The sequence below is a fragment of the Homalodisca vitripennis genome, chromosome 6 (genome assembly GCF_021130785.1).
Source record: "Homalodisca vitripennis isolate AUS2020 chromosome 6, UT_GWSS_2.1, whole genome shotgun sequence".
Classification (NCBI taxonomy): Eukaryota; Metazoa; Arthropoda; class Insecta; order Hemiptera; family Cicadellidae; genus Homalodisca; species Homalodisca vitripennis.
In genome coordinates this window covers 132631986-133785418 of record NC_060212.1, presented here as the reverse complement: position 1 = coordinate 133785418, position 1153433 = coordinate 132631986, and the positions used below count along the sequence as shown (strand labels likewise).

The 1153433-nt window shown below is 33.5% G+C and overlaps 9 protein-coding genes across 21 annotated transcripts; 4 read left to right on the top strand and 5 right to left on the bottom strand.

Annotated features, from left to right (window-relative positions):
• The first annotated feature begins 16964 nt into the window (after positions 1–16964).
• Positions 16965–107489, top strand: LOC124364933 (putative ATP-dependent RNA helicase TDRD12). 2 transcript variants are annotated; one of them, XM_046820762.1, is made up of 30 exons: positions 16965–17276; positions 23073–23274; positions 24503–24726; positions 33168–33361; positions 33778–33887; positions 43129–43207; positions 48337–50311; positions 51614–51740; positions 67589–67759; positions 68682–68825; positions 69786–69932; positions 70191–70434; positions 73772–73921; positions 74108–74328; positions 75292–75429; positions 77161–77306; positions 77390–77554; positions 78089–78257; positions 79856–80041; positions 80877–81066; positions 83037–83190; positions 86443–86559; positions 86749–86890; positions 87479–87610; positions 88138–88527; positions 97061–98415; positions 101064–101188; positions 104581–104688; positions 105484–105626; positions 106312–107489. In XM_046820762.1, the coding sequence occupies exons 2-29, from the start codon at positions 23104–23106 to the stop codon at positions 105606–105608; spliced, it is 7599 nt and encodes a 2532-aa protein (XP_046676718.1). In that variant the 5' UTR covers positions 16965–17276; positions 23073–23103; the 3' UTR covers positions 105609–105626; positions 106312–107489. The 2 variants fall into 2 exon arrangements, with proteins under 2 accessions (XP_046676718.1, XP_046676719.1); XM_046820763.1 differs by lacking the exons at positions 97061–98415; positions 101064–101188; positions 104581–104688; positions 105484–105626; positions 106312–107489 and adding an exon at positions 90845–91331.
• Positions 107490–176351: 68862 nt separating this feature from the next.
• On the top strand, positions 176352–234346 carry LOC124365566 (dynein axonemal assembly factor 6). Its single transcript, XM_046821557.1, has 3 exons — positions 176352–176628; positions 222701–222942; positions 233868–234346. The coding sequence occupies exons 1-3, from the start codon at positions 176352–176354 to the stop codon at positions 234123–234125; spliced, it is 777 nt and encodes a 258-aa protein (XP_046677513.1). The 3' UTR covers positions 234126–234346.
• A 2020-nt stretch (positions 234347–236366) lies between these two features.
• On the bottom strand, positions 236367–255251 carry LOC124364932 (deubiquitinase OTUD6B). Its single transcript, XM_046820761.1, has 5 exons — positions 254954–255251; positions 251528–251679; positions 248786–249048; positions 246841–247063; positions 236367–243358 (listed from the first exon to the last, which is right to left on the bottom strand). Exons 1-5 carry the CDS (start codon positions 255018–255020, stop codon positions 243140–243142), a joined length of 924 nt encoding a protein of 307 aa, XP_046676717.1. The 5' UTR covers positions 255021–255251; the 3' UTR covers positions 236367–243139.
• Positions 255252–255524: 273 nt separating this feature from the next.
• On the top strand, positions 255525–273168 carry LOC124364931 (geranylgeranyl transferase type-2 subunit alpha). Its single transcript, XM_046820760.1, has 10 exons — positions 255525–255789; positions 256927–257037; positions 259765–259889; positions 260489–260676; positions 264057–264254; positions 266392–266636; positions 267784–268015; positions 268983–269111; positions 271370–271554; positions 272927–273168. The coding sequence occupies exons 1-10, from the start codon at positions 255787–255789 to the stop codon at positions 273146–273148; spliced, it is 1638 nt and encodes a 545-aa protein (XP_046676716.1). The 5' UTR covers positions 255525–255786; the 3' UTR covers positions 273149–273168.
• Positions 273169–292931: 19763 nt separating this feature from the next.
• LOC124364930 lies at positions 292932–325848 on the bottom strand. Of its 2 annotated transcripts, none has more exons than XM_046820758.1 (4): positions 325581–325848; positions 315021–315211; positions 298674–298858; positions 292932–294232 (listed from the first exon to the last, which is right to left on the bottom strand). In XM_046820758.1, the coding sequence occupies exons 1-4, from the start codon at positions 325660–325662 to the stop codon at positions 293248–293250; spliced, it is 1443 nt and encodes a 480-aa protein (XP_046676714.1). In that variant the 5' UTR covers positions 325663–325848; the 3' UTR covers positions 292932–293247. The 2 variants fall into 2 exon arrangements, with proteins under 2 accessions (XP_046676714.1, XP_046676715.1); XM_046820759.1 differs by lacking the exon at positions 325581–325848 and adding an exon at positions 317864–318128.
• A 38592-nt stretch (positions 325849–364440) lies between these two features.
• On the bottom strand, positions 364441–411203 carry LOC124364929 (activating signal cointegrator 1 complex subunit 1). Of its 3 annotated transcripts, none has more exons than XM_046820754.1 (9): positions 411061–411203; positions 405027–405178; positions 395482–395581; positions 388038–388147; positions 386045–386196; positions 383460–383620; positions 377307–377464; positions 367367–367500; positions 364441–364711 (listed from the first exon to the last, which is right to left on the bottom strand). In XM_046820754.1, the coding sequence occupies exons 2-9, from the start codon at positions 405151–405153 to the stop codon at positions 364592–364594; spliced, it is 1062 nt and encodes a 353-aa protein (XP_046676710.1). In that variant the 5' UTR covers positions 405154–405178; positions 411061–411203; the 3' UTR covers positions 364441–364591. The 3 variants fall into 3 exon arrangements, with proteins under 3 accessions (XP_046676710.1, XP_046676711.1, XP_046676713.1); XM_046820755.1 differs by having other exon boundaries at positions 411173–411192; XM_046820757.1 differs by lacking the exons at positions 405027–405178; positions 411061–411203 and adding an exon at positions 399021–399270.
• A 10640-nt stretch (positions 411204–421843) lies between these two features.
• Positions 421844–986954, bottom strand: LOC124364927 (tensin-1-like). 9 transcript variants are annotated; one of them, XM_046820745.1, is made up of 22 exons: positions 986817–986954; positions 978288–978476; positions 705094–705202; positions 701441–701478; positions 561004–561048; positions 544773–544958; positions 543291–543463; positions 531235–531384; positions 529920–530195; positions 528059–528222; positions 524901–525080; positions 485228–485822; positions 446875–447370; positions 444902–445126; positions 442011–442210; positions 440776–440826; positions 436191–436299; positions 434332–434527; positions 432515–432736; positions 430468–430614; positions 429649–429925; positions 421844–426351 (listed from the first exon to the last, which is right to left on the bottom strand). In XM_046820745.1, exons 2-22 carry the CDS (start codon positions 978375–978377, stop codon positions 426192–426194), a joined length of 4089 nt encoding a protein of 1362 aa, XP_046676701.1. In that variant the 5' UTR covers positions 978378–978476; positions 986817–986954; the 3' UTR covers positions 421844–426191. The 9 variants fall into 9 exon arrangements, with proteins under 9 accessions (XP_046676701.1, XP_046676706.1, XP_046676702.1 ...); XM_046820750.1 differs by having other exon boundaries at positions 445025–445126; XM_046820746.1 differs by having other exon boundaries at positions 986705–986901.
• A 19873-nt stretch (positions 986955–1006827) lies between these two features.
• On the top strand, positions 1006828–1012840 carry LOC124364926 (kallikrein 1-related peptidase b16-like). Its single transcript, XM_046820744.1, has 4 exons — positions 1006828–1007007; positions 1008950–1009221; positions 1009941–1010156; positions 1012404–1012840. The coding sequence occupies exons 1-4, from the start codon at positions 1006887–1006889 to the stop codon at positions 1012734–1012736; spliced, it is 942 nt and encodes a 313-aa protein (XP_046676700.1). The 5' UTR covers positions 1006828–1006886; the 3' UTR covers positions 1012737–1012840.
• A 31722-nt stretch (positions 1012841–1044562) lies between these two features.
• LOC124365565 lies at positions 1044563–1045030 on the bottom strand. The gene has a single exon (XM_046821556.1). It carries the CDS (start codon positions 1045028–1045030, stop codon positions 1044563–1044565), a length of 468 nt encoding a protein of 155 aa, XP_046677512.1.
• Positions 1045031–1153433: the final 108403 nt, after the last annotated feature.

Below are 1153433 nucleotides of genomic sequence, written 5' to 3'. Positions count from 1 at the left end.
TTGCTGGTATGAAGCGTTATGACGAGGAGGGGTATACACAGAAGATACCGTGAGTGGACCTGACCAGTCTTCAAATCACAACACTGGAAGCTTGAATATAATTATACTTATAAGTAGGTATATGGCATGATGTTTTATACTATTTTTAACTAATACCGCACTACCTCCATGAGCAGTATTATCTGGATGATTACAGTGATACAGAGAGTTAAAAGGAATTTTGAAATGTGTCATATCTGTGAAGTGAGTTTCGGAGATATGCATATCAACTTTATGAAGACCAAGAAATATTTTTAACCTCTTGAGTATGGTTACTCAAGCCATTGGCGTTCCAAAGTGCTATTCTATAAAAATTATTCATTTTAGCTTCGAAATGACGGAAGACAATAGGTTCATTAAAGTACCTATCTGTTCAGCCTGTTGTATCATTATTTTTTCAAATTTGCTGAAAAAGTCGTTAAGTGTTTTACTTAAAGCGTTTTGAGTACTGTTATCTTCAGACATCGAGTTGGATGCCACCTGTGCATATGATCGTCCCGGCAGGATTCGAACAGTGGATGGACTGGGAGGTCTTACCACTTCTTGGGCTCCCGAGGTGATTGATCATGAGTTTTACTTTCAGGTACTTTGGGTCTGATCGGGGGAAACGATTTTTGTTTAAGTTCACGGTACACAGAACAACCTTTGTAGTTCGCCGGGTGGTTCCCCTCACATAGAGCGCAGGTGGGTGGGGGTATCACTGGATTTCAAACATGCCCGTGTGTCATGGTTCTGGCCACATTTAACGCACCTGTAAGGGTGCCAGCAATACGTTTTGGTGTGTCCATAACTTTGACATCGCTTACACTGAACGATCTCGGATTTCCTGAGCGGTGGTTCAAAAGGTAATTTTTACATTAAGGAGGTACTCGATATTAAATATATCTTTGTTACACGGATTTGGTTCCAGATCAACAAAGAACATTGAAAGAGGTGCTTTGGTTTTATGCTGTCTCATATTCATTACGTTGCGAACCTGGAACCCACAGGATTCAATAGCAATCTTAATGTCCGCAAACATCAGTGGAAAAGTGAATATTTTTTTAAAACCACGCGATATGCTTTCTCTTGTTTGATTTGGTAGGTATGAAAGGTGACCTGCAACTCTTTTAGTTTGTGCAACAGCTTCCGATAACCGTCAATAGTTGTTGTATTAACTTTGAATTTGTTTTGGCTGAGGCATTTAAATGTATAGTTGTCATTTGGGATAACAGTTTCAATAGCGGTTATCATGCTCTTAACGTTTACAACGTTGGGTACGAAGATCGGAGGTGGTTTATCCTCGCCAACATGAGACGGCGGCGTCGATGTGGTGCTCTCATCCATCGTATTTGACCCTCCAATAGCATCGAAACGATTATTTGTAGTTAATGAGAAGCTACTTGGGTTTGAACACAATTTCTTCGATATGTCGGGACCGTTCGAAACCAATTTCCTAGATCTTTTGAATGAACCAGTCACTGTTTGCCAGTGGATGCCGTCATTACTTTCTTTGTCCTCAGAGTTTCGGGAGTTTGGAATACCTGTAGATATTACTGCTGTCTGATTATAACCGTGATCATGTAGAACATGAAGCACTATCGGAACCTGTTTGCATTATAAGAATCTACAAAAAACGTAAACAATCAAAACATAAAACACAAACAAGACAAGGTTAAGTAACAGGAAGAAACAAAAAACATTACATTACGAACAATAAACTACATCAAAACTATTATCAAAAATAAACGAAATCAATTAATAACAGTCCTTATTATCAGTTTGTGAACTATTTCACGAGAAAAAAGCAAGTTTATAACAAATTTCACAGAACCAAATACAATACATGTTCACCAAATAACAAAGTCAGCTGATCCTCTCTAAAGTTGCGAAGAATCTCGTAAGAAATACACGACATCAAACAAATATTATTAACTGAAAGAGCCTGTTAAACGCTTCTGTGTAAACATTGTTTTATGACAGTAAAACCATATGTTTAATAATTAACTTACTATTATTGTAAATTTGTTTACATTTATAGTCTTGTTAGCAAAGAGTAAGTTTGATTGTAACAAAACTTATAATTTTAATTGTTTCTGAAAGCACTGTTGTGCGCAAAGTAAAAGATATATCTAGATAAGAAAATTATAAGTTTTAGGGAAAATATAATTTTATCTGTAAGTTTTAGCAAATTATATTAATTTTGGTCAGTATTATAATGTTGGTATGAAAGACTAAAGTTAGTAGCTTTACAAGCTTCAAAGAAATGTCATCCTTATTTACATACTGCATTCGAAGATATCTCGCTCAACACTTCATTTATGTTGCTATGACTTACATAAAAACTGCATAAGCATTTCAACAAGATATGATGAAAATATATAATTTTACCCACACTCAATATTACTAATGGCTAAATCTTTAAGATTCAAAACCAGATTTGAAAAACTACACTGGGGGGCAATAAATCTAACATTTAACACATGCCAATTATTGTTAAATATGTTTCCTTGACTGCCTGATAAAAGCACTTTCCTTCATAACACCTCCCAATCTTCATACAAGTTTATCAATGCCATCTTCCTGTTGATCGTCACATACTGACCTCCTTAGGTTTTCTCATATAGACTCGACTTATTTGGAACCCACAAATAAGTGTACCGCTTTTCATTCATCACAGCGCACGTTGCATTCAACAACTTCCTTTTTCCATAATCAAGCTGCCATTAACGTATGTAACACTCGCATCTCATTCCAAAAACCCGATATCACGAGAATTCAGGCTCCTATTTTCTCACCTTTACGTCACCATCGCTTCCTTGTCTAACTTGCGTACAAATTGAACCACAATATTCCCTAATCTTGTCGCGCTCCTTAGCACCTGAACACTTTACCGACCATTTTTGCATTGAAATTAAAGATGGCTGCTTCTGAAATTTTACTGACTGAAATAATAAGATTTTATTTCCTTAAATAGAACTCCAATAATTTTCATACCTTCATATCTACTTGCCTGCTTCATTGCATTTAATTTTACTGTCAAATAATGCATAGTTTCTTTTAAGTTTTCATTTTCCAGGTACGTTACAGCAATGTCAGCCATAATATTTTTCCATTCTCTTCCCAATATGATCTATTGTATTCCCATTCTCTATAATCCATTCTGAATAATTCTCTAACGGATTACAATTGGGGTTCCTTAACTCTGCTACGAAGTCTCTCATTTCATTCAAGAGAACAAGAAAAGATAAGACTGACCGCTAGGCCTTAATCTTATCTGTGGTCTGTTGTGTAATAGTACCTCAGATAAACTACTCTAATCCATACAATTTGTAAAAGTCCAAAATCATGACTTCTTTCCATAATATTCTTTCGAGGTCCCAATACATTAGAAAGAATGTTTTTTCTCACACTTAGCGCTAAGTGTTTTATATGAATTATGACAACCCTTTTAAATCGTATACAGGAAGCGAGCAGGAACACGAAAGGAAGGAGGGCGCATGTGCTGTATCACCAGGTGAGCACTGTTTTAAATTTTCTCAGGGGTAAAATAAGTAATGGCTGTAATAATGAAGTAGCTTTTCCGGAATCCATTAGACTAGTGATACGATGGATCGGCAACAACTCTCTTTTAGATGTAATAGTAAGGTAAAAATAGGTAATACTAGTGTATGTTCCGGCACGCGCTGTACGGGCCTAAAACCAGCGCTATTACTTTTGACATCCTCCCATTCTGGTCTTCTTCAGGTAACGCCTTATAACGGCCAGACCTAGTATCAAACAAAAGGTTAGTAACGTTCGGAAGTTTGTCTCTGGTTTCATATTCCCGTACTGTAGGGAGCTCACGTTTGTTGTGAGGAGGTACACGTGGGAGCGAGGTAGATTAGACGTAGCCATTCCAAAAACATGCCCACTCCTCTGCCGTAGTGCCTGTCTGCGCCAGTCTCAGTTTAGTCGTTGTTTACCATATGGTTAACCTGGTGCATTATGGAACCACTGAGCAGTAGTTACTGCTATAGTTATTATATACTGAGAAAGTAATGCCAAATAATTTATGGCAGGATGTGTCAAGAGGTTTTGACAAAGGGATCGTCCTTTGTTTGTGGGTTGTTTTTGACGATGTAAGGACTGTGGAGGAAACAGGATTTTTTCCGGGTATTTGCCATCGTTCAGTGATAAAAAAATCAGTAACACTATATGTTTCGAGATCTGCAATCTGATCTCTTCTTCAGATAAATAACTAACCTAACACATAATTACAAACTAGTTAAAATAAACAAATTATACCAAAGCGTTGTGACACACGTAAGTCAGGAATCACAACCACCATGTTGTGAATCAACTTCACTAATTCTAAAACATGCACTTAATAAAAAACTAAACACAACACTAATTATTAAAACTGAACTACATAATACAAGTCAAAATAGGTCTGCATTCGTCGACCAACCACCTAAGACTGATTTCTTTATTTTCACCTAGTTTGTAATTATTTTTTAGGTTAGGTTACATGAAGAAGAGATCAGATTGCGGATTCCGAAACGTAGTATTACTGTTTTTTTTGTATCACTGAACGATGGTAAATTTCCGGAAAATCCTGTTTCCTCCACAAAGGGGTTGTGTAAAAATGTCCAACTGTAGAAAGGCCTATACAAGACAATATCAACCTTCCGAGAAGCGAAAGCTTTGTTTGACATTGACCGACCCTTAGTCCTGGGTCGGAGGGTCTAACTTTACTTGAGTATTCCAACATCCTCATTCACCTGTTGAAAACATTTAGGTTAGTATTCTTCTCAAAGAATTAAAAAGGTTTACATATAAATCGCTTTAATTATGGAAATCAATAATTTTGAAATAAATAGTTTAATCGTGTCAAAATTGGCCAAGAGATATATGAAAATTCCATGTTAAAATCGTTTTTGAATACAATCATCGTTGTAATGAATGAATTTAGTTACAAAATAAAAACGTAGGTCTTTGTTAGAGATTTAGCCTCGAAAATTGTTTTTTTTCTATATAATATACAATAATACACCTTTTAACACTTTTTGATATATTTCATTGTGTACAATGTATTTCGAATTCAATGAATTCATCTTTAGTTACTTGTAGGTTAAGGTAAATAAGTTTTTTTTTTAATCTATCAAGCCTCAGCTCTCAGCTATGCTGGCTTGTTTTAATATACTGTAGCTGCTATTCCTCTATGATTGGACCTAAATAATTAATTGAAACCAAATTGTCATATGTTTTGAAATAGCTTGGTGGCTAAATTTTATATGTACTTAATTTATATAGTTTTTGAAATCTTTCGATTAATAAGTTTTTTTTTTAGAAAATCTTTTGTCATTTAACATTAGGATTAATTTTGGCACTTTTGTAAATTTCAAAAATGTTCTAAAGTTGACAATAGGTGACTTTTTTGCATATGTGTAAAATTTCAAGATTGTAGGTAGTAGGTCTTTGGCTCTTCTTAGAAGTTAGACTTTAGGCTACTGTTTGAAATTACCTAAGGACTGCTTTAATTATACAGTTTGATTGGTGTTCTAAAAGATGTTTACAATACGCTATGTGAGTACTTAAGAGTATCAATTTTGAAAAGATACGCGTAGCTGTATAGTAATTCTTTCCTATATAATAATAAACATTATAGGCTGAGCAAGTAAACGTGCTTTAATTAAGGTAGTAGTGGAAATCCGACTTAATGGAAATTTCTAATTATCATTTCTTAAAATTTCCATCTTGTTTTTCGCCAATTGAAATATGAATTACTGTTTCGTTAATTTGATATATCTGTCGATAAATCTTTATTATAAGAAAACGTTCTATCTAATAATACGTCCCATATTGGGAATGGACAGTTGTAATTTATAGAATAACTTATTATATGATATGTTACTCTATGTCTAGGACATGCTAGCTCTACTCCTAACGCACAATAATATTATAGTTTCATTTGACCTTGAACATTTAGTCATCAGATGGGCGTTCAAATGGCATTTATCGGGGTATCCCCGCCCTTCCGTGTTATAGAGTAATGTTGTTTGTTTGTGGACCTTTATATTGTTTTACTGGTTTCCTTGGCTTTCTATTTTAAGTCAAAATGATATTAGAAAGAGAAGAAAGCCATATTAGAAATGTAGTTATAGAATGTACAGAGGGAAATACATGATTGTTACATTGAGAAATATTAAAAATGTGAGGGAATTAATATTAAAAATGTGAGGGAAATCTCAACTGAGCGTGTTTTTGGTTTAGTAATCGTAACGGATAATAACATTTATAACGGAAAGGTAATTTATTGTATTTAATAATTTTACTTGCTTTAATGACTACATCAAAGTATTAATGCATAGACAGTAGTGCAATAGCAACGAGATTTAAGTTACTATTAGATTACACTATATTTTTTAATACCACGCAAACAAAACATTAAAGTGAGGGAATCCTTACTTCACGTGTTAATATGTAACTATCATGGCATATTAACTATTTTTATTGCATTATTTTGTGGTGCTGAACAAATTAACATGAATTTGAAATCTATACAAATACACAAATGCATTCCTTGTTGAGTCAGAGATTAAGACCACAGCATTTATGGCATTGTAAAATTTGCTAACATCTTCTGTTTTCGTATTTTATTGCGCACTAAAATTGTCAGATATCCATTTCGCGACCACAGATAAAACCTTGGTGTAAATTTCCTGAAGGAACCCCCAATTAATCACAATGAAATGAATCTGAGGAAACCCGTACTATATTTAAACTAATACGATCTTGTACACGGCATCTGGAGTGACAGGGTAGGCTACTCATAATAGACATGTAGGGGATCTAACAAACCGGTTTTCCATGGGCATGAATTGGTAGTGGGCGCTATATCAGCTATTTCCGCCTTGAAAGATTCGCCAACTTCTAGGTTCGCCCTAATGTTTAGGATTACTAAAATATTTAACACTAAGGGAACTCCATTCACATAAACAATTATTCACCGCTGAAAACTAGACCTATGGATCAAGTTAGTCCTTTATCTCTAATGTAGTATTTTTTTGTTATTAATGTGTAAAACTAATTGTAACACCAATTAGGTTGCCCAGATATTGTGGGACGCGTCCGGACGTAGTGATTTTATAGGTTATTCCAATATGATGCTTGAATTTAACTACTGACAAGTTCTTTTGTTCTTCGTTCAGCCTATTACGCGATTCTTAGAGCATACACCTAGTATTAGGCTATTGTACATAATCAATCAGGCATAAAATTAACCATTTACAATTGGGTTTACGTTACAGATTGATTAATGTTTGAATGAACACTCATAAAACAAATACTCGTATATATTTTATGACTAATTGTATTTTGAGCATACATTAAGGTTAAGTCTGTATATCACTTGTAACAAGACTGCACAGGAATATTTACACTAATTAACGTGCAGATATTTGTGGGTGTGGACGTCATTTACTATTTATTGAATAACAGGTACGTCATAAGCATATCCTTTATAATGGCATAATAAGCATTACTGAAAATGATTGATTGTCACTGGAAGATATTCTAATTTCCTGATCAATTTCAGAATAACTTAATTTTAAATTTAAACAGCAATGTTTTAAGACCTTTAAATCGAAGAGTGAGATCATTTTTGTGAGTACCAGTGAAAACAAATTTCTTTGCAAAATTCCATAATGTTTCAATGAATAGTTCCAAAGTAAAACTTGAAATGTTTAAGACCAGATTGAAGGAATACTCCTTGGCTATCTTAATGGAAGCACTTATAATGTTAATATGAAGGAGCCCTATACAAATTTTGAATCGAAAGTAGAAATGTTTATGGTACGTATTTTTTCAGAGTTCTTTGCTAAGAGATCCAAAATGTGAAGAAACTTTCCAATGGTTCTTTTGACAGATTTAGTGAGTGAAGCGATATTTCTAGTTCGGATCAATGTAACACACACACACACACACACACACACACACACACACACACACACACACACACACACACACACACACACACACACACACACACACACACACACACACACACACACACACACACACACACACACACACACACACACACACACACACACACACACACACACACACACACACACACACACACACACACACACACACACACACACACACACACACACACACACACACACACACACACACACACACACACACACACACACACACACACACACACACACACACACACACACACACACACACACACACACACACACACACACACACACACACACACACACACACACACACACACACACAATAGAAACATTTTTACGATCCAAAAAGATATCCATACGCGGTCTGAGAAGCCCAATTTAGCCAAATATGTTCACTTTTTATCTTCTCGGCCCTTTTTATCTTATCCCATTGTAAGCTATTCCCTGTCCCCTAATAACGATTGCATTGTTGCCCAGATCAAGAAAATATGTACGTTGGTCTCAAAAATCTGCTTCAGCCAAAAAGCGTCTATTTCTGGCCACTGTAATCTATTTCCAGTGTAAAGTATTTTCGGTGCAATACTTATTGTGCATTGGTTTGTATTGATGCACCGACCAATAAAATATATACATGCATACGCCTGAAATGTCTTATTAGGTCAAAAAGCGTCCACTTTCGGTCATTGTAATCAGTGCCGCATTTCCCTATAGGCCCACTAGGCCCAGGCCTAGGGCGCAAAATTTTAGGGGGCGCATAAATTTTAAAGTACACATAAGAAAAAAGTTGCGGCGGCGGGTGGTGTTGGCGCTCGGCGGGGCGGGTGGCCAAGGTCAACTAGGTCCGGGGTGCGACGTTGACTCATTCATTGGTTCATTGCTTTTATTTATTCAAAACACTCCTATAAATGTATATATATATATATATATATATATATATATATATATATATATATACTATTGTAATTATCTTTCATCAAAATTACGTAATTAAGAAATTTACTGGATTTCTACGTCAGTTTAATCAGAGTCCTCTGGGGGGGGGGGGGGGGGGGGCGCTCTTTGGTCTGTAGGCCTAGGGGCGCCGAATTTGTAAATGCGGCCCTGATTGTAATCTACTTCCGTTGCCGTAGTAGCGTTTGCATTTCTGCTCCTATTATACGTTTGTCTGAAAGGTCTACTCTGGGAAAACGCGACTATCAGAGCGTCATGGTAATTTACTGACATTAAAGGTGTAAGGTGTTTTTGGAATGTAGTAGCGTTAGCGTTGTGGTCCCGATTAAGAATATATATGTACATTAATCAAATTTGTATAAATGGCAATAGCCTTATTTAATTTTTCAATAAACATTGAATCACAAAAAGTACTTGCTCCGCCGGGACTCAAACCCGGATCTCTCACTTGCCGGGTGAATGTGCTACCATTACACCACAGAGCCCTTACTTTTTACGATTCAATTATAATGTATTTGGCCGTATCTGTCACATATGATATCACAAAGAAGACATGTGTATAAAAAGTCTTCTTTGGTTTAAAAATCGTATACTTACATTTAAAGCTTCTTCCGGTATAAGATTTTTCGTCGCAATGCAACGTTTTTCAATGATGAGGTTGGTTTAAAACTCCCTATGGATTGTTCTTCATGTTGATCTTCATGACAAATCTTTTATTTGTATGTTGAGAGCTTAATATACGTTTGGGTCAAATTTCATATTTATAGTACACCAAGAAGTTGTGAAACGAAACATGGTTGTTCTGGGGGTTGCAATCATAATGGATGTTATGTTTGATCTTTATGAAAATGCTTTAATTTTTAAGTCATGAGGCAGGCATACTTGAGCCAAATTACGACTTACTGTGATATCGAAATATTGGAGATGAGTGAGTGAGGAGTTATGGTTTTGCATTTTATATATGAATAGGGACTTTTTAAAGGCATTAATCCATAAATCAAAACTTTCGAAAAACAAAATAAATCTGAAGGAAGCTAAGTGTTTTGTGTGTACGATTAAATCTATTTTTTAAATTCAACTGTATGCTGGACCTACACTTGTGCATTAACATATTTGTCTAAAAATTAAATTTTGGAGGTACAATTTTTAATGTTGTTGATTAAAGGGCTTTCAACAAAATTCAAGAATAAATGAGATTGAGTTATTTAAAGGCGGGCTTTATTATAAAATTCAGAACAAATTAAAGCACACTGCTTTACAGTGGCTAAAACATAAAACACCATTGTAAAAAACAAGACAATATTAATTGTTAGTGTATTTAATGCTTTTATTATAGTAGATAAAAATTGATTTTCAACTGTGCAAATAAACATTCTATACAATGTAAGCCCACAGGTCAAGGCGGCACCTCTGCTTGTCAACGATGTGAAGGTGGTGACCCATGTTTTGGCCCACTACCCTGACCTTGGTATAGGTTCTATAACAATACTTTGAAGTTGCACTGACAACTTCACAGACATCCCTGACCTCACTCTCTCTCTCTTTAATCATTCAGCCCCCTTCCACTACCTGAAGAGAGAACTGCCATAGTCGTTCGTTAGGGTGCCTGAGACTTCGTCCACCTGTTGAAGGGCGGAGTCCTGTTACACCCACGGTCAAAACATTTCATGGCAGATTACCACAGACCCTCAAAGGGTCGTGTCCAGCGCACAACCCCGATTAGCATATAGGATTCTCCTTTTGATAATATTAAACAGCTGGGAAATATTAACAAGCACATAGATTATATTTAAGTTGGAAACTGTTATTGAAATGTTTACATCTCCATCAATTTCATTACAAATAAGTAGTTTTCTAGTCAGATAATGAATAAATAACATAACCATTATTGAATAAACAGTGCTACATTACTGAGCATAGTTAATAACGAAGTGAATATAAGATAAAAGATTAATTAAATAAGTATCCAGTCTAGAACACGTAAAATTACGAAGTTCCTAGAAAAAAACCCATTCTCAGTCATTGGCATATTAAATCTAAAATAAAATAAAGTGTTTGTCAGTTAACACAAAATGAAAGCTATTATAAGATAGTAAACCCCCAAACTAAGTTCAAAATATGCAGTGCCAACAATATGCAGTGGATTAATTCCTACTTGCGTGGTGGTGTTCAATTGAACAACACTTTAACGAGTAGTATTTTAGGACAATGCATTATTATTGAATTTTAATACTGCCAATTGCGAAGTCTATTCGTTTACAATTACAGTAACCTACCTCGTACATTATAAACTGTATATTAAACATAAAAATGGTAAACTCATAAAGGCCGAGTCAACGAATGATTCTAGAAGGAAAGTCAATAAGTGGAAAACCCAATTATGGGACGTTGTTCTGTGTAACTGGTAGTGGAACATACTAAAAGTTGTCAACCTACGGGTGGCGGAAACGCCATTCAATCCGGTTTTATAAATTTGATGTCTAGGTCTTTGTGGATAACTCAATCAGGGGACCAAATAGATCAGTTCAAGGTCCAAGAGACCAAGAGATTCAGAACCAGTTCCCACCTGCCCAAAACATCTGCGACGACGAACAAACGCAGTGATTACTCTGGACGTTGTATGTTATCTTGTACTTTTACTTATTTTCAACTTGTAAACATTAATTTACTATTTTTAATCGAAATAAATCAGTTTAAAATAAGAAATATTTTTGTCACAATATTTTTCCTTTTGTATTTTTTATTTCTCCCCCCCATCCAACCCTAATCAACCCCATGATCATTACTGAATATGAAGTATTATCATGCACAAGGTATTTAAAGTGTACAGAAAATAATGTTTTACTAAGTGTTAGATCCAGCCAAATCCCCCATTCCAGAAACAATCATAAACACTCGTTTTCGATTAAATTTATATAAAATAAAAAAGACTCATGCTGATGTAAATCGATTCTCTAAAACTTTCTTTTTGACAAAGTCTCTGTAGAATGAAGACTTAAGGCACCGGATACATAAGTTTGAAGTTTGGATACATAAAATGTGTTTTTTGAAAAATCCCAAATTTACGAAAACTTATGTCATTAAAGGTTTGTTACAGATATAAAAGATATATACAAATGAAAGATAAAGCAAAGTTTTATTAGCTTATGTGTAAATGCTTTGTTGCAAAAACCTTTTACTGAGATAATATAGACTTATAACTAAAAGAAGGGAACTTTAAAATCCCCTTGCCCCTCTTCCGTAACCCATTAGGTTGACGACTTTGTTTGTAATACTACTATAACAACGTCCCAAAGTTGGGGGTTTCAGCTAATTCACTTTCTTCCTACATCCCTTATTTGTACTTTCGTTGACTAGACTATAGGTACTAGCGTAGTTCACTTTTCAATATTTTATACATTTGTATACGGGTAATTCAAACATACTCTTTTATGTAGGCTACATACATTCAAATATAGCCATTCACTTGATGTCTAGGGTTACATCCTTAAAAGTGGTCAGGAATTTAAAATTACAATATGTAATGAATTAATATTGTATGTATTAATTACACACAAAATAATTAAGGTTGGTTATTAGGGTTGTGGTTAAGGTTTTGTGTTATTCATTTCATACGCCTCACATTAGTTTTGGGCGTATGACTTTGTACTTTGATATCAATCTGTTAAAGTTAGTACCTGTGGTTTAGGTTGTAAGTCTTTGAGTTCATTGCAACTTTCACTACTTGAAGTGAATTGCTAAACATTTTTATCTCTCGTTTTGTTTTGGTGGGGGTTTCCTCTGGTATTTAAGGAATATTGTTGCTCGTTTAATGGGACGTGTGCCTTGGCTCTGAGTCGAGTTTGGTGGGAGAGCCGCAGGACGTTTTTCAAAGGATCGTTACAATCCTGGCAACAAACTTTATCGTTGTTCTTTGAGTGCTCGGTTTAAGGAGTAATATTTAAAGGTTACATAAATGTATCTGACTATCTTCACGAACTGAAGCTATTCACTAATGAAGTTAAATTATAGACCCGTAAGTCTACTATAAAACAAGTTGAATTATGAAAATCACTTCAATCTTCTTGGTATAGTTGTGTAAGGGGTTCATTGAGGAATATGGAACACGGGGTGTCTTGCACCCAGCGCCGCGCCGTGTGCTCTGAGTGTCGCGATGAAAACTGTGCACCGAGCGTAATAATAAATCCGACCTGTCAAGTAAAGTGACGGGGAACTCAGGGCATAGCTGGTTAGCGAGGACAACGTTATACCAGATCTGTGATATTATTGGTTGTGGGGACTTATATTAAGTCTAAAATCTGTTATAAGACTGTTTTATTTTTTAAGAGAAACCAGCAATAATGGCTTATTTAGAACTGTTTATTTTTCATTCGTAAGTAGCAAAGTGGCATTGTTTGATAGTGTGGAGGAAGGGAATATATTTATAGTTTAAAATGTCTGTAGTCATCTATATAAAGATTAAATATAGATATAAAAATATTATATTAAATAAAGATATAAGTGTATAGCTCTTATATTTATGTAAATCAATATCCTATTTTATTTGTGTAAATAAAAACCTATTTGGTTTCTAAATCTGATAGTCATGCTAAGTACGATGGTATGTCCCCTATACTTTAGATTTACCATCCTCTACATTTGCTGGATAAACAGACAGGAATACACATATTACTCATCTACTGAATTAAGCTTCAGTGATACATTTTCTACAATTACTTTAGCCATGTTAAAGTAATTAAAAGTATTCCAGCAAAATATTTAGTTTCGTTAAAGTTGACACTTTTTACATTTGTTCAAATGAATAGTGTTATGTAATTGAGATATGAACGTGTTTCTTCTTTCTTTGATTTGATTTACTTAACAATGCGTAAAACATTTCGAGTGTGTATCATGATATGAAACTTCAGTAATATTTATACAGTATTGGCATTTTAGTAATGTAGCTATTTTCGAGAATTGTGGAGTCATATCGTAAGTCAAGCAATGGATATGTATGCATTTATTAACGATTACAAATATAATTAAAGTATAACTGTAAGAACTTTGTTACCATAATATATAAGTCAAATGCCAACCTTAAAAATTTAATTTAGAAAGATAAAGCAAATAGTTTGTCTCTAATAAAGTGTAAATCCATAAAAATGGGTAGGGTTATCTCTGATAATACAACACTATAACATCAACTGTATGCACAAGAAAGCTGTGATGATTACAACAGATTACGGAATGTAATAACAGTGACAAGTCAACTTATGTTTACGAAGTAATTATAAGAAATTTGCAATGCACTTAATTGTCTTACAAAATTGTATTTAGAGGAAATGTTAAAACTTAATAAAAGGATTGTATTGTATATTCGGGTAAGTAACAAGGTACAACAAGTAGGCTAGTAAGTAAGTAGGATTCTGAGGAAGAAAAACTTTATTGTGATGCACAATCTAAACAAGTGTTGGGACAATAAACATTTACTCCAAATAAAACGCCTCTTTGATTTTTTTCGATCCATACATTTCAACTTTCAAACTATAAAGGTATTTGCGGGGGGGGGGGGAGGGGCTGGAAAAGAACTGATGTCCCACCTAAGTAAGCTTATACGGTTTGAATCATTACCATTTAAATGTTCTAATCCATTATATGAAACCAAACTGTAATAATGTTAAACATCAAGACAATAGAATTCACGAGAACGTACCCTACTATTTACTCTGAGGAATAGTAAACTCGAAATTAATTTAGTTATTAGACAGAATATTTGTTCAGATGTTGGGACTCTATGAATGGCATTGAGTATTGTATACAATATTTACGAAAAATAGCATACTATGGAATAATAAATTTTGTATTGCCTATCGAATAGGTCTACGGGGAAATTTCTAAATTACTAGAAGGGAACATTCGAATAATGGAAAACAATTATATTATTGCTATATTATAGACGCTCTTAGGAAGTGAATTTACTACCACTATCATGAATAAATTTGTTATTTTCAAACAATAGTTTTGTTTGCCTCATTTTGCGTAAAAATGACTTCAAGGTCAAGGACTTGTTGCTGGGCGGTCTGTAGGGGTGACGGGTGGCGGTGCTCGTGGCGTGCTTGTGGTCAGGCTGTGTGTTTGAGAGAATGAATGTAGTAATAACGAGAATTTCTATAAAAAGTAATCTGTTAATTTAAGTTTTAATTTAACTTTGTTTGAATTTTTCTACATATTAAGCTGATAAATTTTATTTTTAATTATTAAATAGTATGTATATATTTTGGTTAATTTTTAAGCATTTATTTTAATTTAAAATTTGTTATTAGTTAAGATCATTTACTGTACATATATCTGTATATTATGTGAGGTTGAGTGGTAGAGAGGGCTAAATAGCCCTAACTCCGCCTCTTAAATAAAGGCATATTTCATTTTCATTTTCATTTTTTTGCGTGTGTCTAAATGAATTTGCAAAATTCCTCAATTAATAATAATTAAAAATGTATACAAGCTAATTGTATACTATGAACAAATAGCATTTCATTATTATATTTCCCTATTTCTATCATATACGAAGCCTTTTAACCAATAAACCAATCCTGTAATATTATTATTTTATTATCTGTACCGTTACGATATTCTAAATTGGATAGTCGTATAAACGATTCTATTGAGTTATAAAATTCAAAGGCTATTTTTATAATTGGTCGTTTCTCCCTAGAGGGATTCCTTAACATCTGGGTCTCCTGGCAATCGCCCAGACGTAGCAAAAAAGCCGGCCGGCCGTAAATCAACCCTTCCTAGGTCCCAACTAGTCCCCGCTCAGAGCGCAGTGGCAGTAGAGTTGTACACAACATATTTATGGGCTTAAACGAGCGTCTCAGGGTGCACTTTACACAACTGATCAGCGACGTCGGAGAAAACGAGTGGGGATGTGAGGGGCCCCTCATGCCAACTGCAGGCAGTCTGGTATTAATGGTTATAATCTCGGCTCTCTAACCGAGAGATTACGGGTTCAAATCCCGGGGAGGTCCAGCCATGTACTTTGACAATAAAAACCAGTGCACGTCGAAGCCAGCATAGCTAAGACGCTGATGCTTAAATGAGATATAATTAAAAAAAAAGTAGAATTTGGTGTCCGCTCTATTCTCTTCTGGATTTAATTTATTACCTGGATTTAAAGATGTACTACTGTGTTTTCAGCATATAATCTGATTAAAGTAACCTCAGTAGTTTAGTACACTATGAATATATTTCAATTACTTTTTCAATCTGAAGGTTGTATATTTACATTGCAATAAAATATGTGTATTTAATGTTGAAGCCAAATTAAAAATTTTATGAAGTAGTAATAGGACAAGTAGTTAAACGCTAAATTGTTGCGCAAGAAAAACGGACGAACACAATAGAGATAACATATAACTTAAAGTTTATACAGAACAGTTACCTACAGGTTATAATATGTTATAGTTTAGGCCTACAGAACATGAAAGTAACGTTTAATACAAACATATACATACTCGTACACATGCTGTGTCGATCCTTCACCTGAATTTGTCAGTTACTACTAAACAATCTAATTAAGTACCTATATTTACTGACATGAACAATTTTATATGTACTATCATTTTAAGCCTATGTGTAAAATATGATGAAATGATGACACTTATATTGCAATTCCTTGTGTATAATCTCAAAAATAACAAGCGTCTTTGGAGGTTTGGTAAGAAAGTGTAAATAATGTATTTCCAGTATTTATAAATACATCCCTGGCAGTTTAATAAATCTTGTTGCATTGTATGTGTTAGTTATCTTAATGTTTTTTAGATTTGTTCGGAGGTGCAAAAATATCGTTGTATAAAGAAGAAGTTGGAAATAGCGTAAACACTTTATTAAAAATAATGTTACACATTTACCAGCGATCAAAAAGAATACCATAGACTGACAACTACGCGCTGGTTTGTCGGTGACACTCGTAACTGCTCATAACTGCTCGTCTGCCCCCTCCCCTTAACGGTGTGGTCGCTGATCAGTCATGTGAAGAGCATCGTGAGACTCTCACTAAAGACCAGCGCCAGTTGAATGGTTGAATCATTGTTGTTCCACTTCCACATGCTGGCAGTGTAGGATCAGGTGTAGGATGAGTGAATGTGGTGCATGTATCAGCTGTTGTAGTGTTTGAAATGAGATTGTCGTCTGCCTTATTATTAAATAATAATGTATGTGCTGTGTTCAAGAGAGTGGGGTTCATATCGTTTTAGTTTTTAGTGTGTTTCTTTGTCTATTGATTACTTACAAACTTTTGAATTAGAACGTGAAAAGCCAATCAACCTGCAGGAACAGGAAGTCTTTAAGGTAGGTTATGTTGGTAAGATCTCAAGCAACTTCAAAATTCTTATGAAAATTAATCTAAATTAGAATATTACAATTCTTGTATCAAACAAAATTGTATGCTTGAATTGACAACTATAACTTTTAACTCTAAGAGTGCATGTGTCAAGAATATATGTTTTCTGGAATAAGGAACAGGCTATTTTGCAGACTGAGTACTTAGATCAATCAGTTTGTGATTAAATGTAATCACATTTGTCACATACAGTAACAAATTCAACTTTTAGATTTATCCTAAATATGTGTTTTCCATGAAAACACCTTAAGACCCCAGAAAAAAGAGAAATAAAATAGATTAGCCTAAACACACAGCCTGCAGAGTTTTGGTCTAGTCCAAAAGATTTAATGGTGCTTTTTGTATAGGCTACGATACATATTTAGGTTAAACCTAGGAAGTTAAATTTTTACTGTACCATACAATGTATGTCTTAAAATCATTACGTAGGATACAAAAGGGATTAGGCCTACCAAATTTCATAAAAATCGGATTAGTCTTAAGTACCCAGTCTGCAGGAACAGGAAGGGCTGCAGCATAATAAGCGGCCACCAACACAACCGTATAATGATTATCGAATGATATGGAATTATCAATATTCATGACCATTCAAAGGACTGAAAGCAAAATGTCAAACCAAATAACGTAGTAGATATTTCAAAGAACAGTATGGTTTGGCTAGTTTTCAATCTTAAAAATTAATGTATAAATATTAATATGATTTAAAAATTAAAATGTAATATATAATTGTAACAAAACAATAACATTTACTAGCCTTATTTATTTTTAAGGATAAACGGAACTGCTTGTGAAACAAATACGTTTCACTGTTCTTGTCCCCATTACTCATAGTCATAACAAGATTTTAATTTTGAATTGATTTACAAACACTTTTCTACTTTGAATACATTTTTAATTATTAGCCTATATCGAATTGAGTTAAGTTTTAGGCTTTAAACATATTAATATAAAAAAGCTATATTTTTAGATTTAAAAAATGAATTTTTTAATTTTATAAAATAACTAAATTGTATTTAAAGTACTCTTGAGCCGCATAGTACTACTCTTACTTCACAGGGTAGACATGTTTGATGGCATTTGAAAAATTCTCGAATGGATGACCACTACTAGTAATTATAATTTCTCGTCGATGCATATGTTCTGCAATATAATCGGCAATGCACTCACTTCTGAAGCCAGTTTTTAAGGATTTCTTTGTTTATCATCATTTTGAGCCAATATTTGCATTTATATCTCTTTTGTTCCAACGAACTATACTACTGGAACGCACACTGCCCATAAGCGGCATGTTGTGTTTTCCGGTCGCATACAGCTGTGCGTTGCGGGTGTATCCATGGACTCACAGGCGCTTAAAGTGGGCAAGAACTCACCGAGTTGTGCGGCGATTAACGGGACGATACGGCATCACGCCTTTTCATGCCGAAACACAAATTATTGTTGTTATTTGCATTGTTGGCAACTCTTCCTGTTTATGACGTTAAGACGTCTGATCTGAGCAACTCAACTAGTTTGTTTTCTTTTTATTTGTCAATGTTAGTAGTGTTTGTTATGTCGTTTATTATTCACAGACTCTAAGCTCCAGGGTAGCGGACGCTTTAGAATATTTTTGTGTAAAACAACATCCACAGTTCATAAACTGTTTACTAACCGTTGAATTCGTAAGAATAAATGATAATCTTTTTGATTATTTCAGCAGTAGAGATCCATTCGGAAGAGGCTTTAAGGGTCCCATAAAATTAGAAAACAAGGAAAAAGGTGACGAGATGTTAAAAAGAGCAGAACATTATTTGTCCAAACTTAAAATTGGAGAACTATCGGTGTTGGACCATGCAAGGAAAGCGTTTGCTTTAGGGTTTTTAAGTAATATCAAGGGTTTTTGTATTTTACGAGACAGATTGTTAGTTTTAGATGATTTTAAGTATTTTTTAGCGTATAAGTTTAGTCAAGACCATTTAGAATTATTTTTCTCCTGTGTCAGAAGTAGGGGTGGAAACAATAATAATCCAAATACTAAACAGTTTACTTGGGCAGTAAGACCACTGATGTTCCGAAATAGTGTCAGAGCTTCTGAGAATGCCAACTGCCTTGAATTTGATCCTAATTCACACCTTGGCCTTCTTGAGTTAGGTCATGATAAGTGTGATTTGGATTTGTCTTTGGATGATGAAATTGAGAGTGCCATGTATATTATGGAAAATTATAATAGTTCTAGTTTTAAGGATGAAATGTTATACTATATTTGTGGCTTCATTGTAAGACGTTTTGAAAAATGTATTAAATGTAACAATTGTAGTTCTGTACTCCATGCCAATGATTCTGATCTTAGAACAAATTCACTTTTTATTGATTTTAAATCTAAGGGTAAATTAATTAGATCAAGAGATGATGTATTGAAAATTAAACAAATATTGTTATTTGCTCAAGTTATCTCAAACAAATGCGACTACTTCTGAATTGACATTGAGAGTTTGTAACCAGTTTACTGGTAGTGTTTTCAAGGAGCATTTAACTAATGACGAATTCTCTGGAAGCCACTAGTTATTTTTAATTAAAACTGTGACTAAACTATTTAAAAAAATAATATCTCATCACTTTGCAAAACAGAAAACTTTTGACATTAAAAATAATCCAACTTAGGAATAAGGCAAAAATTGGTCAAAATAATTTTATTTTTTAACATGTAGATTAAGTATGTCATGTTTGTACATTTTATGTAGTTTACTTTATTAAAATAAAATACTGTCAATAAAAAAGTGTTTTTTTTTAATCTGGGAAATATTTTAACGTATGTAATCTTCGTTTCTTTATAAGTAAGATACCAAGTCAAAGTCTCAGTTATTTTGATATTGTACAAAAATCTGTTTTTTTAACTAATAATCCACGGTAAAAAGCCGTTATTAACATTTGTAATAATAAATAAATTGTGGTATCTAACAATATTATTAAGTCTAGAAGGCGTTTAAAGTGCTGTTAGATCACTACTATAATGCCTGCCATATGGGCGGAGTGAGTTCTTACCCATTTCCAGCGCCTGCAGACTCTAAACGCAGCCCAGGATTTCGGTTCGGTTTCTCCGGCCCAGAGCGCGTTCCATTAGTATAATTCAATGTATTGTTCTTGTCGTTGTCACTAACCTTCTCCTACATATAAACGAAGTAACAACAGCTGTTAATGACGTCAATAGCAACAGCTGTTATTAACTACACTAGTCTAATTAAAAGGAATCCGGCAATGATTATATAAAATATCTATAAATAAAATATTGTATTCGATAGTATCGATACTGTAATCACTATCCAATTGTGTAGGTGGCCGCTTATTATACTGTAGCCATAGGAAGTCTTGAAAAGGAGGTTATATTAGTGAGATCATAAGCAAAGGTCTGTGGAAAATACTGAGGTTAGATAGAGGACGATAATTGGATCCAGTTTTTTATATAGAGTTTCTCAAATGATATTTAATTATTATACCCATCGATATAACCAATCAATATTAATTAATTTGACCTGTAACCAAATAATCTGCATCACACACATTTTCATATTCCAAAAATAATTTGTCCACTGAGACATCTTTTGTTTGTGATGCAGTGTGTACGTATGCTAGGTATAGGAGTTGTTGATTTATTTATCTGGTTGGAGAGAAACATGTTAGGTTTTGGTGTTATCTTTAACCTGGTGGAAGTAGGTGTGCTTTGGGTCCTAGGACTTGTAGTTTTTTCTAAGTATGTGACATTTTCATTTGTTTTTTTAGATCAGTCAATGCTTTACAGCGCCTCTGTGCTTTAAAGCCACAGACTTCACAAATGGTATTTTGATTTGTTTTCAAAGTAATAACAGAGGTAAATTTTATTTCCTGTAGCCACTTCATTAGTGGCAAACAATATTATTTCATATTTAACTACACATTTGCAGGTTTCTTTGTCCACCTTCATTATTCTAGCAGGCCATATTGGGTACTTCCTCACCCTACCGAAAACAAGATCATTGACCTTATCCATCTTAATGTAGTAATTATTACTACTACAGAATAATATTCTATGTTTATGAATAATAACTAGGTGTAATTAATCAATTTGATTTAATTTCACACAATTACAACTAAAAAATCCAAACTCAAGTGCAATAAAAATGTTGAAAAATTTAATATTACTTTATTTGTTTCATACAAATTTACATATTGTGACGAATTTATGAAATACCATAAAAGTCAACATTCAAAGTCGGCATGATCAAAGGTAAACACACTTTGCCACAGCCACCTGAAAAGACTTGGAGTCCAACAATCCAGTTTAGTTGGATACATGTTTGTTCAGGTATTCAATACTCATATCTTAATTAATGGCCTTGACTTAGTGCTTGACAGTAGTGCTCCTACTTTTCTAGTTCTATCTTCAATATAACATTAATTGCTCATTTAACTGAAAATTATCCAAACAGAGTGTTTTGCCAAACAAATTTAAACAACAGAGCTTTGGAATAGAAATAGAGTAACAGCTGATTATTTCAGTAAAAATGTGTTGTTCCATTCTGCTAAAAGAATAGACAACATGACAAATAAAAATAATTACATATGCAATACATTTGTAGTTTATATAACATTCTATGAGGAGCTAAAGCTGAAGTTGGATTGAGAATGACATAAAATCTTAGTGCAAGAGTGATACAACATATTTTTTTCACTGGCTTCTCATAAAATAAAGTAAAAACCAAAGATACCATCTTAAAGAGGAGATTGAGGAGAACATTAAAAAAATAGAGTAGAGCTTGATACTCCCCTTAATGCAGTGTGAGTGAAAACAATTACACATATATACTATAATATAGATATTTTTAAGCTAAGTATCTGTAATTATATACAACATTTAAAATAACTTAAAGGTTTAATATGAGAGTTGATATAGCTTTGAGTCCTACAAAGAGTTAATACACATACTTTAATACATTGAATTTCAAGAAATGGCTTTAAAAAGTCAATAAAATTATTTTGGTATTGTTAATCTCCTAAAACATTATTTGATACTTTTTTTATAATCAATAAAGACAAATTTGACATGACTCATACACGATGTTTCAGGAAACAACTTAAGCAAGTTACAACTTAAAATTTATGCTTCAGTGTTATAACATATTCCATAGTTATAAGCTTTTAAAGAAAATGAAATAATGTAATGTAATCAAACATTGTAAAGTGTAACAGGATCAAATCAAACTAATTTATTTAAGAAAAGAATTCAAACAGTTAATTAGAATACAGTTTCTAAGTTGGAAGGGTGAATTTTACATTATTTCATTTAAATATGGGTGCAATTAATATTTGAAAATATCACAATTCTGTATTTTATGGACCTAAATAAAATATTAAAAAATCTTCTGGAACTTTTATAAGACTTAACATTTTGTCTAATAGCGGGGTACTAAAACAATTTTTATGTACCTTACATTGTTTGTGAGATATCAATTACAAGTAATCCAATAAGAAATAGACTATAATACTTAAATCGTTACTAAATCTATGTATTTGCGCTTCCAAATGAATTTTACTCAATGTCTAAGTTTAAAATGTTGGTATATTTATTGCAATAGTTAAACTAATGCCATGGTCAGTTGAGAGTTAAATATGTTATGATGAACCAGTACAAAATTAATCCAAAAATACTCAAATAGTTGATCTACCAGTAATGTAATTATCTTAGAGCTATAAATTGCTTGCATTCACTAATAAGTTATTTTGTATGTTTTCAGATTGTGAAGACGGTTGTTAAATCATTTTGGAATGGCAGGAAACACAATACCAGGCTTCAAAATTGCTGTGAACGATTATAGATCAGTATCGTTGTTCCTGGGTTGTAAGGTGGCAAAATGTGACAAATTTTCACAGGATTTCAACAATATCTGCCGTTTCTTGGCTGCTGAGCATTACTTATTTACACCACATATTGGAGAGGTAATTTTATTTGATATAATTTACAGTTGAAACAGTATTGTACTAGTTGGCTAAACTTAATCAAGCTCCATGTGACTTTCTTAGAATTCACAATCCTACTATAACCTTATGGTTCATAATTAGTACAATAAATAAAGTATTCCCAAGCATTCCAAAACTGGCTTAGTATAGCCATTATTGAATGAAGGAGAAAAACTAACAAGAAAACTACAGGTCTTTGTATCAGTTCTGTTTATCCTTTCTAAACTTAGAGAAAGAATTACTCTCAGAACCTTGATATATCATCTGATAGAGCCAGTAGTGGAGAATGTATTTATAGCAGAGCACTCCATATCAGAACCTATAATAAACATCATAGAACATTTCTTAAAATCCTTAGAACAAGGAGACATACAAGTATGGCAGCTATTTTATGGGATTATAGCAAGGCTTTTGTAGTTTAAGTCTGCAACCTATTGGCTATAGATGGTTTTGGAAATTGCTACACCATGAACTGAATTAATCAAATTTAGCTGTGTCATGAGGAGTTTCTGAAGCAAAATAATAAAATATAGGTGTAAAAAATGTAAAAACTTAATTCTCGAAGACATGAAACTTCATGGAGCCATGCCGAATTGGGATATAACTGACTACTTTAGTCTGAGATGCGTCTGTGATATATGGTTTTGCTGTTAGGAAAAGCACTCCCAAAGAAAACAATCAAAGAGTTTTAGTACTCTCATTTCGGTATTTGTTTTTCCTCCAGTCTTAGTCAACAGAAGTCCTGTAGGAACTTAATTAGAGACCTTAACATAATCACAGTAGTTTACATCTTCATCCTAGATGTATTCATTTAAGCAAGCAAGCTGACATTCAGTGCAGTGCCTTGTTTTTTAACATTTGTTAACAATCTCGTTTTTAAACACCAGAAGATGAGTCACAGGCCTCATAATATTTAATGATACCCATAAAAAAAGGTAAAAGAGACAAAACGATCATAGAATCATAGTTTAAGACCTTCGAAACAAGCCATATTTTACTGGTAACGTATTGTGTAAAATATAAATAGAAATTAAACTGTCTCAGAGATTTCCAGGAAAAATTTACTATTCAAAAAACTTACAATGTGACACGGAGAGGGTTAATTTAGAGTAGTCATTTCAATTTTTGTTTCTTTCTAAAATTAGTTACTTTTTCTAATCCTTTTTCCTTATCAAACTAACCTATAAGGATGTTGATATTGTTGTAGGTGTTTGGTGTCTTTATTCAGGATAAAAAGACATGGTTCAGAGGGAAGATCAAGAACTATTATAACCTAGGGAGTGGAACCACATATGAAGTGTTTCTCATTGACATTGGCAACACTGCGAGAGTTACAAAAGAATATTTGGTTCCATTAAATGAGCTGATGAAGCAATATAAACCACAAGTTTTGAAGTTTGGAATCTATGGAGTAGTACCAAATGTCGCATTGTGAGTATAACAAACTTTTGTACTTTTAACTTTTGCTATCTTTTTAACCCTAAAAGTGGCACGTGCACCATGGCGCATTAACATACTTTCAGATTACCTAACTTTTGAAATAGTAAATACTAACTGTGCAGTAAAATTTATATGGTTGCAAATGGAAAAACAAAACTTCTAAAAAATATTGTTTTTAACAATTTGAGTGTGGATCCTGTAATTTTATGGTACGCTGAAAGTAATGTTATAACATCAATGTTTTTATTTTTAGTGTATCACACAATCACTGATTTTAAGTTGTTATCTCGTATTATAAAATTTAACTTCTACTCTTTTATTAGCAATACAGCTCTTCATTAGAACATACAAGCTGTATTAAAGCATTTTTTTTTACAAAGCAACAGCCGATGACTTGCACTGTTGTTTCATTTTTGTCTCTTAAAATGTTTGAATTTCATAAAAAATAAGTATATAATAACATTTAAGTGATATAGTCAATAGTCAATAGTCAAATATTCTTTATTCAAAAACATATAGTACATTTCTTACATTAGAATAGTGTCAAGTTTCAATAATATAAAATAAAGACTACATCCAAAACTAAATCTAAAAATCAATTGTTATTATTAAAAAACACCCTTTTCAAATTCCTCTATAGAGTACAAAGCTAAACCTGTCAAAAATGCTTTTAACTTTTTCTTAAATATATTACAATTGTCCTCTTTTATTTCTTCTGGTAACTTTTTCAAAAATTTATTTCCTGCAAATGTTGTTTTTTTTTTTTGTAGAACTCCAGACGGTAACTTGGACAATTAGACTCATTTTTGTGTCGTGTGTATTGTACGAGTGAATAAAATAATGTTGATCCCTTAGTGGGTTGTATCTTAGGAACATTATGCACTCATAAATAAATAGCCCATAAACGGTCAATATTTTTAATTCTTTGAACTTTTCTTTGACAGAATCATTAAAATTCAGATGTAACATGACTCTGACTGCTCTTTTTTGGACTTTCAATATTTCCGTGAGGTTTTCCATTTTTGTTGTTCCATATACACAAATGCCATAGGCTATGTGAGACTGGATATGAGAATAATAAATCAATTTTAAAGTTTCCAAACTACACAAATTTAACATCTTTCGAATTGCAAATAGGCCTGAATTTATTTTGTTTAAAACCAATTTAGTATGTTCATCCCATGACAAATTACTATCAACCAATAATCGTAGAAATTTTATCTGATCAACCCTCTCAATTACACTGTCATTAATTTCAATATTTAAATATAAAATTTGATTGGATTGTTTTGTTTTAACATTTACAAGCTTGGTTTTATAACATCTACATTTCTGATAATAATGTAAAACTTGGGGTCAAATTTAAACTTTGATTTTTTTATATACTCCAAGTTATTATATTTATATATTATTAGTTATTATATTTTACACACTCCAAGTTAATGGAATTCAATGGTGAATAACAAAATATTTTTTAATGTGGTTTTGGAGCAATACCAAATTACGTTAAAAAAAAATACTATTAAGTAAACATGTTTCTCCACACTCTATGTGAGAAAGATATGGTTATGTTACATTTGGAGCATTGGTTGTTGAAGTAAACATATCAATACATAAATGGCACAGATTGTGATGTGCTCACGAGGCGCGTGCGGGAAAAGGAGTTGACAGAAATGTCAGCTTACAAGTTTTGAAACTTTTGCAGTCTAATTCAAATCTTCCCCCCATCATCAATTCTTAAACTAACAGAAAAAGAGAATTCAATTTCACAAACATGACACACATTTAAGCTTAATTTTTTGTAGCTAAAATAAGCATTAGAAAAATACATAAATCAGGTACTCTAAAACACTGTCCCACTATCGTAAGTTCCTGTACCACTTTTAGAGTTTAAAAAATTGAATTTCTGGCAGTCATAAAAAACAAAACAGACATACAAATAGTCTTCAACATCACATTTAAAAACAAATTTAGACTTTATGTAAAAACTTGATGAGAATTAAAATTTTTTCTAAACTAATCTTAAATAGGTGAGTGACGGATGTGAGCGATCAATGTTCAGCTGTGCGATCACCTGACACACACTTCCACAGTGACACTAGTCTTAAAGAATATAAAAATCAATAACTAAATTTATATTTTGAAATCTACTTTTTCATTTAAATAATAAGAAGCTTATATGCCAATGCTTTACAAGAATTTCCAATGAATTATGCTGATGAATTCTATCATAAGTATCATTTAGTATTTTACTCTTCATCAAATCATCTGTGTAATTTTGGATAATGTAATTTTAGTTTTAGAGTTTTCTTTTTTTCTATCATAATTTTTCTGTAATGATCTATTACTGTTTTGGGAGGAAGTTGCATAAAAGCCTTTAATAATTTAAATCCTGGTCTAAATTAAATTTGAATTTGTTCTTTAATTTTATGTTTTTCTCCCCATTAATAAACTTTTAATATGTTCTCGTTTAAACATAGAATTAGTTAGTTCACATAATTTTATTGTTATATATTTCTTGATTTAAGTAAGATTGTTTACTGAATAAAACAACAATGAGCTAATAATTTTAGTTATGGAATGTAATAACCAGCTGAAAATTGAGGTAATAAAAGTTTATCTTAATTGAAAATATTTTAGTAAATGTAATAAATTAATTTTAAATATAGTAATAAAATGAAGTTTAAACCAATTAATTGTATGTTTAGTAAATGGCATTTAGTCAAAATACAAAAACAAATCAAATAATGCAATGGTCAATTTGTAAAAAACATATAATGCCTCCAAACAACTGTTAAGTGTAAATAACAATGTAATAGTAATTTTAGCTGTTAATTGTAATAATCAGCTGATTAATAATCCGGAGTTAAACAACATTAATAGTAATAACATTAATAACTCAAATAGTGTATTGTGAAGGATGGAACTTAGTAAAACATTCACTACTCCATTGTTATTTATTATAGCAAAATAAACTTGTTCATAAAACAGTATCCTATATTTCATTATCATATAATTTTTTTAATAACATCTCCCATTTTTTAGTTATTACAGTTTGTATTCCTGCTGTTTGAAACATAACAATATCTTTTTGTAACTGGTCTTAATTAGTCTCAAATATTAAATATTATACAACTACTAAGTTTCAATTTTATACTTTCATTCATAAAAATATAATGTTTCCCTACAAAAAAGACAGACATACGGTAAACTAAACAAGATAGAACTGAACTTTACATGACATTTCTTTATTTTGACTTGCCAAATCAAATGATGAAGTGTGATAAAGTAATTTATGGAAACCCTGTATAATCACACTGCCTTTTACTGAGGTTTACTAACTGATGTCAGTTATAAATTATTGTATTTTGTACTTTATAAGCATGTTTCAAAATTCCTTAACATATTTAATATTTTGTGTGTGTTTTTTATATGAATTGTTATTTATTTGCAATGATCTATAACAATGAATAATTACTATACATACAATTATATGTATAATTCCAATTTTTTATTATAAAAGTAAAAAATACAAATATCTTTGATTTGCAATGGTGTTTTGTACTACATGTTTGGTATATACATACATATTATAATAGTATGTTATAATAATTATAACATTATAATAATTAATAATTATTATTATGTTATAATAGCTAGTACTATTATAAATGTCAAGTGTACATTTACTTGTTGATTACAAGATTTTTTTAAACTACATACAATATTTTATTCATGAATATTTTTGGGTTGGATTGCACCCTGCTTGCTATCTTTATTTAGTACTATATAAAATTATGAATATATTATAAATTATGTATGTATCTTGAAGCTGAGACTCTTGAAGAACACTTGCCACATGGTTTTGGGATTTATAGAAGGAAATAATGAAAAATGTTTGTTACAAACCAATAAACAAAATAAAATGTTCATATAACAGTTGAAACCTGTGTAGCTTTTAAAAATACATAATAAATATAAAATAACCTTAAATGGTGTATTAGGAAAGGCAATATTTTTAAAGCCAGTATAACATAATTTTTTCTGTAACAAGACTTACTGACTGTGTGCGCTTCATTAGTGACATATTACTACTAGACAATGAGTAGTGGTAGGATATGCTGGAATGTGTGTTATCAGCTCACCTTGGGCAATCCCAATTCAAGCCACTTCTCTCAGTTCCTATAACCAGTACCATTGTTAACTCTGTGTTCCGTTAAGACTACCAGTTTGGCTGAATGTGTCTTTGTTCTTCATCATAGGAATTTTATATTAACCGCAAGATTAGTTTTTATTGGAGGGGAGCAATTTGCAACCAAACCATTCTGTGTCATCTCTAAAACAAACTAATTGTATTTATTGAATATAGGTTAGTGGATAAGAACAAACATCATGTAAAATTGTTCCTAGAACTTATCGTACATGATTTGGGTTAGTTATGTTAAACAAAACTAATATTTCTATAACCAATAATATTGAAATTCATTTATACAGCATTGCTGTTTTAGTTAGTTACAAATAGGATATGCTAAAAATGTATGTACTTTAATTTCTAGTATTCCATAACAGAATTATTCTATAAAATTACTGCTTATTTCGAATTATTATCAACAGGAAATACAGAAACTTCTCTCGAATTATTATCTTAGCTTATTGTATTCTTTAAAAAAAATGTAATATAACACAATATTTAATTTTGATATAATTTATACATGTTTAAAGTAACACAAATCATACATTATAACTATAAACTTTCCAAATATCTGATTAAAAATATATAATAGTTTATGCAAGTTTTCTGAGGCCTTAGGCACAATTTATTAGTATCTCAGAGTTTCACCACTAATAGTGATGTTCATCTTTGCTTGACAAACCCTGTAAAATTATGTACATCTTGAGCTATGCTTACATTAAATATTTTTGTCAAAGATCCTTGTGAATCATTCTCCATTGAATGTGAAGAGACACTAACTACTCTAACACAATATTTTTTACGTCCAATATGCATTTACAAAGTTTAACTTTTCCAATTTTAGCCAAGTAAGAAATATTAAGCCATTCACAACAGGACTTACATTGTAACTTTTTATAAATGTAAACCAGCATCATATTTAAAGGGTGAACCTTTTGAGGTTGAATTTGCAGCATTGTGTTCTTCTAATAGAACCCTTTAGTTTGATGTATGCTCTCATTTAAGATTTTCATCTGACTCCTTGTGGTCGCCCTCCTGATATGACAGAAGACTGATGACTTCAGAAAGTAAATCTGTATGTTTAACAATTATGTAACAAGTTCTGTAAGCTTTATCTGTAAACATTAAAAAAATATTAAACTGGTGCTGGACTCTATGAAAACTCTCTACACCAACTTCAGGGCATTGTTCTATGAACCAAAAGGAGCCAAACATTAAATGCAACCAATGGTCTATCTCTTTTTGTTTACTGTCTGCCTGCCTGTGTGTGTGTTTTTAGTTTTTATGTCAGAACCAGTAAAGATATAAAACTAAAGTTTGCTACAATTCTTTTGCAGTCTCAAATCAAGAGAAAACTTAATATTTTATTATCATATCATTTTTCAAGATGGCAGACAGTTGAAGTTTTAAAAGCTTAACACCATCCAAAGTAATAACGTTATGAACATTTTAAAATAGTAATTTAAGATGCTAAATCTAATTACAAACATTTCGACATCCAGATCATAAAGATCGGTCAGTAAATAATGGATATATAAGTTTTTAATGGTTGTAATGCACATTTAATGACAGCATAAATATGCAAACAACAAAAATTCCATTACCATTCAAACAGTTATAAGTTTACATCTATATCATTTCTTGGCCGATTCTTATGTTTTATGTAATGTTTGTGCCATGTTAAAATTTAGAATATATTTAAGGACACATTCCTTCTACTTAAAAAAAATTAATGTGCCATATTAAAATATATGACACATAAGTACATCACCGAATTAGATGAGGTCCACGGCAGCATTCTAGACAACCATATAGCAGAACTCACAGGCAATGACAACCATGCATGATCATGCTCTTTGAGTCAGTCTTCTGTCCTTAATCTATCACATCACCGGTAGTCAGGAGTCTTACCGCTGCAACTTAAGTAGACAGCCTATTTTACATCCCCTCCTGAAGAACTGCCCCTAAAGGAGTCCAAGGGTTAAGACCCATTTCAATGTTGCCATTTATTTTGAAAATTGTTGAAAAGATTGTAGCTTCTCAAATCAATGAATATATGAATTAAAGCACAGCCTGGATTCTGAGTAAATCACAGTACTTACACTGCCCTGGTAAACCTGTTTAGTGACTTGATTGATGCCAAAGACACATACTTGTAGACTACTCGCAGGCTTTTGATTCAATAAACCACAAGTTATTGTTGGAACAGGAGCAATTAATAGGGTACAATCGTACTTAGCAGACAGAACGCAAGTCACACAGTTTAAGGGAGTTTTTAAGGGTGAGATATCAACTGCTCTTTACAGAGAGTGAGGCGTACCTCAAAGAAGCTGCCTGGAGGCTATACTTTTCAACCTGTACACATCAGATTTTCCAACTTATGTCCGGAGCTGCACGCCACATTTATATACTGATGATTTGTCAGCTGCACTTGTCCTATGATCCTGAGTTCTTTCAGGATGCTATTTTCCAAAGTAACATTGAGCTTGAAAATATCTTGTCTTGGTCCTCCAGAAATGGCCTCAAACTAAACATAGGGACATGTTATGGGCTACATATAGCACCACAAAACCACATGTAGACCCTCAGTGAGATAAGTTTAAAGGTCACTCTTGGCTGAGAGAGCCTATCAATTTGTGATAAGATTTAAACTCTCATGGTCGTTTTGGACAGTGACTTCTCTTTTGCAGACCATGTGTCTTATAATATCCAGCAGGCTGAGTGAGGAGTTTGTATCGGTTTGGAGGTTTGTTGCCTGAATCCAGCTCATGCAGTTTTTAGTCTTATCATTTTTTTATTATTGTTACCCTGCCTAGATGCATGAAGCTCAGAAAATTAAAAAACTCCAAAACACAATTCTGAAGTATGTGTTCTCTCTGAGACGGAATGATCATATATCACAGTATTGTGATGCTGTTAACATGCTTTGCATGGGTAACTTCTGTAAGCTGTTGTCACAAACTGCATGACTCATAAATTACTCCTACTCAGAGAGCCCCATTACCTGAATAAGAGACTGCAGTATGATGTGCAGGATGAGGTCTTATTGTGTGCCAACCTTGGGTGAGGCTTGAGCTAAGCAGAAAAAGTTGTTCTTACTTTGGGCTGACATTGTATAATGAATGAACCTGCCTCGTTTCCTGAAGTCTCTTTTCATTATTTGTTTTAAAAAGAATGTAAAAGTTGCAGTTATAGTTTCAGATTTGATTTGAGTTGTCCTGAAAACCGGTTTGTAACTAAGGAACACTTGTAAATGAAGGCATTTTATATATTTGTTGTAGTCTAGTCCGCTTCCTGTCCTTGTACTCATTACATGTGGGTACCACAGCCTTCCCCTTTTCCCCCAGACAGGAGGAAGGAAAATGGTAGAGTACAGGGTGTATGAAACCGACCAAGATATAGGGGTAGAACCCATTTCGTCTTTTTTTGGGTCTACATCTCTAACCGTCCATTAGATAGAAAATAAAGAAAAACTATGGTAACAAATTTTAAGGGCTAACAGGTGCATCTTTATTGTCCAGGAAGTAAACCATCTCTTGGTACGAGATATCTGACGTGGGTTCAGACATTCATATGGAGAATTTGTCTGACCATGCCAGCTGGACTAACCCCTCCTTAGTGCTATTTGTGAAGTACCTAGGTCACCCGCGTGGTTTAAATAAATGTCTAAGCTATGATCAAAACAACTGCCTCAAACATCTGACAGTTGGATCAGTTTTGAATATGATAAGTCAAACAACTTTTGTACGATACATTTACATAAATAAAATATAGCTGAAATATTATTATGTACACACTATTTTATGTACTAGCATTAGGTCTAAATAAATTGTTATCAGAACAGTCCTGCTTTTCCATTAATTTCAAAATACTAACTTGTAAGTGGCATGTAAAGAAACAGAATGCATGATGGTATGACTGTGTTGAAATTGTATCAAAGCATGCCCTCGCCCCCACAATACAGCTTGCACAACAGAATTTTTGCCCTTCCTTAAAATTTTCAATATGTAACATTTTTTGCTACATTTTTTTGTCATATCAACACAAATCACAGTCATAAAAGCTCAAGCTTCACTAAGTTTAAACATAGATTACCAGCCTTTAGGGTTGAGGTAGTTTTTTTGTTTGACACCTTGCCGATCAATAGTTAATTCATTAGTGATACACTTACATAGCTAAATTATTGTATAATACTTTACAATTAGCATTAATACTGAAACTATGAAAACTTCATTTCCAGGTGTCCTAAAGCTCAACTGGTTCTGTCAAACCTTTTTAATAGTGGAACTGTGCATTTTGTGGAAAGGGTGACAATCAAGAATGTAGTTTTTGGTGATATGTTTGTTAAAAAATCAGACAATCTTGAGTTAGAAAACGTAGCAACTGTTTTATTACAGAAAGGAGTGGTGAAAATATCTGACAACTTTAAAGAAGGTAAGTCTAGTTATAATAATGTTGAAAATATATTTCTATATTCAATTTATCCAAGCAAATTATAACCTTAATTGAAAAATTATAATAGCTTATTTAAAACATTTTTTAACAGTTTATAATAACATTTACTTAAGTTCTGAGTACGAAATTCTTTATTGATTAAATACCAAGCTTGAAGCGTGTTTCTGTTGTAACATATCACTATACCAAATGCGTGTAATCATAATATAGTATTAGTTTAGTCTTGAGTAATCTGGATTTCATGAATTATTTGTAATATTTTTTATTGTTGTTTAATAAAACTAATATCTTTACCAGCTCTGATTAAAATTATATACAATCAAGGAAACAGCGTCACTTTACATTATATAAAATTCAGCCAACTCATTTGAATAGTAATGGTTTATTCTTTGCAGACATAATACAGTTTTGTAAAGTGTTTGAGCGGACAGAAGAAGTTCAGGATGATTCTGAGAATGTTCCGAATAATAATCTAGAAAACACTGGTTCTGTTTCATTCGGTCAGGTAAGGCTTTAAACTTATAAATAATTTAATTTAAGTCCTTTGTTTAAAGCTTGACGATGGAAGTTTTGAAAAGATAATATGATTTTGGAAATTTGCCATCTTTACGTTGCAAAATGTATAACATCATATTTTGAGGATTGAAATTTATCCGCTTCATCAGGTGTAAGAAATTTAATGCATAAAAAAGAACTTTAAACCTACAACATGTGGAAATGGACTGCTACTAAAAAAAGTTAATTTTTTATGTATTAAATTTCCTGCACCTGACGAAGAGGATAGATTTCGATCCTTGAAACATAGTGGTATACATTTTGTAACATAATGAAACTAAGTAGTTTTTATAAACACTTGTGATGGATGATACAAATTAATAAGTAATGAATGGTGGTACTAATTAGTTGTGTCTAAAACTCTGCATGAAAAAGATATTAGTTGCTTATTCCGTGGTTGCCTAACACTATAAAATTTAATATAATAGATTTTTTAATGTAATGAAAATAACTAAAACCCTTTAAATTAAAACTTTTTTATTACATACATGTGTTTCGGTTTTTAACCATCATCAGTGTACATTAACCTCTAAATAAATAATAAACAATTACATATACACATGTGGATCTTTTAAACATATGTTAAATTTAAATGACACAGTTGTTAATTTCTTATTAGTAATCTGTATTTAATATTTAAATTTTTTCAAAAATTGGATTTGTCTTATTTTTCAGATTACTATTTAAAATGTTATGAGGATCTTTATTATAATTTAGATAAATATGTAATTCTTCTTGTAATATATCTAATTGTTTATTATTTATTTATTTATTTAGAGGTTAATGTACACTGATGATGGTTAAAAAAAAAATATATATATATAGATATAAATAAATAAATAAATAAATATATATATATATATATATATAATATATATATATATATATATATATATATATATATATATATATATATATATATAGATAGATAACCCTATAAGTGGAGTTAATAACATAATAGATTTTTTGTATTACTTTATTAAATTTTTGTGTTAATCTTTTACTTTTTATGTAGTATTTCTTTTATCAAGTTTATTTTGTGTAAAAATTGTATTCTTCATATTAATGTAATGTAATATTTTTTATGTAACTCTGATTTAATACCTAATAGTTAATAACTGTTGTAGGCAATAATAATAAAATGTCTTTGGTAGAAACCTGAAATCTTTTTATTGTGTTTGTAGTGAATTAGTTTGAAGGTTTTGGTAATAAAGAATAGTAATTTTTCACTTAATTTCCTTTTAATACCTGTGTTTTTTGTTATTTTTTTATCATAGGCTAAACTGTGTAGGTTTTAATCAAGTTTTGTTTTATTATTATTATTTGGCCATCCTCATTGAATAATTCTCAGTAATTAATGTTATATGATTTCATAAAAATAATTAAATATAGATACATAAAGTGAAGTATCCAATTACATACCTCTCTCACATTAGATTCATTGCTGTTATATTTTATAAATAGAAACAAAATGTTTTATAATATAAATAGAAGGGTTCTTAAAACTAAAAAAAGAATGGCTTAAATTATACTGTTATGTTTCTAGTAGGTTCAAATAGTTCATTAGTTAGCTGCCAGGAGCACTTTTGTAGGTGATGGTAAAGAAGATTTCCAAGTAGTTCACTTGCACGCCACTAAGTAAGCACTAGTGATGCTCTATCTTGATGTTAACCTTGTTTATGTGTATGTGACTATTTCGTTGGCCATGTTGATAAAACTGTTCACAGAGTATTTTTTCTTGGAGTGTAGATTGTAACCTGACACAACACAACATAACCTTATATTCTTACAGTTTGGCGGGAATTGTATCAGTCAGTCTTATTGGTACTGCTTGGATTTCTGTGAGTCCTTTTATTCAATCAGTTTTAGTCAAATTCTGAATATGCAATGTGTTTTAAAAGAAATATATTTGCTTTATACAGCTAAAATAAAGTAGAAAAACTCCTTAGTTTACCAGGCTTAGTTTCAATGGTTTGACAGATACTGAAACCTTTTTCTTAACCTTCCTTGTGACAGTCACTTAAATCCTTATTGGCTTTATAACTACAGAAGTTTTTTTTAATTTATTTACCTATGAACAAATATAACAACATTAATATAACTCATGATGTATAGACTATTATTCTTTTTTTAAAAATGAAGAATTTTACTATGTAAAACAAATGATTTATAAACATATTATAAGTTATGTGTATATTACCAGCTGTAGTATAAAAAGTGTCCAACAATCAAATTAAATAAAATCATCAATTAGAATGATTTAAATACCATCATACATGTTTACCCTGTTAAGTAATTGTAATTACAACACTGCTCAAACTTAATATAAACAAAGTTGTATTATTTTCTATAATTTTATTTATAATGCAAATATTCCTTTTGCATATAAAAATATAGCTTCACTATATGCAATCTTGAAAGCCTATAACGTAATTCAGTTCGACATTATTGTTCCAAATTAATTAGTAATGGCCATTGGTAATGGGGGGTGAGTACGATAAGCGGACCCGGTTTTTTATATCGAAGAATGTAGTCATCGATATCTAATATTCGCATCTCAAATCCTAGACTATCAATCAATATAAAAGAAACTATAGTCATCAATAACAATCATATGTTTTAAATTAAATATGAATTTAATATTTACAGTGATCAAACAAATTATTATAACCAAAATTAAGAAAACTGAAGACGACCATATTTGATCCTCTCACAGTTACAGTTGTTTCTTTCCCACAAATTTCACATAATGGGTTTTTTGGTACGAGTCCAATATGTTGAAGCCACGAAAAACATGTCTTATCATCTTTCAAAGCAATGTTGTCTAGTTTTCTAAAATTGACTGCCATTTTTAATAATCAAAATTACTTATGTAAAATTGAAATGGTAATTCTGATCAATTACTTGGTCAACTCCAAACTTTTTCATATTTTACTACGATAATCTAGAGATGTATGTGAAATTGAAAAACATAATTTAGGCCCCGGAAAGTTAACTTAAAATGAAAAATAATACTGAAATGAGCAGAATTTTGATCCAAATGAACAATGTTTTTCTTAAATTTCGAGCTACAAATTAATTAGTTGTTATCGAGTTGAGACGAGTGCCTCCGGCCATCAGCACCTGGTGCTGCCGAAGCCCGCGCTGATGTCAACGAAAGAAAAACATCCCTCGAGATAGTACCTATCAGTAAAATATAAAATTCTAGAGGGCAAACTTTGGTGCGTTGCAAAACGCCGTGTTTGTAAAAAAAACGTTTTAACTTTTCCTGATCTTCACTTGAAACCGTGAAACTAAGTAACGTGTTCTCACACCCGTCACATGAAAAAGGATTATCTGAGGAACCACTAGATGTAACGGTAGGCCTACTGTCACAACTGGCCTTCCGCGCGTCTCCAGAAAGCCAATGCTGTTATCGCATGGACTTTGAACCTTCTTATTGCTCGGCAACCTGTAGGACGACCTTGCGGGGCTTGAATTATATGTTTCTTGCTTTCTGAGAATATCCTTATGACCGTAGTAAAATATGAAAAAGTTTGGGGTTGACCAATTAATTGCTCAGAATAGGCCTACCATTGAAATATTACCCTACGTGTATTATTTCAAAGTCTTTACAGCTGTTGATATAGATATTTAAGTTAATAGTTCAAAATAATTAATCAGTATCGATTGATTATATCAATGGTTATGATTAAGTAATATCGTTTGCCAATTTCGATATAAAAACCGGGTCCGCTTATCTTACCCTACCCAAGATGGGAAATACTATTGTTTGACAATAACCTGTTACAAAATAACGTGTTAAGGTATTATGTTTGAGTAATCTGTTATCGTGGTAATATGTTAGTACTCAAAAATTTAACCAACTCACTACAATGTAACATTTAGGCTGATAGACTAATAAATTATAAATGGGTTAATTAAAATTTTCACTATATAAAAAATAATATGGGTAATACTATCATCTACTATTTTTTTAAAGCTAGGCTATATATGCCTACCTATTATAAATATAAAAAGTTAAAGATAATCTTTATAATCACTCAAGAGATTTAAGAAACAAGCCAGCACTGATGGCCAGGAGCGTTTTCGATTGGTACTTGTCCGACATCAGATCACGTCCTATATCGTACAAGTGATCTCATCCTATATCGTACAAGTGATCTGATGTCAAGAGAAGTTGGATGATGTGGGACGTGATCTGATTAATTATATCGATGGTTATGATTTTGTAATATCGTTTGCCAATTTCGATATAAGAACCGGGTCCACTTATCGTACCCTACCCTTAAGTAGTTATATCGAGGATTCTTTAATCATGAATATTGATAATTCAATATTATCGATCATTTGAGTGTTGGACGCTTATTATACTGCAGTCGAGTAATGACCATTAGCGGCAAATACAATGATGATATACATGTGTTATTTGTGTTACAAGATGTAATACAGAAACGTTTATCGTTCAAAATAGTAATAAGTAACTAAATGTTACAATATTTTGTTACATTTTATAAATATACAAAGCCAAGATAGTTTTTCTTATTATCATTAAATTATTACTTTGTAACATAAAAACAGTCAAATTATAGCGTAATTTGAAATACTTATAATATAATTGGGCAGCTGCAGTATAATAAACGGCCACCCCCACAGTCGGATCATGATTATCGAATGATATCCAATCATTGATATTCATAACCATCCAACCATCTAAAAATACTTAAAGCAAAATGTCGGACCAAATAACATAATAGATATTTCAAAGAACAATATAGTTTTCTGGTTTTTAAATCTTACAAATCTTTAACTATTTTCAAGGATAAACGTGACTCCTTGTGAAACAAACACACACGTCATTGTTCTTGCCACCAAACACATGATTTTACTTTGAATGTATTTCCAAACACAATTTTACTTTGAATAAGTTATGTACGATAATGCTGAAGTGAATTAAGTTTTAGTTCTTTAAAATTGTATTATAGATAATGTATCCTTTCTATATGTAATAGAAATGTATTTATTTCCAATTGTATAAACTAATTAAACTGTATATAAACTACTATTGAGTCGTGTAGTACTTATGATTACTTCACAAGATAGATATGTGGGATAGCATTTAAAAAATGCTCAATTGGATTACCACCAATCATTACTTCTTGTTGATACATATATTCTGCGAGATGATCAACAATGCAGTCACACCCGAGACCATATTTTAAGGATTTCTTAGTAGTGCATATAGTTTGGGTGTTAGTGGATCTACGAAGTTTTTACTATGGTTAACCACAAAATGGTCATAACCTTTTGTTTTTAAAATGTTAAATAAATTTTGGTCCAACTTCTGCATATTTATCGCCATTGTTATTCTCGTTGTCATTAACCTACTCACTTCATAAATGAAATAACAACTAACATTGACGTCACTAACCTTTACAGTACGTAATGAAATAGAAACAGCTGGCAATGATTAATTATTATCATCTATAGGTCAATGTTGTATTCAATAGTATCAATATTTAAAATGAATAATAATGATGAGATTGTGGCGGTGGCCGCTTATTAAACTGTAGCCCATTACTGAAATATCAAAATCATGATTTTACTTTGTTTGAATTTATTTGAAACAATAATGTTGAACTGAATTATGTTATAGGTTTTTAAGATTTACCAAACAATATTATTATTTATTTAAAAATAAAAACACCTGGCTATTATTAAGTACTTGAGCAGTCATAAAGGTTATCTAACACTGGTATTACTAGTAACATATTTACGATAACCTAATCTAAACCTACTTATATTGTATAATAACAAGTAGTAGTTAGGGACAAAGTGGCCTCCGGATAATACCAAAGTACTGTAAGAATGGTCAAAAATATGAAAACTGTCAGACACATAAATAAATTAAATGTTAAATCACCATGATGTTAAATGTTAAATTTGTGTCTGACAGTCCGTTTTAAGTGTATCAAGCTAGGAAACAATTAAATCTGAGAAAAAATTAAAATAATTTTAACCTTTTTAAAAAAATTCATTTAGACCTCTACCAAAACTAATATGGATATCAATTGATTTCTTTCTTATGAAAAATTTCTCCATAGATTAAAAAAAATCAGGATGTTTGCTTACTCAAGCAAATTAGCTCTGATTCCTGACTATTAGGGGTACTTTGGGATTATACCGACCACACCCAAACATGAATCGTTATTCGACATTTTGCTTCTACTGATTACTAGATTAGCGTAGAACAATATTTTGTCAATGTAAAACAGGAATTGTCTTATCGCAAACCCCTCCCTTCCTCAGACAGAGGTCAAAGTCGAGCAGTCTAGTAGATAACGTGATTGCAGAGTCTCGCCGCCCGTTCAGCTGGTGCGTCGCTTTGTTGTACTTCCGTGTTTTACCTCTACATTTCTCCAAACACAAAAATTCAACAAAAACAAACATTACCAAACTAAAACTAAACTCTTTATTGAAAAAACACTCAAAACTTGTTTATATTCTTGATCACATTCCGCAACCCAAAATGCAAGTGCCTCCGGCCATCAGAGCGGGCTTCGGGGAAAGAAAAAACATCCCTCGAGATAGTACCTATCAGTAAAATATCAAATTCTAGAGGGGCTGATCAGAAATATAAATTGAATTGTAATGGAAAGGCAATTATGTACCGTGCATATCATGTGATGCCGCGCGGCCTGCCGTAATCGGGATTCTCGAGAAAGATAAGATAACAGCGACAACAATACCGATCACAATACCTGGAAATGCTTGTAAGTTTGTAATTTTGTAATTAAAGAGTTGTTTTTTTTCGTTCTATCATGTTTATTTCTATAAATTTATATTTTTGTGTTCTTAATACTGGTGTGGTCGGTATAATCCCAAAGTACCCTATTAGGTCTACTAGTAATTTGCTACACTAAAATATTGTCTAAACTTCAATTTTTTTACTATTAAAATGTATAACAAGGTAAACCTTATAATAACATTTACGGTGATTGCAGGTGAAGGAAAGACAAAAATTTGAAATAAAACTAGCAAAATAATCTTCTGTCAATATATACTAATTGTTACTATACAATATAGGTAAATAGGCACGTATACAACCTTTATGAGTCTTTATGTGATCTGAGCTTGAATTTAGGCACTATCTTGTGGGGATGTTTTTCCCTTTCTGCTGGAATTGCCGGAAGGTGGTAGAAGGTGGTGCCAGGTACCGTGTCACACACTGATCGCCAGGGGTCTTTGATGATACTTTCCCATGCCAGACTATTCAGCATGATCTGAAGTTGTAATTCTCTCCCTTGTGATTTAAAATATTATATAATATTATATTAAAATATTAAATTTATATTGTTATTATAAATTTATATTATATTAAAATATTATATATTATAAAATATTAATATTAAAATACATGGAAATTGATATATTACATAAAAACATATAGTAGATAGGGACAGAGGATTGCTTTGTTTGTTTCATTTGGAATTTTTGTTAACTATTTCTTCTAGGCTATTTTGTCTTTCCGATATCAATATTCATCTCAAATGTAATTAAAAATGCAATCCATTTCAATAGTAAAGATTTTAAGTTGATACAGTATTTTTAGAGATTAACCAACCCACCATACATTAGACCTAATAATAATTGTTGTTATAAGAAAAGACTTACTTATTTATAGAGTATAAACAGTAATATTACTTTTTTGGTCATTTATACAGGATAAATTGTTCATTAACAGTCACAAGTAACATAATAAAAATAATGATTTTTCACTATACATTTAGTAGCTTAGAATGTGTTATTTATTTGTATTCAGTAGAAGTATGTTTCACTCACTCAATAAAAGCACTACATTGTAAGCTGTACACACTTGAAAATTATAAAGCCGCGTTTACACTGGAGTTGGCAACCAATGATTGCAGACTTTTATCGGCAATTTTTAGTCGAACGCATTAAAACAACTGCAACTCGCATTGCCAACTGTAGTTGCAGACAGATTATACGAGTTAGCAACCAAAATTTGGTTTTCCGACTGAAGTCGGTAAAGATCAAAGGCGGTTGCCAACCTTGGTCGGCAATACAAGTTGCAGTGACAAATTAAGCGGCGACTTGAGTCTGCAACTAACCCCGCTACCCCTCCCACCTATCGGCTCCATGTGGTCGATAGGTATTTAACATTTAATCACCTGTATGTTATCCTTCAGGAAACATATCAAAGCCTCACAAACATCTGGCACAGAGAGGTACAAAAGATATTGCACTGTTTTAAAATTTAAACAAATAACTGATGCTTGTATAAGAGTCGCCAGTTGCCAAAAAATCGCAAAGTTGTAGCTAACCTTTCACGCACTGGAATTACTTTCCTGTAGTTAGTATCCTTTTTGCTAATTATGTGTCCAATACCAACAATGAAACATTCAAAATCGTTGCTCGACATTCTTGAAAAGTTTTTTTTACTGCCATCGCATCTCAATTCTCCCGTCAAAGGATCTGTATCATCTCTATTTAAGTCATTCAATAGATCGCTGCCACTATACCTTGCTCTTGCCTGCAATGATGGTCGAACCCAGAATCTTCTCCGTCTTCTCAATTGATCTAGAACAACTCACACTGCCGCAGCAAATACAATCTCTTCTGGACTCGACAATCTATATACTGTCTAATTTTTTGGTTGCAAGTTGCAGTAAAAATTAAGCAAACTGTGTTCATGGTTGCAGATACAAATTGCAAACTTCCATCGGCAACTAGCGTCTGCAATCGGAGTTGGCAATTTTTCGTTGCCAATTCCGGTGTAAACGCGGCTTAACACTAATTAATTATCAGATAACACATATAGGTAGTGAATATCAACACCTAGCAGACACAGCAACTGCATTGAACTGAAACAGCCAAGCAAAAATAAATGTGACTTTTTAAACAGCTAATTGAGTCATTTATACATTTGGTAGTACAAGTGATAGTGAGAAAACATTTCCGAATTTCTTTTGTTGAAAACTGCAATAAATACAGCTGTCCAGAAATAAGATTTCAAAATATTTCTACAATATTCATCATGGTATGTTTAGTATTCTGTAACTCAATATAAATGACTTTTTGAAATTGGTAATTTTGAAGTACTTCATAACATTTTAAAATAAGATATACTAACCTAATTAATATTTGCCTCTGTTGTTATTGGGTTACAGGTGCAGAGTGATAACTACAATATTCATCTGAGAGAAAACAGAGTAAACGTGCCACCGACAAAAACATATCCTGACACTGGTAAGAACTTTTTAAAAACAGTATTTAACACGTGGACTGCCACTGAGGTATTTTTGCTACAACTTGGCACCATTTACTAATATCAATGTGATCTTCCTATGTGCGCCATGAGAACCACCAGTATTTCTTGGCACCTGTTCTCAACTCTGTTGTTAGGGACATGGGTAGCTCTTTTAACTTCAAGAGCAAAACGTTGTATGGTTAACAGATACTACTTTTAAAACTTACGAGAGTATGGCTGTTAATTGATATTTTTTTATGTAAGAGTTTGTATACAAAATCAGCCTATTGCAATTGTCCTCATCATAGCACTCAAGGAAGATTTCTACAAAACTTAAATGAAAATGCTCCCTCCCTCCCCCACGAGGCCAAAACCACCCCAATTCCAAAGTTTGTGCTGTATATATAAATATGTCCCAAAAATAGTTGTTGGTATGTAAATTGATCTTATAAATATTGGCTAATTTTGTTGGTCACATCATTTTGTTCTAATGTAGCTACTACCATTTAAACTTTAAACAATTCACAACTCTGTTATTTGTAGATATAGAGAAAAACATATAGTGTTCTGGAATACTTATAAAATATCTTCAACTTTTTTTAATAAACAATTTTTTTGTATGTTGAATGGTTTTTGAAATATAGATTACATTTAAATTCCATAGGAAGTAACTGATCAATATTGACATATTAATATTCAAAAAATCAACCCATTTCTTCCCACTGAGCCAAAAGGATTATTTTATTGCTTGTTTTACTACTCTATAAATAAAATTCTGGGAATAAAACCCAATAATAATACATTTTATTTTAGTATAAAATTTATGGATAGTGACAAATTATAAAACGAAGCACTTTGGTATTATCTGGAGGCCACTCTCTACCCTCTACTGTTTTTTATTAGATTATTGAAGTAGGTAAATAAATACGTAGGCTAAATATCATAAATAGAAAAAGTTAGAGTTAACATTTATGAGTGCTCACATTGTCTGAGCTGGAATTTATGTACCATCTTGAGGGATGTTTTTCTTTTTTCGCCAGAAGTGTTGGTTGGTGCTAAAGGCACCTCTGAAGTCCGCATTGATGGCCAGGGGCATTTCCGATCAGTACTTTGTCCACAGTGATCTGACGTTGGAAAAGTTAGACGATCTGGCACGTGATCTGGGGTCAGGAAAGTCATGATTGAAAATGCCCCTGGCCATCAGTGTGGACTTCGGTGGCATCCCACGCACTTCTGAAGACAACAGAAAAACATCCCTAGAGATAGTGTCCAAATTGAAGCTCAAATCAAGTGAGTTCTCGAAAGGTTATCTTTAACTTTGGTACTACTAGTAACATATTTGTGATAACCTACTATAAGCCTATTGATATAGCTTAATAACAAATAGTAGATAGGGACAGAATGGCTTCCATCATGCGGACATCATCATTATTCTGCTTCCATTTGGAGGCAGAAAACATGAACTGATTGTCGTAATAAAATGTAATTTGTACAGTTAGTGAAGTAAAGTCTGTTCTTTCTAATAAAATAGTTTTTTAGGTCTCTGGTAAGAAAAAAAACCACTGCATAATTCTAAAATAAACAATATTTATTTATTTAAATTAAATTGTTATTGCCATTTATACAAAATTAATAAAATGTAAAATAAGTCATTTGACGAGTATTTAGTCTTCCGATTGTATGTTAGTTTGGTTATTTAAACACATAAGTGACAGAAACGGTCAAATACTAAATAATTGAGTCGTAAACAGTAAGGACTCTGTGTCTCATGATAATCTTCTGCGATATAGGAGTAAGTCTGTCAAGGGTAATAACACTTCATATTTACAAGATTGATCTAAAACGATCAATATTTTCACGGATAGTCAAGCAGCACTGATGGCGTTCAACTCTAGTGTATCAAGTTGTTTCTTCCCTTACCAGAACCAACAATGTGACTGTTTGTTGGGTTCCTGGTCAAAGAGGGGATCCCTGGGAATGAAAGAGCTGATACCTTGGCCAACCAGGGCTCAGCCTCTAATATGATGTGTCCTCAACCATTCTGTGGCATTTCTTGGTGTGAATCCTTTAAGGTCATCTCAAAATGGGTTTATGCTGAACATGAGCAGAAGGTGGAGGCTGCATCCGGGTAAGATTATGAACAGAATGGTACTACAGTCGCCTTCTTCTTCTTCTATGGGGCGGCCTATTGCCATGCACTTACCCTCAGGGGCGTTTTGCGCACCCCGGATGCAGACCATGAGGCCTACCAGTCTATGATTTCAGTAGTTCCACAAACCGCCAAATCAGGTCCTCCTGGGGAAATTCACCACCTTTGTCCAAACTACCAAAGATGGCATACCGCTCCCTTGCTATTGCAGGACAATCAAAGAGCAAGTGTTCAGCAGTTTCATCCTGCTCACCACACATTCTACAGAGCGGATCCTCTCGAAGGATGCCGACTCTGTGTAGATGCTTCCTCAGGTGACCATGTCCCGTGATCAGAGGTGTTTCTCCTTATCTCATTAAGTAGATCGGTGTCTTCTCAGGTTATATGTCTGTTTGAAATTCAAATTTAATGTAGTTTTTCTTAATAATTATAATATGAACAAATTTGCAGTAGTAGAAATATAGGCTAAACATTTATGATGGAACTAAATTGTTCCATTCACTATTAATTTGTATTTTAATAGTAAATACAAACTTATATGATCATTGTTACATAATTTGTGGGATAACAGATCCATATTTTCATTGATAATTTGCTGAGAGAAAACCGGTTCAAGCTTGGAATAAATTTAAAAGCTCAGATCAGTATGATTTTAATTAACTTTTTGTTGTAAGTCAGTATTAACAAACAGAATTGTGTTTTTTCTCACAACCGAATAATACTTATCAGACTACTTATGTTTCGCATCTGACATTAGGATAATGTTAAGATTAAATTACCTAACTTAACTATTAATTTCGTAACTGTCACTAAAAATGACCATTGGCGCAATTTATATGTAATTAGGGAAGGGACTGTGACCATAGGCTCACATGGATTATTCCCTCAGAATGGAAGTGTTCTTATTTCAAAGTTCTATTAAATGAGATAGTGTGATTTCACCTGCGTGGATGTGATATAACATTCATAGATAATAAAATGAAAGAAAGTTAGAGATTAAGGGGCCTGATTAAAAGATCTGGAACAAGTAGCCTTGACTTGATGCGGTGCCTTCTACCCCCTTTCTCCAAAGAAAAATTAGTGATAAAATTAATTGAAAGTGAAAAGTTGATTGAAATTTGACTTTTAGAAGTGATATTAGTCCTCTCTTCCACTTAACTTCAATTCCATTAGTTGGTGCAGACACAAAAACTTATTAGTACTAAAAGGTTATGCTGTTGTTTTTAGTGCAGTTTTTAAATACTATTGTTTAAATATTTTAACCATACCTTGACATTGCATTAAAAAGGATGCGTTTAGCAACATTTTAACAATTTTCATTTAACAAGCCTAAAAGTAGACTATCTTTTAGGCCTACTTATTGAGAATAGGAAGTTTTTTAATATTCATGTTAACATTATTGTACATTTTATGAATATATTATAAATATTAAATTTGATTTCAATATGCTATAAAAGTATTGTTGTCAACCATTAAGGAAAACGTTTTGGTGGTTAACTAGTAATACACTGTCAAATGCTTTGGAATAGTCAAGGAAGATTCCAATGACTTTTTCATTCCTGTCAATCAAATCTATTGTTAATTCAATGAAATTAACACCTGCAGTTATCGTAGATTTTTGTGGTCGGAAACTATGTTGCTGATCATCCAATATGTGATTACTTTCCAGGTAATTAAAAAGTTGATTATATACTACTTTTTCAAAAATTTTAGAAAATACAGGTAATAAAGATATAGGTCTGTAACTTGTTGGACTATTTAAATCCCCCTTTTTATAGAGTGGAACAACTTTAGCAATTTTTAATTTGGATGGGAAAAGTCCAGATATTAATGATGAATTGATTATGTGGGTTAATGGTTTGGAGATTAGCGGAAAAGACTGTTTAATGAGGGTGATTGGTATATCATCAATTCCTGTTGAGAATTTGTTTTCAAAAGCCATTACAATCGTTTTTAAAATTCTTTCATCAGCCTCTTTAAATTTGAAAAAATTTGAGGCTTGAGGCGGTTTTTCATGACCTGATTGATTAACAAAATCTTTCTGAATATTTGGAAGTACAATCTATCAACAACATTTATAAAAAAATCATTAAATATATTACCACCAAGAATTGGGTCTGATATGGATGTGCCATCCTGGACCAATTGTATGTTATTAGTGATCTTGGTGCCATTGTTGATTTCAGATTTGATAATTTTCCAAGTTGATTTTGACTTATTTGTAGATTTTTTAATTTTACTGTCAAAAAACCTTTTTTTGTCGTAGTTTATTTAAATTTTATTTTCAATTTTCAGTTGTTTAATTAATTGTTTTATATACTGTAATTGGAAATAATAAGCTATAAAAGTGTGAAGTCTGAAAGCGTTCATTAACAAAAATAACAAAACTTAATTGCTACCCCCATGTTGAGTACCTTTAGTTTTATATTGGCTCCTTAGACTGCAGCCTAATTAGCCTAATCGACAACAGGCCTTGGTTTCATGTCCAAATTTTACCACAACACAATAAGTTTCTAATACTTTAATATGCCAAACTGTTACATTTCAGTAAGTAATAAATAGAACAATGCTGAAAAATAAAATTCTTCTTTCTATTTAGGCAAACATAATTACAATAGCCTATATGACTAATTTAATAAAAATTCTTTTATTATTGCCTACAAGTTGTAACTTTCAGGTTCAGTGTGTAGGTTTCTGATGTATAATATATACTTTTATCGTCTTGTGTTGCATAATTTCAAATCATTTTGTACTAATGACATGTTATTACAAAAATATACCTTAAGATACCAAAATCTATAATTAATTTAGTTGCATTTTTATTTATATTATCTATTTATGCAGAATAAAAAGCTCTCTAGGACTTTCGACTTTTTTCACTGTTCAGTTATAAGGTAATAATTTGAATTTACTTGTTAAATTACTTCATAGTCAATAGTATAAAACCATTTTTGTTGAATAAAAATTGGGTTGTTACAGGTTATTCATCGTCAGAAGAAACGCGGTTGGCCCATGAAGATACTATTTTCGTGCCTGCCGGCATTCAGTTTTCTCAGAAGAAGAAGGAGACTACCAGAAGGTCATCAAAGAAAGAAGTAAAGATACCTCGCACATACTACGAAATAAAGAGAGACAAAAAAAAGGAAGGAAACAACAAATCACCAAGACACAGTGAGTGCAGACCGGCTGAGAGGACTGAGAATGAGGGCATGTTGGTTTCCCACAATAGAGAACTAAAAGGAAACAGTCCCCATCAGGATGACACATACAACTCTGAGACGAAAACTGATACAACAGAGTACAAGCCTGTGTTACAACCTAAGCAAGTCACATGGAGCTCTACTGTCTGTAATGACGGAAACTCAAGTATAGTTTCTGAACCTCAAGTTGTGAAAGCAAAAGCATTTAGTTTGAATTTCAGGAAGGAAGGAAATGCAAATAATATGAATGAAAAACAGGTATTAAGCTTATCGTCAAATGACAGAAAGAAATTGACGAACCAAGAAGAAGATAGTTGCCAGTTAAACTTTTCCAGTGTTAAAGCAGAAGACAATATTATGTTAGACTCTAATTCCACTGCCGTTAACACTTCACTGATGACTTCACCTAACACTAATACCGCAGCGAACACTTCAAATTCCTCTAGTTCATCTTTAAACGTTACAAAAAGCAGTTTTGTAAATTCAAGTATTAATTCTGCCAGTTCCTTAAGTGATTCAGACCGACCATATTTGTCAAGTCGTCAAAAATTTAGAATGAAATACAGCCAAGAGATGCAAGAATTGGCTGCATTGGAAGTAAAGAGAAAAGATGTTCAGTTGGAAAATACTTCAGCTGGGAAAGAGATGGAATCAATTGTTTCAGTGTCTAACAGTTGTGGTAACCTGCCAAATCCTAATGTTATCTCTAATACCTCTAACACTTCAAATCTCTCAAATTCATCTCTGAACTCTTCAATAAATAGTTTTGTAAATTCAAGTATTAACTCTGCCAGCTCCTTAAGTGATTCAGAACGACCATATTTGTCAAATCGTCAGAAATTTAGACTGAAATACAACCAAGAGATGGAAGAAATTGCTTCATTGGAAGCAAAGAGAAAAGGTCAGTTGGACAGCACTTCGGTTGGTAAAGAGATGGAATCGATTGTTTCAATGTCCAACAGTTTTGATAACCTGCCAAATCCTAATGTTATCACAAATACCTCCAACACTTCAAACCTCTCAACTTCATCTCTGAACACTTCAACGTCTAACAGTTTTGATAACCTTCCAAATCCTAATGTTATCACAAATACCTCCAACACTTCAAACCTCTTAACTTCATCTCTGAACACTTCAACGTCTAACAGTTTTGATAACCTGCCAAATCCTAATGTTATCACAAATACCTCCAACACTTCAAACCTCGCAACTTCATCTCTGATCGCTTCAATAAACAGTTCTGTAAATTTGGGTATTAGTTCTGCAAGTTCCACAAGTGATTCAGAGCAACCCTATATGTCAAGTCGTCAAAAATTTAGACTGAAATACAAACAAGAGATGCAAACAATAGCTTTATTGGAAGCAACAAAAAAAAGCGTCCAATTTGAGAATACTTTAGCTGAGAAAGAGACTGAATTGGTTCTCTCAGTGTCCAACAGTTCTGGTAATCTGCCAAATTCTAATATAACCCCTGATACATCTGCAATCATTCCATGTATGCCTAACGATCACAATTCTAAAATTCAAAAGGAAACTGAAATTGGAATAAGTGATATTCAGGCGGACAGCAGCAAAGGATCACAATCGCATTTAAGTAATAGTAGATTGCAGAATAATATCTCTGGAGAACAAAAAGTACCAGAAGTTTCCTCAAATATTATTTCTGCACGATGTGAGAGACATAAGCGGATGGAAGCAGTGATGAGTTCTTCAGGAGTGCTACCTTCTGATGAAGACGACCTCCCACTTGTGAGGTACTTGAACCACATAACCTATTGTAATTAGAGATTAATTTAGTTGAAGATTGCAGAATCGTTAGGAAGGGTAGTTTTATTCTGAAAATGTTTGATTTCGACTTTGACTCTTTTGCATTTTAAATATTTTAACCCTTTATACACTGTAAAGAAATCACTTATCTCTGTAAGTCTCAATCACAAAATAGTTAATATATAAATTTATTCATTAATACTGTTGGTGTCCAAATTAATAAAAATACATGTTACATTGAACATTTGTATTGTTATAGATTATTATGAACTGCATTTATAAATACACTGTAATTGAAACATTAACTTTTTAAATATGTAATTATAATTACACAAAGTTACAATTATTATAGTTGGCATAGTAGTAATTTATATACTAGTTAAAAAGTACAAAATGCAAATACAAGATAATATGAACAAAAAAGGCACACCGGTTAAAAAGGGACACTAAAATTGACTTAAAATATGATTAATTTCAAATTAGTTTTAATGATTTAATTAAGTACCCAAAGACTTTGTTATTATAGTATGTGTAATAGTAACGTTATACTAACTAAACAATTGTAGAATACTAATGTAAGTTAAAACTATATTACAAATAATATTTCACCATGCTTGCATAGTAAAAAAACTACCAATAAATATAATTTTATAAACTATATAAAACTATGAATGAAGTCAGATTTCAAAGTAGATAACCTTGCACAACTTTCAATAATAGCCGAGTATCAGTTTGTAAATAAACTAAGCGTGTGCTCAGCAGCTCTTGGTGTTAATCAAGTATGTCCGCTTAAGAGACAGCTGGGCTGCTGAGAGTGCGTTCAAAACTGAATAAACAAACAAAAGCTTGAGCTGTGACTGCCTGCCAAATTTTAAATGAGTCAAACTGCCATATTGTATCGCACTAAAATACCATAGAAGTAATCTCATACACTCTGATGGGATTTTGTAGAACTAACATTTACTATAATGAGTTGTTCTGAGATATTGCAATACTTTCGGCTTGGAACATTTAGATTTCGATTTAATCAACAAGATATTGTGCCTAAAGCATATAAAAGGTCAATCGTAATGAGAAAGTGTGGAATAAAATTAATTTAATTTTAATTCACCTCATCTAATTGTCCATTCGCAGGGATGACGTAGCTAGTGCCTGTTTTACTAGATATTTCTGAAATTTAAAATTGATCTACAATCAAAGTTGAACGACATGACTTATTTTAGTAAAGTATTTTTTACCAGAAATGTTTTAATTATTTATGGTATTAATAGTAAATTTGATTGTGCTAGGCCCAACCAACACCTGGTACGACTGATGAAGTCTGCAGCTGGAGTCCTCGTACACTCTAAGACAGATCAGGTCATTCCTCCTGCCACAATACTTTCAGATATCGACCTAGATAGTCGTATCATTCAGGTAATTTGTTTTTCTCATGATCTGGTGAAGGTTTTGCTTATTGCTATCTGCATGCTGCGTCTGCCAATTAATTGTGATTCATACAGATTGTTATCAGTGGGGCTTTTGTTTTATTACTGAGAATAAATCAAGCAACACATTCACGTATTCTGTATTAGGCGGGGGTTCTGTGAGGTCTTTGTTTTATTACTTGAAAGTACACAAACAGTTAATCATCTCATTACACTTATGTAAGTGCATGCTTTTATACTATTTATTTGATTTTAAGTCTTGTTTGTACAATTTAATAATTTTGTACCTGTGATCATCATTTCCTTACTGCTTGAAGCCCAATGAATTAGTTGCTTTGGGTAGAAATATCCAGTGTTTTTAGACAAAATGTATAGTAACAAATTAAATTTAACTCGCAGGCATGTGGTATGGGTAGTTCATAACTACTGTTAAAATTGTCACAGCTATCACACATTGTAATCACCCAATTTTATTTTAAGTAATTGATTACATGACAGTTTTTTTTATTGCTATCAAATTTTTAACATATAGTAGAGAACATTTTTTGTAAAAAATCTTTAAAAAAAATCAGTTGCTAGAGGCTATTCAGGAGACTATCTCATTACATCCAGCCCAGTGCAAGTTAAATCTGCCAGGCAACATGTTTACAACAAATTACAGAACAGTATTATTCATTTTTTAAATTAATATTTTAGTTGTATAAACTATTATTAGATAAGTAATAAAAAATAAAATTATCAGTAGGGAATGTGAGGATGACGTGATCCTACCATGTAGCACCACTTACTTTGAAATTTACCGTCTAAGTGTTATTCACACTACCTTGCTACAAAGGTTGTTTTTGGTTTGTAAAAATATTTTTATCTTGAACAAGTTTTATACTGTTAACTGAAGTTAAATAAACTCATTTACAAGATTTTTTAACCATCATACTACCCATCCAACTTCTAACACGTGATTTGTACCAATCAATCACAAAAGATCTAGTGGACAGATTTAGCATGTAGAAATTTGGTATGTATAATGCGTATATATGAAAATAACACATAGAAGTGTTTTATTCCAAAATACTACTTATTATAAAAAATAGTTATTTCAGAATTTTGTGTTTACATGACCAAAATACCATCTGTCATAGTGTGGTGTGAGTAGTGTTATGTTGGCAGCAGTGGCAAATTCTAACCATACAGTTTATTTTGGATTCTCTGAATTAATCTCCTATGACATTTTGGAATGACATATTTACAGTAGCTGAAGGAAGAAAAACTAAGGAACCGGATACTAATATGATTCAATGAACCATTTGCTCTGTCATTACAGTTTGACAAAACAAACAAGTGCAGTGAGTCTGTGACCATTGCATATGGAATTACAAAACAATGAGAGCAATTTTTATGGTAGAAAACCATTAAAAGGGCAATAGGTCCGTTTTTGCATTGAATAGACATACGATAGATACTTATTAGGTAAATAATAATTTATATAACTCCTAGACTGAGCTCAGAAAATGGATGATATAGTAACCAGAGGTTGGAAACTAGGACATACAGTGTATTTGCGTCAGATTTACAGATAATACATACATTTGAAGAACTAATACCGAGGTTACAAGCATAGACAGTAAACTGGTGGCTGGTGGCTCGCAAAGTAGGATGCATTGTGTATAAACTCAAATTTGGTGACAGAAATATAATTCATTCAAAGCAGAACTGCTTCTACATACTCAAAACCTAAAATAATAACTAGGTGCATCCTTCTTTACTTTCTGATCCTCTTAAAAATTAACACTGGAATAATATCGATTTGCTAAATGTCTTATTTCCATATAAATATCGTCATAGGACACCTACATACCACAATATAAATTATTATGGATTCTGACTTTATTATAACTCCAAACCGGCTTAAAAAAATAAATGTGCATTTATAAATGTGTTACTAAAATAATTGGAGCTATTCTATCAAATATCATGAAATAATGCAGAGATATTAAATTTATTTCATTATAAAAACTGTTTCACATTCTGACTTCAGGGCCTCAAAATACCGATTTTTAAATTCAAGTCAAATTATTCAAAAATGGATCAGAAAAAATGAATATCTCCATTGACCATCACTTATCACAGAAATGTTGGGTATGCCAATTATGGATATTTATATGATGTTCAGCAGAAAATCGTGTGCAACAAATCATATATATATATATATATATATATATATATATATATATATATATATCTATTTAACTAATAGAACACAATTTCAAGATTACTCTAACACATGTTGGGCTTTTATATAAAGCTGTGTTTGTATTAGCCTATCAAACAAGCTTTTGTTTCTAGCCAGTTGTCTATTTTAGCATTTGCTTTTTTAATAATCATTATGGTATGTTCATTTTTCTATTTTTGCATAGTTTTTATATTTTAATATAGGGTGATAAATTGTGTATCTCATAGTTATTATAATTGATCAAAAATGTTGAACAAAATCAGGGGTCTCAATACTGTCTTGTACTTTTAACCCTTTGCGATCGGATGGCCAGTCAGACTGGCCAAGTTTTACTCTAAGACAGCTCAGAATGACTACTACATGAGTTGTCCTCGCCACTCGGGTGGCCAGTGTCACTGCCCACGGCGATCTCTGCGTCAGCTGTTATTCATCGTAGCGGCCTTCCTCCTCCAACTCGGAATTATTTCTTAGTAAAACCTGCAATGTTTACATGTGGGATTTAAAATTTAAATAATTAAAAACCAACTACTTTATAGCAATTGTTTTATTGCTTATACAGACACACAATAATGGAATTATAATATACAGTTGGTTTACATTTGAAAGTGCAATAAATTACATACTTATAGAATAATAAAATTAAAACCTTATATTGCTACTTATACAATCACTATGGCCGACTTTGATTTCATTGTTCTTTTAAAAACTAATATTACTTTACTGCAATTGTTTTATTGCTTATACAGACACACACATTAATGGAATTATAATATACAGTTGGTTTACATTTGAAAGTGCAATAAATTACATACTTATAGAATAATAAAATTAAAACCTTATATTGCTACTTATACAATCACTATGGCCGACTTTGATTTCATTGTTCTTTTAAAAACTAATATTACTTTACTGCAATTGTTTTATTGCTTATACAGACACACATTAATGGAATTATAATATACATTTGGTTTACATTAATTTGAAATTGGAATTAGATACTTATTGAATAATGAAAGAAATTAAAACTTTATATTGCTACTTATGCTATCACTGTGGCCGACTTTAGTTTCATTGTTCTTTTAACTTTTTGCTTGAGTGGTATTTCTCAAAACACTCGCCGATATGGAGCCCTGGATTGCTGGAGCATGTTTTGCAAAAGAAATTTGTTCATTTTCTTTGCATCCCCGGCCTTCTGTCACTGCAAACAGAGCAGTCCTTGGTTTTGCCAGTCTGTAGAGGATAGGGTAAATGTAATTTTCCGTTAAGTCTTTCATCATCTACACTGTTAGACGGTCTTCCTCTTTTCTTCATATTCCGCACTTCCCCGACTAATTCTGTGATCAACATTTTTCTGTAACTTCTCTGTCTAACTTGATGTTGTTGGTCTTGATTGGCATTGTAAAGTACAAATGAGTTGACGATGACGGTTTCCAACAACCAGAAGAAAACTTTCCTCCACCACTTGATCGACTTCCTGGTAAAAAGAGTATGATGATATGTAGTGGTCCGCAAGATCAACTCCCCCCATGTACTTGTTATAATTGCAAACTACAGTCGGTTTTTTCACCTCTTGTACTACGTTATCTTTTTGCTGTCGCCTAACTGCCACGGTAGTGTTATCACCATACAGTGTACTTAGCATTGACACTACCTTTTTGTCTTTCCACAGTAACAGAGAAAACTTTTCATCTTTCCTGAAGGTTTTTATGTCCCCTTGTTTCAGTTTAAGCTTTTGAGTCTGTTTTTTGGCATTTTTTCTTTGTGGTTTCACAATTGCGGGTAGGCCATTTCTGTTTAACATTACAGTACCTGTTAGATAAACATTCCACTCTAGAAGTTCTGCTGCCAGATCCATATTTGTATACCACCTGTCAGTGAAGACGTGGAGGCCCTCAATGTTGCCCTAAGATTCCTTAAGCTTAGCTACAAGATGTAGGACAATGCGGCTTGTAACTCCTAAATCTGGCCTATTCAAGCAGTCAGTTGTTGTTTTACCAAAGTATGGCTCAATAGCGCAGATATATCCAGTTGAGGACTCAGACAACACAAACACCTTAATCCCCCATTTAATCGGCTTGTCTTTATTGTAGACTTTAAAGACTATACGTCCTTTGAAGCCTATGGTGCTTTCATCAACACTGACTTCTTTTTGTGGGACATAATATTCTCTGAACTTTTTATCCAGATACGCAGAAACATTTCTTACCTTACTGGAACGAGTCAATGTCCCAGCGACAGGACCAGAAGGAGGTGGGCATATGTGCAAATTCCAGAATATTTGTAAGAATCTTTCCTTACTTAAAACATCCTTAAAAAATGGTTGGTAGGCTTCCCAATTTGTGGAAAAGTAGTCAGCCATTTCTGGTTTGCCGTTCATTCCCATATTTATAATAACTCCAAGGAAAGCTTTCAATTCTGAAAGTGTTAGTTCTACCCATGACCACCATACTGATTTCTTTTGTAAAGGTGTGTTTTTCTGAATTTTTTCAATAGCATATCTGTTTGTTTCTTTTACGATTTCTATCAATAGGCTATCAGTAAAGAAAAGCTGAAAAAACTCTAAAGGGGTTGAAGGTTTCTCATTACCTGCAAGTTGAAAACCACTAACCTGTGTCCAAATAAATTTGTAAAAGTTTCCATCACCTTCAGACCATTCTTTCCATTCTCTAGCCACGTCCAGGCCCACTATATTTCCATTGTCTGTCTCATCTAGGCCTACTATATTTGCATTGTCTGTCTGGTCTACTTCATCATTATGTTCAATATAATCTGAATCTTCTTCAAATAGTTCTTCAACAGTTACATAGTTATCAAAATCACCACTGAAATTAGACTGTACATCACTGTCATGATTTGAGTCAACATCACTATTTTCATTAAACAGTATCTCTTCAAAATCGTCAGGGACTAAAGGTTTATCCATATTGACAACTGTTAATAAATTGCATTTATCTAAATATAAATAACTGCACGATATCTAACACAATAACAAGTAAACTAGGTTAATCACAATATTTACGACACTTCAACAAATCTGAAATGCTCCCACTGTCAAATGGTACCGGACAAACACCTGTTTATTTCTAGTATCCCTCAAATCCAAGATGGTTAAATGTAATGAAACAGATGTTTCATTTAGTTCAATGTTTACTCGATAGGTTTCAGCACTTTATAGCCATCTTAACGCTGATAAAGTATTTCTAAATGCAGAATGTATTTCTTGGTCAGTGGCACTGGCCATCCGACCGTTGAAGGAATTCTATGTTGGCCAGTCTCACTGGCCATCCGAGCGCCGGGGACAACTCAAGTGAAAACTAATACGACTTGATGCGCAGATGGCTGTGGCCCGTCACACTGGCCACGCGATCGTAGAGGACATACTATTACATACTGCATCCGATCGCAAAGGGTTAACACAATTTCATAAGCAATCACTAGTTTTTTAAAGTTTCAGTTCAAAGGAGTATATTTTTTTTATTAATTATTCAAGTTTTGTTTACTTTGCAAAAATAAAGTTAATTTTAGGTTTGTATGAAGGATATGTATTTTATGACTGTTAAAAAAACAAATTGGCCAAAATAGGTTTTTTAATTTAGAAGTCACTATATTATGGGTAGTTTGAGGTTTAAATTCTTGTAGAAAATCTATATTCATGTTTTATCACACATGAAAATAATTTACCAGGAAAATTTTACAACCAGTTTAATAATTTCAGGTAGGTCAAGATCAATAGATTGAGTCCTACTGAACAAGAAGACTTCAACTTTGTTTGTGGGACTCGTTCTGTGTACAAATGTATATTGACTTTTTGATATTAAGATTAATGGTTACTCAATTAATGTAAATATACTTTTTTTGCTCAAAACACATTAATATTACTGTTTATTTTTGTTTGCAAACAAGCTGAGTTAATAGTGTTTAGTTCATTCATATACTTATAGCGTACAATTGAAATGATTTTATAAAATGTTCTAAAATCGTTAAATTTAATTGAATAGATTAAATAGATTACTTTCATTGGGGATGCAGATTATGTTACGGCTCCAAATTTTGTCAAAGTACAATATTTAGGTTCAACATTTCCTTGTGCATTTGTATGAATATAAATGATGATTGTGAATTATATTACTTATATATTATGTTGTATTAAAACATATATTCTGTCAACATGATAATAATAATAATAATATAAGCTAAGGCAGTTTAACTATTACATGTTTTAGTAAATAGCCTCTGTAAGTTTGGTTGTTCATGAAAAATGGATATTTATTTATCCAATATATTGTGTGCGATTCTAACCAACATAGTTATATATCTGTTGTTTTCTCTTATTTGCTCGTGTTTGAACCTTGGTTCATTTACAGCACATTTAAAATTGTATTACTGAAATGTTAAGTCAATGTTAAGCAATAAAATAAAGCAATAATATAACAAAATTAGTAACTGCGTTTTTACAAAATATTCTAATAGAAATGGAAAAAGTTAATGAACATAGATTAATTATTCATGATAAAAATCACATAGTCTAAGCAAGAGTAAAAAATAATACTGTGAAGATTATACTTTTCCTGAAAAACATATCAAATAAGAGAACATTTTAGGGTTGAAATAATTAAAAACTCATTAAAATATCAACTAATCTATAACATTATTGAAGAAAATCTTAGATTTATACTGACTGGAATCAGTACATACATCTTTGCAGTTGTGTTGAAAGAGGCGGATGTGATCATAGGCAATTTGTTGACTAAATATGGCTCTACAGCAAGGTCGAAATATTTCAGAAATTTGATTTTGTGAGCATTGTTTCAATGTAGTGTGTACCGGAAAAGTTACATATACAAAAAAGGTTTTCCCTCAAAAACACATAAAAATAACATCATAAAATGATATAATGGGGCAAATTAAATATATTTGCTAATTTGTCATTTTAATTTTTTTGTTTCTAATTATGTACAGTACATTCCTGTTCATTCAGGGTTGGTTTATCCACTTGTGAATTATCCGTAATGTTCGTAGTAACCTTTTACATCAAGACATACATTTCAAAACTTTAAAAATATTTGGGAAATATTAAAACATCTTAATAAGTTTTTTTAACTACTGGAAGTTATTAAGAAAATCAGAAGAATAACTACAATACTGTACAGTACTGTAGTATAGCTCTACGCATTTGAAAACAGACCTGGCTGGAAATGCAGTGAGGTTATTTATAGAGGCATTTGTTCAAGTTAATCTTCCAAAGTCATTGTCATTTTTGAGTAAAGTAAGGTGGAATAAGAGAAAAATAAGATACAAAAATGAAGTAGTCATTACACAGCACTATACTCATATTACACAGCAATGACGGACATATTCAATATCATAAAAACAATTAGATGTATCGCTTTCTAAGTAATATTTTCAAAAATTATCAATAATAGATAAAACAGTGCTTTAGCTTGAAGAAACCAATTAATTAAAAAAAATGCGAAATAAAAAATCTGCTGGTGTTGTAATATGTAAACCTAATTTTGGTTGATTTAAGGTAAAATAAAATTAAGTAATTAAAAGTAAACATTCTTTTAGTATAAAATATAAATTTTCTTAGTTAGTAAATTTAAAATATACTTCTTCAATAACTATTTTTGATAGTACAATATGTAACTCAAGTAAATACTTCTTAAATTTTACCTAAACAATTTAACCATTTTAAAGCCAACTATCTAAAAGAATGCACAATTTTGACATTTAGTGGTATTACTAGTGCACACAACCAAATGTATACAATTTTTAAAAGTTGAGGAGGGTAAAATAAAGAGTTATTGAATAAGTCTATTACTTTCTTTGATTATTGTACAATGTAGAATGTGCTCGGAGACACTAATAAATAGTGAATGCAGGTGATCCTAGTAATATTTGCACATTCATTATTTCTGTCAGGGAATAGTTAATTTAAATATATATTAAAAAAAAACACAAACACGTGCTGTGTTTGAAATATTTATCATTGCGGTATTTAAAATTGATCATATGATTGAAAATCTATTGGAAACCATTTTGCTGAACTGGTTTTAACATATATGCAAAACAATTTGGCCTTTATTAATGGAAATGTTGAGACATACTCTGCATCCCCGTTTGTCAAGTGCAGTGTTTTTCTTATACAGTGCTTATTAAGTAAATCAGTTAATTATGATGTTTCACTCAATATTATGAACAATGAAATGTTGCTATTTGTATCTAGATCACTCAGTTTAATAAACACTAATTTAAAAGCTTTATTTCAAAGATATTAGTTTTGCTGTATAGGGAGGAAGGAGGTAGACGAGTTTTGTATTGTGTACTATTACAAACATGGCTACTTGTTTGTGCCTACTTTTTACAAACAAAAACACGATACTAAAGTGTGTCATTTAGTTTATAATTGTGTAGCAATAAGACGATAAATGTACTGTAAGGCTAGGAATGAAACAGCAGTTATTTTTTTAGTAATGTTAAGAACCCTCTGATAAAACACTTTATTTTCATTAATGGCATAAAGCCTAATAAACATTTAAATCCATTTTTCACTTGGGCATCCAATGTCCTGTTTATCGCACTTATATCTTGTACTAAACAATTTTCTCCAATTAAACATATACTTCCTAATAATAATAAAGAATATAACATTTTTCCTAAAAATCTGTTTGTTAGTACACATGAAAAAATAGACAGTATATCATAAAAATATATGTATAAATTACTGTCCTTCATGGAAAATTTGTATATAACGGTTATACACATCAATTTGTGCCTAAATTACTTTTTTTAATTCAAATATTTACAACAAGCCCAATCATTATTTTTTTTTTGTTAGCTTACTTATTTTACAAACATACTCCTATATATTATTTAGAAATGTTGAAAAAGGCAAGCATACACAAATAAGTAAATCTTAAAATGTTGTAGTATATCTTACAAAAAAGTGTTCACTAAAGTCGTATGTCACAGTTGCTTAACAATTTCATTAATGATAACATTGCATTCATGTTGCTGAGTATATAATCTTGGAATCATAATTATTTGGTTTACAGACTACAAGATAACAGGATTTCTGACAATTGTCATGATTATGGGTTTTTGCCATTGTACAGTACATTGTGATGGCAAATATTTGAAATCTTTCAACAAACAAGGAATTTTAAACATGAGTTTGCTAATGTGTAGTGTATCTTGCATCAGGAGAGCAGAAACACTTCCTCATCTGTCTGTTGGGCTAAAAATATTGTTTTAAATTTTCAAATTAATAGACTTTACAATATTTTTTTACATAGTAGATTGAGAGACAAAATAGTACAACAGGGTCAGTTTTCTACATTGCTCATATGCAGTTATGTTGGTTGTCATGGAAAGCTAGTGTGAATTAATTAACCCTCCATCGGGCGCTTAAAATTAGAAACACCATCAGGCGCTCACGGAGGTTTCCTCCAGGTTGGCGAATAATGGATATCATAATCGTTTAAACTGTTTTTATTTGTTTAAATATTCATACTGATTTAATTACAATGTAATATATTCATTTTTAGAAATTTAATAAAAATTACACTCTTATGTAATGAATTTTCCAAATAAGAAATTCAAAATCTTAAAAAATGTTATTGTATAATAACAACATGATTAATTTTAAGGAATAATGCAATTAATTGTAAAAATGTTTAACCTTCTGTAAATATGTATGGAAATTAACTTAGTTTTTAACTTCTTACAAAAACAACTTACTTCAATTCTTGAGATATTATACAATTGTAATGTCAATTATTGCTCTGAAATAAAAATTTATTCTTTACTAAAATTTTTTTTACACACTGCACAAAATTTCAAAACATTTTCCTTCTGGTTGTTATAGCGACAATGTTCACTCCATAATCATTACTGAAATGTTCCCTAGCACACTGGTACTGTACTAACAAGTCTCTCGTCTTCATTCTCCATTTCACAAAATTCAAATAAAATATATAGTAAAATTTAAAAAGAAACCATCACAGGTCACACATTTAGGCGCACACGGATTATTACAACATAAAAACTAAACACAATAAGGCGCTCACGGTGATTTCGTCCAAGCACTACAAACACACCATCGGGCGCTCACGGAGGAATCGTCCAGTCACGCACGGAAGTAGACCTCATACTGACACATTTTGATAAATAAAAGCGGGAGGCTATTGTTTCGTTTCCCCGAAAGATGCTCGTGAAGTACACTGCGGGAAACGACTGCCGACATCAGAAAAGTAGTACTATTTTTAATAATAAAACATACACGGAGGAAAACTCCGTTTAGCGCCCGATGGAGGGTTAACGAGCAAACAGAAAATTGAGTGTGTATCAGATTTGAAAACATAATATGTATAACCAACTTAGCCCCATAAAAGAATTTAACAATTTTGTTCACTAGACATTTAATAGTAAGTTTATTTCTAACTTCAATTTTGAGTTGTAGTATCCAAAATTTCTACAAGTTAAAATTAAATTTTTGTAATTATTTTACATTTTTGAAGTGAAAATGGTTATTAAATTATGGTTAAAATAAAGAATACAATTTATTATTAAAGTAGTATTAAGCCACAAAAACTAATACAATGTTAGTTTGATTTATTTTAAACTTAAATGAGTCTTTTTACATACAAAACTATTATATTTTAAGAAAAGATATTTATAATTTAAACATAGTTAATCTCACTGGTGAAAATTTATAGGGTCAAAAATTGTAGTATTATGAATTTTGGATTAAGCAATGTGTTTATACTTTGGTAGTTAGATTTGTATCAAAGGCAAATAGAACACATTTACTACTTTTTGATCATACAACTACAATTTATTACTCTGTGCTCAAATCCTCGTTCTTATTTATCATGTGTTGTTCTGTGAATTACTAGACACCTCAAAATATTTAAATACCCATAGATTTTTGATTATTATATACCTATTTTGATGATATTTGGATATGTTTAATACAGTACTTTATAGATTCTGTATTATATAAAATGTATTACTCTGATTTTCAATATGTTTTCTACTTTTGTAAATAATTTTGGGATTAATAAAAATAATAAGCTTTGGAGCTGGCAGTTAAAAATATTGTAGTACCGACTCTCGAATTAAAAAGTAAATCCAGTCTGGCGGTTTGTGCACTCAAACAAGCAGGACCTGGCCGTGGTATATTAACAAAACCTGCCTGAGCAGGCATACATCAATCAATCATATTAAGAATTGACTGATCAATATGTGTTAAACATTAAACATTTTAAAATGTGGTCTATAAAATTGCATACCCAATACTGACTTTCCGTAATATGACCATAGAATCTTATGAACTGCGTAGTTAAGAATAGTATTTTAATACTAAACATATTTTAATTTAATTTAAACACTTTAGGTATAATTCTAAAATATCATGCTAAAAAGTACTCATCTATCTAGAGTAACAATTTGGCCTTAATGGGATCATAAGTATCAAGGTATCACGAATGTTGAAAGTTATAGTTTGGTAAAAAAACTGAAAAAACTGCTATCTTTTTTCATTCTTAATGACTTGAAAACTAGAAGTTATTGTTTGTAAATAATTATGCAAACACTTAAAAAGCTATTATTACTCTAAAATATAAATATTGCCTTTAATTAATACATTATATTATGTTTTTATCACTAAAATCCATGGAATATTAAGTTATAGCAATATGTTGTATACACTAGTATACAATTTTTGCACACAAGTTGAATCGCGGAATTTGTAAGAACAAGTTCTAGTACTTTCCGCTTATAGCAGCATCTGAAATCTGACACAGTTTCATACAACCTCGGGAATCTGGAGCCATGTCTGTCTGAAGAGTTGGTCATTACCTAAAAAAGTTGGTAATGAAGAAGCTCAAAATGAAATATTTGTATTGTTTCAACATCAGTGCCACCTAGACTACAAAATAAAGTGTAATGTAGAGAAAGAGGTATTCTCATTGTCTCATCAGATGGACAATTTTGTTTGAGCTTCTTGTTTTTGTTAACTTTTTTTGGACTTTTTAAGATGGACATGACTCCAAATTTCAGGAGTCAAGTCTGAAACAGCGTTAGACTTCAGATGTTGCACTAAGTGGAAGGTGAACTGAAGCTAAACTCAACATTTAAATTGAATTAACCTTTCCCATCAGAGCTACCTATATACAGTTGGCTACATATACCGAATTAAAAACAGATTAAATAATTCATAGAAAAATACTATAATTCTAGATTTTCTAGTCACTTGCTTTATCATTTATTAATTTTATTTCAGATTTAATTTATAACAAACAAAATAAAAAGCAATCCATAAAGCTAAATAAAGCTATCCATGAAAAATTCAAGACGAAATCAGACAGAATAGGGAATTTAAAAAAAATTGAAATAATGTAAACAACTGATTGTAAGTGAGCATTAAATAAATTAATATAGTGTGCTAAAAGTACAACTCTTCTTGTGTTCAGTAAAAGAGCACTAAAGTAATTAAATAATTTTATAAAGCAATGTTTTTATGCTTTTGACATCAAGATATTAATGACTGCCAGCACCAAGGACAGGATTATAAATTTCACTGTGTAAATTAAATATATTTTTAAGAATAACATTTTTGTTATCAGTTATTACTATATGAATATTCCAATTTGATTTCATTTAAGAACAGTATAAGATACATTTTTGTTACATATACTGCAGCTGATTTTGTTATACATTCTACTATTGTTTGTTTTTACTATTGACAATAAAGCATACAATTTGGCTTATGTGAATTTTTAATATACCCTTGTAACAAGTTTTTTTGCTTTACGCAGTAAAATATAACGATAATTTCAAGGTATGTAATTGACACATTGATTTTGCAATTGAACAGTTCACACGAAATAGACCAATGGTGGCTGATGCGTCGGAACCCTTACTCTACACTACGAGATACCTTTGTATTTCTCTACGATATAACAAATAAAGAGATTGATTGATTGATTGATTGATTGACACCTCACACATGACACAATTTTACGTTTATGAAAAATTACTGTTTCTTCTCGACATCTGTTGCAATCAATAAACATCAGCTGTTAATATAAATAAATTTACGAATATTTGATTTTATTCATCTGTTTTACAAACAAACAACATGCAAATCAAACGGACATTACATGACCGTAGTTTACAAAGAATCATTTATTTTGAATACAAATTTTGTGTTGCGCTAAAACATTTGTGTATTTGAATCTAGTAATTTGTTGTATTGAAATTTGTAAGCTTTGTTATGAACAACACTCTGCATGTTAGATGACATTGAGCATGCTATTATTGCTTTAGTATTTAGCAGCATCAAATTTCCAATGCTTTGCTTGGTAACGCGTTTTGCAGTAAAGTATTTCATAGATTTAATTTTAGAATGTGTCGCTTTAATTGATCTATGCAAAACCTTTCTTTAAGAAAATAGCAATTTTACCACCCTCTGTCTATTGAATATGTGTTAGGAAAATACGTACTCATCGCGCTAGTGTAACCTAAATTATATGTTTTAAGGTGTTACAGAAACCTTTTACTTAATCCATGATATTAAATATGATTTCATAAATACTTCACTCTTTTCATTTCATAAATATTTTCATTCAGAAGACTTTATTTGACAATACTGCAGGCTAGTTTCAACCCTTTTTGTGGTACTCAAAATTTATGTGGCTAGTGAAGACCACATCTGTTAATAATTGACAGATAGCAGCCTAGTGATCACGTGCCCACTTTTATATTTCTAATACTGTAAAATATAAACATCAAAATTATTTATGGATAATAGAAGCTAGTAGCTGCATCATATTTCGTTTGTTGGCTCTCATGTCTATTGTAGCTCAATTTTATTTATATTGTGCGATTTTGATGTAGTTTGTTTGCTTGCTGACAAGTATGTATATATTTTTTTGTAACTGTTATTGTATATGGTAGTCTATTATACTGATTATAATTGTTACATGTTTAATATTGCTATTTTATTTTTGAATGATGCTAAAGTGTGTGAAAATTCAGCACGAGTTTTTCTTTCTATTTTTGACAACAAACATATACTAAGCATCCTTTTTCAGCTTTGTAGGCATAACCATATGTTATCCACTTTGTATGCTTGTATACAATGCAAAAAATGTGGTATTTTATTTCATAACCATATAAAATTTTCCAGCTAACAGCTAGCTATCTCAGATGTTTTATTTTCTGAAGATTAGTACGTTTTCAATGTGTGGTTCTCTCACATTTTTGTATTTTTCATTAACTTTGTAAACAAATGTTATAAATAGATCTGTTAAAAAAATAAAAAGTAATTGTTTTTTATTACAAAATTTACACATATTACTTTACATTTCTAGTTATTTAAAATATACCTGACAACATTAAAATTGGTCGGCCAATAAATGACTGTCAGAAGACTGTAATATGTATTTACTGACTGTGTTTTTTAGTGAAATTGTGAAAAACTTTAAGTTTAACAGGCAAGAAATGTAATACAGCTTACACTGTAAAAACTGTAAACATTTTCAATTTAAAAAATGCTCCAAGTATTAAGACTTAAAATGTAAACAAAGATAACGATTGGTAAAAAGTGTCCAGTGAAAAAGTTTGAAGAAATGTTAAAAATCGGCCAAAATACTTTCCAATCAAGAAGTTTGCTGAAGTATTGGGTGTGGAGGAACAAAACACTTTTTACTTTTGCCATGCTTGGGCCCTAAGTGCTTCCAAAGAGACATAACCTTGTTATAATGTGTGCAAAGACTAGTAATAGATAATATTATATAATTTTTGTGAGATGAATCATGTTTGAATCAGTTATTTCAAGTGATACTTTTGAAGAAAACAATTTTACATGCATTTAAATAATGTAGCGTGTCTTAGCGTTTACTAGTAGATCAGCAGTTTTAATAATATTGCAAATACTGCAATTACATCATTTAGTATTTCAAATTTTACAATCTTATTGTATGTAAAAATATATAATGAGGGAGACAGTTGATTAGTTTTGTTTGAAAAAGAATGAACCTAACTTTTATTGATAAGGGTTTTTAAATCAGATTTACAGATTACTGTTGATCTTAATGCAAGATTATAATCAACATACTTCAAATAACAGACAAGAAACATTATTTTACTTTTTGATAGAAGTAGGCATAAGTTGAAACTTTTATAGAAATTTGCACAAACTGACTATTAAAGTAATAATAATACGTATCTTCTTTGGAAGTCTCTCAAAACTTTACATACATATCATGGTATAAAATAGATTTACAGACTCTGAATAACCAGCTACAATCGTCCAATCAGCAGCAACCTAAGTTTTATATTCTGACCAGCCATCCTTGTTTTTTTTTTAAATTTGATTGTATATTCCTCATCTTTCAGATTTACAGAACTCTGTATAAATATAATATAATGGTGTAAGCTGCAATCAGTGTTGATTGGGAACACTGAGCAGTACAGATAAAAAATAATTAATGTGTCATTGTGTTCCAGTCCTGTATCACTTAGTTGTATTTTGACAGGGGTCTAAATGAAATTAATGATTTATCTAAGCTCTGTGGGGATGAATGTTTTTGCCTTTCCAGAGCTTGGAGAAGTGGAATATGAGAGAGATGAGTCGTGTACAGAACGTGTCTTACAGAAAGATCAGCCAGAGAAAAAACCTTGTGATGGTTGGATCACGATCTTCGGGCAAGACCACTGGATATGTAATACCCATTGCTTCTAACTTACTGGACTCTTCGTTCTATAAAGAGGTGCGTGATAAAGTGTTTGTTCTCTAGAAATCTTGATCATGGTATGACACATATTTATAATGTAAGAGCTGTATGATCATTTAAATGACAAGCTCCCAACAGATTTTTATTGATGACTGAGTTGATTACATTCTACCTTACCTTTTCACATTATTATTATTCAGTTCTAAATAGTTTGCCTAATGTTGCCCCAGCTTCTTTCAAAACCATCAGAATAGATGATCTGGGAATTGGACCAGTTATCAACAGTAGCCCATGTGTGTGTTTAATTTATTAAATAAATGTGTTAACTTATTAGTATTCAGGAATAACAATATTCTTATTAGTATTCAGGAATAACAATAGAAATTTCCCACACACACTCGTAGATGTACAGTCTTCAGGGAAAATAGTATTTTCATCATACTGTACCAGTTGCTTTTAATATCTTAACTTAGTTCATGAAGTAATCTTGTTTTGAGTAATCTTGTAACAGTGATCTGAAAAATCAGATGGTGCACAATTGAAGTATTTTTCAGTGCGGTAACATAAAAATTTTGTATCACAAAACACAGATGTGTTTTGTACGTAAACTTGAAAGTTTGACTATTTTGAGTTATTATGTAATAAAAATGAACCAAAACACATTTATTGTATTATTTTCGTTTCCTGTATGATAATAACCATTTTTCATCACATAGAGTAAATGTGTCTTTTAGCGCTTTGTCTTACTTCATAAAACATAGTTGTGCACCGAAAACAACCATTTTGGCTCCTTATGATGTAAACTACCATTTTTGTTCTAGGTTTGTTAGCTTGCATGATTTTGATAATACAATATTATAATTATATTCGAGTTATTGTAGGAAATTGAATATGTCTGTGAAATTTATTTTCAGTGCCTGCTTTTAAATAAACATATAACATGTTAAAAATGTTTCAGTTGCCAGTTGGATGTGGTCCTCGAGCTCTCATCATCACGCCCAGCTGGAAAGCTGGCCTGGAAGTCACTACCATGTTTAGAGATCTTACCAAATACATTCGCGTCATCCACACGTACGGTGGTGGAGCAGAACTGGAAATGAGGGTAGGCCTAACCCTAAAACTTACCATAAATAAAGTTGTAAAAAGAAATTAACCATCATGTTAAATAAGTGTATTTCAACCCTAGACTGGACACGGAGTAGTCTGCTCTAGTTCAAAGCCTTTTCACAAACCAACATTTTGTGATAAAATAATGCTCTTAAATGAAAATCTGTTCAATAGGTAAAGAAATTTATGTGCAATTTCATGTAAAATACACCTTATAAATTCATGTATATTTTATAAATAAAGGGGTAATGTAGATATGATGGGAAGGGTTTATTCAATGTGAATGTTGAGTTTAGCTTCAGTACGCTTAGTGCAGCATCTGAAATGTGACACTGTTTCAGACTTAATCTGGAGTCATGTCTGTTTGAAGATGTTTTAAAAAAGTATGTGATAATGAAGCTCAAAACGAAATCTTTGCATTGTTTTTACATAAGAGACACCTAGACTATAAAATATAGTGTAATCTAGTGAAGAGGTGTTCTCATTGTCTCATCTGATGCACAATTGAGTGCACTTCTGGTTTTAGATACGATCCCAAATCACAACAAAGCAACCGAGTCTTCTTAGGGATTGTGTCTAAAACATTGAAATATACTCAATTGTGCACCTGATGAGACAATGAGTACACTTCGTAAACCATAGAAAATATTGGAAAACCAAACAAGTGTCAAAATTTAAATTCAAGTGTCTTAATACTTACACTATTGTAAATTTAAGAAAGAAAGTAATTAAATTTATTTGGGTTGCTGCAAATTTAAAATAAAAGTTGTTAAATTTCAGTTTAACTAACTATTTGAATGATTTTAAAATAAAATTTGTGTCATAGCTATAAAAATAGGTGTGTGTTATACTAATTATATCTTATGACTAAAGCACACATATGAAAAATTCTGGATCTGATCTGTTTCTCTACTCAGAGATTAGAAGATATCCGCTGAACCTTGGTTTCTTACAGTTGGAGTTACTGAATGGAAGTGATGTGCTTGTGTCCACACCGCGATGTCTGCTGAGACTTCTGGAGGCAAGAGCTACCGATCTCAAACGTCTCTGCCATCTGGTCATGGATGACGCTCATATCCTCTTTGAAAAATTCAAGCCAGAGGTTAGAATTTAGTTTTTTTCCCCAACAACTAAAATAATCATGATGTTACTTATCAGTTTGAATTATTACCCTATTTTACTTTACAAAGACTCATGTTTATATGAGTGGATATTTATGATTTTCACTTTAGCTATGCTACATTAAACACTTAAACCTTTAACCAATTATTTTTAGATTTGTTTCAATGCACTGGTAAGAATTACAAGAGTTAGCATGATGCTTTGTTGTTCTTGTGATGATAGTGATTTATTGTAACAGATAGAGCAGCTGATGGTGAGTGTAGACAGGATGGAGGACAAGAGGTTGAAGCAAGGATTAAAGATTGACCTGCAGGTGGTCGTTGCCAGCTCCCGGTGGACTGTCCCCATCAAGGAGTTGTCTGTCAACATCCTGGCCAACCCAACCATTGTCATTGCTTCACAGTTGGAGGCTTGTGTTTATGCTGATGTCAAGCCTGTGGCCTACTTTGTCAGGAGCAGCAGAAAGGCTGAGAAACTTGTTGGTGAGTTCATTTTGATTATTGTGTTTGTTGATAGAAGCAAAGTTGAAGCAATTGAAAGTAAAATAACAAAGTTTCAAAGCCCTATTTAAATCCAAATTAAAAAGTTGTTTGTAAAATACACAATTTATCTTGAATCTCAAATACTCTTCAATTTTTACTACAATAATCTGTGTTACTATAATCAAAATTTAAAAAGTCTATAAAATACCTTGAAAACCTGGCACTGTTTGCAAAATAATGAAAACAGTATTCAATAATAATATTGTGATCGTTATCCTTTCTCAAATCAAATAATTGGAGATTGATTATTCCTGGCTAGCATAATCAGCTCATGGTCGATTCAAACATATAAAACTATGCAAAGTAACAGACCAGGATAAACTTAAGTAGAGTGCTATCTTACAAAGGAAATAAGAAGATTAGGGGATTCAGAATAAGGATTGAGAAAAGTTTGGTGCTGGGAAAGAATCTTTTGTTTATGTCAATAGATGAGCTTGGTTTTAAGAATCAAGAATCAAGAATCAAGAATCTTTATTGTCATCCCACATAACAATGTATTGACAACGTCAGAATAGCACTAGTAGGCCTAAATAAATATATAAATATGACCAACATATAGGAGCACATAAATAAATTAAAAATTAAAATTAAAATTTAAAATTAAGTTAAAATTAAAATTAAAATAGCCTACAACAAAACAGTTTATAAATCACATGGCACATAAAAATCAACATAGCAAAATTTACATGAAAATGCAATCACTTATACTACAGGAATAAAATTCTTCTACAGAATAAAAAGCTTTTTCTTTTAACCATTTAGTCATTGAATTCTTAAAATTTTTACATGAAATGTCTCTTACAACTAATGGTAACTTATTAAAGAGTTTTACGCCTAAATAAAGATATGCACCGTGTGTTTTAGATAGTCTAGCAAACGTCTGATCAATAGAATGTTGGTTTCTAGTATAATGATTGTGGACTGAGCTTCTTAAATTAAATAATTCTAAGTTTTCTTTTACATATAATAAAATTTGTAAGATAAAAATTGAAGGAAGCGTAAGTATATCATATTCTATAAAATATGGTTTACAGGTGTCACTATAGCCAATATTAAAAATTGTACGCACAGCCCTCTTTTGGCACAAGAAAACCTCTTTAGCACCACTAGATCCACCCCAGAGAAGGGTGCCATACAGAAGGTGAGAGTGAAAAAGAGCAAAATAAGCCTTTAAAACTAAATTACAACTAGTACAAAATTTAAGTTTCTTAAGTAAAAAGATAACTCTACATAGACGAGCACACAAGGCATCAGTATGTGCTCTCCATGTAAGTCTAAGAAAAATTTGGTCTGGAAATCAGGGAAAAGTCAGGGAATTTCATTATTGGACTCCTGTAGCAACCCTGAATATCAACAGGGTTAACATAACTCCACTTAAAAGGCAATACCTGAGGACTCTTGATGGTTGATTTTAATATCTCTATGGCACTAGCTGTATTTACATTATCATTACTACTATTTACATTATTACATATATTGACAAAATGGTTATTGAAGTCATCGGCAGAAAAGGGAAGTTTAGACTGACAATTGTTTTTTAAACTACGCCCAGTTTCAGCATTGATGACATTCCAAGCCGCTTTGCAAGGGTTACGAGATTCTAGTATGTATTTATCATTGGCATTCCTTTTTGCAATATGAATCTGTTCTTTATAAAACTTCTTGATTCTCCTATGATTTTGTAACAGGCTAGGATCATTTTTGCTTTTTTGATGGCTTAAATCTAGCAATAGCCTAAGTTTTCCTAAGAAAGGGGTATACCAGTTTTTGGCACGCCTAGGCCTAGAAATAGTTTTAGTAACTAGAGGGCAACATTCATCAAGGCTCAATGACAGAGACTGTAGAAAAGAATAACAGGCACTTTCAAGATCATTAGCTACTGAGAAAATATATGGCCAGTTAATATTACTTAACCTATACTTCAATCTATTAATATTTACATCATTTAAAAGTCTATAGTTGTAGGTTATTTTTTCACCCGCATTACGGGGTTGTGAGCTTGTAACTGGAAGTTCGAAATTCAACAGCAGGCCAAGGTGATCGGAGAGGTGAGGTTGGACAGTTTTAGCATCACACTGATGTAGAGAGGAGCTAAAATAACAGAATGTCTGTCTAAACGCTACTTGACTCTCTTAATAAATAAAGAAATCTCGAGCCTCTGTTAATATAGTTAATTCTATCATTGCCAGACATTTTTGGATATATATATATATTTTAAAAGTAGGTAGGGTATTTCAGAGAAGTTGTCCAAAGATACTGAGTCACTTTTAGCAATTTGCTAACATTCAGTGATTTTAAAAAATGACAGCTTTTTTATTTATGAGCAAATTTGTATAATTCTTTATTTGTTTTGTGCAAAAATATGTACATTAACAAAAAGTAAAAAAAGTTGAATTTCGGCTATATTAATTGTTGCTTTGTCATCACTGTTGCTGATTGATCAGCTTATTTATGCAGTATGTAATGGGAAGAATGTTTATTTTAGTGTGAGTTAATATAAAATACACTGGAAAATAAATCAAAAATATATTTTTAGTATAGGTTTTAGCCACCCTGACTTTGGCACTTTATTTAAAAAACATCTGGTTATCCGGACGTTGGCACTGAAAGAGTTAGTAATTAAGTAAATTCTGTTAATAGTGTAGAAATAATCAAAGTATCAGATTAATGTGGATTTGAAGAATAAAATACTAACTTTCTTGTATTTTTATTTCATATGTATTAACACGGTAGAGGTTATATTAAAATAAATCAACATTAATTATTTTATGGAAAGTCACGAATTTGTAAGATAACTTTGGTTTTTGAATGGTCACATAATCCTGTTAGATTTTCTTAATTTGTAAATTGTGAATGTTAACATAAACCAGCTAACGTAAACTTATTGGTGTCTTCGAGTTTATAAAAGTTCACCAGTCTTTTAGGTTCATAGAGTTAAAATGTAGAATTTAAAGGAAAAGGTTTTACTGAATTTTATTTATTGTCTGATGTATGATATGTATAATTCACCTATTAACTTAACCAGTGTCAGTGAAAACCAGTATTATCGAATTGGCTGTCTGATGATTTTTTGTGTGTACAGGCTACATTTCACAAAGTAAAATATCCATTTATTTAATTGCAACACTAATAGTTTTTAGCACCTCAGTAAAAAATAAATCGAAATAATTTATGTTTAATTAATGCTAGTCACAAAATACTTATATTACACCTTTTGTATAGGAAGTATGATAATGTGAAGGTCGTGTGTAAAGTTCTCTTCTAATGGTTTGTCCAGAACTGCTGAATGGGATAAAAGGTCAGTTGCGCACAGTGGTTGCCTGCAAGAAAAAAGACGATGTCAAGTTCGTCTACAATCTCCTGACAGACCTCGGAATGGAGAATGTCTTAGCGGCCCATGAAGATTTGACCAGTGTTAACATTTCAGGTATGGCGGTATTTTGTTAAAATTTCAACAAGTAATTTTGAGGTTCTTGAATTTTAGAGCTGAGTTAAATCTAGTAACACTACTTTGTTAAAATATTGATTTTTGGGAGTGATAAAATTTACAAACTTTAATATTATTTTTAAAAGACATTTTTTACTACAAACTTTTTCTTTATGTTGTGTACAGAGATTCCGCAGATGTGGAAGCATAAGGAAAAAGATGTTATTACGGCGTGGCAAAACAGTCAAGGTGCATCACTTCCGATCCTTATAAGGTCTGATGAGCTGCGAGAACTGCCTATAACTAATGCTCACGTCCTGATACACTACAATATGCCTATCAGTCTAAAGGGTTTCAGTCTGCGTTTTATCTGCCTTATAGATAACTTCCGCAACATCCTTCGACAGGTAATAATTATTATAAGAAAGCTTATGTATCCATCCATACGAGGAAACTTAATTTACTACCGATTTTGGAGCTTCTGTCATCAAGCCTTGAGAAAGCTGTAGCAATGTTACAAATATTTTTAATAATTATTAAATTCTCTCATAAAACATTTTCATGACCTTAGTTGTTGCTGTAAGTGATAGTAATTTGTTGATTTTTACTAATTTCTTTCTTACTCATTGTTCTGTCATCATTGTTATAGTCTCTGATCTCCCTAGTAGTGTATCATACAATTTCCTACAGATTAATAATATATTTAGGATGAATAAGAATATGTTTACTGTCAGAAAGCTTACAAAATCATTGACACAAGTCCTGTATATGATAAATATAAAAGAAAGTCCAGATTGACAAATTTGGTAGCTAAAACATGAGTTTGTCAAAACAGTTATGCCACAAAATAAATATTATTTTTAATTTTAAATAAGAGGATAAATAACAGGAATAGAACAAAATTAATAAATAACAGGTGTAGAACAAATAAATAACAACTAGTAAAACAGAGCCGCCATCTCGTCCTTTTGGTGAGTGAATAGTTACCGCTATAACCTATTTAGTGCTTTTATTTTATTGCTTATCCCTAAAATTCCAAAGCACACTCTATTGACCATTATCCTACAATTGAATTTCTTCCCTGTCCATCATCTCTACCTATTGGTGAGTGGATAGTTACTGCTAAAACTATTTTGTAGTGTTTTGTATAAAATGATATATTGTGCATTTTGGTAGTTAAACAATTTTAATAGTTGACTGCAGAATAAACACAGATATTTAATTTTCAAACTAACCACTCACATGGCTGTGGCTTCCTTCTCATCATGATAAACATTGTATATAATTGATATAATTGAACTGAACTATGCAAAGAATATACAGATTTACTTTATTAATAAATGACTTGTCATTATGTTTGTGGGTTGAAGGAAGAAAATGTTCACAAGAAAAAGTGTCAAGTGCATATCTTGATGGATGAGGATAATTACCAGGAAATGCCAGGAGTTATGGAGTTCATGAAGAGACTGGGAACAGTCTTGCCTACTCCGGTAGAGCAGACTCTGGAGGTGAGTTGTTGTCAGGGTAGGCAGTCCTTTGATCTCCCTAAATATGGGGTTTAATAATGGTTTGAGCTTGTGCCAGTTTTAAGGTATTTGATGAGTAAGATGATGAAGAGAGTAAGAATGTTTTACCTCGTCTTATCGAATTGTGGTCAGGAAGTTGTTTAATTCTACAATCAACCATTAAGTAATTTTCAAGAGTTTGAGCTAGGTATGAGGCTACAGCAGACACAGTGTAGGCTTGAGTTTCAATAGAATAAGAATAAGAATGCATTGATTGCCATAAAGCATACACAAGCATCAACACGTCATGTATAAAATATACAAATTGGTAGAATTCAAGATAAGGAAAATTTGGTTCCCAAAACATAAAGATTCCAAAACAGTCACCACAATTTAAATATTATTTTAAAATTTTAATAAATAAATAACAGGAATATAACAAATAAATAACAATAACAACTAAAACACTGACTCAAAATTGCAATAACAGAATTATATAACATTGATAAATTTAAAAATAAAATCAGTATGAATAAAAATTATAACACATTAACATTTAAAATCTAATCATTAAACTAAATAGGTTATATCTAGATACTAACAGTTTGACAGTCAAAAGAATAAAATGGATTGACTACATGCCAGGAATAAAATTTTTGTTTAAATTGATTGTATTTATATATAAAGATAAGTGATCTTAAAAAGTTGTAGACCTTCAAAGTGATCTACAAGAATTTTCATGTTGGACTACAGTAGTTAATATTTATATTCAAGTGTCTTCTTTCAAGCATTGAAGAGTTTCATTGTATTTCCTATGTCCAAAAAATTTGTCCAAAGAATTGCATAGTAAAAAAAGCAATGCTGAGTATTTTCTTTGTTAAAAGGTAGACTACAGTTAGTTTCTGTAATTGTACCAACTGACCAGGATTTTCAGCTGTAAAACCCCTGTGACTGCAACCGATTAAATAGTCTAAATATGCTAGTGAATAATAATTGCTTCACAATTTAAATTTAACTTATTGTGAGTTTATAAGTTTCAAAAGGAATGCTGTGAAATCAATCTGTTTGAGGAATATCAGAAAAGTCTACAATTTATTATTTGAACCTAAGGGATTAATAAAGACCGATTATCCTTAAAAGAAGAAAAAACTCTTTCAGTCTTTTGAATATGAGTTTTGTAACAGACATATTTTATGTAGTTATTCTTATTTGAATATATCAATAAACAGTCAATGTATGCTCAAGTTTCAATGAAACCTATTCATGATTGTTTGTTGTAACCAACCAAACAGCCAACATTTATTTTTTTAGGTAACTTTTGTAAAATAATACTAATAATTAACTTCTGGAACAAACTGTTCTTATGTTTTAAGAACTGATTTTGAAAAAATTACAATTGGTGATTATAATGGTTTATTGTTTTACACATACATTCAACTAAAATGTGATAATATAATATAATATTGTGTTTTTCTAACATGAAAATTCAGCTGACCATAAAAAGATCTGTTAATATATAGCGTAGATATTAACCATAGTTTATTTCAATATATATATATGTATATATTTCAATAAAGGTAAAATTAGATTGTCACTGTTGAACTTAAAAAATGATCATGTCTACTCTAATTACAGAAGTAGAAAGTTTAATAAGGTACGAGAGTTCCTCTACAGTCTTTGAAGAATTTGCTATATCAATGGCAAATTGTTCAATAATCACATTTACTTTTTTAGAAATTGGAACAAAAGCGGGAAGAAGAGAAATTAAAGGAGTCACTATGTGAGGACCTAAAGGAATTCGGTTGCTGTTGGGACTCCAAAAAGTGTCCAAACCGACACGTTTTGAGCAGAAATCAAGATCTTCCACAGGATATACCAAAGTAAGATTACCTTCAGTAATGGATCAGTCTTATCAAACCCAGATAAACTGATGTGGTTTTAATAAGTTACTTTTGTTATTCAGGAGCGGTATGGTAAAGATATTAATACAGCACGTCCATGATGCTTGTCACTTCTCTGCTCGACTGTTGGAACACTCGGAGAAGAAAGGACAATGGCAGAAACTTCCATCCAAAATGCTGGAACTGTGTTTAGAAATCAATATTTACTACAAGGAAAAGAAGAACCGGTATGCTTCTTTTATTTAACAGTTACAAGAGATTTGAAAATAATCTAAATTGAAAAATTGAAACTACCTGAGGACTTGTATGATTCCTTAATGGTGTAATTCTAAATATATATTAAATATTTGTGTGCACAGGTTAAACCTCGTAATAACTTACTGTAATTTTATCAACTTGTTTAATAATTTTATTATTCATTGTTATGTTAAACTAACTTAAGATCAATCATAGATATGTGGATATGTTTCAAAGTAAATGACATTGAATCTATTGTGCAATTCCAAACGTAAATCAGTAACCAACAAATGGCTTAGATTTGAATTGAACTTCCTGCTGCTAGGTAGAGTGGAAATTAATGAACCATAAGTGAACAATAATTGAATCCTTACATGTAATTAAAGATTTCCAGTTTCTTTAATAGTATCACTCATATTTTACTTTATTTCAAAATGTCTAAAAGCAAGTCATTGTAATGCATTTAGTTGTAAAGTCAAAAAAATAATCGTCAGCATCATGTTAAAGACAACATTTTTTACCAGGAAGCTGCATGGTCTACCATCCGTTGGTGACTTAGTGTGTGTAGAGTCTTCACATGATACATATCACAGAGCTGTTGTCCTTAAGATAACCAAGGTCAACAAGCACGGTGAACCCGAAGCAGTCAATATAAGGCTTATTGACAATGGAAGCTATTTTGAAGATTTTTCTGTAAGTATAAATAATTACTGAAGTATTGTGGAGAATGTATGAATCCATATATTGTAATTTATAATTTAAATCAGATTATGTAAAAAGGCTGAATTGGCATTTTGTTCATTTTAAATCAATATTTATTTAAATGGGTAATAGTTCCAATTTGTAGGACAATTTTAAATCAATAATTTAATCTAAATTTTTAATCAATATTTATTAAGTAGGTAACAATTCCAATTTTTAGGACAATTTTGTGTGGTATCTGAAATTTTTATAACATGTATGTGAACCTAGCTCAGATACTTAAGGTATTCTATATATTTGCCACCTCACTTTACAAAAAAATTTATAAATGTTAATTGTGTGGGGAACTGGCAGCATTTGAAAAAAAATTAAAATTTCGAATATTAACCCTAAAAGTGGCAATCAACAGAATCTGTAGGTTGTAGTAATAAATCATAAAACAAAAAGTTAAATAATTTGTAATAGCCTGAGCATCAACAACTATGAAATTCGTGTACTTGATAAATCAGAAAACTATTAATTAATCTCATAATAAAGTCCAGTTTAAATCATTGCAAATAGCTGTCTTTATGGATTAAATTGTCAAATGAGCAATGTATATGTGTACAAGTTATGGTTTTCAAGATATGAATTTTATAAATTTACATTCTCAATATTCTTTGAGTTAACACCTATAGTGTTTCTTTGAGAGTAGTTATTTATTTTTTCCAGCTATTGAAACTAAAGCCATTTTAGGCTATTGTGATGTTGATTTATCTGGAGGTCAGACTGATAGGTCTGTATGACTTACGTTGATGGCATTCTCTCCCTTTCTTTAGAATAAAACATTCAAAGTCTACCTCCAATTTGTGTAATGTAGCTAAATGCAGAAATACTTATAAGGGGGGTTATTAACCTATTGATTAGTAGCACCGCAGCATCTGTGGCGCAGCGCGCCAAGGTATAGGTTAGTGACGACGCAACTGTTGCGGTTTGAACAGTTTTACTGGTTAGTTTCACCGCAATACTTGCGACTCGTAAGGATATTGATTTCTAGACATATAGCAGCTGTGTTAAGTACTACGGAACATCATTGGCCCAAATAGTTCTCAGAGTATCCGCTAGATCGTAGGAGCGTTCAAACAAAGCCCTACAAGTGGCTTCGTGGCCATCTAAATGATGATGAAATACGTGAGTTCTTTTGGATTCGGGTAGTGAAGACGAAGAATTGGATAGTGATTTATTTCCTAACAGTGTGAACGCGTCAAGTGTTAGCCTAGATGCAGATGTAGGCTAATAATACCAAAATAAAATACTCAAAAATCCAAAAAATTAAAATAGTTAATCACTTTTTGAGCCATGCGCACTAAAAAACTCACTAATCAACAGGTTAAATTATACAAGAGAACATCTTGTAGTAGAGGTGGAAAAATTCCATCCACTCTTAGTGATTTTGTGGGTTCAAAAGGCCTTATATAGTTTTCTTGGACTGAATCTCATTTTTATAAAAACAATAATTCAATTTCTATTTAAGTATTAAACTAGCTAAAAAATAGGCTATATATGAAAGGCCAATATTTGTATAGTAACCATGATTACAATGGATTTAGGTGATGTACTTGTACCAACTGCCAGCCAGCTTGCGCTCCCCCCCGCCTCAGGTGGTGGATGTGTACCTCTGCAGCATGATGCCCAAGGATCAGGATACTTGTTGGAGTCCTGCTATTAAGGCATGGGTGGAAACGCACCTGCGGGATGCCAGACGTCACTCTCCCAAGGGTTATCTCGCAGGAAAGGTATGCTTCCTGAGTAGTCTTTTTAGGGATGATAGGGATTTCAGACATTTGCCATCGTTATATGTCACGAAAAAGTATAACACAACGGTTTGAGTATTGAAATTTAACCTCTCCTTCAAGTGAGAAAAGTAATTGGCATTGGACTGTCACTCCAAATTAAACTAATTAAGTAATACTTGACTAACTGCGTGAAGTCCGGACTGGAGAGAGAAAAACGAGTAGATTTCAATCCTCAAAAGTGTAGTGTTACAATTTTTTGTAACATACGATGATGGCAAATGTCCAAAACCTTCCATCATCAGTAACAAACTTTAAACAAAGAATAGTCTTTGGAGATTAAAATACATTTTGTGAAGTAATTAAGTCAATAGTGGATAAGTCTGTTTAGATAATTTGATCTTACATATTGCACAGGCAGTATGAGGATACAAAACATGTACACATTCAACTTATTAGTGCTTTATTAATGTACTTCACTTTGTATCTTTACGTAAATATTAGAAATATCAGGGGTTTTGGATTCAGTGTTACTCATGTGTATATGATCTAAGTTATAATTGCACTGTTGCACATAATAAAATCAATTTTAACTATTTGATTTCATATGAGAATTAAAGTGAAATAGTGTTTTGAAGCTAAAAAGGATATGTAAGAGTTACATCGTATTAGTAGATGTAAGAATTAGTAATTTATTATACCATATTTGCTGTCCCTAAATTTATAATACCAAACCTGAATTATTTCTTACTTAAATATTTTTATTACCAGTTTTTTTGCAATTAGTAGCATTTATTTTACTTGTTTGTTGGTCTTTAATTTTTACTTATTGGCTCAGATTGTGCTGAGCCTGGGCAAAAATGTTTGGCTTGAGCCCATGAGTTTCATGGAGCACTTGCCACAGCTGAACACGACCGTATTCAAGTTTTCATTGCGTCGGGATCTATTGAATACCAACAATGCTCTCGAGAACCCAGATCATCTGCCTAACCTGTATAAACTGTGCGAGAAGGCAGGAATCGAGATACGTAAGTACTATTCATTTTTGTCATATTTACAACAGACCAAACATCATATATTTAGGTTTATTCAGTTTTGCTAAAGTCTGATGCAGTTTAAAAGGAGTACTGTATATTTGATAACATTTCTTAAGCTTAAAATTTAAATGTAATGATGAATGTGGATTTTGACTGTTCAATGCTGTTTCTGCCAGTTTAATTTTTAATCAGAAAAGTATTTGTGGTAGTGTTAAAGTAAGGAAAGTTTTAGACAGTTTACAACTTTAAAAATTCATTACATTAACTATCAACAGTTCCCTATTTTTACTAATAACAAACTAAATATAAAATTTTCAGATGGTAAATTGTTCCCGTTTATCGGTTGGCAGTGGTTGTGTTGACATATCAATATCAGTTTTACTTTGACATAACTTGTGTACAAATGTGTGACTATCTAATTTTAGTAACAGACATTATTTATTTCACTAGGAAGAGTCAGAGCTAGTAGACCATCACCAGGGATGCTACAGGTCAGAGAAATCAGGGAAGTCAGGGAAAAATTAAGGGAAAAAAAACCAGGACTGGAAATCAGGGAAAAGTCAGGGAATCCGGTCTCAAGTCAGGGAAAAGTCAGGGAATTTCGACGTTGGTCAGGGAAAAATATAAAATCCCTTTACACAAATAAACTTACTGCCGCCGCGCCGAGTCCAAGCCTGCAGACGACACACTTTATTTTTTTGCTTTTTTATATTTGCCACCCTGTTAGCCTCCTCAACACCGCTTTTTTCCACCCATTAATTGCCAAAAACCCTGGGGATTGCGTCAAAAAAAGTCAGGGAAAAATGAAAAATTTGGTCTGGAAATCAGGGAAAAGTCAGGGAATTTCATTATTGGATTCCTGTAGCAACCCTGATCATGCCTCACTGTTCCTCTAGAACTACTGGTAAAACTTTTGTTAAACACAATTAAAGAAGTGTTGTTATAATAATACATTAAATATAAATTGTTAGACTATAAATAAAGTAATATAAAAAAATTAAATACTACAGACATTTCAATAAAATCTAATACGATGTCTTTTAACCCTTTTCTGGTGAAGTGCTTTGTATCGCCTCAACAATGTGCTTGACGCTAAAGTTTCACTCCCAAAAAGTGCCTCAGTTTACTTTATCCATGTTATCTGCTTTGTGGCAACAACTTTGTGTTATCTGATCTGTTATTACAAATGTTTTCTTTATTTTCTATAGTAGAAGTGATAAGATGTTTTGTATCTAGTTTCAATAACAGTAAATGTATTTCTTTTATTCTACAAATCATAGAGATTTCACAATAACTGGTAAAGTCATTACCTAATATACTTAACTTTTATACAAAAATATTGAAATGCATTATACTTTTAGTATATAAACACTGTTTCCCCCCAAAAAAATCAAATATAAATCACATATTTGTAAGCTTGCAATTTGTTTAATAATATAACAAAGTTGTAAAGGATGTAATAGGCTTTACAACAATATATAAAATGTACAGTTTATGTTAAAATGGATTCAGTTAAAGAAAGTGCTTTTTGTATTCTCCCGCAGAAGATTAGTTATATTAATTGTACAGAAAGAGTTCAAACATAAGATGTAACTAACTAGTTGAAGTGTAACGCAAAAAGTTCCTTACTACTTGCGATAAATCTCGGATGAGTTCTTCAAGGATTGAAATACGCATTGATATGGTATTATATTTTGTACTAAGCACATGGTAGAGACTTATATCACGATTGTTACATTTGAAAAGTTAGCTTTTGTTTTAAAAATTAAGTATAGCATTCTTTTACAGATGATTTGTACATGGAAATTTCAAGCTCTCTACTGAGACAAGCTCTCCCTAAAGACTTGATCTTTGAAATTTCCTTGTGCTCTCTTCAACTTTATCCTCTCTATTGCTTTGTTATCTCCATGTTAAATTTGTAAGCCATAATTGATATTTGTACCATCTTTTCCAATTTGCAGCCAAAGAAGAGCCAGAACAGACGAAGCCGCAGAACCTAGTCCAGGCTAAGCCGAGGTGGGCCTGGCTGCCCATGGACAACAGTGAGGCTGTGCATGTGGTCACTGTGCAGGAACCCAATGTCATCTTTGTGAGGTTGAGCTACAACAGTGACTGGTAAATGACATCATATCACACTTGAAACTTTTGCTTATAAAGATGTGTTTTAAAACTGTCACAATTAGTGCACATCTTTAATTGGTATGCTGAAAAAAGCATAATTTTTCTACACATGTATTGACATTGTAAATAATTAATGAGTTCTTATTGCACATCCTATGCTGCTTTAAACAATATCAAACATGTATTATATCTACAAACATTTTTCAAAAACAGATGTGGTTGATTGTGAATGGAATAGTTTTGCTATCAGCAAGTTAAAATTGATTGAAGTTGGATGCTTTCTAAGAGGATTGCTCATTGTGTTATTAATGGACCGACAGAACGTAATGAACGAGTTGCACAGACAGACTGACTGCCCTTTGGCCTTATGACCCTAAAATAATAATGTTCTTCTTTAAACTAAGAAGAACCTGTGGACTGTGCCAAGTTTCAAGTCTCTAAAATCTGTTTTCCAACAATTATCACTCAAATGAACAAACAGGCAGAAAAACAATAGTTCAATTTTAAGGAGAACTTAATGTTGCATAGATTCTTGGTTGATTATTAAATTTGAAATAAAAGATTGAGCTTTCCTGGTGCCAAATAAACATTACGTTATATATTATTGTTTCATTTAAAAACGGTGTCACGTTGTCTCTTAAGAGCTATTATCCTTCTACTATGGTTACACTTTTTTCCATTGGTAAGATTGAACAGGAAACCCTTTGGTTATCAATTTGACTAATGCTTCTTAGCAATGTAATTGCTTATTTAAAAGTGGCATTAGTGCATTTAGCAGAGTATAATATTGTAATGCTCCAGAATACTACATATATTGTTATTTGAGACTGTTCTCTATGAGTCTATTTCTAATTTAACAACTTCACTGTAAGTCTGTACTGAGTGATCTTGATTAGTGTAACTTTGAATTTTTGCTCTTTCAACAAAGCTTTGCACTTCTACAAACGGTATTGTTATAGTTGCCTGCATCATTTTCCATACCGCACAATTTTAACAATTTTTAAGATGCATTGCCTATGTCTTTGAATATGAATGATTGGTGCTATATAACATTAATTATTATTGTTACCTTGACGGTGATTTCCCTTGCAGAATACTATATCTATTTTATTTTTGTATGTTGACTGTACCAACCAGGTTAATGAGAGCCAATAGCTAATTTGACTATAAGGACACAACTTGGATTTTCGTCAGATAAATAGAGGAATATGTGCTAAAAAAGCAATTATTGATTATCAGCCACATCAATATTGTTGGGGTTTGAAATTGGAGAGTAGAGAAAGGTTAATGATAAGATTTGTTATCCCAGTCCTGGTGGATGCTTTATTTTGTCTTTGAAAACATAGTCACGATTTTCAGCATTTTTATCTCATTGGCTGCTTCCAATATAATAATTATTTATTTGATGTGTTGAGCTAAAAATAATAATCTTTGAATAAATTTGTTATTTGGTATTTTAAAATCTGTTGTTACCCTTCCATTTTCACTTCTATTACAATTAAAACAGCTAACAGTCAATTCTTTCTCATAAAGAGAAATTTATCTATTGCCTTCAAGATAAACTAGGTTGCGTTCTTTCTTGTCTTAGTAACCTCATCCTACCTCATTTATCCCATCACACAAGTACTTTACAAAATATGTCCTATAAACTAGGAATGATCATTTTCTAACGGTGAGTAAATGAGAAACTACGAAGATGATTTTTTCTGGGGTAGTTAGACGGCTTTATTTTGTAAACATAATTTTTAACCCTTTGAATGCCGGAGCATCGCTGTCAGCGATCCCGCATTATATGCAAGAAATGCCAGAATCGCTGTTAGCGACTTCTGCAGTAACGCTTATATTTTACATAGTATTTATCTAAATTGGCTCAATGACTATACATACGCATTCCAAAGGCTTCAACGTAACTTTTGATGTAGGTTTTGTTGCATTTTGGTTAGATTTTGATTTTTACGGCGGTTTGTTTGTCAGTCGCGTTTAGAATCCGCCGCTATGCGGACGAGCCGTCACGTGTTTTGTTTGCGCTGCTGTTTATTTCACAAATGATATTGAAAGTTTTTAAGTGTAAATGGGTGTGTAGTGTTAGTATCTTCAATTTATTTCGTTTGTGTATGTTGTTCTAGTCTGTGTGTAAGTAGAACAATGACAGCTGCGAGTTACGGCGATCGTAAGCATCTATACTTTACTAAATACGTTTGTATAGTTTTTATGTTTTTGTTTGTTCAGTGATATTTATAAACAATGAGTCGTACAAACATTGTATACAAACAATGAAGACCTAGTATTGCAGGCATTAGATTTAAGCATTATCAGTGTAGACAATAAACAGAGTGTTAGGTTAGGTTAGAAAAATTCTAGTTTTGTAGTGGTTCATATTTTCATATTTATTTTCCAAACTTTATTTATAAGTATTAAAAAATGTTTATATGTCTTTTTGTAAGGAATTAAATGGAGTATAAGATAGAATAACTAAAAGTGAGAAAATAAAATATTTCAATAACACTAAGTTGTGTCAAATTAAAAAACTAAATGTTTTTGCTCATAAAGTTTTTGTTAATGATTTTTTTTATTTGTATAAAAACGTTAAATAAGTGATCAATGTATTATAATATGTATAAAGAAAATATATGTATCTAAAGAAAAACAAAAACCCAAGACATTATACCAATAAATAAAGTTGTTATGAATTTTTAACCAGACCCTTGCAGAACCAGGCATTTTCGCTCGGCATTTTATGCATACCATATAGCAAAATGCTGCGGCACTCAAAGGGTTAATGAGAAGATGTATAGGATAAGAATATATTTAGAAAGATGAGTACAACAAAAACAAGGTATATGTCACTACCTCTTCCTTTGCCCCAGCCATCCTGATCTTTCACACTTCCTACTGTCATACACCTCATAATCAGCATGTAGACTATCTCCAACTTCACTATAAGTAATAATCCCTGTACATCTTACACTTTGTTATCTCTCATAATCTTCATACTTCTTCCACTTTGACTATGAGGATTTTAAAGATTTTTAAACAGGATTTTATGATGACAAATCATTTCATATTTTCTCAATATATTTTGTTTGGTTTAAATTTTTTAACCAATCGGATGATTTATATCACCTGATTGTTTAGACATCTTGTAATCTCCATACGTTTGCCACTTAATTATCTAATACATTTAATACTTATATACTACCACCCTTTTACTACTAGTGCAAAGTTAACGGCTACAACTTTTTACAGTTTGGAAAGACTGATGAAAGAGATCCAGGAGTTTGTGAAAGAGCAGAAGAAACTAAATGATGTTAAGCAACTTGACATTGGAGGTGTCTGTTTGGGGAAGGCTCCTGATGCAGATGAGTAAGTAATGGTTTGAAATAATGGTCTATTTAAAAATTCAATACTATACAATATTTGAAAGGATGATAGGGTTTCTGACATTTAACATTGTTATATGTTATATAAACACTCCTGGAATTTATTTTCTGAAATATTCCTGTTGAACCCTGAAGGTTGGTGTCAAAGTCAATGTAATAATTAATTGTACAGGTGGAACCGAGCTGTGATCCGTAGCAAGACATTGGACGATCAAGTGGAGTTGTTCTTTGTAGACTATGGAGACATTGCCACATTAACTTGGAATGATGTGGTACCAATATCTGATGATCTTATTAAAAAGCTTCCTTTCCAGGTAGGAATTCTTCATAAATAATATGCATTTAACAATTTGATGAAATCATAAGTTTAATGCTGCTTTTTTAATTGAGATCACAATATAACATTATCAAGCTTCTTGATGTACTTAAACTGCTTAGCCACATGGGAAGTTATTTGTAAGCATTGAATCTCAGTCCAAAAGCAAGAATCTAAGGAATCCAAAGAGCAAATATGTCTATTGTAGCTTGATTTCAATTACCTATCAAACCAGGCGACTACAGTAGAAACATAATTACATATCATAATTTGGATTTTGCATCTTTTCTTCAAAAAGTGAAAATAAAATGCTCCCACAAACTGTATTCAAAAATATTATTACTTTCTTAATATTTTGTTAATTAACCCTCTGAACAACCTCAGATAAAAATTTAAGTAAACATTCAATATTGTACTTTATCTCATCGAGATCGTTGGTAGAGGCTTAGAGGATTAAGATGGATTTAAACAGTTGGGTGATTGATTTGTTTGTTTTATTTTTGACCAAGGAGTGCCAAAAGTCATATATAATCATGTAAAAATCATTAGTAAAATTAATTGATTGGATTTCTTTTCTTACCTACAGGTAATAGAATGTTACCTAGCTGATGTTCACTTCGGAGAATCTGATGACAACAGTTGGGAAGATGATGTAATTGACCAGATCTACAATTTAACTAGGAATGAAAATGAAGAAGCCATCAATTTGCATGTTCAGGTGAGTATATTTTACATTAGTCAAATAGAATTAGAATGAATTATATCAGAGGTTTGTAAGTTTTTTAATAGAAATGTCTTGTAAAGTCACTACAGAAAATTAATTAAATCTGGATGGTGGATTAATAGTGAACCTCAATAGTGAAAATGAGCTACTGTCATTGCCCTTCCCATTCCTGGTTTGATGAATTGTTTACTGTTCTTTGTAGTGGTCCTATCTTGATGTAGATGTGAATTAACAGATTAATACTGATTAACCTCATTTTCAACTCCAGTTTTCCTTAAATTTGGGCAAAAGTGTGTGATTGGCAAAGTTATATTTCATTCTAACTACAAAGAGCTTAGTAAATGTTTGGAGATTCACTCTAATAGCAATGTTTCTTATCTGTGAATGGAATAATTGTAGATTACAACATGCCAATAAAACTGTCAGTGGTTGTCCTTAACAATCAACAACTGTGTATGACAATGCTAATATTATTGACAGTGGTAATATTTAATAGTCTTAATCATGTGGTGGTTTTGCAGGTGTGTGGTGTTGAAACAGTGGGAACTCTGTCAAATGGAAAAAGATACAAAGTAATCCTAACTGACACGAACAAAGAAGATGCCGTTGTGATAAATAAGAAACTCCACTCCCCAAATATCATCAACTGTACAGGAGAAGATGAAAAAAATGTTAAAACAGCGACTGAAAATGAATCGGGCTCAAAATCATCAAGCACTGAGCAACAAAAAAGCGAAACACCATGTTTAGAGATCACAACAATGATTCATAATGAAAGTGGAAGTCATGTGTTACTTCCTGACCAGTTCAATATTGATGAAAACGTTGCTGTTGATGAAAAGGAAAGGAGGGTTTTGGAGTTTTTAAATTATTTTGATAACAGTCAAGATTTTGAATATGTAAAATATGAGGTGAGTTTTGTTTAATTTCGACATGTGTCAATTTGTATTATTAGTTATTGTAGTTACAGTGTTAAAAAAATATAATTTGCGACCTTAGAAGCAAATAATGATAATTTCCCTATGATTTATATTTTGTTGTTATAATATAAATGATATTTTTTAAATAAAAATATTAACGATTTCAGTCTCTCCCATTACGAAATATAGAATTCACGTAGAAAATCATTGAGAACTTGTAGGTTTATTCTTAATTATTCAGTAATCCAAATTCAAATTTGGTGTTTAACTAGAAGTCTTGATCAATGAGTGGGAATATATCTACCATCCATTCATACTGTATTTCTTCCTGGTTTTGTGATTAGATTGTTCTTAGAAAATGTAATTTAAAAAAAATGATATTTGGAAACCAGATTCCTTTCTGATAATTATTTAGAAACAATTTTAAAATGTTTGTCTCAGAATTGTAAAGAAATAAAAACAATAGAAACTGAAATATATACTTTCGAAGATTTAAATTTAACTTTTTAAACTACATTGGAATATGGATAATTCAGACATATTTAATTCAATATCTTGAATAATTAAAATTTGTTTAGGATCTCTTGATATTTGTTTACACAGTCTTCATAAAACAGTTTAATTGTCCATCTGTGCAATATAACTCTTGATAGAAATCTTCAACTTTGTGTAAAGGTTACTCTTGGTCCTAGGAAAAGCACTTTTATCAAAAGCTCAAAGAGCAGCCTGTCTATCTGTCTGCTTGTCTTTGCAATAACTTTTGATGAAAGTCATAGAGACTTGATGCTTGGTATACAGGTTTTTCTTTTTATAAGGAAGAATTGTATTGGTTTTGGGGTTTTATGTCAAATGGCAGTCTGTTTATCTGTTCCATAACTCTTTCCTTATGTTCTTCAGGTCCTTCGATACTTCGTTATATCGGTTTATTAATGTTAAAAGTAGGATGATTAAATAGAATTTTGTCTTGAATAATTTAAAATCTTTGTCAGTCATACATTTCTGAAGTAGAAATCCTAAAAGTAAACAAGGCAATATCACAATACATTGTCCAATAACTGAATTGAATATGGTTGTATTTTAGCTTCATATGTCATTGCCACAGTAACTCAGAAAGCTGAGTCAGATGATGCTTATAAATAAGAGCTCCCCTTCACGTTACAGCACTTGCTGCTCCTATTTGATTTCCATGAATTTAGCTATGTGAGCGATCTGAATGTCTCCATGCCTTGCTTCGTAGCTCCAGTGTCCCACCCTCTACCACCCCTCCTTGCAATATCACACATCAAGTCTGTCAGAGTGAAAGTTTATTTTGAGGGTCATTCGGAAAGTAATTTTTTGAGGTGTCTGATCGCCGAATGAGTGGTCATAAGTCATAAACCTTTATTGTCTGTAAGCAAAACACATAAAGTACATGCAATAGACAACGTCAATGGCCATCAACATATAGATTGATGAGATACAAAACAGTACAGTATTTTTATTAAAATTTAAAGCATTTACAAAAAGTTATAAAGATTTAAAAATTCACAAAGTTAACAAGGATAAAATTTACAAATTTACAGATCTAAGGCTAAAAAATTCATTTAAATCATAAAAAGGATTTAAGCTTAACCAATTGTAACATTTGAACTTAAATAGTTTAAAATCTAAGAGTTTACTTTCATTGTGCAACTTGTTAAATATTTTCAGACTTACAATATAAAAGCTATTTTTACATTTACTTAACCTACTGTATGGCACATCTAACTGGAGTTGATTTCTGGTATTGTGATTATGTACATCAGATCTATGTACAAACTAAACCTAAATTAAAATTCTTCTTCATATACAATTAACATACATAAATATACAAGTTTATCACAGTCAAAATCTTACATTTAATAAATAATGGTTTACAATGTTCTTTGAAAGTTGCCCTATTCATTATTCTTAAAGCTTTTTTCTGTAACACTAATATCCTATTAACATGACAGCTATTTCCCCATAGAATTAGGCCATAGTTTATCACAGACTGAAAGAATCCAAAGTAAGCTGTTCTTACATAATTCTCTGGAACAATGCTCATAAGGGATCTTAACAAAAATATAACTCTGGAGTAGTTGTGCGATCTGAGTGGTACTATTTAGCACATTAGTTCGTGTAATGTACAAACTATTTTCATTTAACTGTATGAGAAGAGATGTGTGTTAAATTAGATCGAATTCTAATTTAATTAGGTGTCTTTATATGCAAATTACAAAAAAGTATTTATTCTGACTGCCACAGTAGCTCTACTTGTAGTGATTTTTGATTCAAGACTTGTTTTCAGGTGAAGTGAAATGTGAAGTGTCAAGTGTTGAGTGTCAAGGAGTGTGAGGTATTTGTAAGGTTCTTGTGAATGCGGGGGTGACGGTTTAATACACAGTTGTGTTGCTGTATTGAAACTTGGAACTAAACTTTAGAAAACTGTATTTGGTTCTTTCTTTATAATCTGTTCTTTGTGTTGCTTGTATGAAGTAGAAATATTATATTCAATTTTGTTTTCGTAGATGATGTTAATAATTATTTTAGGTTATTTTATATTGTTTTTAGTTGTACGAATTAACAATATTTTACTTTTTTTCTATCAAATTGCAGTGTATAACCTGTTTTAGTTTACTTTTCTTGTTATTTTATGGGATAGAAGATTTTTTATTTTGTATTATAACAGAAAATGGTTTAGTTACATTCTTTTTATATATTTCCAATTTTATTTTCTCTGAGCACTGAAAAATCATTGTCTTCTTACAATAAAATATGTTACCTTACAACGTGTTGTCTCTGTGTTTTCTGTGAGTGCCATCTTGTTGTGTAGAACTGTATTCCTCTACAATCTACCAGTGGCAGTTGGAACAATAAAAAAAAAAAACAGATGTAGGACAGTAGGCAGTCTATCATTTTGTCATTACTACATTATGGTCTGTTTGTTTTATTTAGTTGGTTTTATTATGAAATAAATTATTTATATCAGCTGATCGTATCAACAGTACACAATTTGATGTTCACTGCTGTTTAGAATATCTTATGTTGAGATTGTATTCATTGTACAGCATTAACCCTCCAACTGTCTATCATATTTTCCACAGTGTCGCCTATATTTGGTGGTTTTGCAGGGGCATTTATAAAAATTAATAAAAAGTTCAATAATTATGGTAAATATGTTGTTAAATATATCATTTTGTTTGGAAAGATCTGTAGAACAATTTTAAATACATTTTAAAATAAAAACATGTTTTTTATTTTAAAAAAGGTCAAAACTTTCTTTGTTTTTTTTTTCATTTAATTTTTTTTACTTTCAGTCTATATAACATAATTTAATTGATATCTTTCTAAAAAAATGAGATTGCTATAAAATCTGTAATTTCATGGTGAATACAAAAATATATAACTTTATAATGATATACTAAAAAAAGGAATTACTATGCTCTTATTATGCAAGCAACGACAAAATAAGAATTTGCATGCTCACACAATTATTTATTTTACTTATTTTTTATTTTTTTTTAAATTTTATTTTATTTTTTTAAAGGAGAAGCCGATCCCCTTATAATCCTTACTCTGCCCGTCCTCATGGGCCACTGGCATGTGCGAGGATCTTATCAAGCAGAATAAGAGGGAGAGTCGATACAAGTTCGATGGTACTGATAAAAAGTGCAAGGTCACAGACAGGATTCGAACCTGCGCTATCTCTAACTCAGACTCGAAGTCCAACGTCTTAGACCGCTCGCTTATATTTTGTTAGTACATAGTAGCCTGTGTTGGTTGAAATTACACCTTTTACTGTCCAAAAACTTGATGAAATTTAACCAAATTTAAATCAATGTCATCATTATTTAAAGTCAAAGAACCATGAAAAGTCTCACGAAGTAATCCAGCGTCGTTATCTTCGTTTTCCGTTTCGGTCAATTTACTAAGATTTTGGTCCGCAAGAATTTCCCTAATGTCACTTGACCGACAAGGCTCACCCATTGTTACTCTAACACAGTAAAACAACAATACTAGCGCAATAAAACGTACCAAATATCGCCATGAGAAACAACACCGCTCGTTCACAATCTCGCGAACACTCGATGTATTTCAACTGCGAGAAATCATCACGTCAATTGGTTGTATCGATACTGTCTGGAAACAGACAATAAGGAATTCAAAGGTATACAAAACGATTGCCTATTTCGTTAGCTTTGCAATGATATATCATTTATGTGTCTTTGAACGGCATTTGGATTTATAAAACCTATAAAGCCAGTACATGTCGGTCGGCGAAAATATCACCGGTGAGACTACAGAAACGACCGAGTCGGCGCAAAAAATCGCTGACCGACAGTTGGAGGGTTAAAAAATAACTGTTTTTTGTACTATAATGTACTATAAGTGCAAAATAGTATGCCAGAATTCTCATAGTGTTTAGTGGGCTTTTTACGACTAGCCTAATTATGAGGAGTGGGTGGAAAATCTGTAATGTAACCATAGGTTAAACTGAACAAGTTTAAATGTCTAGACAAGGCAAAACAATGCTATGACCAATGCATTTAGATGACTCAGAACAACAGGTGGCCATCTAAATGTTTTGAATACAATTTTATACAAAAGATGTACCAAAAAGCAAACTTACCTATTGAGGATAAACAGGGAAAAACAGTCATGTGGCACAGATGAAGTTTCACAAAAAAAAACTTTTACTTCAGGCCTCCCCTTCAATAAGTATGTAAACATTATATTTTTGAGAGGACTTAACCCTTAGCACGCCGTAGACGGAATAATCCGCGATGTTTTTTGGTCTTATAGCGCCAAAGACGAAATAATCCGCCGATCGATAAAAATATATTTTATTACTGTTTTTGAAGTTTATAAGTTCAATACATAAGCCACAATACAAAGTAATGTACTGGCTTGACCAAAAAAATCCAGTTGCAGCTGTCAGCTGGCCGCAGTAGGTAAACAGTAAATTTTTTTGTTGCTGGCAGCTGTTCTCCCACTCCCGTCTGTACGCCGATGACGATACTATCCGCCATTACCGACTGTCAGTGGAGCACGCATTGCGCCTTTGGGAAGTGATCTTGCGTTGTTATTCCTTATACAAAAAGTTGTAAAAATTTATTGTTACCATGTTTTAGGTGTTATAATAAAGTTTTTATTGTTTCTTTTCTGTTGTGTAATTATGGCTGCAAGTCATGTCCCAAGACCCCATGGCTTCCTCCCGATTTTGCTTTGAAGTTTACCGTACAACTGCCTAAATCTATTATTATCAGAACTTATCAAATTAATCAAGATCAGCATATTACACTTTATTTGTTTTCTTATCCTTGTACATAGTTTTCATATTTTTCATCACATGCATTTGATTACTCTGTAAACTAAATTTGATTTTGATTGAAATATTACATTATTATGAAAAAATGTGATTATTTTAATGCAAGTATTACAATATTTTAAAATTTATTTTTTTGTGTGACTATTAGTCATTAGGAATGAATAAAAAAATTAGCTTTAAGGAATTTTCATTTGTATTTTTTCACCTTAAATGAGCGTAATCTAAAAACATTACTAAATTTATATCGGCGTTCAAAGGGTTAAATTTATATCAAACAACTCTTTATAGGTCTCAAACTAAACCCAAATTCAGATTTACATGTCGTAGCTAGAACTCACCACTTGAATAAAAATTGGTATGGATGTATTGCACTTTTTGTAAACAAGCACAAAACTGGTCTTGTCTCCTAGACTATTATGTTAAAGTATGTAATTTGTCTTGGTTCCTAGACAATCTAACAGCGGAAATTCGAGAAAAATGAATTGCAACAGCGTAATATGTTGAAGAGTAATTTATCTATATGAAGTTCTTTTGTTGGATTATAATTTCAAAACTATTTATTTCAAAAACGTATGATCTAAAGATAATTATGTACATATATATCACAAACTTCTATACTTTGCATTTAATATTTAACAGAGATTGCATAGTTGAATTGTTGTGTGGTTTATCACAGATTTTTGTATTTATATATACAAAACTTTTAAAAGCATTTCCAAGCAAGAAACTAAGGTTCATTACAACCTAAATGCTAAATTTAAACTCCTTAGCTCTCGATATGATAAAATTTTTATTATAATAATGCAGTTCAGTTGAAACAACAAAATTGTAAATCATATATCAGTTCAATATTATTTAAATTAGGTCTTGTATATACAGAGAGCAACAGGTACAATTTTTTTTAGTGGAGTACATGCAGTATAGTGCAGATTTTCACACCAGATCAACTTTGCGATTACAACAGAACAATCAAGTCGCTTCTTGGTGACAAAAAGGCTTCAGCCACCTGTTTATTTCAGTCGTGATTGCTTTCATTGTGACAATAAGTGATTTTGAAGGAGCAACCAAACAGTATTGGATTTTGCACACTTTATTAAAAACAACCTGTGTTCGTCTAGTTGCACAGAACCTGTAGTAATAGGAGCGTTATCAATAAAATTTGAATAGATGTGTGATAGTAATTCGGACAAAAGTTTAGTAGCTAAGTTACTTTGAAAATTTGGTAGGATTAATGAATAGGAAAAGATATAACTCCAATCTTTTAGGGAGCACTTATACTTAGCATCAATAGCATACGTGTTTTGTTGTGATTGAATTAATTAATAGTCAGGCCAAGTTTTGAGAATTAGACTTTGTAATATGTGCACATAGAACATTCTTCATCATTAACTATTGTGAGATCCAGCATAATTAGAATTAAATAGTTTCTAATTTATGAAAACATTTTAATATATTATTATTTTGTGTTTATTGTAAGATAACATAGTTTCCTTTTCTTTTGATTAATAAAAGTGAAATTGATGTGTTTCAAACTAAAATTATCATTTAAACAGCTAGTTGGTTTAAAATAGTTTAAATTAAACAGTAAAAAGAGATTTCAATTTGTTAATGAATTTCTGTTTCGGTAGATTATGTAGAAATAAGCATACTCTAATGTCAAAATTTGTAGGAGATATTTTGCTGATTGTGGCCTCCAGAACACAAACTGTAATCAGGAATGTATGTTTAATTAATGTATGTTTTGTGCAGGGGCTTATCCAACAATAATCAATAATAACATAATAACAGAATAAATTGTTGGCCTCAAACTTGGTAAAAAAATAATGCCTTAGATGAGATAATACCTTTGAAATTTATGCAGTTATAATATTATATCTCGACCAAGAATTGTATGTCAGAAGCATTGGATATTTTCAAACAACTTTTGGATTTGCAAATATTTTATAAATGTAAACCTTTCAAGGTCTCATTAAAAATTGCAACAACTGTCTCCATGTTGTATTTATTTTCCTCTATGTTAGAGCTCTTTTACATTATCGAACCAAATAATTTTTTCTGTACAATTTTTAATTTTTTGTTTTTACAGAAGGTAAATTAATAATTCTAAAAGAACTTATACATTCTTTTAAATATTTTGTTTATGTGTATAAGTAATAATTTGTTACATACAAAAATAAAATATCAAATTGATAAAAAAGTAATTTTTATTTTGCACACATAAACACTAGACAAAAATTGAATGGATAAAGGTAAAATGGCACTAAAATACCATCAGGGAATATGGTTTTACTCACTTAACACGTATTTGAAGTTTTTTGGGTTTGATCATTTTCCTCATTGAGGATCTAACGTACATTGTAGTTATGTTTATTTGGCCTAAATCCAAGTCTAGGTGTACTTTTAGTTACGAAAGATTAAAAAATAAAACCAGCGACAAAATCTAGTTAATCTATAGTCGACGCGAATTACCGTGGTCAACCTATATTCGACAGCCGGCCTCAAGGGAAAAGGTTTCAAGATTCTGGCTGTTCAGTTTTGAAAAATAATTATTATATCTCAACTATCAAGCATCTTAGAGAAAAACAGTAATAATAGCTTTAGAATTATCATATTGTATACAACCAGTATTTATGCTACAATGTAAAAAAATATCTTGTGAGGTTGTCTTACAAAAATTTGAGAACCAAACGAAATTGAAGCAAAACACATATGCACGTTTATAAGTGTATTTTCTAACTAATGACATATAACCCATGTCCACTTTTTTAGGAAATCGCTGATGTATTTACATTTTTAAGATTTCAAAATGAAGAAGCTTTGAAAGTATTATGTTAACATCCCAAGCAATGAATAGCCTTCATACCATACTCTATAAATTAACATTCTACAGTAATAATGCATCTTCAATTTGATACTTTGAGATGAAACCACTTATGAAATATACATTTTCAGACTGCGTCAGAAACTTTATTGTATCTTAGAATGTATGTTTTTAACTCTGGATGTGTAAAGGTGTGGTTTGTGCCATCTGCTGCAGAGATCCCATAGTGGGGGTATTTTATTATGACAAGAAATTAATATAATATAATTGTTTTATTACTGAATTTATTATTATTTTAAATCTTAAAGTATTAAATTTAGTTAGTAAAGATTTATAGGCATATTTTGTGGTTTAAATGACAACTTTGTTTTCAGTATGAGCAGTTAGCAAATGATGCAGATGTTTCTGAAAATGAAAACAACTCAGGAAGTTCGATCTTGTCAATGGCACAGTCAAGAGAATTGTTGCCACAGGAGCCCCAACCTTCCAGTCAGAGATCTTCATCGGATGAGAGTTTATTCTCAGAGAACCTGAAGAAGAATAAAGAAACGTGTGAAATACTTAACAAAGAGTACCTCAAAACATTACCCGCTCCAGGTCTTCCAGAACTTCCACTCATGAAAAAACATTCACGATCAGGCCATTCTTCAAATCAAAACCACCAATTGCTAAACAAAGAAGACAAAGAAAAGTATCATAAGATAGAACTTGAGATGATCAACAGTGCCTATTCTTCTGAAAAAAGTGAACCAACACCAACACGTGAATCAATACAAAACTCGGAGTCGTTACCGAATTATGAGTCAACCCCAAAAAGTGGTGAGTCAAAACTTAAAGATGAATCTTCACTGCTTAATGAGACATCAATTTATTCTTTAAGTGAAATTTCTGCCATTGAAGTTGCTCCTTCAAGTTTGAGTGAAATCGTTAGAAATCCAGACACTAGCAATAATTGTGTTAGCCCTTCTAATGCCCCACTCAAACTGACAGGTTTATTCACTAAGTTCACTGATCTAATACCATCTTTCCTATTAAGCCCAAAAGTGGAGAGTCCTTCATCAAAATTGAATCTTTTGGAGAATGTAAAGCCTTTTTTACAGCATGTATCTATAGATGAGACGGGGCGAAGTGATAGTAAAGAAGAGAGTCTTGAAAGCAGCAGAATAGAAATGCGATTGGATATGAATGAGTCAAATGAAATTGATGTTTCATCAGCACCTTGTGAGGATATTTTGAGTATGGAAAATACAGCAGCACAAGATCAATGCCATACCTCTACTAAAACTGTTGTTGAAAATAATGAAGAAATCAGTGTATTAAATTCTATAAAAATTTCTCTGAATGAAGAAAGCATTGCAGAATTAGAATCAAAGAATACTTCAACTGATTTGAGGAGAGAACAGGCCATTTCAGGAGCCGATCAGTCTTTCACAAACAAGTGGGTTGAAGATGTGCTGTCGAACTCGGAAGAAGAATTTGTAGTGACAGAGTCAAACGAACCTTCAACTCCAGAACAAAAGGATTCACAAATACCTGTGGGAAATTCCAGAAGGCCACCCAACACTGGATCTGCCGGGTATATTCCTAACGAAGAGGAAGTTTTTAAATGCCCCGCAAGAATTCCACAGGTGGAATGGTATCAGAACGAAACTTATATTTGGCTGTACATCAAACTCCCTTCTGTTAAACTCTACAGAGCTAACTGGGAACTTACGTCTTTTAAATTTAGGTAGGTAATTATTTATTATACACTTTGTTTAAATTTATAACCTTAATCTTGAAGCAGTTTGCACTTTATTAAGTACTAATGTACGTATATCAAATAGTTTTATTTTTTTATTAATTTATCATAAATCTTTATTACAATTTACAGGATGTCCCAAAAGGCAACAAATTATTTTCAAAGAGGAGGCATTTTAATTCGGGTAGCCTTTGAAGTTCAAATTGGTAGTATTAGACAGTTAAGCCTGGTTTTGTAGCATGAATCGGACATTGTCAGTGATTGGGTTAATTTAAAGTCACTTATATTTATTTTGGCCTATTGATATTTTTTTTGTTATTTATTTATACTGGATTGCTAGGTCGATGGCAAAGCATTCTACCATTGATTGTATTACTTACTTACTTACTTACTGCCGTGGCTCCTGGTACCCAAGGTGGTACTTTGCCTCGCCAACACACTGCCTCCAGATCTCTCTATCCATTGCCTCTTCTTCCCTTCTTCCCAGTTTTCTTATGTCTCTTCTGATCTGGTCTCGCCATCTCAACTTGGGCCTTCCTGGTGGTCTTCTGCCCTCCGGATTGTTTACAAGGACGTTCTTGACTAAGGAGTTGTCCTCCTTCCTTAGTAAATGGCCAGCCCATCTCATTCTCCTACTTCTCACCTCGGCCACTATGTCTGGGTCCATATATAGTTGCCTCAACTCCACATTATGCTTTATCCTCCACTCTCCATCTTCAAGGGTTGGCCCATAGATTTTTCTCAATAATTTGTTCTCAAATACTATCAAACGTTTTTCTGTTTTTTTACTTAACACCCAGTTTTCTGAGCCATATAACAGAACTGGTCTTATAATGGTTTTATATATACGGAGTTTGGTCTTGTGTGATAGTAGTCGAGAGCTTAATAGCTTGTGGCATGCTGATAAACTTCTGTGTGCTGCATTTATCCTTTGTTGTATTTCCATGTCTTCTTCATTATTATTCGTCAGCATTACTCCCAAATAAGTGAAGTTGTTTACTTTTTCAAATTTGTGCCCTTCTATTTCTATATTATTCTCATTGTTTATTTGGGTTGTTCTCCCACACTCCATTATTTTGGTTTTCTCTTCATTTATGCTTAAACCAACTTTTTGTGTATGGTTTAGGACTAACAATTGATTGTATTAGTTACAACAACTAATAAATTCAAAGATTCTACTCTTCTTCCATATTTTAATTCAGCATTTTTGTTGGCACCTTAACAAGTATATGTCATGGCCTGATGGTCGGATGTAGTATTACTGGTGCTTTTTGCTCCTTTATTTATATTATTCACTCCATGATTCGTTAGTGTTAGTTTGCTCGTAGTTTGTTTTGGTCGGCAGATCATTTTGCATAGTTTGTGGTGTTCTAGCTGATTTTGGCAAATTTCCGTATTGATTTTTTGTATCAAGTCTTCATTTATGATGGTAGGGTACCTTTATCATGAAATTATGTTCCTACCCTCATTAAAATGCTTATATTTTTTGGCACATGACTAGTTTATTACACCTTTACCATAAACTTTATCAAGGTGCTGGTGAATTTCAGTACGACAAAGTTTTTTGTGTTTAAAATATAAACACAGTAGTAAGTATCTGAGATCCAATTATTTAAGCCACTAGGTTACACATTTGCTGCAGGAAATAAGACGATGTGTGAACACAAAATGCAAAAAGAACAGTTGTCTTACTTACCCAAAAATGATGTAGGAAGTCCTAAACGTTATTTAAAGGTATCCAGAAACCCTTGTGTAATTGAATTGATGACATTATTCTCAAGGCTGGAATAGCTGCCTGCTGCCCCTGTGCCGGTCCTTGTACAGTACATGCCCAATATTTCACTGGTTTTATTGTCCCCCCTCCTCCCCGTGAATCAGTTTCTGTTTATTTTCTATATATTTATTTGTTAAACAAACAAAGTTACATTCTCCCCTCACCCCTCTTGATAACAATATCCATTCCCATACATTGTTCATATATTATGTCATTAGCAGAACTGTCTGAACTTGAATTAGATTCTTCACTGTCATAAAACATGTGTTTAATGAATTCAATATCCTCTTCCATTGGACTCCAATTACATGTGAACAAAGAACATTATCCAAGATGGCAATCCGAGAACGATTGCCCGAAAAAAAAAGAACAGTGGAACCAGCACTACACACGGTTTGCAACACAACCTTCCTTGCCCGTTACTGGGTTCAATGAATCAGAGTGGAGTGGGGGGGAGGCTGCTTTAGCAGTCCATCACATAGTGCAATATTATGGCAGTACTGCAGAAGAAGCCCGCCACAGCAAGTGTGTTGACCGTGGCAGTTAAAACAAATTTATAACCTTAGAAAGGATGTACAAAATTACGATGAATATACAAGGATTGTGTTGATATGTGGGTTCGCAAAACACTGGTAGCACTGTGTTCACATTGTTAGTTCGAGTGATGACAGTACAGGTTTAGAACTTGTTGTATTGCAGTACTGGCTAAAAGTGGCTAACCTCGTACAGATTTCATGTACAGACTGTATGAACTCAATGTGCTATTGATTCTTACTATAAAAATGACCCTTGTATATCAGTATGGTGTACAATTTGTTCTGTTCCAACCATAAGAAATAACCTTTGCCTTGTCCTTCTGTAGAACCGTTCACTGCAACCTGCCTTATGAGATGTATCTGGAATTGTTCACTGGCCACAAGCCCGAGTCTGTCCAACTGGCTTCAAAAGCTTTCCATTTTGAAGTTAGACTGGAAAAACTATCTCAAGGTACTCCCATTAAATGTTTATAAATTTAAGAATGATTATTTTACACAACACCTAGAATTTAAGTGTTTACAATTATTCTTTTTACTACTGCTTAAGGCTGAGATGAATTTTTAAAATTTGTTGTAAATTCACAACAATGTGGTTATGTCTTGCTTGTGTAAAAACATTGTAAAATTGAGTTTTTATACGTATGTTTTTATAGAAATAAAAGAATTTTCTTAGTCCAATTTATGGTGAAACAGACAACAGAATTAAATGTATAGATAAACAGATTTTATCTGTCTGACTTCATTATTGTGGAGGGGAGGGCTGGGTTCGATAAAGGGGTTAACAAAATTATATTTATCCTAAAAAAATAAAACTTACATGTTTCCTTAAATCATAATAACAAGAACAACAACAATAATAATAATACCGTAGTAATAATAATAATAATAATAATAATGTTTGTTTCCTCAAAAATACAAAGATCATGACCATACAAATTACAGTAATAAACTAACCCTTTTTTAATAATACATAAATAAATAGAGGAAAAAATGCGACCTCAGAGGCAACCCTGATTTGAGGCTCCATAAAGTGTGTAAAATATAGTTCTTGCTATTGGCAACATTTATAGGTTATTTTTCTGAAGACAATCATAAAAGAAGAACACACAATTAACTTTTTGAAAATATAAGTAAATGATAATAATACATAATTAACAAGAGCAATAAATAGTAAACTTTGTCCTCTGTCTTTAATAATAATTGAACAAGAATAAATAATAATTTATCAAAAATGAATAATTCACATAAATAAAATAATAATAAATTACCAAAACAAATAATTTAACAATGACAATAATAACGATCAAAATACAAATAGACAGAGATAACAGGAATTACCATAATGTAAGTGAAAAAGTAAATATTGAATAGCGTTTAAAACTATATTATAAGTACATAGTGCCAACTGAACTACATGCAAATTTACTAATTTTTAAAAGTTTTTGATGCCGCTCAAAATAAGAAGGAACACAATGATATAACAAGCATAGAAACAGAGTAAGAAGAATACTACACCATCAATCTCAAACAACCATTTCCTAATCTCGTTTTTAAGTTTATTATAATTTGTAATCTCTTTGATGTTATCAGGTAGTACGTCTAACAGTTTAGGACGAATATATTCATATGTTTTTTGTAATATGTCTAGGGATCTAGTGTGTATGTCTCAGTTAGCTATGTTATATGTACTTAATTTCATGTTATTTGGTCCTAAGTTTCAGATAATCTGGTACCTAGATAAGTTGAATGAATTAAATTAGTTTTAATTAGTTTATATATTTACTTATTTACCTATATCTCTTGAAAATGTCTTAAGACGAAATATAGAGAATTTGTATGTTCTTTTTTCTATTTTTTCTATTCTTATTGAAGATATATATATATATATATACGAGGGTAATTCGGAAAGTAAGGTCCGATTCACGTTAACCAGACAAGCAGTAAGCGAGCAGCGAAATGCGCATGCGGCCTGACTCTCGGCATGCATTGCGCACAGAACGACGCCATTTGCAGTGAAATCGTAGTCTGCTGTTGTCTGTGCCTTTTTAAAATGTTTAAAACTATTGAATGTCCCGCCGAATGTGAAATACGGTCTGTGATACGGTTTTTGACAGCAAGGAACGTTTCAGCAGCGGATATTCATCGACAGATAAGTGAAGTGTACGGCCCAAATGCAATGAGTGACAGCAAAGTACGGAAGTGGGTGAGAGCTTTTAAAGATGGACGGGAAAATGTCCATGACGAACCACGATCTGGCCGGCCTTCAGTGATCACCGAAGATTTGGTGAAAGCCGTCGATGAAACAATTCGTGAAAATCGGCGATTCACTGTTTCTTCATTAGCAATAGAATTTCCAAACGTGAGTAGAACCACATTGTTTAAAATTGTTTCTGAAATTTTGGATTTTCGCAAATTGTGCTCACTTTGGGTTCCCAGGCTGCTTACTGAGGAACACAAAAAAGAAGAATGGGTATTGCTCTTGAATTTTTGATCCAATATCATTAGGAAGGTGATAACCTTTTAGACCACATTGTGACGGGTGACGAGACATGGGTTTCCCACATAACCCCAGAAACGAAACGCGTCGATGGAGTGGCGTCACTCGACGTCACCGGCATTTGCGTCGTCACTCGACAACGGCGGCCGACTTCTATGACACCGGCATTCAAAAACTTGTAGATCGTTATGACAAGTGTTTAAAAAAAGTGGAAATTATGTAGAAAAATAGTGATTGATGTCAGGAATCAAATAAAACAAGTTTTTTTGAAAAAATCTGTTGTGGTTTTTTTTAAATAAAAAAACGGACCTTACTTTCCAAATTACCCTTGTATATAATGTTATTATGTAAAAGGCTGTGAAACATTGTTATGGATGTTTTAGTAAATGTCACAATTACAATGAGTATTCCTACTCACTTTCACTTTAACTTAAGTTGAAAATTGTCTGAGCTACATACAAAGATGGTTAAGGTACAACATTTCCAATTCAAATAATGTTATTATGTAAAAAGCTGTGAAACATTGTTATGGATGTTTTAGTAAATGTCACAATTACAATGAGTATTCCTACTCACTTTCACTTTAACTTAAGTTGAAAATTGTCTGAGCTACATACAAAGATGGTTAAGGTACAACATTTCCAATTCAAATAATGTTATTATGTAAAAAGCTGTGAAACATTGTTATGGATGTTTTAGTAAATGTCACAATTACAATGAGTATTCCTACTCACTTTCACTTTAACTTAAGTTGAAAATTGTCTGAGCTACATACAAAGATGGTTAAGGTACAACATTTCCAATTCAAATAATGTTATTATGTAAAAAGCTGTGAAACATTGTTATGGATGTTTTAGTAAATGTCACAATTACAATGAGTATTCCTACTCACTTTCACTTTAACTTAAGTTGAAAATTGTCTGAGCTACATACAAAGATGGTTAAGGTACAACATTTCCAATTCAAATAATGTTATTATGTAAAAAGCTGTGAAACATTGTTATGGATGTTTTAGTAAATGTCACAATTACAATGAGTATTCCTACTCACTTTCACTTTAACTTAAGTTGAAAATTGTCTGAGCTACATACAAAGATGGTTAAGGTACAGAATTTCCAATTCAGCATGTTAAACTATGTGCTGTTTAACATTTTAATACAGCTGTCTATTTGTCTTATAAAAAATGTAAAAAAATTCCTTGAACTAAAGTCATTTCCCAAAAACTGCTAATTTCAATTTTCTTTAAAAACTCCGTCCAAAATGATACAGAAGTTGCGTGCCAATTCTAAAAAAGCTGATAAATATGTTTTGATTGAATTATATATTCTCAATTTTGTTTATTCTAGGCAAGAAGTACAATTGGCCAAGATTAACACTGAGTGCAGATAAGCCTCATTGGCTAAAAGTCAATGTAGAAAAAGCTTGTGGTGACTTGGAGGAATCCGAGGATGAAGGTAATCGTGCAAATTCTCCACTATTTATGTGAAACAGAATAAAAAAATAAGTTTTATAGTTACTCTGTTTTTACAACTGAAATTTGGTACAGATGCTAGAAAACATTAAAAAAATTTGCTAAACAATAGTAACTAAAATTTGTCATAAACAGGTTGTGGTTCATTTTTCTTAACAGGGAAATAATAATAGCAGGGAAAAGGTTGTTAATAAGAATACATGATTTGTCTGACTTCTTTTATAAAGATTATATGCTTGGTACTTATAATTAAAATTTTTAGCAGCATATTTAGTCATTATACAAAAAATTATGTAATAAATCCGAATTTTAAATGTATTTTCTTATAATATAACTCTTTATCAAGCAAATGATGAAACTTTGACATTAATTGGCTATTGAGTAAATAAATAAAGAACAGCACATACCTGTTAGCTATCAGCTACTCTAAAATGTTGGGACAAATATACTTCCCATATTATGCCCTATAAAGTTGGTTGGTATTTTCAGTTGGTTTGTGAAATGTAAATGTTTTATATCCTAGTTAGGATGGGAAAGGATATTTTTTAAATCTCAGCTGTTAATACTCTACTTTCTTGCCCACTCATCTGTGATATAGTTCTTCTTTGTTTCAATCTATTACAGTCCTGATCATAAACTCTTGTTATTTTAATGATTTAGTTTTCTCAGCTTCATTTTACCCTACGGCCCTATATCTTTAGAATGTCCGATCTGATCTGGCAACCTATGTTTGTGCATATTAAAAATATATACTGATTAATCTTTAATATTATTACAGATTTGAAGCCGACCCTGTGCCCTATGGAGCTGTTGAACGATGCAGCGAGTGACTCAGAGTCCCAGGTTTCTGACTTGTCAGACGCTAGCTCACTGGCATGCTCCGACTTGATATGCTTCGACTAGATACATTGACAAGCATGGGTAAGTTATCTAAATGAGCTATTGCACAAAAAGAGATGTTTTAATTGACAACTTTTTGTGGCAAGACTCGTTATCTCTCTGAATGAAAGTAAAAATTTCATATGCTTTGTGTTTTATACCATAGTTTGGTTGATTATTGGATGAGTGTGTGAAGAAAATAAAGGTAATTAATTAACTTCTTATACACAATTTGAATTTTACTTATTGTAAGTGAACAAACAGTATATATTTCTCAAAAATATTGAAAAAAGAGTTAATGGTTTTTGGTTTCTGGAATTTCATTGTTACCCAGATTGATAACAACAGTGTTTGGTGTATAAAGTTTAGGCTGTACTAACAACCATGTACACACTTGTAAGGTGGGACGACATCGTACGAGGGTTAGATTATTTATAACAACAAAATGTGTTATTTAAAAATGTAACGCCACTGTAATGGACTCACTCCATTTTCTGGACACTTAACATTTTTGTTTTAAATAATGTTTTCCTTTGTTGTGCAAAATTTATATATATATATATATATATATATAATATATTGAATAATATATTGAATATATATATATATATTTTTTTTTTATATTGAATATATATAAAATATAAGGTTTTCAGTACTTATATTTTTTTAAACATTCTTACATCCAAGTATATTTTTCATGTATATTGATCATAAATATTTGTTTCAGGCTGAAAAGAATGGAAAAGGAATGTACTATTTACTCCATCAAATGGATCTTATCAGAAAACTCAAAAACAATTTGAAGGGTTTTGGCTTATAAAGAGTTGTTAATTTTATTGTTATGATATGGTAAAACATTTTAAATGGAGCTAAATTGAAAATTCTACTCACTTACGAGCGTATGAATTTTATTAAGAATAACTTAGATGCCAAGATGTAACACAATATTTTTAAATAACTATAAACAAGCTTAGCAAGCTACAAGGGTTTTTATACAATAACAGATGGATATAATTTTTATTTTAAGTTATTAACATATATTCAAATATGTTTTTGTGACTTACAATATGTTTCCAATTTTGTTTTTTAAACAATTTTCCAGGAAATTTCCAATAAATGTTGTTGTGAAAGTACAGAAATTCAGGTTGAATAAAGCATATTTGGTTTTTATTATGTAAAGAATAAGTCTTTTCTAGTCTAAATAATTAAAATATGTATACTTTTTTACTTTGATTCACATTAAGTAAAATGTATGAAACGTTTTTTTTAAATGTTAAACGTTTAAGAATCATTAAAAAAATATTGATAAACTTGTTACAACTGTATTTCTATATTTGTGCTTGAAATATGAAATTTTGTTTTAGTTTATACAACTGCATACTTATTAATACTTGTATATTAAAAACAAAGTTGTTTCTGTTGTAGTACATTTTGGCAGAGCAAGTTTGTGCAAAAGATTTACAATTATAATATTAAAAGACCACTGCGTACACATTTTTCTGTTTATAGACACAAAAACTGTTCTGCTATATTTCAAAATTCTTAAAGTAATCGTGTCCGCATTTCGTATTATGAATTCAGAAGATAGAATTCGAAACATATTAAAGTATGTTCAAAACATTTGATAAACTAATTGAAATTTGAAATAGTCCACTTTGTTTAGAATCAGTTTTATTTAAAAAATAACACAGATTAGTGAAGATATGAATTAGTGTCGTCAAACTATTAAATAGCTTTAAAAACAATACAGTAGAACTCCGATTATCCGAATTAATTGGGGATCAGGCCGATTCGGATATGCAAAAATTCGGATAGTTGGATTTAGCATGGAAATTATGCAAAAAAGGAGTATTTTACATTAAATAAACAAAAGTCCATTGAAAACGTTGTTATTTTAATACTATAGAGTACAGTAATAAACATGAGCACACATCAACGCAACTCTCAAGGTACAACGCAATTCGACTGCTAAATACACACGCGAACGGAACTGGCATACGGCTCAAGCGCACTGACCGGCGGGCGGCGAGACTGCAGTCGATGTGCAGGTGGAAGGGCGGGGTGTTCTAAATATAGCATGCGGGAGTCACGTTACCACGGTAACGGCACATACGCCTGGCGCACGGGCTCCTGCCCCTGTCTACGTCATGGCACGTTTCGTCGGGCGGGCGCCGTCACTGTTATTTGACGACTTTCAAATTTTACATAATTTCACCGAATCGTGATTCGGATAATTGGGGATTCGGATAATAGGGGTTCGGATAATCGGAGTTCTACTGTATTATTAATTATGCTTCAAAATGGCGTTTAGCCACAACTAAAGTATTTTTGATTGAAGTAAAGTGTGTATCTCGTAGATGATTTTCATCTATACTGGTGATGAAAGATCAGTGATTTGCACTTTCTGTTGTGAATATAGGAGAATAGCCTTTACTGCAAAAAGAACTGAGTCAGTTAGTAACTTTTTTAATTCAAAATTATTTTCTCCTACCGTCTTAATAAGTGAGAGCTTATAATTTGCAATGTTTAATCAGTCAGTCTGTATGTTAAAATTATTGCATTATTGATTATAAAAGGTTTCTGAAATCTATTATTTAAAGAACAGGTTATTTAATTGCGTCAAATATGAATGATAACAAATATGTAGTGAAAAATAAGCCATGAGTATTTCTTGTTCTCTAAAGGATAGTAAGAGTCTTCAAGTTTCTATTTGTTTATGGATGATATTGAGACTAAGATTAGTGTCTTCTGATGTATCTGTTATTTTCACTGTTTCTCATCACAGTTCATTTCCCATATACTCGTTTTTATTATTACATGTTAAACATTTTGGATAAAGAATTTTATTTAGTATGCACATATTTAATTATGTTTTTCCATATAGCACAGACAGCAGTATAAATTTGTAACTCTCAAAATTTGCCTCTGCATCTTGAACTGGGTTATACAACTCATGATACAAACTGACTATTACCAGTTCTGTTCTTCTTAATTTTTGGCTACTGGCGATTCTTCCTGTACTAGAAGCTTCTGAAGGAAATTATAGACAGTGTGGCCAATAGCTGGGCTGTTACATTTCTGTAAAGTTCCTTCATTGTTTCTGACTTAAGTTTCAACCTCATTTATCATTGTATTATTTTATGAACAGCTTTAATTCATGGTTTCCACAATTGATTTATCTCTATTTTGTAGTATCTTGATTTTTAACTGTCATAGTATGTGTACATTTAAAAATTGTTCTTTGATCTAAATTTTTTCCCCAAAATAATTTTATGGAACCTTCTTCTCAAAAATTGTCAATCAGTAGTTTTCTATATTAGCTTTCTTTCAGCCAGTTTTTATCCTTTCATTTAGACAGAAGTGTTGTTTTGAATCTAGTAACCAGGTTGTTTCTATGACAGTATTTTGTTTCTAATTAGATCTATAATTAGATTACCATTAGCACAATTTAGATAGATGAGTTGTAGCTAGATTATTAGTCAGGGAAATCTTAGTAAAGATGCTCCTATAATGGTCCTTTAGGTATACTTCTTTTTTTAATGTGCGTCATTATTGCCAATTCACTTTTACTAGTATATTTTTTATCTATTCGTCTTGAAAATAATACCTCTTTTCATAGAACCATATATAGTTTATTGTAGAACCATATTTGTAGTATTTTTATTTTCTTTGAATAATATCATAGTTTGTTCAAGACATATACATTTCTGGCTAAATCAGTAATATACTCCTCACTATCTTAAAAGAATAATTACTATATGGAAATAACATTAAAAATATTAATACAGTTATAAACTGTAGTTTGTTGCAAAACCCTGGATTTTTGTTAGCATTATGTTTGAAACTTATCTTTTATAGCTTATTAGATTTAAAGTATTCATTCACTAGTTTCCTGTTGAGGCTTGAGGTTTGAGTGTTGGAAAGGTCCAGTTCTCCTTGTGAATGTCTTTCATTCCCTTTTGTGAAGTTCTAAGAGAGTTTCTTCTTTGACATGGCTTATCACAGTTATGGTCTGTGCATAGGTCGAGTAGTTTGTGGCTGGATGTGTGTTCTTCTTTATCAAGTCTCAACATATTTTGTGGACAAGTGAGTGAGTATTTATTATATTTGACAAAATCCACATAAAACCATGATTTTTAATTTTAATTTTCTCTTTTTGGAAACCGTCAGTTTCTTGAAACGGATGTATAAGATATTAAGAAGATTTTAAAGAAAATACATCCTGTAATATTGTCTGCTTTGTTTTGAATACTAAACATCCTTCCTATTTTCTACATATACTTCTGCTCTCGATACTTTTTTATACTAACATGAGACCAATGGGATGATATTACCTCTCTACTCATCTACGGTAGGTTCAAGATGTTCACATGCAATGTGAAAACTCTTCATCAAGTGTGGGATGTAAATAAATAAATATTGTGTAGGATTTTTACCACCAATAGCGAACTTAACTTGATGAAGTTTTACTTTTATTTCATGTTACTTCAATAAAATAAATTGATATCCAAATAGGCAATAACATTGGCTTCTTTTTTCAAATGTTTTGTGGAAACTTGCTCTGATAGTAATTGAGTGTCATTATTTAGTATTTATATAAAAGATTTTGCTGAGGTAACTACAACCGATAAATTATGTTTCACTCAATTTTTAACAAGTGTAACAATTTTTTATTTGTTCATAAGTATCATATTACTTTTCAATGACGTTACATGAAATGTGCTTTACTCATTAAAATACAAAAAGGGTGTTTTCTAATTACTTAAAATCATATAGGCTTGCAATTCACCTAAAAAAAGTGATGTAGCAAGGTTAAGTATGAAATCAATTTATTTGAAAAAGTTTTTGTATGGCTCTTTATTGTAGCTCATTACTCTTAATTACTAATGTGCCTTCACCAATATTATTTACTTTAATATTTGTTTTTTACCTTTGTAAAATGTTATCTTTTAGTTATTTTTAAGTGTGAATGGATTTCAACCCTGAACTTAATTTTCTCTGTCGTTCCTTTGTCTTCCCATTTCTAGAAATTTGTTGCATTGTGTTAACTAATTAATTTTTATTAATTTAAATATTTACAAAAAGTTCTTCGGGCAAAGATATGATAATCATTTAGCCTCACCTAAAAACTACTTAGTATACAATAAGATAGAGGTGATATTTTACTTACGTTTACTAAAGATTTGTACTGCGAGGTTTGACAGATTGGAGAACTGAAATGTGTCTTAAGAATATACTAGGCAGTTGTGGTTTTATTTGTTTTAAATAAATACTTTTTATTTGTTAATTGTAATTCTAAGGTATGTTTATTGTTTAATTATATGTATAGAAATATTTTTCACTGTTAGTCAGTATGTTGTATTTTGTTTGTTATTGTTGTATAAAATGGTATTTAGTTTGAATTTGAAAATTTTAAATATTTTTTATACTTTTATATGATGGTTAAAAATTAGTTTCATGTTAAAATACATTATGTCATAAAAGATTGTCTATATTTTATTGTATCAACAGTGTCCATTCTTTCAAAATATCTACAATGAGGTGGTAAAAGACTCACACAGCCAGACTTTTTCAATATTGTTTTAATATAAATCAGCTTTATGTTATAAAGTATAAAATAAATCCAGGAGTTTTGAAACATACAATTCATTAATTTGTATCAAGATGAACTTTGTTAAATTATAATAAAATAATGGAAATTGTGCTTAACTTTACCAAATATCATGTTATATGTAAGCCACACTTGCATTCTCTTGTTGTCTCCTTAATAAAATATAAAGGAGTACTCAGCATGTCCTGGATTCTTCGTGTTTCAATTAGAGTATTATGAAACTTGTTAAATCAATTCAATTATTTATTACTGGTTAATGATTTAGTGACATCTGCTGTAGAATACAGAATAAGATAATACAACTTTTTTCAAGGGTTCATATTAGAAAATTTGACTCTGTACATTTTTTACATTTAAAATTTTTTTACAGTGTTAATTCACTTTTTTGGTATTGAGACTTGAGGTTGGAAACATCTAGTTTGTCTTGTGAATGCTCCTTAATCCCTTACTTGTGAAGTTCTAAGAGAGTTTCTTCTTTGACATGGCTTATCACAGTTATGGTCTGTGCATAGGCCGAGGAATTTGTCGCTGAATGTGTGTTCTTCTTTATCAAGTCTCAACGTGTTAGTGTTACCAGGTGAGTGGATTTTATTCTCTTCTACAACTTCCACATGAAACCATGGTTCTTGTCCATTATATTCTTGTTCCTTTAGAAAGTTCAGGTCTCTGGAGACTAACTTATGAGGGTGATTTGAAGAGTTTTTAAACGTTACATCCTCTGTAATGTTGTCTCCTTTTTTGGTGTTGAACTTCTTATTTTCTAATTATATATCTTTTACTCATGGTCAATACAACATGTATGAAACAGGTCAGTGTAAGAATAATGATCAGTTCAGTCCTTATCAAGATTCTATTTCAATTCATGTTCACATAGATTGTGAAAACTCCTCATTATTATATCAATTGTGAGACGTGAAGAAATAAATAGAAAACTGTTTGGAATTATAATTACTAACAACAAACTATCTGTGGAATTCATCTTTTTAGGTTACCTCAATAAAATACATTGATATTAGACAAGCAGCAAATTTTACGTAAACACCCACATGCAGTAACAAATTTCAAAGTTTGTCTGGTCTGTAAAAACTTTAATGACGTATTTTGTGTGCAATTTTTGTCCAATATTATTTCATTTGTAGATTTAAAACGTTAGTTAATTATTCAACCTAAGAGTGCCATATTCATAATAATAAAAAAAAATATTAGAAAGTATAACCAATTATATTTGTATTAGTGTTTTAATAAGTACTTTTTATTACTCAATGAATTGTAATTCTAGAGAATGTTATTTTTTACTTATACATATAGAATAGTTGTAGTCAGTATGTTTTATTCTGTTTCTTGTTGTTCTATAACAAATATTTAACTTCAAGTTAAATTTGTTTTGAATTAGTAAGGTTGAAAGGCAAATGTTCTTGTTCTGAATTTAAATTTGAATATTTTAATATTGTTTACAATTTTATATGATGGTTACAATTGTGTCAAGTTAAAATAAAGGATTTAAAAATAGTCAGTATTTTACTATACCAACAATTTCCTTTCTTTCAAAATAACTTCAATAAGTTATTAAAGTGATTAGGTAGACTTGTAGGTACTACTTCACTATAAAGAATTTTTTTTAAGTATCATATAAATTCAGGCATTTTGTTTAAACATAGAATTTGTTAATAATTATTGGTATCAGATGAGTATTAAATTATGCTTTTCCCTACATGCAAACAAACACAAGAAATCTTTTAAAAGATTATCTGACATTTCATAGTCTAGTAATTATTCTTCATAAGGAAACGTCACACTATTTTATAATTTATTTTGGTGTTACAATCAGCTGTTGAACATCTTCAATTGTTTGTACAGAAATAGAGATGTTTACATAGGAAAATAGTTCACGATAATACTGTATGTATGTATATATATATATATATGGCGAAGATTGTACATCAATGTCTCAATCCGTTTGGAATATATCTTGGCGTATCAGGACATTTAATTTACACCTGTAAATTAGGTGCCCTGATACATCTGAATATATTCCAAACTGATTGAGATATTGATGTACAATCTTCACTACACATATTAAAATACTTTTTTGAACTTTTTGTGGGATAAAAATGTTCTCCCCCTTTTTCAAAGGGGGGTAGAGGGGGATCACTTTAAATTTACAAATTGTATATAATACACTTCAATAATAACAATGTGATAAAAATAATGTACTAACAATATAATTAAAAAAAAACCAATAATCCATTAGACGAAAAATTATTAAATAACAAATTATCTGCTTACCCCTCACAAAAACAACACATAGTTCATAGCATGCTGATATTTATATAACACAACTTTGATATGAAGCACACTCATGCAACTCACACAGGTCCTCACTTGTTCCCAAGCGCAGTTGGAATGGTGCTACAAGAATAGGAACGTAGGCTTCAGACAACGGTTGCTATCATGGAAGAAGTCTTAAACCATGTTGCAGAGCCTGTGCAGATGTGGGATGGTGCTGTTCATGTCTCAGTTGTTAGAACACGAGAGACGGCAGAAGAGGTCGGTGGTCGGCCAGGAACTCTTAGGTTAAACAGCACAAGCAGATCAGGAGAGTCTAGTTCACCAATGAGAATCTTCTGAAGAAACGTCAAGTTGTGCAGCTGAATTCTCACCATGAGGGGACACAGGCCAAGAGATTCCTCCACAAGTCGGAGCTGCACATTCAGATAGTCGTAGCCAATTTTCACTCCTATAACTCGCATGGACCTGTCTTGAAACTTCTGGAGTCTTTGGATCTGGCCAAGTTGGTAGGGGGATCACAACACTTCCAAACTCCAGTACAGATCTTACTAAAGACATTAATAAAGTTTTCAAGGCTTTGATGCTTAACCCTCTCCTTCAAGTTCTCGTGGTGAATACCAGCATCCGAGAAGCCCTTGATACGATTGAACTTAAGTGTTAATCAGGGCTGAGGTTGCTTGTCAGGAACATTTCCTGACTGATTCAACTAGTGCAGATCCGTTGAGTACATAGTCAAAGGAAATAAATTTTGAGGAACGGTGAAAGGTGAGAATTTGGCATTTCTTGGATTCAGCCTCATGCAGTTACGGAAACACCATTCACTGATCCTCTCCAAGCACGTCTGTAGTCTACGACAGTCTTCGATGGAAGTGATAGAGATCTAGATTTTAATATCATATTAACCAATAAGTTGACAATTAGCAGGGATGATTCGGTCAATTATATCATTTAAGATGCAAAACAGAAATGGAGCAAGGTGAGATCCTTGAGGAACTCCTGATGTAGCATGAAATGGCAGAGAAAGAGCACAAGAACATTTCATCATGAGCATACAATGAGCAAGGTAAGCCTGCAACCACTGGAAGAGACTCCTCGAAAATCCATAGGTTTGCAGCTTTGCAATTAGGTGAGCATGACTTACAGTGTCAAAAGCTTTGGAGAAGTCCAAATAGATGCTGTCAACTTGGTAACCAGCATGAACGAAAAGCGAATGAATTGATCATAAACAAATCACAAGAGTATCCTTAGTCGATCTTCCGCGTGAGAACCCTGTTCGTTCCCCAGAAGGCTCCTGCAGCTGAAGCTGATTATGTCAAGGACTAAGAATTTAATAACCTTGCCCAGTGCAGGTTGGATAACTATATGTCTATAGTTACTGACTTCGGCAATGTTAGAAGATTTTGGGATGGGAACTACGAAGCTGGTTTTAAGACTTTTAGGGAAAACACCAATGCCAAGATAATTGAACAGGACAGTTAAATGAGGTGTAAGCAAGTTGCTGCAGTATTTAAGAACAAATGTAGGAATGGTCAGGTCCAGTGCCTTTGTAAGGGTCAAGGGATGTAAGTTTCTTCTTGACATTAGCCTCCAGGAGCACGCAGTCTGATAAGGTGATAGTTCTGTCAAACCCATAGTGAGGTGGAGGCCCGGCTTTGTCTGTGAAGATTGAAGAAAAGCTGTCAGCAAATAGGTTGCAAATCTCCTGGAATATGATTCTGATTTGTTGTTTAGACGATAATAAAAAAAGTCTTGACTGGAGGAATTTGCTCTGTGTTCAGCCTGCCATGTCCCCTTTAACATGCCATTATTAAAAAAATCAATAAATACTTGACACTAAAATACCTTAATGAAACAACTAATAACAGACAGAGTGACAGTAGACCAGTTACACCAAGGAAAGACTTACAGTAATTTGACAACAAGGCAAGTAGCTGTTTCTAGTTCCTGAGTGCGACCTTTGTTATTTGACATCCTGGATTGCTTGCTGCCCCTTCACTCTTCCTTTGGTATTCTTGAGTTGTAACCTACTCTTTTTTTGTTTCTGAGCAATAATCTATTCTTCCCATGGTGTTCATGAGCAGCGAGTGATCTACTTATTCTTTAGTGTTCCAGGGGAGCAATCCACTCTTCCTTTGGTGTATCTGAGCAGCAATCAAATCTACTTTAGTGTTTTGGTGTATCTGAGCAGCTACTGACTTTTCCTTCAGTTTTTTTGGGGCAGCGATCCAGTCTTCCTTGGGTGTTCTTGAGCAGCAATATATTCTTCCTATTGTGTTCTGGAGCAGCAATCTACTCATCCTTTGGTGTTTCCAGGCAGCAATTCACGCTTCATTTGGTGTTTCTGAGAAGCAATGAACTCTTCCTTTGCCATCAAACTTAACTCTTGCAGAATCCATACTTGTTCAGTTGATTTTATTAATTGTAATGAGTATATTGGTATGACTTGGTTCTTCACGATTTGTGTTTTCTGAGTTAAATACTGAACAAAATTATCCCAAACATCCTGAAGCTAATCATGTGATTTTTATCAATGTAGAGTAACGTAATAATTGATAATTTGTACTTCCAAAACATGGATTTTAAAATGTATTAAACATAAAATTCTTTGAAGTTTTTAACGATGGAAGAATTGTGAAGGAAACAGGGGTTTTTCTGGACATTTCCCATCGTTTAGAGATACAAAAAAATCAGTAATACTATGTTTTGAGATCTGATATCTTCCTCAGGTGAATAAATATCTAACACATAACTAGAATCTAGGTTAAAATAAACTAATCATATCAGAGTGTTGTGACACGCAAGTCAGGAATTACAACAACCATGTTGTGTGTAATCCACACTCTATCCACACTAACTCTAAGACATGCACTTAACAAAAATAATACACAACTTTAATTATTAAAACCGAACTACAGAATACAGGGTCTGCACTCACCGTCCAACCATATAGTCTGAATTTCTATATATCTGATCCTTCCCATTTATGTATAGTGTATTATTGTGTTCCTTTTTAATGGATGATTTATAGTATTAAATTTAAAAATTAACGATTACAAATAAGAAGCTGGGTTTATTTAGCTCACTAATTTAATGACTCATTTTTAGAAAACTGTTGATTAAAAATCCAGAGATCAGAAAATAAAACGTAATTGTTTCTATACGAAATGTAAATTATGTTTTAACTATACAATAGAAATAATTTTATGAGTAATTTATTTACAAGTTAATGTAAACTAACAATGAGTAAGTGATAAATGAAATGAGTTATTTCACATCTTTACAGCATTGGTATTTTACAGAAATGTAATACTGTATCTATACTGACAGCAATTATTGATTAGTCCTTGATTACTGATGTCTAACAAGACAAGTCTTTACTTCTATAGGATTATGCAACAATTTTAGTTGGAAGGTAGAATATTACTTTTGAATGTTTTAATTCATTACTAAAAACCGTTTATTTTGAACCACTACTTGTTTAATGTTGTCATGTTTATATTTAACTTCACTTGAATATGTAGTGTTGGTGTATGTATAAACTGCAGGTGTGTCATGGGCAGATTCAGTTCACATTTTATATTAAATGATAGGTGTGATAAAACAAAAGATAGATAAGCCAATATTTTAACCTTTAGGAACACATTTTCCAATATAAAGCTCAGAATTAATTTTACCATAATTTCTCAAAAATTAAAACTAATTCTGAAAAAAATATAAACAAGCTCTTCCTCGAAACTTTGCACGATTTTTGTATGGTTTAGCCATGTATGAGCGCTTCTGGTTCAAGAGAATTATATTTCCCATGCTGATGTAGACTTTGCCTTGTTGCCACGATCAAGAAAATCTGTCAGAAGTGTATGCAATTGTACATATACACTTATATTATTATAAAGTGGTCTAAAGTCCAAGCTCTAATTTCAACCAGAAATTTGTTTTTAATATACATCACAACTTAGCGTCTTCAAATTGTGTTTGGATATTTATATACGCAAATGTCTTGTAATTACAGTTTATGGTATGCAGGCGCTTTGAAAACTTATATTTTGCAGCGCCGCCTGGTGGCAAGATACATAAATGAGCCTAGCATATTAACCTTCTCGACAGAAAAATAAATTTATGATTCTATCAATGTCATATGTACAACATACTCTTATACATACATTTATATATATATATGTATGTATATATATATATATATATATATATATTATATATATAAATGTGTGTGTGTGTTGAAAAGCTAATGAACATTTTGCAATTAATTATTATTTATACTCGTACATATAAAACGATAGTGAGATATTTGATTTATAATCCTGTACTTAAAACATTATTTTACAATATTATAGTAAAACAAAAAATGTTTACTCGAAACCTTATTTTTAAACAGAAAAAGTTTTAAATGAATAAATTATTATTTTATTATTCATAAAGTGTGTCTTTAATTGGAGTGGGAGAGGGAGGGTGTGAATTTTATATTATAAAATATAATTATAAGAGAAAAACATTCAGTCTGTAGTTAAGAAATGCTTCTTGGCTTTAATAAAGGTGATGAAACCTTTGGAGGAAAGTTGACTTTTATGTACCAAATCTAATTTCAACACTTTGCTTTTCCAAATTAGTTTAAGTAATTTAATCCCAACACTCTTGCCTTGCTTAGTCTTGCCTCGGATGCGATTGACGCGATCCAATTTTCCCCAGCTTAAACCGATTTATGAAGCAAAATTATCTAACAAGAAGATTCATGAGTTCTGTATAACATTTTATCTTAACATACATTAAAACGTTAACATTTCTAGCCATCATTTTTGTGAAAAGAAAAATACATTTAAGTATGAAAAACTTAGAAGTATCTATTTATAGATCTATTATCTTTATCACTTTTGGTGCAGTTCTAATAATTGGAATATTACCACACTCCAGGGTACTAATGTAATATCTGGAGAAAACATGAATTAATAGAAAAAAGGCAATTTGTATACAACCAGTTTCCCCCTAAGTGTATTAAATATTGAGATGATTATGCTGTTAAAGCAGAAGTGAGTTCAGTAGATACAATAATGGCTACCGTACCCAACATTGTGGAAATCCAATCAGGCAAATCTTCTTACCGTAATATTAACTAATTAACATTGTTCTTGCCTGAAGAGGTTTCTTAGCTGTTGGAGATACTATTAATGTACAACACCTAAGGTCCAATTTGAGACAGATTTACGATTGTTCTAAGGGTTTGCTATTCTTCCCCGTATTCGTTACTTAGCCAGAGGAAAATAGAACATTTCACAAACATAAGGGATTCGTTACTATGTTGTATTTTGCACAATATATTTCTAAATATACAAATCAATAAAACGTTTCTTAATTTTTTATTGTAAAAAAAGCAAGATACAACTTTAAACTGTCCATTTTTTCTTGACTTCAGGGTTTGAAGTTGCTAGAAATGCTGAAAAGAGAGATTGCCCACTCACTTTCGTGTTTATGTTGGGAAATAACCTGAAGGTGGAAATCATGGATGTAGACTAGCACTCTATCATAGTAGACAAGAGAAATCTACATGTCTATGACAACACCCTTGGACAAAAAGATTTTATAGTATGAGTAAATATTTGTTATAAACTGATTAATTTATATCGTTTTGCATGAAGAACTTCAAAGAAACTGCCCAAAGAAGGGATTACTGTCTGGAGTCTTCAACATTAGGTTGTATTATTGTTTTATTTTAACTTTATAGAACACGAAGAGAAGCTTACAAATGAAACAGACGAGGAGGAGCTTGTATACTTAGATAAAACGAAAATACGGTTCAAAAGTGAATCAAAAAGGACCGTGAAGCGCATTAAATGTTCAAAACAGCACGCTCACAAAACTCTACTGTGACGTGTGCAATTTTATGGTCAACTATGTTTATCTGTAATGTAGAACTGATCACTCTACATTTATTTATTTATTCTTCCAACGGAATTACACCAGTAGTACACGTAATAAGTTAAAAAGAGTATAAATGATTAATAGCACTAATATAATGTATACATATATAATTAAATAACAAACAGTGATAAAACAAATAATCAACAAAACAGCGAATTAGTAATAAATATAAGTTATCAAATAATCAACAAAAAGGTAAAAAAACAAAGACAATAATAAATAGTTAAATATAAAACCGAGCAACAGTAATAGATGTGTGGTGTATGATAAGAACTAAATAACAACTAAGTGATAACAAAATTTGACAAAAGCAAAAGTAACAATATATAACTAGCAACATGCAAGAAAAGATAAGCATACATACATAAATACATAAAATACAAACATACATACATACATTATAAATTTCAGTTTATCAATGTAGTAGCGCGCCGATATTGTACCAATCATACCATCGCCCATACGTCAGGGTTGCCTTTCAAGCTGATAAGATTAGCCCGTTGAACTCCGGTGGACTGTTTACTTCGTTATCAGTCACGTTGCGACCGGTGAACTGATAACGAACAGGGAGATTGTGAGTCGACTAATACATTAGCCAAGACCTAGTGGCTTGGTCCACCCCTGGACTGCTCGCTGAGCCTTGTGGACTTATTGATGAGCCGCTTCTAGCGTGTCGCTATTCACCTGTCGTTACCTTCCCGCGGATCCGCTCGCGCCGCGTCGCGCCACGACTCTTCTCGTCACGTTCTGGACCAGACGTAGACCTACGTGCGATGTGACTCCCAGTTGGTGAGTACAGACCTCAATTATTTCACACTGTGCTCTTGAGGATTACTAAATATTGTACAAGCGGACTGATGCCTGTTGCGGTACAGCTACCCTTCATGTGTGGGAGGAGCCCGTAAAACGGAACTCAACACTACCCGTCAGTATTAGCATTATTGTATTAGCAACTAACACATTTTCAAATACAAACCCCTATCATGTCTCAAGTTTTTACACACGTCTAGCACACTGTCAAACAGCCGAAGGTGAACAGTTTGAACACCTGCTACATTAAAACAGGTAACTGTTTTTAGAATTTGCGTTAGTGTTGACTCGTGTTACGATAAACAGCACAAGACAGTTACTGATTTTATTATTGTAAATTTGTCATAAAATCTGTTAAAATAAACGTAGAGACCTCTAGTTTGGATTATTGGATTTATTTTTTTATTCCCTTTAAAATGAGGGGTCACATGATAGGGGTCTGTATTTGAAAATGTTTAGTTGCCCCCCTTTACCCCCCTTTAGAAAAGGGGGGCAAAATTTTCAACAACTTGAAAAATTAAAAAAAATATGTTATAATAGGTAGGGTCAAGGTTTCACATAGATATCTCGGTGTGCCAGGACATAAAACTCACTCTGTATATATAGACTATATATTGATTTGTAAGTACGGTATTTATTTGTGTATGATGGTGCATGTCTAAGCCAGTTATTATATCGATTAGTTTAAAAATTCTTTTCTAAGCAGCTTATTGTAAGGGTTGATTACTCATGGAAATGTCATAAAAACTTTTGCACAGTAAATAATTATTAGTTAACTGCAAAAATTTAGCGTTTTGCCCTGTGTAAGTCCTAGTAACTAGAAGGAGATAACCTCGCATAAATATTAGTGTCTCTGTCTTGTTCGTGGTATTAAAAATACTACACTAAGATTGTCCGTGCATTCCAAAGGCTTAGTTGACAGCACTAGATTTAGTGTATGGTAGTAGGGAGCCTAATTAGTATTTCCTTGAGAGCAGGAGTCCTGTTCCTTGTTGGAGCTCTGCATTATCTACTGACCTACAACAAGGTGGCATGCCCTTAAATCACCGAGCAAACTTAAGGAAGGAAGAATACTAATCTTAGCTACCGTATGCTCTCATAGATTTCTGTCGAGGACCACACCCATCTTCATTGAGAACAAAAAAGACCGGACATTTGCTGATTTCCCCGGGAAAAACGTAGCACTAATTTAACAAAGCAAGAATTGGTTTGGTTTAAAAAATTTTGATTGTTCTATTATTATAATATATCCAACAATAATAAGGGTATTGCTTTTGTCAATAATGCTGAGTAGTAAATAATGTTTCACAAAATAAATTATTTTACCAGTTGAATATAAAAAAATATAGCTGTAGAGAAGCTGAAGAACTAGAAGTACACTACTTAATATTATGAATGCCAAATTAAGCTGACCATTGAGTCTGAAATATATATGTATATATTGTTTTTGGTAATTTAACCCCACATCATTAAAAATGTTTAAGTTGATCAAATAAAAATATGAAACATTACCAAGCTATATCGAAGTACAAGGGGGAGTCAGTGTACTCGAGTACTAGTAAATACATTTTAGCCTTCAGAGCTGACAATAACCGTTTATTATAACACGCTGATGGATGTTATGTACATTCACTTTGCCTGGGACGAATACAGTTGACTGACCTTTTAACTAACACGTCCTTATGTAGAAAATATAGTCTTAATATCCCTGATCCAGAACACTTCACATTGCAATTACACAAAATAAAAAATAATTTTCCTTATACGTCCTGTAAATGGACTATGAATCTTAGCTTCACGTATGCTGACCAAGAACCCACCTAAAACAATCTCAAGCTAAGTAGCTTTAAACTGTAATACATCAAATCAAATTTCTTTATTGCCAAGACCAAGACATAACATGTATAGCATGCGTCAAATGACCTTTCGTAACTAACCATCCGTTCTATTCCTCAATCAAAATACAATTTCACCTTCATTCATTTCCTTTTATTCGCCAATCATCCACCACCAGAACACTTCCTTCTTGACAGTTGCAAATACTCGTCGACATTATAAAATGCCTGTGTCGCTAAAAAGCGTTTTAGACGAATTTTGAACGCCTTGGGCGTCATTTTTTATTCGGAGCTTGATGAAATGAACTCCTGCTTGTGAGCTTCATAAATCACCGTTCTGTGTTGGCCAATTCGTAGTTTCCCCTGGCTCTGGTCTCATATGAATGTATGTCCACTTGTCTTGACGCATTTTGACATACAATACTGTGTTGTTTCGAAAATGTAGCTCGGCAGGGTCAACAGCTGCAAACTTTTGAAATACAATAAATACATAAAATAAGATTACTTTGCCAGAAGAGTTAAGCACGTGCAATGTTACTACTGGTATGGTAGAACTGCAACGTTTAATGTTCGATTTGCTTAATTTAGAAAATACTGAGCTCTAAACCAAATTAAGAGGTACGTGAACCTTTTACGAAGGCATAGAAATGATACTAAAACCTCTGCACAGTGCCGGGACTTTTAGGGAGCGGGACAGCCAGCGTCCACACACCTGCGCAGCTTATGTTCACCTTATTAAAGCAGACTTAGCCAAAGCAAGATATGAATTGTATTACTGTTATCATTTAATGTACACTATATTAACATTTACAATACGTTCTCTGCAAGATAACTAATAATATTCGAAGAATGAATACTTACAGATAATAATAACTTCTACTTTTTATTTCGATAAGAACAAACATAACAGGATTCTGATGCTTTTCAACAAAACTAAAAATTTGAACGTGTGTTACTCGGAAATTTATGATAAAAATTAAATCTTTGTGAAAGATAGAGTTACAAGTGTTAAGATTTTTAGAACGTAATTTTAGATTTTTTATCATTCGAATAAACTTTTTTGTCAAACTACCATACTTACTTTTATTCTTGACGGAGTGGTTCAAACACATTCTTGGCCATTCTGAATGATTATTCAAGTCATTATCTTGGGCTTGTAATTTTTTAATCTACTACTAAACACTTTTTTATTTTTAACGCCGGTATTGAAACTGAGTTTGTTAATACATCCAAAAGACTGTCGAGGACTGTGTTACAACGATCGTGCGTAGCCCGCTCGCCCAAAATTTGCAAGAACAAGCCTAATAAGCTTTGTTTTAATAAATTTGATCATTTCTTATCAGGGTATTGGATCAGCAATGGCAGGTTTAAATTGGTTGCGATTGAAGAGTGTCTAGAAATTCTGTCCATGTCTTCTTGCTATTCTCTTGGAGTCAGCGTGTAATAAATAAATAAATAAATAGGTATTGGGCGGATAAAAGTCGCTTTTCCTCTTAGGACATCGCGATCTTTTGCCACATATTTCTTAGTCTTCGTCTCTCTCGGACCTCATCATGAAGATGTTGAGGTAGGTGGTGACAGTGATCATGAAAGGCCAGGACAGGTCTGGACGAATATTGTATGGCTTGTTTGGGGCAGGAATGTAGCTATTCAACTTGTACGTCAAGCTCAGCTGAAGAGACGGGGACAACCAACGGACTTGGCCATTCGGCAAAGTAGTTGAAATAGGTCAAACCAATTTACGCAGGGTCGTCTGCCAGATGCTAGTCGCTAAGTTCCGGGCTGATATCTAGAATGAAAATATCAGGTAGATGGGTCGGATGCTGATTCTGGGGCGCCATCAACCCTAATGACTGCAGGTAGAATTACAACGTCCAATAAGTTCACCATGTAGTTGGGAGCGTTGAAAGTTGATCGACGTCTGGTAGGTCTCCTGCAGTAGGACGACCTTTATGTTATATTCAAAATGATATTGTAGCGGTTCGTGCCATCTACTAGATAGACCGTTGCAGCTCCAAGAAACCAGGCGTGGACGCATTCTTGGTGTTGCGGCATGATAAGAGCGGCATGTAACTTCAGCATCCGGGTGACCGCAGTGAGCTGCTCCATGGTAGTTACTCCAACGCGTTTTGGTCCCCGGAGAGTGAGTGGTCTTCAGGAAGGCCGTTATCTCTATTTATAGAGATTTGGGCGGGTGGACCATGTTGCACAAGCCTGGGAGCGTTGTAATCCTTAAAAATATCTCTTCCTGTGTTTTGGATGACATCTCCATCGCGTCCCTTGAAGTTGCAGGGAACGTCTTTCTGAGATAGGTGTATAGTTTGTCTCACTAAATTGGCTCCCTGGAGAAAACAATCTTAAGGTCTGGTGTGGAGTAGAGCCGATCCGCGACCGGCTAGAGTAGCCTACGTCGGCCGGTGTGAGCGATCAGCTAGTTGACCTCGAACATCTTCAATCTATGTACGAAGCTCCGCAGACCTGTTAGCTGTATTCCGTGGTTGCCTGCGGCGTTTTGTTCTTTACGTATACGATGTTCTCTTCGTCTTACTGTTGGTCATGAAGGAACATCTCTATGGATCAACGTCAAGGCAGTCTAGACGGTGACACGCTCCGATATGTTTGGGCAATGGCGGTGCAAAATTCATATTACCAGCTATTTCTTCCCTTATTCTGATTTCACTTTTCCTCATATTTTTCTTTAGTGAGTCGGAATAAGGTTCAGTAGATGGCCTTGAAACTCGACTCTTGTAGCCTTTCAGCGTACCTTAGTTGTTTCCGTTGTGATGATCACAACAATTGCAACATTCCCCGCATGCTCCTTGCGATTTTGGGCATTGCCTACCTTTATATAGACCACCACAACGAATACATATAATTTTACCGTCTACAGTTTCCTGAACAATGGTTGAAAGTTTTGAATTTGTAGCATTGAACGGGGCCAGAATGGGTTCCTGTAAGCTCTCTAAATTTAACACTTACATAAAATGGTACAGTTAGTGCGTTTATTTTCACTAGGTTTTCTAGTTAGTCCCAAGTAACGTTCAGTATCAGGCATAATTATTGTGACTATCCAAAGCCCTGTTTCGTCTCGCATGGTTCTTAGCTTGAATCAATCAACTGCAGTGTACTGTAAGTCAGTGAGAGCGTCCTGTATATTTCAACATCTGAGATATCAAATGGGAGACCAAATATGACTACTTTAGTGAGCTTTGTACCTGAAAGTGGTCTACTGCAAAATGAGACATTGCTGTCGAAAAGTTTTTAACTATTATAGGTTTGACAGGGTACTCACTTTTTTGGGAGCGGGCCTGGAAGTCTCCTTTGGACATGTTATATAACACTCCAGCATGGGAATGCTATTCCTTAATATTATAAATGTAGAGAGGCGGGATACGGGACTCGGGAGTATTCGTGGTAGATAAAGCCTCGGATTGCTGGATGGCGCTGGTAGGTCGCTGTTGTTTGGCGGAGCGATTATCGAGTTTGCCGGAGTTTTGGGGCTTCTTGGCGGATACTAGACGCGAGGAGTAACAAAATAACAGTAACTAGAGTAATCCATTTCATTAAAAGAACGCTTGGTTACCACGATTTTCAAAACAAAACTGTTATACACACTCATATATAACACATGCCACATAAATCAAGTGGGTGGGTTCCCGTGTCGTGATGTACACCGAAAAACATATTTGAGGTTAGAAAATACTAAAAACAGTAAATTAATAGTTTTGGGAGATATCAATAAAACGTTCAGTTTTAAGAAATGATCTCCATATACAGCAATGAATATTTTCACTTTTTCTCTTTTAGAAGGTAGGTAAATATTTGACAGCTTACTGTTTTAATATAATGGAAAATCAGTATACACCAATCAGTTCTCACCGTGTTTTCACAACAGCTGATTGAGAATTATTTGGACCAGAAGTTAAATATTTGAAAATGTTACAATCATTCAGTGTTCTAAATGTGTCAGTTAATTTGCCTACACGTGTCAGCAATAGTTCATTCGGCGGCTGCCTTTGACAATGCAATTTGTCGTTGGATATTAACAATATCTATGTAATTTGTCCTGGACACAGCTCATTTTAACACATGACCTGAGCACAATATTGGCGAAAGTCAATATAAAATTGACGTCAATCGTTAGTTAAACGGTAGGAAAATAATACATGGCGTTCTCAAAATTGTATGCAGAAACAAAGAACATATTTTAAATTTTAGATAGTTTTATCAATAAATGTTGTTCTTTCATGATAATTAACCAGTGTAAATCACAAACAAATTCTCATAATTCAATGTATTTTGTTATCACGGAAAATTACCAAACTAACCATAAAAAGCTAAACTAATCCACAATGGAGACTTTCTTGGATACGTTCAAGCCGTTGAACTGTGCTTACGCAGTTCAATTCAATATTATTTACATCATTGACATTCGTTACCATAAATAATTGGAATAGTCATATTACTATCAGAACTCCAAAGACAATTTCTATAAAAAAGTATCAGACGAGTAAAACTATATTTTGCAGTTCAATAAGGTTCAATAATTAGCCCCATATTATTTATGATCATGTTTCTCGTATTCACCAAATAACTTTCTCGTAAAAGTTATTAAACATTCTAAACATTCATAGATATATAAAAACACAAATTTGTATAGATAAAGTTGTCTAAACTTTGATTTTCAATCATGTTTCAATCAACTAAATAGAATAAATGTTATGATTGACGATTTGTCATCAGAAGTACAAGTAACATAATTTTACGTATAATATAGTAAACATTAACATTTTAAAATGAATATTAACTAGGTCTATTCTAAAATATCTTTAAGTGTATTCGTCCTAAGGAATCTTATCGAATATTGTCCCGCAAAAGTATGAAAGGTAGCTTATTATTTGACAATTGTATGGGAAAATTAGATTAATGATAAAGTTCAGAAATTATTTGTTTTACGGAAGAAGATTATATTAATAAACAAATATTGCATTTAAAGGATCTACATCAGTATTTCCAAACCTTTTGGCGCCCTACGCCCTTAGATCATCTCAATAAAGACGATGAAGAATAACAATTGTAAGTATTGTGACTTTATAATTCACATAGGTAAAATATTTGCCTTTACGTCTACTGTAAATTAGCCATCATAAAAATATCAAGTAAATACCACGTTTTTCATAAATTATGTAAAACTATGTACTATTCACTATTATTGATTTTTCAGGAACACTTGTATTATATTATTGTTGTGTTAGAGTGGTACAAGTAAATATATTTAACGTTTAACATTTAAAATTTTTTTTTATTAATTTAACGATTGTTTCATAAAAACTACAGTTTAGCTAGTCAGATTATATCTACTCAAATTCACCACAGGTCGTAATATTCGTTTAAAGTTTCGCCAGTCGGAAATATTTGCTAAAAGTCTATGTGATGGATGAGATTTTTTTCTTTAATTAGTACATAAAAATCTGGGCTCTTGTTTGACACTGTAACATACACTTCTTTTTAAATTTTTAAGTTTGGTCTTTAGATTGATTTGATTACTGCCACAGCTGAGAAGCCCGTGTCACAAAGGTAGGAAGTAGCAAAAGGTATCAACACAAGCAACGCTTTCCTGGAAATTTGCGGGTTCACTTTTTTGGCGTTACACCAAAACTAGCAAATAATCAGTTTTTAATCAATTCTTTAACAAAGTATCTGTTTGAATTCAATAAGTTACTCACTCTCTTCAAAGTTTATATGAATTTCTTTGTTAAATAGACTTGATTCCCACATTATACAGTTAGCATCATTGATAGGGAGATATTCATCAAAATACACTCAGTTTGGAAAGATATTTCTTCGAGGCGGAACTCTTGTGTAATCACCTTTATCCATGATAGCCTTCAGCAAATCGACTTTCTTTTTAAAACCTTCCACTTTGTCTGACAGGTTGAGTATGTATAGGTGTGTCCTTTTCTTGCAATTACTTCCTTAGTACATTCAACTTTTCAAAGCAATTCAATAAGAAAAGCTATCTTGGACAGAATGTTCTTATCAATAAATTTATCGCCAATGACGTGGTTTTTATTCTTCTGGTAAGTACATACTTCGTATCCCAGTTCAAAAACCCTAGAAAGGGGATTATCAAGAAAAAACCAACAATAACTACATTATAGAAGAAAACATGAGCGGTCAGATCCCATGCCCTTGAGCAATAATTTTAAAAAAGTCTCACTTTTAGGAGTGTTTTTTATGTAGTTGATTGCACCGATAACAACGCTAAGTATATCGTGCTGTTTCTTAATGAGATGTTCAGCGGCTAATGCTTCTCTATGGATCATGCATGCAAAGGGTCCAGATCGCAATGGTCGCTTTTACTCCAACGGAGCTTGAAACCCCATTTCTGATTCGCCATTGAACTGCCGATATCAGTAGAATACATTTCACAACACATTTTTGCCAATCAATGTCATGCTTATTGGCTTGCGTGGATTGATGTGTAGCGTCAATGCAACACGTTCAGCAATAGCAATGTGTAGTGTCAATAGCATAAACAAAACGTTCCAAGAAATAGTGATGAATGCGCGAGCGAGTCTCTCACCAGAACACTATTCATGCAATCATGCAGCAATCTATTTTTTGTATGCTATTTAGTACAAAAGTATGTATTTTAAGTAATTTATGGATCTGTATGTAAATTAATGATGATTAAATAATTTGATATGACATTATAAATCTAGTCTAGCGTGAATGCAATAAATAAATAAATAAATAAAAAACAAATAATAAATAAATAAATAAATAAATATATATATATATATATATATATATATATATATATTTGTTCGCACGATATTATATTTTTTTTTATCATTGTAGATCATCCGCGGCGCCCCAGAGCAAATAGTATTTGTAGAAGGTTATATACTCAGACTCTATCTAGGAAGAGAGAAGCAATATCCGTGAATATAATACAAACTAATATACAATTATCAGACCTCAGCAACATATATTAAATTTTTTTTAACATCATAAAATTCAAGATGGAGCTGGCCCCATCTGGATTATACGTTATATATGTATTTAAAACAATAAAATTTATTTAAAAGAAAGCTACACAATTTGTTAGTACCAAGAGTTCTACATAGTTAATACTAAATTATAAAAAGGGTTTCCTCGGATAACAGTAAGCTGAGATTTATTAATAATTGCATTAATAAAGTTCATCGATATCATTTTTATTAATTGTTATTCAATCCTAGAAATGAAGAAAATAATTAGAGGTGCATGTATGTTGGGTGAAGATAGATTATTCTGATCCAATGAGTTAAAACATTTAAGTTAAGCCTTAAAAATATATGGTACCGATGTCGAAGAAAATGGTTCTAGTTAACAACATGTTGTCTGGAGGGTGACTGGGCCCTGACTGTAAATGACATTACCCCTGGAGTGACGGACCCCTTGATGGGATCGGCCGGGCGAGAGAGCACCCAAGGGGGCGCGAAGCGGGGATTGTACTTGACATGACAGTTTTGGAAAAAGGCTCATATAATTTTTAATTTAAAAATAGTTGAGCACGCCTACCCGTAACAATCGATACTGGTTCTTATATATTGATAATCTGGACTTGGGTAGCAAAACAAAGTAACTGTGGCTCTTTACTGTTTTCTAGCGACGTGAAGGTACATTAAACCTATCATTGCATATTTATACATAGCTATTGGTTTTTCAACGCCAATAGTATTTCGAGAATTTATCATGCAGTTGATTTATGTAATGAAATTACAACCGTGTGGGGTTATTTCTTAAAGCTTGTCACTTAGTAGTTAAGATTACAAGGCTTACAATTATTAATGGATTACATTATTAGGTACTCAAAAGTCAACTGAAATAGTTTACAGTGGTAAAATTCTGTTCAATTACGATACAATTTTCAAAATACTGTTATATCTTTTCTATTAGAGTAAGAGAGTATGTCTTGAACTTCACTTTCCGCAAAAAATTCTCATATCTCACACTGTAATTTCACAAAAAACGTGTTGGATTTACATTTACCTGAAAGTGAAGCAGTATTGCTTTACCAATTTTATACTTTATCCAATTAGATTCTTCTTACAATTAAATATTATGACAAGTGCATAAGGTTATCGTATAACCGTGAACAAGCAGAAAATATGGTTGGTGCTTTGTGAACAATGTAACTTTTTAGTTTCTTGATTAGTTTCGGATATGTAATTTGATACAGAATTCTCAGACCCGTCATCATAAAGTAATACGATATATGTTTAAAAAAGAGTAGTACATCATACCACAAAAATTCAAGTAAATAGCTCATTTAATTAAGCTGCGTGAGTTTACTATATCACACGATAGTATGCCATTATGCTGTACTCAATTTGTTCCACATTTACGTATCCTGTAATATTCCCATTGCTACCATGATTACCCACGAGACCAATGTAATAATGTTCGTTAATTAAAGCTGCATTATATTCCATGCATGTCACTACACACACTATCATCGAAATATAAATTGTCTGTATGAAAATGGCGCTCAATGCAAAATTTCATGTCTATAGGTTAGCTCATTTTTGATTTATCGTGTTTACAAGCAGAAATTATATTTTTTCAGCCCGTCCACGTATTCCATCACCAAATACTGCTATGATAATATCCGGGTTATATGTTGTGGTGTGTAATTTTCGTACTTTCTATTATTGTAATATGAAACCCAACGGGCACAACCTAGTTTGATTGTTTGAACCTATCCTTCCATTATGTCAGCTCGATTAAGACCAATTTCCTCATCTAGAGGCCTGACATGTACTAAAGGACGTATATGATAATCGCATAAGTCAACTGTTGGTTTACAATAAAACCTGGCTTTCGGTCGTAATATTTTAGTTGCATCTACCCAATTACAACCATTATCAATGACGTTTTATCTTGACACGTGTTTTCAGAAAACATGTTTTTATTAGGAGGAACAATTCAAGACCTAACATTAAAAACAAAAAAAGTATTTGTAGAGCAGAAAATTCTATGGATTTTGGAAGTTTTTTGCAACTATAAGGTGTGTTTTCTTGAGTTATTACTGTTACTATTGAATTATAAGTGTTTATGTTACTGAGTAGTCGTAACATATACGAGATTATATAGTTTTATGAAGATTATAAATATTAGTTTACTAGGATGATAATGATAGTGAACTTACAAGCAACTTAACCTAACAGTAAATAGGGATAACCTAAGGGATAAATGGACGTGTCGATGGCTTAGTAGACAAGTGACAGAGCAGTGTACTAAAATAATGGTGACTAAAGCAATAGGAAACTTATATTATAATTATTAAAGCAAGATAAGTAACCATTACAATACCAGGACTAGTGACAGCAATGAGTAAGTTTCAGATCAAAAGACAAAGTCACTAACTCTATTACAAGTAGACTATGACAATAATATAACTAAATAAACTATAGTATGATATGACTTAAATATATATAAAACGTTAACGCAACGATAAAAAAAACTAAATATGTATAAAGATAACTAAACCAAGGAACTAATTTGATTAGGGGACATCTAAGCCCGCCTTCTAGTAAGTTGTAATCGTTTATTTTTCTTCCAGTACGCTCCTAATTCGTTATGCTGGTTTGTTTCCCAAAGTAGTAAAATATGGTTCGCTATTATATATTGTTTTTCCTAAAGTTGACCGCTGCGCTGGCTAGCTGAGCTCGTTTATTTTCAGATTTTAAAATTTGAATGTTATTTTCATTATGAAGAATATAAGTTTTTCTACTTAAAAAAAGACTTATACATAGCAGGATTTATTTATTTCCTGTTTACGATAACAGGAAATAAATATTTTTGTCAAGTCTTTTGTGGTATTCGCTTCGTTAAACAATTTTCATATAAGCCACAATAATATAAAATACGCGTGAGCAAGATTAATTTAATCCCTATCTCTTACTACACATACATCCAAAAAAGGAACCTTTTTTCTGGACTTCCACTTTCATTTGAGGCGGATGGAAGGAGAAATAATATTAATGTGATTTAAAAACTAATTCAGTTCAGTGTCTCCCTAAGGAAAATAAGCAAAGTTATTAGCCACATACCTTGACCAAATCTTCGGTTTGAACTGAGCTAAAGTCAAGACTTTTTGTTTGAATTCCCCCATAAAGATACTGGCAAAATTACGAGACAGTGGAGAACCCAATGCCATGATGTGGAGTGTCATGATTGTCATCTTGACGGTAAATTGTACCCTCTAACTCGAAATAATTGCATTGAGTACATATTTCTAACAGTTCCATAATAACTAGTACGGGAAGTTTAGTCCTTTCACTTAACGTTTTGACTTTTTTGAAACGTGATCCAATAATTTCGACAGTTTCTAAGACTGGTACATTAGTGAATAGTCTTTCAAAGTCAAAACTTACTAGACTCATGTTTGTTGTACAAACGTCCGTTAACGCTCAGTCAAAGCCCATGGAGGGACATACACTGTCGTAAAGATCTATGTTACTTATATCTAAATTAAACTTTATGAATAATTTCAAATCTGTAGGCCTGTTTGTTCTCGAGATATCGTGCGGACAGATAGACAGACAATTAATTTTCCAATCCCTCGAGTGACAGCTTTTAGAGACATTAGGGATGTTCAGACGTCTACAGTGAATCTTGTGGTAAATGCTCTCTCTGTATCACAGGAAGTGCTAGGGATTGGGGGAAGTGACAAAGCTGCCATATCTCACGTCCTTACTGGAGACAAGGCATACAATCTTGAAATGTTTGCTCTCGTAAGAAGGCGCTAGTAGTCTACGCTAGCCGCTAGCACAATGATGGCTAACAAAGATAGCAGATTACTTAAAATTTACATCGAAATTATATATTATGGAGAGTAACATTTAACAAGTAGAATAACATCTATTGTATATATAGTAAAGTATATTTTACCGTATGTATTATACTTCTAAGAGGAGTGTGTTTCTATCAATGATTATGGACAAAATCGCTAGTGTAATGCAGTTCTTCAAGCAAATTGAATAATTAAATCAGAAGTTAGAATGTGTCGAGTGATAATACGTAATTATTAAATAGTACCTACATTTACACGTAACGATTCCAAACAAGGCCTTTATTGGATAATTACATTATTGTCGCTCTTGGACCTATTCATAATATTCTTTCAGCAACAGAGTTTATCAAAACGCCTTGATTGTCTGGAGTAAACAAGTTTATACTTTATATTTTCTCTTTTAGAACAATGGATCCTTGTATTTGAATTGCCCACAATGTTTTAAATCGTAATTTTTTTATTTACAAACATTATAATACTATTTCTCTCGAAATGTGTGTCTGTGGCTATAAACATTGTTAGTAATGGAATAAAAGCACGATTTAAAAAACATATCATCCTGATACCAGTAGTAGCCATATCTGTTGACAGTGTGAAGAACGTCGTTCAAGTAGAACCCGCGGTCCAGATTGATATTTCCTCACATTTCGTAATTAATGCACTGAGTATGGTATGACTGCAATAAAATATACACGAATGTGGTTGACGAATAGAACTTCTAATTAAAGTTGGAATTTGTTGGTTATTATGTTGTTACTTTTGTTACTTTGTTGCTTTTATTACTCACTTCTGTGAGTAATGAGTCAGTTGATTAGTACAACAGCAGTCATAACGTAAATAAATGTATTTGAGAAGCCTAGTGTTTATTTTTTGTGTTGTTTAAAGCGACTGTATTGATTAGAGATAATTAGCCTATTGGTGATTAGTTGAACAACAAAGTTAAGTTTAAATTAATAGTAAACTAACATGGATCGTCCGCCTAAAACAGCGTATGATTACATCATGTTTAAATGCAAGCTATACTGATGATCTACTGTGGAATTGTACTTCATTCCTACATTTAAATATATATAAACGAAGCAAAATAAAAGACTGGAAATTCATCTTTAAATCCATCAACACTGCATGAGCTCAGCTACGGACTTGAATTGGAATGTACACTCTTTGTTTGTCTCTACGGCAAAACAAAACAATCTTGTGGAAGTACAATAAGGCATTCAGGTGCCGTAATGAATAATCTCGGCGTAGAGATGTAATCATGAATGAACAATGAGGCTTTATCTGAGACGAGGAATTCAATAAATAAATAAATAAATATCTTTATTCTCCTCATAAAATCGTACTTTACAAAACATATTTCACATTTTAAATCTCAAAACAATGGAACAGTAAAATTATACTTATTCTAAGATCCAAGCTGACCCCAAAACGAAAATAATAGGGCCCCTAAGGCTACTAATTAGCCCATCTAGGGGTTCCATCATAATAATTATAACTATTAAAAATAAAATGAGTTCAGGAGCATTAGTTTATAATTAACAACTCTACTGTGATATAACAAACAAAAAATAAAAACAAAAGATGTGCTTTTATGCCAAACCTTGTACATTTCAATGTACTAATCTACAAACTGAACTAATTAAACAGCTCCAAAAAGAAACAAAACAAAATACTAGACCTTTTTGTATTCACTAAAAAATAGAAAAATTTACAATAATCAAGTGTAACATACAAAAAACAAAATACTTTCTCTTCATAACGAAATGCCTAAATCAATCATATTTTACTCTCACCCATTCACGCGCGCGCGCCCACACACACGCTCACACTCACAATCACAATCACAATCACAATCACAATCACAATCAATCGCAATCAATCGCAATCGCAATCGCAATCGCAATCGCAATCGCAATCGCAATCGCAATCGCAATCGCAATCGCAATCGCAATCGCAATCGCAATCGCAATCGCAATCGCAATCGCAATCGCAATCGCAATCGCAATCGCAATCGCAATCGCAATCGCAATCGCAATCGCAATCGCAATCGCAATCGCAATCGCAATCGCAATCGCAATCGCAATCGCAATCGCACTCGCACTCGCAATCGCACTCGCACTCGCACTCGCACTCGCACTCGCACTCGCACTCGCACTCGCACTCGCACTCGCACTCGCACTCGCACTCGCACTCGCACTCGCACTCGCACTCGCACTCGCACTCGCACTCGCACTCGCACTCGCACTCGCACTCGCACTCGCACTCGCACTCGCACTCGCACTCACACTCACACTCACACTCACACTCACACTCACACTCACACTCACACTCACACTCACACTCACTCACTCACTTATACAGATACATACCTATACATACATACATACCGCATACATACATAGGTACACATGAAACCTATATGGATGCATACAGTTGTTACCCAATCTCAACAATGTCTCCTTAAAAACAAAAACATATTGTGTCAATTTATTTATGTAATGTCATCGTACAATACACAATAAAGTCTCAGGATTCCCCTGACTTAGCTTACCACACCATAATTAGTTTAACAAATAATCTATAGTTTGTTTGTAATTTAATATCATCACCCAGTTTATTAAATAGCCATGGTGCTAAGAAGTTTAATGTTTTAGTATAAAAAGTTAAATTAGGTTAGGAACGAAAATATTACAAGTGCTTCTTGTATTCATTGTATGCAAAATTTCATTATTTTTATATTTTTTTATTATTAAATGCGAATTTCAAGGTTTTAAATATGAAAAGAGATCCCAATGGTAATATTCTTAACTGGATAAAAAAATGGAAAAGACGAATCAAGTCTGCTTTTCTTCAGAATTATTCTTACAAACATTTTCTGCAAAGTTTCAAGTGGTAGCACAGTTATCACATACAATTCCACTTTCTAAACAGACTTGACATTTATAAACTAAGTCATTGTACATGAAGATTTTGTCTCAAAGAAAAATTAATATACGTAGTTTTTTCAGTACTCAAGACCAATTTATTCTTTCTAAACCACCAGTTAAGAGCATTTAAATCCATACTCATATTGCAAGTTATAAGTTCCCTTGTATTCTCCTTATAGCAGAGAGCAGTATCATTTGCAAAAGCTGTTAATTCCCCCTTGAATTTTCCATTACACAATCATCAATAAAAATTATAAAAAAGATTGCACCCAGTACAGAACCTTGCGGCACTCCACAAATAACTTCCCCTCTTTCGCTAAAACTATTTTCCACTTTGACACATTGCTGTCTTTTGCTTAAATAACTACTAAACCACTTTAGAGCCGTACCTCTAAATCCACAGTGGCCCAATTTTTCTAGTAAAACCTCATGATCTACGGTGTCAAATGCCTTCTTAATATAAAAAAAAAACAGCCCAGTTACAAATTTCCCATCGTTTATCCCCGCATTAATCTTTTCCATAAAGCTGCAAAAGGCTAACTCAATACTTAGTCCTGCCCTAAACCCGTAATGATTCTTTGAAAAAAAAAAAAAAAAAATATATTTCAGAAAAGCAACATTTTTCCTTTCATAATCTTTTCGAAAACTTTAGAAAAGGTTGAAACAAAAGATATGGTTCTAAAATTAGAGCAAACATTAGAAGGACCTGCTTTGTAAATGGGTGGTACAACTGCGTGTTTCAACTTTTGCGGGAATACCTCTGTTTCAAAACTTAAATTCATATTGAAAGTTAAAATGTCCAATATTGTTGGATATATTATTTTTAGCATTTTAGAATGGACACCATATAAACCTGGTGTTTTACCGTTTTTAAGGTTTTAATAACCTTTTCTACATCTGAACTTAAAACTGGCTCCATAAAAAAAAACGAGTTTACTTCATAATGTGCCGGAAAACTATTGGAATAGGTCATATTTTCAAAATTGTCACTTATCGTATAGCTTCCCACAACTTCTCGAAAAACGCCAAGAAAATACCTATTAAACTCTTCAGCTATATCCTTACAATTATCATAAATTTGTCCATTAATATTTAAATATATCTTATTACTAGATTTACTCTGACATGTTATTCTGTTTATAGTGTTCCATAAGGCCTTAGCATTACCTACATTTTTTTCAAACTCATTTACATAATATGACTCATATGTACTGATATGTAATATGACTCATATTACATAATTTACATGATATGAGTTTTCCTTAGCTTGTTTCTATAATTTAAATAATATTTCCTAAATTTATCCTCTAAAGGTCTATATTTTATTTTATTATATAAATAATTTCTTTTCTCAATCCTTCTGCATATACTAGTTGAGATCCACGGTTTAAGTATTTTATTAAAGCTGTATTTACATTCAGATTCTAACGTACAAGCAGATATGCAAGTGTTAACCTGTGTTTCAAATAGATCATATGCGTAAGATGCACCAGTCTGCGACCCAACGATTGACCAATCCACAGTACGAAGTATACTCGTACTTATCAGTTTATCATAACAGATCCGGATCAGGACACCGGATGACGCGTGGCGCGGGCGGGGGAGAACCGAGGCAGTCAGCTGTTAGACCGGCCCGTCCTACCACCCATCCCCCCACACCTACACACCTCAGCCGCAGCACCGTCATGTAAAGAATGGTCCATTACCATGTACCATAAGTCTACAAAAACTTGTGCTTCAAACTCAATCTCACGTTTGCTTACTAATCTAATAAACACGTGATCAATATGACATATTGGTTACCCGGGTCGGCCCATTTATCAATGATTCAAAGCCAAAACTGTCCATTAGCAATTTATAATTGTCAATATCGTTACTCTCTGAAGAAAGCAAATCCAAATTAATATCTCCCAAAAATATTCAATTCTTAAATATTTTGTCAAATTTATTTTTCATTAAATACATACGTAACTCATCCATAAAGTAATGTGCTGTAAATTGCAGCAATCTATAGATTGCCAAAATATGAAATTCTCTACCTAAATACATAAAACTAATTTTGATCATGTCAGCTGATAATAATTTTGGTATTCCCTGTTCTACTACCTTAATATCACTCTTTACGTAAAGCTACTCCATCAGAACGATGATTATCGTTGGCATTTATTAAAAAATCGTAATAAGGAATTTTATAATAATTTGTCTCATAAGAGTTAATCCATATTTCAGTAAAAATTAAAATTATATCCGGGTACCTATCCCAGGTTGTAATTTCGGCTAGAAAAGCTTCAAAATTTGATCTCATACTGCAGATATTTTGTTGTACAATATTTAAAGTAATATTGGATTTGTCAAAATTCGACATTAAATTAGATTAAATTGACATTAATTTAGATTAAATCGACATTAAATTAGATTACATCAACATTAAATTAGATTAAATCGACATTAAATTATATTAAATCTACATCAAGTTAGATTAAATCGATTGGTAATTAAATTGAACAATACAACAAAATATGTGTTCATTCTACTTACATTATTTAAGCTACAACCCATTGAGGTCAGCCTGGGTTCTTATCTCTACTACTGGTGCTTTTTCTTCCTAGAGCTAATAAGAGCTAAGAGCTGTCGTCTGCGTCTCGATTGATCGCTTTAATTAACTCAGACCAGCCTCAAACTGTGCAATGCTACCAACTGTATTATATGATGCATTCAGGTTCCTCACATTACTGTCATACAGTTTACATTCTTTAGGAAATGTGCGAAAACTTAATTATTCAAGAATTTGTATGCTTTATTTTTTTATTCGATACGTATAACCAGCATGAGTCTGATAATGTGTGCCTTTTGCAAGTATTTCGCAAGAATGATTAACGCTGTAAAAAAAGATTTAGTCCACTATTTTCAAAGGTAAAATATATTAAAAAAAAACACCACAAATGTTTCTTTTTATGAGGTTTAAAACAATGTACAATGTGACAAAAGTTTACATTCAAAATGTTATAATATAATGATATAATAAATGTTAGTAAAATTTAAATTTTATTACTAAAAAACAATTTATGAGTCCTTACAAAAAAGGTAAGTAATGACTCATTGTTACGTTCAAAACAATAACTATTTTTAGACACGTTGAAATGTCATACCACATAATGTGTGCCATGCAAATCTTCTGTGTTATACCCATTTTACATTTATATTCTTTCCTAATATTATTTTTTTGAGAGATGCGTAGACAAAACTTTAGTGAAAATATTCATGGAAATGTAATTTTAAAGAACATTCATTGCAGAATAAAAATTAACTTCAACATTTTCTCTAAACACTCTTAGTAAAAATATAGACAGTATCGGATATTTTGGCAAATCCCAAATTTCGTTAATTGTAGTCTAGCATCCTGAATCGGTAAACATTTACTTAAACAAATTTACAAAAACTTACATCTTTTGAAAACTTAATGACATTAAGTTTTAAACCCGAAACCTCCAGAGTTGGGCCATTCTGTACATGAAATATAATACTATATTAAATATATTTTTTGTGTGTGATTTAAGTGATATGTAGTTTTTATTTATCATTATTAAGTAAAATTTTATGTCGATGCAGAACTTTCTTCGTTTTTTGTAGGTACAGTGGAATAGTTAACTACTTGGATGTTTTTTGAACCACCTCTAAATTTTGGGAACCGGCTTGACTCGAGGTTACTCGTGTAGGAAGCAGTTCTTTATTGCTAGAGTCGGTTATCTAACTGTAATGGCTGAGAAGGTGATTAAATGCTAAAATAAGGCATATTGGTTGTTTCGAGATAAAATCCGTTGGTTCTCACAATTTACTTAAATATAATTGAAAAACTATACAGTTGTTATGACACTGTCTATATATATCACAGTTTAAAACAAAATTAATCTCAGAGATAAAATAGTTCAACAACAGTAATTAGTTAGATCATAAATATAGATAGAGCGTAACACATAGGTACTAAATAACTGGGTCGTGACGATACAGTTTGTCCACGCTCCAGTGACAGACTGGCGATGTGATCAGGCGGATATATGTCTCTCCTGGGACTGATAAACAGGGTATAAAATGTTTATAGCAGTCACTATCTTTATCTTTATAAACCACATTATTTTTATTTACTAGGGTACAATTTATTTAGACTTCTTGTTATCTTTCGAGAAACACACCAGATAAATATACCCTATGATAAAACTCTTGTGTATTATAAGTGGTTGTGTGAGCGGGTTTGGTTCCAGTAGTATAATGGAGCAATGATGGGTATAATTGTGAAAAGTTTGAAGAATATTTATTATCTTATACACTTAAACAAATGAAGTTAGGTTATTTTGTACATCTCTAGTTATTGTAACTTCAATAAAATCTAACTACCTATAGGCCTACAGTTCCTTGAAAATTAGAGAAACTGTATTGTAATTCAATTAGATATAGTTAAAATAAAGATGTAACGATTTCATTGCTATCTATAAAGCAGAAGACATAGTTTAGCTAGTGACATATGTCTTAAAATATTGATTTATATAAATAAAACTTACTCCCTTTACAGTAATGGCTGCGCAAGGACAGTAAGTTTCATTCATTTCATATTGCAAATTTTATGGGTAGGCTTTGATGATAATTTTACGAGAACTTCAGCAGGACATTTCCTAGAAGTGGTACTGATGATACAGAGGATAACGCCTTATCTATTGTACTTACGCCTTTAAGGATATGCCTTGTTCTTTATTTGCTTGTAAGTCAAATTCGTTATTTAAATTGCTGAATATCCTATAGGTTAGTTCTTAGAAAAATAAGAGTTGACTAGGTCTGGGGTGACGTATGGAGAAATGTATTAAAAGAACTCCCAGTGCCATGTTTATCTCAGTTATCAACTTTTAATTGTCCAAAGAGGATTTGAAACCTCTCGCGTTCCGATAGGAGATGTCTACAAAGACTATGCTGAACTAGAGCAATGTTTGTCAATGAGACAGGATGGGGTTTGAAGATGTAAAATGTAATGACTTCAACGAATATTTAAATACATTTTTCGTTCAGGCAAGGGTTTACAATCACTCCTACTGATGATCACGAACTTTGAGATCATGTTGCAGTGGTTTGCAAGGAGGTGCAAAAATGATAAACTTTTTCACTGACCTCACGACTCTATTCACCTCAATGTGTCCCATATTACGCTATTTGAGATAGTAAGCTTCCAATATAACATTAGATAGGATTAAGTATAATATGGATTCCATTCAATGACTGCCATTCATATTAGGCATGCACGAAACTACAGGCTAATTTTTTTAAACTACTACCAACAGTAATAACCATCCATAGCAGTTCCAAATGAAACCCCTTATATGTAGACTTTTAGCTTAGCAGTTACGAACATAAATAATAATGTGGCATATAGTAGTTAGTAGTTGGATGAGAAACAGTTTTTTGGTATAACATTAATGTATAAAAGTAATTTTATTAGTTTCATTATTTTTTGAGTTGTCATTTTGTTGTGAGCAGCACATATTTACAGAATCTAATAATTTAGGAAATTTGCATTAAATTGCTTCAAGATATATATTTTAGAATTGACAAGCCTTCTTATGAATTTGTTAAACAAGCTCTATTTCAATGAAAGAAAGAACACTATATTTTGCAACTATAATGCAGCGTCAAATATACAGAGTGTCCCACAAAGAGGTTTAAATGTTTATACTCGTAGCTTAAATAAGGATGCGGAATTAAAAAAAATCAATTGAAAAGCAACTTCTCCGGATACCGCAGAATTTCTCTGTAAGAGCTTACGATTCATTTGTTAATCGCTGTTATCAGTGTGTCGCTGTGGATGGATTACAGTTCGAATAATTCTAGTCTGTAGTTGTAGGTTTTGTAATAGGCTCAATTCTAATTTTCTGATTGAAATGTTTTATTTCTCTAGAATATGACAATAAATAATTTTACAAAAAATACAGTTTTTTACTGTTTTTAAAGTATAGTTTTCAAAATGCCACCATTTTGTTTCTGCAATTGTTAGGGAGATTTAATTTTCACATAATATTTTTAAAACCTACTTTATTAATTGTGTAGAGTTTGAAAATGTTCGGTGCATAAATGGGCAAGTAATATAAAATCAAATGTTTAAACCCCTTCGTAGACACCCGGTATACTAAATGTTTATGATACAGATGCAATATGGGGCTAATAATAAACAAATAAATTTATTAAAAATGAAACATATAGAATAACCAAAAGTAATTCCCAATATGAAAATGTGTTAAAATGCGTTTAAAGTTTAATATTATCTTATAAATGAATTATTATATTATTTTGCAGTCTGTAATAAAAAAATGTTATATTAATCAAGAGGTTAAAAACCAATTCCTTATTCAATATAAAAATAGTTTTTCATTATACAAAGTTATTATAGTCCAAAACATATTGCTTCTGTAGAGCGGGTGAGTCTCATATTATAATTCCAAGATATTGCTGTTTCCTGGTCATCCTGGACGTAATCTGGGAATATTGCTTAAAAGTTAAGCCATATTTGCACGACTCGGGGACGCTTTAAAATGTATCTCTTCACGCGACCAAATTTCTTGGAGTATTTTTGTGATTAATTGATTGTTAATATTTACTAAATAAATACAAATTTTCAATCAACAATTACACTAATTATACCTAAAATAATGCCTAAATTCGTTCCCATGCAAAATGATATAAGAAAGTTCAAATTCGTACCCTTATGGACACTTACCTCTTTAAATACTTAACCTTAATGTAGGTTTTATGTACTTCAGTAGTTTATATTTTCACGAAATTTAATAATTTTGAGTACAAGGTGGGTACGACAATTTGTTAGAAACTGAATAGATTGTTTATCACAATATTTATATAACTATAGGCGGGTATTTTAACGAAAATGATTTGTAAATTTCCCATCATGACACATTAAAATAACAAAACACATTTTTTTAGAGAGAGTTGGCCCAACCTAAACGTTTCAATACGTTTCAACTAAATTGTTTCCTACTTATCTTAAAATCACCTCCTAATAGAGCCTCACAGCTGAATTTCCTCTCCTGACTCCTTAGATATTGTAAGATCTTCCTAGTTGTCGTTTTCCCTGTACACAAAGTTCCAAATCCGATTACCTACGAAGTAATATAATTTATATCTTACTCAACAAATAAAATTTACGACTGCTATGGTAAATAAAGTTTTCAATTTTCAAACTGATTTAAAACAAATTTAATCTAAATTTACGCTTTGATAAAACGAGGGAACATCTATCTTATTGGCCAGCTAGCAAGATAAAGAAGGAGACTACGTCATCCTAACCGCAATACCTTAGTTACGTAGCTATTCGTTTCTAATTGCGCGTAAGCATTACTATATAGATATACCATTTCAATACAAATAATTTAATCATACTACTAGTTTGATTTTTATTAAAATTATAATCAAAACTACTAACTCTTACTATAAATTATTGTGTAATATTGTTACACATAAATGTAGATTGTTATACACATGTAGATTCGGTACAAAGTTTAGTCAGTACTTTGAAAACATACTAGTAACGCGTCAGAACCAGAGAAATGGTGTTGCCACTGAGTTGTGCTCTGTAAATCGATGGGTGGGACCCTCAAAGGGGACGTGAAAAGACCGATTGCTGTTGTTTGCATGAGGTTGAAAAAATACAGAAACCTAATAGACATTAATTTACCAATATTAAAGTAGAGCGTTAAAAAATTTATTAAATTAAGAGTTTTAATATAATATTAGGTATACACAACAATATTTAAGATTTAACTACTTGAAGTATTGAACTTATCTACTCATTCTTTTACTTTACTCTGTCTTAGCATAACGACAAAAGTGTATCACAGATCGTATGAGGAACTTTATTTATACACATATTGTGATAAAAAATTCCGACCACTTGTAAGCAGCAAGAAAATACTGTGGTATCAAGCAGGAACCAAAATGTACTTTGGAAATAATCCAGAATCTACAGCTTCTTTCTTCTTGAACTTATGATTTCTCTACACACTACACTAACTTATAAAAAAAATACAAATGATAGCGTTCATTATCTAACATAATATATGTGTTCATTAATTACAAGACTTGAAGGTAAAAAGAAATAACTGAGTCCTTTAAAAAATTGAGTTTATTGATGCATTACTGTCTCATTTATCTGCTCTTCGTGTTGGACCCAATTTTCTACAATACATCTTTTGGGTATCCTCCTTGTTTTGGAACGTTTCCCTACGTTACAGTGAGTGTTAAGCGTGTATTCATAAGATAATCCTGGAGTTTCAGCTGAATATATGAAACTAAATATTTATTTTAACAAGGAAGTTAAAGTGTTAATAAATCTCGAAAATAAAATAATAACACTTATCCAACGCCTCAACGCCTTGCTATTACTGGATAACAGGTACTTCAGGAGCATATAATTTTTAAATGAAATAATAAACTCTCTTGAAAATAAGTTATAGTCACTAAAAATATCACAATATCTTGATCAATTTCAGAATTAATATACTTTAAGAAAACCATATTGTAACTCCATTTACTTAGAAAAAAATGTTGTTCCACACTTCTACTTATATTTTTAAGACCTGTCGTGATTTTCTTTCAGAAACCCTGTCTTCTATGTTTGTAGAAAATTTTAGTAGACATGCCACATAGCTAATGATCTTAGTTGGACTAGTCACAAGATTATGAGTGATTTTAAATATCTTTTAAACATTTTGGCAATAGTTTTGATTAGTCCTTACAAACAAATCGTTTGTAATTTTACATAAATACTTGCAGTTACAAGAGCTTTACGTGAGATTTCCCATTGAGTAACACGTTGAAATAACGGCAACACCGTGTTTAATTGGCTTAATAAACGCTGCTGCATACAAGTGATAATCACTGGAAGATATTCCAGTCTTCTGATCCACTTCATAATAATTAGAAGTTTAAAAAGCAATATTTTGGAGCCTTGAAGTCGGAGATTGAAGCAAGTACTAATGAAATACAACTTTGTCTTCAACAATCCATAGAGTTTGACTAAATAGGTCCCAAAAAAATATCAGTGACACCTAAACCAATTTAGCCTATAATGCAGTGAAGGAATAAAAAGTTCTTAGTAAATAAGATTCATTAAGGTGGAACGTATAGTGTACGTTGATCGAGCCCAAGATGATTTTGAATTAGTTAGAAACTTTAAGGTACATTGCAAGTTAGGTGATGTAATCCTTTTTTTAATATATATATAATTCCAATAAACATTGAATCACAAAAAGTACTTGCTCCGCCGGGAGTCGAACCCGGATCTCTCACTTGCCGGGTGAATGTGCTACCATTACACCACATTAGCGCTTACTTTTGTCCGATTCAATTATTTTGTATTTGGCCGTATCTGTCACATATGCGTTAAAATAAGCAAACTAATATATGATCGGAAGACCAAACACCTGTCAAACGACTTTTACTTACGTTAAATTGTATAAATGGCAATAGCCTTATTTAATTCCAATAAACATTGAATCACAAAAAGTACTTGCTCCGCCGGGAGTCGAACCCGGATCTCTCACTTGCCGGGTGAATGTGCTACCATTACACCACAGAGCGCTTACTTTTTTCCGATTCAATTATTTTGTATTTGGCCGTATCTGAATTAAATAAGGCTATTGCCATTTATACAATTTAACGTAAATAAAAGTCGTTTGACAGGTGTTTGGTCTTCCGATCATATGTTAGTTTGCTTATTTTAACGCATATGTGACAAATACGGCCAAATACAAAATAATTATATATATTATATCTATTATATAATAGATATATATACTAATTTCGTGTAAAAACGAGTCATTATTGCAAGTGCCAGTGCCCATTCTATTACTCCTTTCCTCTTTAATTACTTTCCCAATGCTTCTTTGCTTCCGTTTGTGTCATTGAACACATTTATATATCCTGACTCAAATAGTAGTGACCATAATATAGAATCTAGTAGTAATTAAAGACAAAATGGTTAATAGAAGGGACACTGGTATCCATAATAATTGGTCGATAGACTCGAAGTTTGACAACCTAGATCGCTTTACCATCGGCTCTCACACTTCTTTTGCGGAAGCATTGTTTTAAAATTATAGAAATAAATATACAGAAATGCTTTAAAAGTCATGAAATATAGAATACAGATTTAGAAAACAGACTAAACTACGATTTGTGTTTCTTACGGAGTAATTAAGATCACACGAATTAGTACAACGCTATATTTTTGTTGTGTACCACTAAAGATTATACGGTGTATATTTATATTTTTACTTATTTGTTGTGAAAATAATGTATTTTGTTATCAATAATACAGATAGTGTCTCTAAGAAGTAACGATAAATACGAGTCTCCAAACCTTCTTGGAAACAGCGCAAAGGAAGTTAAGTGACAAAGCTGCTATATGTCATACTTTCCGTCCATTGAGAGCCAAGTAGATGACGATCCTTGGAATTCAATACGAGAAAATATTACAGTATACTGTGTTTCTCTGCTTAAGTATAAAATATGAAAAAAATCGCTTTGAAGCATTGTTTTTCCTTGCATTGTTTAGATATTAGGGGTAATAATAATTCTTTAAATAACAACTCTCACTTAGAACCGGGAAGTAATCAGCTGTAATAACCTTGTAAAGTTAAAAAAAAAACAAAAAAAAAGTAGAATGATTTTAAATTTAAACAATAAGAATTTTTTAAATAAATTTGTATCATAATAAATATTCCTTAATTTGTCAAAATTAAAGTTTAAAATCATATTTTTTTCGATATTAGTGGTACAGATTCATTTGAAATTGCAAAAAATTCTCTAGGAAGTAGGAAGTTTCATCTTATTTGTGAAATATAACAATAACTAGCATAAGTAAATAAAGTAGCCACGTCTTGGCTCGCAATTTCGAATGTCGTGCACCTGTGAGGACTTCTGTTCCAGTGGATTATATTCCCGACGCCAATGTTGAGTATTTTTGTTGTCACGGTCTTGAAAATAAGCCAAAAAGTTTTAATTTATGGCTATTGCCATTTATTTCATTTTTAGTATTTTTATTTCATCGTTGTTTTTGCCTTGTTTCCTAATCAAGAAAAATTTACAGGACCAAGACCCCCCTCTATTTTGTCTAAAGCTTATATAAGGAGATATCCTCTAGGTAATGTTGCAATGTAGAAAGGAAGTTTCATTTGGTTATTAGAAACATTTTATGTCCACCCTAAAATGAGAGATTTGGGGGCAACTAAAACATTTTAAATGTGAACGTCCCGCAAGTGATTGTGAAGAGCATGAACAACTTAAAGAATTGCAAAATTTATAGATCGCTATCTCTTTTCTATCCAAAATAATAGCTGGAGTTACTAGAACAACATTTTTAATAACTCACCACGTTGCCAAGTCAAATCAAATGTTTATTTGAAGTCCTACTATTTGGCAGTGAGACAAGCGTAGGGTGAAGGTCCCTCTCTCACGTTTTGTCTGAAGTGGTATTTGGTTGCAGGCCTCAACAATCCTGTTTCTGAAATCTTCAAAGTTTTCAAATGGTGTTTTGTAAATTAAGAATTTAATGTGACCCCATAGAACAAAGTCCACGGGTCTAAGTTTCGGAGACCTCGTAGGGCAATCTATTAGACTACGCCTACCAATCCACTGACCACGTAGTTGAGTTCCCAGGAAATGTTGTACAGGATGGTGGAAATGTGCTGGAGTACCATCCTACTAGGAGGAGTGAATGATGTCTTCATCAAATTCATGCTCATTTTTCGTAATAACAGCAGTTATTGCGGGAAAACACGATTCTTGTAACATTTGCAAACACAGCTTTCCATCAAGATCCCCATTAATAAAGAATGATCCTAAAATTTAATTCCTTAAAATCCCGGCCCACGCATTAACTTTTTCTGGGTATTGAATGCCGGATTCCTGGAAAACATGAGGATTTTCTATGACCAAGTACCTGCAGTTGTGTTGTGTTTATAGCCCTATTGATAAATAACTGCATTTGAAACAAACAAGGGATGAGCAGAAATTAAGGTCTCACAAAATTATAGACGACGGTCTGGATCGTCTTCGTTTAATTCATGTACTAGCTGAGTTTTATAAACATGAAATTAATTTCTTTTCATTAAGCGTACCACAGACCCTTGAGAAATGTCACACAGATTTGCTACTGATCTAGTGTACTGCTGCGGATATTCAATACATTGTGCTACAATTTAAAACCGGTTTTCTTCTCCTAAAGGAGGTCAACCTAAACGTGGAGCATCTGAAATAAATCCAGATACTCGAATTTTTTACTAAAGATCTTAAGTATTTCCTTGACATAGGTCTGTCAGGATGTGCAACATTAAATCACTTTTCTGCCTCATGATAATTCTCATTAGAAGCTCCGAAAATAAATATAATTTCTACTTATCGTCGTGACTACGGGCCATTATTACTTGTAGGCAATAATAATTTGAGAATCTCGTTTAAAAGAAAGAATGACAAAGTGACTCAAAATCAGTAACCGCAATAACACAAAAATAACAAAATTTTCTCAAAATACTTTACGAAGCAGTAACCAGTTACCACGAAACAGTTACGAAGCAGTTACACAATAATGATACCAATGGATAATAATGATCCACTGGATAATAAACACTCTAAAAGTATGACGTAATCTAACGAGACTTGTTTGTACTAAAGCGAAGTTCGAACTGGGAAAGTGCAGTCACTCTTTGCAAATAAACTTCCTATCAGTGTACTTTCTAATCTTCATTGGATCCTTCATTCATTGAATTCCTAATTGACTCAGAACACAAATGACCAAAAACCGGTTTCCACGCAGATTTTACAACAACAAAATTCAAGTGTAAGAACTTAGTTAAAACTTTGACTTTTGTATCATTTCAGAGAAAGCGATCTCTGGTTTTAACCATTATTTAAGTTTTTATGCTCTTCAAAATAAGGGTTCACTTGAGAGGGGTTTACATTTAAAATTTTTGATTTGTCCCCGAAATCCCACATTTTGGGGACACAACATATTTTACAAACCATCAAATAACATTTCATTTCCACATTACACCACTACCCAAATGATATCTCCTTCTATAAACTGTAGAACAAAATGTAGAAGGGGCCTGACATTATATTCACCCTGTATATCACAGATCAGAGAAACCCACTTCCTTCAAAAGACAACTAAGTTATAACAGTCATAACTAAGGATTTATAACAGTCTTTAAATTTATAGTAAAAGTTAGATAGTAACTTTCATTAATTTCTAATACTTGCTAAAAATGTACAGTTAAAAAAGAAAATTAACAATTAATTTACTTACATGTTTGTTTCTTTATAAACTGAACAATATTCAATATTTCAAATTTATTTCTGATATAAGTGAGCGACCTACGAGAAGGGGATCCACCTTACTGTCAATTCCTGTTCATCGATCGAACTTCTTCAGTAAGTCGATCACTGTTCAGGCATGTCGCCTCTGGAACTCTCTTCCTGATGATATACGTATTATAGAAGGTCGAGCTCGTTTTGGGGCAAAGGTCAAGGACTTGTTGCTGGCCGGTCTGTAGGGGTGACGGGTGGCGGTGCTCGTGGCGTGCTTGTGGTCAGGCTGTGTGTTTGACAGAATGAATGTAGTAATAAAGAGAAATTCTATAAAAAGTAATCTGTTAATTTAAGTTTTAATTTAACTTTGTTTGAATTTTTCTACATATTAAGCTGATAAATTTTATTTTTAATTATTACGTAGTATGTATATATTTTGGTTAATTTTTAAGCATTTATTTTAATTTAAAATTTGTTATTAGTTAAGATCATTCAATGTACATAAATATCTGTATATTATGTGAGGTTGAGTGGTAGAGAGGGCTAAATAGCCCTAACTCCACCTCTTAAATAAAGGCATATTTCATTTCAATATTTATAATATTTTAGAACATTTAGAGCTGTAATTTGTACATTAGTTCAAAAGAACAGTCCAGCGAACTTTCATCAGGCGTAGCTCTTGCCGACTGTTTCAGATGGAGTCTTTGAGTCAAATTCTTACCTAACCGCTGAAACCTACAAACAGCGTGAAAACTAATGGTTACTCCTTAGAGAATTAACACACTATAAATTCAAACAAATCGAAAATAAGTGTTAAATTACTGAAACATATGGTTATGCTGTCATAAAACAATGTTTACACAGATTATCTGATTACATTTGTGAGGCTCTTTTAATGAATATTTCAAACTTTTAAGACCAAGATGGGATTTTTCGCTATTTTAAAGATCAGTTGAGATAGCCCAGGATAGACCTATATTCTCAGGGATATCTCAGGGATTATAATAATGCCCATTTAAAATTTCAGTACAATCGGTTGAATAGTTTACGCTTGACAGCAAAACAAACAAACAAAATCACTTTTGCATTTATAATATTATTAGGAAAGCAAAAATTATGATAGTGTCCACAAATATTTTATTAACAGACCGTACTATTTATCAGTAAATTTTGTGTATAGGTTTTTACATGCATGTTATTACTTTATTTTAAGCTATTAAATACAGAATATTATACATTAGTTATTAAGTGACTGAAATTCTACGTAAATAAAAATATTAATACATGTTTGCAGAGCGTTAGCGATGTCATTAGAAGTTTTGTTAGTAGCCCGCAGGGGTGTCTTAAGTAGTATACATCACATTTTACGAAGCATTCTAAAAGACCATAATAAATTAGTTATATAAAAAGAATTTTAAGCAGTATGTTATTTTATCGTTTTTAAACAATCGATACAATTTATTGACATACTGTTAACCTACTCATGATCTTTGGCTAAATAATACTTAAAATAAGAGTTTTGACTCGATAAGCAGTAAACAACCTTTTTACCAAGAGAGATAAAGTCAAGATTGTATGAATAACCAAATAAATGATTGTGAAAAATAATAAATTTAACCATCATACATTATAGGATCACCATAACTTGTGATTTAAGTACTTGATTAACAGAATTTTAATGTCGCGTGTGTTTTAATGTACAATAAACGTAAATTGTAATGAGTTGTATGAATCTCTGTAATGTTTTATCACAATGAATATCGTAATTTTATTATACTGGCTAGGCTCGTGACAGGTTTGAAAATTAGATGCTGTGGGAGAAAGTTTTCAAAGTAAAGAAATTATTGAACATCTTTTCAAAACTAGTATCCACAGTAGACAGTGGGATAGGCTGTGATGGTGTGTCATTCAGGCCTGGGATATAGTCCGGTAAAATAAGGATGCAACCTCGGAATGAAAGATAATAAGCTAAAAATTTGCATACGTCTTTATTTTGATGGTATAAAACTCACCTCAAAAGTCTCATATAATCATGTGTACGCGACTTAAGATATTTAAGGTCAAAGGTCACGAAAATCACTTTGAAGGTGGTTAGAGAAATTTTAGAACGGAAAATTCTCTTTAACTTTTGTCTGAAGTAATTTTATGTACGTTCAACCCTTTTTGAGATACAGCGCAAAGAGTAGGGGACCGCTAAGAAATTTTTAGCTTATTATCTTTCATTCCGAGGTTGTATTCTTATTTTGCCTTATTTTACTGAGTTAATACGATGATGTTAGGTCAGCTGATATGGATATCAGAACCAAAACGTAAGTAACTTGCTTCTTCCATAGCTTTAGTGTTTAAAACGACCTTGTGTAAATGTCGCGTCGACTGCCGGAATATTTGCTCCGTGAACTTCTACCAATGGATCTTCATTATTTGCAAGTTCCTCCACTCAGTCGATGGCCTATTTTCTGAATATGACAGATATTCTGTACATTACATTACAGTACATTATTTTCTTTTATTACAGAGTAAGCCAAAGGAGCAAATAAGAAGTTAAATTGCCCGCAAAATTAACATATCTGGTAACTCTCTTTTATCTTGCTTTTAAGAGTCAGAGTAATTTTATAATATTTAAAGATCTAAAAGAATTTAAAACGAATGTTAAAGTAGTAAAAAGTATTAAATAGTGCAAAGGAAATTAAAAATGTAAGGTTCGCAGAAGTATTGACATATTTAAAGTGTTGAAGTATTTAATGAGTTTGGTGAAATTAGCATTTTAGTTTATGAAGTTTTTAAAGTATTAATTTTAATTTTTAAGAACGTTAAAGTAGTATTAAAAAAATCAAATTCTTTTTATTACATTATAAAAGTAACTTTTTATTAATTTTTTTATACCAGCTTGTTTATTTTTATTTAAATTATGGCGTGATGAGTTTTAAACTTGACACTCAACATAAACTTTGTTACAGATTAGTCAGAAGGTTTGATTTTAATAGCCTACATAGTTTGGAAACTTAATTCGTGTAGGTTTTGCCCTCGAGTTAACAAGCACAGTAATTGGGAAACCTATAGTTCTTCGGTACACTAAGAATATTGAATGTACTTAACATTCTTTCAATTAATAGATAAATTAAGATGGAATTAGTTAAGTTCAAACTGCGCTGGAAGAATGTGTAAATCCATTTTTATACATACAGTATTTTAATAAAATTAGGAACTTACAGTGAAACCAATAAATTGATTAAGTGAATTAAGTGTCTAGGAACGTTTGAAATTCGTCAAAAAATTTTATGAAATGTTACAAATTGCCGAAAGTTTTTTTTACGGGAACAAAAGAAAAGGCCTCGCGATATGGCAGATGAAATCGGGCGGAAACGAGAAATATAAAAATGGACCCTCCTAAACTCAATCTGCTACAATCCAATCTACTTTGGGAAATCCCCTACCGCGATTGCATTTCCCGGTTATGAAGATTAAAAGTCCGCGTGTATGGGACGGAAAATTTATACTAGCCAGATATACTACTCGTTTTTATTGCCATATAATTTACTCGTGTTACATTTAACTACAGTAATATTCCCATTTTAAATTAAATAAGATATTTAAAAGTACAATAAAACAAGAATTTTATATCTTAAAAATAAATGCACCATTAAAAAAGTTAAAATGCTTTACGGGTTGTACTATGAACTTCGATTATTAGAAAGTATTACTACAAAAAATATTTTTTTATCTCAGGACAAGAAGCTGTGAATGCAATTAGCCCTAAATGGACCATTCGCCTGCTTCCGGAAAGTTGGGTTATTCTGGATAGATATGGTTGGGGGTAGGGGCCGTCTCCTATCAATATCCACAAGAAAGGAATTTTGGAATTAATCTCAGTCATGCCTCCTTGAAAGAAGGAGTAGCCAGCTATATACCAGCCTCTCCAGTCAAAACAGGAAGGGAGTAGCACGCTTGCTTAGGCTAGCAACATCCGCTTTTACACTTAGTGAGCCCAACAATCCCAACAGTCACCTCCCAGAGTAAACTAGACGTATCGATCTTTATTGCAGTCCAATACGTCGAAAATTTGAGGTTAGTGATGTGCCACTCCTGGAAATCCATTAGGTAGTTCATATTTAAGTGACACACTAGTTTTTGCTGTACCCAGTGAAGATACAACTGGAAGGTATAAACCAGCCTGAAGTGAACTATCCTGGGGAAGGCAAAAGAGTTTAGGAGGACTTTAATGGAAATTTGACAAAGAGATAGAAGAGGACTGTACCAATTGTACCATTCTTTACTGGATGTATAATTATAATTAACTGTTTAAATTGTAATATATTGGCTGCACTAGACTATATTCGCTGTACTGTAGCTGTGTTCGCTAGAATTAATTACGTTTTCGATGAATAAAAATGTGTATTTCATTGATACTAATAAATAAACTCAAACAAATTATTAGTTTTTTATTTTTTATCGAATATTTTTGCCAGTATGTTTGTTTATGTAGTTTATAATATGTTGAATCAAGTAAATATTAAAAAATAAATGTGAGCAGACTTGAATCAGCTTTTATATCTTGAAAAAGAAACAAGTCACATCAAGTTGAATACTTTATGCAGCAGTTTCAGAGGACGGACGTAGAATCAGCCAGTGACCAATACCTCGGGATTATTGCTTCTCGTCCGTGACTGGCACACTAACAAAAGTCTCAGAGATTCATTCACTGTCTATATTGTATTGACTGAAAGTCCCAGGAGATATAAAAACTGGAATTCAAGCATGCTTTAAAGCAAATATAGTGTTTTAAATAGTACCAGTAGAATGTTTTTGGTTGCATTTTAACGAAAAATGTCTTTTATTCTGTCAATGTCTCAAAAAGCAAATTTGAATTTAAAGAAATTAAAGATACATGGAAATTTGCTTTTTGAGACATTGACAGAATAAAAGACATTTTATATATACATAATAACATATATTTATATATATATCCCCTTATTATAGGATATATATATATATATATATATATATATATATATATATATATATATATCCTATAAAATCTTTACTTTACAGTATCAGATAGTCCATCCACATATTTTTTGTGTTAAAACGGGTTATTATTGTGAGCGCCAGTGCTCCTTCTGTTAATCACTTCCTCTTTAATTACTTCTCCAATGCCTGATTGTTTTCGTTTGTGTGGTTGAATACGTTTATATATCCTGACTCACATAGATTGACCATAATATAGAATCTAGTAGTAATTAAAGAGAAAAGGGTTAATACAAGGGGCTGTCATTCACAATAATTGCTCATTTTAATACGGAGATTGTGTGGGTGTACTATTTCATCTTGATTTTATGTAATACTTTGAGAGCAAGGCTAACTTAAATATGGGATAGGAATGAGAATAAATACGCGTGGCAAAGAATGTTGGAATAAGGTACAATCGGATACTGCTGGAGGAAGGTTTACAAGATAGTCTATTTGATAGTGGAAAAGACGTTGGAGTGGTTTCTGGGGGTGTTACTGCCAGATGATGAATGAAAGGAAGACGAAAATCAGCTTTAGTTGCTAGCAGAGATGACATTGGAGACTGATTCAGAATTTTAACGAGAAGACCTAAGAGTTAAAAAGGTGAAATAAAAAAATGAAAAACACACCCAAGATTGATGGTATATAGATAGAAATTGTAAGATAAACCCAAACCAAAAGATAAAAAGTAAAGGCTAGCCATGTTGTTGCTGGTAACTCTATTTCGGTCTAGTGTCAGCTGTATTGGCGCCTGTAATAGTGTACGGCCATGAGATGTGTGGAAGTTCGTTGAACCTTCAAACAGCGAAAAGAAAGATAATAAACATCCAAAGAAAAACACTTCTAGGTTTGACGGAAGCCACGAGTACCACTAGGAACTCACGAGGCTGTTAGGATAATTGCAGCTGTGAGATCGCAGAATCCGATGATAGATGAGAGAAGGAAGAGATGTGAAGATAAAGAAATAAGCTTAAATCCAAAGGAGTTTAAAGTAGTAAGATGAAGTAAAACGCTGGATGTATAAAAAGATGACGGAAAGAAAAAAACGGAAAGGTTCACATTTAAAAGACTTTAAAAATACATACCCAATATGGAGGATAGAAAAATCTCGGCAATATAAATTTTAATTATTGATTGTAAAGAAATGTTGTTATTTTAAGTTAGAGGTTGAAGCGGGAACAAAGGCTCCGACCCATCTCTCACTCCCTTCCTCCCTCACTCTCTCTTTGCCTTCCCCTCTCTCTCTTTCCCCCATCTCCATGTCACTCATTTCCCCCCTGTCTTTTTCCTATTCTCATATCTTCTCTAGTAAGTGTCAGGCAAGAATTACTTTAATCTGCAAACTACAAAGTAAAATACACTTCAGGAAGTCATTACAAGTTAAATTGATAAACTTGGCTGAGCAACTACTTCAAGGCTTAAATGTCTGAGGGTTTGTAATTAATTATCCTGGAATAATAAGACTTTTATTAAAATGTTAGTCCAAAGTACAATGCAACTTACGTTAAAACTAAGACTTTCAATTTAACTCCAGAAAAACACAATTAAATATATAATTAAAAGAGTTTTTCTAGAGTTTAATCGAAAAACAATTGTATTAGATATAATACAACGATATCAAAGCAATAAGGGAATATTAGAAAAACACGTCGTTAAAATTTTTAAGTGAATAATTTACGTAAACTTAATATTTAAAACATTAAAAGACATACATTTGTATTGTTATTATATATATATATATATATATATATATATATATATATATATATATATATATATATATATATATATAGATTAAAAAAATAAATGTAATACTAAAGTTTATAGATGTATCTGCCCCCATTATTTTATTTGCTACATATTTTAGACTATAAATTACGAAAATATCTCAACTTTTGAATATATATGTATGCAATAGTTGATATGTTATATAATATACTGTATATTTGCAATAGTTGCAAATTAAATGTTGAGTTCAGATAATCAACAAATTTATTATTAACTTTATTTCTTTTGAAGTCATGCAAGAAATCGTCAAGAATCTAATACTTTATGTATTTTGTGTATATTTTAATATAAAAAACGATAATCTTGAAAAATATAACCATATAGTTTTTAGATGTAAGCGATAACTATTTTACAACTTGACCATTTCTAGTGTTATATAAATCGGCATTATCGTTTCAAATGTTTCCCAAAACATATACGGGTGGACTGACACGTGTATGGTTCCACTAAGCTATTCGAATAATAGTTACAGGCCTGTAAGTGAGCTAACATTTAGTTGATATACCATATACCTTAGTTAACGTTAACTTAGTTATAACGGTGGGAAACCTTAGAATGGAGTACTATTGATAATTTTGTGTAATATTTTTTAGTGGTTACGCAAAATTAAGTTAAATGTAAATATTAAGTATAATACATAAAGCGTTAATACAGTAAAAACGCAGGAAATGGTTATCTTCAGACGTGAAAATTATCTCTAAATAAATTGAGTTTAGGAAGGAACAATGTTGATCTTTAATCTGTTGCGTGATTTACAGTAACTACTTGTTTAGTTTATATAAATTGCAATTAAGATGGAGCATGAGATTAAAAAAATGGTTATGAAATTATTATGCAATTCCTAATAAGTTGTCAATATTTATAATTGTTTTTGAGGTTGATTGACAATATAATGATTTTAGAAGTGATTAGTTGTTACGTACCTACAAATACAAGGAGCGCATTACACGTGATCACTTCTAACAAAGAACCTCGAAAACACGTCAATGTTTTGTGGTCCTTATCTTACGTAGGTACACAGCCAAGTTGCTAACAACATTAACGTGTTCACGCCTTTTATTGTATATTCTAGTTTATTGTCAATTAACTACGCGTAATTGTTAACTATATAATATAATATTGAGGATTAAACCATAAAATTAAACTGTAGATAATGTGTATGGATATATTGTCATAAAAGATGTGCTGAACGTATGGATTGTTTTAGGACAATAACTGCAAATACTCATTTAGAAGTATTACAATAACAACATGACAAATTCTTTAAACTGAAACCCTAAACCTGTGAGCACTAGACATATGTTGTTTCTGTTCACTCCTCTCAGAAATATTTGTATTTGAACATATATAAACATTAGATACACTAAAATTCATTGGTGTATCATATACACCAATGAATTATGTAACGAAAACATGGTTACAGTTGAGTCACGCCACAGAGACGGAGTTAGTGCTAAAATGTTTACCTAATTCAGTGCAGTAACTAACCAGTTGTGGGCTAAGAGATGAGCATCTCACAGTTCCATTCTTTTCAGTGTAATAAGAGTTACGTGTTTTTGATATTTTTTAGCTTACACGCACGTCACATTCACTGTTGGTGCACAGCAAGTTACACTACGGCCGCGTAAACACTTTCGGACGCGTCGGGTACACCCGCTTAGTGCATAGTTTATAGGGCAATAAACTGTAGAGTTCAAGGATAGAGATTTCAGTCACACTTAAATCAGTTAAGTTCTAACATAAAATAGTTCCATTTCTGGGTAAGTTCAGTAAGGATGAGTTCATCTCTCAATCACTACCATAGGTCCAGAGAAACTCCATAAAACATTTGGTGGTTATTTTGCAGGGTGAGAGAAAGTCATAGAAATCATAAATCTTTGAAGATTTAGAATTTTATGCTTAGTAGCGATCTAAAAGAAGAGTGAGTGTTGTAAGTTAACTTGTTGTAGTTTTAGGACCAATGTAGGCCTAATATAGAAACGTGGGGGTAATCTTATTGCTGTAAAAAGACAGGAGACTCACTGCGACCTTCAGGAAGCCCCTGTAGAAATTTGGGAGAGGTGGAAACCCATTTGAGTTCGAAGCTTCATAGTTTCAGAAGTTGAGTATGTTGGTCTTAAAGCTCAAGACCACATATATATATATATATATATATATATATATATATATATATATATATATATATATATATATATATATATATATATATATATATATGGATATTATGTATTAAAAATGTACACAAGCACAAGCAAATTATCCACTATGTGTTAAAATGCATTTGGATTATGAACAAGTATTATATATTGGGAATTATACTTAATATATACTAATTATTTTAATTTATTATAGTAGGTACTCGTAGTTTTTATTTTTCTCTTATTTTAGTACTGGTGCCAATATACGTGTAATTTTTTACTTACAACTTTAGCTTGTAGTCAAGATTAACGGCGGAAATTGCTTATTTATAACAGATTCGTAAATGCTTTAAGATCTGATGAAGTTTTGACCCATGAAGAAGAGAGCAAAGATCAGTTTTAGAAACTTTTATGTTTCCATTTTTCAACACATAAAGATGACAAGTGTTTGCAATCCTTATATAGTTGTTCAAATTTTCTATTACCAATAATGGGATTAGAACAAACAACCACATTTTATTAAAATATATATATATATATATATATATATATATATATATATGTATTGAAGGGAGTAAAGCTCTAAATGCTGGAAAAGCGTCTGGCAGAGGAGTATAATAGGGTTATTCTATCCTTCACTGATAAGGACACCCTTAACTGACATTACACCTTTAGCTGAGCAGATTGCGATCTAACAGCTCCCAAACTTTAGTGTTATTTGAATGAGCAGATCTACAGAATCTTAGGACGTTACTTACCCAAATAGATTCCCTCGAGAAGTTTACCACTAACCCTTTCATGCATATATATATATATATATATATATATATATATACACACACACACACTTTTAAGGAACGAGTTGGTTGTCTATTTAGTTTTTGAACTATATCTAAATACCTAAGAATAAAATTAGCAGAGGGAAAATAAAATCTATAGGATATGATTTACAAAGAACTTCTGAAAAAAAAAAAAAAAAAACTAGCAGTTTATCAACCAATATGACCACTCATTAATTATAAAAGGACATTAATTTAATATGTTATAAATACCAATTAAAATATTCTTAGGAGAAAATACTTACATATATTTATCCTTGTTCTATGATGGATATAGAAAATATCCCTTTTCCTCTACAGTAAATAATAATTTATTTTCAGTTATGAAGCTTTCTAAATCCATATTATGATATACTGTAGCAGTTGTTATGTATATGTTAATATCCGTACGTGAGGATATTAAATATAGAGGAATCGGAACAGCCCATCTCTCAAGTCAATAGCTAATTCCATTAGGCTTGCATGTGTTAAGTTTCATTTGATTGTTTTTGACGATGTTCTGTTTTTTTTCGACTTATCGATGACATTATATTTACCCACAAACACCAATGTAAAAAAATGTTGTAACACTCCGTCCGTAAAATAAATATATATATTGATATGCACCATCATCTAACTCAGGGTTGCTTATATATATAGGAGCAACAAACCATGCAAAATTTCAAGTCTATACGTCGATTCGGTTTGAAGATACTAAATAGACAGATAGAACAGACAGCTCCTCGAGTGATAGACTGACTCGCTAAAGCTCGGCTAATTGTAAAGTAATATAATAGAAACTCTCTAATTTTCTACACATATTATGTGAAACAGAATCAGAGATTAACTTTTCAATATTTTTAGAAGTTTCATAATTATTGACAAAACGATTTTACTCTATAACCATAATTGTTATCAATTGCTCAACCTTTGCAGTTAGCCCAATTCTATGATGAAATTCCGCAGCCAAGTTAAGAATTTGTCAGCAGAAGCTCTTGGATCTCGTTGAAGGGTTAATGGAGGTACTACTAGCTGAACTTGGGATGCGCAATAAGCTTAGGTTGGGAACTAAGAATCCATTATACCCCCCCCTTTTTTAATCTAATCTACTACATCTTAATATCCTTAGAATCAGTTTTATAACGTTAGAGGCCTCTGTAATATCCTATAACACATCGTACTTGCTATACCGGGACAACAAGCAAATAACTATCAGGAGGTGTAATAAAGAGTATTCATGATTTTTCATTATAAAACTGCATTTGCCTGGTGGAATCGGTACTATCGGACGCACCCGACGTGTTTCCAGAATCTTTGCTTATTAGGAGAATAAAGGTACCCATCTTCTTCCGTGGTATAGACTTCTAAGTTTATATATAGATAATAAATGGTGAATTCCCATACGGGTAAGAAACGGTACCTTTACTCAAATACTGAGAGTACCGTAGGTTTTATACTGATATTGTAAAGATAAAACTAGGGCGTCTAAAGGATCACCCTGTGTATTCAATAGGCTAAATGAAGTAAACTTAAATACTGCACTTGAAAAATAACTTCTCTCTAATTGTTCTATGATAAAAAAATGAAAATGAAAAATGTCTATTGAATACAACGAAAAATATACTCGACGAGGTTAGGACTATTAAATTAAATCCTCTCTTACACCTAACCATAAATAATAAACTATACCATTAGTGTAAAACAAGAGCCACAATGTAGTATACATTACTATTGTACATTCAAAAATGATAATCCATATTTATATAAAATAATAAAATGAAACGAAGGTTCTTTATGGAAAACTGAAAATATATAAAATATAATAAGACTTACAAGGAAATTAACAGACATTCATCCATCACCATTCATACAAAGCCATCGTCCCATACCCTATGCCACGATATCGTCCAACCCGACGAGGCCCGAAAACGGATGGTCCTTAATTAAGCACCCACCGAAACCGCTTCCCGACTACGAATACCTCTGATATGATACGAGAGATATTAATATAAAAAAAGAAAGTTTTTATTAGATTTGATACAACTATTATGAAAAACCGCTTGTTCACACTGCAGAACATTTTAAAAACTCAAAATAAACTAATTCCATATCGATTATAAAATAAAACTTGAAATTAATTGGTAAATAAAATATAGTAATGAAAATAAACGCGTTTTACTGATTTGTGTACCTATGTAAGGAAGAGTTTCAATTTAAATATGTAAAACAGGAAAATATAGACGAAATTACAGATCTTTGACAGTGCAACATTTGTATTTTATCTGACTATTTCCAAGAAGAATGCTTTCTTTATTTGTTTCCTAAAGCCTTTCCAAATAAATTTAATTAAACTCACTATCGAAATTATTGTTTTGAATCAAAAATTTAAAAACTTAGAAATAAAATCGTACTATAATCATACGTTCTTGTTTGTACGTCACACATTTTTTAGTTTATATATATTTAGTTTAAGTCGATATAAAATTGTTTTAAATATAGTTTTGGTTTTATTTTGTTTCTTACAAGCTTTTTTGAAATATGTAGTTTATTTTATGTTACCTTCAAAATTTTCTCATAAATAAATAAATATTTTTGATTTGATTAGATTAATAATAATACTATTATATGTTAGATAACTTTGTTTATGAAAATAGAATTTATAATTTTATTTAATTCTATAGAAATTATGATTTTATCAGTTATGTAAAACTAAGATTTCACATATCAATGAAATATATTTTTTATTACATATATGTTTAAATAAAATATTGAACGTATCTTTTTTGCGTGTAAATTTATACGGAAAAAGACCCCCGAGAAAGAAAGATGTATAAAAAATATTTATTTTTGATATATGCCTATTTCATTATCTACCTATTTTAAACTTAGAATATCAATCAAATCCAATTGTAGTCTTATTCAAAGCAACAGGGGTTTTTAGAATATTTACTAGACTTTATTTACGTCAAAATAAAACTTAGGTTTAAATTAAAACATCAAACCTAATTGCTGTGACTTGCATAAGTCATTAATCACAACAAAACGCAACTAACATTACAGATTCTATGTACACTATCTCCAGAGACATTAACTTAGTACAACAACACATTATTAACCACTTAAATATTTAAACAAAAAAACAAAGTTAAAATGATTTCAAAGAAAAAAAGAAATTATAACTGAAAGCAATAGGTTTTTAATTTAACACTGAATTCATAGAATAATATCGTACCTTTGTAACTATAATTGTTTGAAAGTAATGAATTTAAAGCAGTTTTTTTAATCGTACCCTATTTTCTGGACAATGTCACAAAACACTAACGAGTTACAAACCAATGCACAACTCAATTAACCAGATTGATGGGTCTTGCATTATTAGAAGGAATGCATCTTGCAGTATTGTTAATAATGTGTTATTAAGTAAACCGAAGTAAAAATAAACATTAAAAAACAATTTCATTATAAAGAGAGCAAAATAAATCAACTCCCATTTTGGTTTATTAAACGATAAAAAATTATATAAACACCTGTCTCTTGTAATCTTCAAACATTAGGAAAGTGTTCGGGAAAACTTTCTGTGAAAAAAATTAAAAACTATAAAATAACATTGTAAATGAATTTATAATTTGTACTGGGCTAATTTTGGAAGCAATATACAGCTAATTGGAGGAAACAATTTTCAAATTTTGTTAATTTATATTTAATTTAATTAGGGTTTTTAAAAGCAGTTTTTCAAATAATAAAAGTATTGATGGGGGGAGGGGATTAATTACAACACGTAATAAATTGAAGCGTTGAAATAAATATTTGTTACAACTTTTAATATTGAGTTTCCACTTTAGTATTTTTTTAACCTAATGAATAAAAATATCATGTGTTAACATCTTGTATGAGTGTACTCACCTTTTTTACAAAATTGATCTATTCTAAAATCATGTCAATGCCAACATCGTTACCCATAAGACCAACGTAAAAAATTTAACTACCGCTCAGGACAAATCTAATGGCGTGACATGAAAACTCACACAAATTCATGTAATTTTTCAAGTATTTAGGTCAGTTTGTATTCGAGATATAGTATGTATAGAGACAAATAGACAGGCAAACGGGCAGAATTTAAATCTTTTCAACTCCTAGAGATGAGATGAAAGAGATGGGCTTCGCTAACGCTCACATAATAATTCACTCTAGTGTAAGAAAAAAGAGTACTCATTACCTTCCATGATATATACCAAGTAAAAAAAGTAGCTTGATAAAAAGTCAATAAATATATGCCGAATTTACATGAGCGTAAAGTATATATTTCGTGTTGAAGTTTCGTCAAAGAAACGGTTAATTTTCATTACATAAAGTATAATATTTTTAACACTTTCCAACAGAAAAATAACGAAATTTTACAAAAGGATATTAAGAGATGGCTATTTGGCAACTAACAAGAGCTACCAAGACTCAATGGAGCGGACACTTCGTGCTCTCCATGCAAATGACAGCGTAAGTTCTGGGCTGGTGTTTAACTAAAATTATAGCTACCTAATTCGGTTTTACAAAACATCAATTTAAAATTATATTTAGCTTTGTCAATAGAACTTATAGTCCAGAAACTGGGAGTTAATATGAATTTTATATGCACACAAATCGATTTCACTCGAAATAACTATAGATATTCCTTCTGTTCTTGGGTCAAAACTAATTACAAAATTTACACTTATACGTTCAGTTTTAAGTGTGTTACGCTTAAAAAAGATGAAAAGTGAATTCCCATGGATGATGTTGAGGAATTGAAGTTATTAATCCTGTATCATACATTTAATTAACAAGTTTGTGGTAGTAAAAGTTACACGGTGTTCATCATTATCAGTTGAACTACTTTCGAAATTCTGAGATGAGGATCTACATTAATGATAAAGAAAGACAACCCAATGTGCTGTAAAAATTGCGTGGAAAAACATTTGAATATTTATAAAGCTGTATTAGAGTATTTAAAGTACCGTGACGTTTGCGAGCAAATTGAAAGGACTTAGCCGTTGTTGAATACCTGGAATCAGATAAAGCGTCCTTTATGAAAGCCTGAAGGTAAGATGACTGCTTCTATATATTTCATTTTACATTGCATGAGCTAAACGCTAAGTAAATATAAAGTTGACGAAGAATGTTATAATAAGGACCTCTCGATCTATCAAAAACAAAAACTTTAAATACTGTTTTCTTAAGGAGATCATAAATGGGTTCTACCTTTCATATAATAAGCTATTTAAAAAGCCGGGGTTTTATTGTATTTTTCAAGCTTAAGTATTTTCAAAATTGGAGACCTCGGAAAAGTACGCCTAAAACGCATGTTCTACAAGGATATCTCTATAATAAGCTTGGGAAAATGTTGCAGTCTATTACATTATAGAACACACAACATATCTTTTACAACACATCCTTTAATTTCTTAACGTTTTGGTGCACTCATTAAATAGCTTTTAGTGGCACTCTCCAAACGCCAAAATTAAAGAAATCAGATTTTGATTTATAATGCTTCGTCAGAAGGTCCTCTTTACAGTGATATACAACACTTCATATATAGCAACTTCTTAAGTGGTTAAAATATTTCTTAAACGTTTGCTTTAATACCTCATTTTGGTAGATCTACTGATTTTTGCAACAGAAATTTTGATCCAGCTGTTCTTGCTTTATATAGTACTAGCAGTTACCCTCCGCTTCGCACGACATTTTGTAGGTATCTATCTGTACCGTCACTTCTGATTCGAGTGAATCATGATTCCGACGCCGATTGTTGAGTTTGCCCTCTTGCCACGATTAAGAAAATATGTTATAAAGTTATATGGCCATAGAAATTTAATCCAGTCTTCGCATTGTATGTCCCATTGTTGATTTTGTCTTTTTACCGATCAAGATATATATAGTGTAGTGGAGTCCATCTAAACAACACATTAACGAATAGCATGCATTAGTCCGTGAATGATCTATGAATATTTACTAGTATTAGAAAAAAAGAACAAAGTTACTATCCAACTTTACCATAATTCTGACATAAAACGCATCTTATTTGTCTTTTAAAAATTTAGCCTTCTCTTATCTGTTATATATATATATATATATCCGCCACCGGCGACCAGGGTACCGGCGAGCGCGCAACCGTTGGTAAGGTGCTATATATATATATAGATACCAGATAAGAGAAGGCTAAATTTAAAAAAGACAAATATAAGATGCGTTTTATGTCAGAATTATGGTAAAGTTGGATAGTAACTTTGTCTTTTTTTTTCTAATACTACTAAATGTTTGCTAAGACTGTATAGTTGAAAGTACATTAACAATGACACTATTTAAGTGTTTGTTTGTTATAAACTTAAAATATTTTAAATATTTTAGAATTAAAGGGACGCAATTCGTACATTAGTTCAAAAGCACAGTCCAGCAAACAATCATCAAGGAGGAGTCTCTTCGGATTAAAATTATGGCCATCTTGTGTTTTAGGACATTTTTTTAAGGTAGACGAGTACTTAAATAATCACTGAAATTAAAAAACGACATAAAAATAATGGGTACTCTTTAAAGAATTTACACATTATAAATATAAACAATCTAATATGGTTGTGCTGTCATAAAAACTGTTTAAACAGACAGTTGATTACATTTGACAGACCATTTCATTTAATGTTTCTCAACTTAAGAGACCAAGAAGGATATTTTGAACTCTTTAAAGACTAGTGGGATGTAGTCTAAAGGGATTTTATAAATAAGAATATGCTTATATTTATCCCTGTGACCGTGAGAATGCTTATGCAATATTTAAGTTTAATCGGTTGAATAGTTTACTCGCTAAAAAAACAAAGGAAATTTATAATTTATAATATTATTAGGATTATTATTGTTATCAGAATATTAGTACTGCTGATGTTTTGACAATAATTTTTGTAAGGTTAGCCATACATTCTAAAATGTTGTCATCAACAGAAGTCCAAACCTCAATAAGGCATTAACAAGTTAATATGGGCTCGTGTAGCTAAAAGAACCGTTGTAGACCTATTTAAATTACAATTTGGTGCTCAAGATGCTGTTTTGTTCTTAAACTATAGCTTTTCAAGGAAATGCAACGTTATTGAGGATCTAGGGTTCAAAGTAGGGAGACACTTTACTAAGGGTATGTGGAGACGTACAGTAAATGCTGCATTCACGAAAGTGAACATGCTGCTAACGAATTGGTGAAAAGGATCAGACAAAGAGAAATTTATTGACAAGAAGATATTAGAACCAGTATCAAGCTATAGAACCCCCAGAAAATAATCCGTCATATGCAGCTAGAGCACTAAGTTGAAAATAAATAGCAAATACATGATTTTTTAGTTGTTGTTGATTTCCCGAAAGAAACTAAAAAAAGGTGCCCCCTCAAGAATGTAAACGTTTCAGTTCTACATCTGCATACATCTCGTTATATGATATATAGTTAAAATTTTAGTTTTGTGGCGTTCGGGTTCCCCTTTTCCCCAAAATGTTCAGTGCAATACAGTCTTATATGATCTACCACACGACCAATGTTAACATTTAACAAGTATATTCGTCACATCACCACTCATCCTGCAAATTGGACATGTTTTAGAAATTTTTCATTGTTGGATATAATTTTATTAGTCTTCTGGAACAAATAAGATGTTATAAAGAAGGATAAAATGTTAGTTACTAGAATAATCACTATACAATACCTACCTCAATATAATAAAAAAAGGATTTGTATAATAATAGTAGAAAAATATTTTAAAGATAGCAAAATTAAAATATAAAATAAAAAATCCATAAAAAATGTTGGCACTTTGAATGTTTAAAATGTTTAACTTTATAATGAGTGTGGAAACATGTTAATGTTAACTCTAAATTCTACCTGTTAATATAAAAAGGTATATATCTTTTAAAATTAAAAAGTTCAAGTTCCATTATTAACTTTACAATATATTAATATAAATTCATACTTTAATGAAACCCATCCCTAAGATCCAAACAATGTAAAATAAGCGTTTAAAAGTGCGCGTGACCAAAAATTCCTTTGCGGATTATCGCAGACCCTTCAAAGGGTCGTGGTCGAGTTGTGCCCTATGGCGAATCTGCAGTTTTTTAAAACTGTTTTAATAATATTTAGATTATTGGAAATATTTAGATATATATCGGTTATATTTAATTTAAAAACCTAACTAAAACCAAAAATACAATTAACACAACAAAAATACATTAGTGTAAGTCTATAGCAGATGCAACCCACCACAAAGGATTAATCACTGCTTGCGTAGCCTAGTACAGATAAATAATACATTAACTAATAGCGTTGTCCGTACTTAGGATTAATCATTCTTTGTGTAGCGGTGTTCAGCTAAACAGCACACATTCAATTGTCCGTACTTAGGATTAATCACTGTTTGTGTAGCGGTGTCCAGAGCTAAACACCACATTAACGAATAGTATTGTCCGTACTTAGGATTAATCACTGTTTGTGTAGTGCAGTCGAGCTAAACACCACATTAACGAATAGTATTGTCCGTACTTAGGATTAATCACTGTTTGTGTAGCGGAGTCGAGCTAAAACCAGAATTACAATTAACACAACCAAAATACATTAGTGTATGTCCGTACTTAGGATTAATCACTGTTTGTGTAGCGGAGTTCAGCTAAACACCACATTAACGAATAGCATTGTCCGTACTTAGGATTAATCACTGTTTGTGTAGCGGAGTCCAGCTAAACAGCACATTAACGAATAGCATTGTCCGTACTTAGGATTAATCACTGTTTGTGTAGCGGTTTTCAGCTAAACAGCACATTAACGAATAGCATTGTCCGTACTTAGGATTAATCACTGTTTGTGTAGCGGTGTCCAGCTAAACAGCACATTAACGAATAGCATTGTCCGTACTTAGGATTAATCACTGTTTGTGTAGCGGTGTCCAGCTAAACACCACATTAACGAATAGCATTGTCCGTACTTAGGATTAATCACTGTTTGTGTAGCGGAGTTCAGCTAAACAGCACATTAACGAATAGCATTGTCCGTACTTAGGATTAATCACTGTTTGTGTAGCGGTGTTCAGCTAAACAGCACATTAACGAATAGCATTGTCCGTACTTAGGATTAATCACTGTTTGTGTAGCGGAGTCGAGCTAAACAGCACATTAACGAATAGCATTGTCCGTACTTAGGATTAATCACTGTTTGTGTAGCGGAGTCCAGCTAAACAGCAAATTAACGAATAGCATTGTCCGTACTTAGGATTAATCACTGCTTGTGTAGCGGAGTCCAGCTAAACAACACATTAACGAATAGTATGCATTAGTCCGTGAATGATCTATGAATATATTAACTTGTGATATTGGCAACTGCAAACTCTGTTTATTTATAATAAATCGTGAATTATATTTTATACAAAATAACAGAAGGAGATATTTAAACACACATAATAATTTACTTTTATTGTCGCATACTATATACATTATTCACACGTGTACTCTGTACATAGACACAAATAAATAAGCTCTCAAATAGACACGCAACCATAATTAATTAATAAAAACGAGCATATCACAAACTACTGCATATTATTTATGAATTTTATTATGCAACTTATGATTCAGAATTAATCAATTAAAAGATATGTACGTTTAAAAAAATTAAAGAACACAAACACACACATAGTAAATCAGAAAAATACATAGCTAAGGAATACTTATTAAATAATAAATTTTGTTTCCGTAATACTTTGTCTGCAAACCTTATCATAAAATGTTTGTTTTCTCAATTATATTTGTAATATTTTATTTGAATATGTTTTCGACTGTTTTTTTTTAATCAGCGTAAGCATCTACAAGTTTACTTTAGTTTTAAATTTTGACAATGTGTGTTAGTTTTTGTGTTAAATTACAACTTATTCAAGAATTTCAGGTTAAAAAAGAAGATTTTGTTCTATAAAACGGCTCATTTATTCATTATGAAGCATGCAAGTCGCTCAAATTAATCTTAACACAATTATACGGTCGAGACATCAGTGCAACGTGAGATACTTCAGGAACTCATTATCAGACTGATAAGGACTATTTTGTTGTTGAATTCACTGTACACTTAAGTGCACTACATATAAGTAACGATATATGAATTATTGTTTTAATAATTATTATTTCTGTTCACAATTAGATATTTATATAAGTTATCTTCTAATACGTACGTAAATGCGTTATGGAAATTACGAATGTATATTTCGATATGTAATTTTAGGTTAATGGTCTTAGCATTACTAACATAATGTTATAAAGTTGTTCAGAAACCTAGCATAAAATATACTATGGTAGTAAATATTCAATTAAGTTAGATCAGTCAAATATTGTGACACCGTAGCTAACATTTTAAGACATTTGTTACAAGTACAATAGTAAGACAAATTGGTAGACGACATTTCTTGACAATACATATAAAACATCAAATGTATTTACACGGTATACGGTTAGGTCGATTATACTAGACCGAGGAAATAAAAGCGATGTCTTTGCTTTACTACTGTTGTAATATTAATGATCTAGTAACTATCGATAGGCTATTAAGAATAAGGTAATAAATCGAAAAAATAATGAATAAAAGTAGTACAGGATGAAGGAGGAGGAAATGTGAACTGACACATTAGTAAAAATATACAAAAAAGATACTTCAATCTACATTTTTTAAGACTGGTAAATCCGTATTATCCTAAGTAATATCAGTATTCATTACAGTACAAACCATTTCAGGCATATAATTTAATTATAAGATATTTTATTAAATGAAGAGTATCATTATTAACTCAAACTTATATCTGTATTAAATATATCGTCACGTACAAAAGATATAAATGAGAGTATAAAGTGAAAGTTCCAAGGGAACCTTTCAGGCAGTTGAATTTCTGGAAATCCAACTTCAAGTCTGGAACACAAACTCAAATTAAAAGCAAGATAAAGATATTATAACAGAAATCTTTTCTCGGAAATCGACGGTTTCCTTGGGAATATATTGATGTGATCAGAGAGTAAGATATCTTGGTTAGAAATATAACAGAGTTGAGTTAAATTTAGATATGTATGTGATCTTCGTTTTCATTTTACAATATTATCATGAGTCTAGTTCTTAGAATATATTAAACCTGGAAACGGTTGACGCCCACTGAAGAGGAAACTTAAATAACAAAATACAGCAGCTTTTTGTAGTTTAAGACTTTGAATAGCAGCCTCCACAGATGTTCGTCTTCAAACATACATTTATATACAAGGAAAGTATAGGCAAATATTTCCTCCATTGTGTTGTTTTGATTTTATAATAAATTGCGGCAACAATAAGTAGTTTTTGAGTGAAGGTTATTTATTACCAATGGTTGAATTTGAGGCGTGCATAGGATTAATCTTGAACCTACATCAAGATTGCATTAGTTTATTAACATTAATGCAACTACCAAAAATAACACAATATGTTTCTGAATATCAGAACGTTATTTATTTATTATGCATTCCAAAAGTCCGATGGAGTACTCCTTCAATGGAGTAAAATGCCTTAAACATTCTAGTTGAGGTTTGAACTATTTACGATCACTGTGACATTTATTAACTTCAAGGAGCCTATTGATTAGTTTCACGCCAACTTGGGTTGGCAAGTGTTCAGAGACTATTGTCCTGAGTTCGAAAGTTGTCCCTGCCTCTCGTCCGATATTGTCGGATGTCCCTGACTTTGACCAAGTCGCAATGATTTTATAGTAAATGGCATCCTAGAGAATAAAGAGACAGGATCAGCAATTCAAGCTTTTCGAAGGCATCTTTGTACGATTTACTGGAGTCCATTATAGGCAGGCAAACAAAACAATCGAATAGCATGACGAACTAAAGAACGATTATCTAAGATCGAAACCAAAATAACTTAGATTTTATTTAATTAGTACAACACAGGCGTACTTAACTTCATACTCTTTACTTTCTGTCAATTAATTGGATACAGGTATGTAATATGGCTGGAAAAAACAATACTAAATTTATTATCTCTCGTTATATATATATATATATATATATATATATATATATACAACGAGATATAATCAATGTAGTATTGTTTTTAAAGCTATATTACATAAACATTATATATATATATATATATATATATATATATATATATATATAATATTTTAGTTTAACGTTTTATAAGTTTATAAGTTTTGAAAATATTTGATATAAAAGTTAAAAAATATGATTCGTAAAATAAGCTTTTTACTAAAAATAGAGTTTGAATGAATCGCAAAATATTTTACACCTGGTATAAAATATCAAGTACCATGAGTTGATTTGACAGTTTGTTGACAGAAACGGTCAAATATAAAATAATTGAATTGTAATTAGTAAGACATCTGTGGTGAAGTGGTAGCAAGCTCACCCAGTATGTGTGAGATCTGGTTTCGAATCCCGGTGAAGCAAGTACTTTTTGTAATTCAATGTTTATTGAAATCAGATTATACGTATATATATATATATATATATACACATAGAACTGTGACGATCCTCAACATATACGAGTAGTTTAGAGTGTTAACATCGTATACGGTCTCAAACAGGCAATTTTAGAATATATATACACACATAGAACTGTGACGATCCTCAACATATACGAGTAGTTCAGAGTGTTAACATCGTATACGGTCTCAATCAGGCAATTTTAGAATATATATATATATATTCTAAAATTGCCTGATTGATATATATATATATATATATAGAAGATATATAATTTATTATATCATATCAATTATAAGTCCAGTTGTGTCAACATAAAGTCTGTAAATATATCACAATGCAGAATAGGTGCACAGTTAAGTTGTAGAAACAGACAGGAATTTTCTGACGTGGATTGTTCCTTTATGACGAGGGTAAACTATTGAAGTGAGAAAAACGGCCATTATTTTGCTCAGCCGTACCGGCAATTTGAACACGCTAAGTGTATATCGCTCTCCCTTTCTCACCCCTCCCCCCATCTCCTCTCTCTCTCTCTAGTTTTAAATGGTCTTGAGTTATTTTTACCTGGTTAAAATGCAACATTCTATTTCGGTCAACCGAAGGGAGAGTTATTTTATTAAAATTTCCTAATATAACGTAACCTATTATCCGTTAGCTTACGAACGAACCCGTGAAAAATCTAAATAACATAAATAAATGTCGTCATCACGTCGGGCACCACATAGCTGAAAAGCCATAGGTCTACTACCTTTTTTCATTTAATGGTCTAAAAATGTTTATTCCCACCATATAAATTTATTTCAGCCTAATTTAATTAACGTTTCTTCAGATGAGTGTTTGTTGTCCTGATCAAGAAAATATACACATGTGTTGGTTTTCAAAACCTACTTTGGTCAAAAAGAGTCTACTAAATTCAAGGCTTATTCGTTACTCTCTACACATACCCACGTACGATTAAAAAGTTAACTGCGTTTAAAACAGTTTCTATTCCGACTGTTAAAATTCACTTCTTGTCTAATTTACTGACGGTTTCAAAGTTGAGTTTGTGTTGTTGGGCCAACCAAGAAAATATATATACATATGCAAGCCTGGGAAACCAACTTATATTCAAAGCGTCTACTTCCAGTCTGGATATTTCTAGTGCTATAATTGATTTTCATCATTAACCTCGATAAAAAATATTCTTACGAGAACTTAAAAAGACTTCTTCGGTTAAAAAACATCAACTTCCGTCGTTTGTGTTCTGCTTCCAGTATGAGTAGAAGAGTGGAAAATGCTTAAAAATAAGTTGATGTAAAATATAAAAATAATCGTTTATTTATTACATATTTATTTATTCATATATTTATATATATTATTTAAAGTTCAATTAAAAACATAGATTGAAATAAAAAGTATGTATAAATTACAAATAAAATTTATGTACATAGGACTAATGAATTCCAAATAGGTTTTTATATTAGACCAAAGTACCAATTAGTTTTGAAATAAAACAGCAGTTTTTACTGAAAAGGTTCAGTCCAGTATTGATTAAGCGATGTTCAATATAATAACCGCCAGTTTGTTTGCACACCTTGAAATAAGTCAGTAGAGTAGACCAATATTTACAAATTTGATTTTGTACACTGTTTTGATAAAATCATTCAAGTTAAAAAAAAAAATAGAGACTTATTTACAATCCTGTATAAATAAAATATTTTTGTAGACTATAAACATTTTCTTGTGTTTAAATAAAAAGAAACCTAAATCCTACAATAGGTATCGAGATTATGACCACAGTTCAACAATGTAATGTCATAATGTCATAAGCAGCTGATTATAGCAGCTAAAATATGATGATTTTGATGTTAACTTATTACAAAATTCTTTAGACCAGTTGTATGTTTGGTGTTCGACTAATAAATTGGAATTGAATGTAAACAAGTGTTTTGCCATGTCATACTCACGGAGGAGGATTCCTGATTTTAACATTTACTTCATAAATAATAAAGCTTTAAAAAATGTTTCTAAAATTAAAGATTTAGGTGTAAATTTTAGTTATTCATCCTGTTTTAATGAACATGTCCACATGCTGGTGTCGATTGCATACAAACTTCTGAGCTTTGTCAAGAGAAATTCAAGATATTTTCACAATACTGAGACAATTATGACTTTGTATACAACTATGATAAGAAGTAAATTAGAGTATTGTTCTGTTATCTGGAATTCAATAAATGTGTTAGAGTGTAGCAATTTAGAGATAATACAAAACAAATTTCTTAAATTTTTATTTTACAAACAACATAATTATGTATGTCCTTACGACATGCCCACTTCTAATTTAAGGGAAATGTTTGAGATTAAAAAATTGTCCATAAGAAGGGAACTAGCCTCAATAAGTTTTTTATGTAAGTTACTTAATAATTCAGTTGATAGTTCGTATTTGTTAAGGCACGTAGGTTTGCATGTACCACATCATATATTTAGAGAATTTAATTTATTTGCTTTACCTAGATGTAGAACAGTTTCCCATTATAACTTTCCTTTGTACAAGACTCTACGGTTTCTTAATTTAAACCAATCAAACATAGATATTTTTAGTGATAATTTGGAAAATATTTTAAAGATATGCAGCAACCTTTTATTTTGATTTAATTTATTGCTCATTGTAAAAGTGTATGTGTACAATGAAGCAAGTCGTTATTTTTTTAAATTGTATAGAGTTCATTTATTTATGTTGTGTAAAGAAATTTAAATATTAATTTGTGTAACTGCCAGCAGTTTAGTTTAGTTTATTTTGTTATGTAAAGTTCATATTAAGAGTACATTAATTTTAGTTAGGATGGCTGTTTTGGGAATAATTGAAGGTTTTTTACTTTGTTTGTGCTATATCATGTCCTGTAGCTGTCATGTAAAATTGAAAAATAAATAAATAAAAAAGCTGATTGTTGTGACTCACAAGCAGTGCTGGCACATTATATTGTTTACATAATTGGCACATAACAGTTGATATTGTTTAGTACATAGATTTTTAAAATCGAATTATCCCACTTATTTATTAACCAACTAGCTGTTTCCCGCGGCTTCGCACGCTTATCGTAAGCTTTGCCCGTGGTTGAGCACTTCTGGTTCAAGCGAATTATGTTTACAACACCGATGTAGATTTGGCCTTGTTGCCACGATCAGGAAAATCTGTCAATAATGTATGTTTTTATATTTGTATCCTTACATGTACTTTATTATAAAGTGGTCTTCTATTCAAGTTTTAAGTTCAATCAATAATTTATTTTTAAGGCAAATATACACCATCTTAGCGCCTTCAAATAGCTTTTGACTACTTAATATACATAACTGTGTCGTGATTGCAGTTTATAACTTGCAGGCGCTTTGAAAACTTTTATGTTTTGCAGCACTGCCTGGTGGCGAATTACACCAATGGGCATAAAATATAAACCTTCTCCATCGAAAAATACATTACATACAAATTTTAATAACGATCGGTCAAATAGTTTACGATTCTATAAAGGACAAACACACAAACATTCATTTTTATATATAGATTTTCCTAATTTTGGTATCATTAGATTTGTAATTAAATTTTATAAATAAAAATAACAATGGTTAAACAAAATATATATCGTTTTAATGCACTAACGCTTAAATATCTTAAGAACTCTCCATTTTAAAAATAAACCTTGTACAGAGTTATTATTCTTACTTCAATTAGGCCTTTAGGTTATAAAGCTATATATGATATTTTAACTTATTAAAACAAGCCGTTCTAAAAATAAAAAAAAAAAATAAAAATAAGTGATAACTACAAAATTAATCGTGTAATTATTGATTGTTTTAAAGTTTGAATATGATATTTAGATTTTATATTGGTTCAAAAATAATACCTGAAACGTTGGTAGAGAGTCCTGAAGTCCTGAAACACTTTGTATAGCAATATCGTATGTTCTTGTGTCTCTACCACGTAAAAACTACTAGACCGATTGAACTGAAATTTTACGTGGACATACCTAGGGTCCTACAGGCCTATTCAAATTTCGAACGTTCCACGGGCAACACCCAATAGGCCCAAAAGTTATGAAAAATCCCTTAAGAAAACAAATGTTATTAACTAATTAAAAAAGTTGTTAAATGTAATCAACTGTTCTATGTAAAAATTGTTTTTGACAGCACAACAATAGGTTGATTTAATTTAACTATTATTATAAATTTGTTTACATTTATTTCCTTGAAAGCAAAGAGTAATCTTGATACTCAAACTATTTAAATTATTTCTTGATCGCTGGTGAGCACTGAGTTATTCAGATAAGAAAATTGTAACTTTAGGAAAAATATACTTTTAACTGTAAGTTTTATGTATGCAGTGCTTGGTCAATACTATAATTCATATACTAAAGACAAAATATCTGTGTAACTTTTACTATGAACTGAAATACTGCTAAAAATAATACCATCTTAGATGTCTATTAATAGAGGAAGCCTTCTCACACTTAACTATGTTTATACATTTCATTGATTGAGGATCAAGGTAAAATCAACTATGGAACAAAAAAATCTCCGACTTCAGAGTCTAAAATACTCTTCGAGACTTAAATGTAGCTGACCTAATAGGAATATGACTGGCTATAATATTGATGCGTGAGGGAAACCGTGTAGAATTTTAACACTACTGACAGAGCATTCTAAGTCTGCAGGTACTGCTCTCTGTCTTTAAATTAAAACTTATTCCAATCTTTCCTTCGAGGCCATAAAATGAAAATGGGTTCAAAAGCAGTATCGATTTTCATATTTTTTCTCGAATCCAATATGTTTAGTACACCTGTAGAACGAAGAATCTAAAATGAAAGAGGCGCGTACTTGAACGATGGATGAAGAGCTTGGTTTCACTAATACAAATATCTTAGCATGAATGTGTGATGGAGGTACGACAGGATGGCTCAGTTTACAACTCATTCATGGAAGAGCCTCTCCGTGCTGCTCGACTCTGTTATCTAGCGATAACGTCGGTACTGTACCCCCGCCCACCACGCCGCGGCCGCCGCGCCGCACAGGTCAGGCTACTTGCAGTAACTACTGATAACAGCTCGACAGTGCGCTGCAGTCCTGGGTCCGTGGTCAGTCGAGTCCAGTCTCGTGGTTCAGTCCTGTCGCTGCTCTACAGTTCTATACTCTCTGCTGACTATTATTTCTCTGGTTCAGTTTGGAACAATTTTTTCTTCGCATATCATTTCAGGTTGTTGGTTTTATTTCATCATCCGTTGATTAGAGTTTTCCTAACACAGTCGTGTTTTAATTTGTTTTAAGGATATCATTTGGTTTCGTTATACATAATTTTGTTTTTTGTCTTCCTACCTATTTTATACTATCCCTACTTTTGATTTTCTTTCCTATTTTTTTGTTAGGCTTTTCTTATTTTTTTTACTTCAGGTTTTCCTTCCTTTAAGTTTCCCCTTCTCTGTAACTTTTTCATTTTTTCAAAGAGAACTACTTTGTTTTTCATTTCGCATTAAATATATTTTCCACGCTTTCTATTTTTTAACTGTCGAATCGCACTTTTATGTTGGAACACATTGAAGTAGATGGGGTGATGGTACCTCATCGTATTGTGCCTGTGGGTACTGATGGGGCTTGCTTCTTTTATTCCCTGTCATACCACATGTACGGCAACGTCTTCCATGCGCCTCAAAGTAATGAAGCAAAAGTAATAAGAAAAACGGTGAGTTAATAATATGAAAACTCATTTCATTAATTTGCATTTATACAACTCCTGAAATCCTGCAGTAAGATTCATCAATAATTTTCCCGTAGCGAAGCACGGGTATTCTGCTAGTATATATATATATATATATATATATACACGAGCATATTACAATTAATTATATATAATTGTATATAATTCAAGTACAATTATATAATTCAAATTATAATTAAAACTTTCAAATACCTTCAAATTTTTTTTTATTTATTTACTTATGTAAATTTCGATTTATTTATGTTAATTTTGTTTAATATTTTATTATATTTGTTAATCCGTTTTGAAATGCCGAAATATTAAAGGGCATTTTGGTCAAGAAGTTTATTTGATGTTTATAATTGAACATTTATGCATTTATACAACGAAAGTTAATATATCAACCAAATAAAATTATATCATAAAATATATCAGTTTTATTTCTCTTTTCAAAATCTATTGAACTGTAGCCTAATAGACTCATAATTTCATTTTGCGTATAAAGAAGATGGTTTACCTGTAGGTTTTTTTCTGGATTCCGTGTTTCAGTTATATCAAGTTGTATCGAAAGGTCCCGTACCTCAAACATGCCAAATTACAATGAAAGCAATACCTAAAAGTTGGATTGCAAAGTTTTGATTTCATATCACAAACTGTACAAGAGTTTTATTGATGGTTGATGTGATGCTATTGTAGTAACAGTTTCTCCAAAGCGGTTTGGCGGTTAACTTTATTGTTCCTCCAAACTGATGAGACAAACGGAGCGGGGGCGTCAGTTACGCGTCGCTGCTCCCGAGCTCGACACCGCTGCTCACTCAAGCGGTAAATTAGTTCCGTTATAAACTGTATCGCAGAGTCACATTTCTAAACTTGGGATTTTGAAAGTGGGCACGAGTGTGGGTCGGTTTACTTGCTTTAAAAGTTTGTTATAAAAGCGGCTCGAAGTTCAAAGCAAGTACAACTTTACTGGATTATCCTTTCCCTGCTTTAGGTTGTTGTTGTGCATCAGAGCTAAACATCATAAAATACAGTTGTTAAAAGGAATTGGAAAGTGAAGATTAGAAGAAAAATAAAATAAATTTCATTATTGGTATACAAATAGATCCATAAAATAAAACTGTAACATTAAAACACCAGAGATCGTCTGCTGTGCTGCTCCACATTAGCTTTAGTTTATAATATATTTACAGTATATGTAGCTCACGATAAATACTTCGTTGAACAAGGTAACACCAACAAAAATGTAACAAATCTCGTATTAATAAATATTTTAATCTTAAAAAATGATACAATTTAAACTATTGCAATATAGAAAAAGTACAACATATAAAATGGAATTAATAAACTGTATTTTATACTGTATAAGCTACAATCTACCATGGCATACGATACATATTTTAAATACAACGATAGTAAACAGAAAAAACAAGAAATATACCCTGTGGTACAATAAGAACCGTTGTGTGAGAGCGAGGGTTAAATAAATGATTTAATGAGAACATCCTTTTTTAATCTGCTCTAAAGCTAAACCCTCATAATTCCTCCCAGTTAGAAAATTCTTAAAACCTTTGTTGCTGACATTGCATTTCAATAAAATCGTTTTCTAGTATTAGCCAAAATCGAATATATTGGTATAAAATGTTTGGCATTCACATAACCAGTTTCCTTCAACCAAGGCTTATAATTTAAACTTAATAATTTCGCTCGGACTTTGATATCCGATAAAAGTAAGTGTTGTTTGGAAAACCCGTACCTCTCAACTCGGCCACGATCGGGGTAACACATTGCTGGTGATTGCTTTTAGAATTGTTATAAAACAGGGATAAACACAATTGTTACGAATCCCAGGTTTGTAAATCCAGACAAAACCTAAAGAGCCATTACAAAACTAACCATTATTAAATAATTGCAATTTCACAATACTTTTTTCTGCATTAACAGAATGGAAAGAGAACCCCCCCTTCATTTTAAGAATTACAGTATCAAGGATCACGATGTTTGTCTAATATTATTAACTGTTCATAAATTAAAACTAAGGAATTTATTATTAATGATTTCTTTTCCTTTTCTTTTTGCATTCACATTTTTATTTGCCTACAATCACTTGTTACTAATTTTTTTGTAGTTCGTCACTAATGCTAATAAGAATATAAATATGTAATAGTTAATCTAAAAGTGTTTTACAGATAAATAATTAAAATAAAATAAAATTATTTCAATAAGATCTAACATTAGAATAGGTTTTCAAAGGCTACAAAAATTGAATGGATCAACATTGAAACCTTATAGTCAGAATTAAAGGAAGAGAATCTCAGCCATTTAAAAACCCCGAGATAGAATAAAAGGCCTGGGTGCAAAGCCAAGATGTCAGGGTGCGTCTACAAGATGACAATGACTTAGTCGCCATTATTTCCGCTGGCAACTATTGTAAAAACGTAACCCAACATACAATGAACTTCTTTCAAAGATTGTTGTTCTGTGTATAGGAAAACTCAGTATTAAAACCATGAAAATCACTAGTTTTATTTAATGTTAAAGTTTTTTTTTTAATGTAAATATTACAACGTTCTGGATGTAAAGAGAAAACACTGTAAGAATAATGTCTTTCTGAAAGATAGTCCTGAAAGGATGTCTAAGACTTAAAATTACTCTCAGAATCTTTTTCTGGCACATGAGTAATTTTTCTAGTAGATTAGAGGATCCCCATATTGCGATCCCATTACGAATTAGGCTCTCACAGTATCCTCGGTATACATCAAGACGAACCTCTATGCTGCAGGTTGGTTTTAAATTCTTATAGATAAAAGTTGAATTAGTGCAAGAAGTTCTTTACATGGAGTCGCCAAGAATGGGATAGTTCAAGCCAAACACCAAGAACTTTATGGAGGGAGAAGACTGTAAGTTATAAATATTCGAGTCACGTGTATTGTTTCTGTTTAGTATAAAATGCACAGAATTCTTTTTTCAAATTTGAGTTCGAGTCCATTATCTTCAAACCGTTCTCTGAAGGTAGACAATAGGGCTGATGCTTTATTTTCAAGATCATTGCAGTTTTTTCCAAAAACGAACACTGTCACATCATCAGTGAACATATTGAGATAATAACTTTCACCCATAACATGAATGTCGTTAATGTAAAATATGAATAGTAAAGGAGAGATTATGCAGCTCAGAGGAACTTGAAAATGAGCCAGAGAATTTATAACTCTTTTTTGTCTTCCAGATCGTTCCAGTCTTAAAAAGATCGTTAGCCAATCGAGTAATTCCTTATACCCCATAATGAGAAAACTTATTAAAGAGAACCGTTTATACAATCGAATGCCCTGGAAAAGTCGCAGAACAAACCCAACACAATACTCGACCCATCCATGGATCGGAATAGATGATTTGAAAAATCATGCGGGGCATTAATTGTCAATTTTCCCTGTATGTAACCATTTTGCTGTTTGTTTAAGACTCCAAACTTGGAAAGATGGCTGGAGAGACGGGTATGAATGACCTTCTCATATATGTTTAGGAACTATAGAGACTGGACGATAATTTGAGATCTCAGAATGATAACGTTTTTTGTGTCAAGGATGATTGTAGTATTCTTCAATTTCGAGGGAAAACATCCCGATTCTAAAGACTAATTTATAAGAATTGACAAAACAGAAGCCAGATCATCCAAACGGAACTTCAGCAAATAAGGCGAAATACCGTTCTATTAGACCGCCATTAGAGCTTTTTTAATTTAGAAGGAGAAGATGACCCCACTAATCTCCTCTTTAGTAGTTGGAAATAGGAATATTCAAGCTGGTTTACACAAAAAGAAATTGTAACAGGATGGTAATAGGATTCTTTTCGAGAATTTGCCATCCTTAAGTGATACATGAAATCAGTAACTCTAAGTTCGAGATATATACTCTGAATTCTTACTCAGGTTGTTACCAAATTATAATCACAATGGAAGGGTAGTGAAGGTATTAGGACTTTTTAGGAATTTGGCTACATAAAATATAAGAAGATATTATTTGCTTTGGTATGATTAGTTTATTATAACCTAGACTGTAGTTATTTTAGGTTATTAATCCAACTAACTATCATATTCGAGATCTCGTAACGTAGTGTTAATTATTTCTTGTATGCGTGAACGACGGGGTATTACTACAATAAACCACATCCTTCCATTGCAAAATTAAGAACAAGAAATTGTAAATGTGATTATTTACTATTCGGAAAATAAATTAATTTGCCAATTTGAAACGACAAGTGTTGTCAAATAAAACATACTAGTTTCAAAATTGAACAATTCATTAAAGGTAGGGAGAAACTGACGTTTATAGAAGCGACTTAAATTCTAAGCTTATAATATTTTGTCGATGTATAGATTAAATCAAGAAAGGGACACTTCCCTATAAACGAAATAAATCGTAAAATAAGTTACACTTAAACCTCACAATAATCCTGACCAAGTCAATAGTATTCTGGTATAGCAAGGTATTCCGTCAACTGTAGGCCTAAACTAAAATAAAATAGCTGGCCGAGAGTCGGCATTACAGTTAATAAAAATAATCACGTATAAAGGTAAGAGGCCAAATTAGATTTTTAGTTTTCATCTAAGTCTACGAAAGTGACGGAAAGGTACCAAACATTTATAAAAGTTTTCCCAATAAGTGTTAGAATTACAATAAATAAACGAACGGAATAAAAAGAAAACAACTTTAATTGAACAGCTCAGCTTCTTCCGATTTCCGGGAAAGGGAAGAAGGAAAGATTCATTTGATCATGTACTCACCTGAGAGGAGCTGACTACAACCGTACAATATTACTGTGTGTGTGTGTGTGTGTGTGTGTGTGTGTGTGTGTGTGTGTGTGTGTGTGTGTGTGTGTGCGTGTGCGTGTGCGTGTGCGTGTGTGCGTGTGTGTGTGTGTGCGTGTGTGTGTGTGCGTGTGCGTGTGACTTTACTAAGGACCCGGAAAGTTCTCATAAAAACCGAGTCGAATTTCCATATGTGAGATAACCCATGATAGAAAGGTATTGGGGGCGTGAACGTTGGTACATAGGTTCCTCTTGGACAAAGGAACAATTCTATTTTGAGATCCAAACGTAATAATAATAATTTTAAAAAATAAGGCAGCAATGACTAACAAGTTTAATGATTTTTTTTTAACATTAACGGAGCCCATCACTCCAACATACGTATTTATGGCCCTTTTACTCCTATTTTAGCTTTTACAGATACACAGATCCTGGAAAACCATTGGCTCACTATATTTAAGTAATCTACTTCTGTCCCCAGTATAGGTTGTGGTGATAATTATAAGGTAAGCGAACATCCCGGAAATTCATTTGCTTAAGTGTCTAATGTTACCTGTTGCAGTGTGTGTATAATTTGTTGCCGTGGTTCATTGGTGATATGTTGGCGTTTTCGTTATTTTTTCTGAATTTGGTAGAAAGGAGGAGGGATTAATTATTAATTAATTAGCATCTACGTAGCTTAGCTGCGGCTTCTCACCCAGTTTCCTACTGAGCAACTGGGAAATAATAAACATATTCTTATTAAAATACATAAACTTTTAAAAGTAAGAATGAGATTAATTGATTTTCTCCGAAAAATTCAATAATATTTAATAGAATGGCTGCATACTTCGTAATATTTGAAATACTTTTAATGTCAAAGTGGATGAACAATAAAGTCAAAGACTATAATAATTTTAGTTTAAGATTACGATCAAATATGCTGAAACTCTTTAATGATTTAATACGGGAAAATGTATGAATAAAGTAAATATATTTCCAGAGTGTACGGTAAAAAAATCATTGGTTAAGCGAACTGCGACCGGCTCTTTTTATCCAGTTTGTGCGCGTGTTGGAGCATTTGGAATAAATGGGGTTTTCTTCCCCCAGTTGCGTTAACATTTTGGCCGTGATCAAGAATATATAGTTCAGTTAAGAAGCCTACTGCGACGTTTGTAATCTACTTAGGGGTAAGTGAGACAGTGACGTGCATTAGTCTTCAATAGACCAACATTAGTGCTAAATCACACCACTGAACATCAAACGATTCTCAAGTTAATGTGCAGATACAAAAACACACCTACACACCAAGACCTTTTAACTCTCTAAAAAGAAGTGCATTCTTACTTTCCAATCTCTGTTCGCTATAACCTTTCTATTTTCTTGGTTCCGCGTAGGAAAAATGTAAAAGTACGCCACACCAGATGATGTTTAGGCTTCGCTGAGGTTGTATACAAAAATAAAAACTCTATAACCTCAGCCAAATCCCATGGAGTGACATGAAACTTCATCGTACTCAGTGTTCCTCATAAAGAAATGAAGCTTCATGCTCTGTTTAAAGTCGTTTTCGAGATGTTTTCGTGAAGGTACACACAGACAGAAATACATTTTTTTCTAGCCCCAAGAGTGATAGGCGTCACTAAAGTTCAGCTAATTATTTAAATATTTATATACTCAATACTGTTTGTCTCTTCAGTGCAAAATGGGTCTATTACCCTCGATGATTTTACGCTATACAAATTGCACATATTATTTTGATTGTATTTGCAATAGCTATGGGCTCTCTACCTTGTTTGTTTCTTCATATTTGTAGTCGCAGAGTGAATGGTTCGTTGCATCACTATACGTTTTTTCCCTTAGTTACTGTAAATATACCGTCCCATAATGTTAAAGAAAGTAATTTTAAGTATCCGAAATAAAAATAAATAATTCTGGATTCATCATTGGTGCCATCTTTAATAATAGTCAGTTAATACTGCTGTCATAACTGTTTGCATCAAACTACGACATATATTATTTTGTTAATTTAAAAACAAATTTCTAGAGTAAGTATTTTTGAATTCTACAAGTACGAAAATCTTTCACAAAGTCACTTAAGTACACAATAGAAAGTTTTGAAATCTTAAATCAGTTTGTATTCATGGAAACGAAGATATACAGGGTGTTCTGAAAAAAGGTGCCCATAAGTCAGGGCGTGATTCCTCACATCAAAAATAAGAAAAAAAGGTCTAATTAACATAGGTCCGAAAATGCTTAGTTACCAAGTTATACAGGGTGAAAGATTTCGTCTGAATTTCAGTTCCCCTGCTGCAACGAAGCCCTACGGGTATTTGTTGGCTGTTAATTAAGATGTACAATTTTAGCGTACTTTATGTAAAATGAACTGAAAAATTGAATAAAACCGTTTCCAGACCTGTAGCTACAGTAATTTTTAAGATATGTGACGAAATACGCGAAAACTTGGTCCCGAAAAACAAGTTACATTTAGGTTTGAAGCAGATTTACTATGTTAAATGTACAATAAACACAAAATATTTTTTCACGGTACTTGTAGAAAATTTAATTTCGAAGAGAAAGATGTAAAATAAGTCTATAATAGACAAAGGCAAACTTTAAAAAATAATCCTTAATTACATACAAAACGCATGAAAAATAGACAAAATCTGTTAAGCTCTCTACAAATGTAATATTGAAATTAAAACAGCTGTTTTTATTAAAACAAATTAATGAGTTACTATTATTTTTTATCAAGTAAATATTTTTAACAATCATACATTATCATTACATAAAAAAGTTATCTGAATTATCATTCAACAAAAAAGTTACACTTGTCCTAAAAAACTAACCACGTCACAGTAGATGTTCAAAATGTTTCCCCTCATTCAAAATACAAGCATCCAGCCGTTTCTCATAGACTGCCGAACTCTTTCGAAGATCCCAGGTGTCTCACGTATCCTTTGAATCCCGTTAACAATCCTTATTCGCAACTCTTCTATGGTATCCACAGGCGAGTCGTAGACAAGCGTCTTTAAATGTCCCCATAAGAAAAAGTCTAGAGGATTGAGGGTCAGGTGACCTTGCAGGCCATGCTACTGGGGCTCCTCGACCAATCCATCTGTTTGGATATGCTTCATTTAAAAATTCTCTTACTTGTAATGTGTAATGAGCTGGAGCTCCATCCTGCATGAACCACATGTTGTTGCGTGTGTATAGTGGCACATCTTCGAGTAACTCATTCAGATTAGTCGTCAAGAAATGTAAATAATTTTCACCATTGAGCGTATCAGGTAAAAAACTAATAAAAATTTTATCACCCAGAATAGCAGCCCATACGTTTATAGAAAACTGATATGGTTGACGGTTCTCTGAAATAGCACGTGGATTTTCAATTGCCCACATGTGAGTATTGTGGGTGTTAAGAATAGCCATTCTTGAAAATTTTGCTTCATCAGTAAAGATAATGTAATTTAAAAAATGTGGATTTCTGCACCTTTGGATAAGCCATTGGCATAGCTGAACACGAGGAAAAGTAATCTCGAGGCAAAAGAGCCTGGACCCTTTGATAGTGATAAGAATGCAACTGCTGCTCGTGTAAAATCTTCCAGACAATTGAATTACTAACACCGAAATCCAAGGCTAGTTCTCTAGTACTTCTTCCAGGATGATTCTCTATTTCGTCCAACACGCCCTCCTCCAATTCAGCTGTACACGTTGTACGTGGCCGTCCTGATCTACCAACTTTTCCAGATTTAAAGGTTCCCGTCTCGCTTAGCCCTTCTATGAATGGAAGAAAACATTTTATGAGTCGGTAACTGTCTATGAGGAAAATGTTCCTGATAGAGTCGTCTAGCCTGACGACTGTTGCAATGTGCAAGACCGTACATTAAATGCATGTCTGCCATTTCACCATTAGTGTACATAATATTCATATTACCTGCCATGATGAATAAGATATTATTAGCTATCAAAAATTAACTTCAACGGCACTCGCACTAACTTGTATTAAAGTACAGATCAACACACGCACTTAATGAGCAATGGAAAAATAGCTGCTTGTAATGTTTATTTAAATTATTATAAACAATGTTACATTGTTAAAACATATGTTTTAAATAGAAATTATTTTGTTTCTCAAATCAAATATTTTAATAAAACAGCTGTTTTTAATTTCAATATTACATTTGTAGAGAGCTTAACAGATTTTGTCTATTTTTCATGCGTTTTGTATGTAATTAAGGATTATTTTTTAAAGTTTGCCTTTGTCTATTATAGACTTATTTTACATCTTTCTCTTCGAAATTAAATTTTCTACAAGTACCGTGAAAAAATATTTTGTGTTTATTGTACATTTAACATAGTAAATCTGCTTCAAACCTAAATGTAACTTGTTTTTCGGGACCAAGTTTCGCGTATTTCGTCACATATCTTAAAAATTACTGTAAGCTACAGGTCTGGAAACGGTTTTATTCAATTTTTCAGTTCATTTTACATAAAGTACGCTAAATTGTACATCTTAATTAACAGCCAACAAATACCCGTAGGGCTTCGTTGCAGCAGGGGAACTGAAATTCAGACGAAATCTTTCACCCTGTATAACTTGGTAACTAAGCATTTTCGGACCTATGTTAATTAGACCTTTTTTTTCTTATTTTGATGTGAGGAATTCACGCCCTGACTTATGGGCACCTTTTTTCAGAACACCCTGTATATTGTTAAAATATGTCAAACCTATTAAATCCAAAAATTAATGCTATATAACTTTTTAAGCGTTTTGAAAAGTCCTACTATTGTTATAACACGTAAGAACACACTCAAAATATTTGTATGGCTTAAAAAATATATAAAGCAATAATTGTACGGCTAAAAATTACAAATTTAACATGGAAAACTAGGGACTGCTGTGTTATCTAATGATTTATTCCTGTGATGAATAAATCGCAAACTTAGTTTGCAAGCGTCAAAGGATACGTGAGACACCTGGGATCTTTCGAAAGAGTTCGGCAGTCTATGAGAAGACGGCTGGATGCTTGTATTTTTGAATGAGGGGAAACATTTTGAACATTCTACTGTGACGTGGTTAGTTTTTTAGGACAAGTGTAACTTTTTTGTTGAATGATAATTCAGATAACTTTTTTATGTATGATAATGTATGATTGTTAAAAATATTTACTTGATAAAAAATAATAGTAACTCATTAATTTGTTTTAATAAAACAGCTGTTTTAATTTCAATATTACATTTGTAGAGAGCTTAACAGATTTTGTCTATTTTTTCATGCGTTTTGTATGTAATTAAGGATTATTTTTTAAAGTTTGCCTTTGTCTATTATAGACTTATTTTACCATCTTTCTCTTCGAAATTAAATTTTCTACAAGTACCGTGAAAAAAAATATTTTGTGTTTATTGTACATTTAACATAGTAAATCTGCTTCAAACCTAAATGTAACTTGTTTTTCGGGACCAAGTTTCGCGTATTGTCGTCACATATCTTAAAAATTACTGTAGCTACAGGTCTGGAAACGGTTTTATTCAATTTTTCAGTTCATTTTACATAAAGTACGCTAAATTGTACATCTTAATTAACAGCCAACAAATACCCGTAGGGCTTCGTTGCAGCAGGGGAACTGAAATTCAGACGAAATCTTTCACCCTGTATAACTTGGTAACTAAGCATTTTCGGACCTATGTTAATTAGACCTTTTTTTCTTATTTTGATGTGAGGAATCACGCCCTGACTTATGGGCACCTTTTTTCAGAAACACCCTGTATATTGTTAAAATATGTCAAACCTATTAAATCCAAAAATAAATGCTATATAATTTTTAAGCGTTTTGAAAGTCATACTATTGTTATAACACGTAAGAACACACTCAAAACATTTGTGTGGCTTAAAAAATATATAAAGCAATAATGTACGGCTAAAAATTACAAATTTAACATGGAAAACTAGGGACTGCTGTGTTATCTAAGGATTTATTCCTGTGATGAATAAATCACAAACTTAGTTTGCAAGCGTCTACAAAAACTTTCAAATGGTTGCAGCAGCTAAATAGTGTAATTACTGAGTGAAACATTTAATACACATAATTTTTATCCAAATTAGGTTTTATTGAAAAATATATAAAAGTAAAATAGAGTATAAATACAAACAAGATTTTATCCGGAGTCTTCTTAACTCAATTTATTCACACAAACTCTAAAAAGTATTGAATATTCTTAGAACACAGTATAATCTCCGCTCCGGACTCGTAATGGAATGTACACGTTTTGTTTGCTCGTACGGCGAAACAAAAAATTCGTGGAAGTGCAATAAGGCATTCAGGTGACGTAATGAATAATCTCGGCGTGGAGATGTAATCTTGAATAAACAATGAGGCTTTATCCGAGGTGAGGAATTCACTAAGAGCTAAGAGCTGTCTGCGTCACGATTATCGCTTTAATTAACCCAGACCAGCCACAAACTGTACAATACTACCAACTGTATCATATAATTTATTCCTAACACCACTTATCCTGTTGACTTTCTTCATGAAATATGTAAAGTCTACATTCTACTATAGATAGGGAGTATATAAAATATGTGGCAAGTCTCATAGCATAGGTATATACCTAAAGCAAAGACTGACGCAGAATCTAATAATAAATCCATTCATGAAACTAATTGTGAGTTGAAAAGTTCCAAGCTCCCAATTAATACAATTTTCTATCACGAATTAAAAATAATATTTACCATAATTGTTTATTAATTATTCCAACGGTACAGACCATTTTACAATAATGTGAAAATTATATGGCAAATAATACAATGTAAATAAATAGTTAACAGTAGCGTATAGCACATACAAAGCTGATAAGTATGTTATAAAAGTAACAGGTAAAGTAAGTCAGTGGTTTAAATACGACCACAATACATAACTAACTAAGCTCACAAGTACAATGTTTCATAAATTATTAATTAGTTATTACAGTTCGGGCTGAACAGTAATAACTAGAAAGGCTCGACAGGCCGTGATGTCTCAGTTTGTTAAAACATTCTTCAAAAAGGGGTTGGAGTGAATTTTAATTTTCAAAGTAAACTAAAGATGGGTTTCACTATGTGAAAGTTTGGGGAATCGAAATTTGACTTTAAAAAAACTTAATTTACACAAAAAACGAGTTCTTACCATAGTAACGAAGCATTCTAGTTCTCCTTTGTACTGTTTTTATTACAATCCGTAAAGTTTACTATATATTTTATGTAGACCCTAACTTCTATCATGGCCTGTATTTTCGTGAACAAATTCCTTCTTCATGTAATCAAAATTTCGCTTGAATTTCTCAACTTATCAATATTTTGGACGTTTTGTAATTCTACTTACCAAACCTTAATTTTTTATTGAGATCCATTAAAATATTTACTAATTTAAATTCGTCATCAAGGGAAATCAGGCATAAAACGAGTGTAGATCTCTGGTAAAATTGATTTATACACAACTGACCTGGATGTCAGTATTGATCTGTCGGAATGTAATCTTTAAAAAATGATGCTTTATGTAAATATTAAACATATAATTTGGAACCAAAATGTATTGCATACAATAAATGAACCAGAATTCACATTGATAGCAATCAGAAGGAGTGTTATGGAGTACTCAAGAAGTTTGAAATAACATTGTTTCTTGGTCAAAACATACAAACAATATACTGTGTAATACAAAAATAGGTATTCAGTGTTCGTAATTCTTAATTTTATTTACAGTATCGTAAATCATAACGAGTTAAGATACAGGTATTTAATTTTAGAATTTTAAAATTTGTTTGATTTTCATTCAATTTATTAATGGTAATAGTAGTTCAATTGATTTTAAATCGATTGCCATTAAAACTTCCCTTACTACATAACTTAATATTACATACCAATCTTACTCTATAGGTTAGTTTGTTTAAGTGATAGTGCAGAGGGCAGACAGACAGATAGAAATAAATGTTTTTCTAGCCCCACGAGTGATAGGCTTCACTAAAGCTCAGCTAATTATTTAAATGTTTATATACTCAGTACTGTTGGTCTCTTAAGTTCAAAATGAACCCACTTACCTCGATGATTTTCTGCTATAAAATTTGCACATATTATTGTGATTGCATTTGCAATGGTCATGGGCTCCTCGCCCTCGTTTGTTTCCTCAAATTTGTAGTCGCAGAGAGAATGGTTCGTTGGTTCATATCGTAGCCTGTCCCTCCGTTTTTTGTTGCTTCAGGTACTGTAAACATACCATCCCACTATGTTAAAGAAAATAATTTGGAGTATCCAAATTAAGTAAATGTATTATTTATCATTCAAAACCGCAGCCATATATTTAAAAAGTCAAATAAAACTGCTGTCATAATTATTATCGGCGCACTACGACATATATTATTTTTTCTAGGAGAAAACAAAATTATGGAATAAATGTTTTATAATTAGTAGTATTTCGGGATAAAAGGATGCCTATTGTTTTATTACTATATGTAAGCAATGTCCATGCAAATTTTCGTCTTAATCTTTCCTCTTGTGTTTGTGTGATTAAGTTCCACATCCAAACACCCAAACCTACAAAAATCTAAACATTCAAATATAATTATTTGAAAACTTTTGTATTTATACTATTAATAAAATGACTGACATGTAATTCGTTTTTGATCCATCGCGAACGAAATAACTCATATGCATCCTTCGTTAGTGATATGAAAATTAATTAATTTGATGGGTGATTATACAATAGAAAATTAAGTTCACCAACTTAATAAAAATTCACTTTCTTTTTTACACTGAGGTTCTACCATGTAAAGGGTGAGATTATTTGCATCTCAGATTTTGAATTTCGCAGAAAAAAAACTTGAAAAGGTTTTATATTTCTTAAGTTTTCTTTTAACGTTTATCGACATTTCATAAAGTTTGAAGATGGTTCAGTACAAAGTTTTAATACAGCAATAGGAGCAAAAATGAGAAGTAGCGTAATTTATGACTTATTTAAACTAAACCAAGCACTTATATTTAATATGGTCGGAACAATTCTTAAACCATCTCCATTCAATTAAAAGTTTGAAATCGGTTGCCATGTCCTTAGTCGTTAAAATGTTCTCGGATATAATATAAATATGGAAAACTCAGTTAAATGGTTTAAGAGTATGGGAATTTCTATTTATATTGCTGTGTAGCAATATAAGAATAAATCATTAAATGAGTTGCTAATCACTAATCTCGAGAACAGTTAAACCAATTCGCCTAATTATATTTTTATAATATTCTTTGAAGTCCGAGGAAGGTTTATAGGGAGATACATTAGAACAGTTTCACTGAATATTTATGAAATCATAGGAAAATAATTAAAATATTTATGACTCGGATTACAGAAAAATTGGTTTACTTTTAAGTTTAAAAAAATTAGAAATACAGTGCTTATTCATTAGTGTAATGCACACTGCAAAGACGGAGTGGCTATGTAGTAACGAATTAAATGGCTAATGTTTAGGAAATACTATTATACGCTGTTATAAAACTCACTTTAATGGTCAAATGTGTGAATGTTTGCACTTAAGGTACTAGAAGGCTTCCTTGACATTTTGTATGCCATTTTTACTGTAGCTTAAGGAGTATCGAAGAGATGGCACACTCTTCTCCTTAAAACGGAAAACGAACACAAGCAACGGAAGTTCAGGATTTTTGATAAAAGAAGTCTTTTTATTCTAAGTAGGATCCATAACAATTCCCAAATGTATTTATTTTCTTGGTCAGTGCAACAACATAAACTCAACACTGTGGATCCGTGAATAAATTAGAACGGTAGTGAATTTAAACGGCCGGTCTTGACACATTTGGCCGCAATTAATTTTTAGTCACACGATATATTTTCTTCATTTGGACAAAAAGGCAAACTCTAAGTGCGGCACTTGAAATATGTTAGATCGGAGGTAGATAAAAGGTGCTGATAGTAGACGTATTTTAACCCAAGTAGATCATGAAAACCAACATATATATTCTTAATCAGAGCAGTATCAACTGTAGGACCATAAATAAATTGACACAAAATTTATTTAAACATATATTAGTTGACGCATTTGGATAAAATCAGGTTTTTGAGACGTGTATATTTTGACATAAAAAAAGAAAAATAGAACCAGTTGAAAAACTTTTTGTTCTTTTAACCATGGATAGTGAAATAATTCGTACCTGATATGTATACTCTTGTTTGAAAAATATACGGATCCATTATATTACATCTTAAATGCTTTCACCGTTCTTTGATTTTTGAAAATTTGAACATGAGAAACATTGCAAAACTTTACTAGAACACTTTAGAATTTAGAAAAATAATGATAATATTTAAGTGTCTCAAAAGAGTTTTAATTGACATTAAACAGGTATTAAAACTGTTATGCGTTCTTTGATGTTTCATTAAAAGTTTCTCAACGAGACTGAAACATGTTTTAAGATTTTAGTTTTGTAAAATTGTAAGTATAACAGTATTGGAACGCAGATAACGGAAACAAAGTTACACTATAACTTTTATCCCAAATTGCGCTATTGAAGAAACAATAACATCTAATGCATTGAAAATGCTTTTTGAAATGACTTCTTTTGGCGGGCTATGGATGTATGTTTTGCAAGAAGGAAAAATTTTCGCTCGGGTCCCGGAACATCACCCTTATTCGCACTGAAGCCACTAGGGGCGGGACTATCGTGGCCATTTTGATGTCGGTGTTTTACTATGTATTTTAGTCTCTTTGCAATGATTGTTTGGCCTTCGAAGTTTTTTAGTGTGTTAAAGTCAACATAGCTTCTAATATGAGAGATGAATTGATTTTTTACAGCTTTTAAATTGGAGCTTTAAATAACCAAATCTGAAAAATTCCTTAATAAAGGAAAGTATGCAGAAGCTGGGCTGGATCCAGACAATGCGATATTTTAGATAAAATTTACCTAAATAATAATGTGATTGAACCTAGCTGAATGATTTAATCTAACAGCTAGAAAATAAATCATTGTAAAAACTAATAGATTAGAGAAGCGTTACGTCATTTTCCTTACCATTTATAATGTTGTATGTTACTGTGGATTATATTTCCCTTTTAATCATATCAGATGAACAGTTTTTTACGTTTCGATAAAGTTGTTATTCTATTTTGAAAGCATGTGGAAAATAAGCTTGCGTGACATGAAACCAAAGTTTTTTTCTTAGAAAAACATGCATCCATAGTTTTGAATTGAAAAGAAGTAGTAGCCGACATTTACCCTCTCATTAGCAAGCCAGGATAGCCACTGAACGGAGTAATTATTTCGGAAATACAAGGTTGTAGTGAAAATAATACTGATCAAATTATTGGAACTAATAAAAACGATAATAATAAAAATGTATAAATATTTATTACTTTAATATTTAGACGTGAGTGATAATTGTAATATTTAAAATGTAAAAATATTAAAAAAAATATGTATAAAATTCGTAGAAAATATAAAACTTTTTATGATAAAGAATTAAGTGTCTCATATTATTTTAAAATATAAAAATGCCATTTCATAATCACCTAACGTACTGTTTAAGATATATATTCACAACCTGTTACTTCTGTAGTTACTTCAGAAGTAGTTACTTCTGTCGGTCAGCTCGTGACTGCCTCTCCATTATTTTTAAGTTAAAAGTATTAAAGCAATGTTTTAAAAACCACAGTAATGAATAAAGCTGTGCATCTTTGCAGATAAAACCTTATCAAAACTGGTCGGTTGCCTTAACATTGTGATATTTCATTTTATAAAGGTTTAAAGAAAAAAGCGGAATGAACACTAACATGCCTCAAAAAGCCATTCTTTCCCAGAAGTCTATTCCCAAAAAGCAGCAGGAATTCTATAAAAAAACTAATGTATATAATTCATTATAATCACAATTCCTTAGTTAACAAACCAATCGTTTCTTATTGCGAAAACATTACAAAATAAAGTTACCATTTCACTAAAAATAATTTATTCATTCCATTTTTTTAATTTTCATTGGAAATACAATACAGTTTTAACTTTAAACTATTGTATAATATTGATATACCCTACGTATAAAATAATGTAGATTCGTTACAAAGTATTAGTCAGTACTTTGAAAACATACTAGTAACACGTCATGATCAGAGAAATGGTGTTGCCACTGAGTTGTGCTCTGTAAATCGATGGGTGGGACCCTAAAAGGGGACTTGAATAGACTTCCATTGTTGCTGTTGCCGGCACTATTCTGACAAAATACAGAACCCCAATAGAAATTAGTTTACCGATATCACAGTAGAGCGTCATTAAATTTGTCATCCAAACGTAAAGTACAACTACTTTCATCAGTACCTTTTTCAATTACAAAATTTATTAAAAAATTGCTAATTGCTAAAAAGGACCTTGTATGAACGTTGACTGCCAAAGCATTTCCCTGCGAACCAATGGATCTTGTCTGTGAACTTATTCCAATGGATCATAATTATTTGCAAGTACCCCCACCATGTTGATGACCTAATTTCTGAATATTACAGATATTCTGTACATTAAATTACAGGGCATTATTCTGTTTTATTACAATGCAAGCCAAGTTGCAAATAAAAAGTTAAATTTCCCACGAAATTAACATATCTGGTTATTATTTCTTTTTAGATCTTGCTTTTCAGAATCATAGTAATTTTTTAGTATTTAAAGATCTAAAGGAATATTCAAGAAGTAAAAAAAAAATACTAAAAGTGTTAAGTAAATAACTAATTAAAGGTACGCATAAGTATTGAAATGTTGAAAGTGTTGAAGTATCGAATGAGTTTGGTGTAAAGTAATATTTTTGTTTATGAAGTTTTATTATTATATATTAAGTATTATTATATATAATATAATTTTTAAGTAAAATTAATGTAGTATTTTTTAGTTCAAACTTTTTGGTTTATATTTTAAAAATAACTTTTAATATTGTTTTGATTTTAGACCAGCTTGTTTAATTTTCATTTCAATTTTTGCGTGAGGTGTTTAAACTTGATATTCTACAAACAGTCTGTTAAAGACTTGTCAGAAAGTTCTGTGTTTTTAATGGCCTACATATTGTAGAAAATTAAATCGTATAGGATATTTCCACGAATTAACATCACAGTTATTGAGAAATCTATAGTTTATGAAAGTACTTTGGTACATTATCAGTATTGTATGCACTTATCATTCTTTTAATTGATACACAAATTGGGATTGAATTAGTTAAGTGGAATTGAATTGAATTTCTACCCAGGAAGAATGTAGAAATCTTTAGCTAATTAATAAAAGTAGCAACTTACAGCGAAGTTCTAAAGTGATTAAGTCAATTAAGCCTTTAAAGAAATGTCGAAACACGTTAAAACGTTCATAAAATATTTGAAATTGTTGAAAGTTGTTTGGGAACAAAAGAGAAGGCCTCGCGATATGGCAGATGAAATCGTGCGGAAACAGGGAATATAAAAATGGACCCTCCTAAACTCAATCTGCTACAATCCAATCTACTTTGGGAAATCCCCTACCGCGATTGCATTTCCCGGTTATGAAGATTAAAAGTCCGCGTGTATGGGAGGGAGAATGTATTCTAGCCAGATATACTACTCGTTTGTACTGCCAGATAATTTACTCGTATTGCATTTAACTAGAATATTTTTTAAAAATCAAATGAGATATTTAAAAATAGAATAAAAAGCATTCTATCAGTAAATTATATAAAACTACAATAAAAAACAACGCATCACATGTTTTTATCAACAAAATGTATTTGATAAAATATGTTAAAATGATATACGGATTGAACTATGAATTTCAAATAAATATTCAAATGGTAGATTTGAAAAAAATGATTCAACAATAGCTTTTACATATTTTTGGATAGAAGAAAAGAAGCAAGTCACATTAAGTTGAATACTTTATGTAGCAGTTTCAGAGGACGGACGTAGAATCAGCCAGTGACCAATACCTCGGGATTATTGCTTCTCGTCCGTGACTGGCACACGAACTAAAATCTCAGAGGTTCTTTACTGTCTATACTTTATTGTCTAAAAGCCCCAGAAAATTACAAAACTGGAATTAGGGCATGTTTGAAATTCCTTGACCGCTTCGAAATTCTCTGTCCTGAACAGTTCGGGTTTAGGAAAGACACATCGACCATCGATGCCGTAACCGAGCTTATCCATAATTTTGTCAATAACCTGGAGAGAAGAGAACGGGTTTGAGCATATTTCTCGACCTCTCCAAAGCCTTTGACTGAGTGCATCATGCGACACTGCTGCACCAGTTATGGACTAGTGGTATTAGGGGTTTGCCGTACGATTGGCTCTCGTCGTATCTTAAAGATAGAGAACACGTACGGATTGCGAATGCTCTGTCTGATAGGGTCAAAATGACCTATGGTGTCCCTCAGGGAGCAATATTAGGGCCAGTTCTCTTTCTTATTTATGTTAACAAGTTGAATACATCAATCCAGAATGGAAAGGTGATTCAATATGCTGATGACACGACTCTTTGTATTAAATCGAAATATAAAACTGATCTTGAAATGAAATCATTTATCGATTTAAATTCATGCATCGAAAATTTCTCAAGACTCAATCTGAAAACAAACAGCTCAAAATCAAACTCAATAAATTTTTGCCTTCGGCATCGACAAGAACAGCAATATCGTCGCGCGGTAATGATGGACGATGTTTTCTTGGAAGAGGCCGAATCCGTTAAGTTCCTTGGAATGTACCTTGATCGAGGACTGACATGGGACTTTCACATTGACAGCATCTGCTCCAAGGTTGCTTCTGGCATTTATGTTTTGCGTAACCTTGCAAAATTCTGTTCTATTGATGTATTAAAAACTGCCTACTTTGGCCTGATACATCCATATTTGTCTTACGGTTTGAGACTGTGGGGCAGCTGTTCTAAATAAAAATTCGAAAGAGTATTTAGAGCTGAAAAGAAAGCTATCAGAATTATTTACAAATTGAATTTCAGAGAGTCGTGCAAAGATGCCTTCAGAGAGCTTGGATTGTTAACTTTCCCCTGTCTCTATATTCTCGACGTCGTTCTATACTGTCGACTTAAATGCGAGTTGATTCAAGGCAGTGACGTCCACCAATACGAGACAAGAGGCAGGGACAACTTTTGGATTGTACAACATAGACTGAGTGCATTTGAACACTTGCCGTCCCAAGTTGGTGTGAAACTGATAAATAAGCTGCCTGAGGGAATAAAACATCTCATTGATTCTAAACTATTCAAATCTCGATTAAAACACCTCTTGGTGTCAAAGGCGTTTTACTCCGTTGAAGAGTTTATGTTGAGTTGCTGGGATGAAAATTATTGAAAACTATTGAACACAAAAATAAAATTAAACCCCCAGTTCTGTTATACAATTAAATAGCAATAACTGCAATGGAACTGTATATTATTATGAATGTACTTGACGCATGCATGCAATGTAATAATTGTCGACGCAATAAAGATTATTATTATTATAAGAATATACAATCGGATACCCCCGGTGAAAGTTTTACAAGATATAGATAAATATAGTAAAAAAGGAGACCTCCTTAGTAAGTTTAACGTAGAAAATCTATTTGATGTTGGAATAGACATTTGAGATGGTAACTAGAGGTGTTGCTACCAGAACGAATCAATGGTAGACGTAAATCATCTTGAGTTGGTAGCAGAGACGACATTGAAGAGTGAAGAAAGGAATGGTTCAGAATTCAAGGGAGAAGAGATAAAGAGAGTAATAGATTAAATAAATAATGGAACAACGTAAAGATTGATGGCTTAAAGATGGAAATTATAAAGCGGTGTTTGAAAGAGTGAAAATAAAACGACTTGTTACGACAAGACGATAGCAGAATATACCCACGAGTTGGAAATACAAAAAGATTTTTTTATTAAGAGTAAGGACAAAAACCCCAATTAAAAGATAAGTTAATGGCCAGTCATGTTGTTGCAGATACCTCAATTTAGGTCCAGTATCGGCTGTATTGGATTCTGTAATACTGTACGGTTGTGAGATTTGTAGAAGTCCGGTGGACCTGCAAAAAGGAGAAAGAAAGATGATAAAATCCAAAGAAAAATACTTTTAGGTTTGACGAAAGTTTTCAGCAGGAACTCACGAGACAGTAAGGATGATTGCAGCTGTGAAATCGCAGAGCCCGATGATAGATGAGTGAAAGAAAAGATGTGAAGATAAAGAAACAAGCTTAAATCCAAAGGAGAGTAAAGTACTAAGATGAAGTAAAACGCTGGAGGTATAACAAAAATGATGGAAAGAAAAAAATGAAAAACAGAATTTAAGAATGTGTCCCCAATATGAAGAAGAGAGAAATCTTGGCAATACAAATTTTTATTCATAGAAAAGAAATTTATTTTGATCTTAAGTTAGATGTTGAAGCGGGGACAAAGGCTCCGAGAAAACATCTCTCCCTCCCCCTCACTCTTCATCTCTACATCTCCATTCCTTTTTCTCTTCCTCCCCCCTCCGTCTCTTTTTTCTACTCTTAAATTTTCCCTGCTAAATATCTGGCAAGAATACTTCAATCTGCAAACTACAAAGTAAAATACACTTCAGGAAGTCATTACAAGTTAAATTGATAAACTTGGCTGAGCAACTACTTCAAGGCTTAAATGTCTGAGGGTTTGTAATTAATTATTCTGGAATAATGAGACTTTTATTAGAATGTTAGTCTAAAGTACAATTCAATTTATCTAAAAACTAAGACTTTTAATTTAACTCCATAAAGAGTAATTGAACATCTAATTAAAAGAGAGGAAGGTTCTATTATAATTTAATCACAAAACCATTGTGTTAGATAGAACAACGATATATAAGCAATGAGAATACTAAAAAAACGCTTTTAAAAAATTGTTAAAGAAACAATTACTTAAAGTTAATATTTAAAATATTAAAGAGACTTACATTTGCACGTTATTAAAAATTTTGTATTATTTTATGATATATAAAAAAACAAAGAACTTGCAGTAGTTGAGATGTTAGTGTATAGTCTAAAATCTGTTACAAATTAAATAGTGGAATCAGATACATCTGCAACTTTATTATTAAAAAGTTACTGATGTTAAAACAGTTTCTATTGTGACTGTTTAAATTCACTTCCTGTCTAATTTATTGACGGTTTCAAAGTTGACTTTGTGTAGTTGGCTTAACCAAGAACATATATACCTATGTAAGTCTCGGAAACCAACTTAGACTCAAAAGCGTCTTTTGGTTTGGGATATTTCTGGTGCTATAATTGATTTTCTTTATTAAACTCGGTAATAAAAAATAAAATTATGCTTAAAAAACGTTAATAAGACTTCTTCAGTTAAAAAGCATCTACTGCCGCCGCTTGCTTTCTGCTTCCGGTACGAGGTAATAGTGGAAAATCCTTAAAGATAAAAAGTACATAACACATTAAAAAATAATCTTTATTATTTATTATATATTTATTTATTTTTAGTTTTTATATATTATTAATTATTTAGAGTTCAGTTAAAACATATATTGAAATGAAAAGTATGTATAAACTGCAAACAAAACTTATTTACATAGGACTAATGAATGAAAATGAGTTTTATATTAAAACAATGTACAACATAATTCAGAAATAAAAGAGTAGTTTTTGCTGTTAAATGTTTCAGTCCAGTATTGAAGAAGCGATGTTCAATGTACTCACCACCAGATTGATAGACATCTTGAACCGAGTCAGTAGAGTTAGCCCAATATTTACAAATTTTGATTTTGTACATTCTTTTAATAAAGACATTTAAGTTAAAAAATTATATACTTATTAATAATCCTGTATAAATAAAATTGTGATTTTTCATACAGTATAAACATATTAATTTTCTTGTGTTTAAAATAAAAGAAACCTAAATCCAACAATAGGTTAGTATATTATGACCTCAGTTCAACAATGCAATGTTATAAGCAGCTTATTATAGCAGTTAAAACAGCTGATTGTTTTGGCTCTCAAGCATTTGCTGGCAAATAACGACAGTTGATATTGATTAGTAAATAGATTTTTAAAACCGAATCGCCCCACTTAATTTTAGTATCGTTGGATTAAATAGTAATGTATAAATAAAATGTAATTACAGAGACTTTTTTTTTATTATATGTCGTTTTAATATATTAAAGTTTAACGATTTTAAGAACCCACTATTTAAAAAAAAAATACAAAAATGTATAATTCTTGCTGTAGTTAAGCCTTTAGGTTACAAAGCTATGTACGACATTTTAATAATAATATACTGAATCACTTTCCCGGGTTAGAACTTTGAATCCAAACAGCCGTTACCTAATGAGGACATAATAAATGGCCATAATATTGATCCTTGAGGGAAACCCTGTAGAATTTTAGCACTACTGACAGAGCATTCGAAATCTGCAGGCACTCTTTTCTTTCTTAAAATTAAAACTCATACCAATCCCTCCCTCGAGGACATGTAGAAAATTGAGGATGTCTTCAATTACAGTAGAGATTTTCCTTGTTTCCAAAATCTATGTGTTAGGAGAAGTGTAGAACGAAGAATCTAAAATGAAGGACACGCGTACTTGAATGATAGAGAAAGAGCTTGGTGTCACAAATTCAAATTTTGTAATACAACTTTGTTATGAATAATTTTAAAAACAAAATGGCCATGGGTACAAAATATAGTAACATAATAAAATAACTGAACTTAATGTTCGGTTCAAACCCTATTCAGCTGTGCCCTAATAGAACGAAAGTGCCACTTCGCGTATGCAGAAAGCTAGCTATTACTAGATTTTTATGGATTCCATATTTTAATTGTGTCAAACGAAAGATATTTAAAATTATAAGTACTTTTTGGATCATGACGGACGCATTCCCATACAATGTGTGGTTTTACATTGTAAGCAGTTCCTAAGAACGGAATGACCAAGTTTAGATTTTATATAAAAAAACTATACAAGGGTTTTATCGATGGTTGATGTGATGCTATTTTTAGTAACAATTTCTCCAAAGTGGTTTGGCGGTTAACTTTATTGTTCCTCCAAACTGATGAGACAAACGGAGCGGGGGCGTCAGTTACGCGTCGCTGCTCCCGAGCTCGACACCGCTGCTCACTCAAGCGGTAAATTAGTTCCGTTATAAACTGTATCGCAGAGTCACATTTCTAAACTTGGGATTTTGAAAGTGGGCACGAGTGTGGGTTGGTTTACTTGCTTTAAAAGTTTGTTATAAAAGCGGCTCGAAGTTTAAAGCTTGCCTCTACTGCCAAGGAATTTTAAAAAGAGAGGCTTTTACTAGTGCAAGATTTATGTGAAACTAACTGTTCCCGCGGCTTTGCACGATTTTCGTAAGCTTTGCCCGTGTATGTGAACTTCTGGTTTAATTGAATTATATTTACAACGCCGATGTATAGTTTTCCATGTTGCCACGATCAAGAAAATCTGTTTATGTTTATAGCCATTGTGCACGTACATGTACTTTATTATAAAGTGGTCTAACACTCAAACTTTAAGTTCAATCAGAAATGTATCTTAAAGACAAATATACATAATAACTTAGCTCCTTCAAATAGTGTTTGGCTATGTAATATACGTAACTGTCTCGTAGTTGCAGTTTATAGTGTGCAGGCGCTTTTAAACCTTTTATCTTTTGCAGCGCCGCTTGGTGGTGAGTTACATCAATGGGCATAGCTTATAAACCTTCTCTGTGGAAAAATACGTATACATACAAATTTTCATAATGGTCTGTCTAATATTTTGCGATTCCATAAAGGACAAACACACAAACATTCATTTTTATATATAGATGGGATATATCTAAACACTGATTTATACCAATTTTGAAAATTAATTGACGTTTCGATCTTGCACCGTGTGAAGGAAGCGTGGACACGAAATAATAGGTCCCAATATTTGTGTTGTTCAATGAGTAGAAGGAATCAATGTGCCTACTAATATAAATTTATTGAATTATCCTTTCCCTGCTAGGTTGTCGTTGTGCATCAGCGCTAAACATAATTAAAGACAGTTGCTAAATGGAATTGAAAAGTTAGGATTAGAACAGAAGGATACGGTGTTTCATTATTGCTATACAAATAGATCCATACAATAAATCTGTCTTCGAACACAGAGACCTTCTGCTGTGTCGCTCCACATTGACTTTAATTTATAATATATTAAAATATAACTTACGATGAATTACTCGTTTAACAAGGTATCACCAAAAATTAACACACCTTCTTACCAATTAAAACATTTTTATGTTAAAGGAAAGAAACCAATTCAACATAGAAAAGTATGACATATAAAATGGAATTAATAAACTGTGGATACTTTTATCTAAGATGACATACAGCACATATTTTAAATACTATGGTAGGAAACAGAAGAAACAAGAAAGGTACTCTGTTGTAAAGTAAGAACTGTTGTTGTGCAAGCACGGGTTAAATTAAATTATTTAATGAGTACGTCCTTTTTCCAACCGGTTCTAGAAACGTAATATTACTGATTTCGTGTATTAGTGAACGACGGCAAATGCCAACAAACCACAATCATTCTATCGCCAAACTAATATAATAACAATTAACTGTAATCGTGATTATTCATTATATTAGTAAAATAAAATAAAACCGAATCGTGTAATAATACTGTCCGAAAGTACTACTGTTGTCAAATTAAATAGAGTAGTTTAAAATTGAACAATACATTACGTGTGTGTGAGTTTCCTATGAGTATAGGTGTAAGTGGGGTGACTTCCTACCGCATAGTCCGCGAAACCCTGGAACATTAAGAATATACGACATACTTAAACATATTCAATATATGATTTACGACATACTTAAACATATTCAATATATGATTTAATTAATAAAGTTCCAAACCCCCACTATATTTAGGATGTAGTTGTATCATTCACTCGCAGTTTTAACTTTTTTCTAACTCATTTAACATTTATATTTTGTGTGGATTTGCAACACAGATAGACGTGGAGAAGTGAGAAGGTGATAGTGTCATAGAGGAAACATCGAGCCCATACAGAACCGAGGCCACCTGAAAATAATTAGAACAAAACTCTCAAGTCTTAATATGAGTGAAATCCATAGTAATTTCGTTAAATTATGAAAATGAAAAATGCTGGAACTCCATGATAAAAATTCGTATTTCAAAATTCTCATCCTATTAACGAATGACAATAAGTGAAACCTTTACTAAGAAGACTGTATTAGATTACCAAAAGTTGGTTCACTGAGATAAATCTACAAAATTGATTACTAGATTCGTTTAGGTCAAACCCATCATGAGACAAATCCACCTCAGCTTTATAATCGAGCTTTTTTCGCCTTAGTGAACTTTAGGTAAAATTATCTTGAAAAAAGATAAGCTTCCAGAGTGAAACCAAAAATGTTCCAAAATAATAATTGTATGTGATATCAGCCGGAAAGACTTCGTAGATGGTGAATATATATAAGTTGAAAATTCTTTATACATTCTTTAAACTTTTTTTAAGAATTATTATATGATTTTGTTTAGTTACGTATTGATGTGCAATATTATATTAGACAGTAAGTTCCATCTTATGTCATTTCTTTCTTTATTTTTAGTATAATCTTAAGAAGAGATAGAATTTCTATCAATGTATAGGATAAGTAATTTTAATTGATTTTATACTCAAAATGCATTGATCATGTGTTAGAATGGTAGATGTATGGATATTGGTGCATGCTAAAATGAGTAAACTATTTCGATTGTAGAATAAAAACTAGAACGAAATCGCTGATTACCATTACACAAAAAAATTTAATTATTTTCGCAGGATTAATTTGAAAAGTTTTTATAAAGGAATATAATAAATACTTATATTTGACTATATATTCATTAACAATTTGCTTTTAGTTAACTATTACGAAATTGGTTTAATGGTATATCCTCACCCTATGTGTACTAATTATTGTAGTAAAGTACATAAGAATGGTGTCATTGTATTCAGCAATTAAATTGATATTTAATCTTTTAATTGTATTTTGACGTGACAACGTCTTAAATTAGGTTGCGGCTCGGAGTCACTCATGAAAAAGTGTAACGTCCGGTAACGTTACGATGCCCGTCCAGTGGGTTCGCCGCACGGGATCCGCACGGGATAAAGCAGATAACTGTGGGTCCGCCGCACGGGATAAAGCAGATAACTATGTTTATTCGTGAAAATGTGGAGTGCTTAGATTCGTCATTTACAACAACTACAACAATAAAGGTAAATAATTGTACACTGATATTTCATTATCGTAAACTATGATTGATTGATTAATTGTTAGATTGACACAAAAGTTGAGAAACTGAGTTTATAGGTTTATGTCATACTATTGACAAATGTTGATAGTGTTAAGTAAATTATTAGTTTAAATCACTCTGCAATCAATCGTAATTCAGTCGATTGAGAAGAAACAGCGCGTATTGCTAGTCAAACATTTAAAATAACAAATTATAACCTCTAACCTGTCATAACAGTGCGACCAAACAAACGAACTAAACCGACCAATCACCACGCGCGAAGTTAGAATTTAACTGTGTTTAGCAAGAATTTCAAATTCAAATTTTAGTAAATGTTTTATTCAACTTTACCATTTACAATAACAAATTTTAATTAATTTCAAATTATGTACAATGTTTTAGTAAACAAAATATATTTCTATAGTTAAAATTTGTGCAATTCTTATTTTCATTCAATTCCTTGTTCCTATTATGCAATTTAATAATATTCATATCAATAAATATTCTACCGAGAAAAAGACGTTGTCACGTAAAATCTTCGCCCGTAAAAACCGACTTTACAGGCAACCATAATTTTTTTTATCATGTATTATGTAAAATAAAAACATTTACCTGTTTTGTGTGTATGCAGGCATATTTGCTTCCGCATTTGAGGATACGTGTATGTGCCTTATTGTTGCATGTTAAGGCAATTTTCAAATTAATTTAACTCTATAATAACCAAATACGAAATGTTTTTACAAACATGTTTCTGTCGCTCTCAGGTAACATACACTCTTAATGCACCTTACTTTGAACTTGAATAAGGTTTTATAGTTCTCCGGGTTTTTTACAAGTTTATCGATATCTTTGTAAAGTGTCGTTTGAAGATAGTTTCAGTGCAAAGTTCAGTACAGCTATACGAGCAAAAATGAAAAGTACCATAATTTGTGTCTTATTTCAATTAAACCGAGCACTCTTATATTTAAAATTGTCGGAACGATTCGTAAACCATCTCCGTTCAATTAAAAGTTTCAAAGTGGTTGCCACGTTCCTGATTCGTTAAAACTTTGTCGAATATTGTTTTAAAATGTACACTATTCAATTTATTGGTTTAAGATTATGGGAATTTGTATTTGTATATAATAGTTTGTTTGTTTTGTAAAACATTCAAAATGGTTACAGTCCCTACATAGTGCAATTTACTGAGTGAAACAATTAATACACATATTTTAACTTTCCACTTGAGGAGTTGCATTTTTTATCATCATACATATATCATTTAAAGTATTTATAAAAGTAAAATAGAGTGTAAGTACAAATAAAGTCTTTATCTGGTCTTCTTAATTCACTTTATCCACACAAACTCTAAAACGTAATAAACATTTTTATATCACAATTAATGTCCTTTCTGGTCTCACAATGGAAAGTACACGCTTCGTTTGTTCTTAAGGCAAAACGAAAACATTTCTTGGAAGTACAATAAGGCATTCAGGTGACGTAATGAATAATCTCGGCGTGGAGATGTAATCATGAATGAACAATGAGGCATTATCTGAGACGAGGAATTCAATAAGAGCTAAGAGCTGTCGTCTGCGTCACGATTGATTGCTTTAATTAACTCAGACCAGCCTCAAAACTGTACAATCCTACCAACTGTATTATATGATGTATTACGGTCCTTCTTAACAACACTTATCCTGTATCAGTCTGGTGTTATGGGGAGCCAGCGCAAACAACCATTTCTTCCGAGCATTCAAAATTCAGAAGCAAGCGATTCGCATAATCGCAAAAATGAAATTCCGAGAATCGTGCAAAGAAGCCTTCAAAACGTTGTAACTGTTGACTCTGCTCTGTCTCTACATTCTTGAGACAAGCTCATTTTGTTTGTCCAAAAGTGCATTAACCCGGGGCCGTGACATACACGAGTATGAGACAAGAGGAAGAGATGCATACCGAACTGGAAGACACAGGACGGGGATTTACGAACACTTGCCCTCCCAGGCAGGTATTCGGTTCATCAACAAGTTGCCAGATCAGATAAGAAATGCCCCAACGTCTAAGGTGTTAAAAACTCGTTTAAGACGCTTTTTAGTGTCGCAAGCATTTTATAGTGCTGACGAGTTTTATGGCATTCGACTGGGTGACCGCACAATTAGCAAACTGACCACCGGCGCTGGAAATGGGATATTGGCTGTATGAATGTAGAGTGTCTGAAATGTTTGAATGTGGTTTGAGACCAAATGAAAGTTTTACATATAATAATAATATAGTAATAATAATATACACGAGAAGGTACCCACATGGGCAAAAGCCTGTGTGTGAGAACCGAGTCCATCTTCACTCGAGTTTGCAATCACAAATAGTACTAATATACAATGTAAATTTTAGAACAAAATTAAAATTGTATGATTTAAAGATAACTAAAAATAACTAATAGTAACATACTCTGTTTGGATGTATATTAACTAAATTCAAGCAGTGTAAAAAGTAATAATATCCATAATCAGTTATGATAATGGAACTACATGATAAAGATGCAACAAATAAAACATAAAACATAAACATGAAACGTATGTATCTAAGTTACAGACTAAATTAGTAGAGTCCAATAATAAACATATTCATGACAAAGATACCAATTATAAGGCGAAGAGTTTTTTAAACTCCTGAATAGTACGAGGATCTTTTAAAAAATATAAATAATATTTATAATAATCGTTTAACTATAATCACAATTTATAAACTTACTTAGCTCACAGGTAAAATGTATCATTAATCGGGTTGAGCATGCAATATCTAGACATACTCGATAGCCCGTGATGTCGCAGTTTGGCCACGGTCCAGTGACAGGCTGAAGATGTATGTGATCAGCCGGTTATATGATTCTCTCGGGGCCGATAAACATGGTAATAGCGGAATGGTAGTCATCCTTGTTCAGGTATTATTGTTAGTATTCTGACTAAGAAATCAGATTTATTTGTATTGTCAATAATATTTCTTAAATAGAATTTAAGTGATTTACAAAACATCCATTCAATTAAATATAATCTTAAAATAATAAAAAATACATTATTTTTTTAGTTTTACTATTTGGCTATGCAATTTGGAGTGGCATGAAAGCCTTCACTCATATGTTTTTAGCTTTTGCAAAGAGAAGCTCAGGCCAGTCTTTTACTACATTAAATACCAAGTACTGATGTACTGAGATACGGATTAATTACAGTTTAATTAAACTCTTAGAGTGTGCGATTATACTTTTGTAACTTAAAAACATGCAATTACGTATGTAAACAGCTATTAATACAAAATATGTTGATATGATGTATCTAAATATTCAACATAGTTTCCTTTTTAGTTGAAGGATATTATCAAACTAAGCTACGTAATTTAGTATTTTTCTCTTTTTTAGCGTCTGAGGAGCTTTCAAAACATACTAACTGAAAAAGGTTCTTGGCAGTTTAAGTAGTTTTTATAACTAGAATCATAATATCTTGGATATACCAAAAATATGTAAACATTCAATAATTTCTTGGAGAGGAAATTGAATATTACAGGCTGAACCGTTAGTAAAACAATAGAGTTGGAAGAAAGTTAAATACTCCTTTCGAGAGTGTTGCAGAGGCAAAACAGTTATTAAATTATTATATATTAAAAATACAACTTGGAACATACTACTCTTCAAAAACATTAAAAACATATTGGAGTGAATTGCAATTTTCAAAGTAAACTGAAGATCGGTTTAATCATGCGAAAGTTTGGGGAATCGAAATCTGACCCTTCCAAACTCAATTTACACAAAAAACGAGTTCTTACCGTAGCAACTCGAGGGGATAAGTTTACGAAGCATTCTGGTTTAACCTTGTAGGGGTTTTTTATTACAATCTGTAATATTCACTATTTTTGGATGTAGATCTCAATAGCCCTTCTGGCCTGTAAGTTCATGAACAAATTCCTTTCTCAAATAATCACAATTACGCTTGCTTATCTCAACTTATAAATATTGTAAACGTTTTGAAATTCTACTAAGCAAACCTTAATTTTTTACGAGATCCATTATAAAAAGGTATTAATTCGTCCTTGATTACGATCGGGTACAAAAAGGTTGTAGGTCTCTGGTAAAACTGATTTCTACACAGCTGCCCTGGATGTCTCATTGATAAATTGATATCTAAAGGACATTTCACAGGACCATGGTTGTTACCAGAATGGTTAATGAGCTGTTTTGGAGCTTAAAGTGATAATACCTATAGTGAAAAAACTATCTAAGAATTTCAGTACATTAACAGAACTATATATCTAACAAGAATATATTAGTTCAGTTTAGTAGTTTCTAGGAATTAAATAAATGCTTCCAATATTTCTAAAATAGGTTATTTGGAGAGGGGTGGAAGAACAACAACATCTAGTATAAGATATTTGCTTGAATTTTTACAACGATATTGTGAAAAAAGACAAAATGTAAAAGAAACAAGGGTATATAGTTCTCAGTATTGTTTTCTAAAACTGTGAATAATTTAATAATAATGAATAATATAAGTGAGTAACCACTCATACAATATTTTTAAAGATTTTGTCTAATTTCCAATTTTATTTTTTTATATGACACTTAACAAATTTAAATAAATGGTTATTACATTATATTCATAAAGTAAAGAATTGCGGTTTATAAAGAGTATTAATAGATGTATATACTATTACTGTGTATGGTATACTACTGTACAGTAGTATAGAGTTCTAGAGGCCGGCTGGTACCATATTTTGGAACTTCTAAAAAAAAACAAAAATTCAATATCCGGAAGCTCCAGGAACTTGTTAGTTCTGTCTTTGCCAGATTGAGAGAGATGCCAGAGGCAGGGAATTCATATAGGTCACTCGGAGGGATACTTATAGCTCTTTTAGGGGCTAGACACTCTATTGGAATCCAGAATTCCCAGAGGCTGAAGTGATGAGTATATCATGTACGTAAGCACCACTAGAAGTTTAATGTTTCTAGTATATACGTTTAACAGATACCTAGGCAGTTCTAATAAGCACATCGGCTGCAGGTTTTAAAACGTTTAGTTGTTCCAGAAGTGGCGCATTGTACAATAATTTAAGCAGCTGGATGGTTCAGTAACCTTAAGATTCCAACATTCACCATTCAATAAATATCTCTCCTATGTGTTGCGTTAATTAGGTCTTGTATCATAAATTTATTAAGATTTTGAAATTTACCTTTTTTTCCTTTTTAAAGTTAAAATTCATCGCTTTCCTCAAGAATGAAAATTGTTCGGATATTGTTGAAAAGATAAGGCCATACTTGATTGATTATATCCTCTTGATGAAGGATAACAATTTGAGACACAACTTTGAATTTAGCTTCGAGTTTTGTTACTTACGTAAAAGAAATATCCATTGTGTAGGCGTGTTTGGTTATGAAGGTAACACACTTGATAGGACAAGGAAATAACTATAGCAATTGTAATTTTTTATAATACGGTAGTTGATTGAAAAATGTTAAATATAGAGATTTACAAAATATTTCGTTTAAAGTTTGTGAACGAAACACAAACACGAGTTTTAGAGTTCGTTGTTTGTTAAGTTTGTGTTGTAGTAATTGTAATTTTCTTATTCCTAGTTAAAAAAAATGTTATTTGTGTTGAATTCTGTAAGTCGAGAACTTATTATAGCCATATAGTAAACTAAAAAAATGTATAAATATTAAACACATAATTTTGTACCGCGATTTATTTCAAACAGCAAATAAGCACGAATTCACATCGAAAGCATTTGGGGAAGCGTTTCTTGCTAATATACTGTGTAATAATAAAATAGGTACCCAATGCCCGTGATTATTTTGCCTTTTTTTCTATATACACTTTATTTACATTATCATTTAAGTTACAGGTTTTTAACTTTTAAAATATGAAAATGTGTTCTATTTTCATATAAAAAATATATAATCGTAATAGTATTTAACCATAGAATACCAATTAATAGTAATTTGAAATTGATTGGCATTAAAAAAATAACTTACTGCATTAGTTGTTCAAATTATGTAAAAATAATAGAAAACTAGAATTTTTACTGTTGAAATTACCTCATGTTTACACGTTTTAATTATTTTTATTTCTGTTAATGATGTAATGTTTCAATATTTTTATCTTATTAACGATTATTTGAGTATAATTTTATAGATTTTTTATCATAATTTATAAAATTTGTTATAACTTTTATATTAATATGTGTAACATTATTTAAATGGACCTCCATCTTGAAATCTGTGTCGGAGCTATTATGTTTTAACACCATATAGCCATTAATAAAAAATAATAAATGTGATAAACATAGAATAAGTGAGAACCTAAACCTAGATAAACATAGAACATAAAACCTGAATGAGTGTTGATATTTGAAAACGGACAATTTTTGGGAGTTTAAATTTAAAACCTTGAATGGCATATCTAATATATATACAACCGCATGTGTAACTGACTGACTGACTCACGTATACTAATTCTAACCTACTTCCAGATGAGTTAGAGACTTGAAATTTGGTACACAGATAGCTTTCCACGTGTAACCACCAGGAAAATCCCGAAAAGTGAGAATTTTTCATTTTCAACCCCTCAAAAAAATTCCCAAAAAATCGCGCATTCTTCACCCCTGCAGGCATTTTTTGTAAGCCCGATAGCGGGCGAACCGTTGGAGCTAGCTCGGATCTGACGGAAAATTCATGGTCAGGAATGAAGTGAACTACAAAAAAGGTCTTATGACTTTTTGCTCTATCTTCCATGGTTAAGCGACAAAACGCTCGAACATTTGAAATTCCAGAGATTTTTTCGATAAAAATAATGTTTCAAGCCCGATAGCGGCCGAACCGTTGGTCGTAGCTCAAATCTGATTGACCCATCAAATTAGCAAATTGCGCGATCTACAGAAAAGGTCCAGTAATCTTTTGCCCTATCTCGATTGGTTTTGGCCGAAAAACGTGATTATGTACAATTTTGTTGTAACTTTTACGCGAAAACTTTTGTTTTTGGGGTCGATAGCGGCGAAACCATTGGTCGGGAGGTCAAAATAAGACTAACGTTTTATTTAGGAAATAAGATGACCTACAAAAAAGGTCCAGTGACTTTTTTACTATATTTCCCTTAGTTTGACCGCAAAACGCGATTAAGTGAAAATATTGGACATTTTCGCCTAAAAATTTACATTCCGGGCTTGATAGCGGCCTAAACGGTTGGTCGTAACTCAAAACAAATTTTAAACGGGATTTAGGAAATCACGTGATCTACAGAAAAGGTTCAGTGACTTCGGGAGTTGGCTGAGCGTTAGCTAAGCGTCAATAGTAGATAGGGACAGAGGAATATTTATTATGTTCACAGACACAATACCCTCTAAAAAAGGCCCAAGTGTGTCATTAACCCCCGGTAATATTAACCCCCCCCCCGGGGATTTCCTGGTATGACCTGATAACCTCCTGTACATTCAACCCCCTGATGTGTTAACCCCCCTGGTAACATTAAAACCCCCCCAGGGAATTTCCTGCCATGACCTCATGTCCGAATTTTACCAGTCACCAAATCTCTTAACCCCCCCCCCCTGGGAAGATCCTGGTATGACCAGATAACCCCCTGGAGACTTATCCCCCGGTAACGTTAACCCCCCCTGGGAATTTGTTCATATGACCAGACAATATCCTGACGAAATTAAACCCCCTCTTGTCTTAACCTCCTTAACATTAATCACCCACCCAGGGAATTTCTCGCCTTGACTAGATAGTCTCCTGGTGATATTAAACCCCCTGTTCGACTTAAAATACTGCCTTCCCCGAATTTGCAAGCGTTTACTTTGGGGGCCTGGGGGCGTAGCCCCCAGCGAGCCGAAGGCGAGTCTAATATACTATACAGCCGCATGTGTAACTCACTCACTGATAATGTATACAAATTCTAACCTACTTCTAGAAGTGCTAGAAACTTGAAATTTGGCACGCAGGTACCTTTTGCCGTATAACCAACAGGAAAATTCTGAAAACCGGGATTTTTTACTTTTAAACCCCTCAAAAAAATTCCTCAAAAATCGCGCATTCTTTACCCCTGCAGGCATTTCTTGTAAGCCTGATAGCGGGTGAACCGTTGGAGCTAGCTTCAATCTGACGAAAAATCGTTAGTCAGGAATGAAGTGAACTACAAAAAAGGTCCAGTGACTTTTTGTCCTATCTCGTGTGGTTAAGCGACAAAACGCGGGAATGTTTGACATTCCAGAGATTTTTTTGCTTAAAATAAAGTTTCGAGCCTGATAGTGGCCGAACGGTAGGTCGTAGCTCAAATCTGATTGACCCATCAAATTAGCAAATTGCGCGATCTACAGAAAAGGTCCAGTAACTTTTTGCTCTATCTCCAGTGGTTCGGCCGAAAAACGTGATTATGTGCAATTGTTTTGTAATTTTTACGTGAAACTTTTGTTTTCGGGTTCGATAGCGGCGAAACCATTGGACGGAGGTCGAAATAAGACAGACGTTGGAGTTAGGAAATGAGGTAATCTACAAAAATGTGCCAGTAACTCTTTACTCTATCTCCATTGGTTTGGCCGCAAAACGTGATTAAGTGAAAATATTGGAAATTTTCGCCTAAAAATTTACCTTTCGGGCTTGATAGCGGCTAAACGGTTGGTCGTATCTCAAAACAAATTTTAACAGGATTTAAGAAATTGCGTGATCTACAAAAAATGTTCAGTAACATTTTGCCCTATCCTCAACGGTTTGGCTGCATAACGCGTTTTAAAGTATTGATTTTTTAAGTTTTACGTGATATTTTTTAACTGCCCAGTGCAGCCTTTTGTCCTAAGCTCTGTACTGCCTAAATTATAGGTCGTAGCTTAAATCTGATGGCATAATCGAAAAAAAATCAAATTTTCGACAAGAAAGGTCCATTCACTTTTTCTTGTATCTCTAACGGTTATCTAATATACTATACAGCCGCATGTGTAACTCACTCACTGATAATGTATACAAATTCTAACCTACTTCTAGAAGTGCTAGAAACTTGAAAATTTGGCACGCAGGTACCTTTTGCCGTATAACCAACAGGAAAATTCTGAAAACCGGGATTTTTTACTTTTAAACCCCTCAAAAAAATTCCTCAAAAATCGCGCATTCTTTACCCCTGCAGGCATTTCTTGTAAGCCTGATAGCGGGTGAACCGTTGGAGCTAGCTTCAATCTGACGAAAAATGGTTAGTCAGGAATGAAGTGAACTACAAAAAAGGTCCAGTGACTTTTTGTCCTATCTCGTGTGGTTAAGCGACAAAACGCGGGAATGTTTGACATTCCAGAGATTTTTTTGCTTAAAATAAAGTTTCGAGCCTGATAGTGGCCGAACGGTAGGTCGTAGCTCAAATCTGATTGACCCATCAAATTAGCAAATTGCGCGATCTACAGAAATGGTCCAGTGACTTTTTGCCCTATCTCCATTGGTTTTGGCCGAAAAACGTGATTATGTGCAATTTTTTTTGTAATATTTACGTGAAAAGTTTGTTTTTGAGGTCGATAGCGGCGAAACCATTGGTCGGAGGGCAAAATAAAATAAAGGTTAGATATAGGAAATGAAGTGATCTACAAAAAGGGTTGAGTGACTTTTTACTATATCTCCATTAGTTTGACCGCAAAACGCGATTAAGTGAAAATATATTGAAATTTTCGCCTAAAAATTTACCTTTCGGGCTTGATAGCGGCTAAACGGTTGGTCGTATCTCAAAACAAATTTTAACAGGATTTAAGAAATTGCGTGATCTACAAAAAATGTTCAGTAACATTTTGCCCTATCCTCAACGGTTTGGCTGCATAAACGCGTTTTTAAAGTATTGATTTTTTTAAGTTTTACGTGATATTTTTTAACTGCCCAGTGCAGCCTTTTGTCCTAAGCTCTGTACTGCCTAAATTATAGGTCGTAGCTTAAATCTGATGGCATAATCGGAAGACAAAATCAAATTTCTGACAAGAAAGTTCCAGTCACTTTTTGTCGTATCTCTAACGGTTAAGCCACAAAATGCCTTTGAAGTTAAAAGTTTGAATTAATCAGGAAAAGTAGATAAAGTTGGTCAATTTTTCACTCCCAAACCAGTAATCTTAAGCTCGGACATAACATTTCCCCGGTAACATTACCCTCTGGGAATTTCCTGGCATGGCTATATTAACTCCTGAGCAACCCTGTAAAATTGGCACACGTGAGTCATTAACCCCGGTAACATCTACCCCCCTCCGGCGACTTCATGGTATGACCAGATAACCTCCTGAGTAAATTAAACCTCCTGATGTGTTAACTCCCCCGGGTAAACATTATACCCCCCCCAGGCAATTTCCTGGCATGACCTCACGTCCGAATTTTACCAATCACCAAATCTCTTCACCCCCCTTTAGGGAAGTTCCTGTTAGGACCAGATAACCCCCTGATGTCTTAACCCCTGGCAAAGTTACAACCTCCCCCTGGGAATTTCCTGGTATGACATAATGTCCGAATTTTACCTATCACCAAATCATTCTTATCCCCGAATTTGGCCAATACCCGAAAGGGGGCCTGGGGGCGTAGCCCCCAGCGAGCCGAAGGCGAGTCCTATTATATATACAGCCGCATGTGAAACTGACTGACTGATATATGTATACAAATTCTAACCTACTTCTAGAAGTGCTAGAAACTTGAAATTTTGCACGCAGGTACCTTTTGCCGTATAACCAACAGGAAAAGTCTGAAAACCGGGAATTTTTACTTTTAAACCCCTCAAAAAAATTCCCGAAAAATCGCGCATTCTTTACCCTTGCAAGCCTTTCTTGTAAGCCCGATAGCGGGCGAACCGTTGGAGCTAGCTTCGATCTGACGAAAAATCGTTAGTCAGGAATGAAGTGAACAACAAAAAAGGTCCAGTGACTTTTTGCTCTATCTTCCATGGTTAAGCGACAAAACGCTCGAACATTTGACATTCCAGAGATTTTTTTGATAAAAATAATGTTTCGAGCCCGATAGCGGCCGAACCGTTGGTCGTAGCTCAAATTTGATTGACCCATCAAATTAGAAAATTACGTGATCTACAGAAATGGTCTAGTAACTTTTTGCCCTATCTCCATCGGTATGACCGCAATACGCGATTATGTGCAAAATTTATGTAATTTTTACGTGAAAAACTTTGTTTTTGGGGTCGATAGCGGCGAAACAATTGGTCGGAGGTCAAAATAAAACAAAGGTTAGATTTAGTAAATAATATGATCTACAAAAAAGGTTCAGTTACTTTTTACTATATCTCCATTATTTTGACCGCAAAAACGCGATTAAGTGAAAATATTTGGAAATTTTCGCCTACAAAATTTTCATTCCAGCCTTGATAGCGGCTAAACGGTTGGTCGTAGCTCAAAACACGTCATTTAACAACTTTTAGTAAACGACGTGTTCTATAAAAAAAGTCGAGTAACTTTTTGCCTTATCCTAAGTGGTCTGGCCTAAAAACCTGTTTAAAAGGAAATGTTTTATTATTTTTAGATGAACATTTTGTTTCTGGAGGCAGTAGCAGCCGAACCATTGGTCATAACTTAAATCCTAAATGTTCAATAACTAGACAGAATTTTTACCAATCACCAAATCTCTTAACCCCCCTTTGGGAAGTTCCCAGGATGACCAGATAAACCCCCTGATGTCTTAACCCTTGGTAACGTTAACCCCTCCCCCCTGGGAATTCCTTGTATGACCTCATGTCCGAATTTTACCTATCAATAAACCACTCTTATCCCTTAATTAGGCAAACACCCTAGTTTTACATCCTTTAATAAGCCTGGAAAACTCTATAAATGGTAAAATATTTGTCGTGGGATTGGCAATTTTTTGAGTTTTAAATTTATGTGCGATAAATATTTGTGTAATTCATTCCAGATTCAGACTGCACTTGCTTTGCTAGGTTAACGAGTGAATACAACCCCACATTAGAAATTAGCTGAGCGTTAGCTAAGCGTCAGTAGTAGATATGGACAGAGTGAAGTTTTGTTTTGTTCACAGACACAACACCCTCAAAAATAGACCCCAGTGTGTCATTTACCCCCGGTAACATTAACCCCCCCCCCGGGAATTTTACTGGTAAGACCAGATAACCTCCTGAGTAAAATAAACCCCCTGATGTCTTAACCCCCGATAACATTAAACCCCCCCAGGGAATTTCTCGGCATGACCTCATGTCCGAATTTTACCAATCACCAAATCCCTCTCATCCCCGATTTTGCTAGCGTACATCAGATCTACCAATCACCAAATCCTTTAACCACCCCCGGGAATTTTCCTGTTATGACTAGATAACCTCCTGAGTAAATTAAACCCCCTGATGGCTTAACCTCGGTAAGATTAACTTCCCCCCTGGGAATTTCCTGGCATGACTATATACACTCCTGAGCAAATAAAACCCCCTAAGCAACTTAAAAATGTTGACTTAGGGTAGGTGTTTTACTATATTTCCACTCAACAATTTACAATAGTTGACAGGTGCAGACTTTACTACCACACTCTGTACTTCCTAAACCAGAGCTCGTAGCTCAAATCTGATGGCATAATCGAAACACAAAATTAAATTTCCGACAAGAAAGGTCCGGTCACTTTTTGTCGTATCTCTAACGGTTTAGCCGCAAAATGCCCTCAAAGTCAAAAGTTTGGACGAATCCGGAAAAAAAATCAATAAAAAGGTCAATTTTTAAATCCCTTGTCATTTACCTAATGTCCGGACTTAACCAGTCACCGAATTCCGCTTATCCCCGAATTTTAAGCATCTACCTCGGGGGCCTGGGGGCGTAGCCCCCAGCGAGCCGAAGGCGAGTCTAATATATATACAAACCGCATGTGTAACTGACATGACTGACTGACTCACTCACGTATACTAATTCTAACCTACTTCCAGATGAGTTAGAGACTTGAAATTTGGTACACAGATAGCTTTCCACGTGTAACCACCAGGAAAATCCCGAAAAGTAAGAATTTTTCATTTTCAACCCCTCAAAAAAATTTCTAAAAAATCGCGCATTCTTCACCCCTGCAGGCATTTTTTGTAAGTCCGATAGCGGGCGAACCGTTGGAGCTAGCTCGGATCTGACGAAAAATTCATAATCAGGAATGAAGTGAACTACAAAAAAGGTCCAGTGACTTTTTGCTCTATCTTCCATGGTTAAGCGACAAAACGCTGGAACATTTGACATTCCAGAGATTTTTTTGCTTAAAATAAAGTTTCGAGCCTGATAGTGGCCGAACGGTACGTTGTAGCTCAAATCTGATTGAACCATCAAATTAGCAAATTACGTGATCTACAGAAAAGGTGCAGTGACTTTTTGTCCTATCTCTATTGGTTTGGCCGAAAAAAGAAAAACGTGATTATGTGCAGTTTTTTTGTAATATTTACGTGAAAAGTTTGTTTTTGGTGTCGATAGCGGCAAAACCATTGGTCGGAAGTCAAAATGAAACAAAGGTTTGATTTAGCAAATGAGGTGATCTACAAAAAAGGTCCAGTGACTTTTTGACCTATCTACAATGGTTCGACCGCAAAACGCGTTTAAGTGCAATTATTTTGTGATTGATAGGTGAAAATCTTTATATTTTTTCAACTATAATTAGTGCGATTCATGTTGGTTCCAGCTTGACCTTGTATTACTACGTTACGAGTGACTAAAACTCCCCTCCACGTCGGGAGTTGGCTGAGCGTTAGTGAAGTTTCAATAGTAGATAGGGACAGAGTGTTTTTTATTATGTTTCAAAGACACAACACCCTCTAAAATAGGCCCACGTGTGTCATTAACCCCTTGTAACATTAACCCTCCCCCGGGGATTTCCTAGTATTACCTGATAACCTCCTGAGTACATTAAACCCCCTGATGTGTTAACCCCCCCCCGCGGGTAACATTAACCCCCCCCCGGGATTTCCTGGTATGACCAGATAAGCTCCTGAGTACATTAAACCTCCTGAAATGTTAACCCCCCCGGTAAACATTAAACCCCCCCCCCCAGGGAATTTCCTGGCATGGCCTCATGTCCGAATTTTACCAATCACCAAATCTCTTAACCCCCCTTGGGAAGTTCCTGGTATGACCAGATAACCCCCTGATGTCTTAACCCCTGGTAACGTTAACCCCCCCTGGGAATTCCTTGTATGACCGCATGACCGAATTTTACCTATCACCAAATCACTCTTATCCCCGAATTTGGCAAACACCCAAAAGGGGGCCTGGGGTGTGTTATTAGCCCCCGGTAACATTACCCCCCCCGTGGATTAACTGGTATGACCAGATACTATCCTGAGTACATTAAACCCCCTGAAGTGTTAACTCCCCGGTAACATTAAACCCCCCCCAGGGAATTTCCTGCATGACCTCATGTCCGAATTTTACCAATCACCAAATCTCTTAACCCCCCCTTGGGAAGTTCCTGGTATGACCAGATAACCCCCCATGTCTTAACCCCCGGTAATGTTAAACATCCCCCCTTGGGAATTTCGTGGCATGACCTCATGTCCGAATTTTAACCAATCACCAAATCCCTCTCATCCCCGATTTTGCTAGCGTACATCAGATCTACCAATCACCAAATCCTTTAAACCACCCCCGGGAATTTCCTGTTATGACTAGATAACCTCCTGGAGTAAATTAAACCCCCTGATGGCCTAACCTCGGTAAGATTAACTTCCCCCCTGGGAATTTCCTGGCATGACTATATAAACTCCTGAGCAAATAAAACCCCCTAAACAACTTAAAAACGTTGACTTAGGGTAGGTTTTTTACTATATTTCCACTCAACAATTTACAATAGTTGACAGGGTGCAGACTTTACTACCACGCTCTGAACTCGTAGCTCAAATCTGATGGCATAATCGAACAACAAAATTAAATTTCCGACACGAAAGGTCCAGTCACTTTTTCTCGTATCTCTAACGGTTAAAGCCACAAAATGGCCTTAGAGTCAAAACTTGAAAATTCAATAAAAATAGGTCTAATACTAATCTGAATTCCGCTTATCCCCGAATTTGGGGCAATACCCCAAAAGGGGGCCTGGGGTGTGATATTAGCCCCCGGTAACATTAACCCCCCTGGGATTTCCTGGTATGACCAGATAACCTTCTAAGTAAATTAAACCTTTTAATGTGTTAACCCCCCTGGTAACGTTAAGCCCCCCAGGGAATTTCCTTGCTTGACCTCATGTCCGAATTTTACCAATCACCAAATCTCTTAAATCCCCCCTAGGGGAAGTTCCTGGTATGACCAGATAACCCCCTGAAGTCTTTATCCCCAGGTAACGTTAACCCCACCCCGGGAATTTCCTGGCATGACATCATGTCCGAATTGTACCTATCACCAAATCAATCTTATCCCCGAATTTAAGGCACTTACTTTGGGGGCCTGGGGGCGTAGCCCCCAGCGAGCCGAAGGCGAGTCTAAAAGAAATAATCTGCAAAACGAGAACAAAACCTAATTAAACTATTATTTTCTCCTGTTTTTGAGTTGATGCTAAACTTTCCGTCGAAAGTGAGATCACCGGTGGGCAATGGAGCTATTACCCAACATTGTTTTATCGGCACGTGGTTCGAACAGCAACACGGTAGACTTCATTGAGACAAAATATGCCGCGAAGCAGGACATGATGCTGTAGTTTGGGGAAATGCTATTCCGGGAGGGGAATTCCGGTGAATTGGATTATGGGTAATGGAGTTTGGGGAGGGTCCATTTTTATATTCATTATTTCTGCACAATTTCATCTGCCAAATCTCGAGACCTTTGTTTCTTGCCCAGTAAACAGGTTGATTGTTTTATTAGTTGTTAACAATTTTTGGTTTGTGGCTGTAGTCACTCAGGATTTACAGAATTTCGCACAAATTTTAATTTTAGAGTTACATATAAAATGTAATTATTTCCAGCAAGACTGTGTACCGAATGACGATAAACACATGGGGGTGGTGACCTCTGAGGTCGTAGTAATAAAATACTCGAATTGCAAAGTTTACTTATAATTTAATTAATGAAACTTACAAGCACCACTTTTAGTTGGCAAATTAAATGTATGCCTTGCCACGTTGCTGCCAATTAGAGTAAAAGAACTAAAAATGTATATCTGATAGGTGGGCCTAAAATATCCAATGTTCTATGGAATTATACCTACGATATTTTTACTTTATAAAACTTTAATATTTCACTTTCCTTCGCAATATGTAGAATCACAAACCCAGGCGTCGGCGTTCTTGGCACGAGACCATGGAAGCTGTAGTTAAGAAGGGTTATTTCTAGTCGGTAATTACTAGAAGAGGAGTAAAAGTTGTGAAAGTGGTAGCCATCTACTCAAACAATACGTGAGATCGCGGACATAGCGCGCGAGGTGAAATCGGTCACGTAGTTGGACTGCTACTAAGGGTTACAATAAAATATTCATACGCGTGCCAATTAGGTAGTTAGTCCGCCGATAATTTAGTTCCGGAACATTGGATAAAAAATAATATTAAGTTGTACTGGCTAACTAGGTTGTGAAATGTTGCATTATATAAAATGGAACTAAACTAACGGTACAACTGATAATTGCGTATGAAATCTATGTTAAATTGTATAAATGTTTTTAAAATTCAGCAAATATAAAAATAGACAATTTTAAATATGAATATAATTAACATTATAGCATCCTCTTCTGCAATATTAGGACCTGCAGCCTATTCTGTTCCTGCAGACAATCATACCATTGCAGTTTGTACATTGTACCATTGAAGTTTTAATGCAAAAATGCAAGTCTGCATATGAAATCGTTCTCGACATATTTTACCAAATACTTTCAATTTATTTTCATATCGGTGTTTAAATAATGCAATTCTAAACGTGAAGTCACTATAAAAATTATGTTGAATATATTAGAATAGTTAGGCTACGTGTCTTAATGTGATGTGTTTTTGTTATATTAAAATTTTATTGAGATTGTTCACAAATGAATGTATTCTGTTTATTTCCTGCTATTGCCATAGCGGTTACTCATTAACCTGTTTAAACATGTATTCGCTAACGCCCAGCCACATTACGTGGAAGTGACACCTTGAACCATCATCGGAACTCAGTGGTTATCTTATATAAATGAAACTTAATATAAATGGACAATTAAAAGTTCTCTTTAGAGATATTCTAACGGACAGACAGCGAGAAATAAAAATTTCAAGTCTCACGAGTGATAGGCTTAAGCTAACGTGGGGGGGGGTGGGGGGGGGGGGGGGTGGGGGGGGGGGGGGGTGGGGGGGGGGGGGGGTGGGGGGGGGGGGGGGTGGGGGGGGGGGGGGGTGGGGGGGGGACACATACAAACAGCCAACACGATCCACTTTCGGCTGTCAAAACTCACATTCGTTGCTCTTAGTTTTCTGGAAAATACGTCGTGCCTCTAGTGCGCCGTGTAGCGCTGCCACATACATACTGCCAACACTATCCACTTCGGCTGTCTAAACTCACATTCCTCGGCCTTAGCTGTCGAAATATATGTGGTGCGCCACTCTCCCATTTACAAACGGAAAAGATAGTAAATCAAAGTGGTGTTCCTCCTCTTGTAAGATCTCATTATATAGATAAGAATGTTCAATTAGACCCACATTATAATTCATATAAAACGCTAGTGGGTTACAAAACTCATTTCTTTCTCATGACTTCTCATCTTCCAAGGGGAACGTTTTTGGGATGTCAATCAATGGAAAATCTTACGTAGTAGGCTAACAAATATAAAGTAGCAACTAAAATTTGGAAGAGAAACAAAGTCTAAAATCATATTACCCATCAAATAATCCACTTTCACTAATGGAATTTTTAAAAAGAATTAGGACCTCTTAGAGAAGAGAACACGATTTATTAGAAACAATAGTCATTAACAGTTTTAAAATCTTGAAGAGCTATAAACCATAATAGTTTGTACATAGCCTACAGTTGATAAAACAGCTGAATGAAAAATAAACACAGGATAATGATATCTGATAGTATGTGTTGACAATACGATTTCCTGAGAAACCAGTTGAGGAAGTGTGTCATATAAATACCACTCACGGCCAGTTTAATAGCTAGGAAATACAATTATTGTGGTTCTCCAAATTCTCATCATTATAAAGGAGGATTTTTGAAAAAAACCTCATACATAAGAATGTTCAATGAGATTTGCATTGAACATAAAAGATCTCAAGAAGATAAAAAGATCTCCCAGGCTCTGATGATAAGCACTATTTCAAGAAACTCATCTCATACACCATTTAATTCTCATAATCGCAAATTACTTTTGTGTAGTGTGTGCACTGATATACATAGTTTATTTTAATATTATCATGTAACGTTAAAAAATATATAATTGTGTAGTGCAACTTAAGATGGGATTATTTCTTGAAATTGTACTTATTTATCATGAACTGTGGAAGTGAAAATGGCTTACTTTGAGGTTCTCTGTAATGGTGTATTTAATTTTACTTCCATAAGTTAAGCCATTCAAAAATGTACTAACCCATCTCAGGATTGTTGACAGTTTGCTGAGTTCAAGTATTTAATAAGAATGTATATGTTCAGGTCCTGGTGATATCAAATCTAAATCCCAAGTTAAAATCAGGGTTCCTACTGAAGAGTATGAACACTCATATTATACAAAGAAGAAAACTGATCCAAAAGCAATTTGGGAAGTTGATGAAGTACCTGTAGTTGCTTTCTGTGATGATGCATCCTATGATCCTCGGCAACGACCAGAATTTGACATAAAATACCGACAAGCTGTCACTTCAGAAGACTTATTTTTACAGGTAAATAGCCTTCTCTTTTAAGTTGTTGTATATTACTAGATACTAATACAATATAAATTTTATATATATACAGTTATATCAGGCCCGTACTCAGATAGGTTGTTTCGGACAATTTTACCGGAGCTCCATCACATCACACTTCCTCGGGGTGATGGGGGTGCGGTGGCGGGACATAACGTGGCCAAGCGAGTATCTTTTCCTGGATTCCCCAAAGCTGAGTATGGCCCTGATTTTGAGCTATTATATTTTATTGCAAAGGAAATTTAGATATATAATACTATTTTTTTCAAATTTAAGCCTATTGAATATGCCAGTGCCAACATTAAAGATAACAATGGAATTCGTAACAGACCTCCTACTACTCCCCACCCACCCTTTGCTTGTACATCTTGTAAATTTACCTAACCTAGGTACTGCATATGTTAATACATAAACCCTGAAAGTAACAAGAATCAAGCATCTATATAAAAAAGGTGCAATTGATGCAACAAATAACCACCCACTGGTTTTGCTGTAAGTAATTTCTAAAATAGTTAAGAATAAAACGACAAATCTCTTAGTTTGTAAGGTCAGGTAGTCGTGGTTGCAAGATAATGTTCTATTAGCCCAGGTATTGGCAATACAACATCAGATATAAAAGTGCTGTTCGAAAAAGCAAAGAAGAGCTTTGGCTCAACCAGCTGTACATCCGAGCATTATTTGTTGGTTTTCCAGTTTGGCAAGCACTTTTCTCTACTGATTATGCATACCCTCGTATTAAACAATGTTGAAATTGTTTTCAAATTTTGGTAATATGCTTGTTGCACTAATTTTTTATGTAATCGAAAGTAACGGCTGATTGTCTTAATCCACTATACATACAAAACATATTACTTAAAAAGACAACTTGTAAAATGAATGCTAGTAAAGCGTGATTTGAAAACTGTTAATGAAAGGTATATTATAGAGCTTTGTTTTCATCTGTGCAGCAACTGTAAGCCTACAACAGAAACACAAGTAACGCGTTTACAGTTTAGCAAGCAGCGGTCCTACAATGGAATGGGTTCCAAGTACCCGACATTGAGCTCCTTCAATCGTGAATTAGGCCATAATCCAGGCTCTGCGGACAGTAACTAATCGTGGTTCCTCGACAAAGGAGTGCCTATGATTACAGGATTCAAACATGCTGTGTGGTGGACTATTTAGTCTACAATGCCATGAACATCGGGACTTGGTAATTCTATACCGGTACATGCATACACATTAGATGGAACTTACATCACTAAGAAACTTTCTGCCATTGCTTATATTATTTTAAACATTGGAAGTTATAGTGTAGTGAAGGACCTCACAAGATTTAATAAACGTCTTTAAGAGAAATGTATTAAAATGTCTCATGTCAAACTGTGGGTTACGGCAGAGAGCATTTCACCTGCATAATTGTTTTGCTGCAAACATAGCTAACTTTCAACAATAGTATGGTGCTTCATAATAATGACATAGAATGGTATTCTAACCCATGGACATGGAACTAAGATATAGACGTTTATAAACTGACGGACACATAAACTGCTGTTTATTACAGCAAAACATATGCCACTTGTAAGCTTTCAGTCAACTTCTCATCTATGATGGTATCTTTCGTTCTATTTTTTACGAAGCCGGTCTGATTTATAAATTGATTCCTGCTTCTACCAACTACAACCATACAAGTTCATGTTTGAATGATAATTTAGATTACACGCAGTGCATAGTAAAATAATGGCTTAGATATCTAACCTTTTATCTTTTTTGAGAGGTCTCCATGGCACCATAAAAATATAACTAACAGGAGGAAGTCTAAGTCTAATCATTTTAGTAAAAACAAAAAAACAAAACAAAAACGAAGACAATATGAAAGTACAGAGATAATATTCACTGCTGTTGAAAATGCTACAAAACAATTAAACTTTTAATTTTGTTTGTTTGAGATTCATTTTTATGATGGACTAAAATGGATATTGATAGGAATTTCTATACATAAACACACTTCCAATCAATATAGAATAGTTGAATTTTTTGAGAATTTAATCAATAGCATAAATACAGTTACATACATTTATGTGGTAAAGTTAGTCATCTCACCGTTCTATCATTCGGCCTCCAGCTCTTGATAAGTGAACCAGCAGGAACTTCCAGATAACCGACACCCTCAAGAAAATGGGACAGCGAGCCTTTGAAAATGCTGCGAAGACAGTGAAGAGGCCCAGTTCTCCAACTATCGGCTCGGCGCCGAAGAAGGTCGCTGACCTACCAAAAAGTCTTTTGTACCTACCAAAAAGTATGATCTAAGTGATTCTTGACCCGAATTCCAACATTGTTCATGAACAGTTTCCCGGACTAGCCCAACTGACACCAAGAAGATGGAGAGGAGCTGGGATTGGACGGGCTATAGTCAGAGTATTCCGCGATAGTCACTAAAGTTTGAGAGGATCACTGTGATCGACTTTATGGCACTGCAGCGCTACTTGAATTCGCAAGATCTGCCCTTATACACGTACAACTTGGAGCTCAAAGTTGTAATCAGTAGCACGCCGGATATCGACGATTTGGGATTGCCGGATATTCGATGTCCTGACAAAGGGCTTTACCGTCGACGAGGTCACAAGACTGAGGACAGCTAGAGGACCCACCAGTAGCTGGCTAATCACAGTGAAGAGGAGCTGTGGCCGAGAGAACCCTAACATGAAGCGTGCAAGTGACATCTACAACGTCAGAAGCCTGCTTCACGTCAGGGTTCCTATCACATCCTACAAAAAACACTCAGGGCCACTGCAGTGCTATTACAGGTGCCAAGGTTTTGGCTGTGGCTCCAGCAACTATGGGAAGCCTCTGAAATGCGTCCCCTATGATGAAAATCACCTGCGGAAGGCGCAAACAGAGAAGTTTCTCTGCTGCAACTGTGGTGGTGATCGTAACGCCAGTTACCGAGGCTGCAAAGCCTACAAGGACGTCAAGGTGACAGTACTCAGGATGGAACGAAGGTCTAACCCCGACGATCCGGCAAGGCGCTCCACTGCCCAGCCGGTAGTCGACCAAGGCCAAGTCACCCCAGTGGATGCCATCCAGGAAGACCAATACGAAGACTCCGCCCTGGAAAATTAGAGGTGCCAGAGAAAACCAAGAAACCTGGCCAACAGACTACCTCATTCACCGTGAACTAAGGGTGACCAACCGGTCACGGAGAGGCATAGAATGACCCCAAGGCACTAGGGTGATCACCTGCCACACCCTTCCAGCACTAAAGGAGGCATCAGCGACATGACGAAAGACAAGATATTGTCAAAGATTTACCTTATATGCACTTAGCTATTTCAAGATCAACTAAATAAATAGTTATATATTTTAAGGTAACAGTGACTGATCCTGTGGTTGAGATATAAATTATGGCAGATACTACCTATGTTAACTTATAAAAGGCATCTTTAAACATTTTTCTTTCACACTTAAGACACTTTTCTATCATTTAAAACACTTCCAACTTTCGGATTTTCTTGTTGTGACTTTATTTCACTTGAGACAAGAAACTGAGAAACCACTCATTGCATTTATTCCTAAAAGGATCTTTGTACTGCTTTTGGAATGACATAATATTCAGATTAGTTATAATTTGAAAGAGGGGCTATTTCCTGCAGAGAAACCATGAGGAGCAATGGCAGGCATTATATTTCACTTATGTCACCTTAGAAGAAAGGGAGGCCAGCTCTGTTCCAGCATCTCCAGTCAATGCGGGCAGGGGACAGCACTCCCTCATATACAGACTAGCCTTTAACACTGAGGAAGCTCCACCAACTCAAACAGTCATCCTTGCACTACACCAGACCTATCGACGACCCTTGCATACCCATAACTCAACATTTGCGGTCAGAGATGTGCCACTCCTGGATATCTATAGGGTTGCGCAGATAAGTGACATATCGGTTTTTCCTGTACCCAGTGTAAGTTCAACTGGAAGGTATAAACCAGCCAAAAGTGGACTTTCCTCTGGGAACTCCTTAGACCTTTCTTTGCATGAAATCCTATTTTTCAATAACATCATTTTAAGTGCATTTTAAGCAGTATTAGTTTATAAATACAGTAATCAATCTATTTATTTATACTTCAATTCTTCTACAGTTCAGTTTTAAATTGTGCATCTGATCTTTGCCTTTTGATTCGCACAGTAGTAAGCAGTACTAATAATTAGTGCTTCACTCTATCCATGTTTGGAAGGAAAGAGAACAAGGTATGTCCGAAAAATGATGAATACCCCTTTAGAAAAGAATAAAAAATAACTCACTTTTCTTGACGCTGCCCCACAATTAGTTGTTCTTCACCGTTGAAGCAGCTCAGCCATGGCCTTGATTATATATAATCAAGGGCCATGGTCAATGGAATCACTCTGGAGACTCTCGAATTGTGTAAGATCATGAACCTGTATCTCATGTCTAGCCTATCCTTGAACAATGAACTATCCTCTACGGTTCCCTTTCATGGTAAGAAAACGATCTTTGAACACATTACCATGTTATGAATATCAGGTGAATTTTAAATCTTGATATATGGATGGCCCTTTCAACTCTTCATACTGTGGCAAAAGTTTCTTTATATCGTTCTTTACAGGCACAATATATCAGCAGAAAATATAGATCCATAAGTTTATGAATACCAGTTTCATACAGATATTCATTTGTTTGCCCTTTGCATGACCTAGTATTACATATATTCATCATACATAAGAAATGATGATTTTTTATAGTTTTAAACCGCCACCATAATGGAATGAAATGGTGTATCAAGCTGGTCGACGAATGTAGCCAAGAAATGTATACAAGTTCCTGATGATCAAAAAAGTTCTTATGGGATTTACATCAATGTCTCAAAAATCGTTCAAGTTATCAAAAAAATTGCTTATTACAAGTTTCAGTAAATCTTTTAAGCATTCCAAAACACTTGTTTTTATCTAGGTTCATAAATATTGATTAGGTTTGAATTTTTTAAGTTTTAAACGGCTACCATAATGGAAAGAAATGGCATACTAAACTGACCAAAGAAGTTGGCGAGAAATGTATGAGTTCAATTTTAGCACTAAGCTTCAACTTGTTTGAACTTTTTTGGTACAATTAGTTATTGTTTCCACAAGCCACGTTAAACTATTGCATATATACCAAGTGTCCCACAAAGAGGTTTAAACGTTTGATTTTATATTACTTAACCATTTATGCACCAAACATTTTCAAACTCTACACAATTCATTAAATAGAGTTTATAAATATTCTGTGAAAATTTCAGCTCTCTAGCAATTTTTGAAACAAAATGGTGGCATTCTGAAAAACTATACTATAAAAACAGTAAAAAAGAACACTATTTTTAGTTTTGTAAAATTATTTATTTTCATATTCTAAATAATAAAGCATTTCAATCAGAAAATTAGAACATTGCCTACTAGAAAACTTACAATTACAGTCCACAATTATTTGAACTGTAATCCATCCACAGAGACACACTGATAACAGCGCTTTACAAATGAATCGTAAGCTCTCACAAAGAAATTCTGCGGTATCCGGAGAAGTTCCTCTTCAATTCATTGTTTTAATTCCTCATCATTATTGAAGCTATAAGTATAAACTTCTTTTAAGTAACCCCATAGAAAGAAATCACACACAGTTGAATCTGGGGATTGGGGTGCCTAATCTAAAAAGTCATGTCCACGACCAATCCAACGGCCATGAAGGTTATAATTTAGTAATCGCTTGACAGGATTTGCGAAATGAGGAGGAGTACCATCTTGTTGGAAGATTGCTTGATTCATTTCTGGAACAGTAAAATCAGGCAAGACTTGTTCATTTAAAACCTGTTCATACCTATTCCCAGTCATTGTCCTGTCTGAAATGTTGTAAGATAGCACCCCATTACAACTAACGGCTGCCCAAACAGTAATTCCTTTGGATTTGAGTAGAGTCTGTTCAAGAAATGTGTTGTAATAATTACAATTATGCCTACTTACAGCATTATTGCGGTAGAATGTGGGCTCATCTGAAAAAACAATTTGAGTATGCCAACTAGGATCTAGGTCATGAAACTTAATGATAAGAGAACAAAATTCCACTCTCCTGTCCGGATCATCTTCAAAAAGATTATGGACTTAGGTTTAATTTTGTTTTTATTAATTATTCTTTGTACTGAAGACTTTAGAACAGAGTTTCAAGTTTAAACTTCCTTAGTGATTTCGGTTTACCTAGAGAGCGGAGCATTGATGTGCATACTAGTACTTCTCTTCCCTCATTTGATCATCTAGAGTACTTTTTTACAACACTTCCAATTTCTAACAAAGGATTTTCCACTTAGTTATTGTTAGATCGATAGGTGGTTCAACTCCTGGGTACGCAAACTGAAATTGTCTAATTGCTTATGTAATGTTGCCAAAAGCAATAGCCAACGCACAACACTTCACTTTTTGTTCAACATTAACAGCAATTTCTCGAACTTCAATAACAGTAAAACTGTAATGGAGGAGGTTAGGTTATTTTTTATAGCACAAGCAATATTCTTCAATCAAACAGCTGTTTTCAACAATGAGCGTTATTAAACAGCTGTTCTTTAAAACTGCAACAGTAATCAAATCAGTAAATTCAAGAAATTAATTTTTATAGGAAAAATAATGGTAAAATTTTCAATATGTCACCATTTTGTTTCTACAAATTGTTAGGGAGCTTTAATTTTCACAGAATATTTTAAAAATCTAGTTTACTAATTTTGTAGGGTTTGAAAATGTTCAGTGCATAAATGGGCAATTAATAAAAAATCAAATTTTTAAACCTCTTGTGGGAAACTCTGTTTATATACCACAGATCTTTAATGGGTTTTTTTTACTCTGGGGAGCATGTTGGTAAAGTTAATAGGGGCGATTGTACTAGGCTGATTTTGCATACAAAATCTACCGAATATATAACTGAACATTTCAAATCAAATAAAGATGAAATTTAATTTATTACTACTCTAGGAAATATTTACAAAACTAGAATATGTCTAATATTCAAATGGATAATACTGTAAGAAATTTGAATTTTTAGACACACTAGATATTACCCTTAGATTTTGTATTTCACTTCAAATTTTATTTAGAGGTTGGTTGCAACCAAATAAGTCATAGTTCCCTTGCTTACTTATTGCTATTTTTAATATACAGGGTGATTCATGAAGTTCTCCCCCCACTTCTACAGCACCATTGTACTAGTAAAAATAATGAAAAAAATGTTATATAAACATAGGTCCGAAAACGCTTCGTTAGCGAGTTACAGCTAGCGAAAGATTTCGCCTGAATTCCTGGGTAAAGAGTAAAATTAAAAGCCAATACTGAACTTTTGGAAAGGTTAATTAAGTAAGAAATATCGTGGATTCTTATGTATTTTTACCTGATAAAGCTAATAAAAATAGGTTTCAGAAACTGTACCTGTAGTAGTTTTTGAGGGATTCAGGGTTAAATGCAAAAAATTGGGGCACGAAACAATGTTTTTTTTTTTAAGTTTGATGTACAATAACTTTGTTAAAATTGGTAATAAATACATAAAATCAACAAACATTAATTGTAGAGAATTTAATTCTGAGAAAATTGATATAATCAAAGTCTAAAATAAAACAGAAATAAGTACCAAAAATCAATTTTATTCAGTATAATACATTACTAGTTTTAAGCATAATTAATCAGGTTGGGCCAACCGTACGCACCTTTTTTATAATAGATGTTCGAAAATGAGGCCATGATTATCAATACATTTTGCAGCACGTTTGTGTATTGCTTTTGTTGCGTTTCTTAATTTTTCAGGACTTCCCTGTATCTGCACAGCCGAATCCATAATACGGGCAATTAATTCATCACGAGAATTCACTTTTGTCTTGTATACAATGTCTTTCATCCATCCCCAGATGCAATAATCCAATGGAGATAGATCTGGTGATCTTGGTGGCCAAGGGTGAGGCCCTCCACGACCAATCCAGTGTCCAGGAAATTGATGAATTTAAGTAAGCAGAAACGGCACGTGAAAAGTGGGGAGGTGCTACCGTCATGCTGGAAGTACAAATTTTGTCTGAGATGTAAAGGAACATTCTCTAACAGCTGCGGTAACTCTTCTTGAAGGAAATGCAAATAGAACTCAGGCATTTAGGCGTCCAGGTAATATGAAAGGTCCAATCAGCCGATTGTGCAAAAGGCCACACCAGACATTGACGCTAAATCGGTGTTGAAAGTTTCTGTTCCACTACCTCATGTGGATTTTCTTCTGCCCATGAGTGTTCATCGTGCAAGTTATTGACACCATCCCGAGTGAATTGTGCCTCATCCGTAAATAAAAATACGCTTGTAGAGTTGATTATTAATATTCAAAAAGTTTGCAAAACTCCAAGCGAAGCGGACCATCCCCTAGCTGTAGATGTTGAACCTTTTGTTTATGAAACGGATAAAATTTGTTTAGATTAAGTGACCTCCACAACGTTGACTGCGAAACTCCTATCCGCCTAGAAATACGTTGTGTACTTACACCTGGACTGCGATGAACAGCATTAATAACAATATCATCATCAAGTTGGACAGCTCGTTCATAATTGGTTCTAGTACTTGGTAGTGATCCTGTTTCCCGAAAGAGTACGAAAAGTTCCTGAAATTGTTTTGGTATCTGGAATCCTCTTATTAGGGTAACGTAGTTCATATTCTTCTACAGCAGCTCTAGCATTACCATTACAGTAACCCAAAATAAAAACCATATCAGCGTATTCCTCTGATGTAAATAAGTAAGGCATTTTTTCGCTGAATAAACAATCGAATTATAACTCACAGAAAAATTGCATTTAATAACACGATTCACAGAACCCGATCTCCTGCTGTAGCTTGCCAAACACCACTAATACACAGTTCTAACGTAACAGTACAGAATACTATTGTTGATCAGCTGTTATTCGTGCGTTACCAACTTAGAAATTAATAAAACAAAAAACTGCATTTCGATTGATTAGTAAACAATAATGGGAAAATGTTTGCTTCATTTATTTTCGAACATTTGATGTAAATTTTTATTAAAAAAAAAACACAACGTAATAAAAACATATTTTTATTTACAAACAAATTTATTTAACAGTTAATCTTGTTTTTCTCAATTTATCTCATCATTAAGGAACAAACATTTTGTTTTTGTTTTATTTTAACTAAAATACCGTACGGTATTTCTTTACAGCTAGTAATGTATTTTACTGAATAAAATAGATTTTTTGGTACTTATTTCTGTTTTATTTTAGACTTTGATTATATCAATTTTCTCAGAATTAAATTCTCTACAATTAATGTTTGTTGATTTTATGTATTTATTACCAATTTAACAAAGTTATTGTACATCAAACTTAAAAAAACATTGTTTCGTGCCCCAATTTTTTGCATTTAATTTAACCCTGAATCCCTCAAAAACTACTACAGGTACAGTTCTGAAACCTATTTTATTAGCTTTATCAGGTAAAAATAACATAAGAATCCACGATATTTCTTACTTAATTAACCTTTCCAAAAAGTTCAGTATGGCTTTATTTTACTCTTTTACCCAGGAATTCAGGCGAAATCTTTCGATAGCTGTAACTCGCTAACGAAGCGTTTTCGGACCTATGTTTATATAACATTTTTTCATTATTTTTACTAGTACAATGTGCTGTAGAAGTGGGGGGGAGAACTTCATGAATCACCCTGTATATTAATGACATTGGAAATGTAAGTAATCCAAACCAGACAATTTTATATGCAGATGACACATCTATACTATATAAAAACAAAAATTTGGAGGATTTAGAAATCATAGCAAATATACAAATTAATAATGTAGTGCAATACTTTAATGAAAACTTTTTAAAAGTAAATGCAAATAAATCAACAGCTGTAAATTTTACTTCAAATAAAAAAATCTTCCTTTGAAATTCAAATAGCAGTTGACAATTTAGTAATACCAATGTATGATTGTACAAAATTTCTCGGATTGATTATTGACAAAAATTTAAATTGGAATAACCATATAACTACTCTCTGTTTAAAATTATCAAAAGCAATATTTATGATGAGAAAACTGTCTTAATTTTCCAATGAAAAAGCTCTTAAAATGGTATATTACGCATTTTTTTACTCTCAGTTGGTTTATGGTATTGAAATATGGGGAAATACATTTAAAAAGAACATTAATAAAATTTTATTAATACAAAAAAAGCATTACGTTAATTTCTGGTATTGGCTATAACGATTCATGTAAACAAAAATTTCAAGAACTTCATATTATGACAGTCCCTTGTTTAGATGTGTATAAACTGTTGCTTTATATGGCTACGTCAAACAACCTAACATATAAAAACATACACCAATATAACACAAGGGACGCAAACAATATTGTAACCAAAAAACTTATTTCCAAACAATATTCATTAGCAACATTATCTCTTGGACCGAAATTATGGAACACACTGCCAAATGGATTAAGATCACTGCCATTTGGTATTTTCAAAAGACAAATTGGATTTTTCCTTTTGGAACACCCATTTTATGAAGTGGATGAGTTTTTTGGGATTAGTCATAAATTAAATAATTATTATTGATCTTGGAAATTCTTTTATCTGTGTTGTAATTAGTTTTTAATTAATTAATTGATTTGTTTTAATTGATTTATTTATTTAATATATCACTTCTTTTAAAGATCTGGACAAACTGGAGGATTGCATTGCTCTTAAAATTGAAATGTACAATATTGTGTTATCAACGTGACGATGTATGTAATCTTTACCAGTAATAAATGAGTATCATTGAGTATCATTACTCTTATTGCAGAAGCAAATTATAAGAATCGGTTTGTTCCCGAAATGGAGAATGTGGGCAAAACTAAATTATCGTTTTTGTTTGTTGGGAGCAGCTGGGCCGTAAAACTCCATCAACAGCCAGTTGCGAGGTGATGGTGATCTCCCTCTGCCTGAAGGGAGAGAGGAAGGAGGACATTGATCTTCACCTGACCCAGCAACACCTGGACCTGAGATCTCCCCTGTACAGACTCAGTCTGCCGCTGCCTCACCCGGCTGATCCTGAGTCTTCCAGTGCCGAGTGGGAACCCAGCCTCTCTGTACTCACCGTGTCCTTGGCACTCAGGAGGGAACTGGACTTCACCAACTTTTAATAAAAATATTATACCTACTCGAGACATTCTTATTTAGTCCAATATTCAATCTTAACAATCTGTTAGGGCAGAACAAACTCTACCAGGATTCTCACGTTTTTTAATAATATTCTCTGTCCTATTTAGCTTATTTTAGTAGACCCTTGAACATTACAACAAATCAGAACCCTATTATAAGCAACTCCAAAACAAAATCAAATAATTATTTTGTACAAATTAAATAATTATTAACATTTATAGCATAAAATTTGATAGTATGCACATATAGTGTAGAATTTGACTAAATTATATTGTACAGATACCACAGTGAAGGATTCTTACAAAAAAATAATAATTCATTACAGAATCTAGTAATTGGACAAAATGTTAAGTGGTAAGGAAGAAAGGAATTTAATTTGGAGAAGTGATAAAGATGAAGATGAGTCAAAGTGGATATGATTGAAGAAGATACATAAAACACTGGTGGTACCACAAGTTGATTATTGTCAGTAGAAAATACCTTCTGTTGGTCTATATACCCATTATTAATAAAACTTAAAAACTATGCTGCAAAGCACAAATCATAAATTGGATAATTCACCACAAAGTAGAGAAATTTATAGGCCATTCCATGTCCCTAATCAGAACTGTCCATCCCAAAAATCAGTTAAACTACTTAATAAAGTGATTGAAGAACATATTAAGGAACTCGTTAACTTCCCCAAATGTTCAAAGTCCCATCATAACCCCAACATGAGCTTGAAATGTCTGAAAATGAGTCCCAAAGACAGTAGAGACCTCCAGTTTAATGGATGCAATTTATGTAATAACAAACCCTAGAAGTATTAATATGTCACCAGTTCAAGATGCAACTAAATTCATATCAGAACTCATGAAATCCATCTTAATCAGCACACCACCTTTTTGCAGTGCATAAAAAATGAAGTAAAATCTTGGAACAACTTCCAGAACAAGTATAACATCAAGAAACAGACGGAATAGTGAACGGAACTGAACTGAGTACTTTTATGAATATGTAAACCACTTTGAAATTTACAAACCCCACACCATCAGACAAAAAGATTGAAATTGAACATCTCTTACAAAACATTCTAAAACCTAACACCAGCTTACAACTTCTAAATTACAAACCATAACTTCACAATAGGTTATTCTCAAACAATAACAGTTGTGTAGTACAAAAAGCTAAATTGCTATGAGGCACACAAATTTCTTTAATTCATAAAAATATATTTTTGAAAGTAATAAACCTAAGCAAAATAGAGGTCTGAATTAGTGCTTATTTTTATAAAAATTCATTGTTTGAGCAAACTTAAAAATTAGGAGCCATGAAGCAAAGGTAGTCACTCAAGTACTTTGATGTAACAGTTGTAAGGAGAGTTTTTATGTCAAAATAATTTGTTTTTAATCGCTAAGCCTGTGTAAATTTTTTGTGCATTCAACTAACAAAATGACTACATAAAATATCTATAAATACCATAAAAGGGCATTTTTTCAAAAGAGCAACATTTATTGCAATGTATTTATTTGCATACTTCTTGTATAGAGAAATAATATACCAATATTGTACTAATCACCTAATAAGTTGGCAGCTAGTATCTCCTCCTCAATGATGTTGAGTCATTTTGTATCATTCTGAAGTACTAAAGCCAAGACCATTGTTTAAATTATCACATGTAGCGAATTTGTTGTTTTTCCTTATAAAATGCTGTCAACATTCTAGGTAAACGTCAAATTTCCTAGTTTTCTTTTAAAGGGCACTCCTAGAAAGTGAATTGTTCCAGCAGACAACACTAAAGAATATTCACATCTCCTCCGATCAGATTCAACCAGGTGAGATGATGAGTAAAGAATCAGTTTGTTTATTCTTGGTCATTACACATTGAGTAACCCGCATGAAAATAGTCTGATGGTGGCTGGTGCATCTGAATCATCCCTCTACACCCGCCCAACACTGTTGTCAGTATTACACTTATTAAAAACTCTGATCCGTTGTAGTACACAATCATCATCAGTTATTACTGTAAACAAAATTCTGTTGATTTCATTTATTTGTTTTGCAGACAACATTGTGTAAATCAAGCAGATGTTATATAACCATAGCCACGTCATAGTGGAAACAGTTGATTGTCAACCTGGATAAGGCTACACGGTCTCAAATGTCACAGAATACTTTCGTGCGGATTACACTTTACAGTCACTCTAGACAAAGTTGGGGAATTCACCAATGATAACAACTCATTGATGCTTTAAAACATTTAATTTTTGCACTCACAACACAATAAGCAAACATACACAATATTAATTATTTTAATTTACATTATGTATGTACGTCTCAGCAGTTTAATTCACTGCTCTAAATAAATAACTCAACATGTTACTCAATAAATGACTAGATATTGAGACAAATCACTGGTTTCAGTTCCTAATTTAAAGCTAGAATTTAATTATAACTAAATTAGTGTTCAATTTTTGTGAATATTAGAGTATGTTTTGTTCAACCCAAGCCAGTTTTGGAAATCATTTAAAATTATTAGAAGACAGTAGTACCATATCAATATTGTCGAGTGTTAACACAGACAACCTAGTGTATTTGCTTTCCTATGAGAATACTTTTTATTGTAAAAAGTTTTAAATGTATTGAGAAGTCATTGTCATTAAAATTTGACCAAAAAAATACATAATCAGCATCTACTAGGTATTTTTGCACTAGAATATTAATGTTGATTGTATTACCCACATTAAAGGTTGCTAATATCCCATGCTTTCACTACCTAATAAATTATATAAATGCATAGCTTCCCCAGGCTGTCAACACACTTAATTCATTATAAGTTATATAATTTATCTTTATATTAGTTCACCTAAATGTCTTCAAGTGGTAATTATAATCTTCTGGAACCTAAGGACCTTGGTGCATATTAAAAATATATATATATATATATATATAAGCTAAGCTGTATGTATTATACTTTATCTATTTGTCTGGACAAGTCTGAGTATTTGTGTTTACAAAGCAAGTGTTTCTTTCCTTATTATTGTGAGAAAATAAAGTTTGTCATTAACATAAAATTCTCAAAGTTAAGTTTAAACTTAAATTTTGTCACTTTAAATTCAAAAAGCTTAGAAAAATTTGAAAATTGTTTTAAATTTCCATCATAAACTAGTGGCTCATTTGGTTTTAGGTATAGAACAATGAATTTGTTTTCCTACCAACATACAAAAATATTACTGATTTTTTTCTATCACTGAAAAAAAAAATCCGGAAAAATCCTTTTTCCTTCTTGGTGGTTTGTTACTCCCACGCTTAAATAAATATCTTAGACTATCGTGTGCCCCATTGGGCTCACAATTGCTTAATTTTTAGGATAAATTAATTTTTTGTGTACCACTTGAGATACAGGGAAAAAAATTGAAAAAACGTATTGAAATAATGTTTTGTTCAATATTGTGAAGCCTACATTCATTTCTCGTATACCTAGACGTTTAATGTAATAAAAAGCGATTACGGTTTTTTGCTATTTAAAAATTCTACGGCAAATAAAAAAGTCTGGAAATAAGCCATAGTTGTAAACGTTTTAAGCAAAATGACATATAATGGAAACAGCAAGTTTTCTTTATAATTTGCCTGTACTTGTAAAAAGAATTTACAAATGCATTTGTAACAAAAAAATTACTACATCAATTAGTGGGATTTTATTTTTTAACGTACATAAACTAATATTTAGCTTTTAAAATTACTTTTGAAAGAATAGAAACTTGCATACAATGTAGGTTGGAACCATCCTCCCTAATCTTAAATATAGTATTAAAATTTATCACCTGCTAAAAATGATGAAACATTCAGCTTTTTGCACACTGTAACTTTGGTCGGTCATTCCTTTATTTTTCTTTTGCTTATTACTTGAGTGCAATATTTGATTTTATCACACTCTAGAGAATATTCTGTATTCAGTAACGTAAGTTTTACTATGTTTACAAGCTCATATCTGTAGTGAACATCAGCCCAAATCTAAACTTGAACTGGAAAATTGCAAGAGCTAATTTGGTTACATCTCAAGGAACTCTTTGAGTACCATTAAATACTATTTATTATATGTTATGATTAATTTAACAGGTAGATGTGGATAAATATTTAGTTGCAAAATGTGGTTTTGTATCAATGAGGACAAATGAATTGCAAACTAATAATATATTGTAAAGGAACATGTAATTCATCGATGTTATAAGTGACTGACTTCTGATTTCAAGCACTGTTAAAAAAATTATTTATTTTCCACTCATACCCTATAACAAGAACTGAATAACTAAATTTAAAGTCAACATCAATTGTAGTTTTTGTAATTGATTCCTAAATTCTAACTTTCTGCAACTGACTTGGGTAGCAAAACCAAACACAACAAGTAATATATTAAATAATTCTTATTAATAAACTAGGTGTGTATAAATACTAGCATAGGTCTTTTCGGCTTGATCTAAACATATTTGTTGCCATTTAATTTTGAAAATCCATCCCATTCTAGAAAAATGTTTTACTTTTTAACTTCTTCTATTTAAAAAAATTATTGTTAAAATCGGCTTTAAATAGTGACCAAAAACAGTATTAGTAAGAGAACAAAAAATTTAGGTCCCACTTTATTAAATTTTGGAACTTCTTCGATATTTGGAAACTGTTTTTAGGTGAATAGTATATGAGTAACATATTATATATGGTTGCTTTAATTAAATCACAGAAAGTTAGTAGTAATGTTAGACAAGGACATGATTATTATAATAGTATAGCAGTATCGATAGAAACAAAATAACCATAAGATTAAAAATACCTTTAAATTTAAAGAATAAAATACATCAGGAATAGAAAACTATGGATGATATAACAAATTGAGTTGTTAACAACATTATTAAAATTTTGATAAAGAACTGAACTGAACATGCCTGAACTTATAAATAAATTGATCCAATGATTATTGAATACAAAAGTTTCCCATAAAGATAGTAAATCATTTAACTATTTAATAGAAAACAATTAATAAAAAATATAACCTTTTGAAACACAACTGTCCTTACAATTCAAGTAAACTAGGTCCGACAGTGCTTCAAAAAATTCAGATTATATTGCCGATCATATATATTCAGATTATAATGTTGATCATATATATATTCAGATTAATTACTGAAATATACTGCATACCAAGGTGTGAGTACACAATCGCAACACACAATAATTGCATAGGCAGAAGATAAATATATTGAAGGTGATCAATACTATCTTTTATTTAATGAAATACACAAAATATTTTTTGACCATTCCAAAATAAGGGTATAAATACATAGACAGTGAAGTGAAGCTATGTGGTATGACATGACGAGAAACTATTAAACAGATGTTAATATATGGAGTAAAATATACAATGCGATCAGTGAATTTTATTCCATATGGTCATTGTATTCAATAGTTTGTGTATAGTCGCGTTGCTGTCAGTGTATTTGTACCCTAGGAAATTGGAATTCATTGTAATTCTCCCAGTCCCATTTTACATTGGTTGTGTTACCATTCTACTTTTGCCCAGAAAACTCTTTTAACAAAGACTAGCCATATTAGTTTTGAATAAAAGGTTTCACTTGTCACATATTTTTGTAAAAAACCAACACGCACAACTTTTTTTGTAATACATGGTGTTTTATAAATGAACTTGCTACATCTGCAGGATTGAGAGCAAATTCTAATAAGCATTAAGTAATGTATAGAATAATTTATACTACTTGGTCTATTTAGTGCCATTAAATTTGTTTATTATTAACAGTTAACCGTAGTAGGCCAATACAAGATATCAAAACCTTTTGTTAATATTTTTGTAACTTTTTTGAAACTCAGTATTGAAAATAGATTATTGGAAAGTATTTTGAACAATTAGAAGGGTGTGTAAAATATAAACGGGATTAGCTATCTAAGAAATTTCCAAGGAGTCATTGACCCACAGTTGGTTACTGAGAAGGCGGTCTGTACTGTTAGGGAGAGGTGGGAAACGACTGCAAGTTTCTTGAAAACAAATAATGAATGAGCAAGAAGTGCATGGATTATGAAGAAGTTTTTGGCTAAGGAATGGATGAGCCCAACAGAAATTTTATGCCAATTATGGGCACAGTATGGGTACAATACCTTGTCAATAACCCTTGCGTTTGATTGGCGCAAAGAATTTTTTGAAGGGAGTGAAAAGTTTAAGAACGAGAGCCACAATCTATGGAAAGCTATGGCCTTAGGACAAGTGTAACTGAGGTCAACATGAGGCAATCCAAAATCTCATTGAAGAAATTTGGCACACAACTCTCTTTGAAATAACATTGCACAATATTATTGTAAAGTACTAAATGCCGAAAAATAATCATTTGAAAGGAGAAGAAAGCAGCAATTGGTCTGAAGTGATATTCTTCTGCGCAGCAATGTTATGCCACGCGGCTAATGCCAAGAGACAAAATTTAGCTTCCAATAGGATGGAAAACACTATAGTATCCACCCTATTGTCAAGACTTGTCATCCTGTGATTTTTATCTTTTTGGTCTCTCAAAGAAGGATTTTAAGACCAGCATTTGGAGGATAAGAAAGTAGTGAAGGCGACTATGCTTCAGGAACAAAGAAAATGTCAAAAGAGTTTTTACGATGATGGAATAAAAAAAGCTCTCAATCTGATGGGAAAAATGTGTTTTAAATCTGATGGGAAAAATGTGTTTTAAGGGTGGAGAATATGTAAAAAATAATATATATCTATATATTCATAAGTTTGGTCAAATAAACATCTACTGTTTTTATCAGCTACATTTACAGTTGGTACACCCTCGTACCATCATGTGCTGCCCCTCTCCAGTGCTAGATATCAGGTATATATTTACTGTTTTAAAGTATGTCTGGTGTGTTCATAGTTTGTATTGTTTTATTTATGTGCTTGATAAAAATTGTCTTAGATTTGAAAACAAACACTACAATAATAAAATATTTATTCTTGGAGTGTTTATTTTTAAATAAAGTACATAATTCCGATAAGAACAAAGCTTCTACAATGTATTATGTCAGGTTTTTCAAAATGCAGTGTTTCAGCTAAGGTAAATAATAACTTTTTAACATTATTTCATCCATGGTTTCCAATTACTCATACCAGTGTTAGATCACATCATATCAGACTATATGTTATGATGTGTGTGGCATTGTTGTTAAGTAGACATGACCACAATATATTTTAGAATTGTACTAAATGTTGATGCAAAGGGATTTAAACTAAACTAATATAATATTTTAAATTTTAATAGTTGCTAAAAAAAAAAACATTTTATAAATTATATTGCACTTAACACTAACGAAATTTTTCAAACTTTTTTCTTTAACAAAACATTACATTTATTTGAAATAAATAAAATATGTTCAATTGTAAAATAATGTTCAAAGAAGAAATTATAACTAACCTTAAAAAAATATTGATATTTTTCTTCATTTCAATTAATTTTACTAACCAACCATAATGTGCAGTAATAGGATTATTATATCTAAGATCAGGACATTTTTATAGGAATCTCTGGCTAATCATAAATCAAAAAAACTTCAATGAAAATAACAAAAAATTATCAAAAAGCCGGCAGCACTTAATAAAGAAGCCATACTGCTCACTGTTTAGTTAAAGCTCCAGCTAATCACGATATAGCTCTACCCTACTAAGATTACGTGTACACACAGATGTACTTGGGTTTAATCTGTTGATTGATGACAGCTATCTATAGCAAGGCTGAAATATTACAAGATTTTAGTTTGTCATCAATGTTTCAAACTGGTGAGATCTGTTAAACTTTACACAAGATACATGCTATCTATAATTCATTTATAATGGCTTGTTATTCTAAAAACTGACCAGCTGATAATTTATCATTGTTGATCTAATATGTACAAGAACCACTGTCAACATTTAGTTGATATTGTATTAAAATTTTAATTATTAAAATTATCTGGTTTTGATTTTAATGTGGAGTTGATGAAAACATTCTTTTCATAGAAAATTATTTAAAACTCTTCACGTGTTTTTATTAAACTAAAATAATACTAAATTTTGTAATTAGCATTGTTTTATATTTTTACACGAAAAAATTAGTTATAATATAATAATTTAATAACTCAAAGATTTATTTTTAGCAATTCCAGAAATAATATTGAAGCTACAGACTCTTATCTTTGAGAAAGTGTATAAAAAAACTACTCATCATTGAATCCACATCACTGTAGCCATTAGATCTTCTACTAGAATTCATTCAGTGAATGGAACTAACTGAAAACAATAAACATGAATCAAATTACAACGTATAACTTGAAACTTATGACTGGATTATCAATAACTGATCCAATTGACTCTCAGAAGTGCTATAAAAATAAGTCCTACTGGACGGAGTGAAGTTCGCAGCTCATTTTGTATTAAGTGTAAGAGAGAAAACTGTTTTATATGATTAATTACTTAATTCCTTATTCGTTCTAAAATTAGATTAATTGTGTAATAATATTTTCTACGTGAGCGAATCAACTAAGCTCAAGCAGTTCAATACTAAAAAACTAATATTCTTGGTGGGCCAAAATATTTATTTGGGTAAATCAATGCAATAAAAGTGTTTTTGTTTAAATTAATAAAATTAAGTAACAAAATTAAAAGTATTAAAATAAAATAAAACTTGCTTTTAATAATACCCTTAAAGCTTCATATAAAAAATAAAATAAAAATAAAGTTATTAAAATGTAATAAATAAAATAAACAAAAGTGTCGTTAGAAAACACACTTCCCTCGTAACTCAAGTATTGTAGTGTCCTAAACTATCAATTTACAACAGGTAACCCTAGATTAAAACAGGTCGGAGATGCCAGTGCTGGGAAGCCTTGGTGAGAAGCAAGCCTGCAATATACACGGTCTATAGACAAGTAGGTGCCCCTACAACGGCAGTTCTAATCAGCTTGAGTCATCACAGTGAAGGTACAGCTCTGACTATTGCTACGATGTTTCCGTTTGGCCATTCCACGTCTCGTCATTGGTTTCCTCGGGCACATACTGGGTGACAGAGTTGTAGTGTTCCCCCAGCCCGTACATGTGTCGGTGGTAGGTGATTGTGAGCTGGTGAGAGTCTGGATATTCTTCCCCTACCACCATCGGCGGTCCAGTCGCCTGGATCACTTCGATACGACACTTGAGAGCGTGAGACAGCGCCCTCAGCTGGAACAAACATCCTTATTTTCACACAGGTCTGCGGTGTTTAATATTGTAATCTAAGCATATAATGATAAAGAACTGGTGCGTCTGTATACACTTTCTCATCAGCTTCGGCGGGCCACTCGTCTCAAACACTTCATATGATATTTGAGAGCGTTGGACAGTGCCCTCAGCTGGAACAAACATCCTTATTTTCACACAGGTCTGCGGTGTTTAATATTGTAATCTAAGCATATAATGATAAAGAACTGGTGCGTCTGTATACACTTTCTCATCAGCTTCGGCGGGCCACTCGTCTCAAACACTTCATATGATATTTGAGAGCGTTGGACAGTGCCCTCAGCTGGAACAAACATCCTTATTTTCACACAGGTCTGCGGTGTTTAATATTGTAATCTAAGCATATAATGATAAAGAACTGGTGCGTCTGTATACACTTTCTCATCAGCTTCGGCGGGCCACTCGTCTCAAACACTTCGATACGACACTTTGAGAGCGTGAGACAGCGCCCTCAGCTGGAACAAACATCCTTATTTTCACACAGGTCTGCGGTGTTTAATATTGTAATCTAAGCATATAATGATAAAGAACTGGTGCGTCTGTATACACTTTCTCATCAGCTTCGGCGGGCCACTCGTCTCAAACACTTCATATGATATTTGAGAGCGTTGGACAGTGCCCTCAGATGGAACAAACAGCCTAACTATCACAGATAACATCAGGGTTTCACACTGCAATGTAAGAACATTGCAATATGTCAGAGATCCAATAAACCTCAAACTTTGATTGTAATTTTGTTGTTTGTTTATCATAAAACAGAGCCATAGTTACACTGCTTTCTTTAATAGTCCGATCATTTTTGTAATCAACCTCGGAATGCGAGATAATAAGCTGAGTATTTGTATATACCTTCATTTTGGCATTTTAAAAAGTTGTCTCAAAAGTCTCAGATAATCTTGTGTCTTATTCCAAATTCACTGTAATATTTAATGATACTCATGGTTGATCTTGCATTACAGCACGTATGGCTTCAAATTGTACCAAATTTTATAGTCTACAATTTTTTTAATAGATAATAACATTATTGGAGCAATAGTAACCAAGATAATCATGAAAATCTTTTTCTAACCTTGAATAATTGACGACGCAGGTATAAAATTATACGAGACTTTTCATATAACAACTTTTTGGAACAAAAGATGAAGGCATATAAAAATATTCAGTTTATTATTTCTCATTCCAAGGTTGAGACCTTTTTAAGCTAAAATGACTTGACAAAGTCATTTGTCTGGGACCTACCTCGTCTTTAGTTGCATCTCAAGAAAAAACCGGACCTAGACAATGGGTTAGACTATACTGAAGGCAACCAAAGTATGTGCTTAAACATGACTGGAAAACTTAGGTTCTTATTGTTCCTTTGACTTATAATAGCTCTCTAGTCATTTAAATAATTTCATTTAACACAGAATGAAATAGGACTATTTTATATTATATTATATTACACACCACATCTGAAACAGCCTATATTACACACCACATCTGAAACAGCCTGACCCCTAAAAAACCACAGCCCACACCGATTACTATGATCACACTGGCATGCTAAACTTATATACTATAAGCATCCAATATTTATGGCAGCTTATATATTTATATAGCCCTACAAGCTATAGACGCATTATATCTTGGCCAGTAATCCAAGAGAACAGACGTTTCACTATGACAACGCTATCTGATGATTTCACGCACTCTTTTGTACGAAATTGTTACGGACTGCTTAGGTTATCGCAAGCTGTGTTCCCGATGAGTTCCAAAAATGCTCACTGACGTGTACAAAACCAAAAGATTCGGAAGTGCTGTGCCTTTTCTCATATGGTACAGTAATGATGGTGAGGATTTTTTAAACAAAATTGTGAAAGGTGATGAAACTTAAATCCGTCATGCCACAATGGAATCCAAACAGCAGTCAATGGAGTGGCAACACACACAATCCCCGAAGAAACAAAAATTCAAGACGGAAATGTCTGCACAAAAAATCATATGTACTGTCTTTTGGGATTGGAAAGGTGTTTTGCTGATTGATTTTCTCCCAAGAGATGAAACCATTAACCCCTTAAGAGTTTTTGTCGCGTGTATGCATCAAGAGCAGTGCAGAAAAAGTACCGCTGTCGCGTGTACGCACGGTTCTAAGTGATTCATGTTTTCTCGTTATTTGTCACGCTAGCTCGCAGTAGTTCCTAGAATTGCCGCTAGAGTGAGCGCGATGTTCTATTTTTACATCGGTTCATTCCTTTGAATGTGGCTGTTCCGTTGACTGAACGTCTTTCCTTTGTTACTATGCAACGCATTTATTTGAGGCTTTATGCAATTAGGTGTTTTACTTTACATATATTATTGCATTATAACCTTTTTATATTTATTTATTACTTAAATCAAACTAAAAAAATTGTATTATTAGTTTCCAAAAGGGTTACTACAAAATCACTCAGCCGTACTCTGGGCCAAGACGCTTGAATTCTTCAAAAAATCAACACACGTATGTAAAACTCTATTTTGTTTAATATAAATTTTTTGTGGTTTTGAGACTTTTAGAGATATTTAAGAGCCTAAGCCCAACAATATTATACATTAAAAAAATATACATTTTTGGATCGGTTAGGTTGAAAAAAAGAAACCCTTAAGGGGTTAATGCGGTAAGGTATTGCGAAACCTTATGAAAACTAAGGCAGGCAATTCAAAACAAACAGAGAGGAATGCTCAGTATCGGAATTGTGTTGCTCCATGACAATCCTCAACACCACAGGACTACCACTTGTTCCTGCACATGAAGCACGAGTTAGGCAGCCAACGCTTTGAAACTGACAATGAAGTGAAAACTGCCTATCATAAGTTATAGCACAGACGGACAAACGAACAACAGCACAATGTTTTTAAGGCTACATACCACACTCAGTCCTCTGCCTGAGGATCAAAGTCCAATCTTTTGATGTTATACAAAAATATTATAATATTAGCTTCTTTCTTTATGAATAATAACAGATGAAACGTGTGATGAATTGTCATAGCATCCAATGTTGCAGATGGAAGAGGCCAATAGAGAACTAGATCAGGCTCCCCACTCTTTATCGTCTTTATAAAAAACTTATTAACAATTTAGGTAGTTATGTTTATTGATGCTATAAAACTTACTACTGGAATAAACAAATGGTTATGTGAATAAACAATGATTATTGTGTACACTATTTGGTATGGTAACCACTATTTTTTATACTTTCTTCTGCACATAAGAGAGTGGTTTCCCACCATCCCCAGAAATTGCACTATGAATCCAAGCTATCAGCTTCTCAAACGGTTTTGACAAGAAATTGCTGTAACTACCAGGAATGACAACTTTTACAACCAACCAATTACCTTTAGTTTAGACTGTTAATTTATTACTATCCTGGAAGATTATTCAAATCATAGAACATAAAAAACTAAATTACCTCAACCTGCCCGCCCCAAGCTGGTGTGTCTGCAACTTGGTCGCAGTATTCCTGGAACTGGCTTTCCGTCAGAATCTCACCCGTATCTGGGTGGCTCAAGAACGGCAGAAAGTCATCCATGTTTTCCCTTAGGAAATCACTAGTGATGTGTCGTAAATCCGCCATGTTCGGGGCAGTGGGCCCCTTCACCGTCCGCAGCTGATGTTCCACAGCACAGTATAAGCTGTAAGTTAGTTCAAAATTCAATTTAAAATCAAACTTTGAGGTTTTATAATAAATATATGTGTCCCAAACTACAACAACCACATAAAAATAACTCTACGATTAACTCTCTTTAAACTCAACGCCAAAAGGTGAGTGTGAACATGATAGAGCTATACAAGGTTTCTCCAAAGAGTATCCAACCTCCCTTTGCTGCCAATTAACACAAGACCGGCCATCTTCGACCTCTCAGATCAGTTATGGGGATAGAGAAGAGACCAACGCTAGGAATTCACTGCACTCTGCTCAGTCTATGAGTCATATTGCTCTGCTTCATACAATAATCATATTATTATCTCTAACTCTTAGCCCTTGAATAACTTTCAACAAGAACTGGTAACGTAATTGATTTACCATTTTTGGGTTTTGGAGTGATTTGGTGTTTTAAGTGTTAAGTGTAAACAGTTCTTGAGAACCAAAAATAAATATAAAATAAAGTTATAAAATGTGTATTTTTTGTTTTTTTATATAAAAAAGTTAAGGAAATGTCTGAAATTTGTGTTTTTTACGTGTTTATTTCAGGATACCATTTATGTATACGGTATAAACTATGCATATGGATATAATTATCATTTCAATTCTTATATGACAAAACAAAATTGTAAAAAAAAGATTTCTAATAAATACACGAGTTCTAAAAACAATTGCAACTCTTGCAGTTATAGGCCTATTAAAAGTAGTTGATAGTACGTCATCATCTAAATTAGTGTTCTGAAGATAAGTAGTATCATTTTCATCATCAGTTAAGTTGTCATTATAAAATAAAAAATCATCTTCAACACCATCAGAGTCACTAAAATGACCTACATTGTCATCTGAATGTTCATCTAAGGCTGCACCTATTTCGTGCCGATATACAAATAATCCAGCTCCATGGTATAACCAATTATTTACACAATAGTATATCACTTAAATGAAAAAAAAGAATCCCAGTTTGCAGAGAAACAATGAAAATACACCACAGTTACAGAAGTTTTGAACAAAGTAAACACAAACAACCAACCCATGCCAGACTACAATCCATATGACAATCGCAGCAATAAACCAAAACAGCTGATCTAGAAATTATGTTTTTAAAGTGTTCGGAAGCAACCAGCTGTGTCAGTTAATTATTTTGATTGTACTGTGTATTGAAGTATATGTTAAGATCATTTTCTATTCGATTTTCAGTGCACTACTTGGTCTATGACACAATTAGCAGCAGCTACGAACTAGGCAGGCCGGCCCCCGTCCTGCGAGGCTTTGACAAAACAACACATAAGTGGCTCCACCCTGTAAGCGCAAACAGCTAACGGTTTTTATTAGTATCTGATTAGGAAATTGTCTAAAATTCCTACTTTAAATGTCACAATTAATTGTGGGGTGACCAAAATATTTTGTTCTGTCAATAAGAAAGTTATTATAAAGGGCTATAATTAAAAAATTTTTTTAATGTAGTTAGTGTTTTTAAATAATGAAATTATATAGCAATTTTCATTACAAAAATTGTATCTCTTGGGTATTGTAAACTTATATAAAATATATGTATATACTTTGTATGCTCTATATAGAACATATATTAAGAATATAGTATTATAGCTATTACTATTTTCATATAAAACTCAACAAAACTAATTTTATCTAACCAGAAAAATTTTACTCTTAAGTGTTCTTAATCAAGCACAATTAAAATTAATATAATTACCAATTTCCATCAGACGGTATCTCATAAACCATCAAATCCCTCTTTTTCAAAATTTCTTGGATCTTCTGTATCTCAACATTTCTAACTCCCTGTAGATTCTGCACCTCTTGTTCAGCGATGCTCAGTTCCCTCTGCTTCAGTTGTGTAGCCTTTTTCTCCCTTCGACGTTGTGCTTTAGTGATACGATGTTGAGTCAGACCAGGCACCTCATCGTCCTCAGGTTGAACAGTTAAATTGTTCAACGAGTCTGTTACTGTTGTTATCTGCACAGCATAAACCTATCTGTTATGCCTAATCAATATTAATTCAAGAAACTATAACAATTTGCCTTTTTTTTAACTATGTAAACTAAATTAACTAATTTTTAAACCATGACTAAGCTAAGACCTTTTACAAGTTCATACATGAATGATAATCGCCAATAATGTCAACAGATGCAAAATTCTGCTCATTCTGTACACACAAATACTGGAAATTGTTAACATTATTCACACAATTGAACATAGTTAAATTGATAGTTTTGGTGTTTATTGTATATTTTATTGTATAAATTATCGTTTATTTTTTTATAAATAATGTAAACAACAACAACATTTTTTAACTAGTTTTAAAATGGTTAGATTTTGTGTTTTATAATTTATTTAATTAAAAAAAATTGTTCTTGCTTTTAAAATGTGCAACTTTTTAATTTCAAGCGATGAAAGAGTAAAATAAAAGGACAAAAAAGGTTGTAGACTATTAAAATTTCTTACTATATTAATATAGTTAGCTTAATAAATTTTAAATATAATTTTACTTTATTCATATATCAGTAGAAAAATATCAGTTTTAATATGCAATGCTAAGATTTACAAGTATTAATAGTTCATTTTTATAAACAAGATACCCAGAATAGATCTGTTATGAATTTCAATGTTAAACTAATAAATCATTTATATCACATGAATGTTCACATGAATAGTTGTTCAGGGAACTGATGGGATTTGTACCAACCATCACATCACCCAGCCAATGCCGCTGTGACAATGAAGACTGACATGCATGGTAGACTGGTCGACTGCAGACTGGTGACAATATTAAGCTGCGTTTAAAATGGCAAGTTAAGTTTCAAGAGAATTTTGGCAACGCCTGTCACACAATGTGAACAAGCAATTTTACTCGGAAGTACGTCTATTTAGAACAGCGATTATTACTGTCGGACACAAACTTTTTGCCAGTGTAAATGCAGCTAATTCAGTTGAGCCTTGGATGTGACTGTGATATCAAAACGTAACATCCCTTTCTTTGTTTTAATTTATGTAATCTGACGTTAAATCTGGATGTGTGTATGAGGCAGCAATTATTTATAGATCAAAGAAGTCTCGTCCCCATTACAAATGTTAAGCGGTGGACAGTGAGCATTAGAGAGGCAACCAAACGCCCCCTTTTCAGTTTTACTTGTTGTCACAAATCCAATATTTTCTTCTCCAAAAGGTGTCTTATAAGGTCTGTTAAATATCCAACTAATATTCTGGTGTACTCAAAAACCGTCAAACGGATGATTATATTCATTGAACTAAACTCCAAGCCTATTTGTAGAGTTAAAACTACGTGTTAAGACTGCGCAATGTATCTAACAAACAACTTTTCAAAATGCTATTTTCACTCAAGAAAAAGAGTTGGACAACTTCGTTAGGAGACCCATATTGTTGACTGAATAAGACTTTAACACAAAAACACTGCTTTTATCACGGCCAATACTGCTTACAGTTACTGCTCATATAGTGCCAAGGCCCAAAACGATCGGTCAGCTGACTTTAATACTGTCCAATGGATTGTTAAACGTCTTTTGGAGGCTTGCTGTGACAGAGATAGAACTAACCAAGATAAACTTCACAAGTAGAGGCAACGCAGGAGTCATATGGGGATCGCGAACATATGTTGATCTTCATTTACAGTTTCATCGACCGTGTTGTGTAAAATACGTTTTGAGATTAAGCAGGTCCTGATTTAAGGAGGCATCAAATTATTTCTTGATTTCATAAGTTCTTAGAAACAGAAATATTGTTTTTTACATTTTCCAGGTCCTACAGGATGATTCCTGGCTTATTCCTAGTTTTTGGTCCGGTCTGTTAAATTCCTGGCTTATTCCCGGTTTTCACAGTTCTGTGGCCAACCCCGTTAGTTTATTGTGTACATTACAATTCTTACAAATAAATTGAGAATGTTCAGAAGAATTATGGGAATCTAACTGGAATACGTGCCTTGCCAACAATTAATCAATAACCAAGCATAATTTTGTCTGATGTGTTGTTCCTTGCAGAGATAGCTGTGACTGACAGCTAAGCTTTTCTCATGTTCAAAGAAAAATAAATTACATTGAAATTTAGCGAACAACAAACATTCTTTAATTCTAAATGCAAGTGAACAATTTTGAAAATAAATTTTCTTTAAACTTTCAACTTAAACTTGTTTTATTTTATTTTATTCTAAAAACGATCTTTATTTAATGATTACTACTGTAAATGATCATGCAACAAATAAAGAGAATGATTAGTAACAATACCACAGTACGACATTTAAAATTTTTTAAATTATAATATAACATTTTATGACTAGCACCTACTTTACAACAGGTGTACCATGAAAAACAAAAGAAATGTGTGTATATTATAGTAGAGTAAAATAAATTAAATTAGTTTTAAATAGTTGTATTTTAAGTAAAATCTTAAAATTTAACCATTACTTAACCACTTTACTTACGTTAGCGTTGTTCGTTGTACTACTGAATTCGGCTAATTCTTCTTCATGTCTTAGGTCCATTTCACTTTCAAGTTTAGCTATTTCTTCCTGAACCTCCTTTTTCTTCTTCTTGTCTCCCTTTGTTGCACTCTTCTTGAGAGCTTGGATTTTAGCTGGAAGAAAAAAAAAACTTACTGTATTTCATTTCGCCATCAAACATGAATTCAAATAATGCATATAGAAAACATGGTTAAAACTGCTTTTACTTATATATAAAAGGCTACAGTTAATGTTCTGAAGTTGAAACTTTAGTTTCTTTCATTTTATTCACTAAAATAGGTTAATATGAAAATGCATAATTGTTTGTTATAAAATATGTTTTACCAGCATTAATAATTTAAGATTTATTTAACATGACAAGCCCGCATTTCAAATCTTTTTTCAACAGAGAGCCACCAAGAGGACTACTTACTTTCTTCAGTGGTGGTCTTGGGGCTTTTGGTAAGATTTTAGAATTAGGCTATTGTGTGTTTCAGTATTAACATAAAACTAATTAACACAATTTGGTTCACTATCACACCAGTATCTCCAGCAGTATGTTACAAGTGCGAGATTACGCTGATTTTGTTTATTTTATTGGTTTTTAAATAATGTAATAGATTAAACTACATCAGTAGAAAATGTTTGTTACCTTCTAGTGCAAAAACATAGTTAGTAATTAGAAAAAATGTGATCTTGCTTTTCACACCTCTTACAGTACCAGTGTCCATGAATATTTCCTATCAAAGTGTAGAGATACGTAAGACATAAATATACCAATTTGCAGGTTGATTTGTATTTTGTTAGAACAATTATAACACAACTTACCCTTTCGATCAGCTGATGACATAATTCTGTTTTCAAAAGGTCTGTTGAATAAAAAAGTTAAATTAATAGTGTATGTTGTTTGTTGATTAATGAACCTCGGCATGTTAGCTCTAAAACCGTTAATTAGTTTGGAATTATTTATGTGTTGAGTGTTTATGTGTATTAAATATTAGAAAATTAATTTCTTTCTAGTTGGTCATCGTGATTTTACAAGCAAGAGTATAAGTTTGTTGTGTATTCAAGTCTTATTTATAAACTGAGTAGGATATTTTTATATTATAACAAGTTACCAGGTGGTTTATAAGTAGATTGTACGTACGTATGAAATTAGGAATTATGGTTACACTAGTTTTACTTAACTTGGTTGCAGTATAAAAAGAGGCCACCAACACAATCAAATGATATGGAATCATATATTAATGACCATCCAAAGGACTGAAAGCACATTGTCAGACCAAATGATGTAATAGACATTTCAAAGAACAATATTGTTTGGCTAGTTTTCAATCTTAGAAATATTAATATAATTTACAAATTAAAATATAATTACAACAAAACAATAACATTTACTTACCTTATATATTTTCAATGATAAACGTGACTGCTTGTGAAACAAAGAAGAGACGTACATCACTGTTCTGGCCGCCATTAAGTTAGTCAAATAACGAAACACATGATTTTAATTTTGAGTTTATTTCCAAACATGTTTTTACTTCGAACAAATTTTTAACGATGATGTCGAGCTGAATTAAGTTTTAGGCTTTAAAAATGTTAAAATAAAGAAGCTATACTTTTATACGTAAAAGAAATGTATTTGTTTTAGATTACATAAAATAACTAAATTTCATGTAATGTCTGTTTGAGAAGCGTAATACCTACAATTACATTAGCCAGTCTGAAATGGTAATGCCATCAAAACTACATATTCATGAATTAAAATGTCATAATGAATTAAAATGTCATAGTTTGTTTGATTTCAACTAAAAAAGTACATCATTTTTGATATAGCATATTCATAATACCAAGTTTGACCTTTCTTGTAGCGAAACGCTATTTTATTTCCACCTTTATTTCTAGTTTTCATCTCCTCACTACAAACAGGATACTTCAGATTTAAGGAGCTAGCTCCTTTTCTTGCAGCCATTTTAAACATTGCTCAGTGTTTAGAAAAACATTTTGAGCCAATATTTGCATATTCATTGCCATTGTTCTAGTCGTTGTCACTAACATTCTCCTACAAACGAAACAACAGCTGGTAACGATGTTACTAGCAGCAGCTGGTAATGACATCACTACTAACAACTGGTAATGATATCACTAGAAAGCTGACAATGATTAATTAATTATATCTATAAATCAAATGTCGTATTCAATAGTATTGATATTTCAGATCGATAATAATCATCAGATTGTGTTGGTTATTATATTGTAGCCACATAATAAGTTTGGTTGTAGAAAGTTTGGTCGATTTGTATGCATTATTTCCAAATATACTTTTATCCACACTGGTAACAAGATTCACATTACTAAACTATTGCAATCATTCTCCTGAACAAAAAAATATAAGGTTTCAGAGGATGAAAATGACAAATGGATTTTAGAACATAAAAGTAGGCTACAACTACTCTTCTAGCAAGATAGGAAGTTATATTAGGCTAATTTAAACTATTTCTTTGCTTTGTCAAGTTGCATTTCCTAGCCAGCAGTGACCAGAGGCATTCGGGTTCAGACCATCTAGAATTAGATCTTTTAGTGGTACACCTTGAATGGTTTTTCATATGTCAACATCAGCTGATGGCTGGAGGCACTTGTGTCAGGCTGATTCTTAGAAGGTCTAAATTAATAAAAAAACGGTCTTTTATTTGGGTCAAATTCCCCTGACTTTAACAATATTGTTATTTAACGTATCCAAAAGTGACATAATGGTTGACCTCAGCAGCAACCAATACGAGGTTGACTCACGATCATAAAAAGACCACATGACGCCCTTAGCACAATGAAAATGTTCTATAACTTGGTTTAAATTCGTCAGTCACTCCTTGAAACCTCATACAGTTTTACTCATGGCAATAAGTCAATAAAAAACTAATTTTTTGCCATTATGGCTGTTAAGTTCACAATTAACTTACCCTGACTTTGTTTAAATAAAATTATGATGCCTAGCCCAGTTGAGTTTAGAAAACTAACCAAAATAGCAGTAAAAGGCGATAAGCTTCGTTTTTCTTGGTTTTAACATACCGCTACTTCTTTTCTTGTTATGATTTCCTTATTAATTACATATTCTAAATGTTTGTCCGATGGTTATGGTTAATTTATTATTTATGATGAGGCATTGTATATAATGAATTAGGCTATCCTAATTCCCTAAGCAGTTAAAATGAGAAAATTATCATGAGCCAACATGTTATAATTGGACTAGCTATATTCGTCCAAATAAGCCTAGGCTAGTTAATTGGTCAATTTCAACAATAATTTTTAACAGCATTATAGCCTAGTAGATAACGTTATTAAAAATTAGGTACACAACTAGGCCTACTTGCAAAAAGTCATGATGTATTTGATATCAAATTAACTACGAACCTTGCAATTCCTTTCTCTCTTTTCTGTGTTTCTGTATTATTTCTTCAGGGGCTTCTTGAGTTTCCATTCCAGTAAATGATTTCGTTTAGAAGCAATAACAATTTCAGAAAAAACTTGCCTTCTGCACTCAGCTTTCTTCAATTTAACACTTTACACTAGATTCATTTGACTACAGTTTTATTCTAAAACTAGCACAGATCTTATAAGATCAGATACGCATTTAGTTAACAAGCTATTCTTACTTTTCCGGAAAAATAAGACCATCAATTGCTTAGTCAAACATAAACTCGACAACTTCAGCTTCAGTGTCCGGTCCAGTCCAGGTTCAATTCGGTTCAGTGTACTCACACCATTCCTTATTCCATTCCATTCCAACTTTGCTCTTACTGTACCAATTTTTTATTTCTATGAACTGTATAGAAAGGAATGAATTGGAATTGGAAACAGGGAAATTATAAAGTGGCTTTCAAGTTGCTTTTTTAAAATTTCTCTTTGCTACTTTCCATTCTACCATCTGCCAAGGAGAAGTGAATTACCAGAGTGTAAAAGTAACTTCCAATGTACACTGCGGCATACAGTGCAGCATGCACATTGCACAAGGGCCAATGGTCAATTGAGATAGGGAATTGTGGATTGGAATGGGATGTTTGTACAATCACTATGATGATACACATTACACCACTCCAGTATAAAAACTAGGTTATGTTATTATTGAATGTGAATAGCGCAAAGGTGTACTGAAGTACCGTTGGCTGCAAATATTTGAAAATTAGATTGAATTTTTAAAGTATTCGTAAAGCTTTGATAAGTTTTTCTAGTTTGTACTCATCAAAATGGTACGTATGTAGACTCTAGATACATTATAAACATATCTACAAGAATAAGGTTATGTTATTTTTCTGCTTCAAATGTTACAATAATGATTGAATGCCTAAAAACTATGATAAAAATATTTATGTATGCTTACAAATTTTAACACTATTAGTCTACTAAACTAATAACAGATGCAACGAGCTGCCTGGTTTAATGAGAAAGCACCATATTTTTATTAAGCTTATTTTATCTCAATTTAAAATTCACATTCTTTTTGTTATACATGTTATATATATATATATATATATATATATATATATTGCTTGAATGCAGCAGCTTATCAATAGCAAACCGCAGACTTGTAGCAGTGACAACAGTCAATAATCAACAAGATAGACATCCATTTTGGGGAGGGTACGATAAGCGGACCCGGTTTTTTATATCAAAATTGGCAAACGATATTACTTAACCATAACAATCGATACTGATTAATTATTTTGAACAGTTAACTAATAATCTATATCAACAGCTGTAAACACTTTCAAATAATACACGTAAGGTAATATTTCAATTTTACATAAGTAACATTTGATCATTAAAAGTGGCAGTCAATTTTAGAAAAATACACGATATTGCTTTGAAAAATGGTAAGACATATTTTACGTGGTTTCAAAATGTTGGACTCATATCGAAAAACCCATTATGTGAAATTTGTGGGAAAGAAACAACTGTAACTGTAAGAGGAGCAAATATGGTTGTCTTCATTTTTCCTAATTTTTGTTATACAATATAATTCATGTTATACCTAATAATTTGTTTAACCACTGTAAAGATAATTTATTTATTCATTTTCATGATTAATATACAAGCTTAATCAATCAACATGTATTTCTCTGTTTACAAAAGTATCAAAGACTTATCAAGTATAAAGCTTAAGAAATATTTGCTCAGTTTTATTACTACAAATAAATTTGCTTAATGTACAAGAACTCCATTTTCTATTGATCATATTCTATTCAAAAAGTATTAAAATAATAAATATGTAGTAAGCTTTTAATACAATTCTGGGGATAAAAACAGATAAAAAGCAAGTAACTAGGGTAATATGGTTAGTAACTGTCTAAATGTTTAACTTTTCTAAATGGGCCAATATATTTCAGCATGGAAGAGTGAAGGTACGGACCACAGCTGAACAAGATGAGATCAAAAGAAAAGAACGAGCCGAGAAAGTCAAACTTTATAAGGCAGGGATGAGTTTGGCTTTTGACATGGTATGGCTATAAACATATTCTATAAGTTTCTTTCACATTTAAATAACAAACACTATTGTCCTAGGAAATGTTTGTAAAATATAAGTTTTTATTGTAAATCAAATATAGTTATTTTATAAGAACAGTATTGAATAAAGTAGACTACTCGGTATCAAAAAGTGCGTTCATTACTGATAATGTTTTTAAGCATGTTTTAAAGATTTAAAAACGATAAACATAAGCCATTAAAAGACCCTATATTCAGGCATTGCCAGTTGCAGAGTTAAAGGACTTTAGGATCTAACATCTTCTAGTCTGTCAAGAGTACCTCATTAATATTCTAGCCTTAGTATGACCATTGAAAATTTAAAGCTAATCTGACTAGAGGCCTTGCGTTCAGAGAGCATTTTCTGTACAAAGCCATTTCTTAGGAAGCACTCTTAATGTAACATTAATGTCTGCGGAAAATTTTACTATGTTTGGGTTTTATGGGATTTCTGAGGCTAGTACTGGTTTAGTCATCTTAACTATCAATGGTGTATCAGCCAACCACCATTGTGCAGCATCTTCTAAATTCAGTCTAGAAACACTGGCAAGCCATCAATTAGCATCTGCTAGCCATCATTTATGTAGGGTAGGCTAGCTCTCACAACTGTAAAGGCTATGGAAGAATTATTGAAACCACAGTTGCAAGGGGTAATAATTTGTGTCTGTCATATGTGTTTGCAAAATTGATGATAATATCTTCAATGAGTAATCTTTTATTCAGTGGAAACCATTGCATTGTTGGCTACAACCGTTTATTAAGTCAACTGATTTGTAATCTGGCGAGTTAAAAATTTGAGTTTTCAAGGTTCCTTCAAAGAATTGTTTATTACATGTTATGTGTATCAAATAGTATGTAACCTGCTTTTATTATTATGTTGGTGACATGACATAAAAATAGATAATGTGTTACTTTGGGGTACTACTTGTTATTATGCGATATGAGAAGGTTTGATTAGGTTATAATAAATATGTTACTAGTTGTGCCGAAGTTAAAGTAACCTTTATCAGTGCTCACATGATATGAGCTTGAATTTGGGTACTGTCTTGAGGGATGTTTGTCTTTTTCCCCCCAGAAGTATGAGGTGGCTTCAAAGCTCGCTTTGATGGCCAGAATCATTTCAAATCAGTACTTTGCTGACCTCAGATCATGTGCCTTATCGTCAAACGTAATCTGAGATCAGGAAAGTAACAATCAGAAATACACCTGGACATCAGTGCGGGCTTTAGTGCCACCCTGCACTTCTTGAAAAAAATACACCCCTCGAGATGGTACCCAAATTCAAGGTTAGATCGTGTTTTACATATGTATATATTTACCTACTTATACAGCCTAATAACAAATATTAGATAGGAACATAGAGGCCTCCAAATTAAACCAAAGTAGGCCTACCGATAATGCTTTTGCAAAGGTATTCTCATAGATTACAATAAGACCAAATAGATGGGCTATGCCTATCTTGCCAACATTGGGATAGGTGAAGCCAGGTCCGCCATGTTTTCGTGGGATAGAAACTCAAAACTACGCTCCGATTAGTGTAAAAATTCAGTTCTCCCGTTTCACTCAACTCGTGATCTACCCTACTTAGAATAAAGAAAATACTTTGAAACTTTGTATGAGTGAAGTGAATAAGCTATGGATGCCTGTGGTATCATTCAAATGTTCAAAAAATTTAGTTTTGCAATTTAAATAATTAAATAAAGTCGAGAATTATGTTTACATTTTCAAACTTGACATAAAAAAGTTAGTCGGCTGCTACTTTTGCTGTTTTTTTTGGTCAGGCAAGTTTAAAAACTGTGGAAAATGTTGTTGAATAGTTGAAGTTTTCAGAACATATTTTCTTTTTTAATTAGCTCTTATGGTTTGGCCAGAAAGTTATTGTTCGTGAGACGTTAGTTTACGAGTGCCGTGACCGTTTGGAGCTCTACTGTCTGTGCCGGGCAATCTGTTTCCTTGTATCGTACATTATAGCATATTATATAAAGTGAGTAGAACACGCTTTATTTGTACTTGTTTACAGTAATTACTTCAAATAAAATTACATAAGTTATGTAATTAAGGAAGGAATTCAATCTGAGTCAATATTCTAAACAAGTACAACTAAGAGTTTATTTGCTATTTTTTTTTTTGCATATATACTATAATATGAGCAAAGTTTGTATATGCGGGCAAATTATTAGACGAGGGAAACATGACTTTAAACCTTATAATCCTTCAGCTTAAAATATCCCAAAACACAATATCTAAAGTTTATGTTTACATATTATAACAAAGTGTATAAAGGTTTAATAAAATATTTTGTTAAGTCTGTAAACATTTATTATACAATTAGTAAGATTTATAGATTGATTAATTATAGATAAGATGTATAGCATGTCACTACATTAAGCTCGACAAGGGCGAAGTGAAGAGCGGGGGTGCAAGGCGACGCTCCTCAGTAGGGTGACTCACGCCCGCGCCGCCATATTGTTGAGTATTAGCCGCTCCGCAGTGGCTTCACCTGCGAGCACCCGATGTCCTATCTATTGGTCTTATTGTAATCTATGGGTATTCTACACCTAAAAAGAATTATAAAACTTACAAAATCGGTGGTTGGGCTAAAACTGTGTATTACTAAGACACTTAGGTAATTTTGACATATTGTCAGTTAATTGTAATAAAATTAACTCATTGTATTAAACTAACATGTATTTTGTTTCCAGAGAGAAAAAGGAGATAAAAATGAAAAGGGTTTAGCCGTATCTGCAAAACTACTAGCACCCAACCCAGATATATATACATTGTGGAATATCAGGAGGGAAATAATTTTACACCTTAAAACATTAAAGTAATTATGTATTTAGCTTCATTCCTTAATTATTAGGCACCTTTTTGTATTTTGACTAAAGTATGAACTTAATGTTTTCAATGTGTACTATAGCTAACATTTAATATAAACCTTACTTTAAGTACTAAAAATCAAAATTTTATTTGAACAATATTTAATGAATTGAAAAAAATATAGATTCTCTCAGTTGAATCATTGTTTAAATTTTGAAATATAAAGTCGTGCATTCTGGTAACATATACTGTGGTATATTACTTACTTATTATTGTATAAAAAGTTGGTCAAAGTAAATTAGCATGGTCTGCATTTTTTTTTATAAGTAAATGGGTTTTTCCAAAATGACTGAAGTATTTCTACATGGGTTAACTATGATTAACAAAGTGCTTGAACTTTATTAATTGATTTCAGACATTGTGAAATTGTTGCAGATGAGTCTCAAAAACAATGATTGAATTACATATTTTTTTAATTAGGTTGTTCATTTGTACCTTTTTCAAATGTCATCAAACATTAATGAAATAGAATAATAATTTCCTTTTAGAAATCAAAAGATATTTGTTAAATTAATAGTTACTTCCTCCATAATTTAATTTTTTTAGGAGTGATGACGAATTTTCGCAAGTCATGGAGGATGAATTGCGTTTGACAGAAATTTGTTTAAAAAACCAACCCAAATCGTATGGAACCTGGCACCACAGGTGTTGGGTATTGGACAATATGACGAATCCTCCCTGGAAAACTGAATTGGCACTTTGTGATAAATATCTTAGTTACGATGAACGGAACTGTAAGTATCATGTTAGTCCTACTAAATAATTAGTCAAAAATCTTAAAATTTACAGTATTTTTCAACTTTTTTCACTCAGTTGGCACCTTGTTACGTAACTTATTATAACTTATGATTTTTATAATAATTTTATTGAATTACCTAAGAAATTGTTAGCTATGGTTCTATTCTAAAAAAAATTAATTAACCTGTTTTTGTTTAACTACTGTATAACAGAATGTAACATAAACACGAACTTTTGAAAATTTATTTATTTTGTACTTAGATAAACCTTTCAGTTTACAGAAAGGCAGTAATTTTATCCTATATTGGCCGGCCATTTTGAAGCTTCACAAAAGGATATTTTTTAATTCACTAAATATCCAAAGAGATTCAATATACATGGTGTGGCTAGAAAATAACCAGATTATTATTGGAGGAGCCATAATATAAATCAGAATCAGTCTTTATTGTTGCATAAAACATTTATACATAGCATTGCTATAGAAATAGATAACATGGCCATAAGATAATGTAATAATGATATATAAAAGAGGTCAAGCTAGGATAACAAAGTACATGTAATCTATGTTAAAATATAATTTTAAAATTCAGGATCCATTAAATACTCACCAATACTATAATAGTTTTTTACAAAAAAAATCTGTTAGTTAGCTCTTAAATGTTTTTTAATTGATTAAATGTTAATGTTTTTGAGGTTGCTTATTGTATAGCTTTTTTGACGTGTATATTTGTTTTTTCTCCAAGGCGCAGTTGATGTATGGGATATTGAAAATTGGCTTTAAATCTTGTATTGTAATTATGATCAAAAGTTATCACATGATAAGCTTTCAAAGTTTGATTGCACTGTTAGTAGGTTTTCAGAATTTATAAATTTGCAATTGATAAGATTTTTAATTCTTTAAACAAAGGTATGCAAAACGTTCTAAATGATGAAAAAGTCATTAATCTTGAAAGTTTTTTCTGGATCTTAAAAATTGTTGAGTCAGAAGATGATCCCCAAAATACAATACCATATTGAATTATTGAAAAAAGTGTACTAAAATGTTATTCTAGTTTCAAGATTAATTGAGTTTCGCAACACTAGCATATGATAACATGCCGAGTTCAATCTCCTAATAATATTTTCAATACATTTTTTCTAAGAAAAGAATTTTACACATAGTTTATTTGCTGACCTTGGAAAATCACGTCCTTATTATAACCCTCCATTAATTGTGCCGTTCGAAAATTTAGTAGTTGAGTTTTCTCTTGATTTAATTTCAATCCGTTAACGTCAAACCAGTATGCCAATTCATAGAAAGCTTGATTTAATTTATTTTCTATTTAAACATGAGTCAGCTTTAACAACTGTGGTTTTGTCATCTGTGTATAATATAATTTTTGGTGAAACATTTTTAGGTAAATCGTTAATGTACAGAAGGAAAAGTAGAGGTTCCAAAATAGACCCCTGAGGAACACCCATTTTAGTTTCTTCCCACTGAGATCTAGATTTTATATTATTAAAAAAAATTACAGTTCTTTGATACCGATTAACTAAATAAGATTCAATCCACAGAATTGGTCTATTTTAAAAACTGTACAATTTAAGCTTTTTTTAAAGGATATCATGGTTCACACAATCAAAAGCTTTGGACAAGTCACAGAACACACCCATGGTTCTCTGTGACCCGTCTAAAACCCCAAGACACTTCATTTACAAGTTTATCAATGGCCCCTAATATACTGTGATCCCTCCTAAATCCGAATTGATCACAAGTCAAAAATTGAATTAGATTCTTAAAAAATGTAATTTGGTTTATTGCTAATTTTTCAAATACTTTAGAAAATTATGGCACCAAAACGCCTAAAAGTTTTAACAAATCCTCAAAGCTTATTTAAAAATAGTTTGAAATTTGAATCTTCTGGCACTCTATAAATAGAAATTTAATTAATTATAATGTAAAATAATAAATTGAAATTGATTAATTATGCAAATTCTATGCATTAAGCTTCAAAAACTGAATCCAAATTATAAATGCATAAATCTTCTCTGGTTTTAAATTCAAAATTATTCTTGTAAACATGAGCCACCATAATCACCTCTATCTTTACAATAAAAATGTTCCAGAGTATAATTAGAAAAATTATTTAAAATGGTAACACAATTCCTACTTAACCTATGTTTATTTAGACAAATAATTTGAATTTTGTAGAATTATTTCTAAATCAATTTTCTTACCAAGTACTCCTCCTTGGATATTTAAATGTAATAGCCAATTATATTTCTGATCAATTTTAGCTTCCTTACAAATAGGCCAAACATTATTAAATTTGAAATTTTGATTTACTTTATTTGTATGGTAGCAGTGAAATTTATTACAAACTAAACAGAAGTTATCTAAATCTAAGTGTACTTTATATTTTTGTTTGTTTTTTTAAGTCTATTGCACCATCTTCTTTCTCATCTACTGCATAATCAGCTTCATCTACTCAAATGCAATAAAGCTGAATATCATATGCCTGGTCATGTGACTTTTCCTCCCACCACTCCTTGAGTTTCATCTGGTTCCCATACTTGACCCATTTATAGCACCAGTTTTAAGCGGTTAACCTTATGTTTCTTCGTCAGAAATTTTTGAGTATCCAGAAAGAACAGTGTGTGAGCATAAAATTTCTATTCAAACTTTGAAAATTGCAAGTGAAATATTTGTAATAATAAAAGTCGGCATCAATCAATGTATTTGAAATCCCTTGCTTTTCCACAGCACAAAAAAACAACGAAAGACAATCAAAATTAAAGGACATAATGGTTGAGTTTTTTATGTCAAAGTGATTGTGCACATTGATTGGATATATCGAAGGGGCAGACAGTGCATCAGAATTACTACATTAGCATACTGACTACCCTACATGAGCGTTTATTGAGAAAATGGAAAGATTTGTGGAAAAACAAGTCATGGAGCCTTTGCCAGGACATGCTCCAGCTCAAAATGCTTTGTCATTAAAGAGATGTTTTGCTAAACACAACATCTTAGATCATCCATCCTACTCAACAGATTTGGCCCCCTGTGACTTTTTTGTTCCCTAAAGTCATCAGCTTTGAAAGGAATGAGATTTAAGGCTGTTAAAGTTGTAAAAGAAAAAGCGATGTAAGTCATGAATGGGGTTACGGAAAATGATCTGCAACATGTTGTTACGCATAGTAGAAAATTCACATGGAGCTATGTAGAATCAAGGGGAAAACCTATTACTATTATGCCTGTTGTTAACTCTTATTTGTTTATTCAAAATTAATTCATAATAATAATGCATTTACATCATTAGAAGGATTACAATATTAAAAGGATAGTATATGGAACAATTTTATATAGTCATGTAACAATACATTTATTTTTCAGTCCACTGTTGGGATTATCGACGGTTCGTTGTGAAGCGGTCAGGTGTGTCAGCAGAAGAAGAACTGAAATTCACTGATGACAAAATTGCAGAAAACTTCTCTAATTATTCCGCTTGGCACTTGCGAAGCAACTTGTTGCCACAAGTTTACCCGGACCCAAATGGATTGAAACCTATTGAAGATAATCAACACAAACATGGTAAGTAAAATGTTTTGTTATGATTTTCAACATTTTTGAAATCTTTGTTATAATTACAAATAGAAATTTAGTGTGTGCGTAGATCAATTTACTGTAGATTAAAGGTATGATATCATGCACTTATGGCATTATGTGCCATGTGTCACTTGCCTGGACCAACCAAGCAAGTGACACACAAACAAACAATAAACCAATGTTCTGGGTAGTGTTGTAGTATTTATTGATTATAAATAGTATTTTTTTCATCTAGTGCTGTTATGTATACAAAAAAACCTATTGTATGATGGTGATTAGTTTGAAAAAAAGATAGGTATTGCTGTAGCATGATTGACACTATTGAAATAACATACTGCAAGGTAGAAGTTCGCCACAACACTTGCCGTGGCTTCGCTAAGGTTGAATGCAACATTTCAAGCCTCTAGCTCATTTTAGTCTCGAGATGTCCTGCAAACAGATAGACAGACAATTATTATAAAAAGAAGTTGACACGAAAATGGTGCATCACAAAACTCAATTTTGTAGAAATGAAGTTTCATGTAAAGTTTAAATTGACATATGAAATATTTTTTGTCATATCTTGCCACATAATACATTCAGATTATTTTAATTCAATTTTGTTTTATATCAGTGTTTAAATAATAAAATTCTATATGCCAAGTAAATTTAAAATGACATGTGTTGCTATAGTTAGGCTATGTGGGTTTTTTGGTTCTCTTAGGACAAGAAGCTTATAAATTGCACTTAGTCCTATAAGAACCTTAGCACTGCTTCCGCAGTGACAGGATATTCAGGATGGGTAAGGTTAGGGGTAGGGATCACCTTCTATCGAGATCCATGAGGAAGAATTAGGGCACTAATCTCAAAGTCATGTCCATCCGGAAGAAAGGGTGACCAGCTCTGAACCAGCCTCTCCAGTCAAAGGGGGTGGCACACCCTTGTTGAGGCTAGCCAGTACCTCTGATACCTAGGGAACGAACACCACCAACTCCAACAGTCATCTCTCGCAGTAGACTAGACCTATCGAATTAGAATCAAAAATCTTATTGTCATCCCACATAAAAATATATTAAGTCATAGTTTGATAAAATATTCCCAAAAACATACATTAAAATATAAATTAAAATATAGTTAAATAAATTACCCTTGCGCCCCAGAATCTCGAAATTTGCGGTTAGTGATGTGGTAGGTTCAACTGGAAGGTATAATTCAGCCAGGAGTGATCCCTGCTGGGTTTAGGCTAGTTGGGTTAATATCTCAGTTATTGTGTGTGTTCATGTTTGACTCATGGGTGTATTGAGTTTGATAACAAACTTATTTATTCTATACTATTTTCTTGTTACCATCATGGTTACCCATAAGACCAATGTAAAAATATTTGCTAACGCTCAACTAAATCCCATGAAGTGACATTTACCATCAACAAATTTTGTGTTTCTCATATATATAATTGAAGCTACATGCAGTCATAATTGAGGTCAGTCTATAGGTGAGTTCGTTTTGTAGTTATCATTTGGACAAAAAAACATTTTTCCAGCCTCACGAGTGGTAGGTTTTGCTAAAGCTCAGAGAATTCATTATTCATTCAGTTAAAATCAACAAGATTGTTCTTAAAATGAGAATGAATGATTTTCTACAGTTTTTTAAACACATTTTATGAATCAACAAATCATGATTCTCCAATGATTAGTCTGTTGCTTAAATACAGTTCAACCTGTCTTATCAGACCCTGCAATATTCATTTTGTGTTAAAAAAAATAATATGGTTTCCAAATCCCTGTGATCTCTACCCAGACCTTTACTCAGTGTATCTACATTACATTGTGCTAAACAGCATTTCGGAGATTCTGGTGTCCTCAATCATCTATTTCTGTTTACTGTTGTGTTCTCTAACACAGTAAAATTTATTGTCTGTACATTTTACATAAATACCAAATTTTGAGACAAATTTAAAAAATGTTACTAAATTTTTAGCAAAATTATTACATACACATATTTCAACCTGTAGGAATCGAAAAAATAATTACTATGTGTAGGGTTTCACATTTTAAAAAATGTTTTGTTAGCAATGATTATGTTAAGAGATGCATTTTACCTTGCTCTTTTTTTAATCCTGACATTATGACCACTTGTGATTCAGAATTGGAGTTGGTGGCAAGTGCTGCCTTCACCGACCCGTACGACCAGAGTGCTTGGTTCTATCAACGGTGGCTGCTGGGACGTCATACTCCGGAGCTGAGGATAACACATGTCATTGCCACCAAGAAGGTGGTGTGTTTGTCCTTTAATCGGAGTGTAAGCCCTACGTCGCCAGACATTATGGTGAAGGCCTACGGTGAAAACGCATGGAAAACTGTGGACGGTGAAATTTCATCCTATGTTTGGGTAAGATCACTTGCATGATACGTGTCATGAAAGTTAAAACTTTGACTTGATTTTCTTATGAAATTTCCTCCATTACTTGTAGACTCTTGTCTTATTAAGTAACAAATTTGTTTCAATACTCTTGTTGTAACACTTGTGAATTAACCCATGCCTTGAGATATTTTTTAACCCACCTTTATTTTTAAAGCCGTGTGACCATTTTAGGTCAATCTTTTATACAAAATTTGCCTATTACAATTGTCCTCATAATAAAAATTAAGAAAGTTTCTACATAACTTTACTGAACATGACCCTCAGAGCCCAAACCCTTGCGTTTCAAAGTGATATAATTTGGTTGTGGAAATAATAACTAACTCAAGAAAATTCCAAACAAGTTGAAATGTGGTACAAAAATTTATCTTATAAACATCTGGGCTAAGTTCGTAGGCAAAGCTCATTACGTCATTTCATTCCAATATGGTGAGAGTTTAAAACTTTAAAATATCACAACTCCATTATTTATAGACCCAGAAAGAAATTAAAAAGTGTTAAGAATGCCTGTAACATTTCCTAAACTTTTTGCAATGAACAATGTTTTGTATCTCAAATAATTTTTAAGATACATGTAAATCCCATAAGAAATAAATGAATTCTTAATATTTCAGTTGTCACAAAATCTTCCTACTTCTTTCGACTGGGCCGTAAGTACTGTTCGTTTTAGGACCAATCATAAGTCATTATGTATGGATCAAATAATTCCTTTGTGAGACATTTAAGCAACATTATGCATACAGCTTGGAGGAAAATGATGCAAGACTCTATCGTTGGAGCCATGTAAAGGCTCCATTTTCTTATATCAATATCACTTATAATGTTTTTTCTCATATTACACAAAATGCACATAAATATTAACATACAAATATCAACTCTTCAATGTTTTCACACGGAAATCTAATTGTAATACACAATTCACAATCGGTTACTATCTTATGGTACCAACCCATTTTTATTTGCAGTTTAGCCAAAAATAGTTTGATATAACCTTTACGCATTAGACAAAATCAGAACTTGCTTTCCAAATGGTTCTTGTATTTTATTGGCCTCCTTTAAAATAAGGAAGATAAGTGATGCTTTGGTGAAATCCTGTAGCTGAGTGTCACTGTTACAGAAGAGAACGTTTGCGGATGCTACTTCAGTAAGTGAAGTAGCCAAAGTGCCAGTGGAGTTGGTGGTGGGAGGAGACGTCAGACAGAGTGCCAGCCTTGCTGTCGATGGGGAGCAGGCATGCTACTGGGAACAGCCTGTGTTCGAGGCTAGCTTCAGTCCTGGTGTCACTGAAGTCCTGCGCAATGTGCTTGACTCCTGCCAGACTCTGTTAGAACTGGAACCTGATACTAAGTGTAAGCTGTAGCCCACTTGTTTCGACTCAACTTTTAGTATTTATTTATATTTGTTAATAAGTCATACATTCAATATTAGCCTGGTACCAATAATGTTGTGTTTATGTCTTTTCTCCCTCATACACAGTTAAGGAAGAAGTATTGTGATATTAAATAAATTACATTTTATTTTTACTGAAAATTTATTTTAATTTTGGAGTTTCACAAGTGGAAATAGTTTTTCTTTTATTTGGTTATTTCTCTGTTTGTGTTATGTGATTAAGCTTTTAGCTGTAGAATATCTATATAATGGAAGTGATTAAATTTCATTATTAGTCCATTAGACAATCAATAGAATGTCAGATAGTCTTTGTAAAGATTCTCACTTAAAACTTAAACGGGAAAAAAAGATATTTTAAGTTCTTGTGATTTTATTATTTTTTAAATTAAATCTACTAGTTGTATAAATAATTCCCAGCGTGAAACTTCCTGAACTCTTTGGTAGCAAGGAATCAGTAAGCTTCAACGTGAAGTGCTTAACAGGAGTATATTTATGCCATATTTTTCCAATATTAATTTGTATTATTTGGAATTTAAATTCTTATTAAAGAAAGTTGTTCAGCTGTTCACACAAAGTGGGCTTCCCAAAGATGCGGCAAAATTGTTATTTAGTTGCAATTTATGCTAAGTATGGGTCCAACCCCCCCTACTATTCAAACACAAATCATGCTACCAATTGAAACAAAACACATCTGGTACAGATCTATTTGTTACTAAGCAGCTTTTCAAACACTGCCTGCAGTCTTTCCAGTAGTTCTTCTCCTGTCCCTCTTTGAACAACGATATCTTCAAAAAAAATGTTTTCACACCATTTAACCCTTACAGGATCATCATCTAACAGTTCCAAACTGCCTATTGAACCTTACTTTGGTTTTTATAATCTTATCTAATAAAACACGCCTTAATTGTCATTTTTTCTATGTTTCAGGGCCTTTACTAACATCTGTTTCATTAATGCAAGCAATAGACAGAAAAAAGTACAAAGCTGAAGTACTGAAATACCTGGATTTGCTAGCTAAAATTGACCACCTGCGAACAAACTATTATTCTGACCTTAGTAAGTGACATACTTTTTCCTTGTAACTAACTTGACTGTTTACATTTTAATAATTATTTCAATATTTCTTACTGCAGTTTTTTTGGTTCTTTGATCTGTTATGATTCCTTTGGTATTATTTATATAGCCTATTTATTTTGAATCCTTTGGTATTATTTATACATTTATTTATTAAGACATGTCTTTATGCTATCACAACATGTCTGAAAGAACATGAATATCTATTAGTTTCAAGAAGAGTCAGCCTTTTTCTTAACTACCTAGTGTTTTGTTGGGAAGATACAAAAATTTTTAAATTTATGTGGACAAAATATTTTCAATATGTCATATATATATTGAATATATATGACATATATTATGAATATAACATGAATATTAAGAATACATATATTATTATACATATATTATGAATACATATGACATATGAATATAATTGAATATATTAATATATATATATATATATATATATATATATATATATATATATATATATATATATATATATATATATATATATATTTGTCTGTCAAGAGAAAAAATTAACGTAATATTAATGAAGTGATAAATTTTATTCCAGTAGATTTTTGTATGAAATCTTAACGGTTCAAAGTGAACCTTAATAAAATCAAGGGAAATGATTTTAAGTTTATAAACGTATAAAATTAAATTTTTTGTTTAGTAGATGTTATAAAATATACTGCCAAAACACATTTAGAATTTATATACACTGTGTTACAAATTTCTGTGACTAATAGTACTCGTCATTATTCCAAAAAAAAAATGTCCTATAAACATAGTTTGAAAAACCTGTATTTTAACCACTAGCTGCTATTTTAATAACTAGTAAAGGTACATATACCAAGTTTTGCATATAGTTATTAATAAGATGAAACTTTTAAAAAATATTGGTGTGATTTGCTTGAAAATTCAATTAACAAAAAGACTAGTATAGTTATACAACGTTTACAAGTTACCAACTATTTTTATAAAACTTCCAATGATATTTTTGTTCATGGAATCTGTCAATGCATAAGCAAGCATGAATAATTTTGAGGTATGCTTGCGAAAACTTGTCACAGTTGAGAAGTATCATCTGATCGTTGCTCCGGGCTTGTTTGTGTTCGCTTATGTCTTGACAGATTTAGTTTTAAAAAGTACTATTGGAATTGTTATAAATATTGCAAAATAGTTAGCATTTTGTAAATTAACATGCAAAACAGCTGATACCTTTTAACTGACAAAGTTTTTGGTGCTCTTGAATTGTGGTAACTCAAGATTCCTTTTAATACATTAAAAGTTGAAGGTAAATGATAGAATTACATTTATTACACAATAATAGTCAAAAACGCTAAGGAATAGGTTTTGATTTCATATTGAAAACTTTAGTTTCTTTGAAAGACGATCAAGTTATTTTTAAACACAAGTTCTTTCTTATTTTTTTATAAATATTTTATGAGTACTTATTTTTTAAATAATTTGATATTATGATAAATAATAATTTGATATTAAATTAATCCATGTAAAAGATTTTTACATCTTTTGTAATAATAAGTCAAAATAGCTTATAGCTAGTCTTGTAGCTTTTATTAATAAGCTACAAGACTAGCCAGGCTTTAAAACGTGCTATCAGGAGGGCTCATGAACTTTGGCCCTCAGGTTTGAAGAAGAAATTGTTCAAGTGGTTAGTGGAAAAAACGTTTTATAGTCTTGAAGACTTTAATACCATCATCAACTACTAGACGTTTCTATGAATTTTTTTAACTTTTACTTATAATTAATATATTGATGCAATCTCTGTGGTTAATGAGTATGAAAATAAAAACCATTGTCTAATGAAAGGAAGGTACAAAAAGTACATTACAGTAGGCATAGAAATTATTTTTGGTTTTCTTTACAGAAAACATCTGTCAACTGTTTCTATTTCCTGCTCGTTAAAGTACTTCTTTATCTATGATTAAAGTAATTTCAAAAACATTTTTCCACTATGTGATACATTGTCTTGTTCCTCGAGATATTGAATGTCTGTTTATGTGTCCTAGTAATGCGTTATTCCTCACTTACATTTGCATCAGATTTTAATAAGGCGGTATATAATAATACAACACCAACTGGAATGTGGTTGTGACTTGTTATTGTGAGGTCACAACTAAAATTATCTTCTACCAGTCCCTGACAGCACGTCATGTACACTTAAGTAAGTCTGACAGAAATGTTGTTTGACTCTAGTGTAAGTTGAACATGTGTGAATGTTTTACCAGAAAGCCGGTGTATAATGGAACACCAACTGGAGGAGTGGAATGTGGGAAATGACTTCTGTCTGGTGAACACAGCACTGACTGCCCTCTACCATTCGCAGTATCTCTTGCCAGCACGACGTGTAGACTTGAGACAGAACAGTCTCACTCGCTCACTGCCTCGCCTTGCTTCCCTTCAGTTCTGTCAGGTCAGCCATCCAATAATGAAGTAACTGCGGTGGTGTGGTATCTCATCTTGTAACTATCTAATCAAAATACTTAGGCATAATACAATGTGTGCAACATTCTACTCAATAAGAAAATCTGGTTTCAGATCTTTTATTTTGTTCTTAAAATTATATGAAGTTAAGAAATCGTTAAACGAAAATTGATTGGCAATAACAAAACTCAGTTCAGATGATGAATTGATACATTTTAACTAAAATATGGTACTGTACCTTGCCAAAACAGTTCCAAATCTTGTAAGTTTCCACTACATGTTTCGGAACGAAAGTTCCATCATCAGATGGTTAAAAGTGTTCCACATGAGGTTGTTAAAGTTTAAAAATTAAAAAATGACACATATAGAACAATAAAATAAATAGGGACTTACAACAGTAGTCTATATTATATGTGTATATATATATATATATATATATATATATATATATATATATATATATACCCATAAAACCATCAACACTTACATTTAAGTTTCATATATATATATATATATGAAATCCACCTCTTCCAAGCAGACCATACACTCAACATCCTTCCACCCATATTTTATTATTTATATTATTTTATATCTTTTGTGTACTATTTGTGTTTTTTACAGTATATTTAATTTTCCTTCGAGAGAACCTGGATACCATTGTATATTTTCTGAAACTAGATAAAATTAAGAATAAATTGGTGATTCAGATTCTAATATTTTGTATAATATCACACTTTACAAGGTGCAGTCCCACCACTATTCAAAAATTAAAAATATGACAAAACCATACATATATGATATAGTTATAATTATGCATAAATAAAAAAAATTATTTATGCATAATTACTATCAATGATTATCACCACATTTCCCTGAAAACATAATGTATTACACCATTGGGTTTATAATATAAATGTAATTTTTACAAATTTATTCATTTTCCTAAGTACATGGGTACAAAACAATAAAAATGGTCTACCAACTAGGGGAAAAATGACCAATCCCAGGGTTAATTTCTTTGGTTTTAATGCATTTAAAAAAATTATATTTCATATATTTATTTACCAAGTACTATAAAAAATGTATATTTATGACATTTTATTAGGTATTTGCAAAAAACTTTATAAAATTACATAAATACACAATTTTAAAGGTAACATTTTTGTTAGTGTTATTTATATTTTGGTTCAGACTTGTAGCATGTTATGTTGACAGTACGATGTATATGTATACATATCAAGAAACCCACTTTGGGGTTAATGTAATTTATTCGAATAGCTATAAACATTTTTACAGCAAAACACCTGGTAAGCTACATTTGATGTTGAATAGTGTTCAACCACTGTTTTTCAACTTTCCAGGTTTTAATCCTTGACGAAAACAATCTCCAGAACCTTGAGGGATTCCCAAGTTTACCCAACCTGCAGACTCTGTCAGTGAAGAAGAACCAGCTGTGCCTGCCTGAAAACATCGAGCCTTACATCACTTTGTGTTCTGCTCTCACTAATGTGTATATTGATGACAACCCTTTGTCAGCTACACATGAATATTGTAATGGAGGTTTTGTCAAAATACCAAAGTGATTCAGTTCACATTGACATTAGGGTCATTATACAATTCGTAATATTTCTGTTTTCAAGGTTACTGGCCGATATGAAAACATGCCTTAGTCAAAATATTGGCTTCATCGTAATATAAGTTTTGTCTACGTGGCTTTTGTACTGTGAAGTGAACAATAGCAGCATTTTAGCAGTAATTGGTGTTTTGTTGGTGATTTTATTATTCTTTTTAGCACCAAGCTGATTGGGCAAGTCACATCATGTACCTCAGAGGTACTGGCGTGACTCAGTTGTCTTATGTTAAGTCACCATAACCATTTTAGAAGTTTTTATATAAACAGTAATATTTTTCTCTGTTATAAATTTATTATATATATATATAAAATATTTTTATCATTACAAGAGTATAGTTATGTAAAAATAAATTAAAGATACGTGGATATTCTAAAAAACATAATTAAATCAAAATGAGTTTTGTCATTTTATTTTATTTTTATCCTCTAAAATTATGTACGCTATATTCAAAAATAAAATTATCAAACATTTATATTACATGTAATTGATGTATATATATATATATATATATTTATATATTAAATAAGACTGAAGAATATTTATGAATGCCACAGTCTTAAAAAGCAATGCAACTTATTTAAACATTTAGACTAACAAAAATAATATAATATAGACATTTAGAACTATTCTTTAAGGAAATTCCATTGTGAAAATAATAGTGTTACTCACATTGGCCCATAAACTATTGTGTATTAATAAAAATATAAAGGCACTTGGCATATTACTTTGGTCTAGTCACTTGGTGCTAAAAAAGAGTTAAGCACTGCTGAAGTCTCAAATTTATAAATAAAATGAACTGTGTAATTGTTGAGAATATTGAAATTATATTATTTCTTTTTAAAGAAACTGCTCACCGTTTTATTTCACACATTCCTATCTTATTCATATAGCTTTTAGTTCAATTTTAAAATATATTGTACATAAACTAATTAAGCACTTATCTAGAAACTTTTCTTTGATAAGTAGTACAAGATTGTAATAGTTTTCCAATCACATACATCAGAAGTCAGAATTTCTTTATTTTATGATCTTTAAATTTATAAATAATGTCAACTTTATACAGGGTGTCCAGCAACCATTCGAACAAACTTTGCTACATTGTTCAGCAGGCCAAAACTAACAAATAATGCAATATAACAGGTGCCCTATTTCACTTCGTTTAGCGTCTGTCTGTCTGTATGTGTTTTTTGGAGAAAAAATTACTACTCAAAAACCACTTAAGATACAGAATTCAAACTTAACAGTTATGTTAACCTAGTGTTGGTTTTTTCAGTGAAAAAAATAAAACAAATATCTCATTGCATTTCAAAATAGCGGCCGTTCAAAATTTTCAAATTGTATTAGCTTTGAAACGGCTACTTTGACAACAAATTCACCAGGATAACTTTTTTTAGCATATTTTATTACCAATTCAACAATTTTTGTTTCAAAAAGATTGAATAACAAATAACTGAGTTACAGGACCAAACGTAAAAACAGGTTAAATCCATGCATTGCAAGTACATACAACAATGTAGTGGATTTTTACGAATACACTTTTTAAGGTTCTTTATTAAAATACTGAACAATTATTATAACCTAAAAAAAATATTACTATCATTTTTGTTCCATTTACAGTAATCAATGTGTTACACACAGACAAATAAAAAAGAAACAAACTATTCACAATGCTCTTAAAAAAACAATAGCATAATATTACATGAAAACAGCTGACCAACAATCAGCAACCAAATCAGGTGTTTTAAATGAAGAAAAACTAATAAACAAACTATCAAGACATTGTTGAGCAAGTGTATGTTTTGAACGTGATTGTCACTGTTTGAATGTTCTGTTCTTCTTTGTAATTCCTGTTAGTTTTTCCTGTTAATTTAAATTTCTTTTATTACTTTGTTTCTTGTACGATATGAACCGTTTTACTTTTGAAGAGTATGCTGATATTCACTTTGTGTACGGACTTGCTGGAGGCAATGCCAGATTAGCTAGCAGATTGTACAGAGAGCGCTTTCCAGATAGGCTGCACCCAGTTCATAGCGTCTTCAGTGCCGTTCATATTCGTCTTAGGGAAACTGGACATTTAAAAAATAATGTTGTAGAACGGGTAAAATCCGTACGGACTGTTGATTTTGAAGAAGAGGTTTTATTATTCGTAGAAGAAAACCCCTCCACCAGCGTTCGCGCTATTGCTCATAATTTGGATGTATGCAAAAGTTCTGTGTGGAAAGTGTTAAATGAAGAACGTTTGTGCCCTTACAGACACCAGAAAGTACAAGCCTTAGAACCTGCAGATTTTCCTCTCAGGGTAGACTGCTCTCGTTGGTTCCTTCACAAATTAGTTGATAAACCCAATTTTTTAAGGTATGTTCTCTTTACTGACGAAGCGTCATTTACTCGAGATGGCATATTTAATAGCCGAAACAGCCATTTATGGGCTGAAGAGAACCCTCATGAAATTGTGCAACGTAAGTTTGAGCACAAATTTTCTGTCAATATCTGGGCTGGAATAGTAGACGGATATTTGATTGGGCCACACATTATACCAAACAGACTGAACGGACCTACTACTTATGAAGTTTTTTTGAGGGAAATCTTACCTGAGCTGTTGGAACATGTTCCTATTGAAACTAGACAAAGAATGTGGTTCCAACACGATGGACCACTGGCCCACATTTCCCTGATTGCTAGACAAGATTTGAATGAAGTGTATGGAGATCGTTGGATTGGACGTGGAGGTCCTGTCCCTTGGCCTCCACGGTCACCTGACCTCACACCCATTGATTTTTACTTGTGGGGACACATGAAGCAATTGAGGCGGTAGCTGCTAGAAGGGCCTATCTCGAGATGGGCCCTTTTTGCGGAGATCGCTTATATTTTTTCTCCATATGTTTAAGTATAACCTCCATCTCACTCATTCAAATATTCCTCTTTGTTGTCAAGATAAACCTATTTAAACGTCTATGTGTCGAGAGGCCCTTCTAGCATAGACAAATGTTGGCATCAGCTGGCTGTGTGTTTGTGTTTTCTGCTGTACAATATAACCTCACTTCTTGTTGTTTTGTATTGTGATTGTGTAGCTTACAAGTAGTATTTGAGTGTTTTATTTAGATTGGTGTTAGATACTGAAGAAATGAGTAGTGAACTTCTTTTGAAATCTAACTCAAAAGGTGTAAAGAGAAAAGTAGTTAGCACTGAACAGTGGGGCCGTAATGTTCGGAAATACAATCTTCCGTACATCTTCCATACAAATTAATAAAAGTAAAGTAGATGATGTTCTTTCCCTTATGTCTGCAGTAAGTGAAGAAAACCGATGGTTTTATGTAGATTATTTTGAGAAGAATGCAGAAAAATTTCCTTCCGATTAAGTTAATAGTTAATAGACAAAGTAAAAACTAAAAGTGAACAGTATTTATTACGCTATTCTCACACACTAATTTTAACATTAAAATGTGTTTAGGTTGTATCATGTTAATAAAGAATTATGTTGATGTAAATTATTGCTTTGTTTTATTTTGTCTGAACTAGAAAGGCCCTAATATTAGGTTAGAAAATTATTTTTTTTTATTTAACCTTTGTACCGTTATGTGACGTTAAAAAAACAGCATGCCGATGTAGGGTTTTATTACTGCTGGTAGTAGGGTTAATAAAAGTAATTAAACTCAGTTACACTGTGGAAATATATATAAAAAAACTGTTTGTAAAATAAAAAATATAATAAGTGAATAAATTATCAAAATAAATGGCTTGTATCCAATAGTAAACATTTAAATGCAGTTTTCTCAAAACATGGTTTTTTGAGATAGGCCCTTCTAGCAGCTACCGCCTCAATTAGTGTATACCACTCCCATACAGAATGAAATGGATCTAGTAGCTAGAGTTGTTGAGGCTGCTGCAGTTATTCAAGACAGTAATCCTTTTAAAGGGGTGAGAGAATCGTGCTTACTACGCTTCAGAGTCTGCAACGAGTTACAAGGACGCCACTTTGAGCAACGATTATGAAAGTTTTACAGTAATGTAATCATTGATTTCTTAATAAAAAATATCATGTTCAATAAAATTTTTCAAACCCATTGAATTAATTACGCTGTTTCACACAATTGCCATGTAAGAAAACCCTATACCCAACCATAACGTAGCCCTATTAACATTTTTTTTAAGATTTAAAAACCATGATTCACAATTGGTTAAGAACTTTTTTTAAATTTACCTTAAAACAAATTTAAAAAATAAATATTAAATTTCAGGTTATAATATTGTTCACTATTTTAATAAAGAACCTTAAAAAGTGTATTCGTAAAAATCCACTACATTGTTGTATGTACTTGCAATGCATGGATTTAACCTGTTTTTACGTTTGGTCCTGTAACTCAGTTATTTGTTATTCAATCTTTTTGAAACAAAAATTGTTGAATTGGTACTAAAATACGCTAAAAAAAGTTATCCTGGTGAATTTGTTGTCAAAGTAGCCGTTTCAAAGCTAATATAATTTGAAAATTTTGAACGGCCGCCATTTTGAAATGCAATGAGATATTTGTTTTATTTTTTTCACTGAAAAGGACCAAGACTAGGTTAACATAACTGTTAAGTTTGAATTCTGTATTTTAAGTGGTTTATGAGTAGTAATTTTTTTCCCAAAAAACACATACAGACAAATAGACACTAAACGAAGCGAAATAGGGCACCTGTTATATTGCATTATTTGTTAGTTTTGGCCTGCTGAACAATGTGGCAAAGTTTGTTCGAATGGTTGCTGGACACCCTGTATATTCATGGGTGCTGATTTCTTAAAAATATTGGTGGGGCTCACTATGTATAGCAAACCAAACATAGGGAAGGCCCAGGGATCCCTCTCATGGAAATGTTTAAAAAATATTTTTGAAAAAACACTTTTTTGCATCTGTTTATACAAAAATGTATTATAATAATGAGTGTATAGACGTTGAAAATATTTATTTTGGAACTAAAAGGCAGGCAAGAGCAGACTATCCTCCTAGGATTGTGTGATATTTTCATCAGTCTTTGGTTGTTTAATTTTTGTTTTCGAATGGATATTTTCATTTCACATCCAGAATAAAACTTGTACTGACGTATGGGTCACAATTATTTTCGCCTGCCATGTTTCTCAGGAAAAAATAAACAAATCCCTTACTTTATCAGGCGAACCATCCAGGACCTTTGATAACATTGTTTAGTTTATACTGGCCATTCACCAGTATGGAGGATTTAAATCTCAAATAAATTATTAACCCTTTCCACTCGGAGCGGTAATGTTAGAATGTCCACAGAGATCGGATGGGCAGCAGTGTTGGCCACCGCCATTTCCTCTAGCGCGCGCATTTATTTTTAGAGTTGCCGTCGTCAGAGATCGGATGGTCAGCTGTGCTGTCCGTTGAATAATCCTACTAGCGCTCGGATGGACAGCAGCGTTGACCACAAGTTATAAACTCTTTTTTTTTTATTCTGACGTATTTTTTTATAATACAATGCATTAAGATCAATCGGCTGTTTCATTACAAATCTTGGAAATTGATCATCTGGTCAATATTGCATTCTAGGCTTTCGTTTTAGTGCGCTTTCAACCACATTGTCACTAGTGAGTTAACTTACACACATTATTAGAACGGATTATTTATTATTCTTAGTATTGTGCAATTTTATTAAATATTAGTGTAAATGAAGTATTGTAGATATCAGTGTAAATATAACTGTAAATAAAAGTGTAAATATATCAGTATTAATACCTGGTTTTACTGGTATTATTATTAATTACTGGTATTAGAGCTTATTGGCGATGTAAGGGACACAAATAAAAAAGGAAGACCATCCCAATTACAAGACATTTCCCGACTAAATGGGAAACTTCATCTACAATATCCTCTTGAAGGTAGAAAAGTGAAGGATTGCGTCGTGTGTAGCAGCAGAGCACAAGGCGGCACACCAGGAAAAGAGTGAAGTTTTATTGCAAAACTTGTGAAAATGAGCCCGTCTTCACATCAGTGTTTGTTTTGAAATGTAACATTCATCTCAGATATTTCAACAAGATGACAACTAGCCTGCAGTTAAATTTTTATTCGGAACAATAATAAGCAGTTCAATTTTATTTTTTATCATGTTATAATTATTTACTGTCACATTATTAATACTCATTGTAACACATGTTAGTTTATAGAAATATAACATTTCCATTATAATACTTTTCGACTACATTATTATTTACCTTTGGACCTTTAAATCCATTTAATTTTTTAAAAGGCACAGTATCAATGACGCGCTGAAAATAAATCCGAGCAGGTGGGGACGCAACAATGACATGGCTGCTGTGTGCAGGCAGGCGCCATAGATAGTGGACAGCACCGCTGCCCATCCGAGCGGAAAGGGTTAAATATCAGATTTAAGAGATGACAGCATCAGCTGATGAAACACAAAAAAGGTGTCTATTCCAGCCACTCACAAAAAATAAAATTCCAATCACTACAAAAGACTATATGTTCTCAAAGTGTACACTTAATTTTTAAACTGGATAAATGATTATATAAAGATAATTGGAATTGAATGTGTTCCTTATAAAAACAAACCTATGTAAGCCAAAACAAAGTGCAGTAGTTGAAACAAAGGCAAATGTATTGAACAGTTTTATTTAGAAATCACAAAAAGAAACTAAAAAGTATAGATTACTAACTGTTACCCACTGCTTCGCACGCGATTTTCTACAGAAAAATTGGGACGTAGGAGAGCATATTTCTTTTAAACGTCGTTATTACCCTTCTGAGATAAATGATAGTCACTGACAGATACTCCAAGCTCATGATCTATTTAAGATTTAAATTTTAAAACAGCCTCAATATGCACCTGTGAAATAACTGGAATTTTTCTCCAATATTCTATGATTTTTGTATACAATTGAACTATATTAGACCATCGTGGTCAAAAAGTTGGAATTCATTAGCGCGGAATTCAATGTAATAAATGATGGCGCTCAATATAATTTTGAAACAAAAATAGGCATATTTTAGGTACATTTTATTACAGTCTAATGATTATGAGCTTCAGATGTTAAGCGAAATTGCGTATTGGTTTTTATTTTAAGCTTTGCGCGTGTATCACTTCTGGATTAAATTAGTTATATATCCGATGCCATGATTGAGCTTGCTTTGTTGTCTCGATCGAGAGAATATGTACACACGGAGTTTTGAGAACCATACTTGTCAAAAAAAAAAAACAACTAAGGTTGGTTTTATAACACTCTTTATATTTGTAGCCAACGTAAGATAGTAATTTTGATATCAGCATTGCTCTTCTGATCAAGCATGAGCATGGTTTATATTAGATAAATATTGCAGTTAAAGGTGAATTTTTACGTCAAATTTGAATTGTATTATCTGGATAGTAAAGTCTATGTTTAACAGTGATTGCGGAAACAGTTGAAACAAAATTTGCTGTTTCTCTTAAGCTTACTCTATGCTTTCTAACTATAAGTGTAAAGAAATTTAAAATAGTAATTAAATTATATTATAAACATATAAATTTCTTTTGTCGCATTATATATGTTTACAAAGAACAGCTGATTAAATTTGAAAAGGCTCTTTCACTTAATAACATATGTTTGCTGCTATGCATTTCTTACGGGTATTTCTGTAACTTTTAGAGACCAGTGGGGCGGAATCCTGTATCGGGAACGGGATAAAAAGTATCCTATGTCCTTCTCCCAGTTCTTAGCTACCTCTCTACCAATTTTCAGCCAAATCGGTTCAGCCGTTCTTGACTTATAAATAGTGTAACTAACACGACTTTCTTTTATATATTTAGATTATCTGATTTCTTACATAACTGTGCCCAAAAAGTCCCTCATTTTCCTGTTGTTAAATTACAAATTAAGGGCTAAATAATAAAACAAATCACTGCCAACAAGATAAAATATTTATTACATCTTTAACAGCAAGTACAAAACATAACATTACAAATAATATACAAAATTATGAGTATTGATTTCTTAAAATGTAAATAAAATATGTATCCTTAACATATAGAATAACATGAAACAAAAATCACACATTTATTTGATTTAATATGGCCGATTATTGTATGCCAATAGAAACATCCATGAGCCATTCATAAATGTTTGAGCAACCATTTTAATGCCAGGAACTAAATATATAGTCAGATTTTTGCCCACTACTTTGACCATCTTTTTACAAAATCTGGTAAGTCACGTTCTACAAAGAGGCCACAATTAATGGTACCAATCTATCTGACATGAACATAGATTTGTTAAGTATTACCACAAAGAAAAGGGATTAGCAAGAAGATAGGTGTGGTGGTTTATAAGTTCTTACAGTTAACTAATAAGTCAAGTTTTTTCTAGCAGCTCTTTGTCTAATTAAATTAAAGTTGACAAAGACAGACAGACAATAATGTCTTGTTAATTTCGCAACATCACTAAAAGTACTAATTATTGAATTTTACGAACAACAGATAGATAATCCATTTATCTTTATCAATATTCAGAAGGATTTTATCTTAAATCAAAATTTAATATTTTTTTACTTTTATGAAGGATTTTATGATGTCTGGTTTTACTTTCATTAGGCTTATAATCAGTAAAATTGTTGACAGTTAAACAAAATATAAGAAGTGTATAAGATGCATTAAGAAGTAAAAGACAAGATTTCAAAATACCTATGGATATTCTTAATTCACAGCTACATCTCAATTATTCCATGAAAACCTCCAATATTTTTGATATTTGGACACACATAATAGATGGACTTTTTCCAAAGGCACACTTTTCTTCTCTCAGAGCCATCCCAACAGGATACTTCAACCATAAACTTATGATTGATTTACTATAATATCACAAAACTTTGACATATCCTAAAACTGAGGGTAAGCAAAAGATTCTCGGTGAAATTTGTTTAATTAAACAATACTGATTATGAATTTTTGCCAAAAACTAGATTAAACATTTTTTTCTCCAGAAGTGGTTAGATTGAAGTAAGTAATAAGGTTTTTTTTTCTCTCTTAGGACAAGAAGCTTATAAATTGCACTTAGTCCTGTAAGAACCTTTGCGCTGCTTCCGGAGTGATAGGATATTCAGGATGGGTAAGGTTAGGGAGTAGGGGCCGCCTCCTATCGAGATCCATGAGGAAGAATTAGGGCACTAATCTCAAAGTCATGTCCATCCGGAAGAAGGGATAAGGTTACAATGCCTTAACATAACACCTGTTTTTGTGTAATACTAGACTACCCGAGTTTCGGAGCTTAGTATCTCATCTTCAGATCTTTTGATGTCTAATTGAAATTCATGAAAACTTCTGTGTTCATGTACTTTGTCAAAGGTTTAAAAATTAAAATAATAAAACATAAATTTAAAAAGACAAACACTTAAATAATACAATAAACACAGATAGAAATGTGTCAATTTTAGTGGACATGTATCAGAATGCACTTTAGGAAGATCATGTTTCTTCGTGTGTGTGTGTGTGTGTGTGTGTGTGTGTGTGTGTGTGTGTGTGTGTGTGTGTTTAGCTTATTATTTTAATGTTTGTCTTTTTAATTTCATGTTTCAATATTTAACCTTAGACGAAGTGCGTGTGAACATCTAAGAATCTGAAGATAGTGTACCAAAACCCCCAAACTCGGGTAATCTTGTTTCTTGTATATGAAAAAGCAAACAAGAAATCTTAATCTTCAGTTGTCATGTTCTATTTGGTATGTAGTCCAGTCAATGTGTTCTATACATCAAACTATGAACATATTAATATTTATATGATATTTTATTTATAAATTGAGCTAAAACTAATATTTAAAGTGTTTTGTCAAGTTGCACATAGTAAAAAACCTACAGTGCAATAAAAATGGAACATGAAAACGCAAAAATGTCAAAACTTTGGTAATTATCTCTTAAAATATCAAGTTTAGCTAAACAAGTAAAATAACCTTACTTGTAGAGAATTAACAAAAAACATGTTAAAAGATCGTACTATTACAATGAATATTTACAAAGATCTGGTCTGTAAACCAAAAGCTTGCAAACTCTACCTTTAAGGGTGTGTGAAAGGGAAAACACGAAGGGGTAGGGGTGAGTTCTTTTAGCCAGACACTTCTTTACATACATGGTAATTTTAAATGGAAGAAACATAAGTTTTGCAATAACTTTTTCCTCTCAAAACCACACACTGACTGTACTAATTACAGTTATTCGGTACTTTGGACTTCTATTTGTGTAAAAAGCATACTACTTTGATCTTTATTCAGGATCAGAAGGCACTGAAAATGAAAAATAGTACACCCAACTCAACTGAAGTTTGCACTTTGCATTGTGTTTGCAAATATGGCTGGTCCGAGTGGAAGTATGATGATGATGAATCCATTGATGATGAAATGTTAAATGAATTAAATAATTGTGATAAGGTGTACAGTGATATTAGTAATCAAAATGAACAACAGATTATTGAAGAAGACCGTGATTGTGATGGTGAATTGAATCAGAGTGAAATTTCTTCTGAAAAATAGTGGTAACCTAGACATCGAAAGTTATGTGTTTGGATTATGAATTTTAGATAATAATGAAGAAGAATTTGAACAATTCATGGAGAATGTGGTAGAATTAGGTGGAGATGTAAGTACGAGGCGTGTTCAAAAGTAAGTACTGTTTCATTCTACTGTTGCCATAGCGCTGCAATCGGTACTCCACGTATTCTCACTAGTCGTCCTTGTTCACTGACTATCGACTCATGCCATTTTAGTTGTTCTACGTTGTGTTTTCAGTTTTCTCACGTTTAAGACAGTTAATGATACCGCTGATTGAGAGATTCGTTCTGTAATAAGATTTCTGAACGCAAGAAATATGAAACCGGCTGAAATTTATTGTCAACTTTAAGATGTTTACGGGGAAAACGTGATGAGTAAAGGAATGGCGAGAAAGTGGGTTAGAATGTTTAATGGCGCTCGAACAAATATACGTGATGAGAATCGGAGTGGTCGGCCCTCTCTTGTCACCTATGAACTCATAAGGGCAGTTGACAAAAAAATCCAAGAGATCAGACGTTTCACTACGACAATGCTATCTGACGATTTCCAACAAATTTCTCGCACTCTTTTGTACGAAATCGTTATGGACCACTTAGGTTATCGCAAGCTGTGTTCCCAATGGGTTCCAAAAATGCTCACTGACGTGCACAAAACCAAGAGACTTGGAAGTGCTTTGACTTTACTCACACGGTACAATGATGATGGTGAGGATTTTTAATCAAAATTGTGACTGGTGATGAAACTTGGGTTCGTCATGTCACACCAGAATCCAAATAACAGTCAATGGAGTGGCAACACACGCAATCCCTGAAGAAACAAAAATTCAAGATGACAATAACTTCACAATAAACCATGTGTCCCATCTTTTGGGATCGGAAAGGTGTTTTCTTGATTGATTTTTTTCCAAGAGTTGAAACCATTAATGCGGCAAGGTTTGTGAAACCTTAAGAAAACTAAGGCGGGCAATTCAAAACAAATGGACAAAAATGCTCAGTAACAGAATTGTGTTGCTCCATGACAATGCTCGGCCCCATACTGCTGGTGATACTCAAACATTGGTCAACAATTTGTTTTGGGAGCAGTTTGACCACCCGCCCTATAGCCCGGATTTGGCACCGTCTGACTACCACTTGTTCTTACACATGAAGCACAAGCTAGGCGGCCAACGCTTTGAAACCGACGAAGTTAAAACTGCCGTGAAGTTGATCACCTACTACAAGTGTTTAAACATCGGTGGAAACTATTTTGTAAAATTGTTTAAAGTTTCTTTGCCACACTTTTTTGGCAAAGATATAAGATTGTTTTATACAACATATATCAAATATATTTTTTTTAATACTATTAGCTAATTGCAAAATAAATGTAAATATTATGTAAATACAATTTTTATTTGCATGCCTCACAGCTATCACTAATTAAAATATAGCTCAATTTAAAAATATACATTACATCATACTTCTTTGCTCTTAATGTAATATTTTTACTATTCATGTTAACTTATAAACACTCAATACAAATGTACATAGTGATTATAATTATTACAATCTAAAACTCAACTTTTCAAGTACTAGTTTGATTAACATAAATTACCACAATTAGTGCAACACTACAGACAGTCTGATATAAAATGCAATGACAAGAAATATCTTTAAACACTTAAGTCTTATATTATTTCAGTTACATAAGGCATAAATGATTTCAGTACATTTAAATAACTTTTGCACATATCTACTATAATTTGACTAAAAAATCACAATTATTTCATAATTTTTTATGTATAATTAACTCTTTTGTCTAACAAGTTTGTACATTGTGTTTTATATAAGGTGTTTTACATTGATTGATTGACCAGATTAACCTAAAATAGTGAACTAAATAGTTTCCCCAAATAAACCAAGAGCCATTTTAAAACATATTTTTATAAATGTTTAAGACAGTTTCTGCCATAATCCATTGATTCGGGTTTTGATTCTCAAATATTTCAGTTTTAAACATATGTAATACTTTATATTACGTCAAAGGTCTTTGTAACATAAACACTAGTTACAATGAAACCTATTAACATTTTTCATTTTAAAATGGTGACCATAAAACGGCAAAGTGAATAATTATGTATTACACCCTATTGACTGCAGTTGTAATGAATAAAAATATTTATGTTCATATTTACTACCATAGTAAAATCACTTGGTTATACCCGATAATAATCTGATAAAATTCCCTTTAGAGCTAAGGCCTAATTTTTGAAATTTTAACAAACTTTTTAAATCAATCGTTTAATCTAAAATGTTTAAATACTAACATAAGGCACTGTGCACATCATTTTGAACATTTTTCAAACAAAAAAACTTTTATACTGAAAAGCTATAATTGCTTTATCAACATCAATTCAATACATTTTTAAATGTTACAATAAAATGTTAAGACAGTTAAATTTTGTTAAATTAAGTTACAAGTGTTCAAAATTAAAAGAAAGATAATTTTAAATATTACGTTTTTATACAGATCATATTATTCTAATACAAAACTGACTATGGTTTTTATCACTTATAACCAAACATGGATTATTACGCTAGTTTGTATATATTATATAACTGTTTCATTAAAGTCAGCTGTCAATCAACTAGTCGAAGTTTTAAAATAACAAATTTTTCAAGAAATGAAGAACCATTTAATTCTCTATTATAGGATAATTCATTCTCTTCCAATCGATTTCAAACACTGTACATAAAACACCCTCTACTCCATTATACATTATGTATATATGTTAACATAAATATGTATAGGTTAAAATATGGTGTAATATACCATATTTAAAAACAACTTTAGAATAAAATATGATCTGTTAAAATGGAAGCATTCAGTACACAATTAATATGACTAGGCCTAGGATTTATATACACAAGACAAAGACAATCTATTGCAAAGACCCTGTTGTAGTATTCAATAATTAAGTACACTTACAATATTAATATACAATAAATGTCTCAGTAAAATATTACAACTAAACAACCATATATTAAACTAACTAGATCGATATATATGTTTACACATAAAATAATTATTAATACTGTAAAAAAACTATTTAAATGAAAAGAGAATATAAAATAGCAATGATTATTGTATTTAATGGTAATAAAATAACACACCATTAACAAACACTCCACTGTTAATAGTGTTTTTTACCAACGAAAGTGATGATTTTAAAATACAAAGCTTTTATAGGCAAAACACTTTTCTGAAGTTACAAGTAAGTTACAATAAAAGCAAGTAAAAACTTTAAAATCTATATTACTTAATTCTTTGTGTTAAAACGTGTCATTTACATTTTTAATAAATTTCAATGTCAAGTTTCACATTTATCAAAGTAACAGCAATTCCAACCCTAAAGTTCGTGAACATGGGTTTCTTGTCCATACATGTAGAAAATGTACATAAATCAAACTTAAGAAGGCTAATACAAATTTTTAATTTTAACTTGATTAATTTTTTTATATTTTATGAACATCTTGCACATATAAATGTGCATATGAAAGGATGAATACAAATATTTATAAAGCAGTGAAGAATTACATGCCTTTAATAGTTATTAAGCAAAGTGCAATATTTAATGTATTAAAAGATTATTGTAATTTACCTTTGCAGAAAAATTCTATTCAGGTATGACACTATGCAGAGATAAAGTTAAAACAATTTTAAATGCTTGTAAAATTTGAATAATGTTTCTTTTTAAACACTTTAATACACAGTTGTAATCTCACAAGGCTTCAAAGTGCACAGTTTTGTTAATAATTAACCTCAAGTTCTCACAACTTAATTAATTACAAGATGGTAATCACACAAGAAGCTATACATAATGTTATATGCTACTACTAATTGTACACCTGGTAGTATGCAAATGTGTTAGTATTCAAATATACAAGCCAAGGAAACATTAAATTCACATTCCTAAACACTATTATTTTTTAATTGCTGTACATCAGACAATGTGTATTAAAAACAATTGTCACAAGCCAAAAGTACTTATATGACTAGTAATGCCAACTTGTATCTCTTGTTCAATAGATCAGTTTATTATCAAAAAAGTTTTCTACAATATAATTAGGGATGTCCATCTCTACAGATTTAATGATAGATCTGCCCCTTCATTAAACCTCTTCATTTATGAACTTTGTAAACAAAATAATAGAGTTTGTTTCAAAAAATGTTAATATTTGTAAATAATTATTTAGTATAAAAATTAAAATTGTACCCTCAGCTTTATATATGTTATAAAGCATGAACATGTTTCAGTATTATGCCATCATCACATAATCTTGTAATTGTTTGATTTTAAAAATTTAGATTTAATATAACTGTGTATTGATTTGATATTTTTATCTTATATAAAATAACTAATTAATATATTGGTCTTTTCAGTATTATCTTAAATATTTAGATAAATTACTTCAAAATATCTCATACAAAGAACGATTATGAAGATTATGATTCTGAATGCTTAACCAGTTGAGTGCCAGCTTTATTTTTATTTGGTGCAATCCCAGCTATTTTATTACAAAGCTTTTTACTACGTTAAGCATGGCTGCTGCTTGGATGGGTGACCGCTGAGCGATCCTGTCCTTGCAAGCAGCCCGCCTGCCCGTCCGTTGGTGGTGGTTCGGAAATCACCTTTAAGCCGTTGGTCCCCAGGTTAAGTGTTTGAGAGGGCTTCTTAGTTCTAACTTCGCTTGGTAAAAAAAGACTAAGTGTACTGAAATTTTTTGTAGTTTTATTAAGGTTAAGTAAATTTGTTTTTGTCTTTTCATTTAATAAGTTAAGGATAAAAATTTTATTTTATTTTGTTCCCAGTAAACTAAGGAATAAAACTAATTAAAAGAACCTCCAAGTTACCCAACAGTTAAAAGTTTATTTTTATTTCTATGGTAAAAAAATACATAATTAAAAACGTTATTTATTTATCTGACACATAAGGTTACATAACCATTTATATCTATAATATAATATGCATATGCAACTTCATCAACAACATTCTTGTTTTTACTCAAGACTGACCACCTTGAGCGATATATAATAATAAAATGAAATACAATATAAGAAATATTGCCAACAAACCATCTGTAAATAAACACACAACAAAATTAAGTCTCAAAACAGCTGACTTGATCATCAAAGAGCACATGACCGTAATCATAATTTTTCCACTAATTTAATCCTTAAACTATATTCCGTTATATGTCAAATAACTGATAAACAATGGTCTGTTACTTTATAAAGAAACTTATACTTAACAAAAGACGAAATATGCATGAAATAATTTAAATCTTCTTAGTACCAGACATTCAAATAAACCGGATATTGGCACTTTTGATACATTTACGAACTTCGAGTTAAAACCGACATTGGCATTTTTCGCACAGTTTTAAATGTCACCAGACCTTGGCACTGGAAGGGTTAATCCAGAATTTAAACAAATATTAATGGTTATAATTGTACAACAAATATTTTCTGCATAACAATTTATTTAGGGAAACAATTTCTTTGATATTCCTTTCGAGGGAAAAGTAGAGAGCACTATTGACAATGGGTCATTCCAAACCAAATCAATTACCAATAAAATTCTAACAACCATTGTCTCAGAACTTGATCAAACTGGGTATACTCGTTCTTTATTATAAACAGTCTTAGTAAGTCTTATTGGCTTACCTCTTAAAGTATTTATTGTATTTTAAACTTGTTATTAAAATGTTGACTGACGCGCATCATAGACCATGGATTTACTGTGTTCTTTCTTAAGATCAAAAAAGAAAAATCATATTTTTAAGATTTATCAAAATTTTACAAATAGATTCGGAGCTGTCTCAAATCTCATTAAGAGGAAACAGTTTATATTCATCGGTGACAAATTTAGACACACTCAGGTCTCTAAATTTTCACACTAAAAAAAAGAAACATTTTGTAATTTGTCATAATACATGGTGCGAACCAAAACCAACAAGTTTGTTAGCAGATATCTACAATAAGTAAAAGGTGTAAAAAGTATTGAATTGGACTGATTTGGGAATGTTTAATATCACAAAATTGGAAGGTGTGATGGACATCCCCGAATTGTGATCAGCTGTACAAAATTCCATATAAGTTCAAATTAAATGTAAATAAGTTGCAAAAGTGATGTAAAATTAAAAAGAAAACACTTAAATTTGTTATACTCTAAGAATTAAAATATGATGCAAGTGTTTAAAAATCATTCTAAGCTACAAATATTATATATAAATAAACTTGGAACAAATATTAAACCCTACTGATACAAATTTTAAAATATCACACAAAACTAGTCTTCGTACAAGTTGTCTGATATAGTGATATGTTACAAACTGGAATGTATGTATATGATTCTTATTGTTACCATTGCAAAATATAAAAACAAAAAAGATGATTTATTGAAACAATAAATATAATTTTAATAACAAAATATTTTACAATTTCAATATAAAATTTTATTTTTCAATAAACTTTATTTCATTACCGTTTATCAAGAGTGTTTTACATATCAGACAAAAAGTAGTTAATGGTATAAGGTATTTTTGTCTCTATAATTTAATCTTTTTGTCTTTACTATAATTTAGTCTTTTTGTCTGTAATTTTACAATTTTTTCTGATAAAGTACTATGAAATGCGATCTCTGATTTCAAATCAGAAGGCATTTTTATAACAATAAAAAACAAAACGGGATTAGTTTTTTTTAATTGATTTAAATATTGACATTTGCAATAAAATTGCAGATTACAAGTATAATTAAAAATGTATGAAGAAACATGGAAGTCACTCAGTTTCAAACTTTGTTAACCCCTGTCTTGCCAGACAATAAACTGAATTCAATACATAAAGTGGATCATTTCACTGAAAAATATAAAGTTTTAGAGAACAAGTTTTTTACCTAAGATTTGTTAGGCTATTTTCATTTTAATAATAATTAGGCAAATTTTATTCTAATAATAAAGAACTGCTTATATATTACAATAAAAATACTAATAATTTCTCAAAACTTTAATAAAAAATTATATGAAAACCTAGCTTTGAAAAACAAAATGTTTATTTTTACTATAAACTAAAACAATGTAATTTATAAATTGTTTCAATTATTTAGCTTTGCGACAAAAAGCAAAGCTAAATAATTTTAATAATAATAATAATTTTATTTATTTAATTATTTAATTTTAATAATTTTTTTATGATTTTGAAAAGTAAAAATCATTAAACAAACAGATTTTTTTCATTTTGTTTTGAATATAAATTACAAAAGAGAAATGAAAACAATTTTCAGCATCTACAATTGACAAATACAGGTTCACTGACATTTATACAACTGACATTTACAAATGCCTGATATCAATTTAAAAGGTGCTTCAAAAAATTGATCGAAACTCTCTTTTGATAACCAAAACAAACTAATCAATTAATTCACAAAACAATTTTTCTTTTATCACTGTAGATACAATTATACATTATCAGAAATAATATAATAACAGTAGCCAAACTTTACAAATGGTAACGTAATTTTCAACCAAAACAAATGCCAATAAAAAGAATTTTACAAACGCACCTGGAGACGGAAAACACTAATTCTTGCACTAATACATCACTAAAAGGTTTCAATCTATATATAATAATATAAAAATATGAAGTTCCATAATGAATAATTTACATGAGTTAAAACAAAATTAGACACTTGGGACAAGAAACTAATGTATCTTGCATTTCATTTTGTTCTATTGACAAACAGTGTTTTTGATTCACTTACTAAATCACAATAGTTAAAAATTAATATATATTAAATAAACTACAGGGCGTTTCAAAAAGGACTTTACAACTTTGAAAATTCATATAAAATTTATTAAACAAGGTACAGAGCTGGTTTTGGTGTTGTTTTAAAGGAAAACCGTTCAAGTTTTGACTTGCGTAGTCCGCTAGTGCCTAATCGCGCCGCACAAGCGCTAGTGACAGTTACGTCAAACATGGCTGCCTTCACTGGACCGGAGTGTGCTAGTTGTGTGTTTTGGTTTGAAGAATCGAAGTCTGCGACAACAGTTCAGCGTAATTTTCGTACCAAGTACGCTAAAGATCCTCCTAGTAGGCCTACAATTTATGAGTGGCATAGTTGTTTTGTAGAAACAGGGTGCTCAGTGAAACATAAAAAATCCTCCGGTCATCCAAGCACATCTCACAAAGTCGTTGAGCAAGTGAGAAAATGTTTTGTAAATAGCCCTACGAAATCGACCCGGTGTGCATCTCGTGAACTGCAAGTACTACATACGACGGTTTGGCGTGTGTTAAGAAAACATTTGCACTTGAAACCATACCGATATTCGCTTTTACAAGCAATTAGAGACACTGATAAGATTGCTCGTAGGAACTTCTGTGTGGATATGTTAAATCGAGTGGATGATGATGAACATTTCTTGGACAACATAATCTTTTCTGACAAGTCCACTTTTCACTTAAGTGGCAAGGTAAACACACATAACTGTAGGATTTGGGGCAGCGAAAATCCACATGAAACATTACAACATGTTCATGATAGCCCTAAAGTGAACGTTTTTTGTGCGTTGAGCAAGAGGAAAGTGTACGGCCCCTTTTTTTTCCAAGAGAGAACCATCAATGGGATAGTGTACCTTGATATGTTGCAACAATTTTTAATACCACAGATCGATGAGGATGACTGAGAACGAAATGTTTTCTTTATGCAAAATGGCGCAACACCACACTATCTGACTGACGTCTGGGATTTTTTAAATGACCGCTTCCCAGGTCAATGGATTGGCCGTGATGCGCCAATTGCATGGCCCCCCCCCATTCCCCAGACCTGACACCGCTAGATTTTTTTCTTCTGGGGTTTCATAAAAGATATGGTGAACGTACTTCCTTTGCCGGCCACTCTACCTGAACTTAGAGCAAGAATTTACGCTGCTGCTGAGCAAGTTACACCTGAAATGCTAGTGCGAGTCTGGGAAGAAATCGACTACCGATGGGATGTCTGCAGAATAACCAACGGAAGCTACGTAAAACATCTTTAGTTTAAGGTAAAAAAACTTGAAGTTTTTTTCATTTAAAATAACACCAAAACCAGCTCTGTACCTTGTTTAATAAAATTTATGTGAATTTTCAAAGTTGTAAAGTCCTTTTTGAAACGCTCTGTACATTAATAATCAGCTAAGTTTTGATAGCTAATGGTTTAAAATTGATTTATTATTATTATTTAATTTTACCAATCAATAATTTCAATTTTCATTTTTTGACTGATATATTAATTAAAAATAAAATTTTCAAATTGGGATTGTAATAAAAAATATATCAATCAATGTCTATATTTATATATACAAGGGCCTACTATAAAAAAATAAAGCCAAAACTGAGATCTACAAATTTAAGTTCCATAAAAAATTGCTGGATTATCAGGCATTCAACAGACACAAAAATGTCATATTTTATCCTATTCAGTCTCTTTCAAAGAATAAAATTCCTAGCATTAGAGGAAAGCACAGCCGAGTATAAGAAAGAGAACAGCAACTGGGAAAATAGCATAGATCGCTGTTCTCGGCTGACAAGTTGAAACCAAATGTGTGATATCATCAGATTCATGCTCTATACCATCTCTAGTAGGGACTTCTACCACTACCATGTCATCCGAGAACATCTTTATAGGGAAAGTGCATTCAGTGACATTAATACACCCTTTGGTATAATTCAAATATTGGTAAGTTGGCTTATAGATATCGAATACAGCATGTATTGAGTTATCTCGAAAGTCATTATCACTATAAAAAATGTAATAATAGTAGCCATTTTCAACAACCTCGTGAGTTGTTTGCAAATGAGAATGATTGTTTACCAAGTAATTGAAGTTTGTGCACAGTTCTGATGGTGAAAACTCCTTCCACAGCAGGATCCGCCCATCGTGGCAAGTGAGAAGGTTCTGCTCAAAACTTGATATAGAAGAATCGTTTTCTGACTTTGTAAAGTTGATAGCGTTGCCGCCGTGAGCGATACCACCGTCTAATTTGATCTTAGGGACAGCTTCTGCTTTCCTCTTTCTTCTGATCGTCGCCAGGTCTTTACTGTTAAGCAGATCTTCCAAATCCCTCTTCCTAATATCTCTTTTCTCATTGGTCGTATTTTCCTCTTTGTCGTAACTAAAATCACGAACATGCTTCCTCCTTGTTCGCTGGTGTCTCTGTTTCCTTTCCAGCACTTCTGCCATATTTTCTTCATCCACTTCACCTCCATGATTCTCCGTATCATCTTCTTCCCCAATATTAGCCCTGGCTTTCAATTGCTCTCTAAAGGTCTGAGAGTCTGAGTGGAAAATCTCCTTGGCAGATCCTTCGTAGGTCACTACTACCTTACCCTGCCCTTGGGCCATGTGCGGAGCTCCGTTCATGCTGGGAGTGATGGGACCGCAGTTGTTCAGCACTTTATCTCCACTCACCACCAAAATATGTGCTCCATCATACCTAAACCAAAATTCAGATTTAAATCTACTTTATTTCCAGAAAGCTCTGCTAGAAAAACAGAGAACATCGGTAGTTGTTAGAAACTAAATCAGAATAGCTAAGATACATACAGAAGGATAATTAAGAAGTAGATCTAAAAATATAATAAGAACAAATCATTAGAAAGTAAGGTTGCAAATTAGTTCATTAATTCTTCTATACTCAGCAGACACTTTTTGAAATTATATTAAAAAATATTACACATTCAAATTTTTGTAATATTTTATTTGGCTGTGATTTTATTAAGTAGCTCCATGCTCATGTAGCACTTTCAATAAGATTTAGACAAGCCTATGCTTATGATATAAAAAATTGCACATTAATCTCTCTGGTGTTAAAAAAATCTAAAGAAAATTCTAGTCCAAGACAGACTAGGTTTATTGCTTCCTAAATGGGTTAAAAAACAATATGAAAAAAAGGCTGGTTCAAGTCTATAACTGCTTAACATTGCTGGTCTGAAAAGCATCAAATGGAGTGGAACAAAGCCAACATAATATAGAGGATTTCTTCACCTGTATACATAAAATTAGCGTAAGTACTATTACGTCAACCTTCTGTTGAAGTTAGACCACTTTGGTCTCCTATATTTAAAATATAATTAATCAACCCTAGCACTGAGCCATGATAAATTTCTTAGATGAATTCTGGTTTTTGTGCATGTTGCAAATCTTTTTTAAACAATCCGTAAAGAAAACTAAACCTGTTTAATATACAGTGTGAGTTTAAAAATATGGATACACACTGTTTACTTTTTTATAGATAGAGATGGAGGGATGGAACTCGGGGCACTTTCTAGGAAATAGTAAACTTTTTAGTCACCGTTGCCCTTGTCTCCAAAATAACATTTGGGGGGGGGGGGGCAGGCAGCTCAACAATTTTAAATGTAAAGACCCAAAGTGACAGCTCATTTGAAAGGTCTTCATAAAAGAAAAATAGTGGAAACTAGAGCTTTCTATCTCAACCCAGTAGGCTACTCATTGAAATTAACTGCTGCAGGCTCCCTTATCTTTATCAGTTTTCAAGAAGTCCATGTTCAGTTTCTGGTTGGAACTAACAAAGGTAAGACGTGTTTTAGTGATACTCTACGTTGAAATGGAGTGTTTAATGGAGCAAGAGCGTATTATGATCCTAATGATGTGAGGCTATGGAGACTGGGTAAGATCTTATGGTGAAGGAATTTATTTAATGACACTTGTCCCAATCAAAACCTTGTATCTAAATCAGAAGTTCCAATCCAATGTTTCCAGGAAACAGGCAGTGTTAAAGACCGCCTCAAAATCAGCTACAAAAAAAGTATTGTCCGTTGAAAATTTATAGTCTGTTATAGAAGATCCTCATGCCTCAACAAGAAATGTTTCTTAAATATTAGGTATATCTCAAACACCAGTTTGTAAAGTTTTACATGAAAGTGGTTATAAAGCGTACAAAAATCGTTTGGTTCATGAATAATTTTGATCGTAGCGTAAAATTTTATGAAATAATGATGCAGAAAATTAAAAATAATACAATTAGATTAAACAACACTGCTTTCTCAGATGAAGCAACTTTCATGTTAAATGGTAATGTTAATGGACACAATGCTCGTTATTGGACTGATGTTAACATTGGATGAGAGAGCGACATACCCAGCAACCTCAAAAATTAAACGTTTGGCTTGGCATTGTGAGGGATCAGTTTGTTGGGCCCTTTTTTTATTGATGGAAACGTTAATGCCAAGGTATACCAGGAAATGTTACAAAATCAGGATTATCCCGTTATCCAAGTAGCAACCAACTACTGTAATGAAGTTTGGTTCCAGCAGGATGGAGCATCTCCACACTATGGCCTGCATGTCTGCGAGTATTTAAACAGTATTTTTTCCAAATCGATGGATAGGCAAAAGAGGAAGAATCGAGTGGCCACCAAGATCGCCAAATCTATCTCCACTTGACTACTTTGTATGGGGTCACATTAAAAACAACATCTATAAAACAAAACCCTAGTGCATTAATAAACCTTAGGGACAGAATAGTAGAGGAAATTCAAAAAATCCTGCATGAATCCACACAGCGTGCCGTTTAAAGTTTCTTTGTCAAACTATACTGGGACAGAAGTTTGAACATCTCATATAAAAAACACAGGTTATTAAGTTTTTAAAAACCATTTTATTGCTGAACATAATTGTAATTACTACTTTACATTTAAAAATTTTAAACTTCTCCCCAAAAAATACCCATTTTGGAGAAATGGTTTGCTTTTGTTTCCTAGAGTTTCATTTTCTATATATGTCCACTGAAGGTTGCGCAGGATCCATCCCATGCCTTTAACTTATTGTGAAAAGAATACACTGTTATAAAATAACAATATATGTAACCAAAACTATATAATATATATTTTAGACACGAAAAAGAAAACACAGTGGAAACACAAATGTTTAGTGAAAACATTGCTTGTTTAGTCGAAAACAAGCAACAAATTACAGCCTATAGTAAATTTTGTATTTCATTGAAAATTATTCTACGAGGGTCGTCCAGAAAGTAAAGAACGATTGCGCATCATGGGCGGCGCAGTTCACCCACCACCGCGGTATATAGCTTGTTCGTTAGCCACACCTTCTGCCTCAGTGTGAGCTGAGTAGCGGTACCGTGAGGTCACGTTTGCGTCTCCTGTGAAAGTTTAAAATGGCGGCGTTAATTGAAAATCCCGCCAAGTGTGAACTGCGTAGTGTGATACGGTTTCTGAATGCACAGAATGTTCGACCTATTGAAATTTATAGGCAAATTAAGGCAGTTTACGGTGACAAAGCTCCAGTCAATGGAATGGCATCACTCGAATTCACCAACAAAAAACAGGAAAGAAAAACCAAATTTGAACACCAGGAAATTGATGGCAACAGTTTTTTGGGACCGAAAAGGCCTAATCCATGTGGAGTTCATGCCGAGAGGCGAAACAATCAACTCAGAGGCCTACATTGAGACCTTGCATCGGCTTCGCCGCGCTATTCAGAACAAACGACGCGGAATGCTGTCGTCGAAAGTGGTGCTGATCCACGACAATGCTCGGCCTCATTGCAGTGCACGAACCAAAGCAGAACTCAATTCTTTCAAATGGCAAATCTTCGGACACCCTCCGTATAGTCCAGATCTGGCTCCGAGTGACTATCACTTGTTTCCAAAGTTGAAAGTGTTTTTAGGCGGAAAAAACTTTTTGGGTGACGAAGACCTCAAAGAAGGAGTAAAAACGTGGCTTCATTCCTTGGCGGCAGAACGGTATAACGTCGGTATAGAAAAACTGGTGCCACGCTACAACAAGTGCCTTGACAGTTCCGGCGATTTTGTAGAAAAATAGAGTAAGTTTATAAGTATTTATAAATAAATTTTCATGCTCTTATCTTTTGTTTTTATTGACTTATAACAAAACGTTCTTTACTTTCTGGACGACCCTCGTATATAGGAAAGTAATTAGGTAGTGGAAAATAGAATACTGTGAATAATAGATTAAATATAAAGCATAATACCACAGGAAGTGCCAATACTGACTGATTTTCTTCCCAACCTTTGTCTTTCCTGGTGCACGCAACATTTGTTGTTGGTTGTGAAGTTATATTGTTTGTGAAGTGATATTGTTTGGGTTCATTGTCACCAGTCTAGTGCTTTGTTTTATTGACAAACAACTTGTCCTGTTATGAAGTTAGACTCTAGCCAGTTCATCACTACACTTTGATTAGTTTAGAATTATCTTATTGGCCTTTTTTAATAGACTTTATCTACTACGATATTTGATAACCTGAAAAAGAGGATATATTCCAATCCTTAAAATTTAATTTTTTTCTAATATATGATGATGATGGAAAATGTCTGATACACTGCCATGCTTTTAAATCACCCCTTATCAACAACAACTTCTTATAAATAGTCCTTATGACCACAACTAATGCAAATTATTTAACTGACCGGAACTAAATAATGGCTCTTATGTATGATAAATCATATAAAAATATGAATATTTTGATTCTTTGTTATAAGATTTTACATTCTATAATTACAATACATTATAATGAATTCTATCTAGTGCAATAATTATTAGAAAGTAATATTAGAATGAAATAAAATTTACTTGCTACAAATATTTACCAACGTTCATGTATGACACAACATGATTAGAAAACTTAACTATTTTACTCATAAGGTATCTTACAATTTTCCAGATATATTTACCAAAACATGTTTAAACTCAAGTGTTCCATACACTTTTGATAAAAAAACAAAGAGAAATTTAATTCTTCAACTAGTAATCAAAAAAATTATGTGGGCGCTCTGATCGTTGTGGGATCTACATTACTAAACAATCTTCCTTTTTTACATTAAAAAAAATACTTCATATGAAAACTGGTATTTAACTTATCAAATAATTTTATGCTTACCTTGCACATACTGATAGATTCACTGTTGAACCTCTAGGTAAATAGAAACCCCAATATTCCAAAGTGTCGTCAGGTAAATTCATGCTCTTTTTTAACTGAATATGTTTCCGATTTGTCTGTGATGTTTCTGGGATACCTGCCATCTGAAAGGCACTAAACGTTGAGTTCATCCGAAGGGAGTGGCCCTGAAACACAAACAATTTTCTTTAAATTTATCTATTTTAATCTTCATACAAAGATGTCTCGTTTTAAAGATATAATTAATAGGCATAAAATAGCTTTTTACTTTTTCTTGTAAAGTATAATACGACTATTGAAAGATCTAAAATGCGTTTGGTATAACATATCAGCTGACTTGTAGTGTCATTTATCTTAACCCATGCAACATCGATAATTACCAATTCATTACTTGAACCTTATCAAAGAACACCTAAGGGGAGGGAAAATATATAATAGGATTTTTTGAAAGGAAACACACAAAAGAAAATATTAAAACTACCAATCAAAAACTATCAAACATCTGTCAAGGATTATTTGATACAGCAAAGAGGTTATGCTCAGATAAAGATGCATTAAAAGAGGAATTTAAGAAAGTTGAACTGGATCTTAGACTCATGTATATCATCAATCAGTGATAAACAAGTGTAAATGAACCAGAAGAATCAATCCTTAGTCAGTAAATCAAAATAGAAATAAATTTGCGTTTAAGCCAATCTCTTAAGTGCCGGGTTTATCGGAAGAAAATTAGAAGAGTAGGAAGAAAATACATTTTATTTTTTTGTTTATTCAATTACATTGTTTTATACAGTTTTGGCCTCGCCGTTACATAAAGAACTTGTCAGCGAGGTCCAGCGATATTTCCTTACTTCTACTGTTCCACTTCTACTGGTAATAATGTCTTTAATAAGTTGTATCGCTTAAATCAATTCACTAAATTAAAATACTAATGATGATTTATTTGCGGTTTAGGGCAGGCATCATGTTTCTATTTATACTTGGCAATTGTATGAATACAGTTAGAACAATATAACAATAACAATAATTGGTCACTGTTTGACCGCTGTTGGACAGTTGGTCCCTGGTAGTCACCGCGAGCAGACGTATTATCAGTGAGCTCCTTATCTCGTTATCATGAGTGATTGTGGACTGTGCTCAGACCCATTGCCTGACGCCGATGAGTGTGCTGTCTGTTCATCCTGCACTGCAAATTACCATTTTCAATGTGCCGATATTCTTGAAACAACATGGAACAGGATGGGACAGAAAAGGCAGGAATCTTGGAAATGCAAAAATTTCACAAGTAAGTCCTCTATACCAAAAGATATGACATCGAAGCTTCTCGATGATTTCTTAAAAAAGATGATAGATACAATAAAGGCTCAGTTTAGGGAATATGATAGTAAATTTACAAGTCAATTATCTGATATTAAGACATCTGTGGAATTTTGCTCTGGTAAGATAGATGAATACAAGAGTAAATTGATAGAATTTACTTCTAAATGCAATGCCCTAGAAAAGTCACACAATGAGTTAAGACAGGAAAATGCTGTTCTCAGGCAGGAATTGAGTAACTATCAGGTTCAATTGGAATGCTTGGAGCAATATAATCGCAACAAGAATATCCAAATTGAAGGTATCCCGGAAAAAAACAAGTGAAAATATGTTGGAAATAATTCAAAATTTGTCAGATGTTATACATGAGCCAGTTGAATATCAAACAGATATACAGGCGGCTCATAGAATTCCAGTTAAAAGGAACAGAAGCCCACGTCCCATTATTAGTGCAATTTTCTGATAGGAAGAAACAAGACTCAGTATTGAAAAAAAGTAACAAACCAAACTTAACTCTAAAAACTTTTGCAGTGATGTACAAGAAACTAATGTATATGTCAATGACCATCTGACCCCATACACTAAGAATCTGCTTTCCATGCTAAAAAGCTTAAACAACTTGGATTCAAGTATGTATGGACCTGGGAGGGAAAGATATTTGTCAAAAAAGAGGACAATGGGGATAGAATCCGGGTATCTTCTACTCAGGACCTAAAGAAGCTGGGCATTGACGTCTCAGGCTAGAGGGCGGTGGTGGACTGTGAGGTGTTTTGGGGTAAATACAACTGAATGTGCTTGTGAATGACCCAGTTTACTAAGCTTGAAGCATTACGTATATTTTGTTTGAATATAAGAAGCTTGAGAAAACATTATGATGAACTGATTATTTACCTGTCCAGCCTTTCAGAAAAGTTCAATGGATCAAGAGAGGGGAGAACAGGTACCAGATGGACCTATAAGACATGCTTCTGCAGGACAGGCCAGATAAGCAGGCCATGGAGTCACTATCTACATTGAGCATCCCTTATCTACACTCACCTCCTTATCTGCCTTATCTTACTGCTGAGCTTGTCAACAACATTATCTTAAGTATAAATATAAATAATGTAAAAACTAGTTTATCCTTATATGGTATATATAGACAATGTAAGTTTACTTATAAACAGTTTGAAAATGACTTTGAAAATATTTTGAAAAATTCTAATGATCCAACAATTATTTTAGGGGATGTAAATGTCTGTGTATTGGAAGATAAAAATAAGGGTCCTGCCACTGATTATTTAAATTTGATATCAGCCTATGGTTATGAGAATTTTATTGATACTTCCACTAGAGTAATGAATAATTGTTTTTCTTGCATTGATCACGTTTTAGTACGAAATTCAAAGAATTTACAAATTAATCACGGTATTGTGGAGCTGGGAATCACAGACCATTATGGTTTAAATGTAATTGTCTTGGACACTATTGTTAGTAAAGTGAATACTATATTTGTAAAAAATGTTGATTATACCAAGCTGAGTAGACAGCTGGCTGTGGCAAACTGGAGCTCTGTTCAAAATAGCCAAGATGTAAATAGTGCTTTGTATGAATTTTATAAAACCTACAATATTTGTTATGAATCATCTTGTACATTGAAAAAAATAAATAGTAGTAACAAAAAGTGTAAGGAATGGATATCTAATAACTTAATAAATCTTATAAACTGGAAAAACGTCTTATATAAAAATTATTGTAAAAATAAACTTAATGTGAAACTAAAGGAGGAGTACAGTAATTTGGCTAGATTTGTAAATAGATGTATAAAGCACGAAAAGTTAAATTATTATTCTAGGTTAATAAATAATTGTAATGGTGATAGTAGGAAGTACTGGGGTATAGTTAGGGAAATATTAAATTGAAAAAATAAAGGTATATAAGCAGCATAAAGTAAACGACTGCTCAGTTAAAGTAATGGGAAATGAGTATCTCATTGCTAATTTATTCAACAGGTATTATGTTAGTGCTGTACCGAACCTTAAAATGAATACATTCGGGTGTGACATGTTTCTACAGGAACAACAACCTGTAACTGATGTCTTGTTGAATAAGTTTGATATGGAAGTAATGGATATATATAAAGTAGTACGTGGAATGAAAAATATGAGTAGTTCTGGGATAGATGGCATTAGCAGCATAGTTGTTAAAAACAATATAGATATATTTGTACTATTGTTGTACTGCATTTATGAAAAGTCTCTTGCACAGGGCATAGTTCCAGACGACTTAAAGGTGGCTGTAGTGGTACCTGTATACAAGTCAGGTGATGACCAGGAGGTGTCATCATATCGTCCAATATCTCTCATAAACACCACGGCTAAGATATTTGAGACACTAATTAAAGAAAGATTATTAAAGTACTTTCAAGAATTTAATATATTTTCCACCAATCAATATGGATTTTTACCTGGTAGGGGAACTGACTTGTCCTTAGAAAAGCATATAAGTCATAACAAATTCAGTTAACGCTCATAAATTTACATTGGCTATTTATTTGGATCTCAGGAAAGCATTTGAGGTTTTAGATATAAATATATTAATAGAAAAATTTAGAAAATATGGTATTGGGGGCATGGCTTTGACTTGGTTGATATCTTTTTGCAAGCATCAAAGACAAGTAGTAAAGATAAATAATGTACTGAGTGAGGTTCTAGAATTGCAATATGGAACAGCTCAGGAGGGAGTGTTGGGCCCTCTTATGTTTATAGTTTATATTAATGATCTTCTAGATATTGACTTTCACACTCTTCTATATTTGTGTATGCTGATGACACGGCTTTGGTGTGTTCATCTGGCAGCAGAGCCTCTCTCAGGACAAAGATTGACAGGGACTTGGTAAGGGTGTCGGAATGGTTGATTACCAACAGGTTGTTAATTAATGTATCGAAGACTAAATGTATTCTATTATTTGATAGTAACAAGCCTAAGTCTGACTTGCAGAATATGTTTGATTTGTTCTACCATGGCCACCAATGCTTGTACGGCTGTACGTGTTCGAATATAGAAATTGTCGACAATGTAAAATATTTAGGAATGTAAGTTGACTCTCAGTTAAAGTGGGGATCTCACGTAACGTACCTGACAAAGAAACTGAGGAAAATCAATTATGCGTTGTACCATATGAAACAGTTTTTGACTAGTGAATTATTAATTCAGTTATACATGTCATGGTTTGAGAGCACAATGAGATATGGGATCGTACACTATGGTGGTACCTTTAGCATGGTGTTGCAGCCCGTGGTAATGAGTCAGAGGCATGCTTTGCGAACGGTATTTGGCCTTCGGAGTACGGACAGAGCTAGTTATTGTTCAATGATAACAATATCCTAACTTTCAAACAAGTGTATGAGTCTAACGTATTGATGTATGTTTATAAACACTTGCAAGATTATCCCATTAAAATGACATACAGGGAAACAAGAGCTGCTCAATTAACATTTCTCGATGTACTAAATTATTTTAAAGAGATTGCCAGACATCAATTTTCCTATGTTGGCCCAAAGATGTTTAATAAATTGGTTGAGAGATATGGCAATGGTATATATTTCGAACGAAAGCCTAAATTTAAAATGAAATGTTTAACATTTATAAAGGAAAATGTATAAAGTTCGTATCAGGAGTAAGTCTGGAATTTGACCTGTTTTCTGTCTTTGTTGTTGATATATTTATTTATTTATAAAATTATATGTACTGTTATTATTGTTATGTTAATTTATTGCTGTTACTTGTTGATTTGTTTCTATGTTTATACCTTGTTACTTGCTTATATTATTATATTATATTATTTATCTCTTGTTATTTATATACATATGTGTGTATGTAGGTGTGGCCTATATGTAGGTAGATTTACATGCATATAAACAAGCATTGTTATTGATGGATATAAGTATGTATTCGTGCGTGTTAGTTGTTAGCAGTAGCAAATTGGAGAACATGGAGGGCTCAATCAATTCATTTGTGTCATGACAAGTTTACTATAGTAAAATTTAAACATATTATATTTAAACATATTTATATACTCAAAAAATGCATTTGTCTCAAATATCTATTTTTAGTGTTTAATTGGAATAATGGTAAATAACTTGTGCATGGAGAAGATCAGAAATAACTATTAAAAGTAAAGCAATGACTGTCAAAATAAGAAAAATAAGCAATGTACTTCAGTAAGCCAACTTTACTTCCCGCACGCGCCATTATAGGGGCATTGGGAATGTACGGTTAGGAATGCATGTAACGATAGATATATAAACTGCATGTACTGTTAATTTTTTGCATGTATTCAACTTTGTAATTCTCTGAATAAAGATCTTTTGAACTTGAACTTTAACAATAACAATAAAATAATATAACGATTACATAACGAAAACAATATAAATTACAATAACACGGTTTAATATTTGAAAATGATTCTTCTAATAATAATAACAATATATTCTTCTAGGAGTTCAGTGTTGTGTAATACGTGCATATATGTCTGATTTTGTTCCTCTTTGTCTGTCTCCAGTTGTGTGCCGTAGTGTCGTCTGGTCGAAACAGTTTTTGCTAATCGTGTGTAGTTAGGTCATGTTTTGTTTTTGGGTTATGTTTATGTTGTTTGCTGACTGAATAAAGTGGGTTTAGTGGCTTTTTCGTGGTCAGTGGATAAAGTAGTGTGAATAAACAACAGTCTAGTACAGTGAGAGTGAATCTGAGTAATGAAAATAGTTTTGAGTGTTGTGCAGTGTAGTGGAATGTCAGTGCAGGCTAGTGAAGATTGGGCCAGGCTAGGTCAATTCCTAAGACATCTACAAATGGCAAGTTTAGTCTTTATAGTTGATATAGAGGTCTAGTTGTACTTAACCAAATGTAGGCTGCCGATTTAAACTACTTTAGATTTGGTAAATTTTCTATTTCACTAGGCAGTTGATTAAATAGATTGGGTACTATATATTCTGGTAGCCTGTGCCCATAGTCTGTCCTTGGGGTGTGTATTTTGTACTTAGCCAAATGTCTATTATTATGGCTTCTGTCCAGGGTATCTTTAAATTGTTTGTTTTCATAATATATCTGTACAATTTTAAATATATACAATCCTTTTAGTGTTAGTTGTCCCTTTAAACTATAGTGCTGGTCCAATTGATTGTCATTTATGTCCAATTCATATCCGTAGAGTGCCCTTAAACATTTTTTTTTGTAAATTTAGTATTTGGTTTAAATGGCTATTCGCTGTTGATCCCCAGGTAGTTATTCCATATGTAATTATTGATTGAAATAGTGCCTTATAAACTGCTATCTTTGCTGGTTCCGTAAGTTTATTTTGCAGTTTATGCATTATGGCAATACAGGGGCAGAGTTTTCTCTGTAATAAAGTTACATGAGGTTTCCATGTTAGCCTATTGTCAACAGTTATGCCCAGATATCTCACAGTTTCAACCAATTCAATACTCTCATATTGGCATTGCTTATGACCATGCAAACAATCACAATCATGGTATTTAATATTTACTACTCTATCAATTTTCATATTCTTTTGGCAAATATGCATTAAGCATGTCTTTTGGTTGTTTATTATCAAGCCATTGTCATGAGTCCATTTGTTTTACATGTTAAAATTATTCTGTAGTATTTCTTCTGCAATTCTTATATCTTTATGCTGCGACAGGAGTAGTATGTCATCTGCAAAAGCAAAAATGTGACAATCCTCAATCTTTCTTAAAATCTCATCTAGATAAATTATAAAAAGAGCTGGACCGATTTGGTTTCCTTGCGGTACTCAGTACTTTATATTTCTCTCATCACTTAGTGTGTTCAATACTTTTACCACAAATTTCCTGTCTTTTAAATAGCTCTTAAACCATTCTAAATAAGGACCCCTCACAGCCATTTTGAATAGGGCTGCAACAATCTTATTATGCTCTACAGTATCAAAAGCTTTTGAAAAATCAATAAACAAAGCCAATCTATGCTATTTACTGACCATAATTTTATTTCCTATATCTGCAAACCCTTTTTATGCCATTTCAGTGTTGTAATTCTTTCTAAATCCAAATTGTTTATGATTTAATATTTTATTCTCATCTAAGTATTTATTTAAGCTTTCTAATACATATTTTTCTAATATTTTCTCTACAGATGATAATATGGCTATCGGACGATAATTTTGAAAATCCTTTTTACTGTTATTTTTGTATACTGGTCTAACAATAAATGTTTTCAAGTAATCCGAAAATATTCCTTCTTTTAATGATTTATTTATTAATCAAGTCAATGGTTTGGTGATACCATCCATTGCTTTTTGAATGTCTTTCATTCTTACTCCATCGATTCCTGGGGACTTGTAAGCATTAATTCCTTTTATTATTTCTACAATACTTTTCGGAGCAGCCATAGGTATGTAGAAATTCTGTAATACACTGTTATCCATATTGTCATTTATATCACATTCCTCCCTATTACCACAGCAGTGTTTTATTCTATCAATGCCTTCTAAAAAATAATTGGCAAAGCTATCCATAATTTCTTTGTTACTCATGGTTTTTCCCATAGCTACCTCAATTGTCTTATCAATATTATTTTTAGTTGTTCTTCCCAAAAGATAATTTATGTTTTCCCAAACCTTCCTGGAATTGTTTTTGTTGACTTCGAATAAATGCTGGTAATACCTGTTTTTTCTATACTTTATTTTATTATTCAATCTATTTCTTAAATTCTTGTACAAATCTCGGAATCTTATGTCAGAGAGGTCCCCTTTCCATAGTCTAAAAATTCTGTCCCTTTCCTTTATTAAGTTTATTAGTTCCTGGTTCATCCATTCTTTCAGTGGAGTCCTTACGTGCTGTCTACCTTGCTTACCAATCCTCCCACCTGTCCTATTTATGGTAATAGTAATTCTGTCATAGATGCTAATGAATTTATCTATTACTTTCTCGAATCCTGCATTTACACTAGTTGTATCTTCTAGATCTCAAGTTTCTTTCTCTATGAGTTTCTTTAGCAGTGGTTCTTTTAGTATTTTAGTTTTTTCAACCTCAGTGTCTCTTTTTCCTCCTCCCAATCGCTCTATTCTGGCAACTATAGGATAATGGTCAGAAATTTTGGTTTTAATTATACCAGTGAAGATGTTTTTAACAGACATATCCAGTTTATAATAAATGTGGTCTGTGCATGATCTTACTACACTACCCAGGCGTATTTCCTCTCTCGTATAGTCCCATATACCCCTTTCTAGGCCCCTTTCTGCTAATGCTGCCTCATAACTCAATACATTTATATCACTTTTGTTCTTCAGATTTATATTGGTATCCCCTATTAGTATCAAATTTTCGAGTGTATGCAATTTCGTGAGGGCATAAGTTAGCTCTTTGGTGGCCTGTGGGAGTGAAAAACCACTAGAGGAGGTGGGAGGTCTGTACACTGCATGAATAATAAATTTGTAAGGTTCTTTCGATCCCACTATACTCAATTCTCCAGTAATGTGTTCGTAAGTGCTTATGTTATCAACTGTGATTTGTGAAACTGAAGTGTTAGGTCATTGACAAACATAACAATCCCCCTCCCCCCTTGTTTTCTAAGTTTTGACACTTTAGTGTAGGATGGCAAACTAAATAAAGCTAACTCATGAGAGTCACATGACACTTCAGATAAAATAATCAGATCAAACTTAGGCCTACTATTATTGGATAAAAGTTGTAATTTTAGTGTGTCCCAGTGTCTATTCAGAGATCTGATGTTTAGATAAAGAAGGTCAATATCCTTTCTACTTTCACCTAGGCTATTTGTCCATTCTTCAAAACTGCCATAATTACAGTAATATAAACGACTATCAGTTAAATTTAATTCCTGCATGAATAATGAGTTAAGAATAAACTATTTAAAATGTAACAATAAAATCTAAACATTATTGGCAAATAGGTAGAGAGGCGACAAGTAATAACAAGCTAAATAGACTATTAAAAAATTAACAAACCCTCTTTGCCTCCAATAAAAGGAACAATAAACTAAAGAGGTGTAAAGAGCAATAACAATAATCAATAACAACACACAATAGAGATATAGATGCAATAAACAACAATAAATTAAATAAACTATGAAAAAATCAACAATTTCTTAAGGCCTACTATAGTATAAATATGGTAAGAAATGCTGTGGTTGTAATATATAGGCTAAATTCATGCTACAGCTTCCAATAAACAATATAAACAAACAAATATCCAGAATACTGGTAAAATAGGGCTCCATTTCGAAGTTAAACAATTTAAGTTTGTTTTTCGTTTGAGTTTACTTTAGGCAAACCTAGCTTATCTTTTTTAGGTCGTCTCTAGACTTGATGACCAGAACATTTTGACTGGTTTCTCCCTTTTTCACCAATATCCTCCCGCCACCAAACCAGACAAAAGCGTAGCCATGTGTTCTGGCTCTTAGCTTAGCGTCTTTGAGCAACAGCCTATGATAACCCGAAAGACTCTCGTTGAAGTAAACTCCATTGATTCTTGCTTTTTCTCCCACTGCGCAGCCACTTGTCTCTTATAGTCTTTGAGTAGAATTGGACGATGATGGTGGGTGAGTTGCCGTCTTTATGTGGTTGTAGACAATGTGCCTGATGAACCTGGGAAGGCTGGTAGTCCACATTGATGTCTTTGGCCACCTTTTGTAGCACCTCTGCAAGATTTTCTTGTGCTGAATTTCCTTCTACCTTCAGCCCATGTATTTCAAGGTTTAGCCTTCTACCATATTGGTCCAGGTCAGCAATCTCAGCTGAAAGTTCTGCCACCTTGGTGTTTAGCTTGTCAATTGCGTCTCTGGAAGCTTGACCATTTGACTTGAGGGTGTTAACTTCGGCTTTAAGCTCTTTATTTTCAGCTCGAAGTTCAACGACCTCATCCAGCAATGAATCATACTTTTCAGCGAGAAACTTCATAGATGACTCAATACTGTTGAGTTTTCCCTTCATGTCCATGAAGGCCATTACTTTGGCGAGGATAGACCTCTGAACGCCTAGGCTACTAACCTCTAAATCGTCATCCGGGTTTGTTTGGGGAAGTACGTCTTCATCTTCATTTTGGGATGTAGAACCTTTTTTATTCTTTCTACAAATAGTACATACCCAAGTAGATTGCTTAGCACCCATGGATGTCCAAGTTTGTTTCTTCACACTGCATCTTTCAAAGTGGAAGCCTCTGCTGCAGGATGAGCACGATGCATAGTCTCCGGTTTTAGAAAGTTTACCGTTACAATTGCCACAGTTTTCTGATGCCATACTGAGAATAATATTTAAAAAGACTCGCAAGAAAATAAATTGAGTGTAACAGCTATGTAAAAACTTACAATTTAATGTTAAATGTGAGAGCGTAATGGAAGGCTGTCTGCCCAAAACAAACCACCTTTTTTTTCTAGAACCACCTTTAAAACATACAATACTTTTAGACAAAGTCTCATGAAAACGAAACCAAAAAATGGCACGTAGGATTCCAAAAACTGTGTTCGTGGTATAAAATGTAATTGCAATAGACAAAAAGACCAATAAACGAATACAAAGACAACATGAGAAAGGGACTAATAGAAAGTCAAAAATTGCAAATAATTGTTGGTCTGTATGAATTGGGATAAAGCCAATACAATACATCGCGAACCTCATTTCTTTAAAAGGAAATAATGGAGGCTTCATAAATTAAATTGGCAAACCAACCGATCAGTCAACCATCAGTCTGATTTGGTTACCATTTCTGAAATATTAACTAACATGAAAACCTAAAATATCAAAGATATTAGAGATTTGTAATAAACAAAAGCAAAGTCACAGTACAATTTTAAATTCATCTGGAATTTTAAGTTCATCTGGAATTTTAAGTTCATCTGGAATGAACCAATAATCAAAAAGGCCCACTTTCATTTTCCTCCCCTATTGTCCGCCATCTTGTTTCTGCTGTGTTAATCATTATTAACTATTGCCTCTGGTCTATAGGGTAAGTCAGTGAGTGCAGATCTATTGTGATCAGTATATATTCTGTAGTTCAGTTATAACAAATATTTTATTATTATTATGTGTATGTTTTAGAGTTATTCTGGATGGAGTTGACACACAACATGGTTGTTATGATTCCTGACTGATACGTATCACAATGCTCTGATGTGATTTATTTATTATAACTAAGATTGCAGATTTCTAAACATAGGTAGTGTTACTTATTTTTTGAATTACTTAACAATGGCTAATGTCCAGAAAAATCCTATTTATTATAATTTTCTTAAATCATAAATGAATAAAAATCATGTCACTTCCTGAAACACTAATTCATGTACATACTGTTAAGATTTCAAACCTTTTTTCTACAGCTGTTTATGTTTAAGCCAGATTGTAAAATTACCAAAAAGTCTTTTTTGAACTCTTACCATGCTATAGATCGATATATTCAAATGATTGAAATAAATGCCAAACACGTTTATATCCAAAATTATACATTGTATCTCTTAGAGAGTTTTTATAGTTCACAAAAAACCTTCAGAAGGGTAGGTGCATACTCCATGCTTATTGCGGTTGACTAGGAAGTGTTTTAAAATTACCTACATTCCATGGCAAGGGGAGGGGGCGCCATTTGTCTAGCTTAGCTTTGTTCACCTGCTCTTCAACTTGTCTGCCTTGCGCATCCTACAGTCATAACCAAATATATCCATCATATTTTATCATCTGGGTTGTCTGCCCAGATGATAAAATAACATCTAATACCTTTAACGAACAATTCTTGTGTGTGTGTGTATATGTATACAAGGTCCAATCAAAAAGTATCCGACCTCGTCGTGTATCGCGGCTTCTGCTGCCAATAATGAGATAAGATTTGTTGCGATAATAGTTCCTACTATGATAAGGGAAGGTACAAAGTCTTATCTTGATCCCCCGACTGGTTCGCCGGAGACGCTTCAGTATGTACTGATAAGTCAAGTGCGCATATCGGTTTTCTCTAACTGTGAAGATGACGGAAAAAGTGGAACAACGTTATTGCATTAAATTTTGCGTGAAACTCGGAGAAAAACAAAGTGAGACCATTCGGAAAATTCAGCTAGCATTTGAAAATGAGGCAATGAGTGTTACGCAGATTAAAGAGTGGTATAACCGTTTCAAAAGTGGTCGAACCTCGGCAGAAAGTGACGCACGTTCGGGCTGACCAAAAACAAGTCGAACTCCGGAAGTCATCGAGAAAGCAAAAGTTTTGATCTGTGAAAATCGTCGAATGACTGTGGAGGAAGTAAGTACTGAGTTAGATGTCAGTTTCGGATTAGCTGAAGCAATTTTAACTGATGACTTGGGATTGCGCCGGGTAGCCGCAAAATTTGTGCCAAAATTGCTGACAGACGAGCAGAAGCAACGGCGATTGGATGTTGCCGAGGACATGCTGCAATGTTGTGAGGATGATGCGGACTTTTTGACATCGATAATAACTGGAGACGAAAGTTGGGTCTATGGATATGACCCTGAGACCAAATTTCAGTCATCACAATGGCAGTGTCCCCAGGATCCTCGGCCAAAAAAAGCAAGGCAAGTTCGAAGCAATGTCAAAGTGATGCTTACTGTTTTTTTCGACCACCGTGCACCATGAATATGCCCCTGAGGGTCAAACTGTGAATGCACAGTACTATTTAAGTGTCCAACGTCGTCTCCGAGATGCGATTCGCCGCAAAAGACCTGACTTGTGGGCGTCTCAAAATTGGCGGCTACACCACGACAATGCGCCAGCTCATTCTTCCCAGCTCATTCAAACTTTTTTGGCGAAACACGGCACTCCGCAATTTTCTCAGCCTCCGTACTCATGGCGATGCCGAAAAGTGATTTTCAAGACTGCTTCCAGAAGTGGAAACGTCGCTGGAATCGTTGTGTTGCTTCTCAGGGTGCTTATTTTGAAGAAAATTAACGCCAGCTTTTTTCAGGTAACTTCAGTTTTACGTTGCACCAAAAGGTAGGATACTTTTTGATTGGACCTCGTATATATATACATATATATAATCTGAATCTCGGAAAAGGCTCCAATGATTTTCATGAAATTTAGGATGCAGGGGCTTTCGGGGGCAATAAATCGATCTAGCTAGGTATCATTTTTAGAAAACGTTCTATCTGTGTTTCAAGCAATGAAAAACTGCTACAATGTCAATATTTATTTATTGCTTTTTGTTTACATTTTATAGTAAAGACATACATTAAATGACATCTGACGTATCATAACAAGAGTAGTAAGCCAATGGCTATTTGGTTTGAGGTTAAATGATTGATAAAATATGTGGATTTTTAACTCACGTATTCACTTAAAAATGCCTAAAATATCTTTAACGCTAGTAAACAATAAACACATGAAAAAGAAAAAATAACAGTAATTGAATAATAAACATGGACGAATACCTCACAGCTGATGTTCCATCAGAAATGCCATAGAGTAAAAATAAAAAATTGTTTATAAATTAATGAAGGTTCAAACCAAAAGGAAATTTTGATTTTAATATAAGTTGATGAATAATTTCACTCCTTTTAAAATTAAATCTATTTATCTATTTCATATACTTCTACTCACACATAGGCTACTGCTAAAGTCAAATGCCTGCAAACCTTAATTAACACTATACGAACAGAAAGGTCTCATGATTTAGATGTTTCACAAGAGCGTGTGGCATAATGTGTAGCTACTGAAAATAAAAAAACAACAAGAACAACGTCTTCAAGATTTGTTGCAGTGTGCATCACAGCGTGTAGCTACTGAAAATGACGAACAGCGAGAGCACGAACAAGCAACATAAATGCTTGGTTATCGGCACATAAACCACAAGAAAGGCCGTTACGCAACATGACACTCGTCCACTAATTCGCGTGACTGGAAGACAAAATCATCGCATAGGTATTCAAGTATTATCGCAGCCTACTATTTTAGGACAAGTTTTCCTTAATGGGGACCAAAATAAACTTCATTATACGTTCCTAATACGTTCCTTCTTCCATAATAAATCGAAAAATACTCGATCATACTTCCTATGGCAAGAATGACCTTCCATTTTCAAATAATAAAACGTTCTTTTAGTTTTTGTTTTCATTTATGGTAGTAATAACTTGTAAATTTCAAAATAGTTTAAAGAAATTCTGTTTCTTTAATACTGTAATTTATTTTGTCCCCGATAAGGAAAACTCGTCCCAGAAAATAGTGGCCTCCTAATAAGTACCTAAACAACATAAGTTTCATAGATCAAATAGTAGGGAAATAACATAAAACTCGTAGTTTTACCGAAATACTTGATATTCCAATTCAGCAAATAAACAATAGTACAGAAAATAAGTACTTCATTACTGAGGTGAAATTAGAGCCACTCAACCCTTTCTTACATTTCACCTCAGGCAATAAAGATTTAAGATGTACACATATAGGGTAAGTTAGCTAAACTGTCCTTAAAGTATATTACGAGAATGGTTAGAGCCACAGATATGAAATCAAAATTAAACCACTTACTAATCTATATATATAAAAATGAATGTTTGTATGTTTGTCCTTTATGGAATCGTGAACTATTGGACCGATCATGATGAAAATTTGTACGTATATGTATTTTTCCACGGAGAAGGTTTATAAGCTATGCCCATCCCTTTCCCGATTCAGGATTCCGCCCCACTGGTTACAGAAATACCCATAAGAAATGCATTGCAGCAAACATATGTTAACGTCTTTTCAAATTTTTAATCAGCTGTTCTTTGTAAACATATATTACACTTATAGTTTTAAAGCATAGAGTAAGCTTAAGAGAAACGACAAATTTTGTTTAAACTGTTTTTGCAATCACTGTTAAACATAGACTTTACTATCCAGATAATACAATTCAAATTTGACGTAAAAATTCACCTTTAACTGCATTGATCAGAAGAGTAATGCAGATATCATAATTACTATCTTACGTTGGCTACAAATATAAAGAATGTTATAAAATCAACCTTAGTTGTTTTTTTTGACAGAAGTATGGTTCTCAAAACTCCGTGTGTACATATTCTCTCGATCGAGACAACAAAGCAAGCTCAATCGTGGCATCGGAGATATAACTAATTTAATCTAAAATTTATTATAGTAAAAAAAAAAAATTTACTAAGTAATATAAGGACTTCGTTTCTTAAGATTTGCGTGCGAAGCCGTGGGTAACAGCTAGATAGAGGCAGGAATATGGTACATACCTTCATAATACGCCCAAGAGGCTCACGATGGAACGACTATCAATTATCTCAGCAATGTTTAGAATGTGATAGAAAAAGAATAAGTGAATATAGTGTACTGTTTTCAACGGGAAATTGCGTGCGAAGCCGCGGGCAACTTTTGCAAAAAATTATTGAAATGCGCAGCAAAGCGCGCCGGGCCCGTTAGTTACACTATAAACATTATACAAAGTACTGTAACATTACAAAACAAATTCTGCAGCAAAGTATGCAACTACAAGAATGATGGTATTTGTCAACAAAGAAATAGGGGTGAATTGAACGTCTTAACAGTTAAGGAGAGAACAAAAACAACAGAAGACAAACAGTAAAGAATGACACCGGCCATTACATATATCATTCAAAGTATCAGTCAAACAATAGAAAAATACTAAGTTCGAGAAAAGCAAGCTCTTTATTCCGTAGTTTTGTACAGGCGATCTGTCAGATCGCTCACTGGTCCAAAAAGAATTAAACAGGACTGGGGAGGGTTTTTTACTAAAACCAAATTTTTTTCACATTATGCCACTGGACATTGGTAGGTTTTATTTTATCTATCTGAAAATAAATGTCTAGAGTTATGAAGCATTTTACATTTGTAATTTCTCACTTTGTAAGTTGCCTATATTTCCTTGTATTACTAAAGTTAGATTCTGATAAATTTATGTGGGTTTGATGATATATTGTAAAAAGTCTGTTTTTATCTGGAAACAACCAACCCAATAAATTTGTCAGTTGACTAGCTTTACTAAAATAAAGAGCTATTTCTACAGTTGTAAATTAATTTCTACCTGACAAAACACAGTTGAAATTCCATTGCCGTTGCCCATCTCAACGACATCGGACTCTGCAACTGCGTAGATGGTGTCGGTGTATACACTGTGCCGCAGATAGAGGGGGATGATGAGCAGGATTGTCGGAAGCACTGCTGTCATAAGACAAAATGCAATAACACGCCGAGCTCCATGCATTTTGCCTAACCCTGTGAATAAAAAAACGAATATAGTCAGATGGCAATAAGCTATGAATAAAAATGTTCATTTGTTTACCGCTCCTACTTTATAATCATAATTACTGTGTTTCACATTTGTAAAAACTCAACAAACTAAAATTTTAGTATTAACTCTAATTCTTAAAGTTATTTATAATCCCAATATAACTGACAATGTTCTTGGCCAGCAGTAAGTTAACAAATTTTAAAATTTTCTCTGCGCCTCTCTGCAAACACTCTAGCAGGCGTATTTTATGTCTGATTTTTCTCCAAATTTGGTACACCATGTAATCTTGTAAATCCAAAACTGAAGTTCATTATTCAACCCAACTGGACCCAACAAAAACAACATTCAGCAATTATCAAATGCAATCTCAACAAATTTAACTAGTTATTGAATTGGATCATCCAAAAAATAAAGCCAGAGAACAATTTCATTAGACCAGAGGGCACAAAGCTCTTAGATTAAAGCAGTGAATTGCTAGTCTGAATCATTTATTATTCAAAAGGAAAGTAATAATAACCAAAGAGGTATTAAGTAAATATTATCCAAGTTTGGTTTGGTTTAAATGTTGTTTTCTTCTTTCTGTTCTTTATTTTTGTTTGTATTAATATCCCGCCCTCCCACCCAACAAAGAGGATAACTTCCACTCCTCAAAACATTGTGTTATACCTTATGTACCATATAACAATAGCAAATTGGAAATGTTTTGTTATTTAAAATCAAACAGGCTAAAAAAAGTATTTCATTGAAGGAGGAGCTCTTCTTATTGGAAAATCTATTGTAGTAAAAGAAACACACTGTAAATCTAAAATTGTTGGACAATTCATTAAGGTTGAATTTAAACTTTCAAGTCTATAATTCATTTCATGCCCGAGATGTACTACAGACAGATAGACAGGCAATCATACAGAAATGTTAACATATCTCCTGACATACAAGTCGAAAATTGTGTCACCCTATTGGGTAAGGCTTCAATGACGCACAGCCAAATTGTGGTAATTATGTCACATGTATATGTATAATAAGTCACATGTTAAAGCCTCATATGATTGTACTAAGTCTGTTTACAAATTTATTTATTCCTTTTTTACTAGCCATAATATAAAACCAATGCCAAAAGATATTGGCTAATGCTCAGCCAAATCTCCATGATGTGACATACACCATTACCAAACTCAGTAAGCTTGTACAATATAGAAATGAAGCTTCCTTCATACAAAATTTCTTCACTGTAGATTACTTTGCTTTTCAATACATTGTGTGGACATTCAGACATAAAAACAGAAATAAAAATTTCCCAGCCTCTCAACTGATACATTTGATAGTAAGAAGCCGATGAATGATATGTAATAAATTAAAATTTAGGGCAAAGAAAGCTTGCAGTATAATAAGTAACTACAATCGAATCATCTTTATTCATCTAAATATACTGAAAAGGTCAAACAAAATTATGTAATAGGTATCTCAAATAAAAATATAGTTCTGCTGGTTTTAAACGTTAAAAATTAATATATTAAAAATAAATAAAAAACTATGCTGTGTTTATAAAATGTTAAAAACAAAACATTGTATTTCTATTTCAAACATTTTCTATTTCTGTTTCAAACAAACATCTATTTTCACAAAGATACGTGTCTGACTCCTTGTGACACAAAGAAAATATATACATAACCACTGTACTTGAGGGTATTACTCACCATATATGTATACCGTAAATACCAACATATATGTTTTTACTTTGAATTAATTTGAAACAATAATGTAGAACTGAACTACATTATAGTTTTTACAAATTTTATTATAGTGAAACTATATTTTTAAATATAAAAGAAATGTATGTATTTAAGATTATATAAAATAACAACTGTATTTATTTTAGCAGCATAGTAATTAGTTTCTTAACAGAGTAATCATGCCTGGCAGCATTTAAAAATGCTTGAATGGATCACCACCAACTAGCCTAGGTCATTATCTTGTAACCACTTTAAACATTGGTCAATGTTTAAAAATACACTTTGAGACAAATATCGCATGTTCATCGCCATTGTTCCTGCCAATGTCACTAGCCTACTCAGTACGTAATTTTACTTTATTGAATTAAATTAATTTTCAATTATATTAATATTCTGGTAAATGAAAACTGCTAGAAAATGATTAATAATTATGAATATCTGTGTAGCTGTCAAACGTTTTTATATTCCATAGTTTAGATATTTCTAATTGACAGTTCATTCAATGACAGTGTTGATGGCTGCTTATTATTATACTGCAGCCCAAAGAAATAGGTATGGTAAATACAAAAATGTTAATAACTGATAAAATTTAACACTAGGGTCTGAAAAACTTCAATATGTCATGTTAATGTGACAGTTCCCAATACCATAATAATTTATGTTGATGTGAGAGATGCAATAAATTTCCTATAATTGTATAACAAATTAATAAAAAGCAGATACAAGTTACTACTCCCCTTCTAATAGTTATGAATATTGGGTTAAAGACTAAAGCATATATAAATATAGTACTATAACTATCTGTGTATAGGTATTAATATATTAGGCATAAAATTATTTCTGTCAGATGACCTAGCCTAGGCTGTAATCTGTAAATTTAGTATTAACCTAAGTCTAGTTACTTACATTGGACAGATTTGAAAACTTGTTCAAAAATTCTGCAAAAATAACCTTACAAAATAAATCAGATAATAATGAGCAAGCCAATCAGTTAACCACTGAAATATTTCATGTATTAACACCAGTTTATTTACATTTATAAAACAATATATCTCACTACAGTCAAACAAAACAAGTTGTGAAAGTTAAATTCCATTGTTAATAATCGCTCCTAGTATCCAGGGCAAGAACCGACGTCCAATGAGTTCTATCACAATCGCAAATCTACGACCAGTCGAGACTCGAGAGTCGATCATAATTGTATGAATAATCCATGATAATCGCATAAAAACTCAACTACTAGACAGATAAACGGAAATACAATCGGCCTAGCCCTTCAAGTGATAGTCTTCGCCAATAAATTTTAATTTTTTTTTACACTGGTAATAACTTTATGCTTACACACAAGCCCAATGTAAAAATATTCGCTAACGGTGAGTCAGATATAAACACACCATCATTGAAGTCAATGTACCTCATATAGAAATAAGGCGTATGCTCAATTTCAAGTCTATAGTTCAGTTTGTGTTTTAGATATCTTGCGGACAGATATAAATGAATTTTTACCTTCACTAAAAAGATCAGCCAATAAATTAATTACCTATACATTTCTTTGAGGTAAGGTACTCTATCTTAAGGAATGCTTTATGTTTTATTTGTGCATGGATATTTATTGCATGGGCTAACTGAAACCTGCATGGTTTGTTTAAACTAGATTAAATTGTGATAAAGCCTATTGTATTTTTATATCTTAGTTGCCTAATAAATCATTGTATCATTTGAAAATATCGATACTTAATATCGACAACTTTAGATAAATATCTTACGATATCTAAAGTATAGTACTTGTACTATCGATAGCCAAACACTACAACAACAATCGATTTACCTAATCTTTTTCGAATTGTGCAATACCAGCTGATAAAAAGCTTGTTCATACACAGTGTAGCCACTTTGTGTTACCAACTTAAAACTCTAATCCAGAAGATATTCATACTTGCCACATTTACACTTAGGTCTTAGAGTATGGTGGGAACTTAATACATTCACTGGGCGGGGTATCGACTGTTCATACACAGTGTAGCCAACAGCATATTTGGAAACTATGGCCCAAACCAAAAATAGATAAACAGATTTTATTGCTCAAAATCGGAACAGTCTCTTCAACAATTATATGTACAGGAGTAATTTACGCATGGGCTTGATAATTCCCGAACGAGTGTGTTGTTATGTGACTGTTTATTGCATCTATTATTGATGGCAATAAAGAATGTCTACGTCTATCTATTTACTTTTTCTAATTTTATGTCAATGACAGTCGACTACGAAATTCTTCCGAATTGGGTTCTATGTAATGCAAGCTATATCATTCAGCTAATTCATCATGTAATGAATAATAGCAAATTTTAACTAACGTCTAATTCACGATATGTATGACGTGCAATTTTGTCCATTACGCTGCGTTAGCGGCACCCCGGACTATAAACGTATCTAGTACAGAACGCCGCCGCTGAAGCGAGTTGTTCAGGTCGGAAGGACCTATGCAATCTTTTAACTCGATATAACTTACAGAGATTTTAGTTTTTAAAAAGAGTGTTCAATTTTTTCATTCCAAAGCTATAATTATATTGTCAGTGAATTATGTTATTTTTTCAGTCAGGTCTTCCAGATTTCATGAATATGCTATTGCAATTACACATCAATAGTTAGTTTGATGATTTCATTTATGGATTTGAAATTCATTCAACTACAAAACCACAAACAGGTTGCAAGCAGAAAGGGGTGGGGTCATACTAAATAACCAGCGAGTCTATTTTCAATTTTCAGGAGACGGGCCGAAATCTTTGAGAGATTCTGATATCTCAGTTATTGAAAGAAATATCAAACATTGTGAAGAAAGTCTTAACATTTCTTGTTTAATAAAAAATAATAAGTAATACAGTAAATAATACAATGTGATCCAATATAAAAATCTAGTAGACTGCCATGTTATAAAATTTTGGCAGTTTTAAGTTTGAAATACATACATTACATTTCATGTATCTAAAAAAAAGTAAGGCAGACACGGGACTGACTGAAGAAGTGACTACTTCTTATAACGGGCTGAAAATATAGTATATCTTGAAAAAGTATGTATGCTAATTGTTAAATGGTTATTTTTAAATAATTATCATTTATACTAGTTTTTACAATTTTTATAGGTTAATATAATTTTTACTACATCTATTTCCAAATGAATTAATTTTCATTGCCATTATATTACAAAAATGAAATTATGGGTTTATGATAACTGAAATAAGAAATCAAAATTCTGAAATAAAATCTTGCTAAATATCTTGTAAACACAGCATCTATTGTTGTTCATATCTCGTTGTCTTTATGTTTTTATCATTTAACATTGTTAAATTTACTTTACCTTTTAAAAGTCAATTAATGGTTTTGACGTTTCTTCAGCAAAATTTGTATAAAAAACTGTTTTTTATATAATACATTTTTTAAGTGAATGTAAGATAAGGCACAATGTAATTGAGTAGAGGTTATAATTATAATCAACAGAAAGACTAATATTCTTCCAGGATTAAATAACACTATGGGTTTGTTAGCTAGAGCTACTCAATTGATTTTCAATACTTTTTAAAATCCCATCAGGCCCATACTAGTAGTGAACTGGAATAGGAATTAATATTTTTATATTATTAATATTTTTTAGGAAACCTAATAGAACTTACCATACCATATTTTGTTAAAATCTGTCCATTTTAATTTCCACAGCCAAACATACACAAATTGAATTATGATATTTCTAAAAAGCCCCTCTTTTTCACTCAGATGGCACTTTTTATATAAAGTGGAGAGTTTTTAATTCAAAGCAAAGGATTTGTGTTTTATGGAATATTAAATAATTTTTTTTAATACTATAAAATAGAGGAGAAAATTAGTTTGGTTGGTTAAAACTTCAACCATACGTTTATAAAAGGAGCTGGAAATGAATTTAATTAGAGGGAATGAACATAAAGAGGAAAGAAGTTTTTCTCTAGTACATTCACCCCTAAAAGATTATTAGTCCTTTAAAATCACAAAAGATGGAAAGAAATTATCTTAAAATTACAATTACAGATTTTTTTATAAATGTTAACAATACTTATATATGTTTTTGTAAATTTAAAATTATAACCTGTTAAGTTTTAATGTGGCACTATTGATGTTTTCTTCCGAAGGATATAATGGAATGAATTTGGTTGAGTATAATAAATTAAGTGTTTCTAATGTGTATAGTCTATAATATAAAAAGCAAAATTCCATGAAACTCCTACACATTTCCCCGCACGAGCTATTTATTTAATGAACATTTTCAAATATTTAATGACGTAGTCTCGATGTGGTAACTCGTATGGTTGATTGTCTTACTGGTATCAGTGGTATCAATACAATAATGCAGCAATTTCTAAGGATTAAGTAGAATTTCATAATTTATTTTTGACTGTAAGTCTGAACTAAGGAACAGTTACATACAGTTATTGTAGAGTTCTAAAACTGTTTATTTATAAAGGCGCTCGACACCTGCTCCTCTGACTCAAAAGCAGTAAGTATAGGAATGTAAGCATACACTAGTGGAACCAGCAAAGAGGAAAAAAGTTATCATCAGCTGAGTGTTAGATCACAAAGGCATTCAGGGAATTTAAAAGCAGACATTCTTGCCAGAACAGGCACAGAAAGTCTTCTGGTAGGGTCAGAAAGTCTGAAAGTCTTCTTCAGAGCCAGGCTGTGGAGTAACCTTCTCATACACCAAAGCTCTAGTAAAAGATTGGGAGAAGAGGATTAGAAGAAAGGCCTCAGGACTTAGGCAATCTAAAATGTTTATCTCTCTTTATGCAAAAAGGTAAAGAATTGAGTAAGGGAAGCAAAAAGATTCTTTCAGGACAACTGTGTAGACTATAATTGTCTCTTTCTCTCTATAAAAAATACTGATTATTTATGTCTGACTCAACATGCAATATGTTTTTAAAATGTATGACCATGTTTTTTTTCTAAATGGAAATTACAACTTTATATACTTCAAAATACTGACACTGTAATTTTTAATACAACTTTTGGTTGTCATATGTAAATAAATTTTTTTTAGTTTTAAAATTCATAAACTTTTATGAAGGTATTCAAATTAAATCTAGAATTTTAAAAACATTTCATTAATAAACACCAGCAATGATCTTAATTTTTAATATTAAATTAAGGTTCTAAATCAGAGCCAGAGTATGCTCATTATACAAGCTTGAAAAGGGCCAAATTATATGACCTATATTATTTTGAGGGTAACAAATGCTTTTCCTAAATTGGCCTTGGTCACACTTTTTATGCAGGTTCAATAATCCAATAAAGGCGTGATTAATAACACTAATTATAATATCATTAATTAATTTGAAAATAATGAAAAATAACAATAGTCTGCACAGAATGTGCTGACATTAATGTCACAAAAGTAAATCATTTTAATTAAATTTCCTCTATTCTGGATCAATATGAAGCAATGATACAATAGATTTCTTCAAGTATTTTTCAGGTAAACTCTAAGCCCACATAAATCAACACAAGCACCTACCTAATAATTTTTGGTTAAATGAAAATTTTGCCTTTCTATGATTTTGGATCACTGAATTTTTGGTCGATGCAGTTAGTATAAGAAACTAATAATGAATTAAATAAGTTTTTTCACAAAAATTTGTCTTTTTTAACCTTATGAATGGGAAATATTGTATAAAGTATATTCAATAGTATAAGAAATGGGTCTTTACAAAATATCTGATCTTTTATTTATACCATGTTTAATACAAATTTAAAATATGTCTTATCATATGAACACTAGTCTGCGTAGTTCTGACTTTTAAAATTATGGCTTTCAGTCAGTCCTACACCCAATACAATCCTCCCACTTGCCAACAGCACCCGAACAGTAAAAATCTTTAAGAAGCGAGTCTTCAAAACAGCACTGAGGCTCAAAAGTACAACAGTATTTGAAATAATGTCTTATCACAACTTAAGAGTAACTAATCAGTCACATAGTCTTAGCTTATTCACAATTTTCATACTCCATTAAAACTATCGAAAATAATCCCCACGTTAATGGTTTGCATTGACTGTATATCTAATTAAAAAGATCTAAATTAGTAGTATATCATTTACATGTAAGATATAAAATAATTTGGTTTAACTACCATGAAGCCAATAAGACATAAAGTGCAATTTATTGCTGTTTGTTGCATTACCAAATTTTTTTTATTACAAATTAATGGGTGAATCTCTAGAAACATTGGATTCAAAATTGTTCTTAGTGATATAAATGTATAATTTTATTCAACAACAAAATATATATATTACGTACCAGGAACAAAATTGTATACAATTGATTTTTTTTTAATTTTATATACAGTGTGTTCCAAATTATATGCACACTGAAGGGATCTTGGAAATTTTATGTCATACAGAAGAGATTAAAGGAACAAAGTTGTGCATAATAAAAAAAACCAACAAATCAACATGGTAAAGTTAAATTATTGGTTGCATCGTTCACTTGCTGCACTCAAAACACTGTTTTTGGTCAAATATTGCAAACTGTTACAGCTCTCTTATTAGTACCAATATTGGAACTTCTTTACATGAAATGAAATACTTCTTTAACAAAAAAAAAAATCACTCGGAATTATGCTTAATTTACTTTACTCCATAAAAGACTATTTTTCAGAATTAGAGATTACTGTTTTTAGTCAGTACATTTATATTATGTAAATCAAATCAGCAACTAACTACCTACTCTTGGCTCAACCCATCATTAAAACAGCAGAAGCCGTGATAAGCATGTTTACCCTGTCATAGTTTAGAACTGTTTACAAAGAGTCCCTTGAATTAAATTTTTCTATCAATCTCTAGTAATTTCAGAAATGAAAATAATTTTCAGGTATTTAATACCTATTTAAAAGAGTACCTTGAGAAGAGATATATCCAATTGAAGAATTTGTTCAGAAACTATATATTTTTATGTTTTATTACATGAAAATATTATGTTGTTTTATTGCATGTCAGTAGAAATAAAGCAGAAAATATGAAATGTATTTAATGATTTAACAGTCTAAGAGTAAGAAAATTAAGAGAAAAATAAGTAAGAGAGAAAAAAATTTTCTATGAAATGTTTTAAAATATTGAAACCATCCGTATTGTACCATGTACTTTTATTGATTAAAGTTAATTTATTGATGAAATATGCACAGAATTTCTTCTGGTTTCTAAATATTATAACGTGGAATTTTTAAAATACAACCTATTTTTTACTTTATCAAATGAAAGTAAATCCTTACAAATTTAAAAAATATCATAAATGTTACACTTTCCTTGTATGTTTAATCAAATAGGATTTTTCCGGACATTTGCCATCGTTCAGTGAAACAAGAAAACAGTAACACTTTTTTCTTTTTTTTTTTTACGTTTTGAGATCTGCAATCTGATCTCTTCTTCAGGTAAAGAACTAACCTAATACATAATTACAAACTAGGTTAAAATAAACAAATCTTACTAAAGCGTTGTGGCACGCCTAAGTCAGTAATCACAACCTACATGTTGTTGTCAACTTCACTAACACTAAAGACATTTTTTAGTGTTACTGTTTTAGTGTTACTGTTAACACTAAATAGTGTTACTGTTTTCTTGTTTCACTGAACGATGGCAAATGTCCGGAAAAATCCTGTTTCCTTCACAATCCTTCCATCGTCAAAAATAACCTTTAAACAAAGAATTTAATCAAATATTTCACAAAACCCATTTTATCCTTAAGATTTAATACCCAAACATCATATTAAGACATTAAATCTTTTCAAATAAATGAGAATATTGTTTATTTTTGGTCTCTGCTAAATTCATAACTCTTGATTACTTAAAATGCATCTATTTTCAGATTCATAAAGTATATACATTAAGTTTGGTGCCCCATTTTGGTATGTTTTAATGCATATACATTTTTATATTAGGGATTTTTAATTTTGCTGGTAATATTTTTGACTTCTAGAATCTTAAGTGCATTTTTTGAATCAGGAGGAAAATTTCTTTAATACTATGACTTGTTTAAGTATGTGTTCAAACATTTATATTTTCAAAATATGGGACATTTTCAAGTGCTTGGAATTATACTTTTAGCAATCAAGTATACCGAAAATGTTTTTAAAGGCTACATGCATGCAAGTACATGTGTGGTTTATCTAAACACATTTTAACAAGGCATTATTAAACAACTATGTTTCTTTTAAATGTGATTCAATAATAAATAGATTGAAACTCTTTTCCGATATCCCCATTCCAAAGGTCCTTAAAATAAAAATTTAGTAAGGTACTAAATGATCTAATTTTTAGAAAAATAATCTCAAACATGACATCAGGGATACTCAGACAGTCGTATTATAGTCTCTCGTTTATATTATAAAAGTAGGTGACACATATAATGAAGGACTGACACCTTTTTCAAATAATAATAAATTTTGCACTTACAGTGTATTTTCAAATTTAATTTAAAATGTATGTTTTTATTTTCAGTTCTTAAACAAATATAGGTTAAAAATTGTTTTTCTGAATATAATATATGAAATAAAAAAAAGTTTTTTGGAACTGCCTAGCTAATACTGAAAAAATTAGAAGTAGAACTTACCCTGTAATGCATTCAAGGAGCTGTATTTGTAGGGCTGGTAAAACACAACATTTCCACTTGGTTCACTAATTTTGGGCTTCATGTTTAACACTCAATAGTATTAAATATGATCAAAAACTAAACTGTTACAGAACGGTTGCACCAAACTGACTGGAATGCAATGCAGCACAAAGATTTCATTGACAGTCTCCACTTCAACACACAAACACCCGATAATGACAGTAAACACTGGTGGACACTCCACTATCTACTAACATGTTTACTGTGCCACCAACTCATATTCTCATCACCTCCCCCCTCCCACTACCCTCCCACACCATGAGCAGTCTACAGCCTACAGCTGTTATTTCTAGATAACAGCCACTCTAATAAAATTGTCAACACATAATGAAGCCCTATCCCTTCTCTAGTAAGACTATTGACTTTAACACTAATTAAAAAGTTAAATTGGTATGATTTTGTTGGTTCATTTGATTAGTAAATTGAATTTGGAATTCATTCCTTGAGGATTGAATTGCATATGATATATTAATTAATTTTTTTAATCTTGACTCAGAAAAGTTAATTATGAGAGACTAATTAAAAGTGATAAAGTCTCAATTTTCAAATGTAGAACAGGAAATAATTGTAAGAACTTACGGTGTGTAACTCTTGTTATTAATGAAACGGATAAACTCTAATAACTTAATCCCACTACATATCAATCTGATTGTGAAACCATTTTATTAATCAATTAACTTATTATGGTGATAAACTATCTTAAATCTTTATGTTCATAGGACAAAAATCTTGAAATGTAGACTAACAATGTATTATTATCATTTTTACCAAAACATTGTTTAAAATCAACATGGTAATTAACTTTTAGTTCTTTATTTCCTTCATTCTTATTGTGTTTTTGGAAAAAGGTTATTGGTAATGTAATCTCCATCCAAATCTTGATTGTTTATATACATTAAAATGTATTTTAAACAGAATTTGGACCTTTAAAAAGTTGCTATCAAAACACTGCTTATCACTGCCCACATGAGTCTAGCAAGTCAGGATAATTATACTTGTTACATATTAACATAGACTGCAGGACTGAAATTCGTAAACTAAAAGTTGAAGATCACTGTAAGTATAACTTTAAAAGTGGGTCTAATGACAGTACATAGTTTATATATTTATAAAATAAATATAAGTGAAAATGGGGGGGAAAATTAAAGAACCTTGTCATAAATATATAATATCATACACAGAGACAATCTCCAAATTGGCAATCATAAAATAGAATTTTCAAAACAATGCCGAACTATTTCAGAAATCAACATAATTTTCTCCCAGATGTAGTAAAAAATGGTATTTAAATATTTAATGCATTTTAAAATCTGGTATTACAAAATTTGTGCAGTTTTGAAGAATTAAAAAAACGCATAATTTAATTATGCTGATAAATACTGTATAGTTTTTAATATTTAGTTTGTAGTCTTTTATATTTCTACACCATTCATGTATTTGTAATGTATACACTCAAATAAAATAATATTTATTGATTAATACATTGACAATCCAAAATTGTGCCGTATTTTGAATAATAAAACAGTTGTGGTAAGTATTAGGTTATTATTAATAAGTTACTTTGCAATGATTACATTCATAAAAGAAAACACAATAAATAACAAACAGTACATTGGTTGATTTAAAAAATGAAATGTCTACCTTAAGTGTAATCATTCATTTACAATTAACTTACAATGAATCTCATCAGATACAACAACTAAGACTTATTTGGTACAAAAATATTCAATATACGGAAAATTTACAACTGCACTAATCTAGGAAGACAGTAATTGCTTTAGAGGAGATAACAAGACAAAACAGCGTCTGTTTACTGCTTGTGTATCTTATATGAATCACTTTCTGTTTGTAACATGTAAGTGATGTCCATATTCATGATTCCAATACTTGGTTTGTCATCTTCCAATCATTTTTCTGAAGTTATTACTTCTTGTTTAGTCGCAGGTCATACATGTTATTATTAATTTGGATTATATGATATAATCTTATAGATCAGAATTGGTATGTTATGGAGTTAAAATATTAGGGATTTAACATAAAGGAATTAAATCCAATCAAATATTTGATCTCAACTTAGGCTTTCTTCTTCTTCTCTCTGGTACAGAGTTATCAATTTATCATAAGTACAAATTTAATTTGCCTTATACAGATTGCTTTATCTCAACCATATAAATTCCTTACATTTTCTATAGAAAATAAAAACATCAATAACTAATAATTATTATACTTTCTGTGTTATTGATTGATTACAGATATCATGTCTCAATTGACCATGTTATTTTAATTAGGCATATATGCCCTATCTAATCATAATCAAAATTTAGTTAGTTATTTATTTTATTGTGACGCTTTCAATCCAGCAACGCTGGTCAATGAAGAAGACATCAAGTAAGTAAGTAAGTAATCTCTTTTTGTTGATGGTCCCTCACTTAATTTTTTGAAAACAGAGATGGACTGAATATTAACCTTGCAGCTATCTGTTTTTCTGCTAATAACCTAAACTTCATGGTGGAAAAACTGAAAATATTATTTTTACTTTAAAGGAACTTGATTTTGAGGAGAAACAGCCCAAGTGCTTATGATGTTTTCTTGTATGTAAAAAGAAGTTATGTTACTGGGTGGTACGAGCCAGACTGAGAGCTGTGTAGGATAGCTTGTTTACAATGTTGACTGTTCCTGCATTGTTCATCTTACAAAACATGAGTTCATATTAGTGCCCAATCTGAACAATTTACCTTTAGTCAAGAGTGTTTCCATGTATGAGACATAGTTGTTCTTGATTATGGAAATAGATAAGTTTAGTTGAACAGATATTATTATATTTGTGTGGGAAAACCCACTACTACAGTAACTCTCTCCTTCCCCTCCAGGCTATAGAGTCCGAAAATAAAATACCACATGCAATAAACTTATTGTGAAACAGTGTCAACAAACACTATTTTAATGCCTAATAGACTTGTTGGCCTACTGCCACAAGAGCTCTGTTAATAGCTAACGACCTCTTGCCAATATATAAGCTAATGACCTCTTACCTATATACCTTCCTTCCAAATTCACTTCTTTAAAAAATATGATAGATTTTTTTACTATGAGATCAATGTAATGATATTTTTTGTTCACTTCTTTTCCTAGAAATTGAATATTGAGATCATATTTAAAAACTGAATGTTTACAAATATATAATTATGATGTGTCCATTCTGCAATTTGACATGTTTGTATACACCATTATACAATAGTTTGTTAATATATTTGCAGTGATTGGTCTAATATTGCACATTTATAGTGAATGTCTATAATTAAAATGAGACCTGACTGCAGATGCATATTTGTGGGTTTCCTTCTTGCAATTTAAAAAAAACATTAGCTTACTTTGAAGGCCTGAACACTTTTACCTGGTTTATATATGAGATAATGTCTAAGTATAATGATTTATGATTAGCTTACCCAAGCTGTTACTAACACGCATGTTTTTGAGTTGCAGTGTTACTTTACCAACTACAAAACTGTGAAATAGGCAGTAAAGAGAAAGAGGGTTAAGGTTATCAATCACTGACTCACTTAAAGATGAGTCTTGACTTTCTCTACTTACTAGATACAAGATCTAGACAAAAAAGCTATATAAAGGCATTCAAACTCTTTTAGTAGGTACTAAATGATTGTTTCAGGAATCAAAGAAAATGTAATCCCAGTTTAATTTTGTCATTAATTTAATTATCACACAAACATAATTAAATCCAATTTTGCCTAAATTGATTATTCAGTCCAAATAATACCTTTTTTATTTGAATATTAAATTATATTGGATTTCAGAAGTACAATTGGGCAAAATATCCAAATGTATAGAACAAACAACCATAGTTGATTACAACTAACTCCTTCTACACAGCTTTTATTGTTTAAAATTTGAAGAAACCTACAAAAATCGTATAGTAAATAGATTAACTGTTAATAATTTAATTAAAATGATCTCAAACGGTGACGGGTCTTTTACACTACTAATCGTTGACTCAACGACCCTTTCTGAGAAAATAACAAATAAGACAGGGTCATTTAGTCTACAGGTCGTTGAGACAACGACCCCATTTTGATATTTAAGATTTTCTACATAGGTTCGTTGTGACAACGACCCAGTAAAATGAATGAAAAGGGTCAATTACTCAACTGGGTTCGTAGCAACAACGCCACTTTTTGCCAGTTTAGTTTAATATTTCAAAAGATGGGTCGTTGTCTCAACGACCCTAAATTATATTAAATGCTTATATTGAAAGAACCAGGTCTTTTACTCAACCATTCTTTGTGTCAACGGACCAAAATGGAGAAATGTATAAGCAATGTGAAGAAGGGTCGTAGCGACAACAAACCCTTTTTTAACTCAATGGATAAAATATAGTAAGAGGGTCGTTGAGACAACGACCTACTTTTAACTGTTCAGAGGTTCTTTTAGTCTAACTAGGGTCTTTGTGTCAAACTGCGTGCAGCCGGACATTGTGGCGAGATGTTACTGCGCACCAGTCGTACGGCGCTGAATGTTGCGCTCGTATTGATGTAGCGTACATTATTCTCTTGCCACTATAAATTTACAAAATGTAATAATTTGTTTTGTATTCATTTAAAATTATATTAATATAAACCCCTTTTTACCGGATACAGATATACTTTATAAGCAGTAATGATAAGACATTACCAAGTAAGAGTGATAAAAATGGAATGCAAATAAATATTAAAAATGGAAATTGTAACGATAAATAGCAATTCTAAATATCAAGAATATAGATCAAATTAATAATAGTAGATAAAAACCTGGAATAACAAAAACTTTGTTTCTTTTATTTATGGTTGGTAGTTGTTAAAATAGCCATATATATATATATATATAAACAAATAAATATATATATACACACACATATATATGTATATATATATATATATATATATATATATATATATATATATATATATATAATATATATATATATATACAAATAAATATATATACACACACATATATATGTATATATTTATATATATATATATATATTACATACATTTTTTGGTCTGTAGTGGTTATGGATTCTGGGGGTTGTGATCGTGAAAATCCTAAATATCTCCCGGAGATTCCAGCATAAGGTAAATTGCAACGTTTATTATTACATGCACCTAAAAGTTTCCTTACCACCATTTTGTATTCTATTATTTTGTATCAAATGTTTGGTCAAATTTTCAAACATTTGTATCTGGTTTTGAAAATTTTTAAATTTTGAAGTAAAGTTTACTGTGCTGTTGGTAGAACACTTTTGCAAAAAGAGTTACGGGACAATGTTTATATGCGGCTTGATAAAAATACAAATACAATTTATAGGGAGATAAGAACTTCCCAAAATAAAAAAGCATTGCCTTATTATTTACAAAGATAATTTATATTAATCTTTTTAAATGTACATAAGTTTTCGAGTTTTATATAACTTCGTTACAAAAATACTTTTCTGAATGGCAGTTGATTGAAATATGGCGATATTCAGAGATACACTGACATTGCGAGTGAGTGACATTGGGAGTACTCAAAATAATTTAGTATATTGAAGGTAAAGGTTAGCAACTTGTAAAGGCGTGCCTTTGATCCGATTGTTTGCTTTATATGAGGAAATATTAATAAACTATCAGAAAACACTCTACAACTAATGATATAATGCTCGGTGGCTCACACTGGATTTAAAATTGTAACATACAAATCTAAAAATACAGACTGAAGGTCGTTCGGACTAGCGTGCGTTCGGATTACTGTGGACACGGATTCAAAGTGGGACAGTTATTGAACGTTTAAAATGTTGATTGTGGGTGACACCATAGTGTGTACTGGCTAGCGATAGTACTAAAGATTATTTAGCAAGCAATTGGTATAAAGGTGCTAAAATTAACAGGATAGTCAACTTCTTAATTTTTTATTGTTGACATCAGTAAACTAATGGTTATGGAAAGTGAAACGTAATTTCATTCAAAATTTAAAGTCAGACCAAGCTACTGTAAAATTTTCAAAAACTGCACTTCAATAATCATCATTTTAAATAAAAACAGTGGATCAATGTATTATCAAGTAAAATTTCATGCCTACAACTTTAAATCTTGTTTAAACAAGAATGTCATTCTCAATAGTCATAATCTTCAGTAGGAAACAAAACTATGATTAAATCCGTACCGGCTGCCACAATGCCTTCCAAGGACCAAGTCATCAGTGGGAACAGAAGTTTTGAAGGATAAAATTCTCCGAATCCTTTGTCGGTGACCAGGATATCTTCCTAAGTACCTGAAACCGTAAGTTTAAATAAACGTTTTCTGAAAACTAATAGTTGAATATTTTGCTAGCTGTCTGGATTTCATTACAAGAACCTAAACTCAAAAGTATGAAAATTTTAGTGGAAGAAAATAGTTGTGATGGATTGTCACAGCAAAATTCCTTGTCGACAGTCTAGATGTCAAGTCTGGACCTGAAATTCTCCGAGGCGGAACAACTCTGATGGGGACTGCCACAGCAAAATTCCTTGTCGGCGGTCTAGATGTCAAGCCTGGACCTGAAATTTCTCCGGGGCGGAACAACTCTGATGGACTGCCACAGCAAAATTCCTTGCCGACGGTCTAGATTGTCAAGCCTGGACCTGAAAATTCTCCGAGGCGGAACAACCCTGATGGACTGCTACAGCAAAATTCCTTGTCGACAGTCTAGATGTCAAGTCTGGACTTGAAATTCTCCGAGGCGGAACAACTCTGATGGACTGCCACAGCAAAAATTCCTTGCCGACGGTCTAGATGTCAAGCCTGGACCTGAAATTCTCCGGGGCGGAACAAACTCTGATGGACTGCCACAGCAAAATTCCTTGTCGGCGGTCTAGATTTCAAGCCTGGACCTGAAATTCTCCGAGGCGGAACAACTCTGATGGACTGCCACAGCAAAATTCCTTGTCGGCGGTCTAGATGTCAAGCCTGGACCTGAAATTCTCCGAGGCGGAACAACTCTGAAGGACTGCCACAGCAAAATTCCTTGTCGGCGGTCTAGATGTCAAGCCTGGACCTGAAATTCTCCGAAGCAGAACAACTCTGATGGACTGCCACAGCAAAATTCCTTGTCGGCGGTCTAGGTCTAGATGTCAAGCCTGGACCTAAAAATTCTCCGAGGCGGAACCACTCTGATGGATTTCCCACTGCAAAATTCCTTGTCGACCACAATTTCTTATCAAAGATCTAGATGAGTAGCCTGGACATTAAAGATCTCAGTGGAAGAAATCAAATTTTACGGATTGCAACAACACAGTTCCCTGTCAACGGTCGAGATGGCAAGCCATGACCTGAAATTACTAGTTGAAGAAAATAATTCTTATAAATAGAAATACCGCCATTCCTTCTTATTGGCTTGAATGCCATTGTAGGATCTGACATTCTCTTGAATTTATGAATTGGATCCAACTTACAGTAGTTTACAAATTCTATAACAGCTTAGTAGTCTCAGGTACTGTCTGTACTTGGGGGGGGTGGCGGAGGGTCAATTGTGAAATAAAGTTGTAAATGAATATGAAAATATTTCTTTTTATTTCAATGAACGATAAAAATCCTTAGTAATAGTTTAAAAAGATAACACACTATTGTGAATGAGCTGGTTTTAATGTTCAATAAAACTTACAAAAACATTCTTATTCTGGCTGCATTTCACAAAGCTAAAATAGGCTGCATCTTATAATTTTGTCTTTTAGGAGACTTAAAAAACTCTATTGCACTTAAAGAAAATACTGTAAAATATATAATCTCCTTTTCACCTATAACAAAATTATGCAGTGTTCAATAATATTTATCGTCACTGTGTTTAAATAGAAGAAAATAAAAGAACCATTTTTCACTTTTTTATTTCAGGGGATTTAATACCGTCTTCAGGAAGTTTTAAATTAAGTTAATACAAATCTATAAAACGTAAACAAGAATCATGAAATGATAAATTTAAACACAGTGCATAACATTTGATAAAGTCCAGCTGACGTAAAATTTTTTCTTATTTAATCTTGTTCGAACAGTTGATTTTTAGAAAGGATGGAATAAAAACTTTTAATTTTTGACAAATTTTTAATCTTTAACAATATATTTAAATTTATGTCTTTAAAAATTTGTATTAAAATTTAGACCAAATGGGTTTTTTTTTGTCTTCAACATGAATTTAATGACTTTGCTCTACGTGCTTTAGTTTTAATCTGTTGTAATTTTCATCAGGGAATGGTGGTAGTTGGTGTATTCCTTTTAATGTAAAAACACTCTTGTTTATGTTCTAGACCATGTCTTGCTAATGGTTTTTCTTTATTTTTATGGAATATATCAAACCTATGCCCTGTCATACGGACGGATTCATAAATGGTTAGATGTTTGGCCAATGTATTGTATGGAGCATTACTTGCAATTTATTTGGTATATTAGATTTTTAGAATTACAGTCATTGTTGTCAATTTATAGGATGGCTTTATATGAAAAATATATATCAAAGGGAGATGTTGCGGCAAGCCAATCAACCTTTTCACCAAAACTACTTCCTTTTAATATTAGTATTTTTAAATAATTTGTTTAACTATTTTGCTACCAGGCAACTTATTTATAGAAAGGTGTGTCTCTGATGTTAAATTTCCAAAATATACTTGTACGTATATTTTATATACGTAAACTCGAGACCCGGGGTTGCAATTTAAAAACTATTGCATTGTCTGCTAACGACACCATTTTGAGGAAGGAACCAACCTCACCCGAGCCTTTACCTGAGACTACCTCACTGTTGTTTCTGTAGTTGTAGTTAGAATATTTAAGTTTCATTCCATTGATATTTGACCATAGATTAATTTAAACTGTTAAAACTATCCAATGCAAACAAACCTCTTTTAACAACTTATACATGTAATTAACAAATCGATTACATGGTATAGTTGATACGCTAAAATATTCTACAGTTACACGATGGGATTAGCTACTGAGTGGTAAGAAAGTTTTGATATCAGATGATGTATATAGTGTCGACTACAGTAACTCACCTAGACTTATAAATGAACTCAATCAGATATAATACAAATAACATACGGGTAGTGGAGCGCACAGAAATTCAAGTACGTATATGTTACAATATACCTAATATATTACGCTCAGCCGAAAAAATGAGTATACATGCGCCAAAATGGAGCTCCTTCTTTGTCTATGTATAAATAAAGATTTCATATAAAATTTAAAGCACACAAAAAAGACATTTTTAGAAATATCTTGCGGATGGATAGGGTACTTGTGTTACCATGCCACATCTAAAAAATGTCATATGACTGTACACAGTTTGCTTACAAATTTATTTCTTCTGCGATTTTCCCGTCACTGTACAGTTAACCGCAATAGCAATTTAAAAGTGATCGCTATAAATCAGTAACCATATATAAGTCAAATTCGTTTTTCGATATATTGTGCGGTCATACAGACATACAGAAATTAAATCTTTCGTCCTTCTCAGATGAGTGGCTTCGGCACTGTCAATCGAATTCCTCATAGTGCATGTTTGGAGTTGTAGTTGTCAAAATTTAGTATTAGTGTGTTTCATTTGTTTGCAATGTTTTTCATTTTAACTTTAATTTGAACGTTGGGTCTACTGTTTGATTAACCATTTAATAATAATTAGAAACCCTCAACCTGTTTCCGACAGAAGTAGAAATATGAATGACAGTTACATTATTTCAGTTTTATGTACATGAGTGAAATATATTTTAATACATAAAACAAGAAATGGGAATCATAACTAGAAATGTATGTCTTAAAAATATTTCTTATTTTTTATAAATACAACTGTTACCAGACTTTAAATTCTAGTTCAATAATATATACGTATAATAAACAAAATATTTTAGATATAATACTTATACAAAGTATTTACCCTTATATCAGATGTTAGGACTACTAAACTCGGCACAGATGCAGCGCCTTCATGCCTACCGGGCTAGGAGTTGACTGATTGACCCTGTTTCGTTTGAAAGTGCTTGTTTGGGACGGAGGGGCGTTGAGACAACGATCAGTTGAGTAAACGCCCTAGAATGTCCTTATTTGAGGTTAGATGCATTATAGGGTCTTTGAGTCAACGACCCCTTAATACATATATTTCAACTTATTCTGAAACTAGGTTGTTGATTCTACGAACCTTTTTTCTACTTTTCAACTTTTAATTTATATTTGGGCCGTTGATACAAAGATTCCGTAGTGTAAACGGCCCCAATTTAATGAATTAGATAAAAAATATAGAAAAAGGGTCGTTGTGTCAACGAACCCACTTGTAGTTCTATTCTTATATTCGGTATATGGGTCGTTGTGACAAAGAACCATTGGATTGAACTTTTAGTGTTCTTTAGTAAATCGGGTCGTTGTCACAACGCTTCGTAGAGTAAAAAGACCCTCTGTTATTTGTTATTTTTTCAGAAAGGGTCGTTGAGTCAACGATTAGTAGTGTAAAAGACCCAACACTGATATTGCAAATATAAAAATAGGGTCGTTGAGACAACGATTTGTAGAGTAAAAGAGCTGCCCCCATCTCAAACCTATTTATCTAAAAACCCGTTACAGGTTTCAAAAATGTCAAATTCTTTCTCTCTTCAGAAAACCAGAAAAGTTTTCAAATAAAAAATATTATAAAAATTACAAGTTTTTTTTAGAAATAAGGTCTATTAAAACCATTTTTTTAGTTAGATTTGTTGGTTCAAAATTTATCCATAATCTGTAATGTTTGAAACACCATTGAAACCATATCCTAGAGCCTAAGGTTGATACATATATTTTATTATCCTCAGCTAGTATACACAACAACACAAAATTACAACAATACAACACAACATAAGACATACAACAAGACACAATTTACAACACACAAACAAGAGAGACATACAACAACAACAAGACATAACAAAACAAAACAAAACAACAACAACAACAACAACAACAACAACAACAACAACAACATAACAAGACAGACAAATACAAGAGAGACATAATTTGATTTTTTTACAATTTTACATCATAACTTACAAACAATTAACTAAAATTCAGCATAAATAAAATAAAACCCAAGAGTTACCACTTGACCGTAAACATTTACCAAACGTCTTATGTACACTTATTTAAAAGTGGTTAGTTGATAACAAATTTAATAGTAGTTTTTATGCCATAACATAATCGTACCAAACAGTCTTGTATAAGACAGACTGTCAAATAGACGCCACTTAACTTCCCGCTCTTGGCTGATAAGACTACTGTACAAATTAACAGCTTATATGCACGAAAATAACACGCAACTAATCTATGACACTCTTAATCTGGTAACTTAGCACTTCACAACTTAGTTGTTCAATAATCATTGTTTTCAAACATCCCAGTACAAGTCATGTTGCATTCATATTGTATGAATAGATTATTGTTTTGAGTCATGTATGAAAAATAAATTACTTCTATAACTGCACATTTACTGGGTTTCTTAGTGGGCTCTAGAGGAGCTGCAGAAGTAGGATTTTCTACCAATTATACCAATACTGATCTCATGCCATCCAGGTAAGGCATCCACATACCACCCTTAATGGTGATCACCCGCTTTCTGATCTGTTACAGCAGAATAGGGTGGATTGCTAAAATGGTAATTTATTGCCTTTTTTACATATTATGAGGATTTCCTAAATTAGTATTGCAGACTTTGAGATGAGAGAGATTATACTTTAACATGGAAAATATCTCTAGATGTAAAATTAATTATAGATTTTTTAATATAATTTTAAAATTTATTATCTCCTTCCCTCTGGATCTGATACTGGAGACAAAGTACAGGGATCAATATTTCTTCAGACCACATCACTGGTTTTGAGATTGCTTCAAATAAGGTTGCCTATATTCTAGAAAATACTCAGAATAGAACCATAAGTTTGGGTTAGACCAGATGTAAAGCGTTATTGGGATAAAATCCTTGTATGAAAGTAGCATGAATATGTATGATTGATTCTACTCTTTAAAATATCAACTTACAGAGACTTGCACAGTATGATACCACCTAACTCAACTTTGTTATTATCAGATTGAAAGGTTTGGAAAATTTGAAAACTGCTCTATACCGGAGCATACCATATAAAGGTTTGAATGCAGTAGAATGTTCTAAATACTAGAAACATCAATGTTATTCCATCAACCAACTTTTTTATTTATTTAATTTGATTCATTCTCACAGTCTTGATGTATAAAAATGAAATGATGTTTGTTAGTCTCAATAAAACTTGAGAACAGTTGGACCGATTTGGCTAATTAAAAAAAAAAATATTTTTACAAATCTAAGAAAGATTTAAAAGTTGAAAAACATGGGAAAAGTTTCTCAGAATATTTAATCATTCTGGAAAACAATTGTTATATTTATGACACGTAGTCCAAAGTTAACTGACCTTAAACAGTTATTGACGCTTTTAGCTGAAGATCACCGAAGTGGCAGAAACATTTGTCCAATATACTAGTAGTAGGGGAGCCCAAGCGGGGATTTTTCGCTTTACTAGAGCGCGTCAGAAAATTATATGGGGAGAAATGTTGTACCCTGTAATGTACCCCTAGCACATATGAACCTTTAATATAGGGGTTTGCGTTGAGGGCAGACCGTCAGACTAGTAAAAAAAAATCGATCCTCAGAAAAACTCTGTGCACGTCAATGCACAAGTTACAAGGTAAATTAAGTACATGTAGAACAGTGTAGATTTCAATAATCTGACTATTTAAGCGTGGTTTTAAGGAAATAGGCAAGTCACAAAGGTGTAAAAAATACGTTACCTCGAAATACTCAAGCGCGATTAAACTTTTTTTATTTTGAAGGAAATCTTTTAAGGATTACGGAAAAAATATAATCTGACGATTTTGATGGGTTGAGGTAGCTTAACCCATAAATAAAGGGTGAAGCGTACAGCCGCTGAGAACTGTATATTTCCCACTCCGCGCCTCTCTTTCCTTCTCACTCTTTCTCTGTCTTTCACTCTCTTGCACCATCCGCACACTACCATCTGCCGCCATAATGCCATCCCAGCTGATCACAATAACAACGTTTTTTTGTAGAAGTGCGTTTTTATTTATTTGTTTGATTGTTTAATGCAATAAGTTTTATATACATTACAATAATGAGTGGAAAAGAAACGTGTGAAAAAAAAACATTTTTTTTTTTTCAAATGGTCACATGAACAATATTCCTCCACATTATTGTCAGATTATCATTTAGAATGGTCAGGACATCGAATTGAACCATCTGTATAAATATCTACGCGCGTATTTCAAGACCGCATTTTTTTTACATTTTCACAAATCTGTCATGATTTTCGATCACGTCCAAATCGTCAGTCATTTAAATAAGATACTTTTTTGAGTTAACTTAACATTCCCTCTGAATATCTGACACTCTCAAATAACTTTTTTTTCTTTTTTCTGTCCCTTTTTATAGGCCACCGTTCACTAATTACTCATCAGATTAATATCGCTCGGTTATCAGAAAGACATAGCGCATATACACTATGAATGTCTGACGCACTCAAGTATTTCCATGTGAATGTTTTTTTTTTACATTTTTGAAAATTTGTCCACGCTTTCCTCCACACTTAGCACTTAACATAAACTTTTTTCATTTTAAGACTTAATCTTCACAATCCTATAGGCCCCCATGACGCTGTAGTCACTGCAAATTTAGCATGCACGGACATGCAAGTGCAATAAACCGCATTGCGGTTCCTGCAAAGTTATGAAAAACTCAAGACAATTGCAGCTCAAGCTGCGTAACTGGTTTAACATATACCATCAAAGGCAAATAAAATTGTGACTCTAAGAATGTAATTTATCGAATTAAATGTAATTTTTTAATAAGAAATACATTGGGCAAAAATCTAATCATTATAGAATCAGAATAACAGGATTTTATATATTTCATAAGGATAAGAAGCCATTGGTAAAACATGTTGCTGAGCACAAATATACAAAATTGCAGAGGGTTATGAACTTTAAGGAATGACATCATCCCTTATACTGAAGAAAATTTAAAAAGATAAAGTTTACAATCTAGAACTAGCCCATCAGTCAATTCTTACAATTGTCTAACAAGATAACCATTTAACCCACAAATTACGATTTAATCTCATTTTCATTTATGTATTAATTTATGAAAGTGCCTCGTTATTATACCCATAACACACATTTTTAAAGTTAATTATGGTATTGTTGTATTGATATTGGAGTATGTCATAAACTTCAATTAGAAACATTATAAATTTAGAAAATATTTGAATTAATTTGACTTTTAACGTACACATTATTTCAATCTGTTACCAGTAAGTATTTCTTAAATGCTTAGCAACATTATGAATATGTTTGAAAAGATATTATCAAATTGAGCTGTAAATAGAATTAAAAACTGTGTAATTGAAAACAGTTAATTAAATTAAATTAATCTAAACTGCATTTACATTATTTTAAACAGCCATTCTTCATTTAAATTTATTATAGATAAATAGTTCATATATCCAGGACTAAAATTGGTTAGCAAGCTTTAGTTCACAAATGTCCAAACTTGAGATTAAATCATATTTACTTTAACAGTAAGATAAGTAACTGCTATGCAACTAATATTACTTGTGGATGCTGTTTACGTCAGACCTGATCAACTTATGTACTGAAGTGGTGTTATCTATATTGCAAAGCTGTATAATAACCTAATAATGTTCTAGTGTTAAGATAAAGATATTTGCAATTTTACTATGAAGACTTCATATGAATTATTGGTTTAGTTTTCTAGTTAGAACGATATATTTAAAGCACATTGGTGTAAAGGGAATGAGACATTTAGCTCCTTAAAATATTCAGAACTTCATTACATGTGAATGAAACAAATATTTTTATTAATGGTGAAAATTTAATCATAATCACTTGATAGATTTTTTAAATCATTGACTTTTAAACAAAAATTTATTTAGAAGGATAACAGGATTTCAGCCATTTGCCGTTATTATACGTTACAAAATATGTTATTATTTTATGTTCTCATCTTGAGACGTGAACTAGAACCAAGATGTAAGATTAAACATGTACATAAATTGACAAATCTACAAACATAGTGTGATGAGCATAACAAAAATCATACTTTCAACCAACAAATTTTACATAATAAAAATCAAACAACTTTTTTACTTAAACATTTGAATTACAATTAAAATTCAATATTTCTTAATTTAAGAATTAACATTTTTTAAAGAAAAAGCAGTTTTGTAAAAGAGAAACTAATGTTTAATAATCACAATGAATTAATCAATTCAAATTTTAATTTTTTACATCTAATAAGAGTGTTGGTATAAATTTGGTTCAAATCTAATCTAGTCTATGTAGAAGTGAATGTTCATACTCAATTTCAAGTCTATGGCTCGATTCATTCTCGAGATATCTTAATGAGTGAAAAAATCCTCTAATGAATCACATGAACGGACATGCACCATCATTGAACTCAATTTTCCTTATATAGAAAAGAAGCTTCGTGCCTTATTAACGTTGTTTAAACTTAACTTTTGTTGTTGTTTGAGTGTTGCTTGATTTGTTCTTGAGACATAATGCAAGCAGATAGACAGAAGTGAAATTTTTCTAGCTCCCCACAAGCAATAGGCTTTGCTTCTGTTCAGCCAATTACATTTGTATTGGTACAAATTGACATAAATTTGTTTAGTACAATCAGTTTACAAATTATATTAAATAAACATAAATACTAATACAAATACATGTGTGTGTGTGTGTGTGTGTGTGTGTGTGTGAAAAACGCAAGAATATACTTTCTCATTTACCACTTCTCCCATTTTAATACATAAAGTATCAAACTCTTTGTAGATTTATGGTCTAAATTTTCTGCTGCTACTTCAGTCCTGCGCAGTTATATGACAAAGTCTTTAAACAGACAACATTTTTTTTGCTCTATCAGACAAACAATTATATAAAGTAATATACTCATAGTAAAAAACTCATATCGTTTATGAGACGAGTTTTTAAGTAAAAAGAAAAATCACATAGACAGATAGATGATAAATCAAGCACATTAGAACACATGTTTATAAGAAATGAACATGTTGATTTTGTTTAGTGTAAGAAGTAAAACTCCTGTAGTTTGGTGCAATGTCACAAATATACATTTCAATGTTGTTTGTGTTCAATTTTTCTTTAAAATCTTCAGTTTGTTTTAATGAGGATGTAAATATCAACCAGAAATAACTGGTAAAGCAGGCGTCAAGAAAACTGAACAACGTTAATTATCATTGATAGACAAAGTTTGTTTTTCCGTGGTTGACTAACTGCCCTAACCTTAGCACACTATTGCTGAAGACAGATTAGTTTTTGCAAAAGAAAAACAAAATTGTGCATTCATTCAATGCCAAGTGTACACTGTTGTAGTAAACAATATTTGATAAGAAGACAACTGATCTGAAAAGTTCAATTTTGACAGATGAAATTTATAAAAAATTTAATAATCAGTGAATTATTAAAGTTATATATCATTTATATATTTATATATCAGAGAATATAAAGTTATTTTCAAAAACATTAAAGAAGTGGTTATTGGGTTTTGATAAATTAGATTTTCTTCTCTGCATAGATTCCTAATTAATTAAAGAAAGTAACAGTAAATTTTAGTTTGAATTTATTTAAGTGGATTTTCATTTGCTTTGTAACTGCAGCAGCACACTTTTAATCAATTTTTTTTTAGGAGCTTATAAAAAAATCAAAGTTTTATTGAAATTTTCTTTGAGCTAAAAAATACTTTTGTAATAAAAGGAACCTCTCCACAGGCACTTGCCTCTAGAGGCCCTAGTTATTTTTGAAAATATTTCTTTTAATTTACGAGTGTTTTTGTTTTAATTTTATTTACAAGAATGTTACATTTTTATTTAAGTTTGCTCATTAAGTTTGTACATTGTGTATACATTTGGTTGTTTAGGTTACTTTATTGATGTATTACATTGTGTATACCAATGTATATAATGTGTTATTGTAATATTTTCAAAAATAAATTCTATTCTAATTTACAATACACAAAGCTATACAAAATATACATGTCAGGTGAGGTTTCCTTACAAATTTTTATTCCCAAAAGTATTCAAATATTTGTAGGAAATCACACTTTTGACATACCATTTTTAACTATAGTTATACCAATGTAATGTTTGGTTCGATTCATTTATAAAGTATTATACCTTATTTTAGTATTCTTAATTAAAAACTTAGTATCAAAAAATAAAATTAAAAAGTACCGCCACTTTTCCAGTATGTCCAAAGCAATTCTTTTCACATTATTGTATTCACAGTATTAATATCCTTAAATCAATATGATACTCAACCTACCCTTCCACTTAAAATTTGTTCAACTATGTACTTCTTGTATAATGCTCACTCGAGAAGGTGCATTCACTAATTGCAGACTAAAAGGGTGAATTCCACTTTTCCAAGTTCAACAATTAAAATATTATTATGTCAAATCAGACAAATTTTTAACACATTGTACAGAAAAATGCTAATTAAAAGGGCTAACATTACTGTCACTAAAAAGTAAGATGAATAATGAGTCACATTAATAATAATTCTATTCCAACATGACATAATGTTTGTTACAGTATTCAAAGTATTTCAAGATTTTTGTCAAAAAATGTTAAAGTTATACACTTAAAAATAAATAGAATGAGAAATGCTTTGTTAACCTAAGCAAGAAGCAGAGAATGTAAATAGGTCATGTATGTTACATTATTTTTACTATACTATACAACTGGAGGGTCTGGCCCACTAACCCACACAAAGTATTACTTTGTGCAATTTTCTACTGAGCTAGAATTATTGAACCAAATTGCAGCTTACATTACTAGGAGCAAAAGTAATGTTTTCAGTATTCAACTATCTGTTTGTTGATATATGTTGCGAAGAAAGACCTTCGACGCAACCATTGTTTGCGACATTTCTGAAATGTTAGACAACTAGTTTCACTAGCCGCTATTATTTTGTTGTTTCTCGTAATATTATTAGAGTTGTGTTAGTATCAAACTTTTCCTTATGAAATTTGCCATCAAGTGGTATAGATATCTGCAAGGAATAAGTAAATTATAAGTGTTTTTTTTTGTGATCAAACTTTATACTTTCGAGAAGACTATAGCTGCCATATTGATATACCGCCATTACTCATTAAGTATTTTAAACTTTTATTTGTGAATTCTAAGCTTGTATGTATAAACTATGAACTATAAACTATGAACAATGGTTTATTTGTGGTTTATTTATTGTACAATAGTTTAGTGACATTCACAGGTCTTTAGGCTAAATTTGATATAAAATTCTTTATACCTAGGCCTGTGCCCAAGATTACAAATACTGTTTATTTCAGTATTTTTTTATTTATTGAACACTATAAGTGACCTAATATATAAGTCAAGTGAACTTAAACACATATTATTAGACAATAAGTTTTTATTATAATAAATTCTATTCATTTTAAGCATTTTCTGATGGTATATTGTGTTTTTACAACTTTTATTTCTTGAAAAAAACATTCTTAAGATTTGCAACACACATTTTTATAAAAAAGTATAAAAAAAGACCAAAAATATATTTTTATTTTCCAAACTTTTATGCTCTACAACATACAACATACAAAAGGTCTCAAAATATAATAAACATACGGAAAATATCTAAAAATGTTAGAATGTAAATATGTCATTTTTTGTAAAAACACAACATTTTACTAATTACCAAAACAATTTCCAAATTTTGGTGAAAGTGGGATGTTTTTTATATTTAGAAGCAATCAAATTAAAGAACTTCATTCTTAAATCTGAAAATGTCCATAACTTTTTATAAAACCAAAATTGGGATTAGGATCCAAAATGAAAATAATACAGCAAATTAATAGAGCAAAGGGAGTAAAAATATTCTAAAAAATACTTCAATTGTGGAAATAAAAAAAAATATTTTAGTAATTTTTTGAGGAAAGAGGCTCTTCTTATTGGAATACAAATTATTTTCTTTAAAAGAAACACACAGTTCTCCAATAGTTTTTAATTTTTGTAAGAAAGTCTTTCGACATCCAAGATGCCATTGTCAGGTGTGAATACAAACACTTATTCTTATGTAAGTATGAAAATTACATAATATGTTTATAAAAAAAAAAAACTAGTGGTCACCAGGATTAAAAAATTAAAATACCCTATTTGAAGGGACTGAAATGTTCTAATCTACGGCATACTTAATAGAGTACAGCATAAAAATCTATTTCTTCATTTGTAAAAACACCAAATTTGATTTAATTTTTAAAATTTCTAGAGGAAATTGACTAGCTGGGGATCAAACGTCTCCCAGACTCCTTGATGGTCTTAAACATACAGCACAGAAAGTCAGTCTCTATAATAATCATAGACAGATGTGTTGACCTGCAGTCTAACGAAAAGTGATCCATCAGTATCAATTCATGTCAATATTAGGAACTTGACAGATAACAGACCAAATGCATACTACAGGTCATCTTTGTTAAGAGATAACTAAATACTTTATATGTACTCCGATCATTTGTATAATTGATTTTCAAGCAGGCATTTTACACATAACTATACAAAACAGACTTTTGACAAAATCAAAAGAAAGCATTAATATATTTATCTAGAAAACTATGTAATGTACTGAATAGTTCAGTGCTGCTTCATTTGATAAGAAATCTTTACTCTTAGTTTATATAAACAGTCCATAGTTCAGTTAAAATTCAGTTTTATCTAGAGGGTTTTAACTTTGATACTTTCATAAGACTATGTAGATTAATGACGCCTCGTCACAGCACTGTTATCACTAAATAATTACAATGACAAAAATGTAGTGAAACTCAATAATTTGTGATGCAGCTCAGAACATTAAACATTTGTATGGGACATTGTAAGTGACCAATTGTTCAAATGACAAGCATTCCTGAATTAACTGATAGTGGACATTATACAATATAAAAGGTAGTAGAGCAATGGTGGAAAGGTTTGATTCAATATTCAGATTCAAGTTCTGCTCCAGTTCACCTTCCACTTAGGCCAGCGTCGGAAGTTTAATGCTGTGACAGATTTGACTCCTGGAATCTAGAATCAACATCCGTTTGAAGAGATCCAAAACAGTTGGAGACAAACAAGCTTAAAACGAAGTAGTTTTGATTCACAGACAAACAATGTAATCCAAATAAAGTGGTGTTCTCATTGTTTTATCAGGTGCACAATTAAGTGCACTACAATGTTTTTGATACAATACCAATTCACAGAGTAGCAACCAAGTACGACAAGTACCAAGTACACATAACGTAGAGCAATGGCAGGGGGGGTTGATTCAATACGAATATCAGTTTTGTTTCATTTCACCTTCTACTTAGTGTAGCGTCTGAAGTCTAATACTGTGATAGACTTGACTTCTGAAGCCTGGAATCAAACAGTTTTTTTCATTAAATTTTTGATTAGTTATTTGTATCTAATGCAAGATAATATAAATTTCTTGATGTATCAAACATCTAACAATTCTAAGCATAGAAGAAAACTCCTTGATAAAACAAAAATATTTTTTCCCCTCAGAACAAGTAATTGAACTTCTAAAAAACAAAGTTTTAATGTAGAATATAATTTGATGTAAAAAACTCAAAAAATGTTGAAGTGAATAACTATTTTGTGTTGAATCCAGCATACTCTAGACTGTGTTCCACCATTATATCTTTTACAATTTTAATCAGAATTATACTACAATCCACTTTTCATTACATTTGAATAGTATGTATTGCACTCCCAAGATAACCTCGTGATAATATTTTATTTCATTGATTAAAGGTCTTCCTGCATGATGGGAGTGAACTAAACACTTAATTTTATAGGAAAAACAAATTTGAAGGTGTAAATAGAAATCTAGACTACTAGTACTAAAGAATTTATGTGTTAAATGGACTTTTTATAACTTTTAGACTTTTAAAAATTGAGGTTGGCACACAATTCTGTCTCATAAAACAAAATCATACAAGAAAGTTAATTCAATGTTTGTGATTTACAAACATTTTATGTAAATTGATTATTTAATATTGTAACCTTTGATAAGGACTTTCAACAATGTTCCCGGTACTAAATTAGTTAATTAGTCACTATTTTATCTGACTGAATACATAAAAATAGGAAGTGAAAGAAATTTATTCAAATAATTTATTTTTGGAGAGTTGTTGTTTTTAGTACATCAGAATTTTTTATTATTTATTGTGATTCAAATAAAATATTTTTAGATTAGTTACCTGTGATTATCTATACTGACAGTAACGTTTTAAGGGGATTTGAAATTTGAATTGCTATTGGTACTGTATATGAAGATACAATATCTATGATAGACGAAAATCAGCTGAGGAGAGAAGCTGTGTTTAAAATTCATTTGTAAATATCGTTAGGGCATGGTAAATCTTATTCTTAGATTTAATTAACAAAGCAATTCGGAACTGAGTGTATAATTTGTACAACTATGATATCAGCCAGGAAATAAATAATGAAGACAACAGCGGTTGAGATGGAATGCTTGGAACTAGAACCCTCTTACAACAGTAATTCTGAGCCTGCAACATTCCATTCGGAATTATTACTTTTTAGTATGAAGAACATTCTAAATTGCTGGGGAATTCGTGACTAACAATACTGATAGTAAATTATTAGAAACATTCTATTCACACTTCATTAGAAATTATACATGAGAAAGAAACCAGTTGCTTTTGAAATATATATTCACCAATCAACAATAGAAAAAGACTTTCTTTAGTTAAGCTACAATAATTTATCAAAACATCTCATTTGTCTTTTTAATTGAATAGTTTATTTCAGAAACCCCTAACCGACATTTTTTTTTAATTTGACTTTTTGTTAGAAAACTATAGTATTAGTATAAACACACAGTTTGGTGTAGAAACCCCTTATCTGTAACCTCTATAACCAACACTAAAATGCAAGTGAATATTCTGTTTAGTGCAGAAACCCCTCAAGTGACAACACTTGAGGGGTTTCTGAAACAAATAGGGGATAATTTAAATTTATGAGAAATGACAGTTGGTAACACTGAGCCAGTAGCATTTTCCCACTCATTCAGTTCTGGTCAGCTGTTGTTTGTTTGTTAATACTGCTTATTTAACTAACCTAAACCTAAACTTGTCAGAAATCTGAGTTAGTGAATAGTGATCACAGTTTTGTTTATTAACTATAACGTGTTTGTCACAATGAGTGAAAGTTCTGATGAGGAGCAACAACCACCAAGGAAGGAAAAGAGGAACAACACGACCAGAAAGTTATAAACGTTATATCATACGTGATGCCAGAGTAAAGGGGGCAGGTTATGTTTCCTACAAAGGTAAGCAGGTGTCAAGTAAAGTGTTTACCGAGGATATAGTTTGTAAGTGTCCAATCAAATGTCATCGTAAGATAAACAATGAGTCCAAGAAAAACATTTGGAACTTTTTTTACTCCCTGGAAACAAAAAATGCTCAAGATGTCTACCTTCAAACACTTGTTGAGGCCAAAGAAATTGGTAGGCGTTCCAAATGTGGACAAAATATTGAATCAATGAGTGAAGAACCAAATGAGCTAATGGAACAGGACACTAGAAGTTTCAAGAGAAATCATACTTATGTTTATCATTTAAAAATTAACGGTTGTTTATACCTGTTTGCAAAAGTGTGTTTTTAAAAGTCCCTGGAATTTCAGCTGATCGTATGAAAAGGATTTGTCAGCTTTTGCTCCAGGAGAAAAGTCCACGTGACTTGAGGGGCAAAACCCGAAGTGGAAACGCCATACCAGGAAATATCTGTATACTTATTGATCAACATATAAAGTCATATGAAATAAAGGAAACTCATTATGGTGGTAAGCCAAAGAAATACTTAGATGCTCGGCTTACTGTCAAGAAAAATGCATGAAATGTTTATAGATAAACATCCTGATCTAGAAAAAGTTGTAAAATACAACTTTTATTACGGCTACTTTAAGGAAAATTTTAATTTCTCATTTGGTCGGTCCTCAAGTTGACGTATGCTGTCAGTGCGGAAAAGTTTTTCCAGTAAATTAAAGGATCCCCTTATGTTGTGACAATGCTAAAACGTAAATGTTGCTGCTGAGCTAATTCTTCACAAAAGGAGAGCAAAAAAATTTTATCATTCCTTACAGTTAGCAAGTGAAGATACAAATGATGACACTGTTGCTATATGTTTTGATTTTTATGCAGAACCTCCCCCTGCCCCACATACCCGTTACAGGAGGTATTTTACATGAGGCAATTATGGGTAAACAATTTTTGTATTCATGATTTGAAATCAAATAAGGCCAAGATGTACGTCTATCACGAAGGGGAAGGAAACAAATCTCCCAATGAGGTGGTGTTCTTTTATTTTTGACTATATAAAAACGGAGATCCCAGATTCTGTAAAAACATTTGATCTTATTCAGTGATGGACCTTTCGCCAAAACAAGAACAACACTGTAATTAGGTTTTTAATGAATTTGTGTGACAACTGCAACCTAGAGACAATCACTTACAACTTCCCAGTACGAGGGCACTCGTACTCTCCTTGTTATAGGGATTTTGGTTGTATAAAGCGTCTCATAAGAAAGGTAGACAGGATCTACACCCCTGAAGAATATAGAGAACTTATTTTGAGGGCTAGTAATACAGGCCGCTTTTCAGTTCACATGGTTAAAACAGATGAAATCTTGAATTTCAAGGACTGGTGGCCACTTTCTTATAAAAAGTCCACTTCTGCTTCTGATGAAACTTCAGGAAGGAATGTTCCGAAAAAAAGACAAGGAGCCCTTCAAAACTTTCAAACATATAAGCAGTTTTGTTTTTCAGCTCAAGAACAAAGGGAAAAGTAGTAGTGAAACCGTTTAATTGATGGTATGATTTCATCTACATTCACTTCCTGAAATGTGATAAGCCTCCAGAACTACCAAATCAGCCGGCCTATCCCCAAGGAAAGGTAAGCCTAAACTTATTTCTTAAAAAATTTGTTCCACTAAAAATTTTAGACTAACTCCATGAGAATAATGTAAAGGAATGATAAAATTAGCAAACAAGTTTTTGTTATTTTATTTCTCATCAGTAAACTGCATTTTTTATAAAAAGTGGAATGGTTTCAGGTACCCATTAACAAGAAAAAAGATACAGGATTTGAGAAAATTAACTGAGTAGTACACGAGAGGTTATGAACATTTTTATAATGCAATCCTACTGTGGCCTACAACTGACTCTGAAAAACCCTGAGGAAGTGGATCAAGGGTGTGAATAAGTTGCACTTCTGTCTTTTTATTTGCAAATAGATGTTTTCTCTGTAATAAATAATCATTTTTGACACTTGTTCAGTGTGTAATTTATTTTAACTACACCAAAAATACCATAAATAATATAAAGACAATGAAAAGTGTATATGGAACAACCATTTGGTGCAGAAACCTTCAACTGATTTTTTTTTAATAATTTTTTTTTCTACAAAAATGTAATATGTAGAGAGATAAAAAACACAACTAAGCAATTTCTAAATGTAGGTGGAACCAACGTAAAAAACCTAAGATAAAGAAAAAAAAATGTGTTTGTAGAGGAGAGTTTTTTTATTGTTTTCCTAAAATTTACTTTTTGTTAGTTAGGGGGTTTCTGAAATAAACGATTCAATTATTGTTGCCATAAATGAATCATTATTTGAATCTACGTTAATGACATCGCTACATATAGTCAGTAAATGCAGAAATATAAATCAGGTTCACTTGACTGTGTTCCCTTGGAATGCTAGTAGTGACTTAAAGATTACTCTAAATTCGTAACGGTGAAGCTTGGCCATATAATGTGGAGTCTCCTAAATTGGTGTATTTTAGTGGAGACGCTAAAATTCTTTCTACTTGTTTATGTCCTGATCAGTCATTCCCATAGTTTTGAAAGCTTTTTGCTTTAAATAGCTGTACTCCAGGCCATTTCTAACTTTTGCAATAACATTAATCATTTAATAATCTCAAAATATTGAATATATTGGTTATGGAAAAATGTTACTCATTAAATATTTTAAAAGTTTTTCAATATATTTATTCCCTTTTTGGAATGCATAAGTGAGTAAAAAGTTAAATATGCACTGGACTAATAATATGCATTACAATTGGAAGACGATTTCAGTAACATTACTTTTTTCAAAAAATATTAATTTTAATATCAGTTTCTAGGTCTTGCAAGTAGATGGCCCTTTCCATCACCCTCAGGAGAAAGGCTCGTTCCTGAAACTACTCGCTAATCACTCCCTGCCATCGAGGACACCACTGCACTACCATAGGAAAACCAATTTTTAGTCAAATTTCACTAGCAACCTTCCAGCGCGACGGGAACACACCCGCTACCAAACATGCATTAAACATGTTCAGCAGCAAGAGTGGATAACTCGCCGCCACAATCTTCAAAACTTCAGCTGGAATGCCATCAGGTCCAGGAGCCTTATTGTTGCGCATGGTAGACACCGCCGCTACAAGCTCCTGCTCTGTAAAAATGGGAACGTCTGGTACCGGTCTCGCTACTCTCTCCTCCCGCCTTACAGGGTGACTTGGGAAGAGAGCTCCCACGATCGTCGAAATCATTCCAGCAGGCATTTCCGTGCTTTTCCCTATTCTTCCGAGCTTTTTTCGCACAAGTTAGTATCCTCTTCCCCAAGGGTCCGAGTCCACTTCCTGGCAGAGCTCACGCCAGCATCGTGCTTTGCTCAAACGAATTGCTGCATTCAGAGCTTTTTTAGCAGCCTTGTGCTCTGCCGACCTAGTTATAGCTTCAGGCCGGTTTCGAGCTCGCTGCGCTCTACGTCTGCACATTATTGCAGTTCTCCTGAGCTCACCGATTTCGTCCGTCCACCAGAAGGCTTGGCGACGGCCCCGGTAAGGTCGTTTCCGAGGCATTGACGAATTGCAAGCATGTTCTATCAGTTTCATGGAAGAGTCGATATAAGCCTCGGTCGATGCTTATATTATTATTATTAGTCGATGCACCGGTATTATTCATTATGTATTTTAAACTTTTATTTGTGAATTATAAGCTTGTATGTATAAACTATACAGTGAAAAATGGTTTATTTGTGATTCATTTATTGTGCAATAGTTTAGTGACATCCACAGGTCTTCAGGCTAAATTGTGATATAAAAATCGTTATATCTAGGTCTGTGCCTAGATTACAAATACTGTTTAAGTATTTTTTATTTATTGAACACTATATTAAGTGACCTAGTATATAAGTCAAGTGAACTTAAACAATATTATTAGACGATAAGTTTTTATTATAGTATATTTTCTTCATTTTAAGCATTTTCTGATGGTATATTGTGTTTTTACAACTTTTATTTCTTGAAAAAAAAAACACTTCTTAAGATTTGCAACAAACATTTATATATATATATATATAAAAGTATAAAAAGGACAAAATATATATATTTTTATTTTCTGAAATGTTATGCTCATAAAAAAGGTCTCAAAATATAATAAACATACAGAAAATATCTAAAAATGTTAGAATGTAAATCATGCATGTTTTGTAAAAAAACATTTTACTGATTACCAAAAACAATTTCCAAATTTTGGGGAAAGTGGAATATTTTTGGTATTTTGCATGAGAAACCCTTATTTAGAAAAGTAATAAAAAAAATACTTATATTCGTATAAAGCTTTTACTTTTGGATAATTTTTTACTTTTTGTTTTTTCACTTATAATGAAAAAAATTTTAATAAAAATATTAATCCAACTGCATATCAATATTTGTTGTTTTGTTCTGAAAAATAAAATATATAACAATATATATACTTTAATTCAATAATAAACATTCTACATAGCTTTGAATGAAGGTGTGCACAACTAGCAAAATAGTGCCTGCCATTATAGTAATATCAACTGCCAGATCTAGGGTTAAGCACCAGAGGACACTTTAGTTTTTGGTGATGAACAATGTTTTTAACATCCTAATCCTTTTCTACATTTTTGCATTTAAAATATCAACAAGAATTCTCAAGTCACCTATATGTAGTTTAGTAAAATAATAATAATAATAAATAAATGCAGCCTTTTGACAACTTTCAAGAAGTCACACACAAAATTTTGTTTATCCAGAGCTAAAAATAATACTAATACTCATCCAATACACTCGTAATAGGGGATGTCAATGTAGACAACCTGGTGGCAAGCAACGACAGAAGAAACTTGGACGATATGATTCACGGCTATGGACTGAGCAGACTTCACCTACCCCCTACAAGAATAACCAGTCACAGCAAGACTTCTATAGATTTCATATGCACAAACATTAACGAAACTGAAATATCAACCAGAGTGCTAAAAACAGGCCTCTCAGATCACACTGCCCAGTTATGCTTTATCTCTACAAACATGACAAGCCCCACGCAGACACAATCATACAAAAGACAATTTAACACAAGAACCGTAGAAGAACTGAGGTATAATCTACAAGCACAGGACTGGTCACAAGTTATGCTCACAGACAATGTGGATGCTGCTTATAAAGCGTTTCATGGGATCCTCCAATCTGCAATGAACATAGCCTAGCCCTCTCAAAATAGTAAAACATAAAAGAAATCCCACCAAGAATATATGGGATGATGAAAGCCAGGCGCTAAAAAATGCATACTTAGAAGCACTAAATCGAGAACACATTACGGGCCATCCTGACGACAAAAAAGAAACAGCCCAAAGGAAAAAATCCTACGATTTAAAACTAAAAACACTAAGAAAACAGCTTAACTCCTCCTACATTGAAAGATCTGACAACAAATCAAAAGCCATGTGGAAAGTGATTAATAATGAAAGAAAAGAGAGATCAGAAAAAACTCAACTTGAACGCTTAAACATACAGGACTACGCATCAGACTCTCCAATAGACATTGCCAATTACTTAAATAGCTTCTTTGCTACAATTGCTGACAGAACACTTGATACCAAAGGAAATGAACAACGAACAACACACACAATAGAACCAAATTACATACCCCAAATACCAAGACTAATTTTCCAGGAGACAAATGAAATAGAAGTCGGAGACATCATAGACACCTTAAAATCAAAAACATCAACAGGAGACGATGAAATATCTTATAAATTGGTCAAACAATGCAAACATGAAATTATCACTCCACTAACAACTATTATAAACAAATCACTTTTACAAGGGACTTTTCCCAGCGGGTTGAAACTCGCAAAAATTTATCCAAAATATAAGACTGGAGCAACTGACGAAGCCACCAGTTATCGGCCAATCTCACTTATCTCCACTTTTTCCAAAATCCTGGAGCGAGTAGTGCTAACTAGACTACTGGACCATCTCAAACAGCACCACCTTCTTACTCCGAGACAACATGGTTTTGTAAAAGACAGATCTACAGCAACAGCACTGGTCCAACTAATTGAAACCATCATTGATAAATTGGAAGCAGGATATATAGCCACAAGTATACTTTTGGACTTTACCAAGGCCTTCGATTGTCTAGACCACAAGCTCATTACAAAAAAACTGCAAACTCTGGGAATCATTGACAAAGAAATAGACTGGTTCAAGAGCTACCTCAGCAATAGGACACAGATTGTGGAAATTACTTACACTACACACAACACAGTCAAAAAAGTAAAATCTGAACCACTACCAGTAAGCAGAGGAGTGCCGCAAGGCTCTGTTCTTGGACCTGTCTTGTATATCCTTCTGACTAGCGACTTTCCAGAATACCTTCAAAACTATTGTGAAATGGTAATGTACGCTGATGATACAGCCCTTATTGTAGCAAACAAAAACAAAGATCAACTAGACATTGACTCCTTTGTAGCTTTCAATATGGCTAAACAATATTGCAACCTAAATGATTTGGTTTTAAATGAATCAAAAACCCAACAACTAATTTTTACAGCTACTCGAAAATAACTATCATGGTCTCCCAGAAGTAACTACAATAGAATTCGGAAAATATTTAGGACTCACCTTGGACCGAAATTTATCTTGGGAACCACACATCAACCAGCTCTGTCAAAAACTAAATAGCAGTCTTTACGCAATAAGGAGAATTGCACAAATCAGCAACACTGATGTAGCTATGACAGCATACTACTCGTTGTTTGAATCTCACTTGAGATACGGCCTGATAGCCTGGGGAGGCACGACAATCTCAAATCTCCAAAGGGTGCTGGTTCTACAAAAAAGGACAATTAGAGCTCTAAAAGGACTAGGACCACTTGACACATGCCGAACAGCCTTCAAAGAACTGAGAATTCTGACTGTAGTAGGACTCTACATCCAAGAGACAATCCTCTATACAATCAAATCAGGGCAAGCAAGGACTGGAGACAGACACTCCTATAAAACCAGACACAGGAGCAACTTTCTCCTAAATCAACATCATCTCAGCTTATTTGAGAGGAAACCTTCTTATCGAGGAGCAATGTTCTTCAACATTCTACCTGAATCCCTAAGAAGACTGCCAGAAAAGAACTTCAAAGCCTCCTTGAGAAACTGGCTACTGGAGCGACCAATTTACACAATCCAAGAATTTGTTCAATGTAGAACACACAATTTTTGACAAACAATAACTCATACACCAATTGTAACATAAACATGACTTTTGCCCTGTTCTCCAAGAATATGTGCAATAAAGAATATTCTATTCTATCCTATTCTATTCTATTCTAATAGAAGCAATCAAATTAAAGAATTTCATTCTTAAATCAGAAAATGTCCATAACTTTTGATAAAACCAAAATTGGTAGTAATTAGAATCCAAAATAAAAATAATATAGAAAATTAATAGAGCCAAGGGAGTAAAAATATTTAAAAAAAATAATTCAATTAAGCAAATAAAAAATTAATAATAAGGTAATGTTTTTGAAGAAGGAGCTCTTCTTATTGGAATACAAATTATTTTCTTTAAAAGAAACACACAGTTCTTGCATATCAAAATGCCTTCTGAAAGAAATTAAAAATTATTATATTGGAGAATTGTGTATTTCTTTTAAAGAAAATATTTTGCTAAAATGAAAATTACACAATGTGTTTATAAAATAAAAACTGGTAGTCACCAGGATTTAAAAATGAAAATACCCTATTTGAAGGGACTGAAATGTTCTAATATACGGCATACTTAAATAGAGTACCACATAAAAATCTAGTTCTTCATGTGTAAAAACACCAAATTTGATTTAATTTTTAAAATTTCTAGAGGAAAGATTCTAAAGGATCTTCTTGGCTAGCTGACAGTAAAACGTCTCCCAGACTCCTTGATGGCCTTAAACATACAGCACAGAAAATCAGTCTCTATAATAATCATAGACGGATGTGTTGACCTGCAGTCTAACGAAAAGCGATCCATCAGTATCAATTCATGTCAATATTAGGAACTTGACAGATAACAGACCAAATGCATACTGTAGGTCATCTTTGTTAAGCTCAGATAACTAAATAATTTATATGCACTCCGATCATTTGTATAATTGATTTTCAAGCAGGCATTTTACACATAACTATACAAAACAGGCTTTTGACAAAAGAAAGCCTTAATATATTTATCTAGAAAACTATGTAATGTACTGAATAGTTCAGTGCCGCTTCATTTGATAAGAAATCTTTACTCTTAGTTTATATAAACAGTCCATAGTTCAGTTAAAATTCAGTTTTATCTAGAGTGTTTTAACTTTGGTACTTTCATAAGACTATGTAGATTAATGACGCCTCGTCACAGCACTGTTATCACTAAATAATTACAATGACAAAAATGTAGTGAAACTCAATAATTTGTGTTGCAGCTCAGAACATTAAACATTTGTATGGGACATTGTAAGTGACCAATTTTTCAAATGACAAGCATTCCTGAATTAACTGATAGTGGACATTATACAATATACAGATAGTAGATCAATGGTGGGTTGATTCAATATTCAGATTCAAGTTCTGCTCCAGTTCACCTTCCACTTAGGCCAGCGTCGGAAGTTTAATGCTGTGACAGATTTGACTCCTGGAATCTAGAATCAACATCCGTTTGAAGAGATCCAAAACAGTTGGAGACAAACAAGCTTAAAACAAAGTAGTTTTGGTTCACAGAGCAAACAATGTAATCCAAATAAAGTGGTGTTCTCATTGTTTTATCAGGTGCACAATTAAGTGAATTTTAACAATGTTTTTGATACAATACCAATTCACAGAGTAGCAACCAAGTTTACTACACATAACGTAGAGCAATGGCAGGGAGGGTTGATTCAATATGAATATTAAGTTTTGTTTCATTTCACCTTCTACTTAGTGTAGCGTCTGAAGTCTAATAATGTTATAGACTTGACTTCTGAAGTCTGGAATCAAACAGTTGAAAGTTTTTTTCATTACATTCTTTGATTAGAATTTGTATCTAATGCAAGATAATATAAATTTCTTAATGTATCAAATAGTTTCTATTCCTTTTGAACTTGCATATCAACTTCTATGTATTTAACATCTAACAATTCTAAGCATGGAAGAAAACTCCTTGATAAAACAAAAATATTTTTTCCCCTCAGAACAAGTAATTGAACTTCTAAAAAACAAAGTTTTAATGTAGAATATAATTTGATGTAAAAAACTCAAAAAAATGTTGAAGTGAATAACTATTTTGTGTTGAATCCAGCATACTCTAGACTGTGTTCCACCATTATATCTTTTACAATTTTAATCATAATTATACTAAAATCCACTTTTCATTACATTTGAATAGTATGTATTGCACTCCCAAGATAACCTTGTGATAATATTTTATTTCATTGATTAAAGGTCTTCCTGCATGATGGGAGTGAACTAAACACTTAATTTTATAGGAAAAAAAAATTTGAAGGTGTAAATAGAAATCTAGACTACTAGTACTAAAGAATTTATGTGTTAAATGGACTGTTTTATAACTTTTAGACTTTTACAAATTGAGGTTGGCACACAATTCTGTCTCATAAAACAAAATCATACAAGAAAGTTAATTCAATGTTTGTGATTTACAACCATTTTATGTTAATTGATTATTTAATATTGTAACCTTTGATAAGGACTTTCAATAATGTTTCCCAGTACTAAATTAGTTAATTAGTCACTATTTTATCTGACTGAATACATAAAAATAGAAAGTGAAAGAAATTTATTCAAATAATTTATTTTTGGAGAGTTGTTATTTTTAGTACATCAGAATTTTTTATTATTTATTATGATTCAAATAAAATATTTTTAGATTAGTTACCTGTGATTATCTATACTGACAGTAACGTTTTAAGGGGATTTGAAATTTGAATTGCTATTGGTACTGTATATGAAGATACGATATCTATGATAGACGAAAATCAGCTGAGGAGAGAAGCTGTGTTTAAAATTCATTTGTAAATATTGTTAGGGCATGGTAAATCTTATTCTCAGGTTTAATTAACAAAGCAATTCGGAACTGAGTATATAATTTGTACAACTATGATATCAGCCAGGAAATAAATAATGAAGACAACAGCTGTTGAGATGGCATGCTTGGAACTAGAACCCTCTTACAACAGTAATTCTGAGCCTGCAACATTCCATTCGGAATTATTACTTTTTAGTATGAAGAGCATTCTAAATTGCTGGGGAATTCGTGACTAACAATACTGACAGTAAATTATTAGAAACATTCTATTCACACTTCATTAGAAATTATACATGAGAAAGAAACCAGTTGCTTTTGAAATATATATTCACCAATCAACAATAGAAAAAGACTTTCTTTAGTTAAGCTACAATAATTTATCAAAACATCTCATTTGTCTTTTTAATTATTGTTGCCATAAATGAATCATTATTTGAATCCTATGTTAATGACATCGCTACATATAGTCAGTACATGCAGAAATATAAATCAGGTTCACTTGACTGCGTTCCCTTGTAATGCTAGTAGTGACTTAAAGATTACTCTAAATTCGTAATGGTGAAGCTTGGCCGTATAATGTGGAGTCCCCTAAATTGGTGTATTTTAGTGGAGACGCTAAAATTCTTTCTACATGTTTATGTCCTGATCAGTCATTCCCATAGTTTTGAAAGCTTTTTGCTTTAAATAGCTGTACTCCAGGCCATTTCTAACTTTTGCAACAACATTAATCATTTAATAATCTCAAAATATTGAATATATTGGTTATGGAAATATGTTACTCATTAAATATTTTAAAAGTTTTTCAATATATTTATTCCCTTTTTGGAATGCATAAGTGAGTAAAAAGTTAAATATGCACTGGACTAATAATATGCATTACAATTGGAAGACGATTTCAGTAACATTACTTTTTTCAAAAAATATTCATTTTAATATCAGTTTCTAGGTCTTGCAAGTAGATGGCCCTTTCCATCACCCTCAGGAGAAAGGCTCGTTCCTGAAACTACTCGCTAATCACTCCCTGCCATCGAGGACACCACTGCACTACCATAGGAAAACCAATTTTTAGTCAAATTTCACTTACCTAATGCATTATGCAATGTAGCTCAGTTCTGTTGTTTCAGTAGGTGTAGCTTTAATCTTAGTAAATAAATGAATATTACATTTATGAAGTGATCCCACCAGGTACGGGGAGGACTGGAGAATAGGCCTGGAGTATTCCCTGCTTGGTATAAGAGGATTGCCTACAAGGGAGCCCAGAACCTTCTATTCTCTAGGTCTTCATCTGCATCCAGTGACATTTCTTCTGGACGCTGACCTCTCTCTCACCTCTTTTCTATCACCCAACTATCAAACTCCTCCACCTATCTTATTTCCTTCTGTGAGGGACGTCCATGCTGATCTCCGCATGGGTGAGACAGGGACCTGGACCGGAGTCGTAGCTTGTAATTGAGGAGAACGGGGTCTGCAGGCCGCCAGATTCAACATGTCTCCTTACTGCGGGTCTACCCTAAGTGAACTGCGATTTGGGAAGATGCGCATCCCAAACTAGGGAAAACACAAGGCTGTCTTTGATTAGGCAGGAGGCTGCATAGGTGGGTCTGTGGTTGAAAGCCTACTAAACCCTCAGAATCTTCAAGTGGTTGGTCACCTTTGGAGACAAAGAGGGGAATGGACGACCAAATCCACAGGTTTTTCCTATGGAGTGTGGGGGAGAGGGAGGTGGATGCTAGCACCGGGTAGTCCATGGTTGCTGGCTCTTGTCTCAACTGTGGTTCATGACTGCAATCCCGCACCTGAATCAGGGGAAAAATACCCCTATTTCTAATGAATGGCAAAAAAGACCATACTGGAGCTGGAGGTTTTTCTGTTTTTCAGATAACAGAGGAGGAGTTAAATAGGCTCCAAAAAGAGAAGCGGATAAGGCATTTATTTATTTATTATTAACGGCAAGCAGCCAATTTACATACAATATGCAATAAGATGGCATTCAGCTGCTCTCCAAAAGTGGTAAGGTCACTACCATAAGATTTAGTGTTTGGTGCCAGATCCTTCTAATAACAAACCAAAGGAAGTGAAAAAGGCTGCAAAGATGCTACAGAACTCTGAAAGCCCAGGAATAACAGCACAAGCAATGCTAGAGGTGGGTACGGCGCTGATCTAGGATATATGGCATTAGAGCCAGGGGATCCTAGAGTGAATGCGCAGTGTCATCACAATAAAAAGAAAGTCTTCTGAAGTGAAGTACAGTGTTCTGTGCTGCATGACGCCATTGATTGCTCCGGAGGCACTTCTGATCAAACCTCTAGAAGGGGAGAACTTCGTTCAGGTGCTTGGAGAGATCCGAGCAAAGACCTGAGAATAAGGAAACTGAGATACGATCCATGAGAAAAACAAGGTCAGTAGATGTCCTTTTGCAGATAGGCACAAATTCAGAAGGAAAAGCACAGTTTTGTGATGCTCTTAAGGGTGTGCTCGGCTCAACTGCAGCTGAGCCTTGAGCTGCCACTGAGGTGTGTTACATTGTTGCACTGCAGCTGAGGATGTTAAGGCAGCCATTAAGAAGGAGGTTGATGTAAATATGGGAGAAGTCAGGGTAAGCTTATCTAGACTGAACTAGTGGGAGCATCAGCTTGCAATCGTTGAGCTTGGTGAGTGTACTGTCATCCATCTTGTCAACAGCGGTCATATCAGGATTGGTTGAGTGTACTGCAGAGTACGATCCAGTGTAACAGTTCACTGTTTCTGGTGTTTTGGGGTCGGTCACTATCAAGCTAATTGTAAAGGCTCTGACCGAAGATAAGATGGTGTGTGCCTGCAGAGTGAAGATATAGGCCATTTAAAGAAGGAAAGCAAAGCCGATTCACATGGTAATGAAAATGAATGAATAATGAGAATGAATAATAAAGCTGTTTTTTAAGTGAACTAATCCATGGGTGGTATGTACAGTATTACAACTACATGGTTACAGCTAATTTTAAAGAGCATAGTGAAATACAAGCGACAGGATTTTCAAGATCAATAACAAAAGACTTATGTAGTTTTCTCTGCAAGGAGAATAATGTGAAGACTGCTGATCTCAAGCATGTCCCGGGGACTGGAGCTTGATCTGTTTTAAGACAGGCTCTGGTACAAGCAAAATCTATAAAAATACGATGATGCCTATTCTAGAGGTGAATCTTCACAGAAGTAGAGTAGCTGATGTTGTTTTAAATCACACATAGATCTTCTGATCATCAGTGAGCAGTATCAAAATAAGAATGATTCAGGGTGGTTTCAAGTTGACCTCTGAACAGTAGCCATTTGGACTTCAGATACGAGAGATAAGTTGCCTGTTGAAGGGCATGACAATGGGGGAGATTCGTTTGGGTGAGGTGTGCGGACTTCATTTTGGTGAGCTGCTACTTCACTCTCAACAAGAGTATCCTAGACTTCCGGACAGATTGAAAATTTGGACGACACCCTAAGAACGTTCGCGGTTGACTTCAATGCGAAAGATTTGGAATTGGGTTTGACCTGTGCAGATGCTAGAGTAAGACACATTCTTGAGATGGTTGCAAGACAGGACTCGCTGTGATCGATGAGGAAATGTATCGGGGTGTGCAAGTGTAACCAGTATATACGCAGACAATACCGGATGATACTTTTGTAATGGAGGCATTTGTACATAATATTGTAGGCTGATAGGTAAGTGAGGACTATACTGATAGCGATCACCAGTAAATCACTTTTCGATTGTGATTCGGTCGTGATTATCAGAGCACAGTTTTTTTATTTTCCTTGCTGTTTTTTTTTTGTCCTGAGGGAAAAGGACAGTTAGTCCCTGCATCAGAGCACAGTGTTATTGTATAGTAGTTTTACACAATGACTACAATACAAATCTTAGTGCATACTAGAGGGTTAAGAATACTTATTATCACTGAGTATAGAGCTGCGTGAAGGTGTCACATGCTATATGTGTATTTTTAAGTAATAATTACTTTTTATATAATAACTTAAAAAAGTACTTTACAAAAAATTTTTTTACTTAAAAATATACTATTCAGTAATGTTAAGTAATTTCTTTTACGTAGTATTTGTACATTATATTTACTTAAGTGTGGTTTGTTCGTATGATCGGTATTGAGATTTTGTTATTAAAATTGAGAATATACTGATAAATGTAAAAATTAAAAATAGTTATTAAGCAAAATTAGCACAAGCACCCTTGACAGTGTAGTATTATTGAAGCTTTCTATTTATTGGAATTACATTTTCATTGAGCTGTGTGTTTTGCCAATTTTTGTTTTAATACTAGCACCATAGACAGTGTGACCTTATAACCCATGTGGGATTTAACTAAAAGTAAATAAATAATGTTTCGGAATTTTAAGGTTACAAACAAATTTCCAAAGCAAATTTTCTAGTGACTAGCTAAATTTAATAAGACAAGCTAAAGCAGAATGAATAATAAAGCTGTTTTTAAGTAAACTAATCCATGGGTGGTATGTAAAGTATTACAACTATGGTTACAGCTAATGTTAAAGAGCATAGTAAAATATAAGGGACAGGATTTTCAAGATCAACTTCAAAAGACTTACGTATTGTAAAGACTTGACACCATTCTCTGTACTTGATGTTCAGAAATAAAGCATTATTCTATTCTATTCTATTGTATTATACTTGACAAAGTTATCACAGGAATTATCACAATAATGACTGAATCACAAAACACATATGACTAATAACAATGCTATATGTACTTTATAATTGACAACAAGCTGGTTGAAAGGTTGTGAGTAATATTGTATCTATGCAGTGACATTTTAAGAACTCAATCATGCATGATAACAAAGAATTGAATTTAAAACAATGATATAGAGTAATCTTTGACCTAAAAACTATTACTTCCTTAGTCAGCACACAAAATTATTATCTATATAAAAGAGGAATTACAGAAGTTAATAAACACTATCAATGACATACTAAAAATATATATTTTCATCAATACTAATATAAATTAGAGAGATAAGCGTCAATATCTAAGAAACTATATTCTAAACATATGTTCTCTGTTCTTAAATAAAACAATAAACAATGTGAATCACAGAATCTCCATTTCAAAGGTAGTTTTTGTCATTAGACTCCAACAGAAATATTAAAATTTTATTTTTTATAACTGCTGGAATTTATGAATTTTTAAAGTAGGTTTATCCTGTATTTTTCCTCAAAATAATTCATACTATGATCATTAAATATTCAGTTTCTTTTTTCCTGAATATTTAAATAGCATTTTTATATTATTTAGATTTAATAAAAATATCCCTATTACAATCACCCTTATGGCAGAATTTCCAGGAGATTTCTTTCATTTTCTCCAATCATATTCCGCAGTATATTATGTAGATTTTGTAGAAATATCCCTACTACAATCACCCTTATGACAGAATTTCCAGGAAATTCCTTTCATTTTCTCCAATCATGTCCCCCAGTACATTATGTAGATTTCATAGAAATATCCCTATTACAATCACCCTTATGGCAGAATTTCCAGGAGATTTCTTGCATTTTCTCCAATCATAACCCCCAGAACCCAAAACCAAGCTATTCATAACATTTGGATATAGCTTGGATAAGTTTGTTAGTCAGTTTCAACCAAAAAAATGTTTCAAGTTGGTGGGTGTTAGCATTTGTGCAAAAGTACTAATTGAAATATTTCCCAACATAAATGGAACCTGACACGTTTTACAAAAATAATCGTGTCTTTAGTTTAGCTCCGTTTCACCTTCCGCTTAGTGTAGCATTCTGAAATCTTCTCTGTGACCTTGCAATATAACATGATTAAACTTGCTGTGCAGCAAATCATAGTCCAAGAGTAGCATTAGTATTAATCTGTTATTCTTTGTAGTTAACACAGCAAACAAATGCATCTGTTCTTAGAGCCTTATACATGTACAGTTCCATCCATTCTGTAAAGGCTTCTTTCCTGCGCAATCATCAGAAGATTGGGGCATTATTATATTCTCCTCCCCAAGTAAATTCCTTCCAGAAAGTGAACCTCCAACTGATGAACTGATTAATTCCTTTCCCTTAATGGGTTAATATTTCCATCCCGAGGCTTCAGTAAAACTCTACAGATCTTGACAGAAGTTCCTTGGTGTTTTATTAGTTTGGTAATTTGGTAAAGTTTATCAGTATATTATTTAATTTATCAGTAACCCAAATCTGGTGGACATCCTCTCGTTCATCCTCATGGAAGATTAGCAACTCCACACGGAAGTCTAACTTCAACTTTCCCGGTAAAACTGATTAGTGGCAGTAATTACACAAAATATTTTTAAAGTTTATTTCAGTGCATTATCATACAAAAAGTAAACTATACAATTCCTGTTTCTACTTTAAATATAAAAACTTAATGATATAACAACTTTTAAGTGAAAAAACATTGCACGTTAACTAACCACAATATTACAAATACAGTATTTACAAGTATAACGATATTTCCGTAGTGGCCTGGTAATATCCAGTTGAAGACGTTGTGAAACGTGTAGATAAATGTATAGTGTCGATGGTCACCTCTCCAAACTGAAAGTCTCTGAACGCCTGCAAGCATTATTAACATCTTACGAAATAAATTAAATGTAAATAATAATATGAATTTAATTCAAACAAGAAATTTTTTATTTTATGATCCAAAAATATTCAATTGTCATGATGTACTGAAGGAGTAAAAATGTTTTCATATGAATAAGCATCTGAAAATGCACTACTGGAAGGGAGAATCCCCAAGTAGAGCGAAAGAATTTCTAGTTTTACACACTTAGTATCACAAAGTTTGCTATCCAATTTTCTTTTATACAAAAAATCCGATTTTGGTAAAATAAAACATGTTAAAAGTAGTTTGTTAAGGTTTTAGGGAATTTTCTGATTTTGAAGGAAACCAATTTTAGGTGCAAAATTGAAATTAGGTCAGTTATTTTACAAAGTTTATATGGAATAAATAAAACGTACAATAATGGTCTCTTGTAAAATTTTACAACAATACACAGTTTTCAATTATAGACCCCTAATAAAGCAGAACAGTCATGGAAGTGGTTAATGATGTAGTGAAAAAATACTTCATTTTATCTAATCAGAGGGCTGTACCTCACAATGGGTGCATTTCTGGACACATATTCAAATGTCAACTGTTATTTTAGTCCCTAGAATATCATCCTAAAATCCCTGATAACAGTTTTGGAACCTCTTAAACGGTACCCGATATAAAAAGTAAGCTACTAAATTAGCTAATAAACTACTCAAAATAGTAAATTATATTTTTATAAATTGACATTAAACTGTAAAACGGATTTAGTTTCATACATTTAACCTACAGTACAATGATAATTTTATGAATTATATTATTAACTTTGGTTACTCTGACATATTTGCATAAATTAAAGTAAACAAAAAAGATTGACTGGGTATGAATATTTCAATACATGCAAGATTAGAAGAAGATGAAAAGAGTGAATGGACTTCTTTCATTAATTGATCATCAAGTGGTCATTGCATAGTAAGTATTTGAAGAGTGGTAAAAATGTTACAAATAAAATTAATCAATGCCTTTTTTCATTGACAATCAATTAATATAATGAGAAGTTTTATAAATTAGCAACAAAATTCCTAAACATTATTGGTTAATTCATGCATGAGAAAGTAGTTTAAGAGCTGGCTGGAGTAAAGCAACGTTGAGTTTTCCCCTTAAGGACAAGTTAAACTCAAAACCTTTTTCAGCTTGTTGGCTTCACTAGTCCTCATTTTTGTTGTATATTTGTGTATCCAAAATTTTTTTGTAAAGTGTATACTTTTGAGACTTAAACAATTACAAACAAATTTGAGATTTCTTTCTGAATAACAAATTAAATGTTCTTAAAAACTAAAATGCAGTGAATTTATTAATTGTATCTTCCCATTAATTCTACAAGTGGGGGTGTAAAAGTGTTCAAGGTTTATCACTGTTCTTAAGGGGCTAAAATCAAGACGCCATCACCAGTTCATTTGCCTTTTAAGGTGTGTTTCATATAACAAAAAATTTTTTTGTTACAAGGCTGTTCAATTTTTCTCACTGTAACAGTAGTCTAACTGAGTGTCACAGAGTCAAGAGGCTCAGTAAGAATTAATGGTCGGGACTGTGTACCTTTTGGGATAAACTCAGGAGTCAGGCAAGGAGATGGTCTTTCTCCTATCTTATTTAATATTGCCATAGAAGAAGCACTTCAGAGTGTAGCAGAGAGGGATTTAGGGGTGGAAGTTGGAGCTAAACTAAACATCCTAGCTTTTGCAGATGATGTTGTCATATTTGCAGAAAATGTAGATGATTTGAGGTCACTAACTAGACTATTTATGAGTGAGGCAGAGAAAGTGGGGTTGAAGACGAATGATGCAAAAACTAAATATATGCACTTTAGAAGGAATCAAAATCAAAGAGGAGGACCCCTACAAATTGATGGGCATGTTTTCGAACAAGTCGAGAACTTTAAGTACCTTGGGGTCACAATATCAAATAAAAACACAGATGAACCAGAGATACAAAATAGGATCAACTCAGCAAATAGATGTGTATATGCATGCAATAGGATACTTTCAACCAAATCTCTCTCTCACAAAACTAAAACTAGAATATACAAAACAATTATATGTCCAGTGCTTTTGTACGGATCCGAAACGTGGAGGCTAAATAAGAAGGATGAGAAAAAGCTTCTAGTTTTCGAGAATAGAATTTTACGTAAAATTTATGGGCCATCATATGAAGAAGGGGTATGGAGAAGAAAACATAATAGAGAAATCAGGGAGCTCTACAATAGTACGGATGTAATAGGAGAAATAAAGTGCAGAAGACTCCGTTGGGCAGGCCATGTTTTGAGAAGAGAAGAGGAATGCAAACTGAGGAGGGTAATGTACGGTAACCCAGAAGGAAGACGACCCCGTGGGAGACCGAAAGTGAGATGGTGGAACCAGGTGAAGGCTGATATGGAGAAGGTGGGCGCTTCAGAGGAAGATGCAGAGGACCGTTCAAGATGGAGGAGCTTTGTTGGTGCGGCTAAATATCACCTCCGATATAAATGGCCCTGGGAGTAAGAGTAAGTAAGTAACAGTAGTCTAACTACATTTGAACATGCATATGTATTTCTATTTTATTCATGATTTTTTATAAATGAAACTTTCTAAAACTCATTAATAATTATCAGATTTTTAAAATAGGCACATAAATCTTACCTCTAACATAGGAGCAACATTGAATGTTTCTCTAGCCTTATATTTTCCATTACTTTCTTTTCTCGAGTCTCGGAACAAGGTGTTCATGATGGTTACGTGGAGTTTTACTCTCTCGAACTGTTTATCGATCAGTCCTGTACACAACATTATTCAATGTTTAAATTTTATAATACTTAGAGCAAAGCAAATAACATTCATAAGAGTATAGTAAAATCTTGTTTTTGGTTGTTGAATTAATTTTATTTTTATCTAAGGTTGTTTCAGTAAGCTGACTCCAAAGGTCGGGTTGATGAAATCAATGCAAATCTACTACTGAATTCCTTAAACAGAATAATCAGAATCAGAAACCAATTTATTAGTCATATTCCTTGAGAACAGATTAAAAGTCAAAAAGTAGTGTTTGTGTTATAATGGTGTAAGTGTTTGTGATACTTAGTTTCTGGCATGATTTTAGTCAGTCCACGGTTGAGGGTCCCTCCTCCAGTTTTTGAATTCTTCCACTGTGTAGTAGGGACGGTCGAGGAGCCAGCGTGTGATCATTTTCAGCGTCTTTCCTTTCTTCACTTCTTCAGTAGGATGTTCCAGAAATTAGAGCCCTACATATGTGGGTTGCTTTTCAAACATTGCCAGTTGATGTATTGGTAAGGTAAAGTTATTTACTGCTGTTCTTGTGTTGTAATTGTGAGTTTCATTACCTCTTGTTGAGTTTTGCCGTACAGCAAAGAGTATTGTTTTCCAGTATATATATATAAGTCTATTACAGTGAGGATTTTCTGTTCCTTGAAGGCCTCTCGGCAGGAGTCTCTGGGTCCCCAGACCAGTGAGGATGCGAACAGCTCTTTTCTGGAGCACTAGGACTCTCTGGAGGTTTGCCTTGGAGGTTCCTTCCCAAACCACAAGCCCATACCTGAGGTGCGACTCGAAAATGGCATAATAAGCAGTCTTCGCCATGTCTTGATTGCAGACGTGAGTGAGTCTCCTCAGTACATATAGGGCAGAGCTAAGTTTGCTGCATAGGTTTTTTTATATGGTCAGTCCATGTTAATTTGTCGTCAATTGTGACCCCAAGGTACTTAACTTTTCCAATTTGTTCTAGGTCTGATAGCACGCATACCTCTTCTTTTGCTCTTCCAATGATTAGCTGCTGGCTCTTTTTTTCATTTTAATATTAGGTCATTTCTCTCACAGTATTGTTGTGCCATATTGACAGCAATGTATGACTCAACCTCAATGTGTGCAGGTGTTCTGTTTTTCAGTAAAAGCACTGTATCATCCGCATACATTAGTGTTGAGCAGAGATTATTTAGGTAGTCTGGGAGGTCATTGACAAAGATGATGTAGAGAACAGGTCCAGACTGATCCCTGTGGGACTCCTCTCTGTATGGGCAATGGTTTTGACTTGATTTTTCTTTTTTACAACCATCTGCAGTTTCTAGTTATTTCAACTGTTTGGTTGCTTCCTTGTAGGTAGCTTTTGAACCATTTGGCAGTTAGGCCTCTGACGCCCAGTTTATTCAGTTTACTTAGTAATATCTCATGGTTGATACAATCAAAAGCCTTACTGTAGTTTAGGAAAATTGCTGATGTTGAGTTTCCTTCTTCTGTAGCTTGGATAATGAATTTAACGAGGCTGGCAATCGCGGAGGTTGTGGAGTGCCCCGCTGTAAAACCATGTTGTCCCTTCATGTGAATGTTGTTTATGGTGAAGTGATGTAGAAGTCTGATCAATACAATTTTCTCTAAGATCTTAGAGAAAGTAGATAGTAAGGATATCGGTCTGTAGTTCCCCTGATCGGTAGGATCTCCATTTTTGAGTTTCGGGTACACTCTGGCTAGCTTGAGTTTTGCGGGGAAAATACCTTGCTCTAGCGATTTGTTCATTATGTTAACTAGTGGCTGTACCAATTCTTCCTCACATGTTTTCACTATTGCTGGAGATAACTCATCTGGACCAGCGGAGTGTTTTGTTTCCATTGTCTTTATTATCTTGCTCACTTCCTGGTTGTCAGTTGGCCAGAAGAAGAGGCTACCAAGTATTAAGTCATCTAGTGTCTTCTAGGTCTTTCAATATTTGCCAAGGTATCATTGGCTATATTCACAAAGAATGAGTTCAAATGGTCAGTGATCGTAGCTGGGTTTTCTATTGTTCTCCTCATTAACATGTAGTTTGTACAGTTCATTCCACAGCTGTTATTTGACCTTTCCTTTATTGATTAATTTTCACATAGCTTTAAATTTGTTGTCTGAGTCTTTAATAAAATCTGCTGCTCTTTGTTTTCTTACATTTTTTAGGTGGAGATCGTATTCTTTTTTCCTTATATTAGCGTTGATCTTATTTTGCTCGCTCCCCGTAAGAGTAAAGGTTTCTTTGGCTTTGAGGAAGCTGTCTCTCTTCAGCTTTAGTTCATAAATCATGTATCTGAGGCTTTCATTTTTTGTGAGATTTGTTTTCTGATATTGGGGCATGCTATATTAAGCTATATGTGAGGGTTTCTATGAAACAGTCGTATGAGGATTCAAAAAGACTCTTGGCCGTTTACATCTTCCCGGTTTCCTTTTGTAGGAGGTGTTTCAGCAGCAGTATTTCCTGTTATTGAATTGTCTTCCCTCTATTACTGTTGTGGGTGGTTGAGACTTATCTTTTATCATAGATGCTGCATAGCTGGCCTGTGTGATCTGAGACATAAGCTTGTATTACTGTAGCTCTTATTTTGGGAGTCCGGTTGATTTGTGCAGATCATGTCTATTGAAGTGGAGCTGTGGTCTGTAATCCTGGTTGGTGGTAGGTTTAGCCTGATAATGTTGTAACTGGTAAGTGTATCATTTAAGATTGATTGTTTCGGGCCAGTGCATAGACAGTCAACGTTAATGTCTCCCATTACTATTACTGGGCTCTTCCATGTTGGGATTTCCCTCCAATACATTTGACAGGGTATCTACCGCTGCTGTGGTAAAGTTAGCTCCTCCTCAGGTGATTCTGTACACTCTCCAATGAAGTGGTAGTCTGTTCCTTGTCTATGGTGATTTTTATTCTCTGCCACTTCAGTATAAGCTCAGTGCTCACAGTCTGCTATGTTTAAGTTGGATGTGCTACCGGCTAGATCTTCCCTAACATAGTTGGCTGTCCCTCCTTTGAGGTGATTCTCTCTACTGAAGCTCTCCATAAAGGACATAAAAAGTCGTCTAGTCTTGTTTCCTTCAATTTATTTTTGTTAGGCCATGTTCAGTAAGTACCAGCACATCGGGATTCATAATTTGTTGTAGAGTGTCGTTTAGTATATCTACCTTGTTCGATATTCTATCTACATTTTGATGGAATACTCTCAGTACTTCTATATCGCTTTTACTATTTTTCCGTTATGTATTTTCTGCGGTGGTCTGAGTTGTGAAATTTTCTTGTTTTGTATCTGTATTCTTTCTCACTGGCGAAGGGTCTAAAAAAAAGGTTTCTTAGTTAGTTTTGTAATAGTTCTTATATGGCGAGTCCTGATGAACAGTCGTTTTGTTACCGGCGTAGCCATGGTTTGTTTTGAGGCAGTAAGTATTCATTCCGCAGTTTCCTGGCCTTGTGTCAATATTTTTGTTGAAGAAATCTTGTTATGTTTCGCCATCCTGGTAGTTTTTGTGGATGTATGGGGGTGGTTTTTTTCCCCCTGAGGGAGAAACTTGAACGGTTTTTTCAGCCACGGTAGACATGCGCTTTTTCTGCTGCGGTAGTAGGCGATGTCTTGGATCCTGCAGTCGTAATTTTTCTCAGCCGCAGTTAGCCATGTTTGTCTCAGTCAGGGTATTCCAAGTAGTCTTTACTGAGGTTTTTTTCAGAACTATTAGTTGTAATGTTCATAGTCTTTTCTGCTGCGGTAATCACAGGTGTCTCAGCCGCGGTAGGTATGTGTGTCTCGGAGTCAGTCTCCTCTCAGCCGAGGTTGTTTTGGGAGTCATGAATAGAATCGACTCAGGTGTCCCGGTCACCTCTTTTTGATATACATGTGTGTATTTGGCAGCTTGGAGAGAGACACTATAAACATTAATTTTTTCTGTCTGTATATCTTATTTTCTTAAGAGATTGACTATTTTGCATTGCAGTGGGACGATTTATTTTTCCTGGCTCAAATCAGTCTTCAGAAACCTGAAGCATTGCCTCCATCTGGTTAAGTTTAGTTTTAATTTCTTCAAGGTCAATCAAAAGGTGGTGCTGAGCTTACAGAATACTTTGTGTTGTCACTCACTGGGGTATTGGTTTGTGTGTATGAGTTCTGGTATGTTTTATTTATTGCGCCCTGACTTATAATTTTCTTTTGTAGAGTAAGAATTGTATTTTTCTGTTCGTCCATTGTTTTTTTGATTGATTGTTGATGAGTTGGCATAGTTCAAAGGTCCTGCTCCTCAGAGATAGCTTGTGTTTCTTGACGGAGTTTCTTCTCTTCTTCAAGTCGATCCTGTAATTCAGCAGTCTGTTGTTGTAGGCAATTCAAACTTTGTCAATGTACTTTCTTTTATTGGTTTCCATTTCCCCTAACTTTGGTTCCATTATCAATAATCAGGTTTCTAGTTTAAACTTTGCTTCTTTCAGTACATTATTTTCTTCTAGCAGGGCTGATCCAATTTTCGCAGCCATCTGTAATTTATGGTCATCGTTACTCGAATCTTCTAAGAGATTACTTTCAATGAGGCTATTTTCAAGTTCCACAATGGAGTTGTTGAAGGTGCCCAAATTTCCTGTTAATTTTTTATCAGTTTTTTGCTTAAAAGTACAGGGATGAGAGTCTTCTGTTTCATTCTCCAGTGGGCTGCTGTTTATAGGTTTTTTGAGGCAATTTCAGCCAGTTTTAGGGCCTCGTTAAATTTTTCATTTTGAAAATTGTCAGGTTTGATTTTTGCCATGAATTTTTTTATACTCCGAATACTGACATATTTTCATTCAGTTTGAACAAAGGCAGTAGTAACTATCACCTAAAAAAAGTGACTTGGTACTTTATATTTTTTTTCGATTTTTTTTATTTCTTTGATTACAGCTGGCCAATAGGGATGACCTTTTATTTTAGCAAATACTAAGCTGCCTATAATGTGTGTTAATATAACTTTTTAATTTATTCATGGCAATGCATCCAGAATTGAGTAGATTAAAAACCTTATATCATTCTTCGGTTAGTTTTTTGTCTGATACGACGACTAGTTTCGGAGTTTAAACCCCATCATCCTATGAAACTTAAACATCAAAGTCTTTGTCAATCAAATTCTAACCTCATTGTTATTAAAATGTCACTCTGATGTGGGTCTCTAGAAAGCCGCATAATTGTATTTGTTTCAATAGACAATTATAGGCACAGAAGCCATTTGGTAAATGTTTCAAATGGAATATAATCACCTGAGATATCTGAAATTTAGAAGAGATTTGCAAACCATTTTGCAAAAGAGTAAGTACACTCTGATAAGGCTAAGGCAGAGTTAATTCCTTTAATGCCATTGATATTAATATAATCTGGTACTTTGAGAGGGGGGAGAGCATATATTTCTTAGTTATTTTCCATATCGATTTATATTTGTTTGAAGAAATATATGTGAATCAAAGTAATTCATTTTTGCCAAATCTAAACTGCCATCTTTATTACACCTTCTTGTTAATTCACAAGAGGTGCACTATACATTGAAAATTTAACGTTCTCTTAACCCTCCAAGTAAGAGGGGTTTGGTCCTAGCCGTTAAGAACCCCACCTGAATCGATTATGACTCCATCAGATTGTGAAAAAAGAACATAAAACTCATAACTAGTAATGGAATTTAGCTATATTTTATACTAAACTGTTATGAAAGAGTTCCTTTGTTTGATAATATATGTCGAATCTTTTTCATCTACATGCAAATAGTAATACTATGCCATAACAGGAAGAGAAAAGTACTTGATGCAGTAGAATCAGAATCCAAATAGCTAATTTTAATGTGTCCCGTTACATGTAAATTTGTATATATAGTTGAACTCAAAAATTGAACTTAATGAACTTTAATTGAACTTTATAAGGAACTTAATGATAAAAAGTACATATTTTTCAATTTTTGCTTTTTTACACTGGTGAAACAAGTGTTACATATTCTTGTGTTCAGAATTGAATTATGGGTCTGTTGTATATAATGAATTTCAAATATGTTTCCATGAAAATTGTGAAAAATAGCCTCAAAAACAAAATTTTTGTTTGGAAAACAATTGTTTTAGATCATCAAACTTCACACACAAATTCCTCAAATTACACCATATTTTAGTAAGTTTTCCTTTATTACATCTGGTACATATTACAACATGTTGATATGTTATATTTCAGGTATATTTAATATTTTTTATGAATTAAAAAATAAAACACTGCACGTCATCATAAAAAGGCTTATCACTGAATGGTAATATGAGTATCACTTAGACGGTTAAGAAATTAAATATTAATTCAGTATTTGTAATTAAATTTTACCTTTGATCCTTGAGCATCCCCCAAAGCAATTTGCATCTACTCGGACCTTTACTAAGCGAAATTAAAACGAATTATGTCAATAAACATTCGCTGCTTAAATTAACTTTACCGGTGACTACCAGCCAAATTTAATTATAAACTATAGCACTCTGAGTTTTTATTCTTGAATTTTTTTAAATACTGCATATATAACATTTTATAAACATACAAGTAGGTACTTTTTTGCAAAATTTTTTTGTTTTTTCCAAACACAAACTTATTTGTAGCAGCTGATGTAAAACATTATATTTTTAGTTTCACACTAACACAGCCTAACTTTACAGTTATTTGCAAAAAATTGTATACATCACTGTGTATGCAACATATGATTATAACTGTTTATACATTTTACAGGGAGAGCCTCCAAACCCCACTAAACAGGTGTTTATTAACAAAATATTATGAATGCTCAGACTTATTCAGTCATATTGTACTACAGTAGATGCCCTCTTAACTGGTCATTACAAGACCGAACCCCCGGCCCGAAAGCGGTTTGGCCGGTTAATCTGACGAACATATCCTTAATCGGTATACTGCATACGTACCAACTATGTAATACTGTACCGGTAAAAAAAACAAATATGTATTTAATTCAAAAGGTTATTTTACTGAAAACCTAATTTCTTTTAATATTTTAAAGAACAGTGGCATATAGAATACATAATAACAATAGAGTAATACTGTACCACATTGTATAAGAAAAATATAAAAGTTACACTTATATTTTGTTTCCGAAGTATGGTAATTTTAGACACAGAAACAGAACAGTACATTAAATATCTGGTAAATACTAAAAGAAATCGGTTATTTTGTTTTTTGTTTTTTTCTCCATCGTCTTTATGAAGGCATAGTCTCTCCACTTTTTAATGAACATCACATGTACAGCTGTCAACAGGTCTTGCTGCTCAATATAGATTGCGGCCAACTGAGTGCTCTTTTCCCCTCTTCGTGTCTGATTTTTTTCTGCTTGATCGTCTGAGTCTGAGTCCTCTGGAATGCCTTGTTCATTTGCCTCCTCGACGACTTTTTCTACAATTTGATCATCACTAAATAAATCTTTTTCAAGGTTGTCATCACCTGTCACCCATTAATTTACATTTTTCTCTTCAAGATGATCATCACTAGTATTCAATTTTCTTAAGTCGTTAAGTAGAGCTGTGTTGTTATCTTCTTCAATTATTAAAATGGGCTGTTCATTTTCATAATTTTCTATGTTTGGCCAGGCTTTTTGCCAAGATTTAGTGAACGTTGTGCTAGGCATTTCTTCATACGCCTTTGCGACCATGTAGATAACATCCTTAATATTTAAGTGCTTAACAGGTGATATAAGTTCCAGTCCCAAGTCCATCTTCCCCAAAATTTCTGAAAGCAGTTTGCGCCGAATACGTCTCTTTAAGCATTCTATGACTCCTTGGGCCATAGGTTGAATGTGATTTGTGACGTTCGCTGGAAGGAAAACTAATTTTATACCGGGCGCTTCTTCACATTCAAGATCAGGTGGGTGTGTGCCAGAATTGTCTAAAGATTAATATGGCCTTTTTAAGAAATTTACGTTCCTTTAAATATTTGTTAACTTTTGGAACAAACTCATTCACGAACCAGTCTTTAAAGATGTTGGCATCCATCCATGCTGCCTTCTGGGCATGATAAAACACAGGAAGCGATGAAACATTTACGTTTTTAAACACTCGTGGTTTCTGGGATTTCCCAATGACCAAAAGTGGGAGCTTGTGTGATCCTGCAGCATTTGCGCGTAAGGCAATTATCTTTCCTAGTTTGATTACAAACTCGTTTGCTGCAACGATATCTGCAGACATTTTTCCCCCACAAATTTTACTTTTTTTTTACAAAATTTACTCCATGTCGCTTCTTCCATCTTCCTAACCATCCATCACTGGCTGAAAACTCTGCGTTATTTTGTTTTTATAGTTTCAAATGAAAAAACATTTCCTTTTCTTGTAAAAGTGGTCCAGTTATTGGAGTTCCTCTTCACTGCTCCTGCAAAAACCAAAGCCATAACGAATCGTTAACCATCTCATTTGTTGGTTTTTTTTTTTAAATCTTTGTCGATTCGTCAACACCTTTTCTGTTTCGACACTAGTGCAAAAATCCTGTAAGGATTTGCGATTACGTCGCCAATCATTGACAGTGCTTTTCCCGACATTAAATTCGTCACATATCTTATCTTTGTCACTGATTCGCCTTTGTCAATTCGCTGAATCGCATCGAGCTTTTTTTTACAGTTAAAACATTTCTTTTACGTTTTCTTTCACTCATTTTTTAAACTAAATAAATATATATAAATCATTCAAACAGTTAGTTCATTTAATAAAAACTGTACACCTAAAAACACTACAACACAACACTAAACTGCACAACTTAAAACTGTCAACTAACTAAATGTATGTACTGTATGTATCACGTTCGGAACCACCTGCTCAACTGAACAGGCATTGTCTAAACCGTCCCAAAATAGCCGTTCCGAGTTGTGACCTGTCGATGACTTATCGTTTGCTTTGTGGCCGGTTAAAGTGGCGGTCGGTTTACGCGAGGCCAGTTAAGAGGACGTCTACTGTACTTAGTTTCTACATTGGATATTGCAGTGGATGCATTCTTATATTTAAATGAAATGAAATATGCCTTTATTCAAGAGGCGGAGTTAGGGCTATTTAGCCCTCTCTACCACTCAACCTCACATAATATACAGATATATATATATATACATATTTACATTTAATGACCTTAAAACTATAACAAATTCCATTTTAAATTTAAATTTAACCAAAATATATACTACTATGTAATAATTAAAAATCAAATTTATCAGCTGAATATGTAGAAAATTTTCAAACAAAAATAAATTAAAACTTAAATTAAAAATTCACTTTTTAAATAATTTCTTGTTATTGCTACATTCATTCTCTCAAACACACAGCCTGACCACAAGCACGCCACGAGCACCGCCATCCGCCACCCCTACAGACCGCCCAGCAACAAGTCCCTGACCCCGCCCCAAAACGAGCCCGACCTTCTATAATACGGATATCATCAGGAAGAGAGTTCCAGAGGCGACATGCCTGAACAGTGAGCGACCTACTGAAGAAGTTCGATCGATGAACAGGAATTGAGAGTAACGTGGATCCCCTTCTCGTAGGTCGCTCACTTATATCGGAAATAAATTTGAAATTTTCGGACAGTTTTAAATCAAACTTAACAAATCCTAGTATTTATAAAACATATATGTGATGCCATTCAATGTATGTTTCAAGTGAATAATGAATTTTTGAATTGAAGTGAATCTCTAAAACTGAACTAAAATTAGAATTAAATAGATTTTACACAAATTTAATTATAAAAATGAGTGTCATAGGTAATTATTGTACTCATGTGTATAATATAAATAAAGATATTTGAATTCAAGTATGACTTATTATAAAGATTACCTGCATTGAAAAAATAATCAACAATATCGTCAACCAATCTCTGCAGAATTTCATTTGCATGGACCCTGGCATAAAGGACATCAACTTCATTTGGGTCATCATTCATGTACTCAATCCCTGAGAGTAAAATGGTTATTGAGTTGCCTTGCAATAGAGGGCTGAAATCATACATTATCTCATAATTTGATTGATCATTGCAGATAGAGCCAAGTAATAAAATATTATAATCATAAATTTAGATTTAAATCTATGGCATCTGATTCTCAAAATAACATACACCACCAGCAAACAAAATAAAAAGTAAGGTAATTATTTCAAATAATTTCGACCGTTTAAATGCATGGGAGTTAAGAAAAGTTGGAAACTGAAATCAACAACGGTGACCTTAAGTAAGATCCTAATTTAAAATATGACATCAGTATTACTGGTACTACGCATAATGGCCGGCTGTGTTCTGCGTTACCACTCGGCACTTGCGTAATCATGTATGTCACATTTACTTGGAATTTAAATGGCAGTATTTGACATTCAGCTCTTTAAATGAAATTCTCAAGTAATTTACATAGTTTATTAGCTTCAAAGTTGAAACTTTATCGATTGGTTATTTATTAGTTGCTTTTAAATAAACAGAGTAATATTAATTTAAGTTATAGGTTGATCTGTTTTAAAAATATTTTTATTTGCAAAATAAAAATTCAACTGCTCTTAAAAAGGTTTCTAGTATCAACAGAAGATAAACTCATTTCTATATTTTGACCTTTGTCTCCACCAAATGCACCAGTATTTTAATAAGTATATAGTATACACTATAGCAGCTACAGTGACAATGAAAGTCGGATAAAAATAATTTTGAAACAAGTTGACTATAGTATCTGCAGCAAATAGAGAAATATTAATTAAGTTACTTATTTGACAGAGAGATTGCTGCACTTTCCAGCCAAAACTGGATAAGGATTGAATTTTATAACTGAATAATATAGTGAGGCGCACATAGTAGCCTGAAGAGCTGAATGGCAAACAGCAAGTGTTTTATATATATATATATATATATATATATATATATATATATATATATATATATCGTATGGGGGACAAAGGCAGCTATCCATAAATAAATAAATTAAAAATTACAATTATTAAAAAGTACGTAGGAACAAAGTTCTTGAGTCATAAATTAAAAATAATATTAAGCTCTCCCGTCACAAAGCTAAATCCAAATTACTGAGCCAGTTTAGAGACCCATCCTCTAAACCACTCAGACCAGCCAGACCACCAGAAAACAATCGCAAAGGGCAGTCGTTTACAATGTGCTCCATTGTCTGAGAGTTTGCGCCACAATCACACGTCTGGTGGGGGGTGAAGTTGTTCGCGTCCGTAGCTTGCTACACGTGCTCCCTGGGTAACGCTAAACGAACAGCAATTTTTGGTAGCTGGACCGTCACTCTTGTGATCTCTCAGTTATGGCAGCTATCGAAGACAGCAAGTGTTAGTATGTGTGGTCCGCCTAACTGAGGGACAGGACTTGGTCATAAATCAATGACCAGACCGACGTGAGGCAGAAACAGCCATGGCCATCGTTGTGATCAGAGACACCAATCATAAGAATTTGATGCTGATCCCAAAAAGTTAAACTTAGTCATAAATTTAGACAAGTTTCTGTACGCTTAAGTAATATAAGTCTACCGTCTTTAACGATAACAAGTCTTTTTTGAACCGAGGAGTGAGGAATCTGCTACTCGGACACCCTGGATGGTCCATCTCTCAAAACTTGCACTTCAGAGAATGCAGTCTTGGCTATAAAGATCACAGACCTGCAAAACCCACCCATCAAGCCTAAACAGCTGTGGAACATTACTTCAATTAGGTATATGTATTTGTTAATCTACAACTCTTTGTAATTTTTTCATCACTGTGCTTCCTCCATCTTCTTGCGGATTATGGAGATAACTATTCTGCTCATTGAGTCCCAGCTGTCTTTCATGTAGCTGTCTGTCATGTACACAGCCAAAGTCAGTTGATCCCTGACTCCCGGCAGCTCTCTCCCTCTCCCTCTCTCTCTCTATCTCTCCCCCTCTCCCAACTCCGAATTCGAAAGGGCATAATGTTTATTATGTATTGCATATCAGGTAGCACAGCAAGCAGTTGCATTTGTTGTTATCCCTTGCTATATCAACTCATCTAATAAGACTCCTGCTTTGTCTAAAAGCACGGTTGCCATAAACTTGCATTTTGATATAACAGACATTTTTATTTCTTCCACTATATAATTTAACATTCCATCACGTACAACCCAGAAAACAATAAACTTGCATGTTGAGGTTGTCTTCTTGACTGAGAAATTGACTGGTGATGTTGTGTGATGCTATTCAATTAACTAAAGTTTAGATTCTGGAGTCATGTCAAAAACAATGTCTTCTGAGGACAACATTGTTTTCTAAAACTAGATCACCCCTCTTAAAATATCAGCCCAAAAACATCAAGATCACAAGCTATTTTTTTATCTGTTAATTTCCCTCTTGCTGTCAAAATCAACTGACTCAATGAAAGTATTGCACAGTCGGCTAGCTGATCAATTGTTTTAAACATTTTTCACTACACTGTGAACTAGTACATACTGAAGAAATATTTATAGTGTTTACCACATATGTACAACATCAGATCAGACGGATGTATATGAAGTAGAATGGATGATTCTACTCAATATCATTCATACACACAGACTCTGGCAGCTTATAGTTATATGATTTATCAACTTCTTATTCCTCTCAAAGTAACCGATTGTAATAAGGAAAAATAATAGTACTATGGTAGACAGAATATTACAGATAAATAACAAAATACTAAATATACAAGAAGTATGTTTGCTTTGAACACAGTAATAAAATACAACAGGATACTAAAAAAAACTTTGTCAGGACAACAAACCGCACTAGAAACATTTAAAAATTAAAATTTCAGAACTTTGACATTAAACCATACTGGCGTATATATAAATTAATATGTTTCAATAGTCCTGATATTTACAACGCACAGGCAGCTTTTAGTGCATCAGCTAGCAATTTAAAGAGCACTGTCTGAAACCAAAATTTCAAAAGCAGACTTCAATGTTTGCTCAACACTGATAAACAAGGGCTATCCAGAAAGTAACAGATATTTTTGAATGGTGTGACAGTGGGCGAGGCTACAGCCGCCATCTTTGGGTTAAAACACTTTGGTGTTCAATATGCATCCAGCTGTAATTGCACACGATCTGTATCTCTTTTACTTTTCTCATTGTGATTAATTTAAATGTTTTCTGCAACTGAAAATTCCGTCACTTTTGAAGTGCTTTCAGTGATATGGTTTTTGTTGGAAAAAATCATAAACCAATTGAAATCTAACGCCAACTGTGTGAAGTTTATGGAAATGGAATAATGAGTGAAAGCAGACTAAGGCAGTGGTGTATTGGCTTTAAAAATGGCCGCACCAATGTTCATGATGATAGTCTTAGTGGTCGGCCTAGCCTAGTGATCCAAGATTTTATGTTGAAAATCAATTATAAAGTTGGTCAAAATCGCCGTTCCACAATGACTGAACTCTCGGAACATTTACCACAAATTTCACGAAGTTTACTTCACGAAATCGTTGTAGGGAAGCTTGGATACCACAAATGTTGTGCTAGATGGGTTACAAAAATCCTTACAGAAGATAAAAATACATATACTTGCTAACTTTCCTTGATGAATACGAAAAACAAGGTAACAAACTTCTCGATTGTATTATTAGTGGTGATGAAACATGAGTGAAGCATGTCAATTATGAAACAAATATGAAGTCTAAGGAATGGGGGTACACACATTCTCCAAAAAAAACAAAAAAGTCTCCAAACTCTGTCAGTGAGAGAGATTATGGCAACTGTTTTGTGGGATGCCAAGGGTATGATTCTGGTTGATTTTCTTGAACGCAGATGGGTATAGTGAAACATTGTAGAAGCTGAGCGATACAACACAAGCGTAGGGGAAAATTGAGCTCAAAAATTTTGTTTTTCCATTTTTGAAAAACACGTCCCCGTACAGCCAATCGTACATGACAAGTCTTGGATGATTTTGATTGACAAGTGTTTGATCACCCACCTTATAGCCCAGATCTGGTACCAAGCAACTACCACCTCTTTCCAGTGATGAATACCTGGCTCGCAATGCAGTGCTTCAAAAGTAACACTGAATTTCAGGCTGGCGTTAATTAGTGGTTAAGATCTCAGACGGCAGATTTTTACAAAGGTGTGTCACGTTATGATAAATGTCTTAATTTGAACGGGATTACATTCAAAATAATCTAAGAGTCTAGCTTTTAAATGTATATAATAAAATGTTCCTATTTCAGTTGGATAATTTTTTTATTTTAAAATGTCTGCTACTTTCTGGATAGCCCTCATATAAAAAGTTGGATAAATGAGAATTTCAAAATTCTACATCATTGTTACAAAGGCCATACACTACACAAGCTTGAGAATAAGTATTTAAAAAATTATCCATTACACTGATTCATGACATTTTTTTAAATTTTAGGCCTATCAAATATTGTGCAATATTGTTATTTTTTTGTGCTGTATTTATAAATTTTAAACTAAAAATAAAAATAAAATTTTAAAGTAAATTTTAAATGAGTCCGGATGGATAATCCTTACTTTCTAAATTGTCTCAAAACCTCAGGATGACTTATAAGAAGTTGAAACTAGTAGAATTTGATCACTACTGACAATAATTATTTAATGAAGGTATGTCTTGCTATTAAATGTAAACCTCTCTGTTATTGTACTAGATTTTTTCAAATATACCCTGCCAAAATAATAAAGCAAACTTGAATTCACTGAAATCTGTTTCTCTTCTACCATTCTTGTAATAAATGTCAAAGCATATCATAATTAACACTAATTGACAAATCTATTGTAACTTGAAGGTTAACACTTTGTACCCTGAGCCCGAGTATAGGTCGGGCCGCGTCGGCAGTGCCTGCTACCGGCGCCCGAGTATAGCTCGGGTCGTGTTATTTAATTGTATTATTTAGCTCAGTCATCTTATTTTTGGATTCAAACATTTTGATTATGTTCATTGGTTGTCTAAGTTCATATTTGTTGGTTTTGAGATCCCTGGGTCGTCACGTTTTAGTAATGAAATACGTATATTTTTCGTCCTATTACAAGCAAGTCTAGACAACTGATCGTAGGCACCGCGGCTGATCGTCGGTACTGTCAGTTTGCTTTGTAGTGTTTCACGTTGTGTGTTGTTGTGAGTCTTAGTGATGTCTTACTAAGTTTTCTACAAATCTTACTGACAAATACTGAAGCAAATGTTATTATAATGTATTCTAAAAATGTGAATTTAACTGTTTGAAAAAAATCAGAACTTTAGTTTCTTACTGAATGAAGTAAAGGCAAATGTAAGCAATGTGAGGTTATCCGTGTGTTTTGCTTTGTATTTACACTCGCTTTGTTCTTTCTTCTCGACTTTCCGTTGATTTTCTTTTATATTCTTTACTTATTATTTTCGAGTTTAAATAATAGTGATGCAATTCGCGATCTTTTGTTTAACTCCGAGTCGGAAAATTACGATGATTTTGATACACGCCTGGGACCAAATATTGATTTTATGAACAATCTAAACGAAAATGTTCGAGATCTTCTATTTGATTCAGGCCATTGTGCTTTAAAAATTACCACACTAAGGCGAACTACCTGAACTAACAAGCTATGTAGCAAACACTTTTTTTATATTTTTTACATAACATTCAATATTATGTAATAATTTTATTTTGAAAATAAACTTTATATTTGTATACATTTAAAAAAAGTATGTATCTCTATCTTTAAAAAGATATATAGTATGAGTTTATAACTAATTACTGTAATAACACAGAATTTTTAAAATCATCATAAAACCCCCAGGGAGCCACGCCGAAACATGTATTAAGGGCCCAGGGTACAAAGTGTTAATTACAAGATTAAATTTTTGTTACAATATAATATTAATATATCCATGAAACAGCTGTCAGCAATATCAGACTTTAAATAGACGTAAAGCACATGACAATTTACAGAAGGAAACCTTTTGGGTCATCTAGTAGCAAATTTTGATCTATTTCTAAAACAGATAAGGTAGACTGTGATTAACTTACTCAATAACATCTCTTTTACAACTCTCCATGACTCTGACAGCTTCAGAACGTTCAAAATTGTCATTCAAAACCATTGTACATAGAGTCAGATGCAACTTCTCAGGATTCTGGAATATTGACTCATCCACACCTCTCGTCCGGTAGTCCTTTAGAACTATATCCTTTAATAAAACAGAACATTTCAAATATTTTAAAATTCCTTTTATAGATTTAAGAAATTATAATCAGAACATTCTGTATTCAATAAAATAATATATTACATGTATTTTAATAATTTTATTAGATTTAAAATTCATAAATTTCACTTAAAAACAAATTAATTTTAAAACTAATTACATACTATTAAGGACAGCATGTACATGCAATGATTATTGGAGAAGTAGGTTATTGAATATAGTGCCTTATTGATAAGAAAGTTTTAAAGTTTAGTTTTGAACTTTATATAGCTCTCCTCACTTTTAATACTTCAAGATAAACTGTTATCGAACATAAAACTAGTTTTTCATATAAAAGTCTGGATTAAGTTGATTAAAAATAATGTATCTAGTATTGTAGAGATACATTTTTAGCCCAAAACATAAAGGCTATAAAACTGTTAAAATTTTACAATGGGGAAAAAGAAGCTTCATGACCTTAGGTGGGATCCTTACACTAATATCGTCTAGCTCTATTCGATCAGTGTTATAACAATAACGGTTAAACTTACTATTAACTAAATTAATTTTGCTTGACATCAAGGGAGGCGACGTGTATGGAGATGATAAATGTGGCCAGATATCCAAATGCTACATTGTTATCCTTTTCAATATAAAGATTTACTTTGTCTTTAATTTTTTTGTGGGAATAAGCGTGATTTGATTGATTGATGAAGTGATTTGATCACTTGATTGGTCCAACTTAAAATTTGTAAGCAGTTAAACTTACTATGAATTGAATTTATTTTGCTCTAACATAAGGGGAGACCATGTGCACACTATCAAAAGAAAAAATAGTATTCTCAAGGCTGCTTACGCACCTAGAAAATAATAATCTCTTAACCAGCCGTCAATACGGCTTTAGAAAAGGCAAGTCCACCATCACAGCCATAACTGACCTGGTCGAAACACGATCATTGATGTAACTGAAGAAGGGGCCACAACAACAGAAATTTTTTACTTCAGCAAGGCCTTTAACAGCCTGAGTCATAAACATCTTCTGGATAAATAACAAACTCTAGGAATAAGAGGAGCAGTGCATCAGTGGTTTATATCAGAAGAAGAACACAAGTTATGGAGATAGTCCACATTATCAACAAGACATCTCAGAAAATCAGTTCCACACAAACGCACAAACAACAAGAGGAGTCTCACAGGGATCTGTGCTGGGCCCTGTACTATTTGTCCTATGCACTAGCGACATTGTCTCAAAATTACAGGACAACAGTGAAATATTCCTATACGCTGATGACACTGCCCTTATTATTTCCAAAAGAACAATAAGGAGTTAGAGATCAATGCCTACACTGCGGCCAGCAGCACAAAACAATATAGTCAGGAGGATGCTAATACTAAATGAATACTAAACACAGCAGCTTCATTTTGGTCCACAAAGAAGGAATGCTCTTGAACTACCCAATGCCTCATATTCTCAAGAGGCAAAATACCTTGGGATAACCCTAGACAGCGACCTGAATTTGAAACTTAATGTAGACTAACTGTGCAAAAAGCTTAGCACTGCATTATACGTAATAATAATAATAATAATATTTTATTGCGGTAACAATTATAAAATTGCATACAAACGTCATAAATAAATATTTAAATAATAAAGTAATTAAGTGACTCAAACAAATCAGCAACATAGAAACCTCAAGAACAGCTTACTTCGCACTGTTTGAGTCGCAAATGCACTATGGACTGTCTGTGTGGAGGTACTCATCTAAAGAAAACATCCACAGGGTAGTGCTTCTCCAGAAGAGAGAAAACAGAAAAATAACTGAACTGGGTCTCGGAGATTCCTGCAGGGAGGTTTTCAAAAGACAAGCTACAAACAATAGCCAAGCATAAGTGAAGTAATCGCCTATGCAATTAAGAAAGGACCCCCCTCAATTCTCAGAGACACATCCTTATACTACTAGATACAGAGGAAACTATACATTTCCTGTACATCACTTGACTGGTTTTGAAAAAAAACCTTCCTGCATCGAGGCTGAGCTCTACAACACCATTCCAACAAAGCTGAAAGAAGAGAGAGGCAAGAGGAATTTTAAAGAAATTCTTCTTGACTGGCTGCTGGAGAATGAGTTGTATTCCACTGAAGAAGTTCTGGACAGAGCAAGATTACCATGATAACGAATATGAAACTCAAGAAACAACTAATATTCTTATGACTGTACTCTATGTCCATGTCAATAAAGAAAATTTTGTCTTGTGATTGTCTTTTGTCTTGTATATGTATGGAGATGAAGTGAGTGGTCTAAACTCTTAAGTTTGAAAGCACTTACAACCACCTCAAACTGAATTAATTTTTCCCTAACATCATTGTAGACCATGGGTATGGAAATGAAGTTAGTGGTCTGAACTCTAGAGTCAAGTTTGTACAACTACCTTAAACTCATTGAGTCTCGCCTTGACTTCAGGATTGATCATGGGTATGGAAATGAAGTGAGTGGCCTGTTGTTTGCTCCGATAAGACATCACCGTCATCTCTATTCTTCTACGAGCTGCTGCCACTGCCCCCCTACTAGATCCTGTGATCACTGAAACAACATTTCCAGATCTTAAGTGTTTTTGACTGCTGTGGTGTACAATTAAATGTTCTTGGTTCCACTTTTACTTTATGTATTTTATAACCCAGCAAGGTCTCACAGAGAGTCTCTTGATTTGTTTAAAAATAAATTATCACTGGTACTTGAGTTATTGAAATGAAGGAACATTGTTTTTAATATTGCAGGTGATTTTAATATTGCTTTAACTTAAAAAAAAAATTGTTAATAGAGACTTCTGTTGCATTTTAGAGTCCTACAACTTCATTGTAAACATAAACAAACTTACAAAAACCACCTTCACAAATAGGTTGTGCTTAGACAATGTAGAGTTATTAACAAATTTTAAAGTCATCAATGAAGGAACTATTCAGACTTCTCTGTTGTCAGACCATGAATGTCAATTAATCAGAATACCTTTCAATGGTAGATTTGATATGAACAGTTAGATTCCAAAAGTGATTCTTCAAAACCCAATATTAACTCATATGTTTTCCGGAAAAGGAAGAGTAGAGTGATTTGCCGGTAGGTTATTTTGAGCGACAGTCTAACCCTTTGTCAATGGAAATGATGACCTTAAAACATCTGTGTCGTCACATTTTTAGGAACTAAGTTAAATAAAAGAGTTTTTGTTTTTACTAAACATGAGAAATATTTTATTTGCTTCCTGAATAATTAATCTCTATAAATAAAAATAAGAGATTTAACCCTTTGAAGGAGCACACTACGTACCACCTGCAGTAATACCAATAGCCAAGCAGGAAGCGCAATGGCGCTAAACCTTTTTCACAATGATGTTTTGTGATGAATAAACTCTCGCCTAAATATGTATGCAATCTAGCGGAATGTATAAGAAATACTTTCAATTAGTTTGTCGTTCCCAGTAGATTGCAGTCACTCTCTTGTTTATTTCTTTTCATTTCCAATTTACTTCCGTATTGATGGTGTTCAATCAGTTATTCCAAGTAATTATCTGTTTCAGAACAGCAAAACAGATCAGAAAACTGTGAAATAGAAAAAGAAATTAGCTGATTCTACTAAATTTTGTTGTTACATTTGTTTAATTTAGTAAACGAATATATACAATCCACATTTTTGTGGATGTGCATAGATTATATTAAATTTATGGTCTGTATGTGAGGAGGAAAGAAACACTGTTATTATCAATTGCATAAAATGGCACGAGAAAAACTTTTAAATCTAATTTAAAGTTGATACTTTTATGAATGAAGGAAGTGAAGATAATTCCAGTATTAACAAAAACGATTGTACAGACAGAAGCGGTACCCTGGCACGATATGGAATGTTACTCTATGCTGTGCATCTCAGACTGCTTTCATACCACTAAACACTTCTAAAATAAAAGTACACACATTATTGAACTGTCAATTGATATTTGTATAACTTTCCTATTTATTTATACATTATATATATAATGTATAAATAAATAAAACAAATATTGATTTATTATATAGTGAGTTCATAGTATGTATTCTAAAACTGTCTGACAATTAAAAAAAAAGTCATTTTTACTTTGTAAATAATAGTTTGTCCACTTTAGCAAACAAAATATTACAAAAGAAACATAATCACTTTTTGGAGCAAGACTACTGTGAAAAAAGCAATCAGTCAAAGGCTTAAAGAAGAGCACTATTATTGCCATCCAAATATGCAAGCCCACATGGTGTTCTCTCAGGATTCTGAGTGTGAGATTTACACTATCCCGTGAGGATTTTTACAAGTTCAGATTACAATTTTGGTCAAAACTGGGTTTTCACTGTGGAAAATCTGAAAACGTGTTTTAATCAAATAATGAAATAAATTAAATCACATACCTATATCTTGATCCTGTGGGTGTCGAGGAACTCTGATTATAGTTTTAGTCTCATCTTCAAGACGTTTCCTGTTTTGGCCTTTGGCTCCAATAATTGGTCCATAGTAAACTCTGAAATTCAAATAGTAATACAAATTTTTCATAACGAAATAACTGATTAAGTAAATGCAAATTATGATCAATTTAGTCAAAATGCAAATGCTAATTTACAAATACAATATCGGTATCAGCAATAAATATGATTAATGAATCGTTTTATTTCATTATCGAGTTATAATATAAAATAACTAGATCAAATTATTTAAATATGTCTCACTTGAAAGAATACCCGGATTTCAGACGTTTGCCATTGTTATGGAAAAGTTTTGCAACATTTCAAGTTGTATAATATTTTTAGGGGTAAATCTGAAGAGTAATTTAATTAAGAACTCCATATCAAGACATTGCTGGTAAAATTAAGAAAAGCATTATTTGCAATTAAAACTGTGTGTGAAGTGATAGGCTTATGTACACTGTGTATCATGGCTACAAACCTATATCCTGTGGGTGTAGAGGAACTTTGATTACAGTTGATTAGATAAAGCAAAAATTTCTGACAAAATACTAGTAAAATCAATCCCATATTTATATTAAACTAGCGGGCCCGGCGCGCTTTGCTGCGCATTTCAATAATTTTTTGCAAAAGTTGCCCGCGGCTTCGCACGCAATTTCCCGTTGAAAACAGTACACTATATTCACTTATTCTTTTTCTATCACATTCTAAACATTGCTGAGATAATTGATAGTCGTTCCATCGTGAGCCTCTTGGGCGTATTATGAAGGTATGTACCATATTCCTGCCTCTATCTAGCTGTTACCCACGGCTTCGCACGCAAATCTTAAGAACCGAAGTCCTTATATTACTTAGTAAATTTTTTTTTTTACTATAATAAATTTTAGATTAAATTAGTTATATCTCCGATGCCACGATTGAGCTTGCTTTGTTGTCTCGATCGAGAGAATATGTACACACGGAGTTTTGAGAACCATACTTCTGTCAAAAAAAACAACTAAGGTTGATTTTATAACATTCTTTATATTTGTAGCCAACGTAAGATAGTAATTATGATATCTGCATTACTCTTCTGATCAAGCATGAGCATGGTTTATATTAAATAAATATTGCAGTTAAAGGTGAATTTTTTACGTCAAATTTGAATTGTATTATCTGGATAGTAAAGTCTATGTTTAACAGTGATTGCAAAAACAGTTTAAACAAAATTTGTCGTTTCTCTTAAGCTTACTCTATGCTTTAAAACTATAAGTGTAATATATGTTTACAAAGAACAGCTGATTAAAAATTTGAAAAGACGTTAACATATGTTTGCTGCAATGCATTTCTTATGGGTATTTCTGTAACCAGTGGGGCGGAATCCTGAATCGGGAAAGGGATGGGCATAGCTTATAAACCTTCTCCGTGGAAAAATACATATACGTACAAATTTTCATCATGATCGGTCCAATAGTTCACGATTCCATAAAGGACAAACATACAAACATTCATTTTTATATATATAGATAAAATAGCAATCATGTTCATGTTCGAATAAAGTAAGATCGCTTTATCTAGATTATATTTAGATATGTAATATTTAAATTTTTTACTACGTTGGATGTAATATACTATTTTGACTGACGATGGCTCCCTAGAACAAGGTCAAAATATTTCAAGAATGTATTGTGTAATCAATGTTTTGACATGTTGTGAATTGGAATACTTATTGTTGATTATCATACCAAAAGACTAAGAACAAAAAACTGATTTCCATCGTTGGTATGAACAAAATCTACCAATTAGCCTTAAAAGTAAAATAAATGAACTAATTTAGTTTAGTTCAAGAATATTTTTCAAAGAATCCATATAAATCACAGTTTTAAAATGAGTTTTTACAGTCGTCAATTTGGGCACAACTTTTGCAAGTTTTTTAAATCAAAATTTCAGTTAGAATTATGTGCACCATTGATTTACATCAACTAAATTTAACAATGACCATTTGGATAGTTTTCCAATGATCAGTACGGACAAGGGCAACACACAACCAACACTTTCATCAACAAAGGAGATTAAGGATAATCTCGGACTTCTATCATCCTTTGGATCCATCTTCTTGGCCATTTTTTAAAATGCTTGAGACTATATTCAAAATCACTCAGTTACAGCTGCACTACAAGTGTTAACCCACTGAAAACGGAAATTTTCTCTAGAGAATTAGTTCCATAAACAGCTCTCACAGTGCTTAATTTCTAAAATTTTAGGTTGTGGGAAAACTCTTAAAGCGGGATGCTCAGACCGATGTGATAAATAGTAGCCGGGGCTGGGGAGCTGAGGGTGGGGTGTCGGGGTATGCGTAGTGTATTGATGGTGTTTGTCGTGGTTGGATCTGGAGCTTCCTGGCAGGTGCTGGTATTGATTCTTATCGTAGCTGATGTGATGGGAGGTCGCCATGCTCTCCTTTTTGGTGGGGGGCTACTTTCATTTTGTTGGGCGCCTGGTGGATTGTGGGCCTTGCGGTTCTTGGTGTTTTTTGGGTTAACCTTGGTGTTTGCCGTGATATGTCGTCCCGGCGTGTACCTCTTAGGTGTGTTGGTCTTTCTGTTTCTGCGGAACTGGGTGGCGCTGCTCCTTTTTTGGTCCTTGGTGCTGATTGGTACGTTCTTTTGTTAGGGGTGGTTGTTGGTTCTTTATGTTTGTGGTTCGGTCTGTAGTTTGTTTGGTTTTTGTTGGGGGGGCATGGTCTCGTACTTTGGTGGGTTTCTTCTGGGTATGGAATACACCCAGGAAGGAGGGGGGCCCGCACCCCCAGGAAAACTTTTGAAAATTTATAACTGTTTAAAACCTTTGTTTTTAGGCCCACCCAGACATAATAATTCATTCATTTTTATAAACTTACCAAGTGATATTTTTAATGCTGTTTATTTTCTTAAGGTGCTTGATTAGATGGAAGACAATAAAAACATGAATTTAAATTATTGAGTTTTCTCTCTACTCTACTTATCCGATTAAACACCTTGGTGCCCTACTTTAAATTTCAGAAAATATTTGGTTTGATTTCAGTTGACCATTTTGTTTGAATCAATTGAAGCTCGCCAATATTAATTTTTTAATGAATGGTAAAATAAAAACATAATTGAGGCCTTATTCACAGGATTTATTTATACAATTTTACATGGTTAGTAATCTTATATACCTATTAATATGTAAATGGATGTTTGTTAATATAAAGCTTTTTTACAAGTTTGCTTATTTTACAAAAAAAATTGCATACCTTATGGGTTACCAAACCAATATTAATACATTCAAAATAAACCAATTCTTGGAAAAGGAAAAGGAAGCGTTTAATTACACACAAATACAAAGACACACAGAGTGGAGTAACACGGTTATCTTTTTTTTAAATTTAGTGTAGTTTTAAAAAGTTAAGGTGGAATTATTTTATCTGCTATTAGTTATTATAACAAATATTGTACTGGATTTGTAGTCCCATTAATATTGTAAGGCTATGCCAAGACTGTTGGTAAACTTAGTTTTAGTTGTTTGTTAATATTTAAAGTGAAAACTACAAAAGAAACCCAAAACAACAATACTGACAAAACTAACTGTAAGTACAAAAAGAACTCAGAAAACTGAGGTCAGATACACAACTATAAGATGAGGCATAGGCTAGTTATTTTAATGAAAACGTAATGTTCTGAAAATTCTAAAAGATATTTAAAAAACAGATTTAGGAAAAAAGTTCCAAATGCAATGCTGTCTTCATGGTATAGTGACTTTGCCCTCGTTGTTTTGACTTGGTGTTCAAGTGCAGAATGGTGCCCCTACGCCAGCCAGGTTTTGACGTATCGCTCGGGATTGTATTCTAGCCACAGGAGGTACTAGGAGCCTGATCCGCAATAAATCGCAAACAGGGCTAATGTAGAGTGACGATCTAAGAGGAGGACATAATTAGATTCATTGCAGAAAACCCACGTTCACATTCAGCACTAGACACTGCATACTATTTATGATGGAAAAGCAGTTTCTCTTAAACGACTAGCGGGTTTGCTCTAGAATAGTAGGTTTAATCTCACTTAACATAGGCTTCAGTCCTGCTTGAAGTGTGCTGAAGTAGTCTCTAAATTATATCCTGAGAGCTGCTTAATCTTAAATCTATCGGCAGATATCGGCTGGAATTCACATTCTCCGTAGGTGATGGATAAGTCTTTTGGCCAATACTGGGTCGGATCCTTTGATCGTCATTTCATGGATTTTGGTGTAGTGTTCAGCCGCATTTGAAGAATGATGATTGAGCAACGTGAAGTCAGTTTTGTTAGCGAGGGCTCCGATAGAACTGTTTTCTGGAATACTGGGTATCGTGGATTTATCACAAAGTTCTAAACATCTTGAAACATCAAATCTCAATAGCAATTTTAGCTTCCTCTGAACGTAGCCTACCCATGTTTTCAAATCTGTTTTCAAACACCTTTGATTAACCAGGAGTTACATCACTGTGGGCTTGGATAAGGTTGAGGCTTGATTTTTGAAGCTGTAAGGACAAAATCCGATAACTTTCTAGAGGCATCCGAACCTTCATTGCCAGGGTTGTGGTACAATAAGTTGTAGAAGATAATGTACTACAAAGCCCGTTGTTGTAAGTTTGAACGTTGTGTTCGAGTCCCTTTGTTTGTCTTCAGATGCTTCAATGAAATGCTTGTACAAAGCTATAAAATCTGTCCAAACTGCTTTCACCGCCCATAAGCTGGAGGCTACCCACGAGTATCTTAATACACGGCCGATTTTCAACATTTGCTCCTCTAGTCCTTTAGCAACTTCTGCCAACCCCTGCTGTTGTTTTCGCTGGGTGAACAACTAAACATGTTTTCTAATTTTACTCATGAATATCTCTAAAATGATTGATCCAGCTATTTTCTATGGAATCGTGCACGGCAAGCCTCTACACGATGGTTCAAACAATGCCAAATGAACAAGTTTGGGGAACGTGTTCTGTAAGCTGTATAGCAAGGCCAGATTTCTTGCCAGAGTAGCACTGAAGCCACCATCACAAGTAGAGCAATCATAATTGGTCTTTCATGAATTCAAAGCTTAGACCTAATGCTTGTAAACTGATTTAAAAGTTCTTGTAATATACCAGCTGATTGTTGTGCTATTTAGCTCTCAAAAAAGTGTTTATGAAAACTACTGTCTTAGGGTTTTGCATTCCCTTTTAGAAACCAGTTCTGATATAAACCAACCAAAGCATTTTTGTTTGAAACTGAAGTGCTTTAAATTCAACAATTTGTTCTTCAGACCAACAAACTGGCTGTCACCCCTATTTAACAAAATCATTTTTTCATTTCTACCTTAGCTTCGTCTGCATCAGATCCCAACCCACCAACCTGGAATACTATTTTGACGAGAGGAAGTCGAAGGGAATTGGTAATCGCAATTAACCTCATTGATCCCGATTGCGTCTTCTTTTTTATACTTGATCCAACATTGAAGTTGTAGTCAATGTTTCCGAATGCAGTTCTCATTATTCGCATAACCTTTTTGTTTCTTTAGGGTTAGGATTAAAAGAAATCAACAATATGTTTCTGGTATAGTCATAGTCATTAGGGAAAACTATTTAGCGGCACCAGCACTAACGAAGCATAAACACAAACACAATCAACAGACCTGCACCTCAAAAAACGAACTTTAAGCGTCGATGGGATGCGTTGCATCTGTGTACTTAAACGCGAAACACACCAGGTAAGTCAATAGTCAACACACTTGTGATCGACTGGGGCGGGTGGTGCTGTGAAAGGAATGGAGGGGGAAGCGATGGGGGTGGGGTGGGTATTGCTTTGTTTATTGAGAAGGCGCAGGCCGGACGCTTGCTGGCGAACTAGGGCATGATCGCCCGTCACCTTCCTCCTGCCTGATTCCCGTGCAAGATCATACACAGCACCAGATCTCAAAACTTGCTTGTACGGGGCGCTTACTATCTGCTTACGAGTCATCGCAAACAAAGCATAGCATAATATTGATCCTACCTACAATTTTTTTTAACTAAAACTTGAGTACTCGTAGTTTTAAATGGTTCCCTTGCGTTTCCGGCACTCTTCGGGAGGTAAGGGAACGCCGTTCCCTTGCGTTCCCACTGAAATTAAACCCTGAGCTCTCAACATATTAATAAACTCAGTTGCTCCACCGTGTTTACAGATCATGTCTCAAACATCATAGTGATCTCAATTGTGCACCTGATGAGATAATGAGAAAACTTTTTCAACTAGATTACACCATATGTTGTAGTCTAGGTGTCTCTGATGTTTAAAATAATAGAAAGAGTTCATTTTTAGCTTTTTTGTCACTGCCTTTTTTTGGATCTCTTCTGACGAAAATAACTCCAGATTCCAGAAGTCTGTGACAGCGTCAGATTCCAGACACTGCACCTTAAGAAGATGAACTGGAGTTAAACCCAACACTTACATTGAACCAACCCTTCCCACCATAGCTACATTATAATCACCATAATGGATCAGTTATTTATTGGACAGCCGTTGTATAGTACAAATTCCAAAGAATAAAATAAAAATATCAATGAAAATAATAATAATACATGTGAATCAAAATGCATTATAAACCATGAGTAAATAATAAAATATGTTTACCTTAACCGTATTATCTCTTAACCAGAGATAATAAGGAGGTGGTCAGAACCTACAAATCCACTGCATATTGACTACAATAAATTATGCTTCAATGCTACTCATGTCACAATTTTCTCCTAGTTGATAATTATTTTGTTAATAATATTTCTGCTAACACATTCATTTTTCTTCAGTCAGCGTGCTGTAAAGCTTTACCATGGATGATTTTAGATTCCCACTCTTTGTTGGTAATTTTGTCTCTGACACGATGAACAAGTCTACCAACGTTATTTAGTCTAAATGTTTATTATTCATTATTATCTCTTTTTATCACTTTAGTCTATACTAGATCAACAAGATTATACTGACAGTGACATAGGCTTGCACAGAAGAAAACCATTTCACAATCGTTCATCATTGGCTGCTCCCAGGCAGTGGTAGATTTAGGGGGGGGGAGGGTCACAGAGGTCATGACCCCTCCCCAAATATTTTCTAAATATTTATCATTTTAGTTTTTGTTTAATATAAACAAAACTTTTAGACTCCAAAATGTATGAAATGTGTTTTAAGATACAAATTTTGTACATTCCTTGGAGAAGGGCCCCTGAAATCCCGTTCCATAACGGGTATTCTACAACCTCCACATCTCCCAGTTGTCACCTCTCCCCAAACCGTGCTAAATCCACCCCTTCTCCAAACTCACATTGCTGAATAGTGCTTTCTCAATTACACTCTTTGGATTCTTACTCCAGGAATAAAAAATGTCTTTTGCATTGTGGTTCTAAAAGAATAATTACCTTGCAACATGGAAGGCAGTTTTATATCTTCCACTGTCTGTAAGTACTATTACATATTGGTCCGGTCCATCGCAAGGTTCATCTTGGGTACATTCATTATCTGCAATCATAATCATTGTTAACTACAGAGTTTGTTCATAGACAACACACATACATCAAAACATGTCATAGACACATGACCTTAGTATCAAAACATAATGACGATGGTTCACACAAGAAAAAAATGTGTTGTATTGATGTGTATAATTTATAAGGTTAGGTTATACATTAAACTGTCTGTAAGTACTACTTCATATTGGTCCGGTCCATCACAAGGTTCATCTTGGGTACATTCATTATCTGCAATCATAATCATTGTTGAACTACAGAGTTTGTTCATAGACAACACACATACATCAAAACATGTCATAAACACATGACCTTAGTATCAAAACATAATTACAATGGTTCATACAGGAAAAAATGTGTTGTATTGATGTGTATAATTTATAAGATTAGGTTATACATTAAACTGTCTGTAAGTACTATTTCAAATTGTTCTGGTCCACCACAAGGTTCATCCTGAGTACAGAGCAGGCCACAATGTTTGGTGTGTAGAAAAGATAGTGAATGTTCCCCACCTTAATTTTCCTACGTCAATTTTGTCCAGTATATTCAAAATCTAACTTTCACATTCACTTTCATCTTATTTTGATAACATAAAAATGTAAATAATGCGCAAATCATCAAAATACACGTTTTAGACAAAAAAATACAGATGATTTTGTTTTATGGAAGATAGAATTACTGTACTTTGGAGAAGGAAAGTTGATTAATGCACATGTGCAAACCAGTTGCCTAGCATTGTGGTCCGCACTTTACATTTGTTATCTGCAATCATAATCAACATAGTCATTGTAACTACCATCTTTAATCAAAGAGACTCATACTTGATCTTACTAACAAAAATATATTGACAATGGTTTACATGACAAAATATGTGTTGTATTTATATTGTAATTCATAAGGTTAGGTTATACATTACACTGGAATATATTTTTTTGAGCTTGTTAACCCTTTGACTGATCAACAATTTTTTATTTTTTTTTTTCCAAAATTGATATGATTTTTAACAGGGTTATCCCCTTAATTGATAGGCTAAAATTAGCTTTTTTGTAGTGTTTTACTAGATAATTTGTAGCTTTATTATGTAATATAATAGAAACTTGAAAGTAGTTTTGTTCTTTAGACATTTAAATGGCCTATTAGGAAAAAATATAAAAAAAGACAAAAAAATTACTTAAAAATTTTTTTTTTTTATTTATTTATAAAAAAAAATTTTTTCTTACTTTGTCAGTAGTAAACTAAAATAATTTTTTGAAATTTCTTATTGACAGTAATTTATTCTAAAAGTACGTATTATTGTCAACAAATCCAGAAAATTTGAAGCATATAAGTTAAAAAATGCATGACTTATTGGTAAAATAATAAAAATTTACTTACAAGAATTTGAGGCAATCTGTTTGGAAATCTGGAGTCAAACACATTGAATGTTCTATATTAATCAAATTTGTTTGTGAATCCTGTCTTAAAAATACACTTTATTGTCAAAACACAACACTAATAAAAAAGTTATTATTTACAATATTTACAGTTTTTTAGTTTTTATAATTTCAGTGGCAAACATGCTTGCCGAGGCATTCAGCATGTACACCAAGACCACACCTTACACACACTGTCCGAGACCTCCGCTTCTTTCCTTCAGGATGATTGTCACCTGAACAGGTTCGCCACAGTTTTTCCTTCTTCTCAGGTAATTTCCTGAGTCCGAAACCAACTGATGGACCATCACCACCACCCCGGAGATTTTGCGGGATTTGCTTACTTGCAAGCCATTCCGAAGAAAGATCTCCTATCACTTCTTTCATGAACTTTCAGCCCTCTTCAGTTGGCCTTGTGTTGTATTTAACTTATTATTATAAATATTATAATAATAAGTTATTAAGTTAGTTATAGTATATTATAGTTATTAATAATAAGTTATAAACTTACTATAATAAATTTATAATGCAACAACGATATATCGTTGCATATCAATTTTCGCCCGAAACATCAACAACGATATATCGTTGTGTATCACTTTTCGGTAAATTCACTCACAACGATATATCGTTGCGTATCAGTCAAAGGGTTAACCTTACTGTTTTATCTGACAGACATCGTATTTTGTATATTTATTACTATTAAGGGAACCTTGTAGTCCCTACACTGTGCATGTTAAAAATGTAATGTTTAGGTACCCTTAGAACAAGAACTACTTGGTGTAGGCTACACATGTAAAACTTTGTACACTGCTTATTTGTATCTTTTTGAATAATGTTTACTTACCCATAAGTAAATATAATGTTAAAACAAATTTAAAATAGTAAATGAAAATTTTGACGATTGCTTGAACAAATTGGTCATTACTCATTGTATATATTGTAATGAAAAAATATTTGACTTGCAAAATAACAAAATATTTTATCAAACTCACATAATGCATTACTTATGATAACTAAATCAAATCAGTGGACTGAGCCATCTTTTATACAAGTATAAAAAAAACAAATCTCAACAAAAATGCAATTTTTAAAACGTAGCTGTACCAAATAGAGGCAGGGAAAGAGTAGATTGCTTGACTGTAACATTTGGTTTCTAATTATATTACCTAATGAATATTTGTCACACTAGTATAGGACGTTGCTCACAATGATTCTCAGGAATAAAACGATTATTTTATATTTTACATGTTCATTAATTCTACTATAATGCATGTTACTTGAATGATATTTAATTTAGCAGGTCTGCTTTATCAGGTTGACTATATTTCAATTATCCTCTGCATGTGTACCACTATACCATTTAAGAATGTTGGTATTATAAATAATAAAGGCTATGGCCGTTAATATTTTGTGGCCATTGAAAACTTTTTCAATCACGGAAAGAGAGATCACTGGTTAAAAAATGTTATCAGTATTGTTAAATTGCAGATACAGATAACTTGCACTTTCACTGATATTTATTTTACACAGTACACTATATCTCCACATTATGCAGATTTTATAATTCCAGTTTTTCAGTAAGCCTGACTTGGAGAGGAGGGTACACAACACAACATTATCTTTTTTAAATATTTGTGGCTCTCTAGATTTGGTTACCCAGTCGTAAATCCCGACCCCCCTACTTTTCAGTTGGTACAGTCTTGTAGAATTTTTTGTGAGCTGCTACAATGTATTTTTTTTGTAAATAAAGTGTAATTAAAAATGTTACGAATTTTTGATATTATTGATCAGGTACACAAAGCTTTTGTGGAGCTTCTCATAGAAACATAACTCCACAGATTTTATGCAATATAGTGACAAAACAATAAGCAATTTTAAACCAGTTTCATATCGGTTAATCATAGTAAATAAAATTTTCATTGATTTAAAAGTGGCCAAGGCAGTTAACCCTACTTAAGTAAGAATAGAATTTTCTTAAAGAATTCTAATTAATATTACAAAAATAGTTTTACTTACACTTAGTAAAATAAAAACCACGTGTTTTATTCATGATCAATATGGTTTTTTTAATGTACTGCCCACATTGAGAGCAAAACGTTATATAACAATGATTGTTTTTAACTCACTGAATTATTATTCAACTGCTTTTGGGGAAAAATTACTAAAACTTTGACATAGAAAGTAAGTGCAATTACAATAATTGAAGGAAGCAACAGAATTTTGATGTTTTCCTGTCACCAGGATCACCACTACAGGTTACCACTGGAATTGCAAACAACTGATAATTTAATTAACTGATAACAACATTAGGCAGAGTTTAATAATGTAAACACTGACTGTCTTGTGATCAAGGCCAATAAACTGTCAGCTAAATACTAAATTGTTCTATCTGTTATATTTTTTGACATACCTGAAGAAATATATACATACATTTATACTCGTACATTTATTTGTAATTAAATAAACTGATTTCATTGTTTTAAGAAACTTTTTCAAATTTAACAACTGTTTAATAATTTTGGACATCTATATCTGTTTTTTATGCTCTTAAGTGCCAAGAGACAAAAAGATTGAGATTGAACTGCAGAAATTTCTGGAAAATGCAGAGGGCCACCTAAATTGGCTTTTCAAATATTTATTATTCTGTTACTAAAAGTTGATATATGAGAATAATGATTTATTCCATAATAACTAAACAATTAAATAACATTACAAAACCTCGGAATTATACTGCCACGATTTCCAGTTACGTGGTAGCGCAAGCTAAAAATATAATATATAAATAAACAGAGTCCAGTCCATCACTTTAACTGCCATCTTCTGTGTAGCTTTAACTAAATAAAATGCACTTTTAAACATATAAATTATTAAAACAAAGAACAAAAAAGTTCCCTTTTAAATATTGGAAAATTTTTCTGTATACATACATCAACATATCCCTGTACATAAATATATACAAATCTATTTATAAAAACGTAATAATTTTACTATGTACAAACCAAAAATAATTTGTTTTTTATTAATTTTGTTTTACATTATTATACTGTAGGTTTAGGCTATATACAAAAGAAAAATTAAAACAAAAAGTTACTAAATCAATATACTGTTTAAGAAATTAGTATCCTCTAACGAGAACAACCACAATTTAACAGATTTATCAAAACTATTAAATGAGTTACATAATTTTATTTCAAGCGGTAATTTGTTAAAGTACTTTGGAACAAGATAATTAAAGGATTGCCTAAATGAAGATCTGTTGACTTTAGGTACTCGAAAGATGTTCTGAAAATTACGTCTAGCACTATAAACTAATTCAAAAGTTCCAGTATTACCACTTCTGATATAAAATAATCTTAGTACCTTATATACAAAAAGGTGTTGTATAGGGAGAATTTTCAAATGACAATAAAGAGGATAGGAACTTTCTCTAATAGATTTTCCTAATATGATTCAAATAAAATGATTTTGTACAACTCGCAATTTTTCTACGTGGTATTTAAAAGTCCCGCCCCAACATTGAATTGCGTATTGCAAACCTGGATTGAATTAAGGCGTAATATAAGATTCTTAATAACTTTTCGTCACAACAATTTTTTTAAAAATAAAATTTTCTGATACAAGATTTTAATTTATTTTGTAAAAACAATATATGCTTATCCCAATATATAGCATTGTACTTGTCTCATTTTATACATAATAAATCAAATAAACATAGATTATCTATCTTGATTTGATTTGTTGTAGCTGGTAAGTTATTTGCCAATAATATGAGAGACAACTTTTATGCGAGTGCATATTTTCAATATTTTACACTAATATACATGAAAAGGCATACTCCGCATTGCAGATACTTACTTTGTTTATACTTGGTAAGTTATACTTGTTCCTACTTACATAGGGAACAATACAAAAGTTGAATACAAATAATGTAATGAGATAACAAAATTACAATTTTTATTTATCAAAACGTACAAAATATTTAAAAGTTTTGCTGTATAACTTTTAATTTAAGAATTTTAACAGATTTTACTATTCAAATATTATGTCATATCCTACTTTTCCCTCAACATGGTAAAATAAAAATGATCCCTTTATATTTATTTTTGAAAAAGTTGTGAATTATTTTGTAGAACACTATACAAATACTAAATATTAAAAAATTAAAAACTCAGTTATACAGATATTTACATTTTTAAGTTTGGTTTGTTTGTTCCTATACACATAAGAAACCATAAATAAAATTAATACAAATAAATTAAGGTTATAAAACAAAAATTTTTGTATTCCAAAGTTTTAATAAAAATTAAATTTTTGTTTGTATTACATTCTTTTATTTAAAAATCTTAACATGATTTTTCATTTAAATAAATGTTACAAGTGATAAGCCTACTTTCTCCTATACACAATAATAAAAAAATCAAGTAATTGTTTTTTTTAAGTTATGAATTATTTGGCTAAACGTTACACAAATACCAAGAGTGCTAGGCACTAAGAGAGGTGACCTGTCATAAATGCTTATGCACCCTAAAGGGACAGTGCCACCCCCTCATAAGTCCTTGGCACTCAAAGGGTTGATAGAATTTTGTATATCTTAAAAGATAACACCTAATGGAAATTACTTATTTTAAAATATAAAATAAATGATCTAATAATTGCTCAAATTAAGCAAACCTATCTGATCAGCAAAATTACAAATGTTGATCTGACAACTTATAAGTATCTGATTAAATAGATGTGGTATTTTCCAGTATGGGGAAGGGCAAAACTGAACAATACTGATTTATGTGTTTATGAAGATTAATGGCCAAGTGTAAGCAAAACCTATCACTCAAGAAGCTGGAACAATTTTATCTGTCTGTCTGCCCGCATGGTATCTCAAGAACAAAATTACCAATAGACATGACTTTTAGCATAAAGCTTCATTTCTATATAGGTTATATCAAATTTTATGATGGTGCATATACTCTGTAGGATTTGGGTGAGTGTTAGTGAACATTTTAACATTGAAATTTAACTGTGCGAATAATAAATAAAACATTAATTAGTTAACTCTGTGTTAGTCGCACACAGTCCCTGATTCCATGTGCTGCTAAATATTTATATTACAATTTTGACATTCGCCAAGCGATGGATAGAAGTCAGTGCACTATTATGGCATTGTTTGATTTCTCCAAGGCATTTGACTGTGTTATATTCGGTTTGTTGTTAAGAAAGCTGCGTGCTTTAGGATTTTCCGAGGGTAGTATTACCTGGATTAAATCTTATCTCTCGAATCGGCGGCAGTGCGTAAGTGTGGCTGACAAAGTATCTGACTACAGGATTCTCACTGGTGGTGTGCCGCAAGGTTCAATACTGGGACCTCTTTTATTTTTACTCTACGTTACTGACATTTGTACAATACTTGCGTTCACTAGATATCACATGTACGCTGACGATTTACAAATTTACACCCACTGTGGGGTCCGTGATATACAAACGACAATAAGCAACATAAACTTTGACATTCAAAAACTTGTGGAATGGACAACGAAACACGGACTGAAGCTTAACGAAAACAAAACCCAAATGATTATCATCTCTCACTCACGACTAAGGAACTATATAGACACAAATAATATGCCCAAAATTACTGTAAACAACGTTTCTCTTCCATACTGTGACAAAGTGAAAAATTTGGGTCTAACTATGAACACAACTCTTGGATGGTGTGATGCTGTTGTGGGCATCTGTAAGAAGGTGTTTGCTTCAGTTTACTCACTAAAGAGGATGCAGCACTTCTTGCCAGAACGTGTGAAACTTTTACTGGTAAAAACACTGATTTTTCCACATTTTTCATATTGTAACTCTACAATCAATGATATGACTGTGTATCTGGCTAACAAATTGCAGCGATGCGAAAAGATTTGATCTAAGACGTGACAACCATGTAACGCATATATATATTCAAAATTCCATTCTAAAATTGGCCGATACAAGATTATTAAAAATTCTTAATTTGGTGTATTCTAGTCTTAACTCTGGAGAGCCTATTTATCTGACTGACAAATTCAAATTGATCTCTGAAACAAGCGCAAGAGAGACAAGAATGGCCTCATCAATTCTTCTTATTCCCCGCCATCGAACCTCAACTTACAACAAATCATTTGTCGTTACTGCTTGACGAGCATGGAATTCCCTTCCTAACCATATTAAGTCAGTAGGGAGTCGAAACCGGTTTGCAGCCTTACTGAAAGCTAAATTGCTAGAAATGATGTCAGCGATGGGTTAGTTTTGGAGGACGGATAGGGTGCTAGTGAATGTGTGTTTGAATTTATTGTATGAATGTATGTGTACTAAATTCTTAAAGATACCTTTATTATATAATTTTGTTTTATTTTAAATGTAGTAGTTTTATTTGACTCAAGTACTATACTATCATATTAGGGTTAATTGTAAGACAGGGCCTTATGGCCCTAAATTCGCCCTTTTGTATATATGATACAAATAAAGTCATTTGAATTTGAATTTTAAGGGCTACACATCTATACTAACCTTTTGTATTGCTTACTTTTGGAACCTTGTCACCAATTACAAAAGGTAAAAATAATGTTTTAATCTATGATGAGGTCAATGGGTAGGTTCTGCTTGCGTTTTGTACTAGGAATATTATTTTTATATCTTCTTTTAATTTTATTGTTTTTAAAGCTGAATCAATTAAAACCATCTTCACTTTAATTATTCAACTAAAATTTGTTTATCATTATTGATTAAATATTTGTTTTTTTTTTCAAAGCTCAAATTTAAAACTCATATGAGCACCAGAAAACAATTTGTGTATTTTTCCTAGCTTAAAAAATTATCTATCTGAATAAAGATTTCTAAAATTACCTCAGCAGTTAAATAAATAAAAACAGATTTGAAAAAGACATATATTTTTTACAAATACATATGTATAAGAAAACAAAACATGGAATATGCCAATTTACTGAAAACAGAGAAGACACTCATAATATTAAAGTAACAAAAATGATATCCCAATTACATTAATCATACAATGTTCAGATATATAGTTATGTATATATTATATATATATATATATATATATATATATATATATATATCAATGAATTTTCGTCTGTATGTCCTTTATAAAATCGTAAACTATGTGACCGATCGTTATGAAAATTTGTATGTATATGTATTTTCAACGGAGAAGGTTTATATGCCATACCCATTGATGTAACTAGCCACCAGACAGCGCTGCAAATGATAAAAGTTTTCAAAGCGCCTGCACATTATAAACTGCAATTACAAGACAGTTACATATATTAAACACTACTTGAAGGCGCTAAGTTATGATTTATATTTGACTTTAAAATCAATTTCTGGTTGAACTTAAACTTTGTGTGTTAGACCACTTTATAATAAAGTACATGTATGTGTACAATACATTTTAATAAAGTACATGTATGTGTACAATACACTTGAATAAAGTTCATGTAGGTGTACAATACACTATAATAAAGTACATGTATGTGTAAAATACACTTTAATAAAGTACATGTATGTGTACAATACACAATGTTTTTTTTGTAAAAAATAAAAAACCAAAAACATCACCATCCAATAAAGTTTTAAAACATGACTTTCTGTTTGAAAATACAGGTATGTATGTATGCATGAGCATTTGTGTAGAAAGAGGAAGAACTCAGCTTTAAAAAAAGAGAAATTATATTTATTGAAAAATCACTAAAATGGGCAGTAGTGTAAGAAAGTTGTAAAAAGTGAAATTGTTAAGTCAGTCTTAACGATTAGTTAGCCTGTGTGCAATAAATGTTGTACAACAAGCACAAAAAACTCACGGATAAGTGAAAAACACAGAAACCATTTATTTAAAATTTTAGAATTTCTGTCATTATAGATAATTTTTTTATTTAAAGTCAATGATTGATGATGAATGATTTGAAAGAATAACAGGTTTTCAACTAGTAAATGTATAATGATAGAATAAATACATATTAACATGATACATATAGTTCTTACTATAGTTCGATGAATAGTCATCCCACTCCACTCCACTTTGCCGAGTTTCATAATATTCCAACTCAGGATTGTTTATTCTGTAAAGTCGTCCATCCACATCAATCAACGGGGGTCTCAGTACATCCATGTTTGAATTACCTTCGTTTTATACTCTACAAAGAGAGAAAACACTATTACAATAGTAAAATGTAAGTGCAATAAAGTAATACCTATATGTAATAAATTCACGCATATTTAGGTACATAATCACTTTAAAAGAGGACAAATACTTAAATTTATTAACTTAGATTACCAGGTATAAACTTTAAAACATTATAATGTAGTACTCGTTATAATGATAATAATTTTGACATCCACTTTTTTAACATAATATATTCTTTTTCAATGAATTTTTTTAATAATTAAAGGCATTTCATAACTATCTGCTCTATAATGTATTACTTCATTGCATTCTATTAAATATTGAATTTTAGTAGTATATAATAAACTAAGTGGAGTAATCAAGTTTTGTAAGCATAATTTAGAGCATTGGTGGGAAGGGTAGATTCAATACGAATTTTACGTTCAGCTCCATTTCACCTTCCACTTAGTGCAGCGTCTGAAATTTAATGCTGTGACAGATTTGAGTCCTGGCATCTGGAATTAATATCCATCTGAAGAGATCCAAAACAATCAGCGACGAAGAAGCTCAAAACGAACTCTCTACATTGTTTCGACATCAGAGACACCTAAACTACAAACAAATATAATCTAGATGAAGTCATGTTCAACGCCTAAAGTGAGTCTTGTAAATCGCTTAATCCACAGACAACAGAACATCTAAAACAGGTCATCATTTCCACTTTACAGTTGACCTAATACAAACAGCTAGAAAGCAGGCTATTGAGATTTTAGATGTGATATATGCTGTATCCAGATAAAGGACACGTATTCAGAAAGAGTTGAAGAATTCAGAGAAAATTCATGCCAAATTGAAATAAAATCAAGACTCTGATTTGAAAGCCACTATACGTGTCATTCACTGAAGTTTTGTACAAAGTTTCCAAACAGTGACTCAGTTCTCAAATTATCTGTGGACAGATAGACAGGAAGAAAGTCAGACAAACAGATAGAGGAGATGTTTGCCCCTTTTCATTAGTGATAGACCTCGAAGATACTCAGCCAAATTCTATGGAGTCCATGCAGAATCATCAAACTTGAAATTGTCTTTGTGGGACTGAAACTTCTTGTAAATTTAAAGTTTATAACTCAACTAGTTTTCAAAATATTGTGTGAGCAAGTGGACAGAAGATACATTTTTCCAATAGGCTAAGTTGACACTTAGAACATTAGTGACAGTCTGCTCCTGGAATAATTCCAAATTGGGTTCTGGCTCTAGTGAAATTCCTAAGCTTAACATGAACAAATTATGTCAACCAATCAGGTAATGAATTATGCTGGATTAAAAACTGATGTCTAGATTAAATTTTATCTCTAGAGAATTCTATAGTATTGGTAAACATGTTTATAATTAATATAAAATGAGTTCTAATTAAATAAGTATATGTAAGAAGAAGCCTACTCATTACTGACCAGTTTGTGAGGTTCCAAGTGCGAGCTTAGCTGCCATGGTACATCTGCAGTACCATTAAAGGGACAGGAGTTTAGTTTGGTCTTCGAAGGCAGTAACTAATAGAAACTTATTACTTACAGATATTTTAGTTCTTAAAACTATTCATAAAATGTTTGATTCTTTTTCATGGCAAAGTTATACAGTGCAGCCATGTTAAGTCAGATCTGTCGTCCGCTCCGCTCCGATTGCCGAGCGTGGGACAGATATTTGTATATCAGTAGACAGTTTGTAAAACTCAATAATTACATGTATTGTAACTTGTTGCTATAAAGGTGCGGATAACAGGAAGGATACTGACTAAAGAAAAAATATCCCAGTTATAAGCCATGAGCAGCAGCCATTTGGACAAGTTAATGGTTTACGAGTATTTCAAGCAACAAGAAGAGACAAAACTGGTTGTGCTTCTCATGTAGTAAAGGATGCGTGATCACATTGCACGGAAACGGCATTCAAAACTGACGCAACTCAAATTAACAAAATCCTTTCAGAAAAATTAAACTGCATATACACTGTATTATACTTCATGGTGGTTTTTCAGCAATAAACAAATATTGTATTGTTTGTACATGTTGTTCTTTATTTTTCAACATTCTCCTTTTAACCCGGATTTTCATTATGTCGGATCGGCCGTAGTCCTGGCCAGTCTAACTTAACAAGGTTGCACTTTAAGTAGAATTATACATCTTTGTCAAAGGATTATATTATTAAGAACCTTACAGAGTTCTCTTAATATGGTGTCATTTGTCCATCTGTACATTATGCTTGATTTTATCTAAACTTAAATTATACTCTTCTGTCATAAGGTTAAACTGCAATAATTTTGGGATCAAAGAGCAGTATGTCAATCTGTCACATAACCAGATAGAAAGGTCCTAGAGAATTTAAACTTGGTGTTTAAACTGTACTATACCACTTTACCCTATGTGGAATATAAGTAGAAACGTTTCAACTGTAGTGAGCTTCTTAGTCTGAAGTATATACAACGTAAATATACCTGTACAATTGGCCTAAAGATTATGTTGGGAAAACATTAACTCCTTCAATAGTAAGAATAACTAATCATTGATTTCACATCATTTAACGATATTCGGTATTTGCATTATCTGCACATACAATTCACCAAAATCCTTTTGAAATTGCCTGAACCAAAAAGGAATTTTTTCATTTATAACTTAATTTTAATGAATAAATTTAAGCAATGTTGTATTTTTAAACATAGGAAACCAGACGGACTACACAAAAGATAAATCTGTATTTCTCTATTATAAATTTTATTTATTTTTCGATACTTGACAGTATTCTACACGATAGCTGATGACTAATTTAATGGTTTATAAAATCCATTTGTTTATTATTATTTTTTTTCTTACCCTTGAGCACTGAAACACTTCACTGAAGTATTTAAATTCATAATGTAAGTATTGGCATGTGTTAGTATTAATGATTATGATTTTTGTTTTGAATTTTCAATAAAAAAAATCTATATCCATACTATATAAAAAACTGTATTGTTCATAATCCATCCTTACTAAAAAATTAAACATAGGTCTATTATGTTTTATATATATATATATATATATATTCATTAAATTTGTATAAATGCCAATAGCCTAATTTAATCTCCATAAACATTGAATCACAAAAAGTACTTGTTTGACAGGGATTAAATCACTGTACTTGTGTGACTATATGTTTAATTTAATTATAAGGTGGAGCAAGTACTTTTCATGATTCAATGTTTATTGAAATTGATTTAGGCTAGTGCCAATTATACCAATTTAATTAATTGGTGTAAATGTAAGAGTTATTTAACATATATTTGGTCTTTCGATCATACGTTAATTTGGTTATTTAATCAAGAATCAAGAATATTTTATTGCCATCCCACACAACGATGCGTTGACAAAGTCATAGAGTTTAAAATATGTCCTTAAAACATATATAATATACAAATACTAACAAACATATATGCCACAGAAATACAAAATAATAGATCGTAAAAAGTTAGGGGTTTGTGGTGTAATGATAGCACACTCACCCGACAAGTGAGAAATATGGGTTCGAGTCCTGGCGGAGTAAGTGCATTTTGTAATTCAATGTTTATTACATTTATATATAAGCTAGTTTTAAGATGAAATCCATCTTAATAGTGTAGCCTATATTTTCAATACCTTTTGATTTGATATTTCTCCTAAGCGGAACAGATAAATGAACTACCTACTCAACAAACTGTAACCAATCCGGAAATGCAACACCGAGATGCCCAAAGAAGCTGTACAATGATAGTAACAAAGGTAATAACTAAAATAACAAAGGAACAACAAAGGAATAAAATTCACTACGGAGGTGGAGAAACTATAACCAAAATGAGGAAAAACAAGAAAAAGTCCCATTAACTCTTAAATTGCCAGGTAGACTTTAATAGCCGGGCTACACCCATTGTTCAATTGTTTTATCGCATGTTTCGATTGTTTTTATCAAATGAAGAATTTTATATTATAACTGTTTTAACTTAACAATGATTTCAACTTATTAGTTATAGTAATAAGTAATATAAACAATAACTAACAAGAAGTAACTAATTTTTAGAGAATTTGTACATGGATATGAATATTGGAAAACTGAGATAAACAATTGAAAGAGTACTATGGTATTATCCAGAGGCCACTATTATTGGAAGTTTATATTTAAATTATAAGAGCTTTTCCTACCAGAGACCTAAAAACTATTATATAATATCGAAGTTGGATAATATACAGAATCGTTCAATAATAACAATCGACTGACAAATATAGGCCGCTTATTAAAGTATCCTCAAATTACCCTCAAACACAGTTAGTAGACCTATTCTCCATGCAAATTCCCTCACATTTTCTCAGATGAATATTGATAAATATGTTATCCCCTCCTCATATACATACCTCCGGTAGCTATAAGATAAAGGGCCGGAGCGGCAAATCACGAATTTGACGTTATCAACGTATTCTGCTCACCCTCCTGAACAAAAAATATATATAGTACTAGGGGGTGCAAATGACAAATAACATAATTTTAGGGGGTATATTCATAAGTGGTTAAATTTCTAATGTTTTAATGTTCAGTTTGTGTGCTGTCTGGATAATCTGTTTACTTGAATATTATCTGCAGCCGGGACTGATAGCAGCCCGATAACGTATCTGTTATCTGAGTTCTCCGGGGCAGAGTCAGTGCTTCACAAGATATCGTGTTCAGTAGGTTGGATTGAGTGAGTGCGTTTTGCAATCATAAATCATCCATGCACTAGATCGACCAAGCCCAGTGAATTGTGTGTGTCGGAGTGTTTAGTAGGGCACGTAAAGAGTTTACGTTTTAACCGAAACGAAATTATTTCCTTTTTAATTGAACATGGAATTTTTAATAATGAGTGTATTTGTTCGTCGTGCAGTCACATGTTGTTTTTAAACCGGGAGACTTTGTTGTTTCGTTGCGATCGAAAAATTAGAAAAATTAGTAAGAAAAAAAGTTTTAAATGTTGCAATTTTGTAAAAATCCACTTTTTTGTTGCTGCTGCTCAGCTATATCCGCCAACACACTAATGGTAAGTGTTCTCTGTTAATATCCATCTATATATTTATATTTGAGTTTTTCATGATTTATTAAGTTTTTTAACTTTACATAATTGCCTTTGCATTACATTTCAATTTATATTTCTTATCAGCCCCTCTAGAATTTTATATTTTACTGTAGGTACTATCTCGAGGGATGCTTTTCTTTAATTGACATCAGCGCGGGGCAGCACCTTTGGCGCGCTGATGGCCGGAGGCACTCGTTTCATTTCCATAACAATTCGTTAATTTGTTGCTCGAAATTAAGAAAAACATTGTTCATTTTGATCAAAATTCTGCTCATTTCAGTATTATTTTTCATTTACGTTTTTTGCAAAGATGGTGACCCATCCGATGACGTCATCACAAGGTTGAATCATGGTCACAAAAGGTCACGTGACGCTCGACGTCGATGTACAACATGGAAATATTACTCCGCGCGTAAACTGTTGATCCATTTTGTATGTTCTAGAACTTCGTTATTTCTCATTTCCACCCCATCAAACCTTATATTTTTTTTGTTTTATAGGACGATTCCAATAAGTTAATAACGCAAAACTCGTATTTTGCCGCTCCGGCCGTTTATATGATAATTACCATACCTCCTCCTTAGTTTATCCTCCCCACCCAGAAAGCTTGAGTCCCCCAGTCCCCTAGATTTATGAGCTAATTAAGAAATAAACAAGTTAATTATATTTGTGCAAGATATGGTTTGTCAGCACCAACAATGTTTCTGAAAATTGAAGTATACTAAGAGAACACAGTCCTGAAATAACGTTTTAAAATCATACCTAATTAGTAGCTATAACATACTATAAACTACGAAAATACTACTAACATCTGTGGGTAGGGTATAAGCGGACCTGCTTTTATGCCGATATTGACAAATGATATTAATTACATTTGTACACTAAAAGTACATTTAAGTTAATAATATTAAACTAACTAACCTAAACACAGACAAACCAAAACATAAACATATATTAAAAATCGCATGACGTTAGGTAGGTTTTTTTCAATTCGCATAGATGCAGATTTTATATATTTACCTTGCTGCTTCACTGTTCTCTATTTTGTGATTGCTTTGCAATTTTATACGACTCTTTTTACTGTAGTTGTATGAGTAACATAAAGTTACATTATTTCTAAAATTTAATTATTTCTAACAAGATAATTGTGTTAGTTACAATATATATTCATATTTGTTTAATTTTTTTTTAAGTAGTAACAGATAAGGACGGAGATGGTTCGATTACTCCATAGGACGTACGGTATATTGCGATAATTATACAGTGTACATAATTTGTGCCAACGGTAAAAATTTTAATTATGGTAAGTTTATTGCTATCCTAACCGAGAAAAAATACTGCGCCTATGGCCATTTTCTATTGTTGATACAATAACCCGAGCACGATAAATCAGCCTCTCTTGACCCGGTGGGCCAAGGTGAATCACCCAGACCTCAACAATTTTTGTTTGAGAGACCGATCCCCTTATAAGCCTTTTATGTCCATTCTTTGTGGATCACTTGTCTGTGCGAGGATCTTGTCAAACTGAAAGGGGAGATTCGGTGCATGAAAATATCGATAATTATAATAATTGAAACTGTTTAGACTATTCGGTGTGAGTTAAAAGTATGGATACAATCTGTTTATTTCCTCATGAATAAACATGGAGGGATGAAACTCGGAACACCTTTCTAGGAAACAGAAGTGAACTTATTAGTCACTATTACAACTTTGCCCATTTTCCAAAATGGGATTTGGGAGGAGGGGGCTCAAAATTCTTAAATGTAAAGACATTAAGTGACACCTCATTTCAAAGGTTTTCATAAGAGAAGAAGGACCGTAGAAACTAGAGCTTTCTATCTCAACCCATTACAAAATTGCAGTTTATTAAAATTAATTCAGTTAAAAGCATGGATGGATCCTGCTCAATCTTTAATAGACAAAGATAGAAAAACCCAAAACACCCCTCTAGGAAACAAAAGCGAACCATTTCCCCCAAAATGGGCTTTTTGGGGGACAGTTACAAATTGTTTAATGTAAAGTTACATTAGCACTAGTAATTAAGATTGCGTTAAGCAATAAAACGACTAAAAATTAATGTATAACCTGTTTTTTTATATCAGATGTCCAAACCGCTGTCGCAGGACAGTTTGTCAATGTCCAAGTCCGTTGTTAGAACTTGGAACGGCACGCTATATGGATTCACGCGGGATTTTTTTTTATTTCCGCTACTATTCTGCCCCTTAAGGTCTTTAATGCACTTGGGTTTCGTTTTATAGACATTGTTTTTAAAGTGACCGCACACAAAGTAGTCAAGTAGAAATAAATCTGGCGATCTTGGTACTTCCTCTTCTGCTTGTCCAGCGAGTTGGAAAAATTGTTTAAATACTCGCGGACCTGCAGGCTGTAGTGTGGAGATAGTAGGAAGGAGTCCTACTGAACGGAAACTTCATTACAGTTGTTGTTTGCTACTACATAATACCTCATTATTGAGGCGTGATAAAAATCGTACTCTTTTAGCTCATGAACTAAACGATTTTTTACGTTTTATAACCACTGACGTGTAAAACTTTGCAAATTGATGTTTGATATATACCTAATATTTAAGAAGCATTTCTTGTTGAGATCCTCATGCATCTTCTACAACAGACTGTAAAGCGTCAAGTGACAATGCTTCGTTGGTAGTAGATTTTGGTGGTCTTTAACGCTACCTGTTCCTGGAAACGTTCTATTGTTTTTTTAATTCCTGATTTTGATGCAGGATTTCGATTGGGATAAGTGTAGTTAAATAAATTCCATACTTCATCGTAAGATCTCACCCGGTATCCATAGCCCCACATCGTCAGGATTATAATACGCTCCCTTTCCATTAAACACAAAGTATCACAAGAACACGTCTTAACTTTGTCAATTCCAACCAGAAACTGAACATGATACTGGACTTTCTCAAAGTTTTGGATACAGTTATAAGTTTATAAGATAAGAGAGCCTTGATCTACAGCAGGTAATAACTGTAAAACAGGTTTTGGTTTGTAAGGAAAGTGGTTGTCTATTGAAGTTATTGATCTTTTGAATGTGGATATTCAGTTTTTGCCTCAATTAATCTTTAATTCATTTCAATGAGGTTAAAATAGACCGCAATGTATTACTTGCTTGTAGTAAAAGGCGACAAAAAATGGAGTGAGAGATGCTCTTAATGCTCTCACCTTTATCGAGGTCAAGTTTTCTTCTGGTCCTTAGCTTACTCCTCACCTCTTTCTCTTTCCTTTAGTGTCTTCTTTCTTCAACTCTTTTATTCAAATTCTTCTTTCATCTATGCGACCGACAAGCGCTGAGAGTCCCTGGGAGTGCACCTTTGGTGTTGCAGAGGCCTATGTGTTCTTGCACTACCGATGCGTTCTCTTGATTTGTCGTCAGTAACCACCTCTTCGGGGCCTGGTCATTGAGGGAGGGTGGGTGAAGAGGTTGGAATCTGTACTGTCACGACTGCCCCCGATACGTCAGGTATCCGGCGCTGGAGAAAACGGAAGCCGGGCCTCAGTGAAGAGGGGGTAGGAGTATTATCTCCAAGAGTATACCCACTCCTGGCTATTTAGGGCCACTCCTAGCCGCACGATATGCTGACAAACCAATGCCCTAAAACAAAGGAAAGACGGTTTCTCGAATCCAAAGTAGTGAGGAGAAGAACAGGAACAGTTTCACGAGGTACAGCAAGTTGAGGAGGACACCATCCCCGAGACCCTCAGCTGTTGCTCCAAAGCAGACCACGTCTGACAATAATATGGTTGTGGAAACAGCAAAGACTCGGTCTGGAGTTTAGCACTAAGTGTCTCCTGACAAGAAAACGTCGACCTGTCTACCGCGAGACTATGGATGCGGAATTGGAGAGGATGAGGGCAGCCAAGAATGTTTCGATGAACGTCAAGAATGGCCTTATCGTCTTAACACAAAGAACACGGAACCACATGAATAACGTTTTGGTAGGATTTCTTCTATTTTTCTTAAGGTTGATTTCCATTTTTAAACTCTGAGAGACCGCTAGCGGCTCGAGAATAGAAGAAGAGGCCGCTCCCTCGCCAGAATGTCGAACTGTAACACTGACTGTACATATGAGAAGTAAACTTCCATACACTAACCACCAGACAGTACCTAAACCAACTGCATGAATGGATCAATCATACTTCTAAGTTTCTTTTTACACAATGAGCGCGCGGGACCCAACTTAACTCTCGATCAATAATAACTTCCAAGTATCCGTATTGTTCCACACGTTCATCAGTACCACAGCCGCAGGCTACCACCCGTTGGTTACTACGGGAGTGCATCAATGCCCTTGGACTAGGATCGATGAAAATCGGTACGTAGTTTTTGACGTGACAACGTCTTAAATTAGGTTGCGGCTCGGAGTCACTCATGAAAAAGTGTAACGCCCGGTAACGTTACGATGCCCGTCCAGTGGGTCCGCCGCACGGGATCCGCACGGGATAAAGCAGATAACTGTGGGTCCGCCGCACGGGATAAAGCAGATAACTATGTTTATTCGTGAAAATGTGGAGTGCTTAGATTCGTCATTTACAACAACTACAACAATAAAGGTAAATAATTGTACACTGATATTTCATTATCGTAAACTATGATTGATTGATTAATTGTTAGATTGACACAAAAGTTGAGAAACTGAGTTTATAGGTTATGTCATACTATTGACAAATGTTGATAGTGTTAAGTAAATTATTAGTTTAAATCACTCTGCAATCAATCGTAATTCAGTCAATTGAGAAGAAACAGCGCGTATTGCTAGTCAAACATTTAAAATAACAAATTATAACCTCTAACCTGTCATAACAGTGCGACCAAACAAACGAACTAAACCGACCAATCACCACGCGCGGAGTTAGAATTTAACTGTGTTTAGCAAGAATTTCAAATTCCAATTTTAGTAAATGTTTTATTCAACTTTACCATTTACAATACAAATTTTTAATTAATTTCAAATTATGTACAATGTTTTAGTAAACAAAATATATTTCTATAGTTAAAATTTGTGCAATTCTTATTTTCATTCAATTCCTTGTTCCTATTGTGCAATTTAATAATATTCATATCAATAAATATTCTACCGAGAAAAAGACGTTGTCACGTAAAATCTTCGCCCGTAAAACCGACTTTACAGGCAACCATAATTTTTTATCAACGTTGGCGTAATTCTTAATTCTCATGAGATCTAAGGACGCATGTTAATAAGCCTCCTCCCACTTGTCGCCAGCTGAAACTAAACCCGTATCGACCGTATACATAAACGGTTTTTCTTTTAAATCGATTTTGACTACTTTGTTTATAAACACACTAAACAGAAGTGTACCCAAGGACTTAGTTGAATTACACAAAAATTCACAGGTATGATGTCATTATTAATGTTATTGGTTGAAGCTACTTGGGTTCTATTGTTAAAATAAGTGTTAAAACAATCTATACCGTCGTTTTTAATTCCAACAATTTCTAGTTTTCCAATGAAATTTGTTCTATTGACAGAATAAAAAGCTTTAGCTAAATCTAAAAATGTCACAATAACATGTTTGTTCTCAAACTAAAGCATCGAATGTACTTTTTTCTTCTCGAAATCTACTGTTTGTTAGCTATTATGTGAACTTGCTTTAGGTAACTTGTGAACTAAATAACATTTCTCGAGAATCTTATCTATTGATGTCAATAGTAAAATTGGTCTGAAATTACTTCGTAGTGATTTTGGACCAGACTTATAAGTAGGAATGACTTTAGAAATTTTAAACAACGCATTAAAATATTTCTCGGATCGTAAACTCAAGTTTATTACATGGCGCATCCTATTCTGGAGCCAACAGCGTTCTTGAAGAATCTACGAGCCCTTCGAGTGACAGGCCTCATTTCAAACACGTCAACCAAAACGTGGTTAGCGCCCTCCACCTCAGCAGGCCACTGACTGAGCTCCTCCGTCAACCGTGACTCCACGCAAGCAGAATAAACATTGGAAAATATTAAAAAAGAGGGTTGGACTGGGGAGATGCGCATGATTATGAAATTGGATTTGTGGAGAGTCAAAATGAGATGAATACTGTGTGACATACTAATGACTTGCCTTCAGCCTCACAAGACACAACACAACGCTGGTTTGATACACATTGAGCCGGGGCTCAGTTTGGATAGTTTTGTCTTTTTATTTTTCCCACCTCGGCCACTTTTGTCAGTCAGTGGGGGAGTTACTCCGTCACCGTATTGATTATTTTCTGCCTGATGGACTGATTGGTCGAGGTCAGGTGGTTGACCTTGACTGATTACCGATCAGCTGATTACCGGCAGCGGCTACTGATCTGAGCGGTCGGACACGTTCGGCAGAGGCGACGTGAATCTCGTGCTGTCTAATGGTCGTCCTGATGCCCATGGCTGGCTAATTCTCCGACTTTCGGCAGGGTCCCCGTGAGTGCCGTCGACATGACTGGTGCGGCGAGTCTGCCCAATGAAACAGCACTGTTAAACCCAAAATTGAATGCCCGCGCCCTGCCTGCGCTACTGTACCGTCATCCAACTGGACTGTCTGTACTTCATTTCGTCTTGAACAAGGTTGGAGCTAAAATGTTTTTTCCTTCTTCTCGTACTGAACTTGAGAGGATTGGGTTTTATGGAGCGCTGCCAGATATTATATCTGGAGGAGGGCCAGTGTTAATATTACCTAGTATTTATTTAGTTTAGTGACATGATCTGAAGGGGAGGATTTCATCTTTAATTCGGATTCGTGGAGGCAACTAAGCCCCTGCCTCCTTCGAAAATCGGCTTTAAATATATTTTTTTATTTTTTGGTTACAAACTTGAAACAAAATTACTTTTAAAAAAATAGTGGGCCTAGAAATTCTACAACCTTTTCCCTCCCCTCAATTCATAATAATTAACCGTTCAAAATTTATATTTACTACACGCCGTACCTGAAACTATGTTATTTATGTCAAATTTCTATATTCTATTATGTTATTTATATGTAAAATTTATATTTATTATGTTATTGTCAATATTGGAATTCTATTTATTTTTGTTATTTAGTTTGTAAGTTACGCGGTGCACCGTGGAGCTGCAGTTAATTGTATTTTGTATGAAAATGTTTGCTATCTAATTAATTATATCATGTACTGGAAATTTTGTCTCTCTTTGTCTCTCTTCCCACTAGTGGCATGTGGTTGTTTTTTTTTTTATGCTTTGCTCCGAGTTTGGGAGGGGCGCGCTTCCGAGACCTCCTGTTGCGATTGAGGAGACTTCCGGTGAAGTCTAGTTTCGCTAACTCGGGATAACATGACTGTCTTGAGTTGGTCTTGAACAATACTTAGAGTAATCGTTACCACACTAGTACCGAGTACGACATAGTAATCAACAAATATCCAGAGTAAAAACATTGGGATTGAAAGGAGAATGTCAAACAAGTAAATATTATACAAACGGGTTTTTCGCCACGATAAGATGTAAGCAAACATTAACCAAGGGTGATATAAGCCCCTCACCTCAATAAAGAGATCAGAATAATTATTCATTACAAAGCTCAACACGAGAGAGAAGCCCAAGCGACAATGCTGGTCAGCAGCATGGGATGCTACTCGCCACAATACAAAACCGTCAGGGGTCGGGCCATTGACTGTTCAAAACATAGCGTATTCTCTGACCAGTCAGAGTCGACAAGGTTAATGTTGAATTTACATACATGGGGGCCAGTTGCAACTTGGGTTTTAGCGACCCTTTTCTGCAATACTAACATTTTTCATTTACCTAAAGGAATAAGTTTCAATAAATAAGATTTGTATAGTGCAAAATACGTTTATCAATAACTGGCATTTTAACTTCACAATGGGAATTTTTTTCAATTAAATCTTAATGACATATAGAGTAAGAAATGGTATAAAATGTTTTTAAGGATCCATTTAAAATAAAAGCAGTAATAAAGTTAAGATGATAAAATTGTAAAAACCTGCAGCTTATTCTTAATATTTGTATGTTGTAGAGCAAAGACAAATACATTTTTATGGCTTTTTGAGCAGCTAAAGTGTCATATCATTTTGTCGTAGCTGATATTTTTCAAAGAGACTTTCAATGTAGAGAATTGACAATTCAGTTAGGTGAATCTTTTGAAGATATACTGAGTTTCTCTAGGGTTAGGAAACAGTTTACAAACAGTAATACACTGACTTAGTGTTCATAGAAAATAATAACCAATTTCTTTTTTATTGTACTAGTTAGTATTGTATTAGTTTTGATCCTGAACATGTGTTTTTTAATAATAAAAATATATTTGATATATTTCTCTTGTGTATACATAAAATTGGATGGTACCCTAAATAGATAACAATTTTCGTTCGCTTTATCTTCATCCTTAGATGATATGACCATATAATACCCTTCATCAATCAGTGTTACATCTGCTGAAATTGAATCTACTCTGTTAGTTCCACATTCTTAGCATGTTACATTCTATTTTGTATAATGATTATTCCCCTTCATATTTGTCTAAACGCTTTTCTTTTGTTTCTGAAACAAGCAATTGGATCCAATTAAATGTTAGATAATAAACTTTTATTAATTACAATTTGTAGTATGCCCTAACACTAATACTCATAGTCTTGTGTTATCGTAGATTTTTTTGAGCTCTCTCTCTATGACTCTGCTTTCCATTTCTCCTCTTCTTGTTCACTATATATCTTTTATGATTTAATACACAATGATAGTGTTACCACAGAAGTTGTCGATAGAGTCAATAAGTATAATCATTGCATGACTCCTATTATTACTTTGACAGCAAACATATTCCTTTCAGGAAAGTTGTCTTCCTACAAAAGATGTTTATGTTTTAAGTTAATGGAAGATCACTTAGCAGCAACAATCTGTTTATTTTGAGATCCCTGAAATAGTAGGTTACATTGATAGTTATCATCAACTCTTTTAAGTTAAAATAAATAAGGTATGTTTTTATGACTGTGGAAAAGACTGTGTACTGGACTTTGTGCAGTAGAAAGAAGCAATATACTGGGCATATGATGCATTTTTAATATTTGTTGTAGCTTTGGTGGAATTGTTTGTGACAATGGCTAAGAGAACAATACAAGTTTTTATGGCTATGAAATAAAACAAATCCAATCAAATCCTAGAATAATGTATTTCTAGGATGCAAGACTATGTATAAAAGTAGTCTACAGTTGCAAACTTAATCATACAGTTATTTTTTATGAATTCTGTTTATATTTGGCACATCCTTGTATGTGGAGTGCAATATTCACAACAATTGTTTCTGCAGCCACTGTGACTTCTTTCCTTTCAGTAATACCTTTACCTCAATAAATGAAATAAACAAATTTGATTTAATTTCTATAAGAAATCTGTAATAAGAATAATAATTTTGATTCTTTAAACTCTCGTAAAACACATTTTATATTTTAGTGAGCTAGGATTTTAGCTGTATATTCAATACACATAAATCTAACGACTGTAATTTTTTTTAATTAGATTTTTTTGATGAACTAAAAATTATTCATTGTTCAAATATTAGAGAAAAATATCACAATAGTACAAACACACAAAAATGTTTGTTATGTTTTTGCAGGTCTAGTTTTAAAATAAACCAAAATACACATATATACCGTACTTTAAACCTACATATACTACTTATTGGTCTTTCACATGAACGAGTCAATATCATGATATAAAACTTTCTATATTAAATTATTTTCGAGGCCAAACACATATCTTTGAAATGTTATTTGAGTGAGAGATGCAGCCAACAAAGAATGGTCATATAAAAAGAATAAACTTAAAAAATGTATGTTTTACATGTAGCATAAAAGAAAAATATAATTGATAAAAAAACAAACAGTACAAAAGAGGCTATAAATATTTTGCCATAAATATATTGTTTTCTAAGATTCACCAATTTTTTAATTTTAATATTTAAAAGTCTAAGTTATACTGACATTTTAGAACATAACATGTAGTGTGAAATAACAATTTGTTCATTTTAAATTATAGATGTTAATAATCATGACACCCAGGGTCATACCTAGGGTTGTTGGTGTCAAGGGCAACCGTAGCATCGGTATCCTCTCACAGCAACAGAAATATAATTATAAAATGACCTTATATATATATATATATATATATATATATATATATATATATATATAATTTAATTTAAATAAACATTGAATCACAAAAAGTACTTGCTCCGCCGGGAGTCGAACCCGGATCTCTCACTTGCCGGGCGAATGTGCTACCATTACACCACAGAGCGCTCACTTTTTTCGATTCAATTATTTTGTATTTGGCCATATCTGTCACATATGCGTTTAAATAAGCAAACTAACATATGATCGGAAGACCAAATACCTGTCAAATGACTTTTATTTACATTAAATTGTATAAATGGCAATAGCCTTATTTAATTTATATATATATATATATGTATGTATATATATATATATATATATAATATATATATATATATATATATATATATAATCATATTATAAGGATACAATATTATAAAACAGCATAATTTTATTGCAACTACATATTATAATACATGCAAGTGTAGACTGTGGCTGTGTTATTATCAAAGGTCACATGGTCTCTGGGTATTATTCCTGTTTCAGCCTAAAACCTCAGTGCTCCCCCCTCCCATCAGCTTAAAACTGCGGTGCCCAGGGCAGTTTGTCCCATTTCCCCCACTTCGTACGGTCTTAATTACCCAACTGCGAAATAGTTTAGGCCTTTTTTATTAGATAATTTCACAAACATTTCTTCATTAAATACAAATTTATGAAATAATACAGATGTAAAATAAATCCAATAGTAAGTAATAATAACAAACTTATTTTATTAAATAATCCTTATGGTTGAAAGAAAAAACCAAAAATTCAAACAAGACACCCAAATAATCAATTTATTTAAAACTGATATTCTTATTTTGTAGAAGGCACATTTTGACAATATACCGGTTAAAAATGAAATACAAAACTGAAATCAGCTACTCTTTCCGATTCCAAGAGTATATGAATCTGCACACAATAAATGTCGTCGGACTAGTGTCACTCAGAAACAGTTGATGCTACTTCGAGGATTAAAGTAAGAAAACTGAGGATTAACATAAGAAAAATAAGTTTTTCTGCAACATGTAGATAGTGGTGTAACTAGGACTTGGGTTTGGTGGGGGGATGAATCTGATTGAAGAGCACATCATACTTGTTCTGATGGTTATAGAATACATCAACATTTGATATGCCTAATTCACAGTTAAACATTTAACTACTGCATTTCAAACAAGTTGGATTGCCTTATATGAATATTTTTTTTATTGTTAGGGTTCTTGGGGTATGGTTATACCCCCTCATTCCCCCCCCCCCCCGCCTACCTTATTTATGCCACTGTAATAGACTTTTAGTCCAAAAATACGGGTAAATAGCAATAAAATTAAATATAAATATTATTCTGTAGTGTTTAAAGCACCTCTCCAAATCCTATATCATAAAATGTTATCCATTGAATCATGGAAATTGATTATTGATAACATAGATACTGAGAGAAATAATGGTTAAAGAAATCACACAGTAATTTTATTCTTCTATAGAGTTATTTATTTATATACAATGTTAATTACATTCTTTATCTTTGTTATAATAGTATTTACTTAATCTATTTGGGAACGTTGTTAAATATAAAATGAATAATCATTATGCATTCTAGTATTTTAACACACTGCTAAGCAGAGTTTTGCATTCGGTGTGAATTAATTAATTACTTGTAGTAACGCATGTCTCATGATTAAAATCTATTAATTAAAGCTATCATTTAACCAAGCAAAGCCTGAAAGGCTAGCTTCAATGCATACAATATAAATAAGGTGCCTTTGGACACTCATGATTTTGTGACTTTCATGTATATTATGTATGATTGATTAAAGTTAAAATCAGTTATCTCTAATTACATCACAGCTATTTACCATTTACACTAGGTAAGATTAAGTTTAACTTTCAACAATCCCCATACTTAAAGGCACCATTTAATAAAGATTGAGCTGTTACAGTACTTTGGTATGTTATCTGTTCCTTTCCCCACGTTATGAAATTTAAATTTATTGTAACGTAAATAAAATAAAAATGTTTCAATGAACAGAACTTTTAGTGACATATGTAGTTATACTACGTTATGATTTTAGATGTCCCTTATTAAGGATTCTGTACAATATTTAATTCTTTAAAAGTTATGTAATTATATGCACATGCATTTACGATAAATATTTCATTTACTGAACTTTGTAAAACTACAGTACATTCATTTAATTTGTTTCAGACCGATGACAGACATTTCTACTTCCTATTTATAAATACACTATGACATAATTAGGTATGTTGCTAAAATATAGATTTGAAAAAATTCAATGATGATAGTGCACTAATTTGTTTACTTACTCTTCTTGCGTCTAAAAAAGTCAGTATTACAATATTGCCTTCTAAAATAGTGGTCCTTAAAGCTGAAAATGGGGACTAAAAGTTGAGCTATCGTACATTGTGGGTACCACAATCAGTACAACAATCGAGGAACGTATGGCACTCTCAAATGCTCTCTGCATCATTCCGTAACTGTATAATAAATACCAAATATGGCATGTTTATTTTTATAAGCAAAACTAACCAATGGCAGATTGACATTGCAGGCGAACTAAAAGTGCAATAACACATTTAAAAAGTTATACAGTTTTCTATTCCATCTTTTCCTCAACTAGTTCCAGATTACTCTGATGGATTGTGTTCCGAAGTCTGTTATTGTGTACATTCCTTGCAATCACTTATTCTATTTAGTAATTTATTCAATTTACAGAAATGTGAACTCGACAATAGATTATATTTAAAGAGAAATATGGTTTTAACTATTTAAGCCAGAGCAAGTGATAAAAACGAGCTAATCAGAGTAGGAAATATGTGCAAACAGAATATCGGGTTATTACTACTAAAAAAGCAGGTTTATAGCTAAAATAAAATGATCTGTTGTGTCAAATAGATTTGAAGTACAGTTCTATGTCATATTACAATATTACATGGAGGTACCTTTTAGCATTTTTAGAGTTATATAGATTATATATTCTATATCACTTAATCAGTTATAGGTTAATTACAAAATGTATCCTCACATAGAGCCTAACTATGCAAGACACTTACATAATATCTAAACTCAACAACTAAAAAAAAGAACTGAAATGATGCAGAGGCAAAATACAACTATTAGAGCCTTTGAATATAGGGAAGTGGTTGCGTGCCACTTTTTAGAAGGCACTCTGGTCCAGTTTTACACAAAAATACAGTCCTAAGATATATTATTACAGGTTGCAACATATATTTATATATTCATACAAATTTACATACTTAACGTGTTATCTAAAGTGTGTTTATCTTAAATGATATGATTGTTGGTAAGAAATAACTATGTTTTGCAAACTTGAAATACATCTCTTCTTTTTTTTATCATGGCTCAAACTATTGTTCCTAAAATATGCTCCACTCAAACTCATAAAACTCTTTACAAACTTGACCATGCTGTTTTAATTTTATGTGAAGGCTTGAGAAACCAAAATTTAGTCATACAACCAATAATTGTTTTAAACCAATATTGGTACTTTTACATTACTCTTCGAATGTTAGAAATCTCAATATGCAACGAAATATAAAGAATGTTAATGTAAAATATTTTAATTTCTAGAAAATGTGCTGTAATGATTCTCAAGAAAGAAAAAAGTTTTTAATGATAAAAACAGAAAATTATAAGGAAGAATTGTTTTAATACAAATGTATATTATTGTAACCCATCTTATTTACCAAATTAGTGGAGAAGGACATCTTTCTAAACAAAAATGAAACATGTGAAAATGTTCAAGTGACTTAAACAATGCCAAAAATGAGATGTATTTCAGCAAAAACAAATATTACTATACAATTAATTATTTCTAGCAATAAGTTAATTAATATTTAAAGACAAACTACACGATCAAAATTTACACCTTTTAAAAAGCAACAAACTAAATATATATATTTATATAAACACACATTTTATATAACAACTCTAAAAGTTTTAACAATTAATATATATATATTCTCTATACAATTTGGTTATTTCAGTTTGACATATATCTTCATGTGATGAATATGGATAGAACACTAGTGCATTTCTACATACTTTACATAGATACTTATATACACTATAAACAATATAAAGTAATTAAAGTTTGACTGTGCAATTATAGTAACAATATAAATAAGAGTTATTAAGCTACAAGTTGTAATTACTAATATTGTACTTGGTTCAGAATAAAGAACTTAATTAATAAAATAACTAATTATTTGTCACTCACAGCAAAAACAATGGTCTATAAAATTATGTAACTGAACAGATACATCAGCACAACAAAATGTAAAATTATGTAGTTAATTAGCAGTAGGAGAAAAGTTAAATGTAATATAGAAACATGCAAACTACACAAATTCCAGAAAAACTTGACAATTGAATAGTTTTTTATCTGTAATATGTGAAATTTACAAGGTGTAATATGTTAAACATTGATTGGGTTTTCTGAATTTGTAACGGTCTAATCTTGTACAGGCAGATGTAATATCTACAAGAAGATTTAAAATAAACTAATATTAGTTATGTAATCTAAATATTAAATATTGACATTAATAATATCTGTTGGAAAAAATGTAGTTATTTTACAGCAAGACAGTATAATAATTTCACTAAGATAATTAAAAAGATAAATTATATTTCTTTCTTAATACTTTGAAATAAGAATAAAAAACTGATCCTATAGATTTACTTAGCTAACTGTTATGCTCCTTAAATGTTTTTCTTTTTCATTTTAGTTATTTCCCATATTCTCCACTCGTAATAATATTCTTCTGCACCCATTTACTCTATCTGTCCTTAAATTTTTTTTCAAGAAGTATTAAGAGTATTAAAAGTATTAAACATCTGATATTGCCTTTCTCATTGACAAAATGATGACTGAAGACATTGTTATAGCCCAACTTCTGATTCTGGTACTTCAGAAACTTTGGAGGCTAAGAAACCTCCAGTTGGTTGATTGTAAAAAATAATTATCTAACCTGGTTTTCTTTTTGGTATGGATATCTATTTCCGATCAATCTGACTTCACTTCTTAGAACTCATTCATTCCTAGTGAGCCAAAACAAGTTATTTTCCTTCGGGCAGGATAATCTATGATTGTTTCATCCTTGACAAAAGGATGTCAACACCTGCGGCTTTTCCTCCTTCTCAGCTGTACACCACAATCACTTCATATTTCCGTGCACTGGGTGTGAGAGCAGTAAATAGTTTTAGAACACTAATTTTTCTGGTCAACAAGTGATAAACAGATTACTGTACTAAAGCTGATCATCTGGACAGCTATAAAATAACAAAAATCATGCTGGGGATTTCTATTTTGTCTTTTGAATTATAGCTCTCACTATGATATATCAACATCCCATCACACTTTGTCCCTGTTATATCCAAAAATGTACTCTTTTTTTATATGGGAAGTATACATATTCTTCCCATAGAAGACTGAATGATCACTTTTAAAACACTTTTCAATTGACTTATTCCTATCCCTTTCTGTATTATCTCATAGTGATTCCTCAATTAATACAGGTCTTATTCCTTCCTTACTCTTATGATTTGTTTCACTGCAGCTCTGTTAGCAGCCAGTTTACAGTAATAAAAACTACTTCTGACAATTCATATACATGCATTTAAAAGATAATTACTTTCATGGGTATGTAATTTAAACTTTTTAATTGAAATAAAACGACTACCGAATCAAAGTATCAAGAAAGAAATCTAATAGTACTGGTGTACAAATTTATGCAATAAAAAATGACTGTTACAAAATTCATGCGCATTCTCCAGATCAAACTATATTTGATTTTCCCTGACCACTATTCATCATTACTTTGGAGACAAAATTGACGATAGCTGTGGCCGGCTGCTCAGGTTCCAGCTCGGCGAAGATGTGACATTGATTGTCTGTTTTGCTGGCAGGTTTTCTTGCAACAAAGCCAAAACACCGGCTGAAACAAAAGAAAAATCTGGTTATCAAACTAAAATAAGTAAACATTGTGCAACACTGAAGAGAGTTAGTAGATGGAAGGAAAAAAACTGCAAACATTTTGCTTACATTGTGAAATATTTATTTTCTTTAATATACCACAAAGTATTAAAAAATTGTAAGACTTAATAATATAAATTTATAATCTCAATATACTAACAGGGAAAAACAGTGTTTATGCTATCAAACACTTTCAGTTAAGCGTAAGAAGATCCAAAAGGTTCTAACCTTGCCTGATACAGTTAGAAGATAATTCATTAATTGGTTCACCTCATCAATCATTCCAAAATGATTTTCATGGAAAACCAAATACACAAGTAATACTTATATGATGTGTACACTTGCAGACACTCAAGAGATTTTCACATTTTGTAAAGGGTGGAATTAAAAAAATTAAATTCTGTTCTGATGAGTAGTTACAACAAATAATTTTATAAGAAAACTCAATTTTTTGGGTATATTACAATAAAAGTACTATTCTTGCAATATGATATGTTAGAAATACCACAAAAAACAAATTTTTTTCCCCAGAAAGTACATCATAAATTACAATACACTGTAAATATTTTATAAATTTATAAGAATTGAATAATATATATTTTTATTAGCTTTGAAACGGCTGCTTTGACAACAAATTCACCAGGATAACTTTTTTAGCGTATTTTATTACCAATTCAACAATTTTTGTTTCAAAAAGATTGAATAACAAATAAATGAGTTACAGCACCAAACGTAAAAACAGGTTAAATCCATGCATTGCAAGTACATACAACAATGTAGTGGATTTTTACGAATAAACTTTTTACAAGGACGCCACTTTGAGCAACGATTATGAAAGTTTTATAGTAATGTAATCATTGATTTCTTAATAAAAAATAACTTGTTCAATAAAATTTTTCAAACACTGAATTAATTACAGTGGAACCTCGATAAGTCGGATTAATCGGGACCGCGGCCGATCCGGGTTAACGAAAATCCGGGTGAGCCGGAGAATTAGGTAAAAAATTAATAAAATACGGTATACTTACAGATAAACTCCATTATAATATTGTAAAAACATCAAACATATGCACATTTAATTATTATTAACCCTTACAGTACATTTATAAATGTTCATTTCCTAGTAAAAACCTCAGTCAGCTTTGGTTGTGCCAATGTCGTCTGCCGCGTGCGTGCTGTGCGATCCCGCAGTCTCTTCAACATGAGCAATTCAGCCGGCGATGTTTTTTGCCTGCCGCTCGAAATAAACCATTAGTTCGTTTAGTTTGGTCACTGCATTTCCATGACTCATCACTAGATCTTTAATGTCCCCGTCCGCCTCCTCAGTGTCTGATTCATTAGCATCAGGTAAAAACGACGCGATCACTTCTTCGTCAGTAAGTGGAAAGGGTCCGAATTTGGGGAAATACGCGTCTGTTATTGTTTCCGAGAATCCGGGACAATGACCGCCACTCGGCCGCCGTATGCCATGAGTCACACACTCACTGTCGTACAGTCCCATCAAATACTGATGCAACATTGATTCACGGATACTATACCACTCAAAAATATTACGTTTTTATTATTGAAATGTTTGTCTGATTTTTTTGTTTTTTAATTGAAAATCGGTCCGGGTTAGCCAGACTTCCGGGTTAACGGGAGCCGACTTATCGGGGTTGTACTGTACGCTGTTTCACACAATTGCCATGTAAGAAAACCCTATACCTAACCATAACGTAGCCCTATTAACATTTTTTTTTTTAAGATTTGAAAACCAGGATTCTCAATTGGTTAAGAACTTTTTTTAAATTTACCTTAAAACAAATTTAAAAAATAAATATTAAATTTCAGGTTATAATATTGTTCACTATTTTAATAAAGAACATTAAAAAGTTTATTCGTAAAAATCCACTACATTGTTGGTTGTATGTACTTGCAATGCATGGATTTAACCTGTTTTTACGTTTGGTGCTGTAACTCAGTTATTAGTTATTCATTCTTTTTGAAACAAAAATTGTTTAATTGGTAATAAAATATGCTAAAAAAAGTTATCCTGGTGAATTTGTTGTCAAAGTAGCCGTTTCAAAGCTAATACAATTTGAAAATTTTGAACGGCCGCCATTTTGAAATGCAATGAGATATTGGTTTTATTTTTTTCACTGAAAAGGACCAACACTAAGTTAACATAACTGTTAAGTTTGCATTCTGTATCTTAAGTGGTTTTTGAGTAGTAATTTTTTTCCCAAAAAACACATACAGACAGACAGACGCTAATCGAAGCGAAATAGGGCACCTGTTATATTGCATTATTTGTTAGTTTTGGCCTGCTGAACAATGTGGCAAAGTTTGTTCGAATGGTTGCTGGACACCCTGTATATCTGTCGTTTAAATTTAAATTTGTGTAACTAAATATGAAAATTAAAAACGTTTTGTGTACTGGCCTACTTGTAGAGTTACACCCTTTTGATGATCATAGTCTATAAGAAGTAAGCTGTAAGCACAATATGGTATATGAAAGGGTCAAGTATAGAAATCACTGTCATTAAAGCTGATTCTGTCTCAAAAGTGCAATATCGAGAAGAATAATATTGTCTCCTTGTCATACAAGATTGCTTGGGGTGAGATGTTATCTCAGATAAGTTTGGGTCTTGCATCTTACGAACATCAAATGTATTCCAAGAGAGCATTATGAATTTGTGTAGATGGAAACAGATAACTATTAGAGGTGTGGGAACTTGCGGAATTGATTAATCCATCCACCCATTTCATGGTGAGCAATTGATGTAATAAAAGGGATCAGTATTCAGAAACGAATATAGCATAAAGTTTGGGAAGAGATCACTATCAAAGGACCTGAGAGTATCGTGGCAAGGTAGAATCCGGCCCCTCCCCTCCCCCAGAACTTTTAAAAACACACATTTTGTAGTCTAAAGATTAGTTTTTTACAAAACGTAATCTTAAAAGAAATCTAAATTGGAAATTGTTAGGGGAGGGGTCATGACCCTGTGACCCTCCCCCTCCCCTTATATGGACTAGCATTTTTTATTTGTATCCTTTCCACTTCTGTTATTATCCTTTTTCCCATCTTGCTGGCAATGAAAAGACATGTGCTTTTATATAATTTGTCTTTCCAATTGTGAGAGCCTCAACAAGTAACATTTTATCGCATCTATCTGTTAAGAGACTTTAAACCTAATTAGCATACCAAAGGATAAATGTAAGTTTGCAATAAGAGCTAAGGTACTTATATCAATTTGCTGATCACAAAATAAACACTCACTTTGAACTGATTGGCATCCCAGCCTCATTGTGTTGGGTCCACCGATGATCGTCAGGGTCCAGGCCGCAATAGGAGATGGTGGTGACGGGGTAGTGCCTGCGGAAGAAGAGCTGGCGCTTATTGTCCGTTAGTGTGATGCCCTGTCCAGAAACCTTGAAGTGGACAATAGCTGCAGGTGGCAAGGGCTTGGAGAATAACTCGCTGATAGCCCTGACGATAGCTTGAGGTCCGGTCAACGATTCTGTGTCGATGGTTAGCAAATACAAGACATTGCAGGCTGAAATAAAAATGTATTATCATACAAAGGCTATTTTCAGATATTTTACCTAATTAGTTAGAAAAATAATCAATAAATATATCATTTTATGATTTCCATTAAATTTCATGGCATGTGAGCAATCATCACATGGGAAAAAAATGACACAAAAACCTTCTACAACCTTAATTGAAACAGACTAGACCTTGTATATAGTTTGTTTTTATATCACATGAAAACTTAATATATTAATAATCATATTTTATAAATTAATACTAGTCTAATTACTGCTGAAGTATATTCACAATTCTTTTAAAAACATTGTTGATTTTAAAACCCACTTAATCTCTAATGGAAAATTACCTTAGGCCCAGCATTAAAAAGCTTATTGTATAAAAAATTATATACATGGCCCATATGGGTAGTGCTTTTGTAATTATTTTTTAAACACATACCAATGAATATGTTTAAAAAATAATGAAAAATCAAATATACTGCCATTAGCAATAAGTCATTTAATGAAATGGTTGAATACAAATTACTGAGTTTCATGAAGTACAAACCTGCTCCTTGAGCCAGAAGTAACTGAGCGGTGCTAATGGTACCAGTCGACTCGGAGGTAAGCCTAGTGTCTGACTCAGGTAGCGCCAGCTTGCACGGTAGAGCCAGAGGCATTAGTGAGTGCTGGTACACCAGTGCTGATAGAGAACCTGCAATAACATTGTTATGTGGTAAAAGATATATTTCAACTTGAGTGCAATAACATTGTTATGTGGTAAAAGATATATTTCAACTTGAGTTACAAGTAATTGGATGGTGCTTAAGGAACTGTCCAACTTGGAGGTACTAGGATTTTGGACATTTACAATCATTATATGTTACAAATATGTACAACACTATGTTTCGAGGATTGAAGTCTATGAGGTGTGATGCCTGACAAACTGCATGAAGTCCAGACTGGAGAGAATGAACTCAAGCGATGTCACTACACAAGAGCCAAGAGCACAAACACGTCACACCCGAACTAACAAACTGTATGAAGTCCAGACTGGAGAGAATGAACTCAAGCGATGTCACTACACAAGAGCCAAGAGCACAAACACGTCACACACCCGAACTAACAAACTGCATGAAGTCCAGACTGGAGAGAATGAACTCAAGCGATGTCACTACACAAGAGCCAAGAGCACAAACACGTCACACCCGAACTAACAAACTGCATGAAGTCCAGACTGGAGAGAATGAACTCAAGCGATGTCACTACACAAGAGCCAAGAGCACAAACACGTCACACCACCCGAACTAACAAACTGCATGAAGTCCAGACTGGAGAGAATGAACTCAAGCGATGTCACTACACAAGAGCCAAGAGCACAAACACGTCACACCCGAACTAACAAACTGCATGAAGTCCAGACTGGAGAGAATGAACTCAAGCGATGTCACTACACAAGAGCCAAGAGCACAAACACGTCACACCCGAACTAACAAACTGCATGAAGTCCAGACTGGAGAGAATGAACTCAAGCGATGTCAGTACACAAGAGCCAAGAGCACAAACACGTCACACCCGAACTAACAAACTGCATGAAGTCCAGACTGGAGAGAATGAACTCAAGCGATGTCAGTACACAAGAGCCAAGAGCACAAACACGTCACACCCGAACTAACAAACTGCATGAAGTCCAGACTGGAGAGAATGAACTCAAGCGATGTCACTACACAAGAGCCAAGAGCACAAACACGTCACACCCGAACTAACAAACTGCATGAAGTCCAGACTGGAGAGAATGAACTCAAGCGATGTCACTACACAAGAGCCAAGAGCACAAACACGTCACACCCGAACTAACAAACTGCATGAAGTCCAGACCGTAACATATGAACCTCAAGCGAATATCCCTCCCCTCCCGACCATTGCTTTCATGTTCTCTTTGTTTCAGGTGATATCACAGGCAATGCCGACATTGAGTTCCTTGTAATTGGTTCACCTTTGTTAGTTTAAGTGTGATGTTTCTGGTCTTGACTCCTGTGCAGTGACATCATTTTGGTTCCTTCTCTCCTCTGGACATGTAAATTTAAATCTCGAAACATAGTGTTGTTCTTTTTCTTAACATATAAAAAGATGGCAAATGTCTGAAACTCTGTAAGCCTTTGAAACCTTTCATCGTCAATAACAAACTTAAAACAAAGAATGGGAGGGTAGCCTATTGTTTGAGTTCAACTTGCTTGGTATAGCCAGAGGCATTGTGAGTGCTAGGCTTGTACTAATAAAGTACCTGCAATAACTTTGTTGTATGTTAAATAACACATCCTAACTTGAAACACTGAAACATCCTAGTAGATATTTGACAATATGTTTACGTCTTACAATTAAAACTGTCATCTTAGAAGTATTCCACAGAAAATTAAAATAAATCATTATTTTGAATGAATATATTTAACAAAAAACTATCCAAGTTGCAGTCAAAATAAAAACAATTGTAGCATTACTATTTTGCAAAATTACTCATAGTTGTTTCTTTGGATAACGGTTCTTAATTTATTAATTCCTTGTCATTGTCTACAGAATGATAGAAAATAAGTATTCAATAAATTCACTCTACTCACTAAAAACTGGTTCATTGGCACAGCCTTTGAGTCTGACACCTCGAGATGTGGGCTCTATAAGGAAATGCCTGACAAGCTCGGTGGAAGGGTCCGAAGGAGCTTTCCCAGGAGTGGAAGGAGGCGGAGTCGCAACCTTCAACGCCAGACCAAAAGCTCCAGGGAACGAGTTGGAGTCCCTCACCACAAATGTTCCTGGTGATCGATCTTTCAGCATGGAGATTGCTGTATTAATAAAACTTGTTTGAGTGGTAAAAAATATAAAGTAAAAATATTGATATTTTTTTTTTTTTGCTGCAACATATGCTAAATACATTTCTATAATTAATACTCAAAATTTAGAACTAAGTCTTCAATGTTGTTAATAAATCAAATTAACATACTAAGAGGTGGTAAGGTTTATTCAGTATTAACTACCTGTACTAAAACACATACTAATTCTATACTAAATTTAGATAAATAGAAAAAAATTACAATTAAAGGAATAATACAGAAAGTGTACTTTATTAATCATATGACTATGTTATTAATTTTGAATTATAGCATTTTTTCTATATCCTACAATTATATATCCAAGCAGAGTAACTTTTCATTTCTCTCTATTCTTTACGCCACTGTCCATAGAATGTATGTAGTAATATAAGAACTACACAAAAAAACGGAACAATTTTTTTACTTTTTAATACATTGGAAGGTATTCCACCCTTGGCTGTATGTTGTCAATAGCTCGTGGGAGGGATTCCTCCTTCCCACTGTTGTTATTGTGAACTCAGTTACCTCATTCTTGTCTAGTATATCAAATTTTTGTTGCTCTTCAAGAGGTATTCTTACTTATTGGTATTAATTTGAATTTACTTTTTTGCATATTAGTGTAATATTGTGTAAATGTGAATACATATTAACATGTATATTACACTTATATTAGCACTCAACTTGTTATTGAGGGGGGAAAGACTGGATGGAAAAAGTACTTTTATCAAGTTCTTTTTCAGAATTTCTGTAATATACTCAAAAGATATTTTTAATGAAGGTTGACAGCACAATAAGTTCTGCTCAATCTCAAACTTTGGTCGTTCATTTGCTGAATGAGTATGCTCGCAGCTTTTGAAGCCTATTTCTAACTGATGACAGCTATAGGGAAAAAATTTTATTTTACAATTTTTGTTTGAAATGAAATTTTCCCATGATAAAAATTTTAATTGGCATTAAAATAGATTGTAAAATATACTCATGTATTTAATTAAAATTAACATGCCAATTTCTCTGGAAAGTTTTAAGATCGACTACAACAATGTTATCCGTGTACTAATTACATGTGTAAGTAATCACTTTATAACATTTTAAGTCTGTAAATGAAGAAGTGATATGTGTAGTGCTGTAAAATAGTCATATCACTGAGTAATAAACAAGATTAATTAAACATTTTTTTAAATATTTTGAGTAGAATTTGCAATCAATTGTGAATTGAGTAACTAAAGTCTAATTTTAGGCACATACATTTGCCTCTTTTGTTTATGTTTTATAGTGTTTAAACGGTTTTAAAGTCATTCCTGTCTTTTATAAACATTTTAAACATGATTTCCAGCTACATTACTGTATTTATCATAATAATCAAAGAGGAATAAACTTGTAACAGGAGGATTACATTAGAATCAGCTGTTTATGTTTGAATTAAAGCACAACATTGTTAATATTTCAACAACTTTTTAAATAGAAATTTTAATTAGCCAGTATACTGTTCAGTAAATACGAGTACATGGTAAAAGTTCATGCCATATTTTGACAATAATAGCTTGACAATTAAATTTGGATCAAATTACCTTCTTCTCTAGATATTGTTGGTTTGTACCAGAACCTAGAGGTGTCCCTGACAAACTTGACATGTGCCGGAGACACCTCTTGCGGAGGCTCTCCATTGGAGTGGATGGAGGAGCGTCGGGAGTGTCCGTAGTAGACACTTGGAGATGATTGTCCTCCATTAATTGTGCCATTGTGTCCACTTGAGTACTGATGACTCTGTAAGGGGAACAATTTTTTAAACTTATGCCATAAATGATAATAAATTATTAGACAGATAAAACAATGCCAGGAATTTGTTAAATAAGTACTACTGATACAAACATCACATAGAATCTAATTTGAAATCATATCCAGTCCAACTTCCTCTTCACATGAAATTGTTGTGTACCTGATGAGAAAATGAGGATACCTCTTCATCTAGATTACACTTTATTTTTATATTTTGTAGTCTAGGTGTCTCTGATGTCAAAACAATGTAAAGAGTTCGTCTTGAGATTCTTCGTCGCCTATTTATTTTTTTGGATCTCTTCAGATGAACATGACTCCAGATTCCAGGAGTCAAGTCTGAGAAAGCATCAGATTCTGGACTGTACACTAAGAGGAAGGTGAACTGGAGCTAAAATTAACATTCACATTGATTCAACCCTTCATAGCTATGTTATGTGTACATGGAGTCTTCTAGATTCACGTATTTTAGCCAATAGTTTACTATTCAAAAATAAGACGTTGATTAAGATATTAGTAGGTTTGAAATAAAACTATTTTTATGTTAATTTTAGTTCTTCCATACTTTGATTTGAAAATAAAAATCCCACCAACTTGCTATTGTTTTACTGAGAGAACTGTATGAATTCAAAAAGATAAACGATTATGCTGAATAGTGGAGATTTGCTTTTTCCTGAACTTTCAATAACTATTTAGAAAATGTAAGCTATCTTAAATAAAAGTATATCTTTTACATTTGTCTACCTCTCATTTGAGTTTATATGTAAACCAAGCAAGAAACATTCATGTTCATTAATTTTGGGTATGCTTTATCATGAACCATCGTATGAACAACACTTTACAGTTTTCTATATTTTGAAAAATCTTATCAAGCATGTTCAAGGTGTCTAAGTGTCTGCTGTTAAGTCAGTGAGTTAAACTACTGTACAATATATTCTTGGTGGGTATGCTTTATCATGAATACCCGTATAACTATCTTCAACACCTTAAAAGGTGGTATATATAGTGATCTTGAGAAGTCTTATCAAGCAGCATGTTCTAAGGTGTCTGCTTTAGTCAGTGTGTTAAACTACTGTACAATATATATCTTGGTGGGTATGCTTTATCATGAATACCCGTATAAACTATCATCAACACCTTAACAGGTGGTCTATATAGTGATCTTGAGAAGTCTTATCAAGCAGCATGTTCTAAGGTGTCTGCTTTAGTCAGTGTGTTAAACTACTGTACAATATAATATGTTTAGCTACAAATAAGTCATATAGTTAACACCTTCACTACAGCTCTAGGCTGAGTAATATTGATTACTTACATGAGCCAGCATGTCCTAAAGCGTCTGCCATAGTCAACGTGATAAATAAAAGGATCATTTTGGTATCAGGTTGGACACCACAGTGAAATATTAATTTTGATTAATTTTAAATTAGGTCAAAACATTACATATTTTACTTTTAAAAGAGTCATAACTTTTATTACGTTAGCGCCAAAATTGGGCATTGAATATTTGTAACAGCTTGCTGTTGCTAAAAAATTGAATAGGATGGAGATGAAGAATTATTATCACTGATTGGTCAATGTAGATGTTAGAGGGCCATGTGACACATCAAATTAATACACTTTCTCCATGACCCATTTAATAATTATACTTACACACCTTTGGACTATGTTGCGTATGAGAGTCGCTCTCGTAGCCTCTGAAGGAACTGACTGAATGTTCTCGGTGTTCTCTGACCAGGGTTTCACTCATGGGCGACCACTCTTTACTGCAACATTTCCTCTCATTATTACACTTACCATTTTGGTAAATTTTTTTGATAACAATGGCAGCCTTAATGGTTTACCGCGGATGATAAATTACATGAAAGGACTATAATGATTTAAGTGATATGATATTATGATGAACTCATATATAATTTGTTTGTCGTAACTTAGTTATTATTATACATAATAGTATTCCAAAACTATACTTAAATATCTTTAGGATTAAATTTTGGAGTTTAAAGAGTACTATTTATTCCTATAAACATGTTCTAAGTTTGACCTATTGTCAGCTGCATCTCTTACAATTTGAAGAAATTTTATCATTCCTTTTAAGTAGTTGCAACGATTATGGCTCATTATTATGTTCCAAGAATGGAATAAGGAGTGTTTATGTATATTTTGTTTCTGAATAAATTAAATTTTTGATCATAATACTAGTATATATTTTTGTATTAAATGATCATGATAAACACATCTTTTGAAATGTATGATGTATGATATTGTGGTTATATCACCTCTTATATACTTACAACTTTGTAAATAATTAGTAAGAACTACAGAAAAATACTAACATGACAATTTAATTTAAACAATAATAAAGAGCAATCATATATTAATATTACTTTTACAGGTACTACATACATTACATTATGAGTCTGACTAACTGAATAAATAATAATAGAGTAAAGCAAAGTGGTGTATTTTAGATTATTGCTACTCTAATAAAATAAGGTCTCTTTATAGAGGAGGGTATATACTGGACTCTTTAAAAAAAAAATCAATTAAATGGAATTATAATTTTGCTGTGTAGCTGTAAGGTGCAACATTACTACTTAATTGTTTCATAAAAACATTCTGTTTCTGAACATAATTGTTATACAATTCAAGAGCAAATATAAAAATAGGAATCTCCAACTAGACCTGGGCAGAATCTTTTTATAGAAAAAAATAATTTTATACAACAGTTTTGAAACATGTTGATTTGAAAGGATAACAAGATTAAAAACATTTTGTTAATTAATAATGCAAATTGTTCTATCTTCACTGTTTTTTAATTGAGTTGAACATTATTTTTTCACCTTGTATTTAAATATAAATTTTGAACCTCACAGTTGTTTAAAACAAAATGTTCTACCCTTTTATTTACAATGATTTTGTTCAATATAAATAAATTTATAAAATATTTGAACACAGCTTTCCTATCTTAAGTTGTCAATGGGTTATAATCATTTAAGGGCATAGAATACTTTTAACAAACAAATGGGACATTTTTAATGTATGGTAAATTTGCACTTTACTGTATCAATTTTAGTTTTGATAATTTTTCTATTTGATGTTTTAATTTTCTCAAAAGCTTGTTTTATTTTGATTCAGAATTTAAGTAAATGTTTTAAATTTATAGTATGTCCATGTTTTCTGCAAAATTGTTATGATCATGGTTAGTTTTATTAATAAATGATCCGAAAAATTTGATTTGAATGCAGTCATATTGTTTATGACAACTTTATGTGAGTAAATGTTAGTATCAATCATTGAGTTCTCACATTATTTTGTAAAAATTAAGAATGAAACTGTTGTTATACTTTCCGTGTTCTAATCAATTATGTATTGTTGACGTGACAACGTCTTAAATTAGGTTGCGGCTCGGAGTCACTCATGAAAAAGTGTAACGCCCGGTAACGTTACGATGCCCGTCCAGTGGGTCCGCCGCACGGGATCCGCACGGGATAAAGCAGATAACTGTGGGTCCGCCGCACGGGATAAAGCAGATAACTATGTTTATTCGTGAAAATGTGGAGTGCTTAGATTCGTCATTTACAACAACTACAACAATAAAGGTAAATAATTGTACACTGATATTTCATTATCGTAAACTATGATTGATTAATTAATTGTTAGATTAACACAAAAGTTGAGAAACTGAGTTTATAGGTTATGTCATACTATTGACAAATGTTGATAGTGTTAAGTAAATTATTAGTTTAAATCACTCTGCAATCAATCGTAATTCAGTCGATTGAGAAGAAACAGCGCGTATTGCTAGTCAAACATTTAAAATAACAAATTATAACCTCTAACCTGTCATAACAGTGCGACCAAACAAACGAACTAAAACCGACCAATCACCACGCGCGGAGTTAGAATTTAACTGTGTTTAGCAAGAATTTCAAATTCCAATTTTAGTAAATGTTTTATTCAACTTTACCATTTACAATAACAAATTTTAATTAATTTCAAATTATGTACAATGTTTTAGTAAACAAAATTTCTATAGTTAAAATTTGTGCAATTCTTATTTTCATTCAATTCCTTGTTCCTATTGTGCAATTTAATAATATTCATATCAATAAATATTCTACCGAGAAAAAGACGTTGTCACGTAAAATCTTCGCCCGTAAAAACCGACTTTACAGGCAACCATAATTTTTTTTTTTCATGTAATATTGAAACAATATTGTTAAAATCCGTTCTTTTTACTCTATATTACTCAATAATTAGATTTGCATTAATAAAGCATCCTGACTATATTCTGAGAATTATTACATTCCAAACATTTCTTCTCAGGACATTTTTACAAACAAAGAAAAGTGGAGTAGAACACTCAACCTGTGAGTTGCCACTGTAATGCTGAAATTAAGTTCAAATTTACCACTGTCAATATTGAAGTTTGAACAAAGAAAATTTAAATTTACAATATTAATCTGGGTTAGTTAAATACTAGGTGTACTACATAAAACTAGCCACCTTAGATTTTGAATGGTTAAGAATTGTCAGATCTCATTTTGCGATTTATTTAATAACATCACATGGATGTGTTTTTGATGGATTCCAAGATTCTCCTCTGCCTTACCAAAATGAGGGACGAGGTGCAACTCAAAAATTTTAAGTAGGTGATCCATCAAGGACAAATTACAGGTGTTAATGAGACGAAACAGCAATGAAAAAAATAAGTGTTTGTAGGCCTTAGTAAAATATTTTTGACAGATACCCTATCGTATTTGGAGGAACAGTAACACCTTTTTGTAAGGAAACATGACTGAGATTAATGCCCAAAAATCCTTCCTCATGGACAGGAGGCAGCTCCTGCCCCAAACCTTACCCATCTTGAATATCCTGTCACTCAGGAAACAGCACAAAGGCTTTTGGGACTAAGTGCAATTTCTCAGCTTCTTGTCCAAAGAGACAACTCCACCGTATGGCATGTCACTTTAAGAATCTTGATAAAAGAAGTGGATAGAGAAAATTATAACTACAGTATATGGGTTTACTCCATCCAAAGCAGGGTCTGATTAAAGTTAGAATTTTGGCCTTGTTTTTGGTATTGTTAGTTTTTTTTTATCAAGACATTTCAGTTTATATATTGAACAATGGATCATAATTTTAAATTCTGAGTTGGTCCCTACCCGCTATTTTGGAAAAATGGAAAATAATTTTGAAATTCATCAAAAACTTCTCTAAGTGATTTGAAAACTATCAAACATTAAAAAGGTTAGTGTTTAGAACTGAAATTTTTGTTAGACCCGGTATACTGTACTGTATTTATCCCCTTTATTTATACCCAGTTAGTAAATATTTTTCCCAATACCCTTATGAATCAGTCTTTATTATTACTCATTATTTCAAATATTTTAAACAGTCCTACTTAGACTTAGAAAACTGATTAAGTATAGAAAAAGGAACAAAGACACTTAAATGTAATTAATAGTTTTATTTATGCTGATTATATTGGGATATGATTATATGATACTAATACAATTAATCAAAGTTTGAGCTTGTTATTATTAATAGGGTAGTAATATCAGGTTACATATCAAAATATTAATTCACTATTCAAACAAATTAAATGGTATTAACCCTTTCACTGCCAAACAACTTGGTCCTTCACTACATGCCAGGCTGTTCAACACAAGTTTGGGTGGAAACGGATAGTTCATTAATTATGCATTTTGTTTTGTTTTACAAAGTACATATTAAGACTGTTTTTATGGCAAAAATTTACATTACACAAGGACTGTTTATTTTCTTATAAGGGAAATTATTTTAAACAGCACCTAACTGTATAATGTCACCATTCATATGTTTATGGTAATCAACATGTCTTAACTCTTTGTCATCAAAAACAAAAAGTTTGAGTTTAATTTCTTAAAACCGTTTTATGAACTACAATTTAAAAAGTTGTAACATTTCAATTTTTGGACTCTGGAATTTGGATTATTGGCTTTCAGTATCTGAATTTTAAGGTACTGTCAATTGAACTTTAGTTATTTATTGACACCTTAACCTTAAAGTTCTGTAACACTTTTAAATTAGCAGTGAAAGGGCTAATAGTTAACAAGTGAATAGTAAATATATCAATTTATTATGAGTTCTAGTTTACCTAACCCTGCATCCAAGTTACCAACTCTACTACTACCCAAGATTAACGTTTTTACGACACCTTAATTCCACTGGGAGGGTTTAATTGTTCCAGAACATACCTAGAAATTGAAGAAGTAGAAGACCATTTTCCAAGGTTTTTAAAACCCCGTCTGGTGGAAGAAAAAAATTACGTTTGAATTCAGCAACTAAAGACTTACAATTAGAACTCAATTTTGTTGGTACTGCAGCTATAATATATAAAAATTATTTATAATATAAAATTAAACTAATTCAAATACTACAAACTTTAACTAAACTATTAATTACTGCATATTTAAAAAATGTACAATATTTCCTATTAGTTGAAAATAAGATTTTCCTTATATGTAATAAAATCATGATAAAATTATCAATAAAAATAACTGTTGTGATCATTAAAGATCATTTCATGTAACTCACAACCAACTGAAACGTATACATGTCAAACGTATATTCATGTTATTTGACTTGAAACAGAACATAATTTAAACCATAGTATAGTAAATCTTTGCTTTACTTCAAAGCAAAGATATAGCAATGGATAACAAAATTGCATCTTATTATTGCTGAAAAATTAGTTTAATATGCTATGTATGGCAAGAAATTGTATAAGGCTTTTAACTTTGCAAATGAAACAGTTGTTCTCAAACAAACAAAAAAAATTTTGTCAGTCATTGATAAAAATGGTATAAACACCTTTTTATTTAATTATTTTAAACAAACTCTATCAATTTTTAAAATAAAATTTGAAGTTTACATCATTTAATTGGAATTAATTGTTCATATACCCACTCAAAAGATTAAAAATTTATTTATTTGATTTGGATTTATATTAAAAACAAAAAAATTATCTAAAATAACACAGAAATGGATAACACTTCTTATTTTTTGCAAAAGTTCGTTAATTATCAATCTATATATATATATATATATATATATATATATATATATATATATATATATATATATATATATCTAAGTTCTATATATTTTTATTTGGATATAACAACAAGGAAAGTTTATCTAAAGATAAACTTAGAAGAGGAGACTCTGTTGTAAATAACAAAAGAACAAAGAAAAAATAAAATAAAAACGTTAAGCCATAAAATTATTATTATTATTATTTTTTAAACTGACACACAATTGAATTTGTACTGTAAATTAAAGTGTATTAATGTTTTATTAGAGTATTTAAAATAAATTGAGAAATAGTTGTTGTGTCACCAAATATGACGAAAAACACACTTTTTATCAGAAATTAAGCATTGGGATATCAGACAAATTGTTTTATCTCAAATATTTGACTAGAACTCACCGCTGTGCCGTTGGACTTTTGGGGGGCAGAGCTGATGTGAGAGTGTCAAATTGTGTGGAGCTGCTGTTGATGTAGGGAGTGCGGGGGTGCACAGGGAAGGCGGGGGTCTGGGGGCGGGGGCTGCTCGAGTGTGGGGGACTACCTCCCGTGTCCTCACTCAGAGATGTGGTCCGCCAAGAAGAGTAACTTTCATCCCGTAGCTGTGCAGGCAAAGTTAGGTTAGGTAATAGTTCATTTCCAGTTTAGCACACAGACTGACTATGCCATGAATATTTCAATTAATTATACAACAATTGATGATATGAACAATCTGAGGCTAATTGAAAATTAAAATACCTGTAAACTTCATTAGAGTTGTTACACAAGTTCCAAGGTGCAAAAATAAAGCAAGTGGTAATCACTGTCATGCCCATTTAACACGTGTGAACACCAAGCAAGTGTTTTTTAGTTACAACAAACAACATTTTGGTACAAAACTGTTTTTTTAGAATGCAAAACAACAGTTGTTTCAATGTGCAAAGTGACAATCAATATTAGTTCATGCGTGTTTGTGTTCTTGTCGACCTGGTTTCAAATTTGTCGTAGAAAATGTGGCTATACCACAACTTAATACTTACAATTGTGATTGATCTAATTTGTAGCATTTACTAATATGTCATGATGTATGAAAATAATTATTATATTTCGAAGATTGGAATTCTAACAATGTTCATTTCAAATGTGTATAGTATAACTATTTTTGGCTGTAAATGAAGATGTTGGAACTCATATATTGTAGTCACATTTTAAAGGTTTATTTTTATACAATTGAAGGAGATTTCTTAGAGAATATAAGATGCATTTTTATTATGTTCTTTCAATATTGCTAATTTGGTAATAATTATACTGAGTCTTAATAGATAGGATAGAACATGTTACATATTTAAAATAAGTATTCCATAAGATTATTATTAGTTGATTTTGTTAAACAAAATGAATTTGAAAAGACTAAGATGTTCATCGCAGTATACCTGAGATCGGAGAAAACGAATACTGCATTATATTTTTTGATAAATTAAATCATTAGGAGGAATATAAATTTGGATTATTACAAATATATCCTAGTTTAAAATAGTACAATTATTTTAATCAGCTGATTATTCTTTTACAGAAGTACCTCTTTTGGGTAATGACATCAGGATGTTTGTGTGAAGAAATGTCAAGAAATACTAACGGTCTGTTATATGGTTGTGCCCATAACTGTTAAAAAATACTGTATCTTTATATATATATATATATATTTCTTGTGTCCGTGTGTATGTGACTGAACTACTCCTAAATGACTGGACCGATTTTGATGAAATTTGTCGTGTGTTTTCAATGGAATTCGAGAATGGTTTAGATTCACAATTTGGTCCACTGGAAAATGTTTAATTAATTAATTAATTATTTTTTAATTGTTGTTGATGTTGGAGTGTTTTATATTGGATCCGACAGACTGTGCTACGGCACGTAATACAAAGCGAACTGATACTTAACAGATGTTAATACTATCAGCTGAAGTTCATCAAAGAGGCAGAAACATTTGTTTATATTTAAAATTTAGATAATTGTTATTGTAAAGTGCTTGATCAGTAGCGTAATGCAGGTTGCATAGAAGACGTCATTGCCTAATTTTAAATTTAGATTGCACCAATGATCAATAAACTATCTAATGCAATGAAAATACTATTAAACGCTATTATGAATACAACCTCATTGTACAAATCCATGAATGTTTGCACATAAGGTAATCGAATTTGGTTAGATCGAAAGGTAAATGAAAAGAGCCGAAAGAAGACGCTTTATGATTGAAATTGGTTTTCGTTGATAGATTTTCTTGAAGGCACACTCCTCAATAATACTGGAAATATCTTAGACAGACAATTAATTTTAATAGATCGAATTTGATTCTTTATAACCTAATTAGTTTATCGAGATTCATCCATATAAATAAATTGTTCTGAATAACTTATCAACACCTAGCAAAAACCATGAAAGATAGAGGCAGGAAATATGGTACATACCTTCATAATGCGCCCAAGAGGCTCACAAAGGAACGACTATCAATTATTTCAGCAATGTTTAGAATGTGATAGAAAAAGAATACGTGAATATAGTGTACTGTTTTTCAACGGGAAATTGCGGGGAAGCTGCGGGCAACTGCTAGTATATATACATATATATACATATATATATATATATACTATATATGTATATATATACATAATATATATATATATATATGTACTGCTACTTAAAAATAATCTTTTAAAACCTATGAATTTACTGATATAGTGAAAACACAATGTAAGTTGAATGAAAAATCCTCAAACTACTTCAAAATGAAGACGATGATGACATGAATGGAACACTTAGTGTTGTAGAAGAGGATTTATTTGAAGTAATGTTTGAACATTTTTTTGGTTCTTTAAATGTTCATTGGATTTTTGTAAGATAAACACTGGGCAGAGTTTAAACTATTGAAAATTGTCTTTCTAGTTACGTAAATTGTAATGCTTTTCTTGTTAATTTAAGATATTTATTAATAACACAAGTTCTTCTATTTAGAAGAATTAATTCTGTTCTTCATTTGAAACAATAAAACTGTTTTTTATAATACAAACATTCCAGCCAATAAATTGTCCTTCATGCATGATAGAATGTGTCATCATGCTAATCACTTCTCCCTGTCCTCTTTGAAATGATTGTAGTCCTCACCAATCTGGTTCTATACCTCCCTTCAGCAGCTAACTTAAATCTCTAACATTAAAACACATGCATACGGTTGTTTGATTTACTTTTGCTTTGTTCCTGCACAGTGTAGCCGTAGCTTAATGTTAAGTGTGTGGTGTGGGTGCGTATGTGCTGACCTGGTGGTGAGAGGGTGACCATGCTGAGGCGGTGCTGTTAGTTGCATCACTACCGTTACTGGGGGAAGAGGTTGCGGCGAGTGACGCGATCAGGCACGCCAGCGCATCCCCGTTACTACCCACCCCATTGTTGAATCCGTTGTTACACCTCTCCTGCTCGGCCTCCACCAGAAGTCCGGAGTCCTGCGGGATCGAGTGGGAGAGCCCGGAGTAGCTGTCGGGACTCTGCGGTTGACAGATTAGTAATCAGCCACACGTTACACATCGCCAAGCTTCACTCTTGTATAAGTTAGGTTATGTTCGCATGACACACATCAACAGGGTCAGAGAGAGAGCGGGGTGGAGGTTGGAAGATGAAAAGTGAACATTACAATGTAAGCATTCTCCATGAATGAACTCTTAGAGAAATCAGCACGAGTGCATAAGTAATATACATATTATTAATATACACACATAGATGTTTTAAAAACACATTTAGCAAACAGTTTATAACAAGCAAACACCAAAAATTAAATAAACAGTTGTAAAGGTGGTGAAACTGGAGTTGGGATAGTGTTAACATTTTAGTTTCTAAGTTATGGTCCTGACAAATTCCTCAAAGACAATTTTTTTTTTTAATTGGAATATCTACTCAACGAAAATGTATAGAAATTTAAAGTTAGACATTTTTTCAATTTGTAACCAAGCCAGAATACAAATGTTAAAGTTAAAAATGTGGCTGTTTTACAATATTTTATTTGAGTTCTACCTTCAGTAGCAATATATCTTAATAATAAGTTATTACTTATAGAAAGGGCATTTTTTAATGAAATATAATTTAGTACAATGAAATCTTTTAATAATAATATTCAAGAAAATTAATTTTTTCATAAACGAAGAAGATTTTATTTATATCTTTAATATAATATACATATTGTAAAACATATCCTCATCTTCAACCACTCTCCCCATGACTATAATGAAATCTTTACAGGCCCTGAAGAGAATAATATTTTTAGTATATTTTCTTTTTCAAAATAGGTACCCAGAAATATGGCTAAAAATATTTTGTTATTATAAAAAAATTATCTCATTTGATTGCTGATTGCACCTTAAATGGTGGCCACAGATTTAGAAACATTCTTAAATGACAAAGAAGTATAATGATGAAAACCAACAAAAATTTCTGATTCCAAAAAACATTTGTTAAAATGCAAGTAATTAGAATAACAATTTATATACAAAAGGAATTGAGCATTTAGTTGTGTATCTTTTGTTAAATTTATTTGATATGTCAAAATATTGTGATTAAACTCAGTGTGATATATGGACGCAACCTACATTACTCAACTCGTGTTGTAGGTGGTTTTCATACAAAATCCTTTGATCTTATTGTATTATTTAAGTGAATGTTTATTCAGAGGTGGAAAATTCTGAATTGAAATAAGATACAAAAATAAAAACTATCTTTAATAGCGTTAGGAGTAAGTACTTGTGAAAAGACGGTCTGTTTGAAAGTATATAAAACTCATGTTTTGATAGCCAATACCTTAAATCTTAATGCTCAAATGTAGAAATACAGTTATAAATAAATTGATGTAAAGTTGAACAGATATTTTTTAGAGTAAGAAAACTGCCAAATCTCGCAGAATGGGAGTTTTTACTCTTTGCCGGGATTAACATTGCTAAATACTCCAGTGAATTACCGCAACAATATTACAGTATTTTCAATAAAACAAAAATACTTTGGTTTTGTCTCGTCAATGTTCAGAGCATATTAATAGAACCGACATAAAAAATATGATGCAGCGTTTTAAGGATTATATAGAGTATATCCATCCAAAATGTGTTTTGATTGAACATGGAGTAAAAAAAGAGGGTGGAAATAGTTTGTAGGATCTATAACAGGTTCAATATTTACTAAATGCAGTAAGTAAAAACATAAAGCTGACGTTAAACATTCTACAGACATGCAACATCATAAAATCGCTTACCGTGGAGTCGCTATATTTTCTGTTCTGCTCATGAGAGCGTTTGACGGCGACGAAAGGTCTCTCCCTCTCAAATTCTGACTTGTGGCGTCCAACGGTGCTGTTACTGATGGTATTGAACTGCTGGGAGGACGCTGAAGTCGCATAGTGTCTCCTGGAAGAGGTCCTGTGAGGCAGCAAGGGAGACACGGGAGCCGAACTGCCATTGGTCACTTTGGAGGCAGAGGTGTTTATGTGCAAGGGAACTGTGAAGTCCTCTTCGTCCTCGTCGGCGAAGAGCGTGGTGTCGCTAGTATAGCCGTCCAGACGCTGGCTGGGGGAAGGGCGGCTCCGGTACCCAGTCTGAACAGTCCGCAGCTCTGACAACAGTCGTGTCTCATGAGGGAGTCGTTCAGAACGGAGCTGCACTTCTCGTCGCTCCCTTAGTTTCTGTTGCTGGCGCTGCAGCCATGTCAGGTTATTGCTGCTGTGCTGGCTGATGCTGCCAGTCACTATTGTCCTGTAACAAAGAAGAAGTCATGAAGCCAATAAAATAACTTTTATATAAACAAGATAATATTAATCATCATTTTACTCCTCTGCAAAGTGTCTCATCAAACGAAATGAGAAACATAATAGATACACTCTGAGCTAAATAGAAACAGTACTGATAAAAAGTATTCTGGTATAGACAAGGTTTGGAAATTTCTTGGATAGGAAAACTTATTGTCATATAGAGTAAGAGGTCAAATTTCGAGTCTAATTTAAAGAATTTTGATTTATTTAAGATGACAGATTCAAATTCTGTCTTGACTGAAGTACCTACCTTTTATCAGGATCATCCAACTTGTATTGATTGCCCACTTATACTGTTTCATGGCAACAGGCTTACAATTGTGAGGATAGGGAGAGTACAGGTTGAAAGGGCAATTTGCCTGTAATTAAGCTCAACTCGACATCTTAAGACTCCCGGATACCACTTTTCTTAATACAGAGAAGCTGTAGCTAATTTAGACTGCTCCAGGAGGTATGACTGGAATAGTTCTACTTTCTATTTCCACACAGCGTGTGTTGTAACAATCTGTAGTGGAATTATTCTTGGACATCATCATCATTGGAATCCATTTGGCTGTGGATACAGAAACATCTCCGGTTTAATTCGAGATCCAAACCAAATATTTATTGGTCTGCCATAGCATAACTATAGCTATATAGAAGTAATATTCCTCTACTAATGTCCACTGATTGAGAATGTTGTGGTCTTTACAAGGCTATTCAACTATATATGACCAGTATTATGTAGGCTATATGTAAAACTAATTTGGAATTTTCCACAGAACACATTTAAATGCATGATGTCATCTTCCTCATCTTAATTGACACCCAATGTATCGTAATTGCGTCATCAGTTTTTTGCATTTGTGATAATACTAGCCAACCCATATGATCCACACAACCTTTCACGAGGTGCTGTAATTAATCAATATGAAACCAGACCCACCTTACTGATGCGGGAAAAACGTGTTTAGCAAGTCAAGTGTGTAAACAGCTGGCTGAAAATCCTTGAAATACCAGCAGCACTCAATGCCAGAGTGACTGGCAAAAACAACAGCTAGACTGGACAGTACTTGTCAAGAATAGTTGGAGTTCTAGATGATACAAGTATCAAATTTGTCATTGTCTATGATATTTATGCTGTAAAATCATTTACAAAACTGCCTTTAATCCTAAGAGTTTTGTTACATCAAATCTCTTCTTTTGCAGAAACCTCCAGGGCAATGATAATCCACAGACGTCTCACTGAAGTTAAGAATAAGAATCAGTTAACTTAGTCAACAGATCTCGCTTGTATTGCGCCCTGCCCTACCAGTAGTTGATAGATATGGCCGTCAGATCTTTTTTAAGCCTCGGCTTAGCTAGTCTGGCTTCGAAGTACACTGTTTTATTTTATTTTTAGGTTACATGGATATATATGTGTGTATGTGAATCCATGTGGAGAAGTAAATCAAACTTCTATGGTGCATGTAAAGAAACTTTATTATGTTATTCCCCATATAGGCTACACCATGTCGAAACTAAAACATTGAAAAGTATTAATTCTGTACGGCATTGCTATGGGAAATAGTGCAATAAAACTCAAAAAAGTAAGCTAGGTTTTCGTATTCCATGGCCAATCCAATGATGTAAATTATTGCAAATTTCATAATGTAACATAAAGTCAGTGAGCAGATGAATTAACCTCAAAGTAAATTTAATTTTTAGAATAATTTATGGCTGAAACAATCCTGCACTCCTAGATACTAAGAAGCTGTGGATTTTATAACACATTTCTTAACAACGTTACTAAAGATATATTAGTGTTACTGGACAATTAAATACATTTTATTTTATTCTTAAAAGTTCTTAGCAGTGAGGGGTTGCGTTTATTTGGAAAATCATTGACGAGAAAAATGCGTTACTTTGACCTTAGAGTAGACACAGACGTTTGTCGCATAGAAAAAATACAATTTAAAAAATAGTTTTTAAACAGATGTATCCTCAAAAAAGAATAATATTTCCTCTCAAAGACTACATCTGTTCACAAAAATTATTTTGGAAAAAACAATCCTCTGATATTTGTAAACATCGTTCTTCAGAAATGAACTCAGATAATATCTTTGCAAATGGGAAAAACGCCACTGTTTTATAAGGCATTTAAAACAGTTTTAGCACATAACTTATATAAATTACAAATTAGTATTCCAACCGTTGCAGAGAGTTGATGGCGCCGTTAAGAAGTGAAAGCGTGGTTCTTTACACATGTTCTTTCCGCATGAACAAAAACGCGTTAAAAGTCAAAGCAACGAACGTTTAGTATTCCTACAAGGCCTGCGGTGCAGCGGGGGGCGGGAAGATCCCAAACGGATAGCGTCTGGCCCGTCTGCTGACTCGCATTACGTAGTCGCAGTTATTAGCGTACAAGCCAGTTTTTGTTCTCTCAAGGTCAGCCGAAGGACTCTGAACTCGCTCGTTCTTTCTACTGGTCCGAAATTAAAAGTAATTTATGCACTTCCTCCTGAACCGCCATTTTACTACCCCGCTCGGAATCTTCTCTGCGTTCCAGACGCACATGTTCAGTGATTCACGAAATTGCTACAAAAACACAAGTATTGCTTAGCATACGGAAATAAAAAATGGAGGGAACAAAATTTTGGATTAAAATCTGCTTTCCCTAAGAGGTTCGCAAGTTTCGTTTTAAGACTTACGTTTTTGAGGGAACACAGCCCAATTTGTAAATCAATTTTGATCTACCCGGGAATCGAACCCATGACCTGCCAGTTAGTGAGCCGCAGCCTTATCCTTAAGCAACGGTGAAGATACGTGACTTTAGAATCATCACAGGAGATTTTACGTCACGATTTGTTCAAGAAACATAATATGAGTTTCGCATTTATTTGGCACTGTATTAAAGAAGTTAGACATTTTGCTGTCAGTAAGGCGTCATTATAAAACTTGACAAACTTTCAGCTCGCTTCGCTAATAGTCTGAGCAGATTTTTTAACAGAAACAAAAACATCACTAGAGGACCCCCACGAAAACAATCCTATGACATTTGAGGCGTATTTATATGTTAACATTTTTTTCTATTGTTTGTCTAGTAACAGTTGTCTGGCACGGGGTTTATAGGGGGATTTAGACGTCACTACCACCGTCAAATTATTTTTGTGAGGGCTACTCTAGTCAAATAACAATTGTACTGCAATGCTAAAAAATTAGTATTCTTACAATAATGTTTTTGATTAGGTTCGTATTTGTTTTATTAGGCCCACTCACCAAACCATACTTATGGATTTTGTTTTGTACAAAGAATGTTCACTTTTATCGCAAAGAATAGTTTTAAACAGAGGAGAGTAGTTTGTTCGATAAATTCAAATATGGTTCAAGCCTCTTACATAAATCTAAAACGCTGATATGGAAATAAGGATTAAAATCAAATTCTGTATATACAGTATTTCTTAAGTGTTGGACTTTTAAAGATCCAGCTATGTTGGAATTCTACTGAGACAAAACTAGGTAGACCGTGTTTGAGCTCGATTTATCAATGGAAAAAAGAACATTAATATAGTATTGAGGACACAACGCAACATTAGCAGAAAAGGTTGATGCGAGTGAGAAGCTGTCTCTTGTCATCTGACGCCTTGACCTGCAATTGGCTCTGACACCAGAGCTCATTGGTGACAATTATATCATCAACAATATTACTTCTCTGGTTACAGCAATACGATCTCCTGGTGACAGATCACTCTCAACTGGCCGCACATGTCTGATAGAAACAGACTTCGAGCACAACTTTATATAAAACGTGTTAGACACATATACAGGGTTAATAAAAAGTCTGGAGACCCCCCACTAATATTATAACGGCTCACACGAGAGAAACTAAACTCGCCACACATTTATGTTATATTATGAGGTACTTTTTGGGCATAATTAGTGCTTCATTCACAAACCCAAAATGGGGGATTTTGGGGGCAGCTCAAAAATTTTAAATGTAAAGCCCCATCAAGTGACCTGTCATTTTCAAGCCCCTGATAAAAGAAAACAAACAACGCAAACTAGAGGTCTCTATCTTAACCCAGTAAAAAATTACTGCCAATTGAAAATTGTATAAGCCAGAATAAACTACTTACAACATAGGAATAACTAACTTTTGGGGCAGCTAAAAACTGTCACTTTTAAGCACCACTCAGTTGATCTCTCATTTGTTAGGTATTAAAAGGCAAAAAAATCTCAAAACGAAGTATGGGTTTAAATATCAATCTAGCAAATAACAAAAGTTTAAAGAAATAAAGAAATAATTCCTAACTGCAGGAGGACTACATTCCACTAGTTATGAACACAATAAATACCAATGTTTTTTAGTTTTATTTATTGTGTTATAAATTTATGACATAATTTGCTAATTAAAAAAAGTCAGTGAAAACACATTGGTTAGTAGAGTGAAACGCCGCCTACCGCATCAGAATACGACGATCCAGTCAGAAATGGCAGTGCATAATGTACTTCACAATGTGTACCTAAAACAAGCCGCCATTTCTGATTGGATAAACCTTTTGAGATGCGGTTTACTCGACCCATGCTTCAATTTAAGATTTCCATGTTTTCCTCTGTGGGCCGTCCCCCATGGTTGGCATGTCATGGTAATAGCAAGGAAAAATAGTTTACATAGCCATATGACACTGTGCAAAGTTTATAGATGATATCTCCTATGGTTTTTAAAATATTAAGCTGTACCCATACTTTTCAAACACCCTGTATGGATTGATATTAGGAAGTAGATTAAAAAGGCCAGACGTAGACGTTTTTTGGCCGTAGTAGGTTTCCGAGACTTACAATGTATTTATTTTTATGATCAAGACAATAAGGTAAAATTAACTATGCCGCTGGAAATATATTAGACCGGAAGTAAACTGAAAGGGCCAGTTGTATAAGTTGTATACATTTTCATGATCGATACAAGACAAACTCAAGTGTGTCACGGAAACATAGTTTATTCGAATAAGAATGGTCCCTTCACTCGCAAAACCAAAAATAAAGCCAGTCTTAATTTTGCTTAACCTCTTAACCATGAACGCTGAAATAATATGTACGTGGTATAAGCCTACTTCCGTTTGAAAAATACCATAGTCATTTCATTAATAAGACTACGAACTTCGACTTTTAAAATGCATGCGAAGCCGTTGTAACTGCTAGTTTATTGTAACGTCTTTTCTCTTAATGTATGGAAATTTTGCAGGTAATAGACAGAAGGTCAAAAATGTACGTAATTGTCTTTGGATGTTACTAGATTTAAATTAACACATAAATCTTACATATAACAAAGAATGAAGGAATAGATCTTCATTATTTGCTTAATACGCGTGTTGTGGTTTTCAAAAGTGTTTTAAAATGATAGTTACATAGACACATACACACAATAGGGGAATTCATTAGAGATCCTTTGCAGTTCTTTGATTTAAAATCCGAATCAACTCTTCGAATTGTGATGGTTCTAAATCCCCTATAGGCTATGGAAAATAACAACAAAAAACACCAAAATATTCAAAGGGTGGCAGCTCAAGGCTTAAAATTGTATACATTAGTTTACAATTACTATCAACCTGATTTATTCTGGTATTGCAGGATCAAAGGATAATTTTTTTTAATTGAAACAATAATGAACATTTTTCGACGATAGTGGGGAACAATGCCGTCCAGAGTCCAGTGTCAGTCCACGGTTCGGTTCATGCCCCCAAGAATGCTGGCAAGTCGAGCGTGCAGTGAATCCAAAATGTGTTATTGTACTAAAATAAGGACAATCCGCCTGCATTCTCTGTCCGGTCGGCAAATTTATGCTGGCGGTTGTGAGGTCGGGTCCGTGCCGGGTTTTGAGGTGGCCGTCGCCGCTTCCAGCTCACGCGGTGGGAGTGACACAGGTGCCAGAACGTTTAGAGTCCTGTTTCTGGATTTGTAATTTTTCTATTCTTTCGTCTTCATACTTTTAGATGAGTCCGAGGCTGAGACATGTGCGGAAGCAGTCCTGAGAGAGTCATCGGAGTTTCTGTTTTTCATTATCATTACAAGTAATTTTGCATTTCAAAACAACAAAATAAAATGTCTTGAAAGAAATTCGGAAGGGGTCATAGCCCCCATGGCTCCTCTCCTGGATCCATCACTGGACTAAGAGGCCAGTTACATCTGACATTGCTTGACAGTTAGTGAAAGGTTTGTTACTTTTCTCGATTGTATACACAAGAGAATAAAGAGTTAAACTATGTGCCTATTTTTCAACAAAAACAGTCAAATCTCTCAATTACTTATGAATGAAAAATGTTACACCACATTGTAACTTTAAAAATAAAAGTTTTATGACTTATCTACTACAAATAGACTGTTTTATTATTTTTATACAATTGGAGTATTTATTATAAACAACTTAGACTTTGTAATGAAAAATTTAATTTATTTGATGACATAATTTTGAGTCAGTTTTATATGTCCTTTCGTTCCATTAGTAAAAATAGACAGCAGAAAAACAAAGTAAAGCTTAGACCAGGTTTGAAGACGCTTGCACCTTGTAGATTTAGGAGACACAAATGATTCTGTGTTAAGTATTATTATAAAAGTAGAAAAAAATATTTTTAAAACTTTTATTAGAAGAAAAAAGAGCAGAAATAACGCATGACAAACAGAGTTCTGACTGTATGCAGAGGGCTGCCTGGAGTATGGTGCGAAGGGGAGACATGTAAACGTATGTTCCGCGCCACATCCGACACTACAGAAGAATGGGGTAAACATTACATCACCAACTGATGTAACAAACCTATTCAATAGCCACTTCTCGGGTATTTTAATTACTATGACAGTGGTCCATTCTAGAGCATCGGCCGTACATACAAACATACAACCTATCCTTTGGAAGTTGAAAGCATCTAGTACTATTTTGAAACAATTATACAAACCAATTCTTGAACCCATTTCTAACCTCTTTAATGAACCCATATCTGCAGGTATATTTCCGGATATATTTAAAAAAAAAATGCTAAAATTGTCCCCCTTTTCAATTGAAGGCGACAGAAGCAATGTTATAAACTTCCGACCTGTTCCCTCTTATGTACTCTGTCGAAAGTGTTTGAAAAAAAATAGTTTATAAAAGATTACTAGACTGTTTAATTAGGTATAAAATCTTAATACCCCATCAATATGGGTTTACACCTCTATTAAATAACAGCTTAGAACTTCACCCTGATTAAACTGTTTTTGTTCATTTTCTAACATGCAACAAAACTTCTCAATCAATTTCTCAAGATGCATTTGAAGTTAAGGAATGCTCTTTAGTTACATTCTCAGATTTAACAGTTGATAGTGGACTGTCCTGGTCTCAACATTTTTCAGGCTTTGTAGCAAGTTATGTCGAAATTGTTTTTCTTTCAGGATATTACATCCATATATGAACCAGAAAGCATTGTTGGTTGTGTATCGTGGTTGTTTCTTTACTCTTACTGGAATACAAGTTTGGGGTGGTTCATCTCACGTATTTAAGGTTTTCCTTGAACAAAAAAGAGTAGTCCATGCTATTTTAGGTCTGCCCCCATTTACTACATGCAGGGGTGTTTTTAGAGCACTTAAAATGTCAAGTTTACTTGGCTTTACATTTCTAAGTCTATTTTGTATGTCCTGAGGAACTCTCGGACTTCCAGAAAGTTAATGCAGATCACAGGTTTCCAACCAGACACTGCAATGATCTCCGTGTTCACAGACATCGTCTTATTCTCTCCGAGGGTCAGATGTCTCATGCGGGATTTGTGTTCTTTAATAGCTTACCTTCTAAAGTAAAAACATATGAAGGTAAAACAAGGTAAATCATATGAAAAGACATAAAAAATACCTTGTAGACAGGGAGTTTTACTACTTGGGAGAATTTTTAAGTGCCACATAATTTTATTTTGTATTAAGCACTATCTGTTTAAATTGTATTAGGAAATATAATTAGCTTGTATCATAGTTTTAAAGTTGACGTTTGAGATATACATATTATAAACAATGTATCTACTCAGAAATACACAATTTGAATTTAATTATGTACCTCATAACTGCTTGTACTCAACAGGCTGATGCTTTTATCTAAATACCTCTAACAGTTTTAGATTTACATTTAGATTTATTCTGTCGTATCAAACAATGTTCAGATGTTGATTGTCATATAAAAAAACATTCAGTGAGTAACAGTTGAATGACGAATGTGCATATCTTCAAAACTCTTAGATACGTAAGTCCGAATGTCTGATATTTCATTATTTTGAATTTTGACTTAACAGTTCATTTCACGAAAACTGCAATCCCCTTGATTTATTTCTTCAGAAAATTACCCAAAATAACAGCACAATTGTCGGTGACTTTTTAGTTTAGCAGATTAATTATTGTTTGTAGCGGAGTAAGAATTGCAATCACGCTGGAAAGTTTGATACACAATGTAGAGATGAAAGGTTAGAGAAGAAGGCACAATTAGCAAGATGGTACTGTTAGGTCAGCGGCCGAAGAGACAAGGAGGCTCGGTGTTGGCGCGGCTAGAAAGGAAGTTCAGCTCTCCACTCTTTCCTGGAATGAGCGGACCTGAACTTGGTTTGGAATACTGGCCCCGAAGTCCTTCTGCCCTGCCTTCTAGTGAAAACGTACCATCGACAGCCTCAACTATCGATAGTCTTCGAGAGCCTCAACTTAAGTTAGCCTAAACTATCGATATTTCCACTATCGAGTCTTCGATATTTAATAAAATATTGATATATAAAATCTATAGTTTTAATTTTATAAATCATAAGTGGTATTAATATTATCGTTATTAAAGTATAATAATTATTGTAGTACAAACAATGTATAATATATATATACATATATATATATATATATATATATAATATATATATACATATTTATTTATTGTTATTTTACCACTTACTAATTATTATATGGTCTGGTACAGTTACGGAAGTTAATAGGACTTACCTTAAGGTGACAATTAATACAGACCAAAATGGAGAACTTCCAAAACTATCCCATCTTTCTTACATACAAAGGAATATTGATAAAATAGGTAGGTTACTAAGGAGGTAGTATCAAAATTGTATTCGAGGCGATTAAAAAATTGAATAAATATTTTTGACCATCGAAGGACGCAATTCTTCAGGGTACGTCGGTAGGCTAAGAAATTCCACTTATTTGTGACTCATTTTACATTAGGAAATCTAAACGTAAACAAAACGAGTTTGTGAGCACATTAGACAACAAAACATCAGGAATGAAAAAAATATCAGATATAGCGGAATATAGTTACAAAATCAAATACAACATAATTCGACAAAATATAAGTACTTGCTATTATTTAATTCTATTATGCAAAGGTATTAAGACACATGATAGAAATAATAATGAAAGAAAAAACTTCAACAAAGAAGATAGCATATTGTCAAAACATGGTTATCATTAAAAACTGTTAGTTAAATAAACCGAGTTATAGAAAAATATATAAGTATTTATATATATATATACATATATATATATATATATATATATATATATATATATATATATATATATATATATATAAATTATTACAACATTAAAGATATCCGTATCGTTTAGAATACAAATTAAAAATAAACGGAATGACACTCTCCAATGAGCAATCTTGCAATATTGCATTTAAAAAGAGCCTTCACATTTTTGTAGATTAATTGAACGCTGTAACAAAAGTAACAGATTGGGTTTTTGAAGGCGCTAGTTTGAGATCATTCATCCATAGGGCACTGTTTATAGAAATGTTGTTCTATAATGCAACAATAGAATTGATTATAGATACTATGAGACGGCTGAGTGTTCCTGAGTGTTACCTGTAAGAACAATATTAAACTTCAAACATCGTAAGCCCTCATTTTTGGACGAAGATGTATAAAATATTTTATTAAAAACTGAATTAATACACGTCCAATGCTTTTTACTTTTTTATTGTAAAGTGAACACTTTTTGGTTATAGAAACGATAGAATAACAATTTTTAAGATTACAAAAACAAATAAAAATTAATAAAAACGAAAAAGGGTTTGAATAGGTATTAATTAAGGCTAAAATGAAACATCTCACATGATTAAAATAGGGTCATATAAGTGTAAAGTCTAACATTGTTCTTATGATGCTAAAAATCAGGCTGTTAATAAAATTGCACTATTCGTATCCAACTTAGGTGAAGAACTCATTGATTCAAGTCAATCAGAATTGATTCATCAGTCGCAGATTTATGAATCATAAGTCAAATTTAAAGATTGTTATTTGTGTAATTAGAACTAGTTTAACGTACTGAAATTAAAAAAGTAAAACAAAGGACACTAAGTAAAATACTAACTAATTATTACGCCACTGAAATGAGAAAAGAGTAACAATAAGCGTCATTTAGCCAAATGCACGAGCTATAAGAAACAAAATGACCAAAAGCAAGGATCAAAATAGAGAAGTCAATTAAAAATGGGGATCAAACTCCCTCCTGTGTAGTAGTGAACTCGTCTCTTACCATTAAACGACATAATACAGTCGCTGGGGCCATCCGAATCCTCTGAGCTCCTCCTAATTGTCATTTCTCTCAATTGAGCTAACTGAACAGAGCTTCGTACACAAGCAGGTAAACCACCTCTCCGACTTAACCTTCAGTATCATTCCACGCAGCCTCCAATCATGAAGCTAAAAATACTATGATCAAATTCAACGTTGTTGCCTCACAAAAATACTGAGGGCCAACATTCATAACAGAATTTAATATTTTCTTATAGCTCTGAAAGGATTCTGCAGACCATTCTGGGACATTAGTAACAAATTAGATGTTATGAGACGGACGCTCACCTCGCCCGTGGATAGAACCGAAATGTGAGCCGGCGACACACAGAGACACAGGCAAGGCGGCTAATCACTCTTGGACATTAGATGCTATGAGACGGACGCACACCTCGCCCATGGATAGAACCGAAAGGTGAACCCGCTACTCACAGAGACACAGGCAGGGCGACGAATTACTCTTGGACATTAGTAACAAATTAGATGCTTTGAGACGGACGCACACCTCGCCCATGGATAGAACCGAAATGTGAGCCGGCGACACACAGAGACACAGGCAAGGCGGCGAATCACTCTTGGACATTAGTAACAAATTAGATGCTATGAGACGGACGCACACCTCGCCCATGGATAGAACCGAAATGTGAGCCGGCGACACACAGAGACACAGGCAAGGCGGCGAATCACTCTTGGACATTAGTAACAAATTAGATGGTATGAGACGGACGCTCACCTCGCCCATTGATAGAACCGAAAGGTGAGCCGGCTACACACAGAGACACGGGCAGGGCGGCAGACGGAGAGACGACGGACTAGAGGAGAAGGTGCCCAAACAAACACGCCGCTTTGGGAGTCAGTCAAGGCCTGGTAAAGATAGCTCACGATTGTAACACCTGATTCATTATTGGAGGCCGCACGCTGTCTCTCGACTTGGCAGCGTGGTGGCGCACGGCGCGGCGTCTGGAGGGCCTACCTAGCCTCTTCTTTTATCACCAAGACTCGGCAAAACTATAAATATCTTGAACTTACATAATTTAAAGATGACAAATAATATTTCTTGTGTTATCTGATTATTGTGATATTTTTATACAGAGTACATACAGTATGTACAGTCTCCAAATAATTTTATAGCATTACAGTAACAAAGCAGTTTCAATCCTTATTTATACGTAATTATCGTAAGTATTGTTACTATATTTTTTGGATTATAGTTGGCATAAAAACTGACTAAGGTAATTTACATAATGAGAAAATGCAGAATCTGTTTCAATGAATAACTATCCTAAGCTCAAAATGTAAGTAATTCTTTAATAATAATATATAATTCATAAGAAGGGAATGTTTTAGGAAATGAAGGGGCTGTAATTAGTTCTTAGATATCACACATTACAATCTGTATTACTCTAGATAGCTACAATATGTATTACGAGGTCAGAATATTTTGTCCATCTAATCGATTTACAATTTAAATTTCATTAAGTGCACGTTTCTACTTAACTTAAATAAAAAAAACAACATCCAGTTCCGTATTATTATTTTTAAAACTGCTAAACTAAAAGGGAACGGTTTCACATCCACGTTATTTCATATAGTAGTTTACGTGTGATGTATTGGACAACGATAGTAAAAAGGTGGCAAGCCTGGAGGTGATCAGCTGTTAAACAGCTGATTCGCGGATGTGGATGTGCAGTCCGGGGCGGGACGTGGGATCAGGTCTGCCCCACTTTCCATGCCATCACATATGGTCAACATTTCTCCTCTCGGCCTCAGTGTGGACATGGACAGGCCCCGCTCGCACTCCAAGGTCACACAAGGCTTCTCGACTGGTCGGTTCCTATATCACAGATGATTACGCAACGCTGCCAGCTCGGACATTAATGCAACTCATTATTTTCCATCAAAGAAGTCTTGATCAAATCAAGTCTATTTTTGTCCGAGTGTTTACTGTATTCTTGCTGTCACATCAAGCCGTACTCTTTCAACTGGGTTTCTACAGCCAACTCATAGCATAGCATTTGTAAAGGGAATGTTATTTGTGACATTTTCCAATAAGCGTGTGTCCTAAATGTTTATTTGATAATGAAATAAAACATAATATTTAAAAGTGGAACATATTTATTGAAAGCTATTCAAAACATGACATTCTTCATACCAGCATACACCCGTTGATGTTTGTGCAAAATAATTAAATATGGTATTCAAGATGTAATTATGTATCTACTATAATTTCTTATAGCCGTGTTTCACTTTAAGTTTCAAAGTCTTTGAAAATACTTATAATGCGTTTATTGTTATTCAGTATTTGATATGGCAAGACTCTATAACTCAGTCTTGCAGAAAAACTTATCAATGCCGTGAGTCTACAATGTTGTGTCTTAGTCTAAATTGGTGAAACTAAACGCTTAATCGATTAAAAGACATACTAGGCACACAGTACATCAAAACACGCAAAAATGGACCGTGGCGGAATAAAATTTAAAAAATCAAACATGCAATAAAATTCGACAAAACAATATTACTTGAAACACTTCCAAACCATTCTACAAAGATAATGAGAGAGTCCTTAGAAATAATGAAGATAGAAAATAACTTTAGAAAAAAAGACAGCGTCAAATTTTTAAAAATTGGCAACACACGCGCTAACTTTTTATATGGCTTAAATATTGTACTTTTACAAAGAAGGAACCAGAAATAACGCCAGATATAAAGATCAAAGTCATATTGGTCGTTAGTTGGTTAAACTCCAGCCAATCATTATAGGGCTGAGTCACAATCAATTTGTAGGTAAAAGCGGATGTATATCATAGGCAGTTTCGGTTCATTCAACGTTTGTTGATTGGAGATGATTCTCCACACCGAGACAGAAATATTAGATTATGAACAGGATAACTTAGGCATTATGAATGGCACCGGCAGTATAAGCTTAATAACTAAAATTTACTTATACAAATACACTTTTAAGTTCTTGATAATTATAGGTTTTACAAAGAAAATAAATTAAAATAATACATTGGTAAAAAAATTCTGTAGGCCAATCATTTGAGACCAATGGTAAAGTTTTATACTCCAAACACAAACAATGACCAAACAATAACAAACAACGAAACGCTGTTCACACATTTGTTTGATTATGAATATTGTAATCAATAATAAAAGACTAAGGCAATAAATAAGTCAAATTTTTGTGGCCTATGAAATTAATTATTTAAACTACAACGCAGTGTTGATTAGTTCAGATAGCTTTGTATTTGGTTCGAAATAATACTAATTAGAAAGGTCTTGGTGGTTTTAGCGGTGCTCCGAGCGTGCGACAAATGGCTTGTTGTGGTCCGCCGAACATGTTTCGCTTGCCCAACACAATGTTAGTTGTGTTAAGTACACGAGTCGAGAGAGATTGAGCAACTCTACATGGAACATTAAATCAGCTGGCAATGCAACAATAGCCAGTGGCCGAGAATAGATGCAAAGTCAAAGTCAATACAAGACGCCTTGGCACGAGCGTTGCTGCAGCGGCGAGATCCCTAGTCTAGATATCGCAGGAACTGCGCTTGTAATGGCAGATCCTGTGGCAAATCATCGTGGCATGGTGGCTTTTGACAATGTGCAGTTGGAATGCAGAAGCCGTGCAATTCGAATCTGAAGCAAGGGGTGGGAAGACAACAGAAACGTGAGTGATATTTTATAACTTGTGGACAAGTAATCGACGTTGACCGATTTCAGTAAACCCCTTGAACATTTGTGAATAGAAATCGTAACAATTTTTGTCTCCACGTATATTTCCTATTCGTTTATCTCTCTCTAAACCTTAGGCGAACACGAATAGAAACTCATATTGTTTGAATAAACAGTTATATCTTTTAAATATACTGTAGCTATATAATATATTTCAAATGGCTGGGGCACAAAACAAATGGACGCAGAATGGAACTTCCTTCGTAGCTAAAGATAGAAATTCAATTATACGTCTTTCCCACCAGTATATTTAACTTATATTGCTTTATATTAACTCGAATATTTGTCTACATTAAGATATCACTCATAATCATGGAATCTTACAATCTCATTGTACGAGTATATGTAATGAATGATACGTCATCAATGAGTTCAAAAATGTTTGACAGTCCTTGGACTGTAGAAAACAATATTGCCGAAATTGAAAGCATACTCAACTGTCGACAGAATCTGAGCCTGATACTCAAAGTATTTGCAGCTTTCTTTAAAGGCTTATTGATTGAGTAAAAAAAGGATAAAACAATATTTTGTGTCTAAAATTAAATATTTAAAAATACTTGAGCAGAGTACAAAACAATCGTTACGGACGAACCCGAACTGACCGGGACGTTGGCCAGCAGGAGGCCGCAGCTTGCGCAAGCCTGTGTCGCGAGACGCGGGATGTTTCTACAAATTGGGAAACACCCAGCGACAGCTATACAAGAGTCCGGCCCGAAATATCTCGATAGAAAGGCGATATAAAGTGAAGAGTCGCGCGTGGGATTCTGTTCCTGTCCACTCATCTCCCTGCTGAGCAAACAAACACAGGAAGAAAGCGGAGACCGACTGCAGCTGCTGTAGCACGCAACTTTGGCCCGTAACAGGTAGAATTGGACAAACACAACCGATTCTAAGTAGCAAACAAGTTGGTTCTACAAATGTTCAAACTGTGGAGATTTGAGGAAAACACAATTTTTACTCTTTAGAACTAAAGAGACGCTTTCCTACATTTTATAAATTAACGTTATTAAAAGGCATTCGAACTTGACAGAAGTATTGTTTAGAGTAGTGTATAAATGGAATCGATATCTAATCAAAGACGATAGTCCGTTGTTTTATGGTGGGTGCCAAAATGCCCTTTAAATTTTAAATTTGCATTTTTCAACAAACATATATGATTTCCGGAATCCCTTTATATGTGCAATGAGAAATGTGTTAATATTTTATTTTGATATATACTGAAATAAAAATACAACAGCTTTCGATCCAAGAAAAAACTTAATAGAAAATCAAGTTTTCAGTTAAAATAGAAATCAAGGACAAAAAACGTTTCTTGCGGGTACGCCTGCCAAAATTTCAGAAGAAATAAGCACAGTATATTTTCTTTTCTAATAATACGATAAATTAACATACCAATTTAGGCGAAGAACAACCTTAAATCCACGTGATTTCATTTCAAATTATATTTATTCACAAATATACCTACACGATTTTTATAAGAAGAATCGGCGGAAGAACAAACTTCAAAGAACTATTAAGAAAGAAATTTGCGCAATCAAATGAGTACAGCCTTAAACACCTGACAATAGAAATGTCTGCTAAAGAGAATGAACATAAGGAGTGTGGAAGATAAAGTTATTTAAAGAGCCTGTATCGCGAGACGAGACGAACGTACCGTAAGATCGTAGTGAATCGTTTACATTCACTAAATAAGTAATTCATCCTGGATCGGTAATTTGTAGGGAACGAAACGAGGCGACAGTAGCTCCCGGACTGGCACGAGATCTGAGGGAGACTCTGGTAGCTATCCAATAAACTAATTAAACCGGCGACTGATCATGGAGCTTCTCGTATTTGAATGTTAAATATTAAAATGTCGGCCTCGGAGATGCCATGTCGGGCGCCGCAAATTTCAGCTCTGAAGAAACAGTAAAGTTGTATTATTTCATGAATAACGAAAACCATTCGACAACCACAAAAGTTCCCAACATGTATTTATTCTTCTTTTTTTCAAGATTTTTACTCAAGATGGATGACTTAAAATTATAATGGGATTGTGAACACTTGCCCTCATCAAATGTTACAAAAATATTTATCCCTTCTTCTCGCGACATTTGGCTTTCTGCTATCTTTGTTTCAAATGGCGCACCGCGATACCACAGGAAGTACCGATACTGATTTTCTCCCCAGTCTCTCACCTTCCCTGGTGCGTACGACGTGTGTTGTGAAGTGCTTTGGTCTCGTACAGCGACGTTGTTCGGCGTTGTTCTCAACAGTCTGGACTTACAAGGAAGTGCAAGGTTCTTCGACATACGTTTTATGTTGTCAAGTTAGAACATGGAATTTGGTTACGTCTCACTAAAACTGGGTTTTTCGAATTAAAACACCTTCACTTGATCTTGTATATTATTATAGCTACCTGTTTCAGGACAGATTGTCAGGTACCTAAGTGCCATGAAGTCGGAAATCTCGGTGCGTCTACACATTGTAGAAGATTTAAAACTAGCCAATTCGCAAGGTATGATAAAATGGGTTTTCTGATATGTCTACCTGTAATACTACAGTTTCCGTAAAAAAGGTTTCCTTTGAGAAAACTTTGCTACGAAATGTAAATGTAATATGCAGAACATCATATTTACACACCCCTTAAGCTATTGTAAGTATAAAAGGTCCAACACTACCTTTAGTCTCCTAGTAGTCCTAGACAATGTAGATAACGAGGATGAAAAGAAATTCTAGATAACTAGGAACCCAGTCATGGTTTGTAAGGGACTACTAGCTTACCACAAGATCAAGACACAGGAGACCACAAAATCTTAGATATAAAAAATGTAAGATATTTCAAGTAACAGGAAAACTAGATCCAATTCCAAACCGTCCTGAGTACTCAGAAAACTAGGCTCAGGTTTTGAGTGTAGACTAAATTGTTTTAAATGTATAAAGTGATAAAATAACCTAAAAACTCAACCACTTTCAGTTCAGAGAGGGACAAGACACTCAAGGTTCCCAAGAACCCATGGCTATTCTGTTTTCCAAAAAACCAAGACTTAAGAGGTATAAAAAGTCGTAAAAAGTCTTGATGTAAAACACTATTCCTTTAAAAGACCCCAAATGCCCAAGAAGACAAAGGTCTCTAGGTCACATGGAGAACAAGATCCCATAGATGTCTGAAGTGGTGAAATATTCTCGGTATTTTAGAGGCAATCTTTTACATAACGCCAGCACACCCACAAATTCAAGTCATCTGGTAGCTGAGAATACCTAGGTACTCAAAAGGCTAAAATATCCGTATCACAAGACTACTGGGTTCCCGAAGAGCTAACATATCTTAGATTTACGGGAGCATTGAGAAGGCTAAGGTACACGGGCTTGCTGGGCTCGAGTCTCTGTCTCTACGTCCGGCTATGCCTCTTGATGAGCACATTTTGCCTGCTATTGTACACATATGTCTCGTATAAGGAGAGAAAGTTCGCCGAGCTCGTATTTTACGCGGCTTGTCTCGCGTACTCGCGCCACGCCTTCGTCAATACGTCGTGTCGCTTTGTAAGTTCCCAGCCAAGCATACACGGCTTTTATGTTCTCTTATCAAATAATTATGAAAATAACACGAGAAAAGAATATAAAAAACGGTTAAGGTAAGATATTATGTAAGCATTGTTTATAATTTAAAAAATATATAAAAAAATGGTCTCTGTCAAGTACCACTAAACCAAAATATATAATATGTATATATAAAGAGAATAAACAAAAAATATTACAAGAGTACAACTGTACATAAGAAAAGTTTAATTTTAATATTTTGTTGCATATCTATCCGATTTTGAGTAGTTCCACTTTGAAAATCTTAAGAGGGCACCATTTTGAAATTAATGAACCGAGCTGATCAATTACTGAGAAGAAAGAATGTCACCCATGCAAACCGGAATATAAAAGTTTATAAAAATATTCTGTAGTGATGAAAATATCTGCAACAAATCTGGGAATAACTCCTCTAAATATTAGGAGAGGGGTTATGAAATATCTATATATAATGGTTAAAGACTCCTTTTTTGTTTGTTTAATTATTTTCCAAAGTGTTTGTGAAATTTTTTAAACACCTTGTAACTGTACCTAGGACACACTAACATATAGTCCCTTCAGCGTAATGTACATCGTAAATGAAGTGTATATTCTGCAGATTTTAGTACGTATCGTATCTTTTCATTATACTATGCCTCTTTCATATTGAGAATCTAGATTTTGTGATAAAAATCTTTGATAAAGTAAATCTTTGGACGATGACGTGGCGAGGTCGGCGTCTTGTATTTTGCAGATCTCTGGTGGAATATTCGAGGAATGGCGGACTCGAGAATTCCCAGCGTGCTGTGAAGACAATAAAAGTGTCAAGTGGAATCGGTCGGTTGCGATAGTCCAGATCCCGCTATATATAAGATCTCTAAATTAATATTAGGCGAAGCGAGCGTCGCGAGCGCACGTTGGCGAGGGGAGAGGGCGCCGCGCCGGCTATTTCGGGCCTTTAGTGCAGCCGCTTCCGTTCCATGGTTTAAAATGTGAGAAAGTGATCGAGAACAAACATTTTGTATTTTAAAGCACCCTGGCGAAATATAATAGAAAGAAGGACGAAAAATAAATTCAAGGTCCATTTGGCCGATATTCTTTAACTAGGCTGCACCTCGGATACCTAGAGAGCAGATCCTGGGCGAGTCCCGAAGTCCTGAAATGACTCGCAGAAAGGGATCGCCTGGACACCCTTGAACAGTTCATACTCCTTACAATCTTCCAGTTCACACTCAGCGCCGACAGCCTTTTCTCACTTTAATAAAAACTACTCGCATAGTACATATTGTCTACGCTACCGCGTCTCTTTCTCCTAGAAACAATGTATTGTCCGTTCAAAAGTGCTCTGAATCCTGGTCAAGATAATTACAATATCTTAGACGAGGACAATTGCTGAAGAGGAAACCACAGAACGGTAGGTAATGAGTAACTGTCTACCTATGCAGGCTTATTTGGGTACCGTACAGATTCATCACACGCAAAATGGATGAATAGATTAACCACAAGCGGGTTTTAATATGCATTGACATTATTTTACGGAAAATAAAATGGAAAATTCAAAAATCTTAGTATGGACGAATCAGTGAATAGGGGCATCTTTGAATGGTAATGGTACATGGACGGTTATAAGGGATTGTCGATGGATAAGAACATCAATCATGGGAGTATTCAAAAGGGTATGCATTCATTCACAAAAATAGTAATTGAGGAGGAGGTTACAGGAATCATTTTATAGAACAAACTTTTGGACAAATGAAATCCATTTTAGAAATATTAATTTTTTCATCCGTAAGAATGTGTACATCCTTCCTAAAATATCTTATGCTTTAAGTATTTTAAACCATGTTTAAAATTTCAAATGTTTTAAGAAAAAACAAATATTTAAAAAAGCTATTTTGAAACATCCATTATAAAACACAACGGTGTAGCGGCAAATGTTGTTATTATTTTAAATGATTTTCAATAGTTTGACAGCTTATGGATTTAAGGCTATGCTATTTGGGGGTATAAAATACGTGCAAGAAAATAAACTGAAAGTAGGATTTTTAAATTATACTGAAAGTAGGCTCCGTATTAAGGCAAATTAAATGTTCCAATACAAAAAGATAATAGTCTTTTAAGCAATGTAAAATCATTAAAATATAAAAAGAGGGTTAAACCACAAAAATTAAAAATAGAATGCAGCACCCACCATATTAAATCTATCAATGGACTGGTATCCTGCAATAATGATCTGTCATTCCTTTAAGCTTTTCAATCTTTGCATTGAACTCCTATAAGGAGTCATCATCTGACAAGTGAACTAATGCTCTGATGCTCCAATGAGTGTCAGACTCGATGTCAAAATAATGTTCATAAGCACTCCAGCAGGTCGGAGCACTGTTGTGATGTCGTGATCGGATGTGAATAGAGACGGAGGCGAGTGAACAGCTGATTGGAGCGTGAACCCGATAGGATCAGGTGAGGGTTAATTGTGATAGAAAGGCGTGGTCAGTGAGGCCGGCGGCACGGCGCGAGCTGTCAGCGGCCACGTTATCTCCCTGGCGTGTTATCACCACTGGCGCCTCGGGTCAGCCGTGACTCGTGACACTTCCACCACATCTCTGTTATTTCCGGCCATCTCTGACCGTGCGCGGTGCGGTGCATCGTGACCTCCTTACTGTCAGAACCGTTGTGATTACTTGTCAATCACGGGCTTGGGCACCACTTTCCTCTCACCACACGCCGGGTGTGAGATTGGCGATTGTCAATTTCGGCTACGGAAATCATCGCCTTAAAATTGGCAATTGATCGAAACAAGTTTCAATTTCAACAATCAAATATTTATACTTTGACTGCGGCCTTGTGGAGTTAAATTAACGTGAATATGTTCAAATGAATACTGCTTCGTTGTGATAAAAATGTAGTTAACTGAAACGGAAGATTTAGTAAAGAGAGTACAGTACTGTAAATTGTTAAAATTTGAAAAAAATTTCTTTTAATTATATGAAAACTTCAATAAGTCAGATTAAAATAATGGAATAGGTTTTGAGCTATGTTGTGTTTATCCAAAATTAAAGTGCTTGTATTGAAATGCAAACAAAAGAAAATTGTACTATATTAACAGCAAGGAAGAAAATTTAGGTTAAACCAGTGGTGACTATAACATAATAGGATCACTACGTGCTTCTAAGATTACATTAAAAGCTGAAGGGCGGATTTGTATCCTATCTCCGGAAGAAGTCATATCACGTACATTTATGAAATATAATAATTAAAAAAAAAAAACAATATTATATTATGTCTAACGTCTTTATTTTAAAGATGAGACCTTTAAATTTTAAATATTAAATGATCGAAAGTGAACTTGTATGGGAATTCTGATTTTTCTTTACACAATAAGGAATTGATGCTTAAAGAAAGTGATATCCTAATCTATTTGTAACATTGTAGACCACTGCAGAACTTGTGTCCTTACGTGTTTTTATGGCACTAACGCCGTAGCCTCGACCCAAACTCCAAGTAGCTGGCACATGACCAATAGCTGCCACATCCAATTAAAGGAGAAGATTATAAAACTATCAGGTGGGCTCACAACGCCGCGGGTGACGAATCCTGGTGGCCTCGCGAAGGGAAAAACAAACACAACCACTTCAACGCTAAGATAGTTTTCACCCAAACTTTATAAAACATAGATTTAATTAGGCAACGTAGAGAAGTAATCGTCCAAAAGTGGTGAATGGAGAGGAATCGTAGCTAATCTCCGTATAAGAACCCTCCGGCAAGAACATGATATTCCAAGTGTAGGCTATAATGATACTGGAGGGAAAAATAAGATTGCCATCGCGATTGATGACGGGCAATAAAATAGGCTCTCCGTCAACAAAACTATAATAACTAATGCCAAAGAGGGAGAGATCATCGTTACTGGCGATAAATCATCGGGAGCCAATTTAAAAAGGCAAATAACTAGCTGATTGGAGAGGTTCCGGTCAGATTGAAATATTCAAAGACGAGGACTGGGCAAATAAAGCGGTGTTGGCGGACATAAATCAAAGATGGCGAGTAATGAAACGCGGTACAAGCCGTGTAGGGCCGGGTCGGGCCCCGGGGCCTACATGATCTGCGTAGGAATGATCGGTCGGCTGTAATCCGCGCAGCGTAATTATAATTGTTGGCGGGACTACGCGGCGCGGCACGGGACGGGTTCTGGAGGGGCGTGGTGGGGCAGGGCTTTGTCAGATAATGGGCGAGAGCGGCAGATTTGCATAGAGTGGGATAGGCACAGCTCCGTGCGGTAGGTTCGGTACCTTGGATCTGGAAACTACAAGCAGTACTATATCCAGAATTTGCAAAATATGGGACAGGCACGTCGACGTAAGGTAGGTACTTATTTTGGATCTGGGAACTACAAGCAGTGGTATATTCAAGGTATGTATAGAGTGGAGTATGAACAGATCCTTGCCGTAGATACGGTCCCCTGGATCTGGAAACTACAAGCAGTAGTATATTCAGGGTATGTATAGAGTGGGGTATGCACAGATCCTTGCCATAGATATGGTCACCTGGATCTGGAAACTAAAAGCAGTAGTAGATTAAGAATTGGCATAAAATGGGATATGTACGACATCTTACCGTAGGTGAGGTACTTTGAACCTCGAAACTACAAGGAGTACTAAGCCCAGAATGTACACATGGGACAGGCACGGCTTCGTAAGATAGGTACTTATTTTGGATCCGGAAACTACAAGCAGAAGTTCTGGTATATGCAGGATTTCCATAGAATGGGATAGAAACAGCTCCGGTAGGTTAGTACGCTAAATCTAGAAGCAGTAGGTTAGTATATCCAGAATGTGTATAAGGCACGACTTCGTAAGGTAGATATGGTAACTTGTAGTAGAAACTATAAGTAGTTGTATATATAGAGTACTAGCAAAATGGAAATTTGAAGATAAAGAAACTATAACAATGGCATTGTTATATTACGTCGTAGTTGTCAATTCTGTTTTAGTAATCGTCACCTCCATCACATTGTCCCGATAATTTATTATAAAACTTCTGAATCTTGACTCAAGTGTGTTTTTATCTACACTAGCTTTGAAGCTTACCTACTGAATGCCTATGGAAATGCTTGTTTAAATACTAAACTGTTACTATAATATAATGAAGAATCCACTAGTTATATCAACATTACATATTTTCTATATACGAACCATACCACATAAACAGGCAACAACAACAGGCATTTCGATTCTGGCAACGCAACTAGTCTTGCTCATAGTTAGTATTTCATGTGTAATTCAGTTAAAGACTGGAACAAAATGGGTTTAGTTTTTCCTTTCACATTTAAAGATTCAGAGTGACTATTCAAAGTATAACATTTATATCGGATTTGAGTAGGAATTGAAATATTTACATAGTGACTACATATCCCGCTCGACAAATATTTTTAACTGTTCGAGAAAGACCACTAAAAGCTTTTGTGTCTTCTAGATGACGAATAAGACGTTTACTATTTTTGCAATTTTGAGTAATCGCCTTCCACATTAGTATTTTTAAAAAGCAACCTCTGAAATAGCCATATAGTTTGCGAAACATCGCAAAGAAGGAGATAACAATGATTTACGATCATTTGAGCTTGCGAATCATTAAAAGAAAATGTATAAACGTTAAAAACATTACTGAAGATTTTGTGTACGTGACCAGAGACTTCAAACTCAAGTTTATGCAACTGTCTTCAAAAATTTAATAAAAAAAAACTGATTAAAATTCAAGATGTTTTAACATTTATTTAAAATTATATTTTAATGATTATAAAAAAGTTATATTTTTAATTCTCTCCATATTTACTTTTTAGTTTTGAATAACCTGAAAAGAAATTAAAGTAAAACCTTAAATTTACGCTAAATTCTTAATTTGTTATTCAACATTAGAACCTATTTAAAAATTTAAGGTTTGCGTGACTCTCATTTTAGAGATAAGGCTCCGCATTTTAAAACACCGCTTAATGTTTTCTATTTGTAGTCTGTTAAAACAGAAGACAGACGTTTAGGCCACCCTGTATGTCAATAATAGATCTAGTTTTGGAAACCAGTCAATAAAAATGGTATCCGCGAATGCATGTCAAATTTGACATGAACAGTTTTGATTGACTGACAGCTATCTCTTGTCAAAACTTTCGGGTATTATGATTAGATATCACTAATTCATTGCTGACACCTCTTCCCTCGGGATTTCCCAATATTAATGACTCAAATCCAATACTCGCTTCTAAAATGTTTCTGTAAACATTCATCAGTATTGCGAGATTTAGACGTTTCAACGCTTGTGAAGGCTTTAATTATAACAATATTAAATTAAATGCTCTTGTTTCATTAAGAAATTTGATAATATATAGATACGGTACAAAACATACGCACTATTAGTAGATTTTCAACAGTTTTAATGAAATAAATTTTGGGCTCACCAAAGAATAGTAAATTCTTCATTTAAATGAATACGTACTTTTCTTAACATGATATAAAATTAGTTATAGCTAATAATACCAAACATTTATATTGTATAACCTATACACTACACTGTAAAATACATTACTATTTAAAAGTATTATTCAATTGGTTTACAATTATAATTTATTTTGTGGACTTTTCTTTTTAATTATACTAATACATTAAATTACTAAATGAATTATTACTCAATGTAATGTAACAGGTACGATAATCTATATCTGAACTCAGCACATAATCCAAAGAAGCACATTCTATAATTATAAATCAGGTATTTTCCTTAAGGTATTATTTTATGAAAAAGTTTTGTAAATGCCTTTTCACCGCTCCCTCAGTGCTGTCCTATAGAATCAAATGTTTACAGAACATTGTTTTGTTGTCACATCAAAACTAACAAGTTAAACGCACGGAGTTAATACTTATAGTATTAGTCTAGAAGCATTCTTGTGTTGTGCCAAATGTTTTTGATTGTAACAAATCAATTATACCTCTTTCATGGACCTGAGTAATTCTCAAAATTTGGAAATGTACAAACAAGAAAAATAATATTTTGTACGCTAGAATTCAAAATGATAAATATATATATATATATATATACATATTGTGTCCTCCTTAAAATGTTGACTCTAGAGCACACATTTCTTAAAGAAAATTGAGTTTGAAATTGCATAACCCTTTAGATAACGGCGTATCAGATGGGCAGGTACGATCATCAGGACAACTTAAAGATCCTTCAGTATGGTTTTTATAGACGCGTTGGGATTACAAAGTGAAGAGGGCAGAATAATACCAATATATTGTAAACCATTAGTATCAGTCCATATAAATGATAGTCCCTGAAACAAATTAATTAATTATGATATTTTGAAGTGAACAGGCCAAGAACATGTCATGAGGAAATACATGCGAGTGTCGTTCGTTGTTTATTATTAGCTTAGATTGATGGTTTTGATACGTATACAATTAACTAATAACACAATACCTATTGAACGAAAAAGTAAGTCTGGAAAGTCCGGTTCTCTGGGATCACAAGCTAAAATTAAAGATTATTTTGATTTAGTTTCAAATTACGTAATCAAAGCGAGACATTTTGCTTTCTTCATTCGAAGTGTACTCATGGAATTGGTTTATTTTTTCACATATTTAAGCTATCCAGAGAATGATTCTTATTGGACCTCAACAGGTTTGATCACAGCTGTCCATCCAGTTCTGTGCCGATTATTATTCTTATTATGTTTCATTACTTTGTAAGTATTTGATCCATAGGGACAAAAGAAGACGATGAAGGAAACGGGCGCCCCATAAATTACAGGTCTCAAAAATTAAATTCTGAGTTCAGACCTGAAACAGCATGTAATCAAATCGGAGAGCGACAATATCAACATTAAAGAAGGGAGGGTGAGGGTTTATGGAAGGAGCAAGGGATCTTCCATAAACCCCCAAAAGAGGGTATGGAGGGATAAGCCGTGCAATTTACCAGACATTACCGGGATGCTTTAAAATGGGAAGCACAATTTTTCAGTCAGTGGTTCTCCATACAGTGCCTAACTTGGTCGGCCGTACAAGGTTCTGACTCGGAACGTACGTGGTTTGTGGGTGTTAAGAACCGACATTCTGGTTTGAGTAAAATAAAGATTCAGCCAACACGGTGTGGTGCGGTTCGTCCGTCACAATCCACTATCAAACCACAGCACAACCCGGTCTGCGACCTGACCAAGTTGGACGAAATGTCGAACCAAGTCAGATAGTGTATGGAGGGCCTAAGAAGCCACCGCAGAAGTTCACCTGATCTTGTAAAAACAGAACTGGATCATAATTGACCAACTGTGTTTAACTGATACTAACATGGCGGCTATGTAAACACATCGCCGGCGGCTACGGTTTATTCTAACCTAATTTATTTTCCATTTGGTCTCCGTCCAAATTATGCTTTCAACGCCATAACGAGTGTTTATCGCCGCGCGTTACGATTCCAATAAACCTGTTTTGTTTTAGCCTAACAGACATCCTCTAGTGGTCACTGGGTTAGTCTAGGTTGGCTGATTTGTGCTGAGCTGAGGAAGACGAAAACAAAACTACTACGTTTATTTTCAGTGTTACTATTCAGTAATTTATTCATAAATAGATCCAAGATGAAATTTATTTTGTTTATTTGGTACAAGGGAACATCACTTTAATTACAAAAGTTGAAATTATTAAAATTGTTTTTGAAAATTGCTTACGAAGCATAATATTATTACTATTCAAACCATTCACAACTTAATATATATATTAATGTAATGAAAGTAACTAAAACCCTTTTAAAAATATTTTTATTAGATACACGTGTTTCGGTTTTTAACACGTGTATGTAATAAAAAGATTTTTAAAAGGGTTTTAGTTACTTTGATTACATTATATATATATATATATATATATATATATTATATATATATATATATATATATATATATATATATATATATAAAACCCTATAAGTGGAGTTAATAACATTATATATATATTATAACATAATATATATAATACTTTTGGAGGATTTGAAGAAACCATTTGAGACCTGTACATTGGTATTCGTAAGAAAAAGGAGAAGAAATAAGAAAATAAAATAGTCATAATAATGATCTGAAATTTCAAACCATGGAAGAATATAGTGTTATCTCACCAATGTTACAAGAGAGTCTGAAGAAATCCTTTGTGTACAGTCTCCTTTGACTAGCGTTAGAGTCAGAAGCAGGTTCGGTAAAGGTAAGTGGTAGGACAATAAACAAATCACAGCATCAGAGAAGTAATCCATAAAGTTACTCAAGGTCAACATGGGCGTGCGCTGGGAGTCAGGCGATCCTTGTACGTCTGTGCGTGTTTCTCTTCATTAATATAGATAGAGACGGCCCACAGCTGAGCCACGTCGGGTTTTGCACCAGACCTACGCTCCATTACAGCGGCGATACTTTATGAAAGGAGCCAAACATTCTAGACCCACACACTCGCCAACTCTTATTCCGCGCTTTGTTGAAAATTTGGAACCATGCGAAAACGTGTTGAGGATTCCTGTAGAGTCATAAAATCTGTGATGTGGTAGCGCCTCTCCTTGAGTATGGCTGGAAGATTTTCCCAAAACGTACTTGGTCTGAAAGCCTGTGTATAGTTTATAAGAGTATTAGCTACATATAAAGATAATTGATTGTCAAACTTTTATGTGTGTACTTTTCCTTCATGAAGCCAACCTCAAAATTCTGGGCAGATAACACCTTCGGTGTTGCCCCGTTCAGATGATGGCGAACAAAAATATCTCTCCAAATAGTGCCTACCACGTAGCAGAATAAAATTCTAGAGAGTCTGATCGTAAATGCTTGAGAGAAGTATTGAACACTATAAACTAATTTGTATGGGTGTATTTCTATAGAAAATGTTGAGTTCAAAGTCCGATTGGCCAGTTGAGCCCGTTATTTTTGGAGGGATTATGCTTTTATAATTTCATGAATAAGAATAGTGGTAATGAATTCAGAAGAGACTGGCACTTATGGGAACATTATTGATAACCATTAAAACTTAAATCTGCCACCAGTTGCTGGCTGCAGTGTGCATGCACTGGGATAGGTCACATTGTCTAAATCGTTCGGAATAGGCTATATCCGACAATAATGGTTGCATAATAAGTCTGTATTATTTTACGTCTACAGGTAAACCAATTCCAAAATATCTTAATTTTAAACTTACTTAATTTTTAAATTTAAATGAGACTACTTTTGAAAAAGAAAATTCAAAAACACTTTTTTTACACATTTAAATTATACATATTTGTATTAAATTGTGGCTTAGACAAAAGTGTGTTTTGAGTATATATGATATTGAAGGTCTTCCGGAATTTCCATATATATGTATTTATTTATAATTGGAACAGTATTCGAACTATTTTCGAAAATCTTTGTACATATGTAATTCCATAAGAACAAGAAACCCATATAAAATGTTTTTGAACTACAAATATTATATTGAGTATATAACACCAATTAAGATAATAATATATTTTCTTTAAATCATTGTCAAGTCCTACGCCTACTAAAGTAACATCCTGTCAATGGAAAGATACGTTTACCTGAGATATTATTATAATTCGTAGATACCATATCCTAGTCCTGTTGTGTACTATAAAGATGGGCTTAACGTTTATTTTTTATGTTTTGTGAACTGTTCCATTTGGGAAGCAGATTGACGATCGTTGCTGTGCAATAGCCAAGCTTTAATTAGCTGCCTATAAATGGTTAATGGATCTAATGGTGCTGTCATTTAGCTTCAATTATAACACAATGATTGATAAGCGCTGATGCAATTAGTAATGTTTGTCAATCTTTGGTTCGTTACCGACCATTCCGTGTCTGACTTTCGTTGAAAAACGTGACGGGAAATTAACAAACTTTTTTACAACTCGTTTATTGCATCAACGATTTTTTTTATATAACCAACAAAATATTGTAGATAAAATTTGTATTGTGATCAATAAAACTGTAAAACACTAATCACTCTAGAAAATGTTTCACAAACGTGATCGGGAAGAAAAATGGGCGTTGCCCTTGACAAGTAGACGAGTGTAGCCGTCAAGTCGATATGATCACGGTACATCCCGGGGCTAGGGCACGCCCTATGTCGTGCAATAACTCTAGCAAGATGGACCTATGTCTGCTTCGTCCCTAATTGGTTATGACTACTAATCCGAGTGGAACATCTGCGGTCTTCGACCTTGCGGAACTTTAAATAGACAGGACTCGAATACGTGCGGACTTTTAAACAATTTTATTAAACAAACATTTCAAACTATTTTATATCAATCATTGTTTATTCCTGGATTGGGTAATTTATTATTGGCTGAGCGTTATCTAATCCTATTACTTGTGGAACTAGAAAAGTCTCATCTCTGCCTGTCTGTACGAATTGACCTATAGCTTCATTTGCATAAAGCTTCATTTATATATTAAGAACTCTGAATCGATGATGCGCATGTCACATTATGAGGTTTGGCTGAACGTTAGTTCGTATTATTGGTGTTATGGGTAACCATGATAGCAACGAGAAAATAGCAGAATAAATAAATTTGTAAACAAGCTGAGTAGTTCATCCACATGGGGTTTTAACAGGTAAAACATTAGCCTAACACATGTAGATTATTCATACAGTAAAAAGAAAAGAAATAGAGTGAAAGTCAATGTTGAAAATTGGTGACAAGATCTGATTTTAGCGCACTCTTGCGTTGTAGTACTTCTCTAGCTTGCCGGAACCTTTATTATTTTGACACTGCTATGCAACTCAATTCAATGAACAAAAATGTGAATGTATCATGTGGCAATATATGTCATAAAGGTAAAGGTCATCTGTAGGCTTTAAAGTTTGCATGAAACCTTATTTCTATATGGACAAGAATGAATAGTACGATGGTACCTGTCCAACTATGGGATTTGGCTGAGAATTATTGAAGCACTTAGTAACCGCCTTATACAATTTCTTTTTGTCTGCCATGGGAATGTAAACGTTTGTTTTCTGTATGATGTCTGAATATCTGATCGCAGGACACTTCAAGAATGAAGTGAGCTATGGGCTTGAAATGTTGCATACAACCTTAGCGAAGCCGAGTAGTAACGACATGTGATGTAGAGTATTTCTATCTTGTAATAGATTAACTAGTATTAAAACAATATTGACCAAATGCGGCAGTTCAAAGCAGCAAAGCGAGAACGGCGGTGACTAGAGAAAACTGAGGTTGCTGTCAAAGTCAACCCCCTCAGGAAATTATTCCCTCAGGGAATAAAAACCCTTACCAGAAGCCAGGCCCTTCTTTAGATCTGCAGTTCTACCGCTGGAATTTCTTGACTGCTACGGGTGCGTAGTACATTTTCATCGCCTTTCGAAGAAAGCCGGAGCGCCTTGTGACCGGAGCACTTTAAATCAGTACTATTCAACTTGAAATGTTCCCACTGTCAATCAAATTCTATTCTACAATTCTTGCACTAGTATGAGGCCCTTAGAGACGGCCGGATTGAGGCTACAGACTCTGAACCTGGCTATATCTTAATATGTTTGACCCTTCCCCAAAATCTACTGTTAAGAAACTACCGGGGATCAGTGTAGACAAATAGACTACAGTTAAAGATAAGACAATCGTGTTTTAAAATTAAATTAAATGAAACACGTCGTATATAAAAACTCAATAGCCCACTTTTTGGTACAAATGGTAACATTGTGACAAATGTGACTGTTCCCTCATTTTTCCCACTTGGAATTCCAACACAAGAATCAAAAAAGAAAATGTAAGTTTATTTATGACAATGGAAGGATTGTGAAGGAAACAGGATTTTCCGGACATTTGCCATCGTTCAGTGAAATAAAAAATCAGTACGTTTCGAGATCTGCACTCTGATCTCTTCTTCAGGTAAATAACTAACCTAACACATAATTACAAACTAGGCTAAAATAAACAAATCATACCAGAGCGTTGTGACTACTGAACTGTAGTTCAGGTTTAAGAATTAGTTTTTATTAAGTGCATGTTTTAGAGTTAGTGAAGTTGACACACTACCACATGGTGGTTGTGATTCCTGACTTAGGCGTGTCATATTAATTATGTGTTAGGTTAGTTATTTACCTGAATAAGATTTCCGATTGCAGATATCGAAACGTACTGATGTTTTTTTTTCACTAAACGATAGTGAATGTCCGCTAAAATTCTTTTTCCTTCACAATCCTTCCATCGTCAAAAATAAACTTAAAACAAAGAAATCAACAAAGACCCTGAACATTCTTGGATTTACGATTCCCGGTGACGAGCTCAGGTATGCCTGATCGATAGTATTGAGCAATGGGGACAAACAGAGGATATTTGAATAAGGAAGCCGCGTCGAGCCGAGCAGGCCGGGTTGCTGGAATGTAGGAAGGCCTGATATGGGAGTGTGCGAACGGCCATCTGGGTTGTGACGTTGCACGGTCATTATGGCTAATCTTACAACATTATATACATTGCTGGAGGACGCTAACAGATTGCTACAACTCTGATATGTCCGCTCGCCCTGCCATGCCCTGTTAGGGTTAGGGTGAGTCTACTTACAGCCAGAGGGAGAGAACGTTGGCATCACGGTTAGCCTACCGTGGGAATATGATATTTCGCTCAGTTACACATTTTGTTTCACTCATCTGTTATTAGGATACAATCTGTACTACACGTAGGCGCTTAAGAAGTTTCAAAGTTGAAGAAAAGACGCAATGATCCTATCTCATAATACACACTTCAAATGCATTGAAATTAAAAAGACAATATTGCCTTGTGATTTTAGCGTTTAAACACAAATAAACGTTTATGCTACGTTTTCTAGACTAATGTTATGTTTGTATATAAGGTTAGTTTTAAACTATAACATACATAGTGTTTATTTAAAACGTATCGTAATAATTGACAATCACAAAATATTTATAACTAGAAAATATTTACTCTCCGCCACCGGGGATTCCATTTCCAGTTTCGTAAACAGAGTCTAGCTTAGCCATCTTCTAGTGAACTAAATTCCAGAACTGTTACCTTTTCACTGTCAATAAAAAATCACATTTAGAACTGTGATTCCCAGAATTTGTTCTTAACTTTTTCAACCTTTTTCAATAGTTTTCATCCGAAAAAGCAACTAAGAACTGAGCCTGGTAAGGACTCATAGGTATCACTACTTTTCAATTCTATTTCTTAATTCAATCACAAATGATTGTGCCTTCGTACATTTTCCTTGCTCGCCATTGTCATTTATTGTTTGATTTAGCCCTTTATTGGCTGTACGGTAAAGTAATGAAGTACCTAATTGGTTGAATCAATTTCGTTAACGTTTATATCCCAAAAAAACCTGAGTTCATTTTTTTGTAAACAAAGATTTGAAATTTATTTAGTGTGAATTCAATTTATAAAACTGTATCTTATAACCTTGGAAACGTAAACTTTCGTTTAAGATTTGTTCCAATAACCTAAAAGACATTCAGAATAGGTATACGGTATCCCTTTATGGCGTAACATTTCTTAATTATTTGAATAATTAAGACGTTATAAAATATGTATCCTATAAACTCACTTGTTTGTACGGTTTTTAAGAAAATAAATATTAGCGTTATTACCTTGCAAAACAATACTGTTTTAAAATCTGTATTCGAATATCAGTAGAAGAAAACAGTTAATATATATGTGAAAGAACCTATCTGTTAAAACTGCAGTACCAGCCCGAAGTTGTACACATGTTAAGGAATCGTAAGCACAACTAATTACAATCACAGTACTGTATCAGTTGGAACCGTTAAGATAAAGTAACAGTTAAGCCCGCCACTACTACTTTTGCCGCCTCTAGCCTTACTCTTTGGTAAGGTTGCAGCTACTACAGAAGTTCACCTGCCCCTGGAAAGGCTGTTTGTAGATGCCATGTACGGAGGAGAAACTAGTCAGGACAAAAATGTGGCGGTGAGTGACAACATCAGTTTCAACACAAAAATTCCTGGAGTGGGTTGTCAATACCATATCCTTCGGGATCACGGACTGGAAACGTGTTAGAGATAAAAACTGAAATTGAAGAGTTATTTTGTCGGTTCAGCAGAGTAGAAATGGTAAACGTTATAATTGTTACAAAAAATCAAAACAAAATACAATTGAAAGTATTATTTAAGTATTTAAATCGAACTGTAACAAAGAATTAAGCAAAACAGAATTACTATATTGTCTTTAAGGCAAAAGATTTAAAAACGAGGTCAACCAACATTGAATATTGTTTGCAAAGTTTATGTAAAAGTATTATTAATTTAAACTAATAATGGAACATTTCCACTATGATAATAACAACATAAACCTTCTGAATAGGAATGCTTTGTTTATCAATAAATATTACAAACACAAATAGAACATAAAGGAACAACTGTGGACGTTTATAGACTCTTGAACTCCTTGATGTGCACTCAAGCGAATCTTATCGAACAACAGTCGTGATCACGTTTCCAAATGTGTTTTCGGTTATCTTCAAGATAACTAATTGTAGATAAATCAACATCAATCGATTAATTTCATCAGCTTTGTAGTAGCTTTCAACTCAACAGACAAAGTTATACGTGTAAATATGTTTCAGTTCAGGAATCCAAGATTCATTAAAGAATGATTAAGAGGGTGGAAATTCTATAGACAACATTTAGATGTAATTAAGAAAAAAAAAAAAATAGACTATAAAACTGTTAAAATTTTGGGAAAATAACTATTGAAAATAGTTCTATGTACACTCGAGGTCTTTACGCAAACATGGAAGATAACGAAACCATTCTCAAGAGGAAATGAGAGTTATGAGCCAACGGCAGGACCGGACAGTAAAGATCTACACTCCCGAAGGGGGCGGCGGTCCTCCCCCCCCCCCCCAACAGCAGGAGTCGTGACCGAAGACCGTTTCCTGACTGCAGCAATCCATTCCAGATGTCGCCTACTTCCACTCGGCCAGCGAAAGAAAGACAATGTAAAAACGGTCGTAGCGTACGGTAAATCGGACACAATGTGAAAATAAAAATCTAGGTTAGACGGCAGCTGTTTGCGAATCCTCCGCTGGTTCCGTGGTCCCACCGCTGGGGGGAAGGGGTCCAGTCGCATGACCGGCGTCTCAGGGTGGATCTGATGTCAGCGCGGGTTCCGGGGGGTTGGTGACCCCAGGACCTCCCTGGGCAGCAGAAAGTCTGCCAGGTGTGCGCTCCAAGCTTGGGCCGGACAAGGCCGCGCGGCGGCCGAGCCACCTGATAACAACTCTCGTATCACCTGAGCCGGCTATCCTCCATGCTCGTGATGTACTGCAGTGGCGTAGCTACCTTGGGTGGCACCCGGTGCGGAAGTTGGCGGTGTCACCCCATCGAAAGTAAAAAGAAATAAATTTTATATGATAAGGGTCATGGATATAATATATTTTTTCTTTTTATTATCTATCACTATAGAATAATACATGTTTAACAATTCACGCCAACCAAAAACAACACACTTCACGAAACAAATGAGAAATGTTGCAACTAAAACGTCCTAGATCGTGAGTATGGGACTAGGAATCCCCCACGACAGCGTCAGGCTCTTTTGCGGGAATCCCCGAATTATACCTAGAGCTGGGCTAGTGCTAGTGGAGGAATCCCCTAAAAAAAGAAATTTTTTTGCTAGCGATTTATTTTTTGTTTGTTTGTACATTGTTCTTAAAGATGAGAGACCAGGTGGGTGTCACCCAAAAAAAAGGTGACAGCCGGTGCGGCCCCCGCCGCCGCCCCCCTCTTTGATACGCCACTGATGTACTGTTGGCCTTTATAAATTCTCGGTGGCTGGATTCAACTAGATCCAACAAGCTTCCCCCGAATCAATACCTCTACAAGAACTTGGCGATACTATCTTCTCAATCGCGTCTGTACATCGAAGTAAATTATGTATCTTATATACATTTGAAATTCTTGTGTGGCTATTCTCGACTACACATTCTAACTTCGTTTGGCTTGTTTAGAACGTCTGAAAAGGCAAGATATACTGTTTAGGTCTGAAATATTGGAAAGTTTCCTACAATTTAATATATACTGTTCATTTATTCAATTTATGCGACGTCTTTGGACAAACCACTATAAAAGAGAATATTAAAGGACTTTTGGACCTATTGATACTAAAATCAATAGAGAATTTCCTTGGACCAAGAGCCTTATACCGAGTTTCAAGTTTCTCGGAACATTCTATGAAATATTATCGCAAAGGACTGCCATATAACCCCAAAATTCAATGAAGCTCAAGTTTTGTCTTTGGACAAAACACTTTACAGGAGAATATTGAAGTGCTTTTGGACCTTTTGACACCAAAATCAATAGAAAACTTCCTTGAACCAAGAACCTTACACAGAGTTTCAAATTTCTAGGACCTTTCTGTGAAATATTATCGCAAAGGATTGCCATTGAACCCCAAAATTCAATAAAGCTCAAGTTATGCAACGCCTTTGGACAAACCACTATACAAGAGAATATTGAAGCGCTTTTGGACCTTTTGGTACCAAAACCAATAGAGAACTTCCTTGAACCAAGAACCTTACACTGAGTTTCAAATTTCTAGGACCTTTCTGTGAAATACTATCACAAAGGACTGCCATTTAACCACAAGACCTTTCTGTCAAATGTTAACGTACATAAGGACGGACAACGACACGATTTTAAGGTTGTGTCGACCCACTCTGGAGGCATGATTTTACGGTGTAGAATCTCAATAAAAGTTGTCTACGTGTGTTGAAAGACTAATAGTATCCCAAGCAAGGAATTCCAGTTCTGGGTCTCACGGACTGAGCAAACTGCATGCCGTTACTTGGGACTTTACTTTAACAGTTCATTAATCTTTCAGACCTTCCTCACAACGCACTTTACAAGATTTGCTACTTGTAGTTTAAGTAAATATGTGCAATAAATTACAGCCATAATTGTCCTACAAGTCTGTATAAGTGGTAATTACAAGTGCAGCACGGCACTAACACCGTAACTGTTCCCATAAAGTTGGCACCCGCCTGCAACTGGTGCAGTGCTCCTGTAAACGTTCCCGTCAGGATAAATATTGTGCTGAGCTACTCCGAATTCTTTCGCCGACTCTCGTGTTGAGTCGGTATCTTTCCTGCAGTAGTACATTCCCAGTAGTACGTCGCATTTAGTACGTAATATATCGTTTCAGATTTTGTAGAAAAGTCCGTGCTATTAAGTTGGTTCTCGATGTATAAAGAGAGAGATAAAGTTTGTTTAAGAAGGTGAGATAGTGATTGCGCAAGTAATAAATTTCAATTGAATCTTATCGAGAAAGATAATAACAACTTATTTCTCTACACTGCGACTCGAGTGATAGTGATACTTAGTGCTGATATACTGATAACGGTGGAATAACAACAGCCTCAGGTCGACGATTCCCGGGCGAGAGGTGTCAGAAATGTCAGGCACAAAGGTGTTTCTATTCATCGATCTTTACTTGGCATTTGACGCGACTCACTCTTCGACAATAGGTCCGCTTACAGCCGTTGTTGTGTTGCTTCTATCAAACAAGTAAATGTTTGGCAAATGAGCTTTTGTGCAACAAGCTGGTAAGGAATTACTTTAAAACAATTCTGAAAACCTTTTGAAACAACCAAATTGAATAAAATTATTCAAAAGTCATTTTGGCATTAGCAGTTTTGTATATAAGAGTCCGAAACTAGTGTGACAGACCTCTAGGATGTACTCGTATTATTAAATATAGGACTATTCTAGAAATCATTCTTAATATGTTCTTTCTTACAGACCTTCAAAGTGCTAATACACTATTTGATAAAACACACACACACACACACACACACACACACACACACACACACACACACACACACACACACACACACACACACACACACACACACACAAAATTAGCAATTCCCTAATAAGAACTTCCTAATTGAAGATGCAGCATCGTTAGAGCACGAGATTGCTGAACAGCCCCATTATCTAGCAGTTAACAGTTCATGATCACGGAAGTTCGTAATTGGACACTTGTTAGTTCACGATCTGGGAAGTTGTTAATACCAGATCCGGGAGGTTACTCGAGTCGAAATCAGCAACATAATTATTTTCAAAAAAAATGGTACATTACAACCAAAATTAAAACAGGTTTATATTAGACAGCGTAGACGGTAACCATTATGATGGTAAGGAATCTTAAATTCGTAATGAAAACCGTTTTGTACCAGAATTGATAAACTGAAGAAAATTCTTGAAGGCATATATGTGCACATATTTTGACACGAGGAGTGTTAAACCTGAGGCTAGAGCTAAATAAAGCGTTTAATGATAAATTTTTTATTATAAAATCGTTATGTGAAAGTGGTTTACTAAAAACTGATAAAAATGAATTTAGAATTTTAAGAGCCATGGAAATAAATCACATAAAATGTAGGATTTCCTGCAGTTTTTCTTTTGCTCCAAAACATATAGTGTTTGGAAATAAACATTTCCGTGCGACATATGTCTTTTTAGCTACGGATATCTTAAATATATTTTACCATTTCGATTTCGAATGTATATATTTTAAAGTTTTTCGCATCATTAACATGCTAGAATGTTATACAGGAAATATCCTTACACAAAATTTCAATTTGATTATCATCATCAGGCAATTAGGAATAAAATCGTGGCCACAACAGTCGTAATTTATTTTTATACATTTGACCTTCAACAAACTACGAAAATAAAGATTGCTAAACAAATTTCTTGAAAACTGAATGATTCAGTACAAATGGTCTCCGGGAAACAAGGGTAATTAGCTTAAACGTCATTTGATTGTAATTCCAGTTTGTTTTGGATACATACGAGGGTAAGAGAACATCCTGTTGCTCAATTATTTTGGGTAATTGACAGGTACATTTCAAATGTACCTTATAACAGATGTATTAGCAAAAGATTGAAGTTATCTGGACTATTCCTTACGAATACTGACAATGACGTACTCACCCCTCATGGAAGTCCGGAGAGCGCGCGGTGGGGACGCTGTGGCTGCTGTTGGATCTGCGGACGTCGCGATGCAGGGTGACGGAGGCCGAGGTACCGTTGACGGGGGAGGACGCGACAGAGTCTCCCTTGAAGCTGGCCTTGCGGACCAGCGAGGGGCTGGAAAGACCGGCTTGTGCCCGCAGCATCTCGCCGGTGGGCACAGAGCCGTATGTGAAGGGACGGCTGTCCTGTCGCGCGTGGTACGGTATGTCGTGATCCGCGGTGCGCGACGGCCGGCAGTCGACTGGCGCTGCCGCCGGGGTCTGCGCGGTCGCAGCGGGGAGGTCCGGTATGTTCTCTACCGTCAGCAACATGTCGCTCAGCAATTCGTCCAACGCACGGTGGTGGTCGGGGTAGCTGGGGGCGGGCTGGGTCAGCAGTCCGTTGCCCGCTGAGCTGATCCCTGAGTCCATCGACACCGTGTGCACGCTGCTGATGACAGGTGCTGCAGCGCCCCCGCCCCCGCCCGCGCTTTCCACCCCTTCACCCTTCTTGCTCCTCACCGTAGCGTAGAGAGAGCCGTCCAGCGGGCCGTAAGTGTGACTCACTTCACCGTCTGCAACAAGAAACATAACAGATTAGAAATGACACAAATTATAAAAGTCACCCTTCACAAAAGTAGTCCCACTATCAAAACAATGGAACACTTTTAGACCAAAACTTTACTTTAAACAATGTGATTCTTCACATCCAGCTAATATTTACCAAATGGAAAATGGGTTACATCATACAGTTTAGCTACTTAGTCATGTATTTTTGTATAAGTAATAACTGGATCCTTTGATCGTAAATGAGTTCTAAATGAAAGAGTCTTCGATATTTTACACAGTTTTGTAATTTTAAATATGGAACTTTACGTCACTAATGTATATGCACTCCTTTTAAATATTTGCTCGTGAACATTAAATGTACATGACAATATTTAGTAAAAGACCAAAACATGTTGTTTCGTGTAACCAACAACAACGGTTTTATTATTGTAAATAAATAATGCAGAGAACAATCTAGGAAAAGCAATACATGCTATAGAATCCATTTTCAAACAGTCATCCTCTAGACAATGCCAAAGTCAAAAATGAATCATAACGATGGTCTAATGAAATTAATTCTAACCCAAATAGCAGAATTGGAAATGGATCTGTATCTACGTACTGCAACAATTTAATTAGGAATGCTACAAGAGTCGAGTTCCCAAGAGGGATGCAGGCAGTATGTATCAATTAAACATAATTGTCATTAAAAGCATAAATTAAGACATTTTAATAAGATGTCTTGCACTGAAATTTGTTACTCATGGCCCTTAAGAACTCCGGAGGCCTTATTTTATAATATAAATTATTATACAGGTCCAAGTCTGTTTTTGGGTCTCTAGTGAATTCTTTTATTTTTATTTATTTTGTGGTAATAGTCTAGGAGCCGATGGTAAATTATTATTGCACAAGCTTACAACCTAGTGTTTAACGAAATCTGTTGTGAAATTTCCTATTAGAAAGAAATTATCATCAGGCACGCTAGTTTCGGTAAGGGTCGAAGTACGAAGGTATCAAAACTGTTAAATGTATAAAACAATATTCTTCTACTAAGTATATAGTTTTTTTGGCTTTACACACTTAGCAGTTGGACGCATATAAGCGTCGGCTAGCGAGTGAAAAAGAATAGAAGTCGCAATTTCTTGCCAAATAATGAACTTTCTAGCTAACTTAACTTTTATTTACGTTTACGATGGTTGGTTTTAAAGTGTGTCATTAAAAAGTAACAGTATAAATATCTAAATTTCAGATTGTAGTAAAACAAATATGTTTAAGTCTTTTACTACAAGTAAAGCATTATTTGTTTTACTATTTTCATTACTGTTAACGATTTATTCGATAGACATATTTTTTTGGTCAAAAAAGGCAAGGAATAAAATGTGAGCACTAAGTAATAATTTAAATTTCAAGAGTAAACGATATCGTTAAGCTACACGGCATAAAGTTAAAGAAACCTTTTTCGAACATCTAAAACTTTTAGAGTATACGCAAAGTTATACTCACTATTCATCTGACGATAACATATATATACATATTTATTTATTTATTTATAAAAGGGCTTTCAAAAACATTGGAACTGTATAGATCCTAATAAGTTATCATAATTTATTATAAAACATGGATGGATACGTAATTTTAAGGAGTACAAGTAAAGCTTTTTTCATTTTTCACATAAATATGTTTGTGCAATGCATACTTGAGAAATGAAAGTTCTCCAAACATGAAAAGTAGTTCACCATCCACTTATCAATAAGGATAAAAAGCTATAGAAACATTTTCCAAAGTCAACGTATGCGGCATACCAGTAGCTGCTCAGCTATAGCCTATGAGTACTTAATCTTTCAAATTAAATTATCTCGAAAACAATACATTGCGAAGTTGCGAAACGTTCCTATTATCTATTGAAAAATCTTTTTTTTAGGAATCCTGTAAAAGAAATAAGAGTTACTATTAAATTGCTGTTAGCAGTTTTTCTATTTTGCAACTTAAGTTTTTCCTTCCAATAAAAAATCCCAAATCTCCCCAAATTTTGTCACAGAAAAACAAAGTTTTTTGGCTCACTAAACATCAAAAAAGTGCTAACCCAATTGAAAATGTTGAAATGCTATATTTCGGCTTAACCGTGGTGGTCTTCAGTGAACAGATGTTACACTGACACTTCCAATAATAAATGAGCGCTTGCACAGGTGAGATCAAAAGGGTAGAACTGAATCTTGGTTGCTAAGGCCCACCAATCTACGACCAATTTGACAACAGAGATGAACATGGCTTCCTCATCATTCAGTTATCAAAAAGTTAGCAGCCTGTGGTCACGCCACATCGAGCAAAACTATGAAACCCCTACAAGCGATACTTGATCCATGTCTCAGACGTAAGTGACACCAGTTTATGCTATATCCATCTAAGGGTCTCTTATACTAATCCATTAGTCAGCCGTGAACCCTTAAGGGGATTCCGAAGTCATTATAGGAGTGTTCAAAGTGGCAGCTGTTGCAAATTATTCTCGACCTATTAAATAGCGTGACATTTACTCAACGGGAGCGATGCCTTTTCTTGCACAATCCTCTCCATATGTTTCCAATCTCAAAAGTTACTAAGATACTGGCTACCTTTGTCTATGTAAAACACCTTTTTATATAAAAAAAAAAGAATTGGTGAGTGTAGAAATAAGGATAAGAAGAGAAGTTTGAGCGGTGTTGCTGTAGATTTCCAGCATTTTATACAACTCGCATAATCTCCTTCCTTGCCGAAGAGTCAGTAAAGTGCTCCGAGTGCGTGGTTAAGTTAGTGCGCTCATTAGACAAGGCCGGGGACCACAATAAGGCGGACCAGTGACCTGACGCTGAGTAGGTGCTGCTCGTGACGTCACTACCCTTATAAGGCGACACACTCACTTGCGCCTTCAAGGCTGCAGGATTAAATCACTTTACCTACTTATGTTCACTCTTGCCCAGGTTACCGTTGCATTTAATACTGTATACGTTTTCCTGGGAAAACATGACTTGGCAGATATTTTACAGATTGACTGCTACGATTAAAGTTTCGAATAGTTTTAATTACGCTTATTTCGTAAAATGCGGAGCTTCAACTAATGAGTTAATATGACGTTTAGAATGAGTGTGTTTCCTCTGTGTAGTCTCTTGCCAGCTACCGATCCGAGATTGACTAATCATTAATAGATCAGTTGTTTATCGATATAACGATCTTTCTCTAAGTCTTGAGAAAAATTAAAATGATCTATTACAGCTATTAGGGAGAACCATTAGGTTATTGCTGAAATACATGATGAGACACAAATCTTTGAATCTAGTATGTTGTTTACAATTATTCTACCTGATGTACACCTTGATTCCAAATTTAGTTATAACAATCACATTAACACGAAATAAAGGTTGATGTTTTCAGGTACAATATTTCTTGAAGAGGACTTTCATTGCAATTTGTTCCACCAGGGTGGACTACAACTACTCCAAATAGCTCTTATTAGGTTTTATTTGGATTCTAGGACCCCTTCCTACTTAGGAAGACATAGATCCAATCTGGCTGCCCAGAGAGCACTACCGAACAATAAAGCCTGACGAGTTGGTAAATAAATGCTTCGTGCTCTCTTTTTTCCACCTTGAGCAGAAGAAGATGGTGTGTTTGAAGTTGTCATTCTGTGTCCTTGTAAGGTCACTCCGAATTACCGAACCTGCCCATCTGGAACTGTTAAGCTCCGTCATTATTGCGCCTAGTAAGGGACTGAGACACGTAAAAATTCACTTTACCATACCTCCAGTCCATCACGACCAGATAGACCTTCTGTGTCGCACTGCCATTATTCTTGCCAGACCTACATGATTCGAACTCAGACTTTCTTCATAAGCCGTCATCTCTCGAGAAAATCGATAGTATAGCACTCACAACCACAAGGACATCTCAATATTGAGCGCTGTCGATGCAGATGAAAATTCATATATCCAGGGATAATCCTTTCTCTGTAATATTCTAGTGTTCCTGTTTCCGTCAGTGACTCACACTTGAGCAGCTGCCGCCTGCTTGCCATGGGTCCATTAATGTTTTTAATAGGCAGTTCAAATGTGTCTAAGTTAACCGGGGACGGCATGCGGTAATACAGTCAATACCGCGGACAAACCTCATCATCTCGAATCCCAAACATCTGGTCCCCAAATAGCTCAATTACAGCACTACGTCACTAGCGTCCGCCATCTAATCCTGGAGTTGAAACGTTAATGAGTGAACGTACCCTCATCAACAACAAGGATATCTGCTCCTCAAAAGTAATTTACTAATGAAACAGTACAAGGTGTGGCTAAACATCAATGTAGAATGTTATCAATGAATTTAAATAATATAATGAGACCTAATTGACTGACCAAAGAATGAATTACATCTTCTGAAGTATATATCAATTGTAAGGTATCAAAGAATATAACCTGTATGAATCGCTTGGCTAAATGTGTATGTATTTCTGTTGAATCATCTTCATATCCTTTTACATTAAAAAGTCTTGATTAATATCCATCTATATGTGGGGTTATTTTTTTTTATAAAGTCGGAGCAAAGTCATAACTGCCGGTCTTAATTGCACTCTCCAAGACTCCTCGTAAAGATAGTGTCCGGCTAAAATAATTTATGCCTGTTGGAAATTTGAAGTAGAGGTTTCTTGGCTCTCACATGAATGGTGACACTGTAATGTGATGAAAGAATATTTGAAGAGACACACATGAGAACGTAACGCCAGACTGAACTGTGTGGTGTAGGGTGGGGACTGGGTGCAGAGAAGCCTTGCAACGCCGACATGCAAGCCCGAGCGTAACATGTCACAGTCACAGCAGGTACCGTCACGTCACGTCACGCCAGGGATGAGTGACTGCGACAAACCGGGGGATTCATCTGACAAGGAGAAGTTGCAAGCAAAGTCGGCCTGGCAGGTGCCCGGCCTGTCGCTTCGCTGTTGTCGGTATCGCATCAGGACAAGTGCTGTGTTGACCCAGGAAGGAGATAATGTAAGATGATACACATCTTGATACCTTCATAAAGTTTTACTCTCCAGGATTATCCTTGGATGGTCACAACTTGCTTGATGTTAATGTGTCAAGATAGAAAAAAATCCGAAATAGCCAGATGATATCACCATGCATAGGAACAAGTTATAAAATTGTTCCTGCTGAGTTTTCAAGGATTTTCTAGCATTACAGCCTCCATTCAAGTGGAGTTAAAGATAGTCTTCGACAAGAATCTGAAGTTCAAGTTATTCTGAGATCGAAGAAGACCCACAGGTCATCCCGATGTAGCTAGTATTTAGGAACAGTTTGCAAGAATCATGTTCTGTGCATCTGGTCTCCATAATAGGCATGGCATTTCTCTCCTTATAATGAGAGTTTTTCTATTTGAACTTTTAAAAAAGGTGTAGAAGTAAACTATTTGGATTATGAATTAGCTAAAAATCACTTTAATAAATTCGTTTTAGGTAATTCATCAAGATATTAGTAAATAACAGTGTTCTTTGTCTAAGGAATTAAATATGTACAGCCAACAGGTAACATTACGTCTATATGTGTAATCTTTCATGCTTGAAAACAATTTTCTCTAAATTTTTGTTTTTTATATAAAAAATTCCACCTTATTTGCCCCAGTCTGTACAAATGTATAATATTTGTTCAAACCTACCTTATCTATTGACATATACCGATCCGGCTCGTCACATTAGCTGGTTTCACTGTGAAAGAACAAGTTACCAGCCAAACCAGTATGGTAACAATATTTATTGGCCCACTGTCAAAAATGCAGACCTTGACAAGTAAACGTCCAGTCAGGCATTTGTTACAATAGAGAACTTACTCTCTGTATGTAGCTTTTGTAATTGATTAAGAAAACTCGCCGATATCCTTAGGTACAAAATGTTGCTTTGCATTTCTTTTATATTTAAAAAACATTGTGAAATCTGAACACGAGCACTCACAAAAGGTCCATTCTAACTTGGGAAAATTTAAAAGTAGTAATTGTAAGAATTTTAATTGAAAAATATTTGAAAAAGCCTCGATAACATTACGATTACTTACTTAACCAGCACTAATTAACTACTTCTTACGATAAATAACAGAAATATCAGAAACATTTTAGAGGCACAGAGGGTATTCCAAATTGTGAACGGCTCCATTTACGACATTGCGTACTATACTTCACGCTGCCGCGCTGTAACAAATCAACTTTCTGTTGAACCATAAATATAACGTTTAGAAGTCGAAAGACCAAGCGAAAAGCACGCTTTCCTCACTCCCCTTGCAGAGACCAGCTTTACGGACTGAGACAGTATCTTTTACGGTTTATCAATTGGCTACGGTCGCATTCGGACTGGGCTGACAAATGAAACGCAATTGAGCCAATGAGAGAAATCTGTTGGACTCCACCGAATTCATTATCCAAGTGGCCATGTCCCATTTGAGTGATAGGCGACAATTGGACTTTTATCTGATTGACCTTAAATCCAATTTATTAGCACGCCAGGGACGTTACTCACCATCAATACTATTACTTAATCAATACTTACTTAATTACTTAATCAATATTCTACGATAAATAAAGGAAAGTATTACAGAAATACCTGACAATTTGTAAGAAGATAAAACGCACTATAATTTTTCTCGCGCACACACACACACACACACACACACACACACACACACACACACACACACACACACACACACACACACACACACACACACACACACACACACACACACACACACACACACACACACACACACACACACACACACACACACACACACACACACACACACACACACACACACACACACACACACACACACACACACACACACACAAAAGGCATCCTTACACTTCCGTGGACATTACGTGGGATTTAACCAACTACATTAAAAATTTTTGTATGTATGCAAAATACGCTAATGCAGTGGTTAATTTTACACTGAATTACACAAATTACGCTTTCGTCGTCTTGGATACTAAGTAGAATTACACAAAGTAAGCGTGTACGGTCGAGTTTTTGTTATAATAAGAGAATATTTTTGTTGTAGGGCCACTGACTGCTTTGTAAATACTGTGTCACATGTATCATTTAAGACAACACAAAGTACGTTTATTTAGTTAGTGTGCGTATTTTGTGTGCTTACACAAAGTACGCATTTGTTGTCACGAACGCTTAGTAAAAACACAATATCAGTCGCTTCTGGGATTTAGTGAATTTTTAATCAAACTATAATTTTCATACATATCATTACATTCAATCCTTAACAGTAATACAACAATTTTATCACACCAATGTGACAGAACGAATAATAATAAATAAAATGTGTAAATATAAAAATATAATATATGTAACGAATCTGATGTGGACTCTAGTTTATAGACACTTCAGCGCTTAAAATGTTTTCGTACTATGTATTCGTACAGATATGCCAAACCAGTATTTCTTAATTTATTCAAATATTTGTTTTTCAATAATTATAACAATTAATTGAGTTCTTTAGATAACAGAGTCAATGATCGCCATTCCATGGTGAGTGACGATTTCTTCAACAGTAATAAGTTTTATCACTAATCTTGTAATTTAACTGTAAGTTCAGTTTCTGTTACCAAAAACTTCTGTGTTTATTACTATTGAATACATTATTTTTGGATTCACACACATTGATATATCCCAACACAAGAATGAAATTACACATATATTCAAATTCAGAAAAATGGTTTATAACTATTCTTTTCACAAGATACGCCTGGAATGATGTAAATTTTAAAGAGCACGTGTTGTGGTTTCTTCTCAAGCGTTTATAGACACTTCGCCGCAGTAATAATGTAGATAACGCACGTTCACAGATACGAGACATGTTTTCTGTTATATTGCTGTTTGCTCAGTAAGTGTGGTTGTCCTACATTCACTGCGCATCAGCAGCAAATAATAAGATGAAGAATATAGCAGTATGAGGAAAATGCAACACCAGAACATGTACAACGGAAGAAACATCTTAAAATGTGCTGAGTGATTGTATGTTGCCAAAACCTAATCGACTGTTTCAAATATTTCGATGAATAACGATGACTATTGGCAACTGTTGAGTATTACAATTTAAGAAGAGCCCGAACCATCTATCATTCAATGTCTAGGTTTTTCGAATCCGATGCTTAGTTCCATCATTCCCACGCTAAGATAACTTGAATCGTTGACAACAACCGTGCTATGTGGGGCTTTAATGAGGACATGAGTAAATCGAGAATATTCCAATATTTTCTAACCTCAAATATTTCCTAAATAGATTTATTACAAGATCATAGCGTCAGTCCTAGGCAGAGTACACATTCTTAGTTTGAAGTTTTTTTGACGACGAAAGGATTTCGAAGGACTTTTTCCGGACATTTACCACCGTTCAGTGATAAAAAAATCATTAAAATCATCAAAAAGCAATCTGATCTTTTCCTCAGACGAATAATTAAAATTTAAAATATTCATTTCACCTGACAAAGGTATCTGATTGAAGATTTCGAAACTTATTGTTACTGTTTTCTTGTATCACTGAACGATGGCAAATGTCCAGAAAATCCTGTTTCCTTCAGAGGCAACATAATTTACATAAGTTAGCATTGGTAAGTTGTTGCATCAGCTATATGTATACGCTACTTCCCTACATTTGTAAACGATCTCAGCCTATTATAAGATAATGTTAGAAGTATAAAAATCACTCATAAAATCATAATTTTTAAAACAGTTTTCACATTTTTACGAGGCATTTTTGGATAATGGACAATTTATTATTACATTATCCATTATCAATGTAGATCTTTTATTAGGTTAATGAAAACTGAGTTTTTGAAGAGTCTAGGTTGAGCAAATGTGGTGGGTGATCGTAATAAACAAGGCTGTAGACAGAAAAACATCGAGGGAGGGGGATTAGTTATGATACCTTGGTCATATGAAACTCCAGCTTAACATCAACAATATTTTCGTGGATTTCGGGGGAGGGGGTGTTAACTCCCCCCTTGGCTACAGCTATGATAATAACCAGTAGTAATACAGGGTATATCCGACTGAAAGGCTTGGGTAACCGCTTAAACAACCTTCATGCAAAGGATTGGAGCTGCAATTGTTTCCAACGAACGAGGAATTTCCAGTAAGCACGAGTCATGAGGTCAAGTTGATTACGTTCCTGCCCTTTGTACACACCGCCCGCCTCTGCTACCGTTTGAATGAGGTTAGTTAGCTTCTTCCAGAAGTGGCATAGAACTGTTCACTCTAGAAACTTTTAAGAGCCTGGTGGTTCAGGCCAGGAAGAGAGGTGTTACGGACTACGAAGGAGTGTACGTTGATGTGACGTGACTAATGAGCTGAAAGGTCTTGTTTTTGTAATTACATTGATAGGCTCATACATTGTTTAATTAAAGAACAAAAAACATACACAGCGCATAACGATCATCCTATTCGTTGCTCCTAAACGCCAGTAGCTGTGTACAAACGGAGATCGGAAATACGACTCGGCCACGTGCACAACTGAGGTCAATAGAAACAAACAGCCGACACATTATTGGCATTTACACAATAACAAACTGAAACACTAAACAGAGGCGCCCCGCCGCGCGGCTCGGAGCCTGGTCCATATCGTAACTCCGTCCGTTTTCGATTTCAACTGAAGGTTGCCCCTATCTAAACTTTTCTTCACAGCATTATTTATGCTTCATTCACTACGTTTTTACGCTTACCTTAATCGTTTTTTCGAAACGTAATGTTACTTTCTTAAGTAATTCAATCATAGTTAAGGCTTTATAACGTAAACGTGCGATACTCAATATTCTTACAGACACATAGCTTGAATCTTAGTATGTTCATATAATTCTAAAATTTTGACATTATGTGCAAGTGTAGAATTTGAAATACCAATTGCTTTAAGTTCGCAGTTCAAATAAGTTTACTTATTAACATTTTATTTACTTTATAAGTAAAGTGTGTTTTAATTATATTATACATTATACGACATAATAAGGTAACAATGTAATCTGCAAGCCTGTCGTAGATATAATCCATAATAAGAAATCCACATAATTAATTAATTAGTGTGATTCCAAATGATACAAATATTGAAGCAAGAATTAAAACATCACAAAATTAACAATTTTCACTAATATGAGACCTTATTAATTTATTAAAAAAACTAAGCAAGGCTATAAAAAACTAAACTAAAAATTAAATCTTTTCTGTAACTCATTAAATAAAATTCAAAATCACATTGAAGAAATAGCCTACGATTTGTAAAGTATCACACAAACGAGCAAGTTGAGTAAACTACTCCTCCCACTTTTAATTCACGAAGCGTTTTTCACAGATTCAGAGGTTATACGAAAAGTGGGGACGGGTGGCACCCACATAGACTATGAGAGACGAGATCTGTACTCACCCACTCGCACGGGTCTGCTGCCTACATATCCCGACACAGGCGCAGGTAAGCGGAGCGCGGTACAGCGCGACGGAGACTGCGGCACCCACGGCAAACTGCCACGGCAAGCCAGAAATAGCGGACCGGGGAAAGTCGCCGTCCAAAACTGTCCGAGAGGGGACAGCCTCACCTGCGCTCCCTCATTCTTCGCCCCTTACGTTTTTCGGATTCGCTCAAAAACTGTAATTCCAGTTGAAAGTAACGTAGAATGATCTAATTAAAAAAAATCAGACTCAACCAAGACTATGAACCACTTGCAATTGACGTCCAATTACATTAATTTATCTTTGAAATGAAAGGCATGTCATTAAGAGGTAAATATTACGAATGCTGTTTTGTCAATATCTTATCAAGTATGTTGGGTTGGCAAAGCTATACACAATTTTGAATGAACCTCTTCTTAAATTGGTTTTTCAAATCTTTGACAATAACGAAATGGGTCTAAAAATTCCTGAACAATTAACGATTACCAAAAATTTCAGTGAGCACATTTTTAGTTGGATAATCTAATGGAAAACACCGTTAATTGAGAAGGTTACCAAGACGAAGGAGTACAAAATCTTAAAATCGAAGTTTTGAGAAAAGGTATGGGTCTAAAATTTCTGAACACTTAACGATTACCAAAGATTTCAGTGAGCACATTTTTAGTGGGATAATCTAATGGAAAACCACAGTTGATTGAGAAGGTTGCCAAGATGAAGGAGTACAAAATCTTAAAATCAAAGTTTTGAGAATTGTATAACTTCACATTTTATGCTTTATAACATTTATGCTAAATTAATTCCAAGGACAAGCAGCATTGATGCCTTGTAGCCTATATAACTAATGGCAATTCCACAAGTAACAAACGGAATGAACTAAAGAAATCTTTTTCAAAGAAGTTAAAACCATGGAGTCTTCCGTGTCAGAACCATAGAGGAAGGATATCGTATTGTTCTGATAGGATCTCATATGTTAGAACCTTAGAAAACGATATTATATTGTTCTGATGGGATCTTCCGTGTCAGAACCATAGAGGAACGATATTATACTGTTCTGATACAGTCTTCTGTGTCAGGGCCACAAAAGAACGATACTGTACTGTTCTGATGGGATTTTTTTGTGTTAGAACCATAAAAGAACGATATTATATTGTTCTGATGGAGTCTTCTGGGTCATAATCATAGAGGAACGATATTGTATTGTTCTGATGGGACCTCTTTCGTAAGAACCATAGAGGAACGATATTATAATTATTGTTATGTCGGGTCTTCTATAACCATAAAGGAAAGATTTTGTATTGTTCTGATGAGATCTTCAGTGTAAGAACCCTTTTTGGATAATTCGGGTGGAATCCTCCCGTGATCCTCCCTCCCACTTCCCTAGTCCCGTTCATGGCTGGGGAGAACAGGTCCAGTGGGCTCTAAACTCGCGTCTACCAACGATACGCCTACAGGTGACGTTGGTGCCAAAACCCACGTGATTCGACCTTCTAGCCGCGGCCGTCGCTTTCTTCAGCTCTAGTCATTCAGTGTGAGGAACCAATTGTGAGTCAGGTTCCTGGAATAGTCAACATTTGTGAAGAATGTCGTGGCATTTAGATGCAACTTCCGACCGGTAATGGTTTATGGTTGAGATTATCCCAATATACTTTTAACATGTCGTAGTCGACCAGTTCCTGTCTAATTCTAGTTAATTTTATTTTTCAATTTTAGTCATGTAATTTATGTTGTATAAACCCATTATATTTAGCATACATCTTGAATAAAATTGATGTTTTAATAAAATATGTCCTTTCTATTTCAGTCGATTTTATCACCATAACCTACAACCAGAAATGAGAAGATCTTGATGTAACCAAAGAGTTAAGTACGGTAAGGACCAAAGTTGTTTACTTCTTTCTCCCCTTGTTTGAGGCAGAATGTACTAGTGCTTGACACAAATCAGGGCTAATATTTTTTTAATATTTGAACTAATCATTTGTAAGGTAAAAATAGACGACATTGTTGGTCACACGTGAAAGTACGCAAAGTTTTAATAGATTTAATATTGTTTTAATAATTCTATAATATCTAACTACATATTTTGGACGATTCAACCAAGAAAATACACTAATTTTACTGCTACAACTGAAATTGAACTCGAAAAACTTGAAAGCGATTTTGATGTATGATTTTGGTGTTCAAAAAAACTTCTGTGGCGGTTTTAGAAAGTGATGATCAATTTAATTATGTTTTAAAAAAACCTTCCGTTCTTATACGCTATTTTTGTTTTAATTAAGTTTAACAAAATACTTAGGTTTAGGTTTAAAACAGTTTGTAGAAATCGTGTAGAGAAATTTTAATCGTGGGAAGTGTTTGGATATAACGGTACTACATTACAAACAATATATCAGTAAGTTAATAAAAACTATCAGAAGGGGGTTTAATATTAGAACGCCACCAAAATGCAGCAGTACAGAGTGAATGGTCCATAAGGTATTTTCTAGGCAAATACGACCGGGAAAGATAATAAACCGAATGCAAATATACCAGATGGCCTTGAACATTCAGTAAACCATTATAACACTGAGAAAACACGTTTTGAGCAATCCTGAGAGCAGAGTGATGCTGTAGTAGCATCATCTTTATTGTTATCTTCAACACAAGCGAGACCTAGCTATCCATGTTCGAAACTAGTTTGCTATCCGTCAAAATATCAACATAAAAAAAACAATACTTTTAGAAATATTACTGTAACTTAAATTTTCCAGTACATACTCGTAGATTTGGTTGCATTTTTTCAGTACATTATAATTGGGATATAAGTAAATCTGTAAGTTATAAGCAAATAATAAAAAAATACAACGGCCAGTAAACAAGTATTATAAACAAGTTATGTTTATAATAGGATTGCTCGTATTCGTGTTAAAGGTGGTGCAATAAATTAAATAATAATATTAATTATTGTAAGAACAAAATCAATATTACGGAAACAATTCGTTTATTTACTTTGGACACAAAAATTATACATTGCAATATAAAAATTCGTATTACTTAATAATAGAATATTACGATATATGCTTTAAAGGTACTGAAATAATAACTGCATGTATTAGTACAAAAAGTCAGTATTTATAATTATAAGATTGCTGCCTTTATTTAAAAACGATGACTATTTAAATGAACTGGTATATACCAAAATCCAATCACGAATTTGTAAAATTAACAATTCATATTATAACGAGTATCCGTACGAGAAATATATCCGATATTTATTATCAGATAATCATAGAGTATGGTATGGTAATATTTATATTTGTAACAAATCCGGATGTTTAATCAAAGTCCGCACCACACAATACACAGCGTGTTGTCGCGGAGTAGAACGAAGAGGCGAGGACGCGGGGTCTGCGAAGGTCGTCAAGATTGTAAAGTACGCGCGCCTCCTGCAGCCCGCGAGACTTGCAGAGTTGTACTTCTTAAAAGATCAGCTGGCAATCTTCCGTATCTGCTCCGTCGGGGCCCGCGCCTCCTGCAGCCCGCGAGACTTGCAGAGTTCTACTTCTTAACAGATCAGCTGGCAATCTTCCGTATCTGCTCCGTCGGGGCCCGCGCCTCCTGCAGCCCGCGAGACTTGCAGTGTTGTACTTCTTAACAGATCAACTGGCAATCTTCCGTATCTGCTCCGTGACTTGCTGAGTTGTACTTCTTAACAGATCAGCTGGCAATCTTCCGTATCTGCTCCGTCGGGGCCCGCGCCTCCTGCAGCCCGCGAGACTTGCAGAGTTGTACTTCTTAACAGATCAGCTGGCAATCTTCCGTACCTGCTCCGTCGGGGCCCGCGCCTCCTGCAGCCCGCGAGACTTGCAGAGTTGTACTTCTTAACAGATCAGCTGGCAATCTACCGTATCTGCTCCGTCGGGGCCCGCGCCTTCTGCAGCCCGCGAGACTTGCAGAGTTGTAATTCTTAACAGATCAGCTGGCAATCTTCCGTATCTGCTCCGTCGGGGCCCGCGCCTCCTGCAGCCCGCGAGACTTGCAGAGTTGTACTTCTTAACAGATCAGCTGGCAATCTTTCCGTATCTGCTCCGTCGGGGCCCGCGCCTCCTGCAGCCCGCGAGACTTGCAGAGTTGTACTTCTTAACAGATTAGCTGGCAATCTTTCGTATCTGCTCCGTCGGGGCCCGCGCCTCCTGCAGCCCGCGAGACTTGCAGAGTTGTACTTCTTAACAGATCAGCTGGCAATCTTCCGTATCTGCTCCGTCGGGGCCCGCGCCTCCTGCAGCCCGCGAGACTTGCAGAGTTGTACTTCTTAACAGATCAGCTGGCAATCATCCGTATCCTGCTCCGTCGGGGCCCGCGCCTCCTGCAGCCCGCGAGACTTGCAGAGTTGTACTTCTTGACAGATCAGCTGGCAATCTTCCGTACCTGCTCCGTCGGGGCCCGCGCCTCCTGCAGCCCGCGAGACTTGCAGAGTTGTACTTCTTAACAGATCAGCTGGCAATCTTCCGTATCTGCTCCGTCGGGGCCCGCGCCTCCTGCAGCCCGCGAGACTTGCAGAGTTGTACTTCTTAACAGATCAGCTGGCAATCTTCCGTACCTGCTCCGTCGGGGCCCGCGCCTCCTGCAGCCCGCGAGACTTGCAGAGTTGTACTTCTTAACAGATCAGCTGGCAATCTTCCGTACCTGCTCCGTCGGGGCCCGCGCCTCCTGCAGCCCGCGAGACTTGCAGAGTTGTACTTCTTAACAGATAAGGTGGCAATCATCCGTATCTGTTCCGTTGGGGTCGGCGAACAAACTACTGTATAAGGCACCAGTGTACAAGGCTATTATATTAGTCGTTGTATTTTGGTAATAATTTTCGCGTTGGTAAATGGTTTTGAAATCAGGTCAGTTTCAAGGTCTATTTCTGGATGGGTCAAGGTTATGGTTTTAGGAATAAGTCATACTGCGGAGCCTCACAGCTGCACTTATCTTTTGGATAAAATAAATTCTTTTAAAGGTATTCAAATTGCCCCTGGTTATGAAAGAATGGAAATATTAAATCTAGTTATGAGCCTACTACCACAGAAAATATCCGAATACCCGCTTTGATTGCAGGGTCCACGGGTAATTTTCACAAGCGTGGCGGATTTTATGTTTCTGCAGGGTATGACAATACTGGCGTTAACTGTGGATTATTGATCCTACTTTTAAAAACTGATCCATGCATTTGTTTTTCTACCAGAACTCATTCTAGTGTTGCGTCCATTACATTTGTACAGCGTACAGCTAAATTAACGTCGGAAAATTAACAGCATTATACTCAAACCAAAACTTATTATATCAAATATGAATTGGATTACTAACTGTGATTATTTTTTAAACAAACCCCAAACAAAATGTTACCCGATACCAACGTGCTTCTTTTGGAATTAACCTTAAAATATGTTCTTGGATTTGTTAGTCTTAAAGTTGGTAATTTCTTAATAGAATTCAGCGCTGGATTTTTTGGAGTGTTTCGGGTGGAAACTAAATAAACATGTATTGAGTTAGCCATAACTGTAATAGCCACGAAACTATAATTACAGATAAATATATCATTACCTTGTCACAAGACCCATAAAAATAAAAAAACGACGGAAGTTGTAACACATTAATTAACATTTAATAAAAAAACAGATTAAATAAAAAAAGATATAGACACGGTTTACGGTACAAAGATACGGTATCGCACGCGCACAACCACGGACCCGAACCGGCCGATGGCGATATGACTATCGTCCGGAAAGATGTAATGATAATTCTTCAAAACACATTTTGAACTTTTGGCATTGTAAGGTACCGTATATGTGTCTTATTATTTAGTTTTAATAACTGAGTTCGTGAATATTTTAATCCACAGCGTGAGTGCAGATTATCGTGGATTTACTTCTTAAAACACTTAAAAAGCAGGTTATGAGATTCCAACACGAACTGACGTCACGGTTTTTGGTTTCAGCAATGAGTCATTAAGGGTACGAACGTACTGTGCAAGAGCAAAAATAGCTTTAGTGCCTCATTTACACTAACAGGTTTCTCAAGCGTGAAGCCATGTGCTCTGTGCAGAGATGCAAGCCGAAACACAACAGACGGCTAATTTTACAGTCGTTTTATGGGTGGCAGAACGAGCTTTTACAGAAATGTTTCAAATTGTACAACACGGAACCAGCTACACTTTCCATCTCTAATGGGATCATAGGCGACCTCAGTGCGTACAGCCTTTGTTTGTGGTGTAGGCTTGATGTAATACAGTGTTGTTACAGAACGGAGGCCTCATTAAGTATCATGATACTACAAACCATGGTGGCCGATGGCTTTATTTGAATCTAGGTGGCACAGGAGGGCTAGTTCGTCAATAATGAGGAATGCTCAACTGGGGGTAGAATTTTGTTATCGATACTAATTGGTAAGTGAAATTCTGATTAGGATACCTTGGTGCAACCAAAGTTGCTCGATACTGAAGTGGCCATTCTGTGATGTTAGATCGGTTGCAGAAATGCAATACAGAAGATAATAAAATCGTGTTTTCTTTGATGTTAGATCTGTTGCAGAAATACAATACAAAAGACAATAACATCGTGTTTTCACGCGCACAATCACTTGCAAGATTCATAATTCATAATCTCTTTATTGCGTGTTTGACAATATGTAACATTGTATTGCAATAGTCAAATGCATCATAAAATATATCCTAACTACACATTCACTCACAGTCATACTTACATCTCAGCATTCTCACGACACAATCACACAGACTTCGGATCCATGATTTTCAATCATCCCAACGGCTCGTCATGAATTCATCAATCGAGTAAAACGCTTTAGACACCAACAGGCGTCTGAGACGAATTTTGAATTGATTGAGGTTGTTGGAGTTTTTTATATCCTCAGGGAGCTTGTTGATTAGTCTGACACCCACCTGCTGAGGGAGGTGTTGCGATAATGTCAGTCTGCGTTGATGAGTTCGCAAGTTGTCCCTGCCTCTAGTTTCATATTGGTGAACGTCCCTGCCACTTATCAAGGCACATCTCGATCTGCAGTACACGATCACCTCAAAAACGTAAAGGCAGGGCAATGTCATCAATCCCAGCTCCCCGAAAGATGCCCTGCACGACTCTCTATAATTCAGTTTTAAAATTATCCTGACTGCTTTTTTTTGGAGCCTGAAAACCCGCTCCATTTTGTTTTTGGCACATCCTCCCCAGAGTCTTAATCCATACACAAGATGTGGATGGATTAGGCCGTAATAGGCCCTTTTTAGAACCTCTAGGGTACAGAACTTTGCTAGGTGCCGTAGGGCAAATATGCCTGTGGTAACTCTAGCACAGATGCTATCAACATGATCATTCCAGGTCAGTCCTCTGTCAAGGAACATCCCCAGAAACTTTGTGGAATCTGTATCCTCTAAAAGGGCATCATCCGCAAAAACAGAAGGTCGCATCGCATGATCATGCTGACGAAGACAAAAATTGATGACACTTGATTTTGACTGGTTTGTTGTCAAGTTCAATTCTGTGAAATATTGAATGCATGCGTTCAATCCCTCAAAAGATTTTATTTCCAGGCCTTGTTTTGAATTGCTTTTGAAACAGAGAGTCGTGTCGTCAGCATATTGAACCAGTGCCCCAAGTTGGATCACTGAGTTCAATCTACAGACATAAATCAGGAAAAGGAGAGGTCCAAGAATAGATCCCTGAGGGACACCATGAGCCATTTTTATTTTGCTGGAAACGACGCTCGAGATCATCACACGCTGATCTCGATCTTTTAGATAAGACGTGAGCCATAAATGTGGGAGACCCCGGACGCCACATTTTTCTAACTGTTGCAGCAGTGTCCCGTGATGCACACAGTCAAAGGCTTTGGAAAGATCGAGGAATATGCTTAGCACATGTTCACGACCTTCCAGTCCATCGACAACATGGTCCAGAAGGCTATTCACCGCGTCAATTGTGGATTTGTTTTTTCGGAATCCAAATTGTTCTGGATTCAGAATTTTGTTTTTTTTTCTAGAAAGCTTTCCAGTCTTTCATAGAATAATTTTTCAAAAATTTTGCTGAACACAGGAAGAATTGAGATTGGACGATAGTTGCTTGCGAGGCAAGGATCGTCTTTTTTGAAAATCGGAATGACTTTGGCAGTCTTTAAAGAAGATGGAAAATTTCCAGTTTCAAATGAGAAATTGATCAATTTTGTGAGCGGTCTCAAAATGTGCTTATAGCAACGTTTGAGTAGCCATACTGACATCCCATTGGCGTCACTGGTTTTTTTTTGTGTTCAGCCTCTGTATGACATTTGCTACCTCCCCCTCCCACACAGGGGCCAGGGCCATGGATGCAACCGGATCACTGACTTCTCTTCCGTGTGACTGAGATTCTTTAAATGACGAGTTCATTGTAGCCACGGTAGAGAAGTATTTATTGAATTGGTTAGCCACTTGAAATTGATCTTCGTAAATTTTGTTTTCAATTTTGATTGCAATCGGTTGGGAAGACTTTTTAGATGTAATCTTCTCAGAGTACGAGAATGACATGTCGTCTATTTAGAAGATAAGAGTTTCTGAGGCATATAAATTTCAGTTGGAAATATTCTATATTCAAAAAAAAGTGCCAGAAATGCACAGGCTGCATACAGTCACGTGATTTGCTCAACTATCCCATAGGATTTAATAGATTCCAATGGTGAGAATATCATGGACATCCCTTCCCATTATAAATAATTTACTTTTCTTTTAGATAGTGGCAAGTAACTATAGCAGTAGCAAATATTGACTGCGGTTGGGGCTCAGATAGAGCACACGCACTCACGCACGCACGCACGCGCACACACGCGCGCACGCACGCGCGCGCGCACACACACACACACACACACACACACACACACACACACACACACACACACACGCACACGCACACACAAGTGCAGGAGATTAGGACCAGGTGCATTTCTACCCTATTAGTTACCAAGTGCACATCCCCAAACAAAGTAAAATTTTTGTTATTTGTGATTTTATTCTAAAGTGAGTATTAAATAGGCCTAGATTATGACCGTCATAGCATGAAAAACGATGAAAACAATGTATAATACACTGAAATTGTCACAGAGTATTTATTACCTAGTCTTGAACCTAAGATGTCGCTGAATAACCCGAGACAAAACGGGAGGTTCTGGGTTGGTTCCAACCCTGTGCGCTGGTGTGTGTGGGGGTACGTGCGGGAGACTACTTGGCCCTTCAGCCGCAATCCATAATTGCTAGTACTATAGTGTGAAATTGCCTTTAGCCATTTAATCCCTTATATAGAAGTTAGTGGAGCATGCAAAACTCGAGAGATTAGTGATAATTTGTAAAACGAGTTTCGACAAATCCGTTGAACCGAGATCAATCACCGCATTCAGCTGTGTTCAATGTCAGCGGTGTAATACAGAGCCCGTTTCAGGCACGAGATCCTGGATTCAAATGTTGTGGAGATCGCTATTAAAAATGTAAAAAATCCACTGACTTCGAAAAAGGTAAAGGATTTAGATTTAATAACGAAGCCAGTTATCTTTAATCGCGAAGTGTTTACTTTTAAAACATATTTTATGATGAGATCCCATATTCTAGTAACACGGAAACAATTTATTTCATCGTAAGATACAATGTCTATGACATAAAAATGTCTCTTTTATTTTCTTAAGTATAATGCATAATCTTATTCAAGTTAACCCATTACTAATGGGTTGTAACTAATAAAAGATCTGGTCGTGACAACTGATCTCTGATGTTTATCTCTGATCCTGGGGTATAATTTCGGAACTGGAATTTATCCATGGATTACTGTCTTCACTGTGCATTAATAATAATTATAGATTCAACCATTTTCGAAAAGATCTTCAATATTTTCTGGGTGTGCGGTACACCAGCAGCGATGGCATCTAAGGTCTAGTAGCAGTCGCGGCGCAGGTCCGGATCAAAGTGATTTCACACTTGGCTTATGATCGACCCAGAACAATGGTGGGTGGGCTAGGGCTTATCTCCGTTTGCAGTGATGTCTCATGGTTCATTTGAGTGACTTTGGATCAGCGTACAGATACACACCTCCAATCTTCGACTGATCTAACTTTAACGTCTCTATACGTTTTGAATTGGCTCTTTGCTTTCATTGTCGAATCGGAGGATGTCATCAGTCGAAAACAACTCTTCCGTGAAACTAGGCGCAACAGCATTAAAATTCCAGGAGAGTAAAAAATAATACGTCGTAAAGCTCAAATGTCGTTAAGCTTGCATTATTCGAGATAATAATCACTGTTTTGGTATTTGATGTTGGAAACTCGTGTTCTTAAAAAGTTCCAAATTATTATATTACTATAAATGATCGTGATATTTTCGCTAAGTAACATTATTATTAATAAAAATATGTATCAAGAGGGTCGAAACCATCTGGGTAAAGAAGAATCTACTTGTAAAAATTAATCTAACAACATTAGAGAATATCGGATTACCCTTCTTATATCTACTTACTCCGTCCTTTAAGTGTTTAGGTTACAATACAAACCATGATTTCTAGCCAACTTTTAGTCAATTTTCTAGAATTTCCATCAGTGATCATTGTAACAGAAAATTTTAGGTCAGTTTAGCCTTGATATCTCAATTAGCAAGGCAAGTTTTATGGTGTAATGTTTGATTACACTTTCTGTTTGTCCCTACCGGACAAAGATGCGGGATTTCTTCTTCACATTCTAAACTACGTTCGTTCAATAGTGAACTAAACCCAAAAATTAGGCTCGTCTAAAAGGCGAGTTTTACGTTATACTACCAGGCTTGCAAGGCCTTTTAGCAAAATGTTAGATCATGAAACACTTTTCTGAAGACATATCTAAAACCATTACTTCGTAGCTATTTTAGTCTAGAAGGAAAAAGCTGTTCGTTTCTCCCCCGCCCCTATTTTTAATGAAATTTACGATCAAATAATATGTAAGGGGTTTCCTCATTCTTTTCAATTAATAACAATACGATTGTATACCTTCATAAAGAAATAACCAGGTATTAAATTAGTTAGTGCATTGAGAATAAGTGCCTGATCAACAATATTTTACTAATCAGATGTTTTAAACTCAAGAAAATTAATGTCATAACATTAACATTGAAGTTTTGGAAGAGAGTAGAGCAAAGCCGTATAGTCAGGTGTATTTTCAAATTCATAAAAGTCATATCTAGAGTGTGAGACCTTTCGATTTATACCAAATATGTATAAGAAATTATAGTTTTAGATGCCTGAATTCGACGTACCAAAACATTTTAATAATATAGATTCGACATGGGTAATTAAAACAAAGTACCTTAAAGCCAGTTACTATGAATCTAGACGACCTTCGCAAAGCACTCGCCCTTTAATACAGCTCCTGGAACACTGTAATGGTGTTGCTGACTTATGTAAAGTTTACGACGACGAAGCTGATCTAGCCAATCAAGGAGACATAGTGAGTCACCTATAGATTCCAGTCCCCGGTTTGGAAAGTTTAACACCCACTGACATTGATTCATGGATCACAGGTTTCTCAATCACCTGCGATAACTGACCATATGTAGCCCACCGTATACAGGCTCTGTATTGTGTATTGTGCATTGTTTGTGTTTGTTGGTGTTGGTTGTGTATTATTGTATATTACCAGCTCATATTTGAGATTAAGTTAACAAGTAGTATAAACTATCTCGATATGGTGATTGCAATCAATGTGTAATTTTGAATTATGCTTGTACCAGATTAAGCTTCACTACTGGTCAAGCCAACCTTCAAATGGTTTGGCTTGAAAATGATACACTGCGTCGAGGCTAATTTATTTTAACGCTTTCCCAGACAAAATAGATAGGTCAGAGTCTCGATCGAGATTATGTGCATATCAGTTGGCTTTTATAAATATATCAACTGCGTGAGGGTGAATCTAAAATGTTAGTATCATCAGAATATGTGACCAAGTAAAACATAATAAATAATAAATTTACTATCGAATTTTTAGGGATTTTAACATTGAAAACTGTTAGAATAAATAAAAACTAAATCATTAACAAATAAAAATACAATTTGAACATTTATGCACCAAACTGAAAATCCTTACCTGCATCAGCAGTTAATTTTTAAATATTTAAATCAAAATATTAGTTTTTTTTATTTTAACAAAACTTACATTGGAGTTGTATTAGGCCTATTGGAGGGCCATAATACATCTTATATATACCGATTTGAATTAATTGCGTAATTACCGCACTTACTGTGACTTGATTGGTGTCGAGACGTCCCTTTGTTCAGAATCTGCTTTAATTAATTTCAGACCACAAAAAGGTTAAATTTCAACACTTTTAAGCCCTCAGTTTTGAACACAGAGTTAATTATGAGAGACGTTTAATTTCAAAAATAAAATTATTTGCATCCAAATTCATTTTAGATTTTTAAATTCATACTTTAGAAATATTTGAACAATAAAGTGGAAAAAAACGTTGGCATCTTCAGAATAACCAAAATCACTAATAAGAATATTGAAAATACTAAATAATGTTTAAATGAAGTAAAATTTAATCAGGTTTAAAATTTTCTTATGGGAGCTAAATTACGATGGTCACGAGTACAACCAGCCCCCAATACAAGTTACGTAGATTTTGACTCTGAAGAGTCAGAACCACTGGTAAACAGATGATGTTGCGCCAGTTTCGGTACATTTGAATAATATTCATTAAGGCGTGTTCATATTGGTGATGTTCTACCACCAATACGATGTAGATGACTGCAGGACTGAAAGTAAACAATTGCCCAACTCCATGTTTCTCAACGTGGCCTTTTAAGCTACTAGATAACTTTTCGCTGTTTGGCCCGATTATTTTGTCATTGGGAACTCGGTAAGCGTGGAAAATAAAGGTTAGGTTAGTTCAGTCTTTGTCACCACCTAAATGGTTCAAATCAATATTACAGTGTAAGATACAGTACGTATTCACTTTTTTACCCACCAACGACCTAAAAAAAAGAAGCGGTTGACATAAGATAGAACAAACAGCCACAGCCAAGTCACACTAAACATGTAAATAATTTAATGAAAAACAGACAGTTTGACCGTTCCTAAAAAAAAAAAAAAAAAAAAAAAAATAGGTAAAGTTCATTAACTGATGTTGAGAAAAGTGGTTAATTTGTAATTTGTAATTCTTCTCAATGTTAAGATGAAAAATTGCACTATTTAACTGTTGTAAAAGGAGATAACGTTTTCAGACAACTTGTGATTGAACACGAGTTTTATCTGTTGATACACACAGATACTGTGTGTGCAATGTACTGTGTTTTTTTATGTGACTCAAACGCCTGTGTGTCGTTTTTGTCTCATAGACCGCACCTGTTGCAGACTGACTGTTGTCAATCAAATAGTGTAACTCAATTTTCTCATCATCTCCAATTAAAACAAACGCGGTATTATTCAAAAAATCTGCATAATCCCACAACACCGGGAATCGCAAAGGCCACTGTGTAAGAGAAACCAGTTTGCAAAACGCCTCGGCCAAGCCCTAGCGCGTGGGTAGGACCCTTCCTACGCGTCTGGGGCGGTCACCGGTAAAATAGGGACTCACCGGTCACAAGTTGTATAGACATACCGGTCACCGGTGAGCTAGATACCTCGTCTGACGTATACGGATATTCTGCGATAAATAATTTACACTACACGAGGTACAGTGTTGTTACTCTATGTTGGTGTTACTCAAGGATATATTATATTGATTTATTCACTTCCTGAACTTATAAAAGGTGAAATGTAAATCATTACTCTCTGTAATACATTTTACACTTTCAGAATTATGCCATTTATTTTTCGTCAGTAAATACTGCATTTTAAAATGAAGAATTCTGACCACTATCTTGGATTGCCCAAACTGAAACTTATTTTATCAATCTTGTGATTTTCAAATGTAAGCAAATCAATTACAAGGCCATTGCAATTTTTCTTTTTAGAGATTTGGAGGTTTAAATGTAGTTATACAAAATTGCGTATTTAATGATACAATAAAGTACTATTAGTCTTCTATGTGGTGGTAATAATTAAAATGTATACAGGGCATATCTTTTACTTTAAATAGACTCGTATATCAAGATTTGAAAATATTCATGTATGTACAAGAAATTAACTACATGTAGTTGTAGGCCTCGTAAAGTTTGGAGCCGAGACCTAGGAACGTTCAGAGGAAAGAAGAGGTCTTGGAGACCATCCTGATCTTCATAAAGGTTTAGGAAATTAAAAGGTGGATTGGCCAGATTATGTTTTAATCGAAATTACAGAAAGCGACGAGAGAATGCAAAGTAACATAGGTCTAATTGTAAAGTTCCACAAAGCATACTGAGATCAAGACACTGGGTTCTAAACCGGGTTAATTAGGGAAAAGGAGAACTAAAAGTTATCTTACGTGCATTTATTCTCTTATTCGTACCTAAAACTATTCCCAAAAAACATCGAAGATTATCGAAGATTTAGGTTAACGGCGAAGAGAATTCCACACCAATGCTGTTGTACGTAAAATAGCGGAGTAGAAAAATTTAGAAGAAAACCAGTTCACTTCTTGCAATTTGAAGTGTACCGATTATCTATGGCTGCTTGCATAAGACATGTGGAGGCAATCACAGGTCTGTCTCCTATGGACCCCCACAATTGACTGAATGGTCCTAGATACTTGAGAAGCAAGAATTCTGAAGCTTAAATTTACATTACATTTTGAATTCTAGCTCACCGATTGTTGAACTTACATACTACTTGTAAATTACATCACACATCTTCCTCTAGCAATGTTTAAACATGATTAGAACTTTAAGTTGTAGATCCATCCTACAGGATCATTATAGTAGTTTTCAATTCCATGTCGAAAAACGATAGAAATCTTGAGATATCTCGGCCTCGCATTATTGGTTTAACATATGTTAAGTGAAAATGACTCGAACGACGAGATAAAATATCTGAAGATTTGAATTGTAGTAGCAATGCTACGACCGTGCCTCCTAACACAACGTCACCAACTTAATTATGTTTCATAGCACCGATCATTTATTAATGGAGTGCCATATGTCCTAATAATACAAATACCGATAGCTTGATTTTGCTCTATAACAACATAAAATTACCCAAAGGTCACTACAGCACCGACATAATCGCGAATCAGTCCCATAGCACCGAATATCAAATCATTTTACACGCAAATAGTGGGGAAGCACTCGCTGGAATTTGCTTAGACGAGATGTAAACAGGAAAACTTAGTGATGTCATGCCTAACAACTGAATTCCTAATTCCAAATTTTATTAAAGAAGCCAGCAGACACCAATTTTGTTACTTTGGACCAAAAATATTTAACGAAACTGTAAAATGCCTTGGAAATTAAATTATTTTTGACAAAAAACCAAAATTTAAAATGAAAGTACTGAATTATATTTCAAATTAGATCTTAGCTTTTTAATTCGATGGTATGTATGGTGAAACCAATTGTATGGAGCACATATAAATATCGATAGGTTTTTACTCAATGTTATCACTGTACGTTTCTAAAGAGTTTTTAAAATATATTGTTTTGTTATTTCTTTGTAGTTGTTTGTTGTTTCTTTGTTGATATTTATATATTTATATTGTTATAGTTCTATTTATTTATACATTTATACATTGTCATATAGTTGTAATGTCCATATTTAATAGTATTGAAAGTAAAGATAAACTAACCATCTAAAATTAACTGATACTGCCTAGATTTAAGTACATTATTATTAAAATTATCAAGTTATGCCAACTGACTTCCCGCACGCACCTAAAAGGTGCGTGGGAGTGTTAAAAAAACAGCATGTAACTGACAGCTACAGAGTCTTCTGCATGAATTTATATGTTTTGCATGTATTCAACGATTTCCTAAATAAAGATGTTTGAACTTGAACTTGAACTGAGAACAATAAATGATGCTTCTAAAACAATTTCTGATTGAAACAACTGTATCTTAATTATTTATGTTATTATGTTGACATAAGTTATTTAAAAAGTTAAATTACATTAAAATACAAAACCAATATTTAATACATTTTATTGTGAGGCCTTTCGATATCCAAGATACCTTCATCAGACACATCACACATTATGTGATGTGTCTGATGAAGGTATCTTGGATATCGAAAGGCCTCACAATAAAATGTATTAAATATTGGTTTTGTTTTTTAATGTAATTTAACAGTGACCAATATAAGCTCCATCTACAGTGTTTAAAAAGTGTTTATGCATAAATTAAGGAGTTTCCAAGGAGAAAACAGGCTGTAAAATGGACGACACCAACACTGCCACGTAGGACAGTAAAGGACCTACGTGAGGCTGCAACGTTTACGCACATTTACGCCGATGCGGTGGCCAGAGAAGGCCTTGGCCAAAGAACGTATATTTGCCGCGCTTGCTCAACACATTAACACAGAGGCACACAAACATGCTGGTCCTTTCAAACAAACCGACAGTTTATGGATTGAAGACCGTAACATTTACGAAACAAACAGCGAACACTTGGCTAGCTTGTTGTGTTATTAGTGCAGTTGTGTAAACTGAGCTTATTTTCCACAACGGTTTTTCGGAAATGTGAATAAAATATAGCAATTTTTCAGGGAACTAGAACATAACTTTCAAATCAATCAAATCAAATCAAAATGCCTTTATTTACAAGCGTTTCTCAGTACATACACTGTTTTGCAGAACAACTCAAGTCATTTAATGGCCTTAAATACTAAATAACAAAGACTTGTGATTAAAACTAAAAGGAACTACATTGGATTATACTAAATACTAAAACTTATACACTAACAACTTAAATACGTTATTTATCAACACATATGTAGTCCTTAAGTTTTAATTTAAAAGAATTGCAACTGTATTGCTTAAGGCTAAGGGGGAGGTTATTGTACAATTTAGGGCCGAAATACGAAAAACTTTTCCTCCCGACTTCATGCCTGACTTTTCGGAAGTCAAGAAGGTAGCCATGGCGGGTACTGCGCTGCGAGACCCCTTCCCGGAACAACAACCGCTCGCTAAGGTACTGCGGTTCCTGGTGTGATAGGACCTTGTGGACCAATGAGCAAGTCAACATCTTTAAACCTACATTTAACGTTGAGGATGGAACTTATATTGGTCCCTTATTATAATATTGAAAAGCAATATTATTCGACACCAAGGCTGTCTTCGTCAGACACTTTACACAACTACACTTCACCTTACACTTTTGTCACAAACAAAATTAATACTGTACACTATTTAAAATACATAAGTTACATTTACTTTATCCATTTATTATTGGTACTATCGGCAATAGGGAAATAAAACACAAGCGCTTTGATAACTACAATGTCGCGTAACAGGCTTTGCTGAGGTTGCATTTACACACAAATCTATTTCTCATTTCATTCTAGAGATGTCCTGCGCATAGATAAAAGGCGGACAATCGTAAAAGAATTTTTACATCCTCTCTGGTAGGCAAAAGGGTAACTGTGTCAGCCTACTGAGTCATAGCAGAAAAGAAGTCTCACACATAGCTTAAATTCAACAGTTCAAGCCTTTCTCGAGATATCTTGCCACAACATACAGCCCCATTTTTGTTCATTAAATTACATTTCATAGCAATGTTTAAATAATACAGTTAAATAAATAAGGACTTTATTTTGGAGCGGTTTTCAACAATAATTGCTGGTTTACAAAACGACTCATGTCTTATTATAGTTCTTAAAAAATTAAAAGCTTATTTTACAGTTATTAATAAATAAAACATAATATTAGACATACAGTTATATATGGCTATATCACCTTGTATTGTACATTAAATACTTGTATATATTTTCTTTGTATTTCGTTTCAGATACACCCTGGCCTGTTACGCTGGAGGACAGTTCATTATATAATTTGGGAGCAAAGTACGCAAATCGCTTTCTTTCAAATTCACGGCGAACGCGAGGCATCTCCAACACTTGATCCTGTCTAGTACTGCGAGATCGGACTTGAGACCTGCTTTTTTCGTTTTTCTCTCAGATATCCCGGCCTGCCAGTGGTCAGGATTCTGTAAACCAGGCATGAGGAGCGCAGGGTACAAGTATCAGCTACAGTCAACAAACCCAGCGATCGTCGAGCCTCCGAAACATGGTCAAACCTTCTTAAACCACATACATACCTTACACACATATTTTGGACCCTCTGTAATTTTTCTAAATCTCCTTTAGACACAATGTTGCCATAGACAGGGAGGCAATAATCGATCACAGAGAGCACAAGAGCCCGGACAAGGCGAAGCCTGGTCTCTCTAGGAAACATGTGCCTATGTTTGTATAGCATTCTCAGTCGACCAAGTGTTCGCCGACAAACAGCACTTACATGACCAGATAGTGTGAGGCCACTATCAAGCATGAGGCCCAAGAGCTTTGAGGATTCACACTCCTTCAGTCTGACACTGCCAAGCAACACCTCACCCACTGTCTCCGAACCCACATTGGAAGGAATCGACAACACACTACACTTTTCCTTGTTCAGTTTAATCCCATGCCTCTCAGACCAATCATGGACAATGCTTAAGTCAGCATTCAAAATGGAAACTGCTGAGTCAGCTCTTCCGGCTTCATATGAAACACACAGTTGAGCATCATCGGCGTATGAGCAGTTCAGGCTAAGGAGGGTACTAAAACGCAAGTGTGCGCTGAAATAAAATTTTGTCAACGAGTTTTAATTGACTATCCACACTTTTTACTACTACTCTATGAATAAGGTCACATGTTAAAATCTCAAATGATTGAATTAAATTTGTTTACAAATTTATTTATTCTGCTTTATCTCGTTGTAATTGTGGTTACTCATAATAAAAATGTAAAAATATTCACTAACGCTCAGCCAAATTTATACATGTAACAGTGTTATCGGAGAAGGAATAAATCCTAAACTAATGGTTACAAAATAATTACCTTATTTATAGTTCTTGGTTGAAACCTTAAAAAATCTCTAGTCCAGTTGTTAGATTTTCTTGATAAAATATTTTGAAATTTGCGCTTAATAAGATTTAGAATCTCATGGCAGGTGTTTTAATTTTTGTTTGAATCTAATGAATGGTTCAATAAAGTTTCTTGTTATCTGAATTTTACTGTTAATAAGACTGGTTCCCAAAACAAAGATGACATTAGAAAATAAAGTCTCCTGAAAATGACAAATTACAATATGTATGAGTTGTAAAACAGCCTCACTATTAAAATCTTATTTTGATACAAATTAAATAACATTTTCGTCAACAAATTTTAATTCAAATACGATTTTAAGAAATAAGCAAATATAAGCAATATTGAAATGTCCCCAGTTTTATACGTGCATTTATTCAAACGTACTACTAATTTTACTAGTGATATATATATTACTAAATATTAATCTAACTTGTATTCTTTTAATGTGATAAATAAATACATTTATAGAGTAAAACTGTAGCCCAAAATAAAAAAGGATAATAAATAACTAGAGCCATACAATCAATAAATGAAGCACTTTTATAAAGCAACGCAATAAACGCATAATCATCAACGCTTATTAACATGAAGTCTCAATAATGATACTTCAATTTATTACCATATTTACTGCGCTAATTGGTTTTCATTAGGCACCATGATAGTACGCTGACTCAATCACTTCACTAATGATACTTCCGCCTTCGTCTCTAAATATCACAGTGTCCGTCCGTCTATCGGTCGCAGCGTCCAGGCTGTCGTAATTATTTTTGTTTATGTACGTTGGCAACACTGATGACGCCTGCGATGGCAAGGTGCCTATTGTTCGGAGATCACCGTCTCATTTCTGTCTTTGTGGTGTCCAAAACTACTTGATATTGTTTCAATTTAATGTGCTTGTCCAATGACTCACGAAAATAGACTCGGTTTCAAGGCCCGAACCCTGAATGAATCATCTGCTGCTTCTTATATCAACGTGAACACAGAAGCAAAATCTATATTTTGTGGCAAGTGATCTGTTTGAATTTTATACCTAGTTGCCGCTTTCATTTTAGGTAATCAAAGCGTATGGCGACTTTGTTTTGACAATAGATATTTTTGAAAGAATTGGCATTGGTTTTGGTAGATCATGGATACGTGTTACAACGCTAAAACGTAGAATTAGCACACAATAAAATAAAAAAAAACCACATTTATGAATACTCTAAAATCAAATTCAAGAACAAGTTTCGTCACTTTGTGTTGTAACTTGTGCAGTATGTAGCAGCCCTTGCAAAGTTTCCTTTTAGTGGTCATCATCACCATGGTTTTTATTTTTATTATAAAAAGACATAGGGTTTTTTTTATTGAGATCGAAAGAGAAATGCCCCTTAAGAATGAAATAGATCGTCAGCCAGCAACTGTTTTAGTGGAGATCGAAATGGGAGGGCATGAAAAAGGTAACAAATTTAATGAAAGTTACAGATTTATATTTATGACTTCTTCTCAACCACAACTTTACAGACGCAAATTAATATACTAAAGGCTCTAATATTATGGACCGGTTAGCAGTCAAAGTGTTCACATAACAATGCATTCCGGCAAATAATTATCCTATGATTTGATGTAATATATATTATAATATTATCGAAAGTCAATTATAGTTATTATTCTTGTAAGGATAGCATATCCTATACGGATTTCAATCCAGGCCCTAAGTCACGGTGAATTAAAACGAACATCTAAGCTGTTTAGGTAAAAAAGCTTCTACATGATTTTGCTTCTAGTTGGATATAAGAAATCTTTAAATTAAACTACACGTATTTAAAACATTTTGAATATTTGTTTTTTATACTTATAATCTAAGAGAATACCTTCATGAAAATAAAGATTTCAAAGGGGGCCTGAATGATATTTTTGTGTGGGTGACCTTCTTCCTTTCCACTTGCTGCCCGTACTACCCTTGGATGACGTTGAACACTAAATGTACTAATCCCTCTATAGCCTGGCAATAGGTTAGAATTTGAATTCTTTAGCTATCTACCATTACAGCTGAAGTCGGCATTTCTATGGGTTCTTGCCACAACACTGTATTTGTATTACTCATTTGGTAACACAAGCCAAAAACCAACCTACAATGCTAAACTTGGTCATTTAATTAATCTTTAGCCTACAACCTATCTTTTACGATAAGAAAACTACTTAGTATTTCGTCGTCTGAAGAATAAACTTTCAGACGAATTAAAATAACAGGTGTTTATTTGCCATGAGGCAGTCAAACACTTGAGGGTAGTAATGGACTTCAATGAAAACAATCGAAGACAACATTTTATCTTGAGGAGGTAAGTGTGACATGAAACACGAATAGACGCGAGTGCATTCCTAGGATAGTTTCCTTTGAAGCCTGTTGGCAGAAGAGTCCGACCGTCTCTCAACCTTGCCATCCAGTTTGTTCCGCCGGATGTTAGCCCTACAGTTTCCGCTCTGTTCGTCCACAATTTGTCAATCCTTTAAACAGTAATATTATTGCATTCTGTGCATTCCACAGCAGATTGGCTCCTAGGAATGTCTCACCGTAGGTACAATCGGTTAAATCTTGGCAACACTGACTTAAATTCTTTTTTGTTTAAAAATCGCATTTATTCGATCTGTTTCCCAGTGCAAAATGTTCTTTTCGGTAAATTATTCTTCTATTTCTATCAAAGTGTATTTTCGAAATACGAAATCAATGGTTTATTTTCTAAAATATTCCGATTTATATAGGTTTCATGTGATATACAACGGGGTTTAAGTAATTATGGTAAGTAACACGCCAGTTCTATTGTGGGAGAAATATTCATATACTCCGCAATATGTCAATCGTCAGCAATGGTGAGTGAGTATGGGAGAACTCTGCTGCAGTTTGGATGACTGTAGAAGCAAACGCCAGGTAACCAGTCGGCGGGAAAATTGGCAAGACTCATAAACGAAATTAATGGGCACACCTGATCGAGCACAGGGTTGGCAAGACTGCTGATGAGTCAGACAGTGCTGCTGCCAAGCGGAGGGGATTCGCTACACTGTATATTCGTACTATGTATATTAGTTGACTGAGTCAGGATTTCATAATATTTTTCTCATTTGACACCACACACCACACTCATCTCCGAGAGATTCCTTGTGCCAAAGAAGGTTTTTATTTAATCAATAAAATAGGTACCCAGACTCTGGTTCATAATCAGTTAGTCCATATACTGTAGTACTTGTAGAGGGTTGATAATGACCTATGGGCTTATATAGGAGCAATATTGTACTATCACATTAACACAAATATACACCCAAAATCTGAAGGTAATGAAAGTAGTTATGCAACAACCTACTGTTGTACTAGTAGAGGGGTAATTACTAATTTCTTGGGCTAATAAAGATCTAGATAAAAATTATCTCATATGATATGTGATGGAATTTCCACTGAAGGCATCAGCTAAATGTTAAATTAACACCTATACAACTACTTTCATTTTAAATAATAATTATATTAACTAGTTCTTAAAATTTATGTTTGTGTAATAAGAGACAATGCAGCAAGTGCTTTAATTGGTTTTCTGATTAAAAGATAGGAAGAGTAAATAGCTTGAAAAATAGTATTTAAACCAGTATTCTTTTACTTCTAGTGATATTTCTTTAAAGTTTTTTTTCCAATTATGTGACATGATATCTAATCCTTAGGTATCTCTTGTAAATAATATCTAGGCAAAACATCTAACTTATTTCTAAAGGTTAAGAATTTTTGGTTAAACCTCTTTATGAAAGAGATTACAAACATGACTGTAACAACTGTAGGCCTAATCCAGGATCTTAGATTTCATAGATTAAAAGGCCATTTTATCAGTTAATTTGGTGTAGTCAGAGGTAAGTTTAGATTGATACTGAAACTCTTCTCAGTGTTCAAGAACTTGAATTTGGCAGTTCAGTAGTCCAACTTTTCCTTCATCTACTGTAATCTAGGTCTTTACTGAGGTTGTTCAGCTGCATTGGTGTGATTAGTCTAAATTTTCTTTTATCTAAAGAAATCTAGTATTAACACCTTCACTGCGACACAAGACATGTTAGAACACGCAGAACAGTAGTAATGTGCATCAACCACAGTCAACATGTTAATCATGATATTTTACTATAGTAGTTCAGGTGTATTGGTGCAACAGTCTACATTTTCTTGGATCTAAAAACTCCAGGACTAATAATGATACTTTAAGGTGTAAGTCCAGCTGAATTGGTATAATATATTAATTTATTTTAAATTTGTCAATATAAAGTGGTGAAAATCACAGTTGTATGAAATGGATGTATATAATTTGATGTACACTGAATTCAATGCTATTTATGAAAAAAATTTAAGTCCTTGTGATGAATATTATGGCTAAATTTATTATCTTTTAATATTTATAGATTCATTGTTTGGAGCTATGAATATAGGAGAACTAAGAAGTTTGCCTTTTCGTTATAAAAGCCCACAATTACAGAAATTTTCACGGACCCTGATAGATTTTCACATAAGATTCATTTGAAATATATTGATGTTTTAACTTTTCTCTCAATTTATATAACGAATAGTTACATAAATTATGATTTTGGTTATTACAATCTGCTTCTATTGTATATAAATATTAGAAACTAAAGCTCTTTGTATATTAAAATGGACTTTTATGAGTGCGTTAACTTTTAATTTTAGAAATGTCTATATGTTTAATAGGTTCAACAACTCTCAAAATTTTTATCAGCTTTTTACATGTTATTTGAACGTAAAAGTTTGGTAAATGATTCCCAATAATAAAATTAGTATTCAGTTTCAAGTATAAAGAAGAATAAGGTAGAAAAATGGTTTATGCTTCTTGGTTATCGGCTAAAACTCTAGGTCATCTCAACAAATCAGGTTCCTAAAAACCCTTTTAATTCAACTTGATTACAGTGAATCAATAATTTCCCCAATACATAAAATGTGATATAATAGGAACTATTCCTACAAAAAAAGAAGATGACTGTGAAATTCGTTAGTTTTGGCTGGAACAATGAGAAAGGGGAGTTGATCCTATCCTCACATGCTAAAATTGTTGTCATGGGGATCCACAAACATTGTTCCTTGAAGTAATTAGTTTTATGAGACAAAGTCTTGACATTACTGGATAAGAAATATGCTTTTCATTGGTGTATACTAATATTTTTGTATATCTATTTTTAATTTAAAACATGATTTTTTTTACTAGGATGCAAAAGGTCCTCTTTTGATATTGAGAGGATAACTATTTAAGTACTAATTTATCATTCAATATTTTAAAATGAGTCCATATAATGCACTCGCTAAGCGTATCTCCCCACTTTTGAACTGTGTTTGTCTTTACGGTTGATTTACACACACCAAAAAGACTGAGATGACACCTTTTGGACAAATGTTGCATTGTGGGTAACAAATGGTGCGGGATCAATTAGTTAGCTGCTGTGTGGGTGGTAGTCTGGCCAACACTGGTTCGTTTCACTCCTATCCTAAACTTGTTTGCATTTTATGACAATTTACAAATTGCTCCCGGCTCAAACTAATTTGTTACTCAACGTGACTGCTTTGCTCCTAGCCGCTGCCGGCGTTTTAAAATACACTTCATTACTATAAATTTTCCTTTCATAAGACGTTGCGTGAATAAATCTAGCAGTTTAGGCTAAATCATGGCATCGGTGAAATGTATATGTTGGCCGAGCAGTAATGTTAAGGATATCAGCCAGAAAACATGTGTTCCAGTGGGATGGTGATGAAAGCTTCTGCTCTACCTCTGGCTAAAGATAACAACTTCTTAAGCTGCACATTCTGAAGTGTTTAAAATTTGGATAATTTCTTGAACTGTCAATCTATAAGAGATCACTTAAACCTAACTGTTACAAAAGGAGGAGGGCTTAAAAACATTTTTCAGTAATAAATGAAAGCTGGGAGAAAGAAATTTACTGTACTTCTAAAGTGCACGATCCACTTGTAGTTGTAAATCACCTGTCCATCCAATTATTAAATTTAGTTTAAATGTAGAGGTTAATGGCTTAACAGACTTAACCCAATCCCTGCTTGTACACCAACTGATTTGTCTTCATTAGTCGTGACGAAGACCAAAACAAATAAATCTGTACAAACTCCACGTAACAAATACTCACGCCAAGATTGCCCTCGATTGTCTCCAAGAAGATTAATGGCTTTTGTTCTATAAATAAACACGGCTTTAAGTCTTCTACGAATACTTTTTATTCATAAAAACAAAGTTGCTATTTTTGCAAATATAATGCACAAATTTGAGACTACCATTCATAAATGTTACTATTGTAAGGTGCTTTGTTCTGAAACTTTTTTTAATTCTTACTTCAAAGAATATGACTTCTGATACTGATAAAGTATTAAAATAAATATATAGTTTTGAAAATAAAACAGTGCCTCAATGCCAAAGAAAGATATTATTACGTTTTTCGATAATGTCAGTACAGTAGGTAGTTATCTTGTTACAACTCTGTGAGGTACAAAAAAAGTAAAAAGTTACTAAGCCACTTAAAATTAATTAGGGCAAAAGTAAGGTTCCAATATGATTCATTGGAGAAGGTTGGTTGGAAGAGTAGGATTACATTAATTAAATTTGAAGGACGTAATTCAGATGAAATATTTTGCTCACTGAACACTGTATCAATTCAAAAGTCTATTTATACATCTTCAACGATTAAAAAAAATGTTCAAGTTCCTTTTTAAAGTAAGTCTGCTGTTTAAATATCGTCCAGTTAATAAACAACAGTTAATTTTGGTACCCACTGGTAGACTCCTACATCTTTGTTGTGGGGAGTGGTTGAATAATGTTTTTACTATTGCAATTTTGTGCAGTGGCATAACTAAGGGATGGAAGAGGGGGATAGTAACCACCACCCCCCAAAAAAATAAAAAAAATAAATGTATAACAGCAATTCAGCTTTTGTGAAATACAGTAGTTAAATGTTTTACTTTAAAATAGGCATATCTAATTTATTTAAATTTAGATTTATTCACATTTATTCCATGCCTCTCCCCCCTCCCCCAAGTGTGGTGTGCGCTTCAATCAGTTTCATTCTCCTCCCACCTAAAACCCAAGTCCTAGTTATGCCACTGATTTTGTGTTTACGTTTTTACCTTGTTTGTGACCAGTTATGTAGAAGTGTAATGTTAGACTATGCATCCAGAAGGGCAATGTTTACATTGAAGATGGATAATCAGGGTTTCAGTGGCAGGAATATAGTAACTTTATTTGGTGTAATACTTCAGTGATATCTTGAACTGTAAATTGTTATGGCTCTGTTATTTTAAGATCAGGACCTGAACATCATTGTTGAAGATTTTCTAGAATTTGATAATCTTCTTTAATAATAAGTCTTGATTACATGGTATGATAAATTTAACTGATTACAATGATTGATGAAGGTCCAGTGTAAAATTTATTGATCTTTTGATATTCTACATATGCTTGTCACAGAGATCTCATATACAATACTGTTTACTTTTTTTGTGTTGGATGGAGAGCAGCTGTAATTGAGCTGTAATCTACTCTTCCTGTGCTACCCTAATCATTTACTTTCTCAGATCACTTTAAGCATTTAAATTCTCTGATCACTTAAAGGATTAAATTTTTAACCCTTTTTTGTTTTTTTCTGACTTGTGCTATAATGAGTTCCTAGAAATTTATCTAAAATTATATAGCTGCTATCTAAAAATGTTACAAATTCTTCCAATGGATTTAAGAAAACAACCTATTATGATTATTAGCATTATACTGTAGAACGGCAATCCAGAAAAATTTCAAATACTACCAAAAATCTAAATACATCAAAAGTTAATGCAAATTATTTAACAATTCTAACAATGTACAGATTTCAGTTATAAAATCAGCACCTGTCCATATCAGTAATTTAATTATAGGTACGATCTACTTATTGAAATAATTGAATATTACCTTATATTTAAAATAATTAAACAACGTAGCAAAATTCAACAGCACAGGCAAAATAGCAAATTTAAAATTAGTTTTTTTTATCACAAAAATGTTCTTAAAATTATTTGCAATGTCCAAACTTTTAATAATCAATAAGATTTGAGGTAACAAGAATTGAAACACACATTGCTCATATAAATAATCAATATTCAACCCAATCTTAGTAGTATTACTTAAGAAAATTTCAAATAATGTCTCATATACTTCCAGTGAGAGTAAAAAAATTAATCAAGCCATGGCAAAGTAAAAATTTTCATTTTTGCATTAAAAAATTATTCCTTTTAAAATAAAATATTCACAGCGTAAGTCCAATTAATTTTAATCATTGTTCTGCAGTTTCATTTATTTTTTTTTTTTTTTGAACGGTGAGAAGAACAGTTATTATCTGTTATTGACTGTAAACTTTCTCCAATAAAGGCATCCTATTCTAAAAGCCATAAAATATCATAACTTATTGACGGTTTGCGTAATGGGGACAAAGAAAATGTGCTGAGGCACACATAAAAGTAATATAAATCTTAAGTTCATCATCAGGGGATTGTATAAATGTAGTCTGTGAAGTTCACTGTCCAGCTCATTCCAAGTGAGTTATTGGCATGGTAATAACAACTCATAACATTTGAGGACAATTTATCTGGGGGAAATTAGGGATATAAAATATAGCTGGCTATAAACTCGGTGATTTATATCTTGGGTGGTATTATTATCTTGAATGCCCTAAAAACGAAACTCAGGTTCAACTTTAATTTACAACCAGTGTAAATCTTTTACTGTAATAAGATGCGGGTTGTAAGTATTCCGAGGAGAGCTGCTGTTTTGTAAAAATATTTTTTTTTAACAAATAACTTCAAAATGAATATACAAAAATTATAAAGGTTTCAATACTAATCCAGGAAATACAGAATATTGTGTTGATGAAGTTATGATTTTTTTTTCAAATACGGAGGAAATTATACTTTGTTTAGTATTAAAAAGATGAATGAAAATAATAGTGGATTTCATTGATAATATAAAGAACATCTGACAATCTTAGATACTTGATTACAAAAGTAGTGATGTATGTGTTTACTACAAATTTTGGCTATTTTCATACAGCTTATAGGTTTGTTTTGACCTTGTTAAACAACCATATGAAATGGCTTAATATATTCTTGAATATAAGCAATATAAACACCAATTAAAATACATTCTACCAGCTTCTTCTTATTGGAATATAGCACTTAATTTATAAACAAACACTCCAATAATTATTAAATTTTATTTTTGTGAAGCCTTTCTGTTCAAGGAACACATGATTAGACCCACATAACTGAAATCCCTCATGAAAGGCCTCACAAAAATAAAATTTAATAATTATTGGAGTGTTTGTTTATAAATTAAGTATCAATTAAAATGTATTGGGTAACAAAATATTTCATTACAATATGTTTGTTCATATATATCTTACTATAAGCGCATTTCACAGTGTATATGTGATTGTTACAACTCTATGTGTAATGTTATGAATGAAACTTTGCTGAAAAATATACTTGGTTTTGAGCAGTTTTTGATCGATCGTGAGTTGTTGGATTTTTCTCTTGGCTGAATGGATCTCAAAGAACAAAAAAGGATTCCACAGATGAAAAATTATTTTTTCCTGTAATAGCAAGTGATCTAAGAAGAAGACTTACCATTTATGTCATCGGTGTCTGTGTCCGGCATGAGATTTTCGTAACTATCCCATCTTGTGACGGAGTCAGGCGTCACGTCCACTGGCACAGCAGGAGTGGGGGCTGGGGTAGGGAAGCGAACCCCATCTGGAGTTGCAGAGAAGTGTAATTCCACAGCTCCGTCAAGTGGAAACCTCAAGTCTGGAAAACATGTTACACCATCATAAAGGTAGGTAAATAGTAAATTATGCGAAGTAAGAAATATAATAACTTAGAGGTGCTAATGTGATTGATATCATTACAAAAAAATGTAAATTAGTCCGGAAAAATGGCACACTATTTTTTACAGACATTTAAACAGCGTCACATTTTTAGATACTTGAAGATTAATAACAAGTAAGTTACTAAGCCATATCGACTCTTAAGTTGCTATGGACTAAGAAACACAATTCAATATTTGAACAGCAATATTTTCAAAAATCGCGATGTAAAGCCCCACAGCATAGAATATATAATTATTGTATGATTTCTCCAAGAATTACTTAAGATAAAAGAATCTGTTTTTTATTTTAATGAAATAAAACAGTATAAAAAACTATATGGGCTCTAGAACCTAAGGTCATCCTCCTAGCTTGATGTTGCTACAAAGGTAACCTTGCTATACTGGGTAGTCACTGAAGAGATGCATGTCTTGGTATGGTGTAATACTATAACATTTTAACTTTTAAATTGAAATAAACTTTAATGTTATCTGCTGATACAGAATTGTATAAGTATTAAGTTTTTATATCAACCACCATTTTATGTTGTAAGGCAGTATGTGAAAAATAGACAAAGTTTTTTTGGATATTTTATAGATTTTGATTTTCAAGGAAGAAAGTGGCCATGGAAAGTGACATTTACTCTTCCTCAGTTGTTTCAACTACTTGATAATTTGATGACTTTCTTTCCATGCATATGGGGATTCAAAGCCCAACTAATGCTTCACACATTAAACCAAAAACTGCTGTGCATCCTTTAATGCCTAAAATCAGCAATACTGAAAGCCACAGAGCAGATGTGTAGCACAGAGAGGTGAAAAAAATTCACAATATTCAATGAATGGTTTCAATGTTTTCAGGGCACAAAACTATCATTATGATTAAGTTACGGACTTTGTAGTAGTTGTAGAGTTTAAAAGAAACCCCACTCAAACAAGGCAATGTTGAGTCTTTAACTAATCTTCTTGGAAGCTACAACAGATGATAAATAAAACATATTGATGATGTTGACATGGAAAGAAAATGTTACTTGCATCATCTACTACACAAATGGGATAACATTAATAAACTGTAGTGTGTACACTGCACTTTAGTTGTACAGTTGAAATTTTTTGTTCCTAGTTTTCCCAGAAACACCTCTCCAATCTTATCCAATTAATATCTTAGTTGGTGTAATAACACAAGAAATTATGAGCTGGTGATGATTTCAGACTAATGCTGATCAACACTTTGCACACAATGCAAGAAACCTTTTCTTCAAATTGTCAAGATTAAGAAATTGGATATAATATTGCATCATGTCCACAAAAATTTTAAATAGATCTAGCCTTGGAGCAAGCCCTGTATAAAACTTAATCTGGGACTTCCAAATGGCTGGGCTCAACAACAGAATTGCTCAGCGATCACTCATCCAAGGATCAGTAGCCATCATTGTTGTTTGACTCTGTCATCTCAGCACAAGATACAACTTAAAAGTCCATCTTTAGTTTTCCGAACATTCTTGGGTTATCCTTTATTGGACATCCTTTGATGGTTTAAATTCTTTGAGTGATGACAAATACAGTCTAAATTAAAAAAATACCAAAGAATCTCCTGGTGGATGGGCTTGCCTGTTTCCCTCCACTCTGAATTGCAAAGTTCTATATAGAGGCTGATGTACAACTATGTTTTATAGTATGATACAAATCTGAAACGAGGAGAATTTAAGATAGGTATTGGCTTTATATCTAAATTTATGACTCAACCACATAAATGTAAAGTTACTTTACTAACATACTGAATACAACCCTAATCTCTAAACAAGTTCAATACCGCAGCTTATACTATGAGTTAGTTTCATCACGGAGCCTATGAAATCATTCTATTAACATCCTGGAAAACATAATTGCAGCTTAAAAGCTCAATTGCTTTCCTTATACATGGTGAAATTACGAACTTGATTATTAAGATAAAGTTTGGTTGTAACTGAAGGCATCTACAAAATTAAACATGAGCTCTTCAATAGAGGCTTAGTAATGTAATTTGTGGAATTTATGCTGTTACACTGGTACAAATTCATAAATTTCATAAGGTCAATTGTCTAAACATGATTAACACCTTAGGGCTCTGTACTGAGTGATCTTAAGTATACTAACACTACTGCATATGTATGCACAAAGAAATCTAATGGGGTCAATGTGATAAGCTCAAAATGGAATAGCATGTCCATTGTTTTTACCCATTTAAAAAATTTACTTACAGTGATAGTGGTTTAGAACTTAGTAATACTGCATTGATTATAGCAATTAAAACTAGGGGTATGGGGTTTTATGAACTTTGAAATAGGTGATTAAATGTTTGTCATTTTATTTTTTGTTGCAAAAATATGTGAAGTACGAATACAACATTCCCATTCTAAATGTTTTCTCATGTTCTACGGAATTTCATAGCCTTAGGGAACTGGTCCCTATTATTTGAGGGGAACTGGAATAGGCAACTATTATAACTCTACTAGAGATAAGAGGCATTAAGGTGGAGGTCACAGGGGTCATGATCCATTCCTGAATTTGTTAAAATATAATTTTTTGTTCTTGTTTCGTACAAAATTCAATTTTATGGCTTTAAAAGTGCGCAAGAATGTGTTTTAAGATTTGTGTTATTTTTATTTTCTGGGAGACGGCTCTTGGACCCCCCCCCCCTCATTCCATAACCCCCAAGTTTTGATCCCCTAAACTTCATACTAAATCTGGCCCTGCCAGTGATTAATATTGTGTGGGATAGATTACAGAGATTTACTTGTGAGAACTAAATCATTTCTTTTTCATCCTTTTCATTGCTCTGAACTATTCACTATGAGTTGATGTTTTGACCAATTATTCATAGTTGTAAAGGCCTGAGATGACATTTTTGATAATCTTTCACTAAGAACCATAACCGTACCGTTCCAGGCATTGTCTAACTCCTGCCGCGTGAAGCTCAGGGTGTAGTCAGCCACGGCGCAAGTGTGGAACTGACAGGAAAAGATCAGCTCCCGTGCTGGTAAGATATCCGAGTCGTTGGGCGAACTACTCCGTGAGGGACTGTCCAGGTCAGCAGAGTAGTGCCTGCAGCAAATAACCTAGTTTAGTATTAAACATAATGATTAAGAAATAAATGTGTAAATGAGATGGTATAAAAATTGTAAAATTTAATTTTGTTTCAGGTCTATGAAGGTTTCCTCCATTCATTTTAACAACAGTGATATTTCATTATGTTATCTGTAGAACTCTTAAAATGGCCTTTGTTTAATTATAAAGATTCCTGTTCCATAAAACAAACAGAATATGAACTGTAAACTTTTCAGAGCTGTTTCCATTTAAGAAATGGAGATAATTTCAAAATTGCTTGCAATTTCGACTAATACCACTCCAAAGTACAAATAAACTAACAGCTCTTACCGCTTCTTTAGCAGAATATAGTAAGTGTGTGACAAAACAGAGAGTAGTAACAGTCATGATGATGTATCAAAATGGATACATGGTAAGGAAAGAGTTATATAAAGGAATGTGTATTTTTAACTACTTCCCTCAGTTGAAATACAACAATCACACAATATTTTGTGAAAGAATCATTATGTTAATTTTGTACGCTAGGGATATGACTACATGTGAAATCAGCTATTCCACGTTCTGGGTTACTCGAAATACACTATAAGAATTAAACATTTTTCATAATCCAGTCATTACTCATTATATTGTTTATACATAACTGTGGAATGAAAATTATACTAGTAAACGAATGCTTATACATGTCAGACTGTGTTGTTGGTGGCAGCAATGTTTTCATGCACCCTTCGTAATATTCTAACATTTTAACAAATAACTGTGTACTTCTTGGTAAACTTTGTGACAAAAAATGTTTGATTTAGTGCAATATAGACTGTTATGTCACGAGCTTGCTTTCTGTTATGAATTGATTACATTCTTTGGCTAAACGTAGCAAATGACAACCCTTGCTGTAGTCACGTACATTGGATTTTATATGAACACAACCTGAAGCAAGCTTTTAATAGTGTTCCTCCATATATGAAATTTCAATTAGCCAAAATTGGCTTGGATAAAACATGTCATAAACTTTGGATGATTTTGTCCAAATCAACAAACTTCGAAAACTTTAAAATCATCCATGGGAAGAATTTACTGTCAGAGCATAGACTAATATATTTGTTTTTATTGAAGGTATTTTATCTACAGTTTAATGAAATGTGTGATCTAGTGACAATCGCTCAGAACATACTGTCACCAAACTGTATTTTGTGTGACTAATATTTCCATGTGAACATGACCATGGGAAGTTAAAAGTTCCAATAGCATCCTTAAAAAGAGACGATAAGGGAACTTGTTGAAATCATTCAGGATGTACAGTAAGATAGACCAGTATCGACATTACCTTAGCACCCAAGAGCCAAGGACGTAGCCAGCGAGATGTTCAAGGGATCCAGAACCCCCCAAATTTTCAAAGATTAAACGATTATTATTATTGAAATAATTCAGTATTATTGACATGTAATGCTGAAAGATCGTTCTCTCAACAAAGAAACAGGTCAAGAACTTTATAAGGAAGAAAACAGGGCCTTACTCTCTGTCCACTATAGGAAAATATCAGTTGTCTGGATCCCCTAAATGTTTCCCTGGCTAAGTTCTTGCCAAGAGCAGAATTAACTGTTGCTAGAAATGGTAGTAAAGAGAAAATAATTAGTTGTGTCAGTATATCACTATTTTTAGCAGAACCGGTCAAGTGGTATGACCTACGCTAACTGTACCTGTGGTAACATTTGAGCAGGATATCCCCTCGGAGCTGCAGGCCTCGTCTTCGGTCCCCGGCTACGTTAACTGTGAACTGCCTGGTGTCCCCGCCGACAGTGTGGACCCCTGAGGTGTAGACGGGGACCAGACCCTCGTACACTTTGAGGAAGGCCCTGCAACCCCCTTCCGCCTCAAAGGAAGGGGCCCCTAGCACTGTCACGTGAGTCAGGTACAGTGGGTTGGCGTTGATTCGGATGTTTCCAGAGAGTAATCCAGAAAAGTAGTCGATATATCTGGAAAAATACAATTCTGGAATAAAGTACCAGTTTTATTGAAAGTAGATTGTATTTATTAATAACTTAAATTTACTACATGTACCATAACTGTAAATATACTAGAATTGGTATTGTGTTTGCCGGAATGGAGTATTATTTAAATTAATGATGGAAATGAAAATAATAAAAGGATATTGTATTTTTGTAGGCCTCATTATTTAACGATACTTATTTCATACAAAATTATGACACCCAGTGGCGTAACTAAGGAGGGAATGAGGGGGATAGAACCCCCTAACAGCCTAACAAATATAAAATATACATATAATAGCTATCCAACTTATTTTAAATACAGGAGTTTAAGGTTTTACTGAATTAAGCCTATCTAATTTATCTAAAGTTAGATTTATTCCATACCCCCTGGTGTGATGTGATCTTAAATCATCCCCATCCAAAGCCAAATCGTATAATCATAGTTACATCATTGATGAACTCCATGATCGTAGTTACACATTACATTGTCTTATAAAAATATTAACTACGATATCTGTGGTCAGATATGATGGGAGTTTATACCACTTACTTTAAAAATTAACAATTATATTTGGAACACTGATTTTCCTACTATTTAACTGATCTTCGTGAGATTTGACAAATTAAGTAAAAGGGAGTGTCCGGTTTAGTTTTATTACACTGATCAGCTGCCACAGAGAAGGTTATTATGTACACAACAGTCACCACCTACCTAGTCATGTGAACTTTCTATATTTAGGATGTCCTTTGGCAGAGAGGTCTATAGGAACACCAATATAGAAAAAAAGTAATATAAATACAACTGTTGCCTTTGACTTTTAATAGACATTTAAAGACTGATAGTGCAGGCTATGAGGAATTCACACTAAGGACACCAAGAATCCGAGGAACAACTGTATAATGATAAGAGAATTGCATTGGTAGGTACCTTGTGCTCAACCAATAAGGCAAAAGATATAGGAAGAATAAAGCTAAAATGACATCAACCAATTTATGGAAACAGCAAAATCACTAAAACTCATACCGTTTGTGCGATGGTTGGTCCAAGTCCCCAACCTTATCGTCCAAATACCGCTTCATGGCAAATCTGTCGAGTGCCTGATCAGCACTGCCACAGATGTTTGAGTAGTGCATGTAGGCTGCCACCACGACGCCAATTCTCTCATGGCTTCCCCTGCAAAGGAACATACACATATTTTTTATGTGAGCAAAAGGTAATTTTAATAATTTTAAACAATTACAATAACCAAAACCTTACTATAGTGGCAAACAACATTGTGTTTTATAAAATATGTTTAATTTCTGTGGCGTTTACAAGGCTTTTCATCTTAAAGAACCCATTTTTAATTTCTGTAACAATGTAACAAAAAACATATTTACACTATACACAGTAGTACAATATTTTACATATAAACAAAAGTTAAATGGAATGAACTTGACAGTAAACGTATGTCTAATCAAATACCTTATATAAACATTAAAACATAACTACTCTCTTCTAGCTTAAAAAAAAACTTAAAATCAATGCTAAATATAAATGAATGAACTAAGAAAACTCAAGAATTTATATTTTTTAAGTGGGCAGACTTAACTAAGTACAGATATAATATTACATGTAACATTCAAAAACAATTTTAATTTTACAAACAATTGGTTTTGGAGTACAATTAAAAAGAATGTATATGCCAAGAGTTTGTATCTTACAAAAAGACCTTAAAACAAGAAAGAAATTCAAAAGTAACATTAATACCTTAAGATATATCTCCTACTACTTCTAAAAACAGGACAGAAAATAAAAGTTACTGCTACTCCACAGTTTCTTGAAAAAATAAATTCGTTTTCTTAAGGCACTTTCAGTCCATGTAAACTTTCGATGCGGGTTTTCAAAGAAATCAATCACAGTACTAAATAAAATAACTTATTTCACCGAGATCTGTTATAAGATTAAAATGCTTACTTATATGCGATAATCAGAAAATAGTAACAGAGGTAAAAGTATCGATTATTCTAAAATTGGTGCCTACCGAACATGAATACTGTATAGATCAGATCTGTACTTCAATTGCAGTTTTAGAAATGAAGGCGCTCGATAAATCTCCATCTCTATATCCCAGAAGACGATATAGACTTTTCTGCTATGTGTGTTTGGTTGCAAGTAGCATAGATTAAACAATCTTTTACTTTATATTTGGTTGTAGTGTGTGCAACCATCTCAATTTCAATTTAAAAATAGCTGACAGCAATCTCAATATCTTTATTGAAGTAACAAGTTGTGTTACATTCATCGACACCAATTGTTTGTCAATTTCTTAATTGGTATATTCTGGTATCGCAGCGGCGAATCCAATAAGATCGGAGCTATTCCCACAAAATATTACATCGTAAATGTCATGAACTGTTAGTTTTAAACAACTCAAATAAATACTTACAGTTACTTTCGCTCAAGCGTAGAATTACGATGAACTCTCGATTGATTCAGCGGCGAGATAACGGCTCTCGTGACAAATATTGATACTTGCAAGTTTTATGGGGATAATAATAGTATAGAAATGGATATTTAAGTATTTTGTAATTTAATAGAATATTAAATTATTCCGTATAAATAACATTAGATGCCAATTTAAGTTGGGCACAAGTCATTGCCTGCTTGGTTGAAACATGCCTTATTAAGTATATTTTATTAAGGCTTGAACACAATTTAGAGCAATTTCTAAAGAAAGGGGTACTCAAATGTAATCAGGGAATGTTAATATTCTAGTAGTTATTTCACATTATTACCTGCGGATAGTATATAAGATGTATTACAGAATATAACATGTAGTAGCTTAACACGTTCACAACAGCCATCGTGTACAGGATCGGGTACACACCGGGCTTTTGTAAAGTGCGTCATGCGCCCGATGGGGTACACGTTACTATGCATTTCATTATTGCATTTTTACTGTTTGCCTGCCTTGGTGGTTTGTTAAATTTGAAGATTTGATCCCGCTCTTAAACAAATACCTCAGACTACCGTGTACCCCGTCGGGCGTACGCTTGCTTAATTTGTAAGGTAAATTAATTCTTTTAGGTATTGCTTGGGGTATACGGAGAAAAATTGAAAAAAAACTTAATTTAAATACTAAAATAATTTAATTATTTTTTTGCGAAATTGTGAAGCCTACGTACCTTTCTCGTTATACTTATACGTACGTTTGACGCAAAAACCTAATTTCGGTTTTTTGCCATTATTGTTGAAAAATTCGACGGCAAATAAAAAAGTCCGGAAAAACGCTGACGTAGTGAACGTGTTAATGCACGTTCAAATGTCCTATACCTTTAACCGCATAATATATAAAATAGACGAAGTCGTACTACCACTACTCACTCAAGAAATATGAGTTGTTTGGTTTGCCCCTTTCCTCCTCAAACACATGTTCTAGATACGCCGCTGGATATTTATGATCATTTTACGCTGATAGCTAGGGAATTGGTGTAATATTTTCGGAGAGAAGGATTCTGTCTTTTGATTTGAAAAACGTAAAAGAAATTGAGAGAAAAGAACGTTAGAAACTTGGAGATATCGCCTCCAACGGTACTAGATAATTAAGATGACGAAATCACAAGTAAAGTTTACACAAATACAGTTTTGACTTTGTAATTTTTGGGATACACTATTTTAACTTTATACTTCCAGTAGTACTGGGGGAAATGGGAAAGGAAGATACAAATCACAACTGTAACTCTTTTAAGACTTACACGTCTGATCATAATAGGTGTTAATGATTACAATAAATGGTAGATGGAATATAGAATATATTTTAAATAATGCATGTACAAACTATAATCTTACATACGTAAGACGGCCAGACCACGAGAGAAGTGCCTGATAAGAAGACGATTAATTAGCTCAAAGTCAATTAAATGTTCGGTACTCATCCGCAAAACTGTTTTCTTCGTGGTGACGCAATTCGGTTACATCACTATTATCTCATAGGTGGTGACGGAACGTCTTCGATAAGATTGTGAGAGACAACGCAATTAGTAATGGCATATATGAGTAACACTATTCATTGAAGGTTTGCGTTGGTTGGTCCTAGTACCCATGTTGTAGTCGAGACACATCTTCATGACAAAGTTATGAGGGCCTGACCAGCATTGACACAGGTGTAGGAAACTTCTCATCAAAAGAGTACAAATGATCAACTAGCAGAAGAATGGAATTGACCTACTAACCCAGAACTAAAGGTGGAAGGTGGAAGTGGGAAGTGGCAGTGACGAGGGGGTCACCGATGTCACTACTAAAGCGGAGACAGACAGACAGACAGACATGCGGAACGACACGGGACCGTGATTCGTGATCACGCGAGAGATCTGATTGTGGGAGCGTTGTGACAATGGCGAGCCGTAGTCCTTTCTACACACCCACACATACACAACAGACACACACACACACACACACACACACACACACACACACACACACACACACACACACACACACACACACACACACACACACACACACACAGACACACAGTCTCGGGTGGAATACGCCATGCGACACCTTCTCCTCTGTCAGGTGAAGATAGTTCCAGTAGTATATCCAGAATTCGATTTGGGGGATTCCCCCAAACTCAAACCACATCATATTTTATAAGTGAGACCGCGAAATATTTTTAGTATACTACTTATTAAGGATACAAGGATGTTCAGTAAATGTATTGAATCAAAACTTTCACGAGAAAATTCGGAATAGATTTGAGTGAACAAACAGTTTTCCTCAACATGATATAATTCTCCTCATACTTGACACTGCGTATGAAACTACTACATCTACTATGTTGAGATATATTGTGTGTCACATTATTTGTGTTTTAATTTGATTTTTAACACTAAAAAAATTAAATATACAATGTTATTCTATTAAAGTTATTAGCAAAAGGATATCCCTGGCAAATGATTTGTTATTTTTGTCAGGAGAATCAATGGAGGGGATTGCAGTCCCATGTTTACACACGAGTACGCCGCTTACGAGAAACGAGACTCTTGATGGTCTTCTAGAGAAATGTTTCTCAGCACTAAATTTAATAGTAAGTTGTTTTTTTATCCATTTTAAGCCTCAGCACTTGGCAATGCTGGCTTGACTGGGTTACTTTGTCTGTTATTCATGTCTGATAGGATCTCCCAGGGATTTGAACATGGTTTCTACAATATTTTTAAGTTATAAACTGCAAAAGTCAAAACTCAATTGTGCGTTAGTTGATTTATTATAATATATAATGCCATAAACATACAGGATTCTATTATTGTTGTTAAATTCTTTTTTATACTGTATTTTAATAGAAATTTATAATGTTTCGTTTACTTTTTAGCGCCGTACTTGTAGTATACCTGTAAATACTATTAATTAATTCCTTTATATATAATTTACAACTAGCTAGATAAACTAATAAATTGGAATTCGTTAAAGGGATTTTTCGTTTCATAATTATCAAAATATACAAAAATTGGTACTGTCTCAAATGTTTACTAAGAGGTTATGATATGTAAACTAACAATAAAAAGTCATATCAATACATTAATTTCAAACCGATACTACCAGAAGAAGAAGAATAAAAATTAAACTTATTTATACTGTGTTTTATTCGTTATCTAATACCACGAAGAAATTGCAGATTTCAAAGCGCCTGCAAGATGTGTGAAGCAGAAATAAGCTAATACTCAACTAAATACAGTATCCCTTTTTAGCAGGCGCTACAGAAAAATATCACTAAATATCTTCTCACGTTAAAATATAACAACATTTATTTATGATTAATAATATTGCTATACAAATTAAGCCATAGCGAGTGTTACGTAGTTTCTTTCCCGAAAATAATTTATAGCTAATTAATATGATTAACCCAAAATTAATATGATCAACCCATAATTCATTTTTCTAGAGTGATAAGTTTTAGGAAAGCCTTGTTCCATTTTATTTTTGTATATCTGCTTGTCTGTCCACATGGTATCTCGAAAACTGAATTGTCCTATAGGCTTGAAATAGTGCATAAAACTTCATTTATATATGAGAAACACTGAGTTAGATGATGGTACATGTTACTCCATAGGATTTGGCTGAGCGTTAGTGAATATATTTACAGTTGTTTTATGGGTAGTCACGATGACAGAAAATATATCGAAATAAATAAATTTGTAAATAACCTCAGTACATCCATAAGAGATTCAATCATGCGACATATTAACACATGTAGCTTAACTAACCCAAAACATACATACGTTTATAGTGACTGGGTGTATAGACTTTTATTGTTTAACACTGATATGAAACCCAATTTAATTAACAAAAAGGTGAATGTATTATCTGGCAAGATGTGTCAAGAAAGATTTCATATGACTTTAAATTTTGCACTAAACTTAATTTCCACAAGAAGAATTCTATGAAGCGTAATATTCGTGTCAACCTTTTTTGTTTGATTGTCATCTCGAGAATGGAATGAGCTATAGATTTCAAGTTTTACGTGCAACCTCAGCGAAGCCTGCTACTACTTATGAAAAATAAAGTATTAAATACAATATAGTTTATTAATATATTTACATAACAACACATGGGCTTAACTCATTGAATGTTTCCTCTCACTGATGCGATAATAAATACCAAAACGTGCCCGAGAATATTTACCAGAACGCCCACCCAGTACAACAGTTTTTATCGACGGGAAAATCTGAGATATTCGAGGATATTGCGAATATCTGCCGCTGATTTATTTGCCGAGGTCGAGGCATAAATCAAGAGTTTGAAACGTGATGCTCTGCAATGCCCATAGGCAGAACAATGGTATACAGCCCTCCATATTTGTAATTTCCTTCTAAAAGTTACAACACTATTCTTAAAATTAACACGCGACATTTATATTAAACACGGGCTTGTGAACCTCTGAACACACTTTCTAAACTGTAATTAGTAAAACAAATTTTAGATGATTTTTGTATCAAAGTCGGTTTATTGCAATTATCCTCATGGCAATGTGTACATAACTTTACCGAACTTTATAAATTATCCGTAGTACCTGTAAGTTTGTATACATACACCTCTTTGCTAAGTTCGCTTACCGGCATTATACACCATGTCGTTTGTATATACCGAACTTTATAAATTATCCGCAGTACCTGTAAGTTTGTTTACATACACCTCTTTGCTAAGTTCGCTTACCGGCATTATACACCATTTCCGCTGAAAGCTTCAGTGCAACTGAACTGTTACCTTCCTAACAAAATACAGATAACAACGGTTGCAATCAAAGTTCACTTGGGGGTCAAAATTCACTCTTTGGGAAAACCCAAAGAGCCACTTTCACATTCTAACAGTAGTTGTGTTATTGGTAATAATTATTGATTCCTGGCTTCGATTACTACATTGTCAGATGATGGGAGGGGAACATTTTGAACACTTATTTTGATCACAGGTACTTAAAAATTGGTTTTTACTTGTAATACTTAATAATTTACATTGTTCAATTGTTTTAAAATTCAAATAGCTATAACTACTGAATGAATCCACCTTTGGAAGTCCGGTTTGCGGCATTGTACTCTACTTAGTAAGAACTTTAATTTATGCAAACCTTGACCTATGCTGCTATTTAATAATTTTGTCTGACTCCTTGTGGACCGTCCCCCAAAGGGATTATCCGGTCAGTAATTGGGCAGATGTATGCGTTACTATCACCAGTAAGCACGTGTGAACTTTGGTATTTCTTTCTATTGTGGTTCAAAAGTTAAAAAGGAGGTTCCAGACTTAATTGTCACCCTGTATACCGAACTTTATAAATTATCCGCAGTACCTGTAAGTTTGTATACATACACCTCTTTGCTAAGTTCGTTTACCGGCATTATACACCATTTCGTTTGTATATACCGAACTTTATAAATTACCCGCAGTACCTGTAAGTTTGTATACATACACCTCTTTGCTAAGTTCGTTTACCGGCATTATACACCATTTCGTTTGTATATACCGAACTTTATAAATTATCCGCAGTACCTGTAAGTTTGTATACATACACCTCTTTGCTAAGTTCGTTTACCGGCATTATACACCATTTCGTTTGTATATACCGAACTTTATAAATTATCCGCAGTACCTGTAAGTTTGTATACATACACCTCTTTGCTAAGTTCGTTTACCAGCATTATACACCATTTCGTTTGTATATACCGAACTTTATAAATTATCCGCAGTACCTGTAAGTTTTTATACATACACCTCTTTGCTAAGTTCGTTTACCGGCATTATACACCATTTCGTTTGTATATACCGAACTTTATAAATTATCCGCAGTACCTGTAAGTTTGTATACATACACCTCTTTGCTAAGTTCGTTTACCGGCATTATACACCATTTCGTTTGTATATACCGAACTTTATAAATTATCCGCAGTACCTGTAAGTTTGTATACATACACCTCTTTGCTAAGTTCGTTTACCGGCATTATACACCATTTCGTTTGTATATACGAACTTTATAAATTATCCGCAGTACCTGTAAGTTTGTATACATACACCTCTTTGCTAAGTTCGTTTACCGGCAATTATACACCATTTCGTTTGTATATACCGAACTTTATAAATTATCCGCAGTACCTGTAAGTTTGTATACACACACACCTCTTTGCTAAGTTCGTTTACCGGCATTATACACCATTTCGTTTGTATATACCGAACTTTATAAATTATCCGCAGTACCTGTAAGTTTGTATACATACACCTCTTTGCTGAGTTCGTTTACCGGCATTATACACAATTTCGTTTGTATATACCGAACTTTATAAATTATCCGCAGTACCTGTATGTTTGTATACATACACCTCTTTCCTAAGTTCGTTTACCGGCATTATACACCATTTCGTTTGTATGTACCGAATTTTATAAATTATCCGCAGTACCTGTAAGTTTGTATACATACACCTCTTTGCTGAGTTCGTTTACCGGCATTATACACCATTTCGTTTGTATATACCGAACTTTATAAATTATCCGCAGTACCTGTAAGTTTGTATACATACACCTCTTTGCTAAGTTCGTTTACCGGCATTATACACCATTTCGTTTGTATGTACCGAATTTTATAAATTATCCGCAGTACCTGTAAGTTTGTATACATACACCTCTTTGCTAAGTTCGTTTACCGGCATTATACACCATTTCGTTTGTATGTACCGAATTTTATAAATTATCCGCAGTACCTGTAAGTTTGTATACATACACCTCTTTGCTGAGTTCGTTTACCGGCATTATACACAATTTCGTTTGTATATACCGAACTTTATAAATTATCCGCAGTACCTGTATGTTTGTATACATACACCTCTTTGCTAAGTTCGTTTACCGGCATTATACACCATTTCGTTTGTATGTACCGAATTTTATAAATTATCCGCAGTACCTGTAAGTTTGTATACATACACCTCTTTGCTGAGTTCGTTTACCGGCATTATACACCATTTCGTTTGTATATACCGAACTTTATAAATTATCCGCAGTACCTGTATGTTTGTATACATACACCTCTTTGCTAAGTTCGTTTACCGGCATTATACACCATTTCGTTTGTATGTACCGAATTTTATAAATTATCCGCAGTACCTGTAAGTTTGTATACATACACCTCTTTGCTAAGTTCGTTTACCGGCATTATACACCATTTCGTTTGTATATACCGAACTTTATAAATTATCCGCAGTACCTGTAAGTTTGTATACATACACCTCTTTGCTGAGTTCGTTTACCGGCATTATACACCATTTCGTTTGTATATACCGAACTTTATAAATTATCCGCAGTACCTGTAAGTTTGTATACATACACCTCTTTGCTAAGTTCGTTTACCGGCATTATACACCATTTCGTTTGTATATACCGAACTTTATAAATTATCCGCAGTACCTGTAAGTTTGTATACATACACCTCTTTGCTAAGTTCGTTTACCGGCATTATACACCATTTCGTTTGTATATACCGAACTTTATAAATTATCCGCAGTACCTGTAAGTTTGTATACATACACCTCTTTGCTAAGTTCGTTTACCGGCATTATACACCATTTCGTTTGTATATACCGAACTTTATAAATTATCCGCAGTACCTGTAAGTTTGTATACATACACCTCTCTGCTAAGTTCGTTTACCGGCATTATACACCATTTCGTTTGTATATACCGAACTTTATAAATTATCCGCAGTACCTGTAAGTTTGTATACATACACCTCTTTGCTAAGTTCGTTTACCGGCATTATACACCATTTCGTTTGTATATAGCGACCGTTCAAATAAAAAATCACAACTCCGTTATTTACGTACCTAGAGAGAAATTAAAAAATTGTTTTGAAGTGCACGTAACGTTTCTTAAATTCTTGTTGCAATTTTTCGAGATAATGATTGACATGTAAATCCTATTAAAATTAATTCTTCGATCACCAAGAACTGACAAAATAATGCTTAAACCATTTTAAACTTGGTACACAAATTGATACTATAAATACCTCTTTTAAGTTTGTTGTCACCTCTTGTACACTTTTTCTTCCAATAAGGTGACCGTTTAAATTGTTAAAAATTCACAATTCCGTGATTTATATGTGTAGACAAAAGTTGATTTTGTATAAATGCAGGTGGAATCGTGTATTTCTAAAATGCACCATCTTAATATTTCAGCTGTCATAACAAACATTTTATTCATATTTTACAATACTATTAAGTTGTGCTATCAGTGTCAATTAAATGCAAAGACTGTTTAAACGTGTTTACTTCTGATATATTAGTATTTAACGGTAAATTAAATTGATTACCTCCAAAGATTCAATTATTTCATTATCTCCACAGATATAAAAATAATTAAAATACACTTGTTTAAAATTTATAAAATGTTAATCTTAAATTTTGAGTTGAATTATTTATATAATGTTATGTTTCAAAAACTCATCCACTGTGTAGAATGCTCTTGACATTGACAACGAAACAATTTTCAAGTTTCTTTTGAATTATTTGGCATTGGTTTCGAATTTAATATAATCTGGGAGTTTGTTACAAAATCTTATTCCTGCTTGTGATAGGAGGTATCTAAATAAATTTAGTCTGTGTTGCTGAGGTCTGGGGATTTGATTATATCATGTGAGGTGATTCTGGTAATCCCTTTCCTCAAATGATTTACATTTCAATTTTGAATGCAATATTGTTTCTAAAATATATAGACAAAGCAAGGACAGAAGTTCTAATTCTTGAAAAGCAGATTTACATGACTATCTATTTAAGTAAACTCTACCTACTTCTTCTAACTACGGCTGAGCTAGGACTGTTTTACTTTTCTTATTAGCACATAGAATATCTTTAGGCAATATATCGTAAAGATTGAGATGGTATGATGCATCCATGTATCCTTCTAAGCCGAATTATCTTGTTCAAGCTTTTAGAATTTATTTGATTTATTTTATGGATTATAGAAAATGGCATAGCAATATTATTAAAACCGGAAAGGACTATACTTTGCTAATTTAATTTATTGATACCATATTTTGTGTAACCTTAAAGCATATACGTTTTTTATTAAAATATATATATATATATATATATATATATATATATATATATATATATATATTTAAGTACTGTAATCATACAATTGTAACAGGAAGATGCAATAATACAGTATACATATAAATAATTATTCGTGAATGCATAGATCATTAATTCTATAATAATACGGATGTCTAGTTTGCAGAAGGCAAAGATGACCACTCCTGGAGTCCAAGTCCTGGAGGTTGTAACCGTAAAGCATATACTTTTTTTATAAAAAAATATATATATATTTTAATTACTGCAATCATACAATTGTAACAGGATGATGCAAAAATATAGTATACATATAAATAATTATTCGTGAATATATAAAGAAATAATTCTATATTAATATGGATGTCCAGTTTCCAGAATGCGAGGATCACTACTCCAAGTCCTGAAGGTTGTAAGAGAGCAGCTTTGGTAGAAGCGAGTGAGCGGTATAATCGCAACTGCTATCAGCAGCAGCAGCTGCTGCCGCAGCCTCTCTCACACGTGTGACGGCACGCGCTATAGTCACGTGATCTCACCTTCACCAGACTAAACACACCCGGCCACCCCTTCCCATCACCCACTACTGGTCCCCCCTCACTCTCTCTCTCTCTCTCTCTCTTTCTATAAATACAGACCCGATAAGGTCCTCGTAAAGTGTCATACACACCCGCCAGCAGGGGGCTGAACCAGGGATTTTATGATCCTTAGAGTAAAAATAACAAGGGGGGGGGGCTCTTGTGGTTGACAAGAGTGCCTGCCTCGGTGCGAAAACAAAAATAGCGCCAAGTCAGTAAAATAACCTCTGTCACAATGTTTAGAGTTCACGTTATTTCTGCAGCGTTTTGTAGAGTGGCTACAAAATTAGCAATCTAAATCAAAAGTGCGCAATAGAAACATGATAGGAAAAATTAACTATGAAATTAGTTACCTCGATGAGAAATTATTCAGAGAACAAACTAGTAATTATGCTTGTTATATATATATATATATATATATATATATATATATATATATATATATATATATATTTAAGTAGATAAACGGCCAACTTAAATGGTACCAAGGCCAATGGCGCAGTATAGCGGGTTTTGGCGGTTATCACAAAACAACCGAATCAAGCAACGTTGACCGCGGCTACTGCTTGGATTGATGACCGATGAGCGATCCTGTCCTTGCAGCAGCCTGCCTGGCCAATCATTGGTGGTGGTTAGGAAGTTCCTTGGGTCCGTTCGTTGGTCCCTAGGTTATGTGATAAAGAGTGCTTGTTAGCTCTAATTTCGCTCAAAAAATAAGATATTCCTTAAGACATTTTGGTTTTTGTATTAAATTGATTATATCAATAAAAAATCCTTAAATTTCAATCAGAATAGTTGGGGATACTAGAAACCAACAAATGTGTGGGTTTATAAGTATTAGAGTATCTTTTCAATTGATTTACCTAGCTTCTGGAACAAGAGTAGTTTATGTGAAGTGCAGGACATTGGTGTTACTAACCTGGCATGCAGGACAGCGATACGGTGATTGTCGCCACTCAGCCAGGAGTCTATGTCTTTGCAGATGCTGCAGAGACGCTCCAGGGGCGGAGCAAGGTCGGGGGGCCACCCTAGCTCTCTCACCCTCTCGTGTTGACTGCGTGTGGCTCGCCGCGGCTCCGACAAGTTGAAAACCTGCAGCAGTCATGATAAAATGAAGCTGTTTGCTATAAAAAATTGTATACAGGCATAATGGGAAATCATTTTGGAAATACTGATTTTTCTAGTCTCTCTGATGATATCTTATAGAGGTGAGGCAGAGCTTTCATTTTCGTAACAATATGTACAATAACGTTATTGTGAAAAGAGGAAGGAAAGGTAATCAACGAATGAATATGTATCATTATAATCTTAAGACTGTAAATGATTTTGGTATTTAAAACACAATAAAGCCTTATTTGATGTTATAAGAGGGTGGTAAAATAAAAATTTACATTGAAAAGTGGTGTGGCCGCAATGTAAACATAAAAATGTAAACGCTTTTTGACCGAGATGATGAACATTTTCAAAAACATTTAAAACAAATCTTTGCACTGTCTTTACAGAAAATGATAGTCATGATTAATAATACGTCTTGTCACTGTAATGAAATATTCTTCCACCAAATAATTATTTTACTGCGTTAACACTGAGATAACGATAACCGATTAATATTTGTTAAATTATTATACAAAAACAAGTTATCAGTTAAATATAACTGAATAGAGATAGCCAGACGCAATTAATTATTTATACTCAAATACCACCTAACTGACACAAACAGAATTATTGATGAATTATAAACACAATTTAGTTAAAATAGTTTTATAGTCAGATTAAACACAAACTTCCAAATACAATCTTAGGGTTGTGTGACTTCAACAGTAAGTATATATAGTACTTTGGGTCATTAATATCATATTATTTCTGTCATCATCATATTATTTTGATATTCCTGTTGAAGCCTTATTCTACACTTCCTCACGTAGCCTGTGCGAGGACCTTATCAAATAGAATAAAGCTATAAAAACGAATTGAATCTGCCTGTATTGAATAGATAATTGAATTGAACTGAACGGTCACATATAGGATTTGAAACTGCGTCATCTTTGACTCAAATAAAAATTCCGACGCCTAAGAACGTGGGGCCATCGTCTTTCCCCACTGAATTATGTATTAAGTTATATTCAAGCTTTCTATGAAATAAAAGAATTTCGCACGAGGCTTTTTGATTTCTAGCACGTCTCTAGATTTATGACATTTGGAGATTAGCTTCAAGCTTACTAAACCGAGTTTTATAATAACAGTTTTTTGCCTCTATTGTACTTTTTTTGAAGAATAAGATATCTTATTCAAGACACTTTTCAGAAGGTAACTTAAGTGATTTTACATGTTTACCAAAGCAACCATTCAGAATCTAGCGACTTTATGAAAAGGTTGATGATAAATCACTTCCAGGCCTCACCATGTAGCTGTTGCCATGCTTGCTTGTGAGCATATGCGCCGCCTGTTGCTGCCCTTGGCGGAAACTGGAAGGGCTGATGTCTCCGGGGAACCAGAGGGCGATGATCCTCTCCGTCACGTAACTGAGATCCATGCCGTGGTCTCTGGTGCGACCTCGAGCTCTCGTGCCGGTCGGTGTCATCGTCACCTGAAACCCAACAGGACATTGTCCTTGGTAACATTGTCATCATAAGATGTATTGATAGCGACAACCCTTCATCACTGGAAGTTCAGCATTTTTGGCAAAAAGCTTGTAATCACTGGAGTCTACACTATATGACATCAGCAAGTTCAAGTTCAAAACTCTTTATTCAAGTCAACATTTTAATACATAAATCTTACAGATCCCAATGCGCCTCACAGGGCGCGTGCGGGAAAAGTGGTTGACAGTTAACATGTAACAAGTTTTGAATTATTTTGCAGTCGTCCATTTTTATCTTCCACCACCATTAATTTTTCACCCAAAAGAAAAAAAAGAGAAGATTCAATTTCACAAATATTACACTATTTTCAGCTTAATCGTTATATAAAAGAATTGTGAGCAGAAAGCGAAATTTTACAACAATAAACAATAAACTATATGTTTGCCATGCTAGGTAATAACAATTTTAATAGACTAAGTAAAGTAATAATTATGAACTAGGATGATCTATAGCGGTAAATTAACTATGAAAAATGCCAATAAAAGTAAAAGGAACAGTAAGTAACATTAATGTAATAATAACAAGTTAATCATTTTATACATTTTGAAGCAGAAAAGGCATATAACAATAAAATGAACTATAAATAATTAACAATAACATTAAAATAATAATTTCATTAATAATTAAAAAGCAAAGGTATAACCACGCTACCTTGTGGTATCAGCAACATGTTTATCAACACGGTCCATACAGCAATCACCACTAAGGATTACATCACCTTACTGAAAATCCAATATTTGCTAAAAGAAGTAATGCTTTTATTCTACAACATTCTTCTGTCCAGAGGAAAAGATCTTCTGTCCTTAAGAGGAAAAGATCCGTTACAAATTAAATATTTTCCGATGAACTACATTATTCATTGTGTAGTTCTGAGCCTGCAAAAGGTTGCCAGTCCCGATATGAAGGAGTAACAAAGCATACACTCACAACACAGAGGTAGCGAGTGGCGAGTGGCAAGCTCTACAGCATAAGATCCACAATAATCGCACAACGTCTCTATGTTATAGATATTTATAAATATTAAAGTAAAGCATACACTCACAACACAGAGGTCAACAACAGAGAGGTAGCGAGTGGCGAGTGGCAAGCTCTATAGCATAAGATCCACAATAATCGCACAACGTCTCTATGTTATAGATATTTATAAATATTAAAGTAAAGCATACACTCACAAACACAGAGGTAGCGAGTGGCGAGTGGCAAGCTCTACAGAATAAGATCCACAATAATCGCACAACGTCTCTATGTTATAGATATTTATAAATATTAAAGTAAAGCATACACTCACAACACAGAGGTAGCGAGTGGCGAGTGGCAAGCTCTATAGCATAAGATCCACAATAATCGCACAACGTCTCTATGTTATAGATATTTATAAATATTAAAGTAAAGCATACAAAAATAATAATATGGTGCACATACCACAAGGACAAAACAATACAAAATACAATACAATACTAATAAATATTATTTGTGTTGTCTAATAGTTTTAAATAACTAAGACAAAAACACAAACATATACAAACAGCTTTATACCACTGACTCAGTGTGTGGTAATGGGACGTGCACCACAATGGTAGCGAATACATTATGACAACATATTCCATTTAATGTAAATGTAAACATTGTTGGTTGTATTTAAGAATAATGATATAAGGGCAGTTTAAATGAGGGCCTTAAACAGAAAATGATGTGAAACGTTTTGTTTTTGTGCGTTGTGCGTTTAAATAATAATAATTAAAAATACACTCACACACCTATACTTACATATATACCGATCATACAAACCAGAAATATGATATATTGGGGACTGATGCATAATGAAATGCTTTTCCAGTTTTTTCAAGTATCAAAAAATTATGTGGAGGGAAACGGAATCTTATTCATAGATCGATCTTGTATGTCTATAAATAAGGTAATATTAGGATTTGTTGGAAAGGCAATCTCTCAGCCAACTAAAACGTTTTGGAGAATTGTATGGAATAATAAAAAAACGATCTGTATTGATCACTGACGTGCAACTAAATTCCAATAATTATATTTAAGACATAAATATTCCTAGGGTTTCAATGAATAATGAATGACTCACTACAGATGTATACAATATTCTTCGAGATAGAGGTATTACATGAAATATTGGACTTGAGTGATGACAAGACTACGTGTTATTTGACCAAAAACACAAACATTTGTCTGTTTGACTCCCGAGTTTACGTCTTGTCACGGCCAAGAACTACGGCGCCCAGAAGGAGCCTCAACTGGCTACAGACGACACAGGGAGATTAACATTGCCCGAGGGCGGTACGCTACTTGCCTCCGTAATATGTGGCTCACACGCCCTTCCCCCCCCTCACCACCCACTCAGCTCGCCTTGCACCACGTCCTGGCTACACTTTGCGTGTAAACCATCTCTGTAAGTCTGCTGTTTACACATTTACTACCAAGGTCGACTTTTATCTCATGCGAGGTAATTTTAGATAATGATTACATAAAGAGGCTTTGACTATGAGAAGGATATGTTTTTTTAAAGTTGAGTAAGTACCATTCCTAGAAAAGGCTAGGATTTCGAATCCAAAGGGGAACTTCTTATGAGAATAGCTTTGCGTAAACTAGAGTTAAGGGAAATTTCGAGATGATCTTCTTTGCCGGACTTCAAAGCGCTGACCAGAATGCTCCAAAACCATTCTCCGGGCAAATACAAGGGGGCATTCTAGCTGGTTACTCAACCATCAAAACATCGTGTGTTATTCCGGGTCAAGAGAGGCAATGAACGTTGTCTGTTTTCGTTCTCAAGTCCCGCACACTCGCTCCGGCTCGAGAGCCCCTTGATAACATAATCATCGACAGGCCACTTGAAGACAACTCCGTCCATCCGTCCACGTCCTTCACTGGCGACGAGGGTGTGCAAACCTTACATCAGCCGCTCGATAGTACCCGTGGTTCATCTTCGGACCACTGATATACCCGATCAAAACGAAAATGTTTGTTTTTGCAGAGAATATTCACAATCGAGGTTTTCTGTGTGTTGTAGCGTCGATAGAATCAAATGTGTTGAGTGTGCAACCCATGGAAATTAGGTTTAACAGTGAGGACATATTTAGTATTGCAGATACATTTGAGAAATATACGATAGTGTGTGTGTAGTCTTTGAATGTAAGGTTCAAGAGTAATATCCAAGATTAACGAAGCATTTGAGGAACCAGTAAAGTATTTTGTGGCTCTACGTTTGGGCTAGCCGGTTACATAAACAGACTGAATTCTTCCATGAAAACGATAATACGCAGCCAACCAACGATACGACTTGGGAAAATGATAATGTAGATATCCAACGACACGACTTGGGAAAAGGATAATGTAGATATCCAACGACACGACTTGGGAAAAGGATAATATGTAGATATCCAACAATACGACTTGGAAAAATGATAATATACAGCTATCCAACGATACGGCTTGGGAAAATGATAATATGTAGCTATCCAACGATACGACTTGGGAAAATGATAATATGTAGCTATCCAACGATACGACTTGGGAAAATGATAATGTAGATATCCAACGACACGACTTGGGAAAAGGATAATATGTAGATATCCAACAATACGACTTGGAAAAAATGATAATATACAGCTATCCAACGATACGGCTTGGGAAAATGATAATATGTAGCTATCCAACGATACGACTTGGAAAAATGATAATATGTAGCTATCCAACGATACGACTTGGGAAAATGATAGTATGTAGCTATCAAACGGTACGACTTGGGAAAAGGATAATATGTAGATATCTAACGATACGACTTGGAAAATGATAATGTAGATATCCAACGACACGACTTGGGAAAAGGATAATATGTAGCTATCCAACGATACGACTTGGAAAAATGATAATATGTAGCTATCCAACGATACGACTTGGGAAAAATGATAGTATGTAGCTATCAAACGGTACGACTTGGTAAAAGGATAATGTAGATAGCCAACGACACGACTTGGGAAAAGGATAATATGTAGCTATCCCACAATACGACTTGGAAAAATGATAATATACAGCTATCCAACGATACGGTTTGGGAAAATGATAATATGTAGCTATCCAACGATACGACTTGGGAAAAGGATAATATGTAGATATCCAACGATACGACTTGGGAAAATGATAATGTAGATATCCAACGACACGACTTGGGAAAAGGATAATATGTAGATATCCAACAATACGACTTGGAAAAATGATAATATACAGCTATCCAACGATACGACTTGGGAAAATGATAATATGTAGCTATCCAACGATACGACTTGGAAAAATGATAATATGTAGCTATCCAACGATACGACTTGGGAAAATGATAGTATGTAGCTATCAAACGGTACGACTTGGTAAAATGATAATGTAGATAGCCAACGACACGACTTGGGAAAAGGATAATATGTAGATATCCCACAATACGACTTGGAAAAATGATAATATATAGCTATCCAACGATACGGCTTGGGAAAATGATAATATGTAGCTATCCAACGATACGACTTGGAAAAATGATAATATGTAGCTATCCAACGATACGACTTGGAAAAAATGATAATATGTAGCTATCCAACGATACGGCTTGGGGAAATGATAGTATGTAGCTATCAACAAATTAATTTTCATGGACCCTATAAGGGTTTAAATGGGGTTGAGAGTCCTAGAAACAATATTTTTTGTTTTTAAACTGCTATCTGTCAAAGAAATGTGAAATTTGACACCAACGTATGTTGTGCTGTCAATAGACTACTGGATCTGAAAAAACCTTAACCGGAATTAGGTTATAATGGCCGGAAGTAATAGCATTGTGACCCTATTACATTATTATACCAATTCTTATTCAGGACAACAATGCAACCACAACTACGGTATCAGAAGTAGATTCCAATAACCGGAAGTAGTCAGTTTTTAACCAACGTAGACTTGAGACCAACATGTATATTTTTTTTTAAATTGCAACAATAAAAACGGTACTGAACACCAGGAATAACTTAGACCGGGAGAAAATTACAAAGAAGGAAATATACACTTTTTGACTAAAGTAGGATTCTCAAACCGAGTATGTATACAGTTTTCCACGTTTAAACAAGAAAACACAACAGTAACTGTGTGTAATATAATTGATCCGAAACAAAAATGCTTTTTTACATAGTAAACCTAATATAAGAACCAGTCGAAATTTTGTTAACCTTTTGAACCTCTCAGCAATACACACTGAAATAATACGTAACATAAAAATGTCTACTTCTGATTCTAAATTATTATAGTCTTCAATCGACTACATAATTTGTACGCTTCCACCATGATTATTAGGACTTAGTATTCCTCTACTCTGGGCTTAAATATTTTAAGGGTTATCGTAATTGTTACAGCTAATCAATAATTCCAATATCATGGAAAATTGCAGAGAATTTTGTATATTTCATTGGTACTCATAGAAATTGTTTTACTCTCCTACTTCACGGCCTCAAAAATTGTTCTTTAAACCTAAATTCAAGTTGTCCTGAAATTGAGCACGATAGTGGAATATCTTCAACTGACAGTCATTCATTTTAGGAGTGTTTATTACGCCGTTATAAAGGATATGCCTACGATGCGTCTGTTATTTAATCGCGTGTAAATCTGCGGGTAACTGCTAGTTAAATTTAAACAATATGTTAGAAGTTTTTAAGTGAATACTATCCAAACTTATTCGTAAATTTTACCTTCCCGAGAAACAAACCCTTAAATTGTCGGTTAGAAAACCGCAACCTTGCCCCTACACCGTCTGTCAAAATAATTTCATCACAATTCCACTTCAGAAACGAGAGAATAGAAGTCAACAAAATTTTTGAGAAAATTTTACGAACTCTTAAAGCATAACGACACAATCATATTATTGATTGTGCCTGAATAAAATATTGATCCTTATAAAGATTAAGTGTATTATAGTGTGCATTTGCTGGCATTGCCTCAAGCATTCTATGAACGGCAAATGTAACAATAAGGAAATGATAATCTTGCACGTCTGCCCGTGTTGACTATTAAGAGGCTAGACCGATATTATTTTACAACAGATCCATGCGAGCTTGGTAAGAAGCATAACAAACCCCATGTACCTACTATGTGTGCTAAATGCCCTGCAAGTATGGGAAAACTGTAAACATCTTTGCAGCTTAAGTGTATGGATATTTTCAGCTTTTTGTTCTATGAAGATGTAACCTTGCAACATATAGTCTGCAGAAATCCAACTTGTATTGCCATAATATCCACAGTTGCCCATGAAATCCAACTTGAGTGTGCGCCAAATATACAAAATTCAATCTGCAAATATTACTGGAACTACAAGCAAAGCAATGAGTTATTAGGCTATAGGAGCAGAATCCCGCTTCAATAATGACAGCAATTCAAATTTGGGGGACAAATTGTTCTTATTTTTAACCAGGCAAGGCCTGCGTCGCGTTGCGCTGTATAGAGCACTCCGTATATAATCCAGCTGTTTGGTATTCAATCGACGCTAGTCATTTGCATACATTGCTCGCTCTGGTGGATGTGCAAGTCTAGCTCGCTCTTGCCTCAATCTGCTATTAGGTATCAGAATTATCTGCCTGCCACAGCGATAAAACTATCAAAACATCCAAAGAAAAATTAAATCCTCTACGCTTATTTAACTCAAAAGTAGGCGATTTTAAACATTCCTTTTTGCACTGAAACGAACTAAATGCAATTTAATTGGCTGAGTGTTATCAAAAATTTTCATTTCTCTCTCCTTGTCTATCTGTCCGTCTGTCTACACGATTACAACAAACTAATCTATGGAATTAAAATATTGTATGAAGCTTTATTCATATATAAGCCAAATCGAGCTGGATAATGGTGCATGTCACTCCATGGGATTTGAATTAGGTACATTTTTACACTGATCTTATGGGTAACTATTACGGCAAGAAAATCGCATATAAGCATTATATAGTAAGCATATATATATATATATATATATATATATATATAAGCATATATATATATATATATATATATATATATATATATATATATATATATATATTCTTATTTGGAACGTCTTATTTCTTTGGATCGGATGGAAAATAACGTAAATACTGGATGTTACTCTCCATTTTTAATAAAATTTAATTAGATTTAGGAGATTTACATGCATTTTAGCAGTAAAGTGTATTTTTAGATATCTAAAATCAAATTGCTACCGATAAAATATCATATTATTTGGTTATTGTTTAGTAATTTTAAAGTTCTTAAGTTGGAATGAATATAACTCAGAAATTTAAATGAGTTGAAGCTGTAGAACACTGCAGTGCAGGTATTAGGTACTTTTATGAAGAAAACTAATCCATTTTAATACGTTATAATTATAAAACTTGAATATTTTTTCAGTGCCAATTCTCATAAAGGTTTTTCTCACACGTGTTACATGGTGGCTGTATAACGGGTCAAAATGCTGGGCAAATATCACGTTGGTCCTTTGAAATTCCCAAGATTCCAAATTCTGGTGTGCAAAGACGGATGATTCTACTCAGTGAGCTTCAATGACCTTGTTTATGTCGAATCGATCTCGTAATCGCTTTTAACTTTCTGTGTTGTGTCACGAACCTTCGAGCCTACTGAAGTGAGATGGATTCCCCTAAATAATAGACAACCGTCCTGGTGTTGAAAAACATCCACTAAAGGGATATGTACCATCACCAAACTTTAAACCCATGAATATACCCCCATAAAAGATCGGCTTGTGAAAAGTTAAGCTAGGCCGAAGCCATTTATTATAATCAAATTAGTGTTGCCAAACGAAGGAATGAAGCTTGGTGCAAAAATTCAATTATATGCTCTTGAGACACCGTGCGGTCAAACAGAAGTGACATTTTATAGCGTCCTGTGTGATAGGCTTTCCTATTAACAGTACTTCCTATCAGCGTCTTTCACTAACCAGAGCGTATAGAATTTTGTGTCAACAGGGCACTTAGCTTTCACATTACTCTGAGATTTTTTTGACACATCTTGCTGATTTAGTTATTACTGGTTTTATCATCATCTCTACTATCAATAGCCTAATACAACATCACTAGGTAAAATATGTGATTAAAAGGTGTCGTTGACAGTCGTCACTTGAAATAGTGATTGGATTTCCGTAATATAGCAATTAGTGAAGTGAGTTATGGGACTTTTAGACGATGTTATCTCTCCCCAGGCAGCACATTACTTCTGGTATCTCCGGTAGAAGATGTACCCGTGACGCTGGCGTGGGTAGGTGGTCAAGCCCACACGGCTTTCTCTCATCCTGCTCCTGTTGACCTGGGGAGGCAAGCCGGCCAACAAGCACATGGTCATCAACACGGGACAGATGCGGTACAGAAATATCGGGTCCACCCACTCTATTTATATCTCTGAGTTCTCATTGGATGCCTAAAACATGTTACCATCTTCTTAATTGTCCTGCATACATCTCTATACCAGAATTAAATTCTTAATTTTGGTCAGAAGTCTTACAGCCAGTTAATTATTAAAGGAAGTTATTGTTAGCAATGTTCCGACGCAGTGCGATTTTCATGAGAGCACCCTCGCAAGCCTAAGATCTGAGATACTGTATTGAAAATAATGGGCTTTCGATCATACATATAATTTAGTGAATAATTTGTATATACTCTAAAAAGTTTTTAATACATTTTTCATAAACAGTTATCTTTAAGCACACGCCCAATTTTAAATCGTAAAAACCTCGGTGATGTCAGACATTGTTTAAGTGTTTTTATTACCAAGACGAATTTGCAAACATGGAATCTAACGTACGTGTGTGTCTGTGTCAAAAAATGATTGACCAAGAACTCGAGTATTTCCAGTTGTGAATTAGTACGTAGCAAAGATCTGATTTGATTTGCTGGTTCTTAATACAGATTGTTTATGACACTGAGCAGAAACTGTGACAATACATTTTGACAGAGATTTTAAGCAAAAACTGATGAAGATTATTTGGAAAATTGACAAATAGAGAAAATTTAGAACATTTAGCAATCATACGCCAAGTGCATTAATAAATTATAAGAACACGAAAACCACGACTAACGAACAGCTTTGCACACTAAATAATGTTATCCGAAGGCTCATTATGGTAAAAAATAAAACCCAGAATGGTCGCTAAATTATTAATTATCAGTTTAATTGCGTACTAAAGTGAAACGATGACAGAATTGTCCTTTTAATGAGCTACTTAAATGACTTCAGAGACGTAAAGAACCATTATTGCACGCAATCAATCCCATCGTTGGCAATAAAATCTTCAATGTATTATTGAACGTAACAACCGCAAGACTTGTGAAAGGATTAACCAGTTGTGGAACATTTGCAGTAGTATTGCCTCTAGTGGTATTTAGTACCCACGTAATTGTCTTGAGTATTAACAAATCTCAAACTTTTGACGGACATTTCATACTTAACTACACCGAGATAGATGCACATTTATCTTTGCATGAAACATTACAAAATGCAATTTTTTCATTTGTGTGACATATTAAAAGTTTCACATTGATACTCAAAATATTGGTGTTTCTAATCAAAAGAGGAAACTCACTTATCCAACATAGTCAACATTTATCAAAATTGCTCAACACTCACTCTTTTAAATCCACACTTCCAGCCTTCTGTCAGTGATGTGAAGCCTTTGGTGACTCTGAATGGGGCTGCTTCGGTTCCCCGCTTCAGACTTATATTTCGTGTTTGTCGCAAATCGAGGATAGCTGTCGAAGGCAATGAAGATATAAGGATGGAGTTACCCAATCCGTAAATCACTACTTGAAAAGAGTAAGGACTCTTCGCTCAAAGAGAAGAGTTGAAGGGAACCATAAACGTAATCTTACATGGGTGGCGTATCATTTTGAAGATTGTGACAAGACTAGTCCTACTGTAGGGGAATGGTTGATTTAATATGAGTGATGGATGAGTTTGGCTCAAGTTCACCTTCCTCTTCGTTCAGCGTCTGAAGTCTGACGCTGTCACAGACTTGACTCCTGGAGTTTGGATTCAAGTTCGTCTGAAGAGATATAAAAGTCAGCGATGAAGAAGTTCAAAATGAACTCCTTATATCGTTTCGACATCAGAGACACCTAAATTGCAAAATATATTGTAATATAGGTGAAGAGGTTCTTTTTTTAATTTCTGTTGAAAAATGACATTCACATTTCCTTTTTTATGCAAAGAGAAAACAAGCAGAATCATAATAGACACCCATAAAGAAGAATTGAGAATATTAATTTAAATAAAATAAAATTGAAAAAATATTTATTTAACTTTGACAGTTTAAAGTGATATGTTGAGTTTCATTTTTGACCAATTAACAATTTTTATACTCGTATAGTTGTTCTACTGTTTCAGCACAGACATATTATCGAAGTTTTTGTATTAACAGACCTGTTTCCACGTTGTAACCCATTTTCTCATTTATGGCTTTTTATTACTGAATTTAAAATTTCAATGATCAATGACTTTAACTAATCAAACTTATCAACCCAGTGTGTTTGTTTCTTTCTCCGACAAAATATTTCCTCTAAAAACTCATCCTCAAAAACTAACATTTGGAAGTCTTTCTGCAGTCGAGCGAGGGTGGTGTTTAAGCGTTTCTTAGTGATTCCTTTTTATAATTTTTGTAATCTCTTCAAATACCACACAGGTATGTGTAAAAAATGTTTCCTGTTAATTTTTAGACTCTTAAATAGTCTATTAAATCATGTCAGGTGAGGTTTGTAAGGTGAACGGTAAATTTAATACATTGTAATTTACTACCATAAATAATAATCACAACTCTGAATGAATGTTATCATTGATATTCGACTAGAAATTTTGAATATTAATTTAAGTTTGGGGAGAATGGTTAGAATTTCATAATAAACCTATAATTTATTATATCAAACCAACAAACAACGTTTTTTACCTATCGTTTACAGTGGTCATCCCTTTCTTGCAGAGTTAATGGAATTTAGTTTTACTGTGTGCGTCAGGTACTTGTCAGCATTTCACCGATAGCGTACTCAAAAAGAGAGATAAGCCAACGTTGGTCGCTTGGAAAAGTATTCTTTTGGTTTTACCAGCGTAACGCACAGCACCTAATCATTAATTAAATCGGACACGATGCACGGGTCTCAGGCTCTCGTCATATCTTCAAAGGGATGTCCGAAGGTCCGTGGTGTGGGCGTGGGAGACCGGCGAGCTGCCGGGCCGCGCGGCGGGGCTGGCGCCCACGCGGACAATGATGGGGCAGTAGGCGCTGGTCGGGAACATGACTGGGGATAAAAATGAGGGCCCAATTATCAAAATTTCCCTTGAAAGAACAATGAGCACACGATGGTGCATCAATTTCCATACTAAGTTGGTGGATTCATGGGAAATGTTTAAAAGAGTTTTTAAATGGGTTAGGCTATATATAAAGTACAAGATCATCTTTTGATACCACAAATTATTCTGCTATTAACAGAACATTTATTCTTGCTTTTATTATTCAGCGTGAGTAGAAACATTGCATAAACTCAACTTTAAAGGCTATTCAGCTCAGCCACTAATTTAATGAACGTACGGATTAACCAATTTGACCTTGCATATAAAATATATTATATTAATATATTAAATCGGCTATTGCCATTTATACAAATTTAATTAATGTATATATATATATATATTAAATAGTCTATGAAATCATGTCAGGTGAGGTTTGTAAGGTGAACGGTAAATTTAAATACATTGTAATTTACTACCATAAATAATAATCACAACTCTGAATGAATGTTATCATTGATATTCGACTAGAAATTTTGAATATTAATTTAAGTTTGGGGAGAATGGGGATATACATATATATATAGTATATATATATATATATATATATATATATATATATATATATATATATATATATATATATATAACTTACTTGACTTGTAATGTATAAAACTTGTAAAAATGTATAAAAAGACCTAAGTGGTTTAATTTTACTAGCACCAGAAATGATGGAGGAACCATTTTACGTTGCTAAATCAGAACAATAATCTATTTTGTGTTGTGTAATTATTTCGCATCCTTACAAATATGAGCTAATCCACAGTTAAGAGCGTGTAAAGAATATAAAACAAAAATAGATTTTTACAGAAGAACTGAATAGTAAAGTTTTTAAAGTACGACGTCCTTAAGTAATACGAATTGGGAAAACTACTTTGGGCAATTCTTTAAATTTCACGCAAACTTTAGTGGAAACAGAAATTGTTGATGACAGAAATACCGGAATCTTCCAATCCAATGATGCGGTGTTGGAAGAGCGTGTTTCATGAACCTACTCCGTTAGACAGGATGATATTACCACGAAAATGACAAAAGTGGACCTTGAACCCCGATCTCAACCAGGGTTAGGTCGTGAAGATACCTCGCTCTAGCCACCCAAATAAGGGATAGCGCCCGAGAACCCCACCAGAGATACCGGAACCTCGATCACGAGGTGGAGCGGGCGCTCGTCATTGTTAGGGTAATGAGCAAATGGTTCTGCATACTATCGTTCGATAATGCTTCTGCAGAATGAGCCGTTAATCAGGGGCAGGTGACGGAGATAATGACGGCAGGGGAACTAGATCGTGCCCGGCTCCGATCCTATCGGGGCGCGGAAAAATTGAAAAACAATCAAGGCCAGGGGTTAATGGCGCGGACCTCGGACCGAGTGACACCCCGCTTTATGGGCCGCCCGCGCGGCGTCCTCTGGGGGACTCGATACGGCCTTTCCTAGAGGAAGTGGAGTAATGATAGGGCACTGAGCATTGTTCGAGGCTCGCACGAACTTGACGGGCACAAATGTTATGAGAACGATTCCAATTTGTGTCTCAGATGTCTCATCTGTCCGTGTCGTCTTCTTTCGTATAAACGTCTCTAATCGTCTAGTGTTATACAAGAACTTTCTGAAACGGTTTTCAAGATTCGAAATGTCTTTCATAGTGAGTACCATAATACTGCCTTGTAAATTCCAAAAATTAAATAAAAACAAAATTTAATTAGAATATGCAACACTTTTACAAGAAAAAGGGACCACTTACACGCTCTATCGATACATTTTATTGTTTTTTTTTTTTAAGTGGTCATCTTTAATTTACCTCATTCGAATAAGAGCAACCAACTGTAAAATGTAGAGGAAGCCAAAGCACGATTAATGTAGACTATTAGTCTAGGAGCTGAGAGCCAATTTGCAAGTATATAACCGCACAAACTGGTTTTACTTGAAATCGGAAGAGGAATATTTCTAAGAAAGAATTCGTTCGTCAGCTGCGCTAGTTTTGGTGAAAGTCGAAATGGAAGGTATTGAAAGGGTTAAAACTATGAAACGATAAACTTTTCCCAACATGATATATTTCTAGTTTGCAACCTTTCGGCGCAGAAATAATAGTTATAGCATCGTCAGATAACTAGAGACTGAGACTGAGTCTAAAAATCTCCGCTTTTAGGGTGCGCATATGGCTAGCTGACACTGATTTAACTCTTATTTACGTATATTACGGTTAGGTTTTAATGTGTCAAGCTAGAATAAACATGGTATGAGGAAAATTATTTTTCATATTTTAAACACTTTTTAGAGGAAATTCCTCTATCCTTTTACGATTAAGCTATTTACACACATGTATAATTAAAATCGGCTCTAGGTTTCTGCGCTAGAAAAACCATATGTTCTATTACACAACTGGAACCGAAGGCACCATCTCTACTTTTGTGTCGGGAGGTCTGCACGAAAACGAGAACCTTTCCCTTTTTGTTAACAGAGGGCATTTCACAACCGGCCGACGTATAATTTAATCTCGATATTACATTGTATTAAATCGAGAATGGAGTGAAAGCTTGACAAAAGGACAACAAAGATTGGCACCGGAGGGCAGCAGCCGCGCCGCGCCGCGCGGTCTTGAGCACTTGCCATCCGAACTGACAACACTGAAATGAGTTGGCCTTCCGACTTGTGTAGATTTGAGTGGACCTAGGGCGCTCACGAGCGGTTCATGGATGTTTTATTAATGCGGGCACAAGCGAGCATCCATTATTTATGGCACGGACATGACCCGACCGCGGGTATATGAGTTGATCCCGTCCGGAGCACGCTAGTGGGCCAATCGAGCGGGAGATTTGCATGGTCCGTATTGTTCCGGAGAGGAAGGGAACTCCCCTAGCATTCGCGAAAGGGTTGGAGATGAATGGAGCCGGTAGTGTTGTAAAGGCCCCACACACACTCCTTGGAGCGTGCTCTAACAATGCCTATGAATGAAGTATAATTAGACATCATCGTTGTTGTCTGAGTTCGAGTTTAAAATAACTTGTGAACAAAGCTATAATTATCATTAATACAAGGCGTATCAAGAATGTGGAGGAACAGGTAGCATGTTGACATATACAGACTTTTAAAATTTCAAATTCAATCGTCTTCAAATTAAAACAACTCAAGAATTAAAACCACGTAATTGATTCCAGATCATTCGAAGCCCTTTTAAATTTTTCATCTAAGAAAAGTTAGGTAAAATTATATAAACGAAAATGGGCAAAATTTACTGATTAATGGACACAGAAGGAAAGAACGTGCTTGCAGGGATGTAAAACTCCACAATAATTACTGAAAACTGTACATACAAGGAAATGCTGTACCAACTCCTTCCTTCAACGATATTTAAGTAAAATATTGCAGTGCCAAGAGTGGATGAAAATTAATCAAATATGTATTGCGTAATTGTATAATCCTTCAAGCATTGTACGATAATTTTCAATTATAGATGAATATCGAAAAAGTTAACTAAACGAAACGTGATACATATATTTTTAATTGCAAAATGTATGCTTTTAGTATAAAAATGGTAAAAGTGTCTAACAAGTTTTAAATCTATTAATATGTTTTTAGATAACTTTAATTCTCTCCGAAACTCCAACAATTATAAGGTATTCTAAGCAAGTGATATCGGCGATCTTCTATGGAAATTTTTTTAAACTTGTATTTCCTCATTAATATTCAAAACTCAAAAAATCTATTTTGCACATATGAAGTAAATTAATAGGATGTTTATTATATTTAAATACCGATTCTACAGAGTTTAAAGCGAATCATAAATTCAATATTCCAGTTAGAAACTACTGAATTGAATCAGAGGGAGGGAAAAACTGTTATTTCACATATAAAACATATACAATTTTATTAAAACTAAGTCCACTTCCAATAGTAGAAAAATACCAATCTTAAATGTATTTCATAATTTGTATTAAAGGCCGTGCATACCCCGGTCTGCCGTTCCATCGTTGTCAGTAACAACTTTTGCAGTTTAAATCATTTAAAATCGTCAAGAAATCTCTAATCAGATACTTATGTGCAAGCATTACTTAAGTGAATTTTATTTTTATTTTATTTTTTATTTTACTAAATGTACTTTAAACCAGTCAGTTCGGTTTTAATGATAATCCGTTTTACTGTAAACCGATTATTGTATAACATTAAAATAAATGTTTGCAAACTAGGCATATAAATATATTCACTAAGTTGAAATTTTCGGTACAGATGCTGATTTTGAGTAGAAGTTTTTTAAAGTTACGGAATCTTAAATATAAATCTCCAATTGCGATTACTTTTCTGAAATGTACATTATATAACTGGAATCATATGAACTAAATATATAGTCATATAAATATTTTCTCAAGGTCAACATTTTCAGTAAATCTGCAGGTTTGAGTATATATTTTAAAAAGCTAAACATTTTTAAATATAACTTTCATATGCGAGTATTGTGAGAATTGAAATAAAATGCCCCTTCTGGAATTGAAACCTTATAAGCTATACGTTCACAAAGTAAAAAATTTCGGTACATATGATGATTTTGAGCATCGGAAAGACAAAATAAAGATGTGATGACCCTAAAATAAAGTTTTTTTAGTAACTCTAAAAGAGCAAGATTTAGGAATCCCTACCTGTTTCTGTCTTGAAGGTGTCCTAACCGGGACATCGTTGGTGTGCTGAAACAAAAATAAAAATTATTTACCATTAAAAAAATATGATAGAACAGACATTACACAGATCAAAAACTCATAACCGCCTTCCGACACGATATTCACTCAATGAATTGCATCCTAAAGTGGAAAACAACAAGTGGAAAAATAAGCAAAAATTTTTGTCAGTGGAACTTTACAAAGAGAAAGCAATTAATTAAAAGTCTGCTACTCGGCGTCACTTCTGTGACTGGCTTAAATTAGATGACGGATTAAACAACGCTGCGCCACTCCATCGCGTTACGGCTTAAGCTATTCAGATGCGATTAGGTTGGTGATGTCTGTAAAATAATTAATTTTACGAGCATATAAGGATTTTCAAATGTCATTATTACAGTTTAAATTACACTACACTAAACACACATTTGTTGACACTTTTATATTAATAACGGATTATCGGCGATAATGGGGATTATTGTGTTTAGTTAACCACTTTTTAAGTCATTAGAGAAGTCGAATGGAATATAATTTTCAGCATTCTTTTGTTTGGGAGTAACGTTGAGTCTTTCAACGTTGCTAGTGGGTTACGGACCTGTTATTCAGTGTACTTATTTTGTGTAGTGACTTGGTTGGTAGTGGACCCTCATGTATATGCTTGAGTTTGTTTAACATAAAAATTTTCTAGTTGATAATCGCGACTTCAATGACATTATCGTCACATAATTATTGATTTTAAAAATGTGTTGTACACCTAACACATTTTAAGTATACTTATTAAAATGTGTTTGCTGAAACCTGCCGAAGAAGATGGACTCCGATCCTCAAAACGAAGTGCCATTTTTGTTAATTAAGGATGGCAAAAGTCAGAAACCTGTTATTATTTCCGCATTCCGTTTGCACATCTGCATTTGTTGCACAGTTTCGTTGCTTGTTCCGTCTTTTCATTCGACAGTGAAAGTACTCAGATGCTTTTATTTAGATGTGGATATACAAGAAATAGGACCTTGTAACATATGTAGTGTACTTTACAAAGCAAAATAGTCTACGTAAATTTGAAGACAAGAAATCATTGTAAGGAAAGAGAACTCTCACAATTCCAAAAGAAAACACGAAGACAGTGAGCGACCGGAATTTCTCTTGGCTGGAAGAAGAGTCTGTTGACAACTCTTAAAAGGGACGGGCAGGAGCAGGACGAGCTAAGGACACTTCACAGACAATGCCACCTGAAAGGTGCGTGCCGTGTGTCCTTTCCCTTACACTCGGGACATGACTGTAGAAATGTCTAATTTAATTTTGTTGTACGAGAATGGTTTATTCCAAACACTAAATTAAATAAATTTATATAATGAGTTATTTACTAACTAAACTATGTTACTTGCTTTCTACACCATACCCCATGTCGAAAAGACAACTTTCTTCATCTTGCAAAGTGGCTTACAATTTGGTATAGTATAACTGTGTTTAAAGCCAACCATTCATGTTTTTATTTAAAATATAGCATGTTATAAATCATTGTACCAGTAAAAGAAATCAAAATAATGTTTGATAGTATTTACTTTAGTCCCGTTATCTAAAACATGTTCTCTTGAAATGTTATGGACTCAAACCCTATAATTAATAATAACATATTTTAGACAGTATTCCAAGAATTATGAATGGGTGATATTGTAATATTTTTATCTCTCTCAAGAATTTTTGATTGGATTCTGTACAGTTCTGATATGTTAATGTATGCACTATTTCGAAGAATGTTTTACAAACGTCAACGGGGCAGCAGCGATGGCCAGAGACGTAAATGTTACTCCATTCAACTACTAGTTCCTTAATTTATTTTATGTATAATTTTTAAGCGTTTATATATATATATATATATATATATATATATATATATATATATATATATATATATACTACAAATAATGTGAAATGGCTAAAGTCAATAGTTACCTTAATTGTTTGAAAACTATAACTATATCATTATCCACATATTTTGAAATAATTAAAAAATAAACAAAGTTTCAACGTCTTAATTTTATACTTAAACTCTCTTTTAGACCTAATTTCAAGCGACTAGAGGAAACACATACACGTTGTACGTTTAACGTTCATTTTAATCATTTTAGTTTATCTGGCTTACATTAGTCTATATTGTTAAATATTTTGAAGTATTTGTATAACAATGTTGAGCACAATTTAAAACCACTTTTCCATTTTATTCGTAACTATGTGTGTAAAGAAACAAATCCAAAAAAGTAGGATATTGCAGGATTACAAATAGTTCACAGAATTTGAGAAATATATTTTTAAATATAATTTTCCATTTATAGGCATTATAGTTTAACAAAAAAAATGCAAAGTAAATTAGTTGTAATAACTACTACTAAATTAATATTTTACTGAATTTAGGATTATCAAAATAATCCGTTCTAACAACGTAAAAAACTACTTGCAATAAATATGCTATAATGACCTCCTCTAGAAATGAAGCGTCCGCGGACACGAGATCCATTGAAGAAACTTAATATAAAAGTACACTCAACAAATCTTTAAGGGAGCTTTAAAAGATCGGAAGTAATTAAATGCAGGCGGTGGCGCCACCACTCATTTCAACCGCGGCTTAATCGCCGTATTCGTGCGCGTGGCGAGTGTCTCTTTAATGGGAATTACAAATTTTGAACATTTCCTATTTTTATTTAAGTAAGTTTTTATTTCTTTATTTTAATTAAAAACACAATTTCATACGTTTCAATTCTATTGCTATTCACAGCGTATTTTGGGCCAAACTGAATGTCAATACGACAAACCGTTTCGAAATGATAAATTTGAGAACACACTTTATATGATTTAATTGCGTATTAGTTTTTTTACTACACTGTACTTAGTTGACTATCCAACTGTTAGGGTAATAAAGTAAAACTTCCCAAATTTACAATAGCTTTTTTAGAATATATATATTAATGATTCCATAAAAATCGACTTCAAGGTCGTAAGGAAATGTTACTACTGTAGTAAAAGCAATAAGTATATATATATATATATATATATATATATATATGTATATATATATATGTATATATATTCATTAAATTTGTATAAGTGGCAATAGCCTAATTTAATTTCAATAAACATTGAATCGCAAAAAGTACTTGCTCCGCCGGGACTCGAACCCGGATATCTCACTTGCCGGGTGAATGTGCTACCATTACACCACAGAGCCCTCACTTTTTACGATTCAATTATTTTGTATATATATATATATATATATATATATATATATATATATATATATATATATATAAATCTTTTTGACAGTTTTAAAATTTAACTTAAAACTTATTATATAGTGGAAGTATAAATTATGTTGAATGTATAATTAATTTGTGTTTATAATATATTGTGTACTCAACAGTATTTTTAAATAGGAAAATTAAAATGACTAAATATTTATTATACTAATATTTAATATATTGTGTGGAAAATTATAACCAATCAATTGTTAGATGGTCAGAACCACAACGCCTCTAATTGTGTCAAAAAAATACATCATATATTACAAATTGATTAAATATACAGATTAAAAACTATTGTTTTATACATTAGAAGATAATTATTCATGTGATGATTTTTAATACAGGTCTACTTAAGTGCTGTAAGAAGTGATATTTTGTAAGAAACATTTACGCTGACCAAGAAAATTATACAATAAAGTATTATACACAGTTTGTAAATTTAACAACAAACGTCAAACCAAACAGAAGTACAGAAAATCGTTAAAGACGATGAGAACAACTTTAATCGGCGTAACAACAATACATTTATACAATACAAGTTATACATTTCGTGTACTGTATAAATCACAAATATTATACTTCATAAACAGTTTTGCCCACACCTGTCTCTGCAGATAAAGAGCGGTGTGCCAAACTGTGAAAGCGATCCTGTGGAGTATGGTGGCATCTAGGACAACAGGCAGCTCACCATCGTTGACAGAAGAGCCGTACCCTTGGTCCTGGGAACCGAGGCTGCTGCTGCTGTCGGGCCGACCCAGGCCGCCGCACGACCTCGACCTCGGCATCCCTCGGTTCGTTGTTCCCATCACTAGCCTTGTATTGAGCAAACCGTGGTTCTCTATTGTAATGATATGTATCGTTGCTTCCTTAAGAACTAGAGTTCAGTCTTCGCGAGAGAAAAAGACACTACAGCTGATTTAAATTCGATGATTATCCAAAAAGATTGGTGTTGAGTGAAAAGCACTGACTAGGCAAGCGAGTGTATTGTATAGGGTGAAATACAAATCTGAAAAAGATAATAATACTTGGAGACCTTTAGTTCCTGCACCACTAATTCAATATTGAATAGGAAGTAAGTTAATTATTTTACTGGAGCAATCCATAAAAAAGACGGTATACAGTAAATATACAATTTTAATTAACCCCAATTACAATGAGTGAACGCTAAACAGGTTGTATGATCAAGAATTCTTAACAATCATCGTGCAATTTTGGCCCGCAATTTCACGGCCCGATTAGCTTTACACCTTGCGTTGTTTACAATCAAGCAGTATAGTATGCACCTTGCGCATGCGCACAGGCGATCACATGATTGCCACCCTATTATAGCGAGAGCGACTATAATGCATCGCGCGCCCGGGCCACTGACCTTCAGGATAATTAATGGCAGGACATCCGACAGGACTGCGAATTATGAATGCATTATTTTATAGGGAGACGCCCGCTTGAATAAGTTAAGGCGCGGGACCAGTGGAGTGGTCAATACCAGACTTCCTGTGCGTGCGGCGTTGCCGTTTGGCCGGGATAACAGGGTTATACTGGAGCGAGAATCGGTTAAACTAGAAGATTTACGGTGATGCCAAGGATGAAAAGTTGAATCTTAACATGAAACCGAAAATAAAAAAAATGATTTTAGAGCTACTGATTAACAATACCAATATTTACTTCTTTAAAGGCAGAAAGATAGTTTAAAGTTCAGCAAAAACGGAAAGGTCTCTACTATCATTTAGTAAACGACGTATACTATTTCCTATACTGTCAATAAATAGAGACTTGCAAATCCACGTCTGTTAGTCTTATTATACTTTGATCAGTATCATAATATAAAAATAATTATTAGAACATTTCTTAATGTTAAGAAATAAATATTTAGTCACATTACATATGAAAAATACACTGATGGTAGATTTGACGCGATTATAAATAACGCGTTAGTGAAGATTATACTTTTAACACCTTCAAGCACTTAACAGACACTGAGCACTGGGATACGTCTAAAGGCAGTTTTTGACACGTAAAAAGACACCTAAAGCTATATAAACACATGAGCACACAACACATAGCACATAGAGAGGTTAGCGGGAGGCAACGTCGTACCGTTTAGTTGTGCCGGCGCCGCGCCCTTCGCCCCAACCCCCACCCCCACCCATCAGCTGCATCCCCCTCCCCCTCCACTGCATCCCCGCCGTCGCGTATCCATGGCAACTGCAACCCTCTGCAATCAGCCCTACTACTAGAGTTGTATCCTTCGGGCCCTACTGTCAGAGAGATAAATCTAATAAAGTTACCGTTCATCCGTTTCTTGAAACTTAACTTCCTGGCTGGAATTGAACTTTCGATTGTGATATTACTTAAATACGGAAACTTCAGTTCAGAACTTATAATTTAAACTACCCTCCCAACACCGAATCCCCCCGCTCTCGCCCCGTGTTCACGCAACCCTCTTGTAATCTATACTTCCGCAAGATTGCTGCCAATTTTGGCATCCATTCATCCTATTTCGCTTTCTCTTGTTTAATGGTTCTGGTGCGAGGGGTGAACTGCATGGATAATAGAACTAATATCAGATGGAATCTTATATAAAGACTTAACGAAATAAGTTGTAGACAGAATTAAAACTTTATGCAGAGCTATAACATTACAAATCTAACATGATTATGACATGCATCTGATTAATCCCATATCTGCACGAGATTCATTTACGAAATTATATCGTTTCAAAATCAGTACAGAGACAACATCTCTACTTTTTACAAATAAATAGTTTATAATTTAATGACAATTCAGCCTTCTGTCCACGCTAGAGTAAGAATAAAAACCACTTTTGATAGAGGAATGGTACGAATTATCACACTAGAATAGAAATCCCAATTCAAAATTACTTGAAAATTAACTATGAAAATTACTTGATTTTCTCATTAGTATTTCATTAGTATTATCCACAACTAATGGCACCCACTAAAATAATAATATAGAAAGAGTAGTGAAATAGGCATAATTCACAACACAAAATATTACAGAATATTATAGAATACTAAAAAACGCCCTAAATTATATTAAATGAGGTATACAGGAATTATTAAAGTCAATATTCAATTTATAAAAAACCGAAACTATACAAAATAATAAAACAAGCAGCAGTATTCATACTAAACAAAACATCATCATAGTGGCAAGAGAAAACTTAAACTACGATCAAAATATGAGATCAATCGTGAGAGGCAAAGGCGCAGAAAGAGCAGCGGTAGAGTATACAAAGCTCTTGACCCCGATTGATATAAGGGTCTTGAAACGCGAAGGGCACCAACACCCTGAACATCGATCTAACAGGAAGCGCATTCTTGCCTGGCATGTGAACAATAGTACGGCGTGATGCAGAGTGGATCGTTGCTATGACAACGGCCGTCAAGGCCAAGGTCGGTACTCTGGGTCAATGGATCATTGATACTGATATTGATCTGACAAGATACATATTGCACCCAGAGGGGTATATAAAATGACACTGTGATTGATGCAGAATGACGTATTGCTGTTACAACCTCTGACATGGCCATTGCTCTGGATAAGTGGTTCATAGGTAGGATATCTCAAAGGAGACATATTCCACTTAGAGAGATAAACAAAACCATAACGTTGTTTGTATTGTGAGTGTTGCTATGAAATTCGAAGTCAAGGTCAAGGGTCAACGCATTCTCTAGGTCACTGGATCATGATATTGATATTGACATGACAGGAGACTTAGTCCACCTAGAGAAATGAACAAAATCACACTGTGATTCAAATAGTGTGACATCATGGTTACTATTGATCTGGTTCTATTGATCACTGGATTATGTATAATGGTGTTGATCTGGCAGAAAATATTTTACCCATACAGGCCAATAAAGTCAAAGATTCATGCTGTGTGACGTCTAGTTATGATAACCTCAGTCACGGTCATGGTCGGTTCTCTGGTCACTGGATCATGAATGTTAAGATCGATCTGACAGGAGATATATTCTACTCATAGAGGTGAATAAGCCAAACGATGATTGATATAGGAACGTGTCATTATGCCAATTTCGGTCACGGTCATGGTCGTTTCCCTGGGTCACTAGATCCCTCTTGTTTGGATCTAACAATAGTCATACAAGAGACACTGCTGTAACGGTCAAGGTCGGTTCTTTGGCTTACTAGTTCATATTTACCGACTGGATACCTATTCTACCCAGAGTAGTGAACAAAATCACTCCGTCTTATGCGATTTGTCTTTTCCTATAACAAATAACTCTGTACGGACAAAATGGACGGTGAAGTGTCCGGGAGATGAACTCGACCCATACAACTCTGGGAGACGGTGGTGACGTCATGATTAATATGGTGTAACTTATTGCTATCACAACTTTATTATGACTGAGTTAGGTCAGCTGGGCTATTGCATTATATATGTTGAAATAGGTTGTGTGTACTAAATCTTTTCGGAAAGGTCTTTCACGGTACCTTTAGGATATTTCTGATAATTGATCTCAAGGTTGAAACCTAGTGTATGACTGCGTGGGCATAATGTAATTGGACGCAAACAAAGTGGAAAATGCTATTTTCTACTCGTGATTAAGTAATATTTGACTGTTAGTTATTAGTGTCAAGCGGTAATTGAAAGTCAGTAGTTGCTAATAGTATGCACACTTTAAAGTATTGATCTCAATTTTAGGATATTTTAGTGGCAGTATTATTTAAATTATACTTCAATTTTAATTTAATTGTGATTTTGTGGATGTTTTGCTTTTCAAATGATCGTTTCCCGGAGGTTAGGAGATACTTTAATGCCAAATAATTTTAAAGTTAGGTAGTAACAAAAATTGTTATAGATTTATTCTGAGCATTTGTGAGGAGTTGCCGAAGCAACACCCTTTTTGGTATTGTGTTGAGTTGGCATACATGGCACAGCGTGAATGTAGGCAAATTTCGGTATAGACGTTTTTGAAGTTGGCTCCATGAAAAATGTGTAATGCTGGCATTCGTAAAATTGGGTACACGTCGTAGAAGATTATCTGCCTTGGATTATGGACGCTGAAAGTTGGATACGGATAACTGACGTTGTCGTCCAACTATGCCACACGAGAGACTGGGATGGAGGCTTACTGCTAAACAGGTTTTGGTACATACAAAGGAGGCAATGCTTGACATACGACCCTTTTCTGCAATGATGGTACTTTTTTCAATTATGTACCTGGAAACATTTATAATTAAAGGAAATAGGCGATATATGAAATAGATCACTGTGATAAATAAGTATAAGTCGTTTATAATTACAGTATGACGCATGATCCCTAAAAGGGCGTTATACTGAGGAGGCGGTTGCCATGGCAACAGTCAATACCACGGTCAAGGTCGTCCGATCTGGGCCACTGGATCGTGTTATAGCCATCGGTTTGGATTACACGATGCGGGCGGATCGATTAATCGGGTTGAGTAGTATCTGCTGAGTCAGACCACTCCATATCAGGAGACTATTGCGTGTCACATCTGAGTTATACTGCAGATAGAACTCACTTTATATCGGAATTTTTTTTGGCTGGCGTAAACGGGTTTCAGTAAAATTAAAGTATCAATTACGGGTATTAAGGGTTTCAATAGTTTTGCATTGGTTTAAATACAGAAAAATAAGCTAGTAAGGGTCACGCCGCTGGTATTGTTGAAACCAGCATTATTGAGGAATAATCCTCAATAATGTATATTACACTATCAAACGTAATTTATCTTGAAAATCTTTGACAATCGCAAGAATCCATAATGAGAAGTCTTGGGAATTCGTAATATCGTTTAGAAGCAACCCTGATTAACATCGTTACTGTAGTGCACTGTATTTCTCGTAATACTATAGTAGTATAAAAAACTTGATATTTAACTTTTTCTGTAGTAAATACCGTAAGTGGATTCATTGTAGATTCCTTCATGTTTTTCCTCAATCATCGGCTTTATTTCTCATTGTGTTGCATATAACTCGAGCTTTCTGACTTATGACAGAAGCTCAAGTCAAATACAGAAAAGATAATTAATAATAGAAATATTCCTGTAACAATAATAAGTATTAGTATCTAAATGTGTTAAATGACGCTTTAATAAAATCAAAAGTTGATAACTACTGATTGAGTTCAAAATACTCCTCAAAAGTTGCAAATTTTACGATTGAGAGACGAAATGATCAAATCCTACACAAAAAACTTTCTAAATTAAAAAAGGAGTGCATGGATTATAAGTTGTCGCAGCTGTATTGATATATAAGTCGTGTCCCTTTGTTGGTACAAAGACAAGGGCGAGCTTGCGCCCATAAACCCACACGAGGTACCGCCTCGCTCGCAGGGACTAATTTTCAATTTCTCCCAGGACACCGACATCCGACCCGGTGTTTAGCCTTTCATTAGCCGACAAGAAGACCTCCCTGGGCCATCCGATAACGTTTCCCCCGGTTTGTTTACCGCCCTAATTTGAATTTATGTAGCACAGATTTCGTTTCATTTTCGTGGGCGGTACGGGGTGTTCGGTGGCGTTGTCGGCTCATAAATCGATCCTGATAGACCGCAGGTACCCCAGGCCCCACCGGTGTGTCTCGATTAATCTAAGAGAAGGGTTAACATGTCAGATTTATGTGTGAACAAGCCGGTGATTACACGCTATGTCCGGTGATTTGTCACTGATGACCTGCTAGCCTGGAGCTATCACAACTACTAGGAAATGGTGGGTTCTTGTAGTGACACTATTAATTATCTTCCACTTAATCCATTGATATGATGTCAGGAATGTATTTAGTATCATTAATACGACATCCCTAGTCTATTATTTTTCTCAATTTACTAAATGTAAAATTTCTAAACAATCCACACCACGGACTTTCAATAAATCACGTTTCGAAAAAAAGAAGAAATTCCACATTAATTCACGTAAAATAGTTATGGTTGGTTATGAGAAAGTTTAATATAAGTCTATGTATTGTCAAGTTATATATGAAAAAAATTGGTAGCTGACTGTTTAGGGTCTCAAATTTCACTCTAGAGACCCGGGTTCGAATCCGAATTTAGGGACGGCACTTTCACACTATTTCATGCTGGAGAGTGAAATCAGCCACAAATCTACTTGGTTTTATTTTTATTTAGTTAGTGACCACAAAAGTAAATCGTCAATGCACTAACATCAAAAGAGCATGCGAAACGTTGTTATTTTATTCAATAAACAATTCAACTTAGACGTCTCACTAACGTTAATTCTGTTCTAAGTGACTAGAATCAGTCAAAAAAGACGTTAGTGCCAAGGCATGCCCTGTCAATGGTAGTACTAGGTCTGGCAGTTGGATCGCAATGTGAACTATACTTCCAGTTAGACTTCTGTGTTTTATCTGTTTTGTAGTTTTAACACAAAATACAATAATTTTCAAGTTTTATAAGTTCTATGAATCCAAGACATACAAGTTTAAGACAATTTTTTCTGTAATTTAAAATACCTTCTAAGAAACATATAAACTGAAGAGCTGTTTTAGAACACTAATATTACATTAATTCTTTAATTTGATTGAAAGTTCTTGGTCTTGTCAGTTTTCAAAACAGAAAGACTAGACTGATCTACTTAACAATAAAATATATAGTACCTGTGAAAACAATTAAAACAAAGGAAACAATTGAATTGCATGAAACCTTTCATTGGTTGACTCGAAGTATTAATTACTGTCAAATGTACCTTTCTAAAAGCACATTCAAGGGGTTAGTCAATGTGGCTCTCTGGAGAAGAAGCGAGGAAAGTGAACCATCATCACTCATCTCGACTAACAGTCGTTGTGTCCGTCTGTCTATCTGCGGGCTGTTTAACCCTTTGTCTGCGGGGTTGGAGCCATTATCGGACACAGTGTAGTCCAGTGATACATCACACCTCCCCCCCCACCCACCCTGTACAGCTACGAGACTGTCTGGGGAAGAACGGACTTGGGAAAGTGCCCAACTACAACTTGGTTAATATATCATTCACTGGAGAAGAGATTATAAATATATTGACCTACTTCGACCTACTTCCATACTCCACCAATGTAATATATTTTTTAATGCTATCATATATTTGGTTTCGTTACTGATAATAAAAAAATGGTGAGATAGGAATGGGAAATATTTTAACAATGTCCGGAAATTTACGTCGTTATAATAACTATTTTTGTTCAAGGTCTTATATTGTTCTTGGAGCACGATTTTGTGCAATTGTTAAATAAACCTTTATTTAGTCTAAAAATAAAAAAATATACTTTTTTATATAAAGCATGTTTACAAGCATTAAGTATGCTATGCACCAACTTTTCTTCAATATTTTACGTGCGTGTAGCCTACTGCTCCAATTCTTATTATTTGTAAAATTAAAATACAAGTCTACCTTAAACTCCACATTTTATGAGACACGAATCATAGTATTTTGATTAAACTATTAATACTATTAATTACAAGAATTTCTACCAACAAAAGCTGAACGTAACAATGGCAAAAATTCGTAAACATCTTCGTCAAATGCTATACAAAATTCCAATATTTTAATAGGCATATGGTTGAAACTGTAAAAATGCCTATACTGACAGTGTCGGATAATTTATCAATCGACATTATTATAGTTTTCAGTTTCAAAATAGTATTTTTTAGATATTTATTGAAGATAATTTATAGTTTTTACTATTATTTAAAACGTTTAGGTCAGAAAATAACGTTAAAACTACTTATTAGAACAACATCTGAATAAGGTTAACTATTTTGGCTGCTAATAAGACTACAATATCAATAAAACATGTGCGTCTGAATTTGTAAACGAATAAAGAAAGCCACAACGTACCATCTATGAAGAACGTTTAAATTTGTGATGGATCACTTAAGGACTATTGTTGAGTAAGCAATACAATACAAAAGCGTATTTAAAAATTAAATTTCGGATAATGGGGGATAAGTGCTGCCCATACATAAATGAAGTGTAATACTATTACAATCCAAAGTATGCAGATTGTTTGAAAATTTTACAGAATGACTGACAGTATCCAAGCGAATCTTATAGTTTTACTAGAGTTCGGACCATGGATATCTTGGCATTGGTTATTAAAGGCACCATAGAAAAGAGATAACTTTTTGAGCCATTGCGCAGTTAAAAGTAAAGTAAAGTATTGTCTTATTTTACCAGGCAAAGTTAGGTCTAAGAAACCGTCTCTAACACTTAACCTGGGGACCAAAGGCTTAAAGGTGAATTCGGAACCACAACCAATGCTTGGACAGGAGGACTGCTTGCAAGGACAGGATAGCTCAGCGGTTACCCATCCAAGTAGCAGCCACGCTTGAAGTTGCTTGATTTGGTTAAACAAACTAACTTTAAAATCCGTTACTGGGAAAACGAAGTTATATATAATTTTGTTAGGAGCAAAATACAGTGTATTATAGTATACATACAAATTGGGGTTACTTTTCCAATAATGGATGTGTGTTGCTTCGAAGTTAAAGCTTTTGTATAAAAGAGTATTTTTTATTTATATTTTCTGCAGCTCATAGGAATAAAAAAAACATCTTTCAAAAATCCAAAATAAAGAAAATCTCCGGGTTTTTATGCTGATGTTATTTTCTGCTTAAAGACTTAAAAATTCGAAACTAAAACAAACAAAAGGCTTAACTATTTACAAGACGGCTGAAAATGCGTATGTTTACTCCCAGCCATTTTCATAAGCATGGGCTCTTTTTCCTCCATCCAATCATAAACATGACTACCATTGAATAATAAATAACGGATTTCATTGGAAAGTAAATCATGATCTATATTTTATGATTATAGAATAAAAGCAACATAACAGTAAACAGAACAGAGCACAGCAACAGATTATATACCCCGTCAGACATCTTTAGCTTTTAGCAGGCAGTAACATTATTGAGAAATGTTATATGTATAAAGTGCATAAAAAGAAAGCTCCGTTTCCAATGATAAAACTTTCATTATAATTTGAACGTAGATTGTTAGAAAGACGACGTTTACTAGCAGATGACATTTAATACATTGATGAATTACGACTCTGACAGTTTACAAAGGGAAAATGCGTCGTAATTTAAGACTTTACCAGTTTACAACGAGAAAAATGCGTAGTAAATTACGATTTTGTATGTTCCAAGTCAACAACTAACCTATCCCAACCTGCACTAGCAAATGGAATCATGATACACACAAGCCTTCACACATCCTAGAGGTCGGCAGGTACGACAAGAACGACTAGAAGGTCGGTCCTAACTTCTGGACTCGAACACGATGATTGCGATCGAACGTGCAGCGAGAGGACACGGAACGGACGTGCGTCAGCGTGACAGTGATAGCAGATGGAATCATGACACACAAGCCTTCACGACATCCTAGAGGTCGGCAGGTACGACAAGAACGACTAGAAGGTCGGTCCTAACTCCTAGACACGAACACGATGGCTGCAACCGAACGTGCAGCGAGAGGACACGGAACGGACGTGCGTCAGCGTGACAGCGATAGCAGATGGAATCATGACACACAAGCCTTCACGACATCCTAGAGGTCGGCAGGTACGACAAGAACGACTAGAAGGTCGGTCCTAACTCCTAGACACGAACACGATGGCTGCAATCCGAACGTGCAGCTAGAGGACACGGAACGGACGTGCGTCAGCGTGACAGCGATAGCAGATGGAATCATGACACACAAGCCTTCACGACATCCTAGAGGTCGGCAGGTACGACAAGAACGACTAGAAGGTCGGTCCTAACTCCTAGACACGAACACGATGGCTGCAACCGAACGTGCAGCTAGAGGACACGGAACGGACGTGCGTCAGCGTGACAGCGATAGCAGATGGAATCATGACACACAAGCCTTCACGACATCCTAGAGGTCGGCAGGTACGACAAGAACGACTAGAAGGTCGGTCCTAACTCCTAGACTCGAACACGATGGCTGCGATCGAACGTGCAGCGAGAGGACACGGAACGGACGTGCGTCAGCGTGACAGCGATAGCAGATGGAATCATGACACACAAGCCTTCACGACATCCTAGAGGTCGGCAGGTACGACAAGAACGACTAGAAGGTCGGTCCTAACTCCTAGACTCGAACACGATGGCTGCGATCGAACGTGCAGCGAGAGGACACGGAACGGACGTGCGTCAGCGTGACAGCGATAGCAGATGTCAAAGCGGCAAGGCCCCGCTCGCTAACTGCCGACAAGATTTAGAGCTCCATACATCATCCTGCCGATCGCTAATTAACCTCCCGTTAGTATAAATTACCATCAGATTAGAATAATAAACACGGCTACCAGGCTAAACCGAAACTAGAAAATATAGCCCATAGCCCGCAGGCCTGCAGAGGCAGGGTGTGGTGCGGGGTGGTGGTCGCTAATTCCATGTAAATACCGTCAGTTTGGCTTGGATCACTTTATGAGTAACCATTAGACGTGACAAACTGATTTCGCAATTTTTAGAAAGCAACACGATATGTAACCGACTAACGAGCTCTACAGGTCCCTCATTATCCTAATTAAAACGTTATAACGAGGATAATAACAATGCCGTTCAAGTTTGCAAGCACTTAAGGGATTAGCGATAATGTATGAAAGGAAATATCTTTATTTATTGTGGTAGAGTTAAAACTAAAATGTTCTCTATAAAGATTGCAAACAATACGGTTCCTTTAAATCAAAAAAATTGAAAAAAAAATACTTCTTAACATTACGATGCATAACTAAATTCTGTGTGAACAAACTAAATAAATTAAATTAAATGCTTCTGAAAGAAATTATCTTTATTTATTGAGGTAGAATTAAAACTAAAAATGTCTTCTCTACCACTAAAGCTGAAATCGAAATCATAATATCAGTGTTCATTGCAATATCTGAAATATAAAGAATACGAATAAAATTAATAGAAGATATAAAACTTATGTAAAAGAATTAAGCCTCATATTATTCTAAAAAATAACCATTTAATAATTAGCTAACGTACTTTTTCAGGATATGCATTCACAGCCCGTTATAGGAAGCAGTCACTTCTGTCAGTCAGCCCCACGACTGCCTTTCCATTTTTTGTATTAAAAAGAAACTCAGTTTTTAGAGACTAGAAACCACCTAAAGTGAGTTTCTTTAGAACCATTTTGAATAAAAACTGAATGTCCAACATAAATATGCCTCTTCGACTCTTCGACAAAATACGCTGAATGACACCTTACTCCGAGAAGGGCAGAAGGTGTTAAATCAGGGCCACAAAGAAACCTCGGGTGTCCTGCAGATTGAAAGCCTCAGGGTGTCATCAGTGTCAACCCCTGAACTCCAACTCGGCGCGGTCGGTGGACGGGTGAGAGTGAGAGATGAGAGGCCGCGGTCAGTTCCCACGCGCTAATAGGCGAAGGTTCGGTAAAGAGGTTCATTGTGTACTGATGTGGCAGAGATAGGGTGGCGCCAGACCACTAATAGGGTGTAAGGGATGGTTTGTATCAAGGCGATAGGTGGGGGAGCTGGACCGTCCGGGGAGGGTGGGCTTTGGGAATGTGAGAAATAAAGAAGAAAAGGATACACTGATTGTTCATAAATTCAGAACACAATACTTTATTACTATATAGGGTTGTTCATACGTGCATCTATTATACATTAACTTGTAAGATCAAAATAAGAAAGAAATGCCATAATAAAGAGTAGTCATTCCTTTCTAAGTGAATAAAATAATAAAATTCATACGTTTGTAAAAGTTTGAATTTTATTAATATCTGTTTTTACAAATAGTTTCATAATGATGTCAATATATTATAATTTATCAGTTAAATGACATAAGTAATTAGTGTATTTTAGGTGAGGTATTGCACTTAGTTGAACATTTGTTACTCTGTTATTATTTATTTAACAAAAAAAACTTGGTGTTAAATTGTTTTAAAAGTAGCGCATTATTTTACTATTCTGATAAATTCATCATAAAATATCCAGTTTTTCGAACTTTAGTATGGGCGCAATTTTGAAACCTGAGATGAATCGTTTTAAACAGGTTTTAGTTAGATTACAATTATTGTAAAGTTTGAATTTTCGAGCGTTTTTTTTTTTTTTTTTTTTTTTTTTTTTTTTTTTTTTTTTTTTTTTTTTTTTTTTTTTTTTTTTTTTTTTTTGTCACGAATAAGTGTATTAGGCAACATGTTATGGTATACACTGATACGGTAAAGGTATAGCACACTTAGTAGTAAAATAGAACAGAATGTTGGATTTGACATTTGGACAATATCAAATTGAGTTCTCAATCCATTCACACATTTTGGAATAATTTAAATTATTAATATTTCTCAATAATGGTAATAATGTTCAAATATAAAACAAACTCAAGCTATAGATCCTTACCTTATTCGTGATGGATGGGGTGTTGGGGGTTGAAGGGGGCGTGGCGGGGGGCTGGTAGGCCGCCACCGTGGGGAAAGTTTCCATCCCGCTCTTCCTCCAGTGTCGATGTATCATGAGGCTAGTGTCGCGGTAACGTCGCGGAGAGGTGCACCAGGGGGGCGACCTCACCGGCGATTTGGGTTCCTCAGCCGCAGCCTCGGCACCCGCCTATAGACGAACATACCTCAGTACCGCGACCTCACAGTCGAATACGAGAACCTTTGTTGTTTCCAAATTGTTATAACCGAACAATTGCGTGTTACTTAATGGGGTTTCCGAATTTGCTTCATCTCAAGCCTTATGCATAAAGTGGTCGCAGCGTTCCTTCTAAAAAGTGGCGAATCGAATTCACAAAGAAATCATTTGTACCTTTTGCATAAGATTTTCGAAGATTCGACACAAAAACGTATAATATGACGTCCGGTTTAGTGGAACATTAGCTATAATCTGTTGTGCTTTTGCATCTGCTGTCTGTCACGTTTGCAACATTGACATATGATTCAATACTGCCTCAACACGTTTTCATTCATACAAATTAGAATAATAACGTTAACAACTAACAATTTTAGAATAATGATGAAGTCCAAATAAAAAATGAAACTTAAGTAAAATGTGAAATTTTAAAGGTGTTGAGCAGAATAAAGGTATACAATAACGAGGAAGTGAAGTGTTATTTAAAGCAAGAGCCACTTTCGCTTTACAAGAAAGCAAGTTTCCTCTTCAAGGCAACGAAAGATTTCCTCAATTATAGTTGATTGTTTCTCCTTATTAATAGTGTAACGTGGTTCGCGCTAACATTGCGTTGCTGACAGACTTCAATAAACGGGGAAACGCTCTCTGACAAACATGGTGACGGGATGAACGTTTAATTAAGGCGATACCGTCTGATGAAGCGAACGGCAGCGCTAGCCCAGCACCTTGCCTCAATTAGTGTGTATTGTGTGTGCTACCCTGTGTCGCTATCGTCCGTGCAGCGCTGGGTGACAATGTCAACACTACGTGGAACAGGAGGCGTCGGGCGTCATACACATAATGATCGTGTGGCGCCCTACCATGTGTTAGCCGTACACTATGCTACTTGTATTATGCAGTTTTGTCCTGAGTGTAGGCAATAAAGCTATGTTTGAGGACATCTGCAAAGGAGATCAGATCCAAATTTATCAAGTTAAAACACTTTTAAGTTGCAAAAAGTACATACTGTAAAAGGTTTGTATCCCTATTTTAACCAGTTTTCTTTGGGCATTAATATAAGAGACCCCTAAATTTGCATCTCCTCGTAGAATGATTTTTCGTGATTTATACTTTTAACTTTTATAATTCATCATTTGATTTTGAAATATTTGACTTTGATTTTGGGAGCATTTTATAAACCTTTCACAATTAAAGATATGAACATAAGGAACCAGATCAATTTATCTCACAAACTTCCTTTTGTGACACTGATTAAATAATAATATTGATAATACAAAACTTGCGACGGCTAAGCTTTTTGGAATAAATCGCTAAAGAAATTAACTTACGCCCAGGTTTGAGGTGGCGTAATAAATATTGTGTGGTTGGGAACATGTTATTATTTTTAATTCATAACCCTTTTAAACAACTTCCCTAAAGACAGAAACGTTAGAAAATTCCTTAATCACTCTAAGACGGAACGCACTTACTGGCTTCCAAAGTGGGAAATGGGACAATTTCGTAATCAGGCTTAAATAAAAGGAGTTGTAATTTTTTTTAATCTTTACAGAAGGTACATGAGTTAGCTTCACAAAGTAACTTGTTTTTTTTTATTTACGAATTAAGGATACTATTAAGCCTACCTCTAAGCTGTTTGTTTCCAGGTTAAATGATAGAGAAAGCTCCTTCTAAACTTTTCTTCAAAAATTAAAACACAAAATTATTATAAGCTTGTTATATTTAAAAAAATTGCTACACAATAAAACCGATCGCACCATCTGTCTGAATTAGGCTTATTCTGTACACTCAACTGAAATATTTTGTAAATCTTGAGGGTCTGTGTGAGCTCAACAATAAATATATTGCTCTATACGTTGTCAAACTGAAAATACGAACACAAACAGTGGATTTGAGAACATTTCTAAATTGAGAGTAATACTGATATAGGTCTATATATGACAGTTATTACTTTGAGAAGGCGGAGCAGTTTCACGATAAGACGATTAACTGATAGCGGCTGGTTGGGACATGGCAAGAAAACTCTTAGTTGACTGGTATGTGAATTGCGAAGCATCTGAATACAATAGCATCCAATAAAACATTTCTATCGTGAAAAATAAATTTGATCACGGAAGATAATTTACTGAGAACAAATCTGTATCGATTTTAATTGTTGACACGAACCCATTTAAATATCACGCAAAAACCGTTCAAAAGTTGTATTCATTGTCTTTGCCAGATTTTTGCATTATAGTATAATCAACTTTATTTTGTATATCTCAATACGACTTAACCAGAGCACCAGACATAAATTAATACGAGACAAAAGACAGAGATAACTACATGATAGGGATGTACGGAGTTGAGCTTTACGAACTTATGCATTTTTAAAGAATGTCATACTATCAGGCGAAGTTAGGACTAATAAGCCATCTCTGAAACCTGGGGACCAACGGATTAAAGGTGACTTCCGAATCACCAACACCTATGGCCGGGGAGGCGAGCTGTTTGCAAGGACAGGATCGTTCAGAACGGTCATCCATACAAGTAGCAGCCACGTTATACGTTGTTTGGTTCGGTTATTTCGTGATACCGCCTTACCAGGTAGATTTACGATGACCCCACGTATTGATGCTATATAATGGAGTACCACTAACACTTTTGTCAATCCTTCAACATGAAATCTTACGAGATAAAAAAAAACTATTTCAAATTTTGATCTACAATGGAAAGCTATTAAACTAATAGCTTAAAACTTTGAAAGACCGCCATGTCGAGAGACATAGAGACATCAAACAATTTCAAAAAAGGCTTAGTTTGGTTACACACTTTATAATCACTTAGACTTACACGTCTCTGCCGTTTAAATAGAACATGTCTATCGAAAAAGACTGAACGTAAGGTTAATCAAAGTTTAATACTCACTTGCTAATACCAACTCAGTTATAAATTACGATAATTATAATGCACTCTCGTATTTTTGTTGTAATTTGTACTGACCTGACTTACAGAGTATCAGGAGACTTATGTTGTTACTGTATGAACAGAAAATTAAAATATTTCATATTTGTTTTAAGATGCTTAATTTGTTATTAAAACGTAATAATTCCCTTACGACATTTCTACCTACTAGCCATTTTGAGTTCTTTAGTGATTTTTTAAATGTGCAGTACTTAGTTTTTTTAAATAGTTCTTAAAATAACTTACTTATCGTAAACCAAACACTGGGAATTTTAGCTCAAATAAAATTTTCCCATTAATGCTAATGGAAACCACTTTGAAAGATGTTTTCGTGAATAAAACTGGCGTACAAATTTAATCAAAACGAATAGTTTATGATATCATGTTTAGGTACAAATCAGGTACAAATTGAATCAGGTGCAAATGACCGCCACTATTGTCTCACAAGCTTTATATTGTATAAACTTATGTGTTTAGGGTGTATTTTTGGGATCGGACTCGCTTTCTGAAATCTTTTGCGAGGCGGATTGCAATGAGCATATTTCTAAGAAATCTAGATGAAAGTAAATTATTATAGTATATTAGCTTTAATCATACTTGAAATTAAAATTAAGGGCTGATCCAGTCAAGTGACCAATGCTATAACACGTCATTATGTCGGAGTTTAATTAAAGAATTGCGATGGAACCCCTATAAAATGTACGAATGTAACTTTTATGGTTCAAGCAGCAGCGTTTACATAGCACAGTGCTTTGCATAGTTTAGCTCTTCCGGAGTTTGTGAGTTACAGCGGCTTAAACTTTTTAATTAAAACTTACCTTCTGAGAAATGTAGATAAGGCGGGGTCGGTTAGAAACATTATTCCTGGAGAGTCTTAATAGAATTGAAAAGAAAAGTTTGTATAACTATAAACTGTACAATGAACCGAGATATAGATTCCGTCCCAGGGTAGACAAGGAGCGCAGCTTGAGATGTTTTACTGTTGTTTTGCAACTTTTGACAAAACTGGAACACAGTTTGCTATCAAGAATAATCTTCTTGTGTAAACACATAAACTGTATAGAGAACCAAGATATCGAATCCTCTGACCCAAGGTAGACAAGGAGCGCAGCTTGGGATGTTTAACGATTGTTTTGCAATTTTTGACAAAACTGGAACACAGTTTGCTATCAAGAATAATCTTCTTGTGTAAACACATAAACTGTATAGAGAACCAAGATATCGAATCCTCCGACCCAAGGTAGACAAGGAGCGCAGCTTGGGATGTTTAACGATTGTTTTGCAATTTTTGACAAAACTGGAACACAGTTTGCTATCAAGAATAATCTTCTTGTGTAAATACATAAACTGTATATAAATATGTAACCAAGAGTAGATATCGAATCTGACCCAAGGTAGACAAGGAGCGCAGCTTGGGATGTTTAACGATTGTTTTGCAATTTTTGACAAAACTGGAACACAGTTTGCTATCAAGAATAATCTGCTTGGGTAAACACATAAACTGTGTAGAGAACCAAGATATCGAATCCTCTGACCCAAGGTAGACAAGGAGCGCAGCTTGGGATGTTTAACGATTGTTTTGCAATTTTTGACAAAACTGGAACACAGTTTGCTATCAAGAATAATCTTCTTGTGTAAATACATAAACTGTATAGAGAACCAAGATATCGAATCCTCTGACCCAAGGTAGACAAGGAGCGCAGCTTGGGATGTTTAACGATTGTTTTGCAATTTGTGATAAAAACTGGAACACAGTTTGCTATCAAGAATAATCTGCTTGGGTAAACACATAAACTGTATAGAGAACCAAGATATCGAATCCTCTGACCCAAGGTAGACAAGGAGCGCAGCTTGGGATGTTTAACGATTGTTTTGCAATTTTTGACAAAACTGGAACACAGTTTGCTATCAAGAATAATCTGCTTGGGTAAACACATAAACGAGCGATGGTAAATAAAGGCTTCCGTCGACACAGGAGTGATGGTTGGGGGAGGAGTAGACTATAAACAGAATGGTACTGTGTTATGAGGTCGGCTCTAGGCTTTGTTTATAATGTGCTAGGGCATAAACATGCTAGAAATATGAACTGGAGCTGCAGCCCGAGAGATGGTGTTGAGAATTGCGAACTTGAGCTTGGAAATTCCACCTTTACAACAGTTAAAGTTATAAGGTAATCATTAGAAAGTTAAAAACAATTGACGCAAAAATTTGTTTTCATATATTCTCTTTATTATGGTTCATGACATTAAAATTAATTTAAATCAGTTATAAAAGTGTCAAGACACAATTCAATTTTTGTATCACTGTTACGTAGCTATATAAAAAGGTTTATACACTTTAATAATTTAAGGTAATCTACGAGAATTTTATCGCGTATTATAGTAAAACAACTGTTACATGTATATGACATTTTCAGATAGAATATATTGTAAACTGATCTTAAATTACAATTTAAGAAGTCATTTTGAGGGCAGAAATTCTATAAATACAAAACTACAAAATACAATTCGGAATATTTTATTGTATTCTATAACCAAAGTTAGAGCTGCACACATGTATCTGCAGTTAAAATATTTTCAAATGTAATCATTTGTGTCACCGAAACAAATTTAAAGATTTGGAACGTGAAAGGGTTTCAACATAAATGTTATGGGTATGCCTTTTACAGTCAATGTTCCACATTTTTTTTATAGCAAAACTTGTTCAGTCAACATTTACAATATGCTCACAAGATTTGACCTAAAAATTGGTTTTAAGGCTCCGAAAATTTCTGAAAATGCGTTTTAATAATAAATTTAAGGTTGTGATGGCCGAATACCCTTGACTTGGAGGTAAACAAGTAACAGGTAGGTATTTAGGCTTACATAAACATGTGTGAAAATTTGTAACTACAACAACTTCAAACTGTTTATAAGAAAAACTTTTTAGTTACAAAGCAATATTTGAAATTGGTTAATCAGGTTTTAAATTATTATTTTTTACTTAATCGTCTCCTCTATTTTTATACTTTTTAACGCTACAACGGAAGAAGGCAAATGTAACAAAAAATTTTGCACAATTAATATTCGGGTACCTATTTAAGTTTTATTTTTATTTATGGAATATAATGGCTTGAAGACTAACTTATCTTTTCTTACACGGGTAGTATATTAATACAAAAATATAAGGTTGTAATAATAAAGTTTGTTAACTCATCCCCAAAGCTTACCTTATAACTGATTCTTATATTGCAAACGTTAGATTACGACTCATTTATTTCAGTTCGCATTGCTCGGCAACCGCTCAAGAAACATCAGTGAATCGATTCTTTAAACCATTCTCTATGTAGATTATTCAATCCGATTACGTAGTGTTATTCCTACATCAGTGGCATAAATATCCTGTCATTTGTGCAGACATTCCCAACATAAAAAAGAGTTACTTCTGGTATCCAAAACGCAATTGTGGTATCCATTCAACGCTATAATGAATTGCAACACTTCTAAAGACCTACTAAAATTGAGAGGAAAAGAAAAACTGGTACCAATGACTAACTAGTAACACATTCCAGAAAAGTGGTGGTGAATACATTTAGTTTTTGTGCTTAACTGTATATATTCGCTTTTACCATAAATATGTATTTATAAAATTTTCCCTAATTAAATAGTGGACAATATTAATACAATAAACATTTTCGCCTAAATCTTATGTAATTGGGATTGGACCCACATGCTGTGAAATGTTGAAAGTTTTAGTTGAAATTTGTTTATGTACACAGGTATGCATAGTTTTATTAATTTGTACTAGTTTTGGATTCATAAAGATTAAAATGATGTACGATTATATTTTGTGTTTATTACGTATGTTTTATGAATGTGTAAATGTTTATGAACAAAACCTTAAAATCGATGAATCAGTTCCTGGGTAACAAATGCAGATACAAAGATGGGTCGGGTATGTTTCCCCTCTAATGACGCTGTCGGAAATTTTCTAAGATGGAAAACGGACGTAACTCGTGAAGATAGCGTGATTACGACACAGATCACTGTTGCAAAAGAGTCCCAGTGAACTTTGATCCTATTGCCGTTAATTGGGTCTAATTACCCCCTTATCTCCTGTGAAGTACCATCCTATTTATTTGACTCGTTGCCAACCGTGCCGTCGCCATGAAATTGTGTAAATTCTCAGGACTTGAGGCAGATTCTAAGAGTATATTACATAAAATCGTTATCAATATAAGTTAACAACTAGTGAGAAAATACTGTCTATAATCATTGAAAGTTGTTAATTAATCTAATTATAAATGCAAATCCTTGCACATAATTAAGAACCTTCAAGTTAATAAGTCTCTAGGGAATTCTCCTTTCCTCAGAGAAAATGGCTATATATATATATATATATATATATATATATATATATATATATATATATATATATATATATATATACACACACACATTTAAGATGACGGAGCCATTTCTCTGAGGAAAAGTGAGAATTCCCTAGAGACTTATTAACTTGAAGGTTCTTAATTATGTGCATGCGAGTAAAGAAATACAAGTAAAATTTTACTCCAATTACAAAGTTGTGGATATTGACATTTTGTAGTATTGGTTGGTAAGAATAAAGTAGTGAAAGTGATTCACTAACATCTTAGCTAGAACATAATTTAGAAGATTAAAGGGATAAAAACTATGTCTCACCAGACGTACTCTTAAAAAAAGTTATTTTAAGAAAATGAAGGGTGTGCAAAATATTATCTAGATGCTCTGAAAGATAATAACACTTGATAACAGTACTTGACATAATTAATAGCTCTAAAATTGTATATAAAAGAAAAAAGAAAACTGGCTGGGATTTAATTGTTTAATACAATGAATGTCTTTTGTAAAGGGTGGAGGGCATACAATTTTTTTTATAATCCTGTACTTAGAACAATGACACGTTACAATGATTTAAATACATTCCACTTGACATTCACTTACATATGTTCCCTTTGAATATAACTTGCCTTTATGGCTTTTCAGGAGAATATTTAGTATTATTAATGACATAAAACGATTTTCTGATCCTATGTTGGTACGGAGAGTTGTCTTTTACATGTTGGATAATTTAAATATTCAGGAATCTTTAGGTTCATGGAGACTCCATTGTTTTGCTCGCGCCTTCTAGTGTACAGTAAAAGCCTGTGCGATAATAATAAATCTAGCCTTCCCACTCGAAGCAAACCTACTTCACAGCCTTGAGGTTAGATAATGGTTATGCTATGAAAGTTTCCTTCGAGTCAATTAACGTAACTACCGGTTAACAAACCCATCACATAACGTGTGACAGGATCGACATCACTGCTGCTTTCCTGCAATTTAAACTAGTATCGGTAGAAATTATTTGAAACATTTGTTGTAGATTAACAATTCTTATAATCATAAGTACCAATTTTTTGACAAGGTCTTTCCTATGGTAGACAAACTTATTGGTTTCTTTGCTTTATTTCCATTATTTATTAACTGAAATTAGGTATGTAGTAAAAAAAAACACTAGAATTTATTTTTTAGAATGTCTCCTTAATAAATAGCAGATGGGACCTTCTTGAAATCGTGACATTGTATATCCATCAGACCTTCTGCTTGTGCAATAATTTTTGATAGAGAGGCCCTAGAGGCTTGAAACTTCGTACACGGGTTCCTATTGATTTTGGGATCAAAAAGTCAAAAGGAAGTACGTCTGAATAACTTGAATTTTGTAAATTCTTATTAATCGTAACCAGTAAAAAAAGAAACCCTTTTGGAAGAAATGTTGAACTCATTCTACAAGAAAAATTTAAGAGTCTCATGTCATTATTGTACAAACTGAAGAATTCGAATGATCAACTTCTTTGTAGAGAGCTTTGTCTTGTAACAGAGCTTTAATTCCACACCTACTGATCAGTAGCGCATTGCAAAACAATGAACTGTGATTTCACTAAAAATGTTCATTTCCTGTACAACATTACGTAACAGTCTACAACCTCTTTTCAACTGACGAAGCTCTTATAAGAGTTCTCCGAAAGACACGTGTGGTTTTGCCTCGGCGGCAGCGGCTAGATTGGTCACGGCAAGGGGCACGGGCGGTGTTTTTGTCAGAGAACGTGCTCATTGATGTCGCCGACCCCCGGCTCCCGTTCTAATCATCCCTATTGGAGCCCACTCGGCCAGGACTCCGGGAGCCATTGTGGCGGCCTCTCAAAAATATCAACAAATATCTTTTACTGTACATAAATGTATATTTGTACGATATATAAACTGTATACTATGTGACACAACACAATTTAGAAACACAAAACCTTTGACTAGTCACGACTCCAATTAAATATGAACTAGTTAACATTCGCTGCAGATTGAACCGTATTTTAAATGCATCTAAACTAACATATATCTTCCACTACAAAAACTTTACTGCTGTACATATTGTAAACTCTTCTATACTATTACTCACTGTTGAAATAATAATAATAATAAATCCAATATGACTAATCTAATAATATATAATTTGTTGTCTTTTTAAATCAGTTTTCATTTTAGTAATATCGCCAAATTCGTCTGAATAAACTTGGGAATGCTAACCGATTATCATATACTACTTTGGTTTAATCTTGTCAAGGTTGTTAAAGGTAACTAACAACATCAACCGTACACAACATTCTTTGAAGTATACATACAACACAAGTATGTTTATTTTTTACGTAATGAAGAAATTGTAATAATAAACTATGTCAGTGAATGAATATTTCCCAAAATGTCTTTCAATCCCACATTTCTGCCGGTGTAGGCAAAGAGCGGACTTCCTCGAGCGGGTTATTTGATTAGAATCCAATCTGTCTGGAGTGGGCAACCGACAATCAAATCATCTGTTCTCAGCTGATTAATATATCCGGCGTTTATCTCAGCCGATGATGGGAGCCGCTGACTAACCTATATATCAGTCGAGGGTTGTCATTAACAGGGTTGCCAACCTAACTTCTCGCGAGATACCGCCGCCGCCTAATAGAGCCACTTGCGGGATGGGTCGGTGGTGTTGGTACTCTTCAATTACAGGGAAAGCTGGACCCCGGCCGACCGACCTGGCGCGACGTGTGAACGTAGATCAGAGATAATCATCATTACCCAGAGTTGTAATTACGATCGACGGATTGTATTCATTACTGGGACATAACTTACGGTGTGATCGCAGATAGGAGAGGGGTGGAGGTGCCCCCACTGGCTAAGCAATGACTTATGTAGACTGTTGATGTTGTCTACAATTCAAGTAGGATTCCTCATCTCACGGAAGGGAAGATGCCCATTCTGGCTAAGCATGATTTATGAAGACTGTTGATGTTGTCTACAATTCAAGTAGGATTCCTAAATCTCACAGAAATGACCATTCTGGCTAAGCATGACGTATGAAGACTGTTGATGTCAACAATTCCTCCATATCACTGAGGGAGAGCTGCCCATCCTAGCTAAGTATGACTTACGAAGACTGTAGATGTTGTCTACAAAGTGGGATTCCTTCATCTCACGGAAGGGAAAGTGTACATTCTGGCTAAGTATGACTTACGAAGACTGTAGATGTTGTCTATAATTCAAGTGGGATTCCTTCATCTCACGGAAGGGAAAGTGTACATTCTGGCTAAGTATGACTTACAAAGACTGTAGATGTTGTCTATAATTCAAGTGGGATTCCTTCATCTCACGGAAGGGAAAGTGTTCATTCTGGCTAAGTATGATTTACGAAGACTGTAGATGTTGTCTACAAAGTGGGATTCCTTCATCTCACAGAAGGGAAAGTGTACATTCTGGCTAAGAATGACTTACGAAGACTGTAGATGTTGTCTACAAGTGGGATTCCTTCATCTCACGGAAGGGAAAGTGTACATTCTGGCTAAGTATGACTTACGAAGACTGCAGATGTTGTCTACAAAGTGGGATTCCTTCATCTCACAGAAGGGAAGTGTACATTCTGGCTAAGTATGACTTACGAAGACTTTTTATGTTCTCTACAATTCAAGTAGGATTCCTCCATCACACAGAGTTTTAAGTATAGTAACAAAATGTTTACCAATTTTTCATATCGAAGGAAACTTGCAATCCCAAATGTTAAATCATTCATAGGATGATACTTCACAATTTAAAATTTAATACTATTCAGTACCTATATTCCAAGAATTTAGATTTAAGGATCCTAAAGGCTGTTTACAGATGAATTATGTAAACAATTTGTAAAAAAATAACAAATAGCTAAACAATATTTTCTTAATGAATTTTATTAAAATGTTTAGGACTATTTGTAACTTTCGAGATTTGGTTAGTAGGTAAGACCTATCGTCACGTTTCCATCGAAACATTATATTCACAAAGATCATAATAGAGTAGAAATGTTGAATGACTTGGGAGGAGGGGAGATTTTGTATCAAGTGGGGGGAGGGGGAATAAGATAACGCATTCCGAAACTCTCAACACACCAAATGATCCGGTGCCGTCGTTAAAAGTCGGAAACCGGCTCTCTCTCATCTAAACACTGGCAATGAGATCGATTAACGGGATTTGCTAGAGGAGATGAAAGATCGGCGCTAATAATTGGGCAACATCGTGTTATTGTTCAACTCAAGTGAAGCCACAGCAGTGACTGAGTGACCTTTGACCTGACCTGGTCACTGGTCAGATCTGAGAGCAGCGGTCAGCAAAGTGCTACTATCTGGGGGCAAGTCAGCAAATTTCAGGTTCGCACGAAGTGAGTGTTAACAACAGAAGCAGAGAATAAGGAAAATAGGTGAGCAGGAAGATTGTGAAAAACATTAGAAATTCGGAACATTTTAAGAACCTTACATCAATTGTGTGTGGGGAGGGGGCATTTCTATTCACGTTACTTTTAGTCTTTAATTTGATTGTTGAAAATGTCTTAAACAATTTTATTCAATTTACGCAGTACTAATTTTCTGTACTGTGCAAATCAGAGAAACTACTCATGTACACTATGCGTGTTACACAAATCGTCCACATAGTTACAAAGCTCAGGAATGTTTGGGCACTTTTCGCGGGAAGATTTATTCGAACAATTAAAACATCCAAACCGATTAAACAAGGATAACGAAGCTGAATTCCTAGAAAACCCACACTCACTGTTGTTATGTCACAAGCCACCTCACACTTTGGCATTCACAAGTTTCCTCACATATAAAACATGTGTGGGAGGAAGGTTATGTTGGCCGATGGCCAGACCAGGCTTGTGTGGTCCAGAGCGACTCCGGGACCGGATATCGGTCGGTCTGGAGTGGTCAGGAACGCGTCAGCTGTGTTTACACTTGTGTCACGAGCCGGTAGCCTACATGACTTCTGTGTGCTGACTGTGAGCCCTGGGCCACGTCTGGGACTTTCTACTGTGAAACTCTGCCCAGCTGGCAAGACGCAAGCCTAGCAGAATACAAGTTTGGAATGGCCAATCGCGCGTATATAGTTTGAAAAACAACTGGATGCAAATATTTTACTTACGCATTTATGCATTGGTACATACACCGTACCTAATAGTACAATAGGCTCTTTTTTCATTTACTTCAAGTTACAGTGATTAGGTACCTTTTTGATAAACAGTGTCCACAATCCTCTAAGCAATAATTTTCTGCAATATTAAACGACCCGTTTGAACGTAGACTAATTACAATAGATACATATTAACGAAAACATAGTTATACTCCACGAATAAAAAAAAGGTTGTTAACTCTTTAATTAGAGGACTAAGTTATTTTTGGTGGTTTTCCTTTTTGAAGGATGCAAAACCTAAAGACATTTAAATTAAATTAGTATAGATCGTAGACAATATGAAATAAAGTTCTAATGCATAAATGATATAACAGCAACTTTAATACTGCTCTGACAATTTCCGTGCCACTAGAAAAACGATGTGAGTGTTCAATGAGTACATTAAGAAGTATTGTTTCAAATTTTGGCAGTTACAATTCTTACAAAAGTTTTGGAATTAAAAGGAAGAAAACGAACATAAATAAGGAGACTTCCTTTAGTGAAAGAAATCTGTTTACAAAACTGTTCAATTGTATAATTATGACGAACTAATGAGCTAATGTTGAGTGGGTGGTAAGAAGATAATTTACGCTGAAGAAAAAATAAGGCTGATAGAGCACAGCTGCGAGAGACCGGGAAATAATTACAATTTGTCAAAATTTCAACTCAACATGTTCAGTAATAATAGCTTCGTTTTCATTTAAACTGTACAAAATATAATAGAAATAGCTTACGGCGTATAGTGACATTTTATATTGAATTACGTATTTAATCAGCCCCTCCCCATAAATGGGAATGCCGTTTTTTTTTCCCTCACCCAATCCAGGCGTGGGTTTGATTGCATTGCAGTTGATTACTTGTCACAGCCCACGTTGTCTTGGACTTACACCGAGGTGTGTTGCTGATGTTTATTTATAGACTATCTCCAGTCGCAACATAATTGCAGTTAACGCTCCGGTTTGATTTAACACCTATAAATTACCGTTGAGTGATGACCGTTACTTCTGCTTAACGGGAAGACGCTACAGAACGCACACAACGGCGTTATTCCACTCAGTTTTTTTATAGGACATTACTTAACACCAGTTTTGCTACAGAATGGCGTAGTAGTGAGCGCAAAATAAAAGATAATGGAGAAACTGAGAGATTGAATATTGTTGATGTATAAATGTCATTGACTATACAGGGTGTTCACAAATTACTCTATCAAACTTAACGCAGTTAGTAACAACAGTTATGCAACATTAATAACTCGATTATTGTATTTTAAATGAGAGATAGCGCCCAGTAAGACCTTTACTATTTCGTTATTATTAATCGTAGAGTAATGACCTTGTTCACATAAAAGTAACCCATATTTCACTGTGCTTGTACATTTCCCATAAAATCTAACGCTTTGAGTTATTACATTTTGAAAATTTTGAATAACCACCAATCTGAAACCGAATATGATAGTGTATTTTCTGTAACGTGTATTAAAAGTGGGTCATAATTAGATTAAACATTTTACAAAGTTTGAAATGTATACCTTTGCTCACATATAGTTTTACCTAAAATCACAAACTAACAGACAGAAGGTATACTAAGCAAGATAGGACTATACTTTATATCACATTTACTGTTTACTTTGACTTGAAAAATCAAACTGTGTAAGTTTAATAGATAGTTTGTCGTCATCATGTATAGTGCCAACATTTGGAGAATTGAATAATTTTCTATCTATCAGTTAGTTTGATAAGTGGATAATATATTTCAAACGCTATTGGAAACACTAGGAAATATTACTAAATCTTGACCAAACAAAGAATAACTCCAAAGTCGAAATTATAATAGTCAACTGTTGGTTTTCGGTAAGAATATCAGACTAAAAGTTAAGTCTACTACTTTTAGATGAGATGTATGCACAACGTACAATAATTATGGAGGGAGTGGAGGACAACAGAAATATATTTTAAATCACATGACTAACCTATGAAAAAAATAATTTAAAAGTATAATACGTTAATCTATGGTCCCACGATCAAGACTCCTTCCACTATAATACCAGCTCAGTATACGTACTGTATTGATGGCGAGTTCAGTTGCTAGGCTAACATTAAAACGCCTCCTCAAGGAAATCAATATTCCGTAACCACCAAGAACTAGACGTGCACACTCTGGTTCTGAATCATGGCTCCTAGTTGTGATCCAGTTTTCAACAGGAGCACCGCCAAGTTTATATCCGTGTTGTTTGTCGGCCCAGATTAGAGCGGTTGAAAGATCCGTTTACAAACATCGATGTTTTGGCCTGTTGTTCGTCATTGGGCAACCGAATCCAAAATACAAACTAAACTTTCTTTGAAAATGTGCTTTGAAATGAATAGCGTCTGCCAGTCTCCGAATCAAACCTAAAATCAGATTTTGCGATTTAAATGAGTAAGAACGCTACAGGCCTGCAGTTTATTTATGTTGATCAGGTTTGAGGCATATATAGCAGAACTTATTTAACCTACTTTTTGGTACATGATGACGAAATTGTACTAATTTATACTTTATATATACATCTCTATTAAGGTCAAAAAGTTGTCCAAACAAAATAAAATTTTGCCATTTGGAGACTTCAAGGCAATCAAAACTCGAATTCATAACATGCACTGACAATTTGGAAAAACAATTTTAATTTGTGCAACGTGGTTTATCGCTGTAACATTATTTTTACAAAGCGGTGAATCAAATTAGTTTACTTATTTACTGCAATCTGGGGTTCTATACAAAAAAGTAACATTTCAAGAACTCTAACCATGTTTATAACTGTAAACGGAGACGTCAGCATCAAAAAGGCCATCTCTTTTATAAATTATAACGTTATTACAAGCCCTAGGCACCATAAAAAGCTGAATTCCCTAAACAGAGCTTTAACACAAATATGTTCTCAACGAAATTAAGTATTAATTACTTAAAGTTAGACTGTTTTAGTACTAAGGCTGTTATGCATATCAACTGTCAGCCACACCAGACAAATTTTCGTTCCAAAAATTTGGAAAAATCGTACATTCCATTTATATTAATTTATCTCCCATACAGACATAAGTACAAACATTTTCATGATGTACCTGAACTATTAGTTTTTAAAACAGTTTTATTTATTGTGTTCTATGGTTTGATATTTTAATGGACACATATTTACGATAGTTGTTACGGAAAACTACATTTTGAGACAAATTAAACGTATCTAACGAGAAGTTTGAAATTTGTGCTCATCATAGTCATTGACTAAAACAAAAAAAAAATGAACGACGCGTCAAAAATTCATTACATATTTAAAGCTTTGATCTACCAAATAATAAAAAGAAATACAGGCAAGACGGGTATTAGATATTAGTGATGAATTTTCAAAAAATATCAACTTTCGTGATAACAACTGGAGGATTTATGGTATGGAGATTTGAAAAAAATAATTAAACAATGATACACTGGATATTGTAGACACGTTATAATCATTTTGACAGGTTAGGTTGGAATTATGTTTAGATTTGAATTAATTATCTCCAAACAAGAAGACGCACAGAGGTAAGGTGACATTTGGTTGGCGAATTCCGAACCGGTTGCCATGCCGTTGAAACCATCCACCAACATTATGACTGACGTATCAAACTTCATGATGCGGCTTTATGATGCGGGTAGCTGGATTGTGACGCAGGGCAGTTATTTGTTCGAAACGGAAGAAGAGCGTCGAGAGTATGGCCTGGAAACGAAGCAATGGCCTGTCTTTCAAACACAAATGGAATGTAGAGTTGCGTGTTTAGTGGTTTGAATCTCGCGAAGGCAGCCATGTTCGAGATAACAGGTTAATAAAGCTAGTTATACCTCAGAATTACAACGTTAAGGCTATTTAAATCAACTTTTAATAATGCAAGTGGATATCTTTGTGAATTTGAACTTCATACCTCGACCACTTAGGCGAGCCATAATTGGTGTGCTCCAAGGCACCAAAGTGAACTTCAGAATGTGAAATAACATGATCTTCAGACTTACGGGAGATGAAACTTATATTCTCTGTGTGTGAATTAGAACGCCGCGAGTATTGCCTGTGAAAGAGGCGACGGCTTGTGTGTAGGTCTTCTGCGAAGAGTGGCCAAGTATTGAGATAAACGGTCAATAAAGCTAGTTCTGTCTCAGAATTACTATGTCAAGGCCAATAAAATCTACTTCTCATCATACAGGACCACTTGGTGTCTGATTTAGTCGTATCAGACCGTGGATTTATTGGTGAATTTGGAGCTGACGCCTGGTATCCTCCATGGAAGCTAAGCAATTTTCACTACGTGAAATAAAATGACCTTCTCAGTTCAGGGATATGCTCCCCTACTTGTGTTCAAAAAGAACGACGAGGGTATATTCTTTGAAAGAGGCTACATCCTGTATGTAGGCCTCCTACGGGGAGTGGCCAAGTATCGAGATAAACGGTTAATAAAGCTAGTTCTGTCTCGGAATGACAATGTCAAGCCATGATGACTGGAGCGTTACGCTGCACGAAGCTCTAGCTGGTTCAGGAATTTAGACAAAACATCCCAACGGTTTAGGGTATCACGGCTTAGGGAATTCTCTAAGACAGCCATAAGAACTTCAGTATTTTAGTATTATTTTTAGGCCACTAAGTTTGGAACGGGTTTTCTTACCGGGTACCATAGGTGAAATAAAGTGACCTTCAGACTTGCAAGAAATGCAGGCGGTCCAGCTATCCCACGTGTAACAATCCCACTCCTCTGAATTAAAGAATGGTAAGTGCCTTAGATACCACCACCCATTCAATTACAGAATTACTTCGTTATTACAACCCTTTATTAAGGATCCGCCAAGCCCTTCTTAAAATCATATCTTTGTCTTTCTGTATGTCTTTGCCATACCTCTTGATAGAAAGTTCTATAGTTTTGAAGCTTGGTAAATAGGTCACTCTTGCTCTAAAAAAGAATTCTATTGAATTTAGTGTCAAAAGTCAGAGCTGCCAAAATACCTAGTTACGTTTCCTTATGGTCAGCCCTTTGAACCTCGTTATTGACAAATTGAAAAAATGAAACTTAATTTTGAACCACCATTCACAATTGTATTGCCACCCTAAGCCTAACCTTATATGACATAATTGGAAAAGGCTGCATTACAATCTACGTAGAACACCCTCAAATGCAATCCCAATTCAGTGTTATAACTTTTTTTAAAGATTGATCAAAATTCTTCCAAGGGGTCAACCATTAATATTTGATTGATATGATGGATGAGTCAATCCTCATTAGTTAGATCTTCTATTGAAAAAGACTGTCATCACTTTCCACTCATGGGCATCAAGGACTGCGGGTGGCTGTGATCCTGTAAGTAATATCGAGATGAAGATCCGTTGTACCGCAGTCTACCGCAGCAACCGCAGTGACCACACTGCACGACTGCGGTACTGTGCAGACTAAGCCACTCCCATATATCCGCGATTGCCTCGTGAGTCGGAGGTGCAAGGTCACCCACCCGCTAGTCTCTATGAGGTTATTACGTTTACTGCACCCGTGACCCGCTACAGCGTGCTCCTACACCTCGTACGTGTGTAGGTACGTCTGCACGATTCTAGAGTTGTCAGGTAGTAATAGGCTAACATACGTCTGATAAAATCTCCTGGAGGTTGTAAATATTTTTCCTTCTAGCAAATGGCGCACGACGTGAAGGTAATATAACCATAAAACACACCCATAGTAATATAATAGAGTTCACAAAAAACGCATAAAAGTAAACTTCAGAAGGAAAATTCATTAAGCAAAATTTAAATTTAAATTCGCATACAATCAATAATCTGTTATTTGGTTTTGACCATTTTCACATTTATAATACAACTCGTAGAGTAGTAATTAACTTCACCGTCAACAATAATTTTATGCTTACGGCGATCAATAAATAACTTTAATCCGCTAATGGTAAATATCCAAAATAAAAGAAAAACACCGATGACGAAATTTTTAAATTTCAAGTTGCGTTTAGAACAGTATAACCATCATTGATAAATTTAGTGAGAGCAAAATGTAGAGATATTGAATCACTTCTCATAGAACAAACTTGAAATCTATACCTTCGATAAATAAAGAATACAGTGCAAAAGTAATAAAGTATTCCAGTTAGTGAATTGAAAAGGAAGCAATCAAGTTTAAAACGTTTATGAAGTGTCCCTCTCAGTCAAAATTGAAAACAAAGCTTTTCTTTGGAACTTACTCCAATCGTACTTTGTGAAGTCTCTTTTTCAATTGTATTTTATGTTTTATAATAAGTATTTTTACTTGTAATTCTAATAATATTGCCTTTATGATTTGCATTTTTGTTTTTTATGTGAATAAGTTTCCAGCACAGACATGCCTTAATAGTAAAACAACTCTGAGTGTTACTCCATAATAGTAAATTTAAATTTTAAACACTTTTACGACCTCCTGTCGTAGAATTCGAACAATACAGTACATGTCTAATCATTTTTCTGATGACTAATTAAAATGTAAAAAAGAATTCAGAAGGTGTTGGATGTATATAATATATGTAAAAGACACTTCCATAACCCAAATTCGTATTAATGTTTGTGAATTAAGATTGTTATTATGGTGTTAAATTCTAGACGGCGACGCCTACTACAACAGTTTTTCAGTTCTGATGTCATAGTCATTTGAGTCAGTGGATTGCATCATGAGTACTTTCTCTGTATACAAGCCCCTCTGTCCTTGGCTCTATGTACATTAACAAACATATATACTAGTCTTCACTGTAAGGCGAATTAAAGTAGTTACTAAACTAGTGTGTAAGTTCGGTTTTGACAGTTCTAAAGTTAACGAATTAGTCCAAGGTATCTCTAAGCCAAATGTGTAAACTTAGTGTAATCTGCATTGGTCCACTTTATCATGAGCTTACATCTTCAGGAGAGTTTTCTGTACATTTTGTAATCTGTTTTCTGCATGGATGCTGATATGTCAATAAATGACAATATTGTACTTTGCGACAGACACATCGGAACTCATCTTATAGATGGACATTCTTGACTAAGGAATATGTCTTTCTTAAATACACCGTCCTTAAATTTCAAGCCGTATCATCAGATTATACTTATGCACAGATACATTTCTAGAACATTGGCCTCTTTTACAGGTTGGCTTGCTCTTTCTCTGTCAATTTCAATTAAGTTTGATTATGATACATAAAGATAATGCCTCAGGAGCCGAAAGCAAATTCTCAATCTATGAACACACAACCTGGGTTTCTTGAAATCTACATATTGGGTTAATCTACAACCTGGGTTTCTGAAGAAAAATCATATCGACCTCCTCCATAACTAGCATGGCTGACATTCGATTTCCTTTTTAAGAAAAATCCTGTATCAATTTCAAGAAAACCGGTATTGTGTGCTTGTGTATTACATATTGGCTCTCGATTCCTAGACTATAAGTGATTTTAAATATATTTTATTTATGACTATATATTTATTTTTGTCCACAATATTGTTCTTCAAGTTAAGCGGTAAAATGACAACCGACATTTTGGCTTGTATACTTGATAAAAACTGTTATATTATGCAGTAAGGAATATTATTTCAGAACAATATAATCGACAATAGTAACGATAGTTCCTTAGCAATATATAATAAGTTTTATGTATTTTTTTAAGATGATGAAATAAAAAAAACGTCTATCCTTAATTTAATTTTTTGTTTAATTTTTCATACGTGATTATATTTACTAAGCAAAACAAAGAAATTTTAATTATTTATATAAAAAAGTATGAGTATAGTGAACTGAAGCGCATGCTGCCATATACAAAACAGTAAATACATCGTTCAGTACATCTCAGTCAATAGGAAGAGACGAACTCTAAGAAAAGAGAAAGTGGAACACTGATAACAAAGAGGTGCAGAATGGAAGCAACAATAGAAAGAAAGGACGGAACGAAGCGAGCGGAGTTGCGCAACTGATAAGATAACAGGTAAAAAGCTCCGCCAGTGTCGGTGATAAGCAAACCCAAGACCGAGGGACCTCGAGTATCTTTGCTTGCTCTTGTATTCCGCCACTTGAAAACTTAGAACGTGCATAACCTCACGGGCCTTGGATCGCTCTTCTTGAAGACGTTGTGTACATTTTACTTGGTCGTTGGTCCCAAACTGATATAACACGTTTGTTTTGCACATCTTCAAAAGGCAACTGATAAGATAATATTGTGAGGTTTTACACTTATACTTTAAAGTGAAGTTGCAGTAAATGCATTTACAAGTTGCAGGTGAACTTGAAAAATCTGTGATAGTTTTCTCCAATACCGTGATTGGAGAAAACGATTCCATGGACATTAAATAAATTATTGAATACTCAAAATACAAACATAAAACAAAATAATGTACTAATTACTAATAATTTACTGCAAGTTATACATCTTTCTCCTGAAAGGTGTAATTTAAGTATTGAACAATGAAGTCTATGAATGGGAGTCAATGAAGTCTAGTCGAACATGAATGGGCAATGAAGTCTATAATACATATCCAGTTTCAAATAGATCAGACGTGTTTTGTGTTTGTCAAGAAAAGTTTAACTTATGTCATAATAAAATGTGTTATTATTTTACATCCAATACAGTTTTAAATGGTCAGTTAACCCTATATATTCCTTACTAGCACTTTGAAAATCATCAAAATATTGTTAAATGTGATAAGAAAATTTATCTTGCATAATAATGCGTACTGAAGGAAGAACTTTGTCCTTGCAATGCACCGAACGATTATTATTATTTCTCAATGTCAGATTTAAGAGGGAAATAAGCAGTTGCTATAATAAAAACGGATTTTACGTAAAACGTGTAGTTTGATTTGATATAAAGAGTTCAACTATTTCTATTATGATGAACTGTATTAATATAAACTTAGCCGAAACGTATAATAAAATAGTTTTAGACTGGATGAATATGATACAAACAGATTTGTCGTTAAAAGGTCTATCATAATTATTTTTCTAAAATTAAACAAATAAACTGAAGAACATATTTAATAAGAAGGTACATTAACTATACTCGATGCAAAACGTCAAAACAACTTAGAAATAAATCAGAGTATCTGTACAGTTATAAATAAGTACCAAACATTTCAAGTTTTCTTTATCATAATACAACGTGAAAGATAATAAATTATAATGAGTCAAATTTTTTTAAGTTAGTTAATGAGCAAGCTTTCAGTATACATAAATAATGAGGCACACAAATTAAACCAATTATGTTGATAAATTTAGCATGGAAAGTGTTACAATTTTGGAATGCGTACTTAAAAAGTAAAAGTGGGTTTGATAGTTGATTTAGATTTCTTAAATTTTCTTCAGGTTATCGGAGTAAAGCTTTTCCTAAGAATAGGATTAATTGGACAGTGGTAAATTTTGAAAACACTAGTCTTCCTTCCTGAACAATATTTTGGCCCAAATTGGAAAACATTTTCCCTCTCAGCCGCCTGTAGAAGGTCAGATTTGACTTGTCTAACGGGATTGGAGTCCCACATGGGTGGAAGGAATGAGGCGGCGAAGCTGTTGGGATTCGAAGAAGCCAAAGAAGTACTCGTGGCCAGTCAAGTCGTTTCCAGACGATGACACCCTTAGTCGGTTTATTAATCGTTCATGGTCACCCAGAACCTTCCGCTCTAATTGTCAATCTATACTAATATTTCTAAAGAATAATGTGCTAGTGTTACGTATATTTGTTCATTAGATTTGGGATGATCTACTTGAATTAGTAGCATATACATGAATCTGATTTCTAAACTAATAGCAATTTTGGTTTTAAGCATGTAGTTAATAAGACTAGTAACTTAGTACTGAAATATAGCTACATGTATAGCAAATATTTACGAGATTAGTAAATTTGACATTAGGAGCAATGTTAGCAGACTTTGGCCAACGTTTTGCTATCTAGTCAAAAACATCGGAGAGAGAGTAAATGTTTGAAGACGGCGTTACAAATGTATAGTAAGTATAGTAGCGGTACACGTCTATTGTCTCTTTTGCAACTGGGTTATAACTGCACTATTATAAGAACGACACTGATAAGGTAACATATAACTACATCTATTTCAAACACAATCCATGTAATTTGTACTTTAAGATCAGTTGTAAAAATAAAAAACCAAAAAATGAAAAATATTGACCTAGATACGTAATACCTGATATTTACCTGATATGTAATATAATTTGTTCTACCTAGTAAATTTCTACGTTTAGCCTTAAATTATGTTGCAAGGTGTTGAAAGTAGTAGGAATATAAAAACAATCTTAACGTAATAGCCTACAGTAAAACTTTTTGCAAATACAGCATATGCAAGACTAACAGAAATAAATAATCACATACAGCCTGCGCAACGTGTCTGACCTAGAACTACAAATGACCCGCTGATAGAGTTAAACTGCAAGAGCTTCACTTGCATACTGCAATTATCAATGAATGCATTCATCGGCACGCCTCTTATAAACAGATAGGCAATCCCAATGACCTTGGGCCTCATTAGTGCTGTGCTACTTTATGGTGTGATTGCAACAGCATTGATTTGAACAAACAATTACTTGCATTTCTGTGACGGAATAGGTTTACACACAAATTAAAATACATTGTTATAAAATATGCAGTACAAAATAGAAAATATTGAACTATGAAAAATATAAGAAAACGTTTAAGATAAGAGTAGAATTACTAACGGCACTAAACGTAGATGTAACTCTATTAATGGCAAATAACACACAAAAAACATTTTACAGAAAATTAGGTAGTCAGGTTTTTAAATCGCGAGTGAGTTTTTGACATTTTTCAAAACGTGGAAAGCAGTTGTAAGTATTGAATTTTAACAGTTATTATACAAAAAAGTCCTAAAAGGGCGTTACTACAAAATATTGAAACTATTTAAGAATTTATATAATATGTGGCATTTTATTTTAGTTTCAGTTTAGATATCTTAGTGAAATAGGTCGATAATTGTTGAAAACTGCACGAAGGATGGTTACCAAAACACGTTAAAAGATTAACGAATCTCGCATGTGAATAATGAAGTGTCCTGAGGTTGCAAACCGCAACAAACAAACGGGATCCATTATGTATGTCGGTGGATGCATAAACTGCGGTTGACATTTTGCCACAACTGCAGTAACTGAAATAAATATCGAATGAGTTTCGTGTTCCGATTTCCTAGGGGACTTCAAATGCTAGTTCGGTTGAAAGATGTGTAGCAGTATGTAGGTCACTGTGAGCATTACTGTCACTTAACTAGTACCGTATTTTATCGTACATTTCTATGTGGCTACATTTGAGAGGTTTATTATTGTAAAATAATTTACTAACACATAATGTGACATACAAAATTCTATTATATTAAAACTCTCATTGTTATCTTGACAAATATTTGTTTTTCATCAGAATGCACATATAACAGCTATTTCTTATACTTAGGTTGCACGATGCAGTTATTTTTATCGTTAAAAAACAGAAGTATGAAACTCAGTTTGCTTAAAATTATTTTCTTTTCCATTTTCTTCAATAGTTTACGCTAATATCAAATTTTGTTATTGTTTCACTACACTTGACAGTATAACTATGTTGAGTTATATTTAATGTAAATTAAATAAAACGTTGATGTTTAAAATATTTCTTTTTCGCGTGAAAAAAAAACGTTGTTACTCACACGGAGGAAAAGTGCCTTTTGGCACCAAATGGTATTGCACGATTGCGCAAAGAAAACAACAATTTTTGATCCTAGTGCTGAAAACTAACATTCTTAACGTGATCTAGAAGAAAGTTTACCATGAAAAATATTAAATTCAAGTTATCGTTCAAAATGTTGATACCATATAACTTATACTATATCAGATTCTTGTAGCCGTAGTTTCCAACCATTTACTAACTTGCTACTTACGGTAACACTGGTTTGTTATTGCAATAACTCAGATGTCTCAATACATAAGCCAACTATGGTTCAAAATTATATTGGTTAGAAGAATTCGATTATTAAATTACTCACACGCTAAGATTTTTACTGCGTTTTGTACAGTTACAGTTCGATTATAAATATAGTTGACAAATGCGACTTAGATACACTTAATCAGTTGTGTCTTAGAATGAGAAATCTATGTTGATAACCCTGTGTTGAAGCAGCTTAGTTAAATTTGCAGCACACTAGATTATCGCGCACGTGTACGTCAGTCTGAGGTTCTCTTATAGCTACTGAATGCGGGAACACAACAAACCCGAGAGAACAATGGTTCTATTGATTAGCTGCTAATAAAGGAATAGTCGGCCATATTGACGAAATGATTGATTGACGAGTGAGTGATCTTTATTGTAGTAAGCGGCAGCATGGAATGTTATGACTGATGGTTGTACAATACTCATTCACAGTGAGTGGCGACTTCGAGGTTTCAAAATTTTTAGGGATGAGGTTATACAAACTCCAATACAAGCATTCAAAACTGTTTTTTCTCAAAGTTGCGGTGCACCTTTTGCAGATTTAATTTATGCCATTACATCTTTCTTGAGCACTATCCTAAATGTTTAAGTAGCCTTTATAGTTATTAAAATCCAATTTGTTTGCATACGGTACTTGCTGTAATTGGACTCAAAGTCTTTGAGGAAACTCCTTAACAGGACCCGAATCCAGTTCCTTGAGCCATTGAAATATAAGTTGTATCTCTCTGCCACCTTTGATTTCCTTACAAATGTTTTCTCACAAATGTTGTTTAGCAACATAAGACCTGAGATCTAAACGAGCCTACCAACAGTAAACCTTTCAACTTCTCGGAGATGTTTATGTGGAGTAAATACGTAAAACGTATGAAATGTTGCATAAGTCATGACACTTATAACTTAGAAAACAACTATGAAACGGTTTAAGCTAAAGAAAAAAATGAATTTCAGATACTCCTAAAGGTTTGTTTAGTTTTTGACGTCTAATATACGTATTAAATAAGCTATACAATTTTGTATAGGAGGATCACATAACAACAACATGGGTAAACAATAAATTAATAGAAGAGCTAAAAATTAAGCACCAAAATACTGCTACTTTGCGGTAGTTTCGTCTTAAAATAAAAATAAAAAATAAAAAAGATCTCTAGTTCTGACACGTAACTGTTAGCGTGGCCAATTATAAATTAGTTTACAACATATGTATAATATACTCGTACAACATTGGATTATTCAATTATTATTGGTGTGGAGTATTCAATTTCGGCATCTAAACATATAAGTATCCGACGTTTGTTAGCAAAAACTGAATTACATTTTATTTGGTCTCGTTATTAAAAATATTTTAAAAGCATATGGGTCTTGCTTGATCTATGTTTTACCACCGCTTCATTTAAAGCAATTTATAGGGTAAAGTTACTTTGTTTTGGGATATTCATAAATTGCTGTTACATACTGTGCTACTGTTAGAAACGATAATGTTAAAACTATTCCAATTCCTCTACCACTAAATGTTGTCATCAGGACCTAGATATATTATCTGTCTGGCTACTCAATATTGCATTAATTTGTTAACAAGTCTTCCTTACTGTGTGGTTCATTTATCAAAGATTTTTTCATAACCTTAGGATGTTCATAACAAATCAAATAAATACAATTTTAAAGTGCTCCATAGGATTCAATTAATTAGCATTCAATCGTCTATTTAAATCTTATACTGGTTTTGAAGTAGAAGAACGTGAAGTATTCCGAAAAACTCACAGCCCGCATTTAAGACTCATTTTCACGAATGGTATTGGATATGCACGTTTTAGTTTCACTAGAGCGGGTTATAAATGCGTTACCGAGGTTGCCGTTCTGATTGAGGGTGTTTACTAACATTTAATAAGGTTTATAATTAAACGATATTGTATTTTGTGTATATAACGGTTGCAATTAACATTTTACTTTTAAGTGTTTTTGTATAAGTGAAAGACCGTTGAAAAACTCCAAATATTAAATCTACGTTAACACACCATGACATATATTAAATTTGTTTGTGTCAACGATAAAATAAATTTAATGCATTCTCTACATTTTCGGACTGTGCAGTACAAATCACACAAAATTCTGCAAAGGCCACAAAACGGTTGGAAAAAATCATATTCCACTTCGAGACTGATATCTTTTGTCAAGCTCTGATTTTGTTTTGAGCCACACCTACACTTTGCAGACGACCCCTCTTGACACTGTTTCAACAGGAAATCTACAGCACTATCATAACACTGACATTGCTCTTTCAGTTCCAGCTCCAGCTCCAGGATCACTTCCAACTCCAGCCACAGACCGTCTGCTGCTCCGCCTCGACCACTCCTCTCTCTCTATTTCCGTCTGTTTGATCATATTAAAATGCAGCCCGGTGCTGTTGACTCGAGCTCTGTGTCTCGCCGACGTATGTCCCGACAACACCTTGTTTACTCTATATCCAGGTCGTGACGGGCGTTGGAGGGACTCGATACATTTGGAGAGTTTAGGGTCTCGAAACCCGAGCCTTGTCTCGTATTAAAGGAAGTTTGTGAAGGATTTATGAAAATTAATCTAGTTTCACTTTCTATTTATGTGAAAAAAGCACATACTAAAATGTACCCTTAATGTTAAACATTTCACTGTTCCGGGAACAATAGGTCTGAAAGGGTCCAATCCATGAATCAGTCTTTTTGAGACTTCAGTACAGTAGTGGGTCCACTTCTTTCCAGAAACTTTAACTCAATCTTTTCAAAGTTAGTGAAAGTAAATTATCTACTTAAATAACCAAATTCAAAACTTTTTAAAAATTCATAGACCAATAATTTCAGTTTTTATGGCAGACACGCTTATAAAATTGCTAGCGGATAAACTTTTACATCGTATCTTAACAAAAAGCATATTATTTTTGAAACGAACCAATACTGAAAAACAAATTTCATCTTTAACCAAGTTTAGGTTTTTTACTACATATATTTTTTAACAGAATCGTTTCAAAACATTGTTTTTCATCGTGACACGAGAGAATATTTTGACTAAATATTGGCTTTGTGTCACTGAGAGGTCAGGCTTGCCAATACAAGCAATATTGTCGCTGTTCGTGACCGGCCGCTGCTCTGGGTTTGACACTGAAGCCAAATTATTAGCCATCGACCGCGTTCTATATTTGACTGCCATTGATGCAATCCCTTTCCAATACTCACAATTTAGTGAACTGGTAAAAACTGTTATGATTGTAAGTTAAGTTTATTTGAGCGTTAATATAATGCTTTTTTGAAGACCTAACTATAAATTGTTACTAAAAATTGTAAAAATGTAAACAATTATAAATTTATACAACTAACTATATTATAACTTTGTTAATCATCTGTTAAAATCTTGAATATTTTCATAAAATCATAGAGAATAATATTCTTTGTAAATGAAGCCATATGTGTAGGGTTTAAACACCTTACTATAACTGTATTTTTGAATTGAAGTTTGTAGAAATTAAAAGACATATTCTTCAAATATGCTTTTCTAAAAAAATATACGAAATCTAAAAAGTTAAAAATTATATGTAGGGTTTTAGATTATTTATGTTAAAAACGAATGTGAAAGGAAACGAAAGCTATGTTGTAAATTCAAAGCGTAAGTATACCTAATATAGACATATAGCATTATAAAATAATACTATTTTTCTATATAAAGTATGTAAGGGTTGATTTAAATGGTGCCAGATCATGGTAAAAGAAATAGTGGTATCGAGATGATTCGATGTTTATTTTTCGTTTGGGAAACAAAATTAAAACTGCCTCTTATAGGCATATAACTGTGGATTGGTATTAATAGCGTTAAATATTCTTCTCGAAAGATCCAAATGTGTGTTAACATGTTTTTAAATCAACGACTGGACTCATAATTGAAGTAATTTGAAATACCAGATGTTGAAAATTATTAGGTCCAAGAAACTGGGATTCCAACGTACTATTTAGTACTTTCCCTGGTTGAGAAATCTCTAACAGTAGTGCTTCAGGCGTTCGGTTCCTTGTTACACATCCGAATGTGATGTCGATCGGTCGGTAGTTTGGGATATAAAACCTGTCTCTATGATAATTGGGACCGACGTGTTACCATGCGGAGGCGCGGGATCACGAACACGGGCTTGAACAAGGAACGGTCGGTAGGATTGTAAGCCCAGAGCCTAACAATAAATCTCTTCAGATTCCAGATAAGGCGGTCATAAATGGTAGAGACACGTGGGGCGCCACGAGTAGCGATGCAGGTTCGGAACCTACCCGGCACATCATTGCTCACCTGGGCTTTGATCTCCTGTGAACATCGGTTCATTTGTTATTCACCCGTAATTGGTCGACCCTGACGCAACCCCTCGCCCTGTCACCGGTCGAGTCATGTCTGATCCTCCAGTTGATGTAAACAAAGCCCAGAGTGGCCTCTCCTAATCGCTCTTGTGACGCAAGCCCTTGTAGTCTCTGGACTTAAACCCGCCACGACGAGGACACGTCAATCTTCGTTCGTGACTTTGGAATAATGAATTCTTCTGAGGACTGAGATATTACTTAATGCAAACGAGGTTTACTGCGACCTAATGGCAGATGATGTCTTGTTATATTCTGAAGTATACAACTTCACACTAGTAACACTTAAACTCTCAATTCCACTCTCATTTTGTTCTAAACACGTCCGAATTCTCCTTTATAAGATCAAAGTCGGCCCTCATAGTACTCTAATGAACAAACTCCGAGATGACATCTCGACATCTGTCATCACCTCATAGTAGCCCCTTTCCAGAGGATATACGACCAGCGGCGTGATGACTCGCAGAAGTGTTGACTATTCAACCAAGTCTTTAATCTTCTCTCTTAGAGCTTGATGTAAACACTGTTTAGTCTGTTGTTTGACCGCTAAAGAGGGTCACTTAATCCTGGTTGACGTGCGGTGTTCAAAGCCGTAAAGTGGTCTAACCGCTGCACCAAGAGTCTTCACTAACAGAGCCTGCAAATGATAGTCTAGATTTGTTAATGTTTTTACTCTCAATTAATTAGATCGCTTTTCATAAAGTGATTGTAATGATACGTTTTCTCTTATCTCACCTAGTTTTGACAGAAAATGCTATGAACTAAAATTACTGACCTAATTGGTAGTTCTAAACATTTGCCCTCTTTCGATGGTGCAATAAAAGTTTGGTTGGAAAAATTATGTTTTTATTTTAAGTTCATAGTCCATTAAGCTAATTTTCCTGAAAACAAAATAATTAGGCAATTTCTTAATTACGGCCAAATCAAAACAGTTAAAGATAACAAAATCCTTTTACAATATGTTCGTGATTTATACCTCCAGGGAGTAAAAGATTTAATTCATTTATGGCTCAAGGAAATTATATTTTTTATTTAATAAAAAAAAGGAAATAACGTTATCTAAATAGGGCATTGTTTCTTTAAAATTAAATTTGTTATAAACAAACAACATGACACTCTCCAGTCATCTTTCTTAAACATACCGTAAAATTGAATATTCTTATATTCAACCATTATTCATTGGGCCTAATTATAAGATGTCCCAAATTTATGTTTTAAAGTTCTACCACTCCTCGTAGAATTAAAAAAAACTGTCGGTCGTCAGAGGTCTTAATTGACAGAAGTTTCTTTTAAATAACACTTTTAATAAAAATTCACTAAAAAGATTGCTGCATCTTCTTACTAAGGAAAGTGTCGGAAAACAAGGTTTTAGGAGAATCATTACTAAATACAACAATGAATAAAAACATAGACATATGAAATAATGTAACAATGTATCAGTATAAACGATGTAAAATATTGCAGAATGTTGCGCCTAAAACGTAACAAACATAGCGGCACGTGTTTTGCAACGTTATAAGAAGCGATGCAAACGAATCGCTAACCGCTAACAGGTGTTACAACTCGCGGATTGTAATTAACAGCTGACATAACAGTGACGTCACCGGTTAGGTGACAATCAGCTGATCTTGGTACAATAGGGAACATCCTGTCTGCGGCAACACTGCCTCTGGTAACTGCACTAAAGAAATGCTGCACTACTTAGCAATGCTTGAGCATTATAGACTAACAACTCCCATGTGGTTTATTAGTAAGCTATTAAGCCTTTGGTACAAGAGGTCCCGGATTCGAGTCATGCAGTAGTTCATGGTAAATTGTAACATATTTGTAGCGCTTTTCCCAAATAATTTTCTTATAGTTCTAAAGCTAAACTTCCCAATCACTGGTTTAAAAACGTGAGTTACTCATGAACGAATAATTTTGTCGTTTGCCATAGAAATGATTTCCACTCTAATAAATTAAAATTTAAACAATTTGATAAACGGTGCACAACAATCATGTGATGGGCTAAGTCTACATTCCAAATTTATAACAGATGTGTATTCTTAAGACGGACCGATTTTTAAATATTATATGAGAACTTCATAGCTAGATACTCGTTATATTACTTAGTAGGAACAGAATAAAGTATTACTAATAAATACGAATAGTGGGGAATTGACTTATAAAAGTTAATAAGTAGAGTACTTATTAATATAATATATAATAATATAATACTTACATATCATTTGGTTATAGAACGGCGCTTTGAAATATTTTTAATTATATAAATGTTTGATTCGTTACCCACAAGTTGTACTTTATTTTTGAAAATTAATTACAACAGTTATGTGTTTTTGAAACGCCACTACGGGTGCTGGTTTAAAATAATTTTCAGTTTTTCATTTCCTTGCCCGAGTTTCGTCGATACTTAAAATTACGTAAACAAAACCTGCCATAAAGAATAAATGAAGTGTTTCATTTATTATACGCATATTAATAACAGTAGTAAAGATTGAATTATAAAATTTCGGACCTATTAATAATTAATTTAAAGAGCTTTCATCTAAGAATTTTCACTGATACTCAAGGGATGAGATATGTAGTTTACTGTCCCAGTGAAGGTATGAGTTTCAGTTTTATAAGTTAATTAAAGTTATTAAAATTAAAGAGGCAGCTTCGTTTTATTGAATAAAAGCCTCAAGATTGACTTTTATTCAGAGTGAGAGTGAAATAGAAAACGAACCACCATTGACGAGATCATTGGAGTTTGGAAAGGCGACTATAATAAACGCTAACGTTCACCGCTCACATTCACTGGCGACCTAATGAGTTTTGCAAACCCCAGCACATTCAGTGGGATTGTCAATCAACAATCTGAATGGAAGCAAACAATGGACTGACCATTCGGCGGGTTGAGTCGCGCAACTGTATGTAGCCTCATTGGGCGCAGTAATTTCATGTTTGATTCGGTAAAGTGTTATTGTTAATTAAAATCCAAAATACAAAAAAAAAAAAAAAATTATGGTTGCCTGTAAAGTCGGTTTTACGGGCGAAGATTTTACGTGACAACGTCTTTTTCTCGGTAGAATATTTATTGATATGAATATTATTAAATTGCACAATAGGAACAAGGAATTGAATGAAAATAAGAATTGCACAAATTTTAACTATAGAAATATATTTTGTTTACTAAAACATTGTACATAATTTGAAATTAATTAAAATTTGTTATTGTAAATGGTAAAGTTGAATAAAACATTTACTAAAATTGGAATTTGAAATTCTTGCTAAACACAGTTAAATTCTAAACTCCGCGCGTGGTCATTGGTCGGTTTAGTTCGTTTGTTTGGTCGCACTGTTATGACAGGTTAGAGGTTATAATTTGTTATTTTAAATGTTTGACTAGCAATACGCGCTGTTTCTTCTCAATCGACTGAATTACGATTGATTGCAGAGTGATTTAAACTAATAATTTACTTAACACTATCAACATTTGTCAATAGTATGACATAACCTATAAACTCAGTTTCTCAACTTTTGTGTCAATCTAACAATTAATCAATCAATCATAGTTTACGATAATGAAATATCAGTGTACAATTATTTACCTTTATTGTTGTAGTTGTTGTAAATGACGAATCTAAGCACTCCACATTTTCACGAATAAACATAGTTATCTGCTTTATCCCGTGCGGCGGACCCACAGTTATCTGCTTTATCCCGTGCGGCGGACCCACTGGACGGGCATCGTAATGTTACCGGGCGTTACACTTTTTCATGAGTGACTCCGAGCCGCAACCTAATTTAAGACGTTGTCACGTCAATAAACTATTTATTGGAAGTGACTTCAAAATTATATACTAGTGGCAGATTACTCCACGTAAACCTGAGAACTAGGGTACTTTACAAGATGCAGAATACTTTCTGAAGTTCCTTACTGCCCCCATAATGCAACAATGGACACATATGAGTTGAATTTTGAAAACCTACTAGGAAAATGCACTTAGAATAAAAATCTGCTTAATTTGATTATATAAAATAATATTAAGAAGGTTTAAGAACGTGATCATTGTATTCGTAAATCAATCATCCTAAATTTGAAAACATTACAAAAATTGTAACTATAAGTTCATTTTTAAGTTATTTTAAAATCTACCATATTTTGTTTGTAAACAAATAAAGCTATATATATCATTCGTGAGGTTGAAAATTTCATTTCTGTCTATCTGTCTGTCCGCACGATATCTCGAAAACTAACTGACCTATAGACTTAAAATTATGCATGAAGCATGAATTTCTATATGAGTAGCACGGAGTTTGATGATTGTGAATGTCACTCCATGGGATTAGGCTGAGCGGTTATCATGGTGACAAGAAAAAATATCAGATTAAATAAATATGTAACAAAACGAATACTCTGAGATTCCAACATGTGATGTATTATCACTTGTAGCCTAACTATCTCAGCTCATTGGTGCGTAGACATTAATTATTCAAAAAATATTATGAAACCCAATTTAATGAACAAACATCTGAATATATCATATGGCAAGATATCTCGACAAAGGTTTCCTCTGCAGACTTGTAATTTTGAATGAAACTTCCTTCATCTATATATTTTTTAATGAAGATCGCTGAGTGATAAGACAAAATCAACTCCACTAATAAAATATTTAAACTTTTCACAGTAAGCCACAAATAAAAAGAAAAAAATACACACCTCGGTTCCTAATTACCATATTAATCTGCTTAATTTTTATAAATTTTGAACAAAACTTAATTTCTACATAGTCAAGAATTTTTATGATGTTGCATGTCCAATCGCGGAATTTGGCTGAGTGTCGTCGAAGCCATCTCGAGAATGAAATGATGTGTAGATTTGAAAGTTTGTATGCAACCTCAGCGAAACCTGTTGCGACACGTGGTTGCCGTACTTTTACCTTATAGTATGAATTATACTACAATTTAACATAGTTTATATTAAACTTAACACATTTTTATCGAACCGAAATAACTTTCTACATTAAGAGCAGTTTGACGAGGTTTGGGCATATCTGAAACCGGTTACAACAATAGCTGCAGCTGGTCAAGTGTATATGACAAGCCGGCAATACTTATCTTGCTCTGACCACTGGAATGGATGCAACTCGAGACATGGTCTTTGCCACAAGCCGCAACCTAATACTAACACCATTGCTGCAACAAGGCTTCCGATAGGCATAAACAGTTTCTGTTTTGTTTTCTTATAGTTTACATGTTTATATAATTTTTGTAGTTTGTTCCTTTTTAAGATAGGGATTATTTATCGATCAATTAGTTGTATCAGAAGCGTTAATTCTTACGAATATTCTATTGATTCTATCTAAAATGTTATACTGGCTGGATAGGAACTTCTTCCCAAGGTTCGTTTCTTTGGTTTTCAATACTAACTGACTTGCAACCGCAGTGAGTCTAGTAGAATCCATTTTTAACATTTTGATTAAAAGGAAAACAGCGGGTGATAAGATGATATCCACTCCACTAAAACAATGTTTAAACTTTCAATAGAAAGCCACAAGTAAAGAGAAAAAAATCATCTTGGTTCCTACTCACCCTATTAATCTGCTAATTTAATATTCAGCAAAATCAAATCAAAATCACTATTCAATTTTAGGCTACATGAATTGTGTATAAATTGTGTCACTTCTCATTTCTCCCAATTAGCCAAAAATAAAAGTTCTTAACAAAGATGATAGGAAGGATATTTGTTACTTCATTCGTGGCATAAAACTATGGCTGATTTCGTCGTAAACTGCCACATGGAATCATATATAAGAAAGTTAATGAGCAAAAATCTGGATACATCATATAGCAATGACCAAAAATTGTAAACTTAATTGGACTACCGTTTTCGTAAAGAGAAAATAATAGCGATAAAAACCGTTATTGGCATTACAATTATTGCAATGACCTGAGGTATCCGGACTGACGAACTCGAAATTATTACCCAACAATAATCGTAAGTTAAAATTAAAATTTTTAAAGTCAAATTCAAAGAATGTCTTGCTTACTAGGGCTAATAAGCCTTCTCTAACATAACCTGGAAACCTACGGCTTATAGCTAACTTCCAAACCACCACCAAACTAAAAAAATCACTGACAGCTTTTAAATGTTCTGAGACTAATTACATAATCTTGCATTTAGAGTTCGGCCTTTGAGTAGCATTAGATGCTGGTATCAAAAGATTAAAATTTTCTGTACAGAGTCAACTGAAACAAATTTAAGCATTTTTAATTATATCTCTAAACCCTTGTACATAACAGCTAAAAATAATTGTGTATTTTGGTCTCTGATTTGTGATAAATCATAACAATAGCAGAACTTTATACCCTCAGTAAACCCCCACGTGCTACTGCACACGATACAGGGAGACCATACGAGTTTATATGTTTGTCGCAGAGTTCTATACGAGGCGGTCATAATTCAATGTGGCCATTGCTCACAATAGTGTAAGCATTAGTTGCTCAGTGGCACGAGAATAGCGCGGTGTCGCCGGCCAGAGTGCGGAGCTCGGAGCAGCTGTAAAAATACATCAAAACAGCTGTTTGTACAGTGATCAGATAAACAGATGAGATCAGCTGATGTGTTTATCAAATTGAAAGCGGGTATCATTGTACGACAACCATTGCTCACAACAGAGTAAGCGTTCACCGCTATGGCTTGAGAACAGAGCAATGTCACCTGACAGCAGCTTAAAAGCTCGGAGCAGCTGTCAAAATACATCAAAACAGCTGTTTATACAGTGATCAGATAAACAGATGAGATCAGCTGATGCGTTTATCAAATTGAAAGCGAGTATCATTGTACGGCAATCACTTGCTCACAACAGTGGAAGCGTTTCACACCGATCTGGCTTGAGAACAGAGCAAATTGTCACCTGCCAGAGCGGAGCTTAAAAGCTCGGAGCAGCTGTCAAAATACATCAAAACAGCTGTTTGTATACAGTGATCAGATAAACAGATGCGATCAGCTGATGTGTTGTATATCAAATTGAAAGTGAGTATCATTGTACGACAACCATTGCTCACAACAGTGTAAAGCGTTCCAACCGCTATGGCTTGAGAACAGAGCATTGTCACCTGAACAGCAGCTTAAAAGCTCGGAGCAGCTGTCAAAATACATCAAAACAGCTGTTTGTTTCAGTGATCAGATAAACAGATGAGATCCAGCTGATGCGTTTATCAAAATTGAAAGCGAGTATCATTGTACGACAACCATTGCTCACAACAGTGTACAGCGTTCACCAATCGATCTGACTTGAGAACAGAGCAATGTCCACCTGCCAAGAGTGCGCAGCTTAAAAGCGAGGAGCAGCTGTCCAAAATACATCAAAACAGCCTGTTTATACAGTGATCAGATTAAACAGATGAGATCAGCTGATGCGTTTATCAAATTGAAAGCGAGTATCATTGTACGGCAATCACTGCTCTCACAACAGTGTAAGCGTTTTACACTCGCTCTGGCTTGAGAACAGAGCATTGTCATCTGCCATAGATGCGCAGCTTAAAAGCTAGGAGCAGCTGTCAAAATATACATCAAAACAGCTGTTTGTTACAGTGATCAGATAAAACAGATGAGATCAGCTGATGCGTTTATCAAATTGAAAGCGAGTATCATTGTACGACAACACCATTGCTCACAACAGTGTAAGCGTTCACCGATCTGACTTGAGAACAGAGCAATTGTCACCTGCCAGAGTGCGCAGCTTAAAAGCTCGGAGCAGCTGTCAAAATACATCAAAACAGCTGTTTTATGTACATGATCAGAATAAACAGATGCGAAAATCAGCTGATGTGTTTAAATCAAATTGAAAGTGAGTATCATTGTACGACAAACCATTGCTCACAACAGTGTAAGCGTTTTCCCACCGCTCTGGGCTTGAGAAACAGAGCAATTGTCACCTGCGCCAGAAGTGCGCAGCTTAAAAGCTCGGAGCACAGCTGTCAAAATACATCAAAACAGCTGTTATGTACAGTGATCAGATAAACAGATGAGATCAGCTGATGTGTTTATCAAATTGAAAGTGAGTATCATTGTACGACAAACCATTGCTCACAACAGTGTAAGCGTTCCCCGCTCTGACTTGAGAACAGAGCATATTCCACCTGCCACAGTGCGCAGCTTAAAATAAAAACAAAAAGCTAGGAGCAGCTGTCAAAAATACATCAAAACAGCTGTTTATACAGTGAATCAGATAAACAGATGAGATCAGCTGATGTGTTTATCAAATTGAAAGTGGAGTATCATTGTACGACAACCATTGCTGCACGGAACAGTGTTAGCGTTCACCGCTCTGGCTTGAGAACAGAGCAATGTCACCTGAACAGCAGCTTAAAAGCTCGGAGCAGCTGTCAAAATACATCAAAACAGCTGTTTGTTTACAGTGATCAGATAAACAGATGAGATCAGCTGATGTGTTTTTTATCAAATTGAAAGTGAGTATCATTGTACGACAACCATTGCTCACAACAGTGTAAGCGTTCACCGCTCTGGCTTGAGAACAGAGCATTGTCCATCTGCCAAGCCAGCTTAAAAAAAGCTAGGAGCAGCTGTCAAAATACATCAAAACAGCTGTTTATACAGTGGATCAGATAAACAGATGAGATCAGCTGATGTGTTTATCAAATTGAAAGTGAGTATCATTTGTACGACAACCATTGCTCACAAACATGTAAAGCGTTTCACCCGATCTCGGCTTGAGAACAGAGCATTGTCATCTGCCAGAGTGCGGAGCTTTAAAGCTAGGAGCAGCTGTCAAAAATACATCAAAACAGCTGTTTGTTACAGTAGATTAGATAAACAGATGCGATCAGCTGATGCGTTTATCAATTGAAAGTGAGTATCATTGTACGACAACCATTGCTCACAACAGTGTAAGCGTTCACCGAATCTGGGCTTTGAGAACAGAGCAATTGTCCGATCTAGCCTGAGTGCAGCAGTCTTAAAAAGCTCGGAGCAGCTGTAAAAATACATCAAAACAGCTGTTTAAATACAGTGATCAGATAAACAGATGAGATCAGCTGATGTGTTTATCAAATTGAAAGTGAGTAATCATTGTACGACAACCATTGCTCACAACAGTGGAAGCGTTCACCGATCTGGCTTGAGAACAGAGCATTTGTCATCTGCCAGAGTGACAGCAGCTTAAAAGCTAGGAGCAGCTGTCAAAATACATCAAAACAGCTGTTTGTATACAGTGATTAGATAAACAGATGCGATCAGCTGATGTGTTTATCAAATTGAAAGTGAGTATCATTGTACGACAACCATTGCTCACAACAGTAGGTAAGCGTTCATCACACCGATCTGGCTTGAGAACAGAGCATTGTCATCTGCCAGAGTGCGCAGCTTTAAAGCTAGGAGCAGCTGTAAAAATACATCAAAACAGCTGATTTGTACAGTGATCAGATAAACAGATGAGATCAGCTGATGTGTTTATCAAATTGAAAGTCGAGTATCATTGTACGGCAATCACCATTGCTCACAACAGTGTAAGCGTTCACCGATCTGGCTTGAGAACAGAGCATTGTTCATCTGCCAGAGTGCGCAGCTTTAAAGCTAGGAGCAGCTGTCAAAAATACATCAAAACAGCTGTTTGTACAGTGATCAGATAAACAGATGCGATCAGCTGATGCGTTTATCAAATTGAAAGTGAGTATCATTGTACACAACCATTGCTCACAACAGTGTAAGCGTTCACCGGCTCTGGCTTGAGAACAGAGCATTGTCATCTGCCAGAGTGCGCAGCTTTAAAAAAGCTAGGAGCAGCTGTAAAAATACATCAAAACAGCTGTTTGTACAGTGATTAGATAAACAGATGAGATCAGCTGATGCGTTTATCAAATTGAAAGCGAGTATCATTGTACGGCAATCACTGCTCACAACAGTGGAAGCGTTCACCGATCTGGCTTGAGAACAGAGCATTGTCATCTGCCAGAGTGCGCAGCTTAAAAGCTAGGAGCAGCTGTCAAAATACATCAAAACAGCTGTTTGTACAGTGATCAGATAAACAGATGAGATCAGCTGATGCGTTTATCACTGTATGACACTCACTGAGTGTGAACAATAAGGGCAAGGTCGTGGCTCTTAAAATATCACAGATGCGTATCTTGAGTTATTTAATTATTGTTAATACTAAAACTGACTGCATAATTTTACACTAGGTTGGTTTTAAAACTTAAAATTTATTTATACATATATTACTGTCATGACTCAGACTTTCATAATCCTTGGACAGGTATCATCACAACTACACCGTAGTCATAAATAACAAATTTATGTATTTGTCTATGTGTCTGCCTACATTAACCACTTTAAATGATGTTACGATCTCATGAGAGTTACGTGATATCTTTTTTATCGTTGTAATTCAGAACGAGTCATTAATACGCTTTACGACTCATTATGTTTCAACTAATGGAGACTGTTCAAAATACACATTCAACAAAATATGTAGTAATTGAGGAATACCAATAATAATCTAAATAGGCTATATCTGGTTTTGATTTCCGACTTCTAGATTAAATATAGTCACTTCTGTTGAAAATACATTAACGAATGATCGTTATAGATTTTCTATAAATAATCCTAACACATACAAATACCTCAATAATATGAGTATTACTGCTTATTGTATGAGTGCCAACACTCGAAGCAAAATAAAATCAACTTTTATTGGCATCGACCAATGAAGACCAAGACAATGATTCAGCCGCTAGCCAAAACTAAAATGCGCCCTGTCACGCAAAAGCGTCACGCAACGTCTATTTACGACTTTGGTCCGATCACGAACGGCAAGTTAGAAGAAGATCCGTGGATATACCCGGGATTACCGGCGTTTCCTGACCGCCGGCCCCGAAGAGATCAGTGAGTACCAACGGAAGCGTGTACGGGAGCACGCGCCTACTACGCGCTACGCTTACACACGGGAAGTACGCGTCATGCACAGGATACAACAAAGGTTCTCGTAATTGTTGCAATTATGTGAAGGCCAATGTTCGCACATTAGTGGTGGCAAGTGGAGCGTCCATTCATTTGTAGTAGTCATAAGGGGGGGGGAGGGAAGTTGTGGGGGAAGGGGATTAACATAGGTTGACTAATGTGTGAACATTCAACCTAGCCACACCTTATAACATACGTGTCAAATATAATCTACACTTATACTATACTCTAAAAAATTAATTGAGCAAACGGGTAGGGTACGATAAGCGGACCCGGTTTTTTTATATCGAATAATGTAATCATCGATACCTACAACAGTAATATTCGCATCTCAAATCCTAGACTATCAATCAATATAAAAGTATCTGTTGTCCGCAACAACAAACATATGTTTTAAATTAAAATGTGAATTTAATATTAACAGTGATCAAACAAATTATTATAACCGAAATTAGGAAAACTGAAGACGACAATATTTGCTCCTCTCATAGTTACATTTGTTCACATAATGGGTTTATCAGTACGAGTCCTACATGTTGAAGCCACGAAAAACATGTCTTATCATCTTTCAAAGCAATGTTGTGTAGTTTTCTAAAATTGACTGCCATTCTTAATAATCAAATGCTACTTATGTAAAATTGAAATATTACCTTACGTGTATTATTTGAAAGTGCCTACAGCTGTTGACATAGATTTTTTAAGTTAAGTGTTCAAAATAATTAATTAGTATCGATTGATTATATCGATTGTTATGATTAAGTAATATTGTTTGCCAATTTCGACATAAAAACCGGGTCCGCTTATCGTACCCTACCCAAGCAAACTTTTGGTTTTTGAATTTTTAACATATTATTTATTTAGTTTTAAGGAAATAAACAAATTCGGAATTTAATAAATTAAAATTAGATTTTTTAATTTTTACGAATTCACCTTTTGAAGAAAAAAAAACGACAAATATTGTGAATTCACTAAAGTAAACATTTACCTTAGTGCTTACTAAGTGTCAAATTAGTAAACAAAATTAATATTAATAAATCTAAGAGGTTAAATTTATTTCTTGTAATATTTACTGAATTATAAAAAACTAATAAATCATAACAGTTGTTATGCACAACAACTTTACTATAAAACATGAATCAAAACAACTCATATCTTGCACAAGATTTTCAACATTCCGTTTCTATTGTTTTATATAAGACACTCATATTTATTTTTGATAAGATTTGCACTTGAATGAGGATACAGCACAAAGCGACTTTATCTACATTATTTATCTCCACATAAACTTGTTTTCATTCGAGATAAAACATCGAGTGCTGTTTTAATAAGCGCTGTTATTTAACAGCCTTTTAACGGCATTTAAATATATCACTCTGCACTAAGATCGATTACTTAAAGTTTAGACACTGAATAGTTTAGATTTTTAGTTTTAAAAATTAAATAACTGTTTTGTAAACCTAATCAATATTTATTGTGTAGTTTTAAACATTAAAAAATTTAATTCTATACATCATGGCAGTATTTATTGCAAAATGTACAATTTTTGAAATGTCAAAACGAAAAAATGTTAAGCTTACCTTATCTTCCACAAGCATCATGAGAATCCGTGAAAACTCCCTATGCCTAACTGTGTGTGTCGTTATTCCGTGGTGTTTGCCAAAGCGGCGCAAGTATATCTGGTGATGCACTCATGCTATCTAATCGTGTGATAATATACGCATTCAAACTGCGCGGCGGCGCGAAAACCCTACGCGAGAGCGTGCGGCAACAGTTTAACAGCGACTGATCAAGCAAGCACTGGCACCGTCCGGACCTGCCACTGCCACCGCCACAGCCGCTGCCACTGCCACCTACATCGCGCGCCACGGCCCGGCGCTGTTGCCAAACCTCTGCTTGATAGCATATCTACCGACCTTGCTAATCGTTCGCGCCAGATGTCAGCTGTTCGATGCGATGTTGGTGACAGAGGCTCAACGAACTATACTACCGGAACGCGCATGTTGTGTTTTCCGGTCGCACACAGCTGTGCATTGCGGGTGTTTCCATGGACTTGCAGGCGCTTAAAGTGGGCAAGAACTCACAGAGCATCACGCCTCATACGGCATCACGCCTTTTCATGCCGAAACACAAATCATTGTTGTTATTTGCATTGTTGGCAACTCTTCCTGTTTATTACGTCAAGACGTCTGATATGAGCAACTCAACTAGTTTGTTTTCTTTTTATTTGTCAATGTTAGTAATGTTTGTTATTTCGTGACATGGTGAAGAGTTGGTTTGCGTACCAACTGCACGTCCAGATGGACTAAAAACAGCCAAATTTCTTTTCACAAGTAAGTTCTTACTATATTAACCATGTCAATAGTTATTTGCAACTTTCAAAATAGTAATTTTCACCAATATTATTTTCTGTATTGCCAAGTTATTAAATGGGTTACCCAAATAATTACAAGTACGGTAAAACATGCTTATCACTCAATTATTTCATCCGCATTAATCCAAGATATCAATGTTGGTCGTTATGGCATTTATAAATGCATGAAACTTATAAATAATTGCTAAAACAATACATACTGGCCTACTCTACTTTATAATTATTGGATCTTTGTGATTTTCAGCTACCTGTATTTTATTATTTGTTAATTTGTTTGTTTTAGCTTTCAATTGAATGATGACAATTTATTAAAAAAGAGGACTACTGCGACAGAGAGAAAAAAATTTTAAGCCAACAAAACATACTGTTTTATGCAGTAAACATTTTACCGAACATGATTACCATTTAATTTTGCCTGACACACTAAGAAAATGTCTAAAAAATGAAGCAGTTCCAACAATTTTTTTATTTTCCATCTCATATGCAACAGCCATTGGAGAAACGAAGGAGGACTATTGTCAGAAAGAAGGCATCCATTGAGCTACCTGATGCTGATAAGTGTGATTTGGATTTGTCTTTGGATGATGAAATTGAGAGTGTCATGTATATCATGGAAAATTACGATAGTTCTAGTTTTAAGGATAAAATTTTATACTGTATTTGTGGCGTCATTGTTAGACGTTGAAAAATGCATTAAATGTAACGATTGTAGTTCTGTACTCCATGCCAATGATTCTGATCTTAGAACACATTAACTTTTTATTGATTTTAAATCTAAGGGTAAATTAAGTATGATCAAGTGATGATGTATTGAAAATTGTAAAATATTGTTATTTGCTCTAGTTATCTTAAACAAATGCGACCACTTCTACATTGACATTGAGCATTTGTAACCAGTTTACTGGTAGTGCTTTTAAGGGGCATTTAACTAATGACGAATTCACTGAAAGCCACGAGGTATTTTTAATTAAAACTGTGATTAAACCATTTTTAATAATATCTCATCACATCGTAAAACTGAAAACTTTTGACATAAAAAAATCCAACTTAGAAATAAGGCAAAACTTTGTAAAAATAATTTTATTTTCTAACACGTAGATTAAGTATGTCATGTTTGTACATTTTACGTAGTTCACTTTGAAATAAAATATTGTCAATAAAAAAGTTGTTTTTTTTCACCTGGGAAATATTTTAATGTTACAGTCATCTTCGTTTCCGACTTTATAAGTGAAATACCAAGTCAAAATCTCAGTTATTTTGATATTGTACAAAAATCTGTTTTATAACTAAAAATAAAAATCCACGGTAAAAAGCAGTTATTATTATTTGTAATGATAAATAAATTGTGGTATCTAACAATATTATTAAGTCTAGAGGGCGTTTTAAAGTGATGTTATATTACTATAATGCCTGCCATATGGGCCCATTTCTTTATCCTTGAAAATTCGCCCTTTAGTCAAGCAAATCTGACTGTTTTCACGGTTGATTTGCAGACTCACTGATACATGATAAAGGAAAAGACTTACAAGTCTCGAAAATTACAATAAATACCTCTATGCTAGCGACCTCTATGCCATCTTTGAAGGAGATATTGACTTCAGAAGCTATTTTCTATCAAAAGATATAATAAATGTACAAAATAAGCATTACATTTAAGCATCGCAAATAGAATAATAGCTTCAATTTTATACGTTGTCAGCTAATAGTAGATAGTCATATAATTTTAGCATATTTATGACGCGATAATTCTTGTACAATACCACAAAGGAGACACCGTCCTTTTCTGTGAAATACACTGTAATTTCAAGACAGTGGAAATTTTAGAATTTATGTAGAAAAGTCTAGCCATACAGTCAGTATTTACTGAATGTAACAGCAGTTAATTTTAATACAGCTGTTTCTAAGCCAGCTGTTGAGTTTACAAATATTGTAGGACACAAGTTATAATGCATTTATTCATCATGAAATATACAGAACAGGGGGACATTTAGTAAATATTGAAAATAGTTATTTTAAAGCACTTGCTTCTTCGCTAAGTTGTTCTAAAACGTGCATTTCCTGTTGCTCTTAAGAGATCAGTACACTACACGCAAACCATATTGCCACTCGATAGGACAGTTGGTCTCCTACAGTGGGACAGCCAGGATGCGGTAGAAGAACGAGGTCCGAAGCGAGTGCACCGTACCGGCGAAGGCACAGTGAAGGCCGTAAGGATATGAATGGACCGAGAACAGTGTTCGTACAATGTCAGTGCCAGTGTCTGTGGGCGAACTGGCCGTGGAACTGTATCTGTAGGCCGGGTGTACAGGTAGGTATGGCTGGCTGTCAGCTGCTGCCCACGCCCAGTCTTCAAGACGTGTGGAGAGCTCTATAACTCGTAGTCAAGCTAGAGATAGCTTGAACTATGAAGATTTCCAGCTCAGGAACTGGCGTAAGAACGATGGTTTTAAAATTTATCTTACAACCACAGTAAACCTTAAAATTTCTCTACAGCTTGTCCGCCGCTTTAAAAGCCCCAGGAGATTACAAGAACCCTTGCACCCGAACGCGCACACACCGTCACACGCGACCTACCTATCGTCACCGTGGCAATGAGTTATATAGTAGGTATTAGTCTTCAAAACTGCTATATTTTTAATAATTTTTAGGTTAATATTTATGTATTATAATTTATGAAAATGGAGTATGTACTTATAAATCAAGGGGTCAATAATCACTTCGACTTTATATTATCAGTTGCTTGTATTTTTATAGTAATAAAAAAAATTGAAGAATTTGTCTTCTCTTGCGTGTGTAATTTATTTTCTCAGTAGTTCTGCAACAACTTATATATGTTTCCTTTAATAAGTTCTATTATAACATTAGTTTTCAAGAATATAAAAATATATCCCAATTTATTAACGCTTTATTTGATCAAAAACTAGCTATAGAAATATAATATTATTGTTGTTTTGTTACAATTCATTCAGTGTGAAGAGAGAATAAACGTTTTATTCTACCATTTCTATTTTTACCATTTGTTATTAAACCAAATAAATAACACACATAATTACAAAATAATCACGAGACTAGCGTACTGTTTAACCCAATAACGAGAATGATTAATCTATCTATTTAATGTTTAACATAAATATTAAAAATAAAATGTTACAAGATATTATATTTTACATTAAAATGTAGTATTATTGTTATCGTTTTGTATTGTTATGTAAATATATCATTTATTTGCTGTATTAACAGGCATTTATAAAGTTTAAGTAAATGGTAGGAAAAAGTTGAGCTGATCATTGATCCCTTTATTTCTAAGATGTCGTAGGCATTTTCTGTTTGGACTCTATTTCCATGAAAAATTGCGGATTTACAAAATTACAGAATATAAATATTTGATATAGATAGTACAGTGGGATTTTGAGAAACACGTAATTTTAAGATAACCAGTATAAACTTAACAGCATCTTGATAGAACCGTTTTCCTTGCATTGTTTTATAACTACACTGATTTCGAATACTGATTATTTGATCCGTGTTCGTGACCGACGAAGACCTCAATAATCAAGTTACAACCACAAGTGCATGTCAGTGTCATAGCTGTAATTGATATGACCTTACAGGAACTCTGTTTGTAAAACCCCTCTTTTTTATTAAAAAAACAATTATTTATAGATTTGTTATACTGTATAACAATGGACTCGGTGAAGAATTAGTTTGTAATGTTGTGAATTTTATGATTGGAAATATATTCTATTTTCGTCTTGGAGAATTATGCCACCCACAAACAACAAGAATGTAAATTCAACTCTTGACAGAAAGGTTTAAACAATACACTAAATGTTTTCTTTGAATTTCCATTTTCACGAGGCAGTGCGGCGCAGTAAATTGAACAACGTCCGCGGCGCAAACAGAGACACAACTGTGGCACACGAATGTGGGTAGGATGTAGAGTAGCAGTTAGAGTAAACAACACGGACGGACGGGTCACGAGCAATACAACAGACGTCCGCGGTGCAAACACAGACACAACTGTGGCACACGAATGTGGGTAGAGTAGCAGCTAGAGTAAACAACACGGACGGACGGGTCACGGGCAATACTACAGACGTCCGCGGTGCAAACACAGACACAACTGTGGCACACGAATGTGGGTAGAGTAGCAGCTAGAGTAAACAACACGGACGGACGAGTCACGGGCAATACTACAGACGTCCGCGGTGCAAACACAGACACAACTGTGGCACACGAATGTGGGTAGAGTAGCAGCTAGAGTAAACAACACGGACGGACGGGTCACGGGCAATACTACAGACGTCCGCGGTGCAAACACAGATACAACTGTGGCACACGAATGTGGGTAGGATGTAGAGTAGCAGCTAGAGTAAACAACACGGCCGGACGGGTCACGAGCAATACAACAGACGTCCGCGGTGCAAACACAGACACAACTGTGGCACACGAATGTGGGTAGAGTAGCAGCTAGAGTAAACAACACGGACGGACGGGTCACGGGCAATACTACAGACGTCCGCGGTGCAAACACAGACACAACTGTGGCACACGAATGTGGGTAGGATGTAGAGTAGCAGCTAGAGTAAACAACACGGACGGACGAGTCACGGGCAATACTACAGACGTCCGCGGTGCAAACACAGACACAACTGTGGCACACGAATGTGGGTAGAGTAGCAGCTAGAGTAAACAACACGGACGGACGGGTCACGGGCAATACTACAGACGTCCGCGGTGCAAACACAGACACAACTGTGGCACACGAATGTGGGTAGAGTAGCAGCTAGAGTAAACAACACGGACGGACGAGTCACGGGCAATACTACAGACGTCCGCGGTGCAAACACAGACACAACTGTGGCACACGAATGTGGGTAGAGTAGAGTAGCAGCTAGAGTAAACAACACGGCCGGACGGGTCACGAGCAATACAACAGACGTCCGCGGTGCAAACACAGACACAACTGTGGCACACGAATGTGGGTAGAGTAGCAGCTAGAGTAAACAACACGGACGGACGGGTCACGGGCAATACTACAGACGTCCGCGGTGCAAACACAGACACAACTGTGGCACACGAATGTGGGTAGAGTAGCAGCTAGAGTAAACAACACGGACGGACGGGTCACGGGCAATACTACAGACGTCCGCGGTGCAAACACAGACACAACTGTGGCACACGAATGTGGGTAGAGTAGCAGCTAGAGTAAACAACACGGACGGACGGGTCACGAGCAATACAACAGACGTCCGCGGTGCAAACACAGACACAACTGTGGCACACGAATGTGGGTAGAGTAGCAGCTAGAGTAAACAACACGGACGGACGGGTCACGGGCAATACTACAATCGGACGCCACTGTGCCGCGCGTCTCGCATTCCTTAACGCAAATTAATTCCGAATCGCGCACGGAGTCACGTCCCCTCTCTAATGCCGTATTAACGAGGGCCAGAGGCGCGGCCGCTGGCACTACAGGCCGGAGAGAGTGGAGCTGCCTAGTAAGGGCATAGTGTGATTACACGAACCTCCCAAGAAGTGTCCAAAAAATTCTATGTAATGTATTTAATAACTGTGTGACTTTCCATAAGCCAATTATGACATTTAGTAGAAAAAGGGCATTAAAAACTAAATGTAGCTAATAATAATCATAAGTTTTCAAATGAAAATGCACATTTTTAACGAGATCTTTCTCGGAGTCCAAGAATTCAACTTCTGACACTCTAAACATTAGTGAAATATATGACTTGTCACCAATTATTTATGCTGCTAGAATATAGCTAAACAGATAATACAAAGGCTGATAGTTTAAATAATATACATTCATAATTTAAAACAATTCTCATTATAGTGGATAATTATAGTTTCTCATTGACAACTGGAAGGAATGACTAACTCGAAATATGATACGCCTAGAGCCAAATGTAGTAACAATAAAGTTTGATAAATTCAATGACAATGTAAAAAAACATCGTACACGTAAATTTTTGATGTTACGGGGTTTTGAGTATTCTAATTAACATTGGAGAAAAATATAAGACAAGTGTTGTGACAAAAGCTATAATTCACAAAACGTAGTGAAATCAAACTCACTTACAGTACAAATGGGTACTCAAATTCTAGATCCGTTTATTATTTAAGTGGGAGAATAAAGAGTAGAGGAGAGATTGGAGTGGATCCCAAATTATAGTAATGAACGATCCCCACACCACACACAGACAAACACGATAATAATTCACGTCACAGAAGAATTAACAGCTACCATTAATCGAGGCTTCAACGGGGCAAGCGTTTGAACCCGGAAGGCTTTATTTGCTAATCGAAGGTTGCACAAAGCCCAGCCAGGCGGGCGGGAGAAAGCCGGTACAATATGACCGATATTAGTAGAACCTAATAGCTGCCGAACTCACGAGCTTATCTGCTGTGCCATCTGAGATCGCGGACCCACCCACAGCCAGCTGGTTATGGCTCAACTTTACTGCTGCTGTCCTCCGTGTGTAGTATTGCTGATGGTACTGTAATAGCACGAGAGTGTTGGTGAACCTCTGATATACTATGACCAATATTAGTTAAAACTAACATCTGCCGAAATCACGAACATATCTGCTGTGCCATCTGAGATCACGGACCCACCCACAGCCAGCTGGTTATGGCTCAACTTTACTGCTGCTGTCCTCCGTGTGTAGTATTGCTGATGGTACTGTAATAGCACGAGAGTGTTGGTGAACCTCTGATATACTATGACCAATATTAGTTAAAACTAACATCTGCCGAAATCACGAACATATCTGCTGTGCCATCTGAGATCACGGACCCACCCACAGCCAGCTGGTTATGGCTCAACTTTACTGCTGCTGTCCTCCGTGTGTAGTATTGCTGATGGTACTGTAATAGCACGAGAGTGTTGGTGAACCTCTGATATACTATGACCAATATTAGTTAAAACTAACATCTGCCGAAATCACGAACATATCTGCTGTGCCATCTGAGAACGCGGACCCACCCACAGCCAGCTGGTTATGGCTCAACTTTACTGCTGATGTACTCCGTGTGTAGTATTGCTGATGGTACTATAGTAGCACGAGTGGTGGTGAACCTCAGATAGGCTACACTATGGCCGATATTATACGATCCTATTTATTACCTGTCGAACTCACGAGCTTATCGGCTGTGTTATATGATATCGCCGGCCCTCTCACAGCCAGCTGGTTATGGCTCAATTTTACTGCTGCTGAACTTGTTCAATTATTGATGGTACTTTAATCGTACATATATCGTATCGATTAACCGCCATTTGGACAGACTGCTAACATTACAATATAATTTAAGTTAGAATTAAGAAAATAAATTAATGTGTATCTAGATTTCAATTTTCATGTCAAAATATCTTTAAACCAAGCAAATAAAAAATTGATTATGCTAGCAAGTAATCGTGAACTGTATAATTGAACGAACGACATGCGCTGGGTTCGTCCAATATAACTTGACCTTGCGAGGAAAATTGAGATGTTCCATCGGACATAGAAGGCTATGCAAAATTTCGACCGACTACAGAATGACACACCCCACTGTTTCCATCTCGTAAAAATCTATGAAGTTTTGATTTAAACGTATGAAATTCAAATATTTGTATTAACAGACCAGTTCTATAATTAAATATATTATATATAGGCTGTGCTTAAACAAGCCATTGATTCACTTGTTCTGCATTTAGGTTAGGATATTCATACAACAAGATTTCATAACTATGTCCAAAACCATGTTTGAAAGTAAAAATAAACACTGAAAGTTACATTTTCAAATACAGCGATTCATCATTAGCGATGATTCGAAAAACCTATATGTAACTAGATATAAATCTAATCAAATAGATTAAGCTTAAATTTACTCCAAACTAAATGATTCTAAAATAAGTGTTTTAACTTAGTTTAAAAGAAAAAGTCTATTTCATGAAAGAAATTGAAATAATATAAAATATAATAACCACGATGAAAATTAGAACACGAATAATCTTTTGACATCAAGTATTGTTCGAAAACTTCACATAGTACGAAAATTTGGCCTCTAGTCCTCATTTTTATTCTTAGTAGTATTGTTATTACTTGTTGTTATATTTTATTGATTTAACTTATATGATTTCACGATTTATAATACCGAAATAACTTACAAAGGACGACACTGTTCAAAATTGGGGAAGAATACAAATATATAATAAAGTAATCATTGATGCCAAAAAGCTGTTTTTGATAGGGATTCGAGCAGTTTACTACACTTGGACGGTTGTATCAGAGTGAAGCCTGTTGTGAACAACTACATTCAGTCAGCTAATAGTAATGCTTAATGAAGTGGTATATTATCTCACGCCACTATTTATCTATAGTAACTTTTTCAACTATTCCTCAATAATTTATAATTTTGTGAAATAGTTTTTGTAAACTTCACAAGCTTCTAGCTAATTTGATGACATTTGTCATTTTTGAGTCTATAATTTTTAAATACACAATTTGAATAAGTACTCAAAAAACTAACTAAACCTTGGCGTCAGAAACATTATTATTTCGAACCATAAGTGCTCAAATAAGCCCAAATAATACAAATAAGAGCCATGAGAAATTTCGCCTAACATCTAAATCTGTTAAGCATGAACACTGATATAAAATATGCTTACTTCCATTTCTAAACCATATAGAGTCCCATCATTTATTACTGAAAAATTGAGGTCTTCGAAATTAGGGTTCCTCTTCACTGGTTTTAAATAATTGAATTGTTACTAAACTCGTATATATCAAGGAATTCGAATTATTTCACGGGTAATTATAAAAGATGTTCCACTCTCAAAACTTAGGGTCCCAAAAAACTGTTCTTTAAAGTTCAATCTAAAATTGATTAGGAGATTGGAATATCTTTCACTGACTTATAACTTATCTTAGAATATCATTTGAAAAAAAAAAAAATGAAGTCATTTATGATGTCGCTGATTTTCATCAGGAATTCGCGTGCAAAACCGCGGGTAACTACTAGTATTACTATAAAAATAAACCATCAACATATTGTTTCTCATTTTGATAAATTAGTAATTCATTTTCGCATTACGAATACATTACATTTTGACCTACAGTAAGAAAAGAGATTACTAAAGTAACCGGAAGGAGGGGGATGCGTGGTGCCTGACAAGGGCGGATAGGCAATCTGCTGTCAGAGATGAAATCATCTACCCAGCGCCTGGCTAGATAGTCTTGCCGCTCTCAGCTGTTATTCTAAAAAATCGTAACATTATTTAAAAAAATGTTGATATAAAAAGTAATAAAACAATGAAAGACCTAAATATTGGTGGACATTTTGAACTTTGACTGAGTTCACGTTATTTGAGATTTTTTTATATTGTCATTGGTTATACAATTTAACTTTGTTTTATTAAAAAAGGACCTTTTTAAACTAACTATCGGCCACCCCATAAAATTATCGTTCTATAAATATAACTAATAATCTATGAAAATATGATTATTAATTATTTGAAATATTATGCAGATTATTGAATTGATCGAAAAAAATCAGGAGAGAGTGTATGTAACCCATGGATGGCACAAACATGTTTGAGTGCATTTTTGATAAACTTCATGTTATTTCGCGCCTGTTACGATTATGTTTCTTTAGACTAAAACATTTTGATGAGCCAAACATTAGCTGACAGCAGAGCGTAAAAATAAGTCTCGTTAAAAAATGTCATTATATGATATCTTGGGACAACTACCAATGCTAGTGGCAGGAGAATATAAATTGGTGTCAGTTACGGCACAGACTATTTACTAAGGGCCTGTCGTATTTACTGTAGAGATGTTGCTCATGCCAATTTAACTGTTAATAAAGATACCTATTGTTTTTGAGTATTATTATCAGTATATACATGAGTTGTCGTACTAAAAATTATTGATATACGAAAAATCAAAAGTGTGGTTAGTATGTGAGAGCAAACAAGTTTAAAAAAAGGATTGATATATTTTCAATTTTTGAAATTATATTTTTCCTAAAACAATAAAAATTACGGAGTTTAATTTATATTTCCGTGATTTAAAACGATAAAACGGTTTATACAGAATATATATATATATATATGTATATATATATATATATATATATATATATATATTATATATTTATAATATTATGTATTGTGCCTTTGTCATATAAAAAATTCTTTTTCCCTCTTCGGAGTAGAAATTTAATTTAATTATTTCCAGTCTATGCGATTTCTGGTTAATTCTGTACAGTTTAGCACTTAAATAATTGTTAAAGTAATGCAAAATTTTGAAAGAAGCATTTAAAAGTTATATTGAAATTTCGCATGACTATTTATGTGGGATATCTCATTGTTCTAATTGTATTTTTATGCGCATTAAATTTCAGACTTTTATGTCAACTATACATTTTAACGAGATACTTGGTTCGAGGTCATTTTTAAATATATGTCTTAAGTGGTTTACATGATATATATATATATATATGAATAGCAAATACTTTTTGCGATTCAATGTTTATTGAAATTATATATATATATATATATATATATATATATATATATATATATATATATGAATGTTTGTCTGTATGTCCTTTAAATAATCATAAACTATGTGTCCGATCATTATGAAAATTTGTATGTATATGTATTTTTCCACGGAGAAGGTTTATATGCTATGCTCATTGATGGAACTCGCCACCAGACGGCGCTGCAAAAGATAAAAGTTTTCAAAGCACCTGCACATTATTAACTGCAATTACAAGACAGTTAGGTATATTAAACAATATTTGAAGGCGCTAAGTCATGTTGTCATAAAGAAGGATTCTCCATGTGATACCATTAGTAATGTTTCTATAAGAGAATTAGTGTCGCAGTTACGTGGCTTACTTAGGCTGTGGCCCACTCACTACAATGACAGAAGACATGACGTCACAGGGAGGGCTTCTCAATGTACAGGTCAGACAGTTGGACGACCAGATGTTGTCATACCATTAGTAGTCAATATAATAAGACTTTTAGTGGCACAGAAACGTGGCTCCCACTGGATCACTCATTACAATAAACATAATACATGACGCCACAGGGAGGACTTCGCAATATACAGGTCAGACGACCAGATGTTGTCATACCATTAGTAGTCAATATATAAGACTTTTAGTGACACAGAAACGTGGCTCACACTGGACCACTCACTACAATAAACATAATACATGACGCCACAGGGAGGACTTCGCATATACAGGTCAGACAGTTGGACGACCAGGATGTTGTCATACCATTAGTAGTCAATATAATAAGACTTTTAGTGGCACAGAAACGTGGCTCCCACTGGATCACTCATTACAATAAACATAATACATGACGCCACAGGGAGGACTTCGCAATATACAGGTCAGACGACCAGATGTTGTCATACCATTAGTAGTCAATATATAAGACTTTTAGTGACACAGAAACGTGGCTCACACTGGACCACTCACTACAATAAACATAATACATGACGCCACAGGGAGGACTTCGCATATACAGGTCAGACAGTTGGACGACCAGATGTTGTCAAACCATTAGTAGTCAATATATAAGACTTTTAGTGACACAGAAACGTGGCTCACACTGGATCACTCACTACAATAAACATAATACATGACGCCACAGGGAGGACTTCGCAATATACAGGTCAGACAGTTGGACGACCAGAATGTTGTCAAACCATTAGTAGTCAATATATAAAGACTTTTAGTGACACAGAAACGTGGCTCACACACTGGATCACTCACTACAATAAACATAATACATGACGCCACAGGGAGGACTTCGCATATACAGGTCAGACAGTTGGACGACCAGATGTTGTCAAACCATTAGTAGTCAATATATAAGACTTTTAGTGACACAGAAACGTGGCTTACACTGGACCACTCACTACAATAAACATGATACATGACGCCACAGAGAGGACTTCACAATGTACAGGTCAGACAGTTGGACGACCAGATTTTGTGATACCATTAGTAGTCAATATATAAGACTTTTAGTGACACAGAAACGTGGCTTACACTGGACCACTCACTACAATAAACATGATACATGACGCCACAGAGAGGACTTCACAATGTACAGGTCAGACAGTTGGACGACCAGATTTTGTGATACCATTAGTAGTCCAATATATAAGACTTTTAGTGACACAGAAACGTGGCTTACACTGGACCACTCACTACAATAAACATGATACATGACGCCACAGAGAACTTCACAATGTACAGGTCAGACAGTTGGACGACCAGATTTTGTGATACCATTAGTAGTCAATATATAAGACTTTTAGTGACACAGAAACGTGGCTTACACTGGACCACTCACTACAATTAAACATGATACATGACGCCACAGAGAGGACTTCACAATGTACAGGTCAGACAGTTTGGACGACCAGATTTTGTGATACCATTAGTAGTCAATATATAAGACTTTTAGTGACACAGAAACGTGGCTTACACTGGACCACTCACTACAATAAACATGATACATGACGCCACAGAGAGGACTTCACAATGTACAGGTCAGACAGTTGGACGACCAGATTTTGTGATACCATTAGTAGTCAATATATAAGACTTTTAGTGACACAGAAACGTGGCTTACACTGGACCACTCACTACAATAAACATGATACATGACGCCACAGAGAGGACTTCACAATGTACAGGTCAGACAGTTGGACGACCAGATTTTTGTGATACCATTAGTAGTCAATATATAAGACTTTTAGTGACACAGAAACGTGGCTTACACTGGACCACTCACTACAATAAACATGATACATGACGCCACAGAGAGGACTTCACAATGTACAGGTCAGACAGTTGGACGACCAGATTTTGTGATACCATTAGTAGTGAATATATCAGACTTTTAGTGACACAGAAACGTGGCTTACACTGGACCACTCACTACAATAAACATGATACATGACGCCACAGAGAGGACTTCACAATGTACAGGTCAGACAGTTGGACGACCAGATTTTGTGATACCATTAGTAGTGAATATATAAGACTTTTAGTGACACAGAAACGTGGCTTACACTGGACCACTCACTACAATAAACATGATACATGACGCCACAGAGAGGACTTCACAATGTACAGGTCAGACAGTTGGACGACCAGATTTTGTGATACCATTAGTAGTGATTCTATAAGAGCATTAGAGTCGCAGTTGTGTGGCTTACTATGGCTGTGGCTCACTCACTACAATGACAGGAGATATGATGTCATTGGGATGGCTTCTCCTTACATGTGTTATTGCTGAACACCACACGAACCGTTCTCGGAATATGAAATAAACGGTTAATCACGCCATTGTACGCAACTGGAAATTGGTATTATTTCAATAATATAACAGGCTTTCAATAACCTCAATACAATCATGCGTTAAACCTTTCAATTTTAGTCCGATGGTTTGAAGTGAAAAAAGAGTGAACATCTTCTGAGCTGCTAAATAAGTTAATATTTAATGATACTATCAACATTAAAAGCACTATTTATGGTGTTATTTAATTTTTCACGAGAAAAATTCCAAGCGTAAATGTTTTGTTTAAATTAGAACCACCAAAATTAATATTAAGTTAAGTGTAACTGATATAAACAACGAAAGCTAAAAGAAGAGTACACAGCGAAAAATGAAACTATGCATAAAACCAACGAAATGACTTCTTTAAATAACAATCATGTTACGAAACATGGTTATCTAGGCTATAAAACACATCTACGTTTAAAAATTAAAATAGCACAAATGGTACTTACTCACAGTATAGTATTCTTTGATAACATACCTGAAACAATACACATAATTAGGTCAAGAAATCTTAACTTTCCAAATATGTTGGTTGAAATAAAACTTACATCAAACAACGTATATATCAATATTAGTTTTAATATAATAAAACTGAGCTGTTCATATTTTAAATATACCGCCAACTGACTCTATTTCATAATATTGTCAAAAGGCTATATGGATATAGAAATCTGTTGTAGTTATATTTCATTGAAAAATAACTTCAAAATTGGAGGTTTCCTAGTGCGAGTCATGTTTAAGGGCAATTATTAAAAGAGTAATTTTTCTCACGAGTTTTGAACATTATTTATTATGATCATATATCATAAAATAAGTACTATGATGTACAGCATTCCATGTGGCGAACCCCAAATATAACAACTAACAAGCAATTAAATGTTCAACTCAATGTTTTAATTGTTTAAATCAGCTGTTGCAATGAATACTAAAATGGAACTAACAGTTTTTGTGAGAATATTATATCCTAGTGGGGATACAATAGCTAGTATCATATTAGTATCGTGAAAAATATCATTGATATGCAATCAAGATATTTATCGCCCCTACTAATGTTTTGTATTTAGGAAAAAGATCATTTATTTACACAGACTACTAACCATAGTTGGGGAATAATCGTTATTTTTGGAAAATATAATTCGTTTTTTTAATTTTATATAGATATTTGAAGTACGATTAAACAGGTTTGGTACCTTGTAGTAGAAAACAATTTTTCTTCTATGTTTTAAACTTTAAATTCAGCGAAAAGTACTATGCGCCAATTTAGGCCAAAAACCACAAACGAGTAAAGACAAATAAAAAAATCAAAGAATATTTTAATTGTTTATTTTTACGCAAATAAATATACTACGCCCTGTATGGAACAATGCAACTTAGACCATTGTTTTTGCCTCTTAGCCCAAGAGATGTTACAAAGTTCATTACAAATATTCTTTAATTAGGGTGATTTAAAATATAATTGGGTTTTAGAAATTAAAGTTGCCTTAATGTGGATGGTCCAAAATGACGGTCAAAAATCAGTATAAAATGTCCAGTTGGCAATCTAAAAACTTTGTATGTAAAATGTATGTAAAAAACGTATTAAGAATGGATGATTTGGAAGATTAGTAGGAGTTCGAAATTTGTCATCATTACAATCAGACGTTTTGAACCATATAACGATGATAAGTCGTACTATCCTTTTAAACTTTACCTCATAGGAATTAGAGCTTAAAAACAGAACAAGGTTGATAAGATATAGCCCTACCTTCAGATACAACAATCGCGAGCGACTCCCAAGTGAATGAAACTGCAAGGTACCGGAGATATATAGCGGTGTACACAGTGAGAAAATTACTATTTCCGATCTTCCTGAATTTTCTCAGGACTCCTACAGTCTCCGGTTACCGATGATGAATCGTTTGCACATTGCCGGGTCAGGAAATCGTGATCGCTTCCAAACCCGGGGCCAACGATTAATCACGGGGGCGGTGAGTGGCGTCTTCTCCCGCTTCCGGTGACCCAGTCGGCTGGAAAATGGTCCGGGCCGGCTGAGGTGGGTGTGGCAGCGCTAAAACGTCACAGGTGAGGGGGAGTATGGTTGGCTGATAGAACTGACAATACTTGCCAATCTGCGGTGTGCTGATAATACGAAAATTAATTCTATTGTTCTGCTCGAATTTAACAAAGACAAAGAAACGACGAGGAATATGGCACAACCAGTTGCAATCAATACTATACTTTTATTCAGTTATGTGGGTCTGATGATGTGTTCCTTAAAACACGAAAGGCACCAAAAAATAAAACGTATATTTTTGGAATGTTTGTTTTCAAATTAATTAAGAATTCCAATTAGAAAAGAGCTTCTAGAATGAAATATATAGAGTGTTACCGAGCTGTGTTTAAGTATTATTCCTGGATTATAAACAAACCAAAATATCACATAAGAACTTTTAAAAAGTAGAAAAATACCCAAACTTTTGGGTATGCCACTGTTGGGGAGTGACAAAAATATGCTCTTAATTTTAGCTCCTCAAATCATCAGACTAAAACATTACATTGTTTAAATTGTAATTATAATATTCTCATGAGTTATTAAATGTTGACTACGTTTGATTACAATATGAAAAACGTGTATAAACTACAAACATAATTTTATTTATACAGAAATGCTATTAAATTTAACGAGTTTTTCTATTGATTGTTAGATATTTTCAAAACACAATATGTTATTGTAAAGAATTGAAAGTAATATACTCGCAAAGTATGTCTCGATTAGGAAAATCACAGTGTGCAAATTAAACAGGAAATATTGTGTAACCTAGTGGCTGTGCCAACATTGATAAGATTACACTATTCTTGATTACACAATGAGTAAAATACATAAATATGCAGCAAACACGTAGTTGGTATGACACAGAAGATTCAGAGAATGAAATTAATTCTGAAAGGTCCACGTTTGCATATTACAAAAGTAAGGCGCTGTTAACCTTTAAAAAATACACAATAGCATAAGCATAGTATTTTATTATTCTGAATTTACCAATCGACAAGCTTTTACTACTTTTTAATAGATTTATTACTGTAGTTTATAATGTTATAATTAATAGTAATTTTCACGCTCGTTTTATACCATTTTTTTAATCAGATAATTTTGGGAGGTGTCTCATTTTAAAGGTATGAACAATAAGTATCCACATTTATTTGTATTTTTTCGATAATGTTGTTCATTTAGAGAAAATTTCTCAAATTATTCTGAACATTACCGTTTAAATATTTACAAAGTATACGCTAAACAAGAACAAAATGAATAGCGTTTGGTTATTGATCAATCATATAACAAATGAGTCATCTCCCATAACCCCACAACCAAAAATAAGAGTGTAAAAGTAAATGAAGTTTAACATCGTGGTATGAAGTAAAACTCAGTCGTATGACTATACAGCTAGCTTTTACTAACCTATACAGAACTTTAGGAGCTACCATGCAAAATCAGTAGCCTTAGTGTGGCCCCTGGGTAAGCCCAGGCAATCATATAGTGATAACAAATGTGTACTGTGAGCTTGTATTGCAACGACCGTTTGTGTGCGTCTTATTGCGCCAGTGCCGTACCAAGGGTTAAACTGGGAGGGGGCATAGTGTCATTTTTAACGGCCGTGGGTAAGATTTCATCCTAGATTGAATATATCGAACAATACAGACCAAACTATTTCATATGTCCCATGTGCCTGTCGTACGTTATATTTACGACACCATAATAATACAAACTGAAGCATGTCCGGAAAATGAAACTCTAGAGAATTAATAAAAGATAGGTGTATACTGGATTGAAACATGTTAATGGCTTATTTACATTCAAATACATAAACCAATAATTAAAACTTTTATTTTTGTGAGGCCTTTCGATAGCAAGGCTATCTTCGTCAGACACATCACAAAAGTAAATACAAAAAGTAAATTTGATTTTTAATAATAGTTAAATATATGTGATTTTAATATTAATTTGTCCTTTGTGGCGTAGTGTGTAAATACAGTTAAATATTTACTAGAATTATACTATATAAGTTTTGAATTTTATTTTTGTAACCTTCGTGAATGTGATATTGAATTTTGTATTGGTCCATCTTCTTGATTTAATAAATCTTCTGTGTTTGTTTGATTTGTGTAATATGACTCCCATGCATTTAAATATCTTGTGTTCAGGTTTCAGGTTTTCCAGTGGTATAGTGTGTCCAGTATTGATACAGTGGTGTGCGACGGTCGATTTTTATTTTCTGTTGAAATTAAATTTAATTGTATTTACACACTATGCCACACAGGAAAAATAATTATTAAAATAACATATGTTTAACTATTATTAAAAATCAAATTTACTTTTTGTATTTACTTTTGTGATGTGTCTGACGAAGGCAGCCTTGCTATCGCAAGGCCTCACAAAATAAAAAGTTTTAAATATTGGTTTATGTGTTTGAATGTAAATAAGTTAACAAGTAGCCAATACAGACCATCTTCAACATGTTAATGGTTATTATCATTTTTTAAGATTTACTTAATATGTTAATTAACCCAAAATAGACACTAACAGAATAATTAAGTTTAATATTCTAAAGAGAGACTACTATGATACAAGTACACAACATGGTGCGTGGTCCTCCCGCCTTTCTGTAAACCCACTGCATTGCAGCTGTCCTTAGATAAGGACTTCTTAGGACCAACGTCTTGGTTTCAGATTTGGTTTAAGTAACCAATACAGATAACCCAGCAGGGATCACTTCTGGCTGGTTTATACCTTCCAGTTGAACCCACCACTGGACACAGCAAAAACCGATGTGTCACTTCAATCTGGGCAACCTTATGGATATCCAGGAGCGGCACATTACTAACCGCAAATGTGGAGATTCTGGGGTTCATGGGCAATTCGATAGGTCTAGTCTACTGCGGGAGATGACTGTTGGAGTTGGTGGGGTTTGTTCCCTAACCCCAGAGGTTCTTGTTAGCCTCAACAAGGGTGTGCCACCCCCTGCCTACTTTGACTGGAGAGGCTGGTTCAGAGCTGGCCTCCCCTTCTTCCGGGGAGACACGACTTTGAGATGTAGTGCCCAAATTCTTCCTCATGGATCTCTATAGGAGGCGGCCCCTACTCCCTAACCTTGCCCATCCTGAATATCCTGTCACTCCGGAAGCAGCGCAAAGGTTCTTACAGGACTATTTGCAATCTTTAAGCTTCTTGTCCTAAGAGAACAAAAAAAAAAAAAAAAAAAAAAAAAAACAAACAAAAAAAAAACAATACCGATCTAACCTTCCTTAGCTAATTTGTTAGTACTTAAAGTTAAAACTACTTGAAATGTGGAGAATAATAAGCTTATTTTCAGTACAATTAAACCTTTGCCGGTAGATTTTATAATTTTATATTTTTGGCGGGACGCCCCCTACATGAATACGCTACTGCATGCACAGTTGCATCTACAATGAGCGGTTTACATCGCATCACCGCTATTCCGGAGCACTGCTGACTGACTGGGCAGATAGCGATGTATTCTAGGCGCTCTCCAACTAAGTCACGAGCTTCTACATAAATTGGCTGATTCTTTTGTGAGGGCCGCGAAAGGCGATGTATGCAGCCTGCGTACCGTCGCCGGGGGCATAAAAGTTGCAGCGCCAACCTCGGAGAGAGGTGAATTATTGTGAAATTCCTACGAGAAGGCCTGTCCCTGAGTTTCAAGGAACGTGGACAACATGTGAAAGTGTGATTTTGAACGTGTTGATTTGCTCACACACTGTGTGAAATTTAAATGAAGTTGACAGATCAAACAGTTTTTTTTACTGTGGTTCCGAGTGGAGCAAAAGCTTTTCATTAGTTAATTAATGTTTTACGTTTAAAAATATTTAATTAAATCAAATTTACTACCACAGTTATGGTACAAGATATAAGTTGCTTTAATACCTAAGAATTCGACTCTGTGTATTAATCCATAATTTATTAAAGTTCTTCCATGGAATTAAATCAGTTGATGCCTTGATATATTTCAAAAGATAATTTCTTAAGGAGGATATTAAAGTAAAAAAAAAAAAAAAAAAAAAACTTCAGTGGTTTTCAATGAAGTTAATTAATGTACGATATGTATAATGTATAGATGTATATTAATGTATATGTATAAGTTACGTATATGGTTATATCTTATTTTAAATAATTATTAACAATGTTATATAAATAGGATATTGTTGTATATAAGTCATAAAGACTGAGTAATTCAATATTTTTTGGTAAGATAAAACTATCAATATTACAGTTTGGAGCTAAATAATAATTGTGAATGATATTAAAGTGCAAAAGCATTAGTACTGTGCAAAAAGCTTACATGAAATATATATGATATTTATTATATAAAATAAGCTTATATTACAATGTATTTCAGCGCTTTTATCTATACTAATAACTTAAGTTAGGGATATGAGAAAGGCTGTTTATATAATACGGTAAAACATATCTTTCTTAGTTTTGATGTTACTATTCTGTATTTTGGTATTTCAAGTAAAAATATCGTAAATTCAACTCAACAACCATATTGAAGTTTTTTCATAATTCAAAAACTATTTTTAAACAATATTAATATTAACAATATTAATCGAAGTAATAATATTTATTTAGTTTTAATTTCAAACTTCTCATATGCAAAATCAAACTAATAACTATAATCATACATCCAAAACATTCTATTATATCAGTTCAGGATTACGTCATATTGACCGACAAATGTAATAAGAGGATTAATTGACTACCGGGAGGTGCTGCCATGTGGCAAACTCTAGAACTAATAATCCACAGCTCTGTGCAATCGAAGTCACATTCACTACAGCGTACCTCTTTGTATTCATTTCGTACTGAGTTTTCAGAGAGGAGTGTTATCTATTAAACAGTTATACTAAAACCATTGAATATAAATCCAGAGTTAAATTCCCTTAATTTATGTACGAAATATTTGTGGTTACATTTTTCTATACAACTTATACACTAATAACTATTATACAATTTATTATAGTTGAAATGAATTACAAATACACTAATGTTATTAAATTGTTTACATTTTAATCTTTAACAGTGCAGAAAAAAGAAGAGAATTTTGCCGTTTAAATAATTAAAACCAGTTACAAAAACTAAACTGACCGTGCCATTAAAAGTATAAATTACATTAAACCATTTTTATAGACATTTTTATGCGACTAGGTAACAAATGTTCAACAAGATCATTTTCAACAACCAAGACCAGCAACTATAATTGCGTGGAAAAGAGAAACATGAAAAAGTGATGCACTGGGGTTATTGTAAATCTCCTTGATTTGTTACACGAGATGGTAAAAAAAATATGGAATCACCTTTACATCTTTCAAAGGGTTTAAAATAAAAACTTTATATTAACCACAGCAAAAATAGTCTTTAATTTAATTACATAATTAAAAACGTGACAATTATAAAATTATTATATGTTTATAAAAGAACGGAATGGTAGATTTTAGTTTCACAAATATCCACTCCCCATTAATTTTTAAAACATTTTTTAATGCATTGGGGTTTTAAGTAAAAAAGGCAGATTGTTTAAAATATACCTAATAAATTCTTGAAATTAACTACTATTGCTCATTAATAAAGTCTATTGCTCATAGTAATATGCTTTACAACTCAGTAGTAACACCATGATTCCATAACTTAAAATAAATATAGAAGAAAAGAATGTAATGATGAAGATTTCAGTTCGATACATAATAATATAATCAAAGAATTCACACGAATGTGACATTAAATACCACATACAATTGTACGATAAACATTGACCACGTTAAGACGTGGGAGTTAATTTTATAAAAACGCAATTGCGTACTTACAAACGTAACGCAATGTAAACAACGTAAAAGATTTATTGCAGAGCTTTCTTCAATCTGTAATTAGTGATTAATTAGTAACTGAAGTCGTAATCTAAAGGGAGGCATAGTAACATACTTGATATATTGTATAACAGATGGAAGGTGTGCTACAGACGTTGTTACAACCTGTAATATTACTTATTAAAGACGATGTAAAGGGAAGAGCGGTGGTATAATCATGGATGTAATATATTGCATGCAACGTGAAAGGTGCGGTGCAGATTTCGTTACAACGCTTAATAAATTATTAAACACGATATAAAGAAAGTAGCATTGGTATAATCACAAGTGTAATATATTGTATGCAATTTGAAAGGTTTTCTGCTGACGTTAAAATCTGTAATTAGTGATTAACGATGATCCAAAGGAAGGCGCGGTGATATAATCATAGACGTAATATATTGCACGCAATTTGAAAGGTTTGCCGCTGACGTTAAAATCTGTAGTTAGTGATTAACGATGATCTAAAGGAAGGCGCGGTGATATAATCACAGACGTAATATATTGTATGCAATTTGAAAGGTTTGCCGCTGACGTTAAAATCTGTAATTAGTGATTAACGATGATCCAAAGGAAGGCGCGGTGATATAATCATAGACGTAATATATTGTATGCAATTTGAAAGGTTTGCCGCTGACGTTAAAATCTGTAGTTAGTGATTAACGATGATCCAAAGGTAGGCGCGGTGATATAATCACAGACGTAATATATTGTATGCAATTTGAAAGGTTTGCTACTGATGTTAAAATCTGTAATTAGTGATTAACGGTTGATCCAAAGGAAGGTGCGGTGATATAATCATAGACGTAATATATCGTATGCAATTTGAAAGGTTTGCTACTGATGTTAAAATCTGTAATTAGTGATTAACGATGATCTAAAGGAAGGCACAGTGATATAATCACAGACGTAATATATTGTATGCAATTTGAAAGGTTTGCCGCTGACGTTAAAATCTGTAGTTAGTGATTAACGATGATCCAAAGGAAGGCGCAGTGATATAATCACAGACGTAATATATTGTATGCAATTTGAAAGGTTTACTACTGATGTTAAAATCTGTAGTTAGTGATTAACGATGATCTAAAGGGATGCGAGGTGGTATAATCACAGACGTAATATATTGTATGCAATTGAAAGGTTTGCTGCTGACGTTGCTAAAATATGTAATTAGTGATTAAAGATGATCGTAAAGGAGTACAATCACAGGCGTAATATAATGTATGCAACATGAAAGGTATGTCACAGACGTTGCTTTATTATTTAATTAGTGTTTAATTAGTGGCTAAAGCCAATATAAGGGTGGCACGGTGGTATAATCCGATACGTAATTAATGCATTGCTTATAACGTGAAATATATGCTACAGACATTGCTCCAATTTGGAATTAACGATTAATTAGTAGTTAAAGCCGATGTAAAGAGAGACGTGAGCTTTGAAATTGAATATTTACTGTTTGTGTTATAGAGGTTTACTACGTTCATGTCACTTCGCCATCATTTGCCTCACTAGAATATATAAAAACCTGGAGAACCAAACAAATCAGTGATGTTATATAGAATAATTTGATCTCTATAAGTTTTGTAGGTGCAAAGTGAAAATTTAAATGTCTCTTTACAAATAATTAAGAGCAAAAATTTTAAAAGTTGTATATACTAAGTTATTATCACCTCCATCATTCGCTCGAGCCCGGCTACATTCTTGGAAACATGAGATGACGCTCGAAATGCATGGTATTGTTTTCCAAACGTAGTTTACATTCATAAATCATATGCTTCCTATAGATCAAGAAGTTTTCATTTTGAAAAGTGGTAGGAATTCGATCTAAATTGTATCGAAGTTATGCACAGACTGGTTGACAAGCAATTTATAAAATGAAAAGAGGCTTGAAGGCGCAAGATGATTTACTACGACGCGGTCGCTAACAGGTAAAATGCTGTAATTCTCCTGCAGTTATTTAATGTATTAACTTTATAATGCTATGCATTTATGTAGACTACAAATTAAGGGCAAGGAAAATTTTTAATTAAGTTGATTTAGTCACAGCGTTTAAATACTGTATAATTCACATTTTTATCCTAGAGAGTGATCTAAAACATTTTGTTCGTTTATTCCTGTCCACTAGGAAGTCAAGTTGAATGGCTGTGATTGTGAAATAAAACAACTATCCTAAGTATAATCCGATATCATCATCTTAACCAAATTGTTTACTTGAGTATTAAAAGAAAATATCAAGTGTTCGAAAACGAAGTTGTGAATTCGTCACAAATACTCCTTGGATCGGAGATAATGTAGAAATTCTTTCTTGCGATTGGATTGGAATAACTTAACACTCCAACAGGTCACGCCAGGTTTACAGCTGAACGCGAGTTTAACAGCGATTTGATGGCAGCCGAGGCCGATGTTTAGCGATTGCCACAGATTTACTGGCTGATGCAGCTGTAAATTTGTGAATTTATGGGAACACCACATCACGTTCTCGGTGTTCCATCTGCTCTCATTCGCGCACTACTGATCGATACACAATCTTCTGGAACGATAAAATCCAGTGTTTAAAACCTTATCCGAAGGGAAGATATTATAAGAGATTATATCATTTTACGTTACTCTGATGGGAGTAAGCAATTGAAACTCGCGTGGCACTTGTGTTTACATCATATTCCCCGTATTCCTATTTATAACTCCGTGTCTTTAGTATAAAATATAATTTGATTGTTGGATTTCAATTATATTTTTGTTTTTTTTTTTTTTACCACGCTACACAGTGGGCTACCTGCAATGACTGTATAGACGATGACGTAGAATCTGAAGATTGCTTCCCATTTGCTGAGGCAATTTTAAAAACTCCTCAGGATTGTAAAGACATCACCTGATCATTTCATCGGTACGGCGTCCCTGACGCATTGCATCTAGCCTTCATTCAAAAATATGAATTCATGTGTAGTAGACATCTATCTAGTTCCTCATTTGAGCCACAAACATGCCGATTGAATATCCTTGTAATCGCCTATAAAGGCATTCCATAACGTAACTCTGTAACACACAAGGTGCGGGTATTTTGACAACCTTTACCGCTTTAATTATAATTCGTGAAGTTAGTTTTTTCCGACCTTTGACAGATGTGGTTTTCCCGCATAAATATTTGTTCCTGCCCATGTCAGTGATTCTTGGTGTCTACTTTTATCTATAAATGTGTGTATAGACAGTGTGTCAACCCTGTGACAGTCTTTAGGGGGATTAGACACCTCAGTCGTACCGTGCCGTGCGTGTACCGGGTGAACACCAATTCGGTGATTGGTATCAGTCTTTTATTTAATCCTTTTACCTCTATGTACGCTTATCATTCCTATCCAAATTTGTCTTTAAAGTTAAAATGATTTAAATCATGAACATTATTCATTCCCCACAGGCAAACAATCTTATATTGAAACTATCCACATACTAAGGTACAAAGCATGCTGTTGCGTACCCTAGTACCTAGATGCAGATCGAAGATAAAATTAACTTGGCAGACACACGTTTAAAATTATCCATTTAGGTAAATTAAATTTTGTTTTTGCCAATACCAAATTGTGCCATTTTCAGTCACCAATGTTTCAATTTTAAGGACTTCGGTTTAGGTCTGAAATCATGTTTAATCCTTTCTATAATTGGAGGAGTTTTAAGAAGGTTCATTTGGATTCCGATGCTATTATATAACACTATGACTAAAATGTAAATGTACACCAAGACAACAGTACTATATGATTGTTCTAACAAGATTAAAAAGCATTATTTATAGTTTCCGAAAGGTCAGTCACTAATGCATCCAACCATCAGTGTGAGCACCAGACGAAAGGTAATATCCCTCCACATAGTACCTGTCACGTAAAAGATCTAAATTCTAGATAATCTGATCAAGAAGATTTGGTAGAAATCTAATAAATATTATAAGCTCACTCGACCATAACTTTCTAGAAATTTCCATAACGTTTTGAAATTAAAAAAAAAAAAAAAAAAAAAAAAAAAAAAAAACAATGGAATAGATTCCACTTATTGTACAGATTCTCACATTATTTTCATACGATTCTCTCACATTCTAGTGGCCTATAAAGAGTACGGCTAAAGATTGGATCGCTCACTTATCGTTATTTTAATAACTAGTATATTACTACTGCATTGCTTATTTGATCTTTGAATAGTGCCTTTGATGTTAAATAAAGTATTATTTTTAAACATTATCAAATTAATTTATCAAATTTGTATGTGGTTTACTTGTCTTTTGGTTCGTTTTTTAGTTGATCCGTTGAGCGAAATGATCTAACACAAGCACGGTGTTTCTAAGCATGCGCGTTTTGTATCCAACAAATTATTAAGCTTTATTGAAATTATAAATGGTAAAATGTTTATAAGCAAGTGTTTTATCTAGTGAAGTACAGGGAACATTTTAAACAACTGAGATGGACTATTTAGAACAAGTAGATTGTACTCTGTAGGGGTTGTTTACTGTGGTGGTCGTCGAAAACAACTGAGAGTATCGTTTAGTTTGCAGACACCTGACGTTATAAAACACAAACAACATCCAATTTCACGCAACACAGTTTCGTATCCCGCCCCGGATAGACTAATTAGTAGCTCTGCATGGTTATTTGCCTGAACATTGTAATTTTGCATTGCTGTTTAAATATTGGACTAACAAAACAGCTTCCGTAAAGTTTAGTGTAGAACGAATATGACATTGAACAAATTTTAAAGTTCTAATTGAGAAGAGATCTCTCCATAAAAGAATATCTTTAAAATAGTGTACATCTTGACATGTGATATGGTACTCCCTAAATACCCTTATGAGATTTCCATGTATTCAACTTACAAGTAAAAAAATATAAACGAAAAGGGAAATATTAGGAAAAAATATGAGACAAAGTAAGAGCTGGGGTAACGCCAAACTTTTAACATTAACCAAATTATCTACACTTTTAGAGTTTACGGTAACAAAGAAGATTCAGTTCCTCCAGTATCACAGTTTTACCAGTGTTGGATGAAGCTACGAAATTTAACTCCACTAAATGATTCGTTGTTTGAAGGTTATTTTTGACGATGGAAGGATTGTGAAGGAAACAGGATTTTTCCGGACATTTGCCATCGTTCAGGGAAACCAGAAATCAGTAACACTACGTTTCGAGATCTGCAATCTGATCTCTTCTTCAGGTAAAGAACTAACCTAATACATAATTACAAACTAGGTAAAAATAAACAAATCTTACCAAAGCGTTGTGGCACGCCTTAGTCAGGAATCACAACCGACTGACGTAGGTGGTTAGTAGACGAGTGAAGACGTATTGTGACCTGTATTCCGTAGTTCAGTTTTTATGATTAGTGTTTTGTATAGTTTTTTATTAAGTGCATGTTTATAGAGTTAGTGAATATGACAAACACTATGTAGGTTGTGATTCCTGACTAAGGCGTGCCACAACGCTTTGGTAAGATTTGTTTATTTTAACCTAGTTTGTAAATTATGTATTAGGTTAGTTCTTTACCTGAAGAAGAGATCAGATTGCAGATCTAGAAACGTAGTGTTACTGATTTCTTGTTTCACTGAACGATGGCAAATGTTTGGAAAAAATCCTGTTTCCTTCACTAAATGATGCTTAATATGACCCCCACGCTTTCCTTGCCAATTTTGACCAACTTCCAATAGATGGCAACTGATATAGCACTTGATATCTACCAAATGTCTTCTTGAGGTCTGGTCTGCAGCGGAGGATAGCTGTTTGAGTTGGTGCGACTCTCTAGGTGTTATAGGCAGTTGTTAGCCTGGACATAACCTTGGCGTGATATAGCTTCCCGGTTTTTGACTAGCGAGGCCAGTGTAAAGCTGACCTAATTTTCTTCCAAAGGGGCCCCTTCCTCAATGTTACCTATTCTGAATATCCTGTCACTCCAGAAGCAAGCGTTAAGGTTCATTTAGAATTACGTGCTGTGGTAGCTTTCTCGGCTTTTAGTCCAGAGAGAACAAAAAATGCCTTCTTTCCCTTGTGGGCCAAATTTTTTACAAATAAAATTAATAGTTCGAACGTCGACGGAATGTAATTTTAACCTAAGATTGCAAGAAAATAAAATCCAAACATTTACAAGAATAAATTGATTTCACTGTAACGAGTACTTTCAGAGCCCAAGGTACTCTTAATTTTATTAAATCTGAACAAAACACTGTTGTAAATAATTAAGGTTTTACTAATATGTCTGTCTTACACTAATATTTACTATCTCAATATTTACTGACTGAATATATTGACACTGAATATTTACTATCTCTGTAATAGCTGAACAGTTGTAGATTTGAGTAAATCTGCTACACAAATGACATATGTATGTTAATTTGGAACGCAATCTGTGAGAAACAAGGTAATATAGCCTCTCCATAACACAACGAGAGGTTATGGTCCTTCGGTGCTAAGACACGGTTGTTCAGCTGAGAATTGACAGGTTCGATTCCTAGGAAGGTACATACAAATTTCCAAATATGAGTTTGGACAATTTTCCCGTATAAAAGTTTGGTCTATTCGATTGAACATGCCACCTGTCTAAAAAGAATAAAATAGAAGTATAATGGGCTAAACGTGTAAGCCATTCAATGATAAAGCAATAAATAAAATGTATGTCTTAATTTCAATTCGCAGCAATTAATTATTTATACGAAAGTTACAAGATTCTGTACTATAGTGAAAAATTGTAACGCATTTTTATAACTTTACTATTTTGATGATGGGAGATTTATTCTGGTGTAGTAAAACAACTGAACTTTATTTTATTCTTTTAAGTAATTTATCAGTAAAATGTCATTAATATTACAACTGTGTGTAGTTACATTTAGACTTTATTTGTTATCTTTCTTAGTAAATTAATTTCTATAAACAATACAACTGAACATTTTTCTTTTAATGCTCAGATGAGAAGTTAGTTTCTAACCCATCTCAGATTTTGTCATGCAAGGAGACATTAAATGCTACATCGCATTGAGAATTTGAGGATAGTTTTATAACTCATTCCCACATCCAAAGGTTTTGTTCGCTATTAAATTCGATTTAAACCCCTCACTGTGACTTTAGTATATGACTCCCACCACTAAGACAGCCGGGAAAGTAGTAATGTGTTTGCACTGTAGCTATTGTGTTAAAGTGATTTTACAACATTTTATTAATAGTTGAAACCTATAACATTACTAAATAATATTCCAAACCTCTGATTAAAAACATGATGCTAAAAATGGCTCGGAATTAGACTACCCTGAGAAGTGCCAGATATCGAGCAGTGACTCAGCCTGCTGGCCTGAGCACTTGAGTGCCTTACTGACTCACACCAACCTCCAAGCGCCAAGTGTCCATCAATAAAATTCCGCATCTCCAGTCTATTTATACAGACCTTTCATCATTCCCAATGTACACCTTCAGAGTACTTCATATAGTGTTTTTTGGGAATGATAATTGATTTTTTTTTTTTATTTATGCGTATGCTATTTAACAATTGTGCTGACATTTTGAACAGCATTTCTTAGAATCCCTGGTATGAATATGTACCTGTTCTTATTTAACAAAATCTGTCCGGGCTCGGCCCCACTGGTTTCTTAAGTAACGAAAAATCTCATCTTGTTCTCTAAAGTTTTTAAATATTAATTGAAAGATATTGTTAAATTTAGTCAAATGTTTTGTGTAGACATTGTTTTATTATAGCACAACTATATATTTAATTAATTACCCACTATTTTATATTTGTTTATATTTATCGTGAGTAAGCTTGCAAGCAACAGAACTTCTTATTTCAACTTTTTTTACAACCGCCATTGAGCACAGAGCAAGAAAATATCCAGATAAGAAAATTAAAAGTTTTAGTAAACATATAATTTCAACTGTAACAATTTTAGTAACTATTAAGTATTGATTTACGTAAGTTACTAACTTTTACAATAAATGTAAATACTATTATGAAACCTCTTTTAGTTGTCTTTTGACAAAAGTAGGCTTTCAGATCTATGCATGTATATACATTTTCTCGAATGGTAAATAAGGTGAAATCAAATATGGCAAAAAATACTAAGAACGGAGTAAATTACAATGGCCATAAATATACACCTTTTCACATATTTTCTTGACCATGGCAACAAGGCAAACTGAAGATTAACTGCATTTCAGTGTTTTCATATAAAAAAATCTTATAAAGCTGAATGAACTGTTATAATAATATGCCTCTAAGATCTAAATTTCTGATCTGAGTCTCCAACACGTTTACTAAGCTCCATAAAATTATGTTGGTTTTTGGAATGGGATCACAGTTTTGAAACTATATATTGAAACTAAGTCTTTGTCCCAAAAATATCTGTTTTAGGTGTGTTAAAGATAAGAGATCGCACGTTCCACAACATTACACGTTTAAATATATAATTGCAGTTTTTTAGAACTATATAAGCCAGTAAAAGACTTGAAGTCTTAAAAAATATGATATGATTCTGTAAATATTGAAACTGTATTCAAGAAAACGACCTTTTCTAGGAAAAACAAGAAAATGTTACTGACCCAAAAGTTTAAAACACTGAATTTTAATCCAATGAATTCCTTGCATCTTTCCTGATAGGACATTAATAAATAAGGAGAATATAAAAAATAATTGTGTAAGGATAGTATAGTCCTTAGTCCTGTTTAGAAGTCGGTACATCCAGTGGTGGTACATCTTCTCATTACTCAAATCAACGCGATCTTTTACCGAAAATGCAAGTTTTTACGAGCATATTCATAGAGATTACTTCAAATGCTCTCTTCATACATGACATAGTTTGACCTCAAGAACAGGTATGCCTTCAAGGAAGGTACGCCCTTAAGATCTCTATTTTCTCATATTTTTCGTCAATTCTTGTATGAATGATATATGGAATTTTTGACTCTATCTTTAACCAAACAGAGTTTATTAATCGTTCTTATAGGCCGTAAATACGTTTAGATAGGCCAAAAATCTGAACATTCATTTTGAGGGGAGCTGCAATAAGTGTCCAGTGAATAGCCGTCTAAAAGGTCCGAGAGAGAGATGACTTCGGTGCAGTAGAGAGTGTTGGTGTGTCTCATTAGCACACACATGGCGAGGAGGGTGAGAGGTGTGAATTGGCGATGTTAGACCGCTCCGTCCATCCGTCAGTAAATGAAGTCTTAACTGAGTTAGAGACTCCATAAAGAATGCCTGTCTGTTGCCACGTGTAAAACTCGAGTTGTGTGCACTAAAACCGGAACAAAAAATCGACTGTAACAGGAAAACCGACAAGACGTTGAAACCGAGAACAGAATAAGACGCGGCGGTAATAAAGCGAGACGCCGCGCCGGGAAACTGATGAAGTAAGAAATTGAATGCTAAACAAGACAAAGCAGCGGCGATATATTACAAGAGGCGGACACTTATTATTCTTCCCTTTTCAGTCTCAACCCGAGTTCATTAAATCATCTGGGAAAACAATCGATGGTGGGAGGGCGCGCCTCAAGGGTGCACTGGGCCCGAGACAATGTAGTCCGGCAAACAGCAGTGTCAGCGTATCGCATATGTAGTGTGAGGTGGCGTTGATGGGTTACTTTACTGTGCTGCAACATTTTCCATAGGCGTCCGATTAAAGTTTTGATCGTAGCATAGCCTTTCTTCGTTTCGTTTTAAGAGGTAAAATTCTATTAGTTGAATATTTTGACATTTTCACCATGATTTCATTTTCCCCGAATAGTGCAATTATCAGAATATATGTATTAGACAAATGTTTTCTGCGTTTATATAAAAAAGTTTGTATTTAACCGTTTCCAAGCACTACTAGAGAACGTTCGAAAATCAAAAGCGTAAATTAAAACGTCCCATGTAATCCACATTAAACCTTAAATCAGTATAAAAGTAATATTTATAAATAATTTGTATGACTAATTTAAACATTTAATAGACAATAAATATAAAAATAATTTAAATCGCTAGACTCTTAACTGCACTTTTATAACAAACATTTACGTTTAAACCAAAATTATTATTTAAAAATTTAAAAAATGTTTGTTGTTATTTATAGATTGCTCGTACATTTTAAGGATGGTTGTTACCCATATAAATCCTACGATTAGAGGATTTTATTAGTCACCTGCTCTTTATGGAGTTTTATAGTGCTCCAATATTGAAACTATAGACACATATGAGTTATAGTGACAGAGTATTACCATGCTTAATCAATATAAACCCTAGGATTACAGGAATTTACAAGTCACCTGCTACTTTCTGGAGTTTCCTGCTGCCCCAATATTAGAAGTATGGACACATATGACAGAGTTATAGTGACAGAGTACTAGCATGTTTAAATGCAACTTTTATTTTAGTCTCAATTGTATACTACTGATTTCCCCCCACAATTAAAACCCAATTTTATTTATTTTTTGTAAGAACCTTTTGCTACTCATGCACACTTTTTAGTGATTAAATCAGAACATTCTCATACATATATCTTGTTATGGCCGTGGAGAGCCTTCTTTAGTTAGGTGTTCAATTAAACAAGAGTTCGCTATGTGAAACGGAAATGTGTTAAGATATAGTATATACACATATAGACGTAGTCAATAGCACCAGCCGCGTATGAAACACAGTGCAATAAATTATTATTAGTAAAAACTAATATTGTTATAAATGTTATAAAATTAAGGTTTTTGAATAAAATACTTGCTGTGTTATAAAAACGTTTAGAACAAAAAACGTATGGATATTTAATAAACTACAACCTTATGTAAAATTTGATAAGTGGCCCACTTGTTTCGTCGATTTAGACAGCTACTGGTATTGCAATGAGACGGGCTTGTACGCGAAATATAGTTTTTAATTTAGTAATAATTGTTAACAGTGGTGTTAATGCTGAAATTTTAACTCCTGACAAATGCTTCACCTACTCGGCATCTACAAGCAGCCGGTCGCCGAGCAGTCTAATACATCTAACTTTGTGTGTCGGTTAGAGAGAGTTCAGGTACAAATCCTATCTGTAACCGTTGCACTCTTTATTAGTACTGTCTACTTTGTACTTTACCGACTCTCCTTGTTGCTGTATTTGATTAAATCCTCGCACAGGCCAGTGGCCCACGAGGTAGGGTAGAATAAGGGTGAAAATGGGATCGACCGAGAGGTTTTTATAAAAGCAGACTTAAAAAAGCCCAAATGGGAAATTTAATTTAGCACTTTGTACAAAATTGGTGTACGATTGCATTGTAAAACAAGCATAATAATTACAGAGGCTGGAAACAATTTGGCGGCCATTACTTACACAATTATACTGTCAGTCTCAATTTCAGTTATTTAATTACTCTTATCTAACGACTGCAATTTTGATAGTTACTCACTTCCATAGCACCAAATTGTTATGTATCTTACACAGCAAGTACGCGGTCGTATCGTTATAGTTTGAGTTGGGGAAAGGTTTAGGAGAATAGTAGATGCTCGCAGATACGGTGATAAATATGAGCGATAGGTAAAAGTGGTGATTTCGTAGATAAAAAGTCTTGGAATAAAAGATATCAGTAAAATTTAACAGTTGACTGTGCGGAAATAGAAAAAAACGTTTGTTGTTGCAACGTCGTTTGGGGTGAGGCAAATGGATTACGATGCACCTATCGATGATAAAAAAGAAGAATAAGATAAAAAAACCCAAGTAAACAAGAAAAAGTCCGTCTTGAATAAAACAAGAGAAAGAAAGTGATAAAGAATATATTTAAAAAATGAGACTAAAGATGAAACAGGGAAAAACGAGAAAACAATAATAGCATTGAACTATGAAAAGCCAATAGAGAATAATGCACAAAAGGGGAGCAATAAAAGATTAGTATAATGTAGTCTAATAGAATATATATTATTGTACCTGGTTAAATAATTGAATTAAATAACATGATGTATGTGTGATATATATATATATATATATATATATATATATATATATATATATATATTAGAATTCTTACTTAAGAGACTTTCTAATTGTAAGTTAAACAACTCACCTGTCTCAAAAAAGTATCCTAGTTTGGATATAAAGTGACGAAAATCAAGGAAGTTTTCCGGCAAGGAATTCGATCTTTTTGGTCCTGGTGAAAGTAATGTTTTTTTTTAAATTATGTTGGTTTATTGCGAATTAAGTAACTCGTTTTGTTTCGTGTGCCATGCTAGTAGGTCAAATGAGGAAGTAGGTTCTGGTTATTGAGGGTATATACATCAGAATATGTTTAACAAATTTTAATTTCTTCGCTATCGGAAATGTCCTCTACAACTTTCTCTCCCTTTGAGGCCAAAGATAACAGATTCCTTTTCTGAAGAAAGATCTTCCTGGAGGACTAAGAGGACGTTCAATAATACATCCTAAATGTGTGATGCTTTACGTTTACTTGTATAGAACAACGGATAAATGTTGGGAACAGAAGAGAGTTCTAGCTAGGCTAATATAATATGATCTATTTATGATTGAAGTATCTAAATTAGTTTAAAAACCCAAAATCGATCATAAAAGTATTTAGTGAATAAAGAAAATGGCCAAAATATCGCAAAATTAGTTACATAGTACAGTACGGAAGGCGTGAGCTTGGAATATTCCATTACTAACAGACGATGACGCAGATGGTATTGTTGCATGGTAGTGGGGGGGGACGTGGTGACCAGGTGGGACGTTTTACGACCCACCGATAAAGGATTATTACCATCGCAACGGGAGGAAAACTGTATGCGAATATGTTGCAAAAAGTTGCAACTGAATGCAACCTAACTGGACGTTGTTGAAATATTAAGTCCATAGGTAGTTTTTACTAAATTTATCCAATTTCAACTAATCTGAGTTAATTTTACTCAAAAAGCAACTAAACGATACTTATAAACTAATATCATTACCACAAAGTTTCTCCTCAACAGGCATATTAAAAGTTTAGTTCTAGAATAATTCTGAATAAGGACCATTTTATAACTAAAAGCACTGTTACTTATTGTGTGATTAGTGACTGCATTATAATTTGCCGTGAAAAATTCATACAATTCCAAACTCTCGCTTTTATTCATTATGCAATTACTGTCAAACTAAACAAAGAAATGAGTTTTTGTTAGATTTTTTCCTACAGAAGAATTACCTTTAGAGTTGCAGAAATCACAATAACACCGTAACACCTAAGTCGGGAAGGAAGTAATTTTCACAGATTATGGAAATTAAGAAACATTTTGAGAGGGGTTTTCAAGGAAAATGTATGTATCTCGTACATGTACGGATGCGAGTGAGAGAAATACAAACGTATATATCTTTAGCTTCTTTGTACCCTCAATAATTATTATTGATAGTATTAACATTTTATTTTTAAATAAAAAAATGAAAAGGGAAATGTAACTGCAGTCCCACGCTATAAACCTTTCAGCATCAGACTATTAAATAATTCCAAACAGGTAGAAGTAACAGTGGTAGAGTAAAATATAATTTGTATTAGACTTTGAATAGCTGTTCTTGCTCCAAAACCCAACAAACATTCATAACATAAGTTAATAATGAACTTAAGTAAGTATGCTTTCTAAACTCAAATTTAATTAATAGTGTACTGTATTTATCCATTTAATCACATTGGCGCCTCTGACATTGAAGACGATTTATATCACACCCCCTGATTTGCAGTATTTGAAGTTTCTAGTAGAAGGTAATACGTGTATCGCCTACGGCAAGTTACTTTCTGCCTTTTGGAAATTCTAGACACTTCACAGTCGAAGAGATTTGCGTAGATTATTAGGTCCAGAACAGGAAGGAACTGAAGAATCTTGTCAAGCGGTTATCGAGTCGAGCGATACGGTCCGAAGCCTGCCAATGTCAGTTTTCCGAGCAGCCGCGCAATTATTGAACTGATAGTGACAGGTTAGAGTGTCAAGTGTCGTCACGGTACCTAGCGAGCCGCGGTATACCACAGCGGTACTGGTGGTCGCGGAGAGAACCACAGCGGTGTGAGGTCCAATCGGTTCAGTCTGCACACAAATCTAGTGAAGAGTAAAACGGACACGGTTTCCTTGATGGACGTTTATGATCCTTAGTAAAATTACTTGCTTCTTGTCCGTTGTTTACGGTTAAGGAATGCGATTGGGAGATACTAACATATGTTATCCAGGATCAGACGATCCACGTGGGCTATCCATAATTTCTAGTGACATTTATCACTTGTAAGTCCATAACAGATAGTTCAACTTTAGTTAAATGCAGTTTATTAGTTTTTTCTACCTAATCATAACCGCTTACAAATGAGAGGGTTTGTTAAGTTTTTTAAACATTTTATTGTTTGAAAATGTTTTACCGTTACGGTTTTTAAGAAATTTAACATTGACAAACAAACTTACAAATTTTGAAATGAAAAGTTTATTATGTAAATTTTTTCCACAGGTTTGATTTAGATTACTAAGTATACTAAAAGTGGCTTTAAGTAGTTAAACATTACAGTTTTAGTTTATTATTAGGCAAACGATACTAACCAAGCAATATGAGAAAACATATACATAAAACTGTATATAATTTCTTTTAAGTTATATAGTGGATATGGATCGTGTGATTTCTAGAAATCCTTTATGTGGAAAACGAACTAACTACACTACATCGTAGTTGATTATTCATGGGTTGGGAGTATAGGTAGAGTTTTCGTTTAAAAATAATCCAAGTGGTCGTCTTTGTTGAATGAAACGTTAACAGTCGAATTCCAACCCAGTTAAGCCACTATATGATTTTAATATAATCTCTCCTACTTCACCTTCTTAAGATTTAAATTTTAAACCAATTAATAATTTAAGTGTAGCTGGTACAAGAATAACAACAACAAAATATTGTATTAAAAAGCAAGATTGATGTTTTAGATTCAGTCCTTAAAATTAAATAACATAATATACGTTCTGTTTGATAATGAATATTAAAACAGAAAAATAAAAACGCTTTCAAATACTGTAAAGCCATCTTTCTCAATCAACATCTACACTCCGCAACATTGAATTCAGATCTAACCACTGCACATGAATAGTGTCTAATTACTTATAGTAATTAGAGTAGCTTATAGCTTGTAGAGTACCTTATTAGTGTTGCCCAGCTACCATTAATTATCAACCTGTTGTCAACCTTTAATAAGGACAGCATTGCTTAACTGTTTTATATTTAAAGCTTATTATGGTATTCTAGATGTAGATTACTTTCCACAAATTTTTATATCAATTCAGATTGATACTGTAAGTAAAATTTAAAATAGTGTAATAAATAGAACAGTCGACAACTCCTAAAACTCTCTATGTATTGAATGCATACTATGTACAGGGTGTGTCACAACCGTTGATACTGGGACCCATAATTCGTGTTGCCCAAATCAGCAGCAATAGTGGCGCAACTCCGCTGGTGACGTATCAGCGGTGACCCCGGGCATAAACTGGTCACCACTTCGGCCGGGGTCACTCTGCCCTCAGTTCTCGGCGTAAATCGTGCTTTAGTGCTAACTGGAAATGCTAATAGTCGGCATAAACCATGGTCACGCCCATTGTAATACGACGTGGGCTCACTGGAACCCCTCGTCTTCGTGCTGGGGATAGTTCAGTTCTGTACGTGATTACAGTTTGAAACCTTCAATGTAAAGACAATTTCTTATTATTTGAAATATATGATTTTTTAATCCACACGATTAAGAACTGATATTTGAAGAAAGTTATTCTAAAATAAGAATGAACTTAAAATAAGAAACAAAATATTACATTCAGCCGAGTTAAAAGGCTTGTCTCGTCTCACACTGCATTACCTAATCCATCGTTGTTTGACCCTAAATCAATTTCTTTTAAACAAGAGAAGATCGTTAGCTAACGCTAATTCCTTCCTGGGTGTCAATATTATGCCTCTTATCTCGTGGAACGGTCCTCAAACGTCAACTACATGGTAGAAGTCAATCAACGATAACGAATCGCCCTGCATAAGACTATGGCTTGAACGATAGACAAGAGACATCTCATTTAACGTTTGAAACAATGTCAAACTTCGCTGAAATAACTTGCCAAGTACTTACTACCTATTTAATGGCAAGGCAACTAAAATAAGTAAGGTATATGTGATGCAAACTTCACTGTGCAATTGATAGTGTTTTATTTTCAGAGGTACTCAGAGCCAATATGTAATGATGATGCTTGAGCAGCATTCGAGGGTCATAGGTCAGCGGCTGAAAAGAACTGTATATTTTAGCAGTAAAAGTAGCAGCAGTAGTTGTAAAAAGGGTTATAACAGATGCTCGAACTGCATTCCTTTGCGTAGCAATATCATCATTAAGATGAGGTGTAAAAAATGAGGCTTCTTCGAGGATATCTTCTCAGGTCTCCAGGACCCGACCAGGGTGAGTTGGTTGGTGAACAACAAATTGATCGTAGTGTTCCCTTCATAACTTTAAATTGAATGAACAGCAGCTGATAAAAATCTTAACTCGCACAAAGTAAAATGTTTCGGTAGGTATAATATTTTTCAACATTATTTAATTAAGGGTATTAGTGAGTTTAAAAAATAACTAACAGTATTAACGTATGTAGAGAATAGATTTCTCACAAGTATACGATTGATCGAGTGCTGTTCGCAGAAATGCAAAATTAGACTAGCTCACTTTCTAATGAGCAACAAGAACCACGGAAGATCTGATCTGCTCGTAATTAAATGCAAAGTGGCGACCGAAGTGTTCGTGCAGGCGGCAGTAAAAGAAAGGTGGTAAATTAGCTATTCTATATGCAAGATCCAGATAGCACGGGGAAGTTCTAGATGCGGGGCTAACATTTAAATAAATTAGCGGACTGAAAGTGTCGCATGTTCGTTCATGCGCCACTAATACCGGCGAATGTCGTGATCGACCGGCCAGTGCAGACGTGTCTCGGTGCAACAAGCACTGTAATTAACGCCATTACAAGCCATAACGATATGTAGACGTCTGTTTATTATGTGTTTACTCATCCTCTCCAGAGGTCCACTCGTTACATGGATGTTACGTCCAGTCTGATTTATGTGCGAACGAACTCTGCGGATTATGTTATTTTCTGAGATAATCGTGTTTTATGCTCCTTTTAAGAAGCGCAAGTGTCCGTAAACACGGCGCAAACTCAATTACGCCGGAGTATTTCACGACTATCAGGAAACACGAGTGTTGCTGTAAACGCATTACGCCAGAGTGTTGGCCGAGGGGTAAAACAAAGGAAGGTAATTGCTGGAAGAGTTATACAAAGAGAAAGAGGCGTAACGCTGCGAATATTTAACAAGGGAGGTCTGCAAATGCTGCGCTTAAGCTAAGAGCACTCTTTCTTGTTCCTATTAAAATAATATGAAACAAATTTGACTATTATACAGAATAATACATACAATCATTAGTTGCCTTTTGACGAGCGTAGTGTGCCGATCATAGGCAAAAAATACATTTCAATTTCTTTTTCCAAGGTACTAAATTGATGATAAAATTATCGAGACTTATACTCACGATGCTAAGGAATTCAATATATGAATATAACTACGATTATATTGTTAATGTCGTGTTGTTTAATCTTTGATTACTCCAAATTAATGTAAGAATTCTTGAAAAAGTACATTACTAGCGTGAAAAAAATCCCTCTAAAATATAATATACGCGTAGTTCAAATAAAACGATAAAATATGAAAGTACAGTTTTTCTCTAATCTTATTTTTCTTAGAGTGGCTCCCTTAAAACCCACCGTCAGACACATACATAACAGGTTGTATCACTAAGATAAAAACAGACAACTACATGAAAAGTCTGAAAGTAGTCGAATGGCCTGTTAATAATTGGCTGACGCTAATTTAGTCTTTATACATACCTGTCTGGCTGTTGTCAATCTAAAAAATATGATAAGTTTATTTTATTATTTAAATTTTATTTGATAGCTTTCCATTTCGACCTCCACCAACACCAGCAAGGCTGACGCTCGATTCCTTTCTAAGAGGGAATTCCTTTAGGAAATTCTAGATTGTGTGCTTATAAAATGCGAATTGGCTCTTGGATCTTGAGACTGTAATCCAAAGATGGTTGGCCTATTTACCATATCCAAAGCATTAGGTGATATACAATACAGAAGTCATTTGAAGATTGTACTCCGGCTCGAGCTATCAGAAGAAGATTTTAAGCGAATTCCAAATTGATATTCTAAAAACCAGCATGAATTAGTTGCAACATATCGTGGCATGATTACCACATCAACATGATCCACAAAATCTCAGAGATTAATCTAAAAGTGGCTGTGTATTCTTCTAACACATTGAATGGTTGTTTTCATAAGCAATTCCATTTGCCAACAGAAAAAAGTTTGTAGAACTACATTTCAACGTCATTTTGTTGCTGAGAAGAAACATAAAAACGGTTCTATCTAAGGAATATTGCTTGGCTTACAAGTACTTCTTGACACGCGGTCGAATGTAAACACAAAGTCCAATTTGATTAACGGAGCAATCAGAGAGTGGCGTGCTGGTCTTACCTTGTACAGGGCATCGAACACGGCCGCGCCGCGACGTCGCGGAACTTTGTCGGGTTTTGTGGCTTTCAGTCATTTTTCTGACAATTCTTTCTTGGCCCTATCATGAAGTATGGTTCGAAAACAGTAAGAAAATAGTCCTTCTAGGTCGGAAGAAGTAGGTAGATATTGTGAGAGTTGAAATATTAATGATCTTACATAATTAAATCTCGAATAGACGTACTCGAAATTTCTGCAACTGTTAGAAATAAAAAAATTGGTCATTATAAAAAGTTTATAAAATGTAATGAGCATTACAGAACACTTTTTATTTATTCTAGGCTTACAAATAACGGAGCCGCTGCCATATTGAAATAAATGGCATACCAAACTGGCCAATAAACCTAGTCGACATATTTATAAGATGAAATTTTGAACCAAGTGTAAACATTTTGTAGTGTTCCTATCCCCAGTGGTGGATTGGTGGTAACAGAAAAGTTCTTATGGGATTTACATGTAATAGATATTTTGAAAACCATTTGAGATACAAGACATTTTTAAAAGTTAGAACGGACGCCATTTTGAAACGAAATTAAGTACTAAGCTAGCCAACGAACTTAGCTGAGATATTTATAACATAAATGTTTGTACAAAGTTCTATATATAAATAATTTTCAAAAGGGGTAGTTTTGGGCTCTGGGGATCATGTACGATGAAGTTATTTGGACATTTCATTTAAATGCTTCCTTGACAACAATTGCAACAGGGTGATTTTGTATACAAAATCTACAGTTATTTATAATTATTTGATCATATTAAAAGTATTTTTTTATCTTTTTACTCCTCGCAGTCTTTTCTAGAAAACGATTCAGTTCAGCAGGTAAAAGTGGAATTATTTGTATACGATCACAGGAAAACGTTATTCTGCGGTCGTTTTAGTTTAAAGCCATAGAATATTATATTGCGAGAAGGAATATAACTGGATCGCAATAACAAGAACACTATAACTTAGACAGTAACCACGCACAACACGGTCACGAGTTTGTCTTCGTGTGGAGTCTTGCCCGTACAGGTAGCCTGCTGTGCTCAGAGTCATGGAAGGCGAGGACTAATATGAGCATATCGTGCGTCAGGAGACAGCCGCTGGGTCTCCTCCATTCTTCGTTATTTTTGTCGGTGACATTCTTTTGAGGCTGTTTGCATTCAATTGTTATAATATAACGATTGATAATACTGCCATCAGTTATGTGTTTGCGTGATGATAATGTATCGACATAGGATTTCAAAAGACAATGCTCACTTTGTTATAACTCACGATTGAAGTTTATTTTTGACGATTGAAGGATTGTGAAGGAAACAGGATTTTTACGGACATTTGCTATCGTGCAGTGAAACAAAATATCAGTAACACTACGTTTCTGCAATATGATCTCCTCTTCAGGAAATAACTAATCTAACACATAATTACAAACTGGGTTAAAACAAACAAATCATACCAGAGCATTGTGACACGCCTATTCTGTAGTTCAGTTATAACAATCAGTGTTGTGTTTAGTTTTTTATTAAGTAGATGTTTTAGAGTTAGTGAAGTTGACACACAACATGGTGATTGTGATTCCTGACATAGGCGTGTTATAGTAGACATAGGTTAGTTATTTATCTGAAGAAGAGATCAGATTGCAGATCTCGAAACGTAATGGTACTGATTTTTTGTTTCACTGATCGATGGTAAATGTCCGGGAAAAATCCTCTTTGTTTCACAATAATCACGCTAGGCTCATATTCCAATGGATTAATAAAAAAACTCGCTTTTAATTGTTGGTATACAAGTAAAACTTTGATTAAAATCAACTCAGTGTGAACAGTCCTATTAAGAAAGTTCTTAATATTGCTGGAAGCTTACCCTCCACTTTCATTAATGATAATTAATCATTATCCACGGAGGCAGTTACTATAATGATAAAGTTAATTTCATACATTTTGAAAAGAGTACATTTAAATTTAAAAAGTTGAATTATAACTTTATATTCCGATTCACGTAAATCAACAAAGGCTAGGTACGTGGATAGAATGCTCAGGTCTCATTGTATGACTAAACTTCTAAATTTGCCCTAGCGCTCTAACTTCAACGGCTTCACAAAGGAGAACTTTGTTGGCATTTTGCCCAGCGCAAATATTAGGTTGATCACATTCAAAACACCACTTCAGCAGTTTAATGGCTCTATTTATTCCACTCCTGCTAGCATAGTTAAGATGCCGGCAAAACTGAAGAGCGACAACAAGCAGAAAAATTAGCTATGCTAATGAACAGCGCATTATATCTCTTGTCTCTAACTATCCGTAACGTTAGTACTTTACCGCTTCTTTTGTTGCTAACTTCCAGTAATTGCATCCTTTTTCATGTTCTTTCAAGACGGTGACTTCATTTTTCTTACTTTAATATCCTGTCTGTAAAAACTTTTACAAAATACGCCTTTTCAACATTTAGGAAGAAAAGTAATATTAAACATAAGATATAATAGAAATAATAGGAAATAAATCACAATACAACTATACAGGTGTATATCCAATTTCAAATTGAATTTAAAACCATCTCCCTTTAAGTCTTATTTTGATCGTTCTCATGGGCCAGTGGCCTGAGCGAGTGTCTTATCAAACAGAATAAGTGGGAGCTTCAATACAATACAAGTTTGGTGGTTCTGATAAAAAGTACTACGGTAACAAGCAGGATTAAAACGTTCGCTATCTCGAACTCGATCCAAAGTCTGACGTCTTAGGGTACGAGATGCGATGCGATGCGACGAACAATACGAACACAGTGAACATATGTAAGAAACTATAAAGATTGCCTAACGTCGCGTTGTGCTTTGTGTATTTTATTCTATATATTAACATACATTTGATAGTTTTGTGTCGGATCTTCCAGAGTATATACACACGAAACATCAGCTGTCTTTTGATCTCACAAATATTAGCAATTTATTTTATATAGTGAACATATATGAAAAATTCATCGGTTTTGATGGTTATATAAACCCAGTTTTTAAGTAGTAGAGCTCAAAATCGTCTAATAAATTAGACATATTAATCATTTTTAAATTACCCTATTTAAAGATTCTGTTGACGACCTTCACAATAAATAGTAGGTTAGAATAACATCAAAGAATAGAAGCTTCAGAAGAATTCTCATGGTTATGAATGATGATGAAAATAACGTGATGAACGCCAGTGCTCAGCGACATGGAAAGTCGACACATCTACATTTGTTGCACCTCGCCGCGGTCGCGATCAGATACCGAGGACAAGACGAATGTGAGGCTAGCACGCCACTCCTTGATTACTCTGTTATCCGGATCGGTGTACGTGTTTACACTTGAGCGCGGGCGAAACGTATCATTGGCCAGCCGTCGTGGACCGTGGCGTGGGCGAAATGCTAGCTCGATCTGCAGCTACTGCACGTCACACTTGCAATAAAAACATCGGGTTCTTATTTGAATTAGAGGAGAGGCCTGTACCTGTCTATACCTTATTCTCTCATGTGCAACTGTCACGTGTAATGATCTTATCGAACAGAACTGGTGGAGACTCCATAAAGTACAAGGTCGATAGTGCTGCAAAAAACTACGGTCACAGACAGGACCTGGACCTGCACTAACTTTAACTCAAATTCAAAATCCGACGTTTTAGACCACTCAGCCAGAGGTTCTCTATTAAACGCATCGCTTCAACCTTAACCGAATTTCCATGACGGTAAGTACATTATACAAGCCTCAATATGTACTGTACTTGTAGGTGTCTCAGATGTAAGCTAACGTATTCTAATAGTGACACTAATGTTTAATAATTTATTGATAGTATTAAAAGGTTTTACAAAGATATTGTACTTTTAAGCGAATGATTTTGAGTGTAGGCTGGGCTCTTTGAATGAAAATCAACTGTTTATAATTTAGCTTTCGACTAAAGGAGCAGCCATTTAAAGGTCTGCATAAATATTTCATGGTTGGCTATTTATTCACGGAAGTTAGGTAGCTAGACTTAAAAAAACTTCCATTTGTAATGAAATATATCAATAAACATTTATTGTTTTAATAGTTTATAAGATCGTTACATTTAACTGTGATTTTCGATTCATCATTCATAAACCTATAATTATACCTTTTTTTTTTTTTTTTTTTGTAAGTGAGGCTATGTAACAATAATCGTTATACCTTCTGTCGTAGTGTCGGTAGTTTGATTCATGTTAGAGAAAGCGTAAGTTTGTACATAGTCTGTTCTCCACAGCTCTCTCTATCTGAGGCGAGATAACTACGGACGTCAGGACCCTTGTACCCGCGCTAATATCCCGCCGATACCTGTGATCACGAAGTATGGCGCGGTGCCGCTAAATCACTTTGCGCAGAATGTAAATCCCGGCGTGTAACGCGCCTGCGCATGGCGGCCCATAAATAGCTGGTATCTAACGTGCGCGCATGCGCCTGTGTCCATAAGAACAGCCCTACCCACTATCTCGTGTAATTGGTGGGAATAAAGACACATTACGTTTCAGTCACTACCGATGAATGGGCTGCAAATATTCCACGAGTGCCGGTACATACTATTGGGAGAGAGTTCAACAAGAAGTGGTATCGTAAATATAATTGACTATCGATTCTCTTATACACGGCTACATAGGCAACAATTCATGAAGGAATACTGTTGTAACTAAGAAATATGTTGATTCGGGAATTACAACTCAAAGTCTTGTTTACGTAAGTCTTCTTGATTTGGAACGTTTGCTTTGCTTGTTATTACTTATTTAGATGTGTTAAATTAATTATTATTACACTGCAAGATTTATTATGTTTTAGCATAACTGATCGTACTTGGTATATGGGCTACGACCTTGTACTTCTGGGAAGAAAGCTAGACCCAATGACTACTTCAGGTATTTAAAGACCATTCCTGTGCAATCACCACCCATCCCTCACCATCAACCTCAAGAATCAATCGCTTTCTGGATCTTGTCTTCTTAGGGACAAATTTCTAAAATTACCTTATCAGGCTGATCTTTATTGGGAATGTGTGTCTGCCTTCGCTTGTACTTTTGAAGCCAAACACTCTACGACCAGATCTAGTCCCAACGAACAAGGAGTTTCAGGCATAATCAAATGTCTCGGCATGACAGGCCAAAGTTGGGCCGCTTCCGTTCAGAACCAAATAATAATTTAATGTATAACATTTCATCTTAACTGTAGCGTAGTAGTATGGCTACAGCTCTCTAACTGAGAGGACACGCGTTCGATTCCCGGGGAGGCGAATGCAAATTTTCAAGAGCATTTGGATCGTATTACCGTAAATACTTTAATCTTTCAAAATGTCATTGTCGTAGAAAGAACCCCCTACAACAATTACATTAACAATATATGTGAAAACAATAATTTCGTTTATTTAGCTCAGCAGAGTACGAGATACAAACACATTTTTCGATATGGTAACAGTGCTCCCTTTAATACTAATAAAATGTTAATTACTGCTATTAGGGATTCACAGATAAACTCTGCTGTCTAGTGGCGATAAGACGGTAAGGTCACGTCCCGTTTTAGATTGTGGTGAGATCAGCTGTTCAAAGCGGTGACGTAATACCTGAGCTTCTCCTGTATCTTATTGTAGAGATGAAATCATCGACACTGTCGTTCAACCTAAAGGCTCTACAGCATCCCAGTCTGAAGGCGTTTTAGCAAATTTTTTGAAAACTAAAACAACGCTCTGAAATGTGCTGCTGATTCTTGGGCTTACGTGGTTGTGTCTTCAATATTGTAAGGTTTCCGGATTAAATCGCATCTAAATTTTGCTAACAAGATTAAATTTTTTAAATATATCAGCGTCCCTGTGTAGAGCAATTTTCAATCAACAAATAGAGAATTTTAGTCCACATTTCTTGACTCAAAATGGCTCTCCACAATGAGGCGAAAATATTTCATGATTTGTTTGGGTCTGAAGCGCAAAACTTCAGTTTTATGTATGCACCAATCTGAACTAACCAATTCTTCTTCATGGTGTAACTTATATTGGTATAGGGTTCATAAGATCAATATATATATATATATATATATATATATATATATATATATATATATATATATATATATCGTAATTTCAATATTAGGACCATTCAATGAATTATTGTTTTAAAAGCATGAAATTTGTGTTTAAAAAAATATTACTATCTGTGTAAGAAACTGATACAGTATATGGTCCTTACAATATTCTCGTGCTCACAGAGGCATTTATCCGTAGGATGAAAATTCTCAGGCAAGAATATCCAAAATAATTAAAATATTGTTTATAAATTCTAAAGTTTAGACTTTCTATACGGCTGTTAAGAAATCCTGGCTACTCCTTAATCAAATCTTTATATTACATATGTTTTAGAATTTGTACATTAATTTTATTATTACAAAATAAATCACCGATTCAAGATGCTGATCGTAATTTCAAATGCAAATGCTCCTTTTATATTAAAAACCATATGGTGGTAGGAGGAAATATATCTTATTATGCTAATTATTTTACTCAATTTTATTTTTTCCATGAGTACACTTTATATCGATAAACTATGACAGAATAAAAATGGTTGTACATTTAAAACTAAAAGGTTTAACAGATTTCTTAACTTCCATAATTGGTAACCAATTTAAATTTTCATATATTTATATGTGGTTAAACGTTTTAAATAATTATGGTTTGTTCTGCATTTTTATATTAAGATTGCCAGCAATACTACAAATTATTACTCATAGTTTAATATTTTTATTCAAAGTATTTATATAAATGTTTTCTTATGAGAAGTTCAATTTTTGATTTTGTTTGTTCAGAAAATGGATTTATTTATTTATTCACGGTAAACCCATAACATACAAAAATTGCACAAATTGGTAGAAAGAGCTGAATAGAATAAACAATAGTAAAGATGTTCAAAATAATTATGATTATAGTGCAAGAATAATTTGAATTAATAGCATAGTAATAATAATTTAAATGCAGACGACGCAATAATAATAACATATCAACAACATATTAAAAATAAATAATATATAACAACAATATAATAATAAATAATATAATAACAACGAATATAATAATAAATATATATATAATATAAATAGCAATAACAGCAGTAAATAAATTTTTAACTTAATAATAAATAATTTGATAACAGTAACATAACAACAGTTAAAAATGAAGCAATAGCATAACAATATTAAAAAAATAAATATCTATAACAATACAATATTTTTTACAAAATAAATTAATAAATAACAGCATGCTATGTTGCGACAATGCGTTAAGGAGGGTAAAGATGTTCTAGGGTGGCCAAGGAAGTTCTATGGATAAAGATAATCAGTTTGTTTCGAAATTCTTAGTACCTAGTTTATTTTCTTTCATGTTATTTTGAAAAACGGAGTAGGGTTGACGTTTGAAATTATTTTTTAAGTAGAGGTTCGATATCTAATAGGACTATTCCTTGAAAAATTCCTTACATTTCAAAAAATTACAAACAGGGGGAAGGTAGCTTGAGAATCCTACATGTATATAACCGGACTTAATGATAGAAAAATGTCAGAATTGTTAATATTTGCGTTGTAGCTACCGTACCAACGCACCTCCCTACTTTTTTCGATTCAAGAGACTCTTCATATTGGTAAACCCACTTGAATGACAAACCATGAATGAGACTGAGCTATTCCATTCATGTTTAGTTACAATGTCCTGAGTCAGGGGTTGGCGGACGAAGCCACTGCAGAATCTGTGAGTCATTAGAGAACAAAGGGCTGAGAGAACGCACATCTTCTAGAGGGCCAATTAGGTCAAGCGATCGGCCCATTAAGTGGCAGTTATTCTTGTTGTGTGGCTGGCAGTGGTCGCCCGGAACTATCAATTCCTCGAGTGGAGTCGGTAATCAATAAGGCCGAGCCGCGACGCGGTTCGGTATCGAACAGCCCGTCCGTTGGATGTTCGGAGACCGCAGAGCCCCTGTCAGACATGGCAGTAGTGATCCGAGGAGATAAGGCGGGCAAATAAGCTAGCGATGGAGAGTTGAGAATCGTAATGGAGATTTCTAAACTTTCAAGTAGTAATAACTGTAAAATGGAATACTCGATCCATCCTGAAATTCGTTAGGAAGTTTAAACCCTTCTCGACCACTTTTGTCTTAGTTTGATACTTGTAGTAAATGTTGATGGTTTTGTTGGAGAAGGTAGAACTGAAATGGGAATTAGCAACTTGGGTTGGGCCTCCATAAGGTTAAATATCAAACTTGAGTACATGAATTTTCTTAAGCAAGCAGAGTACCTACTAACTTCTTTCGCTTCATCTGTTATAAGAATAATTAATTTCCAAAGGATATGCCTTTAACTAGTATTCTGTGAAACATACGAACTATTGAATTGAATTCTCGAACCCGTCAAATACTACAAGGTTTAATTACTAATGATTAATGAAAAATTAAAGAACCTTACGATTCCAGTTTTTAAAATGTATTTTAAAATTGAAAACTTTAGCATTGAGTGTTTCTGTTGTGACCCTTTACTGTAGTATTTTTTAACACTTACAAAAGTGTAACTTGGTTTTCCACCTGGAGAGCATAAACTGTTACGTGCTTTAAACATTAGAATGTGAAATACTCGAAGCAGGTCTGTTGAAAAGGAGGACTAGTTTTACTTAAACTGTTTAAAAAATAAATTCGGACATTTAAAATGGGCAAAAGTTAATGATATTTGGCTACGAGTACAGACTTTTTGTAATAGTTTAATCTTGTTTAAGCAATAAAATTGCACGTGTGGATGTTGGATTAATTTAAAAGGCGGATAACGTAAGCACCAGAGCATTTATTATCTATTATATTCTCTATTACTATTATATTATTGTCCCTTTCTAGTTTTGTTGTGGTTTATGTTTTCTGAAATGTAAAAAAAATACTATAGTTGCTATCAATTAAACCAATAAAACACTCCTCTTTTGAATAATACTAATAATAATGTATAATAATTTATAATTAATAATTTATTAATTATTAATTATTATAATTATAATTTATAATGTATTAATTTATGTATAATAATTTGAATAATGTAAAAAAATACTATAGTTGCTATCAATTAAACAATAACACACTCCTCTTTTGAATAATACTGATGAAGTAATTGAAACAAGCATTTGTAACATAACAAACATTTTACACAGAATAAGACGTATTATAACTTAATTACATTGTCGGAATGAGCATTAAATCAAACACCCGAGCACCAATATATTAAAGATTGTATCCAATTGTGAGTCGCGAGCTTTGCACTCTAAATCACTTCCGGACACAAAAGCGGGCGACATCCAATTACCCTACAATGTCTCGGGGTTGTAAATTACTTAGCTTATTATCCTCCCCTCATAAACCCACAAGATGAGGCGGTGTCGCCGGCGGAAGCGATCCCTGGTCTGTACGGGCTGACAGCGGTTAACAGGATAAAGGGACCCTGTAGTAACTCAGGATTTACATACATCTTGGTCGCCAGAGACCGCTCCGTGCAGGAAGTGATTCATCTTGACACCTCCAGTGATAAGGTGGCACAATATTTACCTGTGCCTTATCACGTTGACATCGCCTTACAGTGCGATACGTTCTGTGTGAATAAATTCACGTTATTAATTGCTTCCTAGAATGGAAACAAGTAGATTGGTCATAAATAGTAACTGCAAGTAAAGAAACGGTTCTTTTTCACAGTAGGTCATAATATGGGAGGCCAAATCACAGCCTGATTATAAGAGCCTCTCTAACATGATCCGGAGACCAGAATCTTTAAAGGTTACATCCAAATTCCCACCAATGCGTGAATCATGCAAGGGCAGTAGGCCTATATCATTGATTAATAGTCACCACCAATGGCGTAAACAATACTGTCTATGCTTGACTAAGTTATCTCTCCTGTAACTACTGAAATCACCAGACCATACCTCTCTAACATGGTCACTTCAGAAAAATAAGAACACAAAACAAACTTGGGTAAAATAGGACCTTGAAACATTGACAGAATAAGTGACTGATATAAAAATAAAACATATAATCAACAATTCACAAAAGAATTGCACGGAAGGCTGTCAAAGTTCAGTACCTGAGCTTAGTGTTACATCATTTTCAAGTGCATAACCTTAAAAAACTCACTGGTATGCTGTTGGATGACTGACAATTTTGTAGATAATTTAAAATAAGAGTTAATATTTAGTGGATCAAAATAATCAACAGAATATTTACGACATTAATGTGATGTTTTTACAAATTAGAATTGAACTTCTGGAATTGAGAGATAAATATTAAGATCAGACGAAAGGATTTTCTGGTGTTTTCAAAAACTTTAATACGTTGCAATGAAATTAATTGGGTCTATTGATAAAAAAGTTGACCTTTTGTATTTTGTCGTTGAAAATGGTTGCAAAGCCAAGCATTTAGCAGCAATATATTAGCTTTTTGAAACTATCTAAGTAGCTAGCTTGCTCATAAAATATCTAAAAATAGACATTTGCTTTTCACCAATATTAATAATTTAAATCCTTTTTCATAAAATGCATTAAAAGAGAGGGCTACGTTAGGGATACTGGAGGTGGTTAACGCCTCCCCTTTCATAGAGAAAAATCGCAAATTTTTAATTTACACCCACAAAAAACATCTCTCTAATCACTTGACCTGACCACTGTATTTGTTTTCAATGTTTATTTAAAAATATCTCTAAAATTGTATTTTTCACCAGGAATTGTTCGAAAGTCAAGAGAAGAGGAGACTTTTGTATTGTACCGCAGTTATGGTTGTTGAACGAATCTATTAAATAAATTATTTTAACTTTCTTACGGATTGGACTCTTTGGAATATGATTAACCAAGGCAAGAAAAATCTGCAAAGGAAAATTTACAAGTTGTAATGGTTAAATCAATAACGATGTGTGACTGATCCATGATGTGTTGATTTCCGGACTGAGAGTCTAAGTCTAGAGCCCCGGCCCTCGTCAAAATGCGGTGAATCAAACTAACAGCCCAATGGACTCTTAGTCCGTATTACCATGTCCTGGAAGGTCAGTCAGGGTGTTATACAAACTACAACGACCCATTACTGCCCTCAGCTGCCGATTGTTGTTCAAGGAAGCAATAAACACTAAATTTTGGTTAGCATTCCGTCATAAGAACAACGACGATTCGGCTCGTAAAGAACCACATTTTAACAGTCCGAGAGCCGCCAAAGGGCCGTCACCTTTGGCGGAGTGGCTATAAAAATTGCCATCTGTCCGAGTTTGATGGCACCATAAAACTGCCGGGTCCGGTCCTGTCCTGGCACCAGAGTGGAGCTGACCTGTCCGGTATAATTGCTCAATATCAAAGCGGTCACGTTGTTGCGCTCTGGTTCGAGGTTTAGAGACCTAAAAGATTTTAGATGCAAGAGATCAAAGCAAATATTATGGTATAGTATTTTAATCCAATTCATTAAAGGTCAATCCCACTTATGAAGCTACAAATTCGGTTTATAATGGCGTATAACCAAAAATCTAATAAGTTAGAATATGCAAAGTATGCAATATAATACGAGAATTTTTATAATTAAAAGCACACCAGTATGACACTAACAACGAATATAAGGGTAAACGTGTTTGATCTTTTAATACAATTAATAGGCACAGACTAAAAATCAAACAAATATAATAAGAATTTTGACAAGAGGCAAAATTAATGCAAGCCTAAAATTTCATAGTCTAGCTACAATTGGAAAAAGACCTTAGAAGAGATTATGATTCAATGGAAAATACAAATTACAACATGAATTGCAGAAAGTGGGATGGTAGAGTGATTTTTTGATTTATTTTTATTTTATTTCTTAACGGTAATACGCCATTTTACAGATAAGGATATTAAGATGGCAATATTAATTATAGAAAAACAATACAAAAGTATCAATAAGGAACAATACAATAACTTGTTGCAAGTACGCCAAGCAACATGTGCAACAATAAGCCAAATCAATAAGTAAACTTATAAATAAGTATACTAAAACAGTGATTCAGTAAATAGTAGTAATACGAGGAACATCATATGAATGACAATAACAATATCAGTATTAACAATAATAGCAACAGCAAATAACAGTAGCAATGAAACAACGTCAACGTACATAAACATAAAACAACAAGTAAGAATCTATAGAATTCAGATACTTGAAGGTCGGAATACAGAGATTCTTTCAAGCAATTGCCATTGGTCATCCTTTGATAACTATTACTATGCTGATATATATCTCGAAGGGTTTGTAATCTGTAAAGGTATAAAAATCATCTGTAGGTCCCAAGTGGTTTAACGAGACCTTGAAAAATGGATGTCAGTATTATAATAATATAACAAATCCCGCAAATCCGTGGTTCGGTATCCCCATACGAATTTGACTAACGTTCTCGATTGGCATTAACTAGAATATTTTACCAAGTTCATGAATGTAAAAATCACCTAGGACAGAGTCAATGTCGAGATAGTCCACTATCAGATTTAGATTTTATACAATTTTATTTTGTGTATAAGAAGACTCTAAGGAATGAGTTTTGAAATTGGAAGCTATATTTTAGAATACCCTATACCATTACCGATTCTGTCACCCATGCCACCATCGCGCTCGGAAGGGTCAATACAAATACAATCAACGTGTGCAGGGTAAAAACGAACAAACCCTATTGTTAGTATAAAATTGGATCTCTTTTGGTGTGCCTTGATAAACACTGGATGCGGGACAGTGTTTTTTGCTGATAATCAGCGTTTCAAAGGTGAAGTTTTTGTCATAACCCCGCTCTAGGCTTAGATCGGAGTTTTGTCTACTTACTTCTTTTATTGACAACAGTCTATGGCCTTCATATTATAGTTACGGCTTCATATTTTACGAGCTATAAAAAGCACTTACTATGTATATTACGCAACTGTTACCCAGCCAAGCGTTCTATAGATGTAATATTTAAAACATGAATTGACTCCTCAAACGTGGGTAAAACGAAAATAAGTATAATATTATTAAAAGATTACTCTAAAAATGCATGTAATAGTATGTAGCCCATTAAGAACAGTTTAAATAATTATAAAGTATATAATCGCTTTGAAGCATACAATTACATTTGTTTTAACCCTCTTCTAGAAATTATAAATGGTATTAAAAAATAATTTTGTTATCAAAGCTTCATTTATTCACAAAAGCGTTGAAAAATTAAATTACACACAATAACAGGATTTCGGACATTTGTCACCACTACATAATACAAGAATACTACATAATACAAGAATACAAGAATACTACATAATACAAGAATACTACATAATACAAGAATACTACATAATACAAGAATACTACATAATACAAGAATACTACATAATACAAGAATACTACATAATACAAGAATACTACATAATACAAGAATACTACATAATACAAGAATACTACATTTTGAGAATTTGAATCCTCTTTCGGCCGTCTTAAAAAAAGAAAAATATAAACGAGATCGTTTGTGATGAAAGGCACTTGATGAAAGTAATTGTATAAAGAGAACAAAAACACAGTATAAAGAAAACTGTATGAGCCACAGTACGCTTGGCTTTCATGAAATTAAAACTGTCTTTCAAAAGTGGGTCTGTTGTAGACTGAAGAACAAACAGTGCACGGTAATCCTATGTTGTCGTCCAACAATGTAACGGATTATCAAGAAGGTGTTGGTTTTGTCACCATTTCTCTGTCAGTGACGAACGTCCACTCTCCTCTTTTTACTACCTCTCATCCTTCTCCTCTACTCTTAAACGTCTCCATTAAGTCGTCACGTTTTTGTCCTTTGGTGCCACCTGTTATCGCCCCCTCTCTTGATACTCGAGCACTTTTCTGGTGGGATATTTCTGATTTTATTATTGGGCGTCTTTTTATTGATATTACTATAGTAATGGATTGAAGAGTGTTTGTTTTACAATTTGGAATAATCCACGACTTGTCTTTGATATTGAGGGTATACCAATTTAACAAGACTTGAGTTTTTCAACCAGGTCTCACGATTAAGGTAAATTTCCGAACTAGTTCGTTACATTTGAGGAATTTTTTACTTTCGGGTATTGATCCACTTTGATCCTGAAAGGTTCTGTAGTGAACTCTGGATACATCGATCTGTAATTATCATTATAACCAATGACTATTGTGATATCTCACATTACGAAAAGCTAGCTTGTCTTTAGAATCTTCCAACCATTCGGTCGAAATTGTGACAGACCACTAATTGATATGCTTTAATGACAGCGAGCCAAATACATGAATGGATATGCACCATCATAGAACTTTTCTTTAGTTTCATGCAAAATGTATAGTCTTAAAAGTGTTACAAAGTCACATTTTAAAATTTCATATGATTGTACTCAGTTTATTTAATCTGAGATGGTATCGTTGCCACCATGGTTACATATAAGAGCAATGTAAAAGTTCACTAATACTCAGCCAACATTCATGGAGTGACATGCACCATTATTGAACTCGATGTTATCTATATAGAAATGAACCTTCATACAAAATGTCAAGATCTGTTCGTTCTCGAGATATCGTTTGGACAGACAGACAAACAGAATTAAAATGTTCAGCCTTTAGAGTGATAGCCAGGAACAGTGTATTAGATTACAGTATATATTTTGGAAATATTTATCTCCTGCTTGCAGTCTTTGAAACTCTCCCATTTTCTGGAAGTACGCCGAATCTTGAATCTTTTGAAACAAGTCCCTGAAAGTCACCACTTTGTAAAACTACTAGGATTTTTGGAGATTCCAATCTCTGCATACTTCCAATCTATAAAGATAGTTCTGGTTTCTGAACTAATTAATCTCGCCTTTGGAAGCAGCCGCTGTTCTAGAGTTTCCATTCTTCAGGAAACTTTAGTCTATGGAACGTACGATACAGAAATCCAACCCTCCATGAAATCTCAACATCTGGAATCTCATGGCCAAGGACGCCCCACACCATGCTATGCTATGTTATGCTTTGTGTGTAGCATTCGATTTTAAGGTCCTGTCTCTCTCGACTTCAAAGTTTATAATATGACATTTAATCTTATTCGTTTTAGATGTTCATACAAGGTGGAGTATGCCACACCATGTGTCACGTAAAATGTTTTATTGAAAACTTCAAGTCTATATCTTATCCTCAAGATGTCCTGCGGAGATAGCCAGACTAATAATCATACAGAAAATACAATGTTACACCTTCATAGCAGACAAAGAGAAACTGGGTCAGCCTATTAAAGGACATGGTTAATTGATGTTCAGATAATTCTATGGCTGGACATACGCCTTCAGCTCATTCTTGTATATGTAGAAATTAAGTTTCATGCAAAGTATGAATGTGAAATCATTCTCGAAACATATCGCCACATAATACATTTAAATTTTTATTCGTTGAGTAGTTAAACACTTAAACAAATAAGAAAAGATCCGATTCGGTAAGGGAGGGCACTACAATGCTAGACTGCGCTTAAATCCAATCTTGTTACAGTATTTTTTTTTTTATCATTGATTTACCACCATATTACTTTTTTACTGAATAAATAAGCCACTCATGTTAAAATATAATATTAGTGGAATTAGCTTGTTTATAAATTTATTTATTCTGCTGTTTCTCGTTGCCATCATGGTTGTCCATAGGACAAAAATAAATATATTTGCTAACGCTCAGCCAAATCCGAAAGAGTGAAATACAGCATCATCGAAATCAGTGTTCCCTATATAGGAAATGAAGTGCAAAATCTACAGTATCTGGATCAGTGTTTTTCAAGATATCGTGAAAGATAGATAGATGATAGATATAAATTGTATTTTTCCACCCCTCGAGTGACAGGCTTCGCTAACTCTAAGCCAATTAATTTAAAGAAAAATTATCGACTAAACTTTAAGTAAAGATTTAACTTGACTTAGACTTTGTTTAAACAGAAAAGTATAATTTTACAGGTTAAGTTTTAATGCAGAACAATTCATATAGAAAAATATAAAGAAAGATCCGCAATTCCAAAAAGGTCAAAGTAAGATAAAGTTTCTTTGTCTCCAGTGTTTTTCCTGGGAAGTGGAGACCAACCTTCTACTTTATTACCCACAAAGCCCAGCTGCCAATCTGCCTTTAATGTGCCAGTTGTAAACTTTAATAGGTCATAACAGTTACATTTCTCACCATAATACAGGAGCGGTGTCCAAGGTTAAATTAACATTTAATACCAGGTTAAATATTATTTGAGATAACCAAATTTAGTGAGCCATCGTTAATTAGTTTGAAAAGTAAATTAAATAACTCCTTTATATTTTTTATTTGTATTTGTAATTAAGGGTGTCGTCTAATGTATGTTCTATAGAAATACCATGGAAACTGTTGAAACCCTACAGATAATTTAAGGGGGGTAGTACATTGTTAAATGTCAAAAATTTCATTATTTATTTTTTTTCATTATAATTGTGTACTAGTTTGTTCTGATCAATACAGTAAAAAAATTATGATGATATCTTGATTTTTAGCTGAATTATGACAAAAAAACTAAATCAATACATGACGCTTTTTGTACAAAATCCAAATCTTGTACACTCCTCTTGTTTTTAGATTTCGTTTTCATACAGTATTCATTGATAGTAGGTAGTGTTTTGCTTTACAATTTGTGATTTGTTTTCTTATTTCTATTTTACTGGCCTATGGCTTTGGTTCAATGTGTTGTTTGTTTACATTACTTGAGTGAAGATTAGTGTCAACATTTACGTTTTCAGTGTCAAGTAATCGAAAATAGATTGACAGACTCTGTGATTGACCAACTAGGTGTGTACTTTGGTAATGCTATTAGAGCCAATCCCAATGACTTGGTATCAATGAGAAAGGCTGCTTGGGCAGTATGGAACCACAAGGCCAGTTCGGATGAGAAACCACTTCACCATTTTTGTCCGACTGGCCCAGAATCTTGGTGTAAGTACCAGCAGGCTATATCTAATGACTCAATAACAACTTTTAAACATAAAAATACAATACCATACCCTATAATGGATTCCATCAAACCAATATTCGTAGATCTGACAAAGCCTGAACTGTTAAGAAGATGTTTAAAAGGAAAGACCCAAAACGCTAACGAGTCATACAACAATGTGCTTTGGAACATCTGCCCTAAAAAAGGTTTTGTTGGAAGAACAGTTTTAAATATTGCAGCACATGAAGCATCTTTGATTTATAATGAAGGGCATTTAGGTAGGTTAAAGGTTCTTACTAATTTATCCATGACTCCGGGGACTTTCTGTGAAGAATTGTTGAGAAATTTTGATGAGATCCGTGTGCGCGCATTGCTAAAGAAAGTTGAAAATCAAAGTTCGGAAGCCAGAAGGAGATTGAGACTAGACCAGCAAATGGGATTTTAAGAAGTAGAAGGTGTAACATATGCAGCAGGGTCTTTTTAATGTAAGATAAAACATCATTTTTAATAGTTTAACTTTAACGGTGGTTTTCCGAAAGTTACTTATTTGCCTACTATTTACATGATTTCTCAAAAAGTATTCAAGATATCCTTACCAAATTTTCAGGGATGTTTATAACATTATTAGCTATAGCATGAACTAGGGTAACTCAATTTATTAAGGTAAATAAATGTTTTTTTTAATAAATTATGTTTATTTTGTAATTTATATTTTTTTATTATTTATTTTAACATTAGACCAATATCCTTAGTTCATGTCATAGCCCTAGGTCTAACAAACAGAATGATACCAAATTTATGTGTGAAACTTTAATTTGAGCGTTACAATTATGTTAATAAGTAAGCTACGTACAAAAAACAAAACAAATTATAACTCAGTAATAGAATAAAATATTTTATTAAAAATAATTTTAAAATAAACTAAAGTATATATCTAAATTACCCACAAAATTTCATATGTGTAGGTATATCAGTAGTTGCACAAGAAATAAATTTGTAAATGCATGCGGAAAGGTGTACTACCCCCCTTAAAAACACTACATGGTAAACATACCATACATAGGGGTGTTAAAAGTACATTCTCATCTATATACCCTACTATTGTCTAAAATCCAATTGGTGTCTGTTTGTTTGTAAATAAATCACATGTAAACTACTGGACCCATTGTACAAAATTTTACATGGACATTTTTAGGATCTGTGGTTAACATATAGTCCTATTCCTATTTATTAAAAACCTCCTAGCTACGCTATACTGGTTTCTAAAGGTGCATTACAGCAAACGAATATTAATTATTGAATAAAACCTGTTAAATGTACTCATCTGCTCTCTGTAATATTTGTTTTATTATGTTAAAAGTCTCATAAAAATATTATTAGAATTGCGATTTTAAAATCTTGATAAAGTGTAGCCATTGTGTGAACACAATGCAACATATACGTATACATGAAATACGAAATAGAAAATCTTTTTGGTATACTATCAGAATGAAACAAAACTGACAATGAGTTTCTTGTTTATAGATTAAAAATATAACAAGGTGTAAAACAAACACCATATAACGCATCGCGTAACAGGCTTCGCTGAGGTTGCATGCAAACTTTGTAATCTATAGCTCATTTCATTCTCAGATTGATAGAAGGACGGATAATCACGCTGAGGTTGAATGCAAACTTTGTAATCTATAGCTTATTTTATTCTCAGATTGATAGAAGGACGGATAATCACGCTGAGGTTGAATGCAAACTTTGTAATCTATAGCTTATTTTATTGTCAAATTGATAGAAGGACGGATAATCACGCTGAGGTTGAATGCAAACTTTGTAATCTATAGCTTATTTTATTGTCAAATTGATAGAAGGACGGATAATCACGCTGAGGTTGAATGCAAACTTTGTAATCTATAGCTCATTTCATTCTTAGATTGATAGAAGGACGGATAATCCCGCTGAGGTTGAATGCAAACTTTGTAATCTATAGCTCATTTTATTCTCAGATAGATAGAAGGACGGATAATCACGCTGAGGTTGAATGCAAACTTTGTAATCTATAGCTCATTTTATTCTCAGATTGATAGAAGGACGGATAATCATAAAGAATCTTTTACATCTCCTCCAGCAGGCATAAGAGAAACTCTTTCAGCATACAGAGCCATATCCTTCAATAACACTCCGCCAAATCTCATGAAGTGACATGTACCATCATCGAACCCAGTGTTGCTAACCTATAAACGAAGTTTCATACAAAATTTAAAATCTATTAATCAGTTCACTTTCAAGGTAACGCATTGACAGACAGACAGACGGAAGTGAAATTTTTCCAGCCAACGAATGATAGGCTTCGCTAAAACTCAGCCGATAATAATAATAGTGCATTTTTTCGTCCCATTGTTCGATTTCTGTTTAAAAATTGTATACTTAATGATATGGAAAATAAAGTAAAAGGTTACATAAAAATTTCTAATATTAGCAACATTTTACTTAATACCATTTAAAGAAGTGGAATGCTTTGTAGAACTATTAGATCTAACGCATTGCGTATGTAGTTCCGATTGTCGCCTTTATCAATCTTCTTACGCCACTTCATTTATTCTCAAATTAAAGGTAAATGATTAAACTCTCCTCTTTTTTAGAGTATTCTTGTTGCAAGACGAAAATCCAAGAGAGTTAAGAGATAGTTTTATATGTAAATGGAATGTCAGCTTGATAGAGTACGAGTACAAAACATAAAAACCGCTCGTTATCGCCGTTAGAGAAGGCAAACAAGGAAACTATCTGGGGACCGTGATATCATGATTTATAGTGTATTAAAGATGCCCTTGGAGCAGTACGTGACGGTGTTAAGCTTTACTCTCTTCTCAATCTCCAAGTGGTCTCAGCTCGTACTGACTGACACTCTGGTGTTCCTTTCTTCTCTGGCACTTCCTCTCATTTGTGTGTAGGACGTTCCAGTATTATTCATCTCTGTTCTGACTCATTCTGCTACGTTCACCCAAGCTCCCGACCTTTCCTAGACGTACTCATACGGTGCTTTTTTACGCTTCCAGTTTTGTCTCGAGAATTCTATTTTTCCTGCTGCTGGGGCGCATACTATAGTTCTACTCAATTGAAGTTGCTAATCTGGTGTTTAAAAACCGAAATTCTTCTAAAATTCATAATGTTAAGCTATTAAAATGCTTATAATTTTCTTACGTTAAGCTACCTCAGTGGTTCTAAAATTTCTTAGATTAAGCGACCAAAATGCTTCTTAATTGTTTGGTTTCCCCAATAATCCTCAATTTTCCTAGCTTAAGCCACAAAAATGATCAGCAACTTCCTGGCGTTAGCGCTATTAAATGCTTCTTAACGTTCGTATGTCTAAACTCTATGACATATCAGTGTTTCTCTGTTCTCTGATACTCGATTACAACAGCGATCTTTCACTTTTGTCTGGAACTGTACTAAAGTGCCTGTCTATTCTCCGATGTTTCCTCATAGTTCCTTTAATATCTGACACCACAGCACGCCTGTCGTCTCTGCCACCAGTATATTGAGGTGTTTCCTATTCTTATTATAGTTAAATTTAACAATTTTGGATTTGATGTTGTGATGAATTTAATACATTATTAAAATCTCTACAATTATGTAAAAAATTGTCATATTTATGGCTTTCATATTTGTAAATAATCATGAAGTTTGATTCTGACTGTATATGAAAATTTATTCAAGATTTTTAATTTATAAATAGTATAAATATTATCAATATAACGGTTACGAATGTCAGATTATATGCTTCGTAAAGCTTCTGGTGAGACGGGCTTGAGATGCAGAGATCGAGATTCTTCTAAGTAAGTAATTGACATTGGAGAAGTTAGGAACCATCTCGTTAATTTGGTTGAGTTTGTTCATTGACTTTCCTTTTGGATGTCCTAAGTTTTCGAGCCTAGAAATTTTTATTATTATTCTTGGAAAAGGACCATAGCTTCTGGGAGATCGGAAACCGTATTGGATAGGGTGCTGAGATAAAATTCTTTTCCCCAATAACAACTATTGCGCCCGATATACCTGGGAGAATATATCTCTATCGATGTGAAGACATCAGATAACAGTCTTTTACTAACCCATGATCAGATAGAGTAAAATGTTTTTCATGGTTTCAATGGGCCACAGGGTCCATGGACCCAGTCAGAATAGGTTCCAGAGGTAGAGGTTTTCGAATTTTCATGACAGTGCACAGTAAAGACCTCTCACTATCCATGTGATGGTATTCGATGATACCCATGTTAGAGGGACAAACCTTCCGATGCTGCTGCAGAAAGATGCAATGGAGTGCGGAGAAGATGATTTCTCCAACAAAATATGGTTTTGGTTTAAGACTCGAGACTCGTGTATGGTGAGAATAGATGGGATGTGGATCGTGATGGGGTTCTAGCAGTATTCATACCTATACAGAGTTGCTTATTGGCTATGTCTTTTTTGTGATAATGTCCACCTACTGCTCTTTTGCGTCCATCATATTACGAAGTTGATGTAGCGAGTCACGATGCTACTTAGTATGAAATGATAATACTGATCTTTGCTTTTTTGGAAACCTTTTTAAATCCGATCAAGGACGTCCTATACGTTTTTAGAAATATTTTTTAAACATGTATTCCATAAAATTCAATTTTGTGGACTGTCACCATTATTATAGTTTATTAATGTTTCCAGAAAAAAAAAAAAAATATGTATTATGCGTTTTGACAGACTTTTTAGCTGCATCTTTTATAAACTTCGAACAAATCTCATAGGGTCGATATAACGGTGTATTCTCTGTAATTTATAATATACAGAATGGTATTTAAAATATACATAGGTATTTGCAATACTGAAAATTCTATCGGTCTTAACGAACCATCGATATTTAGATGTCAACCATAAAGTTCAACAGATTGTGCTTAGAAGACACCAAGAGCACACTTCCTGGTATTTATCACATTTCTGACGTGGACTGTCTTGTAATCGCGTAACCGCAGACGGGATGACGGCCTGACGCCCGCCCGGAGGTGACGGCAACGGTCTACCAACTAAGTAACTCAGAACTCTCCGAGTGAACTAGCTGCTCCACCACTCGGTTAGTTCGCTGCGGTCGTTGCTAGTCGCACTCGCAGTCTCTGCCTGACCTTGACGCATTAAGTTACAGACTGGATGTCGGTGCGAACCGGACCTCTCCTTTTACATGAGTTGCCGCAGCCGTAGCCGCAGTCTCTAGTGTGCAGGCCGTTCAACTTTGGAGCTCCCTCTGCAGGATTTGGTACGGGGACGATCTTCCCTTGTTACAGAGAGGGCTACAGCTTTAACATGCTTCACTTCTGCAGGCCTCGGTTAGGGAACGATCTTTTCTTGTAACAGAAGGCGGTACAGCAATATAATGTTTCAATTCTGCAGGACTCGGTAAGGGGACGATCTTCCCTTGTTACAGAAGCCGGTACAGCAATAAAATGTTTCACTTCTGCAGGACTCGGCAAGGGGAAGATCTTCCCTTTTTACATAAGCCGGTACAGCAATAAAATGTTTCACTTCTGCAGGACTAGGTAAGGGGACGATCTTCCCTTGTTACAGAAGGCGATACAGCTATAACATGCTTTGCTTCTGCAGGACTCGGCCCCTTTTTATAGGACGCGGAACAGTTATAGTGATGTTCTCTTACTGCAAAATTAGGCACATTTATAGTTTTGAATTCTTTAAGGTTCTATAAAGTAATTGCTTATTTCTTACAATGTCATGCACTTAAGGGGCTCGTCCAGTATTGAGAACATGTGTGCTCAAACCTGTACTCATATCCAATAGTACCAAATTTTTGACATATTAATACCATCTTTGAAGGATTTGGTACTGCAGCAACAGTGTTCTTTTTGTATTTGCAATAATTTGAACTCAACTACAATTAAAATATGTGGGAGAGGGAATGCACTTTTCCTTTTTGTTGGATTCCTTATTGTGGCTACGTATGTCTGGTCTCTACTCCAGATACGATGTACCAACAATATTCCTTAGAACGAAATCCCTGTATCCGCCTGTGTTTATTTCCTTTCAGTCGTGTATCACCAATTAAACTTTGCAGGACTCTGTTTTTTTCTCTCTGTAATAAAAAAATGTAAACCCCTATCGTGCATGATAACAATTATTCCCTCTCTAGAGAGTATGACAACAATATTGATCTTTGCAGGATGCGATAGTTCCCTTTGTGTAGTAATATAACAATGTAAATCTCTTTTGCGCATGGCAATAAATTCCTTCTATACCTGTATAATATGACAAGAATATTGACCTTTGCAGTATTAGATATGGTAACTCTCAGCAGTAATACTCATACAATAATGTAAACCACTCTACAGTATGACAACAATACATTACTTCGGTTGCGTATGACAACAATACATAACTTCTCTGCGGCATGACAATGGAATCCATATATTCAGGATAGGACGACAACAGAAGTACTCCATTCTCCACTTTAGAATATTAGGAGGTGCCCGCTTTCTATCCACTATGTAGGCCTTCATGTTCCAAAAAGTAGGAAATTCGTAGAAGTGGTCTTTCCTTATTTGTGCTGGTGCTATTCATGAACATACTTATATTTATTTATTTAAAACGGCTTTAGTTGAATGGAAAGTGATTTTAGAATCGATCAAATTATTACAATTATGTATTTAGCATACTTTCAAAAGGTAAATTATTTTTTACAGAATATTATATACAATTTTAGAAAAATGGTCTATTAAAATTCATATTCACATAAACCTAGTTCAGCTTAATTAGTTTTCAAGACATAATCAACAAAGATTGCATTAAAACCTCTCAATGATAAACATTCATTACATAACATAAAACATTCAACGTTTCTAAATATATCCACCATTAAACTAATTGAACAGAGCTTATTTCATAAATCAATATTGGAATTGACGATTTTAACCTTAAATGAAGCTACTGCTGAGTTTTTACATTTGACACTGTTTGCACAATTGAACTAATTACGCAATTACGAAGCGTCAAGCCTCGCTAAACAGTTTAACTTTGTTTTTCACGAACCAATTAGTATATCTAATAAGTATGTTTTAATGGATTACTAATTTGTTCCTCCTTTTCAATGTATAATGTCTTCATTCTTGCACTCAATGCCACTGAGAAATGTCAAAATCTATATAAAAGCAATATTTTCCACATATAATTATGGAGATTGAAAGCAAAGCGAAATATTGGTTTGTTGCAAAAATAGGCAATACTCTTTAAATATAAAGGCAATCAATCATCTTTCAATGTCACAATTAGGATATTAAGATTCTTCTTCGATTCGGTATCTTTTCTTTCCGTTAGGTGACAAAGTGTGTCATATGCTTTTAAAACTAAAGACAAATATTAGACTATGTGGTCAACCGATTGGTAATGAGTGAAAAAGAAATGTTCGACGAAATATCCCATAAAGAAGACTATTTAATCTGAAAATAGTTGTTATCATATTCTAATATACACATGTTTTATAGTATCATTAAAATACTGTAAAATTTATAAGCGATTAAGAAGAAAGGAGAGCATACCTGACACCATATCCGGAGGGTAATCGGGGGACACACTAACACCTGTTATCACAGAACGCGGGATAAACAGTACGGATGAAGGATACACGCGCGGTGGAGGCGGCGGAGGGCCCGACACAACTAGCGGCTCGGCCCAGCGCTGCAGTCTGGCGGCGTGTCCGCGTACTAGCACTAGCCCACTACATACCGCCTTATACGACAACATGATCGCGAAAAGAAACAGGTACAGGCTCCGCGGACAAATCATCGGAGAGCGTCCTAGTCTCGCAAGTTGGCGGAACAACGTCGCGATTACCAGAACAGTGAGTTACCGCTGCCGCGGCGTGTTGTTCTCGGTTCCCACCACTGTCTCTGTTCCCACTAGCTCGCATCTAGCTAGTAAACGGGGTAACGTGTAGTTACCGGAACAGTGAGTTACCGCTGCCGCGGCGTGTTGTTCTCGGTTCCCACCACTGTCTCTGTTCCCACTAGCTCGCATCTAGCTAGTAAACGGGGGTAACGTGTAGTTACCGGAACACTGAGTTACCGCTGCCGCGGCGTGTAGTTCTCGGTTCCCACCACTGTCTCTGTTCTCACTAGCTCGCAGCTAGTAAACGGGGTAACGTGTAGTTACCGGAACAGTGAGTTACCGCTGCCGCGGCGTGTTGTTCTCGGTTCCCACCACTGTCTCTGTTCCCACTAGCTCGCATCTAGCTAGTAAACGGGATAACGTGTGGTTACCGGAACAGTGAGTTACCGGTTATACGTCGTGTTATTATCAATTCCAATGACAGTTTATGCTTCCGCTAGCACGCGTTTTCCAAGATGCAGGGTAGCGTATATTTACCGGAACAGTGAGCTACCGTTAATTATGTGTGTTTTACATTTCGGCCTAAAGTTGAATATTTAAAGTTAGTTAACACATAAAGGATATGAAATGTCATAAATGTTTATCGCGTTATGAATACCGGAATTGTTACAATTTAGGTATCAAGTATACTCTTTCTAAATACTGAGTTGGTTTACCTTTAAGGCTGATGGAGTAATTCTCCAAAAGGTGAAACTATCATATTTTCTTACCTAGATTGTTACGAGCGAAGGGAGGATTGACCAGTCTTGCCATAAGAAAGGATTTATAACGGTTGGAAAGTAGGGTTAAACAATTAAGGGGATATATTAAATTTCCAGACGTATTTTTAAATAAATTGTTGATTTAAATCGACTATACATTAAAAAAATCTATTTCGATATTTAAGGTTTGTTATAAGACTTTATGTATTCAATAAATTTGTCATCTTTTCAAATTTGATTGTTGTACTAAATAATCATGGTTAGAAAACTGAGATGTAAAATATCTGCAAAAAATCCAATCGGCAGGCAGAAGTTTCCACGAGACCGCGAGGTGCTGTGGGTGTGCAGGACTCCGCCCCTCCCTCGCGGGTTACCTATGATTCCGCTAGATCTGTGGTGGCGCTCTAAGACAACATGAATTATGGATGAGCTCATGTAGCGCTCGCTTTATACCCTCGGACTGCCTTGTATCACGCCTTCCACACCTTACACATACGCAGCTAATAGTTCAGCTCTACACGCAAACAATCCAGCCATATGGCGACTTTCCATATATTAGAGCAGCCAGCCGACCTTTAATGGCTGAAATATAAATCACTACTCAGATAGATTTCTGAGACTTGTCAATTAATTGGTAAATAAGAGGAATTTTTATTTGTATTTTATAGTTTCTAATTCTTTTGTATAAAAGAAAAGTTTAATTGGTTCTATCTTAGTTGAAAGATATTTTTCATTGGAAGTTGTGGATTTAATCATCATTCCAATATCTCCAATAATACTATTAATAGGCTATTGAATATTCATTAAATGATATTTGATGTGAGTTTTCCTGGTCTCATTTAAATATTAATGCAATACACGTCGTTGGATTTGATAAAATGAATGCAAACCTGTGTTCGACATACTTGTCTAAGTTAAGTCATCAACTGGTATATTATATATTTTATAGGCTCAACAATTGTATATTAGGCATTAGAACGAAATCGGGTTAATTTATACGTATTATTTAGTATCACTATCTGAACTTAGGTTAGACATGATATCGATCTTGTATAAAGTCACAAAAAAATGGTCAAGTGTGGGAAATCAAGTATCCTACACTTCCTCGCGCAAGCAAATGCTTGCACTTTCAACAATAGGTGTCTTGGAGAAGTTAATCAAACCTTAGGGAGCATCCTCTACAGGTTTCCGTAAAGGACTAATAGGATTAATACATTAATAAACTGCTACGAAAACTATAATTAGCGTCGTTTCATAAGCAATCTCATTATCATAGCTCTGGTCATTTGAATTGTATTATAAGTCTGATATGTGGACTGGAGGTCGACGAAATCGCCTTCAAGCCCTATGGAGGTTGTGCAACCTGAATTCTAACGAACATTTATGTTTCCCACCTCTAAGTCCCTTGGTTGCACGTCCGCCGCTGGTATAGCCCGGTTATGGTTGTGGTAAACCTTCCTGTTTCAGTTAACCAAGGTCACTTATTACGGCCTTTGAAAAGATTGAAGGCGTCACAGTCCTGCTGGGATGGGAAGGAAATTATTGATCTAAAGCAGAACTTCTTTACGCCTTCACTGATGGAGATGAAGTGAGTAAATCATTAGGTTTACACTAGGAGAAAGGAGGCGAGAATTAAAAAGAGGTAATGGATTCTACAGTTTTCCTTAAACTCTTGATCATTACCCACATTAACTCTGTGAACCGGCAGATGAGAGGATGTATTAGGTTGTGGGCAATGACGTTGTGGGCAATTAAAGACGCACTGAGATACCAGAAAGGAAGAAAAATAAAAAGAAGAAACCCCTGAAGAAGGATGGAGTTGGTGGAGAGTAGATATAAATAATATGAATTGAAAAATATACAACCTTTTAGCTTCAATTTTCTGGAGTGTAGCGTGAAGTTTCAACATCTACTCTCACAATTCTTTCTTATGTTATAAAGATTCATCTCTGTTTTGAAATACACAAGTTATCTAACAACTCCTAAACAAAATATTCACAGTACATTACAGATGTTTTATAAGATGACAAAGTTGCAGCTGTCGGTAGGAGTAACGCGAACACTCCCCGCCAGAAGGCGCCACTGCAGCGTTTGTTATCTGCGGTCTGGCAGCAGCGGTGGACATATTTATCATAACACAACTGGAATCATGAGTCAGGCGAGTAATGAGCTGAGAAATATGAGTTGGTCGCACAAAAGGCTTTAGATTACCTTCATTATAGAGTTTATCACGGCTTGGCGCATGCGTAGTGATCGCGCAGCTTGAACACTTGCGTAGACGCGTGAGTGTGGAGTAGTCTAACAATCAGGCGGTCAAGGGTTCGATTATCTCGTTATTCTGAGACTTTTAAAATTATATCTTCCTCCATAGATAAATACTGGAATCTTACAGGTCAACATCGCCAAAAATTTAATGAAATAAACAAAATTTAATGTGTGATAAACAAAAAAGTGAATTTCTAATGAGATATCCTACAACTATAATTTGTGAGTTCTATTTGTAAAACATAATAAAATAATTACATTATGCACAAATTTATGTGTCGAATTAAAATAAGTTTTCAATTAAACTTGTTAACTGTTTTTTTAATCTTGACAAACTAAGATGAGACGCAACAGCGTTACATACATTTATGTAACTGTCAAAAATGGTAGCAGTAGTTGCCGTACCTAAACTAAATCAGAGCAATCCCACAGTCTCAATTTTCCAAGCGTTCTCAAATTCAAAACTTTTGCAAAGATTAGAAAGGAGCGAAAAATGTATTACTGATGCTGAGGTTTTGAAGGTGGTTTACGTTATTTAATCCAGATGAAGAATTTCAGTTTTGCAATAATTCGGACCAGCTTTCTTCTGGAGCCTGAGTAAGCCGTACCGTTCATATTTGGCACAGCTGTCTCAAACTCTAATTCCATAGATAAGATGTGAAAGAGCCAGTAGTAGGACAGTGTTGATACTCATTTGAGCAATTTTTAGGAAGATTTCTCGTGGCAGAAATACCACACATAACCCTTCTGTAAGCTTGGGTTGTCTGGTCATCCCAGGTTTGTCCTGGGAACATTGTAGATTCAGTTTCTTAGGGATGACATCGTCGGTCAATATCACTTTGTTGTGAAACCAAAATTTATAAATGTAGATTTTAAATAGATTGTAGATTGGTTCATTTAAAAAAATCTTGGAATGCATGAGTTCAAATTGTCAAAATATTTAAATTGAGGTTCTTGTTTTATTTCTTATTCAAAACATAGACTTGAGTAAATCATCTGCGTATTGAATCATCTTGACATTCGAAATAGATGATTTCATATTAATAGTATGGTAAAAATAAAACAGGCCCACGGATGTGTGACACCATAGGTAATTTTAACTTTTTCAGATATTTCATCAGCGGGGTCTCGCCCCTTAAGGTACCGCGAATGTCATACGCCTCTAAATGGAACAGCCATGAATCATGATGCACACAGTCAAAAGCCTTATAAAGCTCGAGAAATATGCTAAGCACATTCTCGTGCCTATCCAGAACATCGCGAATTCTAACGTCCGTCTCTAGTACGTAATTCTTGCCGCACTCCCGCTGTCCGCCGACCTCAGGCTCTGCACCAAAAAGCCGCGCTCGTACCCGTTTACCATCCAATCGGAGGTTCATCACGTTGCTTGTGAAAAATCTGTGAAATTTGTTGAAATATACGAGATGAGTACCTAGATACCATATGCAAGTAAATGCTCGCATCGCTTCCAACTCGATGCTGAAATCTTCATACATATATCACTTTTTTCCTAGAAGCAGGCATATAGGAAGTATGGGTCATGTTTTCCTGATACAATCGTATGTGGTTTCTTCTACATGAAAATATATTACTGTTTAAGTCGCTATTAAGGATACGTGATCAACTACACGCTTGCTAGTGCGATTTGCTTTAGCTAATTGTAAGATAATACTGGTTCAAACTTAATCTAAAAGGGAGAGATTGATAGAATATATATTTATATTTCATTTAAGTGCCTTAACATTTTGTAAAATTTTGTTACAGGTTGTTAAGAACACTGTTAAAGAACAAAATTTGCAAATTTTTTAAAATCCTTAAAATTTTTTAATAAGGTGAATTTAATTTTAAAGATTTTTCAAAAGCCACTCTAAAATATTCTTTCCCATCAATATTTGATCTCTTTACCCCATTGCCATTTATTCTACCATTAATCAACAAGGTATGAAGGTTAGAAAACCAATTAAAAGGCAAATATCTTATAATTTCAGTTATGTAATGAAAGTATAGTAATATGGAACCACCCATAATTTCAAGAGAGTTGCATTACGACATGAGTAGTCCGCAGAATACACAAATCTTTCAGAAATGAAATGGTTCAGTTCTCTCTAAGTTGATTGACTCCGTTGTCTCTTCTCTCAAACACAATTCAAAGTTCATTTCTAGATAACGTTTTGTTAAAAACAATATTATTGGTGTCGGTCACTGTCCGAAACGCTTCGATCTTACAACGTCAAACATTTATTACTTTTTTATGCGAGGTTATCTAAACAAGAAGTTATCATTCTATTAGCCTCTGAAAATACTCGTAAAAAGCCTCAGAGTAAAAAATTAACTATCGCACTATAAAATACAATGTTACAAAATGTCAATGTGACCAATGTGATATTCAAAATGGAAAATTTGTAGTTCTATAAACTGTTGTCGTTGACCCGGATGATATGGTCGTGAAGGAATAAGGTTCATTAATTTGTTTGATTTACAACAAATAATATATATATATATATATATATATATATATATAAATTATATATATACACACATATATATACATATATATTTACATATATATACATATATATATACTATATATATATATATATATATATATATATATATATATATATATATATATATAAATATAATTTCAATAATCATTGAATCACAAAAAGTACTTGCTCCGCCGGGAGTCGAACCCGGATCTCTCACTTGCCGGCTGAATGTGCTACCATTACACCACAGAGCGCTTACTTTTTCCGATTCAATTATTTTGTATTTGGCCGTATCTGTCACATATGTGTTTAAATAAGCAAACTAACATATGATCGGAAGACCAAATACCTGTCAAATGACTTTTATTTACGTTAAATTGTATAAATGGCAATAGCCTTATTTAATTTCAATAAACATTGAATCACAAAAAGATATATATATATATATATACATATATATATATATATATATATATATATATATATATATATATATATCAGATAGTTTTTATACGTATATAATTAGATGAAAATGTACTTTATATTATGAATAAAATTTACTGTAAATTAATAATCATAATATAGTAAACTTGTTATTTATAGTAAATATCACAAGACACACACACACACACACACACATATCTATCAATCGAGTATTTCACAAAACCATAAATTTAAACTGAAGTCCGGTAGTTGGCGAATTGCTAATTTAATGCAATAAAAGCTGTCGAAAAACTCCATTTCGATTCACAGGATAGGCTCTTAAGAGCAACATTGGTGGAGGATCCAGAGGAAAATTCTCTAGGTTGTGATGAAAATTAGAAAAAAAACAAACTTAGAGCCTTTTTTATCTTATGAGGAAACCAATATTCTTGGAACACCAATTTGAGTTATAAAACTGTGTTGGAACGAAGAATTACTTATTACCTAATGGAAAAAATTACTAATAGGTTAATGCTGTCTCAGATATAGAGGATATTTGTTGTTCTATAAACGTGTGGAAGAGATATCGGAATTACACTCCTTCAGTTGCATACTATATAAGAAGTAAAACTCTGCTATGTTAAAAATCACACACAACGCATAACTTAAAAGTATAACAGTGACACTAGTAATTTGTGCGTCCAATCTATACTGTTGGATTGCTTGTTATTATAATAACTCAAACTAGACCAAATGCATATGTGGTTGCTTCTTAGCTTATTTATTGCTACCGATTGCATCTTGGCATAACAACCCAAATTTGTTCCAATAAATCTGTGGTTAAATTTGTACTTTATTGGATGCTAACGATTGCTTCTTAACATAACAGCTCAAATTTGTTCCAATAAATCTGTGGTTACATGTGTAGATTATTGTATGCTACCGATTGCTTCTTAGCATAACAGCTAAAATTTGTTCCAATAAATCTGTGGTTACATGTGTAGATTATTGTATGCTACCGATTGCTTCTTAGCATAACAGCTCAAATTTGTTCCAATAAATCTGTGGTTACATGTGTAGATTATTGTATGCTACCGATTGCTTCTTAGCATAACAGCTCAAATTTGTTCCAATAAATCTGTGGTTACATGTGTAGCTTATTTATTGCTACCGATTGCTTCTTAGCATAACAGCTCAAATATGTTCCAATAAATCTGTGGTTACATGTGTAGATTATTGTATTGCTACCGATTGCTTCTTAGCATAACAGCTCAAATATGTTCCAATAAATCTGTGGTTACATGTGTAGATTATTGTATTGCTACCGATTGCTTCTTAGCATAACAGCTCAAATTTGTTCCAATAAATCTGTGGTTACATGTGTAGCTTATTGTATTGCTACCGATTGCTTCTTAGCATAACAGCTCAAATATGTTCCAATAAATCTGTGGTTACATGTGTAGATTATTGTATTGCTACCGATTGCTTCTTAGCATAACAGCTCAAATTTGTTCCAATAAATCTGTGGTTACATGTGTAGATTATTGTATGCTACCGATTGCTTCTTAGCATAACAGCTCAAATTTGTTCCAATAAATCTGTGGTTACATGTGTACTTTATTGTATTGCTACCGATTGCTTCTTAGCATAACAGCTCAAATATGTTCCAATAAATCTGTGGTTACATGTGTACTTTATTGTATGCTACCGATTGCTTCTTAGCATAACAGCTCAAATTTGTTCCAATAAATCTGTGGTTACATGTGTAGATTATTGTATGCTACCGATTGCTTCTTAGCATAACAGCTCAAATTTGTTCCAATAAATCTGTGGTTACATGAGTACTTTATTGTATGCTACCGACTGCTTCTTAATACAAAAGTTCAAATGTGTTCCAAGAAATCTGGGGTTACATGTGCAAATTTATTGTATGCTACCGATTATTTCTTAGTATAACAGCTTAAATTTGTTCTAATAAATTTGTGGTTAAATTTCTAGTTTATTTTTTCTTCCGATTGCTTCTTAGTATAATGGTTCAAGTTTACCCTAATAAATCTGTGGTTACATGAGCGACTTTTTGTATGCCACCGAATGTATGTTAGTATAACCAGCCTTGTATGAAAGAATACAACACAGTCCGTCATTATGCCTTCCTACAGACTACTGTGTTTTAGTCGATCCGTCATCCAATAAAAATTCTCTATTTATCTAAAAATATTACGACGTCCTGCGGTGTGGCTGTAATCATTATCTGTAAGGCATAAAGGTGCGCCAGCACGACACCTGGCTTGTGACGTCACAGAGAAGACTCGTGTACGCGGCTAGGCCGTTGGTGACGTCATCACAATGGTGGCCTCAACATGCAAATGGACCCGGCTATTTATGTAATTGCCTCCCTTTAAGGTGGGTCGGGTTGAGCAACACTCGGACATAAATTGTCAAACGTTTCAATGCTCTTTTGAAGTGTTGCTGTGGGGAGATTAATGCAGTCCGAGGAGCCCAGCCTGTGATTGCATGCAATGAGGGATTGCATAAACAGATTGCATCAGCACTTCAATGGTGGTTACAGTCAACTGTCCCATGGTTATAATTGTTGGTACTTTCTCGGACCATTGATTCAGGCATTGTTTTTGAACTTGATCATTGTTTTATTGAATTACAAAATACCAACGCAAAACCGTACTCGGATTAAAACAATAATTTGTTATACTGTATAAAGCAATACTTTGTACAAATATAGAATTCTGACAAATTTAATTTGGATCCATAATTACTTGCAATTTAGTATCAAGGAGTGATTTTAGATGGCTATAAATAAAATGTCGAACCGTCAACAATGCTTTTTATAAATATTGTTGCATTGTTGTCTAAACGCTATGTTGTTATTGTACCAGTCAGGTATTACATAGTTTCTGAGTAGCAACCCATTGCTGCACTTATTAATTTTTTGTGTACGTTTTTGCTTGCTATGGTTTTGATTTGACGTATTTACTTCACTTCCAACATTCTAAATAACCGACTTAATATTTTCTGCTCACTTGATATTTTAATAACTTTATTTAAACAACTTTAAATATTCCTTAATTCCAACACTAGTTTTGTAGACTCTTTGGTCATTACGCCAGTTTTATGAAAAATGTTACCATTCATTTATAGCTACTAAAAAAAAATTATGAGTAACTGTAATGTTAGAAACAAAATGTCAGAAATAGGTACTTGTTACGAGATTCAAAAATTATGATATTAGGTATAAACTTCTTTACTGCAGACATATTTCAAGCAGACATAGGTAACAAAATAGAGTGGTCTACTTCTGTGAAACATACGGGTACTTCTCTCTCTACATACTCGTTTACTAAAGGAAGTAATGGAATTGACCCACTTCTCTTTGAAAATTCTATCTCCACTATATACTTGTTTATAACAGGATCATTTCTCCAACCTACGGTTTATTATTACATTGCAGGCATACTTTATCGTAACCATAACTGTTTTGGGTAAAATAAAAAGGAAACATTAAATGAAATACTAACGATGGATATATAATCGTAATTATGTTTGTGTGAAATATTCTTAAAGAAATAAAATACGAAGCAACACAATATACTTACAGCAGGTACGTTGTACAGTACTCATGTAAACATTAATTAACTGTGTCAACGTTATAATAACATCAGCCAAATCAAATAGGCAAATATTTGTACAGCTATGGTGGTAACTTGTAATTATAATTTTACATTGTTTTCATACTTGCTACGTTTTAATTTTAACGATCTTCTGTGCAATGTATAGTAACCACAACGTGAGTTCGTACTAACTCTTATTGGATATTTATATTTATTCTTTTACTGAAATTTAATACCGTTTTGTCATTAAAACGAACATGATGTCTTCTTATAATTATAAAAATTGTAATATTCGTTTATATGTTATTATTATTAAGTTATTATTTATTACACTTGAGATTTTAAGATGAGAAAGACATTAGGAATTTTTTTACAACAAATCGTATCTGAAATGTAATTTTGTAAAGGTGTAATGTATTGATATTCCAAAAATGCCTAAATTTCAAATTATTTGACACGTTTCATATTTGAGCATGGATACTAGACGTAACAGGTGAGATGTTGTATCTATAAGGTAATAGAATAGTGTGAATGCAAAACACACACACACACACACACACACACACACACACACACACACACACACACTTATATTTTTAACCTTTACCAGTATTTTTATCTTTATTGTAATAACCACCCCTCTGCTTTGATTTAAAATGCTTTTATTTGATCTTCACCTTTGCATAGGTGTCAGGTTTGGTTCCATAACTCGGGCTTTCTAACGAGAGGTCACACGTTAGATTCACAGGAAAGCCAATATAAATTTACAAATGGGCCTGGACAGGTTTTCCTTCTAAACTTTCGATGTACCTGATTTAAAAGCTAACGGAGTAGAAAGAACATTCTTAAATAAAAATGGATCTCACATATATGCCACTTGGATCATAATCTTCAGGATTTCCTGAAACAACCATATGGGTTTTCACGAAGAATATGAGAATAGTTGAAAACAGTGGTTGTTTGGTTCGGGTGCTATAGCGTGTGGAAGTTGGGCGAATTAAACATTGTAAGTTTAATTTCATATAATAAACCCAATTATATGATTCATTTTCTACTCTGTCAGTACCCCTATTCCCTTTCATGTTGCTGGCAACATAAAAATGATAAATAATGTAAAATCCATTTCTCAAATTAATGACGCGAGTAGCAATGATCATTTGGACAGTCTATAATTGGCTGATCGGTAAAGCTTATCGCTTGTGGGGCTCGATAACTGTTTTTATTTTATCTTCCCGAACGACATATTGAAAACGAACTGCCATATAAACTCGACTTTTTGCTTCATTCGTAAATTAGCAGCACTATAGGATTTAGCTGAGTGTTAGTAAACACTCAACGTTTACATTGGTCTTATGGCTAATCATGATTGCAACGAGAACAAATAATAAGGAAGTAATGAGAAAAAATAAATAACGAGAAAGTAGAAGAACAAATCAATTTGTAAACAAGCTGAGTACAATCAAATGAGATTTTAATATTTGGCATATTATCACGTGTAGATTATTCATACAATGAAAAGTAAAAAATAGGGTGAAAGAAAATGTTACAAGTTGGTAACAAGATCTAGTTCCAGCGCATTCATGAGTTGTAGTACCCTCCCTAAATCACCTGAAATTTTATTATTTAAACACCACTGTGAAACCTAACAGAAGTGTAACTTTTTAATGTGGCAAGGTATCTCTAGAACATTTTACCTGCAGCCGTTAACATTTCATTTCTACACTAGACAAGAATGAGTTCTATGATGGTATCCAATCATGGGGTTTGGCTTAGTGTCATTTAATACTATCACTCTGCTGGCTGACCCAATTTTATTTTGTCTGCCAAGAAAATATAAACATTCTTCCTGTATAATATTTTTATTTTTAGTTTTGATAAATTATATTGTATTTATTTCTGTTTTCTGGGAACAGTTGTTGTTTTTTTAATTACAAATTGAAGTTGGTTAAGTGTAATAAAGGACCTAATGGTCCTCATTTCGTCTGCAAAAAATAAACAGTTCCTTCATTCATTCACGTCAGTGTAACTGCAAAGACATTACAAAAATGAAACGAGGTAAGCTTTCAGTTTGCATGGTACCTTATCTAGGACAAGGAGGTGATGTGGTGTACCTAGCTTAAAAAAGTGATAAAGATCTAAAACCAACACTTATATAAAACATTAAGAAAATAGGGTTAGTAACCTCCTAGAAACGATATTAAATATGTATTTTTCAAAGTAGCATGGTTTTATGCCAAATGTTACATAGCACAAAGAAATCTTATGCAAATTTATTATGTTTGTGTTTGTTAGCGCGTTTGCGGACGATATTGCTCTGTTTTATTCTGAAAAAAATATTTTACCGCTCTGGAGACAAATAACAGAAGACCTGGCAATTTTTAAGAATCTGGTGCGATAGTAATAAAATGGAAATAAATGTTAACAAAACTAAATATATAAATTTTGATTTTAGAAGTTTTCATTTCCAATCTGAGTTGAAGTACCTCATCCTAAACTGTGCTGAAACTAATTATTGTAACTGTCTAAGTATAGGGAAAGTAGACAGCTTAAAATATCTTGGAGTATTTTTAGATACAAAACTAAGTTGGGAAAATCATATTAATTATTTATTTAAAATATTAAAATCATCATTACGAAAAAAAAATATTTGTGGTGAAAAGCTGTTGAGAACACTATATTTTCTGCAGTATGCGATACAATGCTGGGGAGGAACTTTTAAATATAAAATAACAAAAATACGTGTTATTCAGTACCATTTTTTAAGAATAATTTTACAAAAGCTGAAGCGTGAAAGTTCTTTTCCCCTATACTGTAAGCTAAGAATATTACCTTTATAACATCTTTTTGTGTTTAAGGTGCTAATGCTCTTCTATTTAAGAAGTGGTAATACAGGCACAATACATTTAATGTATAGAACGAGAAATTTAGTACAACACTTTTTTAGAACGCCTAAAGTAAAGAAATCGTTGTTTACACATTCTTTTAAATATGTTGGGCCGAAATACTTTAATCAACTGCCTTCTGAAGTTAAAGACTGTAGCACAGTAAAATTGTTTAGTATTAAGTTGAAAAATTGGTTATTTGAAAATAGTAATATCAGTTTCTTAAACAATGCTCTTGTATAATTATTTATTGTTTGTTAGCGTATTTATTGGTTTCTCGTCGTTATATTTATTTTGTTAAACTGTACATAGTATGTGTATTTATGTATTACCTCATTATTATATTATTTATTTGTATATATGTATTATATTTATTTTATATTTGTTGCTGTTAAATGTTTAATGTTCGTTTCCTTAATATAGTAACAAGACAAAGCTTTAATATCTAATCAATCGAAAGTACATTAGTCAAATAAGGCAATTTGTATTGATAAGATTAAGTACAGTGATTAGCAGACGGCACGGAGTGAGCAGTCTATAAAGAAGAGTTAGGACTCTCGCTAATAAACATTATTTTTCTATTATTGCGCTGCCACACTACTGGATGAAGTGGCAGTGTATATTCCTAGAATATCATTTCATTATTTCATTGTTTTAAAATTTAAAAAAGCACATGTACATGCCAGTAAAACTTTTGAATTCAACATTAATAATATTCATATCCGAATGAGAGGCAAACTTGTGATAAGAAACCAACAAGATAGTTTAGAACTCAAAAGATGTATGATGCTTGATGGAGATGCAGGTTGGCGGGGTCCTGCAGCAGTAGGTTATCAAGGGAGGGTGGTGGCGGTCATTTAGCGCGACGCGATGATAGCGGGGCGGAGGCTCGCGCTCCGGGGCGTCGCGATGCGGCCGCCGAATTAACGATAAGACTGTTAGGCACGATTCGAGCCGGAAATTAATATATCGCCGAGAGGAACAACGTGCTCGTGACCTTGTCTTGGACCGGACTGGAGAGCTGGTCAGTGGTCTGGCCACACACCGAGACGTGCACAGTCGTTAACAATTAATTATACCCGGCCGACCAGCACCGAGTAATTGCTTTGGCCAATTAAATGGTCGTCTACAATGCCGCCAAACAAATCTGTAAAATCGCGGAAATGTTTTAATCGCACAAAGGATCCGTGGGATAACAACTTTATTATCTTGCATACGCTTACACTTGCCGCATTATGGGCGCCAAGACACCTCTCCCTCTCCCCCCACCTATTTAACCCCAATTATAATAAAAAGTGTTTGACGAAATGTACACTAAATTCATAACTACTAATGCGTTGAATTATACGAAATATATTGAACTGCACATGGGTTTATCACGTCCATAAAAGCAAACAATTGAATACTAAAAATTCAAGTCGTAATTAAGAATTATTAATATAATTCCAAGTATGTCCGTGAAACCTACAGGAGTTACATTACTTTCATTAAACTGAATTCAGAAGCTGATGTTTTCCTACAGTTCTTCTCTGTTAGACTCCTGGCAAAAAGATCCGATCCTGGTATTGTCTATCCTTATAGATAAATGGTTCCATAAAGATGAAGATTATCTCCAGTCTTATGTCATAAAAAGAGATATTCGCAAATACTGTTCTGAAATGATACGCTTAAATGTTCTACCTTAGGGCTTTACCTTGACGGAGCTATTCCATGAAGGTGAAAACACATATTCAAAGAATTTTATTTTCATGTCACTACCTTCACCTTTACTTTACATCATGATTGCAATCCTGATGAGGAGCCTTTACTTAGCTATAATTGTTGACTATTGCTCTCAAAAATGGTATTATTCTTGAAGATATTCACCGAGGTTCAAATTCAAATGACTTTATTTGTATTATATACCCAAAAAGGCGAATTTAGGGCCATAAGGCCATGTCTTAAAATTAACTCTAAGAACGGTTCTATCCTAATGAAAACATCTTCATAACGATCTAAGGTTCTTGATATATCTTTATCATGGAATCTAAAGCAAATGAGATACAAGTATTTTAAAAGTATGCATGATTATTAATATCTCAATGAACCTTTATCTCAATGAATCTTCATAGAATATCATCATGGTGAATCCTGCTTCGCAAGGATTTAATCTAGATGAATATGTCTGTACTAGGCGTACCATTATGAAAACATTTTCAGTGTCCTAAAAGCCTTCACAAATTCCACTCAGATACAGAAATCTTCAAAAGTTCCTATTGTAACTAAAATGCCTTCGCTGGCTTATCATAACGAATGATTATAACAGACGTTCTTAAAAAGTGCTTTATTTTTATTTAAAGCTAGGCCACAATGCTTAGTATAGCATATGCTACCGGGTTACAAAATTTAAGTATAGCCGATATACCCATGTATCTAAGTTATTACAGGCTCGAAAGTAAATATACTCGGACAAGGGACCGCGCCGACCTCGGGCACGAGCTACAAATGTGGGTATCCCGCTCCCCTGGTCTCGTATACATCATCCACCCACGCCATTGTGCACACGACATAGGTTAGCCCGGTCACTGTATTTACGGCCTATGGACCCGCACACATCACGGCATAGCTGCCACTGCCGCCAACTTGTATCTACAAATTGCTTAATCCCACATTTTACGAATCCATACGATCTATATATAGAGCGAATGGGCACAGTTAAATAAAAGATATATTAAAGGATTTGTGCCAAACCTATACACGAAATAACAATTCTTTGGATACATGCACGCATCTGAATGTTCTATGAATTATTTTTTTAATCTGTAAAAATCCGGACTTAAAAACATATTTGCGATATTGTGTTAATATTGCGTAATTGTTAAAGTGCGAATATTTTTTAAGCTGATTCATCTACATTTTGGACATTCCTCTCAAAGCTAATATATTTGAGTTTAATATATTAAACTCTTTGGTAGTGCTTGAAATATTTTCAATTTCAGTATTATAATACTATTAATTTACTGCGGTATAATTTTAGTTATCAGGTATGTTCATCGATATCTAGAAATATAATTATGAGAACAAATTAAAAATCTCAATTTATAGTACAATTAGCTCAAGGGTGAGAAAAATGATTTTTAATTCGTTAGTTTACATTTAAGCTTGTATATCATGACATAGTACAATAAAAACATAATAACACATGTTTAATAAAAACAAATCAAAAAACAATTTTAAAATGGTTGGAATTTACCAATAACGATGTGGTTGAATTAATTGCCTTATGACAAATTTAACAGTGTAATACGCGTATAAATACACACGAGTGTAATTTCGTTATTTCCAGCATGATATGATTTCACAAACAAAATAAGTGAAAAAAGCTTAATGTCTTTAAGTACTTAAGCAGTGCATACTAGAGACGATAATGGACATATGTGATCATGTTACATCACGTGATTATCAGTGCTGTATCTTGTAATGTACTATGAGCCTTGTTGAACTGTATAGGTTGGAAAAATTATATGGAAATATTTTTATAAACAGATACACTAATTGACTTATTACTGATTATATTAAAGTATATTTTATTATTAAGTTATCAATTTATACATTTTGATATGGTTAGTACAAAATGAAAATTTAATACAACAGGTATTTCGGCATTATGCCATCTTCACAGAGAAGAAATAATCTGCTTTAGAAAATAAACCTGTTTAAACAAATGAATGAATGAGTGTTACAATATGACTATTTCAAACACATGTTAAGTTTGTATCCTAATGACATAGTTGTAATTTTAATAACCTGTTCAATTTAAGAAATTTATCAAAACGAAAGGTATGAGTTGATTTACTCTATACATTTAATGAAATATTTTGTTCACTTTTCAATGTACTTTCTTTAACATTTTATGATTCGTATAAGGTTTTTTAATATACATAAAACGCTTGCTCAATAATTGTTACGAGAAATCTTAAGATTAGTAGATTTTCTCATCTAACGCATGGAATGTTTAAATCAAATTGGTCTTTTTCTGAAAATAGGCTTTCACGCAAAACTAGATATAACAAAACAGTTATTTAGTAACGTGGATATATGCAGATTAGTGGATTTTCTCATCTAATGCGTCAATGTTTACAGCTTAGAGTGTCTGAATTATTACTGCACCAAAATGTCCTGCACAAATAATGTCCCCCTAAACTTTGAAACAAATAAAAAACTGAAATCACCTCAACAAGTTTTATAGAGTTAATAGAAAAGAGTGGAAATGAGAAAAAATCAACCAGACCTTTAAGTTAAATTTTATATGTTTTATATATAATGGATTATGTAACACTAAACTTCATTAAACAGTCAATAATAAAGCTGGAACGAATGGTAAATGAAAAATGACTTACCTTGCTTTCGCAGCTTTTGTGGCAGACGTATTTGCACACTGAAACAAAAGAGAACAGTCAGGCTCATACAACCAGCAGAACTCCCTGTAGGGAAGTTTAACCTGCCGTACCATTACGTTTCAAGGTTAACCACTATAGCTATGTTTATGTAAATGAAATTGTATCCATAAATCAATTACTTTTTTTTAAGTCGAGCATTCGATTTGTATCGATTCTTTGTGAACCTTTTGTAATGGTTACAAACCAGTCAAAATGTCTAGAGGACGACTTAGTAAATGTTAGGTTCAGTTTGTTGGAATGAAACACTGTAAAGCATAAGAATAGCTTTATATGCATTATATATTTGTTAGGGTCCAGTGATAATACTATCAGATATATATATATATATATATATATATATATATATATATATATATTTATAATAAAATACGATATATCGTAAACTGGGTTTAAATAGCCATGTAAATTCGTAGCTTACAATCTTGTTTTTGAAAAACTTTGAATTTTCATCTGGTTTCTACAGAATGTATTTTATATTACATCATAAACCACTGTATGTAAGATTATTAAAGAGGTATAGTTCATAAAGGGTTTAATTTTTATAGAGTAGAAACATATTTAGTTTATAAAAATGTAAATGTGTATGAAATTCCAATAAAATATGGTCAGTAAAGTTATAACATGTGTTTCTTTCAGATCCCAACCAAGCATAAAAAATAAATGTAAGGGATGTTTTAAAATTCTTTTTCAAACCTTAGAATATTGTTGAATGCACCAAAAGGAGCTAAAAACTAAATGAAACCAATGGTTATCATATTTTGCCTACCGTCTGTCTGTCTGTATGAATTTTCAAATCATGTTTTAAAAACAAATTTAAAATGTTTAATCAAACTTTACAAACGATTTATATAGACAGGATTTTGAAATAAAAATACAATAGAACTTGAAAATTCTTAAATGAAAATGTCTTACAATGTACCTATTTTACAAAAAAGTAACTAATATAACTTTAAGGAAAAACTATGACCAAATTAAATGATACATTAAATATTGGGATGGGGTAACAAATAACTGACTTATTTAAATTTTAGTCTAAACATGCATCTAAAGTCTCAACTTTCTTCCCAATAAGTTAAAAGTTCAATAATGGAAAACTTAACAACCAACAAATTAGTTTGAATGCGTTAATTTATCTAACATTTTCCTTTATAGAGTTTTGAAGCAGCTGTATACTTATAGCCGCAATATGTTATTGATAAAGTACTAGAAAAATTTTGTGTACACGTACGTCCAATAGAAAATAAGATTGTATCGTAAAAAGTCTGTTATTTAGTTTTATTTGTAACGAAACTCCAGATATAAAAATTTAACTATACAATATTGTGATATTGTAAGGGAAATATTGGACATTCTAACACAGACTTGGCGACCTTGTATGAAGTGCAGGCTGCTATACATAATAGATTCGCTGTTCGATAGGTCGTAGCTTATTGCGATATAGGTAGGGTGCGGCGCGGAGGTGTGTCTGCCAATTCAGCACGACCATCACATCCAAAGATTTTATTCTTGTAAAAATTTGCTTTGTATGTTTTTACGTTCTTTAAATGAGATTACTTTATTTGTACTAATAACTCAAATTACTCTTAACATTTTATCGGTTTTAGTGTCGTTTTCATTATAGTAGATAAATATTTCTTTGGAAAAAAGGAGAGATCGATCCCCATTTTATGTTTATTCTATTCGTCTTCATAGGCTACTGGCCTTTGAGAGGACCTTCTCAAACAGAATAAGGAAACAGCCATCGATACAGTAGATGTTCGACGGTATTGATAAAAAGTGTTACAGTCACAGAGGGATTTGAACCCGTACTAGCTCTAACTCTAAAATCCAAAATCTTAGACTATATGGCTCTTGAATCTCTAGGTAAAACCAGACGCTTTTGGGTTCAAAATAGCATTTAAATAAGGTTTTATCTTACTAGGCCAAGGTAATTTAATTGACCACATGGTGAGTGGTCTTCTGAACCACCATCAAAGGTTGTGATTCAAAGGTTGGGCTACAGGATCATTCATCGATCACTCATCTAAAGAGCAGCCACACTCGACGTTGCTTGGCTTCACAACCTCTCGATAATCGCTATCCCCACTGGACTAGGTTATTGGCTTTGGATGTCACGTATGTCAAGTTACTGATTTCATACTGGGTTATTCAGTCTTCCAGTATTCCAATTAGTATGCATTGTAGTTATTAGACTAGCTTTGCACTTTAGTAGTTCACCACCGAAACCCAGTGAAGTGAGTTAAGAGAGATGTTAGCTCAATGCGAGTTCATTGTATTGAGGATAATATACCCCATTCACAAAAGCAATTTCGTCGTTATGTTCATTTCTTAAAGCCACTATTAATTTGTTGAAAGTGAAAGGGGTGAAGAGCATGCAAGTAATAAAAACAGTAATCAATAGACTTTTGCTACAACCTGAGGGAATAATATAATGTATGAACAGATGCATTGCTAGAGACAACAATTTTAATTAAAAATCCCCCAGGAATCCCTCTCATCTGTACAACAATTTCCAAGTTATTCATGCGAATTGTCATCCATTGGAACAGTCATATATTTGCCATCCATTTAAAAAGTTGGTATACTTTCGGAATGAGGTTTGATATTCGATATCGATATTTCACTTTGTTTAAAATTACGAAGCCGCTTGTTAACTTAATTACATATAATATCACAAGCCTTGTTAGCTAAATCATAAGGAGCAAGAGAGACTGTGTCTAAATGTTGCTGTCTCAAATTAAGCCAACAATAACAACGAGCTCAGAGCGTGTCATACAATCCTAGCCAAGTGAGAGAAATTTCTTTTGCGCTATCAAGATTTACCCAGAGCAAAGCATTTTGAAAACCTTTTTATTTTCAGAGCGTACGTTTTTATTCTGTCCACTTAGGACATGAAAATGAGGAAATCCCGCAATGCAAAAAAGGCCTAAAAAGGCTAAAAAGGCCTTGTTAAAAGGATATTTAGGATGAGTAAGGTAATAAGTATTGACCGCTTTCTGTCAAGCTCTCATGTGAAGAGGTGACGGGTACGACTTTCATGTCAATTTATGTCATTTTAGAAGAAGGGGAGACTATCTTTGTTCTAGTCAGTGCCGGTAGGGGTAACCAGGAGAACCAGTTCTCCCTCCTTGTTTAGGATTGAAAACCCTTTAAAATTAAGGGAGCCATACCAACTCCAACAATCACCCTCCACAGTATACCAGACCCACAGGCCACCCCTTTTTACCACAATATCTCGACATTTGTGGTCAGTGATGTGCCGCCCTTGGACATTCCTTGGGTTCCCCAGATATAAGTGGCACAGCGGTTTCTGCTGTACCCAGTGTAGGTTCTACTTGACAAGTATGAACCAACTAGGAAAAACACTATAAACTTCTGGGAAAAATAATATAATATACTTGCTCAAATATCATAAAAACGTTGTATATACTTAGTTTCCCATGATGAAATGGGAACTATGTCTTCTGAGTGAGACTCCACTATACAGTATGTATCACGCGATATAAATTAATCACTTAAACCACAAACTTTTAATGGCAGAATCAGTAATTTGACAGTGGTTCCTATTGCAAAATATAAAATAATAAATTTACCTCGGCAGACGCTTCCGTGCTGGTGGATGGGCTGGTGGCACAGATTACAGGGCCGGGGACGCTTGAACAGTTTACTACGGAAGGCATGGCTCTGAGTGTCCGGTTCCGGCTGAAACAAAACACACAATTACTACATTAGGCGATTTGCTTCCTTTAGGGCACTTTCATTTCTATATATCCCGTTACTTCTATGATTGTGTAAGTACAAAGAAACAAAAAGTAGATCTTTTGTTGCAGATCCAGTCCTCTATGCAATGGTTTATAAAGATTAATATTGTGTATTTTGCGAAATATGGTTGGGTGAATTAAAATATACTAATCAAACTTGAGTTTGCTGTCAAAATACAAAACCAAAGATAGTTTTTAAACACGTAAATATTTCGTGCTAATACGTAGTTTAATAATGCTTATAACATAGACTAAGCAAAAACTTAAACTTAAGCAAAAACTTTCTATTCTTATCGGGTTATGATAAAAACTTCGGATAATGTTTCTAGAACTGAAACTCATCGTCGTACTCATTGATCTTGCAAGGAAAGTTAATGTCATAAAATTAAAAAACCACTTTTTTTCTCGAGTTTACTTTCTAGATAGTGAGCAATCACCAGTTTGGGTAAACTTCATGTTTAAATTTTTAATACTATGGGAACTAAATTTGAAAATCTGCAAACGATATTTTTATTCCTGCCTTACTAAGATTTTAACATTTATATCTTAACTAAGATAAAGCTTAGAAATATTTTCGGAGAAGAAAATACTAGAGCCTCGAGTTTTTCTTTTCTCATTCCTGTACTCGAAACAAGAAACTAGGATATAATTACATGATATAATAATAACTAGTTTGACGACCACGCATAAAGCTTATCTTAGTAAGGTTTTGTAGAACAGTGAAGCATTTCACAGTAATGCCATATTCAAAAGTATTATACTTTATTATACTTATACTATCAAAGCTTTTGATCTCAAGAGGTTACTGATAACAAGGACGATGACAATGCAACGGCGTACTCTGCGTCACGTACTTTTGTAACATATCAACCCCCATGTTGTACAAAAAGTTATAATAAGAAGCAATCATTAAAATTACGCTTTTTTGTGTCTGTAAGATGAGCAATGAACACTATTTTTAACCAATTTATATGTAAAGTATTTTAAAAATCAGATGATGCATTGTATGAATCACTGTGTCGCCTGGAACTACTATACCTTTTATAAGATCGTTGTAAGTAAAGATTGCAAAATTGGTGTGAAATGTTAAATCATCAATTAGACTCTTGCGACAAAATACTGCTTCAAAAAATAAACCAGTCTTTAAAATTTACTCATAAATACGGTCTGATAAACTGTACCTAATACCTCACGTGGATGGAATTAATACATTTTCGACACTGTTGACTAATAGTAAGCTAGGTCTTTGTAAGTGTCCCTTTACATAAGATGTTGTTGGAATTGTTCCAGCTAAACAGTATTATGTAAGTAAAAAAACACTTTTTTATTTTGTGCTGTCCATAAAAATAATCAATTGTTGGTAGCTGTTTTTGGTATTAATACATCTTTAAATTATACCTGGGTTTGAAATAGATTGATTGTATTATAAATTCTAGAAACAAATAAAATATATATCTTATAGCAGAAATAAACTTTTTTATAAAGTACAGGTATTCTTTTATAAAATAGTGAAGTCAACTTCCCAAAAAAAATAACTTATTACACCTACCTAACTATAAACTGCCTCTATATGCTTATATCTAGTTAGTCATGGGCCTAAAACACCAACAACTTATATCAAATACATTCAAATGTAAGATAACGTATTTAACAAACATAATGAACAAATTGGGAGGACATCAATCACATGCTTTAGTACACGTGACAATAAAAGAAAGGCATAAGGCTGGTATCGTTTGCCAATAAACAGGTTCTGCCATCTCGTGGATAGGTACGAAACCTATCCAATAATTAGAAAATTGATTGTCTACAGCGCTCCAAGCGGAAAATTAAATACACTAAGTATGCACTTTTTGCATCACTGTGTCACAGCTCGCAAGGGACTACAGACAGGTGAAATTGAAATTGCATCACTATACTTAAAAGATATTTAAGGGATACTAACAAGGTGATAGCTCAATTAAATCTGCAACTCATGCTACAGTTTGGTAGACTACGTTCCCAACGGCGTGCTATAAAGTACAATATAACAGATGGGGACGGATGATTTAAACTAACATAAATGTATGTCGGGTAAGATTCTCCGCCTCGTGTGACGTGTTGTAACACGGCATCCATGTGCTACACAAGTCTACCACGTTTTACGATGTGTTTTGCATAGCGCCAGGCGTTCCAGACCCATTGTTCCTGCAGTGTACCTCCGGCACGGCGTCACTTAAAGTTGAGGAATTGTCGTAGAGCTGAGGAACGGCCGTAAATGTACCACCCATGCCTTATACTAACACCTTGCGTTCTCTTGGGAAGGAAGCTTAGAAATAAGGCACGTTCCCGGAACAGATATACACCTTGTACAGCCTTGTTGAGAACTTGACCTTAGAAGTCAACGGACTTTTCCTCAGAAATGCTTTTAAATTTCTGGGAACAAAAATAACAGTGAAATTGATCCAATAACCATGAGTTATATCCAACTGGAAATATTTACGTACGAAAGGGATCGAGCAATTTAATTTAAGTTTAACTGATCAAGAATTCAAAATATCTAATCCTAATTTATGAAATTTTGCAAAGAGCTTCCAAGTTTCTCATGGAGGTGCGTAATTGGAAATGTATTCACTCTAAGGATTTGAGAATGTTAAAGTATGAATGGTGAACGAGTTCCATAAATTAAACTTAACATTGTCTATTATAGATAAAGAAGTTGACTCGATCAGTGAATTCTTATATATGTGTACTATATCAAGAACACCTGTTTTGCATTTTTTGTCTTTACTGTACCTCAAAGACCACTTGATTTGTGTTAAATTGTCATAAAATAGGTTTTAAGGGGTAAAAGGCATAGTGACATTAAACCTTGAAAATCCTGTGCTAAAACTAATGTGTCAAAGGGTTAACTCATGAAGTCCATCCCAAACTTCAATATTAACTATGAAACCAAATGTCCGGAAAATCCTGTTTCCTTCCTTCACAATCCTTCCATCGCCAAAATAAACATCAAACAAAGAAACCAAATGATACGATGTTTTATGCTCACTTCCATGTCACTTAACAGTCGTACAACTTCAGGGATCTGACTTTTTGACATTTAAATATATAAATTCAATTGTGTATATGGAAGTGATTCGGGAGGTATCAATTACTTAAGGAATGTCTAGTGTTGCATTTGAAAAGGTGCCAATTAATAACTCTGTGTTAACAATAATAAGGAAGTCTTCTGTGAAGCGTATAAAATGTTATGTTGTTTAGTTAAATAATTGAATAAAATAATGGAAATTAATATAAAATTCAGATACCTACCCCTTAACTTAATCCCCGACACGGCATTTTCTATAGAAATAGATTATATTTTTGTTATACTGCTCATGTGAAATAAGAAAACCTAGAGGATTGGTTTGGGGTTGGAAATGTTTAACGAACGTCAGACGCAAACCTGAACATGATATTGTTGGCAGATTGGGAGGAACATGGCTGTGAAAACGGGAGGACAGGCAATGACATCTGTCCCCAAATATCAGAGGTCAGAGGAAAAATGACCTCCGTGAAATGGTACAGGACATCAAAGCTATCGCTGGGGACAGTAAACAACTTGCTCTATCCATCTATATTGTTTATTGTAACTACGTTATTCGTATATGCCTACTTATTTTTAACTTCTCGTTTCTAACAATTGAATATATTATTGACGCCTTTGAGGTTGACAAATATTTGTATTTGAGATGTTTACTTATAAATGATCATAAGAAAAAAAAAGAATTTTATTGTGAGCTTTTCTGGTTTTTACAAGTACTCTAGTCATTTAAATGTAATGGTATCGTTGCTTACTTTATTAAATAATATTATAATTCTAAACTTTTTAGACACCCAGGGAAGTCAATGTTCATGAAACAAGGTGACACTCAGTACAAAGATTGATATTATAACTGTCTTGGCTGCGTTCGTTGGCCAGATTGGTATGAATTTCATTCGGTTATGGTGACCGTTCATTTATGAACCTAGAGAATAAATAAAAAGTGTTTTAACCAGTAATACAACAACAAACCATGTTATGAAATGCTTATAAAACTTCTAAGACTTGATATAATTATCAATATATTGAATCTAAAATATGCTTTAGGCTATTGATTAAATACCATAATAAATCAATTATTATTCCAGTTATTACAAAGTCTAATTCTTCAGACTGAGCCGGAAGTATGATTATATATAGTACGTTTCAGATATTGTGGAACTTCCAAAATGAATTAGGTGAAATCTTACCGCATCGCTCTCTTTGCAGGAACTCTGCAGGCTCTCCCAGGACTGCGAGGACCACATTATCCTGGCCGGGGACTGGTCGTCACGTTGGATCGCTGTAATCTACAATGAAGTGATCGCGGCAACCTGATGGACACCCCCACAATGTGTCGGAGCGGTCACATTAGTAATCGTCGATAACGGGCATTAGTTAACACTTTAATGCTGAGAGAGCGGCATAAATATTTCGATTGAGGGATCTTTGCATTTCTAATGAGAGATAGAGAGGCTCGGTTAAAACGGAATGCGTGTAAGGAATCGAATAGAATAACATTTGTTTCCAGAATGTTAGTACTTTAATACACTGTAAAAATTGTTATAAAGAAGTTAATAAAGAAATTATAGCAATAATTATTTACTTATTTAAAATAATGATGTTCAGCAATTTTTAAATATGAAGAAGTTCATTATACCTAAGCACATAAAATTATGTTTACTTTCATGTGAGAACTTCATAGAGGTCGTTTGATATTAAAAATGAGCAGAATGAGTATGAATGACCTTCGTAGTTCACCCAGATTGTTGCAGAAACGAATTAATAAAATAAACCTCACACTAGAGAAACTAAAAAATCTGATAATTAAAAAGGGCTCTAAACGTGATACGAGCCGCTAGCCGTGTTCATGCTCTTTGTCTAGAACATTGTGCCCTACAGTGTAAATATTTTTCTGAGAGATTCCTTATTGGTTAAGGGTGGCAAGTGCGTATACAATTTACCCACATATTTTTAATCTGGAAATACTGCCTCTAAAAAATGAAATATTGAATCTTTAAAATCCGAAAGGAGGCTTGTATATAAATAAACATACAGCTTCCTTTAATAATTACATGGACCTGACTAAAATTCATTTGTATTTATGGTCTAACGTGATTTTACAAGTAAATGAAATATAATGTAAGCAGTAGCATTAAAATATTGTAAAAAATTAAAAACTATGTTTTTCCGAATAGTAACCACACATGTATATGTCAATAGTTGCCTCAAATGGCAGTGTCGATATTTATTAGAAACCTTGAAACTGATATAAAATCTTATAGCATTAAGGGTATTGAACGAGATTTTGCAAATGTATTACCACAAACGTGTTCGCAAAGGAAATATAGATTACAAATTACAACCGAAAAAGTTAAAGAAATAAATAATAAATACAAACATATGCTAGTCCTTTAAAGGGTTCTGTAAAAGTACGAAAATCACTAATAACTTCTTTCCTTCTTTCCCTGTACTCTTTATTTCAAACAACACTAAGACTAGCAATATCCTTCATAAATTTAAAACTGTGAGAAGAAAGGGCCAAAGTGGAAGGGACCCAAACGCTCAAACCTTTTGCCCTGACCCAAAATTGATGTGTGCTTCTAACCTTTTTTTAGGCAAAAGTAATAATATATTTGGCTAGAAACTCCCCAATACCAGGCCTCTATGTAAGTTTATAACCGCAGCACACTGTATATTAATAGTGACACAATTATGGAAAGCACTCTATAATACCCAGTTATAGAATGCATTCCACTATATCAAATTATGTCAGTTGCCCCAAAAAACCTTATTATGGCAGGCTCCCTACAATACGCAATAATAGCAGACACTCCACAATACCCATTTATGTCAGGCGCCCTAAAATCTAATTATGGTAGGCTTGCTACAATACGCAATGGTGGCAGGCACTCCACACTACTCAATTATGTCAGGCACTCTGTAAGCCCTAATTATGGCAGGCTCCCTACAATACGCAATAATAGCAGACACTCCACAATACCCATTTATGTCAGGCGCCCTAAAATCTAACTATGGTAGGCTTGCTACAATACGCAATGGTGGCAGGCACTCCACACTACTCAATTATGTCAGGCACTCTGTAAGCCCTAATTATGGCAGGCTCCCTACAGACACATAGAACTGGGAGTTCACCAACACTTACAACGGAGGCGCCACTTATAACAAATCGACCGTCACAACTAACCGAGACCGAAACGAACGACCTACTGCAGCAGCAAGCACCGTATCGGCTTACTGTCCGGCCTTACTGATATGGAAGGTTCTGTACATAGACTCGGGGAGGTGCCAAACACGTGGGGGAGCCTGTAGTACAGTCTGGCTCTCTCCTAGTGGACCTTGCTTACCCAAAGGTGTCTTCGACAACATTAGAGACTGTACTTATTGGGAAATACACCTTTGTGACATAAACCAGTTATTTGAGAACAATCCACCTAGCTGTTGCAAGATATGCCAAAATGGATTTCACAAGAAATGGATCTTATTTGATAGTCGAAAGTCAGCATGTGCCAACAAGGTGCTACGTGTTGTATATTAAGTTTTGCTACACAGTATGTTTAAATACTGTTACGTCTTGTTAGATACATCTTGCAAAAGAATTGGAATAAGAAATATAACACTCTCTATCCAAGAAGCTAAGAATTCAATTTCCGGAGGCAATTAAAAATTACATGCCGGTTTATCTTTCTATTATTTTTATATTTGTATATATATATATTAAATTTAGTTTTGTGCTCTAGATTAGCTTAGAATTAAGAGATTCATTATTCATTATCTGGGCCGCTTTTTCTTGAAATAATTTAGTAACAGAGTCAAAAATACTACTTGTATTAAGTGACATATAACAAACCTTTTAGTTTGTTTTTTACAGATATAATCGCGCCTGACTATACTTTTTAGAATAACTCATGTATACAAGCGGTTTGTGCATAATAGTAAAATTTTTTAATAATTTTATAACAATTAAGATTATTCACACAAAAGTTTAGATTAATCAATAGTCTTAGGAATTGTATATGATGTGTTTAGAATAAAAATAACGAAGTGGCTCATCGTGATTAGTACATAAACAAATCATTTCCAAATATTACAAAACCTTAAACAGAGCAAATTCGGATTTGATCAGCATTAATGGAATAGTCATCAAGAGAGATTGCTAGGCCGACATCTCTGGGATCATGTATAGTCAATGTCACTGCAATCATTGATCCGCATAAAATGACTGTCAAAGTAGCCTATGATTGATTATCTGATTATAACTCTCAGTCTGTGTTGTACCACATGTTGAAATAGCAAGTTCTGCCTCAGCCATCACTACGGATCCATCACAGTATTTCAATAAAATCCTTCCTCATGAGAATTACATTATTGCTTTTTACCTATTGTGAAAAGACTTTTCCTTTCCGTGAATACCATTTGACGGCTTCTTTCCTAAATTTAAATCAAAATAATAAATAGGAAACACTCAGACGTATAGTTTCAACACCTGTAAAAGAAAAAGAAGCACTAAAGAACACAGTCCATAACCTTTAGCCTAACTAAAATGTAAGGTTAAAAGAATTTATGTAGTTTTACATTGTTGTATGATAAGGAAATAGAAAAATGACGTTTCCAGGATTGGAAAATATCTTCTTCTTACGGTGTAAAAAACTTAAGATATAAGGTTAAGGTAGCCAAAGTCATACAGCGATAAAATCGCCAAAATTGATAACACATTAAATTACACATAAAAAGCATATTCTTGAAGGTTGAAGGTGGAGATATCAGGGGAAGTACAAAGCATGACTCCAAATTAAGGCACACCGCAGAAAAAATGTTTTTTAGACCTAAATGGCGAGAGACTGCTCCAATCTCTGCACCAAATGTCCGAAATCCTGCTATCCTTCCAAATTTTCCACAGTCATTACTACATTTTAAACAAAGGACTAAAATGTGTCCAATAGTTTTACTTTCGTCATTGATATCATTCTAGTATTGGTTTTTTTAAGTTGTTTCTTTTTTGTCACTGTAGTTATTGTATTGTCATATTGTATGCTTAATCTTTAGTATTTATTTATTTCATATCAATATTCAATTATCCATTACTCCACATTATTAATATTTTCAGTTATTGCTGTTCAAGTTTTTCCTGTTTTAATTGTTCTATTTAAAAAAAAAAAAATTGTAGTCTATGTATGTCTACTGTTATTAAGCACCTACAGGAGGAAATATGGATACTCTTTTTATTTAGTTTTTAGTTTGTTAAATTTTATAGTTTACCATTTGTTGCTGGTATTTATATGGATGCATATTATTATGGTTATGTATGTCTAGTTACGTTTTGCATGTTCAATATTAGGTTTGTATTTTGCTGTTATTCTGATGACAGGCACAGGCCTGTCTTGATGAAATATGTATATTGTAATAATTGTCTAAAAAAAAGTGGTGGTATGACGTAGGAATACATAAATAAACAAATAAATATGCAACAATAAAGGAAAATCACTGTTTGTTCTATCTAGGATAAATTTTTTATAGATTTTTAGACCACATTACAAATGAGCATAAGAAATGTACTGGAGCGCGCTCAGTTATTTTTAAGTATAAATCTTTTGTATTGTTACGTGGCATTACTATAAGCTATGGCTAAAACGTACTTACTTATTTGTAAATGACCAATAAAGATCCTTTACTGCTATTTCAAATTTAGCACAGGCACATAACGGTAGTTTCGAAACCCCAGAATTTAGGCGCGAAATAACCATTTAAATGGTAATTCCTCTCGCCGCATTCCGAAGAAACTATCGGAACGACGCCAAAGAGGAGAAATCCGGTAGTCGGCGGTTTCACCGTCTCTTCGCTCAAAAGGGGAACAAATATTGAATATTCGAGGTGGCCACTGGCCGAGAAGGGATATGTAAAGTGGCGAGGAGTCTCTCGCAGAGACAAGGCGGCAGTCTCACAATACAGATGTCTTACAGGAATGCAAAGTGGCAAAAACTGTGACCGCTCAATAGAAGGTACCAATTGGATATGCTAAACCGGCGTCTGCAGGTATATGGGCCGTAATGACCTGATAAGTAAGGGACCGTGTCCGCGCGGCCGACCCCTGTGTAATGTTAATAAAACCGGTCCTTTTTAATGTCTGGTTCGCTCCGGTTATGTTTTTCTCCACCTGCTTATTTTAATGGGATGAAAATGCGAGGTGCGTTACATCAGCGCTAACACCACCCGAGGCTATGACTCGTGGCGGGCGCTAAAATGAGGCAAAAAAGTAATTTCTCAATTGGGCTGTCTGGGGAGGTTACTCTTGGAGAAACAAAACTTTGTGAGCACAAGGTTGTCCACTGATATCTAACTTCATGGTGAACATGAAGTAATGATTAGATTGCCGAATGATTGTAATGGTTGAATGATTTGTGAGTGGCGATGGCCGAACGGTCTAAGACAAGGTTCAAATCCTGTCTGTGACGCAATTTATCAGTACCATCGATCTTGTACTGTATAGAAACCTCCTTCTTGTCAAACTCTTATTCTGTTTGATTAGATCCTCCGACAGACCAGTGGGGTATAAGGACGGGAAGAATAGGGTTTGGAAGGGGATCAGACTCTCTTAAAAAAAAAAAAATGTATAATGATATATTCAGCCCAGAACAAACTGTAAGGCTCAGAGAAGTGTATATTCGTATATGTCTATGAAAATTAAACATCAGCAATATTGTATGTAAAATAAAAATTTAAAAAATCGTTGTTTGTGAGATAAATTTTTGACATTTATCACATAAAAAATGTATGATCTCCGGTAAATCATAGAACTTTTTTCTGAAGAAAGACCCACCAGCAACTTGTAGATTATAGCTCATTTCATAGATGTACGACGTAATAAAGAAATACTGGCACACAGTTGCTAAAAGAGAAATTCTATGTTGTGTGCGCAACCCTGAGAAGGTTATTAAGGGGGAAAGAGATATATCTTTTCACAAACTGATCTTGATGACCAGCCACTAAATCCTTAAAAACTTAAATGACTTAAAAAAAAATTATGGTTGCCTGTAAAGTCGGTTTTACGGGCGAAGATTTTACGTGACAACGTCTTTTTCTCGGTAGAATATTTATTGATATGAATATTATTAAATTGCACAATAGGAACAAGGAATTAAATAAAAATAAGAATTGCACAAATTTTAACTATAGAAATATATTTTGTTTACTAAAACATTGTACATAATTTGAAATTAATTAAAATTTGTTATTGTAAATGGTAAAGTTGAATAAAACATTTACTAAAATTGGAATTTGAAATTCTTGCTAAACACAGTTAAATTCTAACTCCGCGCGTGGTGATTGGTCGGTTTAGTTCGTTTGTTTGGTCGCACTGTTATGACAGGTTAGAGGTTATAATTTGTTATTTTAAATGTTTGACTAGCAATACGCGCTGTTTCTTCTCAATCGACTGAATTACGATTGATTGCAGAGTGATTTAAACTAATAATTTACTTAACACTATCAACATTTGTCAATAGTCTGACATAACCTATAAACTCAGTTTCTCAACTTTTGTGTCAATCTAACAATTAATCAATCAATCATAGTTTACGATAATGAAATATCAGTGTAGAATTATTTACCTTTATTGTTGTAGTTGTTGTAAATGACGAATCTAAGCACTCCACATTTTCACGAATAAACATAGTTATCTGCTTTATCCCGTGCGGCGGACCCACTGGACGGGCATCGTAACGTTACCGGGCGTTACACTTTTTCATGAGTGACTCCGAGCCGCAACCTAATTTAAGACGTTGTCACGTCAAAAAATCCTGATATTTGCCACTATTAAGCAGTACATACAAACCTTATAGGGTACAATCTACAGCTGAACGGTCGATTTAAGCAGAAGTTCTCTCTGTGGGATTAGTAGAGAGAAATATACTTAACGTAATCAACCTAGAAGAAGGATATGAGATAGAAAAGGCTACGGTAGGAAAATGAACGAAGTACTGGACTATCGATAATTTCTGTGGCTTATTTTCGACAAAAAATTACTGCACAAAGTAGTAATAACTGTTTTTTTGGTTCAGCATAATTATATAGTCTAAAACTTGTTTTAGGGTATTTAAAGAGACAGCGAGTAATCGTAATCACAAACGCTCTGATTAAATAAATTTCCATTTTTTTGTTATACAAGTAAGAGTGAAACCTAAACCCCACATTGATGAATGGATTTCTTAAATGTCTCACAATTTCCTATGGGGTCCCCTAGCCCAACAAGCGTAGGCCTTGCAAGCCCTTCCTCATTACTCAAGGTAGTGCAATCGGGTTTTGGTAGGATTTAAAAAATTTTTCAAGTCTCAGCTATTAAGGTACTTTTTTAACGAGAAGATTAAAAACATTCGTATTAAACGTCACAAGTGACCCAAGAGAATGAAATTTTAGACAAATATGGTTGACTTTTAATGTATTGTACAAAAGGAAGAATGATGGAAATCTGGATGGATAGTATTGCGACAGCTGACATGAACTCGATTAATGGATCCTCGCCGTGACGTCATCGGCAGAGACAATAGTGTCACGACTGGAAAGGTCTCCCTCGGAACGCAGAGATTCCCATAACAAATCCATTATAAAATATTACCCTTTACAAGACCCCACGTAACTTGGATTGCAACTGAATCTAAACAAGGAGCGGATATTAATGACGTTTGCATACAAACATATTTAATATTAATAAAAAGTAAAGGAAACTTTTATGAAAGTGACTCTTGAACACATTTTTGCAATCAGGTTTTTGGAATGATATTTAACAACAATACAGGTAGACTACTCGTTTATTCAAAATGTCATAATTGCTAAAACGTTGTATTTTGAGTTCATCACGGTTAAAATATTGGTGTTATTAAAACAAATCGTAATTAGTAATGAATGAAGTTTGCAAAAGGAAACATAAAATTAAACAGTTTTGGCAACAATAGTTGTGGGATAAACAGTAATTTGGTTGAGTTGTGAGTTGTTGGACTGCCTATATGCACATACATGGGTCCACAAGGCAAGATTCTCATGATCCATATTTGAGTCATAAATTAAGGAGTGTTTGAAAGATCAGTCACAACATAGACGATACAAACACAGCACAAATAACATGCAACACAACACGCAATGAACATTTTCATACGTATTTAAATAATAGGAAGCAGCATTACAATTATTTTTTGAAAATGTTAAATTAATTTGGGAATAAACTTAACTTACTGTCCGAGATATTGTGAACAAACCGTAAATTTTAACTGTTTTGGCATTGGAAAGTAGAATTATTCAACGAAAATTTGAGTGCCAGCTCAAAATAGGCGCGATTTCGATAACGAGTATTCGATTAACGGGGAATACGCGTTGTGCGATTATTACAGGCGCAGCGGGGCCCAATCATGACGCGCATGCAAACCGGCCGTTATTACAATATCACAAACTAATTAAAACGGTTCTTTGGATTTGCCGTTCCGATCGCTCAGGAGATGAAATCACGCGAACTGCGGGCGGCGACTAAAAAAGGAATCGCAAACAGACCGGATTTAATGAGAATCGCATTAACAAACCACGAGATAAATATCAGGTATTTTTAAAGTCACGAACTAAATTATTTTTATTTCAATGCTATATGAGTCTGCGCCTGTAATGATTTACTCAGGCACTAAAACAAACGATTTTTAATTTAAGGGGAATGATTAATTGTTTTATAAAAACATAAATTTTATAAACGAATTCCAAAGGATACGTGATATTGCGGCTGTTCTTGTGACCCCCATATCCGGATGAAATATGGACTGATCCTAACCTATAGATCACATATGGAGTATTTTATGAAGAATATAAATCTTATATATACATATTAGGCATTTTGATATGAATTTATAATAAATATGAATGAGAAAATTGGAATGCAATCTAAATTAATATGAAAAAGAAATTTGACCCCGTTGTTTTGAGATATGTTGGTTGTGACTACTTCAGAGAAAACACATCCGATGAAGAACTGATGTATCAATAGCATTAGATTCCGAAAACATATTGGACTTGTCATGGCTTCTGACTTGAGAACAAACTATTTAATATTGTTTTGTTATAACTTTATCTAATTGCTTACATATCAGCATCGCATTGGGTCTTTAAGGATCTTTAATGTGAAAATGTGGGTATAGTTCACTGGTGGCCAACACCGAAATTAGACAGTCAGGTACAAAACATCTGACAACGCGTTGCAGTTGGCCGTATAAGGATTTTAAGTTGAAGCAAGCTGGATAGAATTCATGTGAGAGCACACGTTGTTCGAGTGTTTTTGGAACTTGGACTCCACTGACATGGACTTCAGTGTGGTTGGCCGGTACGTTGGTTGAAGTTTAGAGTGATTGGACTTTACGGTAATTAGACCCTAGAATGGTTGGATACCAGAGCGATTGGACTCTAGAATGGTTGCCTGCAAAGTTGGTAGGATTCTAGAGTATTTGGACGCTAGAGTGGTTGGTCGCTAGGGACTTTCCACATTCAGATGTCCACGCCACTCTTTGGATAATATCTCCTTGGTGCTTTGTAAGTATGTTCAAGTAAACTTGGGTTTTAAACTTTGGTTTAAAAAATACGATAAACTGCAAATTCCTGTGATTTAAACTCCCCATAAAACTGTACAACATCCTTGCTGAAGACGTCCTTGGATTACTATAGGATCATTGGACATAAGACTCTGCATTAATGATTCTTGCCATAAAAAGTTAATCTTAGCTACAATACTTTAGTTATAAAATCACGCTTCATGCATCAGTGATCGTATGGGAGCGTCTCTTTTATCCATTCCTATCAATCTTTCCAGTTTCTTCAATAAATCGTTCACTGTTACTGCTTGCCATCTATTGAACATAAATCTTGACATGCGTTGTCGTTTCAAGGCAGGGATCGCGAAGATGTTGCTTGGATGGTGGGTGAGATGTGGTCTGGGCTATTGGTGGCATAGTTTGGAGTTGAATGTTCGAATGATTTGAACTGATGATTTACTAATTTGTTACTCATTTTCAATCATCTTGTTTTAAAATTACTTAAATCTATCTTTAAGCTTTTTTTTGCCTTTTTTTACATAGTAACCTTATTCAATACTATTATTTTAAGTTTTGTTGTTAATAAGTTAATTATAATATTTTGTTCAGTTATCATGTTCTTTTCAATTAATTTCCATATGTTTCTCAATATGATAAATTATAATAAGGTTGCGTGGAAGAGAGGACTTTATAGTCCTAACTTCGCTTCTAATATAGCCAAGTTTCATTTCATATCCGCAAAAACCACAAATTTGAACTTTTATATGATATATCAGATTGGTTTTCAAAATGATGATATAAAAGATCGTCTTTTTAAAATTATAGCCCATACTCATAAATTTATCTGAAATAAAATATTTTTTTTAATCTCCTGAACGGTTTACGCATTACCAAACAATCTATTTATAATCAAACAAACATAAACTATACTTTGATCCGTCTAGTTTTACGTATAGTTCTGCTTGACAATATGCAACAGTGTTGGCTGGTCGAGTCCTCACCACTGTACAAGGTCTCTTCTTCAGAGCCTCCAGTCCAGCACCAGGTGGAGTAATCGAAATGCATTCCAGTAGCAATACAAGGTGTGGTGGCGACTATAAGAGGAAACTAACCTGGCCCGCCGCACCGCACTGGTGGAGTGAATGAACTGCTGGGACACCTGGAACTGTAGCTCCCGTGACATTGCCCGGCCTTGTCTTGTACTACTGGCTACGGCAGAGGTCACCTAATTGTTGTATCATTCCGCAATGTTTTACTGTCATCGTCCTTCTTCTTCTTTACTGTTTCCACACTTTAAATGTATCAACCCTCATATGTTTTTCAACTTGGCAAGGTGACATTTATGTTTGAAGGAGAATCTATGTTTATTTCTTTATTTATTTTCCACGGAGTTCGCCATTTTTACAGTACACAACAGTACAAAGACTGTTTAGAATAGTAATACTAACAATAATAATATTATAGAGAGCATTCATAACAAAAATAAAACTAAAAGATAAGATAACGATAGTACTACATATTACTAAATATAAAAACAGGAAACTTGATTGCATGAAGTAGTTCTTTTATTGGTAATTAAGAAGAAAAACAAATTAGTTTCAGTAGCTTTGAGTTTTTCTGGCCGAATCTCAAAGGGAAAACTATGTATTGCCTATAAGGAACCTTTTCACAAATTCAAAATTTTCTCGGAAACTGAACATTTGCGGCTCCATGTGTATCGGACAAAAAATATTTGAATTCACATTCTCTGCCAACCCTTGAAAAACGCCCACTTTTATTGGAATTATCCAGTATCTCATATGGATTTGGCATATCGATCCATATTCATCTATAGCCATCCATATGACTGTAATATATTATTTAAAATGTAATGATTTAAATGCGGTAGCAGTGTTCATATTGACTGTTTCAATTTGTTGTGCCTCACGGTAAATTAACACGCTGGTAACAACTGGGTTGATTTTCATGGGGTTGGTCCACCAGGATCCCAACCTTTGTTATATTGGTACATCTATGATGTTCAATATAATCTTGAAAGCGTAATTTCAAATCTTCCATGACTCAATAATATATTGAAAACCAACTTTGTGTTTCGTACACGAAGTGTTAAGAAGTTTGGCCCATTTATTGCGTGAATACTGAACAGAGCCTTGTGAGAAACCTTCAAGGGTCTCAAAGACACTAAGAGATGAAATCTTACACCAAAGCTGATCTCTGTAATTAACACCTACACACATTTGATACATGTTATTACATATTAATTTTATTTTTTGGCTATTGCTAAACTGTCTGAGTAAGAAAATTGGTGAAATGCGTTAATTGTTGTACAATTTTTAATTTCAGAAACTAGATGGATCACACCTACATTAATCTCTCTCTGCACACAAATTTTAATATTGAGATTAATGAGCATATGAATATGCCCGTTTATGATGATAGTATTTATACTACAAAGCAATGTGGTTTCACACCATAACGTATAGATGAAAGCAGTATTCTCCAGCGGGAAGTGCGACACAAGAAAGTAAGTCCTCTCTGATTGGTTAATTGTTCGCTACCAATTGTAGCATCCATTTGGTGAGAAATTGTGTTTGTAACTGTACTTGAGATGTTCCACTCATCACTGACATGTGGAGCGAGGGGCGCGGTAGGTCATCGATTACTTCTCTCCTGAACTTTCTTGAGTGAATTTGCTTCAAATACCTACAACGCAATGGGGCAGTGGGCAAAAATCCAGGAATCGAAGAATCTTGTAATTTCAACTTTAAACGGTGGGGATAGTAATTGTTTTTCATATATTTACTTTAAATAATATGAAAAACAAATTACACCTAGATCAGTTCCTTCACGACAAAATATTCGTTTTGAAAATTTCTTGCTATTTTAAGGAAGAGCTATTTGTCAATAAACTGAGGTTTACACAGGCAAAAGCTAAAAAGGGGAATATTATTATTTTTCAACGGGATTTTAACATTACATAGCGTATGGTACAAAGTTTACATAGAGAAATGAATAATCAGATAAATATATTCACTGCCTTCACAATACATATATAAGATTTGCATTGTTATGGTTAAAAAAGAAGTTTAGTTTCAGTCGAAATACTCCTTTTGGAACTACCTACGAGATAAATGGTTTTGGGAAACCCACTTCAGTACGCACGGGTGTTTCAAACTTCGGGCATAATCAAACAAATGGGCTGACATAATTAAAAAAAAATCAGGAGTAGCTAGTAGTTTTTGAATAAAATTTTATTTTATTTATTGAAAATTATTGTTTTTTTATTCCATTTAACATTAAAAATTATGTTTACAGATGCAAGTGTCACTATTAAAAGCACAATAAATGATTAACGGTTTGAATAAAAACTACCTTTGTGGAACTGGAATTGGGAGGTGAAAAAGTGGAATGAAACTGAATCTATGATAATACAATGTGTGTTTGCAGTTTTGACTATGATAAAATTATGTATGTATTAGTTTATACATCGTATACATGTACCTTCAGGTAATTTGTCCATTTATAAGCTTTACCCAATCAAAATGTTTTTTTGGAAATTAAAGGATTTTATAAATTTCTTGGAATAGTTTGATTACCGTTTATATGACGTAAAAAGTATAAAAAGCACAATCTTTTGTATAAAGATTTTATTTAAAAAGAATTTAAATACGGCAGAAAATGAATGATAGAAAGAGGACTGTCACCCCACAATATGCCTTATGTATTGAAGTAACAGATTGTTTGAGTCCATAAAGCATCTCAAGCATACACAATTTAAGCACAACTTCCTTGTTCCTATAACCTGAGATGAAAATATATATCACGCTAAGTGACCATTGATGAAATATATTTTCAATTATCTATAATCTCCAACGCTTTTGAAAGCGCCAACTGAATGATAGGCTTGGTCCACAGATCTCAAACTATCCTCCACCCTTCTGGTAGATCGACCTTCAAATTAAAAATAGACCTGTGATTAGTATTAGAACTGTAGTTCTGGAAGAACTCAATATATTAGTATCGTTCTTACTAATGCAATATCTTACAAATTAATGTCTGACAATAAAATCTCTCGAGTTTGGAATGAGACAAAGCTCATCTTTAAAAATAATATATTGGAAGGTACCTGGAATTTGTAATAACTGGACGGTTCATTCGGACATAAAACTCATATGAATCGAGATTGTAAAATACAAGGCCGTAAATCTTGGATCTAAACTGGCAATTTCGTTTTAACACCTCAGATTAACGCTTTTTACGAGTCACGGGCGGCTCGTTAGTATTAATTATATCCAACCGAGATTTTATCTTCGATGTGAGCGGGAGGGGAAATTAGGGTCTGGCGGTAAATATAATTACAAGGTTATTTACGATGAGCGGGAGCGGCACGGAGCGCCTGCCAACTGGGGGTAGGCAACCTGACCTATATTTGAGCTCGCAGTTGTGAAGGACGCCGCTAGGTGGCAGACCCTGTCAAGAAAACTGCCTGTCCGACTCTACAGTATCAATTTATTTCATATTCTAGTGAATTAAGTTTTATATAGAATTTATAAAGTAATTCTAAAAACTAATTATAATGTAAACAAAGAAAACTGTTTAAAAGTGTATTGTTTATTGAATTATAATTAATAGTTAACGATTCAGAAATCAAAATTTCTTTATGTGAACTTTATTTAATTTATTTTACAGTATGATTTTCGAAGATATTCAGAAACTGGGAGACAATCTACATGTAAAAATAATGAAAAAGAATATATACACATGGTTCTGGAAATCCTTCGTTAATGAGTTACGCCTAGCGAAGGATTTCGCCCGGATTTCAACTGCTCACGATTTGAAACGAGGTGTTCCTGAAATTCTGGAATTTAGGTTTTAACCTGATAAATAGAATAAAACAGGCTTTTAAACTGTAAGTTTAGTATGTTTTGAAAAAAATAAAACGATTGCTAAATGCAAAAGATGGAGTAAAAATACACTTTGGGCAAGAATTACTTTGTTATTTTTACAAAAAAAAAAAGAAGTTATAGAACATCTTATACTGAACAAAATTGTGAAATTGAAGTACACAGTACACTATTGTATTCAATTCATCAGGTAAAAAGCCATAACAAATTATTGAATTCGCCCCTTATTTACCTTACAAGAATTTCAGGAAGACATCGATTTACATGGTGAGCTGAAATCCGGGCGAATTCTTTCACTAGCCATAATTAATTCGCTTAAGAAGCATTTTCGGACCCATGTTTTCATAATCTTTAAAAAAAATTATTTTTAATGTAGAATGAGCTCCCACAGTTTCTGCATATCTTAGTGAATAATTTAATTAACTTTAGAATCCAAGAAAAGACTAAAACTATATTCGTGAAAATGAACTTTTTCTTGTTTGTTCACATATTTTTGGATAGCTTATTCTGATAGGTATATTTCTAAACTTAAGAGACAAACAAAACGTTTCATTAGATTTCAATCATCACAAAAATTACGAATTTTTAACACGTTTAGTTTTAGAACTTATAACTTATTTACATTTTAAGACATTTTGAATATGTATTGTCAAAATTTAAAACGTTTCAGAGGTCAAATGTAGTTATTTTGAATCTTTATTTTGGAACTAAAATTGGATGGGTTTATTTGTAACTCTAACATCAATATAATAATATCTAAACAGAAATTCTTCATATTGTTAAAATTTTACAAAAATTATTGTGTAGTTATAGAGCGTATTTGTAAAAATTTAAAATTCACAATGAAAATGTGAGGGAAATATCTACAACGCTAAATTTATAATCATACTCAATTTAGAAGACTATTTGCAAGTGTGCTTTGAAATTAAATTAAGGTTATTTACGTTAAAATGTGAAACTGAATGTGGCAACGTTCCGCAGTCTAGTTAGTTTCATTGTTCTTTAATTACATACTTCAGAAGAGTCTTAATCACACTCATTATATGCGCTTTTATTTTCGCGATGTGTTACAGTAGATTGTCCGAGAACATCATTAACAAATATATATATTTCCAAATGTACGTTTACAGAATATACAAGAATATTAATGGATGATCAAGGAATGTTAACGGTATTAGGTAAGGATTGCTTTTAAAAATATACCTTTTGATATTAGAAGGTGTGTTTGAAAAGTACTATCAGAAGTCAAAACAGGGCTGAAGGCGAGATGTTTTATGTGAGGAGGATAGATATGAATGGAGGTTACTTCCCTAGAGGTTACGCCCAGGCGACACAAACATAGTGTTACCTGGGACATCTGCTTTGTTGAAATCAAAATCAAGTTTTTATTTGGCGTTTTTTTTTTTTTGTTTATAGCACAGATAAAATTTTAGAGTAGTTGCCGCACAGATATAGAAACACAATCTCTTATTTTTAAGAGGTTGTTTCTACGCGAGTTACATTGTTATTAATCACATGAAAGGGTTTTGAAGAAAACATTCCAACTCCAATTGTAACTCACTTTTTATTTTTCCTTGAATCGAATGGTTGGAGAGTCACTATCTTATCCGTACGCTAGGGTGAACTTCAAACATAAAGGTTCATATTATTTGGAAATAGATCAATAGCATGATTTTACGAGACAAGATTTCCAAGTACAAAACTAAGAATTGTGAGCCAACGTTTCAAACCCCTATATATATATATATATATATATATATTTTTTTTTTTTTTCAAAACGGCATTGAATACTCAGTAAACTTGGCATTGAATAAGCAGTAAACAAAATCTAATCAAACGCAGCAATAAATACAATTAAGTCACATTGTGATTTCAGGTTATGTCAGCCCAATAATTCATACAAATCTTTTCCTTTCCAGAAAGGATGGTAAGAAAGTGACCCTTATCTATCATTCTCTTTAATCCAATAAGACTAAAGAGGGTAGGAAGTAAAAAAGCCGTTTCGAGAACCGACGCGACGTCGTCACATCATAAAGTGGGGTTAATATTTTGTTCCCCTATCGCAATAAAAACTTCCCTGTCCCTTCACACCACAAACTCTCCACTTCCACAGCTGTTTTTAGTTCCCGCCACACGAACAGCTGAGCGTCGAGCAGGTGACCTTTCCTGACATCTGGACAACCCTCACCCCACAACCGTGTTCAAATCGGTTACTTGATATCGATATTGTTATTCTAGGTAATGGCAATAGATGGGAAAATAAAATTTTAAACTTGTAAATAGAATCTGAAATAATTTGAAGTTATTTAAATTACAGTAGAACCCGTCATATCCGGCCACCACGGGACCGAGCCCCTGGCCGGATAACGATTCGGCCGGATAAACCAACCTACAGTACACATCACTTGGCGAAACAAAACAATTGTACTGTACTGTACTAACCGCACTGGAAATAATCAACGAACAGGTTTACCTATTTACAGGTTAAACCTATTAGCTCAACTGAGGACAACACAGGAAAATGTAAACAAATAGATACACAAAAATAACGCAAGAGTCGTGTGAGACTAGTGCGTGCAACTGCGCGTCTGCAAGCCGTGGTAAATAAATTTCGATACAGTAGAACCCCTCATATCCGGCTTCGGTTTTACCGCACCTCGGTTTATCCGGCCACTTCCCGGAAGCCAATATCGAAATTTATTTACCACGGCTTGCAGACGCGCAGTTGCACGCACTAGTCTCACACGACTCTTGCGTTATTTTTGTGTATCTAACATTTTCCTGTGTTGTCCTCAGTTGAGCTAATAGGTTTAACCTGTAAATAGGTAAACCTGTTCGTTGATTATTTCCAGTGCGGTTAGTACAGTAACACAATTGTTTTGTTTCGTCAAGTGATGTGTACTGTAGGTTGGTTTATCCGGCCGAATCGTTATCCGGCCAGGGGCTCGGTCCCGTGGTGGCCGGATATGACGGGTTCTACTGATATTGGCTTCCGGGAAGTGGCCGGATAAACCGAGGTGCGGTTAAAACCGAGGCCGGATATGAGGGGTTCTACTGTACGTAACAGTATTCATGTGTTATTATGGAAATTAATAAAAATACATTTACAATATTTTTTGAAACAGTAAATAAACGTTTGTTATTGTCGATAGAAAGCTTGAAAGGATGCTAGGATTCTGAAAATTGTCCATCGCTATATGTTACAAATTTTATAACACAACGTTTAGAGAATTGAAATCTAACCTCTTCGTCAGGTGATAGAAGTACTTTATGTACTAATATGTTCTAACCTGACCTGAATAGATTTCAATCCTCCAGACGTTGGGTAAATATTAATTAGTTTACTGAATATTTTTTAACGATGGAGGAGTACGCCACACCACAAACAGGCTTCACTGATGTGACATGAACATTTCAAGTCTATTTATTCCATTCTTGAGATCTCCTGATGACAGACTGAAAGAAAATAAATATTGACATTCCTTCAACAGACAAAAGAGGGATTATGTCAGCCTACTGAGTCAAAGACGAGTTCAATGATGCTCAGCCAAATAACATTCACCATTATCAAAACCTATACTTCATACATAAAAATGAACAGTTATGCAAACTTTAAAGTCTATGTCAGTACGTTATCGATATATCATACGGTGTGGACAGATATACAGATATTTATGCAATTTACTCGCCTTGTCTGACAGGCTTTGCTGATGCTCAACCGATACATTTCCAATTATATTTAATAACCTGAATGCAAGGTATCGATGTGCAGACCTTATAGTTCAGGAACTAATGCATAAAAACTCATAAACTACTTTTTAGTGAAGTCGATACAGTAGAAATCAATCGTCTGCTGCGGTAATTTTGGTCGGCTTCGAAATAGAAGAGTATCGAATAGATATCAAACAATAACTTTTTAAATCACACTTTTGCAGACACTAAAATTAAATTTAAATCACTGTTAGGAAACAGTTTAGAGAAAGACGGAGAAAGTGGGACTTTTTTACCTAGTCTGACACTTACATAACTATCTGACGGTTGGTTATTATTGCTTGACCTAAAAAATTTTATCTGGGAAAAAAAATATATTTCGATGTTTTCAACCTTTTCGATACCCTTCTATATAAGCCTCTAAAACAATAACGCGACTTATGATTAATTTCTTTCTTACGAGAGAAAGCTCCTTTATAGATTTCATGAAAAAGTAGGTTGTGTGCTTATATAATGCAAATCTCAGTTGTTGGACAACAGTATTATACTATAATCTATCTGATCAAAATCACTACACCACACTCGAAGGGTTAATATTATTGAGATATTATTATGGACATCTTGAAACATCATGTATAAGAACTTTGTACACATAATTCCATAATGACATGTATAGGAATTCAAAAAGTTAACAAGAGTTGATGTAGTCATGTAGCCTCGTATTTGTAGAGAAACACTAAAATTATTAAAGGTAATTGAATGATCTTCAAAGAAATTGACATACACCGTTTATAAGATAAAATAATATTATTTTGTAACAAAAGAATTGATTTTAGAAATAAACGGTAATTAAGAGATAAACCCAGTAATGTAGCTTTTCGCAAATTGCAGTTTTCTGATGTCGGTGTTGTTTAAACAATAGGCATAAAAAATTTGATGATTGAGATTCATGTTGAAAACTTTGACAGTCGATAATTCTCAAGATCGATATTCTATACAGAACCTCAGGAAAACTTGAAACGTATGCCGGGTCCCCACACGATATATTTCAGTAACCCTGCAGGGATATTGTACCGATGCCAACTATATTTGTACAACCGTCCACCTGGAACGGTTCATTGTTAGGCTTCCGATTCAATGGGACTCGGCAACCGTACAGAATCAGGAACGGTACCGGAACCACAAAAACTACAATGCTCAATCACAACAGAAGAGGTTAGAAAATTAGCTGTCATGTAATCTGTTTGTCATTCGAAAGGGGGATTAGAAATAGAGCTTTTCAACGAACTATTTTTTCTTCCTTCCGGATAGCGTGACAAATAACAAACCTACCTATGTGTTTCTGAAATGTCATAGCAAAGTAAAAAACTGCTATGATTGAAATTTTTATAGGAAATAAAAAAAAAAGAATTTTGGATCTTCCTAGTAAAGGATTGTACAGATCAGGTTGAGACAGTAAACATTTTAAAATGTTCCAAATAATTACAATAGGTCGTTATAACAAAGTTTACAATTATGGTTTAAAAACAGAATACATTTCAATTCATGATATAAATTGTGTTTTGTATTTGACATAAATATTTATAATTTGTGACATGTTAACTGAAATATGGTCCGAATGAATAATTGGTACTAAAATTTATTTAACTTAATATACGATTTCAATTGATTAGTTATAGCAATAAACAGCTATAAGTTACTAAGTTTTTGAGGATTTACAAATGGCGATGAACAAAGAGGAAATTATGTGAGATATTCATAGAAGTGACGAGATATGTTTGCGCAATTTCAACACGAGGATTTGGCTCCTGTAGCAATCCATGGGGAGAATCCTTTCCTCCTTTCTATTTCAAAAAATCGTTTGCTCTCTGTTATCCGGGTAAGCTAGAAGTATTTTAACGTTTTTCTGATATGTGGGTCTACGCCATAGTTGGTTTTGCTATTATGTAGTGTTATTGTTAAACTTATGTTATTAAAAACCGTAATGTATTATTCTGTTTTTAATGTACTCGTATTATAATTGTTATTGCCTACGATTATATAATATCGATGTTGGGTAATATATGGAATCGTTCGATTATAACAACCGACTAACGAGGGTTAGGCCCCTTATTAAAGTCTCCTCACCCGCGTGACTGTACAGTTGTGTGCGATTTTGGAAATTCAAGAAATAAAGAAATATTCGATGATTCGGAAGAAATATTACGATAGACTTCATGGGGGTGATCTTGCAGTTATGGAGAGGGAGGAGACGACATCGTCTGACTATAACTACTGCTGAGCACGGTATCAATCATACCCTACCTCACTATAAATCTGATACTTTGGTTATTTGGACGTTTGTTCCTCGATCACAAAATTTACTAAACTGATTGACTGAAATGTTTAATGAACTTAGCTTTAACACAAGTCGGCTGTAATGGCGGCCATCTTGGTTGTAGGCTTCATAAGAACATTGTAAAACTTCGTGCACATTTACGATCTTATTTTTAGTCGTAGAATTATGGGAGATGTCTGATTTTAAAGGCCGCCTTACACCAAACGTCCATCCATCCACTGGACGGATCTTTTGCCATGGACGTGCACGGGGTACTACTTCACACCGCAAATGTCCATCCAGCGGATGGACAGACGAATTTTTTTGTATCTTTTGGTTGAGTTGGGACCTTTGTCAGAGAAACATTGAAATAATGGCATGTAGTGTACCTTGGTGTAGCAGTGATTGTGTACCGTGTATAAGTGTGTGAGAGGTTCCAAGCCTCCTAATTAACCGATATCATGTTTTTATTTTGGATAAATTCAGTTTATATTCTTGTTATCATTTATTAATAATCCATTATCGTTTCTGCGGTTGTTATCTGGTTGTAATGTTATTGTCAAACACTTGCTTTGTTGTAGCTATGAAGTATTTGTTTTTTTCTTATATTACGAGCATACAAAAGTTGCATTTCATGTTGTCATTACGTTGTTTTTCCATACGAAGATTTACATTACATTTTATGTTGATGAGTACATATTCATGCTGCTGATCGCGTCTCGATCTCCACACACAGGCTATGCCCATGTGGAGATCATTTCCTGTTTTTGCATGTATGTTGAGATCTTTGTAACTATGAGAGAGGAAATAAATAAATATTCATTCATTCATTCATTTATTTATTTATTCATTCATTCATTCATTCATTCATTCACCGTGGATTGTTGCCGACAGTTCCAACAGTGATGACGAAAATACAGCCCTCCCGTATTCAGTAAGTAAAAGAAAACATTGGGTGCATCCCAGTAATAAAAAAGTATTTAATGAATTCCACCATTTGATAGCTGATTTACAAGGGGACGAAGAGAGGTTCAGACGGAATTTAGATTAAGTAAATAACAAATCGAAGAGGTTTTGACAATTGTAGAGAATGATATAGAGGGAAGGCACGAAGTACAGGAAATCGGTCATGAGCAGAAAACGTCCAGATATATGTTTGTGGTAGGTGTTTTTTATAAATATTAAGAACTAGGAAAACTCCAAAAATATTTTTTTACCTCATATCGGCAAAAGCATATTTATATACAATCATCAAAATCAAAATTTATATTTTTCTACAAAAATGTATTATTATATATTTTTTCCTTATATATATTTATTACTTTGTACTAAGAAATTAAACAATGAAAATGTTTCGAACTATTGTTACAAATAACAAGAAGGTTACTTATACACCAAGAGAGCTTTCAAATAAGGAATTAGCAAAAACTGATTTTTGAAGTTCAAATAACACGGATAACAAGGTACAGCGACAAATAAAGACATTACGCACCGAGGTACTAGCGTACTGGTGTGTGAAAAAATAGCTCGGCTAGTGATTCAAAAGCATCTATTAACTGGACGTTTCTTCGTCCAGCGGATGGACGGATAGCAGTGTGCAGTGCCACATGCGATATAAATTTACCTTTAAAAGTAATTATTTATATATAAACAGACATTTTAGTACAGAAAATTATGTAAATTACATCTATATGCCTTTACTGCATTGCCTATAGTATTTATCTTACATTGAACTACATATTCATATTAATATGGTAAATAAATAACATTATACAAATAACACACACTCACACTGATTTCATTCATAAATATCTTTTTGTAATGTAATTGTGATACAAAATTAATCATCACTTTATTCCGTACATACAGGAAATAAGGAAAAATAGAAATTAAAACAGAAATAAAAATAAAATATTTTTCAGTAATATTAAGTAATGTCAAAAATATGAACATCTTGTGAAAGTAGTGAAGCATATGAAAGACTGGTGTTTTATATAACGTCGATGACTTCTAGTCAATATTGACTGCGTATACCACCGGATGAGACCTAACAGAAGTGCAAACACCATTACAGATATTGCTCACTCGACCCGCGCCACCGTAGACACTTCTGGCAAGGTGCATCCGTCATCCCATCAATTTACATTTAATTTGTTATACTAGTCTCTTCAACCGAAGTGGATACAGTAAGCAATAACCGTTTTATGGTTCAACATTTAAAAGTGATATCCTGTGCATCTAAAGTAGTCTAACAAATTTATTTTCATACTGATAGGACTGTATTACAAAATCTAGCCATGAGAATTCCATAGAACTTGTAATATAAGCATTGGAAAACTTACTGTAGAGGGAAAGGCTAACCATGAGGATTCATTGGAAAATCTTAAATTACTGTATTATATTTGTAACGTTACTTCATATAATATAAAAATATAATTTTCACCTTAATAATAATTTGGTTTACAAGTGTAGTTTTAGTTATGTATTTCAGTGAGCTACAATGGCTATGGATACAGGTTATTACTATATGATCAGCTGATTGCTTCTTGTTTCTGATTTGCCAGAGGTCAACTCATTTGAACGTACATTGTACGATAAATTGGGTTAGCATGTAGCAGAGTCCTTATTTGTACTCTTTGTTCTGAGAGTCTCTGGAGTTTCCCTCAGCGTGGCGTTGCACACATTTTGCATTTTCGTTCTTCCTCTTAAAATGGTTAACCGAATCTGTATTTTTCAGAGATATGTGGTCTTTGTCACCATAGTCCCACGATTAAATGCCGTAACTAGTTGTGAGTGACTATTTTCAGCTCTCCTCCCTCTATTCTGCTAAGTGACTCTTTAGTTAACTCACTACATTTCGAATTTTAATATATACTCAAGTGCCTAGACAGTGTGAAAACCCTGTGACAATTCTATCTTGAGGAGGTGACCCTGATGAACTCTGGCCCCGTGATGTGTGATAGATGAAGAAAACATCGGTGAGTGTCAATCCTATATTATAATACTATTTAAACTCTCTCCATTTGTATACCTATTCCCCTTCAAAATTTTCGTTTTAATAATTAAATGGTTGGACATGTTTAGAATAAGTAAATATTTATAAGTATGGTACAGTTACTGTGGTGAACTGGAACACAGTTTTCATGTAGAGAAACTAGGATTGCTCAGTAAACTATAAATTTTAGTAAATAAATTAATCTAATAAAGAATTAACTAATTACCTATAAAACGTTGCTTATTAGATTAAATGACAATGAATAGATCTGAGGAGCAGAACCATATAATAGTTCCACGTCGGATAAGTCATTAGCAATAGAACAGGTGCTTATAACACACCCATACAAAACAGCACCCATACATTTTCTGTGGCGATCCGAGTAGCTTACGTATGCAACAGCTTAGCGTCAAGAGATTCATTAGCAATAAAACAGGTACCCACACCACACCCGTACACAAGCAGCTTCCATTCATTACTCTGTGGCAAACCAGGCAACAGAATTATACAATAGCTCCACGTTGGGAGGATCGTTAACAATGAAGTACCCACACCACACCCTTACACAAACAGCTCCCATTCATTACTCTGTGGCAAACCAGGCAACAGAATTATACAATAGCTCCACGTTGGGAGGATCGTTAACAATGAAGTACCCACACCACACCCTTACACAAACAGCTCCCATTCATTACTCTGTGGCAAACCAGGCAACAGAATTATACAATAGCTCCACGTTGGGAGGATCGTTAACAATGAAGTACCCACACCACACCCTTACACAAACAGCTCCCATTCATTACTCTGTGGCAAACCAGGCAACAGAATTATACAATAGCTCCACGTTGGAAGGATCGTTAACAATGAAGTACCCACACCACATGCTTACACAAACAGCTCCCATTCATTACTCTGTGGCAAACCAGGCAACAGAATTATACAATAGCTCCACGTTGGGAGGATCGTTAACAATGAAGTACCCACACCACACCCTTACACAAACAGCTCCCATTCATTACTCTGTGGCAAACCATGCAACAGAATTATACAATAGCTCCCGGTTGGGAGATTCGTTAACAATGAAGTACCCACACCACACCCTTACACAAACAGCTCCCATTCATTACTCTGTGGCAAACCAGGCAACAGAATTATACAATAGCTCCACGTTGGGAGGATCGTTAACAATGAAGTACCCACACCACACTCTTACACAAACAGCTCCCATTCATTACTCTGTGGCAAACCAGGCAACAGAATTATACAATAGCTCCAAGTTGGGAGGTTCGTCAACAATGAAGTACCCACACCACACCCTTACACAAACAACTCCCATTCATTACTCTGTGGCAAACCAAGCAACAGAATTATACAATAGCTCCACGTTGGGGGGTTCGTTAACAATGAAGTACTTACACCATAACGCTACACAAACAGCTCCCATTCATTATTTTGTGGCAAATCAACCAACAGAATTATAAAATAGCTCCCGGTTGGGAGATTCGTTAACAATAAAGTAACCACACCACACCCGTAAACAAATAGCTCCCATCCATTATTTTGTGGCAAACCAACCAACAGATTTGTACAAGAGCTCGGCAATGGAAGAATCGTTAGAAATCGTTATCTATAACACACTCATACATAATGAGCTCTTATTCATTAGTCTGTGGCAAAACCAAGCAACAGGATATACGATATCCACGTTGGGAGATACGTTAGTACTGTAACCGGTACCTACACTACATTCATACACAAACAGCTCACATATTTTACTCTGTAGCAATCCAAGCAACTGAATATACAAGAGCTCCACTTTGGGAGATTCGTTAACAATGGAACCGGTACCCACACTAGACGCAACACAACTTCCGTCTTTTGCTCTATATGCAATCCAAGCTACAGATTATACCAGAGCTCCACGTTGGGAGCTTAACAATGGATCCGGTACCTAAACCACACTCAGACACAAACAGCTGTTTTAATTATTTCTTTTTGGAAATCCACTACCCGTACTATATAAGAGGTCTGTGTCGTGAGATACATTAGTAGTGGAACCGGTACCTAAACCACACTCAAACAGCTGTTTTAATTATTTCTTTTTGGAAATCCACTAGCCGTACTATATAAGAGGTATGTGTCGTGAGATACATTAGTAGTGGAACCGGTACTTAACCACACTCAGACACAAACAGCTTTTTTTAATTATTTCTCTTTGGAAATCCACTAGCCGTACTATATAAGAGGTATGTGTCGTGAGATACATTAGTAGTGGAACCGGTACCTAAACCACACTCAAACAGCTGTTTTAATTATTTCTTTTTGGAAATCCACTAGCCGTACTATATAAGAGGTATGTGTCGTGAGATACATTAGTAGTGGAACCTGTAACTAAACCACACTCAGACACAAACAGCTTTTTTAATTATTTCTTTTTGGAAATCCACTAGCCGTACTATATAAGAGGTATGTGTCGTGAGATACATTAGTAGTGGAACCTGTAACTAAACCACACTCAGACACAAACAGCTGTTTTAATTATTTCTTTTTGGAAATCCACTAGCCGTACTATATAAGAGGTATGTGTCGTGAGATACATTAGTAGTGGAACCTGTAACTAAACCACACTCAGACACAAACAGCTTTTTTAATTATTTATCTTTGGAAATCCACTAGCCGTACTATATAAGAGGTATGTGTCGTAAGATACATTAGTAGTGGAACCGGTACCTAAACCACACTCAAAGAGCTGTTTTAATTATTTCTTTTTAGAAATCCACTAGCCGTACTATATAAGAGGTATGTGTCGTGAGATACATTAGTAGTGGAACCTGTAACTAAACCACACTCAGACACAAACAGCTTTTTTAATTATTTCTTTTTAGAAATCCACTAGCCGTACTATATAAGAGGTATGTGTCGTGAGATACATTAGTAGTGGAACCGGTACCTAAACCACACTCAAACAGCTGTTTTAATTATTTATTTTTAGAAATCCACTAGCCGTACTATATAAGAGGTATGTGTCGTGAGATACATTAGTAGTGGAACCTGTAACTAAACCACACTCAGACACAAACAGCTGTTTTAATTATTTCTTTTTAGAAATCCACTAGCCGTACTATATAAGAGGTATGTGTCGTGAGATACATTAGTAGTGGAACCGGTACCTAAACCACACTCAAACAGCTTTTTTAATTATTTATCTTTGGAAATCCACTAGCCGTACTATATAAGAGGTATGTGTCGTGAGATACATTAGTAGTGGAACCGGTACCTAAACCACACTCAAACAGCTGTTTTAATTATTTCTTTTTGGAAATCCACTAGCCGTACTATATAAGAGGTCTGTGTCGGGAGATAGATTAGTAGTGGAACCGGTACCTAAACCACACTCAAACAGCTGTTTTAATTATTTCTTTTTGGAAATCCACTAGCCGTACCATATAAGAGGTCTGTGTCGGGAGATAGATTAGTAGTGGAACCGGTACCTAAACCACACTCAAACAGCTGTTTTAATTATTTCTTTTTGGAAATCCACTAGCCGTACTATATAAGAGGTCTGTGTCGGGAGATAGATTAGTAGTGGAACCGGTACCTAAACCACACTCAAACAGCTGTTTTAATTATTTCTTTTTGGAAATCCACTAGCCGTACTATATAAGAGGTCTGTGTCGGGAGATACATTAGTAGTGGAACCGGTACCTAAACCACACTCAAACAGCTGTTTTAATTATTTCTTTTTGGAAATCCACTAGCCGTACTATATAAGAGGTATGTGTCGTGAGATACATTAGTAGTGGAACCGGTACCTAAACCACACTCAAACAGCTGTTTTAATTATTTCTTTTTGGAAATCCACTAGCCGTACTATATAAGAGGTATGTGTCGTGAGATACATTAGTAGTGGAACCGGTACCTAAACCACACTCAAACAGCTGTTTTAATTATTTCTTTTTGGAAATCCACTAGCCGTACTATATAAGAGGTCTGTGTCGGGAGATAGATTAGTACTGGAACCGGTACCTACATTACACTCAGACACAAACAGCTTTTTTAATTATTTCTCTTTGGAAATCCACTAGCGGTACTATATAAGAGGTCTGTGTCGAGAGATACATTAGTAGTGGAACCGCTACCTAAACCACACTCAGACACAAACAGCTTTTTTTAATTATTTCTCTTTGGAAATCCACTAGCCGTACTATATAAGAGGTCTGTGTCGGGAGATACATTAGTAGTGGAACCGGTACCTACACCACACTCAGACACAAAGCTCCTTCTAATTACTTAATCGTGACGATGTGAGCGACGTTTCTTTTACGGCGGAGTTATTAATTAAGTGGGCTTCTATAGGTTTATTAATATTTGAAAGTCTCCTTTACATGGCTTCATGCTTTCAAAATGGATTGCTTCCAAATTTTCAATTAAACCAACATGGCAAATTAATGAATTAATTACTACTTAATCCGCGACGTGAAAGGTCGGATTAATTAGAACTGAGAGAGCAAATGTCTTTAAAAGGAAAGGGAGGAGCTTACATTTTGATTGAATATCCTCTTGGGTATTAACTATTCCACGACGAAGAAATTACTTTAGTTCACACAAAGTCTTAATTCAATATTGGTGTCACATGCTTTGCTCAACTGCCCGTAAAACAGCTCTACAGAGTATTTCTATATTGCAGTATTGATATCGATTTATCATAGTCAGTATATGTTGTTACCAGAGATAAATACAGTTTTTACATTTAAATAAACGGAAATAAGTTTCTAACATACTATGATGAATGGTGAAACGAATTTTACACTAGAATATTAAAAAAATAAATATATAATTAGTATTAGCACGAGGTTAGCAAAACATTTTACTTACACCTATCACGTTAGTCTTTATTTTTTTACGATGTCATAATATGGATGGTTAAAATGTAGTCCTATACAGAAATTTATATTATATAATGGCAGTAAATCTCATATCTCATAATCATGTTGAAATAAACTGGCGTTTTTCTTATCGTTTAACTACGATGGAATTAAAATGTTGTGTTTCACCTATAAACTATAAATGTTTAATTCTTGATTTAGTCTAGTTAAAAGTGTATACTTTTGGCTTGTCGTTAAGGAAAACATTTCTGTGTGTTTACATTTCGTTCCATGTTATTTAGATGAGACACCTAAAATCTGCAACTCACCACGATTTAAATTGGAAATGTTTCCACGTGCACTTGTTGAAGGCCGAAACATTATCATCAACCTAGTCCGGCAATTTTCCCATCTTCAGCCAAGATCTATTTTGCAATAGATTAAAATTTGTATTGGACCCGACAGAAAGTGGTGAAAAAATACCGCACAGACAACGGACTGCCCTTTGACACTTTGTCCCCAAAAACTCTATTACATCGTTCTATCAAGAGTTACCGGGTAGACAGACGGACAACATGATTTTAAAATGGTCCTTTCTAATACCTAATTAATTTATTCGATACTTTATGTGATGTAGTAAATCTTTTGCGTGGTTCTATGATTATTTATAGATAAGCCAAAAATAAGTACAAATCAAAAAAATATTATGTTAATGTGTATAATGTTTGACTATAAACAACATGTGGAAAGAAATATTTGAAACGTAGACTAGAATTGTTAACATCCTAGATATAACTTTGAATTAACTAAATAATTTCAAATAATCAATGCTATTATGTACGTTTTTCTGGACCCTCGTAAATATTCAGTGTATTCGTTACCGGTACTGCATTCCGGTCAATCGATTACAATAAGATCGAACCACGGTCCAATAAGCTAGCACTTGACTAACGGAGTTAAACGTGAAGCGATGTGAGATTTGGCGGCATTGGAGCAGGAACCAGTCCAGCCGCACCCACACTCCGGAATCCGGAACCGATAAGATGGACAGCTTTGCAAGTCAATTGTACACCTACACAGTCCACATAATCTTCTAACTGTCTGGGCTGGTTTTAGGGACTACAGAACACTTCTTGGATTTTCATGCAGTTACTGACTATCAAGTTAACTTAACTTTGAAAAACCTCATGTCATATTTGCGTGTTCGTCAAATACACCTAATTCCAATGCAGGGATTTTGGATATACATCTAGTACCCAAATTCCTGTATTTCATGTGTACTGTACATCAATGCTTTTATTAATCTTCTTTTAGATATTGAAAGTAAAATTCGGATTTAAATCTCTGTGGATGGGTCGAATGAGTATCCACTGTGGATTTGGTGGAATCAGACTAATCCCCACCGTGGATTTTGTGGAATCAGACCCATACCCACCGTGAATTGGTGGAATCAGACCAATACCGACCGTGGATTTTGTGGAATCAGACCAAGAAACTCTGTATATTTGGTGGAATCAGACTAATGTCCACCATGGGTTTGGTGGAATTAAACCAATATCCACCGTGATTTTGATGGAAACAGATCAATACCTATCGTGGATTTGGGGGATTCAGAATAATACCTACCGTGGATTTATTTAGTAAAACTAGCATATGTAGCAGCCGACTGGTTTTCCTGGTCAATGATTAATTAATTTATAGGAAATTACTGGAAGATTTATAGAATTTTTTTGGTCACAAGACTGGACAGGCATTAACACTCTTTCGTAAAGTGTTTCTCTCATAATTACTGGCAATTATTGAAGTCTTAGGTATTGATCAAATGTCAGCAAAACTCGTATAACAGGAACATGTAGATGTGCTATAGTTGAACCAAATTACGTGTGTTAATATAATTAAAGACTTCTTATAAGGTAGCAGTCTCTCAAAGTAAATGTTGAATTTAGAAATGAGCAACACCTATAATGGTGTTTGCACACCTAGTCAGTCCTATTTAACTGTTGCTCACATATTTGTTCCAAATTTACTTAAATAATTCATTAGAAACTACGAGAGCTTCAGATAGTTTACTGCATCCACAAACTTATATATTTCAAGTTTGTTATATGATATATTAAGATCACATTGTTTAAAAAGGGTTTTAAGCAATATCACTATACCTTTTATATCTTTGCAAGGTATAAATCATTGGTTCTGTACTTTAGACTGCAGTTATTAAAAGAAAACTTGGATACAATTTATTGACCTTTTAAACCCTTCAAAGTTTTTAAACTGTGAGTTGGATTTAATTAATCGTATTTTGGAAAAGGGTTCCAAAATTAATTATTTCCTCAGAAAAATCATCCCAACATTTCCAATCTCAATGTTTTGGAGGATTTTCTAATTACGAACTGATTATGAGACGTGCCTGCTGCGAAAAACCTCTGTACCGAAAGTACGAGCTAAATACGCGTGTAGTTTCCACAAATAGGAATGAAACGGACAAAAAGTCCACTTGAAAATATTCACGTTTTCTTCTAACCGGAAAGCCATCGTCTCTCTCCTCTACCCGCCACCGCAGAGTTAAGAAGTCACGTGACAATGGAAGCGTGACGTCACAGCTGAGTTGTTATTGTCGCTTGTCAGGCGATGTCATGTCTTCTGTTCCACAATAATTTATTCCCCAGTTCAGAACGATTCCAGGGCGTTTACCTGACCACGGAAATAATGACATTTCCTCTGCTTCCTCAATCACGCTAAGCTGTGATCATTTGATCACGACATCCACGTTTCTGTTGAACCACAGTGACTGTATGTTCACAATGCTACACAATTATCGTTTCTAGCATATCGTTGAGTAATAATCACGGATGGATGATTTTTAATCGCCCTTTTTATCACCGAATATAAAACAAAAATCGAAAGTTTAACTTTACTTCCGATTCCTCGCTAAATAAATTTAAAACTCACTTTTTAATGGTATATAAAATTATATATTGCAGACTTGAGAGACAACCTTGTTACAGTAGAACCACTCATATCCGGCCTCGGTTTTACCGCACCTCGGTTTATCCGGCCACTTCCCGGAAGCCAATATCGAAATTTATTTACCACGGCTTGCAGACGCGCAGTTGCAGGCACTAGTCTCCCACGACTCTTGCGTTATTTTGGTGTATCTATTTGTTTACATTTTCCTGTGTTGTCCTCAGTTGAGCTAATAGGTTTAACCTGTAAACAGTTCGTTGATTATTTCCAGTGCGGCTAGTACAGTACAGTACAATTGTTTTGTTTCGTCAAGTACTGTGAACTGTAGGTTGGTTTATCCTGCTGAATCGTTATCCAGGCCAAGGGCTCGGTCCCGTGGTGGCCGGATATGAGGGGTTCTACTGTATTGACTAAGCGTTAGTAATGAATATCAGTCAGTGTGCTAGAAAAATCATTTTCTTTTTTTGTTTACTTGTCTCTTTGCTAGATATCTCGGGCGATATCTGTGCTATAGCTTTTGACATAAAGGTCCTACAGACTAGAAACTTGGTACCCAGATTCTCCTAGACCCACGGAAGAATTACATTGATTTTCTACGTTTCAAATTCCAAAGAGGCCTGTACACCTTTAAAAGAATTCATGTCAGTATAGCGGCTAGGCTAGATATCAGGTAAAACAAAATGAGCGATTCCAAAGCAATCTAGATCAAATCCTGCCACTAATGAATGGGCTGAGTTATTGGAACTCACAAACAGTGTCAAACACGAAGATGTAGCCTAGTCTGCAATGTCAAATTCTATCTCTTCTACTTTCAAAGATGGCTTGGATTCCTTCACAATAATAATTATTGAAGTCAGTAATACGGCTAGGGCAGATATCAGATGATACAAAAAGAGCATCAGAACTACCTCAAAACCTGCCACCAATGATCTGGGTTACAAGACTACACCAATAGTATCAGCCGAGGAGAGTCGTTGTATCGTAGCAGTGAAGGTGGACAGATACCAGAATATATATAAAGTTAAGGATTAAATGGACGACCGACGCGAAACGAAGTCTAGAAAAAGTATCGTAATTATTAGTATTGTTGAGATGTTTCTAGACCAGCACTATGCACATGGTGTACACTAAACAGATTATGGGTGGTATGGGGTCGTATAAGACCCACGTCCGCTTCGGATATGATGCAGCCTTCACAGTTAATGACCCAATAAAGCATTGACTGCACAAGTGTCTGTGTCAACAACGAGGCTTACTTCCCTACTCAGTTGCAAGATTGAAACTGTGTGAATAATATATTACACATTCATATTTTTCATTACGTGTATAATGTGACACTAAATACAAATCTTTATGTGTACATGTAATACACATACATATTGTGTACAACTTAACGTGCCGCTAATTATCAATGTAATTTAAATAAATTATATGTTCATGGAATTACTACAATGTAAAACTGGACACGCAAAGTAAGAGGTAAGTCTGTGTGCGTTAGGACTGGATAGTATATGCAATCTTTGCAATATGTGCTCTCACGTTTCGTGCACTTTGAGCATTCACACATTTTTTTCACGTGTGTTTTTCACCACTTAGTAATAATATCCAATATAAAATTTAAAGATAAAAAAAGGTCAAGATAGATAGGTGTTTTATATTAAGTTAATAAATATATTATGTTGCGACACCACCAAAAACGCCTATGGTCAAACTACATAAAAAAGTGTACTATTACGTTAAAAATCATCCTCTGTCACGTTTAGCGCCGTGTAGAATATTTACTTTACTTACCAGCATGTGTTTTCTTTAGCATAGAACAAATAAATAGAAGATTACAGTAATAAATAAAACAAGGTAGTTTTGTCTGATTTGGGAAAATTATTCGGTTTTAGTTAGAATATAATGGAAATAACTAACCCTTTATAGACCTACTTTTATACAATTGCTGGTAGTAATATTGAAATTCAAACCTAATCACGAATAAGTTCATTATATTAAGGTATATTTAAAATTATAACCTTACAGTATATATTTTTATTATTTAGAACTATAAATGTGTACTTTTTTTCTTAGAGTAAGAAGCTATCGCCATAAAAAGTAGAAGGTTTAACGTATACTTATTTCATATCCCTTATTAAAAAAGCGATGTTGGATATTCATCAACGTAAATATACAGTGTGTTAGCTGAAAGTGACAGTATACTATTGAGAAATATGATGACATAACTAAATTATATGTCAAATTACAATGTTTAGATAATAAAATGGGTAGATGTACATACATAACAATCAGTAATTACAGTACATATAAATAGAAAAAGTTTATATTCCTGAACGGGTTGGCTGCCATTTCTGCGAGTACATTCATTGACTTGAACACAACACGAATTCGTTCATTGGAATGACGTCACGTGAAATTGTATGTGGAATATTGACGAGAAAATTTGCATGCAATTGTCCGCTTCCCACAGCAACACTGTAAACAACGCATTTGCTAAACATTCGATAGAACAGTAACCACTTGTATAAGACTGAAGCGAATCATTTTACCAGCAGTAAATATTTTGGGGAATAAATAGAGTATTCCGATTTTGCAACTTGAATAACATATTGCGCCTTTATCCACTTCTAATGTTTACGTAGAAATTACACTAAAGCATAATATTTTTACGAGTTTGATCACTTCTGTATAAATTATATTAGCACTACTAAGATGGAAATTAATACATTCCATTCAGTTACTTTTTGATGACAGATACGTGTTAAGCTGACATATTTAAAAATAAAAAGATTCATAAATTTGTATAGTTAAATAGATAAATAAAACAATTTGTAATTAAATGTAATGAATAGGTATATAGATTATAATTTAATTTGTGAAATTGAAACAGGTTGAGGTAGATATTTCCAGAGATCCCGTTTTGCAGTATTCCACAATTATCTGTCTACCTTTCTCCTCCCCCCCTCTCTCACCCCCTCTCTCTCTCTCTATCTCCCTCTCTCCCTCCTTATGGGATAAAAAGATATGGGTAAAATATAGTCAACGAATGATAAACGGCTTTGGTACCTAAAACGCTAACCATACATCCTACCCGTGACCGTTGCACTTCTTATCATTACTATTGACCTTGTATTGTATCTACCTTCCTCCATACGCTAAGATCCTGTCATAGGTCAGTAAAACGATCCCTAAAGTAGGGATTGTCTTTCCATCAATAAAATAGTAACAAACGAACTTATGTTGAACTCATCCGACTCTTTGCTTAAGTGTACGAGATATATTAAAAAGTATTCCGATTGGTGTTATTAAAAAAGGACACCTTCGACTTTGAGACTTCAAAGTAGTTTCTTACTGATGCCACACACATTGCCAAGTGCTGTATCAAATGTTCAAAACATTTGAAGATGGATTTTGGAACATAAATATGATGCCCGGTTATGTTTTCTTTTATCTATACTATATTTTATTTTTTTTGCCAATAGCCCAGTGTAGCGGGTACAACGGTTATCGCAAGATAACCGGATCGAGCGTGGCTGCTGCTAGGATAGGTGACCGCTGAGCGATCCTGTCCTTGCATGCAGAACGCCTGCACGGTGGTTGTTCGGATGTCACCTTTAAGCCGTTGGTCCCTAGGTTGTGTTAGAGATGTTTTCTTAGCCCTAACTTCGCTTAGTAAATAAGATATCTTTACTTTACTTTATATTTTGAGCTGTCCTTTCAGCTAACGTTAGATTATGTACAATAAAAAGTTAAAATATGCAATATCAGATTACTATGCTGATACAATCTTAAGAAGTTGACATTTGTAAAATTGGAGCGTTATCTGACAAAGTTTAAAATTCACACTATCATGCATTTTTGTAATTAATAAATGTGTGACAAAAGAACCGACTCATAATCATCGAAATATGATATGACAAAATACATTAACAACTTTTGAATTGATCTTGTATTTATATACACACATTTAACTAGTTTTAGTGTGACAGTTTTAATAGAAATTGTAAAGTTTTATTAACAGCGCGTAAAATCACAAACAGCAGTCACAATGTTTGCCCATAATGTGATGTGGTATTCTGTTTCAACAATTACCACACAGCAGCGGAGCTACATGAGGATTGATGGTCTGTTAGCATTTCACCTCACTAACAAGCCTCGGATAGGTTCGGTGTTTGAGTATACAGTGTTATACAAAGCACACAACATACATTCCTGCCGACCCTCGCCAGTTTCCCAGTTTCCAGACTCGTTATTCCGCTCAGGTCTCGGCCTAACGTTATCAGTCTAACGACAGCGAAGCCTCTTTCATTTAAATTGCTCACAATTCACCTCCACGACTCCGTTATTTCGGATTCAATCAGCAATATCAATCAATTTAAAATCAAGAAAATATTAGAGAAATTGGTGAACATTAACGAACATAAAGGAACACGTTATTCAATTTTCATATAATTTTCTATACGAAACTCCGCGCCGTGAAAAAGATTCAAATGTACTTTTTCTCCTCAAATAATGTTTTAACACGTTGTAAATTGTGTGTAAGCTGTTTTCAATATGCTGGTAATTTAACAAAAGTGTACTAATACATACTGTAATGTTGTAGAAAGAAAATATTTGCTGACGATTGGCAGACCGTTAGCAAATTCTATCACTCGAGGAGCTGGACAATTATTATTTCTACCTGTCTATACGTCTGTGAGGCCGCACGATTATTTCGATAGCTAATTAACATATAGATCTTATTAAGGATTTGCATGAAGCTTAAACATTATGTGGGACTTAGCTGAGCGTTAGCGAACATTTTAAAATCAGTCCTATGGGTAACCACTATAGTAACGAGCACATAGCAGAAAAAATAAATTGCCTAAACAATCTGAATACAATATGGCATATTAATATATGGAATAGTAACAGTAGACTAATTAAATGAGCTGAAATGACTTACACGATATGTTTGCCTCCTTGTAGACTGACTAGTGGAAAGAGTATAAGGAAAAACAATGAGTAAGAAAACAAACTGAGCTATGAATATAAATTAATTTTAAGTCATTACTAATACATTTTATGGAATAATGTAAGTAAACTAATTGAAATATTTGTGCCGATACTTTCCAGCTGGTAACTTTTGTAATGTATTTAATACCAGATGGTATGTGATAATAGTAAGCGGTCGTATAGAAGAAAAAACACCGTATTGAACACCGATCGCGGTTAAAGACAAGATATGGCGTGTATGTAAAACGGTGCATGTCACAAATTGAATAAGCCCATATCGTTTATGGTTACTACGTGAAATGACTGTCCCATGCAAATGCGGCGCCTTGCCTCTGGGCTTTCTTTACAAGGTAAAACGGCTTAAACTTTCGCTACCTTATTCCTCACTTTATCTATACTTTACCCGTAAATGTTAGTGCTAGCCATGTGAAACGTAAGACACATATTACTTCATAAAGAAATCCATATGTTTTAGTTGTAGGTGCTGCCGCAAATGTTTGAAGGAAAATTAATGTTGCTTTATAAGTCGCTAGAAGAATTTGGTAAAAGATCTCTTAAATGGTGGTTGACAACGTCGTACTAGAGTTTAATTTGTGTCATTTACGTTCCTGTTAAAGACATCGTTTATCTAGATAGAGATTTGCAAGAATGTTGTTTACTTGGAAATATAATAACAAATTCCATGGCATAAAGTTTTTGGAATTAAGTTGAAAATAACAGAGTTATAGCAATTTTAGTAATTGTGTGATTAAGCTTTTTTTGCAATGATTTTTAAGAATAACGCATTTAAAAATAATTAGTTTTGAAAAATGTTCTCTCATTTATGAACTAAGAGTGGTATAATTAATTTAATTTCATATTAATGCACTTTTAATTAGCTTAACATAAATACAACATTTAAAATAATTTAGTTTCTGAAATGTGATATTTCTAATAAAGAATGCACCGAACGAAGCGAGGTAGGAAATATTATCATAGAAACATTTTGCTTGTTATTGTGATAACTATAATGATCTAAAGTTGCACCAATCTCTCACGAAACATTAATAGAACTTGCTCTATCGCCACAAGAACCCGGATCGCTCACTTACAGGTGAACATACTGCAACTGCAAAGCCCTTACTTTTGAAAGTAACTGCTTTTTTTGGCGGGCTATGGATGTATCTTTTGTGCGGGAGAAAAACATTCGTTTCGCTTCACGTCACGCATCACGCATATTCGCGCTGTAACCGCTAGGGCTGGGATTATCGCGGCCATTTTGATGTGAGTGAGTTTCGCCATTCCTTTCAGTGGCTATCCAGACGTGCTAATGAGAATTTACTGTCGCTTCTTGTTGAAGTGACTACTGTTTTTGGTGGACAATGGATTTACGTTTAAAAGATTAAAAATAAATGTATTAGATCTTTTATACCTTACAAAGCCGTAGTGTAATTTAGTTCTGGAGAAAATATAGTATTTCTGTTGATAATAAATAATTATAACATTTTCTCAATTTATTTGGACCTTAACCTATATTCAGTTAAAACATAAATTACGTAAAAAAAGATTTTAATACAATACTTATTAATATAAAATTTGCTAAAGAAACGTCAAAACCATTATTCGACTTATAAAAGATAAATTAAATTTAACAATATCTAACAATAAATACGTCATAAGAACAACGAGATATGGAACAACGATAGATGCTGTATGTAGATTGTTCAGATATTTAGCAAGATTTTATTCCAGAATTGTTATTTCTTATTTCAATTATCATGAACCCATAGTTTAATTTTTAGAATGTGATGACAATGAAAATGAAATAATTATTTCGGAAATACAAGATTGTTGTGAATATAATACTGACAACATTATAGAAACTAATATAAACGATAGTAAGGAAAACGCATAAATATTTATTACTTTAATATTTATAGGTAAGAGATCATTGTATTAAGTAAAACGTCAATAGATATTACAAAAAATGTGTACAAAAAGAATTGAAAATATAAAACATTTTTATGTTAAAGAATTTAGTGCCTTATATTATTTTAACATATAAAAATAACCATTTACTAATTAGAAAACCTCCTTTTTCAAGATATACATTCACAGCCCGTTATAAGTAGTAGTTACTTCTGCAGGTCAGTTCCGAAATTGCCTTCCGATTCTTTTCGTGTATTTTTTTCGTATTTGTGGTATACATATGATTGAAGATAAAATAAACTTGTGATACAATGACCAAATTTAATTCTTGTAGCAATTTGTACGACTTATAAAAGATAAATTAAATTTAACAATATCTAACAATAAATATATAAGAACAACGAGATATGGAACAACGATAGATGCTGTATATAGATTGTTCAGATATTTAGCAAGATTTTATTCCAGAATTGTTATTTCTTATTTCAATTATCATGAACCCATAGTTTAATTTTTAGAATGTGATGACAATGAAAATGAAATAATTATTTCGGAAATACAAGATTGTTGTGAATATAATACTGACAACATTATAGAAACTAATATAAACGATAGTAAGGAAATCGCATAAATATTTATTACTTTAATATTTATAGGTAAGAGATCATTGTATTACGTAAAACGTCAATAGATATTACAAAAAATGTGTACAAAAAGAATTGAAAATATAAAACATTTTTATGTTAAAGAATTTAGTGCCTTATATTATTTTAACATATAAAAATAACCATTTACTAATTAGAAAACCTCCTTTTTCAAGATATACATTCACAGCCCGTTATAAGTAGTAGTTACTTCTGCAGGTCAGTTCCGAAATTGCCTTCCGATTCTTTTCGTGTATTTTTTTCGTATTTGTGGTATACATATGATTGAAGATAAAATAAACTTGTGACACAATGACCAAATTTAATTCTTGTAGCAATTTGTACGACTTATAAAAGATAAATTAAATTTAACAATATCTAACAATAAATATATAAGAACAAAGAGATATGGAAGAACGATAGATGCTGTATGTAGATTGTTCAGATATTTAGCAAGATTTTATTCCAGAATTGTTATTTCTTATTTCAACTATCATGAACCCATAGTTTAATTTTTAGAATGTGATGACAATGAAAATGAAATAATTATTTCGGAAATACAAGATTGTTGTGAATATAATACTGACAACATTATAGAAACTAATATAAACGATAGTAAGGAAAACGCATAAATATTTATTACTTTAATATTTATAGGTAAGAGATCATTGTATTACGTGAAACGTCAATATATATTACAAAAAATGTGTACAAAAAGAATTGAAAATATAAAACATTTTTATGTTAAAGAATTTAGTGCCTTATATTATTTTAACATATAAAAAATAACCATTTACTAATTAGGAAAACCTCCTTTTTCAAGATATACATTCACAGCCCGTTATAAGAGGTAGTTACTTCTGCAGGTCATTTCCGAAATTGCCTTTCGATTCTTTTTGTGTATTTTTTTCGTATTTGTGGTATACATATGATTCAAGATAAAATAAACTTGTGACACAATGACCAAATTTAATTCTTGTAGCAATTTGTAGGATGTATCAAAATTATATAATAACAATATCCTAATTAATAAAAATTATGATTTAAATTAAACATAAAACATTTTGTTAAACATGAAAATTGCTGTTAGTAAATGTGTTAGTTTTAATTCGTAATTTATGCTACATGATTTGAACTAAATAACAAACAATCGCACACTATTTTGATTAGAGGTTATAGAGTTCATAAAGTATAAAGAAGATAAAGAGTAAAAAATTACAAGTCAAGTTTAATAATTGCAGTTTCATATAACTCATGGCTATGTAAAACTTTTCGTTTGATAATATATATATATATATATATATAAAGTCACACTCTTTCGTAACACATACATTCTGGCACTTACAGCTGTAAACAATATTTTTGCAACTCAGTGTGAAAGCGTTGCTTGCCAAACCACATGGTTTTTGTACTTAAACAACTGAGGTGTTGTAACAACACAACTGTGAGGTATACTGAAATAATGGTGCTTTTAGAATAATGGTTTTATCAAGCGGGCCGTTTCAAATTTATCAGTTACAACCAAACCTCTAAAAATTGTCAAAACAAATAAATAATTTTCATTCAACAGATTCAACACCGAAACTGGCAATAAACATATCCGCATATACAGGTTAGTTACAGGGTACGGAGCTCCAAGGTGGTTGACTGTAACTTAATGAACCAAGGAACAATATGAGAAAACAGTGATTAGTATGAATTCTTTACCACAGGCCTGCAGCTTTTATTTATTACACTACTTTTTGTAGTTATTTTTTGTTTATTATCTTAGTTATTTGTAATTTTTCCTATTAACCTCGGAAAGTATTTGTACCGAAATTGTGCAAGTCCATCAAAGAGGGAGAGATTGTACCTTAGTTTTACATTTATCTCTTAAATATGATGCATATGAATATTATTACTACAGATTCGAAGTAAAACAATGCTCATTTTGGCGATTAAAGAAAAAAAGATTACTGCTAGTAGCCTAACACCAGAAAGCTTTATAATAAGTTATTAAAAATATTATATCTTATATAGACTTATAGTCATCGATCTGTACATTATTGCTTATAGGAGCACATTCTTCTTAATATTCTTTTTATGGAAATCAGTACCATAATTACTATTGATTTGTTATATATTGTTTAAATATTTTAAATTAGGTACATTTGAGAAATGGAGAACTAGTATAAAAAGAAGCAGTCTTATTTTACTCAAGAACAAAATTCCGAGCATGCGGAACACAAACCAGGTGCTAAAGTTCGCCAGGACAAATTCGAGGCATTTGTCAATGTTCAGGCCACGGATGGGAATTAATGGTGGGTCCGGTATGGAAATGATATCACACCTGCTGGAATGTCTGGAACACATTTGTGTTCAACATACCATTACTTATCTATATCAGGCCTGTGAAACACAGTAACCCATAATAACGTTTAGTTCTTTTGCTACATATTACATCAGTGAAAGTTTATAGTTCTTTCTACAGATGATTTCCTTACTAGCCACTAACAAAATATATTGATTTCGATGATCAATATATTTTGAATTTATTGTTATTTGAATGAATTAATGAAGACTATTTAGTAATTTTTTGTAGAGGGTTATGTAAATATGCGGTTGTTGATAGTTATTAATATACTAAAAGACATTTCAAAATCTGTTTTCCGCTCTATGTTTCAGTGTAAGATATTAAAACAAATTGCAAGCGTCCATAAAAACAAATGAATGACGAATGAAGGGAATCGTCACATCAATTCTGTATTAACAACCATCATCTAAATATAAACACCTTAGAATAAAAACAAAACCATAACTAAGAAACATTAAAGGACGCAAGAAGCAATAAAAATTACTCCATCCTGTACTCCATAGTGTTCAGAGTTTAACGCTTAAATAAAGCACATAATTGGAGTGCCGATGGCAGAGCGGTCTAAGTCGTTGGACTTTGGGTCTGAGTTAGAGATAACGCAGGTTCAAATCCTGTCTGTGACCATTGCACTTTTTATCAGTACCATTGGCCTTGTATTGTATGTACTGTATCGACTCTCCCCCTTATTCTGTTTGATAAGATCCTCGCACAGGCCAGTGACCCATGAGGGCGGACAGAATAAGGCTTAAAAGGCCTCTCCTTAAAAAAAAAAATAAAAAAAAATAAAGTTTTCAAAACGCATGGCTAGGTTTTTATAAAACAAAGAAGTAAATGCCTGCAATTCACGTGTCCTATAATACTATGCTCTAATACATACCTAGTTGTCGAGTAAAACTTTTGGTGATAGTCAAAGATTTTTTTGCAGTTTTTATCAATTTGTTTAGATAATACTGAAGCAACAACACAACAGTTATGGTAACAGCTAGAACATTTTGCTCGAACTCCCCAAAAATAATGATGCTTTAGAAATTTACTGGTCACAGATCCATTAACTAGAATACTTCTTTAAGAAAAAAATGCTAAGAGATAACAGGGATGTATATATTTGCAATTGCAATTGGCATACGACGATGGCAAATCTTGTCATCGTTTTTTTTCATGCATAATCAAAAATAATCCATAAGAAATTAATGGTCTTGAATAATTATAATAAGAGTTCTACATTTAGAATGTACACTCACTTGTAAATAATTCGCTACATATTCACCCATACTGGCAGGACACAATACTATAAAGTCAGTACGGTTACGTAGTGTACCTCAGAATTTTGATAAGCACATCTGTCATGTCAAGGGCAGTCCCTCTGTCCGTCTGTATGTGGGGTGGCTCTTGATAGTACAGTCATATAGTACATGGTATATGGAAAAAAACTATTGAGTTTGGGGCATGAAGTCAAATGGAATTACATCCGTTTATGAGATAGCTCATTAGTTACATTCGTGAGAACTTGCGATACTCCGTTATATCGGTTTATTAGGAGGAAATGTTTTTTGTGTTACTTGTCTAACTGCCAAACCAATTTCCGTAACTTAGCATTAGTATTTTTTGAGATATAGGAAAAAACTAATTACAAACGTACCACAAGTAAATGTATGAAGGATACAATAAGTTAGAGTAGAACGCTACAAGTATTCATCATGTGCTGAGAACTGTCTTTAGTTTTTTTATTCTCATATAATTATAATAAAAATCTAAATTATATTCGATACTTGGAAGGGTTACATTTTTAATTAGTAACTTCTGGTTTATAAAGCGCCAATCAATCAAAGTGATATATCATCTGTCAGTCCTGCCATCGATGTATTAATAACATTGGGCTTTCAAATTTATCACAAGAACGTCAATAGTCCACGTCGTAACATAGCCATTTCAAATGTGTAGAATTCAGTAGGAGATATTAAATAGATTATACAATGTTATTTAATATAGGATCTCGCCTCCTTTCGTTCTCGATCCTTCATTGATCGATACGTACGAAATAACGATGAACAAAAATAAGCCGGTAAATATTAGGTGGAGATCTGGATTCCACACAGCTTTCAGCAGACATAGTGAGTGTTGGTATCACCGAAGTGCTGGCGACGACAGGTGCCATCCGTCTACGAAAGTTTTTTTACACTCGGCCGTCCCATCAACAGCCGATCGGGCCAAGGTTTGTTGGGATTATCTCACATGAAAGCCTCTAGTTCGATTTGTCACAGTCAGACCCATGTTTTATTTGTAAACCGAACGCCACTAGCTGGAGGTGATCTTAAGGAAAACGAAACAAGAGTAAATCTATTAAAGCCCTCGTACAAGTACATTAAAAGTAGCAAGAGTATTGGGAGCATGTTGGGTGTCTTAAACATAACACACACCATTCTCCCTTACAGCTTTATTTAGTATGTGTGAGGTATAAAATCGATTTTATGGCAAATGGACTCTGACGCTTTAGGAGCTATTTCATAAATATAATCCATGAATTAATTTTTGTATCACAGTGTAATGTGAGATGCCAGATATTTTACAACGAATTATTCATATTATTACTCTCTAGGGTGTGTTCTTCAGGTATTCTAGCTTATAAAGATAACCAAACTTTGGAGGATCCTAAAAATAGAGATTAATTTAATTCCGATTGGAGCCCCGACTACTGACCAATTAAAGTGCTTAGATGTTGGCTAACAAGTTACACTATTTTACGTCAAAACTATGTTGAAAAATAGACGACAATGGCTGTGCTCTCATAATAAATTAACACAGAAAGGAACGTTCGTTTTTAAATTTTGAGAAGTCACACTTTTATCCATCATTTATTGATTCTTTACACTCATGTTTTGGTATTAAGAATCTTAACCGTTCTTTTGGCGGCGTCCATAGGTTATGGAGGATATCTTTCAGGGATTACCTCAGGAATTTTAAGACGCAATTTTAAATCGGTGCAATTGTTAGGTCTTTTTATATTGGGATGAAATACGAAGCCGCGGATAACAGTTAGCAGCGTTTATTTTTGTTAATCTACCCCAACTATATCGGCACCTCAGAGGTGCTAGTCAAACCGCAAGTATTTATTCTGCTTGAGCTTCAAAAATTACACGCATCTTACCAATTTTTTTTAATTGGCCGTGAAGGAATTTTTATTATTTGGCTCCAAATCCATTATTCTTAAAGGATATCTAAGACTACAAATTCAGTGGTAAGGAGTGAACTTACCATTCAGATAGTCAGTATTTTATAACTGAACAGAAGAAGTGTAAAAACTGACGTATAAGATTTATCCATTTGGATATTCGGATCATTGATCGTTGATTTTCACATATATGCACATATGTGAAAGAAAAGGTATTCACAGTGATACGCGAGACGAGTTTTTCCTCTTCCAGCTTCAACATGATTGACAACCCATCTTTGTTCCAGTGATCAATTTTGCCCTGAAGGTTTGAATGATGTAAAGATACTAATGAATGTGGTTGTGAGCAGTATCATCTTGCAGCTTGTATTGACTGTCGTCTTCATCATTTACAATAAATGACAACACAGTCATTAATCGAAAAGTGATTAACGTTCAAAATGCCAAGGTTGCCTGGGTAATATTATTTACATTAGAACATCTTCTTCGTAAAAACAAATATATATATATATATATATATATATATATATATATATATATTATCTATTAATCTATAAATAAAGCAGTTTTGCTCGAATTTGAAAATTACATATCTAAATTACGGCTGTTTAATATTAAGTCCATAACTATCAATAAAACCTATCACAAACCTATTAACGAACTACAGCTTTGTTATATTTATCAAGAACAATACATTCATAAAGTTATTATTTCATTGATCAATCTTCAATCATAAATATTAATTAGAAAAATGCATAAATTTTATGATAAGAACTGTCCGCGTGAACAGTCACTAAAATTATTCGAGTGGAATGTTGAATTAAAAACCATTTTTTATTGAATCCTAATTTGTCTTAAATCATCAAAGTTAAGTTGTTAAAAAAGAATTCTAAATATTATGTAAGACAGTCTTAGAAAAAGTGCTCAAATTAATAATAATAACAACTCTTTATTTACTAAAATTTTATAACAGTTATAAATCAATAAAAATAGTTTGTAATTATATTATTGTCTTCAATTTGATAGATTGACGTTTCCCTAAGCATAGCCTGTTTGGATTACCTTCATATTATTAATCGTAAAGAGGAAAGTGAAGCTGTCATTCACATGTACATAAAAAAGTTATAATTAAATTAAGCATATGAAAATCACTTCTAATGGATATTTAAAAACAAAAATGACTTCCATTCTACACAAAATGATTGTGCATTGAATAAAGAAAATTTAATTAGGATAAATTATATATTATATTTGAAAAAATATTAATGCTATCACTACGATATACACGCCTATTGACACCAAATTACGCAGTTAAAATACAAAATAAATAAATAATTGTTGCTATTTCGGCTTTCTTGATAGGCAGCAAATTATTGTTCAAGAACTCAAAACAAATTTTTATTGGCACAAATCCTTGAGAGCAATAGATAAATTGCCCTTAAGAGAGATACTGATCGTCAGCAACGCTAATTTTAGTGGAGTTTAAAATGGAAATATCAAAAGAAAAAAATCTTTCTCAAATCGTATTTTTCTTAGTTTGATACCATTGAAAACCAATCATCATACACATAAATAAATGTTGAAATAGTGTCAGATAACTATGTACAGGTGGTGAAAAAGTTAACTTTCACTTTCATTATCTACACGTCTGGCGATCAAATGAATACCACTCTTAGACTACGATGGATTGTGCAGAAACTGTTATAAGTTTTAAAAACTATTTCAGTTCTCATTTTAAACCCCTTTAGTTCCTAATGAGTTACATATTAAGATTTTAAAATACCTGGTGAATTAGAACTATTGATACACGTTTTATTGTTCTTTTACTAGTAAAAGTTAAAAGTAAAAAAAGAATAATTACAATGCTGGTACTTTGTACAATTTGTGTGTTTGGTATTTCAAAGTTAAATATTATACATATACAGACAATAAATTATATATAGACCCATTGAAAATTACTCCAAAATATAATATCCAAGAAGATGAACTAAATACCTAATATCCAAAGATTAACTATCTTTGCCTTTAGAGGTGTCAATACCGCTTCAAGAATATCCCAGCAAGTAATTGATGAAAGGCTATCACAAGAATGATGTTTCACGGGCCCAGTCAAGACTTACCGGCAGCTCTCTACGTCAAGTAGCTAGTGGTCGCCCGTGATTGATGAACCAAGGAAACCTAACCTCAATGAAGGAACTTCCTTAGAATCACCATCAGTTAGCCGTCCTTTCACTGTATTACTTTGTAAAACAAATAACTCAATTCTAGTTCTGCAGGAATACTTACAGTTAACGGAATCAGGCTCAGGTTACCTGAAAAAATACATACAGTTTTAAATTGATGCCTATTTCATATCAACGATTCGATTTTAGTACATTTTGGCATGGCTTGGAAACATTTGAACAGTTTTATTTATTGTTTTAAAGTGGAGATCTAAAAAAAACGTTCTTCTTCTGCCACAGCTGGTTTCATCCTAGAGGCATGTTTCATTATACACTACGTCTACATTTCTTTATGTCATTAGGAAGATATGCTATGAGCATATTTCATTATGCCCTCAAAGGTACATTCTATGCAGAAATTCTTAGGGGAAAATCTTACCCAATGAGTTCTACTCATAGGATATCTCCCTAAGGGCATAAAGTCATTTGCCCGTAGAATGTCCCCCTAAAGCATAGTGAAATCTTACGAGCAAATTTCATTTTATTATCACGGGGACATTCTACAGGTAAATGCTGTTCTATCTTTAAGGATATATCTACGAACAGATTTCATGATATCCTCAAGGGGACATCCTACGGGCAAGTTTCTTTGTGCCCTTAGTGGGATATTCTAAGAGCAGATTTCATTGTATCTTTGTAGAGACTTCTTACAGAAAACTTCTTTCATGTCCTTACGGGGAATTCCTACTGGCAGATGTCACTGCCCTCGAGTAGATCTGACGGATACATTTCTTTTGCTCTTGAGTAAGTTTCTATGAACAATTTCTTCATATCCTCTGAGAAAAAATTTCTTCATGTTCTCAGATATGTATTTGTTAGTGATGTCTATAATGGAAACGTTGATAGTACACTTCTTATACGAGATAATATTCTACTCTGAAGGACAAAACCATGTGCCTAGTACTCCAAGTGAAGCAGAGCTGACTTGTTACAGATAGCCAAAGAGGCTCACCCAGGCTGTTTCGAAATTGCATCCTTCCAAACTGCAAAAGAAGGCTTCTTGGCCTCCCTCCGGCAGTTCCAAAGGTGAATCTATTATATCGAAATGACCGGATAACTCATATAGCGCAAACTACCGCCATTTTAATGAGAATGTACGTTAGATGAACCTTTAATTCCACATATTTCTGAAAGGAATAAAATTTTAATGATTTAGATAAATATTTGTTTTAGATATGAACCCTAATACAGAAAAACTATGAAAATAAAATAGAACAATTTTATGGAATTTGTCTACGTTGGAAATAGGATCTATTTATGAGAAAAGATTGGTAAAAACTAGATTATGGAAAGGAGTCGGTGCCGCTGGCTGAAGGGGCTCTATTGATTCGCGATTTCCACCATTTATGGACGATTTATCGTTCCTAGCGGTTCACTGGGTGGAAGATGAGGGGAGGAGGGGTAAGGGAGGAGGGACGGGAAGACCTATCTTTTAGTGACATTTCCAACTTGTTCATAAATCTGCGTAATCTCCGGCCTCAGTCAGCGTCTTGTCGCCCACAGGAGAAGTTTCATTCCTTTTACCATATCAGTGTGTACTCGTGACGCCTTTCAAACAGTAAAAAATAAGATTTATTGGCTGAGCGTTAGTGACTGTATAAGTCCAGAATAGTTATAATGATAAAAGTACGCTTAAATTTATGTCTTAAGTGCGTGACACCTAGCGCTTTTAATAATCATTTTTGTCATTACAGTAGAAGGGAAATAGACACATACAAATAAATAAAAGAAAATCATAAAAACCTTAGAATTTTAAAATATATTTGATTCAAACTTTACAGTTTAGTGTAATCTGCCTACACTATGTTAATTTTGAGTTGCAATTAAACCCTATTCAGCTGAATATGTAATATATTTCGTATGCAGTACACGATTAAGATGGAGCGGTACACATTGTCAAATCGTCAATGGTATCAACAACTTTGAAAAACTCAAAATAAATGGCAACTATTAAAGCTCCAACTTTTTGATACATTAAAACAGCAAACACATTTCCTATACAAATAATGTCCTATATTGCTCTGTTTTTTTATCTAAGCGTTAGCGAAGCCATTCTCTTGTGGGGCTGGAAATAATTCATTTCTGTCTATCAGCACAACATATTGAAGACGAACAGACCTTTATAGTTGACATTTTGCATGATGCTTCCTTTCTTGGCTGAACTTTAGAGAAAGATTTTACATTGGTTTTACGGGTATCTATGGTGGCAACGAGAAATCATAGAATACATAAATTTAGAAACTGAGTACTATCATGTGGCATATTAATATGTAATATATAGTGTATGTTTAACTTTATGAAATATGCTGTACCCTTAATATTTTGTAAATTATACGGTGTGGGTTACTTCAACCCTGTTTTAAGGAAAAATGTGTTTTTGTTATGTTACTAAAAATAAAAATTGTTATTTAAAGGTAAACTTATGTATGCATGCTACATCTAAATATTTAAGTACTTTAATTTAATTGTAAATTACACACGTTTAGTAAATTTTTATTTATAGATATTTGTATGTTAAGAATTTTCGTGAAATTGTTATTCAAATTTGAAAATGGTCAATTTTAAAGCAAGGTAATAATTATTTGTCTAGTGTTCGTTTTTTACGCAGGGCGGATTGTGAAGAAAAAAGGGTTTTCCGGCATTTTGTTGTGTTATTGACGGTTTTCAGTGACATAAAAAAAATCAGAAACACTACGTTTCGAGATTTGAAATCTGAAGTTTTTGTCAAGTGCATGTTTCAGAGATATTGAGATATTTCGCATGGAGTTAACACACGACATGGTTGTTGTTATTCCTGCCTTAAGTGTATCACAAAGCCTGGCATGATTTATTTATTTTAACACTGATTGTAGTTATGTGTTAGGAAGAGATCATGTTCAAGATATAGGAACCAAGTGTTACTGATATTATTGTATCACTGAACAATGGCAATTGTTCTTGGGGGGGGGGGGGGTGGGGGGGGGGGGGGGTGGGGGGGGGGGGGGGTGGGGGGGGGGGGGGGTGGGGGGGGGGGGGGGTGGGGGGGGGGGGGGGTGGGGATAGGCATCGACACAATGGTCTAGTAATAATCCAATTAGCATTTATCCATGGTGGGCGTTATTGTAGTTCAAACAAAGTATAACACACAACGATCCGCTGAGAATGCAGCAACCTGTGACGTCAGTGTCTCCGTGGCAGGATCAGCAGGTCTCATTAGGGACTTCCTCACTTTTTGCGTAATGGGCTGGTGATCAAAAGAATTCACAGATGAGAAGACTCCACGCTAAATGTCACAGACAATTCTGTGCAAAATCCCCCAGTCTCTCTTTTATATTTTTACTTATTCATGTAAATACTCTATTCTTCGCACACACCATAATTTTAAATGTAACACGTTTCGTCTCTCGTAGAAGGACTCTGTGTAAAAACTCGTGATCTCTCAATATACAAAGATTACGTGTACGTTTCTGTATTATATTACGATCATATGTATAATTTATTTACGTCCAATACATAGTTCTTGCCCCAAGCCAAATTGAATGCCATTAATGGCGAGGATATGCTATACAGGTCTAGCATAATAGGACCCAAACATATTTGGAGTTTATGCGTTTATATCGGATTGTAGCAGGCAGTTTGGAAATCTAATCTATAGTTCTAAATGAACCGCTTTTTTTGTTGTAAATTGGCACAAGTCCCATTTTCCTTTCTTTAGAATTCAATTTATTGAATACATATTATTTGTAAGGATAAAAATTGGCAAGGTTATGTGGTAAATAACGCAATGTTTTATGCCTGTACTTTTCTTGAGTGTCCTTAAAACTGAAAGATAAGGATGAATGACAATTAGAAGACATGGCGATGAACACACCAAATCCAGATTGAAAAACAAAAAGGTTATGTTTACATAAACATATAAGCCAAATCATAACAATTCTGGTGATCGGTATGTCATGTCAGGCGTTAAATTCTCGTCTTGTAGATAATTTAGTGCTAAATTATGTATATGTTTTGTGCATCACCCAGTTATCTCCCTGAATTAAATACCATTTCCTCCAACATAAACTTTTTCACATTCGTATTACACTGGTTTACTAACTCATATAAAATAATTTTTACTATTTCCTTCTCTGAAAAATGTCATTAACAATGTAACCTGAAGTTTTCAACATTACGAAATATCCTGTAGTATGTTCAAGCTTCTGGGATATTTTCTCATACACACAATATATCACCGTGTGTTTATCTCTCTGTTCGTCACGGTTGTACTCGCATTCTATTGGCTGAGCGTTAGCGAAGCCTATCACTCGAGTGAATGGCTAATTTTCAGTTGTGTCTCTTAGTCTGCCTGTCCACCCAAAGCAAACTAACCGAACTTTGATTTAACAATTTTTATATTTATAAGTAAACACTGAGTTCGAATGATGGTACCCTCATGTTCCGTGCTACTGCCCCGTTTCGCACACAATGGGATGAGTGGCAAACTCGATGGGAAGACGGAGAGTCGAGGACGTTGGGTCTTTTAGGCTCATAGGTGATCTGAGGGGATGGACCGAAAGAGAGCATGGAGAGGTAGACTTCTACCTTACCCAGCTTCTCACTGGGCACGGTTGTTTCGGCTTCTACCTTAACAGAATGGGGAAGATCCCCGAGTCCGGAATGCCAGTACAGGGATTCGGATGCGGACGATGGCCTTGCACACCTTCTTCAAATGTAGAAGGTGGGAAACGGAGAGAAGGGAGCTGGAGGCAGCTATCGGGCATGTTTCGCCGGACCACTCTTATAGAAGAGATGTTGTCCAGTCCCGAATCGTGGAACGCTGTCGCTGCGTTCTGCAAGAGGGTGCTAAGGCAAAAAAGAAGAGAGAGCAGCTATTAAAGCATCAGAATAGCTCATGCTGGTGGATTTTAGAATGAAGTAATGCCCATTGGGCGAACGATGGCACCCTCTTGAAGTAGTTGCAGAGATGCGTTCCCGAGAAGGGTTTTCCAATGCCTGGACCGGTAGGTTTTTTAGTGGGTGAGAGTCCCACACAGGGGCGAACACCTGTCCCTGACGGTGCATAATGCATTTTCCCTCTCGTAAAAAAAAAAACTCAATGTTCCATGGAATGTGGCTATGCGTCAGCGCACATTTTAAAATTAGTTTTTATGAGTTATGAATATGGTAACGAGAAAATAACAGAGTAAATAAACTTTTTTTTTAAATGTGAGTACAGTAAAATGCACTTTAAGTTGCGAATTAGTACCACATGTAGCGTAATTACACAGGCTAAAGATTTGAAATTTTGAACTCAACTTCAGCGAAAGCCTGTCATCACTCAAAATGTTTGTGGTGTACTAGCTTCTTATTAAGATAATCGTTCATTGGGGAAGTTTCTTAATAATTCGATTCCCTGTTATTTATATCAGGCCGCATTTTAACGAATGGAACCTAGCATGAAACTGTCCAAACCTAGAAGCCAGTAACTAAGACAGGTTAAACGCACAATTATTCAAATGTATGTTAAGTGACCCATTAGTCAGAAGGCAAGGTAAGAGCTTTGACGGAGGCAACAAAACATCTAGTTAACATCTCACTTTGTGTCTACTCCAAATGATAATGGTTACGGGTTCTATTGTCTTTTGTCCCCCTAATGCGTCTTCCTGGGTCCATCTTCTCTTCCGTCCTACCTACTTCATCACGTCCAGGCCTGACTGACGTAACAGTCCTTTCAGTTACTTCCAAATCTTAAACATTTGTTGGAAAGTATTTGAAATTACTTTTGGCCAAGACGTGATTTTTTGGGGATTGTCTTCTTGAAATCTTAGTTAATATTGTTCATGTACAGTTTATTCCAAGAATGATAACCTCATGACAATTCCTTAATATCGTAAACACTATTGCATATGTAACCGTAAAATACATTACTTGAGTACAGGCCAACCTCTCTCTTTCTCTCTCACTCTGTACTTGCTATTAATTAAGTCTTCGACGAATCCCACTAATTAGCTCCATTAAATGCCTCAAAATGAACTGGTTTTTATTAATTTGTATAGAAACTAGGTTAGTGTTAATACACATTTTAGTTTCGCAAAAAAGGCATTTTTAATTTAGAAATTAATGTTTTATTCGAAACCACACTCAAATATTGCGAATCAATTAACATTTTTATGTTTAATACATGAATGGATATTATTCTTCTGTACTCAAAAACTGTACTTACCTCGATTTGGCTCTCTGTAATATAAATGTGAATTGAGTATAATTATAAAAGTAAATTACTTATAGGATGGGTGTCATCATACTTTTAATATATTATTCTGATTGATGCATTTCAATTTGATAAACACACATTTTCTTTTATATCCATGTGAACGTGTTTCTCAAGACATTTTTGTATAATTTACGAGTTACATTAATAATTAAATTTTTGGGTGAGATTGATTATTTGTAATTATACAAAAATGCAGGCTTAGATTCGTGTAACAGTATGCTTTAAATTTTATATATTTCTTAGATATGTGTTTGTTTGTAAAGATATTACAAAGTAATAGCAAAAACAATACAACCATAACAAAACTTTGTTATCAATAATTAGCAGTGGGTATTTTCATGCAGGTATCTAAGTTTAGAGGTTAAATATAGGTAAACTGCTGTAAAAGTATTATTTTTAGTTCGAATCAAAACAATTGATTTCAGCACGCTATAATCTTTATTTTGACCGTTTTTCATGAATACTGTGTTTCGTAAGAATAGAGAGTGTTATGTTACGCGTTCTAATGTTTTGTTTATAATGTTTTAAAGCATAATGTTACATGGGTGTATACATTTCATAAAACTAAAATTAAAACTAATAGCTATGTTATAAGATATAATGCACTTTACTTATGGGCACAATTTATAAGATATTTAATCATCCATATAATAAAAATTTAAAACAAATTGTTGTAATATTTCTCACTATTTAGTTCAGTAGTATTTGACTTACCATAATTTATTTTAATTCCTTAGAGGCCCGAAACCTCTGTGGTCAAAGAGGGAAACAGAGATGTGATTATCTATATCATACCAAAATAGCGCAGTATCGAATGACCGGACAGAACGTGAAGAATAACAGATGGACGGTCTGGACTTTTTATCTTTTGGACCTCCCTTGGCTCTTCCTTGTACCAAAAGGAACCTAATGTACCAAGTTTTCACGTGTGTCTAGAAACTGTTTATTTTCACAGATTTATCAAACACTTTTCGACTTTAACGTACACCAGTAGAAGTACCGCCACTATAGCCCAAGCCTCTGATTTGGCCGAGAGCTCTCCGTGACGGCGACCAATGGGAGAGCAGCAAGCCCCCTCCCTGACTCCTCCCACACTCCAGAGCGATGGCGGATGGTGACATGTGGTGGTGGCATACGACTCCTCCCACACTCCCTTCCCTAGTAGATAAAAGAGCGATGGCGGATGGTGACATGTTGTGGTGGGTGGCGTGCGGCGCGGCGCGCCATACGACTCCTCCCACACTCCCTTCCCTAGTAGAGCGATGGCGACAGTGCGACCGTAAATGTTCTCTCTCTTTAAGAAAACACATTTTCCTAACACAGGGTTTACACGACCGTTATCCCACATGGACAGGGGCTTGGGACTGTCCAGACGTTAAAAGAAACGCCCCCAGGTTAAGGTATTACATAGTACGCATGGTCAGTCCAGAGATACTGGTTGTCACCTCGTGTACTATGTAATACCCCCCTCCCTTATTTAGTGGGAAGAACGGTCCACCTACAGGAAGAAGAGATCCAGGATACCGACAATTGGAACCCTGCATACAGGACACCTGAAGAGGCGGTGACTGCACGATGGACACAGTACGTGGCCGCAAGTTCTCAGGGCTACGGTGGGAAGTGCAGTTTGGCACACCACGCAAACGACCAGTCTAGCAGACTCCTGTTCCCTTTCAGTCCTTTGCAATCTGATCCTCTGCAACTCCGTTTGGACCCTTTCGGTAGCTTCCACGAGTAGTGTTTCCAGGAATGAACGCAGTACATCCCACATCCGCTCTGCATGAAGGAAACAACAAATCCATGTCTGATTGCAGAAACCGGTCCACGTAGCGTGTCAGATTCGTGAGATCGTTCTGGACCCGTACCACCGCGAAGAGAGCGTGGGATGAAACCCTTAACCCATTGCACTGTCCACGGTTCTCCTGTAGAAAAAGAAGTCTTTCATGGACAATTGCACACCAATCGGTCAAATCGCAAAAGCGTCAATAAAGACTAATTTTTCCAACCTGAAAAAATCTAGCGATACGACGTCCTCTGCCTATCTTCTTCAAGACATACGGTACAATGACGGGAACAAGGACCGTCGCCAGCGGGTGATGGTGGTATGGGATCTCGGTGAGATGGATTAGTCAAATCTATAGGTTCATCCTGAGGGGGTCCGTCTATCAGTGCAACGTGGACTGCCTGTAAAATTGTGTGATTCTGTAGATTACGGAAACTAGATCACTGAAACACACACACACACACACACACACACACACACACACACACACACACACACACAAATTCCACTAACCGAATCTGAAGAACTCGAAGGAGGAGGAGTTCTGCGTCTGCAGCTACCGCGTGATGGGAATTCCCCAAGGGTCAGATGACTGCTGTAAATAGTAATAAAACGTTACAATCTAAAGATATTGCAAAAAAATACTATATAGTTAAATTACTTTCATTCAAAAACAATAACATGTGTGCGAGTCTACTAACCTGTTCTTCTTCTTCTTCTAATAAAGCCTCAAAAAAGTCCTCATCGTGCTGGGCTCCTGGAGAATCGGGTGAATCGGGTATCTGGTGGTGAAAACCACAAAGATAATATTATAGTAAAGATCTTCAGTTTAGCAATCGGATAACAATACAATCGATAAAAAACCAACTTGTTGTTCCATAGTAATAAAACGTTACAATCTAAATACATTGCAAAAAGAACAATATTGTTAAATTACTTTTCACTCAAAACCATAACATGTGTGCGAGTCTACTAACCTGTTCTTCTGCTATTAAAGCCTCTAAAAAGTCCTCAGCATGCTGGGCCGTCAGGAGAATCAGGTGAATCGGGTATCTGATGGTAAAAAACCACAAAGATAATATTATAGTAAAAATCTTCAGTTTAGTAATCGGATAACAATACAAACGATAAAAAACCAACCTGTTGTGCTTCTCGCTGCCGCTGACCGATAGGAGGAGGAGGAGTCGGCGGTGATCCGATGACTCCAGGCAGTATAGCAAAGAACAACAACAATAACACTGAACAGTACATGTTGGAAAACTCAGACTGAGCGATTGAGCGACTGAGCGCTCATATACTAAGCACAGCGGGGGGTGAAGGAGTTGCAAAAATAAAACACTTTGTTTGACTTCGTACTGTTTATTTTAAACTCACTACAGCTGTTGTACAAACCACATGCAAAGTAATTACTTCCATATCCTTACGTCCGCTGAAAGTCCATTAGATCCGCTACACCGAACTCTAAACTTTTTTGACGTTGTCATCTCTTGCAGATCTTCCTCGTTAAGGCATCTCTCGAACCTAGCAGGCAAAAATGTTACAGCCGTCTTCGATCCATCCTGTTCTATCACCAGCATGACAGCCATCCTGTCAAATTTGGGTGTGAACCTTCCTCTCGCCTCAAGAATCTTGTATCCTGATTTCCGCGTTAATTCCTTTATTGAAATCTTTGGTTGAATTTCACCCTGCTTTTCGAGGGATGTCAGTTTTGACGAAAGATCCATGATTTCCTGTAAACAAATTCCAAACTATAACAATAATCCGTCACAGAGCCTCTGTTAGCTAAAAATACAAAGTAAAGACATGGTCACCTACCTGTAACGGATACGATGATCACGATACGTAGAGATTGACTGTGACTGTCAGCTTTTCTTCGCGATATTTTATACCTGATTGGAAAGGTGGGAGGTATCCAAGGTGCAATACCATGTATGGTAATAGGTGTCACATTTAGACTGGAATGCAGCGTGTAAAATTGGCCAACTACTCCGTCCACCCCTGTAGGCTTTGTGCCATGCAACACCCATATATGGTAATCGCTGTCATATTTAGGACTGGAATGCGGTGTATCAGGTTGACCCACGTTTCCATCACCACGGTAGGCATTGAGCCAGGCCGTAGGGGTCTCGGCGCGTTTTTTATTATAGTGAGTTTCCCCAGGAGGCCTAATCTCACTTAACAAAGAACACTGAACACGTTCAAGTTCTCAACTCAATGCCGAACCTCTCCGTGTCACCTCTCTTTGTCTTGGGAGGTGGGCCCCAACCATCGCCCACTCTGTCGTGATGGCCACTCCATAACAAATTTGCCACCTCCGAAAAAAATAAACTTTTTTTTTGTGTCCTTGCGAGACCGTTCAGCGAGTTCGTTTAAGTTCTCAACTAAATGCCGAACCTTTCCGTCTCACTGTCAAGTACTCGCAAAAACTTTTATATTTTGCAAATTTTTTTTAGCCCACGTGAACTTTGAAGTTTTCAACTTAATGCCAAACTCCTCTGCTCTCGCAAATGGCTTTTCCTCTTCCACGTGTCAGGAGTAGTCCTCAACTTAATGCCGAACCCCTCCTCCTTCCGAGAAGGGTTTTTCTTTACTAACCTACAATATACTACATCGTCTAAGGCGGACGCGACAAGTCACTTTACTTGGTGAAGCCTTTCAATATGACTTGTCTCATCCAGGTGAAGCTGAAACAATCTCTCAGCAAGTTTCATACAAGCCACTTTACTTGGAGAAACCTTTCAATGTGACTCGTTGTAAACTTACATAGGATGTCCCATTAGCGGATTCAGATTCTCAGCAAGTTACCCAGAAGCCACTTTACTCGGTGAAGCCTTTCAATGTGACTCATCAAACACTTACAAAGAATCGGTTATAGACCACTTTACTCGGTGAAGCCTTTCAATGTGGTCTAATTCTTCTAGCTGGAGTTTCTACGGAACATATCACGCTTCATTCACCATAATAACTACTATGGTCCTGAAGAAACTTTCCACTAAGTTGTTGGTACAATAGTATGTAATCCCAGTCCAAAACTGTTCAGCAAAATCGTGTATAAACTGTTCTGAAAGAACCTGGTGACGACTTATTACTATCCAACAGTAGGTGTCAAAGTTCGGTACCATTTTCACGCAAAAAGAATTCAGGAAGGCGAGCATTCTCTAAAACCATGGTCCAAATTACTTTATGCTGAAATATTCTCAACATGTCAAAGGAAAAAGTATAGTTTGCCGATAAAAGCCTCCAATTTAGAAAGCGACTAAATTTCAAAATGAAGGCATCAGTGAGCACACCGACAGGAGCTTTTGGCTCTCGAGAAATTAGGTCCCAAACATCAGCGGTTAGCAGCAGCCGTACTCCCCATGCTAGCACGATGTAATCTCAACAGTGACCGTTAACAGAATGACTACTAAGTGGACTGGTGAACCTGTTTTTAATCAGGATTTCAAAACTACATTTAGCAGCGTGCATTGCACAACCGTACATCTTCATCACGGTCATTATGTTGCGGTAAGGAGCAGGAAAATCGATGCGTTCCTTTACGACTGCACAACGTACTATTTTCGTCACATGTCAAGTTATCTAGCTCGTAAACGTTATTGTGAAATTGTCTTAAAAATTTCACCTTCTCGTGTCCGCGTGTATAAATTATAGTAAAAGGCTTGCACAAATTGCAAATGACACGACCGCAGTAAGGGAAATCACCTTCTTCCCACAAGATCTTGTGGTAGTTCTTTTCTAACCACAGAGCTGTCTTTCGCATTTTCTTGTTTAATTTCTCCCGCGGAAATGGAGGTTTGAAAACAATTTGACATTGCAATGAATTAGACACAATTGCAAATTCTTTTATTATAAACTGCTTTTTATTACCTTGAAAAGCTTGAAATTCAACTACTGCCGCATTCATTACCTCTGGGATTTGGCCAACGTTTGTAGCACTGGACGTCATCAAAAAGTCTATCGCAAAGGTGACGTGGTAAAGCCTCAGGCGGATCAACGTAACCCTCGTCCGGACTTCCGTTACTAGTCAGAGCTAACACATCACTGACGTAAGATCTCAATAGATCCTCCGTTAAAAAACAGCTCGTTGATTTGACGTGTTATGCAGGGCAGACAGTTGGTGAAACTGTGTCCACTCGTCTACGGACAGAGTTAATGTATTCTTTCCGTCGTACAGTACAACGTACTGGCTGACCAAACACCCTGCGTACTACCATATTTTCTCCACTTTCGCTTTTAGAACTCCTGAATCTATGCACGCCTGTCGATTCCAAGAGACCAGTGATTTGGTTCGCGCACCCTAATAAAATGTTGAACATTTCCGGTTTCCAAAACGCAAACGTTCCCCTTTTACCCCTTCATCAAGATACCGACACCATTGTCGTGATCAACAAACAATCCTACAATCAAGTATTTTGGAACAATCAGGATTCAAAAAGTAAAGAGACTTTAGAAACACTCCGGTAACTAGATTCGGGAGATTTCGTTTTTGAGCTTTTACGGATTGATTTAATCTTGTCTATTTCCATCGGTTGACTCACCAGCTGCTTCTCCTCCTCCTCCTTCAACACAGCAGCAGCGACAGTAGCCTGTATGTCTTCACTCTTTCGCTCCATGATCACGAATGACTCTGTACACTTCGAGCAAACCTTTAAGTACCTGACGTATTAGTCACTGACTTATACAATTACATATCTCCTCCTTCTCCCCCTCTCCCTCTTCCATAGAACGATACCGTATAGTCACTATCATCTTCTATGACATCGTCGTCGTTTTGCACAGTGTTATCGTAAATTTCATTTAACAGTCTGAATATTTCATCTTTCCGCCTGTCAATCATTACACATACACAAGTGTCTGGTACAATCTTGACAATCCGGTGTGGTATATGCACATTCGCAATAATGCATGTAGCCGTCACTTGTTCGTTTCATTGTTGTTTAACTGGTGATTCTGGATTAGTCTACGGATTTCACCGACCAAATCAAGGACGATATTTATCTTCCGTGAACCTTCCATCGTGGCGTCCAATTTGAAACTGAAAAGATTCTGTCATTTGAATCGTGTTTTATTCACGTTACATCATCTTCTTTACCGTGCCCTTGAGCATTGTGTAAACGAAATACGAGTCATGAAGCAGTAAGACAGTAGGCTGTGGTGTTGGCCTTGAAAACGCTTCCGTAGCCTCAAATTCTATCCGCACATCGACAGGTCCAGACTTGACCGAATCATTTTGGCGTGAACAATCAATCACATACAGAGGTGTTTTATTTTTAAACGTGTCCAGACTGACGTCAGGCCACCGACGACCACCTAAATCGCCATAATAGGAGTTTTGAAATCTTACAAACATTTCGTAGAATATAGCTGCGTCTCCGTGAATGTTGTCATAAGGGAAATATTGTGTATTTTAAATATAGACGGATGTTCGATAACTTACAACTGTCAAAACATGACATGTCTTTTCTTTAAGTTGTTTTTCCTTTCTGTCTGGAAAGCTACAATCACGTATCGTGGTTTCTCCAATTGAGAAGAGGTTTTTATAGTCCCATGATTGACGTTCAGTTTGCGGCAGTACAGGGTATTCATGCAACTCCCACGATCTAAACGGTAATATGTATTGGAGTATCTTTTTCAACTAGATGTAGGATTTTAGCACGAAACAAGTCGGATACAGAGATGTGAGGCACCCGCCAGTACAGATTGGTGATCTTCAAACGCGTGAGTCACTGCATCCTCGCTAATAATAGCGTTGGCATCTGTCGCCGACCGCAGCAGTATCAACTCTTGTTTTACATTCACAATTATTCGCTTGTAATCCTCTGCGAATCCCAACAACAATCTTAAAGGTACAGAAAACGAGAATTTGTCCATTTCTCTCTTTCCACCGGGGCCCGAACCAGCATGCATTTTCCAGATTCTTTTCGTCTTCTGCACGAGCTGATAATATATTTTTTAAGGAACTGGCTATACCTAAATTCTTTGTGCGATCAATTTCCACACCGCCAATCTCGTATCGGATATCATCAAAAGAGAAAAGCGATAGCATTGTTAACCAAAGACACTTTAGCATCTGTTGTACCGTCTGCTTTCTTACCGCTTACTGTACCCATAACGTGTAGTGTACTTTCGAAAGGAGCTGTTATTAAGTCCTGATAACTGATTGGTATCCGTATTTCATCGTTATTATTAAACGTGGTTGAAGCATACGGATTATGTGTGTGATATTCCAGTCCGGTAATGATTTCATTGTACTCAGCGGGACTCTCTATATCGAGCATTTCCACGAATTGCGCCGGTGTTAACTTTAAAGCCAAGAGAGCGCAATAAATTTGCGTTAGCAGAAGTTACCACTATCAGGCGCGGCGGTCTAATGACCTTAATTATGTTCACACCCTCCTTAAATACTAGACCCATGAGCACCCACTTTCTTTACATGCAACCTCAAAGATAACGTTTCACCTCTGAGATTCACAGGATTGTTGTCTTGATCTTTAAGCTCGACATTTATGGTGTGCACCTTCTGAACGTTGAGTGGTAAATAAATCACTGTACCAGGTGTCTCGACTATTTTATACCCCGGCTCTACTTGTGGAAAGAAACTCGTGAATAACGTGACTCTCTACACCGTTATCAAACGAGCCGCGAACAACGTTGCACTCAACTCTTATGCTGTTCACCTTGAGAATATTCACAGGCAGGTCTGAAGTGTGTACTTTATTAGCTTGCAGCACCTTTTTGCTGAAGCCCAATATCGATGCAATTGTGCCTTTCTTGCTGAAATCAATCTGCACGTTGCTTTTAATCTCGGTCTTAAGAGTATTGTTATTTGCATTCAAGCGGACTGTGATCCCCTCCGGTAGTCTCCCCTGTATATAATTCGCAATATCTTCTACTTCGTAAGAACCTTCCTCAAACATTATCACTTCATCATGGTTTCCGTAATAAAATTTATCGTTTACATTCTTTTCAATATTGGGAATGGAATTGAATGTGCTCAGATCTATCAATCCAATTACGTAATCGCCATCACTGGTGTCGTATGGAGGAAATACGTCACAAGTTATTCTTGAACCTTTCCCGCTCAGGCAAAACATTCTTTCCCCGCTGAGAAACTCTAAGCACAGATGTCCACATACAACTGAATCAATCCCCTGACGACTTTGATAATTATACTGTATATCAGCGGTGGGTCCGAAAATAGTATATGAGTTCCCAAGGAGGGCGAAGATTTCCGAAACTGTCAAAATAGCTCACGTTATGCCGGCGTTTTCTGTAGCAAACCCAATGAGTACCGTCACCGTAACTTGAGTCCAGATTAACTATAGCTGACTCGTATTTTCTAGGCCCTGTTTGAGGTAACGTGTCACGCATAAACACCCCTCTAAAATTGGGAATGCTTAGTTGTTTAGCGTAGTGGATCAACTCGAAATTTGTCAACGGTCTTATCGGGATCGAGATTTTTTTTTTACAACAACTCCTCTTCTTTTTTCTAACACCAGCCCCCCTCTTTGGATACGGTTTTAGGTAAAGGCCCCTACCTTTCGTCTTTCCGCTCTTCTTAACAACTTTCCTTCGTCTTTTTCCACCACCGAAAGCCGTTTTAGCTTTCATCGCACCAGTTACAGCTAAAGCAGCTGCTCTTTCACCTAAAGTCGCGTCTGACGATTTTACTCTATCCCAAGCCCGCTTTGCCAACTCTTTTGTCTGCTTGATTGCGATGCTCCGAGTCACTGTATTTATCGTAAGCTATATCGTGAATACGGCAGGCATCATCCAATAAATTCACCCCCTTCTCACCCCTAGCGATTCTTTTTTTCAAAAATGTGCCAGGTCCGCAGAAGGAATAGCTGGGGATGTGTGCTTCAAAAGGTTAGAAGGTCAATCGCCTTGTTAATAACACTAGAGATAACACCTCCTGCTCCTCCGATGGTTCGCTTTCGTCTGACGGACGACCCCTTGCGCTTTGCCATTTTATCCGCGCCGTGGCTAAAACCAGACTGCAGTGTATGCCTTGCAATCACAGTTTATATAATTAGTCTTCCGATCTCATTATTTTCGTTTTGGAGTTTAAGAAAAGAAAACGGGAATCAACAACGTTTGAACGAATCCACTGGTCTTTAGCGACCGATCTAACACTATCACCAGGAGGAGCGAGACGTATATAGAAACTGTAAAACACTTCACTTAAGACACGAACGAGATAGTTCATTGTCACAGCATCTTGCATTTCGGTAGGGTCTGCAACTAACCCTAACTTTTTTTTTTGTTTGCAAACTCCCAACCGTCTTGCTTCTTTGTAACTGTGTTTGCGTTGAAATAGTTGAGCGTCACAGCGTCACGAAGCTCGACAGGATCGGCCACTAGCTTTAGCCTTTTGTTTCCAAGCTCCCAACCATCCTGCTTTTTTTTTATTGTGTTATTTTTGAAGTAACCGAGTGTTAACGCGTCATCGTTTTGTTTAGGCTCCCCAATTTGATGTAATCTAAAGCGATGAAACTTGTAAGATTTATCCTTTAAATCTTTTGACGGTATGTGTTCGGCCAGTTGAGCGAGTGGTAGAGCGTCATATGGCCTTGTAGCTTTACTTATATTGCTCAATCTCTGTTTCCGACAGTCAATTCCATCTTTCCCGATTATCACCGATTTACTGGTCAGCGTTTGTAGATTTACGGCGTCGAGATCATCTTCTGGACTTTTTACATGTCTTAGCCGCTTCCCGTTAATGTCGTAGTCACCTTCGGTCGTCAGCTTGAATCCATCTCCTTTCGGTCCTCTTAACCCGCCTTTTCCAAACTGCCTGGATCGCCGTCCAAAACTTGTCAACACTCATTGTGCAAGTGATGACGAGTCACGAATTTTACTCTTTATAAATATCTTATCCCAGTCGATATATGTATGTGCATCAACGTTAAAGTGTGCTTGAAACCTACCAACAGCTACGGTACTGTGTACTCTATTGATCCAATGGAACAATTGAACCGCTAAAAGTTTCATAGAATTTTCTTGTGAATCTTTCAAGCTGTTTAAACTTGTCGGTTAAAGTAATCATTTCGGTTTGCAGAGCTCCTAACTTACTGATCAACGTCTGTAGATTAACAGCGTCTAGTTCATTTTCCGGGTTTCCCTAGATTTCTTAGACGTTTTCTCTGCACGTCATAGTCACCTTCGGCAGTCACATTGAATCCCTCGCCTTTCGGACCTTGTTTAGCCTTTGTACGCTTGAAGCGTCGTCCAAACTTGTCCACACTCATTTTACAAGTGATGAAGACTCTTCCTGTACATTGCTCTTTATAAATATCTTATCCCAGTCAATATATGTGTTTTCATCAGCATCTAAGGCGGTGTGGAAGCGAGCTGGAGGTACGGTAGTGTGTATCTTGTTGATCCAGTGAAATAGTTGAACTGCTAGACGTCTTATAGCTTCTTCATTTCTATTTTGTAAGCTGTTTATTTGATCCTGCTGAATAAGCGCTTGATTTTGAAGGGTTGAAAATTTGAGAGTACAGTCTTCTTACATCTTTCTTTAGCTTTTTGTTTACAGTATTCATAACTCTCTGGATGTCTTGCTTCTTCAGATATTGTGGTCTCTGACCAAACTTATTGGACGGTCATCTCATCAATGATCTGAATCTCGCGTTACCAATCACCTGATATAGTCTTTGATTCTTTCAATTCTTCAAGGATATTTATAATCTCGTTCTTGTGGTTCGTGTTTCCAGCTTCAGCGGATGCCACCAACAGCCTAAGACGGTCGCACAACTCATTTGGATCGTTCCAGTAAACCGTATCGGGATCTGATAGTGATTTAGTCACACTATGAGCTTTCCTGTCAGCTCCAGAACCCTTAACTACTTTTGGAAATAAGTCTGAAATTACATACTTATACTTTAGCGACGTGTTGCGATTGATAAACTCCATTTGGGTTATAGTTTTCTTTTTATGAGCGCTAGTTTTCTTCAGTATATCTTTGTAAGCGATTTTGTCTTCGTCATTGTAGATTTCATCATCCGGTATTCGCTTGCTTTGAAAATCAACTCGTACAGACCCTCTTGTGGCTTATTACGCCACATCATCTATTCGAATACTACCGTCCTCATCAAACTGCAATTCCTTATTGCCAACCATTAAAGTATTTTTTTCGTAACGAGGACCGTAAAGATGGTCAATTTTAGATGAACGCCCACCCAAATCCTTCATAAGCTCTTGCATGTACTTTCTGGTCAACGGATGAGCAAAGCTATCAGCGATATATTGGGACGCCGTCTGTAGACCCGTAGGTGTTGAAAGCATTTTTTGTAATTTCGTTGTTTCCACCATCACCTTTGTCGTCTGTCTCAAACACTTCTTCTGCTCCAGAATCAAGTCTAGTGGAGACCGATGGTTTTAAATGAGGAAGATTAGGCGAAGAAAATACATTTGGTAGAAACTCTGAGTTTTCATCATCGTCATCATCTGCATTATCTTCCTCTTTCTTGATTTCCTTCTTGACATCGGTGTGTAAAGTGCGTGTCTCCTTGGTGTCACGCAATTCCTTGATCAACGGCTGGTAATTGCTTTTCAAACATCTCCTCGGACTCCAATTCACCCCGCTTAAACCGATTATACTTTTGTTTTATAGATTTCTTTAATTTTGATATCTCCGTCATAAGCTGCTTCTTGTTTCGCGTCATGATTGACACTGAACCCACAGCCTGTTATCTGTTTATTTATATAGGATTTCCTCATATGCAAATAATGAGAAGTATCGATCAATCTGCACTCTAGTCTCTTCATGGTAGTTCTACCTGTCTAAAAAATAATGCCCGCTTCTTGTGTTTTCTAATGTAACGAATCACTTCTTTAAGTGAAACACCTGAGGACAGTGGTAGGCCAGAATAGTATCTGTCACTTTCACGACTGAATCTAGGAATACGTTCACGTCGTGATAGGTCTTTGAAGATAAAAGTCCTTTTTATACCGCCTCGCCATTGGGGTATTTCAGCAACAGTGTACTGGTCGTTCGCTATCGTTTTGTCCATATACCTCTTCAGATCCTGAATAGGTCTTTCCACGTCAGTATTGTGCAATAGGTATGAATTTAGGAGCAGAAACTCATCTGAGTTTGCACCGGTAAATTCGTGCCAACTACTAAATAGTTCTGGTCGTGTTATTCTGTACTCACCGGATCCCTCTACTAGAGAGAGACCGAATTTTTTACACTCCAAAGGTACCGTGGGTAGAGCACGTCTTATGAACTCTGTTGTGTACAGTCCTTGACATAAGTTATTCACTGCAGCAAACGTCTTCCCCCGTTTTCCCTGTATACTACCAGGAGTTGGCCCGTAGTGTACGTTGTAGCTAACGTCTATGTAACACTGTGAACGTAGCGCGCGTCTGTACACTGTTACAGGTGATCTAATCGGAATGCTGCGACCCGTTAACACTATACACTTGGCTGCGTAAGGAATACTACACCCATACTTCAACATTCTCAAGTATATCTGAGTAAAGTTTAAACTACCGTGAGCGTTACTAAGTTTCAATATCGGTTTGCCAAATAGGTCTGGAAACCGGTCTGAACCGAGACAATAAGTTCATGGGTTCACGCACAGTACCGTTTAGCATGTCTTCGTGGTAAATTACTAATTCTATTGGAACACCCCTCTCCTGACATTCGACGATGAACGATATCCATTTTTCACGGTTGTATATACGCTCGTCCGACGAAATCATTAACAATACTATCGGTGGTAAACTGCGACTGTAGACACCCTGTCTCTTGTGACGCCAAACACCTCCTGTTATAAGCATCACCGTGTTTACCACGTCTACTGCAATAGTTCCCGCAAAATCCTTTCTTATCCTCATAATACCATGTACAGAGATTCGAGCGGACTTTTGCCGGTCTCCTGACTCCGTCGCTATTGACGCCTGTATATTTTCCAATATCATTGTAATAATAGATCCGCGCACTCATAGTGACTCAAGAAAAGTGTCAACACCAATACGGTACCGCCCTTTATAAATGTCACGGTCTTTGTCAATGACTAGAAAACCCGTGGTTACTGTCGTTCCAAGCTTTAGCGCACACCTTTTTAAATGAGTCGAAAGGCATATCTGTATTGACGTGATCGGCGTAAACATGTTTCAGATTCATATCGTCCTGCTTAAATATAATTATAAAATTAGTGTTATCACGTATCAACTGCTTAGGAATACGACTGTAGGTCTGACCGAGATAGAACACATCAATATTGTTGTGTCTGCCCATAGTGAAATAGGCTCTAATGTTGTCATGCTTTTCACAGGCTATGTCATCAAACACCATGATTGAGTTTTTTTTTTGGCGTCACTAGGGTTTATCACAGTGCTGTTATCGTCCGATGGAAAGTACCCGATCTCTTTAGGTAAACACTTTTGCAAGGAATTTATATTTAGGCTGATACAGTGATTTAGAAAAAACGTATATGTTCTCATAAACCAATCCATTGGGATCAAACAAGAGGTTGAACAGCACGTTAGTTTTGCCACAGTTGGAAGGTCCGGCAATAATACATCGTATCGAGTTTGGCAACAGGGGACCGTGCTTACTACCTATTTTGGTCATGTCACCTCCCCCAGTAACAAACCGATCAAAATTAGACACGGGAAGCTCCACGGATTGTTTTACTACACGCATTGCAACAGATACTGAATGCATCACAGGAATGGCTAAATTTAAATATAGTCACCGCTCTCTCTCTCTCTCTCTCTCTCTCAAAGAATGTCCTTTCTGTCAATCCATGTGTCACTTGTTTTATCAAATCCTGCCCATCTAACTAGTACCTTGTCTTTCTTTCTTCTCAACACTTTTTCAATTAAATAAACGTTTCCCGTGTTCGCCTTGGCCAGTTCAGGCTCATAAAATCCACCTTTCAAGATGGTTCCTTGTGAGTCTTGCAGGATATAAGTCTTGGGATTTGTCGGTCTTACAGCGTACACTGTAAATATTTCATTTGTCCAATTAGGTAAATAACCTTTTTGAAAAACACGTTTGTACTTACTTATTCTCACTTTATCGTTCACACTAAATTTGGCCTTTAGGTGTTCTTGTTCTCTGGGTTTTTTTGCACGATTTATGCGCTCCAGAATGGTTTTCACATGTTTTTGTCGTACATCTTTCGGTTTCATACCGATGGTTCTGTGAATAGTAGCATTGTAACCCTTAACTATTTTCGGCAAAAGACTAACCCATTCGTAACTACCTCGAGCAGTGAATATTTTCCACATTTTCTCTTTTAATGTTCGGTTGAGGCGTTCAACTATGCTAGCCTTGAGTTCGGAATATGTATTGAAGTGATTGATCCCGTAATGCATCATCAATTTATTAATGTGACCGTTGAACCATTCTTTACCCTGATCAGTCTGGAAGTTCTTCATCTTGTGTTTTTGTAGAATGGGTTCCAGCGCTTTAGCTACCTCCACTGCTGCTTTACTTTTTAACGGTACAGCTATTGCGAATTTTGTCAGACAGTTTATAATTGTCAGTATATACTTCATCCCCTTGTTTTCACCAGCGTACGGTATCATCTCCACGAGATCTGCCTGGTAAAGATCGTCCTTACCTTTCAGAGTGACACTTCGTCTCCTGAAATTACGACGAACTGGCCTATGTAGCTCGTTAGCTATTGCTTGACGTCTCTCCATTTTGAAAATGAGAAGAATGTGGCAGGACTTTTATATTTAACCCCCAAATTCTACAGCCCCTCCACCGCTGTAGACCGTGGCATGCTCCAAAAGACGCTAGTTCATGCCTCCGATTTATCCCCCTAGTATTACCGTTTCGGTTGTTCACAATCAGCATATAGACTGTAAAACAATTCGACCGGAAAATACCCATACAGCTCCATCCAACGCTGTATGCTGTGGTGGGCAGCCGAGTTCCCACCTCCCTTCCTTGCATCACGGTTGCTACCGTGTTACAAGGGTATTTCATCACATTTACACCTTCAATCAGGTACGGAACATGACCGATATTGAAGTACTAGATAGCGTGACAGGAGATGACATTAGAATTTGGAAAAGCTCAACGGTTTGAATTACTTCATTTCCCTCGTGGAAGTAGTAGCTGAGAACGATTAGGATGCAGTTTTTACACTGCAGAGCTTGGGTAAGGTTGGATTCAGCAGGGTCTTAAATACGTGTCCATGGACAAAACTATTGCATATTCTGAAGACTGCGAGTCGAGATACGACTGCAGGATGAAACAATGCTTTTGAAACATATACTGACGTGAACACATGTACAATAATAATAATAATTCCCCACATCTAGATCTACCGGAGCACTTTTAAGAGGTGGTGGTCACTCGAGATAACCGTCCAGTGAAGTTTTCACACATCTACATGCGTGAGTCCTCCCACCTTATATGGTCACATCTCACAGAGACCGAAGGAAAAGTTTGTTTCTACAGTGTTTAGACCAACCTCCTCATCACCCCGGCTCTGGAGTCTATATTTAGATAGTGCATCTATGCAGGAGATGCCACCGCCACATGTGGTGACCACATGCAGTTGCTGGTGTTTATAATTGTGGGTCGTCTCACTCAGTACTGTGTTCGCGCCAACTCGAGATGATATCAGTAATTATTGCTGCTTATTCTTTGTATTTAAGTGTTATTGACCTGTTGTCGACTCCATCACAACCACCGTGTCCCCTTTCGAGATCGTCCTCATTCACCTCTTCAAACAGTTTCCTGGGGTAGTGTTAGTAGTGGATGGGAGTTTTTGATTCAGGACTCAGAATCCGAGAGTGGATATTCAATACAGGAAGAAGAAGAAGAAGAAGACGAATTCGATTTGCGTGATGGCGGTGACTGGAACGGCTGGAGAGAGTACTAGGATAACGGCTACTAGACTTCCAAAAGGGTGAGTTATTTTTATTGTTGTCTCCGATTATCATTAACAGATCACTACATTTCACTGTGATAATGTTTCCGTCTCTAGTACACCAAATACCTCCTTTAGACAGCTGAAGATTCCAACTCTAGCTGGTTTTAGATTTTTTACAATAACCGTACGGTAAAGTACCATATTCACCTTCACGCTTGCGTTTTGGGCCAGTAATTTTGAAAACCTTTGTTTCTTTGACGGTCACTATCTGTCTAGACTTTGTTCTCCTAATTCTGTTTTCTTCAATATCAAGCGTTACCCAGGTTTCACTAAGAACCATTTCTTTAAGTTTTTCAAAATTTAAATTTTTGGAAGTTTTCAAGTTAAGAGTCAAGCCCTTAATTTTGCAGACACATACAAAATCATTTTTGTTTGTAGAAAAAAACACGGTAAGCGTACGTCTTTGGACCACCGGAAACGAATTCGATAATATATGAACCGGGACCGTAGTCTTTAGCCAGCTCGTCTGTCATCTGCCCTAGATAGTCACCGGTATTTACTCTGTATAAACCATTTTTGTATAGGTACACAACGCTATCTGTATCGTAGTACAATACTTGTTTACCCAGTGCTTCCAGGTGATCATAAAGCTTTAATCGGGCTTGACTTGTAGTGTAGGCTGCTAGGACAACGTTTACCGTACTTAATGATTCGCCAACCTCCTCTAGATGTTGCCAACTGACCAGAACAACGTCTTCACTGACTTCCTGTATTGTGTTGACGATAACTCCTGAGTCCATGCATAGTCTAAAGAGTTCTTCAGGATCCCTTGTGATGAGAGTCTTTGTTTGGTTTTCCCTTTGACCAAACTTGCCCCAAAACGAGTTAAGCATTAGTTTTGCGAGAGAACGGAGACCTTCGTTTTTCTCTATTTTAACTGGATCTAGTCTGATTCCTTCGTGCTCGAAGTAGTCTTGAACATACCTCTCTCTATCCTCATCTGTGACGCACCAGGAGGGATAGCCAGATGCTTCTTGTTTTATCTTTAAGAATTTATCTATAAATTCAGTGAACAGTCCACCTTCTTCGAAGGTGGCCATCTTGTACTCCCACAACTCGTACATTTCGACAACTTTGTAGCTTTTTTCAACTGCTCTGCGTATTTCATCCATCGTCCATGTGCCAATCAACGCCCTTTCGTCGTCGCTATGTTGACATTCTCCGCTGTTGAGCTCTTCGCCGCAATCATTGCACAGTACGAACATTAATTTGTCATTCATTCGAGCTGGAAGCACTGGGTGGTACAGATCTTTTGGAGGAAGCACTTTGCACTTTAGAAGACCCTCAGCTTGCATTCCCCTTTCCCTGCACTCTTTGTCACCAATGTAGATGGTAGGATGGGAAATCGCATATTTGCCCCGTTTACAGACGTAGGGATAGAGGGAACATACGTCTACGTAGTGTATTTGCTCATCTTCCGTACACCTGTGGTATGTCATCGCATTCCCCGTCCTTCCTCCGAAGAAAGCGTCTCGGGGATTGAGCGGTAAGGTTGTCAACACGGGATGATTTTTTCAAATGTGTGAGATCTCGATCTCTTTTCAGATTGTTAAATCCGCATTGCCACATCTCTACTAGTTCGTAGGGGGTTCGAGAGAGTTTTTCCATTTTGGCTTTTGTCCTCTCGTATCTCAATTCGAGGGTGTCAGATGGGTCTTCTTTCAGAGGCTCTTCTCTTTTGTACGGAAAGCACTTTGGGCAACCGTGGGTAGTAGCAACCTTGAAACTCATATATTCGCGCCCCATCAAAACCATCCACCTTCATCCCCTCGATTTTAACCTCCCGCTCTCGACCAGCATGCTGGATCCTCACACCCCGCTGCTCTTCCTCATAAGCTAACCACTGGAGTGCAGCAGACGACTGGGTATCCACCAACCTGTATCCTTTCTTCGGTATTATGCCTATTGTCTCTGGCTTCAAGAAATTACGTCTAAATGCCAGGTTACACGCGCTAGCTATAGTGACAGCCTCTAAAAATGGGTCAACATTGCATTCGGATATAAAGAGTGATCTAAATTTAATACAAGCTTTAGCCAAGATGTCAACATCAGATATACAATATTCAATTAATTCCTTCTGGAAGTCAAATACATAGTTATTGCATACCTGCTCGTTGTGCCACTTTTCAAAGTCCTTGTTGTTTTTCTCAAACATTGAATCAGGACAGTAGTACTCTTTTGCAGGTATAGGTCCTGTGTAGTTCTGGTTCGCGAGTGTATTGAAGAGATGCGGAAAGTAGCCTTTTTTCTTTTCAGGGCCTAAGTCGAAGGCTTTAGGTAGGGCAGACAAAGCCATTGGAAAGTAGTTGAGGGAGTCTATAAAACGTACATTGTCAAGCTCCATCAATATCACTTTAGTCCCCCGTGTGATGACTTCTGGAGTAAACTTTGTTTGTTCTAACACGTATTTCAAGACAAACTGGAAGTCGAACCCTTGTCCATTGTGGGCAATAACGCAAACGTCTTTGTACGGTTTGCGCACTTCCATTACGTAGTGCATAAAATTAGATATTGGGTCTTGTTCAAAGATTTTTCTACGCTGCACGCAGCTGTCACAAGACTCGTTGCTGTGTATGCACCGGTTACAATACTGTTCAGAGACACACAAATTAACTTTGTGTACCTTGACGTTGGGGGTCACTCTCGAGGCAATCATCCTGACGAGTCTCCAAGTCAAAGAATATGTATAAAAAATTGTCGGTTTTAGCGGATGCTTTATTTTGACGCATATAACATTGGTGGTTTGAGGGTTTGAAAGCAGTGCAAACGCTGCAATACACCTCACCGCATTCGTGGCTTGTTTTCCTTAGTCTTTTGTTTATGAGTTTACCGCAGTCTAGACACATTTTCACGTTTCTACATAGGTCACTTTGATGAGCGATGAAGCAGCGTTGGTTTTTAAAGTGACGATTACACTCAGGACAAGTTATTCCCGCATGCTCGAGCTTGCAGGGGGGTGAGATTGTGCTACAAGCAGAGCAAATTGTTGAGCATCTGTGTTCTCCTTTATGTTCATACGGCACATGGCAGGCTTCACAGTAAAAATGACATGAAAAAGCTGCGGTCAAGTTGGTAATTACATTGTAGTGACCGTCGTGAAACAACAAGTTGATGTTGTACAATGCGTCATTATTATTTCCACTAAAGTATACATCACGGCCTTTTGTATTATAACTATAAAACTGTTATCTTGTATTTCTTTAAGTGGTCTTGAAATTTTTCGAGTTCTGCTATTCCAGCCCCTTCTTCTTCAGCGATATTAACTCGAGCTTTTGCCATTAATTTTTGAGCTTTTAGTGTTTGCCTCTGACGTCTGTCTTGACGTATAGCTTTATACTCCGGATCCTTCTTTACATGGGCTTTGCCTACGACTAGAGCTCTGGGTAAACATAGATTGTCTTTATTTTCTACAACGACAATACCCTTTCGATTTTTGCATTCTTCGCTATAGTTGCTGTACTTACCGGGTCTATTTCTACCTCTACCGATAGGAAGGCTGACAACAGTACAGGTCACCTGGAATGTGTCACTAGACGTAATGGATTCGGCATTACTCTGGACTATCCCACCAAATATCTGCCATAATATATCAAGTGTTACGTCAGCGGCTGGTCTAAAGGCTACATAGCCCGGTTCTTTATTTTTGAAATTTAAACTGGTCAGTGTGAAACCTAGATAGTCTGTGTCTGAAGCGTTCACCTTCATACGATCTACAACTTCTTCAAACCCTCGCTTGATCCAATCTAACTCGGTCGTACCGACAGGGGGTCTGTTAAACTTGAACGTAGTTTTCATGCCGTACAACCTGAACTTTCTGACGTAAGTTTGATTGGTGTTTACAATATGTACAGGCTCTACATTATTTACCGACATAATGGAATCCGGAATGCTTAGTTCTGTAAAACTGATATGTTATTAAATTATTTTGGGACTAAACGCAATTCTATACCGGTTAAACGCGGTTAACGAAGCCGTGGTATTTATACAGCTTGCAGGTGAGTATTTGTTAGCCAACTAGAGATAGAGAAAAATTACCTATGCGAAAAGCAGCCAAAACAAGAATGCTACAGCACAGAGGTTGTGGTGCTCTTTTTATACCATCGCCCACATCAATCCATCTGGCATCTATATATAACTAGCCAACAGTTGCAACTGCTATATCAAGCCTCCCCGGAATGCACGCATGACTATTTATAGCACGAGGTGATGCAATCAACCACACTGCTCTTTTGGAATGCATCCACTCTCCAGCTGGCGGACCGCCGCCATGTCACCATCGGCCATCGCTACCGTCACTTAGTGTCCCTACCTTCCAGACCACCGCCACATGTCACTATCCGCCATCGCGCCATGAACCTCCGAGGGAACCACATCTGTCACCATCCGCCATGACTACCGCCATCGCTCTAGTAGGGAAGGGGAGTGTGGGAAGAGTCATCTGGAGCGCAGCTCCCTACCACATGTCACTAATCGCCATCGCGCCATGACCCTTCGAGTGAACCACATCTGTCACTATCCGTCATGACTGTCGCCATCGCTCTACTAGGGAAGGGAGTGTGGGAGGAGTCGTATGGCGCGCCGCGCCGCACGCCACCACCACATGTCACCATCCGCCATCGCTCTTTATCTACTAGGGAAGGGAGTGTGGGAGGAGTCGTATGCCACCACCACATGTCACCATCCGCCATCGCTCTGGAGTGTGGGAGGAGTCAGGGAGGGGGCTTGCTGCTCTCCCATTGGTCGCCGTCACGGAGCTCTCGGCCAATCAGAGGCTTGGGCTATAGTGGCGGTACTTCTACTTACACCAAATGTAAATTAATTCAGCCTGAGAACATATACCTAGTTTGCAAACTGTAAATGCTGGTATACCTCAATCTTAGATCTATCTTAGTGCGCTTTTTTTAATATATTTAAATTAACTGTCCAGCAAAGTTTTCAGTCATATGACACGTTGCACTCGCTATACAAGTGCTATTTTAGAATCAAGGTCGTTTGGTTCTTGAAAGAGAATTATTAACATCACTTATAATAGATTGAAGTTTGTTCTTATGTAATAAAATCATCTAGAGTTTCAATAAAAGTAATTTTGTTCATTTCCACACCATTAAATTAAGAAACAACAGTGGTCTTTTTTACTGCACGCTGCAAACTGTATTGTTTGAGATGCTTCTCTAATTTCCATAGTATGAAAACTGTGAGGATAATTTATCTTGATTCCTACCAATATATTCTTAGTTATGGGCTCGTGTTCTGAGCTAATACGGCCAAGCGACACTTTAGATTATGGTAGCTTAAGTGCAGAAAACACTGTAGATGACACTTTCAACTGAAGAGTATCGTAACTTTTGCGCCCCTCTTAAGTTTCGTTTTTTGATTATAATAACACAAAAGTTTTTCCTTGTTTTGTTATATCATTTTTCATATGTTATATATACTACATAAATAAATCCAGATACTTGTATCCACAATTGATATTGACTGTAAGACCTCTCTTTTAGTTTCAACAATTTTTAATAAAGGTTATAGGTTAGATGATGCAGTCGACCTGAATAAGTCACTCAACATTATGACTACAAATACCTATCTTGCACCTCTAACTGAATTGAACCTTCCGCAAGGTCTGAGATTGATCGTAAAGATATGCTATTTCGCATTGAAGCAATATTACCTTCTTTGCCTTATACCTATACCGTGTATGGAACTAAACGTAAGGCATTCTCCTTATAAAACCATGAAGAACATTAACATGGAACGATAAATATCTACTGGTTTTATCGTCATCATTAATATCCACACACCTGTTTCCGACTTCTAGATAGTAATATTTCTATAAAAGGTGCAGTTTCTCCGGATACATTTTTAAGTCACCATACCTACATTAAGAGTGGTAAATATTTGGATTTAAATGTTTACGCATAACAACAAAAAGACTGTTAGTATACCATTGAGTAGTTGTTATGAAATGGATGCAGGTTATACAATACGGCCTCTGCAGTTGTAGAGTGGGAGGCTTGATGAGGCGTGTTATGTACTGCAATGATGAAATGACCTTGACATTGAACGCATCCGTGAAGGTCATATTGCACAACTGCACATGCGCGGTTGAACGTAAATATATGGTAGGCGTACAACCAATTGTTTATACAATACGAGGAAGTGACTGTTCATCTGTCATCCAACGCGATCATCCTACAAATTGTAGTATACAATTTCGCTCCAAGTACAACGCAATGATGACATTGGAGCAAATATACAAATACTGGATAAGCCATATTGATTCTCCTGATTTTAAAGGTTAACTTATGAGCGGCTGTTCAAAAATATCTAGTATAATTGTTTAATTCTCTCAACTAATCAGCTATTTTATGTTTCTAACTGATACCATTGTCCTCAAAACCCATAACATTGTGTGTATAATTCTTCTTTTAAGTTTAAAACATAATTTAAATATTCGTCAGAATATTTAATCCCTACCACAAATTTTAATATAAAGAGATTTTTTCACATCAATACCATTGAATACGTTGAGAAAAATAGTTTCTAACCGATTGCAAACAAACCGACTGGCTAATTGCATTATGCCTTGAAGGCTATCAATTCAATTAAAAGTTTCAGTACGATTTCCTTTTGTATTAGTTTGGATTTTTCTCTGTTAATTCACAGAATAGACTATTAATTTAAATTACGTGGACTAATTAACTTTTATGTATATTCGAGATAATAATACGGTATATCAAGTATATTCATAATAGTCTTATTGAGGTTATATGCAAAATTTCAAGTTTATAGCTTCAATGGCGCTCAGCCAGATATTGTGGATGGTGATGTCCCATCATAGGAATCATTCTTGTCTAATTATAAATAAAGGATCGTGCACCTTTTTAAGTCGCAGATGAAATCTCTACACTTTGGGGGTAATTAGGCTTCTTCATGTTTTACAATATCACATGTCATTTGGTTGTACTCAGGTTTCGAAAAACTATTTATTGATTTATTTAGTGATTTTCTCATTGCCCTCATGGTTACCATCAAATCAATGTTACGCTTAGTGAAATCCAATGCACCATCATCGAATTCATGTTTCCTTTATAAAAATTATACTTCATGTTACAGTTCGAGTCTGCAGGTTAGATTTGTCTCGAGGTGTTGTGGAGAAGACATTTTTCGAGATCCTAGGGTTGTCGCTAACGCTTAGGCAATAATGTCGACAATTTTATTACGTGCTGATTTAAACAATTGCTATCGCTATAACCCAGGCTTAAAATGCAACACCATTGACCGCTAGGCAACTTGCTTTATCATCCATCACACTATTTCCAAAATAATTCATCGCTCTTTAGCCCTGCAAGGATGCTCTCAGTGATGAACGTAGACAGTTAATTGGTTAAGTTCACCGCCTGAAGGTCTCTAAATTGATGGCAGTGTGTTTTTCTAATTTTTGCGATCGAGTGGTTCCTTGGCCCCGAACGAAACCCCGGGTCGTGAGGATGCTTTGGTCGCGATCCATTACAACCCCGTGATTCGGTTTGGCAGATCTAAGGAGGAAATCACGTAGGCCCGCTCGGCAAGTTTATAGCGCCTATTAGTCACGTGACCGCAATCTGTTCGCCCTCTGACCTCGCGTGGGAGGAACTGGCTGTTTATCCTCTATCGCTCCCGGTTCTTCATATGTTTGATGAAAGCCTGATAGGTTTGCCCTTGGGCAGTTCGTGAGCGACGTGGCAAGAGGTCTTCGCAATTTGGAACAAATAATTGGAAATTGATATATCTATGATTACGGTATTTCACGGTGTGGAAAATAGAAACTTTCTTCAGCCAGTTAACGTACAACCTGATGTCAAGAGTTACGAACACTGAACAAAAAGTATCTGCATTGTTTTCTCTGTGTTCTTGTACTGGTTGTTTCTACTTTTCGTTTCTCTCTTCCCGTTCTTTGAAGATCGTCTTTCAGAGACATGTACCTTCAATCCAGGAATGTTCAAGATTTATTAATTTCACAAATTTGGCTTGGATGTTAAACGTTCTGTCAACCCTGAATTGATACTCATTTAAGTTTTGTCAATCATTTTAAAGCCAGGAGTAGAGCATTGGTGTAAACAAAGTTCAACAATGCTTTTCTGACATTTGACATCGTTATAAGTTACAAAAGGCATAACAATAGCAAATGTCCGAAACCCTACTACCCTTTCAAACTTTTCATCACCAATAATAAACTTTAAACGAAGAATTCTTTTCTGTTCAAGACCTGTAATAAGAATAAATGAAACGCTTCAGATATTTATGGCTATTTTTGCTTCTTTACCAGGAAGGCTTTCTTTGGATTTTGTCGTTTTGTGATTTTGCAGTCTAATTGTAATATAAAGATATGTGTTTATATTTCTGACTAGCCATCGTATATCACTCGTATAATTGATATATCTAGTAGAGCATTGCTAACTTTAATATTAAATATTTTTTAAACAAATAATTCTTAATAAAACACAATAAATATGTCTTAGATTGCCTCTAGGCAAACCACTAACAATGAGATAGACTTGCAAGCGTTCAAACTAATAAAATACTATTTATCTTTAAAATAGTATTTGTAAAACATGATGAAATATCTATATAGTTTACGACCTGTTTGATGAGCATTTATGAGCACTAATTAGTATTAGCTATCTTCTTCAACAAAACACGGTCGTTTCCATTTACACGCTTTTAAAAATATGCAATGAAAGTCATCTTTTCATTTTATGTATGTATCCATTTATGATTAAAATAAAAAGGATAGAAATATGATTTCAAACAATTAACCTCATCCATATTGTCTTAATCAAACAACTTTATCCCCATTCCTACATAATTAATACGGTAAATTTACAATATGTTGGTTGTAGCTAGTTATTTGTTAATGCTAAAATGTATAAATTTAATTAATAAAGGCAGAATCGTGTAAAAATTTGAGGTTTATATACTTTTTATGTCTTGTGGGTGTGTTTTTAAAGCTGGACTTGCTTTCAAAGACAAGACTAACTCACATACGTAGTAATAAAAGTTCCTGTATTTATCTAATTGTTTCTATTTCAGGAGAAGGTTCCCAATGAGAGGGCCATTTCCGCTATGACCTTAATAAAAAAAATTAGATATTTTTATCTCGTTTTTCTGTCAAAACTGAGTCTTTATCTTTCGTACTGATTCGAGTAGCTTGCATTATTTTCTATCTGTTTGTCAGTAACTGTTTACAACTTTTACACGTGTTTTATACAGAATAATGAGGGCTAAAGCTAAAAGGTGTGAAGTAAAAATATATTTATGGCCAATTAGTTTTTATATTTTTTTATGTTGAAACCTCTTTTAGTTGTTAGTATGTTCTCCTACTAAAACCATCTTTAGAGCCTTATTTCTGCTCAGTATTTCATAAAAACTAATTTCTAACTTTTGTCTGTGTATATATACGACTCTCATTATAAAACCAATTGCTCATAAGTAAAGAATAAATCTCCAGAAGTAAAATTAATCCAACTTTCGGCAAAATATCGTCATTGATAATAAGTTTTAATAAGTTTCCCTGTTCAAGTTCGAAGAAGCCATATATCATTCAGGAACTCCCTCTGGGGCGAATATCTTGCATTCTTTGTCAGTTTCAGCGCCAGTTTCAGCCGTAACTTCCTGGGTCGGGTGTAAGTTATTGCTTGTAATCTCTTCCTCTCACTCTCCCTCTCTCTCTTTCTCCCCTACCATTGATATTCTGGCACTATCAAGTTATTTGCTGTCCTGGAATTTTACGACTGAGACAATATGTAGAACAATATGAATGTTTTATTTATGGTTCTAAACTCATCTTTACTTTCCATCGATCGTATGCATCAAACGAGTATTCAAAGAGATTAAATTTTACAGAAGTTTTACAGAAACTTTGTCTTAAATTAAGCTTAAATTTAAGTGTATTAAGCTGTACTTGAGCCATAATATAGCAATGAATGTTTTGAAACCGCATGTAGTGTACTGCGGTTTGGTGGATCTGTGGATGAGTTCTTTCCTGTAGGAAACAGACTCAACAAAGTTTCTTTGGATGTTCCACTGACAGAATCAACATTTAGAAAGTGTTTTTCCTAGAGTTATCAACAATATCTACGTCCCCAAAAGCCTTAAAAATAATCTTTTATTGCCCAATACTCTCACACTGAGTATGGTATTGACATTGGCATGTTGTGCCAAAAGCAAAATAGAGCGCGTTTTCAGTCTTCAGGAAAAGGCTGTAATAATTAAACATTGGCAAGTTAAACAGTAGAAATTCGTGCAAGAAAACTTTAGGTGAGCTCGGGTTGCCGACTCAGCCCTATCTCTATCCTTGCAATTCCTGCCAAGATGTAATTTTGCTCGCGGCAGAGATGTTCACGATTATGAAACCAGGGGCCTTAACGAATTCAGAATCACAGACATTTACTATCCTATCTGCCGCAAGAGCAGATCAGAGTTTCCCTGAAATAATTAATAATTCAAACAATCAAATTAAATTTAAAAACTCGCCTCACACGCGTTTTGATGTCTAAAATATTGTGTTGTAGTTGAACAGTTCATTCCTAAAGACTTCTGAAAAATTCTATATCTGAGATAGTGTGACTGATGCAGAAATGAATATATGCAACGTAAGTTTTTATGTGTGGGCTACATCTAAATGTTAGTTCTTTTATAGTTTCTTATTTTAGTATACTATGATTTAATGATTGTAATACAATGTAACATTGTGAAATAATACAGTAAAGATGTTACTATTACCAACATTAGTGGGGCGTCCATGTTTAGATTCCTTCGGCTTGTCATCAAAACCAAAGTAACCGTAACGTTTTGCAAAGATGTTCCCATTGGTACATGTTTTAACTGATTAATATAGCCTTAGAACCTGTTAACAAGGAATTTGGAGGATCATTTAATACGTAAGAGTCTTGACTGAAACACATTTTAATGGTTGTCTGTTGCAACGCGGGTACTCTGATCGGTGACAGTTAAAAAAGGAAAAAAATGTGTGATATTTTCTTGAACCAGGTGGCTGGTTAATCGCTGTAGTGCTGGATACCCTTGTCACTTTACACAACAGGTCAGATTTATTACTTAAGAGGCTTGGCGCACGGGTTTAAATTTGGGGCGGCGCTAAAAGCACAGAGGGTTCGGTGCGGGATATCTTTCTAATTGCCATTCATCGAACATACAATTTAAAAAAAATGACATAAGTTAATCACCTTGATTTCAGCAGTCAAGTTGACATAAGTAAATTTTCTTGATTTCATCCATTATCATTACATTTCTCCCAATAATTCAAATCTATCGACTCTTTAAGGTAATTGCTAACTGATTCGACACGACCAGAACGTTCAGAGAGAGTGAGAGGGGAATGGGTGTTAGGGGGAATGGGGACTTGGTAGGGAGAGAGAGCAAGAGAGAGAGAGAGAGAGAGAGAGAGAGAGAGAGAGAGAGAGAGAGAGAGAGAGAGAGAGAGAGAGAGTGTGTGTGAGAGAATTGGTTACACATTTACTCTGCATATTTACAATATACGTAGTTAAATGCATTTTGTTGAATATACTTTCTGTAATACACTGTTTTAAATGTAATATTAAAAGTACTTTGTTCGCGATTTTATCCTAATTTGCTTAATTATTTATGAAACACAATTTCCAAATTTCCTTAAGTTTTCTGGCCACACTATTCATCACAAATTACACGTGTTCCAATCTATTTCGTAAAATCCACTTATATATCAATGTATATGATGCAACGTATTTGGCTCAATATTTGTGAAATATAAACGGGATTTTATCGGTAGAATATGCTTAGACATGTAAGAAAATTTATATTTTATAGACATCATTTATATTGAAAACACCTTTAAGCTAAACATTTATTTCTTCTAGCACTTATGTGCATTTACCAGTGGGTTACAAAGAGTTACAAAGATCCTGTGGCTCTTGCAGCGAAGTGGTGGTGAGGAAGGTCCTGGCTCAGACTGCGGTCCACAATTAGAATAATCTGCCCAACTTCCGCCGCTCCGTGGGTCAAACACATTGAGGGCTATCAGAACAATAAATCACGCCTCAAAGACGTGCCGCCGACGCCCACAAAGGCGAGCACTGACTTTGGACAGTCTTCATCGATAGAGAGTTAAGTAGGGTTGGATTTCATATGACAGCCATGAACTGATTTCCAGCTGAATTATGTTGCGGACATACCACATAAGAACTTTATATATATATATATATAATTATACTAATAGTTATTCTCTGCTTTCAGCGCAATTTCTTCGGCTTCTTTGGTCATAAAGAGACTACTTTCGGTCATTATAATTTACTTCCAGTGTAAGACATTAAATTTGTAGTTTCAAAATTAGGTTATGCTTTGTTGCCTTGGTGAAGAAGATATATAAGCAAGTCTGAGCAGCTTATTTCTATCAATAACAGTTTAGTCTTTAAATTTATAGTAAAAATTAGATAGGAAATTAGATTTGTATATCTCCATTAAAGAAATAATCAAGCACTGCATACTTAAGTTGTGTTAAAATGCAAAGTTAAAGTTATATTTTTACTAAAAATTCTAATTTTTCTATCTGGAATAACTCTGTGCTCAATATCGATTTAGAAAAAGTATCTAGACTGTACATGAAAAAATGATAGTTAAATGAATTAAATATATTTGTGCTGCCATAACAATATTTACAAAGAACAGTTTTGTGCGTTTAACAGACTCTTAAATTAATAAATTACGTTTAATGCAATACATTTCTTATGGATAAACCCCTGAAAAATATCAATTTTCGTATTACACAAACCTTTCTCCACCTTCTTTGAAAATATTAATATATCATATCCAGATACCTGCCCCAGTTCATGACGAAACCGACAGTGAAAACCGTATCAAAATCCGTTTAGTTGTTTAGAAAATTGTATGCACAAACAGGCCAGCACAAAAAGCAACTTTTATTTGTACTATGTATTTATATATAGGGTTTCCTGTAAAGTTTTTAAATAAACTATGTAATGACATACATAACATTAATTATGGTAAGAAGTTGTGCGTCTTCTTTCTCTTATGTGGTATTCAGGAATTCAGTAATTCAGGTATTATTAAGTTGGATTATCAACGTACTATTTTACACAAACAAACAATTTCTAGGTGAGCGTTAGCGTGACCTATCACAACAGGTTTTGACTTCATTTATATACAGGCAACACAGAATTCAATAATATTTTCATGTTACTTTATGGGATTTGGCTGCGCGTTAGCGAAAATCTGTACATTTGTCTTATGGATAACCATGATGGCAATGGGAAAATTCCAATGGAAATGTATGTGCCAAATAACTGAGGACAATCATAAGAAATTTTAACAATTGATATATTTATTCATGGAGTAAAAGTTAAATTAATATAGTGTAATGTCATTTGAAAATTCGATGACGAAATGTGATACCAACGCAATCTTGCGTGGTAGTACCCACCTTACTACACCCTTATTGATTAAATACTGCTATAGTACCTTATTCAATTAACAACACTGTGAATGTATCATTTGGCAAGATATCTTGAGACATTTCATCAGTAGATTTTATATTTTGCATGAAACCTCGATACTATATGGACAAAGTTGGGTTCTTTAATGGTGCATGTTCAACTATGTAATTTGGCTGAGCGTCATTGAATCCTATCATGATGGCTCTCTGTCTATGCACCCATTGGGTATCTCAAGAATAAAATGAACTACACACTTGAAATTTTGTAAGAAATCTCATCAAAGCCAGACGCGACACCTGCTTTACTAATAATACCTAGTATTATAATCGCTTTGTTGTTTTTCTATTAAAATTAGGAGATATGGTTTCAAGGATAGTAGGTTTTTAACATTATTTCGTCTAAATGATCTTTTTACAAAATCAGCCAATGTCAGAAGTGATCTATGTAAACCGAGACCGAGTAGAAAACGTTTGCAGGAAATTCGTCTAGCCGAACCCGGTGCGAAGGTGAACGTCCACTATAACTGATGCTAGCAATAATGTGCACCGTTACGCGAATAAAATGCTGGCCGGGCGATGTGGTGCGGTCATTGCGGTCTTGGGCTGTTGTGTCGAGCCGGTCAGCAAATCGTGGAAAAATTGCCTACTTCATCCATTAGTGGGCTCTTGGAGGTCTTGGAATTCTACTCAGTATGTGGTCATCCTCGTTATTTGTGGCGGATCCCAATAAATTTCTGATCCAAGCTTACAGTGACAGCTATTGTATAATGTTGTAATATTTAACACTCTGGGCTCTTATATTTCACTTTACCACATGGGTGCAGCACTGGACACAATCTTGTGGACATAATAAAAGTAAAGTATGTGTTCTGAGATGACTAGATGTCGCGTTAAAGAATATGCGTTAAGAATTATTCCTGTAAAATATATATTTATTTCATAAATGTTATAATCAAATATGAGAAAGAATTTTAAAACGTTTATTAGATGTACATGTAACTAATATACCCGTACAAATCTTTTAAATAGCAATGTGGCAACTAACTGATACTATGGGATCGTTTATTTTATTAAAGTAAAATTTGTTTTAAGAATAATCTACAGTTTGCATAAAAAATTGTTATACTAAAACCCTTTATTTTTATTCCCTTTCTTTAAAGTACTCTCAAAACATTTAAGGAATTATTATGATGCAACTTTATTAAATTTACTTTTTATATTAGGTAAAGACCTCAGCGTGAACAGCGATTAATTGATTTTTTTATAATTAGCTCCTTAAAATTTACGATTTTAAGATATTTCTGACCAAAGGAGTATTTTTTGTTTAAATAAAATTGCAATATACTGCAAACATCTTCAAATGTGAAATGGAAAAATGTGTTTTGATGTATGTTAACTTTTAAGTTTTAAAATTTATCTGGGTTTATTTACTGGGATTTTAATTAAGTACATTAAAATACCATAATTTATTTCATCATAAGTATGTTAAGTAAAAAGGACTTCGACTTAAGTTTCCTTTTAGACTTAGGATTTCTCCACACTTGCCTTAAATAGCTCAACTGTTACTGAAATCATTGGAGCAATTTAATAAAAATATCATACAATATTAGAGAGAACTACAAAGATTTCAGAGGTACTTATTAAAAAAATTTCAACCTCCGACCTCAGGGCATCATCCTTAAACTCTAAAATGGATAAAGAGATGTTAATATGTTTCAGTGATTCTCAGGATTGTTTGGATTACCTTTTTAAAAAGAATGCCTATAGTGTGCCTGTGTTACATAATAAAATTGCGTGCGAAATCGCGAGTAACTACTAGTTACCGATAAAATTTAAAATAATATTTAACAGTCTTAAAATTAAAAATTGGTTTATTTTAGAATAAAAATAAGTAAAACATATACTATTCGATCAATAGTGAACTGCAACTGTGAGATCGGCACTGTTAAAAGCGCCTTCTCAATACCGAATTGGCTTCTTTTATACTACAAAATATAGCGACAAAGTAACACGAAAGGTAAGGTGTGCTACATCTGCAACACAGCTACTGTACAAGCGACGTTGTGTTTGTTCTCATAACCAGTACGTTGTTACAATCCCCCATTGAGCGGCGAACTAGGTAGGCGAGCAACTTCGGTTATTCTCCCTCCTACCTCCCTGGTACTTCCTCGCGTATTCAATGTTTTATATTCAGTTCTCTTTTATATTATGACTTAATAATCATAGAAGAAATTGTCAGATGTGGTTTCTCGATCATAAACTGCCTCTGCTTAAGTAAGTAGTACTATATGAATGAAATATTAATTTAATCATTCTAATATTTGATTGCTATATCAGGCAATTATGATCAGTTCCTCAGAAACTTTATTCTCTGACGTGATGAGCACTTTATTGAGGGACATTACGCTACATGTGTTAGCGACATTGTAAAACCCCTTCACAGATTATAAATATTCTCTGATCAGGAATATTTTCACAAACTCTTTAAAACCTCAGAATAATGGTGGGAGTTGTTGCACTAGATGGATGTTACTGATAAAAAGTGCTACGGTCACAGACAGGATTTGAACCTGCGCTACCTCTAGTTCAGATCCTACGTCAAACGTCCGGCCCCTACATCACTCAGACATCGGTACTCCAGCTACTTTAATACATACACTAATGTCTAAAACTGTTTGCTAGAATATTTAAATTTAGCAATATTAATATTTAATCTATTTGTAATTAAACGGTTGTGCACTGTACTGGAAAAAATATGAAAAATTTAATTTAATGTATAATAAATAAAACAGTTAAATCTTATATCTATATAGGGCAATGAGAGCACTCCCAGGCTATAGTAAAGACCTCACAAATTGTTCTAGCTGAAACATTACAAATTATACAAATAGCCTTTTTTTAAGAACACATATTGTTTGTACACATTTAAAGAAATAAATATAGCAGAAATGGAAATACTTTTTTTAGAAATTTTATTCTTTCAAATATAAAATTGCATTCAGTTCTCAAACCTGCGAAGAGAAAAGCAAAGACCCGTTAGGTGTACTCCTCAGCACGTTGTCGCCTCGCGCTAGTGTACTAGGCACTCACAGCAATCATGACGTCACCATCAAACTGTGAAGCTATGATTGACACTCGACCTTTGACACGTGACGTCCCGCAGAGACAGGGACATCCTCTGTCCCGCAATCGATCTCCCGCAGAAGTGTCGTGCATGTCCTATCCTCGGTTCTTACTACATAGAGGTAACCTCCAACAGTCAGGAGACCTACACTTTTGTGTCTCCTCAAATAAAATTGTGTTTTTATTGTCCGGAAAAATACTGACCATGTAATGACAGTTATAAACGGTGATATTGTTTTTTCTAATTTTTAAACTATACAAGATTAATAATATTGTTATGTGCTAAAAAAAAAACCTTCCGTGCACAATTAACCGTAACCTAATCCAATTAAAACGAAAATTTACATTCAGTGACTAAATTAGGTAAGGTATATAATACTTAATGTTTGTATCATTCTACCAGTCAAATGATACCTCGTAATTTACTGAGAGAGTTCACAAACGAACGTACGTTATTGTACAGTTTGTGCCATTTCTATACATTTTAAAATTCAGCCAAGTGTAGAATAATTATTATAAAACACAATGCAAGAATATTAATGAAAAACTATAATTTAAAAAGTTCGTGAGACCTTTTGTTAAAAGCCTTAAAAGTTTTAATCGATATATCAATTAAAATAGAGTAAATCTTCCTACTGTCTCAACTTTAATGAAACAATGTCGGAAAACTTTTTCATTCAGCAGGTTTTCCACTAGAAAAAGTCAAGAGATACTTTATTAACCAGTTTGCATAGATAACCAACTTATAAACTAAGCTAGATTAGAGCGTTTTAACTTTTAATACTAAGAACGGAACTATAATTTGTCGTTTGCAATGAACTCTATTGCAACAATAACCAATCAACTTAATCTTAATTCAGTCTAATCATGAATTTTTAAAAAGTTGGGAAAAAATTCAATACGTTTGGGAAAAGTTGCAAATACGAGTAAATTTAGTTTAATAGAAATAGAATAATAAATTATCCATTATTAAGCTTATATTTATGCTCTAGTGATGGCTGTTTTCTAAATTGAAGGATACCGTAAGTTTTTTTTTTTTTGTGCGAAGAGAAAAATCTAAATTGTCAAAGCTTAATTGTGAATGTTTCAACAACGGGATCGATTAGAACATTTGTCTGAGATACGTTACAGGTAAAATAAGGACCATTGAACCATTGAAATGAATGTTGTTTAATTTTGTATATTTTCAAACTGGGTAGCAAAGGCGTATTAGTTTATTTATTTTGTTTAATATGCCCAGATTTTCAACATCTTGTAACAAATTATAAAAATTAGAAAGACGTTGGAATGACTACTTGCGTGTTTTTTAATGCAAAGAATTGGTTCCAGTGCTTCCTGCAGTGATAAACTAATCGTAAACACGTTAATTCCAGTAAATGCAGGTTATAACATGTTTCACTGATATATGGCGTTATGATATTTTAAGAAGAACGTCATTATAAGTATCACCATAGTGACATTAGGGGTTTTCAGCTCATAGATACATACAATCCATTACATACAAGTTCTAACCTGCCTCACTGATGTATTGCGTTATGAAAGTTTAAGAAGTACGTCATCATAAGTATGGGCGTATGAATAGTAGGGTTATCCAGCTCATAAATACGTACATCAGTACATGCATGTTCTGCCTGTCACACTGATGTATTACGTCATGAAAGTTTAAGAAGACATCACCATAAGTATACAAACATTACGGCTTTTCAGGTAATAAATACGTACATTCCAGTACACACAGTTTCTAGTCTGTTTTACTGATGTATTGCGTTATAAGAGATTAAGAAAAAGTCACTACAAGTATACCGACATTAGGATTATCTAGCTCAAGAATACGTACATTCAAGTACAATCAGATGCAATCCTGGCTCATGAGTATTGCGTCACAAGAGTTTAAGAAAAAGTCACTACAAGTATACCGACATTAGGATTATCTAGCTCAAGAATATGTACATTCAAGTACAATCAGATGCAATCCTGGCTCATGAGTATTGCGTCACAATGAAACCGTTCTTTCCAAATGTTCCTAAGGATTCTGTTTTCTCTCCTCCGCAAACAAGGCGGCCACTCTGACCCCGAGACTTCACCTTCACCTTGGTCTGAGCCCCACATCTCACTGAGAGAGAATCTACTTCATTGCGAGAAACACTGCGCGATTGTGCCAGGATGACCTTGATCATGCGCAGCTGAGTCAAGGTCACTGGAGCCTGTCTCTCACGAACAGTCTCGCTCCAGAGACCACCGGCAGCGCTCTCCATATACAATTGGTCCATTGTGTATTTAATTCTTGTAGTCAATACGATGTCCTTGTAATATTTCGCACTTCATCTTTGTGCGAAAATGTGCACTCATGCAATCGAAATTCTACATAAACTTGTAACATTTCCAAATTAGCTTTTAAAATCTATTTTATTTTATACGGTACTATGATAACAAGCGTTCAATTTGTAAAACATTTCACCCCAATAATAATAAAATATACCACTGAGTAAGTTTCACAGAGTGATTCCCTCAATTCAGATTTTCACATTTTATCTATTGAGTTTGCATTCCTCAATATGGTAACATTAAAGGTTTAAAATTACTATTCAGTATTCTGGGTATAATTATACAAATATTTAAGTAGACAAATAAATAAAACGTAAATTGCAGGGAACTTTGTTTACAGTTTCGTCCTCTTAGGACTTCATTAATAGTGTGGGAGCTGAGACCCAATTGCATTTTACAAGACACATTATGTGGCTTTCTCTTGAAATCGATAGTTGCGTTTTTCATTTAAAAAAAATCGAAGTGAGCCACACTAGTTTTGGTGCAAGTCAAAATGGGAGGGTTTCGAAAGTCGAAAAATATTTTTAACAATTATTTTTCCTGATTTATATTTTTCTTGCTTTATACATTTAAAACTGGCCGTCAGGCATATTGATAATAGTTATAACATAGTCAGAGAACTAGATAAAGAAACTGATATTCCCTACTGCAAGGGTCTGAACATCGTTAACTGATGGAGATTGAACGATTATTTACGTTCCTAACGGTTAGTTTTGAACGCAGCTGTTAACCCAAGTTAAGGGAAAAGGGCTTGAGAAAAAAATTATTATATCATATTTTTAACTCATTTGATACTCTCCAATTGTAATCTTATCAAAACTAGCGCGGTAGAGACCAATTTTTTAGAGGAAATCTTTCTATTGATTTTCAAAAGAAGCAGATTGTAAGCTTATACAATGCAAATTGGCTGTCGACTTCTGGTCTGTAAGAAACTTGCTCGAAAATGTTTGCAGAGTAACTACTGGAAAATGGCGTGATACCATTAATGAGGATTTTTATGACATTCAGGATTCTTAATTCTGATATCACATTTAAATCTAATATACTATACAGCCGCATGTGTAACTGACTCACTGACTGATATATAGATACAAATTCTAACATAGTTCTAGAAGTGCTGGGAAACTTGAAATTTGGCACGCGGGTACCTTTTGTCGTGTAACCAACAGGAAAAGTCTGAAAACCGGACTTTTTTACTTTTAAACCCCTCAAAAAAATTCGAGAAAATTTGCGCATTTTTCGCCCTGCAGGCCTTTTTTGTAAGTCCGATAGCGGGCGAACCGTTTGAGCTAGCTCGGATCTGACGAAAAATTCATGGTCAGGAATGAAGTGAACTACAAAAAAGGTCCAGTGACTTTTTGCTCTATCTTCCATGGTTAAGCGACAAAACGCTCGAACATTTGAAATTCCAGAGAATTTTTTCGATAAAAAATAATGTTTCGAGCCCGATAGCGGCCGAACGGTAGGTCGTAGCTCAAATCTGATTGACCCATCAAATTAGCAAATCGCGCGATCTACAGAAAAGGTCAAGTGACTTTTTGCCCTATCTCCATTGGTTTGGCCGAGAAAAACGTGATTATGTACAATTTTTTTGTAATATTTACGTGAAAAGTTTGTTTTTGAGGTCGATAACGGCGAAACCATTGGTCGGAGGGCAAAATAAATCAAAGATTAGATATAGGAAATGAAGTGATCCACAAAAAAACCTTCAGTAATTTTTTACTCTATATCCATTAGTTTGGCCGCAAAATGCGACTAAGTTAAAAATATTTTGAAATTTTCGCCTAAAAATTTATCTTTCGGGCTCAATAGCGGCTAAACGGTTGGTCGTTGCTCAAAACAAAATTTTCACTTGGATTTAGAAAACAGCGCGGTTACAAAAAAGGTCCAGTGACATTTTGCCCTATATACCCAATGGTTTGGCCGCAACACGTGTTTTAAAAATATTGATTTTTTTAAGTTTTCCGTGAGATTTTGTTTTCTGGGCTAGGTTGCAGACAGAACCTTTGTTTTAGGCCAAATTCAAAATTTTATTTTAATACTAAATAATGCGGTCTACACAAAAAAGGTCCAGTGACGTTTTACTCTATCTTCCATGGTGTAGCCGTAAAACGTGATTATGTTAAAAATTTCACTTAAGAACTTACCTTTCGGGCTCGATATTGGGCGAAACCGTTGGCCCTAGCTTAAATATATAATGTTTTATAATTAGCTATTCATAGGATCTAAAGAAAAGGTTCAGCAGCTTTCTGTCGTTTATCTTTCCGTAAGCCTCATAAATGCTATAAATGGCTAATTCTTTGTCGTCAATTTTAGGTGTTTTAAATTTTGCAACTATAATTAGTGCGATTCATGCTGGTTCCAGATTGACCTTGTATTACTACGGGTAAACGAGTGACTATATCCCCCCCTCCACATCGGAAGTTGGCTGAGCGTTAGTGAAGCTTCAAAAGTAGATAGGGACAGAGTGCTTTTTAATTAATTTAATGAAATAGTGATTCCTTATCAACAATCAGGTATGGAATTATGATTTCCGAAGTAATTTAAAACCCCCTGATCAACGTTTTATTTTTTGATCAAAAATACTGTACACATATCCTCGTGGCCCAGACACACACATTTCCAAGAAAAGTACCACGCGTTCTTATAATTCCCGAGAACATTAATCCCTCTCCCGGGAATTTCCTGGTTGATGAACTCCTGATTAAAATTAAACCCCCTGTTTAACTTAATAATCTGATAAAGGTAGTTATTAATGTATTTACACTAAATCTGTTTACACCATAGCTGACCAGTGCAGACTTTTATGCCAAGCGTTGTACCGACTAAACCATAGGTCGTAGATCAAATCTGACGGCACAATCGAAACACAAAATTAAATTTCCGACAAGAAAGGTCCAGTCACTTTTTGTCGTATCTCTTACGGTTAGTCACAAAATGCCCTTAAAGTCAAAACTTTTGTTAAGTTGGGATAAAAATCAACAAATTCTAATTCTAATTTACGGATTTAACCTGTCACCGAATTCCTCTTATCCCCGAATTTAAGCACTTACTTTGGGGGGCCTGGGGGCGTAGCCCCAGCGAGCCGAAGGCGAGTGTCTATTATAATCACACATGCGTCCTATATGTACAAAAGATATAACACATACGGGTATGTAGTAATACATATCTTTAATTGAATATAAAATTGATGAAGAGTTGGCTAAACTTGAAATGAAGTCATATTCCGTTATCGCACACAGGCCACCACGATATTATGTATAATATGTACTCAAAATAGTTTGTATTTTATATACAGGGATTAAATGTTTATATGCAACAACTACTGATTGATGTTTTTTTTTTCATCAGACTGTAAATAACATTTTCCAATAATTAAGAGTATATTTTGGAGGCAAACAAAACTGTAACTAACTATCGACTTTATAAACCCCCAATTTTCATCTAATGTGCTCATTATGAGTCGTAAACTATATACCTTCTAAATGATATATACCGACACAAACCAGTCGGAATTTCCACTTGTTCTTCAGTCAAGGCCTGCTTCTCACATTCCTACGCCAGTTTCGATACCCCTCACCTCTATTTATGTGAGCTACCGACAGTGTTAGGCGTAAATTAGTGCCTGTAGACCCTTCACTTTTGTTTTACGATTCTTTCATTCCCCTTGAGGCTTCAAACGAGTATTCTGGTAATTTGTGAGCATTAGTCCCACCTCACCAACTGCATTGGATGACTGTTCTTTAGTACACCTGACTCTTTGGAGATTAGGAAGGTCCGAGCAGAGATTTACCGAGTACTAGGCATATAATGGGGAGATTAAATTAAGTTAATTAATCTGTAACCAATTAAATTTAATTAATGACAAAGGTTAAACATTATATACAAATGTGTAAAATTATTTAACCAATCCAGATCAAATGGCATCAGACATTCATTGCATATACGATTACAAAACTAGTTGTAAATCATACAAGTGTTAAACGTAATTAGGATGATTTTGAATTCGTGAAAAGTACTACTTTAGACCGTAGTATTAGTTATAATGTAATAAAGGACTTTTAATGAATCATAAAGTGGAAGAAATGAACTATGCATATTGTCACGAAACTCATGTTATCTTTATTAAAACATTTTTTATTTTTTATTGCTATAGAAAAGATTTTTGGTTTTCCTTTATAAAATGTTATAAAGATGCTTGAGAATAACGTCCTCTAATTTGCAGGAGTGATAAAATGTGATGCGATCCTTCGATGTTGAATACCATGAAAACTTATTGAGTAATGTGTTTGTAAATCAAGGTTACTAATACTAGTTAGGACTACAGTAATTAGGTTTGAATGCTAATTAGGACAATTATATCATCCAAACATTTAGTTTTATCTATATAGTTATATGAAGCTATCAAAATAATATAACAGTGAATATCAAAGGTTGTATGTAGATAAGTATTTGAGCTAGCACCACCGATGCGGCCTACTGCAGGATCACATTTGAAGGGTGGTTTGAGCATATATTGGAATCGGCCTGTGTCATTTGACGCCCCACTGAACCCTTTGACAACGAGGAACCTTGTAAAGGTACTCAGACCTTTGGGTAGTGATGGATGTGGATCTGGATGTATTATTGGATATTAGATGTAGAAACTCAGAAGCTTATCAGATTCCGTATAGGTCTTATACTCATTTTTCAATGGTCATCATATTATTATTAACAAAATTCTCATCAAGACACAAAGAACCTTGCATTATAATAAACAAAAACTCTATAATGTACATTTTTACGTTCACACAGCATCGAAACATTTTTATTACAATTAAAATTATTTCTGCTTTCTACAGAGAGACGTAACTTTCCAAAATGTTAATTGTTTCAGCACGATGTCACCGCATGAACCGAAATACTTAGATGATAACCAAGGCACCTTCCGCGTAAGCCTACGTATTAAAGCTCTGATGCTGCACCTCGTTTATCCTTTGCATTCTTTACTTTGAACCTTTAATAAAGTCTTCGTTCATTGCACCGACACGCCAGGGCCGTGCTAAGGAAGGGTCTCCGTGATTGGAGGCTGAGGACGTGGGCTTCTCGATCTAGGCTGAGGCAAGATTACTTATAATATCAGCCCTAGTTTACGATTACTTGTATTCAAAAGAAGGAGAACTCTATACGGGTCACGTAATATGCTTGTCTGAGGCTGTATATAAAATGTTCATGTCTTAAACCGTCGTATGATTTTACTCAGTTTTTTTTTCTTTTTTAACAAATTTGTTTATTCTATTGTTTCCCGTTGTTCATATGATGATGGTTACCATATGACCAATGTAAAAATGTCTCTAACCCGCAGCCAAATCCCATGGGATGAAATATCACTAACTCCAATCACATGGGATGAAATATCACTAACTCCAATCCCATGGGATGAAACATCACTAACTCCATATTGTGCACACAAAAATAAAGTTTCATCCAAAGTGTAAGTCTTTAGGTCAATTCATTCTCGCGATATTGTGCGAACAAACAGACTAATGACCTTAAAACAGACAATGTTGAAGATGGCGCTTGAATTGCTTTTTTGTTTGAATTACCATGTTGAAAACCACACCCAAAATTCACACAAACACATCAAAAACCTATTATTTTTAGTTTTTCATGTGTCTGGCGGATATAGCCTTGCTACCGAAAGGCCTTTATCCAAAATATTATACAATATTGATTACTATTATTTTTCAATATAAAAATACAAAAAGTAAGTTACCCGGCCTTTCAAAAGATAGGTTTTGTCAACGCTCACTCAATATTGTAAAACTTCTAAAAAAAATTGTATTTTAATTGTTACTCAATGTATAAATGGTAATTATTATATGTTTTCTGTGGGAGGGGAAGCGCCTAGGCTAAGCTTGCCCTGGCGCCAGTAATCTTAGAAATGGCGTTGCGATTCTGGCTCTCTCACGTTATAGTCTAATGATGGCTTAGGTTGGGTTCAGATGTCGCATTAGTTTGATGAATGGGTGGACACTGAAATATTTTTATTTAAAATCGCGATTTTGCGCCAAAATTTACTCAGATTGGCATAATACCATAAACTGTGCATACAGTTGTGACTTAAAATACAAAGAACCAATGCTTTTACTGTTCTGAGACTTCTGTTGATATTAATCGCCATGTACGCCTTCCTCAAGGCCTAGATTCATTCTTTTAGTCACAATTATAAATATCTCCTAGACTCTCTGACGAGGTCAGACTGATAGGGGCTATCTTGTCTATAAATCAGAACACAAAGACGCCGCCTGAGTCGGTGACAGATGGCTGAATACTTACGTCATATAGTCCTCTCTGTGTGTTAACCATTGATTTAAAAAATATTCGGGAACACAACACACATCCTACTCTAGAAATAACTTTAGCTGGCTTAATTTGGTTACCAGAATAGGATTTAAAAACATAAACAATTCAATGAAAAAACATTTTTCTAAAAGCCTAATAAATTATTTAAAATGTGTATACAACTTACCGCCTTTCTTCCTTTAAAGTTTTCAGGAAAACTGACATTACATTTTATAATGACAAATAATGTAGATCTAATGCTAAGGAAATTATAGGAATGACCTCGTACCGAAACAATAATATCAGCATTTTTTAGTTTCAAGACGCTTATTAAAGACAACGTTTCGACATTTCCAAACTGATCTCTTCTTTAGGTGTGATATCTAACCTTAAACATAGCTGCAAACATGGTTAAATAAGTTAAAATAAGAATCTCCCAGATCCACTTGAAGAAGAGATCAGATTGCTGATCTCGAAACGTAATGCTACCCATTCCTTGTGTAATTGAACGATGGCTATGCCCAAAAAAATCCTTCGTACTTCAAAAACGTTAAATTATTATTTTGTGTTTAATGTAAAATAACAAGGAGCTTAATTTAAAAATTTCCCATCAAAGCAATCTCTGCAATTTCCCAAGTGCAATTAAACAGTCTCAACACATAAAGCATATTGGTGATTGTATTTACAATAAACGTTATCACGTTTAAAGAATGGAGGTTTTATAGTTAACTAATGAATTTATTATTTTTATTGATGACCATAATACACTATTCTTTCTTAGAACTCCGTTTAAAGGGCAATATGAAAGGTCCGTTTAATGAATGAAGTATTAGCAAGACTCGCAGGCTGGCACATCTCTTATCTTCTCTTTAAGGCGAACAGACGCTTTGGCATCATCAATCATACTGAGATTGGAGATATTTGCCAACTTTTTAGAGCTTTGCAGTGTCGCTCATCTTATATTAAAACTCTACCCAAGTCGTAAACCATTCGTGTTTTACCTCGTGGTGGGACTATAATCTAGTTAGGATTATAAAACTACACTGTATAACAAAATGTGGATATGGTGATTTTAATTGACCTGAAATCTGTTTCAGGTAATCGATACCCGTCCACCAATCAATATGTAAATTTATCTCAAAGTAAGGTGAGTAAAGGAAATTTAATCAATATTTATGAGGAAGTCAGCTGTCATGCCACAATTGGAATAAATTGAATACTATTTTATTAAGCTCATTCTTTTGTTGTAAACTTGTTTTAGTTAAAACACACCTTACGTTTGCTAGAACGGATGCTAGTTCGCTATTGAAACTTTGAAATATTTATGTCCAACATCGGTTGAAGGTAGAATAATAAATGAAAGCTACGTTTCAGAGAAGTATAAAACGTATTTTATAACTATTTTATCGTCTACAAATGGTGAAATTTTATTTCATAAAATTAATAATTGCATACATTGTTAATGAGTCTTTCCCTTGCATTCTGTCAGAAATAAATTGGATTAAATAATATCTAGAAAGAAATATTTACTTACCCGCGGATAGTTGAGCATTAGTAATATATACACCTTTAAAATGAAGCTATCCAGGTTTACAGAACTTGTTATTTATTAAATATACGTATTTTAATGTACTTATATATCAAAATACTTATAATATTACCAATAAAAAGTAATTGTTTTACGTTTCTGAAAATTTGGTTAATTGATAGCGGACTACTCTGCCTGTTTTTCGGTAATTATACATTTTTAATACATGTTTTCCATATCATGGATCATTTCAGCATAACATTTTAGCATTTAATATATATTTGTTGTTTATGGAATTGGTATCTGATACTCATTTTGAAATAAAGGAAATTCGCTATCATTTAATTAAATGAGCATTAAATTTTAGTAGAGTTGTTGCAAGTCCAATTTTGGAGATAATAAAACATACTCGTTTAACGCACTTGTTGTATAAATAGAAATATGTGTCTTTTATTTATAACTTAAACTTATTCTAATACATAAAGCTAATTAATATAAGAGTAAGTGTAATACATTTAACTAAAAAATGAAAGGGTTAACTAAGATCTGAAATATTTGTGATAATACGAAAAGTTCTATTTACCCAGCCGTTGATTGATATTCCAATTCATTTGAGAAATCCCGCTATTGTGGTAAAGTATTGGAGTACCATCATGTTGCAATATAACTTTTACTGGTATTAGTAATACTGCAAGGTTTTATCACTTACGTAAATTAATATCGTCTGATACTTCCATAATATAGTTCCATACATAAAGAGGGATGGCTGAGTTTAATTTACATGAAATTTTGAGTTTTTGAAAATGCTTTTGCAATATGTGTTTAGTTATGGCCAGAAATATATCTCATAGATTTGTAACTTTGATAGAAGATATATATTTTATACAAATGTTATATTTAATTCCTTGTCTCTTTAAAGTGTGATATGCATCATATAATCTTTACACTGAAAACACACAGTGTTTATTCTATTCTTTATAAGCTTTAGGAGAACAAATCACAAACATATTGCATTTTTTGACGTCAGTTAATATGTTTATAAATGTCCATTTCGTAAATCCTTTATTTTATGAGTCATGATATTTTGCACTTATATGTTTAATTGAATTTGTTTCAAGAGCAGTGATAGCTTAAGGGTCAAAACTGGGCCTTAATCGGGATTTTGGACATAATGAATAAAAACCGTGACCACATAACATACACAATTAACAGCTTAATATAGTAAACCTCAAAATAATTTCAGTATCAGTGGCATTTATTGTAACTTTAGTCAAGACACACTACAGACAGACGCAGAGAAACTTTGTAAAGAAGTAAAACAGTTTAAAACTTAAAATTAGATTTTTTTATGTATTCTCTTACAAATTTGTTTAGATCTTGGCGGGATTAAAATTGTTAGTATGTTTTAATTATTGGAAGTTGGCTTAAACTTTAACACAGAGTAGTCACGTACCAACATCTCATTAAAAAATTTATTTAAGTGAACTGGATTTAATGAATGAATACTAAATTCATTGTAAACATAAATAGATAATTAAATCTGTATACACGAATACAACAAAACCTGAGGATATTTTATCCCTGCAAACACCATTGCTCCGGGAAAGGTTATTTTCCCACTAACACTGGTAACAGGTGCAGTCGTATGGCCATGTTTAATGTTATCATTTCTAAGCCAAGCCGGTTAATGTACGTTTAATGCAATAAGTCCAGCCTAACATAACCTAGATGCAGCTTAGAGGATACCACCAGCAGTTACCTGCGGCAATGTATCTTCACTTGTTGCTTCGCTTATTTCTCGTATTTTAGCACATTTCTTGGTTCCGAAATTGAGAGGAAATTTTGATTTGAACATTAATCTATTAGATGCTTTAGGCAAGTATCATTTTGCAAATTAATGTTTTTGTATAATATAATATAGAGGAAAGCGGTATACTTAGTTAAGTAATCTTGTCCTGTTTTGTCATATCCCCTATTTATCGACCTCATAGACATATGCTGAGTTTCACGTTTCCGTTGTTCCAAAAGGGAAGACGACATTTCCCCTTTAAATGCTTTTTAAAAATAACATTCTTTGATATTATTTGTTTTTATTACAGTAGTTGTTTCGAAACTCAGCTTATAGCTAAATATTTGTAGTCTTTACATTGTTAAACATTTCATTTCAGTATATATATATATATATATATATATATATATATATATAAAGTTATCTCAAAAACTGCATTATATATATATATATATATATAATGCAGTTTTTGAGATAACTTTTAATTTGTAAACAAAATAAAATTGGGGAATATTTAAAAAACCTAATCAGCAATGTTATAATAACTAACACATCAATCTAATAAGTAAGATTACCTCTAAACCTTTTTCTATGAAGTCTTGTTTGTAAAAAAGTCTGATATTGCTTTTAAAATCCAGGAGTTCGGAGTCTAGAGGTTTCGTCGCGTTTACTAAACATACTCCAGTTTGAAGTTTCATTGAAAGAAGAACTTTGCATTTTATGATGTGCCAATCTCGTAATTAGTCACTGTCTTATGTACTTCAAAAACCAAGACTTTCACAGTCATTATTTTTAACACTCTTTGACAACAGAACTCTTTCATTATTATATCGTGTTGTACCATGTAAACACTCGAATTTTCAATCATGCCATAAAAAGGGATTTATTTCTTTCACTATTGACTTTGTTATATTTTTTCGTGTACGTACGTTTCAACGTATTTTAAGGAAAATATAAGTATGAAAGGGTGTTATATTGTGTGACAACCTTTGGACACACAATCCATTTACAGCAGTATACTTTTAAAATTCACATATTTATTTTTTATTAATAACTATATAAAACTATCGTAATGTTTGAATCTCATAAAAAAATCGTTTTTGAATTTTTAACTTTCCTTAACGTGCAGTAATAATAGCGCGAAAGTTTTTAATTTGGCATAAATTATGCTCTGTGAAACATAATTTATTATTATTAATTTATTATTCTGGCCTTTACTGTATATGCAGGAGTAATATACCCAAAAAGTACTTCCTAACATGGCTTAAAGGTGTGTAGAGTTTAGTTTTTTTTTTCTAGTGCAAGCCGATATAATATTATAATATTAAGAGGGGGTCCCCAGACTCTTTATTACTCTTTCATATACAGTACAGGCCCATACCTTTAATCACCTTGGATTCGAATATTAATCTATCGCTTTATTATTTATCATAGATACGACTAGGCCTTCGACATATATTTCACAAAACATTAATTATGCTAAAAAAACGTGAAAAGGTAAAAATAAAATAAAATATAATTACATTTAAACATTATGATATATATATATATATATATATATATATATATATATATATATATATAAACCCTTTGTAAACGAAAAAACAAACCTTATTCAGACTGTTCACAATTGTTTTGGTAACATCAATCGAAATAAAGCGTCTACTCTAGGATGTAAATAAACAATAGTAAAGTTTTTTCCAACTCATACGAATATAAACTGATAATGCTTTCCGCCATCAAAACAGTCTTGCTAAAGTTCTATAAATAGACAAAAAGGCACCTGAGTTGGAAGTATTTAAGTTCCCGACCTCAGTTGTCTCAGTCAAAAGGATTACTGTAAGCGGATTGCTCCACTTTTAACTTAGTAAAATAATTACTCCATTTCAGAGTGCTCTCTACAGCTTGTGATGTATCCTTTATGTTACAGCCAGTACGCTGCGTTAATCTGACATTTTAATCACCCAGAGGCGGCTTAAGGCTTTGATTAAACTACTGGGAAAAGATCTAACCGACTAGCTAATAGTACTGTCATTGTCCCTATAATACGGAGTGTTCAAGTCTACTGTATTTAGATTCAGGTATTAAAGAAACGATGAGTTAATTATAAAAGTCCAGTTTACTCTGCAGTGTCTCATTTATTTCAATTTTACCCCTCGATTTCTGCTCTCACTGTTAAAGTGGACTGGATTAAAAATATCTTCTTTTCTTGAATAATTGATGAAATAAATATATTTAAAAATGCCACATTTCTGATACGTAGTGCCAAGTCTTGACGCAAACATTCTCACTGTACATACATAACATATGATCCAAAAATATGCCACGTGGATGTATACATTGTTGTAGAAAACATTAGTCAAGTGTTGTATTTTTATTGTACGACTTTTACACTCTTTAAGGTACCATTGCAGTAATACAGCCGTTGCAGTAAATACAAACAGTATTTCTTTTATTACTTATAAATTCCAATATCATAAGGAAACAAGTTCTCCTAAATTTTTCACTTTGTAAATTTATATCTGTATACCTGCAACCCACCTGGATATTTTACAGGTAATAAATTATTAGTTGTGAATAGGTTTGTTTAGAACCTATCTTAAAATAAAAATGTATTGTACTTATCTGTTCATATTCGAAAGCTCGCATGAGAACTTGAAATAATTGACAAAATAGTCTGGATAGAATAATCAGAGGGGAAACAATCAAATTTCTTTTGCATAGAGGCTTACAAAACTCTCGCTTTTGTCTACCGGGCCTTAAATGATGAGGAAACCTAATTTTAGCTTCAATGAGCATTTTAAATGCACTTACTATCATATCCTTTTTACTTTTCATAACTTTTAACCCTGATTAATTCAGATTTTGTATGAGACTTTTTTCTGTAACTTGTTTTGATGATCTAATGTTCGTTTATAACTTTCAAACCGTATTCCAAAAATATAGCACGATGTTTTAGTCCTCAATAGGGTTTTTACTTGTTTCAACTTGTTTCCATTGTACTTAAAGGACACTTTAACAATAAATCAAATAACATGAGTTACCCCTGTACACGAAAGGATAGTTCGCTTCAACCCATTTCTTACTGCTCACTGAGAAGAGGTACACACACAAAATTTAACTATACAAAATAAAAAGTACGATAAACCTATAAATCCGTACGTATAAATATAAATCTCAATAAAAATGGACAATTTCTACGCCTAATGTAAAACATTAATGTAATGTAATGTGTCAACTAAGTAGAACTATTCTCTACCAGTTGGCTATCGGTTACAAATACAAAATGTAATACTTATGTAGGTATATCAATATTATATTTTTTTAAATCTACATTTTCCAGTGATTTCTTTGAGGTTGAGAGGTAAAGAGGTTTTAATAGCCTTAACTCCGCCTCTTTAATTAAGGCAAATTTCATTTCATTTTAACAATAAGTTTGAAATGTTGTACTTTTATAAATTATTATAACGTTCTGGTTTATATCAAATCAAAGAGGAAATTCCTCACAGGAAGTTTTGAAAATCTTAAGCTTAAATCTTAAAAACTCAAGCATGTGTCGAATTATGCAACAAATTAAAGAGGTTTTTTAGTCCGTTTCAACTTTACAAACCGGGCTCCAAATAGTTTATCAAGGCCAATACGGTAGCAATTAAAAGTATTTTTGTTGCTTTTTAGTCTCTAAAAATGTACAAATATTTGGACTACTGGATTGTATTCCTGTCAGGAAAAGTATTTTTAAATAAATGAGTAACATCTATTTTATAACGATCGTTCTTTTTCTCCCCAACGACGCACCATTATAAGTTATTTTTTGCGCTCACTAAGCCAAATTGTCAAAATTAAATTCCTAGTAACAATTGCTGAATCTGTCGAAGTGAAACCAGCCATAACCGCTACTCAGAGCTAAAGAGCAACCACTAATGTCAGTACTTATCAATAGATAGAGCTCTTCGGGTAGAAATCTATTTCATGGAGATACCAAAACACATTCTTTAACACTGTTAGTTTAGTATTTTGTATTCATGGTATTGTTTTAGGGCATGATTCATTTTAGTAACTATCAAAAGACCACAGATTCTTAAGGTATTAATTCACTATTTGCAAGGCATTAATGTTATAATTTTAGTTTTCCTGTTATAATTTAACTCAACTTTACTTAAATACATTTTTTCTTTTAACTAATTTGGTTAGGGTGAACCTTTTCAAGTCCAGTACACGGAGTTGTGTTCTAATAACAAAGCCCTTTAATTTTATGTTCAACTCGACCCATGCTTGCATTTGAGATTTTCAAGACATCCTCAGAGGGACGTTCCCCTGGTGCTATGGAAACCAGAAAACCATTTTTAAATGTGAATTTTTTTATTAAAAAACAGACAAACTCAAGTAGTATATTTTTATTTGTAATTGCTCGACAGCTAGGAGACCAGTTCCAGACTTAATTGATATTTTATATAGTTAAGATAATAAATTTACCTAAGTTGCCATGTAAAGCGCAGTTTGAGTTGCACATTGAAAAACGCTTGGGAATGAAGAACTTAGTGATGGATTTGTTTTATCTACGGTCCGAAAGTAGTAATGACATAACCTAAAGTAAACTAAAATTTAGTAATTAAAACATTTTAGTTCCTCTATTCAATTCATTACAATCAGCATAAACAAATATTTGGACTGCGTGTAGTAACATTTATTCTTCTTTGAACCTACAGATCCACCTTTAAAACTGCGAGACTGCAGCAGAAAATGTATCAAAGTACTGATCTGTGTCAAAAGAGAATTTCAAAAGATAGATGAATGAGTCCGCTTGTGAAAATCTTTACGGTCGAACAAATAAAAACAAAATATTCCTATCATCTTCCTTTGATGCCTTCTTTTCCTCTGAATAAATACTTTATGAAATACTTATTCTGGGCCTATCATATAGTAATTGTTCGTCAATCATTTAGTTTTGATATAACACCGTAATTTATATAACAAGCAGGATCTGTAATACTAATTATTCTTCTACATATTTCAAAAATTTATAAACAATTTTCTAGTGTGTAGTTTGTAAAAATTAAAATTAAATTTAATAAAAGAACTAGTTTCAAACCTATATTTCGATCACAAGTATTTTACTTATAAAAACAGATATTGATTCCCCCCCCCTATCTCTCTCACAACATGTGTAGTGCACCTGTATTTGTCTGTCTTTGGTTTGTGATTCTCCACACAGCTATAAACCTCAAGCAATAATGTTCTTGGCTTTGGTGAGTTCATCGTCCTGTATTGATTTGTGCTCGCTACGTGTTCCGTTTTTTTACTAGTGAAGAACTGGATAGATTCCAATCCTCGAAACGTAGTACTGCATCTTTGTAACACCTAACATTGGCAAAGTATTGTTTAACAGTTTTATTACTGAACCATGTTTTTATTTGAAACATTTATCGTTTGAGTTAATTTTTTATTATTAATGTACTATGAACATTAGTAATCCTGGCAAAAGTGCGATTTCACATACTGCTAAAACCACTTCTAAGACGAGCCAATGGTCCATCTGACACTTAATACTTATAATAAGTTACTACAAATTCTACTCAATTTCATTAACTATCAATATTCATTGTAAAATGTTCACGTTAAATTGTGTAACTATTCTTTAGATAGTTCAGTTGATCTTTTTTATTGTCATCTGTTTCAAGTTAATCACCCCTTTAATTACTAAACTGTTACAGAGTTATTATAGAAAACTTGTTTATCTTACTTCATATGGGATCCGTTAATTTTCACATCATGCATATTTACTACCTCATTATTGCGGCAAATTTTTTTTCCACCACTGGGCATGACAATTGTGTAAAATTCTAGGAATCTTTATATGTAGTGTACATCATCACAGTTTGCTGTCAATACTTTTATTTCTTTGTTAACGTTTCGTTTTCCATCAAGTACAGTTTTGTTTTCAATTTTATTAATAGAAACTAGTATAAACGTTTTGACATCACGTTTTTGGTGTATTTTATTTGTAACTAACATACTAATATATAATATAACTAATATATAAGCCTAACATTTCAAGTTCTATAATATGAAATTAGTGAAATGGACTGTAAATTGTATTAAAGGCTATTTTAGACATTAAGAGTTTGATATGTGTTTAAGTTGTTCGTTTTATATATCTGGTTTTTTTTCAATGTTACAAACAAATGTTTCACAACGATTTCCCTATACATTTTTGAATTTATTTTTATTCTATCAATAAGTTGAGAGGAAAAAGTAATTTTTAAGTGTTTATAAAGAATAAGCAGTTCTAGAATATTTTAAACAATATATCACTCAAAATCATTTTCAGTTTTAGATTTTTAAAAGTTTATATTTATACTAATTTTATAAATACTAGCAACTAAAATATATTTAGAGTAAAACAAAATATGCATTAAGATAGTCTTAAGAGTATTTCCGGCCTAACCTACTACTGTAATGAAATTCCTAACCGTTATTGCACTTAAGATGTATTTCTCCTGTTAGGAAAATGGCACAGCATATGATTGACATGTTTGCACCTGTATTAATATACCAAGGCTGAGCGTGCGGGTTAACTACAGCGGCGTGCCTGCCTCTAACTATCCTCTGACTAACCTCAGGAGTTTTCTTTCTGGCCTATGTCATTGTTAGTTGGAATTTATCAATGCAAATCTGTCAATAATTTAGAATCAATATTTTTATTCCTTTTAGTCACATTTTGTACACAAAATCAGCCCACTGCAATTGTGTTCCGGGTAGCACTGAACGAAAATTTATGCATAATTTTACTAAACATGAACCCCAGAGTATCTTTTGTGAACACACTGTATATATATATATATATATATATATATATATATATATATATATATATATATATATATATATATAAAGTGTTCACATAAGAGTGTAAAAACTGCTATGGCTAATAGTACTTATCATTCCAAACAAAAAAATGTTCTATAGACATATAGGTCGAGAAATGTCTCTTTTAGCCGCTAGCCGCCATTCTGTATTGTATGCCAAAACATATTATCTCTAGAACTATTAAAATTACAGATAAGAAACTTTGCACATAGCGCAGCTATTGTGGGAAGGGTTGATTCAATGTGAATATTGAGTTTAGCTCCACCTCACCTTCATCTTACGTGCAGCATCTGAAATCTGATGTCGCAGACTTGACTCCCGAAATCTGGAGTTATATTTATCTGAAGGGATCTAAAAATAATCTCAGATTTCAGATGCTACACGTAACAGAAAGGGGAACTGGAGCTAAACTCAATATTCGCTTTGCACATAGGTTACAACAAATAACAGAAAAGCCGAAACACTGTTGTATGATTTGCTTTAATGTTGACTAAATGACGCTTGTTGAGGATTTTAAATCCGTATAGCAAAAAAATCCAGTATAGTTGTTTAGATAGTGATAGTATTTACAAGATACCAATTATTTCATAATGTTTATAACAATTGTAACAGGACCTTTTTCAACGAAATTAATTAAAGGTACGCTTGCACAAGCGGGGATAAAAAACAATTGATGTCTCTGTCATATTTACATTTTAAACAGATGCATTGTTTTAATATTTAAGGAAATCACACAATTTTTAAAATTTTCCTCTTATTTGTTACATCCTATGTGCAAAATTGATCAATCTATTTTTTATATAAAATTGTTTTATGTAAAATTGTTCGTAATCATGATTACTATCTGCCACAGAAGTTTGTGAACACTGTATATATTTATGACAAGGCTTGTCAAAACGATAACTGTTCTATAATAGCCCCAATGAGTTAAAGCTTGCACAAACACCTTTATTTTGTACATACCTTAGCTAAATTCGTTGGTATGCCATTTCGTCTCAATATGGTAGCCGTTCAAACTTAAAACCACTACTCCTTTATTAACCCAACAGTGTATTAAAACCCTTATAGCATTTTATAAACTATTTTTAATCTATTCTTTTATCCCATCGAGTTTTGAGATATTGAGTAAATTTAAATGTCATGAGAATAAATTTATAATATTTCAGTTGCCGCAAAATCTACCCACTTTTTCTGACTAAGCAGGGAAGACTATTTTAGGTAAACAATTAAAATACGATAAATATATAGTTTTTTAAACTGTACCCTATTGATAGTATTTCATTGTATATTCCGTGATAGTTTTTGAGGGATTGGGGGGAGAGTTGTCGCCCTGGTCTCATCCTGAATATGTTTCAACTCAGAATATCTCCCCCCCCCCTGAAATATGAAATAGAAACACTCCGGTTCAGTTCACTTTTAAAATACAGTACCCTATTTCAGGCTGTAGTCAAGTGGTTCCTATCTAGCCTAAGAGCTACAGCGGCGCTGGCTTGATTAAGAGACGATATTTTAGGAGAGCGACCCGCCTATGCCTAGGTTAGGATGATGAAGTGTGCCCTGATACGGCGTCTGCTGCTCACAATTACCTCCGGACTTCCGAGGAGGGCAACACATTGAGGATATCAGGGCTGTATTTCATCCCAGTAAGGATGCTTCCATTATCTACCTCAGTGGTTTGCCTTTTATCAGCAGTTAGCCGACTACCCTTACAAATGTTTCCATTTTTTTTATGATTTCTAGATATACAGGGTGTCCAGCAAGCATTCGAACAAACTTTGCCACATTGTTCAGCAGGCCAAAACTAACAAATAATGCAATAGGTGCCCTGTTTCGCTTCGTTTAGCGTCTGTCTGTCTGTATGTGTTTTTTGGGAAAAAAATTACTACTCAAAAACCACTTAAGATACAGAATTCAAACTTAACAGTTATGTTAACCTAGTGTTAGTCCTTTTCAGTGAAAAAATAAAACAAATATCTCATTGCATTTCAAAATGGCGGCCGTTCAAAATGTTCAAATTGTATTAGATTTGAAACGGCTACTTTGACAACAAATTCACTAGGATAACTTTTTTTAGCGTATTTTATTACCAATTCAACAATTTTTGTTTCAAAAAGATTGAATAACAAATAACTGAGTTACAGCACCAAACGTAAAAACAGGTTAAATCCATGCATTGCAAGTACATACAACAATGTAGTGGATTTTTACGAATAAACTTTTTAAAGGTTCTTTATTAAAATAGTGAACAATATTAAAAACCTGTTCTTACGTTTGGTGCTGTAACTCAGTTATTTGTTGAATCTTTTTGAAACAAAAATTGTTGAATTAGTAATAAAATATGCTAAACAAAGTTATCCTGGTGAATTTGTTGTCAAAGTAGCCGTTTCAAAGCTAATACAATTTGAAAATTTTGAACGGCCGCCATTTTGAAATGCAATGAGATATTTGTTTTATTTTTTTCACTGAAAAGGACCAACACTAGGTTAACATAACTGTTAAGTTTGAATTCTGTATCTTAAGTGTTTTTTGAGTAGTAATTTTTTTCTCAAAAAACACATACAGACAGACGCTAAACGAAGTGAAATAGGGCACCTGTTATATTGCATTATTTTTTAGTTTTGGCCTGCTGAACAATGTGGCAAAGTTTGTTCGAATGGTTGCTGGACACCATGTATATCACCTGTGGGAATAGGAAAATTTCATATATTATAGCGATCTTTCTGACTGTTCACACAATATCTCGAAAACGAATTGACCTACAGACTTAAAATTATGCACAAAGTTTCATTTCTATATGAAAAACACTGAAACCAAATATGATACATGTCACTCCATGGGATTTAGCTGAATCTTTGCGAATATCGTCATATTGGTTCTATGACTAACCATTATGTCTACAAGAAAATTTCGGAATAAATAAATTTGTAAAATTATTCAGTATACTCATGAGATATTTTAACATGAGATTTTGATTCATAAAGTAAAAGAAGCCCAACATCAGTTTGGTTAGTATACTTTTAGTATTTAAACACTGATTTGAACGCAATTTAATGAAAAAAGGATGTCCAACAATAGAATTTTGCTGAACATCTTTGAGTTTTATCACTCAGTAGGCTAACACAATTTCTCTTTTTTGTTTGCTGATGTATGTAAAATTTGCTTTTCTGTATGTATTTCTGTCGTTCTTTATGTCAATAATATAATGAGCTATACACTAGAAATTTTTGCATTGAACCTAAACGAAACCAAGTTACGTGGTGTGGCGGTATGTACTCCTACCTTGTAAGATTTTTTTTCGTAAGCAACTGAAATGACTGTTATTAAAGAAGGAGCGTATAGTAAACTGTGTAATCTAGTTACTTTTCCTCAATATCATATTATTGTCTGCGTTACATTACTCAGACTGAGAACCCGTAAGTCCCGCAAGTAAAAACTATACTGCCACGACGAGCTTAATTCTATGCTGTAACTGGCGGTAATTCATGTTAATATTTTTAATTGCTATAATTTCTAATAACATTAAAATTGCGAGTATTTATATAGGAGAGGTAGTGTATACAGCAGTTAATATAACGAACGACTTTAAACAATATGGCTTTCATTAAAATCGCAAAATTTGTAAAAAAAATCCTTTATATTATTAAAATTTCCAAAGTTACATAAATATATCTAAAAATCGTTAATTCAAGACTGTTTCGTTTTGTGTAGTGTATTTTTCAACATTATGTACATACATATACATTTTGTATTATATTCATGATTTTACTAGGTAATAAATACCAAGAAAACTGCAAAGCATAAATCGTTGATTTATAGATACATACGCATAAGTCTTGAAGTTTGGACTTTAGACCTTACTGGTGTACCGTTATTGCAATATAAATAACACACTCTTAGACATTCTGTAAAAAAACGTAAGCAATCGATATTGCTTCTTATAACAAAACCCCATATAGTTTTCATATATTTCTCTTAAACATTTGAATATTTTGAAAATAAAATTATGTATGGGAGGTACAATATACCAACAGGAGGTCGAAAAAATACAAATAACTTTTTAAATATATCAAACTACTGTTATTTCACTGTATTTATAGTACTAAGTAGGACTACTGCGTGCATAGAAGAACAAAATATATTTATGAGTAGGACGCGTGTATAATTTGTATATTGATAAGGTCTGTGAGGGAAGTGCTGCAACTATACGTTATTTATCTTCAGAAATGAGTTTTTCCGCGATCAAACGTGAAGCATTTTTGTCCAATAAACCAGTTCGAAAGTTGGGATTCAGTTGGAATCTGCTGTCTTGGAGCTATAAAAAATACTATACTAAATAGATATGTAGCAGATTGTAACGTGTAGTTTGTTATCATTACTATAAATGCATTTGGTGTTGACGACGTTATTTATTTACGGAAAGTCCTTTGTGAACCTGTACCCTCGTAGGATAAGGAATCATACATACGAAAAGAACGGTTTAACACTCTATTTTCTCAGTATGTTTAGACTAGTTCCAAATTAATTTTAAGAAAAACACATACCCTTTAACGCTCACTGGTCGATATTTCAACCACCTCATTATTTGCTCAGTGCACGCTTTATTTTTACTTGTAATCCCTAGACGCACGGTGGTTGAAATTTCAACCACACCGAAATTTTTTCTGTGCACACCCCCTAAAATTTGCAAATTTAACATGTTTTATTGATTTAAACTTAATACTGGGGTTGTATCTAGACTTGGAAAAATAATTTAAAAAAATCCTTTCTTTTATTTGATATATTTTTAGGCTATGGTTGATATTTCGACCAGTGACCTTTCAGATATATGCATAATACCTCATGCTCACTGGTTAAAAATTCAACCACTTATGGATAGGGTTAAAAATGTACAAATAATAATGAATAAACATTATTTATTTAAACCCAATAAGTTAATCGCATCAAACAGAAACTTAGTTTCATTTTAAACATAATTGTTATAAAAAAAATCAATTATTAAAGCAAAACAGTAATCCAAACCAATATAAACCAAAAATTATCATAACACCTTAATTATTTAAAGCAAAAAAAGGTTATATATATATATATATATATATATATATATATATATATATATATATATATATAAAACTGCTTAATTCAACTAACTATTATAACGAAAAATATTTAATTCAATGGTAAAATTATAAATTTTAAATGTAAACAATGTTACATTTTTAACAATTTTTGCTAAGAGAAAATTAAAAGTTAATAATTATATAAACTAACATAGAAAAAAACTGAGAATCTACTTTACTCCAAATAATTATACTGTACATATTAAATCAAAACATATTTTGATTTAACCATATTCAGAAGAAAAAAACAATATTTATAGACCTAATCAATACGTAGTCATTTGGAAATGAAAAACATATTTAATCTAACCTAATTAAAAACTTAAATATCTTAATTAAAAAAGATTTAATGAATATAAATTATAGCTCAGGGCTTGTGGAATGGGGCGAAGCAGGCTAGACACAGGGCAGCATCACATTTCTCACAGGCAATACTTGTGCGCTTACATTTTTCCTTTGTATTACATCTTGCACATCTACGAGAAGAAGTGGGAATTGGAAAATGTTCTCCAATTATTATTAAGGTCTAAATTCGTTACCTTTCTACCAGTTACTTTGTTTGCAGTTACTGAGGTATTAGCTTTTGGTGTTCTACTACGGAAATTCCACAATGAGTTCTGCTGCCAGCTTTTCACAAAAAAAAGTAGTTGTGTCATTGGTTTTTTTTCTATTTTCAGTTGAAATATACTTATACAAAATAAATGAGTTGACTATGACAGATTCTAAAAGAAAATAAAAGATTTTTAAACCTCTATTTTCTTGATTTTCTGGGCTATTCCATAACATGATTTGTTTATAACTGCAAAATTATCTCTCAAATGTCATGTAAACTTTCAAGCAAAGTCATTATTTTTTGTTTATAACTTGCATGCCCAAAGATATTCGTCTGTATCTGATAAATTTGTCTTCTAGAGGAGAATATCCACATTAAAAGTGTATAACACCAATTCAAATCTATAAAGATAAACTTTTTATAATTATTATAAAATTACCATAATTTAGGACAAAATTCTTTTAATGTGATATTTAATTTGTTTCAAGAGTCTATATGGCTAATATAATTTAAAAACAATGCATAATGTAAAGTCTCTCATATATCACAACCAATGCTAAATAATTTAAATGTATTAAAATCTCACCTTTACTCAGCTTGCAGTTATAAACGTAATGGCAAACAGGAATTTTCTCAGATGTCACTATTCCTAGACGCACGCTGGTTGCAGAATGAGCCACTTTTTTTTGTTTATCTCGATAGAGTGCAGTACAATTTCCGTTCACGTCTATTTCATATCCCAACATGTCAGGTGGAATTCCAAGAATGGCTAGTGCTGACAAGGACTATATTCGCCCATCCGTATGAGCCAAAACTTACCTTAATTGAAAGTGGTTGAAATATCAACCACTGTGCGTAAACGAAACTGAATGCATTTTTGGGTGTGCACAAGGAAGTTTTCCAAGTGGTCGATATTTCGACCAGTGAGCGTTAAGGGAATTAAACATATTTTAGGCAACCTATAAAGGGTTTTAATAATACCAATCGTAACAGTTTAATTGTACTGTTTGCTTCAAACAACTATCGACTTTCATAAATTCTTGCCATAATATAAGAGAATAACAAAAACTACGACCATTATACTAAACCTGTCCAATAAGCGTTGATACGCTGTTGAGTGTTTACGGTATAGTCTTTATAAAAACAGAGATCTGAGGATGGTTGATTGGGAGTTTGATTCCATCGGCTCTCGCCTGAGTGAGGGCCTTTTTTAATGAAGGTGCTATAGAATTTAACATGCCGGTTCGTTATTACGACAGGATTTAAATTTTGATGTTTATCTTCTGCAGGTAACACGATATGTTCCAGATTTTACAGCTTATACGGACTGCACCTAAACATAATTCACTAGTTTAAATGTTATACATTCTCTAACGTACGTTTCAAATATTCAGAAAGCACTGTTAAAATAAATTTCAAATTCCCTCTTGGCAGCAATAAATGTGTAACAAAACTAAAAGCCATACAATTTAAATTTAATTTTGGTATATTTTAAATTTAACGACGTGTTAGTGGCAGCGGTAGTTAATAAGTATGTAATAAATATAAGATTTAAATATTACCTAGTCTGGATTATTATTTATCAGTATGAACAATGTTCGTATAATGTATCGGCCCTGCCCCTACAATCAGGTTATGCTACCTAGTAAAATAAAAATGTATAATACGTTCAGTTCAAAAGTATGAAATTTTAAATTTAACAGTACCGCTGTTTTATATGCTTCTTTTTCAAAACATTAAATTTTTACGCTAAATAAATGTTTATATTAGTTTACCCTAATATTACTCGTGTTGAACCTGAAAATGTGCAAAATTCTAAATCTATAGCTCATTATTAGCTTATAGCTTTAAATTACTGTGAGGCTATATGTGTTACTATGTTTGCAAATATATTTATGCTGATATTTTTAATTACAGTAATGGTTAGCCAAAATACCAGTGTAAAATGTTACAGAACGCACAGCCAAAACTCAAGAAGTTACATAAACCATGATCGAACTCGATGTTGCCGTATATTGAAGTGAAGCTCCATGCAAAATTTCAAGAATATAGGTAAGTTCTTTCTCGAGATATCGTGCTGACTTGCAGACAGATATAAATGAAATTCCCAAACCTCTCGATTGCGCTGACACTCAGCGAATAATTTGAATGAATCCATAGGAATATATAGTGTGCTGTTTTAAAATAGCTTGCTTAAAATCTAGTGCACTCCAAATTTAGGATTATAATTTATTATTATCTTCAAAATTATTTTATCCATCATTCAATTTTAACATAAACTTTAATTTCATACAATGAATTTATGAGCAATAATTGTAGGCATGCTGATTGATTCCTTTCCAATTTGTAAATTACGTTCCAGACCAATGAAGAGAACCTTGGGGTCACTCAATCACATGAAGAGGTACTAGACTTAGCACACAGCTTGTAATCACCTGCTAAGCCAGGACATTCGTCCTGATTAATTATCCTTGTAGTAGCTTCTGTTGTTGGTTCGTCTCTCGTGCGAGAAAAGTAGAGAGGGCTATCATCCAGTCTTATCTATAACTACATAAATATAGTTGCATTTGTACAATATGATCACTTCAATCACGGAAATGAAAACAGTATTAGACAAGTAGGTAGAGTATACAAAAAAAACTCAATAATATGTCTTATAATCGCAATTTTATAGTTATTTCATTTTTATTTCCAGTTCATTGATATATAGTTTCTAATAATCTTTGGCATAATAGTAACAATGAACTAAACATATCCACTGGGTTAACAAAGTCGTTAAATGGCTTAGCAATTGTTTAGACGTATGAAATAAATTTTAACAAAATATTAAAGATGTTCTGAATCTTGTTGGTTGTAATTAAGTGGAATGTAACAAAACACATGTTTTAATATACAGAATTGTTAGCGAATCCACTCGAACTATATTCTACAAGAATACTAAACATTTGGTAATGATTGGATTCCTGCACTACCTAATTCTAATTAATTTCTGTATTACTTTTTTAGTTTGTCCAGTTTATATGAACAAATTTAACTTCTTAGGTTTTACATATTGACAATTGTGTTTAAATCATTGGTATAATTTATAACTTATTTTTGGGTGGGGGGGGGGGGGGGTGGGGGGGGGGGGGGGTGGGGGGGGGGGGGGGTGGGGGGGGGGGGGGGTGGGGGGGGGGGGGGGTGGGGGGGGGGGGGGGAAATATTTTAATAAGTATATATACAGTGTGTTCACAAAAGATACTCTGGGGGTCATGTTTTAGTAAAATTATGCATAAATTTTCGTTCGAGTGGCTTACCCGGAACACAATTGCAGTGGGCTGATTTTGTGTACAGAATGTGACTAAAAGGAATAAAAAATATTGATTCTAAATTATTGACAGATTTGCATTGATAAATTCCAACTAACAATGATATAGGCCAGAAAGAAAACTCCTGAGGTTAGTCAGAGGATAGTTAGAGGCAGGCACGCCGCTGTAGTTAACCCGCACGCTCAAGCCTTGGTATATTAATACAGGTGCAAACATGTCAATCATATGCTGTGCCATTTTCCTAACAGGAAGAAATACATCTTAAGTGCAATAACGGTTAGGAATTTCATTACAGTATTAGGTTAGGCCGGAAAGAAATACTCTTAAGACTATCTTAATGCATATTTTGTTTTACTCTAAATATATTTTAGTTGCTAGTATTTATCAAATTAGTATAAATATAAACTTTTAAAAATCTAAAACTGAAAATGATTTTGAGTGATATATTGTTTTAAAATATTCTAGAACTGCTTATTCTTTATAAACATTTAAAAATTACTTTTTTCCTCTCAACTTATTCATAGAATAAAAAATAAATTCAAAAATGTATAGGGAAATCGTTGTGAAACATTTGTTTGTAACATTGAAAAAAAACCAGATTATAAAAACGAACAACTTAAACACATATCAAACTGTTAATGTCTAAAATAGCCTTTAATATAATTTACAGTCCATTTCACTAATTTTCATATTATAGAACTTGAAATGTCAGGCTTATATTTAGTTACAAATAAAATACACCAAAAACGTTATGTCAAAACGTTTATACTAGTTTCTATTAATAAAGTTGAAAACAAAACTGTACTTGATGGAAAACGAAACGTTAACAAAGAAATAAAAGTATTGACAGCAAGCTGTGATGATGTACACGACATATAAAGATTCCTAGAATTTTACACAATTGTCATGCCCAGTGGTGGAAAAAAAATTTGCCGCAATAATGAGGTAGTAAATATGCATGATGTGAAAATTAAACGGATCCCATATTAAGTAAGATAAACAAGTTTTCTATAATAACTCTGTAACAGTTTAGTAATTAAAGGGGTGATTAACTTGAAACAGATGACAATAAAAAAGATCAACTGAACTATCTAAAGAATAGTTACACATTTTAACGTGAACATTTTACAATGAATATTGATAGTTAATGAAATTGAATAGAAGATGTAGTAACTTATTATAATTATTAAAGTGTCAGATGGACCATTGGCTCGTCTTAGAAGTGGTTTTAGCAGTATGTGAAATCGCACTTTTGCCAGGATTACTAATGTTCATAGTACATTAATAATAAAAAATTAACTCAAACGGTAAATGTTTCAAATAAAAACATGGTTCAGTAATTAAAACTGTTAAACAATACTTTGCCAATGTTAGGTGTTACAAAGATGCAGTACTACGTTTCGAGGATTGGAATCTATCCAGTTCTTCACTAGTAAAAAAAACGGAACACGTAGCGAGCACAAATCAAATACAGGACGATGAACTCACCAAAGCCAAGAACATTATTGCTTGAGGTTTATAGCTGTGTGGAGAATCACAAACCAAAGACAGACAAATACAGGTGCACTGCACATGTTGTGAGATAGATAGAGGGGGGGAATCAATATCTGTTTTTACAAGTAAAATACTTGTGATCGAAATATAGGTTTGAAACAAGTTCTTTTATTAAATGTAATTTTTAATTTTTGCAAACTACAAACTAGAAAATTGTTTATAAAATTTTGAAATATGTAGAATAATTAGTATTACATATTCTCCTTGTTCTACGTATAAATTACGGTGTTATATCAAAACTAAATGATTGACGAACAATTACTATATGATAGGCCCAGAATAAGTATTTCATAAAATATTTATTCAGAGAAAAAGAAGGCATCAAAGGAAGATGATAGGAATATTTTTGTTTTTATTTGTTCGACCGTAAAGATTTTCACAAGCGGACTCATTCATCTATCTTTTGAAATTCTCTTTTGACACAGATCAGTACTTTGATACATTTTTCTGCTGCAGTCTCGCAGGTTTAAAGGTGGATCTGTAGGTTCAAAGAAGAATAAATGTTACTACAACACGCAGTCCAAATATTTGTTTATGCTGATTGTAATGAATTGAATAGAGGAACTAAAATGTTTTAATTACTAAATTTTAGTTTACTTTAGTTCATGTCATTACTACTTTCGGACCATAGGTAAATCAAATCCATCACTAAGTTCTTCATTCCCAAGCGTTTTTCAATGTGCAACTTAAAACTGCGCTTTACGTGACAACTTAGGTAGATTTATTTATCTTAACTATATAAAATATCAATTAAGTCTGGAACTGGTCTCCTAGCTGTCGAGCAATTACAAATAAAAATATACTACTTGAGTTTGTCTGTTTTTTAACAAAAAAATTCACATTTAAAAATGGTTTTCTGGTTTCCATAGCACCAGGGGAACGTCCCTCTGAGGATGTCTTGAAAATCTCAAATGCAAGCATGGGTCGAGTTGAACATAAAATTAAAGGGCTTTGTTATTAGAACACAACTCCGTGTACTGGACTTGAAAAGGTTCACCCTAACCAAATTAGTTAAAAGAAAAAATGTATTTAAGTAAAGTTGAGTTAAATTATAACAGGAAAACTAAAATTATAACATTAATGCCTTGCAAATAGTGAATTAATACCTTAAGAATCTGTGGTCTTTTGATAGTTACTAAAATGAATCATGCCCTAAAACAATACCATGAATACAAAATACTAAACTAACAGTGTTAAAAAATGTGTTTTGGTATCTCCATGAAATAGATTTCTACCCGAAGAGCTCTATCTATTGATAAGTACTGACATTAGTGGTTGCTCTTTAGCTCTGAGTAGCGGTTATGGCTGGTTTCACTTCGACAGATTTAGCAATTGTTACTAGGCATTTAATTTTGACAATTTGGCTTAGTGAGCGCAAAACATAACTTATAATGATGCGTCGTTGGGAAGAAAAAGAACGATCGTTATAAAATAGATGTTACTTATTTATTTAAAAATACTTTTCCTGACAGGAATACAATCCAGTAGTCCAAATATTTGTACATTTTTAGAGACTAAAAAGCAACAAAAATACTTTTCATTGCTACCGTATTGGCCTTGATAAACTATTTGGAGCCCGGTTTGTAACGTTGAAACCTCTTTAATTTGTTGCATAATTCGACACATGCTTGAGTTTTTAAGATTTAAGCTTAAGATTTTCAAAAACTTCCTGTGAGGAGTTTCCTCTTTGATTTGATATAAACAAGAACGTTTTATAAAAGTACAACATTTCAAACTTATTGTTAAAATGAAATGAAATTTGCCTTAATTAAAGAGGCGGAGTTAAGGCTATTAAAACCTCTTTACCTCTCAAACTCAAAGAAATCACTGGAAAATGTAGATTAAAAAAAATACAATATTGATATACCTAGTCTCTAAAAATGTACTCTATTCGATCAATAGTGAACTGCGACTGTGAGATCGGCACTGTTAAAAGCGCCTTCTCAATACCGAATTGGCTTCTTTTATACTACAAAATATAGCGACAAAGTAACACGAAAGGTAAGGTGTGCTACATCTGCAACACAGCTACTGTACAAGCGACGTTGTGTTTGTTCTCATAACCAGTACGTTGTTACAATCCCCCATTGAGCGGCAAACTAGTAGGCGAGCAACTTCGGTTATTCTCCCTCCTACCTCCCTGGTACTTCCTCTCGCATTCAATGTTTTATATTGTTCTCTTTTAGATTATGACTTAATAATCATAGAAGAAATTGTCAGATGTGTTTTCTCGATGATAAACTGCCTCTGCTTAAATAAGTAGTACTATATGAATGAAATATGAATTTAATCATTCTAATATTTGATTGCTATATCGGGCAATTATGATCAGTTCCTCAGAAAACTTTATTCTCTGACGTGATGAGCACTTTATTGAGGGACATTACGCTACATGTGTTAGCGACATTGTAAAACCCCTTCACAGATTATAAATATTCTTTGATCAGGAATATTTTTACAAACTCTTTAAAACCTCAGAATAATGGTGGGAGTTGTTGCACTAGATGGGTGTTACTGATAAAAAGTGCTACGGTCACAGACAGGATTTGAACCTGCGCTAGATCCTACGTCAAACGTCCGGCCCCTACATCACTCAGACATCGGTACTACTCCAGCTACTTTAATACACTAATGTCCAAAACCGTTTGCTACAATATTTAAATTTAGCAATATTAATATTTAATCTATTCGTAATTAAATGGTCGTGTACTATATTGGAAAAAATATGATAAATTTAATGTAATGTATAATAAATAAAACAGTTAAATCTTATATCTATATAGGGCAATGAGAGCACTCCCAGGCTATAGTAAAGACCTTCCAAATTGTTCTAGCTGAAACATTACAAATTATACAAATATGTAGCCTTTTTTTAAGAGCGCATATTGTTTGTACATATTTAAAGAAATAAATATAGCAGAAATGGAAATACTTTTTTTTAGAAATTTTATTTTTTCAAATATGAAATTGCATTCAGCTCTCAAACCTGCGAAGAGAAAAGCAAAGACCCGTTAGGTACTCCTCAGCACGTTGTCGCCTCGCGCTAGTGTACTAGGCACTCACAGCAATCATGACGTCACCATCAAACTGTGAAGCTATGATTGACACTCGACCTTTGACACGTGACGTCACGCAGAGACAGGGACATCCTCTGTCCCGCAATCGATCTCCCGCAGAAGTGTCGTGCATGTCCTATCCTCGGTCCTCACTACATTGAGGTAACTTCCAACAATCGAGAGCCTTTTGTATCTCCTCAAAATAATTGTGTTTTTATTGTCCGAAAAAATACTGACCATGTGATGACAGTTATAAAACGGTGATATTGTTTTTTTGTAATTTTTAAACTATACAAGATTAATAATATTGTTATGTGCTAAAAATAAAACCTTCCGTGCACAATTAACCGTAACCTAATCCAATTAAAACGAAAATTTACATTCAGTGACTAAATTAGGTAAGCTACATAATACTTAATGTTTGTATCATTCCACCAGTCAAATGATACCTCGTAATTTACTGAGAGAGTTCACAAACGAACGTACATTATTGTACAGTTTGTGCCATTTCTATACATTTTAAAATTCAGACAAGTTTGGAATAATTATAATAAAACACAATGCACGAATATTAATGAAAAACTATAATTTAAAAAGTTCATGAGACCTTTTGTTAAAAGTCTTAAAAGTTTTAATCGATATATCAATTAAAATAGAGTAAATCTTACTGTCTCAACTTTAATGAAACAATGTCGGAAAACTTTTTCATTCAACAGGTTTTCCACTAGAAAAAGTCAAGAGATACTTTATTAACCAGTTTGCATAGATAACCAACTTATAAACTAAGCTAGATTAGAGCGTTTTAACTTTTAATACTAAGAACGGAACTATAATTTGTCGTTTGTAATGAACTCTATTGCAACAATAACCAATCAACTTATCCTTAATTCAGTCTAATCATGAATTTTTTTAAAGTTCGGAGAAAATTTGCAAACAAATTCAGTTTAATAGAAATAGAATAATAAATTATCCATTATTAAGCTTATATTTATGCTCTAGTGATGGCTGTTTTCTAAATTAAAGGATACCGTAATTTGTTTTGTGCGAAGAGAAAAATCTAAATTTTCAAAGCTAAACTTAATGTTTCAACAATGGGATCGATTAGAACATTTGTCTGAGAGATACGTTACAGGTAAAATAAGGACCATTGAACCATTGCAATGAATGTTGTTTAATTTTGTATATTTTCAAACTGGGTAGCAAAGGCGTATTAGTTTATTTATTTTGTTTAATATGCCCAGATTTTCAACATCTTGTAACAAATTATAAAAATTAGAAAGACGTTGGAATGACTACTTGTGTTTTTCTAGTGCAAGGACTTGGTTCCAGTGCTTCCCGCAGTGATAAACTAATCGTAAACACGTTAATTCCAGTAAATGCAGGTTATAAACATGTTTCACTGATATATGGCGTTATGATATTTTAAGAAGAACGTCATTATAAGTATCACCATAGTGTCATTAGGGGTTTTCAGCTCATAGATACATACAATCCATTACATACAAGTTCTAACCTGCCTCACTGGTGTATTGCGTTATGAAAGTTTAAGAAGTACGTCATCATAAGTATGGGCGTATGAATAGTAGGGTTATCCAGCTCATAAATACGTACATCAGTACATGCATGTTCTGCCTGTCACACTGATGTATTACATCATGAAAGTTTAAGAAGACATCACCATAAGTATACAAACATTACGGCTTTTCAGGTAATAAATACGTACATTCCAGTACACACAGTTTCTAGTCTGTTTTTACTGATGTATTGCGTTATAAGAGTTTAAGAAAAAGTCACTACAAGTATACCGACATTAGGATTATCTAGCTCAAGAATACGTACATTCAAGTACAATCAGATGCAATCCTGGCTCATGAGTATTGCGTCACAAGAGTTTAAGAAAAAGTCACTACAAGTATACCGACATTAGGATTATCTAGCTCAAGAATACGTACATTCAAGTACAATCAGATGCAATCCTGGCTCATGAGTATTGCGTCACAAGAGTTTAAGAAAAAGTCACTACAAGTATACCGACATTAGGATTATCTAGCTCAAGAATATGTACATTCAAGTACAATCAGATGCAATCCTGGCTCATGAGTATTGCGTCACAATGAAACCGTTCTTTCCAAATGTTCCTAAGGATTCTGTTTTCCTCTTCTCTCTCCGCAAACAAGGCGGCCACTCTGACCCCGAGACTTCACCTTCACCTTGGTCTGAGCCCCACATCTCACTGAGAGAGAATCTACTTCATTGCGAGAAAACACTGCGCGATTGTGCCAGGATGACCTTGATCATGCGCAGCTGAGTCAAGGTCACTGGAGCCTGTCTCTCACGAACAGTCTCGCTCCAGAGACCACCGGCAGCGCTCTCCATATACAATTGGTCCATTGTGTATTTAATTCTTGTAGTCAATACGATGTCCTTGAAATATTTCGCACTTCATCTTTGTGCGAAAATGTGCACTCACGCAATCGAAATTCTACATAAGCTTGTAACATTTCCAAATTAGCTTTTAAAATCTATTTTATTTTATACTCATGATAACAAGCGTTCAATTTGTAAAACATTTCACCCCAATAATAATAAAATATACCACTGAGTAAGTTTCACAGAGTGATTCCCTCAATTCAGATTTTCACATTTTATCTATTGAGTTTGCATTCCTCAATATGGTAACATTAAAGGTTTAAAATTACTATTCAGTATTCTGGGTATAATTATACAAATATTTAAGTAGACAAATAAATAAAACGTAAATTGCAGGGAACTTTGTTTACAGTTTCGTCCTCTTAGGACTTCATTAATAGTGTGGGAGCTGAGACCCAATGTCATTTTACAAGACACATTATGTGGCTTTCTCTTGAAATCGATAGTTGCGTTTTTCATTAAAAAACAAAAATCGAAATGAGCCACACTAGTTTTGGTGCAAGTCAAAATGGGAGGGTTTCGAAAGTCGAAAAATATTTTTAACAATTATTTTTCCTGATTTATATTTTTCTTGCTTTATAAATTTAAAACTGGCCGTCAGGCATATTGATAATAGTTATAACATAGTCAGAGAACTAGATAAAGAAACTGATATTCCCTACTGCAAGGGTCTGAACATCGTTAACTGATGGAGATTGAACGATTATTTACGTTCCTAACGGTTAGTTTTGAACGCAGCTGTTAACCCAAGTTAAGGGAAAAGGGCTTGAGAAAAGAATTATTATATCATATTTTTAACTCATTTGATACTCTCCAATTGTAATCTTATCAAAACTAGCGCGGTATAAACCAATTTTTTAGAGGAAATCTTTCTATTGATTTTCAAAAGAAGCAGATTGTAAGCTTATACAATGCAAATTGGCTGTCGACTTCTGGTCTGTAAGAAACTTGCTCGAAAATTAATGAGGATTTTTATGACATTCAGGATTCTTAATTCTGATATCACATTTAAATGTCCATTATAATAACACATGCGTCCTATATGTACGAAAATATAACACATACGGGTATGTAGTAATACATATCTTTAATTGAATACAAAATTGATGAAGAGTTGGCTAAACTTGAAATGAAGTCATATCGAACATTGGCCACCACGATATTATGTATAATATGTACTCAAAATAGTTTTTATATACAGGGATTGAATTTTTATATGCAACAACTACTGATTGATGTTTTTTTTTCATCAGACTGCAAATAACATTTTCCAATAATTAAGAGTATATTTTGGAGGCAAACAAAACTGTAACTAACTATCGACTTTATAAACCCTCAATTTTCATCTAATGTGCTCATTATGAGTCGTAAACTATATACCTTCTAAATGATATATACCGACACAAACCAGTCGGAATTTCCACTTGTTCTTCAGTCAAGGCCTGCTTCTCACATTCCTACGCCAGTTTCGATACCCCTCACCTCTATTTATGTGAGCTACCGACAGTGTTAGGCGTAAATTAGTGCCTGTAGACCCTTCACTTTTGTTTTACGATTCTTTCATTCCCCTTGAGGCTTCAAACGAGTATTCTGGTAATTTGTGAGCATTAGTCCCACCTCACCAACTGCATTGGATGACTTTTCTTTAGTACACCTGACTCTTTGGAGATTAGGAAGGTCCGAGCAGAGATTTACCGAGTACTAGGAATACAATGGGGAGATTAAATTAAGTTAATTAATCTGTAACCAATTAAATTTAATTAATGACAAAGGTTAAACATTATAATATACAAATGTGTAAAATTATTTAACCAATCCAGATCAAATGGCATCAGACACTCATTGTATATGCGATTACAAAACTAGTTGTAAATTATACAAGTGTTAAACGTTATTAGGATGATTTTGAATTCGTGAAAAGTACTACTTTAGACCGCAATATTAGTTATAATGTAATAAAGGACTTTTAATGAATCATAAAGTGGAAGAAATGAACTATGCATATTGTCACGAAACTCAAGTTATCTTTATTAAAACATTTTTTATTTTTTATTGCTATAGAAAACATTTATGGTTTCCCTTCAGAAAGTGTTATAAAGATCCTTGAGAATAACGTCCTCTAATTTGCACTATAAATGTGATGCGATCCTTCGATGTTGAATACCATGAAAACTTATTGAGTAATGTGTTTGTAAATCAAGGTTACTGATACTAGTTAGGATTACAGTAATTAGGTTTGAATGCTAATTAGGACAATTATATCATCCAAACATTTAGTTTTATTTATATAGTTATATGAAGCTATCAAAATAATATAACAGTGAATATCAAAGGTTGTATGTAGATAAGTATTTGAGCAGGCACCACCGATGCGGCCTACTGCAGGATCACATTTGAAGGGTGGTTTGAGCATATATTGGAATCGGCCTGTGTCATTTGACGCCCCACTGAACCCTTTGACAACGAGGAACCTTGTAAAGGTACTCAGACCTTTGGGTAGTGATGGATGTGGATCTGGATGTATTATTGGATATTAGATGTAGAAACTCAGAAGCTTATCAGATTCCGTATAGGTCTTATACTCATTTTTCAATGGTCATCATATTATTATTAACAAAATTCTCGTCAAGACACAAAGAACCTTGCATTATAATAAAAAAAAACTCTATAATGTACATTTTTACGTTCACACAGCATCGAAACATTTTTATTACAATTAAAATTATTTCTGCTTTCTACAGAGAGACGTAACTTTCCAAAATGTTAATTGTTTCAGCACGATGTCACCGCATGAACCGAAATACTTAGATGATAACCAAGGCACCTTCCGCGTAAGCCTACGTATTAAAGCTCTGATGCTGCACCTCGTTTATCCTTTGCATTCTTTACTTTGAACCTTTAATAAAGTCTTCGTTCATTGCACCGACACGCCAGGGCCGTGCTAAGGAAGGGTCTCCGTGATTGGTGGCTGAGGACGTGGGCTTCTCGATCTAGGCTGAGGCAAGATTTTTTATAATATAGTATACGATTACTTGTATTCAAAAGAAGGAGAACTCTTATACGGGTCACGTAATATGCTTGTCTGAGGCTGTATATAAAATGTTCATGTCTTAAACCGTCGTATGATTTTACTAAGTTTTTTTCTTTTTTAACAAATTTGTTTATTCTATTGTTTCCCGTTGTTCATATGATGATGGTTACCATATGAACAATGTAAAAATGTCTCTAACGCTCAGCCAAATCCCATGGGATGAAATATCACAAGTATATATGGGATGATCTATTAAACTCCATATTGTGCACACAAAAATAAAGTTTCATCCAAAGTGTGTCTTTAGGTCAATTCATTCTCGCGATATCGTGCGAACAAACACACTAATGACCTTAAAATAGACAATGTTGAAGATGGCGGATGAATTGCTTTTTTTGTTTGAATTACCATGTTGAAAACCACACCCAAAATTCACACAAACACATCAAAAACCTATTATTTTTAGTTTTTCATGTGTCTGGCGGATATAGCCTTGCTACCGAAAGGCCTTTATCCAAAATATTATACAATATTGATTACTATTATTTTTCAATATAAAAATACAAAACGTAAGTTACCCGGCCTTTCAAAAGATAGGTATTGTCAACGCTCACTCGATATTCTAAAACTTCTAAAAAAAATTGTATTTTAATTGTTACTCAAAGTATAAATGGTAATTATTTATATGTTTTCTGTGGGAGGGGAAGCGCCTAGGCTAAGCTTGCCCTGGCGCCAGTAATCTTAGAAATGGCGTTGCGATCTCTCACGTTATAGTCTAATGATGGCTTAGGTTGGGTTCAGATGTCGCATTAGTTTGATGAATGGGTGGACACTGAAATATTTTAATTTAAAATCGCGATTTTGCGCCAAAATTTACTCAGATTGGAATAATACCATAAACTGTGCATACAGTTGTGACTTAAAATACAAAGAACCAATGCTTTTTACTGTTCTGAGACTTTCTGTTGATATTAATCGCCATGTACGCCTTCCTCAAGGCCTAGATTCATTCTTTTAGTCACAATTATAAATATCTCCTAGACTCTCTGACGAGGTCAGACTGATAGGGGCTATCTTGTCTATAAATCAGAACACAAAGACGCCGCCTGAGTCGGTGACAGATGGCTGAATACTTACGTCATATAGTCCTCTCTGTGTGTTAACCATTGATTTAAAAAATATTCGGGAACACAACACACATCCTACTCTAGAAATAACTTTAGCTGGCTTAATTTGGTTACCAGAATAGGATTTAGGCTAAAACATTAATAATTCAATGAAAAAAACATTTTTCTAAAAAGCCTAATAAATTATTTAAAATAAGTATACAACTTACCGTCTTTCTTCCTTTAAAGTTTTCAGGAAAACTGACATTACATTTTATAATGACAAATAATGTAGATCTAATGCTAAGGAAATTATAGGAATGACCTCGTACCGAAACAATAATATCAGCATTTTTTAGTTTCAAGACGCTTATTAAAGACAACGTTTCGACATTTCCAAACTGATCTCTTCTTCAGGTGTGATATCTAACCTTAAAACATAGCTGCAAACATGGTTAAATAGGTTTAAAATAAGTATCTCCCAGATCCACTTGAAGAAGAGATCAGATTGCTGATCTCGAAACGTAATGCTACCCATTCCTTGTGTAATTGAACGATGGCTATGCCCAAAGAAATCCTTCGTACTTCAAAAACGTTAAATTATTATTTTGTGTTTAATGTAAAATAACAAGGAGCTTAATTTAAAAATTTCCCATCAAAGCAATCTCTGCAATTTCCCAAGTGTAATTAACAGTCTCAACACATAAAGCATATTGGTGATTGTATTTACAATGAACGTTATCACGTTTAAAGAATGGAGGTTTTATAGTTAACTAATGAATTAATTATTTTTATTGATGACCATAATACACTATTCTTTCTTAGAACTCCGTTTAAAGGGCAATATGAAAGGTCCGTTTAATGAATGAAGTATTAGCAAGACTCGCAGGCTGGCACATCTCTTATCTTCTCTTTAAGGCGAACAGACGCTTTGGCATCATCAATCATACTGAGATTGGAGATATTTGCCAACTTTTTAGAGCTTTGCAGTGTCGCTCATCTTATATTAAAACTCTACCCAAGTCGTAAACCATTCGTGTTTTACCTCGTGGTGGGACTATAATCTAGTTAGGATTATAAAACTACACTGTATAACAAAATGTGGATATGGTGATTTTAATTGAGCTGAAATCTGTTTCAGGTAATCGATACCCGTCCACCAATCAATATGTAAATTTATCTCAAGGTAAGGTGAGTAAAGGAAATTTAATCAATATTTATGAGGAAGTCAGCTGTCATGCCACAATTGGAATAAATTGAATACTATTTTATTAAGCTCATTCTTTTGTTGTAAACTTGTTTTAGTTAAAACACACCTTACGTTTGCTAGAACGGATGCTAGTTCGCTATTGAAACTTTGAAATGTTTATGTCCAACATCGGTTGAAGGTAGAATAATAAATGAAAGCTACGTTTCAGAGAAGTATAAAACGTATTTTATAACTATTTTATCGTCTACAAATGGTGAAATTTTATTTCATAAAATTAATAATTGCATACATTGTTAATGAGTCTTTCCCTTGCATTCTGTCAGAAATAAATTGGATTAAATAATATCTAGAAAGAAATATTTACTTACCCGCGGATAGTTGAGCATTAGTAATATATACACCTTTAAAATGAAGCTATCCAGGTTTACAGAACTTGTTATTTATTAAATATACGTATTTTTAATGTACTTATATATCAAAATACTTATAATATTACCAATAAAAAGCAATTGTTTTACGTTTCTGAAAAGTTGGTTAATTGACAGCGGACTACTCTGCCTGTTTTTCGGTAATTATACATTTTTAATACATGTTTTCCATATCATGGATCATTTCAGCATAACATTTTAGCATTTAATATATATTTGTTGTTTATGGAATTGGTATTTGATACTCATTTTCAAATAAAGGAAATTCGCTATCATTTAATTAAATGAGCATTAAATTTTAGTTAGAGTTGTTGCAAGTCCAATTTTGGAGATAATAAAACATACTCGTTTAACGCACTTGTTGTATAAATATAAATATGCGTCTTTTATTTATAACTTAAACTTAACTTATTCTAATACATAAAGCTAATTAATATAAGAGTAAGTGTAATACATTTAACTTAAAAATGAAAGGGTTAACTAAGATCTGAAATATTTGTGATAATACGAAAAGTTCTATTTACCCAGCCGTTGATTGATATTCCAATTCATTTTAGAAATCCCGCTATTGTGGTAAAGTATTGGAGTACCATCATGTTGCAATATAACTTTTACTGGTATTAGTAATACTGCAAGGTTTTATCACTTACGTAAATTAATATCGTCTGATACTTCCATAATATAGTTCCATACATAAAGAGGGATGGCTGAGTTTAATTTACATGAAATTTTGAAAATACTTTTGCAATATGTGTTTTAGTTATGGCCAGAAATATACCTCATAGATTTGTAACTTTGATAGAAGATATATACTTTATACAAATATTATATTTAATTCCTTGTCTTTTTAAAGTGTGATATGCATCATATAATCTTTACACTGAAAACACACATTGTTTATTCTATTCTTTATAAGGTTTAGGAGAACAAATCACAAACATATTGCATTTTTTGACGTCAGTTAATATGTTTATAAATGTCCATTTCGTAAATCCTTTATTTTATGAGTCATGATATTTTGCACTTATATGTTTAATTGAATTTGTTTCAAGAGCAGTGATAGCTTAATGGTCAAAACTGGGCCTTAATTGGGATTTTGGACATAATGAATAAAACCGTGACCCCATAACGAACACAATTAACAGCTTAATATAGTAAACCTCAAAATAATTTCAGTATCAGAGGCATTTATTGTCAAGACACACTACAGACAGACGCAGAGAAACTTTGTAAAGAAGTAAAACAGTTTAAAACTTAAAATTAGATTTTTTTTTATGTATTCTCTTACAAATTTGTTTAGATCTTGGCGGGATTAAAATTATTAGTATGTTTTAATTATTGGAAGTTGGCTTAAACTTTAACACAGAGTAGTCACGTACCAACATCTCATTAAAAAATGTATTTAAGTGAACTGGATTTAATGAAAGAATACTAAATTCATTGTAAACATAAATAGATAATTAAATTTATACATGAATACAACAAAACCTGAGGATATTTTATCCCTGCAAACACCATTGCTCCGGGAAAGGTTATTTTCCCACTAACACTGGTAACAGGTGCAGTCGTATGGCCATGTTTAATGTTATCATTTCTAAGCCAAGCCGGTTAATGTACGTTTAATGCAATAAGTCCAGCCTAACATAACCTAGATGCAGCTTAGAGGATACCACCAGCAGTTACCTGCGGCAATGTATCTTCACTTGTTGCTCCGCTTATTTCTCGTATTTTAGCACATTCTTGGTTCCGAAATTGAGAGGAAATTTTGATTTGAACATTAATCTATTAGATGCATTAGGCAAGTATCATTTTGCAAATTAATGTTTTTGTATAATATAATATAGAGGAAAGCGGTATACTTATTTAAGTAATCTTGTCCTGTTTTGTCATATCCCCTATTTATCGACCTCATAGACATATGCTGAGTTTTACGTTTCCGTTGCTCCAAAAGGGAAGACGACATTTCCCCTTTAAATGCTTTTTAAAAATAACATTCTTTGATATTATTTGTTTTTATTACAGTATATATATATATATATATATATATATATATATATATATATATATATATATATATATATTACAGTTTTATATATTACAGTTTACAGTTTATATATATATATAAAAGTTATCTCAAAAACCGCATTATATATATAATGCAGTTTTTGAGATAACTTTTAATTTGTAAACAAAATAAAATGAAATAAAATTGGGGAATATTTAAAAAACCTAATCAGCAATGTTATAATAACTAACACATCAATCTAATACGTAAGATTACCTCTAAACCTTTTTCTATGAAGTCTTGTTTGTAAAAAAGTCTGATATTGCTTTTAAAATCCAGGAGTTCGGAGTCTAGAGGTTTCGTCGCGTTTACTAAACATACTCCAGTTTGAAGTTTCATTGAAAGAAGAACTTTGCATTTTATGATGTGCCAATCTCGTAATTAGTCACTGTATTATGTACTTCACAAACCAAGACTTTCACAGTCATTATTTTTAACACTCTTTGACAACAGAACTCTTTCATTATTATATCGTGTTGTACCATGTAAACACTCGAATTTTCAATCATGCCATAAAAAGGGATTTATTTCTTTCACTATTGACTTTGTTATATTTTTTCGTGTACGTACTTTTCAATGTATTTTGAGGGAAATATAAGTACAGTATGAAAGGGTGTTATATTGTGTGACAACCTTTGGACACACAATCCATTTACAGCAGTATACTTTTAAAATTCACATATTTATTTTTTATTAATAACTATATAAAACTATCGTAATGTTTGAATCTCATAAAAAATCGTTTTTGAATTTTTAACTTTCCTTAACGTGCAGTAATAATAGCGCGAAAGTTTTTAATTTGGCATAAATTATGCTCTGTGAAGCATAATTTATTATTATTAATTTATTATTCTGGCCTTTACTGTATATGCAGGAGTAATATACCCAAAAAGTACTTCCTAACTTGGCTTAAAGGTGTGTAGAGTTTAGTATTACATTTACATAAGTAACCGATAGCCAACTGGTAGAGAATAGTTCTGGTTGACACATTACATTACATTAATGTTTTACATTACGCGTAGAAATTGTCCATTTTTATTAAGGTTTATATTTAGGAGAACTTGTTTCCTTATGATATTGGAATTTATAAGTAATAAAAGAAATACTGTGTGTATAAAATACAACACTTGACTAATGTTTTCTACAACAATGTATACATCCACGTGGCATATTTTTGGATCATACGTTATGTATGTACAGTGAGAATGTTTGCGTCAAGACTTGGCAATACGTATCAGAAATGTGGCATTTAAAAATATATTTATTTCATCAATTATTCAAGAACAGAAAATATTTTTAATCCAGTCCCCTTTAACAGTGAGAGCAGAAATCGAGGGGTAAAATTGAAATAAAAGAGACACTGAACTTTTATAATTAACTCATCGTTTCTTTAGTACCTGAATCTAAATACAGTAGACTTGAACACTCCATATTAGAGGGACAATGACAGTACTATTAGCTAGTCGGTTAGATCTTTTCCCAGTAGTTTAATCAAAGCCTTAAGCCGCCTCTGGGTGATTAAAATGTCAGATTAACGCAGCGTACTGGCTGTAATATAAAGGATACATCACAAGCTGTAGAGAAGCACTCTGAAATGGAGTAATTATTTTACTAAGTTAAAAGTGGAACAATCCGCTTACAGTAATCCTTTTGACTGAGACAACTGAGGTCGGGAACTTAAATACTTCCAACTCAGGTGCCTTTTTGTCTATTTATAGAACTTTAGCAAGACTGTTTTGATGGCGTAAAGCATCATCAGCTTATATTCGTATGAGTTGGAAATAACTTTACTATTGTTTATTTACATACTAGAGTAGACGTTTTATTTCGATTGATGTTACCAAAACAATTGTGAACAGTCTGAATAAGGTTTGTTTTTTTCGTTTATATATATATACCTATATCATAATGTTTAAATGTAATTACATTTTATTTTATTTTTACCTTTTAACGGTTTTTTTAGCATAATTAATGTTTTGTGAAATATATGTAGAAGGCCTAGTCGTATCTATGATAAATAATAAAGCAATATTTTAATATTCGAATCCAAGGTGATTAAAGGTATGGGCCTGTACTGTATATACAAGAGTAATAAAGAGTCTGGGGACCCCCTCTTAATATTATAATATTATATCGGCTTGCACTAGAAAAAAAAACTAAACTCTACACACCTTTAAGCCAAGTTAGGAAGTACTTTTTGGGTATATTACTCCTGCATATACAGTAAAGGCCAGAATAATAAATTAATAATAATAAATTATGCTTCACAGAGCATAATTTATGCCAAATTAAAAACTTTCGCGCTATTATTACTGCACGTTAAGGAAAGTTAAAAATTCAAAAACGATTTTTTATGAGATTCAAACATTACGATAGTTTTATATAGTTATTAATAAAAAATAAATATGTGAATTTTAAAAGTATACTGCTGTAAATGGATTGTGTGTCCAAAGGTTTGTCACACAATATAACACCCTTTCATACTGTACTTATATTTCCCTCAAAATACATTGAAAAGTACGTACACGAAAAAATATAACAAAGTCAATAGTGAAAGAAATAAATCCCTTTTTATGGCATGATTGAAAATTCGAGTGTTTACATGGTACAACACGATATAATAATGAAAGAGTTCTGTTGTCAAAGAGTGTTAAAAATAATGACTGTGAAAGTCTTGGTTTGTGAAGTACATAATACAGTGACTAATTACGAGATTGGCACATCATAAAATGCAAAGTTCTTCTTTCAATGAAACTTCAAACTGGAGTATGTTTAGTAAACGCGACGAAACCTCTAGACTCCGAACTCCTGGATTTTAAAAGCAATATCAGACTTTTTTACAAAACAAGACTTCATAGAAAAAGGTTTAGAGGTAATCTTACGTATTAGATTGATGTGTTAGTTATTATAACATTGCTGATTAGGTTTTTTAAATATTCCCCAATTTTATTTCATTTTATTTTGTTTACAAATTAAAAGTTATCTCAAAAACTGCATTATATATATAATGCGGTTTTTGAGATAACTTTTATATATATATATATAAACTGTAAACTGTAATATATAAAACTGTAATATATATATATATATATATATATATATATATATATATACTGTAATAAAAACAAATAATATCAAAGAATGTTATTTTTAAAAAGCATTTAAAGGGGAAATGTCGTCTTCCCTTTTGGAGCAACGGAAACGTAAAACTCAGCATATGTCTATGAGGTCGATAAATAGGGGATATGACAAAACAGGACAAGATTACTTAAATAAGTATAACCGCTTTCCTCTATATTATATTATACAAAAACATTAATTTGCAAAATGATACTTGCCTAATGCATCTAATAGATTAATGTTCAAATCAAAATTTCCTCTCAATTTCGGAACCAAGAATGTGCTAAAATACGAGAAATAAGCGGAGCAACAAGTGAAGATACATTGCCGCAGGTAACTGCTGGTGGTATCCTCTAAGCTGCATCTAGGTTATGTTAGGCTGGACTTATTGCATTAAACGTACATTAACCGGCTTGGCTTAGAAATGATAACATTAAACATGGCCATACGACTGCACCTGTTACCAGTGTTAGTGGGAAAATAACCTTTCCCGGAGCAATGGTGTTTGCAGGGATAAAATATCCTCAGGTTTTGTTGTATTCATGTATAAAGATTTAATTATCTATTTATGTTTACAATGAATTTAGTATTCTTTCATTAAATCCAGTTCACTTAAATACATTTTTTAATGAGATGTTGGTACGTGACTACTCTGTGTTAAAGTTTAAGCCAACTTCCAATAATTAAAACATACTAATAATTTTAATCCCGCCAAGATCTAAACAAAATTTGTAAGAGAATACATAAAAAAAAATCTAATTTTAAGTTTTAAACTGTTTTACTTCTTTACAAAGTTTCTCTGCGTCTGTCTGTAGTGTGTCTTGACAATAAATGCCTCTGATACTGAAATTATTTTGAGGTTTACTATATTAAGCTGTTAATTGTGTTCGTTATGGGGTCACGGTTTTATTCATTATGTCCAAAATCCCAATTAAGGCCCAGTTTTGACCATTAAGCTATCACTGCTCTTGAAACAAATTCAATTAAACATATAAGTGCAAAATATCATGACTCATAAAATAAAGGATTTACGAAATGGACATTTATAAACATATTAACTGACGTCAAAAAATGCAATATGTTTGTGATTTGTTCTCCTAAACCTTATAAAGAATAGAATAAACAATGTGTGTTTTCAGTGTAAAGATTATATGATGCATATCACACTTTAAAAAGACAAGGAATTAAATATAATATTTGTATAAAGTATATATCTTCTATCAAAGTTACAAATCTATGAGGTATATTTCTGGCCATAACTAAAACACATATTGCAAAAGTATTTTCAAAATTTCATGTAAATTAAACTCAGCCATCCCTCTTTATGTATGGAACTATATTATGGAAGTATCAGACGATATTAATTTACGTAAGTGATAAAACCTTGCAGTATTACTAATACCAGTAAAAGTTATATTGCAACATGATGGTACTCCAATACTTTACCACAATAGCGGGATTTCTAAAATGAATTGGAATATCAATCAACGGCTGGGTAAATAGAACTTTTCGTATTATCACAAATATTTCAGATCTTAGTTAACCCTTTCATTTTTAAGTTAAATGTATTACACTTACTCTTATATTAATTAGCTTTATGTATTAGAATAAGTTAAGTTTAAGTTATAAATAAAAGACGCATATTTATATTTATACAACAAGTGCGTTTAAACGAGTATGTTTTATTATCTCCAAAATTGGACTTGCAACAACTCTACTAAAATTTAATGCTCATTTAATTAAATGATAGCGAATTTCCTTTATTTGAAAATGAGTATCAAATACCAATTCCATAAACAACAAATATATATTAAATGCTAAAATGTTATGCTGAAATGATCCATGATATGGAAAACATGTATTAAAAATGTATAATTACCGAAAAAACAGGCAGAGTAGTCCGCTGTCAATTAACCAACTTTTCAGAAACGTAAAACAATTGCTTTTTATTGGTAATATTATAAGTATTTTGATATATAAGTACATTAAAATACGTATATTTAATAAATAACAAGTTCTGTAAACCTGGATAGCTTCATTTTAAAGGTGTATATATTACTAATGCTCAACTATCCGCGGGTAAGTAAATATTTCTTTCTAGATATTATTTAATCCAATTTATTTCTGACAGAATGCAAGGGAAAGACTCATTAACAATGTATGCAATTATTAATTTTATGAAATAAAAATTTCACCATTTGTAGACGATAAAATAGTTATAAAATACGTTTTATACTTCTCTGAAACGTAGCTTTCATTTATTATTCTACCTTCAACCGATGTTGGACATAAACATTTCAAAGTTTCAATAGCGAACTAGCATCCGTTCTAGCAAACGTAAGGTGTGTTTTTAACTAAAACAAGTTTACAACAAAAGAATGAGCTTAATAAAATAGTATTCAATTTATTCCAATTGTGGCATGACAGCTGACTTCCTCATAAATATTGATTAAATTTCCTTTACTCACCTTACCTTGAGATAAATTTACATATTGATTGGTGGACGGGTATCGATTACCTGAAACAGATTTCAGCTCAATTAAAATCACCATATCCACATTTTGTTATACAGTGTAGTTTTATAATCCTAACTAGATTATAGTCCCACCACGAGGTAAAACACGAATGGTTTACGACTTGGGTAGAGTTTTAATATAAGATGAGCGACACTGCAAAGCTCTAAAAAGTTGGCAAATATCTCCAATCTCAGTATGATTGATGATGCCAAAGCGTCTGTTCGCCTTAAAGAGAAGATAAGAGATGTGCCAGCCTGCGAGTCTTGCTAATACTTCATTCATTAAACGGACCTTTCATATTGCCCTTTAAACGGAGTTCTAAGAAAGAATAGTGTATTATGGTCATCAATAAAAATAATTAATTCATTAGTTAACTATAAAACCTCCATTCTTTAAACGTGATAACGTTCATTGTAAATACAATCACCAATATGCTTTATGTGTTGAGACTGTTAATTACACTTGGGAAATTGCAGAGATTGCTTTGATGGGAAATTTTTAAATTAAGCTCCTTGTTATTTTACATTAAACACAAAATAATAATTTAACGTTTTTGAAGTACGAAGGATTTCTTTGGGCATAGCCATCGTTCAATTACACAAGGAATGGGTAGCATTACGTTTCGAGATCAGCAATCTGATCTCTTCTTCAAGTGGATCTGGGAGATACTTATTTTAACCTATTTAACCATGTTTGCAGCTATGTTTAAGTTTAGATATCACACCTGAAGAAGAGATCAGTTTGGAAATGTCGAAACGTTGTCTTTAATAAGCGTCTTGAAACTAAAAAAATGCTGATATTATTGTTTCGGTACGAGGGTCATTCCTATAATTTCCTTAGCATTAGATCTACATTATTTGTCATTATAAAATGTAATGTCAGTTTTCCTGAAAACTTTAAAGGAAGAAAGACGGTAAGTTGTATACTTATTTTAAATAATTTATTAGGCTTTTAGAAAAATGTTTTTTCATTGAATTATTTAATGTTTTAGCCTAAATCCTATTCTGGTAACCAAATTAAGCCAGCTAAAGTTATTTCTAGAGTAGGATGTGTGTTGTGTTCCCGAATATTTTTTTAAATCAATGGTTAACACACAGAGAGGACTATATGACGTAAGTATTCAGCCATCTGTCACCGACTCAGGCGGCGTCTTTGTGTTCTGATTTATAGACAAGATAGCCCCTATCAGTCTGACCTCGTCAGAGAGTCTAGGAGATATTTATAATTGTGACTAAAAGAATGAATCTAGGCCTTGAGGAAGGCGTACATGGCGATTAATATCAACAGAAGTCTCAGAACAGTAAAAGCATTGGTTCTTTGTATTTTAAGTCACAACTGTATGCACAGTTTATGGTATTATTCCAATCTGAGTAAATTTTGGCGCAAAATCGCGATTTTAAATTAAAATATTTCAGTGTCCACCCATTCATCAAACTAATGCGACATCTGAACCCAACCTAAGCCATCATTAGACTATAACGTGAGAGATCGCAACGCCATTTCTAAGATTACTGGCGCCAGGGCAAGCTTAGCCTAGGCGCTTCCCCTCCCACAGAAAACATATAATAATTACCATTTATACTTTGAGTAACAATTAAAATACAATTTTTTTTAGAAGTTTTAGAATATCGAGTGAGCGTTGACAATACCTATCTTTTGAAAGGCCGGGTAACTTACGTTTTGTATTTTTATATTGAAAAATAATAGTAATCAATATTGTATAATATTTTGGATAAAGGCCTTTCGGTAGCAAGGCTATATCCGCCAGACACATAAAAAAACTAAAAATAATAGGTTTTTGATGTGTTTGTGTGAATTTTGGGTGTGGTTTTCAACATGGTAATTCAAACAAAAAAAGCAATTCATCCGCCATCTTCAACATTGTCTATTTTAAGGTCATTAGTGTGTTTGTTCGCACGATATCGCGAGAATGAATTGACCTAAAGACACACTTTGGATGAAACTTTATTTTTGTGTGCACAATATGGAGTTTAATAGATCATCCCATATATACTTGTGATATTTCATCCCATGGGATTTGGCTGAGCGTTAGAGACATTTTTACATTGTTCATATGGTAACCATCATCATATGAACAACGGGAAACAATAGAATAAACAAAATTTGTTAAAAAAGAAAAAAAAAACTTTAGTAAAATCATACGACGGTTTAAGACATGAACATTTTATATACAGCCTCAGACAAGCATATTACGTGACCCGTATAGAGTTCTCCTTCTTTTGAATACAAGTAATCGTATACTATATTATAAAAAATCTTGCCTCAGCCTAGATCGAGAAGCCCACGTCCTCAGCCACCAATCACGGAGACCCTTCCTTAGCACGGCCCTGGCGTGTCGGTGCAATGAACGAAGACTTTATTAAAGGTTCAAAGTAAAGAATGCAAAGGATAAACGAGGTGCAGCATCAGAGCTTTAATACGTAGGCTTACGCGGAAGGTGCCTTGGTTATCATCTAAGTATTTCGGTTCATGCGGTGACATCGTGCTGAAACAATTAACATTTTGGAAAGTTACGTCTCTCTGTAGAAAGCAGAAATAAATTTTTAATTGTAATAAAAATGTTTCGATGCTGTGTGAAACGTAAAAATGTACATTATAGAGTTTTTTTTTTATTATAATGCAAGGTTCTTTGTGTCTTGACGAGAATTTTGTTAATAATAATATGATGACCATTGAAAAATGAGTATAAGACCTATACGGAATCTGATAAGCTTCTGAGTTTCTACATCTAATATCCAATAATACATCCAGATCCACATCCATCACTACCCAAAGGTCTGAGTACCTTTACAAGGTTCCTCGTTGTCAAAGGGTTCAGTGGGGCGTCAAATGACACAGGCCGATTCCAATATATGCTCAAACCACCCTTCAAATGTGATCCTGCAGTAGGCCGCATCGGTGGTGCCTGCTCAAATACTTATCTACATACAACCTTTGATATTCACTGTTATATTATTTTGATAGCTTCATATAACTATATAAATAAAAACTAAATGTTTGGATGATATAATTGTCCTAATTTAGCATTCAAACCTAATTACTGTAATCCTAACTAGTATCAGTAACCTTGATTTACAAACACATTACTCAATAAGTTTTCATGGTATTCAACATTCGAAGGATCGCATCACATTTATAGTGCAAATTAGAGGACGTTATTCTCAAGGATCTTTATAACACTTTCTGAAGGGAAACCATAAATGTTTTCTATAGCAATAAAAAATAAAAAATGTTTTAATAAAGATAACTTGAGTTTCGTGACAATATGCATAGTTCATTTCTTCCACTTTATGATTCATTAAAAGTCCTTTATTACATTATAACTAATATTGCGGTCTAAAGTAGTACTTTTCACGAATTCAAAATCATCCTAATAACGTTTAACACTTGTATAATTTACAACTAGTTTTGTAATCGCATATTACAATGAGTGTCTGATGCCATTTGATCTGGATTGGTTAAATAATTTTACACATTTGTATATTATAATGTTTAACCTTTGTCATTAATTAAATTTAATTGGTTACAGATTAATTAACTTAATTTAATCTCCCCATTGTATTCCTAGTACTCGGTAAATCTCTGCTCGGACCTTCCTAATCTCCAAAGAGTCAGGTGTACTAAAGAAAAGTCATCCAATGCAGTTGGTGAGGTGGGGACTAATGCTCACAAATTACCAGAATACTCGTTTGAAGCCTCAAGGGGAATGAAAGAATCGTAAAACAAAAGTGAAGGGTTCTACAGGCACTAATTTACGCCTAACACTGTCGGTAGCTCACATAAATAGAGGTGAGGGGTATCGAAACTGGCGTAGGAATGTGAGAAGCAGGCCTTGACTGAAGAACAAGTGGAAATTCCGACTGGTTTTGTGTCGGTATATATCATTTAGAAGGTATATAGTTTACGACTCATAATGAGCACATTAGATGAAAATTGAGGGTTTATAAAGTCGATAGTTAGTTACAGTTTTGTTTGCCTCCAAAATATACTCTTAATTATTGGAAAATGTTATTTGCAGTCTGATGAAAAAAAAAAACATCAATCAGTAGTTGTTTGCATATAAAAATTCAATCCCTGTATATAAAAACTATTTTGAGTACATATTATACATAATATCGTGGTGGCCAATGTTCGATATGGACTTCATTTCAAGTTTAGCCAACTCTTCATCAATTTTGTATTCAATTAAAGATATGTATTACTACATACCCGTATGTGTTATATTTTCGTACATATAGGACGCATGTGTTATTATAATGGACATTTAAATGTGATATCAGAATTAAGAATCCTGAATGTCATAAAAATCCTCATTAATTTTCGAGCAAGTTTCTTACAGACCAGAAGTCGACAGCCAATTTGCATTGTATAAGCTTACAATCTGCTTCTTTTGAAAATCAATAGAAAAGATTTCCTCTAAAAAATTGGTTTATACCGCGCTAGTTTTGATAAGATTACAATTGGAGAGTATCAAATGAGTTAAAAATATGATATAATAATTCTTTTCTCAAGCCCTTTTCCCTTAACTTGGGTTAACAGCTGCGTTTCAAAACTAACCGTTAGGAACGTAAATAATCGTTCAATCTCCATCAGTTAACGATGTTCAGACCCTTGCAGTAGGGAATATCAGTTTCTTTATCTAGTTCTCTGACTATGTTATAACTATTATCAATATGCCTGACGGCCAGTTTTTAAATTTTATAAAGCAAGAAAAAATATAAATCAGGAAAAATAATTGTTAAAAATATTTTTCGACTTTCGAAACCCTCCCATTGTTGACTTGCCACCAAAAACTAGTGTGGCTCACTTCGATTTTTGTTTTTTAATGAAAAACGCAACTATCGATTTCAAGAGAAAGCCCACATAATGTGTCTTGTAAAATGGACATTGGGTCTCAGCTCCCACACTATTAATGAAAGTCCTAAGAGGACGAAACTGTAAACAAAGTTCCCTGCAATTTACGTTTTATTTATTTGTCTACTTAAATATTTGTATAATTATACCCAGAATACTGAATAGTAATTTTAAACCTTTAATGTTACCATATTGAGGAATGCAAACTCAATAGATAAAATGTGAAAATCTGAATTGAGGGAATCACTCTGTGAAACTTACTCAGTGGTATATTTTATTATTATTGGGGTGAAATGTTTTACAAATTGAACGCTTGTTATCATGAGTATAAAATAAAATAGATTTTAAAAGCTAATTTGGAAATGTTACAAGCTTATGTAGAATTTCGATTGCGTGAGTGCACATTTTCGCACAAAGATGAAGTGCGAAATATTTTCAAGGACATCGTATTGACTACAAGAAATTAAATACACAATGGACCAATTGTATATGGAGAGCGCTGCCGGTGGTCTCTGGAGCGAGAACTGTTCGTGAGAGACAGGCTCCAGTGACCTTGACTCAGCTGCGCATGATCAAGGTCATCCCTGGCACAATCGCGCAGTGTTTCTCGCAATGAAGTAGATTCTCTCTCAGTGAGGATGTGGGGGCTCAGACCAAGGTGAAGGTGAAGTCTCGGGGTCAGAGTGGCCGCCTTGTTTGCGGAGAAGAGAAAACAGAATCCTTAGGAACATTTGGAAAGAAACGGTTTCATTGTGACGCAATACTCATGAGCCAGGATTGCATCTGATTGTACTTGAATGTACATATTCTTGAGCTAGATAATCCTAATGTCGGTTATACTTGTAGTGGACTTTTTCTTAAACTCTTGTGACGCAATACTCATGAGCCAGGATTGCATCTGGATTGTACTTGAATGTACGTATTCTTGAGCTAGATAATCCTAATGTCGGTTTACTTGTAGTGACTTTTTCTTAAACTCTTGTGACGCAATACTCATGAGCCAGGATTGCATCTGATTGTACTTGAATGTACGTATTCTTGAGCTAGATAATCCTAATGTCGGTTATACTTGTAGTGACTTTTTCTTAAACTCTTATAACGCAATACATCAGTAAAACAGACTAGAAACTGTGTGTACTGGAATTGTACGTATTTATTACCTGAAAAGCCGTAATGTTTGTATACTTATGGTGATGTCTTCTTAAACTTTTCTTGATGTAATACATCAGTGTGGACAGGCAGAACATGCATGTACTGATGTACGTATTTATGAGCTGGATAACCCTACTATTCATACGCCCATACTTATGATGACGTACTTCTTAAACTTTCATAACGCAATACACCAGTGAGGCAGGTTTAGAACTTGTATGTAATGGATTGTATGTATCTATGAGCTGAAAACCCCTAATGACACTATGGTGATACTTTATAATGACGTTCTTCTTAAAATATCATAACGCCATATATCATGTGAAACATGTTATAACCTGCATTTACTGGAATTAACGTGTTTACGATTAGTTTATCACTGCGGGAAGCACTGGAACCAAGTCCTTGCACTAGAAAAAACACAAGTAGTCATTCCAACGTCTTTCTAATTTTTATAATTTTGTTACAAGATGTTGAAAATCTGGGCATATTAAACAAAATAAATAAACTAATACGCCTTTGCTACCCAGTTTTGAAAATATACAAAATTAAACAACATTCATTGCAATGGTTCAATGGTCCTTATTTTCCTGTAACGTATCTCTCAGACAAATGTTCTAATCGAATCCATTGTTGAAAACATTAAGTTTAGCTTTGAAAATTTAGATTTTTCTCTTCGCACAAAACAAATTACGGTATCCTTTAATTTAGAAAACAGCCATCACTAGAGCATAAATATAAGCTTAATAATGGATAATTTATTATTCTATTTCTATTAAACTGAATTTGTTTGCAAATTTTCTGCCGAAACTTTTAAAAAAATTCATGATTAGACTGAATTAAGGATAAGTTGATTGGTTATTGTTGCAATAGAGTTCATTACAAAACGACAAATTATTAGTTCCGTTCCTTAGTATTAAAAGTTAAAAACGCTCTAATCTAGCTTAGTTTTATAAGTTGGTTATCTATGCAAACTGGTTAATAAAGTATCTCTTGACTTTTTTCTAGTGGAAAACCTGTTGAATGAAAAAAGTTTTCCGACCATTGTTTCATTAAAGTTGAGGACAGTAAGATTTACTCTATTTTAATTGATATATCGATTAAAACTTTTAAGACTTTTAACAAAAGGTTCTCATGAACTTTTTAAAATTATAGTTTTTCATTAATATTCGTGCATTGTGTTTTATTATAATTATTCCAAACTTGTCTGAATTTTAAAATGTATAGAAATGGCACAAACTGTACAATAATGTACGTTCGTTTGTGAACTCTCTCAGTAAATTACGAGGTATCATTTGACTGGTGGAATGATACAAAAACATTAAAAGTATTATGTAGCTTACCTAATTTAGTCACTGAATGTAAATTTTCGTTTTTAATTGGATTAGGTTACGGTTAATTGTGCACGGAAGGTTTTATTTTTAGCACATAAACAATATTATTAATCTTGTATAGTTTTAAAAATTACAAAAAAACAATATCACCGTTTATAACTGTCATCACATGGTCAGTATTTTTTCGGACAATAAAAACACAATTATTTTGAGGGAGATACAAAAGGCTCATCGATTGTTTGGAAGTTACCTCAATGTAGTGAGGACCGAGGATAGGGACATGCACGACACTTCTGCGGGGAGATCGATTGCGGGACAGAGGATGTCCCTGTCTCTGCGTGACGTCACGTGGGAAAGGGGGCCCAAACCAAATTTTTTTGGGGGGCCTTTATGATTGCTTGAGTGGCCCCCCCGGGGGGGGTGCTGAGGAAACCCCTTTTTTTTTTTTTTGGGGGGAACCCTTTTTTTTTTTTTAAAAAAAAAAAAAAAAAAATTTTTTTTTTTTATTTTTTTTTTTAAAAAAAAAAAATTGGGGTTTTAAAAAAAAACTTTTTTTTTTTTGTTTTTAAAAAAAGGGGGCCCTTTTTTGGGTTTTCCCCCCCCCAAAAATAATTTTAAATTTTTTTTTTTTTTTAAATTAAAAATTTTTTTTTTTTTTAAAAAAAAAAAAAAAATTTTTAAAAAAAATTTAAATTTAAAAAAAAAATTTTTTAATTTTAAAAAATTTTTTTTTGGGGGGGTTTTTGGGGGGGGGGGAAATTTTTTTGGGGGGGGTTTTAATTTTTTTTAAACCCCAAAAACCCCAAGGGGGGTTTTTTTTTAAAAAAAATTTGAAAAAAATTTTTTTAAAAAAAAAATTTTTTTAAAAAAAAAAAAAGGTTTTCCCCAAAAAACCCCAAAAAAATTTTCCGGGGGGAAAAAAAAAAAAAAATTTAAAAAAATTTTTTTAAAAAAAAAAAAAAAATTAAAAAACCCCTTTTTAAAAAAGGGGGTTTTTTAAAAAAAAAACCCCCTTTTTTTTTTAAAATTTTTTAAAAAAAAAAAAAGAAAAATATAAAAAAAAGGGGGGGGGGGGAGGGGGGGAGAATAACCGAAGTTTTTCCCCCCCTTCCCCCGGGGGTTTAAAAACCCGGGGGGAAAAAAACGCGGTTTTAAAAAGGGTTTTTCCCCCCCTTTTTTTTTTTTTTTCCCTATTTTTTAAAAAAAAGAAGGTTTTTTGGGGGGGCCTTTTTCCCCCTTTTCCCCCGGGAATTTTAAAAAAAATTTTTTTTTTTTTCCCCCTTTTTTTTTTTTTTTTAAAAAAAATTTTTTTTTTAAATTTTTAAAAAAAATTTTTTTTTTTCCCAAAATTTTTTCGGAAACCCCCCCAAAATTTTTTAAATTTTAAAAAATTTCCCAAAATTTTTTTGGGGGAAAAAAAAAAAAGGGAAATTTTAAAATTTTTTTTTAGGGGGGAAAATGTTTTTTTTTGGGGTTTAAATTTTTTTTTTTTTTAAAAATTTTTTTTTAAAAAAATTTAAATTTTTTAAAAAGGGTTTTTATTTCCCCAAAAAAAACCCAATTTAAAAAAAAAAAAAAATTTTTTTTTAAAAAAAAAAAATTTTTTTTTTTTAAAAAAAAATTTTTTTTAAAAAAAAAAAAAAAATAAAAAAAAAAATTTAAAAAAATTTTTTCCCCCCCTTTAAAAATTTTTTTTTTTTTTTTAAAAAAAAAAAATTTTTTTAAAAAAAAAAAAAAAAAAAAAAAAAAAAAAAAAACCCTTTTAAAAAATAATTTAACCAATTTAAAAAAATTTTTTAAAAAAAAAACTAAAATTTTTTTTTTTTTTTAAAAAAAAATTTAAAAAAAAAGGGGGGGGGAAAAATTTTTGGGGGAAAAAAAATTTTTAAAAAAATTTTTTTTTAAAAAACCCCAAAAAAAATTTTTTTTTAAAAAAAAAAAATTTGTGGGAAAAATTTTTTTAAAAAAAAAATTTTTTTTTTTTTTTTTTCCCCTTTAAAATTTTTTTTTTTTTTAAAAAAAAAAAATTTTTTTTTTTAAAAAAAAAATATTTTTAACCCAAAAAATTTTTGTTTTTTTAAAAATTTTTTTTCCCCCCCTTTTTTTTTTTTTAAATTTTTTGGGGGGGGGGTTTTAAAAAAATAAAAAATTTAAAAAAAATTTTTTAAAAAATTTTGGGGGGAAAAAAAAAATTCCAAAACCCAAAAAAAAGGTTTAAAAATAAATTTTTGGGGGTTTAAATTTCTAAGGGGGAAAAAAAAAAACCCCCCCCCCCCCCCGGGCCCCCTTTTTGGGGCCCCCCCCCGGGGAGCATTTTTTTTAAATTTTTTTGGGGAAAATTTTGGGGTTTTTTTTTCCCCCCCTTTTTTTTTTTCCTTTAAAATTTTCTTTTTTTTTTTTTTTTAAAATTTTTTTGAAAAAAATTTTTTTTAAAAAAAAAAAAAAATTTTTAAAAAACCAAAAAAAAATTGGGAAAAAAAAAAATTTTTTAAAAAAAAAAGTTTTTTTTTGGGTTTTTTTCCAAAAAAAAAATTTTTTTTAAAATTTTTAAAAATTTTTAAAAGGGAAAAAAAATTTTTTTTCCCTTTAAAAAATTTTAAAACCCAAAAAAAAATTTAAAAAACCCCCCTTAAAAAATGGTTTCCCCTTTTTTTTAAAAAAAAAAAAATTTTTTTAAAAAAAAATTTTAAAAAAGAAAAGGTTTTTTAAAATTTTCAAAAATTTTGGGGTTTTTTAAAAAAATTTTTTTATTTCCCCTTTTTTTAATTTTTTAAAAAAACCTTTTTTTTTTTTCCCCTAAAAAAATTTTTTTAATTTTTAAAATTTTTTTTTTGGTTTTTAAAAAAAATTTAAAAAATTTTTTTTTTTCCCCCTTTTTTAAAAAATAAAAAAAAAAATTTTTTTTTAACCCGGAAAAAACCTTTAAAAAAAATTTTTTTTCCCCTTTTTTTTTTGAAAAAATTTTTTTTTTTTAAACCCCAAAATTTTTTTTAAAAAAAAAAAAAACCCCCCCCCTTTTTTTTTTTTTGTTTTTTACCCTTTTTTTTAAAAAAAAAACCATAAATAAAAAATTTTTAATAAAATTTTTTTTTTTTTTCCCCCCAAATTTTTAAAAATTTTAAAATTTTAAAAAAATTTTTTTTGGTTTTTTGAATTTTTTAAAAAAAAAAAATTTTTTTTTTTTTAAATGGGAAATTTTGGGGAAAATTTTTTTTTTTTTTTCCAAAAAATTAAAAATTTTTTTAAAAAAATTAAATTTTTTTGGGGGGGGCCCACAAAAGGGGGGGAAAAAAATTTTTTAAAAAAATTAAAAATTTTAAACCCCAAAAAAATTTTTTTTTTTTTATTGGGAAAAAAATTTTTTAAAAAAAAAAAAATTTTTTTAAAAAAAAAAATTTTTTTTGGGTTTTTTAAAAAATTTCCCGGGGTTTTTTTTTTGGAAAAAAAATTTAATTTCTTTTTTTTTTTTAAAAAAATTTTTTTTTGGGGGAAAAAAAAATTTTTTTTACCAAAAAAAAATTTTTTTTTAAAAAGTTTTTTAAAAAAAAGGTTTTTCCCCCCCCCCAAAAAAAGGCCAAAAAAAAAAAAATTTATAAAAAAAAAAAATTTTTTTTTTTTAAAAAAAAAGGTTTTATTAAATTTTTTTAAAAAAAAAACCCCCCCCTTTTTAAAAAATTTTTTTTTTCCGGGTTTTTGGGGTTTTTTTAAAAAAAATTTTTTTTTCTTTTTTTTTTTTGGGGGGCCCCCCCGGGGGGGGGTTTTTTTTTTTTTTTTTAAAAATTTTTTTTTTTAAAAAAAAAAAAAATTTTTTTTTTAAATTTTTGGAAAAAAAGTAAAAAAAAAAAAAAAAAAAAAAAAATTTTTATTAAAAAAAATTTTTGGTTTTAAAAAAAAAAATTGGGAAATTTTTTTTTTTAAAAAGTTAAAATAAAAATTTTTAAAAAAAAAAAATTTTTTTTTTTTTGGTTTTTTTTTTTTTTTAAAAAAAAAAAAATTTTTTTTTTTTTAAAAAACCCAAAAATTTTTTTTTTTTTTAAAAAAAAAAAAAAAAAAAAATTTTAACTTGGGGGAAAAATTTTTTTAAAAAACCAAAATTTTTAAAAATTTTTTTTCCCCCCCCCTTTTTTTTTGGGGGTTTTTTTTTTTTTTTTCCCCCCCCCCCCCTTTTGGGGGAAAAAAAAACCCCCGGGGGGGAAAAAAAAAATTTTTTTTTTTGGGAAAAAAAAAAAAAAAAATTTTTTTTTTGGTTTTTTTTTTTTTTTTTTTTTCCCAAAGGTTTTAAAAAAAAAACCCCCCCCCCCGGGGTTTTTTTTCCCCCAAAAAAAAACCCCCCAAAATTTTTAAAAATTTAAATTTTTAAAAACCCCAAAGGGGGCCACCTTTTCCTTTAACCCAAAAATTTTTTTAAAAAAAAAATTTTTTTTTTTAATGCCCCCCCGCGTTCCCAAAAAAAAAAATTTTTTCCAAAAATTTCGATTAAAAAAAAATTTTTTTGGGGGGGTTTATAATTTTTTTTGGGGGGGCCCAAAATCCAAAAATTTTTTTGGGGTTTTTAAAGGGTTTTTTTTTAATTTCCCCTTTTTTAAAATTTTTTCCCTTTTAATTAAAAAAAAAAACCCTTTTTTCCTTAAAAAATAAAAAATTTTCCAAAAAAAAACAATTTAAAAAAAAACCCCCCAAAAAAATTTTTAAAAAAAATTTTTTAAAATCCCCCCTTTAAATTTTTTTCAAAATTTTAAAAAAAAAAAAAAAAAAACCCCCCCCTTTAAAAATTTTTAAAAAATTTTTTTGGGGGAAAAAAAAAAATTTTTTAAAAAAAAAAATTTTTTTTTAGAAAAAAATGGGAAAAATTTTTTCTTTTTCCCTTTTTTTTTAAATTTTTTAAAAAAAAAAAAATTTAAAAAAAAAATTTTTTTTTAAAAAAAAAACCGGTTTTTTTTTTTTTAAATTTTTTTTTAAAAAATTCCTTTTTTTTTTAAAATTTTTTAAAAAAAAAAACCGGTTTTTTTTTTGAAAAAAAAAAATAAAAAATTTTTTTTTTTTCCCTTTTTTTTTTAAATTTTTTTTCAATTTTTTTAAATTTTAAAAAAAATTTCTTTGTTTTTTTTTTTAAAAACCAAAAAATTTTTGGGGAAAAAAAAAAAAAACCCCCCGGTTTTAAAACCCCCCCAAAATTTTTAAAATTCATTTAAATTTTTTTTAAAAAACCTTTAAAAAAAAAAAAAAACCTTTTTTTAAAATTTAAAATTTAATTTTTTATTTTTTTAACCCCCGGGGGAAAAAAAAGGTTTTTTAAAAAATTTAAAAAATTTTTTGGTTTTTGTTTTTTTTTAAAAAAAACCCAAAAATTTTTTAAAAAAAAAAAGGGGGGGGGAAAAAAATTTTTGGGGGAAAAAAAATTTTCCCCCCAAAAAATTTTTTTTTAAAAAAAAAAAAAAAAAATTCCCCAAAAAATTTGGTGGAAAAATTTTTTAAGGGAAAATTTTTTTAAAATTTTTTTTTTTTAAAAAAAAAAAAAAAACCTTTTTTTATTTTTTTTTTAAATTTTTTTAAAAAAATTTTTTTTCCGGGGGTTTAAAATTTGTTTTTTTGGGGGGGGGGCCTTTTGAGGGGGTTTTTTGGGGAAAAAAAAAAACCCCCCCCCAAAAAAAAAAATTTTTTTAAAAAAAAAAATTTTTTTTAAACCCCCCCCTCAATTTGGAAAAAAGGGGGGGGGAAAAAAAAAATTTTTTAAAAAAAAAAAAAATTTTTTTTTTTTAAAAAAAAATTTTTTGGGAAAAAAGGTTTTTTTTCCCTTTTTTTTTTTAAAAAATTGGAAAAAAAAAATACAAGAAAAAAAAATTTTTTTAAAAAAATTTTTTAAAAAAAAAAAGGTTTTTTAAAAAAAAGGAAAAAAAAAAAAAAAAAAAAAAAAAAAATTTTTTTTAAAAAAAAAAAATTTTTTTTTTTTTTCCCCAAAAATTTTTTAAAAAATTTTAAAAAAAAATTTTTTTAAAAAAAAAAAAAACCCCCCCCCCTTTTCCCCCCAAAAACCTTTTTTTTTAAAAAAATTTTTTTTTCCCCCCCCCCTTTTCCCCCTTTTTAAAAATTTTTTTAAACAATTAAAAAACCAAAAAATTTTTGGGGGGTTTTTTTTTTTTTTAAAAAGGGAAAATTTTTAAAAAAAAAAAAGGGAAAAAAAAACCCAAAAAAAAAATTTTTTCCCTTTTTTTTTTTTTTTTTAAAAAAAAAAAAATTCCCCCCCAAAAAAAATTTTTTTTTTTTAAAAAAAAAAAAAAAAGGAAAAAATTTTTTAAAATTTTTTCCCCCTTTTTTTTTTAAAAAAAACAAAAAAAAAAGGGCTTAAAAATTTTTTTTTTCCGGGAAAGGGCCAAAAAATTTTTTGGAATTTTTTTTTTTTTCCCAAAACCTCACAAAGGGGTTTTAAAATTTTATTTTTTAAAAAAAAATTTTAAAAAAAATTTTTTTTAATTTGAAAAATTTTTTTTTTTTTTCCGGGGGGGGAAAAAAAAAAAAAAAATTTTAAAAATTTTTTTTTTTTTTTTTTTAAAAAAATTTTTTAAAAAATTTGGGGGGTTTTTAAAAAAAGGGGGTTTTCGGTTACCCCTTTTCCCTTTTAATTTTTAAAAGGGGGGGAAAAAAAAAAAAGGGGGGGAAAAAAAAAAATTTTTTTTGGGTTTTTTTTTTCCCCCCCCCAAAAAAAAAAAAGGGGTTTTTTTTTTTGGAAAAAAAGGGGGAAGGGTTTTAAATTTTTTTCCCCCCTTTTCCCAAAAACCCCCAAAAAAAATTTTTGGGGTTTTTTTTTTTAAAAAACCCCTTTTTAAAAAAAAAATTTTTTTTTAAAAAAAAAAAAAAAACCCAAAGGAAAAAGGAAAAAAAAAAATTTTTTAAAGGGGGTTTTTTTTTAAAGAAAATTTTTTTTTAAAAAAAAAAAAACAAAAGGGCCCCTTTGGGGGAAAGGAAAAAAAAAACGGAATTTTTTTTTTCCCCCTTTTTTTTTTTTCCCCCGGGAAAAAAAAATTTTTTAAAAAACCCCAAAAAAAAACTTTTAAAAGGGCCAAAAAAAGGGCCTTTAAATTTTTTTTAATTTCCCAAGGGAAAATTTTTTTTTCCAAAAAAAAAACCCCGGGGGGGAAAAAACCCCCCCCCCAACCAAAGGGGGGGAAAAATTTTTTAAAAGGGTTTTTTTCCCAAAATTTTTGGGGGGGGGTTTTGGGGTTTCCCCCAAAAACCCCCAAAGGGGTTTTTGGGGGGACCCAAAAAACCTTTTTGGGTTTTTGGGGGCCCCCCCCCCAAAAAAAAAAACCCTTTTCCAAAAATTTAAGGAAAATAATTAACCTTTTTTTTAAATTTAATTTTCCCGGGTTTTTAAAAAATTTTTAAAATTTTTTATTTTTAAAATTTTAAAAAATTGGGAATTTGGTTTTTTTAAAAAAAAAATAAAAAAATTTTTTCCCCTAAGTTTAAAAAAAAAAAGGGGGAAAAAAACCCCCAAAAAAAAAAAAAAAAAAGGGGGGGAAAAAAAAAGGAAACCCAAAAATTAAAAAAAAAGGGAAAAAAAGGGGGGGTTTAAAAAAATTTTTTGGGGGGGCCCAAGGAAAAGGAAAAAAAAAAAAAAAAAAGGTTTTTTTTTTAAAAAAAAAAAAAAAAAAAAAAATTTTTTTAAAATTTTAAAATTTTTTGGTTTTTTTTTGGAACCTTTTTTAAAAAAAAAAAATTAAAATTTTTTTTTTTTTTTAAAGTTTTTTTTAAAAAAACTTAAAAAAACCTTAAAAATTTTAAAAAATTAAATTTTTTTTTTAAAAAAAAAATTTAATTTTTTTTAAATTTTTAAAAAATTTTAAAAAAAAAACCAAATTTTTAAAAAAAAAAAATTTTTTTTTTTCCCAAACCCAAAAAAAGAAAATTTTTTTTTTTTTTTTAAAAAAAAAAAAAAAAATTTTTTTTTAAAAAAAAATTTTTAAAAAAAAAAACCCAAAAAAAAAAAAAAAAAAAAGGTTTTAAAAAATTTTGGGTTTTTGGAAAAAAAAAAAAAAAAAATTTTTAAAAAAAAAAAAAAAAAAATTTTTTTAAAAAAAAAAAATTTTAAAAAAAATTCCCTTTTAAAGGGGGTTTTTTTTTTTTTTTTTTTTTTAAAAAATTTAAAAAAAAAGGGGGTTTTTTTAAAAACCTTTTTTTTAAAAAAAAAAGGGGGTACCTTTTTTTGGGGTTAAAAAAATTTCAAAAAAAAAAAAATTTTTCCCCAAAAAAATTTTTTTTTTTTTTCCCCCCCCCCAAAATTTTTCCCCCAAAAAAAATTTTTTTTTTTCCTTTTAAAAAACCCCCCCCCCCTTTTTTTTTTTTTTTTTTTTTTTTTTTTTCCAAAATTTTTTTTTGGGGGGGGTTTAAAAATTTTTTTTTTTTTCCCTTTTTTTTTTGGGGGGGGAAAATTTTAAAAATTTTAAAAAAATTTTTTTTCTAAAGGGGTTTTTTGGAAAATTTAAAAATTTTTTTTTTCCCCAAAAAAAGGGAAAAAAAAAAAATTTTTTTTTTAAAAATTTTTTTTAAAAAAAGGGGGGGCGGGTTTTTTTTCCCCCTTTTTTTTTTTTAAAAAATTTGGGGTTTTTATATAACATATGAAAAATGATATAACAAAACAAGGAAATACTTTTGTGTTATTATAATCAAAAAACGAAACTTAAGAGGGGCGCAAAAGTTACGATACTCTTCAGTTGAAAGTGTCATCTACAGTGTTTTCTGCACTTAAGCTACCATCATCTAAAGTGTCGCTTGGCCGTATTAGCTCAGAACACGAGCCCATAACTAAGAATATATTGGTAGGAATCAAGATAAATTATCCTCACAGTTTTCATACTATGGAAATCAGAGAAGCATCTCAAACAATACAGTTTGCAGCGTGCAGTAAAAAAGACCACTGTTGTTTCTTAATTTAATGGTGTGGAAATGAACAAAATTACTTTTATTGAAACTCTAGATGATTTTATTACATAAGAACAAACTTCAATCTATTATAAGTGATGTTAATAATTCTCTTTCAAGAACCAAACGACCTTGATTCTAAAATAGCACTTGTATAGCGAGTGCAACGTGTCATATGACTGAAAACTTTGCTGGACAGTTAATTTACATATATTAAAAAAAGCGCACTAAGATAGATCTAAGATTGAGGTATACCAGCATTTACAGTTTGCAAACTAGGTATCTGTTCTCAGGCTGAATTAATTTACATTTGGTGTACGTTAAAGTCGAAAAGTGTTTGATACATCTGTGAAAATAAATAGTTTTCTAGACACGTGAAACTTGGTACATAGGTTCCTTGTGGTACAAGGAAGAGCCAAGGGAGGTCCAAAAGATAAAAAGTCCAGACCGTCCATCTGTTATCCTTCACATTCTGTCCGGTAATTCGATACTGCGCTATTTTGGTATGATATAGATAATCACAAATCTGTTTCCCTCTTTGACCACAGAGGTTTCGGGCCTCTAAGGTATTAAAATAAATTATGGTAAGTCAAATACTACTGAACTAAATAGTGAGAAATATTACAACAATTTGTTTTAAATTTTATTATATGGATGATTAAATAATATCTTATAAATTGTGCCCATAAGTAAAGTGCATTATATCTTATAACATAGCTATTAGTTTTAATTTTAGTTTTATGAAATGTATACACCCATGTACCATTATGCTTTAAAACATTATAAACAAAACATTAGAACGCGTACATACACTCGTATTACGCTGTATTCTTACGAAACACAGTATTCATGAAAAAACGGTCAAATAAAGATTATAGCGTGCTGAAATCAATTGTTTTGATTCGACTAAAAATAATACTTTTACAGCAGTTTACCTATATTTAACCTCTAAACTTGGATACCTGCATGAAAATACCACTGCTATTATTGACAACAAAGTTTTGTTATGGTTGTATTGTTTTTGCTATTACTCTGTAATATCTTTACAAACAAACAAATATCTAAGAAATATATAAATTAAAGCATACTGTTACACGAAACTAAGCCTGCATTTTTTTACAATTACAAATAATCAATCTCACCCAAAAATGTAATTATTAATATACCTCGTAAATTATACAAAATGTCTTGAGAAACACTTTCACATGGGTATACTGTAAAAGAAAATATGTGTTTATCGAATTGAAATGCATCAATCAGAATAATATATTAAAAGTATGATGACACCCATCCTACAAGTAATTTACTTTATAATTATACTCAATCCACATTTATATTACAGATAGCCAAATCGAGGTAAGTACAGTTTTTGAGTACAGAAGAATAATATCCATTCATGTATTAAACATAAAAATGTTAATTGATTCGCAATATTTGAGTGTGGTTTCGAATAAAACATTAATTTCTAAATTAAAAATGCCTTTTTTGCGAAATTAAAATGTGTATTAAACACTAACCTAGTACCGATCTATACAAATTAATAAAAAACAGTTCATTTTGAGGCATTTAATGGAGCTAATTAGTGGATTCGTCGAAGACTTAATTAATAGCAAGTACAGAGTGAGAGAGAAAGAGAGAGGTTGGCCTGTACTCAAGTAATGTATTTTACGGTTACATATGCAATAGTGTTACGATATTAAGGAATTGTCATGAGGTTATCATTCTTGGAATAAACTGTACATGAACAATATTAACTAAGATTTCAAGAAGACAATCCCCAAAAATCACGTCTTGGCCAAAAGTAATTTCAATACTTTCCAACAAATGTTTAAGATTTGGAAGTAACTGAAAGGTTTGTTATGTCAGTCAGGCCTGGACGTGATGAAGTAGGTAGGACGGAAGAGAAGATGGACCCAGGAAGACGCATTAGGGGGACAAAAGACAATAGAACCCGTAACCATTATCATTTGGAGTAGACACAAAGTGAGATGTTAACTAGATGTTTTGTTGCCTCCGTCAAGCTCTTACCTTGCCTTCTGACTAATGGGTCACTTAACATACATTTGAATAATTGTGCGTTTAACCTGTCTTAGTTACTGGCTTCTAGGTTTGGACAGTTCATGCTAGGTTCCATTTGTTAAAATGCGGCCTGATATAAATAACAGGAATCGAATTATTAAGAAACTTCCCCAATGAACGATTATCTTAATAAGAAGCTAGTACACCACAAACAGTTTTGAGTGACAGGCTTCGCTGAAGTTGAGTTCAAAATTTCAAATCTTTAGCCTTGTAATTACGCTACATGTGGTACTAATTCGCAACTTAAAGTGCATTTTACTGTACTCACATTAAAAAAAAAGTTATTTACTCTGTTATTTTCTCGTTACCATACTCATAACTCATAAAACTAATTTAAAAATGTGCGCTGACGCATAGCCACATTCCATGGAACATGAGGTTTTTTTTACGATAGGAAAATGCATTATGCACCGTCAGGGACAGGTGTTCGCCCTGGTGTGTGGGACTCTCACCCACTAAAAACCTACCGGTCCAGGCATTGGAAACCCTCTCGGGAACGCATCTCTGCAACTACTTCAAGAGGGTGCCATCGTTCGCCCAATGGGCATTACTTCATTCTAAAATCCACCAGCATGAGCTATTCTGGTGCTTTATAGCTGCTCTCTTCTTTTTTGCCTTAGCACCCTCTTGCAGAACGCAGCGACAGCGTTCCACGATTCGGGACTGGACAACATCTCTTCTATAAGAGTCTCCGGCGAAACATGCCCGATAGCTGCCTCCAGCTCCCTTCTCTCCGTTTCCCTCCTTCTACATTTAAAGAAGGTGTGCAAGGCATCGTCCGCATCCGAATCCCCGTACTGGCATTCCGGACTCGGGATCTTCCCCATTCTGTTAAGGTAGAAGCCGAAACAACCGTGCCCAGTGAGAAGCTGGGTAAGGTAGAAGTCTACCTCTCCATGCTCTCTTTCGGTCCATCCCCTCAGATCACCTATGAGCCTAAAAGACCAACGTCCTCGACTCTCCGTCTCCCATCGAGTTTGCCACTCATCCATTGTGTGCGAACGGGCAGTAGCACGGAACATGAGGTACCATCATCGAACTCAGTGTTACTTATAAATATAAATGTTTAATCAAAGTTCGGTTAGTTTGCTTTGGGTGGACAGGCAGACTAAGAGACACAACTGAAAATTAGCCATTCACTCGAGTGATAGGCTTCGCTAACGCTCAGCCAATAGAATGCGAGTACAACCCAGACGAACAGAGAGATAACACACAGTGATATATTGTGTGATGAGAAAATATCCCAGAAGCTTGAACATACTACAGGATATTCGTAATGTTCAAAACTTCAGGTTACATTGTAATGACATTTTTCAGAGAAGGAAATAGTACAAATTATTTTAAATGAGTTAGTAAACCAGTGTAATACGATTGTGAAAAAGTTATGTTGGAGGAAATGGTATTTAATTCAGGGAGATAACTGGGTGATGCACAAACATATACATAATTTAGCACTAAATTATCTACAAGACGAGAATTTAACGCTGACATGACATAACGATCACAGAATGTTATGATTTGGCTTATATGTTTATGAAACATAACCTTTTTGTTTTCAATCTGAATTTGGTGTGTTCATCGCCATGTCTTCTAATTGTCATTCATCCTTATCTTTCAGTTTAAGGACACTCAAGAAAAGTACAGGCATAAAACATTGCGTTATTTACCACATAACCTTGCCAATTTTTATCCTTACAAATAATATGTATTCAATAAATTGAATTCTAAAGAAAGGAAAATGGGACTTGTGCCAATTTACTACAAAAAACGGTTCATTTAGAGCTATAGATTAGATTTCAAACTGCCTGCTACACAGTCCGATATAACGCATAACTCCAATATTTTGGGTCCTATATGCTAGACCTGTATAGCATATCCTCGCCATAATGGCATCAATTTGGCTTGGGGCAAGAACTATGTATTGACGTAAATAAATTATACACAAGATCGTAATATAATACAGAAACGTACACGTATCTTTGCATATTGATGCAAGATCACGAGATCACGAGTTTTTACACAGAGTCTTCTACGAGAGACGAAACGTGTTACATTTAAAATTATGGTGTGCGAAGAATAAAGTATTTACATGAATAAGTAAAATATAAAAGAGAGACTGGGGGATTTTGCACAGAATTGTCTGTGACATTTAGCGTGGAGTCTTCTCATCTGTGAATTCTTTTGATCACAGCCATTACGCAAAAAGTGAGAAGTCCCTAATGAGACCTGCTGATCCTGCCACGGAGACACTGACGTCACAGGTTGCTGCATTCTCAGCGGATCGTTTGTGTTATACTTTGTTTGAACTACAATAATAACACCACCATGGATAAATGCTAATTGGATTATTACTAGACATTGTTTCGATGCCTATTTTGGTTCATGCTTTTAAGTATAGTTTTATTGATTTATACAACATCAATAGTATTATGTGTGTTGGAAAATCTCTATCTACGTCTCATTAAAATTTTTAGATGTATCGGCCTTTCTATTGGAGGCTATCCTCAGTCAACACGTAATAAACCAAAACTGGTAGGGCCAGTAATTTTATAGTAAATGAAGAAGACAAAGCTTTATTGTCATTAGCCCAGGTCATACCAATGCTGAAAAGAATTTGACATTTTTGATGAAAGAAGTATTACAGAAATAAAAATTGACCCTATCATATACCCAAGAGGTGAATCTCAAAATTTAAACCCATTTCCAAACAACTGCTATTGTGATCTATAGAAGGGACAGATTTGACAAATGCATATACTGAGCATTCTACGTCTTAAATGTTAATCGATAAAAATGAAGAGGAGTTGAGCCTCTGGTTATATTAAGTTCTCATCAAAACTCGCTAGAGCTTCTTATGAATACATAGATTTTAACCTAACATAGCATTCGTGTTCTATGGAAGTAATTGCTGTGATTCACAATATTTTCTTGAGGTATTCGTAGAAGCTGTGAGTTCTTAAATGGGGATAATCAAGAAGCCAGGAGTGCCAAAATGTTAAGTTGCTCAGGTCAGAAACTCCAAGAGGCTGGAAACTTTTAGTTACTGAAATGTACTAAATACGGGAGTTGTGCTTGTCAGTGTTCCAACAGACTGAAATAATATTTTCTGGCGATCTTCTATACAGTGAGAGCAGCTAGAATCCTCACAGAGAAAGGAAACACGTATGGACTGATAACCTTGCAAGGTAAGTGAAGTGCTGCTAGGGATTGGATGCTTCTGAAGACGCACAGTTTCTAAAGATCCTTCAGTAAAAGGGCTTCTACATGGTGAGACCTGCGATCAGAAAATATAAAATATTAGATGGAACCATATCTGGTTCATCCTAGTAGCCAGTAAGTTGTATAAGTTGGAAGTGTCCATCTATTAGGTTACCCAAGAGGTGGAACACTTAGAGACACAGTAGGATGGTTAAGTGCCTGAAATTTCAAAATATCTGCAGTTTATAGCTAGAAATCAACTTTATAGTTTTTACCGTTAATCCTAAAAGTCTTGTAACAATCTAATTTAAGAAGTATTTTGGCAATTTAAATGTGTTTGATGTTCAGCTTAGCGAAAACACTATTACAATATTTTCAATGGATCGAATGAAAATTTGCATATAGGGAAACATAAGTACAGGTAACTGAAGTGACATTGCTTAGAAAATAAATAACACTATCTCAAAACATAACTCAATACTTGTTATTGTAAGAAACAATATTAATCTTCTTTGGATTAAATTAAAAGTATATTTTGAAGAAACATGGAGCAATGAAGAAGGATAGTTGAAGTAGTCATCTATTGTAAGTCTGCTAGAGTTATTGCTTCACACTAAGTTATTGGAGCTTGAAACCAAGAAGTGAGACTATAATCTACGCTTCATAAACCTGTCTAAGTATATTTCCTAGTGTTTGGACTTGCGATGTTTTCCTGGCAAAATAATCAGGCCGAGACTTCCTTTCAGTGTTCTATACTCTTGGGTAAGCATTTGTCAACAATATTTTTAATTTATTTAATAATTTCATATTTTAAATAAATATACAATGCAATAAAAGGAAATATTTGCCATTTTAACAGTTCTGCCAAAAGAAACTGTGAATTTTACGAAGCATAAATTATCATATATTTGAATATTATAATTAAGTACATTTAAACTAAAAGTACGCTTATTCTTACCGTTATCGTGGTTGAATACGCTAAAACCCACACTAGCATCACGAAATTTACATGGCACTCACTAATACAGTCCCACCTTATACTACTACTCACATACTCAGAATATATTTTTATATCTCCATTATCAAAATCAAATAATCGAAATTTTCTTTTATTGTCAATGCTGATTTTGATTGACCAATATACAATACATCGAACAATACTTATGTTTCTTATTATACCCCCAGTACTAAAAACGTTCATAATTTCAATTCACGTTAAAAATTTTACTAGTCACGATTCAGATGCATTTTCAGATAACAATGCAGGGAACTTGCCCACGTGACTCGAGCAAGATGAGAATGTAACTCAACTTTGAGTATTACCTAGCGTGACACTCTTGATATATCAATCCCATTATATGTACCTGACTCTAATTTTGGAAGGAGGGCTACTATTTGTGTTTCTAATATAAATACATTCACAATAAGAATATCATTTATTTGAAATAATGCTGCATAGTTTACTGTTGCAACTCTTTTTTATAGTATCCTCATGGACCTTGAAGTGATAAATTCTATTATTGGCTGAGAGTCAGCAAAGCGTATCACTCTTAAGGCTGCAACAATTTAATTTCTATCTTGTTGCGTATTTGCGTGTCTGTCAGCACGTTATCTCGAAAACTAGCTTACCTATAGACTTTAAAATGTACATGAAGCTTATTTTTATATAAGAACCCCAATTGGAGTAAGATTCAAGTCACTCCAAGTGATTTTTCTGAGCGTTAGCTAATATTTTACCATTGCAATTATTGGTAACCACCTTGCAAACTAGAAAATCCTCGAATAAATAAAATGAAAAAAAAAATGAATACATGCGTGTGAGATTTTACTATGACACATTATCGTTCAAAAAGCAAAGAGAAGATAACAATAGTGTAATAAGTAAATCTTCAAAGATGTGACTTCAGAGTATTTTTGCGTTGTAGTAGGCTATCATCCTCAATAGCTTACCGAAGCTTTTATTTCATAACAGTGCTATAAAAATTATCTAAATTAATTAAAATTTGAATTTATCGTGTAGCAAGATAAAAAAAAATATTTATAGACTTTAAATTTTGCATGAATCTTAATTTATAAATAGACAAGAATTAGTTCTAAAATGGTGCATATCTAACCATGGAATTTGGCTGAGAGTCATTGAAGCCTATCACTGGGATGTAGAAATTTCTTTTCTGTATAGTTATCTCAGTCTACAGAACTATAGATTCGAAACTTAGTAATCAACCTCAGTGACACGTAGTATGGCGTATGCCTACATGTAATATTTATGGTTGTACATCTATTAAGAACTTTATTGGGTGATGAGTATTAATAATACAGGTCAAACTATTTTTGAGGTATCATTGTGAGCCGCTCATACTAATAAAAAAAATAAAACGTTTGTCTGTACCCTAGTCAACTCACCGTCCATAAATTAATATAAAAGGCGTTTAGTTTAAATGTGTAATGTCGTTTTGAAGTACTAGATATTCAGTTTCACCGTAGTAGAATCATGCCAACAGATACGCAATTCGTTCTTTTTGTTGAAAAATAACGAGCAAGCCGCAGAGAGCCCTTATCTGAATACTCGGTTCAACAATAAGAATGGACCACAGGATCTAATAGAAGAGTCTTGTACTGCCGACAAATAAGAGTTGGTGAGATATGAGACTTACTGCGAGTTTTACTGTGAATGGAGTGTCCCCTCCTTTTCTGGTTGGAAATGCAACACTTTAGAATTTGTGAATACAGCCACAAGACTTTACAAATGGGAGGTTTTCTTTATTGCTAAAAACACGAATTATATACTAATTTTGGGTAGAATACTACGTAACATTAAGTCTCTGACAGGGTTTTCTCAAAACTATGTTGATAACTCTTGAAAAAAAGGCCATTTAGACCTAAAACCTTGGTAAATAGATTCCTCTTGGTCCAAAGAAGAACTCTATTAATTTTGAGAGCAAAATTTATAATGGCAGACCTAATGTCTGTCTGTACGTCTGTGCGATAATTATTTCTGCACGTTATGTCAGATCCTTCGATACTCCGTTGTTTTCGATTCGTTACACAACATTTAGTTGTAATAGACGAACATAAAATAATTATAACAATATTTCTTACTAATTTATAGTCCTTCTTTGTTTGAAGTTTATTTTTGACGATGGAAAGATTGAGATGGAAACAGGATTTTCCGGACATTTGCCATCGTTCAGTGAAACAAACGGTGTTACTGATTTTTTGTTTCACTGAACGAATGGCAAATGTCCGAAAAATCCTGTTTCCTTAACTAATAGTATGACATAAAGTGCTAATTGTAATAACCAAAAAATGAATGAAAACAGTAAACAAAAAAATATATATCTCAGTATTATGAACTAATTAGTCAGTTTGCGCACTCTAATGATTTAGTAAATTAGTTTGGCATGCTTCAGTGCTCATTAACTAACTACAAGGGAGGAATGTTAACAGAGACGGCAGCTATCAGAAAGGGGCTCTAATTGATATCAAGCCAGGGTGTAAACGTTTTGTCACCTGAGTTGTTGGTGTGTGAATATGTCGAGACATATTTACTCAGTAGACGTTTCCTTGCAAACGGATCTCCTTGTTTCATTTGCTTTCTCAACGATTGGCTTTATTAGATACACATATTGTTATGACTGTTATTCGTAGTGGGTGCGGCTGTCAATATGAGTGTTATTACGGCTAGATATACTTATATGTATAATATTTGACATACACGTTATTCCTCTTGTGTGCAAACTCTTGTACTCAAACTTGTTATCAAGATTTTTAAGACACCTTTTTCAAGTCTATTTTGGAGAAATTTCAACATAAAATTAAGGTAATCCAATGAAGGCGATATTGAGGGAAACCTACTTTCAGTCCTTACGCATCAAAATACAATGCATTTTGGACAGCGGTGTTTCTTTTTTAACAAATTCGATAATTTCAGAGACGGTTGGAAACATATTGCCTTACAAGTGTTGGGAAATTGCCCAAGGGTATGAGTTTTTGAAACTGGAGCAGTGACGTATATATAGTGTGCTGCCGAAACGGAATTTTCTCTTATAACCAACTCAATAACTTCATACGTGATCGGAAACACTTTGCAGTCTAGGTTTTGTCCCGTGCATTGTACAAGGAAACGAATTTCTGAAACAAAAACAGTGACACGTAGTGTACTGTGGAGATAAGAATTTATCCTATAACCAAATCAATAACTTCGGAAATGCTCGGATACACATTGCCAAGGCGTAGCAGTGACGCATAATATATTGTGAGAATAACATTTTATTCTATTACCAACCCAATAACATTAAAAGCAATATGGAAATAACATCCTCTATATGCTATAGTTAAAGAATAAGAATTTAGGTCCTGGCACATATAGATCGGAGCATTTGTAAAAGTGGAAATTTCTCAGTATTACTTCAAATCTACTTAGAAAAAGGAGGAGTAAAGGAGTACTTTCGAAGATTAGTGAAGGTTTGTTATTCTCAAAAGTATGCTCTCGCCTTTACCAACGTAATAACATTTCAGGCAGAATATACCTACAATAAATTTAGATTATAATAACTATTACTACTTATCATCACAAGGTATGGTTCATACAAGGTCTGCGGGAAAATTGGTGGATTTTCATTGATTACGAACATGAGTCAATATCTAGGATATAGTCATGCATTACGTACTTACAACATTTTAAAACATTTATTCAGCTTATTTATGCATTTGTAATTTACCATACAAACTACTATTGGAGCATAATCTTCGAAATTAACATATAAATAATGGATTAGGCTCAACTATAATCACTTTACACGTCTTGGTGGTGTTAGGTAATGGATTCCAATCTACTGAGTGAAATTGAGTTGAAAGGAAATCAAATCCCTTTGTTATCCAAGGTAGCGGGGTTGCAGCCTGATGGGATTGTGGATAGAGTAATGTTACTATTACAGTTTAATTTATTGTGTTGCGCACTTCTGAGTAAAAAGGAACTTGAAATTCAGTAGAAGAAATCTTGATTGTTTTACCAATTAAAAGGAAAGAATGTTTATTTTTCGGGAAATATAGTTTTTTATCCTGACAAAATTTACAAACGACATTGCCAGCATTTAATAGGCAACGGAGAGAACGTTGTCTTATAAAATAATAGAATGACTTATTGATAAAAAACGCTAAAGCACAATCGAAGATTTAATATACTATTAAATATTAACAAGGCTAATATAACTACGTCATACGACGAGTCGCGTAGCAGGCTTTGTTGAGGTTTTATACTAATTTTTTTTTAACTACAGCTACATGTGTTTGTTATGTGTCACATGGTTGTGATCAGTAGATATATTTATTCTATAATATTTTCGATGCTATGAGACAAATACAAAAAAATTCACTAGCGCTCAAACTCCGTAAAGTGGCACTACTAAATTCTAACTTGATATTGCTCATGTATGCTTTATGCAAAATTTAAAGTATTTAGGTAAGTTTTTTCTTGAGCTTGACTGTAAAGTCCTTAACTATTATGAAACAGAATTTGCTAATCTTTCCAATTAAAATTACAATAAACAAGAGATTACTATTCATATGTTCCATTAAATTATATTTCATAATTAAATGTACGGAAAAGAGGAGGTTTGATTATTAGCTGAGCGTTAGCAAAGCCTATCGCTCGACTGACTTGAAAAATTTAATTTCTGTATGTTTGTCTTATGTTGTCTGTTTCTTGTAGACTTTAAATTGGTCTATTAAGGTTTTTCCTTATTATTTGTATTTTAAAAAGGTAATAGTTATTTTATACCTTCTAAAAGAATAAAGGAGCTATATTCTTCAAATTTTGTATGAACCACAGCGAAGCCTGTTATAAGATACGATGCAGATTTATTAATAATAATAAAAGTCTTATCGTGGTAAGACACAAAAACTTTCTTTATTATATATTGTTGTTTTCATACTAGTAAATCAAGGTGCATTATTTCAAAAATAGAACCTATACTGGCATGACTGATTTAGTGGCAATCAATGAGATGAATAAGATTCGTTATGTACTGTTTTAAATAGTGAGTGATCAATCGGTTCAAACACGACTGTATCAGATACGCTAAAGGGCCAGACTCATCTCTATTGTCAGTGTTTTGTATCATCAAACACAGAATGTAATTACTAAATGATAGATGCTTACAAAATGGAAAATGCGTTCTCTGACCACTTTGGGTTTAAAAAACTTTTAAGGGGCAATTAAAAAGTTTTCTGAGAACTGCGGTGGCTAGACAGTTTTATTGTAGATTGGAGGATGGACTTGTGAGTTTGAGTTCAACGTAGTGGACGATTTTTATTATTATTGTATTCATCAGTAACCTCAAACTTTTGTTAATTTTTTATGAGTTTTTTTATATGGAACTAAAAAAAACAATTCATTCGGTTTTTATTTATGGTTTGTTATTACTTGGATTAAATTGCTCCCTTAAATTTTTGTTTTAAGACTATATTATTTTTATTATAGGAGAGAAGCTTGTAAATATAAGTTTATCTATAAATACAACAAAACAACATCTAATTTCCTACGTAAAAGACAGATCTACACGCGTTCTGTCGCAGGGAAACATGAGAATTGGTAATCAATGCGTCAGGAATTCCTGTTAAATAGATTTTTAAAGAGCTAATTGGACTTGTTCATCAAATTGGACTTATAGAATTTTGTTTGTTTATACAGTTATTTTACTCTGATTGCATATCAGACCCACGCACAAGTTCGGGGAGTTAGGACCGGCCACATTTCCACCCTGTTAGTTACCTAGTGCGTTTCCTCAATCAAATCAATTTTTATTTCTAAATTATTTTGAAGTGATTAATATACATAGATTGTAAACATCATAACGAGATAGATGATGCCAAACAACGTATTGTTGTTGGTACTATTACCAAACACCAAATTAACAAACACTGAAATTATCACAGAGTATTGTTTAGTGTAAGATGTCACTGAATATAACCTGGGACGGAAAACGGCAGATGCTGGGCTGACCTCAACCCTCTGAGCTCGGAAGTGTGGGGTGCGTGCTTGCGAGGCGGCTACCTGGCCCTTAAGCTGCAATCCTTAATTGATTATAAAATAGTGGTAGAAGTCTGTGATCCCTCAGGAGCATAGGGTTTTAGACAAAATATGGTAGTGAGAATCTCTAAGGAAAGAAGCAGAAACCTCAGAAACTGCTAAATTTACATTGTAATATTAGCTATTAAACTGTCTATGATAAATTACGGTTTTTACATTTTAATCTGAACCAAAGAATTAAAATAGTATTTAAAATAACCCTTGACTCGGATATCTCAAGAACAAATTAAGGTATATATTTAAAATTTCGCATCCATATAAATATGTGAAGCTTCATTTCTATATGAGAAACAATGAGTTATAAGGCGAAAAATGTCACTCCATGGTATTTAGCAGAGCGTTTTCGGATAGTACTTGGACATTGGTATTATGGGTAACCAAGATGGAAATAATGACATTTCTGAGTAAATAACTCTTAATACAGTCATTCTTAGTAATCAAACATTTGAATATTTGACGTGACAAGATTTAATCCGTAGACCTTAAATTTAGCATGAAACTTCATTTCCACATAGACAAGAATGTATTCTATGATGGCGCATCCCCAAACATGGTATGTGAGTGAACGTAATGTTCGCGTTAATTTGTTTTCTGTACGATTATTTGCCTGTCTAACTGTCCGCAGGACTTTCCGAGAATTAAACTAGTTATAAATAGTAAATTCTTTATGCAACATCAACGAAGCCCGTCACGTGACACGTGGTGTGGCGTATTCCTCCCTTGTAATCGATAAAAATAAAAATTATTAAAACACATCGTACATTAACTATCGATAAACTAACAATTGATTAACAATGATCAAGCATACTATATTTGTGAATTGAAAGAGACAATAGCTCACCGGCTGCCTGTTCAAACATGTTATGATGGGAACAATACGCTTTGTTCATCAATTGTATGTCCTCTTTGACGATTCATATTTGTTTGTTAACAAAAACCTTTACTCTAGGAAAATATTATTCCTTCAAATAATAAAAACATCTCACTATTTTCTTGAACTAACCAGTCTTTTTTTAGTACTAATGTTGCCTTGCGTTTTGTACCTCAAGATTAATTTTAACTTAAGTTAGAAACTATGCGACTGTGACAGTACTTCTTAACTAGTTGTTTTGTTGCATAATTATTACAAACTGTCAGACTATTAATAAAGGAGTATTTAGCACTGAATTATTTAACACCTGCCACAAACCGCTCTTACCACTTTCATTAGCCTTATGTAGGGGCATGAATTTAGGCATAGGACTTTTTTGAACAGTTTTCTGCCGTTTTCTTAGCAATATTTCTGTACATTATAAAATAAATCTGTTCATATATATATTCTTTAAAATATCAGTTGTATAACACGCTGTGGTTGCAAATAGCACAAATTATCCATTAAATTACCTTTTATAAGTTTTAGGTAAGTTATATTTTTAAATTTTGTAGCATATAGTAACATTTTATTACTAAGCTTAGAATGGCTATCATAATTCCAGTTACAATAATTGTTGCAGTATTACCGGAGCGGTTTTCCTAATCCTTTCTAATTAGTAATGGTTCTTACAATAAAATTAAGCAATGCATTTTAAGCGCTTTGCAGTATAATTAATAACACGCTATTCTAAACAAATACGTACACATTTATACATGTGAATTTTTCTTATTACCATCTATTTCATAGAATATTATGAAACTCAAGTACTAAATAATAAAAAAAACATAACAAATCTAGTCGAGGTGCTAAAATATTATATGTCTTTGTGTCTGTCCGCACGATATAATAAGAACAAACTGACCCATAGACTTGGAATTTTGTGTGAAGTTTCATTTTTTATGTAAGCATCATTGAGTTTGATGATAATGTATATTACTACATGGGATTTGGCTGAGCTTTAGCGAAGATTTTTACATTTATTTTATGTGCAACAATAGTGGCAACGTGAAATTCACGGCGTAGACGAATTTGTAAACCCGTGGTAAAATAACATGACATATTACATGTAACATAGTAGTGAAATGGCTACAGACTCGCACGTAATCTCTGTGAAACCTTTTTACGACACATGGAATGGCATACTTCAAACTTGCAATATTAAAATTGTAAACAATTGTAATCATAGCTGTGACTGTAAGGTCTTCAAATTAAAGTCAACCCTCACTTTGTGTCACCCTACGCCCTTGATAAATTACACTTATTCTATAGGCAGAGTATTCCTTCAGGAGCTCATTTTTCTAGGAAAGCCTATTTTATGAACATGGACTCTCCCTAGTGTAGAATTTCATGAATTACACAGCACATCCTACGCTGCACGCAATCTCCATTGTATTGATATACACCATCTCTTAACTCTTTAATCTTCAGATAGCTCAATACGGACAGCTCTTTCACCCACTTGACAATCAAGGAGTTAAGGAGGAACTTTTAAGTACTTTGAATAAATTCACGAATCCACTTCCTTGCTGTCAGGTTTGTAGATACATTCATACAAAAGAGCATGGGTACAAATCGAATTGTATAATTATTATTAACATTAAAATATATTGCCCGTCAAACAGTTCAAACACTAGTCTTAAGTCTAATATATTTTCGATTTATAGTAAATCATCTTCTGGCATCAAAGTATCAAAAGCAAGTATAATTATTTCCTCCTTTTTGAAGTTCGTTCAAATGCCTAAAATGGTTTCATTAGAGATACTATGTTCATTTAAACAGTTTTTATTTTTGTTTTGTTCCTATATACATCATGTTAGCTTACATTAGAAATAATAAGTATGGATTCCATTTTAAATAATCACACGTAATAAGAGATTTTTAATGTGTTCATTCTACGCTAATTTTATTCTTATTGATTACATTAAATGTGGTCTGATGGCATGCACTAAATAAACAAAATGATTTAGGTGATAAGTGGAACAACGTATATTTCGTAAATCGCATTTCTTATTTAAATTGTTAACAGTGAAGTCCTTTACGTAGGAGATGCAACAAACATTGCCAGATGAACAGTTTCCATTCCTAAGAAAGAAATGCTAACACCTATTCAAGAGGTTAACAATGTATTCAAGAGGATTCAGCGCCGTTTGGCAACAAGTATTTGAATAACTTTTTTACAAGGAACGTCTCTTTCAATGTATTACAGTGCACTTTACAGTAATTATTTCTACACTATTTTCACATTTACTCATTGCTCATTACAGATTAGGTAATTCCAGTTCAATAATACTCAAACATTTGTGATAATTGGAAACTTTCAAACTGAGAAATTTTCCTGATTTTTCACATATTGTAAAATAAACAAATTCTATGCATTTAACCCAACGAGTTCAGTAAACTAAATGAGATACTCGATTATTTACTCCAATAAGGATTTGAAATGTTAGTAAAAATATTTTTTTCGCATATACAAGTGCAACTTGACTAAAAGGAATTTTCAAATTATAAACATTCACTATCAGAGGTAAATGTAATACAAATAGTGTATTAAAATTGCTCTAAAGTTTATTAGGTACCAATAATTACTTTTTTTATTATTTGCTATAAATTTAAGGTCCAATATACTGATATGCTAAAGATGGAGGTTATATTGGTTTCCTGCAAATTTACTTCTGTGAAGTGTCTGACGAAGATAGCCATGCTATGGAAAGGCCTTACATAATGTTAAAAATTTAAAATATTGTTTGTTGAGAACTTTCAATATAGTGATCACCAATGCTTTACTCAAAATAATACAACCTTTCTTTAATATAGGCTTTAAAGACACATCAGGTTCTAGTGCACAGTTCAAAGACAATGTAAATTGTTTAGAACCATTAAAATGGTAAAGAATGTCGTAATGAATGACGTCATAAAATTAATATAGTTATATTAAAAGCCACCGGCCATAAAAGTTAAAATTTAGTTGAAGTTGTATACCAGCTGTAATGCGATAATAAAAATAGTTTTCGGTTGGAATGTTTATTTTGTCTGCTATAAAACAGGAGAAAGTGCTGTACCTCAGTTGGTGTAAAGCCTCATGTGAAATGTTCAGCTATGTCATCATTCCACACCAAGTTACTGAGCTCTGAAGCTACAAATAGTGGCTTTACTCACAGATTCCCTTGCGCTTTCACCAACAGTAATATTACAGTCTTTAAGTCAAATAGATAGCTGCTACTCGTATTGTAGTATTGTAGATTTAGTTAAAGTAATTATTCTATTTTATTTAGAAATTAGTTTCTAATAATACAATAATATTGTATTTTTTCGTGGGGGATTTTCTTAAAAAAATCACACACAAACAATATTAGACCTACATAACTTAAATAAATTATTGTAATTTATAATTTAATTTAGGAAAAAGAAAAACAAACATTTAGTTAAAATATATTTGTTTGAGGGTTTAAAATTTTATTCATTCAATAGTCACTATGTCACTTTGCCAATGGCGCAGTGTAGCGGGTACGGCGGTTATTGCAAGATAACCAGATCAAGCAACGACGAGCGTGGCCGCTGCTTGTATAGGTGACCGCTGAGCGATCCTGTCCTTGCAAGCGGCCGTCTGCCCGGCCATTGGTGGTGGTTCGGAAGTCACCTTTAAGCCGTTGGTCCCCAGGTTAAGTGTTAGAGAGGGCTTCTTAGCCCTAACTTCGCCTGGTAAAATAAGACATTCTTTACTTTTTTACTTTTACTTTTTATGTCAAACTCATTTACGTACACAGTCATGATTTATCTTTAGTTACTTACACATGAAACAGTATACAACAGCACTATAATAATATGTGTTATACACACTTTAATACAAGAAAGAAATGTTTTATCGTCATAAAACCTTACTCAATGGTACACCTAATACTTATAATACAGTTTTAAATGTGCTATTACTAACATGTAAATTTTCATAGGAAAAATATATATTTTTGAGGCCCAAAGATTTAATTACACAACCATACGCCAAATCCTTTTGCAAAGTTTCAAGATCTATTCTGTACAATTTACTCAATTAAGATTCTTAAACATACATAATACACATTCATATACAGTAATGTGTAATATGCGTAATTAGGGGAATGTAAAACTGTTATAGAGTAAGTATATTTATTTTATTTTCGTCTAATACCCCGTTTTAAATGCAATGCACCAAGAAAACGATCTCTAATAGAAGATAGTGTCAATAATAACAAAAATTAATAATATATAAAACACTTGATAAATCAGGTAAGCGCGCAAAGTTTAATGTATCTGCTCTTTATTCACACCAATTGGGTGCACTATCTCCTTATTCATCCTTATTTTGGCTTGCCTAATACAAGCACCGATTTTTCGTTTCGACAGCCATGCCAGCAAGGCAATATGTAACATCAGTGTAGCCTTGTATATATTTAAAATAATATGACATGGTCTACTAAATACAGAAAAAGATATACAATGGTTAATAATAAAAAAAATTAATTTTAGCTCAGCTTAAACAATGAACTATATTACCGTAGGACATTTTTGGGTTTGATGAAATTCTCAATACGAAACTATGATACTATAATCATTCATATGTTGTATGTAACATATAACATTAATATTTATTCATATATATGTATGTATCTCAACCTAAATCAGATTGCATTACCTTCATCAAGTGCTGGCTTTAGTAGGATTTTAGCCCTATTAGAACAATGTTAAACTACTAAAACATTTACAACTTTATATTTGGTAGTAAAATTGTAGGATATATCTCATTTTAGAGCTATAATAAATAAGAATACATACTATTTTTATCATTTAAAGATATTTTACTGGATTAAAAAAAATATCTCAAATTTTTTTTGCAATTTATTGTTTAAATACTAAAAAGTGTACATATTACAAGAAACACGAAAAAGAGGTTGGATGCGCATTTATTACATCACAAAGATGAGACATGTCCCACAGTAATTGTACTACAAAAATAACGGTGAAGTCAAGTGTTTGAGGTTCAACAATAGTCTCATGGGTAAATCTCAAGGTCATTTTATTATGGCCACTTAAAGTTTAGTTAAAACCACTCGTTAATATCATTTGAAATAATAATGACCTAGGTACAAGGATATGTAAGTACAGTATGTAGCTTGATTGGCTCGACCTCCAACACAGAGAGGAGACACAGGGAGACATTTCCAGAAGCAGGACAATGAGCAATGAGCAGGGAACAGTGTTTGCAGTAATTGCCGCGCTGTCAGCACACGTAGTTAGCAGCCGGAGTCAGGTAGACTGGCCTAGGCTAGCGCTGAACAGGCCGGTTGTCGTGTTTTGACAGCCGCTCGGTAATTACCTCTGTACAATTAATAATAGTAGTTTATCAAAGTACAGGGAAACATTTGCAGTGCAGTTTGCCACTCGAGTCAGGTAGACTGGCCTAGGCTAGCGCTGAACAGGCCGGTTGTCGTGTTTTGACAGCCGCTCGGTAATTACCTCTGTACAATTAATAATAGTAGTTTATCAAAGTACAGGGAAACATTTGCAGTGCAGTTTGCCACTCGAGTCAGGTAGACTGGCCTAGGCTGCCCGGAACAATAGATCGGTAGTTTTGACAGCCGCTCGGTAATTACCTCTGTACAATTAATAATAGTAGTTTATCAAAGTACAGGGAAACATTTGCAGTGCAGTTTGCCACTCGAGTCAGGTAGACTGGCCTAGGCTAGCGCTGAACAACAGATCGGTAGTTTTGACAGCCGCTCGGTAATTACCTCTGTACAATTAATAATAGTAGTTTATCAAAGTACAGGGAAACATTTGCAGTGCAGTTTGCCACTCGAGTCAGGTAGACTGGCCTAGGCTGCCCGGAACAATAGATCGGTAGTTTTGACAGCCGCTCGGTAATTACCTCTGTACAATTAATAGTAGTAGTTTATCAAAGTACAGGGAAACATTTGCAGTGCAGTTTGCCACTCGAGTCAGGTAGACTGGCCTAGGCTGCCCGGAACAATAGATCGGTAGTTTTGACAGCCGCTCGGTAATTACCTCTGTACAATTAATAATAGTAGTTTATCAAAGTACAGGGAAACATTTGCAGTGCAGTTTGCCACTCGAGTCAGGTAGACTGGCCTAGGGTGCCCGGAACAATAGATCGGTAGTTTTGACAGCCGCTCGGTAATTACCTCTGTACAATTAATAATAGTAGTTTATCAAAGTACAGGGAAACATTTGCAGTGCAGTTTGCCACTCGAGTCAGGTAGACTGGCCTAGGCTGCCCGGAACAATAGATCGGTAGTTTTGACAGCCGCTCGGTAATTACCTCTGTACAATTAATAATAGTAGTTTATCAAAGTACAGGGAAACATTTGCAGTGCAGTTTGCCACTCGAGTCAGGTAGACTGGCCTAGGCTGCCCGGAACAATAGATCGGTAGTTTTGACAGCCGCTCGGTAATTACCTCTGTACAATTAATAATAGTAGTTTATCAAAGTACAGGGAAACATTTGCAGTGCAGTTTGCCACTCGAGTCAGGTAGACTGGCCTAGGCTGCCCGGAACAATAGATCGGTAGTTTTGACAGCCGCTCGGTAATTACCTCTGTACAATTAATAGTAGTAGTTTATCAAAGTACAGGGAAACATTTGCAGTGCAGTTTGCCACTCGAGTCAGGTAGACTGGCCTAGGCTGCCCGGAACAATAGATCGGTAGTTTTGACAGCCGCTCGGTAATTACCTCTGTACAATTAATAATAGTAGTTTATCAAAGTACAGGGAAACATTTGCAGTGCAGTTTGCCACTCGAGTCAGGTAGACTGGCCTAGGGTGCCCGGAACAATAGTTCGGTAGTTTTGACAGCCGCTCGGTAATTACCTCTGTACAATTAATAATAGTAGTTTATCAAAGTACAGGGAAACATTTGCAGTGCAGTTTGCCACTCGAGTCAGGTAGACTGGCCTAGGGTGCCCGGAACAATAGATCGGTAGTTTTGACAGCCGCTCGGTAATTACCTCTGTACAATTAATAATAGTAGTTTATCAAAGTACAGGGAAACATTTGCAGTGCAGTTTGCTCGAGTCAGGTAGACTGGCCTAGGCTGCCCGGACAATAGATCGGTAGTTTTGACAGCCGCTCGGTAATTATCTCTGTACAACTAATAATAGTAGTTTATCAAAGTACAGGGAAACATTTGCAGTGCAGTTTGCTCGAGTCAGGTAGACTGGCCTAGGCTGCCCGGACAATAGATCGGTAGTTTTGACAGCCGCTCGGTAATTACCTCTGTACAATTAATAATAGTAGTTTATCAAAGTACAGGGAAACATTTGCAGTGCAGTTTGCCACTCGAGTCAGGTAGACTGGCCTAGGGTGCCCGGAACAATAGATCGGTAGTTTTGACAGCCGCTCGGTAATTACCTCTGTACAATTAATAATAGTAGTTTATCAAAGTACAGGGAAACATTTGCAGTGCAGTTTGCCACTCGAGTCAGGTAGACTGGCCTAGGCTGCCCGGAACAATAGATCGGTAGTTTTGACAGCCGCTCGGTAATTACCTCTGTACAATTAATAATAGTAGTTTATCAAAGTACAGGGAAACATTTGCAGTGCAGTTTGCCACTCGAGTCAGGTAGACTGGCCTAGGCTGCCCGGAACAATAGATCGGTAGTTTTTGACAGCCGCTCGGTAATTACCTCTGTACAATTAATAATAGTAGTTTATCAAAGTACAGGGAAACATTTGCAGTGCAGTTTGCCACTCGAGTCAGGTAGACTGGCCTAGGCTGCCCGGAACAATAGATCGGTAGTTTTGACAGCCGCTCGGTAATTACCTCTGTACAATTAATAGTAGTAGTTTATCAAAGTACAGGGAAACATTTGCAGTGCAGTTTGCCACTCGAGTCAGGTAGACTGGCCTAGGCTGCCCGGAACAATAGATCGGTAGTTTTGACAGCCGCTCGGTAATTACCTCTGTACAATTAATAATAGTAGTTTATCAAAGTACAGGGAAACATTTGCAGTGCAGTTTGCCACTCGAGTCAGGTAGACTGGCCTAGGCTGCCCGGAACAATAGATCGGTAGTTTTGACAGCCGCTCGGTAATTACCTCTGTACAATTAATAATAGTAGTTTATCAAAGTACAGGGAAACATTTGCAGTGCAGTTTGCCACTCGAGTCAGGTAGACTGGCCTAGGCTGCCCGGAACAATAGATCGGTAGTTTTGACAGCCGCTCGATAATTATCTCTCTATAACTAATAATGGTAGGTTATCGTAGTACAGGGAGACATTTGCAGTAGCAGGCCAATAAGCAATGAGTAGAAAACACTGCGGTCACTGTGCAACATCCATGAATTAAATGCTCTTAAACATCCGTAGTTTGTATCATCGGTTTACAAATTAGGCCTGCCTTTGCTCCTTTAAAAGGAGAAAGCTATGAGTAGGAGATTAACGTTGAAAATTGAATACAAAAATGTTTTACTTTTCATTTTTAAATGGGAACTGAACATGAAATTAAGAAACTTATCATTGCACTTTGCCCTAAAAGGATATTTTTGCTTGCTTTAGGAGTGAAAGGACATTCAGGATGGGTAAGGTTTCGGTAGGTACAGCCTCCTGTCGAGATCCTATGAGGAAGGATAGTTATACTTTTTATACAAGGTAGAGGTATACCACACCACGTGTTGCGTAACACGCAGGCTCCACAGACGTGCAATAAAAATGTCAAGCCTATGGCTCATTTCATTTTTGACAGATAGAATGATAGATGATCATACGGAAAAGAAATTCTCTACACCCCAGGCAAGCAATAGAGAAATTATGTCAGTCTACTGAAAGACGCTCAGCCCAATTCTATAGTTGGGCATGCAGTGTCATAAAGTTTTGTCTATGTAGAAATGAAGTTACACGCAAAATAGTAAGTTTTCAGACAAATATTTTCTCAAGATATTTGACAACATGGTTAGTTCTAATTTGTTTATTAGCTTGAGTTTCATGTAACGCATATATTTAGAAAAACACGTTTAACACTAAATAACTGAAAGTAATCCTTTGTATAGCTCTTTAACGATATTTATCAAACCCAGTAAGGGTTTACAAGCTTAGATAATATAATAATGACACAGCCAATGTATTATATTATGTTATATATTAATATTTTATAATAATATAATACTGACAGACAGATGGGAAACTAGGCATGAGACACCCATGTTCTCATGATGAAATATGTTTGTCTTGACCTGCGCAATAACGAGGTATACCTTTGCCCAGAGAGTTACGGGACACCCTATAATGTAATATAAAATAATAGAACACATATTTAAATTAAACCCTGACTTTATAATTAATATCTTATTTTATACAAAATGACACAAATACACTGAAGCATTTTTCCTCTTTGAAATTATCAAATAATTTAATTCCCATTGTGTATTTATTACTACTAAACAATATTTGCTCGAGAATAACACTGAAATTAACGTAGAAATGATAAAATTAAATTGAACAGAGTGCTGTAACGGAGTAACATTTTGTAAAACAAGATTTCAGTATAAGATATGCATCTCGTGGAGATGAAGTGACAATGACAAACGAGCGGCCATTGAGCCTCTAACAATAGCAACAATATTGTGCCCTCGACCTGGGGTTTAGAAAACACGGTTGAAAACGAGGTCCTGAAATTGCCATTTCTACCATACCCGTATAATAAGGAAATATAAACAAAGTCCATTCGTGGCAAAATTGACTTACTGAGAACGATTTGTTAACATAATTTTAGGTATATCATGTACTTATTTAAATTTGTATTCAACTGCTAAATAGTGTAAACATCATGCATGAAAATCCCTTTAGTTTCGAGACCTTGTGTCTACGTAATTATTCAGTAGCCTAGAATAATGAGCACTATACTTCTCGTAACATTGGTGTAAAACTCGCACCAATAACAACATTAACTGTCAAGGCCACGTTTCTTGATATATTAACAGTCGTGTTCGTTTAGTATTACAAATTAAAACAAGTCTCTTTACAATAATTGTAATACGATTTTACAGTATTGTGATTGTAATCTTCGACCACCTAAAGTGATAAGATTGAATAATAAAATAAAGTTCTATATTCTCCTATTATACCGTGGTACTATTTAATGCGATTAAAATTCTTAGAATGTGTGTATTCTAATATATTATATAAAAATATGATAATGTGCGAGTACTCGAATGAAAATACTCGTGCTGGTTTACACATAGAAGAAACTAATATCTAAAACTGCCAACTCAATCTAATAATAGGGAAATACAAACATCTCATTACTAACAGTCGATTCAGTTTTTGTTACTAATTGTAGGCGAGTCCCAATGAAGACAACTTTAACAGTAATAGAAATATTTTCATTGAAAGAAAGATGTTGAATCAGTTTAATAAAATCTTGTGAGAACAAGAATGGGTAGATTTCCTGGAAAAACTCGATCTGTTGCCTTCAAAGTTTATGTCTAACTATAGATACCACAAAATACAGAGCACATACTAGTTCTCAAAGTGCAGTGTTTTCATTTTTTTTTCTTTTTGTAACACAGCGTTGGCTAATGGCCTTAATTCGTTTTCCATTACCAAAAACTTATCCTAAACAAAGAGTCCAAATAAATGTTCAAGTGATAATAATGATAGAGTACGCCGTCAAAACAACTTGCATACATAAGCTACAGTTTAAGGCATTACAGATTTTGTAATATATAACATACCAATATGTCGTGACTTTTCGGTAGGTTGTTAAAACACACCTGCAACATACAAATATTAATTTTAATAGACACGTAAGCAATTTCTTTTAGTACTGTTTATTATCGTAATATAACGAAAAATTTCAAGATTTGAGGCATATCTTCATTTTGGTTTATAAACTAGATTGTACTAATTCTAGTTCAATGCACATTTAATATTTCAACAAAATGTATGTATAACTATAACTATAAATAAAAAATACTATATTTAGAAATAAATACTAAAGGTGTTAATATGATGCTAATCAAATTTGTTTTAGTTAAAGTTTATGCTGAATACATAGACGTCTTAAATACCCCTAACCTAACTAAGTGTTCTCTTATACATACATAAGAGAACATTTAGTGTTCTCTTATAATAATATTACTAAATGTTAATAAAAACACTACTTTTTTCCAAATTGTTTATTTTTTGGACGTGGCCTTTCGAAACCAAAGGTTTCATCTTCAGGCACCTCCACAAATAAAAGATGAAACCTTTGGTTTCGAAAGACCTTGTCCAAAATTAATTTGGAAAAAGTAGTGTTTTTATTAACATTTAGTAATATTTAAAGAATTTTCAAATTGCTCCAAGAGTCTACAGTGTTCTCTTATGTCAACATTGGGAATTAGCCAAGTTACATGTTTTGCACAAATTAAAGTGTTCCCCACGTTGAAACGTTTTATAGGTCAAGTAATTTGGTTAATGAATTTGGTTAATTTTTTGGTTAATGAACTCAAATCTATCTAAAAAATACTGTATCTGTAGCACTTTTAATCAGAATTTATTAAGAAATACGAAATATGAAAGAAACACGTAAACTGCCGTATTTCTTAATAGATTAAGAATAACATTGGTATAAGAGGCAGTATTTGTACATATCTTAGATGAGTTCCTTAGCTAGCCAGTCTTAATCATTAAAAGTTTTCAAGATAGCGGCCATCTGCATTCGTTAAAATGTTATATCTCAGGTATTTTACAACATAAAAAAATTAACTTTTTTATGAAAATGTCAAGCAGTTTCTAGCAACATTTATCCATAATTACTTTTTTATAATTCTAAAGTTGAATAGTGAGTGAATACGATTACAAACGTTATTTAGAATTAATCAAATAGTAAAATTCCTTATTACATGAACTTACAGTACAGTAATGCGTCGAATTCAATAATAATGTAAAGGTTTCACAGGTACCAAATAGGTTTATATTGTCGGTTGAAACTAAGAATCTTTGATACAATTGGATAGTTGAATGAATAATCTTGGATTAGTTATAAGTAAATCAAGCCTACTTTTAACAAAGAAATGTATATGCTTCTAATGACGTTTCCATTGTAAAACATCAATATAATAGTTTCTAGATGTTTAAAAGCTTTTCGATTATATTAACATGCTAACATCTTTAATAGTCATCCTGCTATGAGGAACGTCATAGGAAAGGGGTAAAGATAAGGGCCTTGAAGAAATACAATTAGTCTTCTTGCTGCAGTTAGAAAAGTTCTAAAGTCATTGCGGCCTATTAAAAATACTATCTAGTGTGTTCCAAATGGAGGAAGTTCTGAACAGGCCAATATTCACAAATTTTAAAATCCATTATTATGTCTAGTCCAAAATGTAAAGCATTGTAGCCTTGAATAAATGTTTAACCACATTACAAGAACGTGTGATATTATAACAAAGTTGTGTATGATTTTAATTACTGTCTTTTAAAGCTCGCTATTGAACTTGTATTACATATAAATAAATTAAATCGAGGTGACAAAGTATTTTAAATACCCAAAGTTTTGTTTTATGCGCTTTCTACTAATAAATTATTTAATACTTAAATTATAAATTTGTAAATAAAGGTCTGTATTCGGTTTTGAGTTGATATAAGAACTACCGGTCACGTTATTGGAAAGGAACATACTTGTAATCGGTGTACGACATTTTTAGAACATTTATTTTTGTTATAACAATCATTCCTTCCTAGTCCCATAATCTTCTTAGACTAATATTCCACAGTAAAGAAATAGGGCTATTTATTATAAAAGGTATGGAAACACATATAGGGAAACTCATTTTTAAAAGAAATTGTTGATAATATTTTACATGAAAACCTCAATACGAACACCATGACAACACAATATCATTAATTATCATACTATAAATTAACACTACAGTACTTATAAACGATACTGCTACAAAAATATGTTTTTTAAAACTTTTTCACGGAAATTAAATTTTTTGTTTCAAAGCTTATATACTAGAAAAATGCGCATATTATATTTATATTATATTTGAAATGTTAATGTTATTTTTTTACTAAATTGAATCACATAATAATCTATCTTCAAATAAAATTGAGGTATTTTACAAAAACATATTGATTATAATAAAGAAATAAATTGATAATAATAAATAAAAAAACCTGTATTGTAGATAAAATAATCTCAAAATTAAAAACCACAACCTACTTATAAGTTATGACGTTAAGCTTTTAGCTTAAAAACTGATGATTTTAAAGTTTATAAAAATATTGAACATAAAAAAGTTATGAATTTAATATGTATATATAAGACCATATACATTATCTTGATAGTGGCATAATAAAATTGCAATGTATAGGATCAGATCTGCATTTTGTATTTTCTATTTATTTATTCTCCTCTCCGCCTAAAGAATAGATAAGCATAACTCTAAAGAGGACAGTTTACACATAAGCAATAGCAACCAACAATTTTTGAGCGTATCTTAGAGATATTTTTTGAGTACCCGTACCATTCCAAGGTATTTGTATGTAGTGTTAAGTACCATAGTGCAGATGATCACGCTTAGTGTAATAATGGGTGAATTGTTTTATATTTTGTAATGAAAATATAGTTAGGCTATAGTTTTAGTCGTACCTCAAATATATGCCGAATACGAAAATATTTCTAAACTCATTAAATCTTTATAAAGATGTGATTGCTTTATAGACCATCCGCAACGAAAAATTCTATAATCAAAAAGTAGACCTTTTTTCTAAAATACGAGCCTGAAATTTTTGCCGGAAAACTTCGGGAAGTACAAAAAACTCATTTTGTTTTTAAATTGAGATAATTAAACCTTAAAAAAGTAATCCAGTTTCGTGAAGGTATAACAAACCAATAATTAATTTCATTGTGGCTTTATGTAACAATAGCATAATTATAATTACCTGGAGAAACATAATCCACTGTAGTTTGACGATTAAACTAACTGCTCTGAAAATAGTGGCCTCACAACACATGGATTTTATGCAAGTGTTTGATCAGTGAAAACCCTTGATTAGACTATCAGTAAAATTTCCTGTGGTGGGGTTACCCAATGGGCAATGCCAGTGAAATGGAAAGGTTGCAGTACTTATATTTAACTATCTATCTATTAAAAACCGTAATTCAATTTTACCTTCCATAACATTCCAAAACTTGACTTTTTCTCGGGCCGAGATCACACTAGAAATGCCACAGCATAATCAGACCAGACATGCTACTAGTCGTGACAGGTAAAGACTTGCTGTGTTGTTTCTGACTGACTCTCACGACTATAGATAGAATATGACTACGAGTCAGTAAATTCTTGATTACGTACTCCAAAGGGTCTTCTTGATGTTTTTTTTTTCGTTTCCTTCCAAATATCCGACCGTCTGTGACATAACTCTTCATAGAAAAATCCTAATCTTAAAATTTCGTAGGTAGGGTCTTCTTGGTCCAAGAAAGAACCCTATTTCGGGTCTAAAAGTAAGGACAGTCCATCTGACTGTCTGTGCATTAAATCCTTATTTATTTATATTCTGAAGGTCCTTCTATACTCTTATTATATCGGTTTATAGTTTACATTGGTTATGGATAATTAAAATGGATTTACTGGAATTTGTACTTTTATGTCACAAAAACCAGATAATGACATTTATAGATCGGATACATAATCTTCTTTTTAAACACGGAAGAGGTTATCGAATCAAACAGGATGATACTGAACACGACAAACTCTGGCATTATGTAGGGGTTGTGCGTGCATTATATTGTGTAGTTTGGGTTCATGTGTTTTGTTGTTGTACAATGTTTCTGCACTAAATTCTGATCTTTACTCGTTAATTTCCATATTTTCTGATTTAATAAATATACTACGTTTTAGAACCCATAAAGAGAACATTAAGAGCTGTCGAAAATTCTTGTTCAATGTTTTACATCATACAGATAACAATGTCCGTAAGTGTCCCATTTGGATATTAAAAGGAAGGCTGCAAAAGAATTTGTCGAAGCATAAATATAAAGTTTGTCTATTTTTGTTATATTGCTTGAAGAAAACTACCAAAAACAAATCACTACCCAATCACATCTAATGTCCATTACGTTACTTTTATAATGACTTTTTTACACAGATACTTCATTTATTTCATTTATTTATTTATTTTTTTGTGTGTATTCTTTACTTAACAGTTTAAAGAATACATTATCATGAAATACCCATATTACTTTAGAATTCATACACTAAGAGTGGACTTAAACGCGATACATCAAAAGGCTAGTCCATGATGACTGGCAATCAATTGAAGAAAATGTTAGTTCAAAATGGAAGCTAAATAAAATACTCGATGATCATCTGCCTCTTTGTTTATGGGACTAGTAAAATAGCAATCCGAATGTAATATAATTTTGTAGTTTGTATAAAATTTCTTTAGTGTTCGTGTTTAATATGAATTACAATTTCATTTATCATAGATTAATTGAAATCGGGGAAATAACGAACAAAATTTAAAAAATTTACCTTAATTTCGACAATCGGATTCATTCAAAAATTATTCTTTAGGTTGTGCATGTTCATACGCACTCAACCACAGTTGGAAACAAACTCAAGTAAGATATGATGTTACATGATGCAACACTTTAGAGTGATGACTCAGTCACAGACGGAATGTCGTATACAACAGTCATATCAGGCCATAATGTGATCATAAAATCTCGTATCGTTCTTACTTAAATCCCATGGAATGGTTTTTGGCTAGTATAATGCGACTGGAAAAAAATATTTTTTCATGGGTTTGCTAATTTCAAATAATAGTTAACAATATGTAGTGTTTTGGCACTGAAGAATGTCAGACCAACGTATGTATATATTATTTTTGGCGAGGCAATAATGCAAAGGCTACTACGATACCGAAAATACACTGGTCCTGAACGCCCAATTATTATTATTCATTATTAATAGAACTGAACGCTTTTTTAGTGAAGAAACTCTTCTAAACCTATGTATACCTGCCATTCATTGTCAATATTGTAAATATTTTATTGAACAGGGCAAGAATGTAAATGCTTCTATGACAAAGAAGATACTTCAGACCACAGGTAGATTTCAATCGCTGGAAATAGTTGTAATTTGTCTGACGAAAACATTTCAGACGTACATAACCAATAATAGTGAAAATTCTATTACGACAACGAAAATAGACCAGAAGTATATTTCAATGCACGTAGACACTTTTTGACTGAAGTATACTTTTCAAACCTATGTATTCATATGTTTTCTAGAGGGGGGCAACAATACAAGCGTTACAATGGCGTGTGATATGTATTTGACTCGAACTAGAAGTGCTTATTTTTGCACTAAACATTAAATAAAAGCCAATGGTAATTTATTTCACTTTTGGACATCATAACAGTTCACACTGGAATAGTATGTACCTTTATTATTTCTACTATTGATTCAAAATTATTGTAGGGCTACGTCATATTACATCATAGGTTCATTCACTAAGAGTACTAAGGAAGGACTTAGTATTCCTCCACTCTGGGCTAACAGTTTAATGTTCAAATTTTAATGAAATTGTTATGGCTACTAATTCACATTTTTGGAATTACAGATAGATTTGTATATTTCACTGTTATTCATGTACAGAGTCTCACTATCCAACTATTGGAACCCAAAATATCGTTGTTTATATTTGGAATCCAATTATTCTAAAAAGGATCAGGAGATTTGCATACCTTCCAGTTACCGTAATTTACTTTAAGGAATGTTTATCATGCCATTTCAAAAGAATATCTCTCTAACGTACCTGTTATTACGCACGACACACACACACACACACACACACACACACACACACACACACACACACACACACACACACACACACACACACACACGTGTTTGGACATTACGTAGAAAGCTGCGTGTAATTGGTTGTCTGTTTATCCTTGTAATAGTTCTTTCATCTCATTATGCCATATTTTACAGTATAAGTATAACAGTCAACACTAGTATAGCGTAAGCATAAACATATGTTTAAACTATGAGGCTTACTAAATAATATGCACGAATCGAAAGGTAACATGTTTCAAAAACGAAACAAAAGAGAGGCAATAAGTTTCCAACAAAATGTGGACATTGTAGTTGACAGTAAAATATGGGTCCAGCTAGGTATTCGTTTTGCAACAGTAGCTGTAGCTCCTTCTCTTCTTTGCTTAACCCAGCTGTTTGCTGTCTTTTATTTTCTTTCATGTTTCATGCCAAAATAAACTGAAATATTCTATCAGATATATAAATGTATTGGCTGAGCGTTAGCGAATTACTTTCGCGTTAGCGAAACACAGGCTGGAGAGATTTAATTTATGTCTGACTATCTGTTCGCACTATATCTAAAACATAACCAGAAAATATTGAAATATTGCAAGATAGTTAATTTCTATACAAGCAGTATTTAGTTTGATGATGGTGCATGTCACTACATGGAATTTGGCTGAGTGGTAAAGAATATTTTTACATGGGTCTACTGGGTGACAATAAATCTTGAGATTACATCCATAGATTATAAGTTTTGCAAGAAACTTCATTTCTGCATAGACAAGAATAAGTTCTGTGATGGTGTATGTCTAATAATAGAATTTGGCAATGCATCGTTGAAGCCTATCGCTTAATAAATTAACAAAATTTCCGTTTTTATACCGGAGGATCTATAAAGTTATTTCCGAATCTTTCCCTCTATATTTCAATAATTAAATAAGCTCTAGATTCGACATTTTGCACTGAGCCCTAACGCCCTAACTGTGTGTGTGTGTATGAATATATATATATATATATATATATATATATATATATATATATATATATACATATATATATGTATGTTTAAGCTTTTTTCGGTTAGTTACAACTTCACTATAACGTTCAATCTAGTAATCGATTTCAGGAAATTTATAGATAAACCTTTAAAAACTTGCAATATTATGTAGTGCAGTACTTCAAATAATTTTAACGCATACGCTAAAATAGTTTTTTTTTGGTGCTGGTATCAAACAAGGTTAAGAAAGCACTGAGTCAACAATCTTAATGATTTCACACATTTTCCCATTTTTGTTAAAGAGATAGGTCGAAATAACTTTTAAGAACCGGGCTGAAACAAACCTACTCCGTATGTGCCTTTATAGTGGAAAATGGATTGCAAGTGAATTTCTTAATATTTGTAGCGTTTTTAAAGCTACATTGGTTTATATTTTTTATTAAAACTTAAATGAAAATTTTGGGAACGAAATATTGGGATTTAATTTTAAATTAGATTGTGAAAAGTAAGGGTAAAAACGAACATGTAATCCTTTGGCAAGTTAGTACTGGTAGTTTAAATTGTTAGGAAGGCAGGTTGACTGCCTTAAATTGATTAGAACTTGTCTTGTTGCGACTATTGTTCTCCTTGTTTGATACAGCTGGACCAATGAGAGAACACCGCGGATGTCCTGCAAAGTTGATTGGAAAGGGAAGTATTTAAGCGCCCGCTCATAATTTTCGCCCTTCTTTTGGTCACTTTCGTGAGTTAAGTTGATTACAGTGCGCCGTGTTTCTTAATTTTTTTCCGCGAGGGATTTTGAGGTAAGCACCGAATTTATTGTACGTTTTATTGAAATAGTCTTCCAGATCTGATATTAAATTAATTTTGTTGTCTTTTTATAGGAAAAAATTAAATTCATAGAAACTACAGAGCAATCTGCATAATTAATTCTCGATGAACAATAGAGCATAATAGAATCATACAAGTTACAGTTGGTTCAATCTTGCAAGAAAGGTGAATTAAAATTGAACTTTGTTAATAACTTTAATTGAAAGGTGGAAATTTAGTAATTTATTAATATTTAACTGGAAACTGTTTTATTGTGAATTATTAATCGGAAATTTATTGAACTTTAATAATTGTTTGAGAGAATTGTAATCTGAATTGCAGAGACTTGAAAGTTAAGGTTCAACTAGTGTAAAGAGAAGTTTAGATTTTTATTTTTTGAATTGTGAGTGTACTTAGAAGTGAACATTTTTATTTTAGTTATTTCCAAGTGGTATTAGATTTTAAAACTTTATTATTTTATTTTAGAAGAGAGCATCTGATTTTTAGTTTGATATATTTGATTAATATTTTTATTTCTTGCCAAAGGAACTTTTAAATTTACTAAACGGTTTGCCAATTATTTGAGGAAAATAGAGTGTTGAAAATTCTGAAACGTTGAACTTATTAATTTGCCAGTTTAAAATAAATCCATTGTTTTTATTTAGAACTGTGATTTTTATTTTAGACAAACCAGATAATACTTAATAGTTAACCAATTTAGTAATAAATTGTACTGAATATACACTAGGAGCTTACTAATCAAAAAAATATTTTATATCGACTTGGATGTCTCATTGATAATTTAAATATTAATACTCTGGAATATTAATACCTACAATCCAAGTCGTTATAATATTCTGATTAGGTTTAAATTGAGAGTGTATGGGCGACAGCCGCGTACGATAATCGTAACAGAGCGAAGTGCCATAGTCTATAAAAGTTAGATGTTGGTCTCGATCCAAACTGTACCAAAAGAAAACTGCATAACTGGACGACAGCATTCAAATTAAAAAATTGAAAATGATATAAAGCACGTTAAAAAACATCAACTGTGCACTAGCAAACAATACTGAAGGACATTTATGGTGGGACAGAAAATCAGAACAAACCAATGTATGGAATAAAGCTAAATCAAAGTTTGCGTTAAAGCAGGATTATTACCAAAACGGGTTTAAATTTTAAACTGCGTTTTCCAAATATCACGGGTTTTAAGGTTTAAGATAAATTATTCACAATATTTTAATTGTTTTATTTTTCCAGCAAATCTGCAAAATTTAACTAGAAAATGTTTGGAATTCCCGGTATTATTTTAGTACCGTTATAATTATACTTCTTAATTGATAATTTAAAAATAAAATATCTTGAAGATTGTTAAACATTTATATACTCCGCTTAAAATGTCTGAAAGGTGAAAGCTGTAATAAAAATAGATTTTTATTTACATGTTTAGATAATGTACCACAAATATACATAAATTAAGTCCCTTGTTCCTGTGAAAAGTCTTTAATATTTAAAATTAATAATTGTGAAATTATTTCAAAATTTATGATAGATACATTTCATATATTTACTGCTTCTTACAGCAAATATACTGATAAAGGTGGGGTGAAGTGACAGCCAACTACGTACGAAACAATTATCCTCTTGAATTGAAACGAACAGGAGTTACACTACAGTAACCCTGAAAACATACTAAAAAAATTATTCTTAAAAAGATAATAATAGTTCTCTGAAACAAATAGCATTTTAAATATTCCCTGACAAAGGAAAACAAATTGACTTATGAATATTTAAAACAGATCATGGCCAACAGTTACTGGATTTGTATTCAGTAATGCGGTTGTTACATGTCATATTTTTTATGAGGTATGAGCTTTGTCGTTCATTTTGTAAATTATAATTTCATCTCTTATTTGAATTCTAATTGAGTTTAATAATTAATTGTTATGCCAGCTGCCACAGGTTCACCATTAATACGTTTGAGAATGTAAAATTTTATAAAAACGTAACAACAGTTTAAGCTTTATAACGTATAACATTTCAGCGAATCGCGATTTTTAGTATAAAGCATTCAGATTTTCATAAAAAACTGCGCGTCCTTGCCCATTTTCAAAATGTTTCAGAAAATCACGTACGAGGAATACACATGTAACTTATAAACTGTATAAAAATACAAGTGGAAGTTAAAACAAATGTGTCACTGATTCTATTACTGAGTCGGTTCAAAGTCTTGAGCCCAGCTATCTCCCCGTGTCTTTATATAATATTATGTAAGTGTTGTTCGTTGTGGCTGCATATAGCACTGACTGTATTGTTTCAGAGCGCTCTGCACATCCTTTTCAGAGTGGCAAGGAACTTTTAAACTTCTTGCTTGTTAGAGGAAGTACTTATAGTATATTTTTGCCTTTTCAAATTATTTACGTTCATTCCTTTTTAATTTTCCCACTAACATACTGGCGTAAGTTCTACGTTTCTCACTGACGAAGTCCAGGAGAGGAACTCTTGCCTCCTGGTGCCTTTTTCATCATGGGTGGTCGCAGACACCAGATTCCAGAGTTTTCCTACCCTGTCAAAAAAAACTGGCCACCATGATGAGATGGATATACCACTAGTCAACATCTGTGATACCCTGTTATTTGTTTAATTTATTTATTTATTATTGTTGCCAGTTATTATAGTTTATATTTTGTTATCTAGTTTTTAAGTTTAGTTTAAATGCTATTTAGTTTTATTTCTTGGTTTTCATTAGGAGCCCGCCCTTAGCCGAGGGATGCCGGGTGGATTTGACAGTTATTGTTTTAAATTATGGCTGTTCCTAATTTTTTATTTATCAAGGTGCACCTAAGACACGACAGAGATTTTGGAGTTAACTGTAGTAATGTTTTTTATTTGTCAGGCCAATATTGTTATTTCGACAGAAAGGTTCTTATCTTGGTTAAAGATGTTATTTTCTCTACTCTGTATTGGTGGTGAATTTCTAATGAGTAAATGAATCTGAGCACGCTATCCACGGTGTTCTTTTTTTCCTTCTGGGTTTACTTCTGATCCGCCCTCCCGTTCGCCACCGTGGGCGCTCGCTTCCTTATTGTCTACTTGGGTGTGCGAGCGGGGATGTGCGGTTTCATTACAATGTTGTGTGGGTTATATTGATTGTGTCTTATATCCTTCCAACGAACTGAACACTTGTATTTAAAACATTATTGCAGCCATAAAACTGAATAGTTTTGATTTTTACGGAACCCTCGGTATTGTACTTAAAGTTTATGGAAACTAAATTGTATTATTGGTAGGAACTAATTAAGATATGATAATTTTTCAACACTAAATCACGACACTACGTTTTAAACATTGTACACTTAGATCATAAAATTATAATCTTGGATAAATAATATTTATATTTAAATTAGATGTGTTAAAAGGGTAAAAGAAACTATCGTACTTTCAAACTACGTGTTCATCCCAATTCGTCTTCAAGTTCTTAAAACAAACCTGTGTCAGCTTATTATTTCCAAATTATAAAAATTCGTATTTGTTAAACAAACTGTTGATATGTTTGGATATATTATTTCCATTGATCCTGCATAATAAATCACAACACTGTCCTTTAAACATTATGGGGTTAGAAACAACCGCAATACCAAGCTTTCAAACAGAGATTATTTCTGCATTATTAATGGTTAGTTCTCCACAGGCAATATTCCTGGTAAAAGCCATTCGGTCTCAACAATACTGCACTCGCTTGAATACCAAAAAGTAGATCTAGTAATGTACTCAATTTCAGGCGACTTTGTTTATGATAAATATATTAATTTCTTCATTATCTTTTTTACTAGGAAAGCCTTCTATTCTAGAAAGGTCTTACAGAATCAAGTATGTATTATTATTGTTCTATCTTAAAATAATATTAAGTCAAATTCGTAATGTTGATGTTTGGTAAAGACTCGCTTTTAACAGCGGTGGATGTCTGGTACTCTTCAGAAGGCTAATTACAAGTAAACAGCCTCTCTCCAGCAGCTGCGGGTTGCCAAACACTCTCCAAGAAGCCAATCTTTATACAAGCGTCTGTTAATACTAATTAAGATTATTGTGACTGTGAAATAAGAAATACAAGCTCGTGACTAATGACTCAGATTAATAGCGGCGTATGTCTGGATCTCTTCATTTACCTAATTACAAGCAAACCATACTCTCCAGCAGCTGCGGGTTGCCAAACACTCTCCAAGAAGCCAATCTTTATACAAGCGTCTATTAATACTAAATTAAGATTATCGTGACTGTGAAATAAGAAATACAAGCTCGTGACTAATGACTCAGATTAATAGCGGCGTATGTCTGGATCTCTTCATTTACCTAATTACAAGCAAACCATACTCTCCAGCAGCTGCGGGTTGCCAAACACTCTCCAAGAAGCCAATCTTTATACAAGCCACTATTAATAGCCTACTACATTAAGGATATCGTGACTGTGAAATAAGAAATACAAGCTCGTGACTAATAACTCTGATTAATAGCGGCGTATGTCTGGATCTCTTCATTACCTAATTACAAGCAAACCATACCCTCTCCAACTGTGGGTTGCCAAACACTCTCCAAGAAGCCAATCTTTATACAAGTCTCTGTTAATACTAAATTAAGATTATCGTGACTGTGAAATAAGAAATACAAGCTCGTGACTAATGACTCAGATTAATATCGACGTATGTCTGGTCTCTTCATTTACTTAATTACAAGCAAACCATACTCTCTAGTAACTGTGGGTTGCCAAACACTCTCCAAGAAGCCAATCTTTATACAAGCCACTATTAATATCCTACTACTAAAGGATATCGTGACTGTAAATAAGAAATACAAGCTCGTGACTAATGACTCAGATTAATAGCGGCGTATGTCTGGATCTCTTCATATACCTAATTACAAGCAAACCATACTCTCTAGCAACTGTGGGTTGCCAAACACTCTCCAAGAAGACAATCTTTATGACAAGCCTCTGTTAATAGCCTACTAAATTAAGGATGTCGTGACTGAAATAAGAAAAAAAATACAAGCTCGTGACTAATGACTCTGATTAATAGCGGCGTATGTCTGGATCTCTTCATTTACCTAATTACAAGCAAACTATACTCTCCCAGCAAGCTGTGGGTTGCCAAACACTCTCCAAGAAGCCAATCTTTATACAAGCCACTATTAATAGCCTACTAAAGGATATCGTGACTGTAAATAAGAAAATACAAGCTCGTAACTAATGACTCTGATTTAATAGCGGCATATGTTCCTGGATCTCTTCATTTTACCTAATTACAAGCAACCATACTCTCTAGCAGTACTGTGGGTTTGCCAAACACTCTCCAAGAAGCCAATCTTTATACAAGCCACTGATTAATAGCCTAATGAAGGATATCGTGACTGTAAATAAGAAATACAAGCTCGTGACTAATGACTCAGATTAATAGCGGCGTATGTCTGGATCTCTTCATTTACCTAATTACAAGCAAACCATACTCTCTAGCAACTGTGGGTTGCCAAACACTATCCAAGAAGCCAATCTTTATACAAGCCACTATTAATAGCCTACTAAAGGATATCGTGACTGTAAATAAGAAATACAAGCTCGTTACTAATTACTCTGATTAATAGCGGCGGATGTCTTGAACTATTCATATGCTTAATTTACTAGCAAACCGTACTCTTCACAAGCTGTAGTTAGCCAAACAGTTCTCCAAGAAGCCAATATTTATACAAGCCACTATTAATATAAAATTAGGAATATTATGACTTTAAAAAAATACTGGTCCGTGACTAATGACTTACACTAAAAGCGGCGGATGACTGAAATTGTTCAGTTGTGTAATTATAGGGAAATTTTTCCTTCCAGCTGAAGTAGTTTGCCAAACAGTCTCCAAGAAGTCAATTGTTACACAATCCACTGTTAATACTAAATTGGAAATACCTGGACTGTAAAAAAAGGAAATTCCAGATCATGACTAATGACTACATAAACAGCGATGCCTCACCCGAGACAATATCTGGATATCTGGAACTCTTGGTTAATTACAAGAAAACAGTTCCTTCTAGCAGAAGTGGTTTGTCAAAGAGGGCCAATATTTACACAGGCACTGTTAATACTAAATTAAAAATATCATGTCTCTAGAAGAAGAAATACAAACTCGTGACTAATGACTTGTACGGATCAGCTGCTGTTATCTGGAATTCTTCGGATGGCTAATTACACATTCACGTTCACTTCAGCAAATGCGAATCTAAAATACTCAGGAGATAAAATTTATTAATGGATATAAAACCACTGGATTTCTTAGTGAAATATTGCTGCCTAGGAAATACATTGAATAAAATGTAAAAACAGATATAATTAGGAATTTATGAAAAATAAAACGTATAATAATTTATTATTCATATATTTAATTTAAACTTTCCTCCATATAAGTATGCGATATTTCAGAAACTTACAGATATCTAAAATTCAGGCTTTGAGATAAAACTGCCACTGTCAATCTACTCGTAGTAATGTTTCCTTTCAATGTAAGTGGAAACTTTTACTTTGTAGTACAACCCTGGTGTAGGTCACGTTTTCAATTTTTAGGTGAACAAACGTGTGGCAATTTGATATCAGAAGATACCAATTTCCTTTTTAATAACCGGAGGGCTTAATTCCAAGACTAACATCTAAAATACCGATTCAAACTTTGTTATGACACCAGCCGCGTTAGTCTAAAACCTAAACATACACTATAAGATAATCCAGTATGTGAGTGTGTGCTTTATTTATGAATGAAAATGTTTCTTTTTGAAACATTCTTTCTTCGTCGTCGACTTGTTTTGGATCTCTTCGGACGAACATGACTCAGATTTCAGGTATAAAGTCTGAGACAGTGTAAGATACTAGACGCTGCAATAAAAGAAAGGTGAACTGTAGCTAATCTTAAAATTATACCATGCAGTAGCATCGAACTTGGTGATGCGTGTAGAGAAATGAATATTCGCGCAAAATGTTGTAATAGGTCAGTTCGTTTTAGATATCATTCGGATAACAGGATGTGATGCCAGGAATCATTTTATCACGGGGTTGGAAATTTCGATTCCTGCTTGTTTGCTGTGGCCGCATGATAACAAGAGATTGGAAATAAGCTTAAAACTTTATACATACATAAATATATATATATATATATATATATATATATATATATATATATCTATGTATATATATCTATATCTGCACTAGGAATTCCAGTGGATGAAATGTGTACCAAATTCCAAAAAGTATGTATGTGAGTGGTTAACTATACAAAATACTAATTCTAATTCATTTTTGTAACTGTATAAAAACTATAATACTTTAAATAAATCATGATGTAATGGGTGATTTAAAGAATTACTGTATTAATAATAAACTGTTTAAGTAAAGTTTATTTATGACAATATATGTATTGATTTATTACGAAGTTCCTTTTCATAAGTTGTCAAAAAACATTGAGACATATGAATTTTTGCGTAGATAAAGAACAATCATATGTGACAAGTAACTGTCTGAAGTCATGAATAATTACTGAATAAATTGTAAAATTGAATAAAAGTATATATTCTAGGATCCAAGGTGATTAGCGCAGGTACCAACTATGGTGAAAGCATAGATAAGTAGCCTTGAATAACGCATCCGCAACATACATGTTCAATAACAAAAACAGCTTTTTGAAAGTAGCGCTTTAATCCTGAAAGCGAAAACTCTTGAGTACTCTCTTATTATATTAATACAGTTCTCCTTCGGCCTTTCTCTAAAAATAGTATAAATTATTTAATACCATATTCACTCTGGAATTATATGTTTCTATGTATAACACAATATAAATAAACCTTTTAACACTTTTTTTTGTTGTAAACTTTTATTTTTGTTACAATGTACATTTCGAAATCTGTGATTTCATCTTCAGGTACTAACTAAGGTTAAGTTGTGAAAATAAATAATTAAAACCAATTTGTCACGTGTTTTTTGTCACTACCTTGGTGGCTAAATTTGTTGTATTTAATTTTATGTGTGATCAATGTATATTGTTTAAAAGTCTATCGAATAATATATTTTTTGTTAGAAAATCTTTGTCATTTAATAATATATTATGATTAATTTTGGCACTTTTGTAGATTTCAAAATGTTCTAAAGTAGATAATATATATATATATATATATATATATATACATATATATAGACACGAGGAGATTCATTATTAGTACCTATATTTCATTACATTTCAAGTAAACATCATGACATATTGCTTATACAATGCTTCAAATGCACAATGTTTCTCTATATTCAGCACTTCTGATTTATAACCAATTAAAATAATGTACTTTTATTTGTTAATTGCTTGGCTCAGATTTGGCATGTTAAATGTTTAATTAAATATTAAATCAGAGCGTTTAATTCCTTCCTTGTATAACGTTACACAATAGTAAAAAAGGAGATACCTTAGGTAGGAAAATATATATTTTCCTATATTATACAAGGGAAAAGTCTGTAAGATGGTTGTCAACAAGGTCGGGGATAAGCTGGAGGAGGAGGGAACTGGCGGCGACTCCCGACATGTTATTGGGCTGTCATGAAATGTTTGCTGTAAATTAGCTTTTTCCTCCATGTTTCTTCTAACGTGAACGTTTATTAAATTGTTAGTTTACTCACAGACTTGGAGTTCCTTTTGTAAAGGGATTTATTTACCTATTTTCTAATATTTACTCCAGCTATTTGAACATATTAATAAAGTATTAATTGTTAAAAGCAAAGTATTCTTTTAATTTTTCTCAAACAACCTGTATGATATGACAACAACGGAAATGGTAAAACTTTAACAAATTTGTGCGATAAATTTCAGACTGCTTAACAAAATTTAACTTATTTATCTCAATTTACCAAATTCTATCAGTGCATTTCGATCAATTTTAGTCCTAGATCACATATCAGTTTGAATAGTGATTTTTCTGACATCGTTGTTGCCTAAACTTTGTAAAGTAATTTATTTGCTAAAATAATAGTAAGTTTCTGTTCATAGGAAGAACAATTAAGTAACGTTGAGCCAATCGCTGTGGTAAGTCTTTATACAGGAACTGAAATATGTTTATAGTAACCTAGTGTAATATACACAGTTTACTAAATTGAAAAACTCGTCATGTGCCACTAACTGTGTTAATTGTAGCGCGCTTTCAACAAATATATGGAACCTCATTCAAAATTTTTTTAGCGTATTTCATGACTTTCATGTCCACGACACAAGAGAAAAGATCAAAACAACACTAAGCAAGCTACTGCACTCGTTGGTTTTAATAATTTCGGTGAAAGGACGGTTCCGATGTGATGCTGTAGCGTCACCCACTTTGTTTTCTTTATTCATCGAACATCAACAGGTAGAGACACTTAGTTTAAATTCCAAGATCTTAAAACGGAACTAAGCCCTTAAAGAAACACTAACCAAGTGATAGAGATATTATTTCAAACTATTTTCTGAAATTGGCATTGATAACTTTACCGGTATTTTCTAAAGCTACTATTCATAGCGTTACTAAATCAATCTTACTTCGATTTTTTTATGGTGAATAAAACAATACTATTCAAATTCCCACCTACTTTAGTATGGTATGAAACTATAACAACTTTTAACAGCCCCTATCTTAAAATAAACTCATCAAAATCAAATATCCTGAACCTGTCAATGCGCCACAGACAGGAGAGTGGTCCAGGCGTTATGATGGCATATACATTATTAAAGGAAGTCTACTCTTTAAATTTCCTCAAAAGATTCTAGTGCTGGAAGTAGGTGTAATTGATAGGGAATGAATGGGTTGTGAATTATTAGTGCTATGAGTTTAAATGCGGCCTGATTTGAGATGAATGGAAAAAATGTACACCTAATAAATGAAGTTTGCAGATGTATGGTGCCATGTATATTGCTGTTTCAAATTAGACAGTTTGAGGTGATTCACTGTTAACACGACCTAAAATGAACCTTATTATAAGATCTGCACTGTTATAACTAGCCCACTTCGTCCTATACGGCAATCCTAATAGTGCCTCGCAGTAGGTGGAGCGAACTGATTTTTACTTTGGGCCACATAAATCGTAGATAAGCATTCAATTACTGCTTTACAAACTAAGTTGAAACCATTGTGTACTTTCAATAGTTTTTTGCCAAATATGTTTTGCCACACAAAATCCAGCTGGACTACAGTAATTTTCAAGTTGATTGACCTTTCTAATCTAGGCAGTCCAGGGAGTTCCCGGTTTACTTCCTTCCGCCGAGACGCGACACGACAGCCGGATACCTCGCTTCACAACACGCTACAAATACTGTGACAAACAAACCTGTTTTCCACACAACTCTATATCTTAACAATGTTACGTCTGCAATACCTTCTATACGAAAGTTGTATATACCCAGTAATGGTTGTAATTGTTTCGTGCCAAACAATACTTAGTTAATACTTAACTTCCTGAACCCGAAGTGGTGATTCTACTGTGCTGTATTGTACATCTCAGCGCTTTTCATCAAATTAAACGATTCTTTACGACAATTATATATATATTTTATAATTTAAATAATAATTCATATGTTTACTTTTAATTCTTACATTATATACACTTTTTGTACCTTTTTGAAAACGACATAAAAGTCGAAATATTAAAGGATTTATATGAAGTCTTTTCTTCTATAGTTTCTATATATATATATATATATATATATATATATATATATATATATATATATATATATATGTATAAATCCAATCCAACCATATCCAATCAACTGTATCCATAAAGGCACGTAACTGGCCATAACCCATTTTCCCTCTATCAGATATAACATTTTGAGCATTTCCGTAGAGTTTAAATTTTAGAATATCTGACCAACCGCGTTTGCATATTTTATCTCATATGCAGGCATACCACCACACCGAGCCGCACCGCGCACAACTGCGCTCGTTTCAATTTTATGTTTCCGCTGGGAAATAAACACCGCTAACGGCTAAGTTACCTCAATTCGTTTAATTTACTTTCGTGGTAAATCCTTTCTGTCATCAATTGATGATGATAATGGCTTATATGCGACAAAATCGCAGTAAACACCTATTTATGTTAAAGTTGTAAATATGTATCATGGAGAAAATGAAACATTTATAGGTTTTTAGTATTAAACTACATACAATTTCATACATACTTTATTTAGATCATAATTGTATTAATTTTATACTTTGAGATAATAATTCACATATACACGTCCAAGCAATTTTCCACATTGAACGACCCAACCTCAACATCTCAAGTCGCTTATGTTCAGTGAAGGATATAAACTTGTGCTCGCCCCATTTACACATCAGAAAACCCTCTTGTTCGTTTTTATTACTCACCCCTCTACTATTTATCAGGAGAGCGAGGAATCATTTGTCTTAAAATAATAAAATGTTAGAGAGACGGAAAATCATAACACGCAGTTACGATCGAATTTGTATTACTGCGTTTGAGAAGGAATTATAATAATGTATTGTCGCTCGTAACTGTTAATAAATAATTATAAAATGTCAATGTTTGATCAAACCAATTTTACAGGGCTTTCAACCATGCAGTCACTGGCAGTTCCATAAATTATTGTCATTGTTTTTGTTTGTTTTTTATTGAGATTGCATACAAAATTTCAAGTCTATAGCTCATTTCATTCTTGAGAAGGCCTACCAGTAGATAGGCAGACAAACAATAATACAAACAAAACATTTTTACCGCCCTCAGGCATACCAAAGAGATACTGTGACTGCGTATAGAGTGATAGGCAACGACTCTATGACGCTCAAAGACCATCGCTGTAAAATTTCAAAAAAAATAAAAACTCATTCTTGTCTGTGTAAGAATGAAGTGTAATGCAAAATTTAAAGTTTACAGTTGAAATCTTTCTCACGATATCATTCTACATGATACACTCACATTTGTGAATATTAAGTTAGGTTTCATAGCAATGTTTAAATAATAACAGTTCCGGCAAAACTAATTTAACTACTCGTATAACGCACATTCAATATTTATTGTTCTTCATAATAAATGAATACGTTCTAAAAACAAAGTTCACATCAGGGTTACAGATAAGAGCAATGTAAAAATATTCCCTAACGCTCAGCCAAATCCTCGAACTCAGTGTTGGCTGTATAGAAAAGTTTTGTGCAAAACCTCAAGTCCATAGGTACATTTGTTCTCGAGATATAGTGCGGGCAGACAGACAGATAGACAGAAAGATAGAAATGAAATTTCCCAGCCCCTCAACTCTTCACTAAGACTCAGCCAATTATTATTAGAGTTTAGTTGTTACTATTTTGCTGAAAATTGTTTTTAAGAATGCGTTATAGTGGCCTGGTATAGTGCAGAAGATAATTACCTTGCTCAACTACAACAGTATTAAACAAATTAAATTTACGTGTTGCCAATTATGTTCTTATTATTTTCGAACTTGTTGGGACCTAAAGTGTGAAATATCTATTACTTGAAATAAACTAATAAATGAAACATTGCATTAGAAAAAATAAACAAAAAAGGGTGCTCTTCCATAATATTAAAAACAGAACAACATATGTACCTTGATTTGTTTTGTAACTATAAACACCACAAAATACTTTAGATGTAACGGCTCTCCTACTGTTTAGATTTATTCCAGAAGATTGTACAATTTGATACGCGTAGGTATATAGCTTTGGTAAGAGATAACGCCATTTCACTGTAGTTAAATATTTTGCAAGCATTGTCACAGGTAACGATAAACCTGTCATCGTCAGAATACAATTATAAAAACTCATATCATAAAGTGCATTCGTAATAAAATGGTTAAAAGGAGGTAAGATATAAAATAAACGTTATAATGTAGGCATATTATTTTTAGGGATATTTCTATCTCTTTTCCTATCTTCCTCTCCTCTCTTGCATAATCAATAGCCTTACAGATTAGTAAATCTAGGCGATGAATGTAATACAGCACGGTGCCATTACATAAGCTAGAAATTAATAATACGCATCAAGTGTTACAGGTAAGTCATATTTAATAACTCTACCTTCGTTTACGTGTTTTGCTGACTTCTACCAACTGAGTGAGCTTTAGCGTTTTCTTAATGAACTTCATTAAATTTCGTCCCTTCAAGACCTCGTATTTTCGCAACTTCCTGCATTTGTGGTCACAAAACTCCCTTAGCTCAAACATTTATAAAGATAAAGTTTAGTTTTACCACTATTCAATGACATCTCTCATAGTTTAGATTGCCTAATAGAAATCAACTGATAGCTAGGAATCATATTCAGAGGATTTATTGCTATAAAACCGGAATTGCAAGAGCAAAAAGTCTAAATAAATGTACAGCCATTTTACAAAACATCACACTATGACAATGAACTAAAAACTATTGAAATAAAGTATCATAACTTAAATTAACATTTTAAAACATACCTATAACTTATCTCAGATGAATATTAAGATAAAAACCATCGAAAAAACCTATCAACGAAGAATGTCTTTAATTTTTTTTATGTTTTCATGACAACTCAACCTTTAAAGCAAGCAAGAAGAGGCTTGAATATGGTCATGCAGTTGTAAAAACTACGTTTCTTAAATAATGCTGTTTTGTAGGGTGTGCAATTTATGACTAGGGCTAAGTGAATAGATAGTATAAACGTAGCCACAGTGAAAGAGGTCGTAATTCTTTAAAAATTCATTGACTCATAAAAATGCTTGGAATTGTAAGTATATTAGCTTCACGAAACATTGCTTTACAAGACTGTCTTATATTCAGTCCGAAAACCATTAGAAGAGCTTTCTCCTGGAGACGGAAGATATAATTAATTAGTCTGGGTATTAATATGACCCCAAATAGGAACAGCGTACACCAGATGAGGATAGAAACAGCCTTAATAAAGAGTCAACCTAGTTGCGATACTGAGAAAACTCATGCAGAGAAAAAAGCAAGAACTAAGTTTAGCTTTATTTATTTCCAATATGAATAATAATAAACTTGCATTTTTATTTTTTAGGAATAATAACATTTATCAACTAAACAGAATATATAATATACAAATTCTCTTCCATTTGACTTAAATCTCAAGCATTCCATATCAAACTAAAAGCTTTTATTTCGAATTGAAGTTAGATTTATAGAATCTTTCCCTTATAAACACAAGAATCGTGTTTCAATTCAAGTATCTCAATACTCATTAGAAGTAGAAGGAGTAGGGTTTTCGGTATAAGGCAACAAGCCATCCAGGTTTTGTTCCAATATCAGTAATGCGAGTAGTAAGTCCTCATCGCACATTGAAGTCCGAAAGCAATAAATAAACTTTGAGGTAATTGTTACAAGACCAGTTGAGATAGTATTGAGAAAGTCTCGAGGCAACAGCACTGTTTGTACCAGTGGAAAGGAATGACTCAGTAGAATAGAGTACAAAGTGGGAGTGTGGTTGACACTGAAAAATGGACAGAGAGAGGGTTTTTATTGCGGAGGCACAGAGCGTGGCCGCCCTACTTTGAAATGTCTTCTTGATTGCCTCATCTTGTCTAAAACAGCGTTGATGGACCTCTCACACCACTATATTAATACGCCTCTCAGCTCAGATGTCTGAATACAACAAGAGTAATTCCTTAAAAATATGGTCTAGTAAAATCATACTGCCTCCCATGTATCGCTTAAACAAAGAAAGTTTGAAATATGAGGGAACATTCTTTTTATCTACAACATCTGTACTGACATTCTCTAAACAGCAACTGACGTCATATAAGAAAAATTTGTAAGACCATATGAAGATTGATAACTTCGTATATTTAATTAAATTATAAGTCCACTGGAAAGTAAAAAATCCTTCTGTGTGGCAAGTTAAAATTTACAATTATTTCCTCGAATCACGATAGAATAAAGAATCCTTTTAAAGTGTAAAATAGCACGTTATTTGCTGCACATAACGTTTTATTTGCTTCATAAGAATAGTGTTTTTGTAACAAGTAGTGGTACATTGGTATTATCCAAAGTCCAATATGTCCCTATATACTACTTGTTATACATAGGTTTAGATCAGGTTATTATAAATATGCAACTAGTAGTACCAAATTTAATGTCAAACATTAAAAGCAATAATAGCTGAGTTTTAATTTTGGTACTATCTCGAGGAATGTTTTTCCTTTTTCGTCAGAAAAGCGGGGTGGGGCCGAATGCAACGTGATTTGATGTCGGAAAAGTTGGACGATCTGAGGTTGGTAAAGTACAGATCGGAAATGCACCTGGCTATTAATGTGGTATTCGATGGCGCCACCCTGGGCTTTTAGTCCCTAAATTGAAGCTCACATCACGTGAGCGCTTGTAAATATTAACTCTAACTTTTTATATTAAATTTATAATAAGTACGTATATAGCCTAATAACAAATATTATATAGGGACGGAGCAACCTCCATGTAATATCAAAGTACCGAAGTAGTTAAATGTGTTAGATTGTAGGAATTATAGCTAGCAAGCCTTGTAATTTTTGGGTATAGGCCTACGTCGTTTCCAGGGAACTGCTTTTTGCAATTAATTACCTATGCTATTTATAACAAAGCAAAAGATCGTACTTACATATTTACGTACACAATGTTGCCTGTATATCATATATTTTTTAGTTCTACAGAGTTGACCTTTTTCTAGTATAATGCATTACATTTTTGTTGCACTAAGTGTATAATAGTGTTTAATTACAAATTAAAATGAAACATTTTATAAGAACTGCATCTTATGGCGATTTCTTCAACTCAAACTTTTTTTAATCCATAGTGGAAACGTGTAGCAGATTTTTTTGTTACTTTATTTAAAACAAATTTTAATTTTGAACCCCATATGAAATAATGGGTTAAAAAGTACGAAAACTCAAAGCAAGCAATATTACTTTTCATTGCAAGTACAGTATTGCACATGAAAAAGTATGTTTATTTTGCGTACGGTTTCTTCCTTCATAAATTGAAAGCAATTTATTTTATAAAAATCTGACATGCTTTTTGAAATCCCACCAGTAGCCAAGCTCTAATAAGCAATTTAAAGATGAAATATTTTGGTTAAAAAATTACATTTCTGTTTTGAAATACACGTCCAAAGTTTTTGTATTGAAAGGGTGTTGTAAATAAAATTTGTTTCCAAATAGTTGGAGCACCCCTTTAGTAGTAAACATTGCTTGAGACAACCAGTTATAAGTTTCTGACTATACAAATGTAGAGTAATATTATATTAGCCTGCCGAAATTCTATGTGTAAATTGTGGTTTACACGAAAAACGTTCTTAGCAATGAACTGTTTGATACAATAATATTGCACTACGTGTGGGCTGAAATAGATTTTCCTTTGATGTCTGTCAAGTAAAGAATCAATTATATGTTAATGTTGATTAAAATACTAATAATAAGATACAATACAGCACAGCTGAGAGTTTCCTATTGAGTTAAGCGTTATCATTTATGGCAAAGTTATTTATTGTTCTATGTACCTGCAAGTGTAAAAAAATGTCGATATAATGTCACTTGAACCAACATCACACATTAATAACAAATGTAGCCTCCATGATAATACCGTGGTCCGTACATGTGGTCATTGATTATTTTTCGTCAATAACACCAAAACTTATTTTTAGGTCAAAAATAAAATAAATGAAACTAAAAATGTCGTTACGCCATTTGTTGAAATTTACTTTCACGTGTACGCATTTTCGAATGAGCAACCAGATTCATATTAATTATTTATCCAACGATTATTTTGAACTAATAAAGACTTTGTGTTGAATATTAATTAGATCTCTCGTTATATTAAACATATTTACAAAAGTGTATTTTCTTGAACAAATTATCCTATAATACACTCTTTGGTAACGCTAACTTTGCATTAAGCCTTTTATATTCCAAACATTCCAGATTTTATATTTCACTGAGTGGGAGTAAAAAATCTAAACGAATTGAACACACATTCATGGCTAGAAAACATCGTAACAGCGATAACAGAGTCCGCACTGACAACCGATCAGGGAAACACCCAACGATAAGAGGCCCTGGTTTTAAATCGATTCCCAAAGGACATGACAACTATGTGTGTGTCGTTTCAGTTGTTACAACATTAGCCCTGTTACATTATTATCGTTGTTACAATGCTTCAACTCACTGCGAGACTATTGTACGAGTGTCGTGTATCTAACACAGATCAACAGTTAATTTTTACCATGTAAAATTATTTGCGTGCGTTGCTTAATGTATTAATTATTTTAGATCTGCAAGAAATAAACCAATTTACTATTCTTATATTAAAAGTCAGGCCATCAAGGGAAATCGCCGGAAAACTTAAATAGTTGACTCATTCTTACACTTTTACATAAGAAATAGCTGAATATTAATATTTTCCGATTTTTTCGAATGACGGAATATAGATGAAAAGACCAAGTTTAGAACAATATTGGGTAACTGAGTCCTGAATATAAAAAAATATTTGTGTATTTTACATTACATTTTTATCACAAAAATTACTACGGTTTGTAAATGTTTACGAATGTTGACCATCTTGCACTTAAATAATAGGACGTCTATTCTTCTTTCAAAATCAAGTAACAACGATTTAGAAAAAGGAGTACTTTTAGCATTATATTAGAAAATTTTACAATTTTATGTAACCAGTCGCAGCTTTTTTAAGATCCAAAACAGACAGGCAGTATCCAAAATATTTCTAGAGCTACACCAATCATCTAGCACTCAAGTAGCACATTTATTCTACTTTAAGAAAGGAAATAGGAACTATTTTCTTAATAGTATAGTTCTGTGCCATCACGCATAATTAATTATACATTGCCAAGTTTTGTATTGTTGTAGATTTCTGAAAAGCTGCATTTTTGAACCAAAGTGCAAGACCAACAGTGACTGCCTATCGCTAAAACAACAAAAAAGTTTTTCTTAAAAATGTGAAATTTCTCTGAAATCAAATAGTTTTAGCAGTAAGCATAAGCATTTTAAAAGAATAAAACTCTCCAATGGATTTTTCAATTTTACCAATGTTTGAACACCGTATTTAGAAAGCTATTGATCTAACATTACCTAATTTATCCTTACATAATAAAAAATGTATTTACTTACTTACTTACGGCGACTTTTACAGCTATTCTGGCCGTTTGTCCCAGTCAATACGCCATTGTCTCTTGCATAGCCATGCATCCTCTTCAATGTTTCTTCTTTGCATGGCTTTCTCTATTCCATCTTTCCACATTAACCTAGGTCTTCCTCTTTTCCTATTCCTTGTTGGTCTCCAATTCCATACTTTCCAAGGGATCCTATCTTCATTCATGCTTCTCATGTGACCATACCATTGTAACTGTTTTCTCTCTATATTGTCCGTAATTGATGATTGAACATTCATTATCTCTCTTATTGTCACGTTTGGAACTCTATCTTCTAATGTCAGTCTACAGCACCATCTCCAATAACTATTTTCTACTGTCTCTTCTTTTCTTCAACTTTTGAGTTATTGTCCATACTTCTGCACCATACGTTACTGTACTTTCGATGATTGATTCATAAATCCTTCTCTTTATGTCCTTTCTTATATTAAGATTCCACAGTATAGAATTTAACTGACTATCTATAGATTTTCCTTTTGTGACTTTGTTCATGATATCTTTTTCATCTCTTCCATCACTTGTTATGGTACATCCTAAATAGTTATATTCGTCCACATTCTTTATTACATTTCCATTTATGTTCAGGTCTCTTCCTTCTCTCCCGATAACCAAATATTGCGTCTTGTCCATGTTCACTTCAAGCCCCCATCCTTCATACTCCTCTGTAAGTTTCCTTAGCATGTACTCCAAATCCTCTTCATCAGTGTTCAGCAACAACAACCTGATCGTCAGCAAATAAAATAAATAAAAAGATAAAGAAAAAATGTATTTAATTTTAATAAAGAAAATGATTAATATTTGGCCGAAACGTATGGATTTTGCGCTATAAAGCATACAGTAAAATGACAAAATTTGGTTTTTTTAGGAGGTGCAAATCACGAGCCCTACGATGGTTTGAGTAGTAAGACTTTCATCTGTATGGAAATACTACCATGTATTAAAATATCCCGATTATCTCATTTTGGTAGTGTGGAAGTTGTTTGCCTGACTGACTAGAAATAAAGGATTGATTATTGTTTAACTACGATACATCAATAATCTACAAACTAAGTTCTCAAGGGAAACTAAGTGCCGTAAGTTGAAGGTGAATTGAATATTAATTAAATATTGATAGGATTGTATGGATTACTATACTGCAAGCTGAGTTCAAGACCAATAAAGCTAAAATAAAACCTTTAATCCAATTTTATAAAATTAAGAGCAATTCAGTATTTTCCGAGAAAAAAATTCGTAAAACCATACTGCAATTTAAATTCATATTGTTTACGCTAAAAAGCGCCCATGAGAACAACCCTCTCGATTCATTCATGGGAGAATCTTAAGCAAACAAGGGGTATGACACAAAACGTGAACACATTGTGTCCATATTATTTAATCGGATATTTAAGCTATTCAAATTTAGAGAGAGGTGCCATATTCGAGTCGTTTAAAAAAAAGGTCTGATCGTGTGATTATTTTTCATGTCCCCGTTTTGGGATAGAAGGGTTAGACGATGTAAAAAATGTCCGTTACAATTGAGGTCCCAAGTCGGTGTAGTGTGTAAAAGAAATCCTTTTTTGTGGTGTAGGGAGGATAGGACACCCTGGTGTGTCCTTTCTGAGACCGCAAGGGATATCCGCTAACCACTTGACACCTCACGCTTCCCTGTACCTTCCTTCACCCCACAGTAGCCTCATCTCACTGTCTCACCGGTCTACTGGTCTGCTTCAGTAGCAAACCGCAGAGTGGTAAAGGAGCAACAATTTCGTGGGTTCTCTTCTGGAATAACACAGGCTTTCCAACAATAAGCTATAACCACCCTTATGTATACAGAAATGAAATTTCATGCAAAATTTAAAGTCTACATGTGAAATATATTTCTATATACGGAAAATAAATTTTCCTGTGGGCCAGAGAGGGTACTGTAAAGTAAGCGTTCTCCGAAATTAAACTCTGTTACTGACTTTTAATATTGCCTTAACACTGTTATTTTTCGTTTTAATTCATGAATAAAAATGTCACATTAAAATCTCAAATGAGTGTTCTCAGTTGGTATACAATTTTATTTACCATACTAATTTCTCGCTCCTATCATGGTAGCTCATAAAACTAATGTAAAAACATTCGATAAGGCTGAGCCTAACAGCACACAGTGATATGTACTACCATCTAACACAGTGTTTTACATATAAAAATTAAGATAATGCAAAGAGTCTATAGGTCTGTTCGTTTTAAAATATCGTGCGGACATACAGATGAAAGTTTACCGTCTCCACAGGTGACAGGCTACGCTAACGCTCAGCCAATTAATATTGCGACTTTGAATCTGTGACTAACATAAAATTCCTTACATAGTAAAGCCTTTTATTGGCTTCTGAGTTTATATTTGTCTTTCGAATAAAATATGCCGTTTGAAATAATGTAAAACTAATTAGCTCAGCGTTACAAAACAAGGGGCTAGAACATTTTTATTTCTGTCTGTCTGTCTAATCGCATGATATCTTGAAAATAAAATGCCCTACTGATTTCAAATATTTCATAAAGCTTAAATTCTTTATAAGCAAATTCGAATTCAATGATTGTATGCTACACTAAATGGGATTTGGCTAAGCATTAGCGAATATTTTTAGAAGGTTTGGTAACCTTGATAGCAACTAGAAAATCGCAGGATATATAAATTGATTAACAAACTGAGAGCATTCATGGGGGATAGTAACATACATGTAGTTATGGGGGGGGGGGTTAACATTTGGTGCCTAACTACCTCAACACACACAAAAATTGGAAACCTGGTGTGTAGACCTTTACTGTATATACGCTGCTATAAAACCCAATTTAATGATTGGGATTAAATCAGTGACAAGCGATCTTGAGATTTCACCTTTTTAGATTTTAAAGTTTTCATAAAACTTCATTTCTACATAGATAAGGTGTATGATGAGGCATATCCATGCATGGAATTTGGCTGAGTGTAATTGAAGCCTACCACTTAGTAGTCTGTGGCGTTTGCCACTTTATTTTGTTGGTCTTTGGACGGACCGGGAGCTGTTTCCTTACAGCTGGTCGAGCCATCTGTTTTACCAGATGGTTGTTCTCTTTCTAGTTGTTTCTGTGGCTTTCTGGCTTTTTGATTGGTTCTAGTTTTTTCAGGTTTTCTAGATATCTGGAATTAGGTTTCTTGTTGCTCTTCTCTTCTGACTTCCATAGGGCAAGGACATCTTGGAGTTTTCTGTGGTCGGAGTTACAAAATCAAAGCTGGCTTGCCCGCTCCCTCTACGAACCGGCACGGTGTTTTGGTGTTAATATCGTATGCCTACCTTCCAATCAACGTTTCACGACCTCGTTTATTATTTAGGACCCAGTCTTTCCAAATTCAGTTTTCGAAAATCCGTCTCGCATATTGGTAGCAGAGCGTGGTTTTGAAATGGAAGGCTAGGCTTGCCGGTGGGAGCGGAGGAATTCTACACAGCTATGAGAACTAAGTCCTAGTTTTAAGTTTTTTTAAAGGGGTAGACGTTTTTCTAAATTTTTTTAGTTTTCTAAATTTTCCTTACACTGCCTTTTTTTTTTTACTCAAAATGTTAAACTTTTTCGAAGTAGCTTGTTTTTAATGTGCAGGTCTGAGCCAAGCAGTTCTTGCAACCAACTGCTACCTAAGCCTAGTTGTGTAATAATTGAACATGTGAGTGGCAGTATTTCTTAAACTTTAGTAACTTATTCTCACTAATTATTTAGGCATAGGTATTTGGTTGATTTTTTCTAGCTTAAAATTTTACTTTAAACCAATTTTAATTAATTTTTTTTCTCTCACCAAGTTAACTCTTAACCTAACTTTTACTTTCACCTACAGTGTTAGCCTGTTGCCTTAAACATACCTGGTACTTAATTACTTGTGCTTTCTAAACTTTAATTAGCACCTTTTAGTATTTTAATTTAAACTTTGGCTCAGGTCTGTGCAAGTAAAGTCGAAGGATTTCATAGATGCTGTTGGTGACTGCGTATTGTACTGCCGCCTATGTATAGCCTACCTTTTGTTTGTAAAGTTCTTAGCTTTCTGGTTAATATTTGAAACCCCCATTCAGTTTCACCAGATTATTTACTTTGGGTTGGCTTATAATGAAAAGTGTTTCTTTTTTATATAACTTGCTTTCCTTTCTGATATTTCATCTCTACTTCTGATTTAATTAAAATTTTTAACCTTTCCACATCCTCCCCCTCTACCCCGGGAGAGAACGCGCTAAGAGAACCCCCTATAGCACATTTTATCCAAACCATTCGTTTGGAGGTAACCAAAGGCAAGGAAGCGGGCCTTACAATAATAGTAGACCTTACCAGAACTTTCATTCTCAACCCAATAATTCTAGGCAGGGCCAAGTTAAGGGCAAATGGCTATGATAATGCTTTCAATCAGCGGCTGAACCCCCAAGTTTGTAATTCTAATCAATTGCAAGATAATATGCTACCAGGGAACAATAGTAGGCCAAACCAGGAAACGGAGGTTTTCCTATAATAGGAATAATCAAAACCATAATTATAGTTCCGCTAATCCTGCGGTTAATTTAAACTCCAAAAGGGGAATTCGCTGAAAGGGCCGGCATTCCCCAAGAAGACTAGGCCCATTAATCTTTAGCTCCGGCTTTGCCCAAGGTCAAACCCCTAGAAATTCCTATTGCTTTTTCTAACATTAAGTCTTCTGCTGTGATTGATACTGGTTTCTACCAGATCTATCGTAGCTAAAAGCGTATTTGATACTCTCTCTAAACTCAAGGGTGTCGTGAAGAAAGTTGAAGAAACTTCATTGACGGCTACAGCTGCAAATGGTTCAGATGTCTCCTTTCAATTTTTGGCCCATATTCATTTTCAAATTAGCTTGTTTCTCTTGGACTTTCCCATTTCTTGTTACTAACAACTTACCGGTTCCTGTTTTGATTGGACTCGACTTCATTCAGGCCTCTGAAATGAGCATTAATGCGGCTCAACGCCAGGTGTCTTTTCCCTTTGACACTTCACTAGTTATAGCCGAAAACCAAGAGGATGAAACAGGCAGAGGATGTTAGTTTGGGACCTATCTTTGGAGAGAGGCTTGATAATTCCCAAGTTCAGACATTTAAAAATATTCTGCGGTGTTTTCCCGAAACTGTGACCAAACAGCTGGGTAAAACTAACCTTTTGACTTATTCTATCACTGTCAAGTCAGACAAGCCGTTCAGGTGCCGTCGTATCATTATGCTCCCCCGAAAATGGCTTTTAATTCGTGAGCATATCGAAGGCCTTCTGGAGAAAGGCGTTATTAGACCTTCAACTTCCCCTTACTCCAGTCCAGCATTTTTAGTACCTAAAAAGGGAGGTTCTTCACGCCTGGTGGTTGACTTCCGCGCCTTAAACAATGTCTTGGAGCTCGATTCAACTCCGATGCCTACGGTAGAGTCTTCTTTTCAATTTCTAGGCAAGGCTAAGATCTTTTCTATGTTAGACTTGGTGTCCGCTTACAACCAGATACCACTTGACGAGGCTTCCAAGAAGTACACTTCATTTGTCACAAGCACTGGCCAATGGGAATACAATTACCTCCCTTTTGGTCTAGCTAGTGGTAGCATGATACTGACTCAGTTGATAAATAAAAATCTTTGGTGATGTGAAAATTTGATTTCTTGTTCTGCTATTTCGACGACCTTGTTATTTTTTCTGAAAATCTGGAAGATCACCAAAGACATCTCGATTTAGTCCTTGACCGACTTAGTAGGGCAGGGTTAACAGTTAACCCAGAAAAAGATGGTCATTGCCTCTCATAAAAAATAGAATTTCTAGGCCACGTCTTCGAAGATGGGAAAGTTACCATCAACCCAAATAGAACTCGCCCTATCGACAACTACCCTCAACCCAAAAATACTAAGCAGCTTAGCAGGTTTCTTGGAATGTGTGCCTTTTATTCTAAATTTATTCCCAATTTCGCGTCAATCTGTGAGCCGTTGAATAGGTTTAAAGAGAAAGGATGTAAATTTCATATGGGGTGAGGAGCAACAGAATGCTTTTCACAAACTTAAAACGGTCTTTAGTCTCTGCTCCGGTCCTACGCTTACCAAATTTTGATGCCCCGTTTTATTCTGTCAACTGATGCTTCAGGTACTGCTGTAGGTGCAGTGCTGTCTCAGGAAATCCAGGGCCAATATACCCTATAGCTTTTGCGAGCCGTCCTTTAAATGTACACGAGAGGAACTATTCAACTTTCCATTTAGAAGCTTTGGCAGTAGTCTATGCCTTTACAAAATTTAGACTAATATTTAGAGCATCGTTCCTTCACGCTTGAGACTGACAATTCCTCACTCTCATGGTTACTTAACAATCCTCGCCAGGTAGGAAAAATAGCACGTTGGACCACTCTCATCAATGCCTTTCAATTTACTGTCAAGCATGTTAGGGGCAAAGACAATGTTGTGGCCGACTGCCTCTCGCGTTTATTTGAGCCCCAAACCGATTCATCACAGAGTTCTACTATTCAAAATAAAACCGACCACACACAGGCTTTTATTCTTTTTTCTGTACCGGAAGCCTTCAAAGACATCAAAGGCCACCAAGAGCAAGATGCTCAAATTCGCAATATTGTGAAATCTTTGAAGGGTACTAATCCCAATCAAAATTATTCTGTAATTCAAGGCATTTTAGTTCACCAATTGCCTAATCAATCCAAACCTAGAGTAGTGGTACCTAGCAAACTCTACAGACCTATTGTTTAAAGTTTACCATGAGTCACCTCTCGGAGCTCATCTGGGATTCAAGAAAACTTGGGATCGGATTAGTCAAATTTTCTTTTCTAACGACCTGAAGCAGGCTATCCAAGAGAGGGTAAAGGCTTGTCCTTTCTGTCAGAGATGCAAACAGGCTCAAAATACTAAGGTAGGCCCTTTGGCTTCTCAATTAGCAACCAGGCCTTTTCAACGGGTGTTTGTTGATTACGTGGGACCTCTTCCTAGAACAAAAAAAGGCCACAAATGGCTTCTTACAATCGTTGACGCCTTTTCAAAATATACAGTGATTTTGCCTGCTAAAATGCTACCGCTCCTACTACGGTGAATCTTTTGCATAAGGGCTTGTTCGCGTATTTTGGCTTCCCCTCACAACTCGTCACCGACCGTGGTGGTTGTTTCAAATCCAGACAGTTAGATAACATGTGTCTGGAACTTGGTATCAAAACACGTTATGACCTCGCCATATTTATCCGAAGCCGTCAATTGCTGAAAGAGTTAATAAAAACCTCGGCGTTGCCTTGAGAATTTTCCATTCTCAAAATCATACTGACTGGGACACTAATCTCCATTTATTCCAAGTCGCTTTTAATTTCGGCCTAAGCATGAGTCAATTGGCACCTCTCCTGCTGAAATTTTCCTTGGCTACAAAATTACTTCTCCCCTGGAAAACAATTGGAATTTGGATGATCTCCTCCAAAACACAAGATTCCAGAGACATGCAGAGGAGATGGTCTCAGGCCTTGGATCGGTTGGAGGTTGCACACCGAAAAGTTGCTCGGCAGTACAACCAAGGTCGTTTACCAGTTAATTTTCGTATCGGTGATTTGACAATGTTTCGACGAGTAAATTTGAGTAATGCGGCTAATCAAATTTCAGCCAAACTGCAACCTCTGTGGTCACGCCCTCTGGTTATTCATGATTTTACCTCTCCAGTCACCGTGACATTGAGGTGTCCCAAGTCAGGGAACTTATTAGGTCGGGCCCATGTTTCCCACCTAAAGAAATATTTTGGGCCTATCTAAGACCAAAGCACCGCTGCCGGGACGTTTTATAGGGATGGTTTAGGGCATAGTGATGTTAGTTTTAGTTTTTTCCCTCCTCCTTCTTCTTCTTCTTCTCTTCCTTACACCACATTAACACTCTGATACTTTTACTCCTCTTCTTTTACAGTACATATACACGGGGGGATCAGGATTAGCATTGGCTGTTTAGAGAATTTTTTTTTTGCTTCGGCAATTTTTCTAGGCTGTACATTGGGAGCGAATTTTATGTTTATTTATTTTTAACATTCCCTAATGCAGTCGCGCAGCCTGCTATCCTTGGGTTCGGCAAACCCATTACATTTTACAACACAAGCTTACATTTTCTTTCCCTTTTCCTTTTCTTTGTCTTTCTCTTGCTTAGTAGGGTCAGTCTTTTGGCAGTAGGTGGAATTCTTTGTTATTCAGCTAAGTTAGCAGCGATGGATAGGTTTAGTTTTTATTGTTGAAAATATTGTTGAAGATTGTAGTTTGTCTATATATTTTTTGTAGTTAGTTGTTGTTGTTATCTCTTTGTGTCTTTAAGACTTTATAATTTTGTCTCTGAAGCTGCTAAATGTTCCAGCAGCTATCTTATTTATTTGCTGTTTAGTGTTTATATTGGAAGTGTTTTTTTTTTACTGTTGTTACTGTTATCCTTTGAAGGCTTTTTTTATTGTTATTGTTTTAGAGGTTTATTGATTGTTAACCTAATTTTGTTGGGTTTTGGCCCAGTTAGTTTTTTTTGGGTCTCTTTTCCGGTTTCAGGGTTTTTTTTTTTTTTTTGCCTTTCCTGGCCAACACTTAGAAAGCTAGTTGTTTTTTTTTTTGTTTTTTAAAGTTCCTAATTAAACCACTTTACCACGACCAAATGATTTCCTTACTTAACAGCTCTTCCCGTAGCTCTACAGTTTTCTTTCACGCCTTTTTAAGAGCCTGAATTTATTTGCTCCAAGTCTCCTAAATTTAAAAAAAACTAGTATGGAAAAATAAAACTTTATTTTGTCTTTTCCCACTGGCCACCAATTTTTTTTTCTCAGCCGTCCCGTAGGGGGAGGAGAGTACTGGCCCACTTTTGCTAAATTTTGCCAGTACCAGGTTTTTACCTAATTAGCCTTTACACACACGAACTTGGGTCTGTTGATATTATGATGGGTGTAATTTTCTCATATTTTTAATTTTCGCTTTGGAATGGTCTCTTCATCCCTTCTGTTCCTCCCATCTTTGAAGAAAAAAAATACAGACCTTATGTCTGGAGTAATACTCTCCCGGCGGTCCAAGGAGTTCCGCCAGCCGTTCGGGGGTTTCCATTCGGGTGCTTAAGTGGCCCTTGGGTTTCCGGGGTGGAGATACCCGGAGGGTGGAGACTTTAGGAAGTGCTTTGGCTAATAAGCTTTGGCTAATAAGTGTACACTTATTTAATTTCCTTCCCAACCTTACTGGAACACCCCTCTTGTAGCCTTTTGACCACCAAGCGTATTAGTGATGTAGAAAACAAACGAAAAAACCCATCCTTGTGTCAACACTTCAGACCTTTATTTATTGGTAGCTACCACAGAAAGTAGTTAATTTTGTTCAAGTTTTTTTTACTACTACTAGGCTTTTCCTCAAGCCTCTTTAAACTAAAAAGATTTTAATCTTGAGTAGTGTGGTCAGTCGGAAAATGGATTCTAGCCGTTACGCTTTTTGGAGCGCTCGCGAGCGTGCAGGATATCCATACTAGAGCTATTTCTAGCTGTTTGCTAACGACAGCAGTAACCAGTTGTAGTCTCTAATCTTTCCGTCCTTGTCTTCCTACCTTATCCTTTTGAGTTTTTTTCTTTTCTCTCCCGGGGTTAGAGAGGGGGAGGATGTGGCGTTTGCCACTTTATTTTGTTGGTCTTTGGGACGGACCGGGAGCTGTTTCCTTACAGCTGGTCGAGCCATCTGTTTTACCAGATGGTTGTTCTCTTTCTAGTTGTTTCTGTGGCTTTCTGGCTTTTTGATTGGTTCTAGTTTTTTCAGGTTTTCTAGATATCTGGAATTAGGTTTTCTTGTGCTCTTCTCTTCTGACTTCCATAGGGCAAGGACATCTTGGAGTTTTCTGTGGTCGGAGTTACAAAATCAAAGCTGGCTGCCCGCTCCCTCTACGAACCGGCACGGTGTTTTTGGTGTTAATATCGTATGCCTACCTTCCAATCAACGTTTCACGACCTCGTTTATTATTTAGGACCCAGTCTTTCCAAATTCAGTTTTCGAAAATCGTCGCAAGTCTGACATGAATTTTATGTCTGTCGAGAGATTTAAAGGTTTCTTCTGTGTACAATGGGCTACCTGTGTAACTGTCTTAAGAATGAAATGAGGTTTTGCGTGAAATAATTCTGATAGAAAGTTTACATGTAACCTTAGGAAAGCCTGTTACGCGACATGTAGTGTGGGCTTGTTATTATAACAGATTTATCTATGACCAAAAGCTAGATAAATCGTATATCTGCGGAATTACAGGTTATAAATGTTGGATGATGATGGAATATTAAGACGTATTAAGAACAATCTTCTGGAAATATTTGATTAGTTTTGTGTTGGAAATGTTATTTAACTTGGTGTTGTAACTTTCTAACAAGGTTCAGGAGGAATACTCTGTAACGTTCTATTTACAAGGAGGCTGAGGGCAGGTGGTTGCATGTTTGGAGAGCTGTTGTGAGCGCAAACATACGCACCACCAACTGCGCTCGCACTTTCTGTGAAGGCTCACGTACAGAGCGTTACTTATAACACAAGAATATCTAGATCAAGTTTGAGTTCCGAGGAAACACAAATATTATTTTATTAACAACAAAGTTAGGACTTTTAAGTCATCTTCTTTACTTGATCCCATTAACTTAGTGCAAGACCATGACATGACTTCGCTGAAGATGCATCCTCTCAAGAGTCTCAAGGCTTTTACAATTTATTTGTAATTTTTACATTCAAGATAAATAAGGTAAGAAGATCCACAAGCTGATGCATTTTAAAAGTGAGTAGGAGTTGAATAATAATTGGAAAAAATATACAAGTTCACATTTACTTAATATATTTGTACTAAAGATTTACTCTGAAAAAGATACCAATATTCATAATATACTACTTGTTTGTAATATAAAACACCTGCAGAGATAATTAGAGACCTCGTTTATTGTAAATGGCACACCAAGCGACCTTGGGATAAGTTGCTCTTTGAAAGATAATTCTCATTTCCGGATCTCTCTTTGGAGTAATTGTACATGCTAGTTTAAAAAGAATAGAGCTGGAGCTCCGAAGTTGGAGTCTATAGGCTTTTTTCAGTGAACATCCGTGACGTGATAAGGTGCAGCCCAAAAATGATTTTGCATCTTAAATAGACGTATTCAGCATAAATATTATTCTAATATTTTAATATGTTTTTGCACCACACTAGTTTTCCAAATACACTTACATAGGAGGTTCTCATATTAACAAATGTATCTAAGATTTTACATTAATAAAGTGTATAATAAGGATAAATCTTGCAAGGACATCCCTGCCTCTTCCGTGGACTCGCTTCTCTCGAATGTACTTTGTCATCGTTTTTGGAAAGTACGCGTAAACTATCCGTAAACCTGTCACAACACCATATATACCCTTGAATTCAGATCACTGCTAGGTGTATTTTCCTATGGTATCCAGTCTAGGAACTGCCACAATTTATATAAAAACAGTTCGTAACTCAAATTACTGCAACGCGGTTTTGCCTTACTCGATGATTTCTTTGGCCTTAAACAATGCACTTTATCATTTTTTATACCCTGACAATGATCATGGACCTGCTTATTCCACTCATTTGCTCGGGCAAGTCTCGATGAAAATGACTTGCAGTTTGCATAATTACGTTAGTGCCCTTGAGTGCCAACCATGTCCCTTTTTTTCCTTCAACCATTGTAAAAATGACGTGCCAAAACTCACATTTAAATTTGAGAGAGTGGTCAAATTGCCGGAAAAGCGATTCAAATAATCGCTTATTTGACTTTTACAGTCTTGCAGAGAAACCTTTAAAAATCGGTACCTGCTGAATCTGCAGAGTCTCTAAATTTTCTAAACAACTTTATTCTGTATGTCGAAATGTCCATGAGAACTGACTGGCCAATACATTCCATTCATATGAGACCAAAGACAGGGGAAACTGTCGAAGTGGTACACATAGAACGGTAGTTTACGAACATTTTCGCTCACAAGCAGGTGTTCACTTCAACAAAAAGCTGCCCAATCGGATAAAGAATGCCGCAGCACCCAAGGTGCTCAAAACTCGTTTGAAAACGCATTAGCGTCACAAGTATTTTATAACGATACCGAGTTTTTACCATTTGACTGGAAGATGGCCCAGTCAGGAGATTTACTTCGTCGCTGTAGGTGGAAAATTGGCAAATGGACAAAAGACGCATAAATGTTGAATTATGTTGGATTGTGACCCTGATGTGGTAAAAGTAAACAATATATTAGCTCTGGACCCTTTACAAATTAACGTTTGCAATTTGTGTAAATCGCGTCTCTGCAATAAACATTGATCGATTCATTGATAAAACTCCAGAGAATCATTGTCCATGTTGGAGTATATTACGTGCAATATTGACAATTTTTATGACAAAGTTGGGTTTTAATAGCTATCATTGAATAAAATATTCCAAATGAGTTATAAAATCATACGAATTCAAAGTTCAGGCTGAGTATTACTTTGGACATTATTAGTTTATTGACCAACCACTGTATACAATTATAAATGCGTATTTGGACGCGTGTTGTTCTTCAGAGCTGTTATGGAATTATGTTTAAATTCTGTACGTAGATGAAATACAAGTATAACAAAATAGGCTTATTTACGTTTATAAATTACAGTAGGCCTTTTTCCCATTAGTATTTAAATGTTCAATTTAAATGCATGGATGTCGTAAAATGGCGAGAGATGCTCAAAATTTTTTTTACATTTAGAATCGTGAAAGTAATATCGCTTCTTACTTAAACCCAGTCTGTAATTAGAGGTTTTTTCACCACATTTATTTCACAGACGTTTAAGTAAAGGTTTAAAAAAAGTTAACTTAGTCAGTAATTTATTGAAAGTAGAAATTTCAAAATATATTTGTTATAGATGTCAAAATTGACGAATTAAAACAGGGATTTCATTAGACACATCTACCTGAATGTATTTCTAGGCATTTCTGAAGTCAGTAAAGACTGTTTAAGAAATAGTCATCTTCTATTGAAAGTCGGATTTGTTATCCGACTTGCAATAAAGATCGGATTACCTCTATTACGGACTTTTTGCTATGCAGCTCATTTTTTCGGCGTAAACAAGAAAATGGGTTAATAATTGAATAAAATCACAAAAACAACTGCAATAATTAGAAATTCTTAAAAACCATCTCAGTGTTTTTTACTAAATGAGCAACTTGCAGTGGATAAGAAATGAGACATAGGGCAAAAACTGGTCTAGTCGGGACATCTGTGTTACCATCTGACAGTTTTGCCACTGGTGGGTACAAAAACGTCTTCAATGCGGCAAACGACTGCTCATTAGTGAATGTAAAAACACAGTTCGTGTAAGAACAGGATATTACATCATAATTAAATTGGTCATTGTTAAAATTTGTGACATTATATTTATCTTTAGCTAAAGTGTGAACAAAACCTGTTAAATAAAATTTGCAAGAAGACACAAAGTAAAGTGTTAGTCATAACAAATAAAATTCACGTTGTGTTTAAATGAATTTGTAAATTATTTAATTGCACTTTTTCAAATCCATACCTGCTAATTACTCTATTGATATATGTATCTATTTTTGTCAGGTATCTGGCAAGAAGCAACCAAGATTCATGGCTAAGGAACCCAGGAGAAGAAAATATAGCTCTCCCTGATAACCTAAATTATTCATCAAATACATTTGTGATACTTCACATACAATTAAAACAATATACCTACCTAAAGGCGGTAAAGTTTAATTTAACTCACTGCTTTGTAGTTAGGATTGTAATAAATTACGACGTTTAGTTGTTAAAGTGATATTTATCTACTTAATAAAACTTACAAAATTAAATAGAAAATCGTTTATTGATAAATTACCAGTAATTATGTCTAAATAGTGATTAGACTCACAAAGAGGTTGATATTTAACATTTTAAATATATTTAAATTAATATCTATGTTAAGAAAGACCCTAGATAACTATTTCCAGCAACATTGTACTGCAGAACAAGCAACCTGCAGCATGCTACTTGGTCTGTAAACATGTGTAAACAGGTCCTTATGAGCTCTGTTACTGTTTACCAGCGTCTGCTGTTCTTCCGTCAGAGGGCATTGGTGTGCTAAATTTTCAAAAGTAGACTATCTCGACTCCTGAGGGAACAGCCGGAACATTGTCAGTGCTAACAGGTGTCACGCGGGTGACAACTCAACGTGTCAATACGACACGGTGACGCTACAGTGTCAAATGTGACTTGTCAAATACACCGACGCGACATCTGCAGGGAGTCCCATGGTACTGATTGAGTTGGAATATCCGTCTTCTTTGAACGCCAGTGGCATTTAAACGAGTTTAAAGAGAAAATATTTTCAGCTAGGCAAAACATTTAAGTGGATTGTAATAAAAATGAATTTGGTAGCCTGTGTAGTGGAAAAGTTAATTAAACTTCCGTAAAATAATTAATTGTGTAAGAATAAAAATATTGTGCTACGTTATAATATCACTATGCATACTAAAAATATAAACGTTATAATATTTTATATTATAGTAACACTGCACTGTTTCACACACTCCTAAAAAAGGCACACAACTCCTGAAATCAGTTGTGTCTATTTTTCAACTGTAAAACTGTAATTTTTACAAAATTGTATGTTTTAATTTTTATATAAAAATTAAATTAGCCTGCAAAGAGTTTCACACCTTTTATCTAATGACAACTTATTATTATTTTAATCATTATTTTAATTGTATAAAAAGAAAAATACGTTAGACAACTGTATACTAATTGATGTCAGTTGTGTTGAATCATGAACGATAAACATTCAATATCTGTCTTTAAGATTGACACGGAGATTGATTTTAGTTGTGTTGAATCATGAACGATAAACATTCAATATCTGCCTTTACGATTGACACGGAGATCAGAAATACGTAGAATTAAAAGCATGTCATAATAAAATATCTTATACCTTAACATAATATACTTCTACTAGAAAACTGTATCAGTGTGATAAATAAAAATTGTTTGAAATTTGAAATGTTCCATAACCCATTTCCTAACGTGTACAGATTTTAAATATGGCATTATATAATAACAGTCCTCTCATTAAGGTAATTTCAATCTGAAATGCACCCTTTCACATGCGAAGAACAAATGATATTTAGTTTTATATATACATAAAACAATGCTTTATAGTTTTTAACTGGTTTACACATCCTGTTACAGGAAGAATGACCATTCTCCAAGTGAACTGTATAAAAAAATAACATATCATTAGAAACGTTTTTACATTAACTAACTCTGTTCCTGTTGAATACAATATGACTATACAACATTCAATTTTTTTTACTCCTATAAATACATACATTCGACTATTCTTAAAAAGAATAAAATTTATATAAAACAGCCGAATTCTCGAGATTAGGAAGATGGGAACGTCCATATTGAAATTAGTTGGACATGATGGACTTTATTACTGACTAAAAATACTGAGAGGATATCTACTGTTCTGGATTTAAAGGATCGGTTAACGCATCATTTCGTTTAAATATATGTTTGTTTTAGTGTTGACTTCAAGTCAAGGAAATGGACCATGGATAAATAAACAAATAACGTGGGTTCATATCAATGATTACATAGTGGTTCATATACTGTCTGTAACGTTGTAAATTTTATCAGTACTGTCAAGATTTCACTGTAACAAATTCCTTCCTTATTCTATTTGCTAAAATTCTCGCACAATATACTAAAACGTTAATTAGGGTATTCTTGAAAATAGAAACATACCTGTATGCTTCTAAAAGACAAATTTTATATATCATGATCAGTTGTTTAAACATTCAGAATAGTCGACTGGACGTTTGACTGAAAAGTATTATAATTATATTAGTTAAAACTGCACATCACAAATAAGGTGAGATCCATATCATGTAAGAGATGAACGGATAATTTATCAGCAGACGCCAGTCTGGAAGACGCTGACGTCAGAGTACTTACAGATGTGTGCTGCAGCTGCTAGTAACGGATGTCACTCTCAGCAGAAACCATCAAGGTTCAAGATACACTGGTTTGGCGGTTTGAGTTTGAATAGCATCCACGGTGCAAGCTGTAAATGAAATTTCTGGCAATTTATCATATAAAAATTGTCAACATAGCTATTGTGGGCTTGATTCAACGCGAGTGTTGTGTTTATATCCATTTCACCTTCCGCCTGGTGCAGCGTCAGCCATCTGACCCTATCACAGAGTTAAACACAGGAATCTGGAGTCCATATTCGTCCGAATCAATGAAAACAGTTGGCGAAGAAGTTCAAAATTACCTATCTGGATCGTTTGACATCAGAGACACCTAGAAGAATTGAGTGCACTATGATGTTTTCGACACGACCCCAAAGAGCAGCGTATCAAAATCTGACACTGTCACAGACTTGACTCCTGGAATTTGCAATCCCCGAGACATTTTTTGGATCTATTCAAACGGACATGGATTGTAGATTCCAGGAGCACTTAACATTCGCAAAAACTTTAAATTTAGGAAACTATGCATGCTTTTAGGGAGACTTTTATGGGGCACAAAATTAAATTGTTTTAGAAGGAGGGAATTACAATGAATGAAGCTTGAGACAGCTTTTGTCCAACTGTCGCCTGACTATCGTTTGGAAGATGACCCCAGACTTGGTATCTGCATGTATAAATAGAACAATGCCAAGAAACCAGACAAAAAGTGATGCAGCACCGATAATTCCCGGACCGATGAAACAAATGGTAGTAGGAGTTCTCTTAAGACTTGACATCCACTCTCTTGATATGGTCCAAAAAGCAGTTCCAAGAGGTTGATCTGAATTACAGGTTGCAATGAATTACAGTCCTTCTTACAATATAGATTGAGCGCTCTCAGCATATTGGCATTTTCCTCATCTTAAGATGATACGTAGTGGACCATGAAATTAACGTTATAAATTATTCCCAATTCAATGCCAACAGATGGATATACAGAGATGGACATGGACGCTTGGTATGGTGTAGATGGTTTGCAAGATTTCATTCTTGAGATATCCTGACAATCAGACTGACAATCATACCAAAGAGAAATTCCCCAACAAAAAAAAATGAACTGTGTTAGCCTACTGAGTGATAGACTTCAAATACACCTATATACAAATGAAGGTTCAAGCATAACTTAAAGTCAACAGTTCTTCTATTTTTTTAGATATAGTATGTCACACAAAATGTGTTAGTATGTCACACGTTAAAAGTCATACGAGTATGTCTGTACTTACTTGGTTTACACATTTATTAATTCTGCGACTTTCTCTTGCCATCTTTGTTACCTGTAAGACCAATATAAGGATATTTAATAACGCTCAGATAAAGTCAATGGTATTAATTTAATCGTTATCGAACTTTATGTTGCCTGTACAGAAACGAATTTTTACGTAAAATTTCAAGTTTATATAGGTCACTGTTCAGGGTACCATGCGGACAGACAGACACACAGAATTAAATTTTCCTGTCTTTCTCTAACTATTAGGTCACTAAATAATATTAAATTATATTATAGTGTAGATAAAAAGTTAACAAAATTAGAATCACATTAAGTAGACAAATTAAAAAAAAGTTATAATGCATTTTAATTTCGTAATGAATTACAAAACACTAAAATAAACTTGTCTACTTATTGCAATTTTATAACTAATTAATTATTATTAATGTGGAAAGCTGACACAGGTTAGCTGATAGAAAGCTTTATGTTAGATGCGCCCCAGGAATCCCGTTTTAATTAAATTAATAAACTAGTGAAAGTATTGTTTAATTATGTACAAGTAAAACGAGTGAGAGAACAATGTAGGAAATTCATTCTGTAGTGGACAGTGAAAAATGGACTATACCATTGTGTTGGGTATATTTAATTCAGTTGGACGGTCCAGCGCGGTGAGAGCATGAAAGCCGACTGTCCTGAGGGCTTTTCTGATGTCGGTCATTAATCAATTAAAGTCCTTAAAAACCTGCTTTCACGGATATAAACGTCAACGTCATCTCGTAGTTCAAACACTCCTCTTCATTATCTATGTATTACTTTAGCTTGATATAAAATCTAGGGAGACATATTTTAAATATTTAGATTGTATTAAAGAATCAGCGTTTTTCATTACAACGTAATAAAAATGTCTATTAAAATGATAAATTTAAATTTATGTATGTTAAGCTTTATGTTGGAATTGGTATATGTGTGAATGTCTGTCTGTCTGTTAGCATGATATCTCGAAAAAAAAAAAAAAAAAAACTACTTAGACTTGATGCATGAAGCTTCATTTCTGTATAAGCAACTCAGAGTTTCATGATGGTGTATTTAACTCTTTAAGATTTGGCTGAGCGGTAAAGAATATTTTTACATTGGTTCTACGTTAAACATGGTGGAAATGAGAAATAGCAGAATAAAGAGATTTGTAAATAAACTCATTACAATCACTTGAGATTTTATTATGATACTTTTTATTAATACAGCAAAGAGAAAATTAATAAAGCAAAAATTCTACGTTAAAAGGTTAATAACAAGATTTGTTTTTGGTACGTTCTTGCGCTGTAGTACCCTCCCTAGCTCACCGGGGCATTATTATAAGAAAACTGCTATGACACAGTTTTGTGATTTCGATTTTGCGTGAGACTTCATTTGCACTTAGACAAGAATAATTGCTATGATGGTGCATGTCAAAACCATGAAATTTGGCCGAGCTTTATTGACAAAACCTCAATTGTGTCTGTTAGGGTGATGTAAAAAATTTATGTCTATAATTGATTTCTCCACCTGTATGTCTGTCCGTACGACGTCACCAGAATCAAATGCGCCATAGGTTTGAAATTTTGCAAAAATATTCAGCGAAGCCTGTTACGCGACACTTGGTGTAGCGCACACCAACCTTGTTTGTAAATACAAGTAATATATGTACGAGTTGTACACCACTCGTATGTATACCACTTTATAAGAATACATAAATATAGACATTTCTGCAACCTTTATACATAGCTATTACAATATCTTTACATGCAGCAGCGTTATAACATAATTTGTTCATCAAAATGAGAGTAATCTAAGAATTCTCACTCGCCATATTATAAAATGATCTACTTGAAACAAAAGCGGTGACACTCTGAGACGTAAGATATTGGAAAAGGAATTGTCTCGCCGAGATCTCTTTAAGTTAAATGTCTGATAAGCACCTTATAAGATTAAAACGGAATGTACCTTAACAAAATGATAAAAGAGCATTACCTTATGCCTTCCAATTATTTAAACCTTTTCTTTATGTATATTCTGTGTTATAAGCTGCTAGTTTAATCCTTACCAGGCCAGGCAGTAAAGTAAGAAATAAGCACTCTGTATGAATACTGTGGGTACTAAGACCATAGTAGGCTGTTGTAAAATTGGCGGATTAAGCAATATAAATACTACTCGGTTTAATACAAAACGTGAGTGTATTTCTACTTTTAAACTATATAAATGAATTTGCTGGTTGAAAATGTTTCATATTTGATACGTTAGTGACTATGTTTCAGAAATTTAACGCTTGAAACTCATTTATTAAACAAAATAGCGGAAACTAGTATGTTGAAACTGCGTTTCGACGAAAATGAACCATTTGAAATCCAGTGCTGGGTAAATTACTCGGATGTAATTTTAATCCTGTGGTTAGGAATAAATAATGAATGGTAACAGTTTATTGAAATTCTGTCAGTCATTGAAACTTTGATTCCTTATACGTTTAGCGTGATTTTCAGCAAAGTAATATTCAGCACAGTTAAAATATTTAAGATGAACCTTAATAAAAATATAGTATTAACGATCCATCCTTTAAATAGTTAGATACTACTGGTTAGTGACAACATTGTACATATGGTATTAATTTATTGTGAATCAGCAAAAATAAAAGGTTTCTATGAATTTTGATATTTTGAAACTTTAAATAACATTTTTTTAGAAATGTACCCTCGAAAATGGTTTCATATAAGTAAACAATAATAAACTTTGAACACTTTTGTATATTTAATTTGTACAATTTACACTTCGGATTCGAAAAATCCATCATCATGTACCTGTATGTTACGGTAAATTAAGTAAATAAATAATTAAATGTAAGTTGATATATGTTTTTAACTACGCTGGAGGCTAAATTCTTGTATTTTATTTTATATAAAATCAGTTTATATATTTTAAAAGTCTGTCAAATAATAATTTTATGTTACGTGTTTTACGTTTGTCATTTAATACCACGTTAGGATTCATTTTGGAACTTTTTTAAGTTTCAAATTGTTCTAAAGTTGACAATAGGTGACTTTTTGCATCTGTGTAAAATTTCAAGGTTGCTTTCGTTATTCCTTATTCTATAATACACAACATTTATGGATATGTGTAAAAAGAGGTTTTCTTACTTGACTTAAACCAATAATTATAAATACTGGTCACCGGTTGCAGAGCTCCTTTATATATTTATATACGTTAAAATAATAAGTGAAATGGAACGTATCTCCGAAAATGATTTTTGTTTTATGTAGAAGTCATGATAGCTTTTGAATCTTTCATTGTTCTGGGTTGTATAAGACGTTACTTCAACAGAATAGTGCAGGTTTTGCACTCTTAATTAATGGAATGAGGCCATCTCATTTTATCTCTAACAAAAACAAGCATTCTTTATACTTACTGAATAAAAAACTACAAAGAGTTTAAATTATTGTTGTAATGAATTTTCTTGTGGTTCGTGGTTTTAGACACAGTGTTTAACAATTTATTATTATTTATGACTTTAGAAAATGGGATGTTAAACATACTAATAATGCATGGGTTTATTTAGTGAATTGTATGATGAAAAAAGCTTATAAGTATATCTTTTTTAAAATTCCAAAAAAATTTGTAAATTTGTTGTTGTTTTCTTTCAGTTGTAATTCAATAATGAATTAAAACTTATCCTGGTGAATAGAATTCAATAAAACCTATTTAATTAGTGAAGTAAAAGGTTTAATGTCATTATGGTATTTGTTACGTGTCTTGGCAATGTTCTTTTTATTTTCATTTATTACGAATTACAGTAGAAAATTTGGAGTTTTACAGTTATCCTTTAGTAAAATTCAGATACAATTTTGAACCAATTATTTGTGAGGAGTGGTTACAATTTGCCAAAAGTCTTTGTAGAAATGTATTATTAATTGTGTTATAATTCCAAAAATGTATCTTGTTCTCAGCAACTCAAAACATAATTCCACTTCATGACCGTTTGAGATTTCGAATAGAATTATTTATGCATTACCAATTGCCTGGATATGTCATCGTAAGAATCATGTAATGCCGTTTGTCGATATCATGTATACTATTGTTTATTTAATATTAAGTTCTTATTTGGAGGTTTTCCCCTTAATTAATTTATAACCCAATATAAACGTAATATTTGACATAGTTCAGCCTACATATAATTATATGGTAGAAATATATATGTTCTATATTGTAGTATATTTTTTGGTTGTTAGCAATGATAAATTATTATTACAGTAATGTTATAGTTTTAAAGATTCACACATCATTTTCGTAATATAGTAAGTTTTTATTTTAGGAATATATCGATTTGACGTACTGCAACGTTATAATAAAAACAAAACGATTGCGACATTCAATCAGCTTCTTCTTATTGGAATATAATTCTTAATTTATAAACAAACACTCCAATAATTATTAAATTTTATTTTGTGAGGTCTTTCGTGTTCAAGGAACACATCATCAGACCCACATAACTGAAATAAAATTACTTTAACCACTTTTCTTTTAGAAGCGAATCACAAGCAGTTTGTTTTAACGCTATGTTTACTGCGCAATGATGTATAATGTTTTCGGTATAAATAAATAATTCAAACACAGCTTCAAGGGTAAAACCTCCCGCTTGTCTCCGATGTTCTCACATCGAAGATGGGGGCTGAGCGGGGATTACGGAATACCGCAGTCACTCTTGAGCAGGGTCGCTTTTTCCGCTCTTTTGTCACATAACACAAGTTCTAGCTTCTCTTTCTATCGGAATATTATAATCCTTCAGACCCCATTCCTCACGCGATCTCCTCATGACCTTGGCTCAGGAGACAGCATATTTCTAAGATGTGAATGGTCAGTGACTGATGAGGTAATTAATTTGTACATTTTCACTATATCTTTTCGTCCTTTATATGCACTAATATTATAGAATGCTCATACTAATGAACATTTACTTCTAATTAAAATGTAAAAATCATGATTGGGAGTTGGTGAAGAAAATCATATGTGTTTACATTAGTTATGGAGTATTGTCTCATCAATATAATTTAGGGATAAATGTAGCTGATTTAGGTGACTTCTGAGTGGGTGTTAATCATTTGGCGTGTGCAAATGACAGGATCATACCTTGTTTGAAATCAGCAACATAGGTAAAATCTACGTACCTTTCAAATAAAATTATTCCTTTTAAAACTTTCACAGTATACCTCAAACAATCGTTTAAAATAACGATTATATAGGCATTTACGACACAGCCTCAAACAGCTTCACAAGTTCTCTGAAGTAAACTACACCTCAGAAGAATATAATTTCAGAAGAGTAGTGTAATTTTCTAATGATATAACTCTCTGCATATAAAAATGTGTTTTAGAAGAACAGATATTCGTTGATATCAATAAATGTAATCAATATCCCAACAGTGTTAATTTCAAAACAAATACATCTAAATCCAATGTTTTGAACTATGCCTTGCGGCTCTTGCTTCGAAGTGTGGCTTTTGCCATCCCGATGGAAAACTGTATATCAGAAAAACTGAAAATTCCTTAAAATACACCTTGATTTAAGGTAGACATATTGATATTTTTAAGGTATTAACAATGTACTCAAGGTTTTATGGCAGCGTATTATTCACTGATTTACACCCACCTCTCCTGTGAAATTGTACTGTGGGGTGTCAGTGAAAATATTTATATAATTAGAATGATCAAATATCTGTTATAGAAACTTTTAAAAACTGACAGCCGGTTCTCTAAATTTTGGAAACAACTCAATCTTGGATGTCCAAATGTACTCATATAATTAGTGGCATAATTAGTATTATACTTAAGGATGGGCTAGTTACTGAACTGAGAGGTATGGAATGATGGTTTCATGTTCACAATACTTTTACAATATGAACGAGATTTTGTACATACAACTGGAAGCTTGCCTCCTTAATATGGCAAAGTTGGCGAGTTAAGGATGGTTATAAGTACACTGTTTGATTATTGACTTTTATTTGGTGGAATATGATGTAAATCGTGTAGTTTTAATAAAGAGCTCAACTTGACATACTACCAGCTACAATCACCTGACAGAAGGCAGGGATTGGTGGCGATGGTAAAGATAATACAAGTATACGAATACACATCTGGAAGATGGCTGTACCAACGGAGGATGCCGGAAATTTGTAAAAACATATGAAATTTAATATGTCTAGCTCCTTCCAAGTCCAGAAGTACCGTAGGTTTTTATACCGAGTTCAATATTTTATGTTTTCTTAAAATAATATACGGTTGATTTGAGAAACCTAATTATCCACATTTAGGTTTTTTCTTTAAAACTGGCAGTAAAAAGTAGGTTACTAGTTCTAAAATATTCATATTATATAATTTGGAACAATAAAAATTTAAAACAGATTTATGAAAGCAGCTTTCTTTTTTAGAATAATTTAAGGACCAGGATTTGGGCCTGAACAGCAAACTACTCTCTTTTTAAAATACGGCTGGATTAGTGTCTAGCCACTAACGAGAGAGATAAATTTTCCGGCTTCTCAGTTAATTGCCATGCAAGTGACGATGACACGGTGACGCACGTACCATGCAACTGTCGCTATCAGCCTGTGGAGTGACGTCCATCCATATTCAGCGACACATTCTGTCCGTTTCCGCATTAACAGCATGTCGCGTCGCTCGCTCTGCGGACGTGTGAACGTGATACTAAATACTGTGATAGGAATAGTTAGCACATGTAGGGAGAGAATTGCTTTAAAAATGTAGAAATAAATAGCTGAACGTGGGGAATATCATAGTTTTTATAAAAGTAAGCAAAGGAAATTTTGATAAAATACCATGCATTTTTACACTGGTTGAAATCGATCTTTAATAGTATACTAATCGGGTGTGCTCTGAGGTAATGAATTGGGTCGGCGTTCTATCTTGATATGTGCTTCCTATTTGTCCTACACTATCGAATATTCATAGTGTCATACCGAATGTACTATACTGCCGAATGTACAACTTCTACAGAATGTACTATACTACCGAATGTACTATACTACCGAATATTCTATACTCCCGTACTACTTCCCCCGTACTCTCCGTGACTTCCTTGACTAATTTGACATTACGTTTTTAAAATAACTTCAACATAGAAGATATATACCGTAGCTATGGTTGGAAGGGTTGAATCAATGATAATGTTGAGTTTAGCTCCAGTTTATATTGTTCTTACTTAGAAAAGCTCAAGGTCATTTTGCTACAACAGGCTTTTAATTTGAATGAACAAAGGATTTTTGACTTACAAAATTAATAGTTAGCAAGATAAACTGTTAAATTTAAATATTAGGACTAATATATTCAATATATTTGTATGACATCAATAATACTTATGTTCCAGGAATACTGGAATATAAAGTTTTTGTTTATATTCAAAAGTACGAAGGAGACAAAATTATATAGTTATATATGACGGATTGATACAGAATAAAATTTATCTTTAAACTACTTAGTTAGCAATTGAAATTTCAGTCAGTAAGTACCAGTCAGATTTTGTGTAAGAAAATTTATATTATTAATAATCCTTACAGAGACATTTAGTAGTCTCTAATTACACTGAACTTAAAATGTGATAAATAATTTGGCATTTAAATATCCGACATGTCAGCTCCGCTGTTTCAAAGAACATAAATATATACATTCATAGATAATCATTTGGAGTTACAGAGTTGTATGTACTTATTTTTCTTCTGTCTGTACTTGTATGAAGCTAAAATATATAATTAATTTGCACTACGAGAACAAATGTATCTTGAATATTCCTTAAACATGAGTTTTGAGGTACTTGAGAGTGCTTTTGAGACATTTCAGTTAGGTTTGGAAAAGAAAAACAGATTTAAATTAGTAACAAAGAGAATAGGTAAAAGGTAATCCGTTTTTCAAGATTGATGATGCTGGATTTTCATTTATGTGTTTTATAAATAACTTAAGTACGTATTTTTAGTGGCATGATACGATGCAGTTTTTTATATACCTATATTTAATTTGGTGTAAATTCTTAACAAAAACTGAATTAAGTTAAAACAATCTACGACTGTTACCGATTTTGCACTAAACTTTCTTCCAAAAAAAACAACTTCTGACAGAGTTCAATAACAGAGAAAAGGTTTTTGTCCCAACCATTAATTTTATAGAACTAGGTCAAACAAAATCAGCAAACACTGCTATTCAGTTAAAATGCTTTTTCTCGTCTGTAAATTATTGGTTAACTTATATGAAGTGGAACCGATCAACAAATGGATACAAACAAGCATAATATATATGGAGTTACAGTGATATAACTAAATTGTGTGAATAAGAGAAGTGAATAGACATATATTGGAATCTTTTCTGGACTTAAGTAGTTCGCCAAACCACGTGCTGCAAAATAGGATTAGCAAAGAGTGCAATGGAGATTCCAAGCCTATTACAACATGTGTTACTATGTTAAATGTTAAAATTACAAGTGATTTTACTCTGTTTACATGTATGTATTTATTCTGCAAAATTTATGTTATAATCATAATTACCCATAAAGCCATTATAAAAATGTTCGCTAACACTCAGCCAAATCTCATCGAGTGATATGTATTATTATTGAACCCAATATTGCCTATGTAAATATGGTAACTTCACGTAAATTTAAAGTCTACAGGTCATTTTCCTCTAGAGATATCTTGCGGAGAGACAGAATTAAAATTTACAACCTCTTGAATGAGATAGGCTTCACTGGTAATTTCTAGCCATTATTTCAAAATCTACGATTTTTAAAAAAACTTTGTTTTATATTGTATATAATTGAAGCTTAAATATTTACAAATAAGGGCTTTTTTTAACATTTTGGAATGGTTTATGATTCAATGACGTCTTATAAAACTATTGTGGGCTATATTTAATATATTCTTGTAATTATATTTAATTTGTTAAGCTTAAGCAATTTGAATACACTCAAAATTTTTTTCTAAATGGGTAATTTATCTAACCTGGATAATAAATATTAGAGGATAAAAGCTTTACGATAGCTTTGTGCGAGTCCTACTTATACGCAACCCGCTCTACAACGTAGGGGAGTTGTATGTGACCTATACTATTCAAGCGACTCTGGAAAGGTCAGCCAGTATCGACCTGTCCCTGTGTTGTGGTACAGAAGGGGGTAGGTGGCTATTTCCAGCAGCTCTGGAAAGAGATGCGATTGCAAATATTTTTATTCCTCTTCGCCTGACCTATCTACGCAATCTCGTTCGGTGACATAAAGCATTTGAGGGAGAAATCAATTCCGGAAATGATACTTTTCCAAGTCAGTGACGTTGTTAAACACTCAAATATTTAAACTTATTTAAAACAATATACACGTTCTTTGCCATAAAATATTGAATTCTATTTAATTAACGCATTATACAGCGCTTTAATATATAAGATATCTAAAATGAATAAAATATCAGGCTAAAAAGTATAATGAAAGAAATGCAAATTCGTAGAGGTATAATACGTATTAAAACGTTTATAATAAGACAGAAAGGAACGTGTATGTATGCTCTGCAACCCATCCTCATTCGTTTCTATCGTCACCTTTGTCTTATTAAAACTAGTTACCTTTAAAGACTGGTAAATAATTCTGCAGTCGTAAAAATAATGTCCAGGACAAAGAGATAAAATTACATACAAATCAAAGTTTTCATTCAAATCCGATTCACTGTAGAGAACAAACTATTTATTAAAAACAATATTGCATTGTACGATTAAGATACATCATTACCAAATTAAAATTAGGAAATAAGAATGATCTTAATTATCTTTTGAAGAATGACGTGCAAGTCAAATTAGCTTTAATCACACGCCTTTCTAAAAGCTGCGGATGGTTCCTGACGAACTTACAGTACGTTCCGGAAAGCGTCATTACACAAGCGGCGTATAGCCCAAAGCACTGGGCTACTCTCAAAGATCAACTACTTGACCGCTATACAGAGTGTAGGAGCCGAAAATTAAATTGCACTGTACAAACGAACAACCTGGACTCTTCCTCAGGTGAATAATTGTAACCTAGATTGTGTTACGTGTTGGGTTAGCTATTCACCTGAGGAAGAGGTCAGATAGCAGATTTCGAAACGTAGTGTTATACATTTTGTAACATATAACGATGGCAAATGTCCGAAATCCTATTATCTTTTCAAACCTTCCATCGTCAGTTGAAACAAACTTTAAATAAAGAAACAACTTGGATTTTCTTGAAAATTGACAGAGCCAGTTTTACAAAACAAAATAGATCGTCAACCGCGATAATTTTGGTGGAGGTCAAAATTGCTGGGTATAAAATCTGTAACAAATCTAAGACACTAATCATTTTGGTATATATTTTTCTTAGCTTTCTAAAATTAAAACGTACCTTCAGACACATAAATAATGGTTATATCACCATCAGACAAATGATAGACTTACTTACTTGATAACTACTTTCAGTCAAATAGCCAATCTATGTATTATTGGGATTGCACGCACAATTTTGCCAGCATAAGAGTAATTATTAAAAATTTCCTTATCTAGACAGTTATTTATTTCGGATTTTGAAATGGATCTATATCTAGCTATTGATAATTTATCAATCATATAGTTTTACAATGATCTGCTAAGAATTTTATTTTATTCTGTTTTCTTTCGGGCCTTTTCTAATTTCTAAACGTACGAAGCATCATTATATAATGTAATGCTTTTTCATAGATTAGATCAACATTCGAATTTGATTTTAAACTAACGCCATTTAATTTTATTTGGTTAAAGCGTCAGGTTTTTTCTTTATAGCTAGAAGTACTACATTGTTACTACACAATTAAAATTGCGAAGAAAACTTTTAAAATAATAGTTTTGTTAGCGACAATAGTTTTTTTTACTTTTTATTTGAGTTCAGGTCCAAAAAGGGTATAATAAAATCTCCACAATGAGTAACTGAAGTTCTCATTACATTTTAAATTAGCCTTTCTTAGTTGTGATTTTCGCAACAATAATTGAAAGTTTATCATGAAGGATCATATTTTTTACCAACATAAAAATTATAAATAATTGTAAAATTATTGTATTATAACTATAACACATTTATAAGATTTATATGATTTAATTTGAAATACTTACCGAAAATGAGTTAAATTAGTGATTATTATAAATCACGTAGAGGTACATTCAATTAAGAATATTTTACGTTGCTGGATTTGAGACTAAACCATTAATTCCCATAAATTATATACACTAAGCACAAAAGTGTTAGTTTTAAAATGTTTTGCTTCATAGATCAAAAATTAGAAAATTAAGTTAAAATTAGAAATATATTACAATTAAATATGAAATTTAAAAATATTGCGCTAAATAAATTTCATAAATATAAAAATAGAAATATGTAACTAACAAAATTTTCTAAATAAACACATATTCAATAAATTACTCTGAAAGAAATATCTACTACTTACAAGTATAATGAGTTCCGGAGGAAAACTTGGTTCTTGTTTACCTGAAACATACATTACGTTATTACGTTGTTATAACCTTATATAATATTACTGTAATATCAACGTATTAACCCTTGCACAGTATGGCGTGTATGTTTCACGCGATAAACAAAGACATTCATTCTATACGACCATACGATATAATGAGTTGCTTCTAATAATATTAAAACATTAAAAAAATATAAAAAGCAATTAACGAATATGTATGTTGATGACAATAATATTTGAGAGCAACCACCACTCTTTTAAGATTTTGTAACATTGTATACTTCAATATATTTTGTTTTATATTGATGCTGACTCATTGTAGTTTTAATTTTACTAGTAGAAGATAGATTAGATACACAAGTATGTTCAAGGAGCATAAATAGCACACCTATTTTTTGTCTTATACTGAGTACTATATACGTCATGAAAGTTCACTAAATACAATGGAGAAATGTCTTGTTAAGATATATGTAAATACCGCCATTTTGAATACAAGTTGTTTAAAAAAATATAAAACAACTCTTATCAAACCTTATGTACTAACAAAATCAAAATTATCATGTTAAATGGGCTTATTGGTCAATTAAATTAAAAGATTTACTAAAAAATACAGAGTTGAGAGCTATTAATAATTGAGTGGATAAGTTTGTCACTGTTTGTCTTTTGGCGTAAAAATCACTTATATTAACCAGAAATACAGTTAAATCTGTACAGTCACTTACGTATGTTAATTCACTGATAAGAGATCTGTTCATATGCTGAATTATTTATTTGTAATCATTATACTGAAAGAGGAAAGTGAACATTTCTATGTGATTGGAACTTCTGGTACATAACAAGAAGTATTGGAAATTATCTTGGAAATAAAACATGGAATATTCTTCCAATATGTAAAAACACAAATGTATGGAGAAAGTGATCCAAGTCTTGATAAAAAATAAAATAAAAAAATAGTTTAATATTAATTAGCCTTTATGAAAAACTGTATTTTTAATGTGAGAAATCATTTAAATTTCGTACAAAAAAACGAAAAAATAGCTCTTTGAACGGCAGGTATTAGGTAAAATGTATTATTTATTTTGTTTACATATTTTAAAGCGGATTTTGTTATTGAAACAGAGCACAAGTGCATCGTAACACCGATGAAAAAGTAACAGCTGCATTTACGTTTCTGAAACAAAAGAGGTTGAACAAGCAGTGGAAGAGAAGATTTAGATCTGCCAATAAAACGTCTATAAAGAATCGGAACAAATCCCAGAGAACGCTCTCTCCCCTCAACCACATTACCTAGCACAGCAGCGAGGATGACCGATCCTGTTAAGATTCTACAATCTCTTTAGTTCAATCTTCTCCCAGCAGTGAATACACACATCTGCTAGTGATCCAATCATAATGTTTTATATTTTCTTGCTTAATCCAATTACCTAACCCTAAATTCTCTATTGTTCTATAAGTCACGTAAATGATCTTCAAACTCATTATTAACAATGGTATCAGCTGATGTCAGTGGAATAATTTATAGTTGCAAATTACACTGCTAAAAACGTAAACGAAAACAAACGAGAAAGAATACAATCGTCAAAGAGGAAATCACCTAAATTCTTGCGCTCATACTCATAATAGCGATCTAGTTCACTCATCTATCACAGCTGGACTTTTAAATGTTAATCTAAAGTAAAAGAACTATACATTGATCATCTCACAAGATTGTAGTGTTAGTAAACAAAGAAACCGCAACTAGTCGCTCTAAAGAAACAGAAGTTCTGCACACACATCAGTTCTGAACATCATTCTAAACGAGTAATCTCATAGCATAGTAGTTAAATAAATATTACTTAATATTTGAACTCCCAAGCACCTTTCGGGTATGTTTGAACTCTCTTCTTTTCCTCCATTTCTTCCTTCTGTTCTTTATTTTTATATGTATTGATTCTCCCCCCCCCTCCCACCTGACGATCAGGATAGATTCCAATCCTCAAAACATTGCGCTATACCTTTTGTAACATTTAACTATGGCAAATGTCCGAAATCTCATTATCATTTTAAACACAGTATACGTTTAATTTTAACTTTTACTGTACTTAAAAAAGAAACAGTTGTACAGACACTGAATCGCTACGCATTTTAACTATGGAATCCATTAGATACGTCAAACGTGTTTTCACGGCATGACTTCAAATTTCCGCTGGCGAATTGTATACATGGGAGAAATAAACAGCGTTCCTAGAAAGACGTATAATTTGTTGCATAATTACAGTGTTTGTTACTTTGGTATTATGCTTATGCCACTACTTTTGGAACAGATTTTTTTTACCAAGGAGCTAAAAAAACTATATTATTAGAAGGAACAGACTTTATTTTACTTACTTTGAAAATTGCATGTTTTTATGGATATTGCTTCTTGTTTTGTGCCTCCTAAAAACACGAAGCGATGTCGGCGAGAAGTAGGCCAATCTGCCCCTATCTAATTCTTATTATTATGTGATATAAGGAGATTTAGGAAGTTATCATAAATATGTTACTAGTAGTACCAAAGTTAAATACAGCCTTTGCGAGAGCTTGCGTGATCTGAGCTTGAATTCAGGTACTATCGCGAGGGATGTTTTTATCAACGTGATCTTGCGTCGGAGAAGTTGGACGATCTGGGACGTGATTTGAGGTCGGTTAAGCACCGATCGGAAATGCCCCTGGCCATCAATGCGGGCTTCAACCCGCACTTCTGGTCAAAAAGAAAAACATTCCCTGAGATAATACGTAAACACAAGCTCAGATCACGTGAGTGCTCGTAAATGTCGAATTTAAGTTTTTATATTTATAAATAAGTATGTGGCAATAGGTTCCACATGGTTCAGTACTTTCAGCTATTTTACCTCTTGTTCAAGAGCGTACAACCTATTCCGGAAGAAGAGATCGTTTTTCGGATGTTTTGGACTTGTAGCCAAAGTTACTGTAAGGGGTAGTGAAACAATAATCCCACATGGTTCGATGCCTAGCAACGAGCATTGTTATTATTAAAACAGCTTTGTTTGTTTAGTTTGTAATATTTTCAGCAGTCTCTCAATTGCTTTCAGTAAACACACACCTCATTGACTTGCATATACAAGTTTTATTATTTAATAGGAATCAATCCATCTTTTTCCTATAAGTACGTATGCATTGCCTACTAACAAAGAGACTTCCTTCTTGCCGACATCGCTTCCTTTCGGGAGACATAAGTAAAGCCGATTGTAATAACGACATGTAAGTTTCTCAGTAAGTAAAATAAAGTCTTTTCTCTTTAATAATGTAGGTCTTTAGGTTCCCGGTAAGGAAAACTGTTACATAGTGGCTTACGTATAATGACTAAGTACACAGTTTCTATATTAACAAGATTAACTCTTAATTTTTGAAAAATTAATACATATTATTTCTACCATAAAATAAAATGAGTCTATAGAAATAATCATTATTTTTTACATAAGTGCAGTTCTTGTATAAAAGATTAACTCCTCAACTTATGATAGGTCGATCATTACTAATTATTTTCCAGAAACAAACAAGTACTAAATTGATCTCAAATAAATTTATATTATATACTAGCTATTACCAGCGGCTTCGGATGCAATTTTTAAAATTGAAGTCATAATATTATTTAGTTAAAGCACATTATGTAGTATTATGGAGTCTTATGAAATGTCTCAAACATAAGTAGGCATACATCAGTTACATATCATTTCATTGTCAATACTTAAGAATGTCAGAATTTAACGTGACTCTTACATCATGTTTTGCTCGTGTAGCACCATTAATGGTCCGCATTAATTCTATTTCTAAGGCCACATCTGACTCTGCCTAGTTTCCTGAATCAAAAATAGACATACATACGTCTTGGAAACCTAAGTCGGTCAAAAAGTGCTTACTTCAATCCTTGTCATGTCCTTCTGGTATAAGATATTTTCAGTGCTATAGTTGAGGTCCTGACGAAGAAAAAAGATGTACCAACGTAGGTCTGAGAAACTTACTTCAGTTAAAAAGTATAGAAATGTACTTCCAAACGTCGTATAAAATCACTTATGGTGTCACAGTTGAGTTTGCCTTATTGCATTAATACGTATCAAAAAGCTACATATGTATGTAACGCTCTGAAATCTACTTTGGTAAAAGGCGACTACTCCCGGCTCTTGTAATTTACTGTAAATTTAAGTTATTTACAGTGGCACGGTTGAGATTTCCTTGTTATCCCGATGAAGAAAATACTCTATAACAAATACAAAATCAGGTTCAAAGAAATGTATATTGCTCATTATGTAATTATAGTTCTGTACAGTTTAAGTTATGTCACTCAGTAAGCAATTATTTCAACTTTGTTTTAAATCATAGTTAAATATTTACCTCGGATGATTAAGAAGAGATTAAGAAAATGTTCAATTCTCAGATTTTATTCTACATTAAAGAGTTGTTAGCAGTTGTAAAGGAAATATCGCGTTGCAAGCTGTGTTCTGAGACTCACTCTAAACAACAAGATCACTAGGCAGTTGGAACCCATCACATTGAGATGCAGACCGCCACACGCCGAACTGACACTCCCTGGGTGTACACACGTGGCAAGGTCACAGTCGTTACAGCCCTTACATTTACAAAACGTCACTTTTTACAAGTTCAGCCCCTTCTAATGATTGAGCACATTTGCTGAGATTAAGCAATTACTTCTCTTCTACCTTTAGAAAGTAAGAATTAACTTATCGATTAGAAGATCAACGAGTATCGTGTTACTCATATCAAACTTTCTTCGACCTGCAAGGAATAAAACAAAAACTGACCGACATGTGAGGACCTCACGTGAGTGGACTGAACGTCCAGCTTTCTCTCGCATTGTCCCCGGCTGTTGTTTCAATGGGCGGTCATTTGTCATCCTTAGACTTAATGACACTCGACATAAGAAGAAGCGCACTGAGCAGGTTTTAGCGGGATAATGGTGTAGGTCAGTTCATTATAGCTGAAGCTCTTTCTTGGGCAAATTTTTAAATTTACAAATTTATTCTTGCTTGCGGTTATAATACGCGATTAAAATGATATGTTTATGGTGTTAATTATTGTGCTATATTTAATGAGCTTTCGAAAAATGTTACTAAACAAAAGAAGAATTTGTTCTAAATTTAACCGGCATTGATTTATTTATATCCTAAACAAAATACAAACTTTAGTACCATATTCTTAGGACATAACATTTTAAGTTATAGTTATTTTAATTAGAGTAATTAATTAATAACGCGTTAAAAACTTTGAAATGTGTTAATAAAGCTCGAAGTACAAGTAAAATAACCTAATTTTAATTTTTACATTATTTTGATAACTTATTTTACTTTAATATAAAACATACTTCTTCAACAAACAATGAAAAACAAACGGACCTTTCTGAAGCTTATTAAATCTCACTGTAGGAGCTACAATATTGTTATCTACATTTTAATATATGTAGACGTGTTCCAAAACTATAAATTTCTATTCAATGTCTTTATTAAAGTGTTACAGAAATGTTATGATTCTTTCTATAAAAACTACAAATTCTTGTAAGGTTTTATGGTCTAGATGTACAAAAATCTGTCCACATTAAAGAAGAGAGTTAAATAAAGACGCATTTTTTACGCTTTCAACAGTTAGTGTTGTACACAGAGACATTAAAAAATAAAATGTTTGATGTTTCTGTAAATTGTTTTTTATAATCATTTGGCCAATAACTGGATACATAACATTTTCAAGTACCAGTATACACATATTTACTATTTCTACTAAACGTTATAATCTAGTCATGGACTTCTAATTCATATTGTTAACCTACTACGATTTATTATTATATAATGTGTGCAATAAATAATTATAAATAGTGATTTAAGTATTTGATACAGCTCTCCCTAAAATGTACAGATTCACATAAAAAAATCATTACGTAAAACTCTTTGTCCGTTTCACATTCTTAAATAAACTCTTGGAGAATAAGCAGTGCTTTCGGGATAGTAACAGTTATTTAAATATTAAAGGGATTCAAATTCGCAGAGGAGAGAAGCAAAGAGAAGTTTACCTCGAGTATCGCTGCCGCTCTCACATTATAGTTGCAGGCTCAGCGGGTATTACAGGGAATGCCCAAACGAACCCCATTTTAGCGGGTCACTGTTTTCGCCGTTTCTTAATCTCCTGACCTTTCCTCCCTCTCTTTTTTGCACCAAATAATCCCTTCGTTCTAATTTTTCTCATACCTCCTTGTGTGATACATTCCAGATCGTCAATAAGTTTCGAAAGCACCATGTACGTGTTTTAACAGAGATTTCACAGGAATCCAGGAATAGCATTCCCTTTACTGTTTGAGATAGTTCACGCATTGTTGTTAGCAAATTTACGGTGAAATGCGAAAGCAGCGGTCGGAGCATCGACTATGCCGAACATCCGCGTCACGCACTGCTCTCTGCCGGATTCTGGGAGAGACAGAGATGCATTCACCTCGCTGGAATACCAACTACGGCAGGCGTGGCATTCAGAATAAATTGGCTGGCGGGATGTTGGTGCCCATTCAAATAGTCAATAACTGTAGAGCCGATTTGGTTAATGTGGACATAAAACAGGTTGTTCGCGCGGTCATTTCATTTACTCTTTATGCTAATGTTCAGTCTCCAAATTAAAAACAACATTGGTTTCAAAATACATAGAAATCTAATTCTGCACACGCCAAACAAACAATATCCTGAAAATTAATTGTCTTTACATTTTCGTTTTTAAATCGAAATAAAACATATATATTTTTAAAGTTGAAACGTTAACTAGCGAACTTTTATCCTCCCTAAAAGAGCTCAAAAATACTTTAATAAGGCAGTGTTCAATGTCAACGCTGACTTCGTACGGTATAGATCATATATCAACCATATTCTGATTAAAAAGAAAAATTATATTATTTACACACTTTTTCAATATATTTGAACGACATTCAGTTGGACGCTTTGATTAACTGCGTATATTTGCTATCGATAGATTATGTAGAAATATTTTGGAATGTAGCGCTAATAATACTTAACATGTTCGTTATCATACTCGACCAAAGTACGAGTAACTTTGAGTAACTGATCAAAGTATTAATTCGTATATTGTCTATAGAAATATATGATATTCGTTCATGTCGGTTACTGAACTAAATGAATATACAAAGTAAGAACTTAATTTTTAAATATAACAACAGTTAAATAAGTAAACTAAAAGATTGCCTTATTTTAAAACATCTTGAAATAGAGTTAGGTAGCAATAATTTCATTTTTATCTGTCTGTAAAGATGATATCTCGATAACTAACTACCTTGCGGGCTTGACTTTTGCATGAAGCTTTATTTCTATATAAGAAACATCGAGTCAAGATGATGCTGCATCACTCCATGGGATCTTACCAAGGTTTAGCGAACATTTTACTTCGGTCATACGGGTGACCAAGATGGCCTAGAGAAATTCGCATAATAGATGTACAGGTATGTGTTAACAGCTGAGATTTAAACATGCTACATAGAAACACACATGGCTATACACTTGAAGTTTTGCATGCAACCACAGTAAAGCGTGTTATGCAACACTTGGTGTTGCCTACTAATACTTTGCTCATAACGTGTTATGTAAATTGGGAAAGCCGATGGCCTTATGGTGAAAAGCATCGGACTTTGGCTGTGAGTTAGAGACAGTGCAGGATACAATCCTTGTTTGTGATCTTTGCACATTTCATCTATCCAGCTGGTCTTGTACTATGCAGACTCTCTTCATTATTCTGTCTGATAAGATCCTCGCACAGGCTATTGGCTCACAAGTACAGCCAGAATAAGGTTAAGAGGCTTCCTTAAAAAATTCTACAAGAACATTTAGAGAATCAATACTTCATCTCAAAATTAAAACATTCACCGTAATGTTCGCATATTTAACGATATTTTCTGCCCAGAAAGGAAGATATGAAAATAATTTTTACCATTGATTTACATGAGAGTGCGCCGGCGCTCTTGGCTATTTACGCTAAGAGGTCATTGTCTCCGTTGTTCTGCCCTAGAGTAGATCATTTGTCACGTTACACAGTCCTGTCTTGTTATCCTTAGGGCCTGACATCTTTTATCTTGTGTTCTCTCTTTCCTTACAACGGGCTCTTTGGTAATAAGCTAGTAGTGATTTCATGAATTGGACATGTATAAATTCTCATAATTGATTTTAAAATAATAACTCCAATATTTTCAGTACACATTACATCCTATCTTATATATCATAATATTTGCTACGCACTTGCCATTTATTTTATGGCTAACCACTATTTTTTATATACTTGTGTGTAAATAAGATACTGTGAGAAAACTTTCCTTATTTAATCCTTTAATTTCCATGACTTAAAAAAAGTATATTCTGTCCTTAAATCTACATGGTTTAGAAAAGGTAACAAAATAAAATTAAAATAGCTTAGACAAATTTATTGCAAAGAATATAGTGTATACAGTAATTGTTTGATTCGCTAGAAAATGCTGCCATCTATATTACCATCCTTTTATATGACCTTCTGGACGAATAAAGACAGCAACTAAAGTCATTTCCTATTTTTTTTAAACTAATGAAACGTACAAAATGGGGTTTTTTAAAGTAGTAAAAATAAGTTTCATTACAAATGCTATGCCATATTTAACCTTTCATACATCTGCAAATCATCAGCACTGCAAGCAAAAGGTATAGTAAATATACATGAATACTTTTAAAATCTTGTAGAAACCAATTTTTTCCAATAGGAAAGTACAACGTTAGTACATTTAACGAAATAAGCATCATATATCTAAAGATAAATAAAAATGTGTTTTACGCTTCATATATCTAGAGATATAATAAAAATGGGTGCTTCGAAAAAAAAACACAAACACTAAGTTTTAGTTAAGGATTGCATTTCGTGTGGACATTTTTATAGAACGAAAATATTTCCAACAAGCTAAGCAATTTTCAAAATTAATTTACATACATGTAATCTATAAAACCCTAAAAAAGTATATGAATTCTTGAGTTAACGTAATACTGATACACGAGGTCTAAACCTCATATACGAGAAGGAAATGAGATTTTTTCCGGACATTTGCCATCGTTTACTGAAACAAAACATCAATAACACTTCGTTTCGTTATCTTTAATCTGATCTCTTCCTCAGATGAATAACTAACCTAACATACAACTACAAAACCTAACTTCTAGGTTAAAATAAACTAAACAAATCATACCAGAGCATTAAACCTAGGTTATTATAACCTAGGTTTAACGAACGAACCAAACACATAACTATAATAGTTATGTGCTAGGTTCGTTATTCACCTATTGTTTTTTTGTATCTCTGAATGATTGCATATGTTCGGAAAAATTCTGTTTCCTTCACAATCCTTTTCAAACTCATATGCCAATTCTTATTTATTAGGTAAAAGTTTAAAATATTCTATTATTATTATATATATATATATATATATATATATATATATATTGTGATTTTTATTAATTAATTGTGATCGTTCCTAGGGATGAACAATATTGGAAACTTATACTTTCCATTTAAAGGAGAAATTTAGGGTCGCGTCTGTTTTTCTTTGTGTATCTGTTGAAAGTGTAAGTTCCAGTGATTTAACGTTTCAAGATTTGTCTTTACTAAAATGCAACATTCGGGTAAAAACTATAAAAGCATTTAATAAACGTAACACTCGACTTTTCATATAAGGATGTCTAAAAAAATTGTTATAAAATAAGATAGATTGGATGTTATTTAGATAGTGTCATTTTTAAGATGCAACACAATAACTTCCTATAAATATAGCTGCAAAAGAATTGTAAAAGTCTCCCTCTAATTTCTTACTTATCTGAGTATAACAAGTATTTTTATTTTTTGAGCAAAGTGCCATTTTTACTGATTTATAAAAAATTGTTTAATTTTGTATATGCAGACCAAAAATGGGCAGAAATGAAAATATTTAATAGTCCTGTCCAATTCAACGCTCTGCACAATACGAGAGTAGTGAATTTTAAATAAAAACGGACAGGAATCGGCCCAAAATTTTGGTTTTATTTTTATATTTGTCTAGCCCTATGGAAATATCTCCTAAAGCATCCATTAATAGTTACAAAACCTTCATTATAACTGTGAAAAAGTGATTTTACTGGTATAAGAGAGAATGATAAGTTATCTGCTAAGCATGCGAGGTCGAGAGTAGAGTGAAGCTTTGTTAATATTAATAAATAGAAAGTTTGAAGAGAAACGGACGATTCAGAGAAGCCGAAGAAGGTAGTGAGAAAGCAGGCCTGATGTTCGCGAACAAATAGTTGCAGATATAAAACAATCCACCCGGGAGACCAGTTTCAGATCTCACGGATTGTTACAGCAATTTCCCTTCTGGCTAATACTTACAATAGAATGTTAAGCAGTAAAGAAGTGCAAAAATGCCTTACCATATTTATACTTCATCAATAAAATAAAACAAATATTTCAATACTGAGATACTGAAGATGTGTCGGACCGATTGCGATGTCTTGGTATTTTTTATTTTTAAATTTCCAACACAATAACTTAAATCGTATTGAATAGTATATATAATTAATTACTATCAGCAAAGACGCTATGGTGTAATTTAATAAATGAAACTATTTCCTTCGTACAGCTGCAATACGAAAAAAATTAAAACGGTTTTCTAATTTTATAATATTACAAAGCACTTATCTATGAGCTATTTTCAAACTATATTTATCCTTTTACTACCATTATATGATGTGGTATAGAAATCTCTTAATATTCATATAACACTCACAACAAAAAGCTGAGGAATGTTGTTAAAATAAGGGTTTTATTCGTTTTAAAACGTGGAAGCTAAGAATTAATAATGTGTGCAACGTTATAATAAAAGTTATGGCTTTAAATACCTCTTTTAAACTGTTACCTTAAACTTCTTGATTACCGATTTATAAAAACGACGTAGAACGATGTAGGAAAACGTGGTGTGAACACCCGGATTGAACATAATACAGCTGGAAGATTAATCAGAGCACGGTACAAATTTAGAAAACCCCTACAAAACCTAAGGATACTTTCAGAACTTAATGAAAAATAAGTTAATGTACTTTCCCTGTTGTTTTTATCTCTGATTTGTAATTAAATAATGTCTATTAAATATTGCCATGCATTTGTATCAGGAACTATTTTCACGACAAAGCTTAAAGTAGGAACATACACAGCACTAGTTTAATTGTCATATCCAGTGAGTTTTAAAATGAAAGTACGGTTTTTAACTTTTATTAAGAATGAATTGTGGATAAAATTATACTTTAAGGCAAAATATATTTGCTGAATTAAATAGATAACATAATTCTGACTAGATACAATGTCAGTAAATAGTCGAAAAGTATGATTTAAATAGCTATCTATTTTATTGATTATTAGCAAAAAATGAGTACTTAACTCAATATGTATAAGTTAATGAGATAATGTAACTCGTAAGCTACTTGAACAACGTAAAACTGTCTACAATTTAAACTGTTCAGTATGTATAGACATTCTGTAAATAAACTACTAAAAGATTATTCGAAGCTTAGCGGTTTCATATAAAATACTTAGTAGTCCATTGTTGATTGTTGAACGTCTGAGTAAAAGATTAAGTAATAGTAATCAAATCGAAAATCAATTGGTTTTTATTTCATTATATATTTTCAATAACAATAAAATACCTAATGCAACTACTTGTATTATTTTAATGTTTGCGTTTCTACAAATGAATAAAATAAATAAATGTAAAATTGAGAGATGAAATTTATAATGCGCGTTTTTATTGCATGTATCGTTAAGAAATACCAAGAGGGCAGACGTAATAATGGTCGAAGAAGATATAATTACTAGAGAGTCAGATGCCACAGAGAGAAAAGGAGCGGAAAGAGGCTTCTGGTGTTAGAACAGCATTCTCGACATAGCTTTCGTCTTGTCAATAAGAGGATACCATGACTTCAGCTACCAGAAGAAGTCAAGCTGACCGCAGACCTTGAAGAAGGAGACTTCAGTAGATATGATTTAGTTACTGATAATTTTGGACTACTTTTGTTTGACGGCTTTAAAGACACCTTCCTTGTCAATCAGTTATCAACAACATGTTTTACAGATAAGCAAATTATTGCAGTAGCGTTCACGTCATAGGTTCACGGTTTTGGGCGTGCCTGTAGATATCCTGACTAAGATGCTAAGTGGGTTTTAGACGACACTGACATACTTTTTCTTGTTGGGTCTCATATGAATATCTTACTTATCAAGTTATTTATTAAGGCCATGATTAAATTTTAACTTTAGATTCTGAACCTGTCGGTGCAGTTTCCTGCCTATCCATGAGAGTTCTCAAGGTATCTTTTAGATTTAGTTCTTCTGGAATTCCTTCTTGGTTCATCACACATGAGAACAGTGATGGGGTAAAGCAGCATTCATATTCCAATTCGAGTCTACTGGAATATCTTATCAGTTGCTAACAGGATCCTATAAGAGACTGAGGTAACTTTGATTGGGTTCTCATTTGAATATCTTCCTAGTTAACCAGTCAACTTCAGGAGATGTGGTGGGTGGAGGTAATGTTGGGTGGGAGGCAGCCTAGCTGAACCAAGTAGGCAATAGATGTTATCTCGGAGATACATTATTCAGTTCTGCCCACACGTATCCATCGGGTAGATCCTGTCGCGGGCTTGCATAATGATTTATCTCTTTTTAACCTCTGTCCTCCTGAGTTGGTCTTTTGCAGGTATAAACATAGAAAATAAGGTTGTTTCCACTATAATGTTTTACAGGAGTATTCAACTACTTATTAAAAAGGATTTGCACATCTTTAACTATGATATTAAACTCACACCATGTAGGATTCATCAAAGATTTCCACCACTCCAATCGTTTTTTGCAGCAAATTTTGAATTGAAAAGATAAAATTATCATTTAACAACAACACCTTAAAATACAGTCTTTAAAATATGAAAGATCTATTTTTTACGAACTTAATGCTCTTTTTATCAAGTTCCAATGTTGTGTAAAACAAAATAAAAACGCGACACGGGTTCCAAAAGGGACCACCCACTTGCCGATGTATTCAACCCTGAGGGTACCAATATAGCGACAGCAGGATATACGGTAGAGCACAGCAGAGGCCAGGAGAGGCGCGAGGCCACGGCCAGCGGGTCGGTATAACCTCTTCATCGGACCAGTCACGACTAGCTCGGGCCGGCTAATACGGAGTAATTAAACCACGATTCAGGATAATTAGAGGACGATCGGATTTACAACCACCCCTCGAGACTGGGTCTGGCCTCGACTTCAAATGGTTGAGATTGTTATGCAAATCCCCTTCCTCAACATGCTACGTACCGAGTACAGTTTCAAAGTCCAATTAAAGTACCCAACACGACATACCACTTCTTTCAATTCTTATTTTCATTGCAAATAATTGTCTGTAAAAGTATATGGTTATAAAGTCTATTTATGATAAGTCATTTATGGACTAGCGATGGAAATCTATAAAACAAAAACTAAGAACAACTTTCATCACTTAAATGAAAGCCATGGATTTCTACACATAACATAGGTTTTGGTGGGAGGGGTTGATTAAATGTGAATGTTGAGTTTAGCTCCAGTTCACCTTCTGTTTAGTGAAGACTGACGTTGAAAGAGTTCGTCTGGAACTTCTTCATCGCCGACTTTTTTTGGAACCCTTCGGACGTACATAAATCCAGATTCCAAGACTCAAGTGTATTTAAAGTGTAAAAATGTCATAAACCAGTAAAAACAGTAATACCAATGCCACCAACATCCAACATCCACCTAATCCTTAAATTAGATGGATTATTGAACATGCCAAGGATATTGCTCATTATGATTTCTAATTATTTTTAATCAAATTCAATCATTTTTCTAATAATGATTAACAAAGGAATACAATATTTTAAGGCTTTTTCATATAAAGATGCATTTCAATTTTAAAATAAGTAGTCGATTACGCCAATTTTAAGGTAATAGAAAATGTTATAAATGCACTGTGAATGTAGATCCATTTTAATATCTAAGAGTACAAGATTACCATAAGTGTACAGTTTTATAAATGCATTTCAATATTATTTATAATTTAACTTTTTAATATATTTAAAGAAAAATGTATAAACCCTTTTTATAGTTTCTTTTTTGTATGTAAATTAAATGTGGGGCATGAACCAAGTCGACATGTTAATATTTAAGATTGACTGATTGGAGTTACAATTTGTCTGCAAAATCAATACTGTCTGTGGTGTACTATAACCGACATGACTGTCTCCAGTATGAGTTGGTTTCTAGATAATGTGACATAACTGATTGTGGCCATGTAAATCCAAATTATTCGAGTTATAATGTATGTGCAAAATCATTAGTGTTTGTGGTGTATATAGTGTAAGCAACACGACTGTCTCCAGTATGAGGTGGCCTTCTAGATCATGTGACATAACTGATTGTAGTCATGTGGATCCTCGATTGGAGTTACAATTTGTGTGAAAAATCATTGGTGTTTGTGGTTTAGTGTAACCGAACACGACTGACTCTCCAGTATGAGATGGTTTCTAGATCATGTGACATAACTGATTGTAGTCATATGAATCCTCGATTGGAGTTACAATTTGTGTGCAAAATCAATACTGTTTGTGGTGTACTATAACCGGAACATGACTGTCTCTAGTATGAGTGGTTTCTAGATCATGTGACATAACTGATTGTGGTCATGTAAATCCAAATTATAGTTACAATTTGTGTGCAAAATCATTAATATTTGTGGTGTAGTGTAACCGACACGACTGACTCTAGTATGAGGTGGTTTCTAGATCATGTGACATAACTGATTGTAGTCATGTGAATCCTCGATTGGAGTTACAATTTGTGTGAAAAATCATTAGTGTTTGTGGTATATAATGTAAGCAACACGACTGTCTCTAGTATGAGTGAGCTTCTAGATCATGTGAAATAACTAATTGTGGTCATGTGAATTCCCGATTAGAGTTACAGTTTGTGTGCAAAATCATTAATATTTGTGGTGTAGTGTAACCGACACGACTGTCTCGAGTATGAGTGGGCTTCTAGATCATGACATAACTGATTGTGGTCATGTGAATCCCCGGTCACGCAGCAATCATAACTTGAATACTCATCCTTCTTTCCTCATTTCAGTAGCGCTGAGTCCCATATTAGCTCTTCCAAATAAATTTAAACCACGTTTTATCAAGACAAAAATAGAGACATAATAATGTCTCTATTTTTTAGTCTTATATTCTGCATATACGATTAGATTTTCTTGATAGAGTTACATGATTGAATAGTTAATATTTTAGTTTGTTGTAATGCTTGCATTAAATTTACGTAGTATTTGCCATTTTATTGACACATTTAACTTTTTATTGCGGTAAAACAACTGTTATTCTTCGCTTTCACACAAACATAACGCTATAATTAAATATAATTGTATTAATAAAATTAACTTACATTTTTGATATAGGGCTTTGAAATGTGAGCTATGAATGTCCAAAGTGCGATAACAAACTGAGGAGTGTCACATTTATAACGGCTATGTGTGAGTCCGGATTAGCTTGATCCTAGTTTATAGCTCTGTGTTTGGCAAAGAACGCGACTCAACGAGTTCATTAATGTGTTTAGTTTTCAACAGTGTTATATAAGTTTCACTGGCTCTATTTGTTCGCTTGTTCCCTCGCTGTAGATTCAAAACCCCTTTTTAGTTCTTTTGTACTATTTTACTTAGCCAAAAACGTGTTATGTTTAAAATGTATAAATGAAAAAATCATATAGTTTTAGCAAATATATAATACATGTATTAAAATGTGAAGTGAGCCTCAAGTAAACTGATATATTAAATAATATACGAATTGCTATAGAAAGCTACAGTTATTTTAAACACAATGGTTTGAAGGAACCAATACTATTTTGCTCACTGTTAATGTTTTCTCTTTAGAACATTGTGATATGATTTTGAACACCAGCCAGGAATATGATTTTTCTCAATCAATAGATTATTATAATTTGGTAATTACTATAACTTTATTGGCTACAACTAGACTCAATAAAAAGATTTTTGAAGTTAATTAATTAACGAATATTCATTAAAAATAAGGATTGCCCTTACAAATTATTGTAGTGCATTATTAATAATTTCTGAGTATCTTTCACTTCTTCGTAATATTATGGAAACTAATAAATTATTCAATCATAATGTAGGCTTATTTATAAGTTTTATGAACAATGGTTTTGATGGTGCAAATTAGTTAAAATATTGCACATTTATATTTGTTTATGGATTTTTGTAAATAACAGAATACGGGATTTCACCTACTCCCTCGATGTTACATAACCTTTTTTTCTCCTATATCGCACAATATAGTACAGTATTTAGAAAGCATGGGTACGTTTTAAGAAATATTTAAACACTACAGTGAATAAGTTCATGATACCACATAATTACAAAACTCCTCCTTGTTTAATTAATTATAGAACTCAAACTTCTGAGTTGTTTCACTCACTTATTGACGATCCGAAAAAATCCTTCTTAATACCTTTACTATGGCCCTGTATTTTCTATATATCTATATTTAGATATATAAATCTATATTTCTATATATCGAACCGTGTTGTCTGTCCATCCGTGCGATAACCCTTTATAAAAAGAAAAAAGAATAAGTCAATTGAACTTGGAAAAGGTTAAAATTAAAGGTCAAATTAAAATTCTTACACTTAGTGTCGGTTTTATAGAACCAATCAGGCAGATAGAAAATACGAAAAATTAATACTCAAAAAAGTACATATCATTTTTTAGTATACGTGATGAAATTTTGAAGCTTTTTTGATTGGCAGTTTAAGACTTCTGCCGTGTTTTGTTGAGTGCTTAGATACTATGTTATTTTAGCTTATTTATTTACACATTTCTCAATTTAACTTAATATTAATTTTATTATTACTGAATGCTATAGTCATTGGTCACTGGGGTGTTTTTGGTAATTGTTTCAGTTTATAAACAGTAGTTGTATGTGATACTCTGATAAAAAGAGAATGTGATGTGTTGATAGTACCCACTTATCGCACAACTTTTATAAGTAACCTTTTATATAACATTCGTTCCTGTTTTGTATCTCAAATACATTTCCTTATTTCCAATTGTTTTTGGAACAATATTTCTAGCATAAAATATAGGTATTTTATCGCTTACTAAATATTGTAGTTAACATTACAGCCACTATATTATAATGCAAACGATGTGTGTATTTGTCAACCGAATTTCTGCCTCACTCCTAACAGACTTGAATACAGCCTCTGAACTCTGAAATTTTAGTTTGATTGAGTAACAAGAACCGTACAGTGTATTCTGGCAAATATTATAAATTTAAATTCTATTATAATCAAAGTAATAAATACGCTCTCTACAAGAGGTATCTATACGATACAAAATAATTATATTTAACTTGATTGAGTATATGGTTACTATCTAATGTAATAAATACATTATACTTACAGTGATATTAAATTTAAAAATATAACAGACATTACACTACCAACTTTTTATATGTAGCGGTTTGTACTGTGCCAAGTAAGGCAGTGTATTTGTAAACAGTGTATCTTTCTATAGAACCAATTAATATTTGTAAAAGTTTGTTTTAATAAACACAAAGAATGTATTATAGTGTACAATTATTCAAATTTATTTCGACTTAATAAATATAAAATAAATGAAGGCAGAGTAAATCACCGCTTAGAGCCCGAGGCGCCTCGGCCTACAAAATTATTACAACATGATGTTTCAGTCAACACCTTCCATCAGGGCAGTCACGGTTTAACGATTGCAAATTATAGGTTTAACCCGTGTATTCTGTTATCCGTGAAAGTGTTGTTGTTGTTGCGTTCAGAAACACCGCCGACAGCTCGTCAATTTCAGGAGACGTAGGTAAACAGAAATTATTTTTTTCTTTTTTTTGTGGCGTTGTATGCAACATAAATGGAAACAAGAGGAAATATTTCAAGGCAAGAATGAGAGAAACTGCACTGTTATTCCCTTAATGATGCACTCTTTACTCCCCCCCCCCCCCCAAGTTACACATACTGTTTCCCCCTGTCAGCTGGTAGTCAGTTGTTCTATTTATAAATAAAAATTTTCATCACTAGTGGAAAAAGTGATTTTTTGGTGCGCAATCGTGTCTAACGAGCGAGGTGAAGCCAAATTCGGAAATACGATTAAGCGCAAGAGACACTTTTACTCCGTGTGAGAACGTTCCTTATTATACGGCAAACTAAACTAAATCTTATATGTTTTATTGCATAGTAACTGAACAGTTAATAGTTCAATCACAGTCAGACGACTATATAAAGAGACCGGAAGTCACCACTAGGCCCGTACTCAGACCGGTTTATTCGAAAAATTTTACCTGGGCCCGGTCCGGGCCCCACCACCCATCTATTTGAAGACACCGTATCGTAAAACGAATAACACAATCTAATAACTGTAACGCTATTATAGGCTAAATTTGTAGTATCGTTAATTACAATTTCAAAGAAACTATGACTATTTATTTATATCGTGCATTTAAGAGGAACTCTCAATAAGTTCCTGCGGTTAAACAACAAATGCCTCAACACTTGCGTACCGTCTGATCCGATGAATCATAAATGAAATGTCGATAAAAAAGATGAATTAACTTCAGTCGAGACTAAAAATAAAATTAAAAGGGCATCTTTTAAAATGTTTCTCACAATCAATAATATATAAAAATAATTTTAGTTAGACTACTAATAGACTAATTTTTATAAATAGTTTAGAGTTCACTAAATTATTAAAAAAAAAATGCTTTCAATGGTTAATTAATAATATATTTTCGTATTTAATTTAACAACATATATTGAACCATACTATCATTGGAAAAATGATAAGGTGTTGCCAGTCGGATAACGGCAGGTATGGGGGGAGGGGTGAAGTGGTGTGAAAGAGGCGCGATGGCAGGACATGAGTGCCGAATGGCAGGGTCTTGCCGAATATTTTTTCCGGGGCCCGCCAAAACAGAGTACGGCCCTGGTCACCATTGTTCGCCTAACAGTCGGTTACCTGACGCTGATTTAACATTTACTTACGTGTGTTAAACTTAGTTTTGTCTATAGCTAAGAACAATAAGATCTGAATAAAATATATAGTTTGATTTTTTAAACCTTTTGACAAACTCACGTTTGGACCTCCACCAAAATAGCGGGGTTGAAGATAGATTTCTTTCTTAAGAAAAATTCCTCTATCTGTATATAAAATAAAAACAGATTGTATGTTTATAGAATGTACAATGGCTCTCGATCATTAGAATATAGACGTACTGTCACGTTTGCATATAAAAAACAGTTATTTTCTTGTACTAAAGCATTATCAAAGTTTGAGGTTAGCGCACTGAAAACGCCTTAACCATGTAGCGACGATTTTATAGATTTCTATTAAAAGAACGAAAACTGTCACTTTACGGACCAACACTAGTATTAAAAAACAGGTGTAATTTGTATAGCATGATTAAAGATTCGTGTTTGTGATCTGTAAAAATCATCAGTAGAGTGATTATTCAAAGCGATGAAATCTTAATTAATTAAAGATTGTAGGCTTCAAGGCGATTACATCCCACTTTAAATGATTCTGCTTCACGCGACGGCAAGATGTTACTGGCGTGAATATTGCATTTTTAGGCTTCACTGACTGATTACATCGACGTTTGGTCATCTTTTCGGCCATTTTAGGAACTAATCTTTACAATTTGAGTATCAATAACACAAGATGTTGCCTTTTTTGGAGGCTATATCGGGTTGCTGCGTGGCTTTCCTTATCTGTGTTAGACACCCGTACTGTGGCCCGGCCAGAACCAGAGAATGTCACCATCGCCATGTTTATGCATATATCATCTTGACGTCCTTCCTATTGACGAAATACATCTAGTAACAATTATTCACGGAAAACAAAGTTTTGATTAACAGTTTTCTTTTTAATTTTCAAGACGAACAACTCATACTACTTAATAATGTGTTTTTATGTATCAAAACTACTGAACTGCGCCTTAGGTCAACAGTTGCAATACAAAATACAAAACAGAAGATTATGTAAAAGACATAGTTTTAGCATCTGTTAGCCTGTTTAATATAAAAATACATGTTTTGTATCTAAAGTATGTTATTAATTCTACATTACAGGGTTATCTTTATATTAGTATAATGAATAGTCAACTAAAACCCTTTTTTAAATTATTTTATTGACATACACGTGTTTTGGTATTCAACCATCATCAGTGTACACTAACCTCTAAACAGATTTTGCGTTTTTCCTATAAATTACGTTCCCACTCAGAACTTATAGTTTTATTAATGAAATTAAAGTTGTATTTTTAATATTTTAGATCGTTTTCAATTTGGAAGCAATAAAATGCCTTATTATCTACGTTGGGATATTACAGTAATAAACATTGTTAAAAGAAGGTTTGATTAGTAAGAATTAAATTGCCAAATTTTAACGTGATGGGAGGTTTTAAAGAATAACAGGATTTCGGGCAACTCGGTGCACCTCAAGTCAACAATCTGACCTTGTTCTTCTTTATGTTCTTCGTTTTTATATTTACTAATACCCTCCGCTTGACGAAGAGGATAGATTTCAATCTTCGAAATGTTATTTTATCCATTTTGTAACATATAACGATGATAAATATTCGAAATCCTGTTATCTTTTGTTACCGTGAGTTTTATTACCTTACTGCTATTTATTTACACATAACATCAATATTGTATAGTATAAAAACGAAACCAGTATCAGCTATTTTGGTCAATTGTCTATGGCAATTAGTTGTCAAACTGTGATGATTATAATGTAATCAAATGTATGATTGTAATGTACGTATAATGAAATCTTCGTGTTACTTTTCCGTTAAAATTTCGTGAGATTACTCTACCTCTTACTCTCACTGTCTCGTTCTTCCGCGTTCTCAGCGGATAAAGGGAGCAAAAAATTGCAGGTATCGTAGACTAAAGTGAGGAATCTAGATTCTGGTCTCAATGGCTGAATGAATGGGCGGTATGTGTAGACGCTTGTGCAAGGTTTCGCACGGGGCTAACAGCGGCTCTCTGAGTGCGACAAAGACGGATATTTAAAGCAAACAGGAGTGTGGGGGCTGAGTGGCAGACCTCTGAGATGCAAGTTCCCACGCCTCCGCGGGCCTCAGTTACAGTCAGTCCTTCACCCTGAGCCAAGGTCAGGTCTGCGATCTCTGCTGATACAGAAATGACGATCCCTCAGCGGTCCTGAACAATGGTTCTTAAATTTATGTGATTAATAATCTTGACTTGGTGTCTAGAACTTTCATTCGTCAAATGTTATAAGAATTTTTTAAATGATCAACACTGAAAAATCGATATTAAAAAAAAACACGTGTAATGTTTTTGTTTCGGATAATTATCACGAATTTAAACGTTCAAAATCCCGTTGTCATTAAAAAAGTCTTCTTTAAGTGCTATTATTAATTGCTAGGAGAGGTTTTTGGAAATTTACAGCATGTAATGATATTAAATCGATCATACACGATAACGAAACTAATACTGTTTGAAGCATTAAGATGTCAATGAATATTGAAATTGAAATTAATGTGATAGAGGTTTCGCGCTCTTCTTAAATAAAAACTAATGGTGTATCACAAATAGTAGTAGTCTTCACCAATGTAATTACTGTTTCTAATGTATGTACCCAGAAACACCTATTTTCTCTTTTGTCATGGCTATAGGTTACCTTCAGAACCTTTGGAGCGGATACACTAGGCACCGCCAGTATTGAATGCACAATAAACGAGTATTGGAATACTAAATATTGAATAATTGAAGTAAATAGATTGAAAGTGAGTGAACATCAAGAATTTGAGATGAATCTTTGCCGTCATTACCATGCTTCTGGTCGGAGTTGGTGAATCGGTTCATTTTGTATTCGGCAAAAAGGTAAAGGGACCAATTAAACAGGAATGTTCATAAAATCGACTTTATATTACTTCAACTGTTCATTTATAAATACCTTTGGATATACTAAATGACGTATTTCTAATAAACATATTAGTTGGCACGGTATTTATTAATGGAGTTTTGATAACTGAGCAGTCTTTATCGAATCACCTAAAATATTCTCAAACATAAAGGTCCGATACGTAGACATACGTAATATGTTTCAAGAACATTAAAACAAAAATAAAGAAATTTGCTAAGGAAAATTGCACATTGTAATTTTAATTTTCGGACGGTAATTGCACTAACTCCACCCATCATCAAACGGGTCCGAAAAAAACGGAAAGAGATTTTGAAGTTTATTTTGGAACCAGAGATTAATCCCAGCCCCCAATTATACGGCCCCAATTACACGCGGCTAACAACGGGTTACGGATGTGTGGTAAGATTGCCAGATAAGATCCGGATTTCCTACCCAAACAAGATCGCCAGATGCGGCACAGCGTGATGAATGAATCGTGCGATCTATTGTGGCCGAGATGGCCAGAACGATTGCCTTTGAGACCTCGATGGCGACCGAAGATACCGGCGCCATTGTCTGCTCCCTTCTACAAATAATGCATTCACAAAGTACTGACCAAAAGCACCTTTGTCCCGTGCCAGTGGTTAACCCTGTCCCTGACTTCTCGGAAGGTGAAGGTGATCGATGCACGACATCTCAGTGCTTTGTACGGCCCGTGACATGGTAATAACTCGTCAGTATCGTCTTAGCGACTTTCTGTGGATTACTAGTGTCCGTAGCCATCCTGCCACTAACTTCTCGTTTGATGGTGAAGGTGATCGATGCACGACATCTCAATGCTTTTGTACGGCACGTGACATGGTAATAACTCGCCAGTATCGTCTCGGCGACTTTCTGTGGATTACTAGTGTCCATAGTCATCCTGTCCCTAACTTCTCGGATGGTGAAGGTGATCGATGCACGACATCTCAATGCTTTGTACGGCCCGTGACATGGTAATAACTAACTCGCCAGTATCGTCTCGGCGACTTTCTGTGGATTACTAGTGTCCATAGTCATCCTGTCCCTAACTTCTTACGAAGGTGAGGGTGATCGATGCACGACATCTCAGTGCTTTGTACGGACCGTGACATGGTAATAACTCGTCCAGTATCGTCTCGGCGACTTTCTGTGGATTACTAGTGTCCATAGTCCATCCTGTCCCCTAACTTCTCGGAAGGTGAAGGTGGTCGATGCACGAAATCTCAGTGCTTTGTACGGCACGTGACATGGTAATAACTCGTCAGTATCGTCTCGGCGACTTTCTGTGGATTACTAGTGTCCATAGTCATCCTGTCCCTAACTTCTCGAAGGTGAAGGTGATCGATGCACGACATCTCAGTGCTTTGTACGGCACCGTGACATGGTAATAACTCGTCAGTATCGTCTCGGCGACTTTCTGTGGATTACTAGTGTCCATAGTCCATCCTGTCCCTAACTTCTCGAATGGTGAAGGTGATCGATGCACGACATCTCAGTGCTTTGTACGGCCGTGACATGGTAATAACTCGTCCAGTATCGTCTTAGCGACTTTCTGTGGATTACTAGTGTCCGTAGTCATCCTGCCCCTAACTTCTCGGATGGTGAAGGTGATCGATGCACGACATCTCAGTGCTTTGTACGGCCCGTGACATGGTAATAACTCGTCAGTATCGTCTCGGCGACTTTCTGTGGATTACTAGTGTCCGTAAGCTGTGTGAAGCTGGCGGCCCCATTATCTAAAATACGCCAAAAACTAGTGAATCGTTTGTTTAGGTTTGTTTAGCTATTTTTAGCTTTTGTTTGGCATTAATGTGCGAAATATGCAAAAAAAGTGGGTGCCGGTAGCTCCACACCAGCGGCACCCATTAACCAAAATACGCCAAAAACTAGTAGAATCGTGTGTTTAGAGTTTGTTTTGGTTAAGCTAGCGGCACCCACTTTGTTTTTTGCATATTTCGCTCATTAATGCCAAACAAAACACTAAAGATAGCTACAAACCTAAATAAACGCTAAACAAACGATTCCACTAGTTTTCTCGGCGTATTTTCGTTAATGGGTGGATTCACACAGCTAGTGTCCGTAGTCATCCTCTCCCTAACTTCTCGGGTGGTGAAGGTGGTCAATGCACGACATCTCAGTGCTTTGTACGGCACCGTGACATGGTAATAATTCGCCAGTATCGTCTTAGCGACTTTCTGTGGATTACTAATGTCCGTAGCCATCCTGTCCCTAACTTCTCGGATGGTGAAGGTGATCGATGCACGATACCTATATATTTTTTATGGTCCTAATAACTTAATTAATAATAAATTTGATAAGCGGTAGACGGTACTTAGAGTATTCGAGAATCTACATTCATTATAATAATAATTAACTTAAATTGTTTTATTTTGTGTTTGATTGAAATGTATACGTTCCTTGATGTTGCTGGAACATAGAAATTAGACAAATAAATTGAATTTGAAATATCTCATTGAACTCTGGTACAGGCGTAGTGCCACTTCTGTTATAGTGTCGTGATCCGTCCTTTGGGAAGCAGGAATTTGGGAAATTTGAGACGTGAGATTTGACTACGGCTTTGTCACGCAGACCACATGGTCGCCGTCAACCTGTACTCACCCAGAAAACTGGAACACGTCTGGTGTAATTGACGCCGTTACCCGATATGTCGTTAGAATCTTACGTCAAGTTAATTTCTATGTTCGTTGCGTTCTTACATAATGACCATTCTCAACTACCGATTTTACAGAATATCATTACAACTGGCATTAGCCTCAGGCACAGCTAATAAATCCGTCCCCGTCTGATAAATTATAAGATGTTCTACGGGTGTAAATTTGCTAAAGCATCGAACATTTTCAAGTTCTTATTAACAGCTGCTGGAAGTTATTGTAGTTTTGAAACACATAACCCTTATAAATTACACTAAATATAAAAATCAAGTAAAAGTAAACACTGAATTTGTAGTATCTACAATTTGTAGCATTCTAAATTTACACTAGAAACTTTTAAAAAATGTTTAGGGAATATTAGTGGATACTAGCATTTGCAAAATAGTTTTTAAAGGGATATCAAAATCTGTTTTAGCAACTAGTTTTTAATAAAGCCTTCTGTGTAAACAGAAAGCCCCTGGTGACTATGATAAACAGAGCCCATTATAGCGTGGGTGTGACCCAGACTGGGCGGGTACAGACCGCACTACCCAGGCCCAGATGTCTCCCTTACAGTAAATCTGTACGGCAGGATGGCAGTCTGTAATAACGCTGTTGACTATGAATACTAATCACCACCACTACCACTATGGTTTTCTCTATGGATGGGTATTTAACGCAGATTAATTGAACGACCCTCAGTTTATAGAGGAAGGCTGAGGCCGCCCCTCGTGTTAGCGCCTGAGTTACCGCATCCCATGGGCTCTGGGTCCAATTAAGGCAGCCACCGGTAAAGTTGGTCTGCAGCCTGCTGCTGGTGGTCCGAGCACGGATTGTTCTGTCGGTAGTACTTACACATGTGTTCTCTAGACATGCTCACCCGTTTTCTAGTGTACTCCGTCTCTCGATGTGCTTGCTGTTTTTTCTAGGTATTTTAAAGGGTAATACAGACCACTTATTCCCTACCTATTTCTTGTCATTACATGATATAATTAGGATTAGATTACGTTACTAGTTGTATAACAGTTAAAGTTAAACTTTGTGAGCGCTCACGTGATCTGAGCTAAAATTTGTTTTTTTTTTGGGGGGGGGGGGGCGTTTTTCTTTTCTTTGCCTGAAGTGCGGAGTGGCGCAAAACGAAGCCCGCACTGATGGCCAAGGGTATTTTCGATCGGTAATTTCCCGACCTCAGATCACATTCCAGATTACCACTTTTGGTGAAAAAAGAAAAACATTCTGCAGGATAGTAAATAAAGTAAAGCTCAGATCACGTGAGCGCTCGCAAAGGTTAACTTTCACTTTTTATATTTATAATTCGTACCTACTTATGTCGCGTAGTAGCAAGACGTAGTAAAAGGCAGAATGGCCTTCGTATAATACCAAAGTACCTTTTAAAAGTTTTAAAAACGTAAAGAATAGCATACCGTTTTTTTAAGTGTTGTAGCTGTCTGAGACTACAGAGCTACAAGAATGCGATACTGTTTTGTAAACCGCAGCTTTAATAAATACAATACTAAAATCTTATAGCCTAGGAGCTGAGAGCAGATTTAAATTACATAAGAACACAACTAGACCATTCTTGAAATCGATAAAGAAATTTATCCTAAGAAAGAAATCTATTGTCAGGCGCACTACTGTTATTATTAAGCCGAATGTTTTAAAACGTCATAAACTTTAAGAATTATAAAATGTTCAAGTAAAAACACTCAGACAGATTAGATAATACACAAATCTAACATAACATTTAGTACATATTTTGCATCACAGATCATTTGATGAGTTTTTATAAGGTAATATCTGGAGACCAAGTACAACGAAAAGTGGTAGTCCATAGCTGTTGGTATACAACATGCACTTTGTATGAACAAGGCAAATATTCCTACACCATTCGCCATTATTTAACTTTTACCTCCATCTGCAGAGAGTAATACAAATTTAATAGCTCAGACCAAACCTCAACAATATTTCATCACTTTGCTTACCTCCAATATCTATGCAATGCCAATATTAATTATTGCATTCATACACATATTATTGTGTTTAGTGTAAATGTACACACACAAACATTTATTTTTCAATTTGTATTGTTATCTTTTTTATCATTGTATCATTAATATTGCATATCAAATCAAAATCAAATTTATTTCAAAATTTGCAAACAAGCACAGTACACATAATATGAATGAAATTAGTCCCACATGGGCCATAGAGGCTTGTGCGTGGTGACGAGTCAGTTTCTAGTTGCTGTGCACAGCGGTATCATAAGAGTTATCCTTAATAACAATAAACTATTTTATATCTATTTTTAAAACAATTATTAAGTATGAAATCTAAAATAATCTGTGTAATTTGTAGGCCACAGACAACATTAATTATGCCACAATACCCAATAGTCTAATTATTTTATATAAAAGATCATATAAAAAATAAGGTATGTTATTTGCTATAGTATATATATATATATGTTTCATTATTAGTTCTTATACTTCTTTCTTTTTGTTTGTAATTTTACTGCCATTGGAAAACGCATAAACACGTTTAATTGATTGTTTTTTTTTTTTTTTTTTTTTTTTTTTTTTTTTTTTTTTTTTTTTTTTATTTTTTTTTAGATAATTTCACTTAGATAATTTGAACCTGCATTATTCCTAGCTCAGATCCAAAGTCGACGTCGTAAACCACGCAACCGTCGGTATACCTAATATTACTTGTTAATTATTCTCTATTAAAAACTTTTACTGAACGCCTCAGCATATTGAAGGCCTAACATTACTGCTAATGACAACGCTACACACTAAAAAAGTACAATTATAAAGTTAAAGAAACGTATTTTACGTAAATATATATGTTTATGTAAGCAAGAGATGATTCAAAAGTACTTACAACCACAATCAATTGAAAAGTAATATGGTACCTGATCCTATAGAGGCGAGTTACTAATTAAAATTTTCTTCAAGTTCGCTTGGTGAATAGACCTGCTGAGACTAAATAAAGCATTCAATCGTGACATAGATGTATGTCAAGAGACCGAGGTGACGTCATATTCCCTGTCGCTGCCGTCATGTCTAATATTAAACACATTAATATTTAAATGCCCCACCGGAACTCTGTTGATGAGTCCCTCACGTAGGAGGAAGTGATTTAAAGGTTCAGGTGAGGAGGGGGTCGGGGGGATAGTTTCCACCGGGTCAATGTCACTGCTACACCCACCACCCGACGATATTAACGACTCTCAATAGTGCAACCACGGCGTGGAACTGTCTATGGAGCAACTAAGCAGTTTATATAAAGTTATTAAAAAAAGAGCTCTAGTGTTTTCCAAATAAGGAAATGTTGTAATAGCAATAAGATGTTCTAACATCATATTAATGTGTTTAATATTAGACATGACGGCAGCGACAGGGAATATGACGTCACCTCGGTCTCTTGACATACATCTATGTCACTTTATCTACTGACATTTCCTGGAAACCCTGTATGCAACACAAATTGTTCCCAATAAAACAATTGTGGTTTTCCGCAAAACAATAAGCTACTCAATATTCATAATCAGATGAATAATATATATTATTTCGTCATTAAATTTTAATATTTTCGTATAAAATAAACGTATCTTGCCTTAGAGTAAACGAATTTCATAGATAAAACCCGATAGTAAGTGAACCTGTCAGGGTTTATCGTGTAAATACCCACCCGATTTTAAAGACATGTTCTTCAGCTATTAACTGGAATAACCCATCGCCCAACTTCTCTAAAGGTTGGATTTCCTCCATTAGCTGTATATTAACGGATCCATCCTTAGAACACCTATACGTGTAACATAGACTTGTTTCAATGTTTAAGTAATTTTACCAACATGATCAGACCATCCGATTTTATAAGTTGAATGGACATTCAGTCACTACTTTTTAGTTTATCAATCAGTATTGGAAGGAGGACAGGAGAAATCAACAATTAGAAGAAATAACGTAATTGCGCCCGCTCGGTCAAACCGGTAAGTTACCAGGCAACATAACGCATGCCGGGAATGCGTGACCGCGACTTTGCCACTTTACGGCAACTCTCTCCGTTAATTACAATTTCTTCTATCGGACATTAAAGTGTCACAACCTCCAGCAGTCATTCTTTCTCCAGTCGAATATCCGTGTTAACAGGACAAATTTTACATAACGGTACGTTCCCCGTTCTCCGTTGTCCAAACGAGTTTTGGAGGCTTCCAACCGAGTTGTAAATAGTCTGTAATAATGTTATAATTACAGAACGAGAGCCGCGTTTAATTGTAGGGATTAGTAATTCAAATAGATCTCCTTAACTTGTACTTGGAGACAGGTAATAATGATACGTCCGTGTATCCCAACATAGACGTATGGTTATTATCTTTAAGTTGGGTAGTAATAAAAAGGCTACAACTACTTGTAATAACAATATTGTGCAATAAGTATCTTCAATGTACCTAATCTTTTTCCCAAATTGACATCCTATTGACGGGTTTGCAAATTTACTCACATCATTACGTACGTGATTTTATATCATTACATACGAGTATAATAGCAACACATATACAATAATGACATGGGTTGGCACTTTCCACAAAAGGTTGTTTAATTGCTTTGGGTTAAAAGGTTGTTTGTTTCGGTGAAGTTATGTTACCGTGAATGCATTGTTTTTGTTAGTTTAAGCCAAACAAACAATATCTTGATATATATTTGAAATTAAATCTAAATCGAATAGGAGAAGTTAATCTAGAACGGCATTGCATCTTTATGACCATTAGTTTTCACTAACTGCCCAATTCATTAGTGTTAATGATTTATCTCTAATACTTGAGTCATTTGAATCAATGCATTATAGAATTAATTATTTTAAAACATTTAATTACAACTAATTACAACAAAGAATATAAAATCCATTTGATTATGTATTGTTTAGGATTTAAAATTGAATTCAGAGCCAGGTGAAACAACGCGTTTTGTATGGAGCCACAGGAAGTGTTACGATAATTTTATGTATGCAATTTAAATGCAAATTTATTCTATTTAAATAGTATTTAACTTTGTGCATATGTTCAAGCATTGATAAAGTTTAGTAACCTGGTTGACATTTGGAAGGGGTAAATTACATGTGAATATTTTAAGCCGAACGAGGTGAAATAATTAAATTATTCGTAATGGGACAGTAAGCCCATTAGTGTAAAATAAGCTCTTCAAAGGCTGTTAACACAATGTGTAAGCACAGTACTGGAATTAATTGTAAAATTAACCACTGAGATGAATTAAATAGTAGCGTTGAAGGAGAATTTTCGCTGACAAAATATTTTTTCGAAAAATTTCAACGAGAAAAGGCCAACGACTTTTTGACTGTAGGCAATAAGAGGAAAGTGGGTCTAAGATAGAAGTAGATTTCTGAGGTCGGGGACCTTGGTAATGTTGAGGGTGCGCTATCGTGTGTTGTCCAGCTGGGAATGTGTATCAATTAGTGGCAGAACCGGCTCTATTCCAACAAGGCAGCGCCACTGTGGAAGGTCTAGCCTACCCACAGTGTGAATGGAAGTACACAATAACAGGTTCTCAGTCGATTCCAGCAAAACATAGTCTGTGGGAAGAGATTTCGAGATGCAGTCGTGAATGGACTGCAAGAACGACTATTGAGACCGCCATAATCTCCAATCCAAAGCTGTGTACGATCCAATAACATTATTTTTTTCACATAGCCCCCATTGGACACTGATATGAGAAAGATAATATTTAGCATTTTATTACATTTTTGTATGGTATTTTTTCATCATATATTTTATTAATTATAGTGACAACATTGACGACACTGGTCGTAGGTTACTGACAGAGAGGATAAAAATAAAGTAATCAAACGATCGACAGAAAACCTTACAAAGAACATTAAAGCATTTCCTCCGAAGTTGTTGGCGTTTCAGGAAGAATGAAAACAACTTTATCATCAAAGTCCTTCTTCGTCGGTTAAGAACTGACCCATGTAGTTGTGCATTATCACCTGATCATCCTTAAATAAGAGCCTTTCGGAAACATCGGTATGTGATAATTCTTATTCTTTACTCGTATTTTAATGAACATATACCAGCTACGTACAATGTTAAGGCTTTTTAATTGAATAACCACTTGTAAATTGCTGGAACATTTTTATATTTTTTGTTTAGTTGTTCGAACAGATGTAATCGATATTAACGTTACATCGATATTCTTACTCGACTGGATGAAAATGATTGAGAGTACAACCAAGTTAATATTTGGATTTTCCCGATCGCCATAAGGTATTTGAACACCTTTACGATATATTCCACAACATGTTGTCTTGCCACTGTTGAATGGCTACCATTTGGAATAAATCTAAAATTTCACACAACACAAACTACAGTACTCTCGTATTCAGCTAGAGAATGAATAAAAAATTGTGTAACACAGCATTTTGTAATACTATATAATGGGACCAATTTAGCTCTCTTTAAAACTGCAGCATAACTTAAGTAACTAGTACAATCATACACTAAAATGGTATAGAATTGATTATCCGTTCACTCTTCTCGCTGTATCTTAAATCAGGAGGATAAAAACAGTAACATTTTCATGTACGAATTATCGTAGACAAAACGTCAGGAGGTAATATGTCTCTTATAGTTTACACAGGAATAAATATTTGTACTATGTGGATGAATGGACTGAAAATATTAAAAGACACAAAAAGAAATGACCTGAACCAAAAGCTATGAGCCACGGAGCGAAATGATGTTGACAGTGGCTGACAGCAAAAAGGGGTGTAGGGGGATGGTGATGAACCCATTCTAAGACAAAGGTCACCCTCTCCTCCAACCACTACACAAGAATAGTACACAATATATAGCAAAAGGTGCCTTTAATTGTTTTTTTCCTTGCCCCGTGAAAACTTTTTAAATTCTTCTTATTTGTATATAATTGGTCTCAATAGTAACGCATAGCGATTATGTCTATAATGTGTAAATTAGCAAATAATGCAATTAAAACAGCAGAGAAAATATATAAATACGCTGATAAAACTTTGAAACAACAACTATATTAATAATAGGTAATAAGTCTAGCTCACTTGGACCCTTATTTTAAGCACTGTAAAGTCGACTACATGAAAATTACAGACTTGTTTGTTATGAGTACCTGAAATTAGAATAAATATTAATTCGCTTATTTCTAAAATGTGTGATAAACGTACAATGATCTAGCGTTAAAAAATATTTTTCTGGACATGGCCCAATCATATACAATTCTTAATAATATATATTAACAAACCCAAAAGTCTATGATTGCGTTATACTTTATGGAAACCTTAAAGATTACAGAGAACATTTGAAGGTAAGCTTTGCAGTTATTATTAAAAGTTGTTTTGTGAATTTACAATTGTATAACTCGTATTCAAGAGCCAGCCTCCAAATATATACATGTTGCATTTTCCAAAGTTGAATGTATAATATAAAATAGCTGAATATTGACGTAGACCATAATACCAAACTACGAATATTCTAAGATGTGCATACGAATATAAGAAGGCTAAGTGTAATGGGCGAGTAACCTTCTGCCCGAGAAGCTGTCTGCTACTCAGCTTGTGTCAGTCTTCATTCCTGGCTAAAGTTTAAAACTGCAATTTCCGGTACTAAACTATATTTATTCACCATGCAAAGGCTTGTTTAAGTTGGTTCATCAGATGGATTAATTCAACAAGTGTAATAAATTTATCCCATTATAGTAAACAAAATACATTTTAAAATGGAAACTTAAATAATTATTTTTATGTTGGTACTTGATTACAATGATGTAACAACATTCACTTATCATCACAGTTTTAAACATAAAGCATGTAGGCTACTATGATTGTAAAGAGGGCAACTTTAAGTCTTAATATTTCAATCTATCACCAACTAAACAGTTGATTAACGACACAACGAGACACAAGAGGGGACTGATTACTCGTTGACTCAATCAGGAAGACGAAACGAGTCTCGTTGACAACTGCTCGGTGTCTACACGATCACACGGGTTCTAGTGTAAAGTCGAGGACAGCTAGTCGACAAGTGTTTGTTTGCGATAACGGCATCACTGGAATTTCTGTCCCTAATGGAAGCTCTCCAGCGTGTAGACTTGTCCATTGGAGTGACAAATCAATCCATGTATTCCTTGCTCTTTGTAATGAAGAACACTGTGAATAATTATGTCTATTTTATTATCAACTATATATATATATATTTGATATAACTCGTAATTTTCAGCTTTTTTTGTTATAACATAAATTTGTATAAGTAACTATACCCCAATTGCCAATTATATTCATACAAATCATATAATTTTATCATCCAAATCGATGTTAAATTGTACAAAAGCTCTAAACCGCCCTTCTACGATTCATTTGACTCATAAAGTACGTAACATAATACGTATTAAGGCACAGTTTCTTCATAAGTGATCCCTTTTCCATGTTTATTAACGGCATTGGTAACCTCATATTAACAAAATCCGTCAACGCGTAAGCGAGCACGAACACTAAAGATACTCTTACACAAACTAGGAGTGCAAAACATATCACAGCTGAGAGTTACCAGTTGTTTGTTGCTCATAGCTTGAGCGAGCGTATCTTGTTAAAATAAGTACCATTGGAATTGTTATACAAATTTTAAAATAGTTGGTATCTTGTAAAATTGTACTAACTTATGTAAAACAGCTGATGCCTATGGAAAAACAAAATGTTTGTGTGCTCCCTGCTTTTGCAAGTGTACCTTTAAAGTGAACTTGTTCGCTTATACATTGACGGCTTTCGTTTAAACAAGTACCGTTGGAATTGTAATGAAATTAGTCAAATAGTTGGTACCTGGTAAATGTTTATAACCATACGGTTTTTTATTATTTGTCTTTAAATATTTTTTAATAGACGCCATTTTTTAAAATTAAAGTAAATAAGACTATTATCTTCTTTTATTTTCCTCTTGTTTATTCAAACCTATGTGCCAAACAAATTTTGTTTCCTTAACTTATATAGCTCTTGAAATATTTTGTTTGTGATACAAATTGGCGCCAGCGGCTAAACGACATATTTTTTACCTGTATTTATAGGAAATGTTTTGCTTGAAGAACAATGAAGTATACTATCCACACACAGAAGTTGGTGACAGTCTTTTGTGAACACCTTGTATAAATAAACTTAAATTTTTCATGTAAGCATTCATGAATTGAAACATTTATCTTTAACAGAGGATACTTTGTAATTTACCTTATCAGTGTTTGAAAGAAGGAAACCCATTTTCAAACATAGTAGTAAGTATTATGAAATTTTGACTTTATAACGTTTACATCTTTTATTGAACCGATGTTAAACTGGATAAAATGTAGACTCCACACAAATAGAATTCGGGCAAGCGTTCTGTAACTTTAAATAAAAAAATTTCTGACGATTAGTAAAATAAACGGCTGGCTGATTTTAGGTTACGCAAAACATTTATTTCCTGTAAAAAACAGCTTTTATTGGTATATTATGATAATTTTTTTAGTTAAAGAGCTGTTTTTTCCCACTGTCCAATAACATTACGAGTACATAAAAGATTATATGTTACAAATTTGCTCGTGTAACATCATAAGTGATAGTGAGATGCGAGATTAATTATTTATAAGTTTATAAAGTGATTTCACCTAAGCACCTCTCGCGGTGAACAGCGCAGGACAAGGCCCGTTTGAGTGACCGGCAGCCGCTAATGAAAGTGGTCGCACGGGCGCGGGGCGTACGCGATCTTTCAATCGGAGGCTGTAAATATTGACCGAGGTTAATGGGGAAAGGCTGGGGACCTCAGCCGGGCTCTAGCTCGGTCACGCTCGACGCACTGCCTTCTAAACATTTGTCTAAAAAAACGTGTATTTTGTCCTCGTGGGGCAGAGAACAAACAAAGTACACGGCCACCCACAGTCTAGTGCGCTCGACGAGTCTCGTTCCATCTGTGAACTTTAGTCCAGGCAGAATGTTTTAAGTATTTTTAGGGAGTTACTTCTACGATAATAGCATTTCAATTAATTTACAACAAAAGCTTAAGGAGTCCAAAACAGTTTTCAAAGTTTTATTGACCTAGCGAGAATCGAACCCACGACCTTTCGGTTAAATAGCCGTAGCCATACTCGTACTCTCTAGAATCCTAAGAGTAGAGGAGGTTTGTAGTGGATATTCTACGTAAGTAGGAGTCCCACACTACAGGCTGGCCACCTGTGTGCGTAAAAGCATTTTCCTGCCTCTCCCTCAAAAAAAAAAAAAGAAAACTGGTGGAGTTCAGACCAGTTTCTAAAAGTCAATTTTGAAGGTGTGAAATGAGCATAAAAGGTATCCTGCAAACTTGTTATATCGCTAAAGATACACGTTTCTTGTTATTATCATGTATTCTCATAAACTAAACTGCCCTATTTAGAAACATAGACTATAGTACAATATATAATTAAATGGTCACTGGTTGCATAATGTTTCCATTATTGGAGTGAGTTTTTTTTGTACCACGCCTAAAAAGGTCTAAAATAAATTAAATATATTTATAGATAATTTATACTTTAATCAACAAAATGTTTTAATACATTTTATAAAAAAAGTCTATAAATATTCGTCTTTTTTTGTTAAGCAATATATTTTAGATGAAACCTGAATATGAATATGCAAACCTTCTCACATATACATAATAATATTTATTTCTTTAGCAGTTACTGCACTGATAGTCAAATAAAAGCAACAAGCCTATTATAATACTTCATGAAATCCCTCTCCAAAAAACAAACCATTTTACAAAACAAAACAATCAAAATAAAGAGCAAGAAGAAGATAAATAAGCTCAAGTTTATTCAGTGGAAGTAATTTAATTAGTTTATGACGTCATCGAAACAAAACAGGTTAAGCATTTCAAGATTAAATAAAACTTCTACTTATACCTCATAACATAATGGTAATACACACCAATGAGGAAAATAACAATAATAAGAATTAGCGTTAGCAATAATTTGTAAAATAAAGAATTTAAGAAATTGCAGGGTATTAAAATAATCCTCCCTTATTACAGAAAACTTTTGGGCCCAATACGGATTTATATATTCAATATATAGTCAATTGAAGTATTGAATGATTAATAATGTCGAGTCTTAGTGAATCTTGCCGTTCGAGAGCCTGGAAATATTTCCTTTTTATCTGTCTGCCTGTCTATACGATATCTTGACAATAAAATGACCAAAAGACATGAAACTTTGCATGAAATTTCATTTAAATATAGGCAACATTGTATTTGGTGATTATACATGTCAAGCCTAGGGATTTGGCTAAGCGTTAGTGAATATTTTTACATCGGGCTTATGGGTAACCACCATGGCAACGGAAATATCACAGAATAAATAAATGTTTAAACAAGCTGAGTACAATCATATGACAAGTTAACGTAAAACATGGTCAATTTAAAAGACCTAGACATTTAGTTTATGAAATCTTGTATGCATCCTCAGTGAAGCCTGTCAAGTGATACTTGTTGTGCTACTTTGTAATTAGGAGGAACGATGGAAAATTCATATCTTAATGATTATATTTCGTAGATTGGACCAAACATTTTTGTATACTACAAACAAAACAAAACCTACTTAGGAAGTTTTTATTTCATGACATACAAATAAGCTAGATTACCTGGTTACGAAGACAATTAATTTAATTAAACAATGTGATGGAGGCGATTGACACATACCAACATTTGACACACATCCACTTCTAATTATGTCGAGGCAATTGAAATGTACGCCATCTGCCAGTTTTTGAACGAAATATTTCTATGCTAATCGGAGCTAGATTTCAAGCATTAAAGTATAAAAAGAACATGGTACAGACAATAAAATATTAAGTAACGTAATGATTTAGGATATTTACAAAGTATTAATAATTATTTCATTATGACCACAAAAATAGTTTTGTTATAGCCTGCCGTACAATCAGACAGATCCCAGGCTGTATGTTATTATTTTAGTCTTATTATAGAGTAGTCCTCGGAATATAACACTGAAATGATTAACAAATTATGAATTTTAGTTTATGAAGTTTAGTTTCTTTCCGGACATAACAGTAGTTTTTATGCAGTATTCTGGTAATTTTGAGCTGAAATTTACTTTGCTGGATTTAAGAGATAGAATTTAATGAGAAGACAAGATAAAGGTATTTTGCTAATAAAGAATTACATTACTTTTAGGGTTGCCTTGTAAAAATATAATTTGAAAAAATACAACGGAATTATGACGATAACTAATATTCTGCCTTTACAATTTAAATTAGAAAAAAACTTGTTACAATTATTTATGAATACATACGTAAAATAAATATAATACAAAAAGAGCAATTTAAATTATGTTAAATTATTGATTTAATACCGTGAGTTAAGTTTCTTACTCGGCATATTGTACATAACAACCCAATAACTACGTGATTGGCATCAGTGAATTATAACCTCGTTTTCTTTTTTGACAGATTTACTAGAGCATTGTGCAATAAACAAAGACTTGATTCAGTAGCGCAGTTCCAATTAGCCATAAACCGATGAGAAGTTATTTTCATCCATTAATTGTAGACGCATATAGCGTTGCAGGCGAGTTAACCACGGCGCCCGTGTATGCAATATGGCTACACGCAAAAACATGGAATGTGCTCGTTCGTTAAATAACTATGAAGGGAGGGGAGGATAAATAAATATCGCTAGACTCCATATAGTAGCAGTGAGTACGATAATTGTTTTTCCATTCCAGATAATCAATTGTACACAAATTGTATATCAGAAACCTCGAGTGTACGAGACGTGTTATTACGGTGAGTAAATAATTCTAACTCTGCTCCGGATGTGTAGAATTTAGCTTCTACGGTATCTGGACAGAGGGGTGCAGCTAATTTAAGAAGCCCGCTTCTGTCCAGTTGCAGCCGACCAGTGCTGCCAACAATGGCCCCGACAGCTGCACGGACTCCGGTGAGTTGGCTATCCTGACAGATCCTGGTATCCCAACCCAACAGAGGTTCGGCTATTTAGCATACAGCTGGCTATCGGATACACGGATAGTCACGGGATACGTCAGCAGGCATTGTGTTACTCCTGCTTGTGACATGAGAAACCGTTGGATTGATCTTTCATCTATTGTCACATAAGCCCCAATTGCTGACCTGCTGCTGATCTGTCTGTATTTTTTTGTACTTTAACAGTTTGAATAAATTGTTTTTTTTTTAATATTTAATAGGTGAATTAAATTTTTTGATAAAATAGTATATAAGAATGTTCGTGTAACTGGGAGTACAAGAAGCTTTGAGAAACTGAGAGCTTAAGAATGTTCGTGTAACTGGGAGTACAAGAAGCTTTGTTTAATTCTAAATGCAGGAAGCTTTGTGTAATTGGGAGCGCAAGAATGTTTGTGTTACTGAGAGTGCAAGAAGTTTTGTCTAACTAACTCGGGATGCAGGAAGTTTTGTGTAACTGGGAGCGCAAAAATGTTCGTGTAACTGTGAGTGCAAGATGCTTTGTTTAAGTCGGGATGCAGGAAGCTTTGTTCACTGGGAGCGCAAGAATGTTCGTGTCACTGTGAGTGCAAGATGCTTTGTTAAACTCGGGATGCAGGAAATTTTGTTCACTGGGAGCTCAAGAATGTTCGTGTAACTGGGAGTACAAGAAGCTTTGTTTAACTCGGGATGCAGGAAGCTTTGTGTAATTGGGAGCGCAAGAATGTTTGTGTTACTGAGAGTGCAAGAAGTTTTGTTTAACTCGGGATGCAGGAAGCTTTGTGTAATTGGGAGCGCAAGAATGTTCGTGTTACTGAGAGTGCAAGAAGCTTTGTTTAATTCGTGATGCAGGAAGCTTTGTGTAACTGGGAGCGCAAGAATGTTCGTGTGCCTGGGAGTGCAAGAAGCGGTGACTTCTACAGGACGGAGGGCTGTCACTCCAAGCTGACTGACTGGCTAGTTATAGCGACACACTGAGATAAAGGTTGAATGGGGCCACGGGACGGGCTTTCTTCAAGCGCCGCGCCGACACACCTGCCTAGAGGTTTTGTCCGCCAGCTTCACACTACTCGAGTTCTTGTAGCACAACTTGATAATTTGACAAGTTCCATCATGCCTATCAGAGAATCTGAGTAAAATAATGGACTTTGAAAGGTTAATATCAGTAGACACGGAATCCATTCATTTCATGTGTATTTTTTAAAATTTGTATGTGTATTAGAAATCCTTTTGATCTGCCCGTAAGTCTTGCAATATAGTGCAATCTCAAAATATATATTTTGAAGGCTCCAGTGAGAGTACTTTCATACATAGCTTATATGGAATGAGCTGAAGTGTAATGCAGGCAACTAACTACATGTTAGTCAAACATCTTAGAAGACTAGTTAAATACGGAGAGCTTTTAAAATACGGAATACATTTAATACATCTTGTAAATAACTACGGTACTATTATGTGTAAGTGAATATTCAAACCATTCCAAGGAAGATATTCCGAGACATGTGGAAATCTGGTTAAGAGTTATTGATGAAGGCAATCCAGAACAGAGACGACTAAGATCAAACACAGGGTTCTTGGTTGGGGAACCATGATCGCAACCCTCTTCAGAGGTCTCTTGAATAATATCGGAAAGACGGAAATTTCTTTCAATTAATATATCATAAAATTCAAAATACCTTGAGCAGAAGATGAAGGGGGGCACTGACGACAGGTCGGGACTTCTTCTTCTTCTTGGAGCCGCTGGCGCACTTCCCCAGCCACGGCATGATGATGCACCTCCAAATCCCGTGGTTAGTTGAGTCGTCTGCACACTGACGTCCTCGGAGGCACAGTCACTGTCACATGTCACTCGCGGCTCCTGTCACCTACCGGGATGATAGGGTTGTAGGGTGAGGCTTGCCCAAGAGGAGAAAACGACAGGCCAGCTAAGTTTTCTTTGCTTTGATATGTTCTTAGACTTTTCTTTCGCACAAGCATTTTTTCTTACGTTTTCATAGTGGATCACGTAATTTTACATTAAGCTGTATTGTCCAATGTCCATTTAAGAGGATAACTACTTATAAGTGATTTAAACTTTAACGTTTACGGTACTTTTGGTAATTAAATGGGCTTTTGAACTTTTTATGCGAATACGTGCCGTTATGATTTGTATACTTAGGTATAGATAGATATAGCCTAGAAATGTGCGGCTACCAATAAGCAATCTCCGAACAATCTCCACAAAGTGTGGATGAATATCATATTTATAGATTCTGTGAGATATTGAAATTTAATACTGTATTTGACAAAATTTAATTACAAAAATCAAATAGTGCCTAAATGTATTTAATCAAAATAGCCTATTCAATTTCCACAATAATTGAACAGATTCAGTACGGTACCTGTTACTTTTTTTAATAGTCTTTCTATTTTAGAGGAACAGCATTGGAATGTGGCTAAAAGAGAGCGGGTCGAAGGCGAAGGTCATTACTGCCAAGGCCGCTGTCGGTTTATAACCCTTAATCTGTACTGGCTGCCATCGCCTGCGCCTGGTTCACGGAAACGCAGATGTTTCGACTCCCAAACCAGCCAGACTGAGTTTCTTTGTCGGCTTACAACGATTTCGTTTTACTGGATTAGTTTTTAATCAACCAATTATCCTTGTCGCTTATTTCACACTGATTAATGCTAGGAAAGTAACATTTAGAAGAAAAGTTTCAAGTTGTTCTTAGTTCGAGAGTTTGTTTGAACGTTATCGTTGGTTTATTTAATAGCAAATTAATTGTGTGAGAATACGTGAACAACTATCAAACGTAACCTTCTTAATCACTAAATTTTAGGAGGTTTTGACCAGATTGCCATATATATGGTTTGAGCAAAATCTACAAAGACTACACTCCAATTTCCATTTAAAAACTAAACATTAAACTGTTGCGATTAAATACGTGTCGTTCCTTTCCATCCTTAGAAATCCAAACATGTCATAGAACGACTTCTACGAATTGTAGTTTACCACTATTACAAGTGGTTGAACAAAACAAAATAATGTTTCCGGTGTGTACTTTTAGTACTTTTATTTCATCGAGGTAAAGAGAGTAGAGTTAAGCTCTGGAAAATGTAATATGGCTCAAAAAGTACATAGTTCATTTGCAACAGTAACGAAAACAGTGCTCATTATCAAGTAAATGTAATAAAATTGTAGATATTACCTATTAAATTTCAAAATTCGTGCATTGACAAAAGAAAACAGTATTAAAAAATATTGCTATTAGAGCAGATTATTAAGACATACTCGACACAGCTGATTTACTTCAGAGCAAAGTAGCATTTTTTTTTTAATTTTTAAAGAAATTTACTATCATATAGTAATTAAATGCTGTTCAGAATGGGAAATGGCTTTAATATTCGTATTACAAATTTGAAACGACTACTTATTAAAATACATAAAATGGCTCAGAAGCTAAGTCACTCTTAAAAGGAAATTTGTGCTGAATACACGTAACACGATCTTGAAAACTTCCTAATCCCGATTTACTGTTAAACTGTCTCCACAGCTCCCCAGGCACGGAGCAAACTCTCATTATCCAATCGAGTATACACAGCTGTCGTCTACGATCTTCCCACTTTGCCAAACAATCAATCAACGCTGTTTTGCGAAGTTTGGCCAGTTTGCGGCAGAGTTATAAACTTGGCAAAGTTGTAACTTGAGCAAAACCCGGGGTAATGTGATTAAAGGAGAATGGATGGCGACGGCGCACCCTAATTGGAGCAAGGTGGAGGTGCGGACGCCAGGAGTTATCGCCGATGTTTGCGCGAGCGAACGTAAATTACCGCGTTATTAAGTTGTCAGCTCACTTTTGTCCTGTGTGTTCACGCGATCGGGGAATGTGGTCCGTCAAGATCGCCGAAATTAACGAACGTTTTTCTCGTTACAAATTACTTAATTTCGAACGGTTAAGACGAATTAAGTACTGTAGTTATTTCTTTTCTTTACATTTGGGAGGCCATACATGGGGTAGATATTTAAAATTCTTAAGATTACAAGTAGGCTCAGGATATGGTAGTAGTACGAGATATTTCCTACCTCACTTTGTTTAGCGTCTATCTAAATCTAATTATATATATACTTCCCACATGTAAAAAAGCATAATGTATTTACTTTCCAACTAAAATTAATGCTATTTTTTTATTTTTTCAACCGATTCAAATTCTGTATTTTTTATTTTTTGTTAAATTTGCGGTAGGTAAATGGTTATTTTTGCAATTTTATTTTAGTATTCCAAATTCTTTAGATAATTTTGGAAACTTGTTAATGCCACTATTCAATGAAAAGTGATAATATTTATTAAGGCTTTCGTTGTTGTCTCTTTAATTAGCTTAACATCAGAACATATTTTAGTACCTAAATTATGGTATCGAAGTATCTATTTCATTCCAAGAGAATTGCTTTCGCTGTGGATCATCTAACAATTTACGAATATTACTCTTCTGCAAAATGTGGCTCTTATGTGTTCCTCTGGAATGCGTTTTCCAAGATATGAACACATTTTGTCTGGTTTCCTCCAAAAATAGTGCTGGGTTAGTTGACCTTACAATCCAGAAGCTAAAAGTATCCACATAGCTCTGGAAAAATATGAAAGGTATGGAAGTTATTTTAATTGTGACCTCCAGAGAGATGGAATAATTTACTACAAGTCTCGGTATAAACACTCCTCAGTACCTCCAGGTCTGGACTGTCCGACGTCCCATTAAACAGGTCACCAGCGCGGTCACTGCGCTCATATTTGAATTTTAAATGACTAAGACTAAATCTGACTATGACATAAAAACACTCCTTGCCGCCAATTGACAGACAGGCCCTTCCCGACCGGTTCTGTAGAACTTGCACTTCTGTGTCGCCCGCGGCCGTTGCCACATTAGTCTGCCGTACCCTCCTCACGTAACCTGTTCGGTTCGCGGTCAGAGATAATTTCGTTAATAGGATTCGATAATTGAACCTTGTTTATTCCCTTCAATTTTGTCTACAGGTTTCTCGAGAGGCTCCGAAAATGGAAATTGGTATAGGAAACTATCTATGATAGGTTCGCATTCATCTCTGTTGATAGAAATCGATTAAAATAATCGATCATTAAACGGCATCGTGTTGCGATTTTTAACCAGTACTGAACATTTGAATTTTCATGCACATTGTTTATCTATTCATTACACTTGTGATAGCAAATTGACTCTTGAATCTCAATTTCAAATATTAAACACTTTTTACACTGTGTTATGTTTGATTGTATTACTGATTAGAATTATATCCTAAAGAATGTTATGTAAAATGAAGTGGTTTTAAATATTTTCCTATGGCTTTTCTTCGTAATCATGAACAAGTATTTTAATCAGGTCTGTATAAACCTAGCTTATTAAAACATCTATAAATTAGACCGATAAGTGTTGTTTTAATGGAGAGAAAGAAAACAAAATTAACAACCATCCACAGGATTTGGAGTACCAGAATAACCGGTGAGTGTTTGGTTAGTGGCCGAGATAAGGACGTCAATATTATGATACTGGCCACCGTCGACAGTTTCCAGAGACGTAACGAGGCCTGACACTAATCAGCTGTTAGGACTGCGTCCAATCCGACCTCTGGTGACACATTAGCTGCAGCCACCAGTTGTTTTGTGACAGCCCAGCTGATTTGATATGTCAGGGACCGTTGCTAAATGTGATAAAGGATCTCTATGACGTAATCAACCGTTCATCGCATCGAACACCACTACAGACCAACAACGCCAAAGCGTTGAAATTCTAAAATTATTTCAAGTACCTACCGAAAAACCTTTCATTGAGCAAGTTGAATTCATAAAATTCTTTTTCTTTACTTAAAAAGTATAAAATTTTTTGATGGATATGAAATATCGCCAGCGGTATTTATAAATATCTAATATATCGATATAACGGAGGTTGACAATGTCATTTTTACTTAATCGATTATTAAACCCATCAAGAATTCCCGTTTAAGGAGTGGTTTTGTGTGAGCTAACTGAATATCGGATATTAGTACGCGCTCAGCAAAATACCCACATTGTCCTCGATATAAACTGTTACCAAACCCTGCACAACAGAATAATCACGTTTTGATTACTTCTAATATCACATATTCGCCAATGATAGCAAAACCATGTCATGTGATGCGATCTAATTTGAATGTATGGAAAATCAAATACAATTACGGTACTCCACCGAATGGTGTATAATGTATATTCTACAACTCTGATGTAAAATATTATTTTATAATGGGTATTATGGATAGTTCTTAGAAACACTTACCTTTTAAATTACTATTCTGAAAGCTTTAATCATTCAATCATGAGCTATCTTTATTCAAATTATATTACTTGAAAGATAATGTCTAGGTCTATAGAGATATTTCTATTCGGTTTCTGTCATAAATCAGGAGAAAATCTGGTAATTCCAAACGTAAACGAATGATTAAGTCATTGAGAATCGTATTTAAAAAGGTTCGTATTAAAAAGAGAATCGTATTAAAAAACGATCCTACACTGAAAGGATCGTTACTTCCGTGTTTTGACGATCCTTCTTCCCGTTACTAAGCGATTGTCACTACAGTATAAACACGTTTCCGTCGAAAACACACGTTTCGTAAGATTGTCCATAGAACCCATTATAAAAACCAGACGGACATCCCGTATATTATGTAATGTTTACTCTGTGCTCTAAGACATAATGTTTATATTTGGATCCGATCTAATTTACGAGTATGTTGATAATTTCATATTTTGTACTTACAACGTGAATTAATCGTGAATTTTCCTATCACGTTTCCAAAAGTTTCGGTTTTTTAATGGACACTTATATCAGTATGGAACACAATCTAGGCCTGCATAAATACACACAAAATTAAAACATAATAATAAATTAAAAACCGCTTTGGCAGGTCGTTAAATTTCCAAATAAAATTAAAAGTATAATGGTACAACTTACTTCACCGATTGCATTATCAAAGAAAAATTGATGCGTTACGTCCACACCTATTAGGGTTCAAAAACTGTCAAGGCTCTGATACAAAAGTACATTTGTAATTAGTAACATAACTTGAAGAACGAAATGTAACAACTTCCAAGTGCTAATAAAAAAGGATACAATACTTCAATGTACTAAAAGTTGGAATAGAAGAACATGGACTCCAATTTATTTCTTAATATCTACACCAGCAACTCTTTCACCAACAATATTAACTCGTAGTAAACAGAGTTGATGAATGAAGATAGTTTCAGTCAACGGCACTAAGTTTCGCAATTTCACTTGAAATGTAAAAGTTGAACTAGGTCAAACATATTCATCAGAGATATTTCTTTCTTTATTCCCAACTACTCTTTCATACCAAAAGTCTTTAAGAACTTTCCTTTGAATAAAGGGAGTAATTTTAGGTTTAAGTATCCTTGCTAGTTGTTTAATAATGCAGTTATTTAAATGGAAAAAATGTATAATGTCCTTTTTAAACGTGACGATAAGTTCTTATTTTACTAACGCATCATTGTGGTGATAAACCAATGCGAGAAAACTTTAATGAAGGGAGACATTTTTAAATTGGTCGTTTTGTAAAATCAACACCAGGGTCAGGTATTGTATTGTTTCTATTCCCTAAGAGGCAGATCGAGTAGGTTGGAAAAAAGTTTTAGTACGACTTTGGAACTTGTTGACCCACATTAATTTTAGTGTCGGATAAGTAAAGTTATAAAAGTCAAACTAGTTTTCCAGCTAGTACAATTGTACAGGGCTTATGGAACGAACGTAACGTTGTTATATAATAACACATTAAACATTATTTTAGAAGTTTACATTACATGTTTTAATGAATTTCCATACACAAGGACTTTGCTACACCCTAGTAGAATAAGTAAAAACCCTAAGAAGATAAACATAAATATCGTAGATTCTAGAACTCGATGAGTGGTTTTTAAAAGTGTACGAGTTCGCGTGAGAGTGCAAAAACTTAACAAACTGTGGTTTGCCTTCAAATTTTGAACACCCCAAAATGTTTAATTATCTTTTACTAAGGTCAGCAATCCACCAAATCTAACTAAACTTCATTGGGAGGTCTTTTATTTCACTAAAATGTCAATTACGGGTAACCTTTTATTAATCGAGCAATGGTTTACTAGTACTTTAACAAATACTTAAGTTTGTTTTTTGTGTTAAATAATTCTCTTAAATATTGAAAGCCAAATTTAAAAGATAAAAAGTATCATGTGGGATTTGTTCTGTGATCTTGACGTATAACAAAAACAAAACATGACAGTACTGGAGATAAATAACGGTCTTAGGCATTAAATACACGCTCCTATTCAACATTTCCTGACCATGGGCAAGAGTTAAAAGGATATTATTGGTCTAATTATGTGTAGTAGTCCCACTTTCAAATTAAATCTATTGTCCACCGTTCTAATGTTTGCCCCCTCCAACATTTTTTCTTAGGCGAAATTACTCTATTTGTGGCACAAAAAGCCACGTCGTGTTAAAACTAGCCTATTTAAGAGTGTGCTCCAATTAAATCAATACTTATGTCGTGAGATATGCTAAACGTTTAACATATCATAAAACATAGTTAGGTTGTTTTACGTAATTGTAATATCTCAATTTTAAATGTTTCTCTAAAAGTATGGATTCTAAAGCGAGACATAAATCATGTCATGACATACGAGATGACATATGAACAGCAGCTACCCGCTAGCGAGATAAAAGGAACGACATAGATACGAGACGGGGAATTTGAACAGCTACCCGCAAGTAAGACAGAAAGTACGATACGACATACGATATATGAACAGCTACACGCTAGTGAGACAGAAGGAACGACATATGACATACGAGACATAGGACATATGAACAGCTACACAATAAACCGTTACCCTATCTAGATCAAAGTAACCAGTCCCGCCACGGCTGTATTACATTACCCACAGCTTTGTTGTCCAACCAACCCTGAAAATCCGCGTCAAGTCATCAATTACGGCTAAACACGTCATAATTGAAGAGGGGATTAAGCAATTATGATATGTATGTAGTTACATAGTAACTTGCGACCCTAGTAGCCGTGGTATACACACATCTCGTTATGTATATGTACTTTTAATATAAAATAGTAACATAAATGTTAACACAAAAAGCAGTGGAAAAAAATTTAAATCTTTATCTTAGGCTGTTTTATAATTTTTAATAGATTTTATAATAATTAGGAAAGGTCAGAATCCTTTCCTTAATTTAATTTTCTTTTTTTATAATAGAAGATGCTATATAATTTACCTATTGCGTAAATTTTAGATAAAACTTTACTTTTTAGTTGTATTTACGTTTGAAAAAAGTTAAGTCAAAAACACGTCTTTTTTAGCCTTTTTTTAAGTGTTTGTTAGAAACTAAACGAGGGAGGTAATAATTACTAAGGTATTAAAAAACTACGTGTTAGTTTACTTCCTGATGTATTTGTTATACATGATTGAAACAAGAAAATATTAACACAATTATTATAACTTTTCAGTATTAATTTATACAAATAGGTTTATATTCGGTATCGTTCATATTTCTGGGAATAGATTAATAAACATACATAGAAAACATACAAAATGTTTTGAAAAACTTTGGGTAAATATTTACTTTAATGTAGCCTATATGTTTCAAAATTTACTTCATACTTGCTTTTCAAACAGATACGCGTTCAAGGAATAATCTGTGAAATAAAATTTATTAATCATTAAAATATTTAAATATCTGAGTAATCAGGTTTATCTTGTGGTCATTTGATAGGTTTGGATATTTTCGCTATTTGTATGTAAGTATAACAGTTGTTATTTTTGATACAATAGGAATTCCGGTTAATTTGTAAGTTGGAACTACTGTAATTAAATCGATAAATATCGAGTTCTTTTGAATTTCAAAAGTTTTTCCAACTATAAATGTACTTGGGTACATAGTATATTTTTACTACATGTGGTATAAACTTCGTTATTTTTATGGAACCAAACCAAATAATAATTTGTTCACAAACCACTTTTTAAAGATTAGTACAAAACAGTTCTAACATTTTTATTGCAGGATATAAACTTACCACAAGTAAACAATTCTATAACGTATTTTTAAACTGTACTTTTGAATAAAATGCAGGTAGAAAACTTAGCTGGCCTGAGAGTTTAATCCATTAGTAACACTGATGTATTTACTTTTTGATATCACTGCACAATCGAAGATACGCGTCGGTCGTCACAGTGGAGTTACCACCAGCCCACAACGCCCTTCACTACTCCACGGGCCGCAGCATACTACTCGCTACTCGCGGCAAGTCTCGGGACAGCCGCGCGGCTCTCGCCCCCTCCCACCCGCAACAATGCCGTGGTGTAGCACGTGGTATAGTCCTCTCTCATCAGCTGTTCATTCACTCCTCGGTGCGGCGACCTTGGCTCTGCTCTGAGCTGTGCTGACTTGCTGACGCCGGTACAGGCAGATTCAAACAATCTCGCCCTATCCCATCCACAATAATACTTAGGTGTAGCACGTGGTGTAGTCCTCTCTCTCATCAGTTGTTCATTCACTCCTCGGTGCGGCGACCTTGGCTCTGCTCTGAGCTGATGCTGACTTGCTGACGCCGGTACAGGCAGATTCAAACAATCTCGCCCTATCCCATCCACAATAATACTTTGGTGTAGCACGTGGTATAGTCCTCTCTCATCAGTTGTTCATTCACTCCTCGGTGCGGCGACCTTGGCTCTGCTCTGAGCTGATGCTGACTTGCTGATGCCGATACAGGCAGATTCAAACAATCTCGCCCTATCCCATCCACAATAATACTTTGGTGTAGCACGTGGTATAGTCCTCTCTCATCAGTTGTTCATTCACTCCTCGGTGCGGCGACCTTGGCTCTGCTCTGAGCTGATGCTGACTTGCTGACGCCGGTACAGGCAGATTCAAACAATCTGGCCCTATCCCACCTGCAATAATACTTTGGTGTAGCACGTGGTATAGTCCTCTCTCATCAGTTGTTCATTCACTCCTCGGTGCGGCGACCTCGGCTCTGCTCTGAGGTGATGCTGACTTGCTGACGCCGGTACAGGCAGAATCAAACAATCTGGCCCTATCCCATCCACAATAATACTTTGGTGTAGCACGTGGTATAGTCCTCTCTCATCAGCTGTTCATTCACTCCTCGGTGCGGCGACCTCGGCTCTGCTCTGAGCTGTTGCTGACTTGCTGACGTCGGTACAGGCAGATTCAAACAATCTCGCCCTATCCCATCTACAATAATACATTGGTATAGCACTTGGTATAGTCCTCTCTCATCAGCTGTTCATTCACTCCTCGGTGCGGCGACCTTGGCTCTGCTCTGAGCTGATGCTGACTTGCTGACGCCGGTACAGGCAGATTCAAACAATCTCGCCCTATCCCATCCACAATAATACTTTGGTGTAGCACGTGGTATAGTCCTCTCTCATCAGCTGTTCATTCACTCCTCGGTGCGGCGACCTCGGCTCTGCTCTGAGGTGATGCTGACTTGCTGACGCCGGTACAGGCAGAATCAAACAATCTCGCCCTATCCCATCCACAATAATACTTTGGTGTAGCACGTGGTATAGTCCTCTCTCATCAGCTGTACATTCACTCCTCGGTGCGGCGACCTCGGCTCTGCTCTGAGGTGATGCTGACTTGCTGACGTCCGGTACAGGCAGAATCAAACAATCTGGCCCTATCCCACCTGCAATAATACTTTGGTGTAGCACTTGGTATAGTCCTCTCTCATCATCTGTTCATTCACTCCTCGGTGCGGCGACCTCGGCTCTGCTCTGAGCTGTGCTGACTTGATGACGTCGGTACAGGCAGATTCAAACAATCTTGCCCTATCCCACCCGCAATAATGCCGTGGTTGTATGTGTTTGTAGCATGCGTTATAGTCCTCTCAACATCTGTACATTTACCCCTCGGTGCAGCGACATTGTCTTTGCTCTAAGCTGATGCTGATTTACTGAGCCCGGTACAGTCAGGCTCAAAAAAGTCTCTCTGATCTCTGACCACTTTCAATAAACCGAATAACAATTATCGTGCGGTTTGTTCCTAGAGTTACATGTCGACTAAACGTAGCCTACTGCTGTACCATTGGATTTAATTCAAATGTCTAATTTATTTTTTCATAGAATATTAGAAAGGTTCTTGTTTTGGGTTATAACTAAGGCCACTATTGGTATAAACTTACCTGATACGATGATAAACATATCACCACCATCACCATTACTACCATTCATTACTTTATTAAATATTTTTAAATGTATAAAACATATATTTATTCGTAAATCGATACTTATCATTTAGTGTAAAAATAACATATCTAAGCAATTAAATTAAAATAAATGAATAATCAATAGTTTCACATTTCGAAGTAGAATTTATCAACGGTATAGCACAAAGTCTTATAGTAATGTATTACCTCAACATTGTTTTATATATTTTTTAATTATGTATATTTTAACATTACCTCTTTTCATAAGAATTACGGAATGTGAATTAAAACAATAACATAACAATAATAACAAATTATCCAACAATTAATAATCAGTTTAAATCATACCAATTAATAAGTCTTGGATAGAACGAACGTTTAGATATAATCTTTGATGGTAATATATAAAATATATAAAAGGTGGATTGATTGTTCAAAGAAATATTCATCCAACAGTGTAGGCCTATTGTTTTTTGTTAAGTTTACACTTTTGATTATTTAAACGACGAATTAAAAAACAGTTTCAGATACTTTTAAAATGCTCAATAAAAATATATAAAATATGCGTATGATGAAAATATTGGTAAAAAAGGGTTTAAAAAATAATATTGTTCTGTAAATCTGTATCTTAAGAAGTAGAATCCAGCTAATATTACAGCTGATAACACCTACTCGACAAATCTATTGATTGCCCCTCTTTAGCAACATCTTGTAGAAATAAGTAACGGGAAAATCAAATTTGAAAATCAACTTTTATAAACAAATGGATTCCAACAAAACTATTAAATGATCAATCAGCTCTTAATAGCAAAATCACTATAATAAAAATACTTTGCTTGTATTTTTTCAAATATTTTCTACTTTCTTATTCTTATTATTATGTTAGTGACTTTTTTGTCCTCTTAGGACATGAAGCTTATAAATTGCACTTAGTCCTGTAAGAACCTTTGCGCTGCTTCCGGAGTGACAGGATATTCAGGATGGGTGAGGTTAGGGAGTAGGAGCCGCCTCCTATCGAGATCCATGAGGAAGTATTAGGGCACTACATCTCAAAGTCATGTCTCCCCGGAAGAAGGGGAGGCCAACTCTGAACCAGCCTCTCCAGTCAAAGTAGGCAGGGGGTGGCACACCCTTGTTGAGGCTAGCAAGAACCTCTGAGGTTAGGGAACAAACCCTACCAACTCCAACAGTGATCTCCCACAGTAGACTAGACCTATCAAATTGCCCATGAACCCCAGAATCTCAACATTTGTGGTTAGTGATGTGCCACTCCTGGACATCCATAAGGTTGCCCTGATCGAAGTGACACATCGGTTTTTGCTGTGCCCAGTGATGGGCTCAACTGGGAAGTATAAACCAGCCAGAAGTGATCCCTGCTGGGTATGTTAGTGGTTACTATATAATTTCATGTTAGTGGTGTTTCGTATTAAATTAATACAAAAGGGAATAAAGTTGAGACATTTATGTAAGTAGAGCAGAAGTAACAGTCGTTCTGTTCCTGTAGGCAGTCAAGATGTAAGGTGAAAACTGACCGTCCCAGGAGGGTTCACTTCTGGTGGATTATACCTTCCACTTGAACTGGGTACAAAAAAATTAAGTGTCACTTAAATCTGAACAATACGAATGTCCAGGTATTGACACACATCGCTGATCGCAAATTTCGAGAGACGGGATAGCAGGGTGGTCTACTGTAGAGGATGATAGTATGTGCTACGTTCCCTTATTAAAGAGGCTATTGCTAGCCTAGACGTGATGTGCTGGCTGTGCCATGCCCGCCTGTGACTGGAGAGGCTGGAACCGAGCTGGCTTTCCCTACTTCCAAAGTGGCATGAGTGAGATAAGAGGCGGTCCCTACCCCAAACCTTACCCATCCATTCAGGATACAAGCATAAAAGTCCTTTCAAGGTTAAGTGCAATTAGATGTTTCTCAGCTTCTTTTCTTAAGTGAACAAAGAAAGGTTCACATTAAGGTGTAATTATAGTTCCATGATGTCGAAATAAAGATTCAATATAATATGAATTCGTAGAGTTTAGAATATGATTCTTAATCCTTAGTAAATGGATAGTGTTGCTGCTGAAAGCTGTGAAATGTATTGGTGGAGTTAAATCCAACACTGACTCCTGATCAGTTCTATCAGTTCTGCAAAGGATTTAAATTATTCAGTCTTAATTTCCAAATTTGCAAGAGTCCCATGTTCCATTCTTCTACGCGTGTGTCATGTTCGATCCTCAACTGCAATCATAAGTATGCAGTTACAGTTTTAAGTATACTGAGAACGAGATTAGGATATTGTTACTGAAAGATGTGGTAAACGGACTGTAGGTCCACGTCGAAAACTGTCGGGACCATTTCTTACCTACTTCTTAAGGGGTGAAAAGTGGGTCCACGATCCCCGCTTGGGACCCACTGTCCGATCTACGGGTGTCTTTTGACGTGGGGTTGACAAAGGATAGGGATCGTCATACTCACACTGCAGCACTTGAGCGGATGTTCCAGATCTATACTCTATATCTGATAAATACTGTTCAGAAGAAGACCGCTACGGAAAGAATCTATATACATAAAACAAAGTTGGGTTAGTAACACAATTTATAACTTAAAATGGCTATAGCGATTATAATCGCCTTTGCTTTATTGGATTCGTTTTCGCCCCAACTAACAGAACAGCGATAAAAGTATTGTAAAAGTGCAGTATTGTAAAAACATCAGGCAAATAGAGCAAGATTGTTGTTTAATAGTACAGATTGAAAGAACCTGTTAACTTTAGTAAACATCTTTTTGTGACAAGCAATATCATATGTGTCGTTAATTTAACTGCTATTTTCAATTTGTTTACATTTGGTATTGAAAACTTGATAGTAACAACACTTCTTATTTCAATATTTTCTGCAACCATTGTTGAGCAAAGAGTAAGGAAAATATTAAGATAAAAAATTTTAAGTTTTAGCAAATATCTACTTCATCTGTACATTTGAGCAAATATTAAGTATGCAGTGCTTGGTGAATACTGTAATGCAGATATTGAAAAAAACTGTATAAACTAAGTCGTTGTTTTGATTATTAACAATGATAATAAAACAATATACTTCATATGTGATAGCTTGAGTTTTGGTTTGAGTAAACTTAATATTTACTGCCTTAGCAGTACGATATGCGAATGTAGTAGAAGCATCACTGAGCAGAATGCTGAATGCAGGTACAAAAACCAATGCACGGCCACGTTAGTTTTGAAAAGTAGGACAGTTAGTCTATTGGTGTCGGCGTGGACTAACTGTCCTACCCTGTACAAAAGTGACGTCAGTCATCCTCATAAAAACTAGGCGTGGACCCAGAGTCCTACAATCGAAAGATAACAGTCAATAGCTTCGACTTCGAACTCAGCTTTCTACCTTTGGATGGTATGAATGATTTAATATTGCCATTCACGCTGGTCAGCAGATCGATCCACTGTCTATAGCTGTTACAATCTGACTTGCACGATTCATAACTAAACATCCGAGAAGAGAAAGCAGAGACACAGACCACATTTGCATCTCATACTTATAAAGAATTATTCATTAGATTATACAATGCTAGATTCTTTATATCTAAAGCATTCTGTATATTATTACGTATTTAATTGAAATTCTGCACTTTTGCGTTAAATCAATTATCATAAATTGTTTGGTTTCGTTATCTTGTGTCAAGAGCAGGTTATTTTGACATTTATTGATTGTTAACTGACAGTTAACAATTTTTACCTAATTATAGACTTTTAAAAGTAACATTGTTATTAAATTATATGTTTGTACTAGTAGGGCATATTAAGCATGGCATAACATTGTAAACGTTACCTCATGACAAACATAATATTGTATTGTTGTGGTGAAAGAGGCATATTCATTGTTATGATATCGGCATATTGTACCTGCACACTCTGTCATTTGTCGTGATATTACCACTAAGATGTTGTAGTATATTAAAATTTCGTGATCATTAAATACTTTTATGAGGTTTTGTTACAAAATCAAAATAAAAGATAAGTTTATTTTTTTGTATTTACAATAAAACAAGTTTTATTGCGTATATAGTATTGTACTGATATTTTTACAATCTGAAAGAATAAATTTTAGCTGTATTAATTTTGAATTCTTCATTCATTAAAAAAACATAGTTACACACAATTTGAAGAGATCACACGCGTATAAAACAGTTAAAATAAAGCATTGTCCTTATGAAGAATGAATCTGTTTTTAATTAGATACTAATGTTGTCTTGATTAATACACGACAGTTCCGTAACATTATATAGAATTTTTTTCTAAATAAATTAAAGCTGCTTCCAAAAATATCATTTTATATTTCTTGAAATTACATAGTAAAATTTCTCAGTATACCTTTTCAAAGACCTTGGTAAAAGTTATCTGCAGTCCATATATTCCTGCTGCATTGTATACAGGATTGAATGTGGAGATTGAGATTTTCTAAATCACCATTTTATGTCAGATTGCTGATGGAAGTGTTCTAGTCTGCATCTGAAAAAATGTAGATCGGTTTATTTTTGTCTTAAAAAGTAAATTTAATTTGAGTATTCTCTCATGTAAGTATGAATACAAACGAAGATGTCCAGGGACTACAATACAACAATTGGTGACTCGGTGTATTTAAGCCGGTTCATTTTTTTAACACTTTTGTACTGCGGACCTACAACTTTCATTCTTTTTGTAACGTATGGCTGTAGCCAAGCAAGCAAGAGTCTCCTTACCCATGTAATGCTCACTTATATATTCTAAATAGTGCCCATTTCATGCCACCAAAGTCATTCAACAAGTAAATGGCGTACCTGGCATGGCATGACCGCGGTGCTGACGGTATGTGGAGCAGCAGGAGCAGCAGCGTGTTGCCAAACTGGCCACTAGGTGCCACGTGCGCTGATGTCAATCCTGGGCACGTGTGCCATACCGGCCATACAAGCGCTTCCTGTACCAGCTATATCCGCTTCCGTAGCCAATATTTGCACATCTTCTATGTCAGGAGGTGGGCTGGCACGCTGAGATAACGGTGTGTTTCTACAATAGCGGCAGATGTGCCTTTGGATCTTTTTACGCTGCCGCTCTTGTGGTAAGGGACAGAATTTAAAGAGAAGATATCGTATTGCAGTTTCTTCCTTAGGGACTCATACAAATTACTCTAAGGAAAACCAAATACACTACCTTCCATACTCTTTGCTACTAATGTTGCTTTTATATTATATATCCAAATATTGCAAACGTTTTCGTAAAAATTTGAAAACAATGTCAATTTATAAATTATAATACTAGTTTTCACCGTTGTTATAAAAGCATTTCTCTCCAGTCTGTTCACTATAGATTTTGGTAACTTTCTAGTCTCAAAAATTGGTGCCAGCGTATCCAACTATAAAACATTACGAATCAACATATTCACGTGACAGTAATTACTAATTTACGTCAGTGTACAATACTACATATTAAAAATGACCATTGAACAAGCATGTTTTTCAATACTTCCACAGTTTTTGCTCATTTATCCTCTACATACACGGTATTAATTTTAACAGCAAGAAAATTAAAGAGGTTTGGTATGTCATAACTGTAAATGCATACAAACTTATAGCAAATTATGAAATTTTAAGGATAATCATTCCCTTTACATAAAAATTGTAACGACAGTGGGGTGAAAATTTAGGACCCAAGCAACGTGTAAGTTGGTCTGTGTGTTATTTTAGTGCTGAAATTGGGTGCATGTAAGTTTACGTATCAACCAATAATAGTAATATAATTCCAAGCAATACGAGCACAAACAAAATTAAAATGTTCACATTTATGTATAAATGGTATTAAAAATGTGGTATACCGTCCCATTTTCTTTTTTCCATATGCACGTCAACTGTCTTAATTGGGTAATATCAAAAATTATTTAACTTTTATGGTAATACTATACATATTGGATTACTAGAAGAGAATGGTTTTATTTCATTGGCTAAGCAATATACGGTACATACAGATTGCTCACAACTACTTAGATTTTGGTCTGTTTATTCGGTAGGTTTGGAGAAAAAATTCTAACTTTCAGACACGATATATATATATATATATGTGTGTGTGTGTGTGTGTGTGTGTGTGTGTGTGTGTGTGTGTGTGTGTGTGTGTGTGTGTGTGTGTGTGTGTGTGTGTGTGTGTGTGTGTGTGTGTGTGTGTGTGTGTGTGTGTCAGACGCATGTTTCAGTTGCTTATAAGACATGAAAACGCAATGGAATTTTGTATCTGTAATATTCTTTTATATCTAGACTTCTATATTAGATCTCCAGAAATGTTGCAATAGTTTTTACAGCACAACTACCTGCCTATAAGAAATGTAATTGTGATCTTCACTGCTGACCTATACTGAGTGATCTTGTACGATATCTGATACTGGAGTTTGATCGCAAATCACTAATTAAGGCGTCTCCTATAGCCATTGCGATATTTGACCTACTATTAACGAGGTCGCGAATATAAATCATTGAAGTAACGTAAGCACACGATATCAGAACCCATTTTAAGTTGAGCGCTCAAACCCAGTGAGCAAGTACAAGAACCTTTTTGGAATAAACTCCTTGATGCTATGCCGTAGGAGCCTGGAAATCAAGTTTATTGTAAACATAATAATGTCACTGTTTGTCTGGGGAAGCTACATCCGAAATGTCATTTATTGAAGTTTAGAAATCTCTTATGTCCGAAAAGTGTTTTGTTAAACACACAAGCCTGAAGGAAGACAAGGGAAATTACAAGAAAGTAAATAAAACATGGCACAATTTAATATCTACGACACAATATTTTAACGTTGGTCCACAACTCTTCCCTTGAAACGATCGATTTCTTAGCGTTATATCATATTGAACGTCATATTTTTTTAAACTGTACTCAATAAAGGCGTGTACTCATATTTCGACATTGTTTACTATGTCATTTTACCTTTTGATCTTGTCGAATAGAAAATTAATTTTATTTAAAAAGCTTACCTTCACAATTACGAGTGCAAAGTAACATTTATTACTACTAATGTTAAAGTATTTGAAATTTATCACTGTTTATTGTATTATTTATCATAAATAGACTTATTGTTACGTTTTAATGGAGAACACGTGATTGCATTAAAGTTTTTAACTCTTTATACCTAAGTACAAAATATTGCTTCAATTTGTATATAATATGCACTTCACGGCGTAACTTGATAGGGATGGTTTCAGAATTAACATTGCATGAAACAACACTTAATTTGACAACAATTACCTCTCTGTTAAGCTGTTTTAAAATAATTTAAATAATAATTTAAAATAACAGTTGCATAAATTTCAAAACCTCAAAAAACCTTCAAAAAATTTCTTCGGCACAGTTTTGGTAGCCAAGTACTTATTACTACTTATGGTAAACCACTGTTTTAAGAGCCACTGCAATGATTAAAATAACTACAAATAATAGGTTATGATTTCAGTTTTAGCTCATAGTTCTAGGATTTGACTTTTTACACACAAACACACACACACACTTTTATATATAAACAAATGAAGGTTAATTGAAACAATATATGATAGATGATATACAGTAGGTAGCGGAAGTGATATGTACATGAGATCCTCCATGACTTTTCGTATGAAAATTAGTTTCAAACGACCAATATAACAAATACTGTACGTCACTACCATTTCCAATTAAAAACAACTATATGCTAAAAAACATTTTGGATGATCATAAAAAAATTACTGCCTAAAATCCTGGCGACCAAAAAACCTAGGAGAAATCTTAATTATTTTAATAAAGAATGGACTTAAGGCTAGTTTTATGCTACTAATCACCTTTGCAATTTTTTAGGAGGGAACCATAAAAAATTGTCTACAGTATTCTGTGAAGGTTCCTCATCCCCCTGTCTAGGAACTTTTCAGTGTTATATACCGTAATTAAGATAGATAAGTTGATAGATAAGAGATAAGTACTAATATATGTGGAAAAATTTCTCTGGGGAATCATTTGGTATTAGCTCATTAGATGCTCTAACATCCAGTTTCTGAACTGCTAATGTAGCTAAACAAAGAAATTCTGATACAGATCATTTCCCTCATTACTGGACTGACTTTTTTAGGACATACTTGCACACCTTATAACGCATTACTGAAGACATAGGTTTAGTTTATCCAGTCAGCCTGAGGAAACTGCTAAACACATTATTGTTGATTGTGAGAGGCTTGGAGTTAGGAGAAGAACCCTATTTGGAACCTCATAATCGGGTGATGAATTCGACGTCAGCATTGGACATCAGTTCTTGGATCTCACTGAAGATTTTTTTTAAGGAGAGACCGATCCCCTTTTTATCCTTATTCTGTCCATCCTCATAGGGCAACTGGCCTCTGCCAGGATCTTATCAAACAGAATAAGGGGGAGAGTCGATACAGTACAAGGTCGATGGTACTAATAAAAATTGCAACGGACACAGACAGGATTTGAACCCGCGCTATCTCTAACTCAGACCCAGAGTCCAACGACTTAGACCTTTCGGCTATCGGCACTCCCGAGATACCTCCTCTCTCGGGTTAGGCAGGCCTTATCAGCGGAACTTGAGGTGCACAATAAGTTTAGGTTGACGCGTTGGAAACTAAGAGTCCTATACGCCCCTATTTAATGGAATCTAAGATAAATATTAAATAAAGTATGGTCTTCAGAAATACTGGTTGAGGAATAACAAAATCTGTAACCACTTGTGTGGATTTCGAAAAATAGAGAAACCCAGTGGTCAGTAGAAAGCTTCCAGTCCGTGAAGTTCCAATGAATGGACTCTCAGATGAACTCGTTCTGATAATTCTTGGAAAGCAACCACAATATTGACCGAGGGTAATCACAGGGGCTTCCGGTGCAGTCTGCGTGCTCAGAGTGCGTGCAGACTGGCCGAGTGGCCGCTATCTCACGCACTCTGAGTAAGGGAGTGGGGATATTTACACCAGAGCAAGTGTTAATGGCCGAAGTGTTTGAGTCTACCGCCACCGCCACCGCTACCATCACCGCCACTGTTCGCGGCCCCCGGACTCTAATGTTGCCGTATTTACATAGTAACAGTTCATTGTCTGATAGAGCTAATGGGTAGCAACTAAACAATGCAAGCTAATGGCTCCTCCTGCCTCACAGAGTTTGATAGTGCTCGGCTAGGTGTGTGGGCGCGGGAGACCTCGGCTTCCAAGATTCAACTTGTCAAAGTAGACCCCAGAAAGACGGTCTTTACAAGACCTTTAACTTGTATGTAACGTATTTTTTGTTAAAGTTTTTGAAACGATTTGACATTATCAGTTCAATTTCAAAATGGCAACTAAGAAAACTAAAATGAATTCCTGATAAATAGCAAGTTTATCTACGAAATTCATGTATACTTTAATTTTATCTTCTTTTGTTTTCCAGTATTGTACTATAAGGTACAACCTTTAGTAAAGGTTGAGTGTGTGAGTTTTTAATTTGTGTTGACAAATGTTGGTCTTGTATTTTGTATATAATATAGTGCACTGTACATAGCTCAACTTATCTATTCAAGGCCTAGCATGTTGTGTCTACACATTGTGCCTGCAATTAAGATCGGATTGGTGTTTATATATGTACAAAGGTTTTTCATGGTTATGACCTTAAGAAAAATCAAATATAAGTGTAGCCAAAGCCAATAAATGTTTTAAACCAGTTATATCAATATCAAGAAATCATATAGAATTTGGAGATAGCAGACTTTCAAATGTTTAACAATACTGTATTCACGATTAATTCCTGAAATAGCAAGAATATCTAAGACACGTTTGCATACTTTCAATAATTAAACATATTTGGATTCTTTATTTTTAAATAATAATGAATGGCAAAGTCAATCAAAGTTCATAGTTATATGTGAGGTTGGAAGTTATTTAAACCTATTCAAGGTTTTAAAAATAATGGACGACAAACAGTACCTATAGTTTTATCTGATGTTGGATGTTATTTTAAACCCGTTCAAGTTTTGAAAATAATAGAAGCCAAACTGTACATACATACATTTATGTAAGTATGACCTAATAAGTAGTCACTACAGTTGAAACCTCCGATTATTTTAAATTTAAATTCAAATGATCATAATAATAACTTAACTAAGAATAAATTACTTTCAATAAGGGTGGGGCCATTGCCGTTATACATTTTTATCCAGGTAATTATTTAGAAAAAATAAATATCCTCCAAAATAGGTTTTTATTACCAGCTCTGTGCTCATATCAATTAAGGTGTGTCGTAGAAGTTGGAGATAGCCGACTTCTAAATATTTTACCGTATTAACGTCCCAGCAAATTTATGGTGAACAAATTTATGAGTATTTACGTTCTAAATGTATATTCGATTAAATATTACAAGATGAAAGCTCTATATGAAATCTGCCATGCCGGAAGAGACTCATACTAATAACATACAGATGGGAACTCATGAGATCACTCCAGCCTGGTATGCACTCCCATAACTCGGGGGTGACCGGTTCCGTCCTCTCACATTACGCGGGCGCTGAGTGCCCATAAGTGCGCTCCGCCGCGCCTCGAAGAGAACTCACAATTTTATGATGTTTTTACGAGGTGGCTTATTAGATTAAACAGCGCTCGGAACCGGCTAATGGTCCAATTTGCGCGAGCAGCAAGCGCGGACAGCCGTAGAACTACTTCCTTGCAAGGCGCACGCGCTGCCCGGGGGTCCACTTCTAATAATAACACGGCCATCTCCTTACATTATGCTACAGTGCGGGTCATTTTGTCTGGAGGATGCAGAAAGCGCAAAGCGCTAGGCAAATTTGCAGTAAGGTAATGCGCAAGCAGTCAAAGCGTGTTATAGTTAAGTGGCGCTAAATTGTTAACGCATACAAAATATTTGTCCTGAAGGAGATTTGAGTTAAAACGATCTATATGTTTTGTAACACATGCGTATAGTCCAAGAGCTATAAGCCAATATGCATTGTATAATCAAACAACCTGATTCCATTGTCGGCCGGTAGTTTTGGCGGAGGGAAATGATATGATATCAAAAGTTTTAACAATCTGAAATAAGTCTTTCTTAGATTGTATTTTTTCTAGCTTCAGACATTCAAAACCAATCGTCACCCACGTAAATAAATGTTAAAGCAGTGTCAACTGACTCTGTACAGAACCTTAACGTCGATACTTTGAGTCTATATCTATTTGTGAGACCATAATATAATTATTATGGCCGTATCTGACGGTCAGGTTGAGTGTATCAAGGTAGGAAAAATATAATCCGAGACAAATCTTTAACGCTTTTGATAGCCTCCCATTTTTACCTACACCACAATTAGTTATCAATTTCTTTCTGAAGAAATACCCCTCTATCAGATCCAAGAAAAACCAGATTGTGGAATAGAATGGATGTGAGGTGAAATGGAATATGGATAAAAGGACGGTATCAGAAGACGTGTGTTATTTACTTTTTAGGCAGATGAGTTTCTCTCTTTGTTGGGTGGAGTGGAGTATGGATAAAAGGATAGCTTCAGAAGACGTGAGTTGTTTGCTTTCCAAGCACAAGTTTAACTCTGCTTGAAGTGGTGCACTGGGAATCGTTGGCATCTAAAGTTTGATGTTTGTTGTTCAACTTTCCTTGAATTGGATGTTTTATATAGAGATTTACATATATTTATTAGCATACGCATCTTACCCAAAACTTTTAAATGTATAGGTGCATGGTAATATTTGTCATAAAATAAAAATTTATGTAATAAAATTGAAGTAAATAACGGAGTTTAGGTTATTAATTACGGTAAATTCAATCTTCATGTCATGACAATTTGGTGTCAGACTCGTGTCACCTGAAGAAGAGATCAGATTACAGATCTCGAAACGTGGTGTTACTTATTTTTTGTTTCACTGAACGATGGCAAATGCCCGGAAAAATCCTGTTTCCTGAACTTTATTTGAGGTAACCGTTCACAGTATATACATAGGCATGGATTTCAGTGATAAAATTATTTTAAGTTATGTAAGTTATTCACTACAAAAACAGAACTATTAAGTATTAAATATTGGCAAACACATAACTCGGAGCTGATGCCATTAGGCGCTCCAATCATGAGAGCCTAAGTTTAGATAGTACATAAGCTTTCCATTCCTAACATATTACAAAGTAGAAAAAGTTTAACTTCATACTCACGAGATTCTTGAAAATGTACGCATCCAAATATTTGGTGAAAAACGAAGCTTATCTGCAAATCAGAAAATTCTTCAGGTGCGGGATGCTCTGGACGATTTTTTGTAATTAAAAGAAATACAAAAGAAGATAATTATTTAATCCTAATTTTTACAACATTCCAGTACAAAATGCAACCCTGTAAGAAGCGCTGTCCATACTTTTGTAAACAGTGCCTAATAAATCATCCTAATCTAGTCTGTCCCCACGCATTAAACAAGCTTTTCATGAAATTGAAATTCCCATCTGGTCGTGGGAATTTCTGACTAGCTGATTGATGATAATTCCCTCCCATTGTTGGAGACTGAGTTTTGAGGAATATTTTACCTTTCCGATGCGTTTACGCGTAATTTATGCGTTCCACTTGGATTCCCTGGGCGCGGGTGCGTCCCGTGTCGGGCTGGTTTATGGGAATGTCCTCGGACTCGCTGTTCTCCCGTCACCCGCTGGGTGGCTTATTGGTCTTTTATTGACTAGTTTACGGTCCCTGCCTCCTCCTACGCGGGTCGCGGCACCCCTTTGATCCACTCCCATTTCCGTATACTTTTTACACACTTGGAGATTTTTTTGGTTCAATAGGTGTTTTGAAGATGTTCTCCTATTTCTAAATCGATGTGTTCACGCTTTTTTCTGTCAAGAAGCGTTTGATGGGACCCGATCGCGTACAGATGGACAGACTGGCACAGTGGGTGGCGGTCGGAAATTGTATTGAAACGTTATAGCCTCAACCAAATTAAGCTTTTCTATATTTAATATTAATATTGATACACATTAAATTTGTAATGAGCTATGTTGTAGAAACTAACTAAACTCTAAATCCGCCTTTCATATAATTTAACATTAGAAACAACAATACGTAATCTTAAATTTGGTTTTACATTTACACTTGAGGCCATTTCACGGTAAAAATATTTACAATTGGTTTCTTTTCACAGATGTCTATAGTGCAATAACACAACAGTTGTATGGTACAACATGGGAGCTAAACCAATGTTATTTCTGTGAAATACCATATTTATTACATTATTAGATTATGGATAAAAAAATTAATTTTCAAACTTCAAGAGGTTCAAAATTGTGTTATTTTCCTTGATTTACTAATGGATTCGAACATTATTAATTAAAACCTTATGTAATCTATTCGTATTGTCACAGGCAGTTAGATACAGAATTTCTTACAATATATTTTTATTATGACATATTACTTACGGCATTTTTAATTTTAATTTCAGTTTAATTTCATAAGTTGACAGATATATGCGTACCAAATTAGAAGATGTAATTGTTTTGTTTTTTCTTACTTTATGACTAATGGCTTAGGCATATTCTGCCTATAATTATATTCTGCCAAACTAATAGATTCCCATATAAGGACAGTACTGTAATACTGCGTATGAATGTGCTAGGTTTCACTGTCAAGGCCCAGATTATGATAAACTGTTTTGTAAATGAAAATAAAGCCCAGTATTTTTCTTTCCATTTCCACACATAAGGACCGTTTATGGACGCACAAAACTGCGTCCTATAATGCATGAGTACGTATAAATGTGAAGGAATGGAGTCCTGTAGACCACGTGGTGTCCGAACCATGGAAATTTAATTCTCCGTCACACAGGTAAAATTTCAATTTAAAATTCCTATCTTTCCCCAAACAAGGAGGACATTTTTGCAAGTTAGAAATCATAAAAAAATTACTGGACATGTCAGTTACGTATAACATTGATTTCTATTCTAGTCACACATCATCCGGATAATCCAAAAGAAGTTGGACGAGGACAGGGAGATTTACACATCTACCAATACCTCTGGCTTATGAAACCACAAAAGTCTTTCTATAAGTTCTCGGATATCCAAGGATCTGAAACAACTTTTTGCTTGAGTTCCATACTAATGTAACTTAACGAAATGAAACGAGACGAAGTATTTAACATGTAACAATATTTTTATATTTTATATTCAATTAATTAATTATTGCCCTTCCAGCCTTTATACGGTTTTAAAATGTTCGATAAACTTAAAGTGGGATAAATGTAAACAAATAATGCTGTACCGAGTTAATTGAGTTGGATTCTGAGGATGTTTAGAACGTTAAATTTGCTGTGAGGCTGGACAAATGTCAGCAATAACCATTTCGATCCCATGGGAATATGCATCGGTCATTTATAAAGGTACAAAAGAACGCACGTTGGGATTATAAAACAAATTAAACAAAGATCAGAAAACATATTGCTCAGATTCCAACCAAACTTTTACGTTTAGTTTATTTCAATTTTATTCTATTTAATAATTGTTAATTAGTTTAGCACCAATCACAGCCAGTAAAACCGGTGCATCTTGTTAGTTCAGTGCCTTTATAGTTTAATTAATATTTAATTTATATTTCTCTGTAAATGTGTACTTGGACACAGTGATATTGTCGTATCACATTGGAAGTTAGTGACTGGCGTGGGCCGTGGACCTCAATGAACGCTGCTGCAGCTATAGTGCCTGATGTGGACACATTGTACCACAGCACACATCACGAGTATGGACTGAGGAAATGAGACGTCTGTTGTTCACGGGTGATTTCCTCAGCGCAATGCCCGCATGTGACTATTGTCCCCCGTTGATGTATTGCTGTTTGATTAGAGGAGCAAGTGGTGATCAATCACAAGGGCTGGGGCGTGCTCCTGTCCTAGACCTCCGCCACCTCTGGCGCCCCCCCCCCCCCCCCCGTGGAGTGGCTTAACTTATCTTCTCACGCGACCTGCCGGAGAGTAGAGAAGCCATCGACTAATGGAAAAAAGTGCAGATCATGCTACATTCCCTGGAAGTACAGACTTAAGTGTAGAAATCTTTTAGAGTAATTGTGCGAAAATTTACATTTAGCGAAGGAAGTAGAAACTTCTGCGAACTTGACTATAATGGTTATTATGATATATTCCTAAACAATATGTACATATTCTTCTAAATCCAAAATATAATACGGTAAAATTTTCTTTCAAAAGAAAATAATTTAATATACTGATTTGTTGATATTCAAGAAATTAGTCAACAAATTATTCAAATAATAGTTATACTCAGACTAAAAATGTTATGTCATTAACTCGTATATACCTTAGAAATAATACGAGTATATAAGATAGCGTCGGAGTAATTTGCATCCAGAGTATTTTCACTAATTAATATTATTTAGGACTAAAATTATTTTACATTTTCTTCTTATCAGAGTCATTACTTGGTAAACATTGATATGGGCTATTTCTGTAAATGGAATATTGTATATGTTTTTACTATCTATTTAATTACTATTAGTTTTGTTTCAGTCTTTAAAAAACGTTGTATTCTTGATAGTTTTAAAGAAAATGTATCTATTCAGCGCACTTTCCAAGCCAATACAAATTACAGTATATGACACATTACATTACGTAGTGGTATAGTATATGCCATGCGATGACAAAACGGCTAAGCAGCATACATTACGTGTAATGACCCAGTTACAATGTAAGTCAACTACGCTGGAATCACACAGAAGACAGAGTGGAAAGTAACAACAATAATTAATAATAGGCCTTGACCCAGTATTATATTAGCAGGAACATCAAATTCATACGGTTAGAAATGATAACAAATAGCAAACAGATATATTTTAAAGCTAAACAGGTACTTACATGTAAGCCTATGTATAGAGACGTAAAGTGTTAATATTAATGAGTAATAACATTTAAATATCAAACTGTACAGAAACTTAGCAATTAACAGTGAATAATCGTATAACGTAGAATAATATAGAAGGTTACAGAATAATTTAATATTAATAGTTTTAAGACACCGGTAATTTGAATTTGGGCAAAACTTTTATCTCGGTGTTTAAAATCATAAATCAAAATTGACACTTTCCTTAAAATTATCAAGCAACATTTATTCTTATTTATTAAAATAATTCTTGTGATTTTAAGATTGTGTTTTAAGTGTATAAGGTAATAGAACTATCCAGTTGAATAAATGAATATGTTTACTGATTAATTAATTGTAACTAAACCAATTCCACGTTTTTACAAAGAAATTTATTTACCTATAATAATCATTTACAGCATTCAAGAGTGTGGAGAAATGTTTGAAAGTGTTACCATTATACCTACCAACATTGAGAGTCATTTGTCCCACCCATAGTGTGAATCTTACGCGTCTAAAACTAATAATGCATCTTAAGTTTGACATGAGAGATAAAACTTTAATTTGAAATCTCCCTTTCTTCCAAAAATTCTGGACGGGATTATTTTATATCTTCTGTGACTTAAATGGTTAAATTTACTGTAGTAAAATTAATTTAAATTTATTATTTCATGTGATTATCCTCATATTATAATGAAGTTCACAGGTATTATTTATATCAATGTTTACAATAACTAAGCATATACTATTATGCTATTTTGCATTTATTAAATATTGTCTTTTCAAAATGAAATTCTAGAAATAAAATTCTTGTACAGTAAAAAAAGTAACAATATAAATATATGAATAATATATTTTAAATAAGTAATGTATTTATCAAAAGGTTGCATTTAATTGTCAAATGAAAAAACCCAATGTTTATGAGTAAACAATGTACATTGCTGATACACTAGTAGTTTCTCACTGTTGATACACAGTTAATAATGAATTAAATATAAACTGTCTGCAAGCTTTAATGCATCCAGTCTGTCCAGCTTTTGATATTAATTAATTAACCAAATAACATCGGAGTTTGCATGGAAATACATGTTATCTCATATGTGCTTGAGAAATAATTATGCCTGATATTATATCTATATCATTATACCTGTATTAAATTAGTTTTTACATTTTATTTAAATTAATGAAGTTCTGGAATGATTCGTGTTACGTCATAATATCCAATTAAAGGTTGTAAACCCAGAATTAAATGAATTAAAGGATTTACCACTCTGGGTAATTGCAATTAATAGCTAATGAAAACTCATGTAACATCGAATTAAAAATACATTTTTACTGGTATTTGTGGTACATATAAATTTTGAATTAACAAACTGCGCAATTCGACTTCAGAGCCCTGCCTCATTGGACCTCTACGTTTTTATAGCAATTATTAAATTGGTCTATTGAAACAATATGGCGTAATCGATTTTTGGTTTGGACTCTTTTTACTTTATTAGTACTTAATGTAACATGTCCATAAATTCTATTTTAAATGCCTATCATTTCTCATTGATTTATACAAAATGATTAAAAAATATCAGAAATAGTATCTAGAAGGGCTTAACCCATATTTATTTATAACAAAATTAAATCCGAAAACCGAGGGCAACACTTTAACTAAAAGCTATGAAACTTTGGTTATCCGTTCTTGCTGCCTCATAGGTGTTCAAAACACTAACTATTACGATGAGCAAATTTAAGGATCTGACCCACTGATTTTTCACTTTAGGCACTTGGTGATTCGCGATTGGTCCCGGAGAAAAATATATCTCTCAATAACAAGCACGGGTCTCAGGAATGCCTTTTATGTTGTTTAATAAGGGACCAGTTATATCCCTTACACACTGCAGAGGAATGCGTACAAAGTCAATTATAGTAGCAAGTAGTCTGTATTTTTGTAAATTTGCTTATACCATGTCGATTGTTCTGACCCATGAGTAGAATCATTCGATAATCTATATTAGAATAAAATTATAAAACTATATTTGAACAGCTGATTTATTTGCATTTTTCGGGTGACGCACAGCTGTTGGGATTTTCAGGCAAAAGTAAACAAACTGTTATCGAGCTCAGAATAAAGTAAAGGTCACGATTAGAGTTGGATTTTAGTTGTGATGGTTCTAAAACCAAATCTTACAGAAGTACAGAGGACCTTCTCGGGTGCCCTAGTTCTTCCTGAGATCGTGCCCTATGTCACGGTGATCTTGGGCAACAACACTGGCTCCGTCTGCACTGGTAAGCTTACCATTTCGGTATTACTTTCAATGTTGAAACTCACCCTGATCTCGATACAATGAGTAAGTTAAGTAAGGTTTGGACGGACACTAGAAGTATATTATGTAACCCAGTTAATCCGACATAGAACTAATTTTTTGCTTGAGTCTATCTTCTTGCATCCAACACACTCGGTGAATTACATGCACGACATTATTTCTGTGAAAGTTCTCACCTTTGCATAGTAAAGGACGCACTTTATATTAGAACCTGAAATTCAGTCTACTACTATAACACAACCGAAATAAAAACAGTAAGTTATTTGTGAAAATACTGTGCATTCCATTCCTCCTTTTCACTAATTACTCATATCCATACCAAGTTCGGAGTAGAGTAACAAATTTTAATTTTTAATATATATAATTTCTTTAGCAGTTAAATACTGGATTTGGATTCTTGTAATGAATTTTTTTTTTAGTTATTGTTGTGTTATAAATAACTATAAAAAATACCATTTTGATTAAATCAAAATATATAATTTTAGTATTTCTAATAAAAATATTTTGCGGGAACCTCCGAAAATAGTAACTGAACTTTGTTATATCATATTGATTAGATAATACGCTATACAAAAATCTTAATCCTTGGATTGGTAAACTACACGATTATGTAGTAAAATATTTAATTTATTTTAGTGATTGAACATATTTATATTCTATATTTTTAAGTTAAGGGGTGAAATGCATTATGTTCTTAATTTATATTCACTTTAATAACATAATAATAGTGTAATATCAAACATTATTTTTAATAGTATATTGAAATTTTTAGCCACCTAAAATAACATAATTCAAACGGTAAGAGTGTACAATGACATTCTAAGAAAACCACTCATACTTCTTTAGATTAGTTTTGAAACCTTAAGCTAAGTTCGCTTAAGCAGTTGGTGTCATAATTAATATGTACAATTTTTCTATCTGTTTACGGTCGACATGTCAGACAATTTATTTTAAACAGAAAGAATGGAATATGAATAATTATCATTATTATTTTGAATAATTCTTGAGGGGTTATTATTTTATTATTTAAATACTGCAAGGTGTACTATAAAACCCAAAATACTAAAAATTACAAATAAAAACACGGAATGCTTATTCAATGACGAAATGATATTCCAATAATACAGTTTTTATGTAGCAATAGATAGAATTTTTCAAAATAATTCAAAACTGAGAGTTTATCGGCCGAAGTGAAATGTAGCATTTGAAGTATTACCGGCATTCATTAAACAAAAATAATTTTAAAGGTATTAAAAATAGTTATTAGTAGTCATAGTTTAAATATTTTTTAAATCATTTCACTCTTTATCTGGATTAGGTCATTATTATTAAGGGCTACCACTTACAACGATCTCTCTTACGGGGTCACCGATAGCTTGACTGTACTTTAGGGAGTCTCCACACTGACCAATCTGATTGCTCAAGCTACAATTACAGGAGTGGTACTCAGTAATCAACAATAATGAAACTGTACGACTTACACAGACAAGTATGCTGCAGGGTCGCTGATAGCGCTAGACCTCGTGCTGACTCTGGCTCGGAGTCTGTACGACGGTTTTCATCAGTGGGAGTTCTCCGATAGCTTGACTGTACTCTCGGGAGTCTCCACGCTGACCAATCTGACCGCTCAGGCCACATTACAGGAAGCGGTACTCAGTAATAAGTAATAAGGAAACTGTAAGACTTTTTATGATGCAGGGTCGCTGATAGCACTAGACCTCGTGCTGACTCTGGCTCGGTGTCTGTACGACGGTTTTCATCAGTGGAAGTTCTCCGATAGCTTGAATGTACTCTCGGGAGTCTCCACCCTGACCAATCTGACCGCTCAGGCTACAATACAGGAGCGGTACTCAGTAATCAACAATAATGAAACTGTACGACTTACACAGAGAAGTATGCTGCAGGGTCGCTGATAGCACTAGACCTCGTGCTGACTCTGGCTCGGTGTCTGTACGACGGTTTTCATCAGTGGGAGTTCTCCGATAGCTTGACTGTACTCTCGGGAGTCTCCACGCTGACCAATCTGACCGCTCAGGCCTCAGTACAGAAGCGGTATGTCAGCTCGATAAGCCTCCATCCCAACTTCCAGGTAACGGCCGCGGATCCTTCTTTCGGATATAACGACATTGCAATCCTTATGGTGAATGAACCGTTCAAGGAGACGGATTCTGTGAAGGTGATTATCGCTTCCATCATTACCTCTAGACTTGTAAATCCAACGTAACAGAAATTGAATCAAATTTCTTTAATTGCTTTTGTTGTATAATCTTAGTAAATCGATAAGTTTGTATTAAAAAAATATGTAATATATAACTCAAATACTTTTATATATATTCATTCATTCCTTGTTCGGCAACTACAAGTCATCGTCCTTTTTGGAGTGTTTTGAGGTTTAGCCACAAGACTGGTTTGATTATATCTACCCTAGCTTAAGGGTAGTTTAACAGGCCTCCCATCATCCACCATTGCATTTTAAACAGCTTCCAGTTTTGTATTTTTTTAATCTTTTGAATTGGATAAAATCTTATTTTGTAGATAAAAATAATATTTATGATACATTTGATAGTGTGTTGTGAGTGTTTCGTTGCCAATTCAGGCGTTTTTCAAGTATGAATTGTGGTTCTGATAATATTAAATCTCTCTAACGATGATTGAAGTGGCAGACTTGTTGTTTCACAAAATTTTTTCTGAAGGGTGAACTTTGCTCTTAATTACTATAGTATACCAAGTTTGTTATAATAATTTATTATAGGGATGTATATCAGGAGGTATTTGTGGTAGAGAAAGTAATAATGACTAATAAAACCCTTTATATTTTGTGAGATGTTCGATTATATATAATGATATAGATTGCTTCCATATCTTCAATGAGTCATTTAAATCTGTCTCCCCTAGCCGACTCCGGTGGGTGACATTGACTGGACGGTGAGCAGCGATGTCAAGTGTAAAATGGCAGGGTTTGGTGCAGTCAATCCACTGAGTTTCTCCCCGGAGGATGACCATCTCAAACTTCACGAGGTGGTGGCCACACGGCGGTGCGACTGTCAGCAGAGCCTAATCAATCACTTCGGCCATCGTGTCGACCGCTGGATCTGCCTCAGACCTGAGGGAGTACGTCGAGATAAATAACTAATAGTATTGTAAATAATAGCGAACAGTATATTACGTTCAGCTCCTTTCACCTTTCACTTAATGCAGTGTGTCTGAAGTCTAACGCTGTGACAGATTCGACTCCTGGAATCTGGAATCAACATCCATCTGAAGAGATATAAAACTAACAGCGGCAAAGAAGTTCAAAACGAAGAAGCTTCGTCGCCGACTGTTTTATTGTACATTTTTTCAGACGAATGTTGATTCCAGGAGTAAAAAATGTCACAGCGTTAGACTTCAGATGCTACACCTAGTGGAACGTGAGATGGAGCTGAATATAACATTCGCGCTGAAACAACCTTTCCATAATTGCTCTACATATTTGTAGACTGTATGTATAAGATAAATTATAAAACGAATCGCCAAAAGCGAAGATATTCTGTGAAAGATGTATTATACATAGTAGAAATGACATAATTATGATTGTAGTATAAAAGTACTTCATATTGTACCAGACATCGCATTTATACGATGTTACCAGTCTGCTCTTACAACTATATAATGAGGGTCTTTACAACTAGTAAAACGATGTAACGGAGTATAGAAAGATCCGATAAACGTAACGAAATTCTTGCCAAGTAATAAGATTTTATTTTTACCTTTTTACTGATTATAAAATCAGTAAATTTCTTCCTTGAGGCAGAAGAAGTCGATTTGCAAGGTGTCGAAATTCTATCATCTTTATATGATGAGTTGCAGCACGATAGCTCAGAGGGACATACAACGACACGATTTTAAGAAAGCCCTGTCGAGTCATTACTAATACATCTCGTTTATTATTCGACATGACAGCCTTGTATGAAATCTACCTTTCTTTTCCTCCTTCGTTTAAGCGAGAAGAGATGTTCATTTTGTAGGTTGACGTTAATATTTTGCTGTCATCGACTCTGTTGGTCCGAAGGCAAGTACTGTACCTTACGGAACCTGTATGAATTGCAATACTAATATTTGCGCCATCCATATTTTTTTGCCTGTCTTCCTGTATTTTGACATTACAATAGGTAGGTAGGATTACATGGTTATATTTTTCATCCAGATTATGTGATTCATAGCTAGTTAATTACTGAAAAACGTATACTTACTAAAAAAGAAATGGCGGTAATTTCAAAAAGGGATGTCCATTCGCACAAAAGAACAGTGATGTCAAAGTGGAAAATAACAATAAATATAAAAAAATATAATAAAAGTATCCTCTTTGGCTTTATTGCACCAAGTTAGCGATGATGAAAATGAGTGTATAGTTCTAGTATTATGACGTAGAAGACAATTTATACAAGATTGTTTATTTATTTATATAAAGCTTGTAATTTTTTAGTTGTTTTATAGTAAACTAAAAATTGGATATTTTCAGTAACAAATTACTTTACATAAAAGTGTAATGTTTATTTTTTTAGGACAATTTTGTCAAAAATAACTCAAATAAAATCACAAGGTTGCAGTGGTCTATCCTAAGTAATTATATAGCATACTCAAAATATTAAAATAAAATAAAGTTCATGCATTTTAAGAAACATGAAAAAATTATTTGCAAGAAACTGCTTAAACGATTAACACTTTTATATTAGCTTTATAATTAATAAATATTTCATCCAATCCTTAAAACATAAAGTTCTACATTTATTATTGATAGGAGCTGTTTTTCCTGATTAACATTCTTTAGCTTGTATCATAGTTTTTGTGAAGTTACAATTTTGTAAAATTTCACTACAATTTTGAAAGCAATACAGTGTAATTTTTATTTTCGATATCGATTTTTGAGCCAATAGAACTATTATTATCCATCCAAAGTTACGTATAAATTTTTAACACATTTAGCGCGTTGGAATCCCATAAGTCGGTGTTTGAAGATTCAAGACTTAAACTATACTAAGAATTAGCTCCACTGAATTGATCGTATCTCCTGTGTAGGAGCTGATTAAACCAGAATACTTCTTTGTTTAACTGTTATAATCTGAAGATAGGATATAGTAGTTAAAAAAAGGATGGACTCTTTTTCTCCTTTCAGCCTGATTGTAGTGTATGTGCCAAAAAATCTTAAAAGTACACCCTTGATCAAATGTAGATTATATTCTGTTAATTTCTTAAACTATGTGTTGCGGAACTGTTTATAAAATTACAATATTTTTTTAGTAAGATTAATAAAAACTGGTTTTATACATTTATACTTTAGGCAGTTTTACTTATTGATAATGTCTGAGTTGTTTACAGAATCCTGGGCCTTGTGTGGGAAGTGCGGGGGCGGGACTGGTGTGTGACGGGAAGCTGCTGGCCCTCAACGTCGGCATCATCCCTTTTAGCGATCTCACTCAGTGTATCTTCAGGCACACCCCCATGGTCAGCTGTGAGAGTAAGTATTCCCTGGCGATCTTCCTTGACCTCTGCCCGTACCTTCCCTGGATTCACTTCAATTATCGTGAAATATCTGCCGGCCCTATTAACTGTTCCAAGTCTAACGGTTTGTATCCTAGCCTCACAGCAATTGTATTTGTTGCCTCCTTGCTAAGAGCGTATACTGCAACTGCTTCAAGAGTTTACATCTGATTTTTAATTTTCTGTTAAATAAATGGTTTTAGACACTTAAGAATTTGTGTGAGCGTAAATCAGTTACTTTTACAATGTAATTAAACTGAAATAAATCATTGTTAAAAGTACATTTTAGTCTATTAAACATTTTAGTCTATTAAAGGGGAAGATTTAACATCTTATGCACCGTCTTACAATTAGCTCTAACATAACTTGTTTAAATCATGTATATCTTGAAAAAATTTCAGAAAATTAATATTATGGTCTTCTTTAAGATTTAAAATGAATTCACAGTCATACAATCATTCATTACTACGGACCCCGTTCTATAAAAACCTATCCTAACACAATGCAGACATCGTTTCCAGCAATTCGGCTTTGAGGAAGGATGCGTAACGGTCCCACTTTCAGCTGAGTCAATATGGTTAGGAAGGCAATCCTAGGTAAGCAGTAACAACAATTTATTTGATGTAGTTTGAGCTTTGCTAGAGAAGGATAAGAAGCATTGATCTTGCTTCTTTTGTGAAATGAATTTATACTTGTTAGTAAGATATTAAGAGTTAAGGTTAGATTCAACAATGTTTTGTAATCTTCCATCGGCTAACTTTATAAAATAGAAATTTGAATATTAAAATGTACAATATAATAGTCACGTCTCAAATCAGACGCTAAAACAAAAACTAAATTATTGGTATCACTGCAAATAATAGTTAAATAATAAAGAACTGAGGCTATGCATGAAAAGGAACTCACACTTCCTGCACCAAAAATGTCACAGAAAATGTATGTCAAAATGAATTTCTCTAGGACGTTAGAAAATTGAAAAACAAAAATATAGTTCATCAAAAATTGTAACCTTGTTTCAACTCCTACGGATGTTTGATGCTCACGAACATTTTTATCTTTTTCTATTCAAGACTTGAGGAATGGGTGGTAAAATTCAAGTTTTTGAGATATTGGGAAGTTAAAGATTTTTTTATTAGCGAGTGAGTAAGGGCTTTATCTTTTATATAATAGAGATAATGTTATTATTATTTATTTAAAACCTAGATATATTAGTTATCCTGCAGGCTTATACCCAATTATTACAAAACAGAAAGGCTGCTTCCACTTGAACTAAGCCAACTAAACATTTGAAACCTAGTTTAGTGGTATTAAATTCGAATCAGATGAGGGTCAACAATTATTGGAGGTCACTTTTTTTACTTCTTCCTCAGTATATTAATGTGTGTCCCCGTCTGATTTGTATGGGAAAAAGGTAAATAGCATAGTGCGGGAACCTCTTAGATAAACGTTTAATTTGAGAGTGGGCAGGTTTTGAAGTAATTCCAACATGATAAAAATGTGGATTCATTTTTCTAACCGTCTTTATAGCTGACCGAATCAAAAAGCTAATGAATGCATATCGCAGATTACAATGGCCTTAGATTAAAATTTCTGTATTCGTGCTGTTGTTAGTTATGCTATGATTGAAAATTTACTAACGGTTTTCAAATAAATCAATTCTGTAATTTAGTTACAGATGATGAATCAGATTGTGAACGAATCAGTGTCTAATGGAAAACTTCTATGTCAAGTGCAACACCACCCCTCCACATTAGTGTCGATATGCAATCTTTAATAACTCAAGAACGAAAGGAGCTAGCGACATGTATCCGGGGACAATCCTATGTTATCTACTACAGCGCCCCCAAACCGAATTGTCCTACTTAACGCTTAGACTCCAGTCTCAAAGGGTCATTTTTACCCCCTCCCCCCTCTCACTGCCGTGCATTGGATCAAACTTTCAAGACCAGATTGTTCATATGGGTACTACAGCCTACGACGCCTGTTGCTCAGAACAAGTTTAGCTAATCCTTACGGATTCTCATGTTGCCCTTTATGTCCTTTACATTTATTTTTGACAGAGAACCAGAAATAATTTTGTAGCTCAACAAGGGTTTTATTGTCCTATGGCAACGTATTTAATTGTTATGGAAATAAATAATTTATATCAAGTAGAAGATGTGAATAGGTATAACTATCAATCAATACAAATATTTATCTTAATAGAGGTTGCAAACGTAGTTTTTGTTTACGAACAATAAACACTGCTTTGACATGCACGTTGCTAAGATACATTCATAGTTGTGGGAAAACTTAATAATGACAGGAGTACCAAATATTAATGCTCGGTCTATGTTAAATTACATTCGTACAATGAAAAATTCAGCAGATTAAGTAAAAAAATTTTCATAATTTTCTGATAGAATGTTTTGGAAAAATAATGCTAGTCCATATGCGTAATAAAACCTTTAAAACTTATTACTTAACTTAAAAAAGAATTAAATTGAACAAAACTCTACATCAGTCCTCAGCCATTATTCCATGTAAAAGCAATAATTTTTCATAATAAAATTATAGGGAAATAACATATTGAGAGATGTATAAAATCTGAAATCTGTCAGAAAACGTTGGAGAATAAAATATTTTTTTATAACAAAGCACATTCAAACAGGCAGACAGAAAACATAGTTTTTTTTATCATATTTTTCATATTTTTAATACTTTGGTGCTCTGATCCATTATGAAACATTTGCGTCCTTCATAAAAACGCCAATAACAGCAATTCTCAAAATCAAATTACTTGCAAGTTAAAAGTTGCACAGTGCTAGAGAGTGGCCCATAGTGTTGAACTTATTTCACAGCTCATCTATCAAGTCTTACAATGATAATTATTATAATCCCGATTGAAGCTCCATACGTTTCAAAAAATGTCTTTAAATTCGTCATAATTATTTTTATCTCTGTCCTACGATTCAATCGTGTCAAAATCGTAAAACCTTGAACTTTTCGTTTTATGCTACATAAAGATTTTATATCGTGCTGTTACTGTTAGAAAATATTTATAGACCAGTTCTAACATAAAATGTGTTCATATTTGATCAAATTTGATCGTGGTGATACAAATCATAAATAAAACAAGTAGTTGAAAAATAGATATGTGATGGTTGATTCCACTTAAAATTAAACAATGCCATATATTTTTTGCAGTTTTCATTGTATAAATACTTAGTGCAAGGACAATAAAATGGGTTATGAAATAAGCTCAATACACAAGACATGTTAAAATGTTCTTCATAAGTTATTGGTCTATGTAAAGATGGCGCAACGCTTTTCCAAACTTCGAGTGTGGGCAGCAGCAATTAAGGTCTAACCTAATAATAGTCGGTAATTACTCAGCTGTTCCACGTGCCTAATGTACAGCCAGGAGCCACAGGACACGCAGGAGAACTGAGGTTAAACGGTAACAATTTACTGGGCGTGGCTTCAATGACTGTACCTTTGTAATATTAGACGCTCGAGTGTTGCGACTGGAATCCTTGTTTCGGTGTTCACAAGAATTGTTCGGTGGAATATTGATTTTGAACGATCTGCAGACAATGAGTTCATAATGATGTTACATTCATACTAATAGAAAATAAAAAATAACATGTTCACAGAAAGCAAAATCTATGCTCCTGCTATAAATTTCCTCCATTCTTATGAAGGTATCCTGCTATGGAACTGTGGAATGCTAAAAGCCATATTTTAATTCTTAATACTGGTACATTCATATTTTCAACATTTAACCAATATGTCTTTTAGTGGAAATTAAAAATGCGTTAATAAATTGGTCAAAAACTATTTATGCTACACAACTGTACCTAAAAAATATATGTCTGATAAGTATGCTAAAATAGAAAAATATTACAAAATAAAAGGTTTTGAGTTTACGGTGGACATAAAAACACATGTCCCTCAAACAAGGAAGGTGTTGTACAATTTACAGAGGGTTTATTATCTTCCTATCGCTAGTCCTGGGGCCAAAAGGCAATTTACATTGTACAAATTTGAAACATAATGCTTTGTGAAATCGATAAAAATTTTCCTATAAAAGGAACTGATAGTCAACTGCGCTAGTATTGATAGTGATTGAAATGTAAGGGTATCAGAGGGTTAAGAGTCTCCACTTTTATCACACGTTACATTTTTTGTAATAAACCAACCCTCAGATTTGTAAATACAAGTTTACAACAGCATTAGCCAACGAAGTAAAGAGAGGCCATCGTTTAGGAGTCATGAGTATTGTTCGTTGAAACTGATATGACTATCAAATTGCTGGTTTAAGAATCGTTATATATGTTTGTGAAGCTAAAGTATATTATTAAAAATTTGTTTTGGTATTTTTAACCATTTATATTGAACCTCATATACCCTCGTTTAAACTAATACGCTTGACTATCTACTAGTGCTCTTCTCGGGGCAGCTCAATCTCGTTGTACTCGATTTTTTCCTTTTATCTGGAGAAAAGTACATAAAGGCTGGTGATAAATGTTCATGGACAGGACTGCCTGGTTAGTTGGATTTTGGCATCGCGCCCGCGCTGTCGATAGGGTTTGGCTACGATTCGCTTGTGTTGGAATTCAAGTGTAGCAGGTATTTTTTAATACCATGATTGCATTTCCTTCAAATAAATTTCACACAAATTCCTATTCTAATACCGACACTATTATTACTTATACGGAAAAATCCTATTTTAGTTACATCCAAGGTCGTTCTTAGTTTCTGTACAAAACTATTTCGTCAATAATGTTCTCGTTGCTTTCACGGTTACTCATAAAATCAATGAAAAAAATGTTCACTAATGCTCAGACACATCCCATGGAGTGATAAGTGCCATAAAACTCAACAACATGAGAATGAAGCTTCGTGCAAGATCTAAAGTCTAAAGGTCAGTTCATTTGAGAGATATCATGTGGATAGAAAGACAGATAGACAGACAGAAAAAAATAAATTAAATTTTCCAACGACTACAGAAATAGGCTTCGCTAACGCTCAGCTAATAAGCATAATACATTTTGCATAGAGTAAGTTTGAAGACTTGTAGCCCCCTAGGCCCTGATTTAAATGCTGGATACGCTCCTGGCTTTTACAAGTTAAACAATCCCGGAACGTCACTGAAAGCAACTCGTGTAAATGACAACGCCCTTCAGCTCGTTAGTTGGTCAGATGAGGGTAATTATAAGCTTCCCGGCGTGGCGCGGACGGCTAGCGCGGCGGCGGTCTCTCTCTGACATGACAACCGCTGGTGTGGCAACATTGATGGATATTTATGTTACTACTTCTGTTACTTGGATCATGTCCCATTTCCTGTCTCCCTCTCCATTATTGGTGTATTATGGGTGATGAAGTTGTAGTGGTTTCCTAAGTGTTATTACGTCGTCTGAATTGAACGTTTAAATGTTTCGTGCAGGTTAGTTGTTACTAGTAGAAGACAATGCGACTCTTTCATTTCAGACATTGTGATGGACAGGAGGATAAGGTCAATTGTCAACTGATATAATTAACAAATACCATAATAACTAAAGTACATTTATCATACTTTTGGCCTTTTTTTCCGCACAGTCAAAAACAAATAATAAATAAAGTTAACTGAAAAATTACACTATAAAGATTTTACAAATGATAATCTATGGATTTTTAGAATTCCCTAATGTATGTTATTGTATTGGGCTTGTCAGATTTTCCTCGTTATACCATTTGTGTAAGCACTTAAACCAAACTCTCAATTTATTTAAAGGAATGTTATTAAACACTAGATACGTTTACTATTTATAACTAAACAAATGTAAACACAAACTGTTTGATTCATTCATTACTATCGTGGAAGATGTGGGAATTCGTTTTAAGACAATTTTCTAATTTTTTAGTGAGGTTTTGAATTTGATTTTAACAAATTTCACCATGTATAATGATAAAGTAAGAATTAATTTTGATATATAATCATAGTATAAAAATGTATAGTATGTAATAAATATTGAAAAGAAAGTTAAAAAGCAACGTAACAAAGTTTGCTAAATACTGTTTTTGTGTAAATCCTATAGATTATTTTTGTTTTGTTTCAACATAGACTTCTTGCTTTAGAGGTAGTATCGATGGGAAGAAATTTGTCAAATTAGTAATAACTATAACACGAATCAGTCTAAAAATAATGTTTCTGCTTTCATATTTGTCATTTTAACCACTAAAACATTATATAAAGTTATTGGCACTTTGGCAAGAATAAAAAATAAATGTGATTGATTATATACAAGGAGTTGTTTTACAAATTGTAACAGGAGAATCTCAAAAACTTTAAAGCTGATTATTGCAGCTAATAAATCAATTACAATAATAGGTGTACTATAAAAAAGGCTAAAATATAATAAATGTTTAGCCATAACACATGCAGTTAAACTACTGTACAAAAACGTCCCACCTATAATGGATGTAGTTGAACTACTGTGCAACAAATATCCAACTGTAATACATTTAGTTAAATTACTGTACAATAACTGTCTGGCTATAATGCATGTAGTTACTGGACTTTCAGATAACCCTCTTTCTTAATTTATATTAGAATGTAATATATGAATTTAGGTCAAGTTACAAAGGGCATCCTCCATTGACCCTATTTTGAAAACGCCGTGTAATTATTATATATTTGTCAGTTTGTATTATATAATTAAATAGAAATTATTTTTATTTATAATACAAGCAACTATGGAGTGTTTCATAAAAAGAAGTACTTGCAAATATGTATAATCAAAGGTATAAAACAGTTTATATTGTGTTTTGAATGCTTAATAGCTGAAGTAATCTACCATTGGTTTTGCGAAATTACTCACCAAAGAAAACGCCTCACTGATATTAATTTCTACTTACGGCGGATATAAACTTTCTCGCCATCGTCCATCGTTGGTCGGTTTCATAGGGCGGGCCTTCCACAGCACATCAACAAACGGCCGTTGTGGAAGAAACAAATTGCAATGACATTTCCGTTTTATTTACAACTGCACTAATGTCCGAGCACGGATGTAAACACGGGCCATTTCCGGTGTCATTACTCCTGGATTAGTGTCGGCCACCGGACGTTGACGTGTCGGTACTAGGAACGGAATAATTATCCTAATATGCAGTTAGCGAGGCTACTCGGTGTGACGGCCTAGCGCCCATCTGGACAAGGGGCAGGGCGTTGGGAGATTGCCCTTACCAGGTTTTTTACAAAGTGGATTACAAGGACGATATAAACACAAGAGGAAAGATATCAGGAAGAGTGTCAGTACCACCAATAGTGAACCGATACGTTACGGTTTACATAACTCAGAAAATCTCATCATCATGTTAAAAATTTCAAATGTTATAGTTGCTAATGACAGCGTTTCCCAAACTTTTTGGATTCAACGCTCTCTTTAGGTTTATACTATTTTCCGCGATGCCCCACCCCCTCAGTACATCTCAGTAGAGTCGATGAAGAATAACGAATAACGATAAAGTATTGCTTATCGTTATTCTTATAAATTCACACTGGTAAAATATTTACAATATTGAGTATTAATGTGAAGGTAATTTTAAGTAATTTAGCTGCAGCGTATATAAATGATAATAATATAATTCTATATGACATTATAAATCTAGCATAGCGTTAAGGCGTGAAGATATCAATAATCAATATTTATTTTTAATTTTTTTTTTTTTACGCGATATGATGTTTTATAAATCCCTGTAGCTCAATCGCGGCGCCCCTGACAGGATTTCGAGGCGCCCCATGGCGCCGTTGTGCACACTTTGGGAATCACTGGCTTATGAGAACTTTATTAGTGATATCCCCGAACAGCTGAAGTTAAATCTAAACCCACTAAGAACTGCCGAGTCTAAGTCAAGCAATGTGACAATGTGAAAGGGATAATTTATACTCTAGCCTCAACATGTCTTTTTAAGCCCATAATTAATCATCATTTTACACCTTCGCATCACGTCATACCCAGTAGGGTTTATTTTGCCAAAATCTAATGTAATTGATCCAAAATTCTATGACATAGAATACTCTACACTCTTTTTGGATCCACTCTTCTAAAACACCACTCCCTTCTTAGCTATTGTAATTAATACAAACAACACTAAGGTTTCAAATGGGGTACATTAGACTACTGAAACTTATAAAATAATTTTATAACTAAAATTTTTTCTGAAATGGGGAAGAGGGTTAGGCAAACTCAAAATGTTCATATAACATTTCTTGTAACGTTAAACAAACAATCTAACGCAAGAAATACGTAAAGTATAAAATGTTTAGTACGAAACTACAATGATGCCGTTTAAAAATTATTTTTTAATAATAACATATAACTGTTACTTATAACATTTGAATTAAATCGTCTCTGTAAATTAAATCTGTAAATCGTTTCTAACCAAAAAGTTTCGTTCGAAAATAATAAAATAATTTTTCGCTCCCTAGAGTAATTTATACAAATTTTTGACCTAATATAGGTATTATACCCGTAATAACACTATACTGTTATGGCATCATGTTTTTGAGTTTTAGATCAAATACGTGATACTATATAAAAATAGTGATACGTGAGTGAGTTATTTCCAGAATCACTAGACTTAGGGGATATTAGAATTTTTAAATTTTTAGTTACCCTATTATTGTTTAGTTTCTGGAATAGAAATAAAATGAAAACTTAACTTCTATTATACTTAAGTTATATAAGTTATATATATATATATATATATATATATATATATATATATATATATATTGTATATACAAATGAATGTTTAGACTTAGTTCTAAACAATAAGACATTTAATATAACATTTTTCTATTTTATTTGAATTACAGAACAATAACTATCCTAATTTTTTATCGACCACAAATAAAAATAACAAGAATAAGATACAAGATCAAGATAGTTTGTTCTTGTAAGAACTAGATACTACATTTTTCTTAAGAAACATGTTGACTTAGTTTTCTGTTCATATATTCGACGGATGAGACAATATTCATCTCTTAAGGCGTTCCCTTAAGAAAAAGTTCCTATTTCCGCTGCGTTTAAAAAATATTTTAATTGACAATAAATTTAAAACTAAGTGCCCCCCAGAATTATCACTTTTTCATTTAAATACATGAACTAATTCGATAAGTCAAAAAGTTGAAAGAGCATAAGAATGTAATGCTCATTTCGAGAAGACGGATTTGGTGTCTTTTAAGGAAAACAGTGGCGTGAGAAGGAACACTTAGTGATGTGAATCACTTGCAATAATTTATCTGTGCTGACAAGCAATATGGGTGGAAGGAAGTAGAGTGTCTTACTCAGGCCTTTCTTCATCTTATCTGTGGTCAGTGTCAAGTATTTACATATCTATTTCTATCTATTAGCGACTTATTTATATAAGAATTTTGGTATGAACATGTACAATTTTTTTTATAACAACATTCAACTGTCTTTAATAACTTAAATGGAAAAATATATATTATTTGACAAGGAAACCATTTGATGGTATGGACGTTTCCATTTTTTATGGACCATACATTTTTTTAAAGAATATTTGGTAATTTTAATGTAATTTTGTCACATTAAATATATTAACTTGTCAAGTTAAAGTTTCAGTGCATGTAACTTTTTAATACTGCAGCAGAACTGAATCGATCGTTAGTGTGATTGAACAAAATAAAGCAACGACAGTAGATGCTGATTCTAATCTCTTATCTTTCAAATCCTCTATGGTCCACCTAAAGTCCTCCTCCTACATGCCCAGTAGCTATTAGAGATATAATATCATTATCTGGACTTTAATCACGATACAGTAAAGGAGTAACAGAAAATTAAAATGTTTTTATATTATTGTTATTAAAAGGAGAAAATTTAGCTGCTCTGGAGAACATGATTCTCAATAACGAACCATCACTAATATTTCATATACTTACATATACTTACTATTGAAATGTTTTGAAATATTCAGTTAAACAGGAACCAAAGAAATGGTTTTTGTTAGTGGTTTGCTCTAATTGCTCTAAACACTTTCATTGCCAACCACTTTATTGATCTGAAAATAAAAACTTTTACCACCATTGTTTCATTCCGTTAAAAAAAAATTAAAAAGAGTTATCAGGTGGAATTATAATGTAAAATTCTCAGATCGCCATTATTTGATAAACATATACTGTGGTTGAAAAATATAGTTATATAATGATTATAGTTAAGTACTATTTTCAGTTTTAACCAGCTTGGGGTCTAACATTTCGGTTGAAACCCTTTTTACCCATCTTTAAACTTCTCTCCATTCCAAAAACCTGACTATTTTATTATACTCTGAAGGTATATTTTAAATTTTCGAACAATTTCGTGATGTTTTTACATTACTCTATAAATATGTTACATATCTTGGTGATTTATACAGCGATATTGCTTCATATACAGTTGAACTGAGTTATAGTAGCACTTGAGCCGTGTAAAAATCCTCCTGCGTATGAAAGGCTCTCGCGTTAACCTCACCAATATTAACGAGAGTCCCTGTGCGGCTCATTACGCTAAAGAGGCAGTTAACGCCAGCGCGGCCCGCCCATGTCTTCCCCATAAATTATAGGGTTTTGTCCGCTAATGTACTTTGAATGATTTGCATTCACCTTTGACTCTGTTGTAAAGTTTCTCCATACTGCTTAAACGTAAAACAGTCAGGAAATCTTGTGAAAGTATTACTACTAAAATGGAAAACTAATTTCTGTGTGCGTTTACAGCATACTAAAACCTTTGTGTTTTGGAAGATGTGACCTGCATTCTTTTATAGATCTTTGGACGAATCCAAAATATGTGTCAAAATAAGATTATTAGGTGAACGCAAACTCAAAACAAATTGAAAGAAGCGAAGGAAAACTTACAATGGATGAGTTGTAAAGCAAACGATGGATGCTACAAAAAGAGGTATGTACATACATGCTGGTAAAATATGAGACAGTCTCACTTAACGTGCTAAACCTCATGTATTGATGTTTACCAATACTTAAGGTTATACTTATATATATTTTTTTTAAAATCAAATAAGATCAACATTTTACATCACAACTTAATTAGGTTACTTATATAATAAGTTTGATAAACGTTACAATATTACTTTCTTGACAAAATAAGTTTTATGTTTAAAATCATAAGTTGTCGGAATCAACAAAACATCTTTCACCTACACCAAAGAGATTGCCTGGAGATATATTTTATAAATTAGAAAGACATGATAAAGTGCAAAATATTCATCTAGCTAATTCAATATTATTAAGTACACCTTTAAATGTAATTAAAAACTAGCATTAAAAATACAGGATTTTACAAAAAAGGTACTTTTGATAGCAATTACTACGCTGCCGTGTCAAGATTTTAAATTGAGATCAAGAACTATTGGAAAATTACTAACTGTATACAATTTTTGTTCTTGTTTCACAGAAACCTAACATTGTTTCCCAATTCACAGTTGAGTTAGAAGCTCACCCCTGTACTCATCTCAAGTAGTGGAGTGGATTAGGGTCGGAGCACCAGAATATCTGAGTCTGCCCGGCTCTGTGGTTTCAATACTTGACATGCAGCCGGAAATTGTGCAAGAATGTGTGAACGAGGCCTATATTGTACGAGTGGCAGACGCGTGGTATGTGCGGGAAAAATACAAAGACTCTCACCCAGACCGTTCATCTGTCATATTTTAATGAGCTTTATATAGAGAACTAGCAGTTATCCGCGGCATCGCACGCAATTTCGTAGGCTTTGTACGTGTATGACCACTTTTGGTTTGAGTTAATTATATTTCAGATGTCAATGTCGACTTTGTCGTGTTGCTACGATCAAGGAAATCTGCCAGAAATTTTATATTTATGCCCATCGTAGTTTTTGTTCAACAGTTGATTTTGCCTTGTTTCCTGATCAAGAAAATTTACACAGGTTTGAGAAGCTTACTTTTGTAAAAAGACAAGATGGGTTTTATAACAGTCTTTAAATGTATATAGTACATGTTAAATAGTAACTTTGTCTTTTGATATCTGCGTTAAAGTACTGACCAAGCACTGCATACTTAATATCTGCTAAAATGCACAGTTAAAACTACAATTTTACTAAAACTTTTAATTTTCTTATCTGGATATTTTCTTACTCTGTATTTAACAGCGGTTACAGAAAAGGCTGAGATAAGAAGTATTGTTACTATTAAGCTTACTGTATGCTAAATGTAAACAAATTGAAAATAGTGCTTAAATCAATAAAACATAAGGATGCGCTTGGTTTGTTGATTTCACAGGCTCTTTCAATTAATTATATGTTTTCCTGTAATTCAACTCTAGACACCAAGATGTGTTTTTGCAACTTTAGCAAGGCCTGTGTGGCATAGCTCGGAGGGAATTTCGAATTAACAATAGGCCTATATGTAAGTAAATCAGGGACCCTAAGAATGTCTATGTGCAATTTCAATACAATTCGTAATTTACGCGTGAAATCGTAGGAAACAAACTCACTTTTGCTTATTATAATAAATTACAATTACAGAAATGGCGTTTTGAAAACCTATTATGCATATTTGGAACGAACACGACTAAAGTTTAGAGGAAATACTAAAATTTAACATAGCTTTCAACTTTTCAGATTCAGAAATTACTTAATCAGACAAAAATAACATGCATGTGCATGCGTTTGGGTAAGGGATTGCGTTGGGATCGTATGTTTTCCATTTGTGAAACCGACACAAACATATTTCTGAATTTAATGTAAAGTGATTAATAAAAACAGTATAAACCATATTTAATATAAAATATTAATAGAATAAATTAATAATCATGCACAAATTTATTGAATTAGAATAATATGTATTGATAAAATCACGAATAGGTTCTTAGTCTGGTTTTCATGAGTAGACTTATCAGATTGTATCACTTTCGAGCACACCATGTGGGGACTAAATACATTCTCAACCGGAAGAAGATAAAGGGCTGAAACAAATGTTGCTCTTGAAGCAATTAAAGGAGGTGAATGAAGAAGGTCTGTCAGAAGCATTAACAAGCGTAAATTATCTAAAGTGGTTCTCGGGGTGTCTTCTCTAGCACTGGGTTCCCACAATCCTCCTGACCTGAGTTATGGGTTGCACTTACTGTTTCCCAGGCTGAATATGTTGTATTGGGAGGTATGTGAGGTAATTCCTTGTCTATGGATTTCCATTAACAAATAAATGTTATATGTGGACAGTCTGTGCTCGACGATAACGAAGGGGACATTATTGCAATATAATATCAGACCAAATAAAAATGAAAGTTGACATAATTGCCAATTCAATACCATGATACTAGCATACCAATCACCCAGCATACTCGAAACTGGGAAACCGTTTCCCTATCGAAATGTTTCTTACAAGAAACTGAATAAGTTATATACTACTGAACTGAGTATAACACTGAAATAACAACTAAGCCTATGTAGTTTTGGAATTTTTATTCATTTCCGCACCAACTGTTACTAAATGTTCATTTAGGAAGAAATTTTACAATAGTTAGTTATAGGGATTGAATAATTAGTTAACATGTACACTATGAGTAACAAAAATAATTTCTTTCGACCAATTTCGTTATTTATCAACATCTTTGGGCAATGGAAACAACTTCTTGCCGCCCGATACGGTAAGAAGGACAACCATGGTGGTTCATTGGTAACATCTTGCCCTCGATAAAGTAAGAGTGACTACACTGGTGCTTCGTTGGAAACATTTTGCCCCCTATACAGTGAGAAGGACTACACTGGTGGTTCATTGGAAACATCTTTGCATCAGTATTATATAAATGTGTATAACGTCTTCAGGCTGAAATTTTTTGTATTACTATTGTTAGTTGTTATAGTTAATCAGTATACATTCAATATAAATAAATATAAATCAATATTGATAAATATATATCAATATAAATCAAATGTGTGTATCATCTTATACTAGTAACTTACAACCAATATTGAGAGTTGATCCTAAGGCTCTCAGTTACCACGTACATCCGTGTTGTAATAGCTTCAACACCAACTTTAGCTAACTGAATTAGAAGTAATGGGAGAACTTGGTCAACAGATTGTATTTTGTAAGTTCAACAATTTCCAACTCCTCCTGACTATTTGCCTCAGGTGTGTCCCATTATCCGTGTTTTGCTTCATCGAGTCTGCGCATTATCCGTTACAACGTCTATGTCTATAAACAACCATTATACAATGAAGTCGAAAATAAATCCCTGTCACGCAAATAGAAGCAAATCAGTCCTTTTCTGAGGTTATCAAACATAGATCACCATATTTCTCCGAATTTATGAATATATAAATGTGTTATAAATGTTATTCGTTTAAAAAAATGATTTGGCAGGTTGAATGGAAACTTTCAAGTTTTTAACTCATTTCACTTTAGATGTTCCAAGAACAGATAGGCAGACAGATAATAAAAAATGTTACATGGACTTTTGCAAGCCAACATAAGAAAGATAACTTTTATCTGCTTAAAGAGCGGTAGGCTTTAATTACGCTCTGCCAAACTAATTCTAACTAAATCATCCTCGAGATATCTTGCTACATTATACATTAAAAATTTTACTCTTGACGTTAGGTCTCTTCTTGAAGGTAGTTGAAATCTTCTATGATTGTATTGAAATATTTACCAATTTATTCATTCTGCTGTTTTCTCACCACCATCATGGTTACTTATAAAACCAATAGAAAAATTATTGCTAACGCTCAGCCAAGTCCTATAATGGAATATTCATCATCACCGAAATCGATCTTCCTGGCATATAAACGAGAGTTCATAAAACATTTTTGAAGTCTACGGGTTTGTTAGTTCTCGATATACAGGGTGTACATAAAGTCCTGCACGGGTATAATATTTTCTGAACGATAACAGATAAAGAAACAAGATTTGGTACATCAATACTACACCTAAAAATCTACTTTTTGAAGGAACTATCAGTTTTCTGTAATATCATGGGGACGTCCCGCAAGGAGTCAGAAGGAAATCTTAAATAGGAGCATAGGTCAATATGGACATCATTTTAAAGGGCTTATCTAGCAGAGTTTAATGCCGCAAACCGCACTCAAAAAGATTGATCCAGTACAAAATGGCGGCTGTTCAAAGATTTTACTTGGTTACATTTTATTAGTAGCCATAACCCCAGTAAAGCAAAACTGCAACCAAACGAATACTGCAGCTAACTACTACATTATGCTTGTCAGTTGTACAGAAGTGAATTATGACATTAGTTATCCTCAAGGGTTACAGATTTGGTCCTAATATATTGATAACGGGGAAAACCTGATAACAGTAACGATTAGAAATCTCTTATCTTTGGGTCGCAGTTAGGACTTTCCTATTAGCCAGTCTATTCATAGTAGGCTATTCTAGTTTTCTTGTTTTAGTAGTGCTGTCCATCCATTTTATCAGTGCGCTTTAGTACAAAAGAGTTTGTCGTATTGCTTGTAGTTCTTCAACTACACTATGTCGCTTGACGAACGTGAACGTATAACACTTCTTATGATGGTTGGGGAAATAACAGACGATCACACGAGGAAGCATGCCATTTATTTAATGACTACTTTCACGAGAGGCAGCCAATTTCTAGAACAACTGTAGGGAGAACTGTTCAACACTTTATGAAAACAGGAAGTGTTTCCGATCGTCATAGTTCGCTGAGATTTCTAATTGTTACTGTTATCAGGTTTTCCCCGTTATCAATATATTAGGACCAAATTTGTAACTCTTGAGGATAACTAATGTCATAATTCACTTCTGTACAACTGACAAGCATAATGTAGTAGTTAGCTGCAGTATTCGTTTGGTTGCAGTTTTGCTTTACTGGGGTTATGGCTACTAATAAAATGTAACCAAGTAAAATCTTTGAACAGCCGCCATTTTGTACTGGATCAATCTTTTTGAGTGCGGTTTGCGGCATTAAACTCTGCTAGATAAGCCCTTTAAAATGATGTCCATATTGACCTATGCTCCTATTTAAGATTTCCTTCTGACTCCTTGCGGGACGTCCCCATGATATTACAGAAAACTGATAGTTCCTTCAAAAAGTAGATTTTTAGGTGTAGTATTGATGTACCAAATCTTGTTTCTTTATCTGTTATCGTTCAGAAAATATTATACCCGTGCAGGACTTTATGTACACCCTGTATATTGCGGATAGACGTAAAGACAGAATTTAATCTTTTCTAGCTCTTCGAAAGATAGCCTTCGCTTATATCCAGCCAACTAGCTGCAAAATACAAAATACATAAACTTTCTTAAAAGTACACGTAATACACTCAAGTTTTATATCATTTTTAGAATTTATAAACGTGAATAGCATTAAAAGCAACATCGAAAAAATATTCACACCATAACAGTTTTTGAACGTATGAAAAATGTTAATCTTCTGGAGAAATATGTAATACATAATCTATGAATGTTTTTTATGTATTTAACATTAACCTCTCTCTTCTAAACTGGAGTGGAGTTGGCGAAGGACAACTTGTGAAGTTTGGAGGAAATTACTCATTGAGTGATACCCCATATCCCAAATTTATGGTTTTAATGACCTGCCAAATTAAAAAAAAGAAACAGATATAATTTATGGAGAGACAATATTTGTAAAATGATTCCGTCGTGTGAGATAGATTAATTTAACGGCCTTGAATAAATCTGAAGATCGTAGAAATTATAGATGATTAAGTAAAATAAGCCCGTTGATGTATTCAAAAGTAGATTAAAGCCCCAAATAGTGTAATTGATATGGTTTCATTTTAACTCCAAATATCACATAACATTTCAAATCAAATCATTTTTATTTTGCCAGAACATTACAAAAAATGTATAGCAATAGTCATTTTTCTATAATTTGGAACAATCACTCCACATTGAGACCAATGAGACATACAGAAATTTCAGTCGCACCACATTCATTCATGCCAATTTTCCCATTTTCCAAACGCCGGCTGTCAGTGTTCCAATTGTGCGGTCACCCAGTCGAATGCCATAAACTCGTCAGCACTATAAAATGCTTGAGACGCTAAAAAGCGTTTTTAAACGAGCTTTTAACGCCTTGGGCGTTGGGGCAATTTTTATTGAATTTGGCAACTTGTTGATAAAAAGAACTCCTGCCTGCGAAGGCAAGTGTTCGTAAACCCCCGTCCTGTGAGTTCCAGTTCGGTAGGTATCATGCCTCTTGTCCCATACGAATGTATGTCTCGACCACGTGTCATGGCACATTTCGACATACAAAAAAACATTGTGTCTAGGATGTAGAGACACGGCAGAGTCAACAGTTGCAATTTTTTAAAAGCTTCCTTGCATGTTTCTCTGAACCTTAACTGTGCGATTATGCGAATCGCTTACTTCTGGGATTTGAATGCTCTGAAAAATTGATAGTTTGCGCTAGCTCCCCACAGCACCAAACCGTAGGTGAGCAAAGGTTTTATATTTATTTCATTTGTAAAAGATCATTTGATTGAGAAGGTGATAGTAACCTTGATCAGCAAAATTGTAATCTCTACAAAATAATAGTAAAATTTGACCTTTCTGTGAATCGATATCTTATGATCCTACATATTAGGAACTGGATGTTCCAGTACAAATTGTTCAGTACAGAATGTCAGTACATACTTCAATATCATCCGACGTACCCATGCACGCACTCTTTCAACTTTTCTTATAAAAATTATAGTAATTACATGACCATTTTGAAATAGTTTGCTACTGTAATTACATTTCTTGTGTAGGGGAATGTAGTACCATATTTAGTCGGGAATGGCAACTTAAAAAGAAATCGCGGTGAGTAAGTGAAAACGCGTTATTTTGACAGTTTCACAACTCACCGTGAAGTAACATAAAAATTATGAGGTGGCAGACTATAGTAATTACAAGTAAACACGTGCTATCCACCGCAAATAGCGTCAAATCAAGCCATTACCTTCGACCAACTGCAATATTGCGGTGATTATAGATGCTGTCATAAAACTTAACGATTTAAATACGGTGATAATACTAGAGCGGTCTACAGCCCATCACTCACAACTTGAACCCTGGCTTCACTCCATTGGGTTTGTTGGTGAGACTGTTCTCTCTTTTTATGCAACCAAAGTCATACATTTGTTTTTTCTTATTTTTCTCACCGTTTTAATTTTATTGCAAAAGGGCAACAGAAATATTTCTAATACAAATACACGCTACTGTGCGTTTGTACCCAACCGGTCTTTTTGTACTATTTTTTTTCCTCAACCTATAGCCTACATCCACAAAAGGTATATATCTGTGTGGTAGAGTTTGTTTTATTTTTTATACCTAACAAGATAGGAATACGCTAGACCTCGTTACGTGTAACAAGCTTCATTATGATTTGAAATCAAGGGTTTTATCTTAATTAGATCGTGGTAGAATATGGTTCGTTCTATTTTCCGTAGATCTGTCTAGACTTCTTTATCGCTAAAAGTAGTAACTGTTACCTGTAATTATGCCACGAGGACTGCTGTCTCCCTGAACCCTCCACTGTTCTGTGATAGAGAGCAATATTCATATCATTAACGACATCCTAGCCACATGAGGGACATACGAACTTGATCTTGATTATGCAAAATGAAGATTCGTCCAAATTTAAACCCAATTGCTCAATTCAAACTCGATATATTCCCTTCCGTGATAGACGCTAACACTCAACCAAATCCCATGGAGGGACATGACCCATCATTGAATTGTTTCTGGGCTATGCAAAAATGAAGATTCGTCATAATTTTAAACCCTTTTCTCAATTCGAACGCGATATAGACGCTGACAGTCAGCCAAACCCCACGGAGGAACATGTGCTATCATCGAAACGATCTTGACTATGCAGAAACGAAGTTTCGACCAAATTTTAAACCCTTTTCTCAATTCGAACGCGATATAGACGCTGACAGTCAGCCAAACCCCACGGAGGAACATGTGCTATCTTCGAAACGATCTTGACTATGCAGAAACGAAGTTTCGACCAAATTTTAAAACCCTTTTCTCAATTCGAACGCGATATAGACGCTGACAGTCAGCCAAACCCCACGGAGGAACATGTGCTATCATCGAAACGATCTTGACTATGCAGAAACGAAGTTTCGACCAAATTTTAAACCCTTTTCTCAATTCGAACGCGATATAGACGCTGACAGTCAGCCAAACCCCACGGAGGAACATGTGCTATCATCGAAACGATCTTGACTATGCAGAAACGAAGTTTCGACCAAATTTTAAACCCTTTTCTCAATTCGATCGCGAGATATTTGTTTGAAGGGAATCCGTGATAGACGCTAACAATCAGCTAAATTCCATGGAGGGACATGCACCATTAACTCCATCTAACTCAATTCTAGCTATTAGTAGGCTATTAGTAATGCTGATTTACCTAAATCTCAAGCCATTGCTCAATTCTAACGCGATATATTTCTGTCAGTGATAAGTGTTAACACACAGCTAATTCCCATGAGGGAAATATACCACCACCTCATGAACTTAGGAATAAAATTTGATTGAATTGTTTAAGGGGGGTAGTACACCTTTCCGCATGCATTTACAAATTTATTTCTTGTCAAACTACTGATAATACCTACACCTATGAAATTTTGTGGGGTAATTTAGATATATAAAAGTTTATTTTAATTAGTTTTATTTTAAAATTATTTTTAATAAATTATTTTATTCTATTACTGAGTTATAATTTGTTTTGTTTTTGTACGTAAGCTTACTTATTAACATAATTGTAACGCTCAAATTAAAGTTTCACACATAAATTTGGTATCATTCTGTTTGTTAGACCTAGGGCTAATGACATGAACTAAGGATATTGGTCTAATGTTAAAATAAATAATAAAAAAATAAAACATAATTTATTAAAAAAAAAAAAAATTATTTACCTTAATAAATTGAGTTATATTGATTCATTTTCTGGTAACCCTAGTTCATGCTATAGCTAATAATGTTATAAACATCCCCTTGAAAAATTTGGTAAGGATATCTTGAATACTTTTGAGAAATCATGTAAATAGTAGGCAAAAAAGTACCTTTCGGGAGAACCACCGTTAAAGTTAAACTATTAAAAATGATGTTTTTATCTTACATTAAAAAGACCCCTGCTGCATATTTACACCTTCTACTTCTTAAAATCCATTTGCTGGTCTAGTCTCAATCTCCTTCTGGCTCTTCTGGCTTCCAAACTTTGATTTTCAAACTTTTCTTTAGCAATGCGCGCACACGGATCTCATCAAAATTTTCTCAACAATTCTTCACAGAAAGTCCCCGGAGTCATGATATAATGGAGTAAGAACCTTTAACCTACCTAAATGCCCTTCATTCTAAATCACAAAGATGCTTCATGTGCTGCAATATTTAAAACTGTTCTTCAACAAAACCTTTTTTAGGGCAGATGTTCCAAAGCACATTGTTGTATGACTCGTTAGCGTTTTGGGTCTTTCCTTTTAAACATCTTCTTAAAAGTTCAGGCTTCGTCAGATCTACGAATATTGGTTTAATGGAATCCATTATAGGGTATGGTATTGTATTTTTATGTTTAAAAAGTTGTTATTGAGTCATTAGATATAGCCTGCTGGTACTTACACCCAAGATTCTGGGCCAGTCGGACAAAAAATGGTGAAGTGGTTTCTTATCCGAACTGGCCTTGTGGTTCCATACTGCCCAAGCAGCCTTTCTCATTGATACCAGTCTTTGGGATTGGCTCTAATAGCATTACCAAAGTACACACCTAGTTGGTCAATCACAGATTTCTGTCAATCTATTTTCGATTACTTGACACTGAAAACGTAAATGTTGACACTAATCTTCACTCAAGTAATGTAAACAAACAATACATTGAAACCAAAGCCATAGGCCAGGAAAATAGAAATAAGAAGACAAATCACAGATTGTAAAGCAAAACACTACCTACTATCAATAAATACTGTATGAAAACGAAATCTAAAAAACAGGAGGAGTGTACAAGATTTGGATTTTGTGTACAAAAAGCGTCATGTATTGATTTCATTTTTTTGTCATAATTCAGCTAAAAATTCAAGATATCATCATAAATTTTTTTTACTGTATTAATCAGAAACAAACTAGTAAACAATTATAATGAAAAAAATAAATAATGAAATTTTTGACATTTAACGGTGTGTACTACCCCCCTTGCTTAGAGCTCAATTCGATCTTGATATATTGAATAAACTTTAGTAAGTACGGTGAAGAATGAACATCCATACAAATTTTAATTATATAAAGTTTCATCATGATATACATAACATGTGCAGATATATTTACACTGCAAAATATCCTCTCTCAGAACAGATATCCTCTCGGTCAGCACTGGATAAATCCCCTATTGTGTGACAGGTAGGACCAACTACACTTACTGACTGCTTTACATTGTTGACTGGGCCTTAGAAAATAAATATTCTCCAACCTTCTCACACCATAGAAAGTCTCATTTTGCTTCATCGAGTCTGCGCATTATCCGTTACAACGTCTATGTCTATAAACAACCATTATACAATGAAGTCGAAAATAAATCCCTGTCACGCAAATAGAAGCAAATCAGACCTTTTCTGAGGTTATGAAACATAGATCACCATATTTCTCCGAATTTATGAATATATAAATGTGTTATAAATGTTATTCGTTTAAAAGAATGATTTGGCAGGTTGAACGGAAACTTTCAAGTTTTTAACTCATTTCACTTTAGATGTTCCAAGATCAGATAGGCAGACAGATAATAAAAAAATGTTACATGGACTTTTGCAAGCCAACATAAGAAAGATAACTTTTATCTGCTTAAAGAGCGGTAGGCTTTAATTACGCTCTGCCAAACTAATTCTAATTAAATCATCCTCAGATATCTTGCTACATTATACATTCAAAATTTTACTCTTGACGTTAGGTCTCTTCTTGAAGGTAGTTGAAATCTTCTATGATTGTATTGAAATATTTACCAATTTATTCATTCTGCTGTTTTCTCACCACCATCATGGTTACTTTTAAAACCAATAGAAAAATTATTGCTAACGCTCAGCCAAGTCCTATAATGGAATATTCATCATCATTGAAATCGATCTTCCTGGCATAATAAACGAGAGTTCATAAAAACATTTTTGAAGTCTACGGGTTTGTTAGTTCTCGATATATATTGCGGATAGACGTAAAGACAGAATTTAATCTTTTCTAGCTCTTCGAAAGATAGCCTTCGCTTATATCCAGCCAACTAGCTGCAAAATACAAAATACATAAACTTTCTTAAAAGTACACGTAATACACTCAAGTTTTAAATCATTATTAGAATTTATAACGTGAATAGCATTAAAAGAAACATCGAAACATATTCACACCATAACATTTTTTGAACGTATGAAGAATATTAATCTTCTGGAGAAATATATATTACATAATCTATGAATGTTTTTTATGTATTTAAGATTAACCTCTCTCTTCTAAAGTGTAGTGGAGTTGGTGAAGGACAACTTGTGAAGTTTGGAAAAAATTACTCATTGAGTGATTAGTTACCCCATATCTCAAATTGATGGTTTTAATGTCCTGCCAAATTAAAAAAAAAAGAAACATATATAATTTATGGAGAGACAATATTTATAAAATGATTCCATCTTGTGAGATATAATTAATTTTAACTGCCTTGAATAAATCTGAAGATCGTAGAAATTATAGATTGATTAGGTAAAATAAGCCCGTTGATGTGTTCAAAAGTTATATTAAAGCCCCAAATAGTGTAATTGATATGGTTTCATTTTTTAACTAAAAATATCACATAACATTTATTCAATTTGAAAAAGATCATTTGATTGAGAAGGTGATAGTAACCTTGATCCGCAAAATTGTAAATCTCTACAAAATTATAATAAAATTTGACCTTTCTGTGAATCGATATTTTATGATCCTACATATTAGGAAATGGATGTTCCAGTGCAAATTGTTCAGTACAGAATGTCAGTACATACTTCTATATTCATTTGACGTACCCATGCACGCACTCTTTCAACTTTTCTTATAAAAATTATAGTAATTACATGACCATTTTGGAAATAGTTTTTCTACTGTAATTACATTTCTTGTCTAGGGGAATGTAGAACCATATTTAGTCGGGAATGGCAACTTAAAAAGAAATCGCGGTGAGTAAGTGAAAACGCGTTATTTTGACAGTTTCACAACTCACCGTGAAGTAAACATAAAAAATTTATGAGGTGGGCAGACTATATTAATTACAAGTAAACACGTGCTATCCACCGTAAATAGCGTCAAATCAAGCCCATTACCTTCGACCAACTGCAATATTGCGGTGATTATAGATGCTGTCATAAAACTTAACGATTTAAATACGGTGATAATACTAGAGCGGTCTACAGCCCATCACTCACAACTTGAACCCTGGCTTCACTCCATTGGGTTTGTTTGGGTGACTTTTTCTCTCTTTTTATGCAACCGAAGTCATACATTGTTTTCTCTTATTTTTCTCACCGTTTTAATTTTATTGCAAAAGGGCAACAGAAATATTTCTAATACAAATACACGCTACTGTGCGTTTGTACCCAACCGGTCTTTTTGTACTATTTTTTTCCTCAACCTATAGCCTACATCCCAAAAAGGTATATATCTGTGTGGTAGAGTTTGTTTTATTTTTTATACCTAACAAGATAGGAATACGCTAGACCTCGTTACGTGTAACAAGCTTCATTATGATTTGAAATCAAGGGTTTTATCTTAATTAGATCGTGGTAGAATATGGTTCGTTCTATTTTCCGTAGATCTGTTTAGACTTCTTTATCGCTAAAAGTAGTAACTGTTACCTGTAATTATACCAGGAGGACTGCTTCTCCCTGAACCCTCCACTGTTCTGTGATAGAGAGCAATATTCATATCATTAACGACATCCTAGCCACATGAGGGACATACGAACTTGATCTTGATTATGCAAAATGAAGATTCGTCCAAATTTAAAACCCAATTGCTCAATTCAAACTCGATATATTCCCTTCCGTGATAGACGCTAACACTCAACCAAATCCCATGGAGGGACATGTACCATCATTGAATTGTTTTCTGGGCTATGCAAAAATGAAGATTAATTTTAAACCCTTTTCTCAATTCGAACGCGATATAGACGCTGAAAGTCAGCCAAACCCCACTGAGGAACATGTGCTATCATCGAAATCGATCTTGACTATGCAGAAACGAAGTTTCGACCAAATTTTAAACCCTTTTCTCAATTCGATCGCGAGATATTTGTTTGAAGGGATTCCGTCATAGACGCCAACAATCAGCTAAATGCCATGGAGGGACATGCACCATTAACTCAATCGAACTCAATTCTAGCTATTAGTAGGCTATTAGTAATGCTGATTTACCTAAATCTCAAGCCATTGCTCAATTCTAACGCGATATATTTCTGTCAGTGATAAGTGTTAACACACAGCTAATTCCCATGAGGGAAATATACTACCACCTCATGAACTTAGGAATAAAATTTGATTGAATTGTTAAGGGGGGGTAGTACACCTTTCCGCATGCATTTACAAATTTATTTCTTGTGCAACTACTGATATACCTACACATATGAAATTTTGTGGGTAATTTAGATATATAAAAGTTTATTTTAATTAGTTTTATTTTAAAATTATTTTTAATAAAATATTTTATTCTATTACTGAGTTATAATTTGTTTTGTTTTTTGTACGTAGCTTACTTATTAACATAATTGTAACGCTCAAATTAAAGTTACACACATAAATTTGGTATCATTCTGTTTGTTAGACCTAGGGCTATGACATGAACTAAGGATATTGGTCTAATGTTAAAATAAATAATAAAAAAATATAAATTACAAAATAAACATAATTTATTTAAAAAAAACATTTATTTACCTTAATAAATTGAGTTATATTGATTCATTTCTGGTAACCCTAGTTCATGCTATAGCTAATAATGTTATAAACATCCCCTGAAAATTTGGTAAGGATATCTTGAATACTTTTTGAGAAATAATGTAAATAGTAGGCAAAAAAGTAACTTTCGGAGAACCACCGTTAAAGTTAAACTATTAAAAATGATGTTTTAGCTTACATTAAAAAGACCCTGCTGCATATGTTACACCTTCTACTTCTTAAAATCCCATTTGCTGGTCTAGTCTCAATCTCCTTCTGGCTCTTCTGGCTTCCAAACTTTGATTTTCAACTTTCTTTAGCAATGCGCGCACACGGATCTCATCAAAATTTCTCAACAATTCTTCACAGAAAGTCCCCGGAGTCATGGATAAATGAGTAAGAACCTTTAACCTACCTAAATGCCCTTCATTCTAAATCAAAGATGCTTCATGTGCTGCAATATTTAAAATTGTTCTTCCAACAAAACCTTTTTTAGGGCAGATGTTCCAAAGCACATTGTTGTATGACTCGTTAGCGTTTTGGGTCTTTCCTTTTAAATATCTTCTTAAAAGTTCAGGCTTTGTCAGATCTACGAATATTGGTTTAATGGAATCCATTATAGGGTATGGTATTGTATTTTTATGTTTAAAAGTTGTTATTGAGTCATTAGATATAGCCTGCTGGTACTTACACCAAGATTCTGGGCCAGTCGGACAAAAATGGTGAAATGGTTTCTCATCCGAACTGGCCTTGTGATTCCATACTGCCCAAGCAGCCTTTCTCATTGATACCAAATCATTGGGATTGGCTCTAATAGCATTACCAAAATACACACCTAGTTGGTCAATCACAGAGTCTGTCAATCTATTTTCGATTACTTGACACTGAAAACGTAAATGTTGACACTAATCTTCACTCAAGTAATGTAAACAAACAATACATTGAACCAAAGCCATAGGCCAGTAAAATAGAAATAAGAAGACAAATCACAGATTGTAAAGCAAAACACTACCTACTATCAATAAATACTGTATGAAAACGAAATCTAAAAACAAGAGGAGTGTACAAGATTTGGATTTTGTACAAAAAGCGTCATGTATTGATTTCATTTTTTTGTTATAATTCAGCTAAAAATCAAGATATCATCATAATTTTTTTACTGTATTAATCAGAACAAACTAGTAAACAATTATAATGAAAAAAATAAATAATGAAATTTTTGACATTTAACGGTGTACTACCCCCCTTGCTTAGAGCTCAATTCGATCTTGATATATTGAATAAACTTTAGTAAGTACGGTGAAGAATGAACATCCATACAAATTTTAATTATATAAAGTTTCATCATGATATACATAACATGTGCAGATATATTTACACTGCAAAATATCCTCTCTCAGAACAGATATCCTCTCGGTCAGCACTGGATAAATCCCCTATTGTGTGACAGGTAGGACCAACTACACTTACTGACTGCTTTACATTGTTGACTGGGCCTTAGAAAATAAATATTCTCCAACCTTCTCACACCATAGACAGTCTCCATACACGTAAAAATTCTAGAATAAAAAGCATTTCAGTAGATCCATTTTTTTTCACTACACTATTCTTTTTGTAATCTTGAAAATGATATTTCAATGTATTTCAACTACTAAAGCACAGTATTGTTAATAAATACATGGAAATCAGATTTAAAATTGCCATTTTCATGTTATATAATGAGATCTATTGAAAAAATATATAACACCATAAACATTATTATTATTTGACCTGTTCACACAAGGCTCCATAATAATGTGAATAAACTATTATGTTATTATTTGTTAAAATAATTTCTAAATGGTTTTATTCAAGATTTTATATTTCAAGTGTTGTAGTTTTATTTCTACTTAGTGTGTTTTTCAGCAGGAATTTATTAATCTTGTTATTTTACAGTTATTTATGTTTACAGTACACACACACACACACACACACACACACACACACACACACACACACACACACACACACACACACACACACACACACACACACACACACACACACACACACACACACACACATATATATATATATATATATATATATATATATATATCTCATGTGTTACAGTTATGCAAGCTTACAAGAAGCAGTGCTATACTTTAATTTTATATTAATATTTAATTACGTTTGAAATGTAAAAACATTAAAGAAAATCTACATTACAACACATTTTTGTATTCACAAAGCTTAACTGATGATTCATCAGTAGACTATACAAATTCCTCTATGATTCACTGTGAAGAGGAGAAGCCAGAAACAACAGACTTGTAGTGTCTTTGGTTATGCAAATAAATAAAAGGAGACCTAAAGACAAAGTTAAATGTGAAAAGTTGGAATGTATTGGAAACGCCTCCAGATTCCACATTTAACCAATATTTGTTCGCATTGAGGAGGGCGCGTCGTCTGTGCCTGGTTCCAAACTTAACCATTATCACAGATCTGAACTCCGCACTTCCAAGTTCGGGATTCCTATAACTCGTTTACATTTAGTCACTGAGCTCCCAGTTTATCCTTGGATTGATAGTTTCAAGATTACTGTTGGAAGTTTGATTTTGTGACAAACAAAAACTTTTCACAATTATTATATACTTTCAAAAAGGTTTCAGAACAAAATGAATCTTATTTGAAACACGAAATGAAACTATATTTGCTACTAAAAACTAATGTTATTTACATTTAAATATTTTTTTGAAATTTTAAAACTTAAGAAATTGAAGAAGTGATACATAATTAATTTTCTATTACAACATTTAAGTATTACATATATTGAGAAAAGTTGTAATGTTGGAAAATATATAAAAATGAACACCACTATTCTTTGATTTTATTAGTCTTTTCCTTGTCGATTTTAATACAAACCAACAGTATTACATATCCTCCAACTCTTTCAGGAAATGTTTCGTCATTTTTATGACCCCTTTTCATGCAGATTTTGAAGAGTACATCAATGATTTAAATAACTATTTTGTGCAAGGGATTCTACAATCCCTCCACAATAACAATGAGTGCAATATCAAGGTATGGCACATCCCATATTCATTGAAGTATCCAACTGCAATAAAAAGACTTATACCTCCTTCTATATAAAGGTAAATAAGAACTTCGGTATATTAGTTTTGAATCAGTATTTTATGTAAGTACGTTAAAAGAAAAACCAAAAGTTATCTAATATTAGAATCTTTCTCACCCTCCTTTTATATTCTAAAAAGATTAAAACATTTGGTTCGTTCCTTTTAACCTCTTTCTTTGAAATGAGGGTATTATACATAAATTTAATTTGACATTGAATATGGGAATTTGCACTAGTTTTAAAGTACCAATATAAGGAAATAATTTGGTGATATATTTTATACTATCTAACATTTCTAGTAGTGAAATGTTATTGTGTGATAAATATTATGTTTGATAAATATATAACGGATATGAAGTAAACAAATAATTCTTATAAGTGGAAGTAAATAGTTTTTAAAGTCACATGGTTCCTGAACTTATCTAAGTTATCTGAAATATAAATCTATGCTTTATTTCATCTAAATTAAGTACACTGCCACTCGTAGTAAATAAAATGTTTTAAAAATTATCTTTTAACAAACATTATTATTAGTTTACTATAACTGAGTTCAAAAAAGGTTTGATTCATTAAAATGTGCAATATGAGTGAGAAGTCCAAAGCCAGTACAAGGAAATGCGGATGACCTATGACCTATCGCTACTACCTACACCAAGTTTGGGTCGCTTGTCAGAGGTAAACAGGATTAAAGGAACAGGACCGGTCCCAGATAAAGCCAGTCAGTGCGGCACTAAGAGGATTTGTAGAGCATGGGCGAGCTAAATTACTCCTGTCCTGTAGAGCCTGAAAACATCGGCGTAGTGCGGAGTCATTGATAACGGAAAAAATGCCCAAATAGGCAGTCCAAACTTTAAAATAGTATTTTTTATGATTTTAGGTTTTAATTGATTATAATTTCTACTGGTTACAATGATATAATACTCATATTACTAAAACAAAAATTGATGGTAAAAATAATCTTTTTGAAGAGCATATAATGAAAATTTTCATAAAACTTCTAAGATACTTATGAAGTATCAGTGTTATACAAGTTTAGTCATAAAAAGTCCTATTAGTTATTAAGCTTTTTATTTTGATATGTTTCCTAACCTGATAAAATAGGTAAACCACAAAACAGCTGTTTTGTTTGCTGATTGAATAACTGTTGTTTACGTGAGAGGTTTTAATTTGTGTTTGAAAAGTTTTGTGTTGACCTAATAATTTCGAAAGTGAGTGTTTGATTGCCATGGGAATAAAAAGAAAATTGCTTCTAGGAGTAAGTGTTACAAAAACGAGAAAACCTGTAGGAATTAATAACATTAAGGATTGAATACCTAATATCAAGGTGGATAGGCCCAGGCCAAGCTCGTGATCTAAGGAAAAGCTGGGCAAGAACCTATCTCACCATGAAACCCAAACATAAAGCATGAAATAAGCTATACTGAATATTGCTCAGTTTAATGGTAGAGGCTATGAAATGGTAAATATGGCTTTTACTGATGAAATAGCAAATGGCGCATTCATCAGTGATGCCAACTGCCAATTAGTTATAATGAAACACACTCTAGTATAGATCTATATTAATGGAGAGCGTGGAAAATGTGACAATAATCATAACAGTTTATACGGAAAAATATACGTGATGGGTAAAAACAGTCACCAGATTTAGATTTATCAATAAAAACACTTTTTAGGAACATGCAAGGCTGATAAGATATTGTACAGGGGTGTTATATTTGACCTAAACTGATATGTATTTAAAACTGATTGTCAAAAATATAAATAACTGTATTACCATCAGGGAAATAGGTAAGAGCCTTTTTTACCACTTTTAAGAGCCTATATATGGTAAACATACGCAGAATTTTATTTACTTTTATAACGGGTGTTTTAAGTGTGCCAAACTAAAAAAATATGATTTTTTCTTAGTTCAAGGCTAAAGGCGTTGGATCAAATGTGGCAGTTAAGCTAATAAAAAACCTGAGCAGCTGACCAAAGAGATCGGAATAGTATGAAGGAAATAATAACAGGAAGACTTGGAGGAATAATAAGAGCTTTATTGGCCAGGAATTGATGGTGTTGCCTTAATAAAGACAAAATTTTTTTGTTTTGGTTTTATTACCCAAAACTTCAAAATTTCAAATTTGTGTACACTTATCAAAAGGTGTTTGATGTGTTTCATTTAAATTTTCACCACATATACCTTTCAACCTCCTTTGTATGCCATACCTGAATTTACTGTAAAATAACCATTACAAAAATGGAATTAAATATATTCCTGTTTTTTATGTAATTTTAATTTAATACATATATTTCTTTTTCTTACAATATCCTGAAGATAGATACACATAGTTATAAGTATAAATAGTTAGTTGGAGTCTTAAAAACATGTCAGGAAGTTTGATTTACTTTGTATTGTTAATTTTCAATAAATTATACCATAATATGACTAATTTTTACATTAGGTTAATTGGGACAACGGACTCCCTTTAATCTAATCAAGCTAACCTAATGCATCACAAAAAAATCATAACGCTTAATGCGAACACCGTATAGCCCAAAAAATAGAGGCAAGTTGCACTGAACAAGCACACAATGCCTGGTTGTTCTTGTTGATAGAGGCATTTCACTTAAGAAAGCATCAATCACCAGCCACGATAGTTTTGGTGGAGTTCGAAAAGTAGTAGGAAAAGGGACATTTCAGCTATAATTTCTGAGGAAAAAGTTTCGTCAGAATGTAGCTCGAAAGTACAATACATAATGATTACATAATCTTTTCGTTAAGATTATGATTATTGTATCATGAGATGTCAAGATTATTTGCGTTAAAGTTCTTAAAACATCTTATATTACATTAATATTTTGAACCAACCGTATTGTAATAACCTATACTGTTATATAAACATCGAATGGATTCTCTCTGTGCATTTGTGGGTGCGTGTCAACCAATCAAGTGAAAAGTTCAGTACCGAGTGCACTGAAATTCTATACGGTTCTCTGGTTAAAATATAAACCTATTGCTATTTCGAAACTCCTACCGGTCTATGCCCCATTGATCTCTACAGTTATAAACGATCCTATAATTTGAAAGAACCTGTTAAATCTAATAAAATTTTATGTGTAAATATTGTTTTACGACAGCATTCATGTGTTTAATTAATTTAACTTGTTAGTACGATTGTTTACATTTAAGGTCTTGAAAGCAAAGATTAATTTATTTATTTCCTTTCAACGATCAAAATCCAATTTACATTTATAAACTTATGATAGATGATTAAATAATACTTAAAGAAAAGGGCCAAACCAAACATGCAACTGGAATCGAAATCAAATCTAGGCATAATTAACAATAAATATGAAATTTGTAAATTATAATAAAAATTAGTGATAGTATATAATAAACGGGAGAAGTATTTAACTGAAATACACTACTGTATACGATGTGAAATCATATGAATAAATAAAAAAAGATAAATAATAACAGTGCAAGTAAACTATAAAATTATTATTAACAATGAAAACTAAACTATAAATGAATAACAAGAGTAAAACATACTAATGAGTGGTAGTGGTAATAAAAATTAAAAAAAAATATTTAATTTAAAAGCATGTACTTTCTAAGACGTGTCATATGAATAAATAAAATGATAAATAATAACAGTGCAAATAAACTATATAAAGTAAACAACAATGGTAAAAAGACTGTAAATGAATAACAAGAGTAAAAACATATAAAATTTGTTGGTATCTGTATATATATATATATATATATATATATATATATATATTTATGTATATATATGTATATATACATATATATATATATATGTATGTTGGTATATATATATATACCAACAGAAACAATAAAGCAAAATTATTCCAAAAACAAGCAAAAACAATAACAGAGCAACAACAGCAGTTAATAACACAACAAGAATAATGGGGAAAAAGTTATCAGACAATATGTAAGTCATGACAGGCTAGTCGTAATTCTCTCAATTGAAGGCATCACAGCTCATATTAAAGAAGTCCAGATGTCTAGTAAGGTTGTTTGCCAGGCGTCGAAGATGTGGAAAATCACTGTGAAACAAGTACTGTGTTGTGTAGTGCCGTCTTGCAAACAGCTGGGGGTGACGAAGATGACGTGATGCCCGGAAGTCCAGCAATTCGAGCAGATCAGGTGCATCAATGACAGAGCAGATCAACTTCTTCAGAAAAAGCAGATCATGAACTATACGTCTTGAATGGAGAGGTTCCAAGTTAAACTGGACTCGAAGGTCATCAATCGGCACATTACGGTACTCAAAGCCCAGCTGCAGCCCAATCAAACGAATAAAGCGGTTCTGTATGCTCTCAAGCCTATCAATGTGACCAACAAGGTAAGGGTTCCAGACAGTAGAATATTCAAGTATGGGTCGAACAAGTTGAACGTATAGGATGTTCAGAGCTCGGACAGAAAACATGTCACGACTGGTCCTAATAACGAAATAGAGTGCTGCATTAGCCTTTTTAGAAATGTGATTGATATGCTCATGAGAACCAAGGTCGGAAGCATGCCACCCACATCCTTTATTGTAGAACATCGTGCCAGGAGTTGGTTAGTAAGGTTATAATGATAAAGAATATGGGTATCTGACCTAGAGAATGTCATAATAGAGCACTTGGAAATGTTCAGAGTAATGTTTATGGTTTGAAATTTGTTTTTAAGAAAGGATTGTAAAGGAAACGGGACTTTCCTGACATTTGCCAACGTTCCGTGATACAAACAAATGAATTGTGATTGTACCAAACTTCTTATTTATATGTATTCTGAAATCGCTGTTGAGCTCAGAGTTTCTCCAGATAAGAAAATTATAAGCTTTAGAAAAAATATACTTATAGCTTGTCAATATTGTAATTTATAACTGAAATAAAAAGTTACTATCTAAATCTATCTAAAAATGTATGGACTGTTATACCCATTGCCTTTTGGCAAAAGTAGGCTTCTCAGAACTGCTGATATGGAATATGTACATATCATATTTATCAGGAAAACAAAGAACACGTAACTTCGGCACAAGAAAATACTGATACCGCAATAAATTACAATACCTATAGATACTCCCATGGTGTCCCTGTTTTTCTACAAGACGTTGTGTGCGAAGCTGGGGTTAGCTGCTAGCGTGTGAAAATTAACCGTCTGAATTATTAATATTACCTTTAACTTTCCGTTCTAAGCTGGTAGCCACAAGCAAAACATACTTTCCTTTGATTCTAAAAAGTCATAGATTGTGATGCTTTACGTTTATGTTGTGTTGTCTTGCACTTGGACTTATTCGATCCGTCCGTCAGCGAGTTCCCAGACACCGACCGACTGTGCTCTATCACGGCTTGGCTGGAGACTTGTTACGAGGGCGTTGTCCCACCGGAAGGCATTTTCACGCCGTGTTACGTCCAACAAGGGCAATTTGTCTGGATACTGCCAGCCTTGTCACCCGTACAAGAGATTACGCTGGCGGAGATTAGAAGACGATAACTGGCAGGTGAGTAACATTCATTAGAAATACAGTACGCTCTGGAAAGTTCATTATTATCGCCTATATCAAACGTTTGCGCTAATAAATTCCATGCCTCGCTTTAAGATTCTTATTTATGATGGATGGTTTCACAGATATCCAAGACGTTTGCAATGCTCATGGCGCAATAGCTGCTGACTGCACAGTAAAAGTCGCAGAGTCAATGCATGGATATTGTACCGTATCTTCTAATTGGAGCTAACGAAATAAACATTATAAAGCTAACAATGTATCTCCTCTTTCACATGAAATATTATTAAAGTTTCATTATCTAATTTTTTTCCTCCTCCAGAGGAACATAATGTTTCATTAATAATCATTAAATACGGTCGACATACACAACGTTTGGTAACCCTAGAAAAAAAGATAAAACGTTTTAAAGTAAAGAATATTTCTCGAAATTTAACAAAACTCAGTGCTATATTTACTGGAAATTTTAGCTTATTTGTATGTTTTATCTCTCCTGGGAAAGAAGGGTGATAACTTCCAAATCGTTATGTTTAAGATTTTCACACTTAGTGGTGGTAAATATCTACTTAATTCGTGTTATTTTTCAAAAGAATTTCAAGTGATGCATTGTTTAGGTTATATACCAGGAGATGTTTACCAACATTTTAACTAACCCATAGTTTTAATGATTGTGGTAGAAATTGTAACTATTGAGTTTTGAGATATAATTAATTGAATATTTATTGCTTGCTCATCATCAGTTAATGTAAGAGAATTTTTTTGTGAGTTTTAAATATATCTGATTTGGTATTATTATATTGTATTTTATTGTATATTAGGCCTTGATTATTCAGACCAATATTGCCAATAGTTTTTCCAATAAGAAGAACTCCTCCTTCAATTACAATATTGCTTTGTTTATAAAAAGCTGATCATTCATTATAGTTTAAATGTGACGTTCTTTTAGAAAGAAGAACTTATTTTGAATGTTTAAACAGTTGCTTGGAATGAAAATCAATAAGTTATTTTTTTATCAATAATAGAAACTCATTATTAGCCTAATAGTTTTTTCTTCTTTATCGAAAAACCCTTATACATACCTTTATACAGTGCTAGTTATTATAGACGAATCTTTTATTTCTATTAGACAGAATTTTACTTTTGTAACATCGTACTTATACTGTAACATCTTTTAATATTCTATTTATTTATACGAACATTTTTAGATGAAATACCCACCAAAAAAATATATAGAAAAATAAGCAAACAGAGGTCTATTTAGCAAAACTCTTATAATATTTCGAATGTGGAATTCAGCTCAATTTCAGTTAAATTCAACATTCAAATTGAATAAACCCTTCTCGCTTTAGCTACGCTATGTGTGGACACGTGTTTGATTGTCCTCATAATTTAGAGAATCATTATGTATACATTTCGCTATTTTGTTGAATTTCTGTTTCATATAGCATATACTGTTTCTCTTGAGCAATGATTTTGAAGTATGTGATGTCTGATTTTGGTTTCTAATTCGAAAATAATGGAATTTTCATATTACAAAATTAGAATTTCATTCAAATGTAGTTAATACATTTGGGTTGAAAGGGATCTGTTTGCTATTTAAAATAAATAAGGAAATCAGAACTTTAAACTAAATGTGGTTTTTTCAAAGATGGAGATGGGGAAAGGGTCAAATTAATAACGTAATTCGCACAAACTTCAAAACATTTGAGGAAGACCTCAACAAATGTTAAATATATTGAAAACGGTGTAGGTGTAGCTTTCCATTCCGCGCTATACAAGCAAGAAAACTGATTCAAGATTATAGTTAAGAGTAATGATGTTGCGAATGTCACGTGACAAGCGAAGGCGTTCGACAACAGCTGATGGATGATCAGTAGGTTATTTGTTCCGAACGTCAGCCAAACACCAACAGTTGTGATTTGTTTGTAAAGAGCGAGAAATATATTATGTGGTGCAATTTACATACTATATATAGCACTGAATGTCCATAATAGTTTATAATATAGATACAATTATAAGAAGTTCATTTGAAAGGTTTGACGTACTTTAATGGCATATAATAATTAATTATCTGTTTTATATTAGTTTAGAGCATTGTAAACGCACATTAAATACTATATTGAGTTTCTGTGTAGTCCCTATGACTCTGTCACCCTATTTGTTTGTGAAACAATAAACAATAATAAACGTTAATCGTCCTAGAGCTAAAAAAATAATAATAGATTCTGGAGTCCACTTGAACTCAATTTAAAGCGAGATTCTTCAGGCATTATATATATAAATACCATTTACAGATGGTATTTAAACACTCTTGAACTCTGTTTCTGGTTGTAGTATGAACCTCAGCGACGCTTCCAGATTTTTGTAGCATTTTATGAGATTGTTCTCGCCTTTTTCTTTGTGAAAAAGGCCGTAAATCAGGGAAAGCCTAGATGCCTTACTGATGTTAGTAACTAAACCAGTTAACAGAGTTCTCTAGTGACGCGTTAATCAGTAAACAGTAGTTTCAAGTTCTGACCGCATGATTGCTCTTTGACCTGTAACCCACAGGACTTCTGTATTTTATGTTTCCTGTGCTGTAGAGGCTTCAATTGATTGTTGAACTTCGTCGCCTCGAACACTTCAGGTATTCATATAAAACGTATGATGTTATTAATTACAAAAAAGGTTTCACAGTATGCATTTATTGTATACATTCAAAACAATAAACTTATTTAGGGGTACGACTATTAAGATTTATTTTTATTTAACACTGTTTGTAGTTTATTACTTTATAATTGTCAATTTATTTCATTTACTGTTCATTTTGTAATGGTGATAGCGTTGTAACTTATGGTTGTCCTTATGTATTTCGTTTCTATGTAATGGTGCACAGTTTTTATAAGTAGAATAACAATCAGGTCTCTTTTGGAAGCTAAGAACAGGCTTTGGTCATTTAGCAATTAAAGTATTATTAATATAATTTATTTTAAGTTTTTGAGTAAAACAGTGATTTTTATTCAATATTCTATGGAGTAGGCAGTAACTTTAACGGGTATTCTATCATCTTAAAAAAAAAAAAATAAGGCGTGTATATATTTATGCATTCCAATACTCTAGGATTACACTGATTTATAAATCATGTTCGATATCAGATATCGAATATTGAACACTCTTTCTGTCATTAATCGGCACGCCATTGGCACTAATACATTTAAATGGTTAAGTTTTATCACGATGCAACGGTGACAATTTCACAAACATCATAATCTACTTCAGTTGTGTTATTGGTTTTAAATTAAAACAACGATATTGACGATTTTCCCTTTTACGAGATCTTTGAGAGTAAAACGTTTTCGTATTAACAAGTCATCAATACTATAACTATTTTATAACTAATTTTATAAATACTAGTAAACCATTCAATATTTAAACTTAGCCTTTTCAAGTAAGCACGATATAAGTTAAATCTAATGTCTAAAAACTTTCAGCCAGGTTGATGCAACAATATTTTGGTTATCTCTCTGTCCTCTTATGAAGACAATTTATCAATCTACCTAACACCTTTCTACCAACATATATGTATTATGTTACCCTCTTTCGTTATAAAAATCGATCATCTGTTCTATTACATGATAATGTTTGCAGTTGGGCAATACTCAACATATATCCAATAAAATAACACAATAATTCTTAATAGTGTTGTGACCACTCTTTTAACAAAATATTGCACATTTTAATGCGCGTAATTGTAGTCTACAACTGTATATGCAATTTTAATTCTTTACATGCTTTAAGATTTTACTGTAAATATTCCAGTCATGAAACAGTTTACAGCCCAGTTTATGAAACAAAAATATCAGCTCAAACAAGTATATCAGAACGATGTTTTATGACATTTTGTATATTTAACAATTTTAAAAATTTTAATGCATTTCTTCTAATGATTACATAGATTAAGTCTATGATTAAGAATAAACAAAATGTGAACCACTTTAGATAATTTACACTTGTTAAAAATCCCTACATTGCATCTTTGTCTTCTACTTTAACTTTTTTTCTGTGATTTTTATTCGGTTAACATCTTTTCTGAAAGTTATACTTTAATAAATCAACACAATTTAGTTCTTCTAGCTGCATAGTTATTTGATTATACTGATTAAAATCTACTTGAAAATAAATAAGAAAAATAAATAAGATTTAAAGATAAATAAATCAATGAAATACAAATAATTAAATTTAGTTTTTAGCGAACTCAGAAAAAATAGGAATTAAGGTTTATGATAGTTAAACTCAAAAATGGAAAATAAAACCAATCATTTCATACCAATAATCAGAAAATACACAACTAAATTCCTCAATTATAAAACTCTGTAACATTTATATTTATTTAATCCGTAAAATTCTAAATAGATTATAACGGTATCTCTAACTTTAATTTTTGGCAAAAGGCTCTGCAGTTTAATGAACGTTGTGAGAAACAGGATAGTAAAGTTTGTAAATTTATGTGAAGCAAGGCGGCGGCAACGTCGAGGGTGAGAATGCCTTCAACTCAGCCAGGGGAATGTTAAGTGGCGGTAATACCTCATGACGGGGGATTGTGAAGCCTATAGCTGTAGAAGACACCCTGAGAACCACTTTAGATAATTTACACTTGTTAAAACTCCCTACAGTGCATCTTTGTCTTCTACTTTAACTTTTTTGCTGTGATTTTTATTTGGTTAACATCTTTTGTGAAAGTTATACTTTAATAAATCAACAATTTAGTTCTTCTAGCTTCTTATTAAAATCTACTTGAAAAATATATTTTCTCTATATCTGATTTGTTGCTTATTGATGAATTACTAACAACATTTTCATATGTTATGGCCTCTTCTGAAACCAGATTGTGTACGTATTTGGCAAAATGCGGTCTCGTTCTATTTCATTTAAAATCTGACGAACTACAACTTTTTTAAATATCTTAGAGATAAGAGGCAAAAACGAGATGGGCCGTAACTGTTCAATACTCTTTCGCGCTCCTATTTTCTGTAGAAGGCACACAAGCCTTAATTCCAATCCTGTGGAAACAGCCCATGAGCCAACGATTCATTTATCAAATGTATGATGACGCCAATAGCGTATGGACTCACGGTCTTGATCATCCCAATTGGTATCTTATCGTTTCCAACTACGTTATATTTGATCTCGTTCATTGCTCATATCACTTATAACAGCTGAAAAAAGTAAGTCTCTTATCATTCCATTCCGCTTGTTCTCGTAAAAACATATTTTATCTTTGCTGGCCTCTTTTTCATTCCCAATTTCACTAAAATACTGTTCTATGTCAGTAATATTAATAAGGTAAAGAAGTATTTTTTTCTTTTTCGCTATTCCTAATAGCTCCAAATTTTTAAGCATACCCAACATTCTTTTGGAATTTGTTAAATGCATGTCTTTCTGCGGAAAAGGACTTCTTTGCCTTCCACAGCAAACTAATCAGTACATTAAAGCCACCTTGTTTCTCTTCCAATATATACTGTCCCCAAATAAATGTTTACCTCAATGGTTAAGTGCAGTGACAGCTTGATATGGATCAAAATTTTTTAATCTCTATTTTTGATCCCTCATTTCTTTCTTAAATTTAAGGAGCAATATGCCGTTCTGTGGTTAGTTATCTTCATCCTTTAATTACCAATTTCACTGATACTCTTGACCACAATCGACCTGTATATTGATCCATAAAGATGCATAATTTTAATTTGGAGTCAATTTAAAGTGGAAAAACATAGTTAAGTAGTACTTATGTAATCAGATGATTATTACTTAACCTCCGTGTCAATTGAAACCTTTTGCTGAAAATTCGCTAAGCGGCATCTTAGGTATCCTAACAGTAATGTTGGTTATAACAAAACAGATTTTTGCTTTTTAGTGCCTTAAAATTGGCGTCAAAATAAAAAAAAATTGCAAATTATTAGGATGAAGTCTTACAACAGTAATCTAGAACTCAGGATTTAATCAGTGTGTTCCACCTGTTAGGAAACCTATCTCAGAAAATATCCTCCAATAAATAAACAAAATCGTATAATAAATGTTTAAACTTAATACCAACCTTTTTTCAATGTTCAATACCTTTATGTTCAATACTCACCCTTTTCTTTTTTCAATGTTCAATACACATAGGTACTTCAATGACATGGTATAGATTTGGTTTTGATGAGACCCCTTGTAAAAAGATTTGTCCTTTAATATTTTTAACTATCTCGATTAATTTTCATGATGATCTCGTAACAATACGCTACTTTATGACACAAGATATCTATTGTATAGTGACAATTACAACAAGAAACTATTAAAGTTCTTTCTTACTTTTTATTTAGCTACCGAAAATAATCTCCAGCGTTCATAAAATGTTATGTCAAAATTAAACACAGTGATTAACTCGAGTTAGCGTGGCCAAGAACAACACTCTGATTAGCATAAAGCAGTGCACTTTGTCTTTTTCACTGATTTAATAAGCCAGTAGAATATTCATGAGTTAGGAGCTGCTTCTGGTCTGGAACAATCAATTAGTGCCGGGATATTGAGATCCGTGTTGGTTTGTTTGTGAATCCAAATACCGAATCTTATCTCAAACAATCTCCATTATTGTTAATGAACCAGATTGTGCGTTTGAGTTGTCTAATTAAACGATTTCTGCTGTCGAATACTGAATACCGATGTTACTAATTGATTGTATTATCGATATGTAGCGTTGAAATCTAAAATCCATTTAAAGCAATCCATATATTATGTTTACAGTGTTATAAAGTACACTTAATGTTTGAGAAAACAATAAAGAGCTCAAGTAATAGCTCCGAACTTGCTGAGGTAGTAACATTAAGCTAAGTTTTAAAGTTCCCAATATTCAACTTTCTTCGGCAAACTTCTCTTCAACTACTGATGAACTGTCTCTAAAATGAAGTTTAATAATTTATTTCACCATTTAACGTATATTAAAGACTGCAAATATAAATGAATAAAATTTATTTAATTTATCTTACAAAATTATATTCTTTTCTCTGCTACAAAATTAAACTTTTTAAATATAATTTTCAATTGTATGCTATGTCGTTCCAAACCCAAGTAACATTGATCAGAATAGTGTATTGTCGTTCCTATACTTTACATAATTTGTTTATCTGAAACTAGACAAAAAAGCAAATTTTTAATAATTCTGGCAATAATTTTCAAGTATGATTTGTTTCAAGAAATAAATGTTGATGTAATTGACTCCCCATAAAAACCATATTAGGTTTTCCGGATCGTAATGCGAACAACCTTAGTAATAAATTATTTAATTTCATTATAGCAAAGGAAAACGATCCAACTAACAGAATGAAGATAAATATATTAAGGAATATATTGTGTTTATGAACTTTCAAGATTTGGCCTAACAATGAAATAAAAAATATGTATGTGTAACTGAAATTCAATAAAAATTATCCCAAAATTGAGGAATGTTTTCCAAAAGCTATGTATCAAAATGTTCCTAAACCAGGGACTGTAAAATACTTAATATTTTATTATATCAGTTCAGCTTACTGTGAAAAATAAAATTAGAACCTTTCGAAACAGAATTTTAATAAGAAATCAAAAGTACGAAGGAGAAAATAAATAAACTGTTATTTATCTGAATTAATTCCAAATGACAGCTGGAGCAGTTCAACATCAGACTTCTTATATCCAGGCAAGCACGTTCACGAAAACCTAACAGGATATTGGATTTAAGCCAGTTATATTATATTAAGCTTTGCTGCTTTCGTTTCTATATTGGTCTTTTCAGTGGAAATGAGGTCTTTAATATCGTTGAAATTAAATTTAACACCCGAGTGTATACGTGAGGAAAATATCTTGAGAAACACCGAAGATTTCTTGGGGCTGTTTCTCTTAATTAGAGCCTCGAGTTAAAATTATTAATTAACGCACATTATAGCAGATAAAATTAAAACAGCTGATTGCCATGACTCACTAGCAGTGCTGTGACGTAGTGATAGTAGACATTGATTAGGACTCTCTCATAGTTTTTCAATGAATTCTCTCCGAAATTTTTCAAACTATATTCTCAAAACTATTATCATTAGATTTATAATTAATATGTTTACATAAAACATAACAACTAATCTGTTTCGTCATATACTGTAACATTTTACGTTGAAAGTTTTAAGAAGCCATCATTTTTTAAATAAAAGTTGTAAAATTGGTTTTTTCTGTAACTATGTGTTTGAAAAAAATACACACAAAATTTAATCTAATTACATGCCACTCTTAATTTTAATTTGTTAAATAAAAAGATAAAATGGCGGTTCCTTGGACAGTTATAGAGTGTTTGATAATTTGCATATGATATATTTCTGAACGCTCTCTGAAACACACATGTTAGTTTGTTTTAACCTTTTTCCAATCAACCCTATATCTTCTTGCCAGAAATTTTAGGTTATTTTAATTGTTTCACTAACACTCTCGTATCCATTCTGCTTACGTTTCGACACAATGAATTAAAGCACTTCACCTAAATTAATTATCTATTAAATATTTCCTTAAAACCATGATGCTGGGTAATAATATTCCTAAAGTAACTTGCTTTAAAGAATACTTTAAAACCCTTTTTACAATTTTTGAAGTGGTATAAATATTGTCTTGCTTTAAATAGAACATTTCTATAATACCTATAGTATTATTATTAATATTTTTAGAAGTTGCATTTAAAATGTGCCTGTAGGAAATGCATTAAATATTAAATTAATAAAACACAATACTATGGTTTGACCATATCTTAAATTTATGTGGATTAATAAATGTTTATCATTTACAAGAAGCTTTCATTTGTAAGTGAATACCGTATGTTAAAAATTCTCCAAATATGAATTTTTCCTGAGTATTTAAAAACTCAGTGTTTAATACATGTGCTTTTTCCATCACCACAGCTTTATCCTAATAGGGCAAAAATAGACTACTACTATTGGTTTAGGCTCAAACAGATAATGCTTAGAATAGATGGCATTTTCTCCTAGTATTTAAGAAAGTGAATTTCGCCTGAATTCGATAAGTAAGTTTTTAAAAATATGTTTTTATAAAACAGGTATATCCTAATCTTAGTTTTAATAAATGCGGTAAACATATGAGAAAGCTGATTCTATCAAACGCCCTGACGCATATGGCAGTATAATATATACCAACCGTACCTTCGTTGGAGTAGGCATGTTCACAAACAAGAAACTCTCTCAGCCTGCTAATGGATCTCGTAGCTCATCCATGGGCTAAACTTTAGAGATCAGCTGATATCAGAACTCACTGTAGCACTGTGTTATCAGCCTGTCACAGCTCAAGTCCACCTGTGACCCTAGAGTAGAGCTTGCCACAGACGGTAAGCTCTCACACGCTCTCACACTCTGCTAAAGATAGGTCATCCACGTGCTAGACACCAGGCAGGGGTCACCAGATGCTATCATATGCTCTGAAGCGCTGTGGCACTGTGCTATCTGCCAATCATACCTGCCTGGCACACACCTCGGGCTTATCTGTGACTCACTGAATCTCTAACTGCCCATTATCCTCAACAAGCCGGCAAGATTAGTCTATAGTGATGCTATCTCCAGGTCTTTACCGGTCTCTAGAGTTGGGTGCACCGTCGCTCGTGGCTGGAGTCACAGTGAAGTGAATTCCTCAGGAACTCCGTCTTATTGCTTTCCCTTCAAATAGCTTCCAATATACGAGTACTCCCTAAATAGGTTGTCACCTTGCGTAACTCCACATAAAACAAGTAATACGGTACGATGACCTGGAATAGAAGGAAGTAGTTGCTCCTTTTGAACATCTAATCTGACAAGCTCTTGAAAATTCTAGACCATACACTAAGGGATTTCATCTGTACAGCGGCCATTGACTCATCCGTGTGACATATGTTTCTATATTAATGATATAACAATAATCAAGACGGCATCAGACCAAAGATCTGCACAGTATCATAAAAAAACTCTTCGGCAAGTAACTTTATAAGAGCCAAATTCCACATCGTCACGCCTTCTTTCAGTACTGATCTATTTTGAAAGAGCAGGAGTTTTTCTCTTTTATTTATACTTGATGATCCTTGTATATACCCTGTCCCATGGAGATTGGCAGAATATTGCTAATGAGGAGATCATATGTTTTCCTTAAGTAAATACTTAAAACAAATCCTCGTTTCTATGCATACCGGCCCGAGTTATGTTTGTCCTTCCATTTGGACCTACCACTGGACACAGCAAACACCGATGTGTCATTTAAGTCTGGGCAACCTTATGGATGTCCAGAAGCGGCACATCACTAACCGCAAATGTCGAGATTCTGGGGTGCAAGGGCAATTTGATAGGTCTAGTCTAATGTAGAAGATGCCTGTTGTAGTTGGTGGGGTTCGTTCCGTAACCTCAGAGGTTCTTGCTAGCATCATCATAAGGGTGTGTCACCCCTCCCTGATTTGACTGGAGAGGCTGGTTCAGAGCTGGCCTCCTCTTCTCCCGGGGGGACATGACTTTGAGATTAGTGCCCTAAATTCTTCCTCGTGGATCTCGATAGGAGGTGGTCCCTACTCCCTAACCTTACCCATCCAGAATATACTGTCACTCCGGAAGCAGCGCAAAGGTCTTTATAGGACTAGGTGCAATTTATAAGCTTCTTGTCCTAAGAGAACAAAAAAGGAAATCTTGCGATTTCAAAGCCTTACTGTGGGGAGCCATTTTGGTATTGCCAACAGACTTCAAACCGCAAGACAAACCTAGATGATAGTTATGTAAAATAAACTTTAAATCCTTTGAAAGTCTGCTCTGATTTAAATCATGCCTGAAACGATACGCAGAACTTTTGTTCTTTTCTTTGAGGGTTTTAACCATCCCAAATCTTTATTGAAACACTACTGTGTTCATAATCACTAAACTTTGAGAGTGCCACCAGAATGGCGTTGTTGTTTAATACAGCACAAACAAACTAATACATGAATCTAATAACTAAACCGGTATTGTATTATATTTCAACATTTTGTGTCGGGTAAACATGAAATCAATGCACACTTCACAAATTCAATTTAGAACATGTCATTGTACCCGGTCCATTGAGATAATGTTCCAATGAGTGTTTTATGATGGTACGTGCATTGAAACCGCTACAGGATCATGATAATGCAGAATCTAGGCGATAATTTGCATTGTATAACTACTCACAAATATATAATACTCACTATACATTAAGCATTATTGAGGTTTGAAAATTAAATAAAGAGACTGAAAGATCTCTTTCACCAAATTCGCTGGTCTTAGTTGTTATCTGACTATGATTTAACATTTATTTTCGCGTCTGACGGTTTTTTTGAAGCGTATCAAGTTAATAAAGATATCATGCAAGAAAAATAAATCATAGTTTTATAAAAATATAAGACGATAAACCCTTCTATTACCTTCCAATTTCGATCTCCACCCAGGGTGGGTGAGAATTAATTTCTTTCTTAGGGAAAAACTCGTGTATCGATTTAAAAAAACCCCAAGTCGTGTCCTAATAGAAAGGAAATTGGCTGGACTATGAATTAATAATACCGTTCTTGTATTTAGAAGAGAAAAGGAATACGGAAATGGATTAGTTATATTTACTTTTAATAGTAACAACAGCAAAAAATAATTACGCGTCTTACAGTACAAAACTTTACATTGATTTCTTCTGTGCACACTAGAGGGCGCAGACATCGAGTCGTGAGCTACATGTTTCATGAGGCGGAGGTGAGACCACGAGATCACTATTATTATATGATAAGTGTGAGGCGATCTACATTACTGATGGAGCATACAGCCATGCTGGGCGCCACATGTATGTGCAAGTTGGCAGTACTGCGTCACATTTGGAGTGAGAATGATCATAAATGACAAAATCTTATATTAAGTACTTTATACACCCTAAGTATTTTACTACTTTAGTAGAATTATTTTTCTATATTTACACTGAAATACTGCTATTAGCCTATATTTATAGCATATGTAAATTACAAAATTTGTAAAATTGGACTACTTTTTCTGAAATCTTCTAAATTCATCCACATTGACAAATTATATAATTTTTTATGTTACACTATTACATACGTACATACTTCTTTACGCGTCAATTTTAATGATGCTGTTTAAGCGAACAGAGGCTGACGTTGAAGAATTGAGGCATAATGTACTTACAGGAAGTCTACAGATGTTTTGCTCTTTCCTGCAAAGAACAATGTAACCCACAATCGACTTGTTGTGACCGGAAGGCACGTTTCTGAAACACGTGTTTTTCTTCAACAGTTGGCGCGCCTGACACGTCTACAGTGCTTTTATGTTGGCAATTTACTGTAACGATACACGAATTTTATTGTAATTAACTGAAATAACTATACAATTTAATTATTTTCTTTTCTTACAGTAACTGAACTGTTCTTTTAAGATCCTTTTTTAACAATGGGTGGATTATGAGGCGATCATTGAAAGTGGCAGTACGTTTCGAGACATGATCTTTTTTCATGTGAAAGCTGCTTTCCTTTGCTTTATCTACGCTTCAAAAGATTTTTTGTAACGCTAGCTGAAAGTGAACTATCGTTATACATTTTCAACACACTATTTGAATCAAACTTCAATTATCAATAAATGCTCCATATATCTTTTGAACTACCATTCTTGAGAGTAAAACAAAACGAATCTAGTTTAAATGAATGATTTTTGGTGTAATATTTGATCATAATAGAGAATCCTTTGTTTGAAGTTTATTTTTGACGATGGAACGATTGTGAAGGAAACAGGATTTTACGGACATTTTCCATCCTTCAGTGAAACAAAAAATCAGGAAAAAATTCTGTTTCCCTCACAAATTGTATGTCTAATTTACTAAACATTGAAGTGTATTTGTTTGTAATCATAATAACATGATGTTAGGTGTTTTGGATGCATTTAATTTCTCCTTCTCCTCTCTACCATATAGGTAGGTACCGTAGTTTTATATTTTCTTTGCAACGCTTTAGTCTGCAGTACTACCATTAGGTTGTGTGATGTAATCTTTGAAGATAGCAGTATATTTCATGCATAGTTTTATTTTATATAAGTATATTTACAGTATATTTTATAGTTGTTTTATGTTGAGAGTGGTGTATTCAAAAGTCACAATAATCTAGAGTTTTGGTCGTGATGGGTCCGAATCTCAATGTTGATACAGCAGTGGTTCCAGCGTCAGTAGCGTAGTGATGAACCGTTAAGGCCAATGGCTTGCACGCTTTCCACCATCAGTTCCGGGAAAAAACTGTCGCCAATCGCTGGGTGCGTGAAATCTCGAACAAAAACAATTTCACGCTCTACAAAATGCCACGGGTGATACTATAAAACGAAATCGTTTATTACCTTCACTATTAAAAGTTCTAAAAAATGAAAACATACCCACTTTCCATAGTTTAAGAGATAAATAAAACATCTCAAAGTAATGACCGTTCAAAACATTATTTAACCACCCCTTCTAAATTACCACCTGCAAAGTCATTATTTCTGGAATTTACAGATGTATTCAAATATAAGCATGTTTTAATATGCATGTTGGTATTCTGTAATTATTTGTAATATAATTGACCATTACATTGTTGTAAGTAAGTACGTGACGTACTCTAATCTTATTGGTAATTTATGGTACAATAATCAACACATTTTGTATACTTTGTGTTTTCTAGCCATAATATACATTTTATTCACTTTTATACAAAGAGACTTTGCGTAGCAAAAATTAAAAACATAAAATTATTAAATATATGAAAATGCAACTTTAACGCTGTACATTCTAACAACTGCATGCAATGTACTTTTACATGTAAATTTGATCTAAAAACTTACATTTACTTTCAATTCGAAAATTATTTTCCGACTTCTAACCACATTTTAATGTTTTATTGTGAAACTCAATATCTTTCTGTTTAAATAGATTAAACACAATCGATGAATATTCCTATTCGTTGTGTACATTGCTGCAATAACACTGTAGAGTAAAACTAATTGTAATTTACAAGCATTATGTTTGACCATTTCTTATCAATCAACACACACACACACACACACACACACACACACACACACACACACACACACACACACACACACACACACACACACAACACACACACACACACACACACACACAACACACACAACACACACACAGACACACATGCCGCGGAGAAAGGTAGGTGGACGTACCGCCTAATACGACAGCTATGCTGTCATCGAAAGCTACATGGGACGCCACCAGCACATTCGCCATGGAGGTGCTGAAAGAACTAAGGTCTATTGAAAGGCAGAGGTACAAACTCCGCAATAACTAGACGAGAAGAAATGACTTCAACCACCTGATGAAAGAGCAGAAATGCTAGATTCTCTCCCTGCGATGTAATGCCTAACGGCGGTTTCCACAGGGATTCAGAGACTGGAGTATATGGGAAGTTTTTTAGTCGGTATTAGCATTGACTACAGTCATCAGCCAATGTTCGAGTCCGACATACCCAGGCAAAACACCTAAGCCTGGCATGCGGAAATGCATTTTTTTTCACAACCCCTAAAAAAAAAAAAAAAAAAAAAAAAAAAAAAAAAAAACACAACAAAGCACACACACACACTCACTCACTCACTAACATATTGATTATAATAAAAGATCGCTTTTACTGACCTGGTCTATTCGAATAACAAAATCAGTTGTTTCTTCGTACCTGAAAATACATTCAGCATTTTAGACGATAGAACATCAACAGGCATGATGAATATACACATTATTTAATGTATTGCAATCACACCTGTAAATACTCTACGCACTAATGTGTATTGAGTTAGTTATTGGTTAATATAGTGGCGCACCGATTAAGAACACGCTTACTCTATAGTGTGTAGGTGGATCTGGCGAATAGTAATTTCGTGGTTACCTCTTTCATTTGTAATACTAAATTTAGGGGCAATGTTCTATATTTAGGATTTTTAACAAGAGAACTAAATTTAATTTTTTCATAGCATCCATCTTCAATATACGTTTAAACTCTACTAGCATAAACGTCACCATAAAGTATGCAAAAGTTTGCTGTATAAAGCGCAAGGATACAGTATACGACACGGTGACTGTATAAAGCGCCATGATACAGTATAAGACACGGTGACTGTATAAAGCGCCATGATACAGTATAAGACACGGTGACTGTATAAAGCGCCATGATACAGTATAAGACACGGTGACTGTATAAAGCGCCATGGTACAGCATACGACACGGTGACTGTATAAAGTGCCATGATACAGTATACGACACGGTGACTGTATAAAGCGCCATGATACAGTATAAGACACGGTGACTGTATAAAGCGCCATGGTACAGCATACGACACGGTGACTGTATAAAGTGCCATGATACAGTATAAGACACGGTGACTGTATAAAGCGCCATGATACAGTATACGACACGGTGACTGTATAAAGTGCCATGATACAGTATACGACACGGTGACTGTATAAAGCGCCATGATACAGTATAAGACACGGTGACTGTATAAAGCGCCATGATACAGTATACGACACGGTGACTGTATAAAGCGCCATGGTACAGCATACGACACGGTGACTGTATAAAGCGCCATGATACAGTATACGACACGGTGACTGTATAAAGCGCCATGATACAGTATACGACACGGTGACTGTATAAAGCGCCATGATACAGTATACGACACGGTGACTGTATAAAGTGCCATGATACAGTATAAGACACGGTGACTGTATAAAGCGCCATGGTACAGCATACGACACGGTGACTGTATAAAGTGCCATGATACAGTATACGACACGGTGACTGTATAAAGCGCCATGATACAGTATACGACACGGTGACTGTATAAAGCGCCATGGTACAGCATACGTCACGGTGACTGTATAAAGCGCCGTGATATAGTATACGACACGGCGACTGTATAAAGCGCCATGATACAGCATACGACACGGTGACTGTATAAAGCGCCATGATACAGTATTCGAAACTTTTCTGTATAAAGTGCCGTGATACAGCATCCGATACGGTGGCTCTATAAAGCCCCAGGATACATTATACGACAAGGTTGCTGTATAAAGCGACACGATACTGTATACGACACGGTGGTTGCATAAAGTCACGAGGCGGTGGCTGCTAGGGTGCCTACATGGGCTTTAACACTTTAGCCGCCATGTGTATCAATATGATACACACAACGATTTCCTCTCAGGCCATGGATGTGTATCAGTCTGATACACAAAGAAATTTTCCCTCTGGCCAAGGTGAACAGCTGTGAACATCACACCAGGCCATTACTGTTTTTATGAATAAAACATTAAGAACATCCCTTCTAATTTAGTAAATTGCTGAAAATCTGGCTCAAATTGTATAAATAAGTTATTTGTATAATGTGTATCAAAGTGATATACACATGGCCCTGTACATAAAAACATATCTAAGGAAATGGAAGGAACATAAAGAAATACTAATTATTAATTAGGATGACAAAATATTTCAATTATCAGGTTTCAAAATTATAATGTGTAATAACGTTAAAAGAACATTTTATCGAAAAATTTCTTAGGAAATACTTGTTTAGAAACTAAAAAATAAGCTTCCAAAGTAATATTGAGAATGTCACTCTGAAATATCTATAATAATCATGTTATAAACTTGTCAAGTGTTTTCGATGGATCTTAGTTTTTCAGAGTCGATGTATGTTTATCATAAAACATGCTAAACAATAAAGTTAATTCCAGGACAACCACCACACATAGTGTACACTTGTTTTGCTTGTTTAGCCGCAGTTGCTCTGCCATAACGTTCCGTCAGTTTAGTGTAACACAAGGTACACCGACCTCTTTTGCGTTCTTCAGGTTCCAGTAACTCATGTTACGAACATTGGGATTTCTCGGGACTATTATTACCAGTTTGTATTGCCTCTCCAAAAATCATCGATGTTGCTAACTTCTCGCGAAATTCTGTAATTTGAAACTTTAGAGTTGTTAGTTATTATCTTGTACAATGCATGGGCATTCACTACTGCAGTATTAGTAAGGAGCTCTATTGCCACTTTTCGATACCACTTCACACCTTTGCGAACTGTTGTGGCGTAGGACGCTAATTGGTCTGAAACATCAATGTAAGACTTGACGGTGTTATACTCCAATATCGTTGATGGTTTCTTGATAGGCCCCCCGTCGAGATGGCACTTCAGTCAAAATAGGGACAGCCTTTGTTGTAAGAAATAGCACATCTCTCTTATCTTTCCATTTGCCTACAATACAATTCTTATCACTCTGCAGTGTAACAATTTTTCCTCTTGAGAGCTTAGCAGACACAATCGGTTGAGGGTTGTATTTCCTTTTTTTGTTTAAGGTACCTATAAGGTGAGTTTCTTTTTCATTTAGCTGGTGAGCCAATTCTACACTTGTGTAAAAGTTATCAGTAACAATAGTTCTTCCGAGTTAAGTAATGGTGCCATTAGTTCCATGACAACATTAGTAGACAGTTTCCCTGAAGTGGAGTTTTCCTTACCAGCATAGAGTTTTACATTCCACGTATACCCAACTTGTAAGCATATTTGAACAATTTTAAACCGTACTTATGTCTTTTGCCAGGAATATATTGTCTAAACCCCAATCTGCCTCGGTATGGAATCATTGTTTCATCGATACAAACATTCTCATGGGGAGTGTATGCATTTTGAAATATACTGTTCAATTTATCAATAAGGACCTGAATTTTGTACAACTTAGGCAGATTAGTTTCAGAAGATTCATTATCTGATAAGTAAAAATTTACGTTGCAGCAGCTCAAAACGATTTCGGGACATAACTTTACTAATTTTTTACTCTCATACAATGGGTTTCTTGACCAATACTTTTGCAGTGATGGTTTTTTGTCCAGTCCAAACCATAAGAGTAAACCAGAAATGTACGAATTTTCCTCCTTATTCGTATTTTTCCAAACTTGTAGTCTTGAATGTCGACTAACAGATTCTTCCAAAATAACCTTTACTTAAGATAACCTTTACAATTGATTGATCAGCATATCGGTTTGTCTCTAAAACTATAAGTTCAAATAAGTTCAATAACTGAATCATCTACAAAGATATTGTAGCAATCAAGCTCACTTGGGGCTCCCTGCAGCTGTTCGATAATGTGATCTTTTATTCCGCCAGAAACAGTACAAGGAAATTCATTTAGATTACCTGATACATCATTCACAAAACATTCAACTCATTAGGTGGTCTTGTACGAGGTCCAACATGACGGGTTGTAGGGGTTGAGTCGCATGTAGCATCAAGCTCGTTCACTCCGGTAGCATGTGGTGGTACAGGTTGACATGTAGAAGGTTGTTGATCTAAATCATGACGTCTTGTGTAGTTATGATCTGGTAGGCCTACTCACACATTTTCTCTTCGCAGGACGACTATCCAATTCACTATCACTACTCTCACTGGACATGACATATTCAGGATCATCTGGATCACTCATATCCCGAAAGTTCACTACTTTTATCACTTTCACTGTCATTTTCCTCTAATTGATCAAACAATTCCCTGATCTGGTCTGAGTTAGCCATTATGGAAGTAAAGAAAATGCACGTGGACTAACCTAACCTACCTGAATGTCTTGCTTCTAAATCAAAATACAAACAATAATTTTATAACAGTTGACAGAAAGAAAAATTAGTTGTCATATGATTTACAGTTCTGCCAACTTATGCATGAATTATTTGCAAACCAATTGTGTATGCCTCTTCTACCAGGCCAAGGGAAGTAAATTATGCATGTTTCTAATGGTAAATATGCAGCAGTTTGATACACAAGGCAAGGAACACTGGAATGTTGTGTGCATCAATATGATACACACGGCCTAGGGGTTTAGCATGGCAATGTATCAAAATGATACATTATGGCCTGGTGAAATAGTTAACGTAAAACACAGTGGCCTAATAAGGAAGTATGCATGAAAACGTTTGGCAGTTAAAGTGTGATCTGTGCGTAGAGAATTTAATGTTTTTTTTAATATATATTAGGCAGTGTGTTAATTAATTTTATAAACGCACGCGAAAGAATGAACTGAAATAGAATAAATGAAGGATACGATTTAATTAGTTATTTTAATAGGTGACATTTAGAAAAAATTAAGAAAGCAAAGTCATGAGTGAAAATTGTAACACAAATATGACAATGCGTGGTGAGAGGGAGGAGTGCTAAGGTCTATTAGCCTTGTAGTCGGAGCATAATGCTATGGTAATTTTGAAGGGAAAGTAGGCATATTTGATTATTATATTATTTAAATCGTTTATCAGAAATTGCAAAACAATCGTAGATAGTAGCTTATAAGTGGCAGCGTCACAAAAATCCAGATAACAACTATTATTATTTATGATTAAATTGAATATGTAAAAGATAAATATCCTTTTTGCTGGTTGAATTGCTAGGGGGTGCTATTCAGTGGACTGAGCCATGTCCATGCGCTGAATAAGCACCCCCTTGGAACAGGGGGGTGTTAATTCAGGGCCTTGACCATGCCCATGCGCTGAATAAGCACCCCCTTGTAGTCGGGGGGTGCTAATTCAGTGCCTGGTCCGTGTGCTGAATTAGCACCCCCCCTGCCGTGACGTCAGAGCCTGAGGGGGTGCTTATTCCAGGGGGTGCTAAAGCAGCGTCCCCGCTGCTAGAAGCGTCATAATGCAATATACCTGTAAGTCACGGCGGCTGCGGCTTTATCTGAAGTTCATTGGACTGCAGCCACAGGCTGTCGCAGTAAGTCTGCAGGATTGTCTGTGTAGCAGGCCTGTGTGACCTGTGTGACTCTGACACTAGTAGCCATAGAATCAGTTGCTGAATTAGCATTACATAAGAATAACAGTATTGACACTAATAACTGGTCTCCATAGTCTCCATCGTGGTAGGCCACACCATTAAGCCAAAGGCAATCTTGGGTATCCGAATACTCAGTTTTGGTTTAGCATGTGTGGTTTCCTAAAGATGGATTTCTAGTGTGGTCGATGTATTTGAGAAATGTAATTGTATATCTTTAATGATAAGACGTTATGGAAACCAGAAAACTTAGACGTCGGTTATGATACCGGCTGCGTAAACCTAACAACAGAATTATATCTAGACATTTCTTTTGAAGGTTTTGTATCTTATTAAAGAAATTTTTTATCAGACCCAAATAAAACGGCCCAAGAGAAAGGATTCAAATTTGACCAGTATATAAATAAGCTGTAGCTTCAGGGACTGATTAAATTTGTTTTGTTCATCTATAAAACACAACTCTTTCCTTTCAGCCATCTTTTGTATTTATAATGAGAAAAGTTCACCTCTTTATCTTAAACCGTTTTTCGTTGAGCCTGATTATAAAATGTCTCAAATTTCTAGACCGAACTCCAACCATTTCAATAATTAAGAAATGTTTTTTTTTTTTCTATTTTCTATGTGTTAAATATATGAAAAAGTCTTTTGTAGATTGTAACATCTTTATACGACTGCTCCGGTACAATTAAGTGCCATAGAATTTTCTGTAGCAAAATTTACCGACATCATTGTTCATACATAAGGTCCCCGTTGATTTAGTACAACACGACAACCAATTTTAACTGACCGGAAGGAAACGCTTTGTAGCGGTGCCTACCGTGACCTACAATGGTAGCTAAACAGGCTGTAAATTCGGTACTGACTGACGTGAGAAATGATGCCGCCACTGACAGTGTCATGAGTCAACTGTAAAGTGTCTTCATGCGGGTGAGGTATTTTGTTCTGCACATGTTGCCTGCATGTGTCGCAACCCTATATGTATCGTATATAAGTAACAGACACTTGACAGTCTTATTGGTAATGTCAAGGTCAACCTAGACCGGCTTGAGTCTCTCGTCTTACACTATGTCTCTTGTGGCAGTAGTAATCCACCTACTTGGGCACGCATCGTCGATCCTGACTATGATAAATAATACCCAGTATTTTATATCCATGATTACATAAAGTATACGAGGTATATATGGTATATATGTATATATATATATGTATATATATATATATATATATATATATATATATATATATATATGTGTGTGTGTGTGTGTGTGTGTGTGTGTGTGTGTGTGTGTGTGTGTGTGTGTGTGTTTAATACATTCCTAAAATAGATAAAGATTGATGATCATATGTATTTTTGAATAACCATACCAAATGAACCATACGCCCTTCAAACAATATTATTATACAATAAATTTCCTTACTTAAAATTAGCTAATTGAATGTCAATAAAGAATAATTAACACAAATTACTGAATCCACCGAGGCTTACTATACCTTTCAATAATATGTTATTATAATTATTTGCGAATCAATATGTTATTGATAATTTATTAAGCTGCGTCCACACTGTACAAACATTCACGACAAACACATTGACAGAACATAATATTGTTCGTCAAACTAAATATTATTTGTAGGAATTGTTTGCCGAGCATTTATTTAGACGTTTGTCAAACAAATTATGGTGTTCGCTGTGAATCCAGTGTTTGTGTATTCAGTGAAAATGGATTCAGCTTGCGTAGAAATTTACTTATTTTTAATGTTGTTTCCCCTTCAAATTTACTCGGATGTCGATTTATTTAAATTGCTAGCAAGATTAATAGCTTCATAAATTTCAGGAATAGAACTTGATCCCTCCTGTCGTACTATATGTTAGTTCTCTAATACAATCTTTTATAATCATAATTGCTTCACTATTTGTTAGACATCAACATGGATTACATCACTATCTTCTATTCTGTCCTCTTGAGATTGAACTAAAAGGCAAGACGATGTGGATCTAATAAATTAATAATATTTTTTACATAAAAATGCACAATAATTTAAACACCACTGGGCTTTTTTGCATTTGTACGTTCCCATAACATGAATGTTTCAGCATTTTTTTCTACTCGTCTGTACTGTGTTAAAAGACTGTAAACTTTCTTCTACTTTGAATAACGTCTGTAGCAGATTCTGTAGCAATTGTTTTCAAATTGTCGTTGTGTATATTCTTCATTGTATAACTTGCTGATAAAGGATTCCGTAGTAAACTATGCTGTTTATATAACTTAATAATTAAAGTGCCCGAACACGTTTCTTTATCTATGGTCACTATTAAAGTATGGTGTACATACAATCCGAAATTTCACTGAAAACAAAAATCTCGGCAAGAAACGGACTGCGGTGGCTGCAATACAAAGGGCTTCTTCACCTCTCATAAAACGAAAGTTTTGGTCGAAAAATATGGCGGCGAACTATCCCCAAGAATGTTTTTCGAGGCGTTCACTCTTACCGAACACCAAAAATTCGTCGGCGAGCAATAAAATGTTCACTGATAATGTCCAAAGAACAATTTTCGTCCAGTTATACCAGTTTCCATTCATAAAAATTAAATCGTTTGCAGGTATTTCATCTTCCGATCACGTTAGTTCAGATTTATAAACACATGTGTCACAGAAAATCCCAAATACTCTTTAAAATATTTGAATCATTAAAGGTAGAAATTTGTGGTAATAACCCACCGAGCAAGTGAGATCCACGTTGCTGTCTCTTGAGGAGCAAGCAATGTTTGTGAATAAGTCGTTAATGGTATCAAATAATGTATGTACTCTGCAAAAATATAGTAAATAACGGAAATTACGTTAGTTAAAATCCCTCATATTAGCAAATGAATGGATGGAACATCTGTGATTGATAATCAGATATTATATTTAGATAAATAAATGAGCTTACACACACACACACACACACACACACACACACACACACACACACACACACACACACACACACACACACACGCACGCACGCACGCACGCACACACACACACACACACACACACACACACGCGCGCGCGCGCGCGCGCGCGCGCACGCACACACACACACACACACACACACACGCACGCACACACACACACACACACACACCACACACACACACACACACACACACACACACACACACACATATCCTTATAAAAAGCTGTATGATCTATTATTATCACTGATTATAATACATATTTGTATTCTTAGTTAACTACTACTAAATGTTTTACCTAACATTTATTTATTTAGTTTATGGTAATGTCCTTCTATTAATTTATCATAAATACCAAGTTTCGAGTTATTCTTACTGTTTTTAAAGTGGTGTTTAAAATTTTAAAAACCCATAGAGAGCCAGACACTGCCATAAATAAAGGAAGTGTGGTAGGACATAATATCTTTATATGAAAGTTTTTGCATGTGTTGTGTTACCACAATTTTTTGAAACTGTGCCACACTGTCGCAAAACACCCTCAATAAAACAAAATTGAAGGTTTGTTAAGTGAAGCAGAAGAGCTGAGCACTCCTGTGACGTTTGTCACTGGAACTCCCGGTGACTCGACTGTTACTCGCTCTTTGTGATGTTGACACTCCTCCACACTCTACCAGGGATCCAGGTGGTCGCTCCAACATTACCATAATGTAGAGGAGCAGGAGTGACTTGTGACAATACAACACCAAGTCATCGTGTCGATTGTCACCACAGTGTCACCCACTGTTGAGTCAATAATGGGTTTGAATTGTGTACGTAAGTCGGAAACAATTTATCAAATTTTTACTAAAGAGAGAATCCTTAATATGAGTCCAACGTGGATTGTTCAATTTATGAAAGTCATCCTTTTAGGCTGTAAACAACAAAATAAGGTGTTATAGTAGATCTAAATGGGTCGTTTATGTTATTTATACGTTCAAAATATTTTGGTATCACGTAACAGGCTTCTTTTAGTTTGCATAAGACATGTCAAGTCTGTAGCTGTACATTTGCTATTAAGTTAAATGTTAAAATTTCATATGATTGTATTCAGTTTATTTACACATTTATTTGTTACCGTTGCAATTTTCTCTATACCGTAACGGACTACCATATGACCAATGAAAACTATTCGCTAACGCTCAGCCAAACTTCATGAAGTGCTTATGTAGATATGAAGCTTCATGCAAGATTTCAAGTCTATAAGTCAATTCGTCCTTGAAATATAGTTTGGACAGAAAAACCGAAATGAAATTTTTCTACTCCTTCGCGTGATAGGGATCGCTGTCTCTCAGTCATTTAGAAATGTAATTTTATGTATACTAATCACCGAGTTCTATAAAAATAAAATAGTTCCGGTAAAGGAAATATTGGTTTTTCAGTTTTAAAACGTTTGTTTGGTCATAGCTTTATTGTATGTTTAAAACATATCATGCAGTATTTGTCATATGATATTGCCTGTGGACCGAGATTAGATAATTTTATATTTACTGCAATTCAAATCAGTAAATTTCTAGAAAACAAGAAGTTAGGATTAAAATAGGACCTTTAGTAACAGCATGTTGAGAAATAGCATCTTTCGACTATTCATATACTGATAAAACATTATAGAGGACTCACATCATTGAGGTAATTAACGAAGTTGTAAAATCATGGACTAAAAATATTAAGTTCATTATCAATCCAATTCGTGATTTTTTAAGAAAGAAATTCTAACACATTATATGGGTTGCTGCATTGAGTTTGGTATTTATAGCAGAGAAGACGTAAGGGCTCGATCGTGATCCAGCAACAAAGTCCAGCAATGACTGTGCACTCGAGTACACTAGAATTGCTGCATCAGGCCGTCTGATTGACCAAACACACAAAATAATCCCAGTATCACTAATCCACGCTATAATAAGCATGCATATGTGACTAAAGAAGAACGCATCAATGCAGGTTAATTATTCAATTTATAAATATATCTTAATGTAATCCTTAAACTAAATATGTTACAATCCTTAAACAGTTCATAATACAACCTGCATTGTTTTAGAATTGATAAAAGAGGTTAATTTAAGCAATGAAAACTGAATTTAATACTTTCCATTTGACCATAAGGTCTATAAATACTAGGTTAGCAATATTCAGATATCATAGTTTTAACATACATATGACTATTATTTATTGATTCATATATTGTTGGTTTAAATATGAGATAGTTAAAAATATTTAACTATTTAGTTGTTTCGAAGAATGCGATTTTTAAGTAAAACAATCTGTTATTGAGTTTTAAAATCATAATATTTTAAATATATAAAGATTTCAAAGAAATATTAAAATCTACAGAATTAGACTATCCATCTCCGTGCATGTATGGCAGGTTGAAGTATATTTTTACCTAAAATTTAATTAAAATCATATCAAATCTTTCAATTGCATTTTTAAAGAAAATATGTCACTAGATTTTATAATTGGTCGGATTAGTTGAAGATTAAACACAATTGCAAAGACCGATGTTACAAAAATTTCTTTAAAGAACGTGGTTTCTTAGGAGAGGAAATAGGCTTTTTCAAACTTTTATTATTTAAATACTACTGTAAAATCAAATCAACTAAACTCAATGAAAAAAAAAAAAAAAAAAAAAACATAAATGTATCATGAAGAAAGATGTTTCGAGGAATTTATCATCTGCAGAATTCAACATGTGTATGAATCTGTATATCTGTAGTTAAGAATGGGTTCTATGATGGTGTGCATCAAACCATGGATTTTATTTTAGTAGGCTGGCACAACTATTTAAAACTTTTCTGCCGGAGTTTTAAAAATTTCTTTTATTTATGATTTTCTGCCTGTCTATCTGTCCGGAGGGCATCTCGAGAATGACATGACTTGAAAATTTGCATAATAAATACACGTTTTCCGCAACACATAAGGGACCTGCAGGTCCCGCTGTCCGCATATAAAAATCTTGTCTCTGTCTGGCTGTTGGAGGTCGGCGCTGAACACGCTGAGTCGCTGCTCTCATCTATATACTAGACTAAAATATATGATCACGTTTATTTACTGGACTAACTTACTTTATTACACGCAACAAACTGTTTTCCACTATTGTTGCGATGGCCGTCTTGCGCCGTTTCGCCTCTCCGATGGATTTGAACACCTCTAATAACCCAAATTTAACCTAAGTATCGTTAGTAATTAATTTTGTTCAATTTAATTATTTACACTATACCAAATAACATACCTTATTTTTATACGATCTTTTATATCAAATAATTAGACTATTGGGTATTGTGGCATAATTAATGTTGTCTGTGGCCTACAAATTACACAGATTACTTTAGATTTCATACTTAATAATTGTTTTAAAAATAGATATAAAATATTTTATTGTTATTAATGATAACTATTATGATACCGCTGTGCACAGCAACTAGAAACTGACTCGTCACCACGCACAAGCTTCTATGGCCCATGTGGGACTAATTTCATTCATATTATGTGCACTATGCTTGTTTGAAAATTTTGAAATAAATTTGATTTTGATTTGACGTTTTGGAATAAAAATGCAATGAATAATCACAATGAATGATGGTATCATAGCGTGGTATACTGCACTTGTATGTTGTATGCAAAACCGACATAGAAACTGGAGTGGTCATGGAACTTAGTCATGCAATATACTTCCGTCATGCAAGTTATTGTTCCAATAGTGGTGATAAGGTTGTACCAACTACATTCAACTGTAAATATTGTGAATAGTTATAATTTATGAATTTTAAGTTTGACAGATAAGGTCAGTTTTAGTAAGCCTTTTCAAGAAATAAATATTTGTTTCTTAAGTTTTAGTGAGACTACTACACTGGTTATTTGGATCTTGGATTTGATTTGGATTTTGGTTAGTTGGCATGTTTGTTTGCCTACGGTTGTCTAGATAATAGCTGTTTGTTCACAAATAATACGTCTTTCTCATTAAAGGCACCAAGAGACTTTCGTAGCTGTAATTGCAAAGAGGCTAATTTTTGGAGCAAAAGTCTACTGTGGTTAGCATCCTAAAGCTATCAAAATAGAAATAAAATTTATTTTAAGATTATTTTTAAGAAATAATAGAAATTTATTTTGAAAAGAAAAAGATAAACTGGACATTACTTCAGTCATAAATTGCTTATGTTAAGTAAGTGGCATTACTGAAAGTGCCAGAAATAATTGCTAGGACATATGTCGTGGGACATATAAATTTTATTATGTATAAGTAATACATTAATATTACTTAAAGTTCAAATAAATACAAATATTTGAAATTAATTGGGGTCCACAACTTTTATTATGACCAAAAATCATCACCCATTGTCAAATATTGGTTTTCGCTAGAGCAAAAATAGTTGTGGTGATAAAATCTGAATAATAATAATAATATCTTTAACTCAATAAAATCCGAAATTTTTAATTAAACATTACAGGAGTAAGTACAGACTGTTAAGAAATTTAACGGCCATTTCGTTAATAAGTACCTTTATTTGTAGTTACAAATATTCCCTAAAAAATCTAAAATATATAAAGGTCTATGAAACACCAAATATTTCAAACTTTTTAATGTGAGAGTATGAATATCAGGATGAATAATCACGTATTCGTTATTAAATTATTAAAAAACGCTTCAAACCCATATAGGGAGAAAAGTTCAAAAATTGGGACCTCATGATAATTTAAGAAGACCTACTTCATTCCGTCATAAGCTTAATTCTGAAACAACGAAGTAAATTTGACTTCTATGGGGCACAAAATAAGGAAAAGTAATATGGGCTTTTTGTAAGACTCAAAAAAGACTCACAATAGAAAAAATTAAAATTTGTCTAAAGGAAAAGTTCTAAACAGGAATTCTGGAACTGGATTCTAATGAGAACAATAGTCTGGGATCAGATTTAAAGGTCGTTCTATGTAAGTGCATATGAGACAACAATTATTAGAGTATTATACAATTTCATGTTTAAATTATAATAATGAATTATATTCATTAATTTGTAATAGTAGTACAGAAAACGTTGTAGTATCATAAAGTAAACTAATAATCGCAAATGACTGCATATTTTAAGGGTATTTACAAATTTGAAAATATTTATTGTCATAGTGAAATTACTGCATAAAAAACTGTAATTAAGATTTTTAAGGAATGATCAATGTTTTAAAAGGCAATAAAATATATATTTTTCTTCATTTTACTCAATAATTTCCAAAGTTGAAGTAATTCATTGATTGATTTGACATTACACGTATGTGAAGTGCATGTCTGAATGGGTTGCAATAAATAACAGTCGAACCGTCCATTAATCTACATAAGTAATACCTTCATTCATTAGGAACGGATTCAGCTGCAATGATTGGACTGCTCTTAATATAAATCAATAAACTAATTAGCTATTCAACCTAACTTATATACCTCGAGCTATAATTGAGTTGGAAATAATTGATACGGTATCGATGAATATTCAATAGTAATCTGTATAGTAAAGCCGGCCGGTCCGTGGTCTTGAATAGTCAACAAACCGATCTAAGACACGTGATCTCTATTATCTCGGTAATATCTTAATACGGATTGTGTAATAAATTACAATAAAGGTTCGAGGTCAGTTAACTGGGACGCGTCCCGATAACAAAGACATTCAGAGCCATGCGACATGGCGGCACGGTGGTTGTACACGCCCACGTGTGTAGGAGAGATAGAGTTAGTTGTGGCTCGTATCTTTTGATCAACGGTTCCCGAACAGTTCGGTCCGATTACAGTTAAAAGACTTAAAATATGTTGTCTAGCGTCCAATTCTTTTTCTTTTATGTTGTTTTATTTTCCGTTGCTTCACACCAAAACTTAGACTTTTGTATAAAATTATTGTTTTTTCTCACCTAGTAATGTACTCAATCTCAGATATTTTGAACACATCCAAACCATGATATTGAAAGGAATAATTTATTTAATACGTTTAAATTCACCATCCGGAGGAGATTAATTGAACTGCCCCAAATAGTTTTATAGAATAGAATTTGTTTTTTCAAGACTACTCAAGTTTTGCACATAATTACGCTATTTTGGAGGCCAATTTTAAGTTGTATCCTTAACAACTTCCTATTAACACCTTGTTAACTATAATTAAAAGTAAAAGTTCCTCTATTTCGAGGCTTATCATTACACATCATTTTAGAAGATTCCTTGATGATTGTTCTGTGATTGTAAGTATCGAAACATCGCTTTTGGTATCAAACGAAAGCTCATAATCTCTAGATGTGACTTTTGTGGATGCATCCTACTATAATAGGACTGTGCCCCACGGGTTCCGAAGTTTCCAAGTTCATCTTATGAGAGTATTGCACTTTAGTTTAAAACAGGCGATTAGTACAAAGCACTTGTTTTTTAGGACGTTATACTACATCCAGCAGTTATCCATTTTACGAAATTAATATGAGATATGATTAATGATTAGTTAACATTTTACACTGGCTACGACCAATCACATGATTTTAACAGTATGCCATTGCCTCTGTAAAAAATTTTCACTGGAATTATTAATAGTGCATTTTGCATAAATTACATAATTAATTGGATCTCCAAAATAAGGCCGATGACATGTGTATGGAGATGAGTTGCTTTAAATATGTAAAATTAAAAACGTGTTCACTATTTCGCAGACTAAGGAACGTAAAAGACTTATGACTTTAAACAGTAATAATATATATGAATACAAATTTATTAATATGCTAAATATAAAATTATATCTGCATATTTAACTATAATAAAAAATAGTCTTTTTCATCCAACCTTTTTCTGTGCGTGCATATATGTACGTTTAAAACTTAACAACAACAATCAGTTGTTTAATTCTGTGACGTAAAAGTCTGTTTAGTATTTTCCCTCCTTACCACTAAACCATAAATTAAACTTACCCTCATATGATTCCATTATCAGACTTGGGAATTTGAGTTATTGTATTGGCTAATACTAATTGAAATAATATTATAAATTCGAAAGTTCCATTTTTAGTTTTTTTTTTTTTTCACGTGTAAAATATTCAACTGATTGTACTGAAATTTTGAATGGACTTACGGTTTCCGAGCTGAATATAAGTGTATTTGTATTTCTAAAAACCTCCAGAATACCCCTACTGGTCTTTAAAGTAGTAAATACTCATCTACCTTATAAAATATCCTAAAACATAACATGGTCAGAATTTAAGTCCAAAGACTGCATTAGAAGCAGTCGGTAAGAACTATGCTAGATTGAAGTTCACTCGACTATGTTTTGGACTAATGTACCAATTCCAGCCCTAAATGTTCTAAAATATTAAAAATATTAATTTTTCAGTTTTTAAAGAAACAAACACGAAGTTAATTTCATTGTTAATGTACTTTACCGTACATGTTTATCAAATATTAAGTATTAGATATAAAAAAAAACAATGTTACTATCTAACTTTTACTATACATTTAGTAACTGTTTAAAATACACCATATTTGTCTTTCGACAGAATTAGGCTTCTCTGATTTGCTTAATTGTGAAGCAAGGCGAAATCAAGTATGGGATAAAACATTCTAAGATCGAAGTAAATTAAAATGGCCTTAAATATACATTTAATGACGTATTTTCTTGATCGTGGCAACAAAGCAAACTCAATATTGGCGTCGGAAATATCATACACTCGAACCAGCAGTGATCATGCACGAGCAACACCTACTAAATTGCGTGCAAAGTAACTGCTAGCAGTGCAGTTATAAAATTAGTCCAAATCTTACTACATTTAAAGACTGTTATGAAACCTATCGGCTTGTCAGATCTGTGCATGTATATGTATATATATATGTATATATATATATATATATATATATATATTATTGATCGTGATGAACATATTTTCTTAATGTCGTGGCAAGAAGGCAAACTCAACATTGGCGTCGGTAGTATAATTATATAATTCACCCAAACCAGAAGTGGATATAAATGCAAAAGCTATGAAATTGCGTGTGAAGCCGCGAGCAAATACTAGTTTTCTATAAGTTAAATATTTACTAATATAAGAATTTGCCAAATGTGCAGTATTTTTATAGATAGAACCACCAGACTATATCCATTTCTTGATTGATAGGCATGGTTTCTGAACTTGATACAATGGTTAAAAAAATAATGTTATTAAATATTGAACTAACACGAATCCTGGCAAATATTATCTATCTACTACGTTTATTGACTGCTTGTTTGTGCCTGAAAGAGTATTTCGTAACCATACACCATACACGTAAAATATGTACCGCGTCAATTATCGATTCCTGATATTTGACTTGTTATCTCCAGATTAGACAAAAACATATTTTTCATTTATATAACAGCATTAAATTGGGCCATCGATGTAAATATTGCAATATTGTTTTTAATGTACAAGAGACTTTTTTGAGGTTCTACTAATATCCTATTATTAAAAATAAAGAAAATCAAATATAACTGAGAATAATCCTGGATAAATATTTAAAATGTATAAGATGCTAATCTTAATAATCTTAAATTTAGTAATTTGTATATTTTAATAAAGAATGAAACCTTTTGTTTTACTAAATCTTCCGATGAGACCATTCAACTCTGGAAGTGATGGGTGTGGAAAGTTTTGAAATAACGTGTCTTTTTTAACAGTTACCATGCATGGAATATAGGCAAACTTATGGATAACAAGGGCATTTTTACATAACATTCTTTATTCGAATTGTTTTGTCTAGAAATTATATTTTATGGAGTGCTGCTCCAGTAGCTCTTGTAGTGGCAATAAAAACTTTGGAGGATTTTAGAATTGATAGACTCTAAAATGTAATGACAAATATCCACCAGTTTAGGACTCTCAAGAGTTTGCAACTTATTTGCCAGCACACCCGTAGGAAAGAGCAACAGTTGCTACGCACATTGTCGTTCGCAGACCTTGACTAAACCCATTTGTGGCTGTTATAGTACAGTATTACGACAGGGAAAATAAAAACGTGATGTAAGTCCCTGCCTTTACCAGTACGGTAAGTGGTAAATGGAAGGTCGGCAAAACCGGAAGTACGGGATACAAACAACGTTAGCCCTGATAGGATCCTGGAGTTACACACAATTCAATGGAGGTAATATCGTCAGCCTTTTAAGCACGATAACGCAATTGGGTTAAGTTACCATTAATGTTATAAGTAGTTAGAATCTATTCATAGCATGTTTTTTTGTGTATTAGACGTAGTGTAGGTAAAAAATAGGAAAAACTTACGTTTTAACGTTTTATTAAATGTGACTTAATTAATTAGAATAGTCATGTCCAATCATAGCACTTTCAATGTCATCGATTTTAAGCATAGCTATGGACTGCACTACAAGGAGCAAAATATCACACTTTTTTCTAATTGCAGTGTTATTCCTAATTTTGATGTTGTTCTTCAATTCCTTTCACCAACAACAAAATTCTTTCGTCAGAATGTTACGTGAGGATTATTGTAAAATAAATTTTCTCGCTCTTAGTGCAACTTCCAGTCTCCGGAGGTTAAGAAAAGGGCTCTACAAGTATATAATCCACACACTACCTGTGGCATCTGCAAGATATTTTTCAGTACAAGTACTTGAAATTCTACACTTTTTGACATTTTTGGGGATTTTAAAATTGTAATAAGCAGTACGTACTTTTTCCTGCTTAGTGTAAAGAAGTTAAGGCCAATATAAAACAGCATATAGGTGCCATATGGGGGAAACATTGCCCCCCTTGTATGTAATGTATATGTGCTGTGCATTTTGTTGTAGCCTACACAAATACAGTAATCTGTTTAAAATCACGATTTGCTTTTATAACACTCATAAAATCATTTGAAAGGTTTCTAGAAGACTGCATTAACGAAGCTCCGAAGCCAGTAAAATATTGAAAGTTGTTTTCACCATAGGCACCTATGGCTCTATAGTTGAATAATTTCAATACTAATAAAACAAATCGTAGAATGTCATATGTTAGCCCATTAGCCCTAATTGGCCTTAATAAGAGAAAATGTGTGCTGAAGCAAAAATTAAACAGCAAGGACGTCTATGAATTTGAAAGAAACATTATATCTCTTCTGTATTTCGAATGTTCGGCTGCCTTAATACCAGCCAATAATTAACTAAGCAAAACTTTCGTAAATAACGGTTAAAAGGGAGGGGGAATTGGTCTAATCACTGCGCCTTTATAAGTTTGAGACAAATATTTGAATTTAATCATTTATGGATAAGGAGTTATTCATTGGTGTTTTTTTTACCCGAGGGCCTACAGTTTGCCAGCTACAATAAGTTATGTCCCGCTCGCTAGTAGTTCAACTGTTGGTCCAGTCATTGCCTGATGTTCTCTGAGTTTCAGCAGCCCTCCCAGTCTTAGTAAACACCTGAGTTACTGTTTGTGGTCACGTCAACACCTCACTCTTGGCTTGTGTTCACACCTTTAGTCTTCAAGGGGAGAAACGACATATATTTCCCACAAGACCTCGGGGGTTCTAAGTCGTTGACAGTCCACTGTCTGTTTCTTCTTTTGAACTCACTAGAAGTAATTTATTACACTTCTAAGAAAAGTGTACCTGAATTATAACCTGTTAAAGCAGAAATAATTAATTTGTATTATTAATTCAATTGATTCGTCTGGACCACATTAATTGTTATAGTCTAAATTGACATATTTTCACGTGCGAGATATGAATAGAAATATAACTCTGACGTAACGTATCTTCTGGATAAGTCTTAGACGGAACTCGTGGGAATATAATGACAAAGTAATTTCATAAGTGCTTTTGTGTATAATAACAAAGAATTTATTGTTTAAAATGACGTATCTTCACGTACGAGATATGAATAGAAATATAGCTCTGACGTAACGTATCTTCTGGCTAAATCTTTGACACAAATCGTTGGAACATAATGAAAGGTGATCGCATAAGTGCATTTGTGTATAATAACAATGAATTTATAGTCTAAAATGACGTATCTTCACGTACGAGATATGAATAGAAATGTAGCTCTGACCTAACGTATCTTCTGGATAAGTCTTAGACGGAACTCGTGGGAATATAATGACAAAGTAATTTCGTAAGTGCTTTTGTGTATAATAACAAAGAATTTATAGTTTAAAATAACGTATCTTCACGTACGAGATATGAATAGAAATATAGCTCTGACGTAACGTATCTTCTGGCTAAATCTTTGACAAAAATCGTTGGAACATAATGAAAGGTGATCGCATAAGTGCATTTGTGTATAATAACAAGGAATTTATAGTCTAAAATGACGTATCTTCACGTACGAGATATGAATAAAAATATAGCTCTGACGTAACGTAACTTCTGGCTAAATCTTTGTCACAATTCGTTGGAACGCTGGTGATCGCATAAGTGCATTTGTGTATAATAACAAGGATACTAAAATAATAACTACGCCATTAATAGTTGTTAATGACATAGGTTCCTTAAAGCAGTCATAATAAGTAATGTAACCATCGAATTTGAGGTCAATAACCTATCATAAGTTCTTATATAATATTTTCACTGCATGTTAATAAGGGTATTACTGAGAGATAACAATAGTACAGAGACCTATTAAAGACAGAGATCGAGATGATAATGAGAAAGGACGTCTGCGTTGCTGCCCTAACTTAATTGTGTCGCAACGCTGCCATTGTTGCAGTTCTCTGAATTCTAAAGTAGACCCTCTGTTGTGTAATTGTACATTTCTTTATGTTTGTGACTATTTTTATCTTCTTAAATCTCTAAATTCCGTGAAAATTAATGAGGCAGGTAATTAAAAATTAGATAAGTAGGTAGATCTATACTTTTATTATATATATGCATATTATATTTAGTAAATTACCATACAAATAAAATGGATTAAAAAATTGGCTCTATATTTCGGTAAAAATCGTCTTCAGGTGTATAAATTGTATAAAATATAAACGAAAACCGTACAAACACAAGTAAATAAACAGTGAATAAATAATAATAATAAATACAGATGACATGAACTAAATAATTCTTCCATGTGTTAATTTAAAATGTAGACGTTTTTGGTAAGTTATCTGATGTTGAGTCCGTGTGGAATTTTGCTCTTTAAAATCAATTGGTGTGCTTGTTCTAATGTTCTGAGGTAAATTGGTGAAATATTTGTCCTAGAAATGCTATATATTTCATTATTTTCAGTGAAAGATATGATCACAACATTTACATCAATAAACACACACAAATTAGGTAAAATTAGGTGACCAGATACACAATGGTGCAAAAAGATAAAGTTGTTGAAATTTAAGTATGCATAATATTGTAAAATAATCAGCCCAAATACTGAACCTTGAGGAAGACCATATTTTGTTAACATTTGACATTTTAAAAATATCTTATTCCTTACAAATTCGGCACAGAGGATCTTCAACACTATCTATAGAATAATAGTATGAATATTCATGTACAGAAGTACAGAAGGATAGATTATTCAATAGTGGACAGTCATGGTGCAGCAAACTGTCGGGGTAATGCAGCGTGAAACTACCAGACTTGACAACGCCCTTGAGTGCCCAGACTATCATTACTTGGGATGCTTTTAACGTGTCTGTCCTTGCCGTCCACACCTCATGTGTAAACCGAGTGTGTTCCTTTGTCCCTCCAGTATGTTTATCACCACCATATCTGTGCTTTATAAACGATTAACATTCTGTTCTCTGTTCTAGGTGGAAAATTCTTAGTTGATTCAGCGGGCACAATAATACTGCTTTACCATACAATGTTCATTTTTTATATTACCCTCATTTGTGAGTCATAATTAAAATTACCTAAATAATCAACATGATTAAGTTACAATTTAAAGTGCTCATAAAGTGGATTTGCTCAGCATAAAAATTATTTACAGCTTTAAACAATATTACTCGTATGATTTTACTAGAAGCAAATTATCTAAATCACTTTATTTCTATCTAATTATATAACCTGCTTTAATTTATATTTCAATATTCCCTTTGAAAATTGCTCCAGGAGGATGACATATCATCAACGCTGTAAGGCGAAAAAACAATATAAATTAGTATTGTTCGTCATTTATATTTAATTATTATTAACTTTTATCACCAAATATGATATTTTGCACGTCTGTACGTTAGCTCTAGAAAAGATACAATATAGCTGTGATTATGGGAACGTCAGCCCTTAGTTTTAAATTAAACACTTCAATAGGCAACAAAAGAATGTTTAGATTGACGCCTAGGTACGCTAAGAATCCAAATGGCTTGAGATCGTCTTAAATGAATGACATGTCTTTATTTATTTGTTAAGAATACATTTTTCAGCCTAATTGGTTATTTTATTTATCCTTATATGGGTTATCAATTTGACCTATTTTGTTTCAACATCTCTGGTGGTGAAAGTGAATGAAATCCGTACCTCTTGATCCTTTTCCATCTTGGTTTAGATAAACCCCAAATCTTTTTACTTCCCTACGGAACATCATTCCTTCAATAGGCAATATCTATGAAATGAAATATACAATACTACCATATCATTAATGACCAGTATGATTATTGGGATTTGGTAGAATTGTTTAATTTATGGCAATGCTGTGTAAAAAATCGTGCATGTGTTTTATCAGTTTCATTGGTCTCGCCTTATTCAAACTTCAATAGATGTAATTGAATGTTGTAACATGTCCCATTCGAATATACATCGTTATTGGTAAAGCTGATCCACACCTCGTAGGTTCGTCACTTGTTGCACCCTATCTGTACCCCAGTCGGATGTCATAATTGGGCTCCATAGTACGATGGTATTTCTTGAAGCTTCGCTGTTGACAGTAATGCTTGTTGGGATACATTCACAGGCGCACGTTCTAACTCCTCACGTTACCAAACCCGCTAAACATGAAGATTTCGATTACGAGCGGCAATTGAGGAAATCCTCAGTTCCTAATTAAAAATTACCAAAAGTTTCATAACCTCACGACCTCCAGAAAAGGCATCATTGTTACCATACTTCGAATATGTGGTCTCCACACTTATTCGATTTCATAGATTTCGTTATTATTGGTGTAAATATACGATTTTGTTTAAAATACACGATAATAATAATGTACGCTATGCAATTTTTAGAAGTGTTCCACTCCTTGTGTGTACTATAAAACATTTTTCGATGCGAAATAGTATTAGGTTTTAATAGCGTAACTTTACTTTTTTCCCTTAGACAAATGAATTCATAATAAATTAGTTATTATTATATTTTATTTCATTTCAAAATTTCGTAAGAGTTTTTTCTTTCTGACAGCAATACAATAGATAAACGTGTATGATGAATCCACATTATTGTACTTCATAGTGTAATTCCAGCAGAAAATTTGATTTTAATTTAAAAGGCATATTTAATTTCGTAATTTAAGACGTAATGCTTTTAATTAGAGTTCTGAAAGACAAATGCGTGGCAAATAATAATTCGCATTGTTTAATAAAAATTACATCTTTTCGCAGTAAATACAACCATAACATCAATTTGCTATGATAAAATCCCAGTGGTACAAAGTTGATAATAAATAGACGAGGAATGAAATGAAGAAAACCTAGATTAGTATTGAATTGATACTTTACTACATAGCATAAAAACATCATTTTTAATACAATAAATAATCTTTGAACAAAATGTCTAGTTTATAGATTAAAGCTGATTCCAAAATTCAATTTCATATTTTCAGAAATTGTTCAAAATTGTTCAACAAAATTATGTTAAAATATGTACATACAGTAGATACTGTGACTTTTATTCAGCTGCAACTGAGGAAAGAAATGTTTTAAAGTAATTATTCAACCTTTTAAATATATTTATTTACATAACATATATGAAATAATTTAGATGTACACTATTCAAAAAAACCTATTTCTTTTCGTGGCGAACACTAAAATAACACATGTTTTATAAATTTGACCCAACGGTACAAAACTGCTGCTCAAAGCTTGTAGATACTATAAAAAAAAATAAAATGGAACTCAATCAAAAATTAGTGTTCGACAAGGAAAATTTAAGAAAAATAGATTAATGAAGACATTTTACTGCGTACTTACAACAGCATTCTTAACAAAGTAAATACATATAGAATAAAATGGTTAGTATGGTATAGAATATTCTAATACTCAGTTGCATATAATCAGCAATTGTTCAACATTTCTCATCAACTTAATGATATTTAAGATGTACTTAATTTATTAAGTATGTATTATGTATTTAATGTTTTTATGAATTTAATACCTGTAGGCTAACTTTTATTAGGTCCAGCCAAGCAAACAACGCTTGCACTTATTCAGTAAAGGTTTAAAGAAAATTCTGCAGATTTATAATTTACTTTCCATTGTACATTAAAATGTTTATAAATCAGTTTTATTTTGATTCAACCACTAATCCTAAACTTTCAATCTTCCATTTATAAACTTTCTCTCATATTTCTCTTGAATGGGCAGGTACACAAATTCACATTGCACATTGCGTGTAATATGGCAATATCAAAGTCTTGTAATATTTGTTGCAACTCATCGACAACACACTCCCTGTGGACCATGATCATCATCTCGGCGGTGGCCTTGTTATTCGCCCGCCATTTGTTTGGGCGCCTGCTAGTGCTGTAATAAGGCTGCAATCACTTCGCGCCGCTGTACTTATCTAATAAAACCGGCTCCATTTGGACACATCACAACTGGCAATCATTCCATGAAATAGCGCCTACAGCCAGCGAACAGTGCTGACTCTACTTAGCATAAATAGCTCGCATGTTCGCCAGCTGTTACGTACGATCTGGACAAATGGAGCGAATTATTATTAGTAAATTCTCAAAGGTCACGGTCACCGTCGTAGTAACACATTGCAGTTTAGGAGCTGAAAACAAAGTACAACACTAAACATATATCAAAGAAAACAGAAGAAAAGAAGTATAAATATTCACTATATTATGTTTAAACATAAATTTTCAAGAAAGGATAAGGTGCATGAATAAATAGTATGAATTAAACAAAAATCATATATCAATAAAATAATTTTTAATGACAAAGTGTTAAAATGTATGTAATTTAATAAAATTTAAATTGCTAATTATATCTCTATAATTATGCATATCTTAAATGTAAGCCATCAAAATGTTTATGTAAGCTGCCATTAATTCAGTTTTTGTATTGTTTGCTATTCGCTGAGGACCTCAATGTGGGCTATGTCTTGTCACGGAAATCTGCTATAAGCCAGTTATTTATCATTAAATAATTTTTATGCCATTAGATTTGTCATAAATATCTCAAAAAAATTGTATTCTTGTAATTATAAAAAATAATTGGTGAATTTTTTTAAAGATATTCAAAGTTGAAAGTTTTAATGGCCGCCATTCTGAAAATACTAAAGATAATTTCATGATATTTTTCAGTAACTGGCCTTGGTATCATAAACATTTGTGCTAAATGTTTTATAGTTTATTTGTTTATAAGTTTTTAATATATTAATATTTGAATGAAAAACACATACGTACTTACAGATGGGAAACTACACATCTGAGTCCCATGTTCATATGGTGACATGTATAATTGGTATACCTTTGTCCAGAGAGTTACGGGAAACCTGTGTGTGTGTGTGTGTGTATATATATATATATATATATATATATATATATATATATATATATATACGGCCAAATACAAAATAATTGAATCGGAAAAAGTAAGCGCTCTGTGGTGTAATGGTAGCACATTCACCCGTCAAGTGAGAGATCCGGGTTCGACTACCCGGCGGAGCAAGTACTTTTTGTGATTCAATGTTTCTTGAAATTAAATAAGGCTATTGCCATTTATACAATTTAACGTAAATAAAAGTCGTTTGACAGGTATTTGGTCTTCCGATCATATGTTAGTTTGCTTATTTAAACTCATATGTGACAGATACGGCCAAATACAAAATAATTGAATCGGAAAAAGTAAGCGCTCTGTGGTGTAATGGTAGCACATTCACCCGGCAAGTGAGAGATCCGGGTTCGACTCCCGGCGAAGCAAGTACTTTTTGTGATTCAATGTTTATTGAAATTATATATATATATATATATATATATATATATATATATATATATATATATATAAACACACACACACACACACACACACACACACACACACACACACACACACACACACACACACACACACACACACACACACACACACACACACACACAACCTTCTTTCTATAAATCGGTAGGAGAATTCCTCCTAAGAACGCAATAACCACGCCAACTGTCAGGCGTGTGATAGTGAAACAATGTTTTTCTCAGATTATATTGTTGCTATCTTGATAAACTGGAAAAACCTGATCGTCAGACTCATAAATAACACTTATCATCGTCAGAAAACTAGATAAAGAGGCTATATCATCGTCACGCCAATTTATGGATCTGTATATCGTTAGCTGACGCAGACTAAATTGTTTATGAGCCTCCCGGTTATTTCTAAGTATGAGTAATATGAAATAAGAAAAATGATTTCGGACTCTTTACCCTCAGCCACTAATAAAAAAGAGCGGCTTACGATCGTTTTTTTTTCTTATGGGAAATTTTTAGATCTATTCTATCTTTCTAGCCTACTGAACATTGAGCTTGAAAAAGTTAGGTTTTAAAGTTATTTCTGAAATATTAATGGTAATCCTCCAGGCTTAATAAAAATGCTCAAACAATGATGTCATCAATGTTTGGCGTATTGTTGGCTTAATCACTGCATGGTGCCAACTTAAAAGACTAAATTACTTTCTACATAATATGTTCGCAGCATGACATATTTATATACTTTACCATAAAGTTTCAGGCCTTCATCATACCTCCGTCAAACTTTATGAAGAGGGAAGTCGTTGGCTTAATGAGTACATCGTACCAACTTACAAGACCAAATTAAAAGTTTCAACATGACTTCCTAGACATAACATATTTATATAATAGACTGTACAGTTTTAGGGCCTCATCATACTCATACCTCATACATAAATACCGTCAAACTTTATAAAAAAGGAAGTTATCGGCATATATTTGTGTCAGTGGTAGATTTTAATGACGTATTGTTGCTGCTAATGTTTGGTGAAAACGACTTGGAAAATTATTGATTGAAGCTAGCTGGGCTGACTTGAAAATTTGAATGAATATGTTCTGTAGTGTGGGAGTGAACTTGTCAAATGCGTGAATATAAAAGCGTACAAAACTTCATCGACAAAGTCAAACCCTGAGGGATGGTAAGATGTAAGTCGCGTTCTTTTTATCTCATTCCAGAGTTTAAAATGATTAATTATTGCAGTTTATTGTCCAAATCTGAATCTAAAATCTACTTTAAGCTGGGTGTCGTTTTAGCTTTTGAAGAAATGAATCATGTTAATTAACAGTTAGGAATTAACAGTTCCGAAACACCACAAAATTTTGAAGAAGCATACCTTCATAATTGGGAATTTGCTTACGTCGCATTGGAGCTATTGAGGACCGGGGCAAATTTCGATACTTAAGTCCACAAAACATTGTGTAGGATGTAAGTTTTAGTAACTGAGATAACATATACTGGCCTTTACAATATTATTTCTACACTGTGATTTAAACGGTTAACTGAACTTGATGGTATTTCTTATATCAAAACGAAATTTGTACTTCTTCATATCACAATCTTGGACTGGAACTGGCATATATCCAGAGTTGCTTGACACGTCATTATAAATTCCCATTTAAAACGAACTACTTAAAACTCGAAAAACAACTATTATAGACCAATTACTTTACGGAATGCAACGATAAAAGTAAGGAAATCTGTATAAACAAATAACTTAATACCTTTTTCTCTGAAAATAATGTAAATAAAAATAATCAATACGACTTTAAGGAGAACAAAGACACTTGAAAAACTCATAACAGAAGTAGTCACTTACATTGTCCTGAAAAAATAAAAACTTCTATAGGAATGTATCTTGACCATACTGACTTTGGATATTTTACTTTAAAAATTAGAGATGTATGAAATTAGAGGGGCATCCTTGAGGTAGTATGAGACTTCCTAACTGGAAAATATTTTGTAACTGTGTAACAAGAGTTACACTTTATTTTATTTCTAATGAAATAATTATTATTTCTCTGTCATAGGCAACGTCCGTAGACCACATTTATCAAGAAAGGATTGTAAAAGTTTATTATTTTAAAAATGTGGCAATTAATCATTTAATTTCATATACATAAATACTTTATTTCAGTCACCATGGACGTATGAAACTGTGTGTGTGTGCGTGCGTGTGTGTGTCTTTTGATGCAAACAGTTTTCAATGAAGAGGATAGGAGAGGAAGTGGAAAACAAATTGGAAGACTTTTAAACGGTAACGCAAAAGCAAACATCGTAACCTTCTTTAAAAACTATCCATTCTATTGCTACATTTCTGCAATGTGAATAAGCAATGTGAATGATAACTAGAAATCAAATATTTGTTCCAATATCACTGTTGCGTTTTGCATTGTGCGTGGGATTTGTTTGTTTCCCCATTGTATTGGATTCAGTATGAGGTGTATGTAAACAACAATACTGCAGTGTTCAATTGTATTTTACATTATTAAAATAAAGCAAATACCACTGATTCTGAACTGTTGACCATCATGTTCAAGTCTGAAAAATGCTGAATACATGAATTCAGAGTTAAAAATCAATTTATTTATAATTGGTGTTTTGCCTTAACTCTAATGCAAAGACTTGTATCATCAGCATATTGAACCTTTTTTCCCGCCAGGATCGAGGAGATCGTACACAAGGAATAGGACTGGACTAGGTCCCTGACGGGAATTAGCAATCTGCACACACTTACTTCTATTCCTGAGGTAAGAATAGAGCCATTTGTGTGGCAGACCTCGAACACTACATGTACATAACTGGTACAGCAATGCTTCGTGATGTATACAGTCAACTGTTTTAGATAAGTCAAAAATATACTTAGCACGCATTTCCTCATTTCCAGGCCATCGAGAACAGTATTGATTAGATCTGTGACCGCATAGATTGTAGACTTATTTTTCCTCAAAACCAAATTGTTCAGAACAAAATATTTTTAAAAGATCAAGGAATTGTTCGAGTATTATAAGAAAAATCTTTTCAAAATTTTTTATTATGACTGAGAAGAATGAAATAGGACTATAGTTGCTTGCGAGGCAAGGATTGTTGATTTTTTTAAATGGGCGTTACCTTAGCTGTTACTAAAGCGAAGGAAAAGTGCCTTCTGCGAAAGACAGGTTGATAATATAATTTGTGCGGGGAGTCAAAATGTGCTTAAAGCAAACGTTTGAGTAGCCACATTGATATGCGGATAATGCCATATGATTGTTTTGGTTGTCCCTGTACCACGTGGACTACCTCATCTTCAAATTATCAAACCCAAATTATTAAACAAAATTTGTGAACGTACCATGAGCAATACATTTCGAGTAAGATTTCATCTCTAGTAGTTAAATTGTGCATTGAACTTCATTTATAAATAGACAAGAAAGAGTACAGTGATTGTTTATTTCCACCCGTGGAATTGGGTTGTGCGTTACTGAATCTTATCACTCAGCAGACTGATAAAATATCCTTTTGTCTACCGGAGGTATATAGAGTTTCTTCTTTCTATGATACAGGTACTCTGCCATATGGAAGGTAAATTGAGCTATAGCTTTGAAATATTGCAAACAATCTCAGCGAAGTCTGTTACGCGACATGTTGTGTCCTGTACTCTTAACTCGTAAATATATGACTATATTTACCATGCCACTTATAGACGAATTGATAAACGTTACAATAATTTAATTTAAACTGCCTATTGTTATAATTATCACGTCAAATTAACTTTAATAACCAACAATTTGTTTCATATACATCTAAAGATTTAAAATCAACCGAAGAAACGATGTGTTTGTGTTTTATCTACCAACACATTACAACATAAATTATTTAAATCAGACCTTAACCTCGATATGACTTATAAAATAATTTTATCGTATGCCAATCAATCCTCATAAACAATATATTTTACTTTACTAGTTGATTAGGGACCTCATTACGTGTAAATATTGTTTTACTCCAAATAAAGCACTTCAAAATTATGTTTCTGACAATTAGAAATACATTCGCTACGCAAATCCGATTTATAATTGAATTGGTGATGTTAGGTAATGTGGTAGTAGGACAAGGAAATATATTTCTGATGCTAAAATCTAGAGCAACAAAGAGAATAAGAATCTAGTATGTTACAAATTTCTATGATAGTACAGATTTTGGATTTTTGGTAGCTTATGGATGATCCTAAAAGAGTGAGATTTGTAAATCAAGAGGCTTTTATTTAAAATAATTGAGTCTCAAGGATGGCTAGAAATAAGCAGGATAAACATGGTTTCGTCCACAAATTGGTCAATGCTGCTGATAGTTTTTATTCATAAGCGTTTTTACCTAAGCAGCCATTATTAACGAGCGTGAATTCTCAGCTTAAAAAGAATTCTTAACTCACAAACCAATGAATAAACAGATATTTAAACAGAATCACATAAATTTTAGTTACCAAGGAATAAGTTACCCACAGATGACGTCATATATATATATATATTGATTTTAGTAAATTACTGTACAATTAAAACAAAGTGTTTTTAAAACATTGGCACTATATTACGGTGAAAACCGTCTTCAGGTGCAAAAATTGTATAAGATATAAAAATATACAAGAAAAACAGTACAAACGAAAGTAAATAAACAGTGAATAAATAATAATAATAAATACAGATGACATGAACTAAAGAATTTTTCCATATGTTGATTTCAAATTTAGACGTTTTTGGCTAAGTTATCTGATGTTGAGTCCATGTGGAATTTTGCTCTTTAAAACCAATTGGTGTGCTTGTTTTAATGTTCTGAGGTAAATTGGTTTTGGATTTGTATGTACTTGCCGAATAGGTTTGACTGAATATGTATTTTCAAAAGTTTCATTGTGATTTATACCATGAGTCACGACAGTTTTCTTTAAATCTTGGTGTTTATAATCAAATCGGTGTCCTGTCATTCTTGTCCTCAAGGTATTTGTTGTTGAGCCAATATAATCTGCTGGACATTTTTTACATTGAATTTGGTAAATCACATTTTTAGATTCACAAGACAAGTTGCCGATGATAGGATATGCCTTGCGTGTTTTGCTACTAGTGTATTTTGAAGAATTTGGTAACATTTTACAAATCAAACATCTTGGTTTATTACACGGATGTGATCCTTATTGTTTTGGTATTGATTTTTTATTGGTGTTTGTCATTGGTAATTTAGGTTTGAGCAATATATATTTAAGAATAGGAGGTCTTTTAAAGATTACTCTAGGAGTTGTTTTAAAAATATCATTAGTTGAACTAGAATTTTTTAAGGTATTAAATGCTATTTTAAGAATATTATTAATTTTGTGAAGCCCTGAATGGTATTGAACTATTAATTTTGGATCACTGTTTTCAAATTTAGAATGTAGTGTTTTTTTTTTACATTAAGTTTATCTTTAAGTAATTTTCGTGGATAACCTCTTCTTAAGAATGCGTTCATAATATCGTCAATGTATTTTTCCAAGTCATTTATATTACTACATAATTTTTGAGCTCTGCATGCTAAACTTTTTGGTATATTCCTCTTGATATGGACTGGATGACAGCTGTCGTAGTTTAAATACTCCAAATTATTCGTTTGTTTTACGTTTATTTTGCTTTTTAAATTTCCATTTTCAATAAATACTTCCATATCTAAAAATTTGACTGATGTTGAAGACGTCTCAAATGTGAATTTTAATTTGCTAAAATTGTTTAAATGTTCTAAAAAGTTGGTTAATTTATGCTTCCCATGTGTCCAAATAAAAAAAATGTCATCAATAAAACGTTTCCAAAATATAGGCTTGTAATTTTGACTGTTGAGAAAATCTGTTTCTAGTTTTCCCATGAAAAGATTGGCATATGACGGAGCCATACTTTTATATATATATATATATATATATATATATATATATATATATATATATATATATATATATATATATATATATAATTAAAACTACATTTCACGGTAACATTTGAAACAAGCTCACGGTGATTCGAAAAAAAATGCTAATGGGTATTTAAGGGTTTTAAGGAAAGATATATTTTATCAACAATAAAAAAGACACCAACATACAGAAACTTGAGAATCCAACGATATTCAAAATGAGTTTACTATAATCGTGCCCCTAAAATATCCAACAAGGGTTCTATAACACCCTGTAAATAGAGGAAGCCTCTATTTAGTGTATAATGCGTGATTTACAACCTGTTGAAGTAAAATTGATTACAGTATACTGTGATATCGATAACAGTAAGGATAAGGGGGTAAATAAAATTGAGAAAACGCTACACTTACATTTTATGCATTAAAAAATGCTGTAGAATATGTTATGAAACGTAAGATTCCATAAGTCCTTTCAACACAGTTAATTGCTAACGTAATAAACCTAAATATAACGGAATATTGAAAGCCCTGATAAAACACAACGCAAGTCTTTACCAAACTGACTGTAATATTAGTGATGTTTTAATGTGAATTCCAAAATAGATTCATTCCTTCGTTGGACCAAGTGGAATATATGTTCCACGTTTTAAGTCTCAAGGATCTTAGTATAACGAGTTATCCCACATAAGGGCAATGACGAATTGCCCTTTGATCTTTTGATCCAACAATCAATAGAGTTCTTCCTAGAGGTAATGAATTGTGTACCAAGTTTCAAGTCTAATAGGTCTTTCTATCAAGAGTTATAGCGCAGATGGACGGATGGACTGTCCATTAACGTTTTGACTCCAAAATTAATACAGTACTTCCTTGGACCACAAGGAACCCACGTACTAAGTTTCGAATAATGGAGCCATTTTGTTTGTTTCGGAACTTATTGCTCAAACGAAGAGACAGACAGGCGGACAAGGAACGATACGATTTTAAGGAGAACCTGACGAGTAATATCTAACAGCGTGTTCATTTTAATATCCCAGAAATAATATTTTATTTCCACACTGAAGATTCGTTGTTGCTTAGTTCTAATTTTATTCCGAGTACCATTCCAGTTTTAGATATTGAGGGCGGCCCATTCCCACTTTTCACTTGGAGACCCATTCAGTGGAGGATGCAGGTTAACGACAATTCAGGCTAACGTGACGGATGTTATGCGGGTTGGCGGGCGGTGTCCTTCGCTAAAGTCACGTTCCGTCGTCTGCTGGTCCTGATTCCTCGGTCCGCACGTTTCCTCCATTTCGACAAGGACCACTCGCCCGCCCGCTTCGCCTCGCCGCGGCCCGCGCACCGCTCCGCGCCGTGCCGCCCTCCATTCCCATACTTTTAATGACAGATCCTGGGACCACCCATAATTTTGGACTAGTTTACTCATCAATCGGCCCTCGAGCCTTTAATTTCTCTGATTAGATTTCGATCTTATCGAGATATCTCGGCCAGATCCCAGACTCATTACTACTCTCTTTCATCTCCCAAATTTATTGACCAGAAGAGTCGTCATTAGGTGGTTTCGACTTTCATATTGGGTCTGTTTGGTTTCTAGATAATCGTAGCAGAGGTCACAGTTCAATTGGTATCATAACAAGGACTGATTTTAAACACGAGTTTCTTAAATAGAACTACGAATTGTATTTACATTATTAGTATATCCCCCTATTCAAGCAAATATGTACAATTTGTTAATTAATCAAGTTTTTAAACCTAATTATACATATATTAAAAGGTTATAAATGATCTGAACTTAAGATTCTGTATCAACTAAAAATGTATCTCATTTTACTATAATTCATAATACATTGCGTGTATGAAATTAATATTTACCTCTAATGATTAAATTTATCTTTTTTTTATACTCGGGAAAATCTATTTAATAAAACAGTAAAATTGAAAATCAAGAACCCTACAGAACAAAAGTATTTACCGAACGGACTGTGACGTAAGGAAAACTTTGCTGCTCCTTGATCTTTGACCCCAAAATCAATAGTTCTTCCTTGGTACAAAATGAATCTATATACCGCAATTCCAGTCTCCTAGAACACTTCAACAAGACGTGTTATCACTCAGATAGACAGAGACACGAACTTCAGAAAGACCGGCGTGGCACTTAATAAATTTTGTAACTTGTAGACAGTGTTTAACTATAACAAACAATATTAGCAGTTAAAAATCATCCTTAAAAATATAATTATGAGCATTTTTTTAAATAACAGCTAGAACAATATAAAAAGCTAATTCTGTTTTAGCATATATCAGTCATTTAAAACAAGCCTAAGACATAACGACACGACATTATACTTGCTAGTTGTCGTTTAGCGAAAAATAAACCGAATGCAATTTTCCAAGACTCTTGTTGTAGGTTTTAACCAAACCGAATAAAGCAGGAGATGAATTGATATCCATCATCAGTTGAAGCAACACAAAACTGCCTCTCGATTGATTACATTCTTGAGAAGAATAGACGATGAAAGGATATTACTTTCATCTCAGAGGAAAGTATTATTGCACGGACGAGACTCACGATCTTGTGGACCCAAAAACACTCTCCTTAAATTAAACTGTACATTTTACCACCTTCGTCTGAATAATTAATTAGAAACTTAAACAGTTTAGTAATATTTTCTTACGCTGTTAATAGAGTCATTCATGCAAACTCTTTACAAATTCAGTTACACCTACAATTGACAATTTTGCTATTTTGCTTTGCTCCTACTAAGTATATATATTTCTACTGCTCTTCAGAAATATTTCCTCAGGCCCAGAATAGGTTGAAATTTCTTGTTTTCTAATATTAAAATATGATATCAGAGTAAAATATTTATACTAAAATAAAACTCTCTGAATGATGTAAAGGAAATATTAAACGTGAGTTTGGGGTGAATTATCTTATAATTAGAAACAGTGAGAAATAATTAAATCTTTAGCCCGTTTTCGGAATACAACGTCTACCGAGCTTTCATTATGTTAGAAACACTTTGATTGTAGGAACATATAATTAATGAAAATTACAAAAGATAGCTGAGGGATAAAAATGGCTTTAATGTACTGATGGCGAGAGAAAAGAAGAGACCTGGATTCTGGCCTATCTGAAATTTGCAGGCGCTACTACTAGTATGTTGCCGCGCCTTGTTCCGTAATTCCATTATTGTTTCACTGTTCCATTGCTAGGATAAACAATTCGCAGGGTTGGCTGTGGGGTGAAGCGCCTGAAATTATTGCGCGGCAACACACTAGTACACAGCTGTGAGCCGGCACGGGCCAGGTCTCTTCTTTTCTCTCGCCACCAGTAGTAAAACCCGATACTTATCAAGTAAGACAACAACTTGTTAAAATATATGTATTCGATTTTGTAGTAGTAAACGAATACTTAGTCGACATTAAACGCTAAATAAATTTAGACTGTTTTTAGCCTACGCATGCTGATATTAGTAACATGATACAAAGGTGTTAGCCGAGAGGAATACGAAGAGTTCCCGCACAGAAGGACATACGGACTGACAACAACACGATTTTAAGAATACCCTGTATCGTTCTTTATAACATCATACTTGTAGTTACCCGCGGTTTTGCGCCCAATTCCCTATTGAACAAAAGATACCTCATATATGTGTCTGTTTTAAATGGTAATAAACACATCAGAAAATATGTTACAGTCACTGGAAGATATTTCAACCTCTTGATTAATTTCAGAACATTTTGGCATTAAATATAAATAGTAAAGTTTTAAGGCCTTGAAGTTGAAATTGAAATAGTTTTTATGAGTCCCAAAAGTCCTGAAAGTGTCTTTCAGTAAAAATCATGTTAGTTCCAGCCCCTTCAATCAACTTCCATTCCGAGGAATTTTCAGCGCCTTAGAAGCGTTTGCATTGTTGCCCCGATAAAGAAATGTATACATACTTAGGCCTGAAAGACTCCTTCGGATTACTTCCAGAATCTACTATTCGACGCTAATCTAAGGTATTTCTAGCCCAAGGAAGAACTGTACTGATTTTGGGGGTCAAAAGGTAGCAAATTTATAGTCAGTATTGTAAATAGTTTTATTGCGTTGATAAATTTGTGAGGATTTAAAAAATATTAAATCATATACTATTTCCCGCAGCCTTTTTAATCAATGTAGTGAATAAGTGAAAATCCATAGAACTGCTTGACCAATTTGGGTAATTCTTTTACATATGCATTAAGCCCGAGAAAGGTTTTTATGAAAAGATAAGAAACACTATTATTATACCTAATATTCTTAAGTATATAGTGCTTAATCAGTTGTATAATGGATGTTGAAAAGATTAAGTCACTATTTAATTTTCTCCACGGATTACACCAGTAACGAATTTAATACATCTAATGCGTGGGTTACTATTTTAAAACACTGCTATAAAACCGACAGAGGAATGGACACTAAAATGCCTCAACGAGCCACTCTTTCCTTGACTGCATTTCTAAAATTAGACTTATATCGTAAAAAACCCTGTTATACCTCTAATGATTAAATTTATCTTTTTTTTATACTCGGGAAAATCTATTTAATAAACCCTGTTTCCAAATGTTGCACGAGCTTAGTAGGAAGGTGTTTCCATTCCTCCCTTAAATCAAAATTAGAATGCAAGCGCTGGGACTAAATGCTTTTTGACCAATGTAGTGTTATCATGCCTACGTAAATAAATATTTTCCTTATCGTAAAAGCAAATAATAGTACGTAAAATATGACACTGGAAATATATTAAGCGAGGTATAGACCATTTTTGTTAGAAATAGGTTTATAAGACTTACACATATATACATTTTCATGATCAAGACAAAAACGCAAAATTAATTATGCCACAGGCAATATATTATTCCGGAATTAGATTGGAAGAGTCGGAAGTATACTCTTTTTGCACGCAGTAGTTTCTGATTCGTACATTTGTATATAATTTCATAATCGAGACTGAAACTTCGGAAATGTAATATATCTGAACCAGATGGGGTCATGCACCCGCTAAGCCCAATTTAAAAACCAGTCACAATTTTGCTTAATATCCCTTAACTATGAACACTAAAATAATGTGTACATGATAAGCCAGTGCCTACAATTCTAATTGAAGAATATAATAGGGCTCCGTCATATTATTATGATAAGTGCTTAATTCAGATAGCTACAGAGTTATTTTTTGAAAATTGCGTGCAAAGCTAGTAAAATTGGGTAACTGCAAGAAGATTATAAATATATGAAATCATTCTATTTAAGTTCATTCAGAAATGTATCTTAAAGACAAATATACATAATAACTTAGCGCCTTCAAATAGTGTTTGGCTATGTAATATACGTACCTGTCTCGTAATTACAGTTTATAGTGTGCAGGCGCTTTGAAACCTTTTATCTTTTGGAGCGCCGCTTGGTGGTGAGTTACATCAATGGGCATAACTTATAAACCTTTTCCGTGTAAAAATACGTATACATACAAATTTTCATAATGGTCTGTCTAATATTTTGCGATTCCATAAAGGACAAACACACAAACATTCATTTTTATATAATATATATATATATATATATATATATATATATATAAAGGGAAATGATATATATTGTTTACGATAATAGACTTAAAATTGTTACTAGTTTATCCTCCATGAACGTTGTGTAAACAAATATAGTCGTCCACCTGCGAGGGTTTTTAAAATATTTTATAAGAGCATGTCTCAGGTGTCATCCTGATATAGGAATGGAATCGTTCAGGATTCTTTATAGTTTGATGGTTATCACCAAAGGTATTTCATAGATTGTTTATTGGATGCACTGAAAATCGCCTATAAAGTAGACTATCATCCACCACTTCGTTTCGCCGACATATCCTCAGTATCTTCACTTGAATCATGTAACATCAGAATCAGTATATTAAGAAAGTAAAAAAAAGTAAAGTAAAGAATGTCTTATTTTACCAGGCGAATGTTAGGGCTAAGAAGCCCTCTCTAACACTTAACCTGGGGACCATCGGCTTAAAGGTGACTTCCGAACCACCACCAATGGCCGGGCAGGCGGGCTGCTTGCAAGGACATGGATCGCTCAGCGGACACCCATCCAAGCAGCAGCCACGCTCGACGTTGCTTGATCTGGTTATTTCGCGATAACCGCCGTACCCGCGACACTACGCCATTGACAAGAACACCTTATAGCAGAGAACACATCACTCAACAGCAGGCTGAGCATGACAAAAATATCCTCACTATGTGCGGTCGACAGTCACCACTTAGCTGCCGCTGACATATCGTCAGTGTCTTCACTTGAATCATGTAACATCACAATCGGTATATTAAGAACACCTTATAGCAGAGAACACATCGCTCAACAGCAGGCTGAGCATGACGAAGACATCCTCACTATGTGCGGTCGACAGTCACCACTTAGCTGCCGCTGACATATCGTCAGTGTCTTCACTTGAATCATGTAACATCACAATCGGTACATTAAGAACACCTTATAGCAGAGAACACATCGCTCAACAGCAGGCTGAGCATGACGAAGACATCCTCAATATGTGCGGTCGACAGTCACCACTTAGCTGCCGCTGACATATCGTCAGTGTCTTCACTTGAATCATGTAACATCACAATCGGTACATTAAGAACACCTTATAACAGAGAACACATCGCTCAACAGCAGGCTGAGCATGACGAAGACATCCTCAATATGTGCGGTCGACAGTCACCACTTAGCTGCCGCTGACATATCGTCAGTGTCTTCACTTGAATCATGTAACATCACAAACAGTACATTAACAACATCTTATAGCAGAGAACACATCACTCAACAGCAATCTGAGCATGACTAAGACATCCTCACTATACGCTGTCGACATCTATCACTTAGCTGCCGCTGACATATCGTCAGTATCTTCACTCGAATCATGTAACATCACAAACAGTATATTAAGAACAGCTATTAGCAGAGAACACACCACTCAACAGCAGTCTGAGCTTAACTAATCAGGGCAGGTGATATCCTCACTATGTGCTGTTGACATCCACCGCGACTTACACATCAAACGCTACTCACTCGTTCTGTTAGCATCCTAATAGTCTTTAAACAAAAGTTAGTTTTCTTTCGAAATGTAACATCGAAAATTGTTTATTTTGATTATTTAAAATTCTCATTTCATATTCGAGAAGATATTAGTTTTAAGATATTGGATATTCTTTTAGAATTTTCACGTTTATTTCTTCAGTTATTTTATGGAACCTTTATTTATAAACTATAAATTTAACTTGATAATACGTTTAAATAGTTTGTAAACACATAAGTTGACTTGGCTAACAGTTTATTAGATTGGAATGTATTGGTATCTTGACAAATATTATCTTAAATATGATGCAAATTAAATTAAATTTCAAAAATATAAAAAATGAAGATCCAATATTGAATTTCTGTTTGGTACTTTAACTAGCTAATTTAGGAAGAATGGTTTGTACCACCTATTATAAATATTTATTTGAAGCGCGTCCTAACCTTTTTATACCATCAAGGATCCTACACTAAAACAAGTTCAATTGGCTGGGATCGTTATAGGGTTTTCCTTCATTTCCATATACAATTTCACCAAAACTAATTGAGAATATTTATTTGACGGTTTTATGTTTAAAGTTGTTTAACCTTACGTATTTACTAGGCAATAAAGCATAAATCCATCCAACGGTTATTACAGGAGAGGGTGAAAGTGGTGGGTTGGAACACGAGGCACCACCATCTGGCAAAGGTGACGGATTGGGGGCCGCTCACTTCCGCATCATAAACCACCCGGTAGCAGCCACAACACCGGTTATGTACGCGGCTGTGTTTAGTAGGGGTTGCACTTTAGTCAAGGCCCATAACATTCGCTCCAGTTATATTTCTTTTTCAGTTTATATAATCATTCAGAAACCAGATTAATTTTGCTTAGTACTTATATTTTATATTATATGTTTAGCCTACGCCTGTACAACATTTAAGAATGGAGGTTTTTTTTGTAGTTATCTTTTATAATGTTTTACTCATTATATGGAATTTTACATATATTTTACAGCTATATGAAGATGCTATTTTTGTTATTAATTGTGTGTTATCAATCGATTTTTATTAACATAATAGACAAAGGGGTAGAATGGAATCAGGATAATGGTTCATTAAAATTGTATCACTAAAATGGGTTTCACTTAAGGCAAAATATTCATAATCAGTATAAACGCTCAAAAATAATGAAAACAAACGGGGGTATTAATAATAATATAAGTAGAAATAGATACTATTGGAAGGTTAATAGTTTCCGAGTAAGAGATTCTCTACACGTATAAGGCAGACTGTTATAGGTTGGACTTGTTCGATAAAAATGGGCATTCGATTATTGATAATGAGACACATTACTATAATGATAATTTTGGCCTAATTTCCTCATACAAGTTAGTAATAAATTATAGTTCAGAAAAAAAACTACGATAAGAAATCATAATTTTTGTTTGGGTGAGTCACATTACCTTACATTCTCTGAAGACTGAGATTGGTTGTTGCCTAGCTTCGCCTCTTAAGTTTGGTTTTCATAAGTGTAATAGTTGTCAAGAGAAGAAATGTTTGTAAATACTAATCTTTAAGCTTAATTATTATAAAGTAATTTTAATCTGACAGGTGAGTTGTAAACAACTCCTAAATAGTTAAACTTGAACTTCTGGCTAAGCAATGTATATACTTAGTCTCATAAGTATCTCGACTTAGGTTAATCATTTTTTTGGTGGGTTCGTTCTTAATTTGTGTTTTAATATATTCATAATATATTTATGGTATTGGACCTGTTGTGGTTAATTTACCAGTTTAGAGTATCACCATCTAAGATGACTAGTAAAATCCAGCAATGGGATGGTGAAACTCCTTTTATTGGGTGAATAGTAATTATTTATTTATTTAAAGTATTTCGTGATATTTGAGAAGAGTTCAATAGATGACAAGTTTAAATCAACACTTAAACTGATAAAATATCAGCAAAAATTAGCAAAATTTTTGTTTGCTTAGTAATGTTTTAATTTACTATTTGCAAGTATTCCCAGCTTAGCAGCCGTGGTAATTAAGCAGTAGAAATGTACTTGGCTAAAACAGGGGTCACTAGGCTAATTGTCACTCTTACAGATATCCATGTCTTTTCCAGAAGCTTAGTCAAACCCGGAAAATGAGAGTTAATTAACGATGGTGTTGTTGTAAGTGACTAAATTAATATAATCTGTCATAATTGGAATAAAGGAACAGAAGATCGGCGTAGTAGCCATAACAACTGGAGCGTAGAGCTGAAGTGAGGGCCCGCTTTCCAACCACTGTACTATAATTAATTATTAAGCAGTAGAAATGTACTTGGCTAAAACAGGGGTCACTAGGCTAATTGTCACTCTTACAGATATCCATGTCTTTTCCAGAAGCTTAGTCAAACCCTGAAAAAGAGAGTTAATTAACGATGGTGTTGTTGTAAGTGACTAAATTAATATAATCTGTCATAATTGGAATAAAGGAACAGAAGATCGGCGTAGTAGCCATAACAACTGGAGCGTAGAGCTGAAGTGAGGGCCAGCTTTCCCAACCACTGTACTCACCTCCCGAAGTCAAATAAGCTCTTGACAGTAATAATGAATTCATTAAAGCTCATGAATTTACTCAGTGCTGCAAAAAATATTACAGTAAACCATTCATTAACTATCTTTCATAACTAAAGAATTCATTTTTATGTAGAATACATATTTGTTTAGAGTGTTGTATAATACACTGATTGAAATAGCCAAATAACATTGATAATTCTCATGAGGTGACAGGTATCAACATCGAACTCTGTGTTGCTAATATAGAAATAAAGCATCTTGCAAAATTTCAAATCCATAGATCATAATTATGTACCTTGCAGACAGAGAGACAGCAATGATATTTTTCCATCCCCTCGAGTGACAGGCTTCGATGACGTTCATCCGAAAAGAATACATGTGCTGTAAGTGTAGACTTTTTAAACAAAAAGCGAAACTGAAAATATAAAAATTACGTGAAAGTCATGATACCCTTCTGCCGAAAATGGCCTACCAGAATTATATACTCACTAAAGTTACATAACATCTCATCAATGCTTTTTTTACCAGGATAAATACTATTTCCTGAAGAAATCATCTCAATTGCCACAAAACACGAGCGCTTAACTTAGAATTAGACTAAATTGCTCGAAAGTAAGTGTCATTTGCAATAAGTTCGTGCATAAGAACTTATTCTATTTGTATGAATTATGTTTGTCTAAAATAGTTTGCAATATTAATGGTGATACTATATTATATATTGCAATTACAAAAATAATATGACCATTACAGCTAAAAATTCGGGTAGGGTACGATAAGCGGACCCGGTTTTTTATATCGAAGAATGTAGTCATCGATACTTAATATTCGCATCTCAAATCCTAGACTATGAATCTATGTAAAAGTATATATAGTTCACAATAAAAATCATATGTTTTAAATTAAAATATGAAGTTAATATCTAAAGTGACCAAACAAATTATTATAACCAAAATTTAGGATCTCTCACAGTTACAGTTGTTTCTTTCCCACAAATGATAATGGGGTTTTCAGTACGAGTCCAACATGTTTAAGCCTCGAAAAAAAATGTGTAGTTTATTAGTTAGTTACTTATGTAAAATTGAACTATTACACTACTTGTGTTATTTTAAAGCTGTTTATATAGATTATTTAAGTACATCTACACCTTTGTACGTACTACTAACAGCTACTCGTGACTTTGCACGCGATTAACTATTGATTATTTAGGTACATCATAGGCATGTCCTTTTTAAATTGCTTAATAACTATTCCTGAAAACAACTGATTTTCATTAGAAGGTACACCTCTTTCCTAACCCATTTAAGAATAATTGGATTTTAGTTTTAAAAAGCAATGTTTTAGGCACTGAAGTCTCTACAACTAGTTTTAGTAACTATTTTACGCTACAGTGGAGAAAATAGTAAGTAGTACTAATCTTAGTAAAAGCAATTATTATATAATATTATAGAGTCCTATAATAAATTTAATTTTAAAATAGACTTAATAGATTTAATTAGAGAAATGTTTAAGTTACATACTTTTTTAATGTTCAATATTAAAAGGCTCAAAAGCTAAACAAAGTTGGAACTCGCTCTTACTTCAGGTTTACCGGGAATAGAAACAACTTATCTTATATGAATTATACTTACCATACAATAGTAGAGTTTGGTTTGCTATCTCGATAAAAATATATATACGTGCGCGTCTGAGAAGCTTACTGTAGTTAATCAATTGTCTACTTTCGGTCTTTGTAATATTCTTCCTTCATAAATTATTCTTGGTGACCTAGTAACGTTGCCATTGTTGCCCCGACCAAGAAGATATATCTACATTGTTGGTCTTAACAGTCTACTTCAGTCAAAAAGCGTCTAATTTTGACCACTTTAATTTACTTCAGGTCTAAGTTATTTATGGTGCCAGAGCATGGTTTATATTGCTCTCCAATGAAGAAAAGTTATTCATAAATATTTTAGAAAAATCATTTTTACACTAAAAGCGTCTGTCTCTGCCACTGTTACCTAATTCCAGGCTAAGATATTTCCAGCGCTGTAGTAGCGTTTGACTTGTCCTACACATATACGTTAATCTGAATGATGTAATTTATTTCAAGACTAATGTATTACCGGTGCTGTAGTAGCGTTTTGATTTTTGTCCCGATAAAAAAAAATAAATACATGCATTGGTCTGAAAAATTTACTTTGGTCAAAAGCTTCTACTCGAGCCTTCTGGTCTATAGCAATGCCGGTACCGTAGTAGTGGTTGCCTGATCTAAAAATATATAAGTACGTAGGTCTGAAAATTCTTTTTCGGTAAAAAGACGTCTACTTCCAGCCATTATCATCTCCCGGTTTACTGTTGAATACATATAAAATATGCATACAATTTTAGGACATCGGGAAGGTAAAAAACTAAATATAATATAATTTTTACTAGGGGTTGCAACCCAATTTCAACCACTTTACGTTTGATCTTTATGAAAAGCCCTTAATTTGTCTATCTCATAAATTATATATTTATACTTTCTGAAAATTTCTGATATTAATGTGAAAATTTAGACTTTCTGTGATTTCTGGAGGTTGGGGAATTAGTTATGAGTGATTTGAGTACGTAAGGGAAAGAGAGAGAGAGAGAGAGAGAGAGAGAGAGAGAGAGAGGAGAGAGAGAGAGAGAGAGAGAGAGAGGAGAGAGAGAGAGAGAGAGAGAGAGAGAGAGAGAGATATCCCTGTTCCTAATTTATATTAACAATGCAAATTTTTACATTCTTCTTTTTGTCTAACTGGTAATGAATGATGAACCCTGCCCTACAGTGACCTCTGTTCCAAGTACGAAGTCAAAGCCGTGGTCGTCCAGACTCCAAAGAACAGTAGGGCCTGTGTGAGCCCCCCACGAAGAGATTGCTTCACTCTCCCGCACACATGTCCAGTTTCGCAACGGGAGAGTCGCGGGTTGGCACGGACAGGAGAGCACACAGAACAGACCGCCATGTGGTTACCGCCAGCGGATTCTATTTATACCACATCACTCCTCAGACTGACCACGTGTTTGTCGAAGGTATACAAAACCACGTTGACATTGGAGAACCAGACGTAACGGAAGTATAAACTTGTTTATTTATGAGCCTTAGCACAACTCCTCTGCCACTACAAATATTTTAGTTATAGTGCCAATAATCGTTACATCCACCAGTTTCATTTTATATCTAATTTTTTTCCACCTTAAACTATTAAATATTGTCTGGTATTATTATACAATGAAAAGCATTTACAAGAAGTGACCTAAAATCATTCTTTCATGGCTAAGCACATTTTCACATACTTATATTACGTAACATTATATTAAAAACTCGAATTCACTATAGTTGTTGTCAAATTGAGTAATTGACAAGCAGTATTAATATAGATAAACGTTATATATAAAGCATTCTAACATAAGCAATTATATCTGATGGTTCTGTAAATGTTACAGAATTGTTCTTAAACATTAATATAGAATATTTTGTAGGATGAGCGTTATCGAAAGCCCATCACTCGTGGGGCTGTTATTTTGACTGTTTACAATATATTTGACTGTTTGTCTATGCTATGTCTGTCCGCAAATAAGAGAAAACGAAAAAACTTAACTTTAGACTTGAAATTTTTAACAAAGCTCCATATCTATATGTACGGGATTCTAAGGTACACGGCATTTGCGGGCTGAGTATTGGAAAATATTTTTACAATGATCTTATGAGTAACCTGATAGCAACGAGAAATAAGCAGCATTAATAGAGTTCCAAACAAACTCTTTACAATCATATGAGTTTTAACTTGTTGCGCATTAATGCATGTAGCTTATTCGTAGAATAATTAGAAAAAAATAGTGGAACATCATTTTTAAAAGTCGATAACAATATATGATTTCAGCGCACTCTTGAATTGTAGTATCCTCCCTATTTCACCGGAATTTTATTTTTACAATACTATGAAACGTAACCTTTGAACAAAAAATGAGTATTTATCATATAGCAAGATATATTGAGAAAGATCATGTGTGGACTTTTTGCATGAAGCCTTATTTCATCGGGTCGACCGATGCTTCTAGGTGTCGAACGCGGCAACGCAACCATAGTGAATCTTCTGAGTCGTGATACTGAGAATTCAGCAATGAACCTATTTATGCAAAGATGAAAATGAGTTCTATATTGGTGCACATCCTACCATGGAATTTGGTTGAGCATCATTGAGGCCTATAATTCATTATGCTGTCACAATTGTCTGACGGGTGATAAAAATTTTCTTTCCTGTATGATTGCACGTTTGCCTGTCTGTCTGCAAACGTGAATTTGAGAATTTTGAGAACCAAACGAACTATAGACTTTAAAGTTTGCATGCAACATCTGCGAAGCCTGTTATAAGACACATGGTGTTGGCGTACTGCTACCTAGTTTTATGATTATTTCATGTGCTTTATTTGTTTTTAAAGGTTAAGACAACCTTTAAGTCATAAATTCGCTTTAAGAGCCACCTGCATTTTTATCTTTATTTTAGTCCAATATGAATAATGTCAAAACTCAAACACCTTCTTATGTTCTTATTATTTGTGATCGTTGTGATTTGAGTTAAGGAATGGCTCAATTAAAGATATATTTATGCGCGTCTAAACGCTTCAGTTTATTAAATATTTATTTATTACTTATTTATACAGAAATATCAATTATATTTTCTACTGTTTCGATTAAATACTCAAACATTGTACAATTTAAAAATAATTAAAAAAATTGGATGCGTATTTATCAGTTATGTCGTTAAAATGAAAAATCTCAAATAATTCTATGTCCAAAATTGAGGTATAACGTTGTTGTTATATGATAAAACACATTACGGTAAGTCGTGTCACTACAACCATCCTTATTTTACACCAATTACTTGACTGAATTAGAGACCAACGCAGAAAGCCATGTGTTCGGTCTATATATAGAGCACATGTGGAAAAAAACTCAGAAGTAATATGCGGTTTGTCACTGTTCGCAAATATAACTGTCTTAGCATAGTCTCTAAGGATTATTTTCATTACTTATATACCAAATACATAAAAAATAAATATATATAATCTTCAAAAACATTTTTATTGTTCAGTTGTTCTATAAAAATCCGTTTTATACCGTATTATTAATACTTTTTTTGGTTTAGAGAATCAGTGTTGCTGCAAATTTGTTTTATTTACTACGGAACGAAATAATGGAAGAAATGTATAGCTAGTTTCACACTTAGCCAAATTAGAGACCTGACTTTTATATTACTTCAACGACTCCAAAAATGTGCTAAATTTTAGCCCACAATGAAGTAACAGTTTTTAATGTTTCAAAAATTAATATCTTTTTCCGAGCAATACTATCAGCATCTCACAATACTAAGTTAATACGGTCAACATATTTAGATTAATTAATTCATTTGCCTGCTTGCGTTCAGTATGGATCTTTAAAATTTTAATTCACTCAGTTAAATAGAAAATTATGCTGTCTCAATTTTATGAATGAATTTAAAACAAGGCATTGGATGATGACGTGTTCTGTTTAAAATATTTAGAACTAACAGCTTTGTTATATTAGAATAGTACTAGCCTAAACCCGCGGCTCCGCTCGCGTGGCAGTAGAGAGGGCTACATCAATCAAGCATCGAAAAGAAATACTAATTTTATTATACGTTTTTCCAATTAATTTATTGCTCTACTAATACATCGTAGCATATCATAAAGCTTAAAGCACTTTTTTTTCTTGGCGGCATTATGTTATTTTCCAATAAAATTCGTCAAAAAAACTGCTCAAAGGAATTCTTAAAAAAAAAATTTTGAGAAAAACATTCTTCAAAGAATATTTACATGAGAAAACAAAAATACTTGCCTATTTTTTTAAACCTTTTACTGATGGAAAATAACACTGTTCTTGGAAATTGTAAAAAAGATATCAAATCACGTTTATCAAAAATTTGACATTTGTGACACGTTGTAAATGTCAAAAAATGTTTGTTTACATAGAAACGTCAAAAATATTTATGTTTACTTAGTTACTGTCAAAAATAACAACAATTTTTTGTCGCATTATATATGTTTACAAAGAACAGCTGATTAAAAATTTGAAAAGACTCTTTCACTTAATAACATATGTTTGCTGCAATGCATTTCTTACGGGTATTTCTGTAACCAGTGGGGCGGAATCCTGAATCGGGAAAGGGATAAAAAGTATCCTATAACCTTCTACAGATCAAGACGAACAAATTAAAAAAAAAAATTAGGCGAATCCGTCCAGCCGTTTGTGAGTGATGCTGTTACACACGAACAGTTTCATTTATATATATATATATATAGATTACATATCTATATCTTAGTTACTTGTCCTAATGTCTAGTTACTTATCCATCTCATACAATCTTTCATTTAATTTGTGTCCTGTTTCTACCTTAAAACTGCATCTCATCCACGGGGGCTAATAGGTACCATTGAAACGTTTCAACCACACAGTAGGAGTTGATGTGCCACTTATCCCATACCGCCTGAGTGCATTACGACTTGGATTCCTGCTGTGACCATTGATTAACCTCTCGTAGCCCTCCTCAACTTCTCCGCAACAGTCCATATTCACTCGTTACCACTCATATATGCACATGATCTAAACATGTATTGGTGTAGGTTTCATAGAAACAACTCGAACACTGTACTACTACAGTGAATATTCATCGCAATGGGCGCAATATAAGACACTGTCGATGAGATATTAGATTGAAAAAATCCAAATAAAATAAATATTTGATCTCTCTCTCTCTCATTATCCCTCCCTCTTCCTCTCCTTGGTGTTAAACTACTATGATAGCACTCTCATTGATAGGCTGCATGGTAACCTAAGTAACTAGAAAATCTTGTTTTATAAATAACACAGGTTCTTTGAATCTAATATACTTGTAAGGCACTTCCCACCTAAGATCACTGGTTAAGACGCTTTCCATGTACTTGCCACTAAAAACTTCACCAGTGCGTAATGAAGATGTAAATCGCTCCATCGCCGGTCACAGTGGCGGGACCGGATTTGACTGAATTAACAGTTACTTGAGTGGACCTTTTTGCCAGAATGAACTCTCCGTTTTCTAATTGCACTGTATTTTAAATAACCCATAATATTATGTAATAAAGTTGCAACTCTGGTATACAACTGGAAGGTGATTTATTGTTAGTTATGACTACGTAATGTCATGCAGTGGTATGCCACAAAGACCACACTTACACCCTACATTTTGTTTTCTATTTTTATCTTCACACTCCAGTCTCTATTTACGTTCATACAGCTGGCTGATTGATATTTCGTTTAAATACAATTAACAGTTGATGGTAACAATATCAAATTACGGTATATATTCAAGTAATATAATACTAAAACGAATTTACTACACTCAAATCCTACGTTTTAGGGGTTAAACTAACACATTTTATTAAGTGATTTAACACAAACCACCTTACTCTAACAAACTTTTAAATGATTATAATTAAATTTTATGAATTAATTATATTTTTTTTAATCGATAATCCCTTAAAAATCACAAATTCACGTAAATCATTATTCTATACTTATTATTTGCGTACAAGAGAATGCTGTAAATTATAAGTAAGAAAGTCTGTATGATTTCAACGCAATATCTCCGTAGATTTTTAACGAATTTGGTTGTGGATATAACCAGGGTTAAAAAGCAAGCAAGTTACACCGTAATTAAATCTGGATTTGAAATGTAGGGAGGTTCATAAAGAACTGACACATTTCAACATGAATTTCTATTCACAAAATTTAAAATATGTGGTAAAACTTAAATATTTGTAATAGAAAATCTTAAAAAGTTTTACTGTAAAATGCAAAAATATCAATATTGCCACAGCTTATGGCTCTGCAGGCGTGAACTTTAATTTCAATATATCGAACACCCTTCGTAAATATTCTTGGGTATTAAATAATAATTTTAATAATTTATTTATTGCCAGCTATTACTTGCGGTTTTTAAATTAGTAGTTAAACATGTGTTGATTGTTTGCAGTTTATTGTTGTTTACACTGATTCGTAACGATTCATCAGAGCTATGGCTATATCTCGATAGAAAGCACAATGTATGTTGTGGTATAGTGAATTTAGATCAACAGTTGCAGTTCAAAGTCATTTTAGACTTGAGAAAGTGTTAATTACTCTCCTTTGCGTACCTCAATCAAGCAATGGGTTATGAAGTTTAAGGAAAAAAGCAGTGTTTTAAAAGGTAAGTGATCGAGGCGGCCACAAACATCAGAAGAGGGCATAGATCTAATACGGCATTCATCGAAGTCCAAGGAAGATTAAGTAAACGGGGTTTAGGGCTAGAACTTTCAAAAGCGATAGTTCACAGAGAGTTACTTAAGTGATTGACTTAACATGCTTACAAAGTACAGATATTAAATCACATTAGGCTAGAAGATAAAATTAAAAGGCTGGATGATTTCTTAAAAAAAATATTTTTTCAATCGAAGTGAATCTTCATATTAACGATCAGGTCAATTTTCATAACTGTAGAATTCTTGGGTCAGAACCATCACATGAGTTTGTCCAGCATGAATACGACACCTCAAAAGCTAGCATTCGGTGTGACTTAGTGTACTGTAGATGTCTGGAGTCATTTTTGCTAAAGGATAAAAATGTAACCAGTACAATTTACTGGATGACAAGTTTCAAGATAGATGTTTTAGGAGTGGAGGACAAGTACAATGAACACCATGGAGTAAATATTTAATTTCAACCTATTTTGTTCTGGCTCTATTTCTAGAAAATCCTGTATTCAGTGAAGATGAGAAAAATAAAATATTTACGAGAGCGGATTAAGGAATTCTATTAGAAGGGATACTCAAGGAATACGGGGAAAATTTTTGCGGGAGACAGAATTTCAATTTGATAACTGCAGAGCCGTAAACGGTGGGTATATCAAGATTTATTGAGAACCACACATTTTTTTGTGTTTTTATCTCTCTATATGTTTTAATGTCAACATATAGTTTAAATTTTGTGTGTAAAAATTAACGTTAAAATAAGTCAGCAATTTGTAACCTCCCAGCTATGAACTAACCTGAGTTTGCCAAGTCTAAATAAACATTTAGGTTGCACAGGCAAAATCACGATTAAGAATCCCCAGGCAAGTTGTACGAACTTTATTAGATGTAACAAAATGAGACTAGCGCCGCAGGTGTTACGCCTGCCAGTCAGCTTATCATTTATCCCAGAGCTGGAGGCGGGTAATTCAATATTATTTAAACCACCCCTCAGTCCTTCCTACATTTACTGTTCCTTTGCTACCCAAAAGATTGTCCTTTATCAATTCTTTATGGTTACTGTACGTAGCTGGTTAATACTTTTATTAATGTACCTTGCTGTTCTTCCTGTATTATTGTTCTTGTTAGTCCATCCTATGGTTAATAGTTCTACTTGTACTATGATTACTGCATTTTTCATTATTTTTAACATATTTACTATGGTAACTGTGCCAATATTTTCTTCTCTTGATCCCTGTTTTTCTATTAATACTGCCCTTGAGAGAAAAACTCAAAACAATTTGTGTAGCACTCAATATATCTTAATATGCCCACCGTTTATGGCTCTGCAGGTATTAAATTGAAATTCTCTCCCGCAAAAATTTTCCCCTTATTTCTTGAGTAACGCTTTCAATAGTATTCCTTATCCACCAAAAGCACCAGAACAAAATTCGTTGGAATTAAATCTGTACTCCATTGTGGTGCTGGTCCTCCACTCCCAATACATCGATCTTGAAACTTGTCATCCGATTAATTGTACTGGTTACATTTTAATCCTCTGCAAAAATGACTCCAGACGTCTACAATACATTAAGTCATACCAAATGCTGACTTTTTGATGTTCATGGTGGACTGGTGTGATTTGGAAATGGTGGAAATGGTGATTTTGTTGTGGTTCTGACCCAAGAATTCTACAGTTATGAAAATTGACATGACCGTTAATATCAAGATTCGCTTCGTTTGAAAAAAATAATTTTTTTTAAAGAAATCATCCTCAATTTTTTACGGTTTTAGTTTTAGTTGTGCTAGAAATACATCATCTGTAACCGTGGTGTCGTCTGTACACAGCGGCAGGCTGGATAACTCATCAGCTGTTGTATCAGTCAGCTGGCTATACACAGTTCTCTGCCAGATGGTAAAGTGGGCCGTCCACTGTTTGTGATCCTAGTACACAACTCTGGTGTGAAACACCGGATGTTTACGGTTCTAGACACTGTACCTTTGCTTCCCTTCTTGTTCCCACGCGTAGATAATATGAGGTAGTTTTACTGAACGTTTAATTAATTTAATGTTTCACATGTATTACATTTTTATTATTTTAATTTACAGAATTAATAAAATCTTAAACTACTAAACAGTTTTATAACAATTTCGTTATTGCCAAATTCGTTTATAAATAATACATTTACGAGTATTCCTTTGAGCAAATTTGTACTTTGAGCAAATCTATCCTCCTGCCTAGTGGCGACGACATGTTTTGTTTTACCTTCGATAACTACCTTAATCAATTCAATGCTTTAAAATGTTTGAATAAATTTGGGTTTTTATGAAACTTGGCAAATAAATAAATGGTTGTTACATGCTGCTTAATGAATTGATTTAGAGTCAGTTATTTCATAAATTTCTTGTGAAATATTATGTAGATAATTTTATTGGTTATTTTGCCTTTGTAAAAAATTAAAGTCTAACTTAAAGTTTAATGTTTTCTCGACTTACAGAAAATAAATATATTCCTGAATTCACTGAGCGTTGAGCAAGACATCAGATGTGAGAATGAAAACTTTAACATCCGTCTGTCAGGCCGTCTGCCTATTTGCCCATGTGCCCACACGATATTTCAAAATGAATTAACTTAAAACTATGCATGAAGTTTCATTTACACATGAGGAGCACTGAATTTGGTAATGGGAAATGTAATTCTGTGAGATTTGGCTGAGCGCCATTGAATATTTTTGCATGGTCTTATGTATGATAGCGGATAGAAAACAATCATAAATTTTGAAACAAACTCATAATACTCATAAGAGCTTTTAATATGTATAATATAACATGTAGCCTAATTATCCCAACACATCCAATAACATTTTATGGTGACTTGACTTGTCGAATTTTGTTATTTAAAAACTGATATAAAAATCAATTTAAAAAAATGTGTAATGAGGCATGATATTTTGAGAAAGTTTTCTTCTGCTGTCTTTAAAATTTGCTTGCAACTTTTTCTAGATACACAATAATAAGTTCTAGGACGTTGCACGTCCAACCATAAATTTGGTATGATTGTCGTTGAAGCCTATCACTCAGAAGACTGACACAATTTCCCTTTTGTTTACCGGATGATGTAATCATTTCTTTCACACATGATTGTCTGTAGTTATATCTGTCAATATTGAAATGAGCTGTAGACTTGTAATTTACCATTAAACTTCTGCGAAGCCTGTAGCGTGGCACGTGACGTGGCGTACTACTACCTTGTATTAATATTTAAATTAGTGAAAATTAAATAAATCACTTTAGAATATAATCATCACTCAACCTACAGATAGTTCTGGCGTATGTTTAACCATCTTTTACCTCAGAACTGACGAGAAATAAATATTAAGCATAAAAATTCAACTTGTTGTGAACGGAATAAAAGATATTTGCAACATCGATGTAATTCTGAAAATCTTCTCTTTCTAAGCAAAAAAAGGGCGGAAGTTTGGTGTTTTTATATGATACGCCTACTTTTAGAGGAAGTTGTGAATAATTTGAACGATAAATTTATTAGGATAATGATAGCTTGCTGAATATTAAATCAATGATAATACTATAGTTAAAAATGTTATAAAACGAGTAACACATTCAAACCAAATGTTTTGGAAGATAAAACACAGATGTTACTTGTTATTTATATAAAATATTGCAAAAGGTAACATAAAAAACTAAACTAAATTCTAAAAAGTATAATAGACATTCTCTAAACCTTTTCTATACTGGTTTTCTCGTTAAGAATATTACATTATATTTACACTGTGTAATAAAGATTTGAAACAGTACAAAATAGGTGTGATTGCCAATGTTTCAACATTTTTTACTATTTAATAAGCAGTACTGGTGGATAGAAGCCAGTCGTTAATAATGAGACCTAAAACATCAGTTGCCGCTATAAAGTCATTAGATGAGTTTTATTGCAGCACTAATGTTTATGGTTGGTGCATGAACCTCCATTAAAACCAACACTTGCTATCAAGTACACCAAGCGTGCAGACTTGGCAATTCAAAAATATACGCGTATTCTGTTTGCATCGATGAATCGTCTCTTTCTAGTATTGATTTTTAGTATTGAAGAAAAAATTACGAATTACTTCAACAAAGAGGTATTATTAATACATTTTTTACTTCCATTGTTTAATTTTTTGCATGCATTAAAGCCTATTCATAAAATAATCTGTGGTTTCTGTTTGATAAAAATATTCCTAGAAGTTGTGGCATATTTAGGACAAAAAAGAACGCGCGCGCTCGCAGTAACGCACAAAATTCAATGAAACTTATTTAATTATTTGCTTTTTATAACTGAGATATCGTTATTATTAGTACTGTATATGACCTTTTGTATATGTTCCCTTAAAACAACTGATTCCTTGTTACCCGGCTTTAAACATTGTCTCTACTTTGGAATAGGTAAGGCTAGTTAAAAAAAAGTTTTTGTACGCAATACAAATGGCTGGGTTTATTAAAATTTGGTTTTAAGAAGTTCACGAGTTAGTTAAAAATTAATTTTGTAGCAAAAACCACATACAAAGATATAAAGTAAATGGAAAGAGATAGACATTTGGTTACACTTTATTTATCTCTTTATTTCACCTCTAAGATCAATATCATAAGTCTGTGTAGAGCGGATTTTACAATATTTGTACTGTATACATTTCTGGATAAGTAAAGGGCGACTCTAAATCACCTTTCATCGTAAGAAAACAGTCATTGTGAAAGATTTCAGTTTTTGTTGGAACCGAAACACGAAAATGACCTGTCTCGTTAACGTTTACGTGATGGCTGTTTTGCAAGACCTTCGTTAGGATAGGTTTGGACTTTTTATATATTTATGGAATTTAACTGGTTGTTTAAATTCTGGTGAAGGAAACTGACTAATCTGGGATTCAAGTTTCATTAATTAAGTTCGTTAATAAGTTAATTCTTCCTATGAACAAATTAAAAACTATATTGCTATAGCTATATATTTAATATAGTAGCAAATTATTTAAAATTTGATACACACAAATGTACTACCTAGTGCAATAGAGTTGAATTAAACTCATCCGTTCTGCTCTTGATTTTTAAAAATCGATCTCTACATGAATATATCATTCTTAGGCTACTTGACATGAAATCGTTTAATTCGTTAACAGAAAATTCATATTGATCCAATTCATTAACTGGTATTATATCGTAAAATAATGTTTCAGCAAGACTAATACCCTAATGTAAGTTTAGAACGGTCTATTATAGTATCACTGTATTAAGTCATAATGATTGAGAGAGTCTCCCATCTATTCATCATATTCTTTCTGGAATCTTCACTATCTGTTTTACGTGTCGTATAATGGGCCGAAGTGTTATGTAACAATAAAATGTTCCCCACGTAAGAACTAATGTTGTCATGGTAGTTCTTTTAATCCAAACAACTTCATTCCATTAATATGTCTCGCTATTTCATTAAGTTGAGTTTATGTTTCATTACTAAAAGCCTCTAACAACAACGTCACCCATTACACTAAAATGTCTCTAACATCCTGAGATATGTGATGATCACTGGAATAACTCGCCATTATTCTAAATTATTTTGTCTCTTTGCTCCGCGATACTTTCCAAAGTCTTCCCAGTGGGTAATTACGTGGAACCCACTTATAAAAAGGATATGACATTTATAGTACGATATATGAGGGAACTTGGATAAATCATGGTCACTCAACATATACAGTTTCGTTAAATATTTCCTGACGCATTCAAATCCATTTATTTATCCGGCAAACGCAATTTAAAAAGATAATCGTTCACGCAACATAAACGACAACACATACTCAAATTAAATACTGAAATAATGTGTTTACGATAGCTTGCTCCAAATTTCAATGCAAATAATGTACCACCAGCAATAAAGCTGATGTTACAAAGACAAATCGATCTAGCTAGGTTTCATCTTTAGAAAACGTTGGGTAAAAGCGTGTTTTCAAGCAATGGAAAAATGTGCTACAAAGTCAATATTTATTAGTATTTATTTCATTGTTTATATTTTTTAGTAAGTGACATCTGACCTATTATAACAAGAGTAGTAATTCAATCCTCACAGCTGATGTTTCATCAGAAATACCAAAGGTAGAAATAAAAATGTTTTATAAATTAAGGAAGTTTTAAACCAAAAAGGTGTTTTGATTGTAATTTGATGAATAATTTCACTTCTTATAGATGAATAAAATTACATCTATTTATCTATTTCAAATACTTCGTCCCACACGTAATGCTAAATTCAAATGCCTGCAAACCTTAACTAACATTATACGAGCAGAAAGGTCTCATGATTTAAATGTTTCGACGTCCGCAAGATTTGCGGCAGCGTGCTGGTACAACGTGTAGCTACTGAAAATAACGATCAATGAGAATATCGATTAGAAGAACAAAGACGTCGATATGGAAGACGACGTAGGGCTTTAGAACTTAATAATTATTTATCTACATGTAAATGTGCAATATCACGCCTTAGGACCATTTGAAATTTTGTGTAGTCATTGCGACGCATTGCATTTCCCCGAGGAACGGGTTTCCAATCGCATAAACAGAAATTCTTTTGGTGACTTTCGTTTGCATGGACGAATTTTAATGGAGCAAACAAGAATTTTCAAATTAATTAGTGCGTCTTTTTTAAACCGCCACCCATATACGGAAGAGTTTCATAAAAAAGTAAGAAACATATACGCTACTTTTGCTCTAGCATTCTTTAATGCAGAAGATGACAGAACAGTAAATAGCCAAGGCATTTATACTTTTATCGTTTGCGGACAAGTATATCATAAAATGAATCCCAAAACATGATTTATTCAGTAAAACAATACCGAGCAAAGCTCGGTTTCCTAATACTAATACGTATCTGCAACATTTTTATCTATTTTTCCCACATGTTTCAAAGGCCAAAGTGAGAAAGTGTTCCAATATTGATATAAAATGAAAACCTCATCTACTAAATGTGAGGTTATTGAGGTGTTTCAAAGTACATAGCTAGAAGAAATCATAATCTCCCGTTTCTATTACGTCCCAGTGTTCAATGACTTATGTTGCAAATTAACCCCCAATTGAGTATTCATCCAGAAACTAATAAAAAGCAATTGTTCGATATAAAATTATAGTAATCATGGTCTTTTTAAGAAAGTCGCAATTATTTAATACACTATATCTAGGTCTTTACAACGAGTCAATGCGACTGGCAAAAGGTGGCATATCTTGAACTAATACTAGATTATTAACAATTAATACAATAACATATTTTTTATGATAAAACTCTGTACTCAACGCTAAATCTAAATAAAAAGAGCAAAACACAGATATGGGCCTTTTGATGAAGGAAAATCTTGAATAAGTTCAAGTTGATCAGTAAGCCAAGTTGAATATTCCTCTCATAAATTTTTTCCGACTCAACTAGTATAATCAATCAACGTCTTATATAAGTTTAATTCAGTGAGTGTTTTAGATCAAACCTAAAATCGTATTAATATTTAAGAATTAATTGCAATACATACGTTTTAACAGTACCTTAACCAACTCAGGAGTTGTAAAAGGTATGACGTTCAATATTATATTAATGTGTAGTACTAAGTAAAGTTGTAAGGATTGCATAATAAGGCATGATGAGTCGTATAATGTGATTGATGTGTACTCTACTACTTTTAAGGACTTTACTATCTTTATTACTTTAGGTTTAGCCAGCCATGAAGTAAATTAAACTCGATGACAAGATAGGAAGATCATGATTTTTAACAACTTAATAGTTCTGTAATTTATCAACTATAAGTTTTACACAACGTTTGAACATAAACATAACAATTTATGTCTTTATTTTAAGAATATTATAATGTTCTTCGTGAATTTATCTGTTTTTTATTGGTTGTCTTAACTGTGCGCTCGGTTAAACTTACTGTTTTTTCATAGCGTATTAAAACGTTTTCAAAGGTTTTTATGATATACGGTTTTTATTAATTATTTTAAAGACAGATCAACATTTGCTCATGGAAACTAATATTTTAAATTCTCTTCATAACAAGCTTCGAAAACAAAACACTTTACAAGGTTTACAATGTTATATGAAAAATATATCTGAAGATCATATTAAAAGTACTTATATAGGAATAGTAATAGTATTTTAGTTATTACATAGAGAGGACTCTCCTTTAAAATCTTATCCAAAAACTTCCTTAAAAAGCAATTTGGATTCCGTAATGTTGTAAAGGTATCAGTAGCTCAAAATCATAATTGAGTTAATGATCGAAATTTGTATCAAAGTTCTATTTTATACTTGCCATAAGATTAAAGACTCCCATCATCACGTGACTTCAAAAATAAAAATAAAGTTTGATTTCGAAAGACCTTTTATTAAAAATGTAATATTATTGGGAATTTGCGGTTATTATTTAAACCTAGTTTAAAATTCTTCCAAATTGCTCCTAGAATCTTTATTTTGCAAATGTTATAGAGTCTCACGCAGTCAATATTCTTGGATTTTGAATTAATACTCAGAGAAAAAGGTCAAAAGTCAGCCAGCAGTACTGGTGGACCAGCTCTACACAAGTAATGGTGCGGTACCGCGAGGATGGAGTGGTGACGATGCGATGGCGGGACCCTCGTCGCCGGACACGATAAGAAGACATTACTTGGCCGGGATTGCGACTGAGAGACTCTCAACAACATCGTTCTCTAAGCAGACAACACTCGCCTGTCCTGAGCCGCTTTGATGTGCCGCCCCTCACTGGTGGAATTTGTACCTTATGTGATAACATTCACAACTCTGTTGAGGATTGATTTACATAAGTGTTTTTTCCCAAATAGTTCTTACAATGCATTACAGATGTTCTTAATTCGGCATTGATATAATATGAAATAAAAATATATATTGATATTGTCTTTTCTGTCTGCATTACAGTATGAACAAGCACTGCACAATGTTTTTTCCTCTCATTCAAAGCTATGCCGGCTTCAAAGTGCACTGGTTTTTATTTAAAAGTACAAAGTACATGATTGGACCTCCCCGGGATTTGAACCCGTGATCTTTCGGTTAGAGAGCCGAGACTATAACCATTACTCTACGGAGGAGGACCACTGCACAATTAATATTTTATGAAATTTAAACGTAAACAGATGTTTCAGCCACTTTCTTAAACTTCAGTTGGAATTTTCAACAGCTGTTAAATTTGGATCTTAAAACGTTTATACTACCATTTTTTCGAATTCCAATCTGCTTCTGATTCTGATGAATATTTTAGCAACATAATTAACGGAATTGATCCGAGATAAGCACATAGCAATACATTTAGCGAATAATTTGTATTGATAAGATCCAGAAAAAGTTACACTTTTTAATATTCAAAAGGGATAATTTTCCAATAACAACTACACAGCCATTAGATTATTATATTGACAATAACTTTAGAATACCTTCCATAATTCAACGGCGAAAAAAGGGCGTTTGAGGCGTACTATGGATATTTTCCATTCATTTCACTTAACTCTTAAAAGCAAACATTATATCATTTTTGCGGTCTAGAAGAATTTTAAACATGCGGTTTGCTTAACTGTTTAAATCTTGTAATGGTCTAAAACTGTACGAATTGAATACTGTACAACAATGATATGATATTTAGAAGCCGTTTCATCAAAATATAGTTTTAAAACTCTTATGATAGTTTGACTGAGTTTTAACGTATTTTTAACAAATTCGATTCTATAACTGACACTTTTGTAAAGTGCTTCATATGTAAATATTCGTCAATTATATTATTAGATCTAAATTACGAGTATTGAATATAATAGTTACGGTTGCTAAGAAGAACAATATTTTCTTCAAGTACGAACCATTAATGCTGATTTTTAATATTTCATATTTCAATCATTGTAGGACACCTAATTAGTTTAAATTGGAAAGAATGAGCTTGGATTCGAAGCTATCGATAATTCTTTAAATGAAAAATGTATATATATATATACTCTCTCTCTCTATATATATATATATATATATATATATACTGTATATATATATATATATATATATATATATATATATATATATATATACAGTATATCATATAATATTGGTACAAAAGTTGAAGTTTTGACATAAAGTTTCTTTGAATTTAAGTCAGAATAGTAAGACATTTGGTAAACATGAAAAATATATTGAAACCGTCATTGTTTTCTAACGAAAGTTAAAATTATTTGATTTTAAGTTATTTTACCAAATTATTCTTGTAATAAAGTATCAATTTTTTAAATGGAAATCGATTAATACAACACCATTTTTTGGTAATTGTACAATTATAATTTCATCGATTTAGAAATATCAATATGTTTTGCATTTTATAAATAACCGAAATTAATAAAGAGAATACTAATACATTTTAAAAAATTCGGAAAAATACATTTAAATCAACACGTCGATACCAAAGAACACAATTTCACCTCCCAGGGTCGCCTTAAGAAGATCTACTGATAATAAACACACTAAAACTAAAAATAAATGTTCTGTTGTTTTAAGAAATAAAGTCAGTGAACTGTGAGAAAGGGTGTTGGATATTTAAACCAACGACTGTTTCTGGATCCATTCCTCTTCTGACGAGTAAAGATAGGAGCACACGAAGTGTTGATTTGAGAACTAAACATTCAGGCAGCAGTTTACTTTAGCTGGAACTGAAAGTGAGAGTAATACATACCATTCTCCTAACTCGTAGCTATAAATATTACCAAATTAAAGTTTAACATGAAATGTAAGGTGTAATTTTTCAGCTTATTGTTACCACTTGGCAAGTCAACCAAGAGAAATATTTAAATTAGGTTAATTATAGATGGATGTAGTTGAGGGAGCTGTAGCTTTATCTGGAATAACACTAACTTGTTCTTAAATAGTTATGGCTCCATTAATAATTACAATGAATAGTTGCTTTCCATTGTATTTGTAACGTTTTGTGTATCTTGTTTTTCTCAACTCATATTTAAATATATATTCAACTTAAAAGTAATGAAAATATTCTTTTAACATATCTTTTGGTTGACGTTACATCAGTGTACACTTTAATGTTTATTGGCTATGTGTGTTCTGATAAATAAAGATCCTTATATGTTTACGTTTCCGGTTGTTACCGCACTTCCAGAATAACATTCATATATTGATGAAATTCATTAAGGTTGCTTGTTTTAAATTCCATCAAATTCTGCTAATGAATGCAAGACAAAAGCTTAATGCAGAAAGTGGAAAATTGCTGAGAGTTTTTTTGTGAATAGGTAGCCTCTTTTTTTAAATCCTCGATACCAACATTCTTATCTGAGAATATATTTTAATTCAATTCTCATTCACTACGTAAATCATCACAATTTGTTCCCCAAATTTGAAGGTCCCCAATATGTTTTCTTTTATTGAACATTGTTTAGTCTAACTGGTAACAATATACAGTTATCATTTAGTCCCATTAATGTTGTAATTAAGTAATGAAGTTTGAAGTGAACGAAATTACGGAACCATAATTAGTGTAGTGAAAAAATGTGTAAATTTGCAATATATGTAAGTACATGTGTTTAAATAAGACGTTACAAATTCAAATTCCAGAGAAAAATGGTCTTAAGGATTTTAACGATAAGCATATTTCGGAAGAGTGAAATAATTGCACTCCTACTAAAAGTACTAATGTTGGAATTTAAAAATATGTGCACTTTAATAAAATTATATAATTTGGTCAGAATTATTAATAAATAATATTTATGAAACGATGAAGATATTATTTGCTTGTGTATTAACAGATGCAATACTCAGAAGTCAGGCTTCGTTACTATTAAATAGGTATTATTGATACAAGAACGTTCAGTCATCCAATGGATAAATTGAACCAGAAAAACTCGTGTATTTAAAACTTTGTTTGTATATAATAGGCTGATATCAATGAATTAGTTAACAACAGTCGTCACAAAAGAATGAAATTCAAAAAAGAATTAAATTATGTTATATGGTATAACATGCTATGTGATCAATTCTAATAATACGATTTGTTTACAAAATATTCCATATAATCAAACACGACAATTTTATTGGTTCAATATAAATGTTATATAACCCAGGTACGTAATATCTGAACAAATACGTCAATTCCAGTAAGGCATATTTCAAACAGGTGTTATTTCAATGAAGGGACCTTTGTAATGCAACACAAATACAGGATTATAGGCTCTGTAATAAAATAAACTAAAAACACAACTAAATAAACAAATGCACTATCCATTTGATGTAATGGGTATTGTATCACCGATTGGTCAAAGGTTTAAATGACCTTTGTAATGTTAATACTTGTAACAGAACATAAGCTTTGTACAAGTAGGATTCCAGGTATTGTTTATATGTAAATGTTAACAACATGTAAAATTGTTGTATTAGCCCGATTTTCATAGTGTCTCGGCTTATTTAAGTGATGACAACAGTGCACGTATTTATTCGATATTTTAGCTTGTATTAGAACATAAGTTCTTCTAGTACCACTGACAAGTACACTTGTCAAAAAATTGTTTCCGATTTTCTGGAATCCCAAAAACGTCTGCTGTCGATTTAACCTTCCTGGCCTAGTTTAGTTATTGACCTAAGAAATGCTTAGGACATAATTACGCCACGAGAAAGGAATCCGAGAACCCTCATCTCCTGCAGGGGAAACCAAAAACCTTCGGCCTCGTACAGCGAGATAAGGAAGGGAACGGAAATAAGGATATCTGCCAATGATAGTCACCGAACTCATAGTAAGTAAGGATGCTTTATAATAAAACACTAATCAAACCGAATGTCCAAATAATAATAATGCAAACCGATGCTAAAAAGTACTCGTAGCAATAATTTGCTGAACTTCATAGAATGTCTGTCATTTTAGATGTTAGAAAAATGACATGTAGCTTTGAAATGCTGTATGAAGCTTCATTTTTAGAGGCATTATCTATTCTTATGACGGTCCCATGTTACTTCATAGGATTTGACTGAACATTAGTAAAAACTTTTTATTTGACTGATTGCAACGAGAAACTAGGAGAATAAATTAATATGCAAAATCAGGTAGATTCTATATAAAGTATACATATAAAGTACTATTCAATTTATTTATTTACTTGTTCATATATTTAAAGTAACGACTTTTTAATAACAAACTAGAATTACTTAGGTAGCAAGAAACTCTAGAAAGTAGCCTAAATCCTGTTAAATCTAGGGTTTATATGGGTTAAGAATGCCATCATCAATTTACGTATATAACCGGATACGTATTAGAAAGTTATTTGAATTTCTCATATATTATGTTCATCTCATAAAGTTGTCCATCTTAATGAAATATTGTCATTTTCTGAAATATTAGTAGTTACATGTTGAATGCTAGCCTAACAAATACTTAAATTTTTCTTTTCAGATTTTGTTTATCTGATTTTATCTGTTATGTTTTGTAGATTTATTGCAATTAAATAAAATATCTTAAAAATAGAATCCGTTTGTAAACTCCTTATAGTTTCACACACAATAATTATTTTTCTCAATAACATTTCACAAGTTAGGATAAAGTGTATACAATTATAGTATTACTATAGAAATGTCTCGCAATCTATTGTGTCATCATTAAAGGTGAGCGGTTGAATTTTAAATTAGTGCTCTATAAAAAGTGTGAGCCTTTTATATCACTAAACGTTGAAACGTGATCGGAGATAAAGTAATCTGACGCTAAAAGCTGAGTCGAGCAAGTGACTTGCCAGATCGTCCCCAAGGCTTTCTTTTATCAGTCACCTTCGTTATGGATGAAACGATAACGATTTCAAGGAGCGCTTTCAGGGAAATCTGACTCGTCCACTGAGTATTTCTCTCATAAATTCACCCTTGCTTTAGTCATCGCTCAGCAGCTCATTGCGTTCGTGGGTATCCAAAGTCCTGCGAGTTTAACAGTTGTTATGTTAGTGCAGTATTTGATAAGTATTAAATAAGCACATCGTTAGAGAGTATATCTAAAATTGAATTAAATTAAGAACTTTGTAATGAGAAAAGGAAAGTTTTTATGGGAATTTTTAATGACTGGGAATAGGTAAAAAGGGAAAGTTTTAAATAAACGTCTCATTAAAATTATTACTACCCGTTTTCATGCACTCATGGCAGCATAACGTATGGATTTATGTAAATGGATGAGACTTTGTATAAAGGTTATCTTCGAGGCAGCAGCTGAGAACATCTTTTACTCATTGTTTGACGGCTTTCAGATTCAAGCTTTACCTTTTTTTCATGTAGCTTAATAAGTCAATATGGTCATCAATAAGGAATTAGGGTATGAGGCATGGGGATTTGTTTGGTATGATCTTGCTACGCGTATCGATAGTTAATTGTTCATTTTCTAAATGCCGATTAAAATTTAGAGGCAATAGTAACATACAAAATTAAAGACCATAAAGTAAAGATAAAGAAGAATAGAGTGCACTGGAAGATTACTCTTTTCAGGAAGATTTTTATTGTGAAACCATTGGATCTATTCTTTTCCAAGATATCTAATTCTGTTCCGTAGCATTGCCTGTGCCATTGAGGTGTTTCCTTTCTCTATTATTCAGTGCCTATGGAAAGATTCACGCCCCTAGAACTTCAATCTCAACCGTATTTAGGCATGGTTGAATTATACCTGGGCAGTATCCCCAAGAAGAGTAATCTTTTTATTCAACCACTGTTGCGTTACCTAACGGTGTGGTTATTGACAAAGTTATTGCTAAAATTCTGATTTTTTTCTACCTGGCCTTCAACTATCAACTATGTAGCACGTTTTGAGTCCCTATGAAAGAGAGTTAATCACGAATACACTGGAAGGTGAAAGGCTGCAAGTGTTCCTGTGGGTTGTTATATAAGCAAGAAGATAACTGAAGTCAACAAGTGTGTTTGAGAAAATCAGTTTATTCTCTTGGATCTATTAACAGAGTATAAGCAAAGTAGCAACACAAACATTTATGTTATTCCATCTTCATTTTGTTGCAACCGTGCCCCCCTCCTCAGATAGACGAGTCTCATGGGCAGCTGATGAGAACATCCTTGATATCACTACCTGATTTACATTCTCTATAACTTTTCTCATCCTATAAAACTCCAAATCCTGCCTATTAGTTGGTAAAAATGTATATGAGTCGCCGAATGTGTTTGTCTTGTATCACATTTTAAATTGAGGGCCGCGCCTCTTGAGGCGAGTATTAATCTTTCAAAACTAAAACTGTAAGAAGCCAATTATTGTATACTTCCCAAGTCCCACTTTTGTTTTTTGACAAAAAATATTACAGGCCAGTTTTCGTTTTTGCTCTGCAAAGCGCGATTATAAGGCATGGTCATATATAAATAAAAAAAGGAAATGCACTTTCAAGTTAACATTCTACACTTATATATTTTTAACTCGTTTGTGAGCAGTTTGTCTAATAAGTAAAATATAATAGCACATTACTATCAAATTTAATAAGGAATTTTTTTACATTTTGAGGAAAAAATGTTCATAAAAGTTTTAACTAATGTAAAGCTTTTAATGTAAGCAATTACAATAACTAACTAATTTAATATGTAAATTTCATAGAAAAACTAAGGAACTAGAAGTTAAGAACTGTAAAATTATCTAATTAAATGTATGTTTTGGATTACTCTTCATAAATCAGGGTTCGACAAATGCGGGTATCTAAGAGAAACTATTTGACAAATGAAGAATTTTAATATTTAATAAGGTAGGCTATTTTCCTCCGTGGTGAATATGAGAGAATAGCGTGCTTGTTGGACATAAATTCTAGTAAAAGCCATGAATGCCAGGCTCTCCGAGGGATACAAGAGGTAATGCTGGCAAAAAATACGTGGTGTTTCAGCACATGAATAACCTACAGCTTTGAGCGTTTCGCTAAAACGAAATCGAATTGAACCATAATATGGAACTTGGTAAGAAATTGCTGTGTATATAGTCATAAAGTTTATAATGTCTAGTTTACGAATAAACATAAATAACATTCCATGGGACACTGATTTGTATTTATAATGTGACACCACTGTTATGTGTTTTTTACATTAAATCTAAAATTTGAATAGACTTTCTACAGGCTATTAGGAAAAGGATTACCACTAAATACATAGTACTCAGTACCTCTTCCCATATACTACATAATAGAGAGCAAATACATTATTACTTCCTTTACATAAAAACCAGAAATAGAAAATACTAATATGTGTTACTATTTTACGTTATGGTTAGTAAAACATTATAATTAAATATATTTATACGAAGGTTAAGATTATTATTTTTGGTGAAGGTATAATTTTTATTACATTCATTAATCCATATAAAATTGTGCTCTATAAATCCAAAGATTATGGCCTAAAGTTAAATCTACGTACATGCGGTTAAAAAAGAGTAAACGTTTTATACATATTATCATGACTAATTTTGTAAATTTCGTTATTGTTTTGTTTATAATAAAAACAATCTATACACTTTAAAATTTTTAACATTTTTGAGGAAACATTGCAAAGAAACAAAAGTAGGAATCGAGTTAGAACATATTTTCAGTAAGGCTATCCATAAACTTTGTTGAACACAGTAGACCAACAACTTATTTAATTACACGCTTTATGTGGGACGCCTGCTTTTGACGTGAAAGCTAAGCTCGCCGGACCCACCGAACTTTCTAAACATTTTTGATAAAGTGCGTGTTTGGTCAGCTTTCTAAATATATAAGATTAAACAGTCAAATAAAAGTATGTAAATAGTGAATTATGTTTTCATATCTGGTTCTTAAACAGTTTATATATACTTGGCAATGTAATTTGTCTCACACGGCAGAACCAACTATTGGAGCGTTATCACAATTTTAAGAGCATATACCACACTAACAAAGTCAAAGCTTAGGTTTAATTAGTAATTTAAACATTTTACAAAGAAATTTAGATTTAATGTTTTTAATTCAATAGACTAATGTATTAAACCATAACAAGATTTATTTGGTGATTTGGATGTGTAAGTAGTGAAGAAAAATATTATATTTATACAAAAATCATTTCTGGATTATTCTTATCGCAATATAATCACGTCTTCACAAGTTTAGAAAAAGTATTTTGCTCGAGTCCCCAATGGAATAAAAAACACAATTAGAAAATGGATCTCTGAAAAATTGTTCAATTTTAAAATACAGTCACTGTACCAAGAATTTAGCTCAAATTAAAGATAGTTATGTTTGGGTGTAGGCTATTTTCAAATTTATTGAGAACTTAAATGTCGGGGTTAGTTTCACTACAAATCTTATTTTTTGATCCAAAATAAACTAAGAGTGTTTCACAGTTTTTATATCGCCGATCTCCAACCAACGGGCTTAAATTGCTGGGAAAGTTTCTTAATTTCATAACTTTCAAGATATCACCGCATTCTTGAGAGGTGCAGAATTCGTTTGCAATTATATAGTTCACCAAGGCATTTACAAAAGTGAGTCAACTTCACTCAATTGTAGATCTCAAAGCAGTAGAGCTCTGTATATCTTTCTGTCACTTATGTCTTATCTCAGAAACAGACAATCTGTATAAAGTATTAGCTTTAATGAATGTCCTACAAAACCTCATACTTTTGACTTCTGGATGGCTTTCTTATTGGCCCATTTTTCTAATTTTTGTTAACGATATTGTTGAAAACATTGGAATAATAGTTATACATTTTTTATTTGTGGATAATTTTGAACTGATAATCTGTTAATCAGGATCTCATAAGATGGCTAAAGTTTCCTGCAGGTGAGTAAAAAAATGGAGAAGCAAAAGATGGTGGAACGTAATGTCTTTATAAATGTTCCAGTACGCTTTTCCGAGGTCACACTAAAAATCAATGCAATGCAAAAAATAAGAAAGGTGAATAATTAGAGAAATCATGGTGTTTCATTGGTTTTCAAGGTCTCTACATTGGAGAACAGACGCTGATTTCTTGGCATTCTGTTATTTTAAAAGCTAGAAAAGGCCTTGATTGAATGCCCATACTTTCTCTGCAGTTCCAAGACTCAGGATATTGACAAGAGAACATCAAATGCTCGAGAGACTACCATACGCAATGAAATGTTTACTGTTCAGCACGATACTTATAGTCATGAAATGTGCAAATCATGATGTAAACGTGTGGACATATGCCACGATAATATCCATTCTTTCAGACGTGATCTGGCATCGCCTACGGGGGAATATCGCCTATTGGTGCTTTGATTGAAATAATATTAATTTCAAACTGCCTTGTTAAAAACTTTCTCTGCATATGCTCTGTATTTTCATATCATTTTAATGTTTATAATGCGAAAATTAAAAAATCTGTTTAGATATTTGCATGTTGTAGTGTTTTATATTGGATACCCAATTACACAAATTTTGTTAACAGCTTTAGTCGAAATCTTGCATGGGTATTGGCTTAGATATCAGAATAATATATAGGCCTATTCTTATCATAGTAATGCTACTCATCGTTAAAACTTATTCTAGAATTTGTTACTTACATGGACCAAAACACCATCTGCCATGGTGTACTGTAAATATTTACGACGACAGTATAATCTTTTACTATATATGGTAGCAGTGACGAGTTAAAAATATTTAGTTTATTTTGGATACTGGTAATTATTTTCTTTGAGAAAAATTGAGAGTTTGGCCATTAGTGTGATTTTGCCAACGAACCATTCGCTCTATAACCAAATTTTGAGGAAACAAACGAGTGCAGTGACTAGTGTATCTACCTGTATATACTTATTTCCGTTTTAAAATCACCATTCTACTACAAAAATTGCAATAAAAATGTTACGGACTTACCGAAGTGATTGGAGCCATTTTATCAAATACCATGGAATATTACAGAGAAAGTCAACTTACTTCACTGGGACTTGGTACATTGTATATTAACTGTTATCATTTCAAAATTGATCAAGGAATTATCTTCATGTAATAAAATTTACCTCATGAGTGTTTGGTGTGTTGATTAAAAAGGATATACCTATGATTTCCCAGTTGTTGAGCAGGAAATAGGTACGAAACCGTGGGTAACTGCTAGTAGTAATATAATCGGGAGGCTGATGTCATGCGAACCTGGCAATAGTGTTACAGCGTCATGTAATTGTATTAAAGTACAATCAATACCATGGAATCGTAATTGTATGTACTATTTATAGTACATACCCGTCCCTTTTTGTACTTCAAAATTGCAATGGTCCTATTATAATAGACAAAAAGGCAACGACGGGAATATAATAAATGAAATGGAAGGTAGGAAGTGGTTATTGGAATTATAATAGTTGATTTGGTCCTTTGGATTTTATTATCGTTATTCATAAGTTAAATCAGAGTAAATATAGTTTTGAATGTAAGAAGCTTTACAATTTCAAAAATTGTTGGAAAGCGAGCAATGTGAGCCGAGTGTGAGAGACGGGAAAGGACTACCACTAGTCATCATCACAATTTCATTAACTTAAATGCAGACTACACGAGAGCAACTAAATTTATAATTATCCATAACGAGTTGTGTAGCAAGTTTCTCGTCGATTTAAATTATCTACTTCATAAATATTTACTTTGCATGTACATGGTGAATTTTAAACCACAAAGTTACCTAACCGATAGAATTTACGGGCCAATAAGAATTCTTCATGCGTCTTATCTAAAAATTGTTTTCTTTTCGAAAATATTAAAATAGTTTTAATAATGTAAGTGGGAGTGCGAAAGTGCACAAAAGAGCCAGTGGTCATGTCAATTAAACAGTTAATTGTCATTTACTAATTATTGCATGTAATAAAGTAACTAAAAGTTTAGTCCATTAAGAAATTCTAATAAATAAATTTAAATTTAACCATTACATATTGGACCTCAATAGACTCCTACTAATTGAATATAAATAAAAGATTTTTCGTACCATGCATAATGCTAATTCATAAAAGCGTTTGGTAAAAAATTAAGGAAAAAAGAAAAGTGATACATGTTATCCCTTATAACTCGTTCTAGTAATTTAAATTTCGTATTAATACGGGATTTGAAGTTGTTGTGCTTATTCGTCCTAATCAATTTTTTAATGTAAGTATTTGTCACATATTTCTGCCATGAGGCTATGGGAAGAACATTGGTAATTATATCTAAGGCAGTGTGTGTCTCAGAAGGTAAATGTAAGTTATGAATAAACATCTTTCCAATTGAATATTTAATAATGAATTAAGAGCTTGGAAATATAATGTTTTTAAAGCACTAAATACGCTTTTAATTGATATCTGATTCGGGTTAATGCTTATACTTTCCTGAATGGAGCAACCTGTCGTTATTTTGTAACGATTTCTGTGTGGCCAAATGTCGCCATTACCTAACCCACCCAATATGCACAAGTAGAGAAACAGGGTTTTTAAACACTTTGGATTCATGTTTAAAACAATTGTTCCCAGTATGGTATTCTGCTAGTGCTATTAAGTAAAAGGAAATTATGTAGGTCATTTGCCTTTGTTATACACTAACATTTTTAAATTCTTAGCTCAGTTTCCAAACAGCACATATAAATTTATTTGTGCTGAAATGTGTTTGATGTTGACCATAAATTTTACTATCTTAATGAAAACTAAAAATATTTTGAATTAAAAGACAGCTAATCAACTATTTACTTAAAAAAGGCTTGTTTTGAGTAATAATTTGAGCTTCTTACTTGTAACTTCCGATTAACAAATAAATCTCTTAACTTTTACTTGATACATAAATTTTATTTTAAAATAATTGCTTTATACACATAATAAGAATTCAAAGAAATGAAAGCTGGAGAGATACAGTTCGGATAAAGAGTTACGAAGGATACAAATCGTGCAAGTTCCAGTTCCAGCATAGTATTGTTTGCAAAGACAGTGGAAATGACAGTGACAGGTGGATTGTATTGTGCAGTGTTGCCAACTAGCGGTACATTGAACGTGCCGGGCGTACCAACTGCTCGGGCAACACTCGTGTCTTTCAGACGTGTCTTCCGGCTTTAGCAGCAGCCTCATTGATACATGAATACTATTTGTTATGAGTGGAGTTTTAGTCAGCTTTTTTTCGTTCAAAACGAGACAAAAATCGACCTATGTATTAAATTTTGTTTTATCAAAACAATTAGTTTAGAAAATAACACGAAAATACTAAAATTACTATTATTATTGGAACACGCTTGTTACAGTTCTCCATCATCTTTTCATATCATAGAAAATACTGCGGATTACGTTGGTTAGTGATCACAATACCATAATTAGTTAATCAAAGTATTGAACAAATTGAGTGATTTTATACCTGGAAGTACTTACGAGTTTTTCTAAGTAATGTTAAATCCAGCAGCGATTCTAGCAAAATGTTAATCAGAGCTCTTTATCGAAATGAAGCCATATTGAAGGTAATGAAGCAGTACTAACTCGTCCAATTACTTGTCAGATGTTGAGAGCAGCAACAACTTGTCCCCCTTAACTGTTAACTGTTATATCTCTTAAATAAATATGTAGTAGGAAGTAATATTTTTATATGTCATTGCTAATTCTTAGTTTGATAAAATAAGCTTTTGCGTAATTTATGTAGAATGTAATTATGGAGTTATAAATACATAAAACGTTTCACTTTTTCTTATTCTTATCTTATTATTTTTAGAAAAACGTATCCAACCGAAGATTGTGCTTTTAATGGAGATATTTTTGTTATTATTTTAATATTATTGTTCTAGCAAAGAAAGAAATATTTTTTGTTAAAACCTTTGTCTTTTAATCAGTTAATTTTGTGTGTGTGATCATATATTATTTTTTTATCCCGCATCATTTTTGTGAAAGAGTTTAATTGTTGAACATCGAAATGACGTTTTGAAATGGCAGCTTCATAGCATACACTAAAATCAGTAACTCCTTTGCTTCACTTCCTAACAACACCACTCAGGCTCTGAAACAATTTCTAACGTTTGAATTTTTTGAAAATGACTACTATCATTTTGGCTAAAACTGTAATATAAAAATTTTACTCCTCGACGTTTATGTTAGTCGAGGATTTTGATATGAAATATTTATATTGACTATGTCTGTTTATGTTAGCCTCTGGGATCTAATCTCTTTCGTATCTAGATCTAAATTATTAGCCTATACAAGCTCAGAGAACGGCAATATTTATTCTCACCTTACCTTACCTCACGGATTGGTATTGAGGGGAGCATGCGCTATTAGCCATGTTTTGAGAAAGTCCAAATGATAAAAACAAGTAACTTCGCAAAGTTGGAATTTACACTTGGCTGGATATAATGCCTGTCTCCGCCCTGACCCATGTGGCACGCCACGAACTTCCTGCCCCTGGACTTTCAACCTAAATTGAAGCCATTAACTTTTGGGCAATGCAGCAAAGACTGAAACTAAGTGTAAACAAAACGCAAGCAATGATAGCTGGTAATTATAGAATGATAAACCGAATTAATCTCGATACGGCACAAAAAATTAAAAGTAACAGTTGTAAACTAAATTACCAAAACAAAATGAAAACTCTTGGACTCATTATGAACACAAATCTCAATGGACTGGCCAATTTACGTTAACGTGCAAAGGAGTCTTTGAAGCGGCTTGCCTTGTACCTGCCATTCAATGTTAAGGTGAAGGTCGTGCAGGCCAGCTTTCAAATAATTGCAATTGACTCTGCCGCATATGCTTTCAGCAACGGCAAAGACAGTTTCGTACTCAAATAGAGGCAGATATATTTAACTGACTGGGAGACACAGCACGATGTTCGGGGATAATTTCATTCCGAAGCAGGTGTTCACTTCAGCAATACTAATTTTAACGCTGAATAGTGCTAAATTCATTTAAGCAAGATTCTATGAGGAGACTATAGACAACTACATAACTATATAAAGGGTCACAAAGAAATATCACACCTATGGTCGATTGTTTTTTTAGATATACCTTACACATTCAGCTAGATGGACCACAGTAGATAAATATTGCAAGCTCCCAGAGTTTTTTATTTCTATCGCTATGTATTACTGTTTGATCGTTTCTGGATTCTCGGAAATCACATATTTATAACAATGACTCCCGAATTTAAGTCGGTAAATTTTTTATGAAATGTGCAAAATGTACGATTAAAATGTAACTAAATAGAAGCTCATCGCAGTGTGAGTGTCTAAATGGCAGAATATTGACATTTTCTACGCACTCGTGAATTGAAGTGGAAAGATTGGTCATGAATTAATGTGCAGAATGAATGTTAGAAAAATTACGTCTAAATGGATGCTCACCGTGGCGCAGTGACTAAATGGTAGATATTTACGTTTGCACATTGCTTTTGCAAAAAATGCTTGAATATTGATTATGTTTCACTCAATTACTATGTAAGTGGAGCAGCAAACACACATTGAACGGTTTATAAACACGACTAACGCTACGCTATCTCCCCGAACTGCATGTAAAGCGGCACCCAGCATGGCCGCATGCGCTATCAGTGCTGGGGATCGCCTCACACTTATCATATAATAACAGTGATCTGAAGGTCTCACCTCCGCCTCATGAAACATGGAGCACACGATTCTGAAGTCTATCTGTATCATCTTGGACTCTATTTTTAGCTAGCTTTCACTATTTTTACTTTGTGTACCGAAATAAATCTTTAAATTGCATTAAGAACAAAAATGTTAAGGCTAAGACTATTTATGGTCCAGGAGACGTTAGGCAATTTGCACTGTTTGAGCACCTAACCTAGTTTTTCTTGATATCGAAACAGCAATTTAACCTAAGAAAGAATAACTCGTAATTATCTAGTGTTTGTTGGAGGTTGAAATGGAAGTGTACAAAGATTTTTGCAAGTTACATTTTTGTTACCTTTATACACTTAAAACCACGAAAATTTAAGGTAAATAAAATTCAGTATATAGGAATTTATTGTAAAATAGAAATCGAGCAACAACTGCGTTACTTTACCACTTAAAGCCAAACGGAAGTGAGCCAGCTGATTTGCGAGTTTTTGAGAGCTGGAAATGATCTTGTTCCCTTGTTGCTTGTCCTTTACAAGGTTCAATAACTAGGCAGGCATTTGCTTGTTTCATATATATATATATATATATATATATATATATATATATATATATATATATATATATATATATATATATATATATATATATATATAGCTTTAGGTGGCAGTTTACGCAGTTGTCGATCTATTTCTATCTTACAATAAATTCCTTTATTAATTTAACAAAAATTTGTGAACTTATACGATGTAAATTGGCTCTTAGATCAAGTTCACTCCGGATGAAATATTACCAACATTATAAAGACAAAATACAGTGGTTGTTATAAACGTTATAAAGTAAATGGTTAAAAATAAATAAATCAAATAATGAACGTCCCTGACCTCAAGGCTTTACAATATTTACGTCTATATAATTATAACCGATATTTTGGGTACAACTTAGTTTGAAATTTTATTTTTAGAAGTATAACACGAATGGTTTCAATGTTTCTGCGTACATCCTGTACAGTAACATCCGAGTAACATTTCGAGATATCAAGAAATTGTATAAACAATAGTTTTAACGTTTTACGTAATCTGATAATTCAAGAGACTTTTTCTGTTTTTCTACTGTGACTAATAGCTGAGATATAACTATTTACTTTCAAAAATTGAATGGGCTCCCTGTTTAAAATTTTGAAAATAAAGGAAACTATATTTCGAAAATTAGTGTACACCTATACCTGTAAAGTTCTTAGCACCTATAGAGTCAATAACTTCTATAACTTACTTCCATAAGTTGTTAGTTTCCAAAATATCCGTGTTAACGAACTTTTTATTAGTTAATACAGGCTTATTGTGGTTGTGTGAGTACTATATTTGAATAAAGTTTCGTAACCAGGGCTCATAATCGGTTACAAAAAAAAAAAAAAAAAAAAAAAAAAAAAAAAATAGAAATATCGTCTTGAGAGTGACTGTTGTAATAATATATCCAGATTTATTTAAAATATATTTATTTAGATTGTGATACAAAATGCAGAAATAATAACGAACCAGTTATTATGGTTTTGGTATCATTAGTTTTGTTCTTCATTTCCTCCATATAGAACACTTATTGTTCTATACGTGTGTATATGTTTTGTGCTGAAATAATTTAATAGCAATAATTATTATGAAGTTCTAATTTAGTATTAAATACAAATACTTTAAAAACAATAATCTGTTGGATAGTAACTAATAATACCAAAATATAATTGCTAAAATATATTGTAATACCTTTCTTTTGAGCACAAAACAGTAAAAAAACAGTTAAGGCAATACAATTTTCTTTTGTAGAAGTTGTACTGATATAAAAGTTTTCTAAGTTATAATTAGTTTGACGTAAATTTCTAATGTTTTATTCTATATTGATGAATTAATAATAATACAAGACTTGTTCACTATTATTCTAAGAGGAATCGGACGCATAAATTCGTTTGTAAAGCCTATTGCTCAATAAAAGTAGAATATTTTTATTATATGCAAAAATATTGAATTCAGTGCACAACCGCCAAGAATGCAAAAAGGGTCCGATCGGACCAGTCAAGCTCAATCTCGAAGATATTGGACGAAAGTTACAGATATTAAGTTTGTTTCCTTCTATAATAAATAGACCAAGTTTCAGTTTCTAGTCCAACTGATGATTTACAGTTATTTTGAACTATCCCTTCCTGGGCCTATAGCAAAAAATATTGTTAATGCTCAAAAACGAGCATTTTTGTTTGTATACTCAATAATCAATAATCATTTATTCCTCCAGTATTTACAAATGAAAATAAAAATATACATACTTGGAATTACTAGCCATAAAATTAAATAGCTATGGCTAGCACAACTTAAACTTACAAGAAAATTTACATATTTACAGTCGATTATCTTACTTTAACTCAAAAACTTGCGGTCCACACTGTAGCGTTCTCAAATTAATGAAAAATTACAACTAAAGTTTCCTTTTTACAACAAAATCATAATCATAAATAAAAAATCCAAAATAAAAGTGACAACAAAAGAAACAGCATAAGAAACATTTCGAACATGAATGGCAAATCTAAAACCACAACATAGCGCTATAACTAAAAATATATTGCATATTTACAAACTAAAAAATACACAAATAAAACCGATTGTTGCACAAATATACATTTTAATAGTCCACCTAAGCAATAATCTCAAGCAATTCACTGATTTTTTCATTTTCAAAAAGCCACGTTTTTAAATTTTTTTGAAATAATTTGATGTTTTTAGCACTTTTTATAGAAGTAGGAAGGTGATTGAATATTTTTGGGCCTAGAAATACAAAAGATTTCCTAAAGATAATTTTATTTACTTTTGGTCTAATGTAATCATCTGGTGTAGACGCTCTTGTATAGTACTGAAATTGTTTATAACCATTGTTTCCGCTTCTTTCGTAAAAAAGTTTTAAGAACTTTAAAGACAAATAAATACTTTAGGGGAAAAATCTTTAAGGATTTGAAAAGGGGTAAAGAGGGTTCTCGTTTTGCTTTATGTAATATTATTCATATATATTATATGTATATTATTATGTTTTATTTATTGCATATTATTATTATTTATATATACTAGTATATATTTATTTAATTCGTATCCAAATTTGCACAAATACACAAAAGAAGTATGTAATATATCATATTTAAGTTTGTTATACATACAAAATCGTTACAGCAGTATAACAATGTGTGTGCATAGATTTTTAGATTTTGACTATGGCTAACAGCAAGTGTCAAAAATAAGGATATTAATGTATAAGAGTATTCATATGAATTACATGCCTAAAAAACGTTTCACTACATCTGGCTGTTAATATTCTTAACAGAACGAACATAGGATACCACCCTGTGATCATAGCATCCTAAATAGAGAATTTGTAAAAGTTAATATTCGTCAAGTTTCTTAAGTGTGATTCCACACAACATCCTCACTAGCTCATTTCTCTAAGAAAAAAAGGCATGTAGAGAATTCCAAACAATCCGTTACTTTTGATAATGATTGATATTGATATCATCAATCATTATATCAAAAACTTGTTCAAGCAATCAATAAAGTTAGCAATAAAACTTTCCGTAAATCCATAAAATTCATCGCAACACATTTTTAATTCCACACTTGTTCATATAAATTAAAGTCCTAAAGCACACTTACCTGGCAAAACCAAATCCAGAGAAAGGATTATCATAGGTATTCAACTTTAAAATGGACGTATTTAAATTTAGAGTGAATAAAAGTTCTTATTTTCGGAGAACTGGATAAGCGGGCACTTTATTTGATCTCGGATCCAATACTTCATCCGATATCCGATACACGGCGTAGCGCGCCATGATCTGAAACACCAATAACACCGCAAAGCATATTTGCTCTAACTTTGTTTGGGCAAAGCACTTTTTGCATCAGTGGCATCCCTATTGAATATTCGCTTTGTGCATTTTTCTGAGAATGTTATACCCTGTGATGTTTATATTTGCGCTGCCAAAATAAAATGATCTGCTAATTTGTGAATTAGAATATGGTTAATTATCTATTTTTGTTGTCTATTGGAGTGAAAAGAGAGTTTTCTAGAGTTCAAATCAGTGTAGTAAAAAGCACTCGTTTATTATCCGCAAAGGTATTAGGCTACATATTACCAATTTGTAGTTTTTTCGAGCAAACTTTTAACTTATACTTACTAGTTTCTATAAATAAATGCAATAAAACCGTTGTAAATTTTAAAAAAATAGATACGCATAAAATATTCCGCGGGGAGCATACGGTACCGTACTTACACTACGGAGATGTTTATAATTCGGGCTTAGAGAATGAAGTAGAAAATTAGTACAGTTTTTTTTCTTTTCCTACCATTTTTATCAGTCATATCTCAATACAAAGTAATACAATTCAAAGTCTTCTTGGATCCCAAAGTAAGAAGTTTCAAGCTTAATAATAACACTATCCATGTATATTATCTAATATATTATTCTTATCCCAGACATAATGTATACAAATACAAAGTAGACAGAAGAAATTCCTTACTGTTAAATTCTTTTTTCCTAATTGACTGTTTCCGCGCGAGCGCGAGCGCGCGCGCACACACACACACACACACACACACACACACACACACACACACACACACACACACACACACACACACACACACACACACACATATATATATATATGTACCAATATATATATATATATATATATATATATATATAAAAGTACCAATATATATATATATATATATATATATATATATATATATATATATATATATTGGTACTTTTATACTATTGCTATTTTGTATACATTTATTCAAACTGTTTTGAGCATAATTCCTAACGTTAACATATAATCGTGAAAGTTCTTCTTCTGGACCTAGGAAATTGTAAATCTTTAACACCAATATTTAGGCTAATCCGATCCAAAATTAAATTTAGTGTAAAGGTTGCTTGTTTAGTTACTGTTTTTCAATTTTATTTAAAACTTTTCATATTGGTATGATTAAGGTTCGAAAATGTTTGACTTGCCCTTAAAAAAATACTAAGTGTATACCTTACGAAAAATGTTACAATTTCCCGATAGTAATTTTTGAAAATTACGAAAAATATTGTTACATATAGTTTTAGATGCATTCTAAAATTATTGAATATGAAACCATATTAAAAAAAAAAAAAAAAAAAAAAACATTGTTGGGTCTCTAATAAGCTGAATATTTTTATCTTGGCGTTAATTTCAAATGGCAGTAATTTATTTGATTCGCAAGATTTAAGCCTAAATATTCACTTAGATAGTTTTAAAGTACGTTTTCGTTAAGATTTCATGAAAATGGTTTATAATTTAAATTAACGGTGCCTTAGTTGATCTAAACCTGTTTGAACGACCACCAAACCTCGAGCCAGGAGACTTTACACTCACCCCACACCGGACAATATCCTGGCCGGGAGAGTGACTTTACTACTTCCAATTTAGACATAGAGGAGACATAGTTTCTCTGAAATTTCAACCCTCTGTGTTAACTCGTCCGAATTTTATCGCGTACCCAGACAAGTACACACATTTCCGTATCGGACAAAATTCTTACTTTGTCATGAAAGAGTGGGAGAGTTTCCATTGAACGCTCAGATTATCAAACCTACACATAAATATCAGAACAAGTTTTAAAGGGGCGATCATAAACTATACATTCAATAAGTGTATAGTATCATTTCCTTGAACAAGTGTACACAAACTAAGTTCATTTGTACCTGCGAAACCGTGCAATTAAATCGAGTAAAAATCATGATGTTGGTCATCATCCAGTGATAAATATCTGTTCATTGATTTTCACAACATATTCAATTGCAAAATTCAACACTGTTGTCTAGTTCTGAGCTATGTTCCAAATTTGAAGACTCTAGATCTTCATAAAGTTGGTTAAAATCCACATCCTAATAATTATATTTGTACAAGAAAGTGGTTTAATAGAATCGTTCGAACCATACATGAGATCCTCGCTCCATCTATCCCATTTTACATTATTAACCCCAGTTAACAAAAGAAAATAAAAAAGCTCTTTACCGTACAGCTTGCTATGATGATGATATTTTATGTTAATATAAAATGTTCGAGATTTTTATAAAACCAACTAATCAAATCTAGTAACGACAACACATGTGTTGAAAAGTTACAGAAATATTGAATGTGTCTTTATAATGTAGGGTTACTTTGTTCATTTACTAATTAATTGTATTCTGCGTGATTTTTCTTTCCGTGTTGATAACTCATTGGACCATAAAGGGAACAGGATTTTTACGGACATTTGCCATCGTTCAGTGAAACAAGAAATCAGTAACACTACGTTTCTTCCGTAACGAAAGGGCTCATTCCTGTCCCCCTTCCTTTTTATTTCCGCCATTTGTTTTTGTCTGCCGTGACGATTACCATTGGCTAGTAGCCCTCTGGTCAGTCGTAGGTGGTTAGTAGACGAATGAAGAGGTCATAAGACCTGTATTCCGTAGTTCAGATTTAATGATTAGTGTTGTGTATAGTTTTTTATTAAGTGCATGTTTATAGAGTTAGTGAAGTTGACAAACAACATGGTGGTTGTGATACCTGACTTAGGCGTGCCACAACGATTTGGTAATATTTGTTTATTTTAACCTAGTTTGTAATTATGTATTAGGTTACTTCTTTACCTGAAGAAGAGATCAGATTGAAGATCTCGAAACGTAGTGTTACTGATTTCTTGTTTCACTGAACGATGGCAAATGTCCGGAAAATCCTGTTCCCTTCACAATCCTTCCATCATCAAAAATAACCTTCAAAAAAAATCATTGGACCAGTGTTACAAAAGCTACTTCCGTAAACATATAAACATCAGAACCGATCTTTTGTATTTTCTATAAAAATGGATAAGTGGTAGTCTAAGACATTCACACTAAATTTCAACCCTCTGGTTCAAAACAGTGTACAGTTTCAGAGCGTTCTCGGATTCGCCTGATAACGATGGGAGAGGCTACTATGAACGCTCAGCTAATTAGACATCCCTGATCAATTTTTGTACTCTGGAATTACAACGTTCAGTTTAAAATTAAAATGTGGTAGGCAGTCTGTTTGTTGAATTTTCATACAGGAAATATTAACTCATACATTTATTTAAGATATGAATTTATTGTTACATTCCTGAATATAAGCCTGCACGCCTAATTGTAATTTTCATAAACATAAAATAAAAAAATGTTTAAATGAATTATTACTTCTTGAAGTAAAGAAGAAAAGATAAAAATAAAGTTGCTTTCAGAAACTTTGCTACGACTTAAATCAAGTTATGCGCGAACTTATAGTTAAGATTATCATACTTTACCCGGCAAAGTTTAGAACTAAGAACCTCTCTCTAACACTTCATCTGGTGGCTAACGGCTTAACCCGAGCCAACTGGACCTTGGAGAGATTGTTAATTTTTAGTGTCTATCTATGTCTGGGCAGGTGGACTGCTCGAAAGGAAATAATAGCTATGAGATGTACCTAGTATAACAAACTTACTGTGCTTCAAAATCGTAAATCTAAGCATTGTAATAATTTATTGATTGCCTCAATAATTATGTGTTCCATAGTTGGCCGTTTAAATACAAATAGAAATGGAATTATTAATGTTGAAACCAACAAATGATTTAAAAATTATTATTAGTACAGTAGTTGAGATACTAATTTTTAACACTTTTACTGTCGAACATCTAATTTCCATCCCTCAAGTGGTTGCTATGGCAGCTTCTGCTATCGGCAGTAAAATTGTTTATCCACAATTCAGATCGTCCTTTAATTTCAGCGAGTTTTTTCTTGTTCAAGTAAAGGGAATTATATTTAACTAGCAGGATCGTCAATCTGAATGTCCTCAATGTTGATTTTCAACACTTCCGTTAAAATATATGTATAAAGCTCAACGTAAAGATTAAACTGAATACCACAAATTTGGAGAATGATTCTGAACCCGTAGGGTTCTATATATTACGCAAAATACTCAGTATGTTCGAAAATGTGAATGCTAAATTTACCTCCAGTTCACCTTTCTTAAGAGAAGCGGTGAAGACGTTGACCTCTTCACTTTGCTTTCTAAGGAGCAGAGTCTGAAATCTGACTTCTGTCACAGACTTAACTTCTAGAACCTGTTGATATCTGAGATAAAAAAAAAACAGTCAGTACGAATAAACTCAAAACCAACTCTTCACATAGACATCTAGACTACAAAATACAATGTAATTTAGCTGGATTGTCTCAACCAGTGAACAACTGTATTTGTCTTCCAAATACACAAGTTTAGGGCTTCAGCCCAAGAAATAATGATAAACATTTTTATCAGACACTATCATCTCTAATCGTACGCTACTATGTCTTAATGTACTTATACAGTATATATTTTATGAAAACTTTTATACATAGTTTTAATAAATAAAATTGTTTAAAATCTTTTATTATCATGCCTTATTAAACTTAAGTAGATTTGACGAGTACATTTAATAAAATTATTATGTTTGATGATGTTCTACACGATGCTTTGTAGCGTTGTTAGAAAACTCTGCTTGTAAATTAAATAATTATTTTTATGTGTGTTTCTAATAGTAGCATAAAATTTGAATTACAAAAATATCTTTGTATTTTTTTTTGTAAATAAAAATAACTAGACATAATATATAACAAAAAAATTTACGCGTCAAAACACTTATAAATGTTTTGCTTACGCTTGCATTATAAATGTGTATGTTCAATGGGTATTTTTAATATAAATGTACAAAATGAAAACCAGAGGTAAATGTTAAACTGCCAATCAGGCTGCCAATGTGGCCGCAGTGTTATCAGCGTCAACCCGTAGATCTTATCAATAACAAATGCATCGTTGCTGCAGTTGCTTTGCGTCACCAGTATCAACCCAGCAGGCCATTGTTCCATAAACAATAGAATTTTTAGAGACAATTTTATCTTTCATTTCTCGTACTCTTGGAAGAAAATGAGACTCTTGACGAAGGCAATTTCTGTGTAATACGGAGTACTAAGAAATACTGATAAACAATGTCTATAGACCAAGTACGTAACAAATATAATGATTACTAAAAAGATTTTTTTCTTCAAAATTTTCCAGCTCCTTAAGGATAGGCTTCGTTAACGCTCAGCCAATCAAAACTATCCACGGTTTATACATTCACCCTAGTAACACGATATCCATATTTTATGAAATGCACCATCAATTTTGTAAGCTTAATAGCTTTACCTTTAATAAGGTAAAATTTATATTCCTTAATAGCAAAAAGATCTAGGCGTTCAATTCATAGTTGCTTATATTAAAAGCAGTACCGCTCTTGATTAATATGTAACGGTTTGAAGCCAATATCAAAGTTTTAGAGGAAGTTGCAGAGTGAGCACATCCGAGAGGCGCGTATGGTTCACTTCCTATATATTTGTCTCTCTGATGTACCACCGTGTATTATATGTTGAATGTAACATTTTGTCTGAGTTGTCACGAACTTTATATTGGTACCTTTAAAGTTAAGGTTTGTCTGTTTTGGCTGTACATTATGTATAAATACGTTTCATTTGTACGTTACACTTTTAATAAATGCGGAATATGCTGAAGTTTAGTAAAAAGTTGTTTTTAAATAGGCACCATCTGAAAACAAAAATTATCTTGTTTAAAGGAAATGTTTGGTCCTAATATATCAAACAATTTAAATACCAGTACATGATTATATTAAATATGTATTTTATTTATAGATATTATTCTGAAAAATCGCAATTAACCAAAAACTGATGCCACAAAGCTGTAAAGCTGACACTATATTGTAAGAAAAATTTCTTTAGATTGTTAGTCCCTGACCAAACAGGTATAAAGGCTACACAGTTTTATATTATTGCAGTTCTAAAATTAATTCATCATGAAATCAACTAAATGTATCAGTCACACATGTATGTACTATGTAACATTATAATAACAGCGAATAGACAGAAGCCGTAATGAACATGACTGCAAATCATAGCCGTATTACCTGTAACTGGTACATATTACTATACTACGTGTTTACGCATATGAGATATTGTATTATCTATGAAGGTATGAATCATAAATATATTTAATCTGCCTTACCCTTGATGTAGTTTCATGCAATTTAAAATGTATAATTATGTATTCTAGTCAAATTTTATTTTGTATACACTTCTTTTTAATAGATCTTCGCTTCGACTTCAAATAATATTGTGTAGTATCAACTTTAAGTAAATTACGTTTGTTTATTATACAAGTTATACAATACGTGTATTTCCCAAGGTTTTATTGTTAACACATGTTAAATTTCTAAATTTGCTTTATTTTGAAAACTTTTTACCCGATAGCGCCCAATAATTTTTATCCTGCAATTATAAATTCAGATTAAAATGTTCAAGGACTAGAACTTGATTCGATTAGTAGATACGTCATTTTGTCGGAGAACGTGTCAACTTTAGTTGTCGTTCATTCAGTCGTTCAGGATCACGTGGAATTCACTTGCGTTAATCTGTTTGACTGCTTCACAACCGGTTGCATATTGCCTCCATAACGGCGTCATTTGACACTGTGACACGAACCGCAGCATCTGACCGAGCATCGAGGAAGTCTATCATAAACATAAGAATAGTCATTAAATAATAATAGATTTTAATAAATCCCAATATCTACATACAACCTGTCACTGTTCCAGTATAGATACTCCCCTTACCTTCAACGCACGTTTCCTAGTGAATATCCTTCTGAAGCGCCGGAATAAAGACAAAATCTCGTCCAAATGCCTGAGACAATATTGTTCGTTTCTGCACTCAGTGCAACGTGTAACTGCTCAAAAATATATAATCAATACGAACCTCACCTACTGAATGATTCAGAAAGTAAACCTTTCTCATCGTAACTTAGGCAAAGTGTTATCATTTACAGAAAACTACGTATAGAACTCCGTTTTGATTCTCCATATGTCATTTCCCAAAAACGGACATCAACTGGGACTGTAATTGAGTATAGAAAAGGATAACCTATGACTCATTTGTAAATACAGGAACATTTGTATTGGTGTCTTAGAAGTTATTTAGTAATCCTAAACTCTGTACTCTACCCTTTATTGAATCAATACTATTAATATGATTTAAGAAATCGTTCAAGAGTCTCTGTTACGATGAAATACTAGTTTCATCCATAATTGCCAAAGAAGCTTCGATTTAAATTGAGCAATATTCCTCAATAAGGGCATTGGAGAAACAATTTCTCCATTACAAGCTCAAATAAGTCGCAATTTTTCTTAAGACATCAAGATTGTTTCTAACCAACAACTACTATCATTTCGAAACTAATTAAGCTCAAAAATGCAGTATGAATATTCCGTCTAATACCCTCAGATTTAAGATTTAAAATTTACAAAGTAAAATTTTGTTATGTCTGAGTACGTAAAAATAATAGCTTAATTCATTGTCATATGGCTAATGATAGTCACATCATACTCATAACAAATAAATTCCAAATTTTTGTCAACTAACCACATGGTAGATAACAAGGTTTCTTTACAATTTTGCAGTAATCAGAAAAAAATCATAACCTTTACGAAAAGTTCAACAGACTAATTTAAAAAAAAGAAAGAGTATGGTTATGATTAAAATTATTTTTTTTAATATAGCGTGGTTTAGCAATCATCTCATCAAAGAGCTAAAAAATAAAACTTGGTTTTGTATTTTATATAAATATGCAATCATGATACCTACGTGATGGAATGTGCAAGAGACAAAACAGTCATCGCCTGAGAGTTTACAGGTGTGTTTATGTGTTATTTAATAAATCACGTTCTGCTCTGTTGGTTATGACGTGTGTTTACACGTGGTTTAAACGATAAGAGGCCTCGGGTAATCAATCAATTGGGGATGATTGGCCAAATTATAACAAGAGAGTCACTTGAGACAGTAATGGGCTTAAACTGCCTCTGGATGGTGAACTGCGCTGTTCAACTAATGGCTATAACACTTCATTATGACGGATGAGTTCACTCTTGACCGAAGACGATAGCATGCGGCGTGGTCAAACTGTGGAACGCGTTTTATAGAGTGTGTTTTAACACTTTTATATTATACGTTTTAAAGTGAATATGTAGTAGATAGGCAAAGCTTTTAAGACAAAAAGGGTAATGGATTTTTATGTCTACTCTAAGAGTCCGAGAAATTTATAAAAAATTAAAGACAGCATTGAAAATATTTTCGAGAAACAGCTTAAAATGAAAACCAGGTGCGTTTTGGAGATTGCAAAATGTTTACGCTTCATTCAAAAGCAGAAGTTTTTTTAGAGAAAGGTAAAATATGTTTAATAGTAACCGAACCTTCATGGGAACAATAGTTACTACTTCTACCATGATAACTAAAACTAAAAATACAGTATAAACAAAAGAAATAAAGTGTTCAATAACGAGTTTTATTATATTAAACTGTGATTTTATGTTAAATTTCAGTAGTTTTAAAGTATGTTAACGACGATGAGAGGTTCAAAAGGCTAGTAGATTTTAGAATTGTATGCTATACAAAAGCATTTTCCTGTTATATGTTATACAACGTTTCGAGAATACGAAATCTAGCCTCTTCTTCCGAGGGAAAAGGTCTACAGCACTAAAAAACATAAACATCTGTAATACGAGGGTAGATTTAAATCCTCGAAACATTGTGTTTTACTTTTTTGTAACAAATAACGTAGGGAAATGTCCATTTTTATATTCTTTTTAAATTTCAGTAGTTTCGAGCAGTAAGGCGTCAATTAAATACAGAGGAAGCAGTTCTGGATGAAAAGGCAGTTTTATTAACTGTTACATTGAAATTGAAGATTCAAAAACACAAGAAAACAAGCGGCTTGCTTGGTCGACTTGATCTGTCCACGGTCTAACATTTAGCTCACGGAGAAGTGACAGTTGTTACGGAGGGTAGTATAAACATATTTTTTCAGATGTTTTCTGTTGTATGTCACTAAAAGCTTGTAAGCTATTGAGTGATATTGTCCAAGTTCCGTATAAAATATCTATAATTAAATTGCACAATCTAGAGAGTACCTTATACATTTTTAATACAATTCATATTAATACTGATTAAAATCAATCAATTCAAGGTTAACATAAAATTAAATGTTGTGAGTAATAATATTGAAAATTGTCCCGTTGGGTTTCTACAAGCTAAGTATATAAAATAATTGTAATTATTTTGTTAATCTTTCAAGAGAAAAGTGGCTTCCCTTGTAAACAACTAACTAGTAGCCTGCCCCCCCCGCGCGCGCGCGCACACACACACACACACACACACACACACACACACACACACACACACACACACACACACACACACTCACTCAAACACGCACATCACTGGTATGCGTGTAGTGGATTTAGTTTATATTTACTTCAATGTTAAATTATTTAAGATGTTAAGATGTTGTTGATTATTTATTAGGTTTACGCATGTTCCTGATTATTTATCTTTTCTTGCATGTCGCTAGTTATTTATTGTTACTTTTGCATGTGTCAAATTTTGTTATCACTTAGTTGTTATTTAATTCTTATCATACACTACACATTTATTACTGTTGCTTCGTTTTTATATTTAACTATTTATTATTGTTTTTGTTTTTTTTTTACCTTTTCGTTGATTATTTGTTAACTTATATTTATTACTAATTCGCTGTTTTTTTATTACTTATTTTAACACTGTTTGTTATTTAATTATATATGTATACATTATATTAGTGCTATTAATAGTTTATACTCCTTTTAACTTATTACATGTACAAGTGGTGTAATTCCGTTGGAAGAATAAATAAATAAATAAATTATTTTAAAGATGAAAGTTTAGATAAAAAAATAGAGTTTTTTGGTCTAGTTCAAAATAATTAGTATTCAGCATTTGTCGTTTCAGCTTTCAAATTCTTTACTTTATTTGATTATTCAACATACACGCATAACATTTTAATATCTATCGTAATTGGACAATTTAATAATTTTACAAAAACAAACAGCCTTTCTTTACGTCTTTAAATATTTATTTTTTCATGGATACATTGCTGTAATTATTCTCTAACTAAATATGGCTTGGTTCTATACATATTTAATATGATAAACTTGTATTTTATACTAGTGCGTACAATATTCTCATTTATTAAAAATCTCGACGTTGTGATTATTTATTTATATTCATCAAATTAACTTTAATCTTACCCATAATTCCATATAAAACGGAAAATATTTGTGGTTATAACTACTTTACTCAGATTTGTCCTAAAATGTCATGATGGGCTTCCAACGTTTCATAAAGAACGTGGCAAGATGGACTAAAATCCATTGTACTAAAGTAGTGGAGATCTATGAGAATAGAGGTGATATTTAAAGTGATTCTCACTCTTATTCTAAAGAGTAAGAATGTTACGTTAGATTATTTATATTCTAAGTTAATTCATAATTTTAATCAGTATTTAATAATGAGAGCTGCTCAATAACTACACAATTCTTCCTACAGCAGCGGACAGGATGTTTGTATTCCTATGTGTAGTACTCTTTGAGTTATAATACTTAATAGAATTTTGTATAAAAGTCATAACAACTACGACTATCTAATAATGTATTCTTCGTAACCATTATATTAAATTCCCTAGGAAAAGAAGGAATGTATATTCTTATATCTCCCTTACGATATACTACTACCCAAATTTTAAAATAAAGGGTAAAATTTAATACTCTACAAAACAAATTCTGTTCCTGATACACAAATTACTATTTTATTTTTATTCTCTACTCGACTTTTTTATTAAATTTGCCATTTTACTACATTTTGTTTATAAATTTATGAAATAAACCTGAAAATGTGATTCAGTTGGCAATAACTTTCTACTGTTTTCAACAATAGAAGATTTGTTTGCACAAAGCAGTGCACCACCGGTACCGAGTTCGTGTACAAATATGGGGTTTGTTTATGAGGTAAACTTTTGATGTTTTATTCAGAAGGATACAGCGCGGTGAGGCAGGACATGCGTCCAGGAGAAACCGTGCTGTTCGCATCCTTGTTACAGAATCCTGTTCCTTTCCAGGATCTCTGGTTGTGTCCAGCGTGTCTGTTGATGTTATAAACCAAGGTGGAGAATAGGGTATGATCTAACCAACATTCTGCTTATCTTCAAACCAAATTGTGATCTTTACCCGAAATATACCATATTTATGAGAGTCATGTTGAGATAAATACACTGAAAAATTATCCCCATTGATTTTTAAATGCAATTAATAATTCAGTACTGAATGTTTCCCTAATTAACTATTTTCAGCCAAGTAGAAAAAAACTGTTTTTACCGACAGTTATACTATATAAAATCGTCTAATTATTTAAAGAATAGACGTCAAAGATGTTTAAAGAAACGACAATAATTATACATATAAATACACTACATATATGATCATATTATATATGCATACATTATAAATTACATACGTATTGCAACTATTTATGCAAGCAGCTTATCTTAATTAATTATAGATCTAATTTAATTTAATTATACATTAGCAAATTATTTTTAGTATAGTGTACATATTTACAACTCTGTTTCTTTAGTATAAAATATAATTTCATGAAAGATTAATTTGGTTTATACTTTTATTATTCCACTCTAACACTCAATGGGCTGGCTGCAATGACGTGGAATCGGTTAATTGGATCCCATTGGCTGAGGAAATTTAAAATAGAGATAATAAGTACAATCTTAGTCATGCCACTTTGTAAGAAGAGAGTGATAACTCTGTTTCAGCCTCTTCCAATTAAAGTGTGCAGGGGAGACGATATATTCTCATGTTTTGGCCTGCAAAATCTGTAAACTCCAAGGACTATTGCATTTTACATTAATTTTAAAGAGAGTGCCCAGTAAGATTTTACAGAAACTCTGCATATCTTGTTCGGTTGAAAGGAAATAAATCTACTTGTGCTTTGCTGTTTTCAGGAATATCTCGAATCATGCAGAAACATTGATTCAAGACACATAATAATAAATAGTAAGGTCCGAAAGACTTATCTATCGGCTTTCTCGAGCATTTTCTTTTTGTTCTTCTACTTTCTGCAATATGTTGTGATTTTGTAATATTCTGAGTCCTAGCAAGGAAATTCTGAGTATTTTTAACTTTAGCTCAAAAATTTCCAAGGCCGATAAGGAACTGGGCAAGTAAAAATATCACCTTTATTCTCTCAGATCTCCCCTAGTCCAGTATAATGGATTCCAGTCCATTTTGGCTGTCCATCAATCTCTTATCTTTTGCTATCATAGTTATGTCCTGGCAGCATTTCAATTTATGGGAGGTTCTTCAATTCTTGGGCTATTAAGAAAATTTAAGCTTCATCCCTAGTTACTGTCTTGTCCCCAAAAAAGTGCTAGAAAAAGAAACAATAAGAAAATGGGGAAAGTAAATTTATCACATTCATCAAAGAAATATTTATTATTTAAAACTTTATTAAATTATTGTAATTTAATTAAATAATTGTGATATCTATAAAATACCATATGAATTATATTATATAAGTATAAATTTATTTTTAATTGTAAGCACTAATATTTTTGTTTTCAATGCCAAATCAATCATTTATTCAGTAGGAAACCGAGTAATTTCTAATAGTGACTATTGAGAAAGTTCAATATGGGCCAAGCAAAAGTCTTTAGATATTTGAAGTAGATCTAGAGATAGATAATACGTCCATACAAAATCTGTGCATAATAAACAATACGGTTGTAAAAGAGAATCACGTTGGGTAACCTAGATCGTTACTGCCGAATAAACCTCAGCTCACGAGGTCTTGCATACATACTGACTTCATATCATTGTGACCGGATCCCATCACGCGGACGTTGTTCGGTAAACGACCTCACATCAAACAACAATGGGGCTCTAACCGTAGTCCACCTCTTGCAGCATACAGACGGACTGGTAAATAGCCTCATCCTGTTCAACTTGGCACACCAAAATATGGAATCAAACATAAAATGAATTGTACAGCTTCTTGAATACAAATCGCTGTATTGGATTTGATACGTGATACTTCCCAATCATTACCATTCCCTGCCTCCACAATATTTCCATATACTCGTAACAATAACGCGCATCTGCTTTAATTTTACTTGTTTGCATTTTCGAAAGATTTTAAGACATCGTAGGATAATATTTATGTATGACATATTATTTTTATGGTGACAGATAATACACGGAGTTTTTATTGAGTACTAGGCTAGTATGTCTTATTTGGAATCATAGTGTGTCTGTCAATGTTATACTTTTTATTTTACAAATCACATCTCACTCAATAATCAAAATCTAGTATATCATTGATTAGTTCCCATTTTTATGCTGTATTTCTAGAGAGGAGTTTTGGAAATGGTTGCCTTTATTTTGACAATGGATAATACAATCGTATAAATCTGTTAATCTCACATTTTTTTACTTTTCTAAAACTGATATCCTATATTGGTTAAAAGTTTTTTATGGGACTTTAAATATATATAAAACCCCACCGTGATATATATCAATTTGTATACACACACATCAAACAAAAAAATAATTTTTTGTTTATTGTTTGTATTAATCAGAAAGACGGGCATAAAACAAAGCCCAATTAGTGTGTTAACTGGTACGAATGGTTTGAATCATTGATTCGTATAATTTCCAGGAGCGAGAGTATTGATTAAATTAAACACGGTGACGGAAAACGTAAATTTATCCATTCTCTGAAATTGAATTCAATACGCTTAATATCAACTTAGTTTACAATGATTTGCATCAATACACAATAAATATTTGATTCATCATTGATAATTATTTTTCAGCGCAGTCCACAAATCAAGTAAGAATATAAAACATTATCGTATGTAACGTTTAATTTTACTGTATGTACTTGCTAATAAGTATGTTTGCTATATAACCTGTACTTTAATTCTTTTTACTATAATAACTTTGTTATTATTTAATTGTTAAGTTCTCACTCAAATAGGCCAAGACGGTGCACAAGGTACATCAAGCAAAAGACTTTCTGAGCCAATACCCATGCACCGGATCAAGCCCCTCTAGCTATTTCTGCCCAATACTATTATTTCAAATTTGCAAATAAAAGAAAATTGTTCTTAAAGCCATTGCTTGCAGGAATAAAATTTAATTTTCTGATGATTCGTAAGCAAAAATTTTGAATTTTTAAAATTTTCAGAGCCAGAAGAATTGAAAATAAACACCATCATATATCTCAGATGCGGATAGATATAGCCACAGTAAACAGACATTAACGGTAGCCTGAGTGATGACATGGGAGGTCCTAGCCTGCCGAATTCTGGACAAGATTCTGCTTCAAGATTCTGGACATGACCTTTCCTCAAGTAGATTCTATCTCTTATTTCTTCTTTTATTTTAAATATTCTTCCCTAATATCTTTATAAGTTTTCTTAATATGGACACTTATATTTAGAAGGTTTTCTTTCAGCGAAATGAATGCGAAGAAAATAAAGCAATAGAATATATTCAAAGGCCCATCCAATCTACAAAATATAATTTTAAAGCCTAAATTACCTATTCATTATGAATAACTTCAAATAATTATTACGGATGTACGTTGGAACAAAACACTCTGTTGATGATACAAAACTTCTGGCACCACCCTCACAAACAAAAAATAATCCAGAACTAAATTGCTTGTGACCATAAAAAATATTATTTACTAACTTCAGATATTGAGAATGGACTCCCAATCTACTGCAATGAAACATGTGGCATATCTATTTTCTGTGCATAAATAAAATCGAAAGAAATAAAAGTCATTTTTCACCATGATCTAAATTAAAATCAACATAATACTTTGTATTGTAAATTTGTGAATACATATTTGGTAAAGAGGTGTGAAGCATAATTGACATAAAGTTTATAAGCCGATAATAGTGTTAAAGATTCTACCGCATGTAATGGTTTCGAAAACTGTATGTATGTATGTATGTATTATATATATATATATATATATATATATATATTTGTGTGTGTGTGTGTGTGTGTGTGTGTGTGTGTTGTGTGTGTGTGTGTGTGTGTGTGTGTGTGTGTGTGTGTGTGTGTGTGTGTGTGTGTTTAATATAAATATAAAAAAAGTTTGAAAAAGCTTGTAAATCCAATATTTTTTTAAAATTTTCTAGTGTGCATAAAGTGGATATTCATACAATGGATCAATTAATACACGCAACTCTGGGTATCAAATTGGACAAATTCTGAAAGTTTAATTTTGTCCAATAAGTGTAAGTATAATAAGTATATATATATATATATATATATATATATATATATAGTTTTTTTATATAAGTTTAGTTCAGCTACCTCAAATTCGAAGAGGAAATGTTGTCAAGTTTCTTAAAACATACAGGCTCGAGACAACATTTGGAACTTCTACAGCAGTTGTAATCGCCGTATCTCAGCTTTCTCTCTAAACATGCAGGCACTTGTAGATTTAATTTCTTCCAGATATTTTTTACCGCGGTCACAATGGGTTGAGGAATATTTTTGTTATTGTTACAGATATTGAAGCAGAAACTGGTTTGCGTATCTTGAAAGATGGGCCTTTGTAAACTTAAAATTTACATACCATTATTGTTTTAAACATAATTATATACATAATAAAAGGAAGAAGTTTTATCCTACAGGTAATGAACGCTCGCTTTAATATTTATAAAGTTGAGACAGGCCAGGCTCTATGATAATAGAAGTGTCACCCAAGAGAGAGAATAGGATAAAGAGTAATCACATTAAAAAGCCAAAAAAAACGAATTTTACCTGGGGATAACAATATATATATATATATATATATATATACAATTTTTTTAGATATATGTTTCATTTAGAATATTGTAAAAGATCAGCTCCAATTCTTATTCAAAATGTGATAAACCAAGCAGAATTGTTAGAATCGAGAGATGTTTATTATCTCAAACCAAACCTTACGATTAAACCTTTAATACATTCATATAAAGAATTTTAAAATTAAAAGTTAAAAA

What these genes read in the sequence shown, in the direction of transcription:
- LOC124364933 (XM_046820762.1), top strand. Translation starts at nt 23,104, where the DNA reads ATGGCAGGAAACACAATACCAGGCTTCAAAATTGCTGTGAACGATTAT. An exon ending in TTAAAAAGCTTCCTTTCCAG is followed by an intron (nt 86,891 to 87,478) that starts GTAGGAATTCTT and finishes TCTTACCTACAG; the next exon opens with GTAATAGAATGTTACCTAGC. An exon ending in TTGAATATGTAAAATATGAG is followed by an intron (nt 88,528 to 97,060) that starts GTGAGTTTTGTT and finishes CTTTGTTTTCAG; the next exon opens with TATGAGCAGTTAGCAAATGA.
- LOC124365566 (XM_046821557.1), top strand. Translation starts at nt 176,352, where the DNA reads ATGGAGGTACGACAGGATGGCTCAGTTTACAACTCATTCATGGAAGAG. An exon ending in TGCTGACTATTATTTCTCTG is followed by an intron (nt 176,629 to 222,700) that starts GTTCAGTTTGGA and finishes GTATTTAATAAG; the next exon opens with AATGTATATGTTCAGGTCCT. An exon ending in CAGAAGACTTATTTTTACAG is followed by an intron (nt 222,943 to 233,867) that starts GTAAATAGCCTT and finishes TGTTGGGAGCAG; the next exon opens with CTGGGCCGTAAAACTCCATC.
- LOC124364932 (XM_046820761.1), bottom strand. Translation starts at nt 255,020, where the DNA reads ATGGAAACTCAAGAAGCCCCTGAAGAAATAATACAGAAACACAGAAAA. An exon ending in GTACAACGAACAACGCTAAC is followed by an intron (nt 249,049 to 251,527) that starts GTAAGTAAAGTG and finishes TATGCTGTGCAG; the next exon opens with ATAACAACAGTAACAGACTC. An exon ending in CTTGGGGCGGGCAGGTTGAG is followed by an intron (nt 243,359 to 246,840) that starts GTAATTTAGTTT and finishes TGTTTGTTCCAG; the next exon opens with CTGAGGGCGCTGTCTCACGC.
- LOC124364931 (XM_046820760.1), top strand. An exon ending in AGATAATCAACACAAACATG is followed by an intron (nt 264,255 to 266,391) that starts GTAAGTAAAATG and finishes CTTGTGATTCAG; the next exon opens with AATTGGAGTTGGTGGCAAGT. An exon ending in AAACTATTATTCTGACCTTA is followed by an intron (nt 269,112 to 271,369) that starts GTAAGTGACATA and finishes ATGTTTTACCAG; the next exon opens with AAAGCCGGTGTATAATGGAA.
- LOC124364930 (XM_046820758.1), bottom strand. Translation starts at nt 325,662, where the DNA reads ATGAAGCCCAAAATTAGTGAACCAAGTGGAAATGTTGTGTTTTACCAG. An exon ending in TTTCAACTGTGTTTTGTCAG is followed by an intron (nt 298,859 to 315,020) that starts GTAGAAATTAAT and finishes TTTGTGTTTCAG; the next exon opens with GGCCACTCCCTTCGGATGAA. An exon ending in AATCTATCAGTATGTGCAAG is followed by an intron (nt 294,233 to 298,673) that starts GTAAGCATAAAA and finishes ATTTTGGTTTAG; the next exon opens with GTATGATGGAGCACATATTT.
- LOC124364929 (XM_046820754.1), bottom strand. Translation starts at nt 405,153, where the DNA reads ATGGATGTACTGAGACCCCCGTTGATTGATGTGGATGGACGACTTTAC. An exon ending in TGACTATTCATCGAACTATA is followed by an intron (nt 395,582 to 405,026) that starts GTAAGAACTATA and finishes TTATGATTGCAG; the next exon opens with ATAATGAATGTACCCAAGAT. An exon ending in CGAGACTCAATGAGTTTAAG is followed by an intron (nt 383,621 to 386,044) that starts GTAGTTGTACAA and finishes GTTTTATTAAAG; the next exon opens with GATATAGTTCTAAAGGACTA.
- LOC124364927 (XM_046820745.1), bottom strand. Translation starts at nt 978,377, where the DNA reads ATGCCGTGGCTGGGGAAGTGCGCCAGCGGCTCCAAGAAGAAGAAGAAG. An exon ending in CCCTTCATCTTCTGCTCAAG is followed by an intron (nt 705,203 to 978,287) that starts GTATTTTGAATT and finishes GTTTTGTTTCAG; the next exon opens with CCGGAACCGGACACTCAGAG. An exon ending in ACTTCTGGCTCAAGGAGCAG is followed by an intron (nt 429,926 to 430,467) that starts GTTTGTACTTCA and finishes TTTTTATTTCAG; the next exon opens with CCTGCAATGTCTTGTATTTG.
- LOC124364926 (XM_046820744.1), top strand. Translation starts at nt 1,006,887, where the DNA reads ATGGTTCTAAAACCAAATCTTACAGAAGTACAGAGGACCTTCTCGGGT. An exon ending in CACTGGCTCCGTCTGCACTG is followed by an intron (nt 1,007,008 to 1,008,949) that starts GTAAGCTTACCA and finishes AGTATGCTGCAG; the next exon opens with GGTCGCTGATAGCACTAGAC. An exon ending in AGGAGACGGATTCTGTGAAG is followed by an intron (nt 1,009,222 to 1,009,940) that starts GTGATTATCGCT and finishes TGTCTCCCCTAG; the next exon opens with CCGACTCCGGTGGGTGACAT.
- LOC124365565 (XM_046821556.1), bottom strand. Translation starts at nt 1,045,030, where the DNA reads ATGTTTTCTGTCCGAGCTCTGAACATCCTATACGTTCAACTTGTTCGA.